At 38.4% G+C, this 1,153,433-nt stretch overlaps 1 protein-coding gene across 1 annotated transcript; it reads left to right on the top strand.

Moving 5' to 3' along the window:
* The first annotated feature begins 591,635 nt into the window (after positions 1-591,635).
* TENM2 (teneurin transmembrane protein 2) lies at positions 591,636-1,145,485 on the top strand. Its single transcript, XM_053956612.1, has 30 exons — positions 591,636-591,700; positions 664,529-664,819; positions 700,396-700,671; positions 923,006-923,215; positions 971,369-971,603; positions 984,193-984,431; positions 1,020,854-1,020,967; positions 1,032,410-1,032,615; positions 1,039,150-1,039,345; positions 1,042,073-1,042,174; positions 1,061,342-1,061,536; positions 1,066,891-1,067,091; positions 1,068,638-1,068,823; positions 1,091,082-1,091,228; positions 1,102,119-1,102,329; positions 1,107,066-1,107,185; positions 1,109,119-1,109,380; positions 1,110,072-1,110,339; positions 1,111,491-1,111,634; positions 1,113,079-1,113,328; positions 1,116,277-1,116,297; positions 1,120,160-1,120,392; positions 1,121,853-1,122,007; positions 1,122,501-1,123,375; positions 1,129,467-1,129,642; positions 1,131,191-1,131,426; positions 1,136,728-1,137,024; positions 1,137,907-1,139,521; positions 1,142,182-1,142,312; positions 1,143,573-1,145,485. Exons 2-30 carry the CDS (start codon positions 664,594-664,596, stop codon positions 1,144,332-1,144,334), a joined length of 8,289 nt encoding a protein of 2,762 aa, XP_053812587.1. The 5' UTR covers positions 591,636-591,700; positions 664,529-664,593; the 3' UTR covers positions 1,144,335-1,145,485.
* The last annotated feature ends 7,948 nt before the right edge of the window (positions 1,145,486-1,153,433 follow it).

Raw genomic sequence — 1,153,433 nt, 5'->3', positions numbered from 1 at the left:
GTTCACTTTTTCCTTTCTCATCTGGGTCCTTAGATATTGACTTAAGTATGGAGTGCTTCAGTGTGGAGTGGCAGGGAATGGGTTAACAAGTTTCAGCATTTTGGGTCTTTTCCTGGGAAGAAAATTATCATACTTCTGAATTTCTCAATTTATAATTTACATCCTTCTTCTAATCTTAGCTGGCACTTAAATAAAAATGGACAATTATCAGAACTTCCAATAAATAAAAAATTACCATGCTGGTAAAATATTAGCCTTTAATTTTTTTCTCCTTGGTCATAGGAAGAAATAAATGGGGGAAACAATGAAACAAATTACTTTTATTATTTGTTACAAATTCTTTGTTGTGTTTTGGTTTGTTTTCCTAAGACCTAAATTTCATTATTGCTAGTTCTGAACTATTTTTCTGAATATGCATCGTGTTCATTTTGGATTATTTAATTTAACTTCTTTCCAGATGAACTAGCTTTATTAAATGCTTGCCATGGATGAGCAAATAAAGTTTGTGCAGACTATAAATATCTATGATTAGTCTTATACAGTATTTTGTAATCTAAAGTTTAACAGTTATGTATAATGTTTTCATCTGAGCTGGGAAAGACTCTGTGGGGAGGGGAGTGGGCTGGGGTAGAGGGAGGGAACAGCTTAAAATCCATTAGTGAAACACAACCAGAATTCCAAGTCCTCCAAATAAAAAACCATTACAGACATACCCTGGTAGAGGTATTGTAATGCAATGTAATGACACCTGAGGATGAACTTCCAAGAATCTCTAGAAAATGTTCTGTAGTGTTAATTGTGAGAGATTAAATTCTTCCCTTCTTCTCAAGTGCCAGGTTTTGAAGGTGAATTCCAGACTTTTACAGCTTACATTTCAAGAATTTTATATTTATTGAATACTGCTTTATTAATACTCTGAAATAAGAAATTACTAAGTTGAACACAAACAAAGAGGTTGGGGTTTGTTTCTGCAATTAAATGGTATGCCTGAAGTTCCCACTTAATCAGTTGTAGTCATGAGTCTTAAACAGTCTGAAAGCTTTTCAATTTGATTTAAAAGATTGATGTTGATCATCTCATTTTGAGATGCTTTTATCTGGGATTTTTATCTAGCTATTGGAATGAATGACACAAATGTAACAGCAGCTGTATTGATCATTTTGTTTTGATTTATGTATTGGCGATTTTTTAAATCTGAGATTCAAATGTGCATTTTGAAGCTCTAATTAACATTTGTGTTCTGAGAAAGTGGAAGTGGCTCTTCTATGAAGCGGATATAATCTCAGCTGTGTAATGAGAAGGCTTGCAAGCTGAGTATGATGCAAGGCTTAGGCTTCTTAAAATTTGTTTAAGATTTAATTACAGTGTTCCTGGAGGAAAACCTAAGGTTGTTTGACTTCATATGTAACACCTCTGTTTTTGTAATATACTTCAAGGGTATAACTGAAAGATAAGCCACTTTTGTTTTTAAATAAATACATTAGACTGTTTGAAATACAAGACTGTTTGAAAATACAGTTATTAAATTAACCCTATGTCTTCAACCCAACATTAGATTATGTCATTGTCACTTAATACTCAGCACTGACTGATGCTAAACAAACACATCTTTTCTTTAAAAAACAACCCCCACGACCAACAATATCATCCTTTTTGGGCATAGTGGGGGAGCAAGAAAATGACATCTATATCATAATGTGAGACAAAGTAATCCATTACCAGGCATTTTCTGAAATTTTGGGCCAGGTTAAAAGCTGTGTGTTCCCATTTAGCAATGAAATGCTCGGAATACAACATTGTTGTCAGTAACAGTGAAATGCAAGTGAGTGTCAAACTTCTGGGTTGGGCTGGGCTTTTTTTAAATACTCATTGGAAAAATGTGGTGGGAAGCAAAACCATGACCTGGCCCAAGGGAATTCTTTGGATTCCTCCTTCCAAGACAGATGAGTGGATCAAGGGCAGTACCACCACTGTGCTGCATTTTGAATGCTACTGAGTAACTTTTACTGTGATACTGAAAATGTTCCTCCTGTTTTTTTGCGGTTGAGCAAAAGGGAATGCGAAAAGCCTCTGCTAAATCTGAGAGGACTGTTTCAGACAATGAAAATGCTCTTAAGGAAATGTAATATCCTTGTTATAGTGGAAACTGTGAGGCAGGATAGAAATGCAAAATACATATTAATAAAGGGACTGAGACATGCACATTCTGAATTATGTAGGAAAGTTAGTAGCCTGTTTGGCAAAGTGCAGTGTCCAAGTGTGTAAATTACAGCAGCTCCTTTTGGCCTATTGGACCATTTTGTGTTCAGAAAACAGCACCCCATGTCATGAGGGTGACGTGGATAACCAAGAATGAGCCAGTGCTAGAAAGTTATTTCTACCAAAACAGTAAGGGCAAATGCAGAATACATGGCATTTAGCTCAGAATAGTATATAATTGCACTAGATCACTATCCATCAGCAAGTTTTGATATTTTTTTGCCAGGTACCATAACCTAGGATATTCTTATACTTGAGACTAGAAGCTGTTTTTTTCACCCCTTCATAAATATATCCCTCATTTGCATTATCGTCTAGTTCTCTAAATGTCATTTTTTAAATATGAATTTATTAAATGTCAGTTGAGCAGAGTAATTTGAATAGTTATTTTCCCTAGTATTATTCTGTTGCCACTATCCTATTATTAAGGATATTTTAACTGCTGATTGCTTATATTACTGATTAGAACCTTTGTTTGTTGTTAAAAACAAGCTGGGAGGTTTTTTATGTGGCCTGATTTTTCTCCATTAGAAGCCAGTGCAGACAATGGAATATAATTGCAAAATCATAGTGCAAATTCCACTTTGTTGACAGGCATTTTTGTCTTATGCTGAAGATAATTCCCACCTTCTTTCTACCTCAAGCTGAATTTTGGTTTTCTTTTCATTTCTCTTCATTTTGTCTCATCAGAAGATTTCCAGAAAAGACTCAGTTAATTGCAGCTACAACTGTCACTATGAAATTATCAATCTTCTGCAAAATCTTATTCTCTAATTAATATTGTAGCATATGCACATTAATCGATGTGCTACTTCTGCTCTCTAATGAGACAGAGGCTTGAAATGCTTTTTAAGAAATTATAATAAACTGACTGCTGTGCAGGAAGTTATCAGGTTGTAAATAAGGTTTTGGTAGCTTTTGTCATCATCCTCATCCTTCAACTCTTGCATCATCAGTGTTTTTACTCATCATACCTTTAGATTCAGACACTAGGGATTTAATACGTATTTGAAATTTGGCAGCTGTTCACCTTCAACTAAATGAGAAAGTAAATATGACTAGAAAATAACTTATTTCTAATTTTTGATTAAAAAAAATAGCAACGAAGTAGGGGACTGTAAATTCCATGAGTGTGTGAGTCCCAATGTTCTGCTTGCAGTGACATCTAGTGGTGCAGGTTCTCTGGACTAAGTGGGAGAACCCAGTACAAACAGGAAAACGTGATAAGAAAAAAATAGCACATGAAAATTAATTAATTAACTCTCTGATTATAGGAAGCCGTACTGACCTTAGAGCCATGCATTACTTTAAAACAGGCATGTCTTGAAAGTCTTTGTAAAAGAGCAGTTTTATGTTGTGTGTTTCATAAAATCCATGCTCTATTTTTGCCCATCATCTTTCTCATTACTAAACAAACCATAAGACAGCAGAAGCACTGGTTGTGAATTGAGGTAGAAGCTGTGCTATTTTTGAAAAGTAACAGTGCCAGACAAGTATATGTATAAGTGCCTATAGAGGTATAAGTATCTCTCATATGGGCAAAGGGAATTAAACTGAAACAAAAAAAAAAAAAAAAAAAAAAAAAAAAAAAAAAAAAAAAATTGCTTTCCTGTCCCTTCCCGTAGTCACCAAGATGCTCTGATGTGGCATTCAAGCTTGAATTTTAAATGCCTTGCTTTGAAACAGGAAAAGTATTTATGTAGGGATTGGCTGATTGCAGTAGCTTGGTCCCATCCACTAAAGGCCACAGGTCACACCCATGATAGATTGCCTGTTATTTTTAGAAACTGTTATATGATGGTCAGGTTTAGGAAATGCTGATGATTTCTAGTTCATTTGGCTTGAGTTTTTGGTGAAAATCTGATCAGCAGTGGAGAGTCAAGAAAGTGCCACACATTGATGAGTTTCCCCAGGCTTAGCCAGGCAAACAGCTTATGTTAAATGAAGCAGCCAACTTTCTAGATGGATTTTCTGTATTCCTTTGAAAGATCATTTTATCCCTTCCTCCTCTCCTCCCCCACATTTTTTTTTTTTATTATGGTGAAACCTGATACATATTTCTCTGTGGTGTTTCGAGAAATAGGAAGCCACATTCCAAATAACATTTTCTTTTCAGTTGCATCAAAAAACCTACACAGACTTTCCAGAAAATGAAGTATATGCTTAGGTTTTTTCCCAAAATTAATCACTATTGAATAGGTTTGCTTCTCTCAAACCTTGCTTTTTCTACATAAAACCAGTGTGAATGAAGAGGCAATATTCCTTCTAAACAGTTTTATTGATTATCCAAGAGGACTTTTTTCAAATATCCAGAGTGCCTGGAATAATCTAGGATTTGTGTAACTGGTCACTGCTTGTTAGAATTGCATCTGTGTGTCCATCTACTGAAATACCGTTAATGTTTGGTGGAACAGTATTAGTGAAAGGCAGGATATTGAACTCCGCATTTGACAGAAGCATTACTTGGAATTATGAAGCAAAATTTAATTTAAAAAAGCCTAAACCAAATATATGTTACCTCTTTAGCCTGCAGAAAGAAGAGGCAATTTTGAAGTGAATCTCTAGATAAAAAAGAAAAATTTCACTAAAGATCTTTCACTGCAGTGTACAACTACATTTTCTATTTCTGAGATTTAAGAATTTTCCCCCTCACCTCTATTCTATGTGCTCAGTGTTGTCTTCCTTCTGACATAGCTCTGACAATTTTGAAGGATTTGGCTAAGCACAACTATGGTTGGAGACAAACATAAGTGTCACCCTGTGGGTTTGTGGTTTTTCTATGGTGGTGGGAATAGCAAGGAAAGACCTGAGGAACATATGTGAAACTAGCAAGGGAAGACCTAAGGAATATATGTGAATTTATATCCCTTATTATGGGAGAAACATTGGTATCCTTCACCTTGCACTGTGAGGTATTTGAAACTGATCTTAGTGAAAACAGAGATTTAATCTTTAGAAGAAGTGCTTGAACACTGCCTATCAAAAAATAAATATGTATGTGCTTAGGAAAGACTGTGAGAGAATTCCTTCTTCCCATTTTCTAAACAGAGTTCTCTTTCAGAATTGGCCATTTGCTCCTGCTGTGGATGCCTGAAAGTGATACTCACTTTGAGCTTTGTGCTGGGTACTGCTGAGCTTCATTAATGATTGAATTCATGATTGACCTCTCACTATAACAAGGAAGGGGAAATAGTTTTCTTAAGCAGTGAAAAGAAGCAGCACTTCTTGTAAACGGAAAAGTTATTTATAAATCTCTGTGCATTATAGGACTAGTTCTTAGTGCTCAAGACCTTTCCACACACAGCCAAATGAAAATTAAGGAGAGTGTGTAAACAGGTCCCCAAACTCACAAAAATTGAATAGCAGTCAAGACTCATTAACAGGTGTTGTAAGGTTTGGTTCTCTGGAGCTTGGCTGTGATAAACCAACTTGGCTCAGTTTTCCCTGAAAAAAAAACTCTGTACATTTTAAAAACTGTAATCTGTTGGGCTTTGGTTTATCCATTGTATCCAGATTTACAGCTGGACTCCAGCAGATATAAATGTCTCCCAGCTGCTCAATAGAGCCTCCAAACACCATCTCTTCTCACTGGACTCCTTTGAAAAGCATGGAGGAAAGAGAAGGGGGAAAAATCCCCTAACTTGACATGCCAGAAAAGTAAAATAAAAGAGGTGGGCAAGAAGCAATGTAGTTCTGGTAACTGAAATCTATGGGAATTGCATGTTTGGTTCCAGGAGCACAGCTGTGTCTTAGGAGTCTGGGTTACTAGGAACTCATTAAAGTAATATACAAATATTGACTGCTACCGAGGGCAACAGCTGTGAAGCCACACTTGGAAATTCAATAAAAGTAGCTTTGTGCTCTAAGGCTTATGCAATAAATATCATGGAAAAAGGCATTTTAACCAAAGTACAGTTTTTGATGCTTTTGATATTTGAACAGCTCTGTATATGTTTTATCAGTTGCATTGATAATTAGAAGAAATAGTGCTCACAACTGTGCTTTTGGAGTGTATCAAGGTACACCACAGGAAATTGTCAGTTCTGAGTTCACTTATATTTCTGCTAATAATTGCAATGAATTTTAATTAATAGTGGAACAGGGAGTGGTAGGAGAGAATCTGTGGATCTGTGGATAGAGATTGTATTTGGTCATTTTCCAAACTTTATGACATTCACTTCAACAGTTCAAAATCCCTAATGCTACTTGCTACTGGATCACATCTGTATCTATGGCCCACATGGCTTTTCAAATTTCAATTAAATACTTTCTCAGGTAGACAGTGTTAAGGCTACAGATTTACTTTGTTCTGTGTTCTTCAGTTACTTTACCTCCAAGGTCTCATTCTGTGTTTCAGTGTCAAAATGTTTACTACCTTTAGAAAACTGTAAAGTACTTGCATGTCTTTCAGTTGTACCCTGAACAGAGCAGCAGCAGGAAAATCAATAGGGAGTCATTCTGTCCAACACTTCAAGAACCAATACTGAACAATTTATCTTCTTCCTTTTATTCGGTGATATAGAAATAAGTAATATCAAAAATAAAATGTAATATATTTGCACATTCAGGAATCTGCAGAATTTCTTTTCATTTTAATTTTGTAATGTATTTGGATCAAACTCTGCTTTGGTAACACTTGTGCAAATCTACCAAAATTAACTAATTGCATTATGTTGTTTGCTTTCACATATGTTTTACATCTTGACAACAGCTGATACTGTTGTAAAAAGTGTAAGGTTTACCTTTGAACTGTGAAGTGATTAGCGCAGTAAATTTGGGTGTTTTGTGCTCTATCATTTGCTAAATTCAAAAGCCTATCATTAAAATTGCTGGGTTAAAGTTAACAGATAATAGTAAACACATTTGGAAATAACTTGATGGATAAATAGCTATAAGAAGACAGACTGAGTTATGAAAGATAATGAAGCTTGATAATTTTTGTCAAAAAGCCAATGAAACACCCCAAAACCCCAAGACGTTCCATTCCTGATCATAAGTTAACCAATACAGCATTTTTTCAGTACTATAAAATTACATAAATTAGAATATATTTTAATATAGATGATAGAGCATGAATTTAAAATACTTTAAAATATAAATTCTCAGAAAAGGTCTCAGGAAAGATCTCATGATTTAAACAAGCTTAAACAGACAAGTGCAAATCAAGGTTGGAATGAAAGATTTTGGTATTCCTAGTGTGTAGCTACATGCCATTGTTTGCTTTGTTATGTTGTTGGAGTGTTTTCCTTTGGTTCCTGATATCAGCTGGCATTGCAAGCTGCCCTCACTATCCTACATGAGCATTCATGGCTCTGCCTCTCATGGTGCCTTTTCTGATCAAAAGAGAGTGTGAAGTTACATATGTTCAACTGGAATAAACAGTTCTGATCTATTCACAAATCAACAATAAATGTGTGTCTAGAGAGAAGTATAGAATTTCATTCATATACCCACCTGCCTTAATGTGCTGATTTCAGTTATTATGTTTTTCTCACTCTTTTTCCTTGGCTTTTTTTTTTTTTTTTGATAAAAAAGTAACAAGTTTTCCCTCAAAGAAAAGGGAAACACATTAAAAAACCAGATGCTAGCTGCTTACAAGGCACTTTGAAAACCTGATTATCAATCTATAAGGGTTCTTTGAGCTAGATTGTATTTGTTTACTGAAGTTTTTAAAGTTTTTCCTTTACTTTAACTGACCTGTCTGTGGTCTTAATGATCCAGGAAGGTACCAGATAATAATGAAACATGAGGGTCAAGAAAGAAGAACATCACAAAAAGATCATCATCTGTTCAGAATAGCCAAAAGCAATAAACTGATTTTTTACTTTCATATCTAGACAAAAGTGATAAATATTTAAAATAAGTTAAAGAATACACAGGAGCGTGACTGCATATTTTCCTGGACAGCTTGCCAAAGCAAACAGTTTGCAGTATTTTCTGAAATGATGTGTCTTAATACAAATAGTCCATGGTGCTGGGTCCATGGTTTTGCAGTTGATGGGAGGTACTGTGATATTCATAAAATAAATCCTCCTCAAAAGGATTTTGAGTATAAAGTATACTCAAGTGATATAAAGTGATACAAAAAAGCAGCCTTCACTTGGCAAATCCCCTGTGCTTAGTTAGAAGATCAAATATTTTCTGAGGCTCTCCAGTAAGAATTAGGCTGTCTCCAGATGTTTTGGTACACTGAATTCTGAGGCTCAAATTCACTTTTAATGAACCGTATTTTAATGTCAGTCTCTCCTGTCTACTTAAATGACAAAGAGTTCCTCTGACTTTGTAATGAATTGCACAACTGTATCATTTATTGAGCCTCTGTCTTAGTGTTGTACTGGTCCATGATAGCATAGGTTGGCAGTCTGAGTAAATTGTATTGAAGGTTTATTTCCAAAGCTCCAGAACTTGAAGAAATGACATACAACACAGCAGGAACTGAAATTTCTACTGAGAATTATAGGTGTAGGAGGGAGATGGGTTAAAAGGGCTAAAAAATTATAAATTTGGGCATGGCTATACATGCGGAAATATCCTGCTGAAAATCTAATTATAAACAAGCCAGGCAATATCTGCTTCAGACAGTAACCAAGTCTGATTGGACTGTATGTGTGCTTGTTGGGAGTGTGTAAAAGACAAGTGTAGGTGGTCAAGCAGATGTCTAAATCAATTGGCTTTTTAATAAAGGCATGTGAAAATTGAAGAAATGTGGTACTAGTAGTTTTGGTACATAAGAAGTCTAAGATAGATATGGAATAAAGTAGTAGTAAAGAACACAGGATGTACAGAGATGTACATAAAAAATTAAATGCTGTCAGTATGTTGTCTAAATAGCAATATTCACTATGTAAGAGAAAGAGAGACCTTACAAGGCAGTTGTAAAAAGCTGGATGGATGTACAGAGTAAGGACTGACAAATTATAAAATGAGGCAGAATCTACCTTGTACTTTCAAAGGAAGTGGCAAACTAGAAATTAATACCATTGTATATTTTGGAAGTAAAGAGGCATAGGAGCAGGCTAATCAATGCTCAATGTTTATGAAAAACTGGAAGGAAGCATAAAGTTTTGCCTCCAGGCTCGTGCTCAGGAGTGAAGCAGATACTGGAAGAAAATGCTAATTGAGGGACCTCTCTGACATGAACAGCTAGTGAGATGTGCCTTTTCATCTGGCTCTGTTAATTAGAAAAGATGTAAACCCAAACCTTTCTACTTTGTTCTAGTGACATTTCTAGTGGTCCCTAGCTCTCCTGTTTCAGATGTTATAAGTAGGCATGGTCCCAGCTGTGAAGGAGCCCCTTCTTGCAGAGTTAGACATTTACTTCCTGTGTTTGTTTCTTGTAGGTCAAGTGTTGTTCTTCCTCTGTCTGGACATAGGACTCGGATTTCTCACTCTAGTACTCTCTGTTATTCAAAACAAATTAACAGTAATCTAGGAAACTGATCAAAATTAGTTTCATTTTATTCAAGTAGAATATGAAACAGTGACAATCGTGAAAGGAGGTGAAATGTTTGTCCCATTTGGCATTTCTGTTGAAAGCTGCATTGATTGAAATGTCCTGAGTGAGCAATTGGACCAACATTTCCACTTACAGGTATTTCAAAATCGTATTTTGTCTCTTCAGTCCCACAAGACCTGACTAATACCAGATTTACCTTTCTTTTCTCCATGTGTACACTGTGTTGTACAGGCAGTGGGAGCTCTGCTGGCAGTGGGTGTTTAAAGCCCTGTTTGAATCCCTTTGGAATCAGAGTGTTGCTGGAACTTATGCAAAGAAAACATCCCAGTGCAGTGAATGTTTTAGGTAAACATTTAATAAAACTGTCATGCTTCTACTGCTTTTTTAGATCTCAGGCAACATCGGAAAGGAAAATCTTTGTGGCTTTTAGGCATAGAAAAATATCTGAGAATATAAACTGACTTGAATTTTGGAGTATGAGAGATTAAAAAAAAGTCTCTCCAGGGAATTTTCTGTGCAATTTAAGACAAACTTCCATCAACAGCAACATGAACGTCTCTTTGGGTGTCCTGTGTGACACCTTGTTCCAAGGAATGTCAAATTAGAATGCATTTTCTACACAGGTTACTGGATAATCTGTGACTCTGAAGTGGGCACTGGAACTAAATTGGAACTTCCAGATGATTGGTTTTAGGCTTAATCTTCCTGTAAACAATTCTTGAGACTCTGCACAGGTTCCAAAGGAATCTTCAGCTGCCAGCAGACTGACTTGTGGGGCCTGGAAGCAGGCCTGGAAGCTGCTGTACTGGGAATTCAGAGCTGTGAGCAGAGGCAAAGGGATCCTAATCTCCACTATTCCAGAAGGGTTGGATGTTGTGGTGCCTGCTATTTGGCTGTGATCCTTTTGAGACTTGGATCCTGCCCATAGGATGTTTCCATTTGTCTTGGGGAGAGGTGATGTGTCCTGAAGAGTTCTTTCAGCTTCCTCAGGGAAGAGTTCTTCCTCAGCTTCCTCCATTCCATCAGATAGGAAAGAATTTTGGACTGACTAGGTATACATGCCAACAGCTGTCTGGAGTCCAGCAGGGAGCATGGTTATGTAGGAACAGCTTTAGAGGATATTCTAGTTCAGCTAAGGATTTGATGGTTTTAGCTGCAAAACAGAGCACTGAGTTGAAGAACAGCAGAAATACCATTGCACAGAACCTTGATGTTTACTGGGGGAAGTCAGGGAGCGGGGAGAAAGTCGTGCCAGGTGATGGATGTGTATAACAGTAGCATTTTGGAAAACTTAAATGGTAGTGTGATAGCATCCAGAAATGTTTGGTGGCTGTAGCTTTGATTGGCTGAATGTACACCCACTGAGGTTGCTCTCCCATTCCTACTATGGCATGGTATAGGAATTTAAATACAATGGACCTGAACAAGAATGATGAAAACTGCAGGATGTTGAGGCCATTTAATCAGGGTAATGAATCCAGATCTCCAAACCCTGCATGTCGTTGCTCAGTAGCTTCTGCTTTTTTATGTAAGTAATTTTTTAGTGAGTTCTATCTGCGTACATTTGCCTTATGCTTGTAAATGTTCTGAGGGGGAAAACAATAAATGGTGATTAAATTTTGTACAGTTACATGCCAGAGAACACATAACATCTACAACTACTTAGAAATCTATCTCTCAGTTGCAGAAGCCTAAAGGAAATAGAAATAGCTTTTTTTTTACCCATGTTTATTTCCTGACTTGTATTACTTTTATTAAATTTGTATCTAAAATTCAGTTGCCCATTCAGTAAATGCTATTATTAGTCAGTTCTTAGAGAGTATAAATATTGATTTACTCTGACAGAGAAGAGAATCAGTTTCTCCAATGTATGTGAAAATGGTCAGTAGAAGATTTTATTCCGTAAGCTTGTGCACTTTGTGTGCCTTCGAAATGTGTTATACATGGTAAGTGAACCAGGGACACTTAAGCAGTGAAAGCAGTTGCTTTATTTCAACACTTAATATCTTCCAGAGTATCCTGTTACCAGCACCAGTAAATATGTCATGCCTGATGCAAACTCCCCAGCTATCTTCAATTGAATAAACAAAGGCTGAGTAAATAAGGCTGTGAAAAACAATAGTCTTCTCTGTTCTGTGAGTGTCCTGGTATATTCATTAGATGCAAACAGAAGCTAAAAATGCTGTATCTATTACTGTAGGGGGAAAATAAAACTACAAAAGGATATAGTGCTCTGTATTGTATTCCATTCACATTCCAATTAACCTTGGAGATTGTTTTTGAGAGCTGTAGTCTTTATCTTATATAGCCACCAAGTTAAAGGAAATGAAAAAGGGTTGCTATGTACCTAGGCTCTTCTGTCATATGCTGTAGTTTTACTTTCACAAGACTTAATGTAAGGTCTTCTTCAGTGGAGGACTACATTTACTGCAGCAGCCAGGAAAGTTTTAGTCTTACCCAGGCAGGATGCCTCATGGAGAGATACCATATGGGGAGTGCATATTTTTAGCAGGCTCTGAGCCTATTCCAAACTTGTGGAAATCAGAGGTGGAGGGAGTGGCTCTTTGTCTTAGAATTGAGGGCCTCTTCACTGCTCAGTCAATGAACCTTAAGCACTTCCCATCATCAGTAGTTTGCTGCAATCTCCCAGCTAAGTAAAACTTTGGGTTGTTAGTTTTGAGTTGGTTTTGGTTGGTTTAGGTTTAGTGACATTATCTTTTGAATCTTTTAAGACAATCCAGTTTATTGTGATCCTCTGTCCATTCTCCCTTCTAAAGAGATAACTATGGGCTCACTCCAATGGCTCCAGAGAGACTGGCACATTAAGTATGAGTGGCTTTATGTAATGGCTTCAGCATTCTGGTCTGTAACATCATCCCTCATGGCTATTGCACACAGTGGAGTTGGGGAGAGGCTCTCACCTGCTTCAGTTTCTAATTCTTTTTCTTTCTTTAATTCATTCTTTTTTCTTTGCCCAGTTATCCATGTTGCATGTCACGGGTTAATGTACACTTCAATCAAATGTCCCGTCTTTGTCTGATACTTTATATTTCCAGTGTCCCTTTACCTGTGGGAGTTTTTTGTAAGCTGTTTAACACTTTGGATCCAGGTTTGCTGCTACTTTTATGTTCTGTTTAATCTGAGTTTTCCTATTTGCTTTGCTAGAAAACACAACTTATTTTGTCAGGTCTGTTTTTCCTCTGTTCTTGTTTTCTGCATTGACCTCATTGTTTTCAGGCTTTGACCTGTGAGTGTAGAGATGATCTTGACTCCAGCTCAGTCTCTACTCCCAAGGAAGCATTGCTGGATTCATGGCTTGGTTGTGTTCCTGTTGCTTGTAGCACTTTCCCATTAGTTTTGTTACCTTCCTGTGGATTTGAATCAAACCTATCATCATTTTAAAATGAATCATTTTTAAACCTGTAACATTCTTAATAGACTTTATTTTAAACATCCAAAGAGCTTCATTGTCCAGTGCTTCTCTAATTTTCCATGTATAACTGTTGGACTAATTAAAGATACTATTTCTAAGTGGAAGTGTGATCTGCCCACTTACAGAACACCATGGCAAAGCACACTGTGGTATAAATGTACAGCACTAGATGCAATTTTAGTAGTGTGAATAAATAGATTTAGAGGAATGTAAGAGTCCTTATTTTTAACATTTTTACATCAAATGTCTAAAATTATTGCACTGTTATCTACAATATTGCCCTTTCAGTGCAGTAAGTGAAAAAATGAGTATGTGACGACATATTTTACTTACATTTGATGGGGAAGCTAAAGTGTGAATGAATTAATTTGCTGCAACTTGTGAAAGCAGAATTGTATAACAGAAAAAAAAAAAAGGAAAATGTGTTACTTAGCAAGATAATTCTTTGAAGGGATTACATTTTCAAGAGGAGAATATGTAATATAATGCATAAGGATTAAAAAATGCTGCATGAAAGGTAGCAATACATTCCCAGTTCCACATATATGCCTGGATGAAGTGAACAAATTTAAAGGTAACCTTGTGCTACAAACCAGTTAATTTCCGAATAAATGGGGAAGTATTAAGTATTTATTTATATATTTATTTTCATAGATTGATATGCGGGTTTTGAAGTTTACAGCTTCCAAAAGGGAAGTAATTTTAGGAACAGCCTTGTATAAAGTGAACATTAGAGCCCTTAAGTGGAGGTCTGTACAGGCACGTGTGTACAGACGTTTGCTGAAGCCTCAAGAAAGAATTGACTGAATACATGCACTTCGGTTGTATCAACTTATCCACAGACAAATAGCTTAGTCTATACAAAATAATAACATTATTTAACAGTGAGGAGGATACAAAATTGCTGCTGATAAACTTGAAGTAGCCTTTACACATGTTTTTATTTGTCTGTGCTTGTTTCTTGTTTCTCTGCTTTGTTTCAGGAAAAAGGATTCTAAAGTGCTATTGATGTCTAATTGTATTTAATCAGGAGGTAATCAGCAATTAACTCTATAATCTTGACTTCTGATGGAAAATTTTATTTTTAGTTTTTAGGTAGAAGTTTAGATATCACTAAGAAAAACACATTCAGTGGAGCTTTAAGATAATTTGTTCAAATGCTTGTTTACAACCTATTGCTTAGCAGGTAGCTTTTCCTGCCATCAACACCTTCACAATTTTTTGATTAGTTGCTTTTCTTTGCATAATTTCTCTATTAAAAAAATTGTAAAATTTTAAGTTAAATCATTGGGATGATGTGATAGGGAGCTCACTCCTGAAATTTTAGGTAACAGGTGCAATGGAGACTGGTTTCATACATAATTTTAACTATTGTCCCTTACCTTTCTTTTGCTTTCCTTTCTCAGGGAAATTATTGGAAATTATTAACACTCATCTTAAAGATTTTTCCACTTGTACAATGTTGGTGGAATTTTGAAGAGGGGTTGGCTTAGCTGATTTAAGTCATTCTTGCAACACTTGCTGCTTATGCACTTATTTATCGAGGCATCTTTTTAATGGGAGATGCAAAGTGTTTGATTGCAAAACTAAGCACAGGCAAATAGAAATAGACATTTTCTAGAATAAAAGTTTTATATACATTTTAGAAAACTATACAGGTAAATATAGAAAAATATAAATAGAGGTGCATTGCTTTGTTCTTGTCAGTACTTTCTTGCTTTTTTCTGGGTTTTATTTGCTTGCTGGGTTTTACTCTAATTTATTGATCACTTTTACAGCACAGTCTTAAAAAAATTTGAACAAACAGGGGCAGTGAGCCATAGTCTGGAGCAGCAACATTTCTCAGGCAGTTTGGTCTAATTAGAAATGTACTATCTATTTATTCTACTTCTTTAATATGTATTGTAACAGAGGATGTCGGGTTGTGGTGTCAGCCGCTGGTTTCCTACGCTCTGAGCTCAGTTTGACCCATCTGCAGGTGCTGCTGTGGTTTTGCTTCCTCAGGGTGCTGTGAGTGTCAGGTTACATCGTTCCTCCTCCCAGCAAGGAGCAGACCAAGTGACCCTTGTAATCCTCAGCTTAGGACGAGATAAATCAGTCTTTGGTGGTTTTCTAATTGCTGCAGTGGTGAGCGGTGTTAACCATCCCACCTGCTCATCACTTATGAGCTCTCCTGTGGCTGATGGAACTTTCCTGCCTGGTACAGCATTCGGAGTTGCTTCTCTCTTCCTTAAGTCCAGATTTGGCTCAAACTGAGAGATTCATAAATGTACTTCTGTGTCTCAAGAGCTTCACCTTCCACAGAGCTTTAAACTGTACTACACTTTCATGCAGATATTTTAGAGGAAAAAAAGCTCTCTGAAGGAGCTGTGAGCAGCTCATTCAGGTGGTCTCAGTCAAGGGCACACACATCTCATTGCCTGGTTGGACAATCAGAGCTTTGCAGAGCAGAAATCTCCTTGGGTTCTATCTCTGCAATGACTTTTTTTTAATAATAAGCTAATTTACCTAATGATATGAAGTAAAGCCAAAAAAAAAAAAAAAAAAAAAAGCCCCAAACAACAGCCCTCACGCTTCATTTGAGAGCAGTGGGTGGGATTAGTAGAGTTGTGACCTCATCTGATACTAGTTCGTAAGGTCGGTTCTTATCATCAAAACCTGATTTGTTCCGTGCCTTGCAGCTGTACTGGATAAAAGACTCATGGTTTTATTATTTCATAATTTGGCAATTATTCCATCTCCTTCCTACTGAGGGTTAATGGTAATCTGATGTATCCAAGGTCATGGAAATTTCAATTGCATATATTCAGGGGCTGTTGTATATATATAAATTATATATATTTCTGGATGATTCTTTCTCATAAGTTTGGAATAGATGGCAATCACTGATCTGTGAAATTCTATATGCATCTGTGACTATAGTTTTATAAATAAATATCCTCACCAGGGGAGTTTCATTATAGTAAAGTGATGGCTTCAACCATGTGCCAAGAAATAGCTTGGTGTATGCAAATTAGTTCTTTCTGAAAATATTAATTTTCAACTCTTTTGACACTATTCATGTTATTTCACAGAAAACACTTTAGAATCTGAGCTGATACTTTTTTCCTTGATCATATAGCTGAAGGGCTAATAATGTAAGACAAATATATTTTTTCTTGAAGTGGACAGAATGCGACTCAGCTGTTAATGGGTAAATATTTTATTAAAAAAAAATAAAATTAAAATATCCAAAGGAAAAGGAATATTAATGTAAAAAGTTGAGGACCAAGAAAAGAATTAGAGAAAAGTGACTTTAGAAAATGTGAACATGATTTAAAAAGTGGGGTTTCAGGAGCAAAAGAAAAATTCTTTTTATATCATGTGGCTTGATGTGCAGTGAAAGGGATTAAATTGAATATTGATTTTTGGAAAGGTATGACTATGCTGTTAAAATTATAAAGAAAAGAACCCTAGAACACTATACAAGAAAACAATGAAAGAATTGATCCCCAAGGAAAGTTGCAACTGAGGGCCTCTTCCAGTTGCCATGTCCTCAAGGGAGTGTCATGGATTCTGTAACTGGCAGAAATGCATTGGGCTGATGATGGCAATCAGATAAAAAGTATCCAGGTAATTGATAGTGAGGGTGAGAATGTGAAGGTAATGATGAAGAATTCTCACCTAAAAACCTGCAGCAGTAATGAAGAACTGATGTCCAGTGTGATGAAGGATGAAATGCAAGGTAGTAAAGAGTGTGGAGAGATTAGGCCATTTTTGAAGCTGGCCAAAAATAAGATAGATGAAAGAATTAATGCCTCATAATTAAAGATGAGCAAATTACTTAACTAGGCTGAAGCTTAAGCAATTGAAGTGATTCTTTTCAAAAATATAATTTAGCTTTCAAGGGGTTATAGAGAATTCACTGGCAAATGAGATTGGTACTGGCCATGTCACAGAATCTCAAAAATGTTCCAAAGTAGGAGATCTACTTTCTTCAGATATACAGAGATAGTTTAACTTTTTCATTCCAAGTGGGGGCCTCTTCTAGATATGCATTAGTCAAGGTTTATGTAATAGCATCTTTTCACTTCTAGGAGTGAGAAATCCACTTCATAAGGATAAGAAGGGGAGATGGGATTTGAGTTCTAGAAGGTGGAAAAGTGATGAAATAAAATATGTGGCCAAATGTGCAGTCCTAAAAATGTCTCCTCTATGTCTCTGTGATCAGAATTCAAAGGTATGTGGTGCGGAATTAAGAAAGAAAGAAGGATTTTTGTCAAGGTATATTGCTTTTCTAAAACCTTTTCTTGAAAGGACCAAACAGCTTGGATCTTCTCTGTGTCACACACTAAGTACAGGTCATCAGCTACTGTTTTGTTTCTCTCGGCACAAAAAATTATTGTGTCCTCCTGCTATGTCATGGTTGAAGCACAGCTTTTGTAGCAGTGCCTTTTCCCTTTCAAGGTATTTATATCCACATCAGCTGTATTTTCAGCCAGCTGTAGGTTAAGAAAAGGAGTTTTCAACACTTAACTTTTCTTTTTATAGAGTGTTATAAGGCAGAAGTTGCTTTTGGTTCAGTAGACCAGAAGAGAGTGAGAGTGTATTAGGGATCATGGTTTTACCTCTGAGACTAGATCTATATACTGTTCTTCCCAGTGGGAATACTTCATGGAAGAACAGAGACAGCTTTTCAGACCTTGTTCAAAGACTGGTTAAAAAACCCCACTCAAAGCAAGTCTGATATTGCCCCAGATTCCAAGTCAGAACATCAATTCTACCACATAAGACTCCCTTCAGTGTTCATATATTTATTCATCCACTAATGTGTCCTCTGGGTGCTCTGTTACCATGTAACCCTGTCATACAGAGTTCCAGGGAACATGAGAAATCTTTGGTGACATAAGGAGGGAAGAAGGAAGATGATGATATGGCTAAATGCAGGTGCTCACACGTTATTGGACCTCACCCCAACTCGTCAGTTCTGTGCACAAACGAACACATTCTTGGTTTGAGCCCCGATTGTGTAGAGGGGGACACATTTTAGTAGTGTGAAAGGCAGATAACAGCTTGTAGCTGCATGTGCAGAAACCAGGAGATGTGGCCATGGCTATGAAATGTTGCAAAGCCCAGATTGTACTGGGCTTATGGACTGTACTGTTGTGCTTATGGATTTCCCTTCACAAACCTAGAGAATAGAAGGTACTCTTACTTCACTCATCAGCTGCTGGCAAGCAAGTGTGCCATGGCAGGTATCCTGGAAATTCAATTGAATAGATTTAGGGGTGGGATTTGGAAACCACTACAGACAATACAAATAATTTAATATCTGTGCAGTTGTGACTAGTGGAAAAAATACGTTGTGGCATAAATCAAGAGACAATAATGCATTTTGTCTCCTTGCTATCCATCCAAGTTTTGTTTGACAAATAATGCTGCCTGTTTCTCTGTGTTGCTTTTGGCATTCTACTTTTTGCCTGTTTGGTGGCTGTGCTGCACACATACTTATTCTGCTTCTAAAGCTTATTGCTATCTGCAGTATTTGTTAACTTCAGTGTTCTCCTCACGGGCTCCAGATAGTTTGCTTTACTTTGTTATTAAATAAATGATGTCAGCTCTGCCAGTGCAAAATCTTGAATAGAAGCAGCGTTCTTTGATTCCTCTGAGGCTGCTATAAAGAGCAGCAAGATAAACTGCATTCCTCTGGATGTGTTCATCTCGTGTTGCTTAGCTTAGCTTACCTTGTGTGAAATGCTTTGCCTCCACTGTTCTCTTGCAAGGGAAAGTTTTTAGGTATTAGCTATCCCATGATGAAAACTAGTTTTCCTGTGACAGCAAAAGTAGTCTTAGAACTGCTCATCCATCTCAATGTGCTCCATGGAGTGCCATCATATAATATGAGGCTGTGCTTCATTTCTTAGAGGGAACAGAAAGAAACCCTTTTACTATATTGAATTCTTGAGTTATGAATAATGCTGCTTTCCCTAATGGAAAAAGAGAAGTTAATTAGTTGGTTTGCAATTTTAACTATATAGCTATATTACTACTAAAGATTAAAATGCCTTAAAAGTAGAAATAACCTAGTGATGATACCTTGATGCTTCTTTATACAGATTGCCTTCCTTGTTTAGGGAGTGTTTGCATCCTTCATCCTGGTGTTTCTGGCCACAAGTCTTGTCCTGTGGTGCTCCCAGCATCCATCAGACCTGAACACAGGCTGGGTTAGCCAAAATCTGAGCAGGAGGGGCCTTTTTTATTGTCTTTGTGGAATTTCAGACTAGAGAGCATAGTTTCATGTTCAGAACAGAGCTCAGTCCAAGAACCGGTAGGATTGTTTTTTTCTTTTTGGCAGTGAAAGCACAGCATCTTCCACCCTACTCCTTGCTGTCTTTGCTTTTGCAGTATGTTTAGGGCTTGCACGAGGTCAGGTAAATCATGTGCCTTTGTACATGCTAAGGAACATCTTTGAAGATTACAGGGAGTCATGTGGGTTCTTTACTGTCTTTGCCCTGTATACAGGCAAAAAGGGCAGAGATGCAGGGGAAAACAAACAGCAGCAAATACTGCAGCATATGTTGTTTCTGTTATGTCAACACTACGGCTAAGGATTAAAAAAATATAAGTGGAACATGAGATCTGTCATGTGAAGCACTAACTGCAGAGAAAGACACTTCTGTCTAGATTATAATGTGGCAAACTTGTAGCAATTTAAATATTTATAGTAGTTTAAAGAATGACAGGTAATGCTTAAATCTTGCTACAACTGTCACAAATTATATTCCCTGGGTGTTTATTGTTCTTGGGGTTTCTTTTCTTTGCTTGTTCTTACATGATGTTTTTTGAGTCTCATATTCTGGAAGAGAATTCAATCAAATTAGATAGCATAAATTTAAGTGTAGAATCACTCTCTATTTTCTGTTGGTATTACAAAATTATATTCTGTCCTGTGAAGCTTTTGCTTTAGAAACTCAGCCTGAGTTCCTAAAGAAGTTTCTTCAGAATTTCTCTGAAGAAATGTATTCCTTTCCCCTCTCTGTTCTGTTAATGGTATTTGAGCAATCCTGCCTATTGACTGGAAAAGCAAATTTGCTTTGTCCTTTATGAGCTGTATTTATCCTTCATGAATATCCACAAAATTCAGCAGGGATTTGGTCAAGAAAGTTGAATTATTCCTCCCAGAGAAGAAATTTTTAAATCTGGGAGGGTGGTGCTGTTTGTACAAGATCTAAAAGCAGCTTTCAGAATTTGCTAGAGAGGCTTGTGTAGCTTTAAGTAAGGAGATTATGTAAAATGCTGACTAAAGCTGAGAGCTTGCAAAGGCTCTGCCTAGCAGAATATTAATAAATAGCTTTTGCGTTCTCCCAGGGCAAGGACTTCTCACTATGACATATTTCAGTTGCCTTGTTTGGCCATTAGTCAACCCAACTTTTCTCATTTCATCTGTGTCAATCCTGTATTCATCTCTCACTAATACATTAATGATGGGCTTTCTTTTGGCTTGGATAATTTTTTTCTGGGTATTCATTTTATTCTCAGAGCACTAGAGCAGAGCATCCTTACCCTTATATCAATCCCACTTAATGAAAAAGAAAAGTATTTGAATTCGTATTTAGATGTTCATTTGAAAATTCATATGAAAGCAAACACGGGGGCTTTATGATGGGTTGGGTTTGCTTAGGGATTTTTCTTGGGATGCTTTTGCTGTTTGAAAAACGGATTGTATTTTTTATCTCAATACAAGTAGATGATAAAAATGAATTCAACTCGAATTGAAGTAAAAAGCTGGAGGATAAACTGAAGGATTCTTCCAAAGGGAAATAAAGAGCAGGGATCCCATTCTATTTCTTAGCTTTACAAGATTATTTTGGACTTCAACAAGTGTGATTTGAATAAACAACTGCATGCTACCATTGAGGATTTTTGTCCTGTAACTTCACCAACATGTGAACAGGTGATGACCGGGGATATCTCAGTTTATACCTGCCTTGCACCGTGAGGATCAGATTCCCACATTTCATTACTATATTTTAGGTATCTTATTAATAAGGCATGGTGCAAACTTCTGTTTTGTTGAATGAAGTGGCTTGAAAAACCCACTGGCTATAAAAATCAAATTGGGCCCAATTCTGTGTTCAATGTAGCTTAAAAACAGAGAAGTTCTCTTGAAGTGAATGGAAATCATAAGCATTCTCAATTCATTATCGAATGCAGTATATTAGAGAAGCACGGATCTAAGAACTACCTTTTGATCATACTTCTCAAATAGAAGCCTAGTTTGAGTGTACAGTCTCTTTTTTAATAGCTTTCCTGACAAACATCAAAGAAACAAATGTTTCTATAAACTTCTATTTGTAGAAAGTGTATAGGAAGTATCTCTTATTAATTCAGAGCCACTGAATCAGTTGTCAACGAGAGCAGCTGTGAATTCTGATAATTGCCTAATTAATCTAATGATACATTTTTCCTATCACGATCCATCTAATATATTTCTGCACTGGACTTAAATTCTGCAGCTGATTTGTTTTGATGCTGGTTTTAGATAGTGACTTTTAAAATTGAAATATACCTAGGTGCATTAATAAAGCTGAGGAAGTAAAAGTCATTTTCCAATAACTCAATTATTCTCAGTAAATGTATGGTAATAAAAGGTCTCAAGGATGTGGGGATTTATTATTCAACTGGTAGATTTCTAATTAACTACCAGAACTTGGTTAACTGATATTTCTTCTTTCCAACGTTTTTCTACCTGGGTGGAGAATATACTGGAGTATTGAAGTAGGAGGTGGCAGTCTTGGGAAATTAAGTATTCTTCCAGCTCCAAGGGTGGCCAAACTACATACTGCTGGTTTGGGATAATTAGCCTGCTTTGTATAGTTATTCTGATGTATTTTTCCTAAGCTTTGATTCCAGGCAGTTCTGTAGTCAAGCAAATCACAAAACAGAGCCTCAAATGTATCTCCCCAAAAGAGCTCAGAACAAATTAGTCTGCCAAGCATACATGTGTGGATAATCAATTAAACTAATATAATCTTGATTTAAAACAAAACAAATAATTAAACACATACAGCATGTTATTGCTAAAATACAGGCAAAAGGAAAATCGTGCAGTTAAAAATACACTACTAATAGATAGCTACTGTCATTTTGTAGAGTTCATTTGATATCAATTTCAATTTTATTATCTAGTGTGTGAGTAGTAGAAAATTTCAGAGACTAAAAAGGAATTAGGAAACAAATAGTTGGCAGTAATTTGGAATTTCCTTTTTTTTTTTTTTTTTTTTTTTTTCAAAACTCCTTTTTTTCTTCTACACTATCTGTAAACCTTTGAGCCGGACCAAATGTTCTATAATAGATACTCTTGTTTGAGGGGAAAAAAATTACCAGTCATCTTTTAGTTCCTGCTCTATCCAGACAATTGACAAATAAGAATGATTTTATACATTGAGCAGTTTCTGTCACTTGAAAACGTTTTCGATTCACCACAGCAACAATGCTGTAGAATTTGCTTCATTTCTACCTAAGCAGTATCTTTTTGAGAAGAGGCATAGCTTTGGAGTCTGTAATCTCATATGCCATTTGAATCTTTGCCCCTTGTCCACTGTTAATCAATCTTTGCTGACAGAATTGGTGACTTATGCCATATATTCATTTGGAAAAAATCTTCCTTAAATAGCAAACAGCAGAGGTAAGGATGATAGAGAGAGTGACACGAGAAAAGGCATGTTTGGGAACAGGGAATCTGAGACTCCAGTTTTGGATTGTTGTCTTTCAATTAACCCCTTGTGCTTCAGGTGTCTGGAATGTAAGCAGATGTGATGGGTATTTAATAATAATTTGAAATTGTACTGCAATTTCATTTTTTTAAAGATTGTATTAAATGCAGATGAAATATAAGTGAAAGTAATCTTAGCCTTTCCTATGCTGGAAAAGTTGAAAGTGGCATCTTTCAATCTAATGATTAAAGAACCAGGAAGATGAGCTAATACTTCAGTGATACTGAACTGTAAAAACATTGACTCATCTTAGGGGCTACAGGCAATGAAAAAAAACGTATGTAACCCATTCCTACTGTTCTGTGGAAATGAATGGAGTTGTTTGCATGACAAGAGGAAATGTTGGTAAAAATTTCCTTTTCCATGGACAAATAAATCACTTCTTTCATGAAGGATTTTCCATGCTAAATTATTGTTCATGCCATATAGTACTTTACTTGATAGCTAAGATACAAAAATGCTAAAATTATTTTGTGTTGTTAAATGGATGGAAGCCGTTAAGCCATAATGACAAGATTGGTTTAAGCAACTGGTGCTTTAGTGAAATGAGAATATTTTGAAGTAGAGTAGTCTGCAGTCAAGATTAGATCATACTATTTCCTTCTTTGTCACCAAAGAGCTGATATATGTGTTAGGTTTGAATGACTTCAATGAAGCAATGAAGCTTCTATTTAATTTCTATGATCATAACCAGCACTAGTGCTTCAGTCTTGCTGAAGGTCTTATGAAGAATATTCTTATAACCTTAATGCAACTATAACACTGTCACAGTTTTCTTCCACTGAAAAATAATTTGTAAGGTATGTTAAAGGCTGTGGTGCATTTTGGCCCCTCCTAACATTGTTTTGTTGGTGTGAACTTTCCAAGAATTACCTACCAACTTACATTTCAAAACACAAAGCTGATTTTTCTGTACTTTTAACTTCCTGACTTGTTTAGTCAGACTCTCTGATCACAAGAGAGGGGTTGTTTTGGTTATCTTTTTACTGTATCTTCCTACAGGGTGTAGTTTAGTGATGTCCTGAACTTGGTACAACTATAAAATATTTCTGTTGTTGTAATGCTGAAAAATTGAAAAATACCAAAATTTTATCTATAGTGAGGTTTTTGATATTTTGTCCACTTTGGGAAACTTTCCTCCTCTTTTAAGGAGGAGGGGAAAAAACGTTTTTTTAGTCATAACTCATCCTTTTTATACATCTTGAGTGGCAGAGGAGTAGGTCTTTGTGCATTTTAAAACTTTTTTTGCTGTATTTGGTAACGTGCTCAGTAGCATCATCCTCTTTGTGCTTTTTGATGCATCTGGGTTAAGATTGCCTAGTTTATTTTAGCTACATACTCTTAAAAGGAGCAGCAAAAGGAACCCTCTAGGGCTTTTTCAAACAATTTAAAAACCTGTACACAGTATAGCTCCTGAAATCCCATTCTTAATTTGACCATGGGTCAGAAAACTCTCAGCCTTGGAAACTTGAGTGGCTTCTGTAATTGAAGTCAGTGCAGCCTGGAATGTTACAAGTCAGGTATTAAAATAACACCTTGTTTATATTAGTAATAAAATACTGGATTTCATATATTTATTCTGTGATTTCTGAACTTCAGAAAGTGATTTCACTCAGTTTTTCAGGATTGCTCTTTGTCCAGAGCTCCATTGCTAGGAATGTTTATTGAATCTCTTTCTTACATGGAAATGAAAAACTTTATTTCCTCAGTTGTTTTCAGATGCTGGTACTTTAACGAGAATGCTGCCTACCATGTCAGCTAAGCTAAATTTGACACTATAAAACTCTTTCTACTTCTTTGTCAGGCAAAGTATGGCATTGGAGAAAATTTAAAACTTATCTTGAATGTGATTGAAGAATTAGTTATTAGCTATATTTTGGAACTCTGAGCAAAAGCATACAGAGAGCAATATAAATGAAGCTGTTCAGAGAATAATCTGTTCTCTGCAGGAGCAAAGACATGCAGGGAATTGTCCAAGAAGAAGCTGCTGGTTGAAGTGTTGGCTGATAATCACTTTTGTGTATGCTTAAATTATGCCACTAAAACCCCTTTCTGTTCAAAACCATCTGCAGGGATTGTATATTTGTAAACAAATACAGATTAAGATAATTTATTAATTCTTTGTCTGCCATCCACTCATTATTTCTACTAGAAGTATCCACTTCTAAGCTCCCAACCATGTTAACCTCTGAGCACTGAGACAACATTTTAATTGGCTTACAAGTATGATTTGGCTTTTATCCTTATATAAAATGTGAATGTTTCGAAATCTCATTCATTCTAGGAAATACAGTACCCACATGCTTTCAGGATTAAGTACGGTGTGTTAACTTCACTGAATGCAGATGTGCAGGGAGTCCTGTAAATTAGGCACACTCTTTGTTCCAGCCAGCGTGGACAAAAGCTTCCACAGGGAGAGGACAAGAAGCTGGTGTGAAAAGTTATTCAGGTTATCTGTGCCAGCTCTTTGCAGCAGAGAACATGCTTAGTGCTCCCAAGTGAACAGCCGGCCTTCAGAATCGCAGAGGCAGTAAGTACCCTGGGCTTAGCAATTAGTACAGGAATGTAAAGCTGTATTTTATGTGGAAATAGAGATGAAAGGTTGGTTAATTGAACTTCTCCTAAGTGCCAAACATAGAGCAGCACAGAGAGGCATCCTGTCAATACATGTTTAACACTATCAGGGAAAGAAAGTAGAGAATATCCTTGCTACCAATTACCTGTTAAGCTGGAGCACTGCATCTACCAAATCTGCCTAGGTCTCTATGAATTAGAGCATCACACCTGAGTGGTTTTATTAGATCTATGTCCAGAGTTGAAAAGATAGGATGCTTTACATATGAACTAGAAAAAAATGGCTACAGGAAAAAAAAAAAAATTAGTAAGGTTTTTGTCTGTGTCCTGTTCTTAAATGGAATCACTTTTCTCTACTTTCTTTTCTTTTCAGTCTAGACCCATTATATATCTTTTATTTCCTAATCCTCAATGTTATCAGAAACTTTTTTGGTAGATCTATTTATATATACTTGTATGTCTAACAGATTTTTGTAATAAAGCCTGACCTAATCTAAAGCCATAAATACCCCACCATTCTTTTTCATTAGAAAAAAAAATCTTTCAGTGTATCATGATATATATATATAAAATGTGTGTAAATAATCTGGATAATGTTGATAGTCAGGAAGTGTATATATATTAAAATAAGGGTCTATACTGCTGCATGACCCCTGCCCACATAGGCTCCTTATTCCCTGTAAGCTCACACCCATTCCCCACCTCAGAGCATGAGACTGCATTGGAGAGGTAAAGACAGTTCCTGAAAATGACCCACTGGAGGTGGGGAAGCCCTCTAAGAGCCTCCAGTTCAAGAGCTTTTTTTGGTCCAGTTCACAAAGATTGAACAGAAAATGATAAAATTGACAGAAATGGCATCTGCCAAGGTCTGTTGGGATGAAAAGTTCTGAGATGAGACAGGGTTGGATGGGAAAGCTCTGACTTTCCTGGTGCATCCCCAGCCTAAGGTAGCAGAACTTGGTAATGAAGAGCCTGTGGCTTGCTGAACTGTGAATCCATCTGTAGTGAAGTGACACAGGAGAGTTGATGTCACTTGCCTGCAAGCTCTGAGCAGCAGGAATTCTGTTTCTTTCCTTCCTGAGATCTCTGAAAAATGAAAATTCAATTCATTACAAGCTGCTGGTTCCAATTTATGTAGGAGATTCAGAGCAAGTTGCAGTAATAACTCTAGAAAAATAATCAGAAACTTGTGATTATATGCACATGAAATTAGGTCTTTTTTGTTACTCTTTTTCTACAAATCAAAAGACTGCTCTGAGAAATACTTTGGTTTGTGTTAAGATTACATTGTAATTTTATGTTCTCATTTTGGCATTTCACTTCATGCTTCCTATTTTTTTTTTAATATTTGAAATCTTTGTGATCTCTTGCCCATACTTTCCTTAGTATTTCTTATAGTCCACAAATTAATACAACCAATTGAAAATTCTCTGTATGACTGAGGATATATTTACTGGAAGTTGCAATGCTAATGTATCCTAAGCAAGAAAAAGCACAAGTCATACCCTTCAGATTCCTAGCTCTGTAGTTGATTACTTAGGTTGTTAGTGGTACTTTGAAAAAAAAAAATCAATGGCATTAAAAAATTTGCTCAGGATACAAGCAAACAGTTGCAGCAAGTCCTACAAAGTAGATTTCGGTGCTGCCAATATTTTTCAATCTCTCATCTCTTAAATCCTACTGTTTATTGTTAAAATAAAAATAGGTTGGGATTTTTTTCCCCCCATGAAGCAGATAAGACTGCTGGCATTGTGCAGCAGTGACACAGGATACTGAGTGTGCAGAGGCTATGGGTCCATTTCTCCCACATGGGGAATCAATCAGGTATTAGACACTGTGATATCATTTGTATTTTTCCTGGAGATCACTATGTCACGTGCATAATCTCAATAAAATATCATGTCTGGAACTCAGCTCAGGCACTGTACCACCTATCTCAGTGCCTTTGGCAAACAGCAAAGTGCTGCATCTATCACCAATTCCTACATTTCAGGGGCCACCTTCACAGGTAACACGTGTGCTTTGCATGTAGGAATAGCAAATCAGTGCACCTGCAATGACTACTGACATCTTCAGGCCTCTCTCTGGGGTTTTTACCAGAGGATTTGCAATATTTCAGTTGCAGTGCCTCTGCAAATTAAATAAACTATGTTTTGTCATCCATCTTGTTTGGGAGCCATAAACATAATTTTCTTGTTCTCTGATAGATAAATACTCTGATTTTAAGTGCTTGCATTCATTTTTCAATATGCACATATCGTTCACAACAGTATCCTCACCAGACACACTTGTTGAAAGTCATATTCTCAACTTTTCTGGCAAAGCAATATCTCCAGAAATGAGTTCAATAAAAAGTTCCTTTCCCAAATTAACCACTGTATTTTAAGGTGCAGGTGGTTCAAGGGGATTATTTAACACAATGTTTGTGCCCTCTCCTGTCTGTATTACCAGTGTGGGAATGCTATCTCCATCCTCTCCTGCTTGCCTTCAAGTGCATTTCTCAAGACCTCTTTTAATACAGGAGATTCTCTGTGAAATACCTTCTGAAAGCTAGTCGAAAGATCACCAATGGAATGAGTAGATGTTAGTTTTATCAGACATCCACTTCAATTTCAAGAGCAAAAATAGCAATGGTGTGGTTGGTGGCTGAGAAACTGCTGCCAGACCAAGTTGTTTTGGTTTGGGACAGTGTTTTACTCTATGGACTGTATGATTAAGAAGGCAAGTCTGCAGTGCTGCCATCAAACACCATTTCCCTTTACATTGCAACTCATCCCATAAAGTACAACAGGTACTGCATAACAGATGAGTTATATTTAATGTTCTATTACATTACAGGGGTATTGAGTGGTATGAAAGGTATCTCCAGATCAGCTCAGCTGGTTAGAGCATGGTGCTAACAACACCACGGCTGTGGCGTAGGCACCTGTATGGGCCACTCACTTTAGACTTGGAATTAATGATCCTTATAGGTCCCTTCAAACTCAGAATATTCTTTGATGTCTCCCTTTTTTCTTTGTGCAAGCTCAGTTTCTCCCAAATCATGTACAAGGACTAGGTAGCAACTGCACCTACTTTACAGCACCTTATGTAATTGGGACTTCTACTTATCAGTGTGAAGATCCCCAGCCAGAGGATGACTTCAGCACTGTGCTTTTGTTGATTGGGGTGAAGGCAAGTGAGAGGGAGTTGTGTGAAGAAACATACTCCCATTCCAGTTTAACTTTAATTACAGATGCTGTCTAACAGCCAGTGGTTTTGTATTAGGCTTGATTTACTTGGTTTGTTCATTATCAACGAACTGTTCTGGGCCTGGGAGGAGATGCAAAGGGGATTGAAGTAATTTCCTGCATACAAACTTTTCTCTTAAACTACTATTTTTTTTTCCATTAAGTGTAGCAGGCACTAGTTTGACATCAAATATATTCAGCTTACTATGTGTGGTTTCTATATACAGACAACTCCAGTGGGCCCTATTTGTGCATAATGTCACCACAAATTATTCCAACTGGGTGTGGCTCCAGTCTCAGTCTGTGCCAAATGAGTGTGTAGATGAATTTCCAAAGGTAACATTGGATAGATTTTATGTCAGCTATAATTTTATGTCAATGCTGGTCACTGAAATCTGTGTTGAAGTGAATGATAAGTTTCAATATTTGTTTTGGAAAAGGGTTACTTAAATAAAATGTATTCTGAAATTACTGTGTAGTTTTCTCTGCTGTCTGAGTGCTATCGTCTGGCTGTTATCTTTTTAAGAAACTGTTCAGTGTTCTTGCCTGTGGAGCTCTGGCTGAGGATGTGTTCTTATGGAGAAAATTGGGTTGACTTCTTTATTGCCTTGTTTCTTCCTCATAGTGATGCTTAGAGAATTATTTTTTTATTATCAATAGTTGTGGGTTTAAATATTAAATTATAGGGATTTTGCTGAGACTTGAGAGGCTGGTAAATGCCTAAGGTATTAATAAGATACATGAGCTTGTAGGGGTGCACTTCTATCAAGACAGGCAGTAAGTGCCTGTATGGACCCTTAGAAAGCAGGTAGCTGATTGTGTTGTGGTTTGCTATATTATTTTTCCTTGAGGCAGAAAACACTTAAGTGGACACTTTCCTTCAAGCTGTTAGATTAATATGAAGACATTGTTTCACAAATGCTGAAAATTTGAAAAGGTCCCCTCTACAACCACCTAATGGAAAAGACTGAAAACAGCAAATATCTCTTCCTTCCTGATTATTCTCTATTGAAGCTGGCCCCTGAGCTTCTAGAATAAAGCAGCCCATGTATTCAAAACATAAAGTACTCTTGCTGTGCTATCTGTAAGGTTAAAGTGGAAATGAGACTTTTTGTAGGTTGGAGATTTTTAATTACTTCATTGTGTTCATTGTAGGGACTGACCAATGTTTGCTTCAAAGCTAAGAAGTGTCTCTATTCTGTGGTCGTACTGTTGTTTGTTTAGCTGAATGTCTGCTCTACACCAGGAAGCTCACAAAATTAATTTACTTTTCCTATTATGACCTACTGTGCAAGGTTGTGCAATATTGTCAAGTGGCTTGTGTACCATTTTTATTCATCCATGCTCATCCCTTACACTGTATAATAATAAAATCAAAAGTTTTGACTATGGGAGACCACAGTCTATATGGCAGAAATGGTACCTCACTGAAAAAAAAAAAAAAAAACTTAAGACATGGTGATATAATGCAAAACAAACTGTTGGCCTGATTGACAGGGAGGTGAACGATTAGAGAGCTGGAATGAGACCAAACAATTTCTACGTGTTTTGAATTAAACCTGATTGAAACCAGCATAAACATTTGACACCACGTATGGGTTTCCATCCCAGGAACTTGCCTGGAAATTTTCTTCCCATTTGAACATGCACAAGTACCACTCTCCCCTTGCTCAGGAATGAAGGTGAATTCAACCTAAAGAGTCCTGCACGCTGACAGATGATGTTAGAAGGCAGATGTGAATAGAATGTGAAGAATGAATGAAATGAATGAATGAAAGAATGTGAAGATGTCATTTGTTAACAATGAGTGTCTGTTTATTTCTCCTTTTTATGTTTGGAACCATTTGCAAGTAGTGAAAGCATGTTAACATGATAAACACTTGTTTTGGCCTATCCACAATACTCCAAGTGTCTGCTTAGTGCCATTCTGCGTTCTTCCCGCATGGAATAGCTCTAGTGAGTTCTCACACCATCTGCAGACGTGTTTGTCCTCTTCTGTGAGAACTGGAAATAGCCCGTGGCTCTGCTACTGTGGCTCTGGCCTCTGTGACCATGATGATTGTAAATGAAATTCAGGAGGTTGCACAACTGTAAAAAAACCTGTTGACTCAATATGTGTCTCTAGGAAAAGCCATTACTTTCTGTTGGTTTATTATCAGTCAATACATGCTGCTAATGGAAAAAAAAAGATATTTCTAGTAGCTAAAAAGCAGGTGTATTCCCTTAAAGACTACCTTGTCATTAAATTTGAAATACCCCTATCTGATCATGTGTGTTTTGTGGCAACTGCTTCTCTCTTTCTGCTGAGAGCAGTGGGAATCTGGGATAAGATGCTTGCAGGTCCCTGTTCAAGGACCTGTCTTACAGCTAAGGTAGGTGCACAACACAGTTCTCACAAATTATAAAGCTCCAACTTCCCTGTGAGCTCTTCTTCCCTATAGCAATTGCCTGGGATATCAAATTGTTGGTCTGCAATAAGCTCTGGTTTTGAATGTCAAGCTGTTTAAACGCTATATAATCATCTGGGAGATAAAAAATTTTCTTTAATAAGTGCTGATTGTGACATGTTAATTTTGAAAGTAATAATAACCACGGGGTGAGTGTGTAAATTACCACTTTGCAGATGCAGTTTTTGCATTAAGACAATTGTTGAAAGCCAGAATAGCCTATGAATTAGCAGATATGTAAGCCCTCAGTTAAATACTGCATGGTTCTATTTTTCATTTAAGGAAATATGCTTTTAGCACTTGTAGCTCCAGAGAATGCTTAGCTTTGTATTGTTTGGGTTTTTTTTTTTAAATCTTACTAATAAAGTAGCTTGGATTGTTTAACACATTCTCGGGAGCCTGTGCTCCAAACTTTGCCCTCCAGTTGGGATTAGAGTATCAGTAATTGCTGCCTCATGTTAACATTTATTTAAAGCTGCTGATTTAACATTTAAAAATTCTGAGGTTAATGGATCTGTATTCTCAGATCCATTAACCTCAATAAAAACAAATGGGACCTTTAGTGAACTAAAATAAGTGCAGATCAAGGATACACTTTCACTAATACTTACTGATAGCATTTAGATTGTACTGTTAAAATGTCAGGTCATAAAAAGGGCTAGTAATGTACTAATATTCAAGGTGAATTTCAGTGTTTTAGTCTCTTACATGACCCAAGATAGGATAGTTTAAGATTAAGCAAGTTCAGTGTTCTAATTGCAGGATATTCTGAGTGGTTTGCTCTATAAATGGTATATTATTGGGGCTGAGCAGGGTTTGCATGAGAATGAATTTGGTTTAAATGCATATTCATTTAATGAGCATACTTGTCTAATTATTATAGTGTAGTTAAATTACAAACATTTATCTTATTATATATAAAAATTGACTTCTAGCTTGCAGCACAGGAAAAAACTCTAATATTTAAGAAATGAATAAATAAAGAATCCAGTGTATTTTCTTAGAGGTTCTTTCATTTAGTCCTCATATTTAATCTAACATTGCCGTAAAAAAATATGGAGATCTAGAAACCTGGTTTAGAAAGCAAGATCTCTTCCTCAGTTCATCTTCTGCATCATAATACAGCAAATTGGCTTTTAGAGTAGGTGTACACTGAAATAGGAAGTGTAAATCCTGACTAGAATTCAGTGACACAGACCTATTTGCTTTTGTGGGAATGAGTTGATTCTGCAATAAACATGTGATTACATCTCTGTTCATCTTTAGGTCTTGTTTATCAAAATTATGTTTTTTTTCAAGGTCTTAAATATGTATTAGATACACTAATACGCAGTTCAGGACATTGTAAATTGCTCAGTGCTAACTCCACACTTGTACTTGAAGAGCGAGAGCATAAAATACGGATAAATGTGTGTTTGTGCTGTGCTACCCTGTGTATAGTGAAAGACTGACTGCTTATACCTGCTAGTAATAATATATGCTACAGAGATGTTGTTATTTTAATCATGCAAAAAGGGTAAATGGGAAATGACCCACCAGAGAACTTTGAAGAGCCTTATATAGGCAGTTTAGAGTCCTGTTATACTGAACCCATAGTAGATGGGTCAATATAAAGGCAGTTTACTTATATGGGCATGCAAAGTTTTAGTGGATAGTTATTAAAAATTGTAATATTGTCTACATGGCAAACAGAGGAAGAATGTGCAAAGGCACTTAAGTCTTTAGAAGCCAAAGTCCCATTGAAAATCCACATTACCAACATTCTTCAAAGTGTTTTTGTGGCTTCATTTGCTGTATCAAATAGTGTGATATATTCTTGTATGGTATACCATAAATAAAAGTGGGTTTGAATATTTTCTTCAGAAAATCAACTTAAAAATGGGAAGAACATTTAAGAGGGCTGTTTGAGTCCAGTTGCAAGAATGTGCTACTTTTACTTCAGGTTTCTGCTAATGTTACTGAAGTCTTCACAGTATTACACAGGCAGAACTGTAATCTAAACTGGGGTTCTCCTAGAGCTTGTTGCAATTCATAGTAAACCACTATTTATGTTTGTGCTTTCTAAAATGAATATTGATTATCCTGTATAAATCACAACAAACAGATATTTATTAAAATCTAGTAAGAAAGAAAACTAAAAAAAAAAATCTCAGTGACAAGTCCAGAGATATCACAGAGTAGCAGCTTTCCAAGGTGTAAGTGTAGAACAAACTAGACTATAGCTGTCAAATAAAAGAGGTGAATAGCTTGGATATACTGCCATAATATGTGTTTTGATAAATAGAGCCCACCACTATTTAAGAAAAACAGAGAAAAGCCATTTTTATAGTGCTTCTCTATTAGCAAAATCGACAATGTCAGTTTGCTGCTGCTGTGATTTCGTTTCAACTCAGCTACACATTGAGTAGATTGGATTCTCATGTTGGAAACCATGAAGCATTCCTCTGTGGATTGGAAAGAATTAGGAACACTCTAATGCCCTGTTGTCCTGTCATATTTTTGCCTTTCTAAGAGTAGTCTTGTGAGAATTTACTATTACATCTAGGACAACATTTTAAACAAAATCTAATGGAGTTTTCCATCTGTTAAATTTTATTAGCAGTAATATCAAGGGGTTTTTAGCAGTGGAAATATTCTTTTTTATCTCTGAAAATTGGACTTAAAGCATTCTCCAATTTGGCTAATGTAAATGAACCTTAGAATTTTTTTTCTTTAATCAATATTAGGTGGCATTAAAATCTTCAACTGCACTCAAATATTTTTGAAATGGTGGAATATTATTATTACTATTATTATTATTATTATCAGGGTATTCCTGTATTTCTGTTTAGCTGGATATATATCTTTCAGGTTTTTTTAAAAATCACATTCCAAATATTAATTGAGGAGCCATCAGTGCTTTCTAAATCTGTTGTTGGAGCTATATTATCCCTAAGGATATTTGAAGCATCTGCTAAGTCTTTTCCACTAGCTTGGAGTCAAGGCTTATGAGTACCTACTTTGCATTTAAATACAATTCTTTTTACTTACACCTCTTCATTTAATAGTTGGTCATGAAAAAATCTTTTTTGAAAAGATAGTTATAGAATGCCCATGCTGGGGAATTTCAGCCAGAATGGTGACCTGTTTAAAGAGAAGGAATGCTTTCTGGCAGGTGGCCTGCAATGTTTTCTGCTCAGATCTGTGTCTAGGCTGTAGCCAAGTTGATGCTGTTTCATTTTCCAGGAGTCTTTCTTGTGACCTACAACTGCTAATGACACACAGCAGCAGGGCAATGTACTTAGCCTCCTCCTTCAGTGCTCTTTTATTAATGGACTGTGCTGATGAGAAGATCTGTTATTGATTATTGTGTATTGGCCCCAGTTCAGCTGAGTGCTTCAGCACTTCTCTGACTTTGAGTGGAAAAGTGTATTAAGTACCATTAGAGTATTGACACAGCCAGACTGAGGTACAGTCTGAGAATCGTAGTGAACTGGTTTTTCTTTTAATAAATTTAAGAGTGAAAGAAGACAAACATTAGACTCTCATCTTAAAAAATGTGTGACTTATTAATTTGGGGATCTCTCTAGATTAACCTTTTTTACATGTATATAATTTATTTTAAGAAAGAATGAAGGAATTTACTTCAGGTGCTGCATTTACATTTGGTGTTATGTGTCAATGATTCACAAAATGGTTAAGATTTGAAGAGACCACTGAGGTCATCTAGTCCAACCTCCCTGATCAAGCACATCTTCATTTATTTCATGTTAAAAATAATTATAAGACTGGGAGATATTTATTAAATTTTAAGTTTAATAGAGGAAAAAAAGGCTGAAATCTCTCATTATTCCTATTAGTCAATCGCCAATCATTATATAGAAGGAACAAACACATTTTCTTCCATGTGTCTGAATAAGTAAAGCTTTAAAGTGTAATTCCACAAATTGTAAATAATTATTATTAATATAGGCTGGTAACGGACTTATCTTTTATGAAACATATCGATATTAGAAATAAGTGTATCTGCCCCATATAATACTTTAAGATATCTAGTACTTTGTGGGTTTTTTTTTTTTTCATTCAAAACAAGGGTCTCCTTGCTTGTCTCTGACTGATAGTCCACTGAAAGGTGGGAACTCTGAATGCAAATGTGCAACTTTTCTGAAAATGTCTATTTTCCTGTTTTAGTTTCATTCAATTCAGTCTGTGCCTGTTCAAATAGATTGAAAGCAATCTTTGCTTTATGTAGCTGGGTGAACAGAGAGTCCTGTTTGTCTGGAGCTGCAGCTGACTCCCAGAGCAGGCTGTAGCTCCCATCTGTCCCAGCAGTGCTGGAGCTGCACTGATCTCTGAGGCATCACCATCAGCTGCTCTCCGAGGCCCTGTGTGTAGAGATTTTAGATAGATGAAACAGCTTTGGAAGGCCAGTGGAAAGCTCTGACTGCTCCTCTGTACACCTGGCAGTGCCATGGTCAGCGTGGAAACAGGACTGTGGTGACCACAGAGACTTTGAGCCCCTCTAGGAGTGTCCACCACTGCAGCTGGGGCTTGGCAGGGAGTTCTGGCTCTTCGTACTTGGAGATTTGCTTCTTTTGGCATTGCCTTGTTGGGTTTAATTCTCTTACAGGGTGGAAGGGATTTCTAGTCTGAAGGGCCCAGCTCTAACCAACACCTTTCCAGCTATTTCATGGAATGGGAGCTTGGGTTTGCAATCACTGAAGCTTGATTTAGGACACGTTATTTTATTGTCTTTATAAACCTGTTGTTTTGGTTTGTAATGACTGTAATTGAAGCACCTAATTCCAAAAGAGCTTATTAAGTAAATAAATTAATCAGATTGCATTTCATGGTAATATAATATAATTTCATGGTAATATAATAAATTAATCAGATTGCATTTCAGATTTCTAGTCTGAAGGGCCCAGCTCTAACCAACACCTTTCCAGCTATTTCATGGAATGGGAGCTTGGGTTTGCAATCACTGAAGCTTGATTTAGGACACGTTATTTTATTGTCTTTATAAACCTGTTGTTTTGGTTTGTAATGACTGTAATTGAAGCACCTAATTCCAAAAGAGCTTATTAAGTAAATAAATTAATCAGATTGCATTTCATGGTAATATAATTAAGATGATATTTCCCTAGTAAAGTATACTACTTTATAAATAGTTCAAGATATCTGACTGTTTACATATATATTCATGAATATATTAACATTCAGGAAAAGTATTGCAACAGAATTCTAAAGTAGTCTATTTTAAATCTTTTTTTTTTTTTTTTAAGTTGTGTAGCATAGCAATAACACACTGTTTTACATACTTTTATTTGTCTTCCACAACACATGAATGCACTGTAAACAGTTGCAGAAAAGTGAAAGTATGTTCTTTAAAAAAGCCTCTTTTGATATTATATCTGCTGGGGTTTGTATTTCATGGCTCAGTGAACATCCTGGGCTTCACTATCTTATGTAAAGAGAATAGCAGATTATAAGCTTACTTATTACCATTTCAGTTTTTATGATCTCACAAACAAGCTCAGCAGCCTTCCATCCTACCCTCCACAAGTTGTGGTAACTAAACAAAATTAAGCTTGTAATTCATCCCCTTGTATTTAAAATATTTTGGAAGAAATAACTGTAGTAGCCTGCTCTCTGCCATAAAACATAAGTAGAACAGAAGATTGGGTAGAATGTAAATGACATACTAATAATGAAAAAACAACAAGAAAAACTGAAATTCACCACTGGTTCCTCACCCCTATAATAAGAGCAATTCATTGTAAAATAAAATTGAATGCTGACATGTTGAGAGCAATTAAGCAATAAAAGCAGTTATGGTAGACATTATATGAGAAAGCTTTTCATATATGACTGGGTAAGTGTGTACTGGCATAGAGCAGTAGTGATATCCCTGATCTGTCTTGGTTAAAATGCATAACTGTCCTCATTTTCATCTGACCAGAGGATATGGCACTTCAGCTGCAGCTGAGCAGAGTTGGGATGGCTCCTCCAAAGCCACCAGCTGAATTTACTGTAAACAGTGCAGCTAAGCATGCTCAGCCACTGACAATTTTTCTCTGGTATCTCTTTTCCATAAACAAGGAGAACACTGCACTGTTTGGAGAAACGTAAACCACAGCACAGCTTTTATTGTCTTTGCTCATTACAAGTCAGAGTGTCATTTTTCCCAATGTTGGTAAGGAGACACATTGGATAGTTGGTGCTGGTAATGTTTACAAACCTTTCTTTGGTAACTCCTCCTCAGATTTGTTATTTGGTGTAAGCTGAACAGCTCAAGGAACCAGAGACAGATCAGTTTTCACGAGAAACATCTCAGTTCTGAAATTGAAGAACATGACTGAATATGAGGACCTTTAGGCCAGCAGTACTTCATATGTTTGTTCAGCTTTTACTACTGAATGAGCTCAAACACTATTCCTGGCTTTACAAAAACCTGTATTAAAATGTATTTGCTGTGGAAAACCTGTGTGAAAATGCTGAGCAGAGCCTCTTTCAGTGTTCTTTACGTGGATAATTCTCAGAAATTTCAAAGGAACTCTACTCAGTTGTTATCTTAATGGTAATTCTTTGACTCTTTCCCTAAGCATCAGAGGGTAACCTGATAACAAAGGCTCAGCTGTCCTGAAATATGAGTCCTGCTGAAGAGATGATACACAGTTAGGGCTTGTCTTCTGGATGGGAGAATAAATGGAGTATATTATAGCTAACCCTTGTCTTATTGGAATAATGAAAAAAAGATGCAAAAAGAAACAAAACAAAACCAAACAACAACATACTCAAAACCAATCTACCATAATATTTATGAATTCACAGTATTTTGCCATAGATAATGGACAGTGAAGAATTGTGGGGTTTTATAGATAACTAGATATTTAAAATTATCCCCAAACTCTTTCTATTAAAAAGTATTAGTTACCTATCTAGCTGTGCAAGTACATAGATGCCTAAGTTCATGGAATTTTGTGGAAATTAATAGCTGGGAGTTTGGAAAATCTTACTCATCTGGTAGTTGTCTAATACCTCTAAAGTCTAATTGCATCAAAATATTTAAAGATGAAAAGTTTATTAAATTATTTCTGATAGGCTAAATTTTAAATGAAAGCTAATTGTTTTCAAATACTTTTTTTTCATTTCAGCTGCTTTTTGTAGTATTATGTAGACGGTTGTTTTTATAATAGTCAAATAGTATAATAGTTAAAATACCTTATTGTGTAACACAATTACAAAGAAGTTTGGAGTTCAGATTTCTCTTTCTCCTTCAAAGACTTTCAGTCATTCCAGCAATAGAAAAAATATTTTAAACTTGACCTAAAAACTCAAAAAATAAAAAAACTGTGACAACACCAAGCAATGAACCCTGGGACATTTCCATGCTGCTGAGCATTCTGCATAGGACAGGTACTTCTCCCCTCCTAATCCACATGTCTTGTGTGCTGCATCCTTCACATATTTTCAGTCCTTTCAGAGCAGCTGATGTGGAGTGAACATTCAATCCATTTTGCTATTACCTTTATGAAAGCTACAGTGCACCTTGAGAAGAGCATGTCTGACCCAATTTGATCTTTCATTTCTAACACCATTGCTTGCTGACTTTCTAAAGGATACTCAAGAAAGGCTTATTAGCAGATGTTATCACTGCAATCACCTTTTCTGAAATAAGGAATGACAGGGCCATCTGTTCATTTGTTGCTTGATAACCTAAGCTTCCATGTTGTCCTGGAAATCCTGCTGATAGATCTATCTCCATGTGGTCACATAGCATTGATCTGTTTGGAGTGGATTTTTGTGGAGCAGAACAGAAAAAAAAGGAAAACAGAAATGCTATTTTAAAGAGCAAATAGCAAAGGCTCCTGTAGGACATTGGTAGAATTTTCAGTGTAACCTAAGTGAAATAGTGCCACAAATCCCATTGGCCTGAAATGAGGGACAGTGAAGCAGTGAACCTGTACTTGATGCTTATGGAAATTATATTTCATATTGGTTTCTATAGCTGAAGGATGTGTGCACTGCTGATTAGTGAAGAACTTAAGTGCTACTGATAAGTGTAGAGAAAAACAAGCAGTGAGGCTTAGAAAGTCTCTGAAAATACAAAACAAATGACGAAAACTCTTTAGGGAAGTAATTGACCTTTTTAAATTATATGCTCTAGAGTAGAAAGATTTAAGAGTACTAATTTGCAGTGAGCCAGGTGTGACAGCTTAAGTGATAACATTTTACTGATATGGTGTGTGAGTCTAAGCAGTCTATAATGTTTAATAATGAATATATAATTGAGATCTTAATAATCCACAATGTCTAGGAAAAGAAAAGTGATGCTTGAAATTAGTGCAATGGCCTTTGTAGTTATCTAAATCTTCAGTGACTCTCACAGTCATTGATTATAGTTGCATGCAGTTTAGATCAAAAGTCATTTAAAATAGTTATATACAGTTTTGATTTTAAAAAGTGGCAAATTACATCCACTTGATATGATTGACATGCTTTTGTTAACTTTTTCAGTAGAGTACAAAGTGGTATAAAAGTATCTCATGAATGGACCTGCTTTGCTGGATGTTTATTGCCTAGGGAGAATTTGTATTGCCAAGGAGGGAGTTTTGTGGACTTTTCCCTTTTTACTGAGTCAAGGAACTCTGGGTTAATCCATCAAGGACAACAAATGCTACCTAGACTAACACAGCATCAGCTGTTTCTCAAAGGAAGTGGAAAGGGAAGTAAGGAAGAACTGAAATTTGGGAGATGGAATATGTATTGGAGTTAAGAGTATAGCAGTTCAGTTGGAATAAGAGAAAAAATATCCTGTGGGATATAATATTGATACAAGTAGATAAATTGCAGGTTTCTTTCATCTGATCACTTATGCATTTTTAAACATGGTGTTGGGGAACACATTAATATATGTACAAGCCCTCAACACATTTTCCAAACTATTCAAAAAGTAGCAAAATTCCAATGAAGTGGAGCTACACTGGCTGAGTTAGCAAAGCACGAATCCCTGTGAGAGAGCAGTGCCCCAGGGTTTGCATTTTAAGTAAGAAAAGTGTCTGGCAGAGTGGGGAGAGTGTCTGAACCCTAATAGACCATGCAAGATATTTCACAAAAGCAACTACACACTACTGCTCTTTGGGCATTACAGCTTATTTTGGATTCCTTCGTTAAATGATGACTTAGTGAGAGAAGGTTGTTCAGAACCCAGACTGTAACAGGGGCAAAAAAGTCTTTCTTAAGGTTTTGTTTTTTTTTTTTTTTTTTGATTCCACTGTGTGCTCCAGAGAGATACTTTAAATGATTGCGAGTGCAAGTAGCTGAAGGTGTGTAGACATGGAGTTGTTGGGGATATAGCCATGTACCTAGTGAAAACACAGAATATATCTAGAAGGTAAGAGACCTTTGTTTCAATTAATTATTTTACAGGTTAATTTTTGTAACACTTGGCTGAAGGAATGCCTGCTTGGTCTGCTTATGACTAATTAGTAGGATTAACTCTTGTTTAGAAAATGTTGCCTGAAAATACACAACAGTATGCATAGAGACTTGCAATGAAATTCCTAGAAAAAAATTCACTCTGTTCTTCATCTAGGATTCCTCTTAATACTCCTAGCAAGGCAGAGGGAGAAGAAGGAAATGTCTTTGTCCAGTAGGAGTTTCTGTTTCCTATTTTCTGTTTCCTGGGCTTTAAAATTGCACTATAAATCCTGCACTTGTTTCTTTGTTTGCTGTAAGCTTTTTAAATGATCAGCCAATAAATATGAATGGCAGTATTCAAGTTGACTTACTGCAGGATATGCAGAGCTAATGAGTCTCCTCCTTTTACAGGGTCCTGTGGGAAAGCAAAAGAGCTGTCATGAAATAAATAATTGTGAATCAGGTTGTGTAAATAAGCTACCTGCTCGCTTTCTCCAAACAGTGAATCTCTAAAAATAAATACACTAAATTGTTTTCATTACATCTATGATTACTGTATAACTATCCAGTCTGTTGGGTTTTATTTGTACATTTTTAGTTAAAGCATTTGAGGATGTTCTCTGTTCTCTTTAAAAATCAAGATTGGAAAAGTTAGTCTCTATTTCCAGTTCTTCAGACCAGGGCACACTTTGTGGGGTTTTTAGTTTGGTTGGGTTTGGGTTTTTTCCTAAACATATTTTTGAAGAACGCCTTTCAAAAAATGTTTCCTAGGTTAGACATTCAGCGCGTACTTCACGTGTGTCATTACTAGTTTTGAAGCTATAAAAGTGATGAATGCAAGGAAAAACTTCAGTGGAAGTGCCTTATTGTGCATGAGCTGTCATAGCTTGTTTTCAGTCTTTATACATTTCCAGTTTTCATTGGCTAACATTGAGGAAATAAGCTTTAAGAGAAGTGCTGCCATTCTGTGAAGAATATTGTATCCACTCTGCATTACTCCAAGAAAACAAGATTTCTTGTTTGTTACACTCTTAGATCATGTCCTGCTTGGGATGTACTTTTCTGAGTGTGTCTTGTGCTCTTACTGCTGTGATAAGAGTTGGGGGTGTTGGGGTTTTGTTGGAGTTTTAGTTCAGTCTGTGCTTGACTGTCCAGCCTGTGTATCCTTGAGCTCCATGTACCTGTTTCATCTTAAATTCTTGTGACGATGTCAGCTAAAAGCATGAGCAAATGGATTTATTTGATGTCCTTCTTTAGAACGGAGGAACAGTATCTCCAAGAAACAGCAGTTCTTACATACAACATCTGCTTCTCTGTAAACTTCTGACACTTGACTCATAGCTGGAGCTAGATTTACTGCAGTGGATCGGGTAGGGAAATCAAAAGTAGTATTCATAGGAAAAGATAAGATTTCATGGTTTCTATTTCAGAAAAAAACCTTTTGAAATATGTAGGAATATTCCTTTTGAATATTTGTAATTAAAAGGCTTCTCTATTCTGGTTGAAACAACTTTGTATTAAATTAAGATAATCTGTAGTATTACAAATAATGAATTTTGAAACAGAAATTAAGTTTTCTGGATTACTCAGATGATTTTAAATTTTATTTTTAGTTTTCTCATTTCTTCTCTGAATTCAAGTTGAAGAAGAGTTTGATATGTCAGAAATGTTCAGAGACAGAAAAACTATTTATTTTTAACCTTTATTCAGCAACATTAATAAACATTATAATTTCCAATGCTGAACATAAGATGTAATGTGGCTGAAAATACTATGGTGAGCAACATCAAAGAAAGCTTGGTTACATAGCAATTACTTTCAGTTAAAATGATCTCTGCATATCTACTTTTCTGTTAATATGCTGTTATGCAAAGTATCAGCGTGTAAATGGTTCCTCTAAACTCACCTGGAATTTCCAGTCAGATGCAAAGAGCATTAGGATAACTCCCTTTATTGTTTGTCATGTTAAGGATGAAGGATTCCTGCAGTCAGTAGGACAAAACTATACCAGCCATAAATATACGGCCTACGGAGCCTAGCCTACCTGGCTTTTAATGCAGAACTGGGATAAGGAATAAGGGCAAAATTTGTTTAGAGGAAGATGTCCAAATGTCACCGAAACGATGGCTTGTGATTTACCTACCTGTGCCCTGTCCCATAGGTGGCTGTAGATGGCAGGTCAGGGCTGGGTCTCTACATAAATTTCTTTTTCAAGGTTTATATCAAAATGGTGGAGAGGATAGATTGGAAGGAAGCATGTGACACAATTATGTCCTGCTCTGCCGCTTATTTGTCTGTGAATGTCAGAAAAATGCAGTGCTCTCCACGGAATTCAGTTCTCATGGTCTTCTCCTCCCAGAGCAATGTCTGTGTGTGTCCATGGGTGCTGAGCACTCCTGCTGGAGCAGGGGGTACACAAGGCCATGGCAGGCACTCCCATCCCCATGGCCCCTTGGCCAGGGCAACACACCAGGGATGTGTTCCTCACCCACTGGAGCTGCAAAGCAGGAATTGTCCATGCACAGTCTTAGCAGAAATTCAAACCTTTTGCTTTAGCTGTGAGACATGTGAATGTGGTTTCATGGATTCCAAGTGTATGTTCAAAATATATTGTTCCATCATTTCTCTGAGTGCCCAGACAGCTTTTTGGTTTGTGCCCCTGGGCTTCTCTATTACTGGTTAGATGCCATAAACCTTCCATGGGCAAAAAGGGATATAATTCACATCAACAAGAAGGGGATGATGTTGAACAGTAATAAACTCAGCAGTACCATATTCAGTTTGTTTCCTGACAAAGTAACCTGCCATGCTTTATATTAGAGGACAATGCTTCTCTGTTTTGACAGACTGGTAGGTGAATGCCTTTCACTCACAACCTGGCATATTTTTCTTTCTGCACATGGACTGTACACATGCTGCACATTTTTTTACTGTCATTGTTCTGCTCACCATTGCTTATATTTTGTACAGGTTGCTTCCCATATTGTTATTTGTCAACCCAGTTCTGGGTTTGATTTTCCTCATTTATCTGGTTTTATTTTGTTTCTTTCTGTATTTGGAGAAGAGCTCCTCTAACAGAATGGGGTACCTACCTAGCAGTGCTAGAGCTTTTATTTCCCACTTTATTTGTAAAATAGTTTTCTTGCCTCCAGTTATGTGAGGGCTGATATTGGAAAAATATTTTAAAATATTGTAAGCAACAATTGCTGTTGTTGCTGGGAGTATTTTATTTACCAATGTGTTTTGAGGCAAATTTGCCCTTACTCATACAGGAATCCTATTAGGCCACTCAGGTGTGTTCCCACAGCTTTGTCCATCTGAGCTCTTGGATTCCTTAACAGTCTGAAAAATAAGGCAGTGATCATCTTACTGAATTCAGGTAAAAGAATTTACCTTTGAATAGTTTCTAGGGCTCACTGAAACCAGACAAAACCCCTATCTTCTGCAATATCTGTAACCACAGACTAAAGCACAGGGCAGCTTTGTCTTCAGGTTTTGAAATGAGCAATGTCCTTAATTCATTATCTCATAAGGGAATTTGTTCAGTATGAAATAATACTGAATACTTTTGGCCATCTATATACTATATGCCCATCATTTTCAAAAGTGCAAATTAACTCACAAATCGTTTTTAAGTCTGTAAATTGTGCTGTTAATTGACTGCATATAAAATAAGCAGTTAATGCCATTTTTTAACAAATGGAACGACTCTATCTACTTTCCCTTCTTTTATTATAAATTGCAGGCACCATAAATTCAGTGTTGGGCTGTGGCACAGTGCCTATCAAGTAGAGCATTAGAGAACACAGCAAAGGTGAAGGAGACTTCAGAATCATGTTCTTGCTTTTCACATTTAATTTTTCAGTTGGTGCTTTAAAAGGCATCCCAGACAGGAGGTATTCTCAGGGGTTTGTTGGGTTCCTCTGCTGGTTTAATAGTGATCGTGACACTTGCAGGAGTGTGGCACTGAGAGAATTAGTGAACTCATCAGAGGGAAGGAAGGGATGATCAATTATTCACCACACCCCACCAAGTACAAGAAACATGACTGCTGCCTGTCTCTCTCCTTTTCTTTCTTGTGCACACACACACACACACACACACACTCAGCTTATGCTATTTGTGCCATTGCATTATTTTCATTCAAACAATCTCTAGAGAAACTTGTTTCTTTGAGTATGCTGGAACATTCATCATTAGGGTGTTGCATCAAGTGTTCTTGACATTCACTGCTCTGTGCCTCCTGCATCTTCCTCTTTAATTATTTTAATACTTGGAATAAATAAAACAACAGAAAGATCTGAGTGATTTACCTAGAAATAACAGAATGCATAGAGACATTTCATAATTAGATAAGTAATGGATTGGTTTTGGACTATGTTTAGTCCTTTATTCCTAAACTTTTGTGCTTGAACCTGGTTTTCAAGGGAGGAGTCTAACAGCCTTCAGGTTTCTGCATGTAAGAAAGACTTCTGTTCTGCATCTCTAAATATTCATAATGCTCGCAAAAGAAGATTACTGGGTTCTTTATTCACTTTGAAATGTTAGTAAGAATATTTTTTTTCAAAATTTAGAAGCTGTAATAAAAAACCTCATTAATCCTTTATCATGGCTTTATATGCTAGAGGGATATTAGTGTTAAAATAGCAGATATGCTCTTTTAAATATTCAAGATCACAGCATCTTTGAAATTATTTTGATTTTTGTTAAGTTTGATTATCATAAAATTGCACTAGGATATTTTAAAAATACATTGGTTTGAAAAATCAATAATTTGCTGATTGTTGCAAAGGGCTTGTAGATTCTGCCAAAGTTTCATCAGAAACTAGAAAAATAAGAGACAAGAACTCTTGCTGGTATTTAGAACTGAGAAAAACCTTGAGGCAGAGTCACAGGATGGAATTTATCCTTTTCTCAGGCGTATACAGGAATGTTTATTTAAGCCTTTACCATTGAGTGAGTTCTGTATGAGACACTGGGTCAACAGGGTGGAATATTTCAGATGAGAACATCATGAAGAAGACCTCTGTAGAATGAGCTGTGCAGAAGATGCCATCATGATGAGCTTAATAGAAGAGTTTGAAAAGCAATGCTCCAAAATTTCAGCTAGCTGGGACAAGGCATATATATTTAAATCTTTCCTACTAATACTCACTGTGTAACCTTGTTACTACATTCCAGGTAGCTTGCAAGTATTGAAGAGGTCCTTTGTGTGTAAATGTACTCCCCTCTGTGACAGCCTCACCTGCAGCTTCAGCCATGTGCTGGACATGTTCTCAGCTGCCACTGTGCTCCTCATCTCTGCAAGAAACATTTAGGGTTTTTTTTTTTTATATATTTCAACTTTAAACTCTTGTTGCCCATTTTGTTTTCACCCAGTTTTTTATTCAGGTGCTCATAACAAATGTGCAAAAGTGCAGGCTGGGTGGGGCTGTGCCCAGTGCCGGCCCTGCTGTGTGTTGGCCCTGTGGCTGCAGGGAGCAGAGGAAAAAGGATCCCTGTGGAATGGTTCCAAGCCCAGCAGCACAAAGCTATTAAATCTGATAAACTTCAGATTCTCTCAATAGCTAGGACAGAAGACTGCAGTGCAGTGTCTTAGGCAGAGATTATATTCTGTATTTATGTTGAATGTGGTATCAGATACAACATAAGCACCACCTTCTCTACAAAGAAACACCTGAAGACCTGTTAGATCTAAAGAGCTGATGCAGGACCAAGAGCCTGAAAGTGCTGTTTCGCAGCCTGGGGTTTGCCCTGCATGAATATTAAGCTGGAAACTCCTGGTCTTTTCTTAAATTATTGTAAAGCAAACATGCTTGGCTCTCATTTACTTGATTTTATCAGGAGAGGAAAACACGTTTTGTTTGTGGGTTTTGGGTTTTTGTTTTCTTTCCCTTGCTCTCAACTGCATGGAATATCTTAGTTTTACTTGCTTTTTTGAAACCAATGCTCTTTTGTAGGCAGTTTTGCTTCCTTTTGTTATTTGAATAATGAATCTGAATACCAAAAAACCTAATTGGTTTTGCTTTATCAAGTTATATTAAAGTCTAAAACTGAAAATATTTACTTGCAATAATAAGGATTGCATGTTGCTTGTGTATGTACTTCAGCCACTTTGCTGTGAGGTCCTGTTTATGTACCAAGGTTGCCACAGTTCCATGTCATCCCTAACTGCCGGACATTACAGCTCTGGCCACTTTTCCTTTTTTTGCCTCTAAGTGTCAAAAAAATCTCAATATTTTAAAATAGAAATTATGAGATTGTTCTTAATCCATTAAATATATCCTGTCACCCCTTTTGAGGTAATTACTCAGGCTTGTTTGCAAAAACAGAGTTAAAACACTGGATTGATATTCTCATCTGAGAAGCCCTGTAATTTACAGTGTGACTGCTGGAGTGTGGTTGTAAGGAAGTTCAAAAGCAGTGGCTTCTGGGGGTACCAAATGTGCTGTGATTAAAAACTGGCAAAAAGCGTCATTTATTTCCATTTTACACAGGAGGTCAGGGAAACATAAATCAAGTGTCTTGACAGGAAATCTGTCTTGAATCTAGGCAATAAAATACCATCCTGCTCACTGTTGGTCCCATGCCTTCAGCTGCAGAGCAGTCTTCTGTTGTTGACGTCAGGGACAGTTCTTGAATTGAGGTAAAAATATGCCACACATTTGCTGTAACATTTGTTTAAAGGCTTGTTGGGAATGACTAGAGAGGAGTGTTTGTCATCACATCTCTCATCAATGGATTGCTGTCTCTGATTTGATGTAAGATTAATTTCTAGCATTTGTTGACAGCTCTGTGGTTTCCCCAATGGAGTGAAAAGTAGATATTAACATAAAATGTTCTTTGTGTGATAATATTCCAGGGAGCCTTGACAGTTTATTACAGCTTGTGACTATTATCACTAATATTATTCTAAAAGCAGAACTACCAGTGTTTGTATATTTCAGTCTGTGCCATGCTTAGTAAGAGATGGCAGAGATAAATCTATTTCTGACCTTGATTTGTCAGGATCACTAACTGTTGCTTTAAAATGCCCCAGGTAATATTTACCAAACAGAGAAATAAATAAAAGCATTGGGATGCTGCTGCATAAGAATTGTGGAATTCCCTTGGCAAAGAGTACTTAATGGGTCACAGCAGTGAGCTCTGTGCTGTAAGCTATCATAGACATCAGCAGGTGAGAGTTTTCTTCTTTGCTTCTCCTCTGCAGTGCTGAAATGAGGATTTCTCATGTCATGCTAACACCGAAGTGTTAAAACTAATCTAATCAGCTTTATTCTGAAAAATATATGTTTTAGAGCCCATTCTACAGGTTTACACCACCCCTTGGAGTAAATGAGAAAGCATGATACAGTCTTAAAAAATACCTTCTGATGTAATTTCCCTTCTAAAAGGGATTTTTCTCTTTTGCTCTATCCCTTATTCCTTCTCCAGTGATGTCGGGGGAATTTGAGTACTCAGTGATGCTAATTTGTATTAGTATTATTGACTGATTTGCAAATGCTGTAATCTGTGTTTTAAAACTAAAGTGTCAGCCAATAAAAATTTAACCATTTCAGTAATAGTAAGGAAAAAAAAAGGCAGCAAAATGTACATCTTTTGTTAAAAGCTGGCAAGACTGGAAAGATGTACTAAAGCAACACATCTTCATGTTGGAGTGGGGCTCAGGACTGCAGCTCCACAGGACCAATACCACGTGGACTTTGTCATGCTAGAGATGTTTGAAATAATTAGGAATGTTAAAATGGAGATGAAACCTTTGAATGTGATCACTGAAAAGGAAACCATTTTGCAATAAATGCTTTTGGTGTTACCATAGCAGGTAGGAAATCCCAACTGAGATGATGTTTGGTTTGTTTCCATATTTAACCCCAATTACCCTTTGCAGAGGAATTCTTTTTAACATTCAATCCCTCATGTCACTTTTTAGCTTCTGTAGGTCTTATTTTCCCCCACTGCATAAATTGCAGCAGGTGCACAGAATTGAAGACATTACAATTAAATGTAATCAAATATTTTAGACACTAATGAACAGCTCCAGGAAAACAAGTCAAAAGGAAAAAAAAAAAAGAAACAAAAAAAAAGGCTTTAAGTGAGTGAATTTTCAAACACCCAAGGCACCATAGGGCCAATTAAGGGAGTCAGACACCAGGACACATACTGGCATTAATTATCTTTGAGTTCAGGGAAATAAAAAATAAAAGCAACAATTATCATAATAAATTTCCACACACTGCTTGTAAGTTGTGCTGATCTACAACACACCTGGGTTTCCGGGATGGGAAGGGAACGTTCAGGCACTTGGCAAGGACCTCACGCAGAGGCTCGTGGGTGTGCCAGGCTTTGCCAGGGCCTGGATCCCAGCTCCAGCTCCACATAATCCCAGAGAGGTCAGAAATTCAGCACTGCAGCCCCTTGCTGCCTGGAAATGCACAGAGTCCTTCCTAGAGAGGATGTCACCTCTCCCTCCCTCCCTCCTCTCTCACTCTTATTTTATTACACACCTAATGAAAATGTTCACAATGGGAATATCAGTCTCAATCTACTCTAAATACCTGTGGGTCTCTCTAATTCTCATTCCTCTAAGCTAAGTAGGAGCCAAACTAAAAGAGCAAAGGTTTCATGCATGTCATAAATTTCTTGAAATGTGCAGATGCAAGAAAAAACAGGATTCTCACTAAACCAGATGAAAAAATTTTGAAAGGTGTTAAAAAATTTGATCTTTCTCTGGCTAATATTTGAACCCACTGCAATGTATTCTCACTGAAAATACAGGAAAATGGAGTAAAGTGTTTTGGGCTGTTGGTTTTATGTCAGCATTAGGTAAAATTAGTGTCTGTAGTGGTCTTCTTTGAAGCATTGTCTGGCTGTTTGTCTGTATCTGGAGGGTAAATGTCAATGTCACTCCAAATTCCACACAACATAAACTAGGAAACAAATCCCTTCATGAACAGGTTAGGCTTAAATTTGTTAGTCATATAATTTTTTTAATATCCTTGATTATTCTAGGTTAAAGTAGGAAAAAAATCATCATGCATTATTGCCTTTCTCTTTGTATCTGCTAATTACATTTTCATGCTTGTAGGGGAAGTCCTTTGTGGCATTCTTTATGTTTAGAAGGTGATTTGCATGGACAGGATAGGAGGATGGAGGGGGACCTCAGGGATAATCTGGTTCAAGCTTTCTTGGCAAAAGCACTGTAAAAACATGGGGTAGAGAAGATGGCCCAGCACCCTGCCCAGCTGAATCTTGAATGTGTCCAATACTGGGGAATCTATCACTTTAGATTATGAGATTATACCAATGGCTGGTTGTTCTCATTGGGAAAAGTGTTCTCCTTGTGTGCAATCAGAATTTCCCCAGAAGTAACTTGTATCCATTATCCCTCCTCTTTTCCATGTGACTCCTTGTGAAAAGAGATTCTTTGGGGTACTTGGATAATTCCGATGTAAAAATTCACTGTGATCTTTTCTCAAAGCACCCATCTGTAGCAAACACATGGGACAACATTCAAAAAAATGTAATATTTTCATAATTTAATGTCAGCTAAATGACTGTGTTTTCATTTGATGTCTGGAACTGGTTCCTTCAATTACTTTACTTTATAAAAAAATATATATTTAAAAGGTTTCAAGTCTTTAAAAAACATTTTAAAAATTTCAAAGTCAAACCCCACAGCTTTAAACATAATATACTACTATGCCTCAGATGAATATTTTAAACTGCATGTATAGGATGTCCTTTTCATAATATAAGAAACATCTGCTGTTTGCTTGTGCAAGTATTTTAGAGAATTTAAAAGCTAATCCTTTTTCCACAATGGTTATAGAATCCAATTATTTTGCAAACTGCTACATAACATTTTCTTCCCATAACATTTGCTTCATACCTTAATAATTCTTAATATGAAACTTCCTTAGATTTCTTTTGGAAGCTTCCCAAGCTCTTAAAATGGCATTTCAAACAGCCTAAATGAGACAGCATGTCTCCAAGAGATCAGCATGGAAGTCCCCCCTCCTGCAAATCTCTCCCAAAGAACAGAAAGATGTTGGACACTTTCTGCAGGCTTCTGAAATGTTTGGAAGAAAAATTATGAAGGAAGGAGTGTTTCCTCACAAGGAAAATGCAATAAAACAGGAAGAGGATTCAGTCTTGTTTTTTTCTCTAGTGCTTTGGTTCATTGAATGGAGAAGGATTTCCTGTGAGCAAGATTCTTGTTTATGCCCATCCTTTGATTATGTTTCAGCCCTAAGTTCAATAATTTATTTAGGCTTAAGAAATATTTGATCACATCTGTATCACTTTTAAAGAACATAACTCATGTGGATGCTTTAAAATAAAATCACAAGGGTTAAAGCAAAATGTTCAAATTTTTAAAGGATAGGTTTATTTTTCTCCTCCTTTTCTCAGCTGTAAGAAAATGAAAATGTAGATTTTATACTGGTGCAAGAGTAAGGCCAAGCTTTAGTCCTCATCTCCTTGTTGTAAGATGCTTACATGGTAAATAATATCGAACTTCCCAAAATATTTTAAAATTAACTGAGCAGTTATTAAAATTCACACCTTTGATCTTGTCCACTTCGTATCAAGACCCAGAATTAATATCTAAGTAGTGTTTGTACTTACATGTGAGGTTTCATTTTCTTTCCTTCCCACACACACTGATTTTTAAAGAAGTACCATCACCCCACTTACGATTACAGGTACGTGAATTCTTAAGCTGTCTCCTGGAGAGATGTTTTTTGCAGTTTCACAGCACCTCTGCCACTCATTATCAAATAAAAGCCCATAAGCTCTTTATATGCAGGTGCAAGATTATGATCACTCTTTTATTGTTGACAGAATTAGTGTCTGAGTGCTGGTATTGATAGATATGATGTTGCAGAGGATTTTCTGTTGAGAAATCTTTATTAGTAGTGTATCCAAACATAATGAAAAATCATGAACTTAGCTTCTCATGCTGTGTGTTTTCTTCTGGATCTCTGCAAAGCATGAGCAAAGTTTTTGTGCCAGAACAAACAGTTTTTCAGACCAGACTGGTTCTAAGAGTGAGCAGCAGCTCAGGAACAAGAGCTTTTCACATACATGGCCCTGTGCCGTGGGTGTGCACTCCCCTGCCCCAGCACGTGTCTGCCAAAATGCCACCACATCCTGCCTGGTGACCTCAGCCTGGATCTTTGGTCCCACAGGGACCTCTTCGAGAATGGAAGTCCTTTTCTTCCAGGAACACTCATTGGTGTTAGGTAGAGGCTGATGTTCAAGGAGTTCTCTAATGGTGACCTGAATTAAGGTGGTTTTTCCACAGGATATTTCAGTGCATTCATGTGTAAATCACAAATGTTGGGATTGGTTGGGTTCAGGGTCGGAGGAGCTCTCTGTGCTCAAAACCTTCTTAAGTAGTTAAGTTTTATGGACTTCAAATTTCTGTTTTCAAAGCAGCTGTAGTCTTTCAAAGCAAGGATGTGACCAATTGCCACCTGAGGCAGTAATATTTTTTTCCTGCATGATTTCCATGTTCTTTACATTGGAAAGTTATTGACCTTGTCTGGGGATCAAAACCAGGTGAAGTTTATTCCTATTGGAAAGCAACCACAAGCCCACACAACATAAAAGAAATTGAGTTTGGAGAGCAGGGGATGTATCATGCAACATTGACATGTTCCCTCATAACTTTAAAATTTATCTATTGACTTAATAGTGAAAATAATCTGTTAACTAAAAACAACACCAATCAAAAAAGGATGCTTGTGGATTCTGTACCTCTCACTCCCCTGCTGTGTTTTTTGTAGTTAACAATACTGAGAATGCTTTTGATTATTCCTTTAATGTGCACTGCTTAGGGTTTAATGGGAAATCTGAATTAAGGACATTGAAACCTTTGCAGGCCTGACCTGTGTATCCATGGAATTGCATACATGACAAATTGTATGCAAAACTCATTCCTGCACACATGGTAGCACTCTAACCATTAGCACCAATGAAAAAGATAGCTGGAAATGTCCTTTTACCTATAAACTTGTCTTCACACTTAAAATATTTCCACAGTTCCTTGCAGGTTGGTCTGTAGCACTCTGATGGGCACTTCTCAGACATATAGAGTGGGTTTAAAATAGAGAGCATAGGGGGAGAAAGAGAACTCTTGAAATACAGGGAAAAAAACCCTTTTAATAAAATGAGAAATCAACTTTTAGAAAAGGGCAGAGGGGAACAGAAAGGTCTGGCAAATAACAGAATAAAAGCAATCTTAAATTTTTTTATATGAAACTGCACCTAATTCATTTCAAGTAAGTGTCTCAAAGCGTCCTTTTAAAATATCACCAACTGCTAAAATCGAATACTGTCATTTTATTGTAGTAACTGTAGGTTTACTTATTTCATAATTGGCTTGGCTAGGGAGCTCACCTGGAGGGATTCTACCAGTAGCCATTCTTATCAATTTTTTAATAAATCCCACAGATTGAATAAAGTAAATAATGAATGGCATAGTACTTGGTAAGTCAATATTTAATTTAATATAGGTTCTGGGAAGCTCACATTTTACTTGCAGATATTACTATGGTTCTTTTTTAAGTAAAAAAAAAAAATTGTTTACAAAAGGTAAAGGAGTAGAATTTGTAGGGTTATTCTTGTAAAATTTAGTTCATATTAGTTTTTCATAGCTTCAGACTAATAGAGGATGTGATGGGGCTGTGCTGACTGCAGAAAACACCAATAATTTTTCTGAATCTTGAGATCTGTTCAATTGATATTACTTCCTACAGGCTCAATGTGCAAGGATATATTCAGCCACAGGGTAACTTTGGTATGATTTAAGCACAGGCTTAAATACCATTCCAGTTAGAGAGAAGCTTAAGACAAGTTTTAATAGAAGTTATTTTAAAATTAGTAATTTTGCTGAATTTTCTTTCAACTTAATATTCTCAAGTTGCTTCTTTATGGGCATATTAGAATACTATCAAAGGACAATTCCCTCTTTCACTAGCAGCTTAAAACATCTTACATAGAAAATTTTGTGCTGAAAAAAAGGGTTTTTTGCAAATATCATCTTCCAAATAGAATTCCTTATTTATTTACTGTCATGGTAACTTGACTATAAGGACTTTCTTTGAGTTTTGAAATTACAAAAGGTAATAAATATCAGTCTTCAATGCTGCAGGTCTCTGATAATTAGTGCATCATCAAAATTAGTATCTTATCATCGGAGTACTTCAAGGGAGAAAAAAGCAACAAACACCTCAGAAAAACTATACAAAGGGTACAGACTGAAGAGCTGACATCTCATAGTGGAGAGATTTATGTGGTCTATCATAAAAAATTTAGCTTTTCTACTGTTATTAATCACCCACATCTGTTCCTAATGTTTCCACATGACACCATTGACTACAGTAAAAAAGCTGCTCCAGATGAAAAAGGGTAAATTAGCACTGGTTAAAAAATGAACATCCATAAGAAGAGCAAGTATAACTTAAATTAAGCTTTTTTTTTTCCTGTTTTGAGGAAACTATTTTGTGGAAATCTGGTAAATTAGAGTAAATTTTACCAGGGATGTCCCCTGGGTACCAGGAGTGACCCCCTTCAGGGGAGAGGGGTTACAAAAAGCTGAGGGGTTACAAAAAGCATCCTGAAGCCTTTGTTGGGAGGGCTGTGAGAAAGTGAGGAAGTTTTCCTTCTTTCTATTGGGAAACCTTTGATATTGTCAGTTTCTTCCTTCCCAGTTTTAGGGTGAATTTGGTTTGTTTTATAAAATTTAGTGTGCTTATGGGTTTTTTTTTGTTTTGTTTTTTTTTTTTTTTTTTACTTTCCATTGGTTCCATTGTTCAGTCTTTTTTGTTTACCTTGTTTCCTTTAAAACTGATTTCATGGGAATGGAAGAATGTTGTCCTCCTGGACAGATCCTGAGGCCTCTGTTGGTGCTGCCTGAGTCCTCTCCCAGAGCACACTTTTGCTGGAATGCTGTTCATTCACTCCATGGTGAATAAGTACCTGTCATCGCTATAAATTAAAACTAACTAAAACTAATTCAAGGAACAATTACCTAATTGCTAGACAATTGCTGCCAGAGCTAAACAAGGCCAGGCAAGACCCTGGACTGTCTGGATGATACAAAGCTTGTAATCAGAGAAAAGCTAGGTCTTGTCTTTCCAATAGAGCCAAACACATTTGTTCTTGGATTTTTTTTTTTTTATTGTGGAAGCATGGAGCCAAAATATATGTGTAAGTCAAGATATAAACATAAGGTGTAAGTAAGATATAAACATAAGGTGGAGACACTACTGTTGCTGAAATCTGGCAAATCTTGAACTTGTAAATAGTAGCTGCTGTTGTTTTATAAAGGCAGAACATAATGACTGTAAAAACCTTTTATAACATAGGAGACATTCAACCACAGTTATCTCAAAGCTCAGTCCTCTAAAATGTAAATTCTATTTTTATTTCCTTTGTAACGAGACCCTATGTTTCAAAATATGAAATATATATGTTAAAGATATAATATATATCTATAGCAATTTAATCTTGGTTCCCTCTTTTTTAATTGCCTAAGCACAGTTTGTCTATTCTATACCTTAAAATATGGCAAAGGCAATGAGCAGCAAGGTGACATTACTAAAGTTATTTCATTTAAAAAAAACAACTTGTGTTTCTTTACTGATCCCTTAAAATACTGTTATTAAGCATTGGGAGGTGAAGATGCCAAATGAAATAGCAGGAAGTCCTAAAGTCCTTCAGGAGGGTATAGTCTGTAGGAGGCCTCATACAGCTCAAATCTCCTGCGGAAAAAGCTTTTTCTCTCAACAGGTAAATCAGTCACTTTGTTTCAGTGTTAGCCAAAATCCTGCAGGTGTTTTAGTATCATTATCCCCAAGGAAGAGACCAGGACACACTTAAATATAGAAGTTAGTGAAGTTAGTGTAAAAAAAATTGGTTTTGGACGCAGAGGCAGGAAGGACACCTCAGTTTAGCCTTGCCTTTGATCCAAAAATACTTTGTATACTTTTTTTCTTTTTGGTGTATTTGCTCATACCCAGAATTAACCCATCCCAACTCTTTTCAAGCAATTGCACAATTTTGAAGCAATTGTAGCATGACAAGACACTGCTGCCTGCAAATGGACCTGGCCTGTGGATAGGCAGGCTACTTAAGGGCTGGACCTGAAGGATGTCTGTGCTTCTAACAGCCTAGGGCACTGTAGGACTCTCTGGGGACAGTGAATCATCACTGGATAAAAAACACAGCAGCAACCCTGCTGAGTGGAGAGCCTCATGGAATATCTTACTGGAAATGCTGAACAGTGTCTGAAAGATTTCCTTTGTTTGGACATTGTCCGTTCCAGTCCAGGTGTCAAAAAAGCCTGACTTTGTAGTGGAAGGGCATCAGTTGTTGTTACAAAGTTTGAATTCACTCCTTTTGTTAGGTTCATGTTCTTCTGATCTGTAGGGAATCTTTAATTTGACTGGTGCTCCAGTTTCAAGGGGTTGGTAAAACATGAAATCCCTCAAAAACAAAAGTTGGGATTAGGATGTTCCTGGGGAGGTGTGAGCTGGGGCCCTGAGTCCTTTCAGCACAGCTGTTCTGTGGCTGTGTTCTACAGAGCAAAGTGAGACAAGCACCAAACATGGTTCCTTTATAAACAGATGAAGACTTTGAAATTGCTTGATTTAGAGGCAAATATTTATTTAAGTAAATATTTCTCTGATTAACTGGCTAGGGATCTTGATTTTGCCTTGAATATGATGGTCAAGGATATTTTGTAAAATAGCAGTTTCTAAAATTATTTTTAATGTCCTCTCTTTCCAATAAACTTTGAATCACCCAAATTATACATTATAATTATCATCTACATGGAACTCTTGTTAGAAGAGCCAGAAGATGAAGTAGCTGCAAGACCATCCTTTCTCCATTAATTTATATTCCATTTGCATGATTAAAATGTTGTGTAATGCCAGAAAGCTTTAGTGCCCAGGAAAATTTATGAGATTGTATTCCATTTTATTTGTAGGGTGTGGGGTTTTTTTGTTTTTTTGTTTTGTTTTGTTTTGTTTTTACCTCCAACAATCTTTATGAAAATTAGTAACTGCTCTATTTTAGCTTCTTACTTATTCACAAGACAGTTTTCCATCGCACTTCTACCTTCTGCAGGGAAAGCAGGTCTACAGCATCACAGTGTTATGACTGGCCTGGGGGCAGCAGAGTTTATTTCAGCCAATTAAAATAGCAATTACTGTTAGAGACACTAATAGGAACACTCTTTTGCCCATGAGTTCTACAACCCAGATGGTATGATTAAAACACCTCCAAATTATTGCATTGTACTGATTGCCAGCCCTCTAGAAGAATTTTTACTAAAAGTATGGTATAAAACTCTTTCCATCTACATGGTGGTTTTCACAGTTTCTTTCCCTAAAAGCTGTATGCTAATACAGCCACTGCTGGAAGTTATATTATCTAATGTAAAATAAGATAAAGTTGTCTGGACTCTTTGCATTATTATTTATCTGTTATATAGAGATTTTTATGTAAATTTTCAGATTATGCGCAAAACTATGTTCACCCAGCTGAGCGTGGCTGCAGCTTAAACAGTGAATGTAATTAACAATACATTTGCTGAATATGATGGTTGAAGTTTTGCAAAATAATGTGTTGGAACACCTTTACAATATCACTGTTTCATATTAGTCTGTACCTTGTCTGAGCTGTGGACTTCGTTATTTCACTGGGCCTGTTACAACTGCTTTTGTTTGTGGTGAAGTTCTGCAGGGGCTTGGATATGTTGAAGCCAGTTGGGGTAATTTCAAACCCTTGCATACATTTTAGGAAAAAAAAAGAAAAATACTCCTTAGAGTTTGATCTTATTAAGTCAGAAACAACTTCATTAAGAAAAGGGAAGATGTTTATTCTTCTTTGAGATCCATAGATTCCAAAGAACAGTTTAAACTACTCTTGTATTGATCTTTATTATGATGGTTGCATCCAGTCCCTGTTTCATGTGTGACTGTGGTGGAGTGCAGCAAAGAGAAATCTGAACATCTTGTCCCTACTCTGCTGACTTCTCTGTCTTAGCAATTTCTCCTATGAAAAAGCATTGTCAGGATAGCTGATACCTGGCTGGCTTCTGTACCTCCAGGTTACTGTCCTGTGATGCTGGGGATATTTTAAGATCTAACTGCTTTTAGTTTAGAAAGCTTTATAAAATTTGTTAGTACAGGTCAACTTGGAGTTCAGGCTTTTAATCAGTAATAAATATTGTTTTAACCCTGCTTTCTAAAAATTCACAGAGTGTCATTTACTAATTCACTTATGTATGCCCCATTGAAATCGTGTCTCATAGATGAATGCTGTTTGTCATCCAGGTAGCCTTGTTCACAGGTGTTCTCTTCAGCTCTGCTGATGCTCTCTTAATGTATAATCAATGTCTTGTAACACTGCATATCTCACAATGGCTTTGCATAGATATCATTGTAGTATATTCTGTTAAAAAAAAAAGACAATGGTAAATGGCTTTGATGTATCTTTGTACCCTTTTATGTTATGCTAAGATAGCATTGGTGGCAGTCTTTTTAAGCACTACATATTTAGGTTATCTTAAATATAAAGGATTTGTATAAAGGATCCCCATTCCTTTCCTTGATACAATTTAGGCATGAAATAAAATGAACAATCACATTTGAAATTGTATGAGCAAAGAAATAAATTAATAGATAGTCTCAGGGTTCATATTATTTATATCTGCATTAGATGGACAGTAATTCCTGCCATGTGGAGCAATATGGTCTATTTGTAAAATAGAGAAGTAGTTATTCATTCACATGGGCAGATACATTGTTTTTTTCCCTGATAACTTGAAAAGGAAAAAAAGAGCTCAAAATAGGATAGTAGTTATTGCTTGTATGAGTTTAACTTAGATCACAAGACAAAATGGTTTTCCTGTTCTCTGGTACAGATGTGCAACCTTGTGAATGTCAATAATCTTATCCATTCCAGTGCAAATATCCTTTTGATAGTCTCCTCTTACTGGGTGTGTGAAATCTGTGCCCTTCAATCTCATGTGTTCACATGGTTCTAATTTAGGGAGCAGTGCACAGAAACGTGGTCACCAGTCTGCATGAGCATGGCCAGGTTTTTACAGGTGCTTTCAACCCGAGCAGCTGGAATGCAGCAAAGCAGCAGCTTCCCTGTGAGCAGCTGGAAAGAGCAGCACCCTGCCCGGAGGGAAAGGCAGCCTCCTGGCTCCCTGCTTAGCACACATCTCCTGCTTATTCTGCCCTTCTCTGGTGTGCTGCTGCACAAGAGCATTGCTGAGATTTCAGGTGATACTTGAAAGAGAAATGGAGAGGCTGGAGACACTCTCTGGGAGGGAAGAAGGAATGAGGTAGAAAATAAAGAGGCACAGGCATAATACTCTAATTATCCTTGTCCTGCTTCTACCAAGCTGTTCTTACATCTGAGCCATCTGCTGAATAATTTGAATCACCTCCTTGTTACTGGACAGAGTGGAGGGGGAAAAGAATCACATTTCTTAGGAATTTTCATGCCCATTGGTTTGACTCATTTGCAACTTATCCTTTCAGAGTGCCACTGAAGCTCACCAGCCAAGTCAGTTTAAGCTGAATTTTTAGAGTGACTATGGATTTTTATTCAGTTCTTTGCATTATTCGTATTGTTGTGTTCTAAATGGTCCTCTGTGTAGATCAATTTTGAATTTTTATAATAAAAATTTCTGAACAGCCATGTTTGTCCTTCAACATTTCTCATACTGAAAACCACAGGCATACAACTTCTTTTTTAATCAAGAGCTTTGCTTTGATCAAGATTAATTTCTGGATTTTAAAATATCTGGAGTTCATGAGTACCTGGTGCCACTCAATAAATGGCTGGAGAAGTTAAACACTTGCAGTATTAAAAGTGAACATTTTTAGATGGAATTTGTGATACTTAGGCTTGTAAAAATAATTTAATCTTTGATGACTCCATCATGGAGATAAGAAGTCTCCATTTCTGTTTTCCACAAATGGTTAAAACTAAACTGCCTAAATACAGGACTGAGATACTGCAACACTCAACCTGGGGGTATCCATCATTGATATATTTAATATCTGGACCCAGAATATCTTCTGTGCTGTTGGTAGAAACTCTTAATCCTTTCAGTAGATCTGGAGTTGCTTTTCTGCTCTGGCCCTTGGGGAAGCACAGTGCCCTTCTTTCAGATTGCAGTGACTTCAAATCATTGAAATTTTGGGACCCAGGAATCTGAATTTTAATTTAAAGATAAGGCATTTCTCTCCCTTTTCAAAATCCATATTGACTATCTAATGTTGAATATAGACCACAGGCTGTCAGGCTTCCCAAGTGAAGATTTTGTAAACAGAAAAGATTTTTTTTCACTCTGTCAGCTTCCCTCTTTCTCTCCCATTATATCTTCATAAATTTTCACTGTATTGTGAAAGTTTCAAAAGAGGGTGGAGCTCCTACTCCTGCAAAAGTCTGGTAGCTAAAGGAATTGGCATGATAATTATGCTCCACTCCCTTATTTTTTCTGCTTTTGTTTCCCTTTTTTTCCTTTTTTTTTTTTTTTTTTTTTAATTTTAAATGTGGGAATTTCTGGATTCCATGCCTTTGGCACTCATAAGTTTACTGTGTCAGCCTGGCAAGCTGGTGACCTAGAAGTGTTGCTACAGCTGTAAATTCTTGCTGCAGATAAACTGCTAGCCTTTTCTTTTATCAATAATGAGCAAAAGCAGGAACAGCCAAAAAAAAAAAAAAAGAGTGTGTGTGAAATACTTTGAGTATACAAATTTTGCCCAAACCTTCAGCTTATCTCAGGAGTTCAGTTATTTTCCACTCTCTTAATAGAAAAATAACTCTAAGCCCAAGAAAGGTGAATATGTTTGTCATCTGATTTGACTACTTTTTTGTACACCCTTGTTTATGTTATTGTCAGGCAGTGACATCCTTGAATTTCTACTTTTCTCTTGTATCCTATGGATCTATTCTCTGTGTGCCATAAAAGGCACACAAGCAGACATTTCCCCCTGTATTCTTCTTCCTCATAAATACTTGAATTTGTTAACACTGGTAACATTCAGGAATGCTAATAACGTTGAGCTTCCTCCACCCCTGCAGCTACTGCTTACACCTGCTTTTATTTAAATGAAACTATTGCATTCGTAGAAAGGAGACTTTCCATTTCTGAGTAGGCTGTTATGTTGTATTTTTCTACTCAAACTCTGAAGATCTCGTTTGTCTGAGCTTTCTTTGTAGTAATCATGGATATATTGCTGAATATTGTGCCCGTAATTGACCGTGGGTTTGACTCATGTTACTATAAAATGAACACCAGTTTTAAGACAGAAAATCTTTTTGTGACATCCATTGCTTAAGGATGCATTCCCCTGTCTTGAGGTGGAAAGGAGAATGATCCAGGATGCATTTTTGGTACTTAAGGCTGTGTGAAGCACCAAAGCAAGCAAGAGTCCAGGGATGTATTAGACAAAACTTTGACAATTAGCATATCTTCATTAAAATCACTATGCTGCATGTGCTTGTAGAAGGTCTGGAAATTTTCCATTTTCTGTAATTTTCAATATTCTGTAATTTTCCAATGCTATGCCTTGGCTTTGGCAAGTATTCAGAAAAAAAGAACAAATATTTTAATCTCTCTTTCCAAATCTGAAGTTGCATGGACAATGACAGAACAAGATTAAATTCTGGCACTGTCCACTTTACATATAATTCATGGCATTATCAGAAGTAGTCACATATTAGAGTTTAAATTAATTCAGAAATCAAAAAGCTTGGTGCCCAGATCATTTAAATGGACTTGTATAAAAAGTGCTGTACTTCTTAAATCCCTATATAAAGAAAATAAAGGAGTGTAAGCCAGACATCTGCATGATCAAGCTGGTTTCCAATTGCAAAATATTTTTTTCAGAAGCTGAGCTGAACATCTTTGATATTTTTTTAAATAAGATACTTGGGGGTTTCTCTAACATTTTCTGTTTAAGATAAATTAATCAAGGGGGTGGGATTCATTACTTTGAGGTTAGTCCATGCTTATTATAAATGTATCAGCAGCCTCAGGGAAAGCAACCAATCCATAGCAATTGAGTGTCTAGAGGCAGCAAGATGGGGAGATGATGTAATTAGTACTGCATAATGAGACACATGATGGAAAAAAAATCCTTACATGACACTGTTTTGCCTGAGAGGTCAATGTGGTTGTGTATGCTTATTGTATTTTTCCTTTTTTTTCCTTATTTCATGCTTATGTATCAGATCCTTTGCATTAATTAATCTAATTATTGATACATGGTGTAATCACCACCCCAGGCCCTCTTTGAGTGGGCTTTTTGGGCTAATTGATAGACTAGTTTGTTTGGGCTTTACTGGAAAGTCATACTGGGTTTTGTTTGTTTATTTGTGGTCTTTGGGTTGAAGTTTATTGCATGGTACTTTTTAATAGCCTAGCATTTATTGCTATGATTTCCCCAGGAGACTAAGCTAACAACTTCATAGTTTGCAAGGTCAAGGTAGATTTTGGGGGAGGAGAAAAATCCATGTAAAATTCCATGTATGGCTCATGTTCAAAAGAATTGACATTGTATCCACACGTTGCACTGTGTAGCTTGGAATTCACCTGAATAAGATTTTTGACCATTTACTGGATTGAATTCTATTGTACAGCAATAAAACCAATATTGTCAACAATGATTTGGGCAATATGAAGCAGCTATAAAATGTAACAGGGAGTTGATATTTTCCAGAGAAGTACCTGTATTGTGGGTTAGATAGGTGGAGGGGAGTCGTGGGCCATTTGAGAGAAGCCCTGTGCCTACTTTCTTTCTGGAGTAGCTTCAGTGTGTTTATAGCATCTGGTTTTGATAAATGGTGCCCTGTGTGGAGCTGTAATCCTGCTACTCCATAACACACACAATAGAAGAGACTGAGTTATCTCCAGGCTTAGTTCCTTCCTGTGGGTAGGGTCTCATGGGTGGATACGTGGGATTGTTGAATCTGCATGTCCCTCCTTTGGACATTGCTAACACAGCCAGCAGTGCAGCTTCCAAAGCTCCATCTGTATTGCAGAAGCTTCATTTAAATAAATATTAGAAGATGATGTATGTTATAATATTGGAACTTGTGTATTAGCTGATAGATATTTAAAATAAGCATTTGGGTATTCCCTCAGATCATTGTGCCACAGAAAACCTTTGAAAACTGTGGCCTAAAAAGAGTATTTAACTTTGAAGAGCAGCCTGCAACGTTAACACTAGATATTCCCAAGAAGACATTTCTTTATGGGTTTATAAATCTCAATATATTAAGAGTAAAATACAGGGCACCTATCACAGAACACCAGGTGTGCACTGTAATGAGTCTCAGGGATACCACACATTTTAGCCACTAGATGAGATATTCATACACACTACTATCAGAAAGTACCAAATGCTTTTTCTTGCAACATGCTTTCTGTGACCCAGACTTCCTGATTGTTCAAAAATAGAACTCAAATTGAAAATTTAGACAATAAATCTAGTGACTTTTTTTTTTTTCATTTTGGTGTTTCCTTGTCTTTTCATTTAGATGTAATCACTGCAATGGCAGACTGAGGGCAAATGAAATTAAACCAGTTGGGTGAATTAGCTCAGCAAGGAATGGTTCACAGGAGAGTCTTTATCTACTCTTTCCACAGACTGTGTGTGCATAATTGCAGGTAAGGGCACTGGCTACATTTTCTTCAATAGAACAATTATAATAGGAATTATAATTAAAGGTCTGATATTATACTCATGACTAGATATTTGGATCAAAATTGTACATGCCCTAGCTTGAAGCATGTTCTAAAAATGTATTTGATTAAATTTATATTTTATTGCATCCCTTCAGGGGTATGATTATGCAGCCAAAATTACTCAGTTAATTTTAAAATTATGCTTATAAAAACTGGCTATTTTTATTAAGTATTTCAGACTTTGAGTGCGCTGGTTTTTATACCGAGGTATTGTTCAGAGGAAAGTTCATATATGCATATCTCTGCATATTACAGTACCATGCTTGTAAAATTTTCCCAGGGTAATATATATGATGCACCATAGCATGAATTTGACATACCCAAGACCTTTAGAAAGGCCATGGCAGAATCAAGCACTTAATTACTGTCTGTGACAACAGCAATCTCATGTAAATGTCTCAGTGCTTTGTGCCACAGCGAGAATGAAGACATTTATTACTCTGCCCATAATGCTGTGCCAGATTTTGTGATAGCTAATAACAGAAAATCTTATTTGTCACTGCTGCAAATACTCTGGAGGAGGAGTAATGCTTTTGCAAAATACCTTAGATCATCTCTAGCTAAAACCAGGACAGAAGGCGAAAGTTACTCAGTGGCCCCTATAAAGGTGCATTTTATAATAGTTTAATCTAGAACCCAGTGTGCAGATTTTGGAGAGTGTTTTGCTTACAGAGGAGTGATACATATGAGGATTTAGCAGACAATATGGCCTTAAACAATTTTCTGCTACAGCATATTGGTGAGGCCTTTGAACCTGAAAAGAAAACATGACAATAAATAGCAGGTGACATTTTCAGTGTGAGCCATCAGCTTACATTTCCAACACACAAGGCTCTATTTCTGAATGTATAGCAAGCACATAGGTGGTTTTTGAAAACCCAGGAAATACTCTGATTTTTCTTGTGTATAAAATGTGTTTCTTCTTCATAGAAGTCTGACAGAATTTAGAATCGATAACAGTGAATAAGAAAGTTTACAGAATTCATTGATAATGTATTTAATGTGCCATATATTTGGTGTCAATATAGGAAAATAATAGTGCTGATTTAAAATCATAGTTGGACCAGTAATCCATGTCTTGACTTGACCTGGTATTAGATCAGCTAGAGAATGATCTGTACCTTTGTATATTCTAATTATTTTTGTGAAACCTGTTACTTCTGTTAAAGAACTGTTATATCCTCATGTTGCTAATGAAATATATGCTAAGGCAGAAGTTTCAGTGTGTATCTTGTTTTATCTTGTTTTCATAGCTTTTCTGTGCAGAGATTTTAAAAATCTTTATTTCATGTGTCTTTTAAGATATTTCACAGAACATGTTGGATGAATTTGGTGGTGTACCTAAAAATTGGAATTTGTTGTAGTCAAAAGAACATTAAAAATGAAAAAGAACAGGATTCCAGCCTGAAAGCAGGGATTCGGTTCTGCACAATCCTGGTTATCCCCAGGCCTGGTAAATTGAGTTTCTCATTTCTGTTAATTGTATGTATGTAAGTGTGTAGGGAAGGTGGGAGCACTCCCAGAACACAGCTGCTGTTTTCTGAACCGAATCTTTGCAGTGCACCTGTGTTGTGAGGAGCTGTTTCCATTGGAGCACCTGCTTGCTGTTCTCCCGTATTCTCTTTGTGAATATCTAACAAGGGGAGAGAAGCTGGAGATTTTTTTCCTTCAGGGATCAGTGAGGACAAAACCAAAAAGAATTTTGCAGGATGAAAACAGCAAGGGCTGAGTATAAGCAGATGAGAAGGTTTCCCAACTCTTTTGTTCATCATCAGAAGTATTCTAAGTGATCTTTTGATATGAGATCCTTAAATATATCAGAAATGCCTGCATTTCTTTTCTGAACCCTCATTCTACAGACCTAACTAGTGTTTTATTTGGTACACTTTTCCTCGAAGATTAGAGGGGCAGATAAAATACAGGTTCTTTCTAGTCAAGGGAGTCCTGTTTTGTTATGGGGTTTTTGTTTTTAACTGTGAACGGTAACTGTAAGATTGCTATAACAGTGTCTGTTGGTAAATAGTGCTTTAACCTTTTTACCTTCTGAAGAAGGTGTGTCCAAATTTGGAAAGATGAAGAGACTTAACCATGCATTAAAGCATTCCTGATTGAACGGTATATGTGATATTCCTAAAAAAACATGGCATTATATAAAAACCAGCTCTAAAAATTGGGATGTTATCTTTATGTATATACATATATATGTATATTACCTCTCATGCTTTTTCTGTACAAGTGGAATTACATTCCTAGCACTATTAACAGCATTGTTGGATTACCCAGTTTGTAGACGTGTTTTTATCTTTGCATTCTCAGTGCTAATATCAACAACATTATAGAGCTAAAATTTTATTAGTTCACAGTCTCACAAACATTATACTACCTCAATAAACAAGGAGGATTGGTAACTAGTCCTAAAGAATGAATAGTAAGAAAATAAGAATTCTGATGCCCTAGATTCTGGAGTTAATTATGCAAGCCAGCTCCTGTTGTTACAGATGGAAAGCTATAATGTCTGGATTCAGAGATGTGTAGGTGTCTAACTCCCATTGAATTCAGATGAGAATTAGGTTCCTAACTACCTTTCTGAGTCTGGGATAAAGTGATTTCAGCAGCATTCAGTGTCATTAGTGTGGAATTTCTGCCTGCTTCAATGCAATTATTTTGCATTTACACTGTCTTAGTAACAATAAAACTCTGGCCGCAGAGTTAATTTGTTGACTATAAATGGTCTGTGATTTTACTCTTTTGAAAGAGAAATCTTGCAAAAGAAACCCTATTGAGAAAGTGTATTTGTATCTGAAGGAAAACCATTCTTCTCCAAGTTGCATCCCCATGCCTTGCTTGGATTGCTTGCAGCAATTTCAAACATTACTGCAGAGTCTGACTTAGAATGCAGAGGGAGCAATGTGTCTATATATTAGTAAGGCCTTTCATTATATCTTTACTTTTGAAAATAATTGGTTCTTTTAATCTATAATGGAACATGGACTTACAGGCTGTCTGTGATTAAAATTAAACCTTATTTGTCTTTTAATATGGTGCTATGTTCATCTGTAATTGAGTGGGGATCGATGCCAGCCGTGTGATGGGCAGTAAGCTTATCCAACATGACGGAGATAGATTTCAGGGAAGACAGCCTTTGCTGTTTCTATGTACAAGTGGGATGAGTAGACCATATCAGCAACATTTAATTATTCTGTAGGTAATTATTCATTTGAGGGACACAACTTTCAGAGCAGTATTGGAATAGAAGGAAGACTGATACAATTACCATTTGGCTAAGTACACTGTTTGCACTGGTAGCTGGGAAGTCATAATGAGCTTTTCATTACATATGAATAAAGGAATGTTTTATGTAATAATAAAAGCTCAGACTAATGTTTAGTATAACGATACTGACTTGGAGGAAAAAAAAAATAGAAACCAAATGATAGATCAGTATTATGGATTCACTATGTTTTTTGTTTTTGGTTTTTTTTTTTTTTCTTTTTGTTAAGATCATTTGCTCTTGCAGAATCATAGAGGAATTTAGTTCAAGAAGGACCTCTGGAGGTTAAGTAGTCTAACCCCTTTGTTGCAGTTGTTCTCTTCAGACCAGGATGTTCACGGCTTGTCCAGTAGAGTCACACAGAATCACAGTTTTGAACAACTTCAGTGATGGAGCTTCTGTGCCCTCTTTGGGCATATTTGACCACCTTCATGGTAAAACCAAATAATTTTCTCCTAATATTTAATCAGGATTTCCATGTAACGACATGGGGGTTTTTGCATGTCAGTCTGCATCTGTCAGAGTGCAGGAAGTTGCAGAGAGAGTAATGTGTCTCCTTAGAGCCCTCTTCTTAATGCTGAACAAACCTACCTCTTGATGCCTTTCGTGTGTTCCACATTCCTTATCCCCTCCCATCCTGGTGCTCTCTGCTGGACTCATCCCAGTGTGTCAGTGTCCTTCATTGGTAAGATCTTTGCTAAACCTCAGTGGTTTCTTATCAAGCAATGTCTGCAGGGTGTCCCAATCCCTCAGGACAGCAGCCCTGTCCCCCACATATCCACTGATGCCCCTCAGTTTGTTGGCATCCACAATTCTGCTGGGAGTGCACCTTGTCCTCTCATGTCCTGCATTAACGAAGGCAATTCCCAGTGCTAGTCCCCACACTGGTCCCTGGGAGACTCCACTGTGTGGATTGTCAGCTGGACTCTCAGGCACTGTGCATCCTGGATCAGTTCTCTACCTGCCTTGTTGTCCACATCTCCAGCTGTCACTCACCTACTGGGTGACAAGACAGCTCTGGGAGACTGTGCCAAAAGCCTTCTCAGGGTATCCTCCAGCACCCTCAGCACATCTCGCATCATCCCATGAGTCTCTGCATGTCCAAATAGGCTGAGCAATCTGTATATTTCTTTTCTTCTGCTGTGGGTACTGCTTCACTCCCACAAGAAAAAGTGGAAGGATGTACTGCCTTCAAAGCTGAAAGGAAATTAATGAATCCTCCCAAATGTTATGCTGACTTTCATAATGAATATGTTTCCATCCTGCTTGAACACTCTTACACTCTTACTTTAAAATGTGTTTTTCTATGTGAACTATTTTTCAGGAAAACTAGATTTCTTCCACTGCATTTTCTGTCTCTTGCACCATAAGCAATTGTTAGCTCTATACTGCCTGCTAAGCTATAAATATTAATTTGCTACCAGTGATACTAGAGGAGATACTTAGTTTTATTAGGAATGGCTGTGAACTGGAAGGGCTATAACCAGAGCAGGTATTATTTAACTGTTTGAATTTTTGTCACTTTATTTTTAGAGAGTGACCATTTAATAATGGGGATTCTCTTTTTTTTTTTTTTTTTTTTTTTTTTTTTTTTTTTTTTTTTTTTTTTTTCCATGGGGATGCTTAAATAGTGATATTACAATGGACGAGCTGTTACACCAAATGACTTTTTGTCTTTGTCTTGGCTTGGACAGATTACGCTTGTTCAAAGTTCCCCTTTTCTGTTCATTTATTTCTGAGAATGTTTCAGCTACAGTCTACCAATACATGTCTCTTCGCCTATCCAACTGCAAAACCCACTGAGGTTACATTTATCATTTCCATGGTTAGTGCAATGTGGTATTTAATTTTCATAACTTCTTAGCCTGTCCTAGAGATGATAATAAAAAAAAATTGTTCAAATTAAGAAACAAAAGTCACTACTACTTTTGCTAATTTAGATTTTTTGGGGTAGCACTAATAGTGAGTATAAGTAATTGTTGTGGTTTAATCCCAGCCAGCAAATCAGAGCTGTCTCCTCACTGGGATGGGGGAGAGAATCAGAAGGATAGAAGTGTAATACTCATGGCTTGAGATAAAGGAAATTTAGCAGGTAAAGCAAAAGCCCTATGCAAGCAAAGCAAAATAAGGGATTAATTCCCCACTTGCCATGTGGGCAGGTATTTGGCCATTCCCAGGAAAGCACAGCTCCATGACATGCATCAGTTATTTGGGAAGACAAACACCATCGTTAAGAAGTCCCCCCATGCCTCTGCTTCCTTCGTATTCCCCCTACTTTATACGCTGAGTCCATCCAGTGTGGGGTATCCCTGTGGTCACTCAGGGTCAGCTGTCCCTGCTGGGTCCCCTCCCAGCTCCAAGGGCACCCCCAGGCTCCTCACTGCTGGGGTGGGGTGAGGAGCAGGAAAGGCCTTGACTCTGTGTGAGCCCTGCTCAGCAGTAAGGAGAACATCCCTGTGCCAGTAAACCATTTCCAGCACAATCCAAAACAAAGCCTATAGCAGCTGCTGGGGAGAAAATTAACTGTACCCCAGCCAAAAGCAGCAAAGCAACTTCCTATTCTTGTCCAGAGTATCATTAACATGAACTGTAGTTTATTTTATCTTGGTCTGATTGGACTTGTCACTCTAATCAATATAGTTGTCTGATCTAAAACAAAAATGTAAGGAATTTCATTTTCCATTATGATATTATCAAAAGCTAATTCATAAAGCAATCAGATGCTGCAGTGGGCTCCCTATAAAGACATTTTTTTAATAGCTGACATAAGTAGCTTAACTTACTTTACTGTGTTACTAAGAAAAACACAAAAAAAAAATCACATAAACACTGGGTTTTTTTCCTTCACTAGTTTCATGCAATTCTCCAGATCAATAACAAATACATACAAGGACATCCATATGCCTCACTAGGGCAATGGATTTGCCACTTTATAAAGATTCACCCTTTAGTCCAATTAATTTATTGTTTATCCATTGGAGGCCTTTTCTGAAATTCCTGTGTGGTATTTTCACACACAGAACCTTAAGCCAACAACAGTGCTGTTAAAATACAACTGTTCTAAAGTATGAATAAAAGTGCTCTTAAAAAAATCATTGATACTTTAGATCTCATGACTGTATGTGAGAAGAACAGTTCTGTTGTTCATACCTGACCTAAGTTTGGCTACATATTGGGCAAGAGAGCTTTTCTAAACAACTGAAACCAGGTTATTTCATGTGCTTTTTTAATGTTTGCATAGGATGTAGATACACCACAGATGTTTAAGTTGATTTTAACTTAAGTTTCTGCTGCAGCTGCTTAGCGGACAAAGCCTGGTGCTTAGAGCAAGCAGAAAAATCCTTATATAATGCCCTCAATATTTGTTCTCACTGCAGAGAGTGAGAACCTTTACAAGTAGAGTCATCAGATTCTAAGCCAATTACAATCCAATCCCATATTTTTCACAGTAACTATATCTTTATGACATCCACATGCTCTGGTTTTGGTGAGTGTTAAATCTTAGTTTGAGCTCCTTTTGCATACTGTGAGTATAAAACATTTCCAATACCTGCTCTGGCTACCTAGTGGCAAGTTCTTATTTTGTCCTAATTACAGCTAAACACCATCAATATAGCAACTTATTTCAGTAAAAGCCTCAGTGCAACAGCAGTCTTTGTTTTAGTCTCTATTTTTGGAGTTGTTGGTTAGCAAAAGGAGCTGGCACTGGATTCAGGGAAGTTTCTGAAATAGCTTTTGAACTTTTGACACAAAGGGTGTTGGCAGATCGTCTGCCAAAGATGTCACCCCTGATGTAGTGAAGCCTATTGAATACACAGATATGAGAGTTTCCTCCAAAAAAGTAATTTCCATTTTACAATAATGATATGACACTAGGCAGTACATTTCAGAGCACTGTTTTACTTTTTCAGTGCTTCAACTCACACATTTGGCAGCTTCTTCCTTGCCATACTTGAGGCATGCAATAAAGACTTGCTGAGGAATTGAGTGTCTATCTCTTAGTATTCATTCATTCATTCTAGTCATGCAATTTTACTTATTCATGCAGTTTCCATAACATCCAAGTGATAGATTGCACATAATTTACACAGATAAATTACGCACAGCTGTGACTTCTAAAAACTTGTAGCTCAGGTCAGTACTTCTAAGTTGTAGCTTGAGAGTTTCAGAAATTCAAGTTCTAAATATTGTTTTCCATCTTGTTTTATCTTTTATATAAAATGAGGGCAGTCTAACAGAAGATAATGGATGATAAAATAATAATTAATGTAGAAAAAAATTATGAATTTAAGAGCTTGTACTTTAAGCAAGACAGGTTCTTCAAGAGTAGTGAGGAATTCCTGCTTTCCAAGACTTGCAAAAAACCATAGTGAATTGTTTAGGAGTTGTTAAACATAACCTATATTTTGTATTAAGACATTGAGACATTCCTAAATGGCACATCTGAAAGGTGTTGTAAGGAAAGATGTCGCAAATGCTGTCATTTCAGTGCACAAATTCTTTTGACAAGTATATTTTAACTAGAGGTGAAATATTCTTGTTGTCTTGCATTCATGGAGCTTTTCTGTAAACCTCATAATGAGATTGCATTTATTTTGAAAAAAGATCTCTGAGAATGAGTGTCAGCTGCTCACCATAGCTAAGACTAATGGAAAAAATGAAAATTAAATTCCTAGAGGAGAATGGGATAACATCAAAACCTTTATCTTCTTTAAACTAATAACTAGCAGAAATGGATCAATTAAAACTAATTAATTCTACCAAGTAAAAATTAATCAATTACCAAAGAAGAGAGAAAATAATAACGTAAACAGATTTTTTTTCCTCTAGGAATAAGTATGTTGATCCCAAATAATCACTATGTTATTAACAATGCATTTGTAGCTGCAAAAACAGGAATGATGCACTGATTCATGATTAATGCTGTCAAACTAATCTTTCTTTCAGAAATGTACTATCTCCCACTTAGATTTTTAAGTGATTGTGAAATTTTTGGTACTCTTAACTTCAAGAGCTCTATTCACTCCTGATAATAAGTTAATTCACAAAAATCAAGCAATCTGTGTTTGCAAAAGAAACTTATATTCTACTAGAAATTTTAATCATGAGTAGGGACCATACAGATAGCCATTTTCCTGAGAACAAATTACCCCAAAAACAGTCTAATGCTGGTAGAAAGAGTTAGGGCTTTTGAAGTTGTGTTTCATCGGTGTTTATTACTTTTATCTTTCTAAAGACTTATAAAAGTTTAATACTTTGAAATGAGAGATTCTCCTCTCCAAAATTATTGTTATTATTACCATTATTATTGGAAAAAATAACCCCAAGAGTTAAAATAACACCTTAATTATTTGTCATGATTTTTGAATGAAGTATGGAATATTCTAAATTCCCAAACAGCTGTGGTGCCTTTGGCAGTGCTAATGGCTGTGTTGTTTATTTAATAGCCAGGATCTAGAAGTGGAGAGTTTGGACTCATGTCCAACATCATTGGTGGGTGTTTGTTGTGTTTTTTTTTTTACATCATCCTTTCACTTGGAGGTGAGGCAAGGTAACCCAGCTGTCCATCCACTGTGGAAACTGGCTTTTACTGATTTGCCTTTTGGCTGCTATTGAACAGATATTAATATTAATTTCAATAGTATTCCTTTAAGACAGAGCTTCTTTCAAAATCGATAGAAAATAATAATATCAGTTAAAAGGGTTTTTTTGTACAAAGCATTCTGCTGTAGGGATTTGTCCCAGAAAATTCAGAGCAGTGGTTTTGCTGAAGCCTCTCTCAGCTGTGCCACGTGGGCTGATGTTGGAGCCCTGGATGCTGAGATTTTTAGAAGTATTTCCAAGCATTTCCACACTGGCAGGACCCGTGCTTGGCAGCAGCCCTTCAGTTCACCCAGACACGAATCAGAGCAGCCCTGAACTCCCTCCTGTCATGGTAATTATCCATTTGTGGTGCTGTCAATGTCATTACTCCACCTTAGAGGCACTGGAGTAATCTCCAAAGCAATACAGGGAGTGGTTACCAAATAACAGCAATGTCTTCTTCTTGCATTTGTTTTTACAATTTATATTTTTTTCACAAGAAAGCAAACAGCAATCAGTGTCATACTTTGAGCAAGAATATGCTAGTGAGAGCCTACAGGAAAAGGCTAAAACTGCTTGGTCTCAAATCAGTTGTATTCTCTAAAAGACATAGTGATTGCATACTGAATCATGGTTTAATTTGTTGGTGATTTTTCTTTTTTTTTTTTTCCTAAAAATGCTCATATTGATATTATACAATGAAAAAAATGACCAACAAATGCACAGATGCACATAATAGAGGAAAGAAAATTTCAGGAACTCTCTTACAAATCAGAGAATTAGTTCCAAAGTTTTCCATTATTTTAAATGTCTTGTTTGTCCATAATGCAAATTAAAAATATTGTTTAATAATTTAAGGTAAGTGCAAATTGGTATTAATTTGTTAGGAAGTTAAATCCTATAGAATCAATTATTTTCTAGAGGTCACCAAGTGCATATCATGATACTTATTTACCACAGCAGCTGATTCCATTTCTTACAAGAATAAATTATCCTCTTCAGCATGTTTAAAATAAAACTTTAAAAAAAATACAACCCCCAAAAGCTGAAGTTGCCTTTATTGACAATACCTACTTGTTTATGCCTAACATCAGTGAGCTCAGCCTTCATAAATTATAGCTGTTAACAGTGTGAAAATACAGCCTCATTATTTTCTTGAGACTATTATGGCAAGAATAAGAAAAAAATTAAAAAAAGAAAAGAAAAAAAAAAACACAAAACAAACTAAAACTTTTCCTTATCGATATCTAAAATTTAATACAATTTTGCTATGTATTTCTGTTTAGAAGAGGTCTAGTTATTTAAGAAAATAATCACTGGAACATTTTAGCTACTGCACTGTGTCCACCAAGGATAGGGGGTGTGTTTTAGAAAACTCATTAGTGAAACCATCTGTTCCTCTCTCCTTCTGAGCTCTCCAACTTTGACTTCTCCACTTCCAAAATGTCTGTTCTCATCACAAAGAGCACCATCAGACTGAAGAAATCTTTCCAAGGATCATAGATGATGGCTATTTCCACGGGGTTCATTCTTGCACAGAAATGCCTTGTGAAATAGTTTAAAAGCTCATCAGTCTGTCTGAAACCTGTCAACTTAGCACTGGCGTCATTTAAATTTCAGAAACTCCTGGGGAGTTACTGACCCTTTATAAGTTGCCTGCCCATTTTATGGCCCCATGAAAACATCAATGGTGCTGCATTGTTAGGTGGATTTGGGCTTTGGGGTTTGGGTTGGGTTTTTTTGTTTGGTTGTTTTTTTGGGGGTTGGATTTTTTTTGGGGGGGGGGTTGTTATTTTTCATTTATTTATTTGCTTATTTATTTTTCTTTTAGGGGGTTGTGGGTTTTTTTCTGAGGTTGTTCTGCCAGCTGTCTTTCCTAGTCTGTGACACACTTGCCTGGGGTAGAAGAGGTGGGTGAGTCCCTGTCTCATGATCTGTATTATTTGTGGAATCTAAGGTCATGTAAATTAGTAAAAATTGATTTAGCAAAAGAGGGATGTTACTGTCTTGGTATGTTTCCTAAAAGCATTTAGGCAGCAGGAATGAGTGGTCTATATGTGATAGTTAAACCCAGAGAAGCTTAGTTGAGCATATTGCAACATGATGAGTAACTGATTGAGTAACCAAAGCCATTTGTCATTCTGGGAGTTAAAGTAGACTTGCTCTGAACAGCTAAGGGAGAAGAAAATTTTTGAGAAAAGTAGTAATTCCTTGTTATAAACCTCTGAAAACGACATGGCAATAAGAAATTTAACTCCTTATGCTGAAGCTCAGTCTGACAAAGCACAGGAATTGTTCTTCTAGACACTCTTCTCTGTAAGACTGGTTCTCTTGCTTTCTACCAGAGGAGCACATTCTGGTGATACTGAAGTGTTGCTAAATGGATTTAATGGATTCTTTTAAATGTCTTAGGATAAACCTCATGCCCAGAAGGCAAACAGCTCACTCCCCCCACTTTTTTTTTTTCCCTCTCTATATATGACATGTCACTCTGTTGATTGTGAAGAAATGTATTTGTTTATATTTAGTGTTTGACCAAATGACCAGTTAGATATGTTGTATTAGCAGCTCTTGGAGAAGTAATACTTGCTTTTAAGTTTGCTGTAGCAGCACCAGCAGTTGAACCAGGTAACATAATTGGAAGGTGAGTCACTTGCTTTTTGAGATTCATCCCTCTACAGCATGAACAGAGAAATCCAAGTGTGTGACTGTGTCTCGGAAAGGAGACTACCTAAGACTTGCTGTGTTGGTCTTATTTATGTGGAGGTAAAAATTTGCATAACATGCTTTTTGAAAGCACCCTTGTGAGATCTGCAGAGCAGCATGACTTCTGGCTTTCACTGCTTAGGAGTGAATAAATAAAGGACTTCAGCAGAAAACTTTGACATTACAGTGTTACTCTACGTAGTGATCAAGTCCCTTGACATTAGTATCTCAATACAGAAATATTTATTCATCTCCGTGATGAGAACTGGTATAAGAACAGGTGAGAAGGTGAGTGATTCCATGGACATTTATAGAACTGGGCAACACTTCTGAGTTTTCAAACCCCTTGCCTGAAAAAGAGCAAATACTTTACAAAGAAGTCAAAGTAACTTTTCTCCGTCGTTTGCCTACCTTTCTGATAAATATTTTATGCTCAGCTCAGTGTCATTCCACTTGCAGTCTTCGTGGTTTGCTGTGTTAAAAACATGGATTATATGGCACACCATGGTCTCAGGATTTTAAAATGTAATGGATAGTTTTAGATCATTTGTAGTGAAAATTAAATTTGTCAAATCCTGTTGTGGTTCTAGGATTAGAAAATATGCTGCAGATAGGCTTAGCACTAGTCCTGATGTAATCACATTAAAACATTACTGTCTCATTATACCGAGTGAGTCACTGGGCTGGATTGAATATTTGTACATTTTTGTTCTACAGACTGTGCTTAACTAACAGAAACACTGAAGTCACTTTGCAAAGTATTGGACAAGGTTGTCAACTGCCTGATTTTGCTAATATTCTTTCTAAGTATTTACATATTGAAAAAGCATATGACTACTAAATTATAATGCTATGATTACTTCCATAAATATTGCCCATTTTTAGGTTAGAACATAATCATTTTAGTTCTCTATGTCCTAAAGTTGAATCCTGAATATGAGATGTTCAGTTCTATGCTGATTCTCTCTTGAGGTATCAGCAAGGTCTGTATTTTATGATTTGTGTAATTGAAGTCAGAGCATCTTGTTCCTTCAAGATCATTTTCATAATATATTCCCAACAGTGTCACATATTTTATAAAGCAAGATGTGTTCTTATGAATTAGTGATCTGTCAAAGTTTCCAGCTGTTTTGGTAAGCAAGTTTTCATCATAGAAAACAATGCAAGTAGAAATACTAAGGATTTGTGGTTTATTTTAATTTGAATTTTGATTCTGAGTTTGTATATGTTTAATTTGATTTGAAACATGGCAGGATTTTTATCTTTCTGTGGTTTTTTTCTGGACTGTCAACCAACAGATATGTATGCAAAAAAAATTCCCTAGAATGGAATCTTGCATAAAAACTTGAGAGTCCATTGCTATATTGTGCAAAACATTGCAGATTTTTAAACTAATATCATTAATTGCTTAAATAATACTTCTTAGCAGTATTTTTGCTGACTGCATGCTTAGCATAATTCATCATTCAAATATCAGTTTATAGTTAATACTGAGTAATTAAAAGCACAGTATCTGGTCTCTGTGCATCCAGCCACCCCATAGGTTTCAGCAATGTCAGCACTTTTTATGAACTAACTTCAGAGCATTTTAAAAAACTGGTTTGGATTTGTTTCCCTTTTTATATAACTAATTTTCTTATCATCTTTCTTTCTCAGACCATGATACTATCTTCACTACCCCTTGTTTAGCTGTTGTGTCTGATTTTGTGTTATTTCTGTGTATGTAGATCTGTTTCCGTAACAGAATTCTCACATAATATCGTGATTTTTCTTCAGATATTCAGGGAAAAAAAATAGTACGTATAGGAAAGACACGAGAAAGAAGATATTTGATATTTACCTTACCTTACCTTACCCTGTCTAGTTTCAGTGTCTTTCCCTGCTAGAGAGGATGTTCTGGGTGGGAAAAAGAAGGGTTCTTGTGCAGAGTAGGAACCTTTACAATAACTGTATTCACAAGGTCTTTGTTTGGCTTATGCTCATCCAGTACCTGAATGCATCCTGTTGAATATTGTCACAAGTCAAAGCTTAAACATAACTAACTAAATATAATAACAGCAGTTGAATTATTTCAAAGTCTTTCCCTAAATAACTGAAGAAAAGTGAAAAGTGATTCAGCTCAGGCAAGCTGCAGTTTTCTCATAGACTTGTGAGTAGAATAAGAAAAAAATTATTGAGGACATTACTCACTGTGAATTATTTTCATAGTTCTAATGATGGGATAATCATCCAATACAGTATTTTAAGTTAATGTTGCAACAACATCATTTGATTAATCTATGCTTTTTTTTCTGTCAGTATTTCCTAGAGGAGAAAATTATTTTCGTTTCTATAAAGAATGTGGTGGGTCAGTCACTGCAAACTGTAATTTGCCTTCGATTAAGGAAATTAAGTTTCATATTCTAGGTATGATAATTCCTGGAGGGTTTTTTAACTGGGAAAAAAAATCAGACCATCTGCATCATGTATTTTATGATATTATATGATAGTACAACAAATACATGCACAAACCTGTGCTGTAGATTTTTCTACCCTTCTTCAAACTGAGTTTGAGTATGTGTACACAGCAGATATGACTATAATTTATGCATATTTACCTATCTTCAATTTTCTGGCTTGGGCAAGACAAGGAATCTCACTAGATGAAATGCTGCATAGACTAATGATCTGAGCTGTGCGTTGCCATGGCTGGATCCCTTTCAGGATCATTTTTTAAAGTTAGACAAGGTCTCATAGTCTACTTTATGACTCTGATCACAAGAATTTCTCCTAGAGTCATGGCATGCTGCTAAACTTTTTGATAGGGATTTTTTTTTTAACTGTAGCTAGAAGTTGCTTGAAACAATTTTTATGTAAGGATTTTCAAAACAGAAAAAACAAGTTATTTTTGCTCAGAAAAGAAGATATAGATTCAGTTTCATTTTCTCTCTTTGATTCAAATTACCAGAATAATGATTTTTCTATAGTTTCCATGTGAATTATTTGGATACTTCTATAAACATTGGGACAGTGGATATCAGTGTGGATGAACTGAAAAGTCTTTGAGCCATTTTCAGTTCCACCTGCCCAGCATGTCATTAGGTCAAGATTTATGGAAGGTTAATTTTGGTTTGCAAGATTAAGCTAATAATTTTGATCAAGTTTGTATTATAGAACCTAGTAATAAAAGAACAAAAAACCAAAAAATTGGACACAAGTATTTGTGCTTCTTGCACCATCCCAATCTAAGTATGAACATTTGTCCTAGAGCAAGCTACCAAGAGAAAGTTTTCTTTTAAGTGAGGGGTTGGAAAGACAGGATTCTCCTAGGAGAGAGTTTTTTGCCACAGGGTAAAATTCTGAAAAATTAATTTGATAACTGAGTCCATGATAAATCCTGAGCTACATGTGCATTGACAGATCTGCCATTTTCAAATAAGCATTCACAGTGTTTAAAGTCTTTGATTACCACAGAGATTCTCATAACAGTCTAAGACCACATTTACCCAAAACAGCAACAGATTGCAAGTATATTCTTGTCCTGGGGTTTTTTATACCTTCACTTTACTTCAAATTCAGTGCTTACTTAATGGAGGTCTTCTCACAATTCAATTCTTTTATTTGTTTGTTTGTTTGGGTGTTTGTTTTTTAAATCAGTTCTTTTTAAATCCCATCCCATCTACTATTTCCTGTTACATAAACCATCCTTTGGGAAGTGGTGAAGCACCTTTTCCTGTTATTCTTTCCAAGACTTTACTGGAGTGCATCAGACGTGGAGGTCTTTCAAAAATGTACTGATCCCTTTGCACAGCTTGGCAGAAAATGCCACTCAAGATAGAACAGATGAAAGGATTCACGAGAGGGGATTTGAGAAACATGTGGAAGAGAAACACTGTGACTGCCCTGCCTGAGGGAAAGTGAACAGTGACAGGCTGAAAAGACTGTCGTGACCCAGCAGAATCAATTCCTGTTCAATATTGCTGGAGCTGGAGACAGTGTTTCCCCCATGCCACAGTTTTCACTGTTGCTGCTGATGTTTGAGGATCATTACTGCATAGAAACAAATACTGACATCAAGGAGTGAGGGAGAAATGGTTATGGAGACATCTTAAGCTGAATTTTTGTTGTTTTCTGTGCAGAGTAAGATATGTAAGACTTTTGAACAAATAAACTATTTGAGATTTTTTGTCATGCAGGAGTTTCAAGGCCCTTGGGTACCTGTTCTCTGTGCACAGTAAAGTTCCAAGATTACTGCTCATGGTTTTATTAATGTAACATTTATCCTCTAGTAGTTAGAACCATTCTAATCCTCTGCTTCAGCTTATTGTCACCTTCTCCCACCTTGTTCTGGTTGTTACATTATCCTCCATCTCAAGCAGCCATTTGCTGACATGGTATTGGACTGACAGAGCCCTGGCTTGAAGCACAGGACTCTTTAAAGGACTGTACACACAGTGTTCAGTTACGTGTCCATAAATAAAACTTCTGAAAAACCCATACCCAAATCACCATCCATTAAATGCAAGCAGACACTCAACCACAACATCTGGCCTGTGTTCCAGCTCTGCTAGTCCTTGTTAAAGAGAAACCCATCATTCCCAAAAGGATGAAAATTACCAAAATGTGACGAATTTTGACCTGTCAGAGTTATGGAGCTACAGGAAACATCTCAATTACACAATTATTTTTTTCTGTTGTTGTTGTTTTTTGGGTTTTTTCCTTTTTTTTTGTTGGGTTTCTTTTTGTTTGTTTCTTTTTTTGTTTCTTTTTTTTAATTTGGTTGGATTTTATTTTTTTTTTTTTAGTTTTCTAGATGTAAGGTCTTCTGTGAAATTCATGAAGACTTTAAAGACATGCCACTTTTATTTGAGAAACCACACACATTTTAAATAGCACTGGATATATCTTCCCTATATTATTTCTTTCTATATTTTTATTAGCATAAACTTAAATAAGGGCAGTGTCAAACAACCTAGAACCTCAGATTGTGACATGATGTGATGGACTTTGGTCTGTGCTCATTCAAGGTAGCAAAAGTTCTTAACAAATGTGTAAAAGTGTAAGATAGTAAAATGAAGATGAGGCAAAGCAACAGAAGAGTGGAATTAATACTTCTGAGTAAGTAATCTAATCCTTCACACTATATGGACTCATGAGGATAGAAAAAGAACAGGACAGACTTAGTGCTTATGAATTTGCAGGTTGCAAATGCTCACAGGTGCTGTCAGAGCAGCTTCTGGATCAAGAGTCTGAGCCCCTGGTAAGGAGAAAACTGCCAGATTCATTCTTGGTGTCCTTGGTGGGGCAGGGCTGGAGGTGAATGATCTCTCCCAGGGGTGTTGTACTGGCCCCACCAGGTGAATCTGAGCGAGGTGGAAGGAGGAGTGCAGGTTAGAACTGACCTTTCCCAGATTAATTACCAGCTCCTGAACTTCATTATGCTTCATCTGCCATTCTCCATTATTAATTCCCTGTACAACACGCTTGAATGCATATGTACCTGTCAGTCTTGTTTTGTAAGAATTAATTAATAGCAGATGCGTGTATGAATTTTAACATTTTTGCTATTGTTTTCCATAGATATTTTACTTTGTGCTGGGAAATCCTGGCTTAGAATACCCTTCCATATATGGTGTACTATATAATGATGTATTCCCTGTCAATCCAAATTAAACCTCCCCTGCACATATATATCTACATATGAAAAAAAGGAAAATATAAATTTATTAGAAATTTACACAAGAGGGTTTCTAAAATTATTTTTCTACATAAATTGAGTTCAAATTAAATGTCAAATACAATTTGGTGTTAGAAGTTTGAAATATATGATAGTCCTTAGAGAAAATCTAAGCACTCAGTCCTCCCAGCCAAATTGTTATTTGCATAATAGTGAGCTATAAGGTTATATATCATTATATGGCAGAATGCCAGACCATAATCTGCACAGTAAAACTACTGAAAAGCTCAATCTGAAAAGCATTCATCCTACAAAAGGAGTTTGCATCTTCTATAAAATATGAAGCATATTGACTTTTTTTTTCCTTGAGCAAACAGAGTACTGCAATCTATTTCCAGGATTCTTCTCATTTGGCTGTGTTAGACACAAATGTAAAATGAATGTTGACATATTTGTTTAACACCCCTGAACAGATTAAACTGCTTTAGAACTTCTTCTGTAATCAGCCTTGAACAATATAAACAGTCACATCCCTGGAGAGATTAAATTGTTTCAAAAGTTCTTCATTAATCAGCAAGATTAAAAAAAAAAACCAAACCAGCATCCTTTGTCAGATATTCTGGATTCACCTTCTGATAATATTAAATTTCACCATGGGGTATCTTTAGTCATATACATAGTTAGGGCACAATTTTAAATTTTATTGTCTAAAAGCTCTTAATTCCTCACCATTTGACCAAGATGCTCTGAATGAATCAATTCAGAAATAGCTAATATCTATGATTTGGTATGAGAGGGAAGGGGCTTGATTGTTTGTTTGTTTGTGGCAGAGGTTTTTGCTTGCGGCTTTGGTTGTTTGCTTTTTTTTAATTTTTAATTTATTTTTTATTTTCTTATCTGTCTCATACTTATTTGACACTAAGAATTCTTCAGGAACTATAGTAGGAATTGCCCTTGGACACAATTATATTAATGTAATATAGTTATTCCCATTTCAGTACAGCTATTTTTGATTCATGCATTTAAAAAAATAACCTATAGGCAGAAATAAAAAATTCACAAACATGGGCAATTTTGTCAATCGTGATTGTTTAGGGCCAAAGTGTTCTGAACTTACTCTAGGCATTGATCATGGTGATATTTAGAGTTTACTTGAAGTCAGATACACATATTGAACAAGCAACACACATTGAACTCAATGGTCTTTTTAACAATTCAACACAGGACTAATTTTTAAAGACAGAATTCCCTCCTCATTCCCTAAAAAAACTTTGAAATGCAATGTTTCAGGTACTGGGAATTAACATAGCTAAGAATGAAGGCAGTGCAGTATCCAATCCTAGCAAGTCACTGTTGCCAAGAGTTGTTGGTATTTCTCTTTCTCTTTCTTTCTGGAGCTCCCTTGTTTTTTAAACTACAATAATCTGATACAACACCTACTGACATCCAAGGGCAATTTAAACTCAAACTGAGCAGTGGTGCCTCTGTATAAAATATGCAGTAATTTTACATCAGTTCATTAGCTATGTAAAAATAAATTTAGCACCAATTACATCATAGTTGGAAATTTTTCTTTACAGGTCATTTAGATAATTTTTCTTAATGATAATTCATATGAAGATGTATACATTTTTAGGATTTGTAATGCTTTTAATTGTTTTTCTCCAAACATCAGAACAGGCAAATTTTAAAGATATTCTAAGACAGTAAAGATTGTATAAATTCAAAACAGTAATCTCCTAAACAAAACCAAGAATTGGTGTGAAAATTATAGAATCCAAAAATATGTAATTACACATTTAAGGCAAAACCATGATAGGTTATTTGAATAATTTCAGCACAATTCCTTCTTTATAAGTATTGCCTTGAGCTCAGCTTTAGAATTTTACAGAGATTTGTAGTATCTCTAAGCACTGGTAATTTTTTTTCCATTTACTTTAAAGGTTAATATAAAATTTTTGCATTAAAATCATTACTGTCTAAATTTAGGAAATAGAATAATAACATAAAAATATTTTCTTATTAAAAATTACTCATGCTCTGTATTCTTCTAAGTATTAGAGAAATTATTCAAAATTTCCTGCATGCATGTGTCTTTAGAGAACCAGGGCCCTGTTCTTGTGAGGGAAGATTCACAAATCTTCCTAGGAAGAATTCTTGTGTATTGGCATTAATTAAATAAGAAAACTACTCACTGCACTGCCAGGGAAATAATTTCTAGTATTAAGATAAAAAATTATCACTTCTCATAATGCTTTACTGAGTTTTCAGTCCCAAAGGTCCAAAAACATTGTAGATCTTGGCCAACCCAATGGGAAGAATGATGATGTCTAACTCCATTTCAGAAGGCTGAATGATTTCTTTATTATAATTATGCTATAATACATTAATATATTATATAAAAGACGATAGTAAAAACTCCATGTTCCTTTCTTTAACTATCATATCTAACTAACTCTCAACTCGTGACCTTGTTATTTTGATCCAGACACAGGTGGATCCGATTGGCCATCGGGCCCAAACAATCCACCATGGTCCAACCAAGCGCTCACTCTGGGTAAACAATTCTCCAAACACATTCCACAAGAGAAAAACAAGGAGCAGAAATAGAAATTGTTTTCTCTTTCATTACTCTCTGTGCACCTCAATAAAACATCCTGAGAGAGAGAGAGAAATGTGCTTGCCATACAAAAATGATTTTTATGTTTATAAATGTTTTTTAAATAGTGCATGAATATGTCGAGGCAGACACCTTAGAACTGCTGTAAAAGGCAACAAATTAAATTTTAAAGGATAAATAGTACATTAATAAGATAAGGTAAATTAATGTATGTATGTGTAACAAGGGTAGGTAACTCAAACTGACCTTTCAGAAATTTGAATTGAACTTTTAAACCTCACTAGTAGATTACATTTAAAAAAGTCTGGTTATTGCTTTGTATCAAATGATGTTCTCCACAATAAAACACTAAACATGCACAAATGAATGGAAAAAGAGACACAGAGCTTCACACATTCTGGCCTTGGACAAAACAGAAGCCATGCTCTGCAGATGACTGTTTCGAAGTGGCTTTTTGGGCAAAAAGTAAATTCTTATCAATAAGTGTTTTTCAGGTCATTTGTTCTAAGCAAGTGGGGCTATGGGTTTCCAGAAGCTTTGTCTTGCAAAAAAAAAAAAAAAAAAAAAAAAAATTCCAGAAACTTCTCATGTCATGTTCCTATTTTGATGCAGTATGAAAAAGAAAAAGAACAGGTTTTATTTTTGTCTCAATTATGAACCCTGGTATATTATGTAATCCAGTGTCTCATGTAAATTTAACTCTTCAGTGATTTCCATTCCTTTTTTACTTGGGTGTTATGTGTGCTTGGGTGTTATGTTTTTTTCCTCAAAGGCCTCTTATTCCCTCTCTGTTCAAGGATACAGTTCTGAATACACTTCAAATACATATTTAAGCTCTGTAATTTAAATATGCATAGAGTATAAGCACATAATTCCTTTTCAGAAGAAAGGTAAGGTGATGAATTCTCAAATTCAAACCACTTTTTTATAGATGCTATTAGTAATCCAGAGGCCAAAACTAAACAACTTTAATCACTACAGGTAAGAGTTTGAATTTGTGTTCTTAGTGAGTTTCTGGTCACAATTCTAGTGTAAAATATCCCCAGACAAAAGCAGCGCTCAGGAAGTCAGAAATTAGGAACCTGCCAGGTTCCTAAGTGCCCTTTGCCTACTACAGAATATAAATGCACTCCTGTGTATCAGAATTCTGGATGCAAACAGAGAGAGGTGATGGTGCCCTCAGACAAGGCAGTGTCAGTGCTGGGGAAGCCACCAGGGAGGTGAGTGAGCCCTGACCCCCCGAGATCTCAGAGTCAGTGTGACCAGCACAGGCTGGGAGGTTCCCATCTCCCTGCCTGCAGTCTCTCCAAAACACTGCTTTGTCATTACCAGGAACCATCTGGAGACCCAGCAATGTCCTGTCAGTACAGGAGAAACCCCTCTGAACTCCAGACTTCCATTGTTATTATTATAATTACAGTCCTGAAAAAAAAAAAAAATATTTAAAAGCAGCTCTTGTAGTTGAACCACTGTGAAATACAGAGGTGCCACCTGGTACAGGATGTTTCATGACTATCACTTTTAAAGTAGAGGAATGTCAGAGTTCATTATGTGGCTGTTAAATTTCAGTGAACTTCCTTCCAGTACTCAATTCTAATCCTGCAGATTTGGAATGTCTTCCCTCTTAGATATAAATTAAATGCACTTCTGTGAACTTTCATTAAGAACTTTTCTTTTGCCTTTCCTCCCTTTGAGATGTGGTAACAGTAGCAACTGATAATTTTTCTTACTGCCACTGCATGCACAGGATCTTGTTCACTCCATCCTTCTAATTGCAGTTGGTTTAAAATGAGAACTTCTACTAAAGAAAACAGTAATCAAGCCGAAAACCCAACATTTCTAATATATGCTGCCCCAGTAGGAGCTTTTTCTTTGAATTTCTAATTAAAAACCTTTTAAAAGAAGACAGCTTGAGTCTGAAGCTCTCAGGTCTCCCCTTGTCCTTGATACATATGGGGGGGAAAACAATAAAAAAAGCCAGAGAGAAGATTTTACTTTTAAAGAAGCTCCATTTCCTTGAGACATTTGTATTCCAATATTACTCTCTCTTTCTCATGGGAGCACAGCTCTAGTCTTCAAATGAAAAAGAAATAATAAAACACATCAGGAAGAGTGGACCTCAGACCTACTCCTTCTCTCCTTTTCTTGGGCTGTTATTTCCATATAGAAAGCTACTCTAATGGGACAGTTGTAAATGGCAGGGAATTTAGCCCTTGTGGAGTCTTCTCCAGAAATTGGATTTTTGCTTAAGCAAACAGCAAACCATGCAGCAGGGAAAAAGCTATTTATTTGGCTGCCTGTTGAAGAGCCTCACAAAAATACAATTCAGTCTGATGTGATCAGGGAAGTCACTCTAGTATGCACTGAAAAAAGAATCATTTTGCCTCACTTGGATGTTGAAACAATCTTTTAAGTGCAGTGAAGATTAATACGAGATCAGTCCAAATTTTAAATTTTGTTTAAAACAGTAATCATGTAATCCAACAGTTGTCCTTAAGAACAGATTTCACTAATGGCTAACAAAACTTCATTTTTTGTTTGTGCTTCTATCTGCCTAGTTTAAGGAGAAACTAAAAATCTAGGTAAATGGAAAGAAAATCAGGGTGTTTTATTCTTGTCTAAACTTTCCTTTTTAACACTTCAAAGCCCCTCAGTTGAAAGATGCCATCAATATGAAAGGTTGTCTCTGATTTGGACAGTTTGTGCCCTTTTAATCTGTGCCAATTAATTGATTTTTTAGTAGGAATAGTACACCACAGACATGAATCAGTTCTCTCTGCTGATCATGGGTGCTTGGTCATTGACAACCAGAGCTCTCCTGCCCAGGGCAGCCTCCGTGTTTGTCACGTCCCAAAGCCAGATCCTGCTTACATGAAAACTTCCTGCAGAGATGAATCTGCTCAAATTGCCATCATTTTGTTATACATGAGTGGAAATCTCACTGGTCTTCTATAAATTTCTAGTTTCTGTTTAAGATTTTCTAAGCCTACTTATTGTAAGTTCTATGTGATAATCTAATTTTTTAATGGCCCTAAGCTGTATTTTCAAAAAGTTAGTTGTTCCACATATTATTTTAATTTCATAAACATTATGAAAAAAGAGCTATTTTGTCCTTTTTTTGTGTGTGTGTTAGTAATTAATGCTCATGCCTTTTGTTTCAAAAGGAGATTTACAGAGTGAATGACAAAAATCTCATTTTCTCTCCAAATCTCCTCCACCAGTTGCATTCCACCCCCATGCATTCCTACAGCAGTAAAAATCCATGACAAGCTTTAAGGAGTTATTTGGATTGGAAGTAGGAAACAGTTTAATGGGGAGGAAGGATGGCAGGAGGAGGATGGAAATGGCTGAGAATTCTTAGAGTGAATGGTTCTATTGTGATATTTAAGTGCTGCTTCAATTAGGGCTAAGTGAATCCTCACAACAAGGGAAACTGGCCTTTGCAGTTTTAACTGGGAGGCAGGTGATGATTAATTCTTTGGCATCTTTCTGTTCAGTCAGATATAGAATTGACTCAAGTGCTTTATAGAAGATGAAATAGCTCAGTGAATTATGCTTCCTCTCCATTATGGAGTGAAAAAAATGTCATTAACAGAACTACAGAGTGAAAGTCACTGTATTTGAGAGTTCTCTAAGCACTCAGTTCATGTTCATTCAGGAATTATTCACACGCTAGGGATGAACATTAAATTGTGGTCTTGAAACTTTTAAGCAGTGTGTGATTTCATGATGATATTTTTCAATTACACATAATAGGGTAGATGTGAGCTCTCATATCTCTTCACCTTTTAGTATTTATAGATATGCTTCCCATAAATTAAACCATTCACAATTACATACAACAATTTATTTCACTAACTCTTCATATGCTTCTTTGTAGTTATTAATATACTTGGTCCTGATTCTAACTACTGGATTTGCTTCAACAGTTCCTGTTTTGTATTAATGCCATCATGTTGAGGCTGCATATAAATGTAGTGGGAAAATATCTTATTGTCACAGTTTTCTGTGTACTTTGAATGTTGAGAATGTGTATGGTATCTTTATCAGTCTTTGTGTTGCCATAATTAATACCTGAACATATGGAAGAATCTGTAGGTGGAAAAGTCTTTGTGCAGCAGTGGCTGCAAAATCACAGTTGCTTGGTAAATATCAAATCAGTGGCTGCACATAAGAACAGAAAGCAAAGAACTTTGGACTAAATAACTGAAACTTGGTGGGTTTAAGGGGTGAGGTGCTGTAAACAGGCTTGAGGGAAGTCTGGGTAGCTCATGGCTGTGCTGTGTCTGTCGAGGATGCCCAGGTGATCTAAAGCCCAGGGCGATTGTTCTCTGAGTTTCCTGCTGACCATGGCAGGAGTGCTGAGCTCCTCACCCCGACCAGCAGTGGCTCTTTGGCTCTGCTTTTACAAGCAGCAGCACAGGCTGAATGTTTGCAGAATGTTTACTGAACTGCAGGGTGAATTCTGTTGAAATAAACTGAATGCTAGAAAGTTAAAAAAAAAAAAAAGTTGTAAGAACTAGTTTTTTTAAAACACAATTATAAAATTAAAGTGGGAAAGGCTCCATTTTATTAAGCAAACTTAATTTCAAAATGCTGCTTTTCTGTCTCTGTGGAAATCTTTGTGCTGACTTGTGATACATCTTTATTATGATACATAACGTTATATATAAAAACATCTTATAATGAAAAAAGAATTATCATTTTGGGGTGGTTTTAATTAACATCTTCTGATAATTGAAACATTTCCTGTGCTTGTGCCAGATATCTTAAATGTTAATACCAAAAAGATTTTCTTCTAATAACACTAACTATAACAGAGGGCAAATGCATATGAATTCTCAACAGCACTGGGGGGAAAAATGCTCCAAAGGGATAGTAAATGTCTGTATTTGTATTTTAGGGGAACAGCAGTGCAATTACTGTACAACCCTCACTTACCAACCATTTTAACCTCAGTTTAATGTGTGTGGCATTTCTCCCAGAATGACCTTGATGCTGTACTGAATGTTTTGCATTTTTTATCAGGCTCACGCAGATACAAAGAAATGTAATCCCACTTAATGGGATATTATATCCAAACCTTATTTAGCATTTTATAAATTGTATTTATATAAAAGTTCTATCTATTTACAGTATATTAAGGCAAATCCCTTTAGCTGGACCAGAGCACTTTTTGTACTGAGCTGTGCATCTGATCACTTATTAGTTTGTACATGGAGAGATGCTATTTAAAGACTTACAAACTTCCTTGAAGTAAATTGTACCCTCCAGCTAAACCTGACACAGTGCAAATAACACATACAGAATTCTGTACAGTCTTCAGGGGCAAACTGCTGTTTTTGAGATCCTTCAGTGGCATCCCCAGCCTCAGCTGTATGAGCCAAACTTTTGTGCATTGGTACCTTTGAAAACTTCAAATGCTCTACAATGCTGTCAGGGCAATGGAGGAGCTGATCTCAAAGTCCAATATTAAAACTTCCCTCAAGGACATTTTCATTAGAACTTTGTACATGGACAGTTCAAAAGACTTGGTTATTGATTTTTGCTCAGAAGTCCTCCCTCTCTTCTTGTTTTGTTCAACATTTTGACAGAATTTCAAACCCTACAAACTGGGCAGCAGAAGATTCCAGCTAGGATTTTATGCTGTTCATTTGATTTCTTCAGGCCACATCCTTCCTGTGTCCTTGTCAACACTACAAGGAGAGGAGCCGTCTTAGAAGATTTCCTAAAAGGCAGAAGCAATTTCAGAGCAATCTAAGAAAAATCTGACCTTTCCACATACAGGAAATCTCTCTTAAGTAAATAACCTTTTTAGGTGGAAAATTTTGCTGAGGCATTCATTTATCAAAAACATAGATAAAAATCACTCTGTTTATCTCCTCACCATTAAAAAAATGCAATAAAAAGAAACTACCACCAATGAAAGTGGACTATAGTAAAATACCTCTAGCAAACAAAATAATTTTTTACAAACTAGAACTGTTGATTTAGAGTTTGTAAAGTTGGAAGATGAGCAATTAATTACCATCTGCACTTCCTATCCTTAGCCCTATTATCATTTTCATGGACACTGTGTAATGAGGTTCATTTAGCCTCAACTGCATTTCCAGGATATATAGCAGTTCAAAATTAATAGGATTTATGAAGAAGTTAATGAATGAGCAGTGTAATTATTTCTGTTTAAAGAAAAGCATGATCTACTTGATCTTTATGAAAGCTATTGCAGGTCTTTAATTGCTCAGTGCTTACATCCTACATTGATGGTTGACAAGGCTGATATTCTCTCTCCTTTCACTTGATTTCACTGAACATTTTGATATAACAAAAAATTCAAGATAAATACCTTTTCTGAGATGGAGCTAACCAGCCTTCTGTTGTTAAAAGGGTTCTTAGAGATTTTTGCAGTGGTTTTTTGTCTTTTCACATATCCTATTCTTTCTATTTTATTTTATTTTCATCCATACCATCCTTCTTTATAAGACTTCTGAATTCCTAAGCTCTCAGACTTCAGAAGAACATTTAAATTAGTACTTACCATCACAAAGTGTATCTCTTATTCACCAAGACAAGTAGGCACAGTTAATTTCCTGAATGTACTTAAATCTTTATTCTCCAGACAGAACATCTCCACACACAGATGAGTTAGGCAGTACATAAACCTAATATTATTCAGTATATTAAAAATAATATTTTAACTAGCCTGTTGTTTTATGGCTTTGAACACCTTTGTTGAATCAATATAAGGAAGAGGAGTTTGTCATGTCTTTCAGATTTCAGTATTGCAGCATTTTCTAATGTTTCATTATTAGAACATTTTTTTGCAGAGTTTGGCTTCTGTTTTAGCTATGGTGTAAAAGTGAGAGATCACTTGGACAATGAAATTTGAATACCCCTCACAGTGTCACCATAAATTTGTCATAAATGCCAAATTTAGTAACTTGTACTGAATAGATTATCATGCCCATTTACTTTTGAATGTTCTTCTATCAGTCTATTTTTTTTTGTATTTTTAGAAATAACCCTTTAAAAGGTTGCATAAAGCTATTGTTTCTCAAATCTCATCTAGGCTACAGTCTCTCAAACACAAGAGGAAAACACAGTGTATATAAAGAGGAATCTTCAGCCCTAGTGGTGGTGCTGAAGTTATTTTGCCAAGGCTAAAAGAGGAGATCAAAAGACACTGATCTGTTAAAAGGCAGACCCTAAATAAATTGATGTATTTGTACAATGACAAGGGGGAGCTTACGATATGTTAGTAAAAAAGCTACCAAGCCATGAAGTCTGATTTAGAGGCAGATACAGATGAGAGCTTTGTGAAAACCCGAGCTGCAGATCTGCACTGCACAAAATTGAGGTCAACCACACACATTTTGCAATCGGGGCCACTTGAATCTCAAATACAAAATGGTGAAATCCTCTTTTTGCTCCCACTTTCAGAAATAAGCTCCAAGATTTCCTCCTTGTCTGTGGTTTTGTCACGGTGTTTCAGTGGCTCATTATGCAGCTCTTGCCTTCCTGGTCTGGCAGAGGGGCTCTCTGGAGTGGTTAAAAGAGAGGCCAGCTAGGAAAGTCTGTTCTCCAGGCATCCTTTCAGATAGCAGTTGAGACAGATGTTTTTCTCTTCCTCTGATTATTTAGTGGGTCCTTCCTAGCTGGCATTTTACCTCAATTTGTGGCATCAGTTGCCTCAGCGACACTGTGTAAAGCTGCTGCTTATACTTGAATCCACAGTTTGTATTTTCTTTTTTAAGTGACCATGCCTGTGAATCTTGGCATATAAGGTTTTTAAAGTTGTTTTTTTTTTTTTTTCCTGTATTAAGGTGTGCTCAAGAGATTGATCTAATTCAGAGAATTAATGCAGACCTCTTCTTAATAAAAGCATTTTGCTTAGAGATGTAGTATGGATGGTAATTCATTCACATGAACTGCCATGAGTTATATTTCACAGAATCACAGAATGTTGGAAGGGCTCTAGGATCACCTCAGTCCAGCTCCTGGCCTGGCACAGGACAGCTCAAGGATCACACCTTGTGTCTGAGAGTGTTGTCTGAACTCTTGGTTCTGTCTGCTTGTCATAGTTCTGTTGTGTCAGTGAAAAACCAAACCAACAAACAAAACCAACTTGGGGCACTTCACAATTTTGTAATTTGATCACTAATACTCAGGATCAAATATATTTGTTCCATCTCAGACTGAAATCTCATTGCAAAACTTAGCAACTTTTCAAATATGTACTTTTTAATTTTTTTTTTCCCATTTTTTTTATTATTGGACAAATAACAACTTATGTCCAAAATTCTACCTCTTCTCCAAGCAATTAAATTACTTATTACAATATTACTGTATTTAAAATTTATTTATTATTATTTATTGTTATTGGTATAATGTTATTTATTTATTATTATTATTACAAATTTATTTATTTATTATTATTGTATTACAAACTTATTACAATTACTTATTACTTATTACAATATTTTCAGAAATGCTGGTAACAATACCTTCAAATAGTAAAATGTTCATATTTATTACTGAAGGTAAATATCTCTAAATTTCAGACTTGTCTTTATATTTCTAATTAATTGTGAATTCCTGTTTTCCATGTTAAGAGTGAAGACAAATATTCTAGTTATCCAGGAGAGTGGTACATTTATAGTTATGACATGTTGATTTATTAGAAAGCAGAAATACCCTGTACTGTTCTTTCCCACTGTTGCCTGATTTTTGCTCTTGGTGAGCACAGAGGTGGTTTCACAGAAGATTATTTCTCTTACTTCTCATGCTTCTCAGAACAGGCTTTCTGTGGGGGCTGTGGGATAAGCAGACTAAGAGGGCAGTGGTTGATGGACTCCTGGCACTCAGCACCAGCTGTGCTCCAAGCAGCTCCATGCTCCCATCATCTCTCAATATACTGATGCCGATACAGAAAGTCGGGGAAAAAATTCTTCTGTGTGGAAGGACGTTGGATTGAAAATATTTTGTTGAACTTAATCTAGTTATAGTCCTGCTAAATTTTATGTTCTCCCAGATGATCTGGGGAGCTTTCTCTTAGTCTCTGATCAGCTAGTTCTGAAATGTTCTGTCTAAATATTATACTTCACTGTGCACATTAGCATGGTGTGGATATAACACACACCCTCCTGTGTGCCATTAAAAATTTTGACACAATCTCTTGCCATTAAAGATAAGAAGAGTTGAAAAAAACCCACCCCACCAGAAAAATCCATCCATCAGGTGACAGCCTGTGCAGAGAGCAGTGAAGTCGTCAAAGCAGTAACAAATGTAAAAATGTAAAAATATCATATGATTCCTCTTCCTGCCTCCTAGGTGGGAACAGAACTGATGCAGAATGATTGGGCTGCAAACCAAGAAAATGAGTAAACAAATTCCATTTCCAAATGTGACTCAGATTTGAGAAAATGCTATCAGGAAGAATCAGGTGTGGGAGAATGCAACAGAGTTGTTTAGAAGGGAAAAAGGGCAACCTACAAAGAAAACAAAAGATATAAACAGCAAAAACAGAGATGCATATTTGAGAGTATTAAGTGACATGATCCACTACTTTATTGAAATGCTTCCTTACCAATTTAACTAAACTGATTTCCATGAAGCTGAACTGGCAAAATGCTAGTGATTTTTAAGGAGTTGCAGTAAAATTATACTACTCAAGCAATTTGGACAAATGAGTTAAAAGCCTGCTAACAATAGGGGTGTCCTAAGGGTAACAAAAATTGCTCTCAACAGGAAAGAAGTGTCAAACCAGTTTTATTTGGTTTAATATTATCCTCCTTCAGCATTCCAGATGCTGAAAATACTAGGAACTAGTTTTTTACCTTGTTTCAAGAGATTTTATTTCATCTTAGAAGTCAATGAAAAAATTCCATTGACTGCACAGGCATTAGCTCAGGCTCAGATAAAAGAGGGGATGATGAGCAGATATTTCTCCCTTCACTTACTGGATGAGCAAATCAGCTCCATACAGTCATCCACTGTTTGCTAATGTTGATTTGTTTACTCCACAAATTGACTTCTAAAGCCTGACAATGCTTCATTGCTGCATCTCAATTCAACCAGGTTATCAGGATCTTCACTTTATAGATTCCATCTGCATCAGTTCATAAGCCCTTTTTGGCTATTCTCTACTAATGTCAGGTTTTAACTATTAGTTCTTAATTATGTAGTTTAGCAAAAGCTTAAATTCTTTTATACTGTCTTAAACCTGGACAGAGGTCTAAATTACAGTATTTGAAGTGTATGCTGTCCTGGATTACTTAATTTATTCCAGCAATTGTCCTTGATATTGATCAGAACAGTCCAGCATTTGAAGGAGCAAGCACAGTTTTAATGCAGCATTGCACAGTGAATTTGCAAACAGGTGAAATACAAGGAGGCAGCAATGTGATGGAATAGCTGGAGCTGCAAACAGGTTGTGTCTTTGAAGGAATGTATTTGAGTTTGGGGCATTTGACCATGCCTGTCCTTTATTCCATTCACCAAGCTGAACGTTTCTGATGGTGCCCAAAACAAGGTAAGAGGCAATGGGGACAAACTGAAACAGAAAAGGTTCCCTCTGAACAGAAGGAAAAGCTTTTTAACTGAGGGTGACTGAGCACAGGTTGCATGGAGAGGTTATGGAGTCCCTGTCTTTGGAGATATTCAAAAGCCATCTGGACATTATCCTGCACAGACTAATCTAGGTGGCCCTCTTTGAGCAGAGACATTGGGAAATGATGATTTCCCATTGTCTCTGGCAACCTTGACCATTTTGTGATTCTGTAAATAATAATATTCATACTTTTATAATACTTCTGTTTATATTTTGCAACTTAGAAACAAGCTTGATAATTCTTTAATGAAGAAAGTTCTACATAAACTTAGGGATCCTTCCTACCTTAAATCTACAGAGAAGAAAAACCATCCATAAAGACAATTTTCTGCTTCGCAAAAATTAACAATTATAAGCATCACTGTGTAGATGAGGAAATTCAACTAAAAAGCATGATTTACTCAATATTCCCGGTAGTGACAGGAACACCACCAGTCTGCCACTGGCTTGCTGGCTTAAATGGAATGTGGTGATTTCAGGTGCTGCTCTGTGCCCAGGTGAAATGACTTGGAGTCCCTTGGAACACATTTACAACCTTCACTCATTCTGAAGGTGTTAGCTGGGCTAACCTTGTGTTCCTCTACGTATGGTCTTATCACCTTGCCCTTAGAACTTTTTTGCAGATCCTAAATTACCAATCTTTTGGTTAAGCAGTTGATTTTTTAGCTTTTGATCTCCTAATTTTCTCATCTATTTTCTGTTTCCACCTTACCCTTTTAAATTCATTCTGTTGCTTCTCTCATTTGATCCTGTTGTGTTTTTCTGTGACGTTATCTTCCCTTCAACCCCTTTCCCTGAACTACTTGGCCCCATTTGCTCTCCTGTTTAATCCACTGTATTCAGTTCCTTCCATTTAATGTCCTGTGACAAACAGTTCTTAGCAGTCACCTGTTAAATCACACACAGCCCTGGTGTGAATGCAGATAACCCTTTCTGTCAGCAAAAACTTGATATATGGAGCTCAAATTTGATGGAGCTGAAGCAGCTCACATGAATACCAGCAAACTGAGTTCCTTCTCTTCTGAAATGAAAGCTTTTTTCCCTAACAAAAACACTGCCTCTGAGTCCAGTGAGAGAAGCACTTCTCAGAGACACTATGAAAGCTTAAAAACTTAATAGTTTTTTTAAATAGCTTCACAGTAAATAGCTTCACAGTTTGATTATAATGGTAGAAGTTCAAGATGAGTCTCCTTAAGTTTGTGAAAGTGTTAAAAAATGTCACACTGACCATTTCAGATTGGCTTCAAGATCACAAGAATATGGTTTTCTTTTCTTTTGCCTTCAAGTAATGAAGGCGGAAGGAATGGCATTTTCCAGACTCCTTTATATCTAGGAACTTATTTAAATTAAAAAATAAAAAATGAAAGGCCCAATATTCATGCATTTAATCTAATATTCACTGTCTGTTGACATAACAGTTCCCTGTTCAATCATCTACAATTTCAATTAATAGTTTTAATTAAGTGCTGTTTTAACCTTCAATCTTCTTTTCTGCTTTTGCTGTTACAGTCCTAAGTGATGGACTGTTCTCAGCTCTCTTTATTGTTTTCCTTTCTTCTCCATTTAAATTTTTGCTGATGAATTTTTGTATTTGCTGCTAATGCTGTTTTCCTTTTATCCTAATTTTGTCCTTTTGTTAGAGATACTCCATACCACCAGTCATGTTCTTGTTCTTGGGTTTTTTGTCTTTGCTGTTTTATTTCTACATCTTTGTTTATTTATTTTATTGTGCTCCGAATAAATGTATTTATTTCAATAACATACAAATGTGTGTTTATTGTGTACAAAATGGTAAAAAATATGGGATTTTTTTATTTTACTACAAGATCTGCAATTTTGGCCTAAGAGCTTCTAATCTCTTTTTCTTAAAAAAAAAATTTACATAAAAATGGTGTTCAGTCCATATTCTGGGCATCACTGTGTGACTGGTAAATTTTAAATTGCTGAACAATTCTAGCACATTGGAAAGAAAAAAAAGACAAGTCAAAGGCAGTAAGTTTAAGCAAGATTTGTGCAATTTAAGCTTGTCACTGGAACCAGCCCGCTGATACCCTGTGGCAGAGCCTGTCTGGAGTGAATCCACGGGAGGGGCTGATTTTGGAAGCCACACTTCCTTAGCTCTGCTGCTCACACAGCGCTTCTGAGACATTTGAGCAGCATATAAATCCCGATGGAAATATTCCCCTGTGGGCAGGGCAGGGGGAAAGCCCCTGCTCCCAGGAGCAGCTGTGCTCACTGTGCACAGCCACGGTGACTGCAGACAAAGCCGGAGCTCAGGGGGAGCAAACAAATACTTGTCCCCTGCTGCTTCCTTAATAGCTTTTATTAGTGGTCAGAGATGGCAGCACTTACATTCTTTTCTCATCAGAAGAAATTGTTCCTATCTTCTCGACGGGGATTGTGAATGTACAGTTCATTTGCCAAGCTGAGCAACAAAACATTTTTTTTTCTTTCTAATGGAATCATTCCCATAACAGCACATTCATTATTTTCCCTCCTTAACACAAAATTAAAGAAACTTTTGTGTTTTTTTCTTTTTAATTTTTGTTGTGTATGGACCTTACATTTTGGCAAGTTTTTTTTTCTTGTAATTCACACTGACTTTTTGGCTTTTTTTCACAGTTTAAAAACTCAAATACAATTTCTGCACAAATGTGATTTGATGTTATTTAAAATAAAAGCAGGATGTTTAATTTAGCAAGAAATTAATGTTCTTAGAATGCATTCTAGGGTAGACATTTTACAACATCACCAACTTTCTGGATCATATCCACTGCTTTCGCTTAATTCCATGTCAGCTTCCTCAATTTTGAAAATTGTTCTCTGTGGTTTTTTACCTTTCATTTCTTCACCTACTTACAAAGGCAATTTTTTATCCATAAAATTTTTAATGCAGTTATCCTTACAACTATCTTCACAGTGAAATTACAAATAGCCCCATTTAATATATTATAGCCTTTTAGAAGACACAGCTACAAAGGGTGTAAAGAAGTTGTCTCCTCCTTCTCCCTCTGGTAAGACAAGATTATCTGTGATAATTATGTGACAAATTATTTGGCCTTTAAAAACTTCAATGTGTATTTGCTCATTTGTTTCTCCTAAGCTATGGGATCTCAGGCTTCCTTAACTAGACACTATATTTCATATCATTTATGCAGTTTGTCACTCTTCTGTATGACAAGCTGCTCTTTTAACATGTGTATGGTTCCTCCCTGTTTGCTGGAAGATTTCTAGAGGCATTCCTTCGGTTCTCTCAATCAGCTACAAAAAGATACTTGTACTCATCTACTGAATTCTACTCCATGCACGTCTCTCTTTGCAACTAAATTCTAAGTATGTTTTTTTCAACCATTTCTACTCTCAACTTTTCACATTTTCCTGTCTTTGCAGTTGATTTCTGAACTGGCATATGAAATAGTGTGGCAGGACCTAATAAAGCAGAATATATGATATTTACTGTGTGTCTCCTATGCAGACAGTTTTCTCACAGAAGGTAATTACCTCTCAGAATTTACTTAAGCAGGTTCGTTCTTCCTCCTCTGCTGCTGAACTTACACTTTCTTGTTCCCAGGTGGTGTTTCTGAGCTAACAGCCTCCTTTATACTCAAACAACCATGGAAAACCTGTGAGCACTTGTAGAAGGGCACAGAAGCAAGAAAGAGGCAAAGTCCCTTCTGTCTGGGGACATAAAATGGAAGCCTTTGTGTGCCCTCTGTGAAAATGTTCAGTGTAAGTCACACGTAAGGAGTCCGGGCTGCCTGAGCTCGGGGCAGAGCAGAGCAGCTGTGCCGTGCCTGTGATGTTGAACTGATTCCATTTAGGGCAGGTTGATGTTCTCAGGCTGCAAAGTGTCCATGGGTTACTACTCAAAGCCTTACCAGCTTTTCTAGTGGCACAATTGGAGCTACCAATGCTGCCAGGCAAATGTGTAAATTAGAGTAGAACTGTGGGCTGGATGTTGGACTCTTGCTCTTTTAGTCCGTGTGTCGTTTAATGACACCAAATTTTATTTTATTTTATGTTAATCTTGTCATCACAGGGTTTTTTAACTGAAAGCAGTCATGTCTCCTGGCTTAATATCCTTTTCCATCTTTTATAATTTTTGATGCCAGTCTCACAAACGTAAGCACATTTGACAGAAGACATCCTTTGACTGTACCTGAATAGTGCCTGGACAGCACAGACTGAGGATTATAAGAATTATTACTAACAGAAGTGCCATCTATTTCCCACTTCTCTGCTTTTGGGATTAATACAGCGATGAACCAATTTTCCATTTGATGAATGAGAAGATTAATTTATAAGCAGTATGGCTGGAATCCTTTTTCAACAAAATATCAGGAGTGGTAACGTGCCCAGTTAGCATTATTCACCACTGACAATATGAACTTGGAATTTCAAGTTCAGCTATAATTCTTCTCTAAATAAGTTAGCTGAAAACCTGTGTGATGATTAAATATTATCGCTATTTTAATGAGTTACAAGTCAAATGATGGTCAGACATGTGACACAAACCTTTAAAAATAAACCTAGAATTCTTTAAAAATATACCAAAGGGATGCCCTTGGTAAAGTCTGTCAATAAATAAAACACTGATTTAAACAACCCTGGGACACCTAATAAAGTCTAAACATTAGAACAGAATTAACAGTGGACTGCTAGTGACACGTTTTCAAGTTACTCACAGTAGTATTTATAGACAGTCGATTCACTGAACTGAAATTTAGAGTGTGGTTTGAAATCTTTTCAACCAAAGAGTGGTGGAATGGCTTTTCCTTTTAAAAATAAATGTAGGTACAATAAAGCTAGCTTCTTTTTTTTCTAATATTGAATGTTGTGATACATATGATTTGCAAATTATGTTCAGACTTCTATTTCTCTTAAATAAATTCTAAAAGCAGAAATAGCAAAACAAAATTTCTCAGCCTGATTTAATTTCTTCATTCCCATATTCTATAAAAATTTATGTAGCTTGTTAAAGATAGCAGACTTACTTTAGACTATGAAATTTATATTTAGTCTACTGCTGGCTGAATTACTGAGGTCACAGTAATTCTTGCTGTTATTCAGAAGTTACCTAAGACAATAATATGAACCCATTCTGAAAATCTGCATATGGAAATTCCCAAATTTTTGACTTTTACTTGAGACAAACTGCTAAAATATTTGATAGCTGAAGTCTGATAAAATCATGTTCCGGTTTTAATATTTTTTTATCCTCCTGATAAATATGTTCTTGATGTCTGTTTAGAAAACTATGGTCTTCTCACCTGGTGTCCTGATACAATAACCAGAATGAAGCAAATCCATACTGTGTCAAAATCCAGACAGGACCCTGAAATCCCTCACAGGAAATTGGTGCAGTCTTAACAATGTCCAGACTCTGTCCCAATTTTGAATTAAAATTCTGAATGATAATATAAACCCAACTAAAACAAGAACTCATCTTTGTGAACTCTTTTCTAATTCTCAAGGTTTTTGCTTGTATAATTAGGGAAAATTAACTATGTTTTGAGTGGATGCTGATAGGTTTAGCATATGTGTACCTTACATGTGCTATTAGATTTTTTTTTCATTTAAAAAATCTATGTAATTAATAATTTATGGGGAAAAAAGGTAGTATCTCCAAATGTCGTGTAGAATTAAACATACTAGATATAACCACATCCAGATGTGTCATGCACTATCTTCAGATGGCAGAATATTATTGTAAGGTTATATTATAAGAATATTAAATATTATTAAGAATATTATTAATAAGAGTATTAGTATAAGGTTATTATTGTGATAAGGTTCTCTGGTGTAGAAGGAAGGGCTGTGTGTTTGGGATCTGTTGTCTCCAACCCTTGCTCCAGGTGTGAATGCCTCAGTAGCCCTGTGTTGGTCAGATCACTGCAGGATTTTTCAATCAATGCTTAGGAACTGATTGTTATTTCAAAATATCACTTGCTCTTTTTCAGCATGATAATGATATAAAGGTGAGTCTTTCTTTTCTCTCTGTCAGCTGGAAATAGAATACATTTCCTTGATTCTAGCAAGTTTGCATTGCTCTCTTTCACTTTCTTTCTTTGTGTTCTGAATGCCCAACCATCAGCAAAGTGTAAATTGGAAGTGCAGGCTTGGTTTTAATTTGCAATGTATACCTAGGTATTCTCTGCAAAGAAAACAGTTGATTTCTTTGCCCTGACTTGTTTTTCTGGACAGGAATTTAATTTGAAAATACATAAAAGTTTGGCAAAAGAAAGAAGAAGGGTTTAGGCAAGAGGTTTCTCTGTCTGTCATAAGGTTTTCATTTTCTTTCTGTCCTTGTGAAAATTTGGAGACCCCCTTGGTATTTATAAAGTTTTAGTTTACATTTGTAATGAAAAGGAAGGTAATTAATGAGATTATTTGACAACTCTTCAATTTTTTTCCAGCCTCTATTACACCCAGAATTTGACCATCATCATAGTTCTTCACTGGCAAAACCAAAATAAAGTTGTTAGTACAGAAGAGCTCAGGTGATACCCAGTGAAATACTGCCTTCTGCAATGAGTATGTACTGGCAGGCAGGATAATGACAGAGAACAGTTCTCCTTTTAGAAAACAGGATAATTTGATGAAAAATAACAAGTTTAGCAAACAATAGACACAAACAAAACAAAAAGCCTGAAATTACTATGGTATTGAATATTTGTCAAGCTGTTTATAAGCAGTTCATACAGAGGTTTCAAAGGTAATGTCAGCCCACGCCAGCATTGACTAGTGAGTCGATATGTGTTTTGTTTAAAAGAATAAGTGATTAGCTTGAGCCTTTAGTGTTTCAGTTTTGTGTTATTAGTCTTTTTTTTTCTAAAAAATTATTATTAGAAAAATCACTTGTTAGTGACAAGAATAATCTGTACTAGAATTTCTTGCTCAACTTAAAATTATCATGACAACTGGTTATATAGTTAATATTTATGTATTATAGTGTAGCATTTAGTTTTAGGAACGCTTCAGCATCACAAAACATTTAAAATGGGAGTAATACACCAACAAATACAATAAATTTTAGTTGCTTGTAATGACACATCAACCAGTGGATTGCCTAAATACCTTTCAAAAATAGCTCTGGTAATTTGCTTTTCCTGCTTTGGGACAAATACCTTTTTGTTCTCCCAACACATGAATGATTGAGAAGCCAAATGTCCAGTTCTCTGTGGAAAATAAGCAAAGCAACTAAAGAAGAAAAATAAATCTATCTCCAAATCTTTTTGCATAGTTCTTGCCAACTTCAAAATCCTGGAAATACAAAAAAACCCCATAATAAATCTAGTGGAGTGATTGGAAGTACATTGTGCAGAACAGCATGAGATCTGAGGGTAATTTAAATAAGGTTAATATTGTGGTGGTTAAAACAGCATGTGAAAGTTGTTTGCTGTAGCTTATGTCCTGTTTTCATTCTCATTCCATGCCAAGCCAATTCTCCTGATGAACATAACTGAGAAGTTATTTGTGCCAGTATTCACAATTTTTATAACAGAAACTAAGTGCCAGTTCTTCTTGAATATGAGGAGAAATAATTCATAATGCCTTTGTCAGATTATTGGAATACATACATATGTATTATAGCAGCAAATGTAGTTGCAAAAATTGAAAAATTTTCGTAAGTACCAAGAGACTCATAAATGTCAGGAAGAAAATTCAATTGTCTCCAGCATTCAGATTTGAGAAAACCCACAGCAAATTTGCCATCATGCCTAGAGATCAAAGAGTGTCCTTGTCTTTTTTCAGAATTAATCACAGGATCTTGACACACTTCTAAAATAAATCTATAAAAAGAGTGAAACATTGCCAAAATTTTATATTGAAACATTACAAGCTTGAATTTAAACTTAAACTGTCATTATAGAGAAGTTGAATAGGATTTAACTATGTCAGTAGATTGATTGACTGATTGGCTTGACAGTGCATGGCCAGATAACAAAAGTCTCTGTCAGAAAAAGTTATAAAAGAAAAGAGAGAAGACAAGATTAGGAGGCTAAGGCAAAATAAATACTATGGCAGGGATAAATAGAATTCTAGGCCCAGACGAGTCTTCCAGGTTGTTTTGGTGTAGTGTGGTTTTTGGTGTAATTATGTCAATTGCTCCAGTACAGGGAAGAATATTTTCAAGAAAAATAATATAGAAATGGAGCAATGCTGGGGAAAAGAGAACACATAAAATGACCTTAAGATAGTCAACTGAGAGAGAAGAAAAAGAACAATCAGATAGTCTCATTCAGGACCAGAGAAGTTTCTCTTTACAGCCATAGTTTTGTAAATTATAAACCTATTGATATAAAAATATAATATGTATTTTTCTCTAATACCACAAATAGCAAGCTATGGTATGTCAGCGGCATGTAATAATTAACATTTTTCTTATCATTAAATTAAAATTTCCTTAAGTTTTAAATCAATTTATTTTGAAGAAAGACACGGTCCTGAAAATGGAAGTCTTTTATATATAGCTTATGATCACAACTAGAGGTAAATCATAGTGATTTCTCTATTTACTGGATTATTGGCTGAGCTCTTGTTTCAGCAAAACATATTAATTCATTCTTTACTTGACATTTCAGGGGGTGTTTTGGTGTTTTCTGGTTTATTTTGTTTTTGAGAGACAGAGAGAGCGAGGACATCTTTGTTGTCTGTGACCTGGTAAATGAAACGGGCAGGACACAAAACAGATCCATGCTATTTGCATCCTGAATCTGAAGCATTGTGTTATTGTTCTTGGTAACATGAATAGCAAATGAAAAAAGATCACAATTATTGTTAGAATTATCACTAGATGTTCCTCATCTTTTGGATTTCACAGCTGTAGCCTTAGAGTTCTCTTTTTCTCTTGTGTTTTTGGGAGTAAAAGTGATGCTAACTACAACTCCCACTTCTTTCTGTTCTAAGCCTTGCTTACCTTTACTGTGTTACTGATGTTTTTCCCCCACAACTATGCAAAGATGTTCACATGCATAATGAAAGGATAATTATAAACTTCACACAGAATTGTGGTTTCTAAGTCTAAGTATTTTCAGAGCCAGGAGGTACTGTGAGTGCTTTATGATTACATTTACCAACAGCATGACAACATACACTTCAGCGTATTCAAAGGAAAACATAATCAGGTAGCCAAAGGAGGACAATTATCTTTCATACTAATTGGCAAGTTCCTTTTAACCTTTAATTAACTGTGAATTTTCAATAGGTCTGAATACTCTTGTTAGGTTTCTTGCTGGTAGAAGGTCATGGAAATATCTTTTCTCTTGATTGCACAGATGCAGTATAAATAAAATATAGGTGCATATACAATATATAAGGTCATAATCCTCATCTGCACTTTGAAGTGCATAAAGTATGAAAATCTTACACTGCTGAAAGCGCTGGTGCTGCCAGGAGTTTTTACTTGTAGCTTCAAAAGAAAATTCAAATGGATTTTGCGTTCTCAGTTTGTTTCTCTTGGCACATTTTTGATACAATCAGCAGCAGTTACTTGAAAGGCTCAGAACTGATTAGCATGGAGCCTAATACACTTCCTTTAGATGCCATCCTAGAGAATATTCCCTGCAGAGCAGAGGTTAAGATGCACAGAAGAAACAAAACGCTGTTCTCCTGAGTGCTGAGTTATTCAGCATTCTAGAGACTGCTTCCTTTAAGACGTGCTATTCCCTTTTGGTGGGTGGTTCATTAGCAAAACCACTATGCTAATTTTCAAATGCTACATTTGCTACATTTTCAAAAGATTTCTACCATATTATCTCTGCAACCAGATATTTCACAGGGTACTCTGTTCATATGTATTTGTCATGTAGACTGATGTCTTCTAAATAAATAAAACAGCTAGGAAATAGTGCCTAGAAAAATGTGTTAGAAAAGAAAAGGGGGTTTGGATCCAAACCCCTTGTGACACATTTTGCAGGGGTACAGGCAGTGGTAACAAGAAAGACCTCAGACCAGTCCAGTCATTTGGGTTACATTGATTTGTTTCCTGACTGAACAGAACAGGTAACAAAGCAATCTACATTATGTGTGGGATGAGTAGCTTCTTGTTTCCAGCCTTGGACAGCTTCCAGCTAAAAGGCAGTGGGGAATCCTGGCACTGGTTTTTGAGCCCACAGTAACCACCTTCCCTTGTGCTCACGTTTTGCTCTTTGTTGTGCTTTTTGCTTTCATGTTATAGTCTCATGATGGAGCTGACTGCATAGATCTCTGTTTTAGGTAAATACTGATAGAACTCATTTTTGTATACTTTTAAATCTTTTTCCTAGTCAAATGCTACCTCTGAGATGCCTTGTTTCTTGTTCGAAGCAACATTCACATACACTTTTTGTTGTCTTTCACCAAATTGTTTTCAGTACCCCATTGGAGCAATCAGGTGACCAGAGCTTTGCATTTGTGGATTTTCTGATTACTTGAGGCATAAGGAAAAAAAGAGAATATGTGCAGTCTGTTACCCAAGTTGCTAATTTTAAGATTCACCCAGGCATTTGGGGCAGGGGAGCTTGTCCAGTGTAACACATAGCAGAATGCTATTCTGCAAAAGACAAATTAGAAGTCAGGGTAACCTTGGCTTCCTCTTGTCTTTCTAAACACATCCAAAGTCTTACCTCTTCTTACTCTGATCTCAGATACTGTGTGCATAACCTAGCAGAATTAACTGATGAATCCCTTTCACCTCACTATATATGATAAAAACCTATTTCCACAGAGAAAGAACATTTGCTAGGCAGTACAAGAACTCACTGGCAAACTGGTTCCTAAATTGCTGTTGTGGAAAAACAGGGACTACATTCCTACTATATGCTGAATTATGTCAATGGCAGTGTTAACAATAATTTTAAGGAATTAAGATTTTTGTAGGATATTTTTGTTTTGCGAAGTATCATAATATCTCTATAAATTGATGGATTAAAATTAAAAAAAAAATTCTAGTAATGCCTTATCAGAAATAGAGAAACAAAAAAATGTCATAAAATAGGGTTGTGACAACATTTGAACTTGCCTTTGTAGTGTGAAAGAAAAACATAGACCTTAGTAAATCTGGTATTACTGACTGTATGTTACTTTTGTTTAAAATATAGTTTACTCAGAAAATAATAATGGAATGTTTATGATCAATCAGTCTTCTCTTCCTTTGGAATTAAGGCTATTTTTTGGAAAGTATTAATGTACTAAGGGACAAAAGACTCACAAAAGTCCTCTGTGGGATCTGTATCTCAGACTTGCTAAAATAAAGTGATGGCACCTGATGCTGTTTGTGATCCTCCTCATGCCAGCAGCATTCACAAAGGTAATAGATGTGGAGTAGTCCCAGTAGAGACATATGTTGGGATAGAAAGAAAAAAAGTGATTCTAGGAAGAGAAATACAACCTGTTACAAAATTACACACTGAGTGAATTAGATCTTTTTGCTCATAGGTGAATGAAACACTATGCCTTGCAAATAGCATAGCTTCTCAGCAGAGGATTAGGAAGGAACAGTCATTCTCACTGGAACCCTGGAGAGGGGAAAATAAAACATTTTTAGAAATTGCGAAATTTGCTTTCCTGGATTTCATGTGATATGACAGGCCAGATCATTTTGGCTGTTCTCACATTGATGATTGTCTTTCCTTACAAGTAGTTCCACTAAAAATATACGATTATTCACTTAGGCAAAAAGTGTTTTCAGACCTCCAGACAGACATACAAATAGGAAGAATTTCTCACCACTTTGCAGCATCATTTTACAGTCTTTCCTTTAAAAAGAGTGTAAGATGCTTTAGGATTCTGACCACTGAGTTGTAGCCAATATGAACCTCTTTATCAGCAGTTCTACTTCTTTTTCAGACTAATAGATTTTCAAAAAAAACACAGAGAATGGTGATCAAAATTCTCTTGCCATGTCCAAGCAGTGTTTTGGCTGATTGCTGTGGTGGTTCAGTGGAACACGTGTGTGGCTGCAAGAGTTCTGTGCTGGCCTTGGGGGAATAGGTTTGCTAACCTTTGTGTCAGCCTGTGTGGGTGTGCTAATTGTATTGCTTTGCTGCATTTGAAAGACTCAAACTATAGCTAGAATACCCAACACAAATTTATCCCTAGACATTTATCAATATAGGACTGTATAGAAGAAGTTCATTCACTTCCAAGAATGGGAATATCTGTCCCTTATTAATTTCTTGCAAGGAAATAGAGCATACTTCCTTGAGGGACTGATAAGCTGTGTTTCTAATGGTAAATAATGTTTGTATAGATCTGAGAACTAAGAATTTTATTTGTAAACTAGACCAGTGATATCATTATTTTACATGGCAAAAAATAGGTCAATTTTTTTTTACTTTCTTCACAGATAAAAAATTTCAAATGGCAAAAATCATCATTTTATCTCAAAAGTAGTTGTATTTATGAAATCAAAGAGAAGTCCATAAGCAAAGAGTAATACAGCCTAAAGGAAAGAACTGGATCTAATTTAGCAATTAGACTGATTTCATAACACCTCCTTGGGGGTAAAAAGAAAAGAAAACCCTTAAAATTAAGGATGCATGGTTTTAAATGTTGCTTTACCTTTCCCTTTTGGAGAAGTGATTATACTTTTGCTGCAGGAAGCATCAAACACTGGGTCAAAAAACACCAGGAGGCTGGGTTTGCTTTTCTTCTAGTCTGTTTTTAAGACTTTGAGTGTTGTGAACTAATCAAGTGATCATTAGAGTTGTTTTCTTTGCATGTCACTCTAAAACAGTGGCTGAGAGTTCTGCAAAATGCAGGTGCAATCTGAAAGTTAATGAATTATAAGGATTGGCAGTGATGGTTTGTGAGGCTCTGTTTGCTTGCTATGCCTGTGTTCATCTGCTTTGTTGCAGCTTGCTTTCTGTCTCAGAGACATTCTCCCTCATTGTTTCATTTTCAAACAATCTTTTCAACCAAAGTAGAACTTCCTCAGTTTTCTTTGGAAGAAGCCCACTTCTATTATGCAAAAGCAGCTATTGTCCTGAAGGAAAAGATAACTTAAAGATGCTAATTGCTATATGGGAAGCACCTTTATTTTAGCAAAGTACATTTTCTTCTTCACAGGTATTTCTTATACAGGAAGGTAAAACTAGACCACTTTTCCCACTGTTACTTGAATCTCATATGATTGATCAAATCTAGGATATAAATCATTGTATTTTTGTATTTCTATTCCGTATCATCAGCTCTAAAAAGCTAAGAAGTCCAATTTCAAGCCCTGGAGTTTGTTACAAAAGGCCAGGTCTGATAGTTTGCTGTTATGTCATGAGGCTGCTGCTGTAAAGGTCCCCATGCAAAGTGTCAGGGCAGGGAGAGGGACACGAGGGACATTACCCCAAACAGGCCCTGAACCAGTCCCTGGCTCTGACAGCACTCTCAAACTCTCACCTCTAACTATGCAAAACTTCCTTTTGAAAAGGTGCCGAGTTATTCCTACAGTCTCAGGATTTTACTGAGCACTGCTTACTCACACCAGGACATGGAATTCATGACCTTTTTCTTTATTATCCCATCTGCCCATGCTTTAACCACAGAGCCTTTCTTTTCCTGCAGACTTCCCAGCACTAGGACCACTTGTCAGCAGCTGAGCCTGGCAGACAGTCGCTGAAGTTTTCACCCAAACTCAATATTATGCTTGTAATAAGCAGACACAAAGCACAGAAGTAGTTGGAGGAAATAAGATGTTGACATGTTCAATTTCTGATAAAAATGAGCTGTTTGTTTATCAAGATGACCAACAGTATTTGGAGGAGACTGAGTGTTACTGTGTATTTGAAGGTTATGAAGTTCTGCTAAATTTTCCCTGAGCTCAAATGCAGACAGAAAAGTCACCAGCATTGGCAAATTGCTTTTCTTTTCCTTCAGAAGCACTGAGAACTTGGAGAAATAGATGTGATTCATTCTCCTGCTTTCATGGAAGGGTTTTGTCTTTTACCTATGAAGGGGAGAAAAAATGGGTTTACAAATTGAAGCTTTGGTATAAATAGTCAGGAAAATGAATTAAATGTATTTTATAACATATACCTACTGTAGCCAGTAATGCTGATTATTCAAAGAAAAGTGTAAGCATCGTAGATCAAACACGTGAATAAATCTGAGAATATGAGAGCAGAGTTTCCTGAACCTGACTATCTTCCATACTTGTTTGCTGCAGTTTTGTGCTCTTCTGCATCATAAGTGGCTTGTTGCTTGGGGGTTTGTTTCTGTTTGTTTGGTGTGGGTTTTCTTTTGAAATTTTTTTGTTGTTTTTTTTTCTTTTTTCCCCCAAGAGTAAGAAATATTAGGACACTGTACAGTGTTGTTTTCAAGCATTATTTTCTGATGCTTTCAGAATTTCAAGGTTGTGCATTTTTGCAACTTTACCTGAGCCTCCACGTGCATCTCTTTGCTTGGAATTCCTGATCGAGGGTAAATATGATATAATTTCTTTTCTTACAGGGTTGCCTGTCACAGATGATAGTATATAAATGTTATTTGTCAGCAGAGCACAGGAACTAGATAACAGTGTTTAACAGTTGAAGTTGGTCAGACACAGTTTAGTTTGGTCTCGCTTTTCATTTATAGCTGTAGTAAATCCCCCAACAAAGGCCAGTGATGGCAGAATATTATAAAAGTTCAGAAGACTTGTTTGCATAAAGATCAAAGCCAAAGAGACTCTGGGTGCTATGACCTTCTCAAGAGTTTCCTTTTCATATTTCATTTCTTCCTATCTATGGACAGTTTTGAACAAGGGACACTTTTTTCTTGCAGTGTTTTCTCACTGTCATTAGACAGTACAAAAAGCTGTCAGGTGGTTTCATGAGGTGAACTACACTGCTTTTGAAGGTGTTATTAATATATTTTACTGTATCTTGTTGACCTAATGATGTTCATCTAAGTGCTTTGAATTGTTTTTCCCCTCCCACCATCAATTTAGATTGTAAGTGCTTTGGTGCCGGAGCTGCCTGTGTCTATATGTTTGTACAATGCCTATACATTAGAGGAAAGGCCATTATATATTATCTAGGCATTTCTTAGCCTCAGCTGACTTGCCAGGAGAGTGAAAATCTCTAAGCATATTCTCTTAAACAAGTACTTGCAAACATCATATATTCAAAAAGTTTAAAGCAGGCTAAGCTATGGCAGAAATGTTAGGGTGTTTATGCCATCATTATTCTCTAATTGTGAATTAGAAACACTTTTGTTGGGAAGAATAAGCTTCCAAAACCTTATAAATTAAAAAATCTTCAGTTGGGTTGCCAAAAAAAAAAAACCAACAAAAAAAAAAAGCTTTCAACTGTATAGAATTTTACAAAGAAAATGAAAAGAAAATCCAGAGACAGGAGACCACACTACTGCAGTCTTTGAACGTGTAATAGTGCTGGTGCCAGACTTCCCTACCTCGAGTGCCAAACTGGCACTTGCTGTAATCCTCCCCTTTCCTAGCATTGCACTCAGCAGTCAGAAAAACCTGGAATGAGTGGAAAGTGTTGATTTATCTCTGGGGAAATCCGATGCCAGCATTTAAAAAGAGGATAAGGAGGATGAAATTATATGGGAAAACAGAAGAAGAAAAAGGAAAGTGGGATAGAAAAGAGAGGGAAAGGAGAAAATGGGATAAAAACAGATACAAAGGAGTGCAAAAGCAGTTGAAAAAGAAATTTAAAAAAAATATTTACCATGGAAGTAATAAAAGTAAAGGTTTGCCATCAGTTCTACTGTGCATAAAATTCCATCCTGTCTCAGAGTCATTTTCCATCCTGAGTATTCTTGTAGAAAACAAAGATTCCCCTGCCAGAACTTCCCCATTAAGTTACACCCTAGGTGACCCAGGCAAAAGACTTGGCTTTTTTGTAAAGCATCTGTTAAAATGGTCTTTTACCAGGTATCAGACATAGTTTAAAGAGTCAAGATGAAAGAGTAAAATAAAAACAAGGCACACACAAACAAAAGAAAAATCAAAACAAAAACGCCCTTGAATGAAAAAGGTAGAGGTTGCTGCTATCTAAATATGATCACCAAAAGCAAATGGACTTGCAAGAACAGTCATGTTTGGATGACAGTGATTGATTGTCCATGGGCATGTGGTTAGCACAGCAAATTGCTCCCAAGACAGGACAGACATAAATAGGATTTGTCCTGGGGTGCCACGTAATTGTTTAGTGGGACAGGTGAAAACCTTCTGAAAGAACATCTCACTCTACTCCGTGTCTCAGCACTCACACTTGCATGCAAAGGGGGCAAGTATGAACTCACAGAAATTATCTGGCATATGTGTTGTTATTTTGCTGGGTAATAAATTCACTTGTCAATCTTTTTTCCTTCCTGAGTGGTCATAGCTTGTTTCTGAAAAAAAAAGGAAATACTTCTACTATATACCAAAACAAATGTAGGGGAAATATATTTCCTGAGTTTCTCAAGAAGAGTGATGTTATGCCTTGAAAAATCATATTTTATGTTCTGCAATAATCAGATTTCAAGATGAAGGGTATTTTTACACTCTTCATTCATTATAATTCAGAATTCAGCCATCTCCCTACTAGGTAAAGGGTGGCATCCCCCACTATGTATTTTAATACCCCCACCAACTGTGGGTGAAACTGTGCAATGTTTTTGAACAAATACTGAACAAACTGATACGCAAAAAGGAATGAACAGGTTGAGTTATATATATATAATTATTACTAACAAAAGATTCATTGGTCATTTCAGCATTTTGTTAGAGGAGAAAAAGATTACTCCAGAAAATGCCAAAAATTATTTTGTGCTTCAGATTGGCATTTTTTTTTTTCAGAAAAGGAAGATTAAAAAATAAAAAAAAAAAAGAAAAAACATAGAGTTCTTGAGGGGAATGAAAGGCTATTTTAATAAAAATCAGGTTTCTGTGCAGATAGTGAGGATTTTGATCTGATTTTAAAAATCCAATTAAGAAATCAGTGGAAAATCATGTCTTCACTGCCCTGTCCCTTGCAGAATCCTCCCCTGACTTTAAATAATGCTGTGGCTACCTGCCCAAGCATTTGTAATTTAAATTGATATGGTGATTTGCTCTTACTTCTTTTGAAAGAAAAGCTACCAGAAAAGCTTCACAAGGATGATCTAGGGTAGAAAGACAGCAGAGGTGCATTGTGTATGTAGGTCTGGAAGTGTTCAAATCCAGCAGCAGCCTGAGCTGAAAATGATTTTACCTCTGGTGGGACTGGGAGCTGCATGGTAGGAAATGTTAGTTTAATTTATAGAAGTAATAAGCATGTGTATAAGTACAATTTACAAGTGATAAAATGGTTCCTTCTGTAGTAGAAAGGGAAAAATCTATATTGAATCTGTTACTGCAAATTAATCAAGAAAATTTTTTTAATAAGTACAAATAAGATAGGTGCAAAAATGACAGGAAACATTTTAAAATCAGAAGGTTTTCAGGTACATGATAATTGCATTTCCTTGTAAAATAGGAAGATACCACAACTGCCTTTCTTCTTTAATTTCATTATTTCATTCCTTTTGGGAAAAATTCATACAATTTACAGAAATAATAGCACTGTCTCTCAATGAAAGTTCTGATTTGTTGCAAAGTCATGCAAGGTCAGAAATAGAAATTACTGCAAAAGGAGAGGGTAAATTGTTTTGAATAGCATTTGGTTGCAGGGAAAATCTGGTTTCTTAATTAAGATTATACATTTTTATCTCAAGATCACATAGTCTCATCTGCTGTGGTATCTGTTAGATTACACATGGCGTAGTTCTTACTGCTCCATTGCATTCCCTTTACTCTTACGAAATTTCTGTTCAAGACTCTCTGCACTATGATATTTTGAAATAAAAATTTTAATTCTTGGCAGGTAGCTGTTATTAGAAAAGAGGAGGAGGGAAGGGACAGGAAAAAAATCTTCTTGTAGTTAGAGGTTTTCTGCAACTGTTCCATTTGATGAGGGAAGTTGTTACAGGTGATTGGAATAGTTCACTCTGGGCAGGAAATTTGTAATATTCCTGTCGCTTCCTGCATGCAGATGACAAGCTGCTGCCAGCTGTACAGCTCTGCTTGCTGCAGCTTCAGGGACTTCTGCGATTTCCAGCCATTCAAATTGGTCCAAACCACTGAACTTATTCCCATCTCCAGCATTTGTAGAGCCAGACCAATTTGCCTTTATCACAACAGAGTTGCCGAAGGCTTTGTGAATTACAAGCTGTTTCTCATGTTTATTGATGGACTGATATTTGGGAAAGGACCAAAATAATAATAGTAAAAAAAGTACAGTTCATTTCCATTGGAATTGATTTCTTTCTTTCTTTCTTTCTTGCCTTTTACCTTCCAATTTTCCTTTTCCATTTCTGGGGGGATGGTAGGAGGATAAGGAGACGTGCAGTGCTCATTTTCTAAATGTGAGACCTCTGGGAGAAGGAACTGAAGTAATTGAATCGGATTAGACAAGCCAGCAGAACAAAGTCGCGTTCCATGAGGTTTTTCCAGCATTGAGTAGATGAATAGTAATTATTTAAGGATTAGTGCAAGTCTAAGATGTGGTCCACTCTGAATACTCTTCACCATATATAAACAAAAGCAAGATGTAATATGTGCTGTTTAAGCTTCTTTTTATCTGTAATAGATTTCTTTTAAGTCAGCAAGAACTTGAAAAAATCCTGTATGGTGAGTAAGCACTCTTACTGTTTTTCAATAAAGAATTAAATCCTATAAGCTTTAACTCTAAAGAGATTCTAAAGAGAGCTTAATTAACGATACTTACTCTTGCTTTAAATTATGTCTACTCTCATTCTGGTGGCTTTTGGTTGTGGATTTTTTTTTTTGCAGTACATCAGTGAAGTAGAGGGAATATTTTAAACCCATAGGTTCGTTTTTTTCTGGTTTCTGGAATCCTTGTTTTTTTCATTTCTTAGCTCTTACAGATTCAAAATTATACTCATTTTTGGCCATATCTTTAAAAGTGACTTGCAAAGCTAATTTTAAACTAGATTTGAATCCTATTTTCGTAAATTTTCTGTATCCTTAGTGTTAAAATAAGGACATTAGCCTATAGTCTTGACAGACCTTTAAAAAAAAAAGCTGGGTTTTTCATTTAAAGTTTTATCTCCCAGTGCATTGTAAAGATGACTTTGGATGCATTATCTGAGAGTACCACACATATCAGAAGAATTATGCTTCACAACAGCTGTAGTTCCTGGGTGATTTTTCTGGAGAACCATGAAATAGCATAGTAGGAAATGAATAAAGATGAGGTTATGGCTATGATTCCTTGTTCCTACTTCATTTTGGGAAATATTGCAAATAGTTTTCTATATTCAAGATTGGATTGCTTTTATTCCCAAAAGACCCCTGCTCCTGATATTTTTTCCACATACTTCATTTAATACAGTTTTTGTTGTGGTTTCAGTTCCCCCCCTTTCTCTATATCATGAGATAAAAAAATAAAGAGTGGATCAACCACCAGTTGACCACATTGCGGATTCGCTGAGAATAACAGGAATTTATGGCTTAAGCAGAAGCAAAACATTTGTCTTCCTGAAAATTTATTCAGGCCCTGCTCTTGGGAAATTCCACTGTTCTAACCTTTATATATCCTGTCATTTGGGCAATTTCAGGTGCTAGATCTAGATGCTAAAGAACACTATTCTTCTTTATTTCCTTTTTTTTTTTTTTTTTTACCTCCCTTAAGGCCTATTTGTTGGATTTGCTTCATTTTTGAGCCAGGTAACCCCCACAGCTCTTTCTACTGTTTGTAATTGCTCCATAGGATTGACTGTATTAAGAATTGTGAATTTTTTGAGAATGTGTTCCTATAAAGTCTGAGGTTCTGTGAATACTTGATTTTATGGACCCCAGAGGTTGCAGTCAGGGATTGATGGACAGGAGGCAAAATCAAGATTAGAGGGTTTGAAGACAAAACCAGAGACCAAGATACGGAAACAGGAGGTTTGGTTGCTCAGACAAGATTTAAAGATTTAAAAGACCTCTCACTATGAAGAAATCACAATGTTCCTTCCTATAGAGCGTAAAATTTGAGCAGCCTATGAAAACCAACTGCATTTAGAGTGGCACGAAAAAGAGGATGGCCTTCCTACAAGGAACTGAGACAGGGCAGCAGGCCAGCTTCTCACACTTGCAGGGTGGATGTTAAATTCAAGGTCTCTTCAGTTTTCAGTAAGCTGTAGAGAACATCTGTGCTTGCTGATAGACTGATAAGCCAAATGAGATTTGACTTGTGCTAGAGAGAGGAAAAAAAAAAAAAACAAACAGGCCTGAAATAAATAATATACAGAACTAAAGAAATGACACAGACACAGAGAAATGTCAGTGGTGTGATTTGGGTTTTATCTCTGTGCATAGTTCTCAGCCAGCAAAAGAAGTACAATCGCTAGGAGCTCAAAAGAGGCAAGATTTGCTGCTGTTGTGACACTCAGAAAGGGCATTTCCTTGGGCTGAAGGTGGGGTCATTTCCTGTCCTGGCAGAAGAACAGGCCCAATATGTTGCATTAGCAGCATGAAAAATATTATTACTACATTACAGCCTTTCATTTGTGATCTCTTCGTGCCACTTCTGATGAACGAAGGTCTAAGGCACAAAATATTTCTGCCAACTTGTCTTTGATCAAGAGATGTTTCTGCTGTCTGTATGTATCAGACTTTTGTTATAATTGGCCTCACCAATTTTGTTCACACTTCAGCTGTGAGGAATATGTAGCTCACCAGTAACAGGCTGTCTTGTGTTGATAACAAGCTTTTTTAATAAATCACTCAACCTTCCTATAATAATAAGACTTTCTGCTGTGTTTTCTTCTCAAAAGTAAAGAGAAAAAATAATTCTGCCACCTGCATTGTCGTTTTCTTGTCTGTCTCATTTTCATTCTTTTGTTGCATGACATGGTGCAACGTAACAATAAGATAGAAAGGAAATCTGCTGGTTTTCTTTATTTTGCTTTCTGCATGGCATGCTAGTTTTGTTCCAAAAGTCACAAAACCAAAGATATACTCAACTGGAGGACATGAGAAGAGAGACAAGAGTGTGCAGATATGACCAGAAAAGCAAACAAAGCAATGCTGGGCAAAACCCAGAGGAACAAACTGTTTCAATGTTCAACTTGCAGCTTTTTCACTTGTAGTAAGTAATGATCTGTTGAAAATATTACAGTTTTAACTTCTTATTTATTAACTAAGCTTTAAATTTTAGGACTTAAAACAATTACAAGGAGTCGGTCAAGAAAGATGTAAGAATATTCATGTGAGGTTTTTCATTCAATTCAGTGGGCCTTGGATAAAACCCTGAGACACTGGACTATCTAATGGGCCTTTTTCAAAGACTAATAAGCTATGACATCATACTTTCATAATGCAGGCTGGTATCTCCTGTCCTAACATTTAATTTTCACAGAGAATAAGGCTGAGAGGTTCCTGAAGACCAAAGACATTATCATATCCTCTATAGATAATAAAGATTGGGTTGAAAGGTGCTATGGAATAGAAGACATCTTAGTATGCAGAACAGGACAAGGTGCTCTGCGTGGGAAGCACAAGGGCAGCCTGCAGAAACAACTGCATTCCTGAGTGGGATGGAAAAGAGGGTGGCCTTGCTACAAGGAACTGAGAAGTTAGGCCAGCTTCTCACACTTGTCATTAACCAGCACAGACTTCAAATATCATCACTTTTGTTATCAACTTTCTGAATTTTCCTTCATGTTGATGCTCCCGATTATCATGCCCTCAGCCAGGAAGAAGCCTAGGTTATTTTCCTGAAAAGTTGAACCTGTGTTGTATGTACAATTCCACTGTGCACTGGCTGTGTGCCCAGCCTTCTGCAGTCAGAAATGTGTCTCTATGATCTCAAGTCTGGTTTTTAACTAAAATTGAAATGTTTTGTTGAAAGAAAACATGTACAAAAGTTGTATCACATAAGCACCAGAGCATCCAGAGGAGGAAAATTTTGAAGGCTGGCACATCTGGCATTATCTTGAAGCTAAGAACCATATTTTCAAAGACAGGTAGTCACTGGGATTTGAACATCTTACAGACACATAAATCCAGAAAGAGAGGCTTTAAAAAAATCCCCCTAGGCATTATTTGCCTGCTTAAAGAGCACTGAAAGTCAAGCTTCAGAAAATATGGGCTGTGGATACATTCTAAATCTTTCTCTTCTCCTTTCAAATTACTTTTCCCATATCTTAGTAGATCTAGAATTACACGAAGTATGTGGCTACTACAATCTTAGACATAATGCTGAACACATTTCTTTATCTGTTGAATTTTAGTACTGGCCAGAAATAGAGTAAAATTTCTTGTCTTCCTGCACACAGTGTCTAACAAGTCCTGCCACAGCAGCACCTTTCCATCGCTCAGCATGTGTGCACTACACCTTTTACCAAGAGCTGCTCTTGCTTTCCCTCCTCTGAGTATGTCTGCATCATTCCCAATTAAAATGTTCATCCCTTCCTTAATCAAGATTACTATCAACTTCCTTTCCTCATTTTAAAAAGGATGTGAAAGCTTTCTTTCAGATCATTTTATCTCAAATGCAAATAGTCATTTCTCCTTGTCTCACAGAAAAGTTCATGCTCTGAATCTATATAAAGGAACATGACAACACGAGTGCAAAACCTGCTGCTGAGGCTGCCTTTGAAGGGATTGTTTTACTTCCATAGGGCTGCCTTGGGTAGCCATCACTGGTGAGATGGGTGTTATGATGGATCCAACTCCAAAATACATGAGGTGAGTTTGCAAATTTTGCATTATCTCCAATCTCTGCTCTTCTGCACGGAGTAACCTTAAATACACTGAATCTCATAGTAGAATGGTTGAAAGCACACTTATTCTTTATTATTATTTTATTCAGCACACCTACAAAAATGTACAAATATGCAATAACCTTTGGAAGATGTGATCTGTCTCTGTGAATGAGATAACTGAATAGTAACAATTTTTAAATAGAAAACCTATAATTTAGACCACCTGACATCAAATCATACCAGACTGTTGCTCTTTAAAGAATATGCTACATCAGTAACAGCATTACTGGGTGATAGGAAAAAGACTGTAATATTTAGTTAGGTTGGAACAACAAAGCACATTTGGGAATCATTTACTGGAGTTCAAAGAAGATGGATAAAAATCAATATTGCATGTTGCCTACATAGCTATTTCATTCTCCAATTGCCAACAAGCAATAAATTGGTGCTAGAATTAGAATTCTGACATATCATTAATCAGAGGAGTAAATATGAAACAGCTTGATGAACCTTGGTATAAGAAACACAATTTCAAATAAAAAGTCATCCCACATGTGTCATTTCTAGCTAGGGCTTTATATAATTCAGCAAATTGTATCATAAATTTTGGCAAAAGGGACACTGGAGCTGTCAACTTAATTTTTTTAAAGGCAAAAGCTCAAAAGACAATATTAGTTCCGTGTCACACAGAGTAATCCTGCCTTTTCTACTCTTTTATGGATTTAAATATTCTTTTCAGTAATGAGGGTGCAATCCTAGGAGAGTAAGTATGCACCTAATTTGGTACTTTAAAGTTACAGTATTTTGCATCTGTTTTGATCCATCTTGCTTTTTCCTTTGAATCCCCACAGCCATTCTTTGCTCAGACAGCTTTAGTCAGTGTATCAATGAACTTATATCAGTAATGAATTTGTTCCACTGAAGGCAAACAGGAATTTTGCTGTCAATTTCCCCAGAGACGAGGTTGGACTCATTTGTTGATGGTAGTCACACCTCAGCACATGCATCTTTGGAGTTTGTGCCAACGTTTCAGCTCTTCCTTTTAAAAAGAAGAAGAAAAAAATCTGTGTCTTGCCCAGCAGAATTTTTTTTTCTATTAGCATTTGGGTTGTATCCATGTTCAGCCCTCCTCTTGTCTCTTAGGCTTTGCCCTTCTCTATTATGAGTACTGAACATCACCTTTAATTCCACAGTCTGGTACTGAATAAAAAATGTTCTTATGCACTGGGTGCTGTGATACTGCAGAATTTCCTGGACAAGGGTTTAGCATGTCTCAAGAACAGGAGCCACTTATTGAGGTGTCCTTTCACTTTGATCTTGCTGTAGATCAAGATTAATAGGTTTAACAACAGAAGCTGCAGTTGAAAATGACAGTGGAAATTTTTTTCATCTCCTCTGCCACTGGAAAAAAACCCCACCTTTCCTATGTTCCTTTCCTAGACACCACAGGTTTCCACTCACTTCATACCTAGAGTGACTCTGCTCCTCTGCCATGTTCTAGGAAGAAAGGGGGGAGAGCAGCAGCTGGGGACAGGAAATGAGGAGTGCAGCTCCAATCCCACTCCTTTTCCTCCTGCTGCAGTGGGAGCTGCTCAGGCAGCACAGCTGAGCTCTGCAGGCAGGGCCAGGGCAGAGGTGGGGGCTTAGCAAGGCAAACACTGGGCCAGGAAGGAAGATTGCAGGGCATGAGGTTGGTACTGTAGGTGTTGTGATAACACAGCATCAACATTTTCACATTTCTTGTCTGCTGCACCTGCAGCACATTTTGGACATGTAGATTTGCCATGTAGCTCCTGCAACAGTTTAATCATCCAACATTACCTGCTTCCTGCTTGAAACAGGAGGTGAAGATGTGGCAAAGACTTTGGCTGGTTCAAACTTCCTGTGTGCAGACTGTCCACCAGCAGTGTGTGCTGTCCACAGCCAGAAACCTTCCCCTTAGTGGGGCTCTGCTCTTTTTCAGAGGAAGAAAAGTCCCATTAGCTTGTTTTTAATTAAGAAACAAGCCAAAGCCAATACCATCACACTGGGGAAAACTAGGACATGCAAAAAAATAAGACAGACCAAGGAAATATAACAGCAGTCATGTGTAAATCTTTCTAGTCTAGGAAAACGTAAATTTTCATTGTTATGAGACATTGTCATTAGTTACTTGGATCTACTACACCTTTATGATAATTAAAGTTGGGTTTTGGGTTTTTTCTGCAAATAATATGTGAGGAAAATATAGATGGTGTCAAGATCAAGTTTCTTGATGTGAAGAACTAGTGTAGGTGTGCACTCAGGTGACTGCACCCACTGCAGTCACCTGACAACGTGCACGTGCCTGTGTAGCACCTGCCCCAATGGTGGCTGTGGTCCCCTGCCTGTAGTGGGTGACATACAGCAGTGTATGTTGTCACCAGACTTCTTAAATCACACAAGGCCAGTGCTGTGACATAATTTTTGTGTACATTTCTGCCCTGGTGGGGCTGGTATTGGGGGGAATGGATGCTGCTGAGTGCTGTGGGGATGTGTCCGTTGTCAGGCTTAGCTGGAGTTCTCAGTCCCTCACAGTGTTTTAATTGTGCCTCTCTTCTGGGGTGCCTTTAAGCCCAGTTCTTTGTGTGTGAGCATTAACCCTGCCACAGAGGAGTGTTTCGAACCTTGTGTGGTTTTGAAATAATCCTGTAATCCCTTTACATTCAAGTAAATGCATGATGTGGTCCTTTGTCCTGTGCCACTGACACACTGAGCACTTCAACATCACACTGCTTCACTGGAAGATCAAGGCATTAAAAAAGCAAAAAGATGCATGATTTTAAATAAGTCCTTGTAATTTCCTGCGTCCCAGGACCAGATAAACCCCAAATCCTCATAGTTGGTCTAACCAAGCAAGATGTTCTTTGGTGTTTGTCTCAAAGCAGGACAAACTAGGCTGCCTGAATGCTCATTTTAAGTCTGGGTAACTCTGAGGTGTTTTATGTGTGCAGACCAGAATAATCTGTGCCTATGTTATGCTATATAAGTATTTCTTGTGAAGTGTTTTTTTTCATTAGTAGACAAATAAAGTAGTGCCATAGTGTAGTGTCAGAAGTAACCTTTCAGCTTAAGTAGCCACTTTTCTTACTTTTTCTATTTCACAAACTAAGTATGTGCTCACAGACACTTCCAAGGCTGAAAGGAGGAGTGAGAACCAGTGAATGTTGTGAATCTTCTCAGTGTAACAGTTTCCAAAACACCTGCATTAATCAGGGTTGAATAGATCTATGTGAAAATGGCTGGACTGCCCAGTCTTTCTATTTTATGTGATAAATACAGAAAAGCTGTCTGAGGAGAAAAAAAAATAAAATGCTATAATATGTTTTGAATTTCTAGTCTTGATTAAATTTTTGCTATTGACAAAAAGTCTTAAGTATCAACAGATTCTGAAAAGTAGAACACATTAACTGTACAAAAAGCAGGGTTGTCTATCTGAGGAAGAACACCAGGTTTTCACCAGCATTGCTTTCCTACTAATGAGAGATAGTGTTAAGCCTCTAATGCAAGAGTCAAGAAATCTAATCAAATAATTCAAAACTGTGTTTTCTACTTTTCCTGATCTCTCAAAAATCTTAAGATGCTGCATCTTAAACAGTTGTGTTTATAGGACTGTCTGCTCTTCTAACTGCCAAATAAATAAGGCAGCTTCTGTGCAAAAACTTGCCTCACTGGCTTATCAATGATTTAAGTTTGGGCTAATTTGCTCAACTGAGAAACAAGCTGAATAAATCTTTTTGGATTTTTCATGCATTCAGTGTTAACATGGTTCAGCTGCTTCCAGAGTCTGAAATTGCTCATTGAAATATATTTTATGTTGGTTGGTGATCAGAGAATTTCCACAAGCAGAAATGTGAGAGTTTGACAATATTTATTTTCCCAGTTTGCAAAATAGGCTTTTTTTGTTTTTATTAACTTTTAAATAAAGTCTGTCAAAAGAGTATATAAGTCCACTGGATTCCACAAATAGTTATGAGAATTGCTGAGATTCAGTAGCAGAGAACTGGTAGTTCTTAGACCTTGAAGGGCCTTTTTTCACCGTCAGGTTTGAAGGGGAGTAGATATATTTTTCTTTAACAGGAACAGAAGGGTAAAATTTCATAATAAGTAATTATTGGTGAAATACATACAGATAAATCCATACTGCATGAATTTCTTTCAAACAAGACACATGTGAAAAGCTGCTGTCTAAACACAAAAATTTTGACTCTATAACAAAATCCATCTTTGATTTTGGAATTTGTTCAGATTAAATGTTAAATGGCAGCTCAGCTTTGATTTGTTCTGTTGATTCTGGATGGACAGAGCATTCATTAACCCTTCCTGTATGAAATTCAGCCTTGGACTGAGGGAAATACCGACTTCATTTACTTTTAATAAGAAATAAAAGAACAAGTACATTATTGCTTAAGCTGAGAAATAGAGTAAGCAACTAGAATCATAAAATAATTTAGGTTGGAAGTGGTCTCAGTAGTTCATCTCATCCATTCATTACTCAGGGAAGGTCCAAACCACCCAGATTGTGATCAACAATTGGGTGATCAACAATCAAGGCTTTTTTTGGGTGCTTCTGTGGCAGGGGACCTGATTTACATCTTTTATTCTCACATAGAAGTTGAGAGATGTTAAAAGCTCATACTGAATTTTTAACTACAGGTCAGAAAAAGAAGTATTTTATTTGAGCCATTTATTACTTTATACATCTAGTTGCAATGAAAAAACAAAATAATTTGGGAGAATAAAAATCAATTCCAGACATATTCAAAATGCAAGTAACCTTTGTCGAATATAGTATATGCTGGGGGTTTTTCCCCTTGTCTGTTGGCTTCTCCAATGTGTTTTGCTTTTAAGATATTGGAGGATTAATCCACCATATCTCTCTAGCTTTGCCCTCTGTGATCTCATAGGATAAACTTAGAATTAATTCCTCATACTCTTTCTGATAGAAGAGATAAGCCTTTAGGTAAAATGTTATTTCTGTTGCTGTCTTATCCGGATGTTTGAGCTGCCAGTTAAATTGTAAATTAAAGGCTCAAAACTCTGGATTATGGACTCCAGCTTCATTATTAATGAAAAAAAAAATGCCCTTTTCACAGTTTGTCATTTTTCTATCTTCCAACAAACTCTCAGAAAATACGGTGAATCTTTTCCATTCTCCTGTTTAAACAAAACATATCATACTTGTTATGTTTATATGTTTAAGCAAAACATAACATAACAAACAAAAAAATACAGTGATACAATTCTCCCTTTGCAAGACACAGCTTCTACAATAAATAATTCATTTGTGCCTATTTTGTCCACTTAAATGACCAGCCTGTTGAAATGTGAAGATAATTCTGTAAGGCATTTCTTGCTTTGGAATAAAAAAAATAAGAATGAGGTTTCCCTCATTATACCTCGTTCTGCAAAGTTTTTGTCCCAAATTTTAATTTGACAAAACCCTCCCCACTGGCATTAACTTCTGAATGCAGCCTGTCAGTTTAGCCACTCCCACTGACTCGTTTTCCCACTCACACAGTGGAGATTTTTCTCAGTCATCACTTCAAGCCTTTACATTAAGTCAATTAAATGATTCAATAACAACTCAATACAATGTCAAATCTATTTTATTGGGTGTCCCTACAAGTACAGCTATTCTTTATAAAATGCTACATATACTTACAGTTCTTATTTATGTGAAATCTTTGTGCAATTACATTTTAGATTGTAAGAGAAAAATGTTATAAGGAAAGTTAATTGTTTGTAAGATCTGTGAGGTGTTGATTGGTTCAGATATAAGCTTTGGCTCTTTTCGTGGTGTTATTTTTTCTGGTCATAGCATATACAAGAGAAAAAGTTTATGGATATGAAAAAATAAGGATTGACACAAAAAAAAAAACCAAAAAAAAAAAACCCAGGATAATATTTATCAGCTTAATGGGTTTTCTGTTCAGGATAAAGTGGATGGGTAGGCAGACCAATTCAATATGGTTAGGAAGTGACCAGCCAAGAAAATGGGAATTTTAACAATTCAGTGCTATGTGTGTATCTTCTTATTTTATCTCTTTACAAATGCTCAGTTCTTCAAATCCTGTTGCAGTTGCTGTTTAAAGGCAGTGCTCCCATGAGGCAGAATGCACACTGGCCTTCTCTGCTGGGCCAAAGCTGTCTGCCCTCAGCTCACTCAAGCTGGACTATCCTGTCAGCTTGCAGCCTCAGAAATCAGCTCTGCTACATGCTGGTTAGATCCTGTTACATCCCACATGTATTTGCATTTCTCATACCCCTTGCATGACAACTGACCTTGCAAATGGTGGTGTCACCCTTTGCTTGCAGAGGGCTTTATATGAGAGCTGGATTCACTTACAGGTTGGGGCTGTGTTTAGTGAAGTGCTTTAGGACACTTTGGAATCAAAAGCATTACCAGTATGTACATTATTAATGTTAGCATAAGTTCTTTATAATAGAGTATAGGATATATTGATGGATGTAACATGAACTGCATTATTAGTAAGGAGCTGTGAAAAGATTATGACAGGATAAAACCCAAAAGAAAATGGCCCTCATGTATTAGACATGCCCTTTCACAAAGTTTCTCTGTTTCCTGTTACACAACACATAACCACCTTGAGCCAAGGGGACTGTGGTGAGAAAGACTGAAGAGCCTTTATTCATTGTACAGGGCAAAAAGAGACAGAGGTGCTGCTTCCTGTGTACAGAAAACGAGTATGCTGAAAGCAATTGCAGAAATGAATCTTGAAAATGAGGATGTTTTGAGAAACAGTCAGAGTAAACAAAAGAAACGAGTAGTACTTTAAAAGTTTATCTTTGTTGGAAAGTAGTAATAGTTCTTATGTGGTCCTATAGGAGACCTATTTTCTATTCTCAACTATTACACGTTCAGTGTCTTTATTAATTATCCTCTGTGCTTCATTTTAAAGGCTATGAAAAACATTTATCTACTTCCTAAAGCTCCAAAGCATGCTGTGGTCTTTTAACCATTGCTTCTTTAGACTGTTTTCGTCTTCAATGTTAAAAAATAACCAGTAGTATACGTTACAGCCATGTAAAGAGAAAGAGAAATTATTCTGTTGGTTAAGCCACAAATTTATGGGAACCAAAGGTATGCTGTGAGCAGTTGGGCACAACTCCACTCCTTCAGTGATTGCTGCCAGGGTGGGTACCCACAGGCACTCCTGCAGACTCCAGCCCTCAGGTTTTGCTCCTCTGAGGTTTCTCTCTTTGCCTCAGTTCTAATAAAGACTATCTCCAGCTGTTAAGTTATCCATGCAACTGAGCTGCATGAGATTTGCAAACTTTTCAAGTTCTTTTGATTTGTGTTGATCCATACCTCCTTCTTCTGGCATCTACTTAAATCATAACTATGGTAGGACACCATGTTCAAAATTCCTCCGATTTTTATGCTCTCTATGTATTAAATGCAGATGCATGGATTCAAGGAGGAAAATTTCACTTTTATTGTGGCCTCACACCTCCAGATAATCAGCCACTCTGATGTGATCCATCCTTTTGACTATTACAGCTTACAAAGCAGATCAAATGATCCTGAGAGAGGATTTTCTTTTTCCAAGGGTTAATGTCAGATGGAGTATTCTGGTCTGGATTAAAATCCTCTAACATCTCTACTATTTAGAAGAAATCCTAAGTTATTCATTCAAGGGTCTCAGAATTAGACCCACACTCTCATCAAAGATGAAGGGCTAGTGAGAATGGATGTTGACTTTTTGACTTTTTTTCATTACACTGCTCATAAGATTTTGATTTTCCACAAAAATAAAACCTTCCTACATAAGAACAACTTGAGTCAATAGCAAGAACCTTTACAAGACACAGCAAGCTGTGTCCACACTGGTTTTAGGAATTTCTTTCTTCAGTTTAAGATTTTATGTCAGGTACACCAGAGAGCAGCTTTCAACATGTTTGTTGTCATATCAGTTTTTTGGTTTTGTTCCAGTAGCTGTAATTTACACAACAAGAGGTGTATTTTACTTACTATATTCACCACCAAGATAGAAGGAAACTTTGTGATCAAAATACATCTAACAGTGAGATGCCTTGAGTTTGTTGCCAGAGGTCTTTGTCAAAGATGCTCTTTTTCTTTTAAAGTAAAAATAGGTAGAATCACTAAATAAAGTGACAGTGTACATCCCTAGAGGAAGTATGAGTTGCTTCAGAATGAACAAAGCTAATATACTTAAGCCCAAATCGTGCAAATTCTTGTTTATGCTCTATTAAAACTTCTGCATTGTGATTAGAAAGAAAATAATGATTTAGGTAGAGCTGAAAAAGCTGATTAATTAATCCTCTCTGTTATTATTTTTATTGTAAAAAACGTAAGTCTGTTCATTAGAAATTCAGACTTTGATCACAGAAACCTGTCCTTTCATCTGAAAAATTTAGCCCATAAGTTTGTCAGGTGGGATTCTTTTCACATTGTGTCTTAAAAAAGCCAATGTTTTTCTCCCTTATTAATTACTTGTCCAACTATTCTGTTCATTCCAGTGGGATTGAATAGGAGAGTAACTGCTTGTCACTGCACTAGAAGTAACTGTCTAGTTTTTAAAGACTAAATAGATGGGAGTTTATGTGTCTTATTCCATCAAATATTTAGTTTCTTAAGAACTTAGGCTTCATAGTACCCCATTTTGTTGTACTATGAGGATCAACTTGAAAAATGTTATCATTGATTCACCAATAATATCAGATGACTGACATAGCTCTGCTTGTTAAAAAAAAAAAAAGAAAAAAAGTAGACACTCAAAAATAGCAATCTGCATTCAGAAATTACCTGAAATAAACAAGTACTTCCTTCCCACTTAGAGAATATATAGAAATAAAACCTATTTCTTAGAGTGCTTTTGTCCAATATACTCCTTATCTCTATGGAAGAGACCTGAGCAAGAAACTATGAAATCCCAGGTTTCACGCTCTCACCCTCATCTACTCTTCCCTCTCCTAAGCCACCTTTTATTCTTCCCAGAGTGACAGTGTTCTGTACAAATATCACTGCTGAGCTATGGTGAGTTTTCCTTGTCTCTGTAAACTGGTGCAAGCGGCCACCAGTACCACTGGAAGAATCCCAAGTCATTGGGAAAGTTGTTGACATAAACTCCCCCTGTATGTACCAGATGCAGGAATTGCCATGCCAGGAGCCATACCAGGCACCTTCTTCACAATTTTTTGATTAGGAGCTGAGCTGGGATCCCACTGCCAGGGGTAGTGTTATAAACTGCCATGGTTTTAGCAGAGCTGCTGGGCAAATGAGAAAGAAGCAGTTCCCAAAACCAGAGACACCTTTCATGTTTTCTGTCTTCCCAAGGAGGAGCTGGATACTTCTTACTCCATACAATTGGAAGTAGGACTGTTGGATTACATGTGCTGGAGAAAGCCATAAAGAAAATTCATTTTAAAAAAGACATACTGAATAATGTTGAATAAAGTTGAATAAAGAATGAGAAAACACAACTCTGGCAGTCAAATTAAATAATATGATACAAATTATTTCTCACCCTCCTGTAGGCAGCCACCTTGATACTTGCAGCATATTTGCATCTGCTTCAACCATAAAGCTGACAGATTATTTTTTCTTTTCTGGAATGTTTCCCCAAATGGGCAGCAGGTGAAATAAACATTGTCATTACAGACACAGGAATCAAAGGGTGAGCTCCCAGCCCTGAACCAGCCCTGCATTCCTGTCCTCTCCTTTTCAAGAGCCCAAAGGTCACATGCAGTACTACCAGGCTTATAAGTCACTGATGAATGTTTCATTTCTCTGCTGCTTGGAGGAAACCATAGCATCTATGTGCATGAAGAGAAAAATAGACCCTTAAATAAGCATTCAGAAAGGAGAACTCTTGCCCTCTTGTTTAAATGTGAACTTTTTCGAAAAAAACAGTTGTGCCCAGTTATATACACTTCAAATTCTCTTGGATATTTCTTGATGCTGGTTTTGCAGATCTATAAAAAGTATCTTAGCTGCTGATCATAAAATATTTTTGCTTCTTTACAGAAAATGTGTGTGAAAAATATTGCAATCATTTTTTATCTAAAGTAAATATTAAACCCTTTATTTCAAAGGGGAATGATAAGCAATTTCTGGCTTAATTTTAACATTAGAAAATTAAAACCTGTATTTCAAGAATGAAATTACTTTACAATGAACTTTGGGCAAAATCAATTTAAAGACTTCTAATGACTCTAATAGGTTTTGGACCAGGTCTGAAGAAGATAAATTATGAACCTACCTTCTTCTTCTCTCTCCAGGAACTCATGAGATCTTATCATCAGAGTGTAAATCTCAAAGGAACAGCTTGCTGCTGCATTTATTTATCACCTCCTAAAGTTCATTGTAGTTCTTGGGGGAATCAGTTTAATTACAACAGTAAATACTGTTCTAAATTTTTTCACTCCATGATGAAAAATATGCAGCCATAATTACAGTCTGTGCATAGCATGCTTTGTCTCTGATTTACTTGTTTGCCAAAAAGCCATTTTCATGTGCTAATATTGCAGCAGTAACAGCATCACATGGCCCACTTCAACAGCGAGGGCTCAGCACAGAGCTGGAGTCAGTGCAGCATTCTAAATGAACTCTGCCATAATTGTAACGATGAAAAAGTATGAAATCGAGGGAACAAGAACAAGGTTTTCAAATGTCACTGGTGAGCACTGACTGCTTATGTCCTCCTCATGGAGGTGGCTTGCATTATACAGGGGTGGAAGGAAGGAGTGGAGATGAAAGATCTGTGACTTCTGCAATCGCTCTCTTTTTAAACAAAGTAGTCTGAAGGTTTCCCACCTGCTTCACTGAACACAGTTCATTGTGGAAAACAGAGACACTTTTTTCTTTTTCTCCCTCTTTTTATTGCAGCACCACGTGCTTGCAGGGATGGCTTAAGCACTCAGCTGGAGGGGTTGGAATCCAGTCCTTCAGGAGTGTGGAGAGGCAACAGAGTTTTGGGTGATGCATGATGGGTGGCTCTTGTGTCATACCTTGAAAACTTGAGATTACAGGAGAGGTGGGCAGCCTGCTTTTATTCTGCCTTTAATAACATCAGGGACAACTTACTCTTCACTCTTAATTGAAGTTCTCCTCCTGCAGGAGTTCAAAAAGAGCTTACCAGGCTTGTGTGAATAAATGATTGTCTAACTGTCAAATAGCACAGACCACCTTGATTTTGTTGCTGCCAGGTCATCCGAAAGTGCCAGCGCTCCATAAAAGAATCAATCCTGTGAAAGCACTAGATGTCTGTTAATAGATTTTTTTTCTCTCTCAAATAGAATTGGTTTTCTGTTGGTCTAAGAAGAGATTTCTCGTGAATCCCCAGCTATCATGCTGATAAAATTAAAGCTGCATTAAATCACAGAAGTATAGCAACATATGAAGATGAAGGCTTTTCAAATTAAAGCTGAGATCAAATCATTTTATGAACCAAAACATATTATCTTAAGCAGTAGCTGCTAAACTGACAGTCACATACAGGAGGAAATCTTGGCATCATCCCATGAAATCTCTGATGTGTATCAGAGAGACAGGCACAAGAAGATATTTTTTCCTTAATAAGGCATAATGGTTATTTAATCTGCTGCTCCATACAGAATGATTTTTTTCATATATTTAACAAATAAGTATATTAATATAGTTTGGTCCCTTATTTGAGGTGTAAATTAAATTCAGTGGTGAAGGAACACTTTGAAAATTTCTTGGTGAGAGGTTTCTAAGTGTCCCACTGAGAGCAGGCCTAGAGTTACAGAGCACAACACATAGCACAGATTATTGTGCTCTGCTGATCATTGTTGAAAATACTTCATGGAAAAAAAGTCAGTTAAAATTAATTTATTTTGGTTGTGAAAGACTTCAGTTTCACCAGGAAATACAGTATATATCTTTTCTAGGAAAGAAAAACTGGAAGAGACAACAATATGTGTGTTACCTTAGCATCATCCTTTCTGAAAAATACATTTGCAGTTTTGGAAAACTACTAAATTAAATCCCATTTTAAGAAAAGATATTGAAATACTTGAGTATATTTGTATGGAAGTCATTGAATGTAAGTTTAGTAAATATTTTGCATGTTTACATTGAACTCAATAAGCATTTTAGATTTGGAGAAATATTTAATTTGCTGTCACAACATGTAGGACTAAAAGCATAGGTTACTTAGAATCAGATTTTTGGCAGAGAGGAGTAACATCTTTTAGTATATATAGTGCATCATTAGTTTTTAATTAAACATATTTGGTTTGAGATATTTATGCAAAATTTTCCAATGACAATTTTTAAATAATGTCACATTCTTTGCTTAAAATTGATGTAATTTTTTTTGTGATAAGTCCTAAAAACAGTGAAAGAAACAATGTATGCATTTCAGCCACTATTTTTAGCATGGCCATCAAAATAGAATTTTTCTTTATTTTTTTTAATTGGCTCTGAATCAGAAGATCTCATTGGAAAGTATTAACGAAATGTCCATGTAAGCTGTAGATCTATATATCTATAATTACATTTTTTTTCCTGATTTCAATCTAAATACAGGCAGTTATAGGAGGATGTGATGCTTATCATGTTATTTATGCTCAAATGAGGTGCAGGAGTTTCCATGGTCCCTTGAGAGATCTTGATCTCATTTTCCTGCTGGATAAAACTCCTGTTTTAATGCATGAGAAATTCTGAGATTCAGGGAGTCAATAGAACTCTGCTTCCCCAGGATATTCAGATCAACTTTCCCTCTTGGTTAATCCCTTAGGCAGAGAGCATGTCACCTGCAGCATCCAGAGAGACAGCCTGCTTTACAATCAAGCTGTGTGCATCACACTGGAGCTCTGCAGAGCTGAAATTAAGAATGAGGGACAGAGCACAGGTATGTTTTAGGGTGTTTAGAACCATATATTGGTATATTCTTAAGATAAATGGAAGGATCATACCTCTGATTTTGCTTTTCTCACCCAGGAGCACCAGCTGTCATCAAGAGCCTCCAGCAGAAGCCCTTTTTCCAAATACCTCACAGACTATGAGGAAATAATTCCATACATCATAATTAGAGGCTGATCTTGTCACATGCAAGTTCCAGTCCATTTTCTGGTGCCTGCATGTAGCTCATACATCCTAAATAAATCCTCTCCTATCTTCTGATGCTTTCTGATTACACAGAAATGCTTCCTTTTTCTCCCACATCTTCCTCTCCCCCAGTAAACTGCTCTAGGGCACATCGTCCAGGGCAGGGCTTCACCAAGCTGAAATCAGTTTGGTTGCTGTTCTCTGTATCTACTTTGTATATTGTCATCTTCAGTCTCCAGGCAGGTCAGTGAAGCTCTACCTAGATAGTCAATTTTGAAAAGAATGCAAATGATCTTGTTTTAATAGGAGATGTGTTAATTGCAGATTCTGATAAATAACTATTTACAAAATCCCCTCTGTGTGTTTTCACCACATCAGGAATTAATAGCAACTGAAGACTTTTGTATATGAAATGCTAGGCTCATGATTGACACAGGCATTGAGTCAGAGAGATTGAAATAGCTCAGGAGTTATTGTCTATACAGGGAAGTGTGTTAAAAATAAATAAAAATATGAGCACTTGTAAAGAACAGGGACCTGGTTTTCTCTCCCTGTCTAAATTTGTAATCCTGCACTGAGCTTAGCTGTATTTAACAGCCTGAGAATTGGAATTAATGAGCAGTGCTGAATTCTTACAGGTACATCCTCCAGGGCTACCATGACTCTGCAGGGGCCTTAATTATGAGAGTACTTTGGTTTGGGATTTTGTTTTTGTTGGTTTGGTTTTTTGTTTTTTTGTTTTTTGGTTTTTTTGGTTTGTTTGTTTGTTTGTTTGTTTTATTGCCACCAAACAACGTGAAAAAGAAGCTTCCTAAAAACAAAGTGTAGTCCTTTAGCTTACCATTTCTTTGCTAATTATTATTTTGATGCTTGAATTTAAGCTTGTCAAGCATTTTTAATGAAAAAAATGGGACATAATGAAGGCTGTCTCATACCAACTGAAAGTTTTTCTGCTTTCCCAAGAAACGGCAAATTGGAAGGCAGATGGAAGTGTTAAGGAAAGCAAGTTTAAGGGCTGTGTGGGGGCTGTTTACAGTAACATACAGGGAGCCTAGATTTTTGTTCTCTGTAAATGAGGTATGTGAAAGTAAAGGCTGTGACTAAGACTGCACAGTCAGTTGGCTACAGCAAGAATGGCTTGTTGAATTTGATTTTCTTGGGATTGTTGCTCACTCCCATTTTTATCACCACAGCATCACTGTAATTTTTCTCAAAGGCTGGGTATGAGAACATAATGCTCTTTGTGGAGTAATTAGGGTGCTCATATAACACAAGCAAACATACCTCACAGCTGGAAACCTCTCCTTTAGAAATTACTTAGAGGGAATTTGCTCTCAGAGCCTTATAGAACAGCTCAGGGTAGCAGAGGAGAGATTCCCATCCCACATGGAAGGCTGTTTCTCAGCCACAGCGAGCAAGTGAATGACTACAGCCTTTAAAAGGAGATTTACTTCACTCTGCACTTCGAAACTTAAGCAGGATCTGCTGAGTAAAGATTAAGCCATATAAATTGAAGTGGTTGGATTTTGTGTGAGTTGATTTCCGTGGTAGGACTTAGCCTGCTTTTACTTTGCATTAGAAGATGTGCAATTAGAGGCACTAAAAGCTACTAAAGAGGGGGTTGGAAATAACATATATCACTCATACTTTCCCACAATGGGAAGATGGGATGCCTTGTTTCCAGCTCTAACCAATAATTCTCAGTACCATTTTGCTGGTTTCAGATGTATTATTTTTCAGCGTTTGTATCTTGTCCATCTAAAGCTTCCCAAACTCATAAAAAAAGCCTAATGCCATTTCTTTTTCAAACTTTGAAGTACAAGGTGTCAAGGGTAAAGTCTGTAGCTAAAGGTGTTAGGACAAATCCACCCTGCAACTCAATCTTTGGGAGCTCCACGTTCATATGCCTGGTCCCTGGCTCAGACTTTCTGTGTGCACACACACCTTTACAGTCAGGAGCCTCCTGTCTATTTATGTTGCTTAAGATTTTCCCAAAGAAAGGCTTTTATGACCTTTCTGTGAGAAGCTTGAGGAGCTCTGTTGTTTGCAGAAGACTTTTGAAATTGAGCCATGCAGGCAGAGCATTGCCTTTCTTTGTCCTGAGATTCCAGTCAGGTTTAGCTGAGGTGTAAAGATGGAGTTATCAGAGTAATACTTGCAGAACACACATTTAAGCCTTCCAGGCTAAGACCAGATTCTTTTTTGCCATTGCTAAAAAAACTTACTGCTGGCATAACCAGGACTAAAGTGAAGGAAATGGGACAGAGATCTCAACCAGATCTCCTCCAGTAATCTGAGCAGGTTGGATGAGGGTGTGGTTCTCTCTGCACATAGAAAGTTCTGCTGAGCAGAAGCATTAGCAGTGACTGAGCCCTCAGACAAACAAACACTGTTATTTCTTCCTCCAGCTTTTAAGATCATCAAGATTGTATTGACCCAATACAATACAGCGGTTTAAAATCCCATATAATTATATTATTGTCACTGCTGGATTTGCTTTCAAATTAATTCTACTCAATGTTGTGGCAAATTAATTTTGGAAAGTCATTAGAAGCATCAAAGTGAATCCCATTGTAAATCAGTTTGTTGCTGCTATATGAGCCAAAACCTCAAAATAATAATAATAAAAGAAAAATAGTTGTGGAGACATTAGTAACAGTAGCTGAAGGGTTAATTAGCCTTTAATTGAGTCATTACTTGACCAGACAAATTATAAGCCTATTCAGTGTGTGCCATTTACACACACAAGTTTTCCCTGATTTTTTCCTAAGGTAATAGGCCTAGCAGTTAGCTGGCTGCTGCTCCTGCTATGCTTCGGCAGCTGTCATTTTGACATATTTTCTGCTTTCTTTAGAAGAGAGAGGTTGATTGAATGTGAGAAAAGTGGAACTTTGACAGGCTGTCAGAATCCCTTGCAGCACAAACCTACCTGCCAGCTAACTTGTTTCAGGTTCATTTCAAAGAAGGTTTCCAGCACACAAACTTCTATTACTAGCCCAAGAAGGTGTTAAATAGGTGGCTTCCATTATCTCAAAAATCTAAATTACATAATTTCCCCTTCAAATTGGTGTAAATTTCAGGAATTCCAACTATGTCGTAATCAAGTTCTCTTTCGCCTATCCTTATGCAAAAGCCCAGGCAGATGAAAGATATGCTGTTCTTTAAATTCTTTCTTTCTTTTTTTCTTTTTTTTTTTTTTTTTGTAATCAGCTATTTGCCCTGAACTATGAGCAGCCTTCTGAAATTCTGAGGTCCATTTATGAAGTAGTCAGGAGTAAACATGCTATAAATGATTATTCCTTAATAGGGACTCAAGCTGGGAGGAGGTGCAGCTGTTGGTGCTAGTGGAAGCAAGTTGTTCTAATTAATATACAAGCACCCACACAGCCATCACCTCTTGGCTCTGCATTCCCTGCCCAGCCAGCCTGTGGGCAATCCCCATGCTGTGCTCAGGGCCACAGGTGCTGCTGCTGTCCTCACAGCACCTCTGGGTGCCTGGAAAGTCCCTCTGGCTGCTCTTTGCCTCCTGAGGTAGAAATGTGTGTTCCTGGGTTCTTCATCTGCAAGGAGCAGCTGCTGCTCTCAGCTCCTGTTTGAGTCACAGCCCTGGGTGATGCCAGCGTGGGCTGCTGGCCCTGGGCTCATTCTGGCTGTTCTCAGCATCCTCTGATTATCTGTTCTTGCAGGTGTGACAGGGCCACTGCTCTACAGGGTTAAATTAGCCCTGGGAAATACTCACACAGCATCTTCTTTTAATTTCTTTGGCCTGGAGTTTTCTGATAACTATGTCTCCACCTAAATCAATAAATACCTGTAGTAATGATTCACTCTTTTCACACGTGAGTGGTTTTTATGAAAGCCAAAAGAAAATAGAAATGAAATTATCTAAACGAAAGAGACTTCTCATCATGCTGGTCATACTGAGAAATGTGTTTATATTGTCATTTTCACTTTGCTTGGTGGCTTGCATGAAAGAGGTTAGTTACAATATACAATATTTATTTATCTGCATTATCAAGGGCATTTCGAGGCACATCCATCACCTTTTACATATGCCAGCTTTGGTATTTGCATTTACCTATGTTTGCTGAATGCAAGTTCTTTGCCAATGTGCAGGCAGTAAAATCCCAGTTTTACCCATGAAAATCTCTTCTACAGTATGTACAGCGCTGAAATCAAACCTTAATTTCTGCTCTGGCCCATATGATAATTGTCATATACCATCTCTTCTGGAACAGATCTGCTGCTCCTGCCAAAGATCTCACAGAGATGTGTGACTGAAGGGTGTGCCTAGCCAGAGTCTCAGCTACCTGGAATTCTCTATCCCTCCTAATCAATTAAGGAGGTTTATAGAACTATTTAAAACTAAATAGTAACAGAATGGTGTAAAAGACAAAGTTCAGTGCAATTTAATTGGCTGAGATACAAGGTGAGTTCTTTGCCAGGAAGATACAATGAGCATTCAGGTGACAGCAAACACACACCACACTTCCCACCCCTTAGCCTTTGAATCCAGTGGTTTTGCAGTACAATTATCCAAACTGCTCCTCACCAAAACACTCAAACTTCCATAAATGAGCACACATTATGCAGCACTGCCAGACACTTTACTCAAACAGGTAAGTCACAGCAATGAGAAGTTTTCCTCAAGACAATTCAGAATGCTTTCAGCAGGTCATCTTGCCTGCCTTACTACGTTTTTATCCACAGTCTTTACAGCTGTAAATAATAGTTAGTCACAAATGAAAAGACTGGGATTATTCAAACTCTGATTACCCAGTTAATCATCGGAAAACCAGAAATTACTTAGAAGTCCACTCTGTACTGGGATTCTTTTCCATGCAGACATTAACAGAAAAAGACTGGATAATTTAAAGCCTGGTAGACAATTACATGGTTTCATTGCTTGAAAGGAACAGTTCAGAAGCAAATTGTAGGGATTTCACTGTCAGAATACCTGAGAATTTTTATTTCATCTGCAGTGGAGAGAGTTTGCTGGAAATCTAATCGGAGCTCTAAGATCTAGAAGTTATGCTTGCTCCCTTTAAAAGCAGAACATGGCATTGGAAAGCAAGCTAGAATTCCTGACTGAAACTCCAGTCCAGTTCTTCTGTCTGATAGCAGGAACGTGATGGATTAATTGTTAATGGTTATCATTCACAAAGAATCTCTTAGATTTATATGTCCATAGAATCTGATACTTTAGCCCAATTCAAGGTTTCAAATAGCGCTGCTCTACAAAGATTCAATTAGAAAAATTAATAATTAAATTAATCCATGTTTTACTTTTCCACAGGAAAGTTTTTTTTTCCTTTCCAGAGATATCTGCTCAAGTGACATGTAAAAAGTCATTTCTAGAAATAGATTTCCATGGAACTTTGTTTTCCCTCATATTTCTTTACTTATTTGGCTACTCTTTTATAATTTTTGCTTAATAAATTTAAGAGTTAGGCATAGTCTCTGCTTAAGATATACTTTGAACAAGCATACAGTTTGCACATGAATAAATCTGTATGCAGAAAACCACGTGCTAGTCTGTGTAGAATAATAAAGGCAACAAGAGGAGTGTGAGAATCTGTGTAGTTTTTTTGAATGCTAATAAATCATGGAATCACTTTGTTTTCTGACCACTGGGACTTGCCATATAGGAAATATTCACTTCAACACATGGGAGTACCTTGTGCACAATTTTCCATACCTCCTCAAATCATTGGCATTTGGGTAAAGAGCAGACATGTCCTCAGTGGCAAAGGAAAAGGAGTCTTCAAAGCATGTGCAGCGTACTTATCCTCCCATCCTTCAATTTGATGATGATCCTAATAATTGTTTAATTTAAATTTTATTACTTTTACAGTCATCTCTATAAAATCTTTGTGGTTTTGGCTGAAAAGGACAAATGTTCGTGTGGGTGTGAGCACGCAAAGTACTCAAGCTTCTGATTGCAAGTTAATTGAAAATTAGATTGGGTATCTGTACATTGCATTGAGGTTAGTATGTTTAATTGTATATTAATACATGTGTTTGCATATTTAGAAATGTACACACACATATTTATGAGTATATTTGCACATATGCTAAATATTTATGTACACTTGTGTGTGTGCATTAATATATACATGTATATGCAGATATGATTTTATTCCTTCCTGAAATCATGTACTGTATTCGTACTTTTACCAGAATCCTCCTCTAAGGCACTTCCTAAAGTACATGCATTTGAGGTAAGGAAGAGGATGGTCCTGCCAGGCAGTGTTTTGAAGTGGAAATGAGAAAGAGCTAATTTTCTTCACAACAGTAGGCACAACCAAAGACCTATCAATATAGTACAGGAGAGGCAGAGGAGGCAGAAACATGCTTTCATGTGAAATTGAAGTTGTCTAAGAATATCACTGTTGAAATCTTTAACATACTCCTCCTCTACAAAAAAAAAAAAAAAGACGGAAAGTGACAAGCCTATCTTTTTCTTTTCCAGTTCAATGACAAAAATCTTCTTTAAGCTGATTCTACTACAGGGTAGCCATCTTACTTTGGAACAAAAAATGCTCTTTGTCACATTGGCCCTCTACTCCAAAGCATGAAAACACACAGATAAACCAACCTTCCTGGAAAAAATGCCCATAATTATTGTGGTACACCACACTTCTTTCCAGACCAAGGGCCAGTCTTTTAAAGGTAGGACTATTATTTCTCAATAGAGCAGAAAAAGATTGATAGAACACTCTAGTTGAAAATGGCATGAGAACATTCTAGGCAGTCAGCACAGAGACCATGGAGGCAGGTTCACATCAGCTGCTGCTTCACTGTCCTTTGGGCTTCAGCAAGATCTGCTGGGAATTAAATCAGTGCTTTGGAAAGGAAACAAATGTTCACTGCCCAAATGTGGCAGCACTTCAGCATCACCAGGGGCTGGAAGACCCTTGTCAAGTGCCAGGCTGAAAAGGTAAAGTGGTATTTTCCAACACAGTTTGTCCTTCACAGTAATGAAAGGAATTACTTTCCTTTTTGAATTGAAATGAATAAACTAGACAGAACAGAGATTAAAATGTGCATTTTGGTAACAGAGTAAATACATTTACATACCTCACTAATACACACCTATGAGCATCTACTTGATAGTGTCGGTATGTTTGCAAAAGGAGATAAAGTTGAAAGTATAGAAGAAAAAAACTTTTAATATAATTTCTTGTGGAAAAATCATTCTGGTGATGATCACAATAATCCTTTTTCACATATTTCATTTGTTTATCCCAAGTGAGGGACTGGTTGAATTCTAAGGCCCTTTCAGATTTGACAGTGTGCCACAGAGTAGAGGAAAACAAGCAGCAAAGCCAAGGAAGCACACTTGTCATCCCTCCCCTCTCAGGAAAGATCATAAAGTAAACTTGGTTTCTCTTCCCTCACAGCCAATTTTTTCGTTCTGTGCAGAACTCTCACACTGATTTTGTATTTCAATTTTCTCCAAGCGCATATCGTGCTGTTTTTCCGTAAAATACCAAATTGTTAATTTTCTTAATTAGCTTTGATATTTTAGCTTCCACATTGATCTTTCAATATTCTATGCATATTTCAGTTTGGAAGTGATATAGTTCTATATTGCATATGCATAAAACAATGTGCATTTTTAATTTTTTTCTTGTTTCATACTTAGACATAAGCTTTTCATTTAAATGATGCAAGCCTAATTTTCTTTTTTCTCACTTTTCTTCCCTCCTTAATGGTTACTAAGGACTAATTATTCTTTCCAGCTTTCCAGAGCTGTTACAGGAATAATTGCAATAATGATTGAAATGATGATTTGTGGTACACTGGTGTGAATGATACTTAGAGACTGTTATTCATTCTCCTGGTTCAAGTCATTGTTTAGTACTTACATGACAATTCTGACCTATATTCTCAAGAAACTTCTGCAGCCATTTTACTGAGAGAATCTTGACTCCCCATAATAGGAAGCATTTCACAAACTATAGTGTAGTCTGGAACAAAAACAAACAAAACCACAAACAAACAAACAAACAAAGCTTAAAAAAAAATCTCCTGAGTGTTGTGACCTCAGCCCAAGCAGGCAGTGGGTTACTGAAATCCCTTTGTTTATGGTGTATCTGAAGGGCTTGACAGGAGCTGCTCAACTGTGGGTGTTAAGGTCTACTTGCCTATCATGTTGGCACTGCTTTGGGGTAGAGACGTAGATTTCTCCTTATGCCCAATGAGCAGAATACTCAGGATTGAGAAGACAGAAATTCTTTCAGTCATATATCAAATACTATCATGGCTTATACCTTTTTTTTTGCTATATGAAACACAATTTCTATCAGCTTCCCATTGTATAGAGATACACAAAATTAATAAAAACACTTTATTTCGCCTGATTTTTGCAAAATTCTTCCTTTGCCCTACAACCTGGATTTTCATGTGGCTTTATATTATTTTTTCAATCAATAAAACTTGAGAGCTGTGCCCCCTTGTTGAGATCTAAGGTTAAGTTCCACATGCTTTTTCTAAACACAATTCTACAAAAGGCTCCCTGAGGATAGCTATTGATTAGGGCTGTGATGTTTGTCTCTAGATCATGGCATTGAGGGGACAAGTGCACAAAACACCTGCAAGTGCAGCCAGGGAGTAACCCTAAGGGGAAGGGCAGCACCTGGAAATGCTGAACTCCCAGGAACAGAGGGAGGTGAGGAACTTGTCTCATGTTAGGATCAGTGGGAATGGTGTAGAGTTAAAAAAGAGGAAATGAAGGAAAAAGTTGTTGTATGTTGTTATTGTGTAAGCAATTCTTGCAGCAGTAATAATGCAGGTGATGGAACAGCAGATGCAGAGAAGAAATGGAGCAAATGTAGCTGCAGGTAGAGGGATGGAGTGTGGCTGCCTGGCTGTGCCATGGGACACTGCAGCAGGTTCACAACTCTCCTCCTCTTGCTTTGATCATGTCATGAATCACACCTGATTCATACTGCCAGTGCTGTTAGAGGAATGCTTTCCTAGCTACCATCAGGTGCCTGGACTCTGGACTGTACACTTGTCTGATCAAAGAGCCCACCAGTGCACAGGCTTTTGGGCAATTGCCCCAAAAGGCATGAGAAAATAAACACTGGGCAGCTCAGGAATCAGTGAGTCTTCCCTAATCGCCTCTGCCCCTTTTCCATGGCCGGAGGACAAAGGATTTCCATCTGCCAGTTTATGGATATTAAGTGTATTTGATACACTGTGTTGCATTTTTGCCTTGTTGGAATATCTGGGAAAATCTGAGAGGATTATAAAATGGAAAGCAAGGATTACACACATGCTGAATAATGGGTATAAATTGCACTTTTAAATTTTCACCATATAAGTCTCTTTTAGAAAAAATATAAAAGCTCAAAAACGTGAAGAATTCTCCAACTACTCATTTTTGTGTTTGTTTGTTTCCTTTTGTAAACCTACACTAAGCATCTAAATTAACTTCTGTAAAAAACCTGCTGTCTTTTCCTCCTAAATGCACTTCTTTTCCAAAAGCTGAAATGAGAAAATGTATGTGGATAAAGGACAGAGTAAGAAAAGAAGGAAGATCCTGACCCTGTAATCTTTGGTACTGCAGCCCAGCATTAGGCCACTATATCACATCGTGCAGAAATGTGAGTTTAAAGGGCAATGAACCCTACAGATTTTCCAGTCTTTCACAGTTACAGAAACACCTGTACTAAACATATTTGTGTTAATGATTAAAAAGCCATCCCAGGATCCTTAATAACTGACCTGTGGTACCTGAGCTACCCAGTGGAAATGCAGTGGAGGCAATAATTTTTACTTGCCTTCACACTGAAATGACATCTGTGCTGAAGGATAAACAAACTTTGAGTTTTGTGACAAATAATTTCAAATGTGCACCACTTTTCTGAGGGGATCATCTCAAAACCTGGCTGAAAAGTCTGGGATCTGTTTCTGCAGAAAGAATGGCTTTGAGTAAGTGTAAGTGCCAACACAAAGTGTTCGAATCAGTATGCTCCTATTATAACTCTGTTTATCTCTGACTTTTTCTCCCTGTAAATGGACAATGACTATGTTGGCAGCATTGTGAAATACACTGTGTGTGTATGCATCTATTTAAAGCACATGAATGTGTTCCATTTTTCTCACAAGGATTATTTTAAAATATTTTGCATATTCAATCACCTTTATCTTTACAATAACATCAGCAATGTTCTACAAAGACACTTCAGGGAAGGGAAAGTGGATTGTTAATAGCAGTGTATCACCTGCCATCTGGACACACTTAACACATGGTGAGATGTAAAGATTCAACCATTTGTGGAATTTGATCCCAGAGTTCACTTTCAATCAGGTAAAGTCATGTCTAGGCAGGCACAGATGTTGCATGTACATAATGCAGTTCATTTAATTTATTGCCTACTTGTGTTAGAATAATGCTATGCTGGGATTAGTGCAGAGCCACAGTGCTCTGCTGGGTGAACTGGTGACATTCCAGTTCAAAGGAGAGTGATCCATGCCATTCCCAGAGCATGGCAGCATGTAGAGCTTTAGCAAGGTAGAGTATTCCCACTGATTTAGACCATGGTCACAGGAAGGCAATGGAACAGTAATTTTGTTTATCACCTACCCATTGTGTGCATTGTGCTAAAAAAAATCCATAGTAGTGTCATCAGACTTTTTCACAAAATAAATATAGCAAGTTAGGTGATTCTTTCCTGTGAATTGCAGATCAGTGTTGATATTTCCTATTCTGCCCATATCCTGCCCGTGGGCCCAGAGTGCACACCCTTTTCCTTTACTACCTTGGGCATATATGGTCCTGAACATGTAGATGGAATCATGTGTTGTGAGAGGATGGATGTGAGAGAACAGAAACAGTGCTGAAGGCAATCTCACCCCGAGGAGTTGCAGCTGTGCTAATTACCAAAGAGTAGGAACAGCCTTGCCCTTAATAGGTCACAGCTGTGTCCAATAAGGATGGGTGTTATAAAAGGGTGGGTTAGCTGGTTCAGGGGAGGGTTGGAGTCAGTTGGTTGTGCTGTGAGGAGTAAGGGTCAAGTGGTTGTGCAAGGGACAGTGAGGGTTAGTAAGTGCTGCTAGGGACAGAAAGAAGTCAGCTGGCTGTGCAGAAGAAAGAGAAAAGGAGTCAGTGCTGCGAGGAGCTGCCCATGAGAACTCACAGAGAAGGTATGAAAGTTTTACACTAAGATAACAAACTAACAGTGACAGTCAGTTCCTATCCACTGTTGACTGGTGCCAAGAACTGATGCCAACAATTGGTGGCCCGTATGGGGATGAGTTCTGACCATGTGTGACATGCACAGCTTTGGCAGGCACACCTTTAGACAGTGGCAGAGCACTGTAAGAAATCCAAAATCTAAATACATTCTGAGGTCTTCTTTATCAGTTTATTTTATTTACATGAATAGTTACATTTATAGAGGCAGATCTATTTAAAACACTTAAATTTCTCTGTAAATTCACCTCCTCCTTATGTGTATTTATGTGGCTCTTTTTCCTACTTAGAAATACCCAAATTCTTTATTGGTTTTCCTTTGCATAAAAATGTAACTCTTCTCCTTGTATGCTTGGAATACACATTCAGGTAGCAAAAGCATCCAGTGGCATAGATTATAATGATACAGCCTGGCACCCTGACTGATCCATAGATGTCCCTTTGTGGCACTGATATGTCACTATTTAGCAGTGTGTTTGTGTAGCAGCTCCCATGCTCTGTCCTGAGCCTATGTTCACTGCCAGCACCCTAAAACCCCACTCACATTTCACATGTGCAGGAAGTATTGGTGAGGACAAATTGAAGGATGTGTGCTGACCATTAAGCTCCAGCTGCAAGATCAGGACTGCAGACCATGGGGTTGTGGTGTGAGAGCTGTGCTCATGCAGTGGGACAGAGGGAAAGCAGGGAGAAGGCTCAGTGTCTCTGCAGGTGGAAGAGGGGCAGTAGGAGAACTGCAAAAGGCTGGCAGAGGTAGACCAGTCGGTTTCTCCTCTCCATTGGCAGATGGCACTAAAACATTTCAGTCAGTTCTGTCCACGCCCAATCTGGTTTTGTTCTAAGGGAGCTGTAATCCTCCCGAGCCCACCATCTGTCACCCACCCTGCCATACGCACGAGGAGGTAGGCATGTACATCCTCCAGGGAAGGATGGTGGCATCCATTTCCAGAACAGGGCTGCTATTCACCACAACTGGGGATACTGAAATGTGCTAAAAATTCAGTGTTCTCCATCTACACATAACATCTCTGCTATACATCCTGTAGCTCAGGGAAGAGAGCTGTCTATTGCTTGGCCATTTCATTGATCCTCAAAGGCTGGATGTTGTCTGGAATATGCCACTCAAAAGTTGACATTTAAAGTGTAAATTTAGCATTTGTCAAAATTTGCAGTCTGTATGTGATATCTTCCCTAGGAATATATTACTCTTAAAATTTTTACCTAATGCCAAAATACCCTTGGCTACCTCTAACAATAGCAAGCTTATCTTCCTTTCTATTTCTGAAGGTATAGAAGGTCCTTGTGAGTTTCTGCACAATAGAAGCATTGCACCTCCTTATTTCCCTGTTGAAGATGACATTCCTTTTTCTTGCCTTTGTTACAGATTCAGGCTGGCTTTCATATATTAGAAGCTATGTAAACAAGGCAAGTGGTAGAGAGTTTTGTGCATTACACATTAAGATGTAGATAAGGTCAATAGCAAATGAAACAAGAGTTTGCAAGGTGTAATGGGGAAGCAAGTTTCAAATATTACTTGGAGTGATGCTGGCAGATTGACAGTCAGCCACCAGGAAAAACATCTCTCAAACTCCTAGGAAATTAATGTATTTGTCCTTTTTCATACTTGTTTCAGATTTCTTGGTTACCCATGCTGTCTTGCCCCACAGGATATTAAATAATAACAGTCTTCAGGCAGCAAAGAGATGAAGTAATTGTCATTATTCTTCTACTTCACCACTGCTGCTGTAATTGGAAGTTATCTCATTATAATTGCATCTGTAGTGAATAGTAATTATAATTCTTATCCTTAGCTTTTTCTATTAATTAGTTTTTTCCCCTTATAAAATAATATTTTCTGCTACTTCTTGTCTGACTTAAGGACACAAAGGTGGTCACTCTATTGGCACTGTTGTCACTGTGTTGTTAATTGCAAAGGTGGATTTTGCACAGCTCACAGTAAACCTGTGACATGAGCAGTAAAATGGAGTCAGGAACAGCTGGAGAACACGAGCTGTGAATAGGAGAGCAGAGCTTTCATTTTAATCCTTCCTTAGCCTGTGCATGGAGTGCTGAACATAGAGGCTGAGTACTAGTACCAAGTAGAGCTTTGGAACTAATTTAGATCAAACTGAATCACTTAAAAACCAAAAAAGCAAGCTTGCCAGCTCTTACTCCAATCAAACAGATATGTGTTTTTAAAACCATATTTTTACATTGGCTTTTTGGCATATTTAAGTATAGGAGCAAACGTTTTATCAACAGGGTATAACCTACACGGAGAAAGGATGGTGCAAGGTTTCCCAAGCTCTCTGGAGTGTTTTGTCCCAGAGAAGAATGAAAGTCTCATCTCTTTTCCAATAGCTCCATTTTGTTACCAACAAAAATGTTCATTTCATTTTTAAAATATTAATAGTCAAAATTATACAGTGTGATGCAAAAGAGAGGTTGACTATGAAGTTTTATGAGCTTCCCTTCCTTATATATCATATAAGCATAAGGCTCTGATGTGTCTGCTTACAAACTGAGAAAATGCTGATAGCTTTAGCAAATAATAAAGCATATTTTGACTGCCAGTTTAAAATTTGATTTGAGCTGTAAATATTCATTAAATACTGTATTACTGTATGTTTGTGTGTTACCAGTATATTTTATAACATGGATTTGCTTGTCTGAACCACAGTGTAAGACTTGGCTTGCAGCACCCAGATGAGTGAATGCTGATTATTTTGTAAATCATTTTTCTGCTCTAATTTTTAAACTAGGTGGTAGAAGTAGCTACAGCTGAAAACACATGGTGAAAGGGTCTGCAATGCACAGTCAGCTCCATAAGCACATTCCATAGACTGTGATTGACAATACCTGCAGAATCTAGTCCCACTGTACCTCCTGCTCTATTGTTGCTCAGACTAAAGCTACTGTATGTGGGCTTTTCATCCTTCTTTTTTTAACCATCACTTTGAATCAGGTGTGCTAGAAATCTCTCCTCCTTATTTTTCAGCTTAGACTTAGTATTGTGCACATTCTTAAGTCTTTGAAAATCCTAATTTTCATCTGACACATAGCTTCTCCCAGCTCCAAAATCCGGCACTATAAATTTGATCAAAACTTCTTTTTATTAGCAGGGTGCACTATATATAGATAGAACATATGTTTGACATTTTCATAGCAAAACATAGACCATGTGTGTAGAAAATTGCATTATGAGTCAACTTACCTGTTTATTTACTTCTATATTTTCCTTCAAAAAATAAAAGAATTGACAGATGCAGAAGTTTAATTAAGAGGAAGCTATTTTGGCTTTCTGTTCATAAAAGAGAAAAATATATGAAATTACAGAACTTGTCTTCCTTTGCTTTTTGAGGTGGTGTGATTTAACCCTTATATGAGAACTCTCTATATCTCCAGACCCCTATTTATACATAGAGAGATAAGTTTCCACTTGTCGGGTGAAATCTTGCATGCCAAGATGCAGCCTTTAGGGAATTTTTAACAATGAGTTATAAAGTCCCAGGGAACAGGGATTTATAACAGAAGTGCTGACACAACCTTAACTAAAGTGGTGCAAAAAGCAAGGATACAATATAATTAAAACAAGAGAAGCCCAGAATACTGCTGCCTGTCAGTATCTGAGCAGGTCTCCTTGACAAGTTCTCTGATTTTGAGCTTTACAGCTTTAACAGCATCCACTGGTTTTTTCAAGGGTGGTTTGTTGATTTGTTTTGTGTTTTTTGTTTTTTCTTTTTTCTTTTAACAGATGTATTAGAGTTTTATAAAACTGCAACAGAAGGCAAAACAGCAGTGAAATGATTGAAGATGTGCATTTGAATCAGTTTGGTTTATAGGGATTACTTAGACTATATGAAAATCCATGAAGGTCATAATGACATTTATGTCATTCTAAAACTGATGTGTGCTACTTTTCATTCCCTTTATACAGTGAACGATAAACAGTTTTAAATGTACTGTTGAATTAAAATGTAGTTGTCTTCAGCTTTTAGTGCAAAACAAACTTCTAAGGAAACATTATGTAATCAAAATTCACACCTTTGGGAGCTAAATAGCATCTTCAACTATGCTGCAATTTCACCACAATTAAAACCAAATATCTACTCTAGCAAATTAGCTAATGTGTAGTTCCTGCAAGCAAAAATTTGAGTGAGCTTTAAGCAATTCTTAAAAAAATGTGGAAGATTCACATTCAGTGTCATTACTGACTGAAGTCTGAGTCAGAAAAAGAAGTATGTTCCATTCCATCTGTGTCATCTACAACCTTTGTCTTTAAAATTGACTTTTTAAAAATTAATTTTTTGTAGTCAGATCCATATTAAAAATTCATCAATATATCATAAATAAATGCTACATTATAATTTTCAGTAGGTATCTGATTTTTAATAGTCAAACACCTTGTCACAGGAGCTCCAAACTTAAATGAGTTGTATTTGTAAATTACCAAAATAAGAGCACACTCAGTTTTACCAGTCACATAATCCATGCCTTTAGTGTTCTGCATTTAAACTTTGTCTCTTTTACCATTTTTCAACTAGAAACAGAGAGTAGAAAATCAAGCTGCAATTCATAGATTTCCAGCTGAAACAACTGTGGACAACAGTGAAAATATGCACTTAGTATGCTGACGGGCCCTTATTAACTGAGCTTCTTTCACGAAGCGTTTTGTCATGTGTTAATTTATGCTTACATGCTCTTCTTACTCTGTTTTACCAGTTGTTTTCTATAAACAGATTTCTTCTCACATTTTTAATCATAGATACATTTTAATAGACATAGGTTGTTCTAATTCCTTAATTCTTATTCTTCGAATAAGTGGAAGTTGAACAGATCTTGCTTAACCAGTGGCCTTTGTGCTGTGGCCTTTGGCCAGCACTGCCAGCAGCCTTGCAGAAGTACAGCTTGGCAGATATCAGGAATTGTGCTTCATCTCAAATATTGCAATGGGCACCAGTACAGTCTGAAGGTCCAAATAAATATAAACTTTTTGCATGGTTTGATAATGTGAAAAAATACATCCTTTGACCCTCATTGCTTTGAGGTGTCCATGCAGATCCAGAGAAATATTTAACTCAAAGGACTGGTCATGGCTACCAGAGGAACAAGGGGTAGGTAACACAAAACACCAATTTGGTGTTATCTTCCTCACTTTAATTCATATGTAAAGCTATGCCTACAAAACAGCTCCTTTGCTGGTGAAGTGAGAGAAGAAAGTAATTTCTCCCATATCAAAATGACTGAAAATCAAGACAAAGTTAGTAAAGAGAATCATATTGTTCATGCTGTTTGCCTTAATGCTAATAAAATAGTTTTGGTGGTTGCCCTAGCAATTAGAAGACTTTTCTAAAATACATTCCTAAATACTTATGTAAAAGAATCATGCACAGCATGGAATATATTTATTAAGCGACTTTTAACTTCAAAGCTTTTTATTTTTACATAATTTCACCAGCAGAATAAATTTTTTTTTCAGAACATCCCTCTGAACAGTGTTTGGGCCTCTTAAAATACAGAAATTGGAGTGGATCAGCAGTTGGTAAAATTAATCTAAAGTAACTGTTTATTCAGTGTGGCTCCAGTGTAATCCTACAGCTTTAAAGAATTTCAAAACCTCACAAAATATAATTATACCCTGAAGATATCAATGAGTATGGGGGAGAATTTTATCAGTAAAATTCCTAACCTACAGATGGTGCAGCTGGAAAGAGGATCAATTCTCAGAGGTCAAATCTCAGTTGTAAATTGTGTTTCAGATTACATAAGGAATCAGTAGGTATTTGAAAACTATACAGATATTTCCAAGATTCAAGAGTTCATATTCCTATTTTAGGCTGTATGGGAGGCTGTTATACACAAACAAAATGATACATGGGCAGATACTTAAATAAAAGTTATAAAGAGCATTCCTAAAGAGGTTTTGACATTTTTCAGATATTTTGTTTACCCAGGAGAATTTTCCTAGTTACATCCATGTGTTGCTTCTAGAATAATACCCTTTTAAACACTCATACTGTGGCATAATGGCACTTTTCTCTCGCTTACCTCAAAGCTTTTCCTAGGACTCAGAAAAAGAAAAATCTGTAAAGTAAATATGGGACCTTGTTAGCAGCAAATATATTGATTTAAACCTACATGCTAGGTTACATGAGAATTTCTGCTGTGAAATAGGAGCTCACATTGAATTTGGAGCATGTCAGACTATGGACTGATGTTAGGACTGATGTATCGTAGAATGGAGTGGTCCCAGAATACTGACACTACTGAGTCAGAATTAGATATTCAGACTGTGATTTTTGTCTTCACACATTATTAAGTTATGCAGCTGCATTAATGACTGTAAAGATCTAGTTTGAAATTAAAAGTGACTGGTTTTCTGTGCCTGGATGTTCAAATTCAGTGGAACATTGTGTTTGAGACAACTTGGTTGCTGGATGTTGCTAGATGTATTCTCTTCCCAAAAGAGATTTCAGAAGAATTTATTACCTGGTCAGTGCTCATACAGTGGAGAGAGAGATTAATTTTGGTAAGGGTTAAATAATGGTAAACAGGGTTTGAAATATCTACCACTGCTGTCAAATTTTCTGGATACATCCTGAAGTGTTCACTTACCTGGCACTGAAATATCTAGGGATTCGTGCACTTTTCAAAGCAAAAATCTGTTTATCTCTCTATTTATCCAGCGTGGCTTGTAAATGTTCTCAAATCTTTGATAGAGTTCATGAGTTAATAAGGTGGAATGGGAGTCAAGGTAGGGCAGGAGAAAGATCTGGGATGATGGAATCCAATAGATGATGACACTCAGCAAAGGAGATGGGCTTTCCAAAGAAATAGAAACAAAATCAAGTGCTTCTACTGCACTTCTGAAGGAAGGGACCTGTTTGTTATAAATGCTTCATGGGCACTGTGGTGGCTCAGAAAGTGCAGCCACTAAACTACACAGAAAGCATTTCTCTTATTTGAGGAAAACAGAGCAGGCTGTAAGGCACATTTCTGAATATCATTAAGAATCTAATCTTAATAGCAGAGTCGAACTGAAAATGGTAGAGATGGGAGAAAAAGATGAGAAATTAATGAAGATTCTTCTGTGCGTACATTGGAACAGATTAAGGTATGTTTTTAGGGACAGGGAAAGCTGGAACACGTTCTCTTTCAATCCTCTTTATTTTGCTGTATGCTGATTTTCAGTTATATTGAAAGTCTTTCACTGCATTTTTGGTTCATAATACTTGTGTTACCATTATAGCTTAAACTGGCTTCAGTGAAGTTTGTATTTGTACAAGGTCACTGACCAAGGACAGGAAAAAACAATTAAAGGAGTGAGAAAAAGGAGGAAGAAAAGACTCTCAGAGCTTGGGAAGAGCTGATACATTTCATAAAGATAAAAAAAAAAGTCCCTCAATAAGCATTTGCTAAATTATCTTAAATTATTATAATATGCTGAGAAAAAAGTGTGCCAAAATACTGTACATATATTGCTGGATAAATTAAATGCATTTAAAATCCCTTAGTATAATGAACCTCATTTTCTGTCATAAATGACTTAGTTCTCATCTGCCCACTGTGACTGGTAAGGAAGACCCAAACAGTCACATGGGAAATGTTTCATTTCTGTTGCACAGAGAGCAGGTGAGGCACAACTATTTCAGGTGGGATATTCTGTGTTGCTGCTTGATGTTATGGCATTTTTGCATCTTCTTGGGGGAGCTGGCTAGACTACATGAATCAAACTCTTGAAAACTCTGTCAAAGGTGTTCTTTAATATAGTCTAACAAAAAAAAAAAAAAATCAAACCAACCAACCAAAAATAAACACCAACCAAACAAATGAAAAACTCAAACTACCCTGTGATATCTTACAATTACGTACTTCAGAGGCATTTACAACCTAAAAAGAAACAATGAGACTATTTTCTGTTTAAAATGCACTTGGATGCTTGCAATTCAAAATAACTTGCTGTTCTCCCACAGTTTCTTAGTTTTTCTGCTAAGAATTAAATGCAGGATCCTCCAAGGCCTTTACAGGGTCCCCAAGGGGTAAATGCTGACACTGATGTGACACGCAGCCCCCAAAGTGGTGCAATGGCAGTGCTCTCCCACTGCCAGCAGCCAGCACAAAATAATACCTGAGTCAAGAGAAAACACTGCCATTTAGATGACAGGCTTTTGAACCCAGACTAACTTTGTCATAATCAGAACAGGAACAGGTTACCTTTTACTCATCATGTAATTATATTTTGTACAAGACAAAACTGAATGAGAAATGAGGCACTTGTTAACTGTTGTCATGTTTGCCAGGGAGCATGAACCTCACCCTTCTGTGTCTTGGAAATTCTGGAATTATAATAAAAATATTTTTTTCCGATTGACCAATTAAACCAACATGATCAAGTTTTTCATGCTCATCAATAATGCAAAGTAATCAGTGTGATATTTTGTTCTACCACCTGGTAATTTTAAAAAGATTCCATTTATCATGGAAGTGACCTATAGAAACAACAGAAATTAAACTAATAGAAATTGTAAAGAATTTTATAGAATTTTAACTTTAATTTAAAAAATTATCCAAAGGGTTCTGAATTTATCAAAATATATTGGTCTCATATAGTATTTCTGAGTAACCTGCCAAATCCAGGAGTTTGAATGAAAAGATCGTTGGAAAATTCTTTTGAAGGCATTTATTTTCTCCAATAAGGTATAAACTTCTCGAAAGTAATATATTTCTGTTGTAAAACCCTAAAGATGCGGAATGAAGAGAACTGTTTTTGGCTGTAAGTTAGGTCTGGTTTACAACTGCTTTGTAGCAGTTTTGACACATTGGGTAATCCTGATCCAACCGACCCCAACAGCTTTTTGTGTTCCTTACTACAGGGATTCCAATTTATTTTTCCACTTAAGTCAAAATGAAGTCAGAAAGTCAAATGCATCCTTGGGTATAAATGATGGTGGCTGTCAGAACGGGCTCTGTCACCATTACAAGTAAGAGTAAATCAGATCAGTCCCAAGGATGTCATAATTTATGCTGGTGACATTTACCTTAGGTGGCTGGGGATTATCATATAGCAAAAAGTCACATTTTCCCCCAGTTTGCATCCCACTAATGGTAGCTTAGCTAAACATAAAGATCCAGCTAAACATAAAGATCCAGGTTTCAGTTGCATGTCATATCAGCTACCAAACATAAACTCAAAATCAGTTGCTATGGCTTCAAGCATTGCCTGGTTCATCTGTGTTCAAAATACTCTGATTCAAGGAAAGAGTTATTTTTTAGAAATAATTACAACTTATTTATAAAACAGTCTTATTTATAAAATAATGTCAAAAGTCAGATTTAAAATAATTTCAAACTTCCTGGCAGTAAATAAAAGCTTAAGTCCTGCAAATCATTAGTTTATCTTCAAATTTAATAACTATATCCGACACTGTATAAGTGGCTTAATGGCATTAGGGTTCTTAGTGTCTGTAAACTACATTGTTGGGACTTGATTTTAAATATTTATAAGTCTAGTATTAAGAACAAATCATTTTCTCAATCTATTTCACTAACAAATTATTTATAAGTATATCATTAATTATTTATATTTTCCTGGTATTATATTTACATTAATAATTAAATGCATCTAATTATTAAATCATATAAATAAGATTACATTTCATTGATGAGTTGAAGTGCAAACAGCAGCTCCATCACTGACTGTAAACATTTGAAATGAGATACTCTTCAGTACCAAGCCCTTGTACTTGCTAGAAGTCATGACACCAAACTGCTGAGGTGACTTCTCCCTCGGTGTCTGTGGTACATCATTACTGCCCCTGTGACAGGTTTGGGGTTCTCCCAAGCAGAATGAGCTTTGTGCACCTCTCACAGTCATTACAGGTGGCCAGTGTCTCCACAGTGACCAGCAGTTACCTCTGTGCTGCCCAAGGACAGCCACCCTTTGTAGGGCAATTGATTCACACTCAGGGACCTCAGCCATCTCCTCATTAAAAGTTGCAGTGTTCCACAACTCAGTGAAATGTGTAACACTGCACCTTATTCCCAGGAGTTATAACCCACCTCAAGGGACACTTGATTTCTGTAGTGCCCAAAATGTCCATTTCTGCTGGTCCCCAGCAGGATCAGCAGCATTTCCAAGCCACAGAGGGGTGAGGTTTGTGCTCCCTGCTACTCACAACACAGTTAACAAGTTTCTCATTCAGTTTTGTCTTGTACAAAATATAATTACATGATGAGTAAAAGGTAACCTGTTCCTGTTCTGATTATGACAAAGTTAGTCTAGGTTCAAAAGCCTGTCATTAGTCTACATGCAGTCTTTTGGTGATTACAGTTCTTCAGCATAAACCTTCAGCTGACACAGTTCCACTGCTATTTCTGATCCTTCCACTATCAGGGATTACTCATTTCTAGTGATATGTGCAGTGACCCATATGTGGAACTTTTTTGGCAGACAGACACAAAATCTCTGCATCTTTTGGCCACGTGGAATGGCTATTTTCTGGCATTGGAAGCAAACCAGCCTTATGAACATGGCACCTGAGGAACTCAGATCTGGACTAATGCACTAATGAAATCTGTTTTTAAAGATTTTTCATCTTCTATATTTTCAGATACAATCAAAGTTAGTGTACATAGTCTTCCTGGAAGCCCTTCAAAGAGGTCTTTTCAACTTTTCTTATTCTTTATGAAGTGCCCTTGGGTATTCCCTAATTAATCATAGGCTAAAACTTCCTAGTAAATTACAAATAGTGTAGATTTTCCAAATGCCATTTTTTGTTGTTCATAGCAAATAAGCATCTGTTATAAATAACTGCCCATAGTTGAAGGCAGATGTAAAATGTTCATAAATGTTTATTATAGCACTCCATGTTTTCAGTACCAGCTTGATATTTTCTCCTCAGGTCTTTATTTCTTAATGTAATCCTGAAATCTTCAGCTGCCTGCTTTCATCATGGTTTCTTTATTCTTTTAACCTATTTCCAGCCATGCTGGTTTATTGCAAAATAAAAATAAGAATAATGTCAATGGTTTCCCACACAAATAGACCCAAGGGAACACTTTAGGACAATTTGAAGTACAATGAGAAAGAGCTGAGCTGATGCTAATTTATATGAACTTTTAATTTGAGGATAATAGTAGAAGCGAATCATAATCTTCAAGGTGAAGAAGTACATTAGCCTCCTAATTAAGCTGCCTTTACCTCTCCAGTGAAAGTGACATTAATTAGTTGACATGCCTGTTTATCATTGTTTCCAATGCTATACAATCTGAATATTTATTTTCAAGAGATGATGCACTGGCAGAGTATTCAAACAATGAAGAACATGCCATTGGCATAAGAAAAAAATTGAAGAAAGCTTCTCTATGTGTCTTCCATTGGCATAGATTTTAAAAGCCATCCAGAACCTTATAATCAGGCAGCAATTCTTCCCTGTTTTCTGTAGCAATGCATCTGCAATGACCCTTGCTAAGCTCATTTATAACTAACTCAGATGCATCTGCATGAGCTGTGAGTGCTGCATGAATTTGAAATATATACCTGAACTTTTTGTACAGCCAAACTCTGTGAGATGTCATATTAATCCATATGCTTGCTTGTTGATTATGGGCCTACTAAGTGTAAATAAAAGTATTTGGTTTGGGACTTTTTCAAAATAAAGTTATAGACTCACTGAATGGTTTGGGATGGAAGGGACCTTAAAAATCATCTCATTCTAACCCCTGCCATGGGCAGGGACACCTTCCACTTGACCAGGTTTCTCCAAACCCTGTCCAACCTGGCCTTGAGCACTTCCAGGAATCCAAGGGCAGCCACAGCTGCTCTGGGCAACCTAAGCCAGGGCCTCCCACCCTCACAAGGAAGAGTTTTTTCCCTCACATCTAATCTAATCCCATGCTCAGTTTGAAGCCCTTGCCCCTTGCCCTGTCACTACAAACGTTGTAACGGGTCCCTCTCCATCTTTCTTGTGAGTCCTTTGCTTTAGGTAATTGTTCCACATCACTTTACCTTCACCCAGTCTTGCTTCACTGTCATTGTTTGGATCTGTCAAATGCTAAAGTCACAAACGTGTATAAAATATTTTAAAGCTGGGCACAAGGGCAGAAATAGTAGCAACAGATTGGAAACTGTGCTCTCTTGTCAATACAGATTTTGCTTCTCTGAACTCTCATCCAATTTTCAATTAAAATTTAATGCTCTTTAGCATGATTAGGCAAGAATCTTAATCATAAGGCTGATTGACCTACATGTCTGAAAGGCTGAAAAAATGCCACCTTACACAAATTCTCACTGATTACAATTCGTGGTGGAACGAGTTATTTGGAAATGGAGTTCTGCAGACTCTGGACACAAGGGTTTCAACAAGTGGTATTCAGAGTTCATTGAAGCACTAGGGGCAACTTATGTAATCTTAAAGAAGTGTGCAGTGCTACCACGCTGCACTTAGCTGTTAGAACACTTGCAGGGTTTCCAAGCTTTTTTTATGACTAAGGCAGAGGGGTCCCAGAGTTTTTTGGTGATTTTGTTTGTATGTTTTGGGCTTTGTGGTTTTTTAGGGAAATTGATGGAGCAAATTTTAAACTGTAAATATCCTTTGGGTGGCAATGGATCCTGATCAAGTCTATATGAGGATATCTTTGAGGAAAGTGAGATAACATTAATTCTTAATAGGATATTAGTGGTACAATTTTGTGTATATTCAGATTTATCAACAATAAACGTAGATGTAAAAACAGAAAAATATTTCTAAGCTCTAGCCAAAAAGAAAGTACTTCCAGACAATGTGGTGTGTGAAGTGTAATATAATAGAACTACAAAATTAATGAAGTAGAAAAACTAAAACTTGTGACCTTTTTCCATGTGTGTTCCATGTGTTGGTATTGTCAAGACGGGGATGCTGAGACTCTCAGGTGTCATTTGTTGATTGTTGCAGGTACTGAATTGATATTGACATTAATTAAATCTGTGCTTGAAGGGTTCAGCTTGGAGATTAACATGGCTAGAAAGAGATGATGAAGGGATCCACTAACATGCCTAGAGATACTAAGAAATCTCATAGGTGATTAATTCATAAACCTTCCTTTGCTCAGGATTAAAATGGTCACTAGAATTGTTTCCCAGAAGAGAATTTTTTCCCATGTCAAGCTGGATTTGGGATGGGTAGGAAAGTTTGCCTTTTTCTGTAGCTTGAGAGCAATTACATAGATAACCTGCATGTTTTTCCCTTGACAAACTCGCAGCTGTTGCAAGGACAAGGAAATCTATTACTGTCTTTAAGAGCACTTTTCCTCTACATTTGTGCCATAGGATCATGAGCCTGTTGAAGAGCACTGCTCATGCTGTGCTGTGTGATGCACGGGGTGAGGGCTGCTGCCTCATTCTTGTCAAATCATCTTTTCCTGGATGGCTAAACTCTCTGTCCAGTGGGCCCCTTTCCATCCATGTCATTCTGTTCTCCAGTATCCATGTCTGTAAGAAAGCCCCAGGTGCAAATTCTCCATAGTTTTTAGATTCAGAGATCCACTCATATTAATGTAAATATTACAAGGGATGTGCTGCTGATACTCCTGTATGCAGATATCCTGACTTTGTGGGATTTTTTTCTTTTATACTGATAGAGCCCTGCCCAACCTGCCCTCCAACACTGCCAGGATTTGTGCACACAATTTTACATATTAGAACATGGATTTGCCTAGAAAAGTTAACAGGTAAATAATGAGCTTCTTTCTGCCAGGCAACAATGACTGAAAATTTGCAATGCTTGAGTGGACAGGCGAAGCTTTCAGTTTTCAAGGTGGAAGGACAATCTTTCAGTTCATTTTTACCTTTGGTGGCCATGGCAGAGTTGCACACAAGCACTGGAGTGTTACAGGGCATGCAGGATGTGCTCATCCATTGGCAGGGTCTGAACAGCTCCTTCTGCATACCTTAGGGCTCATAGGGCATTCCCACTGGAAAAAAATAGCAAAAGAATCACCAAACTCTTTGGCATACCCTGCTTTTTCTGTGAGCTGATAAGACACTCCTTGGCTCCAGGAGACTTTGATATATCATGAGCCCAGTCTGACTGAGATTCAGAGTGCTTGGCCCCTGAGACATGAGCTCCACTTTGTCATTTTCTTTCATTCCAGTTTTGCACCTGGAGGACAATTTCTCAAAATCATGCAATCTATAAGGTTAATCTAGTTGTATCTGTTTGAATATTTCACATGATAAAGCACCTGTGCTTTCCTTGTAATCCCAAAGCTACCCGGCTGCTTTAAACAATTGAAATCAGTCTTTAAAATTAAAAGCAAGTATGACACAAGACCACGTAAAATGACCCAGAAGTCAGTCTGTATCCCACTGAGTTTCAGTGCTCGTGAGCTCAGGTGAAAGGAGGAGGCACAGGGCTTTCAGCAACCCAAAGAGATCCTGGGGTCCCCCCTTGCCCTGCTCCCAGTCAGGGGGGTCCAGTGGCTGCTCAGGGACCAGCCAGGAGCCACCACCCCACGCTCCTGTGACACGTTTCACTGGGTCCTGGTTTCCTGCCTGTGTGCTAGCAGCAGCTCCTGCCTCACTGCTTTCACAGAATTAAAGGATTCACCTGACATCCCATCCCTGCCCCTGCCTCCTCCCTCCATCCCAAAGACCATTCTGAGCCTGACCTGCCTCAGCATGAAAATACATTGATTTTTCATACAATATCAGGGGCCTCCATCCCAGACAACATTGCAGCTGTATGAATCCCTGCCCAGGGCAGACATGGAGCTCACTCACTGGTGAGAGGGCAGGGGCCAGCAGGCAAGTGCAGATAAATGCAACACGAAGCAGTAAAACAACAGCCATCCACATCACAAACAGGGATTTGTTTTTGTTTTTTTCTGAATGAGACCTACTAAAACCTGCAAACCAACCGATTCTTGGGTCTGTGCCATGTTCCCCCTTATTTACTAATACAGGTGTTCCAGCAAGTGTGGCAGCCAAAAAGCTGATTTTTTTCTGTTGACAGTGGCAACATGCATCTTGCCAAGATTTTACTACATCAAAAATATATTTTAAAAATTGGGACTGTACAATTCAGCTTCTAATCTCTTCGTTTCTTTGCATAGACTTTCTTTACTACTATAAGAAAAAATATTTATTTCACTGGAGGAATGAAAACTGTGTGTCTGTGAAATCCAAATGCATGTAAATGAGAGAACAGTTCCTCAGGAACTGCAACCTCTCATGTGGTTAAGCAGGTGTGGAAGTTTTCCAAAAATGCTTTAGAGGCACTGCTGTAAATTCAGAACAGAAATGGAAAATATTTTCCATTTCATGTTCATGGAGAAAAAGAAGAAAAAGTTTTATTTGAGTATTCTTAATATTACTACAAATTTTCAATTCTTTCACCATTTAAAAGAAAATACAATCAGGTACAGGCTACAAAGAGTTGGTTACTCTGCCATGAAGAGCACAGGGGAGCCCTGGCTGTGTCAAGCCCACAGAGGTTAAGGTGAAGGCAGAGGCAACAGTGAAAATTGTGTCTGGGCAGGGGCTCAACAAGGATCCCAGCCAGCCCCTCTCAGGTGTAGGATAACACTGACAGGAGAGGAGTGACTGCAGCTTTTGTCTGAAGAATAACTTGTTTGCTGCACCAGGGCTCGATCTTGTGCTGCTAAATCTCCTCCTGAAGAACCTGCCCCAGCCCCACAGCCTGCTCCTATCAGTGGCAGGGGGCAAGGCCTGCCAAATAGTGCAGTAACTTGTGGTGTAAAATGAGTTATCCCCCCTTCTGTGGCTTTACAGCCAAAATCTCTTAGTCAGAACGGATTGGCATTGAGCATATTTAATCTTCTGTCCACCACGTTTGACCTGAGTTTCCCAGTTTGAAATCAGCGTTCCCTGGAGAGCATCTACTTCTTTAGATGAAACAGATTGAAAAGAGTAAATACCAATACATAGATTGCCTTATCTACATCTGACATCCCTGTCACTTCCCTACCTAGCCGTGATACAACCTTGCCAGCGTCTGTCCTCTTCAGGAGGAAATTACAGTCCATTCCTCCTTGGATCTGTCAGCTTGGAGCAGCTGGCAACTTGTCAGCACCCCTTCTGCAGAGGGATGTTTTACTGCTGAGAGGCAATACCCCAGCAATCTGTACGTACTCAGCCTTGACAAAATGACTTCATAATCAGTAGCCAAGGAGTTACTTTTCCCAGCACTGTTCTGTCTGAGCATCTTTGCAGATTCATTGTTCACCTGCCTCCTGTTAATGCAGAATCTCTTAAGCAATCCTCCCCATTATAAAGAAGTAGCTGTAAGTGGTGGACAGGCTGAGCACAAAGATCAGGACAAACAAGGTGACATCCTGTCCTACATAGCTAAGGAAGTGGGAGTCTTAATAAAACAAGAATGTAGGTGCTGTGTTCGAATCTTAATGAAATTTGTGATTTAAAATCACAACATTTTTTTAAATGCGGGTTTCCAAGTCTCATTAACTTTGAAAAAGAGGATTCATATTCTATTTAACTAGACTTCACATTGAGCCACTTTTCATTTACAGTATATTCCTAAAGGTAGAAGCAGCAGGGAGATGAAATTACTTCGTTCACTGGAATTACAGCTTCTTTTATATAAAATGTTAATCATTTTATATATGACAACCTTATGCTTGATGTTGCTAGAATACTCCTCATAAAACATTATTTTGTGAGTGCATAGACTCCCCTACTGAGCACATAACAGCTTTCAGTGGATGTGCTAATCCACTTTGAATATATGTATTATTTAATCTTCATTAAGATGCTGAAGTCTATACAATGTTAATTATTCATTTTGCATGTTCCTTGCACTTTATTGCAATTCATAATTTCCTTAATGAAAATGTAGTTTTTAATTATAACTGTAAAATTTGGATGAAACCTGCCTGGTAAGCATAAGCAGAACTTTTTTTTTTTAGTTTTGCTGAGATTTTTATTATAGTATGAGAGGGGGAAATTCACCAAAATGGTGACAAAAGGGTATTGAATGAACAACAAATATTCAACCAAGCAACCTTTCCCCATCCCTCAGCACAGACCATGGGAGCTGCAAGGGTCAGCAAGGACCCTTCTACTGACATTTGCTGCATGGGGAATCTCAGGGCCTGAGAGCACAGGGTGAATTTCAATCCAGCATTCTTGCCTCCTTTCCATCAGCACCAGAATGTGGTGAGATTCTGCAGGTAGTGTTGTGCATGTTTCTTTGAAAAGGTTTCCAACGGGATAAGAATACTGTCACACTACAGACAAAAGAAAACCTAAGTAGAATCAAAAGAAGCCTTTATAGTTTCAACATCCTTAAACAAAATGTATTAAAATAGATGAAAAATTTTAGAAGAAAAATAGAAGAACAGGGGTACTGAGGGTCACTTTGAACAAAGAGTAAGCGTAGAAAGCAGTGTTTTTTCTAATATGGCAGGAAACAACTTACAGTACCAATTTTTAACTACTGCTGATTTTAATACAGAATAGTTTTTAAAATACAGCTAAGTGTCAAATTACAAATGTTAGGTATGCTGAACTGACAGAGAGTGCATTTAATTGACTATTTATATGACACAGCAGAATAGTATATTCTAGCTTCTGTGGGGTTTGTTTGATTTTGAATATGTGTATTTTTAAGTGGCAAAGTACTCAAAAACAACCAGAGGGAGTGCAGTATCAGAGATGTGCACATTAGCAGGCAAATCATGGATGTGTGCCCTCTTTTCCTTTTCATTCTTTCTGGGTTTCTGGAGAAATAAACTCAGAAATACTTACTTAGGCTTCATATTAATATCCAGGGAAAACTAAAACATATATGGTCTCATAAAGGAAACCTCTGTGTGTTGGCAAGAGTGTTGCTGAAAACCTTTGCCATGCCAGATTTAAACAAACTTTTGATGAAAGCTACTTGTGAAACCACCAGGGAGGAAATCACATCATTTTAGCTTGAAAGATATATTGGCAAATACGAACTGCCACACGAGATTTGATATGAGCTGCAACTGCTGCTCCTCATCTCTCTGGAATGTCATAGTTCAGTAGCTACACACCTTTGGTCAAATGCTCTGTGGCAGATCCCAAATGACTCAAGGAATATATCCTTTCTCATTAGTTATGTAGTTGTGAAATGACCTTTAGAATAATAAAAATTCTAATGGAAAAAAAAAAAAAATCTATGTCTTGGGATATATTTTCCTCACCTCAAATCTCACTCTTCAGCTTTGGCTTTCAGAGCCATTCATGAGCCTACTCATGACCCAAATCCCTAAATGGGCAAAATAACCTTGTTTAGAAGGTGCCTGTTCTTCCCTGCTCACCTGGGACTTGCTGAGCCAACCAACTCCCTGGATCCCTCATTGCCTGTCCTCAGGGGTGAGCTCCGTGCAAAAGGCAGCAGGAGAGGCTGAGCAGAGACAGGAGCGTGGGCAATAGGCAGGAAGGCAGGTTTGTCATTTTCCTGAGTGGCAATTAGAAGTGTCAGCCTGCCACATTGTTGCTTTTGTTGGGATTCATTTTTCCATGGGATCTCTGCAGTATTAATCTAAAACTGACCTGAACTTTATCATCTTCATGATGTTTGAAGAGTGGGAGATCATTACCCAAGGTTCTTGGACCTCTTTGTTGACACATGTGTCATGTCTCTACCCCCTATAGCTATTCTATATTGCAGCTTTACACATTTGAAAGGTGGTGCCTCATGAGACTTTACACACCCAGTTGTAATATCTCGTAGAGATGATGTATTAGTTCTTTGCTCAGTTGTGTCTTGTTTATTTCAAAATATTTCCATAAGAGGAAAGAAAGGTAACATGTATTAACAGGATGTATGGTAGATGTGGCTGGAATATGTAATTTTAAAACCTCTTTTCATAGTGGTATTAATGGTTAATATTCTTCATTTTGGAGGTTTTCAAAAAAATATCATCATCCCTTTGGTGCTGCAGACATTCATAAAGCTGTTGTGACATTTAAGAAATTAGCTGTGAATAAATCAAGGATCCTCTGTGGAAGTGCAGAGCAATTGGGACTGTAGTTGTCATAAGCAAATAGCAATCACTGATGTTATTGCCTGGACTAGTTGATTTAGTGGAGAGATTTTTGGCTTATGTGTTATATCTGAAGTATTCTGAGCATTGAGTGATTTTTGAAGTTAATATAAAAGCTCAAAATAAGAATTTTAATACATTTCACTTTTTCTGTGATCTAGACAACTTTTTTTGTCTTAAAAGAGTTTGCGCTCCAAGTACACAATCACTCAAAAGAAATCTGTTGTAGCACAGGAATTCTTTTTCCAGTTTGAAAGCACTTGTATTTAGAGAGAGACAGAGAGAGGGGAGTTATGCTTGTTACAGTCCAATTTACTGATAAGGAGGTGCAACCTAGACAAAAGAGTGTGTTTCACTAATTTTCATCTTAATGAAATTTTGAAATCTTTTTATATGTCTTCCTTAGTACTGCTATACCACAATTCCCACAAATGCTTAAGAGGCAAATTTAAAATGCATTTTAAAAGTTTTTTTTAACTAAACTATTTTGGTTTCTCTTCAAAATTTATCACTTGTATATACTATTTTCAAAGACATCTCCAATTTGCTTTTTAAATAGGAATTATTTTTCTCCTGGCTGTCTAGCACAGCCTCACTGCACTGACCTGACCATGGTTCACTAACAAATCATATATGAGAAACAACTAAGTCCAAAATCCCCCAGAGGGATTTATTTTTATATCATATTCAAGTGCTTTGTCATCTGAGACTAGCAGTAGCTAAGCTGCTGCTGTTTTACTTAGAGTCACACTTGATAACCATATTTTAGTATTTAAAAAGCTATAAACAAAAGTTCAAATGTTTAAAATAGGGGTAATAAACAAAATATGAGATTTACAGAAACTGAGGGGGTCTATGCCAAAAAGTTTCATGATTCTCAAGGAAATAGTATTTACTTAATTAAGCTTTTAAAAGCATTTAAAAATATTTTTTGACAAATACATGTATTTGTCCTCCTAAAAAAATAAACATGTAAAAACTATACTGAAATTATGTTGAGATAAACAACTGAAAGCAAAGATTGCATGGTGAGGCTTCTGCAATCTGTTTTGTTTCAACAAGTACATGTTTTACTTCTGTGAAGTGGGTTTAAAATATACCCAAAATATTTGCGAAAAGATTGTGATGCATTACAATTGCTTTTATTTAACTTTCATCTTTCTACTTGTGCTTAATGTTAAATGCTGAATGATTGATTGATACTGGAGTTCTACATTAAAATCCTGCATACCTCGGAGGTATTGGTTCAGCTGTAATTTGGAGCTGTCCCAGCAGAGGCAGTTCAATATTCCTATCTACTGGAACCCTGAAATAACCTGATAATGTCTGCTTTGTGGCATGGTGGGTGCAGTGCAGCATCATGCTGCTGCCCAGACACTTGAGGTTTTTCTGTATGGATTTGAAATCCACCCTGTCTGAGAAAAGACACGATGCAGAAGTGCTGTGCTCGTTATCTCGGAAGGGCATTGGCTGCAGAGGGGTGTGAGCAGCAGGCTGGCCAAGAAAGAATGGAAGTAGCAAGGTTGAAAGTAAAATGGCTCCCTACTTTTTCCAAAATAAATTATGAAGATGGTTCAGAGAGAAAAGGAATTGAAATGCCCTGTCACTGCTTATGATGAGAAGAGAGTCTTGTAAATAGGCCAGGAGAAACACAGTGGCTATCGTCACAAACTACATAAAAATGCCAGTTCTGTTCAACTCTCCAGACTACTGTCCAGGAGGTGGGACAAAGCCAGGTGGAGATTTGCTTAAAAGCCTTTTTAATAGAGATGTTTGACTTCACATTAAAGACTGTGTTAACTGAAGGGAGTGATGAAATAATTCATGCTCTTTTTAGTAACATGAATAATTTGTAGATGGCTCACTTTAAAATACATTCACCATTAGAATAACCTGTATCCTCAGAGTCACATACTACATATGTCTCCTCTATTCCATTTGGAAATATGTGTATAACCACGAGTATAATTTGAAATTTGGTGTCCCTGGATGTAGTCACCCAGATGTGCACCTAAATTGGGAATATCAGATCACTGATCCTGCACACACACACATACAAGGGCCAGCTCAGTACAGGCCCCAAAGTATTTTGCTTATCCAGGTCTAAATGGAAGGTGCAGGATATTTGATGCAAAGGGCCAGTAGCTGTGTTGGAGAGTTTCCTCAGTGGGCAGAGCACCTGCCAGCACCACTTCAGGTGCCTTCCCAGCACACTTGGTCTGCTTTAGTAACCACTCATTCTGCATTTTCTCTGCAGCACAAACCAGAGAGTGAAACCAGGATAGTTTGGACACAGACCTCAAAAGCAACCCGTTCAAACAAAATTCTGACATCAACACTCACCAAATTACAGTGCTTCTGGTAGACCACATATGAGGGTGCTGGGAAGGTTTAAAATGAGCTCTGAACTCCGGAGTTTGTCCTGTGCTCAAAATACAAGACCTTCTTCCTTGTTAACAAGGAGTTACAGAGTTAAAATTTGGCAGAAATTTTACTGACACAAAAGGGAAATGCTTTCAGGAGAACACACATCCAGAATGGGTGTTGTAAACCTAAGAAGCACTATTTATACATGAGAATGCCTCTTAAAATATTTTTTATATGAAAGGAATCCAGAATACAGATAAACTAATGGACCCCTATTCCCAAATGAAGGACAGATACACTGGCAATGGAAAAGGAACAGATCTCCCTTTGGTTATGTTTGTAGCTAGAAATAACTTGAGTTTCTAGAAGGCAATTTCAACTGCCAGTTCCACAACTGAGAAACTCCACTGATGTGAAAGATTGTGGCTGTTGCGCCTCTGTTCTCAGCCAATTTTGCAAACTAATTTTTTCCTAGAAAACAGAGTTGAAACATTTGAAAATAAACTGGGAGTCAATTTTATTCCCAGTCTTTTTTTTTTTTTTCTTGTCAAGTATGGATACACTTTGTAAACAACTTATAGAGTTCTCACTTGCACCTGCTTGTGCTCAGCAGGTATTTGTTTTCAACAATGACTTGAACTTTAATAAGCTCATATCCATACTTTGTGCTGTGTTGCTCCCAGAGATGAAAGCTTAGGATTAAAATAGCAAAGCAAATCACAGGATTTTAACTGCCATCCAGAAGCAAATTTAAAGTTTTGTTAGAATGGTTTCTGTGGGTCTTTGTTGGGTTTGTTTTTTTTTTTTGTGTGTGTGTGTGTTAAAAATAATGGTTTGCTTTGATTTCCTCAACACTGTTCTTTTATTCCAGAACTTCCTTTATTTCAGTTTTTTTTCCTGTTCCTTTGCTGTGTTTTATTTGTGGAGCAGGATATGGTGCTCATTAGGAATGTGCAAACTGGAAGACGATTCATGTACCGCATATTCTCTGAACATCTACCTGGATTGCAAAGCACTGCCAGCTGTGCAGAGTTCTGCACAATGCAGGTTACAGCCACATACTCACCGTGCTTCAGCATTGCTGGCAAAGTTGTTTTGTTCACATTAATACGACCATTTAGATTTAGCATCCTGTTGAAAATAGCTGTCACTGAGGCACAGGCAAAACCAGAAGCACAAGGGCCACACTGACACCTGATTAAACAGAGGCAAATTCATAGACTTTGACTTCTCTGCAGTTTTTACCCACTGAAATGAAGGTCCAGATAAGTACTTGCATATTCATTGGAAGTACTCCTGGTATTCAAGTGACCAAACTCAGCAAAATTTGGCTGAAATTGTCAGGGAAATTGGTTTGTATTCTTTTTAGGGAGTTTGAATAATTTCTTTACCATAATTAACCTTTAAGAGCCTGCTGATAGTGATAAATTATGCATGTACCTGAAAGTAGAAAATGTAGCAAAAAAATAAATACTTTAAAAATATGTATGTATGTTTACTTGGTTTTGTTGGCAGGGTTGGTTTTTTTTTTTTATTATTTTAACAAGTATCTGGTTTGTATTAACATTTGAAACCATATTTTGGAGGTTACTGTATGTGATGGCCTGTTTGGAGTAAACCATGTAGCAGAATGATGTTGGAATGTGCTGTTAGAATCATACTTCTAAAATTAGTTTTATAATCTTATTCAGTGTTTGCTAATGAAATTGAACTAAATACTCAGTACTGCATACTCAGTAATACTGAACTAATACTAAATTCCATCTGATGTTACATTTGCACTGGAAAGAAAAGTAGTTTTGCTGTTAATACTACTAGCACGTATTGATAGGTAAGAAATCAGGCAGTTAATTGGAACATATGGTTGGCATCATTAAAAGAGTCCTGTTTCCATGCCAAAAAGTTCTTGAATACAGCTGTAAAGGGCTTGTTATTTGTGGCCACCCCAAAAGGAGCCAGCTGATCACTGAGGTTTCCCCAGCTGTGCTGCATGAGGGATGTTTGTGTTGATGCCTTGTAAAGGCTGATCTAGAACAGAGACTAGACAGAGTTAAAGAATAAAGTAGGGATTTATTAGAAGGTTTTAATGGATATGTTTTGAGTAGTATAAGAGCCTAGCCAGGCCTACACCCAAGATGAACACAAAATGGTCACAGGTTCTTACACTTTTGTAAGTTCTGGTCCATTTGCATATTGGAGCTAATTGTCTAATTACAGCTTTAGCTTATGAATCCTTCTTATTATTCTTTCTTAATTATACCATTGTTTATGCTCTTGGGTCTGAAATTTGTATTCTTTGTCCTTGGTCCCCAGCTGGAGAAAGAATTGTTTTGTCTCCGTACTCTGTGCAGAGAGCTCACCATCCCCTAATATGAAGCTCAGAACTACACACCAAAGCAGTACAGAATCTGAAAAATATAAAAGCTAAAACCTGAGGCATCAGTGTAAGGGATTGCTTGGGATGGGTCTGACACTTGTTCAAGTACAATCTTCTCTGCTTCTGTGGGCTGTAGCTTGGGTGTGTGCAGAGCTCTGAACTTCCACATTTTGAGCATTGCTTTTGTGGCGGGGTTGGCTGTTCCCTGTGCAGTCCGGAGCCGCTGCAGCAGCTGAGGCACTGCTGGAGTTTGGTCGTTTTGGGGTTCCCCAGTCTGTGAGCAGTGGTGTGTGAGCCAGCTGGAACATCTCAGGAAGAGGCCGTGGCCCAGGGGGTTTCTGCAGCAGGCAGTAAACGAAGCCCTGCTTGCTCCAGTGCTGTTCTGTTGTGTGTGGATGTGTAAATTGGCGCTGTGTAAGCACAGCTGGAGAGCTGAGCCTGGGCACTGAGGGGCAGTTTTGGAGCTGTGAGGTTTAACCATCAGGATGGGTTAGATATGCTGAACTTGCACAGGGGTACAGGTGTTACGTATCAAAAATATGAGCCTGGGTAGATTTACCCAGTGATAATTTATGATGTTTATTTCTCCACGGTTAACTTTTCTCCTACTCTCACCTCACCCTTCCTGGTAGTATCATTTTTAGCAGCACAAAAAGATTTAGATGTGTGGTTTCCAGAGTAAGTATATATTCAAATCAAAGGTAAGGAGTTGTCTTTAAATCAGCAGAAAGGAATCCTTCAATTTTTTTTTCCTTTTTTTCTTTTTTTGCAATGAAGATAGCATAATAGAGAGGTTAAGATCTTTAATTTAACATGGAAATGAACTAAAAAGAAGACATTTTACTCTCTCTGAATTTGCATTGCATAATTGCATTTTAATGAATTAACTGAATTTCATAGGCCTTAAATGAATGTGAAACTAATAGCTGAACCCTTGCCACATGGTGTTCTCATTGTGGGCTCAAAGTGAGACTCTCTTACCTACAAATTACATTCTCAGTTTCAGTGGTGAAAGGATACTGCTTACAATAACAAAAGTTATGAACAGGTTTAGTAGTTAAATGCATACAGGGTGCTGCTGTTTGATGTGTTCTATTTACATTCAGTTGCATCTCTGTTTCTAAGGACCAGAGTAATTTGGAAACAGTCAGAAAACTTTTAGGTAGCTTTGTTAAATTTGGATTGTTCTGCCCCTAGAATCTCTGTGGTGTGTGTTGTATGATGCCATTGTGGGATCTCTGCTAGGGTATGGGGAGGCAGCAGATTTGATATCAGAACATTGTGCAGAGCATTGGTTTGGGGGCTTAAACTACAAACAGTGCCTTAATAGCAGAAAATTTGCTAAATGCAGCAAGAGTGTGCTGCACTCCTTTCACCAGGAGACTGTTGAACTATCATTGCTACTGCTTTCACAACACAGTGTATTTATAAGAGAAATACTTTGTAGGGTTACAATTTGGCTTCTGTAAACCAGCTTTCACAAGCTAAGAGTTGAGAACTGTTCAATATCCACTGCTGATACTGGATTTTACAATTTCCCGGGTTTGCCTTGCTCTCTGAGCCACCAGACTTTCAGCTTTACTTGAAGTTATCCACAGACACACATAGGCTAAAAATTAAGTCATCAATCTGATTTTCTTAAATTGTGGGATTAAGTTTCGCTAGGTACAGTTGAAAGTATTCTAGACTTTCATAAATTACTAATTATGGGTGGTGTGGTTAATTTCCTTTTGAAGGGAGATGTTTGTGATTTGGGGCTGGATTTTTTGTTTGTGTTAGTTTTTGCATTTCACTGCAAGTTATGCTAAAGCCTTGTTTTAGAGCAAGCGTTTACATCTGGTAAAATTCAGCCAGTTTGTGCTGACTCATTCTCTGCATTATTGAGAATACTAAGTGGCCAGAAATGAAACATGAATAAGAATGATAAGATTCAGTTTGCAGATGCTTATATTGATCATGTCTGATAAAATCTTGTATTAAACGGCTTTCATGGTCTTTATTTTTAAACCTGGTGGCACATCTCTATCTCTTTTATGAGATCTAAATTAATCTACTTATTAGGGGGTTTAGAAAAATGCAAGTTACATTACAGATATAATCGTATGCCTCTGGTATTTATTTTTCTCATTACCAAATATATCTCAAACATTGTAAAACTGTACCACAGGAACATAGGTAGTTTCTGACAGTTTTATCCCCAGGGAGCTTGGCTATTAGCCTAATTGCCTGGCTTCTTAGAATGTGGAGGGGAAGAAAGGGATTTGAGACACAAACCCATAGTTTCAAGTTCTTTATAAATAAAAAGGTTGCAATTAACAATACTCACTTTTAATAGGCTCTTAAATGCCTTGGGGTTATATAACTAGGTCTGCTCTGATGTATAAGTACCTCTCAAATAATTAAAAATGTAGTAATAGGTACAATCTCTCACTCTTCCAAATAAGTTGGTTTTTTTTCTTCTCCTGCCTGCTATCAGCTTGTAGCAACTTTGTCAGTAGACTCGTTATTTGTGTTTCAGAGAAGGAATTATTTAGGGAAAGCTAATTTAAAGAAATGAGTTCTGCAATTAGAAATGCAAGATTTGTATTTCATTCCATCCTAGTTTTTGAAGTTCTCTTTGGTGCAGTTGTACACTTTCATTTGTAAATTGTTTTGATACATTTGGGATAAGATTAATGTCAACCTTTTGAAGCCATTTCAGAAAAGTGTCTCAGGTTTTGTGAAAGACAACTTCTTGCCACTGCCCTGAAACTTGGATTTGAGTTACTGTGTATCTTTATGACCCAATTCCCATTAATTAATCATTGGAAAACATATACATGAATGCTTGATACATTTATAATGACTTCATGTTTAGCACTTAGTTTAACAAAACCTTATGGAAACAAGCAGCATCGTGAATATCAAACTGATGGTGTGTTAACATTAAGCCATTGCTAAAAGCACATGGATTGCTGGAAGTTGTCTCAGATTCAGTGTTCAGTTTATGCCTTTGAAGGACCATATTCTTGTATCTTGAAGGATCTGCCCTTTACAAAAGTGTGTAAATTACAGTTTCAGACCTTGCCAGGGTAAAAAAAGCAAGCTCAGAGTCTTGTTAATTTTCATTGGCAAAGGAGAAGTTATTTTGAGACAAGCTCAAATATGTGCACTAATGAGTTACAGTAAGGGCCCTTAATTATTAAGAAATATGCTGACCTGAAGTAGTTATATTTTTAATAACTGGAGACTGTTATATAATGGTTATACAGCAAACATTTTTATTTTAATTTCCTTCATATTCTTCAGTGATGTATGAATCCTTTTAATGTAAAGAGGACCTTACAGGGCTACTTCCCCTCCTTCCTCCTTTTTTTACTGATTTGCTATGCTACTTAATGGGAAACTCTTAGAACCTCCAAAAATTCTTAACAGCAATGCAGAAAACCTAGTAAGGTTATCCTCTCTGCTTTCTTTGTAATTCTAAAAAAAATTATGGGAGACCAATGATTTGATCTGTTCTCACACCCTGGGGTGATCTTTCTGGCACGATTGGTGTCTGTTTAGCCTTCAGCATTAGAAGAGAGTTCTGGAAAGCATTAACATCAGCACAGATACACCCATCCTCACACACCTCCTTCTGTTATTTTAGTGTGTACATATTGGTATGTAATGGGCATCAATGCCTAGAAGGTTCATCATCTGAAATGTAGACATGGATCTGTTCAGACTGCAATATTCACCAAATGCAATATGTATGACCTGTGAATATTTCATAGTGGAAGTGGTGCTTTGGTGGTGGTTTGTTGTTTGATTCTTTTGTGGGTTTTGGTGTTATTTTTTTTTCATTAAAACAAACAAAAAACAAAAACCAAATAATGAAAAACAAACAAAAACTATATAACATAATTTGCTTTTAGTAAATTTCCCCTGTAGTCAGATTTGGTAAGTGATACACCTGAACTTCCATCATTCCTAGAGAAAAATCAGCAAGTACATGTCATGTTATTGCTGATGTTTGCTCCTTGCTCACTGTACACATGTAACACTTAGGAGCATAAATGAAAGTTATAAGCAAAGACTTTCAGGGCCAGGATCTACTAAAACAAATACAATCCATGCCAAACCCCAGCGCATATGCATGTAGCTAGAAAAGATAAGCTTTAACCTGGCTTAGAAATCCAAATAACGTTTGGGCAAATTTTTTAACTGTCATTCAGTTCGGTGTGAGAGATGTCCTTCATTTTGGAGCTGCTTTCACCTCTAGCCCACATGCACTTGAAGAAGGTTCACTACTATTGTAATTATGTATGGAAGTGGCTATTGTAATTCTTTATGGAAGGAGAAACTGAATCATGGAGCTGAGAAGTTCTAAAGCGTTATTGTTGGGAAAGGACAATATTAGTACATCAGTTAGAAATGCTTTGGGTTTAAAAACTTCTCTCATGAGGTTGCTTTCTCTCTTCAATCACTAGCTTTAACAGCTTAAAGTTTATCAGTGGTAATAGAGCTAAAATCCTGTTCACTCAATGAAGAGTGTTTCACTAATGTTTTATTATGTGAGTCCATTTTATATTAACTTCCAGTAACTGTACTTTCCGTTTCAAAATTGAAACTTGAAAAATTGTGGCAAAATGTAGTCTGAAAGTACGTTCTGAGTATAATGCAGTTGGCACCAAATTGCTATTTATGTATGAAGAGCAAACATTCTGTAAATGAGTTTTTCTTAATTAGTTTTCACCAAATTGATATATGGTTGAGTTAACTAATCTGTCATCTATCACTAAGCAGTACTTCTGTTGTATTCAATCTTTTCTAGTATATGTGAGCATGTATTTGCTTATTCTTCTTAAAGTTTTGATAGAAAAATAACATATGGGGGGGAGGGGAAGTATGTTTACATTTGCATGACCCCAATTTCAATATTTAATTGAACTCCTTTGTGCAAGACCATGGGTTCTGCATGAAATTTCTGCCCCCAGATTTCTGGTTTCATTTTTTTTCTCTACTACAGAATAAACATCTGCATCATGATTTAGTAAGTGTGCAATTTGGCAACTTGGTATGAAGGAATACTATGAATTTATTTATAGAGAAGTATTACTCTACAAATTTTCAGTCAGTGAACAGGTTCAGCTGCTTAAAATACATAACTCCCCTAAGTCTAGATGACTAAATTTTTCTATATGAATTTCCAAAGCCATAACTCTCCCCTGAAAACATTAGAATCTGTGACTTTAGGTGTACTTTTTCCCAAGAAATTATTTGCCAACGTTCACTGTCGTGGAACACAGTATATGGTCAAAGTATTTATGAAACTCAGCTAAAATGTCAAGACTCTTCAAACTGCTTCTGGTTCCCTGGCTGGCTAAAACAAATATGGGTATGGCTGGGTGGAATTGGAGGATCTGAGCTCCCTCAGCAGATTGAGGAATGTAGAGAGGATATGCTCCATAAATAACCTGCCTTTACCAGGTAAAGGTATTTGGGGGATTTTATAGGCTGGGACATATGTAGGCTCCTAGAAAACACAATATATAGAAAATCCTAACATTTCTGGGGAAAGAACAGTTGTTCTTTATAGTGATGGCACCCAGACCATGTAATACTTGGAATTGTTTGGGCAAAAAAGTGGGCAATCATAGCAGGCTAAAATCTTTGGGCTGTTGGAAGGAGCATCAGTCCCAGCTCACAAGTGGTCATGATTCCCATTTGTGTTTACTGCAGCTAATGGAGTTAGATTCAGTGGTGATGCTGTTCACCTACAGCCTAGTATTGGTCAAGTAATAAAAGTCATTATTTAATTCATTATGAATTATGATTTATGATAATGATTTATAACTATAGTGACTCCCAGCAAAGGAGTTCCCAGCCAATGCAAAGGAGCAGGAAAAAGTGTGTGAGAATTCTGTGGTTGGTCTAGTGAGAGACTATCACTTAGAACCAGATAGCACAAATTATTTTACTCATCTAAAAAACCACAGTGCAAATACCAAAGTTGAATGGAAAGGGTGCTTGTATAAAAAGAAAAGCTCAAGCCACTTTGCACTTCAATTTAGTAATAGACATATGTATGTCTTCTTTAGTGGTAGGTGCATATATATATATATATACACACACACATATATATTTAGGATGTTCTGGTCTTTTGGTTTTGGATCTTATTTGGGTTTTTTTTTTTTTTAGTGTTTTGGTTTATTTTAACCAGAGAAACTTGTTATAGCAGCTTAGAGAATTGTGTAATACCTTCTGTATCTGGTGGTTGCTGAAAAAACAGCAAAGTAGGACTTCATTTAGCTAGGACACACAAACAGATAATCAACTTAATTTCCTGATACAAGTGTGTCCTCTTATTTAAACAGCACATTCTAGCTCTGGAAAAGAGACCCCATCCTGACAGAAGTATATCTGACAGTTTCCTCTATTTAACAATAGGCAATGCTGTAAATATGTTTTCCTGTATCAAAGGGAACACATCATTTGCTCTGCTGTGTAGCATTGTGAATGACATTTAGTTTAAAGTTTTCTGTCTTTTGTAGCCTTTGCAAGTGATTTAATTTGCTCAGTGCAAAGTGAGAGATTCTATGATGACAGAAAGTTGCATACTTAAGTGGCAGATCTCTTCTTGCATTGAGGTCTCAATGAGGATCTTGGATGCGGGTTCCAAAATATTCTGTTTATGTGAAATAAATATACCATCATTTGTAATCACCAATGTTGAGTTAAATAATGTAATCAGGAGTGAGGGTCACTCACAGTATATTTTATTTCTATGATAGAAATTGTGAAGTTAGTACTGTGGTAAGACTTGTCTTAGAAGTGACTGCAGAGCCATTAAAAATGTGCTGAAATACCATGGAAAGGTGATAAATATCTTGATATCATCAGCCTGTTCTTGGGTCCATTTTCATCCTTTCCTGTTCTTCTTTTTCCTCACAGTACCAGTTATTTTAATGAAAGAGATTCTCTTTTCCTGGTGTCAGTCTTGGAAAGCTTTTGAAAATAGGAGCATTTAAAAAACTGTATTTTGTTAAACATGGGGAGATGGTGTTTCTTGTAGTCTTAGTTCTCATTAAATGGGAGGGTTTCTGCTGGCTTGCTGCTATTTCTCTAAGCTATTTCTTTGTTTTCTACCTGGAAAACAGCCAAAGTTGAGGCAGATATAAACATGTATATTGATACTGCTCTAAGTTTACTGGAGCAATTCCTGATATTCATTGTAAACCAGAGTCAGAAGTAAGGCTACATGTACAGGACATGCTTTCAGTAAGTATAGGGCATTCTGTAGTTCAAAGAATGATGAAGGAAATCCACACATTTGTTGATGGATAAGTTCCTACACTCTGGGAGGAATTCTAACAGTAGCTGAGAACCTGAAGGGTCCTTTACTGTCCCTGTAAATATAAACATAAGCACCTCATGCCCGCTATTGGATATAGTATTTATGATTGAGTTATGACAACTTGTAGATTCAGAAAAAGTGCTACTGTGAACACTGTAAATTCCTGCAGCAATGAAAATGGAAGGCTGTTGTGTTTTAAAGTATTCAAACTGTCCTTTTCAAAATGCTCTGCTATTGTTTCAAAAGGCTGTGCTATTCTCAGAGTCCTCAAACTCATGGTGGTGTTTCTCTATGTTTCAATATCCAATGGGAAGAGAGTGACCTAATAATTACCCAGTGGTATTTATTCTTCTGTCTAAAAATGAATTTATAAATGTGATAAAGCTTTGGATTGATTTAGGTCATTAGTATTTAAGTTTTATTAAAGAGTATTTCAATATTTTAAGAATACAGACCATATTTTTTTAGCATAAGTGTGCATGCTTGTTTTCAGAAATGTCAAATATCTGTGCCACTCTGGGGGAAAAAAAAATCAAATTTCTATTAAGATATGCTGAATGAGTGTCCCTGTTCCCAAGCAACGCCCTTCGCTGGTGTTTGCATTACTTTAGTCTGTTTCTAAGAGACAGTCATGCACACATTGATTGCAAGTACATGTATGACAAAATGTTTTCATTAGTGTGCTCCCAGGATTCCACATTCGATGTGATAGGAAACAGCATTTTGCATTAAGCACGTGATGCTTTCCTTTTCCCTTAACACCCACAGCAAAGGAGGCACACCTCGAGAGAAACTGCTCTTAACTGCACACACACTGTTATATTAATTATAATAATTATCCTTCCTTCCTCTCCACAGTATCCATTCTATGTGTCCTTTTGTTCTTCTGCTCCTGTTTTCTCCAATAATGTGTCCAAATTACCCAGTAGGGCCTGCCTGTATTGGCCACTACATCCCCTTGAAGGTTTGGAGATTCTCAAAGGTTTATCAGTGCTCAGTTGAAAGAGGATTCACCTCTGCACCTAAGGATGTTCGTGGATAACAACACTGCTGCAGTAGATCTGGCTGTATTCTGAAATGAAGAAACCTTTGGTGAAATCCACATTTGGGATTACTGTATTTTTGTTGAGTCTTTCAAATCATATCTCAACTCTGTTCTCATACGTATTCCTAAAGCCCCCAAAGCCTCCTTCATTCTTTCATCAGCAAAACTTTGTAGATTTTGTATCTCTGGCATGAGAAGACATTCCCTCCATCAATGACAGGACCTTTTAGAACATTCATCTGCAACTGTCATGAATTTCAGTCACTGAGATTCAGAACCTGCAAATCAAGAGTGGAGCAGTGCATTTCAGCAATGACATCTCTATGCACGTGCAGCTTCCTGGGATTGCCAGAAACAGAATTTCAAGTTCACCATTCTGATTTTGAAAGGTCTGGGATACAAGCACAGCCAGTTATTCATACTCAGAGGTTTCATGTTCAGGTTTCCTAACAGGAAATAGGCTTCCATGCAGGACAAGGGCCCTGACTGGAGAGTCAGGGTTTATAGGGTTTGCTACTGGGTTTCATATGGAAGTGTAGGTTTTTTCATACTTGTATATCTTTCCACTTGGCTGGCAGAAGAAATACTTCCTTACGTGTAAACAGAGAAAAATCCTTAGAAAAGACTAAGCATAGAAGATAAAGCATGAGCCTAGATGGAAACAGACTTATCTCGTAAAGCAAATCTAAAGACATATAAACAAACAGAGGTATTGGCTAAAAAGACCCATGAAAATAGTCCTTAGTGCACCCCACCTCCCTCAGGCCATAAGAATTGTTCTGAGGAAGTGATAGTTTAAGTTCTTGTTTCTAAGTATTCAGAGTAAATACTTTTGCTCTGAATCTTGTGATACAGTTGCCCATTGTGTAAATTAAAGGGAAAATTCAAGTTATGTTATACTTTCCTAGAAGACAAAAATAAATATGTATCAGAAAACATAATCATAGTGATGGAATTAGATCTGAATATCTTGGAAATGCAGATGGACTCTGCTGCTGTAGAGCAGCGCAGGATAAGGAGAGGACAAGAAAAGATAGCTGGCTTCAGGAGAAAGACTGTAAATGTTACCTCTGAGTTCATGCAAAGTTAGCTAAACCAGAATCAGGTGCCCACCAATACAGTGTAAAATGAAAAGCCTTTCAGGTTTAAGGGGGAAAAAAGGGCAAAATTCTTGTCTTTTTTTCTTGCCCATCTCTCTTGCCCACTTTCAGCTGAGTGAGACTAATTTTTTCTTAATCCTGAACACCGGAATATTTGCTGTTTAGCAGCTCCAGGCCGAATTCCATGCTGCAGCCCTGGCTTCCCTCAAACACAGATCCACTTCCACATCCTGCTACACTTAAAGTTCTCAGTGTCACCAGCAAGATTTTGAGGGCTGCAGGTTCAGCTCTCAGGCTCTGTCTGTACAAGCTGTTCCATAGTTTTGCTGTCAGTGATAACAGATTTTGAAGGACAGTTTTCAGGACTACATAATGCCTGCTTTTTCTTCCCTAGTGATCTTTATTTGTAATTTATTTCCTTCATTGTGTTGGTATTTAATTACAAATATGAATCCCTTTGTGGGTGTATACTATAGAGCAAAATTTTAGTTACTCCTGTTGATATTATTAAGAAATAGCTCTATTGGAAATACAGTCAAAGGATTTGAGCTTCTTTTTCTGTTTTTCTGCTTTCTTTTGTATGAAAATTATAACCCTGATTTTCATTTTTCTCAGTTCCTTCTGAGAAAGAAAAACCAGAAACAGATTGGGCTTAGGGATTCATCCAGTGCTTTCTCAGCTGTGGGCATTCATTTTAAGTGTTAAAATGTAGAGGAACGGATTTCATTTCATACATAGGTGGTGGTTTTAAATTTGCCAAATCTGAACCTTGTAGCATATGGTCCTCAACTCCTGTGTAGACCTAATTGATATTTGACATTCATGGCAGGCAGGGTTCCTGCATCCACCCAGCAGTGTGGAATAGCAGCTGTTATTGTGGATTTACTGCCTTCGTACAGGTCTGGGGCTTTGAGGGAGGAGAGGAAGAGGAGAAGGGAATGGAGATGTGGTTTGCTCTGGGTTTTTGTTTGATTTTTTTGTCTTTTGAGTGCTGTATTATTTGCCTTCTTAGGAATAGATAATAGACAATACCTTTTTAGGCTGATTTGAAGAGTGTTTTTGAAGGTAAAAAAAAAAAGTTAGAATGGAATTAAACATTACTTCAGCATTATTTACAATTAAACAAATACCTATAGCGAGATATTTAAATAAATTAATTTTATACCGAAATTTAATATATAGCATACAAATTTACACATACAGCTAAGCATAAATGAATAAGAAAACATGAGTAATAGGCATACAAGTAGATGTACTTGCAGATATTGCTTCAAAGAAATTAATAAAAATGAGAATAGCAGCAGCTACAGTCTTTAAGAGTCATCTTCTCCCCCACCTTGTTTTCTTTTCTTCCTTGACTGTAATGGGGAGAGGAGATGAGTCCTGTGGTGTAGCTCCCCTCCCATACATTACATTCATGTATTTATCATCATGGCTCTGCCTATTTTCCTTATGGCATAGGGTAATAAAGAAATGAGAAATGGAGGAAGGGGTTACTCTCCCAGTCTTTAAAGAAGTTTGGGGTTTTTTCCTCTCACATTCACACAATTTCCTTTTGTTTCTCTGTTCTGTGTCATTTCCAAATGTGCAATGCCTTGCCACCTTTGTCCCAGCTATAACTGTGAGCATTGTACTGTTTTATATATTAAGGGCTGCATAATAATAAAAAAGAGCCTTGTTTTCCAAGGTGAATCAGCTCTCTATTAATAGTTTGAGATAATTCACAGTTATAACTAACATATTACCTGTATGTACAAGGACTGACCTTCTGACTACTTCTTCCCAAAGCCAGTGAAAATGACTTTTTCTCATTAATAAAGTTGCTATGCAAAATGAGCGATCAAACAAGTTAATTTAAAAGGCATGTGACACATCTGGGAAGAGAGACATTTAATCATTAGTTTCATGAATCAGAAGTGCAGACAGCTGGTTTTGCCTTTTTTTTTTTTTTTTTTGCAAAATATTTAAATATACTCAGGTAAAAGCACTCAGAGAGTGCAATTTACCTGGTAAAGCTAGAGAGAGGAAAATGAGGGGATTTACTGAGGAGTTGCAATAAGCCTGCTCACTTAGCCAGGCTCTCTCTGCTCTCAGGTGTGGAGTGTCACAAGAGAAGGGAGAAATCTTGTGAATAAAAGAACAGTCTTCTGAGTTCTAAAATAGAATTTGGAGCCTTGCTTTACCCTTCATGCTCCTTGTATGGGCTTGTTTGCTGATTAAAGGCAAGAAATCTATCTCTACTCTCCTTCCCCTAGTGTTTTATATGGTGGAGGGAATAGGAGGTTGGCATAAGGCAGCTGGACAAACTGGAAAGATATTTCTTCAGGCACCAGGCAGGTTCTTTATGAATTCTAACCATGCAGATCAAATTCCTGCTGAATTCCTGCACTACTCCTTTGACTTCACCTAGCTTGATCCTAGGTGAAAAGGATGTTTCAAGGGTGACAGCTGTGCTAAATAGCTTTCTCATTCAAATGTCACAGGTCATGACCCTTAACAACACTGAGAATGTGTTTGGATACATGTTTGCATGACCCCAGACATACAAGTTGTACACTAAAATGGTTGGCAGCTCAGCAGCTTTTGAGTAGCTTGTTGGAATGCTTACATTTCAGGAAACATTATGGCTTCCATTAAAATCACTCTTTCCCTAACAATTTCATGGTTTAAAGCAGGTATATGCTGCATGGATTGTGGGGGTTTACAGGTGGGGTTTTTGGTAGTGTGAGAAAACATGTGTTGATCATGTAACTCTGCAGGATAACAGGCAAACACAGGACAAGGTGTCTAAAGGAATTAAATTTGGATTCTTCCTCACTTCTATAGAGTTATCATTAGATATGTGTGATGAGAAATTGCACTGCAGGTCAGCTCTTATGAAAATTCAGATGGCTGGCAGGTGATTCGCAGATAGCTGTAAGCACAAGTGATTTGGAAACAGCAGGTGACCTTCCCTTACAGCAGTTTGCCAAACAAATTTGTTGAGAATAAATTCCTGTTAGAGTTGTTTAAAGAGAATATATCTGGGATTTTCCTGATGTTTTAATAAGATCTCAATTTTAAAAGAGCATATGAAATTTCTCATACAATCTAAGCAAGGCACTCATTAGTAAATGAAAATGAGAAGAAATATGTAGCCTTTCTCATATGCTGACATTCCCACTTTGGATGGAATCCAAGTGAATATTGTGGCAATGCAACTTATTTTAGCTTTGTTGTCAGGTGAAAAAAAATGGCTTGAAAGCAGATTAAGTATTTATTTGTACTGAGACAAAAAAGCCATAGTTTTGGACCAATACTTGTTAGTGACCAATAAACATCAACTGAGTCCTCCAAGGTACATTTCTCCCTGTGAGAGATGCAGAGAGACCAACCTATAACTTTTTCATTATTCAAATATACAATCCACTAAGTCTGGTTTGTGATGCTAGTGCAGACCTGTCCTTGAACCAACACTTAAGTATAGTTAATTGCTGAAGGGTCAGAGCAGCACCTTCTACATAGCCAGATGTCCTAGCTGAGTTTTGTTGTAAATGGGAAAAGGAAGGTCTGCCTGTCTGCTGAAAATGACAGGAGCATTGCAAGGAGCTAGCCCAAAGCAAATCAAAATTACTGGATGAATTGCTGAAGACATAGGATTATAATAAATGACAAGAAAATCTTATGTTAAATGAAAGTATCAACGGATTATTAATCCTTTTTAATAATGAAAACACCAGCACAAATCAAAGCATTTAACTAAATAATTCAGTTTAATGGATTAGTTATTTCTGCCACTGATGTCAAATATGTGAACAGATTACCTGTTTTGCATTTAATAGATTGTGACTTTTTTTGAAGTAAAAAAGAGTGCTTACTGCCTTCAAAATCTTGATTATGATGCAAGTGCTGCAGTTGTGTACATTTTAATGACTTACACAGCTGAAAAACTGTCAAACCTCAAAACAACAAAACATGTCTCCACAATGATGAGAGAATTCAGTCTCCAGTTCCAGATGAGATTTTAAGCTCTGGCTGAAGCAACATAAAGTTTGAGTGACAAATCAAAGAAAGCAATGCTTAAAGCAAAGAGGAAATTGTAGGTAACAGGCTATAGAGAAAAGCCACATTCAAATGAAACAAAACACATATGATTGAAGAGGGCAGATAAAGGAAGTCTACAACAGAAGAGAGGAGCAGGTCAAACACAATGAGTTATGGGAGACCTTGAGGAAAGAGATCAGAGAGGACATTAAAAAATAGATTGTCAACATCATATGGGGTACTCTCAAATGAGAGAACTACAAGAGGATAAGCAGCTTTTGATGTGGAGGTACCAGCAGATGTTCTTTCAGAAAGACAATGATTACACAGTGTGCAAAGAGAGATGGAAAAGGAGCCCCACAGAGTGCTGAAGAGTGTCACCAGTGACTTTTTGCATATAGCACTAGAAATACTCAGTGCAAGCATCATTGATGGCTTCCCATTAGAAATGAAAGGTGTGAGGAATAGCTTCCTTTCTTTTTTCTCCTCTCCCTGTTTCTTCTTGCCACTTTATAGGATATTAAAAGAAACAGAGTTAAGTCAGTTCATACCACAAAGGCTGAAAAAAAGCACTTAAAAAATGCCTGAAAGTAACGCAAAGGGCTGACAAAACCTGGCTCTCAACATGCAGAAGAACTTGTTAGAGATTGTAATATGGGTCACTTTGACAGAAATGCAGCTGTGTTGCATTAGCAAAATAAGTTTCCCAGGAAGGGCAGTTGGCAGCTTCACAGCTTCACTGAGGACATTTTCAAAGCAAGTAAAAGGAATGTAGCTTTGTGTTGCATCCATAGAAGTATAGAATAGTTTGGGTAGGAAGGGGCCTTTTAGAAGTCACCTCATCCAACCTCCCTGCCATGAGCAGAGAAATCTTCAGCTGACTCACATTGCTCACAGCACCATCCAATCTGACTATTTTCAGAGATGGGGCATCCACAGCCTCTCAGGCTAAAACCTGGGCCAGTGTTTTACCACCCTTCTTCCTTACATTTAATCTAGATCATCCCTCTATTACCCAAAACCATTACCCCTTTTCCAGTTGTATCAGGCTGTTCTAAAGTGTCTGTCCCTGAGTACAGAAAGCTGCAGTTAAGGTCTCCCTGGAGCCTTCTATTCTCCAGGCTCAACAACCCAATTTTTTCGCCATGGGAGAGGTGCTCTATCCCTCTGATCATCTTCATGTTTCCAAAGGTCCACGTTCTTGTCACGGTGGGGACCCCAGAGCTGGATGCAGCACTCCAGGTGGGGTCTTGATTGCAGGTGTAGGGTGTATTATAAAGGGCTTTTTGTCAATGTCTCTTAGAGCAGTAGAGAGCAGTAAATAAGTGTTCTGTCTCCAGCATTTACGATTCAGTTTAGCCAGATAAGTGCTTTGTGTTCTACAACATGATTATGGGGTGCAGTTGCAAGGGGAGAAAAAAATAGAACAGAATCAATGACTAAACTTGAAAAAAATCAAGTATTTCAAAGGTAGGTACCACCTGGCACCTGGGTGTCAGAGAACCAATTAGCAGATAGTGGCTTTAATTACTTTTCCAAACCTTTATGAGAGTAGTGAGCTATGACAAAAAAAAAAATTCTCAGTGAAAAGTTAGTTTGCATGTCTTAATTTTTAAATTGGCTTTTTATATGAGTAATATGAGTAACATAGGCGTATATATAATGAGTATGTGAGTGTTTATATAATGAATATATATATATGGAAGTAATATAGGAAAGGGAGAGGCTTTCTTTGTATTTACAATTAATATTAATTAGAATTGAGACATCCTACACTATAGACTTTGCAAGGGAACTTCTTTAATGCAGGGAACTTAATGTGAGTGGTTGTGAAATGGCTTTTAGTCAAGAAAGGAGTAGTTCAGCATCTCATGGGGAAGATTGTCTTCATCTTGCCTAGTAGGTGACAGCTGGCTGACGTCTATAGATTGAGATTTAATTCTGTCCTCTCTTGCTCTGAAGAGGCTGACCAAGAGCAGTGTTTCCAGAGGTGCTGCTCCACTGCTCCAGCAGTGCACTGAGCTGAGCCATGCCATGGCCCGTGCTGGGGGAGGGCAGTCCTCTTGTGTTTCATTACTGACCATTACATTGCTCTCAGCAGATGCAGTCATGCATCTGCTGGCCTGGCTGACGTGTGCCACGTGGGGTTCATGCTTTCTCTTCCATCTTTGCAAGGTGAGAACAGCATTTTGGGTTTTTATTTTGTCATTTATGTCTTGAAATATTCTACAGATGTTGTGATGCTACTCATCCTTTATAGGGATATGCAGGTACTCAAGTTTCAAAGCTCTTATGATAGTTTCCTATTATGACAAATAATTCCTGATAAGTTTTAGTTTGTTTTACTTTGGTTTGTAGAGGTTCCTAGGATCAGGCAGGAACATTATCGATTAAGTTCTTGAATTGTTAGATCACATCACAAATTAAAAGTCTTGAAGTATATCCAGTTATATACAACCAATGCTGTATTTTAACATTGAGTTTATAATGATTGTAATAAAGTCCTAAGCAATTTTCTCAGTAAATCTGAAGTATAGGGATCATAGTGAGAAAATAATGCTTCTATCATTCTGTGTTACCCTGTCTTTTCCTGAAAGAGATTAAACCCTCAAATCAGACTGAATTTTTTCAATAACCAATATCTTCTATTTCTCTAGAAGATGAATGGATTAATCCATTTTCAAGGTAAAAGAAAAGAAGCAAAATTAAGTTACAGAAGGTTGTGCAGGAAGTCTGATAGAGTGCTGGGAACAGAACTTGGGAGTTACTTGACACATGTTTAATCTAGTAGACGACACTGCCTTGTGGAAATTGCTTAAAATCTCTTTACTTAGCTACCAACTGCAAAATCCAGCTAATAAAGCTTAACCACCCTTGTAAAGTACTTTGAGGCCTACATAGGAAAAAGCACAATGTGACTACAAAGCCAAGACAGACTGGTTTTTTCCTTCAGTTCATGAGTAAATAGGAGCAAAGATCTGAGTGATTTGGTGTGACTCAGAGAGTAGTTACTGACTATGAAGCTGGAAGATGTCAGTCTTCATCTTGAGTCTGATGCTTTCAAATGTTTTGTCCTGGGAGGAAAGCTGTTCTGACAGCATATGCAGGTATTTTAAGTGATGAAGTTGTGCATTTTTTTAGTTATGAGTGCCCAGAATAGCAGCTCTACAACTATAAATGAGTTGGGCTAGCATTACCTACGACTTCTGGAATTTAATACCACTATTATATATTGCTGAAGGTGCCCCTTTTAGAACACAAGAGAAATTGAAGTAAAAGCAGATTTTGAGGCTGTAAAGCTTTCCTTTCTCAGGAAGCCTTGTTGAAGAGCAAGTGAATGATGCTGCCTACCAGAAAGTACATTGCTTCACCTGTCAAACCTTGCACATTTGAGCATTAAAATAAGGTAACAAATAGGTAGTATCTCCAGAAATTGTACACTAGGCACACAATTATTCCTATTAAACAATTATTACATATTCATAATACACAGGAAAATAACCTCAAAGGATACTCTTTACTTTGGGTCGGGTGTAATGTAATACACTGTGGTAAGTTATATGTTATATAGGCTGAAAAGATAAGGGGAAAAAAACCTAATCCAGATACAGCAAATTTAGATAATCATCAGGTAAACTCTTCTTATCTCAAATTCAACAGTATATTTCTCCTGTGTTAATGAAAATATTTCATTTCCTCTCCTTATGTCTGTTTATACTCTTCCAATTACTCCATTGCAATGAGCACACCTTATCCACAGGCTTCAGAAGATCACCTTTAGCTCCCAGCATGTTGCTTAAAGAAAGCAGTGAATGGTAGTGTGTTAATAAGAGAAAAAATGTATTATGACATGTATTTCTCTTTTAAAATGTGTGAACAAATTATATACAGTACCACTGTAAATAGAGGATATAGGGTTGTTAAGCTTTGAAGAATTGTTAAGACATGACAGCACACATAGTAACACAAAAGAGAAACTTTCTGGGATTTCTTAATTTCAGTTTGTAAAAGTTAGTCAGAGATTTCTGCCTCCTTATTTTTATTCTATTTGGCTTACTGAAGAAAAAAAAAGCTTGTAAGGAAAATGCAAGAACTAAAAGCCTAAGAGAATAATGCTTTTTGCTTATTTAGCACTAGAAAAAACTCTTCATAATATGCATATCCTGATATAATTGAAAATTTTGATCTACCTCTAAATTAAATATCAGCAAAGCACTAATCATACCAGTGAATTCAGCACATTTTCTGTTACCAGATTGGAACACCATAACATTTTATAACTGGGCTGAACTTTACATAGTGTCCAACATTGAGAATATTTTCTAAAGGAGTGTCACTTTTCATTTGAGACAATGATGTAGACCTGGACTCTACACATAAGGTCAAGCGGTGTGAATTTCTTACTCTTTAAGTAAAGTTTCACAGGCTTAGAACTGATTCACTTTCTGCTCACTTCCCCATTTATTAACAATCTGATACTCATATGACTGCTCACAGTGTAATCTGTGCTCTGTGACTTAAAGCTCCTCTACCTTTAATACCTCTGTAATTTGAAAGTTACCCAGTGCCTGCAGATGGTACTGTAAAGGAACTGAATGCTGAACATAATTGTGTACACAATCTCTGCTCATGACTCTGTTTCCTTAGTCCTTCCTCTCCATTTATGAGATATATTCGTATTTGAATTTTTCTTTCCAGTTTTAGAGATCTATGGTCATGTATGGTCAGTATTTCATCAATTAAAAGAGATTTCATCAATTAAACGAGATTTGATCTTTCAACTTAAATAAAGGTAAAACTAGATATAGAATTGCAAACAGTATTGGAAATTATTATTCTAATTGTTACTGAAGTTGTGCTGCCATTTACCACTTTCTTCTTTTTTAAGAGTAAAACCACATGAAAGTGATTGTTCTGCTTTGTGGAACACTGATAGGAGAAAAAGATTGTACTTGGCAGATATTTTGTGCTATCCATTACTTTATGTCATGATTTTAAGTCACTGAATAAGGTGATTGTAGCTACTACTGCCCTCTTTAAAGATAAACCCTTTCACAATAATTTTGCTGTAATACAGTATTGTCAGGAAATGCAATATGCTTTAACTCCGTGAGAAAAACTCTCTAATTGGAATCGCTGGACCTTGACTGACTTGTCACAGCTATATTCAGGGTGAAGGTGAAATCTTTAAGAGGTCTGGGGAAATTAGACTATGGCTTCTCTGAAAGAGGATGCATTCATATGCAAGATCTTTCTGCTTTAATTTTTTTTTTTAATTTTTTTTTTTTTTTTGTCTTCTACTGTGTGATGAGAACAATGGACAGGGAGCAGAGGGGAAAGAGGCAGAGGATGGCATTTGAACAGTCTGACATGTTACAGCTTAGGATTTAAAATACAGAAAAGGTAAACAGCTACTCTTGTGCTGGAAGAGTTAATAAATATCTCAGACTTGGGAACAGGTGAGGGAATTGCAGCTAAAGCCATTGAGCTTAATGAGAATTAGTCATGCATTCTGATTGTTCAGATATTGGATGAGGGACCTGCAAGGCAAGTGCTTTTCCTAAGCTCCTAAAGTCAGGCTAATAAATAGAAACAAATCATCTTCTAGTGATTAGCAGACATGTATATAAAGAATTCATAACAGAAAAACCTGGCAGTTCCACTGTAGTGTAGCTAAACCATAGCTGAGACACCCACCTATTTCATTGTACTGCTATTATTATTATTATTGTTATTATTTAGGAATTCTGGCATCTGGTCTCTAATGTTTTCCTAAAATATGAATGAATCAAAGGAAAATCAGCCCAACAGAGGAAGTATGTGGGTTATGCTGTGGTGGTGGAGGATAGGGAGGAAGAGGAGCAAGGCTCAGACTTAGCTTTGCCTGCCTCAGGCTCCTCGCACAGTGAATGTCAGTAAAGATGCAATGTATAGACTATGTTGATTTAATAGCACAAACAGATTATGGAACCTGTGGTGTGCAGGAGGTCTCTGAAGATAGTGGAAAACTCCTTGAAATTAGTAGGTCAATTACTTTACATGTGGGTATTGCCAGAAAAAAAAAAAATAGTTGACCTGAAATGATGTGTAGATTATGAATATAATCCTATGATTACTGGCCAGAATAACTTTCATCTAAAGCCTACAAAGCATTGATCAGCCAAATTTTTATGTTGGGCTCAGGCTCCTAATTTACATATTTAATTCCTGGCAGATTTCTCTCAGTAACTTGTGCATATGCAACTCTAAGAATTTTAATATGTTCTATCATTATAAAGTAAAACAAGCATATCCTTACTTTTTAAGGATGTCTTTCGTTGATTTCTAGGAGCCTTGACTGACAGCTTACTGCAGAGCTGAATAAAATACTTGCCATGATATAATGTTGTTTGCATTACATCATATTCAGAAAGTTGGTCTCAGAAGACCAGCTCTCAATGACAGAAGAATAACTGTTACCTCATCTAAAAAGATGTTTTGTACATAGATGTTGTTGTCTTGGTTGTCACTCTTGCATTCGTGTAATAGAGAGCTCTAGAGAGCTTTAAAAAGGTCTGTTTAGGCTACCAAATTATTATTAGTTTTGACTTCAAGAGTAGCGGTACATGGGGAAAAAATTATTAAACTCAAACCAAATTGTAAGCCTTGTTACTTGTTTAAAGTGTAACTAAAATCTTTGCTGATGTGCTATGTAACTCTTGTGTTCTCAAGCAGAGTTTTTTTTATGACAGAGCTGAAGGAAATGAAAAAACATAAAATCAAAAATAAATTACTAGATATTAAATAGTTTTTATTGCCAGATCAGCAACACACACAGCTAATGGGAAATATTTTCTGCAGACAGATGGGATAGTCAGATCCCAGGAGCATAAATATGAAGTATCTGTTAAGATTCTTTTTTATACATTTGCATATAAATATAAACATCATTAGTAGGGGCTAATTGCCCTGTAGGAGCTACAACATGAGCATTAGAATCTTCAGGATTGCTGGTTTTTGTTGGTTTTTGAGGGGGGTTAAGTATCTCCATTACCCATCATGTTCTGTACTGCATGGCTGCAACAGATAATTACGACCATTAAGAATCTCAATCACAAAATCAAAACCATTTGGACTGGCTTCCAGGGCTGCCCAGCACAGTAAGTAACCATTGTTTTGCTCATGAATATTCATAAGGGTACTTTGATTTGACTTCCACAGTAGGGGGCTTGTAAAAAGCTCATCCACAGATTAGCCCCTACTGAAGATTCAACATCTAAGGTAACAAGATATCATACATGATGAAAGGCTTTGTAAAAAGCAATGCATAACGCCGACATTTAGGTTTTGAAGCTCCTCAGAAGAAAAACAGTAAAAGGGATTTCAAATATTTAGGTTTTTCAGTTGTTGTAGTGACAGAAAAGGTCAAGGATCTATGCTGTGAAAGGCTTGGTAAATGTGGCACGTTCTGGGCAAAGAGCAGTTGAGTCATCAGTGATGGATGCTGTGGATTTGTATATAAGATTTGGGAGTCTGTAGGCTGTATGACAAAGACAGTGGTATTAGCACAGTGGTGTCACTCAAAAAATCTACAGGTATTTCAAATATTGCTGTGTTATTTCACACTTGAGAACTTGAATGGTGTTTGATTCAGTCTTAAGTTCAGACAAAACCTTGTTGACATTAAAAAAACCCAACTGACCAAATGAAAACCCCGTATTCATGACATTCAGCTAATGTTTGTTGCTGTGGAACAGAAGTGTTAAAGTATGTATTAGAAATAATACAAAAAAAAAAATCTTTCTGGAAATCTTCCCAATTTAAAAAACATGCAAACCCAATATTATCTAAAAATTAAGTGTTTATTGTTGAAGTACCACATCTACATAACATAACACTTAGTAAGCTTTTACCAATCCAAGACCTGTACACTGTGGGATTTGGGAGCCACTGATTATTGCCTGGAGCAAACTGTCAGGCAGTCATGACTGTTTTTGCTGGTTTTTATTTCCTTCATCTGTCCATTTCCCAACTCCTCTCTCTGCTTCTCTGTCTATTTTTCTGTTCACTACTGGCCTTTTTTTCCCTGTCAAATGCTGAACACTTTCTGATATTGCTTTAGGAAAGATCATTGGGGTTGAAGAACTGGGGGCTTTGGCCAGCAGCATTATCTTCATGCAGATCCTCCTCATCACATACAACCTGGCCAGTGCCACGTGGTGAATTCTTCCTCTACCTTCCAGTGCTGCTTGACACAGTGGCCTCTAACCTTATGAAACTGGAACTTTGTGGTTCAAATAGGTGTCAAGTCAGGGAAAGAACTTCCAGCAGTCAAGGAGCAAAGATGAGAGCTTTGGGCTGCCTGCACAAGGAGGCAGATGCACAGAGTGCCTGTAAACCTCATCTCGGGAGCCCAGCCCAGCAAGGCTGCATTGCTGTGGGAGCTAAATAAAAACTGGAAGATGTGATGAGCTGTTCATGTTGAAGGATATCATTCTCACAGCAGTATTAAAAGTCCTCCTTGAAAATTTCTATTGGAAATCAGCAGTTGTAACTATAGATGGTATTAAAATGTGTAGCAGCTTCTCTGACTGGCATAGGAGATAACACTTAAAATGGAGCAAAACATGTTTATGTAAGTGTTGATAAGGTGTATATCTGCAGCAGCAAGGGGCTGAATTGCTGATTGGGAAGAGTACTTCTGGTCTTTAAGCACTGTGAGACTAATTCCTGTGAAAGTATAAAGCTTCTGTCTTCACTGGAATAGTACAAGGGGGGAAGTCCTTCAGTCCCATCCACTGCAGTAATTGGCATAAGACACTCCTGCTCTCCTGACAGTGTGAAGTTCAAAGAAACTTCAGCATTAATTGGATGTGCTTCATCCATTCATGAGCTTGAGTGTACACCAGGTGAGCTGCACCACATACAGCTCTATGTACAGGGGTGACAGCCCCTGTTCTTGTGGAGGGGCACCAAATAATGTGAATCTAAATAAACTGGAAAATCTGTTTTAAAATTGTGGTATGCTATGATTAAAACCAAACTGTAGTAATAGGAAAATGTGGTTTTTTTATTCAGAACTTTTAATCGCTCTTTGTCCAAAATTACTCTTTTTGTAAGGATATAGGTAATGGGTCCGTCATATAGCAAACTCAGCAGGCTTTCATTTTGCTAGCATGTTTTACACACAGTTCTGTTAGAAACAGGAGTATCTGCTTGCAGCTGTTACTAACCACTCCTTTTAGTGAATGTACTAAAATACAGCCTTAAAGGCAATTCAACCCATACCTGACCATCATCCTTACAATTTCCTCCACTATTGTAATAATAAGGAAATAATATTCAAGCACATGGCAGCTGTGTGTGGAGAAGTATGGGAAAGAGACCAGGAAAGAAATAAGACTATAACGAGGTTAGAGCACTATCAACAGCATATGTTTAAAAAGTATATTTTTAATATGTTAATTGTATCCTATAAAAACATTTCAAAGCAACCTGCTGCTTCAGCATCCTCTAATGGCAGAACATCACAGAACAGGAAACAGTCAGCAGCCTGGTGTTTATCCAGTCTCAATTTGCGAAGTTCCCTTGTGCTGCTGAGACTTTTGTCCCAGCCAGGTCTGGGGGGTTTTAGCTAAAACCGAGGCAGAACAGTCAAGGAGCAAAATGTGAATGTCAGATCAGGCTATTTATGTGCAAGTTAGGGACTAAAATATGTTTAACTGTACACACAGGTTAGAAATTCTCCACTAGTCACTCAGAAATGTACCAAACAGTTGATGCAGGTTTTCTGAAGATTGTATACCGTAAAAGTCATATGTAATAGAACACCTAGTTAAGTTCTTTTCACTTGGTATTCTGTAATCTGATTTCAGAGATTTGGTAATGTCAAAACAAGTTAGACTTCTATATCAAAACAAGCAATACAGTATGTATTGCTATTGGTATGTATAAACACTGTTCTCTGTTTAAAAACATAAAAATTTAATATAGTAAAATAGACTTTTTCTTTTCCTGCTGCATCAGCACTACATTCCTGAAAAGATTTGTTCCAGTAATGCAGATTTCATGCAAAAATACTCCATTGAAAAATTTTGGCTTATTCTCAGCATTATTTCAATTTCAGTGCCATCTAGTATCATCAGTTTGTCATGTGCAAGTGCAGGGACACAGCACACAGCATCGTGTACCTCTTCAAGTCACAGGAAATTGATCAAATTTTTGCCCTACCAGAACTCTAAGTGGATTAGGGAAAGTGGATTAGGTGGTCAGAAATTACTTTTTTTTAAGTGTTCACACATTGCATTGCAGATGTGCAGATGTCAAAGCAACTATTTAGTCTGGAAGTAGTTTGTTTGATAAAATGAAATGTGAATGAGGGTTCATAGAAGATAGTTCCAGTGTATGGTTGGGAGGGAACAGGATATTCCAGCCTTTTCCTGACGCCCCATTTCTCCAGCCTCAGCATGATCTGCCAGTGGTGCTATAACTCAGAAGTAAAATCACTGTATCAAGGCTGCTCACTAAAATCTAGACTGGGAGCTTTAATGGAGAAAAGGCTTAGCTGAAGTATTTCTTCACAGTTCTTGTTTATTGCAATGGTTTTGAAATTGAGAATTTAATTTAGTTGATTTCTTTAAGAGAGATGCTTGGTAATTGTCACTTTTATCCCACCATTAAAAAAATGCACAATATTTTGGAGGTAAACATCTATTTTTTTTTTCTTCTGCCTTTGTTGCAAATCTTGACAATCGCATAGAAATATACGGTGAAAGGATTGTGGAATCAGTGAGATTTAAATGCTTTATACTACACTATTAATTCAATACATGGAATTTACAGGAGATTGCATGTTATCTCCTGGATGGTTCAGGTCCTGTTAAGTGTTCAACACAATGATTTTTTTGTTTAGCTACTCACCATTAGCCTTTGACCACCTTAAAATTACTGTAAAAATTCAAATGCTCCCAATTTTCAAGATATGCTCTGAGTGAAAATTCTGTATCTTGGCAACCAGGAAGGGACAATTATTCTTTGGAAAAAGTCATCCTATCTGCCAAGATGAATTTATTATCATAATTGTTGCAAGGATATGTGAGTTTATTCTGTATCTCTTCTTTGACTCTCTTTACTGTAGGAGATATCCCAATTCATTGATATTGAAATTGGCGAAGTGGGTTTAATTCAATTCAAAGAAATTCATGTCTGGTGGTATAGAACAGCTCTTTATACCATTTAAGATCTCTCATGCTTAGAGAAAAACAATGATGAATTTAAGCAATCTCGAATCACGATTGCTCTCTATCAAATATGAGCAGCTTGGCATTTGTAATTTTTTTTAATATTGCAGACATGCAACTACCCCCCGTAAAAAGGAAGAAATTTAATGCAAGAACCTTCTACTTACAATGGAGAGCTGCTCTTGCCTAAGAAAACAGTTAAATAACAGTGTCTTTCATTTTTATTTTCTAAGTCTTCAGTCTGAAAATTTAAATTACACAAGGAAATATTAGTTCTTTGTATCATTGTTCATTTAAATGCAGGACATGAACTTGAAGCAGAAAAGATACAGGGATATGTGAAAGTGAATCAGAACTTCTGAATTACATTAGAGGGGTTTAAATTCTTCTTTGAAGGATGAAGACAGAAGCAGATTTAGGTCTGTAAGATTAGCCACAGGAAATCATCAGCTAAATTAATAAGTCATTTGAGAAGGAATGAATGGAATAGTAGAATTTTAAGAAGAGGCATTTCCTGGTTAGCTTAGATTTACACTGGAAATAAAAACTTCTTTTCAGATCATGCCATAATGTGACCTTTTCATGGTGCTGATGTAAATCCAAGATTAATACAGGGGCAACATGGCCCAGAACAAAAGCACAGACTGGATGCACCTGGCTCTGGGCCCTTCCACACCGAGCTCTGTGTATTCTCTGCTGCTTTGGGTTTTCCCTTGCCATGGAAAGAGCAATTCCAGTAAGAGAAGCAGGACAGAAAAGCTCAGTTGTTGTATTTTATTGTTCCTACCCATTTAGGGTATTTTTTCACCTGGTTAAAGCTATCAAAGATCTGGTGAATACAGAAGAGTTTTGTCTGACAGAAAATCTTCTGGGTTTTCTCAGCTGAGCATTTTGGAGCTTTGAGACCATTTGAACCATTACAGAAGTGGGAGGAGAAGCTCCCTGGCAGGGCAGGAGCCTTCAGGGGAGGATGGGGGGCTGGAAGGAAGGGTCACAGAGGGTCCCCAGGTGCCTCCTGCCAGGGCCCCTCCCCAGCTCTTGTCCTGCAGGTAAGCCCCAGCCTCAGCTGCACAGGCTGGAAACTGAGCTCTGCAAACAATCTCAGCCAAGTAAATTGCAAAACATATTTCATATGCAAATGAATTTCAATCAATTTCCAAATTGAATTCAATCAAATTACTTCTTTCAGTATTCCATACCTGTCACTTGCCATCTCCCCATGTCTCCTACATTTTGTGCTCTGAGCAGGTGACTGTAAACAGGAACTGGATTTAAATACATCAGCAAGGCTGGCAGTCAAGATGGCTCCTTAACAATTCCTACTCAAACCTTTAAATTAAAACAAATTTTCAGATATTTTCATGAGTGTTTTCTTTCCAGTAAGAGACTTGTATTTGGGAAAAAAAAAAAACCACAAACCCAAAAACAACACATCCAAACACAAACCTGCTAATTTTATGTGAAAAGAAACAGAGTTTTAAAAATTACTGAAGCATTTGGGATTTTGCATTTGAGTAAATATTTCCTGGTTCTCATTTAGAGTATTTTACTGAGTTTTAGTGTTAATGAGTATTAAAATACTAAATTTAAAAAATCCAGCCAAAAAAAAAAAAAAACATTTAAATTGCTATGGTTTTTACTTCATTCTTTAAATATACATTTGGATTTAACTAAATAGCTACATATGCAATTTTTTAATTCACGTAATAGAATATTTTTTTTTAAATTTAGAAGAGCTTTCTCTTTAAGTATGATGACTAGCATGAATTGAATCAGTGGTTTATTTATTTGTTTTAGGCTTAATAGTGAATCCAGATATGAGATTTTATACTCTTTTTGTAATGAAAACTCCTTGTAAAAATGAAAATTATACACAGAATATGTTGTTCAGGTCCTCAAAATCAGACATAAAGAAAAGGGTGGCTTTTGTCCTCTGTTCAACTCCCTTGAAAGCTCAGCTCCTGCTTGGATGTTGGAGCCTTATATGTGTGAAACTTCATCAGTCATCAGGATTGATAAAAACACAATTAGGTGTGTCCTTTTAAAGAGCTTTTACTCTGCTGTCTGAGCATTTATCTGAATCTCCTGTAAGATGGCCAGTTTTACCACCAAGGTGTGTGTGTCCCTGTCGCTGTTCTGAGGGAGTTCACTGTAATGAGCAACACTTACAACACTTTCAGTAATGACATTTACAAATATTTCCTCAGGTGCTTGAAAGGAAAAGGAAATCTTGCACAAAACCACCAAGCAGCTCTAAAATGGGATTGTTGCTCTTTGCCATTCCAACCAGAATTTTCTCAGCTGTTAACTTTGCTTTCATAACTGGAACACAACCACATAGAAGTGCACATATATAAACACACATGCCTCTATTTCTGTGTTGCTAAAGTCACTTGTGGATGGTGCTCCTGGTTATTTCATGGTAGCAGGAAATATTACCTGATATTACCTTTATAATGTATCTACTCCCATTTCTGTGCTTATATTAAAGTTTAGCTCTTTGTGTATGTGTGACTGAAACAAAAGTTCAAACCAGTGACTCACTGTCATGGAATAGGTTACTGGATTATTAATATTTTAACATTTTCCTTTGGCAAATATGAAAGCAATTGTAGCTAAGTGTAGGACTTAGTAGGAATAAACTGCTTCTGGGTACAAGTAAGGTAATTGTTGTCTGATTCAGTAGCATTATTTTGAGAGTAATATATCAAAGGAGGGAATAATATTTCTTATCTTTTAATAAAACCTTTCTATATGAGTCACATTTGATAAAAGTCTCTTTGAGAAAAAGATCAAGTTCATCTTAAATAATCATGATTTGCATATTCCTATTATGACAGCTGCATTATTCTGAAAAGTGTGCTGTGCTATTTCTATGGCTTCTGAAAAAGAAAAAGGTGAATTTCAGACTGTAAAAAAAAATCAGAACAAATGTTCTCAGCATGTAATTAGGCCATGCATATCATGAACATTGTTCCTGTGACTGTTTTTATAATTTTTACATAGTTATTTCAGAAAGGTTAAAAATTATGCATGCAGTCTTTATTATATTACACATAATTTGGAAAAAAGCATTTCTCTGCACTAAAAATAATAAAGAAATAGATTCATTGTGTTGAGAAATTTATTTCTTGAGCCTCAAATAATTTAATTCCTTTTTATTCTATGCAAAAAGTAATTTTCTCCTAGGGGAAAATTATTGCTTAACTACTGTTACGTATTCACTGGTAGTCTTAGCCACTCAGCCAAAGATAGTTCTAAAAAGGAAGTAGAGAAAGCTGATTGAAGTGAAATCCTTAAACTAAATATGAAAAATAGAAGACTTAAGGTTTTATATGCTTCTTTCACAAAGAATCCGTAATGTTCCTGACATTAGAAAATCATTTAAAACAGAACTGCAGTGACTTTATCACTGTCCTGTCATGGTTGCTTTAATGTATGACCATTTACATGGTCATGATGTTTGTTTCAGTGAGGGCCTTTATTCATTCCCAGGATGAGCATGCTTTTTTTTTTTTTAAAAAAAAGTGTTTCTGTTTCTTGGCAGGAATCAGCAAATTAATTTTACATGTTTTTACCTTTTATTTACTTTGCTTTTGTTCTTGTTGCATTAGGTTGACAACTGGAGCATGGAGGGGGGGACTGCTGAGCTGGTTTTGACTAGAAACAGTTTTCACAGCTTGTTGCCATGCCAGGGTACCAGCAGTACCAGTCATGACAGGCCTGTAATATTCACCCACTCCAGCTGCTCAGTCCTGGTCTTGGAGATGGCATTTAAGTAGACCAGTAAGGATTATATTGGTCAGCCATTGGACTTTTCCAGCTGTTTACTGCCAGCTTTGTTGTATTTCCATCGGGCTGTACAGTAAAATTGTGTTGTATATACTTGCAAAGGACCTCTGGATTATTGCTCAAATACTTGAGCTGAGTCCTGGTGCAAATCATTGGTTTCTCCCTCACTCCCTCCACCAGAACATGAGATGAGGTTCCTTTCCATCCATACAGGGTACCTGAGGGTGTGGGTTCCCAGAGAAGCCATTCCCAAGGATCAGGATTTAACATGGGGATTCCAGTATGCTTATGTGTAACACTGAAGGGATTTATATGAGCAGGATGTGTATCTGAGCAGCATCTTCAATACAGAAACACTGCCAGTTCAGGCAAACAAAAATGAGATGTCTGTGTTAATACATGGAGTGCCTGCAGGCCAGGAAAGTAGCAGATCTGTGGTACAAAACTTAGTTGTATGTGTGTACACCAGTGGAATCCTAGTGCTGGAACAGAGGCAGCAGGGCATGATTCTCACAGAAGACAGAAATGAAAGGTGAGATAGAAATATTTATGATTTGCCAGCCTTAATCACTGCTATATTATGCATGAAAAAGGAGACAGTCTATTTTATGATTAATATACTCTGTTGCAAGGTCAAAAAAGTTGATGGAAGCAAAGAGCCCAACTGTTTGGAACCTGATATGTATAGGTTCTCTTACTGTAAGTATTGGTCATAGTTGAGATGGAAATAAGCTGCACTTAATAAGCCTTTTTTTTTCCATCTCTATGACAAAGAAAAATATATATTTTAAAATTATTAGTAGTATTCTTGTTCCCAAAGTGAACTCTTATTCTCCAGTCCTGTTCAGTGCTGAAGAGGCTGCCTGGATAAGCAGGCTTCATCCTGTCATGAAATCATAATATGCATTATGACATTATATTTTGTTGTCATGGAAGCAGTTGCAGTGATATTCCTGATTCTGATGTGAATCTTAACAAGTCTTTTACCAGCCATCAAGTTTCCATCTGAGGGCCAGGTTCTTGCTTGTGTTATGCATTTCCCTTCAGAGAGCCTGTCAGTCATTCATTACCAGGTCGCGTATCTGATGGAAACCAGCAATCCCACTAACCTTCACAGCTTTACACGCTTTCTAGTCTCATTACCATGTTGAGGTGATGAGAAAAGGCAGCAAAAGAAGCTTCTGCCATTAGCACAGGTGTTTTGTGGCCAGACATATTTCAGGGAATAATCTTGCATGTTGAACTACAGAGAAATTGCGGTGAATCCTTGGGTTTATGAGATTCAGAATAGAGTGGTTTATTCGCATTGTTATTTACAAAATAGAGGTGTTGCACACACAGCAAAAATTGGATTTGCTGCTGTTACAGGCACTACTGAATCTTTGTTCCTCTCTCTCTAGTAGTTCTGTTGCAGAGCTGTGGCTGCTTCTTTGCTATACAGCAGGTGAAAAGACAGTCCACTCAACTCCCAGTATTCAGTGCACATTTGTTGTTTTCTCTTGGTTTGGTTTGCAAGCAGAAATCTACCACTAAAGACAAATCTTGAATATCTCTGCTTTTCCAAACACTTCTCCTCATCCTGCCTCTGCATTTCATATAGCTGTGCAATCGCAACTGGGAAAGCAAGGTTGGCTATCCTTTTCTCAAGGCTGTAAAGCATTCTGTTCAGAAGAATAGCGTGGATGCACTCCTGTTCACACAGTTCATTAATGTTACTGGGATGTGTGTGAATGCCAGGCTTTGGCTATGTCTTATTGACTGCCCCAGCTAACCTCATTCTGTCAATCTGCTCCCAGCACCAACACAGAGCTGTTCTTGGCAGATGGCACAGAGCACGACTGTGAGAATGTGCTATCCCCCTGCTGACCTTGTGCACTAGTAGGAGTTCTGCTTAAATAATTCATGGCAAACTAACAGGGATTTCTCTTCCAATTTTATTGTTTAGTCCAGAAAGCTATTGACATATCAAGGTGTACAAGTCTTCAACGTGCATCCAGAGAAGCCATTAGAATATTGGGACACCACACAGCTTCTATGGAATATTAACAATTGGTTTAGATGGCTAGATAAATTCAGTTTTCAGAATCATGTCTAATGGCATCTGAATCCCCCTGGAATCCTGGAAGTCTGTACCTACCTTCATACCAGGAAGGTTGGTAGAGTTTAGGCCCTGTAAATGTGTTTCATTACAGAGCTGTGTCGTACATTCATCATTGTGATCTCAGCCGAGATGTGGCTGCAGTTTTTGCTGATTGAGAAGATGAAAGCTAGAAACATTTATTTATATTTTTGGAGGTTAGACTGTCAAAATATTCTGGCAATGCAGGATGAATTATTATTGTTGTGCTGGGTTTTTTAGTTTGAGAAAATGTAAATATTTTGCATATTGAAGGATATATATAGATGGAAAAGGCAAAGATGTTTTGATATCACTTTCAGATAAGAGAAAATCCAGGTGTTATTAAAAAAAACAGCATAACACTTAAGCATATGTTGAAGTCATTTTAAAGGTAGTAGGTATTCCAAAGGTGTCCTGTTTATTTAAATCTTAACTTCACAAATTATTAGATGTATAACTCTGTGTGAAAACTGAACCCTAGGCCATGTCTAAACTCCAAAAAAGGTAAATAAGTATAGTGAGAAGTTTATACAGGCTGTGCTGGTAAAAGAATCTCTGAGCACAGTAACAGAACTGAGATTTACCCACGAGAGCTTATTCCATCCAGAAGCAATGATTTCACTTCATGATTCTGTGTGTGCCTTATGAAGAAGAATCATTCCAGCCAGGACTGTGTGGGCAGCATGGCATGCTCCTACTGCTGTACTCCCAAGTATTCCACTGCAGTATCTCCACCAGTGGAGTCCCTCTGAAGGCTTCAAAAATTGGGTTCACTGATGCTTAGGTCTCCTGGTGATCTGTAAAGAAAGAATTTTATCTATCTGTGCAATGATCTTTTCAAAACCCCATGCACTGCTTGTTCTTGACACTCGTATTATGGGGGCTGAAGTACAATCTCTTTACTATTGATGAATTTTCTCCCTCTGTGACCAGGCATTGAAGCTCTAGCTTTTCTATGAAGCTGTGGGCAGCTGAAAATTTGAGATATAATATAGAATGCAATGTTTGAAACCAAAAAATGTGTTTAGCTTTATTATGTGATAATCCTTAAATATAATGGGTGCAGATAATTGTAGGGGAGTGTAACCATTATCTAATAAATAGCTTGCTGCAACAAAAGTTAGCTTTATTCCTGAAAGAATGGATATTGGCATTGTCACCCCTCTTGGCTCCAAAGGTGTTCATCACACTTTCCCTCACATGTTTAGGTTATTAATTAGGTTGATTCTTTTTCTAACACATATTTTTCTTCTCTTTAGGATCTGAAGAGTAGCTGTTATGAATAAATGTGTCTATTTTTTCCAATGAAATCACTTTGTCTAATGAAAGATATTATTTATTTCTGCATTTTTTTTCTGCACTCAAACCATCATAGCTACAACAGCACAGCAACTCCAATTACTTCAGTGCAAGGACGTAGTCAAAACGCTTTATTGAAAATCTGTCTTAAGGCGAGAAATGTAAAATTCTTTACACTTTTTTGGTTTGCATCAACCCAGAAATAGTTGTGTTCATATTACACATAAAATTACTAAGTTTTATAGTTAAAGCTGCAGAAAGCAACACTATTGAAGACACTGAATTTTAACTATATCTTTTTCTTGTGTTAATGGTCAACCTACCACAGCACTTTAAGTGTTTCATGCTTTCTGCCATTTGAAATTCAAGCTAAAATCTGACTAATATATTGTGCCTCTTTTTTAAATCCATACAGAACTGAGATAGATTCTCTGTTAGGAATGTCAAAACAACCAAAAGTAGCAGTTTAACACCTATATATTAAACTCATATGACAGTTCAAATACAATTAATTATTTTCCACAAGCTTGCCATTACAGCAGGATGCAGAGTGTAGCCATATTCCCACAAGTACAAAGTCACATAAAAAAATCACTTGTTGCTCACACTTTTATCTCATAATGTTAAGAGGAGTAATTGTTTGAATGTACTGTCATGAAGACAAAATTAACACAAAAGTAGCCCCCAAGTTAAAGCTTCAAATTATCAACATTCCCAGTACAAATGGCAGCTCACTAAAATGTAATCCTGTTATTTCCAAGGGCAGGTTCTTTTTTTTTTTCCCCTCTGTATTTTCAACTTCTACAGGATGAAATAATAATTCATGTTCTCCACAGACTAAACAGACTTATTAAGATGTACTAAGGGAATAAAGGCCTCCAACCTGGAATCTTTAAAAATATTGTGGCTTAATGAGGATTTAACAGAACTGCAACATTTGAACATTTTGAATCCATGTCATCCTTTTGGTATTCAGCATGGTAGTGATGTAACAGGAGATGTTCGTGGGTATAAAGGCACTGTATCTACTTGGAAGTAGAAAAGCAGATAAACTGCACCCTTGAGAGGCAATGAAACACATGCTAGGGCAGAATAAATGTGCTTTTGAAAGGATGCAGTGTATACTTCCCCCTTTCTCATTCTCCCATTTGTCTTCCTACAATACGTCTTTGTGAAGGAGGAGAAAAGAAATTTTTTTTTTTTTAAACCGGTTTCCCCTTTACACCATTTTTATGGGAAAAAATGAAGCACAGAAAGAGGTACAGTGACAACAGCCAAAGGCACTTTGTATTTCATTTCGCAATGTTATATATTTTTAAAATAAAGAACTTGAAAGTCTTTGGAGTGGACAGTAAAAGCTGTTATTAAGATAGGAGATCATCTGTCATCAAAAAGGGTTTGTTTCTTTGTCTGACACCTTCCTCGGGGTCTTCTCAGACATGAGATCATTTTATAAAAGTAAAATAAGTTTGTCACAGCTCCACAGGGTCTTTGAGAAGACCCACAGTCTGAGAGCTGACTGAACTGTTCCTCTCATGAATTCCTTTTCAATTCCCAAATGTCAGAGCTAATTTTCATTAACCATTAAGGTCTTTGCTGGTATAATGGAACTTTGCAGTGTGGGATTCCCTCTGGAAGTTTCTCGTGGTCGCTGCTATGGGTTGCTGTGCCTGGTGGATTGTCAGTGCATGTGTTCAGCCATCCTAATCTGCATCTTCCCTCTCCCCAGTGACTCTGTCTCCCTGTCAGTGCTTTTTGTCTATCTCTGGTACATTAGTCACATGTACTCATCAGTAGTAGTTATGGTTGTAGGGAGTAGCTCTGATGGAAATAATTTGATTGTCATTTTGAACATTTTGGACTCCTCATTTACTGATACCTAATAGAGAAAATTCTTTTATTGCAAACAGTTGGTAATAGACTTTTGTGTCACAGTGTTCATTTTTATTCAAATTTTACTATGGTACAGCTAAACCATGCTGATGTTTTATTTTAACTTCTTAAATGAAGTCAGAATACCCATTACTTAGAACTGCTTAGAGAACTTGATAGCACCTGGCAGCATTACCTGTGATTTTTAGGCTAGGGCAGACTAGACTTCAGAAGTAATTCAAATGAACAAATATGATACTAAGGAATAGAGCTGCCTGAGGTTCAGCATGGAAGTTTAAATAAAGAGACATCCTTAACTCAAAACCCAGTAACTAAGCAAGGCTACTGGGAATTTATAAATAAATAGAAGGTCAGTATAAAGGAATAAAATATTTGTTGTTAATTTGGAAAAAAGTGGATTTAATTTCTCTTTAATTATAATTGGCCAGTATCTCCATCTCACTGGAGAAAATTACTAGACAAGAAAGAAGTATATAAAGTTAGAAGAACAATATGATTACTGCTGGTTATACATGTGGACATTTATAAATGGCTTAGCTGAATAAGATGAATTTTCTCCCCCAAATAATGTAAACTACCAACCATATACAATTTTCACTGATGTTTGGTACGAAAGGAAACTCTCTATTTCATACCTCTGTCAAATCAAAGCCTGACTTTCTGAACCAAATATGTTTCATTCTATATGTACATATGAACACAAATGAGATCACATCCAAAAACGTGGGCTATCCCACCCCCCACCCCTTCATTTCAGTTGGAACAGGGGCCTGAAAGGGCTGAGGGGGCTGAATTTTAAAAGCTGTTTTGTGACACCTCTGGATTGCCAAAGAGACTCCCAGGCATTTTTCAGAAGAGAAGAGTCCTCCTCCACCACCTCAAGATAGAGCCCAGGCACCACTGAGAGTGTGAGGCTTTGGTCAGCCTTCCTCTGTGCTTCCTCTTCCTCTCCTATCTCACACATCTGTTTTCCTGGCATACTCTCTTCTAATGCCTTTTTAAAATAAAAAGTCAGATTCACCTGATCAAAACTGTTTCCATACTCTCTTTTGACCAGACAGGAGTGTTACAAGCCCTGTTACAAACAGTCCTGAGGATGGATTCGCCATCCTCGAGGAGCTGACAACACCTTGTGGTCTGTCTGTCTTTGCCCAACAGGTTTGTCAGGAAATGAGAGACAGGTCTGAAAGGATGAGCTGCTTTTCTCATCCTTGTTGTATTGTTTTTCTGGGTTTGACATCAGACAAAAGATGAAAGCAGAAAGACAGCTCTACCTCATTTTTAGGTAATTTTTTTTCTGTTGAAAAATGACAGCTGTTATTATCTTCCACCTCAAAAGCAGAAATAGATTTTATAGAATTTCTGTCAATTAAAGGGGCAAGGGAGTGCCAAAAATAAAATCCATTTGTTGTTGCTTCAGTTGTTTAAATACTACTGCTGTCTTTTCATCTGTATCCCTAAAAAAAAAGGCTGAATGCACTTTAAATGGAAACTCTTTACCACAGAGCTAATTCAGCTGAAATCTATAAACTCAAAATCCAGCATTTTATTGAAATATTTGTTATGATACCATGGAAAAGATCATCTTTATGATGATGACTCTAGTCCACCAAAATCAGCTCATTGTGTGCCTATACAACCCATCTGAAATGCTGAGAACATAAATATTGGCTTGTCCAACAGACAACTTCCTTTTCAGTCATTAATGTGAAGATGTGGATTTGCAGGGTGACTTGGCAAATCCCCATTACATTGAATTAAAAGTCTGCTGGCACAAAAAACCAAACAAGCAAATACCACAAACAAAACAAAACAACAACAAACAAACAAACAAACAAAAAACCAAGCTGGGGCTTTCTCATTATTAAAGAGCTGGAAGGAAAGCAAGCATTACCAAGAGAGGGCATGGAAGGACCAGTACATCTTTAGCAGGGACTGCCATGCCCATGGTTTTCTTCCTATAAATGATGCAAGCCCTGCAATCACAACAGTCTGAAAAAGCCCTCTAAGGAATTTGGTTGCACATTTCACAGGTACCACTCTCACTAAATCTTTCAGGGTACACCAGCAATGCATTTCTGCATAAAGTAGTTTTACTGTTTCCTTGTGCTGTGTCCCCAAAATCACACCTGGTGGTTCTGAATAGTTATGTCTAGAACAGGAAATTTAAAAAGAAATGGAATTTTCAAACAGGAGTTATTCAATGAAAGGATATGTTTAAAAACCCAGACATATGTTTTAGGCATTGAGGGAGACAATAAATGTTCCATGGTAAGTGCATAATTATATTGAGAACTGTAGAGCTTTGAATGCATGGGTCTATTGAATATATCCTATGATTGCTTATGGAGAAGAATATTAAAAATGTGATAAAACCAATCTCCAGGAGGAATCATACCACAGAACATATTTCCACCTTTGCACAGTAGGTTTGTGTTGGGATTAGAGGAAGGCACAAGGTTGGAGATGAATCAGGCACCCTACACAGCCTTTTCTGAGCAGAGATGGTGCTTTACTATCAACACTTGAGTGCATTAAAATACATTTTTCTAAATCTTCGTGATAAATCTAAGTAGTCACTGGTAAACTCAGATATCTTATAGGGGATTTTCATAATTTTGTCATCTGAAGTGTTTGTCTTAGAAAATAGACTAATACCTTCAGGTCAGAATAAGACTGCAGAAAGTGAAAGCTGTCAGCTCAAATAAAATACAGATAATAAACAAATAAAAATACAAATGCAGACTAGGGATGTGTACATTTTTAAAAACTTTACTTTTGTTATTTCAGTTGACATTTTGCTGAATGTCAGTAAGAGTGAATAAACAAGCTAATGAGGTTTTAGCTAAATCTCTGCAAACAAGTTGTGAATTTGGAAAAAAAAGATTGCTTATGCCTTAATCCCTGACTTCCTATTTTGGGACTGTTCAAGTGTCCCCTGGTTTGCAGTGATGCATTCATTCAACATGTGACTAGCATCAAAGGCATGAAATTCTGATTAACCATTTTTTTGGCACCTCACCTCTTCCAGTTTGAACTTGGAATCTCCTCCATGCACAGACCACTAATGAGGAAATCCTTGCTTATGAATTCAATGCAGAATGAGAGAATTTTTTTCCTTTGCATAATGTTTGCTTTGAAGTCAGACAGTCCAAGAAAGTGATTGATCTCACCCAAGTTCATAACTTTTTCAAAGTACTGCCGATATCATTAAATTTTAATTAACCCTTTGAGCTCCTTCTATGATGTAAAGATGAGGAAACATCAAAGGCTTGTGTGTTAGAGCAACAGTGAAATCTTCTGAGCTGGCTTAGCCTTATTGAAGAAATCTAAGCTGCAAAATATTCCAGTTCCATAGCCAGCTCAGTTCTAGTTACTGCCCTGCTAGGTGTTAGCAGAGACAGACCGATTGTTACATCCTCAGCTCGGGTTATTTATAGACTGTCAAACTAAACCCATCCTCCTGGAAATGTTCTTCCTCCTACTTTTAGTAGTCTATCTTAAAGCAAATGAATAGAATATAGAACCTTATTATTTCTCAGTTCCTTTGGGCTTGCTTTAGATATTATTATCCTGGTTTCTTGTTTTATGATTTAATAGGGATTAAATGATCTTCCATTAAAAAATTATCTAGGCTTCATATGTTAAAATTCATCCTATGCAGTTCCTACTCTTGACAGGGCAATTTCAGTTAAGAGGAAGCTTCCTACACTCCAAACTCCAAAACCCCTCACTTACCTGTGTGGGGACCTGCAGAGGGCTTTGAGAGGGGCTGTGTTCTTAGTGCAAAGCCCAAGTTTGCCTCTGTGCTCTGAAATTATTTATACTTCCGTGGAGTAGGTCTGAAAGTATTCTGAACCAACTGCACGTTGTGGTAGATAAATCCTTAGAGCACAGAGCAGTAATAAGGAGTTTTTTGCTGCAGAGGTCAAAAGACAAGACCTGGATGGAGGAGCACTCTGCCCTCTTGATAGCAGAACTGCCTGGGATGCAGAGAGCAAGGGGAGAGGAGGGGAAAGAAGATAAGTAAATACTTCCCCAATTCTGCAAACGAGGCAAAAGGGAAGGCTGGGAGTGGATATGTCAGCCTTTGATCTATTTCCTGCTGATTCTGTTAAGGTGGGAAGATAACAAAATCTCTTCTTCCTTTCTGGTCCTTTCATTAATAGTGATTATTGTAGAATGAATGATATGCAAAGGAAATGCTGGTCAAAGCACGAGCCTTCTAAAAACAAAGAAAAGTAAAAAGCACTATTTGTGATGATTCCTGGAGAAATGGATATGTTTGACTGGGAGTTGGAACATGTTAGGTCAGTCTGGGGAATTTCCAAAAAGGATCACTTGCCACTGTAAGGAGGGAGGTTTCTTGACAATATTCTGTATTGCATTTACATTTCAAGCTTAATGTTAAATGTGAAGTACCACATTCACATTTAATATATAGTGTATATTTCATGTATAATTATAGTTTACATTTAGTATATATCTGGGGGGGGGGGGGGAGTGATAAGTAGAGCATAGTTTTTCTTGCCTATCCCTGGAACATCCAGCACATGTCGAATGAGTGCAAATTCTTAGTGGGAAGGGGCTTTTCTTTGTGTTTTCAGCTACGCCTGCTATCACAAGTGAAGCAGTGCTTCCTGGATGGATTACATGGGCTTTTCTGTTGCCCTGAGATAGCAAAAATGAAATTAAGACAACTGTTTCAGTGTTACTCTACTTCAAGAGCAGGAGACTTAATTTAGCTTGATCAAAATAGGACCAATTAAACCAATATATCAGAAGCAGGGATCAAAGATTTCCAAAGGTCTGTTTAGCTGAGGCAGAGCATTCATCTGCCACTTTCTGAGGTGACAAGAAGGTAGGTAATGAAAGGATTGCTAAAATTATTTTTCTACCTGTCATCCTTAAATCTGTTTTAGGATTACAGAAAAGAACAGCACTGAATCTGTTTTGTGATGCATGAACAAAAGTGAAGTTCTGACATCTGGTGAATATGGAGTGAAAACAGACATGTGAAAATGGAGGATTTGTAAGAAACAGTTTCCTTAAAGAGCCAGAAATTTCTGAGTCATCACAATGGTTTATATGCACACGTGTTACCTATTTTCTTACAGAAAAAGAGAGACAGCAGATAGATTTGAGGACTGTAGATAAAACTACAGCATATTAAAGAAAATATTCAGCTCTTCAATACTGTGGCTGGTGCACATCCAGTTTCCTAAGAACTTTTCTTAGAAGGGGTGCCCAAATGTCAGTGGTTGACAGCCAATAAGCTCAAGTAACACTTGCCAGTAAAAGCATTAGGATGGGTAACATTACAAATAAGAGACCCAGAATATCAGGAATGGTTTCTTTTTGCTTCTTTTCGTTGCTTTTATTTCATGAGTTTAGCACTCCTGTTTTGACAAGATGAGATGCTTGGTGTTTGTTTGGGGGTTGGTTTGATTTTTTAAATTCATTTAGGGGGACTAGTGAAGGAGGCCTAGTTTTTGATGTTTGTTTAAATTTTACCCAGCAAACATTCCAGATGCTCAGTGCTGGCCTTCCTCTTGCTATTAATGCAAATGTGGCTAGGTAAGCTGAAATAGTAACAAAATATGTTATTCTCTCACATATATAGTCTACATAGTCACATACTGTATACTGTGCCTTCCTTTTTTTTTTTTTTTCTTGATTTGTAATAGCATGTTATATTTTTTCTGACTTCAAGCAACTTCTTGATCCTTAAGAAATTTATGTGTGTGATTTTGTGAGCTGTTTATAGATTTAGAAGTCTATAGGCTTCCAGACAACATGCAAATATTATGAGGACGAGGTCTATGTGTAAATAGGAGCTATTTTAGTTCTCTCTGATGAAGTGCTTCAACAGAAGAGACTGAATTCAGGCAGACTCTATTTAGAAAACAATTTTGCCCTTGAGAAGGTGTAGAGACTTCAAAAAAGACAGGAAGTAAGCAGACCTCATTACAGTGATATGAATTACACTTATATCAGATTGGCTGGAAAACAAATGTCTGCGTTTGCATTTTGCTGCTCTTGTGCATTTCAATGATCACACGCTGCATTAACATTGCAACTGAACTGCTGCGAAGCAATTTGTGTACAGTCCAAATAATCAGGAATCCTCAATCTAGCTAATGGCAGCATTAGTCACACAATTCCAAACTTCATGTATTAAGAAGAGCATCAAGAAGAGCAGAGTTAAGGGACCTGCCCAAGAGATCCAGTTCCTGGGGGTAAAGTGGCAAGATGGACGGCGTCAGATTCCCACTGAGGTCATCAACAAGATCACAGTGATGGCTCCACCAACCAGCAAGAAGGAAACAAGAGCTTTCCTAGGTGCCATAGGCTTTTGGAGAATGCACATTCCTGAGTACAGTCAGATCATGAGCCCTCTTTACCTGGTCATCCGCAAGAAGAATGATTTCCACTGGGGCCCTGAGCAGCAACAAGCTTTTGCCCAGATTAAGCAGGAGATCACTCATGCTGTAGCCCTTGGCCCAGTCAGGACAGGACCAGAGGTGAGGAATGTGCTCTACTCTGCAGCCAGGAACCATGGTCTGTCCTGGAGCCTTTGGCAGAAGGTGCCTGCGGAGACTCGAGGTCAACCACTGGGATTCTGGAGTTGAAGCTACAGAGGGTCCGAAGACAACTAGACTCCCACAGAGAAAGAAAATTTAGCAGCTTGTGAACGAGTCCAAACTGCCTCAGAGGTGATAGGCATGAAAGCACAACTCCTCCTGGCACCCCGACTACCAGTGCTGGGGTGGATGTTGAAAGCAAAGGTTCCCTTCACCCATCATGCCACCAGTGCTGCATGGAGCAAGTGGATTGCCCTCATCACGCAGCGCGCCCGGATTGGAATCGCTCTGGGATTTTGGAGATAATTACAAACTGGCCGGAAGGGGAAAATTTTGGTCTCACTGATGAGGAGGTACAAGCAGTGGTACAGGCTGAAGAAGCTCCACCATACAACCATCTACCAGCAGAGGAAGCACGCTACGCCCTTTTCACTGACGGCTCCTGTCACATTGTAGGGATGAAGCGGAAGTGGAAAGCAGCCGTATGGAGCCCCACGGGACAGATCGCACAAGCTACTGAAGAGGAAGGTGGATCAAGTCAACTTGCTGAACTCAAAGCTGTTCAACTGGCCCTGGATATTGCTGAAAGAGAGATGTGGCCAAAGCTGTACCTCTACACTGATTCATGGATGGTAGCCAGTGCTCTGTGGGGCTGGCTGGCTGGCTGGAAAGGTGCAAAAAGGCCAGTTGGCAGTGTATGGGAACACTAATTTGGGCTGCTGAGGCAGAGAAGTTCCCCAGACTATAGCTTTTCTATTTATTGGAGCTGATTGGCCCTACTCTGGACTGAAAATCCAGAAAAACACCAGGAGCTTACAACTGTCACCCACCAGGGCCAGGACGTGGCATTTTCCAGTGCAGGAAGAACTGATAAGAGACTGAGATGAAAAGGACTTTCTGAATTTGCCATCTCTTCAGAACAGTGAGAGGTTTTATTGTTTAATATTATTCATTTTTTTATGCTTATGAATACTTTGCTTGTTAAATAAGCAGATTTTTTTCCACTTTTCTCCAAGGAAATCTTTTCCCAAACCAGTTGGGGGAGGGGCCGCTTGGATCTGCTTTCTGGAGGGACCCTTTTGGAAGTTTCTTCCCAAATTTGTCCTAAACCAGGACAGAAGTGTTACTAGTATAGAGGAATATTTATGCAATTAAAATGTTCAGATGTCAGTCACTGCAGGACTAATCATTGAAGTTATGCAGTTCAGTTTTGTTTGACATTCAGTACTATTCTTCCTACAGAAATTTGTATTTGATTTAAAGAATTTGATTTAAAGTAATTAAGTGCCTCGATAATAGCTTAAATACAAGTGGCAACTTAGATGCATATGACTGAAATGGTCATGAATATGTCTTGTCCCCTAAATTCAGGAATTTTTTAAAAATTATTCATTTGGTAAGAAAAAGGTGACATTTTAAGTGTTACGACACTTGTTGTGGTGGTCTCCATCCATTTATACTTCTGACCACCATCACACTCAAAGTGGTTTTGTCAGACTCCAAAGGACGATTAGTTACCACTTCAAAGATTCTTTCCTATTAATTCTTCAGAAATTTAAACAAATTATCTGGATTTAAACAACTCTTTGTCCACACAAAGCTACAGCTGCACAAGGCTCTTTCCCTTGGATCCATTAAGATGTCATAAACAAAGCAGCAAAACACAACAACCTAACAACATTTTTTAGCCTTGTATGTCCACTGCTCCCTGAAGGTCCTGCCTCAGGGCCCCTTGGCATGTAGCCCCAGACAGTCATTTTCCTGTTATCTGTTTTGTCAGACCAATTTTAGCTCTGAACCTGTCTTCAAGGCCACATTGCCTACAGAAATCTTCCCTGCAGTTTTGTCTAAATAATATTCTTCTTTTTTGTGTTGTAGCTGTTGTTGCTTGCTCCCCCATTTCACCAAGAGGTGGTTGCATTTTAATGTCAGGTTTCATGATCCTTTGATGTAGCAGAGCAGCAGACAGAGTTTGCAAAGCAGTTAGCTTGAATCTCAGTTTGAAACATCGTATTAAAAGTATTTACAGTTCATGTTTAGCTGAAAGACATAACAGAAATCTAAGACAATTTTAAAGGCAATTACTTGAAATGAATTACTGATTATGTCTAACTGACATTCTAGTTTCCTGAATATGTCAGAAGGGTCTAAATTTTAAAGAAAGAAAAAAGAAATCCAAATTTACAGCATGACATATTCTTTTTTTTTTTTTCTGTTATAGTGAAAGAACAAAATCAAAATATGTGAAAATGAAGAATGATAAGACTTCAGTATAAATATTTCACAAGTTACATAAACAGTTGCTAGATGGGCAATCTGCTCATATTTTATGCCTTTTAATAATTTTTTTGTTAGATGGTTTCTAACCAATAGAAGCAAAACAACAATAGGAATAATTGCAGAGGGCTAATTCATCTGCTGTTATAAGTGCACTGCTGTTTCTGGAGTTGTATAAAATGTATCCCTTAGTAAAAGAGATAATACCAAAGATCAGTTACTCAGTATTGGAACAGCACAATTACTAGTCCTCTCTGTCAACCTTGTGGGGGCAAAAATACTGCTGCTTGTTACAAATGCAATTTAGTGTGGATTAAATGGGAAGAAAAAAGCTTTACCAGTATCACTATACTTTACCATAGACATGCTATGTCATAAAACGCAGTTAACATGGAAGCACAGAGATAAATATTCTCCTTAGTCTATTTTCTCTTTAAAACCTGGTGTTAAATCAATGTTTGTTTTGCAGTTGCTTTCAAGTGTGGGTAAATACAATTAGTATATAATATAAAAATCAGAACCCTTCCCTGGACAGCCTGTCCATTATCCACGAGGCACTCAGGAGTCTGAGCTACCAATGTTTGTGCTCCTCCTGCTCACAGTGCAGGGGCTGCAGGATCAGGCTGAGACCAGCAGTGCTGACAAGGGTAATAAACACTCAGAGCAGAGCCACTGAAGGCAGCCCTCCCCGGCTGCTGACTGAGCACAGGGCTGCTGATGAGTAGTGTTTGTTTGCTTTTTTTTCTATGGACAAAATGAATCTTCAGGATTAATTTGTATTTGTGTTTGTATATAGTTTTGAAGTTATATGACTGCTTGGTTTATTCAAACATGCATTTTTCATTTCTGATCTGTTTAAAATTGATTTTAAATTTGTGATCCCACAAAGAAGGATATTGAGCTTGAGATACCTATTGCTGTGTGGAACACAACCTTTGGGTATTTAATTGACAGGCACCCAGCTACCCACTTGAGAGCATAGTTCATATGAGAGGGGGAGAAGAAATCAGTTTTACATTTCCTGCCCTGAGCTGATACTATATAAGGGAGAGAAATTAACTCCATGTGAATTTTGGCAGTGTTTTAATGCTCTTCTACAGGCTTACTGAGGACAACACATTGGGATGGAAGTATCAGAGTTGTTTAATATATTATTAAGATATTTTCAAACAAAAGAATATATTTTTTATTTTCTCTGAAAATGAGTAGAAGATTGAAGAGTTTATGACAGAACTGGTCAAGGGGAAAAAGGCAGTTAGCTAAAACCCAAGCATTTCTGAAAAGGCAACTTCTCTTCTGGCATTACTGGCTTCAAATGATGTGCCCTCTGAGAGGAGCTTAGTTTGATGTAGCTACTTTGATAAAAGCTGAATAGAATATGAATGAAAAAAAATTTAAAAAAACTATTCTGAAGGTGTGCTGCAAAGACTTCCTTTTGTTTTCTTTTTTTTTTCTTTTTGATGATCCTATTTTATTTTTCATATGAAAAGCCTCTACAATTGTTTTCAAGTATTATTTCAAGAATTCAAAATCAGTTGACTGTGTGATGTCAAAGGGTGGGTTTCCAACAGCTGGACATGTTCCTTAGGATGTTGTCAAAAGCTCAGCCTCTGACCTTTTACTTTTTCAGCTCATTAGAGATATGTATTTATTTACTGTAGATTGCCTAGTTAGCTTTGGGTTTTGCATCTTGTCAAGCTGTGCTACACAGAACTCAGGGCAAGCAAAACAAAACCTGTGGTAGTGCATATGGGTACTCTCACTCCTGGCCATGCCATTTTAAGGGAGCACTGCTGGATTCCTCAGTGATGGGCTGGATGTTTTCATTACAATGATAAATATAAACAGACACACATGTATATATTAATTTCTTCACTATTACAATTGTTGTAGTTGTGATTTAAAATTCTTAAAACCTTTCCCAAAACCGAACTGTTCTAATAACACTTACCTAATATTTGGAATAGCTTATTTGCAAAACTGAGGTAACTGTTTAAAGGATGCTTTCACTATAGGTGAGCTCAGCCTCCACTGACACACAACCCATAGCTCAACTGCATTTTTTCTGTTCGGTTTTAGGGACAAACCCAGCTTACTTAGCTGGAAAACATTATACTGGTCTATGTGAAAAAAGCAAAGTCCATGCAAAGCATTCTCCAGTTTATCATAATTACAGTAGCTGCTTATCCAAAGGGCAAACTGTCCACAGAAGATGCAGATCAAATGCTTTCTCTTCCAATTGACATTTAACTTTATATTTTAGCAACTATGCTCTTTCCATATGATACATTTTTATATGACATGTACACAAGAAAATAAAAAGTCATTTCTGTAAGCCACCAATATTCGGCTGCCTTAGAAACACTTTGAGAGAGGAAACTGAAGCAAATCTAAAGACAAAATCAAAAAATCTGAACCATGTGCATCCATAATGGCATTTTTTACAATTTTTCCCCACAACATAAAATTGAGTACATAGTTGTCAGGCTTTGTGTATTTGTCAGTTTAAGAGACAACAAATAGGAGAGATTAGAAAAAAAATCCGTAATTCATTTAAAAAATGTGATAACGAATGTAATATCTAATGGTAATAAAGCAATAATGTAGTACTAATGCAATATAGTAATAATGAGTATATTACTATTGTAATATAGTAATAATGCAATATAGTAATAATGAGTATATTACTATTGTAATATAGTAATAATGCAATATAGTAATAATGAGAAAACATTTCTAGCAAGTTTCTGGCAAACTTCTAATGAACAACGGTGTCTGTAATGTATAAAAAAGTCTTTAGAAAAGCTTCAGTATTTATGGGGTTTTTCTATATTTAGTCCATTAGATGCCATGGAAAAAACATTGCTTGTACCTTGCTCTCAGATTCAGCTCTTTAGCTATCAGCATGCCAGATTTCTGATTTTTGGTTTATATTTTCTACTGACAGTGACTGTAATCGTAGAATAATGGAATGGTTTGAGTTGCAAGGGACCTTCAAGATGTAATATGTAAACCAGCTCACCTGTGGTTAGTGTCTGCAGGTTTTTGTATGCATATTTGGTGAGGATACAGAACAAACCTAATACTTACCTCTATTCAGGGTGAATTCATTAAAACCAACATGTATCTTCTTCCTCTCTGTTACAGGACTTCCAAAGAGTCTTTTTATTTTACCTCCTTTATTCTTGGTCAGGCTAGAAGAACTTGTTATATTTAAAAGAATTAACCAAAAGAGAAGTTTTTTCTAATGGGTGTCATCAGGCTCTAAAAACCCAGAAATACAAAATTTTTATAATTTATGGTAATTCTGTATCTAAGTACTTGAAGTATTATTGAAAACCTTAGAGCAGGACTTCTTTAGTGGCAATGAGTTATTGTAACTGGTATGAGCCTGTGAATTCATGAAGAGTGAGGGTGACATGAGGATTAGAAATAAGGAAATGGAAAAGGATCAAATAATGAGAAATTATAAAACTGAGCACAGGCATCGCCCTTTTGTGAGTAGCTTCCCTTCTACTTCACTAAGAACTTTCTCTTTTAAAATGTTTCAGAAGAACATTGTAAAAAAGTTTTCATTTTGCTCCCCAAATTGTTTGATATTAATTTGAACTTTTATTCCCAGGAGACTACAAGACATTATTAGGTTGCTGGCAGGGCAAACTAAGCAGTACCACCTCAGTGAGTCTTTGTGTGCTGTTGTTCCTCTTGAGCCAGACACTTTCTAGCAATGGAAGATCCTTTTTGCTGCAGTATTTGAACAGCAGACAGGAATTTACTGGGGGGATTAAAGAAGTAGTCCTGTCTTATTCCTCCCATTAGCATTGCAGAATATGGAACATGCTTAGAGTCACACAAAGTCATTTCTCAATACCTGAATCATTATCACAGCAAGGTTCTGGTTTATCACTAGAGGTCTTAGATGCTCTGGTAATACAAATAACAACCACACAAAAATTGTATCTTTTATTAAATGTCATTCTAAATAGGCACTTCAATTAAGTAAGGAATAAGGAAAGACATCTTTCATCTTCTTCCTTATATTGCTGGTAAAATGCAAACCACAGTTTAAAGAGTAGAACTGAATATGTCAATCTTTCATATCACCCCTGCTCAAGTGATTCTAGAAATGACTGTTTAAATTAAGGAAATAGGTTTTACCTGTCACCCACCCCTAGACCTTCTTGCTGTTCCTATAGATTTTTTTCTTTTGCTTTTTCTCCATATACTTGATTGAAAAGCCAACTGTGTTTCTGCCTTTTTATATTCCAGGATTCTTTGACTCTTTACAAATGCCAGCAGTCACACAGCTGTGAAAGAATCTTTTGATATTCACTTTTTTTTTTTTTTGTAATATAGAATTCAAATTTATTTTCACTCTATCTTTCATGCTTCTCAGGCTTTAAATCCTGTAGAGAAAAAATATAGATGTGAACACAGAAGAAAAAAATCACTAGTTTGAACTTAAGACTGTAGCCAACTCAAGCAGTGAGAATTATTTCATTTCAGCAGAGGTGTGTGTGCATCTGTGATGAAGGAGATGGATGAAAGGAGATGAAAGTGGAGGAAGAAGATCTATGTATATACATGTGTCAGAATGTGCAGGTATTTTTTATATGTATTCTTCAGAATGTGCATAAACATATAGCCCATGTGAAGCAGTCCTGCACATGATATGAATAACACATATGGGAGATATTATGCAAAACTAATAATTTGACTTCGGTCCTCTATATCTACAAGGCATTTGTACTTAAAAAAAGGAGTAGCTACAGCTGCTCCTTTCTATTTTTTTTCTATATTTTCAGATTCCTAATATTTGTTCATTTCCCTGACCAGTAAGTTGTTTTTCCTGTGGTTTTGAAGATGTCTCTCTCAGGCTTACAGCTCCTAACTGCTGACTGTTTTGGGGAAAGGAGCTCTTTTTTAATACTCTTTCTGTCTGTGCTGTCAGGAACTCCAGTTTCCAATTTCTAGAGCACAGCGATGCTTTGTAAGGAGTAGAGTTGATACTGATTTACATCAACTCACTGTGAGGTAACAGAAAACTTTTGTACCACTCCTATTTTAAGTGCAGTATAAGTTGAATTCATCAGTATGGAATCACATCAACAACATTACACAAAATCTACTGGCTGTACTTTCCATCACATGAGCTGGCCATGCTATTTAGACCTTTATACTCACTGAAACTTGTAATTTAAAGAGGAAAAAGCATTCTAGTTTCATATCACTGTGTTTCAGGATTTTACCAGTGTAGAAGGTTTCCCAAATGAGTATTTCAGGTGACAGATGACTTTGTTGTGCCCCTTCCAAACAGCATCAGCATCAAGTGTTCTGCAGAGGATTTTCTACCAAAGGCAGTGTTATTATCCTATTACTGGGAAATGCCTTTGTCCAAATTAAGGTAGCCACAGCCCATGAGGAAATTACAGCTGAGTATTTCTTTAATAGTATTTCTTTAATACTAATTTGTATGGTTTTGTTTGGAAACAGCATCAAATTGTCCAAGGTGCATTGTCAGCTTGAAGGGAAACTTGGGACATGGATTACCTTTCTTAACCAAGGACTCAGGTTTGTATCATTTCTTTTAAGCCACATAAGAGTTGAAAGGGGAGATGGAACCTAGGACAGCTTCTGAGAATGAAACAAAAATAGCAAGAACATCTTTGCACTGAAAAATATTTAGTGATACACATAAGATGTTTCTGCAGGCATATCTAAGGATAGGTGGCACAGTGTAAGGAAATAGGTTTGCACTAGGAGTGGGAAATTCTTTTCTTTCTGGAGGGGTTGGTATAACACACAGAGCTTCTCACACAAAAATGATATTGAGTCTTTTATAGCAAGGACTAAGTGTTACTCCACCTTTGATGGCAAAATATGCATTAAAAGAGAGAAATTATTAAAAGATAGAAATCATTTTCCAGGTAAGTGACTCTGTGTGCACTGTAACACTACAGTCCTTTAAGAGCACTTTAAGGAGAGATATTAAATTAATGGTTTGAGAAAACAGTGCTTTTGTCTGGGGTGGGAAAAAGCCTAATTTCCTGAGTGCAATCCTTCAGTGATTCCAGCATCAATAACATGGTTTGTCACCTCCTGCAAATAAAAATAATTAAATTGTTCTTGGAGTATGCAGAGTTAATCTGAGCTTTTCAATCTCTATGGGCACTGAAAGAAGTCATGTTTGCTGTGATACTATTACTAGTCAAAGGAAATAAGTGGAAGCATATAAAATCTGACACTAAAAATCCTAATTTTTATTGCTATATCTTAGAGAAATCTCTTAGCAGGTCACATAAGAAAAGGAGTTTTACATTACTTTATGGAATAGTCCCTAATTATCTAATACTCAAAAGTATACATTGCATTTAGATTGAATAGGAAAAAAAAATTACTATGAGGGTGGTGAGTCACTGAAACAGTTTGTGTTGAGAAGCTGTGGCTGCCCCAGCCCTGGAAGTGTTTAGGACCAGGTTGGAGGGGGCTTGGAGCAGCCTGGGGTAGTGGAAGGTGTTCCTGCCCATGGCAGAGGTGGAACAAGATGAGCATTAAGGTTGCTTCTAACCCAAAGCATTTAATGATTCTAAGCTGGTTATGTGTTGTATGTAACTGCCTCTAGAGTTACATTACACCCCTAAACACTGCAGGGTTTTGGGGTTGTTTGAGGGGTGTTTTCAGTTTGGTTTTTTTTTTTTTTTTTTTTTTTTTTTTTTTTTTACTGTTTTAAATGGGAGCAATAAAATATGTGATTTTCGTTGCCTAAAAATATTTTAACAAAAGAGTTCTGCAGGACTAAATCCTGAAATCCAAATGAGATGTTATTTCTTCCTATTTGGTTTTTCCTGAAGCCATAATAGTCTTTCTTGCAAGTGTGTTGCTCATGGACAGATTTTATTCATCTTGCAATGGATTAATCTCCAGTTTTTAATCTCCATTAAATTTCACTTCATAAATCCCAAATTCCAGCCAAATTTCTTAGAATTAATAAAAAAAAAAAGATGAAATTATGTATTATTAGACTTTCTTCACTTGAATTTCAATTTAAGAAAAAATAAAAACAAACCTTACACTTCTTTTTAGTATTTTTGTCTTTTGCAAAGTGCAGTAAGTTTGGTTTCTGGACAAACTGGTGCAAACTGTCTTGTGTTCCCTCTCTAAGACTATCACCCTTTTTAGCAGTGGTTGCATCCCTGCATATAACATGGAGCATGAGTCAGCTGAGGTGCCCTTAGCCTTGCAGAGGAAACAAATTGTAGCTTTCCTGTGCAAAATACATGGAATGAGGAGAGGGGTGTCTCACTCCCCACTGATGTAGTGTTTATAGTAACATATCAAAGGGCTTGCACTGAAACTCTGAGCATTTGGGAGCACATTATTACTGGTAATACTTCTGAATTTGAAAAATCTATATATTTCATGAGCACACTCATTTTTTACTCTTCTGTGTAGGTTAGCCAAGATCCATCTTTTAGGACCTCCTTCTGTCCATCCTCAATATCCAATGTACAGGTTTCCTTTTTTAGCAACTTTCTATCAGCTTCCCAGTTCTTGTATTTAAACCTTATCTCCAGCAGTGCTATGTTGGCAGAATGTCAGTGCTCCTCTTACCTCCAGGTGCACTATCTAGTTTCTGGTTGGTGTGTGTAAAACTCAAATCTCAAGTTACAATGATTTAGATATTTGAAATCAGGTAGGAAAATTTTGTCAGGTCAGACAGATAAAAACACATAGAGACTGGAATGGGAGCAATGTTTTCTTCCTATCTGGATGGGTACTACATTTTCTATGATTATCTGGGATTTTGCCCAATTCTGTAATGCTTCAGGAATGCTCTTGCTTTTTTTTTTTTTTTTTTTTTTTTTTCCCCTACTAAGCCATATAGTCATCTCAGCTGTTAGTTTTTAGCTTGACTTGAACGTTGTTATGAGGTATGAGGAAAGGTATGGAGCTGCAAAGCATTACTGGCTTCAGAGGGTATGGTCTGTGTAACATGCTGGACTGAGTATTTACTGTTTGTCTTCACTGTTGTCTAAGGGGACTGATTTCAAAAATTTAGGTGACTTCTTCTGGTTCTGTCTTTAAATGTTCTTAATCACTCTGCATTTAAGCAATTTAAGCATACCAAGATTATTGGTACCTCCAATAGGTTTTCAGACTACTCCATTCCTTGTTCTTTTTTCCTTTATAAATGAAAAAAAAAACAACCTTTCATTTTTATTGCTTAATTTCCTTTAGAAAAATCCTGTTCATTAGGATTTTGTTTCTTTAATTTTTCTGCAATGCTTTTTGACCTATTCTTTTTAATTATTTCTTCTTCCAGTGCTTTGTAGTTTCACTGCTTATTCTTAGCATTCCATTTGAAAAGCACACTGTGGACCTTCTGTGTTTCCAATTTTTTGGAAGGCAAAGCTCAGGCAGCATTAGAGCCTTAGTCTTACAGGAATTGTGTTTTTTCACATTCACATAAAGTTTTCTTAAGTCATTTGGCTCCTTATCTAGCCAACTTCAGTTATGACTTCTGTAGTTTGACTGTCTTAAATTGGAAGCTTCAGGTATTGATTTGTGTCTGTTTTGAAATTCAGCATCAACTGCATTATCTCATATTTAGACCTTCAAGTTTGTTTTCTGTAACAATAAAGAATTAAATAGATTGAAATACTAAAACACCACCGTGCTTAGTAGAACAGGACTTTTTTGAACATTTAACCAGTTTTTCAGAATTTGAATTTTAAAGATTTTTTTCCACAATTGATCAAAAGGGGTAAATACTATTTATTCTTTCAGAGTTCAAATGTAGATCAGACCCAAGTCTGCACTGGCTGTAAGTGCCAGCTGAGTACACATCCCCAGCACCTGCCTTGGGTGAAAGAGCCATAAATTTCTTAGCACTGGGATGATGCATGAAACAAGACTTTTCTGCTTTTGTGATATCTGATATTTCAAAGTCTGCTGATGTTATTCTTTTAGAAATTGAGTTCCGGGCATGTTGAGTTCTGAGGGAATATAAACTTGGTGGTATAACCAGGGTTCTCTCTAGGTATTTCAGTGGACTTTGAGCCAGGCCGTTTACCTACAGCAAATAATGCACATACTGAGGGGATTTCAAGACAGCAAGCAATAGAAATCATGAGAGGTTTCAAGAAGTAAAAGGTACAAAATGCATGGAATCTTATTTGTCAAATTTGCTAATTATGGATGTTATATGCATTTCTTACCTAATGTCTTGCTGAAGCCAAAATGAATGTCAAGTCATTGTGACATAAGATGACCTGGCAGATAGCACAGAAGAACTTTAAAACTTAAAAAAATCTGAAGCAATGGAAGAATCTGTTACCCTTTAGCCACCAGTACTTCCTGGTTGTATAGTACTTGGTTAAGTACAACATGTCTAAGAAATACCTTTCTTGTCTAAAATATTTGTCTGATCCATCATTTCCAGCTGTCTGCTATCTTATCTTTTGACCCCTCAGTCACACTGCTAATAGGATTTTTACAAACCAGCACAGCAGTGAACTTCATAGCTCAACAGATTAGTTCATGTGCTTTCATCTCTGGAACCTGGTTCAAACTCAGAACTGACCAAGGGTGCCATAATCCTCCTTTGGGCAGTCTCACTGAAAAAGGGAGTATGGACTATACAATCTTCTAGGACTCAGCTGGAAGCTGGACCCTACATAAGTGTCATTGTCTAACCTGGACATACTTTACTTTTTTTTTTTTTCCCCAAAGGTATCAGGCAAGCTTTGCAATTAATTTATTTTTCCTGAGTCTCTAATGATACTAACTATAGTCTATCAGAAATTAACAGACCTACAAAAAACTTATGATTTCAAAACTTTTTTCATTTTGAAATCTAATGAAATTAAAATCTTAGAAATGTTAGCCAGGACAAATATGATTTTGCTTGATTTCAAATTCAAATTCTTCTATTTTTAAATTTTTCTACTGAAAGGGAATGTAATTACATTTATTTAAAAAGTGCATTGTCAAATTGTCAAATCACAAGTAAAGTCTCAACTCAAGTTGTCATGTTTAGCCAATCACAGTATAGCCAGGAAGGGTATGGGTAAGATTTGAGAAATGTGGCTGTACTCTTTCATTGCTGGTTTCACTTACAGAAGCCGAGAGAACAGAAATGGACTTTTATTGCTTTGGTGAGTCCTGATCTCCTGTCAGGGTTTTGATACCATTGTAGTACAGGTTAAGGAGGAAGCTCCTTGCCCACTTGCTGTATTCTCTTGCCAGGGTAAACAGTTTGGCAGCCCTTTGCAGAAATATGAGTTCATTAAATCCAATTTCTTTTGCACACCAGTAGATGCTTAGGACAGGTGAGCCACGAGCAGCTACTGTCAGGGAGCCATGATGTGATCTCTGTGGAGAGGGAATTTTTCCTGAGGCAAGTGACCATAACTGGGGGAGTGGACTTGCCTACTCCTGTGAGATATGAGGTAAACAGAGCTGGTTTTCAGTTTCTTTGTGAATCTTAGGAGAAAATAATAGTTTCCTGGGTTTATTTTTGTGGATATTTTTTTTTTTATAATGCTGCTGACTATCTTTCTGTGCTCTCCTGAATAGGAGAGCTGAAATATAAATATCCTGTACCTAGTTCATACTAATGTACAATTCACTTTTTTTTTTTTTTTTTAATTTCTTTCCCACACTGTTGTGATAATAATGGTAGTACTTGGTTTGGTTTTTTAATAAATGATAAAATAGGAATAAAGCATTATTCTCTTCCTCCTATATACAAGGGCTAGTTATTTATACAATGACTTCAGAAAAGCTGTTTCAGTTCCAGCTTTAAATGTTAATGCTAGTCTAGTGATCTGGCTCTGCAAGCTGTTCCATAGGCCAGTTCTGCATCTGTTGGAATAGACAGAATCCTGCATGGAGATAGGAACTTCACACACATGGATACCTTTGCAGAACACAGATAGCAAGTCTTGCAAAGGTTATCCTTGCCAAATGTTCTTGTATTTATTGTGACAGTGTCTTTGTTGAATTCATTGAATGCAACTCCTCTTCCACCATCCATTTGATTTGCAAATGAATTCTCTTTGACTGTATTCACACTCCTTCTGTATTTGCTTTCCAACAGTATTCCAGCAAATTACTTTACTGGCAGGAACACTTAGGGAGCCAGCCAATTTTAAGTATTGCAAGAATATTCACAAAACCCAAAATTCTCATTCATAACTTCACACAGAGTTTTAAGATGAGCCTAATCTCAAAAAGATCATCAGTGTATTACTGAGGATGAACAGTTCTTGTAACTTATGTTCATGGTCAAAACAGCTAAACTTGGCATTTGAAATTACTGTTATGAATGGCCTGGGTATATGCTACAGATCAAGAGTTGTGGGAAGAAATGACATTTACAATTATCTGAAGAATTTTTTAGAATATCTGAAGAATATCTGAAAAGAAAAGATTTGTTTAAGTTATTCCAATTTATCCGCTTGAACCTAATGTGTCAGAAAACAGTAGAAGTGGACAGCAGAGTTATAGAGATCCTTACATTTCTTTTTTTTTTTGCAGTGGATAAAAGAACACAATATTTAATATCCAATGATAGTGAGTTCTGGGTATTATAATACAGTTTTTTTGCTTCGCCAATTCACCATGTTTTTATTGTATCCAGATGTGAAGACTCAAATATAAAAACATTGCCTATTTCTTTACATAGTTAAATATACCTTCCACAATCATTGGTGTGACTCAAAATTAACCAATGCAGTTATTTCCACTTTCAAGAACACTTTGTCTTTGTCTGGAAATGCAGTAAGTAAAGACAATATACTGTTCCAGGGGGTACTTGGAAACAAACAACAGCCACGGGTATGTGCATACAGCTCTGTTTAATCTGTGGAGGTCAAAATTCCTTAATATCATTCATACTAAATTTTTTTTTAAGGAAAATATATCTGGACATATGTATCTAATTTTTATTTTGAACATTTTCTGGTTCCTGTCCAACTTTCCCCTTTATCTCCTGCATACCAGCTTCCAGGTATCTGTCTCCTGATGGTAGAGATGTGTGGAGGATTAGTGTCTTGATTGGCAGGTTGGCTAACATTACAGTTCTGTTCATATGGAGCTTTCCCTCAAGTTCTAAAAAACCACCACAGGCAGCCCAGGAAAAAATTCTGCTTCCTTTGTTGCCAAACAGCACATACAACTTTAAATTCAAAGTGCAGTCTGAATTGGGGTATCTTTATATAGTTCTCATATCAATACAGATAGAGTTATGGATGAAATAATAATTTTTGTCTTCCTGCTCAATTACTTAAAGGAAAGGCAAGCTGTAACTCACAGGAATGACAGAAAGCTTTTGGGTCATTGATTGTATCTTATACTGCTAAATTAATAGATCAGGGTCCTTCTCCAATATAAACAATAGGATTGTTTTTTCAGGGTCTAATCTATTCTGTAACACTTTGTCTGTGTGTGGCTGCAGATACATGGAGTATAGAGGGAAGGAAAAGCTATTTAGAGCTGGACTTGCTCATATCTTTCTACATTATACCCTTTAAACAGGATCCAATCCTATAGAAGAAACTCTGTGTAAAATAGGAGTTTAGTATTATGGACAGCCACCAAAAGCAAAACTTTTAGGATTATTTCCTTTTCATAAACCGCACTTTCTTTGCTCCCAAGAGGGAGACTTGCCAAAACTCTGATGACTGTCAGACTGAACACATTCCCAGACTTTGCCATACACTGGTGCCAGCCAGACAATGACCCCACTCTGGCCAAGGATCAAATGACACAGCAGAGCTTCTCTAATATTTCCCCAACAATACAGGAGTGTCCCTGTAATGCGTGAAAATGGTTTGAAGGAATATCTCAAAGGCAAAACTGTTTCTTCACAAACTGCTGGGAAGAGGATGTACAGTAGCAAGGCTGTGGTATGACTGAAAAGGAGCTTTGTGGTTTGTATCTGACTTGCAGGTGAATTATGAGTGCCTTGTTTTTGTGCAAATGAACCCATTTAACTCAGAGCTAAAAACAAGGATTGTCACTAAGGTCTGCAGACATGCTGATGTGAGGGCTGAAATGTTCACAGTACTGTGTGATTATGAGAGCACTTCAGAATCAGTGGCTTGTGTTCTGTTATTTGGATCAGAAACAAAAAGTACTACTTGGTGCAAAAAGCTTTTACTCTCAGTCCACAAGTCTAAATTTATCCTTTCTGTAACACCATTACATTTCCTACTGTACAACTTCAACACAGCTGTCCCTAACTTAAATCACATCTACTACATCCTATATTCTATTTTAGGTCTTAAAGTTAGAAAATGCCATCTCCCTTGACCATTCTGTTCAAGAGAATAAAATAATTTCATCATCCTTCTCCACAGAGGTTTTTTTTAAACAAATTATTTGTTTAAAGTATTTTCACTTTTCCCCTCAGCAAAAGTATTCTGCAAGCCCTGTACTAAAATACAAGGACAAAAGAAGCAAAATCTAGAAAATTTCTTACCTATGAGCATCTGGGTAATTTGTTGCTTCTTAGTTTGCCTTCAACCATAGTAATTTCTAACAATTTCATTGTAGTTTCATTAGTTTTCATACTATTTCTTACTTTTGTGAAGTTATTTTTAGCTCTATGGTCTCAATGGCTTTTCTGCTGGTACCTTCCTTATCAGACAGAGTTCTCAAGTTGAATGAAGTGGGAAAGTCAACAGAGCTTCTGTTCTGACTTCATTGTAAATACTCTGTTGCTATTCACTTTTGAGTTTCCTTGTGAGAAGGAAAATTCTGCCGTTTGGATGATGATAATTTGAGGTCTTTCACCTGAATCTCAACTGCTGGCTAATTTGTAAGAGTTCAAGGAGGACTGCATATTATTTATACACTTTATATTGTCGGAAGTCTGCCTTAATTTGTAAGACTGATAACTGAAATAAACCAAGATCCAAAGTGGAAAGTGGTTCTTTTAACAGAGAATCCCTTAGGAGTTGCTTTTAGCAAAATTCCATTAACCTTATCTTTGCAATGTCTTTTCCAAATTGCTTTTTTGCAGGTGGCAATTGCAGTCAAGCTCTTTGTGAATGAGAGGTTCTAACACGGATTTGGCCACGAAAACCCTGTGCCTCTTGCACCTCTATCATTGACTCCTGATTGTTGTTTCTGTCAGCTCTGCTGCTCACCCAGAATTCACCTTAAAGGTCTCCTTTAGGACAAGGAGCGCAATTCAAGAAACAAAGGCACCTCATTGTGCAATAAGCTTTTCTTATTCTCAAACCTGTTTGGATGTGAGCCACTACCCCTCTGAGTGGTTAAGTGATTTCTCAAATCTGTTAGAGGACCAAAAATTGTATCAAAATATGTGATATGCTTAGATTGCATAGTGACCAGAAAATAACACAGAACTAAAAACCAGCTTAACTGCAACCTCAGCTGGAATGGATGCACACACAACTCTCCTCCATGAAATCCAGTCTTATTAAATTGCTAATATTTGATTATTTTTAATGACCTTTATGCATTTTAAGTGCCTTTTGCAATCTGCAAATTATGAAGTGACTGCAACTTTATTTTGGTCCCATAAGAGATGATCCACTGTTCTTCTCAACAACTTAATCAGAGCTGTCATTCAGCACTAGAGGGGGAAGTATTGCTGGTAGGAAACTGAAAACTTGCAAAATACTGCAGCAGTCCAAAGTATTCCCTTGCTAATTTTCCTAATTAAATTGTTGTGCAAAAGCTGTCAAGTGATTTGAATCCTAAGGGAAGATTTGCTGGTTTTTTCTGAGGTAGTCCTACCAATAGCTGACCCTTAGAGCACTCATAAATCAGAATCTTGCATGAAGTGCAGTTTAAGACTTGTTTTGAAGTTGCATCAAATAATTGATCAGAAATTGTAACTGGGATTATAGATCAAGATCAGAAATTAAATTTAGCAAATAATTGCAAAAATAATTGAAGTTACAAATCCTTAAAACTAAGAAATATTTCCTTTTAATGCTCAGAGATGGAACTGGTGGCTTTGATTAGGATTAACAGTACAAGATGGGGGAACAAAGAGAGCAGAGCAGGTTTAGATTGATTTAAATTATGACATATAACCTATTTCAAGAAAGAAAACAAAACTTTCCAAACCTGTGTAAAGGTAAAATTTAAGATAAAAACTATTATTTCCATTTCAAAGACTGCAATTTCTGAGAAGTACTTTGATCATTTATAAATGGTCAACAAGTAAAACCTTGGGTGTCACAGAAGATCTTTATGGTTCTTATTTGAACACCTTGTGCTGCCTGCTGAGGTACTTACTGAGCATATTGTTTGTCTATTCATTAATGCTACATTAAAGTGGACTTAATTCCTAGTTATGGGGAGGCAAAAAAACCCATGTTATTAGCAATTTTTATTTTCTTAATAAAAAAAATTGCTTCTGATTACTTTTGAAAAAATAAAAGTGCTCTAAACATAGCAATTTTTAAATTTTTTTTTACCATTTCCTTGGGTTCTTTTAGCAGTGATCTAATCCTACTTCTGCTGAAAGCTCAAGGACTCTGACTGCTTCTGTGAATGAGTGCTAATTTGGGCTCACTGCTAGAGATCCGTGGAACACAGAGACAGTGTCACTCTGCTCAGTACTGGCAAATTGTTTGGATTTAATTTAGAACAGTCTGAGGCAAATTCATCCTGTGTGTTAATCAGATGTTTTCAGAATTACATATACATAAAAACCCCACCCCAGAAGACATAAAGTGAGAACACAGATATTGTACAAAGCATGGTACAAATCAGTTTTTCTCCCACTTTATTCTCCATGGGACAGTAGATATTAAGTGGATTTCTGCCCTTATTGAGTTCAAGGGCAAAATTATAACTAAATCTTATGGATATGGGAAAAAAAAAACCCTCAAACCCTAGCACAGACTGTTCAGTTACATGGTATCAACATTTATTCTCAAAATTACTTCCATTCCCTTTTATTCATCTGTCACCAATTTTTAATGTTTCAGGCTTGTTTATTTGACTTGAAGTGTAACTTGTTAAAGCACTCTTAACTACTCTTAATATTTTTTGTTTTTAGAAGTTGAACTGAAATTGAACTAGTGAAATTCAAATTAAATATTTACAACTTGCTGAACCATTGTTAGTTACACTTTCTAAATAAGAGTAAGGAACAATTAGGTTATTCTTGCAAAATATTCTGAACTTGATAAAGCCACATTTTCAGAAATAAAACTGTTCTTCTAAAACATAAAACTGTTCTCATCTCACAAATGCTTATTTAACTACATCTGGTTCCATGTAATTTGAAACTAGAATGAAATCTAGAGGGTGCACTACGTCCCAGAATTTCTGCATGACTACTCCTGTGCAGTTAACAAGGTTGGGCAGCTCTGTGTATAATTCATGGCTACTCAAAGGGTATCTTGGGTCTTCAAGTACAGCTTCATCGTGCAGAATTCAGATTTAGGGTTTGGTGTGGGAAACATAGCACCCAGCTCACTTCTCAGTTCACTGCTGTGCTGCTGTGAATAGAGCAGATTTCCTGTTGCTGATGGAAGAAATAAACAACTGCAACTAAAGATCCTGATTGGAGTAGCCTTTGGCCTCCAGAGGTGATCTAAGTTGTAAACATGGCTTTGTCAGAGGATGTTGCAATTAATAACGCTGTCTGTAAAAGAAAAATCTTGTGACAGAGAAAATCTGGAACAAATAGGATGCGTTGGGATACATATTAAATATGTATTAAATGGGCTAATTTCTCATTCCTGTAATTGAAATGCTTATGGAGAATTTAATTAACCTTTCAAATGCTGATTCCCAAGTATTTTTGGCATCAAGAGCTATTTCTTGAGGAAAACATCAGATGCCAGCACCAAAATGTTTTGCTTTCTATTTATTTCATCTATCTCTCTGGAAAAGCTTCAATTAAGTGTCAGAAATTAAATAATATGCTGTGCTTGTGGCTGTGGCCTGATCCAGCAAATTTCATCATCAGACCTTTGCCAAAAGGTCCCGAGGGCCTTTAGCCATTTAACAGAGAGGGGTGTCAGGGCTGATGCCTTGAGAAGGCTGACCTAGAACAGAGACTAGGTGGAGTTACAGAATAAAGTAGGGATTTATTAGAAGGTCTCAATGGATCCACCTTGGGCAGCACAAGAGCCCAGCGGGGGCCACACCCAAAATGAACCAAAATGGTCCCAAAATGCACGACTGGTCACGGGGTCTCTCACTTTTATAAGTTCTGCTCCATTTGCATATTGGAGTTCATTGTCCAATTCCAGCTCCAGCCCATGCAGTCCCATCCTTCTTGTTGTCTCTCTTCAGTCCACATTGTTTATGCTCTTGGGTCTGAGATTTGGATCCTTTGTCCTTGGTCCCCAGCTAGAGAAGGAATTGTTTTGTCTGCCTACTCTGTGCAGAGAGCTCACCATCCCCTAATATGAAGCTCAGAACTACACACCAAAGCAGCACAGAATCTGAAAAATATAAAAGCTAAAACCTGAGGCATCAGGGTTGGGTTGTTTCTGTTCCTTCATCTGCTGTTTGCTATTACTTGGAGCATCACTAAGCTGCAGCAGCTGAGTCAGCCCACTCCAAGCACCCCTGGTCCCACAGAGCCCAGGTTTTTGTGTGTTCCCAGCCCCATGGCAGGGAGAAGCTCCGAGCTGAGCGGGACCGATCCGCCCCTGCTGCAGCAGGGTTTGTATCTCACATTTTCCTCTCCCTTCTTTCACTGCTAGGGAGTTGGATGATGAGCTCACGTGGCCTGGGTTTCCCTGAGTTTTGATGGATGATTATGATTTAAAGTAGATGGGAAGTCAGATGAGAGCTGCATTTCAATTAGAAATAATTCATTACCATTAAGGTCATGAATATAATAAGTAAGTTTAACATACCTCAAGTTTTCTCCCTGCGCTGTATAGAGGAGAAAATACATTTTAACTGGTTAGAAGTGTTCAAATATGTAATTCAAAATATTGCTATTTTGCAGAACTTATCAAGTGAAAAATACTTGATTAGGCTGACATTTAGTGAGGCAAAGTCTCAAATCAAAAGGAAGGAAATGACCAGACCTTCTAGAGGCTTCCATCTGCTTTCACCATTGGACTGTGTGCTTTGAGGAGAAAAGCCAATCCTCAGGCTCTCTTGGCACTTAAGTGGTTAAATTGTCCCTTTGGATCTTGCAGAACAGTATCAGTCATCTCATGTTAAGGGGAAAAAATGTCTAATCTTTGACAGAAATGAATTACCTCATATGGGACAGCTACATTTTGTCTGATGCTTGTTGTCAGCTTTCACTGTGAGATGAGTAACTAAGAAATAGATTTCATCAAGTTCTGAGATGGGAGGAAATGAAATCTTAGCAAAGAAAACAAGTTATGCCTCCAAAATGGATTGTACAAGCAAAAAGATCTATCAGGTGAAAACTGAATGTTAAAATAATTTGCCCAAAGATGACTTATGCAGTGCTGGGGAGACAGAAAAGGGTGAAGGGCCCTAATATTCCTAGTTTATCAAAGGCCTGTTTAAGTCATCTGGGTTTGCTACTTGTCATTTTTTACTGTCCTTGTTCTATTCTGTTGTGGTTTGGTTTTGTTTTTAATCCCCTGTAGGTATTTGCCGATGCTACACTTTTATAAAGCTCAAGTGAGTTGCCTGTTCACTTCTCCCATCAATCTTTGACATAAATTTAGTGATTGTGCTGTAGTATATCCAGCTTTGCATGTAGTTTCCCTTCTGATGATCTCTTTTTTCAGAAGAGCATTTCCTTTGTCACTAAGAAAGGGAAACCTGGAATCTGTCTCCTGGAAGATCAATAGTTCAGGTGTACTGAGGTGTGGTCTTTTTCTACAACTCATTTTAGGCTGAGTAGAAAAACAGAAAAATGGACAGGTCTCTTCTAATTTGGTCTGATCCAAAAATGTCAGTTTACAGAAGCTTTCTCATTACCTTCCTGCCATTGTCTTTCCTCCTAGTAATAATTTCCATTCTTTCAGCCACAAGGCCAGTCAAATGTAATTAAACAAAAAAGCCTAAACTGATTTATTAAGATTAAAAAATTATTATAAGTGCACAGTCTGAATTTAGTTTTTATTTTTCTGCTTCACTTCACCACTTCTTGATAAAGTAGTTTTGGCTTTTCTGTGACCTCTGAAAAATGCAGCAAAATGGAGACTGGGACTTGGTTCAGAGAGCTTGGTAATACATTATCCCAGTTCAACAAATACCAAATCTGTGAATAAAATGTAGCACTTCTGTGACTGAGGCTCTCTTCTTAAACTTGAAATATATAAGGCAAAGGTAGAGTTTAAAAACATCAAAAAAAGGTAGTGCTTGTACATTTTTCAAAGTGTTTCATTCTAATACCCAGTAAATAAGTTGGGGGGTTTTGAACATTGTAGTCTCTCCCCACAACGTGAAACAAGCTCTAAATTGAGCAGAATTGTTGTTGTATGGTTGGTTTATTTGTTTTTCTATCAGGTGTGAAGTTTGTACTTTGAGTGAAAAAAGAAACCTGGTAAGAGACAGATTGGAGTCATGTGGAATTGATGTGAATTAGAGGTCAGGGGTTTTTGTGTCTTAAGTTCTGAACATAAATCCAAAACTATAACTAATGCTCATTTATTGTCTTGCTGCTTTTAAGATATTGTTTTGCTAAAGGTGGGCTTGGTATCACATTAGTTATTTTCTGCTCAAATGATATTACACTTACAGAAAATGCACATACTCAGGAAGTTAATTTTTCTCTCTCCTAAAGCAGGATTGGAGTCTTTGAATGACCTTGGCGTTTCCAGTCAGCCGGTCACAGAGGGATAAAAGCATGGATAACATTAGTGGTTGTCCTGTTTTACTGACTGTTCTCTTCCCTGAAGGGAACAGGTGCTTCTGGCTGAAATGTCAGAGTAGGAGTGAGTGGTTAAAATTGCTACTTTTTTGCTTTTTACTTGCAAACAATTTTCAGGATTATTGCTCATCAAGACACAAGAAATTTGGATTTATTTATAGGCTAAGAGAAGCAAATCATACTGTTTCCACCAAGAATGCCAGGTACTAAAACAAAAAATAGAAGTTACATCATAGTTTGCATTTCTTAAGTGTCACTACCACTGCAGGAAAATTACATTACTCAAGTCACCATGTAAAATAATTGATGCATAAGTCCTAAAATGTAAATCAGACACAGTCATGTTGAAACCAGTGCTGTGCTTGAATCCAGCTGAACTATATTGTGAACCAGCTTTGTGTTCTATTCAGATCATGCTGTCAGATGGATGTTGGTGCCTGTTAATGTCTGTCTTGCTTTAGGAAGTCCTGCAGAGTATTTGAGGTTCTTGGATATGTCCTAATGGGACATTTTCCTTATTGCACCTGAAAGCACTGATCTTCAGAAGAGGTTCCCTCAGTGCAGCCTGTGGAAGAAGCAATTTCTCATTGTCATACTTGGCTACTCCTGTCCATTAGGGCACAAAAAACACACAAGTGTAAATCAAGAGCTTTGGACTGTACACAGTCTGTAATTGCTGTAGTTAATGAAGATTGTTCTGGTGTATTTTGTTTTCCATCTTGCTTCCTGGCTCATTTAGGGGTTGAGTGGGTTTTTTCGTGTTTCTGTGGTGAGCCTTCTCATGTGCTGTCTGTGCGGGTAGGCACCTTCACGTCCTGACCCATTGTGGGTGTTTCATTATTTGATGTTCACTGTCTTTTCACACTCCCAACACCTGTCAGACACACCTTGTAATAGGAAGGAACAGTGTAAAAGATATGCTTGAATCTGCACTTGGTTGGACTCCTGCTTGTGCCCTGTCATTGACAAGCAATTATACCTGTGCAGCTGCTACAATATCCCCGGGCACAAAAGCTGACTGAGCTGTGCTTCTCTTTCTCTATTTAAATACAATAAATATAATAAACACCAAGTATTCTTACCACAGAAATTTTCACAAGTGGCAGGATCTGTAGAAAGTGCTAAACAGCTCAGACTGGGGACAATTAGCAGAGAATGTGAATGGGTGGTTCCAGTTCTGCTCTCTGAGCTCTGCATACCCCAACAGAGAATTGCTGCTTACTGCAGGAAGTGTGATACTGCAGAAGCTATAGAAAAGGCTCCTTCAGGCAGTGTCTGGTGCTATAAGAAATGCTGTTAAGTGATGGAGTAAATCAAAAGGATTTTATTTTTGAAAGTACTGTAGAGTAGGTCCTTGATAAATTTAGCCATTAGCAGATGACATCTGTAAAATCTGATGGGGTAATATCTGTGCCCAGTTTGCAACTGTTTGGGCTGAAAGCCACCAAACTGTTTGTTAGGTACCTCCAACTGCCAGGCAGCTGAGGAGAAAACCGGGGAAAGGGATTCTGATACTGCTCGAGTGAGAGAAATGCCAAATGAAATGGTGACAGCTGAATGAACTGCAGATTCTGAAACTAAAATGTTGAGTAGCTCAAGTGTTTGAAATGAGTAAAAAAACTTGGGTGTTTTGATAACACTCATGGAGGAGACCCTGTAATTAATGTAGTTACTCTGAGCAGCTCTTGTAACTCAAGCTAGCACACGGATATGATGTGGGTTTTCTGTGTTGCATGTGGAATATTTGTCCATATTACCCATACTGCAACTCTGAATGAGAATTTGAGTGTTGTTCTGCATGGCTGTGTTACAAGACTCTTGAAGGCCCTTGTATTTAAAGGCAGAATTATTATTTTAAGCCAGTCTGGAAGATTGAAATCCATAAAAGCCATTAGACTGATTATCATCCTGTAACACTGTCAAAAATCATGTTAATTGGTAAGCACAAGCCATCCTCTGCTAACAGCTTTTCTCTTTAATTGAATTTTTGCCAAATCGGTGTCATTGAGATTCTCTAATGGACATTTTTGCTCCCAGGGTGTTTTTTGCTTAGATGTATGGAATAGGACTGTGTTTTATTGTGCATTATTTATCTGCTTTAGAAAGACTGCAGGTTTTCAAGTGATTAGCAAGGCTGCTGGTAGCAATTGAGAAACTGGTACCCTGAAATTTGTCATAAATGGTGTTACTCCTCTGATGTCAATATCTGCTAGTGTCTAGATGCTGTTTGTTGTTTCTTCACTGCTGGCTTTTTTCTATGTATTTTATTTTTTTCTTTTATTATACATTTAGGGGCAGAGATGGGTGAGGAAGGTAATCAGTTGCCCAGCTGTGCCTTCCCTCTCTGGATTGTAACTAAAAGAGGTGTTACTCAGGCAAATACCTCATAATCCTTAGATCAAATTTGCTGCCTCTCCAGCTGCTGGGTTTTGTTTGTTTGGTGTTCTGTGTGAGGGATTTTGTTGGCTTTTCCTTTGTTTGATTTTTTTTATTTGTTCTTTAAGTGGGTTATCCTATCAACTGCTTTAATCTGAACCTTTTGCAAGTAGATCCCAAAGGCATAGCTTTTGAGATAGCTGGAGCACATTCTGTCACAACTTCCATTATCAAGTTATTTTCCCTATCTTTGAAGGGTTTTTGGCCATACTTTTGAGAACTGATTTACTTTGTGGGCCGTTTGTGCAATGATCTGGGTGTACAGCATCTCCCTGTCTGTGCTTCATACCCTTGGTTGGAAATGCTGTTATCTAATACAACTTTTTGCTTCTAATATCAACAAAAAAGGAGGATCTCTATAGAATACTTTGTATTTTCCTTCATGTCAGGCAGATTTCCCTAAAAGCCTCTGGAAATCATTACTTTCACTGAATGGATTTACTGTGTAGATCAATCCCATTGGACACAGAAGGTCTGTTTTCACTTGCCAGGTAGCTCTTGCATTTTGTTTATTTGTTGGTTCATTCATATAAATTCCAGGAGTGAGAATTGATCACCACTTCAGGATTGATTACACGTGCATGTGAGGGACAATTAATAGTTATAGTGGAAAGTGTCTGGCATTTTAATTTCAATACTTGCAAAAAATCCTCCAATATCTAGAGATGCGTGGCCTGGAGAAGAATCTGCTCTCAGATAGAGATGTGGAAATTATTTATGTTGGTATTTTAGTCCCTTGCTTGAAGCAGATACAGAGAAGTACACAGACTTTCAGGAAATAACACTTGAAATTTATTCTGTTTTGATTTTGCAGGATATGTAGCTATTTAATTTTTGTAATTGTGAATCAGATAGAGTTAGATGATAATTATTGTCAAATTGTATATTTTTTTTTTCTCTTCTGGTCCATGTCAATGCCTTTGACTGTAGACTTTTGAGCTAGAAGTAGCACCATGTGACCTCATGTAGTAAGTCCTGCATATCTTTTAAAATGGGGGATAGAATCTTTTTAAACAGGACCCCAGACCATTTTAACATAAATTTTAATATCTGTCAGTTTAATTATAGTGAAACACAGCTTTATGCTATTGCAGATCGTCCCTTTTCAGAGCCTCTGTAAATTAGGTTTGGAATTATTATTTTTTATTCTTCTATTGGTTTCAATATCCCTAATTGTTTTTTTTTTCCTGAGAGAAAGAGTACCCATACATGCTTTCCAAAACATAAAATAACAACCTTGGAAAGTTTCTGAAAAACAAACAAGTTTGTTTCATGCCTGTTTAAATAAATAAATGCCACCACATGGCTCTTATTAAAGCACTCTGTGTAGCTCTAATGCGTTCATCATGCAGGTGTTCACCCTCCAAAACGATGTTGACTTGTCCTCTTTGTTGCTTTTGTTGAGATGATGACCTGCTAAATGCTACCAGCTTTCCTTGCTGATAACAGTGTTTTCCTGCAGAGTTTAGTGGGATGTAAATGCTGTTGTATCCACTGCTGGTACCATCTTTATGGTAACCTGGCAATTGTGTGAGGGATGCCTCTTGCACAGCGAATGAAGGCCACACTTCTGAATGCGAAATAAGGTGCTTGGATTCCTGTTGTTGAGTAAATGTGTGTGCTTATTACGTATGAATAACAAAGCACAAATTATCATTTTTCCTCTTACTGAGTACTTCAGCATGGAAAAATACGCATTCCTGTGGACAACTATATATTCACTTGAGATAAAGCACTTACACAGAAAACATTTGATTTAACAAGAAGGCTGTGAAACTGCCTAAAAAGGCTTTGAAATAGCTTTCTAGACCCTATGTATTTTTTTTCTGAAATTGTTTTTAAGACTAAAAAGTAGTTTCAACTATCAAAGCTAATGTAATGCTGACTTTTACACTTTTTTTTTTTTGGTGCAAACTAGCTTATTGCTATGTTAAACCAACACCTATCTATTCATTTTAGTTCAGTCTTTAAGTGACTGAACTAAATGAATGAAATGAACCGTTTGGTGTCTGATGCCACTTTCTTTAAGCACTTCCTGATTGTGATTTAATTATAATTAAGCAATGATTTTCATTATCATGATGATAAAATAGAAATATTTTAAGTTCTACTAACTTGTCCTACAGGTACAATTTTGCTGTGTGACAAGCTGGTGTTTTATAACAAGAAAGAATTTGTGTTTATAGTAGTAAATAAGAACATTTCTGAACAGCAGGGGAGCTGTGCTGTGATAGTGAAAGTTGCACCAGTGTCACTTAGCCAGTCCTGAAGGAACTGTGAGCAAGGCCAGGTCTTCAGAGCAGCTGCATCAAACAAACTGCCCCAAGTCACTGACCCCCTGCGGCACACTGCTCTCACTTACCGGGACTGATGGAATAGGTGTCAAACCTAACGCTTAAAACGTGCTGGGTACAACCAGTGACAGACCCAAACTGTGCACAGAATGTGATGGAATTGTGTATTTTACTGTCCATTGCTGTGTGCTGTTTCAGTTGTTGTTACATATGGTAAATATTCTTTTTTAGTCTTCTATAACTTCTAAACCACTCTTGTCAAGCTGCAGATGTGCTTTCCTTTCACAGAGGTTTCTGTGGCCAGTGCTGAGTCTGTGCCCCATTTCCTGTGACTCCTGTGCCTGTGGTCCCCTGCCCCACCCAGCGTGCTCAGTGCTCCAGGCTCCAGCCTTGTATTTCTCACCTGAATGGTTCAACGATTGCAGTCTGAAATGGACCCACTCGGGCACCTTCTCTCCCGCAGTGTTAGGTCGCTGTCCCAGCTGTTAGACCTGCTCCTGAGATGTGTTTGCTTGCAGGCAGATCAGGGCTAAAGATTTCCCATCTATGAATTCCCAGGGAATTCATCCTGGCAGAGGAATTTGTCTGTGGGTTTGAGTGCAGGTTTGCATAACTTTCACTTTCCTTGAAAGGCAGGTCTGAGATGCAACTCTGTGTGAGGGAAAACCATGGAGAGTGCTCTGCAATCACAGATTTTCTGGTAGAGGCAGAGAAATGAGGTGTGTGCTGCAGCAATGATATCACTAATCATAAAGGGGGTATACTTAAATCTGTTAGAGTTGTGTGCTTGGAGGTTTTTTCATCAATCTATTAACAACAGCATGAATAATTTCTTTAAAGACCTCTAAGACAAATTGGCTGTGCAGAACTTTCTAGCAGCTCAGAGTGTCCCTCAACTTTTATCACTACAAAAGGTTTGCAAGTCTATTGGCAATTAAAATTACACAAATTTTTTTTTTTAATGCGCCTACTATTGGCAGACTTTTGACTGTTTTGCAAGTAGTGTTTTGTGAATGCCTGCATGGCCCTTCTATTAAGCAGCTACCTGTGTTCAATAGCAAAAGAGATTTTGAATGTTTCACAGCAGGTAAAATGATTTAACCCAGAGCAGAGTAATTGCTTTTCTTAAAAAGGGCACACACCTTTCCTGTGGACATTTTTGCCAAATATAATTATGGCTGTTAAAATGCAAAGCAATTTTATTTTTTTTTTAAACAAAATCACATTTCTGAAATATTCAACTAAAAGAATTAAGTGATTCTTTTGAGCGTAATAATTCAACCCTCAGCGTGTAAATGGCATTCACACTCAAGGAAAAGGCAAATCTGAATGTTGTGGTTTTTCCTCTAATTGCTTTCATGTTATCAAGCATCTGAAGAAGACTTAATTGTTGGGAGTCCCTTTAAAAAATAATTGTTCTGCCTTGCTTGCCACTGCTGTCCTTCCATCTGCAAGAGGGCCCTGAGCAATCACTTTCATGACCCGAACATTTTCTTCTTGCACACAGGGGCGAAACAAGAAGTAGCACTGAAGTCTGTTAGCATTTATGGAAACATTTGTCACCAGAGACAACTTGGAGGGTGACACAACTTTTAAATGCAGCCTGCTGGGAAATTACACAAGCTGGGCAAACCTCAACATGGCCAGGATTTCAGCAGAGCTCTGGAAAAACAGTGTATGCTTGCAGTTCTGGATTGTGTTGGCTTGTGACTGAGTTCAGCTAAAAGCTTTCTCTTTTTTTTTTTTTTTTTTTTAATTAGCTTTTCCCCAGTTGAGTTTCCCTCTTAACTTTCTCTGACCACTTCTGCTGTTCTTAGTGCCTGTGCCAATACATGAGGCACTGGAGAGAGCTGTTGTTCATGATGTTTTTTCCTGAAGCTGAACCACTCTACCTTAGAAACCAGCAAGTGAAAAGTTAAACAAAAGGATATGGACAGTAAAGAGTACACTCTATTGGAAAATGTCATAAATCCACAGCCACCAGCTCTCCTTCTGCAGCCCTTCAGCCAGTAAATGTTGCACACATAGCATAACTTACAAGAGGCAGAACACAGAGACTGGATCTTTTATATATAATCCTGAGTCTAAAAATGTAATTAGATATATGTTAAAAGGCAGTTAATTTTCAAATACTAGTGATTTTTTTTTTTAAGTACAGGAAAAGGAAAAAATCTTGGAAGTATTATTGTATCTTTTTTAGGCTTTTCTCATAAATCTTACAGACTGCTCACCTAAATATATCTACAGACTGCTGGTGATATGTAGTTATTTCAATGACAGTGCAATGTCTCATTTATCAAAATCATGTGATTAACTTTGCACCACTTTTTCCACCTGTGTGTTTCTTGTATTTTAAGGTTTGACATGACTGAGACTGAACAGTGTCCAGGCTCTGTCACCTGTTTTTCCTGTCATGGTGCACTACTACTTTCAGGGCTAATGCAAAAGCCTGATGTGTCATGGTGGGATTTGTGAAATTTTAAAACTTTACTGAGCATCTGGCAGCAACTCAAGCTTTAGATGTTTCTCTTAAATATATTGGATATATATCTGATGACTTCCAAACAATCCAAAAAAGATAACAAGAGTTTTCAATGAAATAGTGATAAGAAAGTGGGAGTAGACAATCCTAAATGCATTTCAAAAAGTCTAAGGAATCTTACTATATCTAGGATAAAATACAATCAAGGAAAGGAAAACGTTTGAAAAGGATGACTCTATTTCATGAGTTATCTTCATGAACTCAGCAGAACCATTGTCCTCCCAGAAAATCAAACTTCTACTGTTTCTACCTTGCAATATTAAATAAGTGCAGATCTAAAAAGTGTACACTATTCATAGCTGGGCAAATACTTCCAGGGTTTTTTTCAGAACTACATCAAAACTAAAAATGTTAAAACTGTGAAGGGTTTATTTGTTTTTTTTTTAATGAGATATGAAATTAAGGAGAGGTTTGGTTTTTTAGGCTAAGAACTTTCAACCTGACTTACCTGTCAGAAAGTAACCCCCCTTACTGTGAGTCAATTTGTTTGGGCAGATTTTAAAGTGTGCAGAGAGACTGATTAAGAAAGGCATTTTGGAGTATGAAGTGGTTATTTAATCTGAAATATGTCATAAGAATATGGCATACTGGCAATGCTGGTAGGCTGAGAATTTGTACCATCATGCATGTGAAAGGATTGTCCTTTGCTGCTCCTGAGAACAGATGAATGTCAGTGTTGTTCAGTTGCTTTTTTCCAGTTCTCTGCTTTTCTTCTTCAGGAGTTTTATGCTCTTCCTTTGGAACACTTTTCTTGAGCAACTAAATATTGTATTCTCTGTAGCTGCAATTTTCTGTGTGGTTTTAGAGCCTTATCTTGCATTTCCTTGTTTGACACAACTGCTTGCCTGTCTGGACTTTATTTCATACACAATTCTAACTTTTCTAAATTCACCATCCTCCATGTATTTGGCTTCTTAAGACCTAATTTTTTACCATGGCCAGCCTTCAAAGTGATAACTTTTCTAGCCCATACAGCTGGCAATAATAAAGTAATGTTTTTCTAGTTGTTCTTTTAAAAGGATTTCCCATGAAACAGCATTTCAAATACTTACCAAGCCTTAAATAATGAACAGAGGGTCTGGGGTTCTTTTGTTCATGTAGGGGACAATAAAAAACAAGGCTTAGTGGAATCTGCATGAAAGTCACACCTTTTTAGTTTGGAGAGAGAATTCTAGCTAGATTTGTCTGAGTCTCATTTAAATCTGCATGTCTTCAGCTCCATGAATGTGGGTTTTTTGATAATTGCTTTGTTAGTCCTCTGACACTGAGTGACAGTACTTTTCAGTGCTTGACAGCCAAATCCATTGGCACACGGCAGTCCTCATACACAGGGAGGTGTTTTCTTTCTGCCTGGTGACAGTAAGAGCTTTCAAGTTGACAGAGGGGGACTAAGATGTCTTCACAAGTGAGAAGAAAGCTGAGAGAGGATGAGGAGGTTCTCTGTCAAAATAAAAGCATTCATTTAGTTCATCCTTCCAGCGTAGGGAGATAAAGAAAAGATCTGATAGCTAAATGTTAAAACGTAATTTTATTTATGTTTTGCTTAAAGAAAAGTTATTATTTAACTTACTATCAGGGTCCTCATGACTAGAAAATTTTTCCAGTAAGTGTAACAAATCTTTCTTCAGTGAGGTGATGAGTGGTTTGATGTATAAAGAGAATATTTACATGTAAAGAGTATTGCAGTACCCTCTGACAACTCATCTGTTAATTATTTTTTCTCAAGAAATAATTAGTATAGAATGTGTTTATTTAGGTTTTTTTTTATCTTTTTATTTTATTTTAAAATTTAATTTAAGATGAGTTTGAGAGTTTTATACACTTTACAGTAATTTGAGTAATTTGCTACTTTCATTTTAAATGCTGTGGAAGATTTCCCACTATAAAATAATGATTTGATTAGTCAAATTTTCTGTAATTCAAGACATTCTTAGAAACTGAGTGGGCAAGAAGGCAAAAGGATGCCTGCAGTGCTTGCTGTATCCATGAGGGCAATAGTATTAACTGGTAATATTGACTCTTTAGGGAAGGAGGGGGGACCAAAACAACCAAACAACAAAAACCCAAACAAAGCCCTTGCTGAGCTCAGTCAGTTGGCAGTTAATTACCCATCAGCAAAAACTGTTTAATGAATGAGAAGATGAGTGGTTTATGTGACCAAAGGCAGGTAGGTTATTATGGATGGATATTGCTGATTTCTGTGATTTGTCTGTGCCTGGATCCTCTGCACAGATATTCATGAGAATGTCCCTACTCTTCTCTTTGCAACTGGAGTCCATTGCAGCAAGACTGTATTTGCATTTGTCCCTTATATTCATGGTTGTTCTCTCTTCCTGCCAAAATGCAAGGATTTAGGTGTTTGGGAGGCTGCAGCTGCAGTTATTGCTGGGCTGCAGGACCCAAGAATACCCCTCAGGTTCTGTCTGAGTGTGGTGGTTCACTCCAAGCTGCAATGTGCCACTCACAGGTGCCTTGGAATGAACCCAACCCACGGCAGTGCTCACCTCTGCCCCAGAGGTAACTGAGGCAGTGCTGCTTGCACAGGACAGAAGTTACAAGGACACTTCACCCACAACAGCTGGTGCACCACTTCGTGTCCTCTGACTTCTAATGAAGAGGCTTCAGAAAAAAAGCCTACGTGTTTTTAGCATGTGTAATACATCAGTTTCACAATATTCCCCTAATGTAAATGAATGCTCTTCTGAAATTAGTGTCATATTAAATCTATTTGTATGCTTACAATAAGGCCTGATAACATTGACTTTTGCTGACTTGAGTGCTGTTTTTCTCACAGGATGTAGTCTTCAAATTGTTTTGGTGTCATCCACCTTCATGATATTGTACAGCTCTGAATTTCATACTGCAGTTCTTAATATACCTTCATCAGTTGTGCAGGAATTCTTTTGGTGAGTGGTTTCAACTCAGGATTTTCTTTTTGTTTGTTTTATAAAACCTGTTTTGGGTTAGTTAATAACAATCTTAACTTGACTTTGAAAACCCAGTCCATCCCAAGAAAATAATGGGTGACTTGAAAATAGAAATTTAGAATACATAACTCTGTAAGTGCTTAGTGTTTTACTGTTTTGAAACACTTGAAAACTTTGAAGAGCACATGGGCATCAAATGAAAACATTTGTTATTTCTTATGCCACATTCTAAGTTTAATACTTGTTTTTCACATTTGTATCCATTTTGTTGCCTCTCAACCCATGACTCCCACTTTTCCTTTTATTTCCTGTTTTATTTCAAGTTCAGTTAAGTCTCACATGTTGTTCTGTCAGTTGCAGTTATTTTCAATAGCACAGTAGTTATTCCTGAAAATAGTGGAAATATTGCTTGCTGAATGCTATCAGAGCATGAGCTAGTATTTTAAACAAATCATGTTGAAGAGAACCTAAACCAGTTTATACTGCTTCAAAAGGCAGGAATAACACATTTTTAGAGACTGTCACAGTGATGGCTTCAGTAAATGTACAACCCTTCTTTGCTGCTTAAAAAAAAAATATATCTTTGTATGCTATTAGCACACAAGTTTAAAAAAGGCCTATTTTTTATTGCTCTCAATTATGTAATTAAGTCTTCAGATTGAATCACTTTAAATGGTGTTTTTTTTGGTGATTTAATATTCTGTAGAGTTTCTGTCTGTTCCCAAAACTTTTTTAGTGGAAACATAACATTTCTTAAGACTGAATGAAAATCCCTTGGAATGGTGCAATCTTTTAGGTGATGTGCTCAGGTCTTTCTAGAAACACTAAGTTGATGAGTAGATGAGTGGGTTTTAAATGTGCTGTTGTGCAAGTTGATTATTCTTCATGTTCTTAGGCTTATTTGGGTTCCATTACAGGCACATGGGATTCTGTGGAAATGCATGATTTCCTCAGTGCCACTTTAAAGAAATTGCCTCATTCTTATCTCTCTTGTGTTTTTATTAACCTCATAACACTGGTATAAAGATTTTTGAGCCTCAAAATGTCCAACACATTCTATCTTTGACAGTGTGGTTTATTTTTAATTGCATTTTAAGAAAGAAATGGCCCTAAAACATCTAGCCTTATGCATTATATCCATTTTCTTGGTGGAAGAAACACATAAAATACATTTAATTATAGGTCATAACCCAGCAAATCATAAAAATCTGTTCTGAAGTAAATTGTTGCCACTAATTAGCTTTCCTGTTTGCCAGTGCTAAAATAAATTCAATTCATGTCTTGCTAATATTGGTTATTTCAGTGAATCCAAAAGCATAAAATACTGATGTGTCCAGCCACTAAGTAGTTTGCTAATATTCAAGAATATATAAATGGAAATCTATGTTTAATAGCTTTAAATACACTATGATGAGGTTTATTGTCTTTTACTTTAAATTGAATTCATGTTTAATTTCTCTTAAAATCCAGCAAGAAATGTGCTATTTTAAGTTCTGATTTTGAGTTTGATTTTTTATTGGGCTGTTTTTTCATTTTCTTTTTTTTTTTTTTTTTTTTTCAGTAAAAGTATTTCCAAGATGTTTACATACCGCTGTGTGAGTTTGAATAGCAAAAGCGAGATATTTAATCAAGGAATGAAAGTGCTCATATTTGGGTGTGAGACTTTTGACATATTAAATCACAAGGTCCAAAGCACAATAAATGAACTGAATTTGCACCACATATCAGGGGCAATGGTTTGACATACAATATGGAGAAAATCCCAACTACTGTCCATGGAGTTTCACTCACTTCAGTCTTTTTATCTGCAGAGAAATTTTTTGAAGTGCTGAACTATCTTACTACCTAATTACTAGCTAATTTGTATGAATTTAGAAGATTACGCAGATTATTATTGTTGCTGGTTTAACTTGCAAAGAGAACATAGCATAGAGGGATGTTGTCACATCATTATATAATTTTTAAAAAATGACAAATCAGCCCTTTCTTGCTCTCCAAATCCTTCATGTCAAATAGCAATTAGAATATTGTGAGGCATAATTTTTCTTTTAAGTTATTGGTACTATGCTGTTAAGGTCAGAAACAAGAAAAAAGATGAGAAGTTGAATAAATTGCTACAGTTATGCCAAAGGGAAATGATAAGTAACAATTTAGTCCAAGCAAAAGGTAACATGATTTTTATTGTTAAAAAGCATTTTAAACAGAAGAACTGGGAAGTGGGCTCTGATAGAAGATTAGGATGTGAGTAGAGGCAATGGCACCGACTTAAAAGTTATGCAGAAAGTTCTGTCCCAGCTGGTGAGTCACAGAGGACCCTTTTCCAATCTGTGTATATCTTTAAAGTGCACTAGTGTACATCCTGCAGTGCACTCCTGATCTCTTGTTTCCCAAGGGCTGTTGGAGCTGCAAGCTCTGTGAATCAGCTGGGTAACTTGTATAACAGAAATAAAGCAGATCCCTAAATCACTGCATAATAATATCAAGCCTAGTGTAGCCAAGGTACAACGATAATGTTATATCAGGTGCAGTTCACAGAAAGGGGGAATTTTCTTTAGCCTATTAAAACATGAAACGATAACTAATCCTTTTCAATATCTGAGTAGCAGTAAATACTTCTTATCAGTTTTTTTATTTTGCACTTTTTAGTTTTTATTGGTGTTGCTGCAGATTTACATGAATTTATTTCAGATTTTTCTACTTTGGACCTACTCTGTAAGTTCTGTAGGATCCATTGCATCCACCTTGTCTGTTAAAACCTCTGAAGGGTTTGCTGGTGACATCAGAAGTGGCAGAAAGTCCCATCAGAATTGATGAATGAAAGCATGACAGGGGAAAAAAACACAAATAAACAAAAGCAAAAAAAAGCCCACATGAAATAGTATCAAATGTAAAAAGCTAATAATAGGAATGAAATGAATGTACAGGTTTACTTCTGCAGTCTGTGATTACCATCCAGATTTGCTCCTCAGCACTATTGGCTCTCTGTGCAATTTACAAGGCCACATCTAATGATGGTTTGGAATATTTTATGGTGTTGTTTTAAAGATTACTCAAGGCAGCCCAACTGCACTCTTCCTGAAGTTGAAATGAGGGCTTGTGGTGTAGGCACAGAGTTTGTGGTGATTGGGATGGGGCTGGGCCAGCCTCATCCCCATGGGCACAGCTGTGAGCAGCAGGTGAGCAGCACTGACAGCAATGAGCCATGGAGTGCCCAGGGGCACTGAGCAACCACCAAAGGGAGCAGAGGCACACAGGGGCACTGCATCAACAGGAGGGTATCAAAGGTTGGGATGAAGAGCAATAAAGGGCAGATGTAGCCTTCTGATGTGATATGATGTTGCTCTGTATGGGCAGATGTCTGAAGCCTTTTGAAGTGGTAAGGTGTTACTGTGTATGGGCTGAAGCCTTCTGATATTGGATGGTGGGATACTCTGTGTATTGTGATATTGGGTTTTTTTTTACTTTGCAAAGTGGCCCAGTTTGCTGGTTCTGAGTGCTTTATAAGATGTTGAAGTCTGGTTTTGAAAGTAGTCCTGGTTTGGTTCTGAAATTTGCTTTAGTGTTTACTCTGAGGAATAATATTTGATTACTGGTCAGTATGCACTTGGTGTTCTAAACTGTCCTGAAAATCCACACTTGCCTTTTGTTTATGGATAAATTATTTGAAGAAACTGCATTTGAATGCATTTTGTGCATGGAGGTGGTTTTGCTTGGGTTTTTCTTTTCTTCTTTTTTTTTTTTTTTTCTTTTTTCTCCTCTTTTTTTTTTGTGTGTGTGTGTGTTTTACCTGAGCATCTCTGATATTTCATAGTGTTTTCTTGAAGCTGAGTGATTAATTTTCTCAACAGCACCTTACCTGGAGCTTATCTTGCTATGGCAGTAGGCATAGTAAAGGGAAGTTTTCCATTACTCTATTCCCCAGATCTATCTGGAATACACAAGGTAAAATCTTCATCTGCCAGTGCTCTGAAAGGGGCAAAGAGAGGTTTTTCAGAGATACTAACTAAATGTCCCACAGAAAAGTGCTGAACAAATCTATCTTGCCTTTGAACAATTGATACTGCAGCACCCAGATATTGCTGAACCTAGAATTTGTTTCCAGTTTTATCTTGTTGTCTATCTGAAGCACATAGATATTCCTGTGATTAAGAGGCCTTAAAAACTTCTACTGGGAATGTTGATTACAAAATAGAACCAGAAGGAGAATCTAAACATTTTTATTTATTTTTCCTAATGGGCACAACAGATGAGTTCAGTGTCTCTTACTTCAGGAAAAAAATATTGAAGATGAGAAATTCCATGGCAGTGCATATGAACCAGCCCTTACAGGATTACAGCTACTTCCTTAGGAAAGAAATCTATGTTAATCCATATAGGAAATCCAATACTGAGGTACTGGAAGGAGCAGAAACAGGTCAGACAGATGTCTTTAACATGGATTAAAAACTGGAAATGTGATTAGTACTCTCCAAGTAACTTTGGGGATTTGATGTCCAGAGAGGTACTGTCACCTTGAAGACAGTGAGTTCATAGTTCAAAGAGTTGATCAGCATACTGAATGCAAAGTTTCTGAGACTGCCAAAACAACATCAGGGTGGGATTATATAAAGTTGTATTCCCATGAGGAGATGGTTGGAACAAGTTAGATCATACAGCACTTCATGCTGAATAGAGCAGGAACGGTGCGAGGTGGGGCTGGGACTCACCAGGGAAAACCTGCAATTGTACGGCAGTGCAGAGGAGAAAGCACAGCAACAGATACATATATATGAGTTATTTAAGATGTTAATTGCATTTTTAATAGGTAAGGGAAATGGAGTATGGTTGATATGGAAGTTAAAGCAAGGAAGCATGGATAAGTGATCTCATTAAGTGGGTGTATAATGGTAATGAAGGCAGGAAGGGGTGGTCTTTTGAGAGGCAGGGATAGATTCAAGCCCTTTGTAGGCAATTATGGACTTGTTAAACTTGGAACTGAATTTGTAAGTTTGATTTAAATACAAGAATAAAAAAAAATATTGCTGGTGGCTTCATTATGTAGCTAGGCTAAGTGACGAATTTGGCCAAGAAATCAGAGCAATGCTCTGTCCTAACTTCATGAACCTGGCCAGGCACTGCTTCGTAAAATTAACTCCAGCTTTCCCTGTAAAATTGGCTCAAGATTACTATTATACAGTAATAATTCATGAGGTCTGAAAACTAACAAGATCTAGAAGGTTAGTTTTCATACTGTATATTATACATTTGAAATTTCTCTCATACAGTTTTCCTTCATGTTGCAAGGACAAACAGCCCTTTACGCTGGATGCTACATGCTGCAGTAAAATCTTTTCTTGTTCCCAAATCTTTGGAGAAAAAGACCTGTCTCTTGCTAGAGTTGCTTGATGGAATATTATAGGGAAAAAAAAGTCCAAACATGTAATTGAATCAATTGTTTCACTCACAGGCAAAACAGATAAATGTAAACTACTGAAAAAGACTGTCACATGGTAGGTTGTTGGTTTGGTGGTTTTTTTGGGTGTTTTTTTTTTCCTCTGAAGTGAATGAAAGCAAATTAAGGGCTAATTTAGGATAGGACTAAAATCACCTAAAATAAGAGAGGGTACACATGCTCTAAGACTTTCTCAGTTACATACTCTAGGTAGCAATCAGTAAATTATTTAAGAAAAATATTATGAAAAAGGAGGAAAAATGAAAAGTACAGCCTTACTCTATATGAACATATAGTGCTGATGTTAGAATATTAGTAACAGGATACTGCCAGACATTTGAAAAACCACATCTGAGACAATACGAAGACCATTTTTTATTGCAGGTTTATGTGCTTAAAGCACCTGAGAAGCTGTGCTAAATGCTGATAGGGTTCCAAATTTAAAGTCTGATGGGAATTGAAAATTATAAAATTGGCTAGGCATGAGTAGATAAATATTTTAGAATGCTGTGAAACTAGGAATTTTCAGATCTGATGTGAGTCTCCTTCAGAGAAAGTAAATGCTAGTTTTAGACTAATAGCCAAATGCAACTTGAATCAAATCAGAAAAAGCATTAGTTTTACTGAAGTCTTCAAATGATCGCTTAATGATAATAACTGAATGAGTTTCCAGCCCATAATCCAGATTATGCAAAGTATTGAAGATTTTCTGAGTTCTCTAAACATATTTGTTGCTACTGTTTCTCCTCAGATTCACATCCAGTGTGGGCTGCAGCAAATCAGTCAATTAGGAGTGGTAGGTGGGGAGATGTCTCAGGGATTAGGGCACTCAAATATCTATTTGTTAATCAGACAAATAAACAAAAGCCAGTTGCCCGGATCTGTGGTTACCTAGATACCGGGCACTTTGACTCAGAAGCTTTTGATCTTGTATCGCTCCATAGGAGTTTTTTCTTCTGAGTCTGAAAATATCTGCTTTTCAGTTTTAATACTTCATTGGATTTTTTTTTTCTGATAAGAATTACAGAAAATAATAACTTATAATATTTGTGTATGTATATGAACACTCTAGTCATTATAAAAGGTATGTTTTTTTTCCTTTTGATTATTTCCCAGGTCTTCTATTATTTTCTTAATCCCTGCTTGAAATGGGGTTTTTGTCCAAAAAGAATAAACTTAAGTAAAACCTATATGTGTATTTGTACACTACCATAATGTTAATCTTTTGGTTCTTCCCATTAAAATAGCACTGTAATGTATCTAGCAAAAAAATTGTGGCTATTGTATATGCAGAATAAGCAGAAAAATTTGAGGCAAACTTGAAAGATACAGCCATGTTTTCTACTGGAAGTTTCTTCTCAGTGACTGTAAAGAATACAAGGATTAGAGATAAAATAACTGAAGAGGGAGCAAAAGTTGCAAAAATCTGCTGGAAGATAAGAAATACTGAAATTAATATGGTTTATGTACCTGGAGTCAGGGTTGCCTTCTAAAAATGGTATGCCAGCTTGCTCTTAAATATTCAAGTCATGTTTTATCTCCTTGTCCCAAAATATATGATTATATCAAGATGATTTATTTATATACAAACATTAAGGAAAAAAACATGGTTGAGTTATGTCGGTTTTTTTATCATCATAGCTGTAGCTGCCAAGTTGAACAAGGGTTTCCTTTTCTGAGCTACCCTGTACCTTGTTTTAATATCCTGGATGGTTGAAACACTTAGAGCCAGTCAGTGCCCTGATTGGGGTTTTGAATGTCATCACAAAGTGTTATACAATTGCAAATCCTAATGGTTCTCATATTTGATAGACTTGCCTCTTTATGTAACTGTTCCATTATTGTTCATGGCACTGCTATTTCCATATGGGAGCCCAGGAGACCATGGCCAGCAATAGTTAAACCAGTGACAACAGGAATTGTCTCCATCAATTTCAAAGCTCACAGGTTCTTCTTCTATTTATTGAGACATTTTGTATCAGATTTACCTCTTCCACCAGGCAAAATAAAAGTGTAGTATGAGAAAGGAAATAATTGCAGCATAGTTAAACAGATTTATGTGCTAGAAAGAAACTGCATTTCAAATGTAAGAGCAGCTTTAAAATAACCCAGTGAAGGTAACTGGAGAGTCTCTTGAAGTAATTGTCTCTGAAAACTCCAGCAATTAAGTACTTCTGGATCAAAATACTGTTTGCAAAATATTACTAAATTACCTATATGAATCAAAACGTTCCAAACTTTAATACAGTGAACTATGTGTATATTTATTTTAGTAGACACTATCTGGTCATTGAAATTAACTAGGAGGAAAAATGTTTTCTCTTGTTTGATTGTGTAGAATTTCCAGTTACCACTTTTAAGATAAGTCAAGCATTCTGAAAGGGTACATTTTGTGGGGAGGTGGACAAGACAGGTTGGACTTCTCAACCAGCTTAGTTGTGAGTCTTTTATGTTAAATTCCAGAGAAGTATTTTGAAAGTTGTTGATTTCGCATTTTAGCAAATTTCACAAAATTTCAATTTGAATACTGTGACTGCATGATTCTTCTACTGTGGGGAAAAGTGCAGAATACTCCAGTGAACCTCCAGCTTGTATTTGTTGGTTAGGATGGTTGGTGATCTCTTCTCTTAGTTTGCTGTGGTGAGATCTACAGGCTTCTTTATAAAGCCCTTCCCTTGCTCTATTATTATCAGCATTCCATAAGAAAATCTTCAAACTCTGATTGAAATGTTAGGGAAGATCCTAAATAGGGCTCAAATAGTCCCTTAATTGTCATATATGTCAGGTAATAGTGCCTTGTAAAATTCCACCTGCAGAAGTGTGCCAAACATCATTTAGTTGCTAATTGTAGAGCATTTATGTCAAACTGTTCTTCATATTTCAACCTTTCATTTCTTTTGGCATCTGATTTGACATCTGATTTATTATCGGTTGTTCTCTGTGGTGTCTGTGTACTTTGATATGTGATGACTCTGTTAAGTCAGGCCTGTTTTAACTTTGGCCCTAAGCACTACTTGCCTGTACTGTGTCATCTTGCAATCTTTTGTAATGTTTACTTGGAGAACAGAGTGTTTACAGAAATCTATGAGTAATCTTTCCAATTTCAAAAGCCCATAATCTTCAGAATACTACTTTCCTTCTGGGCTTGTATTTATTGCCTGGAAAAACTGGTGTGCAGGAGAAGTGGCTAGGAATGGGCTTGGTTGTCTGTAACATTCCCTGGCCTTATTCACTCTGCACTGATCTAAGAACTACAGGCCCTTCATATGTTCAAAACTGTCAAGTAAGTGTGAAAGCATCCTACAGAGGTTTTACACAATAAACATCCCAGCTATGTAGCTTTTCATACAGAATTAAGATTGGGGAAAAGAGTCTTGTTTCATAAGGAGTTTCATAAGGAAGTCATGATCTTGTACTCCCAGCTGGGAGGTACAAAATTATGCCTGAATTATGAATAGAAAGTCTGGACCAAATGGAATACACTGGGAAATGTTTGCAGACATTAAGAATTTCATATTATTTAGTGTAGCTGAGAAATATTCCATAATTATTGATAGGTGGCCTAGAGTAGGACACTGAGATTTCCTATGTAATTGTAGATTGATGATATATTATGTGTATCCACTTTGATTTTAGCATCAAGTCATCATGTAATTACATATAAAGATACTTTACAAGATACCTGTTATTTCTTCAGGATCCATTACAGTCCATCAGACAAAATACCACTTCTGGTTTTTAAACTATACATTATAATATAAGGATTTTTAAAATAAGGGTTGTTTACCCAGTAGACTGTGAAGATTTTTTTTAGAGTCGCTGTAAATAGATGTTTTGCTCCTAGTTAGGGAATTCTGAGATAGTATAGTGGGTGTTGTGATGAATTGTTTCTGTGTAACAAAAATGCAGTGTCTTTGGGGTTGGGAAGGTTCAGTTAATAGAGGATTTATCTTGATTTTTATCAATAAGTTAAAATACAGAGCACCTGCAGCCATTTGCATGTGAAAAATGTAGTGAAATGAGTCATCCTGAAAGTTGAGTGGGCCCAGTAACGTCCAACAAAAGAAGTGAAGATCATCGGGAAGATGATTAAAAATTAACACAAAGTGAAAAAGTTGTTCAAGTGTTTGCAGCAAATCTAGGAATAAGTGACAAAAGATTGGTGTCGAGGTCATAAAACATGATATTACTGGATATGGCATCCCCTTTTATATGTGGTAATTTTATTCCTTGAGTGATTTGGAAAAGACTATGTTTTAACTTTAATGAGTCGCTATGAAGTTGAAATTACTTGCCAACACATTCATGTGTTTCAGTTTTTTTTACACTGCATTTTACATGAGGGGAAATTGCAAATAGTAAATGTCAAGGATTCACTCGGGGCATTACAATTTCAGAGGCATGAAGCTAATACGTATTTGTCTCATTACTGTCACCAGATTGAAGTTAGTCCATGGATGGCAAGAGCTCATAACTCATAGGAGACATAGTTACAAATGACCTGTGGGAGGTCACAGATATCACAACTTCCTAAGTTCACATTATAAACGTGTTGTTAATAAGAAATGAGGTACTTGTTGTTCGTATTCTTTGACAAAGCCTGTTTTCACTGAAGAGGTGAAGGGATTTTTTTTTATACTTTTCAGTCTCAGTTGATCACATCATTGTGGATAATAATATATGGGAGAAGGAAGGCAGTGCCATCCTTTCAGTAATTTACTGAAGTCATCTGTGATCTTTCTGTATTAATACAATTGATACACTGTACTATATAATTGGCCTGCTGATATTTTGCTCAAGTATCTGTACAGTGCTGAAGAGCAATGAGTATTGTACAGGGGCTTTTAAATATGATTTGTATGCAGAGGTGTTTTATCTTCTTCCCTGGCACCAAAAAGCAGTGTGGAGCTCACTGTAGCAATTCACAGTGGGCACATCTCAGCAATAGTGTGCTGCTCTTCTGGTAGCTTAATCAAGTTAGCACAGAGAGACTGAAAAGCATTCTTAAGGTGCAGTTCTGTGTGTGAAATGAACTGGGTATAACTTTAACTGAGTTTGTCCAGTGTTTCACACAATTGTTAGCTGAAGCTAAATGCTTTACTTGCTTAGTCAATAAGGTGTAGGATGGTATAACCTGGTTATATTTGCTTCACCTTTTAAGACTATGTGGGTTTAGGACTTATTTTTGATTATGATGGAGTAATCTGTGCTCTAGATTAAACACCCTCAAGCAGGTGGTTAAGTTGCTGTTTATTGTGTACATCTGCACACTGGAACTGCTTGCCTGCCTGTCGAATGGGGAGAGCTACAGTTAATGTATTAAATCATTTGCCTGACAACTGTGTTGTCTTTCTCTGTAATTCTAGGTGCAATTTCAGGTGTCAGCTTTGATTCATAAAGCCACACATGGTTTGATTCATAAAGCCATAGAGGAGTGTCTGATAGAGTGCTTCTCTTCCCATTTGTAAGAAAGGTGTGACACTGGGTGTTGATTCATCTCTTCAGTCACTTGGTGTGCAAAGGAGTGCAAGTGATAGAAGTGCTCTTTGGTGGGAGGGTGTCTAAGGAGCAAATACAAGTTAATACTATTCACTGACAGGTATCAAACAGGTGCTTTAGCTCATTAGTTTAAAATATGTTATTTTTCTGTTTGTCTGACTAAAGTGAATCCCAGCAGTTCAAAGAATCACAGAGGTTACTAAATGAGGAACAGTTGAGGACTGAAAAATACTTTTTGCACTTTTTCAGCAGAATGTTTTTGCCTCTCTGGTAATAAATTTCAAAAGTATGTCTTCAATGTCAGCAACAATGATTAAAAATATTTTAGAGTGAAGTTTGTAGCTCTTTAAAACAGTTGTTGAAAACAAAACCCTGGAGAAACTTCATTGCACACACACAGATTTGCTCTAGACATGGAAATTACTTGAACTGGCATTTGTCTGCTTACCAAGTTTTCAGTAAATGAAGAAAAAGGAGAGGGAGCACAGAAAAAAATATCACTGACAATTGGCAAGTAGATTGAGTGAAGATAAACTGGGGAAAACTAATATATGCTTTTTGAGACTGAGAATCCACTAACTGGATTCTGAGACTGTAGGTTGTGGAATTATGCAAATAGATTTGTTTCCTTAAGATGGGATTTTTAGGTTATTTTGCATACCTGATTTTCTAATACTTGACAATAGGAAGGGTGATTGGTGTGGGTTCCTAATAACTGAGAGGGGAAAAAAGAAAATGTTCCCCTTTTCAGCAGGCCAAGGAGGAGGATCTGGGGAGGCGTTGGCCACCTGCAGGAGGGAGCAGCCCCCACTCTTGCAAGGCCTGATTGTCCTGGTCAGCCTGGTAGCTTTCTGAGGCTAGTTGTTCTCATGAAGTTTTCCTGCTGCACCAAGGCTTTTGACAAGGTGTATTCTCATAGCCACAATGGATAGGTATGGTTTGGGTTAAGAACTGCTCAGTGTGTGGAAAACTGGCAGGACTTGTGGATACAGAGTTGGCAGCTGCTTGGTAGCAGCAGCATCTTGCAGTAGTAGGGGCAGTGCTGGTAAAAATCTTTATTAACAGTTTGACTGATGGGAATGGACAGGTACTCTCTGCTAGGCTGAGTGAGACTAAATCCAGGAAAATAGTTTCACTACAAAGCAATGCTGCTGCTCTTAACAAGCTGGAGACATGGTGTGAAAGAACCCTTGTTAAATTCAGAAACAGCCAACACATCTGGGGTGGAGTAACACAACACAGGAGCTGGGGCCAGCAGGCTCCAAAGACATGAGGGGGTGTCCTGGTGGACAGTGAATTGAGCAAGACTCAAACGTCTGCCTTTGTGGCAAAGGCCAGCTGTGTGAGCAGCAGTGCTGGGAAGGAGAACTGTGAGCACGTCTGGGGTCCCCAGGTGTCCAATTTGTGCTTCCCCAGTACAGGAAAGAAATGGGTGTGGTGGTGGAAGTCTGGCAGAGGGCTGAGAGCCACTTGATTGTGGGCTGGAGCAAATCAATTATTAGGAATGGCTGTGCATTGAGTTCATTGATTTACAGAGATGTGAGGAGAGCCTTTTTGCTCAAAAACTCCAAACAACCAAGGAAAACCAAATTCAACCAAAAAGCCAAAACCTCACAGAAATAAAAATCCCACATCCAACACCTCCACAATTAAACAAACAGAAAAAAAAAAACCACACAAAAACCCCTCCAAAAGAAAACGTGCTTTACTCCTCTCCCCAAACATGTCTAAATCCTCAGTCTCAAGAATAAAGATTTGGAATACCTAGAGGAAAGTATGTCCATTGCAAAAAGAGTAATTTGGGTCTTTTTAAACTAGAGCACTTCTTTCCTTACAGATGGGAAAGGCGACCTTTAAACCAGGCTTCATTGCTATGATAAAATACTATATCTCTTTGTGCTTACATTGCAGCCAGGGGATTTTATAGCATATAACATTCTTTTAGTCACTTCATCTCTGTGAATTAGCTAGCTTTTGGAATTAAATCTGAGCTAAACTGTTGGGTTACTCTTCTAGGTTTAAGTGTCTTGATTCAGAATTTTTTTGTTTGGTGGATGATTTGGTTTTGGTCATGGGATTTTTATTTTTTCTTTCAGAAAAGGAAATAGGGGTCCTTGACTGTGTCTAATGACTTAACCATTTTGTGTAAAGGAAATGCTGGCATTTATGCAAAAATACAAATGGCAAGAATGAATTCAATGTACCTTAAAAACCCAAACAAATCTATTCTTTAGGTTTGCTAAAGACTCAGAGCTCACAGCAAATACAAAGATAAATGGCCTAACACCTGCTAGAAAGATGGCTGTCAGGATTGAAGTTCAGTGTCATCCTTTCTGTAATTAATCCTTCCTTGTGTTGTGATGCTGCTTCCTCATGAAAGCATGGACAGAAGATCAGTCATTCTAAGTTTTTCAGGATATAATAAAATAACTATAGGGTGATGATCATCTGAAATACTGTCATAAATAAATAAGTTATGGGGACAGAATGAGTTTGATGTTCCCCCCCCACCCCAGTTGTCTATGTCCTGTCTGTCTGTTATTGGAAGACAGAGTGGCCAATTTCCTAATTCAGGTTCACAGTTAAAAGTAGCTTTTCATGTGCTTATTTTGCAAAGTAAAAAGCAATGTTCTTTCAAACTATCAGTAGTTTGAATATTTTTGAGTGATATGCAAATGATGGCTGTGACATTTTGTAGGAAATAATTTTTCTACCTACCAGGCAATTCCTGTCTGACACGTAGGCGACACACACTGTACTACTTTTGCCAGTTTTGCATATAACTTGAGAACTCTGGAGTATTTTTATTGCTAAGGAAAGGCATCATTGGCCAATTCCTATTCCATTGACTTCTCTTGCTACAAGAGCAGTTTCAGACTGATGAGTCACTATTCATTTTGTTTGAAGCTTTGCATGTATATATTTTTTTACTATTTAATGTGTCAGCTAAAAATAACTCTCTTGCAGATATGACAGAATAAATTTTACTAGGAAATAATAAAATCTACTGCACTGAACATGTCACTTGAGGCAAAAACAGTTGCTTATGCTGGCTGGAATGTTACTCTGGTGTTTTTAAATAACTTCATTAGTCAATAAGATTCAGTTTAATTATTTAAGTGACAAAAAAAAAAAAAAAATTTGGTACCTGCATATATCCACTGTTTACTCTTTTCAGACTATTCTTTATATTAGAGCTGTGAACACTTACAAAACCCCATTTGGCTGGCAAAATATCTTTTTGTTTACAAAACCCGAAGCTTTTAGCCACTGCAAGTTTTTAAATGTTCCCTGCTGAGATCCCAAGCTAACATTTTTTTGCCAGCAGGCACCACTTTCAGTTCATGGGAACCTGCTGTCATCAAAAGAGATTTTTCCTCAGGTGTCTTTCCTTTTTATTACAGCATCTGAGGAAACTGGTCCTTAGGAGATTCTCACTTTTTTGTCTTTCTGAGAAGCAGTCTGATATTCACTGTGCACATTTTTTGCTTGGACTGGCATCTTTCAGTCATACTAACCTCAAATTGTTTAGGTGGAAGAAAAGTTTGAGATCGTTTAGCCCAGCTCCTAACTCAGCATTGCCAAGTCACCACTAAACCACATCCCCAAGTGCCACATCTGCACATCTTTTAAACACCTTCAGGGGTGCTGACTCCACCACTTTTCTGTGCAGCCTGTTCCAATGCCTGACCACCCTTTTAGTTAAGTTTTTCCTAAATTCAACCTAAACCTTCCCTGGTGCAACTAGAGGCCATTTCCTCTTGTCCTGTCACTTGTTGCTTTCTTTTGGATCTGGTTATACTGACCTGTCAAATATGTGATATTGGTGACCCAGTCTTGATGATAGAAGACACATTTTGATCTCTTTAGATTGATCCTTTGAATAGATTCTACTGTTCCATCTTTCTTTAGACTGGAATGCAGAAACTTGTGTAGTTCCTGATAATTTAAAAATCACTATGGCATTCATACTCTGTCACTGTGAGACAGTGGGTCATTACAATGGGGCTTTTCTTCCATGCACTATATTGAGAAGCCTGAACTCATTCCTTGTAGTTCCATTTCTCTTTTTGCAAAGCAGTGGCAGGAGGAATCATGATTTCATCTTCTGATTCTCAGTGGTCATCCCTATGAGATCAAAAGAGCATTGCATAATAAAGTAACAGCAATAGAGCTGTTTCTCCTTTTTTTGCTTCTGCTTTGAATAAGCTAGTACTTCAAAAGATACACCATCTGCCTCATTTCAGAGATACTTGCTTCAAAGCTAGGCATATTTAACAAAAAGGCAGGTAGGAAAGACCCTCTAACACCTGTTTCAGTTCTAAAAAGGGAGGAAAAAGCCCAACAACAATCTCTGGTTGAGTAGTTAGATTCTTTAGTAGAAACATGAAGTGTGTGGTACAATGATACTTTTTAATAATATATCAGAAAAGGAGATATGCAGTTTCATCTTCTTGTCCAACAGATCATTTCTTTGATCAGTTCTCTAGGCAAATTCTTTGTCTAAAAACAAAACATTATGAAGGAAAAGGCTTCATCCTAGACACAGGGAAGGTGTTTAACAGTGTTTAACTTCAGACTTCCCGGGCTGTGAACTGCACTTGATGGAACTGCGTGTGTTTTATGCCGAGCTCAGAAGAGTTGAGGCTCATGATTGCCATTTTCTCACTGTGAGAAATCAGACCCGATTCTGTGTGCAGCACATCATAAAGTGCTCTCTTTGCCCCAGGAGGTTTGTTTTGAGTCAGGAACCAAGCTATTGATGACTTACCCACAAAGTAAATTGTGTATGAGACATGCGCTGTATTTTCATGGTGGTGGCAATGCAGATGCATTGGTGACATAGCCTTAAATGTCTCCCCTTAATCATGACGATGAACAATCACATATTATAGTGACTGGAGTTGAAATTTAGATCATGTTCTCTAGTACTGCAATGCTGATACTACAAGTTTGTTGTTTATTTGTTACTTTTTTTTCTCCCAGCAGATTTAGCGTAATCCTATTTATCTAATGGCTCTGACAGCAAAGTTTAGTTTATTCTTGTCTAGTTTTTTGGTTGTTTGTAGTGTATTTTTTTATATTTTTAAGATTTATGAAAGAGAATTTTCTGCTTCCTCTATAGTCAAAGTGCTGCTGTTGGGAATAAATCAGCTTATTTACAGACTTCTCATGCTGTGTAGTGTCATGCTATCAATCTGGCCCTGCTAGAACCACAGTTCAAGAAAATTTGATAATTAACTGGCACTCCTAAGATTGACTTTTACTTGGGTAACAGAATTAAGAGTTATATCAATTCATGGTAAATGTTCACAGCTTGTTGTCATATTTCCTAAGGTTGCTGTATTTATTGTTGGCATTTAGGATAAACTATGATGTTTGATTTGGAGGTTACCTTAGTTGATTAAAATACCTTGTGGCAAACACTCTTCAGTCTCATTGGGAATTGTCATTATAGAAAATTGGTGCTTTGTGTGGATTTTCATTATATCATCAAATTTGCAATAACTTTAAAAGGGGCCTGCAATTTACAGGTTTTAGTTTACATCTCACTTTATTTTTTTCCAAACTTCTACCAATGTTTTCTTACAAATATAAAAAAAGGCTTGAGAAGATAGTGAAGAAGTTGGGCTAGGAGTAAATAATCTAAATGTATCTTTTAGGAAGTGAATTCACCACTCCTTTTTAATTTACTGTTTTAGAAGTCAAGTCAGAAATCCCGAAAAACAAATATTCTGCCCTTCACATCTGCTACTGTTAGTGGCGTTTCACCCTGACCTCGTTATGCAATTTAGTTTTGTTTTGTTGTCCCTTGGGTTTGAAACCTCCTAATAGCGTTTAACTGGAATCTTTTTGCTGCAGCTGAAGACAGGCCATAATTTCTAGGACATGCATAAATGTACTTAATGATTATCCAATGGGCTTTTCACCACTCTTACAGGGTTTTCACATAACCTGTCTGTTCAGCTGGTGCAAGACAATCTGGCTAGGTATTGTTGAGAGGTTTACTGAAGTCAAGATGTGAAATTTATTGCTTTCCTTTTAGCTACCAGGTTTGTGTTGAAGGAAGTTAGACTGAGCTGTCAAACAACTGATTTGCTCTCAAGAAAATTGTGTTGGTGGCTATTCATCTCATGGCTAATCTGTAAGTGCTTATAAATAGTCACTTTAATGTATTTGCTCTATCAATTTGCCCAAGGCTGAAGCACAGCTGAGTGGTCTGTAATTGGTCTGTAATTCTGACTTGTCTTTGCTTTCCTTCACCCTAATCTCTTTAGAGACAGGAAATAAGAACCTTGACTTAAACAAAATGGTGGGTTTAGAGAAGGCCCATAAGAACACACTAGGCATACAATTTCTGTGAGGAATAAAACTATGGGAGGATGTCCTCTGAACAAATGTAAACACCCAGCAGCATTAGTTTCCGAGTTGCACTTGGCACTTCAGAAATCCTTGTGTGTTGGCAAATAAGAGTTGTTTCTGAATGCATCATATAATAAAAGGTATGTTTTCCTCAAGAGGATGTTAAAGACTGTAGGATGCTGAGGAGAAGTTCTAGGTAATTGAAGAAAGTCCAGGCTGCACATTTCTGCAGCCACTATGTGACTCCCCAAAATGTTCTTATTAATGGGAGTACACCCATACTGAGAAAAATTACTGTGCACAGCTGTGATGTTCCAGGTAGGGAATTGTCTTGTCAATAAAGCACTGCAGGTCCTGACACAGCCTCAGCTTAAGTAAGTTTAGTTCCTCCTTCACTTGGTTTCAGTGTAGCTACAACAGACAAAAGTCAGTCTGCCTTAGTTATCACTATAACTAAGGTATTCATATAGATTCATCCTTCAGAGGTTATTCCACACCGTACAGGACTTAAAATGGAAGTGTAATAACTTTTAAGATACTTAAATACTGTAAATAATATTGTTTAAAGCATTTCTTGTGTAGTTCATGCTCAGAAATATTACCCTTTTGTGTTAAGCTGTCTTTAGGTGGTTACAAAAAAAAAAAAAAAAAATACCACCCCCACTAGGCAAGAATATTTATGGCAGCAGTTTGCTGTGTTTTGCAAATTAGTGCAAAGACCTGATGAAATGTCAGTCTTGAAGTTGCCTAATGCAGCCACAACTGACCATTGTCACTGTTGCTTGTAAAATAACTCAGCTGGTGGAATATTTTAGGCAGTGATTTCTCCAAATCTTGGTTCTTTTCCAAATGATGATGCTAAAAGGGCTATATTGTTTGCCTGTTTTATTTCCTGGCAAGTAAATTTATACACTGAACCTATTAATAAGGGCCTCAAATTGTACTTGGTTCAATTCAACTTCAGGATGTTAAGATTTGCTTATCATTAGGAATACATTTTGAGCAGAAAAAAAAACCCTGCTATTGAAAACTACTTTATAAAACCAAATTAATGTAATTCAGTTGGTCACTTATTAGGATTGGTTGTAGTCTTTTGGAGTATTGAGCTGTTTTGCAAATTAATTGCAACATATATGGCCATCGTGCCAGAGAAATATAAAAGAAATAGCTGAAAGATGTAAATTTCCTCTCTGGGTATCAGGTAGATTCAATGTAATGCCCTGTGAACTATTTCAGAATGCTCCCTGCAAAATCTTAGTGTGACAAGGTGTCAGTTTTGACAGATCAGTGGTGGAGATTGCACAGATTTGAATTAATAAAGGTCAGAATCGTCAACAGGAAGAGATGCCTGGTGGCATGTCAGCAAGCACTCAGACATGGCAGTGAAACTGCTGATACAGGAGAGAAAATGGAGAGTTTGGGGAAGGGCTGGGTCTTCTGAAATGTTAAAATGTATTTTGCAATTTTATAGGTCTCTTGATAATGAGTGAGTTTTAATAGTTTAGGTAAAGCAAAAGAATGGCAAGTGTCTTGACACTTGAAAAAGATGTGTTGTTTTCTGAGTAAAATGCACTTTTCTCTCTCCTCTCTCTCCCCCCATACCATTTGCCATGAAAAAAATACATTTGTCTGCTCAGTGAGTGTTAATGGAAAATGGCAATATGAAATAACAGAAATATCAGATGCAGGCTTTCTTTAGTTCCATGCTTTGTACAAATATGTGGCCATTGATCTGATTTGTTGCCTCAAGTAGGTGTTTATCTGCCTACCTGTCTGCCCATTGGTCTGGCTAATACACAACCTTTCAGTGAGGACCAAACACTGAAAACTTAGAAAAAAAGGTTAGGGAAAAGGAAGGATCACTTCTAAGAAAATACAAGCAGATTAATTTCTTTGTTTCTCCAACTATTTTTTTTTTAAATATAAAATAACTTTATATACATGGTACTGTATACATTATGTAATGTGTAGTATCCCATGCTCAAAACTGTATTTATTTATATTTAAATCCTGTGTGGTACACAGGTATTGTTAGAGTTTCATAAAAGCTAGCTAGCCAATATCATCGCAATTTGCAATAAAGCTTGCCATGTTATCTGAATTTACAAAATGGGTATGAGGGAAGAGACCCCGGGGGACTACAGACCTGTTAGACTAACTTCAGATCTGGGAAAAATTATGGGGAAGGTTATACTGGGTGCTGTTGAAAGGCTTTTAAAGAGTGATGCTATCAACAGGCAGAGTTAACAGGGGTTCACAAAGGGCAAGTCCTGTTTAATTATTTTGGTGCTGTTCAATGCTAAGGTCACCTGCCTACTGGATGAAGGGAAGGTGGTGCATGTAATTTCTCAGGATTTTAGTAATGCTCATGGTACTGCCCTTCAGAGCTTCCTTCTGAGCAAGTTGCCTGCATGTGGGAAGAGCTGGCTGAAGGAGCTGCATTGGATGGCTCTGCCTCCAGACCAGGATTGCTCCCCAGTGTTCAGTTCTAGGGCAGTGTTCTTCAGAAAATTGATCAGTGCTGGCATGGAGTTGAATGCACCATTAGAAAGTTTGCTGATAGAAAAACAATGAGGTGCTATTGACTATTGAGGGAGGAATTGCCTTGCAGAGAGATTTCAACAGCTCAGAGAATCAGGCCTGGCGTTGTTGAAGAGGCATTTGGACAATACCCTTAGCTGGGTCAGCCCTGAGTAGCTCAGGCAGTTGGAGATGATCATTGCTCCAACTAAAATAGTCTGGTCCATTCTGTTCTAAAATGAATGCATTGACACCCATAGGTGGGATACGTTAGACATGGAAAGTCAGTGCACTGACACACTCTGGGAAAAGAGGAGCAGTTCTCTAAACAGTTCTGTTAAAACCAAGCCACTTGAGTCACAGTAAAGGCACCAGTTGCTTGGGTGAAGTGGGATACATCAATGGAATGTGATCAGAAAGAAAAGACTAGAGTTACTGTGCAGGAATATTGCTTCTTTCTGATATCATTCCTAGATTGAAATACATCATTATTAATGTATTGTGTAGTGTTTGCAAGTGACAGAGCTCTTTGTCAAAGACCATGCGCAGACATTTGACAGTCTAGGCCCTGACATAGTATCAGTCTTATCTGTAAAGTTTAAAAATTGCTTCAGGCCATTATCTTGCTCTTTACTGTTGTCCATTGCACAAAACTAATTGAGATTTAGCATTGCAGTTGGGTGTTTTGCTCAAATCACAGATCATATATCCAATATATCATATATCAGATATACATATTATAGATCTCTTAATTTCCTTTGTTTTTTTTCCTCCCATTTATCCTCAGGCTTATATATTTAAATGCTTTTCTGGTGAATACACAGATACTGAGGTATTTAACTTAGTTCAGTAAATGTGCTACATGGTAATTTGAGGAATTCTTTAATGCCTACGTGCACATGCGTGTTGGTATTTAATTATGGGTTAATACAGTGGAAATGCAGTAATGGAAAATGGTTATGTATTAAAGCATAGTTGCTGTTCCAAGAGAACAAGAGGTAACTAGAGATTTAGATCTATTTTAAATTTTCTTCTTAGCAAGTGCTGTAATGAGTAGTGGCATCTTTCTTAAGTTACTCTTAAGGGACATTGCTCCATGTAAAAGTCTTACTTGACTCTAGTGGAGTACTGGACAGTTGCCAGAGTCCTCTATGCTGTGCAGTCTGCTGGCTGAAACCAAAGAGATTCTCATTCATAATCACCATGGGCAGTACAAAAAAAGATTAGAAGCCTGAATTTTGTGCATAAAACTAATTTTGGATTTTGCCTCAGACATGGTTGTGAAATGCCTTCATGTCTTGCAGAAAATAAATCAGAATTATGATTTCTGATTTGTCCAATTTGTGTGAGAAATCTGTGTTGAAGAAGCAACTGAATTCAGGACTTCGTGGCATTTTTACAGTGTTAACCTGTGGATTGTCATTCTTCTCAAAGAAACAGGGTAACTGGTAGATTAATTTTGTGCCTGTGGAGGTTTATATTCAAGTTCTGTTCATTTCAGTGCTGCTGGTCCATAATTCAAGTGCTTAAATTTGTAATTAGTTACATTGATCCCTGGTCTCTTGGTTGCAAACTTGTACTGCAGTGTTAGATATTCAATCACAAAAGGAATGAATGATTCATCGTGTTTCATTAACTAAATCTTAGTTTAACAGTGCATAACTCAAGAGCTTTGGTTGCAAAATTTTTGTTCACAGAAGTAGATACAAGTTTCTCACTCATGCAGTAGCAAAATGAACGCTGATGTCAGTGAGTTTTGTGTTATGCTGAAAGGTAAAATTTAGTGCAATACCTGGTTGTGACTGTAGTAGAGAGTATTAGAATCAAATAATAACAAAAGTTAAAAGAACCTGAAAAACTCTATCAGACCTTTTGTGGAATTTCTGTCTGTGTATTCATATAGGACTCCTGGACTGAAATGAAGCAACTGAAAATGAAGAATTTTTAAAAGTCATAGAAAAACTAACTCTTGTATGTTAGCTGAACCAGGTGTTTTCAAGGGGAAACCTATTATTGTGGTGACCTCCAGGCAGTTGCTACACCCTTTGAAATACAAAACTTAACCACTGAATATATCATTGTTTAAACTAATTAATATCCAGTTTCTTGTAAGGAGGTTTCTTTTCCAAGGGGACTTAGTATGACACAGCATCTGCTGGCTCAATGTGCTTGTTCCTGGTATGGATTCCATGCAGTTTTCATCCTCTTCCCACTGTTCAGTGGAAATAAAATTGTCTTGCAGTAGCTGTGAGGGAAACATGGTTTTCATGTCCAGCTGCTCTCCACTTGCCAGAACCCAAGTGTGTTAAGTACTGCAAACGTGCAGTAAAGTCCTTCAGACTTTGAGAAATTAATAAGTGATGCATGCCAAAAATTGCTGCTAACCTTTCAGCGCAGAATAAACCACATAAGGATTTTAAAATGTTCTCCTTCTTTATCTGGTAGGTAAAAATGTCAGATTAGGTGATTTAATTCATACTTTTGGAATTTAGAATAAGGACATTGCAGATTTTCCTGAAGCTTTCTGCTTATATGGATAAATTTCACATTGGAGGCCATGGTCTTGGAAAAATAAATAAGAATTTGCTTGGAGTGGAAGATCTCCACTTTGCATTTGACACAAAATTGTTAGCTACTTAAGAAGTTGAAAAGTGGGAGTATACATAGCAACTACTCTATTGTGTGATTAGAAATGTTTATGGAACCAGTTTGTCCTACTGTTTGTGTGCAAACCATGTGAGTCCTGCTGTTTTACTAATCCAGGAATATTGCACCAGAGACAGTGATCACATCTTGCTTTTTCTTGGGTTGTATGGAAAAAACCTTAACCACTTAATATGACTTGCAACTGTATTCAGTGTGTCTGTGGGCCTTAGAGCTTCCAAATTATCTTTAAGACACAATTTAGACAAGAATCTGGATTTGAGAGAGCCTAAATTTACTGGTTAAGCAGGGGATTGTGTGCGTGTTGTTTGTTGCTTTGGGTTTGTAAATTAAACCTTAACACAGTTGTGCCTGTGTTTGTTCCCCTTGGCTATTCAAAGCTTCTGTTTGATGAGCACTTGAGTTAATGAAAACATGTCTCCTTCAGTTGTTATTTTGTCCACCTGGACTTTCAGCAGATTAGAAAACTGGTGGAACAGTTTAATTCAAAGGCAGACAAGGAGAGGAGCTGAGAGGAGTAGGATATTGAATGAGGGATGTGTTGAGGGAAGAGAGCAAGTTTAGAGAAGAGGAATGAGGGGTAATTGGAACGGGGAATATAGATGGAAAAGCACAGGCTGATCTGCTTTTTGGGTTTTGGGGTTCTTACATGACCTGCCCATTTATTAGGAATATTTCTGTGTTTCTGTACCAATGGTTTCATGTGAGCAGTGCATTTTGTACCACCCTTATTGATTCCACCCTTATTTCACACCAAGAGGGAAGAAAGCAGAAAAACGTGTTTTTTTCTCAGACTGATTTGTTCAGTCCTTGCTGATGAACTAAGTAATTATCAATGTCATTCTGCAGAGAGTTATTTTTGTTTGAAGATGTGCTTGTATTGAATGCTGTGGGAAGAAGGGGTATATTAAAAAAGATTGAAAGGAAAATACATATCCCTACTATTCCAGTGTCAGATATCCTGAGGAGTGTTTCTTACAGCTGTGCCTTACAAAGCAGTCCTTCAGTATTTTTGCTCTTATCCTCTTTCACAGGACAAAGTGGATGTCAGGCTATATCTAATTTATTTTTCTAACATTACCAGATTAAGATTGCAGGAACACCTCTAAACTCCTTTTGATGCTTGCTTTTAGAGTTTATGTCTTTAAACTGTCTCCTTTGCTTTCCTGGTGGGAGAGTGTCAGAACCACGGAATGCAGGTGACAGTGCCTGGACCTGGTGGCATTTAGATTGTCCTTCAGGCCATTATAAGGGGAGCTGAATCACATTCCTTAAATGCTTCTTAATATGGGAAAGAGAGATGTTCAAGGCCAATTAGAACATCAGGCTTGCTTTTCAGAAGTTATGTGGACAAACAGTGGAATTTGAGTTTTACACAAAAAGGGGACAAAAAAAAATAGATTTTAAAAATGAAAATTAGGTTATTTCCTGGGGTAAATGGAGGTCTCTGTCTCTATAATCTTGCTGTTATGCATTGTCAAATGTACAGTAAATAAATAAGGCTGTCTTTCAGTCTCCATTCATCACTGTATATTACCAGTGACTAACGTGGTTTATTCCTTTCTTCTGACTTTGTCTTTGCATTATAGACACAGCTTCTATGCCACATGAAGTGATGGGGAGTGCCAGACTTTCCCTCCTTTCCTTTTTTGTCTATTGTCCCATTCTTCCTTTAAACAGAGCAAAAGGCTTCTTCTGATCCAGTAGTAAAGTTGATGAATTAATTTCTCCATTGTGAACATACAGTTTAAGATTTCATCTTGGTGTTGGAATGATTCCAATAATTTCACATTATATTTGAAAGGCATATATTATCATTTTTCTGATTGATGATAACTGTTAGAAGTAAATGCAAACTATCCTAGGTGTTCTGTTTTATTCTTTCCCTAAGTCATTACCAACCAGTCTCTTAAAAGAAATGAAGTTATATTAGAAGTAAAAATAAGTTTTACTTAGATTAGATACATTTTGTCTCTTATTTAATTTGTGTTACACATTGCAATAAATGGTAATTTTATGCTTTAATGCTTTTGGAGAATAACACCAGACTACAGCTGTATCTCATCCCTCTGAAGAATTGAGAAGCAAGGCATACTACAGGCTGGAAACAAAGCAAAACCGTTTCCAAGGATTTCCCTTTTTATAAACATTGCTCAGTGGACAGTACTCTGCACAGACAAGTCACAAGAGAATATCTATTTTCCAGAATATACATTAAACCATTTCTCAAGAACAAGATTTTAAAATATTCAGATTTACACTATAGTTATGCTGCTAAATGACTAATCTATTCAAGTGTAACGTTGCAGGGAAGCAAAACAGGAAAACACAATTTTCAAAAGATTTCTACTTCATAGGTCACCATCTCTTCTTATTTTTAAGATCATTCATTGCACTGTGCAGGAATTGAAAATTGCTCCGCAGTTTGTGGATGCTATTCCATAAGCTGCTTTGTTAAAGATTACTGATGCAGTACTGGACAGGAAAGAAAGCAGAGGATTTATGAGAAGCTGCTTTTCTACAACCATTCAGAGCTGGAGAGAGAGAAAGAATCAAGATAGGAGAGAGCCCACAGATTTTAAAAGATAAGTTGAATCTTGGAGATGTGGAGGTCAGATGTATGGATCCAGTAGGAAGTTTAAACCCAAGAAGTCTTTTATTGGGGAAGGAAGGCTTTCAGGTGAGACAGGTTCAGGCAGACTGCAAACTACGGGGGGCTTTATCTCATTTCTTTTCTCCATGTTCTGCTTCTAATGGGGAAGGTGATGGAGTGGGCTTGAAAGAGGTAGAGCTCAGAATCTCTGGTGTTCTGTCTCAGGCTCTCATTCATCCACACCTGAGCAAGGCTTATTGATGTGTGGAGCTCAGAGTCACTGAGAGAATTGCAGAACACTTTTTCCTTTTTCTCTCCTGCATTGTGGATTCAAAGGCTGGCTTAAGGCAGACTGAAAATGGTGAGGAGTCTTCCTCATAATGATGGAGAGGGACAGCAATATGGACTATATTTTTTGATATCTGTTTAAAGAAACCATCTCTTTGCTTCTCCTAATGCTCATATAATCTAAACTACGGGATTTTATATTTCTTTTAAAACTGTAATATTAAAAAAAGACTGCTACTTCCATTAGTTCCCATATAGCAGTAACAAATTGTGTTGAAGGAGCCTTTAAACCACTTGCATCTATCCCTTATTTTTAATTAAAATACCATGTAATTGTAAGGAAATGCACTAAATGCAGCTGTAACTACATTGCAGGGTGTTGGTAATTTTGTAAACATATTAATGGGATATGATTCCACTGTTCAATTGCACCCAGATATGTGGTGGCTGGTTGAGGGCCTGTAGCTGGGACATAGAGGAATTATGCAAAATTCAGACAAATGAAAAAGGGCACAACTTACATAAAATAATTTTGATTTTTTTTTCCTGAATACTAACCATCAGTCTTCCAATGTTTTTTTCTGGGTTTTATTAAATTAAATTTTAAATAACCTCCTGATTATTTTACCTACTACTTTCAGGGTGTTTGGGGGTTTGTTTGATCTGTATTTTTAGGTAAAACTGCATTAGAACAATCTCCGTTTTGGAAGACTTGGAAAGAAAAGGCAAAGAATTTGAATGCTAGGAGGTTAATGGTAGGAGTAGAAGAAACTTGAGTTAATTTGAAGTGTGTGAGTGAAGTTCAAAGTTGTACAACTGGAGAAGGCACTCCTTGTCAGAGTAGGAATGAAGTGATATTTCTGTGTTATGCAGTTATGCTATTTGAAAAATAATTTTCATATTTCAGCTGTGGGATTGAGGGTCTTAAACTGTCACTCACTGCCAGCATGTTGATCTGCTGTGTTACAGCTCTTTCAAGCTCTTGAATTCCTTCCCTTCTTTAAATGATAAAAGGACTTGTGCAATAATTGAGTTTGTGTAAAGGGAATACAAATCAAATGCATGATACCTGCCCAAAGTACAGCTACATTTTGGAGGATGGAGGAAAATTAACTTGAATATTTTAATGGTTTCAAAGGTTGTCAAGGATTAATTCCCAATCGGGTATTCTGATAGGGGAAAAAAAAAAAAAAAGAAGTAAAGGAAGAAAAGAGAGAAAGAGAGAAAAGAAGGGAGTCAGGCAACCCCTGGGACCACACTTCCTAAATTTAAAGAGATACTGAGTTATTGTTTTGTCATTTCATCTGACCTTTGAACTCCTGTGCCTGTTACATCATTTAGCCAACTTGCACAGAAGGCCGTTGCACAAAATTTCCATGTTGAATAGGTCATCCTCGTTACTCTTGGCTGTCTGTTCTCAGTAGCTAATGCAGATATTGTGTTTTAATAAAGCAAATTAAAAAGAAAAAAACCCCTTCCATTCCATCCAAAATGGCAGCGCTATTAAATCTGTGCCATATGTCATTATTATTTTGAATCAGAAATCATATTCACTGCACAATGTTTAAACAGAGGACTGTAAAATTATCTTGCCATGTTGAGCAGGGCTGCTGGCAAGGCTCTGTGACCCATCTGGAGTGCTGCAGGCTCATGCAAGGCTGGATCCCAATGTTTCAGTGAAAAATAGGAGCTGGAGAGATTTGGGAGCTGTGTGTACAAAAATGCATCCCTGTGAATACAGATGAAGTGTATATAAAGTATAGTAGAGACACATCACACAAGCAAGGATTCTGAGGGCAAAGGATCTGTAGGTTCAGAAACTTCTTTGGGCTTTTAAAAGGTTTTTATAGTTATTTTTCCCCCTTTGGAATAGGAGTAGGATGGTCATATTTATTTACTTTTTTTAACAAATTCTCCTTTGGGGGAGATTGGTTTTATTATTTAAAAATCTGGTTTCTGCTCCTGTCTTTAGACCTGTCATGTCTAAGAGTATTGATTGGTTTTTATTTTTTTTCCTAGGCAAAAAATTTGGCTTCATTTGGTAAAGTGGAACTAACTTATCTTAACACAAAAGGAGTTAGAGCTTTTCTTCTGCTTGAGGTGCTGTGATTAGAAGTAGGTGACCTCCTGTCTACCTGGGTTTGTTGGGGTTTTTTTCGTTGGCTTTGTTTGTTTGTTTCCAGCCATTTATCACCACACTCTTTCAACTAGGTCTGGTTTCTGTCATAACAGTCCAGGATGCACTGGTTAGGCCCCACTGCTTCCTGTCCTCAGATAGGAAATCCCAAAACCTCATGCTTGTGAGATACAGTCCTCATCAACCATGGGAATGGGAGTGTTAGTAGAACTCCCTAAGGTGATCTGACACTGTCCTTTGTGGGTTAGAGCACCCCACTTCCTCATTCCATTGAAACTCTCAAGTGTGGGATGCCCTCCTCAGTGAAGGTACCTGACAGCCTCATCACACCAGCTGGTGTCTTCAATATTTTGCATTTCTGCATTTTGTTTTATGTTTTATTTTTTTGGGTTTTTTTTCCCTAAAACAAGAAGAGAACATTCAATCTTTGAGAAGGTAGTTATTGCCTAATTGTGATTGGGGACACTATATCAGAGAGGTTTCACTGGAAGATGAGATGTGTTGTTACCCACCCTCTTGAAGTGAAGAACTTATGAAAAAAGCTGGCAAGGATTGAAACATAATCAGGTAGCTTATTTAAGAATAGATTTCAGAAGGGGAAGATGTCAGGTTCTGTTCTCAAATGTTGCTAAGTAAAGTTACTGGCGAGCTTTGCTCCTTTTTGTGTTGCTCTGTTCACAAGAAGAGGAGATGGTGATCAATAGGAGGCCTGGAGCTGCTGAAGAAAGGGACCTGTGGGAAGAATTTTTCTATAGGTGTGTTTAACCTGGTTTTGTTGGCATGTTTGGAACTGGACACTGATGGACATCTTTAGTCCTTCAGTGTTGTAAACTGGCTTTGCAGGGGCATTCTGTTTTTGAGCTGACCCTTCTGACCCACAAGGCTCTTCCTTGCTTTTTATGGCTTTTTTACTTGACATTATATAGAAGGCAAAATCAGTATAACGGTATTTTGTCTGCATCTCGTCCCACTTCCCGTGTGTTCCATTCCTGTTAGGAAAGCTTCCCATTTAGGCTGCTTGTCACACACTTGCTGGCAATGTTTGTCTGATCTTGTACATTAATTAGTACTGGCAGTAATAAGGAGTGTACAGGAGAGGAGACATGACCCAAAAATATGTTTAAGTCATGTTGTCTCCTGGGATGCCTGTTCTTGCAAAGTATATCTTAAAGCCATCTGTATCTAGTTCCATGGCTTATCCCCAAACTCAGTGGGCTTAAGCAAGGGGATTAATAATGATTGTTATACCACCACAATAGGACTTTCTGGTTACCTAAGAACTTTAACTTCCCTTATTAACTCCTTTAGACTTTGTATTGTAGTATCTGTTTGGTTTGTTAGAATTCTCCCTTACAATCACGAATGCTGTAGCCATAATTTTGTCAGTGCTTTTGGAAAACCAGGTTTAATCTATCTGCTGTCAGCTGCTCTCTTTTTAAGCACTGAGTAACTGATGACCTGAAAACATGAGCACCACTGAAGCTGCCATGAAAAGAAACAAAATTTAAAACAAACAAACCAAAAAAAAAAGTATGGTTCTCTGTGTTGGCTTCTATGCCTAGCCATGGACATAGTGGTCAAATATAGGTCGGCTGGTCAGTACAAATGAAAAAATACAAAAACCCTTGGAACTTAATCACAAGCCCTAGATTTTTTAACAGGTACTGTGATCCCTCACAGTTTGTTTGCATTTCTTGAATCAGAACCTGAAACACCATAACATCACAAAGATTTAACACTAAATGGAGAAAGGTGTCTGGGATTCCACAGAGAGATGGGTGATCATAAGATGCAAAGAGAAAGAAATTGTCATTAAGTATGATACAAACCAGCTTTTTATTAAGCTTTGACTATTGCTTCTGTTGTAGTGTAGCTCTTCCAAAACTACACAGAGCAATCCCAAGATGTGGAGAAGATCAATATTGTGTAAATCTATTTCTGTCCTCATCAGAACAAAAAATCATTTCCACAGCCTTTGCTGAATGAATATCTAAGGGATCCCGTATTACAAATGATTCTGCTCATATGCTGTGTGTGTAACAAAACCTCCTGTACTATTGTAAGGTCTCTTAGTCAAAGCTGGAGACTATATGCCTTCAGCCTTGGGGGTTTGGCAATTTAAAAATCATTTGTGGCATTTCACTTTTGAGATAAGAAGCACTTTTATATCTGTAAGTTAGACTTACCATCCTGTTTTCCTTTATTGTTTTGTTCTAAAATCCTTTTTTTTGTCTTAGCTGTGCTACATGAAAGAATTGATGTAGGTAATAAACCTGACCTAGTTCTAGTCTTAAAAACTGCAACTGACAGTAACTTGTTAGGGAGTTTGATCTCCTGTGAACTAATCAAGGCTTAGGTGGTAGCCTCTATGGGAAGTAGGTGATATCATAAAAATTCCTCAACAGGTGACTTTATAAATTGGAATGAAAAGTCATAAGAAAAATGTCAGCAGAAATGCTTTCTTAGATCGCAGGGAACTGATAGCTTTCTGACATACACAAAGACACTGGAAATGCATCAGAGGCACAGGTATCCTTCAGTTTCTTAGCAAAAACCAGAAATAATTATCAGCTTCAAATTATCAGTGATCCAGAAGGGAATGTATAGGTGTTAGTCTGAGCAGGAGAGGAGGGAGATTTCAGCTCACAAGGTACTCAACAACTACAGCTCACATCAAGAATGAAGATCATTTAATTGGCAAGTTTCAACACCTGACACATCCTTTCTAAGCCAGGAACAACTGCTGCAGTGAAAGCGCATCTGTCATTTATAAGGAGTTCACCTGCTAACTCTATTGACCAGTGAACTAAGGAGCTTGCTGTCTTCTCTGTTGAATTATATTAAAAGTGAAACATAAAACTCCAGAGATAAAAATCATCGTGTAATATAGACACTGGAGATGCACATCAGTTGCTTAGTGCTGGATATAGCACCCATGGCAGTCAAACACTGCTTTCATACACAGACTTGCATTGCTCCAAAACAAACTTACCCAAATTAGCATCTCAGTTTGCAGGGTTGGAGGCATAATGTTCTTGTCCATGGGGTTGAGGCTGTGTCTGCTACTGAAATAGGCTGTACAAGCTCAAAATAGTCAGCAAAGGGTTTGGTTGTGGCAGTACAAAGGAAGGTGTTTCTGCTTCTCTGCCTTCCTGAGCACCCAGGGAGTGAAGAGGATGCAGTGCCACTGCTCTGCATACCTGAGTGAATAAAGATGCATTTCTGTGGCATCTCACACACACTCTAACCAGTGAATATGCTGGATGTGAGCAGAGCAGTGGTTGCAGGGCTGGGGCAGATTTCTTCCACTACCCAGGAGAACCAGAGAGTCATTATGCCTAATCTGAAAATAAAGTAAAATACAATTACTAATCTCTTTGGCTGGGCCTGTCCATGCTTTCCTTGAGCTACTGATGTGAAAAGGACAACTCCAATATCACATATTGGCTCCTATATCACATTTTGTGTATTGTTTAGTTTGAACATCAAGTCCATGTAGTTTTGGCCAAAACTATAATGGTATGAATATCTGAATTTTGGTGAGGTTTATCAGTGGAAAACAGTACATTTAAATGTTTGCTTCCTCAGGTTTCCAAATGGTGCAATAAGCATCTAAATCTCAACTACACGTGGGCCCTATCAGAAGCTCATTGTAATCACAGTGATCCAGCTGGCCTGGTGTGATCAGTGGGTGATAGCATGGCTTCCATCAGACTGCATTTCTTGTCCTTTTTGGGGAAGATACAGCTAATGTATCCTAAATTACTAAAATTTTGCTTAGTGTAAATTCCATAAACCAGAAGAAAATAATGGATAAATAACACAAATTTTGTGATGAAGACTACTGTGTTATTAAGACTTGTGACTTTTTTTTGCCCTGAAATATATTCCAGATAAAAAAGTGGTAGAGAATTTTTCGTTCTCTCTGTGGCATTTATTTATGCAATAAAGCAATCTTTAACTATCACTGTATAGGATATCAAGTTATCTTTAATTATCACTGCAGAATGGTTGCAAAATCAAATACTGTTGGCAATCAACATTCATTATACAATAGCATAGATTGCATCTGTTCATATTACTAGATAAGCAAGGAAAATCAAAACAGTGTCTGATACATCCACTAAAACTGTCTGAGCAAAATATTGTATCTAACTCTCTTAATATCTCTCAGTGACTTTCATCTGATTAAAGTCCAAAGATACATAACCACAGATGCAAATTTTTTAGTGCCTCAGAAATTAAATACTGTTATATTTCAACAGCCTGGATAGTTGGAACCATACTCCAGCTGACATGATTATAGGCACAGTATAAACTTATGATAGAGAGCTGTCTAAATCTCTGAGGCCGCAGGTGCAGGATTATAGCAAAGCCCATTGAAACATACAGCTTTCTGCCTAAATGCATGAGTATGAAATTAATTAGGCAGTTGATCACATAATAAAAGTATGATGGATAATCTAATGGAAACTACCAGCTCAAAGTCAATAACAAACTTGATTCTTTTATTAGATGCAGCTGATTTTCAATTCTTTTATTTACAGGATTTTGAGCTTAATAGAAGACTTATTTTTTTTTTTTTTTTAATGAGAACACAATGTGTTTATCTCTGTTGGAAGCTATAATGTGTAAGCAATGTAGAATTTGTAGATAGACATATCTGTAAGTAAATCTCTAAGACACTTGGCTGAAAAGCACATCAAAGTGCAGTGAAATAATGAGACAGGCTCCAGCTGTTGGATTCCAACAGCTTTTGATTTGTGCTCTAGTAGAAGCTCCAGGTTTTGATTCTCTGTTGATTATTTCCATGGTAGTGGAGATGATTTGTGCATTATTTAAAAAATAGACAGTATATAGCAAACAAGGTTGAGTTTGCAAACTGCATTTGAAAGGACATTTTCCTTCCTGATGTGTTATTGCTTCCTATTCCTGTGCTCCCCATAACCAGCTGCCCTGCTTAAAAAAATCCTTTTAAAATACATATGTAAAAGATTTTACAAAAATAATAGGTGAGGTCGTCAGAAAACAGCGTGAACAAAAAGTCCAAGAATGTCAGTTTGCAGGCAGCTTTGCTACTTTCTTCTTGAGTAGAAATGCTATTGTGGAAATTGTTTTTTCAGAGTCTTTTGAAGCTTTGCACATCTTAACATGAGGCTGATCCTGTCAAGGAATTATTACCAGCAAAAAGCAAGTGCCATTAAAGAACTTTGGAGGCATTATAGAGGTCATGGGTTTAGAGTCAAATGCATTGATCATACTGCTGGGTGAATATGCTGATGGCACTGTGCAGATAAAGATCTCACTCTGGAGCAAATTCAGAAACATCTGATTCTCTGAGTTACACTCCTCCTGATTTTTGTTTAGAATGACAGACTAAAAATCAGAACGCTTCAGGGAAAGTGTTCTCACTTGTTTCTAGAATTAAGGTTTACATCTGTTTCTACTATAAATTTTAGGGGTCATTTATAATTTTGGTGATGGATTACAGAAAGGTTGTTGCTTGTTACCGGAATGACAGAATTCAATCAAGTATACTGGAAAATGTTTGTGATTTTTAAAGTTTACTCTTTTTCTGGTGCAATTGGATAGCTAAAGGTATGTGGATGTTTCCCTGCAGTTTAGCCAAAGCTACTTAAAAAGGTATTAGGAAACAAATCCTTTTTTTTAATGTAACCTGGTGTTTCTGTTGAAATGGATTTCTTATTAGAGCAGGTTTTCTCATAGGTTTTGAACTTTACTTACAAGATGATATCACAGTGGGCAAACTACAAATGCTATTTAATAGTAGCAGGTGGCTATATTTGATATGCCTGATTCAAGCATTCCCTTCAGAACAAGTCCATTGTAATTTCAGTATCAAATACAGAAACAGTCCAAAGAGCAGAAGTGAAATCACACATCTTACTGAATCTTGCATTATATCTAGCAGTCTGGAAAACCTTCCTAACCAAGGATTGAAGGTGTTCACTATAATCTATTAGTTCATTCTCTGAGTGCAGTTTGACATCTGGAGTTTGAATCTGATCAGTCCAAACAAACCATTTAGTCAAGGCATCATGTGCCCTGCTAACTAGGCTTGAATCTTCTCTGGTTGTGCATTAAAAGGAAGAGATGACTGTTAAAACACTTTGTGTGGGCTCTGACTGAGCCCATTTGGAAGGGAACTATTGGATTGATATTCCAAGAGGTCTTGGATAGATGAAGCCTTAATTTCTGCTGGATTTAGAGCTGTATAAGACTTGAAACTCTGAGGTCCTGCCTAAAGCTCGACAATGAGTGATGCAGATGTGTCTAAAGCTTTGGGAAAGCTTAAAATAAAGGATGGATGGAGGTGAGAATAAGCAGGTCTTTCTGAGACTAGTAGTTAGGAACAGACATCTGTTACACATATCTGCTTCAAGATGTGTTTAAACAGTGTTCTGTAAATATATTCATAATAGTAACGAGAAGATGAAATCTATACCTTGCAAACCTTACATTCTTTAGTTTCCATGCATGGTGTTGATTTATTATTTATTTGCTTGTAAATGTCTGACTTAAATATCCTAGAAAGAAGTATTAATTTGATAGTAGGGTTTGTCTCTTTGCAGTTTTATTTATTTTTCTTTTAATCTTTGTAATATTACTGTATCCTCCTGAAATGTAAATTATGGTGAGGCTAAAGAGATGAAAGTCACATCTTAAGCCATTTACCCGGTTTTAGAAAGCAATCTTCAATTTACCTGATCTAGTACCAGTAAGACTCCAAAGAGTAAACTTTTATTTGTATATTTGCAAATTTATCCAGAAATTTTAAGAAAATTTTCTTTAAATATTTAAAAGAACATTCCTGTGGCAGTGTGTGCAACTAAGGGGACAAGAAATAGGAGGCATAGGTTAGGTTCTACAGATTTTTGGGGCTGGTCTTTGATACTGGTATGTCTTGCTTTCTCTGGCTTTTTTCCTTTTTCCCATTGTGAAAACCAAGTGTTTCCTGACTGCCACTCTCCAGTCCAGCAGTGCAGTTACAAGCACTGATTTGGGTGAGGTACCAGCCAGTACCTGCATAATTCTGTTACATCCAAGTTTGAAGACAAAAATCCTTCAAAAGAGCAGTGCTATGAGTACAAACATAGCCATTGAAAAGTACATCAAGCTCATCCCTGTGCCATTATTGGATCATTTGGAACCCCTAATCAAAGACACTAAAAGCCATTGATAACATTTAAAGTCAGCACAGTCTTTGTGCCAACAAGGAGAAGCTGTCAGAAGAGATCACAAATGTGTCTTTAAACTAGCAGTAGAGAAATTGAGTTTCAGGTTTAAACTCGTGGTTGTAAGGGTTAAAACTGACCATATGTGCACTTTTAATTCAGTTTTCCTTGAAAGAAATGGATCAGCTTTATCTCTAAGTTCGATTGACAGCCTGTGAAGGAAACCGTGGTAGCCGGCACACGTGTCCAAGCCCATTTTGGCACCAACATTTGTTGGAATGGATTTATAAGCAGCATCAAATTTCTCTGAATATTAAGATGAAAATAATGGATATGCTATTGGGATAGGCCAACTGAATGCTTTGGGTGCTACTCTAGGTATGCAGAGTAGCATAAATTTTCTAAAATTAGTTTTTGGTTTGATATTTGCAGATATTGTTGCTTCCATACATGGTGTGTAAATGCTAAAAGCAGCACCTGTGATAAGTGACTAAAACATTAAGGGATGTTTTAGTCTTAGAATATGGTAAATGCAATATGAGGTAATGAGTATGTCAGTGTAGTAATACAATGCCATTTTCAAGACAAAGGTATTTATTAGGAGAACTTGATGCAAATGACTGGGCTAGATACATAGCAAAACAATAAACTACTTTTTTATTAAAAAGAGCTGAATTCGTCAGACTTATGCCTTATCTTTAATAATTGAAAACAACAAGACAGGATTTGTGTTCTCAAAGTTCTAACTAGTCAGTAATATCAGCTATAATACTCCCATTTTAAAAATGACCTTTTAAAGATGCTCTATAAAATTAAATTTTAATAAGTGGTAATAAATGGTGATACTTTCCATAGGAGGAAATGCAACACTAGCCTGAAGCTTCTGCTGTCTGTCATCACCTCCAGTACTGTGCTATGTACCCTCTTTCCTTGTTTTCAAGTATGGGAAGTATGATGATACCACAGCACTTTAAGGAAATGAAAATACCTTTAACAGTGCACTTTGTCCAAGCTGTCTTTTTGGATGAATAATGGTGTTTCTATTGCTTTCATGATGCTTTTCCTGAGAAGTACATCTTTTTTAGCAGTACAGTATGCCATACAGGGTTCTGACATTTTCCTGCTCAATTGCTGCATTGAATAAGGGTTGGCTGGCAGAAGAATAATTTTGGGTGAATTAAAAGTATTAAAACATAGGTGTGTACCTCTGAGAAAAATTGTACTGGCTTTTCCAAAAGCCTGAAAGCTCGTGGCCCTTCAAGGACTAATCAAAAAGCAAATAAGTTTTATGAGGGACATGAGGAGAGCAGAAGGGTAAGAAAAGGGAGAGGAGGAGAAAGGAGTGGCAGCTTGCATCATTAAACTTGTAAACGGTACTAGAATATATCAGCCTCCCTACTATCAGCAATGACTGGAATTAATCCAGGAACTCAGAATGGATCTCTAAATGTATCTTCAATTGTAGCCTTTGGCATAGATGTCCCTTGGGCACTGAATTTCATTTCCCCATTTGCTAAATGAGAACAATTTATCCTAAATCAACGATAATCAGAGTAAACACTATTATTAATTTATTGTTTCCAGACTAGGAAAAAAAAGAAAAAACAGTAAAATGAAGGTCTCTACTTTTATCAGTGCTTTCCCTACCCCTTTTGCCCTGAGGATCCTATTAGCAGAGAGCTGAGCAACTCTGCTTCATCAGAAATAAATTATGCCTCACTTTTTTTAATGTAAGTACTGAAGGGTTGTAAAGATTAGAAATATGTTTGAACCCACTATCACTTGATGTTATTTTCCTTGATGTTCTGAGCTTTTTTAGGGGAATGAAACAACATGTTCTTCTGAAAGCCGAGAGCAGAGCTTTTTTAAAAGAAAGCCAGCACAGATTTTGGTTGATGGACAAAATCATTTCGATTCTGTACAGCAGCAATATTTAAAGTAATGTATAGGCAGTGTGAAACAGAGCTGTCATAATTCCTGGCATGCATAAGAGGCAGAATGTTTGCAGGGCAAATAGGTGGCAGAACTAGTCACCCTCATTTTTTAAATGATTAGAAAACTGTAATTCCCCACAAACAGTAGACTAATTCTCACTTTCTTCACAAAGGAGCTAAGGATGAAAAAACACCTTTAATTAATAAACACTGCTGGCACTACTTTGGTAACAAGCTGCTGTAAATGAAACTCTTAATTGCCTCTGAACACAGTATTGTGTATAAATTCATGTTACTCTTAAATGCTGGTCTTTTTTATTGCTATTTCACATTTTTGTAGGTAGTAAAAGTAACTTTGCCAACTCTTTGTTGTACTGAAAGGAGTTCCTGACAACTTTCCATTTGTAGGGATCACTGAGATCACCCACAATTCACCCAAAATGTTCTCTCATGATAGCTAGAAGAGAGCACTCAGCCCAGGCTAAGTCAAAGCTAGATTAAGCTCCTTTTGATGCTTCTGTTAATGACCCTAGGTTTTAAATCTGCAATGAAGTTTTATGATGAAGGAAAATATTTTTAAGAAATAATGGCATGCAAAATAAATATATAAGACAATATATTTTTATATTTAAGATTTTGGTGCAAACTAAGTGTTTTGGACTGTTCTACAAAGCTGTGTAAATACTTTTTTTCATTGTAGGATGCATTCTGAGATTATTTTTTTTTCTTAAAATTAACTTTTTTTGGCTGTAACGTAACTGTCAAAGACTCTTTGATATATATAGGAGCTGCATCTTCTAGATTGGTGAAGAAAACTCCAGAGGAAAGCAGGATAAGAGTATTTTGACTCTATGCTGTCATGATCCTTTGATTTTTGAATTCCCAGAACTCTTATTCCCATTGTTGTGAGTTGTGGAAATAAGAAGCTGTGAATGTTTGTAATTTGTGAAGCATACCTGCATTGGCACCATCGGAAAAGGCATCCAGGTCAATCCATGCTTAGGGACTGAAGAGACAATGAAGAGGATGGCAGAAACAGATGTTGTCTCACATAGAAATGTTCAGATCTATTGCAATGATTTTGATTTTGGGAAAACTTTTATCAAGTTGTAGAGTATTGTTCAATTTTTTTTTTTTACTATGTCACATTTAAATGCTTGTGGAAAATGCTGAATTTTGAATCTATCAACTTAAAACTGATGGTGGCACCGAAAATAAGCATTCCTGTTTTCTTCTTTTTAGGATTACTGAATGAGTGAATAGTCACCAGTCTTGAAAAGAGCAGATGGAGACACTGGTAAGTAGTAAGACATTTACTTTTCAATCCAGAGTACAGAAGGAAAACATGTTTGGAATGGTTATACTTCCTTGGTTTGATGGTCTCAACAGTTCCACAAAAGTTATTTCAGCTGCTTAGCATAAAGCCTCTGGGATGCACTCAATGACCATACAGACATGAGGATTCCTGGTGTACTTTGTTGGGGACTTTTTTTTTCTCTGTGTGGAGATTGGGTTTAGATGCAAAATGGATTATGAGGTTCAGCCTTTGCAGAAGGAGGCACTTGCACTCAGTAATAACAGTCTGACACATGGGTTTAGAAGGGGATCAACAAGTATAAAGATGTAGCACTATTGATTTTTTCCAAACTATTGGGTGAAACCTAATTAAAAAAAAAAATGGAATGTAAGGGCACTTTCAATTTAAATTTGTTGGATGAGACTATGAATGTTCTTCTGGCACAAAAGACGTCCTTGCCAGCCAAGAGATCAGTAGCTTCTTGTTTGTAAATGTCACTCATTAAGAGTATTTCCCAGTAACAGGATTGAGAGTGGACATCCAGGCTGCCAGGCAAACCCCTACCTCTTGCACCTCCCTTTAGGTGCTGCCTAATTGCTCTGAAGTCAGCACACAGACTGGAGGAGTGCTGCTCATTTCTGTTCCAAATGAAGTGCTTTGGACAAAGTAAAGCAGATGCAGCCCCTCTGAATTCCCACAACAGATGGAAGAAGCAGTTCTATTGCAGAATATTCTGGGAATGTTGAGTTATGATAGATTTGGCTTTAAGTACCTACTTTCAGGTAGGCAGAATAAGCTTTAAAAAGTTATTCTCCAATCATCTAGAAGCAGCTTTTTGACCCTTCGTATTACAAGGTGAGATGGGTGCACCCTAGTGTTTGATAGATTGCTGTTTGTACAAAATATGTTATATTTGCTAATAAGAAAAAAGTAAATTAATGGGACACTTTACACTCTGATGGTTAGAACATAAACTTCTGAAATGTGAGGAAACAGATGAATAACTATTGAGGTCAGAACATAATGACCTTTTTTTACCTTTGGAAAACAGCTTGTTTGAAACTCCAAGGTGTGTGGGACTCTTATTTCCCATGGTTATTATTCTATGCCTCACCTTTGAAGTTCATATTTTTGTTCTTTTTTGCAATTTCTTTTTCTAATGATTCTAAAATTTAATATGGTAGTGTGATAGCTCTTGAAAGCACAATCTATCATATCCAGAAATTAATTAAAAGGAAAAGCTACACAAATGGCTATGGAAAGGAATGTATGAATATCTTACCCAAGACGGTTTAAGGTGCAGTTTCAAGGTCAGCACGGTCCGTTCTGGATCTGTGCTGCAGTCAGAGTGGCAGCTTTGATTTCCTCACCTCTGACCCCGTATTCCTCCTTCCTACTTACACTGGCAATTGCAAGGGTGCAGTAACCCAGTCAGAGGCAGAAAAAAACCACCACTAAAACCCCAAATGGCTCCCCCACCTCTTCCCAAGAGAACCCTGTCCTTCAGAAAGCAGGAGAACATTTTTGCTGAAGGACCAGGTTTGAGTGTGATGTTGCTGTGCAGTTCTGCAGTTGGAGTTGTTAATGCAAGGGGAAGCAGCACAGGAACAGAAGTTTTAGGTACATTTTTGGGTACTTTTAGGGTATTTTTTTTGAGCCTGCGGGGGAGCTGCTTCTGAAAATGCTCAAGGCAACAAAATCCAGAGAACTTATCCATGACTTAGAATAAATTTTAAATTATGGTATAAATGTTAGTTCACAAGTTTCTATGATTCAGCTTCCTGTAAGACAAAATTTTTGTTTTATCTTTAACCAGCAGTACATAAATTGTGATTTCCCTTTAGTGAGTGGCACTAAGTGCTGCAGATATCATTAGGTGCAATTTCACTCAATCAGTCATTTCTTAAAGTAAGTCAGTGTCATAAAGGTGACTTGAAGTTTCTAGGAATCCTTGCATTTACTGCTGGTAAGCAGAAATAAAAAGGGACAGTTCAGATACTTTATTAGCACTTTGAATTTTACTTGCACTTTGGACATTTGTATGCCTGATATTTATGTTTAAATACATTTGTATGCCTGATATTTATGTTTAAATATGTTTACATGTCTGATACTTATGTTTTAATATATTTGCATAAAAGGAGATTTAGTATTGTCTTTGTGATGTTGCTATAAATGCTTTGTCTGAAGAAATCCATGAGCAGCACAAAGCTTCAAGAACTGTGTACCCAAAAATAAATACACAAAGTAGACGTTGGTGCCAAACAACATCTGTAATCCAGAAAAGTTTGTAAATTCAGAAAATGTGTAGACCCATTTATGTTATTCAAGGTCATCACAGGAAAGATAGCAAGTAAATTTCAGAGTTATCTTTAAGATTATTAGGACTGCTGGAAAATCAAACCCTGACATTATCTATGTCAGGAATAAATAAGGTTAAATATGAGTCAAACAGGTTTGTGACAGCTCTTATTTAAAATAGTTTTTTTCATTAAGTAACTCTTCTGTTGATCCATGAATCAAAGATTAACATGGAAAAAAGATATGTATATACATGTGTATTACAAAATACTTGCCATTGCTTCATTTCCTGAGAAGTGGAAACCTAAAAAAGAAACATTCTGGGAATTATTAAAGTTTCTAGTAATTACCTGCCTTAAAAGTTACTGTAGTCTAAAGTAGTGGTCAAAGGCTTCATTTAAAATTAAAGGAAGAAAAAAAGAAATACAATAAATTTTAAATATAAATCTTGTTTTGTAAACAGCTCTTATTGTGTTGCAGATTTTTTTCAGTATAGTCAATGGCAAAATGCATGTATTACTAATCTACAATTTATTTATTTTAATAATTAGTTGGTAAGATCCACCAAACTTCTAAGGACTTCTGTCATCAAGAATTTTTAAATACAAGATCCCCAGGTGTTTACAGCTGAGTCATTCACAATGTAGATCAATCAAGTTTTGATAAAATAGTGGTGATAAAATTGTATACAGCAAGAAAAGAATATTTCAGCTTAAAATATGTATTAGAGTAACCTGAACAAGGTATAAAATTAAACCTAAATTGAAATTAAATGTGCAACCCATTTCCCAGGTAACCCTTGTGATGAATGTGGATAGAATGGTTACACTATGTGACATCCTGCATCACAGTAATAAATGCATGGAAAAATAATTTCCAGTTTTCAACTAATGGTCAAGCTTATGAACTTGAGATTTAGAGACTTTAAATGCACAAAAATATTTGAAAGTTACAATTTAAGCAACTTATTGTCAATTTGTCAATTGTCAAATTGTCAACTTTAAAAAAAAAAGTCATATCAGGAATTTTTTTTCCAGTAGCTGTATTTGCACAAACTGCTAGAGTTTGTGCAAAAAATGAACCACAAGTTAGTTTTTCTGTGTAAAAGCCAGAGTGGGGAATTGAGGACAGAAAGGAAAATCGGCTTTAAGGAAAAAGGATGGTATCCTAGCCAACCACATCATGCGTGACAAGGGCATGATAGCTCATCATGACAAGGAGTTAGAGAAAGTGGAGTAATTTAGTGTAATCATATGTTTAGAGAAACAGAATAAGTAAAGCACTAATGAATTCAGGTAACACGGGTTTGTCTCCTGTGCTTGTCAGGGTCCTGTAACTGAGTAAGTGTCATTTTGCTATGTGATAATAATACATCTCCTCCTTTATGCCTTCTGTCTTAACTATTTGAAACTACACACTCATCAGGTCAAAAGCTAATGCATATTGTGTGTGTGAACAGTAACCTATTCCAATGAGTGTATTTATCTTAGTTGCTTAAATAGCTCCAGTGCCATATCCTCCTAATCATCACTGGTGACTCCTGGCACTTGTAGTGTAACCACTGCATAGCAACAGCCACAGAATTTGGTGTCTGTATAACCCAACCATGGCTTCTGTACATCTGATAGCTCTCAGGGATTAATAGTGTGATTTCCTTGGAAATAGTTTGGCTGAAACTATGCTATCATTTGGAAACTGTATTTCTATCCATGTTATTTTCTATAATCGAAATTATTTTTATAGAAAGGGGTTATGGGGTTGCTTGTTTTCAGCAACATTGTGTAGCATATTGTTGAGAAATTCTCTTCCTATTCCAGCCTCTCAGTACAAAATCACTTTTTGCATTAGATTTAACAGTCAAAATGGGATATTTTCAATTTCTTTTTTTTTTAATGCAGAATGAATACTGACAAACTCAGTCTGTCAGCTAAATAAGCCTATATAGCATATTCCTTAAAAATGTAAATGTTACTTTAGAGTTTGGACTTGTGATTCAGATTATCCTGTTAAGGACATGTTTTTTCTCAAAAGAATTCTTCTCTCACAAGCATTTTCAAAACAGTGTTAATGCTTTGTGTCTGGCGAGAAATGTAGTGAACAGCCATCTAGGCTGTATTTGAAATTTTCTCCTCCAAACGTGAACAAAACAAATACAGTCAAAAGGAACTGAATTTTTTAAAACTTTTTTCTCGTTCTGTTAGTGCAATCTCAGAAAGTCTGAGAGAATACAAACATGTTTCATCTCCAGTTTCATTCTGTTTTCACTTTTTTGACAATTCAATATGGGTATATTTGAGAACTTAATGTCAGTTCTTTCTTTTTTAACTCTCCCTTTCTTTCCAACTGTGCTTGCTTATTTTATATATATGTCATTTCACACTTGTATTTTTCATCTACTCCACTGGGAAAAGTAGGCTAGTAAGTGATGTTCACTTTCTGAAACCAGTGTTTCTTTCAGTTCCTTTTAAAGGGGCTTAAAAGAAGGGAAATTAAAAATGCTGAACTGGAAAATTTAGGATTTTTACTGCTATTACATGACAAAATGCTTGGAAGGGATGGGCGAAATCCAGGTTCCATTTTTCTGAAAAAAAACAAGTTATCACCAAATCTCTATTTTGGAAAAAACAAACAAACAATTGTAGTTCTTAGAAGACAGTTTTTAATAATACAAACTGTTTGTCTCCATGATGTCAGTGTATAGAAAGTGGATGGACTCATGTTGTGATTATTGTAGTGTGAAAAATCAGCTCTTAAAACTCAATTTATACCTCCACATTGAAACTGCATCCATTATGATTCTGTACTGCAACCTTTGAGGAAACATAGGCTGCAGCTCCTACTTTATATTGAATGGAATTAATCTGTTACTCTCATTGTTTGCCCTGAAAAGTAAGATCCAAACTAATTTTTGGAGCTTGGTAACTGAACAGATGTTTACATGAGTTGTGTACTCAGTGCTGCTATGGAGGGTAGGCTTCAAGCAAACACTTGTACAGCAAATTTCAGCCCTTTTGGTTCATTGCTGCTGTTGGTGATTTCAAGCTGCCCGGCAGCCATGAGTAACTCACGGAGCTGTTCCCCCAGTGGCAAACATTCCTCTGCAGCAGCACCTGATCCAGTGGCCGTGCTGGCATCAGGGGCCAAGGCACAAGATGGCATTTCAGACATCCAGGGTCACAGACTGGATCGTGGGGGAATGGCAAAGCACCGTGCCTTGCCTCTCTCCTTGCCCTGTTCACAATCTCCCACGTACTATTTGATATTATCTAATTCCAGCAAAGGACCACTTGCATGCCATTTCCCTTCCTTTTGGTTTATTCCCTGTAATCAGCTTACTCCAGCAATACACAGAATTTCTCTAGACAATGTATTACCTCCTTGAGGCTGCCTTACATTCTGTCTGATTGCACTTCTCTCTCCTGCACACAGCGTGTTCCTGCTCCTCACCATCCACAACACATTGTAACCATAGATACCCTGCACAATTCAAACAGGAACCTTCAAGGCTCCACATTTGCTCTTGTAAATATTTTGATGAAAAGAGTGATTATATTTCAGATTAAGACTTCAACAAGAATATTAGTTAAAAACATTGATTAAGGGATGTAAAAGTATGTGCTCAGCAGTGTGAATCCCTAAGAGTACAGGATGGAGTTGAATCTGAGATTCACAGCTATTGCATGTTATCATGAAGTGTTCCTGAAAGGTACTTTATCTTCATATTAGTGATCTCTCAAGGCTTGATCCTAAGTCTCTTGCACTGAAAATAAGACTTTTCATTGATTTAAATTTGCTTTGGTACATGGATATTTTATAGTTTTAATTAGTAGCTTCAAAATTATGTATTACACACTTTGTAAAGTGCTGATAATTTCAAATGTAAAATATTATTATAATATTCCATTCCAGTCCTATGCAGCACCCACATCAACTACTTTGAAGGTATTCACCTGGAGAAATATTAGAACTGTTTTTTTTTTGAAGAGGTGAAAGAAATCCCATACTTATTATGACAATATTTTTGATTTAATGTTGTCCTTAACCTCATTAGGGAATTTTTTTATAACCTTTTTTTTTTTTTTAAAGCAGAAGTTCTGTCTTTGTATATGGCTATTAAAATCATTATACATTTTTAGGAATAAATAAATTTAGGAGAACAGAAATGCATAATGCAGCACCCTTTTATCAAGGGCATGTACCACGCACCAGATGGAAAACAAACTGTGTTTACAACATTACCACTATCGCCACTGACACTACGAGATCTACAATATGTTACAGCAGCAGCTCCATTAACCTTGCTAGTTCTGTTAGAGTTGTCTGGTACTTTGCCCAATCTGTGTTTGTTGTCAGCAAATGGATCAAATTAGGAGATTTTCATTCTGTTTATTGACCTTTTTCTTCCTTTCTCAATTTAGGCCATAGTTCATTAAAAATTGTTCTACTATTGCTCTGTAAAATACTGCAAATAGATGGCTCTGGATCGGTCTGCTACTCCACATGTAAATTACACCATCTTACCTCAGAGGTGAAACTTCAGAGCAGCCATTGATAGGAAATGTGCTGTAAAAACACCAATCCTCCCTGGTGGTGGTTGGTGGTGTGGCCTTTAGGAGCAGCTTTAGGACACGCTGCTGTCCTTCAGTGCAGCCTTACCCATGGGACCTTTCCCTTTTCAAATTAGAGCAATCCTCACCACTCCAATTTATGTTTTTAATGTACCTATATGTTTGACAACTTGGGAAGCTGGTGGCAATGTTTTATTTTGTTGAAATGAGTTAACTAGTAGAGTGATTCTGTTGCCCTTGCCTCGATGCCTTCACTCTAGCCCAGTGAAAGGTGCTCAATTTGCAACCTGTGCCTGTCTCAGGAGAGGCACCTCACACCATTCCATTATCAGCTCAGTTCAGCAGCATCCACTGCAGGCCATATGTTCCCCCCCTGTGTTTGTGCTACAGAAATTCACACGCAGCCACATGACAGCCCAAGTCTGTGAACTGATCCAGCCCAAACAGAACTGCTTGCTGCTGCTGTGATTTTTGGCTGGATACATTTCCCACCTCACTGTGTGGCTACAAGAGCACTTCTACCTCCAGGGAGAACAAAACCAAGTGTCATTGTGTGAGAAGAGCACAGTCACTACCCTAGTGATGCTTACCAATTTAAACTGATTGTGTACTAAGATGTTACATTAGCTAGAAAATTAGAATGCCTCAGAAAGCCATTTTCAATTACACTACTATTTGGAATAAGGGGACATCCTTCATACACCTTACTGGCAGACACTTAAGCCCTTCCTTAGCATTCTTTATTTCTTTCTTCCCTTGGCAGTTCAGTTCATTAAAAACATAAAGGAAACAAAGCTATAGAGGTAGGAAAATTATTTCAAAGACTGAGACAGAAGTAACCTGATACTGGCTTTGTGCAACCTCCTTTCCACTTCTTCCTGTTGTGTGAGCAGTGCTGAGCAGGCAGTTGTGATTTAGATCAACTTGCCACAGCAAGCTGAATAACCTCCTGACCTTCAGTTCTATTGTGATACACAGGGTTCATTTTCTCTCAGCTAAAAGCAACTTATACTGAAGGAAAATAAGGCCTGCTTCTCAGTTTGGACAAGATTTAAGGCATTGCATCAACAGTCAGGCAGATGGAAATGGTAGGGGTTTTTCTACTGTATGAAATGTGGCAAATTTAAAAGTTGGGGGTTTATTTTGGTACCCTTATATTGACCTACATCTTCCATGGAGAAAAAAAAAATGCTTATTATATGAGAAATAATGAAGGAAAAAAAATTAATAATTTGAAGTTTTCTGCATTCATCTTTGCTGTAGTCCCATTCCGCTTCATGACTCTGTCAACAAAATCATGGTCTACATGTGGACAGCCAGAGCAACACTTATGATTCTGAACATTTATCCTCAATTCTTTCAAATTTAAATAATGTATAAAACAGTTTTAGAATACATCAGTCACTATAGCAATGATAGGCAGGAGTTATTTTCTCTGTCCATGAGTACTACATTAATGCAAAGCTTATCTTGCATTGGATCTGGAGTTTTGTTGCATAGGCTGAAGCCATTTGGTGAAAGTCTTTTCAGCTTCAGACTGGTTTATGTTAGTCTGAGTGTGCCTTGGCAAAGCAGCTTGATGTTTTCAGATAAGGGGTGATCTAATCAGTTGGGGGGAAAAAACTCCATTATAATCATCACTGTTGGTAGGAGCAGGAAGGTCATAGATGTAAATGAAAATATATTGATTTACAAACTTCCAAATTTATCTTTGCAATTGCAGTTATTTATGTTTGCAGAATTGGTACTACCAGGCCATAAGTTGTGACTATAGGCTTCCCTGGTTTTGGCAAGGGAGAGCATTTGGGGTGCAGCTTATTCCAGCAGGAACTGATGCATAGCTTATGGGCATATATAAACGTGGTTTGAGTGATGTGATGTCTTCTGCTATGGAACACAGCCCCCTAAACTGACTTGTATGCATCCTTTGTAAAGCCTGTAGGCCACACATGGTTTCTGTACAATATCTGCCTACACAAGAAAGTAAAAGCATCCTTTTTTTTAGTCAGGTGTAGTTCATAGGTGTACTGCTAGTAGTGTAGTGTAGGTGCACTAATAAAGGAAGAACAGCTTGTGCAAATTCTCTTTGAGGTTAAACTTGGGGTCAGAAAATAAAATCATTGCAGTTTTGTATTTTTCTGGAATTTGCTGGAAAGACTTCTAAAGAATGCACCATGTTGGGAGAAAACTTATCCTTCCATAGCTGCACTAAATTAATCACTAAACTCTGCATTCCTAACAAAGGAAGGTGTATACTCTTCCAAGTAAAGACGACTGCCTCGCTTTGATCTGCTCTTGAGACCTAACAAAGACAAAGGGCTGTTCAGGGTTTTTATTCAAGAGTGCCTTAAATAAAATATTTAATAACAACAACATAGTATGCACCTTTCTTCTTCATGGTTATTATCAAAATACTTACAATAATTTACTATAGCAAGTGGCACTTATTTTCATGTATTAGCCACATTGTCTTCCATGTTTGCTTTTAATGTGAGATGTAATATTTCTGCTCATTATTGCTCCTTCTGAATTTATCACAATTATTTTCAAAAATATTTTTCTACCTGAAATATTATGCATAGGCACAGCATATCTCCTGTCTGAGATTTGTTTTGTGTTCTCTACTGGAGTTGGCTTCTCTGTCAAAGCAGATGAAGCCAAACAGTCATGGAGCAGTTTTGGAAGCCTCCATGTGATCTGTCATATTTACCTTTAACAGGCTGCCATATGAGACTGAAACATGGGATCTCCTGTCACAGCAGAGTAGAAATAGGGCTTTTCTGTGTACCTGATAATGGAAGAGGTCGCTTTTTAGAACATCTTACCTTACAGTAAATGGGTTAAGAGAAGCAGCGGTGAGCCACTGTTCATTTGAGCCTGCTATAGACAGCTTCTTGTCTGTAACAAGACAAGAGGGAAACCCAAATTGATAACTGAGTTCTACCCATATCACTTGTGTATTCATTCCCTCATGTGCTTTGCCTGCAGTGTTTCTGAAAGATAAAATAGTGCTTAGGCTGATGAGAAGAAGCGGATAGGAAGAACTGTTTGGACATAATGAGAAATAAGATATCTTAAAGTAGAATCTATTTGTTTCTCTTTTTCACTAACACTCCTGACATGATATTCTTTTAGAGGCTTTATTATGAGCATGGTTTTATCTATAATGCATGTGGGCAGATATGTAAAGGAGCAAGGGAAGGGAAGGAATAAAAAAAAGAGAAGGAAACTAACAGCCTCAAAGTAGATACCAAGCTTCTGTGAAAGCATCAGTCAAGATAGGAAATTATAATCTTTTGTAACAAAGAGAAATATCTGAGCACGAAGGCTCATGGACAAATAAAGAGTGACCCTGGTTGCTGTAGCACAGTTTGGTGTTGTATCTTTGTGAGGCTCCTGCTCTTCAGGTCATTCATCAGAGCAGTAAGTTTCTGTGCAGAGTATTTGGTTTTACTCAGATGTTACTGCAGTTATGTTTGTGGGCATAGGTCCAGAATCATGCAAAAAGGGCAGCAGTAAATGGACTTCATTGTTGTCCTCTCCTGGACTGCAGCATGAGTAGAAGTTGCAATATCAAATAAGCAGGGAAATGCATAACATATTGCCACCTAATACCTGCAGCCCTTTTTCTTTACCATGATCTGAGACCTTGTCCTTGTTCTTTATGCTTTTGTAACATCTTCGTTCTGCTATTGGAATCCTTTCTTTACAGACATGCAACTTCAATCTAATCACTTATTAGTAGCTTAAAGAGTAAATTCAACCTGTTTTTCAAAATATTAGTTGGCTCCCAGAGTGTTAGGCATACACTATTGCTTCACAGGTAGGCTGGTTTGGGCCTCAGGTGACACTAATTTCTGCCAGATTTGTTACAACTTCTTATTCAGTATCTTAACCAATCTTCTGAGTGTTTAAATGCTGATCAAGGTTGTTGCAGGCAGGGTTGAATAGTAACAGGGATGAATCAAGACATGGACACAGAAGGCTGCAGTGTGATTTAACTCATCCGAATGTACTCGTTCATCTCTCTCACTAAGGCCTGTAATAATCAGGAATCCTCATAAACCATAGATCAACTGCATTTTAAAAGGTAAATTCTATAGGGCTGTCTCATTTCTATTAAATTGTGTTGTTCTGCAGCTGAAAGTCTATAGAAATTCCTGCTAGGCATTAACTGACTGACATACACAGCCTCACAGAGGAATGTAACCTGTTGCTAGTGTTCTCTAGTCACTTCCTCAAAAGAAATAATACTAATGAGAAAAAATAAGTATCTGTATTGCTTCTTCTGACTGTTTTGGTTTTAACAGTCCAATCTTAAAATTTATACCCAAAAAAATATTTAGTTGTATTAAAATACAACTGGAGAGGTGCAGCAGTACTTACAGGACCTGGTTAATGACAGCAGTGGCTTTTCATGACATCTGTTTGGTAGGCTTCAGCATAACCTTGTCAAAGTTAAAAGCTCATAACATTCACATTTTTTTAATAGCATTATGATTCTGCATAACAGTGCTGAAAACAAAACCACAGTATAATTATCCTGTCAATCAAGCTGCCAGAAAAGGCATTTTCCACTAGCTTTGCACCTACTAAACTGTAAATAATTTATAAAATTAGAAGTCAAGACCAAGTGGAAGCATTTTGGGTCTAGTTAAGCACTTGTCAGAGCTCTGTGGTTTAAGCGACCTCACACACTGAGCTCTGGGTGCTTACTTCTGTCCTGTGAGTGTGAAAATGATCATTTGTCCTTGTACTGCTGTGCATGCACCTAATAAAAATATCAAGCTGTTAACAGAGCTGTGAACAGGTGTACAGTGGATGTGGTAAAGATGTTTTATTCATTTGAATTTCCAGCCCATTTAGTCTCATCCAATGAACAACAAAAAATATTTTCTTCATTATCTCCAATTAATGTAAATGTCAAATATTTGAATATATTATCACACCGATAATTCAGTACACTGGTTGATTTGTGGAGTATTTGCATTAAAGTGACAATTAAAAGAAGGGGAAAAGGAATCCAGAATGCATGTTCTTATCTCTTGTCATGTTCTTACAGAGGTGTTGGACTTGCTTCTCTGAGATCTTTTGACTGTGGTAAACAGGTTGCTTAAAGCCTTTGGGCTTACCTTTGTTTGTATCTGGTTGTTTTAAAATGATAGCAATTGATTTGTAATGATTTCAAAACAAGGTTTATTGGCTATTCATTGTTCTGTTCAGCCTGGCTAGGGTTAATTTCCTTCCTGGTAGCTGGTGCAGTGCTGTGGGTTTCTGTGAGAATCACATTGGTAACACATTGAGGGTGTTGGAGTTGCTGCTGGGCACCGTCAGGGACTCCTGTGCTCCTCCTGCTGCCCTGCCAGGAGCAGCCCAGGGAGCTGGGAGGGGACACAGCTGGGACAGCTGACCTCACCTCACCCCAGGGGTGTTCCAGACATCTTCCACAGGGTCCTGCTGAGCAATAGAACTGGGCAGAGCTGGCCAGGGGATGGTGACCCACGGGTCAGGGCATGCTCAGAGGGTGGTGAGCAATCCCATTGTGCATCATTTGCTTTGTATTTTCTTTTATCATGATTACTGTTTTCCCTTCCTCATCTGTCATATTAAACTGTCTTTATCTTGACCCACAAGTTTTGCCTTTTTTCTGATTCTCTGCCCCTTCTCACTGTGGGGAGGGAATGAATGGTTCTGTGGTGCTCTGCCTGCCTGCCAGCTTAAACCACAGCACACTTTAAAATTTAGTTGACAAGTACTAATCTCTCACAACAGGCTGTTCTGAGGGCAGAAGCCTGCTTTATGGATATATAAAACCAAATGTGTTCCGACAGGATGGAGGCAATAAAATAATTATCATGTGTTTATCTTTTGATAGCTCTCTCTCCTTTAACTTCTCTTGTGCTCATTTGTGGCTTGGTCTGTGCCTGCCCACCCGGTTCTGGTGGGGCAGAGTCCCACTGCAGCACTGGGCAAGGAGGGCACCTGACACTGCCTGCATGAGTAGGGCTCTGCTGCTTTCAGGAGAACACTGCTGGAATGTTCTACAGGCACCCAGAGGGCAAACCTGGGACATTAGAAATAATAAAAAAATTATTGTGCTCTCGTGCTTAATTACTTAGCACCCCTAAAACTTCTCTTAATTGGTTTGATATGTAGATTGCTTATTGGGCCTAATTATTTCTATTTTTTTTTCTGTTATAGAGCTAAATCTTATATGAACTCCATACATGCAGATAGTAATTTCAAATAGCCCTTTCTCACATGGAGAAAATATGAAGCAAAAATAACCCAGGAATCCACATAAACCACAGCTCATCATCACACACTCTACATGGAAGGAGTCATGTGGTCATAACACATTTGCCTCCAAGTTTTGCATATCAGAATTTGCTCTGCTGACAATATTGGACATTATTGGACTATTAGTCTATTATTACTAATATTTGTGCAAGTTTCTGTGGGAAGTTTTTAATTGTTGAAGAACCTCAGAAACATGCAATAGCATTTCCCATCCCTCCTTCCTTCCCTCTGCTTGTAAGAACTAAATATTTGTGGTGTTTCACCAAAAAAGCAGTTGTTGCCCTTTGTGCTGCTCAGCTCTGTTTTTAGAAGTAGATGTTAAGTGCAGCATATCAAGATAGCGGTGTGCAATCCCGTCCACTTCTGTTTCTTGTCTAAGAATTTAATTACAGGAGTAGGAGACAGATGATTGTGGAGCAGGAGGGTGGCTGTGGAAAAGGCAGGACTTTGCTGTTTTGTAGTCTTATATTTATGCCCGCACCACATGCTGAGATTCTGCACCTTTTTAGACTGGTGAGGCTGAAAGAGCTGCAGGTAGGATATGCTGCTTGTATTTTTTTTCCTCTTACAAACTAGAATTAGTTATTATTTTACAGTAAGTGGAATTCCAGAATTTTGCAAAAAATGTCAGTCACTTTTTTTTTCTGATGATCCTCCTCTAATGCTGGGCTCTATCCTCTGAGATTATCATTTTAGAGTTTGAGAAGCAACTAAATTTTACCTTCCCTGAGCAAAATAATTAGGGAAGATGAGAGAGTTCCAAGAGAACTAGATGTCTGGAGCACAGTGGGTGCTGCAAGAGCATAGTTAGTTTAGCTTGTAATAAATGAAATGGTAAGTTGGGGTGTAAATTCTAGGTCTGTGATTCAGAAGATGGAAAAAGTAGCCTAGTATCTCTGATTTAAAAGATAAAATAAAACTGAAATGCTAGATATGAGAAATAGTGATTGAAATGTAGATGAGAAAATATTTAGACTTTTTCCATACTTTTTGTATTAATTGAGTGGTGTGGGAAATAATAAAAGGTTAATGTTTCTTTTCTTCTAAAGAAACTCCTCATCACTGTGATCTGACTTTAAAGCTGCTTTTGTTATGCCTGCAGTGGTTCAAATCAAACTTCTGAATTTTTAGGGTTGCTTTGATTTTCTTCTGTTACCTTTGCAACTTCATCAACATTCAGAGAACCAAATAATGATCCAGCAAAGGTGTAAAGTAGTTGGCATTATTAATACAACTAAAAGAGAAGGGACCTGAAGGGAAACAGAGAGAAGATTCTTGGGAAGAGCATGCTTAAAGTTATTCCATTTCTGTAGCTGAGGTCACAGGGGACTGTCTTGTGTGGTAAAGCTTTCATGCTTTATGATCACACAGAAAATTTAATCCCACTCTGGTTAAAAATGCCAGCTTCATGCCACTGCAGAGGGAAACATGCAGCTTATGAATTTGCAGAATAAATACAAGAAGAAAATATTACAAAATGTGTTCAGGGAGGCCAACAGATTTTTATTATAAGTCCATAGTAAAAATGTTGATAACTGCTGAAATTTACTGTGTAAAACTATGCAAATAAAGAAATGGGTAAAAACTCTGACAAGATCAAGTCATCTATTGTACTGCTTATAGATCAGTTCTCATCAAAAGAGCTTTATAAGGTCCTACATAGCCTCATTACAGGTGTAATGTATGGAATACCATGCTCTAGTAGAATAGGAAAGAAATTTAGATGCAGCAGGCAAAATCAGAAGTAGCACAAACTGGAAATAATAAAGGAATCTGTACATGTGAACAAAGCTTTCTGGGACAATGTATTTTAAGTTACAGTGAAGCTTTCTCTAACAGTTTCCTCAAAATGTATATAATGGTAAATTAAAAGTATAATGAATATTAATTTTGTACGTGCAGACTACCCTGAATAACAGAGGAGGGAAGGAAGGCAGGAAAAACCCCAACACTAGTTCTACAGGAACCTGGTGAGGGAGGTCCAGAGGTTTTTTTTTTTTTAACCTGGAAGTTCCACTTAATTGCTTTCACTTTGGTTTTGCTGAAGTCTTGGCATTTGTAACTCCCCAAGTCACTGCTGTGTCGGGCACTGCCAGCGCCTGTGCTTCTCCTCACTGCTGGGGAGGTGGGGGCACAAATCCATGTTAGCTGCTGCCCTGCTTCCCTTCCCTGTCACCATCTCTTGAGGTGGTCTATGAAATAAGAGTTATTTTATGACAGTAAAAGCAAAAATGCTTCCATTTCATGGTTGTTTTGAGTCAGTCTTTTTATGTTCAATCCCTTTTATCCACGCAGTTCTGTGTCACTGTCTTGGCAGTTGTGTGGCTTTGGGTCAGGCAAGTGTCTCAAGAGACTGCAGTTCAAGTGTGCCCAAAAAAGGAAAGGAAGTGGGTTTTTTTAATATGAGTGAAAACCTTGTTTTCTTTATTTTTGCCTGACTTAATATAAACTTTGAATCCAGAACATTACATGGTTCAGTTTCAAACTTCAATGGGAGGTTGTTTTTTTTTTCCTCAAAACAAATTAATTGACCTATCCCCAGTTGAAAGTTATTTGTTATTCCCAAATTCTATATTGGTTCTAAATGTCCAAATTATTTCTTGGCAGTTAGGGATATGTGTAAATAATTGCTAATAAAAAGAAAAATTGCAGTGGGTAAAGGGAACTAAATATCTTCCCATTTTATTCAGGGAATGTAGCATAAAGAAGATACTTAACCAGAGTTTTTAGAGTACTCTTATATACATCCAACAAGTTAATCTCATTTCCCTGCAGTCATTATAACTAACTTCGATCAATGAATTCAGTGATTAGTGACTACATCATAGCTGACAAGCCTTCCCATGCACAATAATGTAGATTTTGGGAACTCATGGTTCAGAACTCACCTGGTGGAATTCAAATATGATGCATGTCAAAACTTCAACACATAGTAATTTTTTGTAATTATGGACTACCATTTAAATTATATTTTTACATCAAATATATGAATAAGGTTGGTTATTTCTGATCATTTGTAGTGCAACTCGGCAATATGGGTAAAGCAAAAGTGAAGAATGTGTTTGAAAATAATCTAAAAAAAGTCAGGGTTCAAATTGTAATTTACTAATGAGCATCCAAAAAAACCCCAAACCCTGAACAAGAGCAGGAAAAACCAAAGATGCTTTACAAATATCTTTCCCTTTGTAGTTTCCCTAGAAGAAATAGCAAGGAGTGTTCAACTCCAATGTATTTTAAGTAATTGATGAAGAACAATTTTCCTGGCAATTACTTTTAATGTCTATATCTCAGAGGATAATAATATTTGAGCCTCAGGCCGTGCAATTGTATCTTCTGCTGTCTGCATTAGAAATAATGCTTAGATTCATGTGCTTAATTCTCTAGTCCTTGCTTTCTTTGTAGCATTCTGCATCATAGCAAAAATATATTTTAATAAGTGTGTTCTCTTTTTTCCTAAAGTTATTTTAGAGTAACTATGCTGTAGTATGTGTAGAGAGATAAACTAATCATAACATTGTGTGTGGTGCTAAAGGGCAACAGAAGTGTGCCTGAGTGGAGACAGATAAGCTTGTGCAGGTTTGAAAATTTTTAAAGCCACCATGTTTTGGACTTTTTTTGAAAAAATGTTAGAAAATTATTTCTGGCTTGCCCCTGAAAATGCTATCAGCATTAATGAGATTATATGCAGCAGGAAGCTCAGATCTGAGCTGAGAAGCAAAAAGATTGTATGATTTGCTCAAAATCCTTTTAACATCTTTTTTGCGTTAGTGATTGAATGACTTGTGAGAGAATGGAGACTCAGTGGTGAATTTCTGCAGCTCTGTGCTCAATAGCAAGGCCAACTAGGAGTCTGTTCAGTGATCCTTGCAAATTAGGGCTGCTTTAGGGATGTGACGTGTCCCTGTGGGCTCCCCAGCAGATGAGAGCAGTTGGGAAGTAATAAGGCTCTGCCATTCAGGATCAGTGATTTATGACCTTAGAAATAATGCAAAGAGTAACTGAAATCAGCCTTTCTAGAGACCATAATAACAACACAATGGATATTTTGCTTAAAATCAGTAGGTGTGCTGCTGCTTTCTGTAACAGCTTCCAGGAGATGCAAGGCCAGGTTTACAGATGGACAATCAGCAGCTCCTTGGGTTTTGGAGTTTTTTTTTTTCTGAAGGAGAATTTCCTTTTTCAATTTGCACAAGTGAGGCAGCTGCAGGCACGCATGGCTATGCACACAGACATGGATAATACTGAAGGGTGTGCACTTCTCTGCTTGTAAAAAACTTGCTACCAGGGCTCTGGTTACAAAGCTGACAAAACACTGTGGGGTAAAAAGATGCACAACATGTAACCATGATCTGTTAGAGGAACTTCACCTATTGCACTGAGTGCTCCATCAGAAAAAAAAGCCCATTTACTAACAGAACCAACAGTGTTCAGGTTCATCAGAGGGTTTTTGTGCTTTGGGAAGACTATAAATGAAGAGTTAATTGAACAACAACAAAATAAGTATCAAGACAACCTCACAACCTATTTTTCCATAATTGTTTCTTCTCTTAAGAGAACATTACCTCTCTCACAGATGGTCAGAGTGATGCATTTGGGGAAATCAGCCAAACTTGGCTTTTTTCCTGGTTGCTCTGCTTAGTAACTGCAGCATTTAACCCCAGAAGTATTATTTTACTTTGCTCCAGATACCATTTTAATCAAAAGTACTTGAATTTGCAGTTGGAAAACTCTCCTACTCTCCTTAAGATCTCTGAACACTTTTTTTTTTGTGTGTGTGTTTTGGAGTTATGGAAACAAACTCTGCCAAAGAAATGTTTGCTACTTTCAAATCACTTGAAAGGGGATTCTTGAAATTGACTGGTAAAAAGGTTTAGTGAATCAGGTTTATGTCATACTAGTAGTAGCTGATTTCCAACAGTCAAATCAGTAATCTGGGGAAAAAAATCTTTATTTCTACCTCATACATTGACATACATAGGAAGGTTAAATAGTTGGGACACTCACATGAAGCTGAGTGGTTTGACTGTTAGGATGAGTACATTTCCTGAGACTAAAATCCAGGACTTAGCCTCTCTTTTCTCTAGTACTTTATGCTTATAACAATGTTTTCAAGTGATTTTGGTGTAACCCTGAACGTGCAGAGGGGTGAGGCAGCCCCGTGCTGGTAGGTGGGATTGGGTTGGGTGTCCATGTGGGTGCCTGGGCAGGCAGAGGCAGTTCCTGCCCCAGGGGCTGTTCCTCTCTGGGATCCCTTCAGCCAGGAGGGCAGCTGGAGGCAAACCCCCATCTGCTGAGTCAGGCAGGAGAAAGGAGCTGGGTATCTCACCTGTCCTTTTCCCTCTCTCATTTGTGAAGGCTCAGAGCTTCCACAAATGTTGTACAAATACCATTTTTAGACATGAAACTGCAGCTGAAACGATGTTTGGCTATGACAGCTCATTCAGTGCAAGCTGAGCTCCTGTGAGATGCATGGAAAATCATCCTGTCATTATTCTTGGAAAGAACTCCTATGATATTTCAGATGACCTGTAGTTTTGGTTTCTTACCCCATTCCTGTTCTGTACCTTGAAGGCAGAGTTTCTTCACAGAGGAGTTTGAAATTTTGCCAGTCACTGCATTTGTGGAGATTATTCCCTTTCTCACTGCTCCTAGGTGAGCTGGGCTCCATGCTGCAGGATGCTTTGGGTTTGGCTCCATGCCCAGTATCTCAGCACATTCCTCCTAATGGACTTTTTTTTTTTTTAATCTCTCTCTACTTTTCTCTTTGCTGTCTGTCTTTTAGTCTAAGCAAAATTTTATTTGTATGATAAGCATGAGTGGGCCAGCCCACCTCTTGCACAGCCAGAAATTTCATTTATTTCCAAGTCTGCTTTGCTTCCCCTCCATGGAGCTGAGATTAAGCTGGTTCCCACACCATCACTCTGCAGCACAGGCAGGGATAGGGAGTCTAGAAAGGCAGAAAATACTGGAGCAATAATTGAGCCAGAAATTATTTTTTAAGAAATATTTTGGTCAGCTAAAACTATATTTACTTTTAAAAACAAATATATAAAGATTATTGATTTTAAAATGCTAAAATTCAGCTGTTTAAGAAATCTCTTGCCAAGAAAAGGAATTCTAAACAGAAACAAAACTCCCATATTAACTAACTCCTCATAGTCATCTACCAGGTGCAGTTAGGGCTGCTTGTAACTCTTCAAGTACTTTTGTACACATCCATCATTCTTCCAGAAAATGAAACATTTCCTCAGAGAACCGTGTTCCATTCTGAGCACTTCACACTGTGGACAGGTCTCCTTTACCAGGATAGGTTGAAGCAACCTTTCCCACATGGCACATGTTATCACTCTCTGACAGTTGACAGCAGAGCTTTTTATGTTTGCTCTCCCTAATCTATTTGAGTACAAAGATCTGGTTTAGTGCAAGTGATCTCTTTTTAAACTGCTTAAAATAACCCATGTGTTACAGATTAAGAGGTTATGGAACACAGAGATGGGCAGTTCTCTGGCAAATGCAAAGGAGTGTTACTCTGGAGTGGCAAGGCAAGTGTCTGTCCCACTGGAAAAGCCACTTGCATGGCTGCTCATCTGTTAACACCTCTGCTGGCAATTACCCAGGACTTACTGATTGCTTGTTTGTTTATTTAGTGTGGTGGAAAAGGATCTTATAACTGTCCAGCAGCTGAAGAAATTAAATTTATTTAGATATGCTAGAGAGGAAGTTTCTGCAGAGTGCAAGTGTAAATATTGCTAAGGCATACCAAGGAATGGATGGAATAAAATAGGAAAAGGAAATAGCTTGATTTAATGGATTAAAAATAAATACTTCATTGTAGAGGTGTTTCTTAATGTTAAGTTGCTTGGTTTATTTCAGAGTAGCTGTAATATATTAGTGCATGATAGTTTGTGACTTGCTCATAATGAATAATTGTGTTAACTTCTAATTTTCATATCTCTAAAAAAAGAACACAGAAACAAATCAATTCTATTAATTGCTTCTATTCAATTCCAATTATAATGATAGTGTTTAATGCCAGCTTACTAAAGGCCAGTATGAGTTACTCATTACCTGTTTAAAGAGTTCAGCTTTCTATTTAGTGTTTGATGTTAAGCACAAGTGGTGTCTCTTTGAAGAGGAAAGATTTCTGTTCCTTTACATGTCGGCATCATTCCACAAATAACTAATCCCATGGAAATGTTTGGAGTGTAGTCAGTAATGTGCTGGAGAATAACTGCTGTAAGTAGTCAAATGGTGCCCTGCCTTAAAGTGACAGCTGTGTGTCCCTGTGGCCTGGCATGGGGCTGGCCAGGGTTTACAGACCCAGGAGAGGGAGTTGTGGGTGGGGTGGGTAGTTTGTTCTGAGGGAATGGTTGAGTTACTGGGTAGTTCCTGCAGGAAAGGGGATCATGGAAATGCTAAGTGGCAGCTGGTGGCACCAACAGCGTTCCTGAACTTGGAATCAAGGTGTGTGTCCAAGTGGTGCTGGTATCCAGCCGTGCTTTAGTGACTCTTAGTGACTGCTGGGTGCTTGATTCGGCAACCAGCAAGGAGCGGGCAGAATGATCCAGCCTTGTTATCCAGGCATGGAAACTGAGACTCTCCCCTGTGTTCTTGTGGGATCTATGGTATTGTATGAGTTTGGCAACTCCCTGGGGGCTCCCCTGGCAGGGGAGACCCTCCTGGAGCAGTTCTGTGTCAGGAACGAGAGACACATTGGACTTTTTCTGTCTTTAGCTTCTGTTTATTGTTATCTTATCAAAACTTCAGCACACTGTCTGCACCAGACTCTGCGTGCAGGAAAAACAGCACAAAAATGGCCAGCAACCTCGTGTTGCAAGGCCTTTTAAGTCTAATCAAAAACGAAGCTACCCAATTAAGAAGTGACACCTAAATTATTTTCCTTTCTAACCCAATAACTGACCCCTAAAGACTGCAATGCGGATTTTTCTACCCAATTACAAGACACCATCTAAACCCAAGAAGAAGAAGGAAGAAAAATGAATTTGAGACAACACACTGTACCCTCCATCTTGAACCCATCTATGACATACTAAAAATCCTAAAACCTAAAGTTCTCACCCGTTTGACATACTACACTACTCTCTACAATCTCTGCAATCTATTTCACACTTTTGTGGTTTCTAGCTTACCTTGAGGCTTTGGAAGTTTTCTCCATGAATGTGGGTCAAAGTCAGTGCTCCCCTGGGGGTCAGGACTCCCCAGAGCAGACAGAGAAATATTCCTGGTGCCCTGGGTTTCTACAGTGTTGGTTCTCCTGCCTCTCCCCCAGCTGTAGCTCTCCCATTTTGCCTCTCTACCACTCAAACTCTTTGAGTTCCTTCTTCTGCCTCGGGAGTCTTTCAGACTCCTGCCACAAGCCATAGTTGCTTCTGTTTCCAGTCTCTAGTGCTTTTAAAAGACAAGAAGAGATTTTTCTGGGGTAAGCTGGAAAAACCAGGACCTCCATAATCAGAAACAATTTTGTTTGGCTAAAGGTTTAAACAGAAAACTCAAGGAGCTTAACAAACCTGCAGACAGGCAGCTCTGTAAGAATTATTTTGTTTATTGGTTTTTATTTTCCTCTTAGTAAAATGGCTTAAATAGTTTCACCACATCAAATTGGCTTGTTGCTTCAAGAAACTTTTAGAAGTTTGTTCATGCCCTCTGATAGCTTTATTGTGGAAAACACAGTTATGTTTTGTCTGAGGAAAAAACACTAAAGTAATAAAATAAATACTAGTTATGAATAATGTCTTTCAGCTTCTTTTCAATTAGGGATCTTTGTTTTCAAACTAAGGACAGTTGAGCTCTCTTACATTCAAGTCATCATTTTTCCAAAAAACCAAGGCAGCTCTTGTACTCTCTCAAGGTTGAACAACCTTGGAGAAGAAAAAAAATGAAATGTGAAATTCTCTTACCTTTTTTACAAGTCTTTCTTGTAAAATAAATAGAAAATTCCTAAAGAAGTTTAAATCTCTACAAGCTGCATAGCAAAGCAATTTGGCCTGAATATAAAAACAAAAGTATGGGAAAATACTTTTTTTTCTAAACACAGATTTTAATTAGGAAGAAGGTCTGTTATTTTCAGGTCTGCACCAAACCAAGAGTTTTAATTAGTCCAGAAAGAATCAAGAACTTGCCATGCTCTATCAGGATTAAAGAGGGACGAGGGAAAAGCAGGGGGAATAGTCAGACACATAGAAGGCAGTTTTTTGTCAGCTAGGGGAATACCATTAATCCATTTGTCAGATAGCATACATATACTGCTCTCCCGGGCATTAACTAATTGTTACTACATTAAAAATATTTTCTTGTATAAATTACAAATAAAATTAACTTCTTTTATTCTCCTTTGGTTGCCTTTTTAATTTTTTTACTATCAGAGTTTATCCATGTGTTTTTACATGTGTATTTAGCAGGTCACTTGGACTCCAGATGATCTTCAGAGGTCCCCTGCAACCCCAACTGTTCTGTGATCTACTTTGTCAGCTATTTCTGCCAGATTTTGGCAGATTGCCTTCACTAATAACATTAATTTACTATGTCGTGTAACATACTTTGTTTGCTATTTCATATCTTAGAAAAAAAATTGTCATGCAGTTCTATTTTCTTCAGTAGCTGTCAGAAAATAGCAACTGAAATGAGTTTGTAATCAGTCCTCATTGGGAGGCTGAGCTGAATACTGGAGTGGTCCATATGTCTTGGTTTAGGGTGCAGTTTTCTTAATTAATTGCTGCTCAGCTTTTAAAGCATAGCATCTCTAATATAGAATAAAAATTAGTGTGATGTGATTTTTGCACAGTACTGCTATACCTTGTGGGTTTGTTTCAGGTTTTTTAAGTCTGTTTTTAAACATGGTGGGTTGCCATTTTCAATCAGTGTGGGCACTGGGTGTCTTGCTGTTGTGGTGCATGTTGAATTTAGAAAGTAGAAGTTGCCTGCTCATTCTTTAAGAAAATAATGGAAACCTTTGTTTGCAAACATAACATTTTTTTTTCCTGCATCTATCCAGTATATTAATTCCCACCAGCATAATGAAAACTCTCCCATAATCCAAGGGCTGCACTGATGGAGGTGCTCTCCAGCCCCTTGCAGAGCAGTATCAGCCCAGGGAGCTGCAGCAGCTTCCTCACCATTTGAAGCTGAACTCTGTCATTTGACTGATGAAGAGGTGTTGCACTCACATCTTTGGTTCTGCAGCTCTAATGATTGGCAGGAGGGAGATAGCAAGGACAATGTTTGCTGCAACATCTTCAGCCCCTCCTGACATTGGAAATAGAATGTTTCTTTCCTGAGCTCCAGCTTAGCCAGAGGTGCTTGTGTTGAATGGGTGATATCTTTGTCCTGACACCAAAGAAGAGCACAAACTATTGGAGACAAGAAATGTGCTAAATATAGTTTACAGACTCAATGTCAACTACATCCTCTGTCATCACCATTGAAAATATACAAGTTCAGGATGTAATTTTTTTTTCCCCCCCAGGTAGGAAATGCCCATATTCTGTAGGATTTTAAAGTTTCATCCTACACCCTCTTACTTTAAAAGGAGCAGATTTCATGTCAGAGAGTTAACTAACATTGTTGTCACTTGCAATCAGAGATAAAATAATTTCTTATCAAATATGAGTAATATTAATTACAGAGTTCAAAGGTTCATCCAGTTTAGAGTAGAATAGAGGGTGAAGTATTGAAAATTAATAAAGTTCTTTGGTTTCTGAATGTGTAATGAGAAATGGTAGGAACCATCCTTATAATTTGTATATGCAGGGAATGGTGAAAAATATTTGTATGGCTGTGTGTTTGCAATATAGTAGTTTAGGAATGCATCCAGAAATGGCAAGTATATATTTATATGGGCAGATTCAGGGTAAAAGAGGAACTTTTGTCTCCAGAAAAGGATGTCTTAATTTATCCCATTTTGCTTCTTGGAAGGGCCAATAATTGCATATCTGTTGTCTTAGGTATATGTATTTACAACTGCAATCTGAAATGCTGCAGCTTTTAAGAATAGACAGATAAAGAAGCAAACTGCACTTATTTTCTATAAATAAGCAGAAAAAAAAAATTGTCCTGTAAACCACATATCTTACACTGTTTTTTCTAGGAATCTTTTATATGTGTTTTATGTGCGAACATTCAAGGGACAGCTCCTCAGTAAAGCCACATCATTTTACATTAGACCCTAGAAAGGTAGTGAATGGTGGAATAAGGTTTAGCATATTTTTGTCCTATGGACTGATGCAGGGAAGATGATTTCAACATGTCACATGAAACTAGCATTTCTCCTTAGTTCTTGCTGCTAAATGGAGTTAGAGATGTAGGGCAGGCTGGATAATTGGTTTACATGCCAGAAGAGGTAGGAAAGCTGTATGTGGTAACAGCAGCAGTTTGACCTTTCTTCTTGCTGATCCAAACCTATGATACCTGAGAACATAAAACTGGTCAGAGGCAGCATTGTGCCATCTCCAAGCTCAGTTGCAGAGTGCAGCACCTCGAGTGACAGTCCTGAATGTCCTGCTGTACATGAGAGAGTGTTCATGGGTGGAGCAGCAGATGTGCTTTGTTTGCATCCTGCTTCTGGTGCTACAGCCAAGCATATTCAGTAATTGTATTCTTACTGGGAACCACTCAATAAATTGTAGTAGACTGCTTGTCTTGTCTCAATTCCTTTGGCAGTATTTTCCTCTCTACACATCTATCTAGTTGTGTTTAAGAACTAGCTTCTACTTTATCTCCATTTGGTCTAGGATGACAAACTATTAATTCACTGGGTAAGCTGCTATTTGGTGCAGAGAAATTGCTGCCAGCTCCTCATGCACTCTGGCACAGGATTCCTGCACTGTGGAAGTGATCTTCCTGTGTGCAGGTACTATGAGATTACCAACAATTTCTCCATTATGTCCAAAATAATTTGAAGAGATTGCCCAGCTATTCTGTGTCTGAGCAGCTGATTGAGAAAGGCTGGGCTGTTGTGGAAAGATGCTGCAGCTCCCTGATGGAGGCTGTTTATTCTCTGCTGCCCTGCCAGGGAAATGAGCTTGGGTTTGGGGCAAGTCAGCTCTCAGAGGTGATAGACGCTTTTGGGATGATGATGTCTTGGCATTTTTACTGGTGGTGAACTTCAAATGTGTCTGATCCAGCCAGACTGAGGCCACTGCTGACTGAAATTTATGGAACCAGTGGGACAGAATCAGAGATGCTGCCTACAGACATGCTGAGATTTTGATGTTAACCCATCTTGAATTACACCTAGTTGAGAGAAGCAAGGTGTGCAAAGAGACAAGAAATTCTGTCATCTTTATGTGCCATAACCAAACTAAGCACAATGCAGACCTGGGAACTGCAAATACAATTAACTTGATTTGCAAGGAGGTAGCATAGCTGTTGGTGAGGTTGAAGAGCTCCTCAAGAAGACCCATGAAGTTTGGACAGGAAGGACCAGTATTTTCAACAAAATAACAGGGGATTTGGCAGTTCCCTGTGGTAATGTTTTCCATTCTAAACATGAAGTATCAGTTTCTTCACTTAGCCAAGTGCCCCTGCCTCATACCAGAGAGGCAGAGTTTGACTCGAGACATCTCTAATTTGAAGACACCCTATCCTAAAAGATGAAAACATCCTCAGTGTCATGTTGCTTCTCAGTTATCCTAAGAGCTTGTAAAAGTCATGCAGCCCAGGCCTTGCTACTTAGAAATAACTAAACAATTCTGTAGGGCATTTCATAGCAAAAAAATCTGTTTGCCAGTGCTTGCTATGGCTGTGTTTGTATTTTCAACTTGCTTTTTTTTTTTTTTTTTTTTTCTTTTTCCCACTGGTCTTAAAGTGATGTGCCTCTCTGCACCTTTTAAGTCAGATTTAAGTCAGTAAGGTAAAGCACACCGGTGTTTAACTGTTCTCCTGCTTACTGAGCATACTCTGTTCTGAAGGAAGAGCAAAAGTGATGATGCCAACTGTCTTGGCAGGCCTCTCTCAGACAGATATGATTACAGGTGGATTTACATTTTCTGTCTGGAAGAACATATCTGCCCAATATTACATTGAACTAGGAGATAGTAAATGATAGGGAACATTTCAGCCACTTCTATTATGATATATCATGTGCAAAACAAAAATGAAATATTTTTTGAAAGAAACAATAACTACTCTGTTTTCAAATTCAGTTACCTTTCCAAATGTATGTAAAATAGATTATACCTATGAGAAACAAAGCTGAAACTAGTATGCTTGATTATTATACCACCAACACCACCTGTGGCTTTTTATACCTGACTCCCAAAGTGTAACATTTTGATTTTTAAAAAAGCTAACCAGATAAACATGCAAGACAGGTAACTTCTCTGTAAATGATCATATCATATGAGTCCTTATCCCATCTGCTGTCCCCACAGCTGTCCTTTGTTCCATGCTATTCCTGTCATGTAGTCCTGGAGAACCCACCATTCACATAGTCCTTACTCATCTGAGCAATCCACTTGGAGGCTCAGATATCCTTTTGAAGGATTTAGCTTTTAAATCTTGACTGCTGGGAAGAACAACTTTTGGGGTTTGCTTTTTGACTTTTTCTTTGGTTTGGTTTTGGGGTTTTTTTGGGGATTTTTTTTTGCTTTTTAAAAATTTTTGTCTAATGAGTACACTATTGATAATTTTAAGGGCAGTGCATAAAGGGTTGCTCTGCATAAGGCTTTTTTATTTCAAGCACGTTGTCTCACGTAATTTATAAGGATTTCCTTTGCTTCTTCTCTTTATATAGCACATAGTGAGATTAAGGACTCAGTACAAATAATGATGTTGCAGCATGTTTTAGAATTTATTGCATTTATTAAAGTATTCCAAACTCCCAACTTTTAAATATAGTGATATCAATTTCAGATATTTAAGGGGATAAGTACCTATTGAGAATTTAGGGTAAGGTTGATTGAGGAAGTAAATCTACTTTCCAAATGTCTACAAAGAAAAATCAAACGAGAAATTCAGTATCAAAAACATCAAAGACAATAATGAAGTTGCTTTCATCTCCAGTGTGTGCTTGCACTTCAAAGAAAAGCAAAATGCTCACCCTTCTGCCAGTACCCCCGAAGGAGGATGAGCCTATAGTTGAAGATAAGTCTCCATCACTTCTTTGAGAGAACAGGGGAAATAGAAGCAAAATTTTGCACAGAAAAATAACAGCTTCATAGTATTTCTTTCACTGTAATGGTTGTATCATATGATGATTCTCGTAAACAAGAATCCTCTTGTTTCATTAAGGTATGCAAGTAATGCTGTACCCTTAAAACCCTGCTTGTCACTGAAAAACTTTATTTTCTTTATCTCTCAAATGTAAGGATAAGGTGGTGTTCTCTGAGGTAATGTTCTTCATCCTAATTATCATTTCTGCAAAATGTGCTGATTGCACAGTTGAACATGTATATTTGCTCACTCACATCCTCCCCTACTTTCTATCTTGGAATTGATGATGCTAGATTTAATTCTTTAAAGTCACTTTGTGTGAACTATTGTGTGAGGGACATGTTCAGTAATTCTGGCAATGTGAGGAGAAGAGAGAGAGAGGGGTGAATCAAACTGTAATGCTTGTCAAACATTCACAGCAAACAGTTTGCTGTGAAACCAGCAAATTTTAGGGCTGGCCATGTTATAGAAAATCATGCATGTAATGATTCCCCAAATTAAGATATGTGATTCAGCACTCTTGATTGTCAGTGAAAATGTGGTCCCAAAACAATCCCCAGAAATTAAAAGGGAAAAAAATCAGGATATTTTCCTTCTGTACTGACTTTGGAGATTTTTATTTTTCAGGCAGAGGTTATTGCTAAAGATACGCAGTAAACTGAAAGCATGAAAATATCATAACTTTTATTTCTTTGAGTGAGAACAGGTTTAAAATGGTTGTTGAGATGAGACTAAATCCAGTTTTGGCTTTTTTTCCATGCTGCTTTAGCTCAGTTTCAAAGCTATCACTGATCAGGAAGCTTGACAGGCGCAGTGTTTGCAAATCCTCTCCAATGAGCAGTAACAAGATTTAAAAGTGAAAACTCTGAAGAGAAGCATTTTGCTCAGTCAGCTTTATCAATTCAGTTACTTAACCATCTGCAAGCTAGAGTTATTTTATTTTTGTCTATCAGATATAAATCCTACCCAAATAGGAGTGTCAGAGCCTAGTGAATATCATCACAGAAAATAATTGTCCACACAGTTGTTTCATAACACACCAATCAGCTGAAAAGGAATTCATAGCACAGTAAACTGAAGAGGTTTGCTTTTAAATGAGGATCCAAAAAAAAGAGAAAATTTTGGAAGTCACTTCAATAGGGAAATGTGTCTTTGACGTTTTCTCCTTGTACTTCTGTGGCAATGAATGGTTTAGTCACTAGGCAAAAACATTCTCCTTGCAGAATGGTCATGGCCTGAACTGAAACCTTGTGATCTGGTTGCCAGACTACTGAGTCCAGTGAGCTACAAATAAGGTGGCAATTTTCAGGACTTAATGACAGTAATAAACAGGCCTTTAAGCACAGTAGGGCTCCTGTGTTGTATTTAAGTCACTGCAGATTTTAGTATTTTGGCAATGAATAACGCATTTAATGTTTTTTTCCTCAGAGAACATTCCTCAGTTAGGGATCCAGGAAATTTTCTAACAGCTTCAAGTATCATTCCCCTAACTGTGGTGCCATTTCTGAGAAAAGGGAGAGGGGAATACAGATGAGAATTGATGCAAACTCTTATAATGGTGCTGCCATGTTTTGTTGGGCACTCTTGCTGTTGTGTGAATGCATGGATATGTACATGTATTTAATAATAATCAGTATTTCTCACAAGATTAATCATTATGACCAACTGTCATGGTGGCATCATTTCAAGCAGCAGCTTGAAATGTTATTTCTGTGTCTGTTTGGACCTGTTCGTTTTGCAAGAGAGAAGGAATGAATCTGTTGTTTTCTTTTCCACTTGCTGCTTATGGGCATTTGTTCAGTGAATTTTTCTAGTTGCCACTGCACAGGTGACATGGTGGAATGTCTCAGTTTGAATACTGTAGCTTTATATAATTGCAATTAACAATATATTCTAGTTGGGGTAATAAGGGATTGTGCAGCACCAGTCCATATGGTAAACATGTAATTAGCTGGAGAATTACCATGAGTGAGGGATTTGGTAAAAGCAAACAGGTCATCCAGAATGGCATTGAATGATGAACAGTAATAAAAATTTAATGTCACTTATTAAACTGTTGTAACCAGTTCAAATGTGAACATTTACCAATAGATTTTTTTTCTGCAGCTGTGATACAGATCTGTTAGGTTATTTGCCTGGAATTTTCTGGTGTAGAGTTATGAATTTCTGAATGTGTCAAAAGCAAGAAGGAGAATGCTATGTATGTCCTTACACAATGGTCTGAATTTTTTTCACATCCTATGATCTAGTTCTTATTTTTTGAATTATGTTGTTAAGAACCTTGAATTTCCATGCTTTAAAACTGACCTTTTAAATCAACTCTTGATCTCATTGCTGTTCAGGTATTTATACATATGTGCATTTTTCTGTGTATGTGTGTATTTATAAGAAATATGTGTATTAGCTTGCATATATCCAGGTATTTCATACATGTGTAGTGAAATACCAGATAGTCATATAAAGATATTTTATTTTAGAACAAGTGTGCCTGTGTTGGTTACAGTTGGAGCCTGCTGTGAGGGTAGGCAAAATAGATGAATTTTTCCTTGTTTCTTCCTCTGTTGCATGAATGTACTTTTTTGGATATGCTTTCAGAAACATAATGACATAGCTATGGCATTCTTCCTTCATGTCTGGAGCAAATTGATGACAGTCTGTCAAGTCTATCCTCAGTACTTTAAACTTCCAAAAACTGAAGGTTTGGGTTTTTTTGGTATTTTGTTCTTTGTGACAGGAATACAAAGTCACTCTCATCCATCAAACATGTTTTTATTTTTCAAGAACAGTTATAATCTGCTGATTTTCTCTTCAAAAGATGAGTAATTTTGATAATTGTAATCATGTGTGCTCAGTGAATACACAAGTGTGTTTGAAAACATGTGAGCACCATACAAAGCTCTGCTCTTTCCTAGAAAATATCAAATCACTTATGCATTCTGTCCAGAAGGAAGGATCTGTCAACCAGTCCACAACAGAAAATGAAGATTTTGTTGGGAAAGGCAGCAGTGGGTGCAGGGTGGGTGCCCAGTGTCCTCAGAAGTGCCAGGTCCCTGGGCAGGCTGTTGCCAGCCCTTGGCCCTTGCAGAGTGCAGCTCCTGGGTGCTGCTCAGCTCTTTGAATATCTAGAAAGAGAAGAAAGCAGATAAACAAACCTGAGTGTCGAGAAACCCTGGCTTCCTTAGAGAAGTGATGAAAGAGATGAAACATAATTCTGTTTTCTGAAAACAGAAAATGTATATCTTGGGTAATTAAAATAAAGCTGTCTCTGTACCAGCCATGAGACATTTATCTTTCTTGAATATCTGAAGAAAATTTAGAAAACATGATAGTAGAGGTAATATTAAAGACATTAGATTTCCCATTTTTATTTGTTGTTAAAGTACTTTAGAGGAACATAATGTTTTGTAGCTTATCAGTGTGCAAAAGAAACTACCACAGTCAAATATAAATTTATTGTTTTTCACTGAGCAGTTTGTGTATGCAGTGAGTTAAAAGAAGTCTAGTAGATACTTCACAGAATGCACAAATCTTGCCATTTTAGTTTCAAAAGCAAATGTGGAATTTAAGTCAGTGTCACAACATGACATTATTTAAACATTTTATTTTTGTCTGTGAATATTGAGTTGCTCTGGCATTTTAGTACTGCAAAACAGATGAAATCCTTTAAGGAGTTGCTGGCTGACACAAAAGCTTTTATTGTTTAAAAAAAAAAAAAAAAAAAAGTTAATTTCTTCAAAATGTTATTTTACTGACAAAGTTGCTTGCAATAATTAAGAAATTTAAATGAGTCACTCCCAGAGCTGTAACAATTGGGTATTACAGTTTCAAAATAAATAAGTGTTTCAGATATTAAATGTTCATATTGTGGCATGAAAAAAATGCTTTGAGTCTTAAGAGCAGCTTATCTTCCAGTGGAATTAGCTCAAAACAATGTGCAGTGACTCTGATGCCTGGTTCCTCGTTATTATGGGGAGATAGAATCGCTGGGGCTTTCTGCCCTGGCTGAGCCAGAGCCTCTGCCAGATCTCTGAGACAATCAGGCCCTCGCTCTGATGAGGTATTTCTTTTAGTTCTGTGGCAAATTGAGTCTCCAGACTATTTCAGAAACATTAGAGACTTTTCTTTGAAATATTGTGCACTAAAAGCCAAGTCCACGTCTAAACCAAATAAAGATAAAAATGTCTGTTGATTCCATCTATGCTTGATCATTCTGTTGCTTCCATTTTAGGGATTTTTCTGTTGCTCTCACAGAGACCAGGGCTAATCCCTTAGCAATTTTGCCCTATGCTTAAGTCAAAAGGTTTAAACTATTACAACTTCATTATATATATTTTACACAAATGTTTCTGCTTGCTTGAAATAGGAGGGTAAATTCAGAATAAAAGTACAGTGGCTCACGCTATTTGGCTTTTTGTTTCTTTTTAGTAAAGTCCAATATCATTGATTAATCTTTTTTTTATCTCCTACATTTTTTGTATGTAACACCTGTGATAAGAGCCATGGTGTTGGGTGCAATAAATGGGCATATAGAGCATGAGATGAAATTAAATTCCTCTTGTGCCTATGATTTTTGTGAGACCAATTGCAAAGGTCACGATTTTCCTTTGTCAGGGAGCCCCAGCTAAGAATATCTTTGTTCTGAGCCCTTTGAAATGTCCCATACACATCCCTTTGGTCTTTATTAATGTTTCCTCAAGCATTGCCTTGCCACGCAGCAGACAGTCAGGCACTCTATGGGAAAATAGCTCGTCATTTAGACAGAAAAGATTGATTATTAGTTACAAGGAAAGTTTAAGAATGAGTTTTTAGTATTGGCATAAGTTGATCAGGGGTTAAGAAAATACATTAAGGCCCAATATAAGCAGGTTCAGCATTTTATTTTTAATTTTATGCACTTGTATCTTGAAAAAGTAAGTATTTTATAACTCGTCCTACGAGCTAAGAAGGCAAACTAAACAAATGTAATTTTAAGTTAACTGTATCAGATTTTCTGCAAGACTTTTAAAGGTGCTCTGCTATGGGCAGATTAAATTTGCAGTGTTAAATTGAAAATTATTCACCTTTTGAATATAAATATATAAAAACCTAGTATGAAAACATATTACATATGTAACCTTGATTAAGTCAGATTGCCCTTTACAGGGGGACAGCAAATATTTTATTTGTCTTTAAAACTGTATTCTTTCCTGTTTAAATAATCCCCTGTCTCTGCATGAATGCCTGCATGTTAATACTTAAATGTGTTTAAATGTCAGTTATCTGGCATTAGAAAAAACATCATTAATGCCAGATATTAAGCAATTATCATGGCAGGGGAACGAATGTTTACAAACACATTTCTGCATTCATGTATGATTTACTTGTGATCTTGATTTTATGTGTATTAAAGCATGAATTAAAATAGTTGACAAATTCTCAGCATCAGTTTGTTAAAGGACAGAGAAAATAGACTTATCACTTATTTTAAAAATATATAATTGCAGTGACCAACATGATTCTTAGGAAGCTGAGAGGCTAACACTTTGATTCTGCTCTAGAGCAGACTTATGCTGTTGGACCTGAGCTTGCTTTGTGCACTGCAGCTCTCCATTGGACATTCTGCTCTCATCCTGTGGTCCAGCAAATGGATCTGCTGTGTATGGACTGAGCAATAGGGGTGGGTGCCAGAGCCAAGAGCTCTGCTGCAGGTCTGCTCTCTGCTGCAGACACACATTGGGACAGGCTCACCCTGGTGCCTTTTGTCTTGAGCCTGTGTCATTTTTGCTGCTCATGTTTCAGCCTTTTGGAGAATAAAGGCTTTGGGCACTGTGAAATAAAGTGTGATGTGAATAAACGTGGGCTTAGGAGAATGTAACATTAATTTATGGGTTTTTTACATTAGCCAGAACTTTCTGTTCATATTTTTTTCAGTTTGTTGTCATATTGGAAGATGGCAAACCAAGACTTGGATAAAAGGCAGTGGTGCTGTTAATTTCCCTTTCACTTTCAGTTACTCAGGTGGTGCAACACCTTTTAACGTGCCCAGGAAGGTTTTTTTCATTTGCTGCTGTTTTCCAGGGAGTTCAGCTCTTCCTGAAACAATTTGTTTTGGTGCCTGAGTGAGAACTAAGGACTTCTGGAAATTGGAAGCAGTTGCACTGTGGCTGTGTCCTGGTGTGGGCAGGCAGAGGCAAAGCTGTGCTTTTATCCTGGAAGATCCACCTGGATTCTTCCAAATGCCTCACTAGAGGGGTCATGTCCCCATCCCAGGGGAACAAGCAGAACCTCTAATTGTGCAGGCAGCTGAGCCAGCCTCCAAGCCCTGCTCCTGTGTCCAGGGCGGGCAGGAGGAGCAGGGCTTTGCCCTTTTGATATCGGGGTGAAGTGACTTGACAGGGAATACACAGCACTGGGGGCTGAGGAAGGGAAAAACTGAACTATGAGCACAGAGTTTAACAGCAGTAAAATGTCTAGAGCTTACCTAACAATATTAAATAATCTAAAATATCCAGTAACTATTTTGAGGTTAAAGACACACCCATACAATAGCTAAATTTTGTAGTTATTTATTATCTGGGATTATTTTCATAAGAAATAATCTTATTCTAAAATAATGTATTTCTTTGCAGTTTGTGCCTATCTTAGGAGCTAAAGTCATTGGTAATGTTTGATCATTCTTTATGCAGAGGCACTAAAAACAAGTCATACAAGAAAAACTGCTAAGCACAAAAGGCCTCTAATTCTGCTATTCCCAGAGACTTTTAGTAACTTTCCCTTAGCTGAGGTTTTAATTTAGCATTAACAAAGGACTTTGTGATGTTTTATATAATGTAATCTAATATTCAACCTGTGATTTCATTTAGATCTACTATACATTTAAATCTCAGTTTGGAAAGTAGATACCGCAGGAGAATAGTCTTGGAAAAATCTAAATTATCAGTTACGAACTGATCTAAAACTTACAGTATTGAAACATCTTTTGAAATATGTATTAGAGAATCTTTAAAGAGATCATACAAAATTCATCAAAACCCACTTTTCAGAAGCAGCTACTTTTTCATCAGGGTTCTACATGTCACTAGTTGTAGTTCCAAATTTTTTCAGGCATTTACATATAAACAAAATTCTGTATATGCACACACACACACAGCTCATCTCTCACTAAGCTGTATATTGGGAAGGAGAAAGCAGCTGTGCTGCTTTTGAGGTCTGGAAGACTTGGTAACAGATCTAAACTCGTGGTGTCTGGGGTTTGGGGAATGTGCAGGAGCCTCTTTCTGCAATAGCTCCACTGTTTCAGCAGCAGATGGGGCAAATACAGCAAATGCAGCAAACAATTTTGCTAATACCACCCATACATGAGAGGTACAAATGCACCTGTCTACCTTCCATATATTTTTAATATTTTTAACTCTTCCCTTGCTAGGACTCCTGTACAAGTTTGACTGAAGGCTGCTCCTTCAGTCAAACCTTTGTGTATGTAACAGCATCTGACCTTACCCATGGTGTCCACAATTTTGGGGCATTTTTGCATCTGTTTTGCTCATTCTTGTATTTACTGTGCTGTCCCCATGTTCCCCTAGATTTCACCAGTCTCTACCTCACTTAGCAATTCACATCTGCTGAGAGCCTGTTACTCCTGTGCATCGGGCCCTTTAGCTGTGCCCATGTAATAAAGCCAACATCTGCTTTAAAAAGACCAGAGAGGGAAGTGTGGTACAAAAATAATTTTAAAGTCTCTCTTAAACATCACTTTGCAAATTATGTGCTATTTATGCATTTTTAGCTAACATAAAATCCAAAAGTTTAACTGCATGGAACTTGACTTTTAGGCACTTGTCCAGGAGACAGTGGCCAGATAGATATTAACTGAAAAAATCTATCAGAACTTAAACATCCTCAGCTAATTCATTATCTCAAAACAACCTGTGCAGCCACACCAAACAGATCTACCTTGCAGCATGCCTTGAAGGTAAACAGGAAAGGAAAATTATGACCAACTTCTTTTTTCCAAATCATTATAAAACTATTTGACTCCACTTTTTCCTCCCCAAGGCATTTAAATAATTATCTAGTTGGTAATTGTTTGATTTCATGTAATAAATCCCTTTCCGCATGTAGATTTGCATTTCCTTGCACAGCATATGATTTCTAGGTGAATCACATTTTGAGAGCACCATGTCTAGCTTAGAATTAAAGGAAGAGTCTCATCTTGGGCCAGTTCTGAACAGTATCAAGCACAGACAGCCAATATTTAAAACTAACAACCAGGGAGATGCCCAAAAAATCCTGTCTTGATTTGATAAAATCTCAGTGGATTCATTTGTGTTGGCCTTTTCCTGAGGCAATAAAGAGAGAGGGTATTTTCAGACAGAGGGTCTTATTAACACAAACATTCCCTGGCTGCTGGAGGGAGTTGATTGTCCCCTTTCCTGACTTGCCTTGGGAGGGATAAGAGATTATTTTAGCACTGGCATCATTCTGAAGGACTGCAACATATTTTACTTTGTTAACCTTCCTTATTCCATTGGATCATTTGGTCGGAGTCGAGAGATTTAAGTTGATGGTTTTTACTTCTATGATTTGCCAACCCTTATAGCTGGTGTGGTGCCAGGTTCACTCTGAGCTGTCACTGGGCAAGTGTGTTCCAGCTACATCCACCTGTTTGTGCTCTGGCTGCCAGGAGAGTGATTGCTTGTCAATTTGGCATCTTTGCCAGCACTAAATCCTTTTTTTTTTTTTCTTTTCCTTGTTTTTGCTTTTCCCTTTTTTTTTTTTTTTTTTTTTTCCTTCTTTTTTTTCGGGGGAGGAAGATAATTAGCGTTGGTAGCTTCACAATTGTGTTTTATGTATTTTCAACAGTATCAGGGCAGGCAAACTTTATACAATAACTTGTTGAATTATCTTTTTCTGTGTGTTTTAGTGAGCACATGGATATTTCATGCGGTACTAGTAACTGTAAATCAGCAGATCACAGCTGAAGGCACCCTGTCTTTTGTTAACTGGCTAAAGCTGTTAAAGATAATCAATTCCTGCCTTCAGTTTGTCCTAATCTATGCTATTGTTTAGCTCACACAATAACATTTGATCACGTGTAGAGGTCTTTTGTTGGTTTGTTTTCTCCAAACAATAGTGTTAGTCGAAAGAAATAAAATCAGTAGCCAGTCAAGACAAGTTTACCTGTCACCTTTGTCATTAATGAATTCAAATGAAGTGAGTTTGCTTGATTGTGTGAACCTGAGACAGAATAACCTCATGAAATAAAAAAACTTCATCTAAGACATATCAGCCTCCCACTGCATCTCCTTTAGCACTGTGATTTGATGTGTGCCTTGGTACCAGTTTTGTTTGGATTTTCTATTCTAGAAAACTTGATGGCCCTGTCAAGTTAGCTTTCAGATTGTTGTGGATTATGTCTCTGCCCAGTTTCTGGGGAGTTTTGCCTGTCACAAGTACACTTAGCACTAGCAAGCAAAGGAATTGCACTTTCTACAGGCTGTAGGTCTTGCTAACGGGTGGAGTATGAATTTCCCTGGCGCAGTACCCCTCTGTGTGCTCTTTCATCACAGGTGAAGGCAGGCAGCAGAGACAGGGCAGGGGCTTTTTCTTCTGCCTTCATATTATTAGTGCTGGGAGAGGGAGAAAGAAATGGCACCAAAATGAGGCAGTCATCTTAAAGTGAATTTTCAGTGTGCACAGGTTCTTCAAATGGACAGTTTAACATACAGTTCAGTAGGTCAGAGTTACATGAAATGGACAGTTAATTTCTTGTTCTAATTACAATTCTGGAGAGGTTTTCCTTTCTGCAGACTCTCCCAAGCTTCCCACTGTAGTCCCTTTCCAAGCAAGAAGGAGGGTTCAGGCAGGGGCATTGGGACTAAGCAATGGATATGTTCCCATTCTCAGGGGACACATTTCCCCATTGAACAGCAAAATGTGTGAGTCACTTGCCAAGCTGTGAACTTAAGCAAGCTTTGTAAGTTGAGACTCTTCTGATTCAAAACAATTTCTAATTCAGTCTTTAGTTTTTCAGTTACTGGTACTCTCTAGGTTTGATGCAAAGTAAGGAATTTCAATCAATTTCAATCTTTCCAATCATTTTTTTTTTCAATCTAGTAGATAAAACTCTAAGTTGCACATTTTTCATAATTGAGGAAAACAGAGGGCAGAATTTAGGGCTGTAGTGTTACACCTAAGAAGGGGGTGAATCAATAATTTATGGCAACTGGAACAGGCTGCACTTCTTAGTACCCAATTCTAAATGATTACCTTCCAGGAAACTTCAAGATTTTATTCTCAAATTCTCTATGAGAAAGGAGGACTTCTGTGAGTTCTAGAAGTTGTTTCTCTCAATACCTGATATCTTTTTTAACAGTGAAAAAAGACATAATTTGAGTCCTTTCCAACAATACATTGGCCAGTTTCAGGGAATTAGTTCCCTCGGCCTGCCCTGGAGCTGGCTGACTAATTTGTATTGGGCCAAAGAATTAGGGAAAGGAATTTCATGGGATGTTTTTTCACTAATCTCTCTATGTTCATGATCCCTTTCTGCTGCCCTTACATTGAGCTTGTCCCTCACTGCAGCTGCCACTGCTGGGTGGGTCTGTGCCCACTCCTCAGGAGCGACACAACCCTGAGCACACCAGCCCTCCTCATCCCTCCCAAAAAGCAGAGGTGCAAGGCAAGCTTGGAGAAGGGAAATCACTGATGCAATGCATCCATGGAGACCCTGTGGTGTCAAACCCAGCCCTGTAGTGCTCTGAAGAACACCCAGAGGGAAATGTGGCACTGGCACCTGAAGCAGAGCCCCAGTCAGTCTCCTAAGGTGTTTGGCTTGTCTGCTTTCAAGTATTAAATTTTCATTGCCATGATACTGTTTTCAGCTAGAATGCTTTCTGAGCACTTCAAAAAAGGACAGGCTGCCATGGTTCCAGGCCAGAATTGGTAGCTGGGATAGAGAAGGAAGGGCTAGAAATCTTATATCTACCTAGAGCAATGGCATCCACAGTCTTATCTAACTCAAATAAATATCATGTTCAATTTGTAATTATTACTATGAAGAACACCACCTACTGAGCAAGGAGATAAGCACCAGAAAGAAGCAGTGCCCTGCCAATGTGACCTTAGAGCAGAAGAGGGAGGTACATGAATAGGTACACATTTGTTCTAGAGAGACAAAAAGTCCAGTGAGAACTGAGGGGAAGAGCACACGCTACAGATGTGCCCAAATGAGTATCGGGATGCATTAACTTAGTGCACTATTAATTTATTATATTTTGAAATAATAGTATAAAATAAACATAATTTCATCTTGCACATGAACTCTGAATTATGTTGTGTGGGTCATTCCAAAGGACAGAAGTGATCTTAGTCTGAACTACCACCACTAAACATTATAAATATGCCTAATGTCTGGTATAATTACCACACTGCTATTTCTGTTCTGTGCTGAAATCAGATTTGCCCTTCAGCTTTTGCACTGCCAATTATCAACATAAAATATAAAGTTGAATAATGTAACAGTGGAATATTGCAAATAAAATAATAGTAAGAATCCAGTCTATGTGGGGTCATTGTATGTATAGTGAACAGTGCAGCATGATCGTGCAGCATAAGCACTATTATACTGCTTGCTCAAATATTTGGAATTCATGGTGACAATACTTGAAATTAGGAAGGTTAATGGCTGAACTGATTAGCAGCAGAGAAGACATTTGCAAACAAGTGAGTTACAGTCACTGTTATACAGTAAAACCTCTGAAAAACATTTTAAATAATCACAGAATTCTTTTCTGAAAAAGTGTCTTGACTGATCATAACAAGAAGCTCTGTCATGATTTTTCACCTTATGGAGCCTTTGGAAGTGGATCCAGATGGATGGGCATGAAAGATGTTGGTTTGGCCACTATACACCTGGTATAGCAACATTTGAGCAAAACTGAAATGTGATTTTGAGTGAACACTGGTAATGCGATTCAAGTCAGATTTGGCTACCATCTTTGAAAGCTGAATGACCTGCTGCTTTATTTACTTACTCTTGGACACAAAAATGTGAAACCAAAGTCTGATCCATTAACCTCATGCAAACCACATCCTGGCAGCTGTTCCTTATGAGCAGGGCATGTGAAAATAGAGACAAATTCTCAGGCTGGACTGAACAGGCCTTTGTAGATGTGAAATATAGTAATGCTTTCCTGAGGGAAGTTTACCACTGTCTGGAGGACAGGGATCTTTATCCATTGTTAGAGATTGTAGCATAAATGTATTGCTTTTCCATCTGGATGCATTGACCTGCTGCAGTTTTTAATTTATTCTTATGTAGAAAGTCTAGTAACAATTGTAAGCACTACCAGCAAAAGGAGGAAAAAAGAAAAATCTCTGGAGTTGTCAGCCTTTGAAACATAAAGGAATTAAATTTAAAGGAGTGCAGTCTCATTATTGCATCTAAATTTTCTAAATGCCTCTATCTATCCCTTTCTGAGCCAGGATTCTTCTGTGCCTCATGCCTAATGATATTCGGAATTTGTAGCAATATTTTCTGCTTCAGCCCTTGCATTTGTTGTGAGTTTGCTGTTTGTCTCAGGAGGTCCTGCCTGGCTGTTGTGGAGTGTCAGAACACTGCACCACGCTGTTCTGCTGGAAGCCAGCCAGCAGAGTGTCATGAACTCACAGGTACCCTACCTGCAAACTTGTATATTTGAATTGTTCCTGTTCACTACTGTCAATTTAGTTCAGATACCTTCTGTAAAATAATACCTAGAAGCTGATTGGAAACTTCAAAGGGTATTTCCAAGACCAGTTCCCTATCTCCATACTTGTGTTTATAATACATGGAAATAAAGACAGAGGAGAACTGCAGCACAGCTGCACTGTGTAATGATGGAGTTTGCAGGGTACAATGCTGATGAAGTTGGAATTGGCATCTACTCTGTCATGTTGGAAAGCAGCTGAGGGAGGATTTGCTTTTGGAGATTTCTTGTAAAGAAATGAAACTTTGTTTTGAGCCAGTATGTTTTATATCTTCTCAATTTTCTTATGTGGATTCACTGTCACAGGTCTCAAGACCTTTATGTTAATTTATCCTTAGGCATATTAAAAATGCATTTGTCCACATGATTTAGTTAGCTCAAAAAAAAAAAAAAAAAAAAAAAGCAAGTGAAGACAAATACCTGGCTGTAGATATAGAGTAGCATTTAAAATGATTGTAGCCTATTAAAGCTCATTGGTTCATCAAGGGTGAAAAAAGTATTAACAACTGGACTAGTGCTCGTTCTCCTAGTCCTGATTTATGTTCATAAGATGAATGGAATTAGGAGCAGCACTCTTTTCAAAGGATTTTAAATAATTTTCAAGTTGTGATTTCAAGCTTAAATTTGCAAAAAACGTCTTTGGAGCAACAGTGGTTTGGCTGATTCTACAGTAAATATTTTCTTCAGGTTTTTTAAAAATAACTCATCCACTTAGAGACAATGTATTAAAAACTTATTTTTAAAAGGTAATTTCAAAAATGTACTTTAGAGAGTTGTGGTTTCATATAGTTATATTTAATTCAATAAGTTAACTTCTGTGATACATCAGGAGTTCCTTCAGTGTAGTTCCATGTGGAACCAGTTGTTAAACGAGCAGCCCATTTCACAGCCAGTGTTGAACCTCTGCTGTGTTCTGCTCCCTTACACTGCTCTCCTGTCTCCCTGCATCTCTGCTGAGGCTGTCCCCCAATGGCTGTGCCTCCTTTGCCAGCTTCTCTTTTTTTTCTTATTGACAAATCATATATTTCCCACCTATTTTTATCTGCAGAGTACTTGGATAGAAGTTGTCTCTGTCTTCATCAGCGTTAGTTCAGAACAACAGCAGGTTCTGCCCTGACTGCTCTAACTTGTGCCACCTTGACCCCACTCACTGCTCCATATCCAGAAAGTGTTTAGAAGTGTAAAGTAGATTTTTTTCAAAGGAAACAAATTCGGAAAATCCTTTCTGTGGGGGCACAAAATGCATCCTAGCCCATAAAAGAAATGTCCAAACAAATAACTGGCCCTTTGTGTACTTCTCAGATGTTTATTTAGGGATGGTGGCAGAGTACAAGGCTGAATGCATCCCAGAATAAGACATGGGAAGTACATACAGTGCACATGCAGCTATTAGCTGCTGCAACAATTGATTACACCAAATGACTTGTTAATATAGATTAAAGCCTTAGTTGCTCACAATGGTGGATGTTTAAAAATCCATCATTCCAAATCACATTGATGGCCAAGGACCATTTGCCTTGCAGACCTGGGTCAAGGATGTTAGCACTCAATTACAGCACTGGAGAAGGTAGAGTCTGGCTGGCTGTAATGGCTTTTCATTGTTCTGTTGTAGAACAAGTCATGGCTTCCTCAAACAAAAGATTTTCCTACCCTTCTAGATTCCATAATTTCAATGATTCTAAACTGAAAGCAGACTTTTATTATCACTATTATTATTTATACTCTTTTACAATATAGAGGCTTTTCCTCATCCTTGGTCAATCTGTTGTGCAAATACATCAAAGGATGGTAGTTTTCCTCCCCCAGAGATTAAAGAGTCTGTTCCCATTTTCTGATTCCTTGTTCCATCCTTGTATCCTTGTGACAAGCAGACAGAGTACATTGTTTGGATTTTTATTAGAGTGAGGCTGGAGATGGACTGGACAGTGATGAAGCTTTGCCAGCATCTACAGTTCATTAGCATAAATTCTAGAAAATAGCACAGTTCAAAGTCTGAGTCTGAGAAAATTAATGTGCATGAATCCAAGTACTATTTTCACACAGAAATACAGATTTTGAATATGTATGTTCGAGAGAAAGATTTTACTTATTCCAGAAATCTGGCTAAGACATTATTCCCACCAGGACATATGATCATTGAAAGGAAATGGAAAAGCATGGAAGCACCAGCTGTTTGTGAATGAATCAGATTTGGCTTGGTTAACATCTGAGATGAATCAAATATGGTTTTGTTAGAATGATAAAGGCTGATGAATTGAGGAAGGTTTAGAAACCCTCTGAGGATTTCTCTGAAGACAGTGTCTGGCTAGTAAAAGTACTTATGCTGTTAAATAAATATGGAATCATTATTGAGCTATTTATTTGTTCACCTCCAAGTTAAAGACCCTTTATCAGTTTCCTGCTGGCATCACCCTAACCAAATCAAATACCCTGAGCCTCCCCATTTCAGACAGGAGGTCAGCAGTCTGTGTGTGAGTGTGAGACCATGTGCAATGCCTACATGGAATGCAGGCTGTGTTTACCAAGGTAAATTGTCTGCTGGTTTGCTCAACTTAGTTTGCAAGAGGAATTTGAATATCTTAAGTATGTGTTATATAAACTCAAAAAATATTTTATGTAGGAGAAGGTTGCTTCACTGGCATTAGAGCTACTGTGTGAATTGTGTGCAAACTGATTTGATTGAATTTTCAAAGTAAATGTTTATGGCTTGTTTTAAATGGGGGAAAAGGTCCAGTTTATAACTACAGTACCTCTCTAAAATGCTTGTTTTAACACTGGATACATAGCAGTGCATGATGGCTGGCGAGAAAAATAGTTGGAATATTCTGTGTTTGTACTGTCACCTGCAGAAGGTTCAAGTGAAGAAGGAAGATCCTGTAATGTGACTTCAGGTTTACAAATAGAAGAAAAAAAAACCCTATTTAAAAACTGAAATTTTGTCAACCGTGAAATGAACGGTTTAGGGTGCACTTAGCACAGATTTTTAATTTACATGAGTGCATATTAGCATGCACAGGTAAATATCTATGTGTAGATTTAGAATACCATGGGACTATGATATATGATATGATAGATATGATGTACCTTGTAGTACCACTGACACTTGGCATTTGCTGTTTTCAGCAGAAGCATTTATAGCGTTCCAAACATTTGGAAGAATTCTGGCAGTGGGAAAATGCTGTCACTCCCAGTGATTTTTGTGTCATGCTTTCAAAAAAGAATAACCCAGAAGCTGAAAAGTAGAAGCTTACAGCTGGCAAAACCCAACCTAATATGAAACTTCTAAAGAGCCTTTTTGAGGGCATCCACACCACATTATACCTCTGCCTCAAAGTAAAATTGCACTTGGGTTGACTTTCTACAAATCAAAGATGCCTTCTATTTAATTTCATTCAAATGTTTAGCTATGCTTCATCGTTACCACATTAGACAGCAAGCACAAATCCAATAAAATGTAAACCTTGCTTTCATTAAGTTGAAAGCAACTTGCTTGTTCAAAGTCTTTGAGATTGACTCTTTTAGAAAATAGTTTATTCTCAAAGGTAAGCAACCTTAGTCAGCCTGAAGCTCTACTTTATCCCATGGGAGTGATTGATTTGTTTTTGTTTAGTCCCTGTCATGCAAATCATGAATTTAGTTGATTCTGAGTTTATTTACTTAGACTAAAGACAAAAGGTTGCTGGTAGCAGTTCTCTATTTTCAAGGAAAAAGTCCCATCACTGTAGCACCTAATATCTAAATGTTGTTTTCCTTATGTTAATTGATGTTTTTAAATAGCAGTAAATGATCAACTCTGTTCTTCCAAGTGTGTACTCTCTCTGAAAACTGCCGTTGTCACTTGAGAGGTAAGATGGTGCAGAAGATTTAGGTTACAACATCTAACATCAGTATGTTTAGGTAAATTTAAATTATTTCAAAATGTAAGGGCAAGGTTGAGCATGACCTTAAGTCTAATACAGGCCTGGAAGAGTTGCTTGATCATTACCAGATTTCTTTTCAGTGACACACCACTGTGATTTCATTAAATGAAGGAAGCTGTTAGAAAAACAGGGCTTTGCATCTGTCTGTGCAGGTCTAAGTCCTCTAGACCTGAGGCACTCCAAAGTCTGTTGACTTTGATACAATAAAGCATCCAAGGAATGCTTCTGGATGTGGTTGGGTGTTAATGACTGAGCAGCTCTCAGAGCTTACCCTGCTCTGCAGCACTGAGGGGCCCAAGAGCCAAAGCGTGCCAGGTGTGAGTGTGAATAAACCCAGGGTGGTGACTGCAGGCCATCAACCTCCATGTAACTTGCTGCTTCAGTCTTGCCTTGCACAGATTTGGGCAGTCAGGGATTCTGAGTGTCCTGTCTGTTGAGTCTATGGGGCTGTGCTTAGCATTTAGCTTTATTTTGCCTTCACATGGTCACAGGGTAGAGTACACAGTCCTTCCTCAGTCCTATGGAATTTTCTATTTAAAGTCTGGTCACAATGGTAGACTTGTTATTGTCCCACCTGGTACAGTGTGATGTATTTTATATTCTATTTTACTGGCAACCATGAGAGTTTTGTTTCCATGTTCCTTCAAATATTTACACACTTAGCTTCCTTTATACAAAGGTTCAATAGTTTTATTTGCATTTAATAGAAAAAAATTAAGAAAGAACATAAAATGCTCTGCTGTGTTGGCCTGGGGGAATCTTGTGAGCCACTAGGGAATTTACAGGAGGTTATTGAGAAAGGCAAGCTATTTGCATCTCTAACCTCACTTCTTCCCTCCCCTCTCTCTCAGAGTCTGTACCTGTGCTAGAAACTTTTTGTTTCCATAAAATGAAAAGATTGATTGATCCAGCCAAGAATTGCCTATCTATTACAGGCTGCATGTGCACAAACCACACCAGAATTCATCAAGAGTAAATTTCCTGGGCTTGTGTTTGGAGGAACAGGGAATAAGGAAAAGCTGAATATATATATATATATATATATATATATGCAGCAAAACAAAATGGGTAAAATGTTTTAGTCAAATGGGCTCTCTCTAATGTTTTTTTAGAATTATGTTGTGAAGATGGCCAAACTGTGCTTTGCCCTCTGAAGAATGATGGTTTTGCCTTCAGGCTTTTCAGCTGTCCTCACCAAAGGGGCACTTCTTCTGGGGGTCAGAAATAATAGAAGAAATTAGGAACTAAAATCTTTTACTGTCAGGTTAATAATGCCTTTTGACTGTAATATGAAAAACAACTTTTTGTTCTACCAGTCATTCATAATAGTCTTTTATTAGGTTTACTAGATGAGTTCTATTATTTTTTTTTCTGAAAAATGGGCAGCCACTCTGACATAAATCAAAATCTTTTTGCTACTATTTTCCAAATGGATTATTTCAAATGCTCTGATATAATTTCAGAAAGCATTTCAGAAAATGTGAGTCATGTTATTTACAATGATAAGCACAAGAAAATAAAAGGGTAATATCAACTGGTGGTGTTTGTATTACCAATTTTTGTGTTATTAATGGAAAATAGGCTTACTGATTAGTGTTATGTAATAAATGCTTATTAAAGTGATTTCCATGAAAGAATACATAGTTCTGTTATTGCTGTATGGAAAATACACATAGTAATTATTGAATTGAACGAGGTTTTGATTTTTGTTTGGTTTTTTTCCTAGTGAAAGCCCTGAAAGAATATAATTTTTAGGTTGGCTGAAGTGTTTTAACTGGTATCAACTGGCTTGAGCTGTCTCAAACAATAATAAATGACATTGCTAGAAGGCAACCATAGTAAATTTGCTGCACTACTATGCAGGTTACTGTTCCTTTTCCCCCACCTATGATCTCAATACTAATGACAGTAAGGGAATAAATGAAACAATCTCTCCAGAGTATGTCTAATTATGTTGGATTTTATGTCCAGGAAAATTAAGATATAATAGTACGTCAGCAGAACAGAACCTGATACCACAAAGACAGTTTTGTTAGTATTGATCTCAGACTTGTTTGCAGTGGACTGGGGGGAAGGGAGAAATTGAATGAGTAAGTCCAGATTAGCACTGTTTAGCACTTTGTATTTATTAGAGTGGTAAACCACTGGAGTTGTAATTACTGGTCTGCATTACAAATTGCATCATTTTTACTCCTTGGGACTCACACATTTCAGTGAGAAGTCTGGGAAATTATTTTTTAATGTGCTTGTTAGCACAGCTGTCTGAATGCTTGGCTTGCATTAACAGTGACATCAGAGACTGTGCTCTTATCCTGGAGTGTTGGGTAGTGCATTTACAAGAGGTAAATTCCCTGCTCCGGGGGACTTAGTGGGTGTCTTTGAGAACACAAATGTCCTTCACTTATATCTTTCTCCCCTGCTTCCTGAATTTTGAGAAAGTTCAAAATAGATTCTTACCCAGCCGTGTACTTCCAGGTAACTAGAAGTCAGTGGGATTCACTGTCCTTCATGCACCGGTAACTTCTATTTTAAAAGCATTTATGTAAAACTGGTAGTGATACATTTGAGAACCCAGAATCCAGTGTGCTGCATCAAAAAACAGGGTGATAACTGACAGCTTTAGAAACTTTCTGAATTTAGATATCTGAAAATTGTGACATAATACTTTCTTTTCCACCTCTGACAACCCAGTATTAAAGTGCTTACACTTGCAGCCCCATCTACCAGGCAGTTCTCACCTCCAGGAGGCTTCCTGCAAACAGAGTCCTCTAACACACAGAGTTTTGAACAATACTGCTTTTTGTTTCTTTTTTCTTTAAACAAATTACTTATTGGTTATTTTTAAAAGAACCACTGCCTAATTTCTTCATACATTTCTGTATTTTCTCATCTTCTTATTCTCGATGCTCCTGCTGTAGAATAACTTTTTTCACAGAGGGTTTGTTTGTAGCAGAAAAAAAAAAGTGTCCTTCACTTCAGTCTAGAACAGGGTCATATGGTTATATTCTGTGGCTCTGAAGAACAGAAGATGTTCACTAAAAGAGCACTCTTGTGATGAGTAGCAGAAACTGTGACTTTAGCACAACACTTAGTTGTATTTCTTTAGCTATTATTTAGAGACAAGAATAGCATCGTCGTGCCTGCAGACATGCACACCTCACCAGCAGTCATGGGTTTGATTCCTTTCATTTGAAGCTGAAACCTTGCTCTCTTTTCACCTTATAATGTAGGATGTCTGTTAGTTTCCTGCAGTGTAAGAGCAGTTGACTTCCTTATGTTGGGCTTGTAAGATCTTTGGAACCATATTTTGCAATGTGTGTAGGAATGACAATAAAGTGGGTTTTTTTCTTATAAATGAACAGAGCTCAAATAGGGAGAGAAGGGGAATAGTGTGTTTCTGTGTACTGTTCCCTCAATTAGGGCTCCAACCACAAGTGGGAGTCAGCAGAGGTCATTCCATTAGTTTTACTTTCCCAAGTTTTTTTCCTACAATTAGATGGGTGAAGAATTATTTCTTAAGGAAAAATGAAATCCAAGATGCTCAAAACTAAGGGGTAGGTTCTGACAACAGTCAGACAAGCTACTCCATCCAAATCTGGTTTTAAGCCTTGCCTCCTTCAGAATTCAGGACATTGCAAAATATCTATAGAGACTTTCAAATAGTCTGTGTCATGTCAGCTGCTTCTTGATCAGGATGAAGTGACTGCATTTTTTCTAAATTAAGAAGCAAACAAAAAATTCTTCATATTTTGTTTTTCTGAGGTGTAGAGAAGTTCAGCTGTTTCCTATTATACCAGAACTCACAGAACCACAGATTCCCCCCAGACTGGAAAGTCCTCATGGGGCCTCTAGTCCCATGTTCTGCTCAAAGCAGTCAGTGCTGAATTCAGACCAGACTGCTTGGGACTCTGTCAAGCTGACAATACCTTCAGGGACAGGGATTCCACAACCTTGCCATTAAACGTGCTCCAGTGCTTTCTTACCCCCACAGTGAGCCCTGTTGTTGTGTCCTGCTGGAATCTCCCCTGATTCATGTTCTAGCTGTTGTCTCATGGTGCAGCTCTGCAGAGCCTGGCTCAGGCTCCCCTGTGACCTCCCCATGGGGGCTGGCAGATGGCCCTTCAGTGTTCCCAAAGCCTTCTCTTTTCCTGGCTAAACCAGCCCTCTTCCCTCAGCCTCTCAGTCTAGGTCATGTATTCCTACTCTCTCAAAAAAGTTGAGATTATTTTTAGCCTTATTATTACTTTAGTTAGTTTCCAGATTGCAAAAACTCCCATCAGCTCTTTTTTCCTGAAGGCTCATAATCAGTGTAGTTCAGAAAGAAACTACACAAAATAAAAATGATCTTTTCCTTGTAAGTCACTTGAAATCTGCCAGCTGGGTCACCCTGCCAGAGTGTGATATGAGTTATTAAAATAGCAGAAGTGGAGCAGAAAGCTCAAGCAATGGTACAGCTGCCTCTCCTCTGCGCCGTGTCTCTGGAAGTGCACTGCCAGCTATCCAGGCCTGATGGAGGACCCTGATGGAGTTTTAAAAACTGTTTTCCTTTTGCCATTCAGCTAAGAGAATGAAAAAAAAAAGGAAATAGAGTTCTGGAGTGGGCAACAGAAGGAAGGTATGAAGGAGCAGAGCCAGGTGTGTGCACTGCTCATCGTGGGCGTGGGTCAGGCCCTGAGCTTGGCCTCTGCTCTGCTCTCAGCTGCTCTGCTCTGCCTGGTGCTCACACTCCTCAGTGTCCAGCTCTTTCTTACTGCATAGAATCAAGACTTCATTTTCAACTATCTAGGCTAGGAAAGGGGTAAGTACAGGACAGAAAAAAAATATTTAAGAATATTGAAATTTAAATTAAAAAAGAGAACTCTTGGGGGGGAAAAAAGTATTTTTATGACTTTAGGCATTTATTTCTATGAAAGAGCATTTTCTCCTCTCAAAATGTTACTTTACAACAAAATAGTTGAATAATGGTAGGATCAAAAATTGAAAAAAAGAAACCCTTCAATATTTTTTAAGGTATTAGAGAATTCTTTAGCATTTTTCAATCTTTCTATGATGAATTGAAATGATCTCACCATAGTCTTTATTTTGATGCAGCCAGATTTTTCAGTGAAAATTTGTTGTCATTTTCTGACAGGCTTGATTCAGGAGAACAATTAAAATACAAGTCTATTGTTTTCATTGCATTTCATACAGAATTTCTAATAGTTCCATAATATATTGCAAAATTATTACCATGTAATCTCTGTAGGAATCAGGCAAGCAATATTCCTCCAGGTACAGCAGTTTATAGGCAGGTTGTCAAATGCTGAAAAATAACAAGTTGACAACAGTTTGAAAAAGAATACCAAGCTAATGGAGCAGTGGCAAAAAACTTGAGTTGTTAAAAGCATGATATATGAGAGAAGGAAAGAATGGGCAGAACAGTGTAACATGAAAAATGAATGGGCATTTCATTATAGAGGACTTCCCTCTTGTTTTCAAACACGTTGCTGCTTGCAGAACCCTGTGTGAATACTGAAAGTGGTTTGTTGGCAGCAGCCAGCCGTGTCAGATGCTTATACCTTCTCTTAGCAAGAAATTTGTATTGATGTGCCTTCTGTAAATTTTCAAATTGCGGAGCCACAGTAAATAAAATGTCATTTCCTGAATAAATTAGGATTTTTTGCTATTATCTGAATTACTAATGTCATCCTGTGTAATATAACGTTTCTGCCTCTCCTGAGGCAAACTCTTCAATTTTGCTTACACCTGTGGCTTAATATAGGACAGAAGGTCTTCCAAAGACCGATGCTCTCAGTGGAACACTGCTGATTTCCAAGAAAAGGCTTGAAAATTATTTTAGTGTTTCTAGGTAAACCTCAAGGTCTTCTAGTTTTTAATTTGAACAGGCTTGAACACATTTTGATGTGCAGGTATCAGCTCCCACTGGGAGCAGCTTTTGTTTTATAGCTCACACTCTTCACCTTGTAACCTCACAGAAGACAACTAAAATTGGTTTAATTTTCTTTGTTTAGCTTGCGTGACTGCTCCAGTGTTCACAGGTGGTTTGAGGCAGAGTTTTCTATCCCTTCTCTTGCTAGAATGAGATAAGTTCCGTATCACGTAGAGATCAATGGAACATTATAATGAATGATTTGGTCAGATAGTTGCAAGAGAACTTTTTAAGGGTTGAAGATGTATTTTTCATCTGATGTATTTAATCTCTACCACAGTTAGTACGTTTATATGGAGCTAGTTCCAAAGTATTCAGAATTTCTTCTTGAGGCCATACTGGTATTTTCTTATGAACACCATTTCTTCATCGGGGTTCCAAACTGTCTTTTTATGTCAAAAAATATATGAAATGCACCAATCAACTAGTGTGCAAAACAGTATAAGCAAATGAGTAATAATGATCCTTTATTCATTTAAACACAGTGCAGTTCTATTTTAAACCATGGAAAAGCTGAACAGTGACACACTGAATGTGTGCTTAAGAACTGCAGCTTTTCACAGAAACATTCATCGCAATGAGTTATCAAATATGCTAAATAACAACACAGAGCAATCATGCAGCAGATCAAAGCCTTGCGTTTAATGGAATGAATTTAAAAGTAGATATTTTTTTTGAGAAAAGTACTAAAAGTAAGATCCTGAGTAATTCTTTGCTACGTAAAAATAATTAATTGAAACTGAGTTAAATTTTTGAAGGAGGGTGCTGCTTGCCCAAAAGGTAAAGTTTTGAGTTTTCCATGACTGTAAAAGTTAGATTTCATATACTGTGCTACGTAAATGAAACACAAAACTCTCTGCAAAATGAAACATCTTCTATATTAAAACTTACAGGTTTTAATTACCAGAATTTTTTTCTTTTTTCTCCTTAAATTATAAATTTAACTTTCTAAAGAAGGAAAGCTTTGACAATAAAAGCATTTTTATCTGGAATTAAAGTAGCCACTTCTTACCAAGGCAAAATACTTTCATAACAATTTTGCTGAGCAGAAATGTGGGGGAAATAATTTTAGTTTTATCCATGATAAAACTCCAACCAAAACAACAACAACAACAAACCCCTACCTTTTACACAACCCTGAAAAAGTCCTATTTGCACAGCTCTCAGGGTGATCAGGAGTCTCAGCATTTCGGAGGAACTCAGTGTAATGCAGTGCAGTTGGGCAGGCAATCACTCTGAGAACAGGTTGGATTTTAAAGCTCACAGAGTTAATGCCTACAGACCAAGGTAAATCCTGTTTATCCTCTCAGGTGATGAGGTAGATCAGACAGATTGTATACAAAGATCTTTCCTGAGTCCTGCATTTAACTGGTTGGCAAAAATTGCCTTCTTGGAAAGACTCCTGGTAATTGTAGGAGTTCTGAAACAAAGCAAAATGAAGTGATTAGAAAAACACTTCAGAATAAGATGATGATTGAAATTAAGTTCAGCCACACAAATATTCACAGTAAGATAGCTGTGTGTGTTGAATTGTTATGTAATCAAATATATTTAAATTAATGTTTTATGTTACAGCTGACTTCTATTGGTAGAGTTTTGTCAATATTACTGCTTTTTTTTTGTTTGGGTTTTTTTAAAATGGAAATATTGACATGCCCAGGAACTCCTAAAGAAATGCTGCTGTTTTCAGTGGGTATGTAAAGGAATGAGCTTTATTAAATAATGTATTCCAAGAAATCCATGTACTTCTTTAAGCACATGGAGAATTCTGGTAGTTTTATTTGATGGTCAGCATTGCACCCAGGATAAACAATGCCATTGGGCTCCTTGCACATCAGCCTTTGCTGGGAATGCTGTTGAGTGAATCCAATTGCAGTTCAAGAGTGTCTGTTGTTGGTATTATTGGGAAAAAGGTCTGTACTGGATAAAATACAGATGAACATTCAGATCTCTTTGATTTGGTTCCTAACTTTGTTATTTGGGCACCCTCTTCTCCTGGATTTCAATGTCCTACGATAGGAATGCTGACATTTGTTATGTGCTCTGAGATTTAGAGCTGGAAAATGCTACCCAGGAGGAAGGTATCATCCAAAGACTGACAGACCTGATATGTAGTTTTGGTCTTCACTGCAGAGTTGGAAATGGACATGGACATGACTTCATCAGAGAAATGAAGTCAAAGTGAAAACATTTGTACCAACATTCTGCTTAGTATAATGTTACGTTAAGGATTTTAGCTGATTTCCAAATTTACCATGTGTTTATTTATAAAAGGTTTTGAAAAAATGAGATGTTTATCTCCTTGCATCTTTTCTTATCCACATCTTGAGCCAACTCAAATATAAAGGATAAAAAGACATAAAAATATTTTGTGCTGAAGCTTCCAGTCACATAGTTTTTAAGATTAAAAAAAATTAACTGCAAAGATCAGGTTAAATTTTTAAAATGATAGCTATGTGAGTAAACATTTCCTCACTTTTTTTAAGAAAGCTCTGAAAACTTAGATATGCAAATGAGTTAAGTCTTTGGAGACATAAGTCATTAGGAGAAAGGATCCCTGATTACAGCTCTCCTAAGTCACAAGGAGCTATTTTGTCCATCACAGTGTGGGTTATATATGAAAGCAGTCTGTATCATCTTTCTGAGTCTTTGCTCATTCTTTTTGCTTTTACATGAAGATTTTTTGGTTTTATTGATTTTTCATGTTTAGTTTCTGCAAGCATAAAAAAACCAAAAATAAGTGAGATGTCACCACACTTTTTTTTATATAAGCTGTTAAATAGCTTTTTACAGAGTTTCATCTCTTGGAGAGTTTTGATTGAGCATCTTTGAACCTTTACTATTGCAAAATAGACCTTGAAATCTTGCTGGGATTTTGAGTCATTTGAAGGAATTGTCCCACTGGGTTGAAAATATCACTGTTGTTGGCCAAGAGAAAATAAAAAAAAACTTTCTCATGATCATCAGAATGAAGACTTCCTTGTAAACTTCACTGAGGGAGTAGTTTCATTACATTTTTGGTGTTTGCTTTTTACAAGAACTGGACTCTATTCTGCCTTTGATTGGTCTCAGTAGCTACTGTATTAAAAAGGCTTTCACTTAAATATTATAAAAAACTCTTCATTTCACAATTGCAATGCAACTTACATCCATTTTTTATCCCTAAGAATTGTTAGAAGTCATCATATAACTCTCAATTTCTCAATCAGTAATGTCCAATTCCATACATTTTGTTTTCTTTCACAGTTCTTTTATTTTTAGCAGTACAACCCTGAGGACTTTTGATTATAAGATCTTCTGACTACAACTTATGAGCTTAATAGCCGTCATGCTATATTTATGATCCTATATCACACTTCAGGGAAAGCTTCTGTGGCTTGATTGCTGGCTTTGTTTGCAGTAGTCAAAGCCCCAGAGATGTCAGCATTTAGCTGTGCTCTGAAATTGCTGAAGTGTGTTGTTCCACCAGACTGGGTGGCCTACACAGCAACTCTAATAACAAATGGCTCTGGGTTTTTGGTGGGGAAGTAACAGCACGGGCATTGTGCTAAGGTTGCCTTCTGACTATTAGACAGCAATTTCTGAGGAAAAGAGCCTGCTGTTCTCTCACTTCTGAAATGAAACATGAGTATAACCTGGAATGAACCTGTGTCTTATGTTTTTATTCATTGTTTGTTGACCCTGTGGTCAACCTTCTGTCACTATGATTAATCATTCAGACTCCAGTTGTCCAAATTCGAGCCTTTTCTGCAAGAGAAAATGGGGAGTGGAAGGAATTAAACCAAAGTGTTAATGAGAGAAAATGGGTTAATCTTTGACATGATAATTTATATTTGGGCTAGCAAACCAACAGGAGTGCGTTTGCATGTGAGTGATTAATAGCTGCAGTGGTTGCATGTGTGACAAGTGATTAATAAAGTTTGTGATTAAAAAAAGTACTTCCTTTCCTTCTCCTTAAGCGTGCAAATATTGGAACTCCACTTCTGTCTGCACAGTGGTTCAATTACAATGCAGGCCTGTTTGTAATTCAGATGTCACTCTCCATTACTCATGCAAAAGTCTTCCAAATGGAGTTCACTTGATCTGTTAAGTACTGAAGAACTGGGAAATCGAGCATGTCCCCAAAAGACTTTCTAGTCCACGGGGAAAAAAATGTCTGAGATGCAGCAGTTGCTTCATGTAAACTATCAACATGAGATTTATTACATATAAAACCAGTATTCTATTACTGTACAAACTAGTTACTAGATGCAAATTGAAGGTCTTGAATTGAATCTGTATTTCATAGTTAGAGCAATAACTTGCATTAAATCTCAAACCTATCCAGATACAGCTGTGGTTTTATTTTTTTCTCTCCCAGAAGTTAGATCGTGCTATGAAGAGGTACATAATCTGAATGGAAATAATTCACAGAGCTGTAAAACATGACAGCTTCAGCCAAGTGCTGCTTATTAAATCCATACTTTCCCTCCTCCAAAAGTAACAGTATTAGATGAAAATTTGCAAAAAATTGTTTATAACACCCCCTGCTAAATGACGACTTTCAGAGCTCATTTGCAAATACATCACATAGCAGGCCCTAGACTGTTCAAACAGTCACAGAATAATTAAATGGGTGTGCTGAGATGTAATTATATAGGAAGGTAAGAACGGCAGCAGTGATTCAGACTAAAGGTTCAGTGTGCTCTGTAGCCACTCTCCCAGCAGTGGGTGGATGGGAGCAGATGCCTGGGGAAGTAAGATTGAGGAGGAAATGATGCTTTCTGTGTTATACTTCCCTGGTTTCTGGTAATCTGTAGCTTCCAGAGCTGGAATTTGAATTTACACCATCAAGTTTGATAGCTATCAATATATCATGGAGGCACATAAGCACTTTTTTAAACCCACTTTTATTTTGTCCCCCATGACATTCCGTGGCAGTTCCCTTTACAATTTCAAATATGAATTGCATGTTTTACCATTTTAAGCTTGCTGTGTGAGCATTTCTTTGCCGTTCTTCTAGTTCCTATTTCATGAGGAATGGTGAATAACCTTTTTTTATGTTCTGTTTACTGTGCATGATTTTGTAGACCTGTTTCATATTTCCCTTAGGTCATCTATTTCAAGATGAAAACTTTTAGTCACTTCATCTTTTCTCCCATGAAATCTGTGGCACACATTCTAAATATCTTATTTAAGGTGGGGATCGGTATCTGAGATAGATCCATCATGGATTTACACTGCAGTGTAATGATGCTTTTAGGGTTCATTCCAAATTTTTTTCTTAATAATTCCAGACATTCTTTTTGGCTGCCCCTGAGCCCAGAATTGGCATTTTTAAAGCATCATGTACAATGACTGCAAATTACTTTCTTTAGCAGTAATATCTAATATACAAAATTTGAGAGGATTGCCTTATTGGGGCTTTTTTTCTTTGTTTTTTTAATGGTTTATACTTATTTAATAATTTTCAGCATTTTCATCTTCTGGTATTTTACACAAATGTCAGTAAAATAAGGTTTATTAATTTTATGCATCCCCACATATGGATAGCATGCTTACTTTCTTTCTCTACAGATAAACGCTGCTTCTCAGGAAAAAGAAAATTTAATCTAAGGGCTCCTCACGGTGCCCCCTTTGGTTTGTGTAATCTGCAATTTAGAGCTGCAGATTTACAGGCTTTACACTTTTCTAAAAGTCTAATAATGTTGGACTGATGGATTGGCACAAAACCAATATTAAAGGCCTTTTTCTGGAAATACCACCTCAGCTTAATAATAATTTGTTGCAGCTACATGAAGTGAGATTTGTCTTCCATGCTCCTACAAACTAAAGTGCACAGAGAAAACAACACTTGCTCTAAAGTGACAGAGTGTTGTTGAAAAATTTGTATGAAAGCGACCAAATTTTATTCCTTTATAGGCATTAATGTAATATGGGAGAAGAAAACATTGTCTCCCTGAATGATGGCTAGTTTTAACTAGTGGTTTTTGGAACAATATTTGTTTTATTTGTTCACAGCTATGTTTTGGTCGCCCTGAAACATTTCTTCAAATTATTTTTGACCAGCAAAAATTACCTGTGGTAGGACAAAATACTTAGGTTGACAGAAAAACAGAACATTATGTTTAATTTTTTAATAATTTCAGAAGTATGAAATTATTGAATTGAGGAAATGAACCCTAGGAAGAGGAGGCTGGCATTGTTCTCAGTGTTCCTTGCTGGTTCAGGTCATTGTGTCTCTGGGGAAGTGAATGGCAGTCTTTAATTGGAAGCATCTATCAGAAAAAAGAGAAGGACACAATGTTTGAGTCAGCATTCCAGTATATAGTTTTTAAACTAAATATGAGCTTCAGCAGAAGCATTTGAGAGAAGCACATGCTATACATGTGAGAGTAGTGTGTGCTCGCTTGATTTTTCATCAATAAATTTCTAATATTTGGCTGTGGGATTTTTTTTCTTCTTCAAACCAGTTTCTTTTCCTAAAACATGATTCCCAAAACACAGCCTTCCATACTTTGCAGAATGAAGTAGAAGTTTTTGATGCTCTGACCATTAAAATACTCTTTGATATTTCTTGTTCAATGTCCTATTAAGTCTGGGAGAAAAAGGTCAGTACTCAGAGAATGCAACTCAAGAGGGCCTTTGGCTTGGGTGTTGAAAACTCCACAAAAGTTGATACCATCATGTCTCTAGATTCAGATTGCTCTTCTGCCAGGAGCAGCCTGGTTCATTATTTTTTCAGAAAGGTATCTCCAAACAAGCTGTGAAGTAATATTAAAACCTGTGTGGGTCTGTAAGTCTGTGGGCTTTTTGAGATGTGTAACCACTGACAGTGATTGCTGGAGAAACAAGGAGAGAAGAGTCCCTTCCTTTCTCTGCAGTAGCATTTTGATTTACAACATTTTTTTTTAAAACAGAAAATTGCTGGGACTGTTTCTTTCTAAATAAGTAAACCTGTGTCAGTGTACTCGCAGAGACCATAGTATTTACATTTAGCTGTTGATATTTTAATTAACAATTTAAGCATGTTGTTTGCCCTGCAAGTTCAGTGGGAAAAACTCTACAAATAAACAGCAGCTCCCTCTTGGACAATCACTCTGTAAATTAGCTTACTTTGTCAATAAAGCGCATGCCTATCAGCCCCTTCGTGGCAGCAGGGGGCAAGGATGTTCATTTACTTAAGCAGTAGGTTATACTATTAGTGTGTGTGATTGCTGTTAATTAGAATATGTGTAGATGTCTCAGTGCTGCACCGTTGGTAATATAAAACCTTTAAGCGTTTAGGCTATTAATGAAGTCAATAAATGGTTCTATTAGGAGACCTTTTTTTTTTTGTTGTTTTTATTACTTCCTCTCTGTTTTGCTGTTATTTATTATAATAATAGTATGGTAGTCAAAATGTAGCCGAGGGTTATACAGAAACAGTAAAGCAGGGTTTTTACCTTGGGGAAGGGAGTGTATGTGCCAGTGTTTATCCTGTAAGTCTGAAACAGGAATGCATGGATAGTCCAGCCATAATTCTAACTGACTTCCATCATTTCCATTTGATATTCAATTCAGTGTTAAAATATGCTTTTCATATCCCTTTGATTTGAAATAATTTAAGCCTTTGCTTAGTTTTCTAAATCCATCATAAATGTTCTCACATTTCCTTGTAAACAAGGTTACATGAATATATATATATTTTGAAAGATCAGACTGTATGAATATGCATTTATAATTTTAATTTTAAAACCAAATATCTGTATCAAATCCTGAATTAATATCTTGGCTGTGCTGTGCTATTAGCTACATACAACCTCTCTCTGACATCAGCAGCAGGATCAATTCAAACTCTTGTCACAGTGAACAGGTCTTTCAAATGGATAATCGAAAGGCAAGTTTCTATTTCCATGGAAAACATCAGTTGATGGGAAATACTGTTCCACAAAGCTAAATAATAGATTTTTATATGAAAATCCATACATTATCTGAAAGCAGAGTCATAGCATCAGAAGTCTTGCATCTTAATCATGACACCATGATGTCAGTTAGCATTTTGTCTGTCTAATGCCCACACAGAAGGAGAGCCAGGCAGTGCAATTGGTACTGGACTAGCAAAAGGGAGACACTTTTCTAAGCTCATAGTGGTTCAGAATTTCTAAATGAGCTTGGAGGTGCCTGACTGCGACCGAAGGGGGAATGGGACATTGCCCAGCTTCCTGAGGCCACACTCAATCCCCTTGCCTATGTCTTTGATGAAGACATTAAATAGCACTGGTCCCCATACAGACCCCTGAGGGTCACCACTTGTCACTGATCCCCATCTGGACATTGACCCAACTGACCTATGGCTCCAGCTGTGCCTTGGCCTTCCTCACCCCATCTCTACACAACCAAACACATCCCTCTATTCTTTCCAGGATACCTGTCCCTGCTTCCAGTGCCACGAATTTGCTTCTTGCCCTTTAGTTTCTTACCCTCCTTGCACGATTTCTTGTGCCCTATGGAGTGTATCATTAAAGATCTGCCAGCTCAGCTCTGCTTCTTCTCACTGAGGCAGTCTCCCAAGGCCTGCTCTTGACTTCATCCAAGAGCTGGAAGTTTGCTTCCCTGAAATTCAGGCTCCTGACTCAATTCTTGGTCCCTCAGGATTGCAGACTCCACCAGTGTGGATCACTACAGCCCAGGATGCCTGGAGTGGACTTTAATGGTCAGCTTGGCAGTGCTGGGTTAAAGGCAGGACACAATGATCTTTTCCAATCTAAATGATTCTGTGATTCTATGAAATGTCTCCTAGAACTGCTTTTACAAAAGTCCTTTTGGAATTTTCAGCCAGTGCCAGGCGTAGCAGCAGATGTGTTTGCAGAGGAGGTTCTCCAGCCACCAGCAGATTGATGAGCTTGTACTTTGGCTGAGCTGCTGAAAAAATGCTGGGCAGGGCTTCAAAGCCATATTGTGGAATTTGCAAGATAAACAGGACCTTGTTGAGCTCAGGAAAGACAACTAAATTTAAGATGATCATTAAAGATTCCTACAGCTAGAGTTGAAAGTCTTTCCCTCAGACCTTGTTTTGAGACACAGTGCTCAAAAGTTGAAAAACATGAACAATGTGAGACAAAAAAAAAAGATAAAATGCTGTAAGCCCTGGAATGACTTTTTAATTTCTGTACTCATGGCCATTTTTTATTTCAACAAAAACAAAAGAATGTTTTTCAAGACCTGTATTCTGAAACACTATACATTGTGATAGACTCTTTTCAAGCATAAAGGTAATTTAGTTACAAACTTCACATCAAATTGAACTGAGTTTTTGGTGAGATGCAGAATAACAAAATTTAGGTAGTTTCTGAAAATACTTTTCATTATACATATTTTCCTTGTCACTTTTCAGTCAATATGATCTGCAAAGAAGACTTTAGATTATGCATTGTAGCTAGTCCAGCTATACCTACACACGTCATTATAGCATTGATCATGATCTCTTAAGAAGAGATGGGTTTATACTTTCTAGGATGAGTGGAGAAATGATTTTTGCATGGATCAGTGCAGATCTCAATAACTGCCATAAGGCTTTTTCTGCTTTATGCAGCAGATGCAGGGACTGTTCTGACAGCATAAGAAAAAAACTGATTATTTGAAACTCTTCTAGCAAATCTTCTAAGAACAAATTTCTTGTTACATTTTCTTTGTGAAAAAACCTGAACACGTGGGAGATGACACAGAGACTGCAGAAATTTGGCACAAAGTCTGCTGTACCTGTTAGAATAAGTACAGATTGTTTGATTGCAACAGTAATTGAAATAGTGTTTTGTGGGCTTCGGGGTATTATTGATAGCTAAAAATCATAGGAAAAGCAGCTTTGTGAATTTGCACAATAATTTAATTCTGCTTTAAATTTGAGAGGAGAATGACGTTCTGTTTGAAAAGGAATTTTTTGTATGGTTTCTCTGTGGGCATCCATGCTCCATGAGCAGTGGTTCCACGGAAACAGTGATGTGTATGGAGAAACCACCAAAACAAAACCAAAAAAAATAGAGTGCCTGGGCTGTGAAATACCCCTCCCAATACTTGTACAGCATTACTAAATGGATGAGAAATGGTCCATTGTCTACTTAATTATTTTCAATGCAGCAATGTAACTCTATTAGAAATGTTTGTACTAAACACAGATTGCTTGAACTTTGGCAGTGTACTAGCAGCTTATAATTTTATCTTTGAAAAACTGCCATCTGTATGCAAATATAAGGAAAATGTGGATGCTTGGTCCTATTCAGTTTTGCAACTCAGTTCAGGCATTTTCTGAGGAGGTATGCTATACACGAGAGGGCGTTCAAATGAGATGTAGCCAAGTTTTTACTCACTTCCTGGTAGAATAATTTAAGAAATACAGAAGACCCTTGATTTTATCAATCCTGAATATGTAGGAATGTTGAAGCAAGTTCTCATGGGATATATATATATGTATTCTTCAGCTGAAACACTTAGAATATGTTTTCCTAAAGCAGGAAAGGGTTGTTTCTGACAACTAACCTCTTGCATATTTATTACATTTTCACGTGAAGATTTTCTGTTTCTCTTTATTTATCTTTTTCTTTTTGACTTCTCATCTTTTGAGTAATGTGTAGTACTGCTTTTGTTCCTTGCAAATCAGAGGAAATGTAGAGCTTGATCTGATGTCAAAGACTGGGAGAATAAGACTGATCTGAAAGTTGTGGGAGTTAACTTAGCTGTTATAGACCAGTAGACAGGGAGGTGAATGCAGTTGAATATTCTTGCAGAACTTCAAGGCCAAAATTTGTCTTTCATTGAACACCAGAAAGTCAAATTACAGCCATGTAAAAACTCATTCAGAAAGGGCAAAAGGGGGTTCTGAATAATTACACAGATGAAAACACAGAATGATGCTGTTTTCTCATGACTGTGAAACAGGAGCAACCTTACAGGTTCCAGGAGCCTGTTTTCTGTTTTGAGTTCCTAAAGGAGTGTCTACTTTGTGATTTCATATCCAACAACCTGAGATACAGAAGCAAACTGTGCTCTTGCAAGCTGAGCACCACACCAACTTCACTGACAATAACAACAGAAAAAGTTACTGTAGGATTCTGCAGTATCATTCAGATCCTACTTCGTACCCTCACGTCTGTGTGACTCTTACAATACCAGCAATTTTATAACACTTATGGCTGCCCCACCCCTGGAAGTGGTCAAGGCCAGACTGGATGTGGCTCTGATCAGCCTGGTCTAGTGGAAGGTGTCCCTGCCCATGGCAGGGGAGTTGGTATTAAGATGATCTCTAAGGTCCCTCCCAAGGCATTCTGTGATGTTAAAATATTTCAGTTTCTTCCAAAGACATCCATTATTTTGGTTTTCAGAGTAATTTTTCCTTTACCATTTCATGCTGTCAAAGCAGAGGAAGTTAATTTTACATTAAACATATGATTTGCCGAAACAGATCAAGCTATGAAACCCATTAACTTTTTCTATTTCTCCTTAAATGGACAGTGGCTGGTGATTCAGATGAATATGACCTATCTGTGATGCTCAGTTAAGTTACCTTTGGTCAGCCTCCAACCTTAGAAGTCTGAGAATTCTGTGCTTTATATGACCCTAGCTAGCTGTTCATTTTAATATTTTGCTCTAAGATTGAGTTGTGCTTTAAAACAACTTTGATTTTCTCTTTCATAATTTGCACCATAGTAATGTTTAATCAGAAGGTTAAGCAAAAAGGAATTAAAAAGGCGGAGAAATAAGTAAACTAATGCTCTGTACAATGATAAAAATATTTTACAGATCTGTTGCTACTGCAAAGGATTGCCATATAGCAGCAGATGTTTGAAATCAGTCAGTACATGGAAATGCTTTACAGAAACTTCTGAAATAGGAGAAAAACACCTGCTAATCTTCCAACGAAAAATAACGTTTTTCATGTCCTCTCTAATATTTGTGGTATGGAATTACTGACTTCACTTTCTGACCTTAAATAGGATGTCCTGACGCATGATCCACTTGTGACAGTGATTAATTAGCATGAATGTCCTTGCTTGGTGTTCTGTCAAGAGCAACAGGGTATGGGCTGTTAAACTTGTGATCTCTCACTTTCACACAGACCAGTGCTCACAGGACAGAGAGGAACAGAGGGAAAAGGATCTCTACGTTTATTTTGCTACACCTTAAATGAGCAACTGGGAAAGGGGTGTCAGAATTTTTTTAATTCTATTGGGATTTTGAGTCAGGTCTTCATAGACTATAAATTATATGGTTAGTTCTGCTTTGATAGTACAGTCACCACATTGTAGGAATTGAAAATCATTCCATAATAATCAGTAAAACTGAATTATATTTATTTGTTGCTTTTTATATCAACTTTCCTTCAAAGTTAAGAATTCTGATTTTTCAGTCTTCTTTCTTCCTGTCTATTTTTGGGGGCCTGGGGGTTTCATTGGTAGCAGTATTGAAGATCATCAGAGGAGCAGGGTTTGAAGATCTATAGTTTGTTTTTTTCATAAGCCTGTTGTAAGGCTTTACATCAAATATTTTTAACCTTTAGTAAAAAAAATGCTGGTGACAAAGATCTCACAGTCCCAGATATTATTATTTATTTTTACATTCCATTTTATCTAAATTAGTTCAGTGGGCCTATCCATGTTATACCTGTGCATTTCTGTATTTAAGCACCAAGAGGGTCGTTACCATCCTGAGGCATGTAAATGTACAATATGGATTTCGTTTCAAGATAATTTGTAATCAAATGTGTACAAAGTACATATAAGTCCTTGGAATATACTGTTTCACAAAGTACAGAAAAGAGTTTATAATAGTTTTAATGAGTGTAGTGTATGGCAGTAATACAGCACAATGCTGTGTAATATTAAAGCATGCTTTTCCCTCTGTTAATTTTGTTACCAAAACCCACTTGTGATGACTATCAGCTCTCTATACGTTGGTTGTTGTGCAATGTTAAGTTAACTGCAGGTGGATAAAATCAGTTCTGAAAAACCCATTTTCAGATGAAGTCACTAAGTTATGCTGATAGTGATCACTGCACTCCTCTCTAATGTAAAATGTCTTTGGTCTTGCAATGTTAAAAGTATCCATTGCCTTAAAGGAGCTCAGTGGTGGGGAGGGAGGATGAAACCTTCCCATTGTATTCCACCATTATTTGCATCAAAAGTATAATCAAACCCCAAGGACAGTGATATTGAAGCTAAATTGTGGACTGCATAAAGTTTGTATGTGTCATAGTCAAGAGAGGCTGGAGACTTGGGGTTGGCAATTGGAACGATATGAGGAAGCTGATTTTCATGAATGCTGAGTACTTTTTCTCTGTGTGCTTGTTTGAGTCAGTTCAAGATCGGCACACAAAACCTAAAGCAATGTCACTGCTGAAATTTCTTTCTATAACACATGGAAACAGCAGTGTTCAGAAGGACACAATAACTTTGAGGGATAAATTCATTTGTGATTCTCACTAGTAGTAAGTTTTAGTGAGTGGATTAGTCATGGATAAACTTCCACGTGTCTGTAGCCTCTGACTTTGAAGCTTACTGCTGTATCTTTTGTGATAGTCACAGGAAAATTCTAGATCAGATATTCTTGCACCTCATAAGCCACTGCCTTTGGGTGCAACAAACTAAGTCGTACTAATCACAATTGCTGCAGTACAACACCAGGCCCTGTTTGTTCCTAATGTACCCTGCAGACCTAAAACCCTGTATTTCAATTCTCTTAAAAGTACTTACTTTTGGCATCAGCAAATCAGAAAAGGGTTAAATAGAGAACAACATGTAATTCTTGATTGGTTTTGATAGATTTTTTTACATAGAGGAGGTAGCAGATACTTCAGAATTGTCAAGCCCATCAGACTAGGGAGAAATTAATTCTGGGGAAAAGGTTTCTTAAAAGCATGAAGCAACTTATACAGGGAGATTGATTTGTAGAGCTTGCAGGCCTGCTTTACTTCAGCTCCATTGAACTATCTCCAGGTATGACATTTTACTGTTCTTGACAGAGAAATAAAGACTGATGGGAATGTAAATATCTAGGAAGAAATGGGAGTTATAACAATTAGTTTGACAGAGTAGACTTGAGAGGTGGAAGTGCCTTCTGTCAGGAAACCCTACTGCAGAGGGGGGAACACCCCAGGAGTGTTATTTTCCTGGTGCCTCTCATTTTACTAAGACATATAAATGGAAATGATTAGGCAAGACTTAGTGTCAGCATCTCAAATTTAGTTATGGGTAACTACCTCAAAATGAAAAATGTCTATTTAGATTTCAGAACTGGTCTTGATATTGTTTAACATCTTTTTACACTGCATGCAATGTGTCATTCATGTTTTTAGTGTTCTCATGTCAGCTATGTGAAAGTGCTAAAGGTAGAAACAGAGTACAGCCACAAAGATTAGGGATTTTTCCATCCCCTAATAAGAATTAAACTTAATGTGGTCTCATTCTCAGGGTCTATATACCACTAAATTCTGACAGGAATAAAATTCTTAAGAGTAACTGAATTCTTCTTGTGGACTACTAATGACAAGAGAAAAAAAAATGATTTGTCATTGGAACTGCCAAGTGGAGAAACTGGGTCGTTTGTTGAGCTAGGTGTAGTAACCAGACCCAGATTATTTTTCAGATGGTACAGAAGATTATTGTGTATCAAAAGAAAAATCATTAAAAAGAGGCAGTGATGGCAGGGGTGCCTGTTACAAAAGTTATCACCTTTTGACTTTATTTTTACATTATTGTGCAGTCTTGTCTATCTGGTCTGTAACATCAGTAGAGAAGTATGTCTCTTGTTCCTCATTGATCATCCCTGATACATGGTTGAACACCTTATTCCTGTAAATCCTTCTGAAGTGTTCCACACTGGTTTCACTCCATTGTTATAAAGCTGGCGTGGTGCCTTTGAGTTGGGATCTAAAACTTATCAAGAATGTGCTCCCCTCGGATTCTTTAATGTACTTTGTGAGGGGCCCTTTTTATAGTATCTAATGAGCTGTCCCACAAATGCGCTCAATGCTGTCATCAATCCCTTCAAGGTGCTCCTTATTCACTTTCCCTTTCCCTCTAAGAAACAGTTAAATGAGAATATTTGAGTCCAGCAAGAAAAGTGCTCGCTGTGTAAGCAGCCTTTTTCAAAGCTGTGAGAAGGATGCATGTGATTTCTGAGACACCAGTCAGCAGATCCTGCTTATACAAAGCATAGTCTTGGTGGTCACCTTCCCCTTACTAAAGTATTACTACCTTTGAACATTTCAGACAGGCACTCCAGCACTGAGACAGCACAGAATTTCATTTCTTATATCCCCCGATGTTGTATCTATCCTATAACCTGTCATGATCATACAGGAATTTCACAGAAGTCATGGTCTGTAGGAGGTTGTAGCAAACAAATTGTTTTTATTCTTGCAGTTATGCAAAACGCTTGACATGTTAAATATATCAATAAATAAAACATAAAAACTCGGAAGTGGACTGCAGCAATACTGTAACAATCTAATTTTCCTCCTAAAATTAAAGATAAGAAAGCTAAGTATCTACAGTTAATGCAGAGAGAGTTTAAAAGTTTCAGTCTTAACTCAAATTTTCTTGTTTGAAGTAAAATATGTAATTTATTCAGTTCTAGAGTTTTTTCTTTAAAAGGAATATTTCTTTTAAATACTTTCTCCTGTAGGGGATTAAAGGAACTTCCATAAAGTTTTAAGCTGTTGTAGTAAGAACAGTAGACTTGCAGGTACCAGCTGCTCTTTGTGTAGTTTCTTCTACGTCTTGACTAGAGCAGTCAAAAAAGTGATGCTCAATAATCAGATTATGGTAAAGTTTCTAAATTTTTTCCAAGTCTCTATTGGAATGAATCCCTGTTTTGCAAACTGAGTACTGAGTAGCCATCCAGCAAAGACACACAGGAGAACAAAATCGACCAACACAGAGGACTAAAATGGCAGCATCCTTTCTGTGCAGGAGCTGTTGGCTTAACTGATGATTGCGAAATACTGACATATCTTAGTCACTGAATGAAGAAATGTTTGTCCTACCACAAAGCCCTGGAGCTTGTAACTGACATCATTTTAAGCCTTAGCAAATAATTTCAAATTTGGAGTTGGAGAATACAGTCTTACTGTTCCTGCCTTCCTCTGGCTGCCACTACTGGTGGTCTTCTCGAAGAAAAAGGGCTGCAGTTCTCAAATTTAACAGAGGATGTTGCAACTGCTGAATATTTATGCCCATATACTACCACATATTTGGCTACACACCCATGGATCAGTGATACTGCATTTGTGTTCAAGCATGGGTTAAATTTGTTAGATTTAAATTGCTGAAAGGACAACATTTCTTCTAATAGCAAAATAGAGCTATGAGTATCTCCCTAATTCAGATTGCTGCAAGGCAGTTTTTATTATTTTGCCTTAGGAGTGGTAACAGCTGAATTGAAGTCAGCGAGTTCAAATGTGAAAATACAACATTATGAATGTAATTTCTTTCTAAGTGCTGGATACATAAATGGATTAGCTTACAAAGATGATTAAGTGTGGTTTTGGATGCCAGTCTACATATTGTGATATGAAGCTCCATCAAAAAAAGAAAAAAAAAAGAGAGAGATTAAAAAAAAAGAGAGGCTTTAGCCCCCTAGGCAAAGATAATGTTGATGCTAATTAATTCAATGGACCTTGGATGAGGCCTGCTTTCCTCAGGGAGGTATTTGTCCTCATTCTTCACTCCTGGAGTTTGTATTCAAACTACTGTATCCTTCTGTCACTAGGAACAAAGTTACCTTTAAAAAGTCATCTATGAATATCATCATGGTGACTGACTTTTATCTTAACCCTGTAGGTCAACAGTATAAAAAACAGGAGCATTCAGATTCAGGTCTCTTTGACCTTTTCAGACTCCATGAATCTGCTTAATTTTTTTTACAGTGGAAAATCATTTTTCTGGAGAAAAAAAACCCCAATTATTACAGAATAGATTTATTAATAGAATGTGTTTGTGGAAAATGGGAATATCACTCTTTAATTACCACTGTCAAAAAAGATTATTTAACTACATTGCATTACCTACCCGTGCTTTTTTTCCCCCGCAATATTATCGACAACTTTGTTATTTATTAACAAAATATTACAGGGGAACTAACCTGCCAGGAGTTATTCTGGGGGATTAGTGTGTTGCCTGCTGCTGTTGGTTCTGACTGCCTACACACCCCTGCAGCAGATTCTCAGCTGTAACTGTTTTTCCTGCCTTCACTGTGGCACCTGGAATTGTGCTGTAGCTCAAAGCTGTTTCCTGTTCATTTGAATTTCCATTAGATGATACAATTAGCTGGTTGGTGCACCCTTGTTAGCCAGACAGATTATTTCCATTTGGATTCAATGATTCTGCTGAAAGCTCATGAAAATGCAGATTGAGAAGCTTAGCAGCTGAAATAAATAAATGGAAGTAGAGCTGGGTAGCGGATCCATCATGCACCTCAGACTGGCCTCGCAGCTTCTCCAGACACTGCTGTCCCAGAGAAGGTTCTCAGTCAGCTTTAGTCACATCTTGTCACAGACACCGCCAGTCCTTGGGCAATCCAGGTCTGCTCCATGCTTCAGTCAGACAAGAAGCCCTGCAGTACCAAAGGGAACTGTGAGCGTTGTTAGCAGTTGATTTAGTGTCTCTAAATTCTAAAGCTTCTGCACAACACTATAATTACCTAGCCAGGTATATTTGATAGTATAATCTAATGTTTTCTTAAGGCTCTCACGAAGGATTTTGTTCTGTTAGCTAATTGACTGTGCACATTCAAACCATGATTATCACAGAAGTAGCTGGTACACATCTCCCACGTTGCATTAGGTTTCAGTAAGCATTGGGGGAGGCTCATTCCTTTTCTGAAAAGAGCCTCACAATATAAATGTCTAAAACTATTTTAATAAGTAACTGTGTACCTCCCAAGTGTGCTTATTCCTTCTGCTGTCCCTTGGTTACTCTGCAGCACTTTCAACATCAAATACAGATTATTAATAAAATCATATTCATTAAGAATTGGAAGTAAGAAGCCGTGAGTAAGCAAATACTGTAGGATTTGCTTAATTCTGTTTGTTGTTCCCCAACTTCAGCATATGGGAGAAAGAGCAGCGTGGGGATTGTTGCACTACAGCATCCGTTTCTCTCTGTCAGTGTGCTCGTGTGGCTCTGGGTGATGGAGAGCCTCCAGTGAAAGCTGCTCAGCTTGTCATTGTCACCAACCCGGACGCTGCATCCTCAGGGTCTCTCCTCTGGCACCTCCTAACGTGGGCTCCTCCCAGGGGAGGCGACATAAAGCAAAGAGCGCAACAGAGCTGGGGTGAAATGCAGGCATTTCTGATTGATTCTCATTTCCCGGCGGTGTTGCAGACCCGAGGCTGTTCTGGGGTGTGTCTGCGCACGGTGGCTCAGCCGCGCCTGTGTCACAGCGCAGAGATGCCAAAGCTATCACAGCCTCTTCCTCACATGAGCCGGGGGCCATCTAGGTATAAAAGCTGCTCAAAATCCCTACGTGTGCGGATTCGTGCTCTGACTAATCCAGTCATTTCGATTTGGTCTCTGGAGCTATTCTAGAAATTGAAACTCCAGTCGTTAACACACAGTGCTGATAACACAGTGACTAAATTAATTTATGAATTTATGTTAAGTAAACAAATAAATAGAACAGTAATCCTTACCAAAGGAAAAAGCTAATAAAACCAAAGTCTCCCAGTGTATGGAGACTCCTGTCTTAGCCACTCTTCTTCATAATGTTTTTCTCAGGTGTGAAGGAGAGGATCATCCAAATTATTGGATTAATAATAAATTTCCTTGATAATTTAGCAGAAGAAGAAGGTACATACTAGGAGCAGGCAGAGAAAAATTTCATAGAGTCATTAGTACCTCCAAAGATCAGTTCTGAGATACGATGCTAAGTAGTTGTTTTGTACCTAAGGATATGATCATATTTATTTATGTATTTTAGTAAAATTCTGAATACACAATTCCATGTTTGCTTTGAACATGTATTACTGATACAGGGGCAGGAAATTTCATTGCATTAGTTTGACTGCATTGAGGAAGGCAAAGCTTTTTGTTAATGAAAGATGTTTTCTTTCAAGCACCTTTATCAGAACTTCCAACAAAAGCAGTATTACACTTATAATCCTTGCAGACATGATTTATCTTAAAACCAAACAAAGGAACAAGAAACTTTGCACTCAATTTCTGAGACATTTTTTGTGTTAAAGGAAAACAAAAAAGTCTTGTAGCCATGAAATGTGACTTAAAGGGTCAGGAGTGAAAGGAGCAGCCTCTCACCTGCAGAGTCGGGATGGATGAGGAGAGTCATAAAGTGGTTCCAAGGTGTGGGGGTGGCTCTGTGTCTCACTGGCTCCCTCAGCCACACCTGCACCTTTGTGGGCCCCCACTGGCATACCCTCCTCAGACCTGCAGTTCCAGAAAAAGAAAAGCCATAAAGGATTAGTTTTGGTGGCTGGTATCATCACTGCACTTGTAGTGAAGAGCCTATCACAGAGGGGAATTGCAAAGATACTTTCACTCTTATTACATATGTTTTTACTGAACTTACAAAGCTGCCAAACCAACTACTTCACTGAGCCCTGAAACTGTGTTTGAGCATGTGTGCACACAGCTTTTCCCCTTACAGATGCTGTTTTCCTTATGCCACAAAGTCTGTACAGCTGCTGCATTGTCACTTTTTTATCACTTCACTCTATACTTTGATTGAATCTTTTTCAAGTGTCTTCTTCCTTCTAAGCATGGGGAAAAAAGGCATTTCTAAATATATTCAGTTAAGTATTTATATTTCAATCTAATAGCTATTTATGTCTATTCCCAAAAGATGCTATTGTGTGTAAGGCAAAATACCAGAAGTGATGAAGACAGGTATTGATTATCACCCCCAAAAAGGCTGGAAGGAAACAGCAGAAGCTGTCCAGCTGAAATCTTATCAGCTCCTGCAGGGCATTCTCATTTTCATCACTTCTGCTGCTCTTTCCTTCACTTTTTTTCCCTTAAATTTGTGTCTTGCACAGAATAGGATAACGATGCTTGGGAATTAATCTCTGGTATATTTTGCAAGCTGTAAAAGGTAGCCCTTCCTGGTTGTAGTATAATTCTAGTCTGAAGATAGAGATGGAACTGGAAGAGCTGGGTCTGAGATCTTAATCACTCTCATTTTGCTCTTACATTATAATGTATTTTTAAAAATATTAGTAATAATTGCTATGATTTTGTATTATGTTATACTTGGAACAGACTCCAAGGGTTGCTAATTCCACTTCCATGTTCATTACCTTATCAACGGAATGTGTTTTGATCTCTGTCTTTGAGACAAAGGGATTAATTTTGTAGTGTGATTGTTTTATTTCCCCTTCATCATGTTAGACCTACTGAACATAGAAGATGTAGAACAAATCAACAAACAAGAAAGGTAGAACTTAAAATTTTATAGTTATGTAGTTAGAAAAAAATTGAATATGACAAAAAATTCTGGGGCTGGCTAAAAGACAGCCTTTTCACAGAAAAACATGGAGTTACGGTCTGTGTGCATTGCTGTAACAAAGGTCCAAAAGAGACTGAGGCTCTTGGGGGAGCCTGGATTTCTCCTTCCCAGTCTGTTTCCTGCTCTTGCCATTTGCAGGTCATACCAACAGCAAGGCTGTTCCCAAAAATGCACCAACACACACACAGCTCATTCATGTGCTTGGATACACAGCCCAACACAGAGCATTCATTGCCTTTGTTGCCACCTACAGCACTTACAGGAACATGAAAAACACAGGCCAGGCCTGTTCCTTGTCTCCAAACTCCCTCTATCTTGATGCACAACCACGCTTATATTTGCTAAGCCCTCAAACCTTGGCTATAAATCCACATAGAACTGTTGCCCTGATTATCAGCCTCCCTATCTCCAGCCTGGGTTGGTTTTTTCCCAGTTTCTGGTTTATTCCAGCTTGACAGCTACTGCAGCTTGATAGAAGTTCTGATTTCTCATGCATCTTAAGCCCTGCACTGGACCTTAAGTCCTCACAGAATCCAAACCCAGAACCTAAGCCCTGTTTATCCTGTCTCCAGTCTCACATCTTTGCAGGACTTACTGCTGAGTGAAACATCAAGTTTGCTTGTGAATCGCACATAAGCAGAGAGTAAAGTCACACAGAAAATAGCTGGATGGAGTTTGGTGAAACTGCAGTTATTAGGGACAGGGCTTGCTAGAGAACTCTACTGAGCAGCAGTTTGTTTATTTGCAATCAGCCTTTCTTTTTTTTCTTTTTATATTACCTCTCCTCTCCACTTCTTCTGCTTGTTTCTCCCCAGTCAACTTGATTCTTTCTCCCATTCCCAAAAGCTGCTTAAAACATCCCCTAAATTGTGCAGGGTCCCACAGCCACCCTTGCACTGAAATCAGTCATTGCTATGACACAGTAATTCACCCCTTCTTATCGGTTCTTCAGGACTTGGAATGGTTCCTTCAGTCACCCATCATTCAGGAACCTGAGAGTTCTGTCTTTGGTATTGTCTTCACTATCTCCTCTTTGTTAGAGTTTGTGTTTCTGACTGTGATTTATTGCTTTTTCTGTCTCTTGTCCTTGCTTTTATGCTGAATAGCCTTTAACCAGGTAGCCAGTCAAGCCCAATGTCTTTACTTGCCAGGTTTTGTAGTTGCAGCAGCAATTTAGTATCAATTCACATTTCATCTGTTCTTTAAAAGCCAAAACAAAGCCAAGGGGAAATCATAAATCTGGATGTATGATGAACCCCGGCCAAGATGACAGAAATATGCATGCATGCTTCTGATATGTTAGCCTTGTGTAATAATACAGACTCAGTATTAATTTCACTAAGGCACCTTATTTCCCCCTTGGATGTCACTGTGAGCCTGATGTGTACATCTGGCCAGGAAGGAATAAAGCAGGATGCAATAAGGAAATGCTCAGATTTCAGACGGGTTTGTGTGTACGACTGGACTGAGGTCAGGAGGAGCATCATGCAGGAGTGTGAGTTCCTGCCCCACAGAGCCAGGGCTGGGAGCTGTGGGATGGAGGGTCTCTTCCTCGGTTTGGAATATGGTGCCATGAATAACTCAGTATTCAACTGTAGTTGTATGTTTTCTGCAGTCTTTGTGGCTCCCTTGCCACAAGAACCAAAGTGCAGGATCACAGTGTGATTAAGCTGAAGAGGAAAGGAAATGAGTTTCAATGTAAGGAGAGTGGCAGGATGGAAGGAACTGCACAAGTGGCTGAGGTGCAGTGGGAAGCTTTTCAGTTCAAGGTCATAAATATGAATCTTTCCCAAGCTGGCAGTGACCAAAAGCCCAAACTGTCTGAAAGCAGCATCACCCAGTAATGACAGAGATTGGAAGCAAGAGAATAGAAAGGCATGAAAAGCTTTTGAAAGTGCCCTTGTGGGCTAATACTGTTACACCAGTGAATAAGTCTCTTGAAGGCTGTGCGTCTGTGGCCATTTATCTGGTAGGCTTGCTATTCATCTCCTTTGAGTGTAGTGTAAATGCACTGTATTAGGGTCATGATGAGAGCAAACCTAAAACGTTTAAATATTAGAAATGAGTTAGCCAGCTATCCAGCAGGAAGGTACAGACTATTGCAAGCCAAACACAAAGCAGGGAAACAAAAGATAACATTTGGAAAAAGGTGTCTGCACCGAGACTTGTGATCTTTCGATCAAGTCTGCTAAGGAGGAGGGATTGTTCTATGCCATGTAAGACAGCTTTTCTCTTGCAAAATGAGGATAGAATATTCAGTATTATTTTAGAAAGTCTTCTTTCTGCTTGCAAAATATTTTATGGACACAAAAAAGCAAGAATGTACAGAAACAATATCATCTCTAGATTGCTCAAAAGCTTAAAATGTTGATAATAGGGATTTTTCATAGAAGTAACTAAGGATAATTTGTGCCGCTTCCATTTCTGAAGTCTGAAGAAGGAAATATTGAGAGAACAGAAAGTAGAAAAAAGGGGTTGGAATATAAGACTCTGAGTATATTTTAGTATTGAGATCGATAAAATTATCTAAATTATCTTGCATCTCTAAAGAAAAAATGAGATCAGGTTGAGGAGCTTGTAAGAAGAACTGGCAAATCCCAGACATTTGTTCATAGTTCATCCTTGAAACGACATCTCTCATATCTGCCTGTGTCAAGGGTCTGAAATCTGAGTCCAAATCAAGGCAGCAGGTTGACTTTCAGAGTTTGTTTCTGTAGTAGAAACCGGAGAGTCAAGTCTACACCCATCATTTGGAAGTATGAAATCCATATATAAAAAAGGAGGCCTTCCTGCCTGCCTTCCTGCCTTCTTGCCTTCCACCAGAAAGGGAAAAAAAACACTGCATTTAATAAAAAGTAAACCCCCAGAATTCATAGCCAGTATTGAACAGGAACATTTCTCTAATTTTGAAAAGGATGGAAGAATTTCTCAGATGTGAAGTTGTAATCATAAAGGATTGGTAAAGCTTAGCTGTAATCCAACAGTATATAGTCTGGTTAAAACCCATTTAAATAAGCAAGGTATCACCACTGATGGGAAAAAGAATGAGAGATTCTCCTCCCAATTGTGTGTTTCAGTATCTTTCAAGAACTTCAAAACAATTTTCAGAATTTTGTTATATGGATTCCTCTCTGTATTCCTTCGGGTACATCTTCTTTGGAGATACACGCAACCTATATTTGCTATTCTGTTTTCTGGACAGCAGCTTTACTAAGCTTTGAAAAGAGGATGTTAGCATTTTTTTAAAGCCCTTTTTCTCCTTTTTATTATATGAATCAGTGTTCTTGAAGGAGTCAAAGTTCAATCCTCCTGCTGCATTACAATGCCTTTCAGTGTAATATTAGAGAGCGAGTCCCATTTTACTTTGTAATACGGAGCCTCACTTCGGCATTAATTTCATTCGGAAAGCAGCTGCACTTATAATAGATTCCTTTAAAGCAAAATGGAAAATATACATTTATCAAATGACTTTCTTCCAGTAATGCTGCAGCAGCCTTTATTGCATCAAAGTTGTCAGCAATCAGCCCATCTTTCTGAATAAAGATGTGCCAAATCATCCAGGCAGGCTTTATATTGAATAAGCATTAAATGAATTCTGTGGTAGGAGGACAGACAGACAGACAGTGCCTCAGCCTGTACAGTATGATGTATTTATTTATGCCCACATCACACAGTGGTAGCAAATTTGGGGAATATTTCCTACATGTGCACAGCAAGTGACATTACATATTTTAAAATCATGCTTTTGGAATTTTTGAGCCTAAGAGACAAATAACATCATACAAATACATAGTCTTTCATACAAATGAAAGACTTAAAATCAGCCTTAGCAGCTTTATCTTTCTCTCCTTAGTCTGTCTTTGTTTTTGTCTTCCAGTGTGCTATTTAATGACTTCCATTTTCATCAGTTTCACAGTCCAGTTCAGCACAGTTTTTACTGTTTGTCTCTGGTAATCAAACCAACATTTAAACTGAATTTTTGTTTTGGGGAGTTTTTTGTATTGCTTGGGAAAATGCTAGATTCAATTGAAATGTTAATTAAATTATAAATTTTTAAGTTTAATTGTAACTATTCTGTGAATCAGAATATCCATTTTTAAGATAAGAACCTATTGATATTATGCAGAGACACTAGAGTTAGTAATTTGATTCTTCTGTTTTGACATGAAATAAAGGATACTTCAGCATTTATCGGAGTTGATTCTATGGTTTTAATCTAACAAATATATTAAATATAAAGGACATGGACTTATTGGAGTGAGTCCAGAAGAGGCCATGAAGATGCTCAGAGCCCCTCTGCTCTGGATACAGGCTGAAATTGTTCAGTTTGAACAGATGATCAGACCATTATATGTTTATGGCAAAATCAATATTGAAGTGTCAAAGTAAATTTGAAATTTGGACAGTATATCATATCCCTAGCATGATTTTTACCCCATTTATTTAAAAATAACAATATCACTTCATTTTCTGATATAAAATGATCCCAGGGAAATTGCACATGATAAATAGGAACAGATTTGAAAGGGAGAGGGAAGATCTCTGCTCTTCCATACTTTACTTTCCTGCCTTCTTGTCAACCAAGATCAAGCCTGAGCTGGAAAATAATTCAAGTATTGGTGAATATCTTATCCTACGATAAACTAAATGAATCAAAGTAACTACAAAACTGTTGTAATCATCTGGTTTCAAATTCCAGTGGTCTGAGTATTTCTCTTCTGTGTTCACAGTAGGTACAGATAGCTGTAGGGACAGATACCCCCAGTAAGACAGCACTAAAATCAATGGAATTAAACTGCTTGGAAGTCTCGACAACTATATTGCCCTTGGTCTCTTTCATCTCTGTAGAGCTGAGAATCCTGATATCTTCAGTTTGTGTGCTGGCTAAGCCTTGCAGGAAAACACTCAGGATTTGCAGCAGCAATCAGGAAACCCCACAATTAGGGTAAAGCTCTGCCAGCTGTCTTCTAGGTTGCCACGTACTACAGATGCAGCAAATACCATACACTGCTTTTTACTGGATGGTGTAAATGAGCAGATAGTAAGGAAGAATTCATTGAAGCTATGGTAATTCTGTTCCCAAACTTACACTTTCCCAAAATGTTATGCAAAGCTTCAGCTATAGCTTCTTCCTCAATGAGCTCCAAAACCTAGAAATTAAAAGAAAAAATATCTCCCCTACCAAAAAAAACCCAACTCCTTTGGTCAGAGTTGTGTGAGATGGACTGATATAAATGATCTTGCCTCCCTGGGGAAGTATCTCTTTCCTTAATTAAGAGCATAGCCACTTGCCTGATATACTGGTATCAAGGAATTCTCTTGGACATGTCCATCAGCAGGATTAGGGAGACAGTGTGTCTGTATAATTCATTTGGGGTTTGCAAAGAGGAACAATCACTTCTTAGATAATGCATAAAAAATCCCATGTGAATTATAAAAAAAAGCAGATAAGCAAGGATGCAATCATAACTATTATACAGAATCTATTGCACATGTTCTATATTACATCTATAGAACACATATGCATATGTACATACATATATATACAAAATACACATCTATATATAAAGTAGTAGATAGAATCACTAAATATCCTGAGTTGGAAGGGACCCACAAGGTGGACGTATGTATGTGTATGAGTACATATATATATGTGAGTATATATATATGTATGTGTATGAGTACATATATATATGTGAGTATATATATATGTGTGTGTATGTGTATATATGTGTGTGTGTATGTGTATATATGTGTGTGTGTGTTTGTTAAATCTTGGGCATTTGCTTTCACCATCAAATTGCTGCAAGGATTTTGCAGGGTTCAGGGATGCAAGAGTGGTCTGCCAGTTTGTTTCATAGAGGACAAATGTGTGTGATCTTGAAATGCCATTGGTGGAGCAGACTTCAGGCAGGTACAGCTAGGCCAAGTTACCTTGGAAGGAAGGAGTGCATTTCCCACTGATCTGTGTTCATGTCATTGAAGCAGCCAAACAAAGTAGAAGTATGTATCATGTCTCTCTGACATATGTAAATACATTGGGAGATTCAGTCTGGTTGATAGCTAGATGCTTAGAGACAGAGAAATGGAAATTAATAATCTAATTAATTTGAGTGTCTTCAAAATGCAGGTGAATTAAGAACTGATTTGCCTCTTGCTTGAAAAGATGTGGATCTTCCTCTGTTAAAGCTCCCTAAGGCATGACTATATTAACCTCAGATTTCAGATTTCTAAAAAGCACTCTATCAGCAATAATGAGAACAGTTGAAATTTAAAACAGCCCCTACTCTTGCAAACCTTGGTCAAGAAAAACCTATGATAACCTTAGACAAGGAATGAATGATATTTGAGGTATCTTTTAGCTTTTGTCTGTCTTGCCCATTTCCCCAGCCCCACTCTCTTACCCCACTGAGATCCAAGCCCAGAGGGATTTCACTTTGTGATGAAGATTGGAGCGTCATTTGCAGATCAAATTCCCACCCCTTTTGGATAATGCAGGTGGATTCCCTTCATCCTCCATGGGCAGAACGATTCCTTAGCCAAGTCTAACATCTTCCTAACTCCATCTCTCCAGGGCCTCACAGACTCCCTGTGACTGCACTCTGACAGCAAATCTATTCCAGTAATTTACTTGGGAGACAAATGCCATGACACAGCCCTTCCGCTCCTCTCTTATTTGCACAGCTTTTGTTGCTGGACACAGACATAAAGGATGAGCTGTCCCTGGGGTCAGCCTGGGACAGCTGTCCCTGCTGTCCCCTCCCAGCTCCTCGTGCTCGCTCTGTCTGTGACTGTCACTGCAAAAGCTGAAACCTCCCCGTGTCACCAAGAGGCCCCAAACACAGCCCCACACGAGCTGCTAGGACAAAAGTTAACTCCAGTCCACGATCTCTGGTACTTTATTCTGTGTGGAGAGTAACTCACATCAAAGGAATGTTTTAGCTGGGCTGTATTCTGTACCATAACTCAGACTCCTCACATTTCAGTGTTAGACCAGCTTACAAATGCCTGCTTTCTTTTCCAGTGCTGTTAGTAGAAAAGCATAATATTGTACCAAGATTTCTAGTCACGGCAGGTTTTGTGTTCTCTGGTTTAAGGAACAACTCTGAGGCTTCTTTTACATTCCTGAGAAGTAAAAGTAGCTTTTACATGAAGAAATAAAAATAAGCAAATCAAGAAATTACAGGAACTTTGAATCCAGGCTTTGTAGAACCTGTGTTTTGCATAACTAATTTTTAGGTGTAATTTTTTGGCAATTCTCTGCAAGTTTTGAGCTTTGTGTGGAACTGGGGGCACATTGCTCTCTTAGGTACCAGATCTGTAGGTTGCTAGATGCAGCTGAATACTATTAATTGTTCTAGAATTGGGCACAGCAAAATTGTGCCTATTAAAGTAGAAACTAAAAAGAAAAAATCAAGCACTGACTGTGCCAGCTGATTATTGTGTTAGAAGTACAATCTATGCTTATTAAGTGATTATTCCATAACATGATGATAACTGAAAGAAAATATGGGTAATTTTATTTATCTCTTTATTTGACTCTCTTTTGGCAAAAAATATACAAATGCAGAGGTTGAAGATTTTGAGTCAAATTTCTAAAAAGCCATAACTGCTAGTCACAGGTACATTTTTTCCCCCACTGGGAATCATGTTATGCATGTTTCCTTTTTTGAAGAAAAAAGTAGAAGGTTACAACAACTCCTTATGATTTTCTGCAAGTTACTATGCATCTATTATGATTGTGACACTGAAGTCTATACTCTTTTTTTGACATGAGAGGAAAAAAAATGTAAGTAAAATGTTGCTTTCATAAGTTTTAAAACCAGCATTCCCACAGCATTGCACAGTTAGGTCTTACATTAAGCATTTATAGCAGCTACAAATTCACAGCATGGTTTTTGAGGCAGCAAAAAAACAGAATGAGTCCAATTGACATTTTACAGTCAGAACAAAGGTTTGAAAATGTACAGCTTCTATACAACTACTTATGCATTACATATTAGCCCCTTAAAATAGAACTAAACTCAGTATCGCCCCTTCATGCAATTAATTATTAGTAAATTAAGTCTTTCAATCATTCTGAACATTGAAGAACATTCAATTATATAGTGCTTGCTAAATGATGGCCAAAATCTGGCGTAATTTACACTCTGGAGTCAGTGACGTTCAAGAGGTTGTGGGCAGAGTAAGAGAGGAGAGTCTGGCCCTCTTAATAATTAATAAAGCAGAACAAAAGTGAAGAGCTCATTTGGAATGTCCGTGGATCTGCAAAGCCGTGTGATCCAGGAGTGTGCACCTCGGGGAGCTCAGCGCTGTGCGGCCGTGTGACAGAGAGGGGAGCAAAACTCACTCCACTTCAGGGCCTTTCTTGAATAAAAATGATTTGTGTGGATGTTCTGCAGTTTTGCTGTGAGCATTGGGGAATGCCTTTGATGCACTTGATTAGGGAACAAGATCTCAACCTTGTAGACTCAGTAAGATCTTCACATGTTTAAATACAGATAATTAGTCTCAGTTCTCTTCCTTTTTTTCTATTTTTTTTTAACTTTCATCCTCATGATTTTTGTTTGAGTGGGTATTTTTTTCCCTTTCTTGCCCTATTCATTGATTATTAATGTTTGTTTAAATGCCAGCACAGTGCCCTGTTCCTAATTTATGCAATATAAATGACCATGTCTAATTTTTATTTTGGAATGTAAGTTGAAGCATATTTTTAGAAGGATTTTAATAGGGAGTAGAAAATTCCTTCACATTTCTCTATGCAGTGCAGTGGAGTGAAGTGCAGAGATGCCTGGTGGAGCTCCAAGCGTGTTGACATGGAAATATCCCACTGAGATCGTGGCTCAGGAGGAAGGACAAGGTGGGAAGAGCTGTGTGCTCACAGAACCTGCACAAAGGAGAGGCTTCTGCTGGGCTCCAGGTTGCTGCATATTCAGCAGGATGAATTTGGTGTGCTGTGCTCAGTTCATGGCACAGCTCCCAGGGATGTGCTCTAAGCAAAGTGGGGAGGAGATCAGGGGAGCAGTTACCCTGGGCAGGGCCAACAGCATGGATTCCATTATCTCAAATGTCTCAGAATGGTGTGATGAGCCCTGGGGTTCAGGATCTGATTATCCATCATGCTTTGGCCTACAGACTTATTTTAGTTTATGACTCTTGTCTTAAAAGATGGCATATTCTGCTAAATCAGCACATGAGTTTAGCTATGGAGCTGGGTAAATATGTGTGGCTGAGCCATTTTTTTTCCTATTATCATGGACGAAAGCTTGATTTTGAGCCTTATTGAACATAGTTTTGCTCTGATTATGCAGCTCTAAAGAGGCATTGATGTTGGTCAAAGTGTATTCCACCATATGTGGAAGATATTCTGGTAGTTTTCATTCTCTCTCTGTTGGCAGCATTATTATTGACTGGTTTAAATTATTTAACTAAGGTGTTACCCATTTTCCATATCTGTAAATTAATTCTCTTTCTCAGACAGGTGTTGCAAAGACAATTCACTTGCTTATCTCATGGACTTCAAACCTCATATGATAGAAACAGGATATTTTAGTTTGCTTGCTGTTTTTCAAGATGTGCCCATTTTATGTATGGGAGGAACAGGATCACAGACAGATTCAGAAGTCTGGCATGCTGCTGTCTGAGAAACTTTTTATGAAGCCATTTGAAAATTATTTTTTAGGCATTGTACACTCTGTTAATTCTATGTCAGATCATTATACAAGGAATGTAACAGGAGTTCACTGTATGTATTTGTCCAAATTCCTCGTCCTGCTTTAGTGTTGAGGTGTCAAATGCACAGATCGGTGTCTTACCTTTAATCACTCTACTGTGGCACAGGCTAAAAGGAAACACACCCTTCCTCCCCCCAAAAAAACAAGGAAAACTGCTGTTTGTGTTCTGCTCTGGTGCCCCAGTTCAAAATGGCTTTCTGTCTCACTCCACTGGTTTCTTGGAGGTGGAGATTGATCTGAGAATCTCTTGCATGATGTGTTTGAAATATTTATCTGAGCTTGAACTGTCAGGTGGTGTCCAAGTCACTCATTACTAGGCAGCAGGGGCAGGCTGTGCTGTCAGGGAGTTACCATTTTCATAACCTACAGCTCTGTGTATTTATGTGCAGCGTGGTCTGTGCTTTAATGAACTTGGCAATGGGAAAAGATCATTGCAAGGCATTTGATTTAAATGCTGAAAGTTGCAGTCTGAAGGTAACAGTAAGCGATACCCAAACAATATCTGTAATATTCAGGGTCTTTGCTTTCTTATTTCTAGATGCACAATTGTTCTTAGTTTTTCTTTTTCTTTTTCTTTTCTTCTTTTTCTCTTGCCTGAAGATTTTTGGTGTCTAAATATGTCAGTGACTGGCTTGCAACCCAGTATAATTGGTACCTGGTAAATGACCTGTGTTTTGTTTCTTGCTCTGAATCCTGCCTGATCTACCTGAGCTGAGTGAAACATGCCTTCAGGGTGCTACAAAGTTTGCCATGATCAAAGAACTGAGGGCTTTTCTCATGGTGCACCCAGGCACCAATAAACACTCGTCTTACCTCCTACAAATTGTAAGTTCAGCTTTGCTGCAGATTATTAATATGAAATAAACCATCGGGTGAAATCAGACATGTCATTTTTCCTGTTGTGTTCCTTCTCTTGTGCCAACATTATGCCATCATACAATACTACAGTGCTATACACAGCCAAGAATGAAAGGTTTCATTATATTTTAGATTCCAGGAGCGTGACAGACATTTTTACATTATACAAACTATCTAAAATTGTAGTTCTTAAACGTTTTCATTGTCTGAAAGGCACATCTTATAACTGTGGGATAGGAGTGTTATCTTTAGGTCAAATTACTGTGTGCTGAAGCATGACCCAATTTTCAGTTTAATGTGAATCCTATTTTTGGTTGTGCAAAAAAAATATAAGAAATAACCATTGACTGTGAGGTGCTTATTTCAGTTTTATTAAAGAGTTGCTGATTGCAAGTTATGGGATGCTATAAAATTGAAACTGCCTTATTTAAAAGCATTCTCTCTTGCGCAATGGGATAAAGGTTGATTTTGTAGCTGTGTAGATATTTTGTGAGATTATTTAGATAGTAGTTCTTCATCTGCAGATATTTTCTGTTCTTTCCCTTAAATAAAAGTCCTGACACTTTTACATTTCGACAGTTAATCTTTAATTCTTCTCCATACCAATTAACTGCAAACTATTAGAGAAACAATAAGCCATGAATCATCAGCTACAAGTAGGCAGAGTTTAACAGTCAAGAAATTGAACATTTCTTAATCTTATATACCCTCAACATCAAAGTGAATAAATCTGAGGTTAAAAAGAAAGGCTATCTGATTCCCCACTGCTTTAGGAAACAACTTATTTCTTTCTCTCTTGTTCATCTGCCAATACAAGACAAAAAAGAAAGGACCTGATTCTGTGATCCTTGATTTGTACAAGAAGCTTTTATTTCTCTATCAGCCACACTAAGCAGAATAGAATATTAATGGAAATTATCCACAATACACAAAATTCATGAGAACAAACACCCTACTTCTGTAAACTTAAAGTTCTTTGGAGAGTTCTCTCGACAAGGAATACTCCTTTTTCAAGGGTATTATGTGAGGCAGTACAGCTATTCAATTAAGAGACTTTCAATCCTTTAAAAGCTTGTATTCTGCCTAACCAGGAACATATAAATATCTTCAGCTTTCACAGACTAACTCTTCTGTCAGAAGTTAAGCTGGGGTTCATGGAAGCTGCTGGATCAGAGCCAGACCCTCCTGCATCTTGCAGAACAAAGTTGTGAGATCAAAAGGCTGAAGAAATGTCTGTGGTCAGAACTGCACGGGCACTGGGCTGCTTCATCTTAAACCTTTTGAAATGATTGGTTAGTGCAGCGCTTCCCAAATACTGTTAGCAACTGCAGAAGGGTCTGTAGAGAGAATAGTTCAGGGCATATTCAGCAGTAAAACAGTTGTCACCTGCTAAACACAGTTGGAGGCTGAGCATCTACAGAAAGCCAACTGTTTCTAGAGCAGGAGGCTGCCTTTCACACGGGGCAAACGCATCTGGGAGAGTTTCACTAATGGGGTGTCTGTGAGTCAGGATTTCTATAAAGCCTTGCAGAGCATTTCACCCTAATAGGGCTCCTGCAATGGAGCTGAATTTCAGATCCCTGGGAATGCTCTGCCTGCTTGGAACTTCGTTAAAATTCTGAGTGAAGCAGGCTCAGATTTGGATTTCTGCACCTGCTCACGAGATTGGTAAGCAGAAGTAGGCTGGGGTATTCTGGAGAATAGTTTTCTGTGGAAAAATACTTCCTCATCAAAAGTGACAGCCTGAAGGAGAAAGGAGTAAATGAAAAAGACTGTCTCAAACCTAAATTTGGAAATATTCTCAATTGCTAGAAGATATTGTACAAATGGCTTGAAAAAGCCTCACATCTGTAAAAAGGATCCATTTTATTGGGCTTTGAATATTTGATGGGAGGTGGCTTAATTCAGAGTAATTTCTTTTTCATAATCCATTCTTAATTTGCCTAATTGGCATATTTTACAGATGTCTCTGCAAACACTAACAAAATATTCAGTCCAATGTTGAAGTACAAGGTTGAATTTAGTAGCTGACGTAGCAAACAAATATCAAGTAGCATCCATCTAGATACTTCATGAAGAAATGGTAAAACTTCTAATTTTATGTGGTTTACATATTTATAGTTTTGATAGTAAGAGTTTCAGACAACTGTAGTGTTACTGAAGGCCAGTGCTGGTTTTTAACCGTTATCTTTCCTTTCTCTATTTTTAGCATAATTCTAGGAAATTCTGTTCCCTTGCTCAGGTATTCCAGAATAAAAAAAAACCCACACTTAACCTAAAACACACAGGAATCAATAAAATTCTGCTATCATTCTTTTTTCCATGCAGTTTTGTGCCAGTAGAATTTCCTCTATACCGCCAAAGCTTCTAAGGTGTTTAAATAAATTAAACAGATTTAATCAAATCCTATTCTATATCATTAGGAGCAATGAATAGCTAAAACTCCTACTCTGTTGGAAATGCAGAGCTGGTTAATTCAAATTTCAGTATCAACAATGCTGCTATCAGGGAAACAAGTAAAAACTGTTAAAGGGCAAGTAAACAAGTAGCAAGTAAACAATAGGTAAAATTGTTTAGAATCATCATGTGATATAGCTGTACAAAGATAAAAATAAATGTTGAGATACAATTTTATCTGCATTCAATTACTAATTTACTATCATATTAGACATGAACCAGAATGAAAACATTTTCTTCTGATCAGAATGATTGCAATCAGTGCACAGTCCTGGAAGGGGCCTGAAAAATTCTACTGGACCATCCACGATCTGAGGGCAGAATGTCCAGTCTGATACTTCCTTTCAATGAAATTTCCTCACAATTGATATGTTTTCAAGAAGTCTATCAATTTGAAAGAACAAAGGCTTTTTTAATCAAGAAACCTCAATGATCTATTTCTTCAGCTTTCTGTGAGAATATCTGTAATCACTTCTACTTCAAAACTACTCAGTAGATATTGGGAGGGGGTTTCTGTGTATGTAAAAGCTTTCAAAGAGGTTGAAAAGAGGAGTGACAAGGTGATGTGAAGGGTTTGAAGCAATCTGTATTTACAGGAATTTTCCCTTTGCAATGCAAATCCAGCAGGAAGGAGTGGGATGTTACTTTCATGTTTAGGCTGCAGATTCTCCCAGGCCAGTGGTTTCTATAACCAGGGATTCAAACAGCTCATATTGTCATTGATCTCTACTGCAACTTTTCTGGCTCAGGATCCTGAGAACCTTGTCCATGCTCAAGCCCACTCTGTTCCACGGTGAGCAGTCCCACCTAGCATGAGCACAAAATTAGAGCATTTTCTTTTCCTGTCTGAATGGAAAATAGTAGGCTGTGGTTATAATTAGGATATTATGAAAAAGAAGCAAGAATGAATCATATAAAGGGGTGCAGAAGTAGTCAATGTGGCTGTCAGTGTACTTTTAAATTCTTGAAGGATAATTTCCATAAAATTGGTGGAAAGGGAGGAGGATTTGGAGAAATGAGTCTTTCAGGAGATTGTCTGTGTAGTGAGGACACGCTGCTGAAACACTCAAATGCCATTTGGAAGCACCTTGAGAACTGAGCTGGGAACTTCCAGTCTTAGGTAAGGGATGTCACATTTTGTGTCAAAACAGCAAAAAACCTCTCCCCTTTTCCATCTCACTTTAGAGGGAGCTGCCATCTAAACTGCAAGTGATGGTCCTTGCAGTCTTTTAATGGGGATTTATAGAATAAATGATAGGGCACATAAAAGAATACTACAGACTAATTTGGAGTTATCAGCAGTTTTTAAAATGTTGATCCCTCATTTCAGTCCTTTGCCTTTCTGAGCAATGGGCTTATTCTCTGTTGAACTGTGAAACTGAACTATTTTTTTTGAAATCTCAAACTGATATTTCATTTATCCGTGGTTGTACTTTTGTATGGGAAAATCATAAAACAAACTTGAATGAAATACTTTCCCCTCTTTAAAATATATAATTATAATAATTTTGTATTTCATTTATCCTGGAAGTTGAATAACAATAGCACTCCTCTAAAAGCATCTACATTTGAAAGAACAGTCTTGAAATTTTGATGCCCATTTCATATACCTTTACATCTCAAAGAACACTGAATTTTAACTTAAAAGTCAATTTTAATCAGCATATCTTCCACCGTTATTGTTATTTTTCTTTTTATATATTTGAAGACAGTTATATATGTACATACAGTTCTTTCCTGTATGTATAAAACAATTGAAACCTAGGTATATTCTTTGGTGTTTTTTTGTTTTTTTTTTTTTTTTTCTGAATTACAGTTTCATTTCTAAAACTTTTTACCAGATTTTTCAGCTCTCCACTGCCCATAACAATCTGGACAATATCTTCAAACTTTTTAAGGGACAGAAACAGTATCCATCTAGAGCATTACTCTGTGGCTAGGCAATCAGGGATTGTTTTGTTGGTTTTTTTTGTTTGTTTGTGGGCTTTTCTTTGTTTATTTGTTTGTTTCTGATTATTTCTTCTTGTTTGCTATTTATGAAAAAGTTTTTCAAGTTGCATGGATTTTTTTGACTACTGTTTTTTGCATGGAAAGTCCAGCACTTTATTTAGGGAAAATAATTCCCTAGCTCATCTTGTAGTTTGGACCTCAAACTGAGACCCTTTCTGTGTGGTGAGGAACTGAGGAACTTAATCTTAACTCCCCAATTAATGCCATATTTGCACTGTTTTCTTTTTTTTTTTTTTTTTTTTTTTTAAGTGGTTAGTGCATTGTATTGACAGAAAACACTGATTTACTGAATTGTTGACTCTGGGGTCACAGAAGAATTTCTGTTCTTCACTTGTGGGATTCAACATCTAATTATGCAGTAAGAAATTACATTTTAAAAACTTTATGCAATTACACTTTTCATCAACAGTGATATTACAATTTTTAGGACTTTCTGAAAAGTGGTGTGGGTAGCTGGCCTGAGATGTAGAGCTACCCATTGCTATTCAAGGAATAAAGACAAAAAGCTTTAGCCCACGTGTTTAGGAAATACACTTTTTTCTTTAGTGAAAAGCTGATATGTAGTAATACTCTGACAGTTCCAAAAAATTATGTCACCTTTCCTTCTCTCGGAGTTATAAAGTGGAATTGTGCTTGTCATAAATAAGTTCTTCTATATTCCCTACCTTCCAGACTACCAGGAAATTCTAATTATGTCAGTAAATAGAGAAGAGTACTGCAAGAGTTTCCACATCATGGAAGCAAGTAGGAAATTGGTCTCACGAGAAGTTCTGATCCAGTCTGACCAATCCAAGCTTTCAACACCTGAACTCCTACATGTGGATAAAACACCAGATGTTTAGTTAAAAACAAACAAACAAACAAACAAAAAACCTCAACAACCAAATGTAATAAACACAATTGTGTTTCCCATGGCAGTTACTGCAGCACTGCATGATTTAGTAAGTCCTATAGAATTAGGATTTAGCAATATGGTTTAGCAAATACAGTATAATGCCATTTAAATCTCTCCCTTGTCTCCCCAGAATCATCTTGTTATAAAGTAGCACCATGAGTGGCATTACAAGGTAAATATCACCATATTATCAGCTCCCCAAGCCTAAACTCCAATATATGAGCAAAGCTAAAAATGAGGAACTGGTTTTCAGTTCTGTTTAAAAAGCTGTGCTGGTTTTGGCTGGGGCACTTCGTTGCCAGCTGGGGTTAAACCACAACAAAACCAAAATAAAATTAAAAAAAAAACAAACAAACAAACAAACAAAAAAAAACACAAAAAAAAAAAAAAAACCCACAGAAAGGAATGTAAATGTGCAGTCAGAAGGGACTGTGCAGTTGTCATCCCTAGAACCAGCTGACTCCCACTGTGTCCCAGCATAAATAAATCTTTCTCGTTGCTGTCTTTCTTTAAGTCCAGTTCACTACCTTTATTTTTCCTTCTGCCTTCTTCAGTGTTTCCTATGTTTATTTCTGTTATGCTGTTTCTAAAACAGCCCCTCAAATAGCTGAAGATGAGCAAATTGGCCTAGCTGTGTGAAAAAGTTATTGAAAAAGATGGGGGTGGAAATTTTTTTTCTGGTGACTTCCCCAAAAGAAATGTCATGTTACTGTTCCCAGAGGGTGCCATTACATCATCGTCATGTGAATTAGCACCTACTGTTCTCAGTGGGGAATTCGAATCATCTGACTCAAGTGGCTTCTTTACAAACTGGCATTGGTTACACAGGTAACTTTTGACTATTTTGGTTATTTTCTGAGCAGTCATAATGTTTACAAATTACCTATGCAGCTTCTTCAAAGTGAAGCTGAGATTGAAAAGCAGTGCATTATCCCAAGCTATTTCTCTTGCCATATTGGTAAAGGAACATTTCTTAATCTTTGGGAAATGCTGTTGGGAGAGAAGGACACCCATTCTGGTGGATGCTCTTAGCATTTCCATTGTAGCAACCCTTTGTTGCTGTCTAACACTTGAAATAGCAAAAGTAATCAGGGGGAAAAAAAACCATTTAATTTATATATGTGCATAATTCTGGCCTTACAGAGGGTATTTAGAATTTAACCATATTCTGGAGTATGAGAACTCAAGGGCAAAGCCTACCCTTCAGTTTATACAGCTGCAAACTCCAAAATACATTTCAAACTGCTTTGTACACTGATATCAAAGCCTGAAAACACAATGAAGCACTTGAATTTTGGTCCTTGGGGAGCACTGCTCTGCAGTCTGGGGTCCTGCACCACTTTGCAGTGATTTCTCTAGTGTGAAACTATTTGCAAGTAGGGACTCAGCGTGGAGAGGAGGGAGGGACTGTGGCTGTGAACACACAGACAAGAATACACTCATGCAGGAGGTGACAGACTGGCATTTCAGCCCCGGGCCTTGGCTCAGACATTTGGTGGATATGGCTCTTATCAGCACCAAAACCTAATTATTTCCAAAGCTGAATCTTACAGTCAAGAAGTAGTAACTTCCATGTTGCTTTACTTGCAGCACAGCAACTGTGAATCTTGATCCAGATTGTCAGTAATGGAAATCAGTGTAGATCTACCAAGTTCAGCAGAGGGTTTAGATTCCCATCAGCTTAGCTGTGTGTTATTGGAACTGGACATGTATTTCTAGACCTGCAGCCTTTTTGGAGCAATAGAGTTTGTAGTAAAAAAAAAATGGAACCAACATATAAGTCATATTAAGTTTTAATCCTGTGCTCCCCTTTCTTTTCAGAAGTGGTTCACTCAGGCTCCTAATCACAATGTCATATGTTGCTGCTTTACAATCACACTCCAAATGCAAATCACTTCACTGGTTTCTTAGTGACAGCAAGCCCTATCAGCAGTAGGTACTTGGAATATGCCAGTAAGATTTTAACTGCTTTGAAATGGTCGCAAGGGACACTGTTTTGGGAGATTACAATCAGGGCATCCCATCAGAATGCTTTATTTCCACCACCAGCCCATATGCAATGAGCTAATAAGTGATTACTGTCTTTGTATCTTTTTATTTGAGGACTAGGTAGAACATTTCATTCAGTGAACAATGATTGTGTCTTCTCAAGGCATATGTGGCTTATTAATATTAATGAAGCTTGTATGTATTCATCTAAAAAGGACTTATATCCTACATAGTCACTATTTATCTAGGCAAATTTAGTTTCATCATTTTCTATTTACTAAAAATAAGTCTTGTGCAGTTGATTTATAACATCTTCCTGTTTTGTGTTGGGAATAGTTATCATTGTCTCGATGCCTGAGAGTGTGTAACCACCTCATGCTCACTTAAGGGAAGGAAGCTAAATGTGAGTTCAGAAAAAGGATGTCCACTTGGCAGCTGTCCACATGTGTATGAAGAAGGTGAAAACTTAGAGATGAACACAGAAGTTCAAGAGGTTTCATTGTTTTTTCCTGTGAGGCTCATTCTGTGTTTAAAGTGTGGTGTAAAATGCCGAGCATGGAGCTGCAGCAGGGATCAGAAGGGAGCAAACTCTATTCAGAGCACTTTCCACACAAGGGCTTCTGACAAACCCCTTCCTTTCATTCCAGTTGAACTGTTGGCTCAACAAGCTTTCTCTTTAATCACTTAGAAATTATATTTGTAAAGAAGAAATGAGAAAGGGAACTCTGCCTTTACAGAACTGAAATGCGTTCACTGACATCACAATAATTTTTCTAAGTTCATTTCAGCAGTTCCATTAAAAAGTCATGCACATAAAATACTACCTTTTTGAAATGAAGATGAGTATCAGCCAACTTTCAAAGAGAACTGTAGTAGAAAATTAAATAGTGACAGAAGTTTCTGAAACTTGGTGAGATGGCCATACCTGTAGCTCATGGCCCACGCAGTGTAAGCCATCTCTAAAGCTGAGGATATTTGTAGCAACAGTCCAGTATTTGGGAATTGCAGTGAATAATTAGGTGAATCTCAGCTGCCATGCAGTGTCTTGGGAAAAAGGATGCATGTAATTCTTGGGGTGTACATAAAGGAAAACTAAGTTCCAGAGGGATAAAATGTTGGTTCTGTATTTTATTTTTCTTGTTCTGAATCAATTTCTTCATTATTTCATGTCTCTGCTGCCAATATAAAAAAGGGATCTAATATATTGAAATTAACCTATCCTGTTTCTTGAAGTTCTGGAGTTTCTAAGATATTCTGGGATATTCTACTCTTTCTTAATAAATCTTTTTTTAAGCAGGTGGCAAAGCTAGTGTAGTCCCTGAGCATGAGAGGCTGCAAAGAGAATTTCTCTTTCAAATTTAAAAGAAGACCTCTGATCATCTGCTATTATTTTACTCTTCAAATAAACTTCTTTTATTCCTCACTTATATAATCCTTTGTTACTCTGTGAATAGAGTCTGACAAAAACGTGCAGTCTTTTGGATGAGTTGCTTTGCCTCTGGCTTAGTCAGCTTCCAAGACTACCAGGTTTCCATTTCATGGGCTAATTTATACCACTCCTGATTATCTCAACCTGAGGTCATTCTTTCAGGGACAAAGGCTTTCCCAGCAGCTCAACTAGCATAATTTTAAATGCCTTCTACCTTTGGAGCATTCTGCTTGTTATAGGCCACTTGATTTAATTCCAGATATCTTTTAAGTCCAGCTAAACTAGTTTTAGCTGTCTTTCAAACCGAGACATTTCTCAATTCATACTGTTTTGCTTTTTATTGAGGTAACAGTCCTTTACTGTGCCCATCTTTGCTAATCACCAGGGTTTTTTTTTTGTTTTGTTTTTTTTTTTTTTTTTTTTTTTTTTTACTGTGAGTTTATGCCCTTCTAGCTCTGTAAACCAATGTCCCCTTGTATTAGTGTTCTTTTGGATAAACCATTCATTATGTTATAAGCATAAAGACCAGAAATCAACTCTTACATGCTCCCAAATGCCCTTGATGTTCAAGTGTTCCCTGCAGTATTCTTCTATGAGAAAGCTTTCTTTTACTACAGCTTGACAGCTGGAGGCAATTCCCTTGGTCCTGATCTTTGTCATGGCCTGTTCTTTAGGATGCTTTTGTAGATTTTATTGTCTGATTCTCCATTAGGCATCTTTAAGAGCACTTTTTGGTACTCTGAGAACCAGGTTTGGAAACCCAGAAGCTGATGTTGGGATGTCCTGGTGCTCAGTTTGTAGATCTGTACAGCCTGATGTTGGGAACACCTCATTCTTCCCTAACAGTTTTGGAATCACCCTTGACTTGAGGTAGCTTCAAGTTCAAAGAAAACAAGTTTCTCACAGTATCCAAAACCCCCAAATGCTTGTGATGTATGCAAAAGTTTAAAAAATAAAATAAGCAAAGCAGTATGTCCTTTCCCTTAAAGTCACAATTTTCTTACCCTAATATTACACTAGAAAGTTATCTCTGTGTTTATCCAAGGGTTTTCTTTGCACTGCTATGGCAAGGATAAAGAAAAAGACAAAAATAACTGTTCTTGTGAATGACACCTGCCATTGTATTTCAAACAACATGGTGAAGAGGAGAAGTCTAACACACCTTTTGGAGGAGGATATTTCCTAGTGAGATAGGTCTTCTTGTCTTTGGTGATCATTTCACAGCTGTGAAAAGAGCACTCAGTCTCTGCTGAATCACTCCAGCAGAAAATCTCATGCTTTCCTTCAGTGGTTCAAACTTGCTTATGGATTTCTTTCTAGGTTGTTCCCAGCAATCACAGACATTGTCTTTCTCATATATTTATCCTGTTTGTACATATTGCACTGATGTGGACTGTGATTATTTTCTCTTGGCTAAACCTTCCTGTACTGTTTCTTTCTTTAATAAATGTTAAAAGAAATGTATCAGGGATGATTTTTAATTATAAAAGTTCTTTGAAAAGATTTTTTTTTCACCTGTATAATTAGAAGACATTTTAAAAGAAAATTTTCCAGTCAATTAGTCCCTAGTGAAGCTCAATTTGTTTTACAAATTAACCTTTTCTTAAAATAACAGGATGATTTAATGCAAGAGTTGTTCTGCTTCTTTCAGTCTATACTAAGAGTTCTCTGTTCCACAGATGTACATCCCTCCAAAGTCAATAGGAGATACAATTTAAGTTAATAGGGTTTTGTTCCCTAAAGCTTAACTTAAGCTTATATGTTGACTATGCAACGCTGGAATACTAAAGCTTTTTCTAGAACTCTGAGTTGAGCTCTGGCTCAAAAAAAAAAAGTGTTTAATCTTCTTGCTGAATACTGCCCATGCATATTGGTGGCTGTAACAACTTAGAGGCCACATTTCTCTATTGAAAGTGAACCTGTGATGCTCCTTCTGTATCCCACTGTGGTTGTGTGATGGCATTCAGGGGGGAAACAGGGACGGACTGTGGTGTCCCACCTCTGTTCTGCCAAGGTGGCTGTGTGGTTCATTTCAGCTGTTTTTAATGCTGAAATACTGCTGGGAACTAAATCTGGAAGAAAATCCTGGGGAAGAACCGATTTAGTTGTATATTGTGAAAATACGGCACGTATGAAAAGAACCTGAGACTCTGACTGGTTTGCACATCTCTCCTCTCCTTAGGAAAGACTGTAGCTGGACAAACACATCTTTCCTAAAGGCTTATTACTCTATGCTATGAGCAGAGGTGATGGTTGTAGGCAACCTGAATTCAGCTGGAGTTCTGCTACCTGCAGGGAAATTCTGACTGAGCTGGATATTGAAAGCACCTCAGGAGCCAGTCTGTGTATTACTTCCAGGTTATTCTGAAGACAAAACCACAGCTGAGGGTTTGGCTTTAAATCATCCCTTTCTGCAGCCAGCAATAATTTTGAAGTGGCTTAGAAGAGGAACTAGCCTTTTATTCTTTTTTTTTTTTTTCAATTTGTAATGTTAAGCCGGGTTTAGGCATAGCTATGAGCAAGTTCTACTGAAGTGAGAAGTCTGGAGTGGGTGGGTAGTTAAGTGGACTTACATGTAGAGAATTCTGGACAAAATCCGTGATTGGAGCATTTTTTTCCCTTGATCCAGTCTCCTACTGGCATTAGCTCATGCCATGAAAGAAAGAAAATGCTGGTTAACGAGATTCTTAAGAGGCAGTTCAACTTGAAATCAGCAGAAATATTGCAAAATGGACTGATGACAATTTAAAGTAGTTACCTGGTGCATACAGGGCTGCCTGTTGTCTTAGAGCTGTACATTGCCTCTGCCCTGGGTTCTCCACCGTATTCATCCCAGATGAGATTTCATCTGGCACATAAACCTGATCATTTAGTGCAGCATTCACATAAATGTGCCTGCCTGGTTTAGGATGCAGGGTTTAGAGCTTCCTGGCTTTTCCCCCCACCTGTCACACCAGTCAAAGTGCAGTGTGTGTGTGGGCACTGCTCTGCTCTCAGCTGTGTGCTCAGCCGAGCGTGGATCACACCTGGACACACCTGGCACAGCGTGGCCCTCACAGGCTGGGGGTCAGGCATGAGCAGCACCCTGAGGAGGGATGCTGGCAGCACTTCAGAGGAGATAGGGAATAGTTGAGAGTGTATGGGATACATCTGTTTAATGATCTTATCTCTCCTGGGGGATCTTTTCCAATATCTTTTAAAAAGTTTGATCATTCACATTCAAGGGGGAAAACAGAGGAACAAACACAGTGCATCTCTCTGTTAAGTGCCCAGACTTCCCCAGCTCCCTGTTTCTATTAGAGACTCCAGGTCTTTCAGTGCTGAGTCCATTTGGTTTAGGAATAAGTGCACTTTCAGATTTTCTGCTCAGGGCCAAATAAGCTCTTCTGTGTAAGAACTGCAGTAAGTGGTACTCCCTTGTTTCCACCTTTGTGGACTGAAGTGACTTTATATGCTGCATGTGGGCTGTTATAGCTGGGTCAGTGCAAGGTTAGATATCTCTCCGTGATTAACAACAGTGATTTTTCAAAAAATGAATTTGCCATGGCAGTCAAAAGTAAAATTGCATGCAATATTGTAATTTGTCTCACCATAACATGCAGTTTAAATGGGCAAGGAATATGTCATTAATGAAGTATAGTTGATTTAGGTGACACTGGTAAAAATTTGAGAAAACTTTTATTATGTTCTAATTCTTCTATGTTCATTCTTCAGTGCAAGTACTATACTTGGAACTAATTTTCATTTATTACACATTTCATAATACTATTAGTCTGATTAATTAATGCATAATACATCCTGGAGACTAATTTGTTTACTCCTAGAGGGCTCATTAGGAGTTGCTATATGAATGTGAGATTAGATTTTAAAGTGAGCCACCTTCTAAAGATTGAATCATATGTCTGCTTTGCAGTAAAGTGGCAAATGAAAATCTGGTAATCTATATCCCTCATTGAGATGCAGAAGCGTGTTAAAAGTTTACTGAAGCTAGACACGTAGCTGGGCATTTCTCACAGCTAAAAAATGCCTATTTCCTTATCACAGGTACAGCTTTACATATTTTGAATCAAAATACTGATTTATTAGGACAATTTGTCACTCCTGTGAATCTGAATGGAGTAGTACATGCATTTTTATTTTGCATTTAAATGCATGCACTATTCTCATAGGGTTTCAACTTTGTCATTTTACTTTTTAATGGTGTTGTCTAACCAAAATGAATGGGTAACTCTGCACTGAAGTTCAGTTTTCACCAAATACAGTAAAATCTGGTCCAATTCCCTTGAGTGCTGTGAGTCAGTCTAGATTTTATTGCCCATTGCTGTATACAAATGTCATACTGTTATAAGGTTTTGCCCAAATGACTTAATAGGAACTTTTATTTTTAAACCTTATTTTTTTGTCCTAGCATGAATTCTGAATGTTTTGTAATACTAGTGCAAGCAGTGTGAGAGGACTGAGTAGCATTACAGAAAAAGTCAGTGGTGGCTCCTCTGGGAGTAGACATACTTATGTAATTATATATAAGTTCCATATCTATCTGTCTGGGTTTATTTATATTGTGTACATATATTCATAAAAATGCCTTATTCATTGGTACCCACCTAGTCCTGAACCAGTCATTAAAGCTGTTTTCTATTCTCTCTGTTTTCTGCTACCCTTTCAAGTAGAACAGATCAATGCTTTTCCAAAAGCTTTGTTTTAAGCCATGTTCTCCACAGACACCTGATTTACAAATATTCTGAAGTCATTTGTGGTCAAAGTTCTGAAAAAAAAAACATTATGTCTTTTATTTCCAAAACTTGGATTGGAAAACTTACCAGTCAAGATTGTGTAATGATAGCTCCTGCTTTCTGTTAACGATGCTTTTTTATTGTGAAAAAACTCCCCTTTTCACAGTATTGGGAACCTCATGTTTGAGCTCTGCCTTGATTAGGAAAATGTGAATCCACAACATGAAGAGAGTGAGTTACCTGAGTTTTTCTTTCATCCCCCTGCACAAAGAGTTCAAGGTAAAATAGAAATAACCTACAAGGTCTGAGTTGTGATTTAACTGTCTTTATTCTTCTTTCAGGAAGAATATTTGCATTCCTCTTTATGCTACTGTAAAATTACAGATGGCCTTAAAGTTTTTAGGTGGTGTCCCATTCTTTCTCTTAATCTTTTTTCTTCTCACAAAACCTTTCATCTCACTGAATAGAGATGATTTTCAAGTCAGTGTTTAGACTGAAATCTTAGCCCTGCTGAAGGAATTAGGAGATTTTAAAATTTATTTTGGAGCCTAGATTCTGAGTGTTAGCCTTTTGTCAGTTAAAAAATGTTCTGTGAATTTGTGCCTTTTGATGATTTTGTGGATGCTTACCAGAAACATCTATTGCTTATGGCCAATCAAGGCAGTCCATCCTCTGAATCATCCCAGAAGGACCAGCACACTGCTTCACATGTTTGTTCTATGCTTCAGTAAATATGATATTTGGATTTGAAAGAAGTTTACCTTGCAATGGTGCGCACACAAAACAGGACTCCACCTTTTGCTAGCTGCTGGCTGTGTTAGTTGAATATACTGTGTAAATCCTTGGCACCAGGACTTTGTCCTTGTACTTGAAACAAAACAGGTCTTGGGAAAAAAAAAAATGAAGTGTTTCTTCAATTATGGAAAATGGAATTGCTCACTAATAGCTCTCAGTCTTATCGAGGTGAAGATGAAATAGAGTCTCCCATCACAGGGATGATAGCATGAATGCTTTTTGCTTGCAAGGTTTCTCTTTCTAAGTTTTGGAATAGAAAAGGGTTGAAAAACTAGCTGTATCTTTCTAAATTATCAACATCCTTCTAAACCCCATTGTGAGGTAGATTTCTTTCTCCAGCAGAGGTTCTGCAGTAGTCAATAAACAAGCAGTTCTGAATTGAGATGGTCATTATAATATACATAACCCATACTTACAATCTTGTCAACACTATTTTATTTCAATAGTTATATCTAAAGTCAATTATTATATGTCAATGAAAATACTTGTGTATTGTATTTAAAACCCCTATTTTTAAAGTGCATTCACTATTTAAAACTCCCTGAATTACATACTACTTATAGACATATATCACTGAAAATTGGGTAGACAATAATCAGTGTTTCTGGAATGTCACTCAAATTGATGGTCAATTTAAAGGAAAAATACTGAGAATTGTCCTATGTTTATTCCTCTGAGCATTTTGGGTCATTCTAGGGACATTCTAAGAGACATCTGCACTGGAAATAGGACTATTGTGGCAAGGAAATGTAAGGAATAAGCTGATTGCCTAATTACTTAATATGGTTCAAAACCTTCCGCTCACAAAATTCCCCTATTTCTTACCATCTGTAAACTCCAGATTCACTGACAGAGAAATACAAAGCCACCTCTACTCTGAGGTTTGAATTTCTACTTTACTGCTGTTGTTGTATACAAATGATCTTGATTTATGCTGCAAATGAAGCTTGAGACCAAGTCTGTGCCCTTGTGATGCACTGGCAGCTGCCCAGCAAATACCTTGAGAGGGGTGTTGGCTCTTTGGTGTCAGGGTAGAGCACCAGGGTAGATCGTTGTGGAGAGCAGCATTTCTTGGATGCTTCTCCTTGACAACACTGTCAGATACACTTAGAGTTAAACCTTGATCCCTGGAATGCAGTAGAGGTTTGTTTTTACTTCAGTGGGAAGAGAATGTGCCCCTGAAAGCAGTCAGTGGAGTGCCCAGGACAAGCTAATTTGTTTTGCTAACACAGTTCAGCCATGTTAAAAAACACTTTTCAAAAAGAATTAAACTTTCCTCTGATATGGACAGGATTAATGAAACTTCCTTCAGAGCCCATCAGCACCATTCATTTATAATCAACCAGAGCCATTGCTGTCTAGTGACAGGAGACACTGTCCTGTCCTTATGGAAACCAGTAGGATCTGCTGTGTCAGTGGGTAAGCAAAGCTGACAAGTGGAGATGTCTTGAGAGCTCTTTTGCAGCAGCAGGTATTTCATGTGATTCAAAACAGGGTAGGCAAAGCTTCTCTTGATGAGTTTTCAGCATCTGTCCTTATCTGTTACTCCACAGGGCTGAGTAAAGTGTTTTACCTCAGCAATACTGCTGCCTGGAAGTTCAAGTAATAAGACACTGGGAATCTGTCTTGCATGACAGTTTTAAATAAATTAATTCTTTATTATTAAGCACTTGCTTCCCAACTGCCTGAAACTATGGACAGGATAAGCAAAGCATCTAACTGTCCTTCAGCAATCTTGATTAAAGCTTAGATTATTTCAGCTGGTTAGAACAATTTGTCTTGCCATTGATATTCTCATGACAGAGATCAGAGCTCATGTGCAAAAAGCAACTCCAGCATCATCCAGAATGTTTTGTGTTCAGCACTCAGTACTCTGTGCTGGGCTCCCTGCAAACCATCAGGAAAGAAGGGGAAATTCAGCACTTTTCATTCTATTTTACCAGCTTCCAGTCTTTTCAAAAATTACATTGTCAGTAATTATCAGTCAAGGAATGTTGTGCTGTGTTTTTGGGAAGCAGATATTTGAGGGTCACCTGAACACGTTTTGGCAAGCTGCAGGTTTTACAGGGTTGTTTGCCTCTCTTGCCAGGCTCTGGGGTGGGCAGTCAGCACCAGCTGGAGCAAGGAGTGCAGGCAGGAATGTGCCTGTGTGGTCCCTGAGCAATGTGCAAGACTTAGAAAAAGTGCAATTTACAGCAACCTGGGGATCTTTGACCTGCAGAACTGAAGGATCCATAAGCAAGGAAGTATTCTGGGACATAAGACATTTCTGGCAATTCCTGACCCATTGTATTGCTCAGAGTCATATTTCTACAGATTTTGTGTTGCTTAGGTTTGCCATGGAGACATAGAGTGAGAATAATAATTAATTATCTGCTTTTGTTTCACTTTTTAATTCCAATTCACATTCAAACACTCACCACAAATTTTCCAGTTTTTTCCAACATCACAGCTAAGAAAAAGGCCTGAGATGTAAATAGAGGCCAGCATTGCAGGAGGTTTGTTTGTTTTGTATTGGTTTTTTTTTTTCCTTATTAATATTGCTGATGGAAAGTTTACTCCCCAGCTAACTCCTTAGAAGCTTGTCCAGTATTATTTGCAGACTAGCACAAGCTGGGAAGTTGTATCCATCATTTGAGATGAACAGTGATTAAGTGGAATTAGGAAGAGTTTGAATCATTTGTAATGAAGCATATTTAACAAATTTGGAATTTTGGTTTGATATTATGGCAATGCATGGTATTATATGGTGTTGGAAAGCATCATTCTCTTATGGGATGGAGGTTCAGAAGCATTTATCAGCAAGAAGGGAGTGTTCAGGTACAGCAGTGACCATGGGATTAGTTTAAAGGCACTGGAGGTCCTGGAGTTCTAAATTATACAACTGACTTAGAAAACCATAGTCACTAATCTGCCAACAATTCCTTTATTCTAAAGATCACCTGTTCAGCTTATGAAATGTGTTTCCAAAGGAAAATTACTCCTTTTGTGTTTTAGATACAGGGTGCACACTAAGTTGTAATGAGCATGTGCACAGTAAACATTTAATTTCATTAAGCTTCCATAAACATAATATGGATGAATTCAAAGATAGTCAGCATTACCTCTGGCTGATTTCAGATATGTTGCACCATAATAAAAAACATATCTGTTTTTAAAGCATATAATAAAAAACATCAGGTAAAAAATCATATAAAACAGCATATAGGAAAAAAACAATTTTTGTTTTCAATAGCAAGATAACTCAGGTCACACATTCAACATTGCTATGAAAAAAAACCTGTGCTTTCCAAGCTGTCCATTCATTTCAGCCTCTCGCTCTCTGCCACTTATGAGTGTTTGTGCAGCTGTGCCTGAAAGGGATAAGGGAGTTAATCTAGATAAAAAAATAGTCTAGTATCATCTAATTTCAGAAAGCTTTCTTTTAATTCATTTATCCTTTGTAATAGCAGCAAGACCTTAAAAAACCATTGTCAAATGCAACAATGTTCTTCTCATAAGTGTAGACATAAATGCTCTTATAGAAAAGGCATTGGATTTTGGCTCTTTCTGCACACAAAGCAGATTCCTTTCTGTGTTCTAGGGCACTTGTATGACATTATGTTAGAAAACCTATTGTTTAAATCATCACATCTCCTCCTAGTTCACTTCACATCATGTTAGTTTGTCAGCAGTTGGCTTTCATTCCCAAAATGGTTTCTGAAAGTCAGAACATAGAATGCTGCAAACTGCTCCAGGTTAGGTTTTGTGCAGCACAGCTCGGGTTCCCTCACTGCAGGGTGGCAGTGCCTGTGCTGGCTGCCCAGCCAGGGGCAGGGACTGCCTTCACGGCATTTGGGCTCTCGTTTACCGCTTGCCTCAAATCTGATAATCTCATGAGATTTCCTACGGAATTATTCCGGGTTTAATTCATATAATATTCTCAGTTCTCTCATCTGCCTTACGGTGGTTTCACCCAGAACAAGGCAGTGTGACACCACTCTGTCCAGCGGCGGAGCCACAGGGGTAAGTCTGCAGTTGCCAGCGGTGTTCCAAAAGGATGCTGTAAATTCGGGAGGTTTTGTCTGAGCTCCAGTGAGGTCAGTGCCCGGCAGGCTCAGCCCTGCTGCCCTGCAGGGCGCTGCTCTCGGTGCTGTGCAGTCCTGTGCAGTCCCTGCGTGTCACCGTGCCCCGCTCCGTGTGATGGGCACTGCAGAAGTCAGGAACCATCCCTGAGCTCCGGGAGCTGAGTGGTGGTTGAGTGCCTGCCTTCCCTGGAACTGCAGAGCCTCTAACAGGTGAATTGCTATGGCAATGAAGGGAAAATATTGTCTGATATTATGTAAATCACTGACATGAGGTGTAACCCTGACTGACTAAAGCCACAGAAAGATGGCCATTTACACCAATAAGGACAAAATCTTTTCTCTAATCTTGTAGTCTATGTACTAAATTAAGATGAACTCTAAGCGGTGTACTAATGAGAAACATGACTTACATGTTTCTTTTAATTTAAAAGCAAAATAATTGGTTGGATCTGAGTTATTGCTTGATTTGCATCCTTTAAAGTGTATTATAAAATAAAACCTTTTTTTTTTTTTTTAAATTTAAATCTACTGAATTTTTTTTTCACTCTCTGTACTTAATACTTTCACCTCTCTCCCAGGCTGCCTTCTCTTTGTCATTGTGAGCATTGCACAAGGACAGCTTCAGAAAAGAAATATTTCCAGCTTTAAACAAGACTCTGCTTAAAATTCCTCTTTAGGGAAAAAACATACATGGAACATGATCCTTCGTAATCACATTAGCAAGAGACTACAGCCACTTCTTTTCACCTTGGCAAATTAGGATTTTGTTAGCATGCTTTTAATTTCTTCCAAAGCTTGTCTTAATGAATACTCCAATCTCAGTAGGAGAAAATGGTAGGAATGTTGTCAGAAGATGTTGATTACACTCAGCAGTAAGTATGCATTTGACAATGATATTTTGTTTTAACACAGGTGAACTGTAGATGGTGAGGCACAAGGAAAAAAAAAGAGAAAAAAAATGCAATTCTTTAGAGAATGATCTTTCTAAAGATTTTTGCATTTAAGAAATGTAAAGGTAGGCTGTAATTTTGCTTATCAACTGGGTCAATAATCCATTCATGAAATGATTTCCAATTTCTTTTACTTTGATGTTGATTTGGAGGGAAGATGACAGGAGAAGAAGAAGGACAGGGAACAGAAAAAAAGTCACTTTTTCATCACTACAGAACAGTAAAATAGTAATTTTTTCTGCCTGTTGATAGACTAACAATCCTTGAATATTCAATAAAATTTCAAAAATGGAAATGTAACAGAGAATCTTCACACTTTAATTTTTCTGAAGTATATGATTTATATAAAACTGTCATGATTTTTTTTCACGGCAAAATACAAGGCTTGTTCTAATAAAAGAAAAAAGAAAGAAAACACATTCACTTTAGAAAGAGCAAAACTAGATTTGTATTTTTTGCAGGCATTACACTTTTTAAAGATAAATTCCTTCCATTTTTCCGTGCTTCCTGTGTGTGGCAGGAAAGGCCCAGTGGGATATGAGAACTTAGCTAAGATTTTCAGTAGTAACTAATAATTTTGTTTTCTTCATTTTCCAGACATTGAAAATCACATGTAAAAACACCTTGATGCCCCAAATGCTTATTTTTCAAGTTCTTTTTTTCTTCTCCTCCCTCCAGTATGAATGTTTCTCAGAAAACTGCCTGTCAGTTTGCACAGCCAGATCTAGTTTCTTAAACAAGGTAAGAGGATTTATCAGCTGCCAGTTTTAATTGGTATAATTCTCCAGAGCAATAGCTTTCTTCATGTTTGGTGGATCAAAGTTGGCAGGACTAGACCTTAACACCACAGAGATATTTTCCAGCTGCATAAAGTGCAGTGAAAGGGCTGAAAATGGAACGTGTGCTGGACATCATCAGGCTTCTCACAGACCTGCTGTGGGTTAAGCCCTTTTTCTAATAAATTCCAGAGTCTAGGATGATAATTTAGGAGTGATTTTCAGAAAGTGCTTCTTCCCAAATCCCCAGTGTTGCTCTCTGCATTGTAGCTTGTGGAGCTAAATGGGGAGAGCATCCCGTTGCTCTGTAAATACTTTGGTAATGGTGAGTTTTCATCAAATACTCTGTAGAAGTGTTTGGGTATCCAGTGCTTGAGGGTTGCTGCTTACGTAGCAGTAGCATGTCTCATTTTCTATTGTTTTGCTTCTACTGGTAAATCACCCTTACTACAGACTGAGGTAAAGTCATTATTCATCAAATTGGAAACTAAATCTTCGAAAGAGCTGCTGGCTAGGACTTGTAAGACATGCAGTTGAACTATGTTCATTCAAAAACCAAATTTAAGAGGCCTCTCCCTGTCTTTATCGAGTTTGGACCTTACAGACAAACACATCCCCCCTCTGGTGAGGCTTTGTCACAGTACACACACACCTTACACCCCCCGGGTGTGTTCAGAGGAGAAAGTGACACCTTAGCCACGCTGTGCTAAACTTCACATCCTCTGTATTTCTTACATGCCTTTTATTACATTTCACATTGCTGATAAATCTTTTCTCCTTTCTCCCATTTTTTAATCCTTCAAAGATTTCCTGAATCTTTATTTCAGACAAAAAGGTTTGCTCCCTTTTTCTCTGTTTGCCCCCTCCTGGGAGTGCTCAAAGCCCAGGAGCACATTCAGTTGCAATGTTGCATCTGTAGGCAGATGTGGAACAGGATCAGTGATTAATTGCTGATGGGCTAATGGCTTTGCAGTGGCTTAGCCAGCTGTGCAGCAGAGTGCCCTTTACACAGAGAGGGGGAGTGCTGAACTAAGTCCCTTTACATACCATTTGTAATTTCTTTGCCATATTTTAGATATTAACATTTGGAATTAGTAGTAAGTTCAGGTCTGTTCATAAACATGCCCTGTAGATGCAGAGATACAGACATTTAACTGCTATGATATTCTGAAATGAGGGCTGGGAGGAACGTTAGACTGTTTAGAGCTTGTTTGGACACTACAGCTGGTAAAAACACTTAGTTTTTCGCAAAGGGAAAATAGAAATCAGATGTGCTTTCTTTCTATGAGTATTTCATTTAGAGCTTACCTCAGAAAAATGTGTAAAGTCAAAATAGAGACACTGCAAAAACGAAAATAAAAATAAATTAAATTTAAATTAGATACTATGCCAGTCTTTCCAAAAGGCTTCTTTTCAAAAATCCTCCCTTTCCAAAATGGGAGCTTTGCTGAAAACCCAGATACAAGGTGAAGGACAGACCGAAGCATGCAGCCTGCTGATCCAATGCTTCAGTGAGAACAGATGGTATTCTGAAACAGTCCATTTGTGATCATTCCATAATAAAGATTAAAGTTGCATATTCCCCAGCAGAGGTGCTTTCGGCAGCCTGCCAACTCATGAGCAAGTTCTTGGCCCTCTTCTTCCAGCATTTGACTCCTTTTTGTTTTTTTCCTCTTATCTCAATCATACAATTTTCCAATGATAAATCTTTCTATAAAAAGTCAAGATAATGAAAAGGTTTTATACTCCCATTATTTTCCCATTATAATAGTCTATTAAGTACAGGAGGAAAGAGTTTTATTGTTGCAGTCCATAATCTCACGGTAGTGTTTTTAGTCCTACACGTGTTGGAGCTTTCTCTGTTTCCAAGGTGTGTGAGGTTGATAATTACACGATGAATGCAGGCCATTCTCTCATTTAACATGTCCTTGTGAGCTGGGAAGTGTGGGGGTGTTACAGCAAGGCAGCAGCTGTAACTGACATTCTAATCACAGCTGGGAGTCAGATATAAGTTGTTTTTTTTAAGTTGGCTGCAAAATGTTATTTTACTGGTTACAGCAGAGCTATACCCTGCCAGGCTGTGGAGTAGCAAACAGCCATCAGATAACCTGGGATAGCAACACTGAAAAAATCCTACACTGCTCATAACTACCAGATACACAGGTATTGCATCACACTTCTTAGCTTAGTGTGATGTGAATTTTGATGCATTTCCCGTAAAATTGATAAGTACATTTTCAGAGGTCCATTCTTTCATTTTTTAAAAATTTTGTTTATTTTGTTATTTTTCATGTTACTATGCCACGTCAGTTTTAGAACACTGTCCATGTATCATCTTAGTGGTATTACGTTTCAAATATATATGTGTGCAAAAAGGCAGTTTTAAAAGCAGGGCTAGACCTTTGAATGCCCACAGCAGTGTTTTACAATAATGCAGGAACACATAGATATTCAGGTCCTGATTCACTCAGAGCTGTCTGGAAGGCACTGAGTTCTTACTGTATTTTGATCAAAGTACATGCTCATTAAAATTGTAACAAATGCTTTGCTTTCACCCTTCCTCAGTTACTTGTTGGTCAGTTACCATTCAGATGAGGAAGCTTTCTTTGCATTCTGTAGTTCTTGTAGCACTTGCTGGAATTGTGCCAGTTTGCAGTCCATGGGATGGAGAATCCTGATCCACACAGCAAGGATGCAGCTGAGGCTACCAAGGATGGATGTGCACAGTGCTGTGTGTTTCCTTCTCTCCACAAATCCTGGTTTCCTATTATGTTACATAACAAATGTAAATGCCTTCTTACTCTAACTGCCATATATTGTCTCTGATGAGATCTTCTGCCTTCCACTACTATTTTAGAAACCATTAGAGGAACCTTTTTACCATTTAATCCTTGGTTGCATTGCTGTGTCACTCACAGTGACCCTCTCTCTGCTCCTGGTGGCTGTGACACCCCTGTAGGGAATGTAGGGCTCTTGTAAATAGCACTGAACACTTCTTGGGAACATGGCCCAGCATAAAGCAAAATACCAAATAAATACATTTGGAGTAATTAATCGGTAAATAAGAGTTCTGGGTACTGTCTTTACTTGTGTTCATCTCTTGCAAGAGATAAAAGGAAAGTAAAAAGCACGTGGATGCTTCCACAGCTTCTTGACTAGTGTAGCTTAAATAATATTTGGTTATAATATATGGGTGTGCAGGGCCAAATGCATTACTGTATTATGTTGCCAATGACAATTTTGTAGCTTGACTACACCATGGCATGTTCACATCATCTCTGGGCAGGCAAAGAAGTCATTCCAAGTAGGCCACAGCGTTAGAAAAGCAAGATCACTAAATAAGATTAAAAGATCTTTGAAGACTAGGTTTGGGTGGAATTGTAATGTTTTGTGCTGTTGAAGTAAATTCTGTTCAGTACTAATCGGAGAGAATTGTAACCATGTTTGTAAAAATACAATATGATAATTTCTTAAGGTTCTCTCTATATGCTGTCATTTTCTCACCTAGAAGAAATAAACATTACTTTGCTTTAAGTGTTTGAAACTGTTCACAACAGGCACCATTCTTTGTTCTTTGACTGTCACAGTCTGGAGATCCTTCCCAGAATCATTCTATAACCAGTTCTCATCTTAAGAGTTGAAATCATTCTATAACCAGTTCTCATCTTAAGAGTTGAAGAGGTGCAAAAGTGTGTCTTTTGAGAATAGGCTCACATAAACAGTGCTGTTAAGCAAACTAGATTTTGATTCCTGATATCAAGATCCTTGCTGTAAGTGCAGCATCCATTACTAGTGCTCCCTTTCTTTTTTTTTACAAGAGCTAACGATCCCCACTAAAGTTGCAAGGGGTCACATCACAAAAGGATTTGATAGGTTTTTCCTAGCAGTTACAATTTTCTTCTTTCACAGTGGTTCCTTGCAGACCTCCTTCCTAAAAAGTTATCCATAACCCTCTGCCACATGAGCTTTGTTATGTATCCCTGAAATACATAATGATCATCAGCAGGAATATTCTGGTCTACAAACTTAAACATTTAAATCCCTTGTGGTTATAACCTAGGAGAAACTGGGAAAGCACCTGACACCTCTGTTGGGCTGTACTTCTGGAACAGTTAGAAAAAGTGTCACACCAAGTTTTATAAGGTACATGAGCTGAATTAAAGAAACAGTAGGTATACCTATATTGCAAGGTGTACCTGTGTGTACATTCTTTTTTATTGCTAGATGTGAAACTAAAATTTTTCTTTTCCAGTGTAAACTTTGGCCTCTTTATGCTTTCTTTCTTCTTTTCTTTCTTGTATTTTTAAACCACTGTTAAATTATAGAAAGGCAGAAAGTATTGTACTGCAGGAACTTTAGTGTTATGCTAGCAGACAACAGCGTTCCCACTTACTGGGCTTGGCATTCTTCTTTTTTTCTCTGTTTCTCTGTCTGAAAACATTTGCTTTTGGACATAAACGTAGTCATGTTGGTATCACATGAAATTTTAAGTATGGCAATATGGTTTGTGTAATTCCCAGAGGTGTGTGCTGTATCTAAAGCCAGCAGTGATCTAAACAACTGAAACCTAGGTAGGAGCGTGCCTTTGGAAATGACATGGAAAGATAAATAGTTTGACACTAGCTCTTTGGTGAATTTAAAATCAGTTAAAGGGCAGTAGCAGATGTCTAGTAGAAGCAGGTCTGAAATGGTTTATATCTTCTGAGATTTTTAGTCTTGCATGTTTGATTTAGAGAGAGGGGTAGAGAGGGAGTCACTGATGGCAGCAGCAAAATAAACTGACTGTCCACACCTTCACCTGCTGTTACTCAGGGGGAAGGTGATGCTGTGACATCTTCCATAGCTCTGTTTTGAAATTCATCCAGGGTTACTCAGAAGAGAGACTACTTGAGTATCTGTATTTCAAGCTGGGGAGTGGACAGTTGTCCTGTTGTAGGTGGGAGGGAAGGGAACTTTCACTATCAGAAATAATTGTCTCATGGCCATGCAAAGCAATTACTTCTGTTCTCACACTAAGAGGAAGGCTGTAAGACTGTCAGAATACACAAAGTGTCAAGACAAATGGGTAAGAAAAACATTATAGAAATTTTTAACTCTATGTTTGTTTTATTAATTTAATCTTTTTTTCCACTCCATTATTTAGTACTTCAGTTCTATCTCTCCTTTTTTGGCTGAGTCATAATTTATATCCTGGTTTACAACACGTTTTGATTTTTCCTTGCTGCATACCTTAGAGTGGCTGAGCAGAAGTAGATGTAAAACTGATAAAAATAACAAAAAGAGTTGCTCCTCCCTGGATTTAGCAATCAGTTAGGCAAACGTTTACATAAAGAGTACCTGTATTTCTTCTGAGGTTTGGATCTCTACATAAAATCAAGACTGGAATTTCTCTGTGCCTTGAAGTAGACACTGTTTAGCTACATTAAACAAAGTGTTTGCCGGGAACCTGGTGTGAAGCTTTCCCCTGTGTGCTTCTGTTCTTCCTACAGCAGGGATGTGAGGAGCTTGAAAGCAAAGGGATCAGCCTGGGAAGGGCAGACCCGAGCTGGCAGTGGGAGATGTCCTTTGGGCAGCCACTCAGAGCACTGAACAGTAACTACAAACAGGAGGGTTTTGTTGCCTTTCTGTTTTACACTGTTTGAGTGTTAGTTACTGCAAGACAAGTGCCAGTAGGGGCAAGACATTCCCAATTGCCTCTTTCTTGTGAGAGCTATTGAACAGCTTTTGAATGAGCCTGCACCATCCTTGGTTTGTTTTCCTTTACCTTGGGCTTGTTTCTCTCATCCTTGTGATTTCATGACTACTGTGTGATCGCTCTGTGCAAAGACTGATTTAATAAAGGGAGGGAGGATTTCAGCTGGTGTAAATCAGCCTTTAATTTCTGGGGGTTTGACTGATTTACATCACTTTCTGATTCAGCGTTTACCTCCAGGCTTAAAATTTAAAACCAAAGAATTTAAGTTTTTTAAGTTTAACCATTTCACACTGGTTTGCATAACAAATATTTTGAATCAACAGTCTCCTTCTATCCTAATTTTGGGATAAAGTTTTCAGTTACATCCAGGCAAATGACCACAGTGTTATTGATCGTTTGCTTTTCCAGACAGTTTTTAATTGACGAAGTTGCTTTTAACCAGAAGCACTTTCAAGAAGCACAGTGTTTGTGCTTTGTGCCTTTGGCCATTGCAGCTAATTACCAAAATGTGCATTAAAAAAAAGCATTTCTGTGCTCATCATCCTTTCCTGTCTGTGATTCATTCCAGGTTGCCACAATCAAGCATTTGTAGCATCACAGTTTCTTACTGCATAAGTGGATTTGATGTCACAGAATCATTGTTTTCTTCCTGTGCCTGTAGCTGAGAAGGAACAGAATGTGATTAGGAGGGAAGTTGCTTCCGTGATGCACAGGCACACGTGAGGACTCAGAAATCAGAAGTGAATAAAGAGAATAGACAAAAAGAAGTAATTTTAAACAGAATTGTTCAAAGAGGCAATTTAAAGGAGATGACTGAAAAAATTATTCAAATGTGATGTTATATGAAAGATAAAAGACAATTTGTGCATCTAGGATATATTTGTCCTAAAGAGATGAAGTAGGATTTAGAGTATTTATACCCAACTTGAATTAGTTGACAACTTCACTGCAGGATATTTTGTTGACTTATAGATATATTCAAAGAGATTGAATTTCAGTGCTGAGGAATTTCAAACACAAATCTAAGAGTTAACATGTAAGAAATTATAGCACAAGTCTCAAAACCACATGGTGTTTTCCTGCTAATCCTTGTTGAGTTGTATCATAACCATACTATTCCATTCCCAGCTGCAGTGTGACTACTAATGCAAATAGTATTTTTTCAGAATCCTGTGAAAATTATGTTATTCTTTTCAGTGTTAGATGTCCAAATATTAACTTTGAAAATATCAGGAGATATACATGGTGACTATGATTTAATGATACTGAGAAACCATAACATATTTTGAAGGTTAAAACTTTACGTTTGCTTTATTTAATGCCAGCTCTTGTTGAATATGCACTAATTTTTTTTAACAGCGTTCCTTGCAATTTTGCCAGTATTGTTGCCAAATGACAGTGACTTTTAATTTTAGATAGTTTCTTTTTACATTCATTATTTTACTTTTCCTTTCAAGAAAGTTGATTTCCATGGAAAAAAAAAAAAACAAAAAACCCCAAGTCAAACCAAAGAGATGGAATCATGCTAAGCCTTTTTGGACAGCTTTAGGACCATTGGTGCCACTAAATAAAGAACATGAGGTATTTTGCACACTAGCGGGAAGTTCATCAAGCTGTTTTCTTTTGATTCTACAACACTGAGGAGATATGTACCGAGTTTTACAATCAGTTAATTGGGCTCATGATACCATGTTGAAGCCTTGTCATCACCCTGAGAACCATCTCTCCAAATGGAGTTTAGGCCAGATTCCAGACCTGATGTTCCTGTGAAGGTCATCAGATGATTTCCATGGTGCCACAGGCTGGGCTCACCAGTGGAAAGGCTGTGGCTCAGTGGGCCCCTCTGTAGTTCATGTTCCTGCTGTGACTCCTTCATTCCTTGTTTTGATTTCCAGCCCCAGTTCCTGTGACAGGGATGATGAGCTGGTAGTTGTTTGTTCAGGGTAACATCTGTTATGTCCAGAATTACATGGTGAAGCCTCAACAAGTAAGAAATGAGAAAATCTCCATGTTCAATTCGTATGTGCTAGTATATTACATTATATAAAATAACAAAACAACCCCACCTCCACCAATTAGAATGATAATTAGTTTCCCCAGCTGTGCAGGGGGATTGAGCATTTGTTAAGGCATTGGAAAGCAGGGGAACATAGACACAGTCAGTCAAAATCTGCTGTTGATCAGTGTCCCTAGGATGTGCATTTTTATTACTGGATCCAGTCCCAGAATTCTTTGGCTCTGTTTTGCACTATGTAGAGAACTTATTTCTCTGGTCCTTGCTGCCTTAGAGCTGTAGCTGGGTTCCACTGCAGGAGCAGCCAGAGCACATCCAGGGGGTGTGACTGGGGCAGAGCTGCTGCGGGGCACTGAGGTGCTGCCTGCAAAGGATCTATTTTGTGTACTGCCTCTGCTTTTATGAGGGTGCAAGAGAGATGGAGGCACAGCCAAGTGTGAGGCCTGGCAGCTCCCTGGAGTTTTTCCAGGAGGTTCTAATTTGTAGTGGGTTGTAAGGTGGGAGCCTGCAGAGGGGGAGAGTACAGCAGGTATTGAACAGCAACACAAACTGGTAGGAATACAAATCAGCTCAAAGTTAGACCTGGGTAGAATCTTGAAAGTGATAGAGATGAACTCTATAAAAATTCACTTTATGTTTCAGTAAGGTTCTTTGAAACTTATTCTTGTTTAGAGGATATATTGTTATCACTTCACAGTGAGGGCAAAAGCAGAAATATGTAGACTTTTAAATAATTCTTCAGAGGTCAAATTAAAAGATTTCTCAAGCTCGTCAACTAATCACACACTCATTTATTAAAAATCTATTTAAAGCATTCCATTGTTCTCTATAAATATTAATGTTTATTTTAATAAGTGCTTTACGTGTTTATTTCAATTGTATCTAAAACCCTCCAGTGGCTAGAAAACTTTGTATTCAAGTCCAGGTATACAGGCAAATCCAGAATGTATTTCTAAGATGTGGTAGCACACTTATTCATACTGTTATTAATGACAGCTATTTTGTTGTCGTTTTTGATTGCCACAAGAGAACATAGAAGCTTGCAGCTGGGATTCTTTGAAGCAACATTCCATTCCTTAGGGAGCTGTTATTTCTATAAAAACAATGAAATCAGTTAGCATAGGTAATAAAATAATTATACTAATTTATTTTGGCTATTAAGTGTTGAATCCCCTTAGCTAATCATCCACTTGAAGCTGTTACTCAAACTGCCCTGGATGCTTTTGCCTTAAGGTTAAACATAATGAATTCTTATTCACTGATAAATCTACTTTTAATTAATTCCTGCAGTGCTTTTCTTCTAGTGTTAATTTGAGCATTATCAATAATATGAGGTATTGTTACCCAAAACTAGTAAAGGATATTTCCATCAAAGGCAACAGTTATTTCTTGACTCATTTTTACCTGTTTACAAATGTACTTGAGGCTGTCTCCAGTTAGGAAAAGCTGGTTACTCACAGAGTGGTGTGACAGGAGACTTTCTTCTTGGGGTGCTGGGGAAGTCATCTGTGAGCTGGCTCAACATCCTTCCACAGAAGGGCCCATCTTCCAGTACAGGGTGAGCCCAATACTTGCTGTGCTGAAACCAATATAAATTCAAATTTTCTTAGATTAATTATTTTTTCTTCGATTAATTTGAAATTTAATTTAAATTAAACTTTGTTTAATTTTGCGTGGTTGTGGTTCCCAATAAGCCCTTTAGATTACCAAATCAAAGGCCAATTTCTGTCTTAACTCAGAAAATGTTGTTAGTCATGCTTAAGAGAAGGACTCTAGGTCTGTATTTTAGAAGGCAAGAGTCCAGGCTATCTGTAAAAAACCTCTGATTCCAGCTCTCCTTTACAGAATGCCTAATTATTTAGAGATATCAGGATTTGATACTTCAGAATGTTATTGCTAAAGTACCATTGAATAAATTGATCATTTTATAAACTGACAACGTTCAAACTCTGTCATCCCTAGAGAACACATAATTTTTTTGTGATTTAACACCCTTTCCCTTGAACTGACTCCACTTTTCCTCAGCAGACACTGATTCTCTCTGGACTGGATGCTTTGTGTGACATGGATAAACACGTGTATATATGGAAGTGAGATATCATCAACCTGTCTATGCATGTGTGATCTAAAATCATTTCAAATCAGTCAAAACTCTTCCAAAGACTTCATGAAACATGAAGTCCATGTCCAGCAGGAGGTATGAACGTGACCAAGTCCTAGAGTGGGAATGGTTCCAGCAAGGTTTGCCCTCATGTAAAGCAATCTCATTCCTTTTCTCAAAGTCAGAGCCTTACCAGCTTATGAAGAAATGAAAAATGTCTATCTGTAGCAGCAATCTATATTTAAGTTGGGACCACAGTGGTAATTTTAGCTGCTTTGCTACTGTGTTTTATCAGTCAGGCCACAAAAAGCAACAGTTTCTGAAGTAGTAAATCCCCCTCGAAGAACAAAGTTGAATTTTTATATAAGTGGAAGAGAGATTCTAGGATTTGGGCAATCCAGAGTGTGGTTTCTTAGGTGTATGTGCTTCATGGTGGTCATAAGATTTAGGAAGGGTGTTTGGAATGGTAACTGTTGGGCTTCTCTGTTTGTTTCTGTGTTTGTTTGGATTTTGCCTCCTGTTTAATAGCAGTGGCTGTTTTCAGGCAGTTTCAATATTTGGTACTCCTGGGAAGTGGTGGGGCAATCTTTCCTCTGAGAGGCCTCTAAATCTAAGAAACCATTGTGCAATTTTAGATGATTAAATGTAAATAAGGAATAGGTAAGATTTATTCGAAAAATAAAAAAAAAACTCTTGTAGTAATTAGTCTGCTTCAAAAAATGAAAATTTAAAGTCTAACCAGATAAATACAGGTGTCATTAAATTAAATGCTAGTAACTTACTTGACTTCATTGGAATTCATGAAAGGTTAAATATGTGCACAATTGTTCATTGCTTTAAATTATAAAATATTTGCTTTAATTGTTTACAGAATGCCTTCCATGTTCTAGTATTTGTAATTTTGCTGGACAGAAGAGTGCAGGTTTTTATTTACTCTGCAGTAGCAATACAACTGGGAAGAGAAAAATTAATCATACATTATGCCTTCATTTTCTTAAAGTCTCTGCTGTGGAGATTATTTGGTTATTGAGCATCACAGCTTTCACAAGCATAAAGAAAAAAGCTTGAAAATTAACTCAAAATATTGTATGGGGGAAATAAATAAGATTACAAAAGGCTTGTTTAGAGGTTGAACTTTGTAAAGAAAGTTTAGTGTTGTCAAACAGCTTGCTAATGGTTTTGACTGCTTTTGTTCATCAGGAGATAATTCACGGCTTTCTTTAAATCTTAGACCTTCTTTATTTTCTAATTTGACAACTGAAGGCGATAGAAAAGTAAGTAGTACAAAAATAAGAGTTTTCAGGTCAGGGAATGTGTTCATGTGGTGGCTAATTCAGAAATATCACTGTACAAAATCTTACATTAAATAAAATTAGAACCAAAGCTCTAAGCTCACAGTCAAACAGTATAGCGCCCACAGACTTTTTCAGTCACCATGAAGCTTTTCCTCTCTTAAAATGCAGCAAAATCCATTCATTTAGAAGCATGAAAAAAATTTCTGTAAGTGATGGATTTAACACACTGGATAACCTTTTCATTAGACAATTATGTGTTTCAGTCCATGGGATATGAAGTATATATTTTTTGTAGTATGTTTTCAGATGTCAATGACCCTATTTCATGGAATATAAGTCACACTGTGAATTTAAAGATCTGAAGAAAATCAATAGATGAGACATTGAAGACTCTTATAGCAACTGATTTTTTTTTTGCCGTTTTTCCCTCTTTCTTTTTTAATCTTCTTGCCGAAAGCTCAACCCAAACATCAAAAAATCATTCAAAGACTTGGATAATAATTACTTGAGTCTTGGATTTTACTGTAAAGAGCTTTTGTGTCCTCAAAGTATTTGAAGTCCTAATCCACTAGGTACAATACCTTTGGATAAGACACCAGTAATGTGAGAGAGTTAATCCATGGAGCAATAATAAGTATTGCTCTACATCAATATTGAAAATCTTCCCTTACCTCCACAATCAATAAAATCCAAACTGTTCAGACACAATCCACATTAAACTAGTTAAGAGAATTACATTTGTAATAATGTGTGTGCATTTGGTGTTAATAATAGGGGAGACATTTTCACAGCCATACCTTTGGTTAGAGCTTTAACCAGAGCTGAAGAAATTGGGCCATCCTTTAGTATCCTTCTCCCCATCATCCCCTTGTGTGTGTGCCAAACTGTCACCTTGTCCTTTTTCTCACCTTTCCCACAGACTTGAAAGTCCAGTGCTGAACACCCAAAATTTTAAGAGCCAAGATTCCCAAAAGTGCATGATTAGGCATCTAAACACACATTTCTCAGAAAAAAAAAAAAAAAAAAAAGCCTGAATCACCATATGCACTGATTATATGTAATCTAACAGGTTTAATCCTGAAAAAAAGATGCCATTTATGGAGACTTTAGTGATTGTAGGGATGCAATTTTATATTCTCTTATTAAAGCTGTTTAGGATTTGCACAGAGTCAGAGCTCTCTGCTTAATTTTCTCCAGTACATGGATATAAACTATGAAAGTCATTTTGATAGTGGAACATGAGAGGAAGTGAAGACTACAACAAAGTGGAACAACAGCCCCAATCAAACTATCACAGATTTCAAGGACACTTACCCTGCTACTTAGTCAGAATTAATAATCATTTAACCTTTTTGAATGAACAAAACACCAGAAAAATGGCAATTTTTAATGCAGTGTAAGTCTGAACAGAAAACTAAGAAAAATCAAGACATGCAGGTTTACAAAGTAAATATTTATCAAATATTATTTGTTCAATTTGTTTCCAATCAAGTAGAATTGTGCAGAAAAAATTGTAAGAATTCATCTTCAGGCTATATTCAGCTTAATAATGCACATGAGGATGATTATGCTTCTCCAAAATTGCTGACAAGGTAATTAAAAAGGTAAGAAAATCTGAAAAATCAACCATAAGTTTCAGACTGATTTGGCAAGCATTTTGTCTCCAAAAATTTGCCTTTTGTTTGTCACCAAAAATTTTCTTCTTTTCCTCTAGTTTGAAGCAGCAATTCATATTTAACTTTCAGCTTTGATGCAGTACTGCAATTTGGTTTTGTTTACAAAGTGCCATCCTCGCTCAGGTACTTCAGAGAGTCTCTTAGAGGTTTTCTGAAAGGCCTTGAGAGGTGCAGGCAGGGACTGATGCTGCCTCACAGCCCCTGCTGGGAACTATGTGGACAACATGGATTGCCATAAAGCACTTGTAAGATACACAGAGTTTAGTGCTGTGCATTGTTCCAGCTGCGAATTTATAATGCAAAACCTCCTTTTGAGCACCAAGTGGGAGAACAGGATAAAAAGTTGCCCTAGATTTGTGACAAGAACAATGTGAGCATCAAAGAAACATGGATTACGTTGAGAAAGAATGTCTCAAAACATGGCTGTGGCTGTGAAATCTGTGACCAAGGAACATGAAGGAACTTCCTTAAGGTCAGAGTAGGACTTGGCTCTCCCATGCACCTTCTCTACACTTCACCCCTCACACAACACTTCCTAAATCTTTTATGGCCAAGTTACCCACTATTTGCTTATTTAGTTGATCTAATAAAATCTGGATACTTTTCAGTATTGATTGGTGAAAGTGTGGCTTTAGTGGCAGAATCATTACTTTTTTAATCTTAGAACTGCCAGCCCTTACTAATCTAAACCCAAATTCAGTTTCTTCGATTAAGGCCTTGCATTACTAATTGTTTTTAAATGTTGCTTGGATGGTTCCAGTTCAAAAAGTTTAGTTCTTTGGCAATATCTTGTAGTTCTACACTCTTAGTAATTCATTAAACATATGTTTAAATCATATGTTCTGAGGCATGACCAAAGTGAGGAAAGGGAAGGTGGTGGAAAATCCTGGAACAAAAGCTGGGTCTTGGAAGATAACTTCCAGAAAATAGTGGCTTCATGACTTCATGTGATGCACATGAGCTGCATCTCTCTGTCCTTTCATTCTTTGCATTAAACTGATGCATGTTGAGTGGTGAGCAGGACTGAGCTTGCCTGCCAACTTCACATCTACTCATGCAGTTCTGGAGGAAAGGTCAGATAAGGATAATGTGTCAAAAGGGTGTAATTAAGATTCAGAAAGATTAATACCTGTGGTATTTAGTGAAATTGCCTTCTAGTGGAATGCTCATCTATTACTTTGATATTTAACATTTCTGCTGTTAAAATGTTAGTGCTTGTAAAAGTACAAAACTGGCAGCAGACGTTTGGTTTATATACTCTTCATTCCAGAAAGGAACCCCATTGGAAAAGCAATCCAGCTTTTTTTTTTTTTTTTTTAACCTGGAACTTTTCTGTGGAAGTCTTTCAGTATTTCCACTACAAATTTGTGTTTGATAAGATTATTTAAATTATGTCAGTCAGTTTGACAGGTGGTGCCAATTTAGGAGGGCAGAGGAGAACATACCACTAACAGTATCTAAGATATGTGGAATGGTCCCCAGTGAAATGAAAATGGTACATCTGTAAGATGAAGAGGAATAAATGTATTTAATTCAACATTAAGAGAAAGATCTTTTTAACATGATTCAGCACATACTTAATACATAATTGAAAGCAGATGAGCAGCCTCACTGGAGTTTGTGGTACGTAGGAGCTACAGTTCCTCCAACTATTCCAGCTACTGCACAAACACATAAAAGATGGCACACTTCCCAAAAAGTTCAATTAGGGTGAGAAGAATAGTGCAAACTGACAACCCAAAGGAGTTAACATTAAAATAGTAACTAGACAGGTATGAATATAATAAAGGCATAACTTTTTCTTTTCCCTACTCATTATGAACATCAAAAGTAGGGTTTTTTTTTCCTTTTACACATTAAGTCTAAAATATATGCACAGTATTCTGCTGAAAATTTTAGCAAAACAAATTGTAATGAAAATGGGCACTATATTCCTGAATTCTTGTCCATTGTTTAATCTTCAGTTTCTAAAATAAATGGAAATTTTGCTTTATTGGGTAGGTCCTGCAAGACATTTACATGAATCATCCTTTTACAGATGAAGCTGATAATTAAGTGAGTCATACACAGAGAACTTCTAGATTTAGTCAGTAAAACTTCTACATGACTTTGCTACACGTCCAACAAGTCAAGGTTTAGAGTACTGGCAGTACTAAATATGTTGCATTGTTTGTTGTGACACAACATGTCCAGCCATTAAACTAAAAAATTCCTGTTCATATAAAAATAGGATTTAAATTGCATTCAAAGCAGTGGAATTCAGAACTGTCACTGACATCACCACTGGAGCAAGTCATGTAAGAATTTGCAAGATGACAGCCCAAAATTTCTGCAGTTCTGAAAAGAGTATAATTACTGTGTCATATCACTACTTCATGCATTTAATTGTGGGGGCATTTTATTTATAAAATTACAAGTATGTTTAGTTAATGTAATGAGCAATGTGTGTCTATCTATCTTGGCCTGGACCTGACTGTATTTCAGCTGAGCACAGAAGGATATTCAACAGTTTCAGGATATTTCTGTTTTAAAGGAACTTTCCTTAGATATATTACAATGCTTTAGGAATGTCTTTCTACCCAACAATCATGTAGGAAAATAATTTATCTATTGGTAGAATTTTAATTCTTTTCTTATACTAGTAAGAAATGTTCAGCCTTCTAAAACAGAAATACAATTTTTAAATTCTCTTGTGATTCCAAAAGCTGGATAAACTATGATAATTATTTCCCATAATCACATTATAAGCCACAACAATACATTTTGCAAGCAGCTAGGATGATGGATACAGGTTAGACAAGGTGTTGCAGGAATTCAGAAGACAGCATCTCTAGGAGTTTTTAAATAAGTGCATTGCTTAGCTTACCGGAGGTTTCATTGTGTAAATCTGGTGGTTGAATATTATGTGATAAATACTCTTTTTCTGATCATTGAAATCAGGACTTTGACAATTACTTTGATGTCTTGTAAGATTCTGACAAAGCTAATAACTTCATATTCATACTAAAGACAAGGTTATCCCTCAGGCTGTTTTGAGAAAAGTGTGCCATTTGTTCACAATTGTGCTGTAAAGACTCAGGGGCCAGAAATATGGTGTTCTTTGGGGTTCTATGTTTGTTGTTTGGGGTTTTTTCTTACTTGAATTTATAGACCTACTGACTACTCAAATGATTCACAGAACAGTTTGTGAGATCACAGCTAAAGCACTTTGCTGTTTTGTGCAATTGCTGTGAATGTTACATTGCAGGCTGCACTTTATTCCTCCATATCTTCAGATGGCTCCTGCTGTAACCTGCAATTCTCCTGCACATGTTGGCAACTGCAGTGTGACCCAGGAACTGCACTCCCCAGAGCTGGTATGTGACTGCACTTTAAAAAGAGGAATATACTTAGGGTTGCCTTCAGACCCACAGCTGCTGCTTCCACAGAAGTCTTCCTGAGACCATGATTTAGTTGGCATGACTCATGAAAAGTTTCCATCACTGTTTAGCACCATTAAGTTATTTGTAACTACCAGGTACTGCTTTGTTTAAAATGCATGGGAATTACATATTCATCTTTTATGGCTTACCAGAAAAAAAGTAACAAAAAGAGAATGGGAATTAAAGACTAAGAGAAGAGCAAAAGGAAAGAGAATAAACTGAGAAAGGGGAGAGCTGAAAGTTTGTTTGGAATAAATACAGGTGTGTTATTCAGGATTCTTTCAGCTGGGTGTAATGGAGAGTTGTGACTACAGAGGCTTTGATGGAGATTGTGGCTGAGTGGGGAGAAGAAGTGGAAAAATATTGTGTGGGGGGTGGGATGGGGAATCAGCTCCAGCTGGAAAGGGCCAAAGCAATCATTAGAGCTCAAAGTAAATTTCAACTGACGGGTACTGAGGATGCAAGGAGGGTTAAAGGATTTGCAGCCCTTCTTGCTGCCATTTATATTGGCATTTTTGAAACAGAGGGAACATAAAAGGATGGGGCTACAGCCTGGAAGCTGTTCTGGATTCTACATCATCCCCAGAGTGTGAAAGGCCAGACATGTCTTTTCCTTTCTGCTGCTGGCCAGCAAGGAAATATTGGAGCTGGGCCTTTCTGCTCTAGACACAACACTCTGCTACACTGGAACTACCAAATACATATAGTAAAGCAAATTATTAAAAACCTTGTTGAATTTTACATTAATTTTCAGCATATGATGGCAAAAGATAACTGTTCAGTGTCATAAACAACTCATTTTTTATAACAGACTGAACAAAACAGCTAAAACACAAAAGTTTAAAATTCATTCAGTCTCTACTCAAGCAGAACATCCAATGAAGAGGAGAGTTCAGTGAGGATTGAGAGAGCAGCAAAAATGTGTTTACTTTAGTGAGTTTGGTCTCTCTGAGAAGTAGTTAAAATATAAACTCAAACCAGTATTTAATTGCCAGATATTTGCAGAACAAGGATAAATTCTGTAAGTACACCTGCTGGGATAATGGATTCTTTCACCCCTCCTTTTTATGCAGAAACAAGAAATAGAAATACTAGCCCAGGCATCTTAGCCATTTAGAATCAGAGATGCTTTACCTGCACACACCTAGGTTTTCTATGTATGCAGCAACAACTCTTTGAATTATGTGAGTACTTGCTGGTTCCTCATTACTTCTGTTAGCCACTTAACTAACTAGTTGTGTCTCTTAGCTCGTTATAAACTTTTTTTTTTCTGGGGGGGCAACAAAGGCAATTGCATTGAAGACTTAAGAGGAAAGCAGAGGATTTTTTGTCACTCATGATTTGCCTTTGTAAACTGCAGGTATCAAAGCAGTTTTTTCTATTCTGTTTGGACACACCGCGTAGTAACAGGGGGATAAGAGGCAGCTGTGCTTCAGACCACATGAGGTAATTTGCAGACACATTTTAATTGCCTTTTAGAGAGCATGAAGGAGTTCCAAATAGTCTAATGAGTTCCAGCAAACACCTGTGAAATGCTTTTAGCCCACCATGTAAAATAGAAATTAAGGAAGAAATAAAGCACAAATCTAGCATGTATGTTCTAATGGAGGTTGGGGAGAAAAAATAGATTTTCTTAAGTATTCACCACATTCTCAAAGACAGAAATAAAGAAGACTACAAACTATTCTTTATATTCATACCAACAAAAAGCTAAAGAGACAAATTTCAGGAAATGGTCTTTGTACATCAGTTAATATATGAGCCTTAGGAGCAGAGGCTCGTTTGAGGTTGAATTATAAATGGTTTCAATGCATAAGTCTATTTTTAAGGATTATGTTGTAACTCAGCAAAGCAATTGTGGTCTGTCTTAACTTCACTTGTAAAGGACGGTACCCACTTAAATTAGAGGTGTTCTGGAATGCTTTTACTCCTTTGGGGATTAAAATAGCAGTGGAATCTCATTGCAAAGATCCTGCAAATGTCTTAACATTAATTATATATATACCTATGTTGTGTTCTGCAAACAGATATTTTTTGTTGGAATTGTGTGTTGAAAACCTCTGGTGATAGTGCATTTGTTGTTAGTGTTCTATATTTTAACAGTTTAATGAAAATAGTACATGAAATCCTTAATGAAGTTGTTCCTTGAGTTGGAGCCTTGAATAACACAAGTTATTTACCCCATTATGCTTCAGCTGTACCCATCAAGAGTGCCATGAGATTTTGAATGGATAAAGATGAGGGATTTTTCCAAGCTGATCTAAAAAAAAAAATGTTCCGAAATTTTGAAAAAAATATTCCAAATCCTATACAGTTGTAAGCCTTATAGGAGGGAGAGATTGTGGACATTGTTGTGTGGTGGCTTGTCTTTCAAAATCTCTACTGGGAGGATTTGCAGAAGGGAATTGCCTAAAATCTTTTTCTTTGACATTTAAAAAATGCCTAACAGTAACTCCTTTTTGTCCCCAAGAAATCGAGCAAGTTAATGGAAATTATATAAGTTGTACATTAAACACACAGTAGAAGAATATCAAATTGACAAGAAAAAGTGCATGTTTAATGCTTGGCATTTGATCATTTGAACTTGCAAGACTGATTTGTGGCATATAATAATGCTTTCTTAGGCCTCTGTGCAGATGTTGCACTTCTCAAATGATGAAAATGTTGAATGTTTGGTTTTATAGAGAAAAGAAGGAAAGTTTGCTGTTTGAATGACATGAATGAAATGACAGCTCATCTCTAGAATAAGACATTGTGCTCTAAGGCTGCCGTATCATTACTCCCTTAGCAATGAAAAATTCCATTAAAATAATCTCTATCACACACTTTGTTGTAACTTCCTCCTCACTGGCAAGGACAAAACTCTTTAGGGTACATGAGTTGAAGGAAAAATTTTATATGTACTGTGCATGCTGTTAGTAGAGATACCAAACTGAGGCAAAAAGTGTGGAATATCCATTCCTCTCTTCTGGTTAATCCTTCAGGATTAATGTCCTCTGTTTTTCAGACGAAGTTCAGACACAAGTAGGAGATAAAGTAATCCATTTTTCATTTCTCCAATAGAGGCAAACTTGAGGGGAAAAAAGTCCCTATCAAGTACAAATTGTACAGTGCCTTCGATCTGGAATTTTTTATGGCATTGCAGAGTTTTTCTCCAGTTGTCCAAAAGGGGTGCAATAGATGGCAGTGAAGTGGTGTGAGTACAGCCAGCCTGCTGCAGGATTGGCAGCGCAGTCAGCAGCTGCCCCACAGCCCCAGGGTGAGCCCAGGCTCCTGGGCTGGGTGACACAGGGGCGGAATGAAGGACATGAACACTGAGCAGAAATGATCATTAACGTTCCTGCAGAACAGCAGCAAGCTGCAGCCTCAGGAATAATCCATCGTGAAACTGGAGGTGAGCCTCCACACATCAGCTGTTGATACTTCCAATAAAACTTAGAAAAGCCTCGCAAAAAATATGTATTTCTTTCAGAAGTAAAATGCTACGCTCTCTTTTGCATATAAAAAGGTCTCTAAATTTAAGAATCAGCAAGGCTTCTTATTTTTGTGGAAAGAGAACAAGATTTATATTGACCAACGGAGATGATTAAAAGTGTAGAAGCCCTGTAGCCATGCAAAGGAATTGAAGAATAAGAAGTTTTTCAATTATATTGAACTCAAGGAATCTTTAAGTTAACAAAATTCTTTTACTCGGTGTTTTATAATGAGTAACATTTTTGGGACATTTTGAAAGGGAACAGTTTATATGAATAATTTAGGTTCTGTTTCATTTCAGTATTAAATACCTTTTACTTTTAAATGTTTAATACATTGTGGTTTACTTGTTAATATTTATATATATTATAAATTATTATATAATATATATATTATATTATTATAGTTGTATATATATTATATATATTTATTTAGTATTATGTGTCCTATTTTATAATACTTCCAAATTATTCCTGCTCAGCATTTGAGTTCTTTGATAAAGTTGATTGGAATCAGATTTTCTATGGTGTTTGCAAAAATACTGCCAATAATTTAATCATAAAATCCACACTGAGCAGTAAGTTTCAAATAAGACAGTAACATGGTAATAAAGATCTGCCCAAGAACATTGCATGTCATTTAAGTTAAGGTTTTACTTTAAAAATAATAAACTTCTTTAGAAATAATAACAGCCAGGATTAAGTAACATTTTCAAACTCTTTCTATCCACATCCCCCTCATTTTCCTTTCTTTCATTTTTATCTACTTAGTGTGTTCTTTTTTTTCCTCTCTTCCTGTCCTTCTCTGTGCTTTGAACAGATTCGTGTGTTTGAAGACTCTATTGTCTCTGTTCTTGTTTAAAAACTGAGGAACTCTTATGAAAGATTCCTCTCTTTCACCCAAGCATTTCTTTTGTTTACTCCCTCCTCCTCCTCTGGCAGGTCTGAACATCTTTCAGTACCTTCCTCTGGATTTTGTAAAGCATCAGACCACACTTTGCTCCAGCCACACCTCTTTGGATCTCCAAGAATTTTCATCCTCTTGCTCTTACGTACTTTTAAAAGCACTAAGCACATTAAAGATCAGCAAAACCATTATTCAGAATTTCATTATACAAGTACTTGAGACAGGCAGGTTTGGGAGGCAGTTAGACTCTACTTGTATTTATTACTTAAATAAATACATATCTTTATTTCCTGGTATCTTTTAGAGATGAGTGTTTTATCTCATTATCATCATAAATACACTGCAGTATTACCAAGCAGCATTCAGAAACATTATCTCCCCTTCATAATGGCATTACAACTTTTGAGGATAGCCTGAGGAGATCCCTGCAGCTGGAATGTGCTGGAATTCTAAGGAAAGCTTTCCTTTCGTCTGTGTTTGCCAGCAAATCCTCCTTGTATAGGGTGATTTTTGAATTGTTTTCTTTAAGGTGTCCATGCCCAATACTTAGAGAGTCCTAAAGAGATTTTAGGGCTTTTTAAACAAAAACGGTTGATTTCTCCTAATCATGTTTGTGAATAAAAATATGACATTTATTTTGAAACTTAAGCTTTCTTTTAGTTTTTCTCTGAAATTACAGTAGAAACTCTGTCAAGATTACAGAACTCTGTAGCAGAAGGGTAGTCCTGATTTCAGAAAGAGGTTGTCAATGCTGGCTCTCTGAAGTCTGTGGACTGTGAAATTCAGTCAGGAAAAAAACTTTAAGCTGATACACATTTGGTAGGTGTTGTCCAGGCTGAAGAATTGTTGTGCTGGGAGACTGCTTCAAGAATTCTTGCTCTGGTCCTGCCAGGTAGCAGAGGTACCTGTTCTACTGCTCAGGACTCAGGGAAAGGAGAGATAATTTGGGAGGAGGGGATACTTTTCTGTTAAAGTAGGAGCTGAAGAAAGAAAAAGTCATCATTCAGAAAGCCCAGTAAAACCTTAAATAATCAAACTTACAGAAAAGCAATCAAAGACCAAGAAAAAAAAAGCTTTGAAATGCTTTACACTTACTTGCTAAAATTCATAGCAGCAAAGGATTTGTAGCATTGGTTTCTTACAATATTTATGTCATTGTAGGGTGTAGAAAATGAACAAATAGATGGAAAAACATAATGAAAAGTGGTAGCCTGGTTTTATTCCATGTACTAATGTACAGTTGTTAGTGATGGATGCACAAAGTCAGAGGTAGAAAGAGGGGGAGGAGGTGTTAAAGGATCTAATACTGCAGGTTGATCTAAATAATACATAATCTCCAAAGAGAGTACAGGAAATAGCATGTTAGAATCAAAATTATATCATTCTTCCTAAAATTTCTGATTGTGGTAAACTAAGAAAAATCTGTTACTTGTTATGCAAATGCCTTGCTTTTCCATTTGCTTATTTATTGTGCCCTACCTACTGTGGAGTTGCCCCAAAAGACATATTAATAGAATGTAGTAGGAAAGAGGAAAATAAGGATTTTCCCTGCTTTGTTAAGGCAATCTCTTTGGATTTGTGGATTCCCGCCAGCTAGAATGGATTATTCTTTCCAGGGTTAAAGCCTGGCATCAAAGAAGAGCCTGTGTCCATAGTAAAGATGGGGGAGCTGAGTGAATTGAGTAAAGGACTGCCCAGGGTGTCAGCAGATCTGACAGTTTGGCAAAGGCTTAGAGAAGGAGAAAGGCAGAAAATGAACAGGAGCCATCTGCTGCTCTTTGCCATGGATGAAACAAACTGGTGTGAGTGAAAACCATCCTTGCTGGCCTTTTACCTGCTCATACCTTCTGTCTCCTTTATTTGTATTTCTATTTTTGAGTAATGAGTAAGTAACATTTTCCCCTGAAGAGTCGTGTCACTGCAAACCCACCAGAGGTTTTCCTGGGAGGAAACCCTCAGGGATGCCAAACCCTGACTGGAAGTTGCTGTCACAGACACTGTGGAGAAGATCCTATGGATGCCAAAACCCCAAGTGAGACACTGTCACTAACGTGACTGGAAACCAGACAGGTGTACTCCTGCCTCAGAGAGGGCTTGGCTCAGACAGACCTTTGCTGAGCACAGGACGTGAAGCCAAGTGTCAGAATTACACTAAAATGGAACAAGGAGAGAGGGGCAGATGAGAGAGGTGCTGTTATACAGCCAGTCATAATTAGGAAAAGGACATAAATATGAATTACTGGTCACCATCTTCAGTAAAGAATTCAGTCATCTGACATCTTAAAAAGTAACATTTTTTTTATTAAAATCCATTTCTATTACAAACACGCATAATGTTTATAACAAAAATTTAGGATGTGAACCTTCTGCCTCTACATTTTTTGTTTAAACATGCTGTCACTCAGAACAAAGTAAATATTACTAAATGCTCCTCGTGAGAGCAGAGTAAACGTAGGGCAAATGTTTAGAGATGTTTCATGTCCTTATCATGGCTGCTTTTTACCTCTGCATGAAATGTTAAAAGTTTTAGTAAATCTCTAATACAAAGCAAGGTAAGTTTTATTTTAATCAAGGTAGAAAATCTGAGCTTTCCAAATTACAGGGATAATATTGTAAGAAGTTTGTGAAAGTAGGCTGCTGTAGTGTTTGAATTGGAGTCAGACCTCTGCTGCTGGCCTTCCACCATCAGTCGTTTGGAGTGTATCATTAAGAATTTATGAATAATTAAGCCAAACCAAAATATCATCTTACACTGTCCTAAATATGAGCCTCCTACTTGTATGGTCTTTATTTGTATAAAATTAGCTGTCCACATATAGTCCTCTACCCACCATTGATTACCTAATTACACAATCACTCCATCAGTAAATCAGCACAACATCTGTGACCCTCTGTGTCACTGCAGTCCCCCCTGTGATTCCCCAGGAGCTTTGCTGAGGCGGTTCTGCTGACATAATATATTCATTATCCATTAGATCTGGCACACGCTCTGCAGTGCTCAATTACAATACAATCGAGCGCGGGGCCCGGTGTCAGCCCATGTAATGACTTTCTGATTATCTGTCTTTAAATGATGAATGAAATGAAAATGTACTATTCAAACCCAATGGAAGATTGCTAAAGATGCTAAATGAAAATTTTACATACATGCTTTATGGAAAGAGGGATGAGGTTAGAGGGCAAGGGTTTGCCTCACATTCAAAAATGAAAGGTAGAAATTTTTTCTTAAGCCACCATAAAACCATCTGGTGAAATGGTGCTGCCTTTAAATGTGTGGTCTTGTGCCCGTGTATTTTCTGACCATCTCAGATGTTTTCAGTCTCACCATAATTCATTGGAAGGATTTAAATGTCAATAATTTTTTTTTCAATTTCATATTTTCCTTTTTTGTTGGAAAGATTTAATTGCTAGGGTTAACTCTGTGTGTAAGAAAATTTCTTCAGACTGAAGGTAATTATAATAAAGACCTGTGGAATGAGTCACTTCCACCTTATTTTTGAATTTTACGAGTTATGGGAAAAAAATCTCTGCATTGTTGTGCTGTTGTCGCCTTGTTCTTTTAAAAGTTTTAAAGTTATTTTAAAAGTTTTCTATGCCTTCTGATGTTTACATATTTCTACTTGAGTTCTCGAAGACTGTTCATGTAAATAATGATTGTTTTGCATTCTTCTTTGTGGGAGGAGAGAATTGATAGACTGTTGGTTTAACCAGTGTGGCTGGAGAGGTGGCAATTTCATCCTCCAATCCACTGTCACTTTTAAAATTCTACATATTGAGAGGTCAGAAATAAAACTTCCCCTTTTCCTTCTTGTACATCTTGAGTGAGTGCGTGAGTTATTTTGTGTCAAAGTGTGACAGCGCTGTAAAATACATTTCTATGTGGAATTCAGAATTTTATAGCTTATTCTTAAAGACATGTTTGGGAGCAGCAGACCTGGCCTCCATTTTATTTTCAGATAACAAGATGAAAGATTGCTGTGCAGTGCTGTAAAACCTGAGATAACCAATAGTGTAGATCACTGCCAATTGTGGTTTCTTAAACAATTTCCTAAAATCCCGACTTCAAACAGTGTAATCAAGTCTCAAGGAGTAGGCTGTTATCTCATTAACACCACATATCAGTGTGGGAAACAATATTTTAGCTGAACAGCACACCTCTAAGTAAACTGGAACAAAATGAGTGGTACCAGTCTATGCCAGGATTATAAATAGATGGGAGATTGGTAAGCAATCAATTCAAACGATTATGAAGCAGATGTTTGATGGTACAGTAATTTCTATCTCTGTTTACATCTTCACTTCTTTTGGTTATAATTGAAAATCCCATAAAGCCACACGTTAGAGTGTTCTCTGACTTTTACATGCTTCAGTTGAATACTCCACATTTTTGAGTGTTGTGCAAGTTTGATGGGAAATGTAGCTCTGTTTTTTCTACCACAATGTGACTAGTGAAAGGGTTAATTTTTTGCCAGAATACCATGGAACTTGTTTAAGACTTTTCAAGTGCATCCAGATATGTTTACCAGCATCCTGATGTCTCCATTCTAGTAGTACTTTTATTACTTAATTATTTTCACCTGACACACACTGTGGACAAATTAATTTTGCTCCTTGTAGATCTTGTGTGCACATTCTATGTATACACTAAGAGAGCAATAAATACAATTGCATGACACAAGTTTATGCTGTACAAAAACAAAGAGAGGCAGTGGCAACCCTCTGGAATTGGTAACAATATCCATTTCAGTTCTAAAACTTGTGCTGTAGAGCAGCTGAAATAAATTTAGGGGTTTCGAAATATTGTCCTGTTTAGAGAGCTTGAAGGAAAGAATCAAAAGAAATGGTGTTTATCTCACTGGTTCTTCATGATTTTTGACAAATTTATTATTAAATTCCAGATGGAAATGAATTTGGGTTGAAAGTGGCATAGCTAACTGAAAACCTACCCAAAGATTTCATTGCACTCAGGTGTGTATTTGGGGTTGAGTCAGTCCATTCCAGAAGGAGAAGCATTTGAAAATATTTCTAGCCCCTTAAGAACTTGGAACCTTTTATTTTCCCCAGGCCCCAGGGTCTCATTTTGAGTAGATGTTCAATAATAAGCTTTCTGATAAAATACAGAGAAATATGCCAAGATAACATGAGGTAGAGAGATGGTGTCAACAAAAAGAGAGACATTCTTCCCTTACAAATACTTTAGTTTAATCTAAACCAAGGGACAGACTTGCTCTGGGCTGGTCTCAGGAATCCAGATGGATAATACAACCTCATGAAAGAAATTGTGGAATCTATTAAATAGAAAGAGACCTCCTGGTGAAATAACTTTAACAAAAACATTACTATTTTTCATCCTGTTCATACTATTTTAATCATCATCATAGGACCATTTTATGCCTCTCTTATTTTAGCTCTTAAGAAACCAAGGACTGATTTTTCAGAAGCCAGTAAATGCTTTCAGTTGGATAATACTTTGTCAGATGGCAAAAGAGTTATCCACATGCAAATTTTTATTTTGAATGATGTTTCCATCAATTTATAGTACAGTCCTGTCCCTCATTAAAATAAAAATTAAAAGCCAAAATTCCCATGATTTACTATTTTTACTTGGTTGTAAAGCCCGAAATGTGTGAAAGGCTGAAATGTCTAACAAGCAATTCTTTTTTCTTCATTTAATTTTCTCTACTCTTTCCTCATTGGATATAATCCCCAGCAGCTCTGGAGATTTGTAGTATCAGGTAACAAAGCTGGGATAATGCAGCAGAGCACAAACCCATAGCTGTTCCTTAAAAAGAGGATAGAGATGACCTCTGGAAGAATAATGCAATTTAGTGCTGCTCCGCTGGATTTACTCCTGTTTGTGCTTGTTAGCATTAGAAGGCAAAAAGCCAGACAGCAAGGAGGGAAAAAAAAGTGTGAGAAAAGTCAAATCAAGGTAAATGCTCAGGAAGCTTGTAGTAATTTTAAGATCTTCATATTAGATTAGAAAATCTGCAAGTTTACAAATTAATTGGTATAAATACACAAACTAAAATAATTATGAATTATAATTATATTGAAGGCTAATTACAGTATCTCTTTCTTCTGTAAATCAGGTGCTGATCTTCTGTAAATAACTCACTCTAGTGACATCTCCTGAACAACATATACTTAGTATTTGTTAATATTTTACTGTTAGACAATTAGAGTACAGATCAGAATTTTGTCATTCCTAGTAATTTTTTTCCTAACTTTTTTCTTTCTTCCTTTCCACTTCACACTGGAGCTTTTCCTCACTGGGCCAAGGGGCTCTCCCAGGATGCCAGCCCCTCTGGCTGCTGTGCCAGTGAGATGCTGGATAGAGAAATTCCATGGAGTGGACTGAGGAAATTCCACATACATGGGAATGTCACTGTCAAGCCCAGGGCTATGGAGTGATGGGGAGAGAATGCAGTGCAGACTGAAGCAGGACTTTGCTGCTGGTCCTCCTGGTCCTGACAGTGTAGCCAAAAAAGAGCTCAAGATGTCGCCTTTGCTTTAAAGGAAGCCATCCAGTGCTTGGATTTATCCTAGCCTGGGATACAACTCCCCTTGGGCTTGGAATTACCTCAAGTGATTTACAGCTCCTGCTGAAAGGCTCCATTATATTCCCAGGCTTTGTTAGTGGCGTGGGCTGGATGATTTAGGATGGAGGCTATCAGAGGTTATTGTGTTGTCCGGATAACGTGAGGAGATTTCTGCTTGTGTTTCCCACTCATGTAGTTTTCTCAACCTTTTATCTGCAGGGCATATAGACTGAGGTTTCAGGAAAGAAAGAAGAAGGAAATCTATTGTGGCAACCTGGTGGAAATGAGAGTAATCTTTCAGTGGTCAGTTGTTATTCGCCTCCATTTTGTTTAGTCAGGCACATGTAGAAATATACCACAGGTGTATATGTATACATATATTAAATATATTGGTTATATATATGTAATCAGCTGTTGACCACCTTATGACATCTTCTGGCATGGGATGCTGTGCAGACAGTGAGGCTGAGAAGCACAGCCTTCAAGGACACTCTGAAAAGCTTAACACATCTGCTTTCCATGATATCAGCCACAGCTGCTCAAAGATGCTGGGGTCTGAAAAGAGTTTTTAGTCTCCCATGAATAGCTGGAACATGGTGTTGATGCATTTCAGTGGTATTGGGCATCATCTACTAGCCCTATTATTCTGCTTGCTATTGATAAAAAATATTTCTACAAGTAAAAACTACAACTGTAAGGCTTATCTCTGATCTTTGATAGAACAGTGATGTGCCCATTCCTGATCTATGTGTGTGCACACACTTGAGAAACCCAGAAATATGCATAGGTGCTTGCCAAAGGACTTGTAAGCTTCTACTAAAATACACACTGATAATGCTGGGGAAACAAACAGGCTTTTAATTAGAAAAGTTGTTATGCTACTAACTGGAAATCGAGTTTCAAGTCTCTTAGTAAAAATAACTTTTAATCTTACAGTATTAAACCGTAATTTAAATAAACTGGAAGGCCAATGTTTTTGCAAGCCATGTGGGGTTTGTGTGAGACTTCCTTGTTAATAGTTATTCTCAGCAATCAGAACATTTCAAAGCCAGGTTTAAAACATTGGGCAAGTGAGTCCAACCTTCCAACCTTTACTTTCATTTTCATATTTGATCACTGTTTCCCTGCAGATAAATGACAAAGACAAGAAGGCCAAATAAAATTTTCTGGTTTCAGTTATGATCTTTTAAAATGATGCCTTATAATCTGATAACACAAAGCATAACATGGCTCAAGAGCTTAAGAAATAAAGCTGGGTTTCTGTTTTCAAAGTAGCAGAGATTCCAGCCTCTCTCACTTGGTTGTCAGGTTTTGATTGACAATGATTTTCCTACAGTTATCCCCTGCTTCAAAATACCATGGGAAGGATATTATGCATTCCCAACCTGTCAGCTTTGGCTGCCTTACAGAGTGTTCAATTATGCTCTAATCGAATAGCTGCCCAGTGTAGGCCACATAATGACTTCCTGATTATCTGACTTTAAATGATAAATGAAATGAATATGTAACATTCTTTTCAAACACAGGATAGTCACTGAGCCAAATGAAAACTGATTTTGTGCCCTTTTGTCTGAAAAAAAAAAAAGTATTATATTTAATTGTAATTCCATTCAACAAGTTGTTCTGCTGCTTGTTTTGCCTTCATTAAGATAAACAGGGAATGAGTTTTCTAGGAAAATGCTGGTCTTTTTGTTTTCAAACAGATGCTGAAGGTGCTAAATGCTGTTTAGATTGTTCTCCTTCCTCTCTTTACATTGACTTGTTATAAAGAGCGAGGTCAGATTGATATGATCGGTTCCTATTGGGAATATTTCAATACTTGCTGGCACTGCAGCAAGTCTGTTTCAAGTAATGTTGTATAGACAACATTAAGGTCTGCATAAATTATTTAGTGGCAATAGTGCTAGATGTTTTTCATTCCCAGTCTAAGCAACCAACACGGCATTTGAAATCAAATAAACCTCTACCACCTCACTGGGATAGCACACATTTATTTTGCTGAAGTCAAAGGCTTGTTGGGGAGGTTCTTGAGCCTCTTTAGCCAACAGCCCATGGTGGGCAGCTTTCTGAAGCATTTCAGCTTAGTTTTAGGCATGATTGATTTTGCCAAAGTCATTTGTGAAAAGTTGCCCTGATACAAAGACTTTATATAAAGCAGCCTCTGATTTTTGAACACAGTCTGATACTTGGGGCTTCTATGCCACTAGGAATAGCCTGTGATGTAATAGATAAAAAGAATATTCGTGTGAAGTCGAGCTCATTTTGAACTTTGTTAATTGAATAAAACTGGCAGCCCAGGCCCAGCTCTTCAATGAAAGATGCACTTGGACCCCATTCTGAGCAATCCATCCCTAAGATGAGCTCCTGAATTTGCATTCTTTCTGATTTTCAGCCTAATGTGAAGATGCAACAGCCATGTAAAATTCTCCAACTTGACTGCAGCAGAGATGTCTTTTCAGTATAATAATTATACCATTTTTGTTCTTATTAGGAAGATTATGTCTGGGAGTAGGATCTTAAGGGCCACTTAATTCTTGAAAATGCTCTAGTGATTGAAATATTTGAGAGAAACCACCCCTCTTCAGAGGGCAGCATTTTGGGAATGACCCTTTCCCTCAGAACTAATCTCTGCTGTGTACTGGAGAGACTGATGATGGTGCATCATGGCTGTGTGTTGAGACACACCGCGTGCCTCTGCGCAGAGCAGGTGACAGAGGAGGCTGCACACCCCCCTCACCTGCTGTGGTTTCAGTCCCAGGTGCCAGGCACGGCCAGTCAGGCTGACCTGAGCAGGAGGTCATTTCTGCAAACCAGCAAGTCTGCTTCTGAAATATCTGCTGGGTGTTTTTATTGCCAGCCCAAGAACTGCCACAGTTTGCGTTTCAGTAGGTGACATTTACATGCTTTAAAGTATTATAACGTAGCTCTTGCACTATTGCATCTTTATGTCATGAGAGGAGCAGTGAGTCGAGGAAGAAGGTGTTCTGGGAGGGAACCATGTCCAAAGTGTGAGAGCCTGTGAGAGCAGAGTGAGGCAGAAGAATCTGGTCATGCAGAGCATCTGTGGATCTTGGCAGTAACTTCATCAAATCAGCAGCCTGCCAATAAGAGATGATAGTCCAGCTCAGCTTAACTTGATGGAGCTAAACCGCCTTCCTGTGCTATACAGCCTGTTAGAGTGTGCAAAGTTGATTCAGCTTTAAACTCAGATGTATTCCTGTATTTTTTACCCAGTTACTCTGCATATTCTGTTTCTAGGGGCTGGTAATGTGTTTTATCAAATATGAGAATTGAATTACCTAAAGAAAACTATTTAAGGTTTGAAAACAAAGCTTGTGGCTTAGTAGGTTGATTCAGGAGATCAGAACACTTGTAATATTTTCTCCTGTGACTTGAAAGGGACTAAAGTGATTTTATATTAGGTATAAAATAACATCTATTTTGAAATGAAATAAGTATTCCTGCAGTCTGGAAATACATGGGGTTTCTAATTAAACTTCTTGGGGCTATATTGTAGCAGTCCTTCTAGCTACTACCTCACAGTTGGAACATACAGCACAGGTGACACTAAGGGGTACCCGAGCTCTTGCACAGTTAAAGTACTTTCAGCTGCCCAAGTTCACTTGATTTTGTGCTGCTGTGCTTGTGATTCTTTAAATTAGCTACAGCTGAGCTGGCTGCAGCTAATGAATTGCTGCTGTGAGTGTTGTTATTTCCTTAGTATATCCAAAGCACCATAGAGGATATTTCTGGATTTTGATCAGGTAAGGTAGTATTTATACATACAACAAACAAAAGTTAATTAACTAAAGTGTCTCTTTATTTTCTTCTAATTTATCTTTTTTGGTCTTTCTGTACTAATTGTTATTATGCCAAACTAAGGTAATTGTAGTGTGTGTCTATCCTACTGCAGTGACAATTCCTAGTTACAATGCAAGCTAGTTCACTGTTCCTAACCCCTGCACTTCAGAACAATCAACTATCTGAGTGTCTGCCCTGGTTATTTGGGGTTTTGTTGTTGTTTTCTGTTCTTTTCTATACTTTTGTGTAGCTGCTGTGTTCATTTTAGCAGTGCTTGAGCTGCTTACTCAGAAGTGATGTCTGTATGTCACACTAATACAGGCACACTTTAATTCTCTGGAACTCAATAAAGAAGAAAGAAATATGTCATTTAAAAGCTATTTTAAAAAACTAAGTAATGTGAAATTAAGAAGAGAGAAAGCTAATTCGCTTGTTTCTTAGTTCATATCTTGTAAACAGAGCAAGAAAAATTATAAATACAATTCTGAAAATTTTGTTTTATTAAGCAGATTAGGAGAATAGGATAACAATCAAAAATGCATTCTGTCTCCCTTCAAAAGGGGTTGTGAGAAGAATGTGCCGATATATTTTGCCATGCTTTATGAACTGTACTATTCTCTCTCTTTTACTTTCATTCCTCCCCATATTAGCTATGGAGCCTCATGCACAGGTATTGCTGGTTAATTCTTAAAGAGCTAAATCCAGATAAATTAAACCTTTCTGTTCTGAACTCAGGAAATATAATAGGAGTTGTTTTATAAAATGTCCAGTTTTGGAGATAAAGTAGAACGTGAAATAGAAGGATAAATGATGGCAGCAGAAATATCCCTAACAGTCTCTCTTCCCCAGTTCTGCAGTATGAAAATCTCAGCTAGATCACTATGGTCTTATTATCCCTTCTAGTTGTGTAACATTTTACTGGGCCCTAGGAAAGGCTAAAGTGAAGATGCATGCCAACAGTTCATCGAGACCAGTATGAACACAAAACCAGAAAAGTTTTTCTGAACCTGCAGTAGATTAATGTGTGCTCTGATGGTGTTCATCAGGTAGGCAACCTGAGATAATTTTTTCATTTTTGAAGTCTGATTGCACAAGAAGCATAGTTGGTGCAGACAGAGCAGAATGGAAACATCAGTAAAAGGGAAGATGACCTGTTGTTAATTCCCCAGAACAAAAGGGTGTTGCTCCTTGATTATCAACAGTGGGAGATCAGAGATAATAGTTCTTTTAAGGGGATAGTTGGCCTTTTATTGACTCTCTGAATTCGAATGAGTTAAACTAGATATATAACTTAGAGCTGTGTCTGTGTGGAGGGCTCAGGAATATTGCTGGGGTACATGGCATAACGACTGATAGAGCTGTGTTGGCAAGTTGTGCATTTCTAATTGTACCAAGATTGTTTCCTGTCAGGTTCAATTACTCCATGGAAAGTTCAGGCACGAGCAGGAGTCCTGCGAGCTCACAGCAGCGCTCCTTAAGGCTCCGTACTGGCCTGCAGCAGTTTTCCCAGCAATTAGCAGTTGTTTAATTTTTCATGTTTGTTTGTTTGGGTTTTTTTTCCTTAGTATTGGTTACTCTGTAACAACATGAAATTATTGATTAGTGTTTGTGTGGCTGGTCCACCAAGTCCTTGGCATTCAGAAGCAGGTTTTGGATACTCATTGGAAATCATGTGTTGGTAAGGCACAGGAGGCAGTGCAGCATATGGAATCGTGAAGAAGTTTTTGAGGAATTTATTCTTGTGAAAGGAAAAAAACTGGGGATGTCTCTGAGTCTTGATGTATATAGTATACAGAAGTTTGGTTGTTTTCAAAAGGAAACCCAACATGTCTTGTCTCCCAGGCCCCTCTGGCATGTGGGGACTCTGTGGGTGGTACCCACAGCCCCTCCTCCTGCATTCACTGCAAAGAATGCACCAGCATGGGGACATTTGCTGCTGTTGTCATTCTGGGTACAGAATGAGGGCAGCAGCAACAAGCATGAAATTTTAGTCCAGTAATGTGAACTCTGGGGTATTTATTGAGGATCATGAGACCGCACTGTGAGTTTGAAGTCAGCTGGACACAGAGCTTGGGGCAGTGGGGCTGCTCTGGGGGGCTGCTCCCCACCACAGCAACCTGCCCACCATGTGCAGCTGGCAGAGGGTTTGCTATACACAGGGAAGTGTTAAAATGACCTTGCACTGCAGTAGTGTTCAAAATCTGCTCTTTCATGTTAAATAAATGGGGGTGGGGGGAAGGATGGGTCAGATGCTGTACAATGACAATTAGGATAATGGGTAACCTGTCATGCAAATGAGTTTAAAAGGCCTTTAATCATTGGGCCCGCAGGAGAAAGGATCTGAATTTATAACTACTTGTTATAAATGCATTAAGAATAAATACTGGGAAAGGGAAAAGGACTATTTAACCTGAAGGAAAATGTGAATAAAAACCCTGGAAGGTACCATCTGGCCATGATCAAAGTGGATCTGTCCAGCTTACCAGGCATTGAGATTTGCCTTTGAAAAGTTCCATGGGGTCAGCAGAGCTGATTTATTTCAAGGCAGAGTGATGGCTGTTGGCAAAGACTGTAAGAATGGGGGTAATTGCAGTAGCAAAGGGTTGTCCAGTTACCCAGAATCTTTTCCACACTGTTTCATCTTTCCCCTTATAAAAGGATGCATCTAAGACGTTCTACCTCCTTTCATAAAACAGAAGTGTAGCTTTGCAGAATTAAAATGTGGTGGGAGAGTAGTGGGTGGCATCTTTGGATGCAGAGAGGGGCTATAAATTATCATTACTGCTTTGTGAAGCTCAAAGGGCTTGAGAAAGAAGAGTGAGCTGAAATATTATTTTTTTTTCCTTCAGTTCTGTCAATGTTGACATTTGACATAAGGTAAGGGAAGGGCTGTGAGCAAAACATAATGATTATAACCAGCAGCAAAATATAATTTCATTTCACAACAATGCTGAATGTGGATTATTTCATCGTGTGTTAATGGTACCCTAACTACTAAGTAGGATAGCCACTAAACACTGTTTTTTAAAGAGCAAGGTACAGCTTAATGAAGTTTTGTATTTGATTATTGTAGAAATTTTATCTGAAGCCAATGCCAGTCAGCATTGCATTTAGCTTGTAATAAACACAGTTTTTCACCTTGCCCCCTTTGCACACTAACACATCACTTATCTGTACTCATCTGGTTGTGCTCTGTGTATACAACATCTGTCAGATCAAATCAAATTCTTTATCTTTTTTCTGATGGTCATTTGAAAAATGTGTGTTCAAGAATACATTTTTGATCACAAAATAATTATACTTGGAAGCAATTCGTCCAGGAAGATGCACAAGCTGTGAAGCTGTTGCATCAGCAGTTGACGTTCTTTTAATGTGCTTCAAGTCATCCATGAAAAGTGCTCTACTTAAAAATCAAAGAGAAGATATGGTTATTCTTATGTGGGATATGAAAGTATTTGAATAACATAGAGTTATTACTGATTTTTTTAAAAAAATCTGACATTTTCAACCATGTATTCTGTCTGACTTTGCTAAGTTTGAGGGCTCTGAGTATTTCATTGCAAACTTCTATTTTGTTTATTGGGAATGAAAACCAATTAAGGCAGGAAATGCAGCTGGGCTATATAGACATTGAAGACTTTCTAGGCAACCAAAAGTAAATCTTCCAAAGTTAAATATATATAGTTTACCTTAAAGACCATTTTTGTCAGAAAATGGGATGTCAATCTTGCAGTCCTTTATAGTATACTTACTGACAAAAAGCCAGGATATTCAAATACACAGAAAAGAACCCTAAAAGTCACTGTAGTTTCTGAATTTCAAATTAGGAAGGGAAGAGTTAAGTCAACAAAGCCATTTGGTGTTTGTTTTCTTAAGAAAATGGTAGCAATGTACAGGTAGATTGTACAAAGGAAGTCTGAGCTTTGTGTTGTTTGTCTGCAGATTTCAGAACAGCATAGGTGATTTTACACTGAAATATTTTCATACCTGCTCCTTCGAACCCTCCAGCCCCCACCCCCTCCCCTTTTCTGGATGTACGTGATAAATGACAGATTCTCCCCGATGATATTCCTGTGGTACTCCAAAATAATTCTGCAGACATGGTAAAAGCTTTTAGAGACTGTAAAACTGATTATCTCTTCTGTAGCTCTTTTCATCTTCAAAGCACTTACCAACATTAACTAATTAATCCTCACAGCATCCCTCTGAATTAGATATCATTGCCATTATACAGATGGAGGAATTGAAGCAAACACTTTGTGAGTGGCTCCTGAGCTCAAAGACAGTTGGTGACAGAGATGGAATCGGAATGCACAGACCTGTGTGTCCAGGTTCTCTGGCTGAGCTGCCCCACCATTCCTGTCTTGAGAAATGTACCTATAGGTATTGGTTATACAGTTTCTGTTAATGAAACCTTGTCAGGAATGGCTTTGATGGGAAATTTATTTATAGTCAGACAGACTATTATCTTTTTAAATCCCTCGTCTGCAACGTTTTCTGACTGGTCCAAGTTTGTTGAACGATAAATCTCTCCTGTAGGATCACTGTCTGCTGACTGCAAACTTCAAAATTAAAGAGCAGACAATTGTGGTGTTTAGGCAGGAAGCAGAAAATGGAAAACAAGCCTCATTTCTCTAGTCTGAATTTAGTGTCTTGTTTATGAAAGTACTTCGTATCATACAATTCAAATTAAAAGCATGCAAATTTACACTGCTGCTTTAATGAAATAATCTACGCGATCGGAGGCTTACGTTTTAAAAGTCCAGAGGACAGACAGAAGTTTCAGGCGTGGTTGAGAACTCTCCCATCTCCTTTAGGGGTGTGTTTTTAACCATCTCGGAGGCTGATGAGCACCTGGCTATGTTTCTTTGATGTCTGTGGCAGCCCTTGCCATTTGAGGGACTCTGCCAGACCAGCTCCTCAGGTGTAGAGCAAGCCCAGGGGTTGGTGAGCAGAAATTGGGATTGTTGGTGCCAAGCTTCAGCTCTCTCTGGGCACCACTGCTGGGCTGTAGCTGCTCCCCAGCAGATTAAGGGGATCCCTCTGCTCCTGTGGGAGCAAAGAGAGCTGCTCTGAGCAGCCCAGGGCGGGGGCCCAGGTGCTGTCAGTAAATACTGCTCAAAGTTCAGCAGACGTGCTCTTAAATTAATATTTAACCAGCTCACTACATTTTGTCTGCTTCATTAATTTTTTATTAATTTATGAAAATGCTGTTGATGGAAGTAATATTGACAGGGTGTGTTTTTTGTTTTGGATGCTGTGTTTTTTTAATATCTTCTGGTAAATGGGAACTTATCTTCCTTATGAACACAAACCATCTAACAAGCCATATGGGGCAAATGTTCTAATAAGACAACAATTATTGGGGCATGATGCATTAATGTTTTATGTTGTTCATAACTCAGCTTTAAGAGATTAATAATGGAGATGTGAGGGGAATGCTGTCTTAAGTGTTTATGATTATGTTAATATTAAGACATAATGTAGGAGGGGAAATTGCTTTCAGGTAGTTACTTCTATTGTTTGTAGAGCGAGGATTATGAAGGAAATGTTCTTTCTATCTTCCAATAATTCTTAAGCAGTTCTGCTGAACTGAAGTTACAGGAGCAACTCTTCATTACTAAATCTATGAGAACCTCTATAACTTAACTTTCTTAAAAACAATTCTAAAGTTCCCAGAGCTGAAACTCTTTACCCCCAAACTACTGAGGAGTAAGATTTCCAGAACTTCAGTTAATTTTTGGAAATTTCATTTCCTTCTATGTTTGAAACAAATCCTAATGGCTCAGAACTCTCTTATGATCCCATGCATTGATATTTGGCCCATGAACTTGGATTGACAAAGCCACTTATGGATAAGCAGCTGTCCTTTCAAAAGGTAGAGAAAGATGTTTGGAAAATTTGGAGGTAGTATTTAATCTATAAGGCTAGATTGAACAAACGTAGTAAAGAGAAGGGGGCTTCAAAAAAGAGATGAGTGAAATTTTGTAACGCTGTTTAGTTGTGTGCATTTAAAAATATTCTGAATGCAGTTATTTTTTTCTCAGTTTATTTTTTAATCTTAAGCAATTGCTAAGTATTCTCTTTTCTTCAAAAAGTCACTGAAACAAAAGTGCTTTTTGTGGGAGAAGAGAATTCATTGCCCTGTATTAGAAACCAACACACTTCAAAGTGATGGTGTGTCATTTTGCTGCTCTAGGTAGAATGAAAATGCGGTATTGACACCTTTATGGAGCAATTCTGTCTGGCCCTCCTCTGTCACAGAGTAAATGTAGCTGTGTGGTCTTCACTTGGCTCCATTCTTCTGTGTTGAATTTTCCCCCTCTGCCCCTTCTCTTCAAGTCTTTATCCTATTTTCTGATCAGAACCTTAGAAGCTGAGTTGAGCTTCTAAGATGGAGCAAGATAGAAGTTGTGCAGTACAAGTTCACTTATGCAGAATTGCTCCTACTCCCAGCACACCACAAAGTTGTTTGTGTCTCCCTGCTGCTCTGGAGTGCCTGCACGGGGCTGTCACTGCTTCCACCCAATGTGTGAAGCACACGACTGTTTATCACAGCCCAGCAGGCAGGATGCTGATATTTTCAAACAGCACCACTGCACCCTTATCTCAATAGCACTAATATTATCCCCTGCCAAAACAGACATGATATATTGAAGTATCTGTAACTGTTACAGGATCTCTGCATATTCTTGAATTTAGCCTGCAGCAAGTCTGTCATCCATGGTGATCCTGATGTTGCAAGAAGCAGCTTAAAAATATCATCAGGGCATTGGTGCTGACTTAAAAGCAGTGTAGGCACTACTGACCTGTGAATTGAGACATGTCCATTAAAATAGGCTGCCTGCTTTTCCTCCCTCCCTACTGCTTCTTTATGTGCTGGTAGTAGTCCCCCATCCTGGTTGCAACCCTCTGTCAGATAGAGGTGGAGTTCAGACAAAATAGCCAGAATCATAGGTTAGGTTATCTAATTTTTAAACTGTTTACAATAATTAAGAAAATATATTCCAATCCACAAATTCTGTTTAAGTTTGGAGAAAACTTTCTTTATTTTTGCTGATGGATTAAACCTAACACCATAGTTTAGGAAAAAGGACAAGTCCAACACTGCAAACCTTTTTGTGTTTTATTATCTGCAATATTTGTGTACAGCACTGCTCAATTACACAACAATGAAGAGATCCAATCTTCCCAATGTAATGACTTCCTGATGATCTGTTTTTAAATGAGAAATGAAAAGAATACGCTGCCTTCTAGCTGCATATGCAACAAAGTTTATTGCCACCCAAAATTGTTTTTTATTCCTTGAGTAGGTGGGGAGGTGTAGAAGGAAGGTTGAAACCAGACTTTTTCCTAACCTGCTCTCAGGTTATATTATTGGGATATATTTCCAGTGTTGTTCAATCTCCCTGAAATACCTCTCCCTGAAATTCAAAGGGGAAAAGTGGCTGTATGGGGTTAATCTTGGAATTTTACAAAAGAGTTTAGATCAAATCAAAACTCTCAGCTGTTGGTGAACCACAGGTTCTCCTTGATCATGTAAGTCCTTCCATCACCCACTCCAGCACGGCACTTCTGAAATGCAGAAATCTGTCACTTCTGAGATAAAGCCACTAATCCACCTCTCTCCTTGACACTTTCTCTGTTCAGTGGGCAGATTTCTTATACGGATATTTTCTGTCACTTTTGCCAGTACTACCTCTGTGTCATAAGCTGATGGCTTTAACCAGTGATTTTCTGTTTTTCAGACTCGACGTGGAAATCCAAACACCTCTCTGTGAAGTGTTTTCAGAGTTCATCCCCTGCTGAAAGTCTCCTCAAGGTAATGCTTGTGAATGACAGCAGGCGTATTGTAAGCTAAATTTTTGAAAAATGTTTCTTGCTCATCCAAAGAGCTTGTGAATTCTGTAGTCTGTGTTATTCCTCTCAGTGTCAGCATCAGTCTTGCTGCTTAAATATCCATAATTGTCCTTGTTCTGATTATTTTGGGTTAATTTTTTTAATCACACTTTCACTTTCCATGCTGTTGTGCAAATTTTGCAGTCCCATATCTCTGTGCTATATTTTCATCTTTTGTAGTCACCTTATTTCTATATACTGCTTGATTTTTTTTCTCTCTGAGAAGTCAACTTGATTATTGCCTTTAACTGCTCTTAATTTTTGCCACATCTGCTCAAGCATTTAGTCTCTTTATCTCTTAAAAGTACATTTGGTGTTCATTGTCATCAGCTTGTGCACTTTATTTCTGAAATAGGTCTCAATCTAGTTCCAGTGTGATTTTTATATGAACTCATTGTGTGGGTTTCAAAAGGATTTCCAGTGTAATGGTGCCTTTTGGATTCTTTAGTGGAAGGTTTATATGTTCAAATCTTTAAGATTGTGTCTGTGTACATACTTGTGAATGCATCTGAATACTCACTTCTGTATGTGTATATATAATATATGTGTGTACATATACATACTTGCATATATACACCTGCAACTCTCACTGCTACAGTGAAAACAAACCATGTATATATGCCTGTATCATTGAGTGAGGTTCTCTTTTGAGAAGACATTGTGATGACTGTAAGGTTCCTTATAATCTATTGATCTGCTTCCTGAGCTGTGATAGTTTTGTGCTCTGCAGAATGAACAATATCCGTTGTATTACAGGCTGCAGCCGTGGGGATTTGAGATTCCTACTGACACTTGCAGCACTCTGCTTGCCTTGTCCTGGGCTTTTTTGGCAGGAAGTCCTATTATTTGGGAAAATAAAAATGTGTATGTTATTCCCAGTGCTTTGGCTTCCTGGTGAAAATTCAAGCCCTAGGATGTAATCAGGAGTCTTTTCGAGTACTTGCATTGATTGCTGTTACTGCCTTGCTCAGTCTGGGTGCAGCAAGGTGCTCAATTGTTCTCCCCCTCTCACTGGTTTGCAGTCTGCTCTTGTGAAGAATGGCTGAGGAGGGGTTTCTCTCTTCCTGTGTACCCCAGCACTTCTTAATTAGTTATTGCTCTGGGTGTGTAGAGGCTTGTTTTACAATATGGTTCTTTCTCACAGCAGAAAGATCTTGTCAGCAGAAGATTATGGCACAAATAAACTGGTGACATGAGGGGTTGTGTCTGTCTGCAGCTTCCCTTTGCACTTGCAAGTCAGACATATACTGAAAGACCTATTTCTGAATTTTGAGAGTCAACATATCAACACTCAAGGATGCTATTTCCATGATTTCACTGTTTGGATAGTTAAAGATGATCACAGCGTTGCTCATACATGCAGGCTACACAAAACTGCCAGATGAAAAATCTGTAGCACATACATGGCACAGCCAGGCAAAATGTGTTAGAAGACCGAAAAATTCAGACTGATTACTCTGGGAAAGTAGTAGTCAAATTAGAGAAAATTGACCTATTTGTCAGGGGGAAGACATGGTCAGCAACTTAGAGAAACATAAGAGTTACCCAAATTGGCAATGGAAATTCCTAATCCTTTCACTTGGCATGTTTCACCTGGTGATTGTGACCTGTTGCCTTATCCCCATGAATGCCAGCCTCTGCTCCCAAAGGCTCTGGCATTTGTGATGCTAATGCACCACAACCTGTAAGCAAGTTGTTGGATCTGATCTCTCACTTGCCTACCTGAAAGGTCAGCAGCCTCTGACAGGTCTCAAATATTCAAGTGCACTTTTTCAGCCATGAAGTCAGGTTTTGTGCATGTGTTAATTATTCAGCACTGATAAGAAGGGGAGAAAAACAACTTGGGAAATTGATGTTTGTATCAGAGGTCATCCCTTCAGTTGTATTAATTATATTTATTTCTTCAGATCCCTAAAATAAATTGGTCAGATTGTTTAAGAGGACAAAAATTTGGAATCAAATCTGTTTTTTAATAACAAATGTATTAAAGGGAAGTGAATGCAATCCAGATGTGCCCCAAACAACTGGATTAGAATATAGTAGCAATTCACAGGGGATATTTTTACACACTGTGTATCAATGGGGTGTATTAATCCAGTTTGTCATGAGATGGTAATTACTCTCAATGAAAATTTAACATAAATTTCAGCAATTCAAAGCCACATTCTTTGTGGGTTTTTTTGTTGAGATTCAATTAATAGGAGAGTTCATGGTTAATGCAAAATTGTTATTTTTCTTCTGCTTGGGGATTCTTTCTCTGCATCTTAAGTATCATTAAATGTAATAAATTCATTTTGGAACTGATACTTTAGTTTCAATCCCAAAGTTATTTGAGTTGTTTAGGTCCACAAACAACCTTGGAGGTCAGTTGAGGAAGGGATGTTGGGTAGCCAGTTTCTTTTGTCTCTAAAAGTTTCCACTGCTTCTGTCTTGCTTTGCTGCTTCATATAATGCAAAAAAAGAACACTTCTAAAAGTGCATATTTGTGGAACTGCTTTAGAAACTTAAAGTACATTGTTTCAGAAACTATGGTAAAATAGCAGAAAATAATTTAAATACAACTGCAAATATTGAGGTTGGTACCTAGAGGGATTATAAACTAGGATTTTGCCGATCATGAATAAAAACCAAAGCTCCTGTAATTGCTGGTGTCCTGTGAAAACAGTGGATGGAAAGAATAAAGAATTACACAAGTAATTTGGGCTTCTCAGTGGTAATTGATATTTACTCAATAGTGGTGTTGGGGCTGGCTTTTTTCTTTTGTGGTGGGATGTGGTTTTTTGTTTTTGCTTTTTTTACAGATTCCTCAAATAGACTGTTTTATAATGACCTTCATCTAACAGTGCTTAGTGGTGTAGATACTATGATAAAGCATTTGTGGGGTATTTTCCTCCTCAGAGCCCTTTTCCTGTCTATAAGTCTTTCAGAAAATATCTAATTTCAGTTTAGCTCCTGCAAGTGTACTACCATTGTAGCACTTTCAAGAAATTTTGACAAGAATACTTCACAGCCAGCTACAACTATTTATAAACATGAGATTGTCTTTGATCCTAAATCAGCTTTCAATTACCATTTTAGTTATGATGGAGAAAAAAAAAAGATTTCATCATATCCAGGATACAGCAAACTTGGGAGGATGGAGTTATTTTAAGGCTTGTGGTACTAATTATAGCTAACTCATTACCATACATTGTTGCTGGCATTCTACAATACTTGTTTGTATAGAACTTGTCAGGGCATTTAGCATGTTCTACTGTTGGTTCTTTCTTTAGTAATATATGAATTGCTTGATTACTTGAGTTGTGCTTTTTAATAATTGCTAAGATTTGGCTATTGAGTACTGTCAGATTTTCCTTTTTGTAAATGTTAATTGGAGAGGGTAAGGCAGTAATAGTTTTGGATTTTTTTTTTAGCTGCCTGGTGTTCTTCTTGCTCACTGAATAAACAACAAAAAATCCAACTTGATATTTTAACTTCCCCTATTTTAACCTTTTCATCAGTGCAGGGAAATTAATTGGAATAGTCGTTCTTCTCTCCAGTATTACATCCTGTGTTTCAATGCCAAATATATCCTTGTGCCAGTGTCTTTAGCAAAACAGAAAAGGGGCTGTCCTTGTAGAAGAATATTGAGTACTGATATTATTTTTTGGCGTTAAGCCAATGGGCATCTTAAAATTTTTGAGGAATAGAATCTCTGTGACTCCTGTAGCAAAGCCTGCAATGATTATCACAGCAAGTACTCCATTAAGAGACAAGTTCTCACATTAAAGTGGAATCCCCAAACTGTTCATTTTCCTTTCTGTAGTTTTCTTATGCAATAGTGAGGTACCTTTGTCATGTCAGTAGAATGGGAAATTTATCATCAAGGGTTGCATTCACTTAATGTTAATCTCTATTTTAAGTATAAAGAGAAGAAGTAGAATATGAAAGTCCTGTGATGGTACTGTAATCTCTCAAGGTGCTAATCAGAAAGTGCCAGCAGAAATCTTGAAAGAGCAAAATGCAAATAAAGAAAATAAAGAGAGAGTTGTGTCAAAGTACCAGAGGGTTGTGGGATATATTGTGTTCCTATTTAAGTTCAGGGTGGATTTTTGGGAAAAGGTCTCAGAGCAGCATTGCTTTGCCTGTTATGTTGGATCTGTAGCTGTACGTTTGCATTTAGACCCCAAGTTCCTGAGCAGACCCATTCTTCACCTGCTGATCTAGCAAATATCTGTGATAGTAAGACTAAGTGCTAGGCAAAACCATGAATAAAATGACAGTTAGTTGCACAGCAACTTCAGCGTGAGTATTTTTGCATCCAGTGTGCATCTGCCATCATGAAGGTGCAGATGTAGAGAGGGGCAGGGGATGTGTATTTCTAAATCCAGCCAGCAACTTTCATGTGCTTAGAAAGGATGTGTTTTAAATAACAAGGAAATGCATTATATTATTCATGCAATATTTATTTGCATTTTAGTTCTTTTTTAGAAAGCTGCAAGTTTTCTCTAGCAGCATTTATGTATTTGGATATAAATGTCTTAAAATACTCCTCACTTTCTACAAACTGAAGAGTAAACTCTGTTGTAATTATTTGCTGAAAAATCTTCTATGTATAGCTTGGCTGCAAGGCTGGTCATACCCAGTGTTCTTTAGGGAATGTTTATGTAAATAGTTTGCTCGCTTATCTATTTATAAATATGATTTGTGCAAATGCTGAAATAAATATTTGTTTTCCCTTACAGTATTGCTATTTCTATTTGAATTAGTAGAAGAATAATTAATGTGTAAATATCCTTCAGCTAATACAGCATAACTTTATACCTTCAAATTTTAGTTTTAAGTGAATAACCTTCATTCAGTACGGTTTCTTTAAATGTCTAAAAGCTGTAGATTGTTGTTTGTGTATGTCACACCTTGGCCAAAAATGAATGGAAAAATGACACATGACTGATGCTCCCATATGCAGTTATGTTCTTGCCAGTGAAAGAAACCAGCAGAAACAAGGAAATACACCCCAGAGCTGTAGTGAAGTCATTGTTTTTTTGGGTGAGGATCCTGTGATTTATCCAAGAGATGTACTGCAGCACAGTGTGGCTTTGAGAGACAGCTCATCATAATCTCTGGGGCCATGACCTAAGAGATTAAATAGAACGATGAGTTTGTATTGTCAGAGCAATTCTGTCTAGAGGACAAAGCATTTTATTTAGAGGGTAGATTGATGGGATTAAAGCTTTGCATTTATTTCCTTTACACACTCAAATTTACTGTAAGTTGTTTTTTATTAAACCAGACATTGGATTGCTAAAGGAATTATTTTAGGACAGATGATTTCATTTAAATTAATATTGAAGGATTTATTAGTAAACTCAGTCCCTACCATTCCTTTGCACAAAAGCAACTTCATCTTTTCTTATTTCATATTTGTTTTAACTTGCAGAATATTTCGAAAAATTGGAGGCATGTAATTCAGTCTCTTCATTCCTTTTCAGCACTAAATAAACTTGGAATGCTGCAAGGTATTGGAATAATCGGAAATTCAAATAATTCTGAAGTCTGTTTTCTTTAAATGCTTTTTAAAAATGGCACAAATAAATAGTATATATTATTTGTCATCCCTTTACGTAGCTACACAGCTCTGCAGAATAAACAGATGAATACACTTGAAAGCGCATAGTCTTTTCACAAATTTAATTCCTCACTGTAAGAAAATTACCTAAATGTTTAAATAACCACTTTACACAGAGAGCCTTTTCATTGTCTTTCCCTTTCCCTGTAGTTCTCAGCAGGTGTTTAAATGTTTTATTTTTTTCATTTCAGACTATCCGTGTAAAGGAATACCAAAAAATGTGTTAGTTTTAGATAATGCAAAATTCCCTTTGCTCAGCTTCTTAGTTCATAGTTATCTGTGTGAATTAGAAATCTATTACTGAGTGTTCATTTTTCACCCAAATCTATTCACCAAGCATCAAAACTCATCAGTGAGATGGAGTAATGCCATTTAATTAGTCTTTGATATACAGTTAAATTAGGTCTTAATAAGGGGTAGTGCATCCTAAAATCAATTATCTCGCTCCTCTTAATAAGAGCAACTAATTAGTAGGTAAATCGCCACAGTTCCCCTTTTATCCTACAGTTTTTACAATCTTGTGGAGGAGATTAGGCTGAGGAAATTACTCCCTGGTAGCTCTGAGAAATTTTAGGGCATACCTTAGAAAATGTTTTTCTAAACTAACTGCAGTACAGAAAAGAAACAAAAAAGAAATGGGAAAAAAAAACCCCACTTAATTTCTTGATAATTTTGCCCAAATTGCTTCTGATGCACCCTATTAATGTACAGTGAGTTTCTGCCCCGGCATTTCTTTCAATACAGTTATCAGCTACCCATAATATCTATTTTCTTCATGGAAATTTGTCCAGCTGCAAACAAGGGATACTTCATGGGCATTAAGTACAGTCTTTACAAAATTTGGTTTTATGTGGAGAATGGTTTTCTTTTAGGTGGAGAATCAGAATTCCAAAGCTGAAAATTATTGCCACACCATACAAATATGGCACAATGCTCATGGAAAAAGCCAGGTTTTATCCAAAATTTTTATGTGTTTTAAGCAAAAAATTGTTGCTTTTGAGATTCCAGGCTTTTAGTTAAGACTTCCAGCTTCCTCAAATGAAAGCTTCTTCCATTTTTAAATTTCTGCTCCCAGTTACAACAACCTAACTGCTGAATAAAGAAGAGCATTTTGAGGATGCTCAGGTTTTCTCCACAAGATCCATCTGTCTCAAATTGCTGCTGGACATTTACTGATGTTGACAGCCCCTAATTTCATTCAGTCATGTAAGCCAGTACACAGTATATTGCTATAGATTTGTCAAATTTGGTGGTGTCTTGTTGATGTTTTGCTCTCAGAACATGGTGTCATTCTCTTTTTGTGGATAATTTTTACATTTTTTTTTTGTCATGGTCAAAAGTTGGAAGGGAACTCAAGGACACACTTGTGATTAATCAACAAATGCAGAGGCTTTTTTTCATTCTTTATCTGCTGCTACTACATCCTGCATATACTAGTCCCTTCACACTAAACTTCCTTGCCAAGCATGTCAGAGAGATTTTATAACTGTGAAAGTGTGATGTGATTGCTTCAGTTTCCCTTATGCTTATTGTTGCAGCTTTTCTAGACACTTTCTGGTGTTAGTCATTAATGACAACACAGTGCCCCCGTTCAGAGAGTGAGAGGTTGCCGTCTGTTCTTTGTTTTTCCTCCCTGCTGTATTACTCATACTTCTTGTGGAATGAAACGTTCTTTAGGCAACCATTCCTCCCTGAGAGACTTGGTGAGACAACCCAGGCTTTGACACCTATTTCCAATGCAAACTTAGCTCAGGAGCTCAGTTCATGACTTCAGCAGGACCAGAAGCTGGTGATGTGGAGCTCCTGTTTGATGTGGAGCTGGTCTGGGACAGGCAGTGATAGTGGTGAATATCTGACTCCCCAGACAGTGACATTTGCAGCAGCAGCTCTGATGTTATGGCAGTGATCTGCTTGTTGGAGATCAGCTTAAGCAGCAGAGAGCACCGAACCAAACGTGTCCAATTTCCTTCTGTGTTCCCTGGATAGAGCCCCAGAACCCGTGCACAAAATGTTCCTAAGCCCCAACAGAGTGTAGGTACCCACACCTGTGCTCTGTACACGTGCTAAGGAAATCAGCACAACTGCCTGGGCACTCACAGAAAACACCTGTAGGTAGTGGGCTGAGAGAGCCAGGGCAACACCCAACAAAAACCTCCAGCTGACACTACTTTAGACTTCCTTTGGTACCTCAGGTGACTTTTCAAGCCTTTTTGTCTTTTCTGACCCTCTCAGTAGTAGAAAATTTAGGATGGGGTGGAGATTTTCAGAATCTGCTATTCGATCTAGGTGCAGTTTAAGCATCTGTGTTAAACCTACTTCTGCTGAGGACCTCATGTTAAGAGGACTGAAGGAAATAAAATTCATTCATAGTGTGGTTTTGTGGCTGTGTTTTATATATGTTTTTATTATGTGGGTTATTTTATTAGTTTCTGGATGGACGTGAGCGGCAATTTTTAAGTTTTTTAAAAGCATATACTTTTTTGGTTTTTGTTTAATTTAAATTGGAATGGTGGATTAAAGTCATAGAATCATTTGGGTTGGAAAAGACCTTAAAAATTATTTAGTTCCAAACTCTCTGCCATGGGCAGAGACACCTTCCACTATAAGTTAGACTAGCTTGCATTTTATAAATGGAAAACTGTGGGCAGTTGGGAAAAAGCCATTAAGCTTATTCCTCACATTCTTGTTTGTATGCTGAATTTAGCATGTATGCAAATTCTTTTAAAAAAATAGAAAAAGTCAACATGCTTCTAAATACAGCTGGAGAACATAAAATAACTGAAATCCTCTCTTTGATCTCTGCAGATGGGATGTGGTTCAAAATGGGGTTCAAAGGTCATCACCTCCCACTCCTCCTTTTCCCCAGCTGTGCATTTTATGTGAAGGTCAAGTTGGAGCCCAAAGGGGTCACTGGGGTTGAGCTGGGTTTCAGAACCAGCTGTGCCCCCACAGCCCAGAAGGGACTTTCTATTACAGCATCTTCTGAATTGCAGCAATAGGTTTGGATTAAACCCCTGTCACAATAAGTATTAACAAGCTGTTTAAGCAGTAACAAGGTAATTTTACAGAGTGAAAATGAATGTTAATTGCTAGGTTTTCTCAATTTATTTTGTAGCCCTGACAAAATTACTGTACCAGGTTTATGTTGTCTTCCTGTTTATGTTGTGTTCATCTCTCTCGTTTTCCTGTTTGCAGTGGACTTGGTTCAGGTAGGAGTCTTTGTTCTTGCAAAATTTTAAAGGGTTGGTGGCATGCCTGTTTGTGTATCTAAGTCAGTGTGTTTGCTTTTAAATGAAATTAATTTTTCCTTAATGAAGACTAGGTGAAGAGAAATAAAAAATATCTTTGTCCTCTTGTCTACTGCCTATTACTTGTCTACTCCCTATTGCCTTCTCCCTAGCAGCAATGCATCTTTTCCCTGCCAAAGGGCATGGTGGATTCATGAAATCACCAGGCAGGACAAAATGCCATCTCCAAAGGCTCTCTCTTTTTGACTCTCCTTGTGTGAGCCACAGCTCTGTGAAGTGAGGTGGGCTCTCCTCCTTGATAACATTTATAAATCACCAAAGTGATTTTATGTAAAACTGAAAAAATAATGGCTAAAATCGACAACCTATGTTCAGTGTCAGGAATTATCAGTTGTGCAGGTCTGTTCTGTTCCCTGTCATCTCATCTCCTCAAAGGAGCTCGGACACTTTGCTGCTGTCACATTGGCATGGTCACATCATGATTTACATCTGCAGCGTGTAAACAACAGCACTGAGAGCTGTTTGACAAGTGGCAGTTTCCCTGGTAAACAAATCAGGGATGCACTTAGAGTGATTAACAGGGACTGCCAGTGTTTGAGATGGGGCTGGTGCCTGAAACAGTTTGCCCTAAGCAGATCTTCCTCTTTAGGACTGGTAGAAGAATGATGAAACAAAAAAAAAAAAAATTACCTGACTTCAGGTGTAATACTGGTGTAGGGTTCATGTTTAATCTGTAGTCTGTATGAAATTATCAGTGGTGTTTGACCCACTGGCATTCTGAGGGTATTATTGTAAAATCTAAAACCAGGGATCTTTATTGAACGAGGTTTTTCTGAGGCAGACAGTTGTTCTGTTGGGTAAGTAAAGGAAAGGAAATGTCAGCATGACAATAAACCCTTTGCTGCAGTTGCAGCTGTGACTTGGTGCACAAGAAGGAAGGATGGGCACTTTGACATTGGGTAACAAATGTCACCCCATTGCCCATGGATATTTATTTTTATTCTGTCTTTGATTATCTGTAATATGGATTTTTTTTCATGCATTCCAGCACTTGATGCTCATGTAGGTCTTGTCTGCTGTGTTCTTGAGGTAACTCTTCAGAGCTTCACCCCTGGTGTCAGAGGCCTGTTTTAAGAGGAATGCTTGTAAGAGCAATATAGATGCTGCTTTTAAGAGTAATACAGGTGCTAAAGCAAAAAGATATTTTAATCATTAGGATGAAATCTCCCTGACATTAAGATGAAATGACAACTGTAACAGTTGTTTATCATGAACTGTTCAGAATCCAACTCTTAACCTTACTATAATCTAAATTACAATGTTATTTTAAACAACCAGACCTCTCTGTGGCCACAGACCAGTGAGTTTCCTGTCCTTTTCCATATCTGATTTGATTAATCCTGCAAGTGTGTACAACACCACCAAAGAAAAAACACTGTGCAAGTATCTAAAAATAACTTTCTGTTGATATAAAGCACTACACAGAGGAACTGGTGACAGAAATAACCTGTATGGCTGCATCCTGGTGTTTATTGTTCATGAAGGGTTGTTAGCCCATCTAGAAATGTTCTTTGTTAGGTTTGCTGTTTCCCCACACATACCTGTGTGATTTGTCTTCCCACTCCGTATCTTCTCCTCAGTGACAGTGAGTTGTGCTGATTGAAAGGCTAAGATTGAGATCAGAACCAAGGGACATCACAGGTTGAATGTTTTTATGTATTCATCTTTTCAGGAAGAATTTGATTCCTGTTCTCTTCTTTGAGATAAAGCCTTCTAGCCTCTCTGGGAGTCTGGGGAAAAACAAAAATGTCAGCAGCTGTTCAACAAATTATAAATTTCACCTGAATTTAAAATTTAATTTAAAATAATCTAACCTCGACTTTTTAAATGCTAGAAAGTTTGATGCTTCCTTCTACATGAACTTGAATTTACTTTCCACATTGATAGATGGCAATAAATATTCTTTACTCTGTTGGCTGTTAATCATTTTATGTTTCATCTCTGTGCTTTGGGTAAACAGAACCACATAAAACAATAACTGAAGAGTAAATTTCTTATCCTGTTGCTTCCTTGTAACTGCAAGTATTTAACTCCTTGGTGTTTTTTTTTTTTCCTCTTGTGTCTCCCTTTCCTATTATTTCTCACAAATCTCCAGTTTATCTTCTCTTTTCCCTCTTCTTCTAATTTCCCCCTTTTGCCTCTCAATTACTCTTTCATTTTACAGCTTTCTCCTCAAAACACAGCCCTGTACTAACATGAACATGAAGCAACGTCCTTCTCTATTCACTTTTCTGCCCCAAGCCCTGGGGATTTGCCTCTCCAGAGGGAAAGCTCATTACAACCTGAGCCGAGGGCAGCATGTAGCAGTCAGAGTAAATTCAAACCTCTCCTCAGCCCCCTGGCTCTCGCTCTGGGGAAGGTGATTTCAGCAATGCTCTGCATTACTCAGTGAAATAATTACACTTTGCCACGCTGCTCGAGCTCCTTGGCATTGGGAAGGGAGCAGGATGGAGGATGGCACAGAGCAAAGCCGGGAAGGGAGATGGCTGTGGCAGTTCTTGGGTTGTTTTTCCACTCTTTTGTGTGTGCTCTACCTGTGTGTCACACAGCTGGGTAAATGTGTAAGTAGTAATTGACTCGTCTTGACCCATTGTTCCATTTCAGAAACAGGTTATTTAACAAATTAATGACAAATGCCTTTCCCTAATTCATGAAGTGCACTGCTATGGCATGGGAAGTGTTATGACTCTGAGGTTAGAGTTTCATAGCAGAATCATTGTGAGCATGTTACCATCCATTATGGCCATGATAAATCTGGGCTCAATACTACATACACAGGAATCTTAGATTATCAGGTTTTTTTTTTTTTTCTTTTGGAAACAATATTAAAGATGTGTTGTATATTGAACAGTCCCATTTCATGCCACCAGGATGGTGAAAATACTCTGTACAATTCCAATTCTTATTTCAGCCTGAATGTTACCCCTACTGTCGTGGTGCCTTTAGATTTTCATTTAGAGAGAAACACTTATCAGGATAAGTAATTTATTCAGCACTTTTCACTTCACATTACAGTTATATTATCTGAAGACAGAATTACATAATGCACTCTCAGATATTAATATGGATTGTTTTGCTGCAAAGTGTGTGTGTGTGCTTTGTCATCAGATATGAGAAATGCAAAAACAAATGTAGAAGGGCAAGTGTATCAGACAGAGCTTTTATCTTGCTAAGGAGTTCAGAAAAAAGGTAATTTTTATTATTCATGTCCTTATTTTTTTATATTCCCATTTTGGTCAGTGGCAAATTTTATGATCCAAGCACTGAATACATGCATAGTTTTATAAATAACATGTATTTAAAGCTTGATGCTCATCTCACCCTTTGTGAAGCCCCCACAAGTTAGAAGGACCAGCAGGTTCTGGACTGTTTCCACAGGGAGAGGTCTCACACCAGGAGTTATTTCCCTTTCCCAGCTCCTGGGGCCTCTGCCCCAGCGGGGCTCCTGCGTCACCGCGGGCTCTGAGGTGTTTTGCTGCCATCGATTTCGCTTTAGCTGCACCACAGTAATACTTTAAGCTTTCTAGGCTCCTGCTTTTTTTATCTTTTGAGTACAGATGCAGATTACACATCTCTCCCTTCTCTTGTGCTTACAGTCTGCTGCAGAGAAGGGGCATGCACACTTCAACTAGTCATGAGCTAAAAGCTTCTGCCACAGCAAAGAACTTTTTCACCTGCATGTACCCAAACTCAGAGTGGAAATATTTTGGTCTTCCAGCTCTGATGACTTTCAATCACTTATTTGCTGCAGCTCTTTGTGTCTGTCTGTCCTGCATTGCGTGTTTCATTTTGAGGGTGTTCTGGTCATCACTGTGAGTGTCTGCAGTGTGCTTTCTGTGTGTGACCAAGTGATGTTGTTTATTCTTGTGCAAGTAATCTTTAGGCTATCATTGTGTTTAAAGGGGTTTTTACCCAAAGGGGAATTACAGTCTCATAAGGCTCATTTGGGTCCTGATCCAAGGGAAATTATTATTCAGATGCTCTAAAGAACTGACAGATGTGACAGTATTGCTGTCCTCACTTGTACAAAGTAATTTTCATATATTTGCCCCCTGACCTTTGTCTTTATCATTGATGTTGGATTTATCCTTGCCAGCTGCCCTGTCTGGAGTTCTCAGCTTCCTGTAAACGTTGTTTGACATTTTGTCCATTCCTTAACCAAGTCTGAAAGGTCAGGGACTACTAACACATTTAAGGTAGTATTCTCCATATTTTTTGGTCAGAATCTTTCCTTCTTTCCTCTTTTTTAAGTACAGGATTTAGTGAGACAAAATCAGATACTGCCTCTGCACAGATAATCCTGTGTACTCAAATAGGAGACAAATGTCTGTGAACTATAAAGAAATATGAAATCATGATTTGAATACTATGGATTTATTTCCTTTTAGTTGTTTGAGACATGGGTGTTCACATTTCCAAGTCATTCTTCACAACCATGATAGCAAAACAACTTCTGTTTCTATCAGGCAAGTTTCAATCTTGCACAGCTGTTGTGTAGGAGAGTCTAAGAAATAAAACCACCCATTTTGCGAACTTGCAATACCCTCGTGTGGAACACAAAACAGGTTCTGTCCTGCACTAGGCTGTGGAATTTGTTTGTTTTACAAAATTAACAACATAGGCAGATTTGTGTCTTGAGTAAATTTGTGCATTCATTCTAAACTTACCTCTTGTTTAGGTCATTACTGCATGAGAGTTTCTTGTTTTTTTTTTTTAATTATTATTATTTTTTACTCAAAAAATTAAGCACAAATTTACTTTTTTATTATGTGTGGGGTTTATATTCAGATCAGAAATTCAAGTATTATTATTATTAATAAAATTAAGAGAAATTAGATTTACTATAATATCTTAAACACCACATTATTCAAATTATTTGCATAACATATTTAAGTAAACCCTGAATATTTAAAACCATTTAGCCATATTTCTTTTTTTATTGGTCTAGAAAGAAATAACTTATAATTGAGGTACTTAATTTAAACATCTAACCTTTAAAAATCAATTTAAAGTCAACTACTATTGTATGCTGTTGGGGTTGTTTTTGATGATTGGTTGGATTTCAGCATCCTTGATAACTATTTAAAAGAAGTCTGCCCATTTTAATCTGCTAAATTTTAGGCACAGGTCTACATATTATATCTTTTTTCTGTGTATTCTGTTGTGAAATAAAGCAGCAAACCACAAAAGCTGCATTTCTCCAATAATTTTAACTTCATGGTAGGTTTCTTCCACAGTTTTCCTGTAAAAAGCCATAGTGGTGCAAGTCTATAACGTAGAACCATAAAAGGGTGCTTTCCTATGCAAGCCTTGCAGTTTCAGATTAGAGATTATCAAAGCAAGAATATGAGGGACTGAGTATCTGCAGTGTGGTCACTGCCCATAGGATGTGGGAAGGTTCCTTCATACATAAGTCAGTGCACAATTTGAAGGAAATTGGTGAATAATGTCCATTAGCAATTAACAGATTTAGCATCTTTAGCTATCTTCATCAGATATATCAAGCTTCTTCATCAGTCTTATAAGGAAGCAGATACATGATATTCACAAAATCAGCAGTAATCATGCTGACAATTTATTTTTTAAAATATATTTTCAATGGATTAGTTTGGTTTAGATTTTTTTATGAGGTAGGAATATTCTAGAGTGTAAATATAAACATGGAGACAAAATTATGCTGAACAATGAGGAACAGTATCTCTCATGTCACTGCAATGAAAGCAACAATAAATTCTACTTGCCCCTTCTGACTGGCTGTAATTACAGCATTGGCTGCAATTCATATGAAGAAAATTGTTTTGGGTGTTTTACCAACATAAATTATGGTAAAAATATTTATGAAACTACTTAAGCAGCTTGTCAAAAATGTGCCTTCTCTGATAAAGAGAAAAAAACACCATTACATAGTTCACATGGTGATTTTTAGGTTCTTCCTTTTCAGCATCTCTGTTCAAGGATTTTTTTTAAAAAAAGACTATTTGTTGCTTTGTTTATCTTGTCGAAAGATTATCTTAGTAAAATTTCATAACGAACACAGGAAAGTTCATTGGGGAAAATGGAAACTCATACAACTGAGAGGAAATGACTGTGGAGTAACAGCACCGAGAGACCTTGAGGCAAAAGTGGGAGAACAAATGAGATGTTAATCTGCACTGAGATAGCTGAGAAGTGGTCAGTGCTACTACAAGCAGCCCATATAAAATGTTCTCAGTTTGGAGCAGGGGATAAACCCTTTCAGCATGAGCTCATGAAATAATAAACTCACGATACCACATTACTGATAAGTCTGATCAATTATAATCTGCTTAGAGGAAAGCACGGTAGATAAGGGAGCTAGAATCAGATTTAGAGAACAACAATTCTTGGGAAATAGCAGCTTCGTTTGGCATTTTAAAGGATGTATTGTTCATCTACTCAACTAGCCTGCAATAAAACAAGCTTTGTTATTACAGCATGAAGATGCTGAAGGCCACAGTTTTCTAAACTTTGCAGGCAGACAGTTTCTTTGAGACATAGAAGATGAGCTACATGGTATATTCCATTTTCATACAGTGCCCTCAGAGTGCAGTTACATGCACAGGTATCTTCACAGTTTTCCTTTGGTGTTTTGAAAGGGACCACACATATATTTAATGTTGAATATCTGGGCATTTTACCTGGTTTTCTTCAGGAGACAGTAAACCACAATGAAGGCAACGTAGATCACGCACACACATATATTTTACATACCTACATGCAAATAAACTAATTATGCCTACATCATTAATGATTCCTACATGCAATATGTGTTTTGTGCCCTTTTTGGAAATCAAATTTTTCAAAGTGCCAGGGAACTATATCCCCCAAAGTAACAGGCACAAACTTGAATCCATAAAAAAAAATACTGTAATTACATCATTGAGAGTATTTTGAATCTCCTAATAAAAATTTAAAATAAAAGGGCAACAGGCACAGTTGTTACCCAGAAAATAAAATAATTCTATAATCTTTTATCAGCAATCTCTTGAAGGTAACATTGATTTTTCCATGCTATTAACAAGAAGATTTAATCTCTTGGCACCATCTCTAGTAACTTGGGCATTTCATCAAGCAATAGATGCAGAAGTGAAGCTATTTGACTCAGTTTGTCATGTCCCACTTTTGACACACTGTTTGAGTTGCCTGGTGCTGTTTTATTAATTATGTTCATTGTAATCCAGCAGTAGCAAACAGAAAGCATGTTCACACAGAATTCAGCTTCAACTGGAGTAAATGAAACAGCTTCAGCTGTTATGTAAATGAAAACAGAGTTCAGGAAACATTAAAAATGTAGCTGTCAATTCAAGTTCAGCTCATCACAGAAAAATGCAGACTAATGAAAGTGAGAGAAATGATGACCTATACAAGCATATGCCTTTTAAAAGTCATCCAGAAAAGCTCCCACTCAGTAATTTCCAGAGTGATTGAAAGAAGTATGTATAGTTCAGCAGAAATGAAGGTGGTGGTAGCATTGTTTGGATAATTGGTTATGTTAGATATGAGGGGACTGGATATAGAAGAGGCTGTAAGCATGAACCATACCATTGATTTTTTTTTCTCAATCAATGCTCCTGAAAAGCAAAAGGAAATGAAAATCTTAAGAAAAAGAAAGTATGAAAAGCCCCATTATATTCTGTGAAAATATATTCTTGTATAAAAACTTGTCATATAAGAAGCAAAAGGGTTCGGATTTCCTTTCTCTGCTAAAGTGATGTGCAAAGCTGTTAGATTAACCAGTAAGCAGAACAGTTTATAGAAATCATTATAGACATAGGTGTTTCTTACAAAAATACTTGTTCAAAACAAGCTTGTTACATAAAACAGACTTGTTAGGAACAGAGGGACTGTTTGACAGGCTTTGTCAGAAAAGGACCAAGATAGCAAATAAGCTCTGTGTTCACACCGTTCTTACAGGAACGTGCTTTGGCTAGAGTTTGAATTTGCACTTTTTAAAAATGTGAATTCCAAAAGTATGGAAGAAAAGGTGGTAGCAAACATTGGAAATAAAGATCCAAATATTATCTAATAGCTTTAGATTGTATCTTTCACACTGAAATGTGTCAAATAGGTTGTAAAACTAACACTCCCATTCTGACCTTTCTTCTTTCACCTAGTGTTTTTCTGTCCCTGGTGTGTTTCATTGACTTTTTTTCAATATTAATCATAGCCAAAACAAATCATGCAGTTAGTATTTCAGCACTCCTCCCTCTTCTTCCTCATCCCTTTCAAAAAGACAATTCTTGTTCAGATCTGCAAGCCAGTTTGGGACTTGTCCTTTTGCCTATTATGTTAAAATCTCTCAGTACCCCCCTCAATAGAATGTCTACCTGTTTTGCTTTATCTTCATTGACATCATCTGTAATGATGCATCATTCTGTGCTTTGGTTTCTCTTCAGTCTCTAATAAAGGCAACAAATAACTTGACTGACCTGGGAATTTGTTAATATTATCTCAGTTATTCAGATCTTAAACTGTGTGATAGCAAACCCAGCCTCAAGCCTGTGTTGTTCGTGTAATTTTTTTTCCCTTGAACCTACCCCACGTTCCTGCATGAAACTTTTTAAGTTAGTTTTTTTTTGTTCCTGAAGGTTTGACCATTATCTTCTCTTTTTGAGACCCTTGGTATAAAGGACCACTTCTTTTTGAATCTTTGGACAATACCACCCAGATTTTATGTACACAACAACTGAGTAGCAATTCCAGTCTCAACAGCTCTGGTGCCTTTGCCAGTTTAAGACAGAAATGTGAAGAAGGACATTGTGTCCTTATAGAAATGCTCTCTGTTTGCACAGAAGTGTTTTGGGATAGCAAATCACATCCTGAGCATCAACTTTTTATCTCTCATTTCTGTGCCACTGCAGTGGAATTTAACTTTTTTCAGTGTAGCCGTTAAGCCATTTCCCAATTTATTGGGGAAAAAAAAAAAAAAAGTAGAGCAATCCAAATTGATCATTTGCACATTTACCAAAATGATTTAAAATATATGCAGACTGAAATTGGATAAGTCTGTTTCAGAATTTCCAATGAAAGCAAAGGAATGGCAGCAGAGTGCATCTAAGTCATCCAGAAAGCCTACCTGTATCTAGCAGTTTGAGGGATTATGAAGGAAAACATCTCAAATTCAACACCCTTTTGTCCCATTCCATTGACCCAGAGATGCTCTAGTTAGTTGGTAACTTCACTTTCTTATAGTTTTCAGCTATTGTATCCATTTGGATTACTTTTTGAAAGAGGTAAGGATGGGATGGGTGGGCTGACACAGGTGAGGTTTGGGTTCTGCCTGTTGAGGGGCAGTCTGAGTGTGGGATCAGCAGTCCTCCCCACCCTCCTTTCTTTGAGGGATGTGCAAGCGCACACACTCCCCGTCATCTTCCGCACCAAGCCCAAGGGGTCTTAAACAGTATTTTAGGTAACATACTAAGCATTTAATTTTCTTTAGAAGAAACCAATTATGCTAGAAATTAATAATTAAAAATTATAAATAGAATAAAGAAGAAAACATGAATATTATATCCTACGGCGACGTTTTTCAGTATGATGTGTGGGGAATTAGGTGCAAAAATCCCATTTATGTTAATGGATCTTGCATGTCTAATTCCTCATATAGTGCAGTGCAAATTTACCCCCTGGTGTCTTTGATGGTACAGAGGACCAGCACAGAGGGGGAGAAGAGTGATTTATTTGATGATCTGTCAATCATAATGGCAACCACAGAAAATTGCAAAGCCGATTTTAACCTCTCTAGAAACAGCTAGTTAGACCATATGCTTTTTTTCTCTTGCCAGATGTCATCATTCATCAATTTCTCATTAAGAAAATGGCACTAAAAAAAAAAAAAATAAAAGGGGGTATAGCTTTGTCTTTTTTTTTCTTTTTTTTTTTTCATGTCCAGAAAATCAAACTGTAACTCCAGGATGAGGTAACCTGTTTCAGAAATGGAAGCACTCTATGCCCTGTAAGTTTTGCAACTACAGCCCAGGCTGAAGTGCTTAAACCTGTCATGTAGTTTATTAAAAAGATTTTACATATTTAAAATATTTCCAAACTCAGAAACCATTACAAAAATCTATTTATTCTGATGACCCTTAATCCTGCAGACTAATCTAGATATTCAGGGTATAATATGAAGTTTATATTTTCTTTCTGTGTCACTGACCTGGAGGTCACAGATATCTACTTGAGCTCATTCAACACACGTGGATAATAGCGGTCTCCTCTGCCTGCTGTTCTGTGTTTGGTATTTTAAAAAGATCAAACCAATAAACAAAAACCACTGACAGGTACAAAGGATGTTAACAACAGAATAAGGCATTATTTTTCTTATTTTCTCAAAGGCCATTAAGAGTCAGTATACAAAGAAAGCTTTATAGCTAAGTAAGTTGTCATTTTTACTTCTACACTGGTTAAATTTAAATATAGGTAATAGGGCTTCCCCCCCCCTTTTTTTTTTTTTTTCCTTCCCAAATATGTGCTTAAAGCATCCTGGAGAACCACAGGGCATCATTCATCATTTTCCAGATATGACATAACCTCACTTCTAAATAACACCAACATATTTGTTTGGTAGGCTGCCGTTAAACAGCTGTTTTGTTATTAATATTTTATTGCCCTACGTTTTCCAAGATATTTTGACACTTGCTATTATTTCAAATGCAGCTTTTCTTGGAGTTTTTAATGGTTTGTGTATATCTCTAGACAGTTTCAAGATCTTGAAGCTGTCATAACATGTTAAGTAGGCAAATCAGCTAACACAGTAGTTTCAAGAAAGATAATTTTCTTTGCATAAGTTCAGTCTGCATCATTTTGCATGACTTATTAACAGGAGCTGACTCATTGACAAACAAGGCATATAGCTTATGGAATCAAGAATGGTTCAGAGTGAATGTCTTCAAAAAGCTAAGCACTGATCAAAATGCTGGATTTTCTCTTGCTGACAGTTCAGAATGTGCAGAGGCTGCTTGTGGTTAAGATTTCATTGGAAAGCTTTCCACGAGTATATTCCAGTTTTGATATATATAAAATGTTTATCTATACAACTGTCAGGCCTTTATGCATGCAACCTCACTCAGTACTTGAAATTTAAATTTCTAAAGGCCATATATGGGACTGTAGTTGCTTCAACATTTTAATTTTCTTTTTTTTTTCTTCATTTACTCCTTCCCTTCCTGGAGTAAGTAAAGTAGTGCAGGTCAGAGTAATGGTGAAAATAGAGAGTTGTGACTGTTTCTTCTTATAACCAGATCCTGTGCATGTGGTCAAAAACATCATTATGATGCATTGTGATTAACCTGTGCCCTTCTGCTTCACACCCTTCCCAGGCTGAGAGAGAATTCCCAGCCTGCCAGAGCTTCAGGCTGAGTCTCTTCCAAAGACTCAAAGGCTGATCGCTCTGTGTGTGGTGATTGGGTCTCTGATATGAACTGCTGTCACAAAGCAGAACGCCAAATTCTGCTTGTGTAGGAGCTTGTGTTAGACAAAACATCTGTCCTAGAGGTGAAAGGATTAATATTTTATCTGCTGAAGCAGGCCTCAGTCTTACCTTTTTTTATAAAATGAATCACAAAGCCAGTAAAGACTGAATAGTGTTTTCACTTCTTGTGCTTTATAGCAAAACAAAAGTTAGCAGGATCTATTGCTGTTCTTTTCTGTCTGGTTGTTTGTCAGGTGCTGTGATAGCAACTTCAGAAGAGTAACTGACTCTTCTCTCCACTCCAGCAGATGGTGGCTGGTTTGAAGCTTCATACGAAGCTTTAGGAGCAACAACCCTAAATCTGTGTTTGAGAGTTTTCATGGAAAGCAAAGAAAAAGCTGCCTGCATCCTTTGAATGCAATTATGAAGGTAGAAGTTGATGCTAAGTATTGGTCCTTTTTCAAGTAAAAGTCTATATTCATTTCAAAGAAAATGTACATAAGTAAAGTCTTGAAGACTGAATTTTTAACAAATAAAGATTTTGATATTTAAATCTTTCTAACTGTAATTTTGCTTAGTAGAAAAGAAGCAGCTCTTCCCACTAAATAAGATTCATGAGGAGGACTGAACTTTAAAAATACAAATGAATACATTTGACTTTTTAAATATTTGAAGAACTAACATGACTTAAACTGCCTACATGATGACACTTTGACTAAAGAGAGGTTATCTGTTTTATGTGTATGCATTACAAGAACACACAGAGGGCCCAGTTTTTCCCTGTGCACTGCCCCAGTGACACAAAAACCAGCCTTTTGGATGTTGAGCAATTGAAGGGGTTTTGCTATGAACGTTCTGTGCAAACCCTGGAGCAGAAAGCATCCTTCAAGCAGCAGAAGAGTGATGATGGCTCTGCCCTTCTCAGTAATCCCTGAGCCAGAGGGGCCTTGCAGCCATCAGTCACTGCACCAGCTCTGCCTGGGCTGGGGCTCAGTCCTGCACAGCTCAGGGTCCAGCCTCTCCTGCCATCCCCCTGTGTGACCCCAGGAAAGCTGAGGAGTCACCTGTGTGCTGAGGATGGGAAATGGGAATGATAAAACTGGGAAAACTCTGATGTGAACACCCAGAGCCACAGCTGAGCTTCTGAGTGTCTGTGGAAGCAGCTCGGGTCCAAGGCTCTCAGTGGCAGCATTAGGCTGCTCCTGTGGTCCAGCTGCAGCAGGGGTGGCCTCGTGCTGACCTGGCCAGTGACCACGAGCCTGGATGATGTGTTGGCTCACAGGGGCTTTTGATTTAAGGATGTGATGTGCTGTTGTGTTCTGTAGTGTGATTGTTGCCATGCAGTTTGTCTGCCTTTAAAAACTGTTTGGATTTATTTTGTGCCCCTGCATTTTTATTATAGTTTGTATTATAGGTGAGTAGGATATCTGTTGGTTTTTTGATCCTTGAGCATTTCAAGCATTAAATCATTATCAAATGGAGTAAGCAAGAAGAGAGAAAAGGAGAAGCAGCACAGTTTATTTTACTTGTTAGGCTCATTTAGAAACCTTTACAGAGCTTTTAATAATCCACTTAATAATCCACATGCCGCACAGCATACTAGCTCAGTGCAGTAATTGTGCAGCCTGTTCCTAAGGCATTCACCCTAGCAGTGATGTTGAGGTCAGTGCTTCATTCTGGTGTTGAGAGATAAGCATCTGAATTTTGATTTACTTCTCTTTTGTTCTTATAAGTGGGGGAAAACCCCTCAAGTTTCTGATGGCTGTCAGAAGATCAGTTCAAGTTCTGTAGCTTTCTGCCTGAATACAGGGACAGAGAAGACTCCAGTTAGTCAATTTTCTTCTTTTTCAGATGTTTCCATGAATAGAAAATTCATCTGAATATGATTTTGTGAAATTTAAAAATCAACTGCTTCATTAAAACAATTTCTGAAAATTGGAAGGGGTAAAAAAAAAAAAAAAGAGCAGCAGTGTTCTCTTTTCCTGGAATTAGATGTGCAGAGCAGATGAGTATCACAGATAGATATGCAGCAGTCTATAGAATAAAGAACAGTAGACTTACAGTACTCCTATGTAATTTTGATGTCCTATTCATTCCACCTCCTTGCTATGCCCCACACCTAGAGATGCATAGTCTCTACACAGAGATTAAAGCAGAATCAATACAAAGCAAATAGAATGGCCATTTTAATCTTTTATCCCAACTCTTTTCCATTCTGCACTAATTTCAATGAATCACTTCTGAAATCACTCCTGAAATTATGTTCTTGAAAGCAAGAGAATTTTTTTCTCTCATATTATTTTCTGAAGTCCATTGTTCTGGGGAGGTGGAAGATTCAAAATGCTATAAAGGAAAATACCACACCACAAGTTGTACACACCTTGATTGATTTTTTTTTTTTTTATGCATTTTAGCTAGAGATACGGGGACCTGGAGCATAAGGATTACTCGATATTCTATCATCAGTGACTTTTGAGAAACTTTGAACAGATATATCTATTCTTGCTATCCACTTAGACTGTTTTATGATATGAATTATTTTTGACTGGAGATTTGGGGTTTAAAAAGTCCTTTGAGGTGAGAAATACATATGGCAAGGGTGATGAAGCATTCAGTTCTAATAATGAAGACATTTTTGTGGCTTGTTTATAGAGTAGTAGATGCCCATTCACACTGGACATTTTAATGAGGGTCATGATCACCAGAAGTGTTCCAAGCACTTATGAAGTGTTTGTTAGCTGCAGTCAAGAGCAATTCATTTCCTCCTGTGTCAGCAGTGGTTTAATTCCTCTAAGGAGGGGAGAGAAAACCACTGGAAATATTTACTATTTTTAATTGCCCTCTGCAGCTGAGTCACTCATAGATGGAACAGTAGAAATATGAGTCAACTGACTTAGAGCTGTGTTTTGCTGCCTAGCACTGGAGGAACTGGATTGACATAAAGACAAACCAAAATGGGAAACAACAAAGGAACCTGGAGACACAGGGGCCTATCACTGGGCCATGGTTTGGGACACTTTCTGAGCACATCAGCTTCAGATATTGCTTTAGTACCATCAGCTGCTTCAGTCTTCTCTTTCTGTGCTGAGGATCGAGCCCCTGTGGCTGTGACATGTCCCTGGTGCTCTCTGCAGGCCAGGATTGTCACCTGCTGCCAGGATTGTCACCTGCTGCCAGATTGTCACCTGCTGCCAGAGCCGTGGCTCCCTTGTGAGCAGGGGGACCATCTCAAAGGTTGGCTCCAGGTCCCAGCACACACCAGCTTAGATTAAGTGATTCCTGAGGTGCCCAGGCCTGGAACAGTCCTGCCATACTTTTTTCTGCCTTTAAACTGTGTTTTCACCTTTTCTGTATAGTGACAACCTAGTGTCTGGATGTAGAGATATTTGAGGGCATGGATATAATCAAAGAATTGCTGGGGAGAGAGGCTGTGTGATGAGGATGATGAACAAGATCACTGTGTGTTTGTAAAAGCACAGAAGTAGCCCAAGGGAAGGGCACAGGCAGTCAGGGAGGGTGTGCTGGTGGAATCCTTGCTTAAATTGACCAAAACCACTGTGCAATCTCATGCTCAGCATGCCAGGCCTCATATACATCAGCACCATTCTTTCTTGGAGACTCAAGGGTAATGCAAGGACAGAGCTGAGGTTTGCCCCTTAAGGAGCCAAATATTTCACACTATCCACTGTTTAATGACCACCTGCAGATGAACATTTTCCAATGAAGAGCCCAGGAATGAGCTGCAATCCCAGCCTTGTACATAGTGAGTGCATTGCTTGGAGAAGCAAAGCTGCTACGGACAGAGAACACGAATCCCCTGAGAAAATGAATCTCAGGCTAAACTGTAAGCTACAAGAATAAACCAGCAAAGCTGATTTGGGTGAATGTTATAAATAAATAAATAAATCTTCATTTCTAATTTGCATGAAGGATTAACAAAAAAACCCAACCAAACAGCAACAATAAAAAAACTTAAAAAACATGAGGCATAGATGCAATTTTATATCTTGGGATTATAAAATAAAATACACAGTGGATATTCATCTAAAATTTTGCTTGCATAAGGTTATTCAGTGTTGTGTAATCCCTTCCAACCCACAAAATCTTAACTTTGGAAATACCATACTCACAGGGCTAAGATACGCAGGTTAGCCTTGCATGTATTCAGATCTCTTATATATGTTCCCATAATACATTTATTTGAGAGTACGGTAAAGTCCTCTTTTCTTTTTCTTTTTCCCTCCTTTTTTTTTTTTTTTTTTTAACAAAGCAAGCAAACAGACTTTGCAGGAGTCTAGGGACATGTGATACAAATGAAAATGTAGATTTAAATGTCCCTTCATTGCAAGAGACATACTGTTCTTTTTAAGTCTCTGTGTGGATTGATCTTTGAAGGACAATATGAAAAATTTTATTTTTAATACTTTATTTTCATCCTAAATTAACTTCTTCTTCTCTAACTCCTCTTGACTATTGAATGAACCCAAGGGTAAAATGCATATTCTGTTTTAATCTCATTTTGCATAATACATTTGCACATTGTGAGTCATGGTACCCAGAAGGAAAGATGCAGTGTTTAATTATATAATTCTAGAATTCTTTCTGCTAACTTTAATATTTTGATTCTATTCATTTGTAGCATGTTAAAAACAAAGCCATGTTTTGAGATATATGTTGATTAATGGGCACTTTGACTTTGAAGAATAATGGTGTTAAGTGTTTGTGGTCTTTCAAAAAATGCTGTGCAATTTTTGTTTATTTTTGTTGCAGCCAGATAACACAAATGACAACGAATATACATGTGGGTGTTTTAACCAAATTGTGCTTGCATATACATATTTGTTATTCAAGACTTCTCTGTGGCAGGCAAGATTTCTTAATACAGATACGGTAGATCTTTGGTTTAATCAGATTTTGAAGAAGCACAAGAAAGTTTGAAGTTGTGTGAATGCTTCTCTTTGATGCTGCCCAAATTTGAGAATATCCAGTGCTGGTTAAGTGCCTTCACAGCAATGTCTGACAGCACGAGGTGCAGAATGATGCTCAGCCTCTCCTGGGCCTGAGTGTGTCTGGGGCCTCACGTGCTCCTCTTTGGCAGCCTAAATGCAGAGACTGATGTGACTGATGTGATCCAAGACAGATTGCTGAGATGGGTGGCCCTTCAGTCCAGTTAACGCTGCAGCTGGAAAAGCTGACTCTGTAAAAGGGTAAGAACTCGCCCAGAATGGTCAGGGTTCTTGGTGCATGTCTGCTTAAATGTGCTTCTGCCCAAGTTTAAATGTGTTTCTTACACACATTGAAACTGAAAAATCTAAATTTTGTTCTGTTCCTTGGTGCATTTGGTGAGTGTTCTCTACATTAAGCTTGCATACAATTTTGAACAGCTACTCTGAGGGAGTAGCTCTGAAACGCTTTGCTGAATGGAATCCTCTGTGTCTGGGGTTCTCTCACACAAGGGTGTGCGTGTGTGTGTAAAATTAAAAAGAATTATTTGGCACAGTATGCTGCATTTCAATTTAGCAAGGATCTAAAGAGTTACTGTGGTCTGATTTATTGGAGAGGCTCTGAAAAACGAGGTTTATATTGTCCTGAGCTATTTCTATGGTGTTGCTGGCATGACACTATAATCCAAAGGACAGAATATCAATCAAGCTAGGATGTACAGGAATGTAAACAAGCTTTAGAAAAAGCATCCAACAGTTTGTTAAATAGACCACAACAAAACAAGTCCATTATCATTGCAAAAATAGCTCTGAACTTAGTATGTCTAATTATCTGAATAGCTTGGAAAAAACATAATTAATCCATCAGCAGTATAGGGTATTCTAATTCTGATACTGAATGGTGAGTTTTGTGATTATGCATATTTTTGTCAATATATTGGCATCTCCTAAAGATGAATAAACATAAGATTTTAAATTGTTTTGTTTTTCTCTTTATGGTATTCTTATTCTGGAAAAGTTTAGGAATGTAGTCCAAATCCCAAGATACTTTTTGTTTTATTAATACAAACTGTTCTTTTTATTTAATATTGAGGAAAAAAATTTCTTTTCATTACTCTAATATTGTTATAATTTTGGGAAGCCACCTCAGTTTTTGCTGCCTCACCTATCACACCTTTGTGTTGCATGCTTCAAAGTAATATATTTTGTTTACATTTCAGTCATGCTGGGTGAGCCCACAGATGCTCCAGTGATTTGTGCAGGGCTATCCAGTGCACTGCTGGTTTCTGTGGAGTGTGGGTTGTGTTATAAGGAGTTGACTGTGCTCCTTTGCAAAATCAGGGGGATTGTGCAGGCATTGACCCTGTGGCTGGTTAACCCAGTTCTGAGGTCTCTGGGTATTTGCAGGGGAGCAGGTGATGAAGCTCTTGAGTCACTGTGGCAGCTGCAGCAGGGGCTGGCAGGGTCACTTTGCAGCTCTCTCTGAAGGTAAGGTGTCTTTTCAGACAGTTTGTATCGTTTCCAGAAGCAGAAATTGTTCCCTGGATTTATATATACATACCCATTAAGCCTCTTTGTAAGTGCTTTTAAATCTGGTTTGTATTCCAGGTGGTTCATTTTTTTCCATTTGCTCTTTCTGTTTGCTGCCTTTTCATACAGATAGTACTGAAATTGGCTCATCTCTTTAAACACAAACAAATGTCTTTGGAGTTTGCAAATCAAATAATATTGGGGAAGAAATCAATATTTATGTTTCTTCAAGTTACAAAAAATGTCAGTCAAACCAATGCTGGAAAGTTTCAGTTACTGTTTTATCCTAGACCCCTTACTTTGTCTCTGCCATACCTATTGATACCTATTGATACTATTGAATCTCAATTCTCTAATAGCACAGAACGAGCACAAGTAGAAGTATTACAGAAGTCTATGCAAATGTTGGTGTAAATATATTATCATTCCCTTCCTACATTCAGCATTCAAGACATCAATTTGGCTTCTCACCCCTGTATATTTCCATCTTCTGATAGGACTGGCTCTGCTGTTTCCCCTGAGGTGTGCAAATTCCAGAGCCCTCGGCACTGTGTGCTTTATAATGGATAGACAGCTCAGCAGAGCAGCAGCTCAACAAGGTTCAGCCTCTCCAAAATCAGCCAGCCATGGAGCTGTGTGTGGTGATGACACTTCATCTCAGCAAAGTGTTTTCCTAGTGCTTTACAGCTCTCGTATCAGTAGGAGCCTTATCTAATTGCCCTGCTCACAGTATCTGCATGTGTATCTATTTCTTTCACCCAATACTTGCACTAATGGCCAGTCCCTCTGCTCCTCAGTAGCTGAGACAACTGCACACTTCTGCCCTTTGCTGCTTGTCTGATTTGTTTCCCTGTGAGCTCCCTGGCTGTTGTGTGTAAGATGTCTTCAAGTCACAAACCTCTGAGAGGACTGTGAATTTGTTGAGGGCATTAACATTAAAGCAAGGTTTTAAATTTTTATTTATTAATTTTATTTATTAAAAATTATTTAAACTTATTATTTATTTTAAAAGTTAGATTTTATTTAATAAATTTTATTTATTTATTTTATTTATTTTTACATTAGGATAGTTCTCTCTTCTTTTCCTTTTATTTCTTTCCCTTTTTTCCTTTTCCATATGCCCTTTTTACTTCCCCCCACCCCATTTCCCCCCCTTTTTTTTCCTATTTTGTTTTTTGCTTTTCCAGAAATTGTTTCTCTGAATTTCTGACACGTGTCCTTCTTTTACAGAAACCTGTACTGTGAACTGAGTGGAAAATTTAAACAACTTTCTTTACAATGAAGCAAACCTTGTCTTTATTTTTATTTGCAATACTCTGTTAATAAGTGAGTTGAAGTTAGCCTGAATTTTGGAATAGAAAATGTATTCATGTATTTCACTGAATATGTTCCTGAGGGATTTGAGTCTGTTCTCCATTGATGATATTCTCAATGCATTATCTGAGTCTTGTTTCAACCTGTGGGTGATGTCCTGGCCCCAGAACAATTAATTCAGGCACACAGCATTTTGACTGTTGCTTTGTGAAATTCATGTGTTCTGCTCATAGCCAGCTCTGTCAAACTCTTTCCAAATTCTCTATTTCATCCTATATGGATATCTCAATTGCAAGTAAGGTCTCTCCTACTGCATTTCCAGTGTTGGTTTCCTGTAAGCCTAAAGAACTTAGCAAGGTTTGGGGTGTTTGGTTTTAGCTTTGGATTTATCAGCTGTAGGCCACATGGTGAAAGTACATACCATGGTCATTGTTTTCATTTCTTGTCTTTCATTGAGACAATGACATCCCATCTAAAAAGTGTCATAAATACAAACTGCACGTGCCAAATTGTTGGTGTTGTGATGACAAGCAGGAGATTTGTATGGCAAAAATCACAGGGCTTCATGACTTCTTTAATAGCAAGTTGTCTATTTTTTCCCATCTTAAGTACAAGAGGACTTTGATTCAGCTCAGTCTGCTTGCTACAAACTTTATTTTATGTGGACCCTGTTCCATGTCAGCAGCCCTGCTTTTGCCAGCCCCCTCTTGTCCAGAGAAATAACCTGTGTGGGCACCAGTGCCCCCCTTCCTCATCATGAGCCATCTTTCCCTTTTTAGATTCTTTGTGGTTTTTTACAACAAGTTTAAACAGTATCTCATTAATTTCACTTTCTTGATCAGCTGTTCAGCCTTTGATTTATTTTGTGGAATTGCCTCAGTCGTCTCAGGCAACACCTGGCCAGAGTCAGCTCCAGGCCCTATTCCCACAATCTTGAGTCCAGCTCTGAACCAAAAACTGTCAGAACCAGAAGTTAGAACCAAAACCTGCAAGTGTAAAATATGGACCTGTAGGTGTTTTGTTTAAATGCTAAAAAATCTCAACTCCTTTTCTCTGAGTGTTGTACTTTATAACCTTGCCCATATAGGTGGTAAACCTTTTTAAAGAGGCAGATTTATTATTGAGGGATAATGTACTGATATTTAACATGGGGATGAGAATCCACTGTACTGTGGGACTACTGGAAAATGGAAAAAAGCCTTTGGAAAACTTTTTAAATATAACAATCAGCACTGGTTAAAAGTGTATGGTTTTTTCCCCAGTGATCTGATCCATCACAGCAGTTTAAGATTGTGCAAGTGAATCTCTTAATCTAGATGGTGGATGAATTATGAAAATTTGATTTGATTACACTTTATTTAAGAGAATGAGTCACGGGTCCAACTATGAAAGCTCCTTTTTTTATCTGGCAGTGTAAATTGAGAAATAGGCAGGCTAAAATGTCAGCATTTGCAGACTCACAGATAATGTGCAGGAAGTCTATAGGAGACTGTTCTCAGATGATGCTTGACTCTTCATTTTCTAATCAGAGAAGTTCTTTTACTGTGTGCTTGGATAGTAACTGAACACAGATTTCAAGCAAGAATGCAGCAAACTAAGTAGTGGTTTTACCTTTTTGAAATAGATTTGATATTAAATTATTCCTGCCTTTTGTGTAGACATGGTTTGGCAGGCCTTCTGCATTTCAGATACTGTTTTAAGGGAAATCTGAAATTCTGAAAAATCTTTTTAAAACATTGAGTCCTAGCAATACATTTTTACTGTAATTTGGTAACTGTAGCAATGATACTGACTTTCCAATACATTTACAAGTGGTATTTAGTATTGTTTACATTACAATAATTTGGTAAATTGAGTCTTCATGCCATGACTGATCAAAGCAAAAATACTCAGTATAAAAGTTTTGAGAAGAGGTCTGGTCTTTTAGTAGCCTAAACCCCATTAACAATGACTTTAGAATAAAACCTTGTGACTTTATTAATATTTTTATTAATTTTCCACTAAAAATATTCACATGTACAGGAAACAGAAACTTTTTCTTTACTTCCTAAAACAAAACCAACAATGAACAAGCAATACAAAAGGACTATTTTTAAATTTCAACAAAGGCATTAAACATTAAATATTCTTAATATGCACTATGCATTATTTTATTAATACTTACTGTTAAAGAATTTCTTTGAACATTACTTGCATTGGTATCACCTGCAAGCTAAAGTTATATTATTCCTGAGGATAATAAATTTTTTTTCTATCCCAGTGTATGTGCAAGCTTCCATGAGACCAGTGTTTAGATATTTCTTTTTCTGCTATCAAACAGAATTACAATAACTAAATGTCATGGGAAAAAATGGCCCTGCTACATGCATCCAGTGAGTGGATTGTAGATCTCCCTGCTCTGTGGGTATTTGAAGGTTCCTTGTCTCCAGGAGTGGAAAGGGATGCTCAGCAATTGGATTTTACATCTCTGGAGAACATTGATAGCAGGGCTTTTGTCTTGTCAGTTTAAATGAAATATATCAGCTAACACAGAGCAGAGCAAAGTGAGGTGAAGGGAGGAGAATGGAGTGAAAAGAGGGATGTGATGAGTGATCTGGGGAATGTTTCCCAAATAACTGAGTGCACGTTAGTTTTATGTAGTAACAGTTTTTTACAGTCTTCTCCCACGTTTCCTGATTAAATGTTCATGTAATGATTTGCACAAAATGAGGAGGGTTGGAATTTTCTAGTACTTTTTCTTCACAGTAGACCTTTAAGTACAGCTGCAGTTAGAAGAAGATTATAAATCAATATGTTATTATTCCTCATATCATGTGTTCTGCTTTCTGCTGCTCTCTACAAACATTCAAGGACTGTAGCTGTTTGGTAAGATTGTACCTATTGTGAAATCAGCACAATACTTGGCTCTACACTGCACAGAGCTGCTCACAGGCACTTGTTGCTGTTCTGTTGTGCAAAGAGAAATCACATGAGCATGCTGTTGTGGTATTTTTTCACAAAAGCATATTTTGCTATTCAGTGTAGGCTTTTTATACCCAATAATTATGTCAAAAGCATTCATTTAGTGTTATCCTGATTTTCAGAGCTGCTGAACACAGTCATTTTTTCACTGAAACTGAAGAAAATGATCTGTTTTCATTATCTTCAAAAGTATGGCCAGATAGGCACAGTGGAGTGATCCTGCTGCACAAGAATGAGCTTTCTACTCAGATTTTGCTTTTTGCAGTTCATAAGTGGCTCTTGCTGGCTTATGTCAGCTGTCCTGGAGGAAGATTTGAGCAGTGATCAGTCTCGTAATTGCATTCTTCTCTAAATTATTTGCATCTGGGTAGAAGAAATCTTTGCTCTCTCTAAATATTCTGTAGGACTTGGTTTAAAATCAGATATTGTCAGAGTTGTTAAAGTGTAAATACCCGCAGGTGAAAAAGCATCAATTCAGTCACCGCTTCATGTCCAATAACACAGCGTTTATGTAAGGAAAAAAAAAAACAACCCAAAGACCTTAATTTAAATAAAAAAAAAATTACTATTCTCTGGAAAACAAAGGAACTGTCTGCATTATCCCTAATTACATACTGTGTACTTTGGAAACCACCCAGAAAAATATCACACTAGAATTACAGAGAAACCAGCCCTCATTATCTCTCTTAGGAAATTAAAGAAATAGCAGTTTGCACAAAAATGTGCAAATTTAAGGGGCATTTAAAATGGATCAAAAAGGGGGAAGCCAACCAACTTCCTGTATATTGCTATATTTAGAAATTTAAGAAAATGGAAAAAAAAATTATCTACTTTTATGAATCCGTGTCTCATTTTCAAAAATGATTTTTATTAAAAAAAAGATCTATGCTATGTAAAGGAATGGTTGGTGGATTCTCAGAGGTCTTATATATTGAAACCAGTGCACCCTGGAACTTGTGATCACTGCTGCCTGTCTGCTTTTCAGAACTGGCTTGAAAAAGAACTGGTCTGTGCATGTTTAGAAGACTCTACTTCTGTTCTACACTCAGAGATTTGATGTTTTCCTGCTCTGGGAATATGTTTAGCCATGGGAATTAAGGAAATAAAACCCTAGGGAAAAAAACCCAAAAGACAAAAAAAAAATTAGTAATTTAAATTAGAAGGCCTGTTTAATTAGGACATTTATATTATTGATCTTTTTGGCAGCTCTTCTGTAATTGTGATGCCTAGAAATGTTTCAGACTGCTCTTCTTTTGAGCAACAAATTTTCCTGGGAAAACGAGAAATGCAGGTAGTTCTTCAGCAGAGTTTAAAAAGCATTGTATTCCAAGGAAACAAAATTACCACACCTTACCCCCACATATTAGTCAGGGAAAAGTAGAACAGCCATTAAACATAGGAAAAGGGGATGTAAACATTGATTTCACTCTATTACTGTTGTTTCATTCTAGACTGTTGTTTAAAGACAATTTAATAATGAAATAAATTTGCTTCATTTTCTCTGAAGATTTTGTTTTCATGCATTTGTGATTTTCTTTACTATGATGTAATTCTCAAAAAGGACTAATTGTAAACTCGCTTTGCTTTTAATTTTTTACACACCAGATACGGGTAAGTTTGTTCAGAAATGTAGTTGCTGAATTTTGGCTCTTTATATTAAATACCATGAGATTTTCTGATTTTCAAGCAACAAGCTTATTCAAAATTTGAGCAAATACTCCTCCAGTGTAATAAAGGATGTGCAAATAATGCAAGGATAATTCAATATATATTTGTCTCTGACAGCAACACTGAAGACACTCTAGTCAGCACAACCTCAAGTGTGTACATCTGTGATTTTTAAGTTTTCATCATTTTACTTCCAATTTTTATCCACTTCTTTCCTCACCCTTCTTTTCCTCCATTGATAAATAAGATAATTTAGAAAAGTCACCTTTCCTGTGAGTCCCGTGGGGTTATTTGGTCATAACAAGTAAGATTGTAATTTCTGTTGAGGCTTTTTAGAACTAATGAAAATTATCAACATGTCACACAGCTGCATTTCAGTTTTGTTTGTCAAAGCCCAGAACAGAATTGATTTTATAAATAGATACTAAATGTGAGCACAGAATATGCATACTGATGAGCTCATGATAAAACTTTGTTTAGAAATACTTTTACAATTTACCCATGAAGAGGAAAAAGAATTATATGTCAAACAACAATATAAAGCAATTTTTTATAAAGTCATTTATGCAACTTCATATTCTTCACAATTTATCTTCCATAAGTGGTGTTTTTTTTTTTTTTTTTTCTTTATGCTTCTTGATGAGATAAAAGAAGGTTTCATGTGTAGCAGAAAGGAATCACATGCTTGGAAAATAGAATATCTTGTTTGACTGTGGCAATGATTCAATGAGTCTGACAGGAGTTTTTAGATAAAGTTAGTTAAAATCAAATTGATCTGGGCACTTTTTCCCTACTTAAAGTGACTGGATAATTCCTACTGCTTGTAGAATGATTAAATTTCTATTAACAGAGGAGGTTAATAGAAGCCTGGTTTCCAACACACTCTTCACCATTCCTACAGACCTGTTGATCTTTTCTGTATAACTTTCAGGTGTGTCTTTAGGATTATCCAAATTCATACCCTGAGGTGACCTGGAAATATTTACTCTCCAAACTTATTCTAATAATCAGACTTGTCAAAGTTTATATTTTAACAGTCTGATTATTCTAATAATCAGATTGCTAAAATATAAAAGCTGCTTTGATCATGATATTGTGACACTGATTAACAAAGCTGTTTATACTGAGGAAAAAGAAGCAAATACCAGATATAGATATTTTTCACTCAAAGCAGAAATGTGTTGTGCTGTGACCTCAGTGAATACATAAAATATGAGTTTGGGCAAACTGCTGGTGATGAAGCTGTAAAGTGGCTCAGTGGTGTGGCTGGAACTGGAGGTGTCACTCTCGAGAGCTCGTGCACTCCAGCTAATGTGGGTGGCCTGACATTAAAGAGGTTGTTGTCTAAATCACTGGTTCTAATAACCATTCTGGTTTGTGGTGTTTGGAAAATAATGTTTGTGCCACAGAACAGCTGAGGATATCTCTGAAAAAATCAACATCACTGATGGGAAAGGAAAAAGCTGCTTAAATTCCCAGGTATTGGCCTTTTGCATTGAACATAACCAGCATGGCTGGTGTTGTTAAAAAGAAAAACAGGAGCAAAAATTGAGATATTTAAAACATTGATCAGAACTGAAATAACATTTGCAGCATGTATAAGTGTTGCAATAAAGTGATAATTATTTTTCTGGGGGGTTTTTGTTTTGTTTTAAAAATTAATGTGTCTTGTTTTCTCATTAGTTTTCATATTATATCAAGAACAATCAGTGATTCATTTTCCTTTAAGTTATAGGTTGCCAGCTGTATTTCACCACCACATTATTTTGTCACTGCAGTGCTACATACCATTCTTAAAGTGATTTAACTTTGTAGTAAGTACTCAAAAATAATATGCATGGCTGAAAAAATTTGATTCAGCCATTCTGAAGAAGTGAGCATCATCCTTGGCTTTGATTTTGACAGATTAATACCTCTGCCTTCATCTCTCTAAATCTAAAGTTGACAACATAGTTGATAGATTAGCCCTTTTCTTAACTCTGATCCTAAAACCTCATTGCTAGCTATGAATTTATGTGCTGTACAGAATTAATGTGTAGAACAATGGCTGTTAGAGCACGGTTCATGATTTAGCAGGTCCTTTTAATTTTGTTTCTTTGGAGAGATAAAATTTTATTTTTGAAGGAAAGATATTTTTAAGTGTTTATCTACATTGTCTAATTTTGAAAATCTCATTCTCAGTAGTTCAGGCCTGTGAGTTAGGGTAAATAGATGTACTGATGCAAATCCATGGTTTGATTTCAAGTTGGATTGGTCCTTGTAATTCTGTGCCACAAATTTAACAGAAGGTGCCTTATACAAATTACATCTTGTTCAAAATGTAGCTGCCAGAATATTAGTTTGAACAAAATATTCACAACCCACATTTTTCCCAACTTCTGGATCTGTTGCTGAATTTTCCAATCTGTTGATTCTGTGCTTCTGTGTATTTCCTGATTAACTGGCAAGATTTTGAAAAAAAAGCCATCTTAGGGATTCCTTGTGTTCCTCTGAACCCTCTGACTCTTTTGTCATGCTCTTTTGCATATCTGCTCATTAGTCCAGCACATACAAATGAGTGCCTGGTGTTTATTTGTGAGTCATTTCATTTTGATACAGACTGCACCAAGTCATTCTGGCTGATACACAGGAGATTCTTCCAGTCTCACTTAACTAGACCTGGGAGCCTGACTTAGATTTTCTGAGGGATTGAGGTGCTTTCAAGTGGCAGGTGATGGAAGCTGATGTGACTTTCACACCTGAGCTGGATGTGGCCCCTCTTCCACGTTCTCAGCACTGCGTTCTCCCGGAGAGCAGCTCTGAGTGCAGACCAGGAGCTGCATCCTGCCTCCCCCTCTGGCCAGGTTTGGGATCAGACCTTGAGAGTAAACTGAAAGGAGAGAGGAGCTCAGAGCTAAAGAGTAATGTGTAAGCATCTGTCATAGGCTGGCAGAGGGATAGCTCTGCCTTCCATGGCAAGGGGAACTTGAGATATGACAGAGCTGTCCCAGTGCTGCGAGTGGCATGGGCTGGCACGGCATGGGGTGGTGCAGGGCTCTTACCTTATGTCTGTGTCCAGCCTCTCACAAAACAGACATCTAAACCAGTTGAAAAGTTGAAGATTACATTAAGGGATATTAATACACTGGTTTGATTGTATTTGGATTGCTTCCTAAGGAGAAAATGTTATTTATATTACAACTGTCAGAGAATGGAAGAAGAATTGCCTTAACAAACGCATTACATCCATGTGTTTATAGATCCAGACTCCCTTAGGGAATGCTGCCAAAGATGATATTCCTCACATTTGGTTTGTGTGTTGCATCTTACAGTAGAAAAATACACACTATAAAGGCACTATTATCCTCATAAATGAGGTCTTGATTAAAAAGAAAATTTATACATGTACTTAAATCTCACTAAGGCCAGGGGGGCACAAAAATAAGCTGAAAATTAAGTATATGTTCAGCATCTTTAATAACTTGACTATATTCTATTGCTGGGCCCAGAATTTTAGGAAGTGCATCTTTGAAATGATTCAGATGTGTTGTAGTGTATTTATGAAATAAACATCCTTCTTCTTTCTTTTTTTTCCTGTATTTTTGTTTGTTTGTTTTGTTTGTTTGTTTTTTCCACAATATCCTGATTTCAAAGGTTAGATTTAACAATTTGAAAGACTAAGTTTTTTACTGTGGTTTAATGGTGTCCTGGTTTTAAAAAAGAATAGAAAATAAATGTAAAGTAGTCCTGTCTTTTATCTTAATTTCAGGATAAGACATTTTCCAGTGTAATCAAGGATAGCAAAATCTGGTGTATACTTTAGGAAAGTATTGTGTGCTTGCAGAGTTTTAGCTATGGTACCTTAGGAGCAGGCTACTCCAGTGCTCAGATCAGAACAGGGCTCATGGCTCTTAGTGCTGACATGGAGGTCAGTGCCCAGGTCCTTGGGTTTAATTCTCATTTAAAATTAATTTCTGTGAAGGAAGTTTCCATAAAAGACATGGGGAGAATGGCAGAGGCTGCTAAAGTTGAAGCTTCACGTTGGCAACATGACATTTAGTCTCTTGAAATCTTGATGCTGTTTTCTAAGGTGCTGTAAAATCCAATATCCTATTGAAATAATTTTCCATGAGGTGCTGCTACTATTGTAGGTTTAGGTTAAGGAAATACAGACAAAAAATCTTTTTATAACATGTACTTCAGAAATATTTCTTACATACTTGATCTTCCCACATTGTTTAATATGATCTCTATATGCTTAATTAAAATGCTTAAGTGAAATTCTGAAAAAGAATTTGGAAGTGTGTCCTGCTTGGACACAGGGAATGGATGTGCCAATGGAGTACAAATGTCTTCTCACAAACACGCTGACTTAAATTTTTTCTCTGCTAATAGATTAAATTTTATAAAACTTAAGGAAATACCATTACATTTGAAGCCTGGATTTAGTAAACTTTGAGGAAAGATGTTAAAGATTCTTGAGGAGGAGCAAGGGAGGCTGGCAGCTTTCTGCAGCTCAGTGCTGATGCATTGCTGCTTCAACAGCTGAGAGTAAAGGAGCCCTTTGCTGCCTCTCATTAGGAAGTTATTATCTATAGCTGCTTGAAACAGGAGCAGCTCTAGGACTGGAGGGGCATTGTCTCCATCCATCCTCCCAAGTGCACTTTTCCTTATTTCATCGAGGGGATCATCATAAATGTCAGCACAAGTCACAGAGAAATGTCTGCTGGGCCAGTGCTGTAGTGCTGCACTTAAAAGGTGAATTCTCCCACAGTGCTGGGGACTTTAGGATGGACAGAAATGTACTGTGAAGTCCTGCAAACAAAGAAAGAGAGACTTAGAGCAACTCTTATATTTAGGAATGTAAGGTGTGGTTGTGGGCCCTAGTCTGTGAGAAGAAGGGAGATGTCTTTTCTTGGTTTATGGTATGAAATGTGTTTCAAACCACTTGGAGCTGTTAACTGATAAATAAACAGCTTTTACTGGAAGCTTTTCATGTGAATTTTTTGGATTGTGTATTACAAGCAATGAAAATCTCGTAACACTGGAATGCAAAAAGCAATGTACCTTATCAGCTTTTGTGAAAAATAAACCATATTACATGTATTTACACTAATTGTATAATTAGACATTCAAATTACAGTATGTAAATACTTAGTAATCAGCTGAAATTTGCTTTGAAAAACAAGATAATTCCCTCAACACAGGCTACCTTAAAAGAATGTTAAGTTAGGAGAAACCCCACGAAAGTACAATGAGAAAATTAGCCTGCAGTAATCAAAACCTCAATAACAGGGGAGCAATGTGTAATTCCATCATTTTCTTTTGTGTGCAGCTATTTTTAATGATTTGAAGCCTAATCAGGTGATGTGCTGAGCACAGTGAAATAAATAAGGGTTCTCAAGGATCTGTAAAGCTAAAGCCTAGCTAAGGATTCTCCTTATTCCACTAAAAAGGGGGAATTTCTCTTTTCCTTTGAGAAAACCTCTTGCTCTTTAGAAGATGTCTTGGAAGATACATGGAGTGAGGAGCTGGATGTGGCAATGAGCCACACAGTGAAACTACAGCCAAACATACTTTAAAAGGCAGTCCCAGGCCCGGGGAGTTTTGCTGAATTAGTAGAGCACATAGTATTTGTTATGGTTACTCCATCTCAGCCTAAAGCTGTTCTAGATACAGTGTGTAAATAGAAATACTTCTCCCTGTGGAATGTTCCCCTTTCAGCGTTAAATAATCGAGCATCATTTTTGTAAATTGCTGGTTGTTGTTTTTGACTGACATGTTTACTCAGATAAAGTAACAGTTTTTCCTCAAAGAAATCTACTTAGTGTCTAGATGACATAAACACATTGGGGGCTTTTTGTGGAAGAAAGAATTCCCAAGTGTTCTTTACAGTTCTGCCTAAATCTCTTTCAGGCTTCCAGCCTTATTTAATGTTTTTCTTCCCCTACTACTGGCTCAGTTACAGCCTATGTTTTCCTGTATCTGGAAAAAAGTGCATTTGGTGAGTGTAGGACTGGTGTTTGCTTAGGCAACACCTTCTTGCTGTGTAGACTGAACCTCATGAATCAATTATGGCTTGCACTGCTGCTGCTGGTTCTGCTGGCTGGCATGAGTGGATGTGATAAGCCACACACTTTGTTTGACACTGATCTTTGCAACTCTAACTTTTCTAAATGTGGCCCTTGTGGTGGTGAAATGAGAGGTGAGGGGCTGCAGCCACGTGACACAAGTCAGCATGGCTTTCATGTGAGAAAATGTTCTTCAGGGCTACAGACTCAGAAAATGATGGCTAAACCCTGTGTGCTGACACTTCTTCACTTCTGTGGTATGACAGTAAATGCAAAGAGTGAAGGGCTGGGAGAATTTGGAGATGAGAATTTTGGGAAAGAGAGAGGGAGGCGATAGTGTCATGAGATGTACCCCCATGCCAGGTTTTCTTAGCAGATGGAAAGCTTTTAAAATTTAGCTCAGAATTACAATTAAATCTGAAGCAGCAATAAAAGAGCCAGAACAGCAGCAGCACTAATGCTTTAGTAAAATGATGATATGGTTGTATAACCAGTATTATTAATTTATACTCAGGAAACAAAATAGTAATAGATGGTTAAAACCTTATTCTTGTTGGTCCCCAATACCTAAGTGGAGAGGTTTTCTGTTGAGACAAAACTGGAAGATCTCAGACTATTTACCAGGCAGGGAATAACTGATGTTCCTTTCTGGCTATCCACAGTAGGTAGGAGAGCCAGTAAATGGAGTCCTCAGCTCTGTCATCTCACTGCCTGGATCACTGAGCAGCCCCTGGCAGGTGCTGCAGCCAAGTGGGGTTTGCAGCCACCAAGGGCAGTGCCAGAGCATGGCTTTCTTTCCCAAACATGAAGTGTGCTGCTAAGGACATGTAGCAGGTGTGAGAAATGCTGCCTTACACAGAAGTAGGATGGTGAGTGGATCAGCATCATCCCCTGGCTGCAGTGGGAGCCTGGAGCAGCTGCTCAGCCCGAGCTCCAGCCCCTCTGTGAGCCTCGACCGTGCCTTTGCCCTGGCATCTGCATTTCAGGGTGCTGAGCATCTGCTTGTAAAAGAGTAGACATGATGTGCAGTAGCAAGTTGGAAGTATTGAATCATGGTCCTCTTGACCAGCTCCAGGCAGCCTGCTCTTGCAGGCTGTGTGCTGCAGGTTATATATTCAACAGCCCGAGCTGGGTAAATTCACTGGTAAATTGAAGTAATCCAAGCATGGCAAGAGAACATCCTTTGTAATCCAAATGTGTGGTCAGGATAACCATGAATATGTTTTGCACAGAATACATAATGAAGCAGCTTAGAACGCAGGCTTGCTGCAAAGGCAGACATGGTGAGCAGTTTCTGGAGAGCAGCTGCTGGGCACATGGGCTCCAGCACTCACTGAGACGGTCCCAATGTCTTTGGATTGCATTGCAAAGTTGTTTTGATTTGCTACGTGTGTGAAGACAACCTTGATGATAACCAAAAAGTGACTTCTGGAAAGACTCCGGGCAGTGCTGTGATCCCAAAATAACGTGCAGAGGCTGACAAGACTGAGTCATTCCACTTAAAAACAGTGTAGTCACTACTACTGGTTAAGATGCTAAAAAGATTTCTTTGACATTTCTGATATTTGGATTATTATATCCATTCCTATCCATTAACTCTTAAAGAAGATACCTGACTTCATAAAACTGTAGGAGTTGCATGCAATAGATTCATGGTGGCATCTGTGGAGTTTTGGGCAGTTTCCCAGTTTTTCTAGGCAAACAATGAATTGTCACACTCTAAAACAAAGAACTACTGTCAAGAATTAATAACCAAACAAATCCATAAGGATTTCCAGGAAACAACAATTGAACCCACCAGTCAAGATGGCAGTGGCTTTAAAAAAAATTGTCCTTCATTCCAAGATGGGCAAAATTCCCAGGATGGCAGCAAGAGTTTCTCCACTAACTCAGTTAAAGGCAATTTAGATCATTTGCTCTGAGACAAAAGAGCATATCTGAACACACCACAGTCCCAGATCCAGGTACAAACCAAAAAGAGTTTGTTTCAGCTCTAAAGTCCAGTGTAATACTTCAGTGCTGTGCTCTTAGAGGGTCTCTTACATAGAGTGTTTTTGGTTTTTTGCCACCAGCCATCACTTATCCAAACTGCAGGCTCTTTTCTTCATCACATGCTGGAAATACACACAGGAAAATACTCTCACAGTTGTCAAAGATTAATTTAAAATTACTAGCAGTTCAGCAGCCAAAACTTGCCATAATGATCTATTTCTATATAAAACGGGACTCTCTGAAAGTGTTCATTTTTGATCATTGCATATTATCTTATCATGTCAATGAAGGTAATCATTCTGTGTAGCTTTCCCTTATCTGAGGAGACATATTTGGCCAAAAAACTATTTAAGCATTGTTATGTTAACACCCTCTGTCTAAAGGGAAACAGATAGATTTGTTTTCCTATGAGAGTTTATCATTGACCTCAATACATGGACATTTAGTAATGGGTTTCCCTTGAGCTTTACTTATTTTTAATAGAACCAGAAGCTTCAAATCATAGCAATTTGAAAAATCTGATTCTACTTCTTGTAATTTAAGATGTCTTGTCATCTGTGTATTTGGACAAATGCTGTGCATGGTTTGTGTTCAGAGCAGTTCAGTGAAAAGCAGTGTCATTAATATTTGTCCCAACCCTGCTGCTCTGTTTCCTCTTGTTGTTTCTTGTGTACATAGCTGTCAGTGCTGCTGCTGACATCCTTCTTCGGGGAGACTTGATTAACATCACTAAGTTATTGGGAAGTGCTCAATTAGCAGCGTCTCACTCCTGGTGGTGACACCTGCTAAGCCTCCCGTGCTTTAAGTGCAGTATTTCTGCAGAACTTTTCAGACCACTTGTTCATGAGTCAGATGAGGAGTGCAGCAAGGAACTCTGGTGTGTCTTTGGTGGGAGCTGGCCAGGACACAGTGACAGGCACGGGGAGGGGAAGCCTGAAGTGCTGTGAACATACCAGGCACTTCAGTGGCTCAGAGAGACAGTTAAATAAAAGAAAATGAATGGGAGCCAAGTGCTTTGTCCTTAGGTTTCAGTTCAGTCTTTGATATCTTCCCTTTTGTCCATGATAAATGATGATATCAAAAGATTTTTTTCTTTCCACTAGGTTCAAGCCCACTGTGCAAACCAGGTTATTTTACTGTGAGGTGAGATTTCAGGATTTCAATTTCATGGACACAGCTATAAATTGCTGTCACTAAGAATTTGTGCCAGTTATTTGTACTAATTAATAATTTCTTTCTGTGTCATTGTGTGCCAGTATTTCAATGCAAAATATTGCTTCCCAATTTCCCTCTATTAACCACACCCTAAACTTCATTCTAACCAAACAAAAAAGCCAGATTACTCAGGAATGCAGTCTCTGTCAAACTGTCAAGCACTTACAGGAAGAGAGCAATTAAGCAAAGCTGGAAGCAGTTTGAAGGCAGTCTCAGATTGATGGGCACAGGAACTTTCCCAGACCTTTGGCTGCCCATGAGATGTTAATACAGTGCAAGCACCTTCTTTATGTTTTTGCATTTTCTTTCAGTGCTTCTTGGAGGTGTTCATCACCTGGTATCTGATCCTCCATCTCATGAGGTACCTGGTTGATACATTTGTTTTTTTTCCAAATTCTATATTATAGAGTACATGTATAGCTTGGGATACTTGGATGGGGAAAACAGAGTATTTGGAATGAATTATTCACAGTTTTAGTTGTTTTCAAAGCACTGAATAGATTCTTCTTTTTTTTTTTTTCCTGGTGCCTTAGTAACTCTTATTACCCCAGACTTGGGAGAGCCACTAACTGCTTTTTGTGTGGGTGGCACAGACTCCCTTCAGTAGCATTTATTACTAGAAAGTATATGGGACTTGAAGAAAGTCACTTTCTTGGAACTGTTAAAAATAAAATGAATAAAAATAAAGGCTTTTAAGTATTTACATGTACTTGTTTAGCTTATCAAAATATTAGCTTTGCTTTGATTTCGGCAATTTCCAAATACATGAATGTGAAATGTGTGCTGTCTGCTGACTGTTTTGTACACTGCTGCAGTGACAAACTGAGATTGGCAGGAAGGGTTTCAGCTCAGCACCTTCCCCAGTGCCATGGTACCTCAGCACAGCTGTCCTGAGCCCCTTCCAGGCTTCCCTGGTGGCCCCAAGGCTTCCTGAGGCCATCAGCCCTCCTGCCCTGGGGTTCCTTGAGTGTCCTCATGGAACCTCTGTGGGTTTGGGTGGATTGGCAGCTGAGTGGGAAGTCAAGTCACGATGCCAGGCTGAGGAAGAGCTCGTGTCCATTGTGCCTTCTCTGACCCTTTGTCGCTCACCCTGAAAGGACCACACCAGTATCTCCTCCCTGGAGCCCCACCCAGGGGTCTGAAGAGCAGCTGTTCCAGGAGGCATTCCTGACTGCACAGCCTGGACCAGCCCAGCTCTCAAAGCCTGAGATCACACATTTTACAGTTGTTGTTGGGGCATAAAAGTCATATTGCATCTTGTAAGTATCGGGGTATCCCACATGGTTTCTTACGGTTGGGATGAAGGGAAGGTAAGGCACAGTGGTTTACGTGATGAATTACATTTGCACTTGTCTAATTGGAAAATGTGGCACTATGCATAGGAGAAAAAAAATCTTCTAAGGCTTTGAAATCAAAGGTGTGTCTTAATTTGTATTATGTATAACTAATTTCTCTTGGCCATTTCGTACTTCATTTCCTTCTTTCTCACTCATGTTGAACTTCCCTGTTAAAAATTTTAGGATTCATTCTCTATTCTGAAGTATTACATCCCCCTCCAATAATCTGTCGTTTTCCAAGATGATTTTTCTTTCTTATTTTTTCATTACAGCACAACACTGTTACTTTGTTGACCTTATTTTTTGGTTTCCATCATCCCATCCTTTTTTCCTTCACTTGCCATGTCTGTGCCCAATGTTCTTTAACACACTCTCACCTTGTTTAATTGCTATTCCTTCTGAACTCTTCCAATTCTCACCTCCCTATTCTGAGCCCCTTATTTCATCTGTGCCAATTTTTATTACTGCCACTTTTATCTGTGTCTCCTTCAAGCTCCCATCACCCTTTGTGTTACCTCAAACTAATGTTCAGGTGGGAAGTGTATCAGCTCTTTCATTTTTCCCTCCTTCAACACCAGTGTGATTAATCCAGCTCTTTCTGATTGGCCTGTGCAGGGATGATTGAGCTGTTGCTCAGACTTTCACCCTGTCTTACCACTGGTATGAGATTGAACTTCAAACCCTGAGAGCATCAGCACTGCCAGGAGCATGGGAGGCAGTAATTTACAAAGTGCATGTCTCAGGCACTTCCCCAAGTTATGAGTGCAGAAAATGCTCTGTAGGACTCATTAATGAATCAGGATACAGCAGTGCCACTACATTACGTAATCTTGCATCCCTTGAGATGAATGAATTATGGATACAAAACCATTATCACTTCCTCTTGGCAACATTTTCACTCTCTGTCAAGCTGTTTACCTGTGACTTGTTGGCAGTGCTTTATTTCCTTCCTCCCCCAGTATATTGCAAAGCTCCTGGAAGCTTTGTATTTGTATTATTTTTGTAGAAGTGCTTTAAATATTTTTCCTCTGAATTCCCTCTCCCTTTGCTATTACATTATTAGCCTCTTAAAGCTTGCATCTATTGCTTTATTAATTTTAATAATTTTAGTTCCATGAATGAGAAGTATCATATAATGCAAAGTGTTTTCAAAATCACTAAGAAGTAAAATTGATATAACCAAGGTTCTACTGTATTTATATTGGACTTTCTAATGTGGAAAATTCAAAAGTTTAGAGAGACCACAAGGAAAATTGCCTTTGTTAAAAGTATGGGTACCTAATCAGAAATATGAACACATGGTCCTTTAAAATTCTGATCATGATACTGGAAGAAAAAACTTACGAAAATGCAACTTCTCTTATTAATAAGCGAAGTAATTTTTTTACATCTCCAACTAAGATTTGAGACTTTTTTATTTTAATGCAAATGTCCTCTCTTTCTGATCAAAAAGTCTATATGCCCTTCTCATGTGTGAAGTTCCTTTAATGGCTTCTTTTCAAATATATCACAGTGCATATTCAGTATAATTTATAAATAATGTGGTGTGTTAGGTCAAAGCATCTTATAACATTACATCAAGGAATGGGGATATACAGTCTTCAAGGCTCTGCTCCTGTAGAGGCAGGCACTGTATTAATCTCCTTTTGGTTTTCATTTTCACTCTTCCTTCTCTTTATAATCCACTTTCACAAGTGGGGTAACTAAAATGAACAGAGAATATTGAAAGGAATGAGAGACTTGTCTTTACAAACAAACTGTAGGTCTGCTGATAAAATTGGATACTGAGAGATGAAAGAAACAATGGGAAGAACCATAAATTCCATAGGAATTTGACTGATTGGCACAAGAAAAAGGGGTGGAAGGGTATACATTAGAAGGGGGTCTTAGGCATCGGATATTTTCGGAAGTCTGCTCCTCTCAAGTACTTCAGCCAGTGGGGAAAGAGAGAGGGAAATGCAGCCAGGAAATTAGGATAAAAAGGAAGGTGTATCCTCCAAAAATTTGAGAGACCCCAGTGGAAATGCCCCATGCCTCTCCCTTTATTCAAATAAAGTTACAGGACTCCTCTGTCTCCTTTTTGGAGATAAAGCTCTGGTGTTTGTGGATTAGTTTTCCTGACAATGGGTCTGTGCCTTTAAAAGGCCCAGTGAATTGGTTTCCATTAAAGCTGCCTGTGTAGGAATGGGCCAGTGAAACTGGCTCAAAGTCAAATAAGAGAGAGAGAGAGAGATTAACTCATTTTCTGTCACTACTGAGAGCAGAGTTCAAACCAATCCAAGGAGATAAAAAAGACTTTTTGCCTGTGTGTTTAGTACATACAGCTGTCAGCAGGGAGGAGCTTCAAAGTGCTCTGTCCCACTTCTTGGTTCAGGGAAGTATCACAACCCTGAGCACAGGGTCTGGGGTTTGGGGGCAGCCCAGGAGCTGACCTTTGTTAGCAGCAGGGGGAGAAGTTAAGGTGCCACTGGAAGGGCCTGATTAAGGAATGCCACAGCAGCAGACAAGCTTCTTCCAATCCGATGGAAATTGACACTTCTTAATCAAATAGAATATGACAAAATGCATTTGATAGTTTTCTAGAAATGTTTGCAACACCTGTAGAAAGCAATAAAATAATTTTTAACTTTTTAAACCACAAGTCATATTTCTGTAATACTATTAAGTCAATTTATTAAAGCTTTAGGAAAAAAGAATGTCTAGAGGTTTAATGTTCTACTATTTTCCATTTTCTTCTGTGAAATATTGAAATAAAGGCAGAGGGCAAAAGTTGTGCTCTTTTTAGCAGCAGTGAAATGGCAATTTATATGAAAAAAAATGTGGAGGGTATGTCAGCAGGATGGAACTGAATGGCATGAGTAGCAGCTGAGCTTTTCTGCAGTAAAACAAAGGAGATGAGGCTGTGTTTTTTAATTATAGCAGTGTTAGCATGGACACTTTGTGCAACACCTACACAAGATGTAATCTGTAATGACAAATACCTTTTAATACTCTGAGGACATTAGTTCAGTGCTGTTTCCAGAAAAATGCTATTCTCTAAATTTATGTAGCAACTTCCCAGAACAGTTATTTTGGTTGAAATAAAAATGGAGGCAAGAAAAATCTGATTTTTCTGGTGAGCCATAGCAGTAACTGGGTCTGTACAGCAAAGGAACTGGACTGACACAGCACAGCTGCCATCAGTGGTTTGTGGGAAGATTGCATGATTTGTCTCCATGTTTTAAACACAAAGATTCCAGTTCTTTAACAGCCCAAGAAACACAATCAGTATCTTTTGTGCTAGTTTTGCATGTTGCAGGCATGAAAGCACAAAAGAGGACAAATCTTGCATTTTTCTTATTGCAAAAATGTGTGAGTTTTTATCTGCTAACTGGTTTATTGACAGTTGTAGCTGTACTTTGCTTGAGCTCAGCTGAGGAGGCTGTGACCAGGCAGAGGACCCAGCAAAGCTCCCAGAACAGGGATCAAGGACATGATTTAGTCAAAAGGATCACTTGGATCCATCTTTCCTTTTTTCTAAATACCTCTGTTTCTCTACTGTTTTCCTCTTCTTTTTGTTATATTCATGTATGATCCTTTGCCTGGATTCATGGAAGATTCTTAACCAAGTGTTTCTGGGATTACTTTGTTCTTTTAACAAGAAATGCCACACTGGGTCAAACAAGTTCAGCAGTGACTCTGTGCAGGTATTTCTTCTCAGCATTTTGCCTGTAGGTTTTTTTTTTTTTCTCTCCATCTGTTAATTATATGTAGTGACTTATGATGGATTACATTAAAACATTTAAAATAATTGGTATGATGGGGCTGCTATTAGTCACCATTATCACCAACAGGTGATAATTTTCTGCTTTGTCCCTTCTGTTTGGGGATAATGCAGGGTAAGTCAGGTAATGGGGAAAGAAATGCTGGCTAGAATAAAGAAATATTGGACTTGATTCATTTCTCGTCCCTTATATCTCCACTGGTTTCACAGAAACACTCTTCATTTATATCACTGTAATGTAGGGGAAAATAATTTTCTTAAACTGTATTTTTTCTTAAACTGTACCTCTTGTATTTTATCAGCCTAAAATGCATATATAGTATTTTTAATATTGATCTACATAGCATTCAAATCATAATCACGTATTTAAACTAAAATATTAAATATTACATGTTATGACAGATTAGTTTTTTTTTTTATTCTGTAGAAATCTTTATTATATGATTTGGTCTTCATCCTTTCTCTTTCCTGTAAGACTTGAGATTTTATATATATATATATATATATATATTTAAAATCCCTTGAGCAAAGAATTTTGTTCTTAATATACATCAGGCATTCTGATTGATGAGAGTAGAGTTGGGAACTTGAAAAGGTGTGGTCTAATATGCTGGAAAAGATAGAATTTAATATAGTTAAATGAAAGTAGTATTGTACTTTTCTGAAATAATGTTTTCTCAACAGGGACAGGTTAGAAAGACAACTCTGCAATTTTCTTAAGCTTCTGAAGCTGGTGCAAAAGGTAAAAATTGCATTTGTGGGTAAATAATTAAAAACTATTGCATAGTTTTCCTTAAGAAGAAGCAAAAATGTTTATAGTTGGAAGGGTGGATGTGACCTACAGCTGTGGCAGAATATGATAATATGATGCAGAAGCTTGTTAATCAGTCTCTGTTGCCTGTTCTACAGGCAACATAATTATTAAGGTGCAGTGTCCCACTGAAGAGCTGAGTAGATAATGAAAAACTAGTGATTAATTCACAAATTCTTTCTGAGACACAAATTGCAATATTGCTGTGTGGTTTTTAATGTACAGATGTTCCCAAATACTTCTCGTGTTTGATGAAAAATGTCTCCTGATCCTAAAAACACCCTAAATTTTAGCATAGTTACTAAACTGAAAGTGTACATCAGCCTTGACCAGAGGCTATTTATTATTTAATCACTTGCTTTAAAAAAAAAGTCACATAACAGCAGTGACTGGCAATTGAAAAGCAAGCATCCATAGTTTGTAAAATCATAAGCAATTTATGAGAGTGATAAAAGAAGGATGCATTTGTAATTAATGCTTTTCACCTCAGAGCTTCGACAGCTACAGGGAAGAAAAGGAAAGAAGCCATATTCAGGATAGGGGTGCACAGAATCGTGTACTGTACTTAAGTCCTCCTAAACTGCCTTCCTTATTCTTCTCTCCACCAAAAAAACTTACAAAAAAACAGGAAAAAAAAAAAAAAATAAAACAAAAAAAACACCAGACAACCCCACAAATAAGAAGGCCCGAGAAAATTTCTGGTCATCTTTGGAATAATAAAGCTGCAGCTGCATTAAAAGAGCGTAAAATTACAGGAGGGATGACTGGGTGTAGCTGATGAATCTGAAGGAAGAGTCAGAAAGGTAAAGGCTCTAAATGAGGTACCATTAGTAAACCATGTAAAAGGCAGGAAGGACATGCTTCTAAAATGCATAAGAGGCCAGGGAATAACCAAAGGAATTGTCAGTCCTCTGCTTAAGAGAAATGTAAGTAGAAGAAAAAAGGTATGTAGAGAGCTGAAAAGCTTAATAGCTATTTTGCGTTAGCCCTTCACTAAAATGATTGTAGTTAAAGGCTTCATGTGCTATTAGTAATAACAGAGATGAGATGGAATCAGGAAGGAACAGGTTAAAAAGTGCCTACCAGTTTAACATGGAACACATTAAAATAATCTCTGGAGAGCCAGACAAAATTCTCTCTGGAGTGAGGTAGCATCAGTATCAAAGCCACTGGCAATTTAATTAGTGGATTCATAGAGGGGAGGGAATTTCACAGGGGCTGAAAATGAATGTCATAGAACAAAATCAGGCAGGTAGAAGATCCTCATTCTCAAATTCCACTTTTTCAATTTGGCTCTGTAGGCCCAAAGGAATAGTCTGTGCTCTGCAAATCCATTGTTCAATGTGTGTATGGCCCTGCCTGAGCAGCCTGTGAGCCTGGCGTGCTGTTCAGTACCTCTTTGGCAGTGGGCACTGCGAGGCCACCAGCCAGCCTTGCGGGCTGTGGGGACACCTTCTGCAGAGACCTGGGCTTGGGGTGCCAAATGTGACATGCTATCATTTCCTCAGTCACCCTCCCAGTCGCCAGCAGTATGATCTGGTTGATAATTCACATTATTTTTTAAAGTTGAGGGACTCGACAGTATTGTGTTAAACACACATGAAGAGCAAGCATGAAATCACTGTGGTTGCTGTCCAATCTTTTCTTTATAATTATTTCATAAGCTGCCATCTGTAATTAAGTTTAAAATGTCAGTGGTTCCATAGCATAGTGGTGTCATTGATAATAACATGTACACAATTATATAATCCTTTCTATTGGGAAACATGAAAAAATCATGGCTGGGAATGCATAACGTTTTGGGTTTTTTTTTTTTTTTTCAAATGAGAGCAGATAAAACAGAAATTTCAATGGGCTTCTACAACTGCATATTCTTATTGTTGTTTTCATTCCTTTCTTTTTCATTTTTTGTTTCTGCAAATGAGATCTTATTGAAACTAGCATATTTCAGCATTTTCTTTGTTAAAGAGTCCTGCTCAGACAGGTCAGGTTCCCATTTTAGGCTGAGAAAGCAAACAGCAGCTGTGGGCAGTTAGGGTTTTGTTTTCAGAATAAGACATGGGTCATTTCCTCTGTGACAATTTGTCCAGGTAGTTGAGTCTCCTGTTTACACCCTTTCCAGTTTTTGTGATGTGGAGGAGGTGATCAAAATCTGTCCTTTCTTTGGGGCCAGCTTATGCAACCGAGCACATGATTCTTCTGGCCCTTTACGCTGTCGCTGTTAAAATGTTCCATCAAAGCTGAAAACAGCTGCATATCAAGCCATGGCAGGAGGATAAAGGCAGCTCAAAAATGTTGCTGGCCCCCTTCAGAATAAAAGAGCATGTTCAATAAAAGGAGAACGACAAATTTCTCCAGGCTCTCCTCTCCCCTGGGGCCCCTGTGGGAAGTCTGCCGTGCAGGAGTGGTTCTCACTCTGTGGGCAAATCACCGGGTTCATCAGCAAAGCACAAGAGCAATGAAGTGCAATTTGCTTCACCCTGTTTCTGTGAAAGATGATGTAAATAGTCCTGGCTTTACAGAATATACATAGCATGCTCAATTACCATATATGTAGTGGTATGGATGGCTGTATATATGTATTTGTACAGAGTAAATAACTGCAGGCCTTTATAGTTTCAGCTGGAAGAACCTGCATCACACTTCACTCTTCCCATTCCTTCCCACACTCCAAGGTGCTGTCCAAGACTATTTATTTCCATCTCACCCACCTTCAGAGGCCCCATATTGTCATATCCCCAAGCTGTGACTCTGCTTGTACATGGGAGAGTTGCTGGTCCCTGTCCAAATAACAGAGGCGGCAAAACTCTCTCTTCTAGGCTGTCTCTGGTGACTTCTCAGTCTCGTGTCCTCTTCTCAGCAATCATTTCCGAGAGCCTCTCATTCTGTTTGTGAGCCCACCTGGGGTTAGGTGTTATGTTAACCCACAGTTATATGTCTTCCAAAGCCTTTTGAATCTCTCTGTAAATGATACAACAGATCTTCAGCTGCATAGCAGCACCTTGGGAACGGGTGGGTGCAGTCATGGTGTGGAGGCCATGCCATTGCCAGGCTGCTGTTTACTGTCCTCAAAAAAATTGTGGTGAATGTGGAAAGTTCTTCATTATAAGAAAAAGCAAATGTTACACCTGATTTGGTGAAAGGCGAGGAGGGTCCCCCAAGGAGAATCTGGGCATCCTATGGAAAATAAATTGACTCTAAGACAACTTAGCCCTCATTTTAAAGGGAAAATTTGTTAGATGATGTCAAGGTGACCTTCTAACCTTAACTGTTCTATGATTATTTTTTGACTTGGAAAGGTATAGGATTCCCAGCTCTGGCCTCACGAGTTCATCCATTTTTATGTCCCTGTCCAGAAGCACTCCCAAAGCCACACATGCACCATGTAGGGAGGTGACTGATTTGTTCCTTGCTGCCAGAAGGGCTCTGGGGTCTGGAGATGGCACCAGGAAGCTGCCTGTGGTCTGGCTTTTGTATGGTTGTGCTGAAGGTGCTGAAAAAGCCTGTGGCATTTTCGTTCACCTGTGCATGGAGAAACTGCTCCCTGCAAGGGGACTTGAAGACAGGGCAGGGTGACCACTCAGGAGCTGCTCTGGTTGGATTCATCTCTTATTCCTTTCTTATTAACACCATAAATTGTGGTCGTAGCCATTTGGCACTTCCACTGCTCCTTCAGTGGGCACTTGTGTCATGTCAGTGGAGCTGGATTCCAGAACACATTTGAGATCAGTCTGTTTAATGTGGGCTGATATTTCTGCCAGCACTAAGCCATTTTGGACTAATATTACAGAATATTTAGGAGTAGTGCTCACCTTTTCTTTTAAGGAGGTAACAGCAAGAGGGCTCACACATCTGCAGTATATATGGGATGCCAGATCTGTGAGTTACATGTAGTGTAGATAGCAATTTCCCTGGAGACACAGTGGGTGACAGTGAGGGCAGGGTGGCCTGAAGATAAGGACTATCTGCTATCTTGGCATGAAATATTAGTAGCAAACATTCAATGTGATTTTGGTTCTGAATTTTATTTCAGAAGCAGAATTAAATGGATTTTGTGGCATTAAAACAAATAACTAACCCTGTCAATGCTTACACTTTATATCTTTTCTAGATGGTGAACCACATCAGATCATTTTAAGAAGCTGCCTTAAAGACAGAGCAGAAAAAGAAACCTTTGCAATTATAAACCCTGGTTATGTAAAGTAGTCAGATATGGGGTTTTGGCTCGGGTTGTTGTTTCTCTTTTAAGACGACTTGTTTAGAAGTCCAAGTGTTAAAATGGAGGATTTTAACTTAGCATTTAAAATTAAATTGCCCATCTGATTCCTTGTTGTGTAAAGCTCTGCCTGCAGTCCTTAGGCTTAGCTTGTTTAGCTGTACAGCAGCATTCCTGTCTGCTGCTTGGGTCTTTGAACCTCACTGCTGCCCCTCCTCATTTTGTTATCATAAAATTCAAAACACTTGATGAGGAAAAGGACTTCACAGACTACAGCACAATCACACTTCCCCAACATCAAAGTGAGGACAGACTGTAAGATGAGCCATCTTGACCAACATGAAACAAGACTTTGACATTGTAATGCATTGACATCACTCTCGTTTAATCTTTTTTTCTCTTTTTTCTCTCTTCTTTTTCTGTCTTTTTTAAAAAATTTGTCTAGGACAGTAAAAAGTGGATATCCTAAGGACATTTTATGACATATACAACCCGTAAGTGGCAGCAGTGTAAAAAACATCTGTATCCACACTTTTTCTTTAAAAACAGAATCAAATCCATCAAACAACATAAGGGAGTGCCTAGCTAAATCACATATAAGGCCCAATGAGCTGAAGTTTCTGTGCTGGCCACTAAAATTGATTTATTATACCCATTTACAGCAAATAAATAGCAGTTGATCCTGGTAACATATTGGAACATGAAAATACGTGAGCTTTATTGGGTTTGTCAAATAAATTCAACTCTTACCTAAAAATTATCTTTAATAATGACAAAAAACGAAATTCTCTTCTTTGCTATTCTAAATTCAGCTTCAGCAAGCCAATGTCTTTATTACTGAAAAAATGTAGGTCCTTAAATATAACTTAGAAAAAAGTTAGAATCATGTTATCACTGTAGGACAATGGAGTTATTTAGCACCTGAGAAATACCTGTGTTTGAGCTGGAGTTCATGGAAGGCAGGCATTTACACACTCAGGAAAACTGAGAAGTGCTTTGTGCAGTAAATGTCACAATGTCTCAGTTACTGGAAAATTGTCACAAGTTTTGTGTTAGGCTGCCCGAGGACAAGAGCTCTTTGATAAATGTTAAAATATTTGACTTATTGTGCTTAAATATATGTTGTTGTGATTATTCAGTAGACAAATATACAAAATACAGTGTGACACTGACAGTCTACACGTTATGTTTTGAAAGTGTCAAATTACTAAGAGTAAAATACTGAAAGAAAAAATAAATAAAAGCATGAAAAAGAAAACCTAAAGCATGGTGAAGTATTTTCCAGTGCTATCTGCATCACAGCATGATGTTGTGCTGTTTAGGCTGGGTAAGCAGGGCTGTGAATGAAAACAAAGTTATTGCTTCTGAGGAAAAACCCCACAATTTAAAGATTATTGCAGTTCTAGTGTTTTGACTTTTTTAACATTTAAGAAATAAGTTCAATGAACATACGTCTCAGTGACAGTACATCTTTGAGCTAAATTCTGTATTTATGGACATAATGAATTTATGAAATATTGGACAGAATAGATTGATGAAAATAGTATGACCAGCATTATGATTATATGATTAATAGATTATTATATTGTATTTCTGTAGGCTCCTCATATTTTTTTATTAAACAGGTATTTATTGATGACTTAAATAGAAGTTTCTTTTAAATGCAATACAGTTTGCTGTGTATGGAATGTGAAGTCAAAACTCCACAGGAAGATATCAGCCCTTTAAATAATAATGTAAATAGCCTCCATAAGTCAGCACAACTCATATCAATAACTGAGTTTGCTTTTTCCTTGACTGCTTTGTCTCTGGATGTGTGAGAACAGCTCTAGCACTGTTGTGATAAGTAATTACATGTTGAATCATTTAGAGCTTGTGCAGTGAAGGTGGCACAGAGTGTACCCCCCTGGTAGAACTGATAGGGAATGCTGTAGAGAAGTAAGGCATTGCACAAAAGTAATAATATTTATGTGCTAGGGCTTTTTTATGGCAAGCATCTGCCTTTATCTCACCATCTCATCATCAGAACATTTATTTCGTATTATCCTGTGCTGTGACTTAGACACAATGCTGTGCATTATGACAGGATGAAAAATATACATTAAAAGAGCATGAAATTAAGATTTAAAAAGTGTTTGAATTGTTAGTAAATACAGAAAAGGATCTTGCACCTCCTGCTCTCTCTGATGTAGCCACAAGAAAGCAAGTCCTGCTGTATTTTTCAAGTGTGCTGAGGGTGTGCATGGAGAGAGGACGAGAATGCTGATGTATAGATAAGTGGTCGCTGGTTTTGCTTTAGAAAGGACTTGGAGCAAGCAAAGGAGGAAAGTCTTTTCCTGCAGCAGTGCAGTGAAATCTGTTGTTGCTATGGTCTCAACTGGGTGCCTGGAAGCACTGATGTACATGTGAAATGTTTTCATATCACAAGCATGTTAGCAATTGACTTGATACCAAGCACAGAAATAGAAACCCATACTGTTCATGCATATCCTTGTTTTCCTCTTTTTTGTATGCTGCTGTAAAGTGAGGGTGCTGGCAGCCAGTTTGATGTCAGGCCTGTCTGTGATTCTTTCTTCGTGCCCATCAGGGTGCCCACAGACTAAAGCCATCCAGCATGAAGAGATTCTTCACATCACAGTTGCAAAAGCAAAGTGCTTCTTGCCAAGCAAAGAAAATACCAACAAACATTACATATTCACATTTCCCTTTTGTTGTTTAATAAGGGAAAGGTGTCCTGGTGATTGCTCAGCCATCAAGCAGGAAAAATCACAATTCTTTTTCTTCTGTTTTTGCTCTTTTGTCAACAGAGAGTCTCCTTCCCTCAGCCTTCTGCTGTAAACTATAGAGAGCCTATGGAGAGTCTCAATAGGAGACATAATGGGAAAACAGGAAATTGCCCAGCTCAGTTGCCAGTCACAAATGAAGGCTCTTCTCCTCTTGGCTGCATGTGGGTTCCTTTGTCAGCCAGAATTGTTTCCCTGATGTTCAGAGGCCTGTTTATATATTTGGGATGCATCTCTTTCTTCAAACACTCTGCTGTAAGATTTATTATTGAGTTGTATGTGTGCAGCCTGGATGTCCCCCTTGGTCTTTTCTGCAGGGTTGTTTTGCTGTGCCAGCTCCCACCTCAGAGGTGTGGGGGTGCAGCGTGCTCTGAGGAGCTGCCCTTGGAATAACCAGTTTGTAGAGTGTGTGTGTAAATGAAACTCTTTGCCTACAAGTCAGATTAACCGAATTTTAGTGCTGCCTTCCTCTCCTTCTCTCTACTTATACTGCGAGTTTCTGCTCATTGAGAAAAAGAAAATTTGTCCTCCCGTTTTTTTTTTTTCTTTTATTCTTTTCAAAATGACAGAATCCAGATCATGCCAAAATATTTATGGAAATCCCTCCTTCTTTAGGCTTGAAATATCTTTACTAATCTTTGGGTCTACTAACTTCCTCTGTCTGCCAGCATGAATTTGGCTCAGTTCCTTACATGACACTAAACCACTACTAAACTACTGTTACTATCCTATTTTTTTTTTTTTTTTTGTATGCCTGTAGTCATAATAAACCAGCAATAGAAATACCATCAGTAGACATAAATGTTAATGATTTTCTATTCTGGAGGGGGGGGGGGTTGTTTGTTTGGTTTTGGTGGGGTTGTTTTTATTTTGTTGTTTGTTTTGGTTTTTTTTTTTTTAAATTTTGGGGGTTGGTCTGTTTGTTTTTGGGGGGTTGAGTTTTTTTGCTTATAATAACAAAGAATGGAAATTGAAATAAATATGAAGCCTTCTCATTATTTTAGACAGTTTTGTTCTCAGACTTCGTGCCCATCTCTGTGGTAGGTGTGCACTTTTGCTGCTTACAGAAGTGAGCTACAGTGTGCTGCAAATCTGTATATATACATATATAGATATGTATATTTTTTTTTTTCCTTCAAATGGACTCTATCTTCAAAGGAGCTGTCCTTTCAGGCACTTGCTTATTTTCCAAATATTTAGAGGTTAACTTTTTTCTTATAGATAGAAAATTGTAAATGTAGAAAATCAGGCAATGTTTCAGCAGTGCTGTTTATGGAGAGTATCCCAGTATTTTACCAAATATCCACTTCTATGTCTCCTTAAATGTGTAAGTTGGGCACAGCCTCCATTGCTGGCAGACCTTTGAGAAACTATTACATCTGAATGCTTGTCAAAACATTCTCATACTTGGACTTCTTTAGTAAATATAATATATAGTACTATGTATGTATACAAATATATAGTACTTTATATGTATGCAAATAAAATTTAACCTTTTTTTTTGTAGCACCTGTAACAGAAGTATCTAGGAAAAACATAAGAAACATGTAGATGAACTCTCAGGCAGTCATCTAGTGCCATTTTTCTCAAATTGAAGTTATTTTCCCAGTAAATTCTGATAATAATTTTGTTTAGTATGTTAATTTAGGAAGTATTAATACAAAGTTTATATTTATATATATATATATATATTTATATTTAGGGTACTGGGAACAATCCTTATGTAGCTCCATATTAGACTACAATGGGATTTCTGTTTTCATTATAAGATATGAATTTATATGACTGGCTGCTCTGGGAAGTTCTGGTAGGAGTTTTCTAATATATTGCTTGGCAAAATAATCATACTGTATTGAATGAATTCATACATTAGCATGACTCACATACAAGGCTGAGCAGTTGCACAGTTAAGCCAGCCACTTCCAGTAAATAGAATTCAAAATCTCATGTTTATTTTAATTTTATTTACTGTGTTGCATATGCATATTTTCATGTTTTTCCAAGTAAACATTATTACTCCCCCTGCCTGCACCACTCTAATTGGAAGATAGGAGTGGCACCTTCTCAGATGGCTGAAAAACAACTTTCTCCAGTGGAGCCATATTTTTCAGAAATTACATATCTTTTAGAAAGCAGGTCCCTATGTGTAAATCAGTATGGAAAGGTAATGCTGAAAACCTGCCTGGTAGAAAACAGTTAAAGCTGTTTGACCAGAAGGTCTGGTCAAAATATAATTGTTCTGTACATGTTTTTCCATTTAAAGAAAAAAAATTTAAAAGTTACCTGAAAAAAGGGAAATATTTAGAGAGAAATACAAGCACAAGATACCAACACATTTGGAGCCTTTGAACCTGTTCCTGTTCTCTCTAGGAAATAATTTAAGTCTTGTTGAAAGAAGTGCTTTTCATATCACTGTATGCAAAGAGGATTTTGATTTCAGCTACTGGATTGAAATCTAAATGTTTTTCAGGATACAGGGTTACACTGAATCTCCTTCAACTCTTTTCTAAATTAAGATTTCTGATTTAGAAAATCATTGTAGCATTTAGCTTAACCTTTGGATGTTCCTCTTTCCATTGAATGCAGCCCAAAGGGTTCACAAGCATCTTCAAATACCCAGTTTTTTCAGTCCACTCTCCTGTACAAGGTGGGATACTTGTCATCATCCACTCCTACCATCTGCCCTGGGAGGTATGGGCCAGATAAAGACTTGCACTGTAAATTTATATTCTGTGGGCTGAGTGTAGCTCACGTGAGGGTGAATTAGTGTGAGAGGAAAGTCACCACACAGTTTTCCTTCTCTGGGAATGCAGCCATGCAGATTTATGTTCAGTGTTTTAGTTTTGATAGCTGAAGCACAGAGCAGTAGGGAGAAGTCTCTCATGTCACTCTGGTGGGATTCTTGTATGTCATTCTTCTAATGGATTTTCCCTGCTGTGCTGAATAGCAAACTTGTTAAATAAGATTATACACAAATACAGGACAACTGGAATTTATTCTGTAATTTTTTTAAGTGATGGGTAGGGAGAATCTTTTGCTGTAAGTGTGTGTTAGAAAAGCATTGTGGAGTTTCACACAATTCATAACCGATGGGGAGGTGCAAAACAAAACTGCAGCAGGGATTTTGCAACATTCAGGGAAGGAAAGGTTTCTGGGATTAATGTGTCATTGCTGAGGATTAGAAATTTGCAATTTTGTCTCCAATCACAGCTTAATTTTCAGTTCAGCTGAAGTTAAAGGTAATTTGGGGCAGTGAGTGTCATCAAAATCTTGGGTTGCTTAAACTTGCTTCTTGTTCATTTACCTTTTGCTATAATATCTGTCATCTTGTAGGACTTTTTTTTTTAATCCATCATCGTATCTGATAATTGCATCATATGATATTTTGGGCTGGCAGGGACCTCAGGATTGCAGGTTTGCAATCCAAACCACCTGGCTGGAGCAGGGGCACCTCTAAGGTCAGGCCAAGCTCTGGTCTTGCAAACCTCCAGGGACAGGGACTGCACATCTTGTTCAGAGCCTGAACGTCCTGTGACTCTCCACAGTGCCCAAGTGGGAACAGAGCACAGTCTGAACTTTGCTGGAGGTAACTTGAGTTACAGTGTCACCTCCAGGATCTCAAACGTCATTTAAGAAATCATTTGTATCAGGAAAAAGAAGATCCAGGTGAAAGTGACAGAGTCTGGTAAGAATAAACCACATAACAATGAAATCAGTGTCTGTAAGGGGTTACAGTGTGATTGTTTCATTGAGCTTGATTCTGCTGGAGTTCCTCAGATCACCTGGAGTTATTCAGATCACCTCTGTAATGAAGTTTAACCCAGGTGATTAGTCCTGGAAAATCTAAAAAATGGGGCAGAAGAGAAAACACATTCTCTGAACTAAGAATCTTAACCAGTGAACTGGTGTATTCCTTCACAGCAGGAACTCTGGTGGGGTTTCTTGGTGGGTTTTGAGTGACTGACAACTTCCAAGCCTTCTCTTATCAGCAAAACTAGGAACAGGTCCCTAAAGGAATTTCTACTAAGAACTGATAACTTTTGTAAAGCATTCAGAAAATTGGGGAAAGAGAAAGAGGAACAAGCATTATAAGAACTGTGCAAACAAAATTTATAAGTGAGAAGTGATTTTCATGCTAAGTATATCAAAATTATTTGGATATGCTTATAACTTCATCTTAAGAAATTTTTTTGTGTGTTATCCTATTATGTTTTTCGTGCTCACAACTGAAAATGGATGGATAGCTTTCTTGTAGCAGGGCCCACATCAGAGTGGACACTAGTTGGAGGTATCAATCCTTAACTCCAAGTCCCAAAATTCACCCAAGGTGATTTATGAGCAGCTGCTGCAAACCCTTCCTGGGGGTCATCACTCTGTAGCACCAGTGCCAAGGCAGTTGTCCACACTCCCCTCTCAGCAGCCAATGCTTCTGCATTTCTTTCATTTTCAGACATATTAAAAATTTATCACAAACATTTAAAGGAGAAAAATGCATTGACTTTTCTGAAAGCAATTTGTTAATTAACATCAAAGGGATGAAATTTGCCTTGCATTGCCTGGTGAGTGGCATTCTTCCATCCTCCTGGTTGCTATGGGGATGAAGGAAACTCTTGTTCCGGGTCATTCCTAAATTTGCACATGAAAGCATTAGAGATTACTGCTGTCTAATCAAGTTATATGGAAAAGTTTAAAGGGAGGTACAATGTTTTACAGCCAGCAACCTTCAACAGAATAAAACACAATAGCTGCGAAAAAGGATTATCTCCTGCTTTTAAAAATATACTAGGAAAGTTCAAAATGGTATGAAAGCTTTTTTAGCCAAACATCTTGACTTTTTTCTTTTCTTTTTTTTTTTTTTTAATGCTATTTTACAAATGAGGAATGTAGAATAACATTTCTAATAGAGAATTAGTGTATGCATTGCCCAACTCCAGGGCTGTCTTCAGCATAATGAAGAAGGGATGTGCTATGCATTCATTAAATGATTTTACTCTTGAACTTCAGATTCTTCTGTGTCAAAGTCCTTGATATTGTCACATCAGTATTGGAGTACAAAAAAATTGTTCCTCTGAGTATGAACTAAAATCTCAAAAGAAAAGAAGTCAGAACTGACACCAAACTTCCAAGAGGGAGCCTCAGGAGGAGCCCAAATCCTGGTGCAGGTCCTTCCTGGCAGTGGGGTCTGCGAGCAGCACGTGCAGAATGCCTTCTGCCCCTGAGAAAGGTGTTCTGCAAGGCTTTAGGAGATGCCAGGTGCATTCCAGGGCAGAGAAAATGCATGTTTGTGCATGAGCTTGTATTTTTATTTTCATGTGTGAATTCGGGGTTTTTCCTCCTTTTTTAAAAATTGTTGGGTTTTTTTATTTGTTTTAGGGTTATTATTTTATTTTTTTTTTTTTTTTTTTTTTTTGATTTTCATGACTTGTGGGTTCCAAATAACATGGCAATCATTTAAATGCTTTCCAAATGGAAAAGTCTAAAGCTTTAACAGCAGTTCTGTAAACAGCTGCGTTACAGAACAGAACATGAAGTTACCTTAATTTTGAATATTTATGATTTAATAGTACTGTTCAGAGTCCACAACTGAAGAAACATGATGAGTTCTTCAAGTTATCTTTTAAATTCAATATAAACAAGCATATAGTGTCCTTAATTATATATGAGGATACTCTTGCTATAAAATAGCATTGTTGTCATGGAAGCAATCAAGACTCAGCAACAAGGAAACTGTGTGTGATTGACCAAGGCTGGTTCTAACAATGCAGTGAAAAAATATCCATTTTAAAGTGACTGCAGAAGAAATGGATCTGCTTAAACATTGGCTTATTTTTCAGTACTAAACTGGCATTTTTCACTGGTAAACCATTTTTGTAATGGTACAAGTCAGTACCACAAAAATGCAGAAGGAGACTGTGTCTACCCACAGAGATCCTCACAAAGGAGGGCTGAGCTGCAGCAGCAGAACACTGAGTTATTCACCCATGTTTGCCTGGATGTGAGGAAGGGCCAGTTAAGAAGGATGTGTTAGTTACGTACATTTAGTAATCTGCATCTTTTATCATCCCATTCTACCAGAAGATTCACATCTAAACCTCTTGATTCTCCTTCTGATGTTTGCTTCTCAATTTGAGATTTTTATGTGTGATTCTCCCCCCATTACTTTCCTATGGAGCAAAAATATGCTTATTTTCTAGATTAGTCTATCTGATCTATTTGTCTGATCCATGACCTAGGTCCAAAAGCTGTTTGAATTTAGAGAGCTCTTCTGTTCTTTGTCTTACTGGCTATTTTTAAGCTGGGTTTATTTGTGGAATGACTGGTCTTCATATAAAACTAACCACTTAGAAGCGAAGATATTCTGACATGAGTAGGCATATCTTCTGTTCTTCATTGTAGAAGTGTTTTGTCTACACCAGGATCAAAAGTGATACAGTGATTTTAGCTGACCAATTGCACATCATGAATAATGCAGGGTGAAATGAATAACTCATCAGGAACTCTGATGCTGAGATATGTCTCACCCAGGGTCCACTAATTGTGATCTGATTCATATAAAGTAGTCTGCTTATAAATGTGTTGTGAACAGAAAAAGGAATACAATCTCAAACAGGAACTTTGCTGAGAGTCAATAATTTTACCAGCTTCAGTCACAACTTTTCATTTAAATTCAAAATCTTGTCCTTATTCTGTGCCCTATTTTGATCTGAAATGATAGAATTGATTTTTTTCTGTATTCAGCATTTAAGAACCATCCATTTCCCAATTCAGCTTCACAGCAAATCCCACTGTTGGTTACTTTTTAAACACACAAGCAAACCTACTTCATGAAAATCTATCAGAAGGATTAGATATTTACTGTGATTGCTCTTCCCTTTCTCTGAATTGCTGAAGAGAGGAAAAGAGAAAAACATGTTACATTCCCTTTAGCCTTTTCCACGTCCTTGAAATGTACAATTCCATGTAATAAGCGATTGGTAATTCTCAGAAAAAGCTGTGGTTATGAATGGTGAATAACCACTGCACCATGTTGCATTTTCATTTTTATTTTCAAATTGTGATTCTACACTCAAAACTGAGTATAGAATGGATATATTGATAATGTAATAGGAGATGAAAATAGGTGTTTTTTTTTTTTTTTTTTTCTTTTTAAATCAGTGCAGGTAAGAAAGAATGGTTACTTAAGGAATGGTTTTTTTTTAGAAGATGCATTGTTAAGGAATGGAACCTAAGCAGCTTGCTAAATGCATAGAGAGCAGAAGAGATGGAAGAGTAATTGAGAAGAGAGATGGGGTTTAAAAAGCAAGAAACAGAAAGCTGCCAGCTGAGGTTTCCCTCTGAAGGACCATCCAGACATGGGTTCTGGGATTCTCATGTGGGAGAATGAGCACATCCTGAATCTCCCCTCCTGCCTGGCCTCCTGTGCCTTTTCCATAGTGTCAGGATATGGGGAGGTTCTTGAGAGCTGGGAGTGGTCTTTTGGGGATTGCTCACAGCAGCCAACAGTGAGGGACTTGGCTGATGGTCTTGGGAGGCTGCTCAGGGATCAGTGGAATTAAATAGGCTGATCCAGAGGTCACTGGGAGTATCAGTAGTTGGTTCCCCTTGCACTGAAGTTGGGTGATCAATACATATCTCTTTTCACAGAAATTGCTTAAAGCATTTTAAGCTCCTTTCATCCCTCTTTGTTCATATTCAGAGCAATTTTCACAATGTCAGAATTTCACAGAATCAGAAAAGGAGTGAATGTGGAGATGCTGGTTTTGTGCTGAACAGCACCGGCCTCCTCTGTCCCATCTCCACAGCCCCTTGTCCAGCTGGAGCAGCTCAGAGTGGTTCACTTCCTCCTCCCCACAGAGACAGTAATGATCCCCATGCTCCTCCCAGCCTGAGGAGAAAGTTAACCCACAGTAGTAATGTTCAGGGCCCTTGGTGACTGTGGCAGGCAGAAATGTGAGCACTTCTACTTAGTCAACGTTGTTGTAAAGCTGGCACAGGTTTGCAGCTACAGAAAAGTTCATTGCTAATAGGGAGGGGCTCACCTCCCAAGCCTCAGGCTGCAGTGAGATATAATTAACACCCTGTGACAGTCTCAGAAGGGAGTGCAAAGACCATCTGAGCTAGGGAGGCTGAAAAACCCAGTTTCTGTTGCAGCTGAGATCATCAAGCCTGAGGAACTTTGCTGAGAGCGTGGAGAAGTCAGCACTGCTGCTTTAGCTCTTCTGCTGATAGTCTGGATATTGGGGACTGGGACTGTGGAACCTCCCACTAGACTAAAAAAACACCTTTTCCCTAATATTAAGGAAATTATTATAATAATAAAAATGTGGCATATAAGTATGAAATGCATGAGAACCTTCACAGTTATTTAAATTAGTTTTGATCCTCCTAAAAGAAAAAAAAAAAAAAAAAAGCAGAAAGAAATTGAAACAGCACTGTCTTGCAGCGTGAAATCTTTCTGGCATTGGTGAAGCAGGCTGTGTTCCACCTCTCCCAGTACTCATTGTTTTTTTCCAGATTTGTTACAGTAATATTGCTTTTTCCAGCACTATATTTTTGTGATAAATGCATGCGTGTTTTCTTCAGCCCTGAGTTTTGGCTTCAAGGAATCGATTCACGCTGGTATTTTTCACAAATAAGCTATTATAAGAACTTCTGAGAGAGAAAATAATTTTAGCTTTCAAAATGAATTGGCTGCTGTGATCAGGAGCTGGAAATGTCAGGTGTGGCCCCTGCAGTTACCTTGGACTTTCAGGGTCATGTGCAGGCACAGAAGTAAGAAAGAGCTTGCCTTCCAAAGGTGCTGGAATTCCTCAGAGTTCTTAGCATTTCTGATTTATTTCTGGTGGGTATAGGACTAAATCTTTAGCTTCTGAAAATATTTTATATGCTGTTTAATTGCTGCAAATAGAATATAACTTGGCTGTTTGTTTGATTTCCCTAAAAGTTGATGAATTTTGTGTGGCATGCAAGCCTTTCCAAAACACTCAGAAAATGAAACATTCTCTAGTAGCTCCTTACCTTCTGAAAGGTACTTATTTGCTTGCCAAAAATCAGGTAGACTGTCCAGTTTTCTAAAGGTTTAATGGAATATAATTACTAATGATTTGCTAATTTTTCTTCTAAGTGTTTGGTCATATGGCAGGCTGTGAGAATTAAAGGGAAACAGAAATGCAAGGGACTGCTGTGAAGTAACAACTGTTGCTACACTGTATTACAGGTACATACAGCATGTGTTGAGTTTGCTGTCTCTGAATTTCCTGGCAGGTTCCATATTTCAGTTATTTTGCTTTCCTTAGTTCATTGGTGTGAAAAAGTAGAAGTAAAACTTCCACCTTTACATAGTGGGAACAAGAATCATAAGTTGCAAATTACTGCATTAACTTTTGAGTTACTGCTAGGTATCAAATATACACACATCATTTTAGAGGCATTCCCCAGGTTTTTGTCCTCTGAACACTTCTCAACTCATTCCAAATGAAAGTGACTGGAAGTACACTCATGAATAATAATATAAAATATAGTATTAAAAGCTAATCCAGTTAAATCTCCATCAGAGTCTGTAATTCTACCCATTTGTCACTCATGCAAAAGCAGATTTTTCCGGCATAGCCCTTAAAATGCCTCAGGTTCGTTTTCCACTCTTCCTTAGCTCATAGGCTCAGAATAAAGAAGGAAAAGTGCTGGTAATGTAGACAGAAATGAAATGTGTTTGTTTCTCTCAGCTTTTTTCTGTACTGCGTGGCTCACAAACTGCTGTGTACTTGGCACTAAATCCACATGAGAAAGTAGAGTTATATTGCGAAATGGCAGCAGTTACTGCAGCATGGTTTCAGGACAAACTCACAGCTGTCAGCTCTTGGATCAGTCAAGTGTGGAGTTAGTGCAGGGAAAATGTTTAGCCTCAAGAGGGAGAAAGCCAGCTGCCATGTCCATTAGCACCCTTTGTTGACCATCCAAGAACACCGGCAGCATCCAAGGCAGCTCTGTCCCAGCTCTCTTTGCTGGAGAGAATTATTGGAAGATGCCCAGTAAGTGAGCAGAGAATGGCACGGCTGGAACTAAGGCAGAGGTGGAAATGCATTTATATTTTGAGGTATAGGTTGTTTGATTCTTTGGGCATCCTCAAGTGAGGCTTAATTTGCACCTGTCCTTTCAAAGAGAAAGGGATTATTGAAACACAAGATGAGAACAGAGAGTCCCTTTGCCCTGCCTGGCGAATGCAGAAAGAACAGGCCCCTCAAAAGGATAATCAACGGAATGTGCTAATGTTTGAGCCAGCACTTTCAAAATCCTCAATTAATTTTGGGGCTGAGGATATTGGGTGCTCAATCTGAGCTCTCCAGCTGCACTTGAATTATCTGAGAGCATAGATGCTTGGGATCTCCTAAAATGAGATCCCAGCTGTTTCTGGTTGATAAGTCTAAAATTAGTAATCACTTTTGTCAATTTTATTTTAAATTAAAAATTAAGTGCTTTCATTCATTATTTGTATTACATCACAGCACTTGGGAGCCCAGTCACAAATCAGGACGCTGCATTATTCAGTACATACAGGCAAAGAACAAAAGATTGTTCATGTCCCAGAGATCTTACACTTTAACTATAAGACGTTTTATGGGAAAAGAAGTAAAGAGTACAAGGATATACGAGATCTGATTCATCAGGATTATTTCAGCATAACTACAGGACTAACCAGTGGCAATCTCATTCTTTGTAAAATTTTGTTGTCATTATTTTGGGGGCTTTTTGTGGGTTTTTTTTGTTTAAAAGGCAAAATTTTAAGGAAAGATTGAACAGAAGCAAACCATTAGCTCTTTGCATTCCATGTCAAGCTGTGCATCCCTCATCCCATGCACACATTGCTGCAGTTGGTGTGCACAGTTATCCTCTTTCCTGCAATGGCTAGATGTGGCTGGTTTAATTTCAATACCCTCCCAGTCGTTCTTTTGCTAATCTTTTAACAGTTTCCTTTTTTTTTTTTTTTTTCCCCTCACAATTCTTCCTGGTACTATAATCAACAGATGAAGCATTATTTTTGTATAGATTATAGTTGTTGAGTTGAATAATAACATAAGGCAAGACAGAGAAATTGCTGTTGATGTCCACTTAAATATCACTCAATAGCAATTCTCAACTTTTAAAGTTAAGAGAAGTTAAGTGCAAAGGAGAAAAGGGTACAGCTGACACTGTGATCAAAACTCACATATTAATGCAGTGCATTTGTATGCTGTACTAATTTCCTCTAGAGAGTGTTTGTGTGTGTGTGTGTGTGCATAGAGTTGTGTTTTCCTGGATTGTGTGGATGGATGAAAACAAAACATACAGGGAAATATCTGACTACTTTGTTCTCCTTTTGTGCAGCGTTGCTATTATTCCCCAACTAATTCTTGTTATAAAACTGAAGCTTTGTATTTCAATCTGGGGAAAAAAGAAAAGCCATTGTTTAAAAAACAATGTAGAGGCAGGAATTTGAGACATGACAGAATGTTGTAAACACAAAGAATGAAATCCTTAGCAGGTTGTTTGAGTGTGGTTGTGTCGAGCCTTCTCAGCACGGATGGTGCATCCTCACTGCTCTAAGTACACACTAGATAAAGAGTATTTATATGTGCACTTATAACAAAAGGAGAAATCATATTGACAATGTGGACAAAGAATTTTTGAAGAGTTGTTTACAGTTTGCTTGAGCAGAGGAATAGTACAAAACCTACAATAGTATATAAATGTGTATACTCACCATCTCTTCATCATTTTTGCTTTTTAATTAATCTTTATTTATGAGACCAAACCAAAATTCTGTATCTGATCATGAGATTTGGATGAGAGGAGGAAACAGATGTGAATTTTAGCATTCAGATATGTCCTAGCTATCTGACTGGCTCTAAGCTGGCTATTTCTTATGGTTTTAATCATTTCCTCAAGTACATGACACTTTCTTGATCTGGGCCACCAACACTTTTCCATCTTGGCACAAAGCAATAAGGAATTATTTCTCTGTGTAGGTGCAGGTGCAATGCAGAATTATCCTGAGTGCTCATGGCTTTCTAATTCAAATGAGACAATCACAGAAGGTTGTACAAATCTAACAGCTGAGAACACCCCTGAAATATCCATGTAAACATCCTACAAGAAGTGTTCTCACATTGACCCTAAAGGCACTTATACATCTGAAAGTTTCTTGTGAAGCTCTGTTTAAAATATCATCTTTACTTCAGACTTTCTTGTCTTCTGCAGGACACTCTAGCCCTGAAAAGCTTTCTTATCCTCCTACACTCCATATTCAGCTTGCTCTTGATTACAGTTATTTCACCCCTGTAAGAATTCTACTTCCAAAAATACATATAAAAGCTTTTATTTCTGTGCTATTCAGCAGAAAATAACCACAGCATGGAGGCCACAGAAAACTGTGGATCCTGTTTCCTGCATGCATTAAACAGTGGAGGACTAAGGCCACCAAACCATTTCCATTCACCTCTGTGTGTCTCTCCTCTGGAGACCTGACATGGAGCTTTCTGTCTCTAATAAGCTCTTCCACTTGATTTACAAAATCTGATCTCCATACTCCAAAACAACATTTTGTCTGATTATTTAGAAAACTCCAGACTCAATGCCCTTACAATCACTTCCAGTGAGGGTCTTGTCCTGTCAGGAAGAAAGAAAAAAAAGGAAAAATTAAGTTCTGGCTTTAAATTCCTGTCCTAAAAAAGAGGGTGTAATAATTTTAAAATAATTTTCTTCTAGATTATCAAGGATTTACTTCCAGTTGTGGCTGGGGAGCCTTAAGCAGACTTAAAAAAAACATTTTCAGGAAGATTCAGCAGTGTCTGATTTGGTCAGTTGCCAGAACTTCCAGAGGAGATACTAATCCTGATTGTTCTCTGTTCATGGAAAAGGGCACAGAGGGGACAATACAGCAAACTGGCAAAAGGCCCATCTTATTTACTTGAACTTCCTTTATTTTTCCTTCAGGAATTAGAATTCCTAGATTATCTTTAGCTGGTTTAGCAAGAAGGAGAAATGTTAGAGAATCTCTTTGCTTAGCTGAAAGGAGGCATTTCACATTCTTGATTTCCAGAGAGGGGTGGTTATTATAAATAAAACAAGTTCTATTAAAAGAAGTGTCTTGACAACAGGACACTCTATCAATAGCTAGACATAGCTTTAATGATTTTTATTTCCCATTGGATGATTTTGGTACACTTTAATGGAATTAGACCTAAATATTTATTTTGAAGGTGCTGTCAATATAATAAATGTAAGGAGAATAAAACTGCAGGAAAATGTTGCCATGTTCCTGATAATTAATGGTTTTATAAAGTAGAGACCCAGTAAGTGGGTATGGGGGGGTGGGTTTGGCCATTCAACCAACCCTTACAGCAAACCTACCTCTTTTAAAATTTTTAATGTATTGACGTTTTGCAGCAGGAAAATCAAAGGGATATATTTCTCTATGGAGTTGAATTTCCAGCAATTTCCTACTAATGGAGGAAATTTTTCCCTTAGCATGGATGTTGATCATCACTGTAGCCCAGTTTTGCGTACAAGCTCGATTTGTGAAATTTACATCTTAATATCTAAAAAATTTTCTGTGACATCACTTGTTTTTTTCTGCCTGCATGGTTTTTAAATGTTCCCAGTTAGTCACCTCTGCAACATATTAAAGAGTTCTCCTTTTGAAGTGCTGAATGCAGTTTATTTACACAGCAGCCTTACCCCAGCACACAGAGTCCTCTCAAGCACATTCTCTGGTCTGTGTGTCCCAAATTAACACCAGAACCTCCACAGTGCAGAGGAGGGTGATGAATGAGGCTCTCTGTGTTCCACTTTTCTGGATGCTTTGTTCATCAGTTTGATGGGGTTAGAGATGTGATTTTATGTCAGAAAGGTCATGTAATCTGATTTCTGCATTTTTGCACAGAGTAGGTCTTTATCTAATTATTCCTGTATAAGTGGAATTACTTGTTTTTATGAATAGTATATTTTGGAAATCTAGTCTGTCTGGGTGTAAAGATTTTAGGAAATGAGAATGTAGAAATTCACTTGGTCATTTTTTCCAGTGATTAATTGAAGTTAATGTAGCATGTCATTGAAGGAAGAAAAGAAAAAATATTCTGACATGACTATAATAGGAAAATTCTCAGCTTTATAAATAAGAGATATTTCATTGTGTTTAATTTTTCCTTTTATTTATGAGTTACTGGAAATTTTTTGATAATCTGAATTGGAATTGGAGTAGGTTCTAGTAATAAATGCCATTAACTATTCAGTTTACCATCTAAAACCCAGCAGAACAGGATTCCATTGGTTTGTTTTGAGGGTTTTTTTTGTATATTATTTTAGGATTTGGGTGGGTGGGTTTGTTTTTCATTTTTGTTCTCTGTAAAGGAAGTGATAGAACTAAGTGATATCCATAGGGTTTTTTTGAATTTTTTGCAATCTTAAAACATGTCTTTCAGTAAAAGGATGCACATATAAACCAACACAAGATGTATATTTAGGAAACAGCAGTTACTGCAGAGCAGAGCCCTCTGAGATTTCAAAATCTAAGTGGGGTGTTTCAAGTAATGTTTAGGTTTTGAGCTAAAACTACACAAGATGAATTTCACTGCCAGAAATGTGGAACTCCAGTGTACATCTAGGAGTGTTTAATAATAAGATTAAAAAAAATACTTCATTGTGTCATTCACAATTCAAAGATAAACAATCAAAAACAACCCAAGTATCAGAAGAGTTTATTGCCTTAAATTTTATGCTGTTTTCCTTACAAACTGTTTTTTTTTTTTCATTAGAGTGAAAAAAACTATCATGTATTCCCCTAATTCAAAACTTGTGAGACCAAGCAACTTCGTGGATTTTCTTCATCTTATCATATTTTAATAATTTTCTTGCTGCTGTAGAGAAGATGGTAATAAAATGGGCACAACATTCTGGGAAAAGCATCTAAAATTTCAAATGGTGGTAGAAAACCCCCAAGGAAAAATATTTCCATCACAAAGTGTTCTCTTTTCAAGGAATCTTTGAAGTCTGTCATAGGACTCCACATTCAAAAATCCCCCTGCTTTGTTTCTTTTTTAAATTAATCATTTGAACATTTTGGGGCCTTCAAATGTTTACTGGTGATTATTAAGACACTGAAGTACTGAAGAAGACTCATGAGGCTGCATATTTACCCTCATAGCCTTTTTATATTTTATTTTGACAAACCATCAATTGGAATTTTTAATTCAAACTATTCTCAAATGTTACAGCATTTTTACACAGTATATTATCAAAGTATCGAGTCCTTTGATAAGGGTAATTAAACATGCCAAATTTGCTTCCACAGCCTATGTCTGCAATTGCTTCGTCTTTCGTTCTGTTCATGACTGACTTCAGCTCTCTCTATTCATTCCCAGTAAAGCCAGTGGCAATGCTCCATCCCACTAAATGGGGGTATATTTATATCAGAATTCATGATAAACAATTATTTTGGAATAGATAATAAAGCAATGCACATTAGAAAGTGCAATCACAGATTTTAAAAAAGTCTACATTGATTATTGATGAGAGTTGTCTGATTAGAACAAGAGTGTTATTTGTCCTTTACTTGGGATGATGGAAGAAATAAAAAGAGCAGCCCTATTTATCTGGAAAAAATATTTGAATAAGTTACATGAATTGATTCTTTAAAAAGAAATTAAATGTAGTATATATAGACTTTGTGCATTTTAACCAAGTTTAAATGTAGGTTTTGTGAGGTTTTACAAACTCATACCTGCCACATAGTAAGTGGTTGTTTTGAAAGAAATTGTACTTGGAATTAGAACTAAAATGTTATGCTTGTGAGACCATTTTTTTCTGTCCTTAAGCTGGCACTGAGTAAGGTTTTGTTTTTTTTTGTTTTTTTTTTTTTTTGTTTTTTTTTTTTTTTTTTCTTTTTCTAGCCAGGGAACAGCAAGGAATTCTGTAACATTCTGTAATTGTCTGAGTTTCATAGCATAACACCAGTTTTGTGTCACATACCCTGGCTGATGCTTTTTATTTTCTTTCTCTTTGAGAGTGCTGGGACATGCCACTGCTGGGCCCTTGAATTTGTCATTGGAATAAATCCTAACAAAAATTTCAGTTCACAGAGCAGGGTCCGCTTTATTTTAGATTTGTGTAGAAGCAAACAAATTACAAGTATTTTAATAAAGGCAGTAGTGATAGCTCAGGAGTAAGGTTTAGACTTCGTGTCTGTGCCAGGGAGTACATTAGTGAAAAAATAAAAGCATGTGAAATGGCATGCTACTGACATGAGCTGATTATGATAATGCCTTAGTACAAATTTTTGAAAATCAGACACTATAAAAATATACCATTAACTTTATGTTAATAAAATATTTTGCTTGATGCCTTTTAAATTATTCATTTGAAGTAGTCTAAAAATATAAAAGAACTCTTATTATCATTCAATTTACATGATTACTTTAAGTTCACTTTTTTGGTTTAACATAAACAGAGTATAAAATCCCCATCAAGGTTTTAGAGATTTAAAATGTATCATTTTTATGTAAAAATTGGAGTCTGTTAGGATGTTAAGGTTGTCATTAGTATAAATATAACTCCAATTTCTGATTTGAAAGTATTTTACACATAGAAATTACTGCGTTTGCTGATTTGTCTCATTATTTATACTTTGATTATTCATATAGTCTTTTGAAAAACACAGTTTTATAAAATAAAAGCTAAAAAATTATAAACTGACTTAATACTGCTATGAGCCTTTCTTGTCAGTAACACAGGAATCGAGGGAGCCACGGAAGGAGGCATTTGGCTTATTGCATATGGGAGTTGCTGTTTTTTAGGTAAGCTGAGCTTTCTCTGACCAGTGGCATTAATCCAAGTGTGGCTGAGGCACACTAGGACTCACCAAAAATTTCTGCTGGGGCAGAAATTCTTTTTTTACGAGGAAGACCTCGCCAGCCATAGCAGGGAGGCTGAGAGACCTCTCTGCATCATCTGCTGATGGCTGAAACTTGGAGAAGCTGTTACCTGATCCTCTGCTGTCTCTGATGGTGTGAGATCACAGATTCTAACAACTTTCTGACATTTAGGATTGCTGTTGTTTCCTAAAATTGGTGACAGCTTCTAGAGGCTCAGATAATTTTTTTGTTGTTGTTTTCCCTTCTATTTCTATTTGACTGTGAAGTCTATTTCCTTTGGCTATAAAGACAATTTTAACAGCACAGACTTGTCCTCAGGCTGCTGGGTCTGATTTGTCCATCTCCAGGAACACTCAGTCCCTTGAACACCAAGGGTCCCCCTCTGTGAGGCCCCAGCCTCAGCAAGGGGTGGGAAAGGATGGTGCTTGCAAAAGCCAACTCTCAGCACTCGGTTTTGTAGTGATGAAGAGAATTTTATTTGGGGCTTCCTACAGAGAGCTGTGTGCACAGAGGATTGCGAGGCTGGGGAGATAAACCTTGGCACTGGAGTGCGGCCACAAAATGAATAAGCCAGCTCTGCAGTCATTCACAGGGGATACGGCCTGAAATCAACTCACCCTGCATTGCCATCAGCCAGCATAGGCAGGGCATTCTCACAGCTGCTGTGCTCAAGCCTTGTTTGTTGTGGGAGGTCACAGAAAATAGATGGTTTCATTTCTTATTTCTGAGAGTCATCTCTGTTTTCTGTGCTACAGACTTAATCCCCACCAAAGCCACTCTGGCTGAGAAACACTAGACAGTGTTATTTCCCTCTGATTAGCACTTTTTCCCAAATGGTTGTTTAATCTCCATATCTAGGTTAATTTGAAATAGCAACTGAGAACACAGAGACTTCCAAGAAGGAAGGAAATATATTGTACTGCTTTGCTGAAAAATTATCTTCACAAAGTAAAAGCAGTTGGATGAGGTGTTCACTATTAAAAGGCACTCTCCAGGCCTGTTACCATTCACTGTGTCAGAATTTACAGACAGAGAAAATGTAGTAATTCCTAAAGGGAGGTCCGTAAGCAAGACCTTTTCTTTCTTTAAACTCAGAAGTCATCTTGTGGTGCATCATATCAGGTCAGGTCAGCCAAACAGGGACATGGTTTAGTGATGGCCTTGGCAGTGCTGGGTTAACATTTGGACTTGGTGATCTTAAAGGTCTTTTCCAACCTAAGGGGTACTATGATTATTCCCAGTTATACCAGTTTGGATCCATCAGCAATTTTTTTAAAAATTGACATCATAGGAAAAAACACCAGAAACCTTCAGCATTTAACACCTATTTCCACATCCAGTTTTCACCTTGCATTGTACAACTGTCTTAGCCAAGACTAAAAAATGCTAAATTTGGTGCTTGTACAGGTGCTCTACTAGGTGGTGAGAAAGCAGAGTGATTTTACTTTGTGCATTATCTTCTAGCTTCAGGGGCTCTTTAAAGTTTGATTTTGTTTCTTTTTTAGCTCTTATTTTCTTTGCTACTTTATTCTCCTTTTCTTTTGGTCAGCTCTCACAAGGCTCACGCCAAGGTGTGAAATGCTCAGCATTGTTTTGCAGCAGGATTTGTCTCTCTGGGAGGAATCAGAGTTTGTTTCACTGGCAACTCTGAAATCACCTCTGGGTCTGTCATGTGGTTAAGCTGCAGATGGTTTGCATGAGTTGCTTGTTTGAACTGCATGAAATGTCCCTCTGGACTCTGCTGTGATTCTGAGGAATATATGCACTATCAGTCACATGAAAACCAATCCATGTTTTACTTTTCTATGACATTAATCCTCACTAGCCATAGGTTTGGTTGTACAGTTCAGCTGCTTCTTCAGGTGAGGGGAGAGGCACTGGTGGGATGCCATAGGGAGCTATAACAAACCTTTCACAGGCATCACAGCCTGCTTTAACCTCAGGAGATATCACTGCAGATAGTCAGGGATGGATGGGGAAGAAAATTCTCACACACAAGTTGATATCAAGTATAATATTGGAAAGGAAACTTTTTCTCCCTCAATGGATTGCCAATGCAAGGAGGTGTCAAATAAACACAATAAGTAGTTTTCTCCTTTGCAGTAGTTTTTAAAGGATGAATTCTCTTTTTCAGAGGAGTGTATACAAAACAGATGCTGTGGCGGTCAGGCTGCTTTTCTTCAGCATGGTAACATTTTTATCCGCAGCCATGCTTGATGTGAAAGCCACAGGCAATGCTGCAGCTTGCTGTTGATGGTTTGTCACTCATTGAGTTTCCCTGGCACAATTTATGTATATGCAAATACAACGGCTTGTCATGCCGCTAGATATTCTAAATGTCAAAAAACTCTGGTTACCCTGTACAACAGCAGAGGATTACAGTCCTTGCATGGCATCATGGTTCAGAGAGAGATTACAGAGCAGCTGAAACAATAGTAATGTTTCATACTGAAAATACAGAATACATTGAGGAGGAGAAGTTATTGAATTTATGAATTTGGGGCTCATGAAAGGTGCTCAGTTATCATTTCAGGGGTCTCATCTCTGATTATTGTTAACCTAAGACACAGCACATTGTGATTAGAGACAGCAGGGCAATGCTTTCAAAAAGTTTGTTCATCATTTAAATGCTGAATGACCACACTTTCAAATTACACACTTTTCAAATTACACACTTTTCAAATTACACATAATTTCACACTTTCATTCAATATTCACTTTCATGTGAAATATTGACCACTTGTAAATGTCTGGAGAGAAATTCCAGAAGGACGCACCTTGAGTGCTTAGTCCTTCTGAAAATCCCCCATTTATTCTTATCAAACTTAAAAATCTCAAAATACAGAATTTTGTTACTCAGAGTCATTATTTAGCTGTCTCACCAATTTTCAAATTAAATAAGTTCTATGCTATTTCAAAAATGCTGATTAATACTTTAGATTGCAGAGGCTGCAACTCTGATTATTGGAATTTGACATAACATGAATAGATGGAACAGAAGGACGGAAGGCTAGAATGGACAAACTCTGGGTAAATAAGGTGATAACTGAGCTACAAACATATCTGAGGTTAATTACACTTGAAATTGTCAGTCTTAAGTTGTAGATGAGATGCAGAAGTGTTTTGCTAATGAGTTGGTTTCAAGAAGTAATGGCTTCGGTGTGAAAATCTGGAAGCCAGCCTTGTTGCAATAGCTGGTCCCTCCTGCCTTTAGAAAAAGTTTACTTTCATCGTGTGGCACAACACTCGAATTGCAAGACTGAGAGTTGCATTTCTTCTCATTCTCATGCAAGAACCAACTCCGTGCCTCAGCTGTGTGTATCACAAGGGAAGCTGTGGTCAGCTGTCACACCTCTGTGATGTTCTGATGAGAGAATGTGAAATCACGGGCTCTGCAAATTACAGGATACAAACGTTGCATCTTATTTCTTCTTTCTCTTCTAGGAAGTTGCAAACTAAAGAGAAAAGAAGAGTTTCTGCATTTCCTTGTGAAGTAGAACTTCCTAACTTGAGCTGTTTTGTTTGTGAAAGGGGCGTGGGGGTTGCTTTGAAGTGTTAAGCTTTGTGCTCCTGGGGAGTCGCTGTTTGTAAAGGCAGAGCTGGGATATCAGCCTGGGGCTGTCACAGCCCCTGGGGTGTCGCAGCCCCTGTTTCCCATGGGGTGACCGTGGGGCTGGAGCAGTGCTCACGGCTCACTCTGACCCTGGGAGTCTGGAGCTGTTTGCCAATGGCAGCTTCGTTCTATTTGTGTGGAAATTGCTCAGCTCTGACATTTGTAGTGTGGTTGTTGCTCTGCTCAGGTCCTTCCCTGATATATTGATCTGTGCTTTCTTTTCTGCTAACAAGGTATTCCATCCTCATTTATAAATCCTTGAAATTAGCAAAAGGTATCACCATAATATTCTGGTATAAACTGGGGATTTACAAGTTGCTGAAAGGTCATAATGCCTGTAGGAATAAAATGTGCTCTGGCTGCCAATCCTGGCAGTGTTCATCCAAAAGGAGAGGCACCTCCCATGCAAGCAAAAGTGTGGGCTCATGCTCTGAATTTGCTTTCCCCTCTCATTAGCAGAGTTGGAAAAAATGTCAGATTTGACAAAGAGCTGCCTTGCATAGTGCTGGAGAGTGCAGGTTTTGATGCCATCCCACACTCTTTTGGGTGTGAAACATGCTGAAAAATGATCCCACACTACCTGTCATCAGCTGGGGAGTCTCCTGTGCTGTACTACCACTAAACCAAGCTTAGGCAGGTCTGTGCTGAGGGAGGAGCCCTCTACTTCCCTCCTCTGCACCATACAGAAGTGTAGAAAAGCAGATCATGTAGAAATTAAACTAGCAGTTTATCTCTCTAAAATATATTAAATATGATTTTTACAGATAGCATTGAATAATATTAAATACAACAGTAAATCCCAAGTCAGTTTTTAATTTATAAGGAATTGGTTAATGATATCTTGCAGAAGTTAATACAGATACAAATCAAGATGGCTATTTTTTTTTAATGTCAGCACTCATAAAATTCAGTGGCAACTTCTGAAAATGTTTTGGGAGGTGTAGTCCATCTCTCAATTGGTACATGTCTGTGCTACCAAGAATAATGAAAGGTGTATTTTTTTTTCATATTTGCCAATGAAAGAGCCAGAAAAGCACTCAATAGTGAGCAAATGATTTCCATGCTAAGTCTCATACATTATCCTTCAGTTCATTTGGAGAAGTGAAATTTCTCACTCATGAGAGACCAGGCTGTTGGGACTTACAAAATCTGTGCTGATCATGATGATAACAGACTGTGCAATACATGGAAAATATTTTGCCAAAAGCTTCACTAACAAAAAGTTTTGCTCCATTTATAAATTTCAGACCTAAACCACTACTGATGTTCTCTTAAGAGAAGAGCTCATGACTGAAATATAATATGGATTTCTTCAAACGACACAGAGGGTTAGGACAGCAGGAGAAAAGAGAAGTTTTACAGGAACTCTTTATTTATTAACCAGGGCACATAGCTGGAAATGGATCAGGCATGCTGGCAGATCATCAAGGATCATAGAGGAGTTTAACAAGGTTTGACATTTTTCTATAGGATTCTGTTTCATAACTTTCATATATTGAGAAGTAGTTGTTGATAGCTGCCATAAAGGAAGAGTGACTCTCCAAGCAGCAGAAATTAACAGCAATATGCAAAAAATATCAGAATTCATTTTGGATTTCAACAAGTAAGAATAACAAAAAATGAGCATGAATGTATGAATAAAAACTTCTTATTGCTCTTTAAAATTACCACAACTTTTAGAGACACTTGGAAATGTAGAGAATACTAGACTGTTGGATGTAAAGTATTCTAAATGTTATTTTCATCATCTTGGAGTCCCTTTGGTAGCTCTGTCCCCTTTTGGAGAAGTCTGGCTGCACATTGTCAAAAATGATTGTCCTTTTTCAGATTCTCATGCCTCCAGAAAGAATATGTATTAATATTTAGAGTCATATTTACAAGTTGCCTACTCTCACAAATGGGGCTTTTAATGTCACTCAGAAGGGGGGTGTGGGGACCACACCTACCCAAGACCTGCTGGTGTTTGAATTTTCATAGGACATTCTTTTATAAATGACAGATTCACAAAATGTCTCACTAATTGTAGGTTTGGTCTCTGAATGTATCATGGCTACTCCTAGTGTAATGTATTTTCTGTTGAAAATAAGATTCTGCTTCCAAGCCTGTCCCCCAGAAAACTGCAAAACTGCAGTAAACAATAGCTTGTCTCCACTGGAAAATTAGCTACCAAACATTTAGCTACCAAAACAAAATGGACAATAGATACCTGCTTGCTTTTCAGGTTTTTTTACCTTTCCTTTTTTCTTTTCTTTCTTAAACTGTGACTGAATTTCTCATGATTTATTCTTCATCCACCCCTAATGTATTTCCATACTTTAATTCATTTAAGGCTACTAAAATTTACTGACTTGCACAATATTCAGAATTTTTAGCTGAACACAGTGAGCAAGTCTCTGCTTGAATAGATAACTGAACATATACTGCTAAACCAGCAGCACTCAGCTGAGTGTAATAGCCAAAAATTACTTGTGCAGTCACAGTTCATGAAGTCTTGTTCATTTGGTGAGGAAACTTTCATCATGAACTTAATGCAAGAGAAATCTAGGCTGTTCAGCATTACGAGTCCCTTAAATGCACTCGGAGGCAGCATCTGATTCTTTAACTGTCCTACAACCTGTACCAGACCCGAATTGTTGCACTCACGTGTTCAGTTTCTGCTTAGTATTTCCACTCCATAAATACGGATTTGGTTTATATATAAACTGTTTACCATTTATGTTCTTTTTGACCTTTTTTTTCAGTTTGAAGTTCTTAAGTGTGTTGAGGAAGAAAACTGACTTATCATGAGCAGAGTTACTTCAATTTAATTTTCTATTGTCATCTAGTTGCCTGCAAGTCCATTTGCAAGAGTAGTAGTTTAACTGTTAACTGAATCTTTTTAACAGGTGTATGTATGCTGTGTGTGTGTTGAGAAAAAAATAGAAGTCCTCATCCCAGTTCTTGGAGAACTCGTGTTAATCTTCATCTGACTCAGATGGCCAAATTTTTCACATGTAAATATTCATCAGAAACCTCATGTAATCTCTAAGTTCCTCTGTAAAATGTCAAAATGAGTTTTCCTACCGGAAAAAAATTGCTGATCCAAATCAGAATCTCAGATATTTATCCTTAATAAAGGGGGACTGAAAATTAATGTTATTAAAATATTGTGACTTTGCAGGGGGTGATTATTTTAATGAGGAAAAGCAGAAAAACTACCCCTGCCTCCATGTTCAGTTTACAGACTCTCTTTAGATGAAGTATTTTGCTCTGTTAAAAAAAGATCATTTTTCTAAAAATGTAGGAAGGAAAGAAAATGGTCAAAACCCCAGCTATTATTATATGGGTGGCTAGAGAGAGAAATCAAATTCCTACAAGTGCCCAAGTTTTTATTAAAACTGCTAATATCTTTTCTATTTAGATGCACATAAAATAAACAGCACATCAAATTTAATACATATATATAATTGATGATCTGAGATAAGCTGTAGCCTTTATTCCAAATTTGTAAGCATTATTCTCCTTTATAATTGTATTCTCCACTGTGAGGCAAACACAATAGGAATTCTCATATTATTAAAAAAATATATATAAAATCTAGAGAACAATTATTCACTGTAGTTGCCTGTAATCTTACAGAATCTTTTTCTTTTTGTGCAGATACTCCCTTAAAAGTACATTAATAAAGAGTAAATCTAAACAAGATAAGAAGAGAAAATTAGAATCCTTCTCAATACATTTTCTTCCCCACAGCCGGAATTACAAAATAATTTTGTTTCTTTTTTTCAGTTCTTTGCTGTTGCCCAGCCAACACCTGAGGGATCACGAACAAACCTTGGAGTAAGTAATTAAAATTCAAAGCTCCAGCATTCAGATAGTTTTTACACTTTCTTTTGCTTCCAACTAGCAAGGAATTTTCCAGACAAGCTTTTAATTAACAGGTGAGCTTAACTGATATGTGAGTTTTCTTTAAGTGGAAAGGATATCAGTGAGAAGTATGACAGGACTCTTTCATATTCACAGTTTAAGACCATTAATTTGTTTAGATGTTAATGAATGTTTTTTTTTTTAGCAAATAGATAAAACTGAAAATACAAGTATTGGGAAGAGCTGAGGCAGAGTTAACTAGAATTATACTGATTTTCATAGCACCTCCTCAAAGGAAACTCTACCTCAGCCCTATCTGACAGCTTAGCCTGTGGTCTGGAATAAGAAACAAGTGATGGAAGTTCATAGGCACCATGAGCAATCTGTTTTACCTAAATAAACCTTACATCATTTCCTTAGGTGGGATCGAATTTCACCTAAGTTTGCCTTCTAAAACACAGGTGACCACTGGATTTCAGAGATTCAGAGTGGTGTTGAATCCACCTGAAAATGAGAAGAGCCACTGCCTGTATGTGGCCAAAAGCCTGGCTGCAACGTGCCTTTATACCTATAAGTATTTGTTTCTTTGTAATTAAACATGAGCAGTGATTGCCACAACAATGTTGTAGTCAAATACATAAAATCTGAGGTTCAGACAAGAACTTCAGAACTCAGCCACACATCAAATTACCAGAACACCCCTCTTTGTGCACTGACCAGCCAGGGAACACGCCTGTCTTTTCTTCTAAAACAGATGGTGCTTTCAGCGTGCTCTAAGGTCACCAAATTCAAGCTGTTACAAACCAAAATCCGGCTCCAAAGTTCTGCAGCTCTCACAGAGATGGCTTTGCCAGGCAGCCCACTCTGCTGCAGGAGGAGGAGCTGGTGCACTGGGCACAGTGGTGGCAGAATGTCACCGAGCGTCCAGGAGGCTGATCTAAGTCACTGCTTGGGACTGATCCAAGGATTGGAGAGCAAAGGCTTAAAGCCACCTTCAGCTTCCCAGGAGTTGAATTTGGCATCATAACTCCAACCCAAAGAGCTGGCTCAAAGCTTTATGAAATTGTAGAATATGTGAAAGCAAGCTGTGAAGATTTAATCCAGATAATATCACAGTGGTATAACGATGGGCTGGGGTAGCAACTGGGAGATTTGGCAGGGGCTGAGTTGCAAAATGGCCAGCATTTCCTTCTTCAGGATTATTATTTCTTTGTTAAAATAAAGGATAGGTTGTTAAAACAAATATTTTCAAAGTATTTCACCGTATACTGAACAGTGAGCACTGCTGTACACTGAGAAACAAATTAATGAATCAAACATTGCAGCACTATCCACAGGGGCTCGTTTAAAAGCAAATGCATGACAGAGCTGGAAACCAGCTTAAATGCAAATGAGCGAATGTGATGAAATCTGTAATGTTTGATTCATTAATTTGTCTCTCATTGTACAGCAGTGATCATTGTTTAGCATGTGCTACTAATGAAAGACCTTTATAGGCAAGGATTTCCAAATTTATAGATGAGCTTTAACAGAGTTCTGTCACAAAATCCTTCATGACCATGAGATTCTTGCGTCTGTACTAATCAGTTTTTTAACATAAGAATTTAATATATATATTAGTTTTCTTATTATGCAGGCTAGCAGATGGAAAGAAGGAGAGCCAGCATTATCTGATCCTCTAGTTTTCAAAGGCCACCAGCAGTTAATATGTTTAAAGGAGAAAAATACTGGAAAAAAATAAAATCTTGACTATGAGATGAAAAGAAAAGCCCTCCTCCCACTCTTTATAAACAATTACTTTCCAGATTTTAATCAACTGATGAAACATGACTGAATCCCCAAAAGGGGTGGAGGAGGGTGGTCGGTGTTATTGTTTCCCTTTTATAGAAGTTAAACTATGAAATGTCAGTCTGACAGATACAATGGTAATATATGGTTAGTCTTGCACAGCAGTGACATCAGCCTCTGTTTGTGTGCTCCCTAACTCTCAGCCTGTAGCTGTGATTCCCTTTGCAGCTGTTCACATGACTCCAAACTGGGACAGACAGGACAGAAAAGTGAAATTTATCAATTTAAGTTCCAATGGCAAACAAAATTGTACCTCAGTCATTTGCACCCTCACGTGCAGAATTTTGTACAGGTTCCTTCTTGTTTGTTTTTGCATTTTGCTGGGATTCATCAGTGTGATGATGGCTTTGGTTAGGAAGGATTGCCACGTGGCATTTTGAGAGTTGGGTGGCACTAACCTCCCAGTACTCCAGGAAAAAAAGAAAGAGAGAAGTCTTTTGTAGCATATCAGCAGCACAGAATAAAAAATTGGCTTGGTTAGGAACCACATTTCCAAGATTCCTGCTCCAAATCCAAACAACATGCACCAGGCCAATCTGTCTATTTATTTCCATTCTGTATTTACAGTGTGGTGACATTTAGGCAAGTACAGTGCTAATTGCCTTGCAGGTACCTCTTGGTATTGACATCTGCAATTAATCACTAAGCAGGCAACTCTGGATTCAAACATTCTGATTTTGATCACGTCGCCATAGAAATGTGATATATTTACCAGCTTCTGAAGCCATTGTTTTCTGACAGGACAGTTTCTGTTCTCTTGGCTTTTTCTGAGATTGCAAACCAAGATGTCAAATAATGTCTGCTACAAAACAGCTAGGTCTTGGGGGCAGCTGGGGAGGGTTGTAATGTCATTAGTAATGACATGTAAAGGTTCTTCTGTGAAAAAGACTGTCTAAAATAATAGAAAATCTGGTTCTGCTGTGCACAGAATTTGGTTTTTACAGCTTACTATGTACTGGAGCAAAACAATACACACTTTTTCAATGGTTACCAAAATTATTTGAAAAAGAGGATTGAAATAGGCATTTAGAAGTGTATGAATCATGATAAATATTTCCTCAGTGAAAAGCTTCTGAAGCCTTCTGTCTGGAAGTCTTCTGTCTTTTCTTTTGTTGGCTGGGAAAACAGCCAGCAAAAGAAAAGAAATCTTAGTGCAAAGATATCAAAAAGTAAATTCCATGAAAATTTCATTTCTGTTTTCATATAGCAGTAGACTTCAATCTTGTTTTGCCTAAATCTCTTTTTCCATGTATAGTTTTTCATGTCAGCCAGTTAGTTTTCAGCTTCCCCAGCACCATTTAAACTTCCCTTCTCCACCCTATCTTACTGCAGAACAATGGCACTGTGTATTCTCTCAGGATTCAAAATTATTTTGAAATTTCTAAGAAAACTTTTAGTCCATTACTAGCTAGTTCTGTTCTGCTAAAGCCAGTGGCAAAGATCCTCCTTATGTCAATGATTCAGAACCAAGACATCTGCAGTGTATTTTGCATGAAACCATAGCTTTACCTGCTGTTTTCCTTTAATCCAGTTAAAATTTTATTTTGAACCTGTTTTTTACCTTAGAAAACTGGTATTTCGTATAGTAGCTGCTTCTTCTACCCTTGAACCACTATGACATTTAATTACCTATTGCATGCTCCTCTTCTGAATGTATTGTTTCCTAATGGCTGCAATTAGAAATACAGTATCTAGTGGGTTTCCACCCAGGGCACAGGGATTGTGGCTTCTCTCTGACACTTCAGTTGTGCAGCCTCGGGCTGGGGCTGGGAGCAGGATGAGAAGGGCTGAGCAGGGGAGCTGTTGTGTCCTCCAGCCAGGGAGGGAAGTGCAGGTGCTGCAGACACACAGCGAGGGGTGCAGGGTTGGAGGGCTGGCTAGGGAGCTGACTGGAGGCAGCAACTGCTGTGGTGCTGAAATATTTATTGTCTGTCATCACTGAAATGGTTCCACAGCATTGGCATCAAAGGGTTAACAGGGTTATAGCAGGGATGTAGAGTAAGTTGATCTTGGGGTCTTAGTAGGATTTCTTTTGTCTCTCTTCTTTTGTAGTTTTTGTATTGTTCATTTCTATCTGTTATAGTAAAGTCTTTGAAGTCCTACCTACCACGCTGGGCTATTTTCTTCAAAACAGTTTTTGCTTATTTTGAAATTCACAGCTCCGTTGTGGCTCTAATGTTGATAAAGCATTTTCTCATGGTTATGTTTATTTCCATTTGTGGATCTATTGCTTCTCTCCTGAATGTTGTTCCATTTCTTAACAGCCTCTTTTCACCATCTCTTTTAGCATGTCCAATCCTTTACATCAGTCTTTTGGAGGTTTTAATTCCTCAATTCTTCCTCTGATGGTATCAGACCTGTTTGTTACCAGGCACAGCCAAAGAATTATAACGTGTATGCCCTGTTCCGCTTCATGCACATGTTTATTAGGAAGCTGGTAATGTCGTAAGAAGTTGCAGTAGCCATTGCCTGATGCAGTGTACAAAAATTACAGTGTAGTAATTCAAAAATGTGTTATCTCAAAAGAAGGTTGTTCTTAGGAACTTTGACTTGATTCAAGCTACAGCAAGTGGTTTTAGCTAGTTAGAGAAAACTTTTTAAACTTTCTTCTCTTAGCTAATTTTAGGTATTGTAGAAGCTTTACAAATCAAAAGGTGTTATTGCTAAACAACTGAACTAACTACTTCACAAGTCACTAGAGATTTTATTTTAGCATTATCCAAAGTGTTTCCACTGAACAACAAAATGTTGCACTTTTCTCTTTAGTGACATTCTATTTTAATGTTATGTAAAGTAGCTTTCAAAAGGGACAGTCACTACTTCTAGTCCACACTCTATGTCCAAGGACACTTTTAGTTATTCCAAGTGTTTATGAAATAGCATTGTAGCTTATGCATAGGCATGAGAAAACAAACTGGAGATAACAGAAGAGACTTCAAATTTTAAAAATGTTACAGTTCCTTAAAAGTGTTTCCAAGGCCACTGAGCTGTACGTTTGACATCTTGGAAGATATCTGGGATGGTTTGAAGGCTCTGCCATGGTGGTCACTGCACCACCCCACGGAGTGCCCCATGGCACAGCGTGGCACAGGGATCTCTGGGCTCAGGCATGGGTGTCCTCAGGAGCTCTGGGTTCCAGGGCTGCAGCTGCCTCTGTCAGCACTGCCAGGCTGCCCCTGGGCCCTGCCTGATGTACAGGGGCTCTGTAATGCTGGTCCCACAGGGGCCCAAGTGGCAGAGTGGTTTATTAGTTTTATTCTTGTCATTCTTCTTAGGGATTCTGCACTAAACAGACTGAAGTATATGAAGAAAGGTGGAATGGGTAGTTTTCTTAAAGTGTAAATAAAACTGGAACAATTTTTAATTTAAAAAGAGTTTTTTTTTTAATTGGAACTGACCTGTGAAGGATGATGAGTAACATCTAAACTCTAGTGAGAAATTCTGCTGTCTTGGCCACCTTCTCCCTATCCATGACCCTTGACATAAGGAAAAAATCCTTGCTCTGGGGGTAGTCCAGCACTAGAGCAGGTTTCCCAGAGAGGCTGTGGAGTGTCCATCCCTGCATTCTTTCAAGACTGGAATGACCCCTGTGTTGAGCTCAGGGTTGGGCCTCCCTTGGTCTCATCCAGCCTCAGTTGTTGTCCTCCCCTGTGTTTGCAACCCCACGCATTGGCCGTGCTGCCTTTTCCAGCAGGGAATCACTCAGAGACAGCAGCACTGCTCAACTCCCAGCCAGCATCTTCCCAAGAATGAATCTCCAAGTATCTCTGAGAGGAGATACAGGTGGTTTGGGGAATTACTAGACAGAATGAGCTGAAAGCACTTGCTAAAGGCCCCCATGCAGGCAGTTGCAGGGCTGGTGACAGCCAACAAATCTGCTGCTCCCCAGAGCTGCTCCCTCTCTCCATGACACACTCTTATGGGAATTTAGAGGTGCATGGGCTGGCTGGAGGAGTGTCCCTGAGCCACATGGCCATCGTGCTGGAGACCCAAAAGGAGAGCAGCTCCTGAAGTGTGATCCTGTGACTCTCAGTAGGCCTGACTGGTTTGGGGGCAGCAGAGGCTGCCACAGGCAGACTGGTTCCCCTTCTGGGCTGGCTACCGTGTTCTGGTAACATGAGCCCACTGCAACATACTCACTTCTGTGTCCTGGCCTGCCTGATGCCATTCCATGAGAAGGGCAATGGATTTTTGTGTTCCTATAATGCAGAGGTTATTAGATGTTTTTAAATTATATTTTACATAAAGGCTTCTGAGAAAACATGGAACCCCCAGTACTAAAGCTCTCCTGTCTGTCAGAAGAAGCACAGGAACACTGGTCTCTGAACCAGTCATCTGAAAAGCCTAAACTGCATTAAAAACCCCTCAAAGTGAAGTTCACTGTGCAGCACATAAAACTAGATGAGCTGTAGCACCTTATCACAGTATTCTCAGTGCGTCTAGATATTTCAGGAGAGTGCACAGCAGCTACCCTGGGACTGTTCCCAAACTGAGTGTGTGCTCACAGCAAGTGTGCCCGTGTTACAGTGAGTTATGTTTGGTGTGTGGTGCTTCTTTAGAAGGTGGTTCCACCCTTTGTGTAAGTTATGGGTGTTATTAGCAGCAGAAATTGATCCCCTGAAAGCAGCAGAACATGAATAGATCACTTCTGAAGACTCATTACCAGGGTAAGCGAATACAATGTATTATGTTTTGTAATGGATTCTGTTATTTAATTTTTAAGTCCCACATAGTTGATCAATCAAAAAGCACTAGGACTGTCCATTTTCCTCTTGTGTAAAATCTAATTAAATATTTGTGAAGAATCTTTAAGAAATAACATCAGGAACTGCACTAAATGTTAAAGACATTTTAGAGAAAAACCTCAGAGACTTTCTAGTTAGTTAACTGGTCTTTCTTTAGACCTGAGTTTCCCCTCTTTGTGCTGTAAAACACAGGCCTAAACCAATTTGGTGTTTAATCCCTAGAATATGCTGTGAACTTCACCTGTCTGTTTTTGTGTCAGTGCTTACTTGACTATGACTACAGATGGGAAAAATTGAATAGTAATAAGTCTTTTGCTTCCATTCGATATGCGATTTTTTTGATGGTTTATGCTATTTCCATATATACATTTGCCCAGAACTAGTCTTTAAAATTACTTTTTACTTATCTTCGTGACTCTAGACTTTGAAGTAATACTTCAATGACAGCTGAACTGAGACATTTTAACAGGGTCTGAACAGACCTCTCGGTATTCTGTGCCATGCTAAAGAACTCCTTTGCTCTTGGAAGTTTTATCATGTAGGAGGCTATTAAAGGTACGAGTTTAGGCTGAGGCAGGAATGAATCCTGGGTCGTGCTGATGATGTCATTACAGAGGTCAATAAAATACATGGAAGCAAACGCTTCTCATGTTACTAAGATCAGCTAACCAAATCAGGATACACGAGCAATTAACTCTTTAATTAAGATGAATGGATGACATTAGCCCTCCTTAAACCCTGCTCGTCAGCATTTACAAATAGAAAAAGACGGATGTCTCCTTCCCAAGAAATCTGGCTTTTATTTTTCATTCTTTGACAGCATCTCATTCTTTCCACTTTGTAAACAAATTCACTGATGAACACTGCCAACCACAGAGATTTAAACAGCCCTATTCAATCAGGGCTATTGCTCACAGGTGATGTATATGGATTTAATTTATTTTCTTGGCAAGTTGCATTGAATCTATGTTTCTAATTAAGAAAATATAAAGGGCTTCTGATGCCCAAATACATAAGATCATGTGAATTCAATGAGCATGACGTGTTAGAGGCCACATAATTAAGTACTATGAAACATCTTGCCTTTGAAGTGTGTTATTATTTCTGACAAAGGTGTGTGTGTGTAAACTGAAGGAATAAAGTCTTAGCTCTCTGTCCTTGAAAATCAGAATAATCTGTCAGGAAGGAGATAGATTACCTCTCCCTACTTTTAATACATATATTGCAGTATATTTTCAGAAACATTCAAATTTCCCAATGATTGAAATGTTACTGCTCTTTTGTTATCCAAAAAAAATTGCAGGTTTCCCACTAATAAAGTCAATTTATTGCTACTTTCTATTTTAATGACATATGGTGCATGTATAAATTCTGGAAAGAAGTAGTCTTTTTTTCCTGCTACCTGTATTCAGATAGGATACCCTCACCTGTGGGACTCAGATTGGAATCAACATACCTGTTGAAAATAGGAATTTATTAGTGTTTGCACTAAAATCCTACATGTGTATAATGTTTTCAGGTGCAACTTTTATCTGTATTGATGTTACTGTTGGTAATTTCTGTGAAGCAGAATTTTGTGAGACAATATTAGGATATTGCTTTTTACTTCTGTAAGAAGTTCTTTGTTCAGAGTCAGAAATGCTGAGCATGTATTTAAACTCAACCTCTCTGAAGAACAGAAAGTCTGTGTGACCTTTCCTCCCACAGTTGCATTGTCAACTAGGGAAAAAAAAAACAGGTTCTTGTTTCAGGTGCAGCAGTGTGGGGTGCAGCAAAAAAACAGAAAAGTTCTTCCTTAAACACAGATTTTTGCATTGTTGTTGGCTTAACAACAGTTAAGAATAATTTTGTTTTCAGCTTTCACATACACTTACCCACATTAAAAATAGCAGTCCAAAATGTCTTGTAATACATCATCTCTCTGTCCTGGCCTAATGGATCTAGAGCCTTCTGCTGGTGTCAGGTGAGTGGAATTATTCAGATAATTTTCTGTGGTGTTCTGTTAGCCACAAGCCCCATCCAGTGGGTAATTCTTATGAGATGCTTTGCCAAGAATGTTTTGGGGTTCTTTAATTAAAAAAAAAAAAAAAAAAGTAGTTTGAGAAGGTGGAGAGGTACATATAGGAATGAAGAGGGAAGGAGAAGGGTTAGGAGTAAATTGCTGATTACACAGCATGTGACTGTACCAGGATGTAGAGAAGTTGGTGGCAGTCGCTGTCCTGGTGGCTTTATACCAGAGGTGCTGCAGAGGGACTTCCCATTCCTGGTCCAGATTCATCCAGAACTGGCTTTGATTAACGTTGATTAATTTAGCAAAGGAGAATTTAAATTTTGCCCCAATTTAAATAGCAGAAACAGAAAGGCACGGTAGTAGCAGAATATTCTTGATGCCATTTTTTAGGTTCAAAGCCAGTGGAGCCCTTTATGAATGGCTTTTGGATCCCTTGACGTAGTGAGGCTACGTGGGACATGGGGGGAGGACGAGGCTGGAGGAGCAATGGTGTCATTTGCTTTGTGTAAACAGAGTTTCCCATCCCTTTTGGGGTTATGATTTGCCCAGCAGTCTCCCCTGCAGTGCAACCACTAACCTGCATAGGCAAGTTCTGGCTGCAGTGTTTTTCCTGCTGCGTGGCTGCTGCCATGCAAGACTGGAATGTGGGGACATAATCCCTGCAAGCTATTTTTGTCATGCTGTCCACATGGCACAAGGCCTGGGAGGACCTGTGATATATTTATGACAATGTGCCTGCAGTACCCCGAGCCTGAGGCAGTCACCCAGCAGTGCTGTCTGCAGCAGGACTGTCTCATCCACCATCAAAACACCCTCACAGAGCAGCTTGTAGCTCTTCCCTGAAAATAGAAGGTGCAAAACTTCCCTACTCAGGGATACCAACACAGAGAAATGTGGTTGAAATGGTGAGGGGATTAGTGGAGGAGGTGGATGATGACAGGGAAATAGCCATCTGTGTTTCAAGCAGATTTTTTGGATTCCTGACAGAAAATGGAATAATGCAGCTATTTGAACTGCCCCATGATTGTCTTACCCACAAGTCCAGTCAAGTGAGATATTCTTTCAAAAAGCTCCAGATGATAAAAAATCTACACGTACAGAGAAAGACTTATGAAGGGCACAAACCCAAACTACACAGATTTTGTAAGTGAACTCTTGCAGTTATTAAAACGTTTTGGCATTGTAACAGGATACAAATCTGCAGTTTTGCCAAAACCTGGATGTGAGGCCTGTGTGGAGGTGACAGTGTCACTGTTAGAGCTGGGGGAGCAGTTTGGCACAGGGGGCTGCTGACGTGGGCAGAGCTGCCACACACGTCTGTCTGCTCTGGGGGTGTGCTGGGGACAGCCATACACGCTCCTGACTCCTTTTGCCATGCTGTTGGAATCCAGACTGATGGATTTTCTAGCAAACTTTTTAAAATGAGGAATGGGAACAATGTTTTATGAGTATTAGTAGCTTTTCAGTGCATCGGTATGATGACTTTTCATAATTTTAATGCTTATTTATCATTAGACTTTCCACCACATTCCTATGTTTGGATTTTGTTTTGAATTTTCATCATTTTGGGTTTAGAAGGCTTGAGAGGATTGCACTGGGTTGTGAGGATGCTTTTAACCTCCAAGTCAGCCTTCCCTGGGGTTATCCCTGTAGGTCAGTGTCTGTCCAGTGCTGCCGAGTTGGCAGGTTGCCCACGTGCCATGGCTGTGGTTATCTGTGTTCACTATTGGCTTTAGCACTGATAGCTCGGGTTGAAATACCAGCCAGGACACCAAGCACAGGCTGGGGCAGAGCACAGCCTGGGGCAGAGCACAAGCTGGTTCCCTGCCAGGCAGTTGTGCTGGCATGGGCTGGGGACTGCTGCCACCTCTGGGTACCACACAGCCACCTCTGGGTGCTCCACTGCCACCTTTGGGTGCTCCCCTGCCACTTCTGGGTGCTCCCCTGCCACCTCTAGGTGCTCCCCTGCCACCTCTGCATACTTCATTGCCACCTCTGTGTGCTCTCTGCCACCTCTGTGTGCTCTCTGCCACCTCTGGGTGCTCTCTGCCACCTTTGGGTGCTCCACTGCTGCTGCCCACCTGCAGCACCAACATGGATTTGAGTAAAATAATTCTCTGTAGTTGTGATTTTGCTTTGAATGTAAGTGTTGGTCACTGCTTCTAGCAATGGCCACACCTTCAAGATGAGTTTGAAACATTTGGCCTCTACATCCACATAATCCTGTCCCCAAAGTGATGCTCGCTCCTAGGGGCCACCTGGGATGAAGGTCTAAAGAGGAATGTAGTTCTTTGCTGTCTCAATCTGAAGTCATTCTGCTCCTTGAAATCTTAATAGAAAAAAAACATTGGAAATTTAATATGGAATCCTTCTATAACAAAAAATCATTGATGACAGTTAAAGATGGGCATGGGGCTGTAAAAGCCCAAGCAACTCAGGAGTAAACCTGTTCAGAAATTAATATAACTTATGCATCAGTTTCTTAAAAAATGTTGGCAATTCTATTGCTGTTTAAGGCAGGAGTTTAAATTATTGTTATATATACCTAAGCCTATGTTTCCCTGTAGAGATGTAGACACAAAAATATTTTCAAATTCATATATTTATATATGTGGTCATAGGGAAAAGGAACAGAACTGTTCAAATTTTGTTTCCAGCTGGTTGGGAAATCAGTGTTTATGAAAAGGCAGCACTCACAACTTAATATGTTTGTAAAAAGGTAAAGTGGTGCTGTTTAAAAATGTAAGAGGACATTAAGATGGAAGACATAAAATAAATAAAAAGTCCATAGCGGAAATGGAGAATAATTGGAAAGAAAGTTGATTACTTCATTTTACAACTGACAATTCAGTGACGTTTCTGTTTTAATATTATGTGCAAGCCAAACTGCCAGGTTTTATTTATCATCTGATATAACTCTAGCTCTGGTCCAGGGTACTGGAAAACCTCTCTTGTAGAGTTTTACCTCTTTAACCTCAAATGAAAACTGGCATTCCATCTGGATAGTGTCCAATGTGTCACATTTTGGTAGTCATCAACCAGCTCGCCTTATAAATCAAGAGCACTGATTAAATAATCAAGATTTTTGAAATGCCTTGAGGGAGCTGTATGTTTTTTGCATCAGTGATTAGTATTCAGTGGTAATACTGAAATCTATTTGAGCTGCAGCTATAAAACTGCATTTTGCATACTAGGCATAATCAGAGAGATTATATTCAGAAAGTGTGCTTCCCCTAAGACAGCAGAAGGTTATGACTTTTGCCACGGCTCCATTGTTAGTTTAAGTGAGCTTTGTCCTTGCTGTTGTTCAGCCCTTCATTCACCAGAATAAAATCTTTTCTGCAGCTGTGTACTGGGAAAATGAAAACTTTAGGTAATAACTTTCATAGGGCAGCTGGTTAAAGAAAACTGTAGCCCCTGAATAGAAAGCAATTTTAATTAAAGATCTTTTTAGTTATTAAAGCTTAATTTATATTGTGTCATTTCTTTTGTTGTTGCAAGTTAGCATTTTGTCATTTAAATCATTTTCCCAAATCACATATTACTGGCAACAAGAGGGGCTGCAGTTTACAAAAGAGACAATAGTTATTGGCTGCAGGAGAGACTGGCTAAGAAATAAGTTATTGTTCATATCAAAAAATAGAATCTAAGTGTTACATTCAGTAATGAACTTGTAAGAATTATAGCAATATAAATCAAAAAACGCTTTCCTGAAAACCCATGCTCAGGTTGTGCAAAACTTTGCAGGTTGTGTCAGTTGCTTCTGCCTCTCTCCTCCTTTCTAAAGGCGGGGTTCTGCCCTTCTGGCACCTGAGTGAGAGAGCAAACTGCCCCAAAGGCAGCAGTGACACGTGCTGAGCTGCCTGGGAGCTCAGGGCTGCTCTGCACACATGGAACCTTCCCGGGCAAAGCTGAGCATGCAGTTCCCTCCTTTCTGCAGCTCATCTTCCCAGCTCCCAGGCAGATGGGTTTTAGCCAAGTGAAAGTGCACCTTGTTGCCTTATGCTGGGCTGCAGAGTCCCTTGGACAGTGCTGTATCTTCCCAGGCTTGTTAGGATACCATGCCATGGTCTTAAAAAATTATATTTAAATTATCATTACTTACCTCAAACATTTAAAAAGTAAAAAAAACCAAAAAAAAAAACCAAAAAAAAACCAAAAACAAAAAAACACCAACAACCCAAAAAACAAACAAACAAAAAAACAAAACCCAACAAAACAACCAAAAAAAACTCCTAACATTGTAACATTGCAACTGTTGAATGTTTGTGCCTTGATGTGGAGCTTTGCCATACATGAATCCATGGATCTCGTGTAACCCTGCAGTGTGATGTGTAACAATAATTCACACAGTCTGCACAAGTGGGCTTAGTGCATGCTCATCACTGGCCTGGAGGTGATGAGAGATGATGGTGTACAGTGATTTGGAAGGGGGAATGGAATTATGATTTGGGGCTGATCTGTCTCCCTTCCTAGCCCTGCCTTTGACAGATGCTCTGTCAGCATCTTGACAGCCCCATATCAATTTGGAGCCCACTGGAAGGCAGTGGTATCAGTTCCAATGCCCATCCTGCCTACCAACAGATCTCCAGACCTGAAAACAGGGGTGGTTTGGTGCCACTGCCTCAGTTAGCCTTAGAAAGATAATTACTTTTCCTGCAGGTTTTGCTTCTACCCTTAATTTGTTATGACTACAACAATACCTTCATCTGCTAAAACCAGAGCTTTCTCCCAGGAAATGGAGAGCCTGAGTTCATGGTCTTTTCACTCAAGTCACTCTCACACTCCAGCTGAAGTTCTGCCATGATGCAGAAGGGGATTCAAGCCCTATTCCACAGGTGGGAAAGGAAACCCAGAAGTATCATGGTTGTAGCACAGGAAGCCTTTCCTTTCAGCTCTCACATCTCTGCACTGGGTCTGTGCTTTGTGTTAAAGGGTTCCTGGGTAAAAATGCACTACATTAGGAGAGGGATGTGTGTGGTGAGGGAAGTGGGATGAGCCTGGCAAGGCCCCATTCTCAGGCACGTTGGATGGATTTCCTGAGAGCCAGACCAGGCAGGCAGGGAGCTGGCTCTGCCCAGGGCTGTCACCTCCCCTGAGAGGGACTGACTTGGCACAAAGGCACATTGAGCATCAAGTTAAACATCCTCACACCCAGACCTGGCCCAAGTGTAACCCCTGCCTTCCTATCTAGTGAAATCCTTACAAACCAGGTGGAAGTCCTTCCCTGAATCCAGCCTTTAGGCAGAAAGCAATACTGCACACACTGCTCCAGATGGGAGACTCAAGGCATGTGAAGTATTATCAGATTCCACAATGAAAGGAAGTGGTGAAAGGTGTTGTTGCTGCATTGTTTTGATAAACACATGAAAACATCATCATAGACACACACAAAAAGCAGAAGAAGCTTAGGATAAAAGTGTGGTTTCCCATAACCCTCCCTTCTCCTCATCCCATGATAGGGGTGGCATTGCCAAATAATCTCAGTTGTGGTCAAAATCATACAGTCATTAAGATCCATTTTCTAGAGTACTCAAGCAGAAGTTGATCTCAGGTGCGAAAAAAAAAAGGATTAGGAAGTAAATGTAGATATTGTGCAATTTAAAACACACATTATATTTTATTAGGGCAAACTCCTAGCTAACTCTACTGGCACGTAATGTGTTAGGGTATGTGGAATGTGATCTCTGCATGTTCCAACTGAATGCTTCTGCATTTCATACATAAATTGGAAATTAAAGATGTTTGATCCTCTCCTAGCATTGTTTTGGTGTTTGAGGAATAAATATCCTTCAAGTTTGTTGGTTATCTGATATTGATGCAGCCTTTGCTTTTCTTACTTTTTAAGACAGGAACATTTTTACCCTCTCCATTTTACCTTGATATAAAAAGAAATAGCATACCTTGTGAGAAGTTCAGCTACTTCCTTTTTAAGTTCATTATTATTCAGTGCTGTTAACTTCCAAGCTACTGCAGTTACCAATTTAGTGTTAATCAGTACAGGATCTTCTAGTGTGGCTAAATCCTCCTTGTCTTTATTTTCCTAAAATTAATACCATACAATAATTTGTCATTGATCCTTGTTTCATCATTTTCCTTTACTTGATTTCATCCTGTTGGTATCAAGCATTATGGACCATTAGCTTTTGAGGTATTTATTTTTTTATGTATATATTTTGGGTCAAGCTTTACAGACTTGTCATTTAACTATCCTGCAATGCCACTTTTCTACACAGTGGTTCCTTTCAGTTGCTGTTCATTCAGTAGATCTCCTCTCTCCCTTACAGCTAGCTGCTTTGCCTGGAAGTGTTTTTCTGTGGTTTTATGGCTGCTTGAAAAGCAGCTGCTTTTCAAGGGTTTCCATGGGCTTCCAATTCAAGCCTCCTATTTCACCTGAAATATATGTACTTCTCATTGGCTTTATTTGGATGTCTTTATTAAAGACTTAGTGAATTCCTTTTTTTTTTTTTTTTTTTTTTTTGCATTGCCCTAAACTGTAATATTTTCATTCTTCAGCTTTAATTGAGTTACGTCTTAGAATGTAAGAGGTAAAGTACATGGACAGAGAGGATTCTTAACAAAAGGATAGAAAGACAGTTTTGTGGTTTGGTAGGAAAATCAACTTCAGAGATTCAAGGGCTCATGTGCTGGGTACAAAACATTACTAGCTGATCTCAGGAAAACTCTGTGCTGAGGTTTGTGAATGTCTTGGTAGGAGTGAGCAGGGAATACTGAGCAGAGCCCATTGATGTGGGTATTTTAATTTGTGTGCCTCTTAGCTTAATACAGAACATTACTCTGCTGAATAATTAGGCATTTGTCAAGGAAAATAGATACTTATTAATGGATGGTTTGCCATGTTTCATCCTCTCCACCACAGATATGCTTACTATTCTATTGTTTAGCATGCAAAAAGTTCTCTGCATTCACTTACTCACTTACGCACCTGAAATCTCATTCCCTTTGTGTCTGTATGTACAAACATTTGACTCTAATTTTCCTTTTTTTTTTTTTTTAGCTATAAGTTCTCATAATTCAGTAACAGTATTAGATTATGTATTATTGTGAGTAAATGTTTTCCTTGTGCTATCTGGAGCACGGTGTCCAGTTCTGGGCTCCCCAGTAGCTGGAGATACTGGAGAAAGTGCAGCAAAGGGTGCTGAAGGTGCTGAAGGGGCTGAACCATCTGCACAGGAGAGCTGGGACTGTTCAGCCTGTCCAGCCTGTCAAAGGGGGTCTCAGGAATGTGTGTGAGCTGCACAAGGGAGGCTGTGAGGAAGATGGAGCCAGGCTTCCTTCAGTGATGCTCCAGTGGCAGGCCCATGGCAATGGGCACAAAGTGAAGCACAGGGGGCTCTGGGTCACTGTGAGGGGCACTGCAGCAGGGTCCCTGCAGGGCCTGGGGGGTGGCCACTCCTGGGGACATTCAGGAGTTGTCTGGGCTTGGTCCTGGGCAGCAGCTCTGAGGTGGCTTTGCTTGAGCAGGGACAAGATGATCCCCAGAGGTTCCTGCCAACCCCAGCCAGTCTCTGATTCTGTGTGACTGGGTGACAATGATCAAACTGAGCAAAGGCAGATGCAGTGAAAAGAGCAAATGCCACCTTTCTGCTGGCATGCATGCCTGTGTTGGGTACCTGCGACTCCCAGTAAAATATGGCCACACTGCAGCAGTTAATTGAATAAAACACCAGTGGCTAAAATAGCATTTCTAAAATGAACATAAGAGATGTGAAGTATTGTAGCTAAGAGCATGCAGAAGTCTTTCAGTTGTACCTAAATGTTTCTTGTTACTGAAAACCCCCTTTTTCCCCCTGATACTAGGGAGGAAGGGAGGAACTAATAAACAGGATTTGAAAGAGTTGAAAACTACAACAATAAGTGGTCTGAGTTTTTTAAGCATTCTACCTTAAACTTGTTTGAGTTACTTGTAAAGTTACTTAAAGGTAGTTACTTGTAAAGAATTATGTAAGAAATAATATATTCAGCAAGCAACACAAGTAATGGAATTATACAGGGATCAAGCACTGTTTCATCACGGTTGAACTCCATGCCCACTGAATGCAATAGTCAGACTCTCATGGGCTTTAGATCAAACATCAAATAAAACAGTTTGATTAGTGCTGTTTGACCAGCATAACTGCAAGTCTATGTGAACTTAGTCTCATGCTGTGTTTCCAGCATATTTAAAATGATTCTAACATAATGCTGACATGCTATAGAACTGCAGACTAATGAACTCAGTGTATGTCAGTTTTAATTAATGAAATAGCCCTTTTGCACTTATTTTGAACATCGGTGGATGTTTATCTCCTTTCCAACTCACATGATACAAATCTTTATCACTTGCAAACTCATGTTCTCCGTGCTAACCTGACTGGGTAAGTTGTAAATGGGATGTAATGGGATGTGTCTTGTCACAAATGCAGCTGCTCAGGGCAGGTACAATTCCCAGCCCTGGCAGAATGAGGAGAACATTCTGCAGGTTGTACCCAGACCATAGCACTGACCACACATCTGCAGCTCACACCTGTAGGAGGGAAAACAACCCCAACAACTGGTAAAGTTTATAAAAGGATTGCAGGGAGAGAAGCCTCAACTCCCCCTGTGCTCCCCTGGCCAGGCACTGCTCTGGCAGCACTGCCTGGAGTGGTGGAACGTTTCTGTCTCTGAGAATCGTTCCAGCAGTAAAACACTGCAGGGACATACCAGGGCATTTTGTGCATTTCTGCTCACTTAGCTGCGTCGTTTCTCCACGTAGAGAGGAGGGATAGCTCACCTCCCTCTCAGAACAACTGCACTCCAGCTGGCAAACACTGCTCGAGCTGAACAATTCTGACAAGTATTTATAATAAGCTATTGCAGCTGTTCCAGCTCATTCTTTGCTTTTGTATATCAGATTTTGCATTTAGTAGTTTCTTTTATGATTTCATCTGTTATAGGAGCTAGATTACTCACAGATTCACTCCAAATAGTAACAACAAATTATATTACCATTAACAGAATTGTAATATGTTTCTACAAGTAATGAAATATTTTTCCACAATTTAGGCTACATGATGTGGAATAAACAGATATTCTGCTATTCCTTGGTAGCCTTGCTTCTTCTCTACAGGAGGCAGTGAGTCTTTCATTTCAGCTTGCTGTCCTCACAGTTCGTGCTATTTGGAGGCAAAGCTGTGGATGACAAACTACAAAGCTGACAGGAAAACATGCAAGGCTGATATACAAAACAAGCCACACTGCTTGTGCTTTGACTGTCATCACTGCTTTCAGTAAAATGAATAATACTGCTCAGTCCAAGGCTCCTTAAGAGTTTCTTCAGCTTCCATGTGGGATATTACAATTCCTTCAGTCTAAATTTGGAACCTAAGAACTCAGTTTTCTAACACAAATTCAGAAAAAAACTCTTTTCTTTCCCCCAACCAAATTCACAGAAGAAAATAAGCTTGTATAAGTTGTCCCCAAATTGAACAAAGCTAACAGAAATTGATGGTCCCTTTCACGAACTGTGAAAAATGCTGTGGATATTTCTCTGGTTTAACAACTGAGTGAAAACATTCTCTGTTCACCACTTTCTCTGCAAATTTTGCTGCAAGCACCAACAGCTTTACACCAGGAAGACCCAAAGGAATTTTCCATCAAAGAAAAACTGTGCATCACATGAGCAGGTGAAAATGTGATGGAGAAAGGTGTGATGTCTCTGTAAACTTAACCCATGCCAGACTCCATCTCATGTGCACTATTTTGTTTTATTTTCAAATTCCTGTGGATTTAGTAATTGAACATTATTCTTGTGGAAAGTGATTATTTGGCATTCATGTACATAATGATATGCTAATATATCCTTAAGAAAAAATAATCAGAATTCATCTTGTCTTTTAACATGCTTCGAATTGTGCATGTAATAGAAATGGATGTTTAAAACATCTTTATTTCATTATCTCATTTATTATATTGTAGGTTGGCAACTAATTAGTATAGATATTTGAAGTTATAGATCGAGGAAACTAAATTAGTGCACTATAATATAATTAATCATAGAAAACTTTTGTTCAGCAGCTAATCTATCAGCTCTTTGCTTCTTGTTGATACTCATAACTTTGATTAAGATTTTCAGTACTTTATTTAATATCATAGCTTGTTAATATGAAATTCAGTGAAGTATCTACTATCTCTGAAAACATTCCTGGAAAAACTTGCAATGAAAATCCTCCCAGTGCTAGACTTCAACAAGAAATAACCTACAGAGACCACCAAGGGCCACGGTGTGCCAGCAGTCCCTTAGCAAAGGGTGCCTCAGGGTATCAGACATGCTTTTCATTTTTGCCCTCCCCTCTGGTTATCCTCATGTGCTTTCAAATGTTCCAGCCATGAAGTCTTACAGCCACAGCTGAATGTGCTGGAAGAAAGCAGTAATCCAAACCAGGACCAAGATTCTTGCTTTAGAAACCTACAGCACATACAGAAACCTACAGAGGGCAGGCTGGGGGTTTGTGAGCGTCCCTGGAGTGCTCCCTTGTGCCTGAGAGAGCAGGACAGGGGCTCTGCAGGCACTGGGTTCAGTGGGGCTGAGGTACCTCGTGCTTTTCTCCTGGAATTGCCATGCTGTTCCCGTCCTTTCATCTACCTACTGAGAGGCAGAAATACATGGTAAGATGTCAGGACGCAAAATTGATTATCCCTTCATAAAGTTCAGAAGAATTGTTTGAGCTTCTCTGATGGAGTGAGTACATCAGTGGACAAGGGAAGGGCTATAGATGATATTTATCTGGACTTCTCTAAAGCCTCTGGCACACTCCTTAACTTCTTAAACAAATGTTTGCTGGTGTAACCAAAGCTACTATTTCAGAAACTTACTTACCTTGCCTATTTTCACTGCTAGTATAATTGTAAAGACTTATTAAACTGCGAAACTAAACCTGTAAATGCCTAATCTGTATGATTTTTAAGCTGTAGGATTTTATCCAGTCAAATAGTTACCACTTGCAACTTTCAAAATATGAATAAAATACCTGAGCAATCCTTTGGAAATGCCAAGTAAACAGAATGACAGGCTATTGACCAGTCATTGGGAACCACTGTTTAGTTAATTTACTAAATGTTAGAATATTTGAGTTGTTTTTACTCTAACATGGTGTTATTTAGAATATGCCAAAAGAAAATAACTATTTTTTAAAATTCTACTTTTTGTTGGGGTAATATGTTGGTAAACTTGTAAAATTCCTAGCTGTTGGTTTCACTGAGTCTTTTGTGTGAGTCTTTTGGTGCATTTTGACACAAACATAACCTGTCTTCATCCGTTCATGTGTATTTATGTTTGATAGTTGCTTGCAATTCATGCCCCAGTGGTCATTTGTATAATTTTACTTATCCTGTCAGCCAGCTTTGACATTATCACATGACTCCAATTTGTTATTTGCTTTGACTAATGAACAGCAAATAGGAGAAGACTAAGCAAAGCCAAAAAACCTTTTTAAGAATAACAAACCAGAAACTGATAGAGTAGCAGTAAAATATGTATAGCAAACACTTTCTCTTAACCAAAATCCCCTTTATGGGATTTTTAAAATGTTATTGGACAGATTACCTGCTAAAGCAATATTTCTTGCTCAAATAATGATATTAATGCAATTGAACATGGGGATTTGTTATAGGAGACCATTAAGTTTTAGAAAGTAAAACTAGTTTTCCTGAGTTTATTTTAGTAAGGGGCTGGTATGCTTTCTGGTATATATTTGAAGGCTTTTTTCTCCTCCCATATATCATTATACTGTGTTTAATTACAGCCAAAAAGGTGGGAAGTGGAATACAAATAACTGTTATATCCTGGTGAACAGCTACAGGTATCTTTCAGGATTTTGTTTTGAAAATTGGACAATGAGGGAAATCTGTGAAAACTCAACACCCAAAATATTTGTAAGAGCAGAAGGATATACATAATATAAATGCAAGATTTTCCCTTCTGTATATTCAGATGGATTTTTAGTTGCATTTTGTTACTATCAAAAATCAATATTTGATATTACAAATTTGTATGAAACAGATTTCTTTAAACACTAGTTTTGTAATTTGCATATAAAATAAATTGCATGTATGTGGAACATAGGCTCTGTGAGGCTGCAGTACTTTAAAGTTAGGTCTCCACCAGGATATTTTTACTGTAATTTATTAGTTTTCATTTTTTCTTAATGTTGCTTGAAAGTAAAAAGCCAATTGCATCATTTTATGAAGTACACAATAAATGTCCATTTTACAGACTCAGGAATCAGAATCAGAAGTAGGTGAGCTCTGAACTCTGGTTTTACCTTATGACACTGCTTGATTTCTTTGTAAAAATTTGATTTGCATGGGGATAATCTGTAAATCATCGTGTGTCAACACCTGAATGGACTTCTCCTTGTCAAAATTCCCAGTGACCTCAGCAGTCCCTCCTTAGTGGGAGCTGTGATGTGAATGTTAGCACACAGCACCATGCCAGTTGGAGGTCTCTGAAAAAACCCACAGATTTTTGATGTTACACTAACAGCTCCTGGGACTTTTCTGTTCCAGCTCTTTTATTGCTGCAGAGAAGCTGCACTGGTAATACCAATGGTGGGAAACAATGAACAAAATGCACTTTATGCATAGGAAATTAATATGCCTTTTCTCCTCCTTAGACCTTGAACTTGCCGTGAAATTAAAAACATGCAAGTCATAATTCTGCTTGAACACGTTGTTACTGATGTCAGTCCTGGCCAAATGCTGTCAGTAATCAGGCAGAGGTATCATCACTGTGCATGGTCTCACAAATCAGTCAATAGAGGTACAGGCATTACAGGCTTGCAGCAGGAGCAGGGCTTCCCAGGATCACCTGCTGAGGGCCAAAGGGGATCATTACACGGTGTAACCTGACCTTCTCTCCAGCATATCTGTCATTTCATCCATTTACTCTGTTCTGAGCCCAATAACTTCTGTTTGACTAACACAGCTCTTCTCTATTTGCCTTTATATTGAGTTTCTTGGCCAAAAATCCATTACCATTTTAGTCAGGTCTGCCATCACCGAAAAGAACTTTTGAGGATTTCTTGTACTCTATTAGAAACCTGCCATTGGGAACATGGGACCAAGTTCCTTTCAGTAGCAGTGAAATTATCCTTGAGTCTACAGCAGGCCATGATCAGCAGTGTTTGTGTCAGGCTTTGGGATTCTTCTGAGTGAAATATGCATCAAAATATATTACTGCCTGCCTAGTTTCTTATTTGCAGGGCTTTTTTAGGAAGATAACAATTTTTTAAGAAACTGGTCACCTAATGGTTCTGCAATTTTCAAAAGAAACATTATATACTCAAAACACATTTTATCACCTTATCACCATGCAGAGCCTTCCTCCCAATTTTTTTTTTTTTTTTTTTTTTTTTTTTATCTTATGTAATTCATAACAACATCTGACAGGCTCCTGCTAGCATCAGATTATTTGAGAAGGATTTTTAAACAGGAAAGGGAGATTTGGGCAAACACAGATTTGGACTGTGTGGTTGCTGCCACCAAGGTGGACATTGCCAGCATTCTTCAGCTTCCCAGATGTATATTGGCTCATTAAATCACTCTTGTTTAAAACAGCCATCTCCTCCAGGCTGTTAGAGAATTGCATTCCCAGAATTTATTGTTTGTCTGTAGTGAACTCTTCTTTAATATGTATTTAGGAGAAATGTCTTTACATCACATATATCACATAATCTTTTTTTTTTTATCCCCAGGGGAAATTTTAGCCTAAACAAAAATATTTTTGATCATTGATATATAAAGTTAAACTATTTCAGTAAATATGATTCCTGTAATGTGTTCCTTAAGATATGCCTTATCTTCCCCATAAACCCCCACAAAATAATAAAGCAAAGAGCAGATATCCCTCTTATAGATCTCCTTGTAACTGGAGAGAGGAGGCTTTTATCTTGCTGGCTGGCTTAGAGCTGCTCTTTACTCCCAGTAAAGGTAATGAAGACTCAAAAATATGGCTGGATCTTTTAAATTAGGAGTCTCACTCTTTTCCTCACAGTACAGTTTGTGTTCCTGCAGACACTTGAGCCCGCTGGTGTGAGCACCTGTGGTGAGGCTGTTTGTGGATGCAGCGGCAGAACCCAACCCCAGTTGTGTGAAATACACCGAAAGCACAAAATTAATTCCTCAAACTGGCATTTTTTTCTGAATTCTTTACACCCTCATTCAACAGAGGTACAATATTTTCAACAGCAATAAGGAAAACAATGGCACCTTCATGCACAGACTGGGGAAGGTTTTTATCTCCACAGATGAGCATGAGAGCTTTAAGCATCTTGTAAAATTAATTGGAGGGGAGCTAACAGTTTGTGAACACTGCTCATGCCTGACATCACTTCTGAGAAGTTGTTTTGTTATTTATTTAAAGGTGATCAAACCTTTTTGGCAAACCTACTGCTTTCAGGTATTTTTAATACATTCACGGTACAAAGTATGTGAAGTACAGAGATGTTTATAATGAGCAGCAATATCCAGAGGTATTTTATTAGGCTGTGTAACTATTGCTTTATTACTTTTAATTGGTGAAATAACTAATTCTGGTTTATTTCTTTAATGTTTTAAACTACTAACTGCATGGCTTTTCATGCAACATCCCTTTTAGGTGCAGCTAAAGCCTTTCTCAGTGGTTTTATTCACAAACTTTTAAAAGAATCTCAGGTATTAGTTCAGAGAGTCAGAGAATCATCACATAGTTTGGGTGGGAAGAGACCTTAAAGGTCATCTAAGGCCAACCCCCTGCCCTGAGCAGGGACATTTTCAACTACAGTAGACTGTGTAGTTAATATATATCTCTAGCAGTGTACTTATGAGTCTCCAGGAACATGGTGCTGGTTTTTTACAGCTTTTTGTGATTTTTTCAAATGAAATAATCTTTTCCAACCAGCTCCTAAAAACCTGTTCACATAGAAGCAATTGCATTATTATGATATCTCTTATACATCTTTTATACATATATATATATAACACCTGATATACCTGAGAGCAGTTGTCTCCAACAATCTGAGAAACAACTAATTGATTTAGTTATTTTTTTAATTAAATGTATCACTGTGAAGTCAGACCTAATGAGTTCTTCAAATTATTTTCCCTTCTCAGACTGTTAGAATATTTATACAGAATTCTGTATATTTTCTTGCATCTAAATGAGACCATTGTTATTCATAACCTATTTAATATGAAAACCTATCCTCTGAAATTGATTCTAATATAAAAAGGTGTACATGTGCACTGATATCCTTTCCTTGAGTAAAGCAGAAATTACCTTATTAATCATATTCAATTGTTATGGGTCTCCACTTTGAAAGAAGTTAGCCCACATAGAAAACTGGGCTTCACAGGAATAAATGCCTCTAAAGAGATTTTCCTGGCAGGGAAAAACCACAGCTGCCAAACTGCAAAAAGATTTTGGTAGACCCAGAAGAATGGATTTCTATGTGGAAAAAAAAACAAACTGACCTGAAATCTTAAAAAGAAAACAAACCAAAAACTGCACACAAACAACAACAAAAAATCCACCTTGAAGATATTATTTTAGTCAAGCAAAGATTAATCTCTTACTGTACCCAGTTAATCTCTACAAATGCAGTAGAAATTCTATGGGCAGAGGCATTACAAAGTTCAGGAATCCTATCCCTAAAGCACTGGCATCTGGTTTTAGTCAAGTGTTGAATTTAATTTAAATTATTAATTTAATTTATAACTTTATTTATTTAATGAATTTATTTAGCAGCCCTTTAAAAGTATCCTAGTATTTTCTTGTAGAAGTGCTCATTCTGAGGGAAGTAATGCATTAATTTGGAATCCATATGGACATTAGTTTGCTTATATTCTCTTAGCAGAATAGAAATATTAGAAATAGCCAAAAAACCATGAGGCCATGTCATCAACTCTCCCTCTTCTAAAGAATAGAATTAACAGAAAAGGACACCTGGATATTTTGTTAATATTTATTAACGCAAACAACCCTGCAACTCTTTACTGAAGTAATGACTGAGAACAAATTCCTGGATTAATGAATGGAAGAGGGATGTTTTAAGAAAAAATAAATAAATTGGCTATCCCTTTTGTTTTGTGGCTTTTTAAAAATAGAAATAGGTTTGCTGCTTTGTCAGTGTTCATCCCTTCTGACTGGCTCCTCCTTGCCTGGCCAAATTCAGCCCTTGGGTAAGTGATACGGATTCTTCCATGTGAGGAGATTGCTCACTGATTTGGAGCTGCTCTGAGCTGTGCTGACCTGTTTCCAGCTTCATGTGATGTTTTAGATGGAGACTAAAACATCTTATTGGATGGTAACACAGACAAAAATAATCATAGGAAAAAATCCTATTATCAGATAAATATTTTTAGTAATGAGAGAGCAGGATGTAGTCATGCAAGATGCTTAATCTCAAGGCCAACAACTCTTCAAATGACAATACAGTTGTAACATTTTCCATTTCCAAACAATGAGCAATCAAACATTAGTTAATTAAATGCTTTCAGTGGTGAAAGAAAATATAAAAATACATGAAATTATCAAATAAAAAAGCCAAGTGACTAATTTGTCAGCCTCAGCATCACTTTACAAATAGCAGCAGCCAAGTTATCCCTACACTGCATATCAATCCATTTTACTTTTTACAGCTGATAAGATATTCTCTAATTAAATTATGTTTTAATTGCCTTTGACTTTCAGTGCAAGGAAAATGACAATATGCTTTCCATGAAAGTACTCCCTACTCATTTCTGTATGCTGTGACTGTCATTATGCAGTTAACAGTTGTTCCACAGAGGTATCAAGACTCCACATTTTCTCCTGAAATAGGATCCTGAAATAAATGTGATTTAGGAAGGGTTATTTTCTGTATGCTAATATAATTCTTTTAATTGTTGGCAACACAGAGGTCTGCCCACTTATAGTCTCTTGCCATTCTCAGGGTTTTTCAAACTGCATCTCCAGAGCCATTTGATCCTATGTGAGACTCATTTACAATGAGAATGCCAGTCCTGGAAAACACAACCTCCTGGTTTTCACACTGACTTACTTACTAATTACCTTTTGAAATATTTGTTTTTTATAAGGCTACCATGAAGTGCATAGATCGAAATCATACTGCTGCTTTATGATATGATAATTTAGTTAATTATAGCACAAAAATGTGTGTCAGTAAGAACGTGCCAGAATTAGGGCAGGAGACCCAGCTCAGCCTCAGCACAGGGACACAAGGGCTGCACTGGCAAACAGAGCAGGCCCAGGAGGTCAAGGAGAACGAGCACCCTTCTCTAAGTGTCTCTTCTGCCTCTGCAAAGCAAAGCCGGGGAAAAGAAGCAGCAAACGCCTTGATAGTTCCCACTCCTCAGTTCTGAACACACAGGAGTGGTTTGGGTGAAGGCATTTTGGATGATTCAAATCAGACTTCATCTTAATTCAGCTGAGAAGGAAAGGAAGGTAAGCAAGCTCTAAACAGACATTGGTGCAAGATATGAAAGCAAAACCAGAAAAACAATGAAGAAGAGACAACTTCTTTCTCTGGCCTTTGAGATAAACAGAAGGAAGGAAAATCTGAAGTGCAGCCATACTGCATTTAGTTTGCTCTCTTACCCAAAAAATTAATTTCTACACCAGTTACAGAGAAAACATCACCTCAAGGTTGTACCTAAAGGCTTTGGTCTCAGTTTGACACAGTTACTCAACATTTCACATTCACTTGTTGCCATATGGACCTGATAGATGCTCCTTACATGCTTGATTTACAAATAAAGTCAGAAGTGCTGCAGTTGGTTGTATTTTCCAGCCATTCATCCAGTGAGCAGATAATGATATAGCCAGTGCTGGGATATTTGATGTAAGTAGTGGACTTTTCAGTCACTGCATGAGTCCTTAATCTCCCTAGGATCCACGGGAAGAAAATTATTTGATATGAGAGCGTTTGATATTACAAGTTGTATTTAACATTTCAAGGCTCATTTGAATCAGCTCAGCTCACTGAACTGCTAAAGCATACAGGACAACATATCCTATCCTGAGGAGAAACCTATAGATGTGCTTAGTAGCCTAAAGGTATATTACAAAAAAATGAGTTGCTGAAGATGAGGCCCAAAACTGTATTGGTGCTGCTCATTTCAGATGTGATCTGACAGCCAGGCCTGGTGCATTACAGCACAGAAGGGTGGATGGATCAGCAGCAGAAAATACAGCTGAGGTCTCTGTGGTGCACACAGAACTTCTTGTGACAGAAATTCTGTTATGCCCCACAAATACCTTTAGAGTACAAGTTAGTGAAATTTCATATTGATGCAAAAATACTGTATTATAACAAAATATTCTGATTTCTTTTCCTTTGTTGTAATCCATTAGGATGTTAGAAAACTTGAGTTTTTAGTAGAGATGTGCAGGGAGTAACATATGACTAATGGCTGTTGCAAAACACTTGTAAGCATTCAGCCAGGTTTCTGCCCACAGCAAATAAATGAAAAAAGGATGTTTAGTTCTACCCATGTTAATGCAGTGTTTTGTAACCTCAGTATAAAATAGAAATAATAATTTCAGGGGTTATGTATTTTGGGGTACACTGAGGATGGAATACTAAACAGAAGGTTTTATGCCATTAGAAAAGTGTGTATTTCTACTTCTCAAAGAGCTTGGCTTCTAACACAGCACTGAGGCTTTCTGATGCTTTCTGCAGGTCTGTAACAAAGTGTGTGCTCACAAAGGAGAGACAGTCCTGAGGCTTCTCTTGGCTGGCCCATTCTCAGTGACCCAGGGGACAGATTTTGCCAGGGGGTCATTTATGTTAACAGGCCTGAAGGGTTAAAGTTGCATTTATTTTCTAAGACCAGACAACTTTGGACAAGACACTTATTTCTACTGGTGATATGAAGTGATGGCAAAGAAAAGACAGAATACCACGTGCACATTTTCTTCTCATGGTGTTTCTTAGAGTGACAACATGAGTCAGTGGTCTAAGAACCAGAATTTCACAAAATTCAGAGGAAAATAAAGATATTTTTACAAGAAGTCAGACTGCCTGATGTATCAGCTTATATTTGTAGAACAAATAATTATACACAAGAGTGGTAGGAGTGCTCTTAGGAAGCACAAAAGGATATGGTGATACATCACCCCGTTCCTGTAGGTCTGCTGTAGGTTCTGAGAAGTCAGTAAAATTCTCTCTGTTAATCCTAATCAATTGTGGGTCGTGTCCTAGATTTATAATAATTACATTTAAAGTCTTGTGATTAAAAACAAGCCCTAGCTTCTCTAAATACAGTAGGAATTAGCACATACCTTATGAGATCTTTCACAAATGCAGTCAATGTGCATGGGTTTAATTTTTTTAATATGTGTTTTTTTTTCTTTTTAGGCAATAATCAGAATCCAGAGGAAAAGGTTGCAATCTACAGGAAGCTGGTAGGTCAAATTTTAAAATTATATAAATGCCAGTACAATTAGAGAGAAAAAATGTAAGCGGTAAGGTAATGAAACTTGCATTTACTGGATATTCAGAGAATATGCAAAATCATTTAAATTTACATACTGAGGGGGTGAAAATGTGGTTTAGCAGAGGCAATTAACATGAGAAAGTAAGACAGATGCTGTGCAAATAATTCATAATGAATAATTTCTTTGCTCCATTATGTGTTTGCAAGTTTTCCAAACAAACTAGTTTTTCTAATGTATATGTTCAAACTGTTTGCTGAATAATATCTATGCATAATTTTTTATGTAATTCATTCATAAGCAGTGCTTTTTGAATATTCAAGCTCTTTTTGAATGGGTATGTAGGTTGTGCAACACATTTCTCTTTTCCAATTGGAGAAACATGACTTATAGGTTCTGCCATGAATAATCACAATATTTAACAATATTTGCTTCATTATTTTACCAAACATTCCTGCTAGTAAACTCATTTGTCAAGATAATCATGGAAAAAGAGATGCAAACAAAAGCAAATAAATTAGCCTGGCATCCTCTCCTTTCTTTCTCACTTGAGAAAAATAATTTGCACTGTCCATAATTCTGTTTGTCTTTCATTAAAATATATGAGGAAGCTGAAAATGCAAAATCATAGTTTTAAACAGACTTGGGTTTCCTATGGCTGTGGAGTCACACTTAATGCACAGAGTGCCATTCCAGCCCTTTGGAGCTGGGGCTGCCTTTGGTCCCCTCCCAGAGGGGCAGCCCCTGGGATGGCTGAATCTGCTTCCCTTCCATGGAATCTGCTTCCCTTCCATGGAATCTGTGTCCCTTCCATGGAATCGTCGTCCCTTCCATGGAATCTGTGCCCCTTCCATGGAATCTGTGTCCCTTCCATGGAATCTGTGCCCCTTCCATGGAATCCTCGTCCCTTCCATGGGATCCTCGTCCCTTCAATAGAATTTGTGTCCCTTCCATGGAATCTGTGTCCCTTCCATGGAATCCATGTCCCTTCCATGGAATCTGTGTCCCTTCCATGGAATCTGTGTCCCTTCCATGGAATCCTCGTCCCTTCCATGGAATCTGTGTCCCTTCCATGGAATCCATGTCCCTTCCATGGAATCCTCGTCCCTTCAATAGGATTCGTGTCCCTTCCATGGAATCTATGTCTCTTCCAGGGAATCCTCCTCCCTTCCAAGGAATCCTCCTCCCTTCCAGGGAATCCTCCTCCCTTCCATGAAATCCATGTCCCTTCCAGGGAATCCGCGTCCCTTCAGCAGCCACACGGTGTTTGGAGCTCGTGCTCCACAGCATAAAGGAAAGGCTCACATGCAGGAAGCTAATGAAGATAAATACAGTATTTGTTGGCATTCAAGGTGATTAATTGCCAGAGGCAAGCTTAATTATGCCAGGAGTAACAATCGAGTCAGGGACAGACACCAAGTTTTGTGTGGCCCATTGTTAGACGTGTTGGAGTTTGAATTTGAACATGAATGAATTAGTATGGATTATGTCTTCTTACATAGCTGCCACATATTCTTAATTATATTTAGAGTCATATTTATTTGGAACATTGGAAGTCAGGTTTTCTCTAAGTGAAGCAGGTCATCAGACCTGAGACACTGCAGCATTCTCAGGATAAATTGTGTATGATGAACTCAACAATGAGTGAATTCCAGTTCCAGAATCTTATTAGCAATGTAAAGACTGCATTTGATTTTCTATATTGAATTTTTTGTACAAGTTTTTATACTGAATATATTACATTTCAGAGTTTCTATATCAGTTTACCATTTCAACAGTGATAATTAGGAAAAAAAGTAATATTGGTAGTAGTAAAATAAATTTCAGGTTCCTCAGGAGACAGTGAGGGAATTTTAAGTTCTCTTTTTGAGGTAGCTTTATATCCCATGTATATGCTCTCATTGAGGATCTGACAGTCTTAGCTTACACCTTCTTTTTTTCCTGAAATCAGAAATTACCCTGGGAATAGCTTATGACAGGAATAGTACAAAGGATCCCCTGCACCTTTTAACACTAATAGGACAGGAGAATGCAGAGAACATATAAATACAGTTTCACAAATGTCAGTTCTGCAAATGTGTATCAGTGTGAAACTTCTGCCTTTTTCACATTTTACACTGTAATATGTGAGAGCACCGCAACAAGTATTTTAAATAACTGAAGTATACCTACATGCCTTTGCAAGAGAATGGAAAGAATAAAATAACTTGCTTAGCAAGTACTGGTGTTGGAGTGTGCTAATCAGCATTTGCAAATTCCTTTGGAGGCAAAGAAATGCTTGCTTTAATGAGCACAGAAAACTAAACTGTTTGAAAATACAGAAAAATTACAGTGAAGTGACATTAAACCTAGAAGGAAATTGTAGATCACTACGTTGGCAGATTTTATATGGCAAACATGACATTTTTAAAAACGAGATATATGTATTAAAATAAGAAAACAACAGAAAAGAAAACACACATTAAACCAATCTTGTTGAGTAAATATTCTCTTTATTCCTTGGAGTACTTGCATTCTCTTCCCTTTTTCAGTATTTTAAATTTCAACTTTATAAAACATCCAGACATAATAAACACTTCAGTTTTGGTTTATTCTTTCCTATTTATCTACAGTTTAAAAATCATGTTTCACCATTTAATCATTTCATTAGTGATTATTGGTATTTTTATAACCTTAAAACAGACATTGTAGATTATACATCCCTGAAAACATATTTCCTGCTCAAACTTCCCCTTCTTCTATGGCTGCCTTAATTTCTTTTTGCACTGCAGGAGTTCATACTGGTAGAAATGATAAATGGACGTGTTTCTTTGCATTATACATATTTACAGCAAGTAAACTGTGTCTACCATATCACTTTATAAATCTATTGCCCAGTGCTGCTATAGCCAATGCATTAAATATTGGGCTTCTCGGGGACTGCTCAGTGCAGTTCAACACAACAGATAATGAAAGGAGATCAGGCATGAAAAGTTCCTCTTTATCTTGCACCTTTCGTCACACAAAGTAGCTGATAACAGCTAAGTTCATCATCCTTCTTTCATACAGTATTCAGGAAATCAGGCACTTAAACCACGACCTTCACAGAGAGAGGACTGTGTCATCCTCTTTAGTCAGTAGCAAAAAAAGGGCTCTGATCCTGAATGGAGTTGTTGGATTTTGTCAGAAGATAAATTAAGCAGCTGAATACTTTTGTGTGCTTGTATGGAAGTTCTTTTCAAGGAAATACTTTGCATTAAAAGAAAGGAGGGCATAAGAAGGCACAGAACATAAAAGTTAGCAATGAAAGATGGGGCAAAATTAAGGTTGAATGGAGCAAAAGTAAAATTAACTAACAGCTTCCTTAAAGACCCATCTCTACTATTTAATTATTTTATTAAAAATGCTGTGCAATGCCAAAGAATTCATTCTACCTGCTGGAAAAAGAATGTTATCCCAGTTCTGCAAATTTATGCTGGTTTATTATTATCTAGTATTTTCCATTCTCTTGATAGTTCTTGTGCACTAAGAAAATGAAAAAAAAATATTGTTCTAGTATATTTCATAATGGTAAGTGAGCCTATGAAAGCTAAAATATTCACTGATCTGTGAAAGTATTTTTAGACAACAAATTCCAATTTCCCCACCCTCTAATTCCTCCCTCAGACTGCAGAGGGGTCTTTTTTAAAAAGAACAAATTCTGTTGGTGAAGTTTGCATTGGCAGTTCATATAAGGGTAGATGTGTATCACTCAGAAGGCAAACTCTCACTAACTGCACATCCTGTTTATGTATTGGACATTTCTAGTTTTGCCTTGTTTTTTGGGTGTTTTATCTTTGTTATTTTTGGGGTTTTTTTGGGCTGTTTGTTTGTTTGTTTGTTTGTTTTTCCCTCATCATTATGTCCCCAGTTATTCCTTGCATTTTCACATGCACCTTCCAGTTCACAGGCTCACTGCTGAAGCAGACTGCAAACTTAACATTGCTTTTGAGGCTGGCTTCAAACCTTGGACTGACTGAAGTAATTTCAATCTTATGTAAAATAGCTATTTCATCCTTTACACCTTTCTACTTGCCTTTTTGTCCTTCTCTGCATAGTGTCCCAGATATTTTATTCTACCATTTTTTGTGGCTAAACCAATTTAAGTGACCTTTCACTTAGACTAGGCACTAGAACTGTCTGTGTGTGGTGCCATTTACCTAAAATCAGTCTCATTCCATCTCGTGCAGAGTGTGTGTCTGTGGGGTACCTCATCCACACCAACATCACTTCATGCAGAGCTGAGCTAAAACCACTCCTGACATCAGAAATAAATGTTGAATTTATCCTTAGCCCGCTTTGTCAGTGAACTCATTGTTACCTTCCAGAACACCCCCTGACCTCCATGGTTTTTATCATAATCACCTGGTGGTATTTTCTCCCACTCTCAAAAAACCATGCACAGACAAGTACATAAAGCAAATAGTTTTTCTTAATGTAATGGCTACAACCTCTCAGTAATTGCAGCAGGAATACAAGTGAAACTGTTCATCCTCTGTGGTGTCAGAGTCATTAAAATGGCTGAGAGAATTAACATTGCAATTACACTCAGACAGGAGCTTGCGAAAGCAAACTGAGGAATACTTAACAACTGTATCTTCCATTAATGTTACAACAGCAATGATAATGCTCAGATTTCAGTATTTGGGAACTGGCATCTCAAAAGGCATTGGGAACTGGCATCTCAAAAGGCATTGGAAACCAGTATGACTCCAGTAACTGGGTGGGCCAGAAGAAGGTAAGAAACATGGGTCCTTATTCACAGAGTAAGAATGGCCCTGATATTTATGTCTTTAGTTTAACAATTGTATTAGTGGTTTAGGATTATCACATAAGCATTCTTAGCACAGTAACTACTCTGGAAGCAGGGCGTCCTACCAACTCTTTAACAGTGACACCTAATTTTAACACCCACAATGTGTTGTTTCCTGAGAGCAGGACAATTTAAACACAAAAATTCCTCTCCATGACCAGTGAATTCTCCTCTTGGTCAGCCAGATGAGCAAAGACTCATCATTTGCTTCCAGCTGGTACTAATCCAGTTTACACTTTGTTGACAGCCATATTCTTCCAAATTCCTTTCAACTATTTGTGGTGAGCTATAGGGAAAAAAGAGGCCAGGTGTGTCATTCAGAATTTGTTGTGTACAGAACACACACCACGGCACACAGGCGGCGTTCTGGTGAGTTTTGCATCCACTAGGGATGGCTGTGCATACTGAATGGGCTCGTTCACAGACAGCAGTTCCTCAAAGTACAACAGTGTTCCATGCCTATAAAAGTCTTCACAATTTTTTAACTTTGCACTGAGCCAGTGGAATGACTTTCCATCTTTTTTTCCCTTCTTCTTCTTCCAAAACTGCAACTTTGTTGATGGCTTTGCATTGTTGAGAGCTGTTCGAGCACATAGCAAGTGGCTTTCTACCTGCTCAGTGCTTGCATTTGAGCCACTTCAAAGACAGGCTATCATTCTTACAATGATAAGAATAAGGCTGCCTATGAAAGAGAAGGGGAAAAAAAGGCTAAAGAGGCTGGAAACTACCTGAAAATACTAGTACAATTTCAACACCTTTCTTTTCTTTTTGTTTGATGAATTACATGCAGCTTCTGGCAATATTTAGGAGGTGACACAAACTCCCTTATTTCAATATCAAACATACACCACACTTACTGAATTACCAAAGAAGGTAATTCCAGTGTGTAAAAATTCTGTATCATGCCACTCCTTCTCTGCTAGGTGCTCACTACATGATACACAGCTACTTCTCCCATACCATGGTGTGGTTGCTTCCTTGGAACAGAGAGATACTCATATATGTAATTTTTTTTATTATTTCTTTTTCCATTATTTCTTACTATGCAATTACAGACATAGGATTAAGAGTGAAAATTGGACATTTAAATCAGGTGCAGTTGCCTGACTGACTAATGATATCACAGTATATATAATAAAGGTAGGAAATTGTACCAATTAATTAAAATAATCCTCTTTACAGCACATTAAAACATTTGAGAGGCATTGTTCAGGAAGATAAGCTCTCTCTTTATTCTGAAGAGTTCTATGTTGTTACAACGGATCATTGCATTTCACAATTTCTAGCTTAAAGGTTTGGAAAAAAGTATGGTTATCAGCTGGAGTGACCTCTTGTGTGATGCCAGCTAGTGAACTTCCTCCAGGTAACCACTCCATCAATCCTGCAACTTACATTTGAGATGCAATATAACTTTCAGAAAGATCCTATTTTGAATCTAAGCAAGACTAGAATGCACATTCTATAGGTAAAATGTTCCTATTACTAACAAGCTGCACTCCTAAAATTTCACCTTCATTGTACAATGTATTTATATAACATCAACTTCCAGAAATCCTTTTATCATGCCTGTTTTGATCAAGCTATAGCAGTGTGTGTGGTGGAGCACCTCCTAATAGAGAAATAACGATGTATAGGGACACACTGAAAAATCAGCAGTTCCAGGTTAGAAAATTCAAACATGTGCTTAAAAGGCAAGGGGACAAGCATCCAGCAGTTACCACCAGTAAACTGCTAATCTTTCTTGTTGCCTCCTTTCTTCTTTCCTTTCAAATCACGCTGAAGGTCAATTTTTCAAAGAGGTGTGAAAAGAGAGAGCCACGGCCCTTCTGAAAGTGGACAAGATGCTCTCCTGTCAGCAGGCTCTGTAAGTGACACAGCGATTCTTAGAGCCCCTGAAGGCATTGAGGACTGGAGCTGGTAACATGTGCAGGCTCCAGGCTGTGCCTTTGCAGCTCAGCCATGGAGCACTGGCTGGTGCAGCAACAGCAATGGGGCAGTGACACAGCTACAGTCTCATTCCTCAAGCATCTTAATAAAAGCTGAAGAAATACACTTATATTCACTTCAGATTTGCTGCCTGGAACTTGTTCTTGAAGGTATGCATGCACAATCTTTCCTTCAAAGAACTAAATAGAGCTAATGTATTTAAAATCTGCTAAAGGAGGAGTAGCCTATGGTCACCATTTACTGACTAATCCAGTAGTTAGAGACCTAACCCAAGAAATTAGGTGTTTGGGTTATTCTCTGCAGCCTCATGCATATTACTGCCACTCCCAGGATAATACCCTTACCTGCTGATAAAAGGGATAGGAACAAGCCTGTCTTCCATTGAAGCTGTACCACCACATCTAAAGGAATCCAAGATCAATTTAAACAGAGAAGAAGAAGAGAGAGCATGGTTCCCTGTCTTCTATTAGGACACTCACTTCAGGATAAAACACAGTTATCCTTCTAAAACCTACATTAATTGTCTCTCAGATATTCTGGATTTATATAGTTAACATATGAATGTGGACACAAAGCCAGTATTCCCACATTGGTCTTACTGATACTGCCTCGACGTGTAACTCCTGGTTAGTTTTGTTTTGATACTCTCTGCCACCCATCCACTCCCAGCTGTCATCTTCACTAACCCAGAACAGTGGGAGCATGTACTTACTTATTCACCAGGACAAACTAATGCTGCTTATAGTAAAATGCCTTCCAGAAAACAATCCCCCAACCTGAAATGTCACCCGTGTTCTTTTTTCACTAGATGCCTGACCTTGACTTCACCAGCTCTGTTGAACAAATGGGGCCACCTTACCAAGGCAACTGGATTGGTCTGTGCCATTAACCCATATCCATCATAATTGACCAGCAACAAACCCTTGCTGCATGGCATTTAATAAGCCTTTTGCTTGTTCTCTCTCAAATCACTGGTCTAAGTAGCTTTGTAATATTCTGTATGCCACTCCAGTGAGGTGAAGATTTCCAAATATCTTCAGATCGTATGAGCTGAATGAATTCTGAATTTTGTTAATTTGCCTAATCATCATAAGCATCAAGTCAAATGTTTTATGGACTGCTATTACAGACTTTCCATTACCTTTTTCACTGACACTTGCATCCATCATAATGTAGTTTGACAAGATTTCCTTCCAAGCTCAGTGTAATTCTGTCTTTCTTTCCTGATAGGGACAACTCATAACTTAACTGCAACAGTCTTTTTAAGACTTCTCTAGCATTCATTTTTGCAATCTAGTTTATTTTCAAGCAGAAATGTTATTTCCAGTAAAATGACTAGCACGGTATATCTGCACACAAGTTTCTCTGCAAAATCAACACATCACCACATATACATTAAAATCTTGACCACAGCTTTAGAGACAAGGACACATCTTGAAATCTGTGTAATGCCATGGAAAAAGATGAGGCCAGGGAGAATCTGTAATTCTGTGGATCTTCTTCACTCCTGTGAATAGATGCAGTCCTCAAGCCACAGCATTGCATGTAATTTACCAAGCTCTACCAGTATGCTCAACTCTCCCCTTTTCTCAATTAACCTTGAAAAGCTGAGAGATGCTTCCCTGCTGGTTTCTGGATTGCCCCTTAAAACTCTTGCTCTTTGTTGACAGTTACAGAACTACAGTTGCAGTTGGAAAATTAACTCTGCTGTAGTTTCTCTCTAATCAGATATTTACAGTGCACTTTCCCCAACTACAGCAGATCCAATGTGCTCCAGTTTACTGCATTTCTCTACAGGGATTTTCTATGGTATGGAATATAGTCATGAAGTCGATCTGTGGCACTGTTAGCCCTGCTGCTGTGCATTGCCCATGTCCAAGGCTCCTTTTCACTGCTGTTTCTGATTCCTGGCTAATTTCAGTTGCTACTTTTCTCCCGGCCTTGCCAAAAATATGTACAAAGTTTTACAGGTTGCCATCAGCTTGTGTCTTGTACTTTGTCACTCTCTTGTTTCCTGATCTACTTTGCTTTAACACTTCTGTTTTTGGTGGTCTGACAGATGTGTAGCAATGTGGAGGGAGAAATTAAAGGTTGAATAATAGACAACATTTAATGGTTTCAGAGAAAAGGTAAGTATTCTGCGCACAATTCTGATGTAACATTATATAGAACACCGAGGCTAGAGCAATTCTGTTCTGCAGAAGTGACAACAGTTGTTGGAACGGTTCTAACTCGTGGCAAGAAGATGGAATCGAATTTTTAACGATTCTCTTTTTTTTTTTTCCTCTTGCCCAGATTTTGTTGTTGCCACTGCGCGCTCCTCGGGCTGCGCTGCGGCGGCCGCGGGAAGGGACGCTTCCCTCCGGACCGGCACCCCTTCCCGATCGGCACTCCCTCCCGACCGGCACTCCCTCCCGACCGGCACCGCCTCGCCGGGGCGGCGGGACGAGCATCCCGACGCCGGAGAACCGGGTCGTCCCCGCCTCCCGCGCCTCTGCGGCAGCGCCCGGCCGGGGCAGCCGCCCGCTGTGCGCAGGGACGGTCAGGGGAACAAGGACATGCTGGCGGCGGCGCTGCCGCTCCCGTTCCCGTTCCCCGCTCCCGTTCCCGCTCCCGTTCCCAGCCCCGTTCCCGTTCCCAGCCCCGCTCCCGTCCCCGTTCCCAGCCCCGTTCCCGTTCCCAGCCCCGCTCCCGTTCCCAGCCCCGCTCCCGTTCCCAGCCCCGCTCCCGTCCCCGTTCCCAGCCCCGTTCCCGTTCCCGTTCCCAGCCCCGCTCCGCCGCCCCCCGCCCTCCCCGCTCCCCGCGCCGCCGCCGCCGCGCGCGCCCGGCGGCGCGCGCCCGTGCGCCGAGCGCGGCGATTGGCTGCGGCGCGCGCGGCACCCGCGGGGCGGCGCGCGCGCGCGCGCGCTCCCCTCCTGTCCGCCCGGCGCGCGCCCTCTCCCTTCGGCCGGCGCGCGCGGCTCCCGCGCTCCCCGGGGGCGGCGCGAGGCTGCGGCGCTGCCGCCCGGCGCTCCGCTCGCGCCGCCAGGGACGGGACGCGCAGCGGGAGCGGAGCGGAGGCGGGGAAGGGCCGGGGAGGAAGGGCTGTCCCCTCCTCACTGAAGGAATTCGCACCGGTGCGAAGTTATCGCCCAGAGACGGTGAGAGGCGCTCGGGCTGCTCAACCTGCCGCCGCCGCTGCTGGTAAATGCTCTTCACTTCTTACTTGCCGGCATGCCCGGGGCTCTCCTCCCCTCTCCGCCGCGCTCGGCAGAGCCGCAGCGCTCGGGGCTCTGTGGCCCCGGCATCCCCGCTGTGATTGCGTTCGTGGAGTTGACAAGTTGGGATCTGTGTGTGTGTGAGTGTGTGTGAGTGTGTGTTTGTGTCACAGCCCGCGGTGCGCGGGCTTCGCCGAGCCGCGGAATTCAGCACTTGGAGAGGTCATTAGTTGCGTGAGTTCCAGGCAAGGAGGATTCTCGGTGCCTCCGCAATAGCTGCCGCTGCTGCCTTTCTGCCCATTAATCCTCATCCTTAACCGCTGGTATTTCTTATATTCTCACCGTGTTTCAATGTTGTCTTTGGTTTTTTTCTATGCTGCTGGTTTTTAATTTGTTTACTTTCTTTTCCCCGTTTCTTCCGAGATTGTAGTACAACGTTATTATTTATTTCTTCAGTGTTTGCCAACAGTGTGGGAAGGTATCGCTGATTCAGAAACTATTGTCCACAGTGCGTCTCGCTTAGGAACAGGCAGCAGTAGAAGGCAGGCATTTGTATTCCGAAAGGGAATTAAAAAAAAAAAAAAAAAAAAAAAAAGCTGCTTTGCATCATTGCCGCAGATTTGCGGGAAGCACTGAGGGACGGTGATATTTTGTTGTTTGCGAAGGTAATAAACACCGAAGCGCTTTGGTGTTTCACGCACAGCCCTGCGATTGAGCTGTTTGGGAATTGCTCTGGATAATAAATTCCTGGCTGTGGAGGCAGGGATTGCTGGCATGTATCACATCCAGCGCTCAGACAATGTACCAGCGTGTGCTGACACCGGAGCGCGTCCCCGCTACACCTGCCGTGGAGTGGCACTTTGACGAGAGACTGGTTTGTCTCCTGCATACACCCAGCCTGAAATTTAAATAAGGTGCGAAATGAGCTCTTAACTCTCTGTCTTTGAACCGGGCTCCTTTTTCAACACTTCTTGTTAGTATTCTTGCGTAAACATCTATTTGTAGCAATTTCGGGAGATTTAATAGTACTGATGTCTTAATATATGCTTTTATGCCTTTTTTTTTTACTTCATGCTTAAGTGTTCTGTCCTTCTAAAAGGCTCAGAATGTAATGGCAAGTACTGTCTGTGTGTGTGTGTGTGTGCATACATATTTAAATATTTATATATAATGTTTGGCTTGTACTTGTTTAAATTTGCAGAATCTTGTATTATGTGGAGGAAACAGGTATTATAACAGAATTAAAATGCAGGAACACAGAATTAAAGGAGACTTTTTTATTATGGTTTAGTTGTGTAGTTAGAAGATTATGTAAGATCAAAGACATTCAAAATGCATGTGTCCTAGGCAAGTAAAGTGTAGAAGCAGCAGCATTCTAGCAATTTAAGAATATAAAGCTTTGCTGTGACAATGCAGAATGCAAGCTGTCAGTAAGTCTCTGTAGCCATCCAACATCCTCACAGGGCACTTTATGGAATGCTGCTTAAAATCTGTTGCAACTAAACCACAGTCTCATTTAAGGGGAGGGTTAATGAAAGAGTAGCATCACCTGTTAGTATGGTTACTTGAGGTAAGTGTAGTAGTTTACAGTGGTTGTACAGATTCAAAAGTTTTTCTTCAAACTTCAGAGGAATTGAGAAAGATGGTACTTACTTTAAGACATTTGTATTTGTCATTCACCTGGTACAGAACCACTGTACAGAATAACAACAGGTCTGTTCTAAGGGGCTTATTTATATAAGTGCTAGGTAAAGTCAGTTTTTGCAAGGGATGACAACCTAATGATAAGGAACATTTCTTGCTTTGTCAAGATTTAAAATATATACAAACAATGTATTTGAGCATCATTTTCCTGTGCCTTGGCAAATCAGTGACCAGATTGATGATTAATTTGGCTTGGCCCATATGCTGAGGTTCCTAGTTGCTGAGTAATAAATAAAAACTAGTCTTACGTTACACCCATATAGATTGTGTGGTATTCAAAAAGCCAACTGTGAGGTCTGAGCTTTAATTCATTTTAAGAGGAAAACCTTTCTAGCTATGGTTTCTTAGTGTCCTGCCAAAGCCTGAGAACTCAAAGAAGTAATTTTTAATCCAATTATTAACACATTTACAGCATGTTTTTTAAAGAAAAAGTTTGGGAACAGATAATGTTCGAATTTTTATTCTGCTTTTAAAAAAACATTTCTATTAAGACAGTGCTTATAGGAAACAATAACATTTTAGTCCTCTACATGCTTATTTTTTATAGGGATAATTAAAATAATGGTCTTTCTGTGTCATTAGATTTTAACTGCTTGTGTAGCATGGGGAGAATTAACACGTGAGCATCACTAGTAATGTTTTCCTGTAATTAAACTGAACTCTATTTTCACTTCTAATATTTCACAATAAAAGTCAAAGCTGTAGGGAAGAATTGAGGAGGTTCTTTCTCATGTTAGGTCACAGAGATTACAAGAGATTTTTGATTTGAGGGAGCTAAGACTTGCATTTCTTTGCCTTTTTAAAGAACAGTTTTATTTCCGATACATATGCACATCAACTTATCATATATGGGCATGGTTTTGGCATTTTCCTGTCAAATACTGACATTTTTGTTTCTGCAGTCAAAGTAAATTTCCTGTGAACAGCTTTACTGTTACATGTTAAGTCATGTAAGTCATAGTGTTAGCTGCATTAGTGATTATATGCTTAAAATTATTTAGAACAACCTAGAAAAGGGAAAATGTTGAGTTCAATCAAGTTCAATGTCTAGACCTTCTTGTCTGAGAGGTCAAAGTAAACTGAAGGTCAAATTAGATGAAGACAAAGCTCTAGCCACTATTAGAGTACTCAAGTCAATATACCAATGTTTGAAAAGCTGTTTTGTGTTTGTTTGCATTTTACTGTGAATTTAATCCCTCAGTCCTTAATGTTTTTGGCAAAACATGCACATAGGAGCACCACTGAAGTCCATGCTTAAAGATAAGACCAAAAAATTATTGGGCTGATCCTTTGAACAATAATATTCTTTTATATAAATGGATAGTTCTAAAAAGTTTGCCCTTCCTTGCCCTGGATCTGTAATAGAAAATACAACCTTACAGTATAAATTAAATTCATTTCTACTAAACTAATTAAGATAAGAGATGTTTTAGTCCTTACTTGCTCTTTCAGAAGGTTAATATTTAATGGAAATGGCAAGTTTTTTCCCAGGCTTTTTTTTTTTTTTTAACTATGCTTTACTTACAATTTCACAAGATCCTTATCAGGAAGAACAGTTTTATATAATACTCAATGTGCTACAACAGAAAAGAAGGTTTTGCTGATACTCAGGACAAGTGGAAGTGGTCCCCACTTTGTGACCGGAGGTGTCACATCCCAGAGCCTTCATGCCAACTGATGGTGACTCATCTTTCGAATTTCTTCCTGCACAAAGCAGCTCCTGCACAGAGTGCTTTTAGTGAAGTACGGAATGACTCTGGCTGTGTCACCCTGTTCCAGCCACGGGCTGGTCCAGCTTTGTGTCCTGCCCGTGTCTGCAGCCTCGAAGAGCCCCTGCTTCTCCTGCTGCTCCCTGGGAGCGGCTGCAGCGGCGTGGAGCGTGTTCCCTGCAATGCTGCCTCCCCTAATCCACACAGGATTGAAAAGAGACTTTGGGCCATTCTCTGTTAGCTCAGTTTTGTCTCACAATTATTGGTCTGCGGTGGGAGCCCATAATGCCGGTGAAGTTCAAATACATTGTTTTAAATCCACCTTGCAGACTAACTCAATATAATCAGATAGACTTCGGATAAGCAGGAAGCGTGCTAAGCTTAGATATTATTCATTTTTTATTATTTTTTGAATAGGTTCTTTTTAGTTGAATTGATTGACGTTCAGTGCCAAATAGTAATAAATTGTCTACTTTCATCTTTATTGCTGAGCATTAATAACTCAGTAGTCATCCAAACAGGGATGTAATTATAAGATTTTTAGTGACAAGCTGTGCAACATTGGATTACAAACTTTTATGTTCAGCTGAGCAGGTTGTGAATGGATACATGGTGCACACACTGCTTTACACCAGTGGCTGTATTCAGACTCATTCTGGGCAAAAGTCAGGGAAACAACTGATCTTAAGTCATGCCTTTTTCTTTCCCTCAGGAACAAGTTTTATAGAAGATAGGCTTTCTTCTCTGATGAATGGAAATAAAGTTTCACTTTGGAAGGGTGGTTTGGCTTTGGGGATTTTTTGGTTTTGTGATTATTTGCTTTGAGTTGTTTTGGTTTTAACTATAATGCAACTCAATATGGCAAAATTAAGAACCGAATATCACCCTTTTTGGTTTTGGATAATAGGGTCTTCATTCTTTTTTTTTTTTTTTTTTTTTTTTTTTTCTGTGCTGAAGAGACTTCATAGCCAAAACACGTTTTAACTGTAAAATATTAACTGTAACCATTATTAACTGTAAAATATTAACTGTAACCATTCAGACCTACAAATATGTGTTAAAATAGTATAAAATACATACGTAGATGCTCTTGGAGGATTTTCTTAGTAGTTTGGGGCACCTGGCCTTTACCTTTAGTAGCAGCCTTTAAAGCTTTGAATTGGTCTCAGTTCTCCAGATTTATCTGTTGTTTCTCAGCCCACACAGGCAAGGAAAACACCAGGGCTTGTTCAGAGGGGTGGTGCAAGGCTATCTAAAATCCTTAATGAGCATATCAGTGAAACCCTTGGGGAGGACAGAAATAGCTCCTAGGTGCAGCCTGTGGGAGATGGCACGTGAAGAACGTGGAAGGCCAGGCCTGGACCTGTGCGCTGGAAGAGGCACCTGAGCAATGGTTTGACCTCAGGTGCTGCCTGGGGGGAGCAGTTTTATTTCAGGTGCTGTTTGGGGGGAGCAGTGAAAGTGACAGAAACAAAACTGTCTTCTGCTGCTTATCCTGGGCAGTGTCAGGGCACAGGGATAGCAGCCAGTGTCAAGTTTTTGAACCAGACCCAGAGGAGCTTTTTCCACCAGTGTGCACAGGTGCAAAAGCAGAGCCTGTCTCCAGGTGAGTGCTTCTGTGCCTCCTGGGAACTTTTAGGTGTGTTCCCTTAACTCTCAACAGGGTTGTTTCCTTTTTTTTTTTTTACTTACTATTAATTTTTGGGGACAATTTTAGGGAAGTCACTTTTCCTAAACAATTGAGTTAGAAGTGTTGGTTCTGCTGTGGTTTTGAGTGGCTCTGTACAATGTTGTCAGCTGTGTTGTAGAAAACTATTTTGTATTAAGTTTAAGAGGTGTGGATAACTGTATGTAAGTGGAAACTATAAAAAATCTTTTATGAAGCCATTGTGTAGGAGTGTAGGGCTTGGATGTAAACCAGCAAAATACAGGAAGTCCTACTAAGTATAAATAATAGATTTTTCCAAAGCTTTTTCTAAGTGTAATTGCCTAGTGACTTTTCTAATCTCTCTAAAAAAAGGAGACTAAGTTATCATAATAGTGTGCTCCAAAATTGTACCACATACTAAAACCAATGGTAAGTACCTTTTCCAATAAAGACAACAACAAAACAAGTTTAATATTTAGAAAGGCAGAATACCAGATATTGCAATATAACAGTGATACTTGAGAGAAGCTTTCTGGTCTTGAAAATAAAGTTCACTTTACTTGGCGATGTTTCAGGAAATGCTGTGTTTGATTCATATTTTGGAGGTAAAATGAGTCAACTGAAATAAAGTAAATATTAAATTCATCCTAATATATAAAAATGCATTCCCTAGGGAGAAGTGTTGTACTCTTCATGCTTAAGGAGTTAAAGGAACACATTAAAGGAGTTTTCTGAACCAAATAAAGCAAGTGATACACAATTCTGCTGTCACTGTGTAAATACCTAATTGGCCATTACTAGAGATTTAGCCATTAAAAAAATGTATATATACATATACTTTTCATCCTAGTTCCTAATTATAGACACTGTAGGGTTGGATGTGCACGTGCAGGCTTTTGGTGTGTTTGGTTTTGGGTCTGTGCTCAGAGACGTTCTGAAGTCGTGGTCCTTCAGGAGGTGGCAAGAGCATAGTCTGGAACATAGGCCTTTCTCTTTTGGGAAGTTTTCTAGGGTGGGCATTTCTCCTAACGTTTCTCCATGTACTTTTGACACAGAGAAAATATTTTCACATTGTCTATGCTTTTTGGGAGAGTGAGCTCTAGTTGGCGTGCTGGTTTCCCATGAAAATATACAAATGTGAGCATCCACAAAAATAAGCCTTGAAAGAGTAGGGAAGTAGTTTTCTTTCCTACTTAAACACAGCTGACAGCATTAAAATCAAAAGGATTATTACTGGGTCTCACAAAAAAAAAAAAAAAATTGTCAGACCCTTTCCAATCAGGGTAAAGTTTTAGGCAAATCTTATTTTATAGAAGAATATTTCAATGAGCTGAAACTTGACATATTTAACTACAGCTCTGAGTAAACACAAAACTACCATAGAAGTGGATTAGCAATTTTAATAATCTTGTAGCAGTTTGATTTGTTTGTGCTGTTACCTAAAACATGACTGAGTTTATGTAAACATACATGTGACACATGGGGGTCGATAGAGAAAATTCCCATGGTGAATGGCTTTGATCTGTTCCTTCTGTTTTGGGAACCTGTGGCCTAAATATCAGCTAAAGAACACACAAGGGAAACTGTAAATTGCTATTGAGAGTGAGGCAATACAGAACAGGTTTTTAAAGAAAGTTTACTGTTTAAAAACAAGTGGGTGCCTCTAAGATGATGAAAAAATCCTGTTAGCTGTAGTCTTAAATTCAGTTCTTTATGTCCTTCTGGACTTGGTCTTGGATCTCTGCCTGTGGAAAATCCTTGAGGAGAAAAAAAACCTATAAAAGTATTTCTGTCAAGTCACCTGAAATAAATGCATATGTTTGCTAGTTGAGTATTTTCAGGAAAGATTTATGAGAAGTGGACTGTCAGGTAGATTATTAATAATCTAAAAAGCAAGGATAGTAATAAAGATTTGTGTATAGCCTTGGCAACAAAAGGAACTAAACCCTTTTTGTTTTAGCAGAGAAGTCAGCTTTACTTCTCTCCCTGCTTAGAGACCAACCTAAGTCTTCTCTTTTCCCCTTTCTATCCAGCTGCTTGTTGTGGGCACAGAGCAGCCTGAGCAAAAGTCTCTTAGTGCAGTGCTAAATTTGGAGGTCACAGCTTTATTAACCAATTCTGAAGTATGTGGCATTGCAGTGCAAATCCTAGCTGACACCAATGGCCTCAGCTGTGGAGTAAAGAATAAGCTGTGCAGCTTTCTTTTCTTTCAGCTTTTCTACCTGCTAAGGAATGCTGACTGAAATCCAGAACATTGTCACCTTCCTTCTGTGCAACATACCTGAGGCTGAGAGATGACATGAGAGTGGAGCTGCACAAAATATATTTCAGATCATGGCAGTGGCCAGGACCAGTGCTGAAGCACAATTTGCTGCTGCATTTTTCTATGCTATCAGAGTCACAATTATTTCAGTACTCCTTATAAAGCAGGCCCTCTGGAAATATCATCATGGTACTTTGTTTCAGCATTGCAGGGCAAAGGAGAGACAGAGATCACAATGTGCATAACCAAAATGCCTTGCACGGGAACAAAGCTGAGGTAGTGAATCCTCAATGGATTGCTGTCATCACTCTCTTCCTCCTGCTCCCTTCAGATCATTCCCCAGCAAGGTGCTACCCCTTGCTTCAGCAGCCTGCCTATAAACAGCAGTCTCTTTCCCTCTGGGGCATGAAGAAGGGGAGAAGGAGAAAAATACAGGGAGAAAAGTAACCTGAATCATGCCTCAGCTGCCCTGGGGAGAGTCTTTCTCTCTCAAAGTGTACTCAAGGCCCGTGGCTCCACCAGTGCATGGCAGCTGTGGGCGAGCACCTGCGAGACCCTGTACCCTGCACTTGCCTCGGAGCAGTGGAGGGAAGAGCTGGCAGCTCCTCCTGGTAGTGTGTCCCTTGTGTTTCCAGTGAGGATTAGTAACTAATGAGTTGAATGAGAGACACCTTTCCCTTGCCTTTCGCAAGCAGATGTCACTGCTGGAGAGAAGAAATGGTGAGAGGTGAGGAGAACCTGTGGATTGCCTGTGGAGTATTTATTCTTCTATTGAAGCTCTAATTACCTTACTGCAACTCTTCTTCCATCTCTCCACTAATCCCAGAGGCCTCTGTAAGTTCCTCTAGTTCAGCTGGCATTCTGTATCAGCTACCTTCAGGCTTAAATTGCCTTTCTTTTTCCTTTAAAGGAGGAGTAATCACTTCCCTCTGTGTTTCTTAGTCCAAAATATAAGCCCTTAATAGATTTCTCTTTTACAGAGCAGCTTATGCATTACCTCCATGCCTGTCACTCTCCCCATAACCTTCACTGACTGTGAACATTGGAATTTATATACATTATCTGTTCTGTGGATTTTGTGTTACAAGATTAAAATTTGCAGTTGTACCCCAGTTAGCTTTAGGTCAGCTTCCAGATGACCTTTACCCACACAAGGATACTGGGATAGAGAGATCTGTGTCGTTCTCCTCGTCTCAGCAGTCTTCTTGGGCAAAGTCAGAACTGGGAGTCTGTTGATACTCCCCACACTGATGGTCATTCCCTACTTACCTGGTGGTTCCTTGCAAAGGAGAAAGCCTTTCTCATTCCTCAGCTCATGCAGAAGAGAAGCACTATGAAGTGTGTGGTTTAGATGCTTTGTGAAGCTGCTATGATTGGTGCTTTGTTCTGCCCCCATTTACCAAATGTTTTCCATCTAGCCCTGGACAGAAAAGAGCCTCTGATTATTGTAAATTTCCTGGCCCCTGGAATGAAGTGTTAGAAGTCTGATGTATAGTCAGACTGGGTTAGTCCTTGTCAGGAGGAAACCTGGTGGATCTTCAAAAAATACTTAAGCACCTTTCTTGAAAACAAGTAATTCAACCCATGTATTATAGAATAGGAATGTCTTTAAATTTGCAATATAAAAATACTTTGATGAAATGACAGTTAAGCCTGAATTAGATAAGTTTAACTATTAGGGTCTGATCCTGAAAATAGTCCTTATTGCCCTGCTGTTGTTCAAATGACTGTGCATAAGAAAGGATCACCTGCTTAGGGCAGCCTCTACTAGCATATGTTTTTCCTATTGCTGTCCATTTGCAGTTTAATTTATACATTTGAAAGAAGGACACTTATAAGATGGTTAGATGCCACTTCAATTTTGCTAATGAAATGCTGTTTGTACTTAGTAGACCATAATATTGGCATAGCAGAACCTATCATTTATAGCTAATAGGTATTATTTTCAAACTAAGCAGAAAGAAACATATATATGAGCTTGCACTTGTGGTAGTTGAAGTTTATTTATGCCTTGCAGTGATTGTAGTGACTTGGGATCAAACATTGCTTATCCATGCTACAGTTTTAGCTGGGTAGGGAGGCTCACTTCTTGTTTCTAGGGGTTTTTCTTTATAGAAGAAGAGAAACAAATGAGGCTTGGCACCACACATTGCAAAAAGAATTGCTGAGGTTAAAGAAAAAGGTGCTCAATATTTGGTTTGAGATTGCTTTCCATTTAGGCAGTGTGAGCAGAAGTGAAACCAGGGGCTCTCATGGTAGTTCAAGAGCAGCTATGTGCTACTCCATCTGTGTCTTGCCTTGTTTGCAAAAAAGGATCTTGGCAGGCATGGCAGATGGAAGCACTATGGCTGGTGTGCTGTTTCCTGGGTCCAGATAGTAAACTAGCAAAAATGTGCTTTAAAAATGTCTTACTGACTTCCTTCTTATATCACGTACCTACTCTGCACTTAAGTCTGGCACAGCTGGATGTAAAGCTCCAGGATCTAAGCTCCATAACTAAAGGTTATCTGACTTAGTTCAGTCAGTTCATGAATATTTTGGACTGTAATTCCCCAAATTTATTATGAATGCATCTGTCTGGTCAGAAGTCATGGTAACCATAGTCCTGTGTATTTTAACATAGTGCTTTCTGTGTCAGGTGGTTGAGTTATTTATTTTCTCTGTCAGGTGGTGGTCATTTATGACCTGACCTCAAAAGGAATCTCTTTGGTTGGATTACCATCCAACTTTTTCTCCCTTCCACCTTCCTTTCTCCTACTTCCCTAGCCTGCTCCCCTCAGCCATGACATTGCTGGGAAAGATTTTACAAGTATAGTTTAAAGTTTGGAGTTGACTATCTTATTGCCAGAAGTTGTATGTGTACTCAGTGCCATTTCTTCTGTTGTGTATGAGCTCTTATTTCTGTCCATTACCAGTAGATTATAGCTAAATGCTGAATGTTAGGAATTGATGTTTTTTCCCATTTTGATTACTTGGAGATCCATAGAGCTGTTTATTCATCTTCTCTACTTAGCAATTATTTAACATCCCAGTTTGCTCACACAGTAAATCTGTAATAGCTTTTTGTATTATGGAAAACAATCCTTCCTTGAGTAAGGAAACAGTGCTGCAGGATAAGCTAATGCATTGAAAAATAAGTTTATTCTCCACTTAGAAAAGGACTGTTGCAGTCCTGCAGATAAGGGTCTGCATCTGTTCCCTGTGAACAGCAGACAAAATTCTGCTGGTCCCTTCATGCACTCAGCTCAAAAACTGTGCTGTCCTTCCAGCCCTGCCATAGTAGGTGCATTTAGGAACTGGATGTACTGCCTGAAATGTATTGGTTTTGTGGAAAGATGCGTGCCTTTGGGTTTGTAATTACGTGCCTTTTGCAATTGTGATTTTTTTTTTCGTTTGTTTCTAATGGCGAATGTTTCAATTAGAAAGTGTTTTGGATGATAGAAATTGGATGATGTTCTAGTAGAGTAGGAGGGCAAAAAATTAATCCAGTTTTTAATTTCAGATAAACAGCTTTATTATAGAGGCTATCTTCTCTCTTTGTGATTAGTCTGAACAGGGACAAGAGTATTTTGAAAAAAAACCTAAGCTGGCTGTATTATTTTGGAAGTACGTGGCAGCAAGATGGCCCTGATTGCTTTTAGCCCATTACGGAACCATATTCTTCTTTCAATTACCAAGGCTCAGGTTTGGTCAAATAATGTTTAGCCAGTTTAGCCCTTCTCTGTAAAATTCTCCAAGGCTGAGATCCTTTGGTGAGCGGGGTTGGATGTACCTCCCTGCTGACCAGGGCTGTGCCACACAGGTGCCAGAAGCACCTGTGCCTCCCACAAATGAAAACTGGGTGGCAGCACTAAAATCCCAGTGTCACCTTGTTTCCCATGTCCTCCTCATCTCTGAAGTCCTGTGTTGACTAAAAGCTGAAATTCTGGAACACAAGAGCTGAGCTTCTTTTAACTCCTGGGACACACCTGACAAGGAATATTTCAGTTTTCTCCTCTGACTTAATCCATTATCCCCCTGAATAATGGAATACAGGGGAATAATGGAATACTGTGGTTCACAGTGAAATATGGTGTCTCAAGGGGAAGCATGTTTTTGGGAAAACTGAGTAAGTTAGATCTTGGAGCTGTCTGCTTTTCTTAAGTGGTTTATTTATAGCTGTCCCTGAGTCTGTTGCCTGTGAGTTATCAAAGACTTTGCAAGATTAATTTGCAGTTTCATTGCAGAGAGTAGCTTCTTTCACCATGAGACAGACTTTTTTCCCCCCTCCTTTTTCCTGTGTCTGTGTTTTACAGTTAAGGACACTGTTATCTTCTCTTTTGAGTGTCATGACTTACAATAGCTGAGACATTATTCCTACATGGAAACATAGCCAGAAAAGGAATGTTTAGCGTGGCTGCTCAGCTCCCCCAGCTACCATTTCCCAGTTTTTGGGTTCTGTTCACCACAGTTATGAGGTCCACAGGACATCTCAAACCTTCTTATCCTTCTTATTTTCCCACTTTCTTGCAGGAATTCTAGCACAGAAAATTATTTGTTCTTTACCCCAGTTGGCACAGTTCAGTTCGTGTACCCTTTGAACAACCCTGCTCTCTGTGGGACTTCCTTAAAGCTTTCACCAAGTGAGACTGAGGTTAAAAATTAGAGAAAAGAAATAAACCCCAAACCCCAAATCCCCTTTCAAATGGTAATAGTAAAGCACAGTATATCTGCAGTGGCTGTGAAATCCTCACCATTACTGATATTACAGTACAGACTGGCCAGCCATCCATCTGGGATGATAGCATTACCATTGATACTGTCCTGTATGAAGGGGACAGATTAAACAACTTTGCAGTGGGGATCTCTCCCAGATGTATTTTTCTGGACTAGCACTTCATAATAGAAATAGGTAGATTTAAAGGGATGTCTACCAAAAACCCTCCAACTTTTTTCAAGGTGTGTTTCTTAGAAATCAAAAGTATTTCTCAAGTGACTGAACTGGAATTTTGAGTTAGGACAGCTGAAAACATGGATAGTTAGAGAAGGGTAAAAATTTTTTTCCTGGGTACAAAAATCCTTGCAATGACAAGGTAGGATATTGTGTTGTTTCCATTAAACTGGTTTTTTTTCCTTTTCAGACTTCCTATCTAAGCAAGCCCTTACTGTATGGAAGGAAGCTAAGATCGTAAGATAACTGTTTTACTGAGCTGTTCTCTTCATGCTGCAGCAGCCTTCTAACTACATAGCTGAAATTTTGCAGTAATAAGTATCTTTATATCCCAGGCAATTCATTTGGCATCGTGTATCCTAAGAACAGCATCCAAATAGCTGCTGAGACTTCACCAAGTGCCATGTAAATACAATGACAGTGTCTTTTTTGGTGACAGACCTGACGTGAAGAATAAAAGCCCAGAAAATTAGCTCATGATTTACATCATACAAGGACACTGTGAGGAGAGGACAATAGGAGCAAAGTCTTCATGGTAGTCCCTGGAACACACATGAAATGGAGCAAGATGAAAGATTCAAGCTATAATAGCTTTGTGAGGGAATGCCCTGCCTCTCTCCTTGTTTCCCTGTATTGCATCAGTACTGATCTTTTTAAAAGTGGAAATAGGTGCCCTCTGTGACTACCACAGTATCAGTACTGCAGAGCAGCTCCTTGAACTCTGAATTTGCTGAGGTATCCCCAGATGCCCTAGATACTGCTGAGGATTTCCCTAGAAAACAAAATAGCTCAGGAGAAATGACCGATTATCCAGGCTGGCATAACCTTCCCACATACTTTTCAAATATAAATTACAGTGGAATTAGCAAGTAAAATATTGGATATTGTCTCTTTTAATGCTGTCCTTTGAAATTAATGGTAATGATGATTCCCCAGTTTGGAGTACATGGTAGTGGCTTTCTAGTGACTAATTGCCTCAGTCAGTAATGAAATAGATTTTTGCAACATGATAATGAAGGAAATCCTAATGAAGGTCAGATAGCAAATGGCTACTGAATTGTTAGTTTAAAGAATCTGTCAAAATGTGTAATAATTTCTTCAGGCTTTCTTAGGAAGGCTTTTTGACCCCTGGTGACAGACCTGTGGTCATTAAAGGTATTTCAGTGATTTTGTGAGAAAACCAGACCTCTTGTCAGCCTCTTGAAGAAGGGAATTAATGCTGCTTTGCTTGATGCATGATGTTGAAGTCCAGCTGGATTTTCAGACCTTTTAGGGGAGAGGCATTTTTGAAGCTGACAGTGGAGCCAGGGCTGTGAAGTCTCAGGGTGCTGTGTTACCTGCTGGCTGAAATCGTGGACAGCTCCATATGTGATGCAAGGGGAGAGATCACTGTGAAAGACAAATGTTTCCCTCTACATTCCTTCACTGGAGAAGACTAAATCAGCCGCTTAGTGATGCAAGAATAGCTGCCTTTTAGACATTTTGGTTTTGTAAGTTTGTAGGGTTTTTTTGTTTGCAATATTGTGAGCTGTTACAGCAGTGGGATTCTGCAGGGGGTCGGGGCAGTGTTGATTTGGATTAATGGATGAGGCTTTTCATGTTCAGGTAAAGGACTTCAACAAGGACATTGGAAGGAATGTGTCATGTCTTGTAAACAATCTTGGAAATGCATTTCTAAATTGTGGCTAAAATCAAATGTGTTATTGTAGAATATTTTGATCGTTTGCATTTGTGAATCATTCATCTGTTTATCATCAGCTGGTGGTATTTCTGTAGTAAGTGAGTTTCCATTAGAGAACTCATGATGAAGCTGCCTTTTCCTGTGAATCAGTGGTTTAGAATGAAGGTGAAATATACAAAAGTATAATTCAAGTGAAGACTTGGTCAGCAATCCTACATAAAACCCTTGTTTCTCAGAATGTGTTTTGGAGAAGCGCAGCATTATACAGGCTGTTATTTTGTTCTTGTGTTGAGATAAATTTGTTTGACTTTCAGAAGGATATGCATGTATACATATGATTTCCTTCAAAAAGAAGTGGGTGTGGGAAGTTTCTGATTATTGTTTCTGTGAAGATGGAAAAGCGAGTCTCAAATTTGTGTTAAGAGGAGGTATTAGCTATAAGATTATTATTGAATTAAATAACTCCTATCATGTCTATTGAGCTTTTTAATACTAAAATATTGTTGCCTAGTTTGAGATTGGTATCTGAAAATTGGAAAGGAATACAGATATTTTCTATTTTTAAAAATAAGTCTTCATCAGATACTAAGAGACTTCTAATGGTTGATTAAAAAAAATATTTTTTATTCAATGTATTGGAAAAGGGGGTTATGCCTTCCAGATATAAAACAAAATCACAATATAGTACAAAGTACAGTATAGTACTTGATTATACTACATGTGCAAAATATTGTATTAAGATTAGTTTTTTTTCCAATTAAAAATAAATCAGGTTAGAACTACTGCAGAAAAAAATATCTGTGTGCTTCAGTATGTTTCATTTAGCAATATGTTTCATTTTGTTTTAGCAAAACTAGGCAAATGAATACATGCAATCTGCAAGTCTTAAATAATTTTACTATGTTAAAGAATTTAGAAAAAAAAACTCTTAAAGCTTTATTAATTTAGTTGCTCATTTTCTAAAGCATTTCTCCCTTTAATTTGCTTCTCTGTTACACCTTCACAATATGCATTTTTGGGGCAAAACCCATCTGAACAGATTTCTCATACATCTTCAGCATAGCGATTATTTCTGCGCAGTGACTGTTAAATCCTTGATTATGCTGTGGGAAAAATGTAATAAAGTTACCTAGATCCTTTTCTGAGAAGGAATAGCTGTTGTGTTCTTAATAAATTTGGTGTGGTGCTTATGGAGCTTTCTGAGGTGAAATGTAAAGCAGGAAATTTATATATTGTGTAGCTGCTGCACTGAAGGTTACAAATTCGTTTGCTTGTTGCAGCTATGCAGAGTGACAGGAATGCAGGTTAGAGGGCACAGAGTTAATGGTCCTGCTGGCTCTGAATTGGTTATGGTCCTAATCTCTGTGATTTTTCTTGTCTGTGATGCAGAAAACTAGAGAACGTGTTTTGTCTGTTGAGCAGTTCACGCTGCTGCCTGATGACCAAGGCATGTCAAAACCAATTGCATAACATGGTGTTGTTATCTAATCTTTACCTTTGGCTGGTGCAGCGTGAGCCAGGCCTGGCTGTTGGTCAGGTCTGTGCAACAGCAGGAGTCACTCCAGTTTAGTCTCTGTTGCCTTTCTAGTGCCCTTGGTAAGAGGAATGGCTGCCGTGCTGCAGCTGCCCCTTGCTGGGTCTGTGTTGTGAATCACAGACTCAGCGAGGTTGGAAGAGACCTCCAAGGTCACTGAGTCCAACCTTTGACTGATCCCACCGTGTCGACCACACCAGAGCACGGAGTGCCACGTCTGGTTGTTCCTTGAACATCCCCAGGGATGGGGACTCCCCCACCTCCCCGGGCAGCCCATCCCAAGGCCTGACCACCCTTTCAGTGAAGAAATTCTTCCTGATGTCCAACCTGCACTTCCTCTGGCACAGCTTGAAGCCATTTCTGCTTGTCCTGCTGATGGTTCCCTGGGAGCAGAATGAGAAGGTGCTCCCTGAGCCTCCTTTTCTCCAGGCTGAGCCCTCACAGCTCCCTCAGCTGCTCCTCACTGTAAAGCACAAGTACTCAGTGAATGGATTATGCTGATTCAGAAGGGTAGGAATTCTTAGATTTGATATTGGGGTGAGCTGTTTTCTTCTCTCACTTGAAGCAGTGATGCTGTTTTATTGTTTTATTGGCATGGTACCCAGTGTGAGTGACTAAAAGAGTGAATGCCGATTCCTAAAAACAGAGTTTTCATTTTGTAATCTGTGACAAGCTGACAGAACATGAGAAAACATGATGACCTTTCTCCCTCAGACATATCTATCTGTCTGGAGGTGAATACACAGCCTGTGACAGCAGATAAAGTACATGTGATGATTGGATACACAGGGATATGACTGGTCATCTCCAAATTAGATGTATAAAGTATTGTGGGTGAATTTTTTAAACCCAAGTGTGTTGTCACACGTCTTTCTTGCACACTTTTTGAACTTTCATACTTGATCTCAATCTACTGGCACTTTGAATTCTGGGCTTTTCCAAGCTGTATGGAATGGTGAATCAAGATTTATTCCCTTATTCTCACTGCCACATTCTCATTTAGCGGACTTTTCATTTGTTGTGTGTGCTTGGAAGTGGAATATTGAAGCCCAGGTAGTTGTATCCTGATACCTTCCCACAGCTGAAAATGCAGGCTCTCCCCTTAGCCATGATTTCCCTCTCACACAGGATGTGGTAAGTGTAGCAAATGCCATGAATGAACTCAAAAATCGAATCTCAGCTGCAGCCAACTCCTTTGATAGATCTGAAGAAAATAAGGCATTCCTTTATCCTGGCCACTCGAAAGTATCATCTATATCATCTAAAATTTGCATAGTAAGCACATTATTTCAGGGGAGCTTGGTAATAAAAACTGTGTGGTTTATCACCTTGGTTAAAGGTGATACAGCTCAGAAACAAGAAGTACAAGAAATAGGAATTCTGTGTGTGATTCAGACTGCAAGTACTATGGATTTCTTTCATTCTTTCACAGTTCACAGAAAATATATTCTCAAAGAGACTGTATTTTATAATACTAAAAAAAAAAAAAAAGCTGCGATAGCTATATTGGATTTTTAAGTCAGCTTTGATTCCTGCCCTGCTGAATAGAAATGAGCAGTCTGATGTGGAGTCTTCAGAATGCTTCACAAGTGACGGTCAAACACCTGGTGTTATATTGAAATATATGGCAAATGGCTCTGCCTCTGACAAGTGCTCGTTATTCGACCAAAGAACCTATTTTTTGGTACAGTCTCTTATGCAGAATTGTAGAGACACATGAGAAGAAGCTTCTCTTTCCTATTTCCTTCCCAGTATTTGAGACAGATGATGGAGAAGCTAACATTTCATGGTCTTGCTGCACTTTCTGTTGCAGGAGATTTGAATGATTGCATCCCCATCTGGTCATTTGATGGGAACATTCTGAAGCTTTAACAGTCTGTTTAGATTCAATGACATTTCACAGCTTGGAGAGATCTTCCCCAGCATTACTGTGCTGTCTGATTGAGTCTGCATTTACCAGAGATTACAGTTGTGATTATATAACCAAGAGATGCAGTCAGATAGATAAAGATGAAAATCCTTTGTATTATTTGGCTTTGATTTTGTTTTGTTGTGGGTTGTTTTGTTTCCCTTTTCCCTCACAGATTGGAGTTTAATGTAGGAAGTTGAGAGAAAGAACTAGAACACAGACTAGGGAAAGGAAGACAGTAAATTGCTGCTGGAAACCATATAAATCAGAGGTTTTCAGAAGGTGCATTGCCTTTGCTACATATATATATATATATATATATATATATATATATATATGTTTGTGTATGTGCTTATACACATATGTGAATGAAAATGCCCTTGCTGTGACTTAAGAATTTTTTTTCTACAAAATGTTCTTTGTTAATTGTTAATTTTTATCTGACCATTTTTTATTTGGGTGAAGATGGTACTGGTAAGTAGCTGTTTTGCAGTAGAAGAATTAAAACTTCATTAGAAAAACATAAAGCTATCTTCTTTGCCATCTTATTCTTTATGGAAGCAGGATTTTATTCACAGCCACATTAATTACAATTAACTATAGCATTCTAATTTGTTGACTTTGTTTATTCAGAACTCTATTAGTGTTAAACAATTAATGGTAAGTTGAACTTTAAAGTGGATGAGAACGTCATTCTAAGCTGTAATAGCTTAGTGGATGAGCATATTGTCCTAAATTGGCTTAGCTGCATCGTTCAATGGTTGTTGTATACAGGCTGAATAATTAAATGATGACTGAATGCTGTTAAACCTATCTCTCTTTTAGGTACACGTCATGATATCACAGCAAATGTTCCCAAAACTTCCAGCTACGAAAAAATGTTGTTGTTAGCACTATCTTTAAATGTTCACTGGATTAATTCTAGATCAATTTGCAAAAATACACAGGTCAGAGGATTTTACTTATTCCCTAAATCTGGTGTTGCAGGTGTGTTTACTGTTTGGCAGCATTGTTTTCCAGTTGTGCTGGGAGAAAAATTATTTTACCATTTGCTCAATAGCTTTATTCTTTTTCTATACGCTTTCACTTACAGAGGATTTGCATTTGTAACACGTTTTTCCGTTTAACATGCTTTATATTATTGTAGGAAATGGAGAAGAAAAATTGCCAAGCTGTTTAAAAATTCAAATAAATACTTGTTTGTCCTGTGAGTTACATTTGAATTCATTTTTTTTCCCCCAAACTGCTAAGTGCAGTGAGGACACAATCCATTGATGAAGTAATCAGTTTTCTAAAATAAAAATATGCTAGCACACACAGTTTAAAATAAATGTCTGTAGGAAGGATATTTTCTCTTTGCATTTGCATTAATGTGCGTGGGAAGGATATTTTCTCCTTACTTTTGCATTACAACCAGATGCACACACACACTCAGACAGAGCTATTTATCTCTCTGTATTTATAAATATAGGCAACTCCTTTCAAGCCGTAGTAAGGCAGTGTGTGTAGTGGGAGCAGTCCAAGGCAGAAATAGTGTGACTGAAAACAGCTGTTGCATCCTGGCTCCCCCTCTTGCTCCCAGGAGAAATAAAATGTTGCTTATCTCCAGACAGTAGTTGATTATTTTCTCCTACACGCTGCCTGCCTGTTAGTGGGCTCATGGACGAGATGAGGCAGAATCACAGCACCACATGCTCTGCTTAACTCAAGAGAGGGAATTGTGCCCTTTGTAGGCTCTTCTTTCCAGCAGTGGCCTACACAGGAGAGTGACTAATTCATGCTCTCTGACCTTCTGCATGTAAAACAAGCAATATTACCATCCTCATTTGCACTTCTTTATTATTTGCTCTAGTGATAAAATCAGAGGTTCACAGATGGGTTTGAAGAGCCGCTGTCCTGGTTCTGCGTGTGCAGGAATTGGCAGCGGTTGCCCAGGAGGATGAGGGATGATGTAAACAGACTCCCGAGGGATCCTGGGGCTCAGGTGTGCTCCCTGCTGCCCTGCTGCGTGCCCCAGTGCTGCTGTGCTTCCCTCCTGCTCGCCAGCAGCACTGGCTGCTCCCCTGTCCCCCGGGATGCCAGCACCCCAGGGCTCCTGCCCAGCCTCTGCTTTCCTGGCTCACCCTGTGCAATATCACACACCAGAGAGTTAAGAGGTGTCTTACCTCCTGCCTCATTTCATAGACTGCCACAGCCTTGAGAGGGGATTATTTTGTGTTTAACCTGCTATCTTCAAATCACCCTTAGCTCAGGTCAGGCAGGGGACACAATGCTGACTGAAGGCAGTCAGTGTCCAAACAAAACAACAGCAGTGTTGCTACAAAGGGTGTAAATGAGAAGATTCTTAATCAGTTTTTAACTAAAAGATTTCAGGAAGTTCTTCCTCACCTTCCAGCTGTCATCTGACCCAGAGGTTTTCCTGGCCTTCTTTCCTTTTGCATCTAGTATCTCTTACGACAGCTGTTGCAGAGAACAACTTCTTGGTGAAACATAGCATTTACTGCCTATCCTGTTTGTCCTTGGCCTTAAAGGAGAAAGTTGTTTTCTGTCTCTCCAAAACTAGTTTATTTCTTATGCCAGAAAACAGTGCAGCTATTCTGTAAATTGATGGGTTTTGTCACTTTCTAGAAGCTCCCTGTCTGTTACTCATGTTGTGTTCCCTGTACTTACCTGACTGTTGGTGAGTCCTCCCTTCCCCTTTAGGTGATTCAGTGTTTGTTTCCCAGCATGAACTCTGTTGTTGCTTTTTTTTTTTTTTTTCTGAATTTAGGATTTCTCTGTCTTCATCCTTAAACAAGCATAGTTGATACAAATGTCAAAAGGGGGTCAGTGTAGGTGGCTCCAGGTTGAGCAGAGCACCGTGGTAATCACCATTCTGTGAACACCAGGGGCTTGGAGCAATTGACCTCCATCATCACGATTTCAGAGTACAGAAACACAGGGTTTCAGAGGCAAGGCAGAAGCACAAAACAGTAGGTCTTCATTAATTGCCATTTTAAATGACACCTTTCCAAATTTTCTTTTGACTCTGGTCCTCCCTGGCCTTTGTTGAGCAGCTCTCCAGAGCTCTCTATCAGTGTGACTAAGGATGCTGAATGTCCTCTTCGTCAGATCACATCGTCTTGAACAGATCACCCTTACCATGAGTGTAGTTAAACTCCTTTTTCAATGGTCTGTCAAGAGCATCTTCATTAAGAAACCATTTTATATCAAGGTTTTAGTGTGTTTTTCTTTGTCTGTTTACAACTGGTACAACAGCTTTGCTTTTCTCTTTGGACATATATGGCAGATCATATAAGAAGTTACTCCTGAAGCTCCAGATGGAGCTGATTTTGCCACATCACAAGTACTTTGTGGTTCAAAATTAGGCTGTGTTGATCCATAGGCAGCTTGTGGGTTTTCCCTGTGGATTCAGATTTGGAGGAAAAGGCAGGCTAGATGTGGCATCATGACCCCACACTCCTTTATTGCATAAGAGGGAAAACTAAGCATGTGTGCTCGGATGGAACAGATGTGGACAGTTAATTCTGTTGCCCTGACCAAGTGATTAAGGGAATTAAACCTGGCCCATTCTATTATGCTGAGTGTCCTTACACCCACTCCTGTTTAGAAGCAAAATGCTGCTTAAAGTGAAGAGTTATTGAAAAGCAGAGCACAAAACAAACATTATCAATCACACAATTGACATCTAACCTCTGTGCCTAAACACATGCCTTGATGAATACAAGATTTCATTGCTGTGATCCATTGAATTAGACTTTTCAAAAAAAGAATAGTGAGACACCCATTTGAGCTGTGCTTTGTGATTAGACTTCATGAAAATTGCATCTATTAAAAAGGAGTAGGGGAGTAAATGCACACAAAAATTACAGTGTGTTTTCTTTTTGGTGTTAGGATATATTTTGATACTGGTTTTAAAAAGTATTGCTCTATGCTTTTCTATTAAGTTTTGTCCTAGGGTTATGGTTTAGAAATTTTAATTTAACTTTGTCTCTCATGACAAATGTAGAGAACTAAACAGCTGGGAAACTGTAAAGTTGATTTGAGAGGGAATTGTCAAATACCTCCACTCCAGTGGATTTAGCAAACCAAATTTTACCAGTATACCATCGATTCTGCTTGCTGAAGTAAAAGCACAGTATTATTTGTAAAATATGGCCATGCTAATAATTTGTAATTTTTCATAATTAAAGGATCATAATATTCCAGAACTGCTCTCCTGTAATAGATGATTAAAGATGGGCTGCAACCTTGAACTTCAACCTTTGACTTTAATGTTTGTATCTTTGTATAATGTAGTGAATATAAAAGGAAGGGTGACCAGCAGCTTGACTGGCTTTTCAAAACCTGAATTATTTTTAGTTAACCCCAAATTCTGGTACCTGTGTAACTCATGAGATGCTCTTATTTATTAGGATAGAAAATTGACATTCTCGGCCAAAAATAGATGAAAGGCAGGAGAAGGGTGACAGTGGATGGCAGGTAGGTTCAGCAGCAGTTCTTTATTTACCACTTCTGTCAGAAGAGAGTGTTGTGGTGTTTCTGCCATGCCACATCCTTGGACATACACTGTGCTGTGCAGCCACCCCAGGCAGGTGGGTGATCAAGAAATGTGGTGCTTCAAGGAAATGGCCTCAAAATCTGTGAGGATGCACAACTACTTTCATGTCTTCACCCTGTCTTCAAAGCCTCCTGCCTACAGGTGATGGCAGCAAAAGATGGATACCCTATTCTCTCTGTTCTTCAGAGTCTCTGCTTCTCTCAAGGAAATATTGGAGTTCAGCCCTATGACTTTCTGAAGCTGTAGCTGCAGCATAAAAAATAAATTGCAAAACCTCCCACATGTTTCTGAACAAGAGCTGTGAAACTTGTCTTTGCCAGTTGTTTCATTCTAATACTCATCAATATCCCGAGCTAAAGGAGATGTGCTGGAACTGCCCATAGATTGAGGAAAGGAGTGCTGCAGCTGTTAACTCCCTGAACTCTTAACTAAGTGGTGTCATTGAAGCTCTGTGGATGGAAATGTTGGTGTTTGAATTTTACAGAAGCTGATAGCTTAGACCACTGCTCACTAAGGAAGCATGTTCAAGTGTATTTTTCAAGTGTTGATACATTAGACTGCTTAATTTTATGGTCCTGTGACTGAATGTAATTAATACTTTAAAATTAATTTAAAGTGACTTAGCATTCTGTATTAGTAGGAATTAATGCTAGTACCTATTTTGTTTTTCTGTGCAGAGTTACTTTACAAATATTTGGTTTTGTTTTTGTTTGTAAACAAAATGAAAGCCTTTTATTTAAAATGGAAAAAAAGTTCCTGTTTTTCAATGAAATAAGTCTAATGAGAGTATTTGAACAGGAACTACATTTCAGCATTAAGGAACTAAAACTAATTGTTATTTTCCTTGCTTGCAATATGCTGCAGAGTAGTTATTGTCAGGCACATTTTTTTCAAGACATTGAACTTTGTTGGTTCTCTTTTACTATGGCAGCCTCAGTTTTTGGGTATATCTTAGACCAATTGTTCTCATCATACCTTTTGAGCTCTTCAAGGTGCAGTGGTATTTGTCTGTCTTTGAATCAAAGGTGTTTCTACACAAATTTTAACTTCACATATCAAGAGCAATTGTATGCTAACATAGTTGGGCTTTCACTAATTTTGGGGCTCATTTGTTTTGATTCTGGCTATCCTTTATTTCTGCAAGCTTTGCAGCACCACATATAATCCTACATAATCTTTCAGCCTGCTGGTAGGGGAAGACTGAATTTAATAATGATGAATGAAAATGCAACAGGCTGTTCCTCTGTTAAAGGATTTGTGAACCTGAATCAGCTCTTCTCTACTTCTTCTTGCCAGTGCTGCACCCATGGCTGGAACAAACTAGAGAACCTCTGGAATTTCCTTCCCTGGGCCACAGAGGGATGGCCCCTGACTGATGAGAGGCCTGGGTCCATACACACCCTCTGTCTGAGACCTGCAGGGGGGCACAGGAGTTGTACAGGGAATTGATCAGGACAGAATAAAAATGAAGTGAAATTCAAGAATTACTTTTGTTTTTCTAGCCTCTAAATCAGTATGGACTAATTTTCCTTTCTCCCTGTGCAGACTGTTAGGTAATATTCTTGGTTTCTAGCAGCAGGATGACCCAGTGAGCCTGACAGTGGCCAAACAGGCACGTTCCTTCCAGTGTCCTTCTGTGGGAAGGTGGGAGTGCTGGTGAAGCTGCATGGAGTGATTAGTGTGGAAGGACAGAGAGGTTAGGAGGGTACATTTATGTGTGTGTCCATGTACTTATTTCTGATAACATGAGTTGTCATGGAAAAGGTACAGTAATTTCTGGGGGTTTTGGTTTAATTACCGTGTTTTTCTGGTTTCAGGACAATTTCACTTTGAAGTGTCCAGCTGATGTTGCACAGGGGTGGTCTCTCCTATCTTTTAGCTGCTGTTTTTTGCCACATGACTTTTGGTGTGTTCTATTAATCTTGCACTCGTTGCCCTTCTGGTGGAATGCTGTTTGATTTGTATCCTGCAGGATGTTGGAAAGAATAGCAGAAGGAAAGACAAAATGCAAAGTTAGAAGAACGAGATGAAAGAAGAGTCTTGGATCAAATGCTGCAATAGCAAGCAGCATTTTCTTTTTATGTCATCCTAAGTCAAACACAAGGTAGAAATACCTGGGATACTTCTTGTCTAATAAACTAAACCATGAAACCACTGTGGATCTATTCATCTGCTGCAAAGAATCCTCTCTGCTGGTTATTGTTACTGTACTGGGGAAAGGAAGGAAAAAGAAAAGAGAAAATGCTTCAGTTTTTTTCACTGCTGTCATCACTCATCCTAATGAGGACAAAAAAGGTTACCTCTACTAGGAGCATGATGCTTTCATGTACTCTGAAACCCACCTGCTCACTTCTTAATGAGAATGTGAGGTTTGGAGATACTGTGATCGTGTTAGGTTATTTCTGAAATACATTACACAAGAAATAACTGTCAGCTGCCTATTTGGTAACCAAGACTTTTTAAATTCAGACATCTTGTGAAATGCTCTTGCAATAAATTCTGAAAACCTGTATTCTTACTGGTTTAGACCTTGTCAAGTGTCAGGCATCAGCAGTATTTGAGTCCTGGGAGTTTACAAGTTGTATTTTATGCAAACATTTTTCAGCATCTGCACATATAATATGCAGTAGATATGTAGGTATATGTAAATAAATATTCATATCAACATAGTGGTTTGAATTTAGAGAAGATGTGACATCTGTGAGCTTACAGAGATGATTAGTAAGATGAAACAAATTTTCATAAGGTACTTTGACATATCTGACCCATAAATTTCACTGCTTCTGAGTTTGTGTATGTACCTTGAAGTGTCATCACCATCCTGTGCTTTACAGCTGTGGTGTAAAGGGGAGTCTGAAATTATTAAGATGAGCAGGATATAGTTTTATTTTGAGACTGGAAGCTGTGGGTGAATTTAGAGAAGATTTCTTTCTTTCCTCCTTGGAAGTTAGGGCATACTGCACACCATATTTCATACAAAACAAGACATACAGCTTGTTTTTATCTTGCATCTGTGTGTTACTCCACTTGCTGCTAAGTGTAAAAAACAAAAGAAGTCTACCTGTAAGCTTCAGTGGTTAAAACCGTCTTGAATCTGATAGAAACAATGTATTAAAACCTCATTTGTGGTCACTGGAATCCAAGAACTGCATGAAAACTTTAGCATTGGAGCTTTGTCAGTGACCCTAAAGTTACCCAGCTTGTTCAAGTCCTGACTGAACATCTTTAGGCACAGGATGTTTGGCTCCACCCTCTCCATTTTCTTCACGTGGGTAGTGCTCCTGTTAAAAGCTGCACACAGGAAAAGTAGATCCTCTAGAGGCAGCTGCCAGATCATCTCAGCACTTCAGGGAAAAACCCAACACTTCGACTTCCTCAAGCACTTCTACACAGAGCAAATTTGAGTTGGGAACAATTAGTGTCTTTGTAGGTCATTTAGATTAGGCAATTCACGGTTGCTTTTAGTGTTTATAGTTTTGTTTCATTTAATTAGTCTGCTTTATAACTTGACCTTATGACTTCCAGTGAAACACAAGGGGTTTTCAGCTTACTTGATAACAGATAGATCTGGCTGTTCACACAGCATGTGGGGCTTTGTTTGCTTCTTGGTTACTTACATGGTGTATGATAAGAAATCAGCTTGCCTGGGAGGCACAGGTTTACAGTAGCAATCAATTGCTTCCTCTAACACAACACAGTTAAACTTGATGGAAGAATTGCTTAAGTTGATTTGTGCTGAATAGCTGTCCGTTGTCAAAAATTCATTATGGTCATTGGCCTGCTAATAAAAGTAGCTCATAGAGCAAAGTAATTTTGAGTTAGAGGAGCAGATGTAGGCTCATTAGTGTCAAGGAGTTCACCATCAGGAGTTCAAGCTGAGTAATGATTAGCCAATGGAAAGTATGACTTAAAATCTCAACATTCTGTTAACTCTTGCACATACACATCTTCTGAGGGCCAGACTGACTGGCTAATTTACAATGCAGTCAGTGTGTATCAGACTGCTCGAAAAACTGCTCAAGAGGTGGCAGGTGGGGTTAGTGGAAACTCAAAGAGAACAAGTTAATGCTCATTGTGGAGAGGGGAAAGTGGGGGCACATCATCTTGCCTCCTGCTCCCCCATTTTATCTAGGATTGGGAGGGAGATTCATGCTCTTTGTCCCTTAAATTTTTCAAAGGTCCCTAAGCAGTGGCATGGGCTTCACCCTAACTCTGAAAGTAATCTGTCCATGTGCTTTTAGATTCTTCTATGTTTCATTTGAAGGGAGTAGAAGGAATTGTGGTGACATGGCAAGATTTGGCTATTACAGTGTTGTAAATCTGCCCTCACTATGGCTGCTGGTATTTAACAGATTTTTAGGCTGATTGGAGATTGTTCACCTTTTTTAGGCTGATTTGAGATGTTTCTGGTACAGGAGTTCTTCTGTTTCCCCTTGAGTCTTTTACCAGCTCTCCAGCATTTAGAAAGAAGCACACCCTCGGGTGCTGGGGCTCCCACCACCTTTGCTGGGACCTTGGAATAACAGGGAAATGAATACAGTACTGCCATAGTTTGCTCCAGAGGATGCTCGCTTGCTCCAGTGAGTGAGTTGTGCTATTGCTCTATGTGGGGGAAGTCCAAAGGCCATGGCATAATGCCCATAATTTTTTAGTCATTTAATTGTGTTTAAACTCAGACATCAGCTTGGAATCACTGAATGAAGAAACACATGAAGATTTCTAATATTATTGCAGCATATTTCCTCAGATCATAATAGGAAGATTAGTGTTACATAAAGATTTTCATAATAAAAAATTCATATTCTGAAGAAAAATAGATTGTGTTAATGACGTGAAATTACTGGAAGAGTGTCATACATATTACAATCATATGTAAGAGAAGTGTAACATTTTATCCTTCAACATATTTTTCTTCCTACTGTGTATTTTTTGTTCACTTTCACATAAGTATTTCCTGTATCTGGTATAGATAAACTCAGAAGAAATGTTTGATAGGTGTACATTGGACAGAAATGCTTCTACTTGTGAAACATCAGCATAGCTGTATCTTCTCATCTGCCTTTTAACTGTGATTTAGCTGAGAGCTGAAGCACAGTCGCTTCCATTAATCAGCACTGAATCAACTTGCAAGCTTTATACTAAGATTTAAGTGGAGAAACCTTTTTTTTGAAGCTTGCCAAACTCCACCCCTGAATTTTCTTTCTCTTGTAGGAGCTGATAACATCACTTAACCCCTCAGGACAATTGGAACACTATTTCTAGTGGTGATTTAAGTGATAGTGATAATCTCTCTTCCTGCTCCACAGACAGAATGCTCTAAGCTCAGGTCTGCACATAGAAGTAAAAAGAATATTTCAAATGCCTTGTTTGGAAATATGTGTCTATTTTTTAAAACTTTTCTTCTATAAGGATTTAATACAGCTTTTCTCTGAATAGAAAGTTGTTTTGGGTTATCCAGGCTATAAAGACAGAGAGGGACACAGCAATGGGAGGTTTATTTGGTGCTGGTTGAAAATGGAAATTATCACAATTGCCATTATTAGAAAACTACAAAATGGAACTGTTAATATATAGCAAAATGCATTTGCAAAAAAAAACAGCCAAACAAACAAAATGCTCCAGACTGCAAAGTAGATAAATATTCAGGATAGTTGTAGATGGAATTTAAGGTCACATTTTTGAGAAAAACATTATCCTTTAGCTCAAAGATCTGATAAATAACTTGATTCCTCCCTTTCACTTGACTGTTTGTCTGTATTTATCAATATAAGTGCAAATATGTTATTTTTTTATTAACTTTATTGCAGAAAATATATTTTAGCCACACTAATATTCCCCAGTGGTCACCTGGGTGCCTTTTTGTGCTTGTTATGCCACTTCTGTGACAGCCACCTACACTGATTTATGATGAAGAAGAATACTTACTATTAGATGATGGTTTTGCAAGAAGTGTCTTTTCTTCAATCTGCTTTATCACTGTGTTGCAACTTAATTTTGCCTTTCAAATAGCCCATTTGTTGGCCCAGAATAAAATTGTCATGAGCACAGACAGTGAAAAACAAATCTGAACAAATCAGGCAGATCTCGATCTTTTCCATCTAGGTAGTGAGAGCATCACTCATCCCATTCCACTGGTCTCAGCTCTAAGGGTGTAAGAGGATGGAAGTTCTACAGGACAAGGAGACCACAATTTTTATTTTTTCCTGTTTTGACTTTTAGGTAGGCAATGTGGGAAATGTTAAGGAAGAGAAATCGTGGGTCACTGGAGAAATTCCTGTAATAGGATTTTGTGATGTGAGGAAGTATAAACCCATTATCTGCCAGGCATAACAAAAATGGAAAGATAAAATTATCTAGTAAGACACTGCTTTATTCTCTCCTCTATTATTAATAATTTTTCAATTGTCAACCCAGGTTCTTCTGTCTTATACATCATAAACTGTTAAATAAAATGAAGAATAGCATTAATGTACACTATTATTACAATGTGAAGTAATATTTGGCTCAATAAATGAACTATTATCTGTTATAGTATCTGTCAAAGATAGGGACAAATGTGTTTCACCTACTGATCTGTGTATGGTACTCTGAAGAGAATTTCAAATATACATATGCCCAAATTTTTAATTCTCTATTTATGTGTCTGAATTAGTAAAAAAAAAAAAAAAAAAAAAAAAAAAGTGTGAGCACATAGTATTTTAAAGATATTTTTATAGAATAAGCTTTCAGCATTCAATCAGGCTAGAATTCTATATTCAATTTTCCAGTTTTATTAAAGCAGGGAGATCTGTGTAAATCACAGCTAGATACTCAATTTACCCCTGAAATCCATATGTTCTGGGCTTACCTGCTGAAGCTGCAGTGCTGTCTGTGGTGTGTGCCTTGCCTGAGCCATTTTATTTAGCCCTCATCCTTGCTGTGCTCAGCTCGGGGCAGGAAGTCATTTACTGGCTGGATCTTACTACCACGGTGGGCTTGTTTAGGATCATACAAAAAAAGCTTTATTTTTCTCAGTTTCTTCCTTCTTTTAGCAGTCTTGGTAATACTTCCCTGAATAATTTTATGCTTGTCAGTTGTACTGTGCCGCTCTTTCATTAACAGAGAATTGAATATTATTCTTGTTACAAAAAGAGCTGAAGTCTTATATGGGTCACAAATCCTGCTGCAGTTTCTGGAATTCAGACCTACTTGTCAGATCAAAGCATTTAAATTCCACCAAGGTACTCCTCCTTAACTTTGACTTTGTTTTTGCCAAGGCTGCATATATAGCATAGTCATACGAGACTATCTGGATATTCTCTCACAAAATATTGGCAGTGATCCATGGTAGCTGATATTTACATATTTGTATTTAAATGTTGGTGTTAATAGATCTCATTCTATTAACATTTCTGCTAGCTAAAGTGATAGGTTTATATTTTAACATTGCTTTTACTTTACACTTTATTCAGCTTCTGGTGTTTATTTAAAACAAATCCTTTATTTGCTTCAGCAGCACTGCAACAGTATATGCAAAGTTATATCAAATATATATACACACACACATATATATATATATATACACACATATATATATATATAAACTAGTTAGGTTAGCACAGTGCAGTAAGACCCATGGAAGTTAATTCTCACCTCTAATATAGAAGCTGCCTCTAGGGCTGTTTTAAAGTTTATTTGCACTCTTCTTTCCTCCACTCAGAGGTCTTTCAGAATTAGTTTAGATAGTACTTTCTGAGGAAAGAATGGGACTTTTAATATTACTTCTGTGGACAATCATTTTTTAATAATTAAACTATTTCATTACTTGATTCCAAATGCCATTTTCCTCTTGACATTAAAAGGGATGAGTTGATCTCCAAATGAAGGAAAACTGTAATTTGAAGTTAATATTCGGTTCACTTCCCACTGTTATGAATTTTTACTTTTTCCTTTTGTGCAAAAAAAATTATAATACTTTATTACAGTTAAAGTCAAGATAAATTTCTCCTCACATGATTCAGACACTGGTCCCACTATCCTGACCCTCATTAAGGTGTTTTTCTTAGACCTACTCACAGACAGAGCAGTGGTACCAATTCTTGGGCTCTTGCTGGATGATCGGGTAGCTGTGATTGCCAAGAAAGTTTGATTTTTAATTTATAAAAAAAAAATAAATATCAGGTGCTCATTTTTCCATTACAGGCAGCAACTACTGGAGGGTGTTTTTCCAAGGCTTGCATTTCAGGTGATCTAGCAGCATAAGATGTTGGAGTAGCTCTAGCTGCCACTGAGGACCTTGCCTACCTCCTTGCTTCATCTCTGTGTGTTTCTCCAGCCCTGGAGTTTATTCTTTATAGAACTTCCAGCTGCTGGCAGCTGAATGCCTTCACCTCTTCTACTTTTCCTTATGTTTTACTTCTTTAAAAGTCCTTTGATCAAGAGAGCCCGAAGTTCAGAGTGTGCTGCAAGCTCTTTCCCTTATGGAAGGAGCTGTCTGTCCCTTGGGGAGGAGGGTGCAATTCAGTCATGTTTTGGAGACCTGGTGTAAAATGTGACTCTAATCTATTGTCTTTTATGTGCAATATAACACTCTATTTAAACAAATATTTTGAAGTTAGCTCAAATAGATTAAAAATAAATTGATTATTTATTATTAATAATTCTGCCATGTATGTAAATAGTAGAAGAATATTGACATCTGTTAGTGAGGTAGAAAAGAAACAAATTATATAAATGAGCATAACAGGATTAATAGTGATGCTTATCTGGAAGTTGTGGTAACATGAGCAGACTGTTTTAAGAATGAAGCTTTTTTTTCCCAAGGAGCTAAGATGGATAACCAGATTTCTTTGGGATTTAAATTAGGTATCTCACTATTTCTGTTAACACTGTGTGCCCAGTTCTGCTATGATAGTTTTGGATACACTTCTGTGGTGCTGAATATTTTTCTCTGAGCTTCAACCTTGGAACATGGGTCGTGCTGTTATATAATTTTCACTATAAATGATTATGTAGAGCTGCTGATATTCACTAATGAAAAATCAAGTTCTTGAATATCCATAAAAGTAGGTTTAATTTATACATTTTTTATATATTCATGTCAAATTAATACCTATACATTCCTGTCAAATTAATGTATTCATTAATGACATCAAAAAGAAATTTTATATTTGGATATTTTACATTCCTAGAGTTTTACTTTGTATTGTTGTCTACATTAACCTTGTTAAAAGCACTGAACTTGTGCATGACAGTTCTGTCAACACACTGAAATTCTGTTGCGAAGTATTTCATGTCTGTTTGCCTTAGAGAAGTTGAACTACCTGTAGGTAACTTTTGAGGCTGAATTTGCTGAGTACCTATGTCTACAGCAGTGAACCAGTGCACAGCCCTCAGCCGTGTAATTTTAGAATTTGGTGTCTTAATAAGATCAAATGAGTAATTACACACAGCTCAGTCTGCTGCCTTCACTCATGTTGAGTTGCAGTCTACAGTAGGATTGATTATAGGGGAGGGAAGTGCAGTGCAGCATTCAGAGACTTGGCATGTTTTGGGGTCTTTGTTTCAAAAATCAACAGCACTAGGTAATGAAAACTTGTTTGTAAGTATTAGAATCAATCAAATTAATTTAATTTGGATAGCTCCATGGTATTATTTTCTTTTAATACTTAGTAATGTTTTCACATAAAACTCTTTGTGCTGTGCTTTTGCTGAGCTGGAGGTATTGTAGTTCTCTGGAGAGGTGGAAAACAGCAGCTTTGGCTCTGTCACAGAGCAGCTGGATTTGTAGACTGGGGTGTCAACAGCCCAGTACTGTTATCAGGGTCACTGCCACGACCCTGGGGTCAGAGATAAAGAGCAGCCCATAAATGGGCTGGGATGGCAGGGTTTGTCTCCTTGTTTTCAGATGGAATGTCACCTGAGCTGTGTTGTTGGGGTTCTGGCAGATGCACAGCCCTTTGGACAGTGGGTACCCACAGCCAGGGTGTTTGCTCCACAGCAGCTCTCTGAACATCTCCCTGCCTTCTGTCAGCTCTGGACTTTAGCAGAGGTTCAGGTGTTTCTCTTCACCAGGATTGTCACAGCAGTACAGAATGAAATACAGTGTCAGGAAATGTGTGAATGGCACTGAAAAGCAGTATTTGAATGTTTTTCAGCATCTGAAATTCAGAAAATTCAGACTCTTACAGAAATTGTTGCTGAGTTACCACAGTCTCTAAAGATAACTAAGGATGTTAAAATTCTATAGTTGTCTCTGTATAGGCAGAATCCAAAAAGTTTGGTCAGAAGCAAAAAAGAACCTCTATTGTCTACAGTGGATTTAAATTTGAAAGGCGTTTTTCTATATCTTAATATCTCAATAATTTTTTAAAAAAAGGTCATTAACAATGTTAATGCATCAGCACTTAGACCATGAACTCATCTTACTGTGTCTGTTTCACAGTTCTGGAGAGGACATGGCATGTTCTTTGTAAGGACATGGTTAATGGCAAGGACACGGTAACATCAGATATTCAACCCATAATTAATTCCAAGACTCTCCATGTCTCTTTCTACAGAGAAATCTTCTGTTCTGGAGGCAGACTTGGAATAACTGCAGGTTGAACATCCAGACATCAGTGCTGGGAAGGATGCTGTGAATCTTTCAAAAGACTCATTTACAAAGAAATAAGCAATAGGGATGTAATTCTCAGTATGTGCAGCTTTACAGGAAATGAATCATGAGCAAGCTTAATTTCAGTATTTAAAGAAGTTCAAAGGTTTGGCTGACAAAGGTGAAGGTGTAGCTATAACAACCCTTTTAGTAAGACAGTTCTTTGCATTGCATGACATTCCAGTTTGAAAAATAGCACTGCCCTGTATCAGTGAAGCACAAGTTAAAAGGATTAGGAACTGGCCAACTGACAAACCTAAAAAATTAGTCATAATAATAGAGTGCAGCTCCATGGGGATCAGCACTGTGCCTGACACCATTTAACAGTTTCAGCATTGATCTGGAGTACATGGAACTGTGGTAAAATTTGCGAATGATTCAAAGATTACCAAAGCAGTAAATAATGAGGGCAGGGAGTAATACAGATTTATCTGTACTGATCCTGCCTGTATTCAGCCATAATTCTGATTCAGTCAGATGCTAAGCTTTACAGCTAAGAAGAAAAGGCATTTTAAGTTACCATTCCATCCACTATAAAAATAAGAATAATAAGGAATGAAATAATGAGAAACTTCAGGACTCAGGAATGACAAATCAGCAGAAATTTTATCCAACTGCAAGAAAGTGCCCAAGCCATCCTTACCTGGTTAGACAGAGAAATGGAGAGTGCTGGACTGACCTGTAAGCAATAGGGTCAAGAACCAAAGGAAGTGGTGTCATCCATCTTTGTGAATCTTTACATCTGGAGTAGGAGTTTTGCCATTGCTTAACATGGATTCTTGGCCTCAAACCAGGAGCCATCAAATGCCACAGCACATTGATGTACAGGAGGTCAGTCTCTGAACTAGAATCCCCCTTGACCTTGAACTGGAACTATAAAAAGTGCTAAGTTGACTCACAAAATTGTTTGACAGACTTCTCTTAAGAAGTAGTTGTATCTAATGGGAAATTACTTGTCCCTATAAGGTTGTCCCTTACGTGTCCCTTTAAGGTTGAAGCTTTATTTTTAGGCTCCACTAAAATGTGCCTTTTCCCACGTACTAAATTTAGACAAATTAAATTGTCATTTTTTCTGGCACAGTAACATGCTGGTCTAGAATGCTGGGCATTTTTTTGTTGCTTGTTTTTCCTTTTAGCTTTGAGGAAAAATGTGTATACAAATTAAAGGCTTCCCAGAATGAGATATGGTTTTCATGTACTTTTGTGACTTGTGATAAGAAGACATTTTGGCCTAAGAATGAAACTTATTTTTGGCATAGAGAATGAACTTCTTTCAATACATTGAAAGTAGGAATATTTATTTCAGAATGTTTTAGGAGCAGATTTAGAGTTTAAACCTGAACACCTGTTGTCAGGCTTATACTAATCACCTGTGAACTTTTAAGTAGGGTGACAGAGTGCTGTGTTGTGGTGCTCACATTCTTAAGTATCTTCACAGGGGCTGAAATTCTGTCCTGGCAGTACTGGAAATATGGAGGCTCTTGCCAGTCTTTTCCAACACGTTTTGTGGTGGCAGATACTGCTCAGTCCCTGCTGTCTCAGTATTTGATCTTTACCTTGCACTTCCCGTGCCTCAGCCCCTGCTCGGAGCCGTCCTGGCAGTGGGGACTGACAAATCCCTGCCAGGTGGGGCTCAGCCCCAGCAGCACGCAGTGCCTGTGCCAGCAGAGCTGCCTGCTGCAGGGTGCAGACCAGAATCTGTCTGCGTCCCCCTCTTCCCACAGCTGCTTTCCCCAGTGTCCTTCAGGCTGGAGGTGCCTCATGTTGCTCAGAACTGGGGGGCAGTCGTGTCCCATAAATAAAAAACTGCCAACTTCACTTGCTAAGAGGTTACATTTTCTCCTATAGTCAGAGAGATATTTCAAGAATGATTCAGACTTGGATGTAGGTTAAGGAAATATTCTTTAGAAGTTTTACAAGGAGTGTAAGTGCCTATGGCTTGTCTGCCTTTAAATTCTCAACACTTGTGTTACCATTCCATCCACTATAAAAAGTTTTCTATAAAGTAGTATTTTTAGATATAAAGATGAACTGATCTCATCTCTGACTTGGAATTTTTTTGTAGTCATTGAATAAAGCAAAAATCAAGGCTCTTTTATTCACCTTTCTGGATGTTTTGTTTTGTTGTGAGCTTTTTTGAAGTGTGGCCTGGATTTTTTGTTTCCCAGTCCTGACAAAATTTTAATTTGCTTTTTAAGTTAAATTGCAATGTTCTTTCAAATCACCTTCCAAAAGAAGGTTTAGTTAGAAAGCTATCCAGGGAGCACCTGCATGTGGCAGTGCTGTTTGTGGAATGAGGGAATGGCAGGGCGGAGAGATGCTTTCTGTTTTTCTTGTGAGTTAATTTTAATCTTTGGTATATTTCCATTAAATGTGATGATTTGAGCTGCTATAGGGAAAAAAAAATGGTGTTCCTGTATTGCAAGACAGCAATGAGGGTGTCCTGCTGCTGAAAACTACAGGTGGAATATTGCAAGGTCATTACCTCAATAGCCTTTAAATGAAGTGCAGGGTAATAAGATGTGCTTTGTTTTCTATAGACTGCACAAAAAACCTATTGGAATCCATAGGAGTGACAGGGCAAACACATGATGAGATTAGTATTATGTTCAGAAGAACAGTAAAAAAAAAAATACATTCCCTCAGGAAAATTGGAGTTGCATAGTGTGAGATTGTAATACAGCCATGAAAGAGCAGAGCCAAGTAGGAATTTTCTGCTCTCATTGAATAAGGCTCTACAGATCTTTTATCTTGATTCAGGCTCACATATGGTTATTATGCTGACTCACTTGGTAGTCGTATGATGTGAGGCCTGCTAACATGAACCCAGACTTGTAAAAACACTTGAGCTTTTCTTTAAAGGAAAGGGGAACTTGGGACAAAGAATTCGATAACAACAAATCACCAACGGTAGAACGAAGGTGTAGAATTGGGTGGCAAAGGACAGAAGAATATTCTTGGTTCTTTTGTATGAATTAGGGCAAAAAGAAAAATCTTGGAAATAGGACACTAGGAAGTACATCTTTGAGAAGAGGTTTTTTATAGTATTCCAGTAAAGAGCATGAAGTAAATCTTGCTTGGAGTGCTTGTGTCAACCACAGCAGCGTGGAGGTGCTTGGAGTGTAGTCTGAGAAATTTGTAAAATTCACAGTATATCAAAAATATCAAAGAAGGGTTTTGAGGTCCAAGTATACCTGAACAGCTGAAAACAAAGCTCACAGCATGAGTATGAGGAAAGAGGAAGTTCATTTCACAGGTGGTGACCCCAGATGAAGAAGGCAAATGAGCTTGCATGGAAGAACTGTGCTGCTGCAAAACATTCTCCAGCTTGCAGATCTGACCAGTGAATCTTGTCAAAACACAAAACCTCATCATTTTAATGCAAGTCATTGCTTTGATCAAGGGAAAAGGAGAATATTCAGATTTTTGGTAACTTTTTTTAAGACTATGAATGATTCAGTCACTGCATGATTCCCTTCATAACTGAGAGATGTGTGATAAACTTCCAACCCCCTGCCACACGCGCACTTTGAGGTGGTATAAAATCCTTGTGCTGAATATGAGCATTTGACTATTCCACCAAATCAGGGCTGGTCCAAAAATGCACAACAGTGCATTTTACCAGCTAGCATCATTCTCTGAATTTTAGGATGTGATATCAGCGGGTTTTGCACTGGACTTTACCCATTAACCTCTCTCTGTATGAGGAATGCCACTGGTTTGCTGGGATTCAGGGCATGCTTGAATGACAAGTGATTGCTGGAGACTTGCTGTTGGAAGGGAGGGTTTTAAGGACAAGGAAATAGCAAGCAAAATCAAGTAATAGTTGCAGTTATAGCAGTCATACACCATTAGATAACATGGCCAACTCTAGCCAAGCAGAAATGATAGCGTCATACAAAAATAGGACTGGAGATGACTAAGAGGGACTCTGGTTAGTTTCTTGCCTGAGGACAAGATACAGTCTCTTAATGGCGTTGGCATCAGGTATTTGGCTAAGACATTTTTAAATGCCTCAAATGATGGTCAATTTATGAAACCTCTGTCCCACCTATAATTCTCTTATCATTAAAAACTATTTCATAACCTCAACCTTTATTTTGGTTTGTGCCATTTGCATGCTGTTGCTGGCTTCATGAATATGAATAAACCTCTTCCTTTTCTTCTTACTTTTGCATTATCTGAAGTTGAAAGTGTTTTATCTTATCCTATCTCCTTCTTCTACCACATCAACTCCTCTTTAAACTAAACAATCAAGATTTTTTCAGTCTAGTTTTATGTAGGTCATGTTTTGTCTGATTATCTTTGTGGCATTCTTCTGGACCTTGTCTGGCTTTCCTAGTTCTTGGAGTGCAAAGCTGCAAACTGCAGAACTGTGTCTGAGCAGAGTTGGAAGGATTATTTCAGTCTGTTTTCTTGTTTATACAGCCCTATATAAATATAAACATAGTATATATTTAGAGAGTGAGGAACAGCATGATATTGTTGATTCATTTGCAGCTTGTGATCTGCCACAGCTAACAACTTTTTTTTTTTACTGCAGAATGACTTGTCTCTCATCTATTTGTGTGCAGTTGAGTATTTTTGCATAAAGGAAAAATCTTGCCCATTTTCTCACTGTCATGGGCTCTTCTGAAACATTTTGACCACATGTCAAGATATATTTTAATTTGAAACCTGTGGGGTAGCGCACTTTATGTTGCTTCTAGATTTAAATACTCCATTTTATTCTGTATAATACTACAATAGTTTAGTTGGAAGGTTGGTTGTGCAAGCCCTTGCTGCAGCTGCTCAGTGAAGGTGTTTGTTGCACTAGATCCAGCACACATCCCTACAGATCTCAACACAATGCGTGGTGTTTGGACTGTGACCCCTTGGAGTATTCTGGAAATAGCTTTCTCCCTTTTCCCTGTAATTGTCTAACTCGACTGTGCTTCACTAGCTTGGTCAGCTTGTCCCTTCTGTTGTCAGGAGGTCAAACTGTGAGACTTGCAGAGGAAAAACACTTTAGTTTCTCAGTACAGCTTTACTTCAGGGTTAAACAAAAGCTTTAGGTAGTCCATGTAAGCATTAACTGGCTTCCACCTGGGGGCTTTTAATCTAGCTTTTCCTTGAAGCAGTACCTGGTTGTGAGTTGCATATTGTCAGGGCGTGGCTTTACTATTTAGAATATAGAGTAATTCCAGCTGCACCTGCCCCTCCCTACGCTGGGAGAAGTCAGCTCCCTTCGGACTGCCAGGCTTCGACATTGTGGGAACAAGGAGCAGTGGGAAAAATGTAGTATTGGTAATGGTCGTTGCTATAAATCCCTTGTTTTGATCAAATGCCCATCAGTTGGAGGTCAGTCGAGCTGAGCAGCTGGGCTGGGGCTCAGAGGGGCTGGTGCTGGGTTCTGTGGGAGGCAGAGCTGGGATAAGAGGTGCTGCAGTTGGGCTAGCCCAGCAAGGAGAGGTTATGGAGCTGTGTCCTGCAGGAATAATGATCCAGTCTGGTCAGTGACTGGCTGGAGAAAAGCCTTGGCCACGTGTGCTCTGATGGGCTGGGTTAGGATTTGGTCCTGAGGTTGTGAGAGACTGTGGGACAGGTTCCGATGGTGATGTTTGACTGGATAAGCAAACTCATTTAATATCAGAATTACAGATTTCTTTAACAAAGATCAAGTTAGAGCTACTTAATGGATTAAACCAATGTCTGCTGCTGTACTTTTTTTTTGATACAAAATGTTCTGTGTGCTAAGCATGCAAAAGGAGCTTAATGGCAAGGTTTGACTTAAAAAAAAAAACTTTTTAATAAGGTGTGATTCATCTTTGCTATTCTCTAGTCTAATTAAAGATTAAAAATCCAGCACAGAATACAAAATTGAAACATCATTTGACAGTTGCATAATTTTGTAGCACTTAAAAAGCATCATTTCTAGTTCCTACACTACAAGTAAAGTATTTGGAGGAGCTTGAGTATCCTGTACTGCCCTATGTTACAGCCTGCAGTGCTCATACTTTGCTCAGGACAAATTCCCTGATAAGGCTGCTGCCTTGGTCTTAAGTGGAAGTCAAGGGGACTCGATGGAAAATATTTGGAGTGATTTGGGAAGTTTGGGATCAGGAAAAGCACGGCCCTTTGTCATGTATGTTCCTGTATGCTCAGAAAAAAATGGATACGTTGCTTTTCTGGAAAGCTGGTACATTGTTGCTGATGTGAGGTGATAAATACTTGTTACCAGGTGATTTCACTGAGAAACAGAAGGCAGAAGTACCAAGACCTTTAACAGTAATAGCTGCGAAGCTCACTATTGGTCTGTTTTGGGGTGGGGGAGAAATGCTGAGGAGAGAAAAACTAAAGTGTCCTATGGAAATCATTAGTCTTCACAGCCTGTATCTTTCTCTGAAAGACTCTTCTGAGAAACTTAGCTGTGTTCTGTATGCAATGTTTTGTTCTAGCATAGTCTTTTAAGAGATCCTTCCTTGCTAATACTAAAATAATTTTTAAAAATTGCAGAGAAGGACATCAGTCCTTGTAGATGAAAAGATTTTTTAAATACCTGAACGGGCAAAATAGCTGCATTTTTTTTTTTTTTTAAATCTGGTTACAGATAGCAGCGTTTATCATTCAGCCAACCAGAGAGCCTTTCTACAGACATCCCAACAAAAAGCCCTAATAATATTTTTAAAGCAGATTAGAAATAATCTTCCTGCATGCCCTTGCCTCGGTGACCTCCTGGTTTGTTACTTTCTGGTTGGGCTGTGTGTGAGGGAAGCAGCGTTTCCGTGCCTTTGTCTCCCCGTGGCCAGCACAGAGCCAGGCGGGCGAGCAGTGCCCTGACACTGCGGGACAGCGACGTGCTCGGTGACACTGCAGCGCACGAGAAAACAGCACAGAGCGTCTGCAGCACTTCTTTTGCCTTAATTTGATCTCGATGTATAATTATTTAGTATGATTCCCTTGTTTACCAAGTAATTACAGCTTTAAAATCTGTTTGGGTTAGCATTTAGATTCTCTCCATCCAAGGGGATCATAATATTGATGGAATATGTATTAGCCTGTTCTTGTGAGCAAAAGTAATTAAAAATATATCTTTATTATTTCTCAGTATGATAGCAGCCTATAATAAATTTTGAAATGAGCTGTTCAAACAAAATATCCAAGTAATGTGCTTCTCTTCCTTTGCATATAGAAAATGAAGTCAAACCTCCTTAGTTTTATAAGAATTTAATTAAATTAAGGGCTTCTAAAATGACATAAATTACAGAAGTGAAACATGAGTGGTTTAGTACTTGGAAAAAAAGTCTTGACACCAAAATTTAAACAGTGTAACACAAACATTAAAGTGGCCTTCAACAATGACTTGAGGATTAGAACTGTGGATATCAAGAATTAAAGGATTTTAAAGGAATAATCTTTCTGTTTTGATTATTACAAGCTAGTACTGATATATTTGACCTACAGAAAAGCTTTTCCCTTTAGCTATGTGCCATCTAATAGCTTTTATTGTTATTCTCATTATAAAGACAATGTCTGTAAATGAGTGCTTGAATGTTTGCTATTTTTCTCATTTGGCTGTGGTAACATTGGGAGATAAATACAGAAAAGTAATTATTATTCCAACATAATAATACAAGCTTGTTTTTAGTGTACACACTTCCTAGATTGCAGTAGATGAAGATTTATATTTTAAAGTTCTGATTGCTGTAAATTATCTTTTGAGGCTTCAAACATGCTATATGATACACAGACAAAGCAGAAGACACTGAATAGTGTTCTAACTTAGACACTGAAGGTAACTGAAGTGATAAGGTCGATTCAGAGATAATTCTTATCTTTCTAAGCTCCTACAATATATGGAACCTGAAATTCTTAAACTGGCAGTTATTGTTTTACAATATCGTTTATATTAGGCTTTTTGAAGGGAAGTATTTTATTACCCCATATCTGTATATTCAGACACGCAGCCATGCTGTAGGAGAAAATTCTAAATGCAAATTCTACTGATTTTTTCTTTATAGCCTGGAAAATTCATGAGGTCAGTTTCTGGACTTTAAGACTGAATGAGAATTTGATACTTGAATTACAATTCTGAAGAGTGAGAAATGAAAGTGTGTGATGTTCAAGAAATCATGATAAATTGCCAAGTATTTTTAATTCTGTGATACTCATAGGTTTTTTCTTGTTTCCCTTAAAAAATCACCAAACAGTAATATTTTTGTTACATTTATGAAAGTGCTTTCTCTAAAATATACACAGACACAGAAATATTTTAAAGGATGGTGCTTTTGTTATATGAACATACTGAATTATGTGTATTCCAGAAGTACTTTGCTCAATCATAATTTTTTGGCACAACTGGAATATTGACAAGTCATTTCAGGTTCTTGTATTTCTACAGATACAGTGGTTGGTAAATGCTGGAAAATGGAAAAAAATAAGAATTTACATTGTACATAGCTCTGCCCTTTTTTTCCCTCCCAAGTATATGCTTAAAATGTGATTGTTGATGCCTCCTTTCTATACCTGGCCTTCCAAAAAACCTGAAATTGAATATCAGATATTTTCTAGGTTCTGCCTGTTATGAAAGGGTTTTGGAGCTTAACCTGAGTAGGGCAAATTTCAGCATAAACTTGAGTCAGTGTCACCTTTACTAACTTATTTAAACTATAGATCAAGATAAAACCAGCTTAATTTTAAGGTTAGTTTTGACTGACCATTACCGAAAATGAACTGAAATTGTTTGCTCAGTCACAGATAGTATATTTTGAGTTTCCTGTAGCTTCATGTCTCACACATACAGTTACAGATATTCAAGCAGATCTCCCGTGTGAGCACAAGATCTTCAGGTCAGTGAGTTTGCAGAAATTTGGAGATTTTGGTTCAGGACTCAACACAGTGCTCAGGGCCTGGTGCAGAGGTGGATGCAGTGATGCCCTCAGAGCCTGGCACTTGCTGGCCATGACCACTTAGGCTCAGTCCTGCCCAGGGTGTGCAGGGCTGCACAGGTGAGGCTCTCAGAGCCCCCTTGGACAGATGAGCATCTTCACAGAGCCCCTGAGGGTCCCCCGGGGGGCTGGAGAGGAGGGGACAGGAATGGGTCCTCTCGGCCAAGTGCAGCCAGGTTGATGCTCACTCTCTTAGCAGCCAGTCCAAGCTCTTGCAAACAGTGACCCAAGTGCTATAGATTTTGAGTGGGGGCATAATTGAGCCTTTGTGTTGCATTTTTATTTTGGAAAGAGCATTTTTACTTTGGGTTTTTTTTGTTGTTGTTTGTTTGTTTTTCCATGAAGAGTGCTGTTGCTGATGGGAAAAAAAAAACTTTCACCTGAATGTCATAAGATTTAGTAAAGCAGTAATTGTTTCTAGTGAGGCAGCAGTTAAAAATACCCTTAGCTTTTTTGTTGTTTATTTTTTTTCTTTTTTTTTTTTCCTTTTCTCCCTTGGTGGGAGGTAGCACAGACATGGGCATTTAATGGTTCTATTTACTGGTTATGCAGTAGCCAGAGAAGAGGAGTGCTCAGTAACTCTGCTTATTCTGTGCTTCCCCCTCCTCTGTCCTCCATAATGATGTTCAGGCTGTGGAGGGGTTGAAATATCAGCCTCATATCTGAAGACAAATTTACATTTCACTCCAAACACCTTAATTTAATGAAGGTATTATGCTGTTGGTGGGTACTTAATTATGCTAGAGGCAGAGCTGAAATTTAATACTGTTCCACATGCAGAGAAGATTTACTAGTAGCTTATTTTCAAAAGTCCTCTAAAAGACTAATGTTTATGCAGTCTACTCTTGTTTTTTAAAGCAGATTAGAATAACCCAAACTTTCATAAATAAAATTTCATTTTAATTGCTCAATGAAGATAATGTATGTCTTTTTAGATTATGGGTTTTTGAGGAGCTATCTGGATTAGCTGGCTCTGCAGCAATGATCAATGCAACATTTGCTGCCCTTAGCATCTACACCTTGATGATTTACACCCAAACAAATATAATCATTCAGGACAAGTAATGCTGTATGTGCTCATCTTATATATAAATCAAAGTGACAATCTGAAAATTATTGCAGAGCACACCTGTTGGTTTCTCTGTAACAGTTCCTCTCACACAGCAGAAATCTGCCTTTTCAATCTCAGCTTACCGTGTTCTTTCTACTAAGAGGACACTCCTGTGAGGCATCGTTTCCAGCTGAGTCACAGCACCTTCCTTCCCGAGGCTGTGGGGTGGCAGTGGGGTGGCTGCTGGAGGGGAGTGGCACTGTGATGGGACATTTCTGAGAGACTGAGACTCAGGGAAAAGTCAAACAAGCATTTGTTTATGTGCAAGTACTAGTGGATCTCTCCAATTACAGTGAAAACCAGTCAGTAATGAGGAGTATGAGTCGAGCAAGGCCGAGCTGTGCTGGCCCAGGCTGGCTGGGGGGGTTTGCTCAGTTTGAGATGCCCACGCTGGAGGCTCTGTCTGGGAGGGAGTGGTGCCAAAGCTGTGTCACTGCTCCACCAACACCATTTGTGCACATCAAACCCAGCTTATCTCTCTTTATGGGTCAGTCAGGCTGCTCTGGCACAGCTGCTCTGGCTGGAGCTCAGTCCCACCCAGCTGCAGCCTGACCTTTAGGGAGTTGCAGGCTGGATATTGTTGATTTGTATTTCCTGTGTTTATACACGTACACTGAGGTGGGTTTACTTGTGGCACTGAATGAGGCTGTCTGGAGATATGTCTGGGTCCAGGGCAAACAGAATGACCTAGAATATGCTACAATATACTGCTTGTAATGTGAAAATACAAGCTGGAATGCTGATGGGAGATGTCATTGTAGGATTTATTGATGACAGAGGCAGTGTAACTGAGAGCTCAGTGAAACAAAAATTGATGTAATTAATATCAGCTAGTAATTTTATCTTGATTACAACTAACAGTTTCTTCCCAGTGTGTCAAGATACTATACTGGGGTTTTGAATTTTTTATTGCTGCTACTCTGTTGCCCAGGTAGTGAGATGTCTTGCCTGTTTGCTTTGCTTTGTTCAACTACACTTGACAGAACTGTTTCTTCAGTTCAGACTTTTTCTAATGAAGCCTTTAAAACAAAATCTGCTGCCATTTTTGGGGTACATGTTTTTATTCAAAGCTATCATCTCATTTAAACGTGTGACAGTTTCACGCCTGATAACTTTCCCAGCACTAATTCCTTTTCACTGAGAACCTAAAGTGACAGTTCCTGAGTCCTAGATGTCTTGTTTCTTGTCACTGGGCAAGAGAATTAGACTGAGTGACTTCAGCTGGGGAAACATCTGCTGTAGTCAAGTCCTAGAGCAGAGATCTTTTTAAAAGGTGAGAAAAAACTTCCTAGCAATTTCAGATATGTTTCACTGTTACTGGAGCTGTTTCTATTTGGGGGATTTCTTGGTAGAAGGAATTTTTCAGTACATCAGGACTTGGAGTCTGTTTCTGAGAGAGATCACAGTGAGTTTGGTACAGCAAGGGAGGTGCTATTTCATTTGGGCTGCTTGCCCCTTGCTTAAAAACATATTTACTTTCTGTCTCAACCTGTTGGGGAAGGAAAGAAGTTTAGCAGATGTCTGGCTGTTGCTCCAAAGCAGAAGGCACGTGCTGTGTGTTTCAGCTGCAAAAAGCCCTGCAGCAAAGCAGGTTAGTCCCAGGTGGATGCTGATGGTGTCATCGTTGTGCAGGACAGCAGCTGAGGTGATGAACGGCTGAGGACAGGGGACAAGGGACAGTGCAGGGTGAAACACGTCCTGTCAGTGCACTGCAGTGGAGTCTGGGAGTGCTCCACATCAGAAAGTGCTGTGAAATACCAGGGAGGTGGCTCTGCTGTGCAGAAAGAGCAGGAGGTTGCCCAATGGCATATCGTGCTTTTAGGATTGATTTAATGCTTTTGCCATAATCACCAAAAGACTTAAGCAAACAGCTTTGATGTTTAATTCCTTCTTCGCTTTGAGACAACTGGTTGTTGTTTCTGGGCTTCCAGCACATTTTACTTTGAAACAAAAGAAATTAAAATCCTAAAGAGACTTAGTCTGGTATACTTTTCTTTCCTGTGAAGCATATCCCTTATGTAAACAGCTTAGGTGAGGAGCATATTATATTGGAGTTGGGACTTAAAAAATTACACTGGAGAAGTGGCAAGTCTCAAAAACAATATTATGTACATGATCAGCCTCATAAACAGTGAGATCAGGCTTCTGGCTCTGTGTTGCAGTTAAGCATCTCTGACAAATCAGGGCTGCAGAGCCAGTGTACCACTAGTGGAGGAAAAAAAGACATCAGCACGTTGAGGGAATGCTGCAGAGAGCAGGGATCTGGTGAGTTTGGAAGAAAGGGAAAGGTGGTGGAATAAGCTGAAGGGGCAGAGTAGTCAGCTGCTTATTTTGCAAGCTAAGAGATGTGCCATTTGCCAACCATGAATATTATCTACAAATCTGGGGAAATATGGAAGCATTTTAACAAGTCACAAAAAGTGAGATGAAAGTGCTGAGGTAATCCCTATTTAAAACTGCATTTTGGTATATTTTTTGTAAATATTAGTATTATCGTACAGATTGCTCGAGCATGTGGCATGTTTGTTTGCTTGCCACTTGTCTAAAGCAGCATACTCTTCAAAACATGAACAGCATATTTCTCTCGAGTTTTTAACTGTTATAAAAATGTTTTTGAGCAGTTTAAAACAGGGAATGAAACAACTGCAAGATGTCCTGTTTAGAGGAAGCAGAAAGGAAAATAACTTTAGCCACATTTCCCTGCAGATGTTCCACTTGACTGTTGAATGATATGGTGCACAAGAGATGCTTATGCAAGTGATATTTGACAGTGCCACCTATTGCTAGAAAAGCAGAACTCAAATGAGTATTTTTGTTATAAGCATGCCTAAATTGAGCAGAAAAATGAATTAATCTTTTAATTATTTCAAGGTCATTTAGCCATGTAGATATAAGCTTGCCTTTGTCTATGAAATGGACTGCACTTCTAGAAACTGGATTTATCATACAGTTGCATCAGATGGTGAAATATAAATTTCTGCTCCAGAAAACTTGCAACTATTGGCATGTGTTTGAATGTCAGTGACTGTATTTGGGCTAAATCTATTAAACCTGATTGTTCCTCCCCTTTTAATTGATGACAGAAGATTGATCCTAAAAATCCCCAAGCTGTTTTAGATTTAGCAAAACACAGGAAGTTAGTTCTTTCCAGTGCTCGGAATTCATGTGAAGAGAATAAAATGTTTTTTTAGCACACTTCCAAAATTTCTATGAAAATTAACTGGCCAATGATGAAAATTCTTTGAGGACAAAGACTTAATGATCTGGATGTGTTTTAATGCTTTGTATCCTTTATCAGGTCTTTCAGCTAGCAAGCATGAAAGCTGGTTTCTCTACCTACCCTTTCAAGGATGGTATTTGTTTTATTATAGAAGTCTAACTAATGCTAATGGTAGGAATAATGAAAGATTGATAGGCGCAGCCTGAAATCAATTTTAAGTTTTAATTGTGGTTTTTATTTCTGATCCTTCTTGCTGCCTCAGTCCTGTTGCTCATCTCTATTAGAGGGACACCTAACCCTAAACCTCCTCCTGATTTTTGGCTTGTAATCTTTAGTGGAAAGAAAAAAATATTCTCTGTGTTGTTTTTTTCTTGATGGATCTAAATGGCAAGGTAAGAGCAGGAAAAGATGGAGCAGCAATTTGCTCTTTCTCAGGTCCTGGCAGGTATCTCTGAGGAGTTTATTGCTGCTTCACATAACTAATATTCTTTGCCTGAAGCTGTCCTCCTTCCTCAAAGATAGACCAGTCTTCTCTTACCCCTGCTGAGCTTCTGAAGAACTGGATGGCTGCAAAGCTTAGGGGAATCAAAGGAAGCAGCTCTCGAGTATATAGGCATCTGTAGATTTAGAGAAGGTTCAGAAGGAAAAAATCAAGTATCACCTACCCACCTCGCAACCATAAAAAAAATGGTGTGGAGAAATCTGACTTCATCATCCTCATTAAGTTCAGGGCTGAAATCTAATTTAGCCAAAGTGAAAATGGCATACTTATTTCATGGATGGATTTTGGTGTGCTCTCTCTTCTTGAATCTCCTTGCTAAATTTCCTCTGCAGCCTTCCTATACATTTAATCTTCTACTTTATCACTGTAGCTACCTGCTTTCTTGGTGTTCTTCAGCTTCAGTTCACCTGTTTGGTCCTTCTCTTATTCATTCATCTGCCTCTCCCCCACCCACAGAATTAGAGCATCTGAGCCAAGCCAACAGACCCTCAATTCTTGCTGCGAAGTTTAAACCCCTTTTTGTAACTCTCCCTTAAGCAGATTCCGTGGAGGTAAAAAGGAAAACAACTTTCAGCAGTTAAATGAGGTGTCTTTGGAGGAGTCCGAGTGCCCAATGGAATGAAGTTTCCCGATTCAGTCCGGGCGAGCGCGGGGCCAGCAGAGGGCACTTCAGCCTGGGAACGGGAATGTGCTCAGGGCCGGTGGCTACAGCCCGCACAATTGGCTGCCTTGCATTAAAAATGTTTTGTTTTGTTTTGTTTTGTTTTTTTTTATTATTTTAAATGTTAATGAGAGCCATTTAGGCAAAGGGTATTTCTGTCGTGATTGGTGCTTTGTTGGTGCTGTCTTCTACAAGCTATCTGTGGCCTAATGCTGTTGTACAGTGGAAGAATTTGGGAACTAGAGGAGAAAAAATGTTCCCCATTTAGTTTAAGGTGTGACTTTACTGAAATAAATGACACCTTTGTTGTGACCTTCTATCATCTGAAATTGAACATAATGGTGGATGTTAAAACCATCCTTAAAAAAACTTTTCCCCCAGTGTAAAGCTTCTAATTTCTTTTTAGTTGTGATTTGATTTACTCTTTTAATTAAAAAGCAACTGAAATTGGAGAACACTACAACCTACTTACTGATTTTTGTGGATGATGGTATGAGTTACTTAACAACAAATCACAATCTATTTCCTCTTCCAATCTGGTGCCGATCTTGTTATCTTGTAATACAATACTAACAGATGATTATATCTGCCATTAATGCTTTTAACGGGAGATGACAAATTTTACTATGATAAGAAGCACCTCACGTTCTTTCATTTGTCCCAGAGTAAATCTGAAGTTACTGCCTTGGAGTGAAAAGATTTGTTCTTGTGTAAGAGCTTACTGGCGTAAATGAGGAGAGTCAAGCCTGACATGTGGTGATGTACCAAATTATGTTACAGGATATTTAAATTCTGTCTCCCACTGTGAACAGCAGGATACCGTTTTTATCCTTCCTGTTGAATGCAGAATCACTTTTCCATTTATAAATTGAGCCTGAACAGAGGGCTGGTGGTATTGGCTGTTCCTCTGTTACTCCACATGCAGAGTATATTAAGGCACCTGTTCATTCTTGTAAGGCAGATAACAAACAAACCAAAATACTTTCCTAAAAAAAAATTGTTCTGTGATCAGTGGAACTAATGAAGCTTCACTGCCTGCAGGTTTCTGTCCTTTATCCCTGATCCCCTCAGCAAGCCTCCCACCAGAAAGCTTTACTAGTTTATCTTTGCTCATATTTCATGGGATCTTCCCTTTGTCCCTTTTGCCCTGCAGTAATGCCGGTTCCTGTTAACCTTCCTGAGGTTCCTCCTGCCCTGTCACCAGCAGCAGCAGCACTTCTGCCTGGCCCTGGGGTGCTGGGTGGGAGCTGCTCAGGTAGCCAAGTTATAGCCTCAGATATTTCAGAGGGGATGATAATTCAAGTCTCTTGTTTTACTACCTGACAGATTTTCCCAGCACTCAGGGGAATTTAATATCTTCAAGGTGATTGCCCTCTGTTAAATTTCATAGATATTAAGAGTTTTTATTCCCTACTCCTTGTTCTGGTGATTGGTCTTTGGGAGATTAATTTTGTTTTTGTTAAACTGCTGCTCTTTTTCTGTCTTTCTTGTTTTGCAAATCAAGTGCAGTGGTTACCAGTGATGTAAGCAAGCACAGATCAGGAACAGAGAGTTTAGCCCCTTTCTATTTTTAAAGGCATGTATGCAACTTAATATCTTGTAGCTCTTGCACTTGAGGACAGTGTGAAATGACTGCCTTCAGGCGTGCCACAAACAAAAGTGGAAGATGAATGCTGAAAATTTTAGCTGGAAGGAATTTCTGGAGTCCTGCCAGTTCCTTGTACTTCCAGAATCCCCTCTAGAGCTTTAGTCTGGCTCCATGCCCAAGCAGGGCCCAGCAGGGCAGGTTGCTCAGGACACATCCAGTTGGGTTTGGAGTATCTCCACAGATGGAGGCACCAGAGCCTCTCCAGGTGACCAGGTCCAGTGTTGGATTTGTGCTGGACAGGTGTGTCTGTGCCACTGCTCCTTGTCCTGTCAGTGAGCTCTGTGAGGTGCACCCTCTTTCCAGGACTGTGTGCTTCTGTTGGTAGATTTTGGTACCATGTTGGAATTTTTTTGGCCATGTTACAAATGGTCAGCCACGCTGCTTATAAAGTCTTGTATTTTATCTGGTTTGGTTTTTTTGGTTTTTTTTCATCAGAAATATTTGTTTGGATTTCTGAACCTCTAGGTCCAACTCACAGTACTCTTTTCTAAACCAAGTATTTTTCAAAATATTGAAATTCATTTGAAATGCTGTACATTTAAATTCAGGTACTAATGACATTTTCCAGGGGCTTATCACCTGGAAGTTGAGCTGCCCTTGTATGTGTGGGCATTTAGGATTTTTCATTGTAAAGGGGAAACCATTCTTGCCTATTACTAAGTTAGCAAAGCCAGGAGCAATCAGTGTACTTTTAAGCTCTGCTTCATTCAGTGGCTATGTATAGATTCACTGTCTTAGCTTTTAATACGTGAAAATCCTATCTGAGTGCATTTATGCTCACTCCAGTGCTCAGTATTCAGTATTCAAATACCAATACTCTTAAGTAAGGCCTTTAAGCTCATTTAGTGCATTGAGTCTTTTCTGTTTTGCAAAAATTAAACCATGCACAGTATTTTTTATCAATATATGTTTAATGAAAACACCTGCAGGTTTTAAAGTTGTCCTGTTTGCTCAGTGCAGAGTGATAGAGATGGCTGGGAGCAGAAGATCTCTGCTTGATATCCACCAAATCTCCTGGTGGATATCAAATTTTCTTTGTGTTTCTTTCCCAAAGGCTTATTAAAAAAATAAACCAAGAAACTTGCCAGCCAAAAAAAAAAAAAAAAAACAAACCCAAAACAAACAAAACAACCAAACAAAAGTATCTTGAGAAATATTTTTTTTAAATGAAAAAGATTTTTAGATTGCAATAGTTACCATATAAACATACTGAAAATAAATGTTTTGCAGACAGATAAACTACAGTCAGTAGTGGGATGCCAGCAAAGAAGAAGCATGTGGCTCTTCAGGGATTAATTAATAAATATAATTATTTCTGTAACTGAGGGACTGTTGATAAGCCATAAGCATTTATGCATGGCACCTTTTATTGCTGTGTTGTATCAAGGCCCTAAGCTAAGGAGTTGACAGGTTTTGTCAGAGATGAGGACAACAATAAACAGAACCTACAAAGACAAAGTAAATCTGTCTTTAAACTACAATTTATAAAAGTATGTTTACTTTAATCTTATGATAAATAACCCTTATCTAAAAGACAAAGTGCTGGCAAAGTGCTGCTTAATTTTATGAATATTGGGTACTTCTTGCTTTGGGATCATTTTGGAAAGAATATCCAATACATAGGCCAGATATTTTTATCATAGTTTTGAGAGGTTTTAATTTTTAATTAACTATGAAGGGTCTTGCCTTTTCTCTTGCACACCTGAGAGGTGATAGTACTTGAAAAAAACTTAAAATATTTTATTATTTCAAAAGTCTTTATATATTTATGTACATCATTCTGTAGAAGTAATTAGATAAAAAAGACCCAATAAAAATAAGTAAGAATTTCTCTAAACTGCTTAATGAGGCCTAATAGAAATCTGAATTTCAGATCACATTAGGGTTGTCATATGCCCTAATTTCAAATGACAGCTCTGGCTTGCCATGCAGTTGGCCTTTTATTTTGTGTCATGAATTAACCAACCATGTGTTCTTACGCCACTGTTTTATTAGAGCTACACTTAAAAGATGGGAAAACTTAATTACAGTGGTTATGTTAGAACACGAGTTACAGGAGGGAAAATAAAGGCTGTTTCAGACCATATTTAGATATTTAAAATATGGATAAATATAGAGGAATGAAAAATTCCTTCTAGTTTACCCCACTTCCTAACCATACAGGGGTGTGGGCAGTGCAGTTGATGCTCATTAGCAGCAATGTATCAGCACCAAGGGGCTGTGCTGCTCTTGCAGCTGTTTCTGGTAATGGATGACTAATCCTGGATGAGGCACAGAATACATTCACAGGTGAAAACAGTTCTTGAAAATGAGTGGTGTTTGTGACACTTTGTAAAACAGAGTGTCTGCAGTCTAGTTGAAGAAAGGGGATCTAGTAAAACTGTGACAGGGTAAAAAGCAACTGTGAACTTTGCAGGGCTTTTTATTGATGGGTTTTTTTGTTGGTATGTTTGTTTTTTGGTTTTGTTTATTTTTTAAATTTGCTGTTTACTGAAGGGGATTAGCATCTCATAATGCCTCTTTTTCAATGCTGTGGCTTGATTCTGTGTCTGAATCACACTATCTTGTGGGTCAAAATAAATCAGGTGATACATAGTGCTTGATATACCGACAATATTCTGGGGTTAGATTAACAGCTTGGGGAAAGGTGAAAATATAACTTCTTGTCTTCATTTGCCAGTGCAGAAGGCATTATCAAAATGAGGTGTTAGTTATCAGCCAAATCATTCCTGTCTGTCTCTGTCTGGAGTTAGAGAGATGCCAGAAGGGACTAGAAATACGAGATGGGCTGCCCTGGCTCAGATCGATGGCCCTAAGTGGATGCCTGGGGACAGGACAAGAGGCAGTCATAATTGAAATGCCACTTAGGCTTTCCCAGGCTTGCAGCCCTTTTGGTCCAGGGACTTTTTGAGCTGAATGTGGCCTTGGCTGCTTGGGAAGCCTCAGTGGGGCTCTGTGAGGAGCTTTTATGCCATTGCTTAAATCCTTGCAAACCTGTGGCCTCCCCAGCATTCCCTAACAAATGTGCATTTGCTGTGTAAAGAACAGACTCTTTTAAGGAGGGAAGAAAAATGGGAAAAAAAAAGAATTTTGAACCAGACTACCGCTAGTTCTGTTTATGTCTCCTGGCTCTTGTATGAAAAGAGTCAGGAAGGTCAGATAACATGCCTTGCAGCTTTCTCTGTGGTATCCTTGCCTCCGCATGGTGGGATGTGGTCAAAGGGCAGTAAATTCAGTGCAGTGTTTGCTGTGTTCAGTGCTCTTCTGGTGGGAGGAGGCGGTGCTGCCGTGGGGCAGAATCCTTCCTGGAAGCACCCAGACAGGGCAGGGGAAGGTGGGGCTCATGTATGGCTGCTTCTCTTCTGATCTAATCAAAGCACATCAGGACTTTGACCATTAACATAAAGGGCTGAACCACCGTGGTGGTGTTGTGCTGGTCTGGACAGTTTGTAGAATACACTCCTGTGCAAGGTTGCATAAAGCCAGAGGCATCTTACCCATGCTTTCAAATGCACGTGTCTGCAGCTGCCCAGTTTAGCTGCATCTCTAGAAAGGAATGGGTATTTATACATACATGCAGTTATGGCTCTGAATGAGAGAGGGACTCTGCTGAGGTAACTTTATTCATCCCTTTTAAAGAGACAATATACTGCTTATCTCAGTAAGCCTGTAAATAATAATGCTTGTCCACAGACTGTGGTTGGAGTTGCAGTTACTATTGATTTTTCATAAAATTCTGTTGGAATAGTTCTTAATTTAGTGGAATGTTAAGCTTTGCTTATATCCAGCCCCAATTACACTTGTACTTCAGTGGTGTCTGGTGATGGTGCTGTGAATGGGTGCAGAGTTCCCTTTATCCCCACTGAAGAATGCCTCCCAACGCTTGAAGCTGCCTCAGGTGCTTCCATAGCGTCTGCTGCAATGCAAGGGAAGAGCAGGACTTGACATGCAGGGTGTTTTATGATTCAAGATGCAGATCCACCTCGGGTGTTGCCCTGCTGCTGCTCCCAGCAGCACTAAAGGACTGATGGGGCAGCTCTTTCCCCTGCCCTGCTGATACTCCCTTCACTTTCTGGCAGCCCCAGTTCCTGTCCTCCTCTGGTGAGCTGTGTTTGGCCTAATGAGATCATCCACTTGTCTGTTCCCTCTCCTCCTCTCCCGATGTTCCCATTTGCACCCTAAGTGTCTCTCTCTTGCTGTTTGGCTCTGCTTACCATGATGCCCATCTTTGAAGCTTTGCAGTAATTCTGGAAGTTCATGATACTCTGGCACTTTCACTGTAGGTTTTATCGTTTTCTCTGTTTTATTTTATCCTTCTTTATTGGAAACTCTCAGCGTAAAGTAATGGTAAATACAGTTATATTTATTTTCACACTTACAAGTGGAGCTCCTGATTAATTTCTTCAGGTTATCATCTACTTGGCTGTTTGTTTCTATCATTTCTTTGAATCGGTAATTGCTGAGGTTTATGCTGTGGTCTGTACTCTGCTGAGACATTGATTAATGTTTTGGTTAGCTGAGCTACTTAAAAAGAAAATCCAAACCAAAACTGAGTATCGAGAGAGTGGTTTTCTCCTTGGTTGTTCAGCCTGGGGCCTTACTGGGTCACAGCTGTGGTGGGCAGAGCCCAGGTTGTTTTGTGCTGCTCCCCTGCCCAGTGCCAGGGTGCCTTTCATGCAGCTCACTCAGACATTTTCCTTCCTCCTTCCAACACCTTTCTTTTCCCTTCTTGAGAAATGAATGAATTCTTCACTGTTGGCCTCTTCTTTACTCTCCAGATTATTGATGGATGTTTCTTCTTTACAGGATGCTTTTTCAGTCCTTTGTTTTGTTAGTAAACAAGAGGTATTATTTGCAGGTGTTAAATACACACTATACTTGTTCTGGGAAAAAAAAAATAAACAACTTTCCTTTCATATATATATATTTTTAAAAATACATAGGAAAATATTTAGTTTAGTCATTTCTCCTCTAGAGTTTTTTGTGCCTTTTCCTTTCAGGTTCTTCCTCTTGCAGTTTAGGAACTCCTGATACCCTTGAACAGCACAGAGTCTTTGAAGTTTGTTATCTGGGGTTGTGATCTATCCAAAGCTCTGGATAGATACAGGCCATGGATGAACCACCCAGCAGTGGTGGTGAGCGATGCAGTTTTTCACTGAGCACAGTTTTGCTTTGTTAGTGTCAGCTGTCCTGATTTGTTGGTGCAATGGCTTCTTCCTACAGCTGCTGCTTGTTAAACATCAACTTTTACTGTTATTCCATTGCAGCATCTTTAATTTCTGTGTGAAATCATGGTCTTCTTCACGTTTGGATGACCATGGTGCTTCCTTTCAGCTTCTGCATTCTTTCCTCCTGCTCCTAGGGATACATATTTCAGTAGACATGTCAGACTGGTATATTTTTCATTTTTACTGCTTTTCTTTTTATTTGGATTAAGGTTGCTGTATCTCTGAAGATGTTACAAAGTTACTTCAGTGGTGTATTGGGGTTTTTTTCTGCTGTGATTTTTTTGCTCTCTGCCTCTTGAAAGCAGTGCTATTAGATGTTTACCATGATCTTTTTTTTTTCCTGTTGCTAAAGTCTTGCTGACTTTATTCAGAATTTCTCTTGAAAATACAAAGTGCTGTCTTCAACTATTACTAATATTCATTAAAAAAATGATGCTGTTTTTAAGCTAGATGTTTGGAAATATGTCAGTTATGAAGTACAAAAGTTACATACTTGAGAAATCTAGAGTGTCTTCCTTTTTGTAATATCTTTTTTTTTGGTTCTACAGCTGTAATATATTGAAAAAACTTACGTTTATAATTTCATGGCTGTTAAAAACTTTATTATTATTATTTTTCATTACCCAGAATTCAGTTAATTTCCATTTTCTGATCTACCACTGTCTGTCATATCTTTTGCTGGCTAGTAGAAAGAAGAAATATTTTTTTCTTTCAAATTTGGACTGCAGCTCATAAACCCAATTTCCATTATATGTATTGATGTCAAGATGAGGAAAAACATATTTTGAAAGTTTTACTCCTATTTGTCAAGGGTGCGATGTTATGGTCAATATCACTTTAAGTAATTGGCATTTGTATTAAATATCAACTGAATGGAAATTAGAGATATTCCCTGATTTGTTAGAATGTTCAGAATTTTATAAATCATTAGTTTAAATAAGTTTCTGGAGGATGTTAACTTTATACATTGAATATAAAGTATGCACTGTGCATGCAAAGTGAGTTGACATGAAAGTACTGGATTTGGTTTTTGAATACCGTGAATACAGTTTTTCTTCCAAGTCACCTCTCTGCAAGCTTGTCTCTGTCTTTATTGTAATACTGCCTACACTGCAAGGCAATTGTTCAAGTTGCCAAAGAAAAAGAGAGGTGTGTGGGGATGGAGCAGTGAGAAAAGTCAAGGACTTAATAGCCAAGACAGAGATCTTTAATTTGAATTTGTCCTGGCCTTTGGGTGAAGTTGCACGATGGTATCTTTTCTTCAGAACCATTGGTGCAGTGCTTTGATCCGGTGCAGCCTCAGAACACATCAGTCTTGGGAAGCTGCATAGGGTGGTGTTTGTGAGATCAGTGCTGTGGATTTGGTTTAGGGATCTTTCCTGCTGAGGTGAAGTCCATGACACAGGTTGTTCAAAAAGGATGGGGACACCATAGCATGCAAATGGTTTGTGTAGTCTTACACTACAGCTGTGCCATCAGCTGTCAGCACCTGATCAGGACATCCTGTGTGTGCTCCCACTCCTGCTGGCACTGCCTCCTCATGTGGCAATACGCCGAGCCAGAGCGTGGAACTGGTGCAGACTAAAGCTGTGGCAGGAGGAGACAAAAGAAACAGGACTGGTGTGGTGAGGTGGCCAGTCAGGCTCACTGAGTGACCCATCAGGCCTGTGCTGGCTCAGGGGAGCCAGGTGTTGCACAGCTGGCAGCACCTGGTAAGGAGCGAGCTGCTGGTGGGAGCAGTGCTGCTCTCCAGCCCGAGCACGAGGTTTGTGATGCTGCTGCTGAGTTCCTGTGGTGCAGCCTTTAGCAGAGAGGGGAACTGGAATTGCTGTGTCCCACAGCTGCCTGCAAGGTGACAGATTACAAATTTTTGCATTGGCATGGCCAGTAAATGTGTACTTGTGCCTTATTTACTGGGTATGTAAAAATGCTTATCACTCTGAGCTTACAGCTGAAGGCACCCAGGCCTGTCCTGGAGCATGCAAAGTGCTGTGTAATGCCAAATGCAAGGAAAATTGGGCACGTGGTATTCACAGACACTTCTTCCATCTTCTTATGCCAAGATCCCAGGCAATTAAAGCAGAGTAGTGTCCTCTGGGGAGCGGTGAGCATGGAGGGGTTGGTGCTGAGCAGCAGCAGGGTGAGTTGGGGAGGCTGCCTGGCCTGGGGCCAGCAGTGTCAAAAATGAGCAGGAAATTGATTTAGTGAAGCTCTGAATACCTTGTGCTAAATGATCTATTGACTAAGGAAAAAAAAAGAAATTAAAATTAAAAATACTACTAATAAAACAAAATGTAGAGTATGTACCAACCAGGACAAATTGTCTGTGTTATGTAGATTTTGCTGTTCCCTGGCTTTTAGATGCTTGCAGCTGTGATATTTCATTTCTATCATTGCTGTGTGTCTAATCTATAACCTTCATCTAAGAAACACGACTCATTAATTAATCATTACCAAGGGCAAGACATGCAACAGCATCAAGTGTGCCAAATCCTCTCTCCAAGTTTTAAGTGTCTGACTGCTCGTAGATAGCATCTCAGCAGTCCTGGCAGATTACTCTAAAGGACCCCATCTTGCAGCACATACTCAATTTATGGGTTTTTATATCAGTTCTTCCAGTGGCACTCCAAGTAATTTGCAACTCTGCCTTCCATTTATTTAACCCTTTCCATACTGCTGCTCCAAGTGCTGCTGTGGTTCCTAGCACTGCTGGGGTGGCTGGGATGTGGGTGGCAGCAGGGACCTGAGGGTGGCATTGGTGCAGATGGGCAGCCCTGGAGTTTTTAATGCTCACCTGTGCCTCATTGGCACTGATGTGGAGAGGCATTATGGAAATGGGCAAACTGCTGCACTGTGACTTCTCTTCTGAGAAACAGTGAAGCTCCATTTTTATGCTGGTTATGTAGTACCTGCTAAAATTATTTTTAAAGAATCCAGTATTATGCTAAGAGATGTCTGAAAGGAACAACTTCATTCCCTTTGGCTTTGCTTCTTTTCTTGCTTGGTTTGGCTTGTTTGTAAATACTAGTAGATGTTTACAAACACTTCTCCCCTGCTTTCTTACAGAAAGCTACTTCAAGGCAAAAAAATATTAGAACTTGTCAGACTGTATTTTTAGTCAGTCTTGGTAACAAGTACTTTATTGACAACTCTGTAGTAAAACATGAAACCTGTTTTGATTTTTGTTAACTAATTTTCTACATGGATTTATGATGGGGATTTTTGTTTGGCTTGTTTGGGCTTTTTTTGTTTCTTTTCTGATTCTGTTGCAGCTAGAAAGTTTCACCTTTCTTTGGACCTTCCACATATAGAGGACAAAGGAAGAATTGAGAACTGAGATTGTAGCTCTTTTTTTACAGTGTCATATGCTTTTACATCTCCTGTGACTTTGAAAAGCTCTCTACTTACTTCAGCCTGATTTTTAAAGACATTTTTGCACAATCCTGTCTCTTCCTTCCGCTGTGCTCCATGAGCAGAGGTGACTCCAGCAGCCCAGGGAGGGCCAGCACGGTGGCCAAGGAGGGGTGTCAGGCTGGCAGTGCCTGGGCAGGGCTGGACCTGTCCCCTCCTGGTGGGCAGGGACTGTGCCCCAGCAGAGCCCTGAGCATGGGCACCGTGGGCTCCAAATCCAAAACCCTTCTCAGCTGTAGTTGCCAAGTGGCCACGTGTCCTTCAGTCAGCCAGCAGCTCCCTGTGATCACTTTGAAAAGTCTGGGTGAGGTGGACTTTGCTGAGGTTTAAAGATGTTCTCTTATGAGGTAGATTTTAGCTCTCGCATATTAATTCCTTTTATCAGTGTCTGTATTTCTGTAACCCAACACTGTTCTTATAGATCCTCCTGTTCCAAATCCAGCAGCTCCTGAAATAGTGATACACAGACAGGGAAGGTGTAAAAGAATTAACAATTATAAGCAAATACTGTAAATGGCACAGAATTACCAAAGCAGGAGGTAGGTATTAGAAGTGTAATTTGCACTTAGGCATAGGTTGAAAGGATTGCACAAAGGAAAGTAAGTATAATAGTGAAAATAAGGAGATTATGAAAGTAAAGACTGCATCCCAAACCCGAATTAGTGAGGTTATTTCAGCTTTCACATTTGCTCATTAAAAACATTGGGGTTTTTTTTCACCTTGATTCATATTCTCAGAAAACCTTATGCCAGGATTCTGGCCATAAAGATTTTACATGATATTAATGTACAATATGTATCCAGTTCTTTGTCTTATTTAAAAAATTGATGCTTTATGGAAAGCTGTTGGCCTGAAATACAATTATGCCTATTCATTTCTAGGGAGATAAACCTCAGCAGTTAAGCAGTCCTAGTACATCAAGCTTCTTTTTTAACCAAAAATAAGTACTGTTCATTTAAATTCATTGAAAGACATGGATAAAGTAGTGTTAAATGCTCTCACTGTTAAAAGAAAGTAGCTTAAAAGTTTCATGCAGAACACTGGAAAGCATTAGCTTGTCTCTATAGGTTTTTGTACATACTTATGATGAAACATTTGGCTCTGATATTGATGGTTGACATGTCTGTTCCCCACTCCAGCCTGTAAGGATTTTGTATTTTTTTTTGAGTGGGCTGCCATCAACTATTCAAATTTCTTTGGCAGAATGACCAATCACTTCTTCACCCTTATTTCTTATTGCTCAGTTTTATAATGCAAAGTGAGACATATGCTTCTTTCAGAGTCATCTTACATACAGTTTGGGCTCTGCCTGGATCATTTCATTGTCCAGGTGGAAATTGCTGAGGCAATGGACATATTAGGTTATACTTGTTTTTCCAAAAATACTTCTGTGGATAATAGAAATTTTGAAGAAAATGTGGGAATCAACAGGTATTAGAAAGTATTGCATACTGAGAAAGAAAATAATAAATTGACAGAGAAAGCAACAAATGGTCTGTGAAGTAGCAACATCTGAGGCTATTTTCATTTAAACTTTTTTGTAATAAAAATTCCCAGTGGAAAAAGTGTCATGATGTTAAAGTATTGAGAAATTCTGCTTAAGTTCATCATAGCCTTTTATTCTTTTGAACTGAGTAGGGAAGATGTGGTTCTTTCTTATTTACTAATTTAGCAGTGTAAAAAATAAATTACTAAGCAATCTTTGTGCTTGAGTGTCTGCATTTGGGACGGGGGGAGGGAAAAGAGGAAGCATGTGGAAAGAGGAATCTAGAAGGTTTATTTCTTATATCTGGTGTGGTTAGATTGTAGGGTCCTTTTGGTGGTTAAAAATCGTGATAGATAAACACCAAAACACTGTTAAAGCCTCTGCTTATTGCTAGGATTTTACAGGGTTTTTTTCCTGAAAGTTATACTTATTTCTTTCTAGCAGATCCATCTTGGTTTTCACTGCCTACTGCAGTAAGAATTCCCTCTCACCTGATGAGCTAAAGACACGACCCCTAAGGACTGCCAGAGTGAGCACTGCCGACTGCCCGGTCAGTGAGTACTCACAACCTGACTTTTGTGTGCTGTTTGCTCACAGATGTGTTTATATTGTTGGCCAAAGTGGTTCCATCTATGCTTCAAAAGTGCCTGGGAAGATCTCTGCAGGAAAGTGGTTTTGTAGAGGAGAGCAATTTGTCTCAGCACTTTGCTCTAAAGAATCTACTTCAGTCTTTTCCAGCCCAGCTGAATTACTTCAGAAGGCCCCACTAAAAGGAATATGCCTTTGTCCTGTCTACCTGCATGTTCATTTGGGGGCTTTGCTCATCCTGATCAAATGAGGGTGTTAGGAATTTATTGCTCATGGCATCAAAATAATTTTTTCTTCACTCAAATGAGCCTTTTGCTCAGATCCTGAACATAACAAAAATTTAGTCTGTATGACTGGTTGCATATAGTTCTATATCTGAGTATAGACAATATATGCCATGCAGAGAAAAGACAAAGAGAAGAAACCTTCCCACTAGCTGTTCTTTCATGGTGTCTCTAACTGCTGGTCAGAATGCTCACAAGACACCCTACAGTTTAATTACTGTTGTACACATGCTCTGGGAATTCAGGTAATTATATAAAGTACCACACTTATCCCAGTGTGTCCAGCAGTGGAAATGGGCTGTCCTGCTTAAGAATAGCTGAAGAGTAAAGGGAACATAACCTTTGGTTAATAGAGTCCCATCAGAAAAAAAACAAAACCAAACCCAACTGAGGTTCAAAAAAAAAAAAAAAAAAAAGTCTTCTCTTATGGATTTTAATTTTACTGAGAATGATTTTTAGTGAGACACCAGAGAATTCTTACTTGAGTAATTTAATTCAGTGGCAATATTTCATGGGAAGCCACTTCCAGATTGTGCCTTTTGTGAAATAAATCTCTCATTTGGAGTTAGTTTAATATAACATTTTAAATTGTTTCACTTGTCTTGAAAAGCATGGCAAAAAGAGTGGAGTTCAGATATGACAAGCACCAAATTCTGAGGGAATTGTTTAATTCACACTGAAAAAAATCAACACGTTTTTCTGCATTGTTTGCAATGTGCCATTTGGTTGCTGTTACATATTTCTACTGGAAGGTTAATTTCTGACTCCAGGGCTGTACTTTTTCAGTTTTTAGACCATTAAGATCTGTGCTCCATACTTATAAAGTAAATTACTCCAAGGGCCTGATCTTTAAATTTTCAAATTTTATGTAGTGTAAGAAAATTAAAATGAGAAAAATGAGATATCTCAGTGTAAGGAATCCTTGATCTGGTGGGATTGTGGTGGTTTTAAAATTTATTTTTATTATTTTACAGTCTAAGTTTCATGACAGCTTTCTGCCATTTCTGTATGGTTAGAAATATGAAATAGGGGATTCCTGAAATAGTTTTAACTGTTTTAAATGTATCTATCTAGTCTGTGTCTAAGTTATTTGTACATGCTCTGTCTACACGTTCCTGTATTTAAGGGATCTTCATAGCCCATCTTTAAGTTGTTAAGGTGCAGACAAGTACTTCCCACACCAAATTCCAGGAGAACAAACATTAAGTGATAAAAGATACTGGTCCAGAAGCTCTCACTTTTGCTCTGTATCTCAACAGCAGTTTGTCAGGGAAAGGTTGCAAATGTAGGTCCTTGGTGAAAATTTCAAAACACCTGATAGCTCAATCTCAAAATCCCTGCTGTAGTCTTGGTTTGTTTATTTTTGCTGTCTGTTTTTTACAATAACACCAAGTGATTGCCCAGTGTCAGACAGCAAGTCTGTAGCAAACTTGAACATGAAACCAAATTCATAATTCCCTGCAGTAATTGAGGTTGAGAATATGCCTGTTTAAACTTCCTAAATGATGGCTAGATCCTGTGCATTACTTATTTCATTGCTCTGGGGAATACTGAGGCCAGGAAGGATTTTCAGGTACTGAAGAAAAACTTTTCTTGCTCCCCTTCATTTGTCTGGGGGAGTTTGCTCAGGGGTTGACTTGAGTTGAGACACAGGCTGGGACAAGGAGCTCAGTGGTGTTTGTGAGGAGCAGAGCTTTCCTTCCCTGGCAGTGAAATATTTGCTTTAGAGGATCTCCAGCTGAAGGAGGGCTCCTCACAGAGCCCCAGGACAGGGGAAGAACACGAGCACCACAAGATCCTACACAGCATAGTACAGCAGCTGATTTGGGGTTTCATTTTATGGCTTTAGGGTTTTGGGAGATGTTCTGTCTTTACGTGGGAGTCTTCCTTAGCTGCAGGTTTGGGGTTGGGAATTTGCCCTGGGTTTTGTCCCAGGTGCTGGTGGCATCACTTGTTTTCAGCCTGCTGTAGGTACTGTCTGTTCTTTATTTCACTCCTAAACTTGTGTTCCTGTGGATTTCCTGGAGTGATGAGGAAGTGCTGGTAACTTCCCAGTTAATTCCCTTTTGCATGCTTTGCCCAGCCCTTCAGCAATGCCTGTTTCTGCCTTGTTCTTTATGCATCTGTCAAAAACTCACTGTCAGTTCCCAAACCACTGTCGAGACTCATTTCCCTCCACTGTGCCTTTCTCCAGCATCTTCAGGGGCCATGGCTGTGACATCAATATTTCAGCATATTTGTTAGGTTTGGTTTTTTTGGTTTTTTTTTTTTTTTTTTTTTTTTTTAATTTACTTTCTTTTCAACAAAGGCTGCTATCATCCCATCATGGTGCATCAAAGTCTTTAGAAAGTAACTACCTTGAGGAAAAAGAAGTTCAACTTCTTGAACAAAACCCTTCTGGACTTATCCTCAAGGGAGGACTCCGTTTCTTAGCTTTATGCATCTTGACAGGAAATCCGTGTCTTCTGAGGGAGCTGGAAGAAAACAGCCTCTTCATCACTGCCAACTTCTGTGCTCTTCTTAGTTCCAGGTCTGGAGGATGCAAATTTTTTGGCAGTTTTAGTGCTGCCACTCTGAAAAAAAGAGCATATTGTATATGGTTTGAAAACCTTCTGTAAACTCCCATTTCATGAATAGTCAAAACTACTTGAGCAAATTGCTGAAGAAGCCCTTTTTTTACTGTCAGACTTGTATGCCTCTACCATGTTGGGTTTATTAGTTTGCAATGATTTTGAAAGGGTACAGAAGTTAACAAATAATGTGTTCTTAAGTATTTGTATCTTTTATTTCTTAGGCAACAAACTCACAATCAGAGCTTGATAAGTATTAGCACTCACAAATGGAACCACAAAACCAATGCAACTTCTGCTATTGATTTTTCTCCTGAATAACTCTTGGCAGCAAAGGCAGGTTAGCATCCTGTGTGAGCATCAAACTTCGAGTAAATTACTCTAAATTATAAACTTACCAATAAATCAGCATTGCTACAGTGTTGTCCTCCCATTCCTCACCCCATACCTGAAGTGTGTATCCCAAATAAGAAACAGTTCATCAGAAAATTGGTTTAATTTTGTTTTTAATTAAATATAGAAAAATGGATGCTGTCCTAGAATTACCAGCAATAATTAAGCCTGATGAAAGAGCAGGGACATATATGATATTAAAATAGGTCATTGTAATGTGATAATTACAGAATTAGAATTATGGTGTTGCCCGTGGTTTTGTAAATTATGCCATATTACCAAGTACCAGTTTTTTTTTCTATTTTTGTCTTTGTTATGAAGTTCAGTAAGGTATTAATGGGGCTAACCACTTTTACAAGTGTTTTTAATTTTATCAGGACATATGCCCACACACTGGCCTTAGCACTGCAAGCATATTTGTTGGGAGAGAAATTTATTTGGCAGCATTCTTTAAGACTCAAAATTTGATATGAGGAGATGAAGCACTGCCATTTCTCAAGTACTGCATGAGCAGATGAGAAATTGAATATTACTTTGGATAAATTCAGACCTCTGTCAGATGTATGGAAGATTGGAATAATTCAAGCAGGACAGTAAGTCTAGGATAACTAAAAAAATAAATTACTGTATCTTAAAATATTTTAGTGGTCTCCAGATATAAGTGTTCAGACTGAGAAGGATGTAGTGAGAAAAACTAACTATATAAAAATACCAGATTATCACTAAAGGTCAAGTAAAAATGTACTGGAAAAGATAACTGGATGTTTGGAGTCCTGTTGTTTTTGTTTGGGTTTTTTTTGACTGACTACTATGTAGCGTACAAAGTTGAGAGTTGATAAATAGATGCTGATAATATTTGCTATTTTATGAGAATTCTCTTTGAGTCAGGTACAGATTTTATTAACAATAATCTGCATTCTATGCCATGACATTGTATAATTCATGTGTTCTTCAGATACTTCAGTGGGATATGAGATTTTGTGTGAAAAAGGATATTACATATTTCGTTTATTTTTCTTAAACTTGAGTGGGATATGAAGCTCTGTGTGAAAAAGGCTCTGTGGGGAAAAAATATTTGAGCTTTGACCTTTGATTTTTCTAACTAAGGGCAAGTTTAATATATGTCATAGTTTTAAAAGGAAAACTCATCTCTTGCCTTCTAAGGGAATATGGGACTGTGGGGGAAAGGGTGGGGGGAAATACTGTCGATATTCAGGCTGGCCTAGAGTGGCAGCTTGAGGGAAAAGTCTGAATGCTTCTTAAAGTGAGACTGAAGGGGACAGGTCTTGCCTAGAAACTCCAGAAATGACGTTCTGTGCATTCTGGGGTGTCCTTGGAGAGCCCAAAGAAAACAGTTACAGCTCGTGACAGATGGTTCACTAGGAAATAGTCTGTGTTGCCTGCTACAAGCACTGAATAGAGGTACCTGATGTGAAGGAAAATGTAAAATCTTGTCTGTGGTGCAGTAATCTGCCCTTTATTTATGGTTTTATTCCTTCCTTCCTCTACTGAAAACTCAGCACCGGTAATTCTAGATTTTTGTGCAACTGATTCTGAAGTCTTCCTGGAAACTTAGTGGGGTTTCAAAAGAAGTTTTTTGTGTTTCAGAATGATGTAGCCCTTCCTGTTTGATGATGAATCCTGGGCTGAACTATTTCAGAGTGAAGTAGTTTCCTTGTGAAAGGTCCTATTTCCTTGTGAAAGGGAAAGGTTCTCAGTCAGCATCTGTCCTGGAAGAAACCCTCTGTCTGTAATTACTTTGTGACTGGAGTTTGAGGTGCTGTGACTGTGTAGGTGTCTGATAAATGTTTTTGGTGGAATGGAGCACACATATGAAGAATGAGTGGATAAAGCTGCATTTCAGTTCCATTCATTCCAGACCAGGCTGATGCCTTTGCCTTCATGAACAGATTATTTTTGTGTATTTAACGAAAAAGAAAAAAATAAATCTTTGAGAAGGTAATATTGGTAAATAGAGGTTTTCTTTCAGGTTTTTCCTTTGCTTTTTATTGCACTACTTGTGTTTCTAGAAGTAGCAGGTACAAATAAAAAATACAGTTACAAAATACAGTCCGATTGTGAATCAGCCTGAAATTAAATCACAAGTTAGCTTCTAGTGAGCAACCTGTATCTGCTTGGATCGAATCTTCAAAAACCAGGTGTGATAGAAAGAAAACAGCAGAAGTAGATGAAAACTAAACTGCCATCACAGTGATAATCAAAATATTCAGTGTTCCCAGACCTTGTTGTATGGGAAGCACCACCCCATCAGTACTGACAGCTGCACGTGCTTGGTGCTGAAGCTGGGGTGTGAATCAGGGACAGTGAGCCTGGAGAACAGCTCAGGTGTCACTCTGGAGATGGCTGGTGCTGACTGCAGGGAGGGAGAGACCGGTGAGCAGGACACCTTGCAGGAGTCACTCAGTTTTGCACATCAGGGAGCCCTCCAAGGCTGCTAACCATGCCCTAGAGGAACATGGCAGTGGGGCTTGGGAGAGCCCTGTGCCACTCCACAACGACTGTGAGCCAAGATGACCCTTAACACAAATGGTTTTTGTTCTACACTCTTATTCTGCCTTTGAACTTGAAGCTGTGTGCAGGGAAGGTTGTGGTTTGCTAATTGTCTTCAGGCTGTTATTTACTCTTGGTGTCACTGGGCCTTCTGCAAGTTTGCACTTACATAAAAATGTCTCACAATGTTGGCACCTTTACAGTGAGCTGAAATGGGAAAACACCATGGTTCCTATTGTCTTACATGATCTACTACAGAAACCAAAATGTACCTAAGGGTGAGTTTCATCAAATTAATTTAGAATTATAAACTCAATATAACTGGATTTTTATTTGATTTTACCTTGCACCTGCCCACTTATTTTACTGGCAGATGGGTCTAACCTTACCTTTTTGAGCATGTGCAGCTTTGCTTCATGCAGATCCTTACTGACCCAGCTTTTTATACCCCCTGGCAATCTGCTCTGTGCTTGTACAACACCAGGTTAATTACAGCCTTGTGAACACGTGCACTAAAACAATCTGCCTACTGGTAGAGAGATTTTTTTGTTCTTTTGCTTTACAAGGCTGCATCTTCTTGTTTTTTTAATATTAGCTTTGTAATAACTGTCATGTGGCAAACAGTTGAAGTTTTCCTCACTTTAGCAGAAATCCAGCTTATTGTGCAGATACCCATTTTGAGAATGAGCATCTGCAGCTACTCAAGACACAGAGATGCTGGTGAATGTGTCTAGGCATCTTCATTTGTTGTGCTGTGTTGTCCCTGCATAAATATGCAGAATATCTAGCAGTTGAGCAGTCACAATGCAGAAAAGAGAAACACGCTGGTGTTTTGTTATGTGATAGCTGGCTGTGCCACTGATTATAAAGCATGTAGTTGAACCCAAGGGGAAGGAATTTTTCTTTTTAAAAAATATTCTAAATATTTTTCTTATCTCTGTTTTTTTTTTGTCGATCTCCTTAGCAACAGAAACAGATGTTTCTTTTCTCTTAGTCATTACATTCAAAGAAAGTAGCTGCTTCAAAAATAAGGAAAGCAGTTTCTATGAATTGGGTAGCTATTAATTATTGCCAAGATGTTTTAGGATGATAATAAGACATGCAACAATTGGCTTTTTTCTTTAATTGAAATATAGCTATCTAGTTAACCTGTGCTGGGTTAGGTGAGCTAAAATCTATCTGCTCTTACAGTGCAGTTGTGTGATAAAGACAAGAGCGAGCTTGAATATTTCCGGTTTATTGAGGAGATACATAGTATCAATGTGCACCTAATGTTTTATTAATTTATGACTTCAAAGCAAGTCAGTGAAGAGTTTGCCTTGAAGACAAAGAACTAAATATGCATGGCCTTACAAATATATATTTTTGTATGTCAATTTACAATATGAAATGGTATAATTAATTTTAGATGTGGACTTTGTTTTACCTTAATGCTCTTTTTCAAATTATTGTCTGTTTTTCCCTGGATTTTTTTTTTTTTTTTGTACAATTTTAAGCTTTTACTTGGGTTTCAAAAGGGTTTACTGATCCGTGATTTTCATCTGTATGGGCACAAGTGCCTTCCTAATTCACAAGAAACTGGCACATGTAGATGAGATTTAGAGAGAAATGAGTTAGGACTGCAGAATCAGGATATGGACTGGTCTCAGTCAGCCAAGAGAAACAGAGTCACCTCTGCAATTTGGAGAGAAGGATTTTTGCTGCTCCCCTAGTCCTGAGTGATTGTCATTTACGATAACTGCATGTGCATGGGCCCACATGTGTGCTTGAAAACCAGTGCAAAAGATGAACCTTCATTCCTGATAGTGTTAATCTGTTTAGTTCATCTCACGGAGATTTAGGAGCAGTGTTGAGGGGAAAAAGCAGTTGTTCAGATGGGTGAAATTGGGAAGCCTTAATCTCAATGGGGGCTAAACTGGCTGTTCTTTTTTTACAAGCCCATTCTCCTACAGCATGCACATCCACAGCAGGAAAAAGAAAACAAAGCTTTTGACATGAATTTACTTCAAGAACCAGCAAAGCTCAGAGAAGGAAAAGGTGAAGAAGATTAGTGTTATGCCACAATCTTTAATCACACTGGTACTGTTCCTGATGCTTTCCTTTTTCTTTGTTTCCCTCCAACCCTGAAAATAATAATTCTGATTGGGACTCCTTTTGCCACATGTCAGTGGCAAAAATGGTTTTGAAAATCTTTACCAAAGAACCATCTGGAGCATGTGTGAGGGCCACGAGCACTGAGAACTTTCTCCATGGCAGAGCTGATGAGCTGGGAGGAGCAGTGAGCAGCAAAGCCTGGCTGCAATCCTTTCACCTGGCCAGCACATCAGACAGACGGGCAGACTGCCCAAATGCTGTTTCCCTGGGAGCCCAGGGGAGCAGACCACACTCCCCCTTAGGTTTTGCTAAAGCAGTGGTGGAACCATCTGTGTTCCAGTTAGATGTGCATAGTAATCAAAAGTACAAATATGAAACCACCCTGCTTCCTCAGTAAGTGCAGAATCTTGGTGTCTGCTGTAGGCTGGAGGTTAGCACAGCTCCTCAGGGGTGGGAGTGCTGCAGGAAGCAAAGCAGCATTCTTTGGGCAGGGCTGAGTTTCAGGGAACATGGGCACTGTTGTCTGTTCACCCCCGTGGAACTTCTGGGAGTAAAGGTGTCTTGTGGGAGGACTTCAGAAGGGGAGGCTTTCATCAGCTGTGGCCAGGGACAGTGTTCCAAAAATGGCAGGATTTTTTGTTGCAGGAAAGAGCCTTAGAAAAGGACAAAACCTTGGTGAGCAGGCAGGGAGGCAGCCTGCAATGGGTATCTGCTTGTCTGTAGGCAGTCCTTGCCTGGTGCTGGCTGCTAAAGTAAGTTAGGTGTTATTCCTACTCAGTGTTGAGTTTACTCAGTTTATTGTAGGTGAAAGAAATGTTGGCACTATGAAATAAGAGTAGCTAAATGGAATCTTACTGCCAGTGTCACCTTCTGTAAGAAAATTCAAACAGGTATATGAACTCTTTGGTCATGCATTCCATGCCAGCCTTTGGTTCATGCTGACTCTCTCCTGGTTGAATTCTTGGGGTAGGGGGCCTTTTCTGGGGAGCAGGTGATGGTGCAAATTCTTTCATGATAGCTGCAGATAAGGCAGTGAGGATGGCTCTGTGCAAGACACCCTGCTCTGTAGCAGTGCCTGCAAGTTGGTGACTACACAGTGGAAAAGGACTAAGCTGGTTTGTGATAAGAGCAGAAATTTCATTTCCCTGGTGTCTCCTTAGCTGATCATCCAGCCATTTCAGATATTTCCCTTGGTACCAGTTGTCTTGGTGTTTCCTGGATTTTGGAAAATCATTGCTTACATATTGGTGGTCTTTTTGAATAAAAACGTGGATCATTCCTACAGGGTATTTTAGAGGAAATTGCAGATTTTCTTTTGCCCTGTTTGTTTCATATGTAATCTGTCTGTTACTGTCCATAGATTTACTTACTTGTGTAAGAGATAATTTAGAAGAAAATTACTAATTCTTTCATCATTAAAGTGGACAAAAAAAAAATAACACTGGCTAAAAAGGAAGTGTTCTCAATGCCTACACAGTTTCATGGACACAGCTCTTCAAGTGCTCCCATAGCAAATGGGGGCCTTTTTAACCTTCCTGGTAAATCACCCCATAAGGTTAAATAGCTGATAATTCTGCAGCTCTTCATGATGTCTGTCCACAGGTTATTTTTAAAGACAGACTTGTCATGAAGAATATTTCTTTGATATTGAAAGAATTAATTCCACTCAGTTTAATGCTAATGAGAATGAGACATGTAAAATCAGTATTTTGGAATTATATGTAAGAATATAGGGGTTAAATATGCACTTTAACTGGACTGAATATTCATAATATCTGTTGAGGGTTTTTTATGCATGAAAAATATGTGAAGGCAATTTGTTGAATCAATATTCCTGACAGGCCTGTTTCATCTGTGGTTTGTCAAGGGCTGGGAGAGGATTCTTTTGGTTAGTTTGTTTGGTTTTGGTCTGATTTTAACAAAAAATCTGAATTAATTGCCTTATGTTGGCTCTGTCACAAAGAACAGGCCCTTTGTCTGATGACGCTGTACTCCTGGAATAAAAGAAAATATATCAGAAAGAAAGCAATGAAGAGTAATTGTTTTCAAATGTTTGGCAACAACCACTCCAAGACTTCATAATTACTCTAAGTAGAGGGTAAATTTTCAGTAAAAATATTGCATACATTAGAATCACAGAATTCAAAATTAGCTAGTGATTTTTAATTTTTTTTTTAATTTTACTGTAATGATTATTAATTATGGTGACAGACCCTAATAATGCATATGTCAACATTGAGGACCATTTTTTGTTATGTATTTCAGGTATACTCTTAAAAATATTGCTATTTTAAATCAACTTGTAATATAAACACCTTCATAGAACCTGCTGTTGTGTGGAATTCATTGTGCTCTCTAGAGAAGTGTAGAATCTGTGGAAAAATGCTTTTCATCCACCAAAGGAAATAGGAAATTTGACAACATGCATTTGTCTACAAAATGCGAAGCAATATCTGATGAAATATGCTTTGTCAATAAAATAAATTGCCAAACAAAATGTAATCCTTCCTCAAAATACATTTAGCCTACACAGTGAAATAAGCCACTTCCACAAAGTGCATTTGGTTGCTTGAATTATTTTGATTTGCTGTCTATCAGAATCTGTAGATAGTATCTTGTGTCTTTTTTTATTGTCAGACACTGTATATCAACCTTTTTTTATTACATATTGGTAAAATACATTTAATTTGAAGGTAGACATTATATAGGACAGCTATATGTATGTACATATGTATACACATATGTATGGAGTTGGCTATAAATTAAAAGAAAACTTGGGGTCTGTTAAAAATAATTGTATTTGGCTAAACAAAAATGTATTGCTAAACTTTTGCATCTCATGGAAACAAAAATACACAATGCTACAACTGGAAAAGACACTGCAGGTTTGGCTCCTTCACCTTAAGTATTTAAGTAAAAATATTTTCCCAGTTGTATCAGTCGTGTTTATTTTTATCATATGTAACAAAGTAAAAATTACTTTTCAAATGTTATTTCACAGCTCTAATTAACCAATGCATGTGCATGTAGAACTGGGTGAGTTGGACCACTGATATTCCCTGGATGTTGTGCAGTGTTCCAGGAAGTGTTTGCCTCCTTCCTTTCTCCTTCCAAGCAGGTTCTGTAGGTAACTTTATTTGAATGGAGTGTGACTGCCTCAATGAAAGAATAATGCAATAATTGTTGAGATATTTTTACATTAATTTGGAGGTGATTATTACTTCTGTCCCTTCAGCTGCACGTTTCTGAGCTAGCACAATGATAATACATAATAAAATCCACATGAGCACGGGATGCCAGAAAGATTTGACAGGAAGCTCACTGGGCAAGCAGGAGACTAATCTATATGTGACATAGAGGAGCTGGTTTTGTCTGAACAACTTAATCACTGAAATGAGAGATGAGCCCAAGTACCTGAGGATAACTTGGGTACTTGGGTAAATGTCAGAGCTGTTGCATTTTCCTCTATTTTAGTGTAAATCAGGATTGCTCACTCTTTCCTCGTGTGATTTAACGCAGTAAATCTTTATGGGAACTGTCTGAAAATTAATAGCTGTTGTAGAAGAAACTACATAATAGAGCTTTAAATTATGGCTTTGAATTATGTATCATTTAATATTTTATTACATAATTTTACATAGCACAACTAATGAAATACCAATTAAAAAAAAAAAGTAGTTGTCATTTTTTAAATGTTGCTATTGAACATCAATCCATTCTTTTTGCTTCAGCTTGTTAGTGCACCAGTGATTAAATTACAATTACACTTCCCCCCAAAGCATTTCACAGTTTAAATACCCTGAACAACATTGTTTCATGTGAGTTTGGGGAACAGGGGCACTGGCAGAGATTAGGACTGCAAAGTTGGGTTTGAGGTATTTTTAGCTTCTGTGTATGAGATAGTAAGGTTTATGAATTGGTATTTTCTGCATCTCTTCAACCTAGGTTTTGAACTTTTTCACCATGTCTGCTGACTAAGATGAAAGGCTAAGAGATCTCAGAGATAACTAATTCCCTGCAAGATGGCAGAGAATTTTAAATGCTTTTATTACGAGGGCCTCAGAAGAGAGAAAAGACTTCAAAATGCCTCAGCTCTAGAAAAGTGTCCATTGGTGAATGCAGCTGGGAGGGCACCAAAGTCAGTCAATCAAACACAGACAAACACCTCTTATATCTCATCAGCAACTGAATTTCATCACTTCCACTGCTCACAGAATTAATAGCTTTTGTTGAGAAATTAGCAATGCAGGTTTAAAAATATATATAGTTGTTTGGGTTTCGTGGTTTTTTGTTTGTTTTTTTTTTTTTTTTTTAGTTTGTACATCTTGCCTTTTACTGAATTTTCTAGCAATATCCCACTTTAAATGACTATGTTGAGTCTTCATGAAAAATTAATATAAATAGTGGGGAAAATTAAGTGAAAATGTGTATGGACCTGATAAAATTTGGTGAGGTTGTAGTGTAACTGTAGATAATTCCATATCCAGTCTCTGAGGTAGTCTCTTGCAGACTCTGCTATATATTTGCCCTTGGATGAAGAAATAAAGTATCAAATTCTTTCCCATTATATTGAAATTGATTAGAGATAAACAATATTTGAGTTTAATTAGTTTCAATGAAGCCTAATAATTGGAAGGCAAAAATTACTGCTATTTCAATCCCAGTGTTCAAAGTGTATAGAAAATACTGGAATTTTCGGCAGGTTAACATTGTATTTAAACATTCTAGTTGTTTCACAAAGAGAAAGGAAATGTGTCTGTTAATTTGGGTTTATTCATAAGGTGATATTACAGACAAAAAAATGGATGCACTTCAGGAATAAAATGTCCTGCATAAATGTTTAAAGTAAATTTCTAGAATCCTGAAGTGACGAATATTAAAGCAGCTTTAAACACACTGTGTTAGTGTTTTGTAGCAGCTGGCTAAAGTGATAGCAACCAATATTTTTATTCTTGTTTTTTCTGGTCCTATGTCAGTCTGTGTTAATGTGCTGTCCCAAGGCTTTGAGTGTCACTTGAAGCAGTTCCTTACACTTAGGTTATGTTCTTTGAAGGAAATGATGATAGAAACAGATGCTATCTGTTGATCACTAATAAAACCTGCATGAAGAGCAGTATCAAGAGTTGCTGGCCCTGAGCATCGCTGCTGCAGAGCACAACAAGCAGTGAGTGCATGGTGGTGTTTAGCCTTGGGCTCCTGCCTTGTGTCACCTGCTCTCTTCATCCATCATCACCAGCACCAAACCTCTTCCTGTCACCTCGCCCTAGCAGGAGGATAAGCTGACTTACCAATACTGGTTGCCAAGTGAACCAGGATCTTATTTGCCACTAAAAATTAGTAAATTACTGAATTTGTTTGTATTACTATAAGATTAACAACATTGCTAGATGGACTTGTATAAAACTCTGCAGGTAACTTACTGAAGACCTGTCCTTGAAGACTGGCATAGGATCCTGCAAGGATTTTGGCATTCACTCTGTAGTTATTTCTGTTGGATTTTTAGTGCATTTTTCATTATTTGATGTGCCAGAGTGATTTCTGTCAGTTTTCAGTGCAGTTTCTCTGTGCTTTATGACACAACCTCTTCCCTAAAGCTGGTAGCCAGCTCTTTTGATCTGAGTTTTACACTGTGGTGGCTTTGCAGCTTCTTCAGCCACAAGCTGTTGGCACAGACGAGCTGCTTTTATGGAACAAGCCTGTGTTTGCTCCTAGGAGTGAACAAATTGGCATAACATGGAAACATGAACAAGTGGCATAACATGGAAAGGGCCTTAAACTGTAGTTTTCGGTGTGCACTTGGAAGTTTCTTTTTTCCTTTGACTGTGACATTTTTTATTACAAAATTTGTCAGGGACCAGTGATCCTCGGTGTGGTGAGGCTTAGTGCTTTGTTGTGCTCTGGTTTTCTCTCTGAATAGGCTCCCAGTACCCATTGTGGCTACAGGAATGATACCCCATCAAACTGGAACAGTGATAACACACACCTTTGGAATTTCTGTCTTTCTGTCGTGTGTGTGCCATGCTTCAGCACCTGCAGGTTTGGGTTTGGGGTTTTTTTAAATGCTGGAGCAGACTTTCATGCCTGTATTTTCAAATGGCTGTTTTTTATTTCCATTCTGTGTGACTCTGTAGGAAGGGGGCCCAGGGATCAGTGCCCCATTGCATAATTCCCCTGACTTCCCTTGCTTCTCAACATTAATTGATTTGGAAAGAGTTAGCAAAATCCAGAATTACAGACATCACAATCTGGGTAGTTCCATTTTCAATCTTCCTCTGCCAGTCATGGGGGCTCTGGCAACACTGAAGTAAAATTTTATGATAGTTTTCTTAATATAAACCTTACAGTGTGTGTTGAAGACAGAATGTTAGAACTAGGATTTTGAGACAATTTGGTTTATTTCTTTTTATATCAAGATCCTTTATGAAAAATGTTTGCTAAAAAGTTGAGGAAAATGTATAATATTTGTGAAAATGAAATGATTCTTGATAGCACTGGGAAGATCATTTCTTGGGAAGGATAACTGCAGTCTTAATCCATAACTTAGAAAGATGAATCATTTGGAAAAGGCAGTCATAATAAACGTTCATTTAATTAGTTTTGCAGAGGAAAATATATAGCGAGAAACGTTGACATTAAAAGAAGTATAATTTTAAATTAGCTCTAAATGAGAATTGCTGTATTGATAAGTTCCACAAAAGCAAGTGTCTAAGGAGACTTCAAAAAGCAACGTGTACAATTTATCAGAGTGAAATAGCTTTGTGCAAACATGTATTTTGGCAAATTATTCAGGTGAGCATTATGAATGCTTTTTTGAATGGAGTGATATGAAAGCTTCATCTAGGAGCTAATATATCACCTGGAAAAAGGACCAGCTATCTCCATGCAGTTTTCAACAGTATGGGTATAATTGCAGAAAGACCAAAGCACAGCCTTCAAATTAAGGCAGCTTACAAGAAAAATTAAACAACCAGAATATATGGATTAGCAGAAGAGATGAACTGAAATATATAGGAAATTATCTCACATGAGGTTGCTTACTATATGAGTTTTATATTAATATCATATTATTATGTACTGATTGGTACATGAACATATTTTTCTTTAAAATAAATTTGATCTGAAGGATTTTCATTAACCTTATCTACTGAGATGTTGCATCTTATGTTTTTTTAAATGTGATATTGTATAAGCAGTACAATGCAAGCCTGCAGTTAAGTCCTTGAGAAAGCAATTTGTTAAAGTAAGCAAGACTTGGATCTTTTAAATGTTTTGTTATCAAAACATACCAAAGAACATAAATATATACCAATGCTTGCTGTTCTGATCCATTTCTTTTTAAAGATGTTTGGTTTGTGTGGTGAGAGTCCAAGTGATGCCATGTTCAGGTGCAATATCTCAGTTTGCATCCCTCATTCAAAAAGAAATATTTCCAACTCGAAATAAAATGCCTCTAGTATAGGTAATTAAGTTCACGGCTCAACCAAACCAAGATGTTTGCTGTCTGAATTATTTCCATGGTAAAGGGAAGCAGTGGAATAACATCTGCCCTGGGTGATAGAAGGGAAGGAAGTTTGAAGTCTTGAAAGCAGCAGAGATGTGAAATAGTTATTGACGTGAACGAGTAATTGATTGATCAGGTAATAACTATCCTAATTTAAACCTGACAAGGAAATTGATAGTTGATATTGTTAAATATCCTCTAATGAGGCAGAAAGGAGATGGAAGAAAGGCAAGAGTGCTGTGAGTCTGGTGTGAGAGTGGCTTTGATAAACAGATGCAATATGGAATGACTGGGAAACAATGGGACACAATTAAAGGTACAATTTTCAAGTAGTTTTTTAGACTCGAAGCATTATGTCCAGCATATACAATGGAGGAAAATGAGGGAAATTACTGAAACTAGGAAAGCATGGCATTATGCTGTATTTGCAGAGAGTCTGCATGTGCCCTACATTGTTATTACATCCTAATTATTTTAAATGAGCCCTATAAAAGCATTATGCCATTCCTAAACTTCTTGGTGAGTTTAAGCATCTGGATTCTGATTTTGTTGTTGTTGTGTGTGGTTTTTTGTTTGTTTTATCTCATATCAGATAGATAGGATTTGCAACTAATAGATTTACCACTTAAAAAATGTTAGTGTGTAATTTCCACTTCTAGGTAAGTTTGTGAAAGAGATCATAAAAACAGCAATAACCTGAATTCACAGATTATTTATTTTCCTTTAAATTATTGTTGGTGAATTGTCGAAATGCCACAGAAAAGAAGGCAAAAGTTACTGCTTCTTGCTGTTGTCTAATATATGCTTGTAATTTGGTAACCTTCACTCCAGGGTAATTTGAAATGTAGTTTATTCCCAGAATTCTAAGGGAAAGGATCAGAAACATTTCACTGAAGGCCCAGACTATGTGCATTAGCCACTAAGTATAGGGAAATAAGTTTATAGCTTGTAATAATTGTGATAATCATTGTGCTTAGGTAACTAAGAATCCTTTATTGACCATGTTAATTATTAACAGCTATTGAAGATGCATTCTAAAAATGTTCCCAAAATTAATCTACAGTACTAAGCTTTTATTTTCTGGATTTCTTAATGAAAATAATTTAAAGCCATATTAGAGTTAACATCAAATATAATTTGAATTATTATAAAAAAAGGAAGTACTCAGTTGCATAACTTTAAGACTAAAGAGCCTGTGCTACATCAGAATTTGTGCATAGATAGCAAAAAGAAAAGGAGCTGCAGTCGTAATTAGGATGATCTTGTATCCCATGTGGTTAGAATTTTTTTTTTGACCCCAATGTAAATTTCAATTGCTTGAAACTGAAGTTTTGTGTTTCTAAAATTAACCAAAGCTAAACTGTGTTTTTCTAAGATAGAGTATTTAACATGTTATCACGCTGCAGTTTTGTTACTATTGCTGTGGAAAAATGGGGATTTGGAGTGGTTTTTATAGGGTGCTCCACTGGGGCTGAATGCAATTTAGAAACATTTCTGTGATACAGATCACACTCGATTATAATAGTGGCCATTATGGAGGCAAAGAATGCTAAAAATAAAGTAGTTAGGTACCAATCTTATGTTCATAGTAGAAAGAACAAATACCATGAAAGTAATATGTATCAATAGTATATTGAAAAATTATTGCATAATCATGAAAATATGCTCTGATGACAAAGTTACTCAAGATCTCTCTGTGCCACAGAACTTAATAATTTGGACTACAAAAGTCTTACTGTTTTTGGGGAGTTTCATATAGGAATTTGTGTGCAAGAGGACTTGGGCTTTCAATTGCCTCTTTAACTGAGCCCAGTGAGTGCAATTGCAGAACAAGGTATCATATGTGACATTTAATAGAAATCCTCTTGCAAGAGAAAAAGAGGATGTTCTAAAGAAAGTGAACCAACTCAAGTGAGGAGGCACATGCTCACATATGGACGTTATTGGGAATTACATGAATGAGGAAAAAATTATGGTGATATGTCAGTTGCTTCCATCATCTCTTGGTCTGAAATTATTTTCTTTTATCAATGCATTTTTTTGGAGATAATGACATCTCCTGAACCAATCAGCTCCTATTGCCAATGGCACTTAGCTCCTGTTAGCACCCTGTGGAACCATCAGATGAGATCAAGTGAATTAATCTGTGACAGGCCCGGTAAAGGACAGCAGCATTTATCATCTCTGAGCTCATCCCTCACTGCAGCCCTGCCAGGCTGCAGTCCCTGCTCAGCAAAGCACTTTTCACCCAGTGAATGATCAGGATGGCCCGTGCCTGCATCCTTTGTGTTGTTCAGCTTTTAGAGTGTGTGATAACGAGGAGTGCACAGAAGTGGCATAGCAGAACAGACTGGTTTGGTTTTTACATTTGGAACGTCCTGTTGGAACACAGAATTTTAGAGCTAGAGGTGAGAAAATTCAGGCTGTAAATAAAAAGACATCTTGCAAGACTGCAAGAGCAGGAGAAAAGAAAATACATAACATGCACACCAACAAACTACAAAATTTTCTGAATATGGTAAAAAACACCATAGGCAGATTAGTTAAGGCAGATTTGACTTGAAAAGACCATGACTTTTCCAGTTAGGAAAATGTAATATTTGTTCTGCTTAACCTTGTAGCTGGGGCACTTTTAAGAGCAGAGGATAAGGTATGGTTATTTAAGGATGTTTGTCCTTGCATCTTAATGGGTGGAGCTCTTGGCCTGTCTATGCTGTTTTCCTTGCTTCTGCCTCATTCTTCCTGTCCTCACTTCTAAACTTTAGACTGACTTCCTCTGCATTTGTTAAAATCCTAGACAGATAAATTCTGCCAGTCTACAGGACAGATACACTATAACCTCAAGGGAGGGCTGGCATTATTTTCCCCATTGGTGCAGAATGGAACATTTATTGGAATTTCATGCATATTCTCTGTTTCCTCATATGGGTTTTCTTTGGGTGGATCTCATGAGGCGTCCTGTCTGTGGCAGAGATTGCAGACATGGGGCAGTGCTGAGCTCATGACTGCCCCAGGTCAGCATCCTGCAGCAAGCAGGCAGGCACAGCCACTTCAGAACCTCCCTGAAGAATCTTGCAGACCAGGAGCAAATGTAAGCTGCTGGAAGTGTGTGTACCAACAGGTAAAAAGAAAAAAATCTTGAGAATTAACCACATCCTATCCATGCAGTGTATATTTCTTTTAAATGATTCTGTGGTAGAAAGGTTCCCTCATCAGGATCCACAGGATCACTGGAATGAAGCCTGATTTCCTGGATTGCAAGCTTTTATTTATTTATTTATTTGATTTTAAATTTTTCCCCTCCTTTTCTTGTTTCCCTTGTGGTTGGAGCATTTATTAAGTTTCCCTCAAAGGAAATGCCTGATTTTTCATAACTGGAGAAGAAAAATCTAGTCTAATATGACTGTCTTTGTAGGAAGATCTGTGATTGTAAAAGTCTTAAGTACCATTTGTCCTTAATGGTCTGCTTTGCTTCTCTTAAGGATTTTTTTTAAGAAAAAAAAATTTAAAAAGAAGAAAAAAATTGGCTTCATGAGTGTGCATAAGTGTCACAGAAATCAAACTATACTGTAATTTGTCTCATAGAGAATTCAGCTATAACTAGCTCATTAAAACGACACTTTTTGATAGGAATTTTAGCATTTGAAATATAATGTCAGAAGATAAAGTAGGAGAAAAACCTGTGATAAAGTTACTTGGTTTTGAGTGAAGTTTTTTTTGTTTGTTTTGGTTTGGTTTCTTTATAAAGCTTTTGGCTTGTTTCAGCTGGACTGTGGAACAGTGAGAGAGAGGAATGGATTTCTTCAGTGTCTGTCACGCCTGTGCTTTTTCCTTACAGATCTCATTTAGTGTCAGTATCTGCCTTTGATTGTGTATATTTTTTAACTCACATGCTTTGTTTCAGTCTGGTGACTAATTTAGTCCTTGCATTTCAGTCCTCCTCCCTTCCTCAGGAGCAGTTTGGCTGGCTGTGTGGCTGCTCTGTGTGTGAAGGATGGGTGCAATCTGCAGCTGTTGCAGGGTGCTCTTGCATCTCATTGATTAATGCCCATCTGTGATAATGGTGACTCAGCACTGACATCTCTCTTGACCACTAATGGTATCTCATAGGGTTGTTTTTGTAGCAATACCTATCTATATAATGATTTAATTATGTTTTTGGTCAGGGTCTGTCTGTCAAGTGATTTGCTGCTCTAATATCAATCATTTGAATACTAGTTCACTACCCTCTAAGTAGATAATGTCAAAGTATCAGACTTGTAATCAAGCTGAATTGAACAAATTATCAAATTATCAAGTCACTCTATCAAGGGGCACGTGCAATTCAGTTGAAAAACCCCTCAATTTTTCTGGCATAACCTTTAAACAATTTATGTGCTTTCTCAGATTCCTGTGTTTGTGTGTGGTTCTGGGTTTTTTTAAGACAAAAAAAAAATCTGTGATATTTTTAAGCTTTTTATCAGGGCTCCTAGCAGGTTGATCATTGTGTGACTTGCCATTTCCAGAGGTGTGTTTTCACCCTCAGTTGCCAAGTGCACAGAGATGAGAAATAAAAGAAAGAGTTCTTTAATTTGCAGTTATCTCTTGCTATCATATTTCAGTGATCCATGAAACACTGTGGTCTTTGGCATAGCTGTAGCCAGAATTTAACCAAGTATTCAAGACAGTGCTTTAAACTTGGAGATGCCTGTATTCTACAAAAGCCTGGAACGTGGTCCTAAGTTTGCTTTCTGCAGGATGCTGCTCTGTTCATCGGTTAACTGTTGTACAGATGCTGAATAAAGTTTGATATCAAGACTGGCAGTAATTGTGGTTGTAATGAGTGGATCAATGATTTTCAGTGGGCTGATGCTGTATGGAAAAATAATAATGCAAACAAATTGAGAAAAAAATACTGCCTGAACTTCAACAGAGGCAGTTACTATCACAGTTAAAAGAAGCAAGTGGAGCTCATTTATTTTGTGAGAACTTGAGAAAGGACATTCTTGGCATAGCGTTACCTTTCCCTATGCTGATAATGGCCATTGAAAAATCCTGCATTGAGACACCCATATCTGAGTCCTTTATTGGCCAGGATACAAACTGCAGGTAATTTAGTGAAACCAAAATGAATTTCTTCCTTTTGTTCGTGATGTTCTTACACCCTTATTATAAATAATTATTTCTTCAGTAGCACACATAGCTTGAATTAAGCTCCATGCCATGGTGTTGAGAGGGATTAATTTTTGTGTGCATTGTTTTGCAGTTTGGTAGTAGTTGATTCCTTGTGGGCTACAACAAAAAAAGATAATCTTAAATGGTGTAGATTTGGCTTAAAGTTAAATATTTTGGAGGTTTGATTCATGGCATTAATACTCTCTTAATTTTTCTAAGCCTTCTTACTGCAGCTAAGCAGGCAGAGAATGAAAGCTGTAAATATCAATTCTGTATTCACGGCAGGATTTGCTTGTTCTTAGCACAGGGTTTAAAGGAAGCTATATACATCAAATAATTTGCACGTAGAAAGGCAGCTCTCAACTTTGTTTTTTAAATTCATTTTACACTGCAAATTATGTTCTAGTTCTTAGTTTGACATTTCAACCCTATGATCAATATCTTGAGCAATGGCAGAAATCACCCAGTCCAAGTTGAATGGAAGGATGGAATTGTGCCTGAAGAAGTCTGTGCTCTTCTGTTCACCAGACACTCACTATGTGCCCATGGGTAGTTGCTCCTGTGGTTGCTCTTCTCCCCTGTATCCATCACGTTGGGCATGGGTGCAATGGATTGTGCTCAGGCTTTTGCAGTAAGATGTTAAATGTCACCAGGTGTGACAAGGGGCAGTGTTCAGAACCTGCTGTTGAATCCAGCCACATAATCAATCTTTATTAGTAGATACCCAAATTAATAACAAACTGAATTATTGCATATATTGTCCGATACTGTTGTTTAAATACCGTATTATTGACATACTGAATAAATCTTGTGACTATAATTGGGTATTTGATTTTGCCTTGATGTCTGGGTTCATTTGTAGAGCCATTTAATCATACAAACAATGCATATGTTTGGACATGTAAACCTCAGTCTATTATATGTGTATTTTCAGGCTAGGTCAGTTGGCTTTTAAGTAGTCGTTAGATTGTCCTCTCCCAATTAAGGAGTAACAATTTCAAGAGTTTCCTGACTCTGTTTATCTTTATGGAAATAAGATCAGCAGAATGCATTGTTTGGAACACCTCTGCCATTGCTGAGTTGCTGTAGCGTGTCCTGACACCACTGATTAATATAGAATTGACTTCTGTCTTCTTTCTGCTACTTGGTGAGTTTGAATTAGAATATGCTCATATAGTCTCATTACAGATTTCTTATAAATGGAATTCTGCAATAAAGAAGGTACCAAGTGCAGGGTCAAATGGGAGGAATGGTTAAACAAAGGAGAAGGCATCTAGGTAGCAGGCCTGAATCAAGTAGGGGCTGCTGATTTTTTTAAGGGTCTGATCAACAGAATTTGATTTTTGACCCATCTCTGTTGAGGAATTCAAACAAATCCTCATGCTGCAAGAATCAAGCAGTGGTGACATTGAAACTGAACCCTATCTGTTAAACTGACTTTCTTGCTGTGACTGATTTGTGAGTTAAGAGAGCAAAATCTTCATTATTTCTGCTACATTTTATGAACTGACCAATCCATATATCTTGCTAAACTTTAAAAACATGTTGAGACAAATGAACTTGCCTAAAAAGATTCAAGAAGGAAGTAAAGAAGATTACATTAAATAAAATACCTTCTCTATTCGAGCAGCATATAGAATGAATTTGTCCTCATCTTCTCATCAGGTATTTGTGCCATTTACAAATGCAAAATTACTGTGGCAATTGCTTAACAAAACAGCACAAAGTCCTGCATTTGAAATAATATTTCTTTTTATTTTTTTCTTATGGAAACATTCTTGTACTTTAGAGGAACACATTAATTTCTTAGTTCACAATGCTGGGTGTGCATGGCCATGGACTCCCAGGAACTCAGGGGTGCCAGATTCCTGACTCTGTCCTCTGAAAGCAGGACAGATATTCTGCTCTGCTGTTATTCAGCAGTAGGCACAAAACCCAGGCTTTGTATCGTGGCCAGGGAAGCACAAAGTCTTCATTGACCATATGGCCCTCAGGGGACCTGACTGTTTTCCTCTTGATCCTGTAGCCTACTCCAGGAGTGACAAGCACTCCACAAATTAACCTACCTTTTCTGAAACTCTTCCAACTGTATTTGTTCCTAGATTGGGGAAGAATTCTCCTAAGGATGTGTATTTTGTGAGGCCTGCTTCCTTCCATGATTCAGAGCTTGTTGGCACTTCTTTAAAAGAAGGATCAAGTAGAAGCCCTCTGGCACATCCTGCCAAACCTTTGATGCCCCTGTCTGTCACAATCCACGAGCACGCTGGCATCCCTTTAAAGTGGGCCAGGAACAGAATCCCCCACCTGCTTCCTCCCAGTGCTAGTCACTCTCACACGGTGACACGCTTCTTCCCTGGCAGCAGTGGCTCCTGCTAGCATTTAAAATTTACCTGGGGTACTTGCTCTGAGTGTCTCTGGTTGTTTGAACATGATTTTTGAAGCTCCTTTTACCTCATGACTCAGGCACCGAAGAGCATTTCTGTTATCCTGAGAGAAAGTGACGGGTGCTTTGCCTGCTCTTTAGCTTGAGTCTGAAGTTAGTGACTGTATAGGTTCTTTTGCTGGATATTTTTATTAATGAACTTTTTGTTGCATCTCTTCCAATCTTGAAGACTTTTGAGAGACTGACAGTTTGCCAGTTCACTTACCAGCAAACAGAATATTGCTGTAATATTACTTTGCTGTAATATTATACTCCTTTTGTTTTCTGTAATAAAACAGAGTTCAGGAGCCTGTGACCTGCAGCCTGGGAGTGGCTGGATGGCAAGAGAGGCCAAAGTCATGGGAGTTTGCTCAGCATGGTGTATTGGTGGCATCCTGTAGTCTGGATTGGGAGGTCTCTTGTGCCTCAGTGTCTGTATTGAGACAGATCTCTCACTTGGATAAAAAAAAAAAGTTTTTATCATGTGACTGTAGATTTCCAAATGGCCTGAATTATTCTGTACTTTTAAAATATGAACCTGTACCAAAACGTTAATGCAAATTCGGTTTCTGAATTGCCAATCCTCCTTTATGACTGTCTTTTTCCTTGCTTTCCCTGATGCACTCCCTGACACCAGCTCACCATTCTCATGTCTGTGAGGTGTTGGTGGCCCAGCTCAGGCACTGCCAGGTGGGTTCTGTGCCCCTCCCGGTGGTGGCCAGGCTGTGCTGGGGCAGCATGAGAGCAGCTCTTTGCTCAGCCCTGTTCCTGCCCTGCTGCCTTTCCCCAGTTCCAGACCTGCCCTGGACAGCTGTCATGGGAACCTGCTGGCACGCCTGGCACAGGCTGCTGGGTTTGGTGGAGCCGTTCTTAAAGCACCACTGATCTAGGAGCTCTCTAAAACCCTGCTCATGCGCTTGCTGTGTTCAAAGTACATTTTCTCTCTCCAGCCTTCTTTCCTTTCTTGGGTGACTCCAGAGGGTGGAAGTTAAGGTAGTGTTGGCTGCTCATGCTCTGGGGAAATGTTAGATTTGAAAAGTGAGGAAAGTTCTCTTCCCTAAACTGCCATTTGGATAGACTTACGTTCCTTCACCGAGTACTTTAACGAGATATGTGTTGTATTTTATTTTTTCTTAATGCAAGAAATCTCTATGGCATAATTAGAAACACAGATACACTTCCTGTTGAGACTTTGGAAGAAGTTGTAAGCATTGCTTGCCTAATGGAAATTGGCAGCCCTTCTGTTGCTGTATTTTCAGGCTGTTTTATTTCAAGTCTAACCAAAAATAAAACGGAGGTATTTCCAAGCTGGTTTACTTTGAGTCAAACTGAAATTAAAATTGAGGTATTTTCCTAAAAGCATTCAAACTTTCTGCTAATAAAAAGATGAAACTCCATCTGAATTTCAATGGCCTCACATTTAGATGAATAGTATTTTCTTTATAAAAGAGGGTTTGATCCATTCTTTCCAATAAAAATTAGTTTAAAAAAGGAAAAAAAAAAAAAGGAAAAAATAAAGCTTGCTTTAAAGGATTATGTTTCTGGGAGGAACATAGGCTAACATCTTGTATTCAAATACACTGATTTTCCAAGCATCATGAATTTTATCATTAAAATTAATTTATCACCTTTATTTCATCATTTGCCATGGTTGTGTGTCTAAGGCTTTATCATTTTGTTAAAAATGAAAAGTCTGCATGCATGTGCAGGTTTGTATGCAGAGTTTGCATGTGTAGGAACCTAATTCAGTTAGAAATGGAAATGTTGATATGGAAATGTTCAAGAGCATTTCCTTTATTCTTTCTGGAGTGTTGCAATCGAATGTGCTCAAGTTAGTATGTGTGTCATGCATTCTCTCATAACTACAATGGTTATATCTACTTTTTTTTTTTCTTCTTCTTTTCCCCTAAAACGGATTTTAGGGTGCATGAGTTTTCTTGGTAGACGCAGTGACCCTATTTGGAGTCTTTTCTACATATCAATATATATGGCTCCAAATTGGGTATAAAGATATATGTTAATATATCTTTATAAACGAATATATAATGAATATATAAACGTAATAGAAATTATATATTTATATATAATTATATAAAGAAATAAATATATAAATATAAAATATAACTGTATTTATATATATAATTATATATGTTATATATATATATAAAATATATTATGCTATTAAATATTATGATATGATTGATAATACACATATGTTATATTCAGTCCTGGGAAGTTCCTGTGCATGCTGAATGCAGATTGAGATGTGTGGTGGTGACTCTTTAAGGTTATTGTGAGGAGTAAGGACGTATGGAAATGATTCACCAGGGCTGCCGTTTGTCTCCAGGTTCCTATAACAGGAGATGATCTCAATCTGCCTTCATGCTGTTAAAATGATTCATAAGCCTCCCAGCATTCTCAAATGATGGAGTATTATTGCACCCTCTTAAAGTTGGGCACTGAGATAATTTGGCTGATGTTGGAGAAGGAATGTACCATCACCCCTGTGGCTCAACTTTCATTGAATAAATATGGCACGCTGCTGCTTCTGTTCTCCTTGTGTATGGAAGAACAATTAACATGTCAGAAAAGAAGAATCACAGAATGTTCTGGCTCCTTCCTGGAAAAGTGCAATTCCACACTGAGCCACATTTTTGAAGTTACTGAGCAAGATTCAAGGTTTTATCTCCAGAATACCAGAGGAAGTCAGACTTACGTTTCATATGGAAAGATGTTACTGAAGTTGGAAGAACTTTATCACTGTATCACTATCATATGTCTTAACAGGACACATTTTTATTACTAGATGTAAACAGGATCTGCAATATGATTACAGCAGTAGAGTTGTAAAAAAAAGGCTTTTTTTGTAGATGTAGATAGCTATGTTCATGATTTTTTTCTTTTTTAGTTAAACAAAAAAAATGTATTAACTATCCACAATAACTCGGGGAACTGTTTATGAGCTGAAAATTTCCCTCCTTCTTGGTTGTAAGAGTGACATTATAAGAGATACCAAAAACTTTTTATGACTTGATTACAGATTAGCATACTTTTGGTCTTCTGACATTTATGACCTTAACTGAAATGATTCTTTCTTTCTGTGTTTTCTCCTTTATTTGTTTGTTTTGTTTTGTTAACCCCCCTCTTCTGACTTGTTGAGGGGACTTTGCTGGTGTGTCCTGCGGTATAAAAAACGTTATGGTGAAACACAACTATTTCAAGTTTATAGTCTGAAATTTACATGAGAGAATCTGTGAATGGACTAATTTCTATTTCTATTGAAAAACTTGTTAATGTTTGAGCAGATGTTTCTGACTGGCGAATACATTTCTATCAGCAATGTGGAAATTTAGATTTGGTGCAACATGAAATCAGTAGAAAGCAACTGTTATAATTTCTTACTCTCCAAGTGAGAACGAGCAGTGAGTGATGGATTCTTCTCAGGGTTGTTTGGATTTTATTCTAAGGTAGATACAGTTTGCTAATGTTAAAATACTGATTGGAAGTTAAGTAGCAGTGGATGTGAAGCAAGTGTAGGTTCATGTTAGTAAATGCTTTGCATAAGGCAAGTGGGTTAGCCTGGTTTTCATAAACTAAACTTATATGCAAATAACATGGTTGTGTAATGTACTATTTTGTAAAAAAAATCGGAAATGAAACATCTTAGAATTTGAAAAAAGGCAATTGTTAGTAGGCCACAGGCTGCAGATCATAACTCTGTCATGTATTGAAACAATGTGTGCAAAATGCTAACAATAACTTATTTAGCAGAGGAGCAGTCTTGTCAGACAGCATTTCAAGTGGAGTTTGTGGAACTGTAGCATACTCTTATCTTCGATAACACCTCTCTGTCTTGAAACATGCTTTCTAAGCCATCTAGTTCAAAGACAGTTCTCTTCTGAAATACATTACAGAATGTCTTTTACCTTCACTTCTACTTGTGTTTAACCCAGAGGACTCAGAGAATCATAATTTCTATAAATCAGAGCATACATTTTAACAGTAAGATGCCTGCATCTATCTTGAGAAAGATTTGTTACTTCTTAAGGTCTTCCTTAGTGCAAGTGCAGCTGCAAGTTGCCCTTGTTTGGGGCTGTTTCTCTTCTGCTCCTGATGCAGCTGAAGTGTTCAGTGCCACAGAGAGGAGAGATAGACATGCCCTTAGTTTATATTGTGCTGTCACTGAGAAAAACAAGATAAATGTATGCCTTTGTACTGATAAGGAGGTGTCCATAGCATGTACTCAATCTTTTAACTTGACTGCTGTGATGTACCCTGCTTACTAGGTCTCACCCTTCCTCGGGCCTGAGTGCAGTTCTAAAGTCCAATAGTCTTGCCTAAGACAAATCAGGTAATTCTGAACTCCTGTGGCAATACCATATCTTCTGATTTGTCAGAAATATTTCCTGTTGTACTCTGTTTCAGTCTGAGGAAGAATATGAGATTATATAATCTCTGGATAAAAAATGGCTCCATCTGCTTTTAGTAGCATCCCTTTCTGCATCACGTGCATGGTAAAATTTGTGTTCTGGAGCCTTCAAAATACAAAGTGCTTGGAGTTTCTTCACTTCAATAGTGACCGTGTACTTCTTTTTATCTGATTAACAGTTTTTGACAGTCCTGTCTTTCTGAAATTTAGCCTGAAAACTCCCAGCCTCAGAACTGTGCCTGAAAATGCTGTGCTTTGAAGGAGTCAAGGTTTTGCCTCTCAATTTCTACATGAATGTAGTTTCCTAAGAGCTTCCTTTCAAGGCTCATCAGAAATTTCTGCCTCACTGGATTTTTGACTTACGTATTTCCCACCCTTGATTGCTTGGAGGGCAATTCTTGCAGCTGCTGGCACTGATTGGTTTCTAAATATAGGGAAATCTTGCTGCAGGAAATTTTGAGATGGATCTGATAAAAGAAAAGGTGAGAAACTGTGTTATCAGAAAGTGGTGGTTGAAGGTCAATTTTATGTGGGCTTCTGTAATTTATCTAGCTGCTACAACTTGAATGAAAGATTAAATTTGCCCTTTTCTGTGCAGATCTCGAGTAATCAGTCTTTGGGTGAGGAATTAGACTAGATTTGTAGAATTAGTATATATCTTTTCACTTTTGATTAAGGTGGGCTGCTAAGTAGCATTGGAATTCCTCTGGGATGTGGCTCTTACCTTTCCCCCACAGGACCTGGCAGGGTTGTCACCTCACACTTTCAGGGTGGACCTTCTGTCAGTGTTCTTGTTCTCCACAGAACTTTAGCTCTGCATTAGTCAATAATTTACGACTTTTTCCTCCGTGTGATTCCCCCCTCTGCCAGTTAAAGTCACTGGCCTTGCAGCAGATGTCTGTGGGGCTTCGTTGCAGAGGTATTTAATTAAATGCAAAATCATTACTTCAGTTTGATAATTTTACAAACTTTAGTGCAGGAGAAAATCTTCTGCACTAGCCCCAGCAGCTATGGGACCTCATGTCACTAACTCAGTGGCTGCTTCTCCCTCTTCCAGAGGTCTTCTGCGAAGGAGGCAGACATCATTTGTTATCAAAGAATAGATCATAATTAAATTCAGATGGTTTATATATAGAAAACCACAACAGTCAGGAGTTATTTTATCCATGTCACAGCCTGGCATCTTGATTACAATTACTCTGTGCTTAACCATGAAGCATCATCATATTATTTTTCTTGTACCGTAGAAATGCAAAAATAAGTACATGATTATCTAAACATAGGAGGGTAGAAAAATGCTCAAGAGTAAGCCTATTGCATGAGGACTAGAACCTTCTCACTCCTGGGCACAGGAACTGTGGAAGCAGCATTTTCTTCTGTTCCCTGCTCTAAGGGACACTTGGAACAGTTCACATCTGCATTTTCAATCACAGAGACTTCTGAATGAGGAGCCTTGAAGCAGCTTCCTGTAGCAGATCAGTGGAATTAACCACTTCTGGGAAGCATTACATAAAGATCATTTTGAGGGCTTAGAATGTAGTGCAGTCTGAATTGGTGCTCAGGACAACTGAAAGTTGTCTTAATCAGAAAGAGGTGTCCACTCTCTGGAAGATGACTGGAAAGAGAACTAGAAGATGACTATTATCCTGAGCACTGAGCAGCTGCTGCTGCTGTGAAAGCAAAAAACCCAGGCAGAAAACCCAGGCACAGGTTTGGGGTTGGGTTTGAATGGTAAAGTTGCAGTTTGCTCTCATTTGATAAGAAATGAACTTTAAGAATTTTGATACCTGTGATCTGTTTGTTGCTACTAAGGAAGAGCAAGGCCAGGTTTTATAAAATTATTGCAATGTTTTATGAGACTGTTGGAGATTTTTCAAATGTTGTCCTTCACTAAATTTTGTTTCCTGGCTTTAAATATGATTTTCTCTTTGAAGGATATTGCAGTCCATTTCACATTGCAACTTAAATGTTAATTCTTTATTTTATAGTTTTCTTTATTGTCAGTTATATACTTTCTTTTAAAAGTATATTTCAGTCCCTAATGCAGTTTTATTTGTTGGACAGTAAGGTACATTCTGTCTTAAAAAAAATAATATCCTCCTAATTAAAGTAATAATACTGACTAGAGAAGCAAGATTCATGGAAATGGTGTTATCCAGGGTATTTTCTACCACAAATTTCTTTGTTAATTCATATTAATAAAAACGTTCTCACATTTGCAGGGAAAACCAAGAAAAAGGTGTGTCAATATGTCCATAAATACACATGTGTATATCAGACTCAGATAAACTAGTGATAAGCCTTGTGAATAAACTTAAAAGTAAAACCTAAAATAAAACAGTCGTAAGTACTACCATTATTTCTTTTACTTTGCCTTTTATCTTCCTTTTCTCATCATGTGCTAGAAATGTTTCATATCCAATACCAGATCTTAATCATTCATTATTAGATAAAACTCTTTAATGTCATCAGTGTTTGTCAGGGCTGCAAAAGGAATGCAGCCATCTCTGATAAGTCACAATTTTGGTCAGGTCCCTTTCTATAATTTTTTCCTAAAGCACCATGCAGTCCTTTCTGTGTATTTTTTCACCCCCAGAGCAGTATTCCCTTTTTTGCTAAAAAGATCAATGCCAGAAGCCTGATGCAATCCTATTATAGCAAACCAGTATTCACACACACTGCAAAGAAACACTTTAGTAAAGAAACAGATTTAAGTTTAAAGCTTGCAAAGGATTACTACATACAGCACAGATTTTTTTTTTAAATAATTACAAGTATCATAAAATGATCCCTTTAATGTGAATTAAGCACATCTTTGTGTCTGTAATAAGTATACATTTAATTTTGATGAGCTACTTGCAAATGAATTTACGACTGCTAGAAATGAGGATGCTTTTTTCAGTCACTTGTGTCAATTGCAGGGTAATTGGCTGGTTCTTCAGAGGACTTGTGGGAAAAGCATTGGAGTACTGTCAGCATTTGACTATGCTGTTTTATTTCCTTACTGTAAAGTACCCATAATTCAGTATAAGTTGCAGGCTCTAACCACAAAGATTGTTTTATGCTAAAGAGCCTCTAAAAGCAAGGTCAAAATGCTGCCACGTGGACTGGGTGGAAATGTCAGCTCCAACCTGTGTAAAAGCTGGAGAAGAGAGTGTAATGAAATGTGTGTGAAATAGAACCTCTTAGTGCACGTTGTGTGCCCATGTTGAAAGAATCACTGCATTAATCAATGAGAATGTTCATATGAACTAAAATGGAGCTCTGTTTTTGCTGGCTCTTGGACTGTTGTGTGAAAGTGGTGGTTGATACAGCTGAAAAGGCAAAGTTGTGCATCTTATTTTTAAATCCAAATGAGCTGCTTCAGGACAGGCAGCTCTCAAAAATCTTGAAGTTGTAGCTAGCTGTTTGTGTACATGCAGTGCAGCAGGAGCATTTTGGGGAAATCTGGACAGATACTCCTATTTTCATCTAAGCTGTTGTGTCTGGTAGAGGCAGGGGGTGTGTATGTTGCAGAGTAGTAGAAGACCATAATAAAGTGTCAGCATAAATTTTTGTCCCTACTTTTATCTGTTTAAGACAGACCATTAATATTATTTTAATAAAGTGTTTAGTGGTTGAATGTTCTGTTACAAATGCAAGTTGAAATATGTTGTGATACAGTGTGCTCTGGAAGAATATGAAATGGTTGGATAAACTTGGGTACTTGGAAATAATCTTTCTTCCATTCTGATTTTGAGATGAATACTGTTAAATAAGTCTTTCATTAGCTTAGTGAGTTAATTTGGGGCAAACTACTGCACTTACTATTTAGTAGATGGAAATGAAGGTGTCTCATGCTGATTGATTTTATTTTGCTCATCTATTTTGGCCATTGCTCAAGCTGTGGCATTTTTGATACCAGCTAATTAGGTTCATTCTGGGTAGATGGACAGCCCAAGTGACTCAGCAGGGCAGAGTTAAATTACTTCTGTCCATCCTGCTAGGCTTGTTAGCAAGTCATGAATATCTTGATTATTTTCCCCTTTAATTATTTGTAACGTTTCACTATTTTCTTCTTGTGACTCATGGGCTAAAAATTAGCCTACAAGAAGTTTTTAGATATGTTGAAGGTGATTGTCTTTCTCCTCTGAAATATCCCATAAACTAGCTCTGAAGGTTAGTTGAAAGGTGGGTTAGTGAGCTGCAGTATGGCAGCTTTGTGGCAAAAACTCTTTGCAAAACTTCCCCATGTGAAGACCAGTGATATAATTAATTTGCCTTAGAATAAATTCTGTATTTTGTAACTGATTTAAAAAAATGAAATGTGAGAGAGTTGTTAACTTTTTAAGTTCCTTGAGAATTAGAATCCTTTGGAACCAGGAAAAGGTGCAAAAGGCAGAGGATTTCACAGGATGACACTATTTTGTCTATGTTAGTGATTGCAGGAACAGAACTGGTATTACTAGGAACACAGTGAAATAGATGCATCTCGGGACAAAATGTTTTTCTATTAAACACAACCGGTTTGCAGAGAAAAACTGGTCTTACAAACCAAACAGTAAAAGCCATGCTCCTAATTTCTTTCTCAGGAGAGGCTTTTATGATTTTGCATTGTATTTTTCTTTAGCATTCATCTGAGGTACTTCCAACATCTAGGACACTAATTGTTCAATAAGCAGCACCTGTTCCAAATGAAAACCACTCCAAGAATATTTGCTTTTATTTACCATTTCTTCCTGGATATTGATAACTAGCTAGTCATGCTGTTTGCTAAGCAATCTCTTTGATTCTCCCATGTATTACCTAAAATATCAGTTGGGTAAGAAAAGCTGCAATGGTGCCCCAGGGTTTTGCTGAGATATCTGGGATCTCACTTTGTTGGTGGGCCATGGTAACAGTGGCAGAGGCTTCTGACTCTGAATTTCCTGTTCACATTAATTAGGCAGAGATGTGAGGTTAGCTGGAGCAAAATGAATCAGTGCTGGTCCTCAGCACACAGCTCCCTGTGAAAAAATCTTGTTCTGCTGCTGGGCTCTTAGCATACCAAAGAAGTTTTTTCTTTTGAGTTGAAATTGTTCTGGTTTTTCAAGTATGACTCAGTAAATTTCCAAAGCAGATGTGCCTGGTGCTCACCCATACAGCCTATCTGTAACCAGCATTTGCATAACGTCTGCACGTTCAAGGCCTGCTTGATGATCTTTTAAGATGATGAGGGGCTTTATTTTAAACTAAATATAAAGCCACTTTGAACTATGAGCATAAAATATTTAATCAAACTGAAATGCCTGGTGTGATAGATTCTGCAGGCATAAGACACATTTGCATGGATGCTGGTTTATACTCACAGGTGGAAATTTATTTAAACTTAATGTTGTTTGCTTGAAAAGATGGCTGGTTTTTTTTTTCAGGGAAGTTCTTTAAAAAATGTATTTTGTGAGAGTTTCTCTCTGTGAATGTTAACTATTTCTAGAATCCTAACTTAAAGAAATCCTAACTTAAAGAATCTTTGGTGAAAGTACTTTTGAAACATTTCCAGCACATCTGCTTTGGACCCCCCTGGTTATATGGAACAGACAGTTTCCTACAAGTTGCTCAAGTAATGGATTTAATATTATTAATCCTCTAAAGCTACGCTTCTTGCTTACCCAAGGGTAGATTTTTCTCTTGTTTTCAAGAGGGGACTATGAAGAGATGTGTAGACTGAATTGCAATGCAAACAAAGATTTGAACAGCATAAATAACAAAACTGCAAGTACAGAAATCAAAATGGCCACTCTGCTACCCACATTCCAGTGGTTTGAAAATATTGTCCTTATTACATATGGAGCAATGTTTTTAGGAAACAATAACAGATAACTGCAATCACTGCTTTATTTTTCTTCAGTTTATTTATCTCAACTAACACTGAATGGGTTGTTATCCCCCACAATTTTCTTTGTTCTAGCAGGATTGATGAAATCTGATGAAATATTACTCGGCCCAATTTCAGTAGTCGGCTTCTGGTAATTGCTTTGGTTACTAAATACCTGACATGAACTTTTTGTTTCCCAAATGGATTAGATTATCTAAGCACTGAGCTCCCTGTGGGCATTGAATTTTTCAGCTCATTTCCATCTGGGTTTTAATGTTTTTGTAACAATGAAAAAGTTGGTTGAACTGAAAATGATTGATATGACTGAAAAGATGTCTGAACCTTGGAGGGTTTTTTAGTGTTATTTTTAATTTTTTTTCCCCCTAACTTCTTACATGGCTGTATGAGAAATGCCTTCTAGACTTAATGAAGGAAAAGTGAAGCTCTACTTCTTATCATATTAATACAGTTTGGGGTTTCCCAAGAGAGAATTTCTCATTTGTCTCAAGGTGATTTTTTGTATTGTACTTAAGTTGTCTGAATGATAAATAGTGCCCTATGTAAGTTGCTGGCTGTATATGTAACAACGAGTAATATTGCATTTGAAAGTTTTCTGATAAAGTGGAATCCAATTTTGCATGGAAAAGCTAAGATGAATTTTAACCACTGCTCACTGAAATTTCATCAGTCAATCTGGACTTATTAGGAAAGGAGAAATTATTCATTTAAAGCTTCAGTGATTAGGGACTGACAAGATTACTTTATCAGAATCACTTATTTCAAGCAAAGGTACAAATTATTATATTTATTTACCTTATTAAAAAAATCTCTATATAAATTTCTATTACAGATACATTTACCTGCATACAGGCATATACACAGCAATATAGATAGTTTTATACAAAATTCTGCGTTGTTTAGCATAAGATCTTGAGATTAATTCTGAATTGCTTGCTAACTAACATTAGTATGCAATTATTTCTGTCAAAATATTTTTAGATAATTTTGTTATTTTAATTGGTCCTACTTAAGAAGGTGGTGGATGGAATTTTACTGGCTTAACTTTACCTGCAGCACAGTTCATCCTCAGCAAGGCCGTGACACCCAATCCCACGTGTGCAATATATGGCACACTCGCTTGTGCAGTAGCTCCAAAGAAAGCTGCTCTTGCCACCTGCATTGACTTGGATGGGCAGTTTTATAATTTGCTCATAAACTGAGAGTTCTGCATATAAGTAAATGATAAAATATTCTCTAAAGCTCTGAAAGCATGCATAAGATACATAGGGCAGGTTAAAAAGGACAGAACTGTTTCATGTGTGCAATATCAAAATACATTTCCCAGAGCTAAGTCCAGGAAGAGAAAAAACACAGTGGCTGTTTTATACAACACTTAGCCAAGGAGCTGGCATGAAAAATAACTTCCACTTTGTTCCCCATCGTGTTGCAATGGGGTCTATGTCCTGAAAGTGAGTAAATGTGGTGTATGTATTAAAAATACTAGCTATGAGCAGGGAAAAATTCATCTGAGCCTATTCTTTATTACCCCATGCAATAATTATATCATTACCATTTTGCTATATTTTTACATGTAGTTGCCCTTAGTTTTCCAAATTACTTCAGTCACCAATTGCCTTGAGTAACTAGAAGAAAAAATGTATTAGACTAAGTTCTGAATAGGTTGAGGGTAGAAACACCTGGTAATGAAGATGTCTTACAGGATGGTTGAGTGTCAGACAAGGTGTTGGTTTCTTTGTCTTGCAGCAGGCTTTGCTTATGGCATGACAGAGTGGTTGGCAGGAGCTCAGGTGCATTGGGCAGAGCTGAGCTTGGGAAAGCCTTCGGTGCGGTGGAAAACCATTCTGCTCTGTACCCTGGCTGCTACACCTGGGACTTGGAGCAGTTCCTGCTCTTCCAGCCAAGCCCTGCAGGCTGGTTCACAGCCTGGCTGTGCCAAGGGCAGGCTCCTGCAGGGCTTGGATCAGGCAGGGTGGTCAGGGATGTGCTCAGACATCACCCATGCTTCGGAGCAGCCAGGGGCCCCTTGGCCTCCTGAGTCTTTGAAGAGCTCACCATCTGTTCTGCTGTCTGGAGATAAGAGTGTGTCTGTCCCTTGGCCTGGACAGAAGTGGTTGCAGGTGAAAAACCCGAAACCTATTGCATCCCCAGAGGCAGCTTCAAGTGTAACCTCATGGGATTTAGGTGTGGTTGCAGACAAAGGTGGAAAAGGGAAGGGTGACGAGATGCAGATTACGGGTTTGGTGATGTGGGACGGAAAAAGGAAGATTCAGAGGGGAAATGACAGCTCTTGTAAGTGGTGAGAGCAGAGATGCAAATTTACATGATATCTTTCCAACCAAACTGGGTAGTGTTAGGGCTTCTGGAGTTAATTGTTGTTATTTTTATGCCTCCTTTTATGTAAACTGCTTTGGCATTTGTCTGTCTCAGTCTCCAAATGAATCATTTACTTTTTCCACATGATGCTATCACCTGTTTAACTCTTCTGCTTCCAATTTCATGCTCACATCACTTCCCCTTTTAATTCTTGATTAGCTTGCACAATTTTAGAGCAACTCAAAAGAAGTTTCTGATCTCAAACTCCAAATAGTCTGTGAGAATATAAAACATACATTTTGTGTCACTTTTCAAGGACACACTGTACAAGTGGCTTGCTGTAATCTGTTCTAGGATGCTTAAATTTTAAAAGGCACAAGATTTTGATAGCTGATTTTGTTTCTGTGTGTGACTATTTATATTTTTAGCGCATTTGATAAAGTACCATTACACAACCGCTTCTTGGCTCTGGTGTAAGGCTTTGTACCAATGTTTTTAATGCTTTGCAATGTGATTATGTAGCAATCTCTAGGTGTATTGAAAGCAAGTTCCCTTTCTACTGTGATAGCTAAGTCATCTCCACCTTTGTATCCTCCACCTGACAGACCCTTCATGTCTGACTCAAGTTTAAAACACTTGTCCTAATTTCTGGAACTTTTCTTCTAAACTGTATTTAAAACTTTCTGGTTTTAACATCCTCCTCTTTTCTTCTTTGCTGACTTTGTTCCAGTCTTCATCTTATGTTTGACCCACTTAAATGCCTGTGACTTTCCCATTCTACTGCCTATAATTGAAGCTGTTTACATTGCTTTGTGCCCAAAATACCCCTGTCTCTTCAGATCTGTTTTCAGACAGCAAGAGCCCTCTTTACTTGTAAGTCAGATTCTCTCAGAGAGAACTTGTCATTGCCAGAGTGGCCATACTAAAATCACCCGCACGTGATTTCCAGCAGCCCAGTTTGTGCTGAAACAGAAATTCTTTCATGTTTTCTGCCTCTGCAGCACCAAAGAGATTTGTCATTTGGTGATATTCATGGTGTACTTCCTGTGCCTTTTTTTTTTTTTTTTTTGCATGTGTTTGTGTTGCTATTAAAATGAAAATGATAACCTATTGCATCGGCACTGTGTGATGAAGCAAGAGCCTGTGTTCAGCAGGGCTTGGGAATATTTTTTTGTCTTAATAAACAAATCCTGTAATTTAACAGGTTTTGTTTAGTTTAGTTTTGTTTTATGACATTTACAGCAAGGTAGTAACTGCAGAGCAGGATCAGGAGGGGGATTTTTACACACCTCTCCTTGCCTTGTAAGTCCATCACTGTGTTTTAGCCTATTCTCCCAGTGGGAAAGTGTGAAGAGTAAATGCAGGCAACAGAGTTAAGCGGGAATGTCCTGCAGAGATTCACTATCACAAAGGGTAATGCTGCTTTATCGATCCTTTCCATACCGTCTCCCACGGTTGTGTTAAGCCTGTAGCAAGTGCAACCTTTACAAAACAAGATCAAGAGATATGCCTTACCATTTAAGTTGAATACTGGCTTTAAAATAGGATAAAAGGATGTTTCTTAGGTATGACATATTGTTGGCATTTTAGTGTATACATGATAAAAAATCCACAGTGGAAGTTTGCATTTATTGGAACAATTCTTTTTTTTTTTTTTTTTTTTTTGAGCCCTACATCTGTGAGTGCAAGTGAGTGGGCCAACTATTTGTAACTTTGACCAAACAGCTTTCCTAGAGAATTAAAATTCCCATTTCTCCTCATATTCTGCAATACATGACATAGTCATAAGTCTGTTACTTATATTCTAGGAGTGAAAAAATACTGTCTATAATTTAACAAAGACCATCACACATTTTTTTGTAAATATTTTTTGGTACTGTTACTGCCACTTCTCTGCAGTACTCAATTCCACTGCTGCAGTAGTTGCCAAAGATGTTGATAATTTTTTTTCGCTGGAGCTTGTCTAACCCCAGGCTTTCAAAAGAGTGCTGGAGGGCTTTCAGTTTTGCAGTGCAGATTCTTGCTTCCAATGTTGGCCTGTACTTATAAAGAAATATATTAATGCGATAAACCTTAATTTCTATTTTGAAATTCACCAGTTAGTGCTGTAGATCTGCCTGTACTCTGTGTCTTACTGGACTGCATGTTATCTCAGGTGACTGAGGCAGAGCTGGGGCCATTAAAAGAAGCAAATGAAACAGGGAGATTGCTCTGTTCTAGTAATGGAGTGTTGTTGTGTCCAGCCTCAGTGCCTGTCCCTGGAACCAAAGGCCCTTTGTCCTTGAGTGTAGTGCCCAGGCTTTGCTTGCAGACATTTACAGCTGTGGCAAGAGCTCTTCTACAGGCTGGCCTTGAGGCAAACCTGAGCACCTTCTGCTAAAAGTTATCATCTTAAAGTTATTGTGACTGACTTGAAGAGAATGCTCTCGTCCACCAAAACCAACAGCAATGTTAAAAAAAAAAATCCTAAACAAAAACAAACCAAACACCACAACAAAACAACAAAAAACCCACTCAAACACCTAAACAAAAACACCCAAACAAACAAAACCCTCAACCAAACAAAAACCTCAGCAAACCTAGATACCAACACGTCTTTATTTCTTCACTTTCCTTACTACAGTTACCACTTGTGCTTTTGAGCAAGGTGTAAACAAGTAATATGTCACCTGTATTATATGAAAGTTATGGATTTTCTGTATTCCTGTTATGGAAGCAAAATTACAAAGGCTACTGGGAAATTCAAAGGTTCAGATAAAACTCTGGTGATCTCAGTCAGTTCTGTCTATTGTGAGTAACACTGCTTGTTGCATAGAGGATTTATCCAGATAATTAGCTCAGCAATGAATTAGGAAGAATTTGGAAGCAAACTTCAGTCAGGAGTAAGAGCAAATACCTGCCAGGAAACCCTATCTCACCCCCTCCTATTGCCTCAGCATGGCTCCGTCTTAGAACCTTCTGCCTGGAAAGTTGTTACAATGAATAACATGAGTAAACCTTAGAATTGCTCATATTCAGTTTGAGACATAATGGAAATAGTGCAGTGCACTGACTGCAGTGCAGTGATCCTCTGACCACTCTGTCTACATAGGTTACTATTTACTAGTGAAGCAATAAAGTGCAAACGGGTCATTGACTGTCACTGAAGTCAGACTTAGCACCACACTGTTCTTTTGTTTCATATGATACAGGTATATTTTTAGAAAAAAAATCTAGATTAAATGAGTTGTTAAAAAAAAATCAGTTTTGAGGGCACAACCCCCAGGTAATAGTATTTGATTCTATTATTTTGACCGTAAATAGAATTAAAAAAAAAAAAAAAAAAATCTCTGGTATGTACATGCCACATGAATGGAATGCACTGAGCTCAGAAAATACAATGCTATGAATTAACTGATAAATAAGAGCAAAATTCCCTATTTTCTTAAATAATTTTACACAATCTGGAAGCAATTGAGAGAAATGCTTCATGGTTTTAAAACTTTTGATCCTCTAATGCTAATGACACATTAAATCAGTACTGTAGTATCTAATTGTTGTTATAATATTGTTGTATAGTATGAACATAATAACATTAAACTATTTTATTTCTATGCTTTAGAAAAGGAGAGAGCACACCTTAATAAACCTCTCCCTTTTGTTTATGATCCAGATTGCAGGTCTGATAAGTTCTAGCAGAATTAATTAAGTCTGAGGATGAACTCAGACCTGGAAGGGTGGACTGGAGAGATACTGTCTTAAAATGCAACATGTAGCTGACAGATAAATTCCTTGTTAATTTAATTAGTTGGAACTTTTTAAAGGGTGGTTGATAGCAAACATCAAAACCTGCCTTCAAACAGGCAGCTGTCAAGTATGGGTCCTTAGGTGAGAAATGTTCCTAAGAATGTTCTCATTTTTACCAGTGTTTATAAACCACGGATGGCTGTTGTCTCTTTTCAAGTTTGTTTATTTTACTCTGAAATGTAATCAAGATTATTTCCAGAGAGGGGGATAAGATGTTTGGATTGGTTAATTGCAACCAGGAAAGTTGTTGTTGCTACTGTTTCATCAAAAAGTTGTGGGCAAGCCAGTTAAAAGGACTGTGCTGGAAAAGTAAAGCTAAATAAATGAAAACCCCCAGTGCTTTTCAAAGTTACTAAACTGTATTGAAACTTTGGGAAAAAAACACATTATGTGGTAATTTTAACAAAAATCATTAAATTTATCTCACCACATTAAAACCAGTCCTACAGTACGACATAGTCAAAGTATGGTACAGTTGCTAAAACACAGGATTTCAGGCTTTAGGGGAAAAATGTACTGTTATTATGCCTGCACTTGGAAATGCACAGTAATGTGCAGTGCTTTGCTGATTCCCTAGAATCTTTCACCAAGCCATTAGTTTTTCATATTGTTAGAGGAAAGCCACACATGAGTAGTTTTGATAATCCATGGCTGGAAATTACTCCCCCTTGCAGTACTTGGTGTGTTGTACGTGTGCTGCAGTCACAGCTTGTGCCCTTGGGTTGCTGTGAGAGAGGCAGGAGATGACACCAGGAATTTCATCCATCCTATTCCCAGGCACGTTGTTTCCCAGGCTGTCCCCTGCCAGTTTTGAAAGGGGATGCTGCAGTGAACAATGTCACTTGTGAATGGGCAGATACTGGTGCCAGTCCAGTAATCTGTATTTCTGACCTTCTTTGTCCTGAGAAAAAGCTTTCCAAGTGAAGAGCATGGGCTGAGGTGAGTAATTCCAGCAGACTGGAGGCAACATGTGTCCTACAGGTTAAGCACTTGAGTAGCACAGCTGCTCTAAAGCCACAGACAGTGCTTCAGCTGTGCATTTAAGAAAGGGTACACTTCCCATGGAACTGGTTAGGGTTTGGCACTTGATTTTTAATTAATACTCATTGTGTGCAAAAGTAGTCATGATTTTCTAATAAATGGAGAGGTGGTAATCACTGGATCAATGACATACTTGTGTATCAGGGAAGCATTCTGAATAGCTATTCCATTCTGGTATTCTGGTTAATTCAAGTTGGGATTTTTCCATCTGGATTATTTGTAGGGAGCACGAGGCACATCCTTTTGAGACATTCCAGTTTATTGTGTATGTATTATGCTTTTATGTAGGAGTATAGTAATAATCCTTTAAATCTGGGTAACTAATATTCTAGAGTCATGGTATATTGAGAAAATGCTTTAAGTGTTCTGATGTGGTGGCTTTCAGACAGGTGCTTGTATGTGTTTGCACATCAAGGGTTGCAAAATACAGACAAGGTAAAAAAAAATGATGTATGAGTAGACTTAAAACTTGCCCTGACCCTGAGTCAAATCGCTTTTGAGATTTGGAGGGGAAAAGAAAGTTCCATATTATCATTTTTGCACAGCTTTGCTATTTGGTTCCATTAGGGATTGGAAATGTGGAAATATTACGGAGTAGTTGCTGTCAATCTGAACAAAATTGAAATCTCATTAGCCTCTTTATCAGGTGAGATCTAAAAGCAAGGTCTTGGCCACTTGTGGTCATTAAAGAACTTGCTTATTGCTCACAGGAGTAAAGGTGTTAAATACAGCGTCTTGGACAAATTCCAGCTTGTGAAATTAGGTTTGGCCTGAATTCCCTACCAGTTTAGTACTTTCCTTCTTGTTCTTAACTAAAATGTAATAATGTTTTGAATTATTAAATGGATCCTCACATGTGTCCTAAACAAGTCTGCTTTTCAGTGGCAGGAAAACTTTGATGATAGTGTAGGTTAGACCTTAATGGAGTAATATAAACAAAAAAAGTTACAGCAGTCTTAAGTGGAAACTGCAGTGTCAAAGCTTTACTATGCACCAGTTTGGTCATATATTGCCATAAATGTATATATTGGGGAATAAAAGTACCTTGATTTCAGCTTCCTTTTTTCTGTAGCTCAAGTAGGTTGGATCTATAGGAAAAAGCAGAAACATGTAATGAAACAGAGGTTTACAAGTGGAAGAGCAGAATCACTGCAGTCAGGACCACGACAGTGATGTAACTGAGACGGGTACAAGGGAAGAGCTGTCTCCTTTCAAGGATTTAGAAATGTACCAAACCTGTGTGCTTGAGCATCTCCTTGCACTTCAGACATGGGCACCTTACCACGTTCCTGCAGAGTAAGTCAGGCTGTTTCCACAAGTCACCTGCTCTGCTGTCACTGACTAATCATGTTCTTGGATTAGGTCTTCTATTTTTTTTTTTTTGTCATTCATGGGGAAACTATTGTATATCTTCATGGAATACAAGTAATCACACAGTAATATCAGACTTTTGATGCAGCATATTTACACCAGATTTTACTTCCCTTAGTTTGAATGTCCATTTCAATTAGTTATATGAGATGTTTATCTTTTTTTTTTTTTTTTTACCTTTTTCTCTTTTTTAAGTAGTATCCTAATTTTTCATACGCTGCCTGTTTCCTACATCCATCCAAATACTTTTTTGTTCAGGCTATTTTAGCCTTTGAATTATCCATACTCAGCTTGCCAGTCAGGGCAGCTCTTGCAACATTTCAGTAGAAATTACTTCTCTAAGTCTTTTCCTCTAATATATATTTCTGCTACATTAGAGTCTGCTTTGAAATCCAGTGAGAATATGCTATAGAACCAGACAGCAAACACAGAGAAAAGTAAAAAATTATATATGAACATCTGTTGTTAATGGTAGTCATTTTGTAATACTCCTAGGAATCCAAACTGTTGTTCCTCACGTGTTTACAAAATTTCATGCATTTCCTTCTTGATCTTTCTTTAATGTTAAAATATGTTTTCAAACATACCTTATAGAGAACATGCAGTTTCTTCAGTATGTTATTGTTCTCCCCATCTCTTTTTAGATAATAACTTGGTAAAGCAGGTGAGAAGTAAACCAGTATTATTGTGAGAAGTGTAAAAACACAGGGTGGAGTATTTTATTATTTTTTAAGTTGATTTGAATGTATTCAAATATACAATTATAATTGTTTAATGCTAAATCTAATGTTTGGAAAAGTGGGGAAGAATAAAATGGTTTGGGGTTTGAAACATGGGAAGGAAAAAAGTCTGTCTGCTTTTTTGTTTGGCATGGGTGAGTACTGTCTGTCATGACAGGTCCTGAGCTGGTTCTCCAGCAAAAGTGAGAAGTAATTGCTGCACTTTTATTATTCAGCCACTTAGGTAATTGGCATGCATCCCAAAGAGACATAACTAGGGAAAGCAGCAGCCAGCTCTCCTAAATACAGTGAGAATTTCATATTTTTGAGGGGTGACAGATATACCTCTGAACCTCTGCCTCGTTAGGAGCTCATCATCATGGATCTCAAGGAGAATTGCATTCCCCTCTCGTAGGAGAAGTTGGACATTATGCCTGTATCTTGGTAGATTCAAAACTGCTCTTGTTCTAACTGGTTTTAGAAAAAATATTTTCTTAGTCATTCCCTTTCCTATTTGATAAGAAAAATAGCAAATACAGTGTAACATTTAGGAAGCTGTGTGATGCTTAAAGCAGCCAAAATTTGTCTTGCTCAGCTTTCTGTTCATTCACCACAGCCATGACCGACTGTGCTGGGCTTCAGTCTGCAACTCAAAAAGCTGAAAATTTACCAGAGGAGGTTTGGCTCTGTGCCTCCAGGAACTGTTGTGCTACCACTGATCTAAATCATGGTGTCTAAGCCAGGCAAATTAAAATGCTCACATGTAGTTTTTCAGGGACTCCATCAGAAACTAGACCTTTTACACATACACACACACACACACACGTGTGTGTGTGTATATAACTATTAGTGATTGATTTTTAATAACTGTCTTCTGATATATTTTTGTTTTCTGATATATATTTTGTTCTCTGCTGCAAGAAGAAATCTATTCTTTCATTTAACATTCAAAACTATATCCAGCAATTTCTTTGTTGAGCAAAACAATATTATTTATGCTGCAATCCAGGTAATTACTAGCTCCAAGTTGAAATCATATTGCCTTTCCTTACTTTCTGCATTAAATCCTGCTTTAGACAGATTTTCATATAGGAATGGCCAACACTTCTAAAAGCAGGGACATATGTTGGATGTTTAAGGTAAGGTGGGTTTGAAGTGAAAATACTCTCCAATATGTTAAATATTAACTATTTTGTCACATGTAAACACCTGAAGATAATAAATGGTAGTGTTACAATGTAGGAATAATATTTCCAGTGCAAATAGATATAAATGTATTTTATTCATTAAATTTTATTAAATTTAATGTCATGCTCAGTAAATAATTTTCCACATTCTTGAGCATAGTTAATAGCCCTGCTATCTGAATTAGGACTATTAACTGATTTAGATTTAAAGAAATAGTTAAATGTGTGCATGATGACACCACTGGTAAAATAATTTGGCAATAAGTTGTACTCATTAAAGTGTACATTCACTACCTGACATAGGTATTGGATAACTAAATAAATTTATGAAAATCTAGGACTAAATCATGAGGATAAGGGAGAGCAGAGGCCAACCATCCTGGAGATATTCATGTGGGGGCAAAGCTGGCAAAAGTGGTGGGCTTGAAAGCAAAATAGAAGAGGAATTTTCTAGGGCACAGGGAAAAGTGAGTCCTGTGAAACACAGCTGTGAAAGTGTTCTGCCCTTTATCCTGGTGTGAGTGGCCACATACAAGGGGTAGGATCTGTGTAGGAGGTTGTACTGACTCTGCTGCTCAAGCTTGGTGGTTAAAGATTTGCATTTGGCTGTGTGATTGTGCAGCCTCACATGTGCTGAAATGAAATCATCTCAGCTTTTCTGTGCAGAAAAATTCTCCTTGAGGCAGAGACCCCAAAGTTCAAGTAACTAAAGTTAACTAGAAGGTTCCTCTAGACACAAACACCCACACTCCACCCTACCCTCCGTTTTCTACGTTTGCATAGTGATTGACAAAGGTGTTACTTTATTTCACTTTTAAAAATAGTGGAAGCTGAAGAATAAAGGTTATGTCTTAGTTCTGTTACAGCATCTGCTGACTAGGACACCTCTTTTTCATGGTTAGTCATTGAAATGCTTTGACTGATTTGGGAAATATGGCTCAAAAATTCTGTGAAATATCTTGTCAGCATCAGAGTAGTGAGTCCCAAGTCTCTTCATTTCTTGATTGCACATATTGGACATGGGTACAGCAGGCTGACAATGATTTTACTGCAGAAGTGGCAATAATGATAGGTCAATTTTAAACACATTTAAATCATCATTAAAAACTGGAATTCTGATTGTACTCACAATCAGTGTTTTCTCATCAAAATGTGAAAATGGAAATTACATGGGATAGAGTGGTGTTGTTCTTGATAGCCATCCTGTAGGAGAGTAGAGGTTTGTGGTCTGTGAATGGATGGACCAAGAAGGGCTTGAACATGGCTGAGTTGCAAAACCCCACAGTCAAAGGTTTGAAAGCCAACTGACATAAAATTTCTAGGAAGTCTTAAATGCTAAGTATGTCTGTTAATATGAGGTCTTCACATGTATTGTCTCTTACAAGGTTTCACAGCCCAGAACTTGCTTTCACTACTGTGGCAATTCAGAAGGAAACAGAGTAAGGATCCAAAGCTCCTGGAAGTTTTGCAGGAGGTACTGGATCCTCATGATTTCCATCAGATACAGCATTTACCTTCATCTTGTTTTCATGAAAGGGTTTGGTTGGTTTGTCCTTCCAGTGTGAATGTGAGGGGTTTTTTTTTGTTGTGTGGAGCTGCTGGTACATCATTTATATGCCTTTATTACCTGAGTGGTCCATGTTTTATCTTCCTTTCCTGCTAATTTCTACAGACTTATATTTAAATATTGACTACATTTCAAGTATTGCTGGATCAGAGTTTTTGAGATGTATCAGTTATTTTGGGATTAGAAAGTCAGTTATAGCTGGTGCTTTGCTGCCAGGCCTTTGAGGCTTTGTGCCTTTTCATTAACATGCTTATGAAACAGAACCAAATGTGTGGAAGCTTGTAATTAGTCTTTCTACTCTATGTTAAACAAGTGTTGCTGTTGCCTTTTAAGGGAGTGTAGTTTATTGCTGCCTTTGGGGCACAGGGAGGAAGGATGGAAGGAGTCAATGGTCAGGCAAAGGCTGGTGATCAGGTGACGCCAAATGTCACAGGGAAAGACCTTTGGAAGACTGAGACTGGTGAACTGCTCCAAAAAGGCCTAAAAGTGGCAGACACTGGAAACTGTAAGCCATGTGCTTACAATGAGGTGCATAAAACATAAAGCAATATTAGTTTGTACTGTCACTGCTTTACAAACTACTTTGTCATAGCCACCCCGAGCTCCAGGAGGAAGCTCGTGGTCCCAGCTGTCTCATTGATCATGTGCCACTAGTTGGTGCAGCACACACAATTGAATTGCTTTTCCCTCAGGGAAACAGGGTCTCCAGGTGTGCTAATAATAAAATTAATAGCTTAGAGAAACTGCTTGCCACAGCAGCTGTGGCTTTACAATGAGAGGATCGATTCTAGTGTTTAACTGTCCTAATTCCATAGTGGATACTCAACTCAGCCACCACTGAGCTACGTTCAGGCTCACAGTGAATCAATACATCCCTGATTTAAAACAAAGAGCCAAGATTCCGGATTAGAAGCCTTTCTGAATAAAAGGATGTAGGTTAAAACTGTCAACACCCTTCAACTACTATCTTAATATAAAAGTTAGGAGCACTTCAGCTTGTGCCTCCACAGGAAGTGGATGTGATTCTACTGATTGTATCCCACTCATTTTGTGAAGCATTAGCTTGTAAATATTAGGATGTAAAATGGCACTTAAATCATTCTGACCTGCCATTTTGTAGAGCTTCATGAATTCTGATTGTAATTGATAATATTGCTTTAGTGTGAATAATGTATGTAGTCATACACTGTAGTTATTACTGTCACAGAGCACTGCTGTCAGTAGCCACAGATTTGACTGCCAGCAATGTGTCTTGAGGGGCACAAATGCTTTTCATATTGGATTTTGAGAAGATCCTGATTGTGAATGCTTATAAATGTCAAGGTTTACCCTGTGTATGGATGAAAATATGCATTTTTATAAGTTGATAGTGGAAACTGAAAGAGCATTAAGCATTATTGGACATGGGGCTGAAATTTCAGTGACAGCTTCTTAGCTGCAAGAGAAATGAGAAAGACATTGAAAATCACAGCTTGTTTGCCAAAGTTGGGTAGGATTTGTTTGTTTTATTAAACTTGCAATTTGGGCTGATCATAGCCTTTATTGTTCCTTGTCTTGCTTATGTCCTTAGATGACAACAATTCCACCACAGCTACCTTCCACAGTTTAGCACAGCAAGGGGGGGAGCTCTGAGACATTTCTGTCAGCCATTAAACACGGCAGTTCCCTGCAGGGGGAAAGTAAATTCTTCTTTCCTCTCCCTTGGAGTTCAGTGAAAGGAATCACAATCACCTCTCCCTATTGCATTTGATACCACCAGAAGAGTGTGGCTTCATTTGATTCTTGCAAATTTAGGAAATCTAAAGCTAACCATCAGAAGTTTGAGAGTGATGCCCTAATCTAATGGAGGCTTTGTAAGTTATGGGCAATTAGGGATGGTACCAGACTTGAAAAAAAATAAAGCAGGTAGGGGAGGAAAGACTTCTAAACAAATATAAGTGTTAAAATGCTGTTCATACCCTAGCATTACCAGAGCAAAACCAAGCCTCTGTGGTGTGTTCCTGAGACAGGTAACTTTAGATGGTTGCTGACAGATATTGGTAGGAATGGTTTGTGGTTTTGATTGTTTGAATAACTAAATTTGTTAGGAAAAATGTTCTTTGAGTTACTTAAATACATTACTGGACACAGACTTCCAATGGGGAAGCTTTTAAAGGTGCAAAAATTTGTTAAGCAGCAACCAAGTTTTCCCTAAATGGGGAGCATGGCCTGCTTAGGAGGGCAGGCAGGCTGAGAACAAGCCTGGGTGGTGTTTTTCTGAGGCAGCAACTTTAGATGGTTGCTGAGAGATATATTGGTGTTCCGTGGCATCATCTCCCAAAAGATCTCACCAGCACTCTCAAAGTTCAGCCACTGTCCTTGGCAATAAGACTTGGTGGGGAAAGGTGACAGGGATGAGAAGACCCAGTAAAAAAGCACATTTAAAAGGGACTTCAACCACCTCCAGTTTACCCCAGTGGGTAAAGCATTGCTTGTATGGATGGGGAGCACCAACAGCAAGGAAGTGCTGGTGGTTTTTGCAGGCCTGAGATGTGCACAGTGCTCTTTGTCCCAGGCATGGTGCTCTTTGTCTCATGGCTCTGGCCTTCATTTGCATTGCTTGTTCTGACAGATGTGGGAGAGGTCTGCACTCCTATTTTTATCAAGAGTGTTTCAACAACTTTGCTTTATAATAAATTGCTTTAATTTTTTCAGCCTCTTAATGAATTAAACAGTGTCCAGAGATAAAATGTCTCAGGATAATTTCAAGAGACTATCCAAGGCCATGACTCAATCACTAATTAGTTGTTTTTTCTTTTCTTCTCTGTGTCCCAGTGCCACACACACTTTGTACACAAAGGTTGAGGGCAAGAGATAAAGATAAATGTTAAGCAGCAACCAACTTTTCCCTAAACAGGGAGCGTGGCCTAGTGGCGTGTTTCTGAGGCAGGAACTTTAGAAGATTTCTGGGATATATTGGTGGGAATGAAATATCAAACCCTTGTGGTTTTGATTGCTTGAATAAATAAATTTGTGAGGAAAAATGTTCTTTGAATTCCTCAGATACGCTGCTGGACACAGGCTTCCAATGGGGAAGCTCTTAAAGGTGCAAATTGAGTTTGGTCTGTTGCTTCAATGCATTTGCAAGTAGTGGGACTGAGAGTCTGAGAAGCGTTAGGAGATCTGTAGGATTGTGTTCTGGAAGAAATCCAAGAAATTGGTTTCATCTGAAGAACAGAGTTCAGATGGGAGATTAAAGAAATCATGTCTTTACTACTGCATGAGGCTGCCCATCTGAACTAGAAGTCTGCATGAGGGGAGAAGCTTAGAGGTCTCACAGAGATTTTTAATTTTTTTTTTCCAGTTGGTGTCATTGCAGGTGAAGTTTTCCACTGATCTGTGGAAAATTTGGACTGCATTTCCATTCTTTTCTTAACAGCTGAGAGCATTCAGCTCTTTATTTATTAAAAATTTTAATTTTCAAGTGATGAGTGTATGCTGCAGAGAATTATTTCCTAAAGCTATTTCAGGTAAAACATATTCTTCCAACATACGACTACAAGTTGCTTCTTTACTTCAGGTTATATGGATTTTTATTAAACAGTAATATTGTTGTTAAACTTCTTAAGCTATTAAATTTGTTAAACCTCCTAGTTGTGTGAGAGTCATTTTTGCATAAGAAAATGTGGTGGTAGTGTGTCAGTCACATTGCAGTAATGCCAATCCATGGTGTTGGCCTGATTGGTTTTTGTTCCATTAGCAAATGTCAGAGTTTTTTATAGTGCTTTAAAATATATTCAGCTTTAAGAGAACTGGTTTTATAAGCTGCAGAGAAGCATCAGTAACTGACTAATAAAGAGGCATAATTTAGTTTTCATTAATATTACCCTTACAAGATTAAAACAATGAATTTTTATTAAATAGACTTGTATAAGAAGTCATTTTGATTAAGACACTGTCTTCATATAATGGATGTTGGTTCCATGCAGAGTAATGGATGAAAATTGCTTCTAGGAAAAAAAAAAAGGAGAAGAAAAATAATGTGTAGAAAGAGATGAAGGCAAAGGTTTTCCTCCATGGCTTGCCAATACTCACAAACTTGATTTAACATTTCTTTTGTCTGCTTTTAATTTTATGGAGTTAATAGTTGGCTTAGAGTAATGAAGTATATTTAATTTTTTAAAGAACATCTATAGATGTTTTGCTTTAGACCTAGTCATTTTTCTTATTTTTTTGGAAGTAAATTTCAGCTAACTAGAGGGTTTTAATGTTATGGTGTAGTCTTGAAAGATGCTAAGAGTCAGTTTAAAACCACAAACAAAAAAAAAAATCCTGAGGAGTTTCATTGGTACGTTAGGATTGAGTATGTCTGTGTGTAAATAAGAAGCAATTTGTGGATGTGTTTGCAAGTTGGTTTCAAGGAAAGTCCCACAAACAGAGCCCAATGTAAGGCAGACATTTGTAATAAACCCTGCCAGAATTCCCTGTGCCTCAGTCCCTGGAATGCCTGTGTGGAGCTGGGGTGAGGCTGGCATGGCAGGAAGGGGATGGGCTGGGTGCAGGTGCCAGTTCAGGGGGTGTCTGGAGGGTCCCCCCGGGTCCTGGTTCCCTGTGAGCTGTCTGCAGCAGGAAGAGGAAGGACAGCTGCTGCTGCAAAGCTGGGGTTCAGGTCTCACATCTGAAATGAGGAGAAGGCAGCAGCTCTGTGGGAAGTGTTTTCCTGCTGCCTCCATCTCTTTGTATCCCCCCTGCACTGCCAGGGCCTCGGCTGGGGCAGCAGAGAGGGGACTTGTCTCGAGAAAGTTCACTTTAAATGGTCATTACTGCTGCTGTCCTGACATCATCTGTGTGAGCCAAGGCACGGGGTGCAGAGGGGAGGCAAAATTCTCTGCTGAATTCTGAAACTAAATAAACTCTCATAAGGGGCGAAGTGTTTTCTTTAACACTTGGGCTATCTCCTTGATAAATTGCAAAGGTTTGCTGTGAGCAACAGAGGTGTTAGTACGTGCTAAATATCTTGCAAAATATGAAGCTAAGCCTTGAATTAAGTTGTTAAGCTTTGTACAAGTCATCTATCCCTCCTGTAGTATATCCCAGTATAACTTACCAAGATTGATGGTTTTGGTTTGTGATGGCATTAAAGAAGATAGTGCTACACAAGTGCAAATCCCTGTCTTTGATTTTTATTTTGATAATTTATTTAGCAGTAACCTACATGCCATTTTGGTGTGGAAGAACAACTGTGCTGTATAAAAGCAGAGTATTTTCTTTCATTTATAGGTTTGGGCTCTAGGAAGAAGGTGTTGCCAGGGATTAAGTGTAATCAAATTCCAACTTTCATCTCATAAAAAGTAATTCAGCAAATGAATGAAGGACAGAAAATATTTTCATTTCTAAATTATGTGGCTTTTTGTTGCATTGAAAATGCCAATAAGCTACAGTTCAAGAACAAAAGCATGGAAAAGAAATGTAAGTTCACAATAATTCAAAGGTCATGGTCTTTATTATCCTTTCAATGAATAGATGAATTACACTGAAATTTTATAGGCCTTCTGTGAATATTTTTTTGTCTTACACAATGACTGTTCTCACTTGACTTAAATGAAATTATATGAGAGGTAAATGTTATTGTTAGTTACAATCTGAAACACTTTTTGATCAGTGTTGTGACTTTAGTTTTCCTGTTGTTCAAACCCATCCTGCTGGAGAATATAAGGTTATAATACTTTTATAGGGCTTTTTCCTATTTTTTTCCTGCTATATTTCTCATCTTCCATTGGAGAGCCAGAACTTAGAGAAGGAGGATCTTCTCAGATCTTCTCTCCATCCCTAATTTATTTGCCAATTGTCTTAGTTATTTTCTGTCATATACAAATGCTATTGCTTGATTGCACATCAGAGCTTTTGTCCATCAAAATTGAAGGATGTGCCATCCATACTGTACTGGAATGTACAGGAGAAGCAGCACTGCCAGCATGGATGCTGGAAAGGCAGAGATGGAATACTAAGTGTTGCTGCACTAAGTGATTTGGAAGAGTCTTAGACAATTACAGAAAGTCTGTAAAAATAATTTTGAAAGAACAGTAGTATTTGTTAGATAATGTACAAAAGATAAGGCTGGCATGTAATTTCATACATTTATTCCCTAGACTCATGTGGAACATGAGCATCTTAGGAAGGGAAAGCAATTTATGTAGAAGCTTTAGGTCATAAATGTGAAATAAATTCTCTATCATTAATACCAGGTGATGTCAATCACTTTTCTCTTGCAAATAATCTCTATAAATAGAGCAATTACTACATAAGCAGTCAATTATAAACTCTTGCATTGTGAAAAAAAACCACAGTACATTGGTTTGTTGTCATTTCCAGAAAGGCTTTAACCTTTTACTAAAAAATAAATAAGTTATTATTATTCAGTGGGAAGGATCCAGAAGACCTGTTAAAAGAGAACAAGGATCCTTTCAGTAGGATTTAGGAACTCTAGTGTTCCTTAGCTGAGTTCTGTTTCTGATGATTTGGATGGAGATGCTGGATTGAAATGCAGAGCCTTGGTCTTTGCAGGGCCACGGGGGCCACAGTTACTATTTGAGTAGTGAGAGGAAATGAGTTTTTTGAGAAAAATGTTCCCAGCTGCAGCTGAGTTCCTCAAGCCTTCGTTCAGCAGGGTGGCACAACACCAGGCATTACAGGACTGACACAGCTCTACAGCAGATGTGGATTGTCTACAAACATCTTTTTGTTGCTCCTGAGTAACTTTCCCCACGTGCCTTAGAAGAATTCAGGCAGTCATGTTACTGAGTGATGGACCACAGTTTCAGAAATTAGCACTCTTGTGTGCAAAAGTTAATATACACCAAAATAGAACCACCCTATTATTTAACATCTCTGTAGATTAAATTGTTGTTTTAGGTAAGTAGTGGCAGGGTAAGTAGTTCTTCCTGTGTTCCAGTGACACAATTGGTTTCTTCCCACTGTGTTGTAGAATTAGGTGCAGCCAATGTGTGTTGGAAACACTCAGACTCTGGCATTATGGAGAATTCTGTAGATATGGTTGGGCACCACAGTGTCTCTGTTCTGCACTAAAAATGCCTAGAATAAATAAAATGTTTAAATATTAAAATGTGGAGTGATGTCTCCACTACTTGAAAAGAAGGAGCATGTGATACACAGCTAGAACATGAAATCAATCTCCTAGAAAGGAAGGATAAGGTCAGTTAGATACAAAAACTGGTTTTGAGGGCCTCCACTGACATCAGATGTGTTTGCAACAGACTCAAGTTTTGGGCAAGTTTATTCATTATAGTGAGGGAGGAGCCACATATTCCTACTTTCATGTCCAAGTCTCTGTGCTGTGATTTTGAGGCCTCCTAATCGACCATTCTGCTTTTTTATTGAGTTGGAACTCTGCATCTCAGCCAGTACTCCGTAATGAATGCAGTAAATGTATGTGCATCATTAGTGAAACCTGGGCAGAGAGATCTGATACCTCTTCATACATAATCAGTGATTCTTGGGTCCTCAAATGTCTGTTTCACAGTAAAAACAGATGTGGCGTTCTTGTATCAATGTTACAGTAAGATCTCTTCTGCCTCCCTGTTTGGGGGTGTGTTTAAATGTGAAAGAAACCTCACTGTATTGTGTACATACACTGTATAATATATAAGTAGTTCTCCCTGTGGGATAAGTTGCCTGTAACTGATGTGGTTTGTTGTATTTATTTAGTGATCACTGTACTGAAACTTTCCCCGCCAGCTCTGTGTCATCAGTGCTTTTGTAGCTGGCTGACTTGCCTTACCTGGGAAAACTTTTGGAATTGTAGTTCAACTGACTGTGGGAACCAAACAAGTTTTCCTTCTAGAAATAAACATTGCACAAAGTGAGACACATTCCCAAAATTCTGTCTAGGAAAATAGCTGTAGCCTTTGTTTACCTGTGCTAGCTACAAATAATTGTAACTACTCCATGGTGAGCATGTAACTTGTTAAAAGCAGAAGCATTTAAAGGGATCAAATGATTAAAGTGAGCTCTTAATCAAATACATCAGGAGACTAAAACAGGCTTTGGAAGTACATACCTCAAACACGAGGTAATTCTGTTTCTGAGATGCAGAGAAAAGTGAGGTCAGAACCTACACAGGAGTTAGAAATTGTGCACTACCAGAGCATGGGGTGCAGTACTGCAGTCTGCCTCCTGCTTGGCGAGCTGTTTCACATAACACTGCTGTGCTAGAACACAGGTTTCATAATAGGAAATTTAATTTTGAGACCTTTTGTGTATAAGGAGTGAAGTTCTGAAGAGGTGAAAGTAAAGGGGAGAAGAGATGTGTTTGTGGTTTAAATTATTATTCAAAATGTTCGAGTTGGTTGTTTTGAAAAATGCCTGGAGTGAATGAGATGCAGAGAAGTGGCTGGTGTTTAATTACACAGGACTGCCACCTAGCATCAGCTCACAGCTCTGAGCAGCACACACTTGCAGCAGCATCACTCCTGGGTTTTCACTGGAATTCATTTTTTCTTTCCAACCTTGTTATTGGAGTAGAAATGTCTATGCTAAAAAAAGACAGTTCTTACATGGTAAACCTCTGATATTAACATTAAAAGCTTTTTAATTCAGACAAATGGAAACAGGACTAGTAAAAGCTTTTTTGTTAAATAGATATAATTTTAGTATAGCTAATATTAATGGTTTCCAAATTTGCTTAGGTAGATGCCATGTTAATAAATGTTACTATTTCAGCAGCTCTCAAAAACCAAATTTTGCATTTAGTATTCTTACTGTTCTTTCAGATTCAAGCATAAACTGGAAAATGAAGAGATCTCTTCATGGCATTAGTGCACAAGCCCCAGATTTACATATTCCTAAAAGGAAGAATATCTGTGGGATCATGAGTGCCACAGTAATCAAGACATGAGTGATTCTGTACGTGGCAACAGCTAGATACTTTATGTTTGGAAATTTGTGAGATCTGTCAGGATATTTGATGCTGACAAATAAGGGCAATGCCAGCTTTCAGTCATTTATCCTTTTATTCTGAGTATAGCACAGAGTGAATTAATCCTTCATATTTCTCTCTAGTGCAGTGTGAAGCCAGGACACCTGCTTTTCCTGAATGATCTGTTAGTGCTTTGTTCTATTTTCTTACACTTTATAGTAAGTAAAATATTTTTAAAAAAAATAAAACTAAGAAATACCAAAATATTGCATTTAGATTAATGTTGTATTTAATGAATCCTTTATAGGATGTAATACCGAGTGTTAATCAATAGACATGCCAGAATAACTTCCAATACAACCTTGTAGAGTTTTTAAAATTAATTCTTATTAAAATTATTGACTTGTTGTGACTTACTGGGGTTGCAACTGGAGCAGTTTTTCATCCTAATTAGGAGGTTAGGTTCCACTACTGAAACTGCAGATAATAGTGTAATGATTGTCATCTGGAAACATAAAAATCGATGTGAGATACTATCAAAATCTGCCGCCTGTCACAAATTATGGAAATTGCTCACGGTTTTAAAAACACTGCTAAACGGGGTTTCCTTTTATTCTTTATAACACATTCAAGCACAGCTACTCGAGAGAGTGTCTATTAACATAAAGCAAGTATCAAGTGGTGCTCAGATAGTTAGGGCCACCTCTTAATCTGTGATGTAATTTACAAATACTTCACGAGAGATATGGAATAGTTTTCCTTTTATACTATTAAAAATCAAATATCTTATTACAAACTCTGTAGCGTGATTGTATTTTAGATAACACTGCTTTTTTTTCTGGTCAATTATATTTGTTGATGCAGTAAAGAAACTGGAGTGTGGAGATAATGGCCACACACATGGCTGTGCATTTCCCTCACTGGTAACATCAGGAGAATTGGAAAATTTTAGGCCATTCTATAGATATATATTCCATCTTTTCTTTTACAGTCTTCACACTGCAATGTCAAGGGGCAGAAATGAGAGAAAAGGAAAAAAAGAATGTTAGTTGTCACTGAGGCTGTGCTTCAGTTAGAGGTTATTTATAGTGATTTTGTTTTTAATATTTGATGTACACAGACCTTTCCTTCTCAGTCAGGTGTAACTCTGAAAACTCCTCTGCTGTAATTGCCTTTGGAGGTCTATGGGAGGTTATAAAAACATGATACAAGCTGTTTGATTAAGCCATTATAAATTACTATTTTCCCATTCTGTCTGCCCTGTCTGCAGAATTTATTCTCCCATTTTCTTATGTTAATAATGGAAAAATAGTGCTCTTCATTTGAATGTTAATATATGTCATGTGGAAGGGGAAATGAGGAGAAAAACTTTTGGATTCAAATGGAAACTATGCTGATGCTTTCATGCAAATATTCACCAACTTCCAGGGTGTTGGTCCTTGTCTCTTTGGAAGTACCTTAAAGCAACTCATTTCAAGTTTTGTGATGAAGCACTACAAGTTCTGTGTCCAAATCTTATATCTTGTTTTTCCTTTCTACTTCATAATCTATGTGCAGGTGGAATTGCTGACAATCCTTCATAAAAGTCTTTAAAAAGAACGTACAGCTGGAGAAATAAAAAAGCTCAAAATTGCAGGTATTGAGGGACAGTGGCATATATGTTCAGGGACATGGAGATTTTATTATTCACCATTGCTCAGAAATTCAGAATCAACTGATTTGTAATGTGTACTCTGATGAGTTGACTGAAATTTTAAGTGGTGTATTTAAATTTTAATGCAAACAATTTTTGACAAAACCAAGATTTTGCCAGTATGCAGCTTTGTGTTTTCACTGAAAAAGAGCTTTGAAAATCATGATTCTACCCCGGCTTGGTGCAGAAACTGGCAGAATCCCCAGCTAATGCAAATCAACATATCTCCATCAACTCAGTGGAAGTGAAGAGATTTGTGGGAGCTGCAGAGATAATCCTCATTATCTTTGTGTGAAGAAGATAAAACTGGTTCTGAAGATCTACACAGTAGATTATGACATTATTTGAAAAGTGTTTATTAACCTTGCACTGTTAAACAGAAAATAGCTTCTGGTATCTGATATAAGAGGAGGTGAGATTTAAAACACTTGAGAGGGAAACAATAAACAGCTGTGCCCATGGTGGGCTTTGGAGAACATTGAGTTGTGTCCACATCTGGATTCAAACCTGCATGCTGCTGGGGTGAACTCCTTGGTCAGAAACTCTTTGAGTTGCTCAGAACCAGAATTTGTTGCTGTACCAGAATTTGTGGGAAGAAAGACTTCCAAAGCAGCAGTGCTATATTTCAAAATGTAAGTCTCATTAAATTCTTTCTGATATAAAACAAAATTGTGAGTGCAATAATTAGAAGCATAGTAAGCAGCACAAGCTGCTTTTCTCCATTAAAGTGTCAAATTCAATCCTCAATGTGAAAACAAAGCAAAATATAATTTTAGTGAAATGTTTGGGGAATAAAAGAAGAAATATTTTTGTTTGCAGACTCCTTACAAACAATTAAGCATTAGCTCTGTCAAATACTGAATTATAGGTGAATTCAATTTAAACTATGTGAACTACATATTCTTTGAAATTTGGCTAAAAAGACTTACTATAAAGCTAAAGCTGTGAAAAATCTCTTCTTTAAAACGGGGTAAAGCTCCTGAGCACTTTTTGTAAGTGGCTGCACATGTTTTGAAAACATTCTAGTAATGCCTAACACCTTCCAAAGTACCTTCCAAGCAGTGAAATTCATATTCAGCACATCTGTGTTCCTACAAGACTTGCAGTAATAATCAGGTTGGTTAACTATACTTTTTTTTTAAGATTGATTTTAATGTTTTAATCAATTTGAGGCAGATAAACTCAGTTGTGTGTAAAATCTTATTTATCTGGGGACAAAAGGGAATTGAGTTTTGATAGGGGAAAAAAACTACCTTCCAGAGAAGAAAAGTCCTTAGACTCCACTTTTTAGGGCATGTTCAGCATACTTAGAAATTCATAATTTTGATCAGCACTACTTGTTGGATCTGGAATTTATTTTAGTGCATTTTGGATCTAGGATTGCAGTTACAAGTGTTGAAAATTACTGCATGTACAGGGATAGTGCATTAGTTATTTTTCTTTCATCAATCTATTTCTTCAACTGACTTTTCCTGGCTAATAATGATTACTTCAAAGAGCTGCATTTAAATGCACATTGTAGAAACTCATTAATTTTCAGTAATTTTGGAAATGCACATGAGGAATAGATGAATTCTGAAAATCTGTGCTATTGTCTCATGCTGGATTCATTTATAAGGAGAATCGTTGCAAATGCACTGCACCTAGAATTTGTGAAATCAAGAGAAAAAGTGAGAACAGTTTCTAGAAGTGCAGATGGGTTTGGGGAACATTCAAAATTAAGAAGTTTATAAAAGGTCAGGCACAAAAATGGGTCAAAATCAAGTAGCTGAAACCCCCCAAAATGTTAATGAAGTTCTGATTATGAACAGGGAAAAAGAAAGTCTTGTAATCTTGTCAGTTCACTGCTGTGAAATGTGTGCATCATATTCCAGCCTTTATTTGTTGTGGGTTTTTAAAATCAATTATTTTATTTATTTGAAGTCTTTTAGTTTTACCTGCTGCACTACAGATTTTGTACCTAGCTGCCCATTGGATCTGTTTTGGGCACCTCCTCTGTTGCTGATTTTGTTACAGAGCCCTGATCTGGAGCAAAACTCTGCTGCCCCACATACTTTCCCATTGTGGTAACTTGTCTGTTTTTACTGTACCACGTTCTCATGTGCATCACAGGGGTTTGGTTTAACTGTGGAGCTTGAGCACAGTGTTTGTAATCTCGTGTGAGTGTGTTTTAGTAGAAATGTTAGGAGTTTTTCATGCCATGATATTTTTCCTAGTTAAATTCCTAGTGGGAATGATAAGGAAATCTGCTTTTGGTCCCTCTGATAAATGATGTTATTTAGCGAAGTGAGGATTAGCCTGGTTCTACATAGATAAGTAGACTTATCCTTAGACTTATCTAACTTCTGGGATTCTTAGGAAGTATGGACAAATCTCTCTATAGAAAAAAATAACTTTTAAAAGCATTCTGATTCTTCATTATACAAAATCTAATTAACTGATATGTCACAATTTCATGTTGAATTACAATTTTTAAGTCACATATATTTGAAGTCCTGGTCTGACCATCTGTCTGGTGATGCACTTGCACTGTATCACAATTAACATTAGTGCAGTCTAAATGGAGGCATGGCACTGTGGACCAGTTTGTATTTCCTTCTTATTGCTCAAAACTCAATTTCTAAATGGGACATTTCCTAATTCTGTAGTCTTGATTACTGGAAAATATTCCAGCAGCCTCACGTAAGTTTTTTATACTGATTATAAAAAGAACATTTCAGATGGGTAAATGACTTAAAGAAAGGCACATATCTATGATTTTTCACCTGTGCAAAAGAGAGGAGAAACATTGCTTGTTCAGGCTAGAACTTCTAAGCTGCTTTCAAAATTTAAGCTACCCCACCTGGAAAACTGAGGATTCCATCAAGATATTATGGAAGTATATAGACTTCCTTGAACATATTTCTAGGAAATAAGGTATAACTAGTTTATTTTATGTTTAAGAATCACTCTTCAGTTAAAGGTTATTGCACCTCCATAAATTCAGTTGCAATTGAGGTTATTACAGGTCTTTCTCTTGAGGAGTTGCCCCAAGCATTGAGATCTGTGTGTTCTAGAATCTCTCCTTTGCAGATCTTCTAATATATAAATGTTACCATCAATTCAAAACTGCAGAGATAACCCCAATCTGTAAGTTACTCTTAAGAAATTTGTTTATTTTCCTTTTTAGTATTTTTTTTGTTTGATTTATTATTTTAGTTCAGGACTATGCTATCAGGCTACTTAAAAAAGCATTGAAAATTGAAGCTGAAAGTTGACCAGAAGTCGAAAACTAAAACTAAATAATTCAAAAAATATATATTACATGAACAAGGGTTCATGCAAAATACTTTGTCCTTGACAATATTTTTATGAGAATGATAAAAGGGACTTAATGCCAAACTAAATAAATAACATGTTTATTTAAGAGAATACCCACTGCAGAAGTTCAAGCAAAGAAATTTCTAAGTTGTGTATGTGTAACAGATCTTGACTAAAACTTACTTTTGAATGAAAATTGTGAAGCTGGACAGTCTTGTTAAATTGCTGAAGCTTGATTTCTCTTCCCAGAAGTTAACTCTTAGAGTGCTTGCTCAGTCTAGGGATTGTCCTTTTTTTTTGTCTTGCCTCTCAGGAAATGGGAATGAAACTGGACAGCTGAGTGATGTAAATGGAAATCCTTTGCTCTTATGGTAGCCGAAATAAAAAATAATTCATCGTGTATCTTCAATTCTGTTAGAATTTAAACCAATATTAGTGGTTCAAGCACAGGCTCAGTTTGGTGTTGGTTATTTCATTTTGCTTTTTTCTCCCCACTCTAATTGAACAAATACTTGCTTTCTTTTTCTGTTTGCAATTCCAGCTGCTTCTCAAAGCACAGAACTCCTGTCTGTAGGAAGCTGTCTGGTTCAGGGAGTGCTTTTTCCTGGAGGAGTAGGAATTACTGATGGAGGGGGTGTTCACTCCTGCTGCCTAATTCAATGCACGTCTTTTATATCACCTTAAACTCTGTGTTAGTGCAAAGAGGAACCAGCCTTGTCAAGAGTTGCTGTCCTGCACGGAATCTCCATGGGAGTGCTGGAAAAGATGTCCCTTCAAGTGGCTTTGGCTGTGCCACTGACCAAACACCCAAATACACACTTATCAGTCCTGCTCTTTTTTGGGTAGGAGACTTTTTGGGAAGTCTGTTGGACCACCACCTCCCCCTGCCATGGGCTGAGCTCACAGATCCACCCTTCAGGGAGCTGCTTGTCACAATCTCCACCAGCTTTTGAAGAGCAACATGTGCACATCAGTGACAATGGCATCAAGAAAGAGATTTCTTTTCTCTCCTTTACATTTTATTTTTTGTTTTAATAATTCATGGAAGTTTTCATGCAAGTTAGAATTTACTGAGGTAATTTGAGCAACTGAGTAAATTAGTAATGGTATATAGATCATTTTACTCTAGGTCATTGTGTGTCTTGATATTGACCTAAAATTACAATCTGATGGCTCTTAATGTATATGAAAAGCTTTGTCAGATATCTTTTCAGTTCTGTTTGCTAGTAAATTAGGTTACAACTGTTCATAGTTTATTGATTTCAGTTCAGGATAATAAAGCATTTATAGTATTCGGTTCCAGTTTCCTTCCTGCTCTGAGAGGTACAGATCTAGGAGATTCTTTTTCCCACTGCCTGTATGGGAGGATGACCTATTGCTCAAGGGAGGCTTTAAACAGCAGGGCTGCTGCACTTTGCTCTCCTCTGCCTCAGTAACTATTAAACTAGGGGATTGCAGTGCTTGTCTTGGGGAAGAGAAGCAACTCTTTAAAGGGTGGAGGATTAGTAAAGTCACTGGTGGAAGGTGCAGTAGGATGTTACTTAGAGCACCCTTTGTCCAGGGGACTGAGGTGCAGCTGTGGCTGCTTCCAGAGCCAGATGTGTGTGGAGGTGAGCTCATGAGCTTGGAAATGCAGTGTGGAATTCTGGATAGCCCAGCATGGATGGGAACTCACAAATGGGGGAGTTACAAAGGAGGTGGTTAATTAGGACACTTAATTGACTCTGCACATCTCAACAACTACCAACACTAATTCACATAATGGATATCAGTGAAGTATTCCTTCCTTCACAGTTTCTGCTGGCCAACTGCTCTCTCTCTAGTCCCAGGCCTGGTAGCTCATATTCTCCACACTCCTGCTGAGATTTAAATGCAGCAGAAAGGCATCCACCAACCCAGCTGAGACAAAATGCCAGTTGATTTTAGCCTGTATTGGCTAAAATCAGTGAGCCTTTTGAAGTTTGGCAGTCAAAATTGTACAGGAAGATAAAACACCACTGACTTCTGTGAGGTTGTGGGTTCACACCTACTGTCTGTGCTCTGCTCAGCAATGGAAATAGAAATGGAAGGACTTTGTTGGTAAATCACTATAACAATTTAAATTTTGAATTTTTTTAATGTTGTTTTACAACAATTTTTAGATTTCCAGACAGAATAATGTACCATATGCCTGTGTATCACACACAGATCTCAAGTTGGTCATTGGCCATATATCTATAGGATAGGCCCAGATGAATGCCATGCTTCCTGGGCCTCCAAACAAAAGACAAAATCTGCAGTGAAAAGAGAGTAGGGCTTGTATTGATTTACATGACACACGAATGTGGCTCTGCCTGGTGGAGAGGTAAGTGTTAGAGGTTACAATTCCTTCTCATATCTTTTCTTTAGATTTATGGTAGTGTCATCACAACATATGGCAGAGTTGTTTTCTTTTAGGTTTGTTTTCACATTTTTAAGGGACTGTTTCAAAGTCAACACTGTCAAATGACACGTTTGGAAACGTATGAGCTTGCAGTAGTGTCTTGGGAATTGTGATAGAGCTTGTGCTTCTTACCTTTGTTAAATTGTGCTTTTAATTCCTGTGTGTTTCCTTCGCTCTAGAACTGTATTCCCTCAAAGGTCTGTGCTGTGGAACTGAAGAAGGGGCAAAGCCCATTCATGTTTCCCTGGCACACCACACACCCCAGTGTGTCATCAGGGTGGCTGCAGCAGGACCCCACTGCAGTGTCTGCTCCTCTGCAGGCTGCATGTGTGTGCAGACAGAATGCAGCCTCTGCCTTACTGTGCCCTTTGAGCTTGGAATTCAGCTTTTAACCTGCAAGCTTAGATGATTTTTTACTTGAAAAACCTCTGACTTTTTAAGCCTGCATGCTCAGCTTACCTTGTATGTTTGCTTTACAGGCTGGTTTCCAAAATAAATAGTTCTTTTGGTTCTTCCTACTTTTTAATGGTTATGGAACTTTTCCTAGATTAAGACCATCATAGGCACATTGAGGCTGGAAAGGACCTCTGGAGCTCACCTAATCCAAGTGTCAGTGTTGAACTGAGACTGGGTTGCTAAGGGCTTTGTGTAGTTGAGTCTTGAAAATGAGGGAAATTTCCCAGCCCCTGCAGCAACCTCTCCAGTGCTTATTTTTACTCTCCAGTGAGTGATTTTTGCTCACTTCATTTCTCTTCAGAACTTCCTGCACCTCAGTTTGCACTGGTGGTTTCTCACTGCCCTTTGGGTGCCCCCAGTAAAGCCTCATCTCCCTCTTCTCAGTGGCCTCTCAGGAACAGCAAGGCCACTGCTGGCCATTTGTCCAACTAAACAAGTTCAGTTCCTTCATCTCTCCACATAGATCCCATGTTCCAGTTCCTTGAGACTCTGGCATCCTTCCCTGGACTTGCTCCAATTTGTGAACATCTTTCTTGTTTTGTGGGAGAACTCTGTACAGTATTATTGCCATCTGTAAAGTACTGCCAAAAATACTGGTACTAAGAAATCATTTACCTTGGTAGGTAATACAGAATTGGAACAAAGAGAGCATTTTAAGGCTTGTGTTTAACTTAAAATTACTTGGTTACAGCCATAGAGAATTCTGGTTTCACAAGGTAAATGTTGTTAAACTGCGTTATTAATTTTGTTCTCTGTACTTAATATCTAATCCTTAGAAAAAGAACCAACTAAGCTTTATACCTCTAGTAGTTAATTTTCTGTTTTGAAAAACAAAGCCATAAACTTGTTCAAACTTGTCCAATATCTTTGGAGGATAGGCAGTTTTAAAACACTGTCAGTTTCATATACTGTGGATGGAGCTCAGGATGTCTGTATAGCCATACAGATGCAATAAATACTCAGTTTAAATCAAATGCCTTCATTGAAGTGATAAATTTTATTTTGCAAGAGTCAGCGATACAACTGAATTCAGAAACAGAATTTGCTTGAAATTTGCTTTAAATACTTCTTGCCAAGTTCCCTTAGGTTTGATCTCTGTCCTTGTCACAGAGTGTTGATGCTTTTGCCTGGGAAGTTCGACCATGGCAGTTGAAGAACGTTGGGATCTCTGTGCTGGATGCACGGCAATCCAGGCAGCAGATGGCAAAATTGTGGGGGCTGGCTTTAATGCAGGGAGCTTAGACTTGTGAAGAAATTAGACATTGCAGCTTGGTTATTGTTCAATCTGTGAAAGGGCAACAGTAAGAAAGGACCAAATGGGTTTTGCAAAGATTCCATGCACTTCTAAGAGCATTTTTTAACTTGTTTCTCCTTTCTGACTGTTCTTGCTTGGTGAAACTCTGGCACAGATGGTGAATAGGAAATGGTTGTTGGCATTTCTCATGTGGTAGCTTATCTGAGATATCCCCACATGAGCTCCCCTGTTCTGGGCTGGTGCAGCTTCGGCCCTTGCTGTCCCCAGTTGCCTTCAGGCACCCCCTGTGGGGTGTTGGATGAGGCTCTCACACAGGGCTGAGGAGCCAGGATGGGCTCCATCCCCGTGAGCAGGGACTGCTGGCAGAGTGACACGGAGGAAACCCCTTACCCACCAGCAAATGCCAGGCTTTCCTTGGAGGCACCCACAGCTAGAAGAGAGTAAGCAGAGTGATGATCCTGTGTAAGAAATCTGCAGTGTGAGAGTATTAGAGTACATGTTCAGTCCTGAATGATTAGGTAGATAACAGAAGATAATGTCTGCTGGAGCACGTGGCCTTTTCTCCAGAGAGATTTTCCTCCGGAGGGACTGGGGCCTTTTTCTTCATGATTTGAGATGGAACAGAGGATGTAGTGATGTCTGCACAGTGACTGTACAATATTATGAGGTATTTGCTGCTTTTTGTGTTCTTGGATTAGCTGATTTTCTAGAAGTATATTTTTCTTGACTGCAGTTATTTTAAAAATTCTGTTAATCAAGATAACCCTCAGTGTTCTCTTCCGCTATGATAATATGTGAGTAAACCTGCAGATTTGGATGGACCAGCTTTCATGGTGGCAAGGTCTCCGTTCCATCCCTGATGACCTCTTGATGTGTGGACTCTGGAAATTCACTTCAGACATTTTGAGTTACAGCTGGTTACAATTTTTATAATACTTGTGTTCATTGTATCCATCACTGCAAGTTTTAATTAATTTATACAAAGCAATTAATTTTCCTTTATTGAAAGATGGAACAACACTTGTTAGCTGAGAATCTTCCAGTGTAGCTTTCTCTGTTCATTATGCAAAGTTTCATTGCTGGCTGAGGTGCTCTAGAATTTAAAATGTTTCAACAAATACTTTTATGGAGGCTGTTGAGCTATAATGTCATCCATTTCGTGTGCCTTATCACGATGTTCTGTTGTTTTCCATTCCTATTTCTTTTTTCTTGTGACTTTTTCTTCGCTTACCTTGAACCTTTTAAAACACAGAATCACTTCAGGAAGCTGTTATTTCTGATAAAATCTATGTGTTTACAAAGGTGGAGAACTCACAAAGAATAAGGCTACCAGTTCACACAAATAAAAACACTCTCACTTTTTTCCTCCTTTTTTTCCCTTTTTTTTTTTTTTCCCTTTGGTTTTCTCTAAGAGAGTATCAGAGCTTAGCTGAGTGGACTATTCATGTGTGTAATTTGAAATAGTTTTATTGAAATTCTACTAAATAGTATTAGGTATTTTAAAAGATTGTTGATTTTCCTTACCATATAAGTTTATACAGCCTTAACAGTTGTTTCTAGTAAAGCCTTCTGCAAAAAATATTTTTATAGATTGACAGTGCTAGCAGGGAGAAAATGTATTAAAGTCTCCTGTTAATAAGCAAATGAAAATTGTTAGTATCAAATTGAAGTAAGAGAGGTTCTGTGGAAGCTTTAAAGAATGAAAGGGACTGTTTCTTAGACAGAATGGGAGAAAATTATCTAAGTGTAGAGTGAAAAGCAGGTGGTGTTCTTGACTGAAATGATAAGTACCTAAACCCATTACTGCTTGCATGATTTATGCATTTGATGAGTTTTAAGAATAGTCTTGTCGAGGTTTGAAAATAGCTAAGAAACTTCTTCAGCAACACGATCTCTCACAGTAGGATGAGATGTGCACAGGAGCTTTGCTGATCTCAGATGCTGGCAGAGTTCCCTGCACAGTGTATTCATCTGTAAACAAGGAATGAAAGGCACATTCCTGGTGTTTTTCTCTTGGCTGATCTTGTACCCAGTGGTACAGGTTTTGCTGCTGCCAGCAGGAGGGGAGGTGCCCAATGGGTGTAGTATTAGAGAGTGTTTTAACAGAAGGAAATGAAAAATAATTAGGAAGGAACTACCTTAAAATTCTTGGCACTGGACCTTCTTGGGTGCAAGAGAAGTACAAATCCTATGATATTACATTTCTCCAACTTGATAGCACAGTCATATATTTAAAACCAACATCCTTGAGTCTGATATGGAAGCACCGTGCCCAGGAGCTCCCAGAGACAGCTGATGGATTAGTGTGGGTGTGAAGGAAAAGGCTTGTGATATGGACAGTATTTAAATCCATAATGGAAACTCTGGGTATAAATAAGGTTCTTGAGAAAATGAAAAGATAAAGGAGCCTGACAAGAGGACAGTACACTCTAAAATGCTGGTGAATAATTAATTGAACTAATGACCAGGTGTTGGTGAAAGCAAAACAGAGAGGGGAATGATTGGAGCACAACTTAGGCTCCAACCAGCTTAATGTCTTGGCTCCATTGCTGCTAAGGTTGAAAATCCCATTAGGTTAATTAAAGACAGCATTTTACCTAGGATTAGAATGAAAAAGGTGCATCACCCGTGGACAATTAAATAAAGCAAGTTTGTCACTCCTTGTATGGGCATTTAATTCTGTCTCACTTCTATAAATGTGGATCAGTTTGATCAAGGACTTAATCAAAAATTATTTAGACAATTACTCCCTGTTTCAAAAGTATTCTCTAGTGATAGGAAACTATTATACAGAATCGTTAAAGCATGCTTAACAGCATTGTCTTAATTATACAATGATAAATTATTCTACCTTTCTTCATTAATAGCAGTTTAGCAGTAGATAATATTATTGTTTATTCTTTCTAGGCAGTGAAAGAGTAACAGTGTTCTTTAGGTAATTAGTTCTAGCAAACTTAGTCTTTTGAAGTGGCCAGTTTGTATTTGATCTTTAAATCATTTTTGTGAACTTGTTCAGCTATACTAATTTTAAGTAATTATATTAATTGAGACCTGGCTTTTTGTGTTGTTTTATAGTGGCTTGATTTTATTTATTTATTTTAACCTGACTGCATAGAGTGATGGAAGTATTTAGATAACAATTATATTGAGCACAGGAAACCAAGCACTGGAACTTGGGGCTTCAAATGTGCAGCGAACTCACTTTGTGACCTCGGGTGGGACTCTTATCTTCATGGTCTTTAACCTTTGCTGTAGAATAAGAATGATACACATTTAGCTCTCTTGGCTGTTCAAAAGCCTGATAAATATCTGCAGACAGCTGTGAGTTGGTAGTGGAAATATGTTATGCCTGGGTAAAACCTCTTTTTTCCTTTTTCTGGAATGGGGGATAGTTAAGGCCTCACCCAGAAAAGAAGGAACACTCTCAAATAGGAAAAACTTGAAAACTTTGCATGGTTTTGCCTCTATGTATCTGGGAAGAAAAGATTTCAGCCCCTTTTGTATAACTAGCAGTGTTCTGCTTAGTACCACTTTGGGGGATTTATAAGCCCTTCACTGGAAAATGAGCTTTTCTCACCTCTGAGTGACTGTGACACAATCTCCTCATGGCTGCTGTAGCTTCAAGGATGGGAATCAACAGGATAGTTGATGATCAGCTACTGAGTTGTGGACTATCCCACTAATATTTTAGTGAATTTCAAAAAATTTTCAAGAAAAATCAACTAAATATACTCCATGACTACTGAGGCCCTACATGATTATTGTTTGTGAAGTTTTCTGTTTCTCATGCTCTCAGAGAGGGAAAAGCTCTTGGTTTGTAACAGCTGAACCTGGGACACTGCAGTGAAATTTTACTGGTGTGGTTTCCAAATGCATGGTGCTCCCCAACTTGTGCATGACCTAGAAGCCACATTTAAGAACATTTAGGACTTTATACCTGAATTTGTCTAGCAGCTTTTCCAGCTGAGCTCCGACAAAGAAACTCTCCATTTGGCCTCGGTGTCAGCTGTGCTTCTGAGGCCCCTGGGGACAGGGAGGAGCTGGGCTCACATCCACCCTCCTTCTCTGCCCCATGGAAGGGGAATCAGTTCGGGGAAGAATAAGGGGTTAATCCTCAGCAGTCACTGAATGATGGGGCACTGCTTGAAAACTGTCTCCTAGCATCCTTTCTCAATGGCATGCTATTTTCTTAATGGAATGCTATTTTCGTAATAGATTTAAACAGTTCTGGGATTTTTAAGAAGTTCCTGGAGTACAGAAATCTCTGAAGATAGTCTAGAAATAAAAACATGTACATTTAAACAGATAAAAATACATATATGGGATAAATATTTGGTTCAGTGCTTGATTTTGTTGTTGTGTGTACCATTTTGACTGCCATTAGCCTGAAAATACTTCCTAGAGCTTTTAGTTATTAAAAGGAAAAAAATAAAACTGTTTTTTTCGGCAGTAAAGCAGAACACAGAATGCCTATAAGCATTGTGTGTCTTATATTACTTAACTTGAATCATTAATCACAACTGTTCTGACATAGCTGTTTACCATGTCATACTAAATATATCTCATTTCAGCTTAATACAGAATGGCTCACTAAAACAAAGATTCAGTATTTGGACAGAAAAAAATAGAATTAAAAAATTCAGAAGAACAATTTATCAGCAGAGAATGAGGCTACACCAAACAGACTGTCCAAATATATTTTGGTCTTTAGTGCAAATCAAAACCAACATGCTTGTCATCAATATTACTTCATTTAACAAAGTGCACATATTTTGGTGCACTTAGTTGTAGTATTTAGTTTAAAATTTCATTTTCTTTATTGCCTCTTTTTTTTTTTTTAATAGACAGAGAGGATCCAGAAGTAGAGATGTTCTTTTTCACTAATATTAAAATCTGAAATAAATATAACAGTTAAATAACCATTTAATTTTTTTGCCTGAAAAGTTGTGTGGAACCAAAGTTGAATTGTGCATTTTCTCATTTCAAAAAATAGTCTTTGCATAAAATAATGAACAGTATTTGAATATCTGAATCACAAGCTTATTTCCAATTGCTGCTCCTGAAAAGGAGTCTAGCCTTTTAAGAGACCTTTTTTTTTTTTTTTTTTTTTAATGAAGAGATTGGTACATAGTGTGCTTCTTCTTTTAAATAAAAAAAAAAAGAGGGGAAAAAAAAAAGGCTGTTTCCAACACTGTCTGCACTATTGTAATGTTTTGATTTAGTTGTGCCAGGTGATTTGGGGGCACAATATCAATGTGAAATTCTTTGTTTCCCCTGAACTTCCAAGTGATTCTTGGGCTCTGTGTGGTGTGAGTGGCAGTTCTAATGGCCCTGTACACTGTAATCATGTCAGGATCATTACAAAATGCAGCAAACAAGCCCTTGAGTTAGATAAATGTATGAATCAACTTTAAATTTACAGAGAATTTTAGCATAAGCTTCACTAAGCCATTAAAATTCATTTTGAGCCCTCCCTCCATGCCTCCTATTGACTTCACTGTGCTAACACAAAAAGGAGTGGTCAATTTTTTTAAACCCCCTAAACAAAAACCTATTTTTCATTTCTCTTCTCCTCAGCTTTTTCTTCTCTTATCCCCTCTTTTCTTTGTTCCTCCTTGTCTCAGTTGTCCCTGTAGGACGTGCAGTGTTTTAATGCCCTTGCACTGCCCACAGTTACACTTGGGCTCTCACTGCCCCTGCCAAAGCCATGGGCAGGTACACAGGTGCTTTATAGAATCACAATAATCTTACACTGGATGAATTGTGAGTCAGAAGTGTGTTACACATGTGTAACTTGGGGCACATGGGATCTGTGCACATCAACAGCAAATACAGCCTGAGCTATTCATTGCTTTAGATTGACTGCTGTGGTTGGTCCAGATCAGCTGAGACTCTATTGCTGTGAAACTTGACCAGCCCTTTAGCAGGCCATTATAAATAATAAATATTTTCTGAATAAACACCTTTCTCAGAAAGTTAGAGCTCCCTGTTTCTGAAATAGTTAAACCAAAACTAGAGGAGAAAAACAGATGAAGTCACTTGTTAGTGGTTGTACTGCTCTGTAGTGTAAGTGGGTCAGAATGAGCTGTATTAGTTAAATCCTTTGAAACAAAAGAAATTATTACATCATTTAGGATTTAGGTCAATGACTCAAAATAAACCATTCACAGAGTGCCCTTGAGACAGGCAAGTCAAGGAGTATCAGGAGTTCTGAACTCAAATTGCATCTCACCATTATTCTGTAAGCAAAGCAATCACACCTTACCTTTCCAAGAATACAGTACATAAATATTTCACTGTCTAACAGGAAAGGTGTTTAGCACTGAATTGAATCAGTATTTCATCTATTTAACATAAGAATGAAAAAAAAGTAAAACAGCTTTTTTAGGAGTGTTTCCCAACTTAATTCACTGTGTTTTAAGCCATGTATGGTGATTCTGTTTTCTAAATTTTGAGAATGGTTTGAGCATGATGCTCTGGAGCTGGTTTCTGCCTGGCTGCTTTAAGTTCAAAGAAATCCCCAAAGCACAGGTGAGGAGGAGAGAAATATCTCTGAGAATATTTTGTTCTGTTCAGGTATATGTATTTAGTGTCAGATGCTTGGGATTTGTCCTCAAGTAATGGAAAAATAATGAAAACAAAAAACTACTCTAATAAATATGAAAATGACTTTGAACAAAAATTCCAGTAAAAATGTTATCATTTTATTTATGGCGTTTGAAGGACCTACTAAAATTAGTAAAGTTCAAGAAATTCTTGAACTTTTATCATATGTTATGGTATCATAAAATCAAGTTATTCACCAAGTTATTCTGATGTCTGTTTCTTGTAATAAGATTTTCCTTATGAAAATCAAAGTAAAGGTCTTGGGACATTTCTACCTTTATTTTCTTGTGTTAGCCAGTTGGATTTACTGTAGCACAGACATTGTGCCTCACATTCTGCATGTGCAGAAGACTGAGGAGTATTTCCTGGCACGATCAGCAGTGGAACACTGTCTTACCATTCCCTTTTACTTTTGTATTTGTAGGGGAATTGCACAAAACTCTACAAAAGAATGGTTATTGAGGGAACAATTTCAAAAACTCTTGTCTTCCTGAGAAGATGCTTTCATAAGCTAATGTCCTGGAAATACTCAGAAGTTTTATCTCAGTCAGAGTAAATCCTTCTTTTAACTACAGTAACAAGGAATTAAATGTTCTTTCAGAAACAATAGAAATCAGGCCAGACAGCTTTAAGTTTAGCAGTCATAAAAACAAAAAGCTGTTTGTTTGTCTGAACTGACAGACAATATAGAATTCATATGGAATGACAGGCTTTTGTGTTGAATAGCAGAGAGTAATTGGCAGGTTTTGCTCAATGCTGTAGTGTCTGTTTCTGTGTTTATAATTGTGATATCTGGATTTGATGAGAGAGTATTAAAATGGGATTAAAGAGCCAGGCATTGTTAATCTAAATGATTATATATCTCCTGAAACTTCAAGAAACTCTTTGTGCCACCAGTGTTAAAATGCTTTACAGTTGACGTGCTTTCCAGTTCAATCAGTATTACAGCACCAAATAATTCAACTAAAAATTCAGATATGGAGGAGTCAGCTTAGCCACTACATGTTCAGAGAGCTGAGAAACAGGAGTGTGGATTGATTCTTTCTTTCTCTTTAATCTGAAGTTACAAAACAAACCTTAATGGTTTCAAGTGTCAAATGTCTCTACTTTTGTTTTGGCTTTTCTGTAGGTGTGGTTTTGTGACTTTTTTTTTCCACTTGAAATGTTAAAAATAAATGAAAAAGAAGAAAGAAAGTAAGCATGTTTACAGTTCTTATTCCTCACAGATTGCAGAATACCTGTGGGTGGCTTAAAGCAGCTGTTTGTCATGGTTACCTAAATTCTTTAAAATACAGAAAAAAACCCAAAAAACAATAACAAAACAAACAAACAAAAAAAAAAAACACCAAAAAAAAAAAAAAAAAAAAAAAAACACCAAAAAAAAAAAAAAAACAAAACCACCAAACAAAACACAACAAGGCTAAATGTCAAACCTAAATGAAGGCAAGAAACCTTTTCTCTAGGTCACCAGCTCCTCTGGCCAACATTTATTCTCTCTTAGGGCCATAATCTGTTCCAAAAAGCCATGATTTAGCCAATACTTTGCCAGTGCTGTGACCTCTTCTCCTGCAGGTGCAAACAACTACCACAAGGAAAGGCTTGGCTGTCTTCTGCATCTTTTCTCATCTTCTGCTGCAGTTTGTTCCCTTGGTGGCAGAGGTGGCACAAGGAATCTCTGCTGAAATGCTCTGGTGGTTCAAGCAAAGCTTCTGTCCTGGGCACATTCTGCTGGGTGGGCTTGGCAGGGGCAACCTGAACTGAGGGGACAGGGGCAAGGAAAAGCTCTTCAGCTGTCCCAGCTAAATTCACCCAAACCATCCTTCAGCTCCTTAGCCATGTTAAAAAAAAGCAAGATGTTTTGTTCCAATTGTTGCTTATTAGCAAATCTGAGTATTTTTTTATGTGGAAAGATTTAATTTCCAGAAAAAAAATTTGTCATGAGGATTTCTCAGGACTAGCACAGACCTGGGCATAGAATGCCATGAGAGAAAGTCATACATACTAATACCAACTGAAAATAATTAGTACCCCAGTGGGAAGGGTGTTTGTGCTTTTTCTGTATTTCTTCCTTTCTAAAGTAGCTTTCATTTTGCAGTTTTTGTATGCTAACGATGCATATATTAAAGTCTATATGCCACAGTAAGGGTGTCCTAATTAAGCACACTGTAAGAAACTCTATGGTCCATTGAACAAGAGATTTAGACAGTTTTCAAGAGTTCCAAGTGCTGAGTTGGATAAACTGGTCGACTTGAGGGGTGGTGAAGAAGTTCATCCTGTCGTGTTCTGGGGTGCACAAGAGCAGCCAAACCCCAAAGTGTGCTCAGACAGTCACAGCCACGCAGGAATGTCAGGGTTGGGATGGACCTCTGGAGAGACCTTGTCCACCTTCAGAGCAGGGCCCTGGATTAGTGTTACCCAGGGGCCATAAAATCAGTGCTGCTGCTTGTGAACACGTTGTCAAAGGATAATGTACAGCTCTGTAATGCATTAATGCTGAATAGGAATAATCTCCTCTTTGGAACTCTCCTGCATGTTTCAGTCTTAATTGCAAGCCTTCCTGCAGGAAGAATGGAAATAATTAAAGCTGGTTTGAGACTACTTTTCTTCTGTTGCATAACAGAAGCAAATAGCGTTCTGTCAGTTCTGTGTTGTTAGCAGAGTTCATTGAAAAATCAAAAGATGACAGGTTTTTTGTTTTATCATTGTTTTTTAAACTCTTTGATAATACGATAGTTTAGATAGAATGCAATTATCTTACAGCATTTAATTTTTTTCTCCCCACCCATTCTGGTCAATTATTTCAATTTCTAGAGGATGCATTATATGGACCTTCCCTTTCTTCTCGATCTGTCTCGCACTGTTCTTCAAGGACAAGTCAGGGAGAGTAGAATAAAACAAAGCATAGTGGCAGCATTACTTACTCTTTTTTCATCCTTTCATGTTGTTAGGTGACAGTGACTGACCCCAAATAGAAGAGTGGCTGTCCTGGAAGCACCGTGCCTGGCTCAGAATAATGGACATAAAGGACAGGAGGCACCGCTCGCTGACGCGGGGCCGCTGCGGGAAGCAGTGCCGCTACACCAGCTCCTCGCTGGACAGCGAGGACTGCAGGGTGCCCACCCAGAAGTCCTACAGCTCCAGCGAGACACTGAAGGCATATGACCACGACACCAGGATGCACTATGGAAATCGAGTGTCTGACCTGGTGCACAGGGAGTCGGATGAGTTTCCAAGACAAGGTATGTTCAAAGTCAGGACTGGGTCCTTTTACGGTGCTCCTCTGTTCCTTGTTAAAGCATCTCAGTGCTACAAGGAGTTTTAATGAAAGAGCTCTAGGAGAATGGAATTATCTTACCATTATTTCTACTGCTTTGTGCTAAATTAAGAAGTTCTTTCTTTTCTCAGAGTTCTGGTACTTTTGAAATCCACAATTTGTAAATGAAGCAAACTGAGATTCACTGATCAAAATATCTGATAGTCACAAATGCCATGACCCTTAACCAGAGAATGTCTTTTGCACAGATATTGGGGCTAGCCAATGTGCCAGCTTGGTATCCTGTTTCCTAGGTTAATTTTGGAAATGATAATGGCATTTTCACCTAAGTGTGTGTCTTTAACACAGAATCTGTGCTGAAAAGATAACTAAAACATTGTTACAGTAGCCCATATGGCCAACATACATTCATTATTCATCAGGTGCCTTGGAATTCCTTTTCTGTTCCTGAATGCTGGGTAACTGAACTGTGGGAATGGGAGTGGTGGTTCCTCTGACTTCATTTTGTCACTGCTCACCCATGTTGCTCGCCCTTGACCTCATAAAAATTAAAAGGAGGAAACCCATCTGATTCCTTTTGTAATTGTCTCTAATTGAGCATTGCAGCCTACAACTAATGTTTGAAATAACCTGCCTGTATGAACTGGTAAGCTAGAGAAATTAATCTGTTACTTTATAAAAGGATCCTTGCTATGTCCAATAGATTAATGAATTAAAAATGTAAATGCTTTTACTTGAAAACCTGTAAATGTGCACTGTGCACACATAGTTTTATTCTCATTTGGGTATTTTCTTGTCTCAAGAACTTGTAAGCCTCTGTGCTGAAACCATTAGCAGACATTGCTTCATAGGAACTATGTTTAATCATGTGGTTTACTTGTCCAAATAGCCAGGTTAAATTGGCATTCAATCAATGATTAAGTATGGCATTTGAATTAAAATGCTTTAGTGTCAGTTGAAGAATCAGATATGATTCATACCAGCTAAGATACAGGCAGGCTTGATGGATAAATGCATAGGTTTTTTGCCCCTCTCAATGGAAGGTAAATCATCTGGTACATAATTTAAATGTACCATAATTTAAATGCAGAAACTCTTCTGGTTTGTAGATGTGCTTGTTAACAGCATGTGATAGTTCTCTGCTACACATTTCTAATGTTGTGGCTCAAGGAATGGGAAGTAACCACACTTGTGGAAATCCTTCAGTGGAAAGTCATTTCTTATACCTGGTATCATGTCACACATCTTGTTTAAAACATTCTGACAGCAGTCAGTGTCTGTCTTCCCCTTTCAATCAAACTATCTAATAATTAGTGTCAATAATTAAGCCCTTGTCTAATCCCTTGTTTCTCTCGCATTTGTCTGCAGACACGTGGGAGTGTTTGCATTGTGCTTGGTCTGTCAAACACCCAGTTCAGTTTTCTGGGGTAATCTCTGTTCTTGGAAGGTCTTTCTTTTTTAGAGGTGTTTACCTAAGATAAAGCATCCAACTTCTGAGCTGCTGGAGCCATTTTCACTGCAGTTTGTTCTACTTTACTGTACAGGAGTCATCTAAATATTACTTTTCCCTATCAGGATGATTGATGCTTCAGCTCAAGTGCCTCATTTTCGTTTGCAGGTCATTATTCAGCATTTCATAATGGTCTTTTATTCTTGATTACTGATTTGACAACTGTTCATCCTCCCCCTGCTCTTAATGTGTTCTTCTCTGCCCTCTTTACAAAGGGGAATGCAAATTGTTGGTAACTGAATTGAAACACTCAGATTTTTTTTATTATTATTGTTATTTTTTTCCCCTACTGTTTTGTGGTTTTGTGGCTAAATAAATAGTGTTTATTTTAGAGAGCCAAAGTAATTTTTTTGTTAGATAATGAGCAGCAACTTCTTATTTTCCTGCTTTTGTTAAGTTTAGAAAGCAATTTTTTTTAGAAAATAAGTCTGTGTGATGATTCTTTGCATTTAAAAGCTGGATATCTTTCTGATTGAACAGTTTTACTGACATGAAAATTGAGATAATACGACAGGTAGATCTAGATTAAGATTTGGTAGTGGTTCTCACTTTCTGTATTAACATTAGATGGATAAAAATGTGGTTCATATAGTAGGAAGTTCTGTTCTTTACATCTCATACATACAGTTTCCAGCTGCAGACATCTAGGAATTTGTACATTTGAATTTATTCTAACTTTGAGTGGGTGTTATGATGGGATTAAATTCTGTGGGAAATAAACATCCTTAAAATTGTCTTTAGAGATTTTTTTTGTTCCTCTGTTAGAAAAAAGCTTAACATTTTTTAAGGAATTGCAGATATCTTCCTCAGTATTCTGTCTCTTCTATTAGAAAATCTAAATACTTTTGACTTACTGCAAAATATCTGGTTTGACCATGGCACTGGAACTATTCACAGCTGTTTTGAGCTGCCTGTTGTACGTTACTGGGTTTGGAAAATCAGTTAAGACAAAGTTGCACTCATTTTGGTTTTGTTTATCATGGTTTGTCAGCAAAATGCTAATAACAAAAACTATATTCAGAGCTCAGAAGTCTGAAACAGTTCTTGCTGGGCTGTTTTAGTATTTTCCTGAGAGGGATGAAGGTTGTTCAGACAGGAAGTTTCAACTGTTCACAGTGATGATGGACAGGTGCTTGGGCTGACCAGACTTTGTCTCACTGCTCATGCTCCCAATAACACCAAGATGAGATCTTTGATCATTTTGTCATCAAACCTGAGTCATCCTCAACTCTTCTGTTAAAAATTAATGTATTCCTTCCAAATCCAACTGAGTTTTGGCAATTACAGTTTTAATACTTCTCTCCAGTACCTGTGACCTTTTGAAAATGAAATGTTTTGATAGATATGGATTAAATACATTAAATAAATCTTCTTTCATGTATTCTGCCTAGAGTGAGAGCACATTCTTAGTTTTCCTTTGTCATGCAAAGTTTTTGAGTGGCATTCTGCAGTCTGTTGATTTTCATTATATCTGTACAGTTACATAATCAAAGGAAATTTAGGGTAGAGGCAAGGTGGCAGATTCTTTCACATGGACTCAGGTGTAGTGTGGCAGGAGGCCCCCAGGCAGCTCTCCACTTCTAGCCAGTACATGTGGAACCTCCACTTCTCCTGAATCAGGGCTTACTTTGGTTTTAATGGTGACCTGAGAGAAACATGATCCCAGTGTGAGACAACTCTCTTCCATTTCTCCTCTCTAGAATGCATGGTCTTATAGAGAAACAAAAAATTATAATTTGTGTACCTTATTTAAAGATGGAAAGATGCTGAATAAAACATCCCTTCCATACCCTCTCCCTCCCCAAACCATAAAAGATTATAAGGTTTTATTAATTGATTTAAAAATCTGAAAGCACTTTTCATCTGTGCTTTCATGTGTATTGAAGTTATTAATAGTGGAGCAATGTAGCAGCATTACAAGACTAGCAAATAAATAGAAGTACAAATATTTAGAGCAGCCTTGTGTCAGTATGCTTTTCAGAAAGGAAAAGGTAAGAAAGTCAAACCCAAACCTAACATTCCTCCTCTGATTTATACTCTAATATCAGTCAAGTGCCCTTTTGAGCTGTAATAGCAAGATGATCTGATAGACAGGAATTAAACCAAAACTTTGTCTCTGTTAGATCTGAGTCACAATAAAAACCAGAAGAAAATTTATTTAGAAGTGGATTTTCAGGGAGACATCATGGGATTGACTTTCAGTCTTTGGGGTACTTTGTTTTAAATATGCAGAAACTGTTTTCTCTTGGTATTTTGTGTACTTTTTTGTTGTTGTTGTTTTGGTTTGTAATGTTTGGGGGTTTAGTTTTGTTTGTGTGTTTGTTTTGTTTTGATTTTTTTTTTCTTCTGAGCAGCAAGCTCTCTGGTTTGCAAGTGGTAGTTTAAATCAGCTGTGATAATCTATTCCTTTTAATTTCCCTTATGTTCCCCTTCCATCCTATTTTCTTGGCATTTCACATTTTATGTCCGTTGTGAGTCCCTTTGCTGGGCATGCTTGGCTGCTCAGACCTCCTGGGCTGATCACTGAGAGTCAGAGGGTCTGACCTGGGCTGAACAAAGGTTCATCTTCATTGCTTCTCACCTGCTGGACCAGCTGAGCAGCTCTGATGGGAACTCCAGTAATAATTAATAACACCAGTGCTGGAAAACCCAGCACTATTCTAATATTCATATGTATTTGTAGAATAAACAGCAGCTAGACATAATATGAGAATTCCCTGTACACACAGTTTCTCTCAGGGAATAACTTTTTATTCTCGGCAGTTTCCTACAACTGATCATTATTAAAAATCAGCATATGTTTCCAGTTTAAATTAGAGACTCAGAATGCAGGGATTTCTGATGCAAGTATACAAGTTTATATAGACTTATGCTCCTTTTTTCTTCTTTTTTGCTCCTTTATTTAGATTTCAAAAAAGAACTTGTATTTTTACTGTTTCGCTACTGGACTCCTCATTAGTTAATAATTAAGTTAAACTAGGTCCTGTTTTTTTAAACCATTTGCAAAGTTGCATGCACGTTGTGTAAACCACATATAAAAGGATAACTTGTAAAAACTGGATGTTATCAACATGTAGTAAGCACACACTGAATAAAAGAAAAAGTTTAAAACCTCGGGTCTACCCTAAAATAGGCTTAGTAACAATTTTCATACAAACACCTTTTCAGAAGAACTTCAAAAATAATAGGAAATCTACTTTCTATACTTCATAGTCAAATTTCTATCAAGCAAAAGATCTTGTGCTTCAACGAAAGCCGTGTTTGTTTCGTCTTGTAGTGCTGGGGCCTGACTGGTGTTGAACAAAACCTTTCCTTTGTGTATTTTTTTCCCACTCATCCCTTTACTCTGCAATGTAATAGAATTCTAAGATGTTGGGTACTGAAAATAATAATTTTTAGTCCTATAAACCCTTCTCCACTTTCTCATACACACGTGAGCACACACTCTTCTAAGAACTTTGTTTATACACATCTGTGGATGCTCTGTCTCGTACTAAAATCTACTCTAAAGCGAGATAATGTACTCAATGGAGATGAAATAATAGTTTTAGTTTTTAAAAAAGATACTTTAAATGAAAATTATTTTTGTTTAATTCTAATAATGAAAATGGCTAACATTGAGCAAATATTGCAAATTTGTTCCATCTTCTGTGTCTTGCCTTCCAAAGGTTCAATTGATATTTTTTAGCATCTGGTTTTCAGCAAGATGTGTTTGGAAGGGAGGCTGATTACTTGAGAGTGTTCTCAAACTGATGGAGATGCTTAGATTCTTTTCTAATGCACTTATTAACATTGAAATGTCAGATTTAGAAAGCTTTTACATTTGAATTGGGCATCTCTGTCCCTGCATCCTAGGCGGGTTCCAGAAAATGAGTTTTTACATGTAGTCCTGAATTTGCTTTAGTGAATATAATTTTGTTTCTGTGAACTTGAGAACCCCTCTAAAGCTTGTTTTCTGGTAAAGGAGCAATTAGGCCATTTTCCTTCTTCTCCTTTTTTCTCATAATACAGGAAGAAAGAACTATTTAAATAAAATGGAGTTCAGCAAATATTTAACATACAACAACATTTGTTTTGGATTATATGTTATTGAACTCTCCAATGCCACATGTTTTTAAGGTCTGCATCTTCAGAAAAAATAAGGAAAGGATTAGAAATTTGTATTTTAGTGGAGTGTGTGGAAGATGGGTTAAGCACCAAAGGGTATTCACTGCTCCAATGCACAAGTCAGTTTTCAGCTCAAACACATTGGGACCAGGTTTTAGGTGTATTTTTGTTCACTCTGTAATTGTAGTTTCTGCTTTATTTTTTTTTTCCCCATGTTGTTTTAAAATGTCTTACTACTGGGAACTAAATTCTAGACTCAGTGGACAGCTGGTTCATCCATGGTGATGACTGCTCTGTTTATATTTCCTCTCTGTTCTCCTAATGCCTTCAATGTATTACGTGATTTCTAGAAGCCTTTAAAATGTTGTGACTGAACCCAAATGCACACACTTCACTCAGTAAGGAAAACTTAAGGAAAGTGTCAAACAAATAAAAACATCGCCCAAAGCTCATTGTCTTCCTTAGAGAACCATGGGGGTTTTGGAGTTGAGTACAAGTGCTGATGACCAATTCATTTAAAGCCTATAAATCAGTAGAAAAACAAAATTATAAGGAAGTATAATTTGTTGAGTAAGCAGGGCCCAGCATTTGTTGTTTGTTTTATATTATTTGTCGCTGGATCCAGAGTTCCAGGTCAGGAGGATCTGCAGTTACCTTCCTTGGCCTGCTTTTGGGTTGCTCACTAACTTTCATCAGATTATTTCTACATTGATCCCAGTAATCTTTCCTTGAATTAAGCACATTCTGAAGTTCTGGAAACGTCAGCAGACCATGAAGTAGAAGTAGATCATGAAAATCCCTGATTTCCACTGATGGGCAGTGACTGTGGGGACTCAGCCTCCATGTTAAAAGCAGATGCCAGCTTTTCTCTGGGTTTTGGAAACTGGCTTCAGTTTTAGCCATTAGCTCTTTTCTGTGGTGATTCTCTTTTCTGTTGGAAAACCCACATTACCCAGTGTTTTTCTGTACAGATTTAATTAGATGCTGCAGTTCAGTCAGTTGTGTGTTCTGTGAACTGTCTGTCAAGCTAAGCAGAGCTCTTCAAGCATCTGCCTGTATAATGTCATCTTCTGTCATGAATTTCAACTTGGTGGTGGTTTCTAAACCCTTCCTACCTTTTAGTTTGTCTCTAATGGAAGTGAAATATACCATGACCATGCCTTCTATGCCCCAGTGATGAGGATAAAGACAGGTTGAAGAGACAGTGACTTGTATAAAGGTGCTTCTTTGACACTATTTCACGTTTGTAAATCCAACTTCAAATTAGCTTTTCCTGGTAGCAGTCAGTTCCTGTTGAGGTGCTCATCCTTTAATGTTCCAAAATTGTTTCAGAGTCTAGATACCTGATCAGACAAAATAGCATGCAGATTTTTTATTATATTGCCTTTTTTTTTTTTTCCCATGTGAGTGCTTAGCTGGAAGTGACTACAGTGAATGCAAAAGTACATGTCTGTGAATGCAGACCATATTGGAACCAGAGATTTACTGTCCCGAAGTGTAATGCTTACTCAGCCATCTGATGAGATTTGAACACTAAACAGTTTGAGAGGGATGCATAAAGCTGTTTTATTACAAGATGCTGTTATGAATTGTAGCAGCTTTCCTTATGCTATGCTGCTGTTGCCAAACAAGTTGCATGAATTTAAGCAGTTTAATTTGTAATTACTTCCTTACATTTCCTTAGAATAGTTGGGTTATAGGTTTGTGATTCTTGCTCCTTCACTGGTGGACATCTCTACATCCTGTTTAATTCAGAATGAAAGGATATCTTTTTAAAACTGCTTGGAGAAAAGCCTCTCTGAGGAATGCTACTGCTAATATGGGAGGTGGAGTGGGGCTCAGATGTTTGTGTGTGGTAGAACCTTGTTAAAATGGATGCAGAAAACTCAAAAAAACAGTTGGCTGTTTCTTCATAATGCAATGAAAAGTAAAGAGATCTTATTTTAGCTGAATTTGAGCAAGTCCAGAAAATGGAGGAATAAATCACTCACCTAAAGAAATGTTATGGAAAATACAGTAGTTTAGACCTATTCTTTTTCCTGAATTTTAGTCAAGACCTGGATGTTACAAACTTAATTTAACACGTGAAACTGTTCTTGTCAGAGCAGTGAAGGCAGTCCTGTTTTCTTGCTTATATGTATCTAGAATTGCTTTTGATGATGCTGCTGGACTCTGTTTTCTCAAACAGTCAACTGTGTTCCTTATGGCAATCACTACTTTCACACAGTAAGATACTTGTTTGAAGAAGATTGCAGGAGAAGAGCAGTTTGATCATCAGTGCTGAAATTTCTCTTCAGTGTTGTTTGTCCAGTGTAATTTTGAATGTTGAGTCTTGGTCTTCTGTTGATTGCCTTGCAAGATTCTTCCTCAGCTTAAAAAATCTATTTGCTTGGACGAACTTGCCAGTATCTATCTGTTTTATTCCTAGCATTGCTCCTTCTATCCATGCTCTGAGCCCAGGTTTGCCTTGCCAATCCTAGCATTGTTAGACATCTTTTAGCAGCCTATCCTCACTCTCATATTCCTTCTCTCATTATTGCCTCATTTATCCACTCTTAACTTTGGACTCTTGGTCCTTGCTGTTTGCTGTGTTTCTTCTCTTGGCATGTTTTTCCAAAGTCATGTGTCACCTCAACCTTACAGAAATTTTCTTGTACAAGGGGATGGCACCAAGCACTGCAGCTGAAGGGTTCTGTTTTGCAGTTCCACCAGCACTTGTAGAATATAAAGCAATGTCTACTGCTAAGGAAATTTGTTTGTAAATCTTGCCTAGCATCAGCTGTATTTTTACCCCTATTCCATGTGAAAATCACAGAATAGCCTGTGGTCAGTTTTTACCTAGAAGAGAGCAAGTTGTCTGCTGTCTGTGGAAAGAAGTGGAAATTTTGAATATGAAATTGATACTCATAATCACATTTGATTATATGAAATGGTAAAGGCTCAGTTGCAGATGACTCAGTTCAGTACAAGTTTGTCTTCTCAAATACATTAATCAACTCCATTTGTTTAAATACTGAAGTAAAAATTATCAGTATTTTAGGTTTTGCTACTTAGACCAGAAGCAATGTTAGTCAAATAATTAAAAAAAAAAAAAGGAAAGAAAAAAAAGAAGACCATCATGTAGAACAAATTGCATAAATGTTCTTCCTTCAAGCAAATGGCTACTCTGTGGTAGCTGGTCTAGAACTGTATATTCACTTTTTAAAATTACTTCCAGTAGAGTACTGTGTTTTAAGGTTGGCAGTTTATGATGATATATTAAATATTATAAATATAATAATAATTTTTCATATTATGTAGTTAGAGTACCAAAAAAACTTTTTATAGATGGCAGTCAATTTGATTTCATAGCAATATCTGATTTTCTTTTGAAGTTTTTCTTTTCCTGAAATAGACATTTGAATGATATTGAAAAAAAGCTAAAATGGTACTTAATCTCTGTGGGGAAAGTATTACCTTTGACTAAAATTATTTACAATATGCTAAAAGTTTGCTACAAAAAAAAAAGTGGTAATCTGCACTTTATTTTTGCTTAAGTTATCTTACCAAAGAGTTAGAGAGGTGGAAAGAGTAGTATTAGTCCCATAGCTTCTCTTTTCGGGGGATTGGGGTTTAGTTTCTAGCGTGTCTGCTAAACTTGCTGCAGATATATTTTGACACTAACACGAAAGTAATTACAGCAAATAAAATTTTGTATATGACTAGGCAACTAAGTGTGTGTGCTCCTGTTAAGATTGTTTCTAAATTCTTACAAAAATAAAACTCATAAGGCATTATTACCAGTATGTGCTTCAAGCACTGAATTTATAAAGTAGATTGTTAATAATATGAGGAATGATATGTCACAGCTGTAATGCCATGTCTTCCAAAGTTAATGAATACTTACAATTTTCATAATGAAAAATTAAAATAAGGTTAAAGTGGTTTATAAGACTGCCTACAGATCCAGCAGAAGTCTAATTAGAAGAAAGAACATTAAATTTGAGGTACTTGGAAATATATATTACCTAGTGTTACATACGGACTAAACTCCTGCACTTGTATTTAGGATTGCTCAAACGTGGACAATTCAACCAGAACACAGCACAGAAAACTGAAATGTTGTTTGCTCTCTGAAATGACTGTGTACACAACAGATTGTGGGTTTAGATGTCTTCAGTACTTCAGTTACGTGAGTCTCTCTTGTTGACTCAGTGCAACAATCTCTCATCTGTGTTTGCCCATTTCTTTACCATTTCTGAAGTAAAATGAACCTTTGTGCTTGTTTTTCCTATTACCAAAGCCTAATGAAGCTCTTGTTGCTGTGCCGTGGCGGTTCGGGGCAGCTGCCACGGAGCAGGGCAGATGAGGGGGGTTTGACATGCCAGGCTCTGTTTGAAAGAGGCCACTGCCCACAGCTGCTCGGCTTGGAGAGCGCTGCCACGCAGCTGGGGCTCAGCTGGATTTGTACCATTCACCCTCAAAGAAAACCTTGGACTTCCCTGGCGATGTTCAGGGCACGAGGAGCTGCTGTGCCGTGTTCCTGAGTCGGGGCAGGGTGGGAAATGTGTGGCACTGCTGGAAGAGGACAAACTGCCTTCTCTTCCCACAGAGAAGGAAAAAACCTTCCTGTTTGCCCAGGCAGGAGGCTGGGGAGGCTGAACATGTAAAAACTGAGATGATGTTGTGATACTGCACTTCCCTCGACTTGTTTTTGCATTTTGTATAATGCAGAGTGACTGTAATTGAGAGTATATTTGGAATAAGCTGCCTTTGTGGTTATCAAATATGTCAGCCTCGCTTTTTATGTTTATATGTCAGGTTTGTAACTCTTATAAGCTGTTATTGCATGACAGACTCCTCCATCTTAATTTCACTCTCTTAAATTCATCTTCTTCCTTCATTTTTTTGACAGCATAACAATATTACACCTTGATCCCAGTGTCTCTATCCCACATGGGTTTTGCTGTGTGGTGTTTTTTGGCCATCACTACATGAGCAGAACAGTCCTTGTTAACAAAATTCCTCTGAAGTATTGTTTTAGAGTGAATTTTTTTTTGTTGATCTCTTTCTTTTCTCATTATGTCTACAGCTTGCAAAAGCATAATGGAATAGAATTTATCTAGTTTTTCTCCACTAACTCTTTTACTCCTGAGAACCTTAGTATTCAGTTTAAGGAAGTGTAGCTCAAAAACTATTTCAGAAGTGTGGCAACTTATCCTCTTAACCATACAGGTGTGATATTTATGAAACAGAAACTTTGGCATTTTAAGACATGATGATCTGTAGAATAAGAAGGCAAAGGAAGAACTTGAAAGAAATGCAATGACTTGACAGAATAAAGAAATCTGAAATTATGAGGTAATTTTTTACAGGTGTAACATTGTGTTCTAAAATAGAAAAATATACAATTGTTTTATTGTTTAATTGTACTAAATCAGTTATTGAATGTAAAGTATCAATTTGCTCAGCTGTGGAGTAGTGGAGAAGAGGGATTTAATTCAGATTCCATTTTTTTCCCTGAAAATTAGGATTTTTTTCTTATTATATAATGGTTTTGAATTCTAATTTAAATTGTTTTAATTATCCCAGTATCATGGTTTGGTTTTTTTGTTATCCTTATTGTTTAAGCTATATTTGGAGCCGGTGAAGTTGACAATCCTTTTCATAGAATGGTTTGGGTTGGAGGGGACATCAAAACCATTTCTTTCTAAGCCCCCTGCCATGGCCAGGGACACTTTCCACCAGACCAGGTAGCTCAGACTCCATCCATCCTGGCCTTGGAAATTTCCATGGAAGGGAACCCTCTGAGCAACCCTTCTATTCAGATTAAAAGAGGGAGTGACCATTTCAGAGAGCAGAGAAAATACAGTTCTTAGTATATTTGTCAGGCGTGGGAAAGGCTTGTTTACTTGTCTTTGCACCAGGGATATGCAAACAAATAAATGGCTCAAAGTGATAGAGATTTACCTTCGATCCTCCTCAGGTGATGGGAATAATGTGCTGCAAGAGAGGAGCTACGGTTGCATATCAAAAAATGCTGTTACAAAAATGCACAGTAAATTTCCACAAGTGATTAAATAAATTAAGCTCCTGGACACGTTTATGGTACTGTTTTCAAAACAGGAATTAAAATCTCTGTCTCTGGAGGTCGTATGACTACTTAGCAAGGAAACAGACTCAAAGTTATTGGTAGCATCAGTGAATAGCAAATACACTTTTTTTAAAACAAGATGTATTGTATCTCATGTGTTTGCTACATTTAGTCCAGCAGTATAATTTATTTAATGCTCTGCAATATTCCTGGGGGAAAAAAAAAGCCAAATTGTTTGGCTTAAATTCATCTTGTTCATATGTAAGAAGATGACTGAAGTACTTCATTTATTGTTTGTTCTTGTAAAAGAACATTTTACAGAGATGATGTCTCTCAAAGGCCTTTACCACTTCAGCTTTCAACACAGAGGGTGAAGTTGGGCTAAATCTCTGCAAACTTTACCTTTCTGTAGCCTGAGAGGTATCCTGAAATACTGAAAAGTATTTCTCTGTTGTCAGCAGCTCCAAGAACAGAGTTCTGTGGTCTGGTTCTGCACTTGATCTTTGGCAGCCACAAACCTCCCTGTGAAAGAACCAAAGGAAATCTTTTAGCAGAGTGAGCAGCTAAAGGATGAAGTAGACTGTGTTGCATAAGAGGGCAAATGTGATTTCTTATCATTTAACTTCCTGCTGTTCCACTTAAAAACATTTTCCTATGGACTATCTTAAATTTCTTATGACTCCAGGTTGTAAATTAACATATGGCATAATCTGAAATGCAGATGAGGGGAGAGAGGGCACTTGTGGAAAGTGGCTTCTTGTCTTACTGTCAAGGAGACTGTTATGCTTGAAGTTTTATATTTCTGCTGGAATCCATAGATATTTTTGGATATGCAGGTGGTAGAGTGTGTCTGTCAAATTTTCTATTTTTTTTTTCTCTCAATGAATTCTTTGCAAGAATCTTGGCAAAATATTTTGAATGCATTTGTGGTTTTTCCTTTTTATCTCTATATTCACTGTTCAATTACATCATTTTTTCTGCTTTTTTTTATCTCAGTGGTCCTTTCTTAAAGACTTCTAACCTGTGCAGAACGATACTAGTAAATAAAGAATGTAAAATCACAGAAAAAAAAATAAATCTAATGAATTTAATAGAAGTGAGAGTGTCTTCCATGTTGAAAAGGTAAAGTAAATGTTCAGATATGAGGATTGATGTGGAAGAGAGTTAGCAAGATAAAGATAAGATGAGCAAGGCTGGTCAGGAACAATGCTGAAAGAGGCTAAAGAAAAAAGGTGTCAATTGTAGGCTTTAGGGTGCTAACTCTGGGCAGAAGCAGCAGGAAAAGAAAGCATTAGCAGAACTTTTGGAATGAGCTCTTATCTAAATTAATACTGAGATATAAAAAAAATAGTACTGAGGCACCTGAGTTTTTTTGAGGCAGAGTGTGTGGTGCTTTATTTTATTTGCTGCTCAAACTCAAAACACACCAGTGTTTGCACAGCCCTGGATGAATTTGGAATTATGCTTGTGGTGTCATCTTTCCCCACCCAAATTTTCTTTTTTTCCCCACAGTCTCTCTTTGTCATGTGTGTGACTGAACTCCGAGAGACTGGAGCTTGAAGTGCTGTGCTGATAGTGCCTATTTTAATTCTTTTGCCTTCTTATAATTAACCCTTAATAATTAATAGCCACGGTATATCTGAGTTCTCAGTATAAAGCTGTCACTTTATTTTTTAGCATTTTCATTATGACATTATTAATGCTTGATTACAATGATTTTGGCCACCAGTACTTCCCATGGATTTGAATTCTCTTCTCACTTTACAGCTCTCCTCTGTTGGGTTTGTGTCATTTTCCTAATGGAAGGTGAAATTTCATGTCAGTAAGACAACCATATGCTGGGCTTGGCTTTATTTCTTCCATAAGAATGTAGTATTTTATTCTTCTAGATAGTGTCATATATATATATATAGTTTTATGCATATAATTGCATTTACTATTTATTTTATATAGACACTGTTCTTACCTTCAGAAAGCAGGTAATGTAGTTTCTGACAACAAGCATTTATTTACTAAGAAAACAAATTCTACTTTCAGAGCTTTTCAATTAGAAAGGAAGAAAAGCAAACTGATTATTATGAACTATAAAATTATTCAGGACTGAATACCAGTAGATAATCCAGGGTACTTTAAAATGCAATTCTTTTTTCATCTGTTTAACAGGCCTCTAAATGATAATGAACTTGTCTTGATGTGCATGTTAATTTGTGGTGAAAGGTGGTAAATAAGAAGTTACCCAAGATTTAAAGTCTAAGAAAAACAACTTGAAATGCCTCTATTTCATCTTTTATGTAGCTAAAAATGATGTAAAATGGAAGAAGACAGAGGTGAAATGCTTAAGAATGAAAAATGTATAGATTTTAAGTAATTCATAGCTTTTTTTCCTGAAGAGAACAAAAGCTAAGATTATATATGTCATTCTGATGTACCAAATCCTATTTAAATAATTGAGATGTTTGGATTTTGTTATTTTTTTGTCTTACTCTAACTCACATATTATGCCAGTGGGATAAATTATGTTGGTTCGTTCCCATTTTACAGACAAAGTGCAGGAGAAAAAAGATTAAGTGAGTTGCTCAGGGGCATGAATAACATTGTGAGCTGAAAAAGGCAAAAAAAATCTTTGCACTTAGATTAGTAATCCATTTTTATTTATATTAGCTAATATTTCCGCTGCTGGTCTTTTCCTTCCCTTTTTGTTGGCTGTGTAGCATGTATTGTTAACTAATCAGAAATCGTTTTGAAAACTTCTCTGATTAGTGAAACTTCAAGCCATCCATCAAAAGGGAGAGCTCCACTTCAGTTAATTCCATGTGTCATGTTTTCTTCTAATTTTCTGGTGTTTCTGGAAAATGCCTATTGCTTTTATCCATCACAAAAAAACTGTAATAATAATTTAGAAGAATAAAGATTAGAGTGCTTTATTTGTTGTTACAAAATAGAATTTAAAAATACAAAGGTGAAGTCAAAGACATATTTTTGCTGGGTTTTATTAACATAGGAATTACTCCTGCTCAAGCAGATTTATTAATATAATTTATTATATTGATATATTTATTATATTAATAAATACATTATTTAATAAAGGTGTCTGAAACTGCTGGATTGGGGAGAAGAAAAGACAGTCAAAGAAATAGGAAAGGCATCAAGAGAGACAATAGTGGAGGCTCAGTGAGGGCTCTCACACCTTAGATATGAGTTGTGAAATAAAAGGGAGAAGGAGCGAAGAGGAAAAATTAGCTGAATTTGCACAAATTTTTAGGAGTGAGTCATCTAACTCTTACTTTAAGTGTGAATAACATCTCAGAAGTCAGTGATAACAATGTCTTTCATTGTGAATCCAGGTTTATTATCTCCCTAAGGTGACTCCTAGAAAAATGTCAAAAGTATTTGAGTATGTTTGGAGACTTAGCCTTGTTGGCTAAGCCCAGGATTCACTGTGGAGGATCTTTTCCAGAGACAGAATTTTCTATTGAACCTCAGAGTGCTACTCTGAAAATTGACCACAGGCTCCATGACAGTGGTGCTGTGTTACTTGGAGTGTCCTGTCGTGTCAGGAGATGGAATTATAAATCCTTTTCTGTTAGGAGAAGGCCACAGGTGGAGGGCAGCCCCTGAGCAGCGCATGGAGCTCCTTGTTTCCCGAGGAAAGAAAAGAGACCGTGTGCATCATGACGTGGATATGGCCCCTTCACACTGGGCAGCTCTAGCACAAGATTGTCTGCCACTCTTGGCCTGTATCAGAGGAATTTTTGTCATAACAGTCAATGAGTTCCTTCATGGTTCAAGTGCACAAGAAAAATTGTGTTTGGAGTGCGCTGTTGTGGTCGCTTGATTCTTTCTAATATTGTTATTGATAACACTTGGATTGCTTGTACCAGTATAATTGGCAGTCCCATGAGCAATTTTTGTAGTGTTAAGGGGGAAAAAAAAAGAAGTAGCTAAGTCTTCTAGATGGGTTTATTCAGATTATAATATCCTTCTAAGCACTGTAAATCTTTCATTGCATTAATTAAAAAAACCTGTAACAAGATGAATTTCTGGTTTTCTGAAATTCAGAGTACATCTCCCTGTCAAAAATAAACATTTCTTCTAGAAAGTTATGGAGCCAACCTTGATTTAAAACATAAAGTGAAAATACAGGGTTTGAGTTTGTTGTTGTCCTTTGGTCAATAATCCTTCTTTCTTCTGATCTGTAACACAGGGGTAATGGTAGGAACCTCTTCTCTGTGTGATATTTCAGAATATTCACAAAGCATAATTTAGTTTGAATATGGGATAAATATGCATGTATGGATTATATGTGTGGTGGCTAGCCTGATCTGTCAGTGGAGAGGAGCTTCCTTATCCTTTTCTTATGCATTTCTTGAGAATGCAAGAAAACATGAGTTATCTTCAGTAACTTTGCAGCACAGGATAAAGTCTTTAGAATTCATGGAACTTTAGAAAAATGCATGCAAGAAGTATTTTAAAATCCAAGTAATTTGAAATGTTCATGGTCAAACAAAACAACCCCGTTCATACATAATCCGATTAATTTAAAAATATGTTTGTAAAAGTTGAAACATTTTACATGGGGACAGTGCCTGTAATTATCAGTGCCACCAAGAAAATTAAAGTATAGGTGTATCTAAATGAAGATACTGAGGAAAAAAAATCATGTGGGTTTAAAATACTACTTAAACTGCATTAATTCATTCTTACTCATTATTTTAGTGACCTTACTTCAGTTTCATTAGTTGATTTTTGGAAGCTGTTACATCAAAGTAAAAGCTATTACATTTCTAAAAATCTTCATTTGTGTAGCTATACTTAGTAGTTTAATCTTCACTTTTTAACTTTTTGGGGTTTGTGCAGTTAAATTCTTACCCAAGACACAAACATAGATCATTCAGGTTTATAAAGATCCCAGCTGTCAGGCATTACAAGGCACAAGTCCCAGCAAAAGTCAGGCTCCCATTCCTGGTAACAGTTGTGGGTGCAAATGATGTCCAGCTTCAGAACACTGGTGTTCTGAAGGGGGAAAATATTTGTTCAGGTGCTTGCAAATAATCATGAAATTATATTCTGAGTAACTAAATGTCCAATATGTAATCACCTTAATGGCAGTGCTCTATGAAGGGTGTATGTTCTGACACATTTTATGTGATATTTGATGATTTTTTTTTTTTTCTATTCAGGACATATGTAAACCACAAAATCTAAGCCAACTTCTTGGTCATGCCCATTACATTGTAACTTATCATTAATTTCTCTTCTAGCCTGAAAAATAAGCTTATTAGTCTTTCAGTTTGGAGGTGCCATTAACAAATTTAGGTCTAAGGGTCGCTGCCTCTTTTCAGTCCCTGTACATGAAGCAGAAGGAATCAAGGTACACCTGATCCAGTCCTACATCATTTAGGACTGTGTGTAATGCAGTTGTAGGTTCACAGCAGCCATTAGTTTGTTCTTCCCCAGCCAGGAAACTACACCCCAGGGAAGGTCAGGCTGTGGTAGGAGGGTGCAGAAGTCAAGTTTATGGTTTAAAACTGACCTTCCTCCATTTTCTGTCTTCAGCCATGCCCTTCATGATACCTGAGATCATATAAGTGCTATGTTGTGGCTCATTTTTTAATGTTTCTGCTGAGCTGGACCAAAAGACTGGAATTACGTAGCTGCTTTTTTCCAGTGTTTCTTCTGCTGGAATTGTGTTTTCCTTGTGTTTAAAGTTTTCTGACGCAGAGGGCAAGGGCTGTTTCAGTCCTGATGGACGTGATTTAGCAGTTCCACAAAGGGACTGTTTCTACACCATGCTGCCTTTAAAATAGATGGATAACGTGCTGCTGGTTTGCAGCAGCAAACCATGCACATGACCTTTGGGTAAATGGTTCATCTGAGTAAAAATTAATCTAATGGATATTTTTTCATATCTTTTTTTCATATTTTTAATTCTAAAGCAGGAGGGAAGGATTTCACCGTGCTTGGTAACTTTCCTCCCCCACTTGAGAGGATTGCAGGTTAAATGGGAAGGAAGCCAACTCCCAGTTTCACGTCCTTGCAATTTCAGCTGGACTGTTCCTGTCAGGGATATTGTCATACGTAAATGGATTCAAATCAAATAGAAATTACTTCAGAGTTTTTTTATATGAGTGTAATTCACAAAGCTGAATCCCTATAAAATCCTATTAAATTCTGAAGTCTTTTTTTTTTTTTTTACATGTACTGATACATAGAGCATTGCAAGCCTTCGTTTTTTTCATAATGGGAAAATGTTTGGGGAGATAAAACCATAAGCTGTGACTGATCAAATGCTGGCAGATGAGGATTTTGTTTCCTAGTTGATTCATCTCCCTGTCCTTTTTTTAAGCTTGAGAAATCACTTAGAGGTGGCTTGAGAGTAGAATACGGCTCATTGATAGGGAGGATTTCGTGGAATTTATGGTGGGAAACTGAAAATGTGCTTCAAAAAGTGAGGAAAAACAAGGAGAGGAGACTGAGGTGTGGGAACAGATGTGTTTTTACTTGGGTCCATCCAACCATTAATAAGCTCAGATTTGAGTCCTACTGGACTTTAATTAATAGCCCTCTGCTGGGAAACACAGACTCGCTAAACCAGTGGTGAGGAATTCCAAAGAAAAAGAGCTAATCTGACAAGTATTATCTCTACAGGCATACAGAGAAATAAATGCTTTGTTGTGAGAAATACACCATAACTGATCTGTGACCTTCCTGGCTAAAGCAACAGCCTAGGGAGGTTTTTTTTGACTCTCAAACTGAATGCTGTACTATCATTGCTGCTTACTGTGCTGCAGCTCACAAGGCTTGGTTCCTCATGTCATTCTATGTAGAGAAGAAATGGATTAAGCTATTCTTGAAGTTAGCTTCACAGAATGAAACAGATACCATGATCTGGGATTTCACAGTGTTACCAGGGTTTACCTATACTGGGAAAAAATCAGAATACTTGGTAATGTCATCTTGATGAAATCTCTGCCACTGAGGTTTGACTAGTAAGCACATAATACTTTATTTTTTTGTAGCTGAAGATGATGTTCTGGTTGCCTGGCTTTACAGCAGAAGCAAGGCAGGACTCTGGGTAGGCTATATTGACTATAACTGTGTCATGCAAATGAGCCGAGGGAAATTTACCCCTATATGCTTATTCTTTTACAATACCTTTAAAATTCTTTTAAGAGGAGCAAAGATTGAATTTATTCTATTAAGAAATTGTGTGGTGTATTTTCTCTTTGTGCTTTCTTTTTGCAGAATATTCTCCCTGTGCTTTTTCATATTTAGAATCTGCCTGAGTTGGAAATGGAAGCCTAAAGGTTTTTCTGACAAATTGCTGAGGTCTATTAATTTGTATGGTTCATTTGTGCTCTCCATAGTCAAACTGAATTTTCTGGTGCATACTTTGGTTGTGTAGGAAATGCAGTTCTATTTTAAAGTGATACCTGGTCCCTGTAATATTTTTTTTTTCTATCAGTGTCAATGTACTTGGAAGACTGAGTCCCTGTAAGGTTGAAAAGAGTCACTTCAGGAAATAAAAATAAATTGTATGTGAGGAGTTTGTGAAGAGAAGCTTCAGTGGCTGGTGAAGGCTCGTACAGGAGTACTGAGGGGAGGAGAGGAGCTGTTTAATGCCAACTCTTCCTGTAGCCTGTCAATTTATTCATGCAGTGGACCTTGCAAGCCCAATCCACAGATGCTATTTTCTGCTCCTTACTGAATAAAACTCAATGCTGGGTCCTGAGTGTAAAGATTAATTAGTCAGTGAGTGCTAAAGGTCTGTTAAAGCCATTATGGCATGTGTCCACAGAGACAAATAAGGGCTATAAAACACTGTGTTCGAAACCTAATTTTACATGTGTATTTTTCATTAATAATAATGATGGTAGTAATAATTATGGTCTTTTCATTCTGAAAGCTCTCCAAGGACTAAATGCATAGTGCAGTGCATACTGTGTAGGAAGGATCATGCTTTCCATCACTGAAATGCAGGCTGTCAGAAGGCAGCCTTCGAGTGAAGGGGAGCTCGGGTTATTGTTGGCCATTGCTCAGGCAGCTGTGCAGTGCAGCTCCTCCAAGGAAGCTCCTTCTGTCCACAACAGTTTCCTGAGCTGAGGGTACAAGAAAATGTGTGTCACTGTTGAAAATGGCAAGCAAAGCAATATATATGGTTATCTCTAATTTACTTTTTTTGTTTCCTAACTTTGACTTCAAAACCATATTCTTCCAATTGGCTGCCAGCTTTCAAATAAGCTTGGCTTTATTGTTGAATGTTTGACTTTTTATCAGAAATTTTTAGCTAAGTTAAAAAATTTTAGCAATTGGCATAAATGGGAAGAATTTGTAAATATAAGCATATGCATGAGTTGAAAATGCTCTTGCTCATTTCTTAGGACTAAGCTGCAACTGTTCTGTGTGCACTGAAAATGAATGTCAGCATTACCAGCACCTTCAAAAGTGAAATACTCCCCTTTGCATATTTTGCAGAGTTCTGTGGAGCTTAGTGGCATTTTTGTGTATATTTTGGTGTTTGGAACCAAAGCTGAAGGCAACTGAGATGAATGAACTAGCAGACAGGGCCTGTCTCTTACACTTACAACTGTTCCAGCATGCAAAGCTAGAATTGTTTATAGTACTTGTAAAGGTATTCCTTCTTTTCTTAGAATGAGACTTAAGCAGGGAAGGAAGCCTTTAGAAACGCCCCCAAAATTTGGGTTTGTTTACCCCATTATGTCCAGCTATGAGGTCCTTGTTTGATTGACACAACCCTAATTTACAAAACTGACTATATATATTCTCTATCTGGTTATAAATGAAGAAAATTTTCCACATGATTGGAAGGGAACTTCTGGTTCCAGTTTGGAAACTTGCTTTGTACAGTGTTTTCATCACGGTGCCATACTTGGATCAGAAGACGCCAAGATGCAATAGATCAGAAATACAGAAGAAAAAAAGATGGCATTTTTCATGTAAAAGCAATGGACTGTGAGGTCAGATTCCCGTTGTTTTTGTCAGAATGCTTTCCAGACTCCTTGTTACACACTGACATCTTATACAATTTTAAAAATCTGTTGGTTCTGTCCAGCAATGGAGGGGAGAATTCAGCAGTGTGTGCAAAGGTGGTTTGGGGTTTCTTCCTCTCTTTGAGGTTGTCTGACTCCTGCAGTGCTTAAAGGAAGCCTTGTTCCTTTAGGAGAACTGTAAACTGTTGTTTCAGCTGTTGTGTTGATGTCAAACCTGGGAAGCACAGAAAAGAAATGGAAAGATGTTGATTTGTTGAACAGGCTTCCAGCACAAAGATGACTGAATAAAAATGGATAGAGATCATGACTGGTTTAGTGTCTATGTTACATGAAACTATAGTGCAGCAAGAAAAGGTTATTCTTGGAGAGCAGTTGAAGAGGGAAAAAGAAAAAGAAACAACAGCTTAGTGGCCCTTGCCAGATTTCTAATTACAAATGATAGATAACCAGTTATGTTTTGGAACCTCCATGGATAGTCATTCTAGAGGCTTCAAGAATTTAGCACTCTCGCCAAAGAAACTGAATTAATCACTCACTTTAGCAATGTATTTATATTAGCCAGTGAATGAATGAAGTCAAAGGGCTAATAGATCTAGTGAGCAAAGCACTTGCTTTTCAGCTGCAGGTCAAGCAGCAACTGCAGCTCTCTGAGGAGCTCCTTTCCCAGTGACAACTTGGTTTCTGTGTGCTGAAGTGACTGACAGGGTGTGAGTGGCAGCTGTGCTTGTTCACCCCATCAGAATACCTAATGCTGCCTGAAGCCCTACCCAAACATTTCACCTCTTGTAATGAAAGCTCAGTAACTGTGGTGTCATCTCTCAAAATAACATTTGTTTATAGAAACATGCTTTATTCTAAGATAGTTATCATAAAAAAGGTATTTAAGTTCTAGTTCATTTTTGTAGTAATTTTACTGGTATGTATAATATTGATTGTGTAGGAATTGTGAGGGCTGCAGAAGGTCTTGTGAAGACTGAGTAATTCCGAATATTTTGGATGCCTTATTTGCTTTTCATTTGGCAATCCATCAACACTACACTGGAATAATACATGTGTGAAAATTAATTCTTGGGTGTGACAGTTTTTTCAGATATGTGCCAAGGTACATGGCCATAATTCCCTAGTTCTGTGTATGGTAATGTTTCTTCACAAATATTCAAAATAGTTACAAAGAGTTGCAATTTGGGCAAAAATTTGTAATTTACATAGGCCAATCCATAATCAAAAATTGCAAAATGGGAGAATACCTGTTTATAGTCATGAGCTGTGATTTAGTTCTGGGCTTTGTCAAGCACTTGCCCATTTTGCTCAGTATTTGTTGCAATTCACGTTGTTGTATTTTGATGTAAATCTTTATTGCTTAGCAGTGATTAGAGAAGCCAGAGCAGGCCATTAAGATGTCTGAGATGGAAGTGCTCGCAATATAGCAGAGTCAAAATGTGTTTGTAATTTGTAAACAATAAGTAACAACAGTAGAAGTTTTTAACAAGAAACATTTCAGAGGGAAAAATGTCTGAGTAATCTCAGTGACTGAGGGCTGAGAAGAGGCAGCAATGTCTTTGTAGATGGAAGGCAATACCACATTGTGGTTTTTTCATCATCTTAAGCTTCTAAATCTCCCTTTCAGCTTTTTTTCTACAAAATTAGGCTTTAACGTTTCATTATTTACATGTAATATGAATTCAGTCCTCTTAATAGTTAGTCTTCTCTCCATTTCATTGTTTTACTGTGTGCTTTTTGTAGATATTAGCCTTTCATTTTTATTGGCAAAAAAAAAAAAAAAAAAGAGTGCATTTTGAACACTACAAATTAAGTTAATTTTTTACTGTTGCCTTTTAAATCTTAATGATGTATGTATTATTGTATAAATCATGTGAATGGCTCATGTATAACACTAATAATAGCACAACCACTAACAAAAGAAAGCCAAGTTGTGAGTGGTGGATCTTGTATACTTTGTGTGTGATTATTTCCTAGGGAGTAGAGACTAATGAAAGCCAGTAACGATGGATAATTTAATGTATAAAGCATGGCTAGCAAATAAAGTGCCAGAAGTTGCATCTTAATTTAGGCAGATATTTTCTGGATTCTTTCTAAAAACCTCCACAAATACTACAAATGCAGGTTGTGAATATAACATTGTAGGGTAGCAATTTATTGCACTATAATTTTGTTTATGGCACTACTGATCAGCAGTTTCAGTGTGGTGGCTTAAAGCTTGACTTTTATTGGAATAGACATTTTGTGGAATAGCAATGACCAACAATTACATAGTTTTTGTCATTTTCATATGGGTATCATTTATTAACAGCAATATCCAAATTAGCATTTCAGAGGTTTTTCAGGCTAGATGGTTTTAACTGCTCCTTCTCACATGAAAGTCTTAATTTCCTTCACAGCACGGACCTGTGAACTGTAGGAAATGACTGTGGGGGTCTGTACCTGATAAATCTGCCTTCTAATGAGGGTCACAGCGATGTGGAACTCCTCGGGTGGGAGCATCCCTGGTAGTCCCCTCTGCTCTGGCCCCAGGGTGGGGCGTGGGCAGAGCTGGGCAGGAGGGGCTGTGCCAGCAGTGCAGGGGTGCAGCTCTGCTGCAGCTCCTTGTGCCAGTCCCAAGGAAAGGGAAGGTGCTGGGCTCCAAGGTGGAGCAGCCCAAGGCACAAGGGCTCACCTGTTCCTCGGGAAGCTGCACCAGGATCCAGCTGTTCCTGCCTGCTGGGGATGGAGCTGCTGCTGCCCAGGCTCACAGAGGGGCCCTGGGGATGAGCACAGGACAGAGCCCAGCTCAGCACGAGCCCTTGTGGCTCTGGGAGCTCTCCTCTGTGGCCCTGTGTCGCCGTGTCCGTGATAATGAGATAGAATGGACATCTCAGATTTGGCCTCCTGTGACAGGGTGAGATGCTGGGCCTTTGGAGTCAATCTTTGACACATGTCACAGTTGTTAAGGTGGGTATTAATACAAAATAATACATTTGTGTAGTGTTCAACTTTCCTGGAGCTGTCTATCAGAAAGTTCTGAAGTGGATTTCTTTAAAGACTCCCTGTCTCCTGAGGAAAAGGGGATAAGGCAGTGTGTCCCTGGACAGGATCTATGACTCATTATGTCAATCAAATTCCACTTCAGAGGGGAATAAAGAGATTTGTATCTCAAAGCTGTGCATAACGACTTCTTGGCTTTTCATTTCATATTTATGAGCGGTTTACTTTGAAGTGTTTATCAGGCAATACGCAGAAACATGAGAGAGCATTGCCTGAAACCATGTTCAAGTGTCTAATCTGTTAAATGCTTGCTGAGCAGGCTAGTTCATCAGTGCATGCAATGCAAAAAAGAGAGGAAAAAAAATAAACTTTCTAGGGTTTTGAAGCAGAATCTTTATATTAACAATATAAAAAGGATTAATAATGCCAAGCATTTTGAAATAAATGTAATATATGAAACTTACAAAAGTTGGTTATGTTCTGTGTTAAGTAGATAAATAGTTCTTTGCTTGAAAGGAACCTTGGCAGTACTTAATACCAAAACTATACAGTGCCACATCTGCTCTTAAGATGGGAGTATGCAGTATCCACAGGATTCTCACTGCTAATTTTGAATGCTTGAGGCATTCATAAGAGTAGGCTGGTGTAGGTTTCTTTTTTCCCTCTAAAAAGGGCATTTCCTGATAACAGGAATGTTAAAAGCTGATTTAAAAAAAGCAGTGGCATTAGTCTGCAATTGAAACAAATTTTGAGCAGTATTACCCACTTGCTGTGTGCTGTGCCTGCAGTGGGACTCTGAAGAGGCAAGTATTGTTAAATAGGTCAAAAATTAAACCCCATAATTTTAGGTAAAATGGAAACCAAATGGCAATGTTTTTCTCATTTTCCTTTCGCTCCAGTGGGTTAGTTAGAAGAGCCCATATGCCTCGTGGTGCTTGTTCCAGTTTCCTGTTCACAAATTTTCTGCTACCAGTGCTCTCAAGTCAGGCTTTACTAATTCTGGCTGGATTTGGCCAGGCCAGGGAACTGTGTGAGGTGGGGGCACTGCAGCCCCAGCCTGCAAACCCCCCCTGGCAGTTCTGGTGTGCCCGTGGGCAGGGCAGTGCTTACCTGGGTGAGCCTGTGCTCTGTGCTGTCTATGCATGTTAGCCTGCATTTACTGGGAAAACAACTTCACTTCCAAGCTCATTTTCAAACATGTTCTTACATATAAGTGATATTAAGAGGGAGCAACAGGAATATCACTAGTTTGGTGCTTCATTTTTACCAAAAATTCTTTAAACTAAAGAAGAATTTTTTCCCCTACAGAGAACATACCGGAATTTGAATGACTTGATTTGTGCGTTCCTGCTTTGGACTTCTTAAAGTTATTCCTAAAGTAATTTAGAGGACCACGGCTAATCTCCACTGTACACTTCTGATTATTTTAGCTATAGATTTCTGTCATGACTTTCCAGGTCAGAAATCCTTAGAAACTTTTGGATTTCTTCACTTTTTTGGATGGAGGGTTTTCTCCTCAGGCTTTCCTGTTCAAGGATGAAACTGTTCTTTCCTTGATTCTATATCCATGCACGTAGTTCACCAAATTCCCAGTTTAGAATGAACAAACAAAGAAACAAACAAAAAACCCAAAACAAAACAAAAAACAAAAAAAAACCAAAACAAAACAAAAAAAACCTATGTAAAAAAGACCCCAAAGCCCCTATAAAACTTATTCTGTGTTCAGTTCCTGTAACACAAGTAAGTTGTAGAAGAACTTCTGAAGTCTTTAAAGAGATAACAAAAAAGAAAATAGAACAAGCAAATGCCTTTGAGAGCCACAAATCTGAAATTTAAATAGAGGTGCTGGCATGCTCAGCTGAATCAGAGTTCATCAGTCTGAAAGTGATGGATAAATCTGAATATCCAGAGCCTGTCATGGTGGCTTAAGCCACCTGAGGCCACCAGCCAGCTTAGCTCATGTGCCCTATCACACTGTAATTAAAACAGAATTTTTTCTGATAAGACAGTGACTGCAGGGCCACAGGCAAGGGACGTCCAGCAGTACCAGGCAGTGCTGCTGTCAGTATGCACGTCGTGGGTGAAGAGTCTGGCAGCAGAATGGACAAGCTCTCATCCAAGGCATCCTGTAAGCTGCAGAGAGGAGAGGGTTTTTTCCCATCCCTGTTCTCCAGTGCTGCCCTTACATACTCCATACTACCTTTCAAAGATTTTAGGTTCAGAGCTGCTTGTGGCTCCCATGTAACCAAAAGGGAATTATGTGAACTAGCCTAAAATGCTTCTTTGCAAAACATTGGTAGGCTGAAAAGTGTGAACTAGTGGGAGGATTAATAAATAATCCAATCTAATCTCTCTCTTGCTAAATCCGAAGAGTTCTATAATTGGAGTCTGCAAACTCAAAAATCATAATGATGATGATGATAAATAAAAAAAATAATAATGTAATCGTATGATGCCTAGGCATACTTGACCTTTATCAGTGAGATGTTGAATTTATCATTTCACCTGATCTGCAAGGCACTTACGAAGCAAGTAAAGGCACTTAGCAATTGAGATGACGTGCGTGTTAAAAATAATCAGATAACACAGCCTGCGCAGTAACTCTCTTTCAAACCAACTGAATTTTGGTCTGATTTTGTAGTATTTGCTGTATTAGCTCTTAAAAATAATGCCTCATCTTTAAATCATAAAGATTTTGGGTTTAGGCTGAATTTTTTTTTAATGCAGAACTAAGTGACAGCAAGTATAGTATTTTTTTAATTACAGCTGGTTCTTACGTAGAATATTTGATCTAGTGGGGGAAAATCATTATTTTTAAAGTCAGTTTGTGAAAATCAGGGTCAACATTTTCCCATACATTAAAGATTATTTGACAAAATTGTTGTTCTAATATGAGATATCTTGATAATTCCTCCTCAGGGGATCGCACACTGCCAGCTGTTAAACTTAATGCAGAGTGATGGTAGGAGCTTGACTCATGCTTTGGCACACTCTTTGGCACACCTATTATTAACCAATAAAGTCAGTGCTGGCAGTCCTTCAAATCTGAGACAAAAGTGAAAGGGAAGGGACAACTGGCCCTATTGTTCCAATGGAGTTTTATAGAACAAAGACATAGTTTCAAACAGCAGAAAGTTTGAATAAACAGAATCTATAACCTGTTTATTGGCACATTACGCAAATTTCTCTGTCGATTGAAGAAGGGAAAAGTAGTCTAAATTAAAACACTGCTACTGAAATTCTAAACCACTGAAATGTAGAGAAGTTGAGATGAAATAGAGAAGCAGTTTACATTAACCAAGGGGAGTTGGGGTGCTGAGGTGGGAAGAGAACCTTGGAACAGTCCATGCCTGCCAGCACCACTGCTGAGTGCAACAGGCTGAAATCTTGGTGTTCAAAATGGGTACACGGACCAGGAAAACAAAATCACACAGCAGCATGTTGTGACTGCCTGGAAAACACTGCAAGGTAGGGAAGGAAAAGAGGTGCATGGGAGGAGATCATGTTTCTTCCTCCATGGGTCCTCAGATGCCTGGCACGACCAGCAAGCTCCAGCAGTGGAGCTGGTGGCTGTGCAGTGCTGTTGCTGTAGCCCTGCAAGCTCTGGATGTGCCAGCAGGGCAGATCACTGTGTTTGTGTGCTTGAGATTGTTTGTGCAGTGTGCAAACTGTAGTCACTGGTAGAATGAAAGAAATCCTGTATTAAGGGTTTGTATTTTGTCTGTAGCAAAGTTCAGGACCAGTTGTCATCTGGATTGGTGCCAACTGATTCAGTCATAATACCACAACTGACTGGCTGATGAAAATAGCTAATTATTTAGCTAGGCTTAAAAGTGAAAAGCTGAAAGCAGTTTATAATTCAGTAAAATAAATACAGATGTTTCCTGATTTCATATAATGAAGACAATTGGTGAATAAAGGAAGATGTGGTTGTTTGTAGGTAAACTTCTCAAAGAGCTGTTTCCCTTGATACCTGATTATAAGATATTTATCTTTTACTCCAAAATTATAGTGCTCAAATGATTTTAATTTTATTATTCTTCAAGTCTGGCATGACGTTTATGTGGATGTTTTATGTGACTTTTTCAATTGATGCAGTTCTCAGTTTAAAATGTTTGATTTATTTGGGAACCTCTTCATTTTAGGTGAATTATTTTCTCAGTCCTCAAAGTCATTCATATTGGTCTACTGATGGTGCTCGTAGTAGGATTAGAAATGCAGAGTTAAAAGCTGATATCTCTGTCATTTCTGAAATGTGTTAGGAGCAACATCATTCCGAATATAAACACAAGTTCTCAGCCGAATAATGGTTTAAACTTTTTATTCTACTGCACAGGTTACAATTTACATTACCGTTATTTCTAAGTGACATGGTATTTACAGTGAAGAAGCACCTTGTGACTAAAGAGCTGACAGCTGCTAGTGCTCAGAAATCTTTATATGTGCCTGGGGACCATCATAAAATACAGAGTAGCCGTGTTCCCAGCTTGTGAAGCAAGGTAACGAGAAACAATTAAGGTTTTGTCTGTGTTGACAGCTGATTCAGGTTTTTTGAGAGTTCCCAATTAAACAGTCATGGAAGTATGAAAGCTTATTACCATTGACTTCTGCTGTTTCTTGAGAGCACAGTTTATTTATCAAGTCATGAACAGTGGTTTATCTTTTGTCACTTTTTAAATCTTGATTTTAGAGTATAAAAATAAGAAAAAGGCTTCACATTAAATCAGCAAAGTATCAACAGCTCATTTTTCCACTGGTTGTTTACTACAGATTTTTGTACAGCTTTTTCTTAATAATTGAACTCAGTACAGTGTATCAGTGAAGATAAACAGCTATACAGTGATTTTATCAAAAAAGTACTTTATATGTGTATATATATAGAGACAGAGAGATAGTCAACTGGAAGTCAAGGAGAACTCACTGTCCTTTTCTTACACAATTGAAAATACTTTAACAACAGCAGACCTAAATCTTCTGAGCTAGACTAGAATGAGAATGACATATTTTTACTGGTGAAAACTGACTTTAAATTCTGTGGGACCATGGTATAATTATTGTACTATTTTGTGCCAAATGAGCCTAATTGTGTATTGCAAACATGCATAGTCAATACAGGTACTAAATGCTAGCTGTCTTCTATTGGGATTGCACTTAATTCTTTCCTTATATTATCTTTAAAACTGACTACTTTCCCAAGTTTGCATTTTCCATGGACCTGTAGTTGTTTTTCCATCATAGGAAAATAATATGCTTGTGTGACAGGAGATAGTATCAGTTGTTGAGCAGGTTGGTAAACATAAAAAACTAGATTGAAAATCATGCTTTCTGTGTTCTTTATGCTAGCTATCACTTTAAGTACACAGAAATTTCTAATATTTTCTTGTGTTTCTGTGATGGATTTTATTTATAAATTCACTGTCTCTTAAAAGGAAACAGGCATTTAACAAAATTATTCCATAGTTTGACCCATTTTGGGGCTGGGAATAGAAAATATGCACTCTAACTCTTTTTCATAAAATTTCTATTTTAAAAACCCAAACAAACAAACAAACAAACAATCCCAACCTCCAATACCCACTATTACTTTGATGGCATTTGGACCAGAGCTGGGGAGTTTACAAGAACTTCATGATTTGCCATGGGGCTTCACAATCTGTTCTTTCTCTGCTGCTTGTAAAGGAAAAAGTAAAACAGGAACTGAATTTTTGTCTCTTGGGGTTGGTTTGTTTGGAGACTGGACAGAGACTGGTTTTAAGATGGATGCTGGAGAAAATCCCTCGTGTTGTGTTGGTTAAACCAAGGTATCTCCATGCTTTCAGTGAGAGATTCCAAGTCTGGAAATCTTTCCCCTCTCTCTGTCTGTGCATCTCTGCAGAAATCCAGCAGATTTCCTGCAGTCGGAGTGCAGAAGTGCTGGGAGCTCTCAGGTGTGCCCAGGAGCTGCTGCTGGCCCGCAAGGTCAGCTCTGAGCAGGGCTTTCCCAGCCTTCTGCTGCCAGACACAGAATAACAGGGGAGGCTCAGCCTGGGATTTTCTTTCTGCTGGCACTTAATCAGCAAGGAGAAGGAGGAGAAGTGCACCCAGGGAGAGCACAGACGGGTGAAGCACAGAGGAGAGCAGAGCAATTGCTTACAGAATTGCATACATCCATCTCCTTCAGGTTTGAGAATGGACAGTCGGAAGAAATAACACATCCCTTTATAATAAATGAAGCTGTACTTCTTTTACAATTCCTTTGAGCTTGGAAAAGTTGGAAAGATTGGCTAAGAAAGTAAAGTGTTAGCCTGAAGGTTTGCATTTCAATGTGGGCTGTGTGGGATAAGAAAAATAGTCATGTTTGCTACCTAGCTCCATCCTCTTGTCCTCTCAAATCTGATTTTGTCTTTAATCAACATCAGCACTTGAGGAGAAAGCCATACATGTATACTTTTCCCTAAGCCAGAATATCATCAAAATCAGGTTCATCTCCATAAGGTGATGCCAGAAATACAGCTGGTGGGATAGAGAGGAAGAGTTCTTACACCCTGACTCTGTGTAAGAACTGCTGAGCTATAGCTGGGCCCTCACAGCCCCATACCAGCTGCAGAGAAGAAAATCAACTCTATCCCAGCAAAAGCAGCCCAGCATCTCAGAAAGGAGCAAGTAGTTTATAAAAGACCATTAAAGAATTCTTCTGTCATTGATAGGAGAAACTAGGAAATGAACTTTACATTCAAACCATGCATTCCAACGTGCACAAACATTTCTGTTTGCTGCTTCTAGTCAGTTTGCAGGAGGGACCAAAGCAGACTGAATTTATAAAGAACTGAGCAAAATTAAATGTGCATCAGAGATTTTTAAAAAGAGAGACCTCTTCCAGAGATTAGACCTAAATTGTGGAACTCCTGCCAGCAAAATCATTAAAGTTGTGAATATAAGAAAAACTTGAGAAAGGATGGAATGTCTTAAATCAATATATTTTTGTTATCCTTACTTTCTGTAACTGATTGTAGTAGCAAAGACTGTGAGTTATATTTATTCTTTTGATTTTAGACTTAGCCCAGTCTTGAACTTGATGTCGTGCTGAAGGCAAATTTATCTTATCTGTGCATTACTGGTTTCAGAGATCTTCCTCTGAGGCATCTTGTAGCGATCACAGCTGGATTAGATTAATCTTCAGGAGGGCAATTCATGCAGTTTGTGATCAGCCAAATGAGACCTTTGCCTAGGGGTTAGGTGAAAGTAACCTTTGCTTAAATGGTGATGCTTTCTAGTCTTAGCAGGGATAATGAGTACAGTAGTACATCATTGAATTCAACACACTGTTAGTAAGTGTTTATATCCTAAATAACTGAAACAGTAAATTTCTGTACAAGGAAGTGCACTAAAGAGATAATAGAAGTAATGTCCTCATTTAAAGGAAAACATCTATTCTATTGAGAGACTATTCACAGCGTGTAGATTATGGGCAATGATGATCAAGTACATAACATTATACTACTCTGCTAAACTAGAATACTACTGATCTGTTTTTGTATGAGAGATTATGTACACCTTAAGGGAGCAGCTGGGTTTAACTGCCTTCCTTTAATGAAAATCATCTAGTGGTTTCTGCAGGAGGGGATGAAGGAACTGAGGATGGAGACCGCTAAGCTGTTTAATGTGAAAAGGCAAAAACCTTGTGACTTTCTATTTTTGGTGCTGTGTTCTTCAAGGGAAAGAAGTTTCTTTCTTTTCCACCAATAAGGATCCGATGCTATCTATCTCTTTTCTCTTAGTGTCACCAGCAAAGTAGTAGATGCTCCAAGAATCTGAAAAAAGGCTTTTAGTGTGCAAGAATGGATTCTGCCTGCACATTTCAGTCCTGCTTTGCAAGTGACATTCCAGGAAGGGGCAGTTCAGTTCCTCTCAGCTCCCTGCAAGCCCCAGGTGCAGGGGGTGCTGTCTCACACTGTAAGAAGTCCCCCTTTCCTGCCTGCTCATGCTGGCAGTGCAGTTTGGCTTGTGGGCACACAGCAGAGCAGTCTGACTGGCCAGGCACGGCGAGCAGTGGCACTGCAGCCCTGCTGCCTTCGCTTGTCCCCAGCAAGGTCTTGCTATGCCTGAGCTCCCACTATCATTAGAGCTGTGAGGATGATACTCCTTGAAGGAGACACTAAACCTTGACCCCAGGCCAGGCTGTGCTTGCCTTTCCTCTCTCCAGTTCATGAGTGCTGTAGTTTGTGCTGGCACTGAGGCAAGGAGGGCTGAGTTGTTCTTGCTGAACTTTGTCATCAGGATTCCACATGGAGTATTCTGGTGGCCTGAGTGGATATGGAATGACTTAGGCATTTTTTCATCTTCTATGAGACTATACTTGATCTGCAAAGTAATAGTAGGGTACCCAAAGTGGGGCAGCCAGGATGGGGAAGGGCTTTGAGGGGAAGCCATGAGAGGAGCTGCTGAGGGCACTTGGTCTCTTGGAGAAGAGGAGAATGAGGAGAGACCTCATTCCATAGACAGCAGGGTGCAGAAGGTCTCCTTTCTTGTGAGGGGGAGAGGCAGACACTGATCCCTTCTCTCTGGTGACCCATGACAGGACCTGAGGGAATGGCCTGAAGTTGTGTCAGGGGAGGTTTAGGTTGGATATTAGAAATAGAATCTTCACCCAGGGAATGGTGGGGCACAGGAAGAAGGTCCCCAGGGAAGAGGTCACAGCGCCAGCCTGGCAGTTTAGGAAGTGTTTGGACAATGCTCCCAGGCACGGGGTGTGATGGTTGGGCCAGGAGTCAGACTCGATGATCCCCTTCCAACTCAGCTTATTCTGTGAATTACTGGAAAAAATATTTCTGTGCATCCAGATTTTATTTATCCTCTATGTGAATATACAAGGGTGAATATACAAGGTCTACTGGTGGTCTAATGATGGCATTAATACCTTAATGTGCAGTAATGGCTGAGTAAATGAGAGAAGAATATGTTAGTGGAAGCAGTTTATATGTCATTCAGAACATGTGGACAGTTTCATTTTAGGAAAACAGGGCATGTAGGAGAACATGGTCCAGAATAAGAAAAGGTCTAGAGAATATAACTCTAGTATTTCCATCTTCCTTTCCTCAGATTTTACAGTAAATTAAGGGCTATGAAACTATCAGGAATTATAGAGATACATTTCTATATTTTTGGATGTAAATTACATATCTGAAAACATCTTTTATATATGTATCTATGTAGATGTGAAAAGATTATTATCCAAGGACAAGTTATTTTGCCACTTTATGCTGCATTACAGAAAAGTCTCAAATAATATTTTGCAGAAGCAAATGCCAAAAGTTAGGATATAAAACTAATTTAAAATCTACCAGCAAAGAACATGTCTTTACTAGATGGGGAAATTTCTAGAATATTTCATGTCTACCATCAGGTCATAAGACTGTAAAGGGATTTCTAAGAAGCAGCATAGAAAATCCTTTCCCAGAGGTTCAGGGGCTGATTCCATTTGTGCTCTTGATATGATCCACTTCTCAATTTTTAAAATTTTGTCAGTTGCTGGAAAATGCCAAGTTCCCAGATAATAAAACTCAAATGGGTGAATGAGTTTTGTGAATAGTGTATTTCAGTGCCTATACCATTTTCCTCAGGCAAAGTAAGAACAGGATGCTAATCAAAGTGAAATCATCTGGGCTTGTAAGGGCTGTTGAAATCCACCGAATATCATCAAAATGTTTTACTGTGTATGTACAACAGCTTAATTCAGCTAATATATTCATAATTTGGGTGTATTTGTAGACATGCCACCAGCAAACAAGAAAATTTGAAAAACTTCATTTTCATTATGAGTTTAGTAATTTTAATGTGTATCTAATGTCAACATTATTCTGCCTGGGTGAGCTACTATGATTCAGTTCAGTCCATTTTTAGTATTCATTTTGGTTTGATTTTGACCTTTTTATTAATAAGTCTAACCTTAGTTTGCTAATATGGCTGAAGCAAAGCTAATCAATTAAACTGTTTTTATTGAATATCTTCTACTGAAATTGCACATGATTAAAGTTTACATCTTCCTTAACAGTAGCTTTATCTGTCATGTTAGAACTCTTATATAAAAAAAAAAAAAAAAGCAAAAAGACAACAACAAGCAAAAAATCTCTAGACTGAAGTGCACTTGAGAAGCTAATTTTTAGGACTGTTGAGTTCCCTGCTTTTGGCTAAACCACTAGATTTCTGATTACTACATTAAATATTAGAAGGCAGATAAAATATGCTCCTAACTAGAAGGGTTTGGGTTAATTTGCTGTTGATGAAAGTGAGCTGGCTTTTTTAATGTCAGCTTTTTTATATTCTTTTTACACATTGCCACTAAATGTTCCATTCCTTGAGAAGCATTGTCTGGTGGGAATTCTGCCCTTGGCGCTGTGGCCACGGTGTCACTGTGGGGCTGTTTGACCTCAGGGTGACAGAGCCGCGCCCGAGCCTGGGCATTGCTGGCTGAGGACACAGGTCAGGCTTCCAGAACAAATCCATCCCCTTCCTTTAACTGATGAGATTCAGGAATAAATTTAAACTGGGCCCCAGTTTTGCATTTTACATGTGTGCATACACCCCTTATCCAAAATGTGCTTTGGCAGTTAAATATGAGACTGGAGAGAGCTGGTACAGAAAGGGGAACCAGATAGATATAAAACGCTATGAGCTTTCCTGGATAATCTGAGAAAGAGGTTCTAATACTTAGAAAAAAAAATCTAGTTACCTTCTTTATTAATAGGTGACACTTATTTGTGTGTTTTATTTTATTAGTGTATGAACTTCCATTGTTTAGCTTCATTCTGACAAATATATAGAGGAAAAGGAGAAAATAGAAACGGATTTTGGACGAAATAAAACTACTGTTTTAGAAACACAGACTACAGATCTGGTTTCCCTGTGAATTAAGAAATTAGTTAAATAATTGGCACTTATACTGCCAGCAACTTCAGTCTGGTTTTTGTTTTTAGCCCAATGTAATGAAGCTCAAATTACTTTGCTTTTCAAAATCTTTGAAAGCCTTAGAGACTAGTGAATATTTCCCTTCATTTTTTTACTGCCCTGTTCATTACTGTAGGAAACAAGTACATAAGCAGAAATCAGGCAGCAAATCTGGACTTTCTGAGAACCCTGGGGGACTCAGTGTGCTTTAAAAATGTATAAGATTTTGTCCACTGAGTCGTTATTAACTGCTAAAGGTCACGTGTTTTGACATTGTCTCAGAAAGTTTTGCCTTTAAACCAAATGACCTCCTGATTTTGGTATCGATTCATTCTTTCCTCTGGAATATGGGGGGAAAAGAAAACAGTTAAAATGTAAGGTCTATCTTGGCTTCTTTAGCAGATATTAAATTACCAGTTACACCAAATGTGAATAGAAAATTGGTGACGAAGTTCCATGTTACCTCACTGATGGATTTGCATTCTTTCACTATCTCTGTGAAAGACTTGTGTATGTGAAAATGAGCTTCATTAAAAAAAAAAAATCTCTTTTTGAGTAATCAAATGCATAACTTCAAAGCTCATGCTCTGTCCTACAAATATGAGGTTGCATATACACTAAAGCAGGTCCTGTCATTAGCATTTTTCATGAGGTTTATGTTAATTAAGTGATTAATTATTTGGGGCCAAAAGAGTAGCCTAGAATTTAGAGACCTTTCCTACCTTTGTTTTGTATATTCCATCCATTTTAGATACATTCAATGTTTTCAAGGTTAAGTCTTGCTAGACCAGTGCACGAGAGATTTCTGTAAGCAATTCATCGGTATACAGCAGAACTGCGTAAAATTAAAAAAATATCTGATATTTTCAAGCTGAAAATAAATCCCCTACCTTTTTCAATGACTTAATTTTTTTTTTTTTCCCTTGTCCTTCTAGGAACAAACTTCACCCTTGCAGAACTGGGGATCTGCGAGCCGTCTCCGCACCGGAGCGGGTACTGCTCGGACATCGGGATCCTGCACCAGGGCTATTCCCTGAGCACGGGCTCCGACAACGACTCGGACACGGAGGGAGGGATGTCCCCGGAGCACGCCATCAGGCTCTGGGGCAGAGGCATCAAATCCAGGAGAAGTTCCGGCCTGTCGAGCCGGGAGAACTCGGCTCTCACGCTCACCGACTCCGACAACGAGAACAAGTCCGACGAGGAGAACGGTAGGGTTTTCCTTCAGTATATTCCTAACCTACTTAAAAATGCACCACTCTGCTTTCAAAGGTGAAGTTTGCACTTTCTCGGTTTGACTAAAGCTGGTTTGGGTTTTTCTGGCATCACTATCAGGAAAGTATTATATGTGCATCATATGAGAGATATTATGTGTGATCTTAAAATTTACTTCTCATGCCATAATCTGTCACAGAAGTTTGTGCTCCGAGTATCTTAAATTAAACTTAATGATGAGAAGCAGAAAGAGAAATAGTTTTTATATGTGATTTTTCTACACAGCTTGAAGTAATATTAATAATCCACAATGTGCTGATAGCTGTAACCATGATGCTAATTTGTAACAAACAGATTTAATTTTATGTATTTTTTTCCATGGTTTTGAAGTTGTAAAAAACAATTCTTTTGCTCTTTTATTACTGGTATTGGGGGGCTTTTGGAAACCAAATCTGTGCATCGGGCTGAGGCAGAACACTTGTTCAGTGTAATTTAAAGTCTTACAGAAATGGGCACAGCACCAGTCACTTGTGGCTGAACAGCCTGGCAGGGGTAGAGTCTGAGTGTCCTGTGTTCTACACTTTCCTCGCAGGTGCACATCTCCAAATTCAGGTCCTTTGTGTGGATCACTCTAAAGGTCTTACCTGGGAAATTTTCTGGGCTCATAGCTTTAAAGAACTTAAGAGGGAAAGTAGTAAAAAAGAATTTGCAGGAAATTGTCCTCCATCTTATAGGGTGATGAAGGTGTAAAGTCAGCCTAGTTAAAATAGAAACAAAGGGGTTTGGATCTTGTCATTCTGAGGAGGTGAAGAGGAACCTCCCTAACATCATCAATCCTCAGAGCAACTGTTCCAGCAGCATGACACCAGGGATAAAATTCTGCTTGGTACATGTTGGGTGCCTCTCAGAAGAGCATTTTTGTAGGTGTTTATTTTGGGCTCCTCCCTGTATTCACTGACAGTTGTTTTGGTTTCAGCAAAGTGGGTGTGCCGGGCTTTGGAAACACATGCAACTGCTTGTCAAAGCAAACAGGGCAAAATTACAGTTTATATGTTGATAGGAAGAAGTTCAGCAAAGTGCAATTGATTTTGTGTGTAACAACAGTCTTTTTTTGTTGATTTAAATTGAATCTTCATGTAATATATCCTCTCCATAGGCATACCAGGATACATTTCTTCATCAAAACTAAGGAGGCAATGTGCATTTACTAATAATGGTTTGTACAAGGAAGCCCATGTTTTAAAAAGAATCAGTGACTGGTTAATTGATTTTTCCTATTAATAATACCATTCACAGAAAATATGACAACTTCCATTGATTTTAGTACAGTTTTGTTAAGGCTTCTAAGTGTAATTTCAAATAAAAATCCTGACTAATAGAATTCTGACATTATGGAATGGTTGGGCTTCAGTGCTGTAGCAGGAATTCACTTCTGTGCAGGTGCTTGTCTCCATTTCAGTGGCAGCAGTGTGTCACACCTTTTGTCTAAGAAAGCATAATGATCTCAGAGCCCACTTTTATATACACACTGTCACAGACTGATAAAAGAATGAGCCTGTTCACTTGTTTTTCATTTTCTTCCCCATAATAAGTGAATTATTCAGTAATTGGAAATACAGTGCAGTGAATCCATTTTTCATGTTTCTAACAATGATATTAATAGGAGAAAGAACAACATGATCAAACAGCAAGCAGGTAATAAACCAGTATGTGGAATTCATTTTGGGTTTCTGTGAGAAGGGTTTCTGTGTGTTTGGTTGTTTAAAAAAAACAGCACACAAGGTGTTGTGTACACAGAGGTGTTAACTTCAGTAAACTTTTTAGCCTTACTCTCTCACAAAGCCTGGTTAGCTCAAAAATCAATGCTTCTTCACATCACTGATTTTATGAAGTTTTGGGATACATTATCATATAGATTGACAGTTGCCCCACTGGTTCAGCACCACAGTGTGGACACTTACAAAACCATCATTAATTTCTCACACTTGTGCCTAGCAGTGGTTTTCTACATAATAAACACTGTGTCCTTCAGAAGCAGATCAATAACCTGCTAGGTGTTCATCCTGAGAGGAAGTAACAAGAATCTATATTTCAAGAGAAATTTGTGCTCTGATATGGTTTCATATTTGCAGGATACCAGCATAAAGCAAGACATTACTTGGTATGAGATTTTACCCATTTATGCCTAGCAATATTAGAGGGAACTCATGATGCTTACACCTCTGAATTTATGGAAAGTATTGCTAAAGCTTTTTCCCTGATACAGTTCAAGGGTCATGAAAGAGTAGTTCAACTCTAAAAGATGACTATTTTTTTGAAATATCGAGATCCTATCACAATTTAACCTTAAAAAAAAACCCCAAACAACCCATACCTCTCGCAATTTTTTGTATCAAGAAATCTATTTTGTCATCTCCAAGTAGCACAGAGGAAGCTTAATTTCTAAAAATTGCTCCCATTCAAATCCATTCACAAAGCTTGTGACCATTTTCTGTGCTTGTAGATTTAGTGTGATTTAATTTTATCATAAACCAGAATGCTGTGAACCTTGAAATATTAGCAGGCTTGGAATGCTTATAGGTAAATTGAAATAATGGAAACTCATTAAGTTCCATATTTTACTTGGTATACTGAAATTCTTCCTAACAAAACAGCTTACTGATAATTTGCAAACACTTATATTTTCAGAAGTCTAATTAGGCTCTAAACTCTTACTCTATCTTGTAGTTTTTGCTGCTGTCTAGATGTGGCCATGTCTTCTTTAGACAGATCAATTCTGAATTTGTAACACAAATCTGTCATCAGATTGTTACTCAACATGATGTACTGGGTTGTGAGATTTAAGTAAATTAATTTTTTTTTGATGCATGCAAATGCAAAAGACCAGTTAGAAATACAGATCACCTCTGATGTCATGTGCCAGCTTTGGAGAGAGAATCACCTGTGGGGGTGCAAGGTGTGAGCTATAGGGGATACAGCATGGTTCCTCAATGCTGAGTTTTTCTTTGATTAAATCTTGTAACTATTTATTCTGAAACATCATGGCAAACTTTTCAAAAGGATGGGTTTTTTTTTTATCAGTTGCCTTGTTCTTTTCTAAACCTACAGTATTTCTATTTCCAGAGTAAAGCCTAGGGGCTGGTCATGTTTAGGTAGTGACCTTGAAGCAGCCACTCTTTCAGGGTTGGTTTCTTCTCTTCTTCTTTTTTTTTTTTTTTTTTTTTTTTTTTAAGTTGAACTGAAAATTATATTCTTCTGAAAAATATAAAACATTGTAAAATAAGGTAACTTTCAGTTTAAAAATCTATGAAAACAGAATGATCATCATTAAGGAGCATTTATGTACAGAATCTTTTTGCAACAGATCTGCAATTTTCTCTTTTCCTGGCTTCACTGTTGTTGAATGACCAGTTAGAGGCTGTTAGGAAAGCAGTGAAATTCAAGTGACATAAGGCAGATGGGAGTGAACAGCTGAACAGATCAATAACAGAGAAGAGAAAAGGTAATCTTAGGAAGAGGAAAGGAGGATGGAACAGTAGGATGTAAACTCAGGGCAAATCTTGGCTTGAGTGCTGAAATGAACTCGTGGGCTCAAAGTGAACCCAGAAGGAGGGTTTTCAGTTTGATGTGAATCTAGATCCTGCTGTGAAAGAGAAAATCTAGAAATGGTGTTGGTGTTTTTTTTTTTTTTTTTGGTAGATGGTTGTTCCCTTGACACTTTTTCTGCTAGTACCATTATTGTATATAATGGAATAGATAATGTGCTGCACTGATGTTTTCAGGTTCAATATCCATCAGTGTTTGCTATTCTAGATGTACTGGTGGCAATGACTTTTACCATTTTTTTCTATATTGCTTTTGTGGTGCTTTTTATTGTAGTAATTAAAAGTTGAGTATCAGACAGTAACTTATGTGCATATCACTTACTGAATAAAAGAGTGCCATGAATAAAGAAAATAAAGTTGGAAAAATTATAAGGTAAAATATGAAAAACTGTATTTGCATTGTTCTTCTGATTGAATCTTATGAAAAATCAGCTAATTTTCTTTTCCTTTTTTTCCCTGCTGTGAAGTATTCAATGGCAATTTCCTACAGTAACTTCTCAAATGCATCTGTAAATCTTAAAATAAAAACATGATAATTCAAACTGACCTCACAGTGTATCATTGTTTCAATTTTATGAGCAGTATAATCTGAGCTTTTCCTGGGATGTTGCTGAATAGCAAACTTGGAATTACGGTAGAAAAGAAAAGATGTTATTGCATCAGAGGAATTTACAAAAAGGCACCAGACAGATGACAGCCAAGGAGTTTATTTTCTTACTTTTACTGTTGTAATTTTGACATGTTGTTATCAATATTTCATTTTTTAATTTTTTTTTTCAGCTTTCTATTTCACACTTCATAATTTGCAGGAAAGATTATAGCAACACTGTGGTTCTACTCTTGAGACTATTTTGGGTTTGTCGTATGCATGCTAATGTGTCTGAGTTGTAAGGGAGTAGAAAGTAAAAGCTTTTCGTGTTGTTGGTCCCAGAATTCTGTTTGGGTTAAACACGTGGGAGATTAGGATCGCTTGCTGCAAGTTCCCCACCAAGAAATATTCACTTTCACCAAGAGGAAATACTTTCCTTGTTAAAAGGGGATGTTTAAATAGTGGTGATGCAGTTGGAGCGGGTCTGTGTCATCGTCAACTGCGTGTGTGTGGGAAACATAATGTGCCCTCATAGTTTTGGGATAAAATATCGATATTTTGGGTACAAGGAACAGCAGGGAAGATGCAGACTTGCTCTATATGGCATAGTGGAGTGCTGGTTTCTGTAGGGAAAGCTGTCGGGGAATGTTGTGCCTGTTTCTCTCCCAGAGCGACCCAGGTAGCTGGGGAACAACAGGAGGCACGGATCTGAGAGAGGAGAGAGGAGGAGCTGTCACAGTTGTGCGATCTGTTCCTAGCTGAGAAAGTGGCCAGATGGTCCCAAGGAAATGATGGGATTTAAATGAAATGTCATACACTCAGAAAATGGCATCGCACACGTCATACATCACCGAGGCTCCTGAAGGAGGAGAGCTGGGGAGGTGAGCTCCTGCATGGGCAGACTTCAGCTCTTCTTTAGGAAGGCTTGTAAAGTACTTTGTAAATGACAAATTTAGAAAGTCATTAAGCGCAGTATCAAAGCTCGGTTGCTTAAGTGGATCCAATTTTGATGTGCTCTCAAAACCTGAGGGCACTTCTGATAGGAAGTGGTTTCCTAATGAGGGAATTGACTAGCAGGAATGACTTTTAAAGACTTAACTACACATAAACTCAATTTGGTCCAGGTAAATGGCTTATGTATTCAGTGCAGGGAGAGTCTAGATGATGGGGTTAAGGACAAAAAGTGGATGTGTAGTACTGGTAAACTTTAAAGCCTTGTGTAAGACAGGAATATGAAATGAAGAATTAAAAAGCTTAAACATTTGTTGCAATTTTAATATAACCCAGCAAGACTGTAGTGTAGGTTGGCAGGATGATGTGATGAATTACTGCTACACTGTCTGGTATATATTGGAAAAGCTCAATAAATACTATCTGGAACAAAGTGCTTGATGATATTCTAGAGATTAAGGATGGAGATGTGGCAAGACAGCTCTGCCTTGGTGGCCTAAATGAGCAAACCCAAATGCCATCTTGACATTCAGGTGCTCATAGCTGACATTCAGCACTTGGGCAGCTGTTAGATTTTCCATTCAGATCAGTGTTGACCTGGGAGATGTGCATCAGGATCTTGGGTTTCATCCTCCCAGAGATACAGGTGTTTCTAGCACTCATGATTACAGGAGGAATGGATGGAATGCTAAAACAAACAAGCAGAAAATCCAAAACAAGCCCACAAAAAACCCAAATCAAACCAAAAAATCCCCCTGGATATGGTGAGGTAAGGTCTTACACCATGAATGTCCATACTGTTCTCCCCCATTCGTTTCAGTCAGGGCTTCAGCACCTGGAAAATTTTCCATTGCCTCTGGGGTGACTCCAGTCCCACATTCTGTGCCCTGCTCTGGCACAGCATCATTGGGCTTTTTGTCCATATCCCATTCAAGGGCCTGCTGAAGCTGTATTCTGTTTGCAGTCTCTCTCTTAATGGTGGGGGTTTTTTTTGGATAATATGAATGCCCCCCTCATAATCAATGAACTAAGGCAATCAGTAACTGAGACAGAGGAATTGAAGTCCGACATTTAGCCAGGAAACTGAGGAAAACAGAAATATGGGCTGATGAATTAAGGCTATTAGGAAAATACTGCAGCAGCTGGGTTCATAAACTGCTGAGGTTAGCTGGGATCTTCCTTTTTCCTGAATTCTAAGGAAAGAGCTTTTGCCTGCAGCTGTATCTACATCACTGTGTGAAGGTCACAACATGGAGAGCTTTTAAAAAAAACCTCTCAAAATAACCACAAGATTTTTCAATTATTATTTAATCATGAGCCTTTCCATCTAGTAGAGAAATGATGAAACTGTTTAACAAGAACTCCATTACAGCACATTATTCAGTTTGTCAATTATTAGTTTTATAAAAGAAAACTTAGATGATATAGGTCACCTAGGTAAGCAAGCAGCAGCGCCTTTGTTCAAACCATAACTGAGTTAGAATAATGCCTTTTTATTCTTTTCTATAAAAGAGATCTGTGTCTGATAAAGTCAATCCAGCTTGGTGCTAAATGCATTGTGTGTGGCTGATGAATGATAAAACCTTTGCAGGAAGGTTTGCAGGTTTGTCTGTACTTGGTGTTTAACTAAATTTAATAAAGCGAAACAAAACCTAGGTATTTTACTTTTCCCTTGTAAACTGAAGCACAGATCATGGGAATCCATACTCTGAATGTATTTTGTCTTGCCTTTCAAAATGAGAAGTTTTACCAAAAGCTTCCTCTAAATTAGTCACACCAAAGACAGGTACCTTTCCTCACATCTGGTATCCCACTATTAATAATCTCCCTAATTACGAATACTTGCATACTTCACTGATTAGTGCATAATTACATCAAGGTACACACTGCTTTTTCTAGTCAATGCTTCATTTATAAAGCTCAGCCTGAGTCTGGCCAATCAGCTCAGGTGCTGCAGTGAATGCCTACTGTCACATGTGGAAAGTGACATGTAGGTGGCTGTTTAAGTGTCATTGCATTTTCTAAATATTTTGTGGGATGTGCTTTGTGTTTACACTCTGCTTACTGTTCTTTTCAAGGAATCTGTCAGCTTGTTGAAGGCAATGGGTTTGAATTGATTGTTAATGTGATGTTGAAGTATCACGTCCTGCTCAGGTAGGATAGAATTCCCCTTCAGATGGAAAATGGATAGGAAAGGTTTCATATGTATATATTAGACTAAACAGATTTTTTTGAAAACTGAACTATCCCATAACTAATGAGTTTTGAAATATATTACTCATTTTTTACTCTCTTTCTTTATAAAACTTTTTTCACTTAATTCTTAGATAGTAAGTTATAAAAGATGCTTCCTAAGTTCCATTCCTTAGGTAAAAGGAGAGAAAATCTAATTAATAAGCCTAATTGTGTTGTTGGTGCTGTTTGGGGTTTTTTGTTTCGGTGTTTTTTATCCATAAAATGTTCTTTTGTGACTTTTTGCAGAAGCTCTTGGCAGAATTGAATGACTTCTGACAGATACTATAGGAGCAACCTGAAAATTAACTTTTTTCTTTGCTTTTAATTTCCTTGTATTTCACACAGGTTAAAGACAACTTTCTGCTTAATTTAAGCTTTTACAAGTTCTATGACACTCTCCTTCCTTGGCAGTGATAAGGGAAGTACTTTTATCTTATTTGTTCAGCCTCTCTGCAGCATTTGAAATTGCTGACTCTCTTCTCTACACTCTTCCTGTAAGAAGCTCAGGGGATGATTGGCAGTGATTCAGCAGGGCTGAAGCTCTGCCTCTCAAATCAAGTGAGAGGTTTCTTATGAGCAGCTGTTTGTCCACTTGCCTGTTCAGTCTTTGGCTCGCAGACCTCTCAGCAAAGTTCTTCAACACCTCAAAAGCTGTTGGTAGCACCACAGAGACCATGCTGAAATCTTAACCATCTGTGAACAAGAAACACTATCTCTGGTGAAAGTAGAGGACCATTTTTTCAATTTATATTTTGTCTGTCTCATGCTTAAAGAACATCAGATTAGGCTAAACCCATAAAAGAAAGATGTGATGATACTGGGATGGAAGTACCTTGAAGAACTTGTCTTTCCCTGAAGTTACCTGCTGTCAAAGGCTTGTTATCATTGTTCTTAAAGCTAACTCCCTACATTTTTCAGTAGTACTCCTGTCCATGTAACAGATTTATGTGAAGTAGCTTTAAATGTTTTTCCCAGCCCAAATAATTGACCCCCATTACGTACTTCTCTTTGTCACCAGAGGATGCCATTGCTGTGATCTTCCATGTTCATGTGCTAAACCCACTGACTTTTGGAAGAGGCACTGCTTCTATATGGTACCACTCCTTTTAGTTGTTTAAAGAAATGGCAAGAAAGTGGCCTTTTGAAGAAAACTGGCAAAAGAGCTATGTGTAGATTGAAACAGTAGTTGGAACAACCCAGTGCTAAAACAGGGCTGTTTTCCTGGTGTCCATTTGGGTTTCTTACATTACATCAGCACCACTTATGCTGTAGTGGTGTACAAACTCATTTCTTACCCTGAAAATCACCACAAGTTTCTGGATGCTTAGTACTGTGCAGCAGAACAGCACTGGTGTCAGAGGAAGAGGCAGTTTTATTTGTGAATTAAAGTCCTAGAAGGAGGTGCAGCTACTACAAAGTTGCTAATGTATTCCATGCTGGCTCCTGGAGGTGCCTGCCCTAATATTGAACATGTGTAAGATCCTGAGGCTTGTATGTACTATTTGTTCATTAGTCTGTGCTTGCACAGTGATTTTCCATCTGTGCTCAGGTCTGAAAGAGAGATTGACACAAGCTGGACTCTAAGAAACATAGTCGATTCCTGGAATGTATCACAAGTACACTTCATCCCCAGAGCATATCAGACTGTATTTAGATGCAATATGAACTCATATTCATACCTTCTGTCCTTTGATATTTTCTCTGGGCTCCCAAATATATAATGCAGCAATCTGGGTAAATGAAATAAAAATATGAACTTATCATGCTTGATTTCCTACAGGCTGAGAGGGAAGAAGACACTTTGTAATTTTTTACTTTTCATTTTATTAAGAAGCATGCTAGTATTATTGAGGGCATTCAAATAGCATCTCTCTTGCAGCTGAGCAGCTATTCAGTGGGAAGGATGACTTTTGTGGTTTCTGAAGTTGTTATAAATATCTCAGGAACTGCTGACTGTTCAAGTCATTCAGGCTTTTCAGTAGCACGTTGCTGATCGAGAAGATCATCACTGAGTGGGTGAAATTGTATTTGCCTGAAAGTCCAAGGAGCCCATGGAAACCGAAACTTCCTTGCCATGTTTGCCCTATTGAAACTGAGATATCATCTTGTAAAAAGGCATAATATCATTCCATTACAGCAACATGCCTGTAGGCAAGGCACAATATGTGAGCATCATTTGTTTGCTCAGAGCCATGACTGTCATTCAGAAATATTGAAAGGTAGCAGTTGGATTTTTTCACACAAATGGTTAAGGGGACTTTTCTCAACATCAAATTAGTGTTCAAGAGTGAAAATATAGCTTCTGTTTCCTCAGATGCTGAGTTGTAAGAATGAGTAATCGTGATTCCTGGGGGAATTTATTTTGTTTTTTTAACTTGAGTGGCACTAGATAAATAGGTTTATCAGTTTTCCACAGAACACTTATATTTAGTAAACTTGAAATGAGATGAATTACAGTGAAGTTACTCCTCTTTCCAGTTTTCTTTAGGAGGGGAATTATTTTAAGGAGGCGAGTGCTATTTATACCTCCCACATAAAGCTATACCCTCCAGCTGTATTACACAGTGTGGATATGGACAAAGCAAGGGATGGCTGTAATTGCTTAAGTGACTGGAGTTTGTCTTTTGTAGTTCTTTTATTCTTTTTCCTATTTAAACTTCTTTTGCTTAGTGAAACAGGACATCACTGACTCTTGTGTTAAAAAGTTGTTTCTGATCAGTTTTGTTCAGTGCACAGAAAGTTCACTGAAAGGAAAGAGGAGTCCAAGGAGGTTCCAGGTTTGGGGCAGCCAATGGAACACCACATCAGTGAGGGAGGTAGGAATCTGCCATCCAAACCAACTGCTCACCATGTGTGCTGGGTGTGCTGCTCTTCAAAAGCAACCCAGAGCAATTCAGAGAATGAGTTCTCAAAGTTTATCTCTATATCAATTCTGGTTCACTTTAAAGCCTCTTTTAGTATAGCAAACTCTCCAAGCTGTATTTCTGAAGCTAATAATATATGTAAATCAGTTAGTTTCCTTCTTTCACAGAGTTCTCTACATTTTCAGTATTAAATAGTGAAATAATAATCCTTATGTGCCCAGTCCTGTCAATATATCCCTGGGCAGCTTCTCAAAGGCTCCTTGAGTCTCAATCATCTATATTCATTTGCCAGTTCTAATTTTCTGGATAATTACTGCATATTTCAAGACCACTTCTGTTGTGATACTTAGCCAGATTTAATTCTTTCAGCTACTTTATTTCTTAACCTATAATTTGACTTCCCTGAGAGTATTTGAAGATGGGTATGCATATTCAGTTTAGTCCTAAATTTTGGGATTGAATCACACTCCAAGTGTGTTCTCTCTCTCAATCAGGACTCCCTGTCCTGTCCCTTGAAGACTCCCTATTTGTGGGCTAAATGTCCTTCACAGGAATAAGAACACTCTGTACATAATGGAGCCCAGCATCAGCTCTTATGGGTGACAGAGTGCTGTCTAATCTTTCCAAATGAAGGTTTCTGTTCATTTAAAGCAGAATTTCCCATATGTTTTCACATTTTTTTGTGTGGTTTGAATTAATTAATTACATTTTACTTTTCTAGGTAGCAGGACAGATGAAGACAGCCTAGTGTAATTACAGTTATGGGGGGGTTTTGGGGTTTTTTAAGGAAAAAATATAATGAGACCTGTGATAAATGTTAGGAGACTGACCTATAACCACAGCAGGCAGACACTGATAATCAGTGTTTTCTGTATTATTGTCAGTCCAGCTGTTTTGCTAAAGATCCTGAGAAAACTCTCTGGGAACAGCCAGTACTGCAGTTCTTCAGCTTGAAGGCTGGAGCTGAGGGGGAGGATTTGGACAGAATTTTGAGGACTTCACAGTCAGTGTCATGAAGATAAACAATTCTACATGGTGAAGAGCAAAGGAGGTAGAGAAGGCATCACTGTGCTTTTTCTGGCTTTGGTCAGTTCCCTGATATTTTATACTAAAAGGTTTTTTCTAGTCTTTTGTTTGTTGTTTTTTTTTTTTTTTTTTTTTTTTTTTAACTGATACTTTTCACCATCTTTTTCCCCCATCATTTTCAATCCTGGTAAAAATATTATGGCATTTGCCTGTCTTTGTCTGAAAGAGAATTTATTTCACTTTCCTACATTTTTTCCAATGTAACATAGTGCCTTGAGCTTAAGACATTAATGTGGTTCCAGATAATCTCCTAGTCTTGTTTGACACGTGATGGCTTAAAAGCACTCTTTATAAAGCAGAATATTACAGTATTAATGTGCAAAGTGAGGTTTATTCTCTCTCTCTACATCTGATGAATTCTTTGCATGGCTTAAAACAAATGGAGGAACAGATCATCTTACAGAAATAATGATCATCTTAGAAAAACGATCTGAAGAAATCAATATTTTTCTCTTCCTGACTTTTGTCCCTCCTTATTTGAGTCTAGTTCATGAAGTAATGCAATGTTAAAAATGCTTCAGATCACTTCTGTGGTGGTAAATTTTGACTCTTTCAAATATTGGTTTCATATATTTCCTTTTTGTCAGTCTTCTTGTGCCATATGTACTGCAATATACTATAATTTTTTCTTAGCTTGAAAGCAATGTTGCTTTTTTTCCTACAAATAAAATATTTTCAAACCATTTTAGATGTGATTTGAAGTATTTCTTGAATTTCACTGTTACGTCTCAGAGGAGTAGAACATATGTGGCAAGTTCTCCAGAAAGAACCTCTCAGAAGAACATATTAAAGATGAAATATAAGGATTTTTAGATCAAAAGGATAATGATTTTTTTAAAAATCTTTACTATGTGATAAATTAATCAGAAGGTATTATAAAGATGTACAGACTTGCACAAAGAGAGGGAAGGAAGACAGTGACTTTGAAATCGGTGTAGACGCAGACCTGGAGACACTGTCAGGAGCTGGCTGCAAAGCAGCAGACAGAGCTGTGGCAGAGGCACCTGTTAGCAATCTGAGCTGAGTCAGGGTGAGCAAGACGAGGGAAATGAGCTCACAGCCTCATCAGATCAGGCACTGTGTTGTATGTGCAGAGGGGCTGGGGGCTGTGACATGATAATCAGGAGTGGGGCAGGGGCTCCTCAGAAGCCTTTGGTGCACTGTGGGCTGAGCAGGGGAACATGGTTCTGCCTTCCTGTGATTCCTCTAAAGAACACAAACCCAAAATGATGCTTAAAGCTGAAAGTAATCAGCTAACATGCATCAGCATGAAGTTGTGTATTTCTGACAGGAATTCTAACAGACTTGACTCTATAACTGTGAAAAAAAAATGCTATTTAATAAAACCCCAACAGATTTTCAGAGCAACTAGACATATGTATCTAAAAGAAATGCTGGACCAAAACACCTCACACTATGATAATTTCTGTTTCAGATTTCATATGTGAGCATGTATATGACTCATTCATGCTTTAAATGCAGTTGTGAATGCATTTATCATTTGGTTAATTAATATTTTTTGCATTAGAATACAACCATAGTGAAACCTGTTCTAACAGATCAGCTGCAAGAAAAGCCAGCAGCAGGAAAGGAGAGTGTATTGGAGATTCTGACATCAGATTCATAGATAAGCCATGCCTATATCCCCAAAACAAAGATACCCTGTAATTAAGTTAATGGTCTTTATTGCAGTCTATCTAATTTTCAAGATCTGTTTTACTTTTTTATGAAAGGCTGAATCACACAACTCTCTGAACTGTTAGGATGCTTGTGTTGTAACCACAATAGGTTGTAATCAAGTTTAGTTCATCTGAACATTCTTGAACATTCTTCAAGAATTGGAAACTAAAATCTTGGTTCTGGAAGTCTGTAAGCTTTAATGAAACAATACTAATGGTATTTCAAAAAGGATTTTGAGAAATAATCAGACAGCAACTTCATTATTATGACTGATCAGTAATAATGAAGGAAAGTTCTAGTTTGCCTGCATAGAAACTGAATTTATGGCAATGCTACAAAAATCTGATGGTTGTAGGTCTGGAACCTGGAATAAGCCTGCACAGCTCCAGCAGTGCTCAGTGTACCTGAGTATAGTCCTTACTCCATTTATTTGTGCCCAATAAAGCATTCACCAGTCTGGGAAATGGCTGCAAACCTGATGTAGTTCGTTCTGTTTCCTGATGGTCTGAAAATACTGACTTATCTTTTAAAGAGTTTCAGAAGTCTGAGACATTAAAATGTCAGAGGCAATTTTTTTAATAGACTCTTTTTTATCTAATTGAAACATAAAGTCCAGTAAGTGAATTGTGATAATTTTGTACAGGAGTTTCTATGAAAGCTCCATCCCATTAGGTAAATGTGTTTTAGCTGCTGTTACTGAGGTGCTAATACAGAGCCCCTGCCAAGCAGCCCTTTTTAGCAATAGCTAAAATAGCTAAATTTACATGAACTTAGCTTAAACAGCTAAATTCATGTATGTTGAACGAGTGCTTGAGTTCTGCTTCACAATCTGAAATATTTGGAAGAAAAATGATCTCACAGTAATTTTGTTCCCTAAGGACTATTGGTCACCCAGGTGTACTCTCACATGGGACTGCAACGAGCAGCGCCTGAAGTGTCCTCACAACAGGGCTTGGCTCACACCTGGGGTGGTGTCTGGTGAGCCTCTGAGCATTGCTGCTGTCAGTGGGGAGCTGGGACCAGTGAGGAGCTGTGCTCCCCCTTCCTCAGTGTTTTCCTCCCACAAAAGCGAGGATCTCATCTCCTCCTAGCAGAACACATCTTCCTTTTGATCATGTTCCTCTGGACGTCTTTGCTGCTTGTTTTGCAACTCTTATCTGTCAGGTTTTGGTTCTCACACGTTTTCCTATGTCCTATTTGTCCAACTGTATCACAGCTCTGCTTTGGCCCCTGTGGGGTTATATATTATTTACACACTTCATTGAACTGCATTGCAAAACGCTTCAGCCTTATTGCTGTTGGTGCTTCTTGCGAAGTTAAAATGTGAAAAAGTGTTCCTGTGCTGTTTGTACCTTGTGCCAGTGTTATCTGTAGCTCCCCTGGCAGAAGGCAGGCAGCCTGCCTGAGGAATACAGCAGCCCCTGCTTTGGCTGGGCTGTCCCAGCATAAAAGGAAAAAAAAATAGCTTAAAATGCAGTTTTAAAAACCATTTATGTTAAATCTTTGCAACCCTTATATAACCCATTTCTGTCTATGGTGTCTGGAAAAGGGAGTGTCACAGGGATGGTGGCCAGGGGCACAGGGGACACTGCCACACAGAGCTTTTGCTGTTTGAGGGGTACAGGTTGGGTTAGGAGCCAGGGCTGGATGAGGAGTCCAGCTCTCATTCAAAAGTGCTTTGATTAATACTGTGATTGATACAGCAGGCAAATGTTGTAATAATAAGTCACAGGACTTTGGTAATATACATAGCAATTGAGTGCTGAAACCTGGTTTGGGTTTTTTTTTTTTGTTTTTTTTTTTTTTTTTTTTTTTTTTTTTTTTTTGTTTTGTTTTGTTTTTTGTGGTTTTACCACTTGTGGAGTTCTGCCATGCCCATCACTGTACATCACTGGTTTGTTTTTGTTCTGAAGTGCTGAACACAATGTGCCCCAGAGCCAGAGCTGAGGCTCCCTGTGATTTCAGTGGGCAGAGCCTCCCCGTGCAGTGCTCCTGCAGCAGCAATGCTGAGTTATCCCACAGGTCCCTGTGGCTGAGCAGGGGCCAGTAGTCCATTGGTTGGTGCTCCTGGCTGCTCTCCTGCTTCATGCCGGGTTTGAAACAGATACTCAGTGACTTAGGAAGTAGATGCACAATCTGTACATTTAGCAGTGGGAAGGAAAGAATCGTTTTTGTTCAGACACAGGTGAGTTACTGCTTGTGTGGGCTTGAAGGCTACTGGCAAAAAAGATTTCCCTAGAAAATAACTAGACAGGAAAAATGAGCTGGGCTTCTGAGGATCTGAAGTATAAAATATGCAAATTACAAGAATTTGGCATACTGTCAGGCTTAGACTTTTCCCCTTGATATACAGAATTTGTGTGACCTGCTCAGTCAAGCATCCTATTTGCAATAGATTTTTACAATGAAATTTGCAAGTGGCTTCCTTTTTTATTTTCTCTTCTTTTAGTGTGAGCATTTTCTGACAGAAATTCCAAGTCCAGTTTGGAGCATTATGTTATGCTTTAGACATCTGTGTCCTTAAAACTGGAGTGCAAATACAAGATGCCTGTTTGAATAACACAGTGTCACCAGCAAAGCTTGAAAGTGATGCGAGAGGTGATGGTCCTTCCTTATGCTTCTCTCATCACACATCATGTAGTACATTTGGGCAGTTCTTTGAAAAAGAATAATAAGCAGGTCCAAGATGTGATGTCAGATCTAGTTAATCAGTGTACTAGAAATACATTACCCTAAATCTTGGTTAGGAAAATAGTAATCAAAGTCTTGAGTTTCTTTTCATTTGGAGAGACAGATGGCATATCTGCTTAACGGCAAATATCCAAAAGAATTTTTTTTAAAATCCTATCTTTCAAAACATGGCAATCAGAATCATCTTGGAGAGGAACTATTAAATTTAATAAGCCATATGTTCAGTGAATTTACTTATTTTGTTCAAAGATGTAGACACAGAATTCACCTTTGTGTCCTTTTGTGTAAATTAACTGCCTTATTCTGTGCTACACAATTAAGGTATTTAACAAAGTTCCAAATGTGCAACATATTATTAGCCAAACACAGTTACTAGTCTTCATGTTGCTGAAATAAATGCATTTAGGTGAACAGTCTGCAGTTTACTAGAATTGCCTCTGTGGAGTTCAGCGTGTTTGAAGATCAGATTGACTGGCAGCTTCCTTGGTATACATAAAACAGATCTAAAATTATTTCAAATAGAAATTCTCTGAGGATTCTATCATCTTTGCCGTTCTGTTGTACTGAAGATGCAGATGTGCCAGACTGTTCTCCAGGATTATAAATGCATTAGCGAAACTCTAATACACTCTCTAACAAATACATGCAGTGCAAGAGGTTTTCTTAGCCATCTTGTACCCACTCATTTTATTTATTTCATGTAATTGGCATGTTGTTCTGCTTTTATAGCTTGTTAAAATGAGATGTGAAAATGGCTGTAGCTAATGGCTGCTGGAAATCTTTTCCCATGGTAAGAAGGAGGAAAAAAAAAAAAGGCATTGCAGATTTTTAAAGCACAGAGCTCTCCCACCGAGAAGCAAAGATTAAAAAAGATGGATATAATGCATTGCTGTGTGTGGTAGGAGAGAGTTTTAATGACCATGGATACATAAATGAGCATTGTAGACAATGTCCAAGGCCTGAAGTGGCACCCTGTAGGGGCAGAGGCACTGCCTGAGGCAGGGCTGCTCTGGGCTGTGGTGCTGGCACTGAGACAGGTGTGCTGGTAGTGAAGGGCTTTTCTTTCCTTCTGCAGAGAAAATGATAAGAGAATAGGTGGAATGAGGTGTTCTGAATGTCTTCCTTTGCAAAGTGCAGGACTTGGCTCCCAGAAACTTAGACAAGGTGAATGGTGGGCAGACCTCAGCTCCTCCTTCACTGGAGCCATGGCACTCCAGCCCAGTGGGTGGGCATAAATTAACATGATTTTATTCTGATTTAGCAATGAGCTGTTGAGGTCTGACCAGATAGAAATCCATGTGAATGTCCAGTGTATACATCACTAGTTTTAAAAGAAAGCTTTCTTGTTTTTCTCCTGGACTACACTGTAGATGCTGTCACATTATTTCATGTTATTTGAATTGCTGTCAGGAGAAGCACACAGTCTGTCCTGTGATTCTTAAAATTTTTTTTTTAAACTTTAGTGGCATTAAAATTAAAATTGCAGTGCTGCACACCATGATTTTAAATGGTCATTCCAGTCTTTATCAGCTCTTGGAACATGAAAGGATTTTAGTTCCAGGATTTGACCTGAGAAAGTGGAAGACAGCAGAGGAACATTGCTGCAGTGGTAGTCTTCTCTCTCACTAAGGGCATTGCACTGTTTCATTATATTTAATTAAATGAGTAAACTATATTTATCTTTCCACCCGATCTAGGAACCTGTTGTTCATTCCATGGCAAGACATTAAATTGCAAACAGAAATAAAACCAAAATTTCCTCTTGAAAAAAGCATGTCTTGCAGCGCACTTGTTTTCTGGCATCTTAACTTCTTATACAAGAAAAAAAATTATTTGGATACTTAAAAAAAACACAAATTAAGATTTTTTTTTCCATTATTAAAACATTTCAGAAGCTGCTGGGAAAGGGCTTGAGTTTTGTTCTGTATGTACATATCCTTTTTTTTTTTTTAATCATTTCAGTGTAGCATTAGATTTCTATATAATAGCATAGCACCTGCTAGATGTGTTCCAGAGAATGATCAACTGTTGTGTGCCCGTTCCCGTGTAAAATATTGGTAAGATTAAGTATATCAAACACATTTATCTGCTGCAAATCAGTTTGTCTCAAAAAAGACACAGTTAAATTATATGGAGCCTAATTTTTCTACTGATACACCTTCTGAATTTTATCTGATATACTGTATTTTTCTTCCCCAATAGGTCAAATGAATCATCCTTTACTTTCTCTTTTAGAACAGACAGTAAAAGTAAATTCAGCACATGCCATTTGTGTATAACTGGCGTGATTTACTGCACGGCTGAATATAAAATCATAAAACTTACAGGACATGGTTAATACATAACCATCAAAATAACAGAGTGCAATTCTAAATTTATGAGGCTGAACTTAACACTGAATATCAAATAAGAACCACATTGATTTCTGTAGCGCATGGCTTAAAAACACATTAGGTGGCATAACTGCAAGACAGTACATTGATTTAAGCGTAAAATGCATAGCACTCAATACTTCACCACCTAACGTTTCCCAGTAATGAACAAAGCTGTTGTATATTGATGAAAGGAAAATTATTTGTTTTGTTAGATTATGGTACTCAAGCAGATGCCTTGCTTTTAGGCTGGGTTGGCATAATTGGAATCGCTCTTAGTAACAAATGACGTTGGACACCTGAAAGGGAGGGTACGCGGTGAACTCTGCATAATGTGTTTTAAGAAATATGTATTTAGTCTGGACTCAATGTAAGTCTGAATTCAGGCACCCTCATTTCAGGGAGGGTACTTTGGCAGGTACAGAAGATTAATTGCGTTTTGGAGGCCTCTAATTGCCTTTAAAATGTTAAACATTTGCCTTCCTGAATCATGGCCAGAGAGTAAGTCTATAAATCTCTATCACCCTTCCTCACTGGGTTTTGCCAAAATTAACTCTATTTACATCAGGAAACACACCTTTTGCCATATTTTAGACCCCAATACATAAACTGCCTCAGCAAGTAGAGAATTGACTTTAGTCTAAGGTCCCCAAAACATAAATTGAATTGACGTTGGCATTTCCTCTAGATTTTGTCTTAAGTAGAAAATTCTGTGTGGGGGTTGAAATTGGGTCTTTGGAACATGATTTTCTCACAATGCACTATATCCAGTGTGGCATCCTTGTCCTTTTTAATGCTCCAATAGTGTAAAGGGGACTTGAGGCAGATCAGCCAGAAGCTTCAGGTGAGTGTGGTCCCTGGGCTGTGCTGGGAGTGGGAACAGCCAGGAGCTGTGCAGTGCCTTCTGCCCTTGGTGCCTCGTGTGAGAGAGTGCTGCTCATCAGCCTGTGAGAACAGGACAGCAAAAACACCTTGCTCTTGAAGGACTTCAACCCTTTAGAACATACAGATCTGTCTGTTAGCTCCAGCTGTGCACACACGCACGTTTGTGTGCTTTGGATTCGTTGTACGAAGTGTGGCTACTCCCATGTTCAGTCTGTGGCCTCTGGCAGGTTGTGCCCTTTGGGGTGTGTGCATTTCGTAGCTGAAGCGAGCAGATATCAGCTCCAAGTCTGTGTTGCACATTCAAAACATTCACAGGGTGCTACGTTGATTGTGAATGTTTTAGAAGACAAATTGGATGCAGCTGCATTCTAGTCTTGCTTACATTTTGGGTTACTTTTTTTTATCCTGCAAAGTTTAAGTATTAGTCTTCATGACATGCAAAATGGTCTGAGGTGTTGGAGAATAATGTTTTAATCATCATTGACATTTTCAGAGAAGATTAAAATTTAATAAAATTAATTGTCCATTTTTGAATGGCTCACTTTGCAGTTAATCACATACCTTTAGCTTCCCCTGCAGATGGGTATTTCTTTCCTGCAGTGTTTTTTTTACCTTGAAACTCACCTGTAATTATGATAATTGATTAAGTTGTTGGTTATAATTTTTTCTTCAAATTAATGGAATGTAATTTTAAGTTATGCTTAGTGTGAAATAAACTGCTTTTTTAATCTTGTTGAAAGAACCTTTTCTAAACCTGTAGAAATATTTTTTCTTTCCCTTTTAAAGGAAAATCTCCAACATACTTAAAGAATATAGCTTACTGGGGTTATATTTAATGGCAAGTACAGAATACATTGTTTTCACTGCTGTGCATCTCTAGTAATATAATTTGAAGTGCTAGGGCCCTTTGCATCCATTTCTGAATCTATTATTAGTTGATTAAATTAACTGGCTGGATCAGTACAGTGAGAAGAGACACAGTAATGATATTACAGAATTAGTATGCTATGATGAATTGTCAGGAAAAGTAACTGTGACAGCCCTGTGGCCATATGCACTTAGCCATGCAATTTATAGTCATTTGAAAAGCCAAGGACTTTTCAGTTTTGGTTAGGAAATTTGTTCTTGCTTTTGACAGAAGTTGAGGGATATGTGAGTCTTGAACAAGAGGGGGTTTACAGTGCCAACGTGAAAAGAAACTAAAGGCTCTCCTCAACTGCTAGCATTTGGATAATTTACAAAGAACAAGCTTCAAAAAAGGATGATTTTATTGTAGCTGTGCCAGTTCTTTTTAGATTATACTATGATAGTGCATAGTATATAATAGTGTGGTTCCTTTACAGTTGTAGAAAATAGTATTGCTTAGGGTCAGGTAAAAGTGAATGTGATCTTGTATCACAATTTCAGTAGTTATGGAGCACCACAAATTTTGGTACAGCAGCAGTAGGGCCTTTTTAGGAGGACAGTAAATACAGCTGGGTTTTATTCTTGCAACTGATTTGAGGCTATTTAAAATGTCTTATTTTGCCTTTATGCAAGTATTTGTAAGTAAAATAAAGATTGCCAAACACCATCAAAATTACTGGTAGTTGCAATAGGTAATCAGCATATAAGAGTTGACTCAGGGCCAATACTGTAGCAATTCCCACTCTTTTCAGCTTGCCCTGCTTAGCTGCTGGACACTTGGAATTTAAATTTAAAATCTTGCCATTTTCACATTTACTGTGTTGCGTGTTGGCTCTCTCTGTAATATTCTTATCATTAAACCCAATGACACAAATATATTTTCAAAGTAGTAACAGGCAGAGCCTGAGTGTAAAAGTAAGTGGAGTAAGACAAAAGACAGCAGATTGTGTAGTTAACTCATTCTTTTTCTGAGCCTAATAAATGGTATATCAGTAGCACTATGGATCTGTGATCTTTGCTGAACATCAGACTAAAATTCTTGTTAAACTTTATAAAGTGGAGTGTTAAGTCATTTTTCTTAATATTGGTTATGTCAGTTCAAGCTTTTGTAAAGAAAAGGAAAATATGAAATAAGTTTTTAGTAGTTAAATTATAGGATGTAAGAAGAATTCTTGATATTACAAGAAACCACTGCACAAGTGTTGATCCCTCCTGGGGCCTCTTCCTGGTCTGTGGGTGCTGGAGATGATCCTTCAGACTGCTCTGTTTGCTACCTGGTGCCCTGAGAGCAGAACTGCTTCTGTCCTTGTGTCTGCTCCAGCAGATTTTCTTTAGCACATGTTATTTTAAGCTTTGGGAGGAAATACAATTTTTCATTTTCATAAAATAATTTCACTTTCTAATTTTAATTAGAGAAACATTTTCTAGCTGCAGTCTGAGGCTGACCTCTAAAGGTTACTTGATCCATGGTTATGATATAACAGTTTCTACACATGATCTGATCACTCCTCTCTTCCTTTGCTTTGCTTTCTTTGTCATTAGAAAATTTCTCTTAGTGTTTGAGTCTTTTCTACCACAGTTGATGTCCACTCCTTATTGCTTGTTTTTTAATGAAGAATGGATTTTTCCTCTGTTTAAAATTTTCTCTCTTAATTTAATTATTAGATTGATTTATAAACTTGTGTTTGAGTTATATTAATTTTTCAGAGTTAATACACTAAACAAAACATGTAGCAGTAATACATTCAGAAAAATAATGGTCTCACCACTGTTTTCAGTAACAAGAAAACAGTTTTGTTATTAAGTGGTAGAAGTCTTACTATTAATAAAGAGTTAAATAGTGCTGTTAATGCTGGTGTTAAGTAGGAAAACCATTTCTACAGTTCCTCAGTTTAAGCAAATAGTCCCTTGACTTCAAAGTAAAATATCTCAAATACTCAAAAAAATAAATGTTAATAGCTTAAATACTTAATTTTCTAGACCTAGATAAAGGTATTTTTCAAGCAACAAAATGTGTTGTTAGGTCTCTATATCTGTATGGATATACTGACCTTCCTTGAATTTGTAACCTAATACTGATAATGGTGGTGGCTGGGGTTTCCTTTTGTGTTTTGCCTTTACCTTTATCATATCTATTTAAACCTATAGTCCGGTAAGGTAATATTCCCATAATGACTGCATTTAACTCTTCAGATATTGATCAGCCCATGTTTCAGTGACATTTTGGCTTGGTCTCATGCTTTATTTTTGCATTTTGTGAGCTTTGTACTGTTACCTGCATGCAGTCTCTGTAACAAACACTGCAGTCATTTCCTAATCTTCCTGATCTATGTATTCATAACAATTACTACTTAGTTACTCTCATGCTTATTTGCAACGGTAAGCTCTAAGTGTTGGAAAAAAAATCTCTAACCAGCCAACAAAAAACCAAACCAAAACAAACAAAAAAAAAAAAAAAAAAAAAAGAACAACAAAAAAAAACCAACCAAACCTTCCCCCCACGGCACAGTATAACAGAGAAGACAGTATTTCTTTTAAGTTGTTCTTTCTGCCGCATTTACAGCATCATTATTTTAAAATACTTTTCTTGGTGTTACTATAGAAGCAGCTTCTGAGAATAGATGATCAAAAGTTGCCCTTGCAGGCTGCTGTTGGTTTCAGTGGGTGCTAGTGAGTGTAAGCTAAAATTTAAGCTAAGTAAAATCGAAGAGAAGCCTGAGATGAAAAGGATTTTATTTTTTATTTGCCCTGCTTTTTTATTGCAGGGAGTTTTTACAGTTAGGGTGTTTGATTTGGGGTCATGTTACACTTGGGTGAACTGAAGTGATTAAACTTTGGTTCTGATCTCTGATTCACCCAGTATAGAGGCAGATAACCTTTTAGGATGTTGCTTCTGAGTGTGCATGCAGAAGTGCTTGGTCCTTTTTGTAGTGTGTAGTCAGACTTCGGAGTATTTGTGTTTGGCAATAACTATTCATAGACAGAGATCACCATCTAGGAAAGAGCAAAACATTAATAAACCCTTTTGTTTAGAAAGAAAATAAAAAAGATCTTTGTTAGTAGAAGCTGTTTGGAATATGGACAGTGCACATCAGGAAGCTGTGACTGTCTCCCTACTGATGGATATCAGGTGCCATGACCCAGCAAAGAGCCTCTCAGCTCTCCAGTGCCTGGACCACTGTGCTAAACACTCCTCAGAAATAACAGCGAGCTCAGGATGCTCTGAAAAAATATTGCCCAGGATATTTTGTCACCGTGTTCTGTATTTGGAATCTAAAGAGCACTTAAACCTGAGCGGGCTGATGATAGTTGCTCTGAAGAGTCCACTCTTGCTGCCCGTGGAAATGAATGCCTTTGATGTCCGTGCACTGCAGAGAAACGCAGTAAGCAGCTAAATGCCTTAATGCATTCTGCCACCGAGCGATCTAAAAGCTTCCATGTGCATCGTGGAGCTTGTGCAGGAAGGTTTTCACTGTCAGCAAAGCAAAATGAATGCCTTTAGCTTTAAAGTTTAAATGCCTTGCTCAGCAGGGAGCCCAGAGAGATTTGTTCAACTGAAATGAGCTTATAATAAGGCTTTCATCCTAAGATAAGTAAGGACAACATTCAGTAGCTCTGTAGTCCCTCACCAGAAAATACAAATAGCTTTCTCTATGTGTTATGATGCTTTTATTGTCTTTCATGTGATACGTTGCAATTCATGCTAATAGACATTTTCCATCGTGGGCTGCGGTAACGCCATGTTGTAACTACATTACGTTTAGAAGTTCAAAAAAATAGGAGTTGCAGCTTACATATTAATTGGTTTGTTTATTTTACCCCCCAGAAATGAGCGCTAGGATAATATCTACAGAAAGATTTGCAATAGCAAGGTATTTTAAACCATTTAATTGTGCTCAAACTTTACACAGGTTCAAAATGCTTTTAGAGAGATTCATAGCAAAAAAAAACCATCACTGGCTATTAGACATGAAACACCACTCCTGGTTTAGGCAGTCCCAGAGTTGCAGATTGCTTGAGGCTGAGTGTGTGGGAGCTATCCCTGTGCTAGCAGCTGCTGGAGATAAGGAACTGGGCAGACTGACCATTTGTCTGACCTGGTGTGGCTGTTTGTGTATTCTCACTCCTCTTATCTGCTGATTTTCTAGCCCCACCCCAGTCATAATTATTCCTTCTGCAATCAAGAGGCACTGTTTGATCTGCAGGTTTCAGCTGGGATCATTAAAATAGCACTTATGGCTCGAGCCTCTGTCCACTCTTGTTTTTTCGTGTGGTTTTTGTTACAGGGCTTCTGAGTCCCTAATAAGCTGTTAACAAGCTGTCAATTACAGTGCTCATGCAAATTGGTGAATCAGACAGTGAGGGGCTGATGTGTACAGTATGCTATCTCAGAGGAGGTAGACTAAAGCCTTCTAATTTTCATCACTGTCCTTGCAAAGCTGTCCTAACAGCTATAAAACAGGCATCTTGTCTTTTCCTTTTTATCGTGTTTACAAATTGAATATAGTAGTTAAATATCAATTATTACAGGTCATATTTTGTGTTAAATACCAGGCATCTAAAAATAGACCAATGACATTTAGATCCCAAGGACTTCAATGAATCTGTCTTCATGCTGGTTTAAATGTCTTATTTACAATTTGCTGGATTTCTGGGTTCACCAGAATCATCCTGCTTTCATTTCCACCACTGCCTTTGTATTTCCTATTCACTTGTTTTCAATATATCACATTTTTGCTTGAAAATCCATTATTTCTTGGGCTCTTTTTAACTCTTCCCCAAGGATTGCAAGCCAGGTATAAGTCTCTGTATACCAGTCATCAAAACTTCTCTGGCTGCTTTTTTTTTTTCTTTTTTTTTTTTTTTTTTTTTTTTCCCCTAAGTAATTCTCAGAAATGAAGTTTCATAGCTCATACTTCTTATCTTGGTCAGGGCTCACTCAGGAGCATACCATAAACCTAATCTCTTTCAAATTCTCCATCAAAATATCAACATAAATTTATTTGTGTCCCCCTTGGTATCCATTAACTCTTGGAATACTCACCCAATGTCATTTCATACCCTGTGTTACTCCACTTGGCTGGGTAAGCACAGGTCATTTTGACCTTACTAATTCCAGTTAAAATTCAAATGCTTCTGGTTTGTGCTTACTACTGCAAATTTTTGTTCATCTGTTTTGAGGAAGTGGAACAAAGTAGCAATTGGTTGACTTTGCTGTTTGACCAGTGAGAGTGAAATCACTGATGGAGTACAAGTATCCAACATCTGACTGTGGTGTTTGGCAAGATTCCTCTTTAATAAAAAAAATAAAAAAAACCCAAAACAAAACAAAACCAAAAAAAAAAAAACCTGGACGATTTTAAAGGGAGTCACATAGGAAAAACCCTACTTTTCTGGTGAACTTTAAGGCTAAAATGATCATAGGGTTTTTCCTATGTGACTCCATTTTCTAGGACCAGAAAAGTAGGGTTTTTCCTATGTGTCAGAAGACTCCTCATTTGTGAGTTTCTCTTAAGTACATGTGTAATCATAACTGAGGAGGGGAAAAGGTAGGTAACCTGGGATACAGTTGTGAGTGGAACTAAGTCCATGCCTGATTGTTCTCAAGTGGAAGTGTAAAATTTTTAGGCACTTGGCACTTCACAGGCAATTATGTTTTATGGGGGACTGCATAAATAAATCAGATTTCAAAAGGCACAGTTCTGGCTTTGAAAGGTCCTTTTGAACAGGCAGTTCTATCTGTGGGCTCATACTGGAGCTGTGTAAATCCTTTTATTTAGTTATGCTTTAAAAAGGCAACTGGTGTCCTGGGCTTAAGCCCATGTTAGGGAACCACAGAGCATTTTAGTTGGGAGGAAGGGCTGGAGATCATCTGGAGGTCACTGTCTTCTTCAGAAAGTCCTTTTTTCCTCTTGCCACATGTCCCCCAGCACTGGACAGACTGTCTGAGCCTCCAGCATGGTGACTGCAGTGGAAGGGCCTGTCCCCTCAGTGACAGAACGATCTGGTCACCCTGACTCAAACCTGGCAGCAGCTGTAGGACAGCTGGATCAGAATGGAGGCGTCTTCCAGCCTGTAATATTTGGCTCTTGAATTTCAAATATTTGAACCCAATCTTAGGAGTGCATAGGCATTAATTTAACTAGAGTTAAATACTCTTAACTGTATTCTGCAGAAATTGAGTGGGTAATGTGCCTGCCGACTTGATTCTGCTGCATTAATATCAAGGACTGTTTTTCTTCTTTGAGCTGAATGGAATCAGGATCAAGAGCTAAGTAAAGTTAAACAGGCATTCATATTCATTCAGGAGCAGTACAAAGTATGCATTCAACTTGGTGCCATAATTTTCATGTGATATCTGGTAAGCTTATTACTTAGCAAGAGCTATTAGATGAAGTTAGGCTCACAATTACAAGGAGACCCAATCAGGCTTTTGCTTCACAGAGCATGGATGACTGTAGGAAGCTGATTAGGATATTTGTAGGATATTAGTGGGAGGCTGAGAAGTTGTCATTCCCTTTTCTGAAAAGATGGATTTATTCAAAAAGCTATCTAATTGGATAGATAATTGATTAACTGAGAAATTATATTTTCAACAAAAAGCTGTCACCAGTCTGATAAAAAGCTTGTCCTTTACAGATTTTTGGAATACAGGGACAGATGTCTTCCAGTTATCATTTCCCAGCTGGAAGTCTAAGAAACGAAAGAGTTGTAAGAGCATCATACTCTCAGGATGTGTTCAAAATTACTTTTTTTTTTTTTAAATAGTCAACAACAACTGGCTGCAGCATCTGGCATTACTGTAGAGTTTTAGAATTGTTAATTCTACCAACTTTAGGTTGGAATAGCATTACAGACTGAAAACAACACCATTTCTCATTGCTTTTCTTTTTTTCTTGAAAACTTGTTTTATTAGTTCCAAATGTGCATTTTCTAGTTAAAACAGGAGCCTTGGAGTTACTGATTAAATGCTTTGGGGCAACTGGAGGAGCCAGATATGGTGACACCATTGCTTGTGTGGAAACAGGCAGCAGGAATTGTGTGTCTCCTCTCATCCCCCGTGGCTGCAGCCCCCGAGAAGCTGCACAGGGATCAGTGGCTTTGCCCTTGGCTCACAGGAGTGCAGAGCTCCTGCTCACAACAGGAACACCTGCAGCTTTAACTGCCTCAGTGTTCTCTGGACGTCTTGAAAGGCTTTCCTCAATTCCCGTGACCATGAGGTTTGGGGTGGAGAGTGTGTTTGGATTTTAGGGTGCTGATTTCAAAGGTTTCTGACCCTGCCAATGTTAAGATCTGTATGTAATGCAGGACAGACTGGAAATCAGTCTATGACTGAGTAGGCCTTGTAGTACTTCACAAAAAAAACCCCTAAATATTACGTTTTTTGGGCATTCCACTTTTCTTCTGAATAATCTAGTCTCCAGTCCTGTTTATGATGAGTCTCTGGGGTCTAGTGCTTCATATTCTTATGTTCTGTGTTACTGTAGCTGCTTTTCATGCATATGCTAATTCCCATTTCATATCCAGCTATCAAATGTGTATATAGTTCAAGGCACAAATTGAAAGGCCAAATTTGAAAGTTTGGTTTGGTTTCTGGGTTTTTTTTTTTTTCCTCCTGTTAAACCATATGAGTTAATTTAAAATTTCACAGGCAGAGTCTGAATGCCTTGCTGTAAATCAAAAATAGCTGCGTTCAAATGAGCAAAGTTGTGAATGGAGATTAAGATAAGTAATAGACAACGTAAGGAATGTTCTGAAAAAATGAAAGTTATAGAATCTCCCTTTAATTTTGTGCAGAGACGTACTTAGCTCTAAAGACATTAACAAAAAAATACAAACTTAACTTGACAACATTAGGGGTTTTACATGTTTTACACTTCTTGAACATGGACTGAATCAGCTGTGGTAAACATACTTATTAGTATTCAATTTATTTCCCAGTGTCTTGAAGGAGCCATGCTAATGTTTGGACTTCTTAGTTTGTTTTGATTTCATAGCAGGAAATGGTATCCAGGTAAGTGAGCAAGCACTGAACAGCAATAAATGATTATTTCTCAGGTGACCAATATCAGCAGGAATCTCATACGCTTCCCTGCTGGAGTTGATTTCTAAATTCATTGAATAATTATTGGTGCTGCTTTTCATATGTGACAAACATTCTTCTCTCTGATTCTGTCAAATCTTACAGTGATGTTCACACACAACCCAACATGTAGGGATTCTTATTTTTGGGATGTGGTAAAAGGAAGAATAAGGAACCTACATACATTTTAAAATAACATCTTATGAAATACTGGGAACTTTGTACTATGCAGTTTAAGAAAAAAAAGAAATCTGATTCAGATTATTTTAATAACTTTTTAAACATTGTGGTTTATCAAAATGCAGAGATTTTATTGAAATGTTAATATTCATGTAATATCACGAACTGTTTCTGCCATGAAAAATAATGTTGTCAATTTTAAATTATCATAACAAAAACGCAGTAGTACAGGGTAAAGTGTCTCTACTGAATGCAAAATTCGGGGAAGCTCCCAAGGTTTTAGCAACAATTATGCAGATGGGAATGATCAGTGTCTGCATGAAACTTTATCTTTTGCTGTAGCTCTAACACCAGTTGCATCAGTGTCTTTTGGAGAGCAGCAATTGTTTTTTAATCCGGATCAGAAAAGCAATCTGAATTCCAGCTGGGCTGTGTGTCCCTGGGATTATGTTCACAAAGCAGGGGTGGGGGACTGGGGGCTCTGGGGCTGAGGCTGAGGAGGCTGAACTTACCCAGATCTCAGGGATGTTCATTCACTTCAGCTGAAGTGATTGTCACCCCATCAGCACCACGGATCTGCTACCAGCTAGAATTGGGGAAAGTCATTGGTTCTCAAAATAAAATTAAAAGGACAGTTCTCCACAATTTAAAAATAGATCTATTATAAATGTTAGTAAAGTCCATAACATCTTTGCCTGTCAGAACAGTACAACAAATTACTTCTTCATTAATCAAAGGGTTAATTGAATTTTTAAATAAAACACTGCAGAAGTTCTCTATGGAAGTGAGACATCAATTCACTAGAGGGGAGAAATCCTTTAATAGCCTGTAATTTAAATAGTTTTCCACCAAAATGAATTTATTGGGTATTGATTTGCTTCCAACTCCGTTTTAGTACTGATTAAATATTACAACTTCATTTCAACACATCTGCTAGCTTTTTTTTTTCTCTTCCCTCTTTTTTTTTTTTTTTTTTAATATGAAAACCTGGGTAATTGGGTTCAATTAATTTTAGAAGTCATGTTTAGGATGAGATAGGTTCAGTGAGAAAAGACAGCCTGTTTGCAATTACTTTCTTCCTTGTGAGATACTGTTCCTTTCTTAGCCCATGGCTTATGTCTTCCAACCAGAGAGAGCAATTCTTCAAAGATTGCCTCTTCTGGAAGCTGCTTCACTTAAAGCAATCCCATCTTTTCCCATGTATTTACCATATTATCTATTGCTGCTCTCAAAGCCAAATCCTTGGAAACCAAAGCAACGTTTAATTTTCTCAGGGCTCTTAACTGTTGTACATTTCAGGATTTGAAATTGGCTTCCATAAACTGAAATGTTGTGGAGTTGATTTATCATCAGTTAATGTGTTGCCCTCTTGAGTGACAGAGGTGTAATGTTTCTGACAGTGCTGCTCCCTGGGCTTTTTTCCCTCTCTGTATGGCCTGTGTTGCTGGCATCACCTGCCTGTGTGCAACTAATTCATCAAAAATAGCAGAAATCAATCTTATTTGATTTCTCAGATTATTTAGTGAATTTCCAGATGACTTTTTAGTCACTCTTTGGGAATGAAGAGAGAAAAGAGAAGGTGTGTATATATATATATATATATGTTCTACACCCCGCAAGTGCACACCTGTCAGCCTCAGGCAAGTTGTATCAGTTAGAAAACTTGAAACTTGACTTTGCCCTCGTGTCTCCTGAAGCAGCAATGCCTGCAGTGCCCAAAAGGAGGGGTTTGATGCCCCCTCTGCAGAGCCAGACAGCACAGTCTGTACTGCAGGAGCTGGAGAGCTCCTGGTGAGGTCCAGGCAAGGGAAGCAGTGATGGGGCTGCTCTTAGTGAGATGTGTGAGAAACGAGAGTGAGGTGTTGAGGTGGAGCTCTGAGGGGTTTGGTCAGGCTGGGGAACCATCCTGGTACACAGAGGATGTGTCTGCTTCCTCAAGCTTTCTTTGTGCAGATGCAGCCTCATTTGAAGCACTGCTTTGGCTCTATTGTGATGGAACTGAATTTTTTTTTTTTTTTTGTAATCATCTGTAGAAGGCATGGAAGTATTTGTTAAGAAAAGCTGTAATTATTAAAACATTAATTAAGTCACAGTTAAGAGTATTTGCATTTGATGGTCTGTTAGGTTAATAATGACTCAGAATTAATGTTGTTGTTTGTTCCTTGAGCATTCAGCATAATGGGAATTTTTTTTTCTCTTCAGGTTCAGACTCCAAGGTACACTTTTCATATTGGAGGAGGGTTAAGGCTTGTGGTGCAGGTAAAATAACTCCTAAATGGACACTGTGACCTAAGTTTTGTTCCTTTTGCCCACAAATGATTGACCCTCTCAGCCTGCTCAGTGTTGCATTCCCCTGAAATGCTGACTGTGCATGGACAGGAGGTCAGGGGTACCCACAGCACCTCGCTGGGCTGCCTCAGAAGGTGGGTGAGGCAGCTAACAAAGCCCAGAGCTAAAGCCATGATTGAAAGGTTCAGGTTTAGTGCTGGGCTGTGGTGAACAGCAGTGTTTGACACCTTTGAGAGCAGTCATTCTGTGTGACTGTCTATTCAACAAAATACTCTTGGGTCTGGATAATATGTGAAAGTTAAGGTAGCCCTTCTGGTTGTGATCACAAAGAGGTTTTTAAATGTCCACTTTTTTAGTACAGTTACGCAGGAAGGTTTTAAAAATCTTCAGATATGTGCAACATGCATCTGCTTCTGCCCACAGTACATTGATGACCTCATGCTGTGAGAAACTCCCTGCTGTATAATTTTAATAGATATAATTAAAGTATCAGCAATTCTAATAACATTAGCTTATACAAGTTATACCTATGCTTTTTTTGTTGCTTTTTGTCTACATTTATGCGACTCTGCTTTTCTTTTTTCCATGTAATACCTTACACCTAAATGATGTGTTGGCAAGAGCTCTGAAATAAAATGTTACCATAACTTCCAACACCCTACAAGTGTCCCTAAAGAGAGCCACTCTTCCCAATCAAGGTCTGCTGCTCCTTATCCCTTTGGCCTCAGAGTCATTGATAAAAAGTTGCAGGGTTTTTGTTTCGTTTTTATGCGGCAATGAATATTTACATTTTCTTTTCTTTCATGCAGGCAGATAAACACACAGAATGGCATTTCTTATCTCCTTTACATAGTGCCGTATTGCAGACACTCAGTGTTCCTGGGATGTTCAGGTTTGTGATACTTTTCGAAATAAATTTGGCAGCATTTCTTCGTACATCTTTTCCAGTAACAGCTGCAGCTTCTTTGCCTGTTGTGTTTTCCTTCTGTGATGGGCTGCAGTCAAGTGTAGTTATGGGAGATGGCTGCTTCCGCTTGTAAGTGTCGAAGCCAAGCAAGTTTTGGCTAAGTTTTTGCTCTTCTTTCTTCTCTCTCTTTTCTTGTCATTCTCTCCTCTCTTGTGTTTTGGCAGTGTGCTGTGGGAGCAATAGCTTCAGCAAATTTGCTACAGGGGAAAAGGCAGAAGCTGCCATTACTGAGTATTACATAGGTTAATACTGATGGACTTTTTCTGACACTAAAGAGCATTTCAGATGTTAAATCTGCTTTGCAGTTTTAGAAACATTTTTGGTTTGTATGGAAGCTGAGGAACTTTTCCATACCCCATTTTCTGAGGGTAGGACTAGGGGCCATATGGTGGATGCAGAACGATGGGACCTGTCAGATCAGTGTTTGGCAGGCTCCTTTCCTCACAGGGTGCCACATTCCCTGGAAGGAGAGGGAGTCAGGAGCGAGCCTGGCTGTGCTGAAAGGCTGCAGGTGGAGTGTAGCTCCTCTCAGAATGCTGGTGAGGACAGGGGATGCTGAGCTGAGTGCCTGAGCTCAGCAGGGACCGTGTGGAAGCAGTGACCTTCAGGAGGGTGCAGGAGTTTGATGGCTGGGTGGCGGTGCCTGACATCTGGGGCAGTGTCAAGGTTGAAGACAGGCAGTGCTGCAGATGCTGATTGCAGTCCCTGCTAGAAGGGATGCTTAAATCAAAATGTAATATCTGATGCTTTTAGCTCTGGGTGTGTGTTAATCAGCCATGTGTGTAAACCAGGATGTTGACCTTCACAAAACCCTCAGCCATTAGTTAATTCAAACAAACTAAAATGTTTGACCACTTGCAAATACCACAGAGGTTGAATGGGTGAAAAGAAGAGAGATTAGAAGCTTTATGTACATATAAAAATCACCAAGTTTAGAATTGTAATGGTACTCAAATGCTTAGTTTATATCCAGATGGAAAGATAGTTCTTTTTTTATGCATAAAGTTACTGTGACAGAGCAATTTATGCCTGAAGGCACAGGTGTGGCATGTCACAGCAGGTTCATAGGGATCTGTTGGTTTTTGTTTTGTATTTTCTCACTTAAAATACACATTATAATAATAATAATAATAATAATAATAATAATAATCATGCCTTTATCAGTTGCCAGGGTGTCTTCATAATGCTACATTTTTTAATCCATGAGTTAAGAAATCCAGGCAAGTTCTTTCTATTGCTTACGTAGTACACTTACTATGTATTTTTATATATATATTTAAATGTACTCTACCAGCAGATAAGAAATCAGGCTCACCTTCTGGTTCAGATTTAATGGTTTACGTCAAGGTAAAATTTTCACAGTACTTAAGTGAGATTTTTTACATGCCATCAGATGCAGACAGGAATTTCAGACTCCCACTAAAATTGATCTGTTTCCAGAATGAACATTGCCAAATCATGTAGGTGCTTCAGAGCATTTTACCCTGTTCCTTCCCATATTTCATTGTTTGTGTGCAGTGACTTACTTGAATAAATAAATTTCTGTGAATTTTTCTTTTTTCCAGAAAGATCTCTGTCAGAGGTCTCTCTGTTGTCCTGTACCATTATTCCAGATTATCTTCCCTCTTCCCTGCAAAACCTAAATGGGGAATACTTCCCATGTGTCTCCAAAGCAGTTTGGATCTATCCAAGCAGCCCTTCTTCCCTGTTTAACTCTCCCTTTTTTAACCCATCTCTCAAATGGGGTAAAACCAGCAGTCCCCCTTTTTTCTCTCCTCTGTACCCAGGAGCTCAGCTCCCTCTCTTTGGCCAGTGCAGGCTGAACTGGACCAGTGGTTCTGATCCCTCCCTCCTGAAGCATCCCAGGGAGGGATCTGCCCTGGGCTGGTGGCTCAGACAGGCTGGGTTTGTCCCAGGGTGGAAGAGCAGGAGATTCTGCCTGCCAGCCCTTGTGGCAAACCTCGTGGGAAGGGGAGGCAGGGGCTGGGAGGAATTAGTCTTTGCTCACAGGCTTTTCAAGCTGTGCAGATGTTACACTGCCCAGTGACTGGGAAAAGGCTGCACACTGCAACTGAGAGTGATGAAGACAACCTAAATTTAAAACAGCAGCTTCCTTTCACCTGCATTACTTGTGAAGATTTTGGCAATGTAGATTATGTGGTTAGGTAATGCCTTGTAGTATTTTTTTTTTCCCTAGGGTCTAGCCTAGTGTTAAAAATTTGTCCCTGATATCCTCTTACTTCTGCCATTTTTATTCAAGTAATTCAATTAATTAAATAAATTGTACTTCTTAAAATAGAATTTTACAGATTAACAGTCCTCTGCAACTAAATTTTAATAAACATTAAATAACTTCTGACTTCACAAAACTAAAAGCCTAATGATAAGCAAGTATCTCAAGAAGCCCCACAGTATTTAGGAGTCTGTACATTTTTAGCAAGCTCTTTTCACTATAATCGGTAAGCTGCATTCTGCCTTTGATTTACTTTCTCTAACTACATTGATTTCCATAGCTTAATATATATTTAATTTGTAGGGATGTGATTGCAACTAATATTACAGAGCTTTTAAGGGACAATAAATTCTAGACTATGTTTTATAGATTTTTTTATTATTTTTTCTACTCCAAATATTTTAACCACTGAGGAAGGTATAATGTATCTCATTGTTTGATTCCCATGCATTTTTTATTTATTGCAACTTAGGTTGCACTGAGATGGAGTGGTGTGCTCCATCTCATTTTCCATTCTGCTTTCCAACATAGTTATCTTTGTAAACTGTTAACCTGATTTATAAGCTAATTTTTTAAGGGAAATTCAGGTGGATACACAGTTCCTGAAGTTCCTTATCGCTCAGTTGACTCCCAAACATTTGGGGTGTCCAGCTGATACGGCCTTTCCTTGCAGGGAAGGAGATAAAAACTGCAGAATACCTGAAAAAAAGTAATTTCTCCTTTAGGTTGTTTGGGATGTAACCTACAAGAAGGAGTTTATTCCCAAATCTAAAGATGGACAGAGAAAAGTGGAGGCAAGTGTTGGAACTGCACTCTCCAGGGCAACTGTAGCTGGTGTGGATATCAAGGTCATTCCAGCATTCTGTACATGTTGATTGCTTTGGTACCCACCTGTTTTCCTTAAGGTCTTAATGAACTTTCTTTGAATTACCTTAGTTCTGCCTCATAATGCTCATTTTCAGTTTTGATGATTTAAGTTGTGGTGGATTTAACAAATACTGTGGATACCGCAGGATACAACGACAATTTTATGGAATTGTGTTGAAATTTGTATTTTGTAATTCAGATGTCTTATCCATAAGATAGTGTATGCCTTAGACTGTAGTTTCCCACTGTATAGAAATTTTTATAGCTGTGTTGATTAATAGTATTGAAATATGCTGTGTCTTTGTCTAAGAAAGGATAACCAAAAGAAAGTTAAATCTGACAGGAAAAGAGAGCTCCAAACTGGAGGAGTGAGAAGGAAGTTTGAAAGGAAGAGATTTGTGATTTAGCATGACTAATGATTATTTGGATTTAGGAAAAGAGATGCGGAAGTTACTCTAAGCAGAGGGGCTTCACATGGCAAATATACTAGATCAGTTATTGCCAAGCATGGGAGAAAAGATGAAAAAGAAAAAAAAAAAGAAAAAGTGGCTTAGAAATTTCTTTTCCAGTCTCTGCTTATCAACATGAAACATCTGCTTCAGCAGTACCAGCTCCCACTGACACCGAGCAGCGACACGGGGAAGCTGCTGCTCACACCAGCACACCTGAGCTGCCTGCAGTGATTATTGCTTGGCTGTGAGCTATGGGATGCTGCAGGTTAAACTGCAAAGGGCTCCAGTGAACTTGGACGAGCATCACATATGGAAATTAGCATTGGCACAATTAATTTTTGTTTGTTATAGTCTTAATGTTGCTAAGCTACAGAAAGAAATGGATCACGCTGAGGAAGTCTACAAGTTGCTGACTGTTTGCACAGAATCTTTTAAATATTACACTAATCCTGTGCTATAGCTTAGCTTTTATTTAGTGTAAATAAAATGGGTTCTTTATGAAAAGCCACCATCTTAGTTTTAAAATATTCCTGTCTTTACTTGTTATGAGAAGACTTGTACCTATAAATAGCAAAACAGCTTTGCTTAGATCAGCTGCTTCATCAGAGGAGTTCTTGGTCAGACATGTACAGGCGTGAATATGATCAACTCCTCCATAGTGCCAAAGAACAATACATTTTTATTTAGGACTTGCACAAGTTTTCATTTATTGCTATAAAGGAATTTCACAGACAACACAGTCCAGGTTTAAACCCCGAAATAAATACAACTGAACCATGTCATGTTAATAACATTGCTTCCTAAGACGAAGTGCTTAACTTAACTCCTCCCCCATGAATTCCCAGGGCAGACATGGATTGAGAGCATGAAGTATAGAAGGTGACTCCTTATGGTTTCATAGGCTGATGGAACAGCCAAAAGAAGAAAGGTGAGATCTTGACCTCAGGAGGGAACAGAAGCCATCTATGAATGCTTCTTTTCCTCTACATCTCTCTCCCCCGCTCTCCCACCTCAGCACAGCCTTTGATACTTCAGTAAAATTAAAAAGGGGAGCTTGATTTTTGTTTTTTTCTTTCTGCATTGACCATAAATTTAATTTTGATTTGCATGATGACCCAAGCTCATTTGATGTTGAAGATTGAAAATGTTGTAGGGAGGGTGCAAAGACAGACCTTTGATGTTTCCTTTTTTACCCAATCCTCACGTTTTGAACTCTTTATGAAGTTATTACAGTCTTACTATAGAGAGAAAATGTCATACGGTAGTAAACAAGTTTCAGAGTTTTAGAGTAGCAGTAAATGCATCAAATGTGTGAAGTACTTTTGTTGTTTATACTTCTGAAAAAAGTAACATTAGAGCCTGAAAGTATAGTATTTGTTCTGAAAACCTCTTGCTGTTCTCCAGTCAAAATTTACAGCTCTCTTGCACTGCAGAGACCTGTGTCTTTGTATTTTTCTGTGGCCTCAGCTTATTTGGCAGTGCCTTACTTTATAGGACAAGGAGCATTCTGAACAGTCACAGAATTTTCACCTGTGTTTTCTTGATGATTTTCCCCATTGTCTTAGAACTGTTACAAAGTCTAATGAAACAGAATATGATGGTGTTAAACTCTATAAAAGTGTCATTATCAGGCTTTAATTTTATATGTTGCATCAAATATATGGGTTTCATTTCAGGGCACATTAGAGGAGATACTTAGGTGGTATCTCCTCCAGAATTAATTAAAATTATACTTAATATTAAAATGCTGTATTAATTATTTCTGGGCAAGGTACTTCCTTCTAAAATGCATTCATTCTTTCTAGCAGTGGAAAGCTAGTACTCAGCAAATAATGACTTCCAGTAAACTGAGTATTTATCATATAGCAAAGTCTTACAAATCAATTATTTAAACCATTGTTATATTTTACTTCTATGAATATAATATCTTCCCAGGTGATTTATTTTGCAGATGCTTAGACATGCCATCCACTATCCCAAAGGAGCTGGACTCAGAAATCAATTTGTGGCTCTTAAATATTAGATAATTTTAATTTCCTAGAAGGAATAAGAACCCATATGTGCTAACAAATACATAGGTGAAGAGTCCTTGGCGCTAAGGATGCAAAAAAAATCAGTCCATGGTTAGCACATGAGACAGTTCAGTCAGAGCCAGTAATGAACCCACTATACACATGGCGTGGTTTCAATTACAGCTTTATGTGAGTAGACGGCATGGTGCCAGAAACAAAAGATTGAAACAATTTAAATGCTTCTCTTCATGGTTCAGATACTTGAGCCTCCGGTTTCTGTTCCCTTATTAATGTTCACTTTTATCTGTGCAGAACTCAGGCTTGGAAAATAGGAATTCACTGCTTGAATATGTAGAATGTCATCTTGTTAAAGGACGCTGTAGTATGATCTGGTAATATATCACTTAGTTAATTATTTGCTGTGTGATAGTTGCCTTCAAGGTTTATGTGCTCAAGGTCAAGAACTATATCTAGAAATTGCTAATTTGTCCCAGTCAAAATTAGAGAAGTTCTTCTAATAGACAGTTAGCAAAATAAAGGTCGTAGTCCCCTCTTCATATAATTACTTAGCAGTTAAATCACTTACACCTCCAGCAGTGTCATCTCTTTGCCACCTCCACAACCTGAGGGAGGGAGGCAAGTCCTTGTGTCTGCAGGAAGCTGCAATCTCTGCTCCTCTCGTTGAAGGAGTCTCAGTGCCCCATGCTCTCTGAGGAAGAAGAGCAGGCATTGTTCCAGGGTGTGAGATGCTCGGGGCAGCCCTGCCTGCTGCCCTGTCAGGCTGCCAGCCCCATGCCAGCCCTGGGTTGGCTCAGGTCAGGCCAGCAGTGCTCCTGCTCCTGCTCCAGCAGGGCCTTGGGGGTGGCTGATGGCACAGCCTGCCGTTGTAAGGTCTTTGCAGGCTCCATGCCATGAGCCTTTAGCTTTTGCAGGCTTGCGCCTCCGTGGCTGTCACGGGACACTGAGGTTGCAGAGCAAGTGTTTTTTGGCAGTGCCAAGCACTTTATGGAGGAGACTGTGCAGAGCCACCTGTCCTGGGATGCCCAGCAAAGAGGGACCTGGTGGCATTCCACATCCTATGGACCGCTGCTCTGTTCATCTCTATTACAGAGCCAGTGGCTCAGGAATGGAAAGAGAATTAATCACTTTATTAAGTGCTCTAAAGATTTTGAGCACACTTTTAATGGAAGCAAGGCTTTCTAATAGCCTCAATTTATTCTTTTTTTTTTTTTTAACAGGCTGTTTAGGCATAATAGATTTTCAGTTGTAAAACTTATTAAAATGGAAGAATAATATAGTCAGGTTTCCAATTGCCACTACACTAAGTTATTATTGTAATGTTAAAGCAAAGTAGGAATTGTAGAGTATTTAGTACTTTTCTTCCAATGAAATAATTTAATGTAACTGAAGTTATGTAGCTGTGAGCAGAAGGTTTGCCTTGATGTGTAAGTTGGTAGTTGGTAAAGCTTATTTGCTTTGTACAGTTAAAGCAAATTAATAAAAAGATACTGGAAAGGTAATTACCTATTTGTCTACCTGTATTAGCATCTTACAACAACTTGCTTTATAAAATAAGCTATGTTGATACTTATTAAATCCAGTGATACATATTTGCTTGAAAAAGATTGTATTCCATCCAACTGTTTTTGTCAGTCACTCAGAGTTGTTTCTGTTTAACTGCCACCATTATAAAGGACTTCAAAAAGGAGTCACTCCTTTGTGCCATTCCAACATGCATTGTGTTATCACTATTGCACTGGTTTGTCTTCCTGTCTGGGAAGTTTTCCCTGCCACACGTGACCTCTCTCACAAAACCATTTGACATTCCTGAGCCAGCCTTTCTGGCTAGGATGCATCTTAACTCCATATGAAATGGTTCCTGCTGCTAGAAAGTATTTGTTTTTTTAAAATACTTCCTCCCTCTCCCCCAAAACAGCAGTAAAATGTCATAAGTGCCTGGATAAATATGGGTTTGGGGATGCAGTCTATTGTAAATGCTAATGCTGCCAAAAATAACATCATCTTTTTAAACCTTGCGACAGTGTGCCTTGTCTTTAATATTCTGTTCTTTTCTTTCTTCTGTAAGACCAGACCGTAACCTGACATCTAATTTTTTTCAGTCTTGATTTCTTGTTCTCTAGTTATCACAATTATTTATTCAAATCATGGTGGCTGCTTCCTTGAGCTTGTCTCTGTTTTCTAAATTGACATCTATCATTGTTAAGTCCTGTACCTTCAATTTGATATGAATTTTCGCATCTTCTAATGGAGAATCAGGATGAGAACAGGTTCATCTGCAAATTTACACTAGATCCAACTACTTTTTTCTTATTCTGATATGTAAAATATAAAATAAGTCATTTAACTACGTGGTCCTTTTTTTCTGTAAAATAGTTTTGTCTTCTGGAAAAGGTTGAGAGTGAAAATATATAAGTGAATTGAGTTGTGGAGGTCCTTGTGGAATGTGAAATGTGTTTGGAATTAAGGCTTACACCTTCATATCAAACTTAGGTCTAAACCTTCTGCAGTAACCTTCCTTTCACCGTATTTATCACAGTCAGGCAAGAAAGTTCTGCATAAAACACATAATTCTCAGTTTAACTTTGGGGAAAAAATTACTTTTACTTTATAAAGTAAAACATCAGTTTAATTTTTACTAGATATATCAAATTAAGATAAAATGGATTCATCTGTACTTCCTAAAACAAGAGAGGGAAATAACAGAGGAACAAGTCTCTTTGTTCTGTGTGAAAGAGAATACTTAATCACACATCAGCACAGAATTAAAAAATATAGCAATACATGAAAGTATTCTTTTTTTCTTCACTGAACAAATTAATTGCCAGCAATGGAAAAGAACTACAAAGTGCTATTTAAAAATAAAAAATACATATCTTAAAAATAAACAGGAGCTAACACAGTTGAAATGAAGCTCCAAAAATCAACTAGCAACTGGCAATTGATTTTGGGTCTCATCAGTTTGAAATACATATCAAACAACTTTATTGTAAAAGAAAATTTGAATGAGTAATTCTACATGCACGATTTTCTGTGACAGACTTGGCACAAAAGCTGCTGTATAAATGGATACTCTTCCTGTTTAATTAATTTCATAGCTGAAATCTGGCCAAACTGGAGGTCTTAAGCCAATTAATAATATTCCTTGTAATATTCTTCACAATATTGTTGTTGTGCTTTTGTCAAATAGGTAGGAATAAACTTCAGTATTCACGAGGAAGTAGCATTTGTCTATTGCTAGATATGCTGACAAGTATAGAAAGGGGATAAAGGGAAGAAATTATTACCAAGAGTGTGAGAAGGATGCAGGATAATTACCTCCTTATCCCCTTCCACTGACCTACAAGACAGCAATATGTTGCACAAATATAAGGGATATGAGCTTATCTTGCAACTGGAGGTCTCTGAGAAATTACAACATTTATGGTGTGTAGTTGTACCCTTCTGCCTTTTTTGAGGGATAGAATGACCTTAAACATGATATTCAAGGAGTAATCACTGGAGTTAATTCTGTCTTGCAGATACATTCATTCAAGTCTGCTTGTAAAAAAATAGTGGTTTTGTTTTTTAAGATTGCCAGTATAAAATATAAAATGTTTTCACAAAATGCAGGAACATGGACAGGGTTGAAAAAGATTCTTCAGGAAAAGAAAAATCCTTCAAAATTCCTGATGAACACATGGCTGGTATGTGCTTTACACCTCTAACTTCCCAATAATGAGAGGAGAGGTATGGCCAGGTCAGGGCTGGCCTTGGAAGGATCAAATGTAAAATAGATCAAGGGAGAGCAGGGAGTAGATCTGCAGCTTATGGAGATGAAAATTAGAATTGAGTATTGAAACATTTTGGAATTTATCCTGATTTCTGTGTCTTACTGATTATATTGGGAGTAAGTTGTCAGTCATATTGGTCTTCTGGTTGTATTCAAATGTAGAGAACATTTTTCAATAATAATAATGTCTGAGGTGCACATAAAAAGAATCTGAGCTGCTGCAAATTTTCCCTATAACACATAAATAGAGAAATGTACATTTAATTAGCTTTCTCTCTTTTTTTAGCACTTTTTTGTAGCTTAAATGCTTATCTCTAGCATGGTGCTGGTATTTTTAGCAGCATAGTAAAGGGGTTTTTACTCACTGTCATACTATACATGCTTCATCACACTGCAATAGATCAGAATAGATCTGATCTAGCTGCATGACTAAAATTTTGTGCCAGGTTAGCCCCTCTGAGATGGCAGGTTAATTGTCCTGAACCACCTTCATTCTTGAAGATAGTGGTTTATTAAAGGAGAAAAAAAATATGGCAAAATGGAGCTTTGTGTGTTGTTCACAGGCTGGATGACTAATGGGGATTCACCTTTCTATTTTAATCTGTTTCTCTTCACTGAGCAACACCCATCAGCTCTCCAAAGTGTGTGTTTTTTGTGGTCTTCAGTCAATACTATTTATAGCAAACCAAAATTTTGCTCTGTGGTTTAGTTTCAAGTATTTTTTTAAGCTAGCAAGTGGGTTGGTTCTGACTTCTACTAGTCAGGGTTGGTAGCAATTGATGAGAAACAGATTAGATTACTGCTTAATGATGACGTCTTCAAAAGCCCTGGAGTGACTGAGGAAGATAAGTCCCAGGGAAAATCAATGGACTCAGGCTCTGGAGACAGTTAGGTGAGAAGAAAATGTTTCTGTAATGACCTAAATGGTCGCTCTCTCTCCTGGTCCCTCACTTGTAATATACAAGAGAGAATGGGTCTGTGTAAAAATATCCAGCATCTCTGACCATTTTAAGGCTGTTAAAAGGCTGAGTGCTAGGTGTTTATCTGATTACTATCTCCTGCTCTTACCTAACTTCAGCAGCGATGGACTAAAGCAGTTCTAAAGTAGAAACTGCAGGGGAAAAGAACAATAAAAAACCAGAGCAAGCCATAACAAAACCAAAAAACATCCCTGCAGTAGGACTAGTGGCTGTGCAGTTGACAAAGAATAAAATATGTATTTAAAACCGTGCACATTATTATCTAGTTCTTTGGGTTCTTGGTTTTATCATCTTTAAAAGGTTGGCGTTTAGTACTCATGCTCATTTTAGGCATACATTTGGCCTTTGTTCACATCATACCAAAAGGACATGATTTGCTCTTACAATTTGCCAGGCATCACAGACTTCTTGTTTCTAGGTGGAGGTTTTCAGTTCACTCCCCTTAATCATTTATGGGGTTCTTAGGTTGGTTTTCCGTGAACCCTTTGAGGAATCCATTGTTCCCCTTCCTGGCCTGTTAAGTATCAAGAATAAATGTTCACTGTTACTGGGCCGATGGCACAGCATTCAGATAATGAGGAGGAGAAGGAAGGGAATTCCAATCCTGGTAAAATTTTTCAAGAGAGAAAGTTTTTCAAGAGATAAATGATCAGCCATGTGTACGAGGCTGGACAGTGGTACCAGCGCTGTTACCTTGATGTTTATCTCTGCCTCGTGAGGTTCCTTGAGTCACACTCCTGTGTTACAGAAGTTGAACAAACAATGAATTAGAACCTTATTTACTGCCCTGTTATCATGGGGTACAGCACAGGAACCATTTCTAGTCTTCCATGTTCTCTGAATTTATGCCCTTTTTTTTGGTTTATATCTTGGTACCATGTTGAGTTCCTGTCACCCACCTATTGGATATTCAAAGTTAGGGTTTTTAAGCCTATAATTGAACTCATGCTGTGGGATTTTCTTCTATTGCAATGACCCAGGAAAGCTCTGTGGGCAGATAAAATACAAATTCATTGGTTTTTCCATAGGATTATAAACAAGAAGATGGGGCCCTGGCTGAGGTAGTAGCTCCACTGGAATACTGGGATTTGCATAAAAAGAAGTGCTCATACACTGGGTGACAGTAGTCCCTGTGGCGTGGTGGTTAAATAGCACCCGAACTGATGAATGAATTTTCTTGCTGCAGTATCACTTCGATCCATTTTGGTGAGCCCTTGTGTTACAGACTGGAGAGGGCGACAGAGATCTCGGAAGAGATTTGTCCAGGCTGCCTTCGGCTGGCAGTGAGCTGGGAAAGGAAGCTGGGAGTTGGTCTGGAATTCTAGCTGAGTGTGCTGCTGCTCAGAGCATCTTCTGTCTTTGCACCAGACCAGCTCCATGAGAGAAGGAAAAGCTGCACTTCCTGATAGTGTTTTATGTATTGTTGTGCTGAACATTTTTTGTATTTTTTGTATTGTTGTGCTGAACATTTTGAACTGAGGCTCCTAACAACAGGGGAAAGTGTGTGCAGCCTCAGAGATCCAACTGATCTTGGATTGAACTGATCCAAGATTTGCTTGATGCATAAAAGCAAATCTTAATTGCAGCTTACTTGTCAAGGATGGATGCTTGAAATAGAATATTCAGTGGCTGTTCAGGTGTCTTCTTTTTTGTCTAGCTTGGTACATTGACCTCCTTTTTTCCTTTTGTTATGAATTCAAATTCTACTGGGATAGGAATTGTGGAAAAGATTGTGACTAATTGATGATCTTGCCAGTAGAAATCATTCTATGTCATTATCAAGGGATGAAAGCATCATAATTTGTGATTTTAGTCAAAGTATCAAGTCATCTGGCTACCTGAGTATAGCTGTGATAAACTTGGCGTTACTGCACTGTTGTCCTTTGATAACATTTTAAATGCTGTTGTAAAAAAGCTGAATGCAGTTACAAAAATGGGCACAAAAGTGAATAAGTATTTTGATGATTTTTTTTTTTTCAAAGAAATGCTTAAGACTTTTCTTTCTGTGTTAAAAATAACTTTTTTAAGTTTGAGGGGACAAATTTGTTTAGGTATAACTGTAGTCTACTCTTTTATAAAAAAAGATGACTGGAGAAACACTTCTGGTAAAAGTAAGGGTTTCTCTTAGATAAGGTGTACAAAAGCTAACATTTGTTGAAATGTAATGATTCATTTGAATGACCAATTTTCTTAATAGTGTTTTGGGTTTTTTTTTTTTTCAAAGATCACAAAATGATTAATAGGTTGATCCAGGCTGCATTCATATTAGAGTCTAATTCTGCATTATATATTCTCCAATGTCAAAGAGCTAAAAGTTCAAATTGGACTCATTTTCATTATCAAGTTAGGGGTGGGGAACTGTGATTTATTCACCTCCACTGAGGAGACCAGATTCATAAATCTGTTCAAAGGAAAGTGAAGAAAGGTTTCTAACACGTCTAGAAGATACTAATTCATATCATAATTTCAATATGTGGAGTTGACAGCCAATAGCACTTTTCAGACTAAGGCTCGATATCCTTTCACCATTCACTTTCCTTTCACTGGTATTAGCAAGAGGCTGATTTCTTTCAAAGTAAATTACCCTAAAATGTCTAATTCTATTTTTGCTGGAAATATGGACAAACTAGTTAAATTTAATAAGGGAACCAGTATGGATACTCTGTGGGTGTGAGCATGTGCTGTGATGCAGAGCACGATACTCTAGAATGGTGTTCCCGATAGTTCTCCTATGTCATAGTGATCAGACACCTTTCTGGGCTTTGTGGTAGATATAAAATATATGTGTTGGGGAAGTAGTAAGAGGATGAGTCTTATTTTGACAGTTCATACATCCTTTTAAAAATACCTGATATGTTTGTGGAACAGGAGAAATTAATTCAAACCACGGTTTGTGTCTGTTTTCCTTCATTTCCCTTGAAACATTTATCCTATTTTGTCATAATTTAAACATGAGTTAAATGCTCTGCATTCTTGAAAATCAAGCAAGCGATGCATGCAGATTTGTTTTTCACCATGTACATTTTCTGACCAACTGTCATCAACACATTTAAACTGTGCTTCATGTTGGATTGAATTAGAGATTATATTCATGCATAACACTGAGATCAGTTAGACTGTATTGTGAGCTCAAACTTTCTTACAGTTTTGGATAATTCTGGTGATCTAATGCAGAAAACTCAGAGGGAAATATGGTCAGTTTATCTTAGACCACATGTGGATATTACAGAATCATCCAAAGCCATGTAGAGAAGATATTTAACAAAATAATAAGTTCTGAAATAAAAACAAAGCAGAAAATACCTCACAGTTTTTACACACATAATGTTTTAAATGCTAGCTTATTCAGCTTTCTGTAAGTCACTTAACTGTTCTTTCTCAGCTGTGAATATCAATAATGACAAGTTTCTTGACATCTGGGTTAAGGTGAAGCTATTGTATCTGTCAGTTAACCTCCTTTTTGTTACCCTGCCATGCTGATAATTTTGTATATGTGGCACAGTCATTATGGTATTCACTGTCCTCTGGCAGAATGAAAATTTAGGTTTTCCATTCAGTGTGAAGACATTTTTTTATTTTCTGTGCAAAATCTGTATGCTAATCTAATTCTAATACATAAAGTGTATCCTAAGCTGTCCGATGGAGGCAGAGAAAACATTCTCCTTTCCTCATGAGTGATGTAAATTTTGCAAACTTTATTGGTAAGTACAGCAGTAACTAATTATTTAGCAGATATTATCATGCAGAGTTCACTTCAGTGACAATATTAATGAGAAAAAGAAACTATGAATGCAGTAAGTATATCGTGAGGTATTTCATAAATATATAAAATACTTGTGTCACTTTATACTTGTTTTCAACATATTTCACTTCTTTACAGCTTGCATAATAAATTAGTGACTTTTAAATGTGTTCTTCCATTGCTCGTGGCATCATGTAGGTTATTTGGTTTAAAGTAATTATGCTTCATCACAGATTTATGTTCCAGTCAGAGATTCAAACACTGTTGAGCTCTACGGTGTATGAATGATTGCAAATTTTCAAAAGAGGAGAGTTTTTGAAGGTGTCTGTGTGTTAAGTTTTTGAATTATTAGGAACATCAAAGCTCCAGCATCTGGGTCAGAGAAGGACCTCCACAGAACTGCTGTTTGAAGCCTTTCATTCTTGACCTCCAGGACTGTAATAAACTTTTAAATAATTTTCAAGGACACTTCAGATGCTCTGTCAATTAAACTGCCATGCAAGCTGTTTTCCTGTTGGCCTGTAGCCACTATTTAATATAGTCATTAAAATTTAGTTTTAGGAGATATGGTATGACACATGAAGTGTTTTCATCAAATAGATTTCCTACTGAAAAAAAAATCAAAACTAAAGGGAGGTAGAATAATTATTAAAAAAGAACTAAAAAAAACCCAACCAAAATTACTGTGAACTTCTAAAGGAGCATTTTAAGAGAATTTTAAGAGAAGTGGTGGCACACTGCTTTTGTAAATAGCTCATAGATGGAATATGGAGAAAGTAAACAATGAGTTTAGAAGGACATGTTATACTACATGATTAAAATGTTATTCCATTGCCATTCTGGAAATCCTCATGTAGAGCATGCAGTGCTGTGGACATACTGAAGACTCAGTTGTTTTGAGATATATTTCCAGTACTGAAAAGCAGAATATTGTGATGAAACCAGAATTCTTTCTTCTGGAAGACACTTTTGGAGATGCTGTGTGCAGCACGGGATAGAAGGCAGTGTTGTGTCATTGCTGTTGCAAGAGATGATAATGACCAAGGAAGAAGAGGAGGACTTGAGTCCTGTTCCTTCTTTTGTGACACTTGTGACTTAAGGGATATTTTTTAGTCTTTTTATTTCTTTTTGCCCCTTGTCTGACTTGTAGGGTGGCAAGACCAGCAGTGATATCTACTGTCCCCAAGAATGCATTGGGCTGTTAGACATGGATGTGTAAATTTGTTCAGGGCTCTTCAGTGGCCTGTGCTGTGCATCTGCACCCTGCTGGTGTTGGCCATGGTTATGATGCCAAGAATGGCTACCTAGAACAGAGTTAAAAGAACAGAGTGGGTATTTATTAAAGGCCTTTAACAGAAACACCTTGGGCAGTCAAAAGCCTGGCAGAGGCTACGCCCAATGTCGATGATGGTCATGAGATTTTTAGACAGATATAAGTTTGGTCTGTTTGCATATCAGGGGTTAATTGTCCAATTACAGCTTCAGGGAATGAAGTCATATTCCCCCAGTTTGCTTTTCCCCCTCCCAATTTACTTTTGTTTGTAATTCTTGGGGCCTGAGGCTGTGATGGTGACCTTGGTTCTCAGGCCTGAAGGATTGTCGTGTCTGACCAAGCTGTGATGAGAGCTTGCTAACACTGTATGGAGTTCAGAGTTATGCACTAGTGCAGGGCAGGGCCTGAAAAACATAAAGCTAAAACTTAAGGCAGCAGTTAAAGGGCTTCAAACACATCTGCCAAGGGGGCTGAAATGCTGGTTCCTCTCACAGGAGTTCTCTGTGAGTGTAACACCTCTACAGCTCCCCTCTGGCATGAGGCAAGAGTGCTTCACTGTCAGTTCAAACACTGGTGGCACTATCCAAATAGAGATGGGGAGACATCTGATACCATGCCAGTAAAGTTACCTGTGCTCTGCTTTCAGCAGAAATTGAGTTTTATTGAGGCTCCATGTTGTTTGGGCAGGTAGTTTGATTTAAAGAAAGATAGACATGATACTGTCAGGAAGAGAGGGAGTGATAGGATGGCACACATAGCTGAGAGAATCTTTCAGCAGCTGGTCCTTTTGGAGGGAAAAAACACTAAAACAACAAAATAAACAAACCCCACCAAACCAAACAAACCCTCCATGACTTTGGCACTGTCTTGTTTTCAAAGTTTGGCCTTTATTTCTGGCCATAATTGACAGCATGTATGAAGAAAATTCTTTGAAGCTTATGATCTTATGATCTTGATATAGTTCTTTTTTTCAGCTGCATGTGTGTGTTTATGAAGGCCACAGTTCAAAACTTTAAAATTGCAATCAATAAAGCTATTTCCTTGGTTCTGAAATAACAGGAGCTGATATCCCGTTCATTTGGGAATGGAAATCTTACTTCCCTTCTGGCTTTACGGGAGCTTTAGAGGACTCTTGAGTGGTGAACCCCATGATGCTGATCTCCTCAGATGGCCTTCAGAGTTAAGGCCCCATGTTTTATTCCCTGTAGCTCACACTTACATTTATTGTGCAGGGTAGCAGAGGTTACACAGTCCAGTTACCAGGAACTGTGTCAGGTTGTTGTGCATTGTCTACTTCTCTCCCTCTCCTGCCCACTGAGGCTCAGATACCTGGATCCTACCTTCTGGAGTAAGTGCAACCTTCTGTCATTTGCTACACGGCAGAAAATCTGCTTTACTCTGGGCACTACAGAATTATTTTTGTTTTATTTTATTTTTTGGTTTGCTGCTCGGTCATTCAATTGGTTGATTTTCAAAGACAATATGGAGGAGTATGTCTTTGTCCATATGTATGTATTTATTATTGCAGGCATTAATCTCTTGCTCTGTGTAGTTAAGCTCACACCAGCCTGCCTCTCCATGAAGTTATCTTTCCTTAAGCGATCAGGTTCTGCAATCTGCTGCTTATTGCATCCTCAAAAGCGTGATATAAATTCAAGTCAGGGACATTGTACTCTAGTTAAGGGACTGAGAGGATCGTAAAGAAAAATGAGAGGTATAGCAAATGTGTTTCCAATCTCTGTAGTATATATAATAGAAGGTTTTATTCTGCAATTGTCAGAGAGGATCTCATTAGAGCTCAGACTTTCCTGTTCCTGAAAAAGTTCTCATGTTGGGTACTTTAAAGGGAATAGTTCACAGAGTTAAGATTTAAGGGCATAGGCTCCCTTCTAATACAGGGAACTGTGATCACAATGGACTGAAAAGTTCATAAGCTGTTTTGAAGGCACTAGTAATATGTACAGTTTGCTTTATTCATGCTCCTTCATGATGCAAGTGCACCTGCAGAGCTGCAGAAGGAAAGGAATTTTCCATTCCGTTATCATCTGCTGCCTCCAAAGGCAGCGGCCTAAAAATAATGGACTGGATCAGCTTTAACTGGATGATTTTTTATTTTTCTTTAATAAACTTTCCAAGGTGGGCTGAAAGGTTTAGGAACACAAACCCCTCAACCTGGGTAGCCCAGTGGAGGGGAGTTTTAGCCTTTGAGGTGTGCAGAGTTGCCAGCAGTCCCCATGGCCCTCTCCAGCTGCAGCTGTGGATCTGTGCTCACCTCTGCTCCTGCAGCAGGGCCAAAGCTTCCACAGCCTGCCTGAACTCTGCTGCCCTGCACCATCATGTGTCCTGGAAGTATTGATATATTGTTAGGTATTTTATAAAACCAGCAAAAACTAATAGAGAAATCTGAAAAAAATACGTGTTTGGATCCCTTGTTCTAAGCCTGACAAGTGGAATAAATCGATTGTACCCTAGAATCTGTCTCCAAAGAGTGTTTCAAAGAGAAACAGGTGTCCCCAGACAGTACAGGTTAGAGTTCTTAAATAATATACTGAAATGGAAGTACATTTAATAATTAGATATATACACCGAGGAAGGGAAATGATGGTTGGAGTTTCTGGCCCAAGTTCAAGAAGGCTTCTAACTTTGAAAATTGCATTTTTCAATTTTTATCATTTTAGTTTACTATTTTTTTTTCTTGCTTTCCTTTTCTGTTCCTTGTCCCTTCTATTGACCTGCTGAAATGGTTTATTCATAATATTTTTTCCTCTTTTATTGAAAAGCCTGCATGAAAGGGTTTTCATTTTTAAAACCCTTTCTTTCTTTCTTTTTTAATATTTAGAATTATTAAAGCTCCTTGTCCCAAAGCAAAATGTCCTTTGCCAGGTGGGTCATGTCTGTTTAGAGGGAAGATACTTTACGCTAGTGCTGTGGTTTGGAATTGGTTCACATCATAACACAGTAAAATGTTAGTGACTAAGCTGAGTAGCTGAGCCTTTTTCTTTAGTTTGGCTGTTCTTCTAAGAAGCCATTAAAACATCATTTTTCTCCTTGCAATAGGCAACCTATTATCAGTATGGTGCTTATTTTTCTAAACTAAAAATAAAAAGAAAGCCATATATTTCTGATCTGCATTTGAACTGTTCTTTCAGGTCTTACATATATTCGTGTTGATGATCTCGTTAAACCTTTTCAACAAATTAACATTATGGGAAGAAAAAAATAAATCAGAAGCCAAACCATGAGATTGGTCAGCTTTGGAGAGGCCCAGCTCGAGCCTGACACAGTGAACACTTACCATATGTTTGATTTTAAGGAACATTTTGATAGTTTCCTAAATGTATTTATTTTAATTCACAGATGGGTATCATATTTAGCCAGTGTGAGAATAATCTTTGAAAAATCTGTTGCTTTTTAAAATCAAATTTCTGAACTTGAAATATGCTGACAACACATCCAGCAGAATCCTGGAAGCTGATCCTGGTAGATTAGGTCACCTTGTTCTAATATGGAAAACAGTTTTAAAATTTCTAATTTGGTGTATTTTGGGATAATGATGAAATGCTGCTTGGGCTTATAGTGATGCATTGAATTATTTACTTGGAGATCTCTTCCATATTCTTCCTAACTGCAGGATGAAGCTATTATTGCAATCATTTCTGAAGTTCTAAACTATTCTGAAGTTCTAACTTATTTTAGGCATTTATTTTAATTCCAATTTCATGCTGTAATCCTTTCAGAACAAAAGCAAAATGCTTCATGTTGGAGGAATGAGCTGGTCTGAGTTGGTTTATGGTCACAGCTACTGAGGTGAATTTTCTTGAATATGCAAAATAATACAAAATAAGACAAACTTAGCTTGGGCTAGACAGCAAATAATTGCTTGTATCTTGTAGATGGCATCAAAGCTGGAGACTTGAGCTGTGCAGATCCTCTGTCCATGGCCCATGAAGGTGTGACAGTCTGCTGGGAAGTGTGCTGGCTCTGGCATGGGGGAGGCAGTGGCTGGTGAACTGGGCACCTGTGCTGGGAGCTCTCCCCATGGAAACTACCTGCATATACAGCATTTCCTATACAGACAGATATGCATGTCTGCATATGCATGGAGATCTTTCTTGCTCCACAATACTGCATGTACTGAGTCCTGAGTAACTACATCATTTTAGCTAAAGAAATGAAGGCTTGGAGTGTTGCTGTAAACGTTGGACTGGTCAGCAAGTGTCAGACTCACTGCTGTCAGAAAGTACTTCTGTGGGAAATGACTAAATCCAGAGAGAAGAGCCTGGACAGGGACCAGGATTGACATTTGGGCTTGATGATATAATGAGACTTCAATAAGCCCGTAACGGGCAGCCTCACAAAATGAAATGAGCAAAGATTGCAAACACAGAGATCAGTTCCTTGGATCTTAAATACAGAAATTGTATTAATCTGTATTGATAAAAATTAATTGCTTATTTTATATGGTCCAGATGTAATTATAGATCAAGATAACATTTCTTAATAAGGCAACATAGGCTTTCAAATTTCAAACCTTGTGAACCATTGCAGCCATGGCTTTGGGAGAGCTGGAGCACAGCTTCTGTTCCTTCTTCATTCATTCTGGCTTTTCCCCTGCCCTCTCCCTCTCATGTGCTGCCTGTGCCCTTTCTGCTTTGATTGCATTTGTTCTGAGCTGCTACCCTGGCTCTGGGGTCACTGTATTTAGGCCTGAGTTTAAAGTCTCTCAGTATTGACAATTTATGTTACAGTGTTTTGATGGTCATATCAGGCCTCCAGAAATTTTTATTTTCAAATTTAAGTTCAGTAAACTGGCTTTGCTGAAAGTCATGTATGAGCAGGTTTCTGGTTGGAAATTTGTTCTGCAGAGCCAGGTTTATTCAGCCCCTTGAAAAACTGTGATAATGGAATCCTTCCCCAGAGCACATCAATGTCACAGGGCCTTCAATCAGCAGAAACAAGGAAAATAAAGAAGTGAAACTTTTGAAACAATGTATCATTGTCTGTTAATTTCTGAAGATGTCATCTCAGGTCATTGTAATGTTATTTTATCATAGCATTTTTACTGTGAAATGTATAGGAGGACTGCAGTGTGAATTGTTAATTACTATTTTTCAATAATACTACTTTTTTTTAATAATGCTTGATTATTTTTTTTCCCTCAAGAAGTAGCAAATCTTCTAATTCAGGTCCTGTTTGCTCTGTTTTTGGTTTGTCTGGATAACAACTAATGGGCTTGCAGGTAAACGTAGTCCTGAAAAAATGAACAGGTCTTTTTTTAAAAACAAAAACCTGTCCAAAACTTAGGTGTTAATTTATAGCAAACAGGTCTGAGGGAAACAACAAACAGATGCCCTACACAGATCACTGAAGATCCTTTTTCCTCTCTGTTGCTCAGCTTCAATTTTCTGTGAAGTCACTGTTGCACTTCTTTTCTGATTGCCCTGGTATTTTAAGCTTTCTGCCAAAATAGGTGCTAAAGATCTTTTGTAGAACAGAATGTGAAAGAAAAATAACACTTCGAGGTACACTAAAGAAGAAAAAAGATCATAGCCAACACTTTTTACTGGCCTTGAGAAAACTCTTTTTTGTGCACATTAACCTGGGCACAGCCCTGTGTGCTGTGCACGTGAGCTCTTCTGGAAGGCAGGGCTTGTTCAGGAGGCTCTGCCTGGGGTTCTGCAGTATTTTACATGTAACCTCTGAGTTTGTGTGTTTCCTACATGTGTAAAAGCAATAGCTGAAAAACAGGAAGGATATATCTAAAAAAATCCCCAAAAAAGTTAATTTGGTTTAAAACATTTTATCACAGAATTGTTTTTAAAAATGCATTTTCTTAGTCACACGTTTATTTGACAGCTCCAAGACATTTTCTCCCTGAAACAGTACAGGTGTGTCAAGGAAAAATAGGGATTCTGAAAGAATTTTTTTTTTTTTAATTTGTAGATTTATTCTTTACTTGTTTTTTTCTAAAATCTTCTCAGACCTCTCTGACTTCATCAAATAAATTGAGGGGGAAAAAAATAAAGAAGATGAATAAAAAAGAAGTGATATGACACATGAGCTTTACTAGTGGGAGGAGAGCAGTTCTAAGTCACTGTTCCCACAGAGGCTTTTTGCTGTTTTTCACCCCCCTATATCCACAGCTGTTCCTTGTCCATGCTGTAAGCAGCACACTGAAGCTGACTGGTGACTGGAGGTAGAAGCAATAATCAAGTAATGGCAGGAGGGACGTGTTTTAATGGTGTTAAAATTGAGGAATATAAAACACTGGCTGTAGTCACAAATGCATCTGTGTTGCTGTTTTCCTCGCTTTGTTTTGTCTTTGTTGAAAACTCAGCATTGTTTCTTCTTGTTAACATGAGGTAACTGGAATAAGTTTCATATCACCATTCACCATTCCCACTTGACTTGACATTTTGGTAGTTTAGATGAGGCTCTAATAACCTTCCTGAGCTCTGCTGGCTCTAATGATGTCCATTCAATAAATGAGATTTGAGCACAGCTGCCATGCTAAACAGTGTACTTGTACATAAATGCAAAAAAACCCAAAAAACAACTGCCCTGAGAATTAATATTTAGCATTCTAGTCAAAAATAGAATCAAAAATACATTTTTTTATAACAAGTACAGTTGTCTTGATAGATTTTTTTTCCTTTTTGAAACTTAATTATTTTGCTGGCATACCTGTTTATCCCTTTGTCTTAAAGTGATAGTGATTCAGAAAACTTGCTAATGTGATAATTCAGTTTCCTGTTGACATTACATTTGTCTTTGACATCATAAGCTGTGGACCAGCAGAAAGGCTCAGAGCACTGCAGAGGTTAAGGCCCATCTGGCCCTGTGGAAAAAGAAAATTAGTATATGTGACAAATTAGTATAGAAAAAAATAGGCAAAATATTTGAAAAAAAATCAATAGTCCTGCACATTTATTTATTTTTTTAGTAAATTTTACACTTTTGTTTCAATTCTTTTTTATGCTCTGCTAAATGATTTTTTGACAAAAGACACCAAAAGATATTTTTACTGTACAACTAAATGTGGGAAGAACCTAAGTGGCGGAGAATGCTCCTGGAGAGAAAATGAGAGAATGGATGCTCCATCTGTGAGGATTTTCTTGTTTGCCACAGCACTCTGTCAGGCCTTTTATTTCTGATGTTCTATGTTTGTAAACTGGTAACTTTTTGCAAATCATTCAGATGGAGCAAAGAACCTTTAGCCAGTATTTGTTTCCAAACAGCAAGAGCTGATGGGGAACATGTTGGTGACCTTTGGTGGCTCCTGGAAAAGGAGGAACTGAGAGTGCAGTGAGTGGCAAAGGCACTGCAATGTGCTTGGGGTATGGTGGGAATGTGTGACAGCATGTGCTCCCAGCAGCTGAGCTGTAGGACACCTGCAGGGATGGCATTTCCTGCTCCCTGTGTTGTTGTTGCAGGGGGAGCTGAATGCAGAACTCTTCCTTGGAGTGAGCAGGAGAAACTCAGCTCAGCTCTCACACGGGTTGGGCAGCGGGGTGGCCCAAACCCACTGGCCTGTTTGCCAGACTGCTGGAAGATATTGTATGAACAGCTCTGTAATTAATCCAGCAGATTAATCACATTATTCTTTGGGATATAAGTTTTCCTCTGGTGTAAGACTGTGTGTATACACACAGGCACACATATATAAACTGTGTGTATATGTATATATAATATATACGTGTGTATACACACATATATAAACTGTGTTTATATACAGTTATATGTATACACACACATATATATGTATGGGAGTTTATACAGTATATAGTATATAGAGAGAGTATATAGACTGGCCTTGCAATCACATATAAATTGTGTAAAAACTGATTTTCTTCAGATCACAAAATAAGAGAAAACAGAAACTCAAACTTCAGGAAAATACCCCACGAAAGATCCCATTCCCTTTCTGAAACCCAGCCATATTAGTCAATAACAGATATTGGGAGCATCTAGCTTTCCTCCACAGATTTGGCTGCACGTGACTCTTTTGCCTCAGAATGTCTCAGTTTACATTCTTGAAGAGGAATTGGATCATATGTGTAATGATAAGAGTAAACAAGCTGGGTCTTGCTTCAGCAGAGTCAATGCCAGAAACTGGCTGCTTTAATTTGGAACTCCCAGCCTGAGGAAAAGCACCCATGTGGGGAGAGCCTGGCACAGAGGCATGCTGGAAATTGTACATTCCTATTGACGTGGAAACTTTGGCCATTCTGAGGGTCAAGGGGTTGGGAAGAACCTTCAAAGCACAGAGTCCACATGAGGAAATAACCGGTGTGAGTGTTATGTGGGGTGAGCCCAAACCTGAGACCCTCTCTGTCTGCATCAGCGCTCTCCATTTTAGTGTAATTCATTTTTAGTGTAATTCATTTTAGTGTAATACATTTTAGTGTAATTCATGACTTCGGGCCTGAATGGATGTGGTTGGGTACAATTGGGATATCGATTGGCACCTAACTATTTGAGCAGTTCTAAAGATCTGGCAATATTGAGACAGACCTAAGCTTGAAATGGTAAGAAAAGTTTCTTTGTGAAGATGGAGACGGACTCGGAAATAATTTATGTGTTTGTTTAATAGAAAAAGCAAAGCATTTTTAAAAGCTAGTGAATTACTGCCTTGTTTAGAAGCACAATTGTTTTTTACATCCTCTGCCTGGGCATGGCAGCAGCTTCTCCCAATGATATTTATATGTTAATAAAATAGTGAAAGAATAAAACAAAGACAAGGGTGCATTTTTAACTTATATTGCTTGTATTAGATCCTGTTTACAGACAGCTAATGGTTTTTTCCCCTCTCCAGCTTTAGACATTGAAATACAGTTTCAAGAATAATAAGAAAGCTTCCTAAAATTTGTTTTCAGTAAGTTATGTTCACCTTTAAAAAAAATAGTCTGTAATTTGTTAATCTCCTTTCCCTGCCAAACTCGTTGTCTTATTCAACAATACATTGGATACAAATCTTCCCCCAGGCAGAGAGACAGAATACCAACCCCTGAAAGTCTGGCAGTTTAATGGACATTTGGTGGTAGCCTTAGGCACAAGTTAATTTCTACCCTGTTTATATGTACACATATAGTTTTCATAAAGCATGCAGGCAGCACTGCAGATAAATTAAGAGCAATTCATATTGTAGTTCCCAGGTACACACTTGTTGAACTGACATGAAGCCATTTCATTTTATGAGTGAAGGTGTTCCTCACAATTAACCAAATCTGTCAGCCTTGCAGGAACAGTGTGTTTGCAGGCAGCTGTGTGAGGTTTGCAGAATGCTATTTTTATTCAATTGCCATCAAGTGAATACGGAAATCTTGAGAAGTGAAGCTGAGGGTTTCAGACCTTATTCCCAGAAGATGTCCCACCTACCTGAATGGTGCTATTCATGACTAAGAAATACCAGACAGGCTCTTGGGGCAAGAAAAACTTTATTCATAAAAGAAGTTCTATTTATGCCTAACTCTATTCAGTGCAAGGAAAGGTTCCTTAAAAATGCATAATCCACGGTCAGGTAAGAATAGCAATACCAGGGCATTCAAAGGTTAATGGAGGATTTATTTAAAGTATTTAAACTACATTTTTAATTGTGATCTATCTCCTTTGCCTATGTAAACTGAAGTCAGGGAATGAAGTCTAAGCTCCAGCACTAGAACCTGAAGCTTTGCAAAGCAGTTGTTTTGTTCAGTTCCAGCTGTAGAGTTGGTCCATTTCAATTCCTGTACCAGTCCGTCATCCTATTGTGATGAAAGTTCTGGTTTGTAAGGCTAATCCACTGGAGCTGTTCAATTATACCTATCAATGCTATAGGCAGAGAAAATGTTTGTGAAACTACTAATGTAAAGTGCAGTACTGAAATACATGTGCACAACTACAAAAACAGTATCAGTCACCCTGAGAGGGCTGGGTTTTTTTCAGTCAGTGAGACTCTGTGTGCTTCTGAGTATGGGGACAATGGCAAGGAAAAATATTTTTTTTCAAGTACTTTGGTGCACATACCATTGAAAATCACATTCCTAAGTGACAAGTAAGCAACAGCTTTGAATTGCTCTAGTTCTTTGAGTAAGCTTACTTATTCTTTTATTTCACAATACATATTGCCTTATTTTGAAAAAAAAATCTATGTGGGAAAACTGTTTTGATGAAACAAGTCATCAGCTACAGTAAAATTCTTTAGTAAAGAATTCATGGGGTTTGGACATTTTTTAGCTATTCAGGAATGACAAGAGCCAGGTATGGCAGGAACCCTTTAGGAGCAGCACTTCTAGTCAGATAGAGGCACAAGGGTGGAAATCTACTTGATGATCAGAGCTGCAAAAGTAGCAAATAATTTCTAGAGACTTGCTTTAGGCAGAGTCACAGGAAATGGGGATGTGCTCAAAGCATGTTTGGCAGCAGCTGGGATTTGAGAGTCTCCTGCTGAGGGCAGTGGGACCAGGTGTTGTTCCCACCAGCATCAGGATCTTGGGAGTGAAGCAGCAACTGCATCATTCCAGCAACTCACTGAAAGTTCTCCTTTAGTTCTCACTTTCTGTAACACTCATACTCTGATTGTGATAATATTCATCAGCATACCTTTGACTAGTCTTGCTCAAAGCTGCAAAGGAAAAGAGTTCTGAGAAGTGGCAGGTGATGAAAAGAGAAGTCGGGCAGCTCCCTAGCACGGCTGTGGCACCAGCTGTGTCCCCAGCTCTCGTGCTGTCCAGCCCTTTTCTCCATTTTAATGGAAAGAGCAGGGTGGCACAGAGAGGTTGTGCTCTGAGCTGGGGCTGCCAGTGGGGCTCCTCACTGGTGCTGTTCCCCCAGGGAAGGTGCCAGCAGTGCCCGTGAGAGCGCGTTGGGCACTGAGAGCTGCCCACAGCAAACCACCCGCAGGTGAGCCACAAAGCCCTCGGTGCTCTGCTGCTAAAATTAGGTTTGTGGCTAATTTATTACCTACTTGTCTCTTGAATAAATTACACATACAAATGAAGACAGAAAAACTGTAACAAGTGTTTCTTTTGGCTCTGGCAAACAGGCATGTGTGAATCTCTTATCAGATATCTCACAGACTGTTCTATTTAGCAACTCCTGGTTGTGAACAAGTGATTCATTCTTGTAGCTCTTGTCTTTTTAGTACAAACATTAAATATTCTTTCACTTCCATGACAATTTAGAAATTGTCTATTATATTTGGCATGTCAAAACCAACCCTGATTTCTAAAAACATATCAGAATTTAGTTTTAGTGACACTGTAGCTGTGGTTAAAAATTCACAGTTATTTTGCTTTCATTTAGTGTATTTTGCAACTTTCCCATGTATCTTTAACATAAAGATCTTACATTATGTTGTAAAGGTGCTATGTGTTTACTAAGGCATTTTCTCCAGTTTCTCCAGTTTCCTCTCAAAGAGGAATTTTGAGGGTATTTTTGTGGCATTTCTTTTGTCTTACAAATACTCCTGTAGGTTTCTTAAATGTAAATAATGACAAAGGAACCAAATTATATGAACTTTGGAAATTGCCAAGGTAATGAATGTCCCATTGATTTAGTATTAAGCTACACATGTACATTTTACAATACTGCATTAATCAATAGATTTTTTTTTCTTAATTTAACTTTTCTAAAATCTTATTTCTCATAGATATGCATGTGCTGTCCTTGGGTTTGCTTTAAGTCCTTGGTTCTGCACTAGGTCTGTCATCCTAAGGATGAGAAGCACGATGGGAATGCCTGAAATTCTGAAAGTAGATACAAGATTGGATCCCTTACTGTGCTGAAAACTTAAGGCAGGTTTTTTTTTTTTTTTTGGAAGATATTTTAAATTGTTTAATTTAAAGTTTGTTTTTTTCCTTGAATTGTGGTAGCCTTTGGCCAGTTCAGGTGTTTGGGCTCCTTTCTAGGTGTGCCAGGCTGCTGGAGTTCCCTGGGCACAGACACTGCAAAGCTCTCAGCACAGCTGCTGCAGCTGCTCCAGGTGCACATTAACCCTCCCACTCATTTTGGTGCCAAGATGATTTTTTGTCTTTTATATACCTTTTATATAACTTTTATATATTCTCAATATTCTTTGCATGCATACTGATAACTTAACATAACCCTAATATTTTGTTAGGCCAGGAGACCTCATAGTAGGAGGCTGAAAACCCTACACTACCTTGGGAAACCGAGGTTGTCTCTAGAACATGTAAACCAAGATTTGGCCCATCCAGGGAGGAATTCCTCAAATGGGAGAATAACACACCATTCATCCAGGCCTCCCACTGGGACATCCTTGTTAGAGATGCTATTTTGTAAGGTCTATAAAGTGTGCACACCATCCATCCTGGTGTGCATTGTGGCGCATTCCACCTTGGCGAGGTGGGGCACCATAAAGGTCCTTATTAAAATACCGAGGTAAAAACCCCTTAGCCCTTAACCACGTCTGGCTCTCGCTTTTTTAAGACCAGGAAAAGGCATTAATTTCAGTCCAAAATGTCAAAAAACACAGGGAGCTTTCAAAAAAAAAAAACCCCACCCCTTAGGAATAATGGACTGGGATTCTTGCTGTGGCAAATACACAAAATTAATGGTTGGTTTCCACCAGTGATTATACTGTTAATGGAGCAGAGCAAAAACTCCTCAGCTTATACAGCAGGAGCAAATTACCTTCGTTTTAACAGTGCTGATGTTCCTAAAGCACCTTGTGCCATCTTCTTTTTTTCAGTTTGGTGGTTTTTTGGGTGTTTTTTTTTTTTGTTTGTTTGTTTTGGTTTTTTTTTTGTTGTTGTTGTTCTTGTGGTTTTTTGGGTTTTTTTTGGTTTTTTTTTTTGGTGGGTGGGAGAGAAGTGCATTTTATTTTGAGTTTCTCATTTCAATATACATTTTATAGTATAGCTTAATTCACAAATAGAGGAGTAGATAATACATGATAAATAATTGCTGTTATTCAAAGTAAATATTTTTAGGAAAAAAAAATAATATTTTTGGGAAAATATGTTATGTTTCAATCTAGGCAGAAAACCTGAAATTTAAACTTTTTATCATAAATCATGCTTAAAAGGAATTTCATGCATTAATTATCTACAGTATCCTTTTGTTAGTACCACCTATATTCAAAGGGAAATAATGTAATTACATAGCCAGTACATCATTCCTTTATAACATATTCTCAATTACAGTGAATTTATACAATTTCTTTTCAGACTTACTAGCAGTTGGTAAAGATTCCCTAATTTGCTACATAGTAAATGTGCTATATAACATCCTCTCTCTATTGGAATTTCATAAGAGAAAAAAAACCAAAAGTGGAAAAAAAAAAAAGAAAGGTTTTTAAAATGAAGAGGTTTCTATTCACTCTGCTACTGGAATGGGGGAGACTAGCAGTCTAAAAAATCCAATTATGTGTAATTTGTGTTATTGCTAATGTAACTGTTATGAGTAGGATTTGAAGCTGAATCCATGCAGAATGCTACAGTAAAATACAGCTAATATATTTCTGTGAGAAAAGTATTCCGACATTTTAAACTGTGCTGACGTTTATAATCATGAAGTTTCTAATAAAAAAGGGTTCAGTGGGATGAAATTTCCTGAGCAGGAGTTTGTATAATATTTAGAAGTAGGGATTTGTCTGCTGAGGAATTTGTGAAGCTTCTTCTACAGTGTGGTTGTACTTCTCAAATTCATAGTAATCCACAAGTGTAGAACCAGCTAGGATTTTAATAAGACACATAATACCAGGATTAAACATTACTAGATTCCTCAAGCAGTGCATTTTCAAAAACAAATCAAAGGTAACCATCTGGTAAAATTTCTAGTCAACATAACAATGACTGTGATCTGTCAGCCTGAATCTTGGTGTGTTGTTTTTCTTTTCTTTTTTTTTTTTTTTTTTCATGTTGATGTGAAGTTTATGTCGGTTTAGGTAGCCAATGTTCTCCTTTCTTCTTGTAAGGAAGGTTTATTTTTTAACATGGGGGGCTGGGGTATCAATCCTGTCCCTAAAACTGTTCTATCCCAAATCTTGATGGAGTTGTTCTCTGTCAATAGTGCTCTAGGTGCTTTGTCTTCCTTTGGAATACACAGCTTTACAAAGTACTACTGCAAAAGCTACCATGAAATTTGTGCAGTTTTAGGGTTGAGAAATCAAACAGGCCAGTGTTGGAGAGATCTAAGCCAACACACCCAGCCTTTCACAGAGGCACAGCATGTCTTGTGTACTTGTATGAGGTGTTTCTCAAGTGTCAACATTTAAGGTACCTAAAACATTTATTTTGCTTCCTTCTTAAATGTTACAGTAAGCATGAAAACTTTGTAATGTTTGTCTTAACTGCTGAGGCTGGTCAAAGGAGGCACAAGCAAGCCCAGTCCTTTGATTTCAGTGTTATGTTTCTGACTGTATATTATTTAGGCCGAGGTTTATGCACAGTTTTCATAGAAATATGCTGAGGCAGTTATCCTGAATAATTTTAAGGAATGGTATTGGTTTCATGCTTTCTTGCCTGTACCATTTCTATCAGGCATCATAATGGAGAATGAAAAAGTTTAAGCAAGGAAAAACTAGAAATTATGCACTTTTTCCACCCGAAAATTCTGTTTGCTCACTTTTTCCTCCTAAATAAAGTAAAAACTCCCACTGAGAACCCCTGCCTGCAGAATGCTTTCCCTGTCTCAGGGAGCTCTTTAGGCAGGAGGCACGAGGCCTCAAACATTGGCACACTCACTTGCTGTATGTAGGTAGCTTTATATAAACCAGATTGAAAATACACTTTGAAGCCTCACAACTTCTGTTCAAGCTTTTCATAATCTGTCAGCATTAATACCATTTTCCCTTTAGATTTGGTTAGGATTTTGCTGAACGTGTTGCCCCAACGAGGCTGGGGAAATCTCTGTCCCTGCAGGCACCTGCTGGAGCCCTGGGCAGGTCTGCGCTGACCCGAGCAGCAGCAGCTCCTGGGAGGTTATCTCTGCAGGGCCCTCTAACCTGAGTGGTCCTGCAGTTCTCTTATCTCACCTCAGTCCGTGGAAAAGGAAGTAAAAGGAGGATTAAGTATCAACAATAAAATAAATCAGAGCCCAAATCAACTGGAAGTATTCCCGTTCTTTTATGTTAATTAATTGTTGTGTACCTGGTGAGATCTTCCTTGTTCTATCAACTTAAGTTTGAAGCTGTTCCTTTTCTAGGTGCTTCTCTGCCATCTTGATGAAAAAAAAAAATTTATGTGAAATTGGTGACCTTTGCTTTTCTATTAATCTCTTCTTTACTATGTAGTTTCTTTACTTTGTTGTACTTGAACATACTTTCCTTGGTCTGTACTTTTCTTTTTCTGCTATGCCATGGGGTTTTTTGAATGAATAATACCGCTTTGCAATTCCTAGTCATGTTTCTTAATTTCATCTTTTAAAATTCTATTCCATCATACAAAACTAGCAACACCGGGCTTTTTGGTCATCTGTAAAGACTGTTCTGGGGAATCTCTTGACATCCTGAAGTGTCTTTTCTCTCTTTAGGCTCTGCAAGGTTTCAGAAGCAAAGAAAATAGATTTACAGAGGACTTAACCCTGTACCATCCTATTTAAGACAACTCCATTTCCTTTACTAAGAGAAATAAAAGAAAAAATTCCAGAATGGAGTAAGATCCCCCTTCACAAACAGCTGGTGGGTTTTTTTTTTGATTGTTGGGGGTTTCTTTAGGTCTGAGCACACTGATATATTGCAGCTGTTGCAACCATCCCACAAGCTTTCCCAGTCCCTCTGGCCTGTTCAGGGCAATGCTTTTGAAGATGGATTCTTTACTCCCAAAAGGAATCAAGATTACCCATCTCACAGCCATGCCTTTGTAACTAAATGTCCTTGAACTTTTGCCACTCTGACCCTTTGGGAGGTGCCTGCTGTGGGCTGGCATTGAGGGGCTCTGGGAGAGCTCCAGCAGTTTTCTGGGATCTCTTACCTGCATTTTGCAGTTCTTGTTCACATTTAATCACAAACTCTGTGATACTGACATGGTGTGCTGGATGGTGTTACTTACCACGTCTTGGTGTGAAATGAATCCATTACAAATCACTTAAGTGTATAGACCATGTAATTTGTTTTCTATTCTTGTTATCAGTTCAGGGAAAAAAAAGGACTCAGGCAAAAATGTCACAGAAAATGGGCTGTTGTTAATGACATTGCTGTCTAGTTGTGGGAGCTGGGAAAATACTGGTGAATTTGCTTTAATGTCTTGTGTCCAAGGTCTGGGATGATGTGTGCTTGACAGGTATGTCAGGAATGGAGCCTCAGGAATGGAGCTCTGGTTTCTAGCATCTCTTCGTGAGTTACCCTGTTCTTATGGGTTGTATCTGGGAGAAAAACCTAAAATATGGACAAGCAGGAGTGGTAATGGGAGCAAGGAGAAAGTGAAGAACAGAAAGGCAAAGGATTTAGAAGATTGGCAGAGAAAATATTGGTCTGAACAGGCATAGAATAGAGTAGGAGATAAGGCAGAAAAGGAACGTGGTCGTGAGGCTGTTGAAGGAAGGATTTATCTCACCAAAAGCAATACAGTTTGTCAGTCTCTGTATTTGCTCAAGCTCATTCAGTATTCGTGATGATATATGGAAATAATAGTAGAGGGAAGAGGAACACTTAGAGTGTGAGACTTCTCCTTTCAGCTGTGTTTATTTAAATGAATGGGAAACCCTGCCATGTGGTAGACTTCTCAGATGAGCTTCTTACGAATTACTTAGTACTCCATAACTTAGTACTGATGCAGTAATTCTTTCTCTAAAAGCAATTATTTGTATGTATGAAAGTGTCAGCAGCTTGTGATGTATTACAGGCAAGTGCAGTGTGCTGCTAATAGAAGTTAGTCTGCCAAATTAGCAAGGCAGAGCAGTATAAGAACTGGTGTGACCTATTTCTGCATTTCTTATGGGAATTCAGAGGAATAGTTGTAAGAGAATCTTAGACCCCAGCATTGCTTTCATAATCAACTCCCAAGCAGTGGGATATATAAGATACCAGCTCACATGGGAAGAGAACAATAAACAGGATTTGTGTGTGTCACTTGTAACTGTAGCTGTCGGGAATATTCTTTCTGATTTCATTTCTGCTTCTCATTTTCAAGAGATTAAGTTGTTGTTAATATGTTGACAGCTAGTGCTTTATTTATTTTACTCTAGTATTTCTGCTACAAATTTCATCTCCCCTTCATTGTCTGTGTTGTCTAGAGTGAAAACAGTATTTTATGGGAGACCTTTTTGGTATAATGCATTTCTGTATGGATTTCAGCCATATGATTGAGAAAACACCTGCTTCTGCAGTCTAATAGAAACTTTCATAGATGGGAGCCAAGGTAATAATAAGGTAATAACTGAATATACTGCTACTGTTGTAGCTTTTTAGGGTGTTGACTTCAGTTGCAAAATATGAATAAAGTACAATACTACTAGAGGTTTACAGGTTTTAAAAACCAAAGCCAAGCTCATCATAAGGCTGGGTGGAATTGTGCAGCCGGATTGTCTCTTGCTTTTTTATTCTGCAATTTTTTCAAGGACTTTTATTTTTCCCCCTTTTCCTGTTGCAGGCTTCAGAGTGGTGAATACTGTAGGTGGAGGTCTGGTGGCACGTCTCTGACAACTTTTGTGTGTTTCTGATTCTTGATGGTGGTAGAGAAATGAATCAGGATAGGGAAAATTCTTTGGGATTATTATGGGGTGAAAATACATTTGAAAAACATTTTAAGCATCTCTTAATTAATTGGGAACTCAAAAATAGCTGGAGAAAATGCCTTCCAATCTCCACATGATTAAATAATCCTTAATGAGAAGTAGGTCCTTCGTTAGACACCATGTCTGGCTAATTGAAGAAATCATTTCTGAATACACTCCAGAGCACAGGAATGAGTGAGCGTGGCCTATACATGAAGATGTTTGCCTTTTACTGGTATTTACAAGTTGCTAAATGAATCCTATTTAACTGGCTGTGCACAGCCAAAATGGTGTTGTGGTAATTGTACTCTATAACTTGAGGGGGTTATTCTGCTTCAATGTAAAATTTTAAAGTTCAATGTATTTTTTGACTTTATTCTCTGCAGATCATTTTTGCTGTGATTAATTCATCATGGCTACTTAGATATGTAGAATCTAAATACTACACAACATTGATTTTCCTTTTTGTTATATATCCTGGATATGAAGCTTGTCTTAAAGCCATAAGATGAAAACTCATGCATTCTGAAGGATAAAGTATTTCTTTAGCCTGGCAGTGAGCAGCAGTGACTAAGGGCTCCAGTACAGCGCACAGGATTGTAGAAATCCTGCAGTTAGACAAATCTGGGAAACACCCCCAAGCACAATCTCTGGTTGAAATTGAGATTTTATTTTTCTTCTATGTCCATGCTTTTGATCAGAAGGAATTGCTTTTGGGTTTCCTTTCTCCCTTGGTTGTTTTGTTTAACTGAATTCCATTCCTTACTTCTCCCCAGGATTGTGTGGATTGGAGCACACAGCATGTATGAGGCTGAGTGTGATTTGGTCATTTCTGTGTTCATGTCACTGTGGTTCCCCCAGTAACCAAAACCCTGTAGCTGGTGGGGAGACAATGGCAGGGCAGCAAATCCTAAGAGGTCACAAACTGGAAAGAATGTTTTGAACATGAGTGTGAACATGAGCCTGTCATCTAACCAGTAGTTTCCATTGGGAAAAGTCCTTGATCTGGTACAAAAATGTGAGGTTGAAGAGGAGAAGCAGTCATTTTCCTTTGTGAGGGCTGGGATGATCACTGAGAGTTACAGAGTACAATCACCAAGGCCATTGTAGGTACTGGATTCAGAACACTTGGCACTAGTAGTTAATAATAAATTCAGATATATTGGAAAAATCCTCACAGAGGTTAAGAAAAATTCTTAACCACCACAGGCTGTCTGGTATTTCCCTGTTGGAAAAGAATGCAGGGGTGAGGTTGAGAGTTTAAGATCATACCAGCAGAAGTCAAAACAAGATATTATTGAAATAGAATATAATTACCCTGTTGCAACAATGCTAGAATGTAGCCTTACAAAAAGCAAAATTCTGTAACACAAAACAATGCAAGAGAGAAAAACAAAGCTTTGCGTATCCAGGGGAATGCAGTGCCCATGTTTGTTGGGCAGAGAAATTGGGCAGCAGAGCTATTTTACTTTCCTTCATGAAATTGGTGCTTGGTACCAGAGGTCACATTCCAGAGCTGCATGTGCAGGGGAAGAGAAGAGCACTGGGCAGCATCACCTGCAAGGTGCTGCCTTCCCTTGCCTGGAGGGCAACAAGCTTCTGCTGTTAATTACCTGTTAATGTGCAAAGCTTCTTCCTAGAAGGAGGAATTGCCAGGCCAGTGGGACTTCTGTGCTTCCACTTCTCATGCAGCAAGAGGAAGCCCCTTTGGAGCAGCTGAAAAGGAAGCCAAAAGAGGGAGTTTCCCTCACTGAAGGGATGTCTAAGATTCTGACAGGGCTTTCTCTGCCCTGCAGCCAATTGGCAGTTCTGGCTGGCTCCTTTCCTTTCCTGCCCTCATGACCTTCTAGCCTTCTCTTGGCCTCTTAATGCTGCTAATCTTCAGTTTCCTCCTTTGGCTTTCCATGGCTCTGTCCCTCTTGCATGAACTCATGCTCTTGCTCAGAACACATTGGAGAGGACCATGGCCACCAGAGCTGTGTCCTGTCCCTCCTGCTCTCGTGTCCTGTGACTCCATCAGTGCTGTGATGGGCACGAGGAGTCCTGGTACAGGCAGCTATGGGATTGTTTGTTGTGGTTCTGCTGCTCTTTGGTTTCATTTTCTGTACGTACAAATGCTGGGTGTTTCTCTGAGGTGAGTATCCCCTAGCAAAGAAGGGGCAGCAGGTGGTTCTGCGCCTCTTCTTTCAAGGAAATCTCTCCTTTATACGGTGACTGGGTTCTAGTATTGCTTGGTACTAAGAAAATGCTTTGATGAACATGAATAGCAATTGAAGCAACCCTTAATGTACTAATTATCTGGTATTTTTATTGACATGCAAAGCAGAACCGTGCCTGTAGTTCCTCTCACCTTCACACACCAACAGATTTCTGTTACCATTTTTCCAGTCCAGCTCTCGTACACATGGAAGTGTGAAGTACAAGCAGTGCTTTGTGAGGGTGTTGAAAAGGTTTTCCTTCAGGGATCCCAGAATAATAGGGGCAGTCAAGTGTTTCTCAGTCCTCATTTGAATGTAGTTTTTGCAAGTGTTTCACTTTGAAAAGTTCTTACTGATCCGTGGAAATAAAAGTGGATACTCCTGTCCAGGTTCTTCTGGTACTGGTTGCTCCGATTACTTCAAAGTATGTAAACCTGATATTTTACATGAACTGGGGATTGCAGGAAGTATGAACCAACCAGCTGTAATTTCATAATAAGGCTGCTTTCTATTCTGAAGTGTTTTGGCAAACACTAATTTAGTTTGAAAAATAAATAAATAAACAAAAAATAATCAAGCAACTGATTTCCTGATATCAAAATTGCTTCCTATAACAAGAGTCAAGGATTCTCTTGAATACAAGGGACTTTAACGGTGTCTGGCTTGGTATTAAGATAAGTGTTTATATTCAAATGCAGAAAGAAGAGTTGCTCTTAAAGCTGCCGGTTTAATGGTTTTGTCTAATTGAATTCTTGTTTAATTCTTAGGATGAAGAAGTGATTGGCTTAGGTTAATTCAGAAATCGTGCAAAAGTTACTCTTTGAAACCATTTTAGGATTTTATTTTCACATTGCTAATTAGCATTTTGAACACTATACATGCTCTTGATTCTAAATGAACTAAAAAAATGAATGCCGAGTTAAATTTGCTTAAGTTTGGACCTGCACCTGTTTAATCATTCAGTCGGAAGATGTACATGGGTCTTACTGCATTTAAAATCACTACTTAATTATTAATACTATTAAAATGCTATTAAAACATAGCGAGTTGCTAGCAGCCCTTTCAAAAGGTATTATTGGATCTTTAAAAAAAATGGGGTTAGGTAAAAGAAGTCGGGATTGCTTTCTGCTCACTTCATATCGGTGCAGTGAAGCCTGATACTGGTTTCAGGTGGAAACATTGCTGCCCATATCTGTAGAATTTTCTAATACTATGAGAAGATCACTGGTGATAAAGTTTCTAGTGTACCAAGAGCAAGGAAAGGACAGTGAGATGGTAACTTTAATTACGTGTATAAATTAAACTCTTTGCTAGAGTCCCGTGATTGAAACTCATTACTCTAACTTTATTGTTTGTTGTGAGTGTAAACTACAACCCAATTAAATTGCAAAGGATGGTTTGATAGATGCTCACAATCTGTGGCTTTTGGAAGGGGAAAAAAACCCTGTCAAACAGTTCAAGATGATCTTGTTGGCTCTGCTTTCTAGTCTCTAACCCAAAACAAGTTAATGGATTGAACTCTGCAGCAGGAAAAAAAAGAATTCTGTGTTGCATGGGATGGGATGTACTGAAGCCTTTAAGTACTGTCTCATTTTTTCTCTCTGCATGGAATTCTGCTGTGCGTTTTCTTATGAGTAGGTATGACCTTCCCAAAGGGACAAAGAAAATGAGTCATTTGGGATGTTCCCAAACTTCACAATGGGCAGGATCAGGTCTTTCTGTGGCACAGGAGCATGATGCTCTTACCCAGTATCTTCTATGTGGTTAGATTGGCCATGGTATTCTTAGATTTTTATATTTTTTGTTTGTTTGTTGGGTTTTTGTTGTTTTGTTTTGGTTTGTTTGCTTGTGGGGGGTTTTTTTAGTTTTTTTTGGGTTTTTTTGTTTTGTTTGTTTTTTTGGTGGTTTTGTTGTTGTTGTTGTTTTGTTTGTTTTTTTTTTTTTTTTTTTTTGTTCTTCTTCTTCTTTTTGGTTTTTACACCACTACTGAACAGGTTCCCCTGGGTGGCTCCCAGGCCATATTTAACCTTGTGAGGTGCCTGTTTGTACATGGATGGGTAGGTCCTGCTCTGTATGGGTGACATATGGGCTCTGTAGATACAACATGGGGTTTCACACGAGTCATTTCTTTGAAAAGATGCAAGATGTTGTCAAAGCCTTGTTCCAGAAGTATTATGGGACACTGATGTGGGCAGAGTGAGCTCTTGCCCTCCTTTCTCTTTCTCCAACCTGTGCTTTCACTGACACTGAACTTGTGCCTCATCAGTCTCAGTCATGAAGGTCAGGCAAAAATCACTTGAAAAAAATTTCCTCATTCCTTCACTAAATCCATTTCTAGTTTTCTCCTGCTGGAGACTAATACCAATCCTTATTTGAAGTCCAGATTTCCTTCTTTTTAGAGAAAAGCATTTCTAAAAAGTGGCTGCACTCAGTGATCAATTGCTCTGCAAACAAGGTCCTCCTTAGGGTGTGATGACCATATTTTGACCTTGATCTTTGTGTCAACTCAAACTATTCATCAAAAGAAGTTGCAGAAGGTTTCTCTAGTTTTAGCCTGCCAACAATAATTGAAAAATGTATTTTGTCACTCTCCTGAATTACTTTGATACACCAACCATGCGTTTTATACATGAGATTTTTTTTGTAGTGGTTTGAATGCTGCATTAATTTGCTTATTAAAGAAATAGTTGAGAAATAATGAACACCAAATACTTCTATAATTGCAAAGTACTGCTGTGGCATAGACTTATCCATGGGCCACAGTGCCTTCAGGGAAGGACCTGCTGCTCCACAGCCACAGCCACAGCCGCGGATCCTTTGGGATGCACCTGCTCTGCTCTGGGCTTGGCTGTCAGGGTGCCCCATCCCGCCTGCGCTCACCCGCCGCTCTCAGTCCCTCGGACGGGAGTTCCAGAGCAGCTCCAGCCTGTCCAGCACAGGCACAGCAGAGGTGCCCTGGCCACCTGCCAGCCCAGGTGTGTGGCCATTGCTGTTATCAAAACACTCCCAGGCACAGCAGTGAGGTGATAAGAGCACGGCACAGCAGTGAGAGCAAAAGGCAGCCAGTAACAAGCACTGGACTCCAGCAGCCAGGCAAGAGAGCCCCATGGCAGGCATGGGAGCCTGCTGATTAATAGCCAGGCTGCAATGACAGCTATAAATTCCACCTGGCACATTCCAATCAAATCTGTCATTACCTCGAATCCTTTGAGCACCACATGGAGCACCAAAAGTGACTGTCATAGTTTTATCCCAATTAAAAACTGAACGTCACACAGCTCTCTAACCTCTGGTGGGATGGGGGAGAGGATGGGAAGGGTAAAAGACAGAAAACTTGTGGTTTGAGATAAAAGCAGTTTCATAGCAAAAGCAAAACCTGTGTAGTAGCAAAACAAAACAAGGAATTCATTCACCCCTTCCTATGGGCAGGCAAAGAATTTATTCATCAGTGAGCAGAGCCCCACAACACATTGGTGCCTTGGGAAGACAAACACCACCACTGTAAACATCCCCATTTCCTTCTTTGGGAAAGATTTATACACTGAGCAGAATTCCATCCAGTGTGGGGTATCCCTGTGGTCACTCAGGGTCAGCTGTCCCTGCTGGGTCCCCTCCCACCTCCAAGGGCACCCCCAGACTCCTCACTGCTGGGGTGGGGTGAGGAGCAGGAAAGGCCTTGACTCTGTGTGAGCCCTGCTCAGCAGTAAGGAAAACATCCCTGTGCCAGTAAACCATTTCCAGCACAATCCAAAACATAATCCATACCATACTCTACACCAGCCAAAACTGGCATAGTCATTTATGAAAAGTGTTGCATTTTATTGCTTCTTTCCAATCTGTAAACTCTCAAACAGCTTCATTTATTTTTCTTCTAATCATGCACATCTCAGCTTCCTCAATAGATTCATTCCTCAATCCCATAATGTAAAGTATATCCATTTAAGTAGTCTTTCAAAATATGCATTTATCCCAAGCTTATGGATGGGTTTACAAAGATGATCTTCCTCATATTCTAAACAGTCTCTGTTACCCACTGCATATTTTAAGCAATTAAATTCTCCTATATGGATTTGTTTATTTCAAGGTACCTTTGGATTTGTATTTAAAATAAATGGTTTTTAGAAATGACAACAGAATTTATAGCATCTAGTAACTGTAAACAGCTCAATATTGCAATTGTGCATCCAAGAAACCTGAGAAATAAACTAATATTTTAAATGCCAGGCCTGTTTATGGCATTGCAGGAATGATGGCAATAATTGCAGCTAAATACCATAACAGAGCCTGTCATGGCTATAAGGCAGCTGCAGCACGAGTGATGGCCCTAAGTGCATGATGATACTTTTGGAAACAAAGCACCATGTTTCTGTTTGGGTTTTTAGGTTTTCTGACTGACATTAATGTAAGGAAGTAGAAAGGAAAGGACTGTGACAAATAACAGAGGCCCTTACCCTGAGAGCATTTGCATTCCTCAGCCAACGTGCTGAGCTCCACAGAGGGCAGTCACATACAAGTCTTGTTTGCAGCAGGGTTGCCAGATGCTTTCATGATCAGGCCCGAGTCTAGCAGAGCCATTAGCCATACATTTCATTCAAACATCTCCCCAGACCCTTTGCAGTGCCCTGTGCACGCTGCAGGTTGAGCAGACCCTGAGGTGCTGCTCGGGGTGCTCAGTGGGTCCATCTCCCTCTCCGTGGGTCCCCTGGTCCCAAAGGATTCTCCTGGCACACGTCCCTGTGCGTGCCTGCAGTGTGTCCAGGCGGGGTCTCGCTGCAGGGCTCAGTCTGCCCTGCCCAGTGCTAACACAGAGGAGCAGCAGCTTGCCTGGCATGGTCCATGGCCATTGGGATAGGATTCCCTTGGCAGCTGCCTCCTTGCCTCTTTTGTCCTGGCATCAGATGAGTGACCTGTGTGTGATTTCTAAACGCAGTACAGGAGAGCTGCACTGTTTTCAGTCTATGTGTGTGTGTATGGGCCATGCAGGATTAGCTGAGCAGCAGGTTTAGGTTAGTCCTGCCTATTCATCTTGACACTTAGGAGGAAAAAAGACAATATGAACCTCTGAAATCCTGCCTTCCACTGAGAGAAGGCAGAGCCCATCTCTCTTTAAACAATTTGAAATTATTTTCTTACTTAATATGTATCTTTTCTGAGTTTGTTCTCCTGTGTTACTTTTCTGGGTTTTCTCGGGCTGAGAAATTGTCCCTTCAATGGGAGTAGAGCACATTAGTATAGGCTTTACAGGCCTTGTGGAACTTCTGTAACCCAAGTGAGAACTTGAAATTGTTGCTAAATACACAACATGCACTAATTAATGTACTGTAAAGTCAGTTACTCTCTTAATTGACAGTTTTCCAGGAGAGAGAGTAGAAGGTAGAGAGGCCTGGTTTTGCTTGGTATTAGCTGCACACAGCTGTTTGTGCTGCTGTACACCTGCAGTCACAGCCAAGTCCTATCTTTACCCAGTGCAGTGTTGAATCTCTTTCTTTACATTCTTGCTGTGTAACTTTTATTAGTCTTTTGTGCACACTTCTTCTTTAGAGTGCTGGAGAATAATGAAGTTGCTCTGATTTTGTTGCTGTGTGAGTGCTCTATCTAATCATGAAGCTGCTTCATCTTAATCTCTATTCTAAAGGGCCTTTTCTTTATAGCAACTACCCAAGGAAGACCTACATACAATCTCTGTTGGAAGCTTGCACATCATTCCATTGCTTCATGAAGAATTTATTAATTTTATAAAGTATGTCTAAGCAATGCATCAGTAATTTATGAAGCTTTCATCGTCATTTTTGCAGACTGAGGGCATGTGGGAAATATCATTTGTGCCACCGGAATGATGCTCAGAAAACAAAAATGAATACATCCACCAGGCTGTGTTACAGCCGTTTCCTACTGCACCATTTTGGCTGCACTTCAAATATGGAAATCCTCTGGATGATTTGGTCTTGTGAATGTAATATCTGCACAAAATGAGACGGGTGCTTTTTACATCTTGTTGTATGTTTTCCTTTATTTAAGGGCAAACTTTGGTGGACTATTTAGTGCAGTAGTAACTGGAACAGAGAATTTCATATGCTTGCTAATCTGCTGGCATTCTTACACCAATGTCAATCTGCTACCTCTACCTCTTTTTCCAAGTCACTGAAAGCCACACAAAATGCCCTGCATGGCCAGGTGATGCTGTGTAGGGCTCTCTCTGGTCCAAGGGGAGATTTATGGGGTCCCCGTTTCCCAGCTGAGCTGTACAGCTCCCACCTGGACCTCTGAGACACAGCACAAAGTTGTTTTGTGTGGATGAAGGAAAGACAATACAGTTCCAATAGAAGTTGTAAATTCATCTCTCTGGCCTGGGGCATACTGGTTTTTACAAGGTCAGCATCTGATAAATTTGTGTTTGGAAAGAAGGTGTGTGTTTGTGCCATTTTCTGTGAGCAAGGGAAGAAAAGCTAAAGATCCCCTTGAGACAATTAAACATTTCTCATTAGTTAGTTGCCTGGATTAAATCTTTGAAGGAATTGATTTATAGACATGCTCATTCACTGGTCTTGCCAAAAATCAACTTGAAAAAAGAAAAGAAAAATGTATATGGTCCTTTTTTTGCTCTGGTTCTTCTTTTATGTGCTATGGAAGACATTATTTCCTTGAAGACCTGAGCATTTTGGACTTAACTGGGGAATTGGTAGGGTGTAAACAATTAAACCTCATGCATTTTAATTTTAAAGGGCCATTGCATGTCTATTGTCATTTAAATATTTCAAAAATTTTGTTTCCAAACCTAAAGTTTCAGTTCCTGATTATTTGGTGTTTACTACGCAAAGGCTGTAACTTATGTGCAATAATTAGAAGGTTGATTGTTCTCCAACTGAAAATTTAGGCACTTGCTTTTCATTTGCTGACATTTCTTTGGCAACACTGTCAAACTCCTACCTACTCTCTGTAGGCAAGTGATAAATATGCAACGTTTACAATAGAGCTATTTTAAAATGTAACTTAAATTATACTTATAGCAAACTAACACAAAAACTTCAGTGTTTACATGCACTGAGCCCAGGCTTCACTCCTGGAAAATTCTGTTGCCGAAGTCAGTAAGAACACATTCAACACATTTTCCATTAAGCTGGGAAAGGGCTTCCTTTCCTTTATTTCACCTTGACTCTGAAAAACAGAAACTTGGAAGAAGTTGTTAGAGCAGGTTTCATTTCATCACAAGACTAAAAAAAAGTATGCGTGAAAGCCATCTGTTGATAATTGAAACAGTAATAACTGTTCCTAACACTTCAACTGGATTATACTAATAGGGATTTTGAGAGAACAGGCAGGTACGTGAAACAGGTTTAGAAGCAGAGATATTTATCCAACTAAAGCAAGCTTGTAAAATATCAATTTTTATAATTCATTTTTTACACATTGAAATACAAATCCCAGTGAGAATAGAGGCCATGTTAGAAAGATATCTTTGAAGCATCTTTTATTTTCATCAAAATAAGATATATTTCTAGTGGCTCATGTTTTCTGGCTGAGTGTGCATAAATACATGCCTTGAAAATGTCCAGTATCTGCAGGAATATCCATACAGGAACCAAAATACCCATTGAAGCTATTCTTTAATATCTTTTTAGAACATACGTTTTGCACTAGGCTGTAAAGAGCTGACAAGTATCCACTTGGTATAGAAATCCCTAATTTTACATTAAAAAGTTTAATAAGAGAAAAATTCTGAAAGTACTTGGAGATGATCTTGTGTTCATGGCTGAATGAATATCCTTGGCACCAGTGATCTTCAGTTCACTGAAAGGGGAAATGAAGAATGCTAAATAATTAGCTAAAGGTGCTCTGCAGATTATAGATTGAATGCTTGTGATACACATGTACCCACTGCCTGTGTTGTATTGTTAATGAGCATTGCAAATAAGTAATATAAATCATATTTTTAGCGCAGAAAGTGTGTGCAGGTCACAGGTTGTCCACATCATGAATTATTTTGATTGTGATTGGAAGAGGTGGGAGTGTGGAATAATTTAGAGGTATTCATCCCAATGTACTCTGGTTTTTCTACTTTCTTATGGTTGTGGGTTTTTTCTTCTAAAGAAAGACCAGAGTATATGGCCAAGGAAAATGAAACTCTAGTCACCTTTCCCACCACCTACATGTATGCTTTAAGCTGTAATAATAGAGGCGTTTTCTGTGTGGGTTGCTACTTCACTGTAAGTCAGGGTAGTTTCATTATATTTGTACTTTCTAAGGCGTTGGTGCACACATTTTAGTTTAGATCCTTTCTCTGGTTGTAGGGATGCAAACTGGAATTTCAACACGCTTTCTCTTTCAATTGCTTGTTCCCTTCATTTAATACAATTTTTGAATTTCCTGATTTTCTTAATTAGGCTTTGCCAAGTTCCATCTAACTTGTAAAGTTACAATAGCAGGGAGAAGAGTAAAAATGCACAGGAAACATCCCTAAAGTTTTTATAACATTATCTAAATATGGAGAAATTTAATTTTATATAGTTCTAAAAATGTGTAAATCCATCCAAAAGAAATACAGAACTAAAAACTCTGACAGAAAATAACCTGAAGTATACAGTATCAAGGTTAAAGGTTTAATGAAAGGATTAAAGTACTCCTAGGGGTATTTTGTAGGCACTTGTCCTATGTTTATGAATTCTGCTATTGAGAAATGCACTCCAGGTTTACCCCTGCTAGGGAATATTTTGTGTTGAAGCTGATGCTTTCATTTATATACCCACAGGATTTATATTCCCACGTACATACAAATATATCACACACACATTCTTTTATGTATTCATATGTCCACATGAGCATCAGAAGATCACAGATTCCCCCACAAATAATGTGACTACATTTTTCAAGGAGTTTTTGTCTCTATGGGTTTCAAACCTTGCATTCTGGATTTTTACACTTCCTAGGTCCCTTGAAGACCCCAGCCAGCCGAGCCAGTAACACTGTCAGTCTGGCTTTCCCAAGGATGTCTCTTATTCAGATTTCCAGGAAGTTCTCACCTGGCCTTTTTATACATTTTCTGGAGTTCCCTTATTGCTGGACCATTTTACCTTCTTTCCTTCACGTAAATAATTAAAACTTTGTCCCACTCTACTGAAAATTAGTAGAGTCCAGTTAATCAGGCTGTTCTGCATTTTTATTCAAGACTTTAGATCCTCATTCTGTGTTAGAAATCACGTGTTGTCAGAAGATGATACCTATTGGTTTTACAATGGACTTTATGAAGGGAGACTGATGTTCTTTTATTGTTCTGATTCTTAGACCTGATATTTTTAAGGTAGCCCTTGCAGAAAGGGATAGCTCCTTCCCTTTGTTAATGCCCTGTCATTTCTCATCAGCTTCCAATGCCAGAAGCCCAAGTGGATGTTGCTTCTAAGGCTGAGCTAAAGAAATCCTCTGTGTAGAAGTAATTTTCTATGCTCACTTTTTGGAGTTTAAAAAGTAAACAGCATATGTCCAAAAGTGTGTGGGAGGCAAAAAATGCACACGCTGAACAACTTGTGTGCTTCACAAAGCAGGGACCAACTAGCTGCAGAACACACTGCTGCTCCTGCTAGCATGTGCTGGACAGGAAGAGAATAACCTCAATAAAGTGTGGCAATCATTAGCAGTCCAATGGAATGATACTGAAATAGTTAATTCATATAAAGCAAATGTTATTATTTTTTTCCCCAAAATATTGTTTCTGTATATTTTGCACATGGGTTTGTATCTGATGCAGTCTTCCTACTAAAGATCCACTCCTGTGTTTACATTCAGTCTTAACTTGAAGCTCACAGATATCAAAACAAACACTGTCTCAAAACCAGGTATATGTGCAAGTGCTCATTTATACCAGGTATAGAGATAAGATTATTTTTTTCCCCTCACCTTTGGTTTAATCATGTGAGGAAAACCGAAGAGCAATTGGTGTGGTGTCAATTTGGGAGGCCACTTTCACTGCTTCTCATCCCCCACACACACACACTCCCAGATATTCTCCTTTTAGTAATGCCCAGTTTTAGTTTTAAGCCAGCAATTTGGTTATCAATCAGAGAAAACTTTTCTGAGATATGAGGTCTGCAAGAATTATTTTCTTAAAAAAAAAAAAAAAAAAAAAAAACAAAAAAAAACCCACCAAAAAAATATTCCTAAATGCCAATCACAGGATGTCTTTTTTATTTATTACCCTTCAAGACTGTTGGAGAGGCTCTGTGTCATGATGCAAGTGGTTTGGGTGGGTCTGGGCTGTGATAAGGATGCTTTCAGCTCCTGTTTTGGGAAGGCTCTGAGCACACGTCAGCAAGCCCACACAGAGGCTCTGTGCCATCTGCTGCTCACACCGGAGGAGATGGAGACTGGGGCTGCAGTAGGTGCTCACTGGAGGTTTTTCTGCTGTGGTTACTGTACCGTCAGGCTGGCCCTTCACACAGCCGAGCACATCATTAAGAAATTTGCATGTTTTAGCAGCGGGAGTGGGACAGATCAAAGGCAAGAATGATGAATGCCCCTTTGAACCAGCCAGCCCCACCCCTGAGGGCTTGTCCGGAGCCTCTCGCTCCTCTCCCGCAGACCTCGCGGTCACCGGTGCCTTACAAAACCTGACTTAATGACTTTCTGCACCACATTCACTTGCTGTACATTAATGAGGATTTTTTAGTTGTGTTCCTGCTTTTTGTCTCTTTTAAGACTACTTTCAGTGTTTTAGCATCATGTTCAAAAGGCTAGTCAGATTTGTGTGCTCGCAGCCTCATTAAAATTCTGTTCTGCACATCCTCTGACTCACACTTTATAATCTATCAGAACACCTGTTTTCTTTACAATGGCCACAAGGCAGCTCAAAACACTGTGGTATTTAGCATTTAATAATGAGCACAAGATATGTATTTTTTGACACTTAAAATTTCCTTTAGAAAAGTGTATGGAAAAAAATTCTGGTTTGAATGAATTATCTGAGTTTTCTCGTCCTCCCTCCCTTCCTCCCCATATTTTGTTATTTGAATTCTGACAAAACTCAGTAATTCTGTGGCAAATGGAGAACTCCTCCATGACTTAAGGCAGTGGTCATGAGGAACTGTGGTGGAATCTATGGAGCAATCTCTTTCCCTGCAGTATTAGCAGTTTTTAAATTTCTTAGGGCAGGAAGTGATTGAGATTTGTATCTACATTTAAATAAGAGCCTTTCACAAGCAGTACATTGTAACTCTACCCCTATGAGGATGCTTAGAAGCTTAAGTGTATTGTTAACATCTGTCTCTTTATCATTCCATTACTTAAATCAATAGTGGGCATTGCAAACAATTTTTCTTTTAGTTGCAGGCTTTTAGAATTGTAGTATTTAGCTTAATATCAGCCATTTGATACAGAAGCCATTTGAGGGCTCAGCATGGGGTGAAAAATGTGATCTCAAAGGGCAAAAGCCTGTCACTGTTACATAAGTGAAGAATCATTTCCCAGTGGATATGAAATTCTCTATCTTTAGTGCTCTAATAGAGGACACACTGCAAGTTGATTATTGTAATCCTACAGTGTTATCTCATCAGTGAGTGGATTAAGGGAGTTCTTTCTGCTGAGGGGTCAGAATAAACATTTTCATTTACTCCCTGCTGTGTCACAGACAAATAGAGGTGTTATCTAAGAACGTTTTGGCACACATGGTAAACATAAGTACAGTAATGTATCAGTGATTCTTCTTGCAGCTTTCCACTGTCATATGGAATAGAATGGATGCTGACAGTGAAGTCAAGAAATGGTCACTAGGAGGGGAAAATGTATTATCATACCTAATGTAGAAGGTTGTATTCCTCTCTAATAATTATCTCACCTTGGTTTGGGCTAGTAAAGTTTCAGGTGTGGGATATTCCATGTCATTTTTAGCAGGAAAGTGAGTTTACTGCCTCAGCTGGTCCAAGAATCAAGGGTGTTGTAAAGTATTTTAAAGGAGTGATTTAAAAAGATAGAGATATAAATGTGCAGGTGGAGGAGATGCGTATCACAGGCAGATTTAACGTCCTACCTGTTGGAGAACAATGTTTCCAAGGAATCTCATGCTTAAGAAGGCATTATGCATAAGTTGTTTATCCTACATACTCTTCCAGGGAATTTTCATAAAATACCATAAGGAGAAGTGATTTTTCTTTCCCTGATAAACATTGTTCTTTTTGAAAACTGCCGCTCCCAGGATGAAACCTCCTTCTCTGAACAAAACGATCACAGGGTACATTTCAGTAGAGGAGCTGCTCTTGGTAAGCCAGCAGCCAAACTGTGTGTGGCATCTGAGCACTGGGAGGATCAAGGGTGGCAGCAAGAGCAAAGGGAGAACCAGTATCACATGAAAAGAAAAGACCTGGAGGTGCCTAATGCAGAAAGTTCCTGAGCCTTGTAAAGCAGGTGTCAGCTTAGCTCTGGTCTGAATCACTCAGCAGGTACTGCAGGGATTTTATAAATGGAGGAACCCCTCTCTCAGATGGCTATGGAGTTGTTAGCTCCCAGTAAGTCTTAGAATGGATTTCTTCCCTATATGGCTTATATATCTGAAAGATATTTTAAAAATAAATGGGCAATTTTCATGGACAATACATAGAGAAAAAAGGCAACAGAACACAAAATTGCTGGGGAGTAGTGCCAAGATTCCATAACCTGAAGAACGTAAACCTTTATTTCTTCAAACAGTGCAAAATAGAGGATGGATGTCTTGATACATAGCAAATAAAGTATACAAAGGCAACTGAGCTCAAAATTGTGTCTCTGTAGAGGAAGAAATCTTGAGCAAATTCTCTTCTTTGTGGAAGGAACAGGATCATGATCTTTGCCTCTTAAGGCGCCTGTTGAGCCCCATCACCTCCCTTCCCTGCCAGCAGAGGTCTGCAGGATGATCAGTTCCAGCAAGGCTGGTGCAAGACCTCCCTGCTCAGCTCACACCCCTCTTCTCCCTCCTGCCTCCCATGACAGTTCCTGGAGTTGAGCACATCAGTTTATAGACTACACAGTTTGGGGTTTCTTGGTCTTTGTTCGGTTTGTTTGGGGGGTTTTTAGAGGGGGCATTTTGTTTGGGTTTTTTTTTTTTTTTCCATTTGTTTTGGGATTTTTTCAGATTGGAGCAGTTCCTCTAAGTCAGGTCCTCAGTCCCTGTGTTTGCAGTTGTGTTTGAGCAGGGGAGAGCTGGCAGGCTGGGCAGGGATGAGTGGGTATGAGAGGAGGAGGGCAGGATCTGTTTACACTGGGTTCAGCACTAGCAAAAATTACAGCATGGAACTGCACTCTCAGCAGACAATTTGATTACTGAGGCACTGCTCCAAGCACATGATTTATCCACGTAGCTCAAAACAGATAGGAATAGAGCCAATGTGCTAATGCAAAGTAAGAGTTTCAAATAGAGCTTAATCAGATGTGACAAAATAGAATGAAATATAGACAGAATTAAACAAAACATGTGAGTGTCGTATAAAAGAGTGAACTTAAACCACTAAACAGAATAAAACATAAAATACTAGTTACATGACACACTAAAATCTGTTTGAATGTGGTTTACCACATGACAGGTTTCATTATATCATTCATTTGACAAAAACAAAGAAGTTTTCTCCAGAGCCTAAAAGCAGGAGTATAAGCAAGGTCACTGTGTATTAGATTTGCCAGTGCAGCAGAGCATGGCTGTGAGTGCTGGGGCTGGGGAAGCTCTGAGGACATCACACACTTGCTCCTGGGTGAGTGCTCAGGCTCCAGCAGTGGCTGGCACAACAGTTTGCTGGTAACTTCTGATGCAGGAATCAAAACTTCACCTAAGCTGATCCAGCTGCCAGCTCTTGGTCTTTCCAGTTCCTATCAGAGAAATGCTTATGGAGTACTGTGTTGGCATAAAACAAACCTTGTCAAGATTTCTCTGTGTGAGATTTATGCAGAGTGAAATAAAAGTGTGACATGGACACCTGATGCGTGAGTCTTCTGTATGAAGCATGACACTTGGCAAGAGAGACAGTGCTGAGCTCTGCAGACCTGCCAACTCGCACTCATTTGGAGTGACTCAGGCATTTTTTCCTGATGGTTGTGTGCAGATATCCAGCTAAATAGCTCCTGAAGTTAGAGGGGGGTTTGTGCAATGAAAGACTTCCCTGAAGTATTTTTTTTAACAGTGCTTCTTTAGACATATGTTTTCCTTCTGTTCTTTAATCACAGTTAGCCTTTCCAAACAAAATCTATATGGATTTTGAACATGAGTAATTAAAATAATACATTCTGCTTTTGTCTCCTTGTCTTACAGAAGCATAAGATGATTTGGATCATTGTTTAAAGCTCACTGTTTTACTGGGGAAGAGGGGACCTGAACTCCAGGTTAGCAAGTCTTAGTTAGGGTAAAAGAGAAAGACAATCAAATGTAAAGTCAAGAATTTATTGTTAATGTAACATAGCAGGCTAATCATAAAATTACTGTTAGGCCACATGCAGCTGTTACAGAAAAAGGAGGAGAGAGAGAGGGGAGAAAGCCATTACACAAAAAGTCTGAATAAATAAAAAAAGTCATGCAAGTAATAAATTCAAAGTTGTTGCATACACTACTGAGCACCTACCCCTTCCTTTCTCACATTATGCTGCACTCCCATCGCCCCTGGCTCGGAGGGCTGTGGATTTCAGCCTGGAGGAAGATTTTGGTGAGCCATTCCTGTTGCAGGAGTGGTATGGCAGTGCTGGCAAGGGCTCATCTTTCTCTTTGCCTGGAAAAGCACAATCCTGCTGTTGGGGGTTTTTCTTCCTCCTCACCTTGGGAATGTTTGGGGCTCCCATAAAGTTTCTGATGTGTTCTTGCACCTTGCTCCTTCTCCTCAGATCTGCAGCTGTGTGTAACATCTGCATTTGCTGTCTGGGCAGTCTCTCCTGTGTGTCACGGACTATCCACTGTTTTCTTCTTTGCCCTTAAAAACTGTTCTGCCCCTCCCAGGCCTGGACCCTTCACAGTGCTGGTGGCACCTTCACAGTGCTGGTGTTTCCCATGTCACCCTGTGCCCTCTCTCTGCAGTCAGACTGGAGCTGCAGCATCACAGCAGGGTCAGAAATGTGGAATTCTGCCCAGAATGACCACTCATCATTACATTCTATTTAAAAATTGTGGTTATTTCATGTGATAATGCAAAGCTGAGAACCAGTAATGCTAATTATACTTAGAATAGCACTTGGTTATTAAACAAAGTCATTATTAGAGCTAAATGCAAAGCTCCAGTGAGACAGGACAAGACTGGCATGGCCAGAGGCACAGGCTGTTTGGTACCCCACAAACACTGCCAGAGCCTCTTCTACAGAAACAGGCCAGCAAGAGCTCTGCTGTCTGCCTCCCAGAGAATTTTCCATTGCTTCTGTCCTCACTGTGTGCACTTATTTATACTGATGAGGGGCTCATACTCATCCACCTGAGCATAATAGGACAGAACAGTCTCACAGCTCCATGGAATTCAACTGTGTGAGATTGTCAAAGAGATGGAAAGTGAATGTATATGTTTTCTTAAACTCAAATAATTTCTGAATGGAGACTGACATTAATCCTTTGGGTGCACTGAATGTAAAAACAGTAAAGGAAAAGGAAGTTTGAAATCGCAAAAATGCCATGAAAAATTGTTATTGATCACCAGAGTGACTCTTTCAAAATCTATCACCTTGAAGTTACAAAAGGAAAATCAGTCATGTTAGGAGAAGCAGTATGTCAATACAGCTGTATTTTACAATCCTGGTGCTGCCAGAACTGCTTTGCACCATTGGTAGCAGTATGAGCCATGTTGGCACTGCTGCTTTAGGGGCCACTCTTTGTCATGCAGCTTATTGCCATGGGAATTTTACTGTAAGGTCAAGAATTCAATGTGACCAGTCAGGCTTCTCTTTCTGTTAGTCCTATGATACTGGACTAGGTAACTTTTTTTTTTTTTTTAATATATGTATATATAAGATGTAAATTATTAAGGGGAAAAATTAAAACCTCGGAGAGCTATTGTTGGCAGCACAAGGATTTATACAGTTTATCATTTTTATTTAGATTAGATTTTAGAAAGGAATTCCTTCCTGTGAGGGTGGTGAGGCCCTGGCACAGGGTGCCCAGAGAAGCTGTGGCTGCCCCTGAATCCCTGGAAGTGCCCAAGGCCAGGCTGGACCAGGCTTGGAGCAACCTGGGACAGTGGAAGGTGTCCCTGCCCGTGGCAGGGGGTGGACTGGGATGAGCTTTAAGGACCCTTCCAACCCAAGCCATGCTGGAATTCCATGATATGAAGGTATGTGACTTTAATCAGGTTTTCTTTTTCTCCAGAGCAGTTCCTACCACTGACCTTCCCATGAGTGTGACAGGATAGAACAGACTCACAGCTGCACAGAGTTAAACTCTGTCAGGGCAGCCTTAAAAACAGCTGCACCATGACAGGGCACACATATTTGCTTAATTTCCTGAGCACAAACTTTCTGACTTTTTTTTTGTTTGTTTTTTGTTTGTTTGTTTTTTAACACATCCTCCATTTGATCCATTAGGAGGAACATTAAAGCAGAATGTTCAGCTCATTAAGTTTCAGTCATGCAAGACTTTCATTCTCAGAATAAAAGCTTATGCACTTGGAAATACTTGAAAAAAAAAAAGAGAATGTAGAAACTTGAACAGTTCCAAGGTGCAATGGAATTGTGTGAAGGACTAAAATTCATTTGATAAAAAATAGCAGGTTCCATGTGCCAGGAAACATTAGGAGAGCATGCACATGCAATTGGGCTTTCAGGCTTTTCACCAAGGTGTGGAAAGATCTGTAGCTACGTGAATCCAGGCTATTAAATACTTTTAATACCTGCTGTTATTCTTTGACAGGTGTATAAAATCGGTCTTCTGACAAATTCTTCTCCATTTTTTATTTTGATAAAAAGTTCAGTAATTAAACTTTGCGAATGAATGTCAAATTTCAGTTAGTGGAAGAGAGAGAAAATGCAGAAACAATCATTTATTACACAATATAATGCCATTTCATTTTCACAGAAAGTGAGTTTCATTATCTTAGAACTTAAGCTATTACTCTTTCTCTAGACATTTAAATGAAGAAATGTTTAGTCATAACAGAAACTGTTTTAAAAATTTGTTTTTATTTTAAGAAAGGCATTTTTTTTCTTCTCTTATTTTCTCTCTGTTCTCGATATATCTTCTTCCCTGTTAAATAGATGAAGCATAAGAAGTTTGCCTTGCTAGAGATTCAGTTAATTCAGTATTTTGCAAGGAAACAGCAGAAATAGCACAGAAAGTGGTGAGCTGCTGCAGACAAGCCTTTTCCTAAGCATAGAGATGATGGCTCAGAAAACGACTCTTATGAAAGATTCACTTTAATTAGTGGATTTTTTTAAGCCATACAGTGAGGCTGATTAGCCCTACACTGCAATTCCATACATTTGTGCTTTAAGAGTGTCAAGAAAGCAGTTGAAATTAAAAGAATTAGATACTGAATATTAAATATTTTTAGTATATTAATGAAATATCCTTAACAGTTTGTAAGACCAATGTAAAACAGAAGAACACAAAGGTGCACATTATGCCACACATGAATGATGTAGGTTTTCTTTGAAGTTGCCTATTAAAAAAAAAAGAGGGCTTGTTGCTTGAGCTACATGTTCTCTGAAAATAGATATATTCCTGTCCTTCCAAGACTTCTCCTATTTTTGCATAAGTAAAAGTAGCTTTCAGAAGGAAAGCATGGTTTGTCCCTTGATCATCCCTGGTAAAAATGTTTCATACAGACAGCTTTAGGACAGCAGCTGCTCTTGCTCCATCCATGATCGAGTAGGTGCATTTTAGTGGTGAGATAGGATCAATTCTTTTGGGACCACAATGATTTCTGCAAGAAACAGCAACCTGTGCTTACCTCAGCCTGCACGTGTGCCTGACATAACTTCTCAGAGGCTGCTGCATGGCCTGACTGAACTCTGGAAGTACTGGAAAACTTTCGTCAGCAATAGGCCAGCACAGGCCTTTTTGGGTATTTTGTACTGCTTCAAAATGCCCAGTGATTCATTTCAGTTTTAGAAGTGATGTGTTTGAACCAGAGTCAGTTTCTGTGTTTTGTTGGAAAGATCTTCATTGTATCCAAATCAGTGAAAAACTGGATTTTATCCATTCTCAGAATCAGTTGTACATCCCTGAACACAGCAACTTGTTCAAGTTCAGTGACTGTTACAGCATTTTTGTTCCTAACAACTTACTCATTTGTCCAAGTACCTAAACTTTCTTGCCTTTTTCCTCCCTAGTAGATGCACCACAAATACTGTATTTGTCAGACACTTATCTCCAACCAGTGATTTATTTTACGGATCAAAGAGACAAATATGTTGTGATGCTTTTTTACTTCACATTATCAGCAGAGCATGAATAGATTAATATGTACAGAACTCAGAAATGTAAAGTTTAATCATTTACAAGCATTTTAGCTCATGTTAATTGGCAGCTGAGTGCAAACCCTTTGTTGCCCAGCCAAACAAGTCTTGACTCTACAAGAACAGTGACTGCACTTATCATCCAAGGACAGAACTCGGTGCTTTTTACAGTGGAGTTGCTTTTGGTGACTGCTGTCACTTCTGTCATGGACTGGGAAGGAGAATGATTGCTCAGGCAAGGCTGGGGAAGCTTTGCCATGTGTAAGGGAGTGTGTAATAAGAACCCTGAAACCCTTGGTGCACCAAAAAACCCCACTGACACATGGATGTACTGTATCATGTCACATACATCTGTCCTGCTCGGTGCTTGCTGCTCTCTGTAATCCCAGGAAAGCAGTCACTGTCTCTCCCAGGCTTCTGTCCACCTCCATGGACCAGCTGGACACAGCTTTAATCAGAACTTTGTGTCCCTGTAGCTGTCTGTTACCACAGTGATCTTTAGGGTTATAAAAGGTAAAATATGTCAGTATGTGATAGAAGTTAACCCATAATGTTTCTCAAGGAGGGAACAGTAATTTAAGGTAGAAGGTATAACCATTGTAGCTGATGTTCATACGTTTACATCAGCAAACAAACAAATTTAAATGAAATTGGAATTTGCCCCTGAACTTCAGTGTGAAGCATACTGTGATCCTTTAATTATCTGAAGTTAGATAAAAGTATCAAGCTAATGTGAAGTGTAAATTACTGTCTCAGGATAAATAGATATTGAAGAGCTTATTCTGTGGAGTACATGAGAAATGAAAAGCACAGTGTATTGGTAGAAAAGGCGGTTTCTATTTCAGAAACACCTTTGGGACTGATGAACTGCCTAACTTCAATCTGAAATGAAGAATTTTCATTGAAAAAAGTGAAATGCAAAATTGTAGCTTCACTTGTCATGTATTATCTTGCCTGTGTCTGTTTTATTCTTTTTCTCAGAACTTGCCTTTTATTACCATTTTAATCACCTTGATGGGTGTTACTAGAATCGCAAAATGTCAGCCTGGGGAAAGTGAGAATCTCGTCATTATTTTGTTTCAATGTCACCTTTGTCAATTCATGCTTAGTTACTATTTAAAATGTTGGTGCCATCCTGTGATTACATACCAGGTGTGATGTGGCCAGTATTACAGGTGAGCAGTGCTTCAGTATTCCTGTTTGGAATTCGCTTCCTTGTCGGGAATTATTCACCTTTATGACATTTTTTAGTTTGAATTTTTTTTCTTAGACCTTAATATTCTGATAGATAAATAGTTTTGTATCATTAAATGACACAGGTAATTTGCCCTGGCAGTTTGGAACAATTTTCTGTGCACAATCACAGGCAGATATTGTGCAAACATCTCTAATACAAATTTAGAAGTTACTTTTCAAGACATTATTCTATTTTAGCTATTCTAGCATTCCAAAAACTCCCCTGGAAATGATCACCACAGGCACTAATTTGATGTTCTCAGCATCTGCTTAAGAAAAAAGCTATTCCATCATTTGTATTTTATTTGGGATACATTTGAAATAAGTGTAGTAAATTATTCAGAAATGTGAAGGATTACTCAATAAAGTTTTGCATTCTTAGTTTCAGTGCATTAAACTATTAAAAAGAGGGCCCAGTTAACGCAGCATAAAGATGATGCATGAAATGTGACATCTCTTTAACACTGAGAGGAAACACTTCCCTTCATTGAGTGCTTTACAGCTACTGCAAAATATTGACACAGCCCTATTATACCAAACAATAGACTGCTTTCAGAAAGATAATTTTATAGAAGGGGTAGTATCATGTGATCTTATTAATATTTATGAAATATGATAACAGAAAAAAAGGGAATTGGGATAGCGCTGCTATCTTTATAGACCCTATCCATTTCAGCTTCAAAATGTTTTTCATTTCACACATCAGACACTAATTAGCAAATATCTAATTAGTGTTAGAAGAGTAATCGCTCATGGGAGTTGTTGAGGCTTTGAGCTTTCATGCATGCAAAAATAGTGCCACTTTAGGTACATTTGTTGAGGTACAGTAACTTTAACTTTTATTTTTCTCTGAACTGCGTGAATTAAAAATAAAAAGCAAAATTCAGCTCCAATAATTGGGGGTGGGAAAATGAATGCATTCATAAAGAGTGCGGCAAGATCCAGAAAAATTAAAATTTAGGCATTTTGAAACTTCTGGAGATGCTGATAAATTCAATAGACCAAACAGAATACAATATTAATTTGATTTGATTCTACTTTCCAGGTGAAAGACTAGCTGTAGTGTTCCTCTTTACAGAACAGATAACTGTGTATACCCCAAATGAGTGGAACACAGAACGCAGCCAAGGAGGGAATAATCAAAATGCTCTTGGAATTCTGCTGTTTTTAAGTTTTATAGCTCAAGTGTGTCATGGTGATAAGTTTTTTGTTATGAATATTAATTATTAAGTTATGTGAGTTTTGTTTTGAATTTTCTGTTATGAGACACATCAATTCTATATGAACAGAATCTACCTTAGTAGTTTTGTCACAGAGTGGATAAATACATCTTAGCTAGAAACAGAGTGTTCAGTACAGAGCATTGTGCTTCTGTCAGCATCAAAATTACAAATATGAAGGAGGAAATAAAACCAACTATTTTTCACATCTGGTTTTAGCAACACTTCTAAGTTCACTCTAAAATAATACAAGCAGGAGCCTGATTTTGAAAGTAGACAGACTGTAGGAAATGTATGAAAATAATATTAATGATAAAATATTTAGCTACTGTTTAAATATGCAACAAAATATTGAAAAATGCTGGAGGAATGAAGAATCGGTCTTTTTTGATTCTGCCAAATTTCATAGCACAACCCTTTTCTGTTCAACTTCCTGAAAATTAAATGTCTGTCTATGGAATCTGGGTGCATTCTAATTCATATTCATAAACATTTTTCAGTAACTTTTTACTATCAGTTTAATTTTAAAGATAATGTGGGTTCAAAGTGTAGCTTTTAGATGGAGAAAAAGCAATTCATCTGTGATCTCCACTAAAATGATTTCCATTTCAGCAGAAATGGTTTCTCCTGAAGTTTCAACTGTCCTCAGCAGAATGTTTCCTCCTAATGATGCAATATTTGCACAGTATCAGATTGTCATACTCTCCAGAATCTGGTTCCTAAATATTAGAGAAATGCAATAGTCTATTTTGTTGAAGGAGCCAAAGGGAAAACAGATGCAAATAAACAGCATAAAGGCTGGATGTACTTAATTCTTCTTCTGTTCAGGCAGCCAGACCTGCATAGGGTTAGCACCTATATCCCAAATTTATTAATAAAGCCACAGTTGGTCAACAATACAAGAGAAGTGACTGTCACTACCAAGTGATCAAGTGTCAGCTTTTTAAAAATCTTACCCATCATTTTGCTGAGCAAAGTATTTATTTCCCAGACTCAATCCCAGCTGACTTTTAATTACAGGGGTTTTTTACCTTTTGTTGGTTTCTGTCTTAGCTTCTTTTAAAGCCACTGTGAATTCCTAAGCTTGAGTTACTGACTACTGCTGAAATTTTTAAACATGTGAATAAAAATGAAGTGTGACAAACGGTGCTTAGATTACTGTGTGAGGACTTAATAGAAATGTTGGGGGGGGGGGTGGAAAGAAAGTTTTGAAAGAGACCTCTGGAAAATAAAGGAGATGGTATTCCTGTGCATTGAATCTGTGAAAATGGAAAAATGAGTGTGTTTTATAGAAGCTTCCATGTGTGGCTTAACAGCATTATTGGAAATGAACTGATTTACACTGGTATGGTCTGCTGATGTTCCTTGAAACTTAAGGGGGCATATCAGCACATTTTTTTTCATCATCAGAATGCTGCTCAAATAGTTTGCCTAATGGCAGTTTTCCATACATTGTGACTTTTCTAATTCCTAACACTGTTTACAGTGGTGATGCTCAGCCCTGCCACACAGCCCAGAATGGCAAAGTGTTTCCCTGGGAAAGGTTACTGCCACCAGCCTCAGTTACAGATGAGAACATTAAGGAAGAGGCAGGCAAATTACTTGAAGCAAATTCGAGAACACTACCTTCTTTTGCAAACCCCAGTCTGCTTCTCTGTTCACTTGTCCTCACTACCATATTATCTGTACAAGAAATGAGAGCCTTAATAAAATATTAAAGCATATACTGCTGGGTTTAGGTAAAAAAAAGTCTTAGTTTAAGGGTTTTTCCTTGTTTTAAGGTTGTAGTAGGTCAAGAATTACTATAAAACAGAATACATAATGCTTTTAGCATTTTGATTTTTTTTTTTAATACTTATTTAGTTTAAATTTATTAGATGCTGGAAAAAATCGACACGGGAAGGTTTTCTTCTGTTGATTAGTAACCTTCTTGTTAGGTTGTAGGGTTTATTTTTATGTCTCTTTAAACATGGGAGGAGTATTTTATTTTCTTTCTTCCTCACGTTTGCCAGGGAAGGGCAGGTTTTGTTAGGACAAGAATTTTGTCGTGCAACTTTTGGAGAATGTCTTGTGTTAAAATTCAACTGAGACATGAAAGAAGAACCAGCTGGAATGCTGCAGGACTCTGGCTTTCTTCTTTCCTCAAAGACTGAGCTAATCATCTCTCTGTCAATTTGAGTGTCCTAATTTATAACTCAACACCTGTAGGTTTTATTCCTGCTCCCCTTCCAAGGAACTGACATGTCAAGGAAAATGGAAGAGCAACCCCTCTCTGGGTAACAGGGATACTGAGGCACTGCTCTTACCCTCTCTTCAAAGGATCTCTGGAAATGCCTTCAGTGGATCCACTCCTTTGTGCCACCTTTTCGTTTGTGTCACTCCTGAGCAAGGGGGTGTTATTTCATTTTAAACCCTTTTTTTTTTTTTTTAATCAGCATGAGGTGTGCTCCATTTATCCAAACTTATTGGTCTTTATGGACTTTATGTAGCAGAGTAAGAAGCAAAATGAAAATAGTGAAAATTCTGGAATTGTTATGCTGGGCAAAACAAAAATAATGATAAAGAATACCTTCATTAGTAATGTTTTTCAGTATTTGTAAGATTTCTGTTAAGTCAAGCAGATGGAATCAGGCTTGTAAACATCAGTTTATGGAATATTTTCAGGTGTTTAACGTCTGTCTCGAGCATTTGCTAGTACTTGCACACAGCCTAATTAGCAAGGTCAAAAATCAACAATGTATTTATAAAGCAACAGTGACCAGATTGTAAATATGAATCATAAGCAGATTCTTGATATCACATGATGATTTACTCCTTGTGAAAAAAATCTCATTTTATTTAATGTTTCTCTTATTGTAAAGATATACTAAAAAACAAGGTTTGTGCTTGATGTAGTGACATAGTTAAGACAGATAAAGCAAAACCATTCCTTTGGGATCTTTATTTAGTTTATTTCTTATATTTAGATTATGTTAACCTTGTGGGTTTAACTTTTTTCTGTTACAAGAAATTACCCTGTGGAAGCATTTCTGTAAATTTCAAAACCTTTATTTAAGTCACTTCAGGGCATGGCTTCACCAGAGAAAGAAACTTCATCATTCCTTAACTCAACTTTTTGGGTTTGATTCTTGAGAAAGTTGGTTTTGAATAATCTGAATGTACTTAGACTTTTTGTACTCTGTGTATGTTAAAGAAAAAAAAAACTTCAAAGTAAAATATTTTGTCTTCCAGAATTCATGGAGGTGTCATTAAGGTTATTCAGCTTGTGGAAATTATGTGTTGCAATGGTATGCCTTAGTAAAAAAAAAAAAAAAAAAAAAAAAAAAAAAAAAAAAAGACATATTCCAAATTAGGAAAAAAACTTGATCTTTTGATCCAACCCAAATGCATCTTTGAAAAAGAGTTAAAACTGATTTGGGGTCATGAAATAACAGGTGTCTACTTATTGAAGGTGATAAACTTGATAAGGAAACTGGAGCAGATGAATGTTGTCACTGGAGAAGCATGTTTGCCCTTTTCAAAGCACAGATTTTAAGTCTGGAACCAATTGCAGAAATGCCTTGGCTTGCCATGATATGTAGATCACAACTAGAGCAGGTAAATACAATTTGTATAAGCATATTAATCAGAAAGTGTGATTTTAAGTACCCTTAAATGAATTAGATTTGTCTCATAATATTCCTATTAAGCAGGTAAATACCACCAATCCTCATTATTTGGAGACCAGGTGGCATTAGCAAACACACATTACATTTCAGCACCAGAGTTTCCAGCTCATCAGTTTGAATGTAAGGATCGTTTTGAAATCAGTTGTGAGGAGTTCTCAATCTGCCATGTAATTAAATCTCTTTATTTTCTATCTCCTTTTCTGTAAAGTAAGAGCAGTAATACTATGTGCAAATTCGATACACAAATTTACAGAACAGTTTTTGCTGCTTCTGAGATCCCAAATGGATATAGCCAAGTGTGTGGGGCTGTTTTGAGGAGAAATTCTCCCTGTGTAAAACTTCTTCTGCCTATAACCCACTGAAGTCCTGAAAGCACCAAAAGGGGTTTGATGGGGACTGAATCCCAGAGCTTTCTAAGACTGTAGCTGACTGTGCCAGCAGCAGCAGCTTTAGTTAATCTGTAGTTATTTCAGTTTCTTCTACAATCAATACAGAACCACAATTAAAGGATATATGGAGTATGACAGTATACTCAGCACACAAAGATTTGTATTTAAGACATGCAGAACATCATAAAAAATCCTTGGTTCATATTTATCCATAGGATAATTAGATTTGCAGGAATTTATTTGGGTTTTAAGAAACCACCTTATTTATTTCTCTCATGTAAATGAATGCTTTTAACATACAGTCTCAAATAAAGCTCCCTTACTCCAGACTATAATGTAATGATAATATATTGGTTTGGTTATCCCTGGATGTGTTTGCTTGCTTGATCTGAAGTACAACCAGGTGGTACCATCTTCTTAGAACAATTTTACTTCCTTTTCATTGAGCATGGCTCATTTGAAGTTTGTGAAAGGCATATCCTTATGGAATTCATAGGATTTCATGTTGTGATGCAGCAAGGAGACTTGCTAGAAATTGCCTGTTTCAGGCTGATGATGCAAAACTAGACATCTGTTAAATTAACATCTATCTAACATTTTTGCCTTTCAGTCAAATGCATTCAAAAAATTTAAATGTTTTTTAGCTGTCAAAACAATCTGTCACAAGATATTTATTTTTTCTTCTATAATGGGTTACTTAAGGAAAGCAGCATATGGTTGAGTAAGCTGCACCTATGCTGCAGCTTCCCCAGCTCTGCACTACCTGTGAACTGCTGGAAGATGCACAGGCTTAAATGATTAATTTTTAAAACTGAAATTAAAAAAGCAGAACTTTATACTTCCTAACCTGTTGGATCACTTTATAATGTATGTTTCAAATAAAAAACAAAACAAATTTTGGTAAAGAAGCCTTAGAAAATGTTGCTCTGCCTTTTTGTCTTAGAGCAGTCCTTAGGATGGTAAGTACATCCTGCAATAAATCACAGTGGGAACAAGCCTACATTCACCTACAGGTTTGTTTCTTTCCTTAATTTAAGCTATTCATTACTTCTCATGTAGAGGAGGATATAATAACACATTAGCAATTACAATTATGCATAATTTTAATAAAAACCTGTAATAACAGGTCCTAATAATGACCAGAACCAAAAAGCCTTTAATGCAATATATAGCACTGCATTGTACAGGGTTCTCATTCATCAAACTGCGGCTTGTGTGTCTTGGTGACATTCTGGGGCTGCTTTTATGTGCCACTCGCAGTCATGTAGCCATGTGCCCTGCCCTATCGTGCAAGAATAGCACTGAGATTTTTCCAGATTCAATTCACAATGAAATCCTGGCTTCATTGAAGTCAATGGGTCTGCTACCTCCAAGTCACTGAAACCTCAACTGACTGCATGCATCAGTATTTTCTGGTAGATAGGCACATTAGAAGTCCAACGTTAAAACTGTTTAAATTATTTATTTCAGAATTTATTTGTATACATTTCTTCTACTCAGGTTTTGATTTGTGTGTGCTGGAAAAATGGGAATTTGTTTTGCTTTTTTCAGTCCCATGGCACATAAAGCCTGTGTGAATGTGAGATAATTTGCTCTGGGAATAGTCAGCAGCTTTGCAGAGGGGTAAGATTGGAAGCTCTGAGGATGTGATGTACTTCACCCCTAGGGAGATGAGAAATGTGTCACCCACACCACTACAGCCCTTCAGGGAGCATCTTGAGTTGTTCATTCATGGTTTAGTTTGGATTTAGGTTGAAGGCAAGAAGAGTATTGTATAAATGTAGGCACAGAGTTTGTGGTGATTGGGATGGGGCTGGGCCCAGCCTCATCCCCATGGGCACAGCTGTGAGAAGCAGGTGAGCAGCACTGACAGCAATGAGCCATGGAGTGCCCAGGGGCACTGAGCAACCACCAAAGGGAGCAGAGCACACAGGGGCACTGCATCAACAGGAGGGTGTAAAAGGTTGGGCTGAAGGACAAGGAGGGCAGGTGCTTGTACCCTTCTGAAGTGACATGGTGTTACTCTGTCTAGGCAGACACCTGAAGCCTTCTGAAGTGGCAAGGTGTTACTGTGTATGGGCTGAAATTGTGTGGTGACACTCTGTGCATCATGGCCATCTCGACTGTGACATGTGCTATGAATATAAAAGTATTGCAGTAAGTGGCTGCATTTCATTAGTTATTAACACAAAAGTGTCCATTCCCCTGGAAGGAGCTCTGTGGGCTCAGGTGTCACTGTGGTGTTTTCAGAGAGGCAGTATTTGAACGTGGAGAACATATGGGGACATAGACTATGGAAATCATTCACTGAAATGTCACTTCTGTCTTAAATTTGTCATCTAATTTTAAGATGTGGAATGCCATGAATATGTTTGATTGTAGTTCACTTTACAGTGAGTTGTATTTTTTACTACTGACTGCAGCCAAAATATATCCATGTTAATTATGATTTTGGGGGATTTTTAAAAGCTAGTTATTTTTTCTTTTTGTTTGTTTGATATGCTGTGTGTCTTAAAGGTGCAGAAACTGTTTTAGAGGTTTTGGGGGATTTTAGAAACAAGTTTACTCTAGTAAAGACTTAATTATTGTGAGGTAAATGGATTCTAGTACCAGAGAAAAATGCAAATTTTAAAGATTATATTGTAAGCTATTGTACATTGCTAGGTCCCTGTGGACTTCAGTGGGGCTTGTAGCATTTTAGGATTTTGGCATGTGGGAATAAAAAACCACATCCAACCAGCTGGGCATCTCCAGGTAGCTGTACCCTCTGTTCTCTCACGCCTGCTGAGTTTCCTCCTTTCCTCTCCCTTCTCCTGCCCCAGCTCTGTAGCAGGGCACAGGAAGGCTGTCCTGGCAACATCTGACTGAACAGGCAATTCCAGGCTTGTGTCAGAGCCCTTCTGGCTGTAGGGACCTGATCTCTACTCCTTTGAGGGAATAGTGAGACTTTTAGGCATTTCAGAGCTTTGTACACACAAGTTTGTGTGTACCCAGCTGACTGAGTATTTCAAGGAAGGACTGACAGAGAAGCCGATTTGCTCAGAGACACAGGAAAAATGTACCAATGTTAGTTAATGTTTGATTTCTAAAGCCAGTGGTCTAGAAACTAGAACTTTGGTTTTCCTCTTTATTGTTGCTATTCTGTCTTTACGAGTCATGAGATACCTTGAATATACGAATGCTTTCAAGTGTTGATATTTTTAGTCAGACTGACTCTGACAATCTGAAGCATGAGCCTTGGCTTTTCTGGGCAGAGGTAGATTGGCAATAATCTTTAGTAGAGGTGACAATAATCATTACAGCCTCAGGGCTGTACTTCAAGTCCACTACAGGAGCAGGAAGTGCAGGTATTAACAGCTTGGGTCCTTCCTACACTGCTTAATAAAATGAAACCTGTGTTTTTGTTTGATATGCTAATAGCAGTCCCCTTTGTTTGTTAGGGAAATCCTTAGTTTGCTGCAGCTTCCTTCTGATCTGACACACCCTAAGCTAATCAATGGCAAGTTGATCCTAAATAACCCACTGTGCCAGTCAGTCTCCTCAGAGTGAAGGGTCACTCAGAGCCTGCAGCTTACCCTGCTGCCACCCTGCTTTTCTCCCATCCTCCCCTCGTAAGCCTCACTGTGCCTTCCTCTATACCCATTCCTCCCTCCTCTGCAGGGGTACACCCTGGCCAAAGAAAGAGTGGGGTTTTCTAAAAACTGCTCTGGGAAATGGGTGGTGTGGGGGTTTTCCCAGTGTGAAATTAAGACCATGTCATCCCTGCCTGGCAGGCCAGGCAATGGAGGGGTTTTGCTGGCCCAGTAAAAGCCATGCAGGCAGCAGAGCCTGAGAACCTCTGGTGTTACAGTGTGTGAACAATGTACCTCCAGGCTTAGGTACAAAAAATCTGAAGAGTAAGAAAATGGTTTTTAAGTGCTTTTGCCTTAAAATGTGTTCTTGGCTTTCCCTTTATCTCTCTCTTCTTTTTTCTTTTTTGCAAATGAATACTGTTCTGAAGAAGCAGATTTTGGGAGCATTGTGCTGGGAACAAAAGGATTCTTTCAAAGACTTGTTGCTCAGCCTTGTTTACAGGATTTTTCTTTTCCTGAAGCCTTCTAAAGTCTTCTCAATTATTCTCTTCCCTAATGTATTCACATTTGTTGGAATTAAACTTGCTCTATTTTGAGGAGGACTGCACCAAGAGCAGTTCTTCCCAGTGTTTTCTGGGTTAGCTGAGAAAACTGGCCATGGCATTGTTTCCCCAGGTCTCTCTGTGCCCTCCCATTCTCACCAAACTCCTGCTGCTTTCTCTCCTTCCTCTGGGTCAGCACTGCTGCAGCCCCTTCCTTGGCCAGCTCTGCTGCTGCTTTCTCCTCGACCTCCCAGCTCTGCCCTTCCTGGCAGCTGAGCCAGCCACTCACAGTGGAGTCTGAATGATTGAGGTTGACTCTAAACTTGGGCTTGTGAGTGTATTTTCCTTCCAGCATTTCCTGTTGTAGCATAATTTCCACGTGTTGTGACTTCTGAGGTGCCCTGCCTTTCCTGCCAGGTGTGTTGCACACACCTCACACCTGGGTGGGAGAGGAACAATTGCACTTGTCCATGTGGCATTAATAATAATTATGATCATAATCATCTTTGGGAATTCATTGATGTTGTTTTCTTACATATGCATTAGGTTAACACTTAGCTAAATAATCATAATTAGCAACTTGAAAATTTAGTGCAAGCATTAGTTATTAAACCCTTAAATGAGTCCTGTGAGGTATCATTACCACCATTATATAAACTGAAAAAATTGACCACATCAAAGATAATTGTCTTTCCCAAGACCCAGCAATGAATCTCAAACTGAGATGTGATTTGATCTCCAAGGCTCTGTTTTAGCCATGGATTTTGCATGCTTTAAAACACTGACTCCCAGGAGTTTAATGTAACTTGTCTGAACAATAAAAAAAATATTGTTTACGTTCTATTTTCTAGACAACATAGAAGAAATAAGTTGTCAGTACTAGCCCTGTGTTTTTTCAGGGATCCCTACTGCAAATAAAAAATATTTTTGGGGGATTTAGGATGGCTTCTGTATAACTCTATTAGTAGTTGTAACCTTAGGTGTTGTTTTCTACTTTGAAATAGAATTACTGAAGCAAGATATTACCTGAAAAATGACAAGCTCTGTTAGAATGCTGTTGAAAGTTAACCCAAATGGCACAGAAATGTCATACATAGCTGATTATAATCATGCTTCTGTGTAGAATGTTATTTTTGTATATTGCTCTGGTCTGTTTATAACCATTAAGAAGGGAATTATGCACAGTAATGTGTCTAGATTCCAAGGAAGTTATTTGGCCTGTACATTATGATTTTTATTTGTTGCTTGGCTGCAGGACAGCATATGGAGTCATTATCCACTTAATAACTGAAATAGATGCAACCTCCCTTCCCCCTGGTGAGCGTGGGGATGGGAGGAGGCAGCATCTGTCACCTGTGCAGACAGACTGAGAGGGGCAGGGTCTCTCAGGGCTCTCATCTCTGCCTTTTCCAAGAAGAGTTCTTTGCTTGTGGGCTTTTCTGTGTTTTTGGTTTTTTTTTTTTGTTGTTGTTGCTGTTGTTGTTTGTTTGTTTTTGTTGGATTTCTTAAAAAAAAATTTTTCTACCTGGAATATCAATTTGCTAGGAAGGTGTAGGCAGTGCTATGGGAATGTCTCTTTGCACTGGTACAGAGCTCACTCCCTCCTGCCCTTTGTGGCCCAGCAGTGTGCCAGGGACAGTAGGACATGTTTGAGTTCTGGGAAATTTGTGTGCCAAAGTGTGAAAGATGCAGCTGGGGAGATGAGTTTGATATACTTTGAGGCCACAGAGGAACTGGCTGAGTTAAGATTCCAAGCTACTGATTTGCTTTCAGACTGAAACAGGCACATCTTGTATGTGGTCTTTCTAGCCAGAGCAAAAGTATTTCCATGTTTGCATATTGTTCTTTGGAATATGTACTGATTCTGCATATCCCTGTCTCCCTCTGTTGTTCAGTTTCCTACTCTTTTTTGTGTGCTTTTTAATGGCTTTTTTTTTTGGTCTTCCTGAATTGTAACCGAGTTGTCAATGGGACAAGTAAATTTTAATAAGGTTTTATTTGATTATAACTTAAAGTGTTCAGCTCGGGCTCATGTAAAAGGTGGTTTGGTTTTGGGTTTGTTTTTTTTTTTTTTTTCGTTCAGCAGCAGTGTAGCTAAAAATTCACTGGAATCCTGTGTTTAAAATTGTTAATCTAAAATGAAAACTAAAGTCCTTAATTGTTCACGTTACTAGCAGCCATCAGCTGTGCTCATTTTGGGTTTTATGCATGAGCTAAACCCATACTTTACACCTGGGTCTCTGAGAAAATAAAAGATCTGTTTCTCCAGGCACCTACAGCATCAGCCTTGTCATGCTGATGACTGTGGCGAGACAGACTTGCCATTAGTGTTGGCCCTTTGGCATCTCTTTCTGATCGGTGAGCCCAGCCGGGCTGCTCAGGTATTCACCGCACATCACAGCCGCAACTGCTTTCCGAAGGATCTCTGCTCTCCTCCGGCTGGAGCTGTGTCTGTGCTCAGCCGCTGTCAGTTCTGGTTTGTCTCACAGCCCGCTCCTCTCTGCTGCCCTTCTCTCCGCAGGGCCGGCCGGCGGGCGCTGCCCGCAGTGCAGCGGCGGCGGGCGGCTCCCCGGCCCCGGGGCTCGCCCTGGGTCGTTCACGGGCTCTGCCGTGCCACTCGCCCGGCCCAGGACGGCCATCTCCTCTGGTTCCAAAGAGAAGCCGTGTGCCGGACCCCCGGGCGGGGGGCCCTGTCCGTGCCCCGCCGCGCAGGTTCCGTCCCGAGCGCCCCAGGTGCGGCTCGTCCGTGCGCATCCCCCGTCCAGCGCATCCCGCGCCCCGCCCGCAGCTCCGCGGGCACCACCCGCTCCCCAAGGGCTCCCCAAGGGCTCCCCAAGGGCCGTTTGGCGGCCGGACGGTGCCGGGACCCGCGGGCTCTGCCCGGTGCCGGCGGGAGCTGCAGGGCGGGCAGCGGGAGCGGCTCCGCTCCGGCCGAGGCTCAGCCCTCGGGGGCCGAGCTTCAGGGGAAAAGAGAAGCAGCAACAACGATCCTTCCCTTTCCTCAACAAAACCAACAGAAAGTGTTCGGCTTGGGCTCATGTAAAAGGTGGTTTGTTTCCCCAAAAGGTGGTTTGTTGTTGCCCAATCAAACCAACAAAAACCTATTCAAGTGGAAGGTGTACGCCTGCCTACGGGAGGGGGATTGAAATCAGATGATCTTTAAGGTCCCTTCCAGCCCAAACCACTCTGTGATTATATGGAAAAAAAAAAAAAAAAAAAAAAAAAAAAAAAACCACACCACCCCACAGCCAGAACTAAACTCGGAATTTCTGTCTCCTCCTCACTTTTCTCCCCGGGCAGCAACTGGGCCGGGCAGGGGAGAGGGAGCATTGGGTGCCTGTGTCGCCTGCACCTCTCAGTGGAGAGCGGTTCGGGCTGCAAGGAGCCTTTCTTAAGCGAGTGCTGCATTAGGGACAAACGTCCCGGTGTGAAACCCCCAACCTCCCATCCCTCGGTGTGGATGCCACCTGTCCAGCTGAGTGTTCAACTCAGTTTCACTGTTTTTGAGGCAAAGCATTGTGTTTGTAGCTGAGTGGCTCGAGCAGTGGCATCCTCCTTATTTGCTGTTTTAGTAAATGTCGCACCTCATAACAAAACTTGTAACTGTGTTACAGGGTCAGTGAGTGGTGCAGCTCTGGTTTGGCAGGCTCAGCCTCCCTGCTGACCCTTCTGGCAGAGGTGTGTCACTGGGGTACCTCTGAGCAGTCCTCTCGGTAAGAAGAGGTTTCTTAGAGCGTGACACAGCACAGTGCTTGGATGTTTGGCTAATTCTATGAGCTGCTTTGAGACCTTCAGACAAAGCCCTGGAGGTGGTACTGCAGGTACCTGCCCTACAGGAGTGTGGCTGTGTGCCTGGGCAAGGTCTGAGGGGAGGCAGGGGCTGCCTGCAGCCTCCTGATGGACACACCTGGGCAGGGAAAGCACAGCCCTTCCCCACTGCCCAGGTGTCCCTGCAGTGGAGGTGATTGCAGTCACTGGGTCAGCTGAGGGAGGCACAGCTAATGGGGCACAGGTGTGGGCACTTTCCAGCTCTCCAGCCCCGGGAGGTGGGCTGCCCCAGGGCTGGTCTGTGCAGCCCAAATGCATCAGGGTCACCATCGCAGCCAGAGTTATACGAGGTGGCATGAGCCTTCAGAAATGCAAGGCTGTTTGCTGTTCTTCCATGGATGTCATTTCAGTGCTGTAAAAAGAAAAATGCTCGTGTCTTTTGTGTTGGATGGGTTATACAGGACTAAAAGTTTCCTCCTGATATCTTTATGATAAACATTTGCTTTCTCTTGTGCAGTTTAAGCATCAGCAGGTGTTGAAAGTATTTAAATAACATCCTTTCATTGTTCTTAAAGGACCTCTTGATAAGCATAAAGAAATATTTCTATTCTGGTGAATACCAGAAGATGTGTTGGAACTATTTAGGCCTTGGATGAGACATTACTTATGATGTTACAATGGGTTTAGCTAATTCTTAACACAGTGAGAAGCGTTTTGAAAATGAAAATCACAGTACTATGTGCTGCTTCACACATTTTGTTTCTTTGCCATGAATGTGTATTGGTTGATGACAATTAATAGTCTGTGAATTTGGCTTACAGCAAACCTGTTGTTGAAACAAAAACTAGGTGCTATAATAGGGATAAGGGCAATAGAATGCTGATATTACGCTTTATGATTTATGCTTTGTCTGACTTCACTCATACCCTTTATGCTAAAAACCCCCAAAACAGCAGCAGCATGGTATTGCTTTACATTATTATAGTTACTTTGAAACCTTAATCAGCAGAAAAATCTATAATGAATGAGGTTATATAGAATTTCATCAGGGATCCAAGTGTTTCTCCACTGAGTTCAACAAGCACAGTTTAAATGGAGAGAAGAAAAAAAAACAACAAACAAGAGGTTCAGGGAAAGAGGAAATGGAGGTTATTAGACAATCTGAACACTATAAGATTGTCTGCTTTGTTGTTTGGGTTTGTTGTGTGTTTGGGATTATAGTTGTGGTTTTTTGTGGGGTTTTTTGGTTTGTTTTGTTTTTTTTTTTAACAAAATTGTACCCCTTAATTTGTGTTCATTAAGACAAGCACTTTCTGTGAAGTGTATGTGATGACTCTGTCATGTTGTATATTGTAGTTAATATCTATTCCTGGCAGATTCCAGAGCTTTTTTTTAGGTATTCAGAACCTGAAGTTGTACCATATTATCCCGGATTTCATAAGTAAGGATGAGGTAATTGTAAAAGAGCATTGGCTGATAAGTTTTGAATTGCGTCCGTGATTGTCACAGGTGAGAGCATGTCAAAAATGACAATGCCTATAATAAACTGGCTGGGTGAAAAATAGTAAAAGTAAAAATAGTTCTCTCTTCTTTCTGTGTTAATTACTTTTCCACTTTGTCAGAAACTGTTTGTGGGAAAGCTTTTCCTTTAATGAGTCTGTCTTTATAAAGTTGAAGAACATTTCAAATAACAGCCAGATAGTTCACCCATGTTCTTCGTCAGCTGTATGAAAGATGTGGCACAGTCTCAATTGAGTTTCCATGGAATCAAAAATCTGTATATTCTTAAGAAAAAAAATCTAGGGGAAAAAAGTTATTATTAAATTGGGATAATTCTTAAATATAGTGTATTATTATTGATGATAATTTTAAGAGAATTAATAGATCTAAAAAGCCATATTTAGCTATATATATTCTGATCTGGTTGCATTTCAGAACTGTGAAACAGTTATCGTAAAACCAGACATAAAATGTGCATTTAAATATTTTTTTACATTTTAATCATCTGTAATGTAATGTCATACTGACTTTTTATAGCATTTTTAATATGCATATGCTTTTTCAAACATTTGTCATTTTTAAACAATTTACTTAAAATACTGTATCTTAAAGTTCTCAAGGGTCAATCATGTCAAGCTCTTGCTCTTGTCAACATTCTAATCAGCACTTCACATTTACCAATTTTATTTCCTTTTGCTTCAGTGTGCACTTTCTTAGGAGTATGACAGGGATAAAGGCAGGAGCAGCTCTTGGGGTTCATATCACAGGTTTGCCAAAACCAGTATCCTCTGTCTGATGAGAGCTGAGGAAATGCCAGATTAAGGGTGCTTTTTATGCCATGTCAACCCTTGCTGATGGAATTTTTCTCCACGTGCTGTACCAAACCAGATGGGGAGTAAACCAAACTTTCCTGAACCTGTCTCCCCTTTTTCTTATCAGCTCATTGGCTTGAGTCATAGTCTAGGTCCAGCATGAAAGTGTTTAATAAAAGAAGCTCTCGACGCCTGTGGTGAGTAGGTTTTGGTTTATGAGATAAGTGGAATTTTAGGTGTTCTGTTGTGGTATACAAGTGCTCTTGATCATTACTTGAAGCAGTTAATGAATTGTCAGGTGTTACTAATAGGGTGTAGACTTAATCTTGTAAGACCTCTGTGCTATAAATATAGTGGAAAAGTGGAGTTCTGGTACAAAAATCGTGGATTGGGACACAAGTAAACAGGAGCAAGTTTGGAAGATGTAAGACCTTTACTGCTGTTTTTCACTTCCTCTCTGGTGTCCTGTATTAGAGAGCCATTTTTCTGTTTTCATCTTGTAACTTTACTCTGAAAATCAAAAGTTATTCATTAATAAAAATAGTCATTCAGAAAATAAAAAGTTATTCTTTGCCTCCATGTTTTGGTCATCTCTTGCAGTTTTTTGGCATCCTTGCCTCATGGCACAGATAAAACTTGGCTCCAGCAGGGGCAGCAGGTCTTTGGATCCTGACATAAAAGCAAACAATTTTAAAAGGTTTATAGATTTGGTTCTGTGCTTCCACAGTTTCAAGGAAATGTGCTTGTGTCAAGATCAGCTTACAAAAAAGAAGAGTTTTTTTGATTACCCTGGTTGTTAGGCAATGACAGCAGTGGCCTTCTAATTTGTTGACATCCTTCTGCTTTTTGCCATCTGTATCATAGGTGTAGCAAAGCAGGGTCTGTAGAGGCTGGAATTGAATTCACAGCAGAAATAATCTCAGAATAGAAGTCAGCCTGAATATAGGTCGAGTTAGTGCACATGAAACCAACACATCTTCAAAGCTGTGGCTCAGAAACTGCTCAAGGGTATACTTAAGGTATGAATGTTGCATATTAATTCAGGGGACTGGGCAGTAAAACTAGGCTTTGCTCAGTTTCCAAGTGTGTTGCCCTGTACTCTGACATAAATTGTGCACTCAGTGAAGCTGTGTGCTCTGTTGTCTCAGCGTAGATTTGTATTTCATGTAGAGAACTTAAATTACCTAGTGGTGAAGAGCATGCTTTAGGAGCCTCACAGTGCTCTCCTGGAAGCCAGCCTTTGTCTTTGCAAGCTGAACGTGCCTACAGAGCATGGAGGGGCTCTCAGCCTGTGGAAGGAAGAAATAAGGCACACCTGAAGCTTGTAGGTAAATTATTTTTTTCATCACTAATGCTAATTGAGGCACAGGAGGTTCACCTGAACTGGCTGCTGTTGCTTCTGTTTAGGCACAGGTGAAAGTAATCGGTTTACTGCTGGTTTAAAAAATTTAAATCTTCTGTGGGAGCTACTTCAGGAATTGTTTGAGGTACTGAGGATTCTTGAAAGACCTCAGCATGTGACTGTAGTTGGAGAAAAAGTCTAAATGGAAATGTAGGAAGCAGACAAGAAGTTGGTGCCACAGAAGTCTGACTCTTGAAATGTTGTTTTAATGCATATTCCTCTATGGTTTTACAAATAAATACAAGGGTGGGGTGGAATTACATGTCCTTTGAAAATTTTGTACCCAAATAGTCAAGAACATACTGATTATCTCCTATTTTAGTACTTTAGCAGAATTTATAGAAGTACTGATTTCCATTCATTCATGAAATGATTGGTTTCAAAACATATTAACACTTATTTTTATGGAATAGAGAAAACTAGAAATTAACTATGTAAATAAAATAATAACTTAGGTTTTAGTTATTATCACTTACTGAGTTGACAATGATAGGAATCAAATATTATTTTCAGTAGCCATTAAGAAATCTGCATGAGTCATTACAAGCTGCTTTTGCTGGGGTTTTCTTTTTGTTTCCTTTTCAGAACACTTGGCTATCCCTTCTATCATGTAACACAGGCAGTTGTAGATCAATTTGTTCAACCATGCATATAGTGAGTAAGGTTGTACTGTTTGGACCAAATGGAGGTCATAAACAGTTTTAATTTATAATGATGCTATCACATGTATTCAGTTATGCTCAAAAAGCAGCATTTAAGTGGTTTTATTATTCATACCAGCAATAGCATCACAGTTTTTCTTCACCCTGCCAGGATGTTGTAGCTTAGGCTTGTGCAAGGTCTTCATTTTGTGCCTCTCACCACTAAAATTATGTCTGATCCTCATGCTTCTTTTACCACACCAACTGCATTTTTCATTGTAAATTGGGTGCTGGGAAGTTAAATTTAGGCAATACAAGACATAAGGGATTTTCTTGTGTGCTCTGCCTTCCTTCTGGCCCTTTGTGCTCCTCCTGTATTCCTTCTGAGCAGTGAACAGATCCATTCTAGGGAATGGAGGCTGGGAAGAGATGAAGGGCCACACTGTGCCCTTATAATTTTATAGTGCTTGTGGTGTTAGAGATCCAAAGGTATTATTGAAACAGGGTTTTGGGAGATGAAGGCACTACGTTTTATTAAACCAACAGATGTAACTGAAAAAAAAATAGATGCTCTCACAGACAGTCTGTCTTCAGGTCTGAAACAGAAGAAACAAAGCCAAAAGGCTGGAAAATTAATGTTGTGTCTGTGTCACCCAACTAGATAATTGGTAAAGAAAGTCTTTGCTAGATGTAAAATAGAGAAGGATGCTCTATCCACTGCCAAGAGAAAGTGGCCATTGCCCTTCTGCATAACCAGAGCTTTTCCTTCCACTCCAAAGGACTTGCAGTCAATGCGTGTTTCTGGCCAGGGGTCCCTGTGATAGGTGTGGGTGCTTTCCCAGTCATTTGGCACTTTGTTTCCCCATCATGTGCTGTGTGATGCCCCCTGTTCTCAAAGACCCTGTGTTTTCCTGAGAGGGTTGTAGGAGATGGGGCTGGATTCAGCATCATTGAAACACAGCAGTGTGGTGAATGTTCTAAAAATTGTTCTGTTCCTCCAGAAGTTTGAGGTCACTGAGGATGTGTTTGCATGTGGACTAAAACACAGAGGAGAATAATCCAGATTTCTAGCAGAGTAGACAAGTATGGTTTCAAGAGGTTTTCTGTGATTAAACTTAAACTTGGCTTCCTCAGGTAAGATTGAGGGGAAAGCTCTGGTTTAGTTATTTTCTCTGTAATGGTGAAAGTGTAAGAAAAGGTCTGGAAATCAGCTATTTATATCTCTGCACAAAATGGCATTGCTAGTACATTTCTGTGTGTAGTTATTTTGTAATGGTGTGGTGCTGGTGTGCTCCTGCAGTACTGCTTGAGGAAGCTTAAGTGGAAGCACATTTAACAGCAGTAAAATAGAGTTTTCTCATTCATGTTCATCAAAGCCTTGCCTGTCTTATGGAAATGTGGCTGATTTATAGAGTAACTTCCATAGGAGAATGACTTGCCTTGCTCACTGGAGCTATAAGGAGTCAAGCAGTTCAGTGTCCAAACACTTTTAGTTCGAACACAAGGTCAGTTCTTATAGAAAACAATTTATTTTCTTCAGTGTATAAGCTTATGCTTGGTTTTAGTGACACAGTCTTATGTCTTTCATGAAAACAAACAAGCTGTATGCATGTTTTCAAGTGTTTTGTTGACCTTGGATGCAAATGCAGCCATTTGATTCCATTGTGAATTTGTAGATAGGCCTGTGAGAATGAATAAATACTTCTAGAAGTACGTATGTATGTGTTTGCATTTTCTGAAAGTTGTTGTCATGGATATAATCTAGTACATTGTAAGAGATGTGGAAACTTCTTATCAAGACTTGCATGAGAAAAGCAATTTACAAGTAAGGGTGAGAAAATACAAAATGAATGGGAAACAGAAAAGATCTCTCCCCTAATTGTTCCTGTTACTCATTTTAACTCTAGGCAGAGGAGCTTCTTACAGCACTTGGGACTTATTTTTGCTTGTTTTCTTTTCAAAAGGTAGTGAGGCAGTTCCTTTAGAGTATTTACTAATAATACTCTGGGAAAAAAAATGCAATAACTAAACTCATGCATCTCTATTTCTCCCTCATCTTTGTCCCTCTGAAATTTCAGGTGGTGTTAATTTCCATAAAACAGGAGACTTTTTAAACAGTGTAAGGAATCCACTGGACTCCTTACAGCAGCAGAGCATGAAGGAATTCTTGATCCATCACACAAACTGCTCCTGTGTTGGGTCAGCTAGTGGTGCATTGATACACATACAGAGAGATTTAAAGGCCCATTGTTCTCATTATATTTTTGTCCTTATGGTAACTTAAGTTCACATGATGAAAGCTGCTTAAGAAGGTTAGTGAGAATCTGATTTTAATGGATCTGTATTTAAGTCAGTGGATTCCCAGTCCCCAGGGGACAAAAACTAAGAGGTGAAATGCTGAAGCAATGACAAATTTATCAATAGGTTAGGGTTTGCATGTTTAAAGAGTTGTTTTGCAAGTGTTGCTATAAAGATATGAAAGCTGGATTCCATCTATCCAGAGCTTACTGTGATTGTTTTATTTTGTGAGATCCTGGAGGCAAACATTCCTAGAAAAACATTGATTCTTACAAGTTTTGTGGTATAATAATGATACAGAATTACCTGGGGTTGAAACTGACCCCTGATTCCCTGACAATAATGTATGAATTCATCTTTATAACCTCCTCTCTGGAACTGGAAAACCCTCACAAAAGAGGATACCAAGTTATTTAAAGCTATTGAAATATTCTTTTGGGCTACCTGAGTACCTTCAGGCCCAGATGCCAGAATGTAGCACTGTGTGGCTCGCGTGAGCCACCACAGCACTCTTCTGCACAGGCCAGAGCTAGATCCTGATTTTTGGCATTCTTTCCTTTTCCCTAATGCAATTGACATGGTAGGATCCAATTGCCCAAATAGGGTGCTGCAGCAAAGAAAAGGTATCTTTAAGGGTTCTTCCTACTGCGTGTTGGCTCCATGTAAATCGTAGTGTGGTTGTGGGCTTGTGTCAGTTCTGCAGACAAGGACTTTGTGTGCTTTGGGCCAGCTGACCAATTGCCAGTTGGCATAAAGCCCATTTCCCTTGACCACGTAAAGGTAGAAGGTATGAACAAAGCAAATCATAGAAGCTGCCCTGATGTTACATGTTGTAGTTAGGAAAAAAAAAACTCCAATCAACCAAAGACCCAAATAATCCACACACATCCTACACCCATCTTGCATGAAAATGAACCCTACTGGTATGAGGACTAAATGTGTCGATCTTTTCTAATGGAAATTCAAAATTAAGTTTGAAATTTGGGCTTTAGCTTGTTATTGATTTTTAAAAAACTTTGGAAATATGAACATATGTCTGATGCATTCCTTTAAAAATGTTAGTTCCTGGTCAAGTTTCTTCTTCTCCTACCACTTTAGAGCAACTTCATCTAGAAATTCCAGGATAAATAAAATTGCCTGTAATACCTTTTTTAAAAACAGATTTATCAACGCTAATATGTTTTGTTGCTATGATAACTCAGTTATCAACATTAAACATTTGTTCAGTTCATTTGTTTATCAGTGGCAGTTTGTTAGTAGTTATAAGTAGAATTCCATCTGCCAGATAAACTATATTGTAAATTAATGGAGAAATTAGCAGCTCCTGTTTTTGGGGGGCAGGGGGAGGTGTCTCTCCTAATGAATATATGAACTGAATTGCCTGTAAATGCACCTCCAGGAGATGGTTGGGGGGCATCTCAGGTACACTGCACACAAGTGTGCCAGTCAGGCGCAAACAGGCACACACTGTGATTATCTCAGTTTTCAAACCTGGAAGAGACAAGAATGTGTTGCTAAATGAGAGAGGCAGTATGTCATGCTCACTGAGATAAAAACAGAAGCTGCCAGACACTTTGGCTTTATTCTGCAAATTCTTTGCTTCAAAACTCTCCTCTTTTCTTCAGGCTTATTCTGCCTCCCGTTCTCATTCTTCCTCCTTCCCTCGCTGCTGTCGCGATCTCTCTCTCTCATTGTTCTCTCCCTCTTCCCCGTCTTTGATGCACATACGTTGTCACATTTCATTGACTCTCCCCTCTTCTCTGTTCTTACACTCACGCCTAGTGGTGCTTCAGCCAGAGCTCGCAGCCTCTCTGCCGAGTTTTAGTCATGTGTGAAGCTCAGTTTGATCGAGCGCTCCTTTTCTGCCTTTTCACTCTCGCGAAAGATTAAAAGGTGGCGTCACATCGCTCCCCGGCTTTTTCCCGCAGGAGGGACTTAAAAGGGACAACAAAAACTAATCACTTTCAATAAGCGTTTTCTTGCGAAAAAGGGACTTGGCTGTGCAATTCGAGGCCGGTGCTAAGGATTGGGAAGGCTGGAGGATGCTTCATACTGCTAACAAGGGAAGGAAGCCTTCAGCTGAGGCAGGTAAGAAGTGTCTGAATGCGAATGTTTTATGGAGTGCTTGGTCGGAGCGGTGGATTTCAGCCTTCTGTAACTGAGGCAGGCAACTGCAGCAAGAGGCAGCATCGGTGTTGTATCAGATTCCTTTTGTTTAAGATGTAAAGTCTGTGCTATAAATTGAATTAGAGATGAGGTTCTGAGGACTCTGTATTCACAATGACTGCTTGTTTTTTCCCCCCCTTTTCTCTGTGTATCAAAATAAATCAGACGCACAGCTTTTGTGAAAGCTGGACTTTGCTTAAGGTTAAATTCAGTGCTGAAATCTCAGTGTAAGAAAAGCGTTAGAGTCTGAGAACCCTCAGGGAGCTTGCATTCTGCAATTTGATTGCAACAGCTCAATTTAAAAAAAAATTACTTATTTACTTTTTATTGTGTAAGGTAAAATCTAACATTGAGTTTAGGTCTAGGTGAATATGGTTTGTTTGCCTGGCATTTTGTCGGATTAATAGCTATACCCTTTTAGACATACTGTAAAACCTATTTCGTGTTTATGTTTTGTAAATTGAGATTAAGTAGCATCCTGAATGAAATACATGACTAAAACTCATAAAATGAATCTGTGTTTAGTAAAGCAATCACCAAATTAGAATAATGGATTTATGTCAGTTGTCAAATGGAGTTAACTCTGAAAGTGCTGTCCACAAGTGCACTTGGATTACAATAAAGGGCTTTCTGTTTAACAGCTATTGAGAGGAGCTAATTTATCAGGCAATGCCTATGAACTTAAGTCTTGTGGTAATATAAAATTCTATAGCCTAAAGGGTTTGTGGTTTTGGGAAATGTGCCCTTTTATTCTCTATAAAAATACATTAAGATTTTATAGGGATTCAGAAGGCAAAAATAATTTTAGTAAGTGCTTTTTATTCACAACTGGCATATTTAACTATTGGGATGCCTGTTTCTGTTCGTCACTGGCTTTTTAGTGCCTTTTTTTCCTCTCCCTACATTTTACAGTTGCTCTCTGTATCAGCAAACTGACTCAAAATAGGAGGAAGGGATTCTGAGCAGCAATGATATTCTGAATTTCATTGTCACATTGAAGAGAGAACAAGCAGTCAAGGAGAGTTAGACCATTATTAGAGCTCAGGAAGAAAGCAAATACTGTTGTAGTGATCAGAGTTATTTGTAAAGCGGAGCACTTGCTGGCTGGCTCTGAGCAGAGCTGGGAAAAGCTAACTTCGTAAGCTGTCACCAAGTAAACATCCTTGGGTAGGCAGAATTTCGTGGTGCAGACCTAGAGATGAGCACCCTGCAGAGTGAAATGAGTCTGTTTGCTTGAGAACTTTGGTCTTGATGCAAGTTCCCCCAAAAGGCTGGGAGCTGCCTGCAGCCCCCCGAATGCGCAGTGCCCGTGCCTCGCCATCCCAGCAGGGCTGGCTGTACGAGGCAGGAGTGACAAGGCACCTCAGCTCAGAGGGACTGAGCCCCCAGGGAAGCAGAGTCTGCCTCGGTGAAGGGGGCTTCAAGCCCTGCTCCTTCCTTCACTGGTAGTTAATCGTGCACTTTCATCCTCGTACAAAGGGACGGATTTTTTTTTTTTTTTTTTTCCTCCACTGAAGGCTTGAAGTCAGAACTTGCAAATGTTTCCCTGTTTTGCTGTGCATATTTTTACTTCTTAACTAGGGTTTTGCTGAACTTGTTTATTTCTTAGCATTGGAATCGCCACTCCAGCTCTGTTTCACCTTTCAATATTTTTCTGTATGTTCTTCCAAGTTCTTTTTATGCTTCAGTTCTGTTTAGGCACATGTTGGGTCAAACCGAAATTAGGAGTTACTTCTCTGACAAAAATCGAAGTCCTGGATGTAATGTGGTACTTTAAATGATATTTTGTGACTTAAATAAAGCATATCTGAGTATAAATAGTAGATGAATTCTAGTAGGAATTAGTCATGAAGACTTTGGTGCTTATGAAATGGCAGAAAAGTGGAAGGTTGAAGCTGAGCCACCTTGATGTGCTTGAGCCCAGAATGCAGGATCTGAATTGCATTTATCTCTGCTTTTGGCATTTGCTAACTCTGCCCTGCTAGATGTTAAATGGGTGATTAATAGAAATAGCAGCATTTTACTGATGTTCCAGTAGATGTTGCTGGAGAGCAAAGTTAAGATTACTTCATCTACAGAGAGAAATGCAGTGAGATTACAAAAACCAAAGAAAAACCTCAAGGCTGTTGGTAGTTCTATAATATGAGATCAATAATTTTTATGTCATTATTATAGGTGCTATTCCATCTGAAAACCTGAAGAGACACGTGCTGAAATGAGGCACATGTTGATACAACCATGTGTCTTTTTTTAAGGATTTTAGTTTTTACTTACCTCTTCAAATTTTATCACTATTATTGACATTGTGTGATCTGTGTTTTCTTAAAGGAAGGGCTGAAAGAACATCCCTGAAAGGGTTTTTTTGTTTTATTTTAAATAAAGCCACAAAATACAGATGCTTAATTATAAATTAAGAAAATAAATGCATGCCACCTCAAAATTAGAGTTCTAGTACAGTAAAGTTGCTTTCATTTGAGAACAGCAAGAGCTTACCAAATCAACACATAAAAGACAAAAAAAACCCTCTTAATTTGTATGTTATTTTGTGTGTGCTTTTTTATCTATTAACAATTGTGAGTTACCATCTTCTTATGTGACTCAATTCTGAGAGAAGCCCTATGATGAGTGTCAGATCAATAAACTGTAAGCACCTAATGGCAGATGTGTGAATAGTAAACTGTGATGTTCTATGCTAAAACTACTGTTTTAATTCATCTGATAAAATGATAAAGCAGTCCCAAAGGAGTGGAGGATTTTAGTATACAGGCACTAACTGATGCAATTTCAGGCAACCACTGACCTCTATCTGTGGGAATATTTATTTTTGGAGATGATCATCAACCATAACTGATTTCAAACTCAAAACCCTAATGTGTGTTGTGTTTCTTTAATCCTAGCTTTTAATGTAAAGCAGGATAAACATGCAAAACTTAGCCAAGTCATGCTAAAAATATGATCTCTCTGTGTGCAACTGGTTTGCACCTATTTGTACATTAAATAAAAAAAGACAAGAATTATTTGAAGACCTTTTAGAGATTAAGTTTTAGAATTAAAATTACTATGTTTGAATTGTATAATACATAGGAGCATGCTTTTATTTTGTTTCCTACTTAATGTTGAAGAACATTTCAACTTGGGCTTATAATTGGGAAAAAAGTGCACATAGAAAAATGTGTGCAGAACTCTACAGTCATCTCTCATGTAATTAGCATTGTATTCTATTTACTTCTTGTGGCTTAGATTTAGTATTTTTATGGGTTTTGCAGATGTGTGTGCCAAAATGGCTTTAATCTGAGAAGCTTCAGGTTGATTGTTGTTGTTTATTTGGTTTGGGGTTTTATTTCCAATATAGGTTTGCTATTTCTAATAGGGATTTCCTTAATGTTCTGCTTCTTTAATTTATTGCTCAATTTGTGCATGCACACCACTGTGTACATGCTAAGGAAATTCCTTAACCTTTAGAAAACTGTGTACTTGAAATGCAGAGGAAGTGAAGTCTTTCTGCATTTCATGGGTATAGTTTAGGAAATGTAACAGATATGTATTTATTGAATGGGCATGTTTTTGTTTTCAAACTTAGTAGTTCCTACGGTTTTAGGGACCATTAGCCATGGCCATTAAATGTTGTATGTCTCAGTTGGCCATGGCCAAAAGTTCATGAGCACTGTGACATTTTTAAAATTCTGTGCCACTCAGAAAAATAAGCCTGACTGTTTCTAGTGAGAACATCACCAGAATTATGTTCTCCTACCTTCCTCACTCTCAGACTTGTCAATTCAATGAAATGGTACATAATTTAGTTTAAAAGATTGTAATGTGTCACCAGTTTCTAAAGAGAATTCCCTGTTGAAAACATTGGCAAATTCAGTTTAAAGGCTTATGACACAATATAGCCCTAAGGAATAAACTTTTGTCTTTGTATTTCTCAGTTCTCAAAGTCATGAAGAGAAAAGCAAGCATGCTTGTATACTGGAATTTTACTTAGGAGAACACTCCTGAAAGCTCAGAATAGCTGCACAGGGTCCATAATTCTGGCCACAATTGAGTTTAGTGCCATATTTCTCAGTAGCAGCAATGGTGTATTTCTAGGTTTGTCTCTGGATGCTTATTTATGTATAAACAACAACCAAAATCTGAATCCATGTATTTTAATTTAAGCCCCTTTGAAATTTAAAAATACTTACCTAGTCTCACATTATTGGAACGCAGGAGGAATATATGTCTAGGAATCTGCAGTAAGTTATTGACATATCAAGCTAGGATGTGTACATAGGAAAATGTACTGCAGATAATAGTAATTTAATGACTTCTTTGTGAGGCTTGCATCTATATCAGAGACTGTGATAGTACCATTAAAACAGGTAAATAAAAATGTGAAAAAAATAATTTTAAAAACTAGAAACAGGATTTCGCAATGAAGTCATCTTAATCTTCTACAGGAGGTCATGGTTGTATATATTTTCCTCATTAATGATGCAGTAACTCAAAGTATGGGATGTAAGTTCTTTTAGCTGTATTGTGCAGAATATATTTAGCTAGCACAGTTCTTACTCTATATATGCAGTTTTTGAAGATACAGAGATAAGTTGCTATCTATAGCTTATATTGATTTAATAAAATTCAACCTGTAGCTAGCTCATAGCTGATTCCAAATCAAATAAATTTTGTGTTCTGTTATCACACGGAATATGATTATAAGATGGTAAAACACTGTGTTAGAGGGCTTTATCCACCTGCCCTCAAAAATAAATTATTTTTAAATAGAAATAATGCTTTTTAGATAAAGCTTTTTTGAAGCAGGACATTGTTTTTGGATTGTTCTCCTAAACTTACCATTGTCTGTGGGATTTCAGGAATAAAATCATATGAAAGTGTCATATGTGGGCCTTCTCTATAAAATACTGGAAGTGTTAGAAAACCCAATATATGTTTGCCAAGAATTTGGTTATGGAACTGAATACTGAGTATTTTCAGTTGGAGAATGTGCCTTTGAATTGTCACCTGTTAATTTTGTTTATATTTGTGGTAATGCCTCTTGTTGTACTTGACCACACAGTACTGCCAAGTAATGGCTCTTAATGGTGTCAGTTATTCTAACATTGTTAGGGAAGAACATAGTCTCTTCTGTTCCCCTCATTTCTCTTTGTTACTGGATTAATGTCTATTTTGAATGGATTTTAGTTGACAAATTCAACTCCTTCAGTCCTTTCTGTTTGGTCTAAATGTCCAACCCAACACAGGCTTTTGTGGGGATTTTTTTCCCTGGCAGCACAATGGGGACAAGGAATCTGCTGCAAGATGTTATCGTTTGGTGGGGGAACAAGGCTTGTACTGAGCTGGGAGAGGCTGCTCTCCTCTCCCCACACACAATAATGTCTGTTTTTCAGTAACTCAGTGTGTCTGACCTGTAGCACTCCCTCCCCAGCAGATATTAATACTAAATGAAGCCTGGTTTATCTCAGTATTTACATTGATATTCATAGCTGTAGCCTAATTCTGTACGTAACTGATAAGGTGTGGTGTGTTCCTGTTGGAAGGACACAAAGAGAAGAGGGGGGGGAAAAACAGCAAGGGATTTCTGCAGGGAAGAAAACATTTCTGAGAACAGTGTGGGATTAAAGTCAAAACTGTAACGTCAGATACTGAATGCAGATTTCTCTTCAAGTCAGCCTATTGTACTATTACTCTGGTGTGTGAGCATGGACATAAATAATGTATATGTGCTATACATATATACATGCAGTCTCTAGAGGTCAGTAGAATGTAAGGAATGGACAGATGTTCAATTTTCTAATATGAGACTTTGAGATGCAGCATATCAGTTATTGCAACCTAGAAAAAGATGAATATGTTTCTAATGAAGTTTGGAAGTGAAGAAATTAATCAGAGTTAACAAAGAGCTGAATGGAGGAGAATCACGTCTGTCGTGTTGCGGAAATGAGTGTAAATTATTTGTTTTGGGCAAATTCCTGATAAATGCTCATTTGCGTTCTGAGAAACTTGACAGAGATCCAAACCATGATTATTGTATTATAGCTCATTATATTGCATCTCCTCGCTACCTTTTCTGAGAGGATCTTGTAGAATGACTGAAATGAAATTTAAAATGGTGTTTTGAGACAGCATGTGTCAAATGCAAAGCAAATCAAGGCTCCAATGTGGGCAATGTATTTTCTCTTCATGTTTACCTTGTTAGCCATGGCCAGCCTTAAGAAATTGTTTCATCCTCGTTCACCACCTTCTAACATGACATCTTCTCCATTAACTGATCACTTGTGGTTGAAGGTTCTGATTTCTTTTTAAAAGCCGTGTTCCCACAATCACAGAATCACTTAGGTTGCAAAAGACCTCTAAGATCATCGAGTTCAACCCGTGACTAATCCCCACCCTGTCAGTCAGACCAGAGCACTGAGTGCCACACCCAGTTGTTTCCTGAACACCTCCAGGGAGGGGACTGCGCCACCTCCCTGGGCAGCCCCTTCCAACGCCTGACAGCTCTTTTTGTGAAGAAATTCTTCTTGATGCCCAGCCTGAACCTCCCCTGGTGCATCTTGAGACTATTTCTCCCTCTCCTATTGATGGTTCCCTAGGAGCAGGGCCTGACCCTCACCTGGCTGTCCCCTCTGGTCAGGGAGTTGTGCAGAGCCAGAAGGTTCCCCTGAGCCTCCTTTTCTCCAGGATAAACACTCCCAGCTCCCTCACATGACTGACTTTCCAGACCCTTCTGCAGCTCCATTTCCTTCTCTGGACATGCTCCAGCACTACATTATCTAGACTCAAATCCTGACTCCAGAGTCAGGCTGAGTCACAATGACACATATGTGTTGTATTGTAAACAAGGTGGTTAGATTTAAGTGGAGTTAGATGTTCAATTTATATATACATATACACATACACACACACACACATATATATATATATAAATATATATATATATACACATATAAAGGTCCTTTGAAATTAATGGTTTGTATGCTCTCTGTTTCTCTGCCTAGAGAGGCTTTTTGAGTGGTATTTGACATCTTTCTTCTGTTCATGTTGCAGTTCTGCTTTGCATTGTAAAATATTGATAGGACAATTCCTGTCATGGAATTAGTTAGATCGTCAATTCCCTTTTTACTTGCCTTCTGGTTATTTTTGTTAGTTTGCCTGGAAGCTATGCTTCAAAAATCTCTGTAATCTCCCTAGATATTCTAGAAGGCATCTTTCAAAGTAGTTTCCAAAACTCGTTTTAGTAGTGAGCTAAACAGAGTCAAGTGTTGCAGGAACCACTCTAGTTTCCTTTTTCCACTGTTCTTTGAGTGTATTGAAAACTTTCTTTAAGCATTAGATATGACAAAATGAAGTTGTGGAAGTGGGTCTTAAACTTCAGTATATCTATTTTTGGAGAAACAGGAAAACTACCAGCTCAGTAGCTGCTCATTTGTATTAAATTTATGCTTTTAACATAACATTTTGGTGGTCATAAAATATGTACTTGGATTCATTATTAATACATTGTGATAAACAGTGAATATGCATTGATGTTGATGAAGTCTAATAGTTCTCCACATAAACAGTACATAAAACTTTGAAGATCAGCCTGGTGCTGGTGTGGGAAGTTTCAATATCTGATTATATTAAAACATCACCTCTGTAGATGGCGAAGAACTGACTTCCTCAATTTGAAATGATGGCAGGCCTTTGGGTTTAGTTGGTTTATGATGATATATGTTATTTTGCTTTCCTATTGTTTGTGTGATTAGGCACAAAATAATTGTATTATAACAGCAGTGGTCCATATTTTTAGATACAGTGGCTCTTACCTACCTGAGTAAACATTGTTAATGTTTGTGGGGACAAAACTGAGTTTCAGAATTCTCATTTCTAAAAAACATCTGTTATCACCGGGATTTCCCCCCCCCCTCCCCTTTAAGAAGTGTAAGCAAAAGAATAATGAAAAGATGGGGATTAGATCCAGCAGCACTAATGATGGAGATGTATCTTTGGTTTCAGGAAATGTAAGGAGTGGATTGTTCTTTATACCCCCAGTCAGTTACATAAGGGAATGGGAAATTACTGGATACAGCAAAAACAGAGATAAGATTATTTTTTTTAAAAGGGCATTTGCCTTTCAAAAATACATAAACCAACAGTTTTGAGAATAATAAACAGGCAGGGTTAGTTTGTATTGTTCACCCTATGTTTCAAGGCATGCTATTAGGAAATGCTGGGTTCTAGTCCACAGCCTAGTAGGCAATCCAGTCATAGGTAATCATAATATTAAAAAATTTTCTATGTACTTACCTGTGATTGTGGAGAGCTTGATTTTATTACTCAGTTGGTCCCATAGTTCTTTGTTGAGTGTTTTATTTCTTTGTGAGAAGGGATGCATGCCTAGAAAACAGGACAAAAGTTCTTGACTTCTACAACAAACACTGCAGAACTCCGAATTATGTGCAAACTTGAGTAACCATGAGATCTGGATATCGAGAAATATGAAATGACACTAATAACCAGTATCACTGTAAAATTACAAATTATTTCAATTTAAGTGATTTCATTTTTCTACACACATTTTTAAAGTCTGTCACCATAAGCTGTTGACTTCATCTTGAATACATTCTGCAGTCTTGACAGTTGAGGATTTGTTAATACTAAATCAGTAATTGTTGGCTTTGAAGAGGGATCCAGCATCTTCAGCAAGAGCTTATTAAACTGTAAAATATGGATTGCCTTTACCCTAATGGCCTCTGAATCCTATTACCATCCCATTAGAGAGTGTGGGATTTTAGTAATTCTGTTGTTGTTTTCAGTGGGCAGCAAGTACAATGGGGAAGGGCAGGGGTTAATGCAATTCATCTCCTGTAATAGTGTAACAGAGAGTCCTTTATCATTCCATGGGAGTCTTTTCCTTCCTGCAGGGAGAGTGTCTGCAGCCAGAACTAGTTCCCCACGCCCAAAAAACCCACCAAAACCCCTTGAGTTTTCCTTCATTAACACTACTTTGTAAACACAATAGAAGTTGATAAATAAGTGCCAAGTAGGCTGTGGTCTAGGAGAGTTTTCAATTGCTATCATTGTGCCAAGAGGTATATTGAAAAACCTCTTCAGACAAGTTCATTATATTTTTGATTATTTAATTGCATCAATGCTGTAATATTCTGGTTGGTTTCCAAATACGTGAAAGCACCTTATTCCTTTCCCCATAAATTCAGTGTGAACAGCATAAACCAAAATGTAAAGCAAATGACAAGAAAACAAGTGGTAGAGTAAGAGTGAAACTTCCATAGATAAAATGATAGTTGTTTATTTTGATCTGTATAAGCTACCTCCAGTGATAGTAAGTCTTACTAGAGGAATAATTTCTTTCAAGTTTTCACTAGAAAGGAATGTGAAGCATTAGTAGTTTTTAAGAGGGAGTAGAAGAAGTCATGTGCAGGGTTTTGTCTGCCTTCAGTTATGCATGAGGCCAATATGTAAATTTTTTCAGCACCTGATGTGTTTTTTTTTCCCCAAGTGTTCTGTGGAGATTGATTTGACAGCTAAATTCCAAATGCTAGAGGCAACTTGCTTCTGATTTCAGAACAGGATCAAAAAGGGAAAGATTTCAAACAGATATTGCAGGATCAGCTGAGAGGGACCTGTCAAGGTAACTTCTCAGTTAAACAATATCTGATACACTGATGTGCATACCCTGTTGAGTAGGGGTTAGTTTGATTCATGAGGTACTTCCAGCTAATAATTTTCTTTTCAAATAGAGATAAAATGGATAAAAGTCTTATTTATTTAACAAATTAGAAGATATTTGTATGGATTGGAGTCACCATAACTGATTTTCCTTTGTTTTCTTCAGTGTTTGTATTTGGTTCAACTGTTGTGTTACCTATAAATACAACAGCTTTATTATGAATAACCAGGATCTTGTGTGCAAACAGTGAGAAGGGCTAGAGCAGAATCTGATAGGAGATGGGTTACTACTGCTTAAAGCATAATGATTAAAGGTCATGTGAGCAGCTTTTTATGTCCTACCTGCATTTATTTATGTCTGGCAACATATGTCTGTCTTTTGCATGTCTGGCAACAGAGCCCAAGAAAGCAAAAGGGAGACCTCTTTAGAGAAGCAAGACCTTTGAGATCAAGTGCACTATAAAAACTGATCAGCTCATCTTTGCAGTCTTCCCTTGTTGAGTTTGTGGGCCCTTGCAATTGTTGCACACACACAATTCCTCATCTGTGGCCAGATCTGCTTTCTGACACTGGTAATGCTGGGTCTTGGCGAGAATTGATTGGTGGCCTCCTGGTCTTTCTGCATTCATTCCTTCCCAAAATGGAACGCCACGATTGCTCCCCCTTCCCATGAGTGCTGGAAAGAGAGAGCCTGAATTCATCTGCTGTGGGAGCTGCACATGGATAATCTGTTCTCTTAAACTATAAAATCAGGGACCACTAACCCAATTTCTTTCCTGTGGAATAGATAGATTCTCTTTTATAGGCAGTGAAATTTAAATGCCTGGCAGTATGCTGTGCAAGTAGGTCAGTGTTATAGCTGGAACCAAGTCAACTGATGTGTCAGAAAGCTATTTTCCCTCCTGAAAGCACCCTCTTCTTGACCTTGCATTGGGTAGAGTCCATGTAGGTCAGTCTAGTTCTGTTAAGTGCTGAACAAGTCTGTGGGAAGGTATGATCTGCTTCCTTGAGTTAATAATCTAATTATAGCCTGCTTACAGAAAGCTGTAGTATCTAAATATTTTAAGGGTTTTCTTCTTGCTTATGAGAAACTTAAACAAGATTCTACGAGAAGAAATGTGCTTACTTTAGAAAACAGCTTTGTTCTATAAAATCTCAGAATGAATCTTTGTTCTAATCAGTAGGACCACGGTGATGATAATAAAATGAGGGAGGATATATTGCATTTTTAGTTTTAGGTTTTGTTTTTATATCAGAAAGGCTAAAGCATTTCAGAACACAGTAAACAAAAAAAATCACAAAGTAGCCATACTAGTATGAATCCTAATTAATTTACAGGCTGATGTATAAAAATGATAGAGATCAATAAACAAGGTTTGACAAAAAAGGTGTTATAAAAATAATCATTTTAATTACAGAATTGTAACCAAGGGCAGTGTTGCAGTACTTCTGCTCACACTTTTGTGTGGATGAGGGAAATGTGCATCATGACCATGAGAGGAGTGGCAGAGTTTGCCTTGTGCAGGTGCAAAGCTCGGTGTGTCCTGGAGTGAACCTGGACCATCTGAAAAGCTCATTTTTTTCCAGGGATGTAATGTCCAGCAGGGACATGAATGATCTCACTGCTGTTGCCTTCAGCCTTGCTCCATTTGGTTAATGCTGTTTTGTGTAGCCAGCAGGGTGGTGCTGCCACTGTGATCACTGCAGATGTGTCAGTACATGTGTGTGGTGTGCTTCCTACACAAGCAAGCTTTAATTTGAAACCGTTATTTTATATTGGATTATGTTTTGTAGTGCTACAGTTTGTTAGGAATATAGTTAGTGGAAGACCTTTTTCACAGAAGGCCTCTCATTGCAACTTTTGTTTCAAACCTACACTGTTATATTTTGTTTATATGTTTTTAAAGTGCTGGCTTAGAATGGATTGTATACTGGGAAATGCTGGCATGGATTTGTGGGATTTGGGGGTTGTTTTTCAAGTACAAGCTTTATTTTGGTTTAAGTATGTTGTGATTAAACTAAAACTATATAAAGAAACCCGAACTTTAAAACAATTAAGTTTATTTTAGTTTGCTTTTTGCATCTGAAAGCTGAGCTTGTTCTGTAAGTACTAAAATTAATCTGCCATCAAAATCATATTGTCTAAACATTTGACATATGCCAGAGAGGTGGAGAGGGGAAACAACAAGCAAACAAAACATTTGTGCCAAAGAGCTGTTTTTTAAATTAGCAAACAACATGGATGTCTCATCCCAAATAAGACAGCAGAATCTAATAAAGCGTGCAGTATTTTCATTTTAATCTGTAAAGTAAAAATGGGGAAACACTCAGCAAAGGTGGAAGTAGCCAAACAGAGGTTAAGAATTGCTTTGTCAGGAATAAAATAAATTTGATGCAGGTTTAGTGGTCAGTTGTTAAAAAGCCTGGACTAATAACTTAGGTGAAAGGTTGCAATCTAGTTTCTGTAGTGTAATGAAAGAGTGTACCTGACTATGGAAGATCATAGATCTAATTAGTAATTGTTCTTTTGAATTGGAATTTGTTTCTCTCTGGGCTCAGTAACATTTTATTGTACTTTAAATTGGCTCAAAAGGAAGATGGAAATCTAAACAAGTAGGCTAGTCCTTTCAAACCCCCCAAAAATTTGATTGCTGGAAGAACCTTTCCGCAGCTGATGTGATTTTTATGTGTACTTCTTTTACTAAACAGTTCTTAATTTCAATGACAGAAAAAAAGTCTTTCCATGGTTTCAGGTGCATGGGTTTGAATGAAGGATGGAGCCCCAAAATGCATGGCTGCTGTGGGCAGGGCAGGGAGTGTAACCTCCAGGTGTATTTCAGGAGCTAAACTGGGCTCTTCTGGGTGTACTTGGCTGTGACATTTTGTCTGCAATGGGACATGTAGGCTAAGCACGGTGATCTGTTGTTGTTTGGATCACAGGTTTCCTCTTGGTCACATTGGAAATAACTTTCTTCCAAGAGCTAATTTGGGAAGGGTAGAGCCTTGTTATGCAAAGGAAAGTAACATGAAAGGTTGAGCTTATTGTCTAACAAACCCCCTGTAAATTAATTCTTGCTTTCAATTTTTTTATCCTGGCATACCACATGGGGAAAAGCCAGTAAGCTAATTGAGTCAGGATTATCTTTATTCTAGCTATAAGCCAGCAGAAATGTCTGTTATTTTTCTGAAAAGGTCTGCTAAGGTAACATCAGGAGGCCCAGGATTGAAAGGTGTCATCCTGCTCCTGCCTCCCTCCCCCTGCTGTTTTAAACAGCAGGAACTGCAGTTTCACATTGATCAGTTGAAAAGTCCAACCTGAAAATTTTGAGACACCTTTTCCCAGGGATGTTTATTTAAAATTGATGTTTGGAGTGCAGAAAAATCATCTGCCCACCTACAATTCTATTAATAAATATGAAATGGCGATTAATTCTTGAGATTTTTTGTATGTTGGTGACCAGCTAACAATCTTTTCACAGAAATGTGCAAATTGGAGTCGTTCTGAGCTCAAGTTAACACACCAGTGTGATTGGACCTTCCAGATATTTTCTCCATGTTAACTCCAATGATTTTACACTGGATATCCCTTTTCTGTTTATGGGAGCTTTAGCACTGTTTACCAGCCGTACTTATTCCAAGTGCAACTTGTTTGATTTCTCTTGAGCTTGTGTAAGCAGGGAGCCTTTCTGGCCTCAGACTGGAATTTTCGTTATTTTTAGCTAATTCATGATACCCTGAATTAATTCAGGATTGTGTAATGCAATATCCTTTTTGCAAAGTTAAAGTGCTTCCTATGCAATCTCAGCATTGTGATCCAAACTCAAGCTCAGGTTCTGTAGGTTTTGTTCAATGTGTTTGCAATGCCTTTATATTAAACTAGAGCTCTCCAGATAGCAATAATTCTGTGTGGTGGCACATGTAGAGTGTTTTAATATTTATTCCTTCACTGCCTTCTGATGGGGGGAAAAAAAAGCCCCTTTCAACTACATTAACACAAAGCCTGTCTGCATCAGTTGCTCTGCTTTTTTTAATGAAAACATTGAGTTGAATTTGTGAATGAATTTGTATTCTGGTAACTCTGGCATTTGAGAAACAAAAGTGACACTGACTGCAGCAAATTAACTGATTCAGAGAGAAGGTTTGACTATTCCAGATGCTTCTGACTCTGTGAAAGCCAGACATTGCATAGACTTTTATGCAATGCCAACATTTTGACCATCAGAAAGTGGAAGAATCACTGTTGGCTTCCCCACTATAATCTTGCTACTTCAGAAAGGGAAAGTATATCTTCAGTACAAATACTGCTGTTCCTAGTACGTAATTGTAAAGCAATGTTCTAATATGTTCCTTTTACTTCCTCAACAAAGTTGTCAGCATGAGTTTATATTAACTACTTGCAAAATCCTCTGTGTGTATATGGAGAAAGTGGTACATAGAAATTATAAACCCGATTTATAAAATGAGAATTGGGGGAGTTGACAATTCCTTTTCAGTCTGAAGCCTGCTAGTTCAGAGTAATTATTCTGATCAGCACTATATGGAGTTAAATCCCTCTCTGGATGTTTGCATTTTCATTCTTCACTGCAATTTTGAATGCACCTTTCAACTAGTAGAGAATTAATTTGTTCTTTTGTGTGTGTGGGCATTGGGATGATATGTAGTCTTATTTTCCTGCTGTCCCATTTGCTGACTGTAAAAGACTGGAATGTACCAGTGGCTGGTTTGACACCACGAAAATAAAAAGCTGCAGCTCTACTGGCACTACAGTAAATTGGAAAGGAAGGTGCTCTTTCTGTAGTAGAGGTGTGTTCTGGTACATGTTGGCATTGTTGGCTGTGTGGGCCTTTGCCTCCAGGAAATGCTCCTGTGGTGTGCAGGCTTTGTCCCCAAGTCCAGGTTAAAAGCTGGGAGCAGTGCTGAAGTCACTGCTGTACGTTTGTACTGCTGCCAGTTTTTGTGTGATATGTTGTGTATTAGTTTACAGATATAATCCTGATAAAAGATATGTCCCTTGTCTCTAACACAGTTTAGGGAAAGGGAAAAGGAATAGGGGAAAAGCAAACAAACACCAAACACAGGGATTGTTGTGCTGTGCAGCAGAACTGTGGATTTTGGCATGTTGTGGTTGTAGGAAAAATCTTCATCTCATGCCTGAAAATAAGATCTAAAGGAATCTCAGATTTTGTTTTCATGTGGGTTGTTTTTTATACTCCAATCCATTGACAACACTTTCCCATGCATCCAGCAAACTGTAGGACCTTGTTTTTTTTTTTTTTTTTGTGCGGTTAAAATGGATTTCACCTCAAAATAATAAACACACTAGGAATTGTTTGTCTGTTTAGGAAAATGTATGCTTCTAAGGTTTTAGGAGTTTTGTTCAAGGTCTTTAACATCAAATTAGCAAAACTAAAAGGTATATTAAAATCATTAGAGAGAGTGAGTTCTTGCTTTTACGTGAGCTCAATTTTCTCCTGTGCTAAGTCTCCTGAGATCTGTAGACAGTCAGTGCCAAGATAACATTGGCACCATTTTCTTATTGCCATGGTGATCTTCAGCTCTGCTGAATACTCAAGGGAGACTATGGTATTTTAAAGCAAGTAGAATTTTGGTAATTAAAAAGCCTGGAAGGAAGGGTCTTTCTAAATTTTGCCAGCCTGGGTAAATAAGGATAATGAATTATGTCTGAACAGGGAAGTTATTAGTCTGCTTTACTTGATTAGTACAGAGTATGAGTCAACTAGAAAGGCTCTGAGGGTCCGAGTGGGGCAGGTGGGATCTCCAGGGTCCGTCAGCGCTCAGGATCCAGCTGAGGTCGCGAGCAGCGGCTGTGCCTGTGCAGAACAACGCTGCCCTTTGTCAGAGCAGGGCTGGCAGGGCAGAGCCCTGCTCCTGCTGCCTGTCTGCACTGCCACTGAGGGCACCAGTACATTCCAGAAGATTTGCAAATTAAGGCTCTTGCTTGGAGTTTGCCTCCTCCTTTGTAGGCTGTTTTATTAAATGCCAGTTTTACACTTTACTGATGGCAGTGGATTTTTCAGGCTCTCCATCATTTCTCTGTCGTGGCTCAGTTTTAATTTCTCTCAGGCTACAGCATGAGTCAGCATTTGGGATTATTTTATGATACTCTGATATTCCCTCCACTTTTTTTTTTTTTTTTCCTTTCTCTTTTATGGCCCTTTCAAGCTCATCAATCAGTGCACAGAGGCAGTGCAAAGCAGGAAGGATTGTGAGACACCTGTTACACTGATATGTTTGGGTCAAAAAAAAAATTATAAAATCTCCGTACTAGCACAATTTCAACCCTTCATTTCAGGTCTGATTTAGCCTTCAGCCACAGCAGCTGTTTTTGCAAAGCTGTGTATTGTCTTGAACACTTTTGCAAAATATACTTTTGGCAAGCAAATAAGCATTTAAAATGAAACTTAATTTTTTTTATGTTTAATTTGGATAGTTTGTCAAAAATACAAGTTACTGTGATGTGTCAATTCTTTTTAACTCATTCCATCCATATGCTTATAGCCATTGCTATCTCTTAATACTGCTTGTGATTTGGGACAGGGGGCATTCTTAAATACTTTCTTCATAATATATGATATTTAAATTTGTTACATTGCAAAGTAGAAAAAGCAAGCTGGATTCTCCTTCAGTATACAGTTTAGTCATAGCACACCTGAAAGCTGCCCATTGTTCTTATTAAGTGTTAAAAGAGATTCGAGTCCATTTTACATGTTAAAAACCAATTTCCTTATCAAGCTAGACTTTAAGGCTTCTGAAGCAAGCTGCCCTGGTGACTTTAGGAATGCATACGTGTGGTTCTTGCAGAACAAAATCAGTGTGCCATTTCATCTTGATACTGTGAGATTGTGAAGAAAACTTATTTGAAAGATTTGGGATTAAACAGGAAAGTTGTATTTGGTATCCAAAGTGTACATGCATATTTACTGTTCCTCTTATTTGGCTGTGTCCCCAAAAATATCTGTATCCAGGGGATAGACTCTCAGTTCCTTCACTGGTCTCCAGGCTGGAGCTCTGGAACAGCATTGCTATCCTGGTAGTAACCACGTTGTATCTCTGCACAATCTTTAGCACAGGCAGCTAATGAAAAAAACCAAAAGCTGTTGGTATTGTGGGGGCAGTAGGAAGCAGGTGCTGTGCATGTGCACAGACACCCACCCCGATCCCCCAGCTCATCTGGGACCTCGTGGGGATGCTGCTGCCTCAGCCCGTCCTGTGCCAGGGTGTGGAACACCACAGTTCCCTGCTGAAGAGGTAGGTGGATTTGGACAGCTCTGTGTCAGTTCCTGAGGACACAGAGTAACTCTCCCCAAATGGTTCAGCCTCTAATTAGTGGGCACAGAGCCCTGCCAAGAAATGTATTTCTGGCAGAGCTCCACTTCATTGAGTGGGTCAGGGTTTTGCTGATTTTTATTGCTGTACTCTATATGTGATTGATTTTGTTCAACTGCATGTAATCCCCTGGTCTGTTTATTTTGTCATATGTAAATTTAATCTTTGATGGGGTATTCTTTACAGGGTTTTTTTTTTTTGGTGGGATTTCAGTTTTGTGGTGGGCTTATGTATTTTCAAATATTTTAATGGAAGCATCCATTTAGGTAAATTAGAAGCTTACCGGCGTTTTTACTTATTTGCATTGGATTTTTTATTATTTAAAGACCATAGGCTAACTATGCTCTAAATTTACCTTCTTTCTAAAAGGATAAACCTATTACTTGCCTGGCTCTGAGCAAGGATTACAGGAAATAAACAAGCCCAAGTCTCTATCTAGTTATTTTTAGCTTAACTATACTACTTCTTATTTCAGTTCAAGATGAGATGAGAACTGCAAATAGCCTAAATTAGTCTGTAGCATTTATATCTTGTTAAGTTTCCTGCTTTGGAAAATATGCAGGAAAATGATTATACGTGGTATTCATCTAGAGGCTGATGAGTTTGTTATAATTATGAAGGTAGATGTAATGAGATGAAAACATCTTTCTTTAGGCTCTCTGAGGAATTCCTTCTCTCCATATTGCTGTTGGGTTAACTGTTTTCTAACCAAAGTGTTCCTCAGCATTCACTTCTCATGTTTTGGGGTTTCCTCAGTTCCTGCTTAGGAAATTGATTGATTGGCAGCTCTGCCATTAGCATTTATAGGTGATAACTAATTAAATTCTACATGCACGTGAGTAGATAATAACGACCCCTTCTCATCTCATTTATTAACACAAGTCTCCAGTGTAATTATCATTTTACCATTATTTAGCATGCTTAATAACTCTTTGTTGAGTAACTTTCTAGTTCCTTCCAAAGGACACTGAGATATAAGTGTATCTAAAATCTTGTACAAAGTTATGATACAAAGTTTGAGGTTTAGTTTATGCTTCCTTTTATCTTTCGGAAAAAAAAAAATCTTTGGGTTTTTTCAGCTCAAAGCTTTTCACGTGATTTGGTAATTCCTAAACTGTGTTCAAATACTTGATAGGCATCATGAAGCACTTGGGTGAGGAGATTGGAAGATGTGTGTGGATTCAGTTTGTTTCCTTTACAGGGAATAGTGTCAGCAAGGAACTAATGAGAATGGGACTATTAATATTTTCTGTTTGAGGAGTGCTGAGTTTGCTTGATATCACTGTCAGAGCAGATTAGAAATTGCTCTTTTTATTTCGCTTGTTTTGACCATGATGATTTTTGTTTGTGTAGTGGTAATTTATTTTTTCAAGGCTGTGTCCCAAGTCCTCCTTTCCCCAAAGGCTTCTACCTGTGTGTTTCATCCATATGCTTTTATTTATGTATTAGTAAAGTGTATGTGTATATTTACATGTAATTGTCCAAATATAATCTGTGCAAATGCTTATGTTTGAGAACTGGTTATGATACCCATATTTTCATGTGAGGAGATCTCTGGACAAGTTAAACAGAGATTGGCAAAAACTTTCCCTCAGTAACTGATAAACTTATAGCATTTTTATTATATTATTTGTCTGTGTATATATATATATATATATGTCTAGAAATGTCTGCTGTTACTGTAACTTCACAAAGGTTTAGTTGACTTTTATGTGGCAATTCCAGTTTCTAAGGAATGCAGGGGCTGGGGGGGTATCTTTCTTTTATTCTTTTCTTCATTTGCACTGTACCTGCAGAAGTGGCAATTTTCAGGGAGTCATGCACTGAATATTTTGGTGTGAACTTTTATGACAGCAGAAGTTTCACTCACGATTGCAGTTTAACTCTCTTGTGGAGGTATTCAAGATTTAAACATAAGAAACTGCACAAGTTCTTTCTTTAAAAGAAGCTGTCTTTTCCCTTAACTGTAATCCCAGACTCTGCTGTCTGTTTTTTAAAGCTTCACATAAGCTTGACCTAGAATAGAACTTTTTCCACAAGCTTAATTGGGTAGATAGTTAGTCATTATTCACCTTTTATGCCCATAATAATGCCTAGCCACGTTTTGCAGCCAAACACAAACCTTCTGGCACAGAAGTCATGTTTACATTTTTGACAGCAAGTTGAGATCACCACCTGATCCAAATGTTTATTAAAGAAATTGTCAGAGGGAAGGCAGATATTTAAAGAGAGATTAGTCAAATGTCCTGGTGGGTTTTTAACATGCTCTATATGAGACAACCATTCTTGGGCTAGACCAATTTCTAACTAAAGGTGAACTAAAATCTTTTGGTGCCCAATTTAAACATAAGGGTTCACAGTTTACCTTAGGTTAGAAATTGGTCTAACTAAAGATATAAACTATGTCTACCTTTCTTGGTTAACTGACTTTTCAACATGCATTTTCCTTAATCCTTGAGTCTCTCTTGCTGTGATGTGATAATATGCTATAGAAAAAGGGAGAGGGCAGTTTTTCTGCAGTGACTAAAGCAGTAAATGTGTATTTGCTCTCCAGCCATAGCATGAATGTCCACTCTGGCTGGGCAGCCCATTTACAGTGGGTGAAGGCTTTGTCAGACAGCTCAGAGCTCTCTGCAGTTCAGGATGTGAGTGACTTTGCAATAGTTGAGGCTGTGTCAGCTGTTGTCAGTTCTTACCGAGCTCTGGGGAAATGCACAGCAAAAAAAAAAAAACATGCAGCAACAGTTATAAACTAGATTCTTGCTTTCATCTTTGCAATCCTTGAAAACAGAAGTAATTGCCAATAGGATTGGGGTGGATACAGCTGTGAGTAACTTGGGGCAGGGCTGCCCACCTCACTCAGGTTTTTGTAGAAGGCAGATGATGAGTGTGGTTTGATTGCTCTCATTTTCAGTTATTACAGCTACTTTTTACTTGTATCTTAGGGGTTTTTTATGTTGAATAGTATTTTCTTACAGGCTTTGGGTTTTGGCAGCAAATACTTAAGATCTAGGCAGGAGATGTGGGCAAGTGTGCATGTGCTGATTGTGCTCTGCCTCATGGCAGATACAGCTCATGTTTCTTTAAGTGAAAGAGTGACTTATATATTGCATTCTGCCTTGGTCTGTACGAGACTGTTATTCAGGAGCTGTTATTTGTTACTTCACAAATGCCTTTGGTATAACCTTCCTCTCACATAGTGCATTAAACTCTTGAGCTGGTTTGTTTAAATTCTTTTATCACTGAAGACTGTGCATTTGTATAAATGACTGAACATAGAGAACTTATTTTCAAAATGTGTAAGCATCTAAATCTCACGGGTGTGATTATATTTTGAGTGTTGGTGCAAAAAAAAAAAAGGAAAATAATTTAAAAAAAAATTGGAGGCTACTAAGGCTCCTATACTGTAAAATAAAAAAAAAGTTTTTAATATGCTTTTAGGTTAGACTATAATAGAATAATTATATATTATAGATCATAGATAATATAATAGATATTATAGGTATATAATATAGATTATAATATAATAATTAGATTAATATGCTTTTAGATTTTTCTGAAATTAGTGCAGAAAAAGTTACTCATTTTTTGTTTTAAATGGTAGAGAGTAAGGGTCCTACTTTTCTCTAGTTTTCTTTGTTTTGTTTTTGGAAGCTCTGGTTTATTCAAAATTTCATGATGATACACAGATATATCTTGTAGATATGTCACTTTGGTCTTTTAATCATTGTTCAGTTTTGTTCTGCCTGCATATTTTAAGGTGTTTTGGTGACAAAAGTCCTTGGACTGTTAAATAATTCTTAAATTAAGTATGTCTTGTGAGAGCCTGCATCTGTGAAACTCCCAATTGGTGTTGATAGCTGGCTGCGCAGCTTTGGCTTCCACGTGCTTTTATTTTGATCTTTTAATTTAGCGTTTGATAGCGTGGACGTTTTGCAAGAACTTCTAAGGACTTCTTGAAATAAATAAATGCTTTGAAGACCAGGCCATTTGCACCACCAGTAAGGATGAAAATTTGGTGGTGGAGTTCTCGTGTCGCTGCCAAAGTGACCTTGGCCAGTGGAAAGATGACAGAGTGCTTTGCCGGCCGCGCCTGACAGCAGCGCGATAGCGGCGCGCGTGACAAATCGCTCACATTAAAATGGGGGGCACTTTCGGCAGCACCAGCGTCCCAATCCATCAGTCCTGATTACTACACAAACGTCAGCCGTGGCACAGAGCACATTTGTCAGGGGGAGTAAAAAGCAGTTGTTAGTAGGAGCGCTCCCTGTCACAGTAATGGACTGAGGCCCGCTGCGGTGACTCGCAGGAGCCAGCGCATTTGCAAATGGCCTGAGCAGGACTTGGAGAAAACACTTTATTTACACTGTACAGTGGGATAATTAAACAGGCAGGATTAGGAACTTTACATAGGGATGATTGAAAAGTTTCTCGAGTGCTCGGCACTACCTGAAGAGTATCAGAAAGACTGTTTTCTATAGGATGATTAATGCAGCCAGGAATCAAAATGCATTCCGTAAAAATCTTTGAAATGCCTAATTCAGATGAGTTCAGCTTTGGTTTTTCTTAATGCTGGTGAAGAAACTATACAATAGAAATTCAGTCAGAAATAGAAGTAATTGCAGAATTGGATATGGATTGATATTTTCAGTCATAGCTATTTATTTGTGCATCTTTCACCCATCTTTCATAGGGGTTGTAGATGTGTGTAACTGAGGAATTCTACTGAAAGATCATCGTTTAAAAGAAATCACTGTAAATAGTGTTCTGCATATAGAATAGCTGATTTTATTTTTATTGAAGAGAGTAGGACTATCCCATAATGAAACAGCATTACTCTAGTGTGACTTCTGTATTGTAAAACTGCTATTCCTAGCAGCTTGTTCAAAACAAAATTCTTCTCATTTTTGCTCACTGATTGGTCAGTATTGAGTGGATAATAGATTTAATAAACCTTCAGAAAATTATGGCGAAAATTATGAGTAAGTTCAAATGTGTTTCCATTTGATTAGTTTTGGTTTTTTTGGAGGGAATCAGTACTTTTATTAATGCCAATACTTTTTTCACCACAGCTTTTCTGTAGAAGAATTTCTATTTCTTATTTCAGCTCTTTTGTCTCATCTTGAAAAAGAATGCAAAATAGGTGATAGAGAATACCTCACAGTGAATTAATAAAATACTGCTGCAACAGAGAGAGTTTAAAAGCCATAAATTGCTAATTTTTTTGCCCATGTGGAGTTTTTGTGATCCATTTCCTTCAGAAGTTTCACCTTACACTTGTTTGACTCTAATTAATAACAATGTAAAAAACAAAACCTTTTGCCAAACACTGTAAATGCTGAGAAGAAGATGGCCCAGGGGAGGGCTGCATTTACACTTAAGCACTAGTGTGGGAAACATTTTAGTTATTGTTTACTTTTTAGATGATGATTAAACTTGCATTCAACAGGAAAGAGAAAAAGAAGTTGATCTGCAGTGGTAGAAATATGACTATTTCTTTGGCTTTGTGAGATACTTCTGACTTTGTGTTGTGGGTTAGAGTTTAGTATGCAGAAATTAACATCTACTTCTTTCAATGTTTTAAGTTAAACCTCTCTTCTGCTAAATAGAAATTATGGGTTACACTGCTTAAAAAAACTGGGAGTTCTCTTGTCCTTCCTCCAGAACTTTAAATTACATTTTAGATCACTTGATTGAGTGCAGCATTTGCTACCAAGTTGAAACAATGGGGAGATGGGTTTGAAACATGGGTGTTCTTTGGGATTTCTGATCACCTCCTGGATTATCAATGAATGTCTCAGGTGTGTTACCTGGGCACCTCGTTGCTTCATTTATTTACATTCTTTGTGCGTTGGGAAGTATTAGTGTGTTTATTCTCACTATCTTAATGAAATTAAGAATGGATTACTAGGATCACATCTCTCTGTAAAAGGGTAATGCAGTGAGTTTCAAAATGTAACTCTGTTTTTAGCTATTGAGATGTCATCCAGCACTGTTGTAAGCCTTTCTCACATCTGCGGGTGTGCGGCAGCAATTCCGTACTGAACCTCCAAACACCTTTCTGTATGTATTACTAGAAAGATCCCATTAAAATTAGATTTTGGTTAAAATTGGCTGCTGAAGATTATTTTGAACATGTGAAATTAAATGAAAGATGATCTAGGTATAATATCTTGCTATGCATGAAAATGTCCATTTCTCTGCTTTTGTATTGATGAAACAGTGGCTTGAGGGGATAAACATTCCTTCCATCATTATGGCTTTACTGCTTTGCCTTTCCCTTCTTTTTTCCTGCTCAATAAACATAATCAGTTGTATCTGTAGTTGCATGAACAGCTGTAGGCCATGCCTAGTTCACCAAGTTTGCTAAAGACTGGCTCTAACTGTTATTTATTACTGGAATTTGCACACAACTGAGAACATCCCACACAAAATGTTCAGAGAGTTAATCCAAATCTTCTGTCAGCTCTTTGAATTTGATCTTCTTCCAAACCAGACAGAAAAGTCAGGTTGTTTTTAAGTTTTCTGGAAAATGGAAAATTCTGTAACATTCTCTTCCCATACCATATCAGTTTGGGTAAGAAATTAAATTCCCAACAGTTTCATGACTTCTCAGCATGACCCCTGAGCAGTCCATCACGTTTTCAGGGAAGCCAGTGCCTTAGGAAGGTAGGTGGAATTTGCAACCTGTGGGCATTCTCTGGAGGTTTTTTTTTTTTCTTTTCAGGCAGCATGGAACATTTTGTAAGGCAAATTCTGGCAGGCTCTCATGGAATTTGTTGGAAATAATGAACTGTGACAGCTGGGTTTTCCAGCTAACTCTGATCTTCTCCAGTGAACTCCTCTCAGAATATTTTTACTGCATTCCAGTGCAGATTGGAATACAATGGCAGGGATCTGTGAGGAACAGCCAACTTAATGATTGTTCTGTGCACAGTTCAGGAGGGCCTGAGGTTTATAGATTAAAGCATCAATATGTCTCAGAAGTTAATCAGAGAGGGGTGTGATCCATAGAGCATTTCAGGTAAATTCAGTAGTGCAGCACAGGAACAGGATGTCAGTCTGCACCTTGGATTTGGGGCGTGACAAGTCCTGCTTTGGCAGAGCTCTATAAAGCTGGTAAAGGAATGATCCCAAAATAGGGAATACTCAGAACTTTTCTGCTACAGCAATGGGAGGAATCTTCACCTATTTACACTGAAATACTATCAAAAAACCCACAAATTAAGTTTCTTAAAACTGAAATTAAAAAAAGTGAATAAACTACTACCTCAGGAAGAAAATTTATAATTCCGCCCTTGCTCCTGCAAAAAATACCTCAACAAAAGCATTAAAATACCCATTAAAGAACAGAAAATCTTCTAAAACACTTGAAAAAAGTAGTGATAAAGAAAAGAATAACTGATATTCTACAATCTATAACAAACAGATATAAATCATGTTATAAAAACAACCCTGACATGAACTAGAAAATCAGATTAGAAGAAATCTCCCAGGAAGTGATTAGCAAATAGAATTTTTTTATGAAATTCCATGCAAACATACCTCCAGTGAATAGCCTGAAACTTACCCCTGTCACATCAACACAACTAAAAAAGTAGTGAAGACATTGCTCAATCATATCATTCCAAGATTTAAAGTTCCTTTGATCATATCATTACATAAGAAACCACTTTTTTTGTGACAGTAATCAGGGAAATTAACAAAAGTTCTAAGACTTACCTGGAGCCTGCATATACCATAAAGGCCCCAGGCAAAATTAAACATATGAAAGGAACCCTTAAAACCCAAATTAATCTGTCAAAAAACACCCATAACAGAAGTTCAAACCTTTCCTATAGCCTTACTCAGAGTCCACATACATCCAAGGCCAAAAAACAACCAAAGTCCCTATGAAATATTATATGGCAGAACTTTGCTACTACAGCAATGAGGGGGGGATCTTCACCTACAATCCTTTGTGTTAATGAAGTTGCACTTTGTGTAATTAATGATTATTTTATTTATGTGTAGTTTATGGATATTGTTGCTTGCATACTTCATCCACTTTGCATGTGCTTGATGGATTTGCATACTCATCATAGAATGCAAATAGGATCATCCATTTGCACATGGTGTATATGGATACATGTTTTCATTAAATTATCTCTCTGGTACAACCAGTAATAGTGTGCCAAAAAGTGAGAGACTGCCTTCATTCGAATGTCAAAAATGGAAATTTAGGCTCACATGATCTTTCTTACTCTAAGCCTGTATGTGTGTCTGCTTTCTCAGGCTTTCCCATTTATATTAAAATTTCGAGGAGACAGGGCAATACTGAAAGTGTCAGAGTTCACTGCTCAAAATCAATAAGTTGTAGGGGACAAGCTCTTTTTTCAATATACTCTATTTTGAACAAATACTAGTAGAATCATAAAAATTTACACACTTATGTTGTTTATGTGTTGCACACTTTGTTGTTTCTTTGAAAAGAACCTCCCTTCTTTGCAGGTCTCATTTTTTTGTTTGGGAAATTCACTGGTCCTTTACCTTGCCAGTGCACTTCTCTTTTTGTAGAGGCTGCCAGAAAGTAGTGAAACAATGGACACTGCCACTGTCCAAGTCCTTTGTAGGTTTTGGTGAGAAATACTGCTTGCATATCTTCAGAATTTCACGCTGTGCTCAAAATATTCCATAAAGAATTATTAAACCAGGCAGAGAGAAAATTCATGAGACATTCCAACCATCAAGAATATTCTCTAAACCATTTGCATGCTTATTCTTAGTCACACTGTATTAGTTTGCCATTTCTCTTAGCAGTGTAAGTTTATGCTTTACGAACATGGTGAATTAAGGAACTTGATAATGCTTGCTTTTCCTTGTACAGGTTGACCTCTCTGATCAGATAATAGTAAGATGCTGCTTCAAGGGGATAAAGAAATAAATACTTTATTTATCTGTATATTTAAAATGTATGTGTATGAAAGAATTCTCTCAATAAACTTAAAGCTGAGTGACAATTTTGCTCCATACCATTCTTGTTCAACCTTTATAGTGCATTTTGTTAAAAAAAAAACCAGCCAGAGGAAGGCAAAGAGATCTTCAGACATGGCAATTGCTTGAAGTGGTGTTTGCAGTGATGGAAAAGACAGCAGTTCCCCTAGGAAGGAAAAACAACCTTACAGTTATTTTATTTTCTGTATGTACACATCTGAACAGCTGTAGAGGAGCTTGAGTTGGGAATCATCACTTTTGTTGATGTTTGTTTTGTCTTTTATTTATCTCTGTCTGTCTTCCAAAACAGCTGCTAACTTGCCAGTATTTTGGGTTTTGGTTTGTTTATTTTAATGAGATAATATGGAACTTTTTTTTTCATGGGCGTGGGGGGAAGAAGGTAAAAAGAGAATTTTCTGGACAAAGTGAAATTAAATTTTGCTTGAATACTGACTTCTTAAATATTTTACTCATCGTTGCTGTGCTGTGGAATCATGGAACAGCCATGTCCCTGAGCCTGCAGTGTGTCCTTGTGGCCAAGGCGACCCGTCCTGGGGTGCAACATTGCCAGCAGGTCAGGGAGGTGCTCCTGCCCCTCTCCTCAGCCCTGCTGAGGCCTCACCTGGGATGTCCTGTCCAGCTTCAGGTTCCCCAGTACAAGCAAGTCTGGAGCAGGTCCAGGAGGAGATTTCAAAGGTGATTAATGGAGTGGAGCATTTGGGTTATGAGGGGAGGCTGCAAGAGATGGGAATAGCCAGGAGAAGAGACGAGTGAGGAGACCTCATCCCTGCCTGTCAATGTATGCAGGCAGGCATTTGGATGTGGGTGAGCAAACTATCACCAAAGAAGACTTAGATGCCTCTTTTTTGTTTTTTAATTTCACAAATTTGCATCTCAAGAAATGACAGATGTTTCAAATGTGAAAGTGAGAGGGATTTTTGGCTTTGGTTTTGTTCAACATTAGATACACTGAGGAGAAATAAGGAGTAATAAATAAGAAAGTTCAGCACAGGCCTCTTTCTACATGAGCACTTGCAAAACAGAGTGGTGGAGGTTTTTACAGATGTGATGTATTTTATTTGGTTTGAAAACACCTATGTAACCATATTCAAAAAATCACTTTTTCTGAACTCTTGAAAACCTCAATGGCTAAGTTAAATATTAATTATATAATACATTGGTTATGAATGGGGGAGCTTTGGTACTAAAATCTTTTGATACCCAGTTTAAACAGTTTGCCTTTGGTAAGAGCTGAGTCTGTGACTTGCTGCCAGCAGGGATGGCCTCACTGAGAGACCAGAGTGGAGCAAGAGGGCTTCAGAGTGACTCATCTGAGACTGGGGATTCTGAAATGACACTCTTAATCCCTATGGATAAGATACTTGACAGTGCAGTTTACATATTCCCTCCTAGTAATCTGAAAAGTAGCCGTGACATTGGCTCCGGAGGGAGCTGCTTGGCAGCTTTCCCTGTGTGTGAGAGAGAGAGAAGGTGCTGCAATTAGAGACAATAGGATGTGGAGCAGGAATACAGAGGAAAAGGCTCAATTTTATTAAATTCAATGTTTTCATCAATAGCTAAGCAACAACCCCCATGTAACACTGTGAATTAATTGCGGAGAATATTTGTTGTTCTGCCACACGCCCGCTGTGTAAATACTGCTACCAGCAGTACAGGCTGCTCTGCGTTGTGTTTAACATTGCTGTGAAATACAGGTGCATGAAAAGGGCACAGTAAAATTTCTGCTCCTTTTATTTCTCGCCTTGATAATTTTTCTTTCCCTTTGAAGAAGAGAAAATAAGCTTGAGGCTCCTTGCTTTTCAAACGTGTGCACTACATGTCGTTGTTCCATGTATCAAATCTCTGTTTTGAAGGGTTTGTGGATTTTTGTTTGATTGCTTTGAGGTTTGTTTTGTTTTGGATTTTTTGGGGGGAAATTTGTTTTTACTTTATGTGTGCTAAATCATCCAAAGGTTCTTGTAAATAATGGTTTCCCTGACAGAAGTCTTAAAAACACAGCATGATTCATGACAAAGACTGGAAATTATTTTTATGGTAGGAAAATAGAAATTACTTATTACCTAATTTAGCATTAAAATATATTTGAGATTGGAGGGCTGTTAAAGCTGTGATAGGGGCATCATTCCATGTGTGCTGAAATACTGTTTGGTTTTTGTGGTTTTGGGGTCTTTTTCTGATTTTTAAATACCAAGTTCATTTTCTAAAGTAGCATCTGCAGGGCAGGCCATGTATTTTTATGATGCTTATTTCAGTTCTCAGGCTTTATAATGCTACCCAAAGGCATACTGTGCTAACCTGGAAATTTGCTTTTTATGTATTATTGTGTCTGAATAACTAGATGAACCCATAATAGCCTGAAAGTACAGCCAAGGTGAGCTTAGGGTTAGTAAGGTAATGGTGTCTTTGTATTTCAATTGAAAATTTTTGATTTGTGAATTAAGCACATAAATAGCAGCTGGGATGTTTTATAGCAGGAGTTATGTGAGCTTGGAATGGGCAGACTGGGTGTACAGCACAGTAGGAGCTTTACATCTGCTGCTGTCTTCTCAATGCAATATGAAATGGGGCTCTCATCTTTCAGAGGAAGTGTCAGGTCTTAAACTTTGAAAGTAGCTCTCAAATTAGGCTTCTCTAGTGAAAAATAAATATAATTGAGTGCCTGATTCTTGCGTGCATGTTCTGAATGCAGAGAGCATTATTTGCACAGCGCTAAGTACAAATGGAGACTGACAGGTTTTTTCTGTGTCCAGATGATAACCAGGAGCCAAGTTAGAATATATGGCAAACAACACTGAGGCTTTAAAGCCTACACTTGGGATAACATGGCTTGTATTATATCTCTTATTTGTACGTTAAGAATTGACTTCACTTTTCAGTCTGTCCCTTTTTTGCTCCTTGAGAAAACTGAGAAGGTTGTGCATGTGAAATGTTGGTGGAATTGTCTCAGTTCCCTTCCACACCTGAAGTTCAGTTTATGGGATTTCTCACCCAGGTCCAGGTTGCTATTTGACCATCACTTCCAAGGACTTCCTAAATTTGTGACAAGCAGTATAATGCAAAATAAGAACCCCTTAATAATGTTCTCCAAGTGTAGCAACGGAGGTAGAAGGAAGATTTGTAACTAATATTCCAGGACCAATGCCATCTATGGGTTTTGGAAGGATTCATTCCTCTTCACTTGGTCTGTTTGCAAACAATTTAAAAAATGTGGCACATTATCTGTTTTCCTGTCACTTCAAAGTAAGTTTGAGAGGTGCAGGGGAGAAGGGATTGCTTCCCTTTTTATTACATGTATTTATTAAGACTATGGCTTCTCTAGCAAGTCTTTTTTCTTCATGTTTTTCTGAAACACTTTTTTTTAATGCTTTTCAGCTGGAAATCTCCACTGTTAGAACTGTCATAAATAATATTTATATAATAATCTAGTATTGATAGAGTAATTTCTTAAATGTAGTGTAGCTTTGTGGTCTAAATGATTGAAACATACAGCTGAATTTTATCCCCTTCGAGTTAGGTCAGATGTTTACTTGTTGATTTACTGGGTGATTTCTGAAAGACTTAGTGACAGTTCTTAAAAACCTACAAAATAAAACTACATAGCACTGTTTCTTAGGATAACCAGCTCTCAAGATTATGGTCCTCAGTGATAAAAACCCTCTACAGTACCTTTCAGGAGTGACTTGTCAGTCCTCCATCAGGCCAGGCATCTTTCCTTTGTCTTTTCATGGTAAAGATTAAATTGCTGTAAAACATATCATCTGGTACACCATGCTGAAATCCTTTCTAAGAGTGCCAAATCCCTTTTAGCAAAAGAAACAAATTTGAATTTGTTCTTAATTCGCTCATTACAAATTTATGTTGGCTGTTCCTTATCTTCATTTCTTATCTTCACAAAACTCATGTTTGGCAATTGGTTCCATGTCATTTGATATCAGAGTTAAGCTGACAGGTCTATTAATTTCTTTTTCCTCCCGTTCTCCTCACTTTGCAATGCAGGTATTGCTTGTGTTCCTTTGGGATGCTTCAGCTCTCCAAGTGTTCTGAGATGATCACAAATTGGTTAGAGATTTTTTTGTTGTTGTTGTTTTCTCAAATATTTTCTCAAAAGCTGTAGGCTCAATTTTTTATATTATTGATGTGAAGATATCTGTGATGCCTAAATATTCTTTTATCATTGACTTAAAAAAATTTACACAGTTTTTAATTGTAAGTTCTACTTACAATACAGTGCCTTTTTGAAGATAAAAGCAAAATCTCTTAAGAATTCATCCAGTTTTAGCACAACTTTGCTTCTTTTTTTTTCTCCCTTATACTTAAGGGTTTTTTTTATTCTTCCTCTTCCTTACAGTTTCTGACTCATGTTGTGCTTTACATTACTAATGATCAGTAATAAAAGTACAATGTATAATCTTATTCTGTTATTAACAGAATTAGCATAAAAAACCCCACAAAGAAGTCATGAAAAAATTAATATAGATGTTGTCAAGATTGAAATGAAAAGCGTTTCTAACAATTAGAGTTCATAACACACAGCATGAATGTAGCAATTGTTCTGTTATGGCAGCTGACTCGATTTGATGTATATACAATTAAAACCCTGAAGAACTAATTTTTAAACATTCTTCACATATGTGAAATACTTTGCTATCCACAGGGCTTTTGTTTGGACTTGCTAAAAAGCTCTCGTATATAGTAAAAGAACTTTAATGGAAAGAAATAAAATGCAGAAAATGGTAATTTTTTTAGCCAAGTGCCAAACGTGCGCATTTAATCCCCTTGTGATTAAAACACTTAAAGGTGCACTTACCTTCCTGTGTGAGTATTCCCATTCTCTGAAATGAGGCTGCTTATGCTTAAAACCTTTAGCAAGGCCATATGAAAGAACAGGTTTTGTGCATTGTTAACTAAATAGTACTGATGACTATATTAAAATGAACATGTATGTATCTTGACTATATGCCCTTATTGCTCCCATTTTTCAAATTTGAAATATTAAAAGGAAGGCAAAGCTATCTGCAGCCTTTAGAGCACAGCAAAAGAAAATAAGCCCCTCATCATAAATATCATTATTTCAATTGCATTTTCCACCCAACTGGGTAATTTTGAAACTCTAACTCATGCAAAGGAGAAGAGTGAAAAAAGAAATTACCCTTGGTCTCTTGTGCCAACCATACCATAGTAGTTTTAAGGTTGTGTTTTATGCACATGTACTTGCTGGTTTTTAAAACTTATATTTGTAATTAGGTTTTCATTCAGCTTCACTGAAGTGTTGCAAGGCTCAGTTACCTGCTATACTGTACCTATTACAAGTTGAAGGTTTTAATCCTTCTTTAGCTGTTTTTGTAAATGTATTGCCACTGTATACTTGCTGAGTTCCAGATAGGCTTCAAGCCAGTATTTTCGTTATGTACTGAATAACCATAAGTTGTCGTCACATCCTATCAGAATAATATGTATAGAATATTGATTCTATACATAATCTTCCACAATATTTACAAGGGAAATGTAAATCACCTCTACTTGGTATTGGTGGCATGGTTAGACTTTTTTTAAATCTGTGCACTGAGTTCCTAATATGTTTTTTGAGGTTTGTCACTTGTTATTATATATGTATTTCAATCCATATCAAAGTTTATAAATACAGTCTTTACACCTGCACTTTCCTGAAATAACTTTACACATATGAATATGTTGGTAATTTCTGTCTGATTTTTCCCTTAATTATTATTTTGAGTTAATAATGTTTGAAATATTTAGTATAAGAAGTATCAGTGGCAAGAGAAGGCTCTGAGTAGATTATACCAGCAATTATTGTGTGGTTATGAACGCTGGAATTTTCTGTCCTTGTCTTATTGTTCTTTTTATTTTGTGCTCTAAATTTGTGCCCCAACCAAGCCAACACCACTGTCTGATGCCACGTGGTGAGCTAAAAGACTGAGCTGGGGAGATCTTTGGCTGTTTGCTAAAATCAAGTAGTTTGTAGTAAGTTGTGGCTTCATATTAACCATAATTATGTGTGTGGGTTACAGATCACAGCATTAGCTTGAAAATGTTAATGTCATTCTAAAAATTTGTTTCGTGACTATTCTTTTCAAGGAAGACAAATTCTTAAGTTTAAATATGCAATAAAGGTGCATAGTAAAATTGGCTATGTTGGTGCTTACTTTCCTCGTGCTGCTATACTCACACTTGGAAAACATTTGGGTATTTTCCTTGTTTTGCAGTCTGAATTTTAGAAACATGACCTTATGTAGGTATTCCAGTATCCAGCAGCTTGTGGTTAATAGCTTTATCCCATGTTTTTATCCAAAGCCTTAAGTATTTTTCATCACAGTTTTGATTAGGGCATGGAAGTAGATGATCTTTGAGTCCCTTCCAGCCCAAACCATTCTGTTGCTGGATGTGTGAAAAGAGATTCTTTCATTTTTTGATCCTGATCTCATTCCTGTGAACAAAGCATGTCAGGAAGGTGCAGGGCAAGGAAAAAGGGCTTCACTCTCTTAAAACAGGTTTGCTCCCTTATTTTTTGCTGTCAACAATCAGAAATTCTTGCATGCCTAAGAAGAATCAGCTGGGTGGAAAAAAAAAACACCACTTTGCCATAAGATTTTCCTCCCAGATGATACCACCCTAAACAGGACACAGTTCACAGAAGCACAGAAATGACCACAAAGTTGTGCACACATCTGCAAATCTTGTTCCTCTTTCAAGCCTACAACTGGTATTCATTGGGGAGGTAACTTGCCATGCCTAGTGAATTTTGTAATCATTGTGTCATTTGGAAGAGCTCAAATGTCACTGTAAGGAAATAAACAGGAAGAGGTACTACAGAGAAGCAATATGGAATGGAAATGGGCTAAGAGGATATAAATGTAATTAGCGAAACACATTTTCATGACTAGTAAAATTAGCACCCATTTATACATGTTATACACTTGAACCCTTGTTGACACCTGAGGCTGGGAAAATATATCTGCTAATCAAAACATGTAATTATATCCTATGAAGCTGAAGTAATGCACTGAATCCTTGCTCCTCATGGTGTTAATGATTTGTGAAACTCATTTACCCAATCACCTCGGTTTGTCCTTTCTTGCTGTATTTCTGTTCCCCAAAATAGTGAGGTCAGGGACATTATAAAGCAATTAAATATTAGATCTATGGAAGAGTGAGCATTGTGTAAATTGTTAGATGGTATTGATATTAGAGAAGGTGCTCTCAATAGTGGGGAAAAATTCTCTGGTTATAAAATAAGCAAAGCAAGATGAGTTATTAACTTGCTGGAGAGCTAAAATTCCTGTGGAGCTGTAATGTAGTGAGGTGGTTGCTAACTTGTAATTTCCCACTGGCATGACCTTACTTTGCTGTCTTCAGAGCCCATATCTACATGTAATTGAAGAACATTAAGGTCTGACACAAACATAAAGGAGGGAAAAGTATAATTTATTGGTTTTTGAAGTGGTTTGGGCCTATACAGGACAAGTACGAAGGAAAAATTTGATATAAAAAATGTTCACTACATTTACATAATGATAAAACAACGGATGAATTTATTTTGGTTTACAGCCCAATTCTAAAGTAGCATTGTGGAGATGTGAGTGATGAATCAACTTAATGAAAATGAACAATTTATTTCTTCTGGCAATAGTGAAGTGTTGCTTCAGTGAAAGGGGTGCTGCCATGGACACAGTTCTCTTGCAGCTTTTGGTTTTTGTGGATAGGTAGCAAACGTGAGAATTGGGAGGGGGTAAGGGAGCAAGGAGGGTTTAGATAGAGTTTTTTTGTTGATTAAAAGTACAACCAGAAATTAACTTATTCACAATAGCATTAAAATAATCTTTCGTTCTTTAATTCAAGAAAATCTTCAGGTTAGTTGAATTATAAAGATGATTGAAGAAGGGAGAAATGCTTCTGCTGTAGCATGGATGTTATCCATCTTAATTAAGCAGCTCTGGCAGGTACTTTTAAATAACCAGTCCTAAATACTCTTTTTATCACTTTGGGTTTCTCTATCTGGCTGTCTTAGATGAATCAAAGAAGAAGAAAACAAGAAGAGTTTTTGTAACAATGCTACTTTACCATTCTTCACTTGCACTAGTTTTGCTGACATTCAATGGGAATGTTTACTTTCTATGAAAGCCAAGATAATTAAAATTTAAAATTGAATAAACATAGTATCCATAATGTTTATTAATCATGAAGTTCTGTGAAAAACAATGTAGTATGAAAGTGAATTAACTAGTACAGATATATTAGCATATTTAGTATTTAGAGATTTCTTAGAAAACTGGAAATGAGCAGAAAATTTACTGCTTCTAATATTTGAAGGTAAATTAATTCAATGTATCATAGTTCTGTTGATAAAATCTTCCTTTGTAACCTAATTTCCCTTACCCTAATGTAAGGGAAACTGTGGCAATATTTGCTTGTTTTATTTGCTATATACAATGTAGTTACTGTCCCAAACTTCCCACTTAGAAGCATTGATCTCATAGTTTAAGGTGAAGACTCATGGGACACCACAGATGTTTTGAAAAAACACATAATTTAGGTCAACAACAAAATTTATTTTGGAAAATCTGCTCTGCCTACCTTGAGGTAAGATTGGAGAGTCTAAATAAATTACGAAATCAATAGAACTGGTATGGTAATACATAATTCTGCATTGACAAAAGACATCTAATGCAGGAATGTTCTGTTAATTACTATTGTGCATCTGCTGGAATTGTCATAGGTGTTCCTTCAGTATGTCCTATTTGTGATGGGATATCTGGCAAATCCTCTAAGTTGTAACATTTTCAGTAAAAGATATTTCAATATTGAGATTATGGTAGTTCTCCATTTAAAGTCCTTAGGTATGATTTTTTGAGTATGAATTTAAAACTTGCTGTCCCTGTATACACTGCTTACCTCAAACCAGTGATGTGTAATAGAATCTGAATATCTGTGCAAGGAGTGGACTGCTTGGACATTGAGAATCCAGGTGCAATGCCAGAGGAATTAGGTGAAAAGTAGTGGAAGCTCAGTCACAGACCTTGAGCTCTCTTCAGAGTGAATTGTTGCCTGGGCTGCACTCCTCACACCTTAACACAGCAAGGGTTGTTCATGCTTAGTGACATTTAAATTTAACATTTTTCCTTGCTTTGTCAATTTATGTTATCCAGCCATGCAAGAACTTATTTTTTGTTTTTGCACTCTGTTCTGAAGATTAAAAGAGTGAAGTGTCCAACGCACAGCTTTAATCTGCTCGGTTCTGTGCCCATGTTGTGCTTAGTGAAGCCATGTTGCAACTGCAGTGCTTGATTTTCCCCCTGGAGTCAGCAGAGAGTGGTAGGTGCTATTAGATATTTTCCAGAGGAAGACCATACTGTCATGAATTCACTCATTTAAATTAGGTGGACAAGACCTCCCTCTGAACACATCTCAGGAGTGCTTATTTCTCTCCTCTGACTGCAGAGAATAGTTTGGCTTCTCTGTAAAGAATCTGGCCATGGTCTAAGAGTTTAATTTGGGTAAAGATCCCACCTATATGGGTTTTTAATGCATGCTGGACATGTTGACCAGTAAGTAACAGCTTAAAAGGGTTTTGTCAGTGTTAGATGGTGAAAGGAAAGGTCATAAAGATGAACTTTGAGATATTTGTTTATGAAAAGGCTGAGGCTTTGCTCACTTGAACCTTCCAGAAGTGATGTTTCACCTTGTAGTTGTCTCTTTCTGTGAAGTATCACTATCAGTGTGATTTGCCTGATGGCCTCTGTGTACCAGATGATATTAGGTTTTGTCATGACTGACAATTAGGATTTGATACGTGGACATTTAAAAAGTTCCAAATGGTTGTGATGGGGTAATACCACCAAGTAATTGGGAGGGACTAGTTAAGATGTCAGGGTGCCCTTGGTTATGTGATCAATATTTGTGTGAATTGTATCATGATCCCCTACTTAGTGAAATTCTTACATCCAGAGGTGAACTAGTGAATTTGCAACTTCCTCTATGAGGCAGAGGTTCTGCTTTGTCATAGTTCCAAGCTCTGTTTGCTGTCTCCCTCAGAAGAGTGCTGGCTTTACAGCTCAGTTCTTCTCTGTGTTGGAACAGGGTCAGCAGCTGTATGGATTTCCTCAGTGATAAGCATAACTGTGTCCAGGAAAATCCAGGTTTAAATTCTATTTTCAAAAACATGCCTTTGCTCCCAGATGATTGAATACAGTTCTTGGCCATGGGTGACAGGTGGCATGTTTAATGTCCCGAGTTAATGGCCCAGCCTGCATCATAGGTGTTGTGATAAAAGCAATGACAACAGGGGGATCACTGCTGGGCTGAGGCACAGTCTGTCCACTTTGGGAAAACAGGTTTCTAGTGACCCTTCACTTGACTCATCTCCTCCTGCCTTTGTGTCATCTTCTCTTATTTGGCAGATATTACACAAATTCAAAGTGGAAAATTATCTCTTCTGACTGATGTAACTTGGTCCTATGGCTAGTACTAAAAAAGAAAGCCTAAAAAAAATTACTGTCATGTGAAAATTCTTATTATGTTCTTAAGCTTATCTCTTGTCATGTTTTTGCATCAGCTGGCAAAGAAGAAGCTGTGTGCAGTATTTTATACATGAGCATGCTTTCCTTCCATTCCAATTACTACTGAGTAACAGGGATGTGTTCAGGATTTGTGCCCTGCACAAAGAGAAGGCAGGAGCTCCTACAGAGACTGCCATGCCAGGAGTGCAAGGACTGCTCCTCCAGACAGAGCCAGCCCCTCCCCTCCCACATTCTAAACAGAGCCTTAGTGTTTGGACAGTAGCTAATCCTTGATCTAAAGGATGTGTGACGTGTCCAGTTTATTTACCTTGGAGGAATAAAATGCTCAGCTGCACCTCTTACAGTCTCAATGTATTTCTTCAGGCCAGTCCTCTGATTCTTGGTCCTTGGAGCTTTTGAGTAGGTTTTTTTCCCAGCTCTAACAGAATTGTAACCAGTAATGTTTGTTTTCTCACGTTCTTGACTGTCTTTTCAAGTCTTTTTTTCCAGCTTTTCGTAAAGGTTTTGTAGTTTGTTGCTCCATTATGTACAAACATGGAGCGTGCAGTGGAAAACTAGCTGTGAACACAAGGTATTTTTTGTAGGAGCATCTAGACTTGAGACTTGGATTTCTGTTTACACCTAAGGTCATTCTTGTGTTATTTATATTTTTTATCTCTGACTTCTTCCTGTGCTCCTACTCACAGCCTCCAGCTCTGCTTCTCTCCTCTCATGCTGGGATTGGCAATGAGACACTGTGCTTAGGCAGTTTAATTGCTCCTATTCATGTCCTGATGATTTTTCTCTTATTCCTGAGATTACTCTGACCCATTTATTACTTTGTTCTTCTTTATATGACATTTATGGACAATGATGGACACTTAAAAAATGGACAACCATTGAAAATTTTCAAATGTCAGCCTGTTTCAAATACTATTTAACACTTCTAAAGTTCAAGTCACTACTTGGCCTTTTCTTGGTTCCTCTTTAATGAAGACTGAAACTTCTTCATTCTGTTCCCAAAAGCAGAAGCATTTGATGTAGATTAACACTGACTCTTCTTTTCAGATACCCTTCTTCATCCCAGAACAGACCATGTATAGGATCAAATGGCATCATTTTGATCAACTAAAATATTTGGAGATAAGCTGTCTGTGAAGTGTCTTATGCTTTTGGCATTTCCATGGTAATATATGTGGAGGAGGAGAAAATCTGACTTATACATGTTTTCCCAGTCATGATTTGTCATTATAAGTGAAGATTCTTTTAGGTAATGTAGTCAACACAATTAAAGCTAAGAGGCAAGTTTGGCATAATCCCAGTTTTAGCCTTTCTGAAATACCATTTAAACAGAGTGAGAGTGCATGAGGTTCTTAATTGCCAGAATTTATAAGAAAATACTTCAGTATGCACTGATATTTCACTATATACACAAGTAGTTGTGTATGATGCCATAATTTTGGTGTGTGTGTGTAACAGAGGGCAGAGTGTTTTTTGGGAATTTTTTGTGGGAAGTCTGGAGATTCTGTGTAATAGCACTGTCTTGTGCTATGGTTTAGATGGCTTTTATCTTTCCACTAGAAGCTATTTCAGGATAAATTGACAACCTGCACTGTGTCTTTTTACTCAATCACCTCTGTGTGCAGAGTGCCAGTAGTGTTTTCAGAGCAGCACTTATGATAAGGAAAAAGTAGGTATAAATGGGCTGCTGAGAATTTATTGGGAGTCCTCATTCTGTTGATCAGGAGCTCTGCCAACACAGTGACTCCACTGCCTGTTTAGTGAACAGGTAGAAAGCCTTTTCTAGCCAGAGTATTTCTCCTCCTCAGAGATAAAAAGGGTAGAATGAACAGGAGCTGAGACAGCTTGTCACTGCTGAATCTTGTCCTGACAGCTGCCTTAGCAGAATGCATTTGATAAACTGTGATTGACAAAATACTTGAAAACTGCAGCTTAAAACTGAATTTCTGGAGAGTGTGAAAGTAGACAGGATAAAGTAAGAATAGTCTTGTGAGCACACAGAGCTGTCATCACGCACATAACTCTCTTTAAATTTGAAAAATAGAAAGCTGTAGGGAAACCTAGACTATCCTAATATAATTATCAGGATCATTACTGAAATTGAACCTTCATTCAAAGCTAGGTCCTGATGTAGTATTTCGTGCTTGTTTACTACACAAAATCTAATGTAATTTAATTCAGTGGTAGACAAGGAGCAAAACAAGCAAAAAGAAAATCAGCTATGGATTGCTGTGAACCTTTGGAGTCCATACATAAATTTTGAAGTTTTATGATCCATTTTCATACGAAGAAAGAATTGGCAACAGTGGACCTGATTTTCCTGACTTTACATTTGTGGTCTGAGAACAATTATTTTCCACTTACTGCAAATTAAGTTCATCATTTCCCAAAAATAAAACCCTTTTAATGCGTCTTCTCCATGACTGGAAGCACTCAGAGGGCTCTTTTCTTAGGTGGGTTTTCTGCTCTATTTCAAATCAATGTAATCTCCTTAATAGTCTATATAGAATGTTGTTCCACAAAACTCTGAAAATTGATTACATCACTCCTGTATAAATCCTGGGATGATTTTCTAAGTACTTGTGTGTATATTCAGTTACAAACAGAAGAAGGGGTGTCACTGCCAGTCCTGCTGACTGCAGAGGGCTGTGGCAGTAAGCAGAGCACAGACTCTGTTGGTTGGAGTCATTACACTGCTCTACCACTTGATGCATTTGTTGGTGTTTGTTCTATTTTTCATTTGCATTTAAATTCCTGTGAAGGAAAGATAAGATAGAGGTAAACAAATGATGTTTATTTGCTCTTCAGTTGAGCTCCTACTAGACACGTGACTTAGAGAGAGAAAACATTGGGGGAAAATGCCTCAGCATCCTCTGCAAAGCATCACATCTCCATTCATTCTCCAGCAGACTTCAAAAGACACATCCCTCAGGTTTTAATGAAAACATAAATTAACAAGGAGTAACTAAAAATACATTTGAAGTTAACAGGAAACTAGGTCAGTCACCACATGACTCAGTAGTTGTAGCTTGGATAGAACACATTGCAGTATTTTTCACATCATAAATATTCTTCTGGTAGAGGAGAAAGTATTGTCTGTGTTTATTTCCTATCCCTTTTGAGTCAGGGAGTGTAATGCTTTCTCTGTAACGCTGCACAGCATGAAGCTGAGATGTGTTTGGGTGTGTCTGTCTTGTCCAGGGCAGTTTTTCTGCTTTTTGTCCAAACTGGGCACTGAGGGCTCCATTCCATCATGAAACAGATGAGTGTGTTTGTTGTCAGCCCATGTTGTGTGCAGGGGAAAGCAGCTGCCATCATGTGTGAGGTCACATATGTTGTTACAGAAAAGAGCTGAATTTATCTGGGGTTTTTTCTGAGCATTACAGCCTCTTCCTGCACTTTTTTGTTCTGTTCGTGGTGCAAACTGAATTTTGCTGGTTTTTAGAATGAGCTGGAGAAACAGAAAGGTACTGAAGTGATTGATTTCTGTGTGGCACTGTAGAGAAGACAAAGATGTTGAAAATTTCCTGAATAATCTCAGCATGTGAATGGTAGGTGTGAACAGTAGGTGAAATGGATAAATGTTGAGGAATTATGATGGGCTTTGAATTGTGTATTAAGATTGGGGAAAGTTATGTTAGTACAACAGTGGACAATCCTGTGAGACTATATCCATGCAATATTACAATAATGCAAACAAACCTCTTAAAACAAGGAAGCAGTGGGAAGTTTATTTAAAGAAACCAGAAAATATTGTCACTGCCACTGTGGAAAGGTGTGGAAGGTCCATAAACATTGAACAATATGTTGAATTCTCATTCTTTCTTTTAAAGAATTATACAGTTGAACTGCAAAACATAGTGAGATGACTTACCCAAAGCATGGTATGGTTTCCTTGTGAAGTGTTACTTTATTCTTTAGTGTAAAAACCACTGGTGACATGACTGGAGCCTCTGCTGCAGTGAGTGACATAAAAAATGTGAAAAGGGAATGATTGCTCAGTGCCTTTTACCTGTATGGAAACTATACAGCACGAAATTAGCAAATGGCAGATCCAAAATTAGCAAAAATTTACTTCATATACATTCAGGACTTCTTGTCCCTGGACATTGTAAATACTAACAATTTACACTGGCTCAGAGCCAGACTTGAGGAACTGATGGAAGAAAAATCCAACCAGGGCTGTTGAATAAAATGTTTAGGAAATGGGAGAGACAAGCTTCTGGAGTTAGAGAGGATATTCTCAAGCATTACTTTCATGTATTTATTCTGGTTTTATACTTTTCCCTGGGCTAGAGAAGCGATAAAATATCTTTGATATGATTCGCTACAGGTTGTACTTATATTCTTTATCAAAGAGTCCTGAGAATAGTTTTGTTTCAAAGCTATAGGTGATCTCATTATAGAGGCTGAGCAGATATTTGGTAAAGTTTGAGATAGAAATCTTGTTCTTCATATCTTTTTCCCCAGCAAAAACCACAGTGAAGCAGCAAGCTTGTCTTCTTGAGAGTTGTGTGTCAGTTCTTAGTTCTTCAAAATTGTTTACAGACACAGATGACAAATAAGATCTTACCACCTAAATTACTTGAAAACTGTAATTTGATTTTTTTCACTAGTGGAACTTGTTGTAGAAAGGCAATAGAGATCAGTAAGTAAAAGTAGTTTTAAAAGTGGTTGAGGCTCATCAATTAATTAACTTGCCATAGCAATTTAAAAACAAACAATAATTTTTAACAGTGAAGAACATAAATGAGTAATGAGGAAGACAGATGCTGAAGTTATTACTTCAGGAGCTTTGTTTTGTTTTGTGAGGCACTGCTATTGCTATAACACTCATCTCAATCACTTTCTTTGTATTTTTAGGGGCTTCCTTTGTTTTAAATTAGCAATGAGCTACAGTGTTAGAGGCAGACAGGAGGTTGTAATGTCTGTGGAATATTCAGATTGCTGGAGAAAATCAAGAGCAGCTACCTTTAGATTTTTCCTAATTCTACGATAAAAGCAGGAAAATAGTATGTTCAGAAAACTTATTGGTTGACTTATCCTTTCTTTACACTTTCAAGCTGAAAAATATATATCCTGCAGTAAGGAGAAAAATTATTTTTATGGAATTACTTCTAGGATTTAAACTGATTTTAATCTTCTCTGTGAACTTTTTATTTATGCAGTTTTGTGTGATGCCAAAAGTGAGGAGAAAAAGCAGTGGGGGCCTTAATTGAAGTGCTCACTGGTTTTAGTACAGTGCATGTGGTCTGCTCTATGTTTTAAACTTTGTACCTGACAGCTTCTGTTGTAAAATTTCATTCATGTGAATTTTGTCACCATATTTATGTAAAGATAAATGGTTTAGAGATTTAATTTTGTTTTTAACAGTAGAGTTACTGGTCTTTCCCAGTGTTTAGTTTTTGATCTAAAAACATAGTCATTGGCACAGAGTAAAGTGTTATTTGTGAGAGGCCTGCATGGAAAAGGTATTAAAGAAAGAGAAAGCAACTGTAGAGAACCTTCAGTTGCTGCTTATAGCTCTTCTTAATTTTTAATAAATTATTCCCATGAGAGTTGTTACTTAAATCTCTGTAATTATTAAATCATGACTAGTTACTGAGTCATTGGTCTGTATGGGGCTACTGAACCATTCCTAACAGCATGAAGTAATTGTTGTTGAATTGACCTTTACTTCAAAAGGCAAAGTAAAACCAGAAGGAATTGGGAAGTTTCCAATTAGAGTTTTACTTTTTGTGTGAGTTAATGACCATGTTGAATTAAGAGGCAGTTATGAATATCTTAGACATTAGGGCTTGGCTCTTCAGGGGAATTTGAGAAGATTTATCAAAATTACCAGCTACGTTACTGGCATGATCTTAACGTGATATTGTGAAATTGATTGACACTCCTATGTAGACATAATCATTTGGACTTAATAGGGCTGTATTTAATTCTTTTGGGAGATAAGACTAATAGAAATCATTTAATTTGACTTAAATAAATCTACTTAAAATTTGGGTTCAGTTAACTTTGACTTCATAGTTATAACAGACTTCTACATAAAGAAATAGACACATCTCTGCATTTTAAGTGGTGATCTGAATTATGCTTGTCACTGTGATACTTATGGTAGAAAGACATCCCAATGCTTTTAGTACTCCATAGGAAATGAAAACAAAAAAATGTAAGTATATTTCATTTTAATTTCTGTTGTTGTCTCTAGTGTAGCTGAATATTTGCTTTATTCTATGTAAAAGGCATGGATAGTGCCCTTGGAAACCAGCTCCTCATACAGTAGATCTGTTGCTGGTTAGACTGGTAACATTTAGGAAGTTTTAAACTGCAGTGCAAGTAAAAACATCTTCTGACTCCCATTTTTTAACCTTATCTTTAGGCTGAGGAGAGGGAAAATGGTATATTTGCTGAGGAGTCCATTGAACTAAAATACACTTTCAGATATCCTTGAACTGCTTTGGAGCATTTCCTTTGTAGTGTTTGTCAATTCTGCAGGAACGTTGGGTGGTGTGTTAACATATTATTTTGTGGAAGTATACTCTTAAAAATGTCTTGTGGGTGTTTTGCATTGGAGAATAATTGTGCTTGAGAGCTGCCAGTACATGCTGAAGGTAAAGCTTTTTAAGCCTAATTGAGTTGTTGAATGCACTTCGGAGGAGAGAAAACCGATCGCAACTTTCACAAAAGATCAACGAAACATTGGATATAAAATGTGCAATAGAGCATAATAGAGTAATACAGCAGAGAGTAATTCTGTCAAGACAATATGGGAAAAGAAAAATTGTGTGGCCTTTTTGTTGTAGAACAGTTCTTATTCCCATGCCTTTGTGCATGACTTTTGTATTACTGTTTTTTTCTAACTGGAGGTGGTGTGTGTAGAAGTTGAGTACTGGTTGAGAACCATCTGCCCACCAGACATGATCTGAAGTATTAGGGTAGAATGTGATGGGGGAAAAAACCTGGTTTTTGAGGGCAGAGTAGAGCATTGACCTGTCAGGTACTGAGAGTCTTCTGTTGGTTGCTATGGGCTTTCTCTGTTCCTCATTCATCATAAGGATGAGCAATAATCATTGAGCAAATAACAATGAAAATGGACTGAGATACCAGCAGAGGAGAAAGTCCTGCTCACAGAAAGTGGTCAGTAAAAAGGAAATCAGAGATATTTGGGACAGGTCTCAGCCAAACAGGTGTGACAGGAAAGGAGCAAGGGTTTATTACTGCATGCTTTTGTGTAAATATAGGGAGGGAAGGAAAGCAGCTTGAGAAATTCAGGCAATTTATTTGTAAGGCTTTTTTTCAAGGTTTCTGAAGTGCTACTTTATAAAAATAAACCAGCTTTTTATTGTATATTACTAGTAAAAATTGGGTTATGCCACTTTGATAAATAGAAGAGGAAAAATGAGAACAGAGCTTAGGAGGATGTTTAGGCTCTGGTCATATTTAATGTTCCACAGTCATTTTTTAGATCAGTGTTGACTGAGAGACATAAGACTTACTGGTGGAGGAAGGGACTCATAAAATATAAGGAAGTTTTCATACATACAAAAACTCCCAAACAACCCAACCATAAACAATGTGCTATCATCCTAAAGGGTAGAGCACATCTTACAAGATTGGTTGCCAAACTTTTAGTGATGTCAATTGGAAAATGCTAAACAGCAAAATGCCAGAATATCTGTGAACTAATAGGATTGGGAATTTATAGTGCATAGCAGGAAGCATCTATTTAAACTATGAAGGGAAGAATTTCAAAGGAAGAAAACAACTGGGGATGAGGGGAGAGGAGGGATGTTTGTTCCTGGATTTATGATGACTGTGAGTAGTTGCTAGGACAGCTCAAAAGAGGGATTAGAACTAAGAACAAGAGGATATTTGGGTATTTGACAGCCTTTTTCCTGGGACAGAGAAATGTCCTGTGGGGCCAGGCGTGCTCTGCACTGGGATCCTGAGGAGCAGAACCTCTGGCTGGTGGTGTCCAGAGGTGCCTCCCAGTTGTGGGAGGGAATGGACCTCCTCAGAGTGGCAGCTTCCCGGGGAGGCTGTTGGGCTGGGCAGGAATTTAGAGAAATATTTAAAATATGTAGAAGGCGAAGAGCTGGTCCAAACTCGGTATTCCTCATGGGAGAGCAGGTCGGGAATTGCAGTGGCTGTTTTCTCAGTCTTCAAAAGGTGCTGCCAGGATTTGTACTGGTATCTAAAATCACCTGTATCAGCATTGGCTTTTGGCTTAAGATGGGCCTTGAGACAGCAAACCAAAAACTGCTACTTGCTCATCTTTGAAAGGCAAGGGCAGAAATGAGATTTCTTTCTCCCTGCCAGTTACTGTGGGAGAGGTTGTATTTTAAGGGAATGTATAGGAGGAGCGCAGGAAATTCACACACGTTTTACATTTCCAGATACAACTGTGGTGTCTGATAAGGACTAAAATTAACTTAATGTTCTAAAGATTTACTTACAAAAGATTTTCTTTTCCTAATTTTTGGTAAGGCCAAAGATTGTAGGTCATAGTCTGCTCTTTCCTGTGTGATAATTGCAAAATCCATTACCGTCCCTTCAAGATGTTTTTTTATAAAAGGCTGTACTAAATCTGAATAAAAGCCTAATAAGTAGATTAGTTAGAAGAATAGTCCTCCTGAGGATGGTTGATTCCAAATGTAGCTGCTAGAGATAACCCTAAATGCAATTAGGTTAACTCCCTGTGAGTGTCAAAGGAAGGTAATACCCATGGAGACTTCCCTTCAGATGACACTATTTTAAAGTGTCTTAACATTGAGATATTCCTTCCTTTGGGCATTGGTGACAAATGTTTTTTATTTGTTGGAGAAACAGTGCTTAGCAACTTGAGCTTTAGCCATTAGTTTTAGGTGCTTCCCATAAAAAGAGGATGGTTCAGCTTCCTTGGGTGAACAGTTTGTGGTCCTCATCTGTGTCCTTTATAAGGATCAAATATCCAAGGTGGCCACAGACAGGTGAAAGAGAAAATAGCAGATTCAGTAACATACACAAGCTTAAAGGGTAGTGGGATAAAATGTCAATAGATGAACTAATTGATGGATTAATTCTGGTTTTCCTCATAAAAGAGAAATGAAAGCTAAAGCTTGTATTTAAACAGAAATAGAGACATTAAGCATTTCAAAACTTTGTATATTATAAGATGGGATATAAGAGAAATAGTATAATCGCTAACTACTAAAATAGTTTAATTTAACTGTAGGTACTGCATAAGAATTGCATTGTATTTAAGAGTTGGCTCCATTTTCACATAGAAAAAGAAAAGGGGAAAAAAGCTTAGCAAAACAATTTCATTACTTCCTCTTTGATTTATTCCTGCATATGCAGGTGTTTAGGTATATTTAATTTCTCCCATTTTTTCCCATCAGAAAATAATATCAACTTTTAGTATTTTGTTGTGGGGGAAAATTGCTAGTAATACCAAAACAATGAATTTGCAATAATTATTTAATTACCAGCATTTTTACATTGATATGCACAGTGCTCTGCCCTTCACATTTCTTTGCTTGACTTGTATGTTGTACTTTGAATTCTCTTTCCTCATAAGTGTTTCTGAAATTCTCTTTTTCTTAGTGTGTGGCAGGGAGACATTGAGCCAGTTCAGTAAATTCTGCCTGGTTTTTATTGTTGTAACTTGTCTCTTGAGATTCCTTTCCCCCCAAAGCCAGAGCTGTAAAACTCAGGAGCTGTCATTCTTTCACATTATTTCACTTGAAGCAAAGTATTTTTGCTCCTAACAAATAGCTAATTTGTTGTCGAGCGTGCAGAGTGGTTTGTTTTCTATTGTTTTGGTCAGCTCTTTTTTTATTTGTGTCAGTGTGTTGCCTTTTTTCTTTGTATATTATAAATTGCTGTGTTTACAGAACACATTTTCACTGTTGACTTGTTTAAATGTTGGGTGAAAGATTAAATTATTATCTTGTAAATATCATGAAGGATTTGAATGTGATATGCAGCAAGTAAAATTATTTTCCAGTGAAAACTTACAGACAGTGAAAAATCAAGAATTAGAGTGACCATACATTCATTATTGGTCTTCTTGTTTTGCTACTTTTTGCAAGGAAAATCATGTAAATAAATAAAAATAGGTTTTATATTTCCTGTTTACTACATCTGAAAATTTTCCTAATGTTATTATGAAATTCAATAATACTTCTCAATTGATTTCAAGCATTTCAAATGTAAGAGGACTCCCTGATTATGTCATGTTTTCAAAATCCAGGATTATTTTAGTTCTTTTTTTTTTAGTCTAAGAGAGAGTAAATTCAAAAGTAAAGGGGTTTTTTTGTATGTGTGTATTAAAATCTGTTTCCCTAAAGATGGAGAGTTTTTATGAGACAGAAAAGAAAAAAATAATCTCCTTGCAACAGCAGAGTTTCACTGGTTCCTGTCAAGTTGAGATGCAGCAGAATGAGCTTGATTATGTTGAGAGTCAATGTAAAAGTCATAATGCTGCTGCAATAAACTTGTAAGAAATTACTATTACAGCTGAAAGTGTCCATTTTCCAAATTTATCTTAGGAGTCTGTTTTTAGGGAATAAAAATTATCTTTTAAAAGGATGTAATGATATGTATCATGAACTTAAGCACCTCCTCTACAGCCTGTATGGGAACTCTGCTGGCTCTGAGTAAAGTTCTACCCAAAGAGAGATTTTAGAGGTTTTTATGCCCTTTTTGTGGTTAATGATGCTGACAGTGGGTATATGGACTGCCTGCAAAGCAAGAGTGCACCAAACTACTACTACTACTCAATTTGCCTTTTTATGTCATTGATAACAAGATAAAAGAATTCTTAATTTCTACATAATGAAGAGTAATGTATTTTACTGACTATTGAGGAATGCTTCGGGTGGGAGGAGATGAAACATTCCATTGGCTGCATTGTACCAAAAATGAATGGAATGGAAGAAAAGAAGAGCCATCTCTAAAATGTTATTTGTTTTATTTCATTTAGATTTTCACACACACCTTTCTGAGAAATTGAAAGACAGACAGACAAGCTGGCAGCAGCTGGCTGAGACAAAGAACTCTCTAATACGTAAGGTTTTTATTTTGCTTAAACTATATTCCTTGTAAACTTAGAACCTAGTTTAGAACTTGTGTGTTGTGCAATGCTTAATCTTGTTCTGTGTATGTTCTGCTTATTATGTGTTGTGGAATTTTGGTTGGTTGTTTTTTTTTTCCTCCTGGGTATTTATATTCTGTTGAATAAACCTGATCTCTACTACTCATTTCTATGTCATTGTTGAGTATTACCTTCCTGGTTGGATTGAAGTAATTTAGGGGTTTTTCACTGGGAGACTTGGCTGGGTGGTGAAGGAGCTGTTTTCCCTGAGCTCATCTTGCTTCATGTTGTGGGGCTCATTCCATGAGAGGAGGAGAGCTAAGACATGGAAGAGACGCCAGCTCTGGGTAGTCACAGGCATAATTTTAAACCAAAATGGTACCTGCACCTGTATTTTCACCAAGGCAATTGCATATGTTGTGTTCCATTGGTAAAGGTTTGCATGGAACACAAGTTTCGTCAGAGATTCTTCAATCTGCCTTTTGAGTGAAAGATTTAGTGATGACTCTGTTCATCTTCAGTCTTGATTTGAATTCTTTTGATGTAAAAGTATGAGATTCAGACAGCCACACTTGATGTGCCCCTGAAGTTTTTTATCTTAGGGGCTGGGCAAATCAGAGAGTTGTGTTGGTTTTTGTGGGTTTGTAGGGAATTGTGCATTGCTAGGCAGGGGTTTTTGAACTACCACTGTTCCCCACACACACTCACACTTTTGCTTCCCTGAGAATAAAACTCCTTTGGGAGGAAGAGGAAATTTGGAAAAAAACCTTGCAATGCACTTTTTTAGAAAAATAAAAAGTTGCCAGGCTGTAGTAATATAAATCAAAAGACATCTCAAGGAATTCTGGTACAACGATAATGATTTGGTGACATCTTCCTCTTGATATTTCTTGAATTCAAAAATTATTTTCATTCATTGGATATGTACACTTACACTAACTACAGTGCCAGCTGTTTTTGATAAAGGCTTTTGTCCTTGACTTGGCAAACTTTACCTTGTGTTTGATTGCCTAAAGAAATGAAAGATGGATTTTTTTATTTTATTCTTTTCTTCCACTGCACCTCTGACCTAGTACATACATGAAAAGATGCCTTTCTGTTTGGGCTCTTTTTTAAGCACTTAAGTAAATGGTTTTTGCAGGATGAGGGCCTTAACCAGGAATAATACTCTGCTTGCTTAATATTCAAATGAGACCTAAACTGAGATTTTCTCATCACCCTCATTTTCTGCTGTACTTCTTTCCATAATTGCTTAATTTTTGGTAAAAAACAGTGAATAGCATTATTCTTTGGATCTGAAACAGTGTCTGGGCAAATACTGGAACAGTTTCTTAAATGGGATTCTGGAAAGGACTGAGGATCTGTGACCATTTCCTAGTTAATGCAGCCCATGAGTGTAGAGTGTGTTTTCAAACAGCAGATAAGGCCTGTTTGTTGTGTTTCCATGCTTCTTAGAAGAGTGGGAGCCAGAGCTTTGGGAGAGTAATTAAATTTCCATAGTGCTGATGTACAGTGCTAAAAACTGCCCAAGGTGTGTTTGCTAATAAAGATGAAATCAATAAAGAATGGAAATGATCCTGTACATATCTCTGCATTTCTGAAGCATTCATGATTATTGGTGTTGCAGGAGGATTTTGGCACAGGTGAAGTGAGTGGGTTATGCTATTTAGGCTGTACTAAATCTCAAAGAATAACGCTTGAATGCATTTTCCAGGATCACAGAAGGGTTTTGCCTAACAAATTGCATCCAACTGAACAGTGTCTTTCCTCATTTGAAGCTTTGAGGCTTTTATAGAAACAAAATATTGTTTCTCTTTGGTTTGCTTCTTTTTCCTTGCAACCTAATACTCTTCCCAATTCAAACAAATTTGATTGATATATTGCTTTCAATTTTTGGTACTGTGTTTGTTCAGAGCTCTAGAAATTAAGAATGTTAAAATGTATTAATAACTATATCCCAACTCAAAAATACTTGATAGCCTTAATGCTTGCTACTGGCTTGATTTAACATGCATTTCAGAAAATAATTGAACTGAGACAAGCCACAGAAAAACAGTACCTTTTATGACTTTTATGAGTCATATTTCTTGGACATGCTAAATCTGATCTGAGCAGTGGAGTAGTTTGTGGAATGCTCTAAATGTGGTGAGAAAGGTGCGGTGAGTTTGCTGACCCACATGTGCTGCCTGGCGATATCAGCCAAATCTTTGATGTTAATAATTCCAGGGACTTGACCAAAAGCAAGCTTTATCTCTGCTCCTTTTAAACAGTGCCATAGGATTTTCTACATCAATCTGGATGCTGCCAAAACCAGACAGATGGCACTAACCTTGGTTTAAAGCCTCAGCTGGCTGAGAATGCATCCAAATAGTGTTGCAAAGCTTTCATGTGCATGTTGTGTCAACAGAAGAGGACTCTTTGTATCACCATAAGAAGAGCCCTCAGACTTTGCATTTCAAAGGTACCCAGTTCTCATGTGTGCTCATCTAGAGCACGGATTGCTTTGCAGTGCTCTAATAAAATGATGGGTTTCTTGATCTGCTCTGCCTTTGCTTTGCCAAGGTCGAAGATGCCACTGGTGCAGCCACAAAAAAGGAGATGAAGTGCTGAACATGGGTGTTAGAATGGTCAGAAATACAGGCAGAAGGATTGTTGTCAGATCCGTGGTCTGGCTCTGGAAGGAAAGACAATAAAATTGTCTTACAGAAAAAACATCTCCCCTCACTAGTATTTGGAGTAGTCCTAAATCTCACCACTTCTGAGTACTCCTTTTCTGGAAGAAGAATTTTGAGTAGATTTTAAAACCTACAATAAACAACCCACCCCAACTACCCATCCCTCCCCCCACCAACAAAATCTCTAATCTATGTCAAAATAAGAATTTAGAATTACAAACAAAATCCAACAAACAAAATAACCAGACCAGCCCTGGTTTCTTTTCAGAGCTGTAAAATAATGTAGCAAAATTCCAGCTATTTATAAAAATAATTATTTTTTAAGCATTCCAGAAGTATGATGTTGAGTATATATGTGTATATATATAAATGCGTGTGTGTGTGTGTATATATATGAATATATAAAGAAATGTAAAAGTTTGCTGCTTGGGGTATGATGTGAATAGGACACTGAGAGAACTCATTAAGTGACAGAGTCAAAAGAGGCAGCTCCTGGTATAGTGTGTGCAAGCCAACCTGAACTGGAGTGCAGTAGAAGACTTGACAGGGAGAGAGAAAGGAATGAGTCAATCAAACATATTGCAGTGCACTAACAGGGGATTTTTAGGTTCAAATTCTAGTGGGTGTTCTTTCAAAACAACACAAGCACGACCTGGGTTTATCATGGGATTCTAGCAGTGATTTCTTTAAACAGCCAAATCTGGGTTTGCAATTACTCTTCATGCAACTGTTTTGTTAAGAAACTGTCAGGGAGCGAATGCAAACCACACAGCCAAAAATGTATGATAAAACAGTGAAAATATAGGAAATCCTGAGGGAGAAGTAAAACTCTCTTGCATAGTGGGTCCTAGAAGAAAACAAGCTGACAGTTCTACCAGGTGCTTCTTCTAGGAGCAATGTTACAGAATTTGTCTGAGCAGCACCAGTATTGGAAATAAAGGATTTGAAATTTGCTTAAGAAACAAAAGGTGTGTGATGGAGGGCTGAGCTGCTGGCAAAACACTCGATCACCTCAGATTTACACAAATTGATCTCCTGTGTAATGCACCATGTCCCAAAAACTGGAAGCTACAAACAGAAGACTTTTTATTTTAAGGAGTTCTGTGACAGCTTATAAAAAGCAGCTTCTCCACTTTTTGCATGAAGTTTCTACCTTAAAGATGCTGATGAAATAGGTGACAATTTTTAACACAAGCAGTGACAAAATAAACACCATCTGCTAGTGTTGGCTTATTCCATAGTCTTCTCATGCTGGGTGACTTTATTTCACCTTTTTTCAGAAATAGTTAATGACACATCTGCTGTGTGGTGGAGGTGCATTTTTGGTGATTAAATGTGGACATAGGATCTGAGAAAGCAGTAACAAGACTTTTTCAGAAAACTGAAGAAAATATTAGTGCCATAAGGAGCTATCAAACTAACTGTGTTGATGGCTTTTATTTTTTAATTTTGACCTGGTTTACTGTTGGAGCAAAGTTTCAAATTATATTTGTTCTTTCAAAATACATATTTTATCATGGAAAATTTCTCATTTGACCTTTATTTTACCAAAGCAAAAACCTTGTCACTATGACATTCGTAGTCCTCCAAACAAGCCTGGTTTTGTAGCACATCTGTGAGTCTGGGATGTGGGGTCAGAGCAGGTTTGGGTGTCCTGGGGGATCAGGGTCAGATTTGTTTACACAGGAGAATATCTTTAAGGGAGCATAATGTACACTGGGACCTGGAGAACAAAATAATGAGCTTTAGCTCAAGGTCCAGTTGAATTCTGGACAATACAAAATTGTATATACATGCAGAGTTGTTTGCTTCTATAGAGTATGTCTGTATCCTGTAGAGCTCCATCTGCCTCCCAAGAGCCATGGCAGAGCCAAGTGTCATTGTCAGAGTCCCTGCTTTGGGCAGACAAAGTTGTAATTCCTGATGTTTTGTGTCAGGCTTTCCTTTCTTCCCTTTGGCACAGCTCAGTGGTCCTGTGGGTTTGAAAAACCCTTTCGAGTGTCCCTGAAGAGCAATCTCTTCCCATCACCCCAGGATGTCCCAGTTTTCCCTTCTCAGCCAGCAAGGAGAATTCTTTGTGATGGGAATTCCGATTTAGCACTTTGCTGCAGAGGCATTAGCATAATGATCTGCAAAATTCCAAGCAATTAGGCTGTTAAACCTGTGTTTACCCTGCCAAATCGTAGTCCCGATGCTGTTATCAGTGTGAGTAGATTTTAATAAATCCAAATAACTCAATGTCTGCATCTCCATGTGGATGGGTGGATATTTAATTTTAATATTTAATTTTAAGATTGAGATATAAATTAAAGCCATGGAAACCCTAAGAGAAAAAAAAAACACATTTGGTTATGTTGTTGTCTGGTAGGTGAAAAACCAGGATGGACTACAAGAAACATGAATTCTGACTGTCCAAAAGTTTCAAGTGAAAGCAAATTCATTGTCTTTCTTTCCTGGGTGACTAAGGTCTGTTTAATGGTATGAAATCCTTGTCCTCATTTTATGGTTTCATAAAACCACAAAAACTAAGTTATGTAACTAAAGCTGTATGCGGTCCAAGAGGAAAATTACACCTGGAAAAAATCTTCAACATGCTAAAAATATTTTTAAAAGTAATTGCTTGGGGATTTGTTTGGTTTTTGTTTTGTTACGCCTTGCTTAAGCTCCTAATGAACACTGGCTAAGGAAATATTGATAGAAATATTCATAAGGGCAAACATCTGTACCTGTAGGTATTGTTATACTTTTGTTCAAACTTCATTCAGTTAATTATTTTAATAATGAATGTGTACAAGTGCTGTGAAGTAATATGCCATTAATGATAATTGTTCTGATAAAAGAAAAAAAGAGCAATCTGACTCTTGATTTTTGTCTTTACAGACTGCATAGTAATTAAAATTTGGAATGAGAATTCATGCAAGTTGCTCGAGTACATTCAATACTGAATATTTGAAGTCATCCCATGTTCCCTAGCAGTGATGAACAGACTTAGATCCGTTAAATACTTACATTACAAACCTTTTGGCTTGACCTCATCTGTGTAAACATTTCATTTATAAATTATCAAACCTCTTTGAAAGACAGCCTTATGTACGTGTATTATCATTTATGCTAATTAGAAGCATTTTTCAAGCTGCTGTTCGTGAAGTAAGGATGAAAAATCCTTTGCTTATTCATACCCATATGTATGCTGTGAAACTTGAATAAGAAGGGAGACAACAAGGACTGATTTAAAATATAAATTATATACGTATTTTTTATGCTCATGCCATATTTCCATAGTTTATGTTTACTTAAATCCAGTGTTAAAGGTAAAAGTGTGGCAAGTCAGAACAGGGTTTTTTTTGATTAATATCCATAGCGTGCTTTTATAAAAACTCTTTTGTTTAGATGAGGAACTGCTAGTGAAGGTGCTTTATTCCAAACTGGGGTTGCATCTGTGGCAAAACTTTTATAGACTCTAACAGCTTACATGATATATTACAGGGTATTTTAAATATGGAGAAGCAATGAGGAAATTATGACTGCACATGATTTTGGACTACGTTACTTGCAAACCCTTCTGCTTATTAAAGTATTTTACTTTGACAATGCAAAAGAGCACTCACAAATTGCCAGTGGAAGGCCAAGCATTTTGATAGAAATGAAGTGGATGGTGTGATGATATTTGAAGATTGGAATCTGTTTGGGATAATAAGCAGAGGTGAAAAGCTGACTCACATAGGCCATGTCTTGATATCCATTTCTTTACTGGGATAAGCGAGCTCAGTATCTGCAATCAAATTCAAAGCATTCCTCTTGTTCTTAAGACTTACAGACACAGCTGATAAAAGTTTTTCATGTTTCTTCAAAATTTATGTTCTTAAACAGCATTGTTAGTAGTTAGTACTTGATCCTGTATAATTGTTTAGATTTTGAGTGATGGTTCAGCAGCATGAATGTGCTTCAGAGAGAGTTTTCTGTAGTGCTTATGCTCAGAATCTGCCCATGCTTGATTTTACTTGGTTCCTTTTTCATTTAGAATGAAAGCTTTCTCAGTTAAAATCTGGCATAGGGAAATACTGTGCCTCAAATCCCACATGGCCTGAACTACCTGGTCCCAATTAATGAAATATTGAATTTCATCATCAGGGCCCTGAAAGGACTTACTGAAAATTACTGATATAATCCTCTTCTAAAGTAAAGCATGATTTTGATATGATTAAATAGCATGTGGAAGTGGGAAATTGAATGTGTTTTGGAAAAGTAAATGATCTGCAATGAGGAAAAAAAGAATCAAGTGCCTTGTTTCTCATTACAAACCAGAAATTTTCATCTCTTATCTATCCAACCTACAAAATCTTCAGCATTCAAGCAGTGTAGAATATTCATTTTTAGGGCAAAACTCTACTATTGCCCTCCCTTCTCTTTCCATAGAAGGATGGTTGGTAATTCTTAGGATTAGTTGGAGATGTTTCCTTTGAGTCTGGATTCTGAATTTGACTTCGTGTATCCTGTGATGAGATCACCATTTAGGTGAACATCTACTGGTTCTTTTTTCAGTAGTAAAAGCAGCTTGTGCACCCTCCCTGACAGCTTCTTACACAGCACAGGCTGAGCAGCCACGTGCTGAGACTGAGCAAGTGCCTGCTTTAGTCTCTAGAATTGACATTTTCAGAGTAATAAAAGGCATCTCTTTTAGTCACCATCACTCCTCATTCTCACAGAAAGCCTTCTCAAAATAACAGCATCACACTTGCAGTCAAACTTCTTGTCTTGTACTCATGGCTGTAAGGATTGAATCCCTTTTAGATCTACTCAGAACTGGCTTCACTCTAGATTGGTTTCTGAACATCGTCTGATATAAATTCTGTAAACACGTGAGCTTCATGTCTTACAGGCTATCAGCATTTTTGCAGCTTAAAGTTAGGGTTTGTATCAACAGTCTCTTGAATGCAGGAGGAAATTGAGATTAAACCAGGAAATCAAGTCCTTAAGTGCCCTGGTTGTGAAGTACTGCTACATGCAATAAAGGCTCTAAGATGCAAATTCTGCAGAGGTAGAATTGAGATAAACATGTTTTGGGTAGATTTAGGAATAAGATGGATACGGATAGATTTAGATAAGGAAGATAGATAGGACTGATGTGTTTTGTATCAATTTCTTCATTTTCTGAGGCACTTGTGTGATGTGCATTATTGGCATTCAATTTCAGGTGACTCAGAGATGGCCCAGTCTGTGGTGTCAGGAAGCAATGTCATGTCAGGCATGTGTACTTCCCAGAGTGGTTAATACAGGGCTGCTGCTTGGGTAATGAAGCAGTAATAATGTGAAAAGCATTGCTTTTAACAGTTACAAAAAAATGTAAGTTATATTTGCCTTCCTTTACTGTGCTATTTTGGATCTGTCCTTCCAAATCCGTGGTGATAGAAGAAATCAAATTGTCTCAAAGTTAAATGTGAAGGGGAAAAGACAGAAATATCTCTTAGATGTGGGTACACAGATATACAAACACTTATGGAGATCTGTGTAGACAATATTTGAAATGACTAAAAATCTAACCACCTGAGCTGCCTCATATGAATCAAGAAATGTTATATAAAAACAGCTGCTGCTGTTACACAATCTTTCTAGCTCTGTTTTCCTCATAAAATTAATACAGAAAAAAGTGGTTTTGTATGCTGAATTTGTGCACGTAGTTGAATTCCTTATTCAGCTTTTAATTAATTTAAATGAAGTTCTAAATTTGGTTCCCTGTCTAGGTTTATGCTTATGACCATTGTTTTACATGACAATCAAATTAGCATTTAGAAATTCCCTTTCCTTCATTGTTCTCAATACAAAAATACCTGCTTTAATTCTTCTTTAGTTCTTGCTTCTTTCTAACCTGAACCTGGTGTTCAGCTGTGCTGAGCCTGTGCTGAGAGAAGCCCTCCTTGCCTTACATTCTTAGAGCAGGGAAACACAGGCACAGCTCTTGAACAGAGGAACACTTACTTTAGTTGGGGGGCAATGTGTAACAGAACTTCAGTTTTGTTTTTCAATATATATGCAAAGAATTCTATTCCTGTGTCATTGCTGATAGAAAAATGGACAGATGTAACTTTCTGAATTCCCAGAAAGACTTAAACTTCTGAATCTGGTCTCTGTCAGCTTTTCTCTTTGCTCCATAGTAACTGCATGTCTCCTTTTCCTCTGTATCTTGTATGTGGCAATTATTACTGTCAGAGACATAAGGTAATTAAGCTGAATTTCACATTGAGGAATATGGGCTAAAAATAAATAAACAATCTGATTTCATCATTTGCTTCTTGATAAGCTCCAAGTATCAGAGGTCGAGGTTATCTTTTTTCTATTTCACCTTGCATTTTCTGACTCCCCAGGGTCATCTCCTAGCTGGGTGCTGTGTGGCAGAGCTCAGCTGCTGCTGCTGTGAGGCAGTGGCTCCCAGGCACAGGTTTGTGAGTGTCAGCAAACCCTGGCTGTGGTTCAGTGAGTGGGTAATTCTCAGTCATTAATTTGTTGAAGCAGTGTTTGAACCTATCAGCTTAAACGTAAATCACTTCTCAGGCGTGAGGCACCAGAAGGTGCAATTAAAGAAGCAGTAAAATTAGATTGGGTTTAAACTGTTGCTTTTTCATAACTGAAGGATGCAAACACAAAATTTTTCTTCCATTATGGGAAAAGGCTACATGTCCAGAAATGCACTGCAGTGTATTATGCTGAGAGTGCTTCCTAAAGAGAGCAAGGTAGTTGAGAACAATAGTTTTTTCAATAGTTTTTTTCTGATGTGTTCCTTCAGTTCTTTGACTATTATGAAAATGTAGAATTCAAATAAGTTAGGCTCTTTAACAGGTACTTTGTTGAAGGTTGGATAGGAATCAACTCAGTGGCATTTCTTTGCTAGCTGAAAACCAGCATCAATGTGTGCTGCAAGCACTCTGACATGAAAAACAAATTCCATTAAAGAAGAGCCAAGCTGTGCTTTTAGTGAATTTGCATTGTTAAATATGAGATGTGCATGTCCTTTATGAATTGTTTATGCCCACCTCACAAAATCTGCTGCCTTTGCAGTGCTTTTCATTGCTCAGCGTGGTTCACCTGGTCAAAGGCTCTGGAGTAGGGTGAGGAGATGTTGAGTGTTCCCAAAACACTCATGGAAGGCTTTTGGGAAGGCAAAGGGCCCTGAATCTGCTCTGCAGAACAAGTCCTGCTCTGCTGAGTGACCATGACCAGCCACAGTGTGCAGGTAATCTGTGATAAACACACACAAGATACAAGCTGAGTGCTAAATGCACTCCAGCAGCTGTTCAATGTAATTCCTCCTTCAATAAACTGAAGAATTTGTTGAAAAAGGGTGCAGCATACACTTAGTATTGGATTCCAATCAGCCAGTTAAGGCACTCAACAATTAATACTCTAGAGCTGAAAATTAATCAAAAGTTAACAGAAGAGAAAGAAACCAGTTTATATATTGATGGAAGGAGTACTGAGGTGTTAGGATCTTTTGGTGGGGTTTTTTTGTTTGATTTGAGCTTTTTTGTTGTTGTTGTTGTGTTTTGGTGTTTTGTTTTTTTTTTTTTTTTTCTCTTCCTGGGAATATCATAGATATTGTTCTTTTATTTTACTGCACAAGCAAAGCACATAAATCATTCTCTTTGCTGCTTTGAAGGGCAGCATTGGCCCTTCCTGGGTAGTGCTCCCTAAAGTAGCTTTATCTACACTGTTTTGGTGCTCCAGAAGCCCTGGAGCCACAGGATATTTGATCCTCGTGGGTCTTAACTACCTGCCAGATCTTAAATTAATCCAAGATGCTTTATTCCTGCAGCTGAGTCAGGTTTTTCTTGGCAGAATTTTTTGTGGGTTTTGAGGTTTTCTTATTGTTATTTTATTTTCTATGTTGCACTGAGGTGTTCATATACTCACTTATGTTGTTGACTGTGTACTACACTTTGAGCTTTCAAATATCCTTAGTAGATTTTTTTTTTCCTAGAATGTTGCTATTTACAATACTCCTATGAAGCTGGTTGAGTTGGCTGTTGACAGTTTAATATGTTTTGTCGAACTGTAACTTTAATTATCATTCTTCCCAATTTGTCTGTACTTAAACATCTGTAACCCTGGAGTTCCATAGCACAGTGATGTTGTTCAATCTTACTTTTAATTTTCATCTTGGTGTATTATAAATTTTACCTGGCAAGTAGTAATAGGAGGGAGTACTTCAGGCACAGTGCACCTGCTGATCTGTGTTGGTGTAAGCAGCACATATTTCAGTCATGTGACAAATTACTACTGCTTCATTTCTTTCTAAAGGGAAAAAAAAATCTGACCTCAAAGAAATGTCAGTATTGCAATTTACAATTCCTTGTAAATGTAATAGTTCATTTTGAAAAAAATGCAAGATTTGCATTTAGATACCAATAGAAAATTGAAGACTGAACATCAGTTCATGTGCAAGAGTTGTTAAAAACATAATAAATGGAGAAGGCAAATCCTTATTTCTACCTTACACTTTTCAAAGATATTTCATTATGTGAAAATGGCAACTATTGCTTTTATTTATGCTCATATTAATATATGCTTACACTTGCCTTCCTTCCCCTCCATGGCAAACACAGATAGGGAGAGTCAGGATTGCTAGCAGATTTCTTGTTAGTGATATGTGGTGACACTTCCTTTATGTTCATTAAAGGCTTTCTTCTGATGGAGATAAATAGATAAATTACATGCTTGGGGTTACTAGGAAGATGTGATTTCATCACTCAGTAAACAAGCTTTGAAACTGTGTTCCTGATTTACAAGTAAGTTATGATCACACCAGCTCTGACAAAGAGAAATGTTTATTCCAATGCCTGAAGCTCTGATGCTGGAGTCACTTGAACGTTGTGTCTTGCTGTCAGCTGTTTTGGATGGATTTTGGTAAATAACAATTTTCTAGGTTCTAGAAATAGTCTCCATTATTCGCACAAAAACACATTGCAAAATTTGTCTGAACACAGAAACGTAATATATATAGAGTAGAAGACTGATTGTTGCTGAAGTCTGCAGGTGGACCCCTTGTGCTTGTGCCAGCAAAATTTACACCCCTTATGTCATCAGTAGCAAAGGTGGGGGCTCTCAGCTCATCTCTTCTTCTTTCTGCTTCTATTTGAGGCAGCAAAAATAGATATCTGAGGTTGCAAAATGTGGTGGTATTCAAGAATGAACTGAGTGAGGAGTTAACCTTATCTAACTTCAAGATTGGCTTTTGGGTCAGAGCGTTGTACTGGATGACCTCAGGAGGTCCCTTTCAAACTTAATTGTTCTACAAGTCTGTATTAATAATCTCCCTGTGACATGGAAAGGAGATCATTAATTTGTGTGAGACCTGTAATTTGTTTCCTGAAATCCTAATAATCTTGACCTAAGTATAGGTACTTCTGTTACTGAGATTTTTTTATACCATTTTTGGAACTTCTCATCTATTCAGAATGCAGATCATTGCTTGGTCCATTGCTGCAGGTTAGTCCAGCAGTGTGAGTAGAAAAGGACAGACCCACCATTCTGAAATAAATCCCAAATTTAGAGTATTTCCCAGCACTGATCTTTATAATATCATCAAAAAAATCTCATCTGATCACTAAGTGCTGTGCTGCACATGAGACAGCAGTACTGCAACTCCTGTATTAGTCAAACATTAAACTGTATGAGGATGCCAGATGATAAACTGCTGGTTTTTCCTAGATACACAGGCATTAAAGGCAGCACCATTGCTATTTGTAACAAAAGGTGCACTGCCTCAGAACGTGATGTCGGTTCCATACATAAACGGGATTAAAAATACTAAAATCACTCTGCAAGTAAGTAATTAACAAGCTGTAAATGTTCCTGTCCCTCCCACGTTGTACTGGGGAGAATCAGCTGATCTTTGTGTGCGTGGCACATCTTTAGTACACGTGCAAGGTGCCAGGGAAGGTCAGCAGTGATAATTGCTGTACAAACTGGCAGCCTGCCAGCACCAGATCAAAATTTTAGCCTCAGAATGTTTTACGTGAATTTGCAATGGAGAGTTCAGTGCTGTGCTGCATTTCACAAGACACTAACACTGTTTCCTTCATTCCCTTTACGTTCTGTGCCAGAGATGTTAATTTACATAACTGATGTAAGAAAATTGTGATAAAGATTGTCAATTTCTTGCTGTTTATCTGACAACAACAAGTTGGTGAATTCTCCTGTTGGTGTCCCATCCGACATGGATGGCCATGTGTACTTTTGGGATGTGTTACTGAAAGGATAAGAGGTCTGTGGGAAATCAAGCCAAAATGTTTTGCCTATGTTCTTTTCCCTTGCGTTGGGGAGGTTTTCCTAGCTTTCAGGATTTGATGTGGCTCTTCAGAACATGTTTTATGGTTTCATTGTTATTCATAGCAATTTCTTTCCATTGAAATGAGTAGCTATGGTTACTGGATGGCTACTGCAGCCCCATGCAGGGAGGCTGTGAGAGGGGTTAATTGTTGTATGATGTATGTTTTCAAACTGTAGTAAGAATTCTCCAGATTCCAGTCTGAGCTCTTATTTCTTGGGAAAATAAGATGTGATCACGTAAGTTCCGTAAGCCTGCCTGAAACAAGGGAATTTGGTAAAAGGTGGTGTTTTAATAATGGTGTTAAGCCTTGTGAAGAAGCATGTAATCTCTTTCCATATTTCATTCCATTGACAAAAGGAAGTTGTTTTAGTAAACCCTGTCACAGTTGCAGGTTACCATGAGAAATTAAAAACATATTCAAAATAAATACAGTAGTGGTTAGACTGCAGTGGGCCAGAGTTTGGGAGAACTCAGATTTGTCTGATGGGGGAAGGACTTAAGATAAAACTGAATTAAGAGTGCCCATAAGACATTTCTCACTGCTTTTAAGCTTAAAACATAAAATTGTTAGGCCCGTGTTCACCATAATCTAAAGCAAAATAGCTGTTACGCATCCTGTATGCAAAGGGTTTGGAATCAATCCTGTGAGCTCCTGTGTTCTGTCTTGTATTTTGCCTACAGAGCCAGGAGACTGATTTAAAAAGAAAATCAGGAATATTATGTAAACCACTAGGGCTCCTCTGCATTCCTTTGTGAGCAGAGCAGCAACAAACATCAGCATCCACATGGGGTGCCTGATAACAGCAGATATTTCCCAGGATTAATCGTGTTCTGCCATGGGGAGTGCAAGGCTGCTGTTCTGTGCCACACAGTTCTGCAGCTTCTGCTGCAAGGTGGCATGGCATGGAAACAGGTTGTATCAGAGACCCAACGATATCAGGGTCTTGTCTGGCTGCCAGAGCACCTTGTTGGAGCTGCAGGAGTCTACATTTAAATCAAGGAAGTCATTAAGCTATCAGACATTAGAAGATCAACAAGTAATTTCAGTTAATTTCGTATTTTTATAGTATACATGTATACTTATACAAAATTCAAAATAATCTACTTTCTTTTATGTTGTTTTTATACATACTTCTGATTTTTGCTGAAAAAAAAAATCCTGAGTAGTTAGCATACATAATTACATTGTTTTTCTTTGCTGAAAACAGCAAAAGTAAACAATGAGATTTCTCCTAATGACTATCTGTTGATTTATTGGTAATCAGAAAAGCAAATATTTAAAAGTTTAATTGTTGATAAATAACCTATATTATCGTTTTAATGCATCAATTGATGTGTAGTGTTTTGCTGCAGGCTCCCTGATCAGTGCCTTCACTTACTTTTAGTTTTTTAAACACATGGACGATGGTAAGAAATTAAGGAAAGGAGATACACATATGCTGAAGGGACATAAATAAACTTGAGTTCAAGGGAGGGATGACTATTCAGAAGCAGAACATTCTGGATGTGGGACACTTTATCAAAGGTAGCAGTTACAGCAGTTACTGAACACAAAGCTGCCTGGGACAAATAATAGAAGAGTTTTTATGGTGTTAGAAAAATCTTCCCATTAACTGAACACAATATGCAGGAGCAAACATATGGATTGGTCTCATTAAGAGCAAAGACATTTGTTTGAGATAAGCCTCAAAGGGAAGAAGAGAAGTGGCGTTTCGTTTTGGGAAAGACAAAAGAATAATGAGGTTAAATTAGAGCAACATCACATTATCACACTGGTGGAGTCCGGACAAAGACAGAGTACAATAGCCTCACTCGGTGTGGAAAAAAAGGAAAAAGGATTGAGTGTTACAGGCACAATGAAGTTTTGGTTGGTTGGTTTTCACTGTTAGAAAGCTGTTTCCAGTTTGTTTGGTGCTGTCATTCTGGGCAGTTTGGGCACTCCCGGTTCCACAGTCAAGGCTGTCTCACAGACTGTCCAGAAAAAATCCTGAGCATTGAGTGTAATGTTTCTCTTGCTCCTCTCATGAATTTGCTTTTCTTTTCCTTTTTCAAACCTGTTGGTTATCAAAGCCTTTATGTAATCCTTGGTCCTGATTTTTGGAGCTGACTTCCTCGGCTTTTCTTGGTAAACTACCGGTGTTTTCCCTTTCCCTGTGTTTTAGTTACAGTAACTTGGGGATGGATATTGGTAGCCTGTGTGTGGAAATGCCTCAGCTGTTCTGAAATCCTGTTTCTGTGCCTGACTCAAGGCATGTCACTGCAGTGTTCACATGCTGTGTAGGGAATGTAAGTGCCTAGAGCAGTCTTTGTAAGTGGCATCTTTAACATGGAGCACAAAAGAAACCATTTACGTGTTACCATCTGAATTTCCACTGTCGCTAACGCTGTGTCACTTAGTCATCCTAATGTTAGTAAATAAAACAGGCAAAAGAAGTAATAAAATGAAAACATAAAAGAAGTTCCTGGCTTTGTCTCCTTCCTTTCAACAGGTCTGTGAGTGCTGTTAGCTGCGTGTAGGGGCACAGCAAGACAGGTTTGCTGTGTCTGATCTTAGACAGAATTTCTCAGCCAGGTAGGCTTGTGTTTTCCACATTGATCCCTGAGTCAAGCAGACAGGTGCTCTTTATCATCCTCTGGTTAAAACAAATAAATTAGACTCAGCTTTTCACTGTGTTTTTTAGCTCCCTTGTCAACAAGTCCGGGTATCTTGTGTGCTGTGTTCCTCTCCCTCGCTGAACTCTCCAGTTCACTTCTTTCTCTCCTGCTCCCCCACAGTTGTATTCCCCTGCATCTTAAAGAGTTCATTTAAGAAGTAGCAGATTTACAGAGGAATTTTAATATGATCTCCCATTATGGAGATTTCAATCTGTTCCACAATCACGATTCAATCTGTTAGCTAGATAAGAGTTTAAGAAATTTTTTAGGCTTTGAGAACTTTGTAACAAAACGAAGCAGTTTAATATGCAGTTAGCAATAAAGTATAATATTTACAGTAATGTAATTGCAAGGGAAGATATTGCTCAAATTGAGATAATAATTTAAAGGAATCAAAGATATAACTTAAAAACAAATCAGTTATATTTAAGCCTTATAAGAAATACATGCCTTTAATAGTAAAAAGAAAAGAGGGGAATGGAGAAAGAGAAATTAATACTTTTAGTTCCTGAGAGTCCTGTGATATGCAAAATCTCTTTCCTGTAGCTGGGATGCATGATGCAATATTATAATGCAAAGTGCTGCAATATCATGCTGCATGCAGCAGGACTAGACTGTGCGAAATAAGGCAAAAATTACACTTGTGCACCAATGCAGTGCTAGTGTGGCATCTACTACCTGGCCTGAGACTGTTACCATTAGGAATGACAAAACTGATTGTATTTATTTACAGAAAACAGTAAGATGTTTTTGGGGATGTAGTAAGCACAGTAGGAGACTAATGAAATCAAAATTTATCAGAAAAAGTCTCTAAAATATCTTCACTTTTTGTCTTCTGCAATTATAGGACGCAGGTCACACATGATAGTGTTTGAATGTCCTGAGTATGTGTGAAGAGGTGAACATTTGATCATTTTGGTAGCTTCAGACTTAGTTGAATGCATGGTTACACTGTCTGCAGCACAGAAACAGATTGACACGACAGATCAGATAAATAAACTTTATTAACCTCCTCTCAGGTTGCTCACAGGGTATTTGCAGTCCCAGAAATGACAGAGAACCTGGAATCAGTCAGTTATGAAAAATTTGTCAAAAATTTAAACTTGTGATGAACTTCTAAAACAGGTTAATTCAGGAGGTATTTCTGAGGAAAGAAAGCAGGAATAAAAAATATACACAATCAAGGCTAAGTCCTGGTATCTGTAGCCAAGAACAATCACAAGCTGAGTCTAGCTGGTGAGTCAGAGTGGTAGTCTGGAAGGTGGGCACTTCAGAACAGGGACTGATGTACTAAACATTGGATCCTGAGAGGGGAAAAAAGGAATTCAGCTCTTAAAGAGCTTGTCTTCAATGTGATGCTGTCTTGGTCTTGAACCTGAGGCCAGTCTGAAGTCACTCTGTCCTCTCTCATGTTTGCTTTTCTTTCAAGGGCATTGAGCTGGGTTATCTTCTGTTAAGTGGAATTATAAACTTCATGTCTTTCATTGATTCATGAGAAATATTTTGAAATATTGTGATTTCAGTTCAAGCGAGAAATATTTTGATGACAGTGTTTGCCATCCTCCTTACAACTCTGTCAGTGTCTATTGTGAGCTAGAAGGAAAAATGAGTAGTTGTGGCTGGGTCAGATAGCAGGAATTTGCAGAGAACTCACTGTTCTGTGTTGCATCCAACAAGGTCTGTCTTCCTTTGAAACAGGGATGACCTCTCTGACTGGATACCAAGGAGGTTCAAAACCCTCTAATTTTCCTTGAAATCTATTTTTATCATGATCAGGGACAGGCAAAGTTAAAAAGTACAAGACTGACAGTTCAGGAAGGAAAAAATGTTTTTACTGGATCATGCAGGTATTCTGTAGCAGAGTTGAAAATTCTTCTGGTTTTCTGGGCTTTGTCACTTTTATTGTGTGCAGCAGGTTTCCAAGGATTCTTTATTTATTCAGTTGAATGTCTTAAAGAAATTATATTAATTAATGAAACCCACTGCAAAATCATAAAATATCAGTAGCGTCAGTGACTGTTACTGTCATTGACAATATCATAACTATTGGAAGAAAAATATATTTAACGAGGAGAAATTATTTCAAACTTGATTTCAAAAGCCAATATAAACCACATACGTAAATGTGTGTAGGTGTATGTATACACCTGGCATATTAGAATTATTTTACATGAAGCCAGGTACAGAGCAAAGGTCTCTCTGTGTGACTTAGATCAAATCCCTTTGCATGATTCACATTTTGAAGCTGAGCACTGACCTATTCTCCAGGAGCACTTTAGAAAATTCTGAAAAAAATTAATACAACGCCCATTGTGTGTAATGCCCAAAGATTTCTGGAAGGTGTGCACATAATCTGTTCAGCAGGTGTTAGTGCTGCACTTCTGTGAATGCTGTCTTCTGCTCTTAAGAGAAATTGTTGTGGTGACTCAACTACAGCAGCTGATGCACCAGTTCTATCTGTGCCAGATCCCCCTTTGGTTTTTAGAAGTTCCCAACTGGGAATTCATACTGGCCTGGGGAAAAAAATATAAGTAGGGAAGAAATACCTTTAACATTGGAAAGCTTTGCTGATTCCCAAGGTCTCCTACTGTAAAGAATAACAACATTAAAGAAGGTAGGGTGTTAAAATATTTTCAGTGCTGCCCATGTTAAATGTGTCAATCATATTGAGTCTTCTCAGTTTTTCACAGCTCTGTTTGTTTGAGGAAGATCAAATTTGCACTTTTTATACCACCCATCAACTGAAATGTACCATTGATTCCAAAAAGGTATTTGACCCTGAAAAACCAATTATTTATATTCAAATCAAAAGACAAATGGGGAGGTGTTTCCATGAGTAAAATAGCATTTTAAAACATAATAAAGTGGAGATGGGAAGGTAGCAATAAAAACACTTTTTAAAAGACATATATTTTTAAGCACTTGTCAGAAACATGAACCTGGTGAGATGTGGAAATGTCAGACACATTACATGTGCAGGACGTGCATTTGGCATTTTGCTGTCAGCAGGGGAGTTCTTCTACAACTAATTCCTCAGGAACCACACGCTGAGTCTGTCTGCAGGGAGGAAGCAGGGCTAGGGGTAGAAGCATATATTGTTTATTTTGTGGAGGTGTGCTAACAGGATTTATTTCTCTCTAAGGGAAGACCATGAGTTATGTCAGTCACACTGTATGACAACTTTCTGGAGTTGGAATAAATTCCATATTTTATGCAGAAATACAAGTCAAGCTGTGCAGCTCACTAGTACAGGTACAAATGGGCACTTCCAAGTACACTGCATGTAAAGTGACTAAAAATCCTATCTTGCAAGTCACATGTGTTTAATAAATATTATCTGCAGATGAGCTACTGCCTTTAGCAGGGGAGCCTGTATGGCAGTGTTTTATTGGGGTTCTCCCAGCCGTAAGGAAGGGGTGCAGGGACTGATTCTCTGGTTTTGCCATTTTAGTTACTTTCTCCCCTCTCCCCTCTCTCAGTTCTGCCAAATCATAACCCTCTTGGCTGCACTACTGACGTGAGCAGGGACTGTTGGCCCCAGAACACGTTGTGTCCCAGCAGGGCTATTGGTGATGCTCCCGTTGTTGGTTCCAGCTGTGGATGTTTAATCTGACACAGCGGTTACAGCACATAGCCTTAGGAGCATGGTGAGGGAAACAGGATTTAAGTATCACTGTCAGCTCAAAACCAAATTTCCTGCAGGACAGTATCACATGAAACCAATATATTAATGAATACACAGAATATAGAAGGTAGTTACAATTTGTTTATATACTGTTTCCTATAGAGACCTTCATAAATACACCAAAAATGCAAACAATTATGATTTTTATCCTCTTTTAGGCTGCAAACTCTAAATGATGGAATCAATATTGTCCAAATTTAGCAGCAATATTAAATAGAGAAGCAGCAGTATTAAATAGAGAAGCAACAGTGAATGAAAATTCAGATTCATATCAAATAGCTTCCTTTCCTTATTGCATTTTTTTCCAAAATTTTAATATTTATTATAGTTATTTTATATGATCACTGTTGCCACTGATAGGCAGGTTTTTTTGTAACATGGTCAGAATGCTGTAAAAAAATAAGACCTGGTTTATCATAAGAAAAATTAGATATGACATTTCAAATATTTGTTTAGTTCAGATAGATGTGATTTTAAAGTTTAACTTGCATGAGCAAAAAAAAATAGTCTTGAAAGTTAAAGTAAAAAAGTCTTTATCAAGTTAGTGAGATGATCTGTTACTAATTTTGCTTTCATTAAGACAGTGTTTTTCTTATGTGAATAAACTACAGTAATTGAGTGCATCTTCTTGTTATGAATTCAGAGAAGGCAGAAACTGAAAGGAAAAAAAAAAATCTCTTTTTCTCTTTTTTTTTTCCCCAGGATTAGGCCAAAATTCTGATTACTGTGTGTTACAACATCAGTGACATCAAATAGATGCAAATACTGAACAAAATTTACTCCAGCAGTAATCATTATTTGACTTCTCATATTCTGCAGTAGGACTGTTTTTGCTGTACTTAGCTATAGTTAACTATATAGGGAAAATACAAGTAGGAGACAGTGACTGTTTTTAATCTTGTAAAATAGTTCATTAGTAGATGAAGGAAAAATTCTTTGTTGCAGAAGTTTTTAAAGCATCTTTAAGCAGATGCTTAAAACGTGTGCGATTTACTGGACTGCACATCTTTGGCAAAGGAGGACATAAAAGCTGAATTATCCCTGTGCTGCACTTGAGCCAGCATCACAGGTCCATACTAGTAAAAATGTTTGACAGTCTTTGTAAAGCCACCAGGGTATTGTCAAGCACTGATGTTCTGTTCAGTGTGTGCTCTTGGTCCCTGTACACCACGTTCCTGATCCCATCTCTGCTGCACCAGCGTGTGTGCAAAATAGCAGGGATTGGGACGGGTTGCTGGGCTGCTGTGTCAGCTTTCCTTGTGAGGCTCATTCTGTCATTCCCCAGAACATCCCTGGGGGTTGGTGAGTGCAAAGTCAGTGCTCCCACATCCAGGTGCCTCCTCCAGGACATCGCTGTGCTTCAGCTGTGCCCCTTCTTCCCAGGGGTGTGCCTTGGTGTTCTTGCTATCACCTTGTGCAGCCAGGGCTGTGCCTTCTGCAGCAGAGGTGACTCAAACATAACGATATACTTAACTTTTATCCAGAGTGTTGCAGTCATAGATCTCCAAACACCTGAGCAAAGAGAAAGTGCAGGGTAGTGAAACAGGACCACACACTCTCTGTAATGCAATAATTGTTTGTAGCCTTACTGTGGAATAGAATTGGGTTCATATTCTTGGGATTAGTCTTCAGTTTTCTTAAATGGAAAACAGTAACAATTATTAACACTTTTCATTTTTATGTCACATGAGGATATAAAACATAAAGCAAATTATTCTGGCCAGATTTTGTCACTGCCTCTGAGCAGAGAAGGACATGCAGTGACACGTAAGAGAAGGTGGGGAAAAGATAAAGTAATTGTATTTTATATATGAAATTGTTGTTTCATGGAAACACATTTTAATTTTTTTCCTAAATGGTAAGCTGCATAATTTAGGTTTATAGTCTTTCTCAAATGAAACCGAAGCACACCTGTAAGTAGTGCACTTATCAAGGAAAAAAATTCACCAGCTGTAGTTCTTCAGTGTGCTTGGGGCTAGCCTGAGGACTTGACTGTTCCTTTGAACCATACTTTGATTCCCACTCTGTCTGTTGGGTTCAGAAATGAAAGTAATTTTGACCATTTAAACTTCAGGGTAGAGAAAAGTCTTTATTCTTTAGTGTCATAAAAAAAGGAAGAGAATTTGATCATTTTGGAATACTTCCTGAGAATTTCAGTGACACCTCCAGATCCTCTCAACTTTTTTATCTGAGTGGTGAAATTTTTCTTTGGAATCTTAATATTTGTTATAATGTGCAAATATGTTTAGAGTAATATTAAGAAATAAATGGTAATGTACGGGACTGGAGATTTTCAGTAGCTGGTTCTAGGTTTTTTTGATTTTTTATTTTTGAGAAAAACATCTAGTTCTGCTATACTGTGATACATCAGCACAGAAATACAGAAATGCACCTGTAGCTATATGCTGGTAATGGACACTGAGCACCAGTGAAGAGAAGGAATAAATGGGAAAAGTGTTTTGAATCCTTTAATATTTAAAAGTACTGTCATTTTCAAGAAGCTTTCTGTAACTTTTCTGAATGACGGTCTGAGTCAGCGTTAATGGGATTTGAAGATGTGATTTCATGGTGCTCTAATTATTTCAGTCCTCATTTTCAGACAATGTTTTATTAATGGCATTGTGTTAAAAGCCTGATAAGTTACTCTTAAGTGTTGCAGGAAGAGGGGCCTAATTAAAAAAAAAAAAAAGAGAGAGAGAAGTATTGTTTGCACTGAGGGTTTCATGGGGGGTTGTTTTTTTTTAATGGGAAACATTACCATTTAAGACATTCAGTGTAAGAAAAAGAAAAAGAACTTCAGTGAGCACATCTTAACTCTAGTGCTTGATCCTTCACTTGCTCATGTTTGTGTTTCAAGTTATTTAATAGAGTGCTGGAATGGATGTTTAATTCCTACAACCTCATGGTGCTGGTATTTGGTTTTTTCCTTCCTTAGTTTTGTCTTCCTGCAACTTAGAATTTGCAGTGTTGAGCTTACCAGATGATCAGTAAATGTCAAACAAACCAATGTGTTGCTGCCAGCAGAGCTATTGAAGTGCCTCCTTCTGAATGTGGCTGTTTTAATTGATTCCCAAGAGGTTGAAATAGAAAGTGCCAATGGCAGGAGCATCAGGGATTCATGGACACAGGCCTCAGCAGTCCAGCTTTTGTTCTCCATGTACTTATCTGGGTCTCCTTACCTTGAGCAGATGTGAGCAACTGCTTATGCTCAAATATATAACCACCCTAAGAAGTGCATAACTTTGTAATACAGTTTTAATTTTGCAGGGAATTACCTTATCTCAAATCTGGGAAGACATTTCGGGAGAACATTCCCAAAAACTGAGAGGGGAAGACATTGAGCTGAGTAGCACCCATCCTTCCAAAACAGCAGGGCCATGCTGCAGGCTCAGACCTACCAGCATAAGGTGTCAGTGGTGTTCCTGCTCTTCCCTCTCCTGCATTCTCCCTTCATCTCAGTGATGGCAGCTTCCTCTTCACTCATCTGCTGGGACAAGAAGGCTTGCATGTGCTACATGGGCTGTGTTTTCCTCTCCTTGCCAATCTGGAAGTGGTTTTTTGCTAGGCCAGCTGTCAGCAGAGCACTCTGGAATGTGGTGATGAGATCACTGTGTTCCAGCCCCTAGGTGCCAAGTGCAGGAGATGTGTCCTGTGAGTCAGCCCACTGTCCTTCTGCAAAATGTGGCATAATTATGGCTCAGCAGAGAAACAGGGGCAAGAAAAGGGTATTTACTATTCTTTAACCTAGAGTGTCCTTTGAACTGGTGGCAAATGGCTTTTATGTTGTTTTTTTTTCTAGTTCTTTCAAGATCTAACTCCTCTTTTGGCTCTCTATTCTTTTTTTCTCTCTTAAAATAAGCATATAATTTGCTTTTCCCAAGATTACCAAAATATTGGTCCTAGGAATTTTCAGTTTAAAAAGAAGAATTTTTGATCCTCTGTGCAAAATACAGTTTTCATGTTTTGTATCTCCACTTTGTAACCTGCCTGTCGACAGCAAATAACCATACCATCCATCACAGTTTCCTTACTAAAAAAAAAAAATGGTCAAATCAATTTAAGCTAAAATATAACTTTTTGTGTTTTGATGCTACTTCCCACTCTGATTTATCAGAATACTTACATTTGCATGTCAGATGCAGAAAGATGATGATCCCAAAAATCAGGCTTACTCATCTGTGTAATCATTTTTGAGCATTTTCTAATCAGAGATGCCTTCTGCATTAGCATTGGTGATTTTCAGTTGCACTGATACATTTACTCTGTATTTGTGATTAATAAGCTGCTTGGAATATTTTTCCACTTGGCTGTGTGAGTTTTCACCTGTACAAAAAAAGGCATTGTTACAGAGGCTCCAGAGTATGTCCTCTGTGTGTTTGTTCTTAGTTATTTCATATTCCCGAAAAATACTTGGAATCCGTGGGTTTCTGAGGGTCTGTTTCAGTACTCTTTGCTATTCTGGGCTCCACTTGCATACTGGGAGGGAATAATACATATTTATGACTGCTGGATAAATGTTCATGCTCAGTGTGTCAATGGAGAGCTCTACCAATCCTGTGCTATTTTTCCTACAACTGACTGAAATGTGCATGCAAATAGATATGTAGATGAATTCTTCAGCTCCACAGTAAACATCCACAGCGAGCTTTATCTACTACAGGCACAGAATGATAAAGCTTTGGCAGAGAAATTTCACCCACAGCCTGAGATTACCATCCTGGCACTTGTGCAGTGCCATGTGTATGCCCAAATTCCAAAGGTGGTGGTGAAAGGAGCTGGGTTTGTGTTTGCTGGTGTAGCAGAGCAGCCTTTGTGCACAGCCAACGTGCCTTCAGTGCTCAGCAGAGTTTGGCAAGTGGGTGGAACTGTGCCTGTTAGAAGCTTCCCCACACAGGAGAACAATGGAATGAAAGAATGGCCTAAAAATACCCAGAGCAGCCACTAATATGCTCTGACACTGCCAGGGAGGTTACTGGGGAGAAGAAGCCCTCATGTTTCAATGTATAATACTAGTAAGCATGCAAATTAGATGTTGGTGTTTTGTCTAGATGATTCTGTGCCTGTCATATTTCTTTCCATCAACAAGGTTAAAGTATATGTACGGTTAAATAACAGATCTAAAAATAAGAAGAATTTTGAAGGGCAGGTTATGGACTAAGTCTGACAATATCAATGAGCTTATTTTCTATAAATGGATTATTTTTAGAGGCCTTTTAATTTTACATCCTTAGGCTACACCCGCATCCTTTTTAAAAAGCCTTTTTGTGGAGTTTGGGGGATTGTAACACAGGCTTTCAAATAATCAACCCCTTCTAGGAGTGGGAGCTTGAAGCAAAATACCAAATAAGGGGGTTAGTCAGAACTAACAGAACAGAACATACGTGACTCACTAGATGTAAATAGCACCAGATCCAACAGGGTAATAAAGACTGGCATATGCTAATATATTAGAGATTAAAGGAGGTGGCACAAGTGACATGCTAAGGCAAATTACATTGTTCTGCCATTCTATAGGCTCCAAAAAACCTCTGGCCCGAGGGCTTAAGATTCTTATTACTTGAAAATAAGGAAATAAAGATGGAATTAATCTTGTCTTAATTTGCACTAATTGAAACAATATGCCATTAATCAAAGTTAATCATCAGTAAAATAAGACAAGCACAGAGTGGTCCATCCTGCATGCTGCATCTTGGGATGGCATGGGAGAAGTGCCCCTGCTTTGGTGTGCATCTCTGTCCATTAACTGCAGAGGTAACTACTGGACTAGTTATGATTAGGTAACTATTTTTAAATTAGTTGAATCAGTAGAATTAGTTGAAGCTCATCTCAAACATCTGAGTTAAGACAGAAAAGCGTGTTTCATTTGGAATTCTCTCACGAGTTAATTGCTCTGCTCTGTCCTTTGGCATCAGTTGTCTTCTTGTCACCTTGCTTCTCCATGGAGGGCACTGGGAGACCAGAGGTGCTAATTTTCCACTGCTGTCATTTGAAGGCTCTTTGGATTCCTAGCCTAAGTTTAGATATTCCCAAGACTTGTCTCACTTTGCAGATATTCTCAGGAAACTGCATAAGAAAGAGTAACCCTACTTGCAATCTTCTGTTGACTTAGATTTTATGGTAAATAGGTTTAACATTTGCAAACAAACAATTTTCAAAGCTACAGCATTGCTAACCTAGAAACAGATTTCTTAAAGTGAAGAATTAAAATACTTTTGAACAGCATTGATTGTGGTTGTCATGTAAAGATGTTTTGAAACAAATCTTGACCACAGGAGCAGTATCTTGGTAGAACTTCAAGAAGTCCTGTGCTGGGGCACGGTCTCCACAGTTGTGCTTCTCAAAAGTGCACTCAGGCTAATGCAGGAGAGTTCTGAAGAAGTCTTTTGAAGCTTGAAGACAGCATAGACACAAATAACCATTCTTGAGTTTATTTGACAATCAGTCCCCTGAAGGTTAGCTGAGAATTCTTTGAAGAAATGTTTTCAGTGGTTTGGGGCTGCTTTGTCTTTGAGGTGTTTATGTATGGGGACTCAAACTGTAGTTATGGACTCACGCTGGCTGCAAAGGCTCAGGACATGGAATAAAGCTCTAAGAATTTCATAGAACTAAAGAAAGTAGGCTCTGGTAGGGCTGCCAGTCAGCTGTTCCCTTCCCAGGTTGAGACTGGCAGCGATTTCTCCCAAATGAGGGTCACTTTCTCCACACCTTTGTTCAGCTATCTTGGCAAACCCCATCCAATGCTGTGCATCCATCCCTGCCTCGCTGCTCCCTCCCTGAGTGCCGCAGCTCCTGGGCATCACCTTCAAGCTCTGCCCCAGGATGTTCTGTGCAGCAATTCCCTGGCTACACCAAAGCCTACACTCAGGAGTCCCGAGTCTTTGCCAGTTGCCTTCTCAGGCTTTCGCAGGATCCCAGACTTGGTCATCTTCAAACTGATAATTTGTGCAGTCAAGTGGTATCTCCCCCCTTTCTCATCCTTGCTCCTTCTCTGTAAATCAGTGGCCCTTTTTTCCAGTCATACACGTCCTCCTGGTTATGGTCATGTCACAGATCACTGAATTAACTTGAACTTCTTCCTGATTGTTGCCCAAACTCTGCACAGTAGTAGACAGACACCTGAGGAAGGTGTCTGAAGACCCTCCCTTAAGGGCAGGAATGTGCAAAGCGCCTCTTGTTTTCCCTCCTGTATGACTCCTCCAGTTGCAGCTCCTCCTCCTTTACATTTGTTTCAGTCTGTGTTGTGTGCTTGTGCCCCCGGGGCTATGTTAATATGTTTACTGACAGCTGTGGTAAAAATTGAGTTTTACAGATGTGCATGAGCACATATGCACGTATAACATTATACTGTATTGCTTCAGTTTTTCATTTTCAGCCTTGTATTATCTATAAACAAACACACAGCTCATACTTAGTTGCTTGACAAATTTTAGTTGCAATTATAAAGCATAAATGTAATCGTCATATAGTCTTGGCTGTGAATTTTTAAGGCAGGTGTCAGGCACTGCTACTTTGCATTCCATCCCTCCACCCAAACCCGCCACAGCTCTTGAGTTGGAAATGTGTATCAGAAACAATGGCAGCATTTCCAAATGCTTCTATGGAGCCTTTTAGAACTTAGGGAAGTTTTATCACCAGAAATTAACCTTTGAGAGAAGAAATAGTATTTTATTTGAAAGTCTTTTAGTGCATTTAAGAGTCTGGAATAATTTTTTGCCGTTCAATAAAAATGAAATATCTCTGCTTTATAAACCTGCTTCAGGAGTTTGTTTATGGGGTTTTTTTTTCCCTCCCCAACATTCCCTTTGAAGCTTACCACTTGATCAGCCCGGTGCTAAATAAAATGCCCTTTTTTATGTGTGGAAGCTTGGTAGTTATTGCCAAAAGATTCTTAGTGGCTTGTAATATACATATAATCAGATTAGTCTTGAATTCTGTCTCAGCTGAGGCTGTAGGAGTAATCCAATTGGTGCTTGTTTACCTCTGCTGCTCCTGGTGCCTCCAAGGGTGCACAGCAGCCTGGGAAGGAGGGCAGCAGGGCTCTGCTGTGGGGATGCCTTGTAGGGGCTACCTAGAACAGAGGCTAGAGAATTAAAAGAATGGAGTGGGTATTTATTATTTAACAGATACACCTTGGGCAGTCAAAAGCCTGACAAAGGCTACGCCCAATGTGGATGATGGTCATGAGATTTTTAGACAGATATAAATTTGATCTATTTGCATATCAGAGGTTAATTGTCCAATTACAGCTTCAGGGAATGAAGTCACATTCCCCCAGTTTGCTTCTCCCCCTCCCAATTTACTTTTGTTTGTAGTTCTCGGGGCCTGAGGCTGTGATGGTGACCTTGGTTCTCAGGCCTGAAGGATTGTCGTGTCTGACCAAGCTGTGATGAGAGCTTGCTAACACTGTATGGAGTTCAGAGTTATGCACTAGTGCAGGGCAGGGCCTGAAAAACATAAAGCTAAAACTTAAGGCAGCAGTGGGGCTGACCCTCTGAGGGGGATGTGAGACCAACCCCAGAGAATTTGGTGTCTCTCTCAAAACTCCCAAGCCTGGCTGGGCAGTTCAGCTCTCAAGTCTCTCACAGTTACAGTGAGAAACCCTTCCCAGAGCCGTGTGTGTGTGTCTGTCTCTGATCCCACAAATCCATCAGTAGGACTTAAAAATGCTGCTTTTCAGGGGAACAATGGTCAAATGTGTGGGTGTCAAACACACCCCAGCAGAGATCAAACTGCTGGAGGTATTGCACACTCTGTGTGTGTAACACAGAAGCTTGTGTAAAGACCAAGTCCATGGCATACGTAGGTTTTTCAGTAACACTATTACTACTTTCCTGGGATTTATTAGGAGTAAATAATTAGGAGATGGAGGGGAACTCAAATGTCAGCTATAGCTTTTAAAGTATTCAATTTTCTTCTCCAACTCCTTCAAAAGATTCCTAGGCTTCATTGTATTTAAAAGAATTTAACAATTCTTTTAGTAATTCACATCTTGCCCAGGCTTCATGTTTTGTTGTAGTCTCAGCCTCATCTATTGTAGCACAATGTTGATTGCTTCAGGTGCTGATCTTACAATTAAATGAAATTAGGATTACAGCAGTAGAAAGGCAGACAGGAAATAGCCATTTTGTTATGCTAGCATGTATATATAATAGATTTAATGAAATTCAAACTGTACATATCCGGTCCTCATTAGCGATTCAGTCTGCTTTCAGTAATAATCAAATGTACATATGTTTATTAAATGTGTGTGAATCCATATGCTTCAGTACATGCATACAATGATGTTTAATGCCTTTTGAAACTTACATATTGGGCATCTGTTCCCATTACCTCAGGATTACATCTGAAGGAATACATTTGTAAATCTGGTGTATTCTTATAAATTTACATTGTATGTTAGTTTCTATGAAGTTTTTAGTAGAAGAGTTCTCTGGCTCTGAGTATAACTACATGAGGTGTGATAGTGTGGTTGGGGCACGTTACCTCAGTCCCCAAGGCCAGTATAAACACGTCCTAGAAAAGAATGCAAAAAAGCAAAAATCTTCACATAGCTAGTTTTAGAGTGCCTTAAGCTTTAATATGAAAGTTTTTAATTTTTCTTGAACAATGAGTTTTAAAACATGTAAAATTTTAGCTGCTACCAAGTGTTTGGCAGTGTAGAAAGTAAAATCACAAAATGCAAAATTAAAATGTCATGGTAAATATCTGCTTCATTGTGTTTCATATTCATTAAGAGATAAAATAGGTCTTTTTCATAAGGATAAAGGGATTAATTGTTTCAGTTTACTTGTTATGCTAGCCAAAAAAATTCAGCAGATACTTGAAGCGTTCTTTATAATACTTGAAGAGGGATGTGTGTTTTTTGTAGTTGAATTTGGGTTTTCAAACTTGGTTAGGCTTTTTGCATAATTTGAAGTTACTTAAATTGGGTTTAAAAAAAAGTACAGAAATTTATATTCTGTCTATATGGACTATATTTTAAAGATACCAGCACTTCAAAGGAATTTACTGCAAGGTGCCAACCTGTATCCAGCCTAGCAAAATTAGTTCAAGGTGTCCTGGGGTAATGCTAAATGAAAATGGTATTTGTGGTGTCAGAGCTCAAAAAAAAAGGTTATTAATGCATTCTTTCTTTTAGGAAAGATGTAAAGGTATTTCCCTTTAGGTAGGAAGATAGCAAACAGTATAACTCGATGTTTGATGGAGATACTCGGTGTAAGATTCCTGTCTGAAGATGTGCTGATTCCACAGAGTCTGCTGGAACTGCTGTGTTTGACACAGGGGGTCTCTTTTAGCCATCCAAAATCTCTTTCCTTACTGCAGGATAAATTAGGTCTCAGAAACAGTGAAGTATGCACGAGTCCTGGATGTGGGAAGCATTTTGGGAGTGGGGTGAGGAGGAAGATTCTGTGGGGTTTTTTTAATGAAGCCAGAGAGATGGAGAGATCTGCTTGATAATAAAGCTTCACTTCAGTGCCAGCTCCGTGCTGTTACAGCATATTACTACACAGCAAGAAATGTGGCACAGATGTTGTGGCAGCCATATTTTACACCCTCCAAAAGGTCATGTCGCTTGTTATTACATTCAGAATCAATATTAAGTGAGCGTTCCAAATTTCAGCTGTCAGTTGAATTTATTGCTGCAAACCAAGGCTGAAAGGTTTTCAACTGTGATTCCAGCAAGCTAACAAATTAATAATACAGAAGTATGCGTGGTGGAGCAGGTGATCCATGTTCCAGCAGAAAAGGAAGTTTAATTGAAAATCACAGGAATCAGAGCTGAGATGAGTCCTTTTGCTGTACCACGGGGGACGTGTAGTGTCTGTGAGGACTCGTCTGATGGCCACAGGCAGGGAGGATTTGCAAACAGAGCCAGTTGTGTGCTGCACAGTGAGGTAAAGCACACATTGCCTTTGTGTGTGTGGTGCCTTGGAAAATATTTCCATCTTTGACACGTGGAAGTCTTTTGCATATTCCTGTGGTTTGTGCACATGTGACAATTCTGCCTTTTTGTCGCTGTCTCTGGTAACAGCAAAAGGGAACAGGTCTGAGTGGGGAAAGTGGTCAGTGGTGATCCAGGAAAGCTGCAGCTTTGAAGGCTGAGGTTGTACCTGTGTTTTCACTTCCTCCAGGGAAAAGATAAATTCCAACACCAAAACACTTTCTGGAACAGAAACATTCTTGTTGTTCAGTGGGGATTGGCTTCTAGAATGGGGTCTCATGAGCTTTAGAAGCCACAATGCTCACAAAACCTCTCCAGTTTGATAGCATGATAGAATTTTTTAAAGCTTCCAGTTGTTCAGTATTTCTGGTGCTGCTTTCAGTATCAGATGCTGAGAGATCAGAATGAAGAAAACCCCTTCCAGCCTGGAATGTCTCTTTTGTTTTCAGTAGGTATTGAAGTGACCTTAGCTAGATGAACAGCACGATTTTAATCTGATCTTTCTCATTTTATTCTTTCTTCCCCATAGTCAGACAGTTTCATTCTGCTAGTTTCCATGTGCTTAAAGAGTTTTCTACAATATGTGTAGTACCTCTGTGGCTTTGTTGCTTTTCCTCCTTCAGTTCCAGAAATAGTGGCTTTTGCTTCACATATCTGTGAAGGATTTTCCTCCATTTTAGAGTACAACTGATCAAAATTACAGCTAATCTGCGGCAATTCTCTTACATTTCACATAAATTTGCCATTATTCATGCTACTTAATGTAAATTCTTCAGATAAAAGTTTATGGTTCTTGAAGCTAAACATGTGAAAACAAGGAAAAATTGTAAAGAAACTGTTGAATTGAAATGAGAGCATGGGAAAGACAACATACCTTCACATCTGCCTTTTGTGTACTTTTTTCCCCCACAAATTTAAATTTTAAACTCCCTTCTTATTTGTGCTAGTGCCAAGAAAAAAACAACAATGCAGAAGTGTAACTACTGTTGTACATTTCTGGCTTTAGGGACATAAACAATCATTTTTCTTAAAAATAATTACCTGACATAGGGAAATATTAACAGTTTATTCAGTACAGAGTTTTGAGAAATAAGGGGTTAATATGAAGGAGATCAAAGACTGAAGGGGGGAGCAACAGGGCAAATGTATTCATATGCCAAAGGTATTTTGCTGCACCACTGTGCACCACTTTGGACAAAGCATAAATCATGGTTATTTAAAATTGGCTGTGAGGTTCAGAGAGCTGATTGAAGTTACCCTCAGTGTTACATGGCTTACTATTGCAAAACAGAGCTGGTTCCAGCCTTTCTGCTGCAGGGAAGATAATTTCTGCCACTGCCATTCTTATTCTTCTCATTGTTTCTGTTTCCTCAGTAACAACTATAGCTATTTGCACTTGTAATGGTCTTTTGAGACTACAAGCCCTGAAAGGATCAGGCATTTGTATATACCTTAGGTTTTAGTGAAGTGGCATTTTCAAACCTTTGAAAAAATCTACATGCTTGTTTTCTTCTAAAATGCAGAAAGAAAGCAATGGAGACATCAAGAGACAATCAGGGTTTGGGTTTTTCCATCAGAACATCTTTATATAGATGAGAAATTTACTTCAGTGCATAAGTTTAAATGGCGAAACTGTAGCATAAACTGATTTTATCTAGTGCTGTCACTTAAATCTAGATCAAAACTTATGTCCTTTTTTCCTTCTGTGTACCTCAGTGAAGTAAATACTTTAGGTTGCATGGCAGCCAAAATCTGGTGCATTAAAATTTACAGATGGTAAAAGGCATGTCTTTTCATCTGCCAATGTGTGATTCAGATAGCACAAGCAGACTTCCATCCACTTGACCGCGCTAGAGTTGGCACAGCCTTCCTTCTCACTCCCTTCCCAGGCTTGTTTGGTAAAGCAAAAGTAGTGATGCTTCTGGGACAAGAGGAGTGTAGCTTTTAGATCTAAAGTAATTAAAAATACTCGAGAAGTATTTATAGAAAGATTAATTTTTGCGTGTTTTGAATTCTGTGTTTGCCAGGAGAATGCATCGTGACTTGTTTGAATCACTGTTTTTCTTAGAAGATAATACCATCTTCCCAGTAATTGACATGTCAGAATATGAGGTCAGGTACACATTAAAGTAGATAGAACATCTTAATCCCACTAAATTAAGTCAAAATTGTAGAGCTAAAGCTATAATAATATCAAATAATTTCATTTGTGTTAGCAGTTGATAGAATGTGTGTTTAACCCTATTAGAGCAAGCAGAGACTGTAGTGACATCCAATTATGAAGCTACAGAAATAAAAGTTTGGTTAGTTTTTTTTTTTTGTTTGATTGCTTAAGAAATTGATACAAATTTTGTGGAAAACTTATTGCAGCGTGAGGTTTTGGTTTGTTTAGGAAAAAGGTGTTCCTAAGCACTGGAGGGTAAGCACATGGATTATTATAGTTCCAAAGGACTCTGCACCCCATAATGCATTCTTAGAGCCTTGAAGTTCTTTTCACAAAGGTCAATTGTTCATTCAGCAATACACATCAGTCTCTGTGGTCTGATTTGTTTAAAGAATTGAGATTTCTAAGATGTAGACTTTTATTTGATGGAGCCCAATGGGGCGCTTGTATCACGTAGAGCAGCCCTTATCAAGATTTAACAATCAGCATGCCACATGGAAAATTCAGAAGCACTTATTATACCACCTGTAAGATTTTGATTAGTTTAATTATAAATCACTCTTGTTCTGATTTTTACTTACTTGCACACGGGCTGATTGCAGCTCACCACTAGTGTATGTAATACAGTGATATATTGTACTCTAAATTCTGATAACCCCTTTTGCAAAAAGACCTGCATGCCTCCTTTGGACAATTACATATGTTGATAATCTGCTCTTTCTGGTTTTCTTTTTGTTACTTTAATGATAACAATGCATTTTTATTAGATCAGAGGTGTATCTAAACGATAGTAGGACCATGAGCAGGAATTATTGAGAAAATGAGACTAAATTGAATTTAAAAGGCAAAAAGCAAGGGGCATGTAGCATCTGCAGTCCTGATCGTGTTGAATCCAGGGGCAGGAATCAGAGTTCTGAGTCTTCCTCTGTTTGTAGAGTTCTTGGAGGCAAAATGTTCTCCTTCCTCCTGCCAACCAGCTCTGCCTTCCTGCCTCTCCTCCCACATAGGAGAGCTCTTTGGGTAATCTTTGACACTTTCCAAGCAAAACTCTCATTTCCACCTGTTTGTACACAGCTTCAAGGCCAGCAATTCTGCCCTTCAGATTTTGGTAGAGGTCAGTTAGTCCTTTACAGAAACCATTTGGACTGAAGCTGGAGTAAACACTGGTAACTGAATTGTCATTCCCGGAAATGCTGGACTTGACTCTGGGTCTGTGCATCAACAGTTGGGTTTTTTCTGTTCTTCTCTTCTAAACTTTCTCTGAAGAGAATCCAGGTACTATTTCCCACCTACCTCATTCTGGAAGCAGTTTGGTTTCATAGATTTCTCTGAGGCTTTAACAGCCCAGAAGCCCATTGTTCACAGTAGCACAGACTGTTCCACGATAGCTTTTCTTCAAGAATTCTGTGATTAAAGATAATAAATTCTTTAGGAAGACTTGATAAGCATGGTCCTTATAAGTATGCTCTGATTTGCACCAGGCTGCCAAAGAGGGGACCCATGCACTTTTCAGAGGAATTGTGTCATTTACTGCACACCCACAGGTTACATCCCCAAAAGCATGACAAAAGAGATTTAAACCCCCGCTCTTTTTCGGTAAATGTAATCAGTCGTGATTCCTTTTTAATTTGAATTTTTCATCTGTGTTGTGCTGGCAAGTTTGAGTGTTTAGGCTGATCTGCTCTGAAACTTGTGTCTCGTGAACCCTGCTCTCCTGCCGTTGACTGGCATCACTATTACAGCACGTGGTGAAGGGAAACCATAAATTTATGGAAACTTGTGAACTTTCTGGGTAACACTGTAGCTAATACATATAAATGATTGAAAGAAAAAGTTTTAACTGGATGATGTCAATGCGGTATTCTGGAAGTTCCCGTGTCACTATATTTCCATACTATTTTGAATATTCTGGGGAGGGTTCAATCTTTTCAGGTTTTTTGTTTTGTTTTCTGTTTTCCCAAATTCACTCAATGTTTTCTCAACTAAATCACACAAACATTCTGCTTTTGACAGTTTAGCACTAGACATTCACCTCATTTTTTGAGGTGTTTATAGGCAACACTCCATGCCAAGCTTCTAGCAGCCTGTGTTGTGGCAGTAGTAGTTTTGTTGCCAAAAAATTCACCACTGTCAGCCTGTCGAGAACAAGATGAGATTGCTCATGGTTCCCTGTCTGTAGGAAAGTCAAATGTCAAAGATCACTGTGAGGATTTGTAAGGAGAAAGGAAAGTAAATGTCTTTCTTCCAATTGCAATGCAACAAAAAAAAAAAAAAGGCGTGAAGCAAGAAACTAGAAACAAATAACTAATTGAAAATAGAATTGTCTCTTCATTGGGGTGTAGCAATCTAGTGGTAGCTGTGACACTGCCTCAAGAATGGTCAGTGACCATTGGCTGCAATTAAATAGAAAATGTAATAATGTGGTAGTAAAAATGTATACATATATAGTGTACAGGGAGAGGGAAAGAAATTATCAAAACCTCTAAGAAATGTCTGGGGAAAAAATGGAAAAGAAATTAGGCTTGTTGCCAGTAATGTTATTATTCAGAGACAGTCCAAAATTCTTTCTGTCCCCAGATTGCATTAACGGACTCATAAAAGCAATTAGCATGTAGACTATTTTTCTAAGTCACTGGAATTTTCAGCATCTAATTACCCATTATGTAATAGCTGGAAGCCAGCAGATAATCTCAAATTGTTGATGCCCTAGGATAATTTTAAGTACTTTGCTAGTAGTTGGGTTTAAAAGAAATACTAACAAAAAAAACAACCAAAAGTGTTTGTTTGTTTTAATGTATGGATATTCCTTTAGCATGAATGTGTTCATTTAAAATTATTTCTTCTCAGGCTGAACATGAAATGATTCTGATTACCTCGATGTTATTGGCTTTTGATCCTGTTCTAGTGAGTTAGAACTGATGCCTTGTTGAAATGGACTGTGCCTAGAAAAGGAACAGGAAAAACCAGAGCTTGTTGAAGTGATATCAGAAATTATAGAAGGCAGCTGGGCAAAAATTATTCTGTCCAGTGCACTCTATTTAGTACCTGAAACAAAGTAAGAGATTTCAGTGGGTTGCTCTTGCTGTAAGTTTTAGTGTAGTTGGTATCATCATTATATGGTAGGCATTGACTCTCTCATGACTTAAAAGAGAAAGAAATTATCTAATGACAAACTCTGTAAGTCAAAAAGGTAGTTGAAATGATAAAACTAATTTTGTGATCTTTTTCAATACTCATAGTCTGATTTTCCAGCTTTCCATAGTGCATTTTTGTTATGAAGCTGCTACTTTCCATCCTCAATAAAACATCAATTTGTTGGTTTCATTCTAAAGAGTAGTTTTCATCTCAGTGGTTATAAAAAGTGTATTTTAAATCATCTATGGTTTTTCATATTTTGATTAGTGCTGCTATTGCCCTAATTCACTGAACTATTTAAACATATTATAAATATATGCCAAAAGTTTTATAAGTGTGTACATACTTGCTGAATATGACTGAAAACTACACTCGCTTGTTAATTTATTTCTTAAAGAAACCTCATTCTGAGTAGCCAAGAACTCTGTTTCTTGGCCTTGATTTTTTTTTCCTGTGGGGTTTTTTGTGCAATATTATAAGTTTATAAGTCTCTTTTTTTTCCTCCATTAAAAGTAAAGCTTTGAAAGTAACAAAGACAAACGAGCCTGATAGTGGTAATTTATTTTCTATTTAAATCCTTTGTTTTCTTATTAGATTTCTGTCTAATAGAGTATAATGAAGAGGTTATGTTGTCCAAAGATTAAGATGCTTGTCTGGGAGTCTAAAGACATTTTCTGCCCACGTGTAAGGATCACATGATGCACGTGGAGAGTTCCAGCACAGCCGGGGGTGTGAGCCCAGGAGTTAGGCTCAGTGATCCTGATGGGCCCTTAAATTCAGCATATTCTGATTCTGTGAGGTGCTGCTCTGCCACATGTGTTCTCAGGCATGGGAACAGTTAGCTTTCAAGCACATGATAAGCATTCTTTTCATCAGCTCCAAAAGTGAAAAATAGGCGGCTTTCAAAGTAATGGCTAATGATTAATATTTATTGTAACACTTGCTCACTCCATATTTAAAACTTTGGCGTAGTTTGGATGCTGAAGGTCAGTTCATGAAATCAGCTGTTTCCTTGCTGCTTCTTATTTTTCTTGCATCTTCACCCAAATGTCCGAATGCTAATGGAAACTTCCCACTTGCTGAAGTAGGTGTCACCCTACCTGTGTGATGGCACATGCAGAAGAGGTCCAGAAGAGCATCTTCAGCCTTCCTAAAGCAAGGATTTCCTAAATGTGTAAAGAATGTAGTGCTTGCTGATCCAATGCAGTGCTGGTGGCTGTTGTGAAGGGCAGTATTGCTGCACACTTCATGTGGAGAAATACACTGAGAGGACACATGCTGGAAGGAAAGAGGGGAATAAGATGTATTTGTGATGTCACAAAGGCATAAGTGAACCATGGAACTATTACAACTTCTCATTCAAGAGCTAAGGGATAAGAATCAGTGTAAATATTGATTTATTATTTGTTTTAAACCACTACTCCTGAAAGGTGTGATGCTCATGCAGCTTCCATCTTGACTTAATGTTTTTTCATCTCTGCTTCATGAAGGTAACTCAGATATAAGCTCCTGTGAGTGTTCTTCAGCTGTACCTTGTTTTCACCTCATGACCTTTGAAGTTGTTGCATTTTTTATTCATCCTGTATACAGTACTAAGAGCTTTTCAGTGGCTGATCCCTGCCCTGGTGGGCTTGTGGGCTACGTCGAACACAGGAGCAACAAGGAAGAGGTTCCCAGGAACATCTATAATTGACTTTCACTTTCATAGCAGAAGGTTTCAACAAGTTGATTTATTTCATTCTCCATCTCTTTGGTTTTGATGGCTGTGTTTTGTAAACAGTTGTGAAAAGACAAATTAAAGAACAGGATTATTAAAAAAACCCCACAGCTATTGTGGCAAATGATTAAGATCCAGTGGAAGAAATGGCTATTCACTTTTCTGCCAGAATGTGTGTTGCTTTCTATGAAGCAGAATAATACCATTTTTTTAAAATATAAACTGCAGTTACAGTATTGACAAAGAACATGGAGTTGTGTTCATTGTTTGAAACATTCTTATGAATATTACAGTAGTTCTAACACTTTAACATTAAATTTCTTGAGTTGGATTGATTCAAGGTTATCATAATGGTTTCTATTTTCAGGATTTTGAGAGAAGCAGGTGAATTTAGCTTAGCATTTGCTACTGTTTATAAGTTCCAGTGATTTTATTGGTTCTAAAAGAAAATCCTAGTGATTCATTTTAAGCCTAGAACAGTAAACTTTCATGTAATTAACAGTTAATTGAGAAATTAAATTTATCTCCATATTTAAAACATGGGACTCTATCCAAGTGCAAAATAACAGTAATTGTTCTGTGCCTTGCTGGGGCTGCAGGGTACTAGCATAGGTTAATGTATCTTAGTCAGACACGCTCACACTGACTATAATATTATTATCAAGGTGTACACTGAGCTGTGAACTGTTTATGGGAGGCAGTGCTGCTCCTACTGAGAAGTAAAAAATTATGATTAAAGCAAGAAACTTGTACTTGAGCTGGAAGCTTGTAGTGCCTATGACACCAAATATGTAAGGAGAATTTTGAGATTAAATTCTGAGTTGGTAGAGGGACGTTGCATTGTGGAGGCAGTAAACATTCTGAGACTAGACTGAGAAATCTGCAAAAAAAGAGAATAAATCCCTGGAAGCAAAATAAAATGCAGATTTGAGAAGTTTGGGAATTTCTGCCTTATCCAAGCACCACATTTCCAAGTTCCTCTCCATCTGTGAGCAGTGGATGTAGGCTGCAGGTCAGATCTCTGGCAGACAGCAGCTCTCAGGAGCCAGTAATCCCCTCTGTCACTCTTTTCTAAACACTATTGTTCATCTAAAATAAATGGTGCTAAACTACAGCCTGCCGGCATTTCAAATATAAAGATTATCAAAAGATCTTAAGCTAAAGACTGGAGAAGATTGACAAGTGCAAAAGCACACATCATTCAGGATTCGTTCCTCCAGGCACTCACTCATAAACTATTTTCTATTAAAAGAATGAAACATAAGCTGACAACATGAAGACAGGAAATGGCACGGGTAAGCACAACAAATGAAGCCAGAATCGCAAAGGTACACACACATCAATAATGAGATTGAGAAGAGGGGTGGCAGTATTTCTGTGTCATCTCAGAGACCTCCAGTGAGAACATTTAGAATATCTATCAGCCTCTCTGGAAACAGATACAGAACCTGGCTTCTCTGAGTTTCAGGTCAGGATGGGGCTGTGACAGCCGGGAGGTTCTTCCACTCTTTATTGTGGTTTCACCTTGAGGGAGGTGGAGAAATTTTATATTTATCTGTGCAAATCTTCTGCAATGTCAGCGAACAGCAGGGTCAGTTAAATGCAAGTTTTGGGCAGAAAAGTAATAGCACACTCCAGAAGACACAGGGTGAGGCCTGAATAGAAGTTATTCATTGAATTAGGGGATGTAAGGGGATCAACAGGGTAAGAAGTATCATATGAAAGGAGGAGCAGCTCTGTAAAGCACTGTAAGGCAAAGCCCGTAACTGGATCTGCTTTGGGTCATTGTAACTTTGTGACTTGAAATTCCTTGCTCAAGTCCTCAGAACACAGGGTGAGGGTTGCACTCCTGCCATCTGACCAGGACCAGGACTGACTGCTAAATGTCAAGGAAGGTCAGAGGCTCTTGTGCAGGTGAAAAGCACTGTAATGATGGGCTATAATGTGTGCTGTAGGTTAAGTCCCAAATGATACAGAGCCTGGGCATTTGTAGATGCCCCAGATTACTGCTGCTTGGAATCCACTGCAGCTTTTGATTTAGCTTTGGGTTGTGTTTGAACAGCTTCAAGATGGGGAAGCTTTCCGTAGTGGTGACTGTGCCTTGCTCAAGCTGTCTTTATTTCAGAATGGTTTTACATGGGCCCAGAATACTTTAACAGCTTCACACAGACTTAAGGGTCTTAGTGTGGAGAATCATTTGCTGATTGATGGAGAAAGGGAAGGCAAATAAAGGGTTACCAGCAGAGGCTGGACAGGGAGGGGATGGGCTGGGTGATTTGTGATGGTCAGCTGTAGTCCACTTCTCTATCTCCAGCTACTCCATGAGCTACAGGCATTGCAACTGAAGAACTCAAGGTGATGCCTTCTAAAGTGCAGCAAATCTTTTATACCTCCACACAGCTGTGCTGGCAGCACCACTACAAAAACTGGCTGTGACTGTGAGCACCTCTGTGGGGGTGAGCAGGGTAAAATATGTGCATATTTCTCATGATCACATTGCAGTATAAAGTCTTCTAGAGAAAAGTATGCCCTGTGGGTTTTTTTTAGGACATTATGCCAGGATCTTTGAAGAAATGGGTAACTCTGCTTTCTGATTCCTTCTTGTCTTTCTACTAGAAATGTCTCTATGTAGTACAGGCTTCAGCTGACAAAGCAGGGCTTCTCAAACAGCTCTTTGTCAAAGGTTGAACTTTGATGATTAAAATAATCTAATCAAAATCCAAAGCTGTTTGCTTCTCTTAGAATACACAGGGTAAAATAAAATAATATTGATTTTTCATGGTGTTTTTTCTAGTTGAGACACTACTAATATTTTGTCATTAATACTTCTCCTAATGAAAGTATTAGATTTAGTGTTTACAAAGAGAATTTCCTCCTGGGCGAGCCTTTCCATTATCAATTCACATACTTTTTATTATGCTTCTAACAAATCCCTGCCATGCTAATTGTGTAATAGACCTGAGATTAAAATCAAGTAGTCTCACCTCTTGTGCTACTCCTTAATTTAGGAAAAATAAGAAGGAGCCACAACAAGGCAGTATAACCTCAGAGCAGATCCAGTGAATACCTGGTGCTCCACGTTTCCTTCCCAGTGTAAGCTTTCTGCACCTGGGGCCATTTCTTTCCCTGGTTTACAGCTTTGAACTTGTTTAATAATACATCTGGCCAGCTAAGAGTCCCTTTCTGAGTGTAAGACATTCTAAATGTGAGGTTTTGCTCAACTATGTGATGAAATCAAATAGCATGCCTGCAGAAACAATGATATTATGTGCATCCTTTGAAAAATTGAGGTAACAAGATAAGTTATTTCTTCCAGGGTATTGTTCAGGTTGTTTTGTTTTGTTTTGTTTTTTTTTTTTAAGTCTGAGCACATGTGTGTGTGTGTGTGTATCTATTTATGAAGTAGAAGTTGTCATTATGGAATAGTGTGATACTAGTGTCTAACTATTATTAGAATAAATTATGAGGTTAATAAGCAACACAGCACTAAAAGGATAGGAGTGGTCAGGTCTTTTTGTTCTGCCATGGGTTGCTTTTGCATCCTTGAACTAGTCTTTTCTTCTTTTTTATACAAAACTAAAGTAGCAAAGTATACATACTGGAGGGATACAGAAATAGCAGCACTCAAAAGACTTTTTAAGGCAGAATAGCCTCAGTACCTTTTAAACTAAAGTACCATTCTACTGCAAATCTTCAGCAGAAGAGAGGAAAAACAGTTTTCTTTTTTTTTTAATGGGAGAAGAACATTTTTCCTTCCTGGGTAGAGTTGGTTGGAAAGCTGTGAAACCTCATCTGTTGGAGGAACTTTATGCTTTTGAGTAATACTGTACAATTTCTTTATTCCTGTGCATTTATAAGAGCTGCAACTAAAGGGCACAATCAATACTTTTATCTAGCATTAATTTGTTAATAATTGTGTGGAAATACTAATTAAACCCAGTCTAAATAGCTTATTTTGCACACATCTATCCCTTAGTGGTTTTTTTAGCGCTTCTGGTGCAGAGCATGAGTGAGTTCTGTGTGTGTCAGCAGAGCAGCGACCTCATCACTGGTGTGAAACTGAGTAATTGTTGGTTTGTTTATGGAACGTGTTTCTGTTTGCAGCTTTTCTGGCACATATATATTGGCCTTGTTATGCTTTGACCATAAACCCCCAGATAATTGTTAGGTAATGAGAAAACTACAAATAATATGAACCTCACCACACATACACACACACAAAAAGCAATGTTGTAATGTGGTTCTGTGAGTGCTGTTGTGTCGTGTCCTTGACAAGAAAAAACAGGTTTGATGGATTTGACATTGGATTGATTCGTAGCTTTCATCATCCAACCAAGAATTGCCTGTCAGATATTCATGATGTAATTTGCATTATTTTGAGCCTTCTGGCTCATAGAAAGGTGGGATATAGAGAGCTAGCCATGCACCTTGTCTTGGGGTGTTTCTGTGTGAGAGGACCTGAAGGCAGCACTGCCACACTTAAATCAGAAGTTGTGCCACAAACTTAGGGCTCACAGGCAAGCCATGTTCATTGCAGCTCGTTTTGGAAGCATCTTCCTACATGCAGCCTTTTTAACATGCCTTACTGGCGTGGCAGAACACGCTGCATTTTGCAGAAAAGCTGCACATGATATCCTCTAACAGAAAGTTACTGTAAAGGAGAATTTCAGGTTACTGGGATGAAGAAAACAGGTGACACCAAAGACAGATAGCAAATGGATCTGGTATGTACAGGCTTTTCCTTCCCAGTCATGCCATCTCTCTTTAATTTTGATGAGCATTAGCAAGATTCTAGATTATGAAAACAGTGTAGCAATTAGTTTTAAAATAATAAAAATAATGAAAAATCGGCAATTTCCTTCTTGAAAATCAGGTTTGAGACATCCTTTCCAAGAATGGGAGTGGTTACATTTATTCAGTGGTGGTTTGCAGAGGCATCTGGAGGAGCACCATGCTCCTGCTTCCAAGTTTCAGAGGATTCTGTGAGAGCAAAGCGCTCACATGGTATAACTTTAATTTACTTCAGTCAGCTTTATAGATACAGAACGAGATATCTAAGTCTCAGGGGTGGTAAATATCTGCAGAAATGTGGCAAAGATAATTTATTGTTGTATCTTAATTAAAACTATAATTAACAAATAAACATTTTGCTAATAACATGCTAACAAATTTTCTGAAAGGTAATATAATCACAGACTTGATTCCTATTTTTCCTTCACAGTCGTGTGTTTCCATCGGCTTAGATTAAAAGACTTGTAGGTTTGGGTTTGAGTTTTTTACTTAATATTATTATAGTTAGACTCTGGACCAGAATTTCTAATTAAAGATCTGAAAATTTCTTGGACCTGGAGGAACTATTGGCTTTTTTGCTCTCCAATGTGTGTTTTGAACGAGAAGTAAGTGTTCTCTCTGCAGCCTAAAGTCAGAATGCAACCTTTTAACATACTTTGAACAGAAATAGAAGGAATGGGTATCTGTTCTGCACTACAGCAACAGTAGGAAGTATAAAAATAAAATATTTCAAAGTGGCTCAGTCAACTGACAATTGGAAATTAGCAGTCCTTTATAAAAATGGAAGGGGGTGTATTCTAAGATATTTTTACATAAATTATATTTTGAAAGAGTAGAAGACTTGGATGAAATGGTGCATTTGTCACTGGCTGCAAAAAACAAGTTGGTAAATCAGATTTTTTTAATAGTACAGTATTATCTGATTTTCACAGATTATTCAGTTTTAAAAATACAATTGTTCAATTAAGCCACTTAGAACTGTTTATTTTCAAAATCTTTTACATGTGTAAATGGCTTTGTGATTCTAAGCAAATTAGAGCTCTGGGAATGTAATGCATATTTATTAAATGTTTTGGCCTGTAGAAAATGTTTGCAGAGGCCCTGTTCTCCCACAACATTCTGAAAGTGCACGCCAGTAAAAGAGCATCAACTGTGTGAAGCTAAGAAAAGAATTGACCTGGAGGAATTAGAAGAGGTGATAGAAGGACATATTTTGGCTGGCAAAGTCAGGGCTTCATGTTTAATTTACGAAAACATTAAACTTTTCATGTTTAATTGAAAGGAACAGTAGAATGTTGGGATTTATAATCCCAGTGATGCTATGTCAGAGCCACACCATGGTGGCACGGCTGCTGTTCGGGCTGAAGATGTATAGAAACATTTTGCTAAAAATGCCTCTGTTTTTGTTTCTGAGGGGAAAAAGGGGGGAAAACAGCTAAGGCAGCAACAACAAAAACAACACATTAGGCATGCACTACTAGTCTAGCTAATTCTAGCAGTGCTATTAGCAGACATTTAGGCAAATCTATTAACATTTAGCATCAGCACAAATGCATTCCGACTTTTCCTCTTTCTGGCAAAATATGCGTGGCCATTCAAGGGAGAAAAAGGATATAGGAGCTGTTTCTTAGGTAGTACAGCCTAGATGGGGAAAGAGGGTTTAGGAAATTGTGGCTTTGAAAAAGAAACTTGACTCAAAGCTGTTACTTAAAAAGGGAGAGATGTCTTAGAGAATAATGCTGATCAGGTGTTTGGTTGGCATGGTCTGAGCATCATCCCTGTTTTCATTTTTAAACAGGTCTTCAGCTTTCAACTTTGCTATCTAAGTCTTAATTTCTTTTTAATGCTTGGAATTTAGGAAGACCTTTTCCAGCTGTATACAAAGTTTTTTTAACAGTCAGGTTTTTTTATGCAGTCTTTTTTTGACTGCATCCATTGTGCAGTTCAAGGTAAAAATATTTTTTAAAAAGTTCAATTTCTAACATATGCAGTCAACCATAGAGCACAACAGGCTAAATGGGTAGCTGCAGTAATTGTCTTATTTTTGACAGTGACAAAGGGCAAATGCTTTATTATAAGTCATAAAAAAAAAAAATCCATAAAGTACACATATTGTAATGTGATGCTGTAAATGGGAACATTTTTCCTAATGTTAGCTGAGGCTTTTTTGGGTTGAATGACGTAAAAAAAATGATGAGAGAAAATTTCTTAAACTTTGCAATTAAAGGAAAATATTTTGAAAAAAGTTTTCATGAATTCCAAGTATTACAATTATTTCTTTAAGGGCTGAAGTGCATACCTTTTAATCAAGGGCTCAGCATTTTTTAAATGGCTGGCAGTGAAGCCCTTATAAATTTATCATCAGTGAAATCACATTTCTTGTTTAACAAGGAAAGCAAGCAAATCATCATTATTCAACTGTTGCTATTTTTAATAATTTCAGTTCGCATTTTGTTGGTTATCTTTTTCTTTGAGCTACCCACTAGCCACTTGACATCAGGAAGGAGAATTTGTGAGCCAAAATAGAGTCTCTGTGTGTACTGAGTTATTACAAATACTTCTGTTTCCTGCTCTCCCTGTTGCTCTCCTCGGTGCCTGTGGCTGCTGTTAAATCAGTGTGACCTCTTGGTCTTTTGGAGACCCCAGTGCTGCCAGGGACATCCATAAATCTTGATGCCTGCTCAGTCCCTTTTATTTTTTCCAGCTGTGTAAAGCATGAATTTGTTGAGAAAAGATTTCTGACCAAGTGTAGCACACATTTTTTTTCCTATAGTGAGAGTAGTTCTTTATTAATTTCTGCTATTCTTCTCTGTCTCCTACTCCACTATGTGGGCAGGTCTGATTTTCCTCTGCATTTCAGTTCCTTATATTGAGAGTAATTGGTGGTGGTGCAGCAAATGAATTTTTTAAGTCCTGTCTGGGTTTTTTATTATGTTGATTTAGGAACTGGCTGTGCTGTAGGACTATGCTGTTAAAATGTCTGGGGTCTGCTGTAGCAGAAAGTGGTGGATTTTACAACTCCACACTTCTGGTTTGTCCCTTTCACCTTTTCCACTGTGGTTTGCAAATTTTTCCCCCACCCCAAGACCTCTTTGCATCCTTCAGCCCCAAGGAAGGTTTTATGATCCAGGGCTGTCACCTGGAGGGGCCCATGGCCAGGACAGGGGGATGGATGGATGGATGGATGGATGGATGGATGGATGGATGGATGGATGGATGGATGATGGATGGATGGATGGATGGATGGATGGATGATGGATGGATGGATGATGGATGGATGGATGGATGATGGATGGATGGATGGATGATGGATGGATGGATGGATGGATGGATGGATGATGGATGATGGATGATGATGGATGGATGGATGGATGATGGATGGATGGATGGGTGGATGGATGATGGATGGATGGATGGGTGGATGGATGGATGGATGGATGATGGATGGATGGATGGATGATGGATGGATGGATGGATGATGGATGATGGATGGATGGATGGATGGATGGATGGATGATGGATGGATGGATGGATGGATGATGGATGGATGGATGGATGATGGATGGATGGATGGATGGATGGATGGATGGATGGATGGATGATGGATGGATGATGGATGGATGGATGATGGATGGATGATGGATGGATGATGGATGGATGGATGGATGGATGGATGATGGATGGATGGATGATGGATGGATGGATGGATGGATGGATGGATGGATGATGGATGGATGGATGGATGGATGATGGATGGATGGATGATGGATGGATGGATGGATGATGGATGGATGGATGGATGATGGATGATGGATGGATGGATGGATGATGGATGGATGGATGGATGATGGATGGATGGATGGATGGATGGATGATGGATGGATGATGGATGGATGGAAGGATGGATGGATGGATGGATGGATGGATGGATGGATGGATGGATGATGGATGGATGGATGGATGGATGGATGGATCCCTTTGGTGCTCTGTCCCACCTCCCTCCCTGGGCTGCCTGGTCCTCTCCCACCCCTGCAGGGCCCCACGGGGACCCAGCTGCAGGAGGAGGGGCTGGTACCCCACGGGGAAAAGGGAGCAGAAGCTCAGGGATGGAGCCCATGGGCTCCAAAATTCCCTGCAAGCACGGAAGGGTTCCAGGGTCATTGACAGCTGGAAGGGGAGGAAGTGCAGAGTTTCTGAGTTGAAGTGAGGAGCTGTGAACTCCCTGCATCTTCTTTCACTGACTGCTCTCCAGTTGAGTCTTTTGCTTAGGTCCTTATTCACCTTTTTAAAATTTTATTATTAAAATTCTGTGTGACTCGTGGGTATAAGATGCTGTAGCCATTCTAATTTTTTTCAATAAATATACTGCTTTTGCTTGTTTAGTGATTCAACTCCTCAAGCCATTGCTTTGTTTTATAATTTTTTAATAGTTTCTTCTCTTTCAGTGAGAAAGGCAAGAATCACGTTTATATGAACCAGATACTTTGTTATGCTAACACATATTTTGTACTTAACAAGTACAGATTTAAGTGATTATTTATATAAAACGTGTGAGAATAAATTCTTTCTCTGCTTGTCTCTTGAGACTGAAATTCACAATTCTGAATTTTTCTACATCTAGCAGCTAATGATTTAATTTGTACTGGTGGCAGTTTAAATCCTGTCACTGCTCAAATGGCATTGACTGCTGCTACAAAAATACACAACCATCAAATTTTCCCAGATTGTTGTTTAAAAAAAAAAAAAAAAAGATTCAAATGCTTAATTTCTCAATTGGATATTAATCTTGTAAAGTGAACTATTTAAATGTAAAAGAAGAGAAAATAAATTATTCTTCTACAGAATCCTTCAATGTATCTCAAAAGTCAAATTTGTTCTGCATTGCTAATGTTATAATTCTGTGATTCAGAGGATTTGGGATCTTTTAAGCTGTCTAAAATTTTATCTGCTACCTTTTGACACATTTTGGAAAGGCATAATGAACTTCTGTTGAAGGCAGCAGAATCTGAAAGTGTTCAGCAGTGTCAAGCATGCCAGAAAGAGTGCAAAGTCTTTTAAGTCATCGTAACAGAAGTTAATCTAGAAGTCCTCCCAAAGTTTCCTGAATTTTCTTTTTTGACTCATATTTCACACAGGAGCTGATTTTCTTCCAGCACATCGTAAGGTACTTCAGGGATTGCTCTGACACCATCATGGACACCTCAGAAATTGAAGCCCACCTTAGAGCATGGAATGAAGTTATTGCTGGTTTTAAAACATTTGAAGAAGAGGAGATTTGGGGTAAAAATGCTTATTCTGGTGAGAGAGCAGTGCCTGCAGTCCTCCCAACACCCAGTTAAGCCTCTGCACGTGGGGTGATCGTGGGCAGAAGCAGCAGCAGCTGGGGTTACCTCAGTAATGGCTCTCAGCTGCTCCTCTGAATCTGCTTGTTGAATACAGGCAAAAAAAAAAAAAGCAGTAATTTTCCTCTGAAGGATCTCAATGCATAAAATTTTAACCACGTGGAAAGTTTGAAATGTCGATGGGATCCCGTTGTTGCGCTCAGTGGGCCAGAGCAGACCCGGCTCTGCTGGGTTTACCCCGTGCTGTAGCTGCTCTCTTTAGGGTGCCCAGGCCCTGGAACATCTTCCTGGAGATGCCCAGGCCTGGCAGTGCCTGAGGCACGGGGACAGTGCCCTCAGCAAGGGGCTGTGACTGCCCGGGCAGCTGGCCCAGATGGGCACTGGGGGTCCCTTGCCATGGAATAGTCCAGCCCATCAGAGTGCTCCTTCTTTTTGGGTCACCTTGCTCTCAGTGACAAGGCAGTGGCTCACCTGTGCTGCATCCTGCTTTTAATTGCTGTCCAGAAGCAACAACAAATAGGTTATTGCAGAAAGGCATCCTTAGGTCCTTCTAGGTTGGGCAAAAGCTTTATTTTCCTGGCTTGTTCCAGGAAAACATGGCCAATTTTCACCTGTTTGTGGAGATATTTCAATCTGAATGCTGCTCTGTTAGAGGTTGTTGAGGCTGATGGAACAAACTGAGCTTTGACTTACATGAGACTTTACAAACTCTGGCTGAATGTTAGCAATCTAAATATCAGAACAGTTCTGCAATCACAGCTGTCAGCTTCTCCTCAGTGATGTATCTGTATTATTAAACATAATATCGTTGTTAGAATAAAGCCTCTTTTCTGCCTGCTGTCTTTGAGCTGGCTGCTGTCCTGGCCTATGGTGGTGGAGGCAGAAGTTAAATATGCATGGCTAACTTTTAATAATACTAGGCAAGGAATGAGCTGAACACTATAAACATTTTCTGTCCCAATAATTTCTGTAGATAGGAAGGCCATAGCTATTGATGTAGTTGTTAATTACTTTGGGGTTTTTAAGCCCGTATCAGGGGTATAGTTACTTTAACAAATCTAAATCTAAGTCTTTCAGTGGCAATATTGAATTTTAAAAGTAGTAGTTACTGGTTGCAGCATGACTTCGTTAGTATACAGGAAAATCATTCCTTGGTGATTAACATCTATTCACATCTTGGAATGCATTATGGGCTCTAAATTATCATAGAAATTAATGTAATCTTCTTAAAAGGGTTTAAAATATGGTAATAGATACAGCATACCAGCACCTGCAGCTCAAGGTTCCAAAGTTATTTAAGTTGGATATAATTATATTTATTTTGCAAGCATCTAAATGAGGGGAGAATAAGACACAGAGTTTAATAAAAATTGAAAATATAGGCACTCAATTAGAGGTCAAGACTTTCAAAAATTCTCTTTTATTTAACCAAAATATTGCTATTCCTGTTGCATATGAAACATTTTGTCCATTTTAAAGTTTGAAACCTGTGGCAGAATTGTGACATTCCTTGCACTGACTTCATACTACTGAATTCAGTCAACTGGGTTTCTTTTCACTAGTAAATCAAGGAGGAAAATTTATTACAGAAGTTTAATTTTTCAATGCTGTTGCTTCTCACCTGTGCACTATGCTCATATTTTTTTTTAAGGGCAATTTGCAGATTAATTTTCCAGCAGTCTAAAAGAATAGGATGTATAAAAAACAAAATAGGGCAGTTGCTTGAAACTCAGCTTCTGGCCTCTTCTGTTGGAGTAGCAAGAAGCAAACAGTGGTACCTGAAAATGAGCAGGTACAATTAACCAGGGGCTGGTGTCCTGTAGAGATGTGGTAGATGGATGAGTAAGTAACTTGATCTAAACTTGACTTCAACTCCCATTCTACAATTAAATTAACTGAGCTAGCCAGGAAATAATAGTGAAGTTTTATATATATGTGTGTGTGTGTGTGTATGTGTTTCTGTTAAGTATGTGTGGCATAATAAGTAAATATCTCCTTATTCTGTGTCTTCTTACTCTCTAGATGTTTCATTGAGTGAATCCCTGCCTATCTTTAGGATAACAAGAAGACATGCTGACATTTGATGGCAGTGTTCATTGTGCATAAAGTGGAGCGTGTGCAGCACATTAAGTGCAGAGTTGGAATGCCAAGAGAGATTTACAGATAACAGAAATTAGCAGAAAATGTTTCTTATTACCAGTAGAGAAAAGCTGTGTTTTAAATGACAGCCAGATGCTTGTTTACTGTGATTATAATGTAATGGTAATATTCTGTTCTGTGGGTATGGCAGCCACTGAGGGCATGGGGACTTCAACCCCAGCCTGTTTTGTTTTATTTTCACTTTTTCTGAGGTAAAATGATGAACTCCTGCTCACAGTGCCAACTAGGAAGAAGTAACATAAACGTGGTAGCTGTTTAATGACAGGTTTTGGCTTTTGGTGGAGGGAGTGTTGGGATATGTGTGTTTTGGTAGATGTAGTACAGAAAAGTAAAATCTTTGCAGTATCATTAGATTGCCATTCATAAGTACTTCTGTTTCAATTTTCTCAACATTTCCTTGAGCACTAGAGGCTTTTAAGCATCTGTTGATATTGTATGATGATCTTAATGAGATAGAAAAACAAGTGTTTTCTGCAAAGGAATGAGTTCAGAATATTTCTGTCCCATTTGGAATGAAGTTTGAATTACAATGTAGTCCTTATGTAAATATCTCTGTCCAGCTGTAACACTTGAGATTTACTTTGGCTGTAAGTTTCAGACTAAAAGTGAAAGAAGTGAAAGAGAAAAGGGAATAAAAATTAAGGGATTAAAAAATACCAACACACCACATCCTACAACAAAACAAAAAACAAAGAAGGTCAATAAAGAGTCTAACTACTAATTTGTTCAGAAATTGAAGTAATTTTTTTAAGTGAAATTGCTCAAGCCAACAACTAACAGTTCATTAGGGCAATTTTGCTAGTATTTGTATCTCTTCTAATTGGTTTTAACCTTTCCCTTTGTATGGAGCTATTAAAAAATTATGGGAGAGTATATTTAGAGATACAGATTTATGTTATGCACTGTTTTAATGAGGCCAAAGCAATAAAGACTCTCAACAGATCCTGAGGTCTGGATGATGAATGGCTCTCTTCCACTGATGAATTATTGTGTAGTGTTTCAATCTTTGAGTTGCTGTTTAAATATGAAAATATGAATTTCTACAGTTAGGAACTATTCTTGAATGATTTACTCCTTCTCAGGAATATGTGTGCAAATGTATTTGAATAAAAATCAAAGAAATTTTTCTTCTTGGCAGGAGGAAGGTTGAAGTGGCTGAATTAGAGAAAATGTTTTTAAGGTGTTGTGGATTTGGAAATAAATAAATAAAACAAATGCACATGTGTGTGTCCAAATACATTTATTCAGGTAGTGCAGGCATGTCTCCAGAAAACTGATCATTAATCATATGTAGTAAAGTTACAATGAGAACTTAGCAATTTGCAGCTGTGCTATTTCCCTAATGCAAGGTTAAACATGTGGTGGATAAGTAAGTGCTAGTTTTAGTGAAGTGTGGATAGTAATTATCACCAATTGATCTTTCCTTAATGGCTTCATTATTTATTTGTTTTACTTGATTTGATAGAAATCTATTGTGACTCAAGCTCATAATTGAAAGATGGTGCTTAGGATTTACCATTTCATGATCCTCAAGATTTCTAATTTTAGGCCTTAATTTTTCCATTTTGTCCATTTTGTTGCCTTGAAAAATATCTGAAGTAGCAATCTGAAAGTGGGCAAGCAGTGATTCCTCTGGTTCACATCCACATATGCATTAAAGTTTCTATAGTGAGCTGTAGGATATAAAAATAGAATTGGTAAAGACATGTATGACTGCTGATGTATTCCTAAGGGAAACTGAAGTTGCTCACGAAAGAAATATCACTTCTCTTCCACTTAGGAGCACTGAGACACAAATCCCAGGTAGTTACCTTCCCTTCACTCACAATTCACGTATCATTCACAAGGGAAAAAGCACCATCAAAATAAAGTAAGTATTACTTTCTGTGACACACAGCTACATTGTTGGTCTGAAAGTTTTATTAACAACTCACATTTATATATTTTTATGATACTTTTAAAATAGTGAATTATGAACGATTGAAAATAACCTCCAGCTTAATTGAGAACCATTATGTCTAGTAATTGCCAGTGATTTCAGAAACAGCCGTTGTTCTCTGGCCTATTAACATAATTTGAATTTTTTATTGCACTTCATAATTATCTGTTGGAGTTAAAAAACAGGCCCATTTACTGAAGTGTTTAAGAACAAAAGCCCCAAATGGGCTGGATGGTGATGTATTATTTCTATTAACCAACCTTGCTGGAACAGTTCTGTACATCAGTTTTTGATGGGGTCATGACTTCTGATAGAAGAGGAGGGTGGATTCTCTAGTTTTCATTTCACTAAGCGTAGGTAAAATGGTATCTTTTAAAATTGTCTTTGACTCTTTCTTACATATCTACTCCACTTATTCCTCAATCCCACTTTTATATGATCTCCATGATAGCTGAGAGAAGCATTATTTCAGCCTGACACACTTAACAAATTTCATCTGTTCAACATGGCAAGTTAGCAAGGACAGAAGAAAACTTGGCCCCTTCATAGTTCATAATAGTTTTAGATCAAGACTTTTTTTTAGACCTGTGATTTGTAAAGAAAGCAAGCTCCTTATCTATCACCCTTCTGTGTACTGCAATAAAATAAATCATTGAAACCTGCTGTGTTATTACTGGTTTTCTCAACACATGATAACATACAGCATACTCTCATTTGTGATTGTAAAAACCTGCACTGACAGGAAGATCTCCTAGTTGTTCCTGCTTCTGTCAGCATTCTTTGTAGAAATAGTTTTAAGCAGGTTTTTCTTTCTGGAGCGTTTAGACCTCAAACCTTCAGGTAATCTTCTCAATTAGTCCCTGGGGTTGTAGAGACAGGAAAGTGAAGTTCTCTTAGCAGCTAAAATTGCAGGTTCTTGTTAAAATTAAGGTTTTAAGCAATCTGGTGTTGGAGGGGAAAAAAAAAAAAAAAGAGGGTAGGAACAGATAAAAGTCCTGGTCTTTTGTCTGACGGTAAGGATGGTGAAATATGTGATCCCCTTTTCAGAGAGAATGGTAACTAACTCTGTAACCCTCTGGCAGTGAACACTGCTTCTCTCTATATTGAGCCTCTCTGTCTTACTAACTTCATCTATATTCCCCTAAAATCCATCAAACCTTGTGTTCAGCCTTTGTACAGCCCCAGTGGAAAGTCTGAGAAGATTTGGAGTATAGAGGACAAGGGGCTGGGCAGAGAGAGGGGACAGGCTGTGAATTGCTCTGACCTGAGCCAGTTGCTTATTTAGAACATTCAGTTAATAAATAACTCCACCCATCACCTATTGCTTCCTTCTGTGGCAGAAAACATCTTATATTGTCTTTTATATTCATAGTCAGAAAGCACATACCAGAAAATTGGTACAACATGTTGGGGAAAAATCCTACTGGATGAAAAAACAGGCTTTGCTGTGAGCCAAGTGAAACACTTCCTAAGCAGGTGTAGAGGGCTGTTTGTTGTGTTTGAGTTTATTTTGGAGGAAATGCTTTTCCAATAACTTGACCAAGCCCAGCTGTAAACATGAATTCCAGACATGAGCTTTCTGCAAACTCTGAGTAGCATCCACATAGCTGAGAGGACTGTAAACATCTCATGTGTGCCTTGGCCTGTGGCAAAATTTAGATTTGAAGAAGCCCAGAGATTTCTGAAGATTTATCTCTAGGTATGTTTTAGATAGGTGCAGTGGAATGAAATGGAAATTTTGTGCTATGTAAGTGAGCTCCTATCACTGAAAATTCTAAAATAAATGTTATATAAGTGTGGTTCTTCGTGCTTTAGTGTAGGAGGCATCTTTTGGAAGAGAGCAGGGAAATCACCCTTAATTAAAACTGGCAATCTGGAATTGTTAGATTACTTTTATGATAGTTTTTACTGTGGGCTCCTGGCTATTGTTACTAAAGCAGAAGTTAGATCATATTGGCATAAATCAGGCTAACTGGTTTTGCCTTGCAAGGCATACTTTTTAATACCTCCAGCTTGCTGGTTTGTTATTTTCGGTTTGTTGTTTGTTTTGTTTGTTTGCTTTGTTTTAGTGACATCAATATCAAGTAAAACATATAACTTCCCCCTCATGACTAATGAGAATTTTTTCTGAAAATAACTCAAAGATGAGCTCTTGGTAGTGTTAGGACCCCACATATCCCAGTGTGCATGCACATATACTTGTGTGTGTGTATGTCTATATTTGTATGTGTTTACAGAACATCCATATAGGTGGTATACCCTTATATAGGTGGTATATACCCTTATATAGGTGGTATACTCTTATATATTATCTGAATTTTGGCTTGGGTTTTTTTTCACCTATTACTTACAGCAAAGTAAATGAAGATCCTTTAATTGGGGCCTGCCTGAGAAGGGTTACCTGCAGTAGCACTTGGGAAGGATAAACAGCAGAGGTTTTCCCCTCCTAAGAGACTAGTACTCTAAACAATTTAACATTTATTATTTTATAATTGATCTGGAGCATTCTTTACCCAAAAGATTGTGAATGCATCCCATTTGAGTTGTAATGTTTGTTATGCTGGCATAATGTAAGGATTTTTAAAATATACTGCTCAAGATGGGACTGGTGATTGTATATTTTTCACTCAGTCTCTGTTTCAGGCATTTTATCTATTTCCTTCTATGTGCTATGGATCAAGAAGATACTAGGTCTCATACAAAAGTACAAGCAAATGATCAGGGATCTTCTTGCCATTAAATTTTACAAGGTGTTAATTACAGGCAATTTTGGATGTTGTTGCAAATTTGTGAGTTGTTACCAGAGAAGAAACTGAGGATTTATTTCTCTTTCAATGACCATTCATTTTCTAACATAAAGAGAGTGATGTATTTACTCTTTTACATGTTTATATAAAATATCTATAAAATAATGTATATTCCATGTATGCTAACACCTATATGTGATTAAGCTTGTGGGGTTTTGAATGTCTTGCACTTTTGTATGTTTCAGAATTAAGGGCAGGAGTGGATGATCTCACTAATAACAGTAACGTAGCCACTTTCTTTGTTATTAAAGGAACATGTCCTGTGTTACCCATAAGAGACTACTACTTTGGGGATCTTAGGGTTTGGTCTGACTTACATTTTCTTGTGTTGCTCTTGTACATTGTTGGATTTAGCATATGGGGATATAATAAAATAATGGTGTTAAGCTTAATAAATCCATGCCTGTGTCTGTAGTTGTAGCACCTAGCAGGTGCTTAATGGCTGCTCTAACTCAGCAGACAGTAGTTCTGTGTGCCACTGGTGTGAATTGTTGTGGGGCTAATTCTGCAGTCCATGGTGAACCTAAAAACTGAAACAGCACTGAGCACAGTAGAAAGGTTTTGTAGGTGTTGTTTGTAAAACCTAGTTACTGTGTAGAAAGTTTGAAAAATGTCAAGTGTTGCATACTGTAAGTGCACATCGTTTCAGTTATATACCTGTGAAATTACATAGTGCAAAGGATGTTCTTCTGCCCTATTTCTCTGCCTCACTGCATACAGGTGATGCCAATGTAGTGCCAAAATTAGCTGTGGTGTGACCCGGGATTGTTCTGCAATTGTTTCATCTGAATGTGAAAGAAGCTGGCGTGTTTAACATGGGATCAAGTTCTGGTTGGGAGAATTGACTTTTGTCGTACATTTATTTGTAACATGCAGCTGTAAACACAGTAGTTGAGCTCCTCTTACCTTAAAATACTAGCATAAATGAATATTTGAAATATTTATCCAGAGCTAAGAAATTCAGACAAGTTAGAAGTTGTTTTTCTGGTGTGGAGACCTGACACCAAGCAAGGGTAAAAAGAAGCAATCCTAGATTATTTAAGTACTTTTTAATGTTGTCTGTCTCCATTGATAGCCTGAATTTCTGACAGCAAAAGCATTTACAGTTCTATGCAGTTCATCTTCCTTGACTGATTTCTCCATAAGCCTTCGGCTGAGTTTAGTTATGACTTATAGCTTGAGCATGGCATTTGGGAAAAACAGAAAAAGTAGTATAAATGTAAATGTGAAGAGCTACAGCTCATTCTGTTTTTGAAATTGTTGGTGTGAAAAGAACTCAACAGTGTTTTATTTAAACAAGGTCTGCTTCAACCTTGATTGACTTGCAGTAAATTGCCTGGTACGAGAGGCAAAAGGAAGTGGATAGAAAAATGGCAATCAACACCAAATGTTTCACATATTGATTGACAAGCACCAGAGATGTGCTAGAGTAAGATAAATTGGCTAACAGAGCCCATCTTGACAGCTCCTGAGATGGGAAAATTGTTCCTGTTAATTTGCTGCTGGGACCTTGTCATTTATGGGGATATATATTTGAGTGCCTTCTAATGGTGTAAACAAACTTTGGATTCCTAAGTAGCATATTTCAGCCAGTTGCTTTAATTTCTCTTTGTCCGTGTGTTTCTGGGCTGTAGTTTTAAAGTGCTTTAAGACTGAAAAGATGAGAGAAACTGTCATTGTTTTAAAGATACAGTTTGTGCTGAAATACAGAATGAACATTCAAGCTATTCTGTAGCCTGTTTGATTTTCAGTGGGGTTTTGCTTTACCAAAAAGCATGGGACAGAGCCCATTTGTTGCAGGGGAAGAACATGTATCTTTATTCTTTCATTCTGGCAATTTTAACTGTATCTATAATGAAAAGATTTCTTACCTTTTTTACACATCTAGTTTTGTGCTTCGAAATGTCTTTTAATCAGGTTACAGGTTATTTTAGTACTGCAGAATCAAGATCCATTTTTCATATAGTGGCCTTTCATGTCTGCAATTTCTTTTCATTAAAAGGAAATTTTAATTTCCTGTATTGGTCTCACGGAGTGCCATTAATTATGGCAATACACAGCAGTGGTAAAATAATTAATGGTCTGATCACTGTTGTGTTGCAGTCTGCCACTCAGGTTTTATTTTGGCTCAGTCTTTTCACATAAAGGGAAATTTGATGCAAACCTTCTCACATAAGAATAAATATTTTTCAGTTTTCATGTAAGAAAAGTGAGCAGATTCCAGTCTTCAGCTAAGGTGTGGTCTGTAGACTGCAGTTTATATTCTACTTTATTTGAGTCTATTTCCCAAACTCTGAATTAGAAATCACCTTTACAAAGATGGAAATATTTCAAACCTTATTCAATACTAGGTGAGAACAAAGTTTTATCTGATTATTTGCAAGTGATTTGATAGGTTGTCCATAATCCTATGCTGGGGTACTTTGTGTATTCCTTACCATCTTCACGGTATAGCTAGATCTACCAGAGACATCAGAGAGGTTTTAAAGGGTTAGTTAGGCCTAGCTCATCATATGTGATGGCATTTCACCTCCCCTTAGGTTTTAAACTGCACTTTGGGTCAGGCTGTATTCCTAGACCTCAGCACAGAGGATTATCCTGCATTTAATGAACACAGCAGCCTGGTATTCCAGTCAGGAAAAGACTGTGGCTGGGGGAGCTGCTCCCTGCTCAGAAGCTTTTCAGGACTTCAGAAAACTGCAGAAACCCTGGCTGTGCAGAAGGCAAAAACAGAATTTGCATTGACTGACACGGAGGTTTCACCATGCTTTGCTGTTAAATGCTGGGATGGTTGTTCAGCCTGGAAGGAGAATGTGTTACAGGTGTGGTAACTTCTCTAGAGGCACACACAAGTTCAGTATAAAATATCACAACAGTCTTAAACGTCTGCAGTGCCTGTTAAATGTTGAAGGAAAAAGGATAGCTACCTGAAGTGCAGTGAAACAGAGGGAAGTTAAATTCTGATACACCTTTGTGCTTTGGAAAATCCCACCAGTGACAGAGAGGACTGAAAAGTCCAACTTTTAGTTTGCTTGTGCACCCAAAACTGCTAAGTCAATATTGGTGGTGTAAGAAATACAAGGCTGGATGTTGAGAGAAGAAACCAAATGAAGCAAGGAAAATGTAAATCTCAAGATTGTCATGTAAATTTAAGTATCAAGAATAATGGAAGAATAATTCCCATCATCCTGGTGCTGTTCTGACTGCACCTCCCTATCTGCCAGCACTAAAATAAAAACACCTCTAGCATGTGTCATAGCAGTGGGATAGCACTAATTCAGAAGTGTGCTCACCACACATTTAGAAAGCAAATAGCAACACCATATTTTAACTGTAGGTGGAACCAAGTAGACTTTAATAGCCAGAATTAGCCAGAATGTAGCACTGGCACATGATAGAGCAGATTTTAAGCATATTATTTAAATTATTTGGCCATTTACATAATGTGGGTCATGTGAAGCCTTGTTTTCATTTCTCATTTTTCCTCTAGAAAATGGAACTGCTTTTTTTAGTAGGCTGCAAAGAGTTAACACAAATCCCATAATCATTATCCAACTCCCACCAGTTAGTACTAGCTAGGTACCACTCTCACAGAGTTTGTTAAATAATTACAGGTTGGAGTTTTCTCATGTTTGTTCAAGATACTATTTATCCCACCTATTAGTGACTCCAGGCACTTGAATTGCTGAGTGTTGCAACATCCCTGGAAATAAATTTCTCTAGCAGACATTAAGCCAACATTCAGGGGTATATGCAGTGGAGATGGTGTGAGTGGTTGTTTAACAGTGCTTAGAATTTCACTAAAATAAGGTGAAGGTAAACAGAAGGTGTTTGGATAGTGGAAAAAAGTTTGTAGCCCAGCTCAGTCTGAACTCCTGGTGTCCCCGAATGAAGATCAAATCAAGTACTTCTAGATTGATCTGAGAGGGAAGATTTCACAGGGCGCCTGCTAATTACCTACCCAGAGCCTAATTACCACCCCTTTGTTAGTGGAATTCCCTGACTTGAATTTAGCTGGTAAGATTGATAAACAGGGAATTTTCTTTCTTCCCAATTTTTAAAAGCTGCACATATTAAGTTACCATAAAGTTCATTCACATATGGTTGTGGATCTTCCAATAACTTTCTTCTAAATACATTCCTAATCTTAGAATGTTATTTTTGTCCCACAAGGAACAGGCAGCTCATAAGTTGTTACAATTTAATGTTAGTTATAGTTAGTTCAGTCGAACCTTTTTTTAGGGAAGTTAAATTAATTCTGGTTGGTGTGAGTTTTGCTGCCATGGATTTGTCTCTGGTTTTTCTGGCTGAATCAGAGGTAGGGTAATATTAGAGGAGACATTCTGACTTCATGAGTGATGGGAAAAAATCATTGAAACAAATTACTGTTTTCCAGCTATGAAGGTATCAAACATATGCCAAGTAATCAGCTTGTGAGTGTAATAGGTTCATGAAGGAAAAGGGTTTTCTAATCTTATTCACTGATGTTTTTCCCGAGACAGCAACAGCTTTTATAAAATGAGGCTTGTAACTTCTCATTACAGAATCTAATCTGCCCAGAAGACATTGAACAGCTGCAGAACCCTAACATCTTCTAGCTGTAAATTGCTTTTATTATTTATCTTTGTTTAACTAAAAAAGAAGGGGGCATCAGATGATTTAACAAGACAAGAATTAAGTGACATTAGCTTTTGACAGCAGCAAATTATTCCTTTACATACTGAATTGGTTTAGATAATTCTGAAGTCATGACCGTCTCCTTATTTTTAATATCCAAATTTCATAAAACTGATACATTTTGTAGATGGATTGCTTAGAAAAATTAATTTAACTTCAACACTGGAAGTCAGAAGTGATTGATTTCCAAGTTAGTCTCATTCTCCTGCAGAGTTTTTGCAATGATAATATCTTCTGTTGGTACAGTGATTTCCATATTCAAAGATTACACATGTGCAGTACTGCAGAAAATATTAATCATGTACAGAGGTCAAATGGTTTAAGGAAGATAACAAAGCTTAAACAAGCTTCTAGAATGGATCTGTAATAAAAAAAAACAGGGATCAGGACTTGCTGGTAGTTCTTCATCTTTCCCTTTTCTATTATCTACAGTTCTCAGACTGTATTCCTGCTTGTGCAGTAAATGGTTTTACTTCAGAGGAGAGGGAGAAGAAATATATTAAATATGAATATATTTCAATGGTTTGTTTTGGTTTTTTGTAAAATAAAATAATTTAAAATTTTTTTGTAACAAGTGTTGAGAAAACTAAGCAAGATGTAGGGAGTTACTAATTTTGTTAAATGAGAAAAACAGAAACCTGTGGTACTGAATTGCCTTTGCTGATTCACTTGTATAAATCACAGGTGATGACTTACTGTGTCTAAATCTCTTTTTTGCTATTCTCTTTTAATTGTCTCTCTTTCCTTGGTATGATGTGATGATATCAGCTGCATCCTTAGTGGCCCTTACTATCTGCTGTGATGCAGAAAACTACCTAACACATCAGAAAACAGGTCTGGGCTTTTAGAAAGACCATGTTTTCTCCTTTGACTTTGTGAAAATCTTTTTCTTAGCTTGGCTGGTTTTGTGCCTGTTTGCTTTTGGAGATAGGAGCTTCAGGAGGACTGGAAGTACTTCAGTGATAACTCTCTGTCATCCAAATCCTGATTTATATCTTTATCTTTTGCTCTTTTGAATCCTGTTTGCCCAAGAGAAGAAATGCAGCAGTTTAGGCAAGAGGAAAGGAGCTGAAGAAAATGATCACAGACTGTTTGATTCCTTTCCCTCTTTTTCTCACTCACTTCATTTGGGGCTTTTGTTTCGTCTCTCCCCCTTGTGATGCCTTAAGTTTTAGCTTTCATATCTTTCAGATTCTGTGCTGCTTTAGTGTGTAGCTCTGAGCTTCAGAGTAAGTGTTAGAAAGTTCCCTTCACAGGGAAGGGAGACAAAACAATCCTTTTCCAGCTTGACCAAGGACAACTGTTACAAGCTCCAGGCCCAAAAAGTATAAACATATAATAAATAGCATTATAAATAAGCAGTGAATCAAAGAGAGAAAAACAAGGAGGATGGAACTTCATTACCTAAAGCTATAATTGGACAATTAACTCCAATATGCAAATGGACCAAAACATAAAAGTGAGACACCTTGTGACCGGTCATCCGGATTTTGTGACCATCTTGTATTCAACCTGGGTTAGCCCTGGCCAGGCTCTTGCACTGCCCAAGGTGGATCCATTAAGGCCTTTTAATAAATCCCTGCTTTATCCTTTAACTCTGTCTAGCCTCTGTTCTAGGTCAGCCTTCTCAGGGCATCACTTGAAGTGCAGTCTGCAGAGTCAGGTGTTCAGCGAGTGTTCTGCACAGCTGGCTGAGCATTGCTGCTTGCTCCTGGGTAACTCCTGGGAGCTGTCCTGCCTCTCTCCCGGGAGCAGGCAGCACAGACTGCTTGCCTCGGGGGGGAAGAACTTTCTCCCCTGAGCAGAGCTTTTCCTGCTGGGGCTCTGCTGGCTCCCGGTGCACAGAAGCACAAATGCCAGTTTAGCTACAAAAATCATACGTGCTGCTCCCCACCCGTGTCAGTTAACTGTAGTAATCCACCAAGTATGAAATATTTATGGTCCTTGTGCTAGTTAGGACAATATGTATTTAATTTGTTAAACATAACTCTGCTTGAGAGGACCTGAGCCACTGGTGAGCAGTTCTGTGCATACATATTAGAAGGAGATATTTTTCTTCTTTTGCAGAAGGCAATTTTTCTGGGGAGGAAGGGGAGAGCCTGCTGAATGTGCTGTACCTCAGGAAAGTTTCACGTTCATCAGCTACCTGCTTAATTTATAGTGCTTTGCACTGCAAAAATGTGCATCTTGCTTATCTAATTGTTTCCTGACACATTTAGCAGCTTTTCTCAGTCTTTAAAGTGAACTTAGCAATGCTGACAACGTAGGTGCTTCAGTTTGGGCTGACTTGAAAACGTAGTGTGAATGTGTTAGGTGGAGGAGGGCTGTGGTCCTTGTTCTGATTCTGTCCAGCTTTCCTGATAGAAGGGAGCAAAGGAGGCTGAGATCTGATCCTTCTCTTTTATCACCTCTAGCTAATATCCCCCCAGTTCCATTGCTAGATAGCCCTCTGTGTATAATTTTGGTATAAATGAGCAATACAGCAACTGCTGTTAATGATTCTGTCCATCATATAAGTCACTAACATAATTTTATGGGATTACTTTGCACAGAGTCCTATACTTTGTGTTGGTGTAATATGAACATCAGCAGCTTCAATCAGTAAATGTCAAAATCTTAATTGCCAATTAAGTGTTTTACACAGTGCTTCTGATGCCATCAGTTATGAAGAAACAACTCTTCTGCTTTCACTCTTTGCTTCCTTCGCCTCCTGCATTAACACTTGAATGCCGCCACATCTTCCAAAGAGCTGATTTTTAAAAAGTTATCTTAAAGTTTCCTTTCTTTCTGCAATCTAACCTGACAAGGATTGCACAGGGAGACATTGGCTTGGGATATCTTTTCTATCTGAGCCCTGGTCCTTGTGACCAGAGCTGTAGAACAAAGGGGCTTTATTGATAGCAACATATGTGACTAATTTAGCTTTTACAGGGCATTTATGTTTATTGGCTGCTTGGCTGGCAGATATCCTTAGAGAAGAACAGAACAGTTCTATCATAACCCCTTGATTGTGAAGATTAACAGCTGTTTAAATTTGAAAGCTGATCTTGCTTATAAAAGCCTCTACATATAGGAAGATTTTCTCTCATAAATGTAAGTTATCAATGCTGCTTAGGTATGTGACATTCATGCTGAAAATGCACAGGGTTGAACACTCTGCACAGATGTTTGCTACACGTGTCTATCCTTAGAAGAGAGATTCACTAATGGAAAAAACTTGAGAATTCCATTGCAGATACAATAAGCTTTGACATCAGTGTTTACCACCCCTGGGACTCAGGGGTGGCAAATGACAGGACTTACTGAAATGAGTAACTTAAGAGTGTGAGATGGCAGCACATACGTTGTGATCTTCCCTCCTGTCCAAATTAATAGCAAAATAGCTATTTAAGGAGTCTGGACTCATCTTTAGACATGTTAAAATAATGTATGGTTTTGGATATTATGCATGTCTATCTAGAGTTGTGTGGGTAAATATACTTCAGTATATAAAAAATATATAAATATGTGCACACACATTTTGGAATGCATATTTCCATGATTGCTGCACAAAATTGTTAAATTCCAGGGGGGTTTTTTTGGTTCCCTGTTTCCTGTCATGCACCATGGTGTAATATAGAGGCCAGGGTATTACACACACGTGGGCTTTATTTATCCACAAAACCCTATAGGTCCTTTAAAGGGGGAAGAACAGAGAGTATGAAAAGTGTATCTCAAATGTCCTTCAGTAACTGATGAGCAGCTTGCATCTCTTCTTTGATTGTGTCTCTTGTTTATGTATATTCATGCTGGGAGTGATTGCAGGCAGTCTTTTTTTCCCTTGTATTTTTTTTTTTTTTTTTTTGTCCTTCTGGTGATGTTGTGGTCTTTCAGGCTAATAGCAACTGAAGTATCTCTTTTCCCAATGTGTTATTGTGATTGAGATGAACAGGACTCTTCTTCCCTGTCTGAGACATTACCAGCTGTGAGCATGGCCTGATTTCTGAATGTAGGTTCTACAGCAGATTTTAAGCCTTAAGGACTTAAAGTGTATCAGTAATTGAGGAATAGTTTCATAAAAATTCCTGGACTGGTGAAGAAATGTGAGACTGATTTAAAAGGAAAATGAAATATAAGTGAAAAGAGGAGTAAAGAAGGCCCTTGCAGCCTGAGGTGCTGTGTGGTATAGAAGCCCAAAGCAAGCCCAAATCTGAATGAAGAGTTACCATGTTTCTTTTTCACTCTAAAAAGGAAGATAAGATAAATGACAGGAGAAAGAGGTGGGAGGAGAGGAAATTTGTTTTTTCTTCTTGGCTGCTTGCTTTTTGAAAAATGCCTTACGAATGCTGTATTCAGTATCTGTACAAGCCTTTGTCATGCATGAGTATATGCAGTATGAACATGCATATGAACAGATATTGGGGAAATAACTGATACAATTCCCTTTTGAAAATTAAATATATCAGCTTTAAGCCTGGTTCCCTTTGTAGCATTTGTATCTGGTTTGTTTCTTTGACTGTGTTGCACAATTACATTATTGCTGTCACTGTAAGTATCCATTACATAGGCTCTGTCAATGATCACCTAGATAAAAAAATTACTCAGAGAAGCTTTAATATATTACTATATGAAGACAAATTGTAGGAACTTCTGTTATGATTTAACTTTTGAAAACAGCAGTGTAATAGAATATGATGTTATCATATGTCACAGTATTATTATAGACTGGTAGGGTAATGCAAATCCCATTGAGAAGCAATGGAAATTTAGAATATTTTAAAGAGCTGGGAAGTTTCAGAATATGACTGTTGGGATGTCTGTAGACATATGAATGGGTCTGACAAGGAGCTCAGGTTTATAGAACCTGCAAAGCTTAGTCTGTTCTTTTAAATGTTACACTGAACTTATTTGACCAAGATATTCATGTAAGTATGAATCAAACCCCTTATTTCTCACTTAAGAGTGTAGAGTAATAAATAAATGACATGTATCATGCTCTTTATAGCCTAACTGCATCCCCACGCTTTGGGACTCTCACAAGCCATTCTCTTGACTGTGGTAATACACATAGTTACCCCTTAGATTAATTTCTTAAGGCAAACAAGCTTAATGGTATCTTTCTGTTCCTGTTCAGTAATTTTTCAATTCACTTCCCACCAAATTTTACAAAAAAAGCTGGATGTTGTAAGAGATCCTGTGTGTTTCAGGGGCTGGGAGTGGAGAGAGAGAGACAATGTTTTTTAAGAGTCCCTCAAAGAGGGTAAGGCTGTACTGGGAGTTTAATGTTCAGTAGATGCAAAAAAAATGCAGCTTGATAGACCAAGAATGTCCCAACCACAAGAAAAGGTTTAATTCAAATTCCTGTTTATTAAGCAGTCTAACCAGAGGATGGACTGGCAGTAGGTTCACAGGCATTCACAGGTTTTGCCATTAGCACGTGATTGTGGGCAGATCTTCCTCAGGAGCCAACTTCCCACCAAAATGATGCCACATTTTAACAGCTTCATACCTTCTGATTCCACTCAACTAAAAACAGAGCTGTAGTAATTAGACATTTTGCCTTTTCTGCAGGGATTTGGGCTGTATTATTTCACGATGGCAACAATGTCATTAGCATTCCCGACAAAAGAATTCTTAAGGTTTGAGGGTTTCTTTCATTTCTCAATGTATTCTGCAAAAATTGCTCTAAAATACCATATGTAGTTTCCACAAAAGGAAAAAATCTTTTCCTCCATCTCATACCCTCACACATCCAACAGTTTTATAGTATAGTAATATATTTCCATATGATACATGCAGTCAGTGCAGATTTAGAATTTATAAAGCTGCTTCTTTCAGCTTCACAGTGTTGAAGCAGAGCCAGAATATGTGAAAATTAAATGCACACAGTGGGCACAAGTGTCACGTTCCTGTCAGAGGTGTGTCAAGCCTCAGCCTCTCTGCTTCTTTCTGCACATTGCAAAGAAATAATTAGAAGCTGGTCTTGCTCAATCACTTCCCTGGAATGTTTAGGATATTCAGGGTAGTATTTCATAAGAATAGCATAATCATAAATAATAACAGTAATTATTCATATCATCAATATTAGAATTATTTCCTCACAAATGCAAGTCCACAATGAAAACATTCAATGCATATTGAATTTTCTGTAGCATAAACAATTGCAGGTGGGAGTTAATATGGAGTAGCTTAAATCCATTTCTGTCATATAATATCTTGGTCATTCAGTCTTATCAATTTATCCAGGGCTAAAAATAATAATAACAAATAATCCTAAAAGTCACTTGCCTGTGTTCTGGTATTTATTACATTTCAAAAGTTTTTGAAGGGAAGAAAGTACTTCATGCTATTTGCTGGTACCAGGCAGTACAAAGCTGGGGTTTTTCAGTGTCTATGTGTGCCTTTGGTTGATTGCTGCATCCCAAATATAACTTATATGTGGGAGCTGGAACTTTTCATTTTCCTGCTTTTTTTTACCCCCCTCATTTGGAATTTCATATGTGATTCCGTGTATTTACCTAATGGTACAAACCTTAGGGTAATTCATATAAAGTGTGGAGTCCTCAATTCAAAACAATGAAGGTATAACTTAGAGGAAATCAGTGTGTATTTTCTCTGCTACTCTTTCTTTAAGAATGATGGAAATAAAGATATGCCATTTTATGTAGTTTTGCTGTGTTTTAACATTTGTAGCATTTGTAGCACATCTCTGCCTTACAGACTTTGGCAGTATCACAAAGGTCATATTTTCTTACATTTAAATTATGCATGAAGAATTTCTTCAATGCATTAGATAAACTTGCAAGCAAAAAAAAAAAAAAGGCATAAAACCCACAACAATAAAAAAACCCCATCTTCGTGTGTGCATTTGGTGAAATGGATTAATGTAAAGTTATGGGAGTTCACAAAAGAATAGGATGCATAACTGTGAACATTTTTGTTGTTGACTTGATGTCACTGCTTTGTGTGACCAAGACCATATTGTTGCTGTGGGCTGAGGTATTTTATGCCCATTAAGGATTGAGCTTCAGGGTTGGTATTAACCTGGCTGGGCAGGAAATTCTGCTCCTACAGCTCTGGTGAAGAAAGCAATGGGAGAGGAAGGACAGCAGAGCTGAGAGCTGCCAGCCCAGATTCCAGCTTTTGCCCATCTCTAAAGTGGAATAATTGCCTTTCAGTCCTGCTGTCCCCTCCTGTCACATCTCTCAGTGGGATCTGGGAAGGTCCACAGCATTCTTAGCTTGATGAAGGCCCTTGTAGGGCTGTTTCCTGCCTCTGAGAGGTTCCTGTGCTGCAGCAATTTTCCTGGTTAAAAAACCAAAAAAAAATCAATCAGCACACTACTATTATTTTAAGAGGTGTACAGATGTGATGTAATTTCAGGAAATGTGATACAAAGGGCCAGGTTGGTACCAGTGGGGAGACTGGGGGGCTGTGCATGGCAGTAATGGAGCATAACCATGGACAGTTACAGTGCAATGACTTGGCTGGTGGGGTTTTTTCATTGCACTCACTGCTGACCTTTGATCCCTCTGTCCTCTTTCCCAGGTCGTCCCATTCCACCTACATCCTCGTCTAGCCTTCTCCCATCTGCCCAGCTGCCCAGTTCTCATAATCCTCCACCAGTTAGCTGCCAGATGCCATTGCTAGACAGCAACACGTCCCATCAAATCATGGACACCAATCCCGATGAGGAGTTCTCTCCTAATTCATATCTGCTGAGAGCGTGTTCAGGGCCACAGCAGGCTTCCAGCAGTGGTAAGAAAATTGCAAACATATGGAGTTTGTTTGTGACATGTTTGTGCCAGTTTTATGCCTTCTTTTTGAATGTGCAAATGTGTTCCTGCATCAGCAGAAAATTGAGAGCATCTACAGAAATGGGGCAAAGAAAATCTTACTGGTTTATTTAATGGAAAATTCCTGGAAATGCAATCCATCATATACGGTGTTCCTTCCTTTTACTATAGAGAGATTTTTAGTTTGAAGTATGGTAGGAGCTGTGTAAAAAATATTATTGAGTGTTTGTCATCAGAGCGTTTTATTTTTCAAAGTAGGTTTCCTGCTCCTTTTTGCATCTGGTAGGAGAGAAATGTACACACAATGGTTCTTTGTTCTGCATGGGCTAATCTAATCTATCACTTGGTGATGAGATTTTGTATCTAAAAATGCATGTTGCTTCTGCCAGTCTGTGTCTGTTCTTGTTTCTGAATCTGTCTGGTTCTGTACTTGCAATGTCACGTTTAACTAAGATCTGCTATTTTTCAGCAAATTAATTCTTGTCTTTCAGGCCACTGTTTTAAAACATTTGCAGCTCTATCAGTCATGGAATCTGTAGTGCCTAGGGGTTTCTCTCTTCTTTTTTCCCTCTTTTCATTTTTTTTATTTTAATTTTTATTAGTAGGTGCTGACTTTTCATTTTGACAGCCAAAAACTGAGGAGTGAAGATGCAGTCCCTTTTTAGAAATACAGACAAATCAGAAGAAGCTATTCTAGCACCTTCTTTTTTATTATTAGAGATACATGTTGTGTGTTATTTAACTGAACACAGTAGGTTTATAGCTTCTATGCAGTTTCTGGTCTGCCCAAGGGGTCTCTTTGCTGTAATGAGGCAGCTCTGAGCAGCACTGGAGGTTCTGTGTGGTGTGGGACTGTGGTGTGCACACAGCACACCTGAACACCCCCTCTTTAACAGGGGCTGGGGGTGCGGTGGGAGGGTGAGCAGGGAGCAGAATTTGAAACAGAATATTGAGTGGACATTAGGGATAATTTTTTCCCTAAGCACTGGGTTAGAGCAGGTGGCCCTGGGAGCCTGTGCAGCCTCTGTCCTTGGAGCTTTCAAGAACAGATTGGCTGAAATCCTGAGCTACTTGCTCTGACCTCAGAGCTGTCTTTGCTTGGCAGGGCACTGGACTGGGCACCTGCAGGCACACAGTTTGAGGTGATTGGGATGGGGCTGGGCCCAGCCTCATCCCCATGGGCACAGCTGTGAGAAGCAGGTGAGCAGCACTGACAGCAATGAGCCATGGAGTGCCCAGGGGCACTGAGCAACCACCAAAGGGACAGAGGCACACAGGGGCACTGCATCAACAGGAGGGTATCAAAGGTTGGGCTGAAGAACAAGGAGGGCAGGTGCATGAAGTCTTCTGATACTGTATGATGATACTCTGTGTGTTGTGGCTGGCTCAACTGCAACATGTGCTGGGACAGGCACCTCCTGGGGCTCCTTCCATCCTGAATTATCCTTTAACCCTGTTCAGGTATGTTAAAATATAATTGCACAAAGAAATAATAATTCAGAAATTGAGTGTGCTTCCTTGCTCCTTGAGTGTATTGGAAAATATGATGCCACTTTTGAGGGGGTTTTAAGACATTCAGGGTGATCTGGGAGCTGCAGGTCTCAAAATCTGTAATGGGCAACTCTGTAGAAGCCATGGAAGCAGGGAGGGGGTCAGGAAGTGGGTGTAATTCATCTTTGAGTCAGTGTAGTTTCATGCCTTAGAAACATTCAAGAGGATTTTGCAGGGCTCAGCCATTTCTGAAAAAGGGTGATCCAGCTGATTGAAGGGTCTTTGTGTTTTCAAAAGGGTCTCGGCAAAATCTGTCACTAAATGCCTTCAAGGAAGCATTTAACCTAGCACAGGGTAAGAGGGGAGGTTCCTGCATGGTGAGCAGTTATTTGAAAGACAGTGAGCAGAAGTTGGAGCTCCCCGATGAACTTTCACAGGACATTAAAATACTCAGAGAAGATGGTGGAGTAGGAAAGTAGGTGATGACAGAGTGCTAAGAACAAGATCAGCTTGTGGAGAATCACAAAAGCACCTGTGAGTCCAAATAAGAGGGAAATAAAATGACAGGGGACCTTAGGGCAGAGAAATGTAAAGGGATATTCATGGGAAAAGCAGCTCTGGTTGCTGGGTTGGTGATGGATCATTACCTGTGTGCAGGGAGGAATGCTTGCCTTGTCAGAGCTCAGGAACAGGGAGTGCTCACAGCTGAAGGAAGGAATAAAGGGTGAGAGAACAGTGTCTAAAAGGTGTGGTGGATCAAGCAGTTGATGAGATTTTAAAGGGGAATGGAAAAAGGAAAATGGGAGAGGGATGAAATAAGGAGAAGAAAATCAAGGTCAGGGAATGTGAGCTAAAAAAGGAGACTTGGTGGATACTTGAGTACTTGGTAATTACAGCCACTGCTGGGACTGAGGGAACCAGCATGGATTTTCTTAGGAAGCCAAATGAAGGAAGTGGCAGTAAAACAACGTCAGAAAATTTGCTGGAAGAGCTCTTTGAGTTTCATTTTAAATCATAATCACTGTTTCTTTGTATCCTTAAAAGCTTTGTGTTTAACATTTGTTGCTATGGGCTGACCCAAGGAACCTTTTTGGCATTCTCTGATTGGCTTTGCTTTATTTATTCTACATTTTAACACTTTTTTCCCCACATATCTCATTTATGTCTTTATTAAGCAGTCATATAATATATAATGACTTTTAATTTTCAGGATATAAGATGCAGGTATCCTTTTTTTATATTCTTTACCATACACACATGCATAATGGCTCGATCATCACAGAGTGTTCTGTAGCATGAGTTATTCTGGACTTAATGGATCCTCTGGAAAATAATGAGCATTTCCTAGTGGTGTCACTTTTTTCTTTAGTTCTCACAATGTTTCTTTGTAGAGCTTATAAGAAAATACGACAGATAAGGACTTATACGTTGAATTGGAGAAAGTTACTACTTTTTGTGGCTTATCATTATCATTGAAAGATTTTCAGAGTGGCTTTTACCATCTACATGACAAAAAAAACATTGATCATGCTCTGGTTATGTTTTTTTCCTTTCTTTCTTTTTCTTTTTAATTAATATAATTCCTTTGGAAACTTGGCAATATAGATCCAGACATTTTAATTTGAGCGACAGTAATGAAATGTAAATATTTTGCTTAAATTTGGGCTTGGGTTGAAAAGGAAGATTTGTAGATGCTTACATGTAAGGCTTAGATCCCAGATAGTCTTCAATCATAAAATTTTGCTATCATTTTCTAGCTTCTTATTTAAATATTTCTATCCTAGTCTTTAAAGTACATGTTGAATATGAAATATTTGCCAGTGTCTTCTACTAATTACACTATAGAAGTTTCCTCTTGTTTGTCTGATTGGATACTTCTCTTGCTTCAAGCTCTGTAATTACAGGTGGCTCCTCAACAGGTTTAAGATGAACCATTTTGGATATGAGGAGCCACTCATCCACATGTGTTGCCCTGTGCCCTTCACAAGAGCCATGCTTAATATAAATGGCAAAAACCATTTGCCTGAAAAAATTACCCAATCAAATATTCTATCAAATGAGCAATCTATTGTTGATATTATGAAGGCCTTTAATCTACAATAAATCTTTGTTAGAACTCATCAGAACTCCCAGTTTGAGAGAAATGTGATTATAGCACTCTTAAAATGACATTACATCATCGGGGTGATTGGTTTATCATTTGGAGAAGCGACATCAATCATAACTAGCATAACCACAGAGTAAATGAATTCAACCTTTCTACTGCAGAACAATGACACAATAATTGCTCAAAATCAAACTTGAAATCAGAAAATGCACTTTCTTTAAATATGATGTTAACCTAATGGAATATATTATTAAAAACCATGTTTGAGGAAGTTCTGTGTAATTAAAAATAGGTGAAAATGTATTCCTTTTTTCTCTCATTAGAACCTGTTTCAGTTGCAGAATCATTTTCTATGCAACAAGATATTATGCTGGTTTTAATTGAACTCCCATCACTTAGATTCCTCTGCTTGTATTTCTTAATATAATATGCAGCACAATTATAAGTGATGAAGGACAAGAGGTTTTAGAAATCTGGTGCACCTGCTGATACTATTTGGAAAAACACAAACATTGTAGAAGGAAATGAGACCTTTTAGCCATTAAAAGTTAGGGGATTTTTTTTTTTCTTTTTAAAAGAAGGTCAGTTCCTGCCATACCATTTCCTGAGATGGCTTCTTACAGCTAACAATAGGAATAGGTTTATTTCTTCTTCTTGTTTGTGCTTTTTTTTTTTTTTTTTTTTTTTTTTTTTTTTTTTTTTGTTTTTGTTTTTGTTTTTTTCTGGTATTATAAGGTGACTCAGCTTGTTGAAGCCATTTTAATGGCTTCAGTCAAAATACAATGTAACAGGCTGGTTTTCAACCTTACGTGGAAGAAAGAGAAGGGTTTTTGTTGTTTGCACCTTTGCCTTTACTAGAGAGGATTTATTGCTGTTTAACCAAATTTTGAACTCACAACACAAAACCAATTTGTTTGTTCATTTTTCAGTCCGAGTAAAAGACACAGGATAGACCTACTCACATGTTAGGTTTTCGTATATTGGATCCATAATTGGACACATTAATCAGCTTCAACTACTCTAACAATAAGAAAATAGAAGCAGAATGATCTCTGGAGTGTTTTGATTTGGGGGAAAATTCCAAACTGTGGTTTAGATGTTGTCATGGTTCCTAAGAACTTGCTGGAGTTTAACTGGAAGGGGGATGGTACCCATTTTTTTGGTGTTAATGTGTTTTTTTGGCTCAGAAACAGTGATACAAAGCATTTGGCTCAATGTAACGATGTCTGCCCACGGAGTAGTTTGGACACTGCTTGGAAGACAGGGTTTGCTTTGATTTTTGGCAGTTTTGGCAGCAAGAAGAGAAGAAAAGAGAAACAGGTTGGCTTGAAGGAAATAATTGTTGTTCTTTAATGTTGTCTGTTAGTTAGAACTGGAATAAAGAATAAGACTCCTTTTGCTTATGAGCCTATTGTGTGGAAATATCATGTAAAATATCAATATTCATTATTTTCAGTATAAATATCTGGATGGATCTCCTGTGTTTCACAGATACTATCTGTCTATAGGATTTCATTATTATTAATGTGTAATTACCACCACCTTCATGCTGTTTAATCTCGTTTGTAAAAATCTTTTCTGAAAGAAGCCAGAACTTTCATTAATGCACTGTAGCTGAAGGACTTATTTTAAATCCTCTTCTGAGAGTGCTTGAAAGTGTTTGTTTTATAGTCCTCTTACAGTCTGGCATCAAATAAAGAAATATTTCCAGTTTCTACTCTATAATGCAAACCAAAATGCAGAACTATTGTCATCTTTTAGAAATAAATTAATAGAAAACTGATTACATCCCTTTAGGTGATTAAGCATCACCCCCTACTGAATGGAAACCTCAATTTTCTGTACCTATCAATCTACAGGACAGAAAATACATTGGCAGCCACAAAAACTGAGAATCCATAGCTGTATTTATTTCTCTTTTTAAATCCTCTGGAATGATTGCTTTTGTTTTACTTAAGAGACCAAATAAAAGAGTTTGGATAGCTCAATAGGTAATGGGGGAAGAGCAGCAACAAGGGAGAAAAGGAATTGGAGCCTTCCTCCCCTTATCAATATTGCAGCTGGGGCCAGGAGAGAGGGTGTTGTTTTACTCTGCTGCTTGTTGTTTGCTCTTGTGTTTGTTTACTTTTGGTTTTGTTTTGTTTGATCTCTGTGCATCACTTCTGACATTAGGTAGGGTGGAACAGTTATCAGAAGGAAAATTTTGGCCTCCTTCACCATCACTTTCTGGTCCTAACTGCTGTATATGATTAAGATTTCAACAGCATCTTTTGGAACCTCTTTTATCATATTACATTGTAGAATTTGTCAAGTTATGCTTAGAGTAGCAAGAGTTAAAATCTGTTAAGGTTCCAGGCTTGGGGTTCCTAAGTTATTTCCTGTGCTTTCCTATAACTGTCTCCCAGGGGCAGCCCTGCAATCCAGCTATGTACACAATTCTCCTGGGAAAGGGTGCTTCTTACTCAATGTATTCACAAGGAAATGCCATAAGGAGCTTTCTTCTGATGTTGCTTTACAGCAATGCAGAAAAAGGGTGATAGACTGATCATTTCTGTTCCTGTTTCCAAATTACAAGTAAATTATGTGTTGGTTTCTGCTGTGGAGCCTGGCCTAGCTTTGAGGCTGTAAGCAAGAGTGTCTTCGTACACGTGTCATTTAAACAGTGCGTGGATGTAGCAGCAAGGCCTTTAAATAAATTTTTTTTTTTTCAAAATTTGTTTCTAATACTTCTCTAAATCCTCAATGACCAATAACATTCTCATTCTGTTGCATCTCTTGAGCACGGAGTTTAATTTTAGAGCTTAGAACTAGAATTAGAAATGGAAGGAACAGCATGAACAATGTTTTCCCACTGAAACTGAAGGGTGTACTTTTTCAAAAGTATCAGCTCCATGTTGCTGCAACTATTACTGATATTATTGCTGCTGCTAATCTCTGTACCCTGTGTTGATGATGCCTGCAGATGTCTGAATTTCTGCCCGAAGACATGATTCAAGATATTGATATGGCAGAAACATTCTATTTATTAATTTATGAATTCATAATAAAAACAATCAAATCTCAAACAGAAGGTTCTATGGTAATAAAAATGATAATGAATTACTAAAAGTTGTAGAGTTGAGAACAGATTTGAATTCTGCTTTATGGTTTGTTTTTTTTTTTAAGCTTAGCATGGTTTTGAGAGTTGGAGAGGTTTTTTTTTTTAGCTGTTTTTGATTGTTTAAGGTTTGTAAATGTGTTGAACTGGGAACCCCTGTAGCAATAAAAGCCTTCCCAGCAAAGCAGCTGCAGCACAGACTTCCCAAGTTTCCATTTCTCTGTGTATTGCTGTTTTCTTCCCTCATGGCTGGGACACAGCTCAGTGCCTGTGGCCAGTCAGGCCTTTTCTCATTGCCAATGTTTGTTCTGTCTCGTGGCAGCTTCTTAGAGATCACCAATAACTGGGAAACTTTGGAAAGCTGTTGAAGCTTTTGAAACTTAAAGGCTCAATATTGTTGCTCAGTGTCACTGCACCAAGAAAATCAGTGCCTAGACTTGGTACCTCGCTTGAAAACTGAAAGGCACTGAGGATACTGCAACTATAAGCAGAAAATATCTTTTTTTATTCTTCTTTTTCTTTTGTATGCTGAGTCCAGATGCTGCTTGTATGTTTTTCCTTTGTGCATAGAAAAGGCTAAAAATGTTCTTGATAACAGTCTCTGCTGTAAGTGATGCTGTGTGGGAAGAACCTTTTGGGCTTTCTGATAGTTTTGTCTTTTGGTACAGAGTTTTAAATCCTCTGAACTGCCTCTCCCTTTCATTGGCAGTGACACAGTCCTGACAACTTCCATAGTGGATAGTGCTGCTCCTTATGTAGAAAGGCAACATTTAGAAAACATTTCATGTTTTTAGCTGCCTACCAACACAGTTTGGTAGCTGACTGAAAGTGAAGAATTGAGCATATGCAAATTGTTTGCACTTCATGGGCTACAAAGTAGAGAACCTAAAATTTAGGGTATCATTTTTTCAAAATATTTTGCAATATTTGTATACAGAAGGTTCTGTGGGTGGCTTGGTTGGTTGGTTTTGTAACAGCAGTAAGTTTAATAACTTCCTTCTTTCTCCCTATTAATCCAAATAAGTGCCATTATAAACACTTGAAAGCAAGGAGGCGCTTTTCATCTGAGTCAATATCTTGTCTTATGGATTTTCTGATTTTGATATGCCATACGCTTCTGGTTTATTTAAATGATAAATTGTGCATTTATCTAGTGCTTAATTATTACTCCCTAGTTATAAAATTACATTAATGGATTTACAGTTTTGATACCTGTTTCTAATATGATTATACATATTAGCATCTTATCAGGCAAACTGTAAATATATGTCACCTATTTATCACATTAACATCTCTAGAAACTGAGTTTGTCTTCATATAAAGCATGATGAAACCAATCAAAATTGGGTTTTTTTTTTTTCCTTCAGAAGATACTCAGTCTTATTTTAAAGAGTACAGGAGATGGGAAACTTCAGCACATCACTGGAGAAACTGATCAGTGGTTACTAATTATTCTCTATGTTATTTTTTTTCTTGCCCTATTAATGCCTGACTCTTTGCCTGGCAGTTCTCCCATGCATGTCTGCAACATCCCTTCAGCAAAAACAGAGAGAAATCTGGACTCTGTCATTTTACTCTGAATATTTTTCCCTTTGTGTTTCCCTGCCACAGCCCTGTTGCCCTCTGGGAGCACGTGCCCTAAAATGGTTTGCTCATACAGCTTTATTGGTGAAAACAGCTGAAAACAGAGCTCAGCCAAGCAAATTGTCCTTTCCTGGTACTTCCTAACCCAGCTTTTCAAATACATGAGCCATGTTGTAAGGATGACTCCTGTGCCTGCATCTCTGCATCTTCTGCTGCTGAATGCTTCTGCAGACCAGGATTTTGTCTTTCTTACAGTCTCAACTTCAGCTACCTTGTGCAGACACTGCTACGGTGGGAATGTAATAAAAATCTGTGGTTCTTCCACTAAACAGCTGCTTTATGTTGGTGCAGGGTTACACAAATTTCTCCTGGGAGAACCAGCAGCTGTTCAGATGGGCTGCACTCAGAGCTGAGCGTGGTGTTTGATGGGGCTCTCTGGTGATGCTCTGTGCTCACACCGTGGCTGCCCTGGTGTGGCTGTGCACAGCTGACACTGCAAGGAGTCAGGAAATCCAGTGCAAGTCCTGAACTGATCCAGTTCCTGTGGAGTTTGTAATTCCCACAATGTTGGAAATGATTGCAGACTAAAACTACAGATGAGGGGCTATTTTTTCCTCAAGGAAGGAAATCAACCAATCACAGCCCTTTTTATTAAATTGCAAATATGAATAATTCATGTTTCTGACAGATTTTTGAGAATACTACATTGAAAACACAATCTGAAATAATACAATTTCAGTACAGTGCTCAGACTTTTTAGGTGCTTTCTCATAAAACCATCTGAGAGCATTTTGTCGAAATAAGAAGTAATTCAACAGCAAAAGTTTTACTCAGATTTAAACCTAATAGTCATATTTCTATAGATCCTCTCAATATAAACCTATAATGACAGACTTTTTTGTTAATAAATCCTTTTTTGTTAATCAAATGAACCAAACAGATTGGTTATTAAAAAACAGTTCAAAATTTAAGATTCTCAGAAAAAAAGAGTCACCATTTAAGGCAGATATTCAGAAACAGAAAGTAGTTACACGGAAAGTTGTGGACTTTGAATGTTTATAGAAGTTAATCACTGGCCTGAGTAAATGCTTAATTTTCCGATTGTTTCACGTCAAGGCATAGAGGGAGTCTTGTTCCATTTTATCAGCTCCCAAAATGATTCCACAGCTCATTCTGCCACATTCACATGTGAAGGAAATTTTGTCTCTTGCTCTGTTCCGTTTGTTTGGATTTTGTGTTTTCTTCCAGTCTGTAGCAATGCTTCACTTGCTCCCAGTTCCCCAGGTTGCTTTCATTGCAGTGACCTTTTCCATCTGTGTAAGATGCTATTTGTCACTTGGATCCCTGCCTGGCCCCACCAAGGTGTTGCCTCACATGTTGCTCCTGTACAATGGTTCCTTTCTGTCTAATGCACTTGTGCTGGGTGTCGTGGGGCTGGAGCAGTGGGATCATCAGAAACTGAGCTTTTCTCTCCTTTTGTTCATGTCAGGGGTAATGGTTTGGGAAATAAATAAATAAATGCACACCTACAAGCAGAACCATAGCAGCATCCCTACGACTGTAGTGATAACTGATGCTTATCTTGCATAGTTTGGATCTGAAAAACAACACAGTAAATCAGAAGGAAGGAAAATTGGCAGCTTGGTATGGAAATTGGGTTGTTTTGAGAAGACTCCTTGTATCTGATGCTCTCCTAATTTAGGAATAATAACTAGAACACTGTAGAAAATGAGAATGACTTTCTATAAATGATAAAATAGAATGTGTGGGCATAGATGCTTATATACCCCAAACTCCTAAAAGTTGGAACTCTTACTGTGCTGATAGATCTTTGAAAAACTGCAACAGAAGGACTGGTTTGCTGTGAACTGCTATGCTCCAAAAACTCCATTTGTAATAACAGAGAAGTTCAGTATTGTCTGAATACTCCCTAAAAAAATATTTCTGACCCTGTTATTTTGAAAGGTCCCTCTTGGTCTTCAGACCTGGAGAACAGTTGTTAGTATGGCATGAAATGGGAAGTCCCAGCTGCAAATCCACCTGATTCAGGAAGAACTCAGAAATCTGGACTTTAATATTGTGTAGTGAATTAATTGAATCTGTAATGTATATGACATGATAATTATTTTGGGGCATACAAATAGCTTATTCTACTGGAATCAGCAGGAATTCTGTACACTGAACACCAGGCTAACTCCTCAGTTAAATAATGAGGTGTGAAATGTTCTGCCTAACAAAGCCGTGTTGAGCATGTTTGTTAATACTTTTTTCTGCAAACAGGTGGATAATTGTTTTACTTGACAGAAAACTGTCAATTATAGGCACTAGCAAATATGGAAAGGTGTAAAATCTTTGTTAGCTTGTGAGCTTCAGGTTTCTGAAAAATAATTTTAACTTAATTTTTAAAAGTAAAATAATTATAGTAATTTGTGAAAGTTGAGAGGAGGGAGTCTGGGGAGTTGGAGCTCAAGTGGCTCTGAGTCATTTTCTCAGGGACTGAGACTGAGGACAGGGACTGGGCAAATGAAATCTTTGAGACTCTGCCATGAAGGTTTCATCAACTCCTGGCATCTGCATTTCCAGTTTACCTGAAAAAACTTGCTGCAAAACCATAAAGGAGTAACATGGAGGCCAAACAAATAAAAACACCATTGGTAAGACTTAGGAGGGATGAAGAAAAAAGACTTGGGCTTTTCCAATCGTAAATTTGGTTAGGAAGAGCAACATGAAAACTTCAATCTACAGGAGAATGTGGGTTAGTTTTTTTTTCTCACTCTAAGTTTCAACCTTTGTGTTTTACTTTTTGGTGTGGGTTAAAAAAAAAAGGGAAAATACTTAAATCGTCAAAATGAAAGGTGAAAATATTGGCTTAAAAATGAAATGGTTCTGAATTTCAAAAACTAAATCCTATTGTTTTTGCATTTTCAAATCTGTCTCTTCATTCTCCTTCTTCAGCTAAAATTGTAGCAAAATTCAGTTAGATATTTGTGAATAATTTGTCTCCTTGTGGTCTGAAGCAGACACTAAACAGCAGTTGCAAAACAGCTATTTATTCTAAAATCTATGAACTTAAGTAGACATGTTAAGGCCAGTCAGTTATACTTGTGAGTGCTATCTGCAGCTGGAGAAGATGGTAAAGAGAAAAACAGGTTGCCTTGAAGAAATTGAGGAATTTCCAAGACTTAAATTTCTAGTTTGAGACTGAAAATCCTAACAGGATTAGGAGGTTGTGGACAGTGAAGTGTTTGAACAGGCTGAGAAATGGAGGTTCTGGTACTGGAGAAAGGCTGCTGAGGAACTGTCCTTACAAAACTAATCTAAGGAAAAGACTCAAGGCTGGCTGCAAACTCCCCTTGCCCAAGTGCCCTGGCAGCAGCTGAAGGGCAGCCCATGTCCCAGGTGGCACAGCCATCCTTCCAAATCATTTACAGGAGGAAGGGGGGTAATACACATCACTAGCAGCTGTCATCAGATGTACATAGATGGCCACAAAACTTAGTTCTTCCTTTGCTTTCCCACTACAGGCCAGTTCTAAATATCTTTTTCCTCTCTTTATTTTCTCTTGTTGACGGCTGGAAGGATTCCACAGCCTGGATTCCTCAGTTCCTCTGAGATCATGCCAGAAACGCAAATGCATTAGAGACTCTTGTTTCAATTTCTTTTTTTGGAACAATTTCCATTAATACCCTGCTGTCACAAAGCAACTGGTGCTGTTTCACAGCTCTTTATCAAGGCAGTTTTATTCTGGGGAGCTCCAGCAATTGCTCATTGAGTCCAGGAACCCCCCAGTGCCGCTGACTCTTCTGGGGAACACCGAGCAGCCACGATGGGTTCAGCTGATGCCAATTGCTTCATGTTTAACATTTACATGTCTTTGAGCAAATTAGTACTGCTGGATCAGCAGCCTCTGCATCCAGTGGTTTCTTCACAGCATAGTACAGATTAGTTTATGGAGTGGTATTTTCTTTATAGAACAGGCAGATTCAATTCGAATTTCCCAATTCCTAAGGAGTATAGAGGCACAAATTCAAAATCTGGATGGCTGGTTTGATAATTGATTGGTGTGGAGAGAAGGGTAGGATACCTGGGGGATTGTGTTGGGTTCTTGGGGGATGTTTGAATATCTGCCTTAAATACTTTCTCTTTTCTCTGAGAATCTTAAATTTTGAACTGTTTTTTAATAACCAATCTGTTTGGTTCATTTGATTAACAAAAAAGGGTTTATTAACAAAAAAGTCTGTCATTATAGGCTTAGATTGAGAGGGTCTACTGAAATATAACTATTAGTTTTAAATCTAAGTAAAACTTTTGCAGTTGAATTACTTCTTATTTCGACAAAATGCTCTCAGATGGTTTTATGAGAAAGCACCTAAAAGGTTTGAGCACTGTACTGAAATTGTATTATTTCAGATTGTGTTTTCAATGTAGTATTCTCAAAAACAGAAACATAATAAGTAGAACTTCCCTTTCTAGTTTTTCTAACCCCCTCATGTGTTTTCTAACCAAAACTCTCTGCATCTCCCCCTGTTAGTCTCCAGTCTGAGCCACTGTTAGATCTGTGTTCTTTCTCCAGGCCTGTTTTTGTTTTCTCACTGCAGAACAAACACAGAGCAAATGTCCTGGTGTCCTTAAGTTTTAGCTTTTATGTTTTTCAGGCCCTGCCCTGCACTAGTGCATAACTCTGAACTCCATACAGTGTTAGCAAGCTCTCATCACAGCTTGGTCAGACACGACAATCCTTCAGGCCTGAGAACCAAGGTCACCATCACAGCCTCAGGCCCCGAGAACTACAAACAAAAGTAAATTGGGACGGGGAGAAGCAAACTGGGGGAATGTGACTTCATTCCCTGAAGCTGTAATTGGACAATTAACCTCTGATATGCAAACAGACCAAACTTATATCTGTCTAAAAATCTCATGACCATCATCCACATTGGGCGTAGCCTCTGCCAGGCTTTTGACTGCCCAAAGTGTATCTGTTAAATGCCTTTAATAAATACCCACTCTGTTCTTTTAACTCTGTCTAGCCTCTGTTCTAGGTGGCCCCTTCCAAACATTCCTGGGTGGGAGCAGTGGGAGCTTCCCAGAGCAGCCCAGCCATGAGTGGCTCTCCAGGCCACTGTGCTCCTGTAGAAACTGCCCACTTCATGTTTTCATAAGATTTAATGCTTTCTTCCACCTTTGATTTGCACTTTGGGATCTGTTGAAGGTATGATACGTGGTTAATTTAATAGTATAACAACAATATGTGAATGTTGCTGAATATTCCCATGAGTGAAGCTCACAGGGATGCAGAACATCCAGAGCACACACTGAGCAAATTGTTCAGATGGGGAAGGAGCTGTGGCTGGGCTCTGCCTGCTCTGACAGGCTCCATGAAATGAAAGGGAACTGATTTTCTTACAGCTCTCCCAGCTGCTTTTATTAATCTCTGTTATTAGATGATGGTTAAAGGCTCTCTAATGATTTCTTGTTTGTACCCTCTTCATCAAAATTCACATAATGAAGCTGCTCGCCTGCTTTTTTTTGTTCTTAAATCTTGTTTGAGCCTCTAACTCGGTGCCTAGTGATCCTTTTGGCACTTTCATGTGCCAGTCTCTGTTTCACAATTACAAAATGTAAACCAACAATAGGATTCTCCATAGCTGAATTCTCACTGCTAAGCAATGTGGCATAAGGATATCAAACCCACTCATATTTACAGGTGATGCATATGAGAATTTGGTTTGGTTTTGTGTTGTCTTGATGCAAACACTAAGACTTTTTTTTTTTTGGAAAATTTTTATGCCACCTTTTTTTGGCTGAAAATGTTAAAAGCCTATTACAGGATCTAAAAATGAATAGATAAGCAAGCTTGAAATAGTAGTTTTAATGACTGGTCCACTGCAAATATTATGCATTACTTGAGACAGTCTTATGAAGAAGTTTTTGAATTTAGAAATAAACTTCAGGTTCCTGCACTTCCATTGAGCTTGGTTGAATCCTTTTCATGAGACAATAGAGATTCAATATTGATGAATGATTAATTACTATGGGAAAAATGTAATATTTTGTCAAAGATGAGACAAAAAATTAAATTTAATGTTGTTGTTTTTAATGACAGCAAAGTTAGGTCCTTTTTTTGAATATTGGAAGAGCTCCAAAATAGCCATTGGCACTTACTCTGGGAATACTTAAATATCAGTGGCTCAGAGCAACATAGAGTTCTGCTGTGTCATTGTAGAGGATTGTTATATCTCACATAGGCACTACTTTACTAATCAATTAAGCAGGAATTTGCATATAATTAAAACTGCAACATAAAAGTTTCTGGAAATAAAATTGTGTCTCCACTTATGAGCACAACATCTACGAGAGAAAAAGTTTTGTGTAATGAAGCAAATTAAAACAGCAGTGGAATTCTAATTGAACTTGGAATATCCATGTTTCTTCTAGAAAAGTAAAGGAATTTCCCAAGTGAAATTTACTGGCATGTTTTGGATGGACATCAAATACGACATTACCCAGCATGTCATGTGGTGAAATTGACCCTTTTTTTTCCTGTGGAGTTATTAATGGAATATTCTGATAGCTGTCAGTAAAGCAAATATTGTTGTCCAATAGAAAAGGATAGTCATTAGGAAGAAAAGGGCAATTAACCCTCGTGTTTGCATCTTTCACTGCTCCAGAAAATGTCCAGTGAACATGATGTGCAGTTAAATACGTGTATGTCAGTATTGGTTTTGTTTCTTAAATCCTCGAAATCTTGAAGCCATTACTCTTTAAAGTGATTATCTTAAAACTTTTACCTGTAATGTGGTAGAAAATTTTGAAATAATTGGGCAGAATTACACCACAGAAAACAACATACAAACAACAAAAAAAGCCCCACAAAATGAAAAACAAAACAAAAAAAAAAAAAACCCAAACAAACAACAAAGAACCCCTGTTCCATAGAATTGTTATTTTATTAAAGTGGTTGATTTTGGTTTTTTTATGAGGAGCCTTTCAAGATGAGTTGATTTTCAAATATGATGGGTTTTAGAGCACTGCTCTTATATATATAGTCAATAGCTTAGGGAAGAAAAAAAATCAGATTTTTTTAAAACTTTTTTTTCTCATGAGGAAAAGACACCAATCCCTCTTTTCAAACCACTAATAACTATTTTAACCCCTTTGTTGAACTATTTCAAGACTATTATAACATTTGTTATCAGTAATATTTCATCAGTTATTATTAAATAGATATTTGTATTAGTAGATGTATATTGTCTATATCCATATCCTGGAAACCTGTATAGTTTATAGGTGATTTCCATGTAGAGCATGTATATATACAAATATACATGAACATTACCCCCATGGTCATGTTCTCCTTCCCATCCACACAGGTACATAAATGCTGTTACCCACAGTGGGAGAAACAAGTTCCACTGCACAGTTTATTTATCCTGTATTTTGTCAGTGCCCAGCAGATGGTGGAGGCTGTGTTTCTCAAGTTAATGGAAACAAAAATTGCATGAAAAATGCTATGTCCAGAAAAATAAGTCACGTAAACTTAAAAAAAAAATCAATTAATATGAGCCAAGAAATGATGGAAAGGTGGGTGATGACAGACATTAGTGATGGCAGGACTTTGAGGCATTCTTTAAAATTATATTCTGTGCCAGATTTCTCTTGACTTGCAGCTGTCATTTAATCACTCAAATCAGCTTTTAGAGTTTCAGAGGGTCAGAGGAGAGAGAGTTGTAGTTAATTTTGAAAATGTGCTCATTGTTCAGGCAATTGCTCTTAAAAAACCTTACTCCACATTATTGAATAAGCTGAGATTTGCAATTTTCAGATTTCTGCCTGAAATCATCTTTGGAGGAGTTTTACTTAAGTCTTATGTTGCTCTTTATTGAAGGGAATAAGGAGTCACGTAAAGTTGTTCCCAGATCTTTTCATGTCAGAAATGATGGGAAAGCATTTCATACACACTTTCTGATGTTGGCCAGAAATTCTATCTTACACTTGGTAATATAACCTTGAAATTCATTAGTCTGGTAGCTGGGAAATGTACAGATGGTGGGGTTTGGCAAGCCAGGGAATTTGGTAAAGGTCTTCTCTGTTTGAAGTCAGCAATTTGATCGTTGATTTATTTATCACTGGTTTAGTGTAATTTAAATGAAAACTTAATTAAGCAAGCTTTGATTAAAATTCCATATGAAGAATGTAAATGGTAAATGATAATTAATCTCAGAATTTTAAAGTATCAAAAATAAATAAAAGAATGTCTCCCATTACCTGTCTGGCTGCTTTTTTTTTTTTTTTTTTTTTCTTTAGCAGTACCTCTCCAACTCCTCTGTTGTGTTTTTTTCCAAAAGTACTTTTATGTAATAGTGGTCTGTCCTACCAAATTATAGACTGGTTTAACTACAAGCAGCTCTTCAAAACCCCAGAGTGAACCTCAAATTTTCACAATTATATATATTAGTTCTTAGGCATTTCTGCTGTTGTCACTTATCAAGGGCCTGAGCTCGTTCAGCATCAATAAACAGAACCCAGTCTGTAAATGGGGGGAGGCTGATATTTAGGTTTCATGATGGAAATGTGAGCAAGAGGCTTAAGGGTAGAGAGCCAAAGCCCTTGAGTTTACTAAAGAGGAAGGGTGAGCAGAAAAGAAGGAAATATTCTTTGGGGCAATGTGGGGCTGAATTAGAAACGCTGCAGAGTGCATTTGAAGTGCATTTCAAGTTTCCTCCAAGGCTCAATCACTGAGTAAAACCCTTGCTCAGAATGAGCACTTAGTGGTCTTTGCATTTATAGCTGCAGTTGACTGTATGAATGTGTATGAACTGTAAATTATCTCTGTAGGTGTTGATGTGCCTGTCCACATCTGTCCATGCTCACACATTATAAGTATATAATGTACAGTATATATTTACAAACTATAGACATTTATATATATTAGAATGTGTGTGAGAAAAATGAAGGTGGAGAAATCAGTTTATTGGGCTTATTTTTTTTTAAATTAGGAAGAGTCTGGGTTTTTGGGAAATTGTTCTGGACAAAGCAAGGAAAAGGGCATTATCTGTAATTAGAAATAATAATCTATAATTGGTTCATTTGCCATATTTCTACAGTTCTGATTTAGTTGAACAATGTGATCATTATGCCACCAGTTTTCAATAGAGGTGTCACAATGAAAAATAATTGCAATATTCCACAATATTAACTGTACCCTAATTGCAAAAGTTTTGAAATATAATTACCATGAAAGCTAATGCGACAGGGAACATTAAGCATAATTAGTGTATTTTAAAAAAGGGGAAAACTGTTAGAAGCTTGTTATTGTCTCATAAGGTACCTTCAAATTAGCTGGATGCAGAGCACTTTCATCTAGGTTTTCTACAATTTTGGTTATTAGCACAGACTGCAATAAATTTGTTTGACATAGCCCACACCTGCTAACCCTGCAGGAAGGAATTTCTAATGTGCACAGGACCCAGGTTTCTCACAGAATCTGTCACAATTTCCTGGGAGACAGCACTGGGTAAGATTTAGGGGGGGATTGGCTGTGGGGGTGTTTGTTGTCAGGTTTGTTTTTTTCATCTACACAGTCAGCTACACTGCTCAAATTTCATTGTGTTTTAGGAAATTTTCTGCAAAAGACTCATTACGAAGCACTTTAAACAAAACATTCATTACATGTTACACATCAAAAACATGCTCTGAAAAGATATATATTACTTATCTGTTTTCTCTACAGAACAACTACATGTTTGAAGACAGAGCATGAATGTTCACCCATATAATTAATTTTTTGAAGTAAAGAAAAACAATATATCACACCACTTGTGTAGAAATGTTTTTGTGCCCAAATAGCAGGGGAGAGGGTCCAAGCCATAAGAAGCAGTGCTGGCTTTCTGCAAGATGAAATTTTCTCTAAGAAACATCTCAGAGATTTTCCTGTGGTTTTTTTGGTAAGAAACTCAGTATTTTTCTGGTTTTGCTGTGTATCAAAATTACTGAAACTGGTTTGGGAATAAGCTAGATACAAACAGAAATATACAGAGGAACACCATTAGTTTTAGTGGACAAGGTTTTAAGAAACACTTCTGTTGCTTGTTCTTAGATTACTGTAAAGCATTGAGGTTAATGTTATCATCTTTATTTGTGATCATTGCAGATATGTAACAGATTTCTTATTAGAAGAAAATTATGTCATAAATAAAGTTTTGGATTGGACAGTGGAAAAAGAAATTTCCCTACAATCTTCTCAAATTAGCATCTGATACTAATTTTTGGAAGTGTAATTTATGAAAAAGTTTTAGTTTCAGTTTAACTCAAATGACTTCTAATCTCTTCAGTGTCTATCAACAGCAAGTGCTCTAACATTGCTTCTGGAACAGTTAAGATCTTTTGAAAACTTTTAAGAAAGGTTCTTGGTATTTTTTTTTCCCCTCAAAAGTAATTCTTATTTAATTTAAGCCTTAGACAGAGCTTGTTTCTGTGGAAGTAATGGAAAGTTTAAAACAGAGAAAAAGTGTGAAAATCCAAATGATGTCTATAGAGAGTATTATGGGAGTCAGCCATCTGAAAGCAAGTAGGGAGACTAGAAACCTGTTTTTTCTTTCAGAAGTTTAACTCATTCATTCATTAGTCAGTCTAACCCCATTTTCTGTCATTTTCTCTTCTACAAGGGTGAGGTGTTTTTTTTTTTTTTTTTAAAGTTCTGTTAAACTGTGGACATGGAAGTCTGCAGATATTTGTGAGTAGCCATTTGGTATATGTGTTCTGGAGGTTAGAAAGTCTGACTGGAGTTCTTACAGCTGAGAAACAGCACTGCAGGGCTGTCAGAGCAGGGGCCAGGATCTGAGTGAGGAGTGGGAGTGTGTGAGGTAACACTCAGAACTAATAGCCAGCCCACAGAAAAATTCAGTCAGGTAATATTAGGGAGCATGCTGTGTTCTCACTTATATCAAATAATTTTCTTTAATAGAGCAGATTACAGAGCAGTCAGTGTTGTGCTTAAAGAAATTTAGTCAAAATTTGTAACTTACCGTAAAAGACAGCAAAAAGCCTGCCTGAGCTACAGAAGAGTGTATTTTCTAAAAGGAAAAATATTTTTCACTTTTTAACCTTTTTGCCTTCATTTAACTGGATATAACCCTGTTTTTATTTTACACTCTTTCCCTCAGCACACAGAAATACAGCCCTGATGCAGAAGTTCCTCCCCACCCTGCTCAGCCCCTGCTCCCTCCTGCCCAGAGGCTGAGATGCCTCAGCATGGAGATGCACTGGGGTTCATCAGTGGTGCTGACAAGCAGCAAGCCTCAGATCCAGGCTTTTCCAAAAGGCCCCCTTTTCCAAGTGTCTCAGTAATGATGCCTACATTGAGAGCTTTTCTTTTGATTATTCACCAGAGCTGAAACTTCTGGGCAAAACATTGCCTTCATTTGGCAGCACAAGTCAGCCCTGTCTTAGCTCAAACTGAGCTCACTGCTGTGAGCAGCCACAGCTGAACTGCCCTGTCCATCCCTAACAGGAGCTGACTGATGTCACCCACAGGAGACTGACAGCTATGACTTTAAATGCCTTAATGTTTAGAAAGCTCATTTCATCAAAGTGGTGCACAGCTGCATGGGGTTATACCTGGATGTGCAGCCTGTGTGTGTCACCTGCCAAAATGCAGGACAGACTTGGCCAAAAATGATGTTTGGTCAAGAGAATCTTTGTGATTACTCAGAGAGTGCTGCAGGCAGCTGTGAAAGAGTTCATTCATGTACAAAGCTGGCGCAGTCTTAGCTTGGTGTCTCATTTTCATCACTGGTTGCCATCAGCCCAACAGTGACCTGCCTTCCCTGCCCCTGGCTCCAGGCTGCTGCTGCTCTCCCTCCCTTGGGGCCAGCTCCAGCAGCTCTGTGTTTCTGGGTCCTCAGAGCACCTGCCTGGCAGCTCGGCCAGCCCAGGGACAGGGTTTGGTCCCATTGGAGGGCTGCTGTCACCCTGAGCACACTGCTGCTGTCACCTGCCAACAGCGAGGGAAGAGCTGGGGCAGGAGGGCTGCACTGCCTCTTTTGGCAGCACTCTGGACTGGGTCAAAACAGCTGGAAAGCTGCACTCTTTGAGATATTTGTGCAAAGATGAGGTTCTGATGAGCTCTGCTTGGGATCCACTGTCAGTGTCTCCTTTGGAGAATGTCCTGCTTTCCTTCCTCCTCTTCATGTGTCAGTCTAAACTGCTTCTCCTTGCTGACGTCTCTGGAGCACCTGCCTCACTGTGCCTCTTGCTGGTCCTTTCTCTGATGAGGAACTCTGTACTTTGCTCCATCTCTTCTACTTTTTGCCTTTCTGTGCTGGTTTTGGTTTTTTTTCTTTCTTCTCACCTCCTATTATTCTTCCTGCTTCCGGTCATCAGTAAATGGTTCAGTTCTTACTGCTGACATGGCAGAATCACAGGGCCTTCTGCCAGCAGGTACAGAACAGGAGAGATCACCCTTCCCAAGTAACTTAGGGCTCTGCTTCCTTTTTAAAGATCAAATCTGATTTATTTCTTTTGCAAACAACTTTAAGCAATGTGCCAGACTTGCATTGATTCATTATTTAGTGCTTACTGTTAACTCCTTGGCTTAATTCTCCTGTTATTTATTATATAAAACATTATTTAATTAACTAGATTGAAACAGATGAGAGTGGAGAACAGAGCTCTGTCAGACAAATTTAAATGAGTATCCAATATCTAAAATCAAGCTTTAGATTTTCATGAATTAATCTCCATTTAAGCTCATTTTTGCCTTCACTCTTAAACATGTATGCAACCATTCATGCATACAAAGCAACATGACTGAAAAGTGCAGAATTTTTCTTTTTATTTAAATAGAGCATTTTTTAAAGTAGAAAAGGTTTATTAATAGAAAAGGAGCCTCACAACCACCACAACAAACATTTGTTCTTGCTACTGCTCAGCATATGAACACAGCTAGATACGAGATGCACCTTCTTGCCTGTTGAAATGTCTCTGAAAGTGAATATTCTCAGTTGTGGTACTCAGGGTTTGTGGTTTTGGAAGGATTGCTTTAGTGGGAGCCTCAGCCTGGGGAGTTGCTGTGCCTGTAGGAGCACTCAGAGCACTTCTGAATGTTCCTGCAATCTCTCTTGGAGCATTTCTGGATAAAGTGAGAAAAATTTTGTCCTCAAGTTATTTGGATTGGGTTGTAGGTCTTTAACTCACTACATTTCAGCTTTCTCAGTGGTTTGAAACAAAACAGAATGGACTGATGGAAAGAAAAAAAAACACATTATGTCTGTGAGCCAGGCACCTACACCTGCCATTCCCCACAAAACCTCGGTCACTGGGGATGTTCTTCGGTTCCTTTAGAGCTCACCACATGTCCCTACTGTTTGTAGCAAAAGAAAAAGTCAGCATTTGAATCTTCTTCAATTTTCCCTTTCCTTTGTCCTTTTCCAACACAGTTTACTTTGAGAGGGTATTAAGATGCCAAACCCAGATCACTTCACTCTCTTCGCTGAGTAGGGGGGATGTCTTTGTTAATTATAATGAGAATTAGTTCTGTTGTTACCCTTAGCTCCTAAAACATACAGGTCCAAGGGCCTATCAGCAACTACTTGGTGTTCTGTGCTTCACAGTGTATAGGAATGCACCATCCTCTTCTCATTAAGTTTTCTACTTATTTTTCATGTGGGTTTCAGGACATTTCCTGGTGGGATTTTCAGCCGTAAATAGCTGTCCATTTTTTATTCCCACCAGCTGTGCATTTGAGGAGCAGGCAGCAAAGTTTATGAATCACTTCTCCCTGACAGATCACAACAACCACAATATTCTGCCACAAAACTCTGTTCAGTAATTAAACATTAAGCCTCTGATGCCTATCATCATTCACTGTCAAGATCCTTTACAATCCAGGTTTGCTATGTTCAGGTAATGATATTAGAGATGATCATTTATTCTGGAAATGTAGCTATCTAAGAAGAATGAATTTGATGAAATCAGAATTTCATTTATGAGCAGGCTTTTCAGGACTTTTCTACTAATGCTGACAGTCACCACGCACGAATATTTATTTAGTTAAAAAATACTCTGAACGTAGGATAATTGACAAAGAGTGATGAAAAGAACAATATTTAAAACTGTGGCATCAGCAGCAGTGTGTAATATAATGCAGAAATCTGCCTTCATTCAATAAGAACAAATGATCCAACAGCACTTCAAGCTTTGGGCATCATTTCCAAGTTAATCTGCTCTGCTTTGGTGTCAACATAAAATTGAGATCAACTCTGTAGCTAACAAAGCAGCTCTAGGAACTTCAAATAAAAATTCAAACTTGTAACACATGCAGCACTGTTGACAGAAACTGTGAAGTCTGTTTTCCATCAGTGTATGTACATAGCTCATTTAATGTTATTGTGATGAGAAATAATAAGAATAAACCTCAAATAAATTAATAGTTGTGTGTTGTTTGGTAGCAGCCACAGCTCCTGCTCACCAGCTGAAGCTGTCAGTTTCTGTTCACTGAGAGTAATTTTCTATTTTACAACAAAATGGCCAAAGAAAATAAGTCACAGAGAACTTTAAAAGATCTGAAGCCTAAGCTGCCGAATCAAGCCTGGAGAAGCCTCTTTTTCAGAAATAAGGCAGGCTGTGCCCAGGCTTTTCCTCTGTGCACTGCTCTGCCCCCGCCCAAGCCCCAGCAGATTTTGGCCAGCCTGGGAATGTGCCCCTGGTAGCAGGGCACCCCTCCCACCCTTCTCCTGGTGCTCCTTTTCCAGCTTTGCTGGTTATTCAGTGCATTCTGCTTGTCTGTCTACTCCTAATCCTCATTTCCCTTGCTCATCTTCTAGTGATTCTTATAAACTGACTTCCACCCTTTAATTTGTCTGGCTCTGCGTCAGGTTTTTTCTGCTTGGGTTTTTGTCTCACCTTTCTCAATAGATTTTAGTCCTCCTTTCCTCTACTGGGCACTCCAATTATCTCTCTTCTCCCTTCTGTCAGGCCTACCTTTCTGTCTTGTTTCTCTCAGAACTTTGATGTGTTCTCTCGTTGGCTCCATCCCCCTGACTGACAGCTTTCCATTGCCCAGCTCCTCATCCTGCCTCAGTCTTATTTAGCTCTCAGTCCTCGGCTCCCTACTTTCATGGCTAATAAGTAACAGCATCAGCCAGCCCGAGACCCTCAGGCTCTGTGGATCCCACACACTCAGGTGCTTCTCCCTGCTGCAGTGGATGGCTGAAGGAGGGGGGCTGCAGCTCTCTGAGGAGGTGCAGCACAATGTTAACCACTTCCAGGCTTTCCTGCCCATTCCACCAGCCCTGCAGGTCTTTGTGGGTGATTTCATCACCAGTCCCTAGAGCAGAGACAGCCAGGGGAGAGGATGAGGCTGCTGCTGCCAGTTTCTCATGGTTTTGTTGGTATTTGTTCTCACGTGCCCCGGACAATGTGATATTTGTGTGGGTTTGTGTTATTGCCTGTCACAGGCAGGGTTCAGAGTAGGAGCCCCCACTGCAGGGGAGAGAGGAAAGCCTGGCTTTGATACTGGCAGCAACTGGCTGTTTGGAAATGTGAAATTTGGGGAACCAAATGAAGCTGTGGTGCCCATGGACTCAGGGATGGCAGGAAGCATTTCACCAGTGCTCACTGCACCTGCACAGCCGTGCCTGTGCTGCTCAAACAGAATGTCCCCCTCTTCTCCTGAGCACAGGCAAAGCACAACTTTCCTGCTGCCTGTCTGCCAGGAAAAGCCCTTTGCCTGCCACTTCCCAAAGCAAGACTAGGCCAATTTCTGTAGAATGATGACCAGGTTGTTAGGGCTGTTCTAAGGGAGAAAAACAGAATATTCAAATAGGCAACACAGAAAAGATTAATAAATGGTGGCATTTGTAATATATGGGGTGTATGTACAGATGGAAAATTGTCAAAAAATTGGTAGACATGTAAATTCATATATTCCTTTGTCATTCAAATTCTTTTATCATTTTTATTAATCTTTAGAAAAATGGCAGAGGAACAGCTACATTGAAATTAATCTTTATTTACATCTTTAAAAATAAGACAAGTATTAGAAATTCCCTATGCAGAAAATAATAGAATGCTTACAAAATAAATATACATTTTTGCTTGGAATGATGATGAACAGATGCAGTATTTCAAATAGCTCTATTGCATATTTAAATCTCCTTTTAATATATTTCTAGGATAGAAGCAAAAATTAAAATACTGAAAATACAAAGAATCAGTGTTGTTTGTTTGTAAATAAAAGCTAAGTTGACATTACTAGAATACAGAATAGTTGTGAATGGAAACCTTAGATTATAAGACAGATTTGGCAGCTCATGTTTCTAAAAAGAATACTTGAAAGGAAAATATTATGTCTTTCATAAAATGAGATTAACACAGCTAATTCTTAATGCCCAGAAGTGAGATTGCCTTGCAAGATGTTAGATGTCAGGCAGTATAATTGCCTCATAACAGAGTTTTGAACAGTAACTTCCCCTAGTTATTGAGAGCCTCCTGAAGGACTCAAACACAGCAGCAGTAATGCCATATTTTATTAATCGAAAATTATTCACCTAATGTTTGGGGACCATATTTCAATTAGGAATTGCATTTCAGACTTGGAGGAATAAAATGTACGTTCTCATTTTTCTCCACCTTCTCTCATCCCTAAATGTTTGAAGGCAATAGTTTGAAATGTTAAACTAAGGAGGGAGTTGGGTTGGCAGGGAGCTGTGCTGATGGCCACTGTTATCATATATTATTGCAGTCTGGAGCATGACACTACCTCCAGGCACCTGGAATGGATCATTATTTAAATGCACAACGTGATGCAGCATCAGTTGTGTCACAGCTGCTGTGTGGCTGCACTGATGGAGGTGTTTGTGTGGAGCTGTGGATGTCTGAATATGCACATTTTTTGGTTAATTTGTTTTTGTGATGGTTTGTGCTCGCATCAAAAAATTGTTGTTGACAGGTGGATGGGACAACCCCAGATACAGGTCAAAATCTTAAATGGATTTTCTCCCAGTTTAATGGCACTGTGTTTCTCCCAGTTTAGTGCCAAATCTTTTTGTGTACAGTGCTGTGCTTTTCACACTGATTCCTATGTGTAGTTTTTGATAATTTCCTTCATATTTGTGACCTTCTTTTATTAAGTTAAATTAAAACTTCTTCCTGTAACAAAATAAATGTTTGGTTCATCCAACAGTATCAAGCAGACTGTAATAAGTAAATCTTGGGTAGGTCTTATTATTGATCTGTGTGACTGGTTAGTAGGTTACAGTTTGGATGAAACTATTTAGATTTTTTTCATCAGGGCTAGAATAGGCGTAAGATTATTTTAATGAGCTTTGAAACCTTATAGTTCATCTGGCAAACTGCTGTAGGGGAGTAGAAAACATGAAGGGAACAGACAGAGGAAATTCTGAAAGCAATTAGAGAACCTCTTTGACAGTTCTTTCAGCAGATAAAAAGCCAGCTTCTTGTGAGAAAGGAAAGTATCTCCTGGCATTGGTTTGTGTCTTATGGACAGTTGTGTCATTAATATGCAAATGTAGAATGTAGAGGAAAGCATGTGTTGAGATACTTGCAGATTATTCAAAATTTAAATAAAATTACCAGGACTATAAATAAGATTTTTTTTTCCTTCAAATCTAGCAGTCAAACTTTTTAAAAATGGTTCAGTATTTTGCTTTAAAATCTAGCTACTTGAGCCATCAATCCAGTGATCTGAATTTTTCCATATGCATATTCATGCGTGTGTTTACATATTTGTTTGTTTATTGCATCTGGTACTTGGGTAATGTGTAATTTCTATTTCTCCCTTTTGTCTGGGGGCCTCTCATATTACATTTAGATTGTATCCTTTATCATTCCAAATTGACATTTATGCTTTTACTGCTATTGTTTGCCTAGCTCCTCTCTGGTACGGATCAACAATTTGTTTTAATCTGTGTCACTTCCCTTATCTCCCCGTGCCCAGAGCTGCAGTCACACACCGAGATCGTGTTCGCAGCTGCCCCCGCCCCAAAATCCCGGGAATCTTAATTGCTTTTCCAGTTCGTTTATAAGAGCACAGAGACAACAGAATGTGAGAGACCAGCTTTGACAAAAGTAATGTATGCCAGTGCCTGTGAATAAATAAATGCCATTTACATAGAGGAATACTGTGGCAACAGAAGGGAAGTTGCAGAATGAAAGCTAATGATGGTTTAAAAGCATTATTCCTTTTTCTTAGCAGGGAGCCGAGTGAAGTCCAGAGAGCTGCTGAGCATGGGCTGCTCTACAGGTGCTCTCTTTGTAAACAATAGTTTTTGTTTTAATTTTCTCAGTTGACTGGCTTGAAAACTTCTCAGTATAGATGGGAATTAAACAAGAAATGTTTAAATCTCCAGCAGCCTCAAGAAGCTGTGATGTTTCCTGTGGATTCTTTGCTTTTAATAATCATTTTAACAGTTTGTGTTCCATTCCTGCCTTCTATTCCTTCCCCTGTTCATCAAAGCCATCATGTCAAACAGTTCAGGAGGGAAGAAATAGTGGCATAATCTGTGTGTGGTGACAGGTTTGGAGCTATAAGCAAAGGGCTGGAGCGAGTCAGTTTTACACATCGAGTAATGAATCCCTCTCTGCTGGGAAGAGGAATAATGAGGGCAATCAGAATAGGCTGGCAGAGAGCAGGCGTGGAAAGGGCTCTGCAGCTCCCGATGGATCAGTTTAGGTGTGGAGGCTGATAATGGGAGCCTAATAAAATAATCAGAGGTGAGCAGGGATGTAGAAATGAGGTAGCTGAGGCACCTGCCTGCTACCTTTGTTGTCTGCAGCCTGTGACCCACCACAGAGCATTCCAGTGCCTCAGTGACCCTTCTGCTTTACTTGGGGTAAATTCCATGCACCACAAGTTCACCATTTGTTACAAACTCTGATGAGGGCACACTCTGCCTTCTCAGGAGGGAAACAAGCTGCACCTTGCAGAAGAGCTTGGTGTGGGAGGAAAAAGCTGTTTGCATTCCTCTATATCCCAGGATAAATGCCAACTGATTAGAAGGTGACAGTCACCAGCCTGGGAGGAAACAGTACTGATGGATATGTTTAGGAAGGAAGAAATCTGTGTCAAAATTTGAAGGAGTAATTGGAAAAATGTCATGAGGAAGTGCTGTGTGCATTTAAACTGTTTATTGAGTTACTGATGATGGCAGTGATATATATATATATATATATATATAAAGACAAACAAAGATAATAATCACCTGCCTTGTTCAGGTCTACAAGCTCTACCAGTGTGAAACATCAAAGCAAGCAAATACATTTTGTGTGTTTCTTCCAGCAGTGTGTCTCAGTGGCAGTCTTTCCCACTTCCATCTCCTTCCCTTTTTTTTTTTTTTTTTTTTTTCATTATTGTTGGTTTTACTTCAAGAAAATAAATACAGTTTTGGGGAGTACATGATGTTTAGAAAGAATATCAGAAAGGAAATACGTTGTCTTTTTTTCAAAGGTGTCCTGCTCTGTGGGGTGGGAGTGAAGGCAGCCCAGCAGTGTGCCTGTGCTGGCCTGACAGCAGACAGATAATTCAGGGACCACAAATAAATGATAAGCTATTTCTAGCTCTTACGAATCATGAGATTCTTTTTTCTTTCCCACATCCCCCATAAAAACTGAGGCAGACAGCATGCCTGTCTCTTCCAGCCTTCTTAAATGTGAATAAACAATGCCTGTAACACTGTAGCTCTTTAATATTTGATCTTGAGAAGCTTTATTCTGATTTTATTTTGCTGTCTGCTTGACCAGCAGCTTTGCTTGCAGTGCACTGGGCTAGGAATTGCTTGGAATTTAAAAAATCAGACGTGTAAACTAATAATATCTGAAGAACAAATATGTTCTAATTGTTTGTGAACTGGTTAGTAGGAGCCTTGTGAATTACCAAGAAATGAGAACAGAAGAGTATTGTCTCTTTCACTGAAAAGTTATGAAGTGTTAGAAAATTGAAGACAATGTATTACTGTTTATCATTTATGACAGAAATATCAGTACTTAAGCTGTGCCTAAGTGATGCCTTTGTTATTATTTTGCTCTGATGATGCTGCAGTTCATTTGAGCAATATCCAGCAAGAACTGGCTTGACTCACAAGTGAAAAGAATAATTTATATAATTCACAGATTGAAGAGGAACCTGCACCCTTTCAGTGCAGTTTATGTCCAAGTATAAACTGTGCATAGAACGAGGACAGAGGACCCCTGCATTTGGAGATGGAGAAACCTCATTGCCTTGGACAGCTTAGGGATCCTTTGGGGTGAACCAGAGGGAAACTGAGCCCCCAGATGCCTGCAGTCCCTGTAGAGCTCAGAGTGTCCCAGGCTGGCCTCTGCCCTCTCCCTGGGTGCTGGATCTTCACCACACTGCCCACATGGGAAAGGCCACGGGAGTGGGAGCTGCTGTCAGACACAGCTTCCAGGAAATGCTTCCTAGACAGCATGGAAAGCATCCAGGCAGGAACCTGATCCTGCACAGTAAGTGTGCACACAGCCTTTTTGAAACAGCTCTTCACACTGAGGAAACTGCACACTGGGCTTGATGAACAGGTTGTTGGGACCTGGTGTCTGGATTTCCCACACAGTTGTGGGTGTATGCCAGCAGAGAGGTGTGTTTGTGTGTGTTTGGCAGCACAGGTGATCTCCCAAGAGCAATGTTGGGCCGTGATTGCTGGAAGAGCAGGAGCAGTGTACCTGACTGTCAGGTCTGAAACCACTGATTGTATTCATGGCTGTGTCTGGGCAGTCAGTCATAAGCCACCTTTTGGCTACCTGACCCTTTGGGCAGGTTTCTTTTCTTTATAGAAAAGGCATATCAAAATGTGGCCAAATTCTGTGCTTGTCATCAGATGCTGACATTACAGTAAGTGCCTGCTTCTGCTCCTTAGTCAGATATGTGTCTTGCTGAAACACCTGTGAAAGAATTCACTGAAGAGATTGAGTGATTTTGAAACACTGACTTCACTCAGCTGAGACTTGAGCAACAAATATGTGTGTCTGCACACCTTGTAGTTTTTTCAATTCTTATTTTTCTAACAGAAAAAGATTTCTTATCTGAGTCCACATTAAGACAGAGGGCAAACTTTTCAGGGGCATAGTGAATAAAGAAATACTGGGATTGTGCTCTGTAAGACCCAGTTGCAAATGCAGAGCTCTCAGAGTTTTGGGGAACACGTTTGTCCCTGTGACCCTGGATCCCAGCAGGGTGTGTGTTAAGGTCCTTGAAAATTCTGTGTTTCCTCTGGTCCCAGAGAGCCCAGCTCAGCTCTGTCTGCAGGGAGGACACTGGCAGGTTCCCAGGATAAATGCTAATCTAGGTTAACAGGCAGCAGTTGTGCTAAGTAGACACTTTGCTGCTTGTCTCTCAAGGCTGAGTAGGAATGAGGCAGGATGGCTGAGGGATAACACAGATCACCTTTCAGCCAGTGTCAGACAATAATGCTGTGTTTCCCACTTGTGATGTTTGCACAAGGCATGTTGTAAGTGAGCCCCTGATTGTCTTTCTCTTCTGTAACAGGATGCAGCACTCGATGTCACGACACAGCAGAAAAACTACATTTTTATTTTCCTCCATTGTTACGCATTGAGAATGTTCTCCTGGAATATTCACTGCATTGCACTTCTTTTCTTGGTCTGCTCACAAAAATTCATCCTTCCACACTTTTTTCTTCTTGGTGTTCATTTCAGTAATCAGCATTTAGTAGAAGAATTTTAAGTTGCTTTTGCATTTGTCAACACTGAATTGCATCTTCTGTCCCACCACCTGCTACATAGCTCTGCTTCCCTTTGAAGGACTGCCTAGTGCATTGTATTTTAATTATTTTTAGGAAAATTTGGTTGCTTTTAGACTTAGCAAGATTTGTTTCCTTTATATCTTCTCAATTTTCAAGACCTTTTGTTAAGTATTCTCTACTAGACTTTTTCCATTCCTTAGACATTTTCCATATAAAAATGTTGAATTCACTGCCTGGTTATTACCTTTTTCTTTAACATCTATCTATTCCTATTGTAAATTCCTGATCTACATGTTTGAATGTAATTTTGTTTGGCATTACAACTCATGTATCAATATAGAAGAGCTCCTTGATCTCCAAAATACCTACTTTTTCATTTTTTATATGGTAATGCATGTAATATAGCTCTGCCCTGTGATACTGTAGTGGTTTTTAATTAAGCAATCCTTAATTCTTATTCTTTGAGCAGCTTAGCCATCTTGTTCTCAAACTTGTTCAATATTCTTGGTTTTTACATTGTGTAGGCCTTTGACATCCTTCTCAAACTGGCAGTGCTATACCTGCTGTGTTCTTTGCTCTAGCTTAGTTTTTGAAGTCTCTTGAATTTGTCTTTATTTCTGCTACTGTTTAAAAAAAAAAGGTGGATTTCTGAGTATTAGTGTTTATTAATTCAATTAATATGATACCTAATATTTCTAGAAGTGTTAGCATCTGGTGGCTTTCCTTTTTCCCTGTCTCTCTGCTAAGGGAGAAGAAACATTTGAAAAGTCATTGAAGTTAGTGATTGCAGTTGTCCCATTCCTTGATCATAGTATTGTTTCCTTATGATTAAATTCATTGACTTGCTCATGCCTGTCAAATATATGAATTTACAAGCCCTGTATTTCTTGGCCTTCTGATACAAAACCTAATTTGGAACCTGGAGTCCCTACTGGATGTATTTTTCACAATATTTAACCTGATTTATTTGTGATGTGGAACAATCTCGTGCTGTTCCTTGCATGTTTGACCTGTCATTTAGAACTGCTGTATCACCAGCACAAACAAAATCTGATATTGACTCTTAGACCATGAAATATTTCTGTTGTTCCAATCTACAATTTCTTCTCCTAATGAAGCAATGGCAGTAACAAACCAGAAAAGAGATTGCATTCTCAGTTTGACACCAGCAGCTGTATCAGACTCTTTGCTTAAGTTTGCATTTTCTTTAACCAGCAAAGCCATACCTTGAAATACAGTTAGGTAAATTTAATTATTTTTGCCTGCTTCCTGTAATATTTCAAGATATGTGAAAATGAATCACAATGGGGGTTATCATCTGCTTTCCTAAAATCTATAAAGTTTATAATGGGTAGATACTGCTTTATTGCATTACAGAATTTATTATCTTCTGTTCACATCGTAAGTCCTTTTATTTCTTTCATTTTGACTTGAAAAGCTCTGCCCAGCTTGAATTATTTTATTTAAAACTTACATTTTTGCCTTCATCAGAGTTATTATTTCTTTGTTGCCAGTATGAAGTTTGGATTGTTAACAGCTTGATTGACACCACCCATTTTGTGTGACAGAGGGACATGTGCAAACACAGTCCCATCCAGGGAATGTTGTTTGGGATTGGATACAGCTGAGAAAGCAGCAAAACTGCAGAGGCATGAAGCACTGAATGCTGCAGTGAGTAGAATAGAAGTCCCAACCACTCTACAGCTGCCATGAACTTAATGTGAAATAATGTTCAAATGTCTTAAAGGAAAAACAGGAGATCCATATGTGTAGCCTCTATAGGAAGGGAATTTCTGGAGAGAAGAAGAAATGCATTTTTACCGTAGGGAATCTTTTATGTATAATGCCATACAAGAAAACCTGCAAGGAATCTTGCAGCCTGTAGAGTGGAATTCTCTTTGATGGGAGCACAGACCCTGGAATGGGGAGCACAGATTGCACACTGGGAAAGGAGGGAACCAAGCAAATGTTGTTAATCCTCATCAGAAACATGCAGTCATGATCAAGTAAAACACTGAAGGCATATGTGCTATTCATAGTTTGCCCCTCTGATGCAGTTTTTGCATTCGATTCTCAAGAACTTCTTTTACTATCCAATTAGTTTTTATTTTACTTCTAGTGAAGATTTGTAATATTAATTACCAACATAAAAACAAAGATGCACTGCACTGAAACAAATGGATGCTTTTTTTACACTTAGATTAAAACATTACTTGTAATAGTTTACAGTGAAATCTCCTTGCTGTCACACTGGCCTTAACAGGGTTATAAACTTTTAAGTCCTTAGAAGGAAACACAGAAGTATTTTATCTCCTAGCTATGGTGTAATCCACTATTAATTACCCAAATATTGCTGCATTTATACTGTATCATGTACTTATCAAACATCTACATGACTCCTTAACTATTTCCAAAACAAGAGTCATTATTTACCCACTGTGAAAATAGCCTTGTGTTAGTGGTATTAGAAATCATTAGCTCTATTAAGTCCGTTATCAGCTCTGCTAGCAGCTGGAAATATCCTGCAGCTCAGGAGGGCTCCAAAATGTTCCCCACTCATCATATTCTAGATCACTTTGTTTTCTTGTACACTGGAAACAGATTATAATCACATTCAGCCACAGGCAAAAATAGAAGCTGACAACAGTGGTAGGGAAAAAAAAAGATTTATGAAACTTTTCATTGCTTGGGGCAGTATTTTGAACACGATAGCAGTGCTGTCCCTTAGATAGTGAACAGTTCAGCTATGTCTTTCTATCATCTTGGTGTTCCATGTCTCAAAATGACAATTATCACACCATAAATACAGCCCAAAGCATTACAGATGTCTATAAGCAGAATCCATATTAATTGTTAATGCATAAAAAAGAGACGGCTCAGTTTGTTAGCTGAGGAAATAAGAGTCTTGGTTTTTACAAGTATAGAATAGTATATAGAAATATTAAATTTGTCTTTTCATTGGTTGCTTTGAATAGGATTGACTAAAAAAAAAAGGTATCTTAAAGTGTTTGCGGTTCAAGGGTTCCTTTATTAGTCTTTACTCCTTTGGGTGAAGCTGGCCTCCCAAAGAGAACATGTTAAGTAGTAGAATTTAATTTTATTTTTTTTTAACATGGCTTAAGATTGTGGGTTTGTTTGGTTGGTTTTTTTTCCTTAACAGAAACATTGTTTGCAAAAACTGTTCCTTCTTGAGAAAGAAAAAGAATTTACTTCTGCAAAAGCTACAGAGGTGAAAGAAAAGGATGTCTCCATGCAAGTTTCTTTTTAATTGTTGGTTTACAGGTGCATAGCTGTGGACTCCCTGTTTTCTAAGCCCTCTGAAATAGTACTAGGTTTAAGAAGGATATGTCTTAGGAGCTTGCAGTCATGTCTCTGAAGTAGGAAACAAGATGGTACTGCTGAGGGGAAGGTTTACACAACATAACCTGCTCACATCTGTAGCACTAACCAAAAAGGAATGGGTTTGTACCTGTAAGAAATTACAGATATAGATATGTCTGAGCTGGTTCTATGTGATCCAGCTCCCTAGGTGTGCCTACAGTGGGAAGCAGAGTTTACCCAGCTCAATACTGCATTCCTCCTGCCCATGCACTTCCCCTGTCCTGTCCTTCACAGCTCTCCTGGTTGTTTCCCTCTCTTTTTTTTCCTCTAAATCTTGCCTAAACAAAAATGCAACTGTCGTGGAGCTCTGCACCATTTTATTTCCTTCTTTTCCACCTCTCCTGGTCTGCCCTGGTGGTTGTGTCCCATTGTAGCTCCCTCTCACCTGAGGAAGGTGCAGCCAGTGGATCCTGCACTGCCTTGGCCACCCCACTCCTCTCCCCAGCCACACTCCTGCTAACTCCTCTTCCCTCCCCGTGCTGGCTCTGGGCTGAGAGGGCTGTACCTGCCCCAACAGCCCAGTCTGGCCCCATCAAGAGCCCCATGCAGGATTCTTTACTTCACCTGCTCATCATTTGTTCCTCTTTTTGTACATCAGAGTGTTGTCCTGTGTGTAGCTGTATACCCAGCTGTGAATGTCCAGATACCTCTGTGTACCTAACACATGTGGTATGAATAAATCCCATCACTTCAGAAATTCTGTTTTAGCTATGCTCTCCTCTTTGTTGATCATCCGGGGTAAATTAGTGTAGGTCCAAATCAAACTGAATCTGTAACTCTCCCTGCTGTTCATCTGAAGAGCTGAAATCTGCATCACTTGAGTTTCTGTCTGAGCATCATCTGAAGTATTTATAACCAAGGCTCTAAAAATGTTACAAAGATAGTAGCATGCCATTTCTCTTTATGCAAAACCCACTTTGGTATGACATATCTGGAGCAGAGAAAAGGCTAACATGCTTATTTTGCCAGCTAACCTAAGTGAACAAATAGGTACAGAAAGATTGGAGTGGGAATTGTTATATTGTATGTGATCAATCAGGTTTTCAAGCAGGCTGAGAGTAATTTGGTGTTGTGCAGGGATGTCAAAATTCCTGCCAGTTATTCAAGATGTTTGAATCTTTGCAAGAATTGAAGTAACAATTTTAAACAAAATTATTTGATTAGGAAACAACCTGTTGTGTCTTTCTGCTTTCAGCTGTAAAGATACTTCATACACATGGGGAAATACAGGAAAGAGGATGGCATTAAGGGAGGAAAACTCCTACCAATTTTTTTTCTAACTAAGAAGTAAGTGGGTCCAAAATTAAGGTGGAGCATCTTATTTTGTGTTTCTATGTCACAAAAAAAGTATAAACCTTGATGTTATTTGAAAAAATTTCTCAAACATCTAGAACAAGGCGTGCCAGCGAGTGGAGATTTCATATTTCAGCAGATTCTACGGAAATGGTTTGTGTTGTTGTTTTTTTTGTTGTTGTTGTTGTTTTTTGGGTTTTTTTTGGGGGGGGTTTTTTTGTTTTTTTTGTTTTTTTTTGTTTTTTTTTTTTTTTTTTTTGTTTTTTGTTGTTGTTGTTGGGTTTTTTGTGTGGTTTTTTGGGTTTTTTTTTTGTTTTTTTTTTTTTTTTTGCTGTAGACCTATTTTAAGGATAGTATATTTAAAAAACACAGCTCACTGTGTATTTCAGCAATGGAATCATAAGAGGTCCTTTGTGTTTCTGCAGGTGAGAGCTGGTTTGTCAGTGGTTTTTTGTTTGACCAAGTGTTTAAGGTGGATAATCTTGGAGGTTGGATTGTAAGAGATGAGGAGCCAAGGGGCAAATCTCCTGAACTATTGATGGCAGGACAGGGAAATAATTAAAAACCACAAAAGGAAAGTATGAGAAAAACCAGAAGCTTAAAAAACCCCACAATCCTAAAAGTAGTAGGTATGAGTAGTAGAGGGATGAGAAGGAGAGGAGGAACAGTATTTCATAAAGAGTTTTTCTGGCCCTGTTCCAGCCTGTTGTTTCTTTGCATGTGCTCCTTCAACTTTATAAAAAACATTGCACCAAAGTGCTGTGTCTCTCTTCCTTCTCTTCTCCACCTCTGAAAGCCTTCCTGTGTTTCTAACATCATACAGTTCCTTTTTTAGCACTGCACCATCACAGCCTCAGAGGTGGAATTTCCCTTCCTGCCCACAGGGGGTTGTTGCCCACTGTGCAGATGGACAGTGCTCATGTTCAGCACATCCTGCACCGTCCTGCCCCTGCTGGGGAAACTTCCCAGGACGTTCTGACCCAGTGCCCCTTTGGGGTCTGCAACTTTGCTGTTTGATAAGCAAGGCATGTGAGGCAGGAGCACGGGGTGACCTGGACACCATCCTCACCACTGGACTCTGTGCTCAGCTGTTGGCTGATTTGGTACAAAGAACATCTTTCCTTGAGTTTTTAAGTGAATTTCTTTGTAGTCTGGTGCATCAGCACAAAGTGGCTGAGGCAGCTTCCATGTCGTGGGGTGGCTCCAAAGTACAATAAAGTCAACTCACCCCTTTGCCAGGAGTAGGGGGAGTGTGGCTTGCACCAGCCACATGCTGCTACCCAGAGTGCACCACCTTGCTCTTCACATCAGCCTGTCTTTGTCACTTGCTCCTAAATTTGACTCAGAGGCTGCTTTAGCAGCAGGTTCCCTCTGTTCAGAGGATATTTTGCTGCCAAAACATACTTTTAATGAGAAGACCAGCTGTTCTCCCTCAGGACCAAGCTTCCACTTGCTCCTTAGTTTGCTTCTTAATTGTCTTATCACTGATGAATAATTTAATAATTTTTCTTCAGTATTTCATAAATTTAGAGGTTTGTGGAATCTCAGTTAATAAAAATATAATGTACAGCAACAGAGAGTTGGTTCTCTTCCCTTCCATTCGTGGCACAGCTTGTCATATTTCCCTGAGCAGTATCAAACAATATGCAGCTAAATTGAAACAGTGAAACCAGATCAAGATGTCTGTCAGCATCCTACACTGATGTGCAGTTTGGGTTTTATTCCAGACTATTTTATGATGCAGAAAATCTGCATAGATCAGTCCCCAAGTTTTAAGGATGACTGGCTGGCAGGCCCTGTAGAGGTTAGTTTTTGCTCTTTATTTCACTTAAAATATACTAACTTGACATTAGCTTGAAAATCTAAACCTCCCCCATGGGTGGGACTTGTGTTATGTATCAAATGGGAAAATCTCTGATCAGCTGTGTGACGTTTGTTTGGGGGTTTTGTTCTTGTTTTTTAACAGGTGTAAGAGGTCTGGCAGAAGAATACTGTATTTCTAGATTTTCATCCAGTGTAGAAGTTTCCTCATTTGTTTCTGCTTACTGAGAGGTGTTCTGCTTTAAAAAAAACAAATACCCAAACAAAACCTATTTGAAACAACAGTTAAACATGGGATGCTTTCTGTTAGCACCCACTGGAATTAATTTTCACGTGTTTTAGTTCATTGTGGCTGGAGAAACATGTCAGATGTGGAAGGCCTGTTGGAAGAAGAAAAAGACCTGGCTGAAACTGGTGAACCAGGGTGTGGTCAGACTATTCCCTGTGGGTTCTCTGCTCTCTCTTTCAGTTTGTTACGTAAAATTCCGATAACGTCCTTTCCTTATTGGGTTTTGTTTGTGGAGCACATGAAAAGAACACACAGCAGATACTGTAGAGAACACGAAGTGTTATCACTATTGTTACATTCTGGTTGTTGGTATTGATCATTTCCATGTGTGTGTCTCACTTTTGAGAGATAAAAGCTCCACAGTCAACGTTGCCACAATACAGCATTATTTGGTTTAAGGTCCCTTTCTCTACCATGTTTAACTGTCCAGTTTAATGTCTCCTCTGCCCTCCCATGTTTGTGACTATTTCTTTCAGGTGCATTTGTTTGAAATGAAAGCTTTTCTATGTGGGCATCATATTCCTTTAGAACTGTGTATAAGAAAACCCTAATTTTTAAGAATTGTGTTAAAAAATTATACTTGTTCCTGATCCGGGTGCCATGTGCATGTACCCACCTTCTGTATCTTCTGATAACCTTCTATAAGTGCAGTTTGATATTTTTGTTATCAAAATTAATTCCTCCATTAGTGAAATTATCTGAGTTGATAAAAGAGTGTAAACTAAAATCTTTGACACATGACAGATGAAAAAAAATTACTAAAAATGAATTTTTTTTATTTGTAAGGTAACTTTTGTTAGTATGGAGTCACAGCTACCCAACAGCAATCATTTAATCAGATAACTTTCTTTCTTAAAGTAATTTGATTTTCTTTCATTGCATGATAAGCATGGACACCTAGTAAGTATCCCACTACCTAAAACAACAGCTATCTGTAATTTACTGGTAGCAATATAAAAAAAATAACTTTCACTTTAAATATTACACATGTTTAGGGGGAAAAAAAAGTCCTCTTTGCTTTGGAATTTCTTAAGCTTGACAACACATCTGTTCCTGAATGTTCCTCTGACAATGTGGCTCATAGAAGGTCTGTGAAGAAAAGTCTTGATGTACTAAGTGTGTCTCTATGGAGGGCTTAACACAGCTTTTTCTTGCATATTAATTTAGAAATAGGAAGATTGTGTGCTGTCATTCTGTATCCTAGTTGTGATATCAAATTAAAACAATTTTATTGGATTTTTAAATATAGAATTGCAATTTAATATCTGCTGTATTAGAAGTGTTGACAAATTAATGCAAATGGGCTCGTTCTAGCAGGCTCATGAGAGGTGGAAACAATGATGGGTCCCTGAGACTGCTTCAAAACATGTGGAGGGGGAGACTCTTAATCCAGGTCTATCAGACTAAATCTGATCCAAATTTACTGCCCCACACTGTCCAAACATTATATGGTACAGACCAGGGTGTCAATGAGCTTCTACTCTCATTGCTGAAAATTCCTTGCTGATCTGCCTGTGGCCTATACATGTAACACACAACATTGTCAACAATGTAGGAGAAGCTTCTGTAAGAGCTCTTAGGAGACATTTATTTTGTGTCTTTTTTCCTTCTCTTCTTCTGAGTCTTTCCTTGCTCCATATCTCAGAGAAGTCAATTTGTCTGACTGGTTGCAGAATGCTCATCTTTCCTCCTCTGCCATGATTTCACAAGCCAACTTCAGTGTCAAAAACTTTTCCTTAGTCTGTGGGTTTGCTGAAATTCATCTATCATATTGTGGCTTTACCTGCCCTGAACCTTTTCTGTCCAAGGGATTCCAGCAACCCACACTTAGGGTAAAGCAGAGATTTCAGGCACAGGTTTTGATTGTTTCACATCATTAGAAAAAGCTGCTAGCAATTTTTGCAGAGTCAGAGAGGTTCTACCCAAATTGGCATCTTGATTTTTAACTACTCTCTAGTCTCCTATGTCTTCAGTTGGATAAAATATTGTGGTCATTCTCTTTTCCCGTTTTTAAATTCTTCTTTAGTATTGCCACTGTCATGATTATCAATACAGCATGGAACTTGAGAGGTGTTTTCTTTTCACTTTCTTTTCACAGTGTTAAACACCACTTAGTTCTGTGGCAGCCTCAGACATTCTGAAGGAAGAAACAGTATATAATGCAATTACGATAGCTGCTTTTTATACCTTAAGTAGGACGTGGAATCTGTTCCTTCCTTTCTCAGTTAATACCGTATTTCTGTGGCTTTTTACTTGAGTGGCTTTTACTTTTACATTGCTCAGAAAAATAAAACCACGGCCTTGAGATAACACAGGCCTGTAAAGCTGGTGCTGGTGTGAGAGGCTGGGATGAGGCTGTGCTTTCAGAAAGGTGTTCAGTGCAGGTGATGGGTAGGGCTGTGCTGTTCCCACTCCCCTCGACACTGGGAACAAGCAGCATTGCTGAAAGGCATTTCAGTTCCCTGCCTTCTGTTTGTTCTGGTAATGTGGGAACACTCCAGTGTTTGGGATCTGCCAGGATGATTACACAGCCTCTTCAGGCTGGGAATTGGATTGCCTTGCCCATGCTGGCGAGGGAAGAGCAGGGCATATCTGAAGTGGCAGCCCGGAGCACGGCTGCACTGCAGTGGTGCTGTGGGAGACAGGCTGGGAGGCTGGCAGGGGCTGGCAGGCAGCAGCACAGCCCCAGGAGATGAGAACTGATGGTGTTTCCTGTTTAATTGTAAGCAATTAGATGGGTCTATTCAATTTTTTTAAAAAAAATGGAAGCGATCCATAGCCTTGATCTGAGAGTCTGTTCAAGCTCCTCTAATAGAGAATTGCATGGAAGTTTAATGTCTTGGTAAGGATTGAGTATCTGCAAGATGTTAGTAATGCTATTACAAACATGCTAAAGTTTGTATAAACTTTTGTAATAAACATATTACAAAAATGCTAAAGACAACACTTGATCTTTTCTACCTAGACAGTATTTTCAGTGGGCTGTTTCCTTCCTGCTGTGCTACAGAGTGGGTTTCTAGCTTGCAGGAGATTTTTCCATGGTAAATGCAGTAGTAGGGAAGTATTTGCTGCAGTGCTACTGAGAGAATTGCTGGCCAGCACAAGCTCCATGGGTGCCTCATCACGCTGGTGTTGCTCAGTAAATGTTTTGATTTCCAAGCAGACTGGGAGGCAGCTGCAGGCAGGGCTGTTTGGGATGGAGCTGTTCTGAGGCAGCACTGCAGCAGCTCCCAAAGCAGCACTGACCTTCCCCACGCTGGGCTGCAGCTCCTCTGCCCTGCTCTGAGCCCTGCATCCCTGAGAGCATCCCCTGGGGCTTGGCTTTGCTGCCAAGCTCTGCCACACCCAGGGCAAGGAGGGCTGGCACTGAGGCTGTGGGTGGTGGGACCTGGGATCAGCCCCTGCAGGGAGGTACATCAGGCACTGTACTTTGAGAAGTTCCCAGTGAGAGAGCCCCATCATTCTCACAGCTGAAATCACCCTGTATTCATTTTTCTGTTTTACTATTTTTCTGTTTTACAGGCTGGGGTGTTGCAGCTGCTTTTTAGTTGGTTTTTGTCTTTTTTTTTTTTTTTTTTTTTTGTCCTTCACACAGAAAAAACTTTATTTAAAGAATTGTTTAAGATTTGCTGGGTTAATGTTGGCTCATGTGTTACATGATAAACTATGTGAGGCCTTTCATACAGCACCTTACAGTTAATTGCAAATTAATTACAATTAATTTACTTTACAATCCAGCACCTTACTGTATTTTATTCATTAACCCATGATTTCACCTCACCTTTATCACCTCACCCCATATCACCTTTACTGATAGTAGCTGAAGGTAACGTCTCTGGTACCTTGAAAAGTCAGGAAACTTAAACAGGGCTTCTTATCTGAATGGTTTGTGACTTTCCTTTTTTAGTCCAATAACAGCCAATAAAGAATTCAAATGAAATCTCACTGCCTGTGAAAGAATGCCAGTCATGTAGTATTGCAGCTTGCAGTACCCTGGAGGCAGACAAATCCTTGTTTCTGTCTTGTACTTCCTTGTATCTTGCCTGCTTTTAAAAAGAGAAATCACCCATTGAAAAGCCTGATCCAGTGCACCACGTACATTGCATTATATTTGCTTTTCTTTACTCTAGAATTATGCAACATTCCTCTTACTTTTTCCATATATTCCACACAAATTATTTTTACCTGTTCTACATGTTGAGGTACAGATGGGCCAGGCAGTAAATAACTGGCTTCCCTGGAGCTATGAAATTGAATTCTCCCAGGTAGCTCCCCCAGGAACCCTGTATTTGCTGGTATATGTCAGTGAGCCTTCACGTTAATGATGCTTATATATCAGTGTTTATTTCCATCATTTGATTATCAGTTGGTTCAGCCTAAAAGTGAAACTGATTTTAATTATTATTTGCATGTTTTTGAGGGCCAAAGGGGTTATATTGTAAGTATTTTTGGAAAAAAAAAAAAACTGGTCAAACCCTGATAACCCATTGAAGAACATTGTTGCAAGATAGAACTTTTTGGGTTTTTTTTCCTTTTAGACAAGAAAAATATTGTATTTTTGTTGATCCTGTTGTTGAGCTGAAAAAAAAATCTAGACTGGTGTGCACTGCACATTATGGTGAGTTGTCCTAAGGCAGTAGTATAAGATGGAATAAGAAAAAAAATTCAGAAGTTGAAAAATTTAGTGCTGCTGGGAATAGGTAATACTGCCTCAGAAACAGAGAAATTACATGATGCTGAAAGCCTTGTTCAGTATATTTAGTTTCATTTGTAGTTCAGCTGCCAAACTTCGCAGTGGTGCAGCTTGACCTTACCTTACAGATTCTTCAAACAGCAGAAAGATTCCACATCCTTACTCTGCTGATAGAGTTGCAGCACCTAGAAGCCTGATTTATTAAAAAGCTCACTTTCCTAGTAGATCTTCTTTCTGACATAATTACTTTAGAAATTTATTTTGAGAGACTCTTTCTGGTGTAAATTTTTTAGGAGGTTGGGTTTAACAAAAAAAGAGTGTTTTGGACAACATGTAATGCGTTCTGTGGCGCTTCTGAAATAATCAAGGTCGTGCATTGCATGAAACCACCCATGACTGGCATTTCTTTTGCCCCTTGGAAACCAAATGAGTTCCAGCTCACTGGGTGATACAAGATCCTAAGTGCTGCTGTAACAGCTTCAGGGATGACTTTCTATTGCACCTGACTCAGGACTTACAATGAATTGGAAATTATGCCACAGTTATTCTTATGGCACCATGGCAACTTTCAGGGTCCACCATAGACCAGTCAGAGAAGCAGCAGGTTTCAGCCATAATCCTATCAGGAAAATGTCACCAGGTTCCACTGCTGGCTTAATATTTTTGTTCAGAAATTTCTATCTGTTGTTCAGAAAAATCTTAATTTTCACTTTGGTGTGATTCCCAGTGCTTCAAATTGTTTGAGCTCAGGCAAGAATTTGTCTGAGTCTTTAGACAGGGTCCAGCTCTTTCCCATTCTGCGGAGCCAAGTCTAGAGAACAACATTTACCTTTCTGCACTAAAATGTTCCATAGCAGTGACAGTAATAACGAGCTTCATTGCTTAGAAATACAACTGCCTGCTTTTCTTTTTAGTTCTTCTTACATCAGTGCCTTCTTCAAACAATAGTGTGAATAGTGCTCATGTCCCCGAGCTGAAGAAGATAAATACATCGTTAAACTCTCTGAAATATGTTTTATATTGATATCAGTTTGGGGAAACTAAGTTAAAAGATAGATTGAAAACGATGTGAGATGATTATTTTTCAATTAGAAAGAAGAAAACTCCAACTTCTCTTTCAAAATTTGAAATAGTGTGCCTACCTTTTCATATAAGTGTAACATACACATATATACATATATAAAGTACCACAGGACACTGAGTCTGCATGAACATTATTATTGAAGTGATGTGATTTGCCACTGACCAGACATTATTTCATGCAGCCCATGCACCTCATGCAGTGTGATAATGAATATGTAAGTGATGTGTTTCAACAAATATAATTAGTACATGGTGTCTCAGAGAATACTATTTTGTAGAGCAGTGAGTTTAACCTTTTTGCAGGTGACCCTCACTTGAGAGAGGTGGTTATATGACCCTTAGATCCAAATCCCTTAAATTTGACTCCTGGTGAAGGGTCCAGTCTTGCCTTTGCTTGTATGACTGTGCACACTGGATAGTGTGGGCAAGCAATGGGGTATTTCTACTTTTCTTTTTTTTTTTTTTTTTTTTTTTGTCAGAGCAACATTTAATTTCCTACTGTAATATTGTGTTGGGGACATGGCTGGAATGCACTGGCAGACACTGATAAGTGACTTACTGTTTCATATCACACATTTACTGAATTTTCAGTTTGAAATGTACAGTCTGGGATGACAGCCAGTCATTCAATCTATTCTTGCCTCAAAGAGTGTAAAAAACAGGCAGACAAAAGAAGGAACACCTGGCAAATGTCTTGGGTTTAAAACAAGAGAGAGAGGTAATGGTATCCATGGTTAGGAGTGAGATAACTTTCTTCTTTACAGCATGTGTTGAAAACATTTTCACAACATTGAGATGCCATTTAGCTACGGCCTAGCAGAAAACAATGTAGAGAATTAAGCAAACAAACAGGAGAACTGAAGCAGAGACAGCATAAAGCCCAGCCTGTGCTGCTGGGCAGGAGCCCGGGTCCCACCTTGCCAAGCTCACTGCAGGCTGGGGCTGGGGACAGCAGCTCCTGTGCCACTGTCACACTCCTGGGCGTTCCAGTGCTTTCTGCTCTCCCTGACTCAGAGTAATGTGAGCTGCCTTGGAAGATGAATTTAGCTTGGAAGGTGGCCCTGTGGTTCTGTGAAACACCCGTTACTCATTGTGATGGCAGATGATGTGGTTTCCTTGGGAAAACAGTGTGGCAGAGGGATTTGAATAAAGAACCAGCAGTGCTGCAGACGAGGTTTCTAATGCTGGCTGACAAGGGTTGTCTGTGGGCTTTTTAATTATTTTCTTTCAATTCATCAGCTTCGGTTTTGGGCTTTTATTTTTTTTTTTTTTTTGTTCAGTATTTGCATTGTTTAAAGCATAAGGAAATAGTTGTGTCATTGTTCATTTCAGAAAAATAATACATGTTTGGGTTTTTTCTTTTAGTTCTTTTGTGAAAATGAATGGTGAGGAGGTGTAATGTCTCTTTAGCATTTAATAATGTCACAGAGGATAATTCAGCACAACTAAGATACAATCTCCATTACTTTTTGAGGTAGTATTGACAAAGAACTGGGATGCAGGGAAGCAATTGCTTTGCTTAGATTAGGGATGCTGCCTTTCCTGCTTTGTATTTAATCTCTGAGGTGGGAGATCAACTTGTTCTCCTCAGATCATTGTGTTGCTTGGATTTCGTGCGTGAGTTAAGTGAGTGTACCAAAGCCTGGGAAGAGCTATGAAAAACTACTTGGCCATGTAAAGTAGAACTGAATTTTCTTTTGTATTTTAGTCAGCGTTTGGATTGTAAAAAAGCTGAGCAGTGATGTTTGGAAGAGTGTGCTCAGGAGCTCTCAGCCATCACTGATGTACCTGTACCTGTGGGACATCCAGGGGCTCTCTGTGACCCCTGGGGCTGGCAGGCTGTGCCACAATAACACTGTTATGGTGCACAAGCTCCTGAAGGATGTGCTCTAGCCTAGTCTGTTTAAATGTTTCACCAGACAAAAGAATGAACTGAGCAAAATTTTTTTTTTTCTCCATTTTAGTATTTTTGTTCTGATTAAACCCAAGTAAGTCAATTGGGTAGCTTATGATTGCTTCAAAGCTACACAGATCAGACTTTGTATTCTCAAATTATTTAATTACAACACAATTTGCCCTCACTCAGCTTCTAATTTGAAACAAGTGTTGCTGATATTCTTGACTGCAGTAAGATCTCTTGAAGAATGACATGTTGATTATGTGGACACAAGGCCATGATTTTTTGAAAATGCTCAGCACAATCAATGTGTATTAAAATTGATTGGAATTAAATATGTTGTCTGTTTGTGAATTTAAATGAGAAATTTAAAAAAATTAAAAAGCCTAAGTGTGGAGAGTAACAGTAATTCAGATTTCCAGGTCTTTGATTTTCACTATGGTTTTAAAAGACTTTTCCTTGCATTCTAAAGTTTGAGCTTGTATAGTGTATCCTGGTGAAATGACTAATTCACTAATAATTGAAAAAAGGCATCATTTCCTCAGTATTCTCCCCCAGACCAATACCGGCTGCTGCTATACCAAAAATAAAATCTATTTCCTGATGTAAAAAGCCAGATGTACTCCATCAAGACCCTCATTATGTTTAGGCTTCCAAATCAAAGGCAATTTCCAGAGGGCCAGAGCACATTTTGCCATGGGATCCATGGGGCCAATCCCTTTGGATCCTTTATTTATGGGACAAGTGATTTCCTCCTCTGAACTTCAGAGCTCAGCAGATTTGCAGGTACTGCTGGTGAAGTTTTAATTTAGGCAAAGATGCTCATAGAGAAGTGTTCAGATGTGAATCCAATTTTATATCCCTGGCAAGTTGAACAGTGTTCTGCTCCTGCTTCTGATTCATTTGAACAGGTTTATGAAGGAGCAACGCATTAAGCTTTTATCTCTCTCATATATACAGGAGTGTGTGCACGCTCCCTGGTTTGTACTTTTTATATATATAAGCTTTTATACATTTTAATAGAAGCTATAGAATATCTACATGATGTTAATACTGGTATTTGTTTATGTTTCTATATTAAATGCTACATTTGTCTTGCACCAGATTTCAGGGCTTTTGCAGCTGCAATGTGTCTTCAGTTACCTCTGCACAGCTCATTTTGCAAAGTATCTTACATTTACTGTGTGGGAACTGAATCTTGAGGCAGATTAAATAATTTGTGGTCATTTGATTTCAGTTTTTTTAGCCTTACAGGAATGCTGTTCATTCTCATTGACGTGCACTTGGCTCACTTTTAAGAACTGCCTCCATGATATTGTGGTGACAAAATTCAGTATTTAACTGGTGTTATTGTGGCTCTCAGAGCAAAACGGTTTTGTTTATGTGGGTATGACTTTTTTGTACTTATCCTTGAGGAGGAAAAGCTGCATCTGAAGTAAGCTGAGAAAACATGATGCACATGAATCTTTTGAAGTAACTATTAGCACAAGGGCACATATTTGTATTTGATCACTCATAAATATTCACTTATTGAAATCCAAGTATGCTTTGTTTAAAGTCAGAACACAGACTAGGAGAGTAATTCCACTTAAGCTTCTGTGCATGTGGATATTATCCAAACACATTTTCCTCCTGCTGTGTCTTGCTCTGCATGCTGTTGTGGAATGGCACAGGACCTAGCACAGATTAGAGATTTGATGTTCTTGGAGGTCCAAATGGGGGTTTTAAACATCAAACTTTATTGGCTAAGCAGTCTCTTTTATGCTTAGATAAGATATAGCCAAGGATAGTGAGTAGAGCTGCACATATGATGGCCTTAAAATTTAGGATGTGTTCATAAAAGGTGATTTTGTATTTAAAGCAGTTGACATTCCCACAGGGTGCACGTTCAGGCAACAGACATTCAAAAAAGATAAAGAAACTGCTGTGTAGATTTAAGGCAACATGTGAAGGATGCAGAATTTATTATAATTTATTTCTTAAAGTTTCTTGTCAGACAAGTTATACTTGCCTTGTGCAAGTCCCAGCAAACCTGGCTCTGTTCCTCAGCAGCCTGTGCTTCCCCAGTTCCTCAGAAACGCTGAAGAACATGAGCAGCCTCTGTCCAAAACCGCTGCTGCCGCTCTGCTCCTTGGTTGTGCTGCTGTTAGGAAGAGGCTCTTTCCCTGCTTCTCCCGGGGCAGGCAGTCTGCAGAGCAGTGCCAGGAGAGAGCTGCACCTGGGCGCTTGGGCAGAACCCTAGGGTCGGGTTGGAAAAGCCTTCTGAGATCCTCGAGTGTGACCCTCCACCCAGCCCTGGCAGGTCACCACTAACCGGGTCCCTGAGTGCTGCTGCAGCTCAGAGTTCCATACTGGGGAAATATCCTCCTGCTGCTCTGGGGTTTGGGTTTGGGGTGCTATTTTGTGTCTATTCGGGGTTTTTTATAAATATTGGCTCAAATAACTTACAGTAATTACTCAGTTTAGCAGCTTTTCTAGACTTCTTTGTTTCACATGACAAAGATCAGTCTTGCTGCAAATGATGTTTTGTGATATTTTCTTTTTATTGTTTGATTCATTAAGTACAATAAAGTTCTTTGCTTCAGTTTCTAAAAACAAACATGCATCATTAGAATTATCATTTCTCTAGTATTACTGATTAATGTTCACTAGAAAACAACTTGATACAATGTCTAAAGCATACAGTTCATAATAGTGTTTGTTTTCTTTATTCTCTTTTGCTGTTTTTATTAGACATAAACTATTGTAATGTGTGGAATTGCACATGAACTTATTTACCAGTCTACATTTATGTTTAGAAAAGTGACAATGTTCAAATGACACCTGCTTATCAGATTTTCTTTTCATGTGCTGTTATTTTAATCCATTTGCCTTAATGATCAGAAGAAAGTATTTTTCATTATCAATGCAAACATGTCAGTACTCAAAGAATGAGAAAAGTTTATATCCTTTTTTTATCACTAAAAAATATCATCTGTCATTTTTCAGTGAAAGAGACTGAAAGAGTTGCATAATTTCCAGATCTTGTTGTGTGTTTGTGGCATTACAAAATAGAAAAATACAGGCCAAATCCTGATCACATGGAATGACATGAAAGATACCATCACTGTCTCGCTGCTCTCTTTTCATATTTGGAGTTTAATCTTCTTGTGCTGGCACAAATCCTGTTCATTTGAAGCTGATTGGTAAAATACAGTGAATGGAAGAAGATTGATTTCTCTGATTAAGTTTTATAGGGGCCTAAAGACCATATTCTCAAAGGCTATTTTTAATCCATTAAGGATCATCTGCTCACAGTCCCTGATAGAAACAGGGAGGGGGTAAATTTCCTCTTGGTAGATGTTGGGAATGGTCCAGCTAGGCTGCTGTCCTGGCTGCTTCACTGAGGAGACTTTCTCCAGGGAGAATCCATGAAGAAGTATTTTAAAATTTAAATAGAGCCTTTGTCGACATGCCAGCTGTGCAGGCTGAAAGCACTGTTTTGTGTTGCTGATCCCAAATAATCACTGATCTGATTTGCCCACGCTTTGATGCCCACAGGTCCAAGAGGCACAGTCTCTTTTCCCAGGCAGCGGCCCCTTGAAAATGCCGAGGAGAGCAGTGCCACCACACACATTTGTGATTTGTTTTTCTTTTCTGTTTTAGGCCCTTCAAATCATCACAGCCAGTCAACGCTGAGGCCACCTCTCCCTCCTCCTCACAACCATTCTCTGTCCCATCACCATTCCTCTGCCAACTCCCTCAACAGGAACTCGCTCACCAATCGCCGCAACCAGATCCACGCGCCCGCTCCGGCGCCCAACGACCTGGCCACCACCCCCGAGTCCGTGCAGCTCCAGGACAGCTGGGTGCTCAACAGCAACGTCCCGCTCGAGACCAGGTGGGTGGTGGGCATGGACACCCTGGGGGATGCCACTGGTGGTCCTCCAAAGCGCACAGAGAACGCCCTTGGATTGCTGGGAGATGGGTTTGGTGCCCTTTGTGTCGGGGGTGGCTTTTCTGACACAGCCTGGGGGGTGAGTGGCATTGGAACACCCAGCAGCCCCAACCTGCTTTGCACTGGAAGGTGCACAGTGAATAACGCTGCTCGCATCCCATTTTAAAGCCTTTTGTTCACTTGGACCTTCCTTGCATACACAACTCATGCGATTAATACAGCATATTTATATCACAGGCTCAGGGACAACTTACTTAGAATTCATATTGACTGTGCTGCTGAAAAATTATACATTTTGCCTTTCCTGAAGCAACAAACAGAGGCTCACTTGACATTATGCATTTTGGGAGACTTTGAGAAACAATCCGAGATTCATGACTGACAGTACTATAATTTTAATTTATACCTCATCCAGCATGCAAGTTCATTTTAATCTCTTCTGTACATGTTAACAGCTTGATGCCTGTGGGGCAAACAGCAGCATATAAATGAAAAGGTGCAGCACTTAGGCCTGACAGAGAAATAAATAAATAAATGCCTGACATGCTGCTGGTCTAAATATTCTGGTTTGTTGTCATTTGGGGTATGGAATGTCAAACATATTTAACTTGCACTTTAAATAGCAGAGTTGGCAGAGCTGATCCCTCAGAATTTAAAATTAGCCATTGTAGTGCTGAATAAAGTGCTTGGAAGAGCAGGGTGGTGTTGCTTGCCCAGAGAGGGATAAACACAGCGAGCAGGTGGAGGAGCTGGGCTGCTGGGAGCACTGGCTCGTGCCAGGGTTTCAGCTGCGTGGTTGCCACAGCTTCTGGGATGTTTGGTTTGCAGCTTCCCAGGGCTTCAGTAGGGCTCTGCTGGATCATACCCTGAGGAGCCACATCTGGGGGAGTTACACCCCCATGCAGCCCCAGCCCAGCCCCTCCAACATTTGATTAAAGACTGCTCATGTCGTTTGGAGCTCTGGGAGGAGCTGGTGCGGCTGGGATGGAGCTGACAACACCAAGGCTGGTGTTACTCAGGGGTTAATCAGTGGTGGGTTACAGCTCCATGGGGGACAAATGAGCCTGGAAAGGGCAGCAAGTCTGTGCCAGGCTGGGCTGGGCTGGGCTGGGCACAGCGGGCTGCCCTCGCTTTGTCCTGCTCTGCTAAAATGGGACTATGGGTGCCATGAAGAAGTGGAAAGCAAATTCAGGTTTTCCAAAGCCAAGATAGCCAAAAAAGGAGGGGAAAGGGATTCTTGCTTACTGAAGGTTTGGAGATAACTTTGGCCAAATTAAAAAAAAATCAAACAAAAAAAAAAAAAAAAAAAAACAAACCCAAAAAACCTTAACTCTGAATGTCTGCTTCTGTGAAAACCTCTGCTATTTTATAGAACTTAATTTGGACATCCTGAATTTGTTATTTATTGCTAAGAATTACAAGATAGAAGTGTTGGTCCTGTTCAGCCCAGACTGGTTCTTGTTGTGTGGTTCATTGCCCAGGATTAGTACCTACTTTTGATGCTGGTGTAGAGTGGCCACGTGCAGTGCCTGGTCTGCCTCTTCCTGTATGGAATTGTTCTAGGGTACCTGAAATGTATCATTTCTGAAGGCTCAAGACTGTCCCAATTTACCAATCACTTTACCTGGAGGGATTTCCTTGGGATATTCACAGAAGGATTCTTTGCCATAATCCTGGCATCCCTGAGCCACAGCAGTGGGCATTTGTCTGGCTGGCTTTTTTTACTGTCTGATTTTGTACCTATTCCCAGCCAGAGGTGGCTGTGAATGCCTTTACTGACTTTGGTTCTTCTCTTTTTTTCTTATCCTGCAACCTCTGGGAGTGTATGTGTACATGACAAAAGGTTACTTTGTGAATACTGTTATTTTTGGAGGTTGCAGGATGCCCGACAGTTAATTGGAGCTTTTTGGAAGACAGGTTTGTCACAGGCAAGCATTAAGCTATTAGAAAATGTCCTGGCAGAATTGCTGTGTTCCAAAACTATTCCAGTGCTGCTTCAGGATCGATTTTAGTTCTTTTCTGAAATTACACACCTGACAGGGCTTGATGACGAGTTTCATCACAAGAATAGTAACTCAAAAATGACTGAAACTGATGCCTGTGAAATCATTGAGACTTTCAGAATTAGCCTGTAATTCTTTCACTTTAAAACTGGTGTTCCATCTACATTCATACCAATAGCCACAAAAAAAATATAAGGTATCTTTTTGATAACAAGCCTTTATTTTAAAGCTTTAGCTTGTTGCAAAACATTGACCCCTCTCATGCTGCCTCTTCACAGTGCACTACTCTAATTTTTTATCTTGTTATCTGTTTATTAATCTCAGTAGAGGAGCACTCAGGAGGCAAAGCCAGCACTGACAGCACCTGCTTTATCAAGAGAAGGTTTCATAACTCTTAGTTTTCATCTTTCAGTTACCTTCAGTAGATTCTGCTCTCAACTGAAAATGATGTGCAAGTGGTCACATTACTGATTATGAAACAAAAGGTGGCACCTGAGCTGTCTGAAGGGAATGCTTTGTGTCAGCACTACAAAACTCAGATCACAATTTAGATTCCAGATGTCTCTTTATCTAACAGTACCAAGTGCTGAAATCATTGAATAATACAAAACACGTCTGCATGTTGCTCTTTTTTTTTTTTTTTTTTTTTTTTTTTCTGGTAAGAATATTTTAACCTTCCCTTTGTTCCTTTGCTGTCTTAGGCAGTTTTGCGCTAAATTCAAATTGTTTGGAGACATCACATTTTCCAAATATATACTTTCTCTGTCTCTTGTTTCAATATTGATTGTAGGTTGTTAATCACATTTGGTTTATTTTCTTTGTGATGTAAAGGAAGCTTTTACTGCTTGCACATGTTTTCATGTGGCCTTTTCAGGCAACTGTGCCCAAACTTTTGTGTATCCTTTGTGGTGCTGTATTTATTAAGTAATTAGGTTTATTTGTATTGCAGCAACTCACTGCTTCTAGTGGAGTTATGAGTTTGCAACATGCCTATGCAGAGTTCCTATTGTGCTTATTTAGAATTGTAGAATGGTTTGGGTTGGAAGGACCTTAAGGATCATCATGGGCAAGGACACTTTCCACTAGATCAAGCTCTTCAAAGCCCTGGCTAACCTGACCCGGAACACTTCTAGTGATGTGTGCTTGATTTTAGTGTGGTTTTGAGTTTTTAAATGTGCTTTATTTTAGTGTCGTTTGTGTGATTTTAGATTAGCCATTAGGAAAAAATACCCCATATTCCATGATTTTAGAAAATGAAGTTTTTAAAACCTAACCAAAATAGGATACCAAAATCCTAGTGCAGTCTCACAACAAGACACAACTCTCCCAACAAAACCTGCTATATTTTATTCTTTCCTGCCTCCTCTGTCCCTAATAAGTTTTTCTGAAGTGCTACAGAAAAGATTGTTTTGTATTAAGGACACTTCTTCAGGTGTATTTCCCTCTTTAGTCCTCTTGTTTGTTCCTGGTTCAGGTAAACAAACAGGCTGTGCCTTCCCTTCCCTGCTTTATGGCTGCATCGGGCTCCCGGGCTGGCTACATAATCACTGTTTTCTTTGAAATAAGGGTCTGTAATAGAAGGGTTGAAATATCTCTAAGTAAGGACACAGTAATGCATGGCTGTAGCATTTTTATGGTGCTATTTTTATGGTTCATTTCTGCAGTATTTAGCTGCTTTACCTTTAGGCCCAGAGCTGCTGTTTAATGCTCTTTAACTTTTATTGTCCTCTTGCAGTCTGTTTCAAAGCATCTCCTTCTCCTCCTAACAAAGTGCTGGTTTCTACCTTCTCCATTTGAGAGGTGTTCCTTTATTCCTGCTTTAATCATTGCTTTCCAAGGGGATGTGTGATGAAAATACTGACTTTGGACATCTCAGAGTGGGTCTCATTCCTTCCTGACAGCCAGAGGGGCAGTGCTCTGCTTTAAAGCTTAGAGGGCACAAGGAGAAAGGAATGGCTTTGCAGGGGAGGTTTCTGTGGCTCCTCACACAGCAGGAATCCTCTGGGATGAGAACCCCACATGGACACTGGGATGACTGGTGAGGGAGGAGAACAGAGGAGCTTCCACGGATGGATGTTTCACTGAGATTGCCTGATTTACTAATGCCTCTTTCAGTACTTTATATTGATGTAAAATTAATTGTTACCATTATAACTAATAATACTTAATTCAGGAGAAAAAAAAGGGTAGAATTAAATAGAAATTACTCTTATTCTTCAGTTCTCATAATTAGTCTCGTAATTTGAAATATTTTCAGTCCAAATCTTCCAGTTGCAAGGATAATTTTGTATCTATGTCTATAATTTCTTTGTCCTTGCCAAAAGGATGTGATGCTAGGCTTTGAGGAAGACTGTAGCATCCTAATATTTCTTCTGTGTTTCAGGAGAAAGGATGATGGCCACCCTTCTGGTGATTATGAAGTAGGTTTCTTTAGATGTTGTGGGCTGTAGTATAAGACCAGTGGTCCAAATCTGAGGTCATTCGTGCAAAGTTCAGTTTAAAGACTGAGAAATCTGAAAATTTAACCTGAAGAGAATTGCTATGAACCTTAAAAGAACTCTTCAAAATATTTACCTTTTCCTGGGGTTCAAGCTGCATTTGTTACTTTGCCAGTCTGATTCCAGCACAGTCACTCTGCGTGAGCCTGAGGACAGCAGTGAGAGCAGGAAGGATGGAGCAGCAACGTGAGCTGTATGCCAGTGTGTACCATGCAGTGCTTGAACTCAAAATCGTGGGGAACCACAGCTGGAAACATCTGCACCCAGTGCTCCAGTTCATTCCAGTGCAGGAAGGGACACAGTGCACTGAGCCTGTGCACAGCCCACGGCAGTCAAGGCAAAAAAGCCAAGCACAGGGCACATGAGGAGAGGGATTTAACAGTGGGGGAAAAGAAAATTAATTTCTTTAAGAAAGAAATTAAATGTCTGAAATGTTGTTAATACTGCGTTCACATTTTGTACCATGTTGGGGTGTCAAGATCAGCTGCAGAACTTCTGAACTGAATCTTGAAGTTTCTGAATGTGTTGAAGTTCCAAGCTGCAACTGCTCTCTGCAATTGTCTGCCTATTTTCAACGATGTCTCAATATTTTGATATCTTTGTACATGATGCAAAATGTTCTGGAACAGAACAGTGAAACAAAATTTCCTTTCCTTTTGTTAATGTGATTTCCTAGGATATATTGGGCATAACAAACAACTACTTGGAACAGTGAAATGAGTCCTCACTTTAATTTTGCTTTGTCTTTTGTGACTTTCTCTTACCATTTACTTGCAGCTACAGGTTCATATGCTAGAGCAGGTTCTTCCTCTGAGACTGAAGGCTGGGGCAAGAACTGACTCCTTCGTTCCCTAATTCCTGCATGTGAAGGTTGCAGAAATGTTGTGGGAACTTTCCAAATAATTGGAATCTGCATCGATAGATTCTGGACCTGTCTAAAAATCAAAAGCATTTTAAAGACTCAAGGAAAGCACAGTCAAAAGTCTCCCTAAGGACTTTGAACACATTTGGGCCGTGTACTTGGAGGATTCCAAAGCACTGCCGAAAAGTCATTTTTAGTAGGCTACTGGAGTATCATTTTCAAAACAAATATAGGCAGGAACAGGAGAGAGAAAAGGGGGAAGGGAAACACTACAAAAGCAGGATACATAATGATGATTCAGAAAATCGATCTAGATGTACTCCCACTCACGTACACATAAGCTCAAAGAAGTTTTTACTGATTGCAGATAATTGCATGTTTTCATGATCTTGTCGCTTGCATTTTTAACTTCTGAGTTGTGCAGAGTGAACAGGCAGCGTGACTGACTGCACAGGAAGAGACAGGCATGTTTAGGGTCTTTATGAAAAAAAGTCTAGAATTATGTAATTTGGTTCCTCTTTATTTAAGTTTACGTGTTGACTGATAAATTTCTCTGAGTTCTGAGTTTTGTTATTCTGTTCTGTGACTCACAGACTTGAAATAGCACTGTTAGTACTTTTTCTTTTTTTCTTGTTAAGTGAGTAGTTGAATTAAGAGATAGTGGAGAGCTTACATGTATGCCTTTTAAAATAGAAGTGTTTTGAAATTATGTTCATTAATTGATGTAGAAAGTTAAAACTGCATGGACCTATTGAAATGCAAAACACTGTTATCATAATCCTCACCACTGGAATAACAAATGGAGGCATTATTGCACTTCATCACTTGGCACTATTCAACAACTACTCAGAACCCTATGGCAAAAAAAGACAGAAGGTTTTCTGCTTAAGAAGAGAAAGTTCCTGTAGCTGAGTCAATTCAGAACTCCTGAATGTTCCTGGATCTGCTGACTGATCCTGCTATACTTCCATGTACATGCATATGCAAAGACCCTGATTTTTTGTGTTTGTAGCTGCGCCTGTTACTCTTTACTAGGCATTAACCAGCAGTTTGATTGCTCTACTCCTGGAGAATAAACAATAGTGCAAGAAGGAGATTCATAAATTTAAAGGGCAAAGCTGGCTATTGACTGGCTAACTCCCACAGAAGCTGAGTGGGATTCAAGCAGACAGGCTGAGTGAGTGGGCTCACACCTCGTGCAGAGTACCTGGAATCTTTTAGACCACAGAGCCACCAGTCAGGAAGGTCATGGTGACCCCTGTAGCTCCCTGGAGCTGCTGAGCTGCCATGTGCCTGTTCCCCTTCTAGATTTTATGCCTGTCCAAGTTGGTGTTCTCCATCTCAAACTCTCGGGCAGCTCGTGATCCCCAGTTCAGCAGTCTATATATTTCGTATAGATATATCTTTCTATAATTTCCACCTCACCTTTCTCCAGCCTCTCTCACAGCTCTGCAGTGTCACAGCTCAGCAGCCTCTGAGCCTCTGGGACAGGGCAGTGCTGTGGGGACAAGCCAGAGCCAGGAGCATGTGGTGAGAGCCTCCAGAGAATGCTCCAGAGGCCAGTTCACAGTGGGATTAGGGAGAGAGAAGGTTATAAAAGCGTATCCAAGAGGATCTCAGCTTGCAGATGAAGAGCAGGTGTCCCGTGGAGAGGTGCCCAGCACAGAGCCATGGCTGCCGCTGTCACACAGTGCAGGTGTTTTGCCTTTGTGGCTTTGTGAGTGATGCCTGCTTGGTTTTGTTTCATAATATGACAGATCAAGGTGCCCAAAGGTTGGCACCTGCCTTTCTGTACCCCACCATGCCCAGCTGTCAGGCAGTGTTCAATTACTGTGCTTCACATGTCCAGCTGTGTCTTTGTTAGAGGGTGGCATGGCAGTGACAGGCCAGCCTGGTGCTCGCAGCAGCCTCTGTGACACTGCTCTGCACTCTGCAGTTTTCAGAACACTTGGCCTGGGGATGTGAAGAGCCCAGCCTTAAGGAATTAGCAGCCTTTCAAGAGCTGAGGAGCTGCTCTGGGTGCTGCTGCAAGGATCAGGAGGTGACAGTGGGTACAAGTGTGGCATCGATACTGAGGTGTTCATCCTGAATTACTGCTCCCATGCCTAGCAGAGTGTCCTTAGTTCCTGCATCAGTCTGTGAAGCAGGCTGGAAATCACTGAAATAGTCTTGTGAGGACTGTCCTCTGTTTCCACAGGCATTTATTTGGGTGTGGGGGTGCACAACACACAGGTGTGTAAAATGGCCAGTGGGTTTATATACACGTGTGTTTGAAATAGCTTTCCACTGAAAAATCTGTTTTACTGAGTTTAGTCTGTGGATTTGACACGATTGAGACAATTTCTTGTAACTAAAGCATTTAAACACAAATAGATAATACTTGTTAGGCTTTATTGCTGGCTTTAGAGATCTAGGCACTCCAGAGGGTAGAAACTTCTGTGCAGTTTTACCACATCAGCTCTCAGCTGTGGAAACATGGCTGATGGTCCTATATTTTCTGCAAGAACCTGAGAGAACATACAAATAAATCTGATTTGGGGAAAGACTGAGACATAGGTAACCAAAGCTTGCACTAGTCTACCACTCAGAGTTCATTTTTTCATAACAGGCATAAGAACAGCTCACAGTTCTCTTCAACCTCGGTTTCTTTTTGTTTGGAAGTGAGAAATCTTCCATAAAACTTCTCTGTCTGAATTTGGCAGCCACTTTGAGGCTTCCACTGACATAAAATGACTCATGGCTACTTTTTTGGAAGACTTTGAAAATTGCAGAAGGCTTTTTTTTTTTAATCACTGTGAAAGCCAGCATATTATGTCCTATATTCCATTGTTTTCTGCTAAGAATAAATGTCCAATAAAATTATAGACAGATGTGATTTTACCACAGCTTAAAGATATTTTTAAGTCCTAGAACAACTAAATTGAGCTGTTACTATTCTCTTGGCATGTAGATTTTCTATTTATTAATTACTATTAAAAACCCTGTAAAATATAAAAAAGACAATTTAAGCATTACAATTCTCCGTATGCCTTTTTTTTTTCTTTTTTCATACAGAATAAGTTTAGGACAGAATGAGGAGGGAAAAAAGCAATTTATGTTAGAAAATGTCTTTCTCTTCTTTTCTATTACAGTTTTCCATCGCAAAACCAATTTTTTTTCTTCCACTCATTCTTGCAGTGTGCTGCCATGACAATCTGTCCAGAAAGGAGGGGGGGAAAAGCTGATTGTTCTCTGAAAGAATATGGAAGTTAATACAGTCTCTGTCAGACCACTATTCCCTGAACACCAGAGATCCTTTTGACCTGTGGGAAAGCACATGCTAGGGAGAGCTCTGAATTAATGAAGAAAGCAAAATATAGCTTTTTCCATCTGCCATTAGTGCACAGAACAGTGCTCAAATGTCCCCTCGCAAGCTCAACTTTCCCAGATGTCACCTTTGGGGTGCCCGGGTGTGACCCCACCCAGCAGCAGGGCTGAAAACAGAGAGGGAGAATCCTGAATCCTGGTGAATCCTGGTGAATCCTGGTGAATCCTGGTGAATCCTGAATCCTGCAGCCGGAGCCTGGGAGAGGGGAGCACAGAGTGAGCTGCAGGGTTAACTTCTCTCTCTGGCCAGCACCCAAGCTCCTTCTGCAGCTTTTCAAGGTCACTGAAATAACAGAGTCATCGCAGGCTGGCAACCATATTCTGTGATTTTTTTCAATGTGGAATTGTCTTATTGATTCACAGAAATTAAGGAGTCTGGGCTGAGACTTAGGAAATTTACTCCCATGTTTTCAAAATAGAAAATTAGTCCTAGTCTACTTCAAATTGCTAATGCTTAATTGTGAGGTAGAAAATGTGTTTTTCTTAATTTGTTTGATAGGTGAACAGGTAAGACAGAGAATACAATTTTTTAATTCTCATATGGAGTGTATTTGAAATTAAGTGAACTGGTACAAATCAGATCATTTCTTTTCATAAGCAGGCATTGTAAAATTCTCCCAGCCTTACCACTGTGAGGCTGTAATTAATGTTGATAAATGCTCATGTTCTCTCTGTGCAGCTTCAGCCCACAGACAATTGGTTGTACCAGAGCATGTCAAATCTCACATAAAAATATGGCTATAGATCATTGGGTTTAGGGATAGAGTTGAGACAAGTCAATTTATTTCCATTAGTAGCTGAATCTAGATTTAAAACTCTGGGGGTCCAAGTGTTTTGTCCATTCTGTTCCCAGACTTTCTGGTGTGCTTTGCTGTGATTTAAGGTGTATCTGCTAACCTGGCCCCCAGCTTTGGAATGCAGTGCCAGTTTTCCAAAGTGTCTTGGGGGATATTGAACACAACTTTAGATAAATGTCTTTTTTAACTTTTGAAGGCAGAACTTGTATACTTTCAGGTGGTGTGATGTCTGATAGCTGCCACTTTGTCAGGGGCCCTCATATTGAGACAATGAATTTTCAGCTTTCGAAATGCCTGGGTAGGACAAAATGTGGCAAAATTCAGGGCTTATCCAATGACATTCTTTCTTTTTTGCTTTGAGAATGACATCTACTCCTTTTCAGTCGGCTTTTTTTGCTTCTACCAAGTCCTGATTAGTTTTAACAATATCATAGAGATCCTGTTTGCATGGATAAGTGTTTTGGTTTTCTTTATATACTTTATGTATCTCAAAGTGGATCACAGTGGAGCTGCTTTTTTGTTCTACTTTTTTGTCTTCTCACATGCAACAGGATATGATTGACATGTTCTATTAAAGCATATCTGGATATTCATTAATTCAATTTTAATGGGAGCAGAGTTTCATTATATATCTGAGTTTACTTTAACAATGCTTTATATTAAAATTTCTGTTGGTGCTGTAGCTGCCTTCTCAGCTAAAGAGGACATAAAATTCCTGGGTTTAAAGGCATTTCAGATAAAGACAGTTCCAAGGACTGTAATTTCGAGTTTGATTCTGAAAGATCTGCTTTTGGGCAGGGAAAGGGTAAGAACTGTCTGTTACAGACCCTTCTGTCCAAACCTGAGGGTCATTCCTGCCATGGGGATTCAGGAGGAGAAGGGGTCCTGGGCTGAGGCAGGGGCAGAATTAGCCTGGATGAGAGAAGAGCTTTCCTGCCTGCCTTTGTCTCACTGGGTCTGTCTTCCTTCTGGCTTTCCCTTGGCCCTCATGCTCCGTGTCATTTCAGCCCCTAGATCCAATCATGGAAGTGGTCCTGTGCTCCCAACACTGGAGAGCAACTAGAAAGGACCAAACCTGCTTCTGCTGACAAATTAATCAGGTTGTACCCAGACAGAAGGAGCAGAAGAGTGAATAGATCTGGTGTGACACAACCAGCCCCCCATAACATCGTTTTCCCATCAGTTACTTTAATTGAACTGCTGCAAAGTAAAGATACATTTAAAATCAAGGATTGAAGACGTCAGACTTTCATTATTTCTTGCTTTCTTTTAGCTGAAATATGTTTTTCATAATTTAAAAGGCTGGTAATTTTAAGGGGAAGTCTTTTAGCATTTACCTTTATTGCTTTTTTTCATAGATTACCTATGATGTGCAGAAAAGAATTATAACCTCTAATGTCCCTCACTGATAAAGAAAAAAGAAGGGTGGCTTTATTTGTTAAAAACCCCCAATGTTTCTATGAAGTAACTGGTTAGAATTATCTGTTTGAGTTTGATTTCCTATTTGAAGCCTCCAAAGCACAAAGAAAAAGTTATGACAGTGGATACTGCCACTGTCTTTGTCTGTTTTCTAGAACTAGATTTTGGTCACTGTTGAAAGGGATGTACAAGGCCACTTGGAGTATAAAAATCAATAACAAAGGCAATGTCAATGTGATTTTTCACGTTCATTAATAGAGTTTATAATTGATTTATTAAAAAAACCCCAATATTTTCAGAGGTTGTCTTCAAATGGAAATGTTTAATCAGAAATCTGGGGAGCCTAGCCAGCCTTCCTTTTACTGTTTTTTACCTGTATGCAGTTTCTGTGCAATCTCTTATGCTCTGGGTTTTATTCCAAAGGAAATGTTTCAAAAAATGCCTTTAAAATCACTTCTGGTATTTTGTAGAATAGGTATACACTAATCTATGCTTGACAGTAGGCACATTCATGATGGTGGGCTGGAAAACACACTTGGGAAACACATTTCAGCCTCCAACTTCCAAATTGTTGTTGTCAGTGAGTGACATGGATTTTAAAGCTCTAACAGGTGGTTTGAGAGTGACATACTGGATTGTATCTGAATAAAAATGTTAAACATATTTTACATTGGAAGTAAGGCCTGGGTTATTTTAGGCTGTGATTTTGATTTTGGAGATTACTGAGTGTCTTCGTTCTGTTTGATTCCAAGAAGCACTTGTTTTTCAGAGCTGTGAAGGGAGAGGGTGTGGAGCAAGTCTTCAGAGCTCTCTGTCTGTAACCAAGTGACTTTCTGTAAGACCGCAGCCTTTATTCTGCGCTTCTCTCTTTACTCTTTACTGGGAACATGTTTGTAGTCACTTCTTCCTGACTGTGAGAAGTTAATCTAAAGAAACCAGTCTTCCAGTTTGCTTTCTCCATTTCCTGTGTCTGGAATGTGTTAACAGCATTTTCTGAGATGCATTTGAGTGTGTTATTATTTTCTTCCTAACCAATGTATGGGCAGCTGAAATCCTGGTTTTATCTGCTGAGTCATGTGTTGTTGGTAATTGTCTTAGCTGTTCAAACCAAACCTCTTTACTGTTAAACCACAAAATCATGGTTAATTCTAATTCTGGCAAGATCTTTTCCTACAGGACTGTGGGTTTTGCTCAGTATGTTCTTAGTGGTTTTGCTGGGAGCTTTTGCCAAGAGTGTAAATGAGACTCAGAGTGTGATTTTCTTAGGACGTTTATTGAGTGGTGGATTCCAGAGGGAACCCCCAGACACTTCATGGGTCATGCTGGTGTTTTAGCTAGTATGTGGTCAAGTTGCATCTAATTACAGAAAAGATTAAGAAAGATATCCTGACATTGTATTTTAGTACCAGTTGTTAAGATCTGGTAGCAAAAAAAATGAGAATTTTCATTTCTCTATTTCTTCCTACAAAATCCTTTTTGGCTGAATTTACCAGGCTGTGGCAGCTGGAATGGTACAGGAGTAGGAGATGTTCTGTCTTAACTACAGGACTTGCCATTTTCAACTCTGTTCCATTTTATGTTTTTCAGGCATTTCTTGTTTAAGACATCTTCTGGAACTACTCCGCTGTTCAGTAGTTCTTCCCCTGGTTACCCGCTGACCTCAGGAACGGTTTATACTCCACCTCCCAGACTGTTACCTAGAAATACATTCTCCAGGAATGCATTCAAGCTGAAAAAACCCTCCAAGTACTGTAGCTGGAAGTGTGCTGCTTTATCTGCAATTGCTGCTGCAGTCCTGCTTGCCATCTTGCTAGCATATTTCATAGGTAAGGCTGCGTTTCCTTTCTCAAATCACATGGCTGTGTCACAAAATGAAAGTTCAGCAGGTGAAAGGATGGTTAATGTGTTTCAAAAATGTGTGTTCATAGTGAGCAAAGAATATTATTATTCCTTATACTGATTAGTGAGGAAAAATAAAATGTTCAAGTCACATTCACTGTTGTAAGAGCAGTGGAAGCAAGAAATTGATTCAGGATTCTTAACGTGCAGTGTTAATTCAGGTGCCAGATATGCACATCTCATAAATGGTCCAAACAGAGGGATTTAATGACTTTTTGATGTAGTGCCATATGTTTAAAAAGTATTTAGAAAAAATTGTGATAGGTGGTAAATTCACATAAGTAACAGAAGCTAGTGGCATTTGAATTCAAATATTGCCATCACATTCTGCCTTTAGATAAAAAAAAAACAAAATTATTTTGATTACTAGTTCTCAGTCTATATTGGTTTGTGTGCCTAAATCCTGGTGGTGTTATATTTGAATCATTAGATGGTTCCATTTTGCATGCAGTTATTTTCCATATTCCACTCATCCTTAGCATTTTCTAAGGAAAAATATAGGAACTCTGAATGTTGTGTTTCTTTCCCATGATTCATATGTTAATAGTGACCACACTTCGTTCTAATCCTTTCTGTGGTTTTTTGAGATGTTTTTAACATGCTGCTGGGATTTTGTCTTTCTTAATTTAATTAATTTCATTAATTTCTGACTTCCTCCCCCTCCCCTGGTCTGCTCTCATTCTCTGTTGTTGTAGAGGTATTTTTAGGTGTCTGCACAAACTACCAGTGTGTTTTGTAGCTTTTAAAGTGCCTTTAACAGTATGCTGATAACAGTGAAGTGCTGCACACTCTTTAGGCTCTCTGAGGAAATGGCAAAATTATGGTAACTTGACAATATTTTCTGTTAATACTTTCCAGACCTATTCTTTGTGGAATTTATTTCCCCTCTGAAACTCTTCTCACATATAGCACTCGAAAGATCTATAAAGATGTGCTGAATTGTCTCTCTTTCTTCTTTTCTTTTGTGATCCTATATAACCTGACTCTTCAGGATAGACACCGTTTTTTAAGAAAACCCCATTTTTCATACTAATGAGCCTCTATATCTGATTAATTTATACAGTAGTAGGAGAGAACTGGCTGCCTATTCCTGCTGTCTGTTTAGTCCAGACCTACATCCCAGCACACTGAGTACTGCAGATCTAACCATCTTTCTGTATTTCCCCTGTAGAAAGCCTCAGAAGAATAACAAGCTTAGTTTGGTGTATAAATGAAAAGATTGGAAAGCACATAATTCATTGAAGTTGACAGTTATCATACAGCAGCTCCCTGTTAGAGTGATTATGCACATGGGAAATGATATACTGCAAGTTGAACATTTTAATCATGTGCATAACTTTGAAGTGATGGATTATGAAATGTGGTTTTTCCTTTGTATTTAGGTTACTGTAATCTTAAGCAAAGCTTTGCAATGTGGTTATTGCTTTTTACACTTTCATTTTTAAGACAAGAGAGAATGTAAGGCAATATATTGACTCTTAATAATTGATGAATGATCTATCATTTCAGGTAACGACATAACTGATCCATTTTGACAGAAGTTTTTGAGGTCTTCTTTCCAGCTGAAAGAATGATGAGCACAATAGAGTTGGTAGTGAACACAACAAAGCAGGGTTTAGGAGAGAGTGTTAGCTCAAGGTTTAAATAATGAGAAGTTACCTGACAAGCTTCCTGCCATATGCAGGAAAGAATAAGTATATGTCAAAACCAGAAAATAGCTGAAATTAATCCTATGAATAAACCTATGATCCACCGTGATCATAATTTAGAGTGATGGAAGAGAGAGAAAAGAAAAAAACAAAAAAGCAGCGATGTAGCCTTAGAAGCATGAGAAGAAAAGAAAGGTAAAAGTGAAGTGCTTTTGGTAGGCCATTTATTAAATTAATTCCTTCACTCTCAGCAAAAAATCATACAATTCATTGCACATGACAAAGAGCAAGAAGAAGACCATAAGCTATAAACTAACCCTTGCTGTCCTCCAACAGTGTGACTTAAGGTGCTAAATCATCTCCTGATTTGAAAAAAGGAAAGGCTTTGAAGGTGCTGCCATTGTATTTCTGCCTTACATGTCAACAAAGAAAATTTCTTGCTCTCTACCATAGCAGAGGTTCCATCACTGGGGTTACAGTAGCTAAAAGTAAGAATTATGGAAAAAGTCATCAAAATTTGCAGCAAATGGTTCTGCTTCTTAGGTTTGTCAGTGTGTCTGGGCTGTGTGAAATTGATTGTATCAATGCTGGTCAAGATTCTTGCAGGCGTCAAGACTCTTGTCTCTTGCATCAAGACAAATGCAAAAGGCAGTGATGGCAAATATATGTACTTTGAAGTTCTTATACTCTTCAGGATTTCTAAATGAATTGTCCTATCCTAAAAGAGATGGGAGAATTGATATGGGTGGATCATTGAAAAAATGGTGTCTACAGGTGGGATTTTGAGCCTACAAAAGATTATGGCTGGCATGAAAATAATTATAATTAGGGTGATTTAAAGAGAGAAGAAAAAAAAATCTTATAACTGATAAAAAAGAAAAAAAACATTTTAAAAATTATTAGGCATTCCTATTGCCTTTCCTCCAACACACAACTAAAAATACAATGAATGAAATGAAAAAGCAGTATGTTTAACACTTTAAAAATAAATTCATAGTGCATAAATAACCTTTGGAACTTTTTGCCACACTACATAATTGATGTTAAATAAAGATACTACTGAGATTTTTAAACTAAACATTTGTCAAAATAATGGCAATATGCCTTGTTAGAAGGTAACTTGGGGTTTTATTTTCTTTTTTAAGATACATATAGATTGATGGTTTATATCATAATATGTCATCAATGTCTGGCTATTTAGATAGACTCTTCCTTTACAGGCCAGTCAGTACCACTGTTATCTGAAATTTTCTAAATCTTCCTCTGCAAACTACCCTGACTGATGTTTGGGAAAAATTTCTGCAGGTCTGCACTGGTCCAGTGTGATAGGGCACCTGTTTGTACAGAATAGGCTTGGTTCTGTGTGCAGACATTTTCCCTCTTAGACAAACTGGTCTATGTCTGAATTCCTTGACACTGGCAGAGTTCCTGCAGAAACTTTAACGCAGATCAAATTCACCAGGTTGAAAATAAATCCAGTACTTTTGGTCTTCTATTAAAGGACTAAACAGAGGAAAGAAGTGCAGATGGGGTGCATGAAAGAGCACTTTAAGATGTTTCTATGGCCGATTGTTACACTATTTTTAATAGTAGAGAATAGGAAAAAAAGTCACTTTAATTAACTTTTCCATTACATGGCACACACAGGGCTGGCTGCACATTTAAAGGCAGGTTTGTCACTGCTCCCTGTTTCCTCAATGGCGAGACATGGACAATATGCAGAGTATTAGTTGCTAGTATTGCACAAGCTTTTGGTAAATTCCAGATTGCAGGATGGAAATAAAATTGTCCCAGAGTCCTCTGTGAGACTTGTGCCATTTCACAAAGCCCAGAGTTATTCCTATTATCCAGGGGTGACATATGAAGAATGTAGAACCAGCCATTCAAATCAGGACATCCTGAAGATATTGGGCTGGTGCTAAAACCCAGTTACAAGAAAGTAATTTATAAAGTGTCAAAAGGAAAGCATATACCACACATATTGTCTTTGTCAGAGTGTTCACTTCAGAGGTTAAGGGAGTGATGAAAGCATTTGTCATGTTAAATTAGTTTTTAGCTCTTTTGATTCATGCCAAAGTTGGAGGAGAAAAATATAAAAAAGAAGAAAGAAGGAGCATAAAAAGAGTCACCTTGTATTTTTCACAAAGTAATTGCTGCCAAACATAAATACCACATTTTTGTAAGCCCCTATGCTGCTCTGATTTCTGCCAATCTATCTTTGAGCATCAAAGAACATCTGACCATCAACATGTCAGTACATTAAAAATATGGTAATTTAAATATTTAGACTTTCCTGTGGGGGGAAAAAAACAAAACTCTGAGCTGTTATTTCCTGTGGAAATTAAAAGCTGTGATCGGTTTAAAGATGTTTCACTTGAAAATAGTTTCTTGATACTTACACTGACACTTATAGATATTGATGCTATTTTTATCTGCTATCTATGCAAGAAGATACAAGAAAAATAAAATAAAAATGGCATAGACTGTGAGAGCAGCATGCTTGCGCCACACCTTTAGTGCCTGTGTTGCACATGAAAGTATTATTAGTCATTTATTCCTCAGTGTTATTTGACCTTAAAGACACATGAGGTTTAAGATAAATTTCAGGTTTCTGCATAAACTTGAAATAATATATTCACTTCAGTGCCACAGAAAGGACTGAATTGCCAAAGGGTCTGGTGGTTAATTAAGCAAATGAAAATGTCCTTCTTTTAGAATTTGAAATAAGAACCTGAAAAATAGCTATTCACAGACCATAAGATATAGGGAAATAAATGGTTAATTTATGTAGTTTTTCCTCTTGCACCATAGAAGCATTCCTTTGTTTGTGTGAGAGTCAGACAAAAAATCTAGAAGAAGAATTTCTGACTTGGAAGTAGAAATCTCATCTTTGCATCAGATATCTGTACGTGGTACAGTTTGCATAAAATTTTATCCTTCAGGTGTTGAGATCAACGTATTCCCACAAATGAGTCAGTTTTTTGGTAATGTAAGTGCTTGGATGAAGCTTGTTGTTCATTCATGTTTGTAAGTTCATCCACTCCTAAGTTGTCTTTTTGACTCTGCTGCCACAGATGAGGATTTATCAAAATAGGTTGCTGAAGTGCCTGTCTAATGTACCCACTGATTTTTTTTCACAAACAAGAGCTTCCATTTTGTTTGCTTTTTTATGTTGCATTTGTTTATTACTTGTTTATTACTTGTGCAGTCAGAAAACCACAGCCTTTGTCTTGTCCAGACTTCACTGAAATCAAATTTGCTAGACATTTTGGAAAGCAAGACTGAAAAAGGAAAATCATGCAAAGCTGGAACCTCTGAGAGGCAGAGGGCATCTGGCTGCCAATCACTGCGATCAGATTCACTTGAAATCAATGTAAACCGAGGGAACGCTGCATCTTGCAAGATTAGCTGATGACAGAAGGTTCTGTTCTTAAATTTGCATTGAAAATAGATGTCAGTTAGGGGCAATAATTAAATTTTAGAATATGCCTGTCATATTTTAAATGTCACACATTCAGTGATTCTCATTGACTGCTATCAGTCAATCTGAGTGAGAAAAGCGTGCTAGTAGCTCAATGAGCTTGTCTGATGCTACCTCTGAGAAGTTTTAGCAAAAAGCCTCTGGCTTCATTCCATTAAAAACTAGGTGCTAGGATTGGGAATTTTGATGCCTGTGTCCAGGAAATTCAGATGTGGCTTTTTAGCCTAGCAAGTGTCCCTTCCCTGTTCCACAGTCAAAGGTGTCAGATTCATTGTTACTGAGGCACTTCTCCTGGAGACACGCTGCTCCAGCTGCACAGTGTGCTTAATGTCACAAAACAACAGGAGGACTTTGACATGAAATTCTTTGGATATAGTTTTCCTGGGCTTTTCCTGAGTCAAAAGCAAAAGCTTGATCCGCAGATCCGTTCCAGGAAAATACTCCAGGAAAATATTCCAGAAAAATGTACTGTTGTTTTGCCTAGCAGAGATCTTGGGGAGAAGGAGAGGAGGAGGATTTCAGTGTGGAGGGGCAGGCTCACAGCCTGGGCAGTTCCTTGTCTATGGCACATTTTCATACCATGAAACTCAGCAGTTCAAACTGGAGTGAGACCAATGTCCCCATGAATCTCAAAGTGCTGTCATGTGCTCAGCTTAGCTCCTGCAATTGAAAACCTTTCTTGCTCAGCTACCAGGCTGAGCATACTCGGAAGCCTTGGCAGGAGACAGGGGACAGAGAGGATCACAGAATGTTTTCTTCCATGTGTCACTGGAGTTGTGCTTTCAGGGCACGTTTCGGGTTGTTAATGCAAATTGCACAGCACAATCTAGCGTGGGTCTGAGGCAATGTTTTTCACACATGCTGGTAGTGCTCCCCAGGAGCTGTTAAAATATATTGCTTTCAACTTGAGTAAAGAAACAACTGCCTGGCCGGTGCTCGCTGTCCTGGCTGTGGCTGCACTGCTCAAAACATCTGCTTGGCCAAGGCTAGTGCCAAGGAAATGAGCAGTGTGATGTGACAGAACAGAAATGGCCAACCCAGATATTATGGAGAGATGCTGTTTGCAATTAGCAATTTATTAGTACAGTTATTATTTATATAATAGAAACTTTAGGGTTCTTTTACTCACAGCTGCAAGAATGGCTTCCTCAGAGGTGCTTCCTCTTTTTTCTCTCAGTTGTGAAGTACAGGTTGTACTTCACGTGCCCTTGCCAACCTCCCATGCACAAACTAGAAAATATGCTGGATTTCATGGCTATGTGACAGAGCCTATTCTCACTTTCATCAGTGCAAATACCTAATATTATGAATGTTTTAATGGTCTAGGATTTAATCTCAGAATTACAGCTTTGTCAGGGCAAAGAGATAGCAGAGATAAGTAGATGCAAAATGAGACTTGTAGGAAGCCAGGGGGGGAAATGATGAAAAAATGTTGAGATATTTTAGTGAGACATGCTTTATAACCCATCCCAACAAACTGAGATGAGGCCATTTTTCAGGGAAAGGGTAAGCATAAGGGATATTGAAGATTAAATTTTGCTAGCATAATGCCAAGTCAGAGATACCTATCAAATAAACCTGTGGTCATTCTGTCTGAAAAGTCAATGTTCAATACCAGTGTAAAATGTCTCATTTCTTCCTAGGGAAACATTGCTCTCTTAGCAGTTTTTTAGATTGATCATTTATAGATTTGTTTATATTGATTATTTGTTGCTGTGTTTTTTGTTGACTCACTGTGTTGTTTTGCACTTAGTGTGCTTATGGATTTTATTTATTTAAGTATAGCAGTACATATTAGCCTTTAGGAATAAAATTATTGCTCTGTGGGTTCAGAGAGTCTTGAAAGATTTGACATGGATTTTGTAAGTGTGGCTAATGTAGCTCTTAAAGCAGCATTATAAATGCCATGAAAGAAAAAAAACACAAATAAAAAATACTTAAGTGTACTACAGAGACAAGAGAATATTCAAGGAATATTCAAGGAACTTGAAGGAAGACAAAATAAAAAATTGAAATGAAATTCAGTTTGTGAAAATAATAAGTCAGGGTAACAGAGTAGGGAACTTAGGGAGCAAAAGAAGTTGAACAAATTGGAAGAGAAGTGACATATCACAGAAAACTTTATTCACCATATAATGTAATGGGATGAATTGAGCTCAGTGATTTAAAAGCTGTTTAAGAAACAGGTTTCAGGTTTATTTCAGCTTTTGCTTATTCAGGGTTTAATTTTATGTAGTCTTGCATCAGACTTTGACCTGCCTTCTCATGTCACTACTCAGATCTCAGCCATCATATATATTCTGTATGTCCAGTAATAAAGTCATTGACTTGCCAAGGTCAGACAGTTTGAACAGCTAATACACCAAATTTGTGTGATGTTGTGCCTTGTTATTAATTCCTTACAAGATAGCCTTGTAGCTATAAACAGGAAAAATGACATCTTCTGTGACAACCTGTCTGACCCCCGGGACAAATTTTGCACTCCAGATTTGGGTTTGCAAGGTTATAGGATGATTTGTGTTGGAAGGGACCTCTGGATGTCTCTTCTGCTCCAAGTGGGTCATCTCTTATGTCCACTTTGCTCTTGAAGCCCCTCCAAGGACAGAGTCTGTGTGTGGCTTTATCTTCTTCATGACGTGGAGGTTCCAACAGGGTGCTTTGAATGGGTAGAGGCAGGCCAAAGATTATTTTATTTATTAGAGCAATGTGCAGATGAAGGACAGGCTTCCTTTTGGACTGCTGCATATATACTTTATAGTCAGCAAACTCTGAAGAATTTCTCATAATCATTTCTGACATCAGAAGCTTGGATTATAATGCCAAAGTGAAGAATGTAGTCGGTTAGAAAAATCATGTTTTGACTTGTATGTTGAGCAGATTTGATAATGAGAGAATCAGTATTGAACCCCACTGTGTGATTATAAAATGCTCGTAATGTCTTTGTCTTGGCTATTACTAGAAAAAACAAGCATTTGTATTAATGCAGTTCCTGAATGGAAAAGGAATTTCATTCTTTAATGTTGATCCTACAGAACCTTACCTAAAACTGTAAATATGCTAGGTTTAGTTTGTTTTCTTCTCTGGGGTGTCCAGATTTATCCCTCTGTGTCATATTTAATTTTTAAAACGTATTATACATAATGCATAACAGTGCTGCAGTTAATTGAATTTCAAGTTTTATTTTAATTTGCTGGTTGGTTGATCAGCTGATTTCTTCCAACATTTTTCTTACTAAACACTTTCTGTGAAAAGCACAGGATAGAAAATGTTTTCACATGCTGCTGTCAGTGTGGCAGAGCAGGTTCTCCACGTGCTGGATAACAAGGTGTCTCTGTGTCTGTGGCACCTTACTTGCCTTGCAGGAGTCAGCCTGGAGTAAACAAGACTCTTGGAAAGGTCAGACAGTCTGTTCCATAGATGCTGCTCATCCCTGCATGTTAACAGTTGTTTTGTTTAAATTTGGGTGTAGTGCACTATTCCTGCAGGGGTTTTTTTGTGTTTTCTGTATATTTGCATCTTCTTCTTTCAATTCACTTATTTCTCCTGCAAGAGGCTTCCTACATTCTGCGAGGTGCAGGTGGCTGCAGATCTCTAAAGCAGGGACCAGAGGGTGAGGAATGAACTGGGGGTGCAGGGCTGCTCAGAGGGCCCCATCCATGCTGGCTGCAGCAGAATGCCAGGGATCCACTGCTGCTGCTCAGGATCCCAACTTCACATAAACTGACTTATGTGCAGTTGTACTCACAGCGAGTCCAAAACCATCCTGTAATCAAGAGATTTCATTTCTCAATTGGATCCTTTTGCTACAGCTTTGCCTCCTAAATATAAAAGCCATAAAACCTGCCTGTAATTCCAGGGCAGGTAGTTCAATCCAAGGCAGGTGGGTTGTCAACAAACTCAGGTTTTGCTCCTGACAGTTGGAATTGGAGTTGTAAGGGTAATAATTTCTTTTGCAGAAGGAAGATACTCCTTCTGTCAGACTGTACTGTCGCTAGAGGATTTCTGTGTTCAGTTATTAAAAGCTTTAAAAGAGAGGTAAATAGTGCTTGATATGCTGAGAAAATTAATGAATGCTAGGAAAATGTCAGAAGTACACAGCAAGTATCCCAAGGTAATATAAAAGTAGATATGAACTTGTGACATTTTTGCTGGTCTGTGGAAAATGCAAAAGAACCTTAGACTGAAAGAGAAGTGAAGCAATTTCACAGCAGGCACACTAAGATTACCAGAGCTGGGAAATGGAACACCAAAGCCCCATGTACCTTGTGGTGATGGGTAACTGTGCCTTTAGCATCTGAGCCTTTTCCAAAGAGAGACGTGTGCAGGTTGGTAAGAATGTGGTGCAGAGCTGGGACCTGGAAATAGAGAATCCTGTTGAAACTAGCCACAAGGTAGCAGGGAACAGCAAAAGAAAAGAGATGCAATTTAGGCTCATATGACTTATTGAGCCAAAAATTTATTTTACCTGTTGTTTCTTGCTTCATACATGTCCCCCTTTTTCATCATGAGACTCCATTAATCACTGAAATGCAAAACTCCAACCACATGAGAAAAGAGAGACCATAATGGAGTCTGCTCATTAAGAAAAGCTCAGGGATCTGATTAGTCTTACTCTTGCAGGAGGAGTTTGCCTTTTTTTTAAAAAACATTTTTATGTAATTTTAACCCTTATCATATTGTCTTCATGGCCAGAATCTGAACCTTAAAACATCAAAGTTCTTATAGAAGTGTTTAGGGATTTGGTTCTTGGTTCATGAACAGTATTAGTCTTTCCCAACTAGAAGAATTTTTCTGCATCTCTGGAGGCTTCCTGAAAATCCTAAAACAAATAATAGAAAAATAGTGATTTAAAACCTAATTTCTAATACAAACCAGCTCTGGCTGTCTAGATGAAGAATAAGCTTCAATAAATGGGAGACAGACGCAGCCTCTTCAGTATGAAGAGTAGTGAGGATGCAGAAATAGAAATAGGTTTTTCATTACTTGAGGGATTATGCTTGGGCCAGAAATGCCAAATATTCTGTGGACCGCAGCTGCACTTTCAGTCTGCTGTTGTATTAGCCGGTAATAGTAAAACAATGATGTGGTGGCAGAGACAGCTATTTGTTCTCAGAAATACTGAAAAGTTGTTTTCCCTTTCTTTGCTTGGATTGCCATCTTGTCCTCCATGGCATGTCCTAAACTTCTGTCCTATTGCAGTAAATGGGCTACAAATTAAAATACACATTCTCCTTGAGCACCACCTGAGCATGCTCCTCCAGCTGCTGGTGCGCTCCCGTAGCCAATTTTTTCTTCTGTCCTTGTGACACTCCTTAGTCAATTCAGGGGCTCGTTATTTCCTTGCACAACTGGGTCAGGGCAATTGCCTGAGCAGCCGTGGGCAAGTGCTATCCATTAGACCTGCAGCAAGGAGGGGAAGGGGCTGCTGTCCCTGGGAGCGGGGAATTCAGAGATGGTCAGGAAAACAGCGGGATCCATCTTACTCCTCGACTGTGTTTCTGTCACTTGATCAGCACTGCTCACTTTCATATTAACAGAGAGACTGGAAATAGTTTTGTTTTCAGGATTTAGCTCAGTGGAGGGTTTCACTCAATCTCATCTGAGAATATTTGTAAAGGGGAATTACTTAAGTTAAAATGCTGTGGTTTTCATCTCTTTAGATTTTTTCTCTTAGATATCTGACAGAATGAGTTTTATCTTTTGCTTTAGGCCACATAAAGGTTTAACAACATTTAACACCATTCTCTTCATCTTCAGATTTTTTTTTCCCTGTCAAAAATCTATGCATTTCCTCTCTATAAAAACCACCATGAAAGTGGTCTGCTTAACTCCATTTCCCCATGCTATGAAGCATTGTTTTAATATGTTGTTTGACTTTTTACACTGAGCAGTCATAAATCATTCATCTTTTCTCCCTTATTTACCATTATAAAACTGTAAACAGCTAGAACAGAAAAAGGCTTTTGAACACAGTGCAATCTGCTTAACATTGCTTTGGCACTCCTGGAGTACCAAATATACAGCAGGTACCTCAGCAGTGGGAGTTTCCTCTGCTTTGCCTGTCTATGTATTTCAATGTAAAGATTCCTGTGTTGCCCATGGTTTGAGAAGCCAATATTTAATACAGGATTGACTGTTTCAATGAATTTGGAATTCCTGGATACCATTTCAGAGCTGTCAGCATGCTAACCTGCATTTCAACTCAGGTCTGAAGTAGGAGACCTTTGAGTAGCTGGTGTTAGCAGGGTGGTGGAGTTTTGGGGTGAGTAGTTCCAGCTGAGGGGTTCAGGCCACCAGGCAGTGCAGGCTGCTAGAGCAATCCATGCAGTCCCTAGGTTTATTCTGGCACTCTTTTTCCAGAGCCCCATTGTCACAGGAGAAGCATGAACTACAGGTTGTGGATTGTGCTGCAAATCCTGCTCTGGCAGCTCAGCTGCTGGGACCTTGGATTTCCAGTTTGTCCAGTGGGTGCCTTTGCCTGGGACCAGTGTGGGTCACTGGTGATGAATTGTTTCCCAGGGATAGGGCAGCACAAGACCTTGTGTTTCCTTCATAAAATCCATCTTATTTGTTACCTTTTGAGTATGGAGCCTTATTCTGAGCACAGATCTTTGCTTTTGGTAATAGAAAGGTCCAAACCAAAGCTCAGGACCCAAAGCTTAGGAATCCCAGTTCCCTTAACATATTTCCATTTTTCAGCTGTAAGCTATCCTTTACATACTTTCAGCAGATTTTGTTTTAAATGCTCTCCATTAAGAGTTTCTGCTGAGTGCTACAGCTTGCATACTCTGACAATCCCAGAGCAGTTTGCAAAAGAGGTAATGGCTGCATGTACTGCACACCTTGCTTTTTCTTGAGTATAGTGGTGACTCTGGAATCGTCAATATTTTTTATAGCTGTAAAAAGCAGTTTCCTTAGCTCAGTGTTCAGGGGTTTGACACGTGACTAAATTACTGAATACAGTAAGTCACCAGTAAGTATCTGTGTGAATGCTGTTAGCCAAAATTTGTGATTTTTTTTTAATTCAGTTTTACAGTGTGACCCCAAATCTTTTTGTTTTCAGACACAAAAGATTTTTATAATTTCTTGCAAGGCAAAACGGGCCTCAAACACCAAATGTTAGGGTTTAAAGGTAGCAGAAATTCACTTTGCTTAGTAACATTTCTCATGAAAATCTTCTGATGAAAGAGTAACTCATCAGAGGGCAGGAGAATGGCTTTGAAAGCAGTCTGGCTTTTTTCAGCACTCACTCCTGAGCTGGTTTCAGTTCCAGTGCTCAGGCACACTGGTAGGTAAAGGGGAAGGTTTGCCATCGTGTGGAAGGTAAGGGTGAATCCAGTCATGTCCTTTCTTGGCTGAAGGAAAACACCAATCCTAGATGCTTCCTCCTCACTTGCAGGGTCTGTAAGACTGTGGGGCTTCTTCCCAGCCTCCTCTGCCGGGGTGTCCTTTGTTAGATGTGATTTATGCCAACGTGCAGTGTGCAGTCTTTAGTGAGCCACGCGATTTATCAGTGCCAGCTCTGGGCTGGGGAAGGCTTCTGAAACCTGTGAGTGTCACCTCCATGAAAATATCCCCTCTGTCAACTGGAGAACTGGAAATCCTGCAGTCATTAATCCCTGGTTTTCAGTTCTATAAATGCCCCACATGCCATTTATGAATGGAGACATTATTGCTGAGCATGAAATGCCATTTCAGTTTGAACTCTCTGACTAGTCTGCTAAGATAAAGATAATGTTATTCTGTGGTAGTTTTACCTTTCAAAGCTTTTTCTAAATATAAGCAGTTTTTCCCTAAAGCCTTTTTGTGGAAGTCAAAGGTCTGGATTGAAATGGCAAGATCATAATAGAGTTTGGGCTGCAGATTATGAAAAGGCCAAATTTGTAGTAGACAGAATTATATTTTTTTACATGTGTCTAGCTTGCTCATTGTGTTTTTGTGTACAAATGCGTACAAACTGAACTGATTTCTCTATAGATTTTACTGATTTATTTCACCTGCTTTTTGTTACGTGCTACTAGATGCTCTTAAGTCATATCCAGATAATTCTTTGTGATGTACTAAAAGTAAATAAAATCATAATGAGCTGACAGAAATGATGAACATATCTCCCCTACTTTTTAGCTTGTTTATTTCATGTATTTCTTCAGAGTTTTACCCCAGACCCATTCTTGAATATTGTCCATGTGTACTTTTCTGACATTTGTTAGAAATGCACATGTCAGTAAAGTCAGGAATGGGAAAGTTTATCATAGTTTGTCTAAACTTTTCTGCAGCAGGGGAGAAGTTTACAAAAATAGCTGTGACAGTAACTGGAAATAGTTTTATTTTCTTTTGTGAAATTTACAGCATCTTGAAGCATTCAGTATTTTGGAGGAATCTAGTATGTATTGCCACCAATGCTTTTAATGAATAATTGTACTCTTTTATGAGGAGGAGTGTTCCTCAGACCCTTTGCTACTGCAGGCTCAGTGCAGTGCTTTGGGTAAGTTTAAGTGTGGCTTGGGGTCACTGAACACTAAATCCAGACTCTCCCAGCAGATGTGCAGATCAGCTGGGTCTGCACAAAGCCACTCTTCCCCGTGCAGGCTGGTGTGAAAGAGGGCACCAGGGAAGGTCTTTAAGCACAAGATATTTAGGACAAAAGCAGTTTGTCCCCCTAACTCTCACCTTGACAGAATGAGTTTAAAACCAGAAAAACTCGAGCTGAAAGTATTCTTGGACACCTCTGAAGCTTTGAAGTTCTCTGTTCCCTGGCTGAAGGTCAGATCAGCCTCCCGTGAGGCAGGGGTGGGGGAAGGCAGGAGGCAGAGCAGATTTTTCACTTCCTCACCCCTTGGTGCAAGATCCTCTGGATGTGACCGTCCGTCCCTGCCTGCCCTTGGCGGAGCCAGCGCCGCTTCCCAGGGTCTCCCTGGCACCATCAGTCTGTTGTACGGGCTGGGATGGCATGCTAGGAAAACAAATAGCACTGCTGTCCCAGCCAAGGACTAACAGATGGGGCGAGTTCTGCTGTCCTCTCACGGAATCTAGCTAGAAAATTGATAACCAGCTTTTCCAGCTGAAACTGAAATAAGTGAGTCCCAGATCTACAAAATGAATTCCGTGTACCACTCCATAGCACTTGCCTTAAGGTTGACCGATCTCTTTTTTTTTTTTTCTTTTCCTTCTCTACTCCCCCACCCCAGATTGTATTTCCCTATGGATGTTTTAATTCTTAATAGTCTGGACATCTTGATGACCCAGCTATTGCTATTTCTTTTAAGAAAATGCAGTTTTATTTATACCCTTTGATTTTATTGAGCAGAAGCCCACATTCTGTGGTGCTCTCATAATTAAGCAAAAGTTTGTGTAGAAGCCAGTATTGTAAATTTTTCCTTAAGAAAAAAAAAAAAAAAAAGCATCTGATTTAAGAGCAGTAAAAAATTTTGTAAGTTTTATTTATTTGTAAAGCGATAGCTGCTGTGATTGAAATTAAACATGGTATCATGCTGCTTCTGATTAATTCTAGCACAGAGGAGCCAAAAAATAACTTGATTTTTCTGTAAATAGGCTAAATTAGCATCTGGTAAATAATGATAGTTGGAGGAATTGAAAAGAAAGACAAAAGTTTTATTATCTGCTCAATGAAATTACTTAGTCATTTTTTTAAAAAAATAATGCTTGAAGTTAAGGTTATGATTCACTGTTTTGCAGAATTGAGATGAATAATAGTTAATGCTAATTTAGCTTAGAAGCATTTTACTGTGGGGAAAGTAAATGTTATTATTCCTGCACTCCAGATGGCTAAACTGAGTTTCAGTAATGCATATATTTTACATTACTGTAAAAAATGGATCTTAGGTCTGCTAGATTTGAGTGTCTTTTGAGTAGTATCAGCCTTTATATTCTGGTATTTCAAAGTATCATAAGAATTAAATGTAAGGAAGAGCAGTGCGTTTCAGAAGGAAATCAGAGCACAAGGTGGTAAAGTGTGATAGACAATTCGTGCCTATTGAGACAGCAAAGCCTGACAGGCAGTTCAGGTAGCTCAGGAGGAGAGATCTGTGTGTGGGGGGGGGTGATGAAGGGACTTGTTCACCAAGTGCTGAAATGATAACGTGAGCTGCACTATACTCACTCCCCAAAGAATCCTACACCTTCACATCACATTTGGAGCAACATTTTCACAGTTTTCCTTTATAGTAGGCAAAATCATTTGTTCTGGCTAACATCTCAACACCTTTACTTGTTAATAGTTAACAATTTGTACTATTTTATGGAAGAACACCAGTGTATACTTTTTGAGTTCTGGTGTTCTATTAAAACTTAAGGTTCTGTTAAAACTTGAGGGTCAGCAGAAGTTTGGGGATCTGTGTGTCAGAGTTCTTTCCCCACTGTCCTGCTCTGCCTGACCACTTGTTCCCAGCTCGTTTGATTTTCCCAGGTAACTGTGCAAGGAGAGGACTGTGGCCTTGGGTGCTAACAAACCAATTAAAATCTTCCTTTGGTCTCTCAGGATGCAGGACTTGCTCTCCAAGCACAACCTTATCTATCCAGTTTTATTTCAGGACCCAAGTTACTGTCTGGTGGGGCAAGGTGTTGCTCTTCAGGCTGTTTTCTGGGAAATTCTGCTTCTTGTGGAAGTGCAGCAGTTACTGATTGTTTTCCTTCTGTAAGCTGAGCAGAGGGGAGTAGAAATCAGCACTGCCCAGCTCTGAGCTGGTTCCGTTGAGGGGAACTAAGCCCCCGGCTTTCAGTGAATTCTTGTTGCTGCCAGAATATCAGGTGTGACACCCTTGGCCCACACTCAGTGTTAAGTCACTTTTTACTGTTGTTTTAGCTGAGAAATGTCATTTATAAGTATATATTTCTTCAGAGTAGGAGTGAAGCTGGACCACTGGAGGAACCTTTCAGTGCTGTTCCTATTCTGAGAATAAACAACAAATATCAGGTTCTGGGACCATCAGTCCAGTGTCTTTTATTAGCAGAATGGTCAATTTAAAAAACCAAAAAGAGTTAAAATGTAACCTAATGTGGCAGAAGGTGTAAAAATAATAAAATATTTTACATTAATGCTCCAATTTCAAAGGAAGAAGACAAGCTTTATTGTTTTCCAGACAACTTGATGAAAAGAACTTCACAGAACAAGGACAGAGAAACACGTGTTATTTCTGTTCTCTGGTTTTCTTTTCAGATCCCAACCCCCTAGTAAAGCTTTCAAAATTACTCTGCTTGAACAGTAATCTGCTTTTTCCCACCTTTGGTTTACTCATCTATCTTCTAATGCTGATACTCCACACTCCTCCTTTCAGTGCTGTCAGGTGTAGGAGTAGTTGTGCTTTGTGTTTGTGCTACTGTTAGTGATGATAACGTGTTTTCTCATTTAACAATCTGCAGGAATCTTCATTCTGATTCCAAGGAAACCAATTTGTATGTTACTACAGGGAAAAAAATTAGGACTTGAAAAGAAAGATAAAACGTAATGAGATGTGAGTGTTAGCAGTACCTGTTTGAGTGTGATGTTGACAACTCTGTCAACATTCCCAAATTGCTTTTAAAAATTTTAATAGTTTTTTTTGTGGAGAAGATAGTGAATATTTTGATCTTGACAATAGAGTTGTGATTTCCTCCAAACCTGACACAGATTAAACTGAAAAGACGTTGCAAAGGTGCTTTAAATCACTTCTGTTTCTGTGATACAGATTTATTTTTCTTGATTGCTAGTGTTTGTAGAATTTGATTCAGTTTTTTGATAGCCTTTTATTATTTGATTTCTCTGTGGAATTAGTGTAAAAATTACATGTTTCCTTGTTGATGTATATGAATGGAAACACAGCTGGGTATGTCTTATTTTAGTGTTTTGAAGATTGCTCTTTAAGTGCTGGTGTTCTGGTGCTCCAGCAAAGTTATGCAGTGTATTGTGCTACTGAAAAATTCAATAGCTTCAATCTACAGCATTTGTGTGCCTCTGCCTGAGCCTTTCTGCCAGTAGGTTGCCTGTGCAAAGATAGTCAGAGTCTTCCTCCTTCTTCTCTTTCCTCATCCTCTCCCCAGGTTCCATAAATTTTGTCAGTTGTCACCACAGCAGGTGTCTTATGGCAGATATAGTCCCAAAAAATGTGAATGAAGTAGCACATAATTTAATGATTGATTTACAAAGCGAGCGCTGAAGGGAAAAATGCTTCTCCTTCTGATACCAGCAGGCAACCACTAAATCATCAGCCTACACAAAGGTGTAGTACAGCCATCCACAAGGAAAATGTGAGGCAAGCTAAGGTAAGCAGCATGCTGTGGCTTGCAGCTGGGAGCTGGCAGAGGAGGGTGATGGAGCAGAGCCAGTTTCTGTGCCTGAGCAATCCCAGGGTCTTGGGGGCAGGACCACATTCAGCCATCCCTGCCCTCCCCAGCGCTTTGGGTTTGCATCTCTGCTACAGCCACTGTGCTCGTGTCAAGAAAACTTCATACTAATGGCAAATTCGTATGATTCTTCTAAAAAAACAGGGTTTTCATGCTTTATTGTGTAACTTTCTGCCACCTCAGTCTCCAGGGTGCCAGTGCACCTGGGCCATGCTGCTGGGGCCGCTGAGAACTGTTCAGATTTTTGGCTGCAGCATTTGTCAGTGTTTCTGATGAAACCAACACAAGAACATTTAACAAGAGCCATTGCTAAAATCATGTTTTGCACATCTGCTGCACTGATATTTACATTTGTTAAACGTTTGCACTGTTTCCCAAGTTTATTTTATGGGGTTTGGTTACATTTCTGGAGTGGCAGAGCCCACTCCCGTTTTTGGGAGGAATAGGCAGCCTTTGACAGGGCTTCAGGCAGTGCAGAGAAACCCACACCGTGCCTTGCCATGCAGGGGCTGGAGGGTTACTCCAGCACAGGAGTAACCTTGAGTGACAAGTGCAGGGGTTAACCCCAGATTTCTTACTTCAGTCTCTTGTCAATTGGACACAGCCCTGGTGACTCTGCTGTCCTTGTGTCCCACAGCTGGCAGTGGCTGTGCCTTCCTGGGCAGAGCTGAGCTGCTGCTTGTCTCTTACAAGGAAAAACTGCAGGCTGCTTTAGTGTAAACCAGTTTTCCATACAATATTAAGGACTGATTGCCATCTATCTAACACATGGCCAGGGCTGGTGCAGACCACCTCCTGTGCTTTTCTTACAGCCCCTTTGCATTTTCCTATGGGGATTTGAGTTTCCCCATCCTGCAGTGCAGCACTGTTCTTGGCTCACACAATCACAGGATCATTAAGGCTGGAAAAGATCTCTAAAATCATTGAGTCCAACCCCTAGGCCAGCACTGCCATATCCCCACTAAAGCAAGTCCCCAAGTGCCACATCCACACTTCTTTTGTCCACAAGCAGGGATGGTTTCATATGAAGGCGTGGTGTGTGTGCAGGACTCTGTTGGACAGGGCTGCTCCCAGAGCATGAAGCTGGTGCTGAGAAGGAGGAGGCAGTGCCACAGGGCACGTCCTTTCCTGCAGCTCACAGCAGTGAAATCACTGGAAACCATGGAACATGTGGCAGGTGGCCATGGAAAACTTCAGCTGTTGAGGGATACTTTTCTTTTGGTATCTCCTGTAATGAAACCTTAATATCCTTGCCATTGAATTTACATGACAGATCTAGCAAATAGCCTAGAAAATGCTGCCATTAATAAAGGAGTCCCATAAGGACTGGGTGCAGATACAGGAAAATGTGTGTTATGGCACCATTCAGCAAAATTTATTCTTGCAATTATGGCCCTCAATGCTGGCACACCTATTCTTAAAAGTCAAGTCTGCATTTGTGGACTTCAGAGGTTTGTTTCCAGCATTCTCATATTGCAAAGGTTGCAAAGTTGCTAAGATACAGGCAGAAAGGTAAGTTTATTTAATACATTTAGTTGAATAAATTTTATAAATATGACTGTGATCTGTGGTTCACTAGGTTATATCTGAGGCTATGCTCAAGTGGAATTGTCATGAAAAATAGTATGAACTTGATTCATGATTATATTATTCCTCTTCCACACTGATATAGCTACATTGAAAATAATTGACTTAAACCAATGGGGCATGAAAAAGATGCAGGGATGAATTTGGCTCTGTTTCTCGAAATGAAATATGTGCCATTTTCTGTTCGGCATTTGCTGTACCTTAAGAAAAATCATAAGGCAAATTACATCAAATCACACTGTTAAAGGAAGCATTTTCTTGTTCTGTGCAGTAGAACAGACCTGAAACATTTATGTGTTCAGAATTTTTTCAAAAGCACACTTTTTATCCTTGCCCTGTATTTAAAAATTGATAACCAAGGGGTAAAGCTGTTGAGTTATAAAAACAGGGGGTGTTTTAATTGTACTTGTGTCATCTTTTGCTAAAACATAATTGCACTCAAGGTTTGCATTTGCAAATGACCTTGACTAAAGTTTTGCAATTCAAAGAATTCATGTAATGACTTGGACTGTCTGGAGTTTCAGAATCCCTTTATGGGGCAAAATCTGTCTTGCCCCTAGTGAGGACCCTGTATTTGAGAATGAGACTCTTTCTGCCTCTCACAGGATTATTTTAGACTCTGTTTACAGAGAAAATCAGTACAGGAAAGCAGTTCAGAGAGAGGCTGAATGATCTTAGGAGTCTTGTTCTCACCTGTGGCTTGAAGAACCAGCTTGTAAACTCTGTGGGGGTACCTGGCTCGCCAGTATTCTGGAACCAGTAGCCCTTTATTGGCCACAGCTCTGGGAATAATCTTCACTCCACTGCTTTCTGCATATGGAGACTGGTTTATGTCACGAGGATGACATTGCTGGGTTTGTGGATGCTGCATCTTCCAAGCACTGAATTAGTCACTACAAGGGCAGAGATGGCTGGAGCACGTGTGCTTGGGCACAGAATTCCCTGGCTCACACCACTGTGCTGCCTTGGAAAGAATAAATTATGTATTTCTGCCTGTCAGTCCCCTTTGCTCCCTCCTGTCTTCTTTCTCCCTGAAGGGAGGCTGCAGGCTTAGATTTTCTCCTTGATTCAAATTTTTAAACTTTATTGGAAATTTCTAAATGCAATAGGGGGGAAAAGAATGAGAGAATGATTACATACCTTTAAGGGCCTGAAGGTGAAAATCCTCAGTCATAATTTCTCACCTTTAAGCTGCTGTTCATTTGCTTCTTGAGTCAATATTTTCCCAGAAGCATTAGTGACAAAAGCAGCTGCATGTCTGGATGTCCCCTTGTGTTCCTTGGGTCTCATCCCAGTGGTGCTTACCCAGATGTGGATCACATGCTGCCTCAGGAGAGGGACTGTTCCCTGCACATCTGAAGTACAATCACAAGTTGCTGTTCTTTCCAGCCAGTTCTTTACAGTTTATTCTTTAGTGCCTTCTTTTTAAAGGCAGAAATCATTGCCTTAGGATTGCTGTTCAGAGTAAGCTGCCTGGCTGTATCTGACAGCACCCTTCCATTCCCCTTTTTTGTCTCCAGCTTCCTCACCAAGCTGTATGTTCCTGTGAATGTACTCAGGTAGGACAACTGAAGGAGGAGATGACAAAAATAATTTATCTCTTTAAGAATACTGATCCCCAAGCAGGGTAGTTCTTTGCACAAACAACATGGGTGCTGTTCAAACCCACGGGCAGGAGAAGTAGGCACTGGTTGTCTGCTCTGTCATTGCTCCTGGCAGGGTTGTGCTACAGACACAGGATAAGGAAAGGACAGAAGGACCACAACCACCTCCACAGAGTTCTTGCTTCTTTCTTTCAGAGTTCTTGCTGCTTACTCCAGCCCACTGTGAACAAGAAGGCTTTGGCTGTCAGGCTCTGCTTCCTCTGCCTGAGGCTCTGGCTCCTGGTTCCATAACCAGCCACGTATTTGTCCCAGTAGTTTTTCAGCTTGTACCTGTCCATCAGGCATATTTAGAGGGCCCATGGCTGTGGAAAACTTGCTGGATGGGGAATTTGCTCTTTTGTCTCTGCTTGCTGGAAGAAGAATTGGATGGCATTAAGTGGCTTCAACCTGCTAGATGTTTCTTTCTGGGTTTCCTAATACACCCTCTTATTAATGAGTCCATGTTCATCAAAGTCTGCTTTTTATCCCCACTCATATAGATGCTTGAAAATAAATGAAACTCGGTGGTCAAATAAATGCTTCATTTTAACCTGAAAAAAAATATACATTATTTAAAAAATAATTTTAAATGGAGCTTCCCATTATTCCCAGTGCTATTGTAAGATTTGGGCTGAAAGCCATATAGTTCCTTCCTTGCCAAAATGGGGCATAACCAAGTTTGTTTAGCAGGCTTTTCATGAGAGTCACTCCTTACACTGAAAGCTCCTATCCTGTCACCTGTTTTTAAATGCTTCAAATGTAGGAAGCCTGCTGCAGGTGGTATCAGTAGTTTTACTGATCTGAGGCCTTGGGCAAATTCATTTGAATTGCTTTGAAACTGCATATTCAAAATTCAATAAAATAAGAGGGTCTGATGGTGCAGCTGCAGCATATCCCCTCCAGCTGGGTTAGCTGAGATGTTTCAAGGCCCTGGACTAGCAAAGCCTGGGTGTGATGTACAGATTATACAGATAGCTGCCAGGGAAGAGGTTTTGGCAGGCTAGGTACAGCAATACCCCCTGCCAGAAGACTTGGGAGTGAGTAACAGTGGATTTCATGCTACGTGGCATCTTTTGCTGGCTTTCCTAGACAGAAATTTGTTGGTGCAATAGTGGCAGCAGGCCAGGGGGAGGGGACTGCCTCAAGGGTAAAGGGATGGAATGTAGGAAAAAGAATAAACCCAAAAAGCTCCAGTTGTTTTGAAAGTGACTGGCTATCCTGAATGCCTTGGTCTGGCTCCAAAATGAGCTGTTCTGTGGGCGGGTTTCGTTAAATTGCATTCAGAAATCATATTTGCCCTTGGGCAGATACCCTTGCTTTTATGCACAGTAGGCAAGTCACATGCACTGGAATGGAATTCACATGGTGCTTTAGTCAAAAAGCTAATGTCACTCATCATACCTTTTATGCATATCCAGTCCCTTGGTTCTTTATGCCCATTTAAATATGCAGAAGTGCTTTTTATTATTACACTGCCTGTAAAGTATGGAGATACAGATATATAGGCCATGTAATTTATTGCAGTGTAGACTCTTCTCTGCATATGTATTCATCACATAAATTAAAATCATAGGCATAAAACATTTTGGTCGGTGGCTTCTGATTTTCTCAGATTTCTGCTGTCAGACAGTGAAAGTAATTCCTTTATGTGCCGTGCATCCACGCTCTCCAAATGACTCCTTCAGTAGCAGAACATGGCTTATCTTTGTAGCATTGTAATGCTGGTATCCTTGTGAGCATCACAGTGCTGGCACAACCAGCACAGGGCCTAAAGGTGAGACAATCAGAGAATACACGCAGGGACCTTATTGGAGCACCAGATCGTTGGACTGCACAGTATGTCCCTCGTTATTGAAAGGGCTACCATGAAATTTAATTTAGGATTTTACAGACACATTTTGAATTGGAAATCTCTGTAATAACTTTCCTTTTGCTCAGCCTTTTAACTGTGAAATTCAGTTGGGGAGTTTTGAAGCAGCAGGTAGTGTCTCAGCACTCCAGAGGGATTTCACCAGGATTCAGCTAAAGTGCTTGCAAGTGTCATTTCCATATTTAACTAATTTCAGTTTTTAATTAGCTCCATGTGAAAAATGAGAGTTCACGCTGAGCTAAGCTGTCAGCACAGAGGCTTGTTTCCTTTCTAGCCTCTCAGGACAATTACTGCAGCATCCCCTGGTTTTTTCAATGAGAGTGCTTAGCCACTGCACGCCCCGTCCCTCCATTGTTCCCTGCCAGGAGCCGGGGAGTGTGTTGTGTCTAGCTTGCTAAAATGGAGAAGATAACTTCTGACAACGTTTCAGATGTGAAATTGGCTCAGCAAAGGTTCAAAGAACTTCAGAGGTCTGGCTCTGAACCATCCAGCAGCACGGAGTGCTCAGAGCTCCCTGGCACTGTGCAGCTGGTGCCATTGTTCCAAGCAGTGTCTGATCCTTCCAGCTCCATCCCTGGGCACTGCTGCCTTCCAGCCTGCACACTGGGACAGCGGCTTTTCCTGCTTCTCCTGGGGTTTCTGCAGCCCACTGTGACCAGTGCAGTGTCCCAGAGGCCTGGGGGCCTCCAGGAGAAGAGCTGGCTTTGTGTAAAATTCCACCATATAGGATAGGCATGGAAATTTGGTAATCCTGCATCTTGACTCAAAACTTACCTGTGAGGACCTGAAAGCAAATGTTAAAATAGTTCTCAAGAGCAAAATGAGGGATGCAGTTCATGTAAACTCTGCAAAGCCATGGGATGTGAACAGATTTCTGAAATAATTTTATTAACTGATAGCAATCCTGAGTTACATTTACATGCTAGTTCTATAATGCCATTGTTATTTTTGAAAGAATGCAATTATTAAATTTTTAAAAATACATTTAAATGGGAAAACTGGTGTAGATGTTACCTCAGGGTTGGTTTTGAGTTGTGTTTTTTTAAACCTGTCCTATAAGGTGAGCTTTTTAAACATTTATGAATATGAACTATTATATGAAAGTATCTTCATTTTCATTTTTGTTTATATCCTAGCAAAATAGAGGTTGTGTGTATTTTATTCTTCACTAATTAGTACGGACAGCCACTTCCAGTAGGGAGAAGCTGATTTTCTCTATTAGACCATAAAAACAAATGCATCTTTTTCAAATCAAGATGGATAAGTTAAAAAATCTCAGCTGTGGTACTTTTCGTGCTCCTAATGTTCATAGTGTTGTGAAAGAAAAAGGTAAATACATTGCAGAAACTTGTCAGGTACAGTGACAGAGGAGTTCCTAGTCATTTTTCTTTTAAGATGCTGAGGAGCTGCTTTGATACCTGCTTTCAAGCTGAAGCAAATTCTTGAAAAGGAAAAATAAATTTCATAGTGAAAAGTGAAGCTGAAATGCTAGATAGATTTTCAATATAGTTCAGGTTTTGGGGTTTCTTTAAAATATAGTATTTACTGTTTCATCCATCAAAGAAAAAAAAAGATATATAATCCTGGTTTGATTGCCAGCCAACTGGGTGTAACAGACATGAAAAAGTAGAACTTGAGTATTAGCAATGAAGTACCAGTGTGTAATTCTAGCTGTCATATAGATATTATTTTTTGCCCCTTGTAGTGTGAGTTTTCTTCTCTTTGAAGGATAATTCCTGGTTATTTTATTGCTATTACTAAGTAAAGTTGTTACATATATTATGATTGTATTAATCATTTAACATAACTCAGTTATGCCTTTCAGAGTGCATGTAATTGAAGGCAAAGGTTTCTGAGGGTGTGTAATCTAGCTTGTATTTTATTCTATGATACTTTAATTAGTTGTGTACAGTGATGCATATGCTAATGCATCACAGCTCATGTCCAATTCACCCTGCAGTTTAATCCATTGAGTGTTTGATGGCTTGCCTTGCTGTTGCCTGTAGAAAACACTGGATTTTCAGGCACTGTTATGATACTCACAGTCTCAAATACTTTAAATGGAGGAGTTCTGAAGTGAAGCTCTCCCCACTGAAGTCAGTGACAGTTTTGACCTTGGTTACAATGGGCCTTGATTTTAAGCAGCCCTAAATGGGCTGATGAGGAGCATTCTGCTTTGCTGCCCTCAGACAGTGCAGAGGCTCCTGCAGCATTTCATATGCAAGACAGAAAGCTTCATTAAAGTGATCAGGTATCAGATGCTCTGTACATTAAACTGGCATCATTTTTCTGTTGTGGACAGCAGCTCCATCTGTAGCAGTGATTTCTGCAATCCCTGCAGTGGTTAGTTTTGGTATACCAAGAAGATCAAATTGAGCCAGTCTTAAAACACCATCTTCCAAAAGGCAATTTGAGACATAAGAGATAAAGAAAATTAATACAAATATTAATATTTAATTGTATATTTGGCGTTTCTTAGATTAATCAGGATGTTGGTGTCCAAATTAAATAAAAATGTTTTCCATTATTCATGGTGCACAGTGCTTGGAGTGGACTTAGACTCTGATGTGCTGTCATGGTGTCTCTTGGGATTTCAGATGCACAGGCAAGCTCTTGTTCCTGTATTGGCTGATGAAATTGTGGAACAGATGTTTTGGTGATGCAGCTCATAATCATATATGAACACACATACACACAGAGGAATTCCTTGTGAAATGCCTATTGCTGCAGTCTGGAAACTTGCAGCTCTGGCGCTTCAAAATAAGGCAGTGATCTGAAATTAAAATCCTGGCACCATGTAACCCTTCACTGATTTCTCATGTGCTTCAATATTGGTGTGATCACACAGAAATCCTGTCCTCACTTGCAGCTTGTATTCCCTTACCAGCTCTGCAATTCTAGAGAAGACACAGATGCAGGAGGACCAGCTTTTAGTCTCTGAAAGCTATAAAATTTTGCTGTAAAACTTTTTTTTTTCCCTTTGAAGGTAACATGAGCAAACTTTAGAATAAGACAGCTAAAAGACTGGAAACAGTTATAGTAAACCAATTACAGGAAATGACTAACGGGAGTCATGTAAGGACAATGGAAAAAAGATTCTCAAAAATGTAACTGAAGTCCAATTTGATCATTGCTTATTTCTTTCAAAATTGCCACTAAAAAAACAACCCACACAAAAGAATATGAGTTACAAGGCTGTAACTGATTGACTATGTAAGACACTTATTAAATTTGTACATTTTATTTTCATAGGTTTCTATTCTGGCTCTGTAGGACGTCTAAATCACAATACATTAAAAATCAGCCTTTCAAGGCTTATAGAAAGTCTCAATCTGCTTAGATGCTAAATATAATCTGTACCTTCATGTCAGTATCAAGATATGATTTAGGCTAGGTTTATATATACACCTTTTGAAGCACATTGTGAAAGAAATACAAACAGCTTATAGTGTTGAAAACAAATTAGAGACTTTGGGAGAAGAAATCATATTTGCTTTTCATCTTTGGATTTATTCCCTCTTTTGTAATGAACTTTTAACTCCAGTAATTGCTTTGCGTAGAGAGTAAAACCTTAAACATTATCACTCACGCAGTGTTTTAAATTGTGATTTTATCAGGTGATCAAATTAAGCCATTCTGTATCATTTCTATTAAGGGAAGAATATACTTAATGATTAGAAATTACACTTTTTTTGTACTGTGGACAGAAATTTGGCCACTCAGTAATGCAGTTTCACTTCATTCAGTGTATGCAAAGGAGTATTAGAACTAAAAACTATTTTATTAGCAGTGTGGCTAACAGAGGTTGAGTCAAGGTCTGAATGCTTTGGAACAGTGAGATTCTTAGGATCTTGTTCAACATGTTTGTAGAAATTACGGCAGTTGCAGTTTCAGAAGATGAACATAGTTGAATAAATGTTTGATGTGATATCCCGTAGGTTTATGATCAGTATTAAAAGTAAAGCAGTTATTTTAATTCTTGTAAGTTCAGGCCTCAGTGATTTTCAAGAGTATTTGTGTCTATATTCCTTGAAACACCAGTTTCAAGTCTCATCTGGGTTTTTCCTCCTCTTGGAAACAGAATAAAGACAAGCTGGGTACTTTGTTCATGATAATGATGTCTTTTAGGTGTGAAATTAAAATTGGATTCAATTTGCTTTGTATTAACACTGAATGCTCACAATTGCTCAAAAATAGAGCAAAATTGAGTTAAGAGCATCCCTTTCTGCTCTTCTAAGCCTGTTTCAAAAGTGGCAGTGTTTTGGCAAGGCTGGTAAAGTGGATGTTGTATAATGTCATCTGGGATCCTCCAGGCTGAAAGATGCTGTGTTGGGTAAATAAAAATATATACACTTTTCTTATTAGTTACAGTCATCTAGTTCAGATGCAAGACCAAAAAGATTGCAGCCTTGACTCTTGAAATTGCCATAAGAAGTGAGTTCACGTTACACAGGCTCAGGAACTGATTAATCGTGTGCCAGTTCTCTACACTCTGTACAATCTAAAGCCTGTCATGAGAATAAATGAGCAGTGCACTGTATTCTGCTTCTCTTTTAAGGTCTTTGTCATGAGATTCCAGATTCTGAAGGCAGCACGCAATGCTGTTACCCTTCTCATGACAAAAAGATTGCTCAAAGTGGCACAAAATCAAAACATTTCAGTAAAGAGGACTGAGAGGAGCAAAGTCGAGGCCTGAGCCAGGGATCCTTTCTATCCCATCACGGTAGGGACTGGGGAACAAACACCCACCCAAGGTACAGCTCGTGTTCCTGGGCTGGAACTCTGCTTGCCTGGCTTTATACTGGGGATTGGGCATCTGCTCTTCACATCCTGCACTTCTCCCTACCCCCAGAGGAGCTGGAAGTGTGTGTAAGCTTTTCAACTATTTTTGGAAGTAGAAAAACTGAAGATGGAAATAGAGGAATGAACTTTCAAAGCATTGCATGGCAGATAAGCACACAAATCACATTACTCCTAATGGGATTTGTAGGTATATCTTTCATGCTGTGCTTTGAAAATCCATTCCATTCAGTTTATTGACGTGCACGGGGAAATGAATCAGTCAGCTTGGAGGGGGGTGATCAATTTGAAAAAAAAACCTTTTTTTGGGTCCCCCTGTTTTTTCTGTGTGAACACAGTGACAGTGAAGCATCTTATAGCCCTTCTTCCATCTCCTTTTCAATCTTTAATAACATTTATTAAAAAAAAAACCAATTAATTCCTAGCAGAAGTTTTCCTGCTGCTGACAACAATACACTCACTCATAGATCCTTTATGATATTTCTATAAAAAAGGTTTCTTGGGCTGGATGCTTTAAAGCAAACATCTTATTCTAAATAGTTTATTGTCTAAAAGAGTTTACATGCTGAGGGTGAAATTATGCCTAAGGATTTCTTTCTTATGTTTAGGATAGTGTGAAGTCAGCTCTGCTTTCCCTCGTGTTTTCCAATGGTTCCTGTGTTTCCCTGGTGAGTGGAAGGAGCACGGCTGACACCGAGCTCATCCCTCTTCCACAGCAAGGACTGCCCAAAGCTGAGGGTCTGCCTCCCTTCCCTTGGTTCATGTCCCAGAAATTTGGGTGCTGGAATTCACATTCCCCAGAGCTGGATTCTCCCTGCAGCAGTGAGGAGGCCAGCGTGAATAGCAGCCTGAGATCCCTTACACTGACTTTTTATGAACAGTCCTCATGGCTTCCCTCCTAAAGCCAGAAAATACACTTTCTGTTTCAAAAGTTACAAAATGTTGCTGTTGTTGTTTGGTTTTTTTTAAGTATAAAACTATTGCAGATGTCAGGCACAATTAACAAGAGTATAAAGCTGTGGCTAGGTAACACATAGAAGCTTGTACGTGGGTAACAATATGAGCTTAATTCAATCGATAGAGAAGGGGGAAAAAACATGCAACAAGATATAAAAATACACAGCAGTGCCATTATAGTTAATGGAATTTTCCATTTTCAGCATTGTAAACTGCAAAGAGTGACTCTGAGAAGCGAGAGGTCTTGTTCAATGTTATGGGCAGGATGAATAACAAAGCAGAATGGCTCTTTATTGTGCTCTCTAGGTATAATACAGGCAAGCCTATTGTTTTAATGAACATGGTGGTATCTGTAAATTCTTGAAGTTGTGGATTTTGATAATGCTTTATATGGAGCTCCCAAATGAACTTTTAATTTAGATTTATTACAAAAATGTAGTGCATAGCAAATAGCATACTGATGATTAAGATGAATTGCTGAGAATGAATGACCTTGAAAGTAAGCCATCTATTTGTTGTTGCGTTTCAATGGTCACAGTCAATAAGCAGGATTTTTTGCATATATTCCAAAAAATAAGTATTACATTTACATCAAATCATCTATTTTTGAAATGCTACTTTAACCTTGCCTACAAACAATTGAATGGTCACAAGTAGGAGAGGCAATATAATCAAGAATACATCCAAACGTTTTATATGAGCTCTGTAGGATTCTAAGTCATTAATATTAAAACACAGGTTCATAAATACCCTAAGTACTGGTAGTCCAGAGAATGATGCATTTTTTTTAGCTGATCTTTGATCTCTGCTGTCAACCCTATAAAAGTTAAATCCTTATCTGCTGTGGCCCTGAGATCTCCAAAAAAATATTTCGAAAATGCATCTCTCATAATTATAACTGACTCTGCTGTGCTATTAATTAGAGTATTTCCCATTGTACTGATGAATAGCTACACTGGGTTGTGACACCTGCACAAAAGTTGTGGCATATCAGCAATTGCCATTTATGTACTGCATTCTCTGCCTAAAATCATGCTGCTTGTAGGAAATGCTTTATGGTGTAAAAATCCTGGGGTTTGCCTGTGACGCGTCATACTAAACATTCCCTAGGTTGCCAGGCCTGGTGGATAGGCAAGGCTATGCTGCATCAACTCATGTCAAACACTTCCAGAAACACTGGGACTGGTGGATGCACTCCAGAGTTGTTGTGCACACTCACGCACACGCATGTTGTGCATGTGTAGCAGCAGCTGTGCTGGGTTAGACACAAGTCAAGTGATCCATTCATTTGTCTCCAGCACCCAAAAATGGTTGCCGTGTAAGAAGGATAAATCATGTATGTACTTTGGCCTACTCATTCTCCAACCTCTGGTCATTCTAGGTCTTTTCTGAGAGGAGGGCTGGTAGCATAACAATATTCCTTGCTTTGTTTACCCTTCCCATAATGATTCAATGTTCGACTTACTTGAGATTCTCATCTAGCCCAAAATTTTCCTTCTGCTTGATATTAGCCAGCTCAGAAGTCATTATTTTACATGTGACGTTAAAGTTACTCCTCTACAGAATACTTTATTTTACGAGTTTGAACTTCATCTGCCAATTTCTGGCCCAGTTGCTCAGTTATTTTATGTCCTTGTGCAGTTCTCGGTCAGGCATCTTCTTGAATAATGCATTATCAGCAGCAGACTGTGCCCCCTTCCCTGCATGGCCTGTTTTCCATTTGGAATTCTATCATAGCTGGAATAGCTTTGGACTTTTTAAAATAGTACTTTAGACTGTCCTGTAGATAATATATCAAAAGTGGCAGATGTCCACCCAGCAAGCCATGTGGCTATTGTTTTGTTTTAGAGAAAGGCGTGGGAATGTGATCAATTTTGTGACATCTCTTGGATACCCTCAGGAGAACTCTGGCATCCTTGTCACAGTCACATGAGGTATTCAATGAAGAATAGAAAGCTCTGACACTTCTGAATTTTAGGAGAGACGTCATTGTTCCTCTAGCAAGGAGAGGTGCTACTTGCTCACATTGTTTATTTTAAGACCGCTCTTTTTAAGTAGCAGGACTCATGTTCTTTGATAATGATATTTCAAGCACTTTAATATATGTTTAACGGGTGGATTGCAGGTTAGAGCTCCTGGAAACACTGTCCCTTTCTGCCAATAGCAGAATATGAAAGGGCATGAACATAATTGTGAGCTTTCTTTGACAGCCCTTGTCAAAGAAAGCTCACATAATTTTAAGCTTTCTTCCTCAGCCTTTGTCAAGGACTCCTGTCCCATCCCAGCTTCATCCTGACAGTGCTTGTACTGCTCCTGCTGCAAACGTGGCTGAAGGCTGGCCGACAAAATTATCGAGCAGAGGGTGCTGCCAGCCTCTGTAAATCATCTCTGATTTACTGAAATCCTTGTCTGGCATATGTGTTGCCAAGTCCAGTTTTTGTGGAAGAGGACTTTTACAGACTGTCCCCAGTGGTGACATACCTTGTACAAAAAGGAACACGTGCAGCGCTGCCCATCCGACAGAGCCTCCCTATCCTCTGCTCAGTGCCTGTTCATTGTAAGGCAAGGTATGGATCTCAACTGAGATTTAGTTCAACAAATTCTGATCATTCCTGTGTTTGTGAACTGTCTTTCAACCTCTTCAGATACGAGAGGAGCTGGGAAAGGCTTCTTACTTCCCTTGTCACAGCGACCCAGAGCCCGCACTCCTCAGCAGAGCTCTGAAAGCACTGGTCAGAATCAAGGGGAGAGTTTGCAGCACTGTGCAAGTTTTTCCCGTGCAGTTCCCCCATTGCTCTTTCCTGACTTTCAGCCCCCTGCTATTCCTGTCTCAGGCATCTCTTGAGGAGAGGCTGTCAGCTGTGATGGATTGTGCATTCATTCTGTAATGGGGGCAAGTAATCACTGGGGAATAGGCCTAATGCACTCGTTTCACTTGTGACTTGGGTTGAACTTGAACCTCTTTCTCCAGAGGAATAATAAAACTTTAAATTACTATGTTTCTAATCTTCTAAGTAACTGTTATTTTGTGAATAATAATTGAGATCAGTAAGATCAATTTCTGGTATTCCTCAAGTTCTGCTGCAGGATCAAGAAGTGGTAACTAATAAAGGACCATGAGTCTCATCTTAGTAGGATTTAATACAAGTAAGCATGCAATAATGTTTAATTATTTTTTAATTTTGGGGGAATACGTTTATTCTTTTCAGGTTGTTTGGGTACCTATCTATATGCACCCAGAGGTGCAAAATACTAGATATCCTCTGCTTCATAGAAACATTGTAGTGCCTTAAAACAATGTTCAGAGCATGTGTAATGAAAAAATAGATGTGCAAATAGGTCTTTGAACACAGATGCTATGAAATTAACATTATGCTAAGATTTATTAGGTACCTTTTGTTTTGTCATGTCTGTGATTCATTAGACCTGGCTTGGAAATTAATTTGATGTTGTTGAAAACTACATAATAAATAACAAGAGTTGCATCATCGTTCACCTCATGGAAAGGAAACTTTGAATATTTCTGCTCCTATGACACAATGGCCTTCAAACAGCAAATGTGCTTTTAGGGTATGTTTGTTCATGTTGTTCGTGATATAATGGAGTCATCTCTTGTTCCTGTGAAAAGAGGTTGTCCTGCTCCAGACAAACACTGGATATATCCTGACAAAACCATGTTTGATGAGTTCATTGTGGATGACAATAATTCAGGGGTTAATAAGCATGACTAGTTGGAAATTAACCTATGGAAACATCCTTAATTCTGTTCAACTGTATAAACTTCCCATCTTTTTGAGTTGCTTAGGGAATAGTGAATTTTCCAACAAGGAAGCAGTGTGTATTTTACAGACCCTAACTGGGAGGATGCAGTAGGGATGGGGGAAATGGTGGATCATTAGTCTGCATATTTCTCCCTTTAAGAAATCAAGTAAAGGGATAAGTGAAAATCCTCATTGTGCTCTGCCTATTGGCAGACACTGAGCTGTACTACAGGGAGATCTCCAGCTCCCAAAGACACCAGAGCTCTCTCCTTTTAGAAGTACAAGGTCAAGAGTGACAAGAGCACAAAGACAAGACAGAGAGCTTCCTGAGCTCGGGAACCATTGTCCTTTAGACAAAACTCTGACTGGAGTGGGCAGTGGGTTCATGGCCAAAATGAGAGAAGACCAATGAAAGAGGAATGTGAGGACACTACCGAGTTTAGAGAATTTCAATATAATTTGCATGTAAGTTTTACCAATTCCCTGTGGATTTGTGTACCTTTTGGGACTTCTTAAAATACTACGTGATTCACTCTAGCAACCTCTATCTTACGTAAGTCTTAGACTGATCCTTGGCAGCTCTGCCACCTGGAGTGATGAGCCAGGTCTTTGCTTTTGTTCTTGCTAGGCATGCAGGTTTAGCTTCCAGGTGCTTTTGCTCTCTGTATGTGAATGGTGCTAGAATGGGAGTGAGAGGTTGATTATTATTTTTCACTTAAACCTCAAAGGTTTTTTCTTCAAAATGTATTGTTTCTGAGTTCTCATGGCTTAGAAAATATAAATACACTATTCTGAATTACTAGATGTTAGTGTTAAATGAGCCCTATAAATTCTGACAAGCTTACTGTTTGAAAATCAAGTATAATACAGAAGACCTTTGAAAATATGCTTAAATATTGAGGGGGAGGAAAGCAAACACAAAAAAAAAATAATACCTGTAAGTGCTCTGCAAAATATAATTTGTAGATGCACAAATTGTTATTGGGAAAAAAAAGCAAAGTCAGTTTCAAACTAGAAAAGAAAAGCAGAAAAACCAAACAGGCACAAATTGACTAGCCCAGATTTCTCCTCTGAGACACATGCACTCAACTTCTGCGTGGATCCCCACATTTCTAATTAAACGGGCTTCTACTTATTCCTTTGCTGGAGGCATTTTGTTTGATTAACAGAACGAAAGGTTAATCATATAAATTTGCCATCTCACAGCATTGTGAAGCAGCAGAGAGGTTTCCCCTTGTTCCCCTGCTCAGCTCTGCTCTCTGCTCAGCGCGATGCAGACACGGAGCTTTCCCCTCAGGCCCCTGTGACACACTTTTCTCCACTCATTCCTGGAGGAAGGGGAATGTTCCACATGTGTGTGACTGCAGCTGTCTTAGTGGAAGTTTGTGGATCACCTCATGGGTGTGTGAGCTGTGCAGGAGATTCTCAGTCTCCACCAGGGATGGAGCAGACATGCAAATCCCTGCCCCGTTAGGAAGGAGCTCTAATTGCTCCTACCTAACGTGCATCCATGATTAAAACACAGTTATTAATGAAACCATGGTGTGCTTGGAAGCAGATGGAGCACAGGTATTTTTTAATACCATGTTAATAAGATCTTTTATAATTCCCTGTCTGAATTTACCTGGTAATTATAAGGTAGCAACTATAATTTCCTTGGACAGACTATTAGTTATGATTTCTTTATCTCTCTGTTGTAAGGACTGGTTCACACTTGAAGCAGCAGGCTTTCATCTCTGCAAGTGACCTACATTTATGGTTACGCTCACAATAAAATAATAAAAAAAAAGGCAACCTTGAATAGACACCCTGAGTGTATAAAATACAAAAGTCTGATTCTCCTCTGTGACTTGTTTGCATTGTGGGGCTTTGAAATTCACTTAATCTTTATGCACTCTTGGCTTTTGGGACTGGACCAGCTCAATCTGTTGCCTGTGCAGGGAGTGGGAATTGCTGACAGCACAAACACCCCGAGCTGCTCCTCTGCTGCCCCAGCCCCAGCACAGCTGCCTCTGCTCCGTGGGGCAGTGTGGATAAGATGCAGTTTGGTGGGGTTTGAACCTTGTGAATGATTTTTTCAGTTTCATTTGCCGTATTAAAAAAAAAAAAAAAAATAGATTGCTTGAGATTGTACTGAAAAAGCCTTTTAAAATGTTTGTTTTGGCAAGACAAATAAGTTGTAATTGAATAAATCATTTGATCCCACATAAATTTCTTGTCTTATTTTCCAAGGATTCTTAAATATACTGTAGAGATAAATTTTGAGTAGTTTCTTTGCAAAACATCCTTTTCAGGTTCATGTCTGGTATTTAACATACCAGAGGCTATAAGGTATTTTTTGTTAGTTTTTGTGAGGTATTTTGACATAATAGAAACAAAATTTGCAAATTCAGCGTGAATACGAAATCTGGCAACTGCCCTCTTCACAGAAAAGGTCTCCTGATTTTAGTTACTATTCTTAGACATCTGCTTAGACATTAGCCATAGGATGTCCAGGGGAAATTTTTTCCTAAGAAAGATGTCTTGCTCCCCTGCTGCTTTTGTCAAAAATACAGAGGTTAAACTCTGCATAGATTGCGTGCTGAGAGATTTCAAGGGGTTGGGATAGATGGATTCTGGGGGTGGGGGGTGCTTTTTGTTTTCTTGGGGCTTAGGAATGCACATATGAATCATTCACATCTAAATGGATCCTCTGCATTCTGAGGTTATCTGAGTGGTGGCTCCAGCACTGCAAATGGCAGTTTCTGTGAGAAGTGTTTTGCCTCTCCTGTCCCTGACATTTACTCTTTGAACACTTAGTGTGTGGCCACCGCTGGCCCGTTTGTGACCACTATAATCACTTTGAATTGGATGCAAAATATCTGATAATCTCGTGTGGATCTGACACTGCAGAAGAGAACAATTCTAAGGGTGCCCATAATCTTTTTTTTTTTTTTTTTCCTGTCTGCAAATTGACAGTGAATCCTCTCAAATACCTTTCAACATAACTGGAAACGCTGTTCCCTGTGGTATATAGGTTTACATACATCCTGTGTAAGCAAAAGATGCAAAGAAAAGGAAAGAAGCAGCTTGGTGGGCTTTATCCCTCACCACTGCTACTGTGTTGAGAGTGCCCTGGGGATAATGTGATGAGAGTATGCAGGTAGCTGTGTTTATACAAGGTGAAGATGCACATAAATCCACTGGCTGAATGATTCAGACCTGTCAAGTCTCATGCATTATGCACAGGACTTATTCAATTAGCCCTGCCACAGTGCCTATAACTCAGGCACTTGTGCAGGGCGTGCTTGGCCTTGCTCCCACTGCTCAGCTCACGTTGCAGGTGCAGCTGCACAGCCTCTGACGTGGCCACACGGACCTGTCTGTGGCACAGGGATGGCTGGAGAGCCCATGGCTGTGAGCAGGCAAGCCTTCCCTGCCCGGGGCTGTGCGGGGTTTGGGGCACTGGGGTCAAAATATTGGGAGGAGAAAGGATTGGGACAGCCCTGGCTTGGTCAGGGAAGCTCGATCTACTGAATAAAGACAGAGGCTCTCTAATGGCTTCACACTGAAAGAGAGTAGGGGTAGGTTGGATGTTGGGAACAAATTCCTCCCTGTGAGAGTGGTGAGGCCCTGGCACAGGTTGCCCAGATGAACTGGGGATGCCCCAGCCCTGGAAGTGTTCAAGGTGAGGTTGGACAAGGCTTGGAGCAACCTGGTCTAGTGGAAGGTGTCCCTGCCCATGGCAGGGGATTGGAGCTGGGTGATCTTCCAGGTTACCTTCAGCCCAAACCATTCCGTGATTCTATTATCCTAATGTATCGATTTAAATAAGTTGTACTAAACACAGAATAATTGCATTACCAAGTCACTACTTTACACAGGGCTAAAGCCAATTTTATAATCAACATATAAACTACCACCTATAATTTAAACTCGGAGCTGGTACTTGCAGCAAGTGCTTTGTTTCCCGAGATGTGTCCCCCGCACCGTGTGAGTCAGGAAAGTGGCCGGCTCTGCCCAGAGCTGTGAGCATTTCGCCTTTTGTATTTGAGTGCCACACAGATGCGTTTGAGTCACCAGAGATCGCTTTTGTTTATTTGGCATTGCGGAGGGGGGAGAGGGGATGGAGGGGTGTTTTGTTTTTTGTTTTTGTTTTTTTTTTTTACCGCCGTTGCCGGTTCTTTTAGCACATCCCCATCCCTGCGAGCCGGGGCGTTGCCGCGGGGCGCTCGGGTGTCCGCAGCCGCGCTGACCGCTGTGTGTGTCCCCTGTGTCCGCAGCGATGCATCTCCTGGGGCTCAACTGGCAGCTGCAGCCGGCCGAGGCTCCGACCTTCAACAACGGGCTGCGCCCGCCCGGCGAGGACGGCCCGCCCGCGCCCCCTGCCGGCAGAGGTGGGTCCGCGCCGCGCCCCGGCCCGGCCGAGCGGCCAGAGCCGCCCCAAAACCCCGCTGAACGGCCCCAAAACCCCGCTGAACGGCCCCAAAACCCCGCTGAACCGCCCTAAAACCCTGCTGAACCGCCCCAAAACCCTGCTGAACGGCCCCAAAACCCCGCTGAACCGCCCCAAAACCCTGCTGAACGGCCCCAAAACCCCGCTGAACCGCCCTAAAACCACAGCTGAACCGCCCTAAAACCACAGCTGAACCGCCCTAAAACCCCGCTGAACCGCCCTAAAACCACAGCTGAACCGCCCTAAAACCCTGCTGAACCGCCCCAAAACCCTGCTGAACGGCCCCAAAACCCTGCTGAACCGCCCTAAAACCACAGCTGAACCGCCCTAAAACCCTGCTGAACCGCCCCAAAACCCAGCTGAACGGCCCCAAAACCCCGCTGAACGGCCTCAAATCCTGCTGAACCGCCCTAAAACCACAGCTGAACGGCCCCAAATCCTGCTGAACCGCCCTAAAACCACAGCTGAACCGCCCTAAAACCCTGCTGAACCGCCCCAAAACCCCGCTGAACCACCCCAAAACCCTGCTGAACGGCCCCAAAACCCCGCTGAACCGCCCTAAAACCACAGCTGAACCGCCCTAAAACCCCGTTGAACCGCCCTAAAACCACAGCTGAACCGCCCTAAAACCCTGCTGAACCGCCCCAAAACCCTGCTGAACGGCCCCAAAACCGCCCCAAAACCCCAGCTGAACTGCCCCAAAGCCCCAGCTGAACTGCCCCAAAACCTCTCTGAACCGCCACAAAACCGCCCCAAAACCCTGCTGAATGGCCCCAAAACCCCTCTGAACCGCCACAAAACCGCCCCAAAACTCTGCTGAATGGCCCCAAATCCCCAGCTGAACTGCCCCAAAACGCCGCCCGAAATGCCACGAACTGCCCCAAAACCCCACCACACCGCCCCAAAATCCCACCAGATCGCCCCAAAACGCCCCTGAGCCACCAGAAGAACACCCCAAAAAGCCACCAAACTACTACAAACAGCCCCAAAACGCCACTGAACCCCCACAAACCACCCCAAAATGCTGCCCAACTGCCCCAAAACACCACCAAACCCCCACAGATCGCCCCAAAATGCTGCCAAACCACCCCAAAACGCCACCCATCGTCTCCCTCCCGTGGCTCTCAGCTCGCCCCGTGCTCACACTAAATCCCGTGGTTTCTGGTTTATTGCCAGTGAGGTTGTGTTGCCTCAGGCACTGGGGAAGTGCTCTCAGAAATGTGCTGTGTTTACTGGCTACATGCTCTTTTTCCAGGCTTAGAGATCCCAAAGAAAGAGGAGACTCGGGGAGCTGGGGCTGAGAGGGACCTCATTAATTGTGTAAATATCTGCAGGGAGGGCAGAGCATGCACCGGGCTCTTCACAGGGGTTCCAGCCAGCAGAACAGGAGGCAGCAGGCAGGAATAATGCTCAGGAAGCTCCACCTGAACATGAGGCAGAACTCCTGTGCAGTGACCAAGCCCTGGATCATATTGGTCCAATCTCCCTCACTGGGGATATTCCAGAACATTCAGGACAGAATCCTGTGCCCTGGGATGACCCTGCTGGAGCAGGGGGGTTGGACCACATGACCCACTGTGATCCTTTCCAACCTGACCCAAAAACTGTGAAAAGCTTGATTTGGTTACCAGTGCATCGTAGTGCTTGAGAGAAGTCAAGAACTGGCTTGCAGCCAGGACCACATCCCTGGTTCTTCTTTCTCAGATGAATTCTAACAGCAAACACCAAGGACAGCAGAATTTGACCCATGGTAAACAGTCTGTCCTGTGATATTAATGTGAGAAATTAGACAACAAATGGTTTCTTTTTCTCGTAAAGAAAAACTGTGTTCCAGAGGAGGATGACAAAGACATGGCAAAGGAAAGAAAAAATAAGTAAAACCTAGAACAAAAATACTTCATTAAACTGAGAAAATCTGTTAAAAACACAGAGAAGTTACATGTCACAGAAAATATTTTAATCATTTAAATGGAATGCTTTTTACTAGTGAGGTTCAGGTGTTTTCTTTGCTACATCACAGTAAGGTCTTCTCTGGTTATTATAAAAATTATGGGGAGAAGGCAGAACAGAATGTTACAATGAGACAAAGCATCTCCCACACTTTAGTGTGCTGGAATGGTGGATGGCATGACTGGAACAGGAGAAGTCTGAGCACTTGACTTTTGTCACCTGAAGAATTCTGTTCAGAGGCTGAGCACTGCCTTGCACTCAGGACCTGTGGCTCACACATTAAACTTGGTAATTGCCAAAGCAAGTGTTAGAAGCAAACGCTGACACAGGATATGTATATTGGGAAAACAATAAGTTAAAATAGACCTGGGAAAGGAAACGGAGTTGTTCTTTTATGAGCTTGATCATTTAATGGATTTGCTTCTGTTTTCAATAAATGCTGCTGCACCTCAGCTTCTCTATGTTTTCCACAGAGGATCTAGTTTTTACTTCCCCCTTGTCATGAAATCCTACATCCTGATAGTGCCAAAAACCTGTACATTTTTAGACAAGTGTTCATTGGTTTGGCTTTCATCTCTGGCTGTAGGTCAAAGTGCATGGCCAGCACATCCCTAAGTGCAAGGCAGAACGTTTTCATTGCTGCTGAACTGCCTCCAGGTTGTGCACAGGTGAGAGACCCTGTGGTTTTGGGCAGGAACCTGAAGAGCTCAGGTCGGCAATTATGGTCATTTAGCAGACAACTGCAGGGCTTTAACACCTTTCCCAATTCCCTCCCTGCAGCTTTTTGTTGCCATCACTGTGCAAATACAGGGCAGCAGGACTGCAGAATTGGAATGGGCTCATCTGCCTGGGGCACTTCAGTGCAAATTCTGGCAGTTTATCCCAGCCCTACTCTAATTAGCTTTGAGCATTTGAAGAGGCTGAGATGCTGTTCTGGGAGTGGTAACCTCCTGTAGGGGAGACAAGGAGACAGAACTGCTGGTTATGTCTTAAATTGCTGCAGTTAGCTCTCCTCAGAGCATGTTGGAAAAGTTTTCTTGTTCTTCTGACATTTCGTAGAAGGTTGCTGAAATGCAACCTGATAACGTGAGGGAAGGAGGAAGAACAATATTTAGGCAAGTAATCTTCCACAGTGGAATAAAATCAATGACAGGTTTGGATGAACACAAGGAATATCGAGAAGACAAATTCTAAGAGCAGGGAAGGGTGAAAAGTTTTTCTACCTCACCTTTCTTTTTATGTCCAAGATAATATTGCTATCCCAGCAGTTTTTAGGAAAGCCTCTGACAGCTTTTAACACAACAACCATTTCAGGGCTCTGGCTGTGGAGAGTGACCTTTCTATAATTGACACAGCTCAGGATGAAGCCATTCTTTTCAAAACACGGGTCTCCCAAAGAAACCTTTAACCCCTAGTCTGAGAAGGGCCACTTAAACACAAGCTGTGCCTACTCAGCAAGCAAAGCATTTTAAAGTAGAGCAATTTGAAAGGAGAAAAAAAAAAAAAAAAGAGCAGGTATTCAATTTGATCTGCCTGTTCCTTATTAAGAGACTAAATTCTGGTAGGAAATAATAAAACTGCAATTTAAGGGGAATGTAAATTACTTTATTACTGCATTTTCCTATCTGAATGAAAACAAAATTCACTATTAAGATAACACAGTCTCAGGTTTTTTGTAATTACACACTACATCTCACTAATAGTGGGTATGTCTGAAAGGAGGAAGCAAGTGCAATGGGCAGAAAAATCCTCACTGCTGCTTTAAAACTACAAGTGAAGTCCACCATGCTGTGAAAGTTGTGTTCAACTAGGGATTTAAATTAAGAGACAAAAATTCCTTTCTTAATACAGATAATAAGGCAGTATCCCTTCACAGTGCATAAAACCCCAAAAAGTGATACTGCCTTGGAATTTCTACAGGGATGAGATAGATTATAATGACATTAAAAAGCTTTCTGAGAGTGAAGCCCATTTATCTCTTACGTTGCATAAGAATAACATTAGAATTTGGTTGTAATAAATCTAAATTAAGGGGGAAAGTGGGGGAAAAGAAAAAAAAAGCATGTTTGGGAATAATTCCTTCTTCAAAAAGAAGTGAAATAGATGACCTTATGGGATTTATCTGTGCCTAAATTCTATTAATCTATGACAAAAGTTTTCTACATTTAAAATTATGTGGTGGGCTAGACACACATTTGCATAAAATCTGTGACTGTGTGCTGTTTCCTTTCTAATTGACAGAATACACCTACACTAACCCCAGCTGAAAACCCATATGAAGAATGCTTTGGTGTCAACCTTTTTGTTTAGGACATATTGTCTTTGATGTGCTCACAAACTTAGCAAATTTTATAGCAATTCAAAATTGACTTAGTACTTTTTATCTTGATTGTTTGCTATAGTAATGTTCTAGAAAGCTGAAAAACACAGGAAGAGATTGTGAACTCTGATTCTAGAACCTCCCATTTTAAAAGACACCAAAAGTAATTGTGGACAGTTGTGGAAAGATCACTTTACATACAATAAATGCACTGACTATTTTGAAAAAGTTGATATGAATTTGTGTTTTGATGCTCACATAATGCAGGGTTTGCTTCTCTCTGGATGAACCAACCTGATCCAAGTTCATGCTTAGTTTGAGGTAAAGTCTACCACAGTGTATGTGGACTTCAGAAAGACTTTTTTTCAAAAATATTACAATTATTAAAGTACTGAAGTGTCATGAAAAGTACTTGTTTCCAGATATCAAATTCGGAATTACAAATATAATATCAATAATGAAACAAAGAAAGTTTAATTCGCTGTTAAATTTGGCACCATTTCACTTGCTTGAGCTGAGAGAGAGGAAAAACAGATTTCTACTGATGTAGCAGAAATTGTCCTTGGATGGATGTGGAAAGCTGAGCTCAGCAGTCACTGTGGAGCTGTACAGGTTGTCTTCAGCTCTCTCCAAATGATGTTGAGAGCTCTGCCAGATGCTGCAGCTGCGAGTCACATTTGGCTTTGCACACAAATTGTTTTCTAATAGTTAAGATATTTTATTAGCAATGCAGCACACCGGCAATGCTAAAGGAGTAACAAAATTCTGAAATGGGAGGATCTGCCATCCTGCCAGAGGGATGAGCTGGGGTTCAGATGCCAACTGAGCAGCTCCTGACTCACTGCCCGAGGCAGCGCTGCTACCCCCGACTGTGCTCCTGCTGAAACCGACCCGGCACACGGTGTAAGGACTCGGCAGCAGCTGCAGGGAACTCTCTGTCGTCTTGTAAAAGATAAACTCATCCCTCATTAACAATGTAAACAACATGAATCTCCCGGTTTCTGCTATTTCCTGTTAGACGCTTTGAAACAGACGATCAAAATGTAATAACAGTCAATGTGTTTTAAATGTCACTTCTCTTACCTTCATTCGGTTTAATCAAGACAAGCAATCATTTTCCAGGTGGATTAATCTTGTTAAGTAGTTATGTGGCTAATGTAATGCAGATCTTAATTAACACATTAGCAAGCAGAACTATTAAGATGGAGGCTATGAAGGCTAGCAGATGTGGTCTTCTGAAAATACAGCAGACTCTGTAAGGCTGTCTCAGAAAAGCAAAGGATTTAGCTAAATCAACAGAAGAGGAGTTATAGATTTGTGGGTGTGTTAATGGTGATAGCATGAGTTGCTCTTTTCAAAGTTAGGTGATGAAGTTTGGTATGTGCCACTTCCAAGGTTCCAATTTCCAGAAGTCCTTAGTTCTCACTCAGGCACCAAAGAGATGAACAACCAGAGATGATTGTTATCCTGATTTAGAAATCCATACTAGTATGTATTTGCTCTTTGTGAAATGCAGTGAACCAACAGATCTTAATTTTATTTCAGTTATAACTGGCTTTTGATTCTGAAAGCAATGACTCTTGTGAAGCCATGCTCACATGAATGTGAAGATGTGCCTAAAGTTTTAGGTGTATCAGGCATGTCATATTTTAGTGAAAGCAAACTGCTTCATTTCCCTGCCGCATTGATTGGCTGCAGCTGAGCCAGAGCTGGGGTCACTCCCTTTGAAGATTTTCTTTCTTCTTGCCACAGCAGAAATTTAGGATGCTGACCAGACAACCTGAGGTTTTGGTTTTGTACCAGAAGCTGTTTTCCAGGACTTTTGAAAGCTCATACATTCAGAAGCTTCCTTCCTCCTTGCTTCCCAAAACAGAGCTCATCGGTACCGCAGCATGTTCAGTGTAACTGAAGTTCAAATGTGCCACAGCAGCTCCTGCAGACAAACTCTCATTGCCTGGCTTTTTACTCATTGCAGCTGAGGGAATTTGTATTGCAGTAGCAGTCAATCTATTGTACACATTCCAGAGATAATCTGTTCTCACCTGAGTCCTAGGGCACTTAGGTGATAGTAGATAATTTGAAGTGTAAGTTCATACAGGGAGTTGTCAGTATGGTAACAGTGCATAGCACTGATTTTTCCACTGAAGATATTTGTATGGAAAAGGCATTTTCTGCTTTATTTTATTTGCCTTTCTGGAATAATAAGACATGTCTGGTCATATAAGTAGCAAATTTACTTAAGGAAAAAAGTTAAACTATCGTGAAGAACCATAGTAATTCTCACATGGTCTTTTTTGGCAAAAAGTCAGTGAAGTCTATTTTTATATTGAATGGTTTCCTTCACACAGCTGTACCATAAATTTCTTCAGAATTCCAAGTCATCTGTGAAAATCCCTGGCTGTATAAAAAGAACAACAGAAAAATAAGCTAGATAAAAAGATAAGATAAGCTATGTCTGTAGCAGTGATTTATAAGAAATATAGAATTTCAGGAAAAGAAGGTAAAGAGAGTTTAACCAACCCCGGTGATATTTATTCATTGAATTTAATTTGAGGTTGTCCACATTATCTTGGTATTTCATTTCTGATCCATTGGAATGGTTATTCTGGTAGGTATTTTTCAAGAGTGCCATCAAGATGCAATTTGCAGTCATCCCCATGATAGAGGCACACAGCCACAGCACTAGAGTTAATTGCTGTTTAAATGTGATGTCTGTAGTGTGACACTGCTGGTAGCCAGATTTCATTTTTATTTTTAATTTTAGCTACAGTGTAGGGTACTGTAGTTATAAATAATCAAGTATATCTGGTTTCAGTGTAAATACAGCTCTGCCTCCATGGCTGACACTGCTTGACATCAGTTAAATTAAAGGCTGACTGGGCATGTCCCATCCACTGCCACCTTGAATCTGACCTCCAGCTCACAGATGAGACCTGCTGACAACTTAGCAGGGGGAGTTTGCATTGTTGTTGTCATGGATTGCCTGTCTGATAGCTTCAAAGGCAAATACACTTGAATGCTAAAAACAGTCTTTTCAAATGTATATGCCAAAATAGTAATTCAGCTGGGTAAATAAAACAGCAGTTTAAATGAATAAGTGTTATTTAGTTGATGAATATATGTTTGACTGAGTGATTGAAATGGCTCCCCTGGGTAAGATGAAGAAGTATGCTTTTAAAACTCTTTTGTAGATGTTTATAGAGAGAAAATGACAGGGGAAAAAAAAATCAAGTATCTGTGGGGTTATGAGATAAACATAGAACTTTACAACAGTCACCCACTACAGAGAGAATGATCTTGGGATTCATTTGTTCACAGCAGTATGAGTAGTTTGGGTTAGTCTTTCTTCACAGATTTGTCAGTTTGTCACATTTGTAACTTCACTTAAATGCAGTTGATGCTCTTTGAATGTGATCTGCAGTGGTCCATCAAAAGGAAAAGCTTCTAAAAATAGCTGGAGGGGAGTGAGTCAGGTGGCAAGATACATTCTGTACATTAGGAGGTGAGGACTGAAGGGAGCTATAAAAAAATTTGAGTCTCTAGTGACAGGGTTTGCCAGTGAAGCTGTTAGTGTAGAAAAAGACATTGCAAATACCAAAGTTAGAATGATGATCTGCTTTTCAGGTTAAAAAAAAAATTAAACTTTAGCCCGTTAACTAAGGTAGATTCAGTGGTCATATCTACTTTACATTCCTCTCTGTATTTATAACCTGGGGAGAAAGGAACATGAAGAGGCCAGTACTGAGACATCTCCTGTAATATTTATATTTACTGCTCTTCCTTCCTCATCTTCAAGGTGAGAACTATTAATAATTCTGTCATTGTTAATAATTCTGTTTTACAAGTAGGCATCTGAGAGCAGCAGGATCATGGCAGCATCAGAGCAAGGAGCAGAACCAAGATGCTGTCACTGGTTTTGTGTCTCAGACCAGTAAGAGTAACTCAGCACAAATTTATGAGAGCATGATTCAATAATGTATAATCTTTAGAGTTTATTGATATCTTGTTGGACTTAAAACTTTATAAGCTGTTAGCTAAGCTTGCAAATATGAAACCTAGATTTTAGCATTTCAAAATTTAGTTATTACAGCATTGTAATGTAGCTCCATAAAAACAGGATGCCATGAATTAAATTATTAAAAGCAAAAGGAAAGGATCCTTTCAGCATGCCAGAGGTGAGGCAGCAGCTGTTCCTTGCAGATGTGGCACAGGCTGGGTGTAGAGCATTCTGCACTACAGAAATACAGACTGAAAAGAGTCACCCATCTGCCCCATTCTTTGCTGCAGGTTAAAAATATCTCGATCACTTCTGAGAGTTGATCATCTAACCTGCTCTTAAAATCCTCTGCTGTGGTGAAACGCTGTCACAATTCCCCTCCTGGGGAGATTTTCTTAAGATGTTCTAGGAGGAGCGTTTGGAGAACTAGAAACCAGGTCATTTAAGTTGTAAAGCAAAATAAAAGTGTATCTGTGGGGAGATGCTTCCAAAGACAATATCAAACGGAACAGAGTCATTTCAGTGTTGGGAAAACCTGAATCATGTCTCTAGGCTCAGTAATAACTACAAATTCAATTGTCTTATCTGCAGTTTTCACCAATTTTTATTTCACCATGATAACTTCAACATTCTGATGAGAAATACAAAGGAATTGCCTTCTTCTAGTAATTTTCTGGGGGAAAGTCTGACGTCCAATACATTTCTTTACCTTTGCATGCTGAAGTAGTATGAATGTAACTCTGGTTCTCCTGATGGCTGAAATTTTATTATTTTAGCTTAATTGATGTATTTGAGAATCCTTGAGTCGTGAAAAATGTTCTTTCCCAGAGAGAAATACGAAGCAGAATTTTGGATATTCAAAGGAAACTGAGGCTAAATTTATCCAGAAATACTAACATTCCATTAGAATTAAATTTATTTACAAAGTTACAGTTCTAGAGAATATATGCATAATTAGCAAAAGTCATTAACAGTTTTGGAGTTACTTTAAGAGCCAGTGAAACTTTAACTGCCAACAGAGACTATTGTGGCCTTACCATTCACGTGCTCCATACATTTGCTGCACTGGATAACAATAATTCCTGGGAATAGCTTTTTCTTTGGTTGGCTGTGGATATATTGCTCCTGAAGAACAAGGTTCTTTAGAGTGTGTCACTGAGCCTTTTGCAGGTTAGATACAGTTGATGTTCATTAAAGAATGCTCAGTCTACTTCCAAAGAAATTACAACATGCTTTTTAATATTGAAAAAATATTCATCATTTATTACCATATATTGGAATTGTGAAGTAAATGTAATGTTCTCAAAGGGGGTGAAGGTGCCTGCAGTCTTTTGCTGACTTCCCAGCTCTGCCAGTGATAGTATAACATGCCACAGGTGTTTTTTGGTGTGTTCTCTGCCCCTGGTTTTCCTCTCCATGTAGGTGGGAAAGAACTAATTTAAATTCTAGTGAGGTGATGCCTGCCTCCATTGGGATGGGAACCTTGAGATATCCTCTGTTGCAGTAGTCCATTAGGAATGAAATCCTGTAGTTTCCATGAAGCAGGACGTGTTTGGATCTGGTTGCTCTCCGTGGCTCTAAGGGCACATTTCTGGGCACTCGGAGCCATTTTTTCCTTTCTTTTCAGCCTCTTGTTGCAGCTTCTTCTGCTTTCTCTTTCTTTGTCAGTGATGTTATTGTAGCCCCATTAACATAGAAAATGAAAAAACAAACAAGTTGCCAAAGTTGCAGTTGGTATTCAGAGCATTCTTTTACCATTTCAAAACACCGCCAACATAGTATCTGTTTCATTATGTACAAGGGTAAGTGCTGCTAGCAGAGATAATTTAGAATCTATAATTGAAACCGTGCTTTTGCAGCTCTCTCAATTAAAGATAGTCAAGACAGAAAAGCTGTTATGTACTTACCTGCTGGAATTATGTGTTGTTCTGTGCCATCCCGTTACATTCATACAGTGCTGGAATGTATTTCAAAAGTAACTTACCATTTATTGAAAATAGCATTACACCATGGCAGAAGAACCCTCATGAAGTGAACACTGAACTTTTTACAAATGCTGTCAGGTTGTATCAGAGGTATCACTATCATCCAGTCTATGGTATTAGTGATACCTTTAAATTTCTGTGATTGTCAACAGATATTTTCTGTGGTTGTCTGGTTTATAATAGTGTCTGTTCTAAGAATTTTTAAATGGATTTCTCACCATTTTGTTTGGGAATACAGAGCACAAAATCAAGCATTGCTGCATATTGTAGCTTAAAAACACTGCTAACTCCATGTTCTGCACTCCATGTATAAAATATGTGTAGCCTCAGAACCTGTTCAGTTGAGAACAGAAGGGATTTGCACCATGTTTTAAGAGTTGACTGTTTCATGGGCTGGAAGCCAGAGCACTCAACCAGAAAGGCCTTGTATCTTGTCTTCAATAATGCATGCTGAAAAAAACAGCAAATTATGGATTTTAACTAACCACAGCACAAGGGAAAAAGACTTGTAGATAGACCCTGCTTTAGGCAGAGAGAACTTCAAAGGCACTGCACTGAGTTGTGCTAACTCTGTCTCAAGGAGAAGATGCATGTTAGAGTACAGACATTGTCCTCTAAACCCTTTTGTGTGCATTTCATTTCTTCTGTCAACTCTCTTGTCTGTGACCTAAAGTCTATTGGACTACTTCAGTGAAGAATACAGTGGTAATAAAAATTTGCAATCAGTTCATTTAAGTTCATTGAAGTTACCCTTCAGTTCACCTTTCTGGCAATTTTTTATACCCTGGTTGTGTACAAAATGCAACTGAAAAGAGCACAGGGAGATTCACGTGTGTTTAATTGACTCTGCAGTTGCTGTTTGATCAGTGAGGAGCAATCACAGAATTAAAGGCTTTGAGGGATGAGAAGATTGCTGATGTTCCACAGAAAAATAAGGTTTGCAGAGTTTTTGTTTCAAGCATAAGGGCCAAATTCTTACATACTGACTGAAACAGCAGGCAGATTGCATCAGAATGAGAAAGTTACAGTTTGATTTAAGAGGTGTCACTGCCACAGATGTTCATCTTGAATAAAACTATCTGTATTAAAACCAGTTATCTCATTTGATTTATATTTGCTTTTGTTTTATAGGACCATGGGTCACTAGGAATAGCAGCATAGATAGTGGAGAAACAGAAGTTGGCCACAGGGTCACCCAGGAGGTGCCCCCTGGAGTTTTTTGGAGGTCTCAGATCCATATCAGCCAGCCACAGTTCCTGAAGTTCAACATATCCTTAGGGAAGGATGCTCTTTTTGGTGTTTATATAAGAAGAGGACTCCCACCATCTCATGCCCAGGTACTTTATCAATGTGTTTGTTGGCTTTGAATGTCAGAATGCAAAACTTAGGTCATCTTGCTTAGGTTTCTGTTGGAGTTTACAGAATTGAAGTTTAGGGATTTCCTGAATTCCTTCATTTGTCCAATCATATTTGACTGAACCACCCTCATCTTAACATTTTTAGGTTGTTACATGCTTCAGCAATGCATTTATACAATAAGTAATTATGTCATATAAGGTTTTAATTCTCTGGTATAATCTTGGCAGAAATTGGGGATAAAACTATCCATTTATCTATGAGATATCTATGAGGTGAGTTGAGGACCAAAATCTTTGATTAGACCTGAGAGTAAAGGAGCGAGGAGGTTGACATGGGTTTATTACCTCTGCATCTAAGAATTTCCTTTGCAGAAGGAGCTTTGGCTGTGCAAAATTCATCAGCTTTCTGTAGTAAGCTGTTTTCCAGTGTTCTGTGAGTTACTGAATGGGTGTGTTTGAGTGGTAAGAAATCAGCATCAGCAGTGCACAGCCCAAGGAGGGGAAGACATGTAGTCAGTTTTCCATGTTAGCGTATGGTGTCCTGAAATTTGATACAAAGACTGAAAAAAATGGGAAATTGCAGAGGGCTGCTGACTGATTTTCAGTCATTTCCAGCCATCCAGGCAACACAAAATATATATCTTCAGAGAATATCTTCCAGGGTGGGAGCCTTTCTTAAGAATGTTTTGATTTTGGCTGTAAGGCTTCATTCAGTATGCTGTCTTGAGGGTGAAATTATGTCTGTGGATCTTCAGCTCTTCCAGTGAGGTGATGGCATAATTCATTGCGCATGTCTCATTTAATTCAGAATTTTAGTGCTCACTTCCCCTATTCCATCATGAATAAAATGGCAATTTAGTTGAGGAAAACAAACAATAGTATAAATCATGAAATGAAAATTACTTAGGGCAACCAAAGCTCCGAAGCAATCATCTAAGTTTGCTATAAACACAGGTTAATTTTAATTTTTTGACTAAGACATGAGGGAGGTATGCCTGTATCTTTTACAAGAAATCCAATTGGCAGTAGTTGGTAGTACAAAATATTTTTCTTAATTCAGGATGTACTTTATATTGCAGTATGATTTGTTCTAGGTTTCATTATGATGTTCTCTTCTGAGAAGACTGTGATCAGGCAGAGTTTTTTCCTTTCACTCCACCTCACATGGATAGAATAGAAATTTTGTGACCTTTCTGATAAATTAAATAATGAGAAATATCATCTGTGTTGAGCTGGATTCCTCCTCAGGGGACCTGCTTTCCAGTCTTCAGAGGAAGCAGTTTAAACCTCTTCATAAGTGGGGTTAATGAAACACGCTGTACATAAACTACTATAGATGTGGTCTGAATCTGCAATATGAACCAGCATAAACTTGCCCACATTCAGGCAGGGTCCTGGTGCTTGTTAATAGTGTGCTACAGCAGGAGATTCCATGGCAGTTTCGCCCAGCAATCAAAATTCAGTCAAGCTACTACCAAGAGAAATTATTTTAGAATAAGAAATGCAAGCTGTTACAGACCTGAGTTAGAGAAAAGAAACCTTGTTCTGACAGAAAGGGGCACAAAACTGAAAACAGTCTGAAGTTAACACTAGACGATATTTTAAAATTGAAATTTAAGATCCTTGTTTCTGTAGGTTAGGGACATGAGCTCTAAAGCAGTGAACAGCTTGACAGTTCATCACTGATCAGTGCTCATATGTCAAGCTGAGTAAAATCCTTTGTGGGAACAAGTCAATAATCAGCAAATTAGGTACATGATTAACCTGAGACAACAAGATGCAGTTCCTGTCTGAGAGCCCTGCTGAGATTTAACCTTCTCAGTATTACTGTTTAGCAAATATTCCAAGTGCCTGGTTTAGTCAGTCAAACTGATGTGGCTGTAAACTTGTCTGGATGCAGCCTGTGTGCCATGTGCATGGGGAGTGGAGCTCTGGAGGAGAGGCAAAAATGCAGTTCTGAGTGGCAAGCAGAGTACAAGCAGGAATATAGTGCTTTTGGGCAAAATCCCTCCAACCTGTATAGTGCTATGCAGAAATAACAAAATATACATTGCAGGCTTGAATGATCAATAAGAATTTAGCAGAAGAGAGTCATATTAATAGAATTGATAATGTATAGAAAGCGAACTGCAAATGTCAAATAATGCACGAAGCGACTCTGCAGAGCTTACAGCAATTATGGTGTTGCTACATGCTGGTAGCACGTTCCAAATGATGCATGAAATGAGGTAACCTGAGAGGAACTTCTCTGGAACTTCTCTGGAGAAGACAGGGCATGGAGCTGTATTGTTTTCATTTCCAGCAGTGTGGTTTATACTTATAAATTTTTCATGTCAGAATGAAAACTCTTTTCATTCAGAACAGTAAATGGCTTTATTTGAAAAAAAAAACTTGGAGATCAGGGGAGCATCAGTGTTCTCTTGGCTTTTAGCAGGTGCTCAAACACTTTTAGGTGCTCTCAGCCATGGGGCTGGCCCAAACTGGCTGGCTTGTGGCACATCCAAAATGTGGGAACAAACCGGTTGGTTGGCTGCCATCGTGGGTGTCAGATGTTTCATGGCTGTATTTTAATGAATAATTACCAACTGGATTTTATGAAGAACTAATTTTAGAGCACTTTGCAAACAAGTTTCCCTGCCATATGTTTTCCTGGCTGCTTAGATCCTACAGGGCTTTGGCATAAAGGCGAATGCTGGCCGCCACTGCAGGCATGCTCCCCCTCTCCTGTTGAATATGCATCCCTTATTGAGACAAGAGATCTAGGAGAGCATTCTTTTCAATTCCTAATCTCAAAAACTCCTAGGCATTTTGTGGAGACATGCAAATTGTTTCAAATCTAAGAAAATCCCTGAAGATTATGGCAGCTCTCTGCATTTCCTGAGCCCTGTGAGCTCCTTCAGCTTCACAGTGGTCACAAGTGGTTCCCTTCCTCTGTGTGTGGCTCTGTGCAGTGATAGAGTCACAACCATAGGTGTGAAGTTCCCAAAATGTTCTTCTGACTCCCTGTGGTTATAGGCAAAATAAAGTCTTTATTAGCCTATGAATAAAATGCATCAGAGGGTAGAAAGCCCTGAATGGAGAAATTATAAAAACAAATTGCTCAGAAAGAACTTAGCGTGAGATTTTAGGTATGTAAATAAAAGTAATCAGTAGGATTTCAGTATGCCGGGTAGTAAAAATAAACAAACTCACCGAGAGAGTGAATTTGGAATTTGTTTAGCGATGTAGGCTGGCAAGTCACTTGCTTATGTTGAGCTTTAATCATAGTAAGTACTTCCTGCTGCAAAATTGAACTCTGATGATGTAGTCATTTGGGATTTCTGCTGCATGTTGTTCCTGAGCTGTTTTAGCCATTTTTGTGACTTTCAGTATGAAGCCATGAAATATAAAGGATCATTAAAAAAGAAAACAAAAAAGCCAAAATTCAGTGAAACTTCCAAATTACTTCAGCGATTTAATTTGGTTTGACATGTCCATTCCCTAATTCATGTGATTTAGTGGCCTCTTCCTTAGCAGTTGTGTGTGTGTGTTAGATTAAGGATTCCACAGTTGCTTTTTAATGATCATGAAATTACTCGTCTCCTTTCCCTAGATGGGTTTTCTAATCTAGTCATATATGCCAATAAGTAGCTTTAAAGCAAGAGTGATATCTTCAGCACAACATTATGTAAAAGTAATTAATCATGCAAAGGTGGTAAATCAGAAAATCAACAGGGCCGTGAAAAGCAAAATGATGATTCAGCCAAGCATGTGAAGAAATCTTATCTGTTTATGAGTTCACAGTGTCATCTTGGTGATCCTTCAGCAGGGATTTTCAATTTTGGGGCACATATACCTCGTCCTTAGTAACATATTAAGATTAATACACCCAAGGAACCACCAGCAGATGGTCCTTTTTTTTTTTCCCTCAGTCCTGAGGAATAAAAATGTATTGTTGTTTTCTGTATTACTTTGCACCAGTACTTCAGCATTCACAGTTACCCAAATTCAGTAATTTTGCTTTTGCCTGGGCATTAAATTATTTGTCATAGTTTGATTAAAGAGGGACAATACCACTCTTGACTATTCCAAAGTTAAAATCGTTGTGCCAAGAGACCTGCTCTCATTAGGTCACACCCCATCATCATGAAAAGAGATTCTGCAGCTAAAACTACTTCAAGCAGCTTCAGGCTGAAAACTCTTCCCCTTCGATCTGGCCAACTGCTGAGCCTTCTCTACTATATGAGGTAGAATCAGCATCAAACAGAGGGAGGCAGAGGAACCTGCCAGCACAAGCAGAGACGAACAGCGTGTTGCCAGTGAGAAATGTCAGCTTTTATTGCTGCTTCCTTAGTTGACCCTTTGTGAACAATTGTTCTGAAGAGCACAATTTCTTTTTCCCAAGATGTTGCCCAAGTAATAACATTTCCCAAGGAGGTGATGAGTCTGTCCTTAACCTCTGACTGTTAGGCAATGGCTTTTAGCAATCTTCCCAAATGCCACTGATTTCAGAGATAGATATATGTGTGTTTGCTACCTCATATATGCTGAAAGTTACTGGCATGCCAGAATTCTCTACATCTCTGGCATGCTTTGCCTGAATTTTACTAATTTATCTGATTTACCTTTTCCCATTTAAATCATATGCAGAAAAAGGCTCAAGTGGATGGCAATCTGATATTGAGTGAAACTTTTTATTCCACTTCTCTTACTTTGTTCCTCATTTAAAAGCATAGAATAATGCACTCACTGTGATGATAGCTCTCAACATTAGTAGACTGGGGCTCAAATTCCTCCCTGCCATGGATTTCCTTTGTGGAGAGGCTGCAGGTTGGTGTCAGTTCCACAGTTTACCAGGAAGACAATAGTTCTTCCAGACATTTCCCTCTGCTGTAAGGCTGAGCATACCAGGGCTGGTACAGAAGAGATTTTCAGCTAGAAAGGTGAGGTTTCATACCCCAGTTTTGGGTAGATGTGATGGCACTAGAGTGTTAATTTGTCTGCCTCTTCCACTAACAGGGAGAATCTTCATTATTTTATCACAAATCGTGAATAATTTACTAGGGCTCACAGTTCATGAGTGGAATACAGCGTGCAAGACAGTGTGTGTGTCCTTCTCTGGATGTTTATTCTATTTAGGAGGCAAGGTTACAGTTTTCTGTTTAAACTGAAAGCAAGGGAAGGTGGATGTTTTCTCGTAGCTGTTGCAGGCAGAGCCTGGAAGTGTTAGAGATAACAGAGGGAAATGTAATGAAGCTACTGGCAAGCAAGCACATACTATTACTGTGTTTTATTGAACACATACATCTTTCTTTAGACATGTCTATCTATCTCTATCTACTACTACACAGATAAATGTGTCTAAAACAAGATGTGTTTTCATAGGGGACTTGTTATACAGCTATCAAAAGATTAGATATATTGTTTTTGGTGTTTCTTAAGGGTTTCCCTTAGATAGGGACTATGAGATCTACTCAGTTGAGCTTGAGAGCTCCAGAATCACAGACATTAATGACAAAAAAAAGCCTATTAGGACAGCTATCCCAGCTGCTTTGTTATGCAGAGTTATTCCCTGTTGTAGACTAACCAATATTTCTTCCAGTCTTGTTTAATTGTGGCATCTCCATTGGGAGGCTATTTACTGAGCTTAATAGATGGGAAGCTTATCTGACATTCATCTTATATTTCTTTCTTTCTTTTTTTAGTTTCATGCCATTAATGGTGCCATCGCTCTTATGCTCTAAATAATCACTTGCTCTGTTTGATCCCTTTTCCAAAGATTAATGCAATGTTCTACCTTATTTGGAAGCCATCCAAACAGAAATTCTCCGTTTTCCTTAATATAAGTACAATTCCCTTATTTGTGTTATTCCTTTCCATGCTCCCTCTGGTTTCTGTATCACACTTACCCTGATTGTTCCTCATACAACCTCAGGTAAGCAACTTTTACTCTGTGATCTAAAACTTGTGCAGTGTATTTTTATCTGGTAATGAGTTACATTAGGCAAACACATTTCCTGTCTGTGCTGTTCCTCTTTCACATTCTGGGGGCTTCCATCCAACGATACATCTGGACTTACACCTCAGATATCTGTTCCTGTTTCGAAAAGAATTTATTGCAGGCAGTTGCTTTGAAAAGGGTGTGGGTCTCCTGAGTCTCTGAAAGCTGTGTAGGAAACTAAAATTAATGGGTCAAATAATAGATTTCAAATTGTTTCTAGAAACCATCCTGCCAATTTGTACATTTTATGATCATCTATGCAGAGGAAAGAAGCATAATTCTAGGTCACTGTTTAAGAAAGAACAAAAGTCACAGAATCCCTTTGTGTTCCGTGGTCAGCTAGTAAATGTTAGTTTCACATTTCTTCCAGAAATACCATTTTATAAAGAGATAGAGGAGAAAATAGAGAGTCAGATTTTTGAGCTGAAACATTCTGTATTCAGGTCTGTTTGTTTGGGGTTTTGTTTGTCTGTGTTCTCTCTTTTTTTTTTTTTTTCCTTGTTTTTTTTTTTTTTTTTTTTTCCTCCCTGCAGTATGATTTCATGGAACGTTTGGATGGCAAAGAGAAGTGGAGTGTGGTGGAGTCCCCTCGGGAGCGTCGGAGCATCCAGACCCTTGTTCAGAACGAGGCCGTGTTTGTTCAGTACCTGGACGTGGGCTTGTGGCACCTGGCCTTCTACAATGATGGCAAGGACAAAGAGGTGGTGTCCTTCAGCACAGTCGTTTTGGGTAGGTACTTCCACCAGCTGGGCACTTTTCCTCTCTGTTTATATCCTCCCTTACCCAAAGCTGGAATATTTTTCTGCAGTCCTCAGTATTTGGCCTGTTTTTCCTTATGCTATGCTGTGCATTTTTTTTTTCAACACTACTCTGGCAAATAGTCAGTAATGGGGTGTGCTGACTTTAATTCACTTGTTTTTCTCTTAATGTCTTAGCATTCCTATAGATCTCGAGTTTTGTCTTGGAAAACAAGGCTCAGAAAATTCAGTGTGGTTTGAAGCATTCCCCAGCTAATATTCCTCTCTCTTATCTCTGTCATTTTCATACTTTTTATTTGCTTCTCTGAAGATGCTTCTGTACACCCAGGTGGAATAGTATCCAACAGGAAAGCTGTTTAATCTTGGTGGAAAGACAGCTCAAGAAGCTGATAACCTGCAAATGAGATTATTGTTTGCAGCCATCCTAGAGATTAATTGAGCCAGTTAATTAGTGTATGTTACTTTTCAGTTTACCACTCACCTAATAATGAGTGATCTCCTCAACGTGGTGGAAGAACATCCAGCTGCAGTTTTGTTAGGATAGGATTACATTCAGTTGAAAATCAAGCTGAGTCTAAATTCTCCAAGCTTTATTAGATTTGTTGACCTTTGAAGCTCTTAATGAACTTTGCTGGCTATCTTTTCACAGTGGTACATCAAATTCTGAGGTGTCCTATGTGATATTCTGTCCTGGCTGGTGAAGTCTTAAATGGCACTGTGTTCTATAAATCTGTAATTCCTCCTAGTTTAGGGGAACTGTAAAAAGTAAAAGTGAGGTTTTAAATTTCATGAAAAATAGTCAGAGGTGTTTTCTAGTCTTGCCTTATTAATAATATGTAGCTTAGGTTTTTTCCCTTTTACATTAGTATAGCATTCATTTTGTTGCCCTAAGTCCCAAAGGGTGTAGTGGATAATCAATATTGTCATTGAGTACAAAAACAATTGTTTCTGTTACCCTGAATTAAGATGAAAAAGAATACTTTTCTATGACTGTTGAAAAATAAATATTTTTTTAATATATTTTCCCATAGAGGCTTTTTCCAGTTCTGTAAAAACAATCTTGTTTTGCCCCTGTTGTGCTTAGAAAACCTAAGGATATTATAAGCTGCCCTGTAAAGGATTGCCTGACAAAGGCTATAGCTTTCAAGAGCATCAAAGGTGTAATAGCCAGGTAGGCTACTTGATAGAGCAATGATAGTAATTGAAATCTGGAGAAAAATATAGTGTTTTATCTGCTTCTACACACACCTTGTATCAGATGCTTTATAATGAAAGGCTCTGAGACAGCTGAACATCTCTCTGGTGTGGAAGAGGAGGAAGAACAACAGAAATTATGTTAACTCCTAGGCAATACTAAATTTACCATGATTTTGAATATATAGGAAATGCTTTTGTGTGCTATGAAGAAAAATAATGAATAAATTTATAAACAAGCTTCTTCATGAGACAATTGATATCTTTGAGTATTACATTTCAATTTTTCTTTTCATTGTTTACATGACTCGTTTCAAGAGCCCAAGCTAATGGCATCTCTTTAAAAATTTGCTTTAGACATTTTGTATTTGGTGTCCTGCAACTGTGAAATTAGATTTAAAGTTCTATTTGAATCCTTTTCTTCTTTGCAGTTTAATTTGACAAATAGAAATACTCTCTATAGTTCTGCTAGTTCCAAATCCAAATTCTCTTTTCTGTGTTGTACAGCAGCTTGATTTGGTGCCTGGGGCTGACAGAACCATTTAGTTTGGAACCACAGGTCCCACAACAACAGGGAGTGTTAGTGAAGAGTAGTATTCCAATTAGATTTTTGTTCCAATAATTCACTGTTGAAAATATGTTCTGCTGAAATCCAACAGCTTTCAAATTAAAATAATTTTAAGAATTAATTTCAGAAATGGAATTTTATTTTTAGATTGCTGTTATGCAAAGTAGTGTATGCTTTATCCAAATGATAACAGAAATTGTGGAAAATAAGTATTTTGGTACAGCTGAAATGTCATCAGGCTTATGTGTCTACTCTTCTCACATTATTGAGGTCATCAACATCTCAGTCAGTCACTCAAACTCTGATATTAAACTTTGTCCTCTGTTTTTACAGAACTCTTCCTCATCCTGTTGCACAGCTACTTGCATCTTTTTAATTCATTTCTTTAAGGATCAAATACATTTGCCAGAGCAAAAGAGTTCCTCTTTGTCATGTTCAGCAGATATTTTTGTCAGCTTAATTAATGAGGTTTTAAATGCACGTAGAAGGAGAAGAAGACACAGTCCTTGGGATAATCAGTTTCCCATGGCAGAGTGGTTGAGCAAGAGCAGCCTCATTGCAAAAGGGAGAGCGTTGATTTTCCTGAGGAAGCGTCATGTTTGCTGCCCAATATAAACTCAAGCATGGCTGTAGAGGTTTTAAGGGGTCCTGCCTATTTTTTGGAACAGAGGATTTAAGCACTATCAGAAGACTTTGGGTTCTAATAAAGCCCAGAACTTAATATGTGACTTTAGTATGTCACTAGATCCCTACTCGTGCTCATGCTGCCATGAAACTCGGTGCATTCTGCTTCACCTGAACCTTGTGCTGCTAATATTGTTAGGGATTGTACTTCTAAGTAATGAGGACAAATTAAAATGGAGAAAAAATAAACAAAAAATCTGTAGCCTAAGTAGGAACTAACCAATTAATGTGCTTGTGATGCTTTAATTTCAGACTCAGTGCAAGACTGCCCACGTCACTGCCATGGGAATGGCGAGTGTGTCTCAGGTGTCTGCCACTGTTTTCCAGGATTTCATGGAGCAGATTGTGCTAAAGGTATCATTTTCCCTGTATTTACAAATAACTACAGTGTGTGTCTGTGATCTGTTGATCTACAGTGCCTGCTAGCTAGCATGGGTCTGAGCTAGATTCAAATAGAACAACTTGCTTTTTTTATTCTTAGATCTTGAGTTAAATACATTCAAGAGGAAGTACTGCCACATTTCCAATGAGCTTGCATAGCTACAGCCTTTTTTTTTTGTGGCAAAGGTAGTAGACAGAAATGGCAGAAAATATTTATTTTCTGGAAAAGTAGATGAATTATCAATGCTTTCTGATAATCATTAGCTGGTCTGCAAAAGACTGATTTTCTTCATTGATAGAATGTAGTACATATTCTGGCTTGTCTGAGCCTTACTTCTAGTACAAAGCATCTTTCTTGCATATAAAATTACTCTTTGACCAAAGGAACTTTACCTTTTGTAGAAAAATAGGTAGGACCTGATAAAATCTTAAAATAAACATTTTCTGAAATGTCAATTGTAAATTTTAACAACTAAAACTGGGAAATACACTGCTACCAAGGATTAAGTAGAAATCTAAATAACATCTACGGATTGGCAGTATGTGTTCATTAAGTTTTTCTGAGAGTTTTGGATAGCAGTCTTAGGGAAAGGATTCATAAAGAAGGACCTCTTTAGTTTGTACAGCAGTAGCAGATATGTTGTCTAAATTCAGTGGCTTGGTTGTATTCCCCTCTGAGCACACTCAGAACATTTTACAGTTTGCTTCCTTCTTAGTTTGTGTGAGATTTAGGCACATTATCAATATCATGCTTACCACGGGGTTGTTAGTGTTCCAAGGGGAAAAGCCTGGTGTTTGAAAGCTTTTAGAAGAGCCTTAGAAATTTGCTCATTTCTTCTTCGACTCCTGATGCAGTCGTGAGGAGAGTTCATTGTGCCCCACCTCTGTCACTCCTGTGGCATATCCATGTGTCTATGAAATACTCCTTGAGTAGCTGCTATCCTTGTACTGGAGTGAGTAATTCCTGGGTTTTGTCTCCACATTTGGCTCTTGAAGGTGCCCCAGTACAAAACAAAAAAAAAAAAAAAAGATAAATAGAGACCTCAAGGGACTTGAAAAGCTAAGACTGCTATTTCAGTGCTTGCCCTGCTCATTTTACAGAACACTTCAAATAGTTGTTTGATTACCTGGGAAATTAAGACAGCTGGTAAATCTAGAGAGGAGATACCTGTATTGCAGAAAGTAAATGGTGTGATAATGTGAGCTATAAATACAGACTGACAGCTCTGTGCATTTCTGTGGTGTTAACCTGTGAAAGTATGCATGCAGTGACTGTGTGCTTCACTGCCACCCTTCACACATACATGGCCATTATATCAACTCATTTGCATTTTGAGTTGTGGAGCAATCCTGCATTGTCTACTGAACCTCTGTGTAACACTGTATGCTGTGTTAGTGCTAGAAAATACTTGTTCAGGCTGTGACAGATAAATAGCTTTTGAATAGGGTGCTTGTCAAACTATTTGTCAGGCTTCTCCTGCCCCTCAGTGCATTCCCTCTGCTTCCTGCTTTGTCCTTTCTGTGTTGTCTCTTTCCCCTCAAAAGCAGAAATGGTTTAATGGAAGCTTCCTTCAACTCTTGTACTGTTTTCTTGTCAGGCATCATGGTATTTCTAAAGAACAAAGAAGCTTGAAAAACTGCACAAAATGAGAACATGGGTGTGTTGACAGAACTGGTGTTTCTGTGCTGGAGCAGCTGCGCAGCACTATCCTGAGAGCTGGGTGTAAGGGCTTTTTGCCTCACCTCTTTCATGACTGTTCTCACAGCCACAGGCTTTTCTGCTTACTTGAATGCTCTTCATGTGAGCATTCAAGTGAATGTATCTTCATGTGAGAGCAGTTTCAGAACACAGGAATCAAAATTGGAATTCCGTGTAGGGTGAAGCACAGTAAAATGAGATAGAGAATTAGGTCTTTTGCATCATATTACATGTATGGACACATGTTTAATGTACATCTACCATAATGTTAAATTTATATTTGAACTGTCACAAGTATGGAAGGATAATGGTTTTTTCAATTTGATTTTTTCAATTATTATTTCCCTAGCAATGCATCTTTCAATATCTCATTTCTCCACCATAAAATAAGTTGAGGCAAGACTCAAATAGAGAAATGTGGAGAAAATGTGAGCAAGCTCCTCAGATGGCTTTTAGAACTTGGTCCATGCAGCAATACCAGTCTGAGAGCTTCCCTTTGTGTGAACCCCAAGTCTGACAGATAGGAAACACAATCCTTTATCCCAGGGCTGATCCTGAGGCCATCAGGGGAGTCTCTGCAAACCATTTGTAGGCAGTGCACAGGGACCCCTCCATCCATGTGGTTCTAAAAGATAAAAATGGAGGAAAGCTGTGAGAGACAGCACAGATTTAACTTCAGATCCATTAGCTTCAAGAAAACACTATGAAAATTATTGGAAAGAGATGAACTTTTGGCCCAACCCACAGGCTGTAACACACTTTTATATACTGATTGAAATGGAATGAACTTCACCTTCTCAAACACTCCTGCCAAACACTGTGTGGGGTATTTCTCATTGTCATTCTGTGGAAATAGCTTATTATCTGGTATTCAGTAACAGCAGATTTACTCCATTCTTGCTTAGGCAAGATTCCCTTTGGAGTTTATCCTTATTAAGGTTAAAGAATTTCATCTAACATACAAAAAAGGTAATGATACATTTTGATCTCTTGTGGGTAAGAAATGGCATACAAAGAAAAAGAAAATCTGATAATCAAAGGATAATTCCATGCAGAGATGTGTCCTGATAAAGCAAGTGTGTACAGTTAAAGCCAGTGGAAGATTTGCTGTGAATTGAACTGCACTGTGAGCAACCTCTTGTCCACAATTACATGTAGGAGCTATTGGTGAAAAGTGATTCTCTGGCCAAGGATCAATTAAAGAATCAGACACACAGCTGTGATTATCTTCATTTTTTGGTGTGTTGCACCTTTTTCTATTCATCTCTATTTTTCTGTAAGCTCTGTGATATAACCACTGAAGTAAATCAAGAAGTCCTTCTTGCTTAGAATACTTGCTGTTTATGTCTGATCATGGTTTGGATTTTCAAGGTCCGTGGTGAATCTGCAGGCAGGCATCCTTCAGCATGTCCTGCCTTTCACCACTTGGGAATGGAGTTCAGTGCTACAATGAGTTGAGTTCTAGAAGTGACTCAGACTTGGCTATAATTTCATTTCCTCTCATAAGATATTTGAAGGGCATGCAACTCTTCCACTCCTTTAACAAAACCACTTCCAAAGACACTGTCAAATACTGTTTTGCAACTGTGAGCAGAGCCTCCTTTAATTTTGCATTTTAAAATACTTGGATTTGCATCATAAGCATCTTTAGCTAATCTGAAAAGGTGAACAATGCACCATCACATAGGATTTCTACATTGATATGATGAGCATAGCCTGCTAAGAGATGGTGTCCAATTTGTGAAAGAAGGACAAAAATGGAGTCAAGTAGCTTATGTCAACTGCCATGAAGTTGCCATTTAGCAGATACTTCTAGTTGATTATGCAATGTAATAAGAAATATGTTTAATATCTTAATCTAAATGAAATGAAGGCTTTTGGATTTTTTTAAACCAGAAATTTGTGCAATGTTTGATCAGTTGACTTTTTAATCTGATTTTAAGAACTCTAATTATTCAGATTTATGTTATTCGCAATTTCTTTTCCTGTTCTCCTTGTGCGGGTTTTTCATTATTTTATTTTCATTCTGTTTGTTTTTGGCTTACTGGCAAAGGACGGCGCCACTTTAATAAGTATAAAAAGAAGGGTAGGTTTTTTTAAATTTCTTTTTATTTCTTTTGCAACATCTATTTAGTTTGAAATAGTTTCAAAGCTGTAACATGTAGTCTCTCTCTCTTTAAATTTATTCTAATGGATTTGCTGTTTGCACCACTGTAAGAGTTCCTACCATTGCCATCCCCTTTGTTATGTGTGGGCTATTAATCTCTGTATAAAAAAAATGTAAAAAGCTGTCAATTATTAGGTAAGTAAGGTATAATTGCTAGAAGTAGCAACTCTTGCATTTTTTCAGTTGTTATCTAATCTCAGTTTTTTGAGACTCGTCTTGCTCTGAGGCTTCTTGCTTGGACAACAGTGCATAAAGTAATGTTTTTTCATCCATTGAATACACTGCTTGAAACTGCTGTCTTTGTGCCATGTCCAGAATGCTGCCAGTGGTGTACAATGTTCTGGGAGTGATTGCAATGGGGACAACAGAAAATTTTGGGGTGCATCCTGCAGAATACCTCAGTACTTGGTTCATTGCTGTAGAGCACAAGGCCCACAGGAATGAATGATGCCCAGCACATGCTGGTAATGCAAAGGAGTGTGTATTTCCTCTCTGTGTGGGTCAGGGAAACACTATTTGTCATCATAACTTGGCTTGAAGTTTTAGGAAGTGGAAATAGCCTAAGCAGACAGAAGCTCCCTGGCCTCTGAAGGAAAAGGTGAGGGGATGCTGAATTCCCTTTTTCCTCTGCCAGCCCTGCACATGGCCATGGCCTCCCAGAGGAGATGGAAGCTGAGGTCAGGCAGCACTGTGGGCCTCCCGTGCCACAGTCAAACTTGGAATGGGTCTTGACTGTTCAAGTGGCTCCTTGCACATGCAATAACAGGTTATGGGTCAGGGAAATGAGGGAGGGTGGATCAAACATGGTGATGCCATCACCAGATGGGTTTGCAGAGCAAAGAGAGCTGGAGAGGAACAGCAGTATAGGAAAAGTGCCAGGTTTCTGGTATTATTACAGTATTGTCCTGAGCAATAATATAAATTAAAGGTGACCTATTGTGGTTAATTCTTTACATGCAAAGCAAACAAATAAAAGCAGCACCTGACTCCAGGGATGTACCACCTCAATACAAGTTTAAAGTGAATGCATGGGAACCAATTAACAGATGTGAAGATACAGAAAAAATGGTGATAATACAGTGTTATAAATTCACCAGCAGGGTGACTGTTGTCAGCTTGGGGGAGCACTGTGGTAAAGGCAGTTTTAAAGAGGGGTGTTGGGGCAGATAACATCTTTATGGATTATAGAAGGCAAATGGGTCCTTCAGAGGGGATACTGAGCATAGGAAACAGCTCAAAAAAAATAGCATTTCTAAAATTTCAGTTTCAAAAGCATCCTATCCTAAGTTATAGAAAGGTTGAAGTCAGAATTCAAGCAGTGAGCAGTGTGGGGTGAAGGGGGTCTGTAAATGAAGTTAGAGCATGAAGCTCACGTTCCATAAGATAAAAGACCTGAAACAAGATTGGGAAAGAAGAGCCACACAGCTGAAGGTTAGATTAATAAATTAACAGTATGATTAGTGAAGCACTGTTGCATGTAAACATGACTGAAGAATACTGAATTTATCAACGTGGAGAAAAAGGTGTTTATTTAATGTAGATTTTATTTACTGGAAGCCAGGGCAGAATTCTGACCTAGAGATGCAATGCAGAAAAATGTCTGTAAAAACTTTTTCAAAGCCTGAATGTGAGGCAAGAAAATGAGTCAAAAAAAATTCCAGACTATGAACCTTAATGAAAAGTAGAATGATGGTATTTTCCATCTTTGATAGAGCAAGAATGCAGGGTAGGTCTGAGAAGAAGTGAGATAGAGAAAAAAAGGTAAATCAAAGAAGAAATAACTATTGGTAAGCATTTTAGATGTTCCTAATCATAGCATGTATCATCTTAGACAGTACTGTTGAAGAAAGAAAAAAATGTGCTTTTCTCTGGAAATGCTGCATTCCTGACTTGTCACCCACACATATCTCACATCCTTTCTTGCAGTTGACAGAATTCAGCATGTTCAGCTTCTCTCTTTGTATCTCTTTCTGGGTGGGTTTGTTTTTGGGTTTTGTGTATTTATGTGTGTATGTGTGCCAACTTCTGTGCGTGCTGCAGCAGCAGCACAGCCCTGGCTTGTCACTCAAATCTTCTCTCACAGTGGGTGGAAGCATCATTTTGATACTTGAACAGACAAGGCTGTCTTTGGCAGTGTTCCCCTTCAGCAGTTCCCACCTCTCTGACTCAGTACCTTAAAATGCCTTTGTTAGAAATTTTCTTCTTGTTTTCCCAGTCTCATATTTTATTAGCAGGCTATTTTCATTTCTTGCAAACTGGTCATGTCCTCAGTTACCTTACAGATTTTTATGTACAAGGCAATGATTGCCTGCCTGCCCTTGTTTTTCTTGGTTTTACAGAACTGCATTACACTCTAAAAAGGAGCTTGTGCCATTAACTCTGCCTAAAATTAATTACAGAATAAATAAATAGACATGTAACTTATTTTGACAATGACTGACAGCCGTTGCTGTCTGTCAGCTGCTAGCTGGCCTGCATGAAATGAGAGAGTAGCTTTGATCCAGTGTCAGGTAGACAAGGAGAGCCAACACAAAATCCATCACTGCAACTCTTTCTAATTGGCAATTTAAACAGAAGCCAAGGGCTGAAGGGGTCACAGGCTGAATTCTTTCAGATTGTTAGTGGCCATGCCTCCAGAAGGGGCTTGGGGCAACAGGAGCCATCGTGTCTACTCTGAGCTTCCCTCATCAATCCTTGTGGATCCTCCTGGAAACTGGGAGTAAGAACAGGGAGGGGGAAGGACTGGGCTCTGGAATTCTACAACAGATACCTTGTTAAATTACTCTTACCACACAAGGCATTTAACATCATAACATTTCACTGCTGCCTGGGAATGTGTACCGGTCCCTCCAGTACGGTGTAGATTGAACAGGAGGATTAGCAGTGCTCAGATTGCTCCCTTTCCTGCACCAGCCTGGAACTGGTGCTCATACCCTCTGCGTTCTTTCTAAGAGAATATTTGCAAAGTTGAAATAGCACCCAGGAGCTGCTTGTAGCATTGGGAATACTTGAGGAAACATACTTTAAGAACATAGATTTCAACATGCAAAATATTAACTTCACATTGTTCTTAAAGTTTCTACAGCTTCTGCTGATTCCAGCATTGAATTTAAGGTTATAAAGAATTTATCTGGAAAAGATCTTGTCTTGAATCATTTTAAGTGGGGATTCCCCTGTTGTTTAGAAGTACATACTTCATTCTTTTTATTATGGTTGGGCCTCTACAGGGCAACAAAAATGCTTTAAATTTTTTAAAGGAATGTATTTAATGTTGTTAACTACACCTCATAGTTGCATCTCATGTACAATTTATTAGCATGTTTTCTGTATTAAACCACCCATAAACATATAGGCCCATTTGTGCATGTGAATTGCATTGTCCTTTCACATGTTTCTGAGTTCATGCTGTAGCCTATGAACTTGAAATTACGTATGATTCCTTTTCCCAAAGAGCTTGTAGGATAGTGGTGCAGCTAAGAAGGCAGATTTATTATGCAGCAGAAAATTTCAGACAAAGCTAAAAGGATTAAGAAAAAAATAGTGGGGAATACTGAGGAATTCAGTAATGAAGGAAGAAGAAAATATTTGCAGAAGTCACTGCTGCCACTGATGGACAAAACATGATAGGTAAAAGTGGATGTGCAAGGAATTATAATTCTCTGATTTCAACAAACATTTGGGTATTTTTGTGTGATCATTCACTACTCCACCTGGAGAAACTCAGGGACTAAAGAGAGCCACAGGCAGTAAGTACTGTAGCTGAGCTGGAACCAAATTTTATTGGCTTAGTATTATAAGAAAGTTTGCTTTGCTTATGTCCAAGATGGAAAGCACATGGAAACACAGTAAAATCTTATTAATGGATTTTACTTCAACAGCATTATGTAATATTTTCATACTTGATAAAAACTGGGTACGTTCATTTGATCTCTCACAGCTGCCTTTGAAGGCTGCTGTGTTATCAGTTACTTCTCTTTCTTCTCTTCTTAAATATGTGCAGCACAAACACATCTATTTGCACAAATATCTTCTGTTTCAATGGAGTTCCAATAAGTAGAATATTTCAAAAGGATCTGGATACAGCGAGGAAGTGGACATCCATATAAATACATGCAGGTCAAAAACCAGTGTGTAGCTTAGTGCTGGCAAGCCAAAAAGCTTTTTTTTCCTTCATAATGCTTCCATTGGTGGCCAAGAATTTCTTTGCTCCCACTCTGCTCTGCTGAGCTGAATTGTGCTCGCTGTGCTGTATGCCTTGTAATTTGTTTTTGTGCTTAATTGGTTAGCTTATCTAATTGTGTTGCAATCTACATTTTGGTTTTACTTTGCTTTGTCTCCCTGGAATTGTACTGGTGTTTGTTTATTTCGTTAAGTTCTAAGGGTTCATCTTGGCAGTTGTGTTGGGATCATCTTGGAGTCCTTGTGATGATGGTAAATGTCATTGAAGCGACTATGATTAAGTAGTATTGTAAATCACATTATAGAAATGCAGCTGTTGTCAGACATCCTTAGACATTTGCCAGCCCTGAATCACAGAAACAGCCCTGAATCATAGCTTCAGATTTCAGCATGCATGACTTTTTTCACACCTATACTATATCTGGATTCAAAACTGTAATTTAGATATTTTTCTATATTTAGTCCTTACTTCAGTAAGATTAAATTCAGTTAACTGTCATCTCCCTTCACTTTCTCAAACAAACAAAAAAAATCTCTAATTCAAACATAGAACAATGTTTGAATATCTGCAGCTAATGTGGAACTGTGCAGTTAAACATGTTATGATTTAACTTTTCTGGTAAATTTAAGAAGGCAAATAATAGTAACTAAAATGAAACCAAACCAGCCTGCGCTTTAAATACCCTGAATGCTGCAGGCTGTGGGTGCAGTCCTGCATCTACTGCACTGCTGTTTAGCCAGAGCTAAGCCATTACCACAGGAGCAATGATTTTTACAGCATTCACTGGAAATAGTGTAAAACTTATCAAAAATATTTGAAGAAATATTTCACTTTTTTGTTCCTTTTTCTAGAAGCATAAGTGACTTTGTGCAGTTAGTGCTTTTCTGTTATGGATCACAACACTTATGTTTGGAAGGGAATTTCTGGTATTTGATGTTTTGTGAGCATCATCTCACTGCTGCTTTTTTGAAGCATCATCTCTGACTCCTCACTGACTCTTTCCACTGAGACAGCAACTGAAAACTCTGAAATAGTTTAGTTCTGCCTTCCTCCGCATTTTTCCTAGTGATGAAGTTATCAAAACATAGGAATGGATATCTACATGCCTGTCTATGACAGTGGCTGATTGCAACATCTGTTGGTTCCCATCTGTTGGTAGGAAGTAAAACTTGTTTATCTGCATGCTCTTGTATCAACTTCACTGCTTATATCTAAAGCAGGAATTTCACAGCTCTGATTCTGTGTTACTCACAGAAAAGGAGTTGGTTTGGTTGCTTTGAGTTTTTTCCTTCCTTTTTGAAGGCATAAAATAAGTGGCAAACTGATCAGTCTCATTCTTCTGTGGTAAGTCAGAACCAGAGCAAGGGAACTTCCATGTCCTTGAATGCATTGATGCATGTGAAAAAGAGATTGAACTGTGCCACTCTTTGACAGGGTAGCAGAGAGGCAGGAGGTGATCTGGACTGGCTGCAAATCACCTTCTGTACTGTGTGGGGAACTGCACTCTTCCCTGAGCACAGGCAGTGAGTGGCAGAGCTTCTGCCATGCTGGAGAAAGAAACAACCAGGCTGACCAAGAGTTGAATCCAGAATGTAGTGACAGAACAAAGTCCTCAAGACATTTGACTCCTGGCACAGCTAGCTGATTTATCAACTGTCAGTGCACTCAAATGTCCTCTTTTTTCTCCATCTCCAATTTGTAGCTTGTTTTATGCCACTTGAAATTATTTTTTTATGTGCAGCTATGAGTTCTCCAGGGAGACAGAACAGTGGCCTCTTTCCCTCCCCCTGAAGCACTCCAATATCTTCATCTGAGATCTTTGTTGGTGGTTAGTGAGATTGTCTAAGCTCATCTTCACAAAAGCAGTAATGGGGCTTCAGTCCTCTCAATCCACCATTAAAATAGTTCTGAGGTACTTGATATTGGCTTCATTTTGATTTCCTTATCCTTATGGACTGCATTGTTATTGTTACTGAAAATATCATAGGGCTTAAATAATCAAGCAAAATTTACTTGTACCAACTGAGCAACCTCTAAGAGACTGTTTTAAAAAATTGTTGCATTTCTGGAAATTGGTGCTACTATGGGAAAACACATTAGTATTTCTTACATAGATTTTTTGTAACAGTTGTTAACCTAAGCAATTATGTAATGGAAATAGATACTTTGTGCAATGGTCCAGGAGGGAACAGCAAGTGTTTTCTTTTTGACTGATAGGCTCACACTGAAGGCATGAGAAGAAATAGGACCTTTGTGATAAATTTGAGCCAAAGCAAAAGTTTGCTGAGTGTTCAGAAAAATGTAAATATTAATTGTGCAGTTAATGCTGTCCAGTCACTTCTATAAAAATAATCCCATTTTTTTTGTAGAACAGCTTAAGTACTTATCGATTGAGAACTTCTATAACTCCCAAAATGGAGGCATCCCCATATCTCTTCAGGTATTTTAAATGAATTGAATTAATCATAGGCTTAAAAGTCTCTAGTGATCTTCGTTAAGTTTCCTGGGTTTAATTAAAACATCTGTGCAGTTTTAATTTATCGATTCATCCAGCTCATATGTCATGTTTTTAACACACCCCAGCATGCTCTGCATCATTTTTAACCCGATTTCCACTTAACTAAAGCAATTAAATTCACCCTGGATTAATTAAAGCATCCATACTTTAGTGCTTAAGTCAGCGTGTGCTGCTTTCCCCAAATGGTTTCTGAATGTCAGAGATTTGACACACCTGATGGGGTTTTTCGTCCTTCTGGAAATTCTTCTGTGGGTTTCCTCCTCGCTTGCTGATGTGCAGTTTGGCAGAGCTTGGTGGGGCTGGTGTTGGGCAACTGAAGTAGGGAGAGCAGAGCTTGCCTGCTGTGAGAGACATTCCGTGCTGACCTGGTGCCTGCCAGGGCAGAGCAGCACTACTGTTAAACCATTCAAACTAGTTCTGTGTTCTGCAGTCAAAGCATTTCATGGAGGAGCTGCTAAACCACCTCGTGGCAGTGCCAGTTTTTCACAGTTGTTCATTCTCCTGCTTCTGGGTGCATTTCTAGATGATTTCTGCTTGGAAGAGCACGAGCTCTTAGAGCAACCTAAAAAAGACTTTGTAGATCTTTCTAATTGTCACTGGTTTTAAGAACCTTTCAGCCTGATGGGAGTTAGTGAATTTAGTGATCTCTGAAGAGCAGCCAGACTAGTCAAACACCATTCTTCCTGACTGTGCAAATAGCACGTTTGTGGGGCACAAAGAGCAGGTGAGAGAAAACAGTCTTGGATTCATTCAGTTTCCCATTCCAGCATGATTTTCTTGGGCATGATTTTGCTAGGATGGAGCAGCTTCTCCCAAGGAAAGTAGTATAAAATAAGTGTAAACTAGTAGAAGAGAAACAACATAAACCATGAAGTCGTCTTAGAAGTTATTTCAGATTTTCATATCCACAAATGAACTTTCAGTAAAAACTAATGAGTTTGCAGACAAGTAGTGAAATGTGCAGCCAACTGACTGAAATAGATTTAAACAGAAAATATTAAGGGAATTGTTGTCAAACAAAACCATTGTATTTTCAGTCTACAGCTAAGTAGATTTATATGTCTTCTAATTTTTTAGAAATATCTGTAGGCAAATACTTGGTGTAACAAGGGATATGATAATTAAGGGCAAATATTTGGTGTAATATGGGATGTATAATAAAACAAGGAATGTCTCAATACTTTTTTGTTTATAATATTAATGTAAATTATGGAGCCAACATTTTGAATCAAGTTGACAGCAATTAATTTTTTTAATAACTGGGCTGATTTTCTAAAATGCAAATGCTTTAGATTCCTTTGGGTATAGTGATTTTTGATTTTGATTTTAGGCCATTTAGATTAAGATTGTTCATACATAAATAGGTATGACTTAATTTTAGGAGAACAGGAATTTGATTGTCGCTTTTGCAGTGAATGTAAAATTATTTGGGGCTTTGGTTGACAGTTGTAGGATTCAACACTTACATCAGTAAAACACATCTTCACCTGCTTACTTATTAATCTAACTTGTCCATTGAAGAGAAATTAATATGTGCAGTCTAAATGCTGCATACGCATCACCAACATAAAGACCAAAAAGAGAAAAATGCCAGTACAGTGTGACTCTGCTCTCATCTATCACGTTAGGAACCAGGCAGTTGTACATAACATTTGTCTTGGCTCTTTCCTCTATTTCTGCTCCAGTTTGGAGCTGACCTGGAGTGCATTTACATGCTTCAGATTAGACTGTCAAAAACTGAAATCCATCTTTATATGTTGGCAAAATCATAATCTCTCAGCAGTAGCAGCCTAATCTCTGCTAAAAGGAAGTCCAAGTGTGAGGTATTACAGTCTGAATTAATTATCCCCTAGAGGAACTGCACCCAGAAGGGTCCCTGGTAGGGCTCAATGCTAAGAAGTTTGACCTACATCTGTCTTCAATTCAATTCCTGGTGGTCACTGAAAAAAAAAGGACAACTTCAGTTTCATTATGCAAGTGTGCTTGCATTATCCACTTCTTTATATAACAAGGAATTTGTGCAATTCATGTCCAAAGAGCATAGCAAGACTGCCCAAATCAGTTCAGTGAATTTTTTTTTCAGTGACTGAAATTTACTTCCTCCTCCTAAACAGGAGCACCTACAGATAAAAATATTTTTCTTAGGTGTGGCAAAATTCTGTACAGTTCAACAAGGGGTGAACATATCTTATATAGGAGCATAAATAGTGCCCCTTCAGAATGCTTTTTTTTCTGAATGTGTTTATTTGTTTAGAGGGAAGTAAATCTGTAATGGCTGAGACCAAAATTCCATTTCACCCAGGATTTCAGCTGTGATGGTGACATACAGCAGATAGCTGAGGAAGAGTAAAAGTTTCGTTTGTCTTTGTTGCTTCTCCATTAAATTCTTCTGGTTCCAGAGGTAATGTGTGCTAGGACTTTCTACAACAGACAAGGCCTCTTTGTGTTCAGTATCCTTTGCAGATTTTCATTCCATGAATTTGTTGAAATTCTATGATCAATCACAGAATGTTCTTCCATGAGTTTTAACTTGTCAATTAATCTTGTTAAAACTGTTTGATGGAATAGTCAGCAGTACTCAGGCACTGTAGGTAATGTCCAAGTGCTCTTTTAGTTCAGTCTTAAGGTCATACTTGAACACTCAGTCCTGAATTTCCATACTATTTACATGGTGAACAAGCAGCCAAGCTCATCTTTTTTGCACACCAGCTTGTGGTAAGAAAAATGTGGGGTTTATGCAAGACTGGGGCTTGCAAGCATTATGGATACAACCATTCTGGCCCATACCCAAATACCAACCCTTGGTGCAGTTTTGTCATGGGCATCTCACCACAAAATTCTATGATACACACATTAAAAAAATTCGATTGGACCAAAAATAATATTCTTCCTCAGCCATGTTTTAAAATTTACATTTGAATGAAAAACTGACCTCTTTGCAAAATAAAAATAATATAAGGGCATTGCTTTTGACCTGGTCCAGGACAGGGAGGCATTGTAGATGCAAATTCAAAAACCTTTCCAGTCTGCATATATTTGTGCCCAGAGACTCAAATAATTTTGAAGAGAAATCTTCCAATTTGTCTATTTTATGAGGAAGAACTGAAAAAAGTCTGCAGTAGAGAACTGACAGCCCAGATCCTAGTGGTACAGGACTCTCTCTGCACCAGGGTAATGTTTGCTCTACAGCAAGAGAAACCAAGCCAGAACTCTGCCTTCAAATCCTGTTTGGAGCTTCAAGTAGCAGGGGAAAGCCTCTCAGCCCAGCAGCTGTGTAACTAATCCAAGTTCTTCAACAGCCTCCAAGAGTTTGTCTCCTCAGATATCCTTTGCTGGTTTCTTGCCATGCTCTAGAAGAACTGCTGTGGTGAGTATGTGTGTGTGGACCCTGGAAGGGGGGTGCAAGGAGTGTGTGCACAGCCTGCAGCTGGGACACCGTGGGTTGTCACTGGACAAAACGGTGGCTTTTGATGCCAGACCCTTTGGGCATTATCCCTGGCCATCTCCACTCCTCATCCGTGTGTAATGGGCTGTTACCAAATCACCTTTCCTCATGCATCAGGGAATATGAACATTACTCCAGAATATCCTTTAGAGAGAGAGCTTTTAGAGGGATGTTTGGCTTGTCTTTCCTGCTCCATCGATGTTCTCAAATACGTGCAGCCCACAGGACTCAGAGGTCTGCAGTGTCTGTTCATCAGCTGAGCCCCATGTTAAAATTTAGTCTGATTTCGTTCAAATAGAAGTAAAGGGCATAATCCCATAACCAAAGAAAGTTTAGGGTTAATAGCTGTGCTTATCCAGACTCACTCAGGACATATACCCTTGGGCCTAAGTTGCCAGAGTGTTGCCACAACTATTCCTGAGGATCTCTGTGCACCTTTTGCCAGTGCTGGTGTAAGACATGCAATTGGTCTCTCCACAAAAATGAGATGGAACTTGGTTGTTCCATTACATAAGCCACCTTCCTTCACATTGCTTCAACAGACTTTGAGCAATCAGTTCTGTCCTGGACCAGGAGCCGCACACTTCCCATCGGGAAACACAAACAGTCCTAGATAACAAGAAATCCAGAATATTATTGAGGAGTTTGCACATCAGCTGAAGCTGCCAGGATGTAAAATGAGGGTGAACTGGTTTGGGTCTCATCCTGCAGCAATATGATCTAGGAAACAGGCATAGCAGAACTCATTTTAGGCTACCTGCTCCTGTTCTTTATAAAAAAAGCAGCTTGATTCTCTCTCTTCCTCACACAGGACAGACTATAAACCCATAGCAAAAACAGTCATGAAGAGCTAGTCATTACTGCAGTGACAAGCCAGCTTCTTGTAATAACTGAGACCTTCTTGCATTCTTGCTTACATGTTTCTCCTGCAATCTTAGTGACATGGCAGTCTTGGAAATGTTAAAATCTGTCCCAGAATCTGTCATTTTTCTTATTCTCAAAGTGATATTCCTATAGTTTGCAGAATAACTCCAGCAGAGGGTTGTAGATTAAACTGTGGCTTTAAGTTGCAAGTGTCTTAATCTTAACTGTACCCACTCCATCCCGAAGGTTAAGTGACAGATTCCCTTGTTTGTCCAAAGTCAGTTCTGGTGTCACTGGCATTGTGACTGCCCTGGCAAACCCCTGAAGGCAGATTGCTGTTCAACTTACAGACAAGCTGCACAAGGACTGAATAGATCCATGAACCACAGCAACACCTTTGACCTGATAGAAACATGAAGAGAAGAATGAAAAGCTGTGACATGGCTTTCAGCTTTTCTTAAACTCCTGAAGCACCATAGCAGAGTCAGGGAGCACTAAAAAAAACTGCTGTGGGATCTCTTCAGCCCAAGCACCATCAGTAACCTTTCTTCTGCAGTGCCAGGCTCTGGTATCCCAGAAGCTGAACCGTGCAAATCCAGGTCAAAAGCAGGAGCTAAGAATGGTTTCCCCACAGACAAGTTCCAAATAGCAGATACACATCCCCTTTAGCTGGACTGCAGTTCCCCATTGCTTAATGAGACTTAGGGACAAAGCAAGCAGAGAACTGCAGGAGGTGTATGGCACAGAATTACAGGTTCAGACCTCTCTGTCTAGGTCTAGACTGGTCATAGTTGAGTGGCTTGGATGCTTTTGTTGTTTTGGTTTTCTCTTTTATTTATTTTTAAAATGGGTTATTTCTGCTCAGTCCCTCTTTCAAGGTAGTGTGCTGTTTAAATAGAGTTATTGTCTTTATTTGAGTTTTCATGCTAGAGGAGGATTTCATCAAATCCTTTCAGGAGTTGATTCACACGTTGATGTGTAAAACAACAAAACAAGAAGAGCTGTTCCTCACTTGTATCCAGCTTGTGAGTCAGCTTGATGTTTTTGTCCTTATAACTGGTTGAACAAATGTGGTTTCTCCAAAGAAACTGCCTAATGCCTATTAGATTGTCCAAAGAAAGTGCCTAATGCCCATGGATTCCTTTAGCCTTCCTAGGACCTGTTCTTTTCCATCACAGTGTGGTGAGGAGTTGGGTGGGCAGAAGCAAGTGTGTCCTAGTGCAGGTGGGGAATCCACACTGAGAAACCATCGGTAAGGACAGCTCTGAGTCTCTGCAGTGGCATGGAAACATGGAGAGAATTTACATCCAGCAATATTTACTTCCTTCTGTGGTGGACTTCATCAGAGGGGCTGCAGGATTAGCCACCACATAAAGGAGCTGAGGGGTGCCTTGTCCTAGAGAGAGATTTTTTGTGTTATAGCGAGTTCCAATTAAAAGACCGGGGTCTGTACAGTGCTTCAGGGTGTGCAAGATGATACCAAGAACCTTGACACTCATGGTCACACCAGGTCTTCAGGACAGGCTGCCTTCTGATCACTTGCCCAAAATCCTCTACACTGCACAAAGAGAGCAGGACAGAAATTATTACCTCTCTTACACTGATTTGAGAAAATGTATCAGTGTCAAGCCAAAACAAGCCTTTAAATTGCAGTGAAATTGAGAGTTATGGACAAAGGAATTGTGTCCCCAGATCTTCATAGCCAAAAAGTGGAAGTGGTGCTGGGTTGATCCCTTTCTTTCAGGCTCACCTGGTGACTTGCAGGAGCTGCACACCTGCACAGGGAAAGGCTGTGCTGGGAGCTGAGCCAGGCTCCTCAGTGGAACATGCAGCCAGAATAGTCATACAGCATTCATGTTGCTGTTAGTTCAGTGTGTGGTACATCATGGAAAGGTTTTGATGCTGAGGTGCAAAACAGCGTAAGGGAGACTGTCCTGGAGTGCAGTGTGGGGACAATTTGTCTGTGTGGTATTTCAATGCAGCTGGCTCAGTAAATTTAGCTTAGAAACCAGCAGAAATTTAGCATCAACTTTTTTACTGAACTCAGTAAAGCACTTGTGAACATACATCACATCTGAAATGAAGACGTTGCTTGTTGCAGCAGACCTCTCACTAGGGGTAGAAATGAGCCAAGGCACAGACTCTCATTAAGCAACATGGAAAGGGTCCTGGTTTATTCTTCTTTACAGCTTAGCCATCCTGACTCTGACTACAGCAAGCTCCTGCTGCTGGCTTCCCTGACAGGCTCTGACTGCTGGCTATTCCTGCTGGAACATGACTGCAAGTATTTCCTTGCTGCCTCTGACCACAGAGGCTTGACTGTGACTGCAGGCTCTAACTCCATCAGACCCAGCCTGACTCACAGCAGAGCTTCTGCAGCAGCACAACTCTCTTCCTTGTTTCCTTCTTCCTCAGGGCTCCTCTACCTCCACAAGCTCCTCTACCCCCAGACTCTCTCTGACCAGCCAGCCCACCCCTTTTATCACACTTACCTTTGTCAGTCCTCCTTCTCTGGTAATTAGTACAGCTGTGACTTACCAGGGGTGAGGTCACTTGTAATCCCTTCTGCTACACCTACAGTTGCTGATGGAAATTACGTTTTACTCAAATTTCTGCTCAATTTTGCAGTGCATAAGAAAGCAACTGAACAAGACTTATATTAAGAGAGAACACCAGGAATGCAGTAGAATGAAGTCCACCTCCTACCAAAGATGGATAATATGGATCTAAGACATAGGAGCAGTAGCAAACCCCAAACTTCAGCATACTGACTTTGCTATTGTTCTACTGTAAAAGGAAACATAGGCCAAAAAATGTTATACATATTATATGACATGCAGCCCATTAATATGGAATTAATTGGAATAATTCTCAGCACTCTAAATTTTAGCTAACATTTCAGGTTAGAAATCTGAATTTTATTTTTTCTGATCAATTTTTTCACCTATCAAATAAGAAAATTCACAAAAAAAATCTGTCCGGAAATGTGTTTTTTGCAGCAGATCAATGGGACAGCTAAGATTAATAAGGATTGCTGGGCTGAACAATGGAGAAGTTGAATAACTGGACCATTGCACATTTCTTTGCAGGAAATCAATTACTTGGGTTCTTCTTGATCATTGGGGTTAAAGGGATAATAGAAGCCAAGAAGACATTAGGACCTTTTAATGATTAATAGTAGCTTTTGAGTATATTTTTGGCACTGTAACACTGGGTGTTCATTTCTAATTACTTTGAAGAGGGAAAAGACAGGGAAATACTTTTCTGTCTTTATCAAACTGCATCAGAGAGAAGAGCACAAAAAAGCTCCAAGCTTTTCTTAAAGACTCACTTCATCACTCCCATTTTCTGTTATTTCTCTGTTATTTTTTCCATTTTTCTGGCCAGTGACCACACACCCAGTCTTTGACAGGCACAGAAGTTCACAGATTGCCATGTTCCCAAGGGAGACACGAGCACATGGGAGTGAATATGACTTAGTGAAACATTTATATGCACCTGGGTTTTAATCAAGCACTTGTTTCTTTCCATTGCTCTGCATATGTACAACATCAGATTCCTGGCACCCAAGACCTAATGACAACTTCTGTTATTCGTAGCTTCACTTCATTTGCATAAATGAATATTTGCTCAGGATGTCTTACCCCCTTAACAACACAGTAGTGAGGGGTAAGGGTTAATGGTGCTTTCTTGCCAGTACACACAGGGTAAAAGCTGTCACTGGGATCCAGGGAAACAAGGCTCAGCAGGGACAGTGGTGGCAAGGTGCATTTGGAGTAGCTGAAAGCTTGTGTCATTCTTGTGTTCAAGATTCTTACACTGAAAACCAAAGGGTCTAAAAAGGTTTGGGGACATTACATTAAAGAAGTGTCATGGCAGAAGAAAGATGCCATAAAATAAGCTGTGGGGACTGAATGTTTTGTGTTCTATCTATGAAAATTGGATGTTACCTAGAGAAACAAAGCAGAGTAATGTCAAACTCAAATATGTTCACACTACCTCATTAGTTATCCCAAACATTATTAGTATTATCCAAAGAATAGGAGTTGTATTCTCAGAATGCTCAACACATATGTGCTTTATTAAATAGCAATCAAATTATTTGTTTGGGAAATTAAGAAATGAACCACTACTAATTATATCAGATTTTTCCCCCCAGAAACGGAACATATTTGAGTGTAAGTGTTTGATAGTGGATTTTTAGTGCACTTCTGCATGACTACATGCATGACCCTGTGTGTTGTTTTTCTTTCATTCCATTTTCCAGCTGCCTGCCCCGTTCTGTGCAGTGGCAATGGTCAGTACTCCAAAGGCACCTGCTTGTGCTACAGTGGCTGGAAAGGTCCAGAATGTGATGTGCCCATCAGCCAGTGTATTGACCCCTCATGTGGAGGTCATGGCTCCTGCATCGAAGGGAACTGTGTCTGTTCTGTGGGCTATAAAGGAGAAAACTGTGAGGAAGGTAGGTTATTTGGTTTTTTCTGTTGTTAGTTTGTTTTCTGGGTTCGGGAGGTTTTTTGTTTTTTGGTTTTTTTTTTTTTTTTTTTTTTGTGGAAAAAGGGAAAAAATGGAATAAAAATCTAAGCATAAAACTGCTGTAGCAGGTAAAAGAGGGTAAAAACTTAGTCCACCACAACTTTACTGATCTATCAGAGTTCAGACAAAACTTCAGACCTTCTGTATACATTGCTTTGCAGTATTAAGAGTGTCTGCCACAAGTAAACCTGAATAATTCCTTTGCTGAAGAGCAAAGAAAAATCTTTTCTTATAATGTTTGCTGAACAATTTAGATGTGAAATGCAGAGGAAAAAGAATCAGTGGTTGACAAAATTCACACAAAGCACATATCAATCACTATTAATGCAGAAACTGATGAAAAATATTTGAAAGACTTGGATATCCATGTTACTTACAGACTTAATGTGGGGCAAATTACTCCTGTGGCTGCAATCATATGGGATTAAGGAAAGGTAGATGGCACACACGAACAATAACTGTCCTTTAAATGCAGAAAAGCTATTCAGATTGAAGGTGTCCAATTCCTTGAGTATGTAGAATGAACAATTTTTTTAAAATAACCCATGCAAAATGTGGTCATAGATTAAGCTCAGTAATGGTTGTATCCACAGAGTTTCCCGCTAGAATGCACAATGTAAATTGGACTGCTTTTCTTTTTAAAATATATTACTGTGCTCCAGAGTTTATTAATCCTCCAAAGAGAGAAGCAGCTGGAGTACTGAAGTGATAGGGCTGGGCTGTCATGCTAGTAGGACTGAGGAGTCTCTCTGGATTATTCTGAATGGGTTGCAGATCTGTATTGATACTGTGTGTATCAATTTTCATCTTACCCTGTAGTAAACAGCTCTCTCTCCCATCAGAAAAGAAAGGGAAGAAAACTGTGGATAAACAAACCACTAAGGCCTTTATTCTCAGGACTGCAGTCATCACCTTTAGGACAAGATCTGGAATTAGTCTGAGTGAACTTGTGGTAAAAGGAAGAAACCAAAGAAACCAAGAATCCTCACTGGTGGGACTGCAATTGTTTGTTCAGTTCATTCCTGTCACCTTCTTCCACTAAATCCTCCTTCCACACCAGCTGTTAGAGCTTTGCTCTAGAATTCAGTTGAAGCCAAGAGTTTTTGCATTGTTTTTAATGGATTACATTTTAAACTATATCCAGAAAATGCTATAATATCTTTTTTTCCCCTTAGAATTTATAGTTCTCAGTTCACCCTGAGTGTGTGATACTAGGAGATCTTCAAAAATTATCTGGAATGCCTTGCTTTAACTATCATTCTCATGAAAATCAAAGATGGAAAAACTGTCTTTAACATGCTCTACAGCACCCAGTCTATTCCCCAGGACTGCAGAACCTCTCTTTCTGGTACTAACTGCAATTATTTGCTTGGTCTCATTAAGTTTCGTACATTTCATCATATTTTCTGTTGTTGTATAAATCTTGTGTTATTAGAGAGATTATGGTAGAACAGCCTAAAAGGATCTTTGTTTCATTTAATTCAGGAAATTTTGCCTTGCAAACCATTCCTCCCTCACTTTGATTGTAATTTCCAGGTACTTGCATGGAGTTCTCTCTCTGCTTTCAGTTCTCTAGAATGGCTGTGGTCTGTCTGGGCCATGGATCCCCTTGGATCTATCTACCTTGGATCCCCAAGCTCCTGTAAGAGAAGTAGGCTCCTGTAGTGCTTAATCTTTAATCTTTAATCTTAAATCTTTAATCATTCCTCAGGTGAATGTTTGGAATGGTGAAGCAGAGACATCAGCAGCTCCAGAGAAGTTTCTAGAAAAAGCCAGTGCAGGCCTTTTTGCAAAGGTATTGGGTTAACTCCAGCCAAAATTGGGAACACAACAAAACAGTCAGTCAACAGAGCTTTTTGGGAGGTGAATGGCTATGTGAGATGAAAGGACATACATTATTTAATCAACACTGTGTTTGGAAGTTTCTTCCTAAAAAGATAAATGGATTACAAAGGCAGGAGGTATTGATTGCAAACTTGGAAGGAGCCAATAACATGACAAGAAAGGTTAAAGCAACCTTTTGCATGTATGATTGGGCAATAAATAAGTCAATGAATTAATTTGCAAATAAATAAAAATCAACCACCATGTTTCTACTCTAAAATTCCATTTCTTTTGTATATTTCTCACATTAGTTTGAGTGCTATGGGAGAAAGGCTACCCTATGAAGTGGTGTCTGTCTAATTAATCATCTAGTCTTAGTTAAAGTTTTTGCATGAATAGAAATTTGACACTTTTAATGGTAGAATGATAGAAATAATATTTCTGTATTTCTATGTCATATAGGAAATCTCCTCTATTGATTTGAACTTCCAAAAGGAATGACAAAGGTTGATTCATTTGCCATTTTCCAACTAGGATATTGAATTAGAATAAGTGGGTCAGCAATTTTTTTTTTCTTCCCAATAGCTTTTTATTTCTGATATTCATCATGGTTATATTGTTCAAACAATTTACCTGAAATGAAAGTGACACCAAAATCAATATTTTTGATGCACAATTTTTGCAGCATAAACACTGTTTTTCTATTAACAAATTTGCACGGAAGATGAAGTGGGGTATTTGTCAGGCTTCATTCAGCCTGCTTTGGGGGGGACACAAGTGAAATTGCCAAATTAGGTTAAGTTAAGGGTGGTTTTCTTGTCACTTTCCTGGTTGAGTCATTTTTCAATGACATTTAACTTCGTAAGTGTAATTCATGGCTCTTTGGGGACTTCATGGTACATATTGTTCAGAAAACTCCTTGACCTCCTTTTTGTCCTTAAGGATATAAATTGCTTTCAGTACCTTTTTTTGTCAAATCTACAGAGGGCCCAATACTAAATGAGCTCTAATGATCTGAGCTGCCAGGGGACAGTGAGTTTGAAAGCCTAACGTACTTGCTAAGGTGCATTCTCCTTTGTTTAAACACCAAAGATGGTCCGTGTATAAATCCTGATTAAATACCATTGTAAACCCTGCTACACCTCAGGGCCAGAACCTCTGCAACAGGAGTCAGTGCAGTTCTATTGCAGGTAATCACATTATGCTAATTTCAACAGCGAGGATCTGGCCTGGGATGATAACTCTGAGCGTGTATTAAAATAGAACGAGATTGGAGCTCAGAGTAAAAACTCCTCAGTTCAAACTTTGAAAGCTGCTACTTACCCAGATGGTAGAACAAAACAGCTGTAAAGCACATTTGTCTAGGACAAAGGTGTTTAGTGTGTTATCCTGTAAAACAAGGGAAAGTGGGGGCTTAGGGCATTGATTGGCTCATTCTGTAGAAATAAATCAAAGCTGCATGAGCACTATAATTCAGGATTGAGGGAAGACAGTTAATTTATATAGCAGAAGGTGATGTTTTTCATATGCTCCACATTCCTTTCATTAGTGCTTTCATTTGAGAAGGAAGATGATACATTCCTGACAAGGAGAGTACATTATGACTTATCATTATCTCCTAAAGTTAGCTGTCCTATAACAATTTCATACACGTATTACCTTTCTACATTTTCTGTTAAAATATATATTCTAAAAAAACCCAGAACAGACCAAGTGTAGGGGGGAAGTAACCTTCATCTTTAAAGTAGATTGACCTAAGTTTTTGTGTACTTTACTTCTTTATTCAATCAGACTGTTTTATCACAGCTCTGTGTCCACTGAGTTCAACAGCAGTTGTACAAAAGATGCATTGTAATCTTCAGACAGGTTATAATTTGGCTAAGCACAAAGAAGGAGTAACAATACAGGACAAGCACTCTGTGCAATTTAAAACAGTTTATGCATTTATCAACTTCGAGGTGAGCCACAAACCAATCTTGGCTTACCTATAAATACGAAATTGCATTATAATATTTTCATGTCCAATTAGCTCAGCTTTAAATCAACAAAAAAAAGAAAAAGCAAATCCAAAAAGATAGCCAATGTCATCATTAAAATGAAAATCTTGTAAGAAATTTTACAGTAATTTATCCCTGTACTACTGTATTCTGAATTCCCTATTACTGTATTCTGATAACTCATTGTATTGCATCTCTAAATGCACCTGTCTCAATCCTCTGCCTGTATCTAATCTATATACTTGCTTTAAATGTTGTACAACTAAATAAAATAGTTTTACAAGACTCTATGTTTATAGAAAAGTTGAGATTTGAAAGATCAAGTAATGTTCACATCAGGTGGAGTGAAAATATCTCTGCCTTAATTTAGAAAGATCAGTTTGGAAAAGATGAGAGATAAATCACTTTCATTATAAACTCAGATCTCCCTGGAGCAGCGAGAGAGAATGCAAATCATTCTTGGTCCTGCTGTTGTGAGCTAATATATACCAGTCATGAGGTGAATTCAAGTTATTTAAGACATGAATTTGACCTTGCCCTTCAAATCCACAGCAGAAGGCACTTGGTAAAGCCTCCGTGTGGGTATTGGCAGTAAAGCATAGTATTGTTAGACAGATTCATCATATAAGATAAAAATTTGGAAACTCATAATGTTACTGATAAAGTTCATTTGAAAGACAGCTTGTAACCTTCCTTTATAGGACTGAAATAGCAACGGAAATTCCATTGCATCATTTTTCATCATAACTATTTTCATTTTGTTGTTTCTGGGTTGAAATCCGTATCTGTGTCTGGTTTTACTTCTTTAAGAGAAACAATCTCCTGCTTTGGAATATGTGTTGAAGTAACCAGGGCTCTCATTTTCACAGCTCGGCTACTAATGGATCATGGATCAAACATTCACAAGTGCCTTAATGATTAAGAGTCGAAATGAAGCTGAAAGCCACTGACATTCTGACTTCTGTGTACTTGAAGTGGCTGTCCTAATGTTCAAACAATGCTCTAACATTGTAATAGTAATAATAGCAGTTTTTATAAAGATACTTCAAATAAAAAAATCCTTTAAAACTGCAAATTATTAACTTATTTCATACTTGAAATACAGTGCATGAGTCATTGGAGCTTCAATGTATTTCCGAAGAAATGTCTCCAGGTTTATGTGTGGAACTCTGACTATAGATAAATATATTGAAGTGCTATTTTTAAGTCTTCATGTTCCTCCACCACAGCATTCCTGCCGTAAACTGTCATTGCACAGTCAAACCCTGCTTGATTTATTTCATGTAAAATACAAATTACTTCACTTTCTCATTCTCAGACCAGGTGTTAATACGACTTGGACAACTCCCTCAATTTGCTCTACTTATCCCCGTGGTCCAGACTTTCCAGAGCGCATTTTCCAAACCCCCCAGTGGCGTGAAGTGACCCTTGTGCACACGGCTTTTGTTTCCTCCTGCAGTGGACTGCCTGGACCCGACGTGCTCCAACCACGGGGTGTGTGTGAACGGGGAGTGCCTGTGCAGCCCGGGCTGGGGAGGAGTGAGCTGCGAGCTGCCCAGAGCCCAGTGCCCCGAGCAGTGCAGCGGCCACGGCTCCTACCTGGCTGACACGGGGCTGTGCACCTGTGACCCCAACTGGATGGGCCCCGACTGCTCCGTTGGTAAGAAAAGCAGCTCTTTCCTCACTTTGCAATCATGTTGCTGCTTTGTTTCAAAGTATGACAAGTTTGAAATGCAGTAATAATTGGGGAAAGTTGTCTTTGTTACACGGTTGGGCTTGTTTAATTTTGTTGGGAAGAACTGTGGATATACTGCTATATGTATTTTCATGACATTCTTAATTTGGTTAGGAGTTTGTGCTTTGTTCTAACACTGTTTCTCTTTTAGACTGAAAAAGTTACATAAGTGTACTTCTGTTTCCCAACTGTAAATGAAAATATCCTATCGTTTATGGGAAAAAAATACAGGGAATTTTGCTTTTACATTGCCAGTTGAACCTTGAGATGGTGCTGTAGGTTAAAACCAAGTCTCTCAAAATAGTATTTACATTTTTCACAGTTATTCAGTTATTTCCTAAGGTTAATCAGCTGGAATACCCCACCAGTGACATGAATATCAAGATGTGTTTTCTGCTTTATGGATAAGCAGTCAGAAAAATTCAAGAATAAGAGTTTTGCTGCCACATTCTTTGGTGATGCGTGGGGCAAAAGGCCCTTCTGCTTATCTGAAATTTCAGCTGGCAGAGAACAGTAGAATTTTTGGAGTGAGACACCAGATACCTGGCCATGTTAGTAACAGGAATACAAAAATCTCTCCTTGGAAAGTGACTTTTACCCATCATTCTAAATGACCCTGATTTGCTGTCATTCTCTGCCAAATGAGTCTTAGGTAAGTTTCAGTCTCAATTCTTAGGAAATCAATATCTGTCAAAATCCCCTGAGGTCCAGGTTTGAGTAGGGCAGAGCCTCCTGCTCGCCTCCTTTGCTGTTGGGGACGGCACCTCTGGCACGTGTTTGTGTCTGCGTGGAGGATGCAGCTCTGCAGGTCAGTCCAGTGCACATTAGCAGGTTTTTTTTTAAACTGATGCCTTGGAGTGGCTACCTAGAGCAGAGGCTAGAAAGGTTAAGAGAATAAAGTGGGTATTTATTAAAGGACTTCTACAGATGCACCTTGGGCAGTCAAAAGCCTCCGAGGGGCTACACCCAGGATGGGCAATGGTCACAAGTTTTTCAGACATTTTAAGTTTGGTCTATTTGCATATCAGGGGTTAATTCTCCAATTACAGCTTCAGGTAGTGAAGTTATATACCCCCAGTTTGCTCCCCCGAAATTCACTTTTGTACTTTTCATGGCCTAAGGCTGTAGAGCGTCCTTGAATTTCAGGCCTAGAGGAATTGTTTCTTCTGACCAAAATGTGCAGACAGTAGCTAACACTTTACATGGAGTTTAGAGTTATGTACTAATGCAGTGCAGGATTTGAAACATATAAAGGCATTTATATTAAAAAATATAAAAATATAAAGACATTTGAAAAATCTTAAGACATCAAAGCAACTTTTAATTCAGTTTGCTTTTAAAGAAAAATGAAATGCCGGCTTTCATCAGAATGTGAGCAGGCCAGCTTTCGGGAGTGTAGTTTTGAGCAGAGGCGTTGCTGTGGTGCTCCCTTGCCCCCGAGGCCGGCTGTGACTGCTGTTCTCTCTCCTAGAAGTGTGCTCCGTGGACTGCGGCACCCACGGCGTGTGCATCGGCGGGGCCTGTCGCTGCGAGGAGGGCTGGACAGGAGCGGGCTGTGACCAGCGTGTGTGCCACCCCCGCTGCACAGAGCACGGGACTTGTAAAGATGGGAAGTGTGAATGCAGAGAGGGCTGGAATGGGGAGCACTGCACCATTGGTAGGCAAACGACAGGCACCGAAACAGGCACATATTGCTTTCTTTTCATAAATCGTAGAGACATAGTTACTGTCGTGGACTGTAATGGGCTGTTCCCTTAGGGACCCAAGTGCTCTCAGATATTAACCCTGACTCAAAATGTTTTGAGGGAAATGCAGGTAGGCTCTTGGAATCATTTCAAATCAGTAACAAACCAGTTTATAGAGAAAAAAAAAAACATACAAAAACAACACAGCAACAAATTCCACATTAGTAAGTAAAGATGAAAAAATGGTACCATGTGTGATATCAACAAATACAACTCATGGTACTAGGGATGATATCTCAGTAGCATCTGAACCTGAATGATTTTCTAACCTAACTGAGCATTCCTTTGTGCGAATGGCCTGTTTTTCAATTTCCCAGTCTGACCCATCCGTGCTCTCCAGCTGCTGTACATCACATGTGAAACACACCCCAGCAGCAGCACCCAGAGCAGGGGTCAGTGCTGGGCAGTGTGTGTTCCTGTGGTACAGGAGCAGCTCCCTGGCATTGTCCCCTGCTGTGCTGGGACAGTGGCCCTGGTGTTGGCATGGAGACAATGGCAGCCCCTGGGCTGCTGTGAGCCCCTTCCCTGAGAGCCTGCAGCTCACTGCAGCATCAGCATCACAGTCTCAGCTGGGCTCTGTCAGCCTGGGAAGTTCAAAAAGGTCATCCTTACACAAAGCAATGATGTTCTGTCCTCTCAATTACCATGCTTGAAAATCTACTCGAACAAGGAATTAATTGTTCCTAAGTGAAGTTCTTTATTTTACAAGCAGTCAGGCACTCTATTTGGATTGTTTTGAAAATTTACTCAAAGGAGAAAACTGTTATTTTCTCTGAGCTATAATCAAAACCAGGAAATTCTCAGTGATCACATGCCCTGAGAAGTCTGGGCAGATTTATCTGGAACAAGAGTATCCCATCTAGTGAGACTGTGAGGTTCAGGCAAGTGTGCTTTTCTCCAGAAATTTTTTTTGAGAACTGTGAAGTATGCTCTAGAAAAATCTGATGAGTCCAAATCCAGAGTCATGTTGTTTTCATTATCTTAAAGTGGTGAATTTAAGAAAGAGAAGAGTAGACCACTTGAGATTTTCATGGCAGTCAGGGACCCTAATGGGACAGTCCTATTACAAGTGAATTGTTATTTCTTTACTTAAACGTTTGGTGAGATTCTTGCATCCCTCAAGCTGTTTTTCTTTTTCATTCCCCTCTGATTTCTCTTTGGATATACAAACCGTTTCCGACACACTCGAGTTGGAAACTAAAAGTATACTCCTATTGGAGAGATAAAAAAAAAAAGAAGAAAAATTGATACATATTTTCAGGGCATATCCTTTGATGTTGTGGTGCTGCATGCTTCCTCCACACTGTGCTAATATGATTTAAATCAAAGCTTTTATGACTGAACACTTTGTGACCAGCACAGATGCAGAGTGTTTTTTTCATAATTGCTTTCAGACTTCCATCATATCAACATACCTCTGCTAGATTAATCCAGGCATTTTGTTTTCAAAGTTCTTCCCAGATCTTTACAAAATGCCTAGTGTATAATTTTTTTCATTAAATTCTGTAATAATTGCTTATTTCAGAAGTTGAGGCTTCGCACAAAATTTGTTTTGCTTTATAATCTCTTAGTAATGTGCCGATGTTTAGAAGTAATTAGTGTATGTAAAGTCTTCATTACTGTGCAGACAAAAAGATGCCTTTTACCAAGATCTCAAAAGTAGGCTGAAAACTGCAAGCTGAACTAGTGAATTCTAAAGTGAGATTTTAAGCCTAATTTTCAGAGTTTTGAACTAGATATCTTCCTTATTATTGATGCATATAATCAATTCTTTCCAGAGGAAGGGTGATACTTCTAAAGTGATTAAAATATGCTTTAAGCTTTTTTTGTTTGGTATATATTACACAGATTTTCTTGAAACTTAATGTGGTCCTGTGTGTGGCAAAGATGAGACTAGTGCAGAAAATTCAGGTATGCCCTTCTAGTTATCATGGATGAAGTTTGTGCAGTGAGTAGTTGTGTGTTGCATGCAGACAGAGATCCTTGTGGCAGGCCTGTATTAGTAAGAATTTTCACATGATCATGTCCTGAGGCCATTTACAAAAGCACAAAGGCTGATGCCAGGAATGGGATTGAGTTCAGAGGGACAACTCAGTGTGACCCCACTGGTTCTGAAACACAGAGTTCAGAGTAAAAGGATGGTAAAAGTGATTTTTGTCAGTATTGGTATGAAATTTCTAGAAGTCACCACTGGAAAATTTGTGCTTAGAGTGAAATGATACTTTGGTACAATGATGAGTTGCTCAAGATGTTTTAAATGTTGGTGTGAAGAACAAAAGAGCACTTAAATTTTACAGAAACTCACTGTCAGAGTGCTGCCTTTATGGTTTCGTTTTCAGCTGAAAGTTTGGCGCACCATTTAATGTCAGAAGTACTGAGGAGTGTCCACCTAAAGATGCCACAAATTAGTCTTTTCTGGAAGGTACCTGAAAACTGCACAGGCTGTTTATCCAAAGGCAGGAAATGCAAATCCTGTAGGAGAGGTTATTTTCTGAATTTTCATTTTTGCCACACCTACTCTGAAATGAAGTCAGTAGAAAAACTTGCTTTGATTCCAGTGACTTTAGGCCAAGGCCATTTAGAACAAATTGATCTGTGAGGAAGAAAAGGAGATTTCTGTATAAAAACCATTTTATTTTGTTTGTGTTTCTTTACCAGTTTCTTTGTGCTATATTTATGTGGCAGTGGAAAAGAAATCATCATAGCAACCCGCAGGTATTCAAGTTCATTCAGGATATTTTATTCTATTTAATATCAAATTAGGCTTCAATTTATGCTTGACAGAATGCACACTCCTTGTCATTTCATTGTTGAGTATCTAAGCTCAAAAGTTTTAATAGAACTGCATTTTTCTCTCTGATTTTCATGGTTTAAGAATAGCACTCAGAAAATCCTCCCAGAACAGCAGCGTGAGCTCAGTGTTAGCACAGTGTTTGTGCAAAGCAGCTTTTGCCTGTGTGCAATAGAATTATGTGTAAGAATCAATGCAAATAAAAATGCATGCATGTTCCAAGTCACTCAGATTTTGATAAATCTCTATCCAAATAATATAAAAGTGAAAGGAGGGGGTGTCTGGTCTTGCTCAGCTGCTGTTCCAAGCAGAGCAGAACTTCAGTTCACTTTGCTACTTCAGGTAAGAAAAGCAATTGCTTACTGGAGTGGTGATAAAGAAAATTAATCTTTTCCCAGTGCAAAAATAGACCTGTCAGGATATGTTTATTAAGTGATTACTATTCATTGATTGCAATTATGGAGGAAGTTATAACTAAATAATAGAGGGTAATCTAGATGAAAAAAATATTGGAAAACTAATAACAAAGTGAAAGAAAGGTATAGAAGTTGTTAATCTTGAACCCATTTCATGACAGAAATTTAAGATGGAGGATTTAGCTTTTCCTTAAATCTTTGGAATGTTTTTTAAAACATGCTGTTATAAAACAGATCTGTTGCTTTCACTGAAAATAATATCTGGATGTTTAAAACTGTTGTTTTTAAATGCTTGCAGAGGATGTTCTGCATATAAACTGTCAAGATAGCATTCCAAGGACAGTGTGATATATATATGGAGATCTTATGAAACAGTCAGAAATACCATTTTAAAAGTGTAATTCCATCTGTAATTCATATCCCTGGAGCATGGTCTCTTTATTATCGGTAAAAATCTCAGTGGGAGACCAGTGAAAGCAGAATTTGATCCTAAATATTTACAAGTAAAATTTAAATGTCTGCAAATGGATCTTTTAGGGTGAGCTCTAACCAGAAGGTGATATGTGAGGTTTTCTTTTTAGCTGCCTATCATATTCCCAAGCCTTGCCCTTGTCTGCTCATGTCCTCCATTAGAGGTAGGTGAAGCACTCCTTTTCAGACAGAAAGTCTAAAAAATTGTACTCAAGGCTATTTGGTAATATGGATACTCTGCTGCAGATTTTGATCCAGACAGTTCTTATCTTTTATGTTCTTTTTTAATTTTTTTTTTGATGCAAATGAGCTATACCCCTGGTACAGACATTGAAGCTGAACCTCCACCTGCCTGCCTGCCTGAGAAACACAAGCAGGTGATGAGTCCATCTCTTCAGGCTCTGCTTGGGTTCATTTAGCTTAGAATAGACCCTTAAGATCATCAAGTCCAGCCATAAACCTCACACTGTTCTGGCCCTGGTAGTGCTTTCTGAAATCTAACTCCAGAGCTGCGGGTCAGCAACTTTCCCCCACTGAGTCCTTGGCCCTTGTACTAAAGCTGTCAAATTGGAGAACAAGTTCCTTAGTAAAGAAGGGGGTTGGAAATCTGTATTAGCTCTGTATCTTATCTTCTAAGAATATCTTGAATATAGGAGAAAGATCTAAAAAAAGCTAGGATTCTGTCACCTATATGGTGGAAAATAACCTAATATTTTCACATGCTTAAAAATGTACTGAAAAAAAAGGACTTTGTGTCTAGGATGATTAGGAAGTCTAAGTTATAGTACAAGGTATTTGTGTTAGGAAAAAACATGTTACCAATAAATGAAAAATTGAAGGAGATTGTTCAAGCAAACTGTGAATTCCTCATCAATGGAGTTTTTATCAACCATTTAGACAAACACTTGTCAGGAATAACAGAGGTAATTCATCCTGCCCTGGGGCAGCAGCCTCACCAGAAATCATTGAACTCTATGAGCTGTCTTCCAGTCTCCTTTTAAATGAGCTTAGGAGGAAGCATTCCTTCTAAGAACTTTATTTTTAATGGCCTACCTTAAGAGTTGTGCTGTCATTCCCTTTAAGAATCCAATGCCACAGCTGGAAGTAGGATTGATACTTTATCCAGCCAGGGAGACTGATCTATGTGTTCTGTATTTGCAGAACAATGGGTTGTCAATGTGGATATTGAGCCACTCTGAAACATCCAAACAAGCTCACACCCGGTAGGGAAATACTTTAAATACTCTTCCTTTAAAGGTGAACGCTATGTGGACCATATTCCACCTCTGGTTTTAATAAAAAAAAATGTTTACTAAAAAGATTTCCCCCCTGAGTGCTTTGGGATGACCTTCCCAGCTTTTATACATGTTTATATTTTCTATCAGCTGGGTGGAATACCACAAGTAAAGTGTAAAGATTTAGTTCTTTACCTTAACCTTAAGGTTTCTATTGATTATTGAAACCTTATGTTTCAATAATCAATAGAAACATTAATAATGCAGCATTGTGTTATCTTTGGATATAGCAGGATATTTTTGTCCCATGATAATGCTCTTTGTGTCAAAGATATTTTTTTCTTCTACTACTGATTTCTCTTGTTGTAATTACAACGGTAATGATTCAAAGATGAGGCAATTTTCAGGAGAGATGGAAAGTGTGTGGGAGGAGGCAGTGGAAAGCCATCGTATCTGACAAAGAGCAATTTAGAAGGAGCTAGATATATTAGACTTCTCCAATGGATTTCTAACTTAAAATTAATCTGTAACAGTTTATAACCTATCAAGGCATAAAAAGCCCTCTAACGACGATGACAGGAATTTAGATTGCATGCTCTGAGGCGAGAGGAACACATTTTCTTCTTTTTATTTGAAAAATGCATAGAATTTTTAGGTCATGACCACTTTTCATTACTGCTGATGTAGAAATATGTTGGAAATATATATATGATGACATGACCAAAAATGTCTGAGATGTTGGCTGTTCCTGAATGTGCAGATTCCAGTTCATGCCCTGTATCACACAGTTATCCCACTGTTTTACACCTGGAAGCAGATTTCTCGTGATGCAGCCTTTTGGGAACGTGGTGCCAAGCATTCTTTGGAGTTTAAGAGTTGTTCCCCCTGTGCCTCCTCAGCAAAGCAGAGGATCAGCAGGTACCTCATGAGGCAACCTGAGAGGTTCTCAATTATTTCTGTCACTCACTGCACATCATTCACATTTTCTCTTCCATCATTCAAACACAGAGAGACTCAAAAGGTAGAAATCTTCCTTATAGGGTGGAATTTTGGAAACATATGTTATATCATGTTACATTTTATAACCAAAGCCAAGGAAATGTACTTGTCACTTGGATAAATAAGTGCTCACCTAGTCCAGCATCTCTGTGCTTCAGCAAAGCTGTGACTTCCTGGTAAATAAATATCTGGTAAATAAATTTCTTCTTGGGAATCTGATGCTTATCTTTCCCAGCTATCTGCTATTGAGGTTCTTTGTTGGTTGCCTCATCTTTGTCATCTTTTATTTCTGAATAAAATCTCTTGGCTGTAGAGTCCCCCAATTCCATACTATGGCTCTTACTTGGAATTTCTGCTTCTGGTTTGTAACTTTGCAAATTCCTGTGCTGAAAACTGAAATATTCCAGCTACTTTTGTGGATCAGGGATGAGTAAGATTTCAAAATAATTTCTGTAGCACTAAGGAATCCTGAACTACAATAAGCATCCACTTAATTTTATCATAGCCAAGCAAGGTAGCTGATTATGAATTCTTGCAAAGAAGCATTCTGTGTAGAGATTTATGTATAGTGAGAGTGGTTTGACTTTCAAGGAGTTTAGAAAAAGAATTCCTTTTCATTTACAGAATTTACAGGGGGCAGCTGGGGATCTTTTTTGGCTGAAAGGCAAGCTTATTCATGAGGAAGAACTTTCCTGTTTGCATTCTTTGCTGAGGGCTTCCTTTAAATGATTGAAACATGTCACAGCTCAGTGTCAGAACACTTGAGTAGCTTTTTTCTTTCTCTTTTTTACAGGATATTTGCAGAACATGACCTTATTTCTTTCCTTTCTAGCCCAAAAAATTTAATGAGTATGTTTTCAGCTAAACTTCCTGCATTTTGTCTGGAACTTCAAAGGTGCACCCAGAAGATCCTGGTGAATAGTTTCCCAAACTAAAATCACATTTCTTTTTTCTCCTTTTGGAGGGGCTTCTACATGAGTTATATTGATTTTCTGGCCAATTCTTGAACTCTGAAAAGACCACAAAAAATGAGGGAGGGCAATCAATCAGGGAGCTGATCTAACTTTTGAAAGGGCAGAGCCGATTATGCTGTTCCTAGCAGTATTCCAGGAGCCAGACAATCTTCTCTTCTCCTGCGGATAATATTTTCTGTATTATTTTGTACCCTGTGGTGTCAAGCAGAGCTTCAGCAAGTGAGTGAATTACACAGCGTTGCTGGAAACAAAACAACAAAGACACGGCAATGCCTGTGAGAGGTCAGTGGCACGGATTGTATGGAGACAGAAAGGGAGAGCTGGATCCTGGGAAACAGACATGTATATACATATATATAATATTTATACTTACTAAGAAAGAAATACAAAAGAGAACAATACCTGTCCATCCTTTTGAGACCTGCTGTTCATATTCTTGTAAAAGATACCTTTTTCTTTATCACTTGCATTGTCAAGGTATCATTCTTGCATCATCAGTATCCGTTTCACATAATCTTTCATGCTTGAAGATGCAAATAAAGTCAAATGTGTTTTGCCTGACTGCTGCAAACTCGGTGGAACAATATTTCAGATGCAAAGCTTTGCAAAGGGTTTTGTTGGGTTTTTTTTTCCTCAGCTTCTTGCCAATTTAGTATCAAATTAATAGTAGGATGCATTAGAAGTTAGAGACTTGTCTTCCTAAGATATTTGATGCTTTTGAAATTCTCGACTCAATATTTTCTTAGTTTAATGTTGTATTAAAAATATTAATGTCAGAAATAAAAAGGAAAAAATGGTCTCTCTAGAACCTCTGAGGTGTCAGTTCAGGATTTTTCTGTGTGATCTATTTAGGGCTTCGGGGAAAAATGAAACTATTGAAAGCCTTCTCTTTAAGCTGTCAGCTCTCTCTTGTGCAGTAACTGCTCACTGAGGATGAATACACACTGATGCTGAATATTGATACATCCTTCTTTCACTAAAAGCCCTTACTTAGACAGTTTTTTAACAGATCTTAAGGAATGGTAGTGGGGACTTGTTCAGAGCACAAGTTACAAGATATCATGAGCCATTCTTATTGAAGAAAGTTTTTACAAAATTTATGTTATCCAGCTCTTTTCTCTTGTTCCTTCTTTCTTTCCATGCTTGTTCTGACCTGCTTATGAAATGCTCAATAGGATAATGATGCTTCTGGAGATTATTCCTGTGTGTGGCCTAAGCCTATTTCATTTTACATATAGCTTTTCTATACATATAAAAAGAAGCAAAGTTTGCTGTCCAACAGAAATCATCATATAATATAATCTAATCTATTTCATTTGCCCAAAGAAATTACAAACATAATTTGGGTTGCTGAAATGTAAGAGCTGAATACAAACTTGAGTATTCTTAAAGGCATTTGGATCTGATGTTTTAGTCCATGTTCATCTCTTCATGTTGAAAGTGAAAATAATTGGAATAATCCTGAGGTTGCTATTACCTGATTTATAGCTGCCAAGAAATGGTGCCAAACTGAGTAGATTTCTACAATTTCCAGCACATTCTGCTGTTGTGTTTTCAGTGACGTAGTCTTGATTGACATATTACTGTCCATCTCAGGCTGCCAGTTGTCTTCAAAACACATCCATGCTGGGATAGATGGAGACAAAGCAACGCTGGTGTCTCATTAATCAGCAGTTCAGAGCCAGGCTGCTGAAAGCCAAAGGAAAAGCAGGACATGATATACTGAGGTTGCTGTGTTTGTCATCATCCCCTCTTCATTCACTAACGGGATTAGAGCAGAAAGGATTCATGGCCCAGCTGTTTCCTGAGGATTTTCAACTCTGAGAGCTGACCCTGAGCACTGCACACTTAAATATTTCACTCAAAAAAAGTACCTCTCTTAAACAGTTAAGCAGTTTTCATGGAAAAGTAGCAAGTTGGCTTTCATGAAGGATTTGCTGTGACATGGATCAAAACATTATCCTTAATGAAAATGTAGGCAGGGGAGACATGGCTGTCTGCTTATCCACATAAAGCTTCTCTCCCTCTTACTCTACTACACTTAAAAGATATTTTTACTCCTGCCTTACTGTGATCAGGCAATTGTGTGGCCCATGAGTGGTGTCTGACATCTGGGATGGATTTACTTGTGGTGGCCCTCTGGTTTTTGGGAGCTGGGCAATGAGTCCCAGATGTTTGAGTGTCAAACAAGGCTTGCAAAGCAGCCCCCAGGTCCTGCCCCCCTCACTTGCACTTCTTCTGTTCCAGTGCCTCTTCAAAGGTGTCCTGCATTCTGCAACTAGGGAGCCATCATTTTGACAAACAACCATCTAAGTTTATTGTTTTTTTCCTAATCCCACTGCATCTTTAGTTTCTATTTGTAGTTTTTAACAGTCCAGTGCAAAGCAGGTTGATCAAACTCAGCATCAATAGAATGTATCCTGCTTTTAAAATGCTGTAAAACAAGATACCATCAAAATAGCTGCGAGAAAAGGTTTAGATATTTCTTTTTAAATGTTCTGGCTTGATTAGGGTAGATTGAACTACATGAGCTAATAGTTAATTGTTCATATATTTGAAAAGTATAAACACTTCTAACATTTCAGTATATTTTTACATGAGCCCATATAAAGATTAATTTCTTCTCTGTTTAATTTTAAAATTTCATATGACTATTTTTTTAGGTAGATGTTGTAAGACTCAAGTTATTCAAGAGTTTGAAAAATAAGTAAGATTCATAATTCATCTAGACCATATATGTTTTCATTTTCCTTCAAATAGTTTTTCATAGCATTGAAGAACTGAGCTAAAGAGCCACAATGCATCGAAGTGCAGTCCCTGTTCTGAAGAGAATTAGAAGGGATAATATCTTTGGTGTCTAAGAAGTAAATATAAGGATGCAATTGTGATTAAAACCATTCTTTTTAATTAAAAACTAAATCAGTTTGAGGTGGGAAATATTACTAGGTTGCTAGGTTGTGATTTTAGGTTAGAAGCAATACTAAGAGGACAATTATCCAAAAGCACAAATTAACAACAACAAAAAATCTCTTTAGGAATAGCATTTTTTTGCCTGGATCATAGTGATTTATTGATTTTGAAAGCGGTGCTGCTTCAAATACAGTGATTTTCCAATTGTTAGGAATCATAAGGCATTGCTGAGTTTCTTGTGGAAGGAGCTCCTTGAGGATAGCACTGAAGCTATTTTTGTAAATTCAGCATGTACAAACACCAACCCCTAAATGTCCCAGAAGATGCTGATTCTCCTAAAAACAGAGAGACATTAGTACAGATGAGAGAACTGACTTTTTGTTTAAACCACTGGGAATTCCAGAGAGTAGAACTCAGTCCCTGATGTAGCATGCTGCCATCCACCTTTCAGCACAGTTTAAATATAAAATGTTCTGACTGCTTTCCATTTCATAAAGCAAGGCAAAATGTGTCTATGCTGGGTTACAGATCACTTATCTCTCAAACTAAGAGGAATTAGCATTATAGCATTCAGTCCTACAATGGAAGATAGTGTGCTCAGAATGATGTAGTTCTATTAAAAAAAAAGGATGTTTGTCTTCCCCTTCTGTATTTTATTTTTAAATTGCAGAATCCCTTGCATTTGGACCATAAAGGCATTACTGTAAGCAAGAAGCCATGAATCATTATTTGTTGTTGGAAAGTGAATGAATTTGTTAAAATGTTTGCAGATTTGGCTTAATCTTTACCTTTTCTTTAAGAGTAGTTTTATCACAGTACAGGAAAAGCAGTAGCAATGTGCCTTTTCTTGTTTCAGAAGCAACTGAAAAGATGCTTTAGATTTAAGATAGAAAATCACAGCACAGGAGTTTGTTAGGATTCTGAAATGAAGGGTAACGTTGCTCCCATGTGGCATTGGTAATAGCTGAGTCAGGGTGGGGGGGAGCAGAGTGAGTCTGATTTTTAGATACAATTCATCTTTTTATTGGCTTTGGAATAGGGGTAAAACTGCTTTTTTGTTACTGTCTCCCTTGGACCATTATTAATTGATTCTTTATCATGAAATCAATCCTTATGTATCTTCAGTGTGTCCTGTGAATGTTTGAAACTTTTTCCCCAGAATAAGTCAGAAATATTGATTTAGAATGGAGAAAGCCTGCCATATTTAGAGAACAGGGCATCAAAGTCAAGGTCACCCTGTTTGTGAAGGCTGAATGGACACTGGCTGATTTTTCATTGGAATCTTTTGTTGTATATTCCAGAACAATTTTGATTGCTTGTATGCTGAGTAAAAAAGTGAATTAAAATCACTCAGACCCACCCTTAATTACAAACAGTACTTCATATACTTCATCAGGATGGTTAATTAGCAATGAAATATCACTCAGCAGACTTTTTGGATTCACTGAAAATGTCTCCTAAAATTGTTAATATTTCCATTCCACATGAAAGTTTTTATGTTTTTTTAATACAATTAAGACAATGCTTATTACAATCTAATTATATCCCCATTCTTTTTAATCTTTCAATCTTCCATACACAAAGAATATGCTAAGTAAAATCTGTCATCTTTGACCAGTATTTGTGTTTCTAGCTACCATGAAATTCCTAAGATCCTCATTAACTCATTTAAAAGCTGTTACTGCATTAAAATTTATAAGTATGAGATGCTTTATAAAGGGAAATATTTATTCAGCAGAACTGGGGGGATTTAACATGTGTGCCTTCCATTGAAGACTGCATCTATTCACTCAACTTCTATGGTTACAATTTCCCCTACTTATTAAGGATTTTTGTCAGAAATTCTGATATTAAACACTGCAGTTTTAAAAATTCCTAGCAAGTTGTATATAATGTTTCTGATTTCTGAAGTGAGCATTCCTATTGATACTAAATGGGAGATATAATAAAGTTATTTGCAGAATATGTCCCCAGATCTTAATTATTTATTTGCTGTATTTTAATGCTTGAGATAAAAATGTAATGAAATGTGAGGAGGGATGTCACTCAAAAGTGAATAAATGACAGTGAAGTGAAAAGGAAAATGTCAGTTCTCATCAGTATTGCTTCTGAATTTTTGTCCTATGACTAAAGATTATAGGTTTATTAAAGATAAACTTCCACAGGGCCACTGCTACTGATCCCTTACTTGAATGAGGCAACTTCAGCCCAGCCTAGGAAATAATTACCACTGGTAAGAGGTTTTCTTCTGAGTGAGAAGCAGGTGAGCATGCTGGAGAATTCACATACCAGTCTTGTGTTGACAGATCTCTACCTTGAGGAGCAAAGCTGTGTCACTGAACTGCAGGAGAGCTTTTCCAGTGAGTGACACCATTAAAAAGGATTTTTGCAGAAACTTCCTGAGTGCTTACAGCAGTTATTAGAATAAATTGGATATGCACTGTGCCTGATTAAGCATATTGCCACATACGTGTTTACCCTGAAAGCCAGAGCTGTCCCCAGGTTCTCTTTGCTGGATTGTGATCTGTGAGATCTCACAGAGCCAAACTGCAGCAAACCTGGGGGAGCATTCTGGTGTTCCCTCGTCAGATCCTCGTCAGTGGATCCTGCTGGAAATCCTCTGCAGCCGAGTGCAGGCAGGATTGTCTTGGTGCTGAGCAGTGGGAAGGGGCTGCACACTGCTCAGGTTCACAGCTCTGAGCACATGGGCATTAGCTAAAGGAAAGCCTCATTAATATGGATGGTTCTAACACGCTGCTGGAAACGTGCTGGCAGCTGAGCTATAAACAAGGGACAGTGACACCATACCCCACTGAAATTTTGGGAAACAGGCAGAGTGGGGTAACCTCAATTATAATTTTATTTGAATGCTGAGGATCAATAATGCTGGTCTTCAGAGAAGTCTCATATTCTGGTACCTTTCCCCTGGAACTTTTCTAAGTAATAGCCTGGATAGAAAAAAAAAATTTCTTTGACATCTGTTTGTTATGTTTAGAGATACTATGAGCTACTCACATGTTTTCAGCATTGCAAAGAGAGAGTTAATTACACAAAACTGTAGTAAATTGTCTTTTAGATGTTCCTTGCACAAACCATAGATTTTCTTTATTTTTTATTATTTTTATTATTATTATTAGTTATTGGAAATTCCTTTTAACTGTTCTTTGCTTCTGCTTTTCTTTGTTTTGTTGGATTTTTTAAAACTAAAGCAAATATCCTGAGAATACAAAGCTCTGCACTTTTTTTGCTTGACTTGAATCAGTGAATGGAGTTTATTAATTCAATATACTGATTGTCCTGGTCACACAATCCTATTGCAGCTGAGGCAGAGTGGTCCCCAGATTTCTTGGCTTTATCTCCCACTCCCTTACCTTGTGTTTCCCTTCCTAAGTGCTCCTGGAAAACAGTCCCAGTGGAAGAAGTGACCACCTGCCTGCCCCAGGATGGCTTAAAAACTGTCAAATATAGATGCAAGGCAATCAAATTAAAAGTCTCATTGGTGCTTCTGATGGCTTCTACAGAGAAATGGAAAATAAATGCTCTGCCCAGCAGCAGAAAGACTTAAGTATTCGTTCCAGAGAATTAAGGACACTTCTAGTGAGGCGAGGGGAGGAGCAGAGCCATCAGTTGCCTGGTAGTAAATATGTTTAATGTAAAGCAAGCAGAGCTTAAAGAGCTCATTTGTCTTCCAAATTTCTTCCTAGTGCAGATTAAATACTCTTGGCTTTCTTGGGGGTGAGATGGAGAAGATGAGCTCCCTTGTAGATCAAAATCACTTTCACAGATTTATTTAGTGTTTAAATATCAAAGCAACTGCCTGTATCTGAAGGGTTAGGATGTTTCTTCCTTTGCCACGTAAACAGATAAAAAAAGGAACAAAAAGATAACTCATTTATGCATGCAAGACTTAAACCAGTTCATTTGTGAGCACCACATTTTTATTTCTCTAGCTTTTATTAGTTATTTGTGCAGTTAGTAGATATAAAAATTGGAAAATGGTATGATATTCGTGAGGCTTATGTATATTGACAAGGGATAAGGGATGCTTTGCACTTTAGAATTAAAAGGATGTTTATAAAGTATATTTTACATACTGAAATATTCATCCTCTATCCTATATCTGCCAAACAACTCAGCATACACAAACAATCACATAACTCAGAATACATTGCTTATCTATTTTAATTTGTTTTGCATACATAGCCCATGTGGTGGAATACTGCTCCTAGGTCATGAGCATTATTTCATACTTTATATTTGTTTATATTCCATCTCCATAAATTCTAGCCTTAACAAACATGTGAGATATATTTATTTTATTATTCAAATACCCATTATTTTTGGCCACTTGTAATCATATTTTAATGTCATGAAGATTTAGGATTGCTGCAAGCCAGAAGGCATAAAATATTTAGTGCATTGCTACTATTTTTCATTCCAAACTATTCCACAAAACTTCATAAAAACTTCTGGTTTTTGCTCTGGCACTTTCTTTGGGTTTCTCTTTTGGACAATTGGAATGTTGGAACTCTGAAATCCAAACCCATGCAGTGTGCAGCCATTTAATGGAATCGATGTGATTAATACTTTAAGAAGATCAGCTGCAGAATATAATGCACATGTCTAAATAGTGGTTTTCATCCCGGAGGGATTCCAAAGTTCTGTACCAAATTTAAGGGACAGAACGTACTAATCTGCCACACAGAAATAGAGGAAACTGCCTGCTTCTGTTAAGGCTCATATTTATTCTTCTGTCAGAGATAACCTGCATACTTACATGGGATCAGCATTTGCATACCTGAAAGTTAATTGCTAAATTATAAATTCTATGCAGGCATTAATATCTAATGAATAGCAAGCAATTATATTTTAATAGTGCCTAGAAAACTGGGATTCCCTGCCCTGAGAATTATGAAATATAAAGCTCTAAAACCGAAGGGATGATAGATAATTCAGTTTAGAAGGGATGTCAGCAGGACAACTGGTCCAGCCTCTCCTTCAGACAGGGTGCTTTTGAGGTCAGACACCAGACTCAGGCCCATACATTTTAGGGCAGACTCCCTACAACCCCTACAGGCTGTTACCTCTGTATATACTGTGCATCTTCTGCAGAGTATTGAGCTGCTGAAGCAGTTTATAACATCTGCTTGTTCTCCCTGCAGCTCCCTACTTGTGTATCTGTGCACAAATCCCATTCCCTCACATTACTGCACTCAAACTGAGTTTGAAATACTGATGAAAACTACTATTAAGTAGCACTGACAGAAGGGGAGCAGTTGTGTTTGGTCACTCCAAATGCTAACTTGGCTTACTGGTCATTTTGATTGACTTAAACGCTTCAATTTGGTGAAGTTTTTTGAATGTTAAAAGAGTTACAGTTAAAGAAATGCAATTAGCATTTGGAGAAAAAGTGTGTAATGTGATTTTTCCTTTTTATCTTTTATGGAGGTTCTCATCTAAGGAGGAAAGGAATTCATTCCTCCTCTATGCAGTATGTGGAGGATTTGTGAAGTGAAAAAAGTATTTTGAAGCTAATGACTGAACTGAGAATGTCTTCCTACAAAAATCCTAAATTACATTAAGTCTAGATTACATTGTAATTAGGTTAGTTATGCTTTCAAACATGAAGTCAGTGTTTTGCTTGTTGCCCTTCAACTGACTGAATTTACACATCCCATCTGATAGGTCACTTTATCATTTAGCTGCCACAAAATTCTTTAAATAGACATTATTTTAGAGATAAATTCAGCTTGAGAAGGCTTCTTTCTCAGAAAAGATATTACATATTACAAAGGATGATGCCAGTGCTTGTATGTGATATCAGAAACATTAATACAGTAAAAGATTATGGTTTTGGTAGTAGTTTCATGAATGCAATTTCACCTGGAATTATATTCTAAATGGATTTTGTTACAGTAAGATTAATTTGAAAGACCCAGCTATCTTAAATACAAATTTTTACTGCAGCTTTTATTATATCTTTTTATTGGGTATATGAATAGGAGTTGGATATGAGTCTTGTTTGAAAAGAATACACTGTGTAACTCAAATGTGCTGGTAGGGTCAAATTTTAGCTTCTGCTCAAAATTTCAGCAAATAAGCTGCTTGGCCTCTGGAAGGGCTGTGTGGCTCAGCTGCAGCTTTTGGGCTGCAGCAGTTTCTTATATTTCACATAATGTCTTTGCTCATGCTGGTGCTCAGGTGAAACTCGTCCCCTGATCCTGGTAAAGCCACGGGGCACAGTGTTGGGCTCTGTGCAGGAGGAGAGGTGTCTTTGTGCTCACATTAACCATTTTGGGTTGCAGAGAGAGCCTTGCCTGGCTGTCACAGAGAACGGGGACAGCATTGCAGAGGCTCCTCAGCCTGGTGACTGACCTTCCCATAAGGCAGCCTCCCTTCCTTCTGGAAACTGCCTGTGTATAAGGAGCCCAGATTCTGGGCTCAGCTGAAGCTCTGTGTGTCTACTCAACATTCTGAGCAGACATGGGCATTGGATTGGTTTCTGTTTGGTTTCCTCAAGTCTCAGGACAGTGTAGCACAATCTGTCCCCTTTTTCCCTGCCCAGCTGTTGGCAGCTTGGAGGGGGTCACATCAGAAGCTGGTGGCAGAGAGCTCTGTTGGTTGGCACAAGAGGGAGACCTCGAGGGTGTTTTCCCCCCAGGTCACTGGAGGGGACTCTGCTTGAGTCACTGAAGGTGAACTTGGATAACATGGAATGTTCTGGGAGCAATCCCTTGTTAACAAGGTGTGAAGCTCTTGCAACCCTGGGGTTTTCTTCAATCTCAAATTTTTGTGTCCTCTTTTGCAACATGAGTTTCCCTTTCTTTTTGTTTGTTTGTGTGTGTCTCTGTATCTTTTTTTTTCCTTTTTCTTCAGAAAGATGCAAGTGACTTTACTTCTTCATATCAGTAGTTCCCTTTTATGTGATCTTTACTTCTCTTCTAAACAGTCACATGTTTTTTCTTCTATTTCTCTGCTTTGTTTGGAGACTTGGATGTTCCCTGAGTTCCTGCCCATATGTGTAAAAGACTGGAATTGCAGGATAGATAATGCTGTTATGAAATATATATCCCAGGCAATTTAAGAAATCTTACTTAAAATTCCTAATTGTTTGTCTGTACAGAAGATAGTGGAGTGGAGGATTTCAAGGCTCTTTAAACATACTATTTGGCCTTTCTTATGTTTTCCAGCCAGTGCAATAAATACAATTGTAGCTGGGCCAGTCTGTAGTTCTAATTCAGGCATATATTCATCTGCACAGCACATCTGCGAGTAGATATTTATTCTTTATTTCTTTGTTTGTTTGTCACTTAAAGAAATACTTAAGTGTGGATATTCTCAGCTCAGTCAGAGAGAAAGAGAAAGGTTTTCTAACCAGGCAAGAGCCTGGGAAACAGTTGGGAAAGAATGTAAATAATTCTCTAATCTATCTGGTTATTCACATTGTTTATAGATATGTTCTGCTACTGTGTGTCATTCACTGCACACCAATGGTGTGACATGTTTTTACTCTAAGACTAATGAAATTAGTCTTCTTGATGTTTTCTATATATAGAGCAGTATATTTAAAATAAATCAGAGCTCATTTTCTTTGCCTTCTGATCTAGAGTTCTCTGTTCCCGTCCTGCTCAACAACAACACTTAGGGTGTTGAGTAGTTTTAAAAAAAAATGTTTTCTCTAAAAAAAAAGCAGCAGTAGCCAGGCAGCCAGTCAGAGCATGCTGGTGCCAAACACTTGAGTGCCAGGGAGAAGCTCCTGCTGTCTCTGAGCCCTCTCTGGAAGCAGCAGCTCTGCTGTGGTACGTGGCAGTGGCACTGGGCTTTGTGCTGCACTGAGAGCCTGGCTTCATTCTCAGCAATTTGTCAATCAGTGTCACTGCCCTGCTTCAGAGCCCTGGGCTGGTGCCTCTGCATGGCTCCAGCCTGTTCTGGAACTGTCAAAACTCACTCACAGGGGCCTCACCTCTCACTCAGCCAACACTCTTGTTCATTGACATGTGTTTTGTTCCGTGTTTGGGGTTTGAGTTTATTTCAGTTGAAGTATTACTCTGTAGAAAATGACTTGTGCCTGTGCCTACCATAACACTGTGTCATTTTTATTTGTATGCCCTTTCTTTGACTTTAACTAAGCCCTGAAGGCTTTGGAATTGAAGGATTAAAAAATAACAATAGCAAATAAAAAGCATAATTTTATTTTCAATGTTGCTAGGTACCTCATTCCATGTACCTCATTTATTATTTGCTAGATAGCTGTAGGCATACCAGCAGCTCACTGAAAGAATGAACAGAAAATATGGAAACAGTGATTATCCTCTAAAATCCAAATTAAATAGGCTATTGTCATTACTGCTTTTATGTCATTTCTCTAAATTCTTTAGGTACCATCATATCCCAGACTACTTTCATTTGCTCCAGTTCTGTAGTTAACAGCTGTAATGAGAAGATGACAATTGGAATGTAATTTAAATGTTCCCCTTGAAACTCGTGTGCATCCTGTGAGTGAGGAAACACTGTGCTGTAGAACATACTCTTCACTGCAGGGCTTCTTCACCCACAGGACCAGCTGATCCAGCCTCAGCTGAAGTCACTGGAAAGGCTCCAGTGACAGCCAGCAGGCTTTGGATCAGGATGTGTGAAATGAGGTCATTGGAAAGACAAACACGAGATATCATATTCCAGCTGTAGCTGTGCACATGTGCACTACATGGGGAGAGCTGCTGGGAACCCACTCTGCTGGGAGATGCTGTTTGGAGAGTAAATGGCTGATGGCATAGGATCAGAAGGACTCAAAAGACACAAACTCTTCATTTACTTCTATTTTTCCATGTACAAACTGAGAGGCTAAAAGCATAATGCATTTCTTTAAGTGGCTCTGAGGTGCCACTTAGATTTTTTTTTTCCCCTTCATCTCTCCTATTCTCTTTTTTTTTCCTTTTAATTATACTAAGAGGCTACCTCTTCCATCAGAGTTTGGAAACTTTAAAAAGTGAAAGGTTTCTAACTTCTCTTTCCCTGGCTGCCCTTTCCCTTTCTTTTTGCAGAAAGATTTGCCCCACCATAAGTGGGAGTTCTGATGATTCTGACTAAAACCACAAATTGGTTGGGCAGACTTTATGGTTTAGTTTACTTTAAATGTTTATTTTGGAGTTTAAAGTAGTTTATGCAATGGAAAATTTATATATGTGTGGGAAGCTGGACATGTGTACTTGCATACTTGAAGTTTGGGAATATCAGAGTAAAAAGGAAATCTGTGCAGAATTTATCCAAAATTGGATTAGAATTCTTGGTGTACTGCCTATGTACTGCAAATTAATTTTTTGAGTTCAAAAATGAGCTATCACCTTACAATATAATCTCAGAATAATTTCAGTGTAGATGAAAACTGGGAAGAGCTTAGCTACAGGCTTAACAAGTACAATGGAATTCAGCACAATCCATTTTTGTACCAAGCACAGTCCATATTTTGGTTTTTGCTTTCATAGTGATTCTCATTTTGATATCTCTCATATGCTCGTCACAGATTCCTGATGCAACACTGGAAAATGTTCTGAAATATTTCTTGTTGTTTTAATTGTGAATTTATATGTACCTGTAGTAAAGTTCTCAGCTTCCAATTCCACAGGCAAGCTGGAGATAGAGAGGAGGGAGGCTGCATTAATGTTTCACCTTTAGCAGCAGCTAGAAAACTGTGAGACACTCGAACTGCTGTTGCCTGTGCTCTGCCTATTCTGTGAATAAATAGGTTGTCAATCTAGCACTTTAAACAAGCACTTTCTTCTTTTTTAACCTTGCTTCTTGACATTTTCCATTAAGCATAGTGTAATGGAAAAGATGAGGAGAATTTCTCTACACACCAGGAATAGCAACCTGTCTGCTTAGCACCAAGGGCCCTTTGCTGTGCAGTGACTGAGAGCTTCATCCCACGCTGGATTGCTTCTTGAGATGAGATGCTGATAGCCCTTCCCTGTGTGGCTGTGGCTGCCTGGCTCTGGGAGAATTCCCCAGCCAGCCAGGAGGCAGCAGACTGCTGAGTGTGGCTGCAGAATGCAGGCAGGCTCTGCCAAAGCACCCAGAGCTGGGCGTGCTTCCTGCAGGGAGCCTGTCCAGCAAAGGCCATCTGTCCAGCTGTGCCACTGAGCCTTGGCTCTGAAGGCTCCTCAGGCAGGCACTTTGTCACCTTGTCCACTCTCCAAAGCCCTTGATGGCCACCAAGCCCATGAGATATGTGGAAGTCCTGTGTGTGCAGAAGATGTTCATCAGTAATAATCGCTGCTCTCATGCACTGGTAGGAAGATTTAAATAGAGATAGGCAGGGCAATTCCTAAATATAAGCCTTCTTTAGAAGAAATCTGTCATTGCTGCATCATAATGGAGCTCTGTTTTCTGGTTAGTCTAACAGACTAGAATGCTATATAGATACTTTCTTGAAGAAAGGCAAAACCAGAAATCCATATGTGCACATAGGCATGTACAGAGACATAACCATGCAAAATACCTAATTAGTTGTCCATTACTTAAAGCTGTTTCAAAGCTAATTCATCACTAACTTAATAGATCTTTTAAGGAAGACATTATTGTCCAAGCACTTGGATCTTATTGTAGTGTACTGCTGTTCCTTCCCTTCCTTCTGATATTTATGCTGCTCAAACACCAGGTCTGTCTTTGGAAGGCTGCAGTTAAATAAGCTCTGTGGAGGTAGCATCGTGTTTCCTAGCAACACCATGTCTGTGGCAGTGATGCTGCCTTCCCTCTCTTCTCTAAACGCAAAGTCATGTCCATTAATCCCCAGCTGCACTTAAAACTTTTCAGGGATTTTGCTAGCTCCCTACTGTTCATGTTTTCATTTTGCTCAGATGCTGCAAGGCAAACTGCTTCAGTGATTTAATTCTTGTCAGTGCCTCAGTAGAAAACCAACCACATGGGTATATTCACAATTACTATTTGGTTTTCATTTAAAACAAATAATTTGTCCTGCATCATGATGCCTCCCCTCAAACATTATCATTTTGGTCATTCAAACAACCTGACAAACTGAAGAGATAAACTAAATGTCTTGAAAATCTATTACCTGTGCTGCAAAAGTAACTGATTTTTTTTAAGCTAAGATATGAAGTGGCAAAATAACCCTAAATTTAAGTGAAAGAGGTTTTTGTGGGTTTTTTTTGGTTTGTTTTTTTTTTTTAATACACAGCAACATTGAAATGAAACTTGTAGGACTTGTTTCTATCTGCCAACAGCTTTCTGTGTAACATGAACTGAATAGTCTTTGACCTCTTGTGATACCAGCTGTGTGAGTTCCAGGGGTATCACTTCGTTGTATGGAAGCTCCTGCAGCATTGTGAGAATGAGTCTGGGGTCAGAGAATCCGCTCTCTGACTTCACCTGCCTACAGCCAAGGCAGCTGGGAGGAGCAGGAGGAGACAGACTCAGAGCTTTCCGAACAGGTTTGTAAAAGCACACATCTATTGTCAGGCAACACAGCCTTCTCCTCCTGCTCAGATGCACAAAGAGGTGCTGTGAGAGGTTGGCTGCAGGCTTCAAATCTTCTGTCATCCCACAGACAAATACCTGTGCTTGTGTGGATTGGGTGCTGATGGATCTGGTTGTATTTACCAAGGCTGCAGTTTGGTTTTCTTACCTTTTTCCATAATGAATATTCAGTAAGATACAGGAATGTCTCCTGAGACTCATTTACTTACAGGAGAAAGGAGTTCAGGTATTCTATCACCTATGGACATTTGTTAGAACATGTAAGCAGCTTAGCTAATTAATATTTTTGTTCCTAATTTGGCTCTTGCTATACAGTAAGTCATGTCATATTTATAGTCAATTCAAAACACTCATCTTTGAGGGGATATCTCTTCTAATATGTTTTTCAGAAAGTGTAAGATGTGACACAAAAATATAAGTAAAGTTAGTGTTAAATAAGTAGGTATTCTAAAACTACCATCAATGAAGGAAAAAATGAATTAATTTATTTAAATAAATAAAAGTATCTAGTTAAACTTTGTGTTTAGACACGTTCTGGAGAATGATGCAGCAGTCAGTACAAAAAGTCCTCTAAGCATTGACAAGTTGGTTGAAGATGTTCTCCCTCACGTGTACACACATACAGCAGGAAAAATAAGAGACAGATCTTCTGCCAGCAGACTAATTTCTATCAGCTCAAGGTCTGGACCTTTAGAGGGTTCTTAAAACATGTGTGACAGCAGGTAGGGCTCCTGAGCTAGATCCCCGTTTCTCCAGGGTGTCCCCTTCCTTTGCCGAGTGTTCCTGGCGGTGGCAGGACCGAGCCTTTTTGTCTGCACGGTAGCACGGCCTGAGCGCAGCGGGTGGGAGTGCCCGGGGCTCACCTTGTCCGTTTGTCCTCCCAGATGGCTGCCCGGACCTGTGCAATGGCAACGGGAGGTGCACGCTGGGCCAGAACAGCTGGCAGTGCGTCTGCCAGAGCGGCTGGAGGGGGCCGGGATGCAGCGTCGCCATGGAAACCGCCTGTGCCGACAACAAGGACAACGAGGGAGGTGAGCAAAGCCTTTCCGTCAGCCCGAGCGGCTCGGGGAGCCGCTGTCCTGCTGCCGGCAGCGTCACACTTCTCCCCAGCACAGGACAGCGAGCCGTGGCCGTGCGGGACACGCAGGGACCCCCGGCTCGGTGCCAGCCAAGCCCGGGTGGGAGCAGGGCCCGGCCGGGCCGAGCTGCACAGGAGCTCCCTGTGCCCCTCGGAGCGGCTGACAGAGCCACCGTGCTGGCCTTGTCCTCTCCTGTCCCCAGCCCCTGCCAGGCTGTCCCACAGCCCCTGCCAGGCTGTCCCTTGCTGTCCCCAGCCCCTGCCAGGCTGTCCCTTGCTGTGCACAGCCCCTGCCAGGCTGTCCCACAGCCCCTGCCAGGCTGTCCCCTGCTGTCCCACAGCCCCTGCCAGGCTGTCCCTTGCTGTCCCCAGCCCCTGCCAGGCTGTCCCCTGCTGTCCCACAGCCCCTGCCAGGCTGTCCCTTGCTGTCCCCAGCCCCTGCCAGGCTGTCCCTTGCTGTCCCACTGCACAGCCCATGTGCCAGGCTCTGCAGGGCTGGGTGAGCTGTGCTCAGTGAGCATGTGGGGTAAGGGGCTGACATCCCTGCTCCGTTTTCCCTGCCCTTTGTCAGGCATATCACTATTAAATATAGGATGTGTTCTGCATTTACCTTCAAAGATGTTTTATCAGGTTTCATTGAGCCTTCCATGGTGGCCTGAAAGCAGTTTTGAGATGTTGTACTTTCTAAACAAGATTGGATAATTTGCTCCTTCATTTAAAGGAACTTTCTTATTCCTTTCAATATAATGTCTTTAGTAAGTCACATAGATCCTTTTTCATGTGCTTCTGCTCTGTGCTATAAACCAAGCATCAGACACAGCTTTTTTCCTTGAGACTCCTTCCCTTTTCTTTGGCCAATAATTAAGCTAAAGAAAACATCCACTGTTTGCTGATTAATAAATATTTTATAAATGTATTTCCTAAAACTGCAAAGCAACATTGAGCTGTATCAAGGGTAAAATTGTCATTAAGCTGAGTGCTTTAATTTAAGTAAGTCCCAAACTGAGGAACAGGTGTATTTGGTTTTGATTACATGATATTAACCACACCTGAATATCATCAACTTGTTTTCATTTGTAAATCCTCTGTTAGTTCCTTGGTTTCACATGCTCAGTGCTTACAAAAGTATTTTAGAAGTTCAAAAGCTATTTCAGTTTCAGAGAAGTAGAACTTGCTTTATAGCTGTTACTGAATTATAGAAAGCAGAATCTAACTGCCAGAGTACATTAATTGGCTTTTAAGTATACAACAAAACCCAGTAAACTTGTGTTAATATTCAGTGTAAGAAACTAGAAAGTGAAATGCTTAGGTTTGCAGTTTTTACATGCTTTGAAGATTATAAAGGGAAATTTGAAAACGGATGTATTATTAGAATTTCCTCAAAGAAAGGAAAAAGATTGGAAATGTTATTAGAAAAGTTGGAATAAGAGGTTTATTTATCTATCCAGGACATTATTTTGCACTTGTAAAACAGGCAAGCAGAGGAGAAAATGACCAGTGACACTATTGAGCTGCTCATCCTAATGAAAAATCACAGAATTGTAAAACTTATTCAAGCAGCATAAACAGGAGCTCATCAGAGATTAAGAATACAGATACATAATATTATTAATTAATAATTACTGCAGTATTGTATATTCCATTATCATGTGAGTTGCATGGATTTTGGTTTACCATAGTAAAGCACCTGAAAGAAAATTAGTTGGTCTAGCTGAAGGCTGGAAAAACTCTCCAGATGCTCTCAGTGTTTGCATTTTAAGTAATTTTTTTCCAGAGACTAGAGAGGTTACTGGTCACTGGTTCTTGTGAGTGTAAATAGTTTGAAAGTTTAAGCTTGATCCAAGATCCAAACAACCTGAGAAGTCCCTTTGTCCCCCGTGTTTTCACATGGGGTTTTGTTGATAAAGGTGGAAATCAATCTCTTGTCTTCTGACCCTTTGCTCAGCACTTTAATTCAATGATCACTCCTGCTCTTAATAGTCTCATTAATTCCCATAGAATGTTTATATAAGGGAGCTCATCACCTGTTCAGCTGCTGTTTCTCCACAAGCTTTCCAGGCATTCCTGAAAAACCAGAGGTACTTTGAGCCACGCTGTGTTTCCTGCACACAGCTCCCCTCAGGCTGTGCCACTGCAGTGCTCTCAGTCTCTCCTGTGCCTTGGTGGTTTGTGCTGCTGCAGTTTGCTCAGCTGTATTTTGGGGTTCAGATTGCTCTGGGATGTCCTGGGGTTCTGTCCCATGTGAGCTGTGAGGACAGAGGCATTGTCCTGACCACCAGTTTGTCAAATTCACAAGAACTACAACAAAACTCAAAAACAAATATAATGTTAATCACTTAATGATTAATATCTCAGAATGCAGTCCTGCCTTTGCCTAAGATGTGCTGCTCTGTACATGTCTGGTTCACTGCACACCTGGCCAGGAATCTGTCCTCTGAGCTCTGTGTTCAGAGGGGAGTTTGCAGGAATGGAAAGGCTGGTAGGGCTGTGTGTGTTCTGTGCTTCAAGCTGCACCTTTATGTAATTGTGACTCTCCATATAAAGAAACAGATAAAATTAAGTTTTCTCATTAGACAAAGCTGAAAAGTGTACTATGAGAATCAATAGTAAAGATCCGGCTAGTTACCAGAATGCAAGGTTTTACATAAAATGCAAGTTTATTGGAAGTTAAAGAAATTGCCTCTTCTCCCAGTCATTCTTTTCATTTGAAACTCAGCTGAGTTTATTTGCAGCAAAGTGTTGAACTCATTTGCTGCTCCATTACCAACATTGCTCTGTTAACATAAGCAAGTAGTTCTGGGGTAGTACAGAGCACACAAGCTGTTCTTTTGGAAGGCAGTAGGGTAGCTAAAAATACGTTGTATTTTTTTTTTTCCTTTTTCCTAAATGAGGTCTTTTCTGGACAGTTGAGCCTCCTTCCTTTCTGTCCATCTCTGCATGTTGTTAAAATACAATTCCTTCAGCATGTCACTGAAAGGGAACTATAATTTCCTGTCTTCCGTGGCAGCAGATTTAACATATTTTGGAGCTTTTTCCCTGTTCAGCCATTCTTATTGCAATTGTATCTCACAATCAGATTCAAAGGCCTTGGGCCAAGTCTTCATTTTATGGATGTCAAGGAGAGCATTGCCACTGACTCCAGAGGGTTTCTCATTTGTCCTGCTTTGTCTTATTATCTGCCACAATGCAAACTCCATTCCATAGTTCAAAAAGAGAAAAATGAAAGATTATACTTAATATTTTCTTTCCATTTTAGATAAATGTCCTTTCATTGGTTTATTCCTAGAAGAGGCAGATGAGTCCCCCTCTCTTTTAGACTTACAAATCTTCATTTTAAATGAGATGTCAGTGTGGATTACTGGCATAAATAAAATGTGATTCCAGAGCAGCGAGAGGAGAGAGTCTCCAAAGCTGCTTTCTCCTCTTAGGGCTGTTCAGGGTGAATGGTCTGAGGTAACACTGGGAAATTCACCTGCTTTTGTCCTCACCATCACATGTCAAATCAAGATATGGGCTTAACTAGGTCTGGAAGTGCCCAAGGCCAGTTTGGAGGGGCTTGGAGCAACCTGGGATAGTGGAAGGTGTCCCTGCCCATGGCAGGGGTGAAACTGGATGAGCTTCAAGGTCCCTTCCAGCCCAAACCAGGCTGTGGTTCTATGAGTCATAATGAACATGTTTAGGGTTACTGTAGTGCACAGGCTACTTTCCTGACAAAAAATTGAAAGTCTCTTATTTATCTTTTTGCGTGTTGGTTTTTTTTTTTTTTCTTTTCTGTTTTTTTTTTTTTTGGTTGTTTTGGTTTTTTTGTTTTTTCATTTCTCTGTAAGGACAGAGCCTAACTGAAAAGTAAGGGGATTCTGGCATGGACTCACTTTTAACATCTCCCTAAATTGGAAAGTGGATCTGTTTTCCAAACCATGTTTGGATTACATAATTTGCTCACTGTGGCTGCTTCTAAAGCTAATATCTTCCCTTAATCAGTCCCTCAGTAATCTAATCATTATTAAGCATCTTTTGGAGGGATTAGAAATAGCTTTATTTTAAGACCTGTAATTGTGATTACAATATATAATCCCCCTAATGGACACGTATAACCCATTTAATTCAACGTGGCTTTATTTTAGGAAATTAAGGCATTACTGATGGTATTTTGAGGACTGGGAAAGGATATGCTACTTTTTACATTCCTATTTCTTTTGGCATATTGCACAAGGAAATCACTACTGTGGCTGTTTATACCCATCATTTTGCAAAACCTATTTTATAATAATTTGCTTGGTCCTAAATAGAAAAATGTTTTTAGTATCTCAAAGCAGTCTCCTTAAATTACTTATGCTTAACTAAATTTCACTTTAGCCTTTGCAGCGCTTCCAGCTGCATGAGACAAAGGGATACAGAGCAAAAATCAGATGTCTTTCCTAAAGTATAGTTTCACTAAATGTTGGATGCAGGTGATATCCATCACATTTGAGGAATCTGTGTCCTAAGTGTCTTGGGATAATTTGGGAGAGAGATTTAAGAATCTTGTCCTCTGCAGAGACAGCCTTGGCACAAGCCCATATTGCCCACTGAGGTTGCTCTTTCTAGGCTTTTCTTTTCCTTCTTTCTCTCTTCTCCCACCTTTTGTATCTCTTCAAATTTACTCAATTTTATAGTTTTTATTGGCAAGAGAGTTAAAATATGTAATCTCAGAGAAAGAAAAACAGGAAATAAGCAAAGTTTTGCTAAATTTGTTTGTTTTGTATTTGACCAGGATGGAGAGGGCAGGTGCAGGCAGGTTAAAAAGAAATAAATTTTTAAAAAAGCTTAAATGCAATCAGTGCTTCTATCACTTCCCAGATCACATTTCTCCTCACAATGTAATTATCTGGACTAAAATTGGTAGGAGAAGGAAAGGAAGCAACCCATAGTAGTATAGAATACTAAGCCAAATAGAAATGAGGAATTTCTTATTTGTTATGCAAAGTGGCACATTCTTTTTAAAATACATTTTAATTTCTTTTCCACTTGGCTTTCCAAAGAGAGATGTGCATCTCTCAGAAGGCAAATTTTGCCCTTCAGTTTGGTACTCTATATCTTTAACCCCACCAGGAAGTACAGTTGGTGGTAATTCTGTTTGGCACAATACATTAAAGATAATGAATTAGAGAAAGCCAGCTATCTGCTCCAGTATGAAATCTCTTCAGTTCACAAGAAAAATGCATTTCTAGTGAAGTTCACTGTCAGGACAGTGCACTTGACTGATTGAAAGGCTGTTTATTTGAGTTGTCTTAGAAAACTCATCTCTGAAATTAGACAGAAGGAAAATAGAAAGAAAAGAGAAGTGTCTCCCTGCAATAAACATTTAGAAAAAAATTGCTTTTAGAAAATTACAAATCCTGTGACTTGATACTGCATCAGGCTCGTGACATTTAAGATAATACAAGTATTTCACAGCACAAAAGCAAATCATGTAATTTAGCTTGCCTCAACAAGCATTGCCTCAGCGGGGGTCTCTAATTCAGCACAGACAAAAGATTTTATGAAGTTCTCAATATAAATACCCAGAATACTCTTGGCACAGAAAATACCTTCCCAAAGCCTGTACAATAGTCAGTTGTGGAACATTAAATGTAATCAGGAGCTGAAATCTGTAGTGGATGGGGGCCAGAGCGAGTCACGTGGGCTCGGGTATAAAATCTGTATCAAAAGTAGGCACTCAAATTTTGACACGAGCTAATGAGTGTGCTTGTGTGTGATTGTGTTACAGCTTCATGTCAGCCTCTAATCGCCTTTACACACATTAGCCAGCTTATCCCTCCCAGTCCCTCTCGGGATGTGGGCTGCAATAACTCACTCTCACAACTGGGGAGAAGGGAAAGCAAGGAGCTCAGAGCCTGCAAATCCCATGGTTTGAAAAGGCACCAGCATCCCTGTAGGTGCCCATGTACACTGGAGCTGGGCAAACATTGTTTTTCAAGGTTGTTCTCACCTTGCAGCCCTTTGGGTCAGCCTGGCTCTGAGCAAGGAGTGGTTTGGAGTTGGAACATCAATTATCCACAGGTTCTGAGGGGCCCCCAAGCTGGAGCTACACCTGCAGTGGGTTCCTGCAGCTGCTGCTCTCAGGAATGAGGCTTTTCCTGCCTGCCAGAGCTCCAGCAGCACAGGGATCCCGAGTGGGCCGGGGAAGTGGGGCCAGGGAGAGTGCTTCACCACTCTCATCCTCCAGGGTCCTTTAAAACCTCAGTGGGGAGCATTTTGGGTATTCAAAGGCACAACCAATCTCCAGGTTCATTCTATTTTACCACAACTTGGGATTTACAATCCAGCTTGTCCTGAAAGACAGTTTGGGTTACAAAAATACTCTGTACAGTTAGATACAAAAGCCAGTGTTGTAATGAATGTCCTGATAGTTTACAGGGAGTCTTTACATGGCCAGAGCAGGAATAGAAGCATTCCCTTTCTTGTTAGCACCAGGAACTTCTGAGGAATCATTTTGAATGATACATGCCAATATAGATAACAGTAATTAGATGAAGCTACAAAAGTGTGAAAATTTGGGTTAAATATTAGATAAACTTCCTGGTAATAAGATATACTGGGCTGTGGCATAGCCTGCCTGTGGAAGCAGTTTTGCATGCAGTTTTAGAGCTCAATTAATATATTTCTGTGTTGGCAGAGAAGGCCTGCTCTTTTGATAATCTGATAGAGCATCTCTAATTCTTTCACCTTGGGTATATTAATACTGCACATAATTAAAATCAGTTCATGATAAATTAACTAATTTGCCCTTAGAGTGATCAAAGACCCTTTTGCCCTCAGGGTTTGTAGTAGCTGCTGTCCCCCCCCTCCCCACCTTCATTTTAATCATCAGTCTGAAATGTTTATTGAAAAAAGAAAAATTTCCAGGAATTAGGCTCTGAAAGTCCCCAGCTCCTGCATCTAGTAAAGTGTAAGGATGCCCTCTGCTGAGCGTGGGCTCAGGAGTTTTGGGTGGAAGCAGAATTGTCCCTTGCTGGGTACAGAAAGCATTGGCTCAGCAAGTTGGATGTCAGGTCAAAGTTCACTCGTTCTGATGTGTGCACCGTGAATTGAACCCAAAGCACAACCTGCAGGTATTTGAAGAAATGTGGAAACTGTAGATAATTTACTCATTGGGATTTAAAAACCCCAATAGCTCAAGCATCAACTTTCTGCAGAAAGGTGTAGCACCTTTCTAGTTCTGCAATCCAATAACCTGGACATGGTGAGAAATATATTCAGTGATGCTGGAACACTGATGCTGAGAGATTCCAAATATATTAGAACAGTAATGTGGTAAAATATATCACTGTTCCTGCTGAGAGCTTTTTTAGTCCTTCTAATGATGGTCAAGAGGAACACAATCGTAAGGCTGTCATAAATATGACATGCAGGAGTAGGTTAATCTACTTTCAAGTACTTCTTTGAAGTTTTCTCTATGCTGTGTAATGAAGTCTGCCAAAAAGCTTGTGGAACAGTTCACAGAAAGTTGAGAAATGTGTGGATCCATTAGCCAAGTGAACTCTTCAAGAGGGATACCATGTCATTTGCTTTATTTCTGAAAAGATTTGGGAATTCAGAAAAACCACGAACAGCAATGGAGAGCTAATCCTGTGCTGCCACTTTAAATCAGATCAAAATTTCCTATTTCTTTCATCTCAGTTAAGGCCAAGTCAGGACTTGTGTTGGTCTCAGATTGTTGGAGGAGGTTCAGCACCATCTTAGCTCCCTCTCTTGTCCCCTCCCTTTAGCATGCAGAGTATTAGAGAGGTCACTGCCCACTTGAAACTCAGCTGTGTGTGCCATGAAAAGCAGCAATATTTTGGTGAGGCAAGTGGTGAGGGTTTCTCATTGAATTAACCATATAAATAATTCAGTATATCTGATGAAATTTGGAGGATGACAAGCTCTGAAATATATATTAAAACCCACAGTACCGAATTCTAGTTAAAATTTATGCTAATAGCAGAATTTTCTTTTACAGAAAGTACTTTTTTTCTAACTCTGGTTTTAATCAGCTGAGTCTAATGCAAATAAATGATTCTGTAACAGTTTACTTCATATATAACAGTACAATATGGCTGGGGGAATGGGCTGAGAGAAACCTCATGAAGTGCAAGGTCCTGCACGTGAGGAGGAACAACCCCAGGCACAAATGTCCCTTGTGTCACTTCTTTGGCCAATGACTGAGCAGTGGAGCAGGGTGCCCAGTGAGGCTGTGGAGTTTCCATCTTTGAAGACATTTCAAAAGGTGTGTGGGCAACCTTGGCAACCAGCATCTGGTAGCCTTGCTTGAGCAGGGGGCCAGGCCTGATCACCTCCAGAGGTGCTTGCCATTCTCAGCCATTCTGTGATAATGGTCCAGATAGCAAATTAGACAAAAGTGAGCTAAAAGCAGATGTATTCTTACAGTAACCACTACTCTTTCATGCATGGAGGCAGAGATTTCAGAGCAGAAAAGTCAATAAGAGCAGCAGCTGTGGATGTGAGCAGCACAGTGGTGTCTAAGCCTTTGATACCGAGCAGCAGTGCCCCGGGCCTGGCTGTGTGTGCTGAACAGACCCAGACCTCGCTGCTGCTGTTGCAACAAGCTGGATCAGCTAGTTCACATGAGGTAAAAATATCCTAAATCCTGAATCTTGCCATCTGAGGATAAATTCCTACAGGGGAATATAGCCATACAAGTAATAATGTTTGAAAAAGTAAATTGTGTTATGCTCTGTGCCTGACTTCTCTAAATATTGTTTTGAGCATCTGAAAGCATCTGAGTCTGACTTCACAGAACAGCAAAACCTTCTTACATGGAAGATCACAGGCAGGTTTTTCCCTGCTGTTGAATGGAGATGTTTCCAGCCTCCCAGGTCCTGAACTGGCAATTCAGAACAGTTTGATTGCCTGCTTGATTGTTTGTGAGATAACGGTGAGATTGGCAGTGGCAGGGTAATTTACTGAAAATTGCAATGTCAGACAATATCCAAGGGGGCTCGTGAGCATAAAGATGTGATTCACATGACTGACAGGAGCCTGAGGGATTGATATGCCCATTCCAAGTTCATGGTGTCATCACAAGTGTTTGGCTACAGCATCCCATAATCGGCTGCATGATGAGGTCATTACAGGCAGAACTTATGCTCCCCTCTAATAACAACTATGGCCAAAATATGATGCAGCTTGAATAGGTAAATGTAAATTTGTCAGAGGGAGTAGTTTGTATCCCGTGGTTTGCCTCTGTTAGTTCTAGTGTGTTGATAGGATTTCCTTGCCTGGTGGTCATCTGAGTAACAGAACTGAGTGGACTTAACAGTGTCAAAGCTCAGTTCATAGTTGTAGAGCTCTCACAGACTGGGGGAGAAGCTGAGGAATTCTCAGAGCTTAATAGGAAAAGTGCCTTGAGTTACACCCTGAAGCTAATGATGTCCTCAGAAGGATTATATAAAGTGGGGAGAAAATTAGCTGTAGCAAAACAGAAAGATCCTGCAGCATTTTTGGAGACAATTTCAAGATGAATGGAGCTCTTAATGTGAATAGGCGAGTGACCTTAAAGCAACATATAGCTCTCACAACAAGGTAGTTTGTCTGACTTAAATCCCCTTAGAGGCCTGAATGAAACATTGTCAGCGTAACTTGGCAATTTTGTTTTAAATCAGGTCAGGCACAGTCATTTCAGGCGCGCAAAATGGGTTGGAAATAAAAGGCTAATTGTAAAATATGAAAGTTTTTTGTAGTTTTAGATTTTTTTTTTTTCCTTTAGGTTGTTGTTTTCCCAGTTATCACTGTGCTGGTCTGTTGTGCACTTGAAAATCCACTGAAAATGCATGAGTCATGATCTTACCCTAGGGTACTTTTGCCTGCTTCCATACTGGAATGCTCTCTCTTGTGTATGATTTTGAATGTATGCCCAAGCCATATTTGTATTCAAAAATCAGATTGATACACCTTGGGAAGTTTTACAGACATAAGTAGATTGCAGATTGAACTCCTGATTCTTGCCAGAGTAGATGAACAAATGTTTCTAAATTGTTTGAGATGATAATATTTCAAAGCAAATGGTTAATAATTTCTAAATCATAGTAAAACTCCATTGAGAGAACATATTTCAGTTAAATAATGATACCAAATGAAGAGATGATGTTAGAATCGTTACTGTATATGCTAAAATTGTTATTTATCTAAGTATACAGATTGAGCTCCCCCTTGATTCCCTTTTAATTTCTGCTGTTAAAATTCTCTTTTTTCTTAAAAATGCATATTAAAAATATTCATGATAGATAACCTAATCTGTAATATGATGATTGAACCCACCAGTTTTGTGACTGATCCTTCCTTGTCTAAGCATGCACACAAGTTGTGAGCCAAGTATCCATGGGAGGTGGGAGTTCCAGCAGCCCTTCCCTGGGAACTGCCAAAATGGCTACAGTGTAATTTGTGTTTTACTTAGGTAATGTCATCCCCATCTCCTCTCAGCTCCTCAAACAGAACAAATAAAATCGAACAGCATAATTCCCAAGAAAAGAAAAAAAAAAAAAAAAAAAGCCAAACAAATAACTTAAACAGAAATCCTTTATTGCTTCCACTCTTCCACTTCCTTTTGCCTAATTTCAGCCCGTGACAGATTTCTTGGGATTTATCTTAATTTAATGCTGATTTACATTAATTGTAGTGGTTTTTAAGCAGTGTGCTCAAAAGCCTCATCCTCATGGCAGTGTTGACTGAATCACCAGGTTTAGGGCATGGGAATGGCATGAAGAGTGAACTTGAACTGTTTTTCCCAGTACCTTAAGCTTTCCCTGGGTATTACTGCTGCACAGCTCTGTGCTGGATCTCAGTGCCTGTTACCTTTCAGATGGCCTGGTGGACTGCCTGGACCCTGACTGCTGCCTGCAGGCCACCTGCCAGAACAGCCTGCTGTGCCGGGGCTCGCGGGACCCGCTGGACATCATCCAGCAGAGCCACGCCGGAGCTCCTGCCGTCCGGTCCTTCTACGACCGCATCAAGCTGCTCGTGGGGAAGGACAGCACCCACATCATCCCTGGGGAAAACCCCTTCAACAGCAGGTGAGAAAGCCCCTTCAACAGCAGGGAGCAGCTGGGAACATGACACCTGTCTTGGTTTCAACAGACAAGTGTCTGCTAAGGAAGGCAGGAGCCTCCCCTGAAATGGAACATGTAAACCCCCTCCCTTTTTTAGTTTTGAAATTAAGGGGCTCTCAGGCAAAGATATGGGAGCAAGAATAACAGTTCTTTACTAGGAAAATTAAAAATACAAATGCAATAGTACAAAAAAAACAAACACTGCCAGAGTCAGAGCAGGCCCTGGCAGGCTGTGGGTCAGGCTGGTGGCAGCAGTGCCATTCCATGGGGGCTCAGCCCTCCTGCAGTGCCAGCTGTGCTTCTGCTGGAGCAGGAGCCTGGACAAGGCTGGAGTTTTCCTCTGAAGCTCCAGGGCTGCTGGAGATGGGCCTGGGCTCCCTCTGGGAATGCAGTGGGGCAGAAAGCTGTTCCTCTGGGAATGCAGTGGGGCAGAAAGCTGCTCCTCTGGGAATGCAGTGGGGCAGAAAGCTGCTCCTCTGGGAATGCAGTGGGGCAGAAAGCTGCTCCTCTGGGAATGCAGTGGGGCAGAAAGCTGCTCCTCTGGGAATGCAGTGGGGCAGAAAGCTGCTCCTCTGGGAATGCAGTGGGGCAGAAAGCTGCTCCTCTGGGAATGCAGTGGGCAAAGGCTGCTGTGCTGTTCCAAGGTCAGATTGTATCCAGGTAGGAATGCTTGGCTCCTCCCCTGGGCACAGCATCTCCCCATGGGATGATGGAATTTTCTCAGCCATGCAGGGACACTCAGTGGCCATGAACAGAAGAGATCTCCTGGAGGGAGGATTGGCTGTGGGATAGGAATAGAATACACACCCCCATTTCCAACCTAAGACACTCCGGATCTGTGCGTTGCACGGGAAAATTTCTGCCAGCAATTCTATTTGTGGTTTAACAGGAGCTGCTGCTTGCAGGTGCTTCATCTCAGGCATTGATGACACTAAGACCACGCTGGTGCAGTTTATGATATGGCATCTATTTTATAACAAGAGTTTTATTAGCATTTTAACAGTGTGGCAATGCCCAAAAGAAGGTTTCTTCCACTGAGTAGGAGCTTCTGAGGTTTATATTTTATGAAGACTGCAGTCTAGAGAAAAGGAAAACACTAACTAGTTTTCAGTTCATTTTTAATGTAGTGTCATTAGCACAAATTTCAATAATGGAATAGCGTTTCAAATAATTTTAAAAGTCCATTGATTGATGGAGTTTTATTATTTATTCCTTATATAAAACCATTTTACTTGTAGAATTGATCCACCTGACTAGGTTTTCTTTTTCTTCTTTTTTTTTTTCTTTTTCTATGTATGTTTTCTAAGATTATTAATTATATATTTGCAAATTAATCTAAAAGCCAGCACATCATTAATTAATATTTAATGCTATTGTATGCTTACAAGAAGACTGGTATTTATCAATATTAAATAAATAGGTCTCCATGGAAAGATGCTAAGAAATTGATCACTATATTATTTATGTTCATATCACCAAAGTTAAGACTGAAGAAAGAGCTTCATTTGAGATAACACCCAAAGGACTGCACTTCATTACAGGAAACTGTTTTCTCAGTCAGGATCCCATTACAGGCTTAGTGGGTGATGTAGAGCATGTCCCAAAATATTTGTCTGTGAAAAGAGGATCATAATGTTTCTGGATACACCAGGCAGGTCCTCATTGTACTCATCCCTATGCTGCACACAATAATTTCCATATTTCATCAGGAAACCCCTGTTGGATCCTACTCTATGTAATATAGATTTTATGCTTTCTATGAAATATTCCATGCGTACACACATGGAGTTGTTCAAAAAAATGGAAAAAAAAAATTGTTCTCTTTTCACCTAAATTTGTGGTGATTTTTCTTTTTTAATCCTGAAGTGTTCAAGGCCAGGTTGGATGGGGATTGGAGCAGCCTGATCTAGTGGAAAATGACCCTGCCCATGGCAGGGGGTTGGAACAAAATCATCTTTAAGGTCCCTTCAAACCCATTCTATGATTCTATGAATTAGTGCTCTAAACTAAACAGGAGCTGAGCATTTCAGTCCTGAGGCTCCTTTAAAAAAGGCCCTCATTGGAAACTTTAGATCTTTTTTTATATTCCTCATGGTAGGAGTCTTAGTTCTGTTTTATTCATCTGAGCTACACTGCAGATTTTAATATATCTTTTCAAATGACCTATTAATGATGTTAAAATTGGCCTTCACCTCCAAGTTTTGAAGGTACTTCCAATAATTCTATGGCTCAGCTGCTATTTTTGGTACCAATTTTAGGCAAATCTAATGGATAGTGTCAAATTTTAAGTTTTAGAGCTGATGGGTTTGTCTTTTAAAAGTGCTAGCAAGTCAGACTCCCAACTTTTCCATGTACTGAAACTGCCATTGCCTCAAGAAGTAGCTCCTGTGTTTGCAAGCTGTTTGCTTAGCTCAGTCTGACATTCCATTGAAAGACATGAAAAAGTGGGACAAAATAATGGTTTGGGGTTTTTTCCAGTCTTAGTTTAAGGGAAAAAAAAAAAGTTATCTCCTACTCTGCTGAAGGAATAAATAATAAAATTTATTGATTGCTAAAATAGGTAAATCTCAATTATTTTTTTCTGTGCAAAAACAAGATTAAATTATGTTTTCAGGGGAAGAAAAGCTATTTGTTTTTATATATTTAAATTCCTTGGTAAAAAAAATATATATAATTCCTGTATCAGTTCAATTTTTCTGTTATGCTTTTAAAAGATTACCAAAGAAAGATGATTGTATAACTATTAGTCAAAACATTGCTTCTTATTTTAGCTATATTTTAGCTTATTCATATTTTATCCATATTTTAGCTATCCTTTATCCATATTTTAGCTACATTTTAGCTTATTCTAATATCCATTGTGCTCCTTATTTAGAATTTTAGAAATAAAAAAGAATGTTATTGAACAAAATATTTTAATTCAAATTATTTCCTAAAATATTAAAATTGAAGGTAGAAAAATGAAGTCATGGGCATTATTAGTTTTCTTCTGCCATCTGGCAATTTCTTTCTAAATCTACTTTCTGCACAATTTCCCTAGAGAAGCTTGAGTGACTTTTTTCCTGCAACTATTTCTGTGTGTTTGTCACATAAAATAATTCAAGCAAAATGAATAATGCCAAAACAATTATCTTGGTCCAATGTGTTCCCAAGCAGATTTTTCTCAACAGGTTTCAATTTCTATTAAATTCCATATTCTGTTACAAAATGTTGATTTAGCAAATTAAAAATTGACCTGACAGGTCAAGAAGCACTTGAAAGTCCTAAAAGTAACAGAAATAGCTCATTTTTATTAATTAGATTTTTAAAATGTAATATTGAAGAAAATATTGCACCCTGTCTGGAATAAAAATATGAGGAAATAGTTGTTAAATGGGCAATATCATACAGTTAGAAATGTACCTCACAGCCCCTGAACAGCTCAGAGTGGGCAGGAAAGAGCTGCAGACCATCCCTGGTGGGAGTGATGGAAGGAGCTGTTCTGTGCCAGGGGCCCTCCCAGAGCCCAGCACCATTTGTCATGTCCAGCCAAGCTCAGCCCAGGTTAATCCCCCTGTCCAGCTCAGACATGCCTGATTCAGGGTGCTGTGCCTGGAGCCTGCTGAGCTCTGGGAGCAGCCCCAGTCCTGCTGGGAAGGGCTCTTCATTCCCCTTCTGTCAGCAGAGCAGAGCTGGAGGCTCATGCTGGAGGGACAAACCGATGAATATATAAATATTTTCACCCATGACTACAGCAAAGTGCAATTTTACAATCCCTGAGATCACGGGTTAAGAGGACTTCACTTTCTCCCTGTTTTCACCTTCTCCAGTTTTCACATGTCCAGTGTAGCAATGGAAGCCATCTACAAAGAGCTTTTCCTTTTCCATTGCCCTTTTACCAAACAGCTTCCCCTCCCCAGTCTGCTTCTTTCAGGGTTCAGGGAAGATGGAAGGGAAAGGAGCCAGGGGCTGGAAACTCCTCTCCAGCTGGGAGCAGCAGCACTTTGTGCCCGCTGTGCACTTAGCAGCAGCAGAGCACTTGCCAAAGAGAAAAAACTGACTGTGTCTCTTAGAGGAATAGCTCATCTTCATCTCCCTTAGGTTAAACAAAGCTGCTTATCCTGCTGGCCAAAGAAATTATTTGTCTTGCCTGTGCATAAAGCTGGACTTTAAACCAAATCCTGCTCTTGGCGAAGTGCAAGCAAGAGTTCCAAACCAGGCTGGAATGCAGTGTACAGACATCAGTCATTCCCTAAGATGAGGGAATTTGAACCTTGACGTGAAGAATTGGTCATACAGAACAGAGATGTGGCATTGCTCTGTGTTTGTCAAGTGTGTTAGCACCCACGGGAATGGTACTGTACCCTGCAGGGAGGTTTTGGAGTTTCAGTGTGGCTGCAGGGGCACAGCTTTGGCCTGGCCGAATGGGAGGGAGCTTTGTACTCTGCAAAGCCTAGTTAGACAATGAGGCAAACCCTGTTAGGCAAGAAAAGCACTGACTGCCATTCTGTGTACTCTTCTCACTGCATAAGCAAGCATTTTCTTGATTTAGGTGTACAGAGGGAGCTGGGCAATATTGTGGTCCCTCAGAATTCTGAAAACTTTTGGAGTAAATTGTATTTAGAGTAAATTAGGTACAGGTGTTCCACTACTTTACTTATAAATTACATAACCTCCTTTTGTAATTAGCTTTAATACCTTTAATTCTCTTTCTTTTTCAGTCTTGTGTCTCTCATAAGAGGCCAAGTGGTGACTACAGATGGGACTCCTCTAGTTGGGGTCAACGTGTCGTTTGTCAAGTATCCAAAGTACGGCTACACCATCACTCGCCAGGATGGCACGTGAGTGTCCCTGCTCCACTGAGCCCCTGAGTGCTGTGGAGTGTCTTTGCTGATTAACAGATGGTGTGATCTAATGGAACCATGTGGTACCAGGCATTGCCTGCCTCCCAGGGCAAAGAGCTATTAAGTAAACACAAAAGTAATTTTTCACACGGCATTTTGAATACTAACTGCATGTAAATACGAGCAGGCTGACTTCTGATAATGACGTGTTAGCAGGCAGACTCCTTTCAAATAAATTGCTCTGTATCTATGAAAACATTTGTGGGCTGCAGCAATATCCAGCTGAGACAAGAAATATTTTATTTTAAAATGCAGAGCAGACTAACAGTTCTAGGAAAAAAAAAAAGCATCATTATAGAATAGTATATTTTGTTAAAATTTCCCTTCTGCTTCTCTTTGCTTTTGAAGATACACTCTCTTTTGAGTTTCTTCAGGGTAGAATGTAATCAAAAGATTCTAATTGAATATATTTAGACAATTTCCTGCTGTGCAAAAAAGTGCTTTTGCCCCCTTGTATCAGCTTATTTGAAATGCACACAAATTCAGATAAACAAAAGTCAGTGTGTCGTGGTTTATCTGGTTTACTGGCTGTCGTACCTAAAACAGTTTATCTGACACAGTCATTGTAAATATTTGCCATTTTATCTTGATCTTGCATAAAAACAATAGAATTGATAAAATTAATAGGAGTCAACTGAACTATAGGGAGTATTTAAGTTCCATCATTTCCAGAATATTAATCTATTATAATAAAAGTATAACGCTGATTTCAGTGGTTTAAAATTGCAGTAAATGGTGAGCTGAACGATATTTAAATCTGCATAGATTATTGACATCATTGAGTAATTTGTTACGTTGCCAGCATTTACACAGAACAGCTGATACCTGTTTCTGTTGTCAGAACAACCTGGAAGCATTTCTCCTTTAAGCCAGGTTTCAAATGCCTGTACAGCATCACATTACTGCTGTGATTGTGTAGGGGGTTAAAAGTAAACACCTAATTTCTCTGAAAAATGATAGATCAGTTATCTTAGGGACAGGAATTCTTACTTGTAGAACACTTCTCGTTACTGTTCTCTTACTGCCATGTGTCCCATTCTATGTTTGATGGACAGGATCTTTCAGGAAAGGGATAATTCAGTCTGCTCAGAATGCACTTGGCTTCTCTGCTGTTTCTATATAAAGGTGACTTCTAATAATAAAGGTGGTGGTTTGTTTGTTGGGTATTTTTAAATTATTTAATACAGAAGTTATAATGAGCTTTATCCAAGTGACTTCAAGTCATTGCTTGTCGTGGCTGGTTTTCAGCTGTTTAGTTGCCAGAGGTTCACATCCCATTATTGATCATTTGAACCATGACATTTAAAACATAATCATGGTCTGCTCACTCTCCCCACCTCCAGTGGTGTGGGGAGAGAATCACAAAGGTAAAAGTAAGAAAAATCTGGCATTGAGAAAACAGTTTAATAACTGGAATAATAATTATAAAAACTGTAATAAAAAGGAAAATAACAGAAAGATAAATTAATTCCCAGCCAGGTTCTCAGCAGCTTTTCCCCTAGTTTATATAATGACAGTAGCACTGTATGATATGGGATATCCCTCAGTTCAGTTGGGGTCAGTTCTCCCAGCTGTGTCCCCTCCTAGCTCCCATTCTGCTCCCTGGTGGGATGGGATGAGGAGGAGGAAAGGCCCTGACTCTGTGTAGGCACTGCTCTGCTATAATAAAAGCATCCCTCTGTTATCAACATTATTCTCATCCTGAATCCAAAACTCAGCACTCCACTAGCTACTAGGAAGAAAATTAACTCTATCCCAGCCAAAACCAGACTAATACCCATCACTGTTGGTATGCCTCTATGCCATTAGCCAGGAATGTGATTACTGGAATTACTCAGTCTTGTCACTTCTAAAGGCCACACTTTTCTAGGTTTGACTTGGTTGCAAATGGTGGAGCATCCCTGACGCTGCACTTTGAACGGGCCCCGTTTATGAGCCAGGAAAGGACAGTGTGGCTGCCGTGGAACAGCTTCTATGCCATGGACACACTTGTGATGAAGACAGAGGAGAACTCCATTCCCAGCTGTGATCTCAGCGGGTTTGTCCGTCCTGACCCAGTCATCATTTCATCACCACTTTCAACTTTCTTTAGTGACGCTCCCAGCCGCAATCCCATTGTGCCAGAAACCCAGGTAAGAACAGCGTGAGTGAACAGGGTAGAGAAATCAGTGCTCAGGTGACAGTTCTGACCTGAGCACAGGGCCACCGTGTGTCCCCTGCAATTGCTACAGCAATTGTCTCTGCAGAGCTGCATTCGTTCTGGCAGGTACCAGGTTTTCTAATGAGGGCTGTAGGAGATATCCCAGGTTTATGTCACTGTCACCCAGACACATTTATCTTTGATCACCTTGCACTCTCCCATTATCATACAACATATCGAGTATATCTGTGTATTTCAGTTGACAGCTTAGGTGTTTCAAGAGAATTTTGCAAAGGCTTGGCATGTGCTGCTGACCACAGACTGTTTCCTTATTTCTTACTTAGGACAAAAGCAAACTCTATTGGTGCTATTTTTTCACTGCTGTATTCAGTTAGGCTTTATACTGTTAGTGGAAGTTGTGGGTTCCTATGATATTTCTTATGTTTCCCTTGCATATAGCTTGCAGTAAAAATGTTTGTGCTTATTTGCCCTTTTGCCAGCAGTGGGCTCTTAAAAAGATGCATACACAGACACCAAATAATTTTTTGTCAGAAATGTCAGCTGAACTGTGTTGGTTTGAGGAAATCCACTCCCAGTAAAAGACATAAGTTCATAAGAATACATAAGGTGATAGATTAAATAAAAATCATTAATGTAAAGTGTTTGATCTCTTTCCTTCCCAGGTTCTTCATGAAGAAATTGAGATCCCTGGCTCTAGTATAAAGCTCAGCTACTTGAGTTCCCGCACTGCTGGATACAAATCCTTACTGAAGATCATCATGACTCAAACACTTGTGCCACTGAATCTGATCAAAGTTCATTTGATGGTAGCAGTAGAAGGGCATTTGTTCCAAAAATCATTTCAGGCATCTCCCAACTTGGCATATACATTTATCTGGGACAAAACAGATGCCTATGGTCAGAAGGTTTTTGGGTTGTCAGATGCTGTAGGTAAGTCTGCATATACAAGCTCCAAAACTTTCCAAGTAACACCTATAATTCTAAATAAGAAAACTGTAAACTTCCTTATGGACATCTCATGTAGACTGAACAGTTCTTGTCTCCCTGACACAATTTATCTTTGTATTACGGTTCTTTTCTACATTCAAGATCATATTCAGAGGGTCTAAACTCCATCAGTGTGCCTGGGTTTCCTGCTCAGTACCTGACTTAGAAAGTTTAGACCAGGTAATAGGAAAAACTGGCCACAGGACCTTAGGTGAAACCTAATCCATCATTACAGTTTTATTTTCTTTACTTATAAAAGGATCCTCATGCTGGACTGGCTGGCAGTCTGCAGTGCATTTGAGTTTTCACACATACCCTTATTGTAGTCTCTTGTGGTATAACACATTTGAAATGAAATGCTGTTCCTCTAATGCTGTTCAGTCATGTAGTTCTACAGCTATTTTTAGTTAGCTTGGTTCTAGTGGGTGGGAAGAAGAGTGATCATCATAATATTTTTCAGTTTTCATTGACTGTCTGAATAATTTTAATACAACAGTGTTAAAAATGAGCATCAGAGCTGTGCCAGTGTGGAAAGAGCAGCTTTTTTTTTTAATATCAATTATTTTCTATATTTTCTAAATTCTTCTTTGCTATAGCTTTTCTTTCTTATTATATTGCTGGGATATTGCTTTCCTGTGTAATGCTTACAGTATAATTGTGCTTAAATGCATATGAAGTTTTCACTGCCCTTTGGTATATGGTATGTAAAATGAATATGCTAAATAAATGCTGTGAACATCTGACAAATTAAGAATTTATCTTATCCTGCTATCTGATATTTTTAATTATTTAATATAATTTTACTATATTTTAAAAATTTTATTTCTCACTCTCCTCTCAGCAAACCCATCACTTCCCAGTGTGAGCTATTAAAATAGAAGTGATCAGATCTCTGCAGAGTACATGTGAATGAAGTTTCAAATTTGTGTCTAGTCAAAGATCTGAATATAATATTGTAGAATAAAAGTGAGGAATATAATCACTCCATCTTCTTGAGGGGGCTGGGGGACTTGAATACTTGATGACTTGAATGTGCTCTGGACATATAATTCAGTGTTTGTTCAGCAAGTATATTAGATTTTATTTCATTTCAGTGTCTGTGGGGTTTGAATATGAGACTTGCCCCAGTCTCATTTTATGGGAGAAGAGGACAGCACTGCTGCAAGGATTTGAACTGGATCCCTCAAACTTAGGAGGATGGTCTCTGGATAAACATCATGTACTTAATGTCAAGAGTGGTGAGTTAGCTCATTCCATGTGTTTGCTGTCCTACAGGGAGTTTTCATTTGCATTATACTTACACTTCCAAAAATGCTATTTCTCCACTCTTTTAATTTCATCTTTAGTTCAGTAAGGTATGAGGCATATTGCAGTTGTCAGAAAATTTTTGTAGAAATTCAGCACATTTTTTACTGTTCTGCACAGGCTGAATTGCTTGAAGTCCTAATCTTTATCCTCTCTTCTGTTTTTTTGTTTGTTCCCCTGTAATATCTTTCTGTCTTCCCTGTTTTTCTCATGTTAGGCACATTTGTTCCTGGTTCCTTTTCCCCCTAACCTGAGATGGAGCTTACAAGGAGTAGGAGTCTGTGACAAGATACTGAGTCTCCTTTGTCTTTCTCATTAGTCATCTGTTTGTTTTTTCCTCACTTTTTTTTTTGTCTTCCCATATCCTAAGCTGAATTTTCTTTGTATTTTACCAACAACTCTTTGGGAGCTGAATGCTCAGCATACATTTTATTTGTTCCTTGCAAAGTGTTGTTTGCAGCCTTCCTGCTGATCGTTTCCAAATAACAAAATGTATTTTTGCTTAATAAATCTGAAGTATTGTTCAGAATTGGCAAGATCAGGTTATTTGAACTCACTTCCAGTGCTGGGCAGTGGATCCACATTTGGGTAGTCCATGCCAATAGAGAGTGTTGCCACCAGTGGGGATCCAGTTATGTTAGGGTCATGCAACTTCATTTCCACAAGAACATGAGGCTGAAAGTTTCCAGCCAGATTTCCACAGTTTTTGATGACACAGGATATGGTCACACTGTCAGAAAATCCACTCCCTTCTTGGAGCAGGGCTCTGCTCTTTGAACATATATTTTGAAGATAAATCCTATCTTGAAGGTATTTTCTTGAAGTCTATTAGAGATCTGTACCACCAGCTTCCCTCTTGCCTTTTATCACTGATCCTTAGCAGCCCTTCTGGGAGTTTGATCTTTCTATCTTTTCATTTTCTGAGCTATCATTTTTTTTCATTTTCCATTAAAAATGTGTGAAAGACTGAGAGGTGGAAAGAGAACAGTAAGGTTGGCACAGAATTCCAAACAAAACATGATACAGGAGTGAGACACAAATAAGGAACTGCTCTTCTCCACCCACTCAGAAACCATCTAAGCCACAGTCCCAGGCCTGAGCTGTGTGGCAGGGTTTTCTTTCATAATGAATACCAAAGGACTCTGAGTGTAGGTTTGGGTCTGTGGATGTGTATGTGTGTGGGTATTAACACTGAATCTTCATTAAACCTTTATTTTTACTACTACAAAATGCCTCTGCTCTTTTTGCACCATTGAAAAACCAAACGCCAGTCATTTCAATGTACAGCCCCTAAAAGCAGCTGTTGAAAAGAAAACAGCCTCAAGTCCCCTGCAATGAATAGTGGTAATAACCACTTCTTCTCCTCTCTGTCCTTAGGTATATTGCACAAAGGCAACGGAGAAAATCAGTTTCTCACTCAGCAGCCGGCTGTGATAACCAGCATTATGGGGAACGGGCGCCGCAGAAGCATATCCTGTCCGAGCTGCAATGGTCTGGCAGAAGGAAATAAGCTCTTGGCCCCTGTAGCACTGGCAGTGGGTATTGATGGAAGTCTCTTTGTTGGGGATTTTAACTATATCCGGCGTATCTTCCCCTCCAGGAATGTCACGAGCATACTGGAGCTGAGGTAAGGCTTCACCTCAGCACTTCGCTTCTGGAGCCTGTGCTCAAATCAGCCTTTACCATTACTTCTTATAATTTTGAAAAACATTGTCACTTTCAACCTATTTAAATTCCAGTGGAGAAATGGGGCACAGAAATGCATAGTTCAAAGTCTGTAACTTACCCGAGCAGTGACTAAGGTGAAGGACTTAAGAGCAGAAATTAACTTGCACAGAAAGTACAAATCATCTCTTTCTGTCTCATTAGTAATCACTGATTCAGTCCTCCCTCAGTGCATCTTTTAGTTTTGTTTGAAAAGTCTAGAATTGACTGCCCTTAGGTACTGAGCCACAGTGACAGGCAAAGGGGTAACAATCTCATGAGGTCAGAGGGAAGTTTCTCCTGCCAGTGGTTTTGAGATCCACTTTCACATTTCTTCTCCATGCTTGTGAGTCTGTTTCTGTAGGTTGACAAGTGCAATTCAGGTTGACATACAGATTCATTTTGCATCATCAGAAATCTTGTTTAAGATTTTAACTCTTTCCCCCTGTCCCATGCCCTGCTCCAGCCTTAAGATTTGATCACTTAATAGGGAAGGCATGAGTGTAGAATGTACCACTTCACCCATTTCTGTTCCATCTCCTTTTTTCATTTTTCCAGGAGAGGCAAGAGCTATTGCTTCAAACCCTCACTCATGTAACTGGACCTTATACTTACAGCACTGCTGAGTATTTGCAGAAAAAGAAGGAAAAATAGCGTGCCCTGGCTGTCTGCTGCCCCTCCTGGAGCCCACTCAGGCAGTAGCATTGGTGCTCCTGGAAATTGGATATAACTGCAAAGTACATTGAGTGAATTTAGGTCACAAGTCTTTATTTAATGATATGACCAATAACCAATTCCTCTGCTTTCACATTTAGTTTTTAATTAGTGGGAAAAAGTGCAAAATGATTGGACTGATAAAGAATAGGAGGCCTAGCTCTATTTTACACCTCTCTTCCATTCATGTCATTCTGTTGATGTCACTATTGTGAACTCTGATTCTATATAAAAGAAAAGAGATCTGATTCAGGCCAATTCAACTCTGAAATCACTCTCTGACACCTACCTCATACACCATCAGGCTGCCTCATTATATTTTTTTTTTTTTTTTAGTCATGGATCATCCAGTGCTTTCTGCTAGCAGCTCAGTTTAAACCACAGAAGGTAGCTGGCATGGAAGTGTGACCTGCTATAAATATTTATATCAATATGCACTATAACTCTGCATTATACAGAATATGCTAATTATTTTTCTCTAAGTTGTTCAGATCTTTTTAGCTTTATAATAAATAGGACTACAGCTTTATAGGTGAGGAGAAACATTTTCAGATTATGATATCTCTTATAATGCATTTTTATGCACCTCACTTACCATTATCAGCCAGTGACCGTTTCCTAGCCCACCTTATGTTTGAAAATGTTGCCTCAAAATTTACAACAGTATTAGTGTGAGTACTTTTCTTTCTCTCTCTGTGAGAGAGATTGAGAGGGAACTTGGGTTTTCATCATGTGAGGGAAAATTGGGAAGGACATCAGTAAAGAAATAGAGATGGATTTTTATCTGCTGTTGTCCACTTCCTCATTTATAAAAGTCTGTTTTCCATAGCATAGTTTCCTTAGCTTCTGTTATAACTAGAAGCAATTAACAGTGAAGCTGATGCATTGTGAGTGCTGTTGGACAGCTGCAAAGGACTTGACATACAGATTTTTAGGATTTCCAGACTAGGATTATATTATGATGTCTTTTACCCCCCGTTCCTCTAAAGGGAATTAAGGTCCATTCCAGCAGTAATTGTGATTCATTGCTCATCTTGAAATCTGCATGAGTTACATGGGTAAGAGTTTGAAGATTTGAGCCATTTAAGTGTGAATGAGAGCAGAGTCTTCAGCTCCTGTCAAGTAGTTTGGATTATGTTGCAACCAGTACATCCACAAGTACTACAAACCAAATACATGGCTTTGTTTAGATTTCACAGCTGATGTCATTTTGGTTTCACATAAGCCCCTATAGATCTTGAGTGCCTTTGTATGTCAGAATATCCCAGTGTGCATATTTCCTTCACACTGGCCTTTGAGAAGGTGCCTGGTTGGAATGGCCAGCAGGAACTTGGACTCCAGGGTTGCACCTGGGGCTTTACACTGGGGCTACAAGCTGGGGGCTGTGCCTGGAGTGCTGCAGCTCAGGAGTCACAAACCTCCTTGCTCTGTTCAGTGCATATTCCTAAATGGAAATTATATCAACACAGTGAAGTGCTGTGTGAGTGGAGAATGTGTTCATTTTCTTGTGGGAAGTAGAGAGCACTTTTCCTTGGGCTCTGTGTCTGGGCAGTAAGCTGTGGATCAGTTAATGCTGTTTATCTCCCATTGCACAGTCCCTTACTGCTCACTTAGAAGGGGCTTTTTTACCCTATCATTGGCTTGGATAGGTTTAAACAGATACCAAGGAGCATCCAAACTTGCTTTAAGCAATTATTTTAGAGACTAGGAGGAGAGAAAAACAAACTGCATCGTAAAAATTTGTCTGAAATAGCCTGTTGGAAAACTATTTTTATTAAAGAGGTCGCCTTCAGCTGGCAGAAAATATCCAAAACCAGTGCTTCCCCATGCCCAGTTCTGTATTCAGAAAACTGCCAGCTTCTCTCACTTCTAGCCCCCAAGCTACTCACATTTCCATGTGAAAATTCTTTCAGTGGTTCAGAAAGTTTCCTAAATATGAGGGGAGGGGGGTGGGGGCAGGGGTATCCTGTAGGGAATTAGCTTGCAGCTCTATCCCTCCCAGCCACTCTTCATCTGTAAACTAAGCTAAGGCTAGTGCTGAAAAGAGATATCTTCTCCTGTGTCCTTTTGTAAAATAAAACAAATACTATGTTTGCTTTACCATCTATTCTTCAGCTAACTGTTTGTTCTTTTTTCTTCTGTTCCCTTTCTATAAAGAAATAAAGAGTTTAAACATAGGTAAGACATGAGCTCTTTCCCATATAATTTGATATGGTTTGTTTGCTTCATTGTGTTTGCTTTTTGTGTTGTGCTTCTTGTGTAATGTTATGTTCTTCATGTACCATATATAGAAACATTTTTATGTGCTAATTGTGTGTTATGAATATGATAAGCATTAGCAATTACAAAATGCAGTCAAAAAGCAGCCAATAAGTCCTGACAGTAATTAGAAATTTCTAGTAGAATGCAAGTATAATGAACCCCAAGCTAACTTCTAGATAAACACCTCTCCCTGCTGTCTATAATTGGTCTAAATGGTCAAGGTAAACTACAACAGCATTTTCACAAATGCCAGAAAGGTTCACAAAAGCACTAATGACTGCATATAGGTCAAATACTAATTTTCTGGTCATTAATGATTTTCTGAACCCACTGTGTTTTGCCATAATTTAGTTTATATTTCTTTTGTCAAACACATTTAATAGCCAACCTGTGGGGCTGGCTGTGTGCAACCACTAGAAGCAGTCACTGTGAGATTCAGGAGGGAGGCATAACCCTCCTGGATGTCAGGAGGAGAGCACTAGGTCTTCTGGATGGCTGCAGCATAGGAAACACTTGTGCCTCCTTTCATGTCACACCTGGGACAGGGAGGATGTTCACCCTGGAGAAAATCAAGGGCAAGAACAAGAAGAGCTCTTGTGAACTGTTTCATAGTGTCCTGTGCATTTCCCTTTTAAAACCATACTTTCCATTTTTGTGATACAAGTTGATGCAATAGATGGTCTGGACTAAACAGGATCATTTCCCCTTAAAATATGTTTTGGCATAGTAACACTATGCCCTAACTATTCTTATCTGGGTAAATTCATTTACAATTTGCTAATGATTATTGGTGATGCTGGAGGCTCCTCATTGCTTCAACTAAGCCTAGTTCATTTTCCATCTGCTTAGAGACTTGCTCTGGACAGCTTCTCTTTTGGTTAAACTTAAAGAAAAGCTGCTCTTGAGCAAGAATTTGATGCACCTGTGAGAAGAACAGGGAGAATGAGCTGCTCTTGCTGCCAGGCCCCAGGCTCCCTCAGAGAGCAGAGTGAGGCTGCAGATGGTGGTGACCACACATTCACTCGGGGGCTGGAGGCACAGACATTATTGGCAGAGGCCTCTGAGCAACACTGAATGCCATGGAAAATCTTTTAAAACAAGTTACAATCCGTGGCCTCCTATAATTCAAGTGAAAGATTGCAATGGTGCAGAGAAAAGAAAGGCAGAGGTCTTTAATTGCTTGGGTGCCAGTTTGAGAAATATTGAGTACTCATTTATAAAACAAATCCCTGTTTGAGGTAATAGTCTCATCGATTCTTTGGGAGCACAGTGAGTGCCTGTTACCTTCCAGCAGTCATTTTCTGTCAAATTCCCTCAAAAATTTGCTTAGAGTTTTCCACTATCTGTTCCCTGACCTAGTTCAGGAAAGAGGGCAGGAGTATGGAACAGGTCTGCAGCTCCAGTGAGCTGCTCTCTGATCTGGAACCGAGCTTGTGACTGACCTCCTGGCACAACTGCCCTGGGGAGACCCCAGAGGATAAAGGCAGGGTGAGCTCCATGGATGCACCATGACTGCAGGAGAGGAGAGGGAAATATCCCGTGTTCTGCCATTGCTCTTTACCCTGACTCATGTCTTATCCCATCCTGGTAGCAGCAGGGCACACCCTAGGGCTGGCTGAGGGCAGAAGGGAGGCAGGGGTGGGCACAGGCTGGCAAAACCACGTGTGAAAACAAGAGAGACCCTTCCATTCCTGCAGGGTGGCAGCTGTTCCCTGGGCACCGTGTGAGCAGCCCTCACCACTGAGTCCAGCAGGATCCTCACTTCCAGCTGCAAGTAGCAGTGTCTGTGCCCAGCTCCTGTCTGTGCCCAGCTCCTGTCTGTGCCTGCCTCAGGTGCCCGTTTGGCCAGGGTGGGGATGTGCCTTGTTTCAGAAGGGCCATGCAAAAGGCACCAGCTGCAGGGCAGCCTTGAGCTAAGTCGGGCTGTGTTTGTGAAGTACAGCACAAGGCCAGTGCCACAGCAGAGTGTGTTCAGTGTAAGGGGAAAGCATGGTGGGAGAACAGAGCAGCGTCTGGAAGCAATGACAAACGTGCAGGTGTTTGTATGGCTCAGATACCTGAGAGACTGGAGGAATCTCTGAAGTGGAAAGAACTATTTTTCTATGTTGCAAAGAAGGTTGAGCATTATTTTGGAGGATGAGAAGGAATGTGGTAAGGGTGTAGTGAAGAGGTGCAGTCTGCTGCTGAAGATAAGGAGACAAACTTGGGGAATAATGAGATTGTCCTCTAATCTCAAGCATGTCACTAGTTTCCCTGCATAACTTTGTCTACACCACTTAACCTCTCTGTGCCTCAGTTTCCTCCTCTGTAAAATGGGTGCTACACCCATCTTTTTAAAGTACTCTGAGATCCATGCATGAAATAAACCTGCCAAGTATTTTTTTTTGTTTATTGTATTTCTTCATCTCTAATTTCTACACTCCTAGACTTCAGCAGATGGTATTGCCTCTGCCTACTGAATTGCGATCCAACCAATCTCCTTCCTACTTTCTACAGTCTTAGAACAAACCATTATTGACCTAAAACCCATGGAATGTCAAAGACTGGCATAGAGGAAAATAACTGTAGAAAGTGATATTTTGGGGCCTCCTCATTCCTCCAATTCTGGTCATGACCACATGGCCACAGTTACCTTGGTGTGCCGATGGATCCATCTGCCGAAAGTGGCTTTATTATAGTTTCAGCGATTCTGCTCAAGAAATGGTTTATGTCCATCATAGCTTACCTCTGTGTATCCTCACTCTTGGAGATGGGCACTTTTGCCACTTGAAACTAGGAGTGTGGATATTTGGAGGCAAATATCTCTGGTTACTGGTAAGTAACCTTCATTTTTTTTCTTCCCGTCTTCATTTGTCTTCTATGCTTTGAAACCACCATTGACCTTATTTATGCTCACCCATAGGCTCCAAAGGCTGGAAAATTCACATCATGCTTAAAATCCAAATAAACTGAGTAAAACTAGCCAGGCAAGATTTTGAAAATATTTCTGCACTGCAGTTCCGTGTGTGTGAATGTATATATATTGTAAAGATTGACATTTCTCAATTTGCAGATGATTTGCTAAAGTAGTTCCAAAATGTGACAAGCTGTCAAAAAACATATATTTCAGAAGAGAAGTAGCTTTCCATATGAGCGCCCATTCCAATCACAAACTGAGGACCAGTTTTTCAATAACAGAAGGTTTGGAGTTAAAGTCAGACACTTGGGGTCTCTGGTTCTAGTTATATAACCAACTTCATCTGCTGTAAATTACATTCTTGAGAAGAATGAATGAGAACAAATTTGCTTTAGAAATAAATTTGTTATGCCTCTGCCTCCTATTTATACAAGACCTCACAAATCTTGTGGCGTAATCTAAGTAACTCAGAAGCTGATTCTTTGATCCTACTCCTATGACTTCTGCTTCCAAAGGAAGTTAAACAAGGTAGCAGGAGGAGGGAAACAGATAAGCTGAAGAGAATTGACCTGGAGCAGATCTAAAGGGCTAAAGAGATCAAGAGAAAAGACTGCTGTGCAGCTCTGGCTTATTGGGCTCTGCTGTGCAAGGTTCAGTGTAGAAGGATGAGTGAGATTTAAAATTACAATCCCTCTGAACACTGACCAGGCCCTAATCAAGTCAGGTCCTCAGGTGATGGTCCTTCAGACCTCACCTCCATATGAAGGTGTCAGACTTTCTTTCCAGATCTTTCTGTGCCTGATGAGTATCCAAGCTCTGAAAGCCTGTGAAGTTTCTAGACTGCTCAGCTGTTTCTGTTTTATGCTTTCTTTTTCTCTAAAGCAACAATCCTGCTCATAAATACTATCTGGCCGTGGACCCTGTTTCAGGCTCCCTCTACGTGTCGGACACCAATAGCCGACGGATATACAAAGTCAAGTCCCTCACGGGCACCAAGGACCTTGCTGGTAACTCTGAAGTGGTGGCAGGGACAGGAGAGCAGTGCCTGCCCTTTGACGAAGCCAGATGTGGGGATGGAGGGAAGGCAGTGGACGCAACCCTAATGAGCCCGCGAGGTAAAGGAGGAAAAGAAGCCGGAGAAAATGACTGCGTGCAGCTAGGCTGGATGTGGAAATAATTATCTGGCAATTAAATCACTCCTTGCTTGGTGATTTTTATTCTGGGCTTTAATTACAGTGGATTGGCAAGTGTTCGTGCTTTGTTTAGTTAAAGCAAACTTTATTACCCCGGCACTGAGTGCTGCAAAAGGAGAACAGAACACAAATTAGCAGGGTACCACTCACTCCAAGAAGCAAGCGTGTGAACGGGGAAACTGATTACTGTTTGAGATGCTGTCTTTGGGGAGACAAATTGCTTGCTGTGGCTTTTCTCTGAGTTTTTCCTGCATGTATCTCCTTTTTCTTCAGAGTCAGAGAAAAAAATAAAAGGATTTTTGCCCTTTACAGTTTCTAATTTTTGACAATTTTTTTTCAAGATGATACAGAGATTTGGGGATCTGTTTCTTTTTAAGGCTTTTTTTTTTCTCCATTGTTTCATCTTAATTGTAAGGATGAATTAATCAGGTGTATTGCCATGTGTTTCAAACATCTTTGGGTTTTTTCAGTGTCTGAAAATAACTAGGTGATCATAAAGGTACACAGAAATGGAAAGTCCTGTTTCTTTGTATAGGAAGTAGTTTCAGTTAACACATAGAAATTAAAAAGATGAAGCTCTATCTTCTCTCGCTGCCCAGTGGGATGAGCACTACAACCACTTGGGGACAGAATTTTTTTTAGATCAATATTTTATTTTCAGCCTGAGAAATGGATAAGGCAGTGCACCAAATCAAAGCAGAAAAGGAGAAAAAGGCTGCCCTCCTTCCCAGCAGGCAGCAGCATCTGTCTGTTCCTCCGAGGGAGCACCCTTCCATTCTGTGCCTTCCCTCTCTGAGGACTCACAGTGTGACAGTGTGACAGGCATTGAGCCTTCCCTTTTTTATAGGCTGGCAACCTCTGTGTCTTCATCTGGAAATGCCAGATGTTCTTTCTGTATTTGCACTGCAACAGGTGAAATAATTTTTTAAAATCCAGAAATAATACAATGTCCTCTTAGTTTTCAAAAAATTTTGGAGGTATTTTGATAGATTTCTTAAAAATTCTTCATCCTCATTAGATTCTTCTGATGAAGAAAGCAATACCTCAAATTTCTGAGTAAAATGAGGGGATAATTTTTTAATTGGGTTTATGTAATATATCAGAGAGTTTGAATCTAGCAATAAGCTGACGCATTCTGCTGGGTCTTTGGCATGTTTGGGGATTTCTGTAGTTTTCTTTAAAGCCCTGAAGGATAAACCTGCTTGATGCCATTTCTTTGGCAGAACAAGGGGTTTTCAGAGGGTTCCAGGACCTATGCTCAGGTTATGGGGGAGGAAGGAGCAGGGGAAGTGAAAAAATTTCACCGTCTTGTAAGCAAGACAAAGCCTGCCTTGAAGCAGGAGCCTCACTGCTGCACTGATGCCTGGGTTTTATATCTGCAGGAATTGCAGTGGATAAGTATGGACTCATGTATTTTGTTGATGCCACTATGATTAGAAAAGTGGATCAGAATGGAATTATATCAACCCTGCTGGGCTCCAATGACCTAACTGCTGTTCGACCTCTCAGCTGTGATTCCAGCATGGATGTCACCCAGGTAGATTCTTACTGCATTTATTTTCCTCTCTGCCTTAGAAGAGATGGGCATCTATTTTGGATGACTGCCTGGCCACTTAAGAAATACATTATGCAGCACAAGATGATAACGTATTTGATTTGTTACTGAAATGAGTGAACCATCCTTTTTACTGTGGCTAACACAGTTTATTTATGCAACTATAGAGAAATAAGGTTGAGATAATGGGAGTTATTGTCTTAATTGCCTGTTTTTCTGTAATTATTGTAGAGCTTCCACAATGTAGCATTCATTCTTGCACAGAAACACAATTAGCCAAAGTTACAACTGCACGTAGCTTTAATATTTCCGAAAAACAAAATCATTGTTTGAAATAGTTGCCATTCATGACTTGGTTTCATGATTTACACTGATAAACCCCTCACTAATTGCTGTTGTTACACGTGGAATTTTAAACACTAGGAGTGTACTTTTCAGTTTCGAGTTTTACAGTAATAATTTGTGCAACTCATAGGTACGGCTGGAGTGGCCTACTGATCTCGCTGTCAATCCCATGGACAACTCCCTTTATGTCCTAGAGAACAATGTTATTTTACGGATCACAGAAAACCATCAAGTTAGCATTATTGCTGGACGCCCCATGCACTGCCAGGTTCCTGGTATAGACTACTCTCTTAGCAAACTGGCTATTCATTCTGCACTTGAATCAGCCAGTGCCATTGCCATCTCACACACAGGAGTTCTTTACATCAGTGAGACAGATGAAAAAAAAATTAATCGGCTACGCCAGGTAACTACCAATGGAGAAATATGCCTTCTTGCAGGGGCAGCTTCAGACTGTGATTGCAAAAATGATGTCAACTGTAATTGCTATGCTGGGGATGATGGGTATGCCACTGATGCCATCTTAAATTCACCATCTTCCTTAGCTGTGGCCCCAGATGGTACCATCTACATAGCTGATCTCGGAAATATCCGCATTAGGGCTGTCAGTAAAAACAGGCCCGTTCTTAATTCCTTTAACCAATATGAAGCTGCATCTCCAGGAGAACAGGAGCTGTATGTCTTCAATGCTGATGGGATTCACCAGTACACTCTGAGCCTCGTTACTGGGGAGTACTTGTACAATTTCACCTATAGCAGCGATAACGATGTCACGGAGGTGATGGACAACAACGGCAACTCCTTGAAGGTGCGCCGGGACGCCAGCGGCATGCCCCGCCACTTACTGATGCCGGATAATCAGATTGTCACGCTGGCTGTTGGCACTAATGGTGGACTCAAGCTGGTCTCAACACAGACCCTGGAGCTCGGATTAATGACATATAATGGAAACAGTGGTCTCTTAGCAACGAAGAGTGATGAAACAGGATGGACAACATTTTATGAGTAAGAATGTTTTTGGCTATATTAAGCATACATTTATTTTTCAAATGGTAGTGAGTAGGCCCTAGGCTGACCCTGCTGCAATTTGTTGTAGGTTTTTTCACTGATACTTGAGTGAGGCCGTTGCACCTCAGTCCAGGGTGATGCTGGAAATGGTTAAGTGGCTTTGTGATGGCGTCCTTTGGGTGGGTGCTGATCCCCCTAAATCCCTGCCTGGGTTTTGAGTTTGGGGCAGCTCACCCCTGCCCAGCACAGAGGACCGTGTGCCATGGCCAGAACCCCAGCTTAGTTAAGCTGCTGTTCATGATCAGCCAGAGTAGCCCAGCACTCCCCCTGCAGCTCCCACAGAGCTGCCTCTCTCTAGGAACCCTCATGCTGCAGCTTCTTTTGGAACTCAAATTATCTCTCTTTCTGTTCAGCCTCATATATTACTCATGGTTGTTAAAATGTTGATTAACTTCAATGATTGTTCATTCCTGAGACAAGTGAGGAAATTAGATCCCCAGCTATCTATCAGACCCCTGGTGTAACTTCCATAATTTGTAGATAACCCAAAAGCACACTGGTGTTCATGAGCATAGAGATTAAATAGACAGAACTTCCTCTTTAAATGAAATTCATCTGAAGAGATGAGGTTCAAAAGTATATTAAAAATCTACAGAAACTAGTCCAATTTTTATTAATATTTATCCTGTCCTTAGTAGTCTCATTGCCATTTTTTGATCAAAACAATTTTAAAAAGAGAAGCTAAATGACATATTGAAAAATATATTTAAGTATGGCAAGTCTGATACCATATATTTTCTCTGAATTAGTTAATGACTAAAAAATATCATTCCCCAAATCAGTGAGTAGAAAATAGGAATAAGGCTTTATATTTAATTTCAATTGGCAGGCTTATTTTCAAGTCACAGCCTAGCAAAAGTGCACACCTCTTAGTTTATCGATGCATTCAGCTTGGCCACCTGTTTCCTCTGTTTAGAGAAAACGTAAGAAATGGAGGAATAGAAGGAGGTGTGCTCAGTGTGCTCGGAATGCCTGCCCTGCACAGCAGGGATGCTGCAGCTGGTTCCCGTTGGAAGGAAAGCAGTGCCCTCTCGTGGGGCCCTGCATGCCCAACCGCTCACTCCTCTCCTCCAGCCTGGGGCTTCACCTGCGGAGGGGCTCATTTTTCCTTCATATTTTGCAAAAGTTATTTCTTTACCACAAATTCGTTACAGAAATTGTTCAGTTACATGACCACATGAAGGTTTTACCTGATGATTACAAGCTCAAATAAAAGCTCAGTGGGCTAGACAGAAAAAAATTCATATTATTGCCAATGAGATGTGGATGCCCTGCTAGGAAGATTTCTTCGTTGAGTGTTTTCCGCAATAGGTAGCTCAAGATGCAGTCATATAAATTAGCTATTTCTCAAAACACCAGAAATTAATTATAGAAAACTAAATAGCAAAGTAATTGAAAACTCTACATGAAAATCCATAAAACATTAAAAAATGTAATCAGAAAGTTACTGGTTACAAAACTAGTATAACTGGTGTCAGAGAGTCACACCAAGTGCTAAGTTAACATGGTTTATTAGAAAAATTCTATTATGATTCCTAAGGAAATGCAGAAGGTAGGGGCTTTGATGTCTTACTGAGATCAGCTGAAAATATCATTTAATGTGTATATAGTGCTGCATTTTTTTTTCCAAGATCAAATAAGAAAATATGCACAACCTTTGCCTCAGGTCAGTGGAAGTTAAATACCATCTTTAGATCTAAATATTACAGCCTGAGGTACTGTCTTAGATAATTAGTAACTTTGATGAGGCAGCAGAAATAACTTATTTCTCCCAGATTTATACATACATTCTCATAAGCATAGAGCCCACAGATTAGAGAACCATAAAGACATTATTTAAATTGAATATACAAACCTAAACAATCACAGTTCACAGTCACTCAGTACTGGTTTCTGGTTTCTCTTTTTTCTTTGAAACAGATCCTAAGAGAAAATACAGTATTCATCATTCTGCAATTTTTTGGTAGCTACAACTTAATATCAATTGAAGATGAAAGAAGTACTTAGCCAATGAGAGTTTATAAGGACAATAAAATAGTTTTCTGTGCAGATACATTCATGCATTCATACAGACATAATCAGCAGTCAAAATTGTTAATATGGCAGCAGAACTGGAAAAGAACAGAGGTCTTTTAAGTGGTAAAGTACTACAAGAGCTAAAGTTCTTATGAAAAATTTATGTCAGTGCATTTATATCAACCAGGTGCTGAAGTGCCATGTTATCTAATTGGGTATATTCCCCCATTTATCTGAAACTTCACCCTGAAAATGCTCTCAGCATTACATTTGTACAGTTAATCTAGGTGTGCATATGCAGAGTTGCAGACACAAGCTGGTTTGTGTGTGCACACTCCATATGTGAATTCTATAGATAGCATCTGTGCATGTGCATGCAGCTCATTTGCAGTAGGAGCAGCCAAGGCTCTTCAATAATAGAACAGCTACCAGCAGGCTCACATGGGGTAATTTAAGCTTGGCTTGGGCATGAAGCACAATCTTTGAAGCAGCTCCCAGTGGTATTCCTCTCGGTCTGGGGAGCATCCTGAGAGAATGCTGCAGTTTTTTCTGGAATCAGTTTTAAAAGGGAGAGAAGACAGGGGTGTACGTAAATGTGTGTGGATCTGTGCCTTGCCCAGCTCTGTGTTGAGTCAGAAGGTGCTGTTCCTCCTCTCTGCAGTGCTGGATATGGCCCTGCCCTTGCTGCTCCGCCCACGAGCTGTCAGGAGCACAACTCAAACCTGAGACGGGGATGCTGGCCATAAAAACTGGGACAGCAGCCCTCGGGGCACTGCCACAAGCCCACTGAAGGGATGCACAGGTGTTTGTAGCTACCTGAGAAGGTGCCGAGTGCTCAGCTGTGTCCGGGCAAGGCTGAGCTGTAGGTGTGGCCATGAGCAGCCCAGAGCCATCTGGCTGGCAGAGACAGCCCCCAGCTTTGTGCCTCTGTCACCTGGGAAACCTTTGCCTGCTGGCAGGGGGGTCTTGGTCACAGTTAGCAAAGAGCTGGTGAGGCAGCAGTGGGGAGATGCTGTTGTTTGTTGGTTTTTAAGGTACTGGGATAAAGGAAGGTTGTTTGCCCTTGTAATGTTATTAGTAGAAAAACTTGAGATGAAGCCTTACTCTAACTGAAGTCAGTAACAAAAGCTCATGAATTTGGGAGTACCCAGAGCCCACCTCATTTGAAAATGTAAAGGTTGCCTTATCAGACCTGATTCATCCAGGCTGGTGCTGTGTCACAGACTGCAATAGGTAGAGACTGCTTCTGAAGAAGACACCAGGTCAATTAATATATTTTTCATTGTAAATTTTAGTTTTTTACTTCATTAGACACAGGTTCATGACATGAAGAAGAGAAGTACATCATCCTTTAATTAATATGTAGTTTATTCTTATTATTCAGATAAATGTCTGGGTGTTGTGTTCTACTGAGCACTTGTTCTCATATAATACATAAATTTAAAAAAAAACCTCAGGAATATGCCACTTCAATTTTGTGGTAGATAAAAGGTTTCTGTTATATTCATTTTAATTTTTTTACCTTTAAAGTATTATTTTAAGTAAGATTTTATTGTGATGCTATGGACAAAGTAGAAATGCCTTCTTTATAGATTGGTATCAGAGTGTGAATATATCATTTAAGTAGTGAATTTTTTATATATCTAACTCATAATCTAAATGGTCTGCAGATCTTCAATGAGAGTAATTTTGTATGTATTTCATTAAGTGTATCCATCACTTGCTTATAAACCCTTTTAATCTCTACTGTTGCTGCTTTCAAAGCTGTGACCAGCACTGGGGAACACACCCCATGGCAGGGGTAAAACAATCATTTCTTGAAATAACACCAGAATATTTTCATTTTTCTGCTTCAATCTCTGTACATGCACATCCATATTTACTTTTTAGACTGCCCTTACACTTTGAATAGAGATTTCCAGTGAGTAGCCCACAGCAATCCCCAGGAATTTTTCCTAGGTTAATTAAAAACCCAGCAATGTGAATGAAAAGTTTAAATTAATGTCTCATTTGCATTGCCTAAAATATATTTGCTGATGGGGAATTTCACCAACCATTTTTCTGGAAGTTCACCGCGTGCTGCAGAGTCACACTGGAGACACTCATAGTTCCTTCTAGCTTGTCCTAAATAACACTGTCTGTGCTGTAAGATTTGACATCCAAGTGTTCTCTTCATCACTCTGCTCATCATGAAACTCACCACATACAGATTCTTAAGGGGCCTTATTAACCTTTAAGATTTTTGAAATTGTCCATTTTTTGTACTTTTTATTTTCCCCTGCAAGACAGATGCTTGGCTGGATCAAGTTCTTCCTTTAGCTATTCTTTTTGAGTGCTTTTCAATATTTTTTGTGAAGACCTCTATACAGACTTAACCCACTTTCATAGATTATCTCAACAGATCTTTTTTTCAGTGTCTTGCTGATGTGATAATATATCTATATATAAATATATATGTATCTGTGGTGAGAAACTTGTGACTATATTGAGAAATATCATGCTGCTTAATCTTTCTTTGACCCTGAACTACTCAAATGAACACAATGTATTATTGGTCCCTTTTGGGTCGCATGATGCTTTGTTTTATTGATTTCCTTCTTTGCCTAATACTTCCATTGGTTCTGGTAAGGCTTGTTGCTCCACAGGTGATTTTTTTCCTTCCCCCAATATTCAGTTGAATGGGTGCAACCATTTGCAATGGATTTGAAAGTCATATATTTTGTTCATTTTAACTGAGGAGCCAATCCATGATTTAATTTTTTTAGATATGCTGTACAGTTCAGGTGGCCTAGTCTGAGGTTTCTGAGTGTTTCAATTGTAAAGCCATGTTGAAAGCTCTGATTTTTTTTTTTCATCTTTACAGCTAACCACAGCCTGCAATGGACTGAGCTAGCTCCATGGTACTAAATGTGCTCCTCTTCTCTTCTGTTACTCTCAGACAGTGCAATGGATTTACCAGTTCTCTTCCAGGCTTCCTGCATCTCTACATCCCAAGGATGACCAGTTGGTTTCAATCTCTACCTAAACTTTTCCTTTTATCTACACAGGACATTTTTTCTTGCCTTTCTGCTCTCTAGAAGCACCTGTGCTTTGGTAGCGGCTGGGTGAGAGACTTGCACGAGTAGAGAACTGCAGCAAGCACAGTGTCAGACTGGAATGCTGATTTTATTTCAGGTCCCCATTTCTTGCCCTAAGATCCAAGGGATTGCTTCTTTAGCAAATGTATGCACACAACTAGAGCAGACTGCAGGAAAGTGGGAAAGGGTATGATTTGATTTCCAGCAGCATTCCTTCTTTCCCTCCTCCTCAGGCTTTATACCTCTAAAGAAATTTAACTCTGTAAAATCATGGAAAGCCTTTTTTTTCCCTTTTTTTTTCTCTTTTTTTTTTTCCTTTTTTTTTTAATATTTATGCCTCTGGAGCATTTAACTCATTTTCTAAGGTCTATTCTGAGTGCTGACTGCTGCCCTTTGTGCAACTCCAACCTCTGTCCTGTGCTTTTCATCTTTCATCTTTATGATCCAAAATACTGACCCCAAAATGCAGTTCAATACCACAGATAAGATATAAATGAAATTATAATGTTGTCAAGCTGATGTATATTTTAATACTTTATGGCAAGTTTATTCCTTGATATGTCACTCAAGACCATACTTCGTTTCCACTCGGTATTCAAAAGCAAATGTGCAGTTTATGCAATTGTTTATTACAGTGTCCATCAGAAGTCCACTTCCTTAGAGTGAATTGTTTGAACCAGATCACTCCGTAAATTCATAATAATTTAATTAATTTAATAATTCAATGTAGTTACCCATGGAGTTGAGATCAGTATCTAAAAAAATATTATCCTTATAGACTCTTTCAAGAACAGAGAAATAGACATGGCCAGGATGTTCTTGAAAATCTGTTTCAGTCTGGGTTTTTGCACAAATGTGGTGCATTATTAATACATTGGGCATTGAAATGAACATATTTCCTCATGCTTTTTTGCTCTCACTAACTTTTCTATTAGCTATGATCATGAAGGGCGTCTGACCAATGTAACACGTCCCACTGGAGTGGTAACTAGCCTTCATCGAGAAATGGAAAAGTCTATTACCATCGACATTGAGAATTCTAATCGGGATGACGATGTCACGGTCATCACAAATCTCTCCTCTGTGGAGGCTTCCTATACAGTTGTTCAAGGTACCAAAGCACACTTCTCAGCACACTCCTAACCACACACACAGCCTGAGAAAGCAATTCACTAATGATTTGTGTCATTAGTACACTTGTGAGCAGGGGGAAACCGTGTAAGGTTTGCAAGAAAAACTCCCAGAAAGCTTATTCCTAAAATGACAGGTCTTCAGGACAGGTAAGAGCCATTTTGCAGTCCTGCTTTGTGTCAAGTACATATGGTCACTGTCTCCTGGGGAGAGTTAGTCCTGCCACTGCCTCCTGGGTCAGGAACACTTCACCCACTTGCATATTCCTCTGTACTTCCCTGCAAAATTGGTTCTGACTTTTGTGCCGCAGAGATGCAACCTGACTGCTGGATATGGCTGCTGGGGGAGATCCTTCTGGAGAGGCTCAGGAAGTCTTCTAGTAGAAGAAATCTTCTAAATGTATACACTGCCATTAATTACAGTGTAGAACAGTCAGGGCAGTGGATGGTGTGGTGCCAGAGATGGCCCTTCCAAGAGCAGTGTACAGCCCGAGGGTGGCAGGAGGCAGCAGCAGCACAGGCTCAGAGTTTGTGTAGAGCATTCCAGCACCGCCCAGGCATTGTATCTGATAGAGTCAGTTATCAAATAGAGGCTGAAAGGGATTTGGTGAGTGATGGGGCTTTTAAATTAAGATATAATGTCACTGGAATGAGAATATCACCATCAAACAATAGTCTCCTCCTGACATAAATGTCAACATTTGTAGACTATTATACCGTGACAGGTCTGGTTACAAAGACTTAATTTCTCTTATACCAAATGATTAATTACATAGATGCTGTCCTTCTGTCAGGCAAATATTGATGTGTTGCTGACAGCTGCACACGCTGGCACTCCATCCTGGCTGAGAGGGGACTTGGCTGTGTCAAACAGCTGGAGACCAGCATGGCCAGAGGAGCACAGGGTTGTTTCTGTAACTAGTCTCTGACAGAGGCCAGGTGTGCACATCAGGCCAGTGTGGTTCTGGAGGGGAGGCAGGAGAGGGAGCCACTGTGGCTGCCAGCTTGCACTGCTGGAGCCTCACACCTTGAGGATTTAAAGCCACACTGTAATTCTGTACAAGGCCTCTGCTTGGAGACAGTTTTTAAACAGAGGGAAACAAAAAAGAAGAGGCACTTACTTCTTCCTACTTATAAAGAGTCCAGCAATCATCTTCTTTTTCTTTTTGTCCTGGAGTTTAATGCTTTGTTGTTTATCCAGCAGTTCAGTTTTCAGGAGTTTTTGTTCATATCAGAAATAAATTACGTGGTTCAACACATATCACTGTGCATTTTGATTCACAATTAAGACTGAAGGGAAAACATAATGAAATAAACACAGTATCTCTCTGCAGGCTCACTGTTACACTACTGTTCTTTACATGAATCAGTAACATCTCTAATTTCCACCATAGTACCATGTAAATGGTAATTGCAAGCTGACTTCATTTAACATCAACAGGAGTGCAATAAAAAACCAATCAAATTAAGCTATATGTTTTCTTTATGACTGGAGTAGCTAAATTATTTTCTTTTCATTATTGCTGTAGATCAAGTGAGGAACAGCTACCAGCTCTGTAATAATGGTACTTTGAGAGTGATGTATGCCAATGGCATGAGCATTAGCTTTCACAGCGAACCTCATGTCCTGGCTGGGACTGTGACTCCCACCATAGGACGATGTAATATTTCTCTACCCATGGAAAATGGTTTAAACTCAATTGAATGGCGCCTGAGGAAGGAGCAGATTAAAGGCAAAGTGACGGTGTTTGGAAGAAAGCTCAGGGTAAGTAGAAGCTGTTGTTACAATAATCACCTTTCCCTCTTTAGGCAGAAAATTAATGTTTTTATTTTGAAGGACATTACTTTTACTTGTTAAAAATGTACAACTCTGGGACTGTCCTTGGTGTGACTCTGTTTGAGAGCTCAGTTGGCTGTATGGGATCATCTGCTGCTATCAGTTATAGAGCTGCATTACTAAAAGTATTCCAAAAGAGATTGGAAAAAATACCTAAAATATTACAGAATCACAGAATCATCAATGTTAGAATAGACCTCCAAGATCATTTAGTCCAATCATTACCCCAGCCCCACTACAATTGCCCCAAACCATATCCCCAAAGGCCATATGCCAATGCCTCTGGAAGACATCCAGAGATGGTGACTCCACCACCTTCCTGGGCAACATACTCCAATGCATGAACACTCTTTCAGTGAAAAAAAGTTTTTCAAATATCTAATCTAAACCTCCCTTGGTGCAACTTCAGGCCATTTCCACTTTTCCTTTCATTTGAGATACGGCAGAAGACACCAACCCCCATCTTCCTTTCAGGGACTTGTAGAGAGCAATTAGGACCCCCCAAACCAACTTTTCTGCAGATTAAACACCCCCAGCTCCCTCAGCCACTCCTCAAAAGATGTATTCTAGAGCCTCCCCCAGCTTCATTGCCCTGCTGCTGCAAAGCACTCTGCCTCTCAAGGGGGTGGGAATCTGAGCACTCACCACTTGTAAAACTGCCAGGGCAGACTCACCCCAGCTGGTGCTGGGGAGCAAACACAGCTACAGCATTCTGCTGCTGTGAAATCCCCCTACAGACTCACTGAGACAGGCATGTTGTGTTTATTCCCTTCCCCAAATGGCAGATTGGAAAATAATTGCCATAATTACAAAATCGTAAGCACAGGATAAGGAAGACAGTCAGGTCATGTAATCCATCCCCTGCCAAATTAAAGATCTGCTGCAGCTGGATTAATCCCATTCTGTGCTTTGCTGGCCTGATTTTCACTGATTTTTTTGACTGGGCTACTTCAGTATGTGCAGTTTTGGAAGGGATTTGAGATATTGGGCAGAAAACAAATGTAGTGCTGATCAAGTCCTCATTCTTTTAGCAATTCTTTCAACATCACTGAACACAAGATACAGTTCAGTGTGTTCAAGATCACATAGCAAATGCAATATACATAAGCAATTATGTAGTGATTTACAAAAAAAAATACTTGGATGTTAATTTTTTACATTTTCCTATTGCTAGCATCTAATTCCCAGTGTTGAGTTGACAAATCTTTTCTTATTCTCACAAATGTACTTACTGGGGAGAAGGGGAAGGTTGGACAAAAAAAATGAATGAGTTTAGCAGCTAATCCTTAATGACTAAATTTCATGTCTGTGTAATTGATTTTTGATGTGTTGACCTGCAGCAGTTGATTGGAAGTGGAAAACAGATCAGCTCTGCATTTTGACTAGGTGTTGTTCAAAATAAAAATAAATAGGATGCTGAAATGAAATTGCAGTAATCCTAATTCTCAATACTAAAAATTTAATAGAGGCACTTGTGGTAATTAGCTGAAGTTAAACATCTTAGTGCTGAAACCTTGCCTGAGATAGGTTTTCTGAGATTGGTTTTCTTGCATCATGTTTATGCAAATCAAAACAATGCTTTATCTAGCAACACCTCAACATTTAATTGTCTGGTGTTAGTTCCTGTAACAATAATCACATATCCATTTAGCTCTTTTAAATGAAAATCATTATGAGATTATCACAGGTTGAGTGGACTGAAAATGAAATTTGGAAACGAGGGAGAAAGCACAGAATTTATTTGCATCTCATTTATTCTAATTCATCTTTATAAACTGTTTAGTGAACAAGCAGAGCAAGTGTGTTGGAATGCTGTGGGGAGCAGGTGACAGGGAGGGGCAGCTGTGGCAGGTAGTGACACAGAGCAGGGCACTGCTGCAGAGCTGACAGAGCACCAGGGCCACCTCCTGGAGCCCCAGTTCACAATCAGTGTGACTGGAGAGTTGGGCATTCTTTGTGATTCACCTCTTGGCTGAGTACTTCTCGCAGCACCCTGAGGAATATTTGCTGGAGCCCACGGCCCTCTGCTTCATTAGTGAAAGGGGGCTTATAAGAAGATGGGGACAGACTTTGTTTTAGGGTCTGTTGTGATAGGAGAAGGTGTTGCGGCTTTATCTAAAAGAGGGTAGATTTAAAGTAGTGATGCAGAATTTTTTTATGGTGGTGTGGTGAGGCACTGGCACGGGTTGCCCAGAGCAGTATTAGGTGCCCCATTCCTGGAAGCATTGCAGGTGAGGTTGGCAGGGCTCTAAGATGTCCCTGCTCAGTGCAGAGGGGTTGTACTGGGTGATTCACAGGTCCCAACCCAAAGTACTGGCTGGTTGTGCGAGCCCTCACGCAGTGGTGCTGCCTGAGCCCACCCTGCTTTAGGCACATCCCAGCCACACCTGTTGGAATCTGCACACCTGCCTGGGCACATTTCATGAACCTGGGTGTTGTCACAGGCCCCCAGCCGGGGAATACTTAGCATTGACTCCATGATTGCAGAAGGCTGATCAATTGCTTTATTATCTCATCTTATACTATATTATACTATACTCATTAAGAAACTCAGTAACTCTTATAGTTAGTCCCATACAGCTTTGGCCTAATTGGTCAATCCCTCCAAACACCATCCAGTGTCCAATTAAGAAATCACCCTTTGGTAAACAAATCTCCATGACACATTCCACATGTGCACAACAGCAGGCACAGCAAGTGGAGATAAGAATTGGTTCTCATTCTTTTCTCTGATCTTCTCACAGCCTTCCCTGGGAAAATGCCTGGGAAAGCTGTGCCTGCTCTCTGGCCAGAGAGCTGCTGCCACACCTGGGAAAGCAACTGTGCCTTTATCTTATCCCACTCACTGTCTGCTGCTGTTTGATGCACCACACATTCAGTGTCGTGCTGTAGTTTCAGATAAAGTCCTGCTGAGAGTCCAATTAAAGTTTTTATTATGGAGCAGCATCATGTAAGTGATTTCTGTGGCCAGACCTTTCCAAGGCACAAAGGGCTCGTCCCTACGGCCACAAGAGCAGCAGCCAAGGGAAAACCAGATGTGCACATGGGTAGTGAACAAAAGAGAAAGGGCCTGTCGAGTAATCTGCAGTTGTGATATCAGGGACTGCTCTCAGTGTTCCCAGGAAGGGTGGGAATTAGTCAGCCTGTTTGGGTTCCTATATAATTAATATGATACTACAATTACAGCCTCTGGTTTTACTTATTTTACAAATGCAAATGAAGGTACTGAATTATTCAAGCAGGTGATGTTTGTGTGTGCATCTCTGAGTGATGTTTGCATGTGTGCACAGCTCTTGTGTGTGTAATCTTTTTTAAAACCCTACTAATTTTGTTTTCTGTGGCAAAGCCAAATAACTGTTATAATGTTTTTGAAAAAAGAGAGGATACCTGGAGTCAGACTTTCCTTCCTGTAGATTACCATTGCAGTTACTGTAATGGAGGGATCAAAACCCAGAAATCCTGACTGATTTATGAAGCTTCAGAAGTTACAAAAAACCAAAACAAACAAAAACTGCAAAGCTAAAATTCAGTTCATAATCTTTCTGAAAGACTTTTTTTTTTCTTTTTAGAAAATCTGCTCACCCTTAAGAAATTGGGCTATTTCAGTCATACACTAACTCTTTCATTCTGTAGCTAAATGTTTTTGAGAGGTCAAAGCTCTCTTCTGCTCATGAAAAGGTTTTTTTTATGTGTCTGCCATCCGGGTTGATCCTACAAAACAAGAGTAACCAGTTGAGAAACTACTGATGCTGTTTGGCTTCCATGGCTTTATTTTCATTGCAATGGGAGAGTAGAATATGACTTGTTTTGCCCCAGGGTGTTTTAAGAAAAATGCTCTGTCTTTTCTGTGAATCACAGGGCAAGTTGTTGCTGGGATAACCTTTGGGAAAACCTACAGGAAAGAGATTTTTTTTTTCCTAGTAATTGCCCACTGAGGAAATGCAAACTGTTAAAGAGATTAATTTCATTAATGGAAAAAATTAGGATAATGAGCAATAATTTGAAATAATTATTTCTTTGCAAACACAAAACTGTATTAATTTTAAATGTGTCTGTATAACTGAAATTCTACTGAGTTGGTTGGGGTGGGAATTGGGTTTACCCCCGCCAGTGAATATATCACAGAATAATTTTTATATCCTCAAGAAAGGCTCAGGGTTAATTTACATATTGTTTGATGTACAGTTTAATTTTGGATAAGAGGAAGCATGTTATCAAAGCCACTGTAAAATATAAGCTAAAGAACAAATTCCCAGAAAATGATGAATACTTTTAAAGTAGTCATTGCTCTGAAATTATATCTAATTTTAAAACTTCTACTTTATTAATGATGCATCTACAATTAAATTACTTAAGAAGCTTTATCAGATTACACATTAGGCTGAGTTCTATGGCTTACCCCCCAGTGAATATATTATGGATCTCTCATTATAGCACTAACCCTAGAAGCCTCCCCATTTTGCATTCTTATTCTCCTTTGCCTCTGTTTTACTCTTTTATTTTAAATAAATAAATAAATAAATAAATAAATAAATAAATATGCCACTGAAACACTTCATGCTGTACTTTGAATGAAAATTATAACAAAAAAGGGAGGGGGGAAAGAAAAATACTTAACCTAATTATTTAGCACCTTTGCTTTCAACACTAGAAGTCCATCTTTCCCAGCCTGTAGGATCAGAATTTTTAAGCCCATCCCAAGTGAGGGATCTGTTGAATATTTGGAAAGTAAACGAAGAAAACAGTAAATGAATGAATTCTAAGCAGGGTGTTGAAATTATAGAAGCCAAGTGGCTAAACCTCAGTAAAGACAAAAATTTCTTCTGTTGTTCTTAGAACAATTGTAGGGGGAAAGGCAAAAAAATTTTGATGATGGAAGTACAAAAATAAAAGAAAGATAGTAGAAAATAGAAAAATATAATAAGTAGAAAAATATTCCATGCAAAATAATTTGTCTGCACTTTAAGACCTAGGTGTGCAGAATGTCTCTCTGTTCTGACCACAGTGGAAGCTTTTTACTGTAGGATATCATCTCCCATATTGCAGTGAGATGGGAAATACCCCAGTAAAACCCCAAATTATTTGAATATACTACCAAGTAGAAAGCCAAAGCCAGTAACCAGGAACCCCACACTTTTCACAAAGGATTTCCCTGTTGGGCATCCTGTTTCCCCGCTGTAAGCCCAGAGGGCCAGCGTGCGCTGAGCGCAGCCTCCTTCCCTCGCGCAGGTGCACGGCAGGAACTTGCTGTCCATCGACTACGACCGCAACATCCGCACGGAGAAGATCTACGACGACCACCGCAAATTCACGCTGCGCATCATCTACGACCAGCTGGGCCGGCCGTTCCTCTGGCTGCCCAGCAGCGGCCTGGCTGCTGTCAACGTGTCCTACTTCCTCAACGGGCGCCTGGCAGGGCTGCAGCGCGGGGCCATGAGCGAGAGGACGGACATCGACAAGCAGGGCAGGATCGTGTCGCGCATGTTCGCCGACGGCAAAGTGTGGAGCTACACCTACCTGGAAAACGTAGGTGGTGTCGTGTCGCCTCCTGGCATGAGCTGCAAGGACACAAAGCTCTGTTTGGCTTTGTGGCGCATAAATCACACACACCAGCTAGCTAAGATTTGATGTATCCCAGCTGTTAGCCATCCCTGCTCTCAAAATTCCTTATTTTTCAGTTAGTCAGTTGAATATGACTAATTCTCAATAGGAAATATTTTGTTCATGGTTTCTGTCTTTTGATATTTTCCTGCCATAGAATGGCAATAAATTAACACAATATATTGTGCTTAATTAAGCCAAAAAATGCATGACTAAACCTGACAAAAGGTTCATGTAGAAACAGGTAATTAATCTCTAATTGTTACTTATTAAATGAATGTATGGTAGTGCATTTTTACTTAGCCTAATTAGCACACTTCAGTCATAAAAGTATCTTAAGTACTGCAAAACTGCATACTGTTTTTCCTTTCCCTTCTTGTTGTTCTAAGTAAACCAGAGCTGATGCTCTCTCCTTAGTTTCTCACATATTTCACAGTAACAGTTGTGAATTACAGCTGCTGGCAGAAAGATAAATCAAGTCATTTATCTTAACTCCTCTGCATCCCTCAGGAAAAAAAGAAAAAAAAAAAAAGGAAAATAAATAAAAAAGTCCTCCTACAGGGAGGACAGCTCACAGGTTGCTAACCTACACTTTCTCTGGAGTGTCAGCCTATTGATTTCCAAGGAGCAGATCCTCTCATCTGGCAACCTGACAATATTCCTGAGCAGCTCTGTGCCCCTGACTAATGTATCTGATTCCCTTTGTACTCATCTAACATTAGTGCCTCTCCAGTAAACTTTTCTTCACTTCCCTCTCTCAGGCCACATGCTGATAGCTGGTAACGTTTGTTGTTGTTTCCCCTGCAGTCGATGGTGCTGCTGCTGCAGAGTCAGCGACAGTACATCTTTGAGTACGACTCCTCGGACCGCCTGCACGCCGTCACCATGCCCAGCGTGGCTCGGCACAGCATGTCCACTCACACCTCTGTGGGCTACATCAGGAACATCTACAACCCCCCCGAAAGCAACGCCTCCGTCATTTTTGATTACAGCGATGACGGGAGGATTCTGAAAACATCCTTTTTAGGTACCGGCCGACAAGTCTTCTACAAGTATGGAAAGCTATCCAAGCTGTCTGAAATTGTTTATGACAGCACGGCAGTTACTTTTGGATACGACGAAACTACAGGTGTCCTAAAAATGGTGAATTTGCAAAGTGGAGGATTTTCTTGTACGATTCGCTATCGGAAAATTGGTCCTCTCGTTGACAAACAAATCTACAGGTTCTCTGAAGAAGGAATGGTCAATGCAAGGTTTGATTATACGTATCATGACAACAGCTTCCGAATCGCAAGCATCAAACCCATCATAAGTGAGACGCCTCTTCCAGTTGACCTTTACCGTTACGATGAGATCTCTGGCAAAGTAGAACATTTTGGCAAATTTGGAGTCATTTATTATGATATTAACCAAATTATCACCACGGCAGTTATGACCCTGAGCAAGCACTTTGACACCCACGGGCGCATTAAGGAAGTGCAGTACGAAATGTTCCGGTCCCTGATGTACTGGATGACCGTGCAGTACGACAGCATGGGAAGGGTGACCAAAAGAGAGCTCAAACTCGGTCCCTACGCCAACACGACCAAGTACACCTATGATTACGATGGAGACGGGCAACTGCAGAGCGTGGCAGTCAATGACAGGCCCACCTGGCGCTACAGCTACGACCTGAACGGGAACCTCCACCTCCTGAATCCTGGAAACAGCGTCCGACTGATGCCGCTGCGCTACGACCTCAGGGACAGGATCACGCGCCTGGGTGACATCCCCTACAAGATCGACGACGACGGGTTCCTGTGGCAGCGGGGTGCGGATGTGTTTGAGTACAACTCCAAAGGGCTCCTCACAAGAGCTTACAACAAAGCAAATGGGTGGAGTGTTCAGTACCGCTACGACGGACTGGGCCGAAGGGCTTCCTGCAAGACCAACCTGGGGCACCATCTACAGTACTTTTATGCTGACCTTCACAATCCAACAAGGGTAACTCATGTCTACAATCATTCCAACTCCGAAATTACCTCTTTGTACTACGATCTGCAAGGCCACCTCTTTGCAATGGAGAGCAGCAGTGGGGAAGAGTATTACGTGGCCTCTGATAACACAGGCACTCCATTAGCTGTGTTCAGCATCAATGGCCTCATGATCAAGCAGCTCCAGTACACGGCCTATGGGGAGATCTATTACGACTCTAACCCAGATTTCCAGCTGGTCATTGGGTTCCATGGAGGGCTGTATGATCCTTTAACCAAACTCGTGCATTTTACCCAAAGGGACTACGATGTCCTGGCTGGGCGCTGGACATCTCCTGATTACACCATGTGGAAAAATATTGGCCAAGAACCTGCTCCTTTCAATCTGTACATGTTCAAGAGTAACAACCCTCTCAGCAATGAACTGGATCTAAAGAATTATGTAACAGGTGAGACTTCTTCACATTTATAATACATAACACTACAGCTTGGAAGCTGATTTGGAAAAGAAACACAGCTTCTCCTTACAAGCCCTTTGCTCAATCCTCACATCAAGTTTGGGCCATTTTCCTCTTTTGGCTATGAAAAGAAGTGGCTATTTCTGATTCCTTGGTACTGCTATTCCCTGAACAAAGGGCTCTAAGTGAGAAGCCATGGTGAATTATGGTGGGAAAAAATAAATATAGGTTTGTCTGAATATAAAATTTCAGCACAGCCATAGTGCTCTTCCTATTGAACTAGTACTATTCATACTAGTTCATTTTAATTCTGCACCAAGAAAAGTGAAGACATGTATAGGAATCACTGGCAGGTTGGTTCAGAATCACAAACCAGAACTGCTCAGATCTCTTCCTTTCAGGGCTACTTTCAAAATTAACTACTGTCTGAACTCATGGGCACATTATGAATTAGCACCAAGAATGGATTCAATTAGACCTCTTTTTCCCATTTAACTTTTAATATGCAAACAGCCTTTAGTCTTTAAAATTAAATCCTTGATGTTTTTTAAGATTATTTCATCCTAAAGACTAATAAATGTTATGGATTTTGTGGAGCCGAGAAACAAAAGTAGTTTTGATCATATATGTTAGAATTGGGTAAAACTTGTAACCCTTTCTTAATTAGGAATAATTTTTCACTTAGTAATATCACACAGTACTTGAACTAGCTGCTGGCAGTTTCTAAAAGCAAAGGTAATTAATATGTCTTCAGGAAAAGCTTTTTTTCAGAATTAAATATGCAGTATACAATAATTAGAGTAGTGATACAATTTTTAAAAAGGAATGATCTTAATTTTAACAGTAATTTGAATTTCAAGAAAAGTGTGCATTTCCTTCAAAGAAAATCATAGCACATTTCATTAGTACATTGCAACCTAATAATAGGTGTAACACACCAGAGGTTCGAGTGGAGCAACTTTGCAATTAGGAGATAATGTGATTTGTATCTGATAGTGTGAAAATACTGGTGACTAAAATTACCTTGTTGTCCTAAATTCAACAAAAGTCCTATTTTCATCCACTACCCTTTGATTTTGATTTTCAACATAATCATAATATGTTTTACTACATTCAGAAATTGTATTTATTTAATACATACATCCATTGGATGAAATAGAATAAGATAAATTGCATTTAGGGACAACACACACCTTGTAGTCTGTAAAAGTACTTCATCGGTGATGCAAATATTTGTTGCTGTAGGACTGAACAGATTATATTAGACAAGAAGTTATGATGGTGGCACCTTTGTTGTCATAGTTAAAAAAAAAAAAAGAAAGAGAGAACAAAACAAAATACCAAAAACTCTCCCCCCACAGTCCATTCTTACTGTTAACCCCTGACATTGCTTTATTCACAGGTTTTGCTGAAAACAAATTCCTGTAGCAAGTGCAGTGCTGCAAAGCACATTAACTCAGCAAAATAGTAACTGTTTTGTATATAGGTCCTCCTCTGGTTTCTGTGGAATTAGAGCAGCTGAAGTGAATTGTTCAGGAGATACTATTTTACCATAAAAAGAAATTGAAGCCTTATGAGGAGCAATAACCCTGTGCGGTCCAAAGGTTCAGGAAAAATACAGTAGGCACTGTGTGATGGGAGATGGATACAGATACCTTGTAGAGGCAGAGTATTTTAGAGTCTTATTTTAGAGTCAGAATGGCTTAGAAAAAAAAGTACTTTTGGGGAAAACAGGCTTTGCAACAGCTCAGCTCACAGAAGTGGCAATAGCGGCATCAGGAGCCAGTGAGTGTAGGCCAGTGAGGAGACATGGCCACTGGGAAAGACAGGAGAGATTTTTTTTAAGCAAAAATTATGAATTCAGGGAACAGGAAATGTAAAATGGGATCATGGATTCTTTTTTGTTAAAAGAGTTATCACTTGGATAACTGAAATACATAATTAGTTCTTAATACCTGCTGAGTGAGAATTACTGTTATTAATTTACTTAGCTTTTACAGCTAGATCTGAGGATAGTTTTCGTGGTTGAACCCACATCTGGAACTTGCTGAGGCTCACCTCAGAACTGAGCTGTAACCCTCCAACACAGCTCCTACTTTCCCTGGAGGGATGGGGAGGATATTTTTGTTGCCTAAATTTAGACATCTGATTTACAAATCTAGCTTCTCACTGCTTTTAATGGAGCCTCCTGAGACCTGATGACAGCTGATAGAAGTAGGACATAGAAGAGAAGCCATGTCTTTCCCCAAAGGATTTTGCAGATGTTTTTAGAGTGTTAACCTAATAATATATCCTTTTACAATACAGTTTATATGTTACATATAGTAGCCATATCAGAAAATGTCAGAGATGGAACAAGTACTGTATACTGTGAAATATTTGGATAATTCATGTGTTCTAATGGAAAGTAATGAAAGAGCTGGTATATCCCTGATGATTTATTTAGGGTAAATTTAATGCAGTTTTTCCTGTGCCTGTTCATGGTGGATTGCTGCAGTTCTGTAAAATTCCACACTATAATATTAATTGTGACTTCAGTTACTACTTGAAATTAAGGATGTCAAAGATGGATTTCCTAATTTTTTTTTTTTATTTTCTCTATTTGTTAAACACATGTGTTTCTCACTTAACTGCTTTCTTTCAATTTTCAGATGTCAAGAGCTGGTTGGTGATGTTTGGATTTCAGCTTAGCAACATCATTCCTGGGTTCCCTAGAGCAAAAATGTACTTTGTGTCACCGCCATACGAGCTGTCTGAGAGTCAAGCATGTGAAAATGGACAGGTAGGCAGAAAGATAAAATTACTTTTTTGGATAAATTTTCCCCATTCAATGGATAGAATCACTGGCTGTTCTGTAGTCACAGCAGAAGGCCAAGCACTTAATTCTGTGTAAAGTGAAGTGAGTATAGCTACATTTTATACTAATGAACATAGGCCTTTCTTGCCAGCCTTCGTTGTTATCATAATTGCAGTGTCATTAGTTTGTCCTTTATTGAGTTATTCCTTGATTAACAAGTTGTAACTCGATTAACTTGATTAGCAATGACAAAGGGAGACTTTGTCAGGGTAATTTATCATCTGTTGTACCTTTGGTAAAACCATCCTAATAATGTGCTCCGAAAAACTTAGGTTGGTACTTGCTTTACTGGTAAAAAGGGGTTCTACTTCTCACCCTGGAAGAGGTTTTCTCACCATTTTTTGTCATTTTTCTAGTTAGAGGTTTTGATCTGCTACTCCATTTAACTTCAGTTACAGCGTTCGTACTTGTCAGGTTAAGGGTGGACAATAGTATATGGGTTTAACTTTCATAATAAATTCCAGCCCATTTAATAAACTTCTGAAGAGTACTAGGCCAATTCCAAACCTACTCTTTGCTAGGCTTATTTCATCTTTGTGGTAATACAATAGAAATAATCATGTGAACCTAAACATACCACTTTCCCAGGCTTCCAAGTCATTTGAGAGTCTGAACCCCTTCTTCAGGAATTGCTTTGGTGCTTTTGCGCCTAAATTTCATCTATTTACAAAAAAAACTTATATTCATAAGCAGTTTGGTTATATTTACTGGTTGAAATCTCTGGGGAAAAGTGTCCACAAGTTAAATGCCACCTTTTAATACATTGATTCTGTTTGTTTTCAGCTCTGATTAAAATTGTGCTATAGACCTGGGCCTTTCTTATTCTTCTACTGGGCATTATATGATTGGCCAAAATTGAAATGTGTGGTGCATATGTGCTACAGAGGGTGATGAGAACTATTTTATTTCGTCTTACAGATGGCAAAATTATTTGCTGAATGAGTATTTACTTGATTCTGAACAAGATGTGGATGGATGGATGGATGGATGGATGGATGGATGGATGGATGGATGGATGGATGGATGGATAACTGAGGGTAGTCTTTTGAAGTGTAGAATTTTATGCTGTATGTCTTTCTTTTAAAAAAGCAAAGCAAAAGCAAAGATCATTATTGGTCTCTGAAATGAGTATGTTCAGATCTGCATCTTCTTTGGTGTTTTTTTGTTCTGTTTTGCTTTCCCCAGCTAATTACAGGAGTGCAGCAGACAACAGAGCGACACAACCAGGCTTTCATGGCTCTGGAGGGACAGGTCATATCTAAAAGATTACATGCCAAAATTAGAGAAAAAGCAGGCCACTGGTTTGCCACAAGCACTCCCATCGTGGGGAAAGGAGTCATGTTTGCCGTGAAGGAAGGCCGTGTGACCACCGGTGTTTCCAGCATCGCCACAGACGACAGCAGGAAAATCGCCTCCGTCCTGAACGGCGCTCACTACCTGGAGAAAATGCACTACAGCATCGAGGGCAAGGACACCCACTACTTTGTGAAGGTGGGCTCGGCCGACAGCGACCTGGTCACGCTGGCCATGACCAGCGGGAGGAAGGTCCTGGACAGCGGCATCAACGTCACCGTCTCCCAGCCCACGCTCCTCATCAGCGGCAGGACTCGAAGGTTTACGAATGTTGAGTTTCAGTATTCCACCCTGCTGATCAACATCCGCTACGGACTGACCGCCGACGCGCTGGACGAGGAGAAGGCCAGGGTGTTAGACCAGGCTCGGCAGCGAGCCCTGGCCGCGGCCTGGGCCAAGGAGCAGCAGAAGGCGCGGGACGGACGCGAGGGCAGCCGCGTATGGACAGACGGAGAGAGGCAGCAGCTCCTCAGCACGGGAAGGGTTCAAGGTTACGAGGGATATTATGTCCTGCCCGTGGAGCAGTACCCAGAGCTAGCAGACAGTAGCAGCAACATCCAGTTTTTAAGACAGAATGAAATGGGAAAGAGGTAACAAATTAACCTGCTGTCATCCTTTGCTGGATGAATCAGTAGTCATAACTGTTATCTCCTCTCCTAAGGAGATGAAGACCTAAATGGGGGCACTAGGCTGAGCTACTCTGGGATAGTAAGTGGCAAAAAAAGCTCATATTTTTTGAGTTAAATGCTACTGTTCAAGTGATTAAAAACCATATCCTGAAGTGGACTAAAGCCAGACTGAAAACTCTTAACCGTACAAATTAAAAAGTACCCCTGAAATATTACCCACTTGTTCTGGGTCTAAAGAAAAACAAAAAGAAGGCCTCGTATTGTATTACCTCACTCCATTCACACGTGAGCAAACTAAGAAATCCAAGTGGGCCACTTTCACTAACCAGCTGATGAAACACAGATGATTCAGACTGCTTGTTTGATAAATATCCAAGAGGTTTTCATTTAAAGCAAAATACAGATGCATTTAAAACATGACTTTGGGGTGATTTGTGTGTAGCGAATGGAGGACAAATGAAATGCAAGTGAGAGCGCACTGGAAATAGGAAAGGAAAATATATTTAAAAGTAACAAAACCACACTTGCACTCTGACCCTCCACTTGTCTGGCCTGAAGCTTAACTTATTCAAAGAGGGCAGAGTGTAACGTTACATTCAAAATGGTGGCTATAAATCACTACAGATAAATTTCATACTCTGTTTGTCTTTGAAGATTTCCATTGTGGACAGTATAACACAGTTACAGGGTGTAGTCTGTTTAGATTCAGTAGTTTGTTGGTATCAGTTCCAGTAGAGCTGTGGGCATTGTGTTACACTATTGCAAATGGGCACCACGTCAGATCACCCTGTACATACATCAGCCAGAAGGCACAATCACTGTTTCAGATTTAAAAATTATTAGTGTGTTTGTTTGGTCGAGAAACTGAGACAATCACATTACGGTCACCACAAAAAATTAAAAAAAATTAAAAAAAAAAAAAGAAAAGAAAAAAAAAAGTCTAATAAGAACTTTGGTACAAGAACTTTTTTGTAATATACATGTATGAATTGTTCATTGAGTTTTTATATTAATTTTAATTTGCTGCTAAGCAAAGACTAGAGACAGGCAAAGATAATTTATGGCAAAGTGTTTAAATTGTTTATACATAAATAAAGTCTCTAAAACTCCTGTGAATTAGTTGTCTTCCATTGCAAAATCTTGTAAAAGCGATTCTTGTCTGGCTGTTTCTAATGCACACAGCATTTTGTATGTGGAAATTACTTCCTGTGGTTCAATGGATCCTGCAGGGGGCTGCTCCTTTGATCTCTGGGTGAGCAAAGTCCTTCATACACATCACCCAAAAATCTGCTTAGGACATTCGAGAAAATTGGTAAATGCTTTAGAAATGCCCTCTCTGCACCTCATGACTAGCAGTCCTCAAACTGCTGTGTTTCAATTCTGGAATTAGTTTAATTGCACTGAAGTAACCTCTAAACAGTTTGAAAATGTAGTAACATGATATTAAGTGGAACATGCAAGGCTGTGCTGTGAGCCAGGAAGTCTCCATGAAATCTGTCTTCTTTGGGAGATTGCTTATTTCTACCACATTTAAAAATGGGAGGTAAGATCAAAGACCCTCTCCTAAGCAAACAGTCACTCCTGGTGATGATAAAAGGGAGCCATCCATCACCCAGAGCCCTGCCGCTTTTATCTCATTTAAGGATGTAGCTGGGGAGCTCTACTTAATTTTGAGAACAGTTTTGCTTTTGGGGTTGCAAATGAGGTTTTTAATGATTCATGATAGCAATAGAGATGCTCGAGTTGATTATGGGCATAAATTCACTCCAGGGCGTTTTTAAAGCCGAGCAGTTCAGTGCCTGTGTGGTGCAGCACCTGGAGCACTCAGAAAGCATGTCTCATTTTTCTGTGCAAACGAGAGCCACCCCACTCTGACTGGGAGTTACACCTACGTGTGCACCCCATGGGCACCCCCAGCCGTTACTCATCCTCTGAAGATGAAATCTGGCTGCATTTTCAGATAAAGTCCTGATTGTTCATCACTGCAGGTGGTTTGGTTTTTTGTTTTTTTTTTTCTTTTTCTGAAGGACTTGGAGTGTTGTTACATTTTTATTTTGTTCTTTACAAGTGAAATCTCTTAAGGAAGTGGGTTTTTTTTAACAAGGGAATAAAACATGAAATCACAAAGTAGAGACTTTGCATTATTGCAGTTTATCTGGATTACCTGGCCCTGTCCTGGTAAGATGATAGTTCATTTTTTGGGATAGAATTTTTCTTGCAGTTTGAGAGGGTTGAAATGAGAACCCATTGCACAATCCCCAGTGCCCTTCATTCTGTTACCATTCTCCTAAAGCTGAAACTCTTCAGAACTGGAGATTCTGCTACTTCAAAGGGAACTCAGTTAAGCTAAAAGGGTAGCATCCTTTGAATATTAATGACTATCAAAGGAGATGTAACAAATTTCAGGGGATGGACTCCTTACTCATCTCCTTTGCAACTAACACACCATCAGGATGTTCTTAAACAGAGTTTTGGGAGATGGTGCTAAATTCTCACCAGAGATCACTGCCCCAGGGCTAGCTGTAGTTTCCAAAGCCAGTGTGCAGCTTAGCACAGGTCGTGTGGAAAGCCCCAGCAATACACTTGAGCTCTTAGGCCCAGCTTACGTGGACCTGACCAAGGTCATTCCCAGCTCTGCCCCTCGGCTCTGCCACTTCACTTTCCCTGTGTTCCCATACAGACCCCCAGCCTCACTCCCATCTACATGGACTACCCAGCCTGTCCTTTTGGCAAGTAAACTGCACTGTGTCCAGTGACTTAGAGAACCTTGTGTGGTGCACCAAAGAGATTGAAAGAATTGCTGTATATTTTGTAGTTATGACAAAAGAGCTAAATTCTCTCATGTCTGGAAAGAACAGCTGACTGGTAGAGCTCATTCTAAAGAGTTTTCATTTAACAAATGAGGGAGACAACTGGACTGCTGTGGCCATGGCCATCTCTCTTGTGGTCCTGTTTGGTTTCCCATTTCTTGAAGCATCTGTTTCTCCCTTTTTCTTTCCACAACCTTCCCTTTCCTCACCTCAGACTGGTATCTCCTGTTCCTCTCAAAGCTCTTGCTTTTCATCTCTTTTCCTTGCTACACTTTTCCGTATGGAATAGATGCTTAACCTGAAGCACTGCCAAGGAGACATGAACTGGATTCTTCTTATGAGGGAGTAGTTAAGAGGTGGCTTTAGCAGTGACATTGTGTCTGTGTCCCCAGTAGCACTGTGACCAGGACAGAGCAAGGGCACCCATGAAAGGACCTGGCCTGGAAAGCACTGCTGGCTGTGGGAAGGCACAGAGCACGAGCTCAGGCCAGCCTGAGTGCCATGAGCATGGGTTTGCCCTCCCAGCTCACTTGAGTGCAAACTGAGTTGCTTGTAGAGAGAGCAGGAACCCGAGAATATGCTTCTGTTTGATGCTAAAACCAGATGGAAAATCAGCATTACAGTACATTTCTCTTTTTTTCCTATTAGTTTGCTGTAACTGAAGGAATTTAGTATTTATAACTTTGCATTTCAGCTTGGAAAAAAAACCTGTTTTGTTTCCTGATTTATCCCAAAGAGTGAACTGGCTGTGGGTGCAGCACGTGTCTCAGCACAGCCTGCTCCTCACCACCACGGTTGTTCTGCCTCTCGAGGTGGTACCTGTGGCACTTGGGCCACATGATGGCAGTTCTGCCAACGAGACATCCACAGGTACCAGCCTTTGCCTGCTGGCACTGCCTTGCCTACGCCAGTCCCCAGCAGTGCCCTGTCAGCCTTCCTTAGGGGGTTGGTGTCTCTCAGATTAAGGCACACACAGACATTCCTCCTAAAGCTGGCCCAGTGCATCCACAAAACTCTCATGGGAATAAATAAAGGGACGGAGCCACTTAGGCACTTTTTTTTCTTTTTTTTTTCTTTTTTTTTTTTTTCTTTTGCTACCTGTAGTGCAGGCTGACACAAGAGCACACACTGGACTCTGAGAGTGCACAGAGCCAGACTCAAACCTGCATGGGAGCCTGGCTCTGGCACTTCCCACTTTCACCTCCCATCCCTTGGGAAATGCAACCTCTCAGAAACTTCCTGATAGAAAGGACTGTGCCAACACCTCTGTAAGCCAAGTATCTGATCTTCATGTAGTCCAGGTTCACCACTGCTGTAAGAACAGAAGAGCCAGATATCCCTCACCTGTCCTGAACATGACCTGGCACTACCTTCTAAGGTTCTTCATGTTTTCTGGTCATTTCCTGTTTAAGAGTCCAAGAAAACCACATCAGGACTGAATGCCATTGAATAATTTGCATTAAGTGCTTTGTGCTGTAATTTCTGTAAGGATCACCCCTTTGACAACAGACTCACAACAGTTCTCAAATAAGCACTCAATAACGATCAAACATGGGAATATGTTCAACACACAGCCTTGAGGGTACAGCCCTAAGAAACTCCAAAGGTAAAGTTTCAGCCACTGAATTGTACTGTTCTCTGTTCATATGGGGATTTTACCTTGCAAATTTAGGCAGGTGTAATGAAGTGGTACCAGGACCTCTGCCTCTGAGCTGCCTCTGAACTTTTCTGCCAACAATAAAAGTTTCTTCCCAGAATCTTTCAGTACAGCCTGCAGGATAAAAGTTCTTTATTTACAAGGATTACTTAATTTAAACAGTACTCACTTGTATTTGAAACTTGTCACTCCTCTGGAACCAAACTCACTTCACCACTGTGGCACCAAGTTCCAAGGGCTGTGCTACAGAAGAGAGTCAGCATCCAACACAGTAAAGATGCTAACACAGCTGCAAAAGATGTTTTACTCTGCACATTTCTGAATTGGCAGCAAGATCTCAGAGCCTTAGAGCCACTTTTGGCCCACAGAAAGCAGTGAAGGAGCATGGCAGGTGGCTCCACTGGGCAGGGTCTGTCTCTGAAGGCTCTGCTGCTGGTTGTACCAATATACAGACATACATTGTATGCTGGAACTGCTTGGTCAGGTCAGTAATATCAGAACAATTCTGTATTCCTCCCCCTGTATGTCTGTCATCTCCCCAGTGAGGCAGATTGCAACATTTGAGCATGACTAAGAGCTCTAGGAAGGCAAATACCATTGCCAGTGTCAAAGCACCAACTCCTGTGTTGATAAAGCCTTTTCTGCTTCTGCCTAACCCAGCACAGCAGTGCTGGGCACAGCTGGAGCTGTGGTCATGAGCCACGTGTGTCTACAGCAGCAACAACTGGCAGGTGATTATCTGAGCTGCTGGGAAGAGCAAGGGGCATTTAACAAGCAGCTGAAACTGGGTGGCACAAATACAGATCCAGAACACTTTACAGCACCCTCACAGCAGGGCCCATCACACTCAGGGGTTGAGTTGGTAATTTTAATCTCAGCTGACAGCTCACTGTGTCAGCTCAGCCTCCCCACCACAATCACCAAAAGTAAGTAAAAACACAGAGGTGGAGGCACCTGTGTGATGTGCTCTGGTACCCAAGCCAGGCATGCAGCCAGATGGCCAGCAAGAAAACAGGTTGGCAGGGAAGGCAGGGACTGGACCCTGCCAGCCTCTCCCACACACAGTTTGGGGTCTGCCTGCCAGCACCCTGCAGGCTGCCCAGCCTTCTCCACCACCAGCCACAGGAGCCTCTCCCAACCTGCTGAATGTGGGGTTTGCACCAGGGGCAAGAGTCGGTGCCCAGCAGATGCCCTGCACCCACCCATGTGCTCCAGTTCACCTGGAGCTCAGCAGGTGCCACCAGCCCTGCCCAGGCTTCCCCTCACCTCCTGCAGCAGGAATGGGGTGTTGCTCTTCCAAACACACATCTAATGTCACAGGTTAGTCTTCCCCTCATTTCCTTGTTCATTAAAATACTTGTGTAGCATCTTAGGAGGATTTAATGGTTACAGTCAGGCTACTTCTGAGCCAAGGAGAGGGACAAAAAAAACAAGTAATAAAGTAAAATGTGGTAAAAACACCACGGGAGAGAGCTGTGTGCCAACTTTCAGACAAGCAAATGAATGCAGCCAATTTATAAATCCTTAACAAATAGGATTTACAATGGAAGTGGCAGTTAAGCTATCATGAGTACCAAAGGTGGCAGGCAGTGTTCTGTAATGCTGTCCGTGCTCTGCTGCAGCAGCTCAGCAGCATTGCTATTGGAGAAATTGTATTTACAGAAGTTTTTCATCTTTAGATGACAGCTTTTGGCAGGCTTTAGTCTAATTTGGTGGTTGCATACAAAAGGAAAATCGGCCAGCAGGACTCTGGGCTGTACCACTGACTATGCTGCTAAAACCCAGGCCTTGTGGCTGTGTCAAATACCTTTCTGTCCTCAAACTCCACTAGCTGCAACCATCACATAAATGAAAGTAAAATATTAAGAAATATTAGTGTTATAAATCAGTAATTCAACCATCTCATTTTTAGTTGTTGGCAAAAGTCACTGACTCAATAGGGTCTACTGGATAAATCAGATTTTTCATCTGTCAGAAGTTCTCTGTAGAGATAAAAACCATATTCCTGCTTGCCTCTGAAGGCTGAGTGATCTTTTAGAAAACATCCCCATCTCAATGACTTGGTCTCTGCCCAGGTGGGGAAGGCAGGTTATTAAAAACCTTGGGACAAAGCACATGAGAGGAGAGTTTTCACACATTGCACAGGGCCCTTATTGAAAAGCAGGGATTGCTGTGGGTGGAGGCTACTGGAGGGCTTGAAGTCCAGCTCTTTCTTTGGTTCCAGAGTGTCCCAGGACAGGTGAGGATAACCCCATGTTAAGAGCATGTCCAGCTGAGATATTATTGTCTTCAAGGTTGGTGACAGCAACTTATTCAGTGCTCAGTCAGCCTTACAGCAAAATTAGTATGTCTTATGTTTAACCAGAACTCTGTATTTCTTCCTTTGCCTTTTTCCTTTGCCCTGTCACTGGGCACCACTGAGACAATCCTGGCTCTCTTGTCATTACTCCTCCCTTCAGACACTCGTACACAACTATTAGATCACTCCTGATCCACCTCCTCTCCAGGCTGAACAGCCTCAGCTCCCTCAGCCTCCCCCGGTTTCAGTTGCTCCTGTCCCTTCAGCACCTTACTGCCCTTTGCTGGGTTCTCTCCAGCAAGTCCGTGTGTGTCTTGTACGCTCTGGTCACTCCGAACCAGACTCAGCACTCAGCCACGTCTCACTGGTGCTGAGCAGAGGGCAGGGATCACCTCCTCAGCCCCTCGGTGATGCCCTGGCAAACCCAGCCCAAGGTGCTGCTGGCTCGCTCTGCCACAAAAACATAGTGCTGGCTCAGGATCAACCCCTTGTCCCTCAGGTCCTTTTCTGGAAAGCTCCTTTACACCTGGGTGGCTTCCAGCTCCTACTGGTGCTTGGGGTTGTTCCTCCCCAGGTGCAGGACTCTGAACTTCCTTTGCTGATCCTCATGAGGCTCCCGTCAGCCCCTTTCTCCAGCCTGTGCCCCCGGGTGGCAGAAGACCCTCTGGTTTATCAGCTGCTCTGCCTCGAACCTCCCCCAGTTGCCATGGCACTTCCAAGGCAGCAGGGAACAGCCTGGCAGTGCCATCAGCCAGCTGCCTCGGCTCTCCTGGATGCATCCCCGCAAGTCACAGGGATGTCCACATTCCTTTTGTTGCTCCCGGACCTGACCCTACTCCACCGCCACCCAAGGCACCCCAGGGAGGGCAGGACGCTGTGCCCTGCCCTTGGCAGCTGCAGACGTGCCGCTGGACAGATTGGCAGGCAGCAGGACAGGCTGCCAAGGCGCCTGGCTCCTGCCCCGGCAGCAGCCTGCCCGCGGGAACAGCCCGGTGTCCCTCGCCCGGCCGCTTCCCGCACAGAGGGACCATGGCCCCTGTCCCTTGGCCAGGCAGCGCCACCAGCTGCTGCCCCATCCCGGCCGCTGGCACGGCTCCTTCGCCCTGCCGGGAGGCAGAGGTGCCGCAGTGCTTCTGCCGGACCACGGAAATGCCGCCTGCAGAGCCCTGGCCTCGCACCGCAGTGTAAGGTGAGCCCCACTCGAGAGAAGAGCCCCTCTGCCAGGTTAGGAGCACAGCCCGTGCCGGCAAAGGCGAGTGTCTCTGCTCGCCCTGCCCTGGCTCCGCGCACGGCGGGGCCCGGCGGTGGCTGTGCCGCTCCGCCCCGCCGATCCGTCCCCGCTGCTTTGGGGTGGCACCGCGGTGTTCGTGCAGCTCCGGGTGCGTTACCAGTGCCAGTGCAATGGCACATCTCTGTCGCAAGCTGCACCCGAGCAGGAATTCCAAAGGACACTTGTCACGCTCGGTGCGATGAGCTCGGGCCGTGCCGTGCCCTGTGCGTGCCCCGCTGTCCCGCCCGCTGCTCCGGGACACCCGCCCGGCTGCCAGGGGACGCTCGCTCGGGCAGCCACACGTCTGCTGCCAGGAACGCCAAATGCTCATTCGCAGGGCTGAAAGGTGGAGGCTCGGGAGCTGACGTGCGACCAGGACAATCCCGCTGGTGGGAGGAGTTCTCCCTGATTTCTGAGCAAATAATGAGCCAGTGATAAAAGCAATATATATCAAACCAATTCATTTTTCTGCCATACGTGGTCTCCATGACAGGTTGATGGAAATTTATTGACCATTATTTTTAAACTTTTATAACTGTCTGGCCCCGTTCCTCATTCCCATCCGCAGGGCCAGGGCTGGCAGCCGAGGGCAGACCTGCCTCTGCCTCTGCTGAGGAGCTCCAGTGCCTGTTCACGGCCACTCCTGAGGGCTGGGTGGCTCCTGGGTGACACCTGGGTGGCAGCTGCCAAGAGCTGCTGATGCCCTGCAGAGGACAGCCGGGCACGAACAGCTCCGGTTTCACTGGGGAGGTCTCCCAGATGGGTCAAGCAGTTCCCAGTTATTGCAAGGGAGAAGATTCACAGACACAGGCTCAGCTCCTAGAGCCTGTGACAAGGCATAGCCTTGGGAACACACACACTGAACTTCCCAGCAATGTCGAGGGATGATGGTAGTGCTTACAGTGGGCACAAAAGGGCTTAATAAAACAGCAGAGATAAGGGTTATTTTGGGATAAAAAAAAAAAACACCTAAACCTGTTTTGTTCATAGGTGAAAAAAAATCTGAGCACCCAAAGGTCATAGTCAGG

This window comes from Vidua chalybeata, chromosome 15 (genome assembly GCF_026979565.1).
Source record: "Vidua chalybeata isolate OUT-0048 chromosome 15, bVidCha1 merged haplotype, whole genome shotgun sequence".
In the NCBI taxonomy this organism is placed as follows: domain Eukaryota; kingdom Metazoa; phylum Chordata; class Aves; order Passeriformes; family Viduidae; genus Vidua; species Vidua chalybeata.
The sequence above is the reverse complement of the archived record's forward strand: the minus strand, read 5'-3'. Positions and strand labels throughout refer to the sequence as shown.

Excerpts from the sequence above, each read along its gene's own strand:
- TENM2 (XM_053956612.1), top strand. The coding sequence starts at position 664,594 with ATGGACATAAAGGACAGGAGGCACCGCTCGCTGACGCGGGGCCGCTGC. Across the intron at positions 664,820-700,395 it reads GGATGAGTTTCCAAGACAAG|GAACAAACTTCACCCTTGCA; the intron begins GTATGTTCAAAG and ends TTGTCCTTCTAG. Across the intron at positions 1,068,824-1,091,081 it reads TGGGGAGCACTGCACCATTG|ATGGCTGCCCGGACCTGTGC; the intron begins GTAGGCAAACGA and ends TTGTCCTCCCAG.